The 1,076,799-nt window shown below is 43.8% G+C and overlaps 15 protein-coding genes, 2 long non-coding RNA genes and 3 other non-coding genes across 80 annotated transcripts; 12 read left to right on the forward strand and 8 right to left on the reverse strand.

Moving 5' to 3' along the window:
* Window positions 1-73,216: 73,216 nt before the first annotated feature.
* On the forward strand, window positions 73,217-152,848 carry PIMREG (PICALM interacting mitotic regulator). Of its 12 annotated transcripts, XM_043531101.1 has the most exons (6): window positions 73,233-73,370; window positions 144,211-144,547; window positions 146,551-146,906; window positions 147,783-147,878; window positions 149,545-149,591; window positions 151,136-151,272. In XM_043531101.1, exons 2-5 carry the CDS (start codon window positions 144,260-144,262, stop codon window positions 149,573-149,575), a joined length of 771 nt encoding a protein of 256 aa, XP_043387036.1. In that variant the 5' UTR covers window positions 73,233-73,370; window positions 144,211-144,259; the 3' UTR covers window positions 149,576-149,591; window positions 151,136-151,272. The 12 variants fall into 12 exon arrangements, with proteins under 12 accessions (XP_043387029.1, XP_043387026.1, XP_043387036.1 ...); XM_043531094.1 differs by lacking the exon at window positions 149,545-149,591 and having other exon boundaries at window positions 73,217-73,370; window positions 144,230-144,547; window positions 151,136-151,644; XM_043531091.1 differs by lacking the exon at window positions 149,545-149,591 and having other exon boundaries at window positions 73,221-73,370; window positions 151,136-152,848.
* Window positions 129,818-133,185, reverse strand: FBXO39 (F-box protein 39). Its single transcript, XM_007054183.4, has 3 exons — window positions 132,172-133,185; window positions 130,887-131,063; window positions 129,818-130,132 (listed from the first exon to the last, which is right to left on the reverse strand). The coding sequence occupies exons 1-3, from the start codon at window positions 133,183-133,185 to the stop codon at window positions 130,004-130,006; spliced, it is 1,320 nt and encodes a 439-aa protein (XP_007054245.1). The 3' UTR covers window positions 129,818-130,003.
* A 6,192-nt stretch (window positions 152,849-159,040) lies between the features above and the next one.
* Window positions 159,041-497,751, reverse strand: PITPNM3 (PITPNM family member 3). Of its 7 annotated transcripts, none has more exons than XM_043531087.1 (20): window positions 497,595-497,751; window positions 398,214-398,309; window positions 351,535-351,642; window positions 304,004-304,054; window positions 258,017-258,093; window positions 253,222-253,457; window positions 219,760-219,949; window positions 216,432-216,551; window positions 204,686-204,867; window positions 201,117-201,289; window positions 194,130-194,300; window positions 183,151-183,345; window positions 180,966-181,114; window positions 174,721-174,837; window positions 173,253-173,369; window positions 166,013-166,161; window positions 162,953-163,102; window positions 161,835-162,018; window positions 160,521-160,649; window positions 159,041-159,678 (listed from the first exon to the last, which is right to left on the reverse strand). In XM_043531087.1, exons 2-20 carry the CDS (start codon window positions 398,272-398,274, stop codon window positions 159,370-159,372), a joined length of 2,868 nt encoding a protein of 955 aa, XP_043387022.1. In that variant the 5' UTR covers window positions 398,275-398,309; window positions 497,595-497,751; the 3' UTR covers window positions 159,041-159,369. The 7 variants fall into 7 exon arrangements, with proteins under 7 accessions (XP_043387022.1, XP_037736352.1, XP_043387020.1 ...); XM_037880424.2 differs by lacking the exon at window positions 497,595-497,751 and adding an exon at window positions 496,908-497,346; XM_043531085.1 differs by lacking the exon at window positions 497,595-497,751 and adding an exon at window positions 496,908-497,344 and having other exon boundaries at window positions 304,004-304,051.
* Window positions 497,752-522,280: 24,529 nt separating this feature from the next.
* On the reverse strand, window positions 522,281-559,265 carry KIAA0753 (KIAA0753 ortholog). 30 transcript variants are annotated; one of them, XM_043530873.1, is made up of 21 exons: window positions 559,085-559,219; window positions 558,048-558,090; window positions 557,586-557,733; window positions 557,334-557,482; window positions 556,110-556,707; window positions 555,150-555,256; window positions 554,800-554,862; window positions 552,738-552,953; window positions 550,282-550,492; window positions 548,668-548,894; window positions 546,736-546,914; window positions 543,885-544,001; window positions 539,119-539,208; window positions 538,879-538,966; window positions 538,355-538,438; window positions 537,264-537,434; window positions 536,074-536,155; window positions 531,711-531,831; window positions 531,297-531,524; window positions 527,741-527,794; window positions 522,281-524,073 (listed from the first exon to the last, which is right to left on the reverse strand). In XM_043530873.1, exons 4-21 carry the CDS (start codon window positions 557,421-557,423, stop codon window positions 523,956-523,958), a joined length of 2,844 nt encoding a protein of 947 aa, XP_043386808.1. In that variant the 5' UTR covers window positions 557,424-557,482; window positions 557,586-557,733; window positions 558,048-558,090; window positions 559,085-559,219; the 3' UTR covers window positions 522,281-523,955. The 30 variants fall into 30 exon arrangements, 29 of the variants coding, with proteins under 29 accessions (XP_043386808.1, XP_043386828.1, XP_043386827.1 ...); XM_043530893.1 differs by having other exon boundaries at window positions 546,736-546,905; window positions 550,282-550,423; window positions 558,048-558,304; window positions 559,085-559,190; XM_043530892.1 differs by having other exon boundaries at window positions 546,736-546,905; window positions 550,282-550,423; window positions 559,085-559,173.
* TXNDC17 (thioredoxin domain containing 17) lies at window positions 559,160-562,128 on the forward strand. Its single transcript, XM_007054210.4, has 4 exons — window positions 559,160-559,473; window positions 560,489-560,570; window positions 561,201-561,276; window positions 561,805-562,128. The coding sequence occupies exons 1-4, from the start codon at window positions 559,332-559,334 to the stop codon at window positions 561,871-561,873; spliced, it is 369 nt and encodes a 122-aa protein (XP_007054272.3). The 5' UTR covers window positions 559,160-559,331; the 3' UTR covers window positions 561,874-562,128.
* A 2,284-nt stretch (window positions 562,129-564,412) lies between these two features.
* MED31 (mediator complex subunit 31) lies at window positions 564,413-570,310 on the reverse strand. The gene is made up of 4 exons (XM_037880871.2): window positions 570,177-570,310; window positions 567,973-568,050; window positions 567,100-567,196; window positions 564,413-565,851 (listed from the first exon to the last, which is right to left on the reverse strand). The coding sequence occupies exons 1-4, from the start codon at window positions 570,184-570,186 to the stop codon at window positions 565,659-565,661; spliced, it is 378 nt and encodes a 125-aa protein (XP_037736799.1). The 5' UTR covers window positions 570,187-570,310; the 3' UTR covers window positions 564,413-565,658.
* An 80-nt stretch (window positions 570,311-570,390) lies between these two features.
* Window positions 570,391-579,974, forward strand: LOC114021776 (tRNA uridine(34) hydroxylase). 2 transcript variants are annotated; one of them, XR_006286250.1, is made up of 4 exons: window positions 570,391-571,318; window positions 571,851-572,804; window positions 578,097-578,205; window positions 579,563-579,974. XR_006286250.1 is itself a non-coding variant. In XM_037880440.2 (4 exons), exons 2-4 carry the CDS (start codon window positions 572,634-572,636, stop codon window positions 579,764-579,766), a joined length of 549 nt encoding a protein of 182 aa, XP_037736368.1. In that variant the 5' UTR covers window positions 570,391-571,318; window positions 571,851-572,633; the 3' UTR covers window positions 579,767-579,974. The 2 variants fall into 2 exon arrangements, 1 of the variants encoding a protein (XP_037736368.1); XM_037880440.2 differs by having other exon boundaries at window positions 579,498-579,974.
* A 10,752-nt stretch (window positions 579,975-590,726) lies between these two features.
* Window positions 590,727-617,594, reverse strand: SLC13A5 (solute carrier family 13 member 5). Its single transcript, XM_037880745.2, has 12 exons — window positions 617,314-617,594; window positions 613,394-613,522; window positions 611,280-611,416; window positions 609,134-609,348; window positions 606,662-606,833; window positions 604,686-604,808; window positions 603,760-603,972; window positions 601,720-601,841; window positions 600,880-600,998; window positions 598,659-598,820; window positions 594,911-595,048; window positions 590,727-593,705 (listed from the first exon to the last, which is right to left on the reverse strand). Exons 1-12 carry the CDS (start codon window positions 617,416-617,418, stop codon window positions 593,577-593,579), a joined length of 1,764 nt encoding a protein of 587 aa, XP_037736673.1. The 5' UTR covers window positions 617,419-617,594; the 3' UTR covers window positions 590,727-593,576.
* Window positions 617,595-629,508: 11,914 nt separating this feature from the next.
* On the forward strand, window positions 629,509-641,485 carry XAF1 (XIAP associated factor 1). 4 transcript variants are annotated; one of them, XM_043531228.1, is made up of 9 exons: window positions 629,509-629,595; window positions 630,349-630,432; window positions 632,742-632,877; window positions 633,668-633,724; window positions 634,315-634,573; window positions 635,783-635,850; window positions 636,635-636,979; window positions 638,252-638,321; window positions 639,739-641,485. In XM_043531228.1, exons 2-9 carry the CDS (start codon window positions 630,365-630,367, stop codon window positions 639,750-639,752), a joined length of 1,017 nt encoding a protein of 338 aa, XP_043387163.1. In that variant the 5' UTR covers window positions 629,509-629,595; window positions 630,349-630,364; the 3' UTR covers window positions 639,753-641,485. The 4 variants fall into 4 exon arrangements, with proteins under 4 accessions (XP_043387163.1, XP_027687398.1, XP_027687387.1 ...); XM_027831597.3 differs by having other exon boundaries at window positions 629,555-629,867; XM_037880630.2 differs by lacking the exon at window positions 629,509-629,595 and having other exon boundaries at window positions 632,675-632,877.
* A 3,794-nt stretch (window positions 641,486-645,279) lies between these two features.
* On the forward strand, window positions 645,280-648,311 carry LOC102933625 (F-box only protein 39). The gene is made up of 3 exons (XM_007054179.3): window positions 645,280-647,005; window positions 647,214-647,390; window positions 648,183-648,311. The coding sequence occupies exons 1-3, from the start codon at window positions 645,992-645,994 to the stop codon at window positions 648,309-648,311; spliced, it is 1,320 nt and encodes a 439-aa protein (XP_007054241.1). The 5' UTR covers window positions 645,280-645,991.
* A 162-nt stretch (window positions 648,312-648,473) lies between these two features.
* Window positions 648,474-661,589, reverse strand: TEKT1 (tektin 1). Of its 7 annotated transcripts, none has more exons than XM_043531230.1 (9): window positions 661,502-661,589; window positions 659,436-659,498; window positions 657,141-657,387; window positions 656,045-656,210; window positions 654,680-654,808; window positions 653,977-654,120; window positions 652,965-653,187; window positions 651,183-651,379; window positions 648,487-649,478 (listed from the first exon to the last, which is right to left on the reverse strand). In XM_043531230.1, the coding sequence occupies exons 3-9, from the start codon at window positions 657,328-657,330 to the stop codon at window positions 649,319-649,321; spliced, it is 1,209 nt and encodes a 402-aa protein (XP_043387165.1). In that variant the 5' UTR covers window positions 657,331-657,387; window positions 659,436-659,498; window positions 661,502-661,589; the 3' UTR covers window positions 648,487-649,318. The 7 variants fall into 7 exon arrangements, with proteins under 7 accessions (XP_037736483.1, XP_043387165.1, XP_037736484.1 ...); XM_037880556.2 differs by lacking the exon at window positions 661,502-661,589 and adding an exon at window positions 661,322-661,420; XM_037880555.2 differs by lacking the exons at window positions 659,436-659,498; window positions 661,502-661,589 and adding an exon at window positions 658,334-658,536 and having other exon boundaries at window positions 648,474-649,478.
* On the forward strand, window positions 661,143-669,364 carry LOC102941016 (tricarboxylate transport protein, mitochondrial). 3 transcript variants are annotated; one of them, XM_037880561.2, is made up of 10 exons: window positions 661,980-662,353; window positions 662,533-662,633; window positions 663,677-663,784; window positions 663,912-664,011; window positions 664,885-665,023; window positions 665,390-665,474; window positions 665,702-665,806; window positions 666,049-666,164; window positions 666,908-666,981; window positions 667,625-669,364. In XM_037880561.2, exons 5-10 carry the CDS (start codon window positions 664,892-664,894, stop codon window positions 667,737-667,739), a joined length of 627 nt encoding a protein of 208 aa, XP_037736489.1. In that variant the 5' UTR covers window positions 661,980-662,353; window positions 662,533-662,633; window positions 663,677-663,784; window positions 663,912-664,011; window positions 664,885-664,891; the 3' UTR covers window positions 667,740-669,364. The 3 variants fall into 3 exon arrangements, with proteins under 3 accessions (XP_037736487.1, XP_037736489.1, XP_037736488.1); XM_037880559.2 differs by lacking the exons at window positions 661,980-662,353; window positions 662,533-662,633 and adding an exon at window positions 661,143-661,343; XM_037880560.2 differs by having other exon boundaries at window positions 661,980-662,633.
* An 8,210-nt stretch (window positions 669,365-677,574) lies between these two features.
* On the reverse strand, window positions 677,575-722,583 carry SMTNL2 (smoothelin like 2). Its single transcript, XM_007054177.4, has 9 exons — window positions 721,540-722,583; window positions 694,260-694,347; window positions 693,244-693,486; window positions 692,482-692,544; window positions 690,133-690,208; window positions 687,700-687,873; window positions 686,906-687,023; window positions 685,252-685,403; window positions 677,575-679,217 (listed from the first exon to the last, which is right to left on the reverse strand). The coding sequence occupies exons 1-9, from the start codon at window positions 721,942-721,944 to the stop codon at window positions 679,091-679,093; spliced, it is 1,446 nt and encodes a 481-aa protein (XP_007054239.2). The 5' UTR covers window positions 721,945-722,583; the 3' UTR covers window positions 677,575-679,090.
* A 59,723-nt stretch (window positions 722,584-782,306) lies between these two features.
* Window positions 782,307-806,501, forward strand: NCBP3 (nuclear cap binding subunit 3). 2 transcript variants are annotated; one of them, XM_037880311.2, is made up of 14 exons: window positions 782,344-782,611; window positions 783,692-783,757; window positions 786,519-786,624; window positions 787,971-788,096; window positions 789,651-789,779; window positions 793,206-793,279; window positions 794,391-794,499; window positions 795,336-795,435; window positions 795,791-795,897; window positions 797,947-798,235; window positions 800,171-800,328; window positions 802,105-802,269; window positions 802,607-802,652; window positions 804,651-804,687. In XM_037880311.2, the coding sequence occupies exons 1-13, from the start codon at window positions 782,453-782,455 to the stop codon at window positions 802,627-802,629; spliced, it is 1,611 nt and encodes a 536-aa protein (XP_037736239.1). In that variant the 5' UTR covers window positions 782,344-782,452; the 3' UTR covers window positions 802,630-802,652; window positions 804,651-804,687. The 2 variants fall into 2 exon arrangements, with proteins under 2 accessions (XP_037736238.1, XP_037736239.1); XM_037880310.2 differs by lacking the exon at window positions 802,607-802,652 and having other exon boundaries at window positions 782,307-782,611; window positions 804,651-806,501.
* Window positions 806,502-813,126: 6,625 nt separating this feature from the next.
* LOC114021685 lies at window positions 813,127-817,266 on the forward strand. Of its 2 annotated transcripts, XR_006286287.1 has the most exons (5): window positions 813,127-813,147; window positions 813,504-813,598; window positions 814,554-814,579; window positions 815,309-815,534; window positions 817,099-817,266. It is a non-coding gene; the product is annotated as an uncharacterized LOC114021685 (long non-coding RNA). The 2 variants fall into 2 exon arrangements; XR_005222668.2 differs by lacking the exon at window positions 813,127-813,147 and having other exon boundaries at window positions 813,449-813,598.
* Window positions 814,413-814,483, forward strand: LOC114021794. The gene has a single exon (XR_003566208.1). It is a non-coding gene; the product is annotated as a small nucleolar RNA SNORD65 (small nucleolar RNA).
* Window positions 815,005-815,080, forward strand: LOC114021791. The gene has a single exon (XR_003566207.1). It is a non-coding gene; the product is annotated as a small nucleolar RNA SNORD49 (small nucleolar RNA).
* Window positions 816,950-817,022, forward strand: LOC114021805. Its single transcript, XR_003566213.1, has one exon. It is a non-coding gene; the product is annotated as a small nucleolar RNA SNORD65 (small nucleolar RNA).
* A 304-nt stretch (window positions 817,267-817,570) lies between the features above and the next one.
* Window positions 817,571-887,849, forward strand: LOC119563891. The gene is made up of 9 exons (XR_005222657.2): window positions 817,571-818,748; window positions 819,561-819,686; window positions 821,739-821,834; window positions 837,554-837,647; window positions 876,208-876,481; window positions 877,381-877,421; window positions 878,725-878,934; window positions 879,667-879,726; window positions 887,144-887,849. It is a non-coding gene; the product is annotated as an uncharacterized LOC119563891 (long non-coding RNA).
* On the reverse strand, window positions 858,902-1,044,096 carry LRRC75A (leucine rich repeat containing 75A). Its single transcript, XM_007054207.4, has 4 exons — window positions 1,042,839-1,044,096; window positions 987,444-987,572; window positions 926,288-926,400; window positions 858,902-861,299 (listed from the first exon to the last, which is right to left on the reverse strand). Exons 1-4 carry the CDS (start codon window positions 1,043,106-1,043,108, stop codon window positions 860,696-860,698), a joined length of 1,116 nt encoding a protein of 371 aa, XP_007054269.1. The 5' UTR covers window positions 1,043,109-1,044,096; the 3' UTR covers window positions 858,902-860,695.
* Window positions 1,044,097-1,076,799: the final 32,703 nt, after the last annotated feature.

A 1,076,799-nucleotide genomic window follows, 5' to 3' on the forward strand; every position in this document is an offset into this window, starting at 1 on the left:
TTTGGCAGGACGGCATCGTTCTCGCGGCAGATGGTACGAGCAAGCAGTGGAGATGCTCCGTGGCAGTAATGTCTGCTGTGGCTTGGAGGGGGATTTGGAGGATGGTCTAGGGAAGGCACGTGGAGTGACCATTGGGTCCAGCTGTCTGATAGCAATAGATCATAGAATATCAGGGTTGGAAGGGACCTCAGGAGGTCATCTAGTCCGACCCCCTGCTCAAAGCAGGACCAATCCCCAACTAAATCATCCCAGCCAGGGCTTTGTCAAGCCTGACCTTAAAAACTTCTAAGAAAGGAGATTCCACCACCTCCCTAGGTAACGCATTCCAGTGTTTCACCACCCTCCTAGTGAAAAAGTTTTTCCTAATATCCAACCTAAACCTCCCCCACTGCAACTCTCCTCATTCTGTCATCTGCTACCACTGAGAACAGTCTAGATCCATCCTCTTTGGAAGCCCCTTTCAGGTAGTTGAAAGCAGCTATCAAATCCCCCCTCATTCTTCTCTTCTGCAGACTAAACAATCCCAGTTCCCTCAGCTTCTCCTCATAAGTCATGTGTCATAAGTCATGTGTTCCAGTCCCCTAATCATTTTTGTTGCCCTCTGCTGGACGTTTTCCAATTTTTCCACATCCTTCTTGTAGTGTGGGGCCCAAAACTGGACACAGTACTCCAGATGAGGCCTCACCAATGTCGAATAGAGGGGAACGATCATGTCCCTCGATCTGCTGGCAATGCCCCTACTTATACATCCCAAAATGCCATTGACCTTCTTAGCAAGAAAGGCACACTGTTGACTCATATCCAGCTTCTCGTCCACTGTAACCCCTAGGTCCTTTTCTGCAGAACTGCTGCAGAGCCATTCGGTCCCTAGTCTGTAGCGGTGCATGGGATTCTTCCGTCCTAAGTGCAGGACTCTGCACTTGTCCTTGTTGAACCTCATCAGATTTCTTTTGGCCCAATCCTCTAATTTGTCTAGGTCCCTCTCTATCCTATCCCTACCCTCCAGTGTATTTACCTCTCCTCCCAAGTTAGTGTCATCTGCAAACTTGCTGAGGGTGCAATCCACACCATCCTCCAGATCATTTATGAAGACATTGAACAAAACCGGCCCGAGGACCAACCCTTGTGGCACTCCACTTGATACCGACTGCCAACTAGACATGGAGCCATTGATCACTACCCGTTGAGCCCGACAATCTAGCCAACTTTCTACCCACCTTATAGTCCATTCATCCAGCCCATACTTCTTTAACTTGCTGGCAAGAATACTGTGGGAGACCGTGTCAAAAGCTACCATCTACCATTTGCCATTTTTAATTGATAACGTTATTTAGCAACTCCAGTGTGGTAGCACCTACAGGCCAAAACTGAAATCAGGGCCTCTTTTGCTAGGTGCTGTACAAACAAATAGTGAGAGACAGTCCTGAAGAATATGCAGTCTACAGAGACAAGACAGACAAAAAGAAAGTGCTATTATCCCCATTTTACAGATGGGGAGTTGAAGCACACAGAGAGATGAAGCGATTTGCCCAAGGCCACACAGCAAATTTGTAGACGAATGAGGAATTAAACCCAGATCTTCTAATGTCCAGCCCATCCACATCCAGTGGCACTATTACTCTGTAGCAGGTACATAACATGGTGCAATCACTAGTACAGATTAAGGGCACCAGTAGTAGCCTCAGAATGGCTACATGTTAGCTCTTCCTTGGATTTAGAGTTGGGGGAGAAAACCCCATTTTCCATTGCTCCTTGCCCAAAACCCGTTGACTCAGAAAACCTATTCATAAATCTTAACGTAACAGGTGGTTTTCCCTCTTAAATGCCAGAGGCTTGGGACAAGCCAGCCCTGTTTATGAATCAGATGCTGCTGAGGAGGGGACAGGTGTTCCCTATAAAGAGCTAGATTATCATTAAGGAAGGGGAAAGCAGCAGCAGCAGCAGGAGGAGGAGTTGTTTCCTAGGAGAGGTTATGAGAGTCATTTTGGCGGGGAGGCAGTGGGAACCTTTTGGGGAAAAGGAGACATCCAGAAAGGAAGCCCTGGGAGGCAGTGCTCAGTCAACAGAGCAAAGGAGAATCCTGCAAAGCCCATGGAGTAGGGACAGCACATGCAGAAGGGGTTGATTTCTAGTTTGTTGGACATTGGCAGGTTTGACTCTGAGAATTATATATCCTTGGGCTTGAAGGGCTTATGTTGTATCTTAATAAATGAGCCCAAACAAGAGTGTTATTGAAACAAGGAGTCCGAAGTCCCTTGTCAAGAGCCTGACTGGGGGAAACTGAGGCAAAGTGTTGCAATGCTGGATCTTGCCACTAGGGGTGCTAGCAGATGGAATGTCATGTGATACTTTCAGATTTCTTAAAAGTTAGCATATTTAGCAGAATACAAAACATTTTAGAGGATACACAAATACAGGAGCATATAAGAAGCTAGAGCATCCACTTATTCCATTAGGCAAACACGAATCAAAGCAAACAATGGATAGCAATTTGGGATGGTGTGGAAGCTTGATCTTGTAGTTAAGGCATTAGACTGGGATTTAGGAGACATGGGTTTGATTCCCGGCTCTGATACAGACTCATTCTGTGTCCTAGGGCAAGTCACTTAATCTGTCTGTGCTTCAATTTCCCATTTGTAAAATAGGGATCTCTTTCTCTCACCCTTTGTCAATTTACCTTGTAAGCACCTCAGGGCAGGGTTTGTGTCCTATTATGTGTTTGTACAGCACCTGGCACTATTGAGGACTGATCCCAGTTCAAGCATCTAAGTGTTGTTGTAATGATGATGATAAGAATAAGAAAATTGACAACTGTAAGGCCTGGTGTCAAGATTGTGTAGAAATCTGAGTTTGTATTTGGATATGAGGATTTGTCTTCATTGAGGAGGACAAAGGGAGGAACAATAGCATGGAAGTAACAAGCTTGGGCAAGGCGTACACTGGAAACGTGGGCTGTTTTGAATATAGGAGCAAAATAGCTGGGAGTATGTTACGCGTCTCCATTTTGGGTGCCAATTCAATCATTATTTCATCAGTTTAGCTTTGGGTAAATGAGAGAAGGGAAATCCATCTTGGATAGCTGGAGGACAGCAATTTGCTGCAAGAATAATGCAATATTAAGGACAGATTATCAAAAGGTGGCTTCTCTGATTTTTGCACACAGTTCACGAGCATGAATAACTGGGTGTTATTTCTACCTGTAGCTATCTCTGTGCAATCTGGTACTTACATTTCCAAGTGGTCTTAATGTGCCTGGTATTTTGCAATTATAAAAGGGAGGCTCAGTGAAGGCAGGATTAAAAAGGTGACCCTTAACAAAGCCTGACCAATGAAGAAGTTTTCATTCTCCATCTCCAGGGGTCCATAGCACCACTATGTCTTGGATTCCCCAATGCCCAAATTCAATCTCCTACGCTTTGGGGATTAAGGACACAATGTGTACCTTGAGGAGCCAGGCACCACGTTTTCAATTACTGAAGTCTGAGAGAGTCTTTGAGATTGGCTGGACCCCATCACAAGGCGATCAACATAAATCAGGAAGATGCGGGATTTATCCAAACCTGAACAAAGTCCCAGGCTCAGTTTGGAGGTATGAGTGGATATAACAGCCATGTCAGCCACTCCAAACAGATTTGCCATGACAGTGATTATTCTCGTGCCCTCTTTACAGCCACTGTAGGTCCAAGTCTAATTGCCTGACTTGAGTCAGGTGGTAGATTACATCCAACTGTGGCTTTGAGCATGCGGTGGTGCCAGGGCGGGAGGAAATAGATTTAATGTGCAAGGTTTTGCACATCCAGTGCTGGGAAATTATTCTCCTCTCATTCGCATCAATTTTACTACCATGTGGCTCCATCAATTTAAGCAGGTGAGAAGAGAAGCTGGCCTGCTCTGCTGGAATTTAAGGTGCAGAATGTGTGCGTTGGGGCTTCGCTCCTGTCTGTACAAATGAGGTGTGTCAGAGAGGGCTCAGTTGGCATCATGATAAAAGGAAAACACGGATGCTTTGCTACTCTGCTGCTGAGAGCCTTCTGTTAATATTCACAATGAGTAGCAAAGCCAAGAACTAACAGATGCTACAATCTGTTAACTCTCAGGATGCTGAGGATAACAAGGCCCTGATTCTTCGCTCACCAACACCAGCTTTGTACCAATGTGTCTCTCTGACTGCAGTGGCATTACCTCTGATTTACACCAAGGTAAGTGGAAAGAAGAATCAGACCCCTAGCATTTCTCCTCCTTGAACAGAAAACTGTGCAGAGCCATGTATATAATAGACTCAGAGCCATTGCATGCAAGAATCAAATGAATATGAATGCTGTGGGGACCTATCTGAGCATGAGGAAGAGACATTTTTCAAATCCTGTGAATGAACAGATGGACTCACCCTTCTTGTTACTGGATTTTTTTTTACATTTTGGAGTCTGTTAATCATGATTAGACTGTTGAGAAAGATTCTTGCTTTCAAAGTCAGCCCAGTGACTGCAGACCAGCTACAATTAACCATATGGAATAATTTCTCCATTTGAAATAGCCACCTTTCTATTCTATCTTGTCCAGCCCAGATCCAGAAAGCACCAGGTCACATCCCTGTTCAACAGAGGATGTTAAACACCAATGGCTGGCCTGCATCAGCTGACTCAGGCTCATGGGGCTTGGACTATGGGCCTGTTTAACTGTGGTGTAGATGTTTGGAGCCTAGGGTCTGGGACCCTGCAAGTGGGGAGGGTCCTAGAGCCCGGGCACCACAATTAAACATGTAGCTGGAGCCTTGTGATCCTGAGTCAGCTGGCATGCGCCAACCATGGGTATTTAATTGTAGCGTAGAAATACCCAGAGACACCCAGCGGGGGTGCTGCAGGTCAGGTTTGGGGAGGGTGTGTTAGCAGAGCTGTTAAAGGATAAGGGAAGGTTACCCACTCTGTGCCTGTGTAACTAGTTGCACACTCCTCACCATGGGGCCTCCTGCTGGTTGCACCAGGAATTAGCTCTGTCCAGCTGTGGAGTGTCCTCTGCAGGTGGTGTCTCACCCATGGTCTCCTCTGCTGTGCTGTCTGGGACCCACATTGCTCCCTGGCTTCCAGTGACCTCTTCTGGACACAGCCCTCCAGCTGTGCCCCACTTGGTTCTCTCCCCTTCCAGGGGTATCCACAGTCCTCAGCCTGCACCTGCCCTCGTGGCCAACTGCAGCCCCAAAGTCTAGTCCCTTGCCTCCAGGCAAGCCACAGTCTGTATTGGGCCACGCTCCTCCACGGCCAGGTGCAGTGTAAGCGGTGGGGGGGGAACAGACTCAGGCCCATCCACTGCTCTGGCAGTAGCCATGTCCTGCCCTCCTTCTCTCCCCTCTACTGCTCACACTCCCTGGGCCACTTCACTTTGGCCCTTGCACCGTCTCGGCCCTTTCTTTCAGGGGCCTCAGGCTGGAGCTTTGGCTCGGCTCGCTCTGAGAGCCAGTCCTCCTCCCTTGCTTGTCAGGGAGAGACTCAGCTCCTCTTTGCCCTGTAGCCCTTCTTATAGGACCCAGCCTGGCCCTGATTGGCTGCTTCTAAGCCTTCTCTGATTGGCTGGGTTCTGCACAGCTGCTCCAAGGGCTGCTATTAACCCTTTGTCTCCCAAAGTGAGGCAACTGCCCCACTACAGCCTGATTCTTTTGAGGACCATTAGCCCCTCACTTTCAAGAGCACTTCAGATGTTAACTTTTTCCTCCTAAAGCCAATAGAACTAAGGCCTTGTTGACTCAGAGTTATACCCCGCTGGTGTGGAAGCAATTACACCAGTCTAAATGTGTCTCTACTGGTATAGCTCTTCCAATGCAGGAAGGGGAATAAATCGCCTGAATACTGGTATAACTACTAAGACTGTCTACACTTAAAACGCTACAGTGGCACAGCCGCAGCTGCACTGCTGTAGTGCTTCGGTGTAGATGCTTATTACAGTGACGGGAGGTGTTCTCCCGTCACCATCCGTAATGCACCTCCAAGAGGCAGTACCTAGGTTCACAAAGGAATTCTTCCATTGATTTAGCACTGTCTATACCAAAAAGCAATAGCTTAAGTAGTAGATGTAACCTGACTCTTCTGCCATGTCATTTGAGGTGGCCTCTCAAATATGTACAAATGGGACCTTTTTTGGCAGTAGAAAAGGTAGTACATAAATCTCCTATTCAGTCACATGAAAGAGCAAACAGAAAAATGAGACCATAGCACCTGCCTTCTCTGGAAAGTTGAGGAACTATCTAGCTTAGGCATAGGCACCTATGCATCATCATAGTATTGGAGCACCTCACAACCTCCCTGTGAGATTCGGGGGTGGGAGGGGGTGGGGGGACTAGGAGAGAAACTGAGGCACAGAGAGGCTAAAGGTACGTCTACACTGCATTGTAAACCCAGGTCTGTGGGACCTGGTCTTGTGGACTTGGTGCTCAAGTGCAGGCTTGGAAACGGTCAGCCTGCATTGTCACCTGGGTTTATGATTGCGGGACCTGGGGAGTCTTAACTGTGCTAATACATCTATACTGCACTACACAGACCTTCTGACTCAGGTCTGCATCTTGACCTGCATCCACACTGCAAAATGAGCAGACTTGGATCAGAGTCTCAGCAGGACTCAGGCTCTGACCCACCCCCTAGTAGGGGCCTAGGACCCATGTCCTGAGTGCTTGCTGACCTGAATCAGACTGGGGTGTGTGTGTGCGTGTGTGGACAGAACTGGGGCTTGGGGTCAAACACGAGTCAGAGTCCCAGCTTAGTGTGCAGTATAGACCTACCCCAAGGCCCAGATCCTCAGGTATCTTCAGGTGCCTAAATACCTTTGAGGATCTGGGCCTAAGTGACTTGCCCTAAGTCACACAGGGAGTCTAGGGTAGGGCAGGGAACTGAGCCTGGATTTCCCAAGTCCAAAGCTAGTGCACAAACCACTGGACCACCTATCGGGGAGGGAGTGTTGGGAGCAACACCTCTGTGGTGCATGTCACTAAGTAGCTGTCTGTTACCGTTTTGTTTCTACGTACTGCACCTTTACACTTTTAGGAGTCTGCTCTCTGAGGCAGTTGCTCTGAGGCATAGAGATGCCGCATGTTACAGTGACACGTTATGTTCTCGCTTAGAGACTTTATTTTTGTTTGTTCTTATTCTGTTTTTCCTCAGTCTGGAAGTAAAATAGGGGTGAGTCTGTGTGTGTGTCTGTATGTGTGTCTGTGTTCTTTTTAAATGCAAGTGAGTGGTTTGGTGAAGAAGGGTAGGGAACGGATGAGGCAAGGCTTAATCACATCCCCACATACGTGCTGGCCAGTGGAAATGAGATGTTATAAGAGGGGATGTAAGCTGTAAAGGTCTGTAGCAGATTACTTACCTCATAGATGCACTTCCTTTGTAGGACAGTGCAACTATGTGCCAGGTCCAACATAGGGCTTAACCGAAAGGATCAGTCCAGCCCTTTTATACACATCCATTTTTCATGATTTGCTTTGCAGAAATGGACTCTGACACTCCTGGCTCTGTGTGTGTGTGCGACTGAATCATTAAAAGGTTTTAATAGCAAATATATTTGAAACAAACATGGACAGTGTAGCCATAAATAGAAACATGCGGCATTTTAAATAAATCAGTGGAAAATGGGTTTTGACATGAGACACTTGGGTCACAATCATTCCGAAAATTGGAAGTTGAAGATAAACTATTGCAACAAGGAATTGTCTTTCAGAAGAGTCAGTTGATGATGAAAAATATTATAGGAACTGATTATTTCAAGATGCAAAATCTGCCCCTATCTGGCAGTGCTCTGCATTCCTCCTCAGAAAGCTTCGAGGTTGGTTTTTGTCATATACAATTATTCCGGCACAGAAGGTCAATATATACAAGCTTATGCAGTTGCTTAACATGAGATGTGATAGGCTGTTGCAATATTTTCCTCGATGTAGCTAGGAAGACAATCTAACAGCCTGATCCTTTTGAGGTGCTCAGCACTCCTTGCAGAATGCCCTCAACTCCCACTGAAGTCAACGGGAGCTGTGAGCATTCTGCACCCTGACGATGATGTGCTCAGTATTTTGCAGGATCAGGCCCAATTTTTACCAAGAAAGGTGATATACATACAGGCTGAGCCATTGTCACTGAGTTAATAAGAGTCCTTTTATTGACAGCAATTGGTATTGGATTGGGTCCCTACTTCCTAATGCATGCCATGAATAAAGATAAAACTCCATTACTGTACGTATCTCCCTAGAGCACCTACCTGCTATTGTGATTAACTCTTTAATACCCTAGAGATTAAAGCCCCGTGGCCTGAAGCCTTAGAGGGGTGGGAACTCTCTGACCGCATCTGTGGCGAGCAAGGGGAACTGGCTGAATGGTCCGGGTCTCATTTGTATTTCAAGTTGTGACAGTATGGGGCATATGGGCTAAGTTTTCAGCTTGGGGGAGGGGCTATAAAATGCTACTGGTTCTGATAGGAAATAATGGGGCAAGAGAGAGACACTAAATGTGGCTGGGGTCACTCTGACTGAGACCACAGTCAGGCACACAGTGGGGTAAGAGCCTGGACGTGGCTGAAATGGGGGGAGGCTCCTACCTTCACTGGGAGCACCGCTCTGGTGGGAAGGATGAGGTTAAGGGTCCTAGATGCCACTGACCCTCTCGAGAGCTGAGCTGAGACAGGGCAAAACCGCACGTGGTGGGTGCAGAGCTGAGGCAGCAGGCAGACAACGTGGAGCCGAGGCGGCTTTGGGGCCAGGGTTCTGAGGTAGAGCTGGGCGGAACCTTACCAGAGGCACTCCAGGGCGGGCCTCCCGGCCCAGCAATTAAAGCTGAAATCACCTCAGCTGTGGCAGGTGGCAGAGCCCCTGGAGCAGCCCCGGCAGCACTGACTTGCCAGAGACCCTCTGGACTCCTCCAACCCAGGGCAACAAACTGTGAGTGGGGAGCTAGGCCGTGGCTAGAACACCTCAGCAATGCACAATGGCCAGAGGAAGACTGAGGATGGGACTATTGTTAAGAAAAACGGGGGAGGGGACTCTCACCTAACATTGTTAATTTATAAAATGCTGGTCTTCCCAAGTTTATTTTGTTGTTCCCGTTCCCCTCCCTCGCCCCCCACTTCTCCCTGCAAAACATGAAGCCTGCACTCAGAGTTTCCCAGTGAGGAAGTATTGCCCATCAAGGGCGTCCAGGGTGATTTGAGATAGATAGATAGATAGATATATAGTTTCCCAACTTTCTGGGTTGGGGCTTGAGCCCATTCTTTAGAAAGAATGCTTTAAAATTTGAAGCTGGCCATTTTCACTGCCAGGAACACCTTTCCGATAGGTACTATTACAGTGGCTATTGTTTATACACCACTGTAAATGTGCATGCCACTTTGCAATTGAAATATATACAGTATATAATACTATAAGTTACTTGAAGTAACTTTGCTATGGGGAAAGGGGGGGCAGTTGTTCCTGACTTTGGTTTCCAGCCCCCCCCCCCCCCCCGACATTTAATACGTTTCTGTGTTTCACAGAAATGATACTACTGCTTGAAGGCCAGTTTTGCCAAGGGGTAGATTATTACAGCTTTGATCCTGGTACATAGAGGAGCAAAGGGGAGAAATGGGCTCCCTGCTCAGCCCAGCTCTGATTGTGACTCCCTCTGTGGTGGAGAGAGGGGGGCTATTCACCAGCTATTCTATGCTGTGAGAGAGTGGGCAGGCAGGGAATCGAGTGGGGAGGACAGTGGGAAGAACTCGTCTGAGTGGGCAAATGGTGGGAGTCCGCTGCTCCACAGAAAGGAGTGAGGCAATTTACTCTCTCCCCAGAGTAAAGGAAAAGGATAGCAACAATCTGAGACACAACGTATTCTCTGGTGTGTTCCTGGCATGGTCGTCCCTGCTCCCCACCCCCTTTTACCCAGCACATGTTGAAAACTAGCCCCAAAGAATGGTTATTTAACGTGTGTCCATATTTTAATTAGATTTGGCTTCTTTTATGCTAGTAACAATGTATGTGTACAGCTAATGTGTCCCTTGGTTTACAAGCATCATATAGCAATGCCCTGGTTCTGAATCTACACATGCTCTGGGTCACAGACAGTTGAAATGAGGCATTATCCTTTCCAGGATTTTTAAAGTGTGTGTTGCAGTTTAAGAGTAAATGACTCTAAATATGGATGAGTTCCAGAATTTTGGAGCTAACAATAATGAAATGGCATAAACTTTTATAATAATCCTATGAATGTGAAATCTCCCCATCAGGTCTGCTTAAAATTTCTCCAATAGTTCTTTTTTTTTTTGTATTTGAACATATATTAATTTCTATTGTACATAATCCGAGACTTTGTTCAGTGACGTGAATGAGGTTGGTGGCCATTGTGCATCAAATATAGTGCTATCATGGATTTGGCACAAGGATTACAGTTGCCCTAGAGACACAGTCAACCTGTGGAACTCCTTGCCAGAGGATGTTCTGAAGGCCAAGACTATAACAGGGTTCAAAAAAGAACTAGATAAGTTCATGGAGGACAGGTCCATCAATGGCTATTAGCCAGGATGGGCAGGGATGGTATCCCGAGCCTCTGGTGTTTTCCAGAAGCTGGGAATGGGTGATAGGGGATGGATCACTTGATGATGACCTGTTCTGTTCATTCCCTCTGGGGCACCTGGCATTGGCCACTGTTGGAAGACAGGATACTGGGCTAGATGGACCTTTGGTCTGACCCAGTATGGCTGTTCTTATTTTCAACAACATCCTTCCAAGAAAACTATTGACATCCAGGGTTGATCTTGAGGTCAAATAGCCTGGGCATGTGTCAAGGAATGCCATCTATCTATTATGGCAGCTACGAAGAGACTATAGCTCACATCATTTCTGAAGAGTCCAGTTCCTAACAAAAGTTCAGAATATAGGATACTTGCTTCAGGGCATCACTTACCATTACTGGACATGTACCATAACTAATAGCAAGGCACTGAGGGAATCTGGGACTCCCCTTTATACCCTTTCTCTGGGAAAGAAGATCTTCTATTGATTTGTGCACTAACCCCCTACGATTTGTGCTCTTTGGCATTTGTTACCAAGAAAGGAGAAGTCTGTTACTTTGATACTCAAAAGACATATATGGGGTTTGGTAGGAAGAATGTTTTCTAGGAAGATTTGGGGCCTGATCTTTCAAGGAGTTGAATTCCTCCTTGTAAGGTGCTGAGCGGGCGTCTGCTCCTCTTGGTTAAATCAGCAGAAGCCGAGAGTACTCAGCACCTCCCAGGCACAGCTCAGGACCTTATAAGATGGGACTTCCTGCTGTGAGGAACAGATGTTAGACTGATTCATGTGCATCCTTCAGTTATGAGCATAAGTCATTATCTAGTGTGCTATAGAGCCATGTTATTTTCAGAAGTAACAATAAATGTTATCTTTTTGCATATTGCCACACACATCCTCTAAATGTACACCCTCTCACTTTATATTTGCATGTGAAAACATCAGTGCATGCACAAGGAAAGTAGGTACATTTCTAGCTGTCCTGTCCACAGGTGCCAATGGCATGAGTGAATCATGGCATTTGCAAAACTATGGGTGCGAATCAGCTACTTTGAAAACTTCCTCTCTAGTATTACTAATTTGTCCATCACTGCTCAAAGGAAAGCTGATGCACTAATTTAATCTGTGTAAGGCCCAGTAGGTCTTGAACTTGGGCCTCCAGAGCTCCCAGGAAGCTGATATTGCCATGTTATCACCCAGCAGCCGCTGTAACTGTGTTGCGCCCAGCAGCCTGCTGAGGACACAGATGACAGGAAGTCCCACCTCATGGGGTATGACAGGCAGCAGACTCAAAGCTGATTGGCTTCCTTACCCTATATACACCCAAGCGGTGTTCTAATGCTGTTGCCTGGACATTTCCTGAATCTCTTGTACCTGCCATGACCACTTCTGCTCCAGAACTTGGCTTGATGTGGAGCTTGCCTCCTAACCCAGACCCTGAGGCATAATTTGGTCTCTGACCGTTGGTATTGACACTGGCCTGGAGTCTTGACCTCAAACTTGTCTGCTTCTCACCCTCAGGCTTGACTGTGCTCTGACCCTTGGTCCTGACTGCCCTAGCCAGGATCCTTGACAGCTAGTGGGGGAGACTCAAGCCTCAGTTAAGCTGATGAATCTATATATTTCAAACCCAGCTCAGTCCCCTCTCCAGATCTCAGCTTAGTTCCTACTGGGTATGTACCTAATTGTGTGGATTAAATATGAACGAGGACAAGTCTCAACAGTGCATTTACTCATGCTTGGTGAGGACTTTCATAGAAAAATCCGCCAGGATTTATCAGTGCTAAATCTCCCCCCCACCCCCACCCCCGATGACATTTTGGTTTTTCTCTTACATACTGGCTTCATATCCACTCTCACCGTGATGCTTTCCCAGGGAAAATAAGATGTGGTCATATAGGTTAGCACTGCCTGAAGCTCACCAAAACAAACCAGCCCTCTATAGCTGGGGAGTACAGACCTAATTCCAGAAGACTGAACTAGCAAATCTTGGGCTGGTAATGCCTGTCACAAGGAGAGATAAGCCAGGCAAAAAGTTTAGTATTGCGGCCATCAATTTGTTTCCATGAGAAAGGAATGTGGGCTGGCAGCTCATATTTTTGTTCCGCCTTTTTAAGATTGATCGTGTTAAGTCACAGTGCTTGAAAAGCTTTTGTTGTGATTGTTCATATAGAAGCAAAGCACAAAAATTGGGACTAAAAACATCCCATTTTGTACTAAATGTTGGTTTTTGTTCCCAACCCTCTATTCCACTCTCTCCCGTCTCCCCTCCCCGACATACATATTTGTTAGATTATTTAGACTTATAAAAATGCTTCTGAAAAAGGGATATTTAGCCATATTCTCCAGGCACTCTTGACATTACTTAGAAATACATCACAGTTAATACCTTAAGTGCAGCAGTACTTGATGCTGGGTTCTAGTAACGACTCAAATCTCCCTCTGATTCTGACAGTCTCCCCCCCCCCCTTTTTTTTCTTTCTTCAAAGTAAGCTTTGCACTGTGCTCTGAAGGTCATCAGATTCAGGCTATTTCAGATGAAGTGGGAGAGCAAATCCCATCGCCATGAGGCACTCAGAGAACACCTGGCTAGCAGCCTAAAGTAGGGGCCCAGTTCTGCCCTCAGTTACATCCTGTGCAAACCTAGTGGGCTAGATCATTGGCTCCCACTCTGGGTGGCACAAAGTTGTCAGCGCTGTGTAACTGGCTATCTGAGGATTCTCCTAGTGTAAAAGGAATCCCCAGGTGGCACCGAGTTATCTTAAGAGTGCTATGCAATCCCCAGCCCCACCCCCCGACCTGCATCGGGATAAGTCAAGGTCGAGCTGGAGCACTGCTGCCCTCTAGCAATCTCCAGCTGCTGTTAGAACATCATTAAATAGGCCTTTGCAGCACAGCTTAACTTAGAGCAGCAGTTTTATCTTCTGGTTATACTGGGCCCAGTCCAAGCCCAGCTGGGGATCTCACCCATTGGATCCAGTACTCCACTCTCACTGACTTTACATGGATATTTATGCATTGACTTCAGTGGCATCACTCCTGACTTATACCAGGTAACTGAGAGGAGAAGCAGGCCCTACATCATTAAAACAATAATCAGGCCTCTTTCAAAGTCATAGCAAGTTAACACCTTCCTGGGGGGTTTTGTGGGCTACAACTCACGCACTGTCTGGAGGCTAACCATCCATGTTCTATGTATGTCTTTAAAATGAAGGATGCCTTTAAATGCAGTGAATATTTTTTGTTTGATTATGCTTTCCCATTCCTGAATATATCCAACCAGAAAGTTTTGCTTCCAATACCCTATTTTCCATGATGTTCAGCTTAACTTTAGCTGGGCCCCCAGTTAGGTCATTTAGCCTTTTGCCAAGACAATTACAATACAGTGAAAAAAGTGTCTCGCATTCCCTTCTAGGGCCTGGTGTACTAGAGGATAACAGCCTATTGCTGCTACTAGCTAATGAAGTTATCCTTTTAGCTCAAGTGGTAGAGCTCTGTGTGTAGTACTGACAGTCTAGGCTTCAGACCTTGGTGATGACCTATATCTGGGCATGGTTACCGATGGAATTCAGACAAACAAGCTCACAAATTTTAAAAGGGAGCTTGATAAATTTATTAACAGGATTATAAGGCAGGGTTGCCTGTGATAGCAGGGGACTGGACACAGTGGCCCAGGAGGTCATTTCCAGTCCAGTGTTGCTAAGTGGCCTAAATTGTGTCCTGTAACAACTGTGGACACAAAATTGCTCCCACAAAATATTGGTGTAAACCAGTAGCCAATGTTTCGAAAGCTGGCCTAATCCCTGTATTGTTTAATTGTATTTTACTGTGATTCAGAGTAAACATATAAAGCACCTTGATATTTGAAGGTGTTTTATAAATCAGTAAATAATATAAAACTGGGATACTAGAATGAGTTTTCACTATTAATCGCCAGCCTGCCTATTCTTCTATTTGTAAAAATAACAGTATAATTGTTTGAGCTCTACAGGGTAGAAAACCTTAAAACAATTGCAGCTGTGGGTTCTTTACATAATGCTTATGCCTTCGTTGGGTGTTGTTCAATATTCTTACCTTAATAACTTCCTTTTAACAGCATTTTCGAAATAATTCCCTTCAAAGTGCAAAGCTTACTTTGAAGAAAGAAAAAAAAAGGGGGGGGGGACTGTCAGAATCAGGGGGAGATTTGAGTTGTTATTAGAACCCAGCATCAAGTACTGCTGCACTTAAGGTATTAACTGTGATGTATTTCTAAGTAATGTCAAGAGTGCCCGGAGAATATGGCTAACGCACAAAAGACATAAGGTTCCTGACACAATTTATGTACTCAAGTAAGCACTGCATTCTTTTAATTGTAAATAAGTACCCTTTCAGTTTTTTGTGCTTTCTGTAAATACATGAAAGGTGACTTCAGTGGTAAGGGGTCTAAAAGCAGATGAATCCCCACCCTTATTGACCTGAGTAAAGGGTAACCTGTAGCTTAATGTTCCCCTGAGCAACGTAAGTTATACTGACCTAAACGCCGGTGCAGACCGCTTCTCCCACCAACATAGCTATCACCTCTCGTGGGAGGTGGAGCAGTTAAGCTGTCAGGAGAGCGCTCTCCCATTGGCTTAGAGCATCTTCACCAGAAGTGCTACAGCCCCACAGCTCCATCGGTGTAGCTGCACCACCGTAGCGCTTCTAGTGTAGATGTAGCCCTAACTACTGCCTCCTGGGGAGGTGGATTACCTACACTGATGGAAGAACCCCTCCCATCGGCATGGGTAGCATCTACACTGAAGTGCTGCATGGTGCAGCTGCACCACTGGAGTATTTCAAGTATAGACAACCCTTTAACACTCAATTCACTTTAACACTCAATCCATTCCCGATTTACTAGGTGTCGGATCTGAATCAAGTCCCCAGACTGCAGGACTTTGGTTGATTGCCTAGGCAACGGGAAGCAAGTCACAACTGGAACAGAACAATGGAGGAAACAAAAAAAAAAAAAGATTTTTGTCCGTAGCCTTGGATCCCAACTGCACGAATACAATCTTTAGTGCCTGCACAATATTTTTCATCTAGTGACATATCAACACATCTCAAATAGCGATATATGCTGCAAGAGTTAGTCACTCATATGTGTGATTTAGAGACCACCCAAGGAGACAGTACTTTGGTTCTGGTTTTGTAAAAACTTTTCAAGCTGCAGTTAACCAAAATTAAAACCAGAAGGTAGTTCAGATCAGGTTCTGTTTCATCCACACTACTGAAGAGAAGGTCCTACCACTCTTACTCATGTCGAGTAGTACTTTTACTCTGAAAATAGCTGCACTGAAGTCAGTGGGACTATTGGAGGAGTAGGTGGTATGCAAAGACTCCAGTCCAGCAAAGCACTTACGCATATGCTTAGCTTTAAGCATGTGAGTAGTCTCACTGACTTCAGTGGGATTATTCACATACTTAAAATTAAGCATTGTGATAGTGTGGTTTTCTGGATTAGTGAGTAAGAGTAACAGTATCTGGTTCCAGGGTTCCTGCCACTCTTCAGTTGAGTGATGTCAATTCTCAAGTAGTTCCAAAGTTTTCAGTGATAATACTCCAAGAATAAGGTATTACACATAGTGAGTATCAGAATTTGGCCCTAAATTTAGAGTGGGATCAAAAAAAATATTCCCTGATTTGGTGTTTCTCCACTAGGTGTGTGAAAACATTAATCAGGTTGACAGCTTACATTGCTGAGAAATCCAAAGGTGACTTTTGCACCATGACATAAGCTTTCTATTCGTAACTTGATGTGAGGGCTTGATGGGTCGTATGTTCCGCACACTAACTTTCTATGCAGGGGTTGAGATGAGAGGTCGGTGAAAATCAAGGGAACTAAAATTAACTTTGGACGAGCACTACAGGGGAGTCCCATTTCCTGTGGTTGGTTGTTCCTGTTAATGATGCCACACCAGGTTTCTGAATCTATGCTATTTATCTCCAGTGTCCATTTGACAAATTACTTTGAACAGGATGGTGGGGGGCCCTATTCGTTTTAGCCTCAAATTCCCTTTGTTTTTTGTGTCTGTCCTTCTCCAATTTCCTCCCTCTGTTCATCCATTCTGTAGTAATTATCTGTTAAACGCTGAGGCCAAGTCTACAGTGGTGCATTTGCTCCACTGTAGCATATTGATGTAGACTCTCACTACAGTGATGGGAGTGGTTCTCCTGTTGGTGTGGTTAATCCACCTTCTCAAGAGGCAGTAGCTAGGGAAGAATTATTCCACTGACCTAGTGTAACACCGACAGACCCCGGTCGTCGTCGGGCAGAATCGAACCTGGGGCCTCTGGAGCTTAATGTATGAGCCTCTACTGCATGAGCTAAAAGCCAACTGCCTGCGAGCTAAGGCTGTAGAGCAGACTCATTAATCTCTCTCTAAGTGGTGTCGGTGCCACTTGATGGGACAGAACACCACACCCAGAAGGTGTGTGGGTTACACTAGCACTCTACACGAGGGGTTAGGTCCACTTGCTTACTTTGCTCAGGGGTGTGGATTTGCACACCCCTGAGTGATGTAGCTTGGTCAACTTAACTTTTGAGCCATTCCTGCAGGCTTAATGAGCCCTGTCAACTGTAGATGTTGCTCTCAGTCCAAAGTCCCCACAAAAAGTTGAATGCATTAACCAGTGAGTTTAAAAAAAATTAAAGTTTTCCTATTTAACATTTTAGAAGGGAAAATTGGACCCAAGAAACTGCTTCATAATGTAATATGGCACTTCAACACAAATTGCACTTTTATCACAACTTCTACCCTACTAAACGTTGGAGCAATGGGGAGGTATCTTGAACAGATACATTTGGTTAGGCTTTTCATCTTACTCTTGACAAATTCAGCTTTCAGTTTGTATTTTTTTAATTATCTTTTTTTCAAAAGGAAAATAACAGAGGAAAAACTGAGGTGTAAGTTACAGCTGAAAAGTTGATTTGTGGTACCATTTTTCCTTGCATGAAAGCTCTGTGTGGTTGTTAAGGGCTGGATTTTCAAAAGAGCTCAGGACCTGATTTTCAACTGTTCAGCACGCACCATTGCAGCCAGATTTCCAGCCAAAATGCACACATTCCGCTTCCATTTAAGCCCTTAAAATAAGGCCAGATTTTCAAAAGGGCTCAGCTCCCTGACTCTTATGGCCAGATTTTCTCAAGAGTACAATATAGTAGGAGCTGAGTCTTTTGAAACTCTAGGCATTTACTGCTTTTTCTTCTAGGTCAATTGAGGTGACTCTTTTAGGTGAACTGAAGGAAATGTGTCCTTTTGGACAAAATCCTGCTCAGTTTACTCACGTTAAGTAGTCCCACTGGAGCCAATGGGATCATTCACGTGCATAAGGCAAGCAGGATTTGAATCCAATGAAACTAGCAAAGTCTGAGATCTCTTTGTTTGCAATTTGTCTTCAGCACTGCGCTAGTGCATGGGCATAAGGATGCTCTTATGCAAAGTAAGCAGCCATGGGATAAGAGGGGAGGTCCTCTCATAGATCAGTAACTGGTTAAAATATTGGAAACAAAGGGTAGGAATAAATTGTCAGTTTTCACAGTGGAGGAAAGTAAATAGTGGGGTTCCCCAAAGACCTGTACTTGGACCTGTGCTGTTCAACATATTCATAAATGATCTAGGAAAGTGGGTAAATAGTGAGGTGGCCAAGTTTGCAGCTGATAGAATATTACTCAAGATAGTTAAATCCAGAGCTGATTGTGAAGAGTTATAAAGGGATCTCACTAAACTGGGTGACTGGGCAACAAAATGGTAGATGAAATTCAAAGTTGATAAGTGCAAAGTAATGCACATTAGAAAACATAATCCCAAATATACATACAAAATGATGGGGTCTAAATTAGCTGTTACCACTCAAGAAAGAGATCTTGGAGTAATCATGGATTGTTCTCGACAAACATCTGCTCAATGTGCAGCGGCAATCAAAAAGGTTAACAGAATGTTAGAAAAGGGATAGATAATGGTCCATCTAGCCCAGTAGCCTGTCTTCTGACAGTGGTTGCTGCCAGATGCTTCACAGAGTCTCTCTCCAATAGTTCTGAAGGGTTTCTGGTGGTTTTGCTGCTCCTTTCATCCCTTCTGTGCTATGCACCAGAGGAGATGATGCAGGTACATCTCATGGCTTTAACTTAAAAAAAATCCCATTTAGTTTTCTGCCACGTGATAAATTAAATGGCCCGACTGTACACAGAAGAAAGGTGTATAGTCTTCTAGCTAAAGGGCTGGACTTGGGCTCACTCTAAGTTCAGTTCCTGGCCTTGCCACGGACTTTGTGCATGGCCATGGGCAATTCACTCTGCGCCTCAGTTTCCTATCTATAAAAAAGTTGGACTATACTGATATTTCCTTTATCTCTTGCCTATTTAAACTGTAAACTTTTTGGAGCAGGGAGAGGAGTCTTACTCTGTATTTGTAGCACAATGAGACCCCAATTTTTGCTAGGAATTTGAGGTGCTACTATATAAATAAATGATGACATTTGAGAATCCAAGGCAATTCTTCCTAGCTGAGCAGCAGTTAGAAAATAAGTGTCTTTCAAATTCAATGGATTAAAAAAAAAACTTCTTTGTTCAGGGGAAAGTATGAGATAGATTAAAGCTGTCAGCCCCAATGTGGGAATAAAAAAAGAAAAAGAAACCCAACGTGTCCACTGGGTGATTTGATTAGAGAGAAGAGCTCAATGAAATGTCAGACTAATTTTGCTCCCTGATTAAAATCCTGAAGTATAGAATATTCTTGAGAAGCACATTTCGAATCTCATCACTTTAAGTCGAACTCTTTTACCACTTTCATATTTCCCTAGCATGAACGTGTCACTCATCGAGACAATGGCAGCGAATGATCATCCAAAGGTAGATGTTTTAGAATAGGAAGAGTTATCAATGCTGTACTCTATCCCTTCTGACTGATGGAGTGGAGGATGTCAGATTATATGGCTTTTGAGAGCATGCCTCATTTGTGTGTGGGGAGTGGGTATTGATGTTCTCACTGCTAGAAGGCAGAGAGTCCTGCCTTTAGAAAACAATGAGCACATATTCAACATTAGCCTCCATTGCATGAATGGCAATTATCAAATTGATGATCCAAAAAACACTCATGTGGAATTTGTGCAATGATCTATCCAGGGCATGCAAGATTTTAAGGAAACATGGTCCCATAAATTTCAGCAACACAATGCCAGCGCCACCAGATTATGTTTAAATATTACAAAGACTGCTCCCCCCCGCACCATCTTGACATTCATCCTCTCCAGCTCCATGGGCTATTGAGAGAAGGTCTGGGGATGGCCTCCTATAGAAATGAGCATTTCTTTAAGACAGAAGTCGCTAAATGAGGTTTGTGTGTGATGGATCAAAAATATAGCATCATCCTTGCTTCTGCAGAGCAATAGAATGATCATTCTGACGCATGAATGACTCCTCTATCTGTGAAATGTGCATTTTCTGTGTTGTTAGCATCAGGCCTAGTTTTGTTTCAGGACTTGATCATCACTGGAACGGGCTGCTCTACTTTCACATACGATCAGGCACTTGTACAGCTCCTTACTGGTTCTCAGCTTGGCACCAATTAATTCCAGCTGTCCTCCTGGGGTAGATGTTCTGTCCTGCAGGGTGAGTTCCGCTTAGTAACATTGGATTCCTGTAACAAAGACACTCCCTATCTTCAGGTAGGGGAAGAATTTGAAGGTTTCAAGAGTGCACATGTGCCTAATCCAAAGCACAATGAAGTCTACTGGGTGCCTTTTCTTACATCAGTCTTGGATGTCTTTGGATCAAGCTGCGTATGTTTAGCACATACAGTGTAAATCATGTTGGATTATTCCATGCCAAATGGATTAATCCATCACACTGTTTCTCTGTTACAATCATATTACATGGACAGAACCTGCAATATTTACTCAGCGTATGGATATAATGGACTGGCCCTCCGGCGCTCACAGAAACACATTATTAAAATTTGGCCAGCAGCTGAAGGAAGAATTGGGATGATTCCCTACTTCCGATAGAGCCCTTACTCCTCTCTAGACACTGCTTAAATAAATCCTTAACATCATGACTGACTCCTGGGGCACATAAAAATAGTTCTGAAGAGTATATACTTTGCCCTAACATGCCCACTCACTCACTCCATATTACACAAGCTGAGCACCTAGTGCTCGATCAATGTACTCTCCATGCTTTTCAGTAGCAAAATATATGCTTGGATCCTTAGCAGGTATATATTGGCTTAGCTCTGCTGAAAGTGATAGAACTACATAGATTTACACCAGCTGAGAATCTAGCCCACAAACACTTTCCAGTAAGTGCCCTTAACTTAAATTTGCTTGCTGAGTAGTGTTGACTCAGTCCATGGTTAGGTTTATGAGAAAGCATTTTTTCTTTAAATGGGAATTCAGGTTTCTCCCGTTCCCGATTCTCCATCACTCTCCACTTTCCCTAATATTAGGGTTTAGCACAAGCAAAAAGGAAACATCTTTCTGACAGCCCCTTTTTTGACGAGGTGGGAAGGATAGTCTAGCAGATGGGACACTGGACGGGGTGTCAAGAAAAATTCAATTGCTATCTCAGCCAGAAATTTCCTGTGAGACCTTGGGGGAGTCACCTATCTACTCTGTGCCTGAGTTCCCCATCTGTAACTGGAGTTGTGAGGATAAAGTCCATTAATGATTGTAAAACACTCAAGTGTCACAGCAACAGGGTCCTTATGAGTAAATTACATTTTAGCTTGCTAGAGCTAGTGGCAATATTTTGAAGCATGATAAAGTTCCTATGGATGTCAGGCTAGCTTGGTTGCACCTTATGAAAACACAGGCTTGTGAACTGAAGTCCATGGCATCTTGTTCCACTGTCTAAACCTGACCATATGTTTCTATTGATTACATAAGCTCTGTAATAACTAAGCTGGGAATCCAATAAAGCCCCTTTCTTAATTATGTGCAAAGGAAGAAACAATACTATAAATACTTGTTATGGGAGAGACTTTGAAAGAAAAATTATCTTACATTTGTGTGCAGTTGCTAATTCAATATATTTGTGATAAATAATGCATCATTACATTAGCACTCAGATTTCTAATTGCTTTTTTCCCTCTTAGGCCCTCAAGCCATGCTTCTTTAATCTCTAAATTAGTATGAGTGGTTTCACCAAAGGGGGAAATAGTGCAAAGAACGACACACCTCAATGTAAAGGGATTTTTCCAACTAACCAGTGCATGTGATTTCTTAAAAGCTTAAGGATATGGGGGGAGGAGGGGACAATCAAAGCTAAATAGCTATATTAGCAATCACCCATATTTAGAATAAATGATATTAATGAGCTTCATACAGCAAAATGTCTGGAAAATTTAACAAACACCGTGATGCTGCAGACAGATGGACCAGCATGGAGCCCCACTGAGCTAATTTTAAAGGGCTTGTCTACACTGGCAATTTTACAGCACTGCAACTTTCTCGCTCAGGGGGGTGAAAAAACACCCCCGAGCACAGCAAGTTTCAGTGCTGTAAAGCGCCAGTGAAGACGGTGCCCTAGCGCTGGCTACGCCCCTTGTCGAGGTGGTTTGTTTAGAGCCACGTTAAAGCATTAAAGAGCGGTCTTTTTCTGAGCATGTCAATGAGGTTGAGTCTAAGGGCTAGATTTTGCCTTCAATCCCCCTGTATGGACTACCTGGACATTGGGTGCCTGCTTCTCCCATCAGAAGTAAGTTTGAGAGAGGGGAGTTGGCAGAGCCTTAACTCTAGACCCCAATGTGCAGGCCATTGCAGCTGAGCTAGCATGGAGATTTGCAATTTGCTGCTAATAAAGGCCATTAGCAACTTACTGACCTCAGAACAAGGGGGAAGCAAGGACAGAATGTTGCCTTCCTTTCCTGCATCTCCTGAGGCAGTACATGTATATGCTGTTCCACACACAGGGCTTGCCACAAATCTGGGGGATGGTGGTTAAAATTATATATTGCCCCATGTTCCACGGGATTCCACATGGGGGCAGAGGCCAGCTCTAGTGGGTCCAATTGCAGGATTTGAGCCAAAATAGGTCTCATCTTTCATTTATTAGACTAGGAAGACGATGCCAGCTTGATATAATGCTCCAGTGACCCCCACCCCTCCACCCCCACCTCATTCTTTTAATGCTTAAACTTAATCTGTAGCATTGTCACTGTTGGACAAAAAGTCACAACCGAATTCATTGCAATTCAATGCAAAGACTACGTCTCACAAGGAGAGATTGCATTTGAAATATATCTGTGATTGGTAATATTTAAGTGCGATGCCTCCAGCCTTTTTCTCTTCCAAGGTGACAGTAATTGAAAGATGGATTCATGCAATTTTGACATTTATAATTTGGCTGCGGAAAGGTCAACTTCCTTTCGGAATCTTATTTAAACTGGTAGAAGAATGGCGTAGAAATGTCACATCATCTTGCTGATATTGTCACAAAAAGCTTTGATTAATAATAGTTTCAATTGGCAAAGTAGAAGTATATAAATAAAAAAGCCCTAAACACAGTCATAGCCCCATGAAGGGCCTGATGCAAAGCGCAATGAGATCAGTGGCAAGACTCCCATTTATTTCAACAGGCTTTTCATCAGGTCCTAATGGACATGCTCCGAGAAAGACAAGTCTGTAATATTACTCTGAAATATCATATTCTAGTCATGACAGCTCTGAAAGGCCCTTCCTGAATAGTGGGGTTTAGCACAGGGGAAAAAAGGAAACATCTTTCTCACAGCCCATTTTTTTTTGAATAAGTGGGAGGGATGACCTAGCCGCTAGAGCACTGGACAGAGCCTTTGGAGACCTGGGTTCAAGTTGCGGCTCTGCCACAGATTTCCCATCTGACCTTGGCAAGTCACTTAATCTATCCTATGCCTCAGTTTGCCCACCGGTAAAATGGGGCTAGTGGTACCCTAATCCACAAGGAATCTTGCGAGGATAAAATCCATTAATGGATGTGATGGCATTGGGTGTATCTCACGATATCAACTCCCGGCCACTCCAGGGGCCTTGGGCATTAACGCACCTAGGCTCCGCATGTAACACACACTAGCTCAGGCTCCTGAGGGCTGAAATATTGTGGTCTAATTCTGGTTGTTGGGATTGGGGGTGAGGGTGGTTGGTGTTTAGCGGCCTGTGATATACAGAAGGTCAGACTACAGAATCTGGTGGCACCTGCTGGCAGTCAGTTCTGTCTGTAAGTACATTACATATGCCAGCTAGCTAGAGCTACTGACAGCATGTTGCTGCTCACCACGCCAGCTGAAGTAAGCTTGGCTTGGTTGGGCCTTGTGACAACACAGTCTTGTGCACTGGGATTTGTGAGTCCTGTTCAGATATATACAACTGACTGTGTGTTTCTATTGATTGCACAGGCTCTGCAATGACTAAGCAGGGAATCCAATAAAACTCTTTAATTATGGGCAAAGGAAGAAACAACACTATAAACATGTCTGTAATTGTACTCTGAAATATTTCATTCTACCTTTGAAACCCCAATTTGAAAACAACTTTTTTTGCCTCAAGCTTTCTGCTCAGGAATGTAAAGAGAATTTAATTTAAAGTCTACATAGAAATCGCCAAGAAAATTAAACACTTAGCCTCCCCACTCCAAATGGGACTCTAACTATAATTTTCTCCTGCCCCTGGATGGTCTTGAGCTCAGATACAAGAACAGGATCTACACCTATTAAAAGCTGAAAATCCCCACTACTTTAAATAATGCTAGGCATTTGACTTATGTTCACTGGGCAAACTACAGAGCATCTCCAGACAGGACAGATAGCCACTGAATAACAATGATTCAGAGCACTTTCCTTGTCAGATCTATGTTGCTATGGCATTAATAAAAAACAAATGAAATATATAAATGCTTGGATTAATTTTTAGTCAGCCATTATATGGCTTGATTTGGAGCCCTCTGGAATTAATTTGGTGAATTCCTGTTTAAGAAAGGAGTATTTCTATTGTCTTGAAGAGGAACATGGTGGGGAAGGGAGGGTGGATGGACAGGTTTTAGGTCAGGACATGTTCCCATCTCTGTGTAACTGGCTAACACTGGAAGAAAAATTAAGGCCAGATTTTCAGCTAATGTAAATTAGTGTTGTTCCACCCACTTCAGTGGAGTTTGATTTATGTCAGTTGAGTGTCTGGCCCTTAGTAACAATGGCCCCCGATTTAGTTTTATTCATGCTTTACTCTAAGAACAGGAGCTGTCCTATGCCTCTAGTATGATCTAATTAACACCTTCTAAAACTCCAGTCAAAACAAAGCAATTGTACCTCAGTAAGTGCTAAAATCTAGGTTTTTAACTCAACAAGTTTAGCACATGCCACAATATAATTACTTGGTCTTGACTAGCATTTTTGGAGGTGTTAATTAGATAGATCATGTTATCTGCTCAAACACCACATCCTTAAATCCTATTCTGAACACACTGTGGAGGATGCCTACACTTTAATTCAGTGGCTCTCAACCTTTCCAGACTACCGTACCCCACCCCTTTAAGGTGTCTGATTTGTCTTGCATACCCCCAAGTTTCACCTCACTTAAAAACGACTTGCTTGCAAAATCAGACGTAAAAATACAAGTGTCCTCTGACAGCACACGACTACTGAAAAATTGCCAGCTCTCATTTTTACCATATGATTATAAAATAAATCCATTGGAATATAAATATTGTCCTTATATTTCAGTGTACAGTATTTAGAGCAATATAAACAAGTAATTTCTGTATGACATTTTAGTTTGTACTGACTCTGCTAGTGCTTTTTCTGTAGCCTGTTGTAAAACTAGGCAAATATCTAGATGAGTTGATGTACCCCCTGGAAGAACCATTGCTTTAATTCAACCTGCGAGTTCAGGTGGAGACGACAAAGGGTCTTGTCTTCACACAGATTTTACCTCAAGTTAGGGCTTGTCTACATTATAGCTGCTACAGCAGCACAGCTATGGTGCTGCAGCTGTGGGCCGTAGTGCGGACACTTGCTACAGAAATTGGAGGGGTTTCCCCTGTTGCTGTGTAGTTCATCCATCCATCCATCCATCCCTCCCTCTAAGAGGCAGTAGCTAGGTCAATGGAAGAATTCAGGCTTTTTTAGGTCAACTTAACTGCGTCACTCAGGAGCATGACTTTAAGTTTCAGGCGTAGACCAGACGATAGTTAACTGAACGTTTAAACAAACAAAAAAAAGCTAGGGCTGGCAAACGATTAAAAAGATTAATTTCAATTGGTATTCTATTATTGTTTAACACTGTGATTAAAATGGTGATTAATCACAATTTTTTAATCGCGATTAATTTTTGAGTTAATCATGTGGGTTAACTGTGATTAATTGACAGTCCCTCCCCCCCCCCCAAAAAATCACAAACCACACTTTTTCCCCCTATTGAAAACACAGCCAGATGAGACTACTGTATTCACATGATCGAATCAGGGCTTTAGATTTTAACATCTCCATTGAAGGGACTGCCTCGTCATCTGTATTTGTACAATGAGGCCTTCCTCTTGAATGGGGCCTTTGGGCACCATTGTAATAAATAATAATAGAAAAAGAAAGAAACAGGCATTTTTCTATTGAAGTAGTTCTTAACTAGTAAAGTCTGTGTTTAACCTTCCACTATCGTGAGTCTGAGGCTATGGCCTTTCCTGCAGGCTTAATGAGCACTGTCAACTGTAGATGTTGCTCAAAAGAGGTTGCCTGATAATCTCTGGTTTCATTTTTTTTTTAAATAAGTTTTTAATCCTTGTGGCTACAGAGGAAAGCTTGACAAAGCAAAGCTAGTCCACCTTGGAAAGGCACAGAAACCAGAAGGTGAATAAAAAGAACCATAAAAGTAATATTTTTTTTAAAAAAACTACCCTGATGACTAAGCTAAACTCATGATTTTCTAGAGCCTGACATGTGATTTTTGAATGCTTGGTGTGGGCAATGCACTTCTGTGCTATGATACGTATTAAAACTTGACAACAGTTAGACAGCTGGTGACCTCTGCCTGTCAGCCTGATCAGTATGGTCTTATAGGGTATGTCTACACTGCAAAAAAACACCTGCTGCAGCAAGTCTCAGAGCCTGGGTCAATTGACTCAGGCTCATGCTATGGGGATAAAATAGCAGCGTATATGTTCTGCCTTGGGCTGCAGCCCGGGCTCTGACACTTACCCCCTCGCCGAGTTTCGGAACCCGTGCTCCAGCCTGAGCAGGAACGTCTACACTGCTATTTTAAACCTCGGAGCATAAGCCCTGCAAGCCTGAGCAGCTGACCCAGGCTCTGAGACTTGCTGTCACTGGATGGGTGTTTGGGGGAGGGTTGTTTGTTCATTTTTGTTTTGCAGGGTAAACATACGCATTGTTTTCTTGTCCTTCCCCTTCTGTCTATATCCACTTGTTTCGTGTCTTATACTTAGACTGTAAGCCTTTTGGGGAAGAGATTTTTTTTGTTCTGTTTCAGAGTAGCAGCCGTGTTAGTCTGTATCCACAAAAAGAAAAGGAGGACTTGTGCACCTTAGAGACTAACAAATGTATTTGAGCATAAGCTTTTGTGAGCTACAGCTCTCTAAGGTGCCACAAGTACTCCTTTTCTTTTTTTTGTTCTGTGTTTCTACAGAGCATAACACAAGGGGGTCCTGGTCCATGACAGGTTTCTAAGCACTACCACAATACAAATAAATAGTAGTACTATACATAAGGGACATAAAGGCAGGGATGCCTTTAGAGCATCCTTACTTATGATGTGCTTCATGGTGTGGTGGTGGGCAGTAGTATAGAACAGACAGATGATTGTACGTTAATTTTTAACTGTCCAGAAATCCTTGGCAATGTCTATCGTATAATTAAATTATTTTTTATTAATTATTAGTACTATTTCTTGGATTGATCTAGAATTTTATGGAGACTCTGAAGGTGATTTTTATAAATCACCAGAGATGTAAGAAACATCATTTCTTCTCTCTCTTCTCATTTTAGCCTCTCTCTTCTGTTTCTTTTCCTTTCCTTCTGCGGTAGCAATGCTGAATACTAATGAGGCATATTCAACTAAATGTGCTCAGTCATTTCCATGCTAATTAATTCATGTTCCAATACCCACATTTTGCAAAGGTTAGATAAATCCTCCATAATTTTGGCAATTTTAGCCCAAATCTTCTCCCATTGCATAGAGGATATTTCCACACCTGCTCACTTCTGCTTAAAGTGTCCATGCAGGGATTATTTTAATTAAAGTGCCAGGTACAAAAATAACCCATTGCCCATGGATGGTATATAGATAGGATTCTAATCCAATTTATAAAGCTTTCAAGCCAATAGAACAATTAATTTAAAAATGTATTTCAGTTGAGATGAAAAACTGGTAAGGGTATTTAAATCTCCGGGTTGAATATACCCCAGAAGACAATCAACATGCATTTTCTTTTTATTTTATTAATCAACTGAGTGGAGCAATTACTCCTTCAGTTAGATTAATCAGAGCTTTTCCTACCTGTGCATGTGAAATTCTAGAATTAGTTTTCTGAATATGTCTGTATAAAGACTTAGTAAGTTTTGTTAGAAAACAATGTTCTCCTTCTGTTAATTGTTTTCATTCAAATACTTCCCATGTCACAAAGTCACTCACAGAGGAATGTGTCACTACAGAAAAGCACTGCTTCAAACTAGAGAGTCTATTCTGCTTCTATTGAAGTCAGTGGGAGAAGAATCAGGCCCTAGGGTTTTTTGGGTGAGGGGGAGGAGGGTATATCCGTTATGGTTACGCAGTACGCTATACATTGCACTTAACATTGTGCTACTTTGGGGTTATGCTAACACAGGAATTAGGGCTTTACCCGAACACCCAGTGTCCCACTTATTATGTGCAGTTGTATTGTGTTCTAAATCTGGCTCTTACATTTTTATCAAGGAACCAAATATGTGGTAGGGACACCGTTAATTAGCTGCTGTGTTCCACACCAGAGGTGACCACCCTTAATGATTGTGAAGTGGTTTCTGTAAACGCAAAAATAATTGTTACGTTTTAAAATACCCTGCATAATTTCACACTAATAAAAGGAAATACTTTTTTGTTATACAACTAGTTTGTGGAACTCATTGCCTCAAGACACTACTGAGTCCAAGAACTCAGCAGGATTAAGGGTTTTTGTTTGTTTGTTTGTTTTTAAAGGATATTTTATATAAGAACATCAAGAGTTATAGCAGTAAACGTTAACAATAATCAAGAGTTTTGGAAGAAATGTAAATCCTCCACATTTGGAGCATAAATCAATCTCAACTAATACAGGTTAGGAAGAACTTTACCTATGGCAGATTATTCCATAATTGCACTCTAAAGCATTTCTTGTCCCTTCCTCTGTAGCATCTGGTACTGGCAACTGTTGGAGACAGGATTCCAGACTAGATGGACCTTGGATCTGATCCAGTTTGGCAGTTGCTTTGCTTCTATTCTGGGATCCTTTTTCCTTTGGGGGAAAGGGCTACATTTACTATATTAAAAAATGATAGAAAGAAAAAGATAACATTTTATTAGAGAGCGGTCCCAACCTTCTACCTGCTTCCAGTAAATCCTCAGTTACAACATGTCAAGGTGCCCATGTGCCTTTCATGTTGTTTGTGCCCTACCAAATACAGTGCAGTACTAACCACACTCACGTCAAGATTTAATTGACTTTACCAGCACCCAGACTTTTTTATCTTCCTGGCTTTTTCCCTTAATCCTGCATATTTCTCCTTCAGAGAAGAGTTACAAAACATTATTCTAGGAATGGAAAAATATGCCTTAGAGTGAGAGATTTAGGGTGCTCAATCTGTTTCGCTTATCAAAAAGAAGAGCAAGAGATGACTTGATTATAGTATAAGAGTTCCTTTCTGGGAAGAAAATACCAGGTTCTCAAGGGCTATTTAACTTCCCAGAGACTGGCATCACAAGAACCCACGGCTGGGCATTAAAGCCAGAGACATTCCAATTAGAAATAAGGCACATCTTTAACAGTGAGAGGGAGTAACCCCTGGAACAAACTACCAAACTACCAATCCATCTCTTGAAGTCTTCAGACCAAGACTGGATGCCTTTCTGGAAAATATGCTGTAGTACAATGGTTCTCAAACTGTGGGTCGCGAGCCCGTTTTAATGGGCTCACCAGGGCCGGCTTAAGATTTGCTGGGGACTGGGGCTGAAGCCCAAGCCCTGCTGCCCAGGACTGAAACCAAAAGCCGAGGACTTCAGCCCCAGATGGACAGGGCTCAGCTTCAGCTTTCTGCCCTGGGCCCCAGCAAGTCTAACGCTGGCCCTGCTGAAGTCTGAGCCCTGCTTTGTGGGGCCGAAGCTGAAGCCCAAGTAATTTGGCTTGGTGGGGTCCCCTGTAGCATGGGGCCCCGGGCAATTGCCCTGCTTCTCACCCCCTAACTCCGGCCCTGCGCTGGGGTCATGTAACTTTTGTTGTCAGAATGGGGTTGCAGTGCAATGAAGTTGGAAAACCGCTGCTTTTAGTCAAACACAGGTATTAGGGCTCAGTACAGGAGCATCTGGATGAAACTCAGTGGTCTGTATGCTATGCAGGAGGTCAGATTAGATGATCTCTTTTGGCCTTAGAATCAATGAATTATCACTAATCACCCCATCTACAGTTGTCTGATGCTAGCTGAAGTTGGTTACTTATTCTACTTCATTAAAAAATAGGCACATTTTATATTTTCATTGTGACTCATATCCAATTATCCCAATATAGTGGGCCCAGATTAGAACAATTCATCTGAATCTGTTTATCCTGTCCCCCAAGCTCCCAAGCCTTAACTATGGAAGTCAGGATAAAAAGAGAGTTCGACAAAAACCTGTTCTAGGTTTTGTATTTGGTTTTGCAAAACCAAATTTTAATTAGAATTTACAAATCCAAACCCACTTCTGGGTTTACCCATCTCTAGAGACAGACCCAAATTAGATCGCTGTCTAAATCCTCCTGAACTTCAGGGTTTCAATAAACTGGGACCCAATTCTAACCCACCTGTAGTTTTGATTTTTGAAAAACCACCCTAGATTTTTGCCTCCTTTTTAATAGGATGAATTATTTCTTTTAACTTCACCAATATCTAAGCATGAAGTGCACAATTTGTGATTTCATACTAAGCGATCCTCCATCAAGTAGGTTTGCAACAGATGTTAGAATAAAAAATGTTAGAAACCTATTCATTCTAGGATAGTAATGAAGCTGCCGTCTGGTGCAAGTTAACTAAAGACATCAATCACTGAGAGCCAACTAACCTTTCTGTGTCCAGTGCCTCTGATAAGAGGCATTGTTGAGCTGTTACATCACCTAGTGCAGCAGTACAACAGGTTCAAAGAAAGAAAATGTTTCTGCAAACTACTGTACCGTGTCTCCAATAAAATGCTGCCCATCAATTTTGAAGAGGGGGAAAAAGGTTGCTGACAGTTGTTGACACCTGGACTGAACAAGATCTTGGATGATTTTGTTTTTTTACTCACTTTCTCTCCTTCCACCCACATTTTCATTTAATTACAAGTAAATTACATAATTGATCGGATTTCGAAATAGGTCTGTCTATGGGTGAGAAGGAAAAAAATGCCAAGGCTTTTTAACTCGACCAGCTGTCTCAAATTAGCATGCACATTTTTTGCAGGAAACTAAAGTGGCTTGGAAATGGAGAGATTTGTGTTTACACTTCTCAGGGAAAAAACAAAGCTTAAATTTCAAAATCCAAGGGCCTGCCCTTATTTGGATGATCTTTAAGCTGCGGCTTGGTGTCAATAATATGAACGTCATCATGAGAGCCCTTGCAAAAGTTTCCGTATCCCACGAATATCAGAGACCTTAAGAAGGTTGGTTTGATGTCTAGCTGCACTTGAGGTTTAACTGAGTGAACCTCACACAAGACACTATGGCTTGAATACTAATACTCAGCTGTGGCTGAGGAGTGAACTGTGCACACCACCCCACAGGCGGGGTGGCTTAACCATCTTTGGGCTTCCCTGAGACCTGCTCTATCCGCCACTGGCTGCAAATGGCCCTAAGATGCTGATACAGCAGTTGAGGATCACCAGTGTGCAAGGAAGTCCGCCCTCATTTCCTTTTCCCCATCCATGTCCTTATGCTGGCCTCAGGAGAGAGGTCCAATACAGGAGCGGCCACGTTGACTCCACGCCAGCGAAGGATCCTCCTCCTGCCAGTTATTCTGGCTTTGGGGCACTGTCTCCTAGCTGTATGGCCCAAAGCACCCACTTCTCAAGGCAGAATCTGCCCCCCCCCTTCTTAAAAACAATATGGCACAACTGACGAATGTGCAGAATAATTCAGGGGAGCACAAGGGGCAAGAATAAATGCACTGAAACACAAGTAGGGGACGTAATGTATAAATAAAGATAGCAATCAATTAATGTGGGAGCAGAAGAAGTGATAATGGAGGAACAAGTGGAAGGTAAATTGATCTTCTTTGAAACAATCCTCCTCTTGAAAAGTTTCTGCAGTAACCTTCAGTAGCTATCTAGAACCCATAGCAGGCTCTCAAGTGACCAAAGGAGGGGCAGCAAATGCTTTGTCTTCTGATTCAGCTTGCAGTGAGCTGTCCAAAATGTCCTGAGAGAGGGAAGGTGAGGCTACTTCTAAAGAACCATCTGCCATCATAAGGAAAATGGGCTGGAGCCTATTACCAACACTGGAATATTTCTTCCCTGCTTTGCTTTTGTTGTTGTTTGTTTTTTTTTAAGTGAATGTAGGCTCTGATCTTACTCCCACTGAAGTCACAGGAAAGCATCACATTGACTTAAGTGGGAATTGGATCAGGACCACAGTGCTCATTAAGGAATGACAGAATGACAGCCCGAGCAACAGAAGGCAACTAGCTAGCCATTTCACAGCACAAGCAATAACCATGGAAGTTTCCCTTGTACTGCTCCTACCTAGTGTGCTTCAATACTGCCCAATAGAGAGCAGCTCTGGGGTCAGGCTGACAGTCTATTTGCCATGCTCATGCTTCCCTTATTCCCTCTGCTGGAACTGACAACAAGGGTCCCAGTTAGTGACAATTCAATGGTAGTTTTCTTTAGGTAATGTAGCTTGTTACCCTTTAAAAACTGAAATGAGACTCTCAACTAAATACAACAAAGGACACTGCGCAGTCATAAAACTGATTTTTGAGTCACCATTAGCCTGAGACTGAACTCACGCCAATGACCGAGACCAATACCAATGACCAGCTCTGTGTTCTCTTGACACTCCCCTTAACCAGTCCCATCATGGCTAGAAATATAGTCATTTTGCCATAGACAATATACTCAATCAAACCCAAGTCCCTCTAATCATTAAAAGCTTTGTCCAGCTTTGTAGAAACCATTTGGGTTTTGCCATTGATTTCAATAGGAGTAAGACCATGACCTAATTTCTCCATTTGAAAGTGGACAAAGAATAATTCTTTTAAAAGTGAAGGGTGGAGACAATGACAGATGTAATGCTTCTATAATAAAACCCCAGTTACTTCTTGTTGCTGTTATAGTTGTTATCTATACACCCTGTTAGTAGGTTTAAGATTTTAAAAGAAATAAGGCTGAGGTTTTATGAGCTATGGTATTGTCACAAAAGTAGCAACCTGCCTTTCCACATTAAAAGCAAAAATCAAAGCGTAGGGTTAAAACAAAGGGCACTTTATCAGCCACAAAGTTTAATCAAATCAATATTGTTCAGGGCTACTTGTACACACAGCATCCGCTCGTCTGAAAAAAAGTTGAGGTTATGTGCTGTGCATCAGAATTAGTCCATTAATCCCAGCAAATGCCATAACAACTGAGCTCTTTTGTTAGTGCTTCGTTCATTAGGAGGAATAAAAACCAGGCTGATCAATATCTGTGATGTCAAACAAACTGCTGAATACTTAGCACATTTGATTTGTATTGGGTAAAAGTAGTTAGATCACCAGGTGAGACTTAGGCTATGTCTACACTTAAAAAACTTAAAAGTGGCTTATAGACATAGACTACCAAACAAGATATTAACAGCAAAAGTTTAATCAAATAGCCAGGCACTAATATTTTACGTTAAGCATTTGATTCTGTGCTCATTGAAATCAATGGCAAAGCTCCCATTGACATAACTGGTAAGAATACTTCCAAAAAATCAATGGGAACTGTGGGCATATGGCAACTTTCAAGTCTTAAATGAGGGAGATACAGTATGGTCTAGTGGACAGAACACTGGACTGGGGCCTGGTCTATGCTTAAAAATTAATCAGGCTGTGAAAAAAATTGCTACATCAATCAGGCTGGGAAAAAATTATACCCTGAGCACCACAGTTAGGTCGATGCAGATGCAGCTAGGATGATGAAAGAGTTCTTCTGTTAACTCAGGTACTGCCTTTTGGAGAGGCGGATTAACTCTATTTATGCGGGGGTCAAAACCCTTCTATCCGTGTAGGGAGCATCTACACTACAGCTGCACTGGTGCAACTGTGCCGGTATAGTGTAGACATAACCTACAACTCAGAAGAGCTGTGTTCTATTACTGACTCTGCCACTGCCAGGTGACCTTGCACAAGTCATGTTATCTTTCTGTGCCTCAGTTTTCCAATCTGTAAAATGGGAGCGTGGGGATAAAGCACTTTGAGATCTACTGACAAAAAGCACTATTACTGAAAGCATCAAGAGAACTATGCCTGGGTAATGGAATATTTTGTCTGTCAATGGCAATTAGCCAAGATGGTCAAGGATTCAACCCTTTGTGCTGCATATCCCTAAGCCTTTGACTGCCAGATGTTGGGACTGGACGACAGGGGATGGATCACTTGATAATTGCCCTATTTTGTTCATACCATTTGAAGCATCTGACATTGCGCACTGTTGGAAGGAAGGATATTAGGCTAGATGAACCATTGGTCTGAACCAGTATGGCCATTCTTGTGTTATGTTTTGTTCTGTATCTTCCCACTTAGGGCTTTTGGACAGCTCTGATATCCTGAAAGAAGATCTTAATTACCCAAGGAAAGTCATTGCAATGGTTAGATATGTGGCCAATATGGAAATAAACACAATAAAATTATCATACATTGTGTACTTCACTGGGCTCAGGATTATAATTATAATGTTGGGTACATTTTTTAAAAAATAATAAAAAAAAGAAAGTCAGAATGATATAGCAACAAAAGCCAGTTATGACATGGTATAAAATGCAAGTATTGAAAAGCTGGGTAACGTGTAATTAGACATAAAGTGTATCCAAGCATATATTCACAGTGTTCATTACAATGCTGGATAACAAGTCACTAGAGATAAAAATAAGCTCCAAATATAATAAAACTCACCATCAATTTTGCATGCCATAGGAACCCTTAAAAATAACTTGCAAAGTTGGTTCCGTTTTGCAAATAAACTTCACATGAAAAGTAGCAATTTTCCAAAAGCAACTCGTGTGATACTTGCCAAATACTTTTTTAAAGAAAACTGTTTCCCCTGATTGTGGGTAGTTTTTGTTTGATTTGCTTTTCAGAGAGGGAAAGGGGTCCTTTTTTTTTTAAAACTAACAATAAAACCCATTTTGTATCAGAAGAGCTCAGAAATGAGGGGGGAAAGATTGAAGCATATTTGTATGCCAAAATTGAGATCATAGGGGGGAAAAAAGCTTAAGAACCAACTGTATTCATAGCCTCCATTTCAGTACAAATGCAATAGTCATTAAAAAGAAATATAGTGTGGCAGGGCTGGATTTATTGCTGGAGTTTGCTCGCTGCCATAAAGAATGTCCTCTATTAATGACAACAGCTGTTGGTTTAATAACCCTGGAAAAGATCATTAAATTCCTTCACATTTCCCAGAAACAGATGGAAGAAAGGCAAAAGTGTTAAAACATATGGGGCAACATATTGAAATCCAGCAGCCTCCTGCAGTGGCTAGGAATCCTAATACTATAATCTCTCATTTTACATTGGTTTACTCTTGGGCACTTAAGGTGTGTGTGTTGTGAAGATTATTTAAACACTGAAAGGGGAAAGAGGAAGTGTGATGTTATGTAGGTGGCATTTGCTTTGACATTTTACCATAACTAACTGTATATTCACAGTCAATTATTTCCCCTCTCTCTATATCCCTATTAACAACTTATTTCAGCTTCACATTTTTACGGAAAGATCTCTGTATAGAAGAGAATTTGTTCATGAAACAGTGACTAATATTCTTCCAAATGAATGAATAAAATTTACTTGCTATCCCACTACTAGCAAAAGGCGCACTGAAGCCAGTGGGGGTTTTGCCAGAGACTTCAACAGGAGCCACATCTGAATAAGTTACCTAAACTTCTTACTCAGTTCTTCTCATTTAAGTAATGGGATTTTTGTCTTAGTAACAACTCGGACCCGCATCCAAAACTAAATGAACTCAATGAGAGTCTTTCCATTGATATCACTGGGCTGTGGATCAGGCCCTAAATAGTGGATAAGAACTTCTTAGAACATCAGAGTGAGGCTTACTGTTATTGTTTTATTATATATTTATTTGTATTACCATAGCACCTTGGAACCCTATTACTGTAACTATTTTTGGGTCTCAAGAGGATGCCTGAGGATGTGTATCAATATATACTGGTAAGGTGAGAATGGATCTGGTTGTATTCTCAGATACACTCAAAAGATTTACATTGGTGTGAGCGAGATGAGAATCAGGGCTCAGGTGTTTACCATCTAACAGAGATGCATAAATCATACTGGTTCAGACACATCACCCCTTAGGTGATGGTACAAGCTGGGGGTGACAAAGGGGTTGTCATGGAAAGGTTTGATGGAAGAAATGTGGGGTTTTGGGGTTTTTTTAAAGGAAGGATTTGAGAAAAATAGGAAAGAAACACAAGACAAGTATATAGATTCGGGCCTAAGGGAGAGCATAGATGAGAGAACATTTCAAGACAGCATATTTACAGGTATTTGTCAGGTGAGAGAGAGCTTTCTTTTTTTTTTTTTCCATTATAACTAATAGATCAAGAAATCCTGCTCTTCTGGGTGGCTCATGATGAGATGGAATCTAGGACCTCCTGCATTCAAAGCAAAACTCATATACTAGACAATCATTTTTATAAGCCTTATTTATATTATCTTCTTTCTTTCCCATATAATTGAACAGCTGCATATGTTGTATGTTTGGAACACAATGGAAGAAAAGACAGAGTTTGAATAAAAATGTCACCCTGATCCATCTCATCATTTCTCTTATTTGCTGCCTGCTATTTACTTGGTCTCCTGCTGGTCAAAACAATGTAATGATGTTATTAACCTATGTCTACACTGGCATGCATACCCGAATACTGGATCGTGTTCGTGCATGCTTCCCATTCCCATGCCCTAGAATCCACATATGCTGTACTGGACACGGGTATAATGCGGTGCAGATGCTTATACCCACATCCACTCTGCCGCTGTACATACGCAGCGTTAGTGCTACCATTTCAGGGGAGTTATTTGTGGGTTCTGCGCATCACAGGGAGACACTCCAGGAACTACTTTACTGTGCTTTCTTGTAGTGTCTACAGCCTACATGTTTGCCATTGACAGTTCCTGTTCACGTTGTCCCTTACGACTATTCTCCACAAAACTCAGTGGAAGCAACTGGAGTATGATCTGATTCTGCTCCTGCTCCTTATTGCGGGATGTTTATGTAGTGGAGTAAGTGTTCAGCGAGATGCTGGATGGAATTTGGGCAATACTTTCTGACACACCGAAGATGGCTGACCTGGAGGATAATCAGGATAATGTACAGATGATCAGCAAGGTACAGTGGGATCATGTTGTTTTGGAAACCTCGGATGACCAGCAGTAGCTTCAGAACTTCTGAATAAGAAGTTCACGCAGCAGGGAGGCAGAGGTTGACACCTGGAGCCTGTGCAGACATTTCATATCCTGTGAAGCTGCTGGAAATGCGCCTGAGGGAGCATTGGTGCATACTTAAGGGTCTACACGGCTTTGTGAGGCTTTGTCCCCCAACCCTCCCTCCATTCAGTCGTGTGACATTGCACACATTAAGGACAATTTTAAAAGGGTGCCTCCATTGAATTAGCACTTTGGGTTTGAGTTTGTGTCATGGATGGTGGCAACTGAATTATGTGGCCACTGTGCAATCTTTTTATCACCCTTCTTTACAAACCTCTGCAGCTGGGAGCACTGAAATTTTTGGTTTATGGCTGTTTGCTTTGGGGAGGGGGGAGTATTGCAGCCATTGTGATGTTTTGTTTTACTTGTCAGTAGTGCTAAGTGTAATTAACAGCCGTTATAGAGCATTAATATCTGGTAGGGGTGGAACTGCTTAAACTCTCAGGACGGGGGAAGCGGGGGGAAGGCAGGTGGTCTTTCTGTACCAGTACGGCTGTTGTTGCCAGTATGATTTTTTTGTTGTTGTTAACATTCATTTGTTTTGATCTTCAATATGTTTAATAAAACCATTCAGACACTGATCAAGAGAAACCCTTTTAACAGATAGTGTGGTTCAGTATGCTAGAGGATACTAGATAAAGATGCTGGATACTTGGGGGGTAGATTTTCAGCTGGTGTAAATTTTCATAGCTACATTGGCTTCAAAAATTTGCATCAGCTGAGGATTTGTTATTCCCAGCTCTGCTGCTAACCTGCTATGTGACCTCGGGTCCATGTCGCCTGTTCGTGCCTCAGTTTCCCTATCTATAAAATGTGGATAATGTTACTTACCCTCCTCTGTAAAGTGCTTTGTGACCCAGAGATAAAAAGCACTATATAAAAGTTGAGTATTTTATGTTTATAAAAGGGCAACACATGTTATTCACGCTTCTATTAAAATCTTTTGTGCATAATTTGAAAAAGTTAAAAAATGAACAAATGCAAGATCAGGGGTAAAATTTTCAAAAGTGCCTAAGTGATTTATGACCCTAGGTCCCATTTTCAAAAATGACTTAGTCACTTAGGAGATTAAGCAGGTTAAGTGCCTAAATCCCATTGATTTAGAATTACCTGAGAATTACCTAACCTGCTTAGACACTTTTGAAAATCCCATTAGGTGACTAAGTGTTTAGATCCCTAAATATCTTTGAAAACCTGGCCCTAGAGACCTAAGTGACTTTTGAAAATGGAACTTAGCCTCCTAAGTCACTTACGCAGTTTTGAAAATTTTCCCCCTAGTGCTGTAATGTCCGGCAGGTTCAGTTTGTGATATCTACCTTAAAAAAGAAATAAAATTTTAAAAATTCTAAAAATCACAGTATGCTCTACAGGTCAACCAGAAGCAGCCCAAAAGGGACTCTGAAGAGAATCCCCATTGAGCCAACCACACTAGAGGAAACATTAATTATTAATAATAAATAATAATAATAATATTTAACGTTTTATATTCCAGTAGGACCTAGAGATCTTATCTAGGCCAGCACCCAACTGTGTAGACCTATAGACAATGACAGAGCTTAGCTGTTTGACATGCATCCTATTCAGGGAAGTTAGAGGAGGACAAAATAGATTCTCATGAACATGAGTAGATATGACTTAGATCACTTTCTGTGGGCCTGATCCAAAGCCTACTGAAGTCAACGGAAAAAGTCCCAGGGACTTCAGTGATCTTTGGATCGGGACTCATAATTTATTGTAATCATTAAATGTGCAACAGATTGTCTTTATGATACCAGTTGTGGGGAAGAGATCGGGTATAAAGGAGAGAAGAGACATGGCTCTTGTTACAGAGACATGTCTGATTGAATTCATCAGGCTGTGATAGAACTAACTTCTAGGTTAAGAACAAACATGAATCCCAAAGCCTAAGGGAAATTAACCCGAGAAGCAAGCCTTTTCCATGTCATGCTTGTGGCATCACATACTTTTTTTGTTTTCTTTTTGGGCATCACAAACTACCTGGCAATGATGCCTCTCTAGGAATGCCAGCCCAGAGCTTAGCCTCAGTGTGCAGTCTGTTTAATTAGACACCCTGCCATCCTCCATGAGTGCAGTGAAGAATAGGATTGTCATGATAGAAAGGAAACTGGAAACTAGAGCTGGCTGAGTAATGAAAAAAAATCTCCATGAATAAATTAACCAATGAAGGAGAGAAAGAAAAAAAATAGTGTAATGCTTTTTGTTTTCACCCTTGTAGAATATTCAGCAATCTGTGGAGCGAGTAGAATAAATGAAAGGGCCAGATCCTCAGCTGATGCAGTTGTTTACACTAGCTGGGGATCTGTCCTCAAACATACTTATCCAGGGGAAATTTTTTGCCAACAAATTCTTGGATCATGCTGAAAAAAGGAGAAACCAGCTCCAATGAAAATGCTGGAGGCTCTGCTCTCTAATCTGCACAGGTGAAGTGCTGTGGCTGGAAAATAAGGATGGACATGCTGTGAAATGAAATGCAGGTGCAGTGGCTTCTGACACTATATAAACTGGTTGAAAACCAGCAAAAGATTTTCAGTTGAAATTTCAAAAGGATTTTCCAATCAGCATTATTAGTAATCTATTTATGTACGTCTAGTAGGTATTGAGGTGTATGGAAGAAAGATGGGCTTATGGTTAATGTGCTGGGCTGGAACTTGGGAGATCTGGACTTAATTCCTGTGTGTCCTCGGGCAACAAATTTAATGTCTCTGTGCCTGAGCTCTCTATGTTTGAAATAGGAATGACAATACTGCACTGCCTCAGAGGGGTGTTGTGAGGATAAGGAGCCCACCAGGCCCAAATGTATCAATGTCTGTGAGCTGCTGCTACCTAATGGTGATGGAGGCCATATAAGGAGATAGATCCAGGCCTCAAAAATCCCTGGAAAAATATGTCATTTATAAAATCTTCACCAGAATAATTATTTAGGTGTATCCAGCAATGAATAAGTTAATGCAAAATGGAACCTAAAAGTTGACGCTCTGTAGGGCCATGCAATATATTTTAAGTGCTCCCTTTTCATCTGCAAATACTTTTAGGAGGAAATAGTCGAGCTTCATAACCCACTTGGATTTCATTTTCCTTTGCATCCTATCATGTTTAAACATCCCTTTTTTATTTTGCTTTTGAAACATTAGTAAAACTTTTTGGAGGCGTATTTAGTGCAGCAGATTTTCTTTCCTTTTGAGGAATAACTTTGCTTCCTTTTCTTCCCCCTGACATTTCACCCTCATTATCATAGGTTTCTTCAGAGGATTTAGATTCACACCTGTTATTTGTGGCTTCAGAGGCTCAGGCTGGGACTGAAAAATGCTGTTTGGATGTTTTATACAAATATATGGTAATTATGAAAAGATGAAGTTTATGCCAGGATTCTGTGGAGCATGTGTACAGCAGCAACAGAATCATACACCTTACACAAAGCAAGGAGTAAGCCAAAACAGTTGGCATAATTGTTTAATTAATTACTGAAACTATGTCATCTTTCGCTTTGCCTTTATTGTATGCTTTTTTTTTTTTTTTTGAGTTCCCAATTGTGTCACGTTTTCCAGTTTGCAAACACTTGGTTTTTTCTACCTTAACTCCTTTCTCATCAATCCATTCAGAAGATATCAGGACTGGTTTTCCACTTATTCATGCTGGGGATACTCCCATAGGAGGCAGGAGGGCCTGTGATTAGGGTGCCAGCAATAGGAGTTAAGTGCCTCAGTACCTTTAAAAATCTGGCCCTTCATCTCCCTAGCCCAGATCCACAAAGATATTTAGGCTCCATTGAAATCAATGGAAATTAGGAGCCTAAATACCTTTGTGGATCTGGGCATCTGTGACTCAGTTCCCCCTCAGCAAAATGGGGACAAAAGCACTGCCCTACCTCACGGGGGTGTTGTGAGGACAAATACAGTAAAGAGTGTGAGGTGCTCAGATATTACAGTAATGGAGGTCTGTGACAGGGCATCTTTCCCCTTTACGGTCCATCTACGGTGCAGCTGAGAGCAAGCCACACAGCCAGGGTAGACAGACGCACGCTCATGGGGCTCGAGCTAAAATAGCCGCATAGACATTGTGGCTCAGGCAGCAACGCATGCTCTCAAGTCCTCCTGGGTCTGAGCTTGGGTGGCTAACCTGAGACTGCCCAGAGCCACAGTGTCCACACAGCTGTTTTTAGCATGCTAGTTTGAGCACCTGGTAGATCTCTGGCCTAGGTGGGTCTCAAGATGCATGGTTGGGTGGAGGAACAGGGTGGCAGCAGAGCTGGATGGAAGGAGTAGGGAAATGAGCTCAGATTCACAATGGTATTTAGACGCCTAATTCCACTGAAACCAGTGGGAGTTAGGTGTCTAAATAACTCTGGGGATCTGGGGCTGGGCTAAGAAAAGAGCAGGAAGAAAGCATGGGTGCAAGAAGACGAGTAAGAGGCAAACAATGACAGCAGTGGCTAGCATCACCAGGTTGCTGTGCTAACAGGAACCCATCATCTGTGCATCCATAGTGACAGACTTCAGTTGTGGAAGGAAACAGGGCAATTTACACGGTAGGAAACTACTTGTAAATATCTCTATTATAAAAATCCATCTGCAAATTGCATTTCTAGATTGAGTCACGGAATAGTACTCTACAGCTTCTTCTTGGCTGTTTTTCTTTTGGGAGGAAACAAGCTTAAGAAAAGGTCACCCAGTTTTCAGCTGTGCGTATGTCTTTCTTAGGAAAAAAGCAGTGATAAAAACATCATGAAAGCTCTGAGAGCTTGGGAGGAATCAGTGTTTTAAAATCCCTCTTAAATCCACAGGCAGAATAATCAAACCTGCTCTAATGCTATTGCATTTTATAAACATACCTAATCTCCAGATATAATTCTATCAAATGGATATCTCTGTATCTATCAATGGCAGTTACAAGTTCTTAGCATTTTGGGGAGGAAAATACATGCACAGGCTGTCTATCTAAGGTTGGGGCCCAAAATTAAAGGCTCCTTTTTGAAAATCTGGATTTCAATGGCAAATTAGCAATAACCTGTCCCTGGAAAGACACGTTTGTTTTTATGAAAATATTTGGCTGCTGTAATGATCACATATTGAGATACAACATATTAGGGTGTTTGGGTTTTGCCAGTTTAGGAAAGTTTATCTATCATCTATCGGTCTATATCAATAGCTCTCAGTAATACAGATGCAGGTTTTCAATGGCAAACTCTTCAGATGAACCACTTGGATGATAGGTAGTGTGAAAACGCAATAAATCTATCACTACTGGATCTTCATTATAATCAAATTACTTTGCCTGGAAACAGCTAACAAATAATGCTGCATTGATGAGTGCCTGAAGCTATCTAAAGTGAATTCTAACTTCATAAGGCAATTACCCATTAGAACTAAAGTGATTACGGACACTACTATTCTGTTATAATGTTCCTGCCGTGATTTTTCCTGTGTGGTCTATTACTTCCTTCTTTTTGAAAAGTATTGTAGACAATCCATGGCCTCCTGGCATTTCACCGTGTACTTGCAGAAATGGTGCTGCTTATTTATTGAGCTTTTTCATCTAATCAATACAACCCCCCTCCCCCCTTTTCTTTTCTTTGCTATTTTTCCCCATGAACAGTAGATGGTAATCATACTCTCTCTGCTTGTCACCAAGCTTCCCCCCTGGAACGTACTAGTTGTCCTGCACATGTGCACTCCAGCTGAACAATATGCTGTGTATGGCAAGAAGCAGCCATATTTGTTCCTCTTTCCAGGTATAGGCTGCCAGAGTCTCCTTGTGAAATACTATTTGGAGTTATAATTTCATAAAAGTAGTTTCTTGTTTTCAAATTCAAGTGAGCCATTCCAAAGTAAGGGAAGTATGTTTCCGATAAGTTTAAATACTTTGGAGGCGGTGATTATTAAAATATTCACTAGCTTTTTCTCCCCACACATTTTTAGGTGCATGCTTTTAGGACCATCACAGGGGCAAGTGATAATTTCAGATCACAAGGGTCATTCATAAAATGCAATAGCTGCGGCCAAAGAACTTTCACTGAATTACTTTCATAAAAATGATAGATGAACATGCCAACCTGCTGGTACAGTTTAGATCCAGAGAGCTGCCTGTTTTTTCCTAACAGCAATCCAAAGTGCCCTGTGAGTGATAAAGAATTACATCTGGGACAATGCAGGTGAACTTGACCCAGATCAGTTCCTTATCCACATACACTTCAATTTCACTGTTTCAAACTGTGGCTACTTTGTAAATGAAGCAAAAAAATCCTAAGGCTTGATCTTGTGCCTACTGAAATAATGTCTATGCTCCCATTGATTGCCTAATTATGTACTTGATATGCCTTGGGCCTCTTTCTTTTCCTAATGGGGACATAACCCAAGATGTTAGAATGATTCCTCCAGTCATTTAGGCACATTCTATGTATTTGAACAGACTGCCTAACTGTATAATTTGTCCGCTGCATCAAACTAGTGCTGAAGTTTTCCCCTTCTATCTCCAGGATAAATAGAGGCTTTAATAAATGTATTTGCTTAGATGGAAAGTTCTTTCGGGCTTGGATCATCATTTTCTTCTGTGTCTGTACAGCATGGAGTCCTCTCCACAACAGGGAATTATAAGCACTTCTGTAATTATCATCATCAGTACCACCTTTTCCCTCCTTCTTTGAAGGCTTTTAATATGTATAGCAAAGTAATAAAATACCAAGGCTGGGATTTTCAAAAGGGTCTAAAGGAATTAGTTGCTCAAATCATATTGAAATAGGAATTGGGTTCTGTATCCCCATTTCTCCTGCTGAAACCCCAGCGTGAAGTCTTGTTCCAACTCCCATTGAAGTAAATGGCAGTCTCTCCATGGACTTACAATGGGAATTGGGCTGGACTCTAAAAAAATTAACATTTAATAATATTAAGTTTGGGCCTCACACTGACAAATCCAGGAGATGTAGGAGCAAATTCTGGCTAGCACTGGAGAAAAAAAGAACTATTTTGTATACACTGGGAAAGAAATTTTAATGTGCTCCTGAACTCTGGCCTGGAGTCCCCAACCAAAAGCTGTCTCATGCATTCTGTTCTGCAATAAGCTGCACTGAGGCTGGGTCAGAGAATACACACAACACACACACACACACACACAGCTGGTGTAATTAAGCATATCTCCAATGACATCAAATGATTTATACTAGCTGAGGATATGGTCTACACTGTAGAACTCCAAACTGTAATGCCTATCTTTAATGTACCCTAAGATGTAACTAGTAAAGTAGTCTCTGTAACATTCATCAAGGAGGAAATTAGAGATAGCAAATTTCTTACCTGAACTCCCACTGCTAGCTATTGGTTTTCTGATATGTGGCTACCATGCAGCGCCAGCCAGAATATGGCCTGTGGTTTGAACCCACTCTCCATTCTTACTAGGGAGGCATTTTTCTCCATTAATAGTATGAGTCAAGATGACCACTTGTGTTGATATTTAAAGGATTTCTTCTCTTGAACACTATTTATAGTGCTAAGATTGTGTTATTTCCTGCAGCATGCACCGAGAACCTAGCCTATATAGGATCACAGCAGGGATCTTTAGCAGGTACTGCAAGCCCTTTAGAACAGGGTACCTGTCATTTTAGTGCAGAGCCTGTATTTTTTCCATTATATAGCATCTATAAAATCCCAGTGAGATCGACATGTGTGAGATAACTGGTTCCCAAGGTGATTTACAGCACCTGTTCATAGAAAAGCCAAATGCTGCATTACATACTTTTATGGAACGAGGCTGTTTTCTGAGACAAAATGCCCCCGTTATGTGGGATGGGAGGAGATGAGGGCCTTGATTGTATGCAGCAGGGTTGTAAAGTTTAGCACGCACAAGCTAAACAGTGATACACAGGGAACACTGGGGGATTGGATTCTGCATTAATGAAAGCGCTGCTGCCTGCCAGCCAAGTTACTCCTGCTTGTGGTAATGGAGGGCATAAGGCAAAGGAGAGGACCATGTAGCTAAGAGTCTCATGGCATGCTGTAAATCAGATTCAAGTCCGTGTTTACTCCTCATCCTCCAACAAGAGCCCAACACTTTTTCATCTCTCACTTTTGCTGTTAAAGGACTTAAAACTTGCTCAGAAGAGAGGACTACCTTTTGTGTCCACATGTAGCTTCTGTTCTCTCTCTAGTTGGAGCACAGCTGTGAGCTCCATGCCATTTGCAATGCAAAGATATGCATTCTATGGTGAGCGGGAAGTGAAAGTCTGCATATATGTTCATAAATGATTTAGATAATAGCAAAGAGAGGACACTTTTAAAGTTTGAGGATGATACCAACCTGTGATGGGTTGCAAGTCCTTTGGAGGACAGGACTAGAATTCAAAATGATCTTGAGGAACTGGAGAAATGGCTTGAAATAAATAGGATGAAACTCAATAAGGACAAATGCAAAATATTCTACTTAGGAAGGAATAATACATTACTCAAATACAAAATGGGAAATGACTGCCTAGACAGGAGTACTGCAGAAAAGAATCTGGGAGTTACAGTGGATCACAAACTAAATACAAGTCAAATGTAATACTGTGGGTTATTTTTTTGCAAAACATCATTCTGGGATATATTAGCAGGATTGTTGTAAACAAGACATGAGAAGTAATTCACCCACTCTACTCAGCACTGATCAGGCCTCAGCTGGAGTACTGTGTCTAGTGCTGGGCACCACACTTCTGGAAAGATGTGGACAAATGGAGAAAGTCCAGAGGAGAGCAACAAAAATGATTTGAGGTCTAGAAAACATGATCTATGAGGAAAGACTGAAAAAACTGAGTTTGTTTATTCTGGGGAAGAGAAAACTGATGGGGGAATATGATAAAAATCTTCAAGCACATCGGAAGTTGTTATAAAGTGGAGGAAGATAAATTGTTCTCCTTATCCTCTGCGGACAGGACATGGGGTAATGGGCTTAAACTGCAGCAAGGGAGATTTAGGTTACACATTAGAAAAAACCTCCTAACTGGAAGGGCAGTTGACCACTGGGACAAATTACCTAGGGAGGTTGTGGAACAGGTTAGAAAAACACCTCTCAGAGGTGGTCTAGAATAATGATTTAGTCCTCCCTGAGTGCAGGGGACAGGACTAGGTGACCTAACAAGTACTACGTTTCTATGATTCTATATGCCTGAGCCACAAGGTCTTATTGCCCATGCAAACTGGTTGGCTGTACATGCAAATGCCTATTACACAAGCAATAACTCAGTTTGTACAAAGAACAGGAGGACTAGTGGCACCTTAGAGACTAACCAATTTATTTGAGCATAAGCTTTCGTGAGCTACAGCATACGGATGCATCCGACGAAGTGAGCTGTAGCTCACGAAAGCTTATGCTCAAATAAATTGGTTAGTCTCTAAGGTGCCACTACTCCTCCTTTTCTTTTTGCGAATACAGACTAACACGGCTGCTACTCTGAAACCTGTCAGTTTGTACAATCATGGTAACTCATAGGATTGCTAGCCCCTCAAAGGGCGTGGGTCCAGCCCCAGCTCTGACTAAACCCTGCTAATGTCTCGTCCTCATAAAAGCCAGCAAGAGCTCAGGTGCTTGTGAGAGCTGCAGGAGAGCCCTCCCAGGTACAAAGCCTGCAGAGTGTAATACTGTAATGTGCAGGCTAGGAAGAAGAAGGAAGCAGAGAGGCTTGCTTTGACTCCCAGGTGGATGGCCTGCAAAGAGTACTCTTGTAGAGAATAGCTAGGCCCCTGAAGAGGCCCTGGGTCAGGGGAAAATACATGATTGGTATGTTAAATAGGTTTATTTTGAAGGCCCATCAATGACTATTAGCCAGGATGGGCAAGGATGGTGTCCCTAGCCTCTGTTTGCCAGAAGCTGGGAATGGGCGACAGGGGATGGATCACTTGGTGATTACCTGTTCTGTTCATTCCCTCTGGGGCACCTGGCACTGGCCACTATCGGAAGACAGATACTGGGCTAGATGGACCTTGGGTCTGACCCAGTATGGCCGTTCTTATGTTTTTAAATAAAACTGAAGCCCTAGAGAAAAGGGATATCCTTTGGCTGGAGTATGTTCTTATGTGCACAGACTGGAGAGAGAACCAGAGAGAACTCTGGAGAGTGATGTGCACTGCAGAGTGGGTTTACCCTGGTACATGCAAATGTTATCCTTTTACACAAGCAACAACCCAGTTTGTGCGTCAAATCATGGGTTACTTTGTTGCATGCATTATTTTGCATGTAGACATGGGACTCTGCCCAGGGGTGGGAGGAAGTCTGAGAAGGAGATCAGGCCCTTGCAGGAGGACCGGGCCCATTCTGCGTGTGTTATAGTAGAGTGGAGCCCTCCTCCTTTTCACCAACATTTGTAATTGGTGAAAATACGGATACTGATGCCCCATTTTCTGACACTTTCTAGACTATTATTCACACTGAGTGGCATGAAGTCAAAGCCAAAGTTGTTGAAGGTTTTTGATGCAATGACCCAGCATTTTAACATGAACAAATAGTACCTAAAGTCACAGAAACAGGGATTTATAACCCATCAGGAAAAAAGTAAGTAAGCGGACAGTTAAACGCCTCCCAAGGTATTAGTAAATCTATACTGCTTATAACAATCATAGTGCACATGTTGCTCAATTATTAATTAATTCTGTCAAGAAATATGAACTATATACACTGACATGAAATGAAACTTTTATCTAATTTCCTGAAGTTCACTTATCCTGTGACCTTTCCCTGCTCTTCCAAGTCCCCCTAGAAGATAAAACCCAGATCAATAAGGCAATTTCTTTTTGTGAGCAAAAACACAGTCATTTTAATCAGACATGACTGACTCTTCAAAGCTGTTTGTAGAACTGTTGCTTCCATTCCGTCCACCCCACCAAATACATCAAGAATCATTGTTAAAGAAAAAAGACCAGTCTTGTAAAAATATGTACACTGGGCCAAATTTATCTCTGCTGTAAATCTGTGGACTTCAGTGCAGTAACGGTAGGGATCACTTTTGTCCACTATATGTTTTTCACTCTGTTTCTGGGCCCAGTTTTTTGCTAGTTATACCCTGCAGCGATAACCTGAACAATGAATGTTCACACTTTCTGAACTGGGAACAATTCCACTCCGTTCTTCCTGCTCCAAAATGTTGTGCACTGTCGTTGCCTCTGAAATTAGTCCCCCCCTTTTTTGAAATGTCATCTTAAAAAGAATAAAAGAAATACAAGATTTTTATCTCTAAACTATTCCCATTTTCTGGGTAAGACAGGCAGAAGTTTGAGACTCACCGGGGCAGGCTGGTGTAAATCAGTGAGGCTCCCTTGACGTCAATAGAGCTATGCTGATTTGCATCTGGGTCTGGCCAACAAATCGTAAATGGCTTCCAAAAATTAAATTCTTTGCTGCATGCATTTCCCTCTTTTCTTGTACTTTCTGCTTCTGCATGACCATATCAGATACTTGGATGCATGATTATTGCATTTCTTATTGCACCAACAAGTTTAACTCCATCTGGAAATATCCCCACAACTCACAGCAAATTTCAGGTGTTCTGTTTAATGACAATGGCCATTAGTTTGTAGTATAGTAGTGCCCAGTGACTCAAGGTCAGGGAACCATTCTGCACCAACACAAAATAAACCAATAATTGATGTTAGATTTGTATGTATATTTGGGGGAAGTGAAGCAGTGATGATTGAATCTAAAAGCCTGGACCTCTGCTGTTAGGGATGAAGTGTATCAGATTAGACACAAAAGCTGCTATACATCATCTGGACACTATTGCGGGGACAGAGAGCCACCCACCCTGTGCTAGCCTCTGTTACTCACTCCCCTTGGCCGGGGAAATTCATCCTGAGTTTCTGAGGTCCACAGCAGTTCAAATGCCTAAATGGGCCACCATTTTTAACGATGGCCAGGGAGAAGTAATCTGCAAGGATCGAACCCAAGACCCCGGCTCTAAAAGCAGAATCCCATGCTGATCTGTCATTAATGTGCAAAATTAAAAAACCACAACAAAACAAACAAAACCACAACAACAAAAGCACACCGGGAACGTGTAAAAGAACTGCATATCCTGTTAATGTTTATCAGCTGTCCAAAACAGACACTGAGTTATAGAATTATAAATCCATTCATAAGTCATTTCTGGCTTGATCTGATGTTTTCCATAGGGTTCTTACTGTGAAAACCACACATCTCTGACACAACAAAAAGGAAACAAGAAACAGCCTTATTATTTTTTTAAAATAGCAATGGATCTGCAAGCATTTCCTAATAAAGGTAGAAGATCCAATGGCCAAAAGGATGGACAAGTTTGTACAGTCCTAAAAAGAGAAGGACTGATTGGAGAAATGGCATTTGACATGCCAGAAGCATTGGGTAGGACTATTTTGCCTGTTCTTCCCCTATTGAAATATGATGGCGAAGCTTGAGATACAAAGACTCCAAATGACAGAAATTTGATTTACAGAAAACATGACCCTACATGCTTTTCCATTCCAATAACATTTTTTGTTTGGACGCTTGTTGTCCAGCTAATTTGAAGATTACAATTTGCAACTCAGTTGGGAACCAGTTGGCGGAGGAGAATGAACTGCAGACTGAAAAACATCCAGGGAGAGTCTCAGTGGTTCTCCTTTAAAGTGGTGCTTGGAATACACTTGGGCAGAATTTTCAAAACAGACACGATTTTCTTCCTCACACACAACTCATCCAATATCTGACCCAGGACAAATCAGACAAAGGGAGAGCATCCTCAGATTATAAGAGATGGGGACAGAATCTGCTGTCAGTAACACTAGTTTAAATTTGGAGTAACTCCTTCAATTTCATTGGAGTTACTCTTGGATTGACACTGATATCTGATGATTTCAGCACAGCTGCTCTGAATCTATGCTAGTGAAATTCAGATTTGGTCGAAACTGCATTTAAAAAGAAGTATATTTTTTTAAAAGAAATATAGGATTAGGGTAAGATTTCCAAAGGTACATGGGGCAGTTAGGCAGCTAACTTCCTTTGATTTTCTCTGGGAGTTGAACTCCTAAGTCCCCTTTGTGTCTTTTCAAAATCTCCCCCTTCTGTGTTAACAATGAGCCCAGACTCAGAGCAATCCAAGGAAGAGCCAGATTTATCAAACTGAGTTTTCCTTACTGTGTGATGCAGTAAAAAAAATCTGCATCTCTTGGGATATGTCTTCTCTGAAATTGGAGATGTGATTGTCTGCATATGTGGATATATCCAATCTAGCTTTAATCTGGATAACACAAGTACCAGTAGCAGTGACAACACAGATTTCAATGCTGGCTAGCTGCTGGAGTTTGTACCCAGGGTCCTGAGAAAGCCTCTACAGCCTATGTCAAAGCCCAAGATGCTGTGGCTTCACTGCTATGGGGACGTGAGCTAGCTAAACCAAAGCAAGCTCTGGTGTGTCTACACATGTTGCAATCACACCTTTCGTTGCAGTGTAGACATACCATGAATGAGAATATATTCAGTTTCCACTGTTAACATGTCAGTCTTTGCACAGATGAAAGAAGGGATTTCTTGTGTTTTTGATTTTTAAGGACAAATGTACATGAGCTTTGGGAACAAAAACATGCAAGCCCGCACCACACTGGAGCGTCTTCCTTCCTTCTGACTGGCAATGAGTTTTAATTCTCTCCTTCAAGGAGATGTTGAAAATTCATTCAGAAATTAGAGACTGAAGTCTCATTAAGAGAATGACAGGTTTCAGAGTAGCAGCCATGTTAGTCTGTATTCGCAAAAAGAAAAGGAGGACTTGTGGTACCTTAGAGACTAACCAATTTATTTGAGCATAAGCTTTCGTGAGCTACAGCTCACTTCATCGGATGCATCGCGAAAGCTTGTGCTCAAATAAATTGGTTAGTCTCTAAGGTGCCACAAAGTCCTCCTTTTCTTTTTAGTAAGAGAATGGAGGACCCAAAAATGAAGAAGGAAAACAGAGGTGCTCGAAAGCCACAAGCACATGTCCAGTGTGTTTCTGGAAGTTTCCCATCTAATTTCTAAGCAAACCTGAGAGTGGTTTGCTTGGGTGAAACAACAGGGGCGCAGCTCACTGTAGGAGCAGTCTGAATAGATAGTTTAGAAACGATTAGCCGTATCCTCAGAAGGTCCTATGCCTGCTAAACCTGTTAAAGATTGTAAACATGTGGAGAGAGCAGTAGTGTCTTTAAACGACAGCCTCTCCACATCCCTGATGCCGTGCCTGAAACTTAATTCAACATCCCTACGTAGTGAGGAAGAAGGAATCACTGGGTGGAATTCTATGGCTTTTGGTATGTAGGAGGACAGACTAGATCATCATAGTTGTCCATTTTTGGCTCTCGTTCTATGGCTCAGTTGCTGGTCATTCATTTTGTGCGTGTGTGTGATTGTTTGTTTGCACTGGTGCTGTGACCTTTCCTGGAAGCCTTGCTCAGTGTAGACCTTTTTCTTGCCTTGCCCCTGTGGCATTCCTGGGGGCAGAAGCTGATGTCACTGATTCAGAGAAAGTAGCAGGCAGGCCACCCCCTAAAGAAAGAGCCCTGTCCAGGCAATGGGAAAAGCAAGTGCTGCTGCAGACATAACTCTCCCAGTTCTTCATCAGGTGTTTGCCTTTTAAAAATGAAACATTGCGGAGTTCTGGTTCCTTTTCATTCTTCTCTCCATAGTGATTAGCCTCTTTGTTTCTGCTTCATTGCCCTTCTCTGTGCTGTGGGGCTGTTATTTGCCTTTCATACCAGCACCTGTTTTCTTTCTTTGAGGCAACAAAAAGAAGAAAGTAGTCTTTTGACAACTTTTTCTGGTACACAAGAAGATAGTCTTAAGTGGCAGCTGCATTTTATTTATTCTTTTCTTCCAATGGTTTCCTGAAATGCTCAGTCTGTCTCTTACTTTCTGACAGTCCCCCTTTCTTTTGGCAGTGAGCAATAGTGATCTGAAAGGTTATTCTTTGTTTGCTACGTATGCTGCATGTGTGCATACAGGGCCAAATCCTGAGGCCCTTATTTAGGTTTGATCATGGCCTATGTTCTATGAGCAAATCTCTCTACCCATGGATCATGCATTCTTGCCTGCAAGGGGGCGTCTCAGTTGCCTCCTACCTTCCCCTGTGCCCATCTGGGGATCTGCACCCTGGACCTGATACAATGCCCAGGGAAGTTAATGCAAGGCTGTCCATTATGTCAGTGAGTATTGAATTAAGCCCACTGGGAAGGAGCAGAGCTAGAGAAGGAGTAAACAGGCCAGGGGCAGGGCCAGGACACATACCTTCCCCACACTGGTCCTGTGGATCGAAGAGATACCAAGGAAAAGGCCATTTCCTCACATGTGGGTTGAGTCTCAGTGGCAGATCCCCACTATGTAACCCTGGATGCCATGGCGCAATGCCTTGAGGCCTGACGGTTGATCTCCCTTGCACCACCATCCTAGCAGCTGTCACTGTGTACGTACAATGACCACCATCTTGGCTGACACACTAGGGACTGAAGTGGGGACATCCAGAGCCAGAAGCATGAGCTGCAATAGGTGGAGCCAAAGCTCCCTGGGAAGTACTGTAATAGTCTCGTATTCTCTGTGCATGAGTCACTAAGGGAGACACTTACCAGTGGCTTACATGTGATTTTTCTTATTATTCGAATCTACAGGGGGGGAAAATTCCCAACTGTCTTCAAAAAAGTGTCACAGATGTTTAACAACTACCCGAGCTGATAATGGAAAAAGGCAGAAGGGACCCCGTTTAATGAACTATTTGGAGGACATAGGACTGGAAGGGACCTCGAGAGGTCATCTAGTCCAGTCCCCTGCACTCATGGCCATATTAAGTATTATCTAGACCGTTCCTGACAGGTGTTTGTCTAACCTGCTCTTAAAAATCCCCAATGATGGAGACTGCACAACCTTCCTAGACAATTTATTCCCGTGCTTCACCACTCTGACAGTTAGGAAGCTTTTCCTAATGTCCAACCTAAACCTCCCTTGCTGCAATTTAAGCCCATTGCTTCTTGTCCTATCCTCAGACGTTAAGAAGAACAATTCTTCTCCCTCCTCCTTGTAACAACCTTTAATGTACTTGAAAACTTATGTCCCCTTTCAGTCTTCTCCTCTCCAGACTAAACAACCCCAATTTTTTCAATCTTCCCTGATAGGTCATGTTTCCTAGACCTTTAATCATTTTTGTTGCTCTTCTCTGGACTTTCTCCAGTTTGTTCACATCTTCCCTGAAATGTGGTGCCCAGACATCTCTTCTAACAGGTGACCATTCTAGAATCAATGTTAGATAAGAATGATGGGGGAGGAGGTGATTACACCTTATAGATTCCAGGTCAAGAGATGAAAAGGTTGCCAAAATGGCACAATCTCATAGAATTAGGAAATTTCTCAGGAAATGTCAACCACTATAGCAACAAATAGCAGCTGATTTTTAATTGTAAGTGGTACACAAATATTTAGAGAGATTAGTCTGGGGAGATGGTCTAGACAGATGATGACCTCTTGAGGTCCCTTCCAGACTTACATTCCTATGATTCTGTATAAGAGATGCATTTTCAACTTTCCATAGAATCATAGAATATCAGGGTTGGAAGGGACCTCGAGAGGTCATCTTTACCAACCCCCTGCTCAAAACAGGACCAATCCCCAATTTTTGCCCCAGATTCCTAAATGACCCTGTCAAGGATTGAGCTCACAGCCCTGGGTTTAGCAAGTCATTGCTCAAACCACTGAGCTATCCCTCCCCCAATCTCTCTATGCATCCCAGTAGGGACCAGGTCACTAGATTTCAGATGTTCTGAGTGATTCATTTGACCTTCGCAGTTTAATCCTAACTATTTTATTTATTTAGGACACTGAAGATCACTATATTTATTACACTAGAGTTGCTCATCCTCTGAAAGGAAGAACTCAAATGGCAGCAAACTCAAAAGCATATATTTTCTCTCCAGGTGCTAGCTGAGTGTTTTCAAATAACCCCTGTAATATATAGTAACTGCTAGAAGGTAATAGCTTTTGTCCAGCCATCATCTATCAGCTTTAAGAAAAGGGTGTTAAGTGTTGCGGGGGGGTGGGGGTGGGGGGTAAGGACATTTTCAAAGTCCTTTTTGCTGAGTCTTCACTTTGGGGTGGATGGCCTTGTATAAAGGGTGTTTCGATCTATACACTCGGTCATAGTCCTATGTAATATGGACCCAGTCCTACAAATCCTCACCCATACAAGTAGCCCCTATTCATGCAAGTAACCTCACTGAGACCAGCCACAATATTTCTATAAGCAAGAGTTGGTAGGATCAGATCCCACGTTAGTTTTCTTAAAGCAACTGAAGAGGTTTGTGTAACCTTAACTGTTTCTCTGAATATTCCTGCCGTCAACTCCAATTGACTTCTATAAATAAAAGCCTTTCATCCAAGATTTCAAAGATGGGTAGCTGTTAACCTATCTGACAGATGGGAAAACTGAGGCACAAGAGGCTAAGTGACTTAATGAGGGTCCACAGCAAGTTAGTGCCAAGGCTAAGAAGATAACCACTCCCTAAATAAGAGCACAACCAGGGTACGAGGTTAGGTCACTTTCTTCACATTTACCAAAACTTGAACCTAGATGTAAAAGTTTATCGTTACTCGTATTACAGTAAGGCCTAGAGACCTGAACTGAGATCAGGGTCCCAATGTATTAGGCACTATACATACACATAATAGGAGATGCTCCATGTCCTAAGAGCTAAGATAAGACAAAGGGTGAAAGAAAAGGAGAATTATTAGCTCCATTTTACAGATGGAGAGTTGCCGCACAGAGGAACTAAGGGACAGATTTAGGCACCAAAAAGTGTGCTGATGAATTTACCACCTAAGTGAGGTACGCGCCTAACTACCATTGACTTTCAACCTGCTTAGGTGCTTTTGTAACTCCCCTAGGTTAGGTGCCCATCGGCATCTTTAGGCTACTAAATACTTTTGTAAATCTGGCCTAAAGTGACATAGGTGCATAACTCCCATTGATTTGCATTGGAACTTAGGTGCCTACACTGCACTGTTGAAAAATGTACCCTAAGTGACTTGCCCAAGGTCATATAGGAAACCTTTGAAAGAGCCAGGAATTGAACTCCCAAGCCTTAGTCCAATATCTTAGGCTGCCTCTCTCATACGCTACTTATAAATTATGAATTTACATTTATATTCAAGTCAGTCTAGAACTAAGTGACAAAAGCTAGCTGCACCATTATTCTTATTTGTAATAGCATAGTGATTTTAGTTTTCACTCACGATGGCTTTCCTTATAAGACGAAGCAAGTGATCCATAATGTGGTTTAAACAATTTGCACTCTGCAAGACCTCATTTTTAAGTGCAAACGGTAGGTGACATGAAATGAGAGTCAGCTGAAACTGATATTTGACACACTGAACTCTGCAATTATCAGGCATAATGATCTCTCCAAAGAAGATGATGTATTCTTAATTAAAGCAGGAGAGAATATGAACCATAAAATCTTGAGAGAATACAAGATCGGCAGATGTGAACAAAACAACCATAGCAGTTAATGAAATTTGCAGACCACTTACATGTGGCACCTATGTTTTGACAGGCTACGTTGGCTGTAGGCCTGTATTACAGGAGGAGAGGTGACCTTGCAGTTTAAGTTTAGGATGGGGAGTTAGTGGTTCTGGGTTCTAGTCCTTGTTTTGCGGTTGGCTTGTTGTATGACTTTGGGCAAGTAGCTCAGAGACAAATTGTCAGTCTCAGGCAAATGCGTGCCTTTTGTGTGTCGCTGTCTCGTACCCAGTGGTCATTTGCACCTCTGATATTGTGTCAACATATTCCTGGAAACAGCTTCATTAGGACCACTCGGGCTACTGGAAGAAGCCGGCATTTGGAAGGGCACGGAGTGGCATAAAGCCATCGTTGTCCTCCTTTCCTGAGCTACCTTCTGGGAGGCATGGGACAGAATCAATCCCCAAATGCTTGGATAGAAGGTATTACATGTGTAAGTACAAAGTATCAGGATTACATTATTATTGGCACAGGACTGATTATCAGAAGTTCTGAGCACTCAAATCTCTAGCTGATGTCAATGGGGACTACTAGCTCTCAGCATCCTTGGCAACCAACCCCATAGTTCTTTCCATTTATGGTCCATTAACTTGCTGTTTGAGTTGCTACAGCACCAGAAACTGCGCTGTGTTTGCAGGGTTCAAATAGACCATCAAACCATCTTACCTTGAAACATAGGGCAGGCACCAATTCCACCCTGAAGTCAAGATGCAGGACACTTTGTCATTTGCTGTCATTTATAAATTACAAGTCCCCAAACACTGGCCTATCATGAAAGTGAGGGTACGATTTTTATTAGAGAGCAAACAGCTTATTGCAAATTATTCCCTTATTAAAATTCATAAAGGATAAATTTCAGTAAGAGGCTGTAACCTTTCCATTCATCACAGTCACAGATTGCAGCCTATTTGTCTGATTCTTTCTTTTGTTAACTCTCCAGCAAGCTGTCATTGCACGGAAATCCAGGAAGAAGGAGATTTAAAGAACTGTGACAGGAATGCTTGTAGTGGACACTAACTCTTCCTGGCATGTTACAAAATAAGATCACATTTTCAGTTCAGCAAGATGAATTGTACATGTTTCTTGCTGAATTTAGCTAAAAGTGACTTACCAAGTACTGAAACGCTCATCATCCATTTTAACACTCCCACTGGCGTGTACGACAGACTGAGCTGCTACCAGTTTCCATTAAAACAATCACCACGTTGTAGCAGAAATATTGAGCCAAATCCTCAGCTGGTGTAAATCAATGTAACTAAATTGACCTCCATGGAGCTACAGACATTTATGCCAGTTGAGGATCTGACCAAGTTACTTTAGTTTTCACTTATCCACTTGATGAATGCACTAAAACCAAATGAAGATTTCAGCAGTAACTGTGGTCTCACTTTACCATCGTGTCTCATCTAGGGTTCCCCATAAATTTAAGAAATATAAGAGATAGAGAGAGCTTAACATTTAAATACAGCAACTGGTTCTCTTCCAGGCAGAAGGCTAATCCTCTTGCAACGCCCAGAGAATCCGTGCAAAATTAAAATTAAGTCACAATGTGATTATTGTATGGTGACAGTTATAAATACCCTTTTGTTTAGCCTTCAGCGTGAGGTCTCTGGAACACTTGGGACTCTGCTCACTACAAAAGAGTTTTGTCAGAAGATCCTGAAGGCACATCTCATGCTACTACTGCCTGAAAAACACTGGGGCAAATCATGATTTAGAAGCAAGAACAAATAAATGTACTGCACTGGCTCCAGTGAACAGAATTTCCTGGCTTGGCTACATCCCCATGTCTTCAGAGATCCCAATGTCCACTCCTTCTGAGTCTTATTTTGTACCTTCTATTTCATGCTCACAAGGCAAGATATGTATATATATGCTGCAAACTAAGCTGATTACTTCTCATCCTACCCTGGGTGCACATGGAGAACAATTGATCACTGTCCTCTTTCTAAACAACCTTTTATGTATTTGAAGACTGATCACGTTCCCCCATCAGCATTCTTTCCTCTAGACTAATTATGCTAAGTTCTTTCAACCTTTCCTCATGGGACATATTTTCTAAACCTTTTACAGTTTTTGTTGCTCTGCCCTGGATTCTTTCCAATTTGTTCACATCTTTAAGAAGGCACAATAAAGATACCAAAAAAAGAACAGGAGTACTTGCGGCACCTTAGAGACTAACAAATTTATTTGAGCATAAGCTTTCGTCAATATAGATACAGTTCACTTCACAGTGCTGGTCCTAATATAGAAAACTGTGTATTTGATTGGGATCTAGCTATCACCAGAGCTGCTTCATCCCCTATGACCCTCCAGTCCAGCTATGCTCCATAGGAATGATATGGCGGGAAAGAACCAAGTTTAGGCTCTTAAGCGCTTGGGGCAGAATGTTCTCAGCTGTGGAGCTCCCTGTGAGAAGAGATCAGGTTGGCCCTCAGTCTGACTGTTCAGATAGAAGTGCGAGGTGTTCCTCTGCAGGAAAGCCTGTTCCTAGGAATGATGTCTGTAAATCAATCTATTAAATATAAATTTGATGAGCATGTAAATTCACACACCACCGCACAAAAGAGAACAGACACAAACACCATTTCTTCTGGACACCGTCTCTTTATCATTTTTTTTTATCCTTAGATACCAAGATGATAGATGCCTTATAAATATGAACAGATAGAAAGAGCTGGGAGTGGAAATGTAGGGAGAGAGAGATTGGGCCCTCTATTCCCACAGAGAAGGGACCAGGATTCCTTTCATAATGCAAAGATCTTGACTTGTCATTTTGCACCTAAAGGATTTTCCTTTAATTGAAAATCCAGTTGTTTCAGCCTTAAATTTCCATCCCCATGTAATTTGGCAAAGTCCTAACCCCCAAGACACAGCGAGAGGAACAAAATGAAAGCCAAATGTAGTTGCTCCTGTGGATATCTACCTGCTTTCACTGAGTAAAGGCTAATTCATTGTTGCATCATTGGGAGAAGCAAATCCAGAACTATTGAGGGCCCTCTACTGAGAATACCATAGCTCTGTGCCAGGTTCCTCAGCATAGAGGAGTTAGTGCAGCAGAATTTGGCCAGAGGTGTAAAACTTGATGTGGTATTAGCAAGGGAACAGGGAGCCTTAGTGAAATGCTTTTGTTTAACAATGGAATAAACATAATGGATAGAACCCTGGAAATCTGCGGATATCCATGGACCATGTTTGCAGATCAGATGTGGATACAAGTTTGGTATCTGCACAGGGCTCTAATAATGAGTGAAACTGGATTCAGTGTCTAATTCAGAGAACTCTGTCTCCAAGTGTCTCTTTAGCTGACTTTCTGTTATCTAACTGAAGGGTCCAGTAGAGGGCACTATGGCCCACTGGGTATGAGATCTTCTTCCGCTACATTTGGATCTGCAGAAGATTTTTGCTGGTGAGCAAAGGGAACCCTGTCCTGAAGCAGTCTTTGAAGAAGGAAACAGTTTCCATTTTTTGTCTTCATTTAGACAAACAATAACATCTGTTTATCTAACTCAGCTTTTTCAATGTGTACTGCAGTAAAAAAAAAATAGATGTAATGAATTCACAAGGTTATTAATCATTGATGAACAGCCTTAAAAGTAAATATTAATATTTGTTTGGGAATTTTACTGTTTTCTTCTCTGATAGAGGATTAGAAGCAGCCTAGACATTAATGGCCCAAATAATTTTTGTTTTGCTTAAATGAAAAAAAAAATCCATTGGAGGTTAGGGGAAACATTAGATTCTCACAGAGAGTTTGAGAAAATGTTTCAATTGACAAATATATATGTAATAATTAAAATATTTAATTAAATATATCTCTGTCTGTCAAAGTTGTATTTTTCTTTTGCGTTCCCAGGTAATTTCAGTAGCCACAGCACCGTGTTTATTTAAACTATATCTGCCAAGATGATTGCAACCATTTCTGTAGGTTGCAGACTGCCACACAGTTACCTAGGCCTTTGTGACTTCTATGTTCATTGGGCCAGATCCTCAGACGGTGTACGTCAGCATAGTTCCACGGATTTCAATGGCTTACACTGGCTGATGGTCTGGCCGCATTGCTACAATGCACTCAGTACAGAAGTTTCAGGTGGCACACAACGATCTGCCCTCTTGCTTGACAGGGTTAGCCATGGACAGCATATCACGCCAGTTCAACAACAACTGCACCTGCTTCCTGTTTAATTCATTGTCATTGATTGATAAAGCTCTACATGGTTTGGGTCTTTCCTGTCTGAGAGACTCCTTCTTTTTGTGTAAGCCAGCATGACAGTTTGCGTCAGTTGTAGAACTTGTGATACCACTTAGATTTGAAAGTCTCAAGGCAGGGAGTAATAATATGTTCACCTGCATTCAGCCACTAGATGTCTCTGCTTTATAGAGTTCCAGACAAGGTGAGGTCTTGGCAAACAAGGGCGACAAAGCTGGAGCTCAAGCTGAGTGGGAGTCTCTGTGTGGAGTTGTCACTTTTTGTTCTTGTTGTTGAATATAAATGCCTCTTGTTGTGTTCTCAGTGAAAGTCCCTCAGAGGTTCTGGAATTTGCTTCTCCCTGTGGTCCAACAGAACCTGATGGTCACATACAGTGGAATTCTTGTAGAATTATGCTGGTGTAACGGAGATCAGAATCTGTCCCTATATCTATCAAGCTTTAGATCATGGGTGAGCAAGACTATTTTTGTTATGGTGATGAATGTGGAACAAGAGAGAAAAGATAGATTCTCCTCTTTAGCTGTGAGCAGAAGGACTGGGGTTCAAGCCTAGATTTTCATACGTGACTAGTGATTTTGGATACTTCGATTTTTGGATGCCCACTTATGATACCTTAATGGGGTCTGATTTTTTTCAGGAGTTTAATGCTCAGCACTTTCTGAAATCAGGACCCTTCTATGTATCTCACGTTGGGCATCAAAAATTACTAAGCATTTTAAAAACATCTTGATTCAACTAACGTTTATTTGGTTATATAGGAGAGCCTTTTTTATTTTGTTTGTACATTTATTTGACTATGGTTTTGGAAATGGTTCATATCTCCAGACAGGTTGGCATTGGCTGCATTTCATAAACAAATAAATAAGTGTGTTTGGAGACAGACAGAGATAGCATTTTGCAGACACACTGCATATTATTTCTGTACAAAAGCAATTATAAGCTGACTCTCAAAAGATTTTTGTTTTCCTTTAGTGAAAACCCAATTACAACATTAAGCCATAAATCTATAAATCTTTTTTCATTGTTTATGTATGATAATTTTCATAAACAAATGACTGTTGTCTTATCTAAATTGATAGTGCAAGTGACCAAATTTATCAAAGTCAGCTAAACTACATTTAAGAGAATATCTTGTCTTACTATAAATCTAGCTCAGGGTATTCCATTAGCACAAATAACATTTGCCGCATTACTCCCTTGAGCAAAATTCTGTTTCAGTGAAATTCTGGCAAACGTTTGATTTGCTTGAAAATGGTTATTTCATTTCATTGTGAGATCCAGAAGAAAGTCTCTTTGCAACAGGATATTTACATGTTTTCTTTTATCCTTTGTTTTTCTTTATACTCAGTCCAATGAGAACACTCAACTTCTAGAATTAACAACCTTTGAAAGGCAAAGAAATTGGGGGGGAGATTCATAAAAGCACACATGCCAATGAGATGCCCAACTCCGATGGCAAGTAAATGGGAGTTAGGCACCTTCACGCCTTTGAAAATCTCCCCCTATATTGTCAGTATTCTGTATTCTGTCAGTATTGGCAGCCCTGTTACCATACACTGAGGATGGAAATTCAGTGGTAAGCACCCACTGAATTTCAAGGAGAGTTGGGTGCTGACTTCCTTTAGGCTCCTTTGGGAAATCCCATTATAAAGCCATGGGGAATTCTCAACTCAAACTTGTCTAAAAGGGTACTGCATGCGCACACACATTTTAAATATTCTACATTTATGTGTCGGTCCGCCCTTCCACGCTGTGTACATGGATCACTATGATAGCTTGGCTGGACCTGGGGATCTGCCCCAGAGAGACTTTATTCAGTCACAAGTAAATCCTGCTGGGACAATAGTTTGCCTTCCTCTGACACCATTTTTGGTTGCTAGCTCAATAAGGAGCGGGGATTGTTATCACTATTATCATAGCCTTCATTCTGAAGGTATGTGCTTGCAAGTGTCGCACTGGCTTCACATAAATCATTCAAGCTGTTGGAAGACTTGTACCTGTCTGTACTATTTGAGAAAAGAAAAGAATTCAGAAAATATCCTAATAAAGAAACACTTATTGGCTATTTGTTGTTCCCTGGAACAAAAAATGGTCCATGGTAATTCACTCCAAGGTAATGTTACAGGGTGATTCACTCCAAGGTTCTGATAATTGTTAAATATATTTATACACAATTCTATTTCTTCTTCTTATGATTTATTATATTTTAGAGCACTGACCCAGCTCCACTGAAGTCAATGGGAGTCTTTCCATTGTCTTTTGTGGGAGCTGGATCAGGTCCTTAATGCTCTGAAAGGTACCATGCTAACTGCCCTGGTGACTGAAGTTTTGTGTGTATCCACAAAGAAATTCTGCACAGGGATCTAGAGTGCAAGCTTCCCCAAAACATCCCGCCACTATGCTTCAATGGAGGGACCACCTCTGAAGAGAAGCAAGTTTGTTCTGTGTCCTTCCATACCGTGGCTTCTCCATTGACAATGCCAGAATGGGCATTGGCTGTAGTGCCAGTTTTGTGAGATGGACAGTGGCTCACTGAGGTGTGCTGAGAGCTATCAAGATGAGGCCATCAAACAACTGCGAGGTGTAACCCCTCTGAATCCCTCTTAACCGTAGCTGGATTCAAATTGGTAAATTAGAGGGGAGTGATTGTATTACAGTCTCGCCCGTAAACCCCCATCCATACCAAGTCCCTGCTGTGTACTGCACAACACAACACATATAGTAGGACACAGTCCTAAAGCAATTTGCAACCTAGACAAAGGAGAGGAGAAGAAACAGAAGCCCAAAGACTTGCACCACATCATACAGCAGGAGTGGCAGTGCTAGGACTAGAACTCAGAGCTCTTGACTCACAATCCAGTGGCTGATCCATGAGGCCTGACTGTCTCACCCAGCTGTCTTTTTTCAGTCCTCTGAGCTATCCAGTCCCCCGGCAACTTCCTTTTTGCAATGAGGACTACAAATGTTACAGCCAATTTTCTTGAAATAACTGCTTATTTGAAACAATGAAGTCTCTTCACAGAGCATATTTTCAGTGTAATGATAAATAAAGTTTACTGGCATGTGTGAAAGGCAGTTTTAGAAGGGAAAGATGCTATTTAATTGTCAGGAGCAGACTATATTTGCATAGTGCAACGAGGGAGCACAACATTTTGTTATTGGCATCTAATAGCATAACAGATGATCTCCCAAGATATATCTTTGAGCTGCACTTATTAATGCCAATCTGTTATGGTGCATTATGTAGTTATTAATACAGACAAGGCTCTGTGCATGCCCACAGCTATGAGTTTCAAATTCACGGCATGCTTTGGTGTGGGAGATGCTGCCCTGATGTACAGTCACCAAATATTAATCAGGCTAGCCTCTTCCAGCTCCATGTCCCTTCTGCACAATGAGCCTTCCTGTTGAAAATGCTTGGAATGGTAAGCTGCTGTAAGCAAAGTCCCTTTGGATACCAATAAATAATGAATTAATGCTTTGGTGTCTCACTTATGACACTTGGGGAAGAAGCTCTTATTCCTTTATTTTGCCTATCCGGTCTTCTAAGGGCCCAATCCTGAATTAATGCAATAGATGAGAGTCTTGCAACTCACTTTAATGGAAACAGAATCAGGCTACAAGGGCATTAACAACTGGCACATAAATCCCTCCCCCCATGTAATAAATATAACTGACCCACCATTCCCACTGAAAAGAGAATAAGACTGATGTCTACCACTCAGCCCAATGCATAAGAAAAAATCCGAAGGAAAAAACTCTGTGCTACATGTCTTGAAAGTCAAGAAACTCGGGCTTTGTGAAAGGATGTGAAACAAGTTGCGAAGCCCACTTAGAAATATCCCCGGACAAACATAACTCATGACTGTGAGCTTAAGCGTTTTATCTGATCTCAGCGAGTCTGTCTCTGAAATACCCACATCATAAAGGCACTTTTACAAAACCAATACCTCAAATCGAAACCCATTTATGGCATTAATTAATCTGGTGGTATATGGGGTGCGTTAGATAACATGCACATACACATCACGGTGTGCTGCAATCAAACATCATTTACAACAGAGTCTAGGAGGATCACTATTATTATTGAATATTTGTATTATCAAAGCATCTAACAGCCCCAGACATAGACTGGGACCCTATTGTACAGGGCCTAGCACAAGCACAGAACAAAAAGACAGTCGTAGAGCACAAGATGTTTTGCACCCTTCAGCTCCACTATAAGGGATGGTTGTAGTCAGGGCAGAGTTTGTTGCAGAAAATTTTTCATAATGTCACAGCTGAAATAAGGGCAAATATCTGATCAATTCACAGATTTGAATCACGGTGTATGACTCACCATTGGGTTTTTTGGCACACAGCTTCATCCCACACCTCACATACAGCTTCTCTTCTTCCAGCAGGGATTGTCCACAGAGTGACAGTTCCTCTTCATACACACACACACATACGTCCCATTATAGGGTAGGCCCTTGACACCATGAGCTCATGAATATCCTAAACAAAAAAGTTGGAAGTCACAGAATCCACAACTCCAATGACAAACTCACGGCCCTATTTATAAGGCCCAGGCTAATCCTAAAACTTAGGTTTGACCTAACTACATCACTCAGGGCTGTGGGGAAAAAAAAATCACACCCCTCAGAGATGTAGTTAAGCCAATCTATGCCCCAGCGCAGACAGCGCTAGGTTGACAGAAGAATTCTGCAGCAGCAGCATTTTAAGTGTAGACAATCCCTAAGCCACTAAAGCATTCCCTATGCCCCAGTCTAATGGCTGGAACAAATAGTCCGTGCAATTACACACAACATAGTCATATATAGAGAATTTCAAAGGCAACTAGAAGATTTAGCCAAATGTCCCCCACTCATTTTAATGGGAAAATCTCAGCCATAGCCTGAAGAATGAGGAGTACTTGTGGCACCTTAGAGACTAACAATTTTAATTGAGCATAAGCTTTCGTGGGCTAAAACCCACTTCATCGGATGCATGCAGTAGAAAATACAGTAGGAAGATATATAGATTGATATATATATATATATATATATATACACACATACACAGAGAGAGAGAGAGAGAGAGCGAGCATGAAAAAATGGGTGTTGCCAGACCCACTACAACCAGAGTGATCAGTTAAGGTGAGCAATTATCAGCAGGAGAAAAAAAAACCTTTTGTAGTGATAATCAGGATGGCCCTTTCATTTCCAACAGTTGACAAGAAGGTGTGTGTGTAACAGTAGGGGGGAAAATAAGCATGGGGAAATAGTTTTACTTTGTGTAATGATCCATCCGCTCCCAGTCTCTATTCAAGCCTAATTTAATGGTGTCCAGTTTGCAAATCAATTCCAATTCAGTAGTTTCTCTTTGGAGTCTGTTTCTGAAGTTTGTTTGTTGTAGTATGGCCACTTTTAGGTCTGTAATCGACTGACCAGGGAGTTTGAAGTATTCTCCGACTGGTTTTTTAATGTTATAATTCTTGACGTCTGATTTGTGTCCATTTATTCTTTTACGTAGAGACTGTCCGGTTTGGCCAATGTACATGGCAGAGGGGCATTGCTGGCACATATCACATTGGTAGATGTGCAGGTGAACGAGCCTCTGACAGTGTGTCTGATGTGATTAGGTCCTATGATAGTGTCCCCTGAATAGATGTTTCAGAGTAGCAGCCATGTTAGTCTGTATTTGCAAAAAGAAAAAGAGTACTTGTGGCACCTTAGAGACTAACAAATTTATCTGAGCATAAGCTTTCATGATAGATATGTGGACAGAGTTGGCAACAGGCTTTGTTGCAAGGATAGGTTCCTGGGTTAGTGTTTTTGTTGTGTGGTGTGTGGTTGCTGGTGAGTATTTGCTTTAGGTTGGGGGGCTGTCTGTAAGCAAGGACTGGCCTGTCTCCCAAGATCTGTGAGAGTGAGGGATCGTCCTTCAGGATAGGTTGTAGATCCTTGATGATGCGCTGGACAGGTTTTAGTTGGGGGCTGAAGGTGACGGCTAGTGGCATTCTGTTATTTTCTTTGTTGGTCCTGTCCGGTAGTAGGTAACTTCTGGGTACTCTTCTGGCTCTGTCAATCTGTTTCTTCACTTCAGCAGGTGGGTATTGTAGTTGTAATAACGCTTGATAGAGATCTTGTCGGTGTTTGTTTCTGTCTGAGGGGTTGGAGCAAATGTGGTTGTATCTTAGAGCCTGGCTGTAGACATGCCTGGTGGTTCTTATTGTGTGACTGGACCTCAAAGGACTGGACTTCACCATCCATTTTCTGGGGTGGTTTTATATATAGACTATTATATGCAAAATAAAAGCAGCTGGGCCAGGGCTACCCCATTTGTCTATGGCTGAAATATCAGCATGACACAGAACTCACCGAGTCCCTCAATGGGGTGTTGTACGTTCAGATTTTCACAGAGGCAAGCAGCACTGCAGAGGACCAGGAGAGGGTGAAATCCTCCCATGAGGCTAGCCCAGAGTCATTAGAGATCAAGAGTACATTCCAGCAGGGGCACGGGAAAGGACGATACAAACGGCTAGCCAAAATCCCAGTCTCTCCCCAGCACACCTGCGTCTCAGGCCCTTGTTACAGCAAGCACCTTTTTGCACTGTGGAGGAGCCTGTTCCCAGTCAAACCAACAGGTCACCTCCCTGAAACGCTGTCCCTCTTTTAAAACACTCCTCCCATGCCAGGCTAATAGGCTGCTTTCTGTTAAACGCTGTGTCCCCCCTGGGCCAACAGGCTGCTGCATCCTGAAAGCTCCTTCAAAGCCTTTATTGCTTCCTGCTGGGATAATAGGCTGCCGCCCTATGACACTATCCTCCTTCAGGGCAGAAAAGCCTGTCTCTCTGGAACACTATGGCAATAGAGTTCTGGGCTTGAAGATGTTCACATCTGGAAGACACTCTAGAGATGCTTATTTGTCAAGTATTGCTTCCCTGCTGGTCTAATAGGCTGCTTTCCTGTTGCGACCCTAGGCTGGAATGATACCTTGAGTGTTCTATATGTCACATCCCCGCTGTGCTGATTGATTCCCAAGTCTGTCTTTACAAAGCGCGATCAAGCCATAAAGCTTTATAATTACACCCTGGTATTTTCCAAATAGCACCTCTCAGTAGTCAAACTAAAATGCAATGAATGGTGAATAAACTATGCTGCTCAAATCATGTCAGCTCTGGTTATGGGAAGAATTTAAATTTTCACCCATGTGAAAAAAAATGTACTGTTATGGGATTTTTTAAAATTATTATTTTTTTTACATCTCTGTTTAGAGATAACTTAGTGTTTTGTGTCAAAGTGTCACCCTCCACCAAAGGAGGATACAGTACAAATTAAATCCATCTGTCCCCTAGGAAATAAGTCACAGGCTATCTAGGTTAAGTTTGCCACTCACTGTTTTATGTTTTTCAGCAATGTCATTGCGTTCTGAAATAGCCGGGACTGACAGCTTTCGAGATATGCAAATTGGCATAGCTTTGTTGAAGTCAACAGAGCTACCCTCATTTACGCTGAGAAATCAGCCCCAAAGTTCTCTATTTAGCCACCAAACTGTTACAGCAGCCCACAGACTGCCCAGTGATCATTGACAGCCTGACATGGAGGCACCCCTTCTTGGCACCCATGCTGTGTCCACCACACCCATTTAATCTCTGGATGTGCTATTGAGATTTCTAACAAAGGCGATATTTATGACTTTGGATTTCTGTAATAAGGACAACTGTCCATTGGGAACTGGACTGAGACCTCTAACTCATTTCAGACAGGGCATTGACTAGCTATCAAATGGCATGCCTTTCTGTTGTGTCACCTGGGCTGGAATTGAGCTCATAATTTAGAAAGGAAATGGTCTGTAGCCCCTTAATACTTCCCTGAGTCACCCAGTACATCATGCATGTTTTCCTCTTACATATATACTCTGAATGTGTAGGATTCTCTGCTTCTTGTGAAAGTCCAGAATACCTTTCCCAGTGGTATGCAGTGTTGTTGTAGCCATGTTGTTTCCTGGATATTAGAGAGACAAGGTGGGTGAGGTAATATCTTTTATTGGACCAACTTCAGTTGCTGAGAGAGACAAGCTTTTGAGCTACACAGAGCTCTTCTTCAAGTTATTCAGGAATCGCTCCATGTGTAGACAAGCCCTAAGGCCTCAATCCTACAAGGAACTCCATGCAGCAGGACCCCTGTGCATATGCAATTCTAGTGGCAGGATCTGTCCCTTAGCTATCTGGGGGCAAGGGATGTATTTGAAGCAGTTACACTCTGCAGTTATTATTATTTGGGATAAATGTTATTTCTACCTGGTGTACTCTAAAAAGGCAGTCTGGACCAGTGGACTGGGCACTGGCTGGAGAGTGAGGTGACCTAGGTTCTATTTCTGCTGAGTCAGGGGACTTGCTTGGGCCGATGTTTGAAAACTTGGTGAAAAGAGGGGGAATGTTTCCAAGCTCGAGAACTTGTTTACAAAGTTTTTCCTGGAGCAAATTTCAAGTTGAATTATAACTCCCTGAATGATTATAGGTGGTATCTAGGCCTGGGGCTGATTCTTAGTTTGCAGAATTTTGCTGAGCACCTGTTATAGTAAATGTTCCTTTATAGTATCCGACGAAGATCTTCTCCACCTCGGTCTCGAATACCATGTTGTACAGAATGATATTGTTAATTAATGAAAGCCTCCTCAAAAGGTTTCTGTTAGCACATAAAAGCCTATTACCCATCAGGGTTTTATGATGCTATTCATGCACCACTGAAAATCCAGACGCAAGTTCTACAGAAGAGTTCACATTGCACTGTCTCTTAGGATGCAGCTCCCCTCCCAGCAGCTAGTCAGTGTGTGGCAGGGAGGAGCACTGCAATGAATCTTGCCCCAGTGGATATTAGGAGGACTCTGTTCCTTCACTTGGGGTAGTGCAGGGCTGCGACTGTACCTAACTTCTTGTGCCCTCACCCTTCCTTTTCACAAACATTCAAGGGCCAGTTACAATCTGGCCCTAAATAGCCATACTGCTCAGTTTAGCCATACTAGAAGGATGAGGGGCTCAGTGGCTCAGATCCTCAAAGATATTTAAGTACTTACCATCCATTGATTTCAACTGACTTTGATTTCAGAGTGTGTAAAACACCTGAGTACCACTGAGGATCTGGGTGAATCAGCCTTGCCAGGATTTGAACCTGCAGTCCAAAATTCTGTCCTGCCTTAAAAATGGGTGTACTCCCATTGAAGTAACTGGGATGGCACATGGAACTGGCTCCTTTCAGTCTAGATAATTCAGGCAAGTTGCTTCGATCACTAAGGCCTTGATCCTGTAAGTACTTACATAACTTTAAACATATGAGTGGTCACACTCAAGCTGGTGGGATGACTCACGTGCTGAAATTCAAACATGAGCATCAGTGGTTGCAATATCAGGGCCAAAGTCGTTCTTGCCTTCAGCAAACTACAGTAGTTTTATTTTATTTATTTATTTTATTATGAAACTGGCTGAGACAACTCCCCCATAAAAGGCATGCACGTCGGTCTCTTTTAAAACTAACTCATAAAACTGCAATAAGTGTGCTGTTTCTCTGGTAACTAATGTGTAATGAGTGACCTTTTTCTTGCATGCCATCCGTGGGATGATATTACAGCATTCATGGATGTTTCAAGCTTCACCTTATTCACGAAGAAATCGAATCATGTTAATTACCTCAATATTGTTTATGCATGGCAATAAAACAGGCCTGTTAAAGCTGAGCCATTAATCATCTGAGATAAATCAATAAATAATTATACATATTATACTGCTGTGCTCGTAAACAGAGATTTCCAAACCTAGACGCATGGGAAACTAACAATAACTAAATACACACACACACACACACACACACAAAAGAGCAAAACCAGCGATGTAGTACGAACATTGTATTTGTTGGCCGTGTTAATGGTGGCATTTTCAAAAGTGCCTACATGAGTTGCAAATTGATTTGTACTCCTAACCCAGTGAGAGGTTTTTGAAAAATCCCATTAAATCCATAATATATTTTTTAAAAGAGCAGATGAGGTTATTTTTAAGAATGATCATACATGAAGCAGTGGTAGAACGATCATACCAGGCCAATTTTTTTTTTTTAAAGCAGCCTCTGATTTTGGATGCTTCTGTGTTCTAGTACCTAGCTTTAGAAAACTGAGGCAGGAATGTCAGAGGTGCTAAGACCCTAAAATATGGGTCTTTGTTTTTGTGTGGGTAAAACGGGTGACCTGCCATAGACAGAATAACCCTTCTAGAGAGGTTGAGGTGCTAGGGGTGTAACTGAGCAATTTTCCTTTATATTCAGGAAAGATGGGCTCATTTCATGCACTTACAGGGCTGCAAAATTTTCTGGGGAAAAGAATTCACGTGGCACTGGAAGAACTTATGGACAAGCCACTGAATAAGTAAATTCCTTCAGTAAAAGACAAAGGAACACAGTATATCCAATCATTAGAGCAGGGGACTGGAAGTCTGGACTCCGAAATTCTGCTCCCAACTCTGCCACTGATGCACTGTGTGACCTGGGTCAAGTCACTTAAAAACAAAGTGGGGCCTGGGAAGGTTATGTGGAACAGGCAGAATAATCATAGACTCATAGGACTAGAAGGGACCTTGAGAGGCCACCTAGTCCAGTCCTCTGCACTCCTGGCAGGACTAAGTATTATCTAGACCATCCCTGACAGGTATTTGTCTAACCTGCGCTAAAAAATCTCCAATGGTGGAGATTCCACAACCTCCCTAGGCAATTTATTCCAGTGTTTAACTACCCTGATAGTTAGGAAGTTTTTCCCCTAATGTCCAACCTAAACCTTCCTTGCTACAATTTAAGCCCATTGCTTCTTGTCTTACCCTCAGAGGTTAACAAGAACAATTTTTCTCCCTCCTCCCTGTAACAACTAATGTACTTGAAAACTGTTACCACATTCCGTCTCACTCTTCTCTTCTCCAGGTTAAACAAACCAATCTTTTTTCCCCAATCTTCCCCCATACATCATGTTTTCTAGACCTTTAATAATTTTTGTTGGTCTTCTCCGGACTTTCTCCAATTTGCCTACATCTTAATTGAAATGGGGTGCCCGTAATTGAGGCCTAATCAGTGTGGAGTAGAGCAGAAGAATCACTTCTCATGTCTTGGTTACAACACTCCTGCTAATACATCCCTGAAAGATGTTTGCTTTTTTTTTTTTTTTTTTGCAATAGTGTTACATCGTTGTTTCATATTTAGTTTGGGATCCACTATGAGCCCCAGATCCCTTTCTGCAGGACTCCTTCCTTGGCAGTCATTTCCCATTTTGTATGTGTGCAACGGATTTTTCCTTTCTAAGTGGAGTACTTTGTATTTGTCCTTATTGAATTTCATCCTATTTACGTCAGACCATTTCTCTAGTTTGTCCAGACTATTTTGAATTTTAATCCTATCCTCCAAGGTACTCGCAACCCCTCCCAGCTTGGTAACATCCACAAACTTTATAAGTTTATCTCCCTCACCAGGTTGATACTAAACATAAGGCCCCCAAAGTCTTTTGTTGGAGTGAATGGCAAAATCCACACTGAATAAAATGAGCAATAAAATAGCATTAATTAAATAGTATAGGTAATGAGCTTTGAGATTCTCAGATAAAACGTACAGTCATTATTAGAAGAAAGTAGAAACATTGAACCATCAGCTCACACAGCAGTTCTTTACACTTTGAAGGCACAACGTAATCAAAGGCAGAGGATAATTAATGTGCAGACAATCAGAGGCAGCAACAGAAGCTGCAGCATTGCACATATTCAAACCAAGAGACAAGCATTTAAAGGGAAAGCACAGCACAAGCTCCAATAAGAGATGGATGGACCTGGATATGCTTCACAGGCTCCCCGTATTCTGAAATGTTGCCATAACTAGGATAGGCATGTTTGGATTACTGATTCCCCCAGAGGAGGAGTATACTCTGTGGCTGCTAAGATGCCATGGAGAACTTGCAAGTTCTTTTGTCAGATGAGCTAAGAGTCATTATTGGTGTTTTCTAATTTCGGGGGTGGGGGAAGAGTCAAATCATCATCTCTTCCTGTAACTCTAACCAGTCATGTCTCTTTAGCTCCTAATTTTCCAGGCCTGCGTGTAATGACAGAGTTAAGAAGATAACAGGACCAATTCTCTGTTGCATTGCAGTCCATTTACACTGCTCTAGTAGTAGCCAGTAAGAAGTGGAAACTGAGCCTGTGGAAGATCCCCTGCAGAAGAAAACTCCCCTGCCTTCAGAAAACTGCTAGAGTAGTTCTATGCCATCACTGCTCAAAAACACCTGTCGCAGGAAACATGTGGGAATGATCTTGGGGCATTGCCTATTGGGCTACAGATATTCTCTACCTGTCATTCAAGGTAAAGCAGAGTGTAAGTTAGAGTAGCCCCAGAGCTGTTTGCTGAAAGTTCGCAGCAGCTGGTCAGGCCCCTCAAAACAGAAAATACAAAGGATCTTAAATTACCCACCACCACATCCACTCTGTTCAGGATTGGGAAAACACAAAATTGGGGCTCATGTATTCAGATACTAAAGTGATGGGGGCCATATACTTCAAAGAACAAATTTTGACATATGATTTTTCATCAAGTGACCAGTTGGCTCTTTTTGAGAACTGGCTGTGAACTTCAATTTACCATATTATATCAAACCACTTTCCACTTAAAAGCTTACACTGGTGGGTTGTGTTCTGCACCTGTGAAAGAAGGGAGTCAGTGATATGATAGGCCTTTTCCATCTCTAGTTTCCTGAATGCAAAACAATGGAAAAATGCCCAATAAAGGCTTGGAAGTAGGTTTGCTTGTGTAATCTCATAGGCTTCCTGCAAAAGGCTGGGGACACCTCCTAGCCTCTCAAAAAGCTGAGTGCTGGAAACTATTTACAGAGCAGCAAAACTGCTATTTAAAAGGGAGCTATAACCAGGGTATTTCATTTACCACAAAGACTTGCCTCAGTGTTGAATATAATGGAGTCTTGTTAATCCACAATGGAGAGCATTCCTGTGACAATTAGGGAGGTTTGTACTAGCAAGATCAGAGAGTAGGGCTTCATGGTCTCATTTCCCCACTAGTAAGTAATGGGAAGGGCACAGAGCTGGGTTTGGCCCCACCCCTCAGCATGCAGCATCAGTCCCCATGTTTAATTTCACTCACTCTCAGCTGCTGTGTGGGGAAGTGGAGGTGGATAGCAGCTGAGGAAGAGGAATGAAGCAAGGCAACAACCAGCCAAGGTAGAAGTGGTATGTGATACAGTCATAAGCAAAGCAGCAAGAGGAGAAAGGTAAGGGGCCCTCTCTCAGGGCTTCAGTGAGTGCTGGGAGCTGGGCCAGGGCTCATTCAATGATTGTCACTTCCTGTGGGAAATGTGCTGTCATCTTTGCTGCCCTCTCTGGAGTTGAGTCACAGAACCTTGCTGGTCATTGAAACCTAGGTGTGTGCTTTAAAGACTGGAGCATCAGTGTCCTGCAGCATTGATGGAGTTACTATAAGGTGGGTGCATAACTAGTTGGAAAACTGTTCCCAGAGAGTAGTTATCAGTTGCTCACAGTCAAGCTGTAAGGGCCCATCAAGTGGGGTCCCTCAGGGATCAGTCCTGGGTCCAGTTCTGTTCAATATCTTCATAAATGATTTAGATAACAGCATAGAGAGATCACTTATAAAGTTTGCAGATGATACCAAGCTGGGAGGAGTTGCAAGTGCTTTGGAGGATAGGATTAAAATTCAGAATTATCTGGATATACCAGAGAAATGATCTGAAGTAAACAGGGTGAAATTTAATAAGGACAAATGCAAAGTACTTCACTTAAGAAGGAACAGTCAGTTGCACACACAGAAAATGGGAAATGACTGCCTAGGAAGGAGTACTGCAGAAAGGGATCTGGGGGTCATAGTGGATCACAAGCTAAATATGAATCAACAATGTAACACTGTTGCAAAAAATGCAAACATCATTCTGGGATGTATTAGCTGGAGTGTTGTAAGCAAGAGATGAGAAGTAATTTTGCTGTACTTTGTACTGATTAGGCCTCAATGGAGTATTGTATCCAGTTCTGGGTGCCACATTTCAGGAAGGATGTTGACAAACTGGAGAAAGTCCAGAGAAGACCAACAAAAATGAATAAAGGTCTAGAAAACTTGACCTATGAGGGAAGATAGAAAAAATTGGATTGGTTTTTCTGGAGAAGAGAAAAATGAGGGGGGGAACATAACAGGTTTCAAGTACGTAAAAGGTTGTTTCAAGGAGGAGGGAGAAAATTTGTTCTTGTTAACTTCTGAGGATAAAACAAGAAGCAATGGGCTCAAATTGCAGCAAGGGAGGTTTAGGTTGGACATTAGGAAAAACTTCCTAACTGTCAGGGTGGTTAAACTTTGGAACAAATTACCTAAGGAGGTTGTGGAATTGCCATCATTGGAGATTTTTAAGAACAGGTGAGACAAACACTTGTCATGAGTGATCTAGTTATTACTTAGTGTTGCCTTGAGTGCAGGGGACTGGACTAGGTGACCTATTGAGGTCCCTTCCAGCCCTACACTTCTATGATTCTGTAGACTTCTGGGACAGAGTTTTGACTAATAGTTAGAGCAGAGGGATACCACTTGCCAGGACTCCTGGGTTCTAACACTGGCTCTGCCACTGATTCGTCATGTGACCTTGCATAAAACGCTTACCCATTTTACAGAAAGAACTGAGAGGTTATAATTGTCACTGAATGAAAATCTGGTCGCTTCAATGTAAAGGGGAAAAACTGGGACAACTGCAGTGAGAAAGGAGGGGACAGTGAATTAAGGAGTTTAGGGGAGAGAACTAGTACCAGGTTGTGGGGAGTCACTGGATGATTTTGGGGAAATGGGCAAGAGCATCTACAATTCTGCCAAGCTCTATGAATGTATCAACCATCACAATTGGGGCCTGCTTTCCTAAGAACTCAAGAGCTATTTAGGCACATGAATAAGTGGCCACATTTTCAAAAGAGCTCAGCATGTCAGATGCATGTTGGATGCTGAGGTCTTTTGAAGATCTGGCCCTAAGTGTCATAGTGGGAGCTGTGTGGTGCTGAGCCCTTATGAAAAACTGGCCCTTGTTTAGCTACCTAAATGGGAACAAAGCTTTTCTTAAAAGGGGGGGAGGAACAAAAAACCCTCAGTATAACCCCCAGTTGCTCAATAATTATGAATCACACTCCCTCCCTCCAGTCAGGAAACTGGCTTAAAAATCATGACATTTTTAAAAATAATAGATTTTGGTATTTTTATTTGCCTTCTAATGTCAGAAGCTGTAGGGTTCACATTTTCAAGCTGTCATCGGCTACCATGAGGGCTAGAAATAGCTTTATTTTTTTTTTTAAAGTGAGTCTTGTATAATCACATGACTCCAGGAGCTGGGACTTTGAGGAAAAAACACCAACCATCACAATATTCTTCATTTAAAATGGCAAGAGCTGGCATCACTAGTCCTTAATATCTTTTGGGGTTGTGGTTTTTTTTCTTCCCTGAGAATTCAGTGCAACGTCCATGATGCTACTCATCCTTTAGACAGGCAGTCACAGTCAAACACTAGCTTCTAAGCTCTTATAAATCATCCCTGCATTTTAGCCTTTTCTGTGTTCCAGTCTCTTTGAAGACAAAAGTCTCCTTGTCACAAGTATGCATGCTCCTTTTTCCAAAGATGTTTCCAGGAAGTTAATTCCTGTATGGGATTTTAAAAAATTATAGAAATAATGTTCTTCTAATAAACCTACATAAAAATACACTTTTCATAGTGCGTGGCAGTAATGATAAAGATTTAAGCTCTTGTAGAAATCAGTGAATCTATCCCACTTCAAATGCCTCTGTACAAACAATATTTCCTTGGACTAATAGAATATATTGAATTGAAAAATTTAACTTCAATGTAATTGCACCAATAGACCAGTCATATTGTTCCAAACAGCCACTCTGAAGATGAGATTTTAAAGCATGGCTCATAAATATAGGAATAGAACAAAATAGCTTTTTTTATATAATTAAACAGTTAGCAGCTAAATTGCATTGTAATTGATTAGAAAATTGCTTTTTTAATGAGATTTAGTCACTAGGAAATGGTTTTTTCTTCAATATGCCCAATGTGCATTGGGTCATTTAAACAGCAAATTGCCTTACTGGCCTCCTATTTAGACATTCTGGATTCAACTTTCCATAAGAAAAGAAGCATCTTACAATACACGCATCTCAGTGCTGAAGGCAAAATTCTCTTCTCCAGTGCTCACAGAGGACCTCAACTCCCGTCATTGTGATCTTTGTCTCCAAGTGAAGGCCATGGAAAATCTGTGCATGAAAGAAGAGCAGGTTATTGGAGGTGACCCATATAGGAAATAAGTTTTACAGTAATGTTTCAAATCATTACAGGATATGTTCTCTGTCCTGGCCCACCTGTGGATTAGATGGGGTGGGGAGTTATGTGAATGACAGATTTTTCAGTTTGTTGGCAATTCTGAAAAATTGGAAGAGAAAACTAGTTTGGGTCAAACCAAAAATGAAGCGTTATGAAATATTCAATTAATTGAAAAGTAAAAAAAAATCGTAGGTCAAATGAAATGTCTTGTTTTGAACATTTTAAAAACCATTTTATTTTTAAAAAAAATCGAAGGAAATATTAAAATAAAGTCATTTTGAACTGGAAAAAACAGACAAAATATTTTTATTTTCTTGGAGGGTTGTTTTGTTTTGTTTTGTTTTTTAAATGGAGGGGCTTAACATGGACGGGGTGGGGAGAAGTTGACTGAAACAAATTGGTGAAACAGACATTAATTTGCAAAACATTTTGGTATCACCGAAACTGCTTTTTTTTTTTTCCCGCCAAAAAAAAATGTTGAGCCAACTGTCCACGGTACCCAGTGTGGTCTGGCAATGCCCTCTTTCCCCTATATAGATATGCTTCCTATATTGGGGGGCCAAGAACATAGAAGCATAGAGCTGCTATACTTGCTCTATACCACCTATGGATTCTCCTTATATACGAGCTCTATAATTCAGCCAGCTTGCAGGGAACAATCAGAGCCCACATTTTATAATAGCAGTACTACAGAGAACTGGGCAATAGCTGTAGATTTTTATTTTATTTTTTTTTTATAAAGGGAAGGCTGTTGTATGGATGTGAAAGAGATTTCCCCTTAATGTAAGATCCAGAGGAGTGAACCCTAATCCACAGCGATCGGAGAACTTCCGAAGTTTTGAAGGCTCAGATTGATTTGAAGCTTAATTTAATGTCTTTGGCCTGAAATAAAGGCTGCAGTTCTCATGAGAACGGACTGACTTGAAGTATTTCTGGTGCTTTCTGGTTCCAACTGGGCTGGAAGTTACTGAATTTACAAGCTACCTTCCATATCATCGGTACTTATTATTAGTGATTTATTCTTATTTGTTAACAACAACAGTTTTAAAAGGTGGAAATTTTCAAAGGTGCTGTTACTGTTGGCCTAGCTCTTCTCCCACAGAAGCCAATGGTAAAACTTTCATTGACTTTAATGGGAGCAGTTAGGCCAATCCTGAGCACTGCTGAAAATTCCACTTTAAGAGATCATAATTTATTGCAGGATTTCAATGCTCATGTCCTGTTCCCATAGAACACAAGAAATGCAAAGACAAGAGATAATAAGATGAACAAAAGATATCTCAATTTTTGATCTTAAAAAAAAGAAAAAAAGATTCATTTGGGTTTGCTCTGTGCTTGGATCAATTCCAACTGCAGACTGTAAAACGGGTTATTTCAATGTCTTGCCTTTATGCATCCCACAGTCCATTATTGGAGTATGACAGACCTCATATGTCAGTGCTCTCTACTATAAATGATCTCAGTGAGCCTTCTTGTGCAATAAGATATTCCTCCATGTGAACAGAGGTGCAGGTTCTGGCCTTAACATTTTAATATAGATTATGTAAACAGCAATACAATAATAGTCTGTGGTCAACAGGTGGGAGTTGCATGTTGTGAATTTGTGATTTTTTTTTTTTTAAACTGATAGTCTGTTCTAAGAGGACAGAGCAGGGAAAATAATCTTGCTGATTAAAGAATTATGGGTAAAATCAACAGGATTTCAAGGGGACTAGGATTTCACCCCCTATTTCTAAAATACGGCGGAGTTTGGATAGGGTTGCCAATTTTGGCTGGATGTATTCCTGGAGGTTTCATCACATGATATAATATTTAATTAAAGATTAATCTTTAATTCCTGGAGGGTTGGCAACCATAATCCACAGTATGACTCTGAACTTCCCAAACCTTCAGGAGTTCAAGTTCAAAACTAGAACTGGACGTTAGTATTATTATTATTTATTTTATTTATTGTACAGCTTGGACAGGCCCCATTGTACTAGGCTTTTGTGATGGGGTCTGCTCCCCAGACTTGCCCTGAAAGGGTTAACCTAGGCCAGATGGGACAATTAATGTATTAAGCTGCAAACAAGGGCACATATAGGTTGAGAAGAAAACCCTCATCAAGGGAAACTCGTGCAGGAGCAGGTGGGATTTCTATATAGCCAGGGAGCTGGTAGCAGGAAGGAAGGCTGCAATCACTTTCCCAGGGACAAGGGAGATAAAGAGATTTGAGCTGAAGAGGAAGGGTTTGTCTAGAAGGGTGGAGAATGTGAGCTTGGATTGGCAAGGCAGGAAGTAGTCCCAGGAATGGCAGAAGGTTTGTGGTAATACAGACCTTAGCCTCTGGAGGTAGGGCCCCTGGGCTGGAACCCATTGTAGGGAGCAGGCCTGGGTTTCCCTACCGGTCACTGAATAAGTGGCAAATCTGGGCAGTGAACTTGAAGACTGTCCAGGACACTATGTCCTAGTCGCTGAGGAAGTGGTGCAGCCAGGGCAGTGGATTTAAGGACTGCCTGGGATGGTGTGGAAGACTTTGATAGTACCCGGAAGGGAAGGACTGTTGTGACTTGGTTGGAGGGCTAAGCCATGGAGACAAGGTATGTCCGCTTTTGATGAGCAGAAGAGGGGCTGAAGAACAAGATGCTGGGCCAAGGAAAAGCGAAAACAGGGCATCAGGCTGGCAGGGCTTATGCTCAGATGAAGCCAGAAAGAGGCACTCTAATTGTGAGTAGGGGCCCCTTTATACATGGCCAAAGACTCTTCTCGAAGAGTTAACAGTATCTGAACAGAAGTGTGGGAGAAAGTATTGTATTCCCCTTTACAGATTTGATACTTTAGGCTTATGTGTAGTCTCTCAGATACTGCAGTGATTAGTGTGGTGTTAAAAAAAAAATTAGAATAGAATAGGTACTTCATCGCAATTGTTTCCACAGCTTTCATAATTATCAAGAAAACAGTTCAACAGAAATATGTATTGTCCCATTCTATGAAAAGCTGTGATTGAAAGTGTGTTGAAACCAAATAATCCTCTGAAAACTCTATAGTTTTTTGAAAATCATTTATAGTTTACTTCAGGAACAAAGGATTTTGATGAATCTTGATTATCAGGAACAACGTATTATGAAAAACAATGAATGCAGTGTGCGCTTAACTCCAATTTTTATTGTTCAGTTTCCAAAACCTGTACTGATGCAACTTAGCTTTCAACATAAACAGTAGTGATTGCAATCAGTTGCTGCTACCATAGCAACAGGCAAAATTAAAGGGGCAAACAGCAAAGCTAAAATTGCCTCAGGGTTGTAGATTCTAGTTGTATGGCAGTCCAGTGATGTACTGTAAATCTGCAAATCAGGTTTAGTTAAGTCACCAGGGTTATGTACTGTAAGTTCAGAAATCTACAAATATAATAGTTTTGGCTCTTACAAGTCATCATGTCCTTCTCTCTGATTCTCAGGGTTTGAGTGGGTATCCTTTTTATTATTTATTATTTTATTATTAACCTCAAGTGCAATTTTTTGTGAGCTAATGCACTCTTCTCCAGAGGTTTGAATTTTGAGTTCAGATAGCCAGCGATGACTTTTTGGTCCAGTTTGGTTCAAAGCGAAGATCCCATTTTGGGAAGAGGAGGTTGAGAGGGGAGCAGAAAGCTTCAAAAGCAACAGCAAAAGGAAGCATGCTTTCATGTCTGAATCTAAATAACACTGGAAGACAAACATAGTGCCTTTATTTCATTCTGCTGTTACTTCTCCATCCTGTTTGCTGAATTCACTTCAGGAATTTTTGAGTTTAATCAAGGGAGTTATAGCTCAGGCAGAGGTTAGCAGGACTATAGGGCACTCATTCACCACAAACCATCGGGGCCTTGTGAATTAGAACACAACTAAACTGTCGCCCTAAGTGAAGATAGATAGTGATGAAACTGCTCTTCAAGAATGTGTTTGAGGCCTGGCTTAAGGGCAACTGACTTGCAGTTCAGCCACCTCAAATATAAGGACAATGCCCTGAGAGATGCTGAGCATCTATAACTCATGCTGCCATCAGTGGAATTACCAGTACTCTGGATCAGGCCTGTATTCGTTCTTGTATATGGCGAAATCATTTTGGGTCCCTTGCTAGTAAAAGTCAGCTATTGCTAAGAAATATAAAGCCCAGAGTTTGAATTTACTGTATACCCTATAAGTGAACCAGAGCTTTAACTGACACACACTCATAACTCAGTGAGGATTCAATCTTGCATTCCTTGTGCACCGAGAAAAGCCAGGGGACGTTTTTGAGTGAGCAGAGGTAATGTGATGCATGAGAATGTCATAAAATAAAATCCAGCTGCACAATTTTTAGCAACAGTGAGGAGAAGCTGGTTCCTTCAAGATGCCCGAAGTAGGTCATATTTTAAGTAGCTGTACTTAAATCAATATTATATAAGAAATGCAAGATTTCAGTGGGAGTTCTGAGTGCACATGAAATGCAGGCTGCAGTCCCTGATGTGCACAGCTCCACAGCGGATGTTCATGGGTTGCAACCCATTGTGAATAATTCACTTTACATTTGCTTAACGATTGCAAGGAGCCCAGTTGATTTCGCTGTTTCAGCTCTGGTTATTATGGGAAAGAACTGAGATGCGTTGGCTACCAAAGGTTGGGGCTGCAGTCATTTTTCATGTATTTGCCAGCTTGTGAAACTCAGCAGGCTGTTAGTGTCCCTCGAGATGACGTTCGCAGATTAGTGTCAGAAGTAATATGTCCCATGAGATAGCGGGGCGGTTGGGAGGGGTTACCACAATTTTTAGCAACAGCAAGGAGAAGCTGGTTTCTACAAGATGGCCTAAATTTGGTCATATTTTAGGCAGTTGTACTTAAATTAACCCAAAATAAGAAGCCTTGAAGATAAAACAGAAAATTACAAGATTTCTGCTTATTGATTTGTTAGGTTAAATAAATATCAGGGGTGCAAGGAATGTCTCTTACCATTTATTCTCTGCTCAGACTTGGCTAAGGATATATTTGAAATCAGGTATATGGATTCAGATCCTCAGTTGGCGTAAAGCAGGGTAGCCCTAATAAAATCAACAGAGCTACCCCAATTTACATCACACAGGGATGCTACTCTCATTTAGGCCAGATCTTGCCCATGATTCTTTCCCATCTTTATCATAGTGTATAGTACTGTAGTTTTAGATATGGATTTTTTAATTATTTCAGAGGGCCTAACTCCCGTCATAAATGTTTTGCCATTGTATTTTGCTACCTTTATGCAAATTGGGACCACAATGGAAAAGAGCAAACATTTCCGTGACAAAGGCCTCTTGGTCACTCGGATTAATATTGTTATAGCGTGGTTAGCCAATAGTTGGGGTCTTGCATGTTGTTTCCATTAGGAGGAGAAAATGTGATGAGTCAGGAATTGCTTTGGTACAATCCTGTTTATTAACAATGAATACACATAGAGTTCAGTTTACCTGAACACAGAAAAATTAATCAGCATGGGACAGTATCTTTGCTCAATGTTCCAAGCCTGTTTCAGCCACCACTCTACCCAGAAGGCTCTTTCTTTAGGCTTTTTCATAGGGACACACTCAAAGTGCTTGTTCTGGCTGGCTTTTCTGTCAGCTCCTCTGGGGGGTTTGCTGCTTCTCTCCACACAAATACCGCTCCACTAAAACAGTACCCAAGCCCCCTGCATTTCCATTCAGCCAGCCTCTCCCGTTGACTTCAACTCCAGTTGTGGGTACTTGGCACTTCAGTAATCAACTCTTCTCTCTGTGTAGCACTTGCAGTATTATATATCAGGCATAGATTTTTTTTTAAAAGTTATTGACCTCTGGTGAGTGGCAAGATACTGAAATTCTAAGGCATGCTCTGTGCTAAAAGGAACAATTGTAAAATGTACTTTTAAACTTCCTTTAATTAATTTAATTGGCAATTTCCCTATATCTGATATACTCCAGGGAAGAAATGAGGGCTAAAGGTTGAGCTGACCTGCTCTAGTAAAGCTTCTGTTTTCACAGAAAGGCAAGGCACTTAGCTTTTTTGCATCTATGTTATAGTCTATCCCCAATTAATTTTGTCATGCTTTGCCAGCTATCCAAGCTTAGTCAGGAGTGTCAAGAAATTGTAATTTTGTCTACTTTAAGAAAATTGGCCTGTGAAAGACACTGTGCTAAAGCTTAGTAGCCAAATCCTTGGCTGGTCTAAATGGATGCGACATCACAGACTTCAGGGGACTGTTGTCCATTTATGCCAGCAGAGCATTTGCCCCTATTTGTCTTCAAGATGAAAAATTCCAAAAGCAAATTGAAGTGCTCATGGAAGGCTATGGTTTGACAACCCTGGAGACTGGTGTTCTCTGCTCATCCACAGGACAGGCACAGCCTGACAGAGCAGCAGTGCAATTCTGCACATTGGCTAAATACTGATCTAATTGAATATGGTGTGAATCTTGAGTAACACCACTAAAATGAATGGAATTATCCTGGTGTAAAACGGAGACCAGAATCAGGGCCATTGCCCCTTCAATATTTCTTTACCTCATTCTGGAGAGACCACCTCTGAAAAGGAGAGGGTAGTTGGCTCACTTTTAAAGTTGCGTATGTGAGTTAAGCACCTACCTCCCTTTGAACATGAATGGAAGTTGGCACCTAACTCTTAGGCTCCTTTGAAAATCCCAGTTTTAACCTTTGGCCTCTCTGCTAGGACTCCCAATTGGCCTCAGCTTGTTGTGTCCTCTAGACTCTGGTCTACAAGGAATTACTGAGGACCGCCACAGTCTTCCATGTAACCCTGTCACTGGGCTCCCATTCCTACAGCATCTCCTCTTTGCTGCTATAGGGACTAGCTCCTTCCAAGTCCAACACACCCTTCCTTTGCACTGCTCTCGTCATGGCTCCTCTCACTCCCTGGGATTTTGCACACTTCCTCTTCATGACTCGGTTGCGCCCCCATTGTGTCTTGGCCTCCAGCCAGCTTACCATGTATTTTCCCCGTTCTGAGGTATCAAGGTCTTTCCATTCACACTGTCTCAGGTAGTCTTCCCATTCACTGCCCAGACTGGGCCACTTCCCCAGGGGCTAGTAGGGTAACCTGGGCCTACCCTCTACTCACGGTTCCAGCTCAGGACTCTTCTACTCATCAGCCAAGGTCTGCAACATCCCATCTAGCTCCTGAGCCTTTTCCTACTCTGACACACTCAGGCTTCTGCTCCACCACTCTTTGGCATAAACTCTTCCTTCAGGGCCTGGAGCCCCAGGGTTTCCTCCTTTCCCTCTCCAATGCCTAGAGAGCAACTGCAGGCTTCCTCCCTGCAGTCCTTTTCTGTAGTCAACTTCCTGGTTTTATACTAGCCCAGCTTGTTTCTTCTCAGCTGGACTCCATCATCCATCAGTAGTTGCTTTGACCATCTAATTCCCCTGAGGATTGGCCTGTCTGGTTAATTGACCCTTTCCAGGCTAATGTGGGGTGAACATCCCATCAAAAAGTCAATAAACAGGCATCAGGTAATTACTATCAGTTTTTAGGCATTACTGATTGAGGCCAGTTGAACCCATAACCTAGAGGTGAGATACTAAGAAAGCGATTAACAATCCTCTGAGCCATCCTTCCCTTCATTTTTTTTTGGGGGGGGGAGTGGGGGGGTAATGAAAACATTCTGTCTGAAGTAGATGCAGTGAAGTGTTTCCTTGATCCATGCAAGGTCTTTTAGCTTTTAAGTGATGCTGACAGAAGGGCAGAGTGTTCTGCTTCCTAAAGCAACTCCACACCATTGAAAGTTAGAAGAAGAATGACATAATCCGAAACGAAACTTCAGAGCTTCCAATTTCAGCTCCCCTCCTTTCACTAGCCCTTTGTTACACTGACAATGGGGAGGAAAATAATGCTGCCTAAAGCTATTCCGCCCATGGGTGACAGCAGATGCAGCAACGTGCACAATTACAATATTCATAAGTAAATTTTAATGATAATTAATAAAGACAATTGTCTTCTTTTGTTCTGATTACCTACAGATAGGTTAAAAGTAGGGTTGCATAATTAATTTCCAAATGTAAGGTTCCTTAGAAATCCGTAGAGGTTATTTCAGGGAGCTTTTTCAAGGGAGTCATCTCCGTAATAAACGTTACCTGTCACTTCTCAGCTTATAAATTAATTATTATGGGGAAGCAAAAAGAAATACCACGTGAGCAGAAAGCGAAAGATAAAGCCATGGAATTGTTATTAACAAGAAAAATAAAAATCTACAGGAACGTGATGTTTCCTTGCCAATTTAGGGGATTTGTGTCTCTGCAATTACATTTCTTTTCTTCCTCCTTTTTTTTCTTTTCTTTTTTTTTTTAAGGTAAATTATTATAAGCTAGTTAGGTGTTTGGAAGTTCCTGCTGATCCTGACTTCAGCGGGAGAATGGGTAAAGAGAGAAACTGGTAAGATGTCCCAATACTTGTCTGGCTAACTTTTCTACATGGTCAAATGGATCAACTGCCCTCGGGGTCCGTACCCACAGTTTGGGAAACACTGAGGGATTTATCTCCTTTCAATCCCCATTTTATCTAGGTGCTTAGTTTCCAAACACAGACCACTTTCCACACCTTTTCAGGAGGAAAGAGAAGGGCTAGTAAATGAGAATCAGTTGGGCGTCTCCCACAAGGTGAATTTTCTGTAGCCATAAGAGGATGGGCATCAATAAAACGCTGACCCTTCCCATCTTCTCTCTCAGTGGTTCACTCCAGTCACTCTGCTTTTCCTGAATCTGGAGCTGCAGTTAACAAGCTGTGCGTGTTCCCCCTTCACTGCCCATGTCCACTGTAGTGGCTTAGCTGCAATAGTCTTCTGAATGCCAGCATTCCACTGGAATATCAGCACCGTGAAGGGGGCACGCCAGGGTCGTCTTTCACTCCATTCCCTATTCAGCAAAGCCTTTAAGCATGTGAACAACTCAAAACAGATGCCTAAATCCCGCTTACTTCAAGGGACATGTTTAAAGTTCAGCATGTGCTTCAGTGCTTTGCTGAATAAGGATGGATTTAAACATGCATTTAAATGCTTTGCTGACTTGGGCCTCATGTGCTTAGGGGAAGCAACTGGCAGTAGATTTTGCTCTTCGGATGTGGTATCTTCAATAGCCCTGCAATGGTTAAAGCTGGGGAAAAAATTAATCACTTTCTTTTCATAACATTCTAAACAGGCACTGTATCATGGTGAGGGCTTATCATGGTGATCTTAAAATATTAAAATAGTCTGGTAAGATGACACCCACAGGTGACATGTAGGGTTGGTGATTCAGTGGAGTGACAGCTGAAAAGACCTGGATAAACAGCTGCTTCTTAATTTCCTCTCTTGGCAAAGTCAGGGCTGGTGAACGCTAGGTTTCATAACAATAGGATATTTTATTGTTGTTTTCTCCTGACGGTGTTGAGATTTGTCAGCTCTACAGCTGTAAAGTCATTCATCCAAATGTATCTGTGGGCATATTTACTTTTAAACAAAGGGTATGAAAATGTCAACCAATATGTCAGTAATACAGATGTCTCAAAACTGTAATTTATTCACCTTTATTCTGTTATCTCAAAACTGATAATGGAAACACCCTGCCTCCATTTAATGGCAGTTACAGTCCTAAAAGAAGGGTCAAGAATGTCATCCGTTGCCATACCACAGATTGAGATTTACTATCAGTGAAACTCACCGCCCAGCAGAGGGTCAGTAGAAGGCCTGTGCCTCTTAAATCCTACTTAAGTCCTCTCTTAAGGTGACCCATAGTCCCTTTTTCTGGCCCTCTGTCCAGGGGTGAATTTTGGCCTGAAAGCATGATACTCACTTTCCTACATTAAAAGCACTTTCCTGTTGTAAATGACTAGCTGTATTTTAAGTCTCTACTTCTTAGCTCATTATAAAATGTAAAGAAAATTATGATTTTGAAACACAGTGTGATCTAGTGGATAGAGGACTGTACTGGGTTGTGGAAGACTTGGGTTCTAGTCCTGGCTCTGCAACTGGCTTCCTGGGTGACCATGGGCAATTTATTTTGCCTCTGCGCCTCAGTTTTTCCATCTGTAAAAAGGGGATAATGGCCTCTTTTGTTAAGTGCTTCGAGATCTGTGGTTGAAAAGTGCAATATAAGAGCTAAGTGGCAGTGTTGTTAAATTAACACTGGGGGGGACAGTGGCCAGGAATTTCAAAGTGACTTGTGATTTTTGCGTGCCTCCAGTTTTCGGAGTGCTCAATCCGACACTTTAAAAAGGAGCCTGATTCTCAGAAAGCGCTGAGCTCCTGTCTTCTGAAAACCAGGCCCCTGGAAAGTCTCTCAGGTTCTATCCATTAGATGCAATTGCTCTCTCTCATTATGTAAGGAGCTCTCAACCATGACTCCTTCCAGTAACACCAATTAACTCAATCTGAGTGAAAACCCCCCGCAAAAACCACAGACTAGGTAGCATTGCAAACAAAGGTGGACTATTAATGCCATCACTAATACTTCTATGAGCGTTGCTTCCTTTGTTGCATGTGGCTGACACTGAAATCAACGTTCTAAAATGTAGGGCTATGCTAGGGTGACCAGATGTCCCGATTTTATAGGGACAGTTCCGATTTTTGGGTCTTTTTCTTATATAGACTCCTATTACCCTCCCACCCCCTTCCCGATTTTTCACACTTGCTGTCTGGTCACCCTAGGCTACGCACTTCCAATAGGCAGCTTGCCCAAACTGTAAGCACTGCAACAAGTACTAGAAAGACAGCATCTTTGTCAGCTCTCCTCTCAGACTTACGGGGACGGATTCTCCTCTTCCTGACATCAGTTTTAAAGCAATGTGTAAAAAAACCAAACTGCAATAATAGCTGTGGACCTTCTTTGGTTGTTCTTAGTGAAAAAAGTTGATTCCCAGGCAGCCTTTAATTGAACAGGGCAAAGGGACAGTATAACTTCCTATCTGATCTTTTTTTCTTGTTTGAAAATAACTAAACTGTATATGTCTTGATAAGTATCTGGCAATCAGATCCCTGGAAGAGGGACACTGAGCGTTTAATACATGTCCACAGCATTGTGGACTTGGACAGGCAGTCAGACACTTTATTACAGTACATGACTGTCGCTACTCTTTCTCCTGGTCCTCCATTAGAAACAGCAAAGCACTTCTGAAAACATGATCCTCTGCCTGAAAATAATTGGAAAAACTTCCTGCAGCAGTTGGTGGTGCTTCACAGAGAGTGGGAAATGGCTGTCTCTCTGTCAAAGATACTCATGGTTTAAAAGTGCTTAGCAACCATGGGTTTACATCTGTTGACTGTTTTGCATCTTGTGTGAAGCTTGTAGCTGTAAAAGGGAAAATGATGGGTATGGAAAGGATCTCATCTAGATGCTAAGTATATTCAATGCTGTTCTCTCATTCTCCAATGAACATCTGACTGGGAATGTTGCTACAAAGTAGAACTCTGCCCCAAAGATACTGCAACAATAGATGATACAAAGAATAGCCATGTGGGTGATATTCATCCCTGTGCAGAGAGTTAGCAGGAGGCCTGTGCACCACTTAAGCCCTATTTTTATAGTCTAAAGTGGGATTTAAATGGCAAATAGACCTTGTGGTGTTCTCTTTGCACACACATGAATTTCACTCAGTATCTAAGTGGTTTAAAAAACTGTCAAGCTAATGAAGGTGTTCTCAAATCATTGACCTTATTAGAGCAATAAGGTCTCTTATTAGATAATTAGTTGATCTGTCTGAGCTTTCCATAATAATCTTCTGTTGATGAAAGAACCACCCAGATTTTGGACCAATTCCTGAGTCCATATTTAACCCTTGATCTGTTCTTCCTCAAATCGAATTCCCTTGAGAATCAGTGGGAGTTTTTCCCTAAGGACTGTGTAAGCAATTCAGAATTTGGCCATTTGATTGTATCGCTAACGAGACTGTCTGAATATCATGGAGGTCATGCAAAACAACACTTTGATCAGTTCGGAGTAAATTAGTTGGAAGTTGCGGATTTGTAGAGAAGCCATCTGAATGATGGAAAATGCAAACAGAAATTTCTATACTAGACACGGAGAGGTGGTAGGATTCTGTGGATTGGACTCTGGACTAGGAGTCGGAAGAGCTGGGTTCTGTTCTCAGCTCTGCAGTGGATTTGCTGTGTGACTTTTGAGCAAGTTACTTCATCTCTCTCTGCCCGTTTCCCTCCCACCCTTTGTCTGTTGTGTCTATTTACATGGTAAGCGCTTTTGGAACTGTCTCTTATTATGTGTTTGTACAGCACCAAGCACAATGGGGCCTACTAGCTGCTACCATAATGTCACCACTAACAATAAAGGTAGGATGACAATGCACTTGTAATTGTCATACTCTAGATTGTAAACTCATTGGGGCAGGGACTGTCTTTTTGTTCTGTGTTTGGACAGCACCTGGCACAATGATGCCCTTGTCCGTGACTGGGGCTGCTAGGCATTACCATGATTAGGGCCCTACCAAATTCACGGTCCATTTTGGTCAATTTCACAGTCATGGGGTTTTTTTAAATAGTAAATTTCATTATTTCAGCTATTTAAATCTGAAATTTCACGGTGTTGTAATTGTAGGGGTGCTGACCCAAAACGGAGGGGGGGAAGGGGCCACAGAGTTATTGTAGGGGGGGTTGCGGTACTGCTACCCTTACTTCTGCGCTGCTGAGGGAGAGCGGCGGCTGCTGGCCGGGATGGCAGCTCTGCCTTCAGAGCTGGGATCCGCCGGCAGGAGCACAGAAGTGAGGATGAACTGATATGGTCTTGGCACCCTTACTGCTGCTGGTGGGGTGCTGCCTTCCGAGCTGGGTGCCTGACCAACAGTGGCTACTCTGTGGCTGTCCAGCTCTGGAGGCAGCACAGAAGTAAGGGTGGCAATACTATGACCCCCCTAAAATGACCCTGTGACCCCCTTGCAACTCCCTGGTGGGTCAGGACCCCCAATTTGAGAAACGCCGGTCTCCCCTGTGAAGTCTGTATAGTATAGGGTAAAAGCGCACACACAAGATCAAATTTCACGGGAGGAGACCAGATTTCATAGTCTGTGATGCATTTTTCATGGCCGCGAATTTGATAGGGCCCTAACCATAATTAATCTAATAAAAACAATAACTTTTTAATATATTCTAGCTCTTGAACCTCAGTTTAAGGTAACACAATCACATCTTTCTTGTAGCTCATGTATGACATGCAGAATAATGTAGTTGTTCCAGAAAGTTCATCTCAGGCATTCGGGCTGCAAGAATGGCAGCAATTCCTCTTTTTAAAACAGCTGATGCAGTGAGCCTCAGGCACAGTGTTAGAATCTATTTCTATGCCTCTCTCTAGCCAGCAGCAGAAGTTTGTTTGGTTTTTTTTTTCTTCACAGTTGACAAACATCTAAGAAATCTTTCTTCTGCTTATCTCCGCTACAACAGTCTATGAGCATGGAGAGCTCTCAGCTCCCACAACGGTGTTCTGCTGTCTAGAGATCGCCCAATTGTAATTAAGGCTAATACTCTGTTTACATGCTAGAGAAGAAAGGAAAACAAGCTGGCTTGATTAACTTCCCCTTTGAATAATAGGGGCCAAATGCAACCCTCACATAAATGGACACATCTCCCGTGAAGAACATTTGGCTCTAGAACTATAGGAGCTGTTCCTCCTGCCTCGGGAACAGACTCTTTAAAAATAAAAAGCTCTCCGAGCTTTCTAGTTTATGGAGAGATTAATTTAAATCATAAGTTACCTGGTTTTGAAACATCCCCTTTTCTATTCCGATGCTATCTTGTGAAATGTCTGGATGATGCACAGTCCCTCAGCTTTCTGTCAGTCCTCAGAATAGCTACAGGGAAGTTCTCTTTAGAAATATCACAGCTCTGCTTCAGTGTTCCTTCAAAAGGCTCTCATTGCCATCATGTCTCAAGGCAAAAAAGGGAATATTTCAAAGCAACTGATCTAAACATCTTCCCTCATCTAACTGGATTTGTTTGGTGAGGACTAAACTTAGTGCGGACGCACTTTAATAGTCTGACCTTTCCCATGAAATCTTGCTTTAGGGAAAGATTAAGGTCTAGATGTTTAGAAGCAACTAGTGATTTTTGGGGTGACCAACTTGAGACAACTTAATTTTGTGGTACCTATATGGCCCCTTATACTGTAGCGTTTGAGCACCTCACTGTTATGTTCTTGGCATACACACAAAGAAGTGACCTAAAAACATAAAATACTCTTTCTGGAAGGTTGCAAAGTAATACTGCTTTATTTCTTAGAATCCAGAAAACAGAGATAGACAAAGCAGGCGGCTCCCTAAGGCAGTGAGGAACAAATCAACCCACCTTGCTCTAGGGTGGCTGTTTGCAGACTGACTGCTAAACACTCAATTTGCACGCTTCCCTACAGAGCCCCATAGCCTACAAACAGGACCAGAAAACCCCTTGCACTTAATGTGATCACTTGTAATTTTAACACAGTTTTCAATACACCACACTCACAATCTTTAATGTATTTCTCCACCCAACAGCCCTCTGAGGTAACAAAGTGCTATTATCCATCCACATTTTAAAGATGGGGAATGGAGGCATCCAGAGACACAGTGACTTGCCCAAGGTCACAGAGGAAATATGTGGAAGAACAGGGAACTGAAATGTTTCTCAGGTGCCTGGTTAGTGCCTAGCCACTGCACCATCCTTCCTCTTCGAGCTCAAACGGTCCTGATATTCAGAGGGTGGGTGCTAAAAAGAAAATCTTTTTTAAACACAAACTAATTCAATAACAACCTGACCCATATAGGAAATTACTGGCGGGGGGCGGGGGGGGGAATGTAATGTTTATTCCAGAACCATTTATTTTTTTTCAAGTGTACCAGTGTGAAAGTTTCTCTCAAGACACAAATTGCATGCAGATTTATTTGAATAAATAAAATATTTGCCTGTTTGGTTAATTTAGGGAAATGATATTTTTGTAACAAATAATTACATTGGATATCTGGACAAAGCTCTGCAGCAGTTTCAATCTCTCCAAACTCTCAAGCGTGTATTATTTATGTTGATGCCTCAGTAACTTCTCCTGTGACATGGTTTCTGTGGTGCCTTGTAGGGTTCTTGGTTATGACTCATTTAGTTCACTCTATCTAACTGGCATCCTCATAATTCACTGCACAGCTTTAGCAAATACGGCTGTACAGATCACTGCAATGAGAGTATGTGTCTGCTAGTGTGTGTGCAATCCCATATTGTAGTTCTAATATTAAACAAAAGAGTCCTATTCCTCATAGACAAAGACTGGCCAGTTCCGTCCTTGGTGTAAATTAGAATTGGGTGTCAAATTTCTATGCTCAGATTAGTTGGTTAGGAAGAGTTGCTGGTGTTTTATATTGCGCCTCTATTAAAAACTGGATGTGCAAAGAGGTGGGAAAGAATCTACTCTAACAATATGAAATGCCAAATGAGTTCTTTCTTACTTTTCAGATACTATATGATGGAGGAAAATGAAAGAGAGGAAATGTCATGTTCAATCTGCATTATCCTTGCTAGGGAACCTTGACAATGCAGAGGAGTAGATTTCCTTTGATTCCACTGTGTCCAAGGAGTATTTGTCAGATGGATGTAAGATGTCTGGAGCTACTTTAAATCAGTGTTAAAAGTTAATGAAAACAAACCCAGTAGTCTTTGCATTTTAGACTGGGTGAGGTGGACATTTAATACTGACGGATTGTTGTCTTGCAGAGTGGACAGAGAAGAACAAAAAGAGCAACACATGATAGAAAATAAATGCCAGCCAAAATGTTATTCAATCACATTATTTTACTTGGTTCCTTAAGGCCCCAATCCAGCAAAACACTTAAACACATGCCTAATTTTAAGCATGTGAGTAATTGTATTAATAGATACGTGCTTCCAACAGCATTAACTCTCTCTTCTTTCCAATGGTATTCCTGCTGGAACATGCCATGCCAAGAAGTGTAGTTCCCATCCTGGATTCAATGCATCTGTCCACAATTCTGCAGATCATAACCTCCTGGGGTTGGTATAGAAGGCTTCAAAGACCTCCAGGAGGAGGAAGGAGTGTGTCAGGGAGCCAGTGTTTTTTCCAATTCTGATTCCATTTGCGGTTTCCCTCCCATGTTCGTTTTTTTTTTTTTTTTTGCTACTCACAGTACATAGGGTCCTTTCTGAGACTCCTGGAAGCCCTTTGGTTGGAAGGCCTCTCTGATGGGTCCTTGCCTAGTCACACAATCGGGGCATATCCCCACCGTCCTGGGCCTCTTGTCGCATCCTCTAACACTTCTTCCAGAGGGTGGATTTTCTATCACTTGCAGTCTTAGTCAAAACTTAGTCAAAACTCTTTCTAGAAGCTATGCTGTAGCTCAAGGTGACGTTATGGGCTTGATGTAGAAATTCCTGGGTGAGGTTCTTGGGCCTTTGTAATGCAGAAGGTCAGACTAGATGATCACAAAGGTCCCTTCTGGCTGTAAAAAATCTATGAATTCTAGTGATGATTCTTTCCCTGTTCTGTCCTGTTCTGAGGTAGGCAGAAATGGTGCATTAATGTTTGTCTTTTTGGACCAGTAATTGCTGATGATAAAACACAATATTATGCTGTCTGACACTGTCAGCACAGCCAGGGATATTTTTAAAGTTCTCTTGTCCAAACAGGAAATGTCAGCTGTTTCTTCCCAAGCTCTTTTTGTCTGAGGCATTATTCCTTGTGGTTAATTCGCTCTAAAATAAACAATGCAGGCATTCATCTCTGGCTTGGAGTATGCTTAGTCAAGCGAGAAGACATGAAGGAGGAATGTTCTTATTGTGAAATAATTACAACCCTGGACTTGGTCTGTAATCCCCAGGGACGTGATTATTTTATGATAATAAGCAAAATCCTAAAACTGGTTTTTGTTATGTATTTTAAAAAAATACTCTGAGGGGAAAAAGTGAGGGTGTGTTGGAAGACAATGAGAGTGACAGTTTAGGTTGCAGCGGTTTAGTATACATTGAAGTATCTAATTTACCAGCCCGCTGGAATATCCCCTGCACCTTCCAAATGTTAAACAATTTAATATGTCATCTGATTGCTTCTGGCTGAATTCAATGCAAAACAGTGTCTTTCTATGCTGACTATGGTGCATTATGTTTTCTGTGTACTGGAAAGTTGAGATACAATGTGGTGGTTGTCATTAAGCAGAAATGTTTGTCAAGGGATATCTCACTTTTAACTGCATGAGTAGAGAACAGCTATCAATGGGTGCTCTCAACAATTTGTATGTCTTTGGATCAGGCCCCTAAGGGGGAATTCTCCTCAAAGTACTAAAATCTATCAATGTCCATTGGAGTATTACCACTGACTTCAATTGAGCTATGAATCTGGGCCTATGTGGACAGGTAGCAGCTCAGAAATCAATAGAATCTCCCCACCCAACCCTCCCTAGGAAGTGTGGTCCAGCTCAGGAATCTAGAGATCTGGGTTCAATTCCCTACTCTGCTACAGACTTCCTCTGTAACCTTGGGCAAGTCATTAAGTCTCTCTCTGGCGCAATTGGCCACCTGTAAAATAGAGGTAATAGCACCACCCTATCTCACAGGGATTATGTAAAAATAAATACGTTAAGCTTGTGATGTACTCCGATACTTTGGTGATGGAGGCTATGAAAATGTTTTAGATCTCTAGATACATAAAAATGAGATTTTAGAAGGAAATACTGTAAACACAAAATTTAAGGCTATAAGGGACCTCATTCCAAAGCCTGGGAGTCTAAACAATTGTTCTGACCGAGGAGTAAGTCCTTTTCCCTGGACAGAGAATATATCAATACTTTTACCCCTGGAAATCTCTGTTGCAGAACAAAAAATATATTAAATTTCCCCCCAGCTTTATGGACTCATTCTGCATTTACACCTAAGCATCACTGGAGTTCTCTCCATCACCCATGTAAAGCATTGGACACCTCAAAACAGGTTAAAGGTCATGTGAACTATCTCATAACCCATACTCAAATCTTTCTTCTGTGATGGAATTTGGGTAAAAGAATCACTCTCCTGTGTCATCTCTAAAGTGGGGATAATGATACTTGTCCATCTTTGTGCAGAGCTCTGTGATCTATGGATCAAAACTGCTATATAGGTGGTACAAAGTATGACTCTTCATTTATTTACCACAACGGTAGCTTGGGAAGTTTTCAGGCAGTAGGGAATAAAAATTAGAATTAGACTATGGGTGAAATTCATCCCTGTGCAGAGGGCTAGCATTAGATCTAAGCAACATTTATGTTCCAGTTAAGCCCTTAAAGCAGGGCTTACAGGGGACTTCCCTTAAATTGTGCATGAAGGTGAATTTCATCCCCTATGCTCTTTGGGCCAGGGACCATGTATTCCTTTGGGACTGGAAAGTACCTATTAGATTTTAAGCACTACTGCAATCTGAAGAATAATATTAATATACAATAATGGGCATCATTTTTCCCTATAGGTGTGTTAACCATTCCTGTATTTACATAAGAGTATGGACCACAAGAAAAAGTTCATTTGAGAATACTTTGGTTAAGTTAAGCAATATAAATGAATAATTATCATATACAGCCTAACATATACACTGTGTATGTATGTACTGGCAACGCATTCTAGCCACAGAGCAGGCGACAGTAATATAAAGGGGATATAATGTTATTTGACTGAGCCTTTCAGACTGTATAAGCATTTCTCTGGGGGAGTCCTTTGCACTTGGCTATGGTTGATCAATCCAAGAAGGTTTATAAGTTCCCTCAAGAAGCCTACCATGTAAAAATTATTCATTGTTTCTCCGATTCAGAAATTCTGCATAGATCTTGTGAATGCTAAGAAACTGACTAGCTGGAACATTACCTTTCAGTGACAGAGTGATAACCAGTGGCATTTGGGAAATTAATCCTGTCTCATACAGAAGTAACAAGAAAATGTGTCTGATAAATAATTTGAAACCTCAGACTTGAGAAGCTAGATTCTGTACTGAATCTAATAGGTTTCACCAAATGAATATAAGCTGGGTCTTAGAGTTGTTCGATGTGCATAGCTTTGAAAATAGGTTGTGTGTGCCCAAGCCAAGACACCTATCACACAGCTTTTAGGTGTATTGTTTCTTTGCTTGTGTAACACACTAGCTAAATTTACTATGTCCCATTTTACTGGCTGGCTCACGTTGAGGATAACTGCTTCCTACTGCTATTAGCTACTGGAGTTATCACTTCAAATGACAGAGGCCTATTTTGTTCTAGGGAAAGTCCTGATTTCAAGGCCAGCTGATAATCCCACGGTGGAGAGGGAAGTCATTAAAAATGTACATTCATTCTTCCTGGTCATGAAGTTTAGGGAATAAATAATAAGAAAACTTTTAAAATCAGCATAAATGGTGACTTTTTTTCCTTCTCAGTAATATAGGGCTCAGTTCTGGAAATACTGATGCCCCCAGCTCCTGTTTAGTCCACGGGAAAGCATGCTCTGCATTTTTCTTGTGCTCTACTCTCCCGTTGGTAGATACAAGTAACTTTCATTGAAATCACTGAAGTCTCCTGAGCTGGGAAAACCAGTCCATGAATCTCCTCAGTTACTGCTACTGAGATTGTAAGCACAGGCATGAATCATCCTTTTGTTCTGTGTTTGTACAACACCTGGGGGCCTGGTTACTTGAACTGTTCATATATCTGTGTATTTTTATATATATATATATATATATGACTTAGCATCTCTTTAGCATTCAGAAGGCGTATACGGAATTTCTGCATATGTGTACATATGACTTTTAATTTGACAGCGTCCCTTTAAAAGCAGTGCTGTAATATGTAATGCAGTTGCCTTTTCAATAAGACTTGCTCAGATTTTCTTTGTCTTTTACTCTCAATTTAGCTCTTACTGAATTGGCAACGTTGGGAACACAGCTTATTGTGGTAAGTTGAATCTGCAAATAAATGGTATCCCTGGCCTAAAATAATTCATCTAAAGTGCAGGGGCAGTCAGTTGTCAAATTGTGTCCAGAGTGGGTTAATCAAGTGTACCAAAGAACAAAGAGCAGCCCCAGAGAAATATTTTTACATCATTAGACTTTTTTCAGTCTGCTTTCAGTGTGTTCATCTAACTACTTCAGGCTGATTATTCACTCATAGTGGCTCATTTTTAGATCGCAAATATTATGTTTTTCCTCCTGAGTTTGTCTTAACAGGTTGCAAACACTTGAAGTTCTCAAGTTTAAAGATGTGCCATTTCACTCCCAGGATGTTTCACTTCACAGACAGTTTGTGTGTGTTTTGTGCCATGATTTGTAATTCTGGGCCAGCTTGCGATGGCCTTACTCACCTTGAGTAGTACCTTACTCCACTAGCAGTCCTATTGCCTTCACTAGGTACTTACTGTTCAGTGTGAGAAAGGGTACCATAGTCTGGCCCACTAGGATTAGCAGGACATACACTTGTTCCCAAACATAACCCGGAAAGATATGAGTAAGAGGTAACAAGGAAGCATCAAATACGTCTTCCCAATGTTTTGGGTGAAACGGTTCTGGGTGTAAGGATTTTAAACTATTGCATAAATGTTGCCAGAAGTGCAACCAACAGAGGGTGAAATTCACTCCTATGTAAAAAGCCAGCATGAGCACTTCTCATTGAAAGTCAATGCGACTAGGTTCCTAAATCACTTGAGTGTGAGCATGCAGGCTTCTCCCTAAAGCAGAGTGGCACAACTCACCCCACCTTCTTGCAGGGTGGTTCTTTGAAGACTGATTGCTGAAAGACCCAAATGGCACCCTTCCCTACAGAGCCTCCTAGCCTGCAAACAGGACCAGGAAGACCCCTGAGAATTTAAAGTGAGAGTTCACAATTTTAACCAGAGTTTTCAGTACAGTACAATTATCATTGATGATAGTTAAGGCTACATTTTTGTCATGGGTATTTTTAGTAAAAGTCATGGACAGGTCAGTGGCAGTAAACAAAAATTCACAGCCCGTGACCTGTCTATGACTTGTACTATATACCCCGACTAAATCTTGGGGGCGGGAGGGGCCGCCCGGGGGCTCCGCAGGCGCTGGAGGTGGAGTTGGCAGGGCTAGTACGCTCCCTACCTGGCTCCACGCCTCCTCGGAAGCAGCGACATTCCTCAGCTCCTAGGCAGAGGTGCTGCCTCGTTCCTGAGCGCCAGCTCCGCAGCTCCCATTGGCCGGAAACTGCAGACAATGGGAGATGCAGGGGCGGTGCCTGCAGGCAGAGGCTGTGCGCAGAGCTGCCTGGCCATGCCTCCGCCTAGGAGCGGAGCGAGGGGTACGTCGATGCTTCTGGGGAGCCCCCCAAGGTAAGTGCCGCCCAGAGCCTGCCTCACCACGACCCGTGCCCCTGCCCCTTTCCACACCCAAACTCCTGAGGGTGGGGGGCAGTGGCCCCAGTGGCCAGTGCAACGGTGGTCACAGAAAGTCACGAATCTGTGATTTCCACGACCTCCGTGACAAATGCGCAGCCTTAATGATAGTACCCAAATTCTGCATAGAAGATCAGGGCCCCAGTGTGCTTGGTGTGGTGCACAAATGGATACAAAGACAATATCTGCCTTGGAGGGCTTGCAAATCCAGGGTACATACTGCAAAAAGAGCAGCCAGAAGACTGTGCTGGGAGAGGGACAAGGATGGGAGCTACTTTAGGAAAACATAGGAGTGGTGCTAGGGAAAAAAAAATTCTGCCCCTTGGGTGTCAAAACCATTATAGCACCAGTTCTGTGCAATCTTGAAACAGCATGAACTTTGCTAATATAAAACACATGTGAACAGAGGATTAACCTGCATAAGTGAGGAGGGAAAGCTAAGTCACTGAAGGCTTGTTTTCTGCTGCCCTCTCCTGGCCCTTTAAAGGAGAGGACATTTTCATGGTCAATGAATGTACTTCCATGTACAGAGAAATATAGAGCAATGTGCGACTTAATCAAGTGCCACAATCTTAGATCACTGAGCGCTGAAACTAGTTCAATGTTAACTAGTTTAGTTAGGCCCTGATTCAGGAACATATTTTTTCTCAGAACAGCACGTAAGCATGTGCTTAATTTTAAGCACATGCTAAAATGCTGTTCTGAATAGTCCTAGACTTAAGCACATACTGAAGTGTTTTCCTGAATCGGGGTCTTAATGCTTGCTGCTATGTCAATGAGCATCACATCGACTTAAGAGACAAGCCACCAGGATTTAAAGTATCTGAATGCCTGGAGTGAAAAACAGCAGACTGGCTGGACCTTTCTAGGGTAGGCAGGTGCTTGTCACTTTCCAAACAGCTCCTGGACTGATATGTTTCTGATGCCATTGTGAAATGCTTGCACTAAAAGAGTTGATTGCATGAGTAATGGAGGAGAAGTAGGAAATCTGACAGAGTGAGGGGAGCCAGGCCATTGCCAGAAATGTGTCCTCCCTGCAGAATTATTTATGGGAATTAAATAACAGCGAATGATTTGGTGCACCCTTCAGTAAGCTGAGTACAGCAGCAAAGAGGATTGCAGTGATCCCTGGCTGATTTTTCTGTATGCACGTTAAACCTGGGATGCTGAACTAATTAGTACCACCCCTTTGCTGTGCATGCAGAGCAGAGTTCTGGCAGAATCCTCCACAGCTGGCATTGAGGTAGGAGGTGTCCGGTGTTTCTGCTTTGCAGGAGCGTGAGTTCTAAATGAGCATGTATTAACAAGGCAGGGCAGGGAATTGGGGGGGCGGAGGAGTGGGTTACAGAGAAGAGAGAGGGAGCCAGAAGCAGAGGTGTGCAAAACTGGTGAAATATCACACCGAAAAGTGTTTTGCCATTTCATTCCAGTTAATTTCATACCCCTCAAATGCTATTTGACAACACTAGTATTTTCATGTTGAAAACACACACACACACACTCTGAAGCTCAGATTTTGAAGCTGGCTCTCACATGATCTAGCTGGGGTGGGCAAACTGCGGCCCACGCGCTGCGTCCAGCCTGTCAGACATTTTAATTTACCCCTCGAACTCCATCTGGGGAGCGGGATTATAGGCTTGCCCCATTCTGCACATGTCGTGGCTCCCAGAAGCAGTGGCATGTCCCCAGTTCAGCTCTTATGCGTAGGGGCAGCTAGGCGGCTCTGCACGCTGCCCCTCTCCAAGTGCTGCCCCTGCAGCTCCCGTTGGCCAAGAACTGCAGACAATGGGAGCTGCAGGGGCGGCACCTGCGGATGGGACAGAGGGTAGAGCCACCTGTCTGGCGCCACACCTTCCCGTAGGAGCCAGAGTGGGGGCATGCTGCTGCTTCTGGGAGCTGCTTGAAGTAAGCGCCGCCCAGAGCCTGCACCCCTGCCCCAGCCCTGATTCACCTCCAAACCCCTCGGTCCCAGCCTGGAGCACGCTCCTGCATCCCAAACCCCTCATCCCCAGCCCCACCCCACAGCGTGCACCCCTAACTGGAGCCCGCATCCCGGCCCACCATACAATTTCCATACTGAGATGTGGTCCCTCGGGCCACAAAGTTTGCCCACTCCTGGACTAGGCCCTTTGTGCTTGGAAATAGGCTTAACCCTAGTGGGCTAAAGGGGCCAAAGGGGGCCGTTCCCCCCCCCCCATAAAATGGACATAGAAAATGCTTAATATTTCTAATCGTTTCACCCTTTCATTGCAAACATTTCATGTGCCCAGAACTTGTGAACTGCATGCCAACCATGGACCTAATTCATCTCCGCAATACTCCAGTTTTAATTAAACTAGTGGTTATTACCAGCATAAAACTGGAGTGTCAGAGTGGCGAATCAGGCTTCATGAGTGCCAAACAAAGAGTCAACTAAAATGTGACAACCACCCAAATTCCCATACTCCTTTGTAGCAGTATGGGGAAGCACAGACCTCCATCCTGCCTCTGCATTGTGCAGATAATGAAGAAATAATTACAGAGGGCCAAATCTGGCTTATCTTGCACAGGTGCAGTAGTCCCAATGAAATCTATTTGAGTAAGGGGAGTAGGATTTGGCTCAATATTGTTACCACAAGACACTGTTTCCAGGAATTCTGCCTCATCATCAGCAGGTGATCAGTTAATAATGCTTGCAAAGATTAATGTCCTAAAAGGTTCCCTTCCTGGGAAATTGAACTTTGTTCCTGACCAAGATTTTGGAACAACTGAAGCAGAGGTCCCAGCCAAGGAAGAAAGTTGAAGCCAATAGTTTCAAAAGTAACCCTTAAAAGTATGCCTGCATTTTTTTGCATTCTGGTTCTTGCATGTACAAGAGTGCAGTTGTGTATGAAAAACAGCAGGCAGAGGACTCACTACCCAGATTCACGTGCATAATTACAATTCACAGATTTTATGCACAAAAACCTGTAGATACAATTTTTAAATAATGGGTTGAAGTCCATTTGAAAACTGAAGCATTGGTTCATTGTGGACCGCCTCTATAATGGATATGTTCAGTTGGAACTGCAAGTGTTACAGTATGGGCAAGATTCTTAGATGGTGTAAATTGGCCTAATTGAGTTTAATAGAGCTACATTGCTTTACAACCATGGAGAGTCTGGCCCTAGATCTTTTAATATTGTAACTAAGCTATGGTCAGCGAGGACTTTACAACTGAGACTATGCTGCACACAGACATGGGCTACTTGAGCTAATCTCTGTTAGCAAGAGAGGTCCTGTGAAATAGAGCTGAGCAGTTCTCGTTCCATCCAACGGAGGACAGTGGTACATCTGCTGCACACGAACCTGTTCGTTACACTGTATGCAGGTTTAGAATCAGTCATCCAAATATGAACATTTATCTTCAGGTTGTTTCCATGGCACATATTCCTTCTTTTATTTTTGACATTTCATGAAAAGTTTGAGCACTGAAAATGAACACAGTAATATAAATTATTTATGGGTAGTTTATTTTCAACACAACACTTGATATAGCATAAAATGTTAAGGGCTCTTTTGGGTTTTGGTTAATTTACATAACAAACTACTGTCTTTGACTATTGAACAAATTGCTGTCTTTCTAGTGCAATAAATAAATGAAAGTCACCACCAAATTGTTTACTAACACATTTAAACATCTGCTAATTAATAAAAGATACCAGAAATACCATAGTTTCTTGTACACAAATATTTTAACATGAAATCATTTACTAAGGATAAATTAAAAGTATGCTTGAAGCATGAACCACTTAAACCTTCTGTTGCCATCTATTAATGAAGCCTATGTTTGTATCTGGATTTTTCATCTTCATTCTTTTCTTGAATGCTGCTCTCAGGGATTCTCAGTTCCTTTTACTCTTCTTGGCTCATGCCAGCATCCAGCTCAATGTCTTTCTGAAGATGTACTTTTCCTTTGACATCCATCTACACCTATCAGCAGGCTTTGACCTGAATGTAATATGCTTTTCACACGACCTAGATGAGAGGACATACAGCTGCGAGAGAACCTTTCAAAAATATATGGGAAATAAACTTTCTCAGATACATGGGGCAGACCGTGAGCTGATGTGATCTGTGTTAGCTCCCTTAAAGTCAATGGAGCAATGACAACTTATGTGAACTGAGGATCTGCCCCCATAGTTCTAGGAACAAATGTAATCATGAGAGGCCTATATATCAACCTTAATGTTGATGATACAGTTACTTGCATAGATTGGCAAGAAACTAAATGGGACCTTGGGAAGTCTGTCTTCTGCAGCTTATCCGCTAGTTGCACTCATCATTTGGGACAAAAGCTGACATGAATTTTTTCATTGAAAAATGCCAAGATCGAACCATGGGGAGAAACCACCATTAGTCTGTATGTATGTACGTGCATGCAAATTGTGGGACATGTAGATTGGCAAAGTACCAATTAGTAGAGCTGGTTAGAAATTTTCTGTTGAAATGATTTTCTGACAGAAAACTAACTTTCTGCAAAATTGAAATTTTCGCCCTGATTTTGCTGAAGAATTGTTTGATTTTTTTTTTCTATTAGAAAATTGTTCTCAGCTCCACAGCTCCCCCACTGCTTGGCAGCCCAACCGGCAGACTGCTTCTCGCCTCTTGGCAGCCTGCGTGCCCTGGGAAACTCCACTCTCAGGTTTCCCAAGCAGCCCATCTCCCCATCTGATGGGCTGCGAGAGCTCTGGGCAGCTCAGGAAGCCTCGAAAGTGTTTTAAAACAATCTAAGCAAAATGTTTCAATTTTTTTTAATGAAATTTCAGAATTCCCAAATTTCAACTTTTTTTTTTTTTTCATTCTGGTTCTGAATAATGAGTTTGTTTTTGTTGAAATTTTGGAATATCCCGTGGAACAGGAATTCCAGTGTCCAACCAGTTTCACCAGTTACTGAGATTATACTAAAGGTAGCCCACAGTGAGAAGCATTCAAAATCCTTCCTTGGGGAACTAATCATACTTAGGTAAAAGTGTAGCTCCTTTGAGGGTTTTGTTGTTCCAAATATAACACCAAGTTCTACCTTGTACTATTTATCTAGTTTCTTTGTCCCTTTCTATGGAGCTGTTTAAAGAATAAAAGTGTATAGGGATGCTCCAACTACAGTTTTAAAAATTAAATACATAAGGAACAGTGAAAGCAGAAGGTGGGTCACAGAGAAAAACATCTTAACATGGATTTATTTTGATGCATGAAAAGTTCATGCTGTCACTAGGGAAGTGGAATGAAAGCTCAGGCTTCTGAAGAATTAAATCTGTTTACCGTGTACTTCTGTTGCCCATATTATATGTGTTTTAATATTGTCCACAATATTAAAGCATAAAATCTCCATGCAGGGCCAACAGCTTGATATTATTCATTTGCGTTTAATGCCCTGGCAAATTTATTTGCGTGCCTTCATATATATTTCTATTTGTTTATGACAAAAAAGTAAATGTTTAAATAATAATATATTTGCCCTGCATCCGGTTTTTAGTGCAGTTTATTGCTTCTGCAATGAAATATTCAGTATGGGATTCATTTTTATGTGTTATGAGGTGTATTTACACATATCCGCTTTGTATTGCAAGAAACAATTTGCAGGCTTTTCAGTTAAAAATCCTATTTTGCCACATTTCATTACGCTCTCCAAACAGGAAATACACGCCTGGAGGTTTTGATAAATAAGAAAGGGAGGGGGTTATATGTATTTTCATCATGTATGAATGATCAAGAAAAAAGTCAGTTAAATAAGTCTGATTTGTGTTTTTATTATATATATATATATATATATATATGAATGAGAGAGAGAGATTGTGACTTCAAAACTGTGCAGTCTCTGTGATGTGAACTTCCACTTCAACTTCAGTCAACACACCTAACCGAGAAAGTCAGGTGAATGGGATTTAGTGCACTACCAATCTGTTTTCCAAAGGCACTAGAATATGGTGATTCAGACCATTTGTTTCATCCACTCTGGCCCTCTGCTAACCCCTTATGTAACCAATTTCTGAATATCTGTGATGGAGAATCTTTGGCCTACTTGACAAGCACCTGGCTAGACCAGACTTTGGTCTACTTGGCATGTAAGACCATCTAAATAAGCAAGCCCAGTGCCCAATTACTCAAACATCCCTTTCTGAAAGGTGTCTTTTTCTGGACAACGGATGCTATTAACACTCGCTATAAGTATGAGGAACAGAAGACTTCGGTCCCTACTGTAGGCATCACCATTACTCACTGAAATTCTGCACTGGTACCTCAGAACAGCAGTGAGCTGAGATACAGAATACCTAGCTGATTACAGTTAGTGTTATAAGGAAAGACAAAACTCTGTTCATTGAGGCTTGGGGAATTCTAAGAACCAGATGAAGAAAGCAGAGGAAATTGCATGGCTTTTGAAATGACCATTTAGAGTGCACTCGACTACCAGTAAGGCTTCTACTCCAATAAAACAGTGAAACTTTATATTAATGTTGTTTTTTCCCCAGATTAAAGACCAGAGCATTTTGCAAAAAATACCATCAATTCTTCTCTGCTGATATTCCCTTTGCATTACCCCCTGGCAGCACAGCTAGGCTTTTCACTCAAAAGTCTGATTTATCATAGGTAGATTGCTATGGCATGGATAATTCCAGTGGTATTTAGTTATTAGGATTTCTTGACTGTTGCAGATGTCTGCTTTTTACTATTCCAGAGCTGGTGCTTTTGCAAGTGGTTTTAACAGCTAGCTTGGCGTTTATTTAAAGACTGAAGAAAGAACTTTTTGGCTGGCTCTGAGCAAAAAGGTTGGAATGTGGTAGAAGTTGAATGCAGCATTCAGACTCCAGCTATCTGAATTGATTTTAATGTTGAGACTCCTGTTTTGTAACAATGACTCTTATACAAAAGCATGCTTAACAGACATGCCAAACCCATGGGGAAAAAATGCAGAAATTGGGCTTGTTTTTGGCATAATTGGCTTGTGAATTGCTTGTTGGCTAGTTTTTGGCTTGCAGCTTGTTGCGTCGTCGTCCTTTTTTTTTTTTTTTTTTTTTTTTTTTATCGGTGCTCAGCAAGCAGGGGCAAAGGGCAAATGCGGGCAAGGGTGGGAGAGAGTCAGGGGTGCACAGTGGGCCCACCACAGTCCCAGACTGCATGCCAGGGGGATCTAGTCACATAGAGTGTTGGGGTTCTTAGGGATTGGCTTGTTTTGGCCTTGTTTTGAAATGGGAGTAGCTTGATTTTTGGCTTATTGTGAAAGTCGGGGTGCCTGTTTACCGTGTGAAAGTTGACAACTGGGATGCTTAAGTCCCCCTTTTAGTTTCTTCAGACTTCCTAAATAATGTGGTCTAGCTTTTTAAACAAGTTAGGAACATCCCTGCAAATGTAAAATGCATATGCGATTGAGTGCCTGATGTGTGCACAACATTAATTATTGCTTGCCCAAATCAGGTAATGGCACATGTAAATTAGCCTAATTATCTGTCTGTATGCACAAGTGATGTAATGACATGTACAAATTGGGTGTGCAATTACACATTTAGTTGGTTTAATAATCTGGCTTTCTATCCATAATGCTCCTGACAACATCTACATTTGATGTTTTTATCTTCAAATACGACATACTGTGCTATTTTGTAGTATTGCTTTATGCTGTTTGAGGCCTACCTCAGGGGCTGATGAGTACAAAGCCTCATGGCTGCTCAAAGTTGTGCCAACTTGTAACAGCTCCTAAAGGGCCAGTAGGACAACCAAAGATTGGGCAGATCCACTGGTTCCTCAACCATACCCTCTTTTTCCACCTACCACATCTCCTAAGCTGGAGGTTGATAGGTATATATGCTTAGGAGCTTAGACAGGTGCTGAGACCCCCCTGACCAAAGGAATCCTCAGGAGCACAGGTCTACTGGAGCAGACAAAGTGGTTAAAAATGGAGACCCTGATATGGCCAATGCTTTGTAAAGCCTTGAGTAGCCCTTCAGGAAGAAAGTCTCTATTAGGACTGGTTGAAAAATTTCCATCAAAACTGAATTTCAGTGGGAAATTTGGGTTTTCGATGAAATAAAATCTTTCACGAGAGGTCTCTGCTTTCTGTGGAAATTTTGGGTTTGTTTGTTTTTTAAGCTAAATATTTCAGCCAAAAACTGAAAGATTTGGGTCGAAAACAGAGTTCTCAGCCAAAACCTTTTAAAATTCTTGAAGTGGTGAAAATTTCTGCAAGGAGAACACATTTCAGACCAGTTCTAGCTGTTGTATAAAATAGGGGTTTGCCATCTATCTTCACTTTAAGAGTTAGTGTGAAAGGTAGAGTTTCCTTTGCTGTTCACACAGGTACTCCGAATCAGTTATGTTAATCATTATCAGTACTATAATAGCATCCAGAGGCCATAATTGAGATTGGTATCCCATAGTGCTAAGCAACATACAAATACTGGAGAGAGTCCCTGTTCCCAAAATTTCTTACAGTCTAAGGGTACGTCTACATTGGGAGAAATAAAGATCCACAGCAGCGAGACTCAGAGCCCAGGTCAACTGACTGGGGCTCATGCGATGGGGCTAAAAATAGCAGTGCAGACATGCCCACTTGGGCTGGAGCCTGGACTCTGAAACCTGGCAGTGCAGAAGAGTCTTAGAACCCGGGCTTCAGCCCAGGCAGGAACCTCTACACGGCTATTTTTAGCCATGTACTGCAAGCCCAAGTCAGTTGACCCAGGGTGTGAGAGTTGCTGCTGAAGGGTTTTTTGTTTTGTTTTTTTCAGTGTAGTCATACCCTAAATGGACAAGACAGACAAAGAGTGGGAGAGGAAATAAAGATGCAAAGTGACTTGCTCAAGCTCACCTAGCAGAACCAGGAACAGAATCCAGGGCTCTATCCACTAGCTCACACTGCCACCCTATGATAGGGAGTAGTATATTAGCCAGGTCAAAGTTGTGCCTGTGGATCTTTCCATTTTGGAAAGCAGCACAGGGCTTTTGAAGCAATCGGCTGCAAACCTAAATGCTAGAGAAATAAGCTCTGAGGTTTTTTAAAAAGAAACGTAATAGCTCTTTGGAAAGAAAAGGTGCAGACGAATTCCAGAAGCTTTACATATAATTGAGGTTTTGTATGTAAGCCATCGCTCATAGAACCGCAGTAAACCAAGGGAAACATGAGAAACTGAGAGGGAGCCAGGAGACATTTTTATATAAATTATCTGAGGGTTTAATGGTGATCAAAATGAATGGCACCTAAATTTTCTTGTTTCTCTTTTAAATAAAAGAAGCATATGGCAGCGCTAAGCTGCTATATTGAAAATAGGACTTGGGTGGAATGATTGCGAGAAACTAATGATTTGTAGATCAGCTAACTGTAATGGTTCGAGCAGATCTACACCATTACTTTCAACAGAATAAAGCAAAAGGCATCTGGAGTTACCAGCAATCTGGAGCGTGCCGCATCTCTTTAACAAATGCAAAGCAAAAAGTGGGAGCAGTGTCAGATGACTGAGTGAGTGTGTGTGTGTGTGTGTGTGTGTAATATAGGTCCTCTATGCAATGCCTTGTACATGTGCCACTGGTAGAATAACAGCTGACCATATTGCTGCTTTAGGCATCAACAGCTGTCAGCATGTTTCTTTTTAAAAATTAAAAAGGAATAATGATGCTCCTGAAATAGCATTTTTGGGTGTGGGGAGATGGTTTGGCTTCAGCCAGCTCAGTGGCCAGGCTGAAAGTGTGTTTCAACTGACTCCAGCTAACACCCAACAAACAATACACCACTTTGTCTAGCTAAAGTCAGCACCATTAAGTTCAGCAACCTAGCTATGGTACTTTCTGTGGCCCCCCATCACGTTCTATCTGGGCGGTTCACAGTCAGGGTATTATCTTCACAACACCTTGGTGAGGCAGGGCAGTGCTATTACCCTCACTTACAGAGGGGGAAGTGAGGCTTAGAGAGGCTAAGTGACCTGCCCAAGGTTCACACTACACATCTGCCACAGGGTGGAGACTTGAACCCAGTTTCCCAAGTCGTAGTCTAATGCCATAACCACTGGACCATCCTTCCCCACATTCTAAAACCCCATATGCTAGAAAATCTGGAAATGAATAGGCCAATGATCCAACCATTTCCCTACCACCGTGTAATCCTTTATCACTTAGTATCGTCCCCCCTCCCGATTTACACTGCCCACCCACATTTAACATTGCTTCCCAGTAATATTCACAACAAAAGTATATAAAGGTCAAAATAATAATTTCCTCAGCAACGATATAAAAAGGGAAGGTGGAATCATGTGAGTCTTTACAGAACGAGCAGGAAGATGCATCTCAAAGAATGTCTCAAACCTATGAGACATTATAAATAACATATGGTGTGTAAGCCTTACCTGTTACTGCTTTTTCTTTCCCAAAAGACTAGGCCTGTGTGAAGGAAGGAAACGTACCATGAATACATTGACACTTTATGCATGTGATCTTAACTTTACACACTGTGAATAGTCCCGTTTCCTTCAATGCTTAGAGTTAGGTACGTGCTTGCGTGCTTTGCTTTTCTACGCTGTGGGCCCTAAAGTGTTCATTTTAGCTCTAGAGATATTACAGCTATACCAGAATTCCCCACTTGAAGTATATGGAATATTGCTGGAACCTGGAATGTCTCTAGAGCCAAAATAACCTTTTTAACTGCACCAACTGTACCTACTGATAGCCATTTATGTAGCTTCCCAGAAACTCAACTACTAACTAGACTCATAAATTACTAGGTGATAGGAAAGTTCACAGGCATCATGTTCTCATTTTGGCAATCTGAGCGAGAGAGTCACTGACAAGGCCACAGTTTGCCAGTTCTGCATTCTAATCTTTGGGGTTATGAGATGACTTCAAGCATGTTATTTCCAGTCTCTACCTCCACAGGGGAACAGGCTGGAGGAGAGACCAGTACAGATCGCTAAGAGAATTTTCCAACAAAAAGCCCTGCAGAACTAATACCAGAGAAAGCTCAGCTCAGCCCAGCTATAAACAGTGCTGTCAACCTTTTAGAAGTAAGGCTTTTTCCTCAAGTAGCCGTGCTTGGCGATTTGTGAAGATGAGAGGTCTGCTGTTTCTTTAATCTAAACAAGGAAGCGAGGCAAGAGGTAGAGCTGGGTGAGGTGAATCTAAGCAGAAGTTTTGCAGTCAAGCGGAAAGAGACAGAGGAAAGAGTAGCTGCGGGAACAACACTGTTTGCCTTGTTCTAATATGGTTCTTTGTTCAGTGTTAAAGGAAGCAAAGTTCTCTTTAATACTTTACCATTGCAGGTTGGGGCTTTAATTTTTTCCTTCATTGTTTTTTTTTTTTTTTTTTTTTTTTTTTAAATAACCTATGGTGTGTATGTAAGATTATTGTAGGCAGGGCTGGGAGCACCACCTTTTATTGAGGTTGGCCATTTAAGACGTTGTTTTCAGCTGCTTATAACTTTGCAAACTTTTAACCATTTGGGCTGAAATTTTCCATGTTAGGTCTCTGGCTCAGGTGTGTGTGTGTGTGGGGAGGGGGGGTTGGGGTTGGGGTTGGGGTTTTTTTGTTTTTGTTTTTTGGGGTTTGTTTGTTGTTGTGGTTTTTTTTTTTTTTTTTTTGAAAATTTTCAGTCAAAAAGGTTCGGCCATGTCCAAGATGGAGGCTAGAGAAAAATAGACTGTTTAGCCCATGTTCAATTCTGGTGACCTTTTCTTTGAGACGTTCTAGTGCCAAAGTACAGAGATGCAGGGATATAAAATTTTGCAGGAGGTGGCTTTTTCATCTCGGGGATGTGCCTTTTTCCATCACTGTGAAAGTATGCCCAAATTCAGTCAAATGTTAAGCCTTTGAAAAAAATCACTCTTTCGCATGCTCCAGCTGGGGCTGAAGAGGGCTGAGGAGGACTTTTTCTGCAATTGCAGTTCCTGGCTGTGTAAGCTCTGCATCCAGGCACCAGGACTGAGATCAGGGAGCTGTGATGCAGAGACCTGGGAAAGGCTGGGCAAAGAAATTGGAAAAGGATCCAGGGGAAGGGAGCACACTGGGATTGGACAAGGAGCCTGGGCAGAGACAGGGGAAGGGAGCCTGGGATTGGAAGCCAGTGGAGATGGGATCTAGAGGTATAGTGTGACAGGAAGCTAGTGCGGGTGGAGAGAGAGGTTGCACAAGGTGACAGGCGGAGAACTGGGAATGGCTGAGCAAGGAGACTGGGGACTAGGAGCTGGGGCAGGAGGACTGTGACTGGGAGTTGTGGAGGGGAGACTTAGACTGACTGGGCAAGGAGACGGGAACTGAGATGAGAAGCCTGAGGAATGGAGAGTGGGATTGGTTAGATGAGGGGTCGGGGTGGGAAGACCTAGGAAGAGTGGGACAGCTTAGAGGGGAAGGGTCAAGATTGGGGAAAATGGGCAGAAGAGTCTCTGCCCCTAGAGCGCTCTTCTCCTCCAGAGCCTGGAGTGGAAACCAAGATTAACCAAGTCTCACCATTCCTCTGCTTTCAGCAAATGTCTGGGGAACCCACTGGCAAAGTATCTGCTCCCCCTCTAGTGCCGTTCTGCACTGAGGATACACTTGTCACTAAGGGAGCACCATCATTTCTGTGCACTGAATGAGGCAGAGGTCCTGTGGGGAAAAACAGTGTGTGATCATGTAATTAGAAACTGTATAATAATGCTTACAGAAAAGAGGACTGAATTAAGGTTGTACGGTGATGGGCAACCTTAATTTTGTCATTTCCTAACTTCTGAGTGCTTGATTTTGCAACCTTAATAATGCTCTTTAACATAAGTTTATGGATATTACAGATATAATGGGGAAAATAGGTCAAATTTGCCAACCTTGACAGTTTTCCTTTAAATAGGAGAAGATTTTAATTTGACAGGAGACTCTCTATAGCTAACTTTTTTCCTTTCCCTGAAATCTGAGATCCCTTTAACCTCGGCCTTAAATAATTATCTCTATTAAATTCTGAGCTCTTTTCCCATTATCTATAACTTCTTCCTATTTTTAATATCGCAACTGCGTCATCTCTAAAAAAAGAAAAAAATGAATAATATTGTTTTGGGAAATATAATATATATCTGATCCGCTCTGTGGGTGAGATCTTCATAGCAGCATGGGGAACTGAGAAACATGCATAGATGGTATATGTCTCCATGCCCTGGCATGCTCTGAAAATCTCAACCCATTTGATTATGAAGGCAACCAAAGACTCCAGTACTCTGAAAAGATGAACTGGACTGCAGAGGCAACAGAGCTAAAGGCTTAAAAGACATCACATAAAAATAATCGTAAGGCTTTTTTGTACTTAACAGATCTTTACAATGTCAAGATTTTGTTCAATAAACATGTTGCAGACATTTAGGGAAAATGCAATGGACAGTGTCAACCCTACAGAGTATCTGGAAGGGATGGGGTTAACACGGTAAAGGACTTTACATGTGTTTGCTCTCACTGTAGAGAGCCAGTTGCCTTGCCTTGCAGAGCAAATGGGACTCTGAAAAGGGAGACGCTGTGGTAAAGCACTCTTTGACATTTAGGTGCGAGTGTCGAATGAACACATTTTCTAAGAGAAGAAAGAGAAATGTTTTCGTGTAATTGGAGGAGAGTGGGTTAGAGCTGGTGGGGTTTAAAATATCCCAGAAAACTGGAGTCCCAGTGAGCTGAAATCCCAGAATGTTTCATTGTCCTCCATTGTAGAGCTTGTTGTTACTGCAGGCCGTCCTGGCTGAATCCTATTAATGTGTGGGTTAGCTGTGAAGTTAGTCAGAGGTACAGCTTTTTCAGTGATCTTTAAAGCTACAGGCAGGAGTAGATGAGTTGTAATTACCTGAATCTATTGTCAAGCCACCTTCAAGTATGAGTGTAATTCTAGAATTCCTCTGCTGGAGAACAAGCCCACTGGTGGGGAGATAGAGTTATGTATGAGGTTTGTGTGGAAATGGGATTATAAAAACAGCAGTAAATTTTTGCAATTTCCATCAATTCAGTTAAGTCCAATGGCATGTCATGGTGGGGAAAAAAAAAAAGCAAGCTGCTGAGACATTAAACCAGAGGCTGTAGCTAGCGGAAGCTACTTATTTCATCATTCACCAGCTGCAGAATTTTGCCGTAAATTCAGGTGTGGAACATGGTGAAGCAGGGATGCTGTAACAATTTGTATAGTGGGAGGTACTGAGAGTCATTGAACCAAACTGTAAATCCTGTATATGATGGAAACCACTTCAAGGCAGGGGTGTGTGGCAGCACCCCTAGTTCCAGCACCAGTGTGGTGGGAAGGGGGATGATCTATTGGAGTTAATAACAAAACTCCCACTGGGTGCAGAATGGGAGAATACGTGTCCCATAATTGCACAAGGCGTTGTCTAATGACTACATGAATCTAAATAAACACAGTCTTCTGTCTCAATGGCATGACATGTAGGAAGGGGCAGAATCTACATTAATAGGCATTTCTTTAATAATCCACACACTATTTTGTACCCTTGATATGACACACCTCCTCCCCCACCCCCCAAGGGGTCAACAAAATATCAAGTGGCATTTAAACATTGCTAGAGGCAGGGAAAGGTCTCATGCCTTGGAACTGACCAAAGATCATGCAGGAGAAGAGTTACATTATAATAGAATAAACAAAAGTAGCTCATTGTGACCGGATGACTGATCCCTGAGTACTTCTAGGTTTCTCTGCAAAGGGGGACATAAAAGAAAGTGAATGAACTTGCTGGTAACAGCACAATGATGTGCTAGGAGCCCTGTGTTGAAATTCTACTACCAAACTGGAGTAAAGATTGAGATGATTTCCCTCGTTCTGAGGGAGTTCAGCCTATCTTTACCTGCCAAAAATGACTCATCCTTGAGGCTCTTAAACTTTTTTTTAAAGAGCAAATTGCCTATTTAATAGAATAAATTACACTAAACAGCAAGGAATTTTCCCAAGAAAGTATTCCTCTATTGCACAAGTTGAAGGACTGTGCCATACTATCAATATATTTAAGATGCTTGCCAGGAACAAGAAATAAACATTTTTAATGAAATGGGGTGGGTGGGGGGGTGTGTGTGTGTGTATATATATATATATAATATGTAAAATCTAAATAAACCCAGTCTTCTGTCTCAATGGCATGACATGTAGGAAGGGGCAGAATCTACATTAATAGGCATTTCTTTAATAATCCACACACTATTTTGTACACTTGGTATGACACACCTTTCCCCCCACCCCTCCCACCCCCAAGGAGTCAGACTTTGGAAATAATAACTTGGACAAAACAGAAGTGACAAATCTTTCCTAAAACCCAACACATTATCACAAAGGCAATCCGGCTTACCCCTCCCACGTGTGTGTATGAGGCCTGAAATGCAAAGGAGCTGTCATAGACTGGCCATGCTATGAGAATCCAGAGCCATGTGCTTCAGAATACTAGTCTACGGTAACACCCTCTGGCAGTTCTTAGGCAGGATTGGGGCATGACTAATGCATCTGTGAACCATATGGCTGCTGACCAAGCCCACATATAGGGAGTGCTGCAGAAGCAGCTATTTGGTACCCTGGACTGAAATTAAGGAAGGGAAAATTCCAACCTTTCCTCCACCTCACCCCCAATAACTCCCCCATGGGTTTCCTACACCAAGTCTGTTCGACTTGGGCTTTTGCAAAGAACACAAATTTGGCTCTTAAGTTAAATAACAACAATAAATGGGGAGAATCCACTAATGGCTAATCCACCCGGTTACTGTCAGCTGCTGATCCCATATAGTCACTGGCCTCATTTCAGCATGAAGGAAACTGAAGCCCTGCTCATAGACTCACCTCCCATACGGAAAAGCTGATTAAAAAAAGACTTGACTAGCATTATACAAAATGGAGGTAGTATTTTAAATGCCAGTTGCGACTGGCATCAAAAACCTCTTTGCCCATTTAACTATTCCTAGTATTATTAGAAGTAGTACATATGTATATCATAAGTGTCCAGACTGGGGGTTCTGTTGTACTGGGTGTTGTACAAACATAGAGAAGAGACAGTATCTGCCCTGAAGGGTTTACAGTCTAAAGATACAAACAAAGGATAGCGATGGGGATATGTCCACAGTCAAAGGAATATGGTGCAGAATTTGCACAGATCCTATAGTAAAATATCTAGCAATCCTAAAAAGGGCGGGAGAAGGAATATAAGGATTGCTCTTTTAAGTTTGTAAAACTTAACAATCCTGTTCAATAGCTTGTAATATACTGGCCGCCTTTTCACTCAATTGTAACTCAAAGCTATTCTGTAGGGACATGTGCTGCTATGTAAAGACTTTTCTTTAAGTTCCTTTTAAGCTTTACAAAATGAAAATCCTTCAAATGCAGCTCCTCTTCTTTGGCATCTTGCTTAGCAATCAGCTGGGAGAGTCCTACTCTTTTAATGGACTTTCCGTATTTTGCTGTTTAAAAAAACATACCTCAGCAGCATTTAAAGTCCTCTATTGCATATTAAGCATCTGTTGCAGGTCAGCTGTCCCCTGCCTCTTTCCCCAAGAGCCCTGTCATCATTTGGGGTTTAATTTGTGCCATTTACCCAAATGGTGGCATTTGCTGTGTGTGATTGGTCATCATGTGGGGGTACTAATGCTGACTAGCTGCTGGCCTAGAGGGACACATGATGGAGAACCCAGTAAACTGGTTTAAAATGCTGGTTGCATGTTGAGTGGATGCCATTTTTAACCATCTCAATGCTCAGCAGTGAAGCTACAAGAATCTCTTTTCCTGATTCTGGAATATCCAGAACATTCCAAGTTCCTCAAAAAGAAAAGGAGTACTTGGTTAGTCTCTAAGGTGCCACAAGTACTCCTTTTCTTTTTGCAAATACAGACTAACACGGCTGTTACTCTGAAACAAGTTCCTCAAGTGTATCTGCCTTTTTTCCCCTTGCAAATATATTTACACTCTCTGGACTGATCACAAATAGCTTGCTGCAAGTCTGCATTCAAGCTGGTTTTGGTTAGCTGATAGGTCATGCTAGTCACAGGGTAGTGTTTAGGTGTCCTGATTGATTACCAAAAAGGAAGCTCAGTAAAGAGGACTGATTAAGCATATCCAGTCCACAAACCCATGTGTGTCAGTTTATAATTCACTTCCCATGAATGCTCGGGCACGTAGTTTGGAACTGGGTTCCTGAGAGCATTTGGAAGGGTAAAATTAAGTTCCTCAACTGTTTGTAGAAAGTAATTCTCAAAAGAGCCCAGAGTATTGAATTGCTAGTATTGGTTAGTCTAGGAGGACATGGAGGTATAACGATCTGAAACCACTGATGTGCTTTACCTAATTTACTGTTAACTGTATAGCAACATCATTTCTTATTTTTGTCACAGAATGCAAAAGGCTGTTTTCATTTTCCTAGGCACACTTTCTGTGTTGGAATAACTGTTCAGGTTGACTAAATCCAACAAGGCAGTGCTCTAAGAATTTAGTACCTGTTCTGTAATTCTTCCAATGTGTGACCTCTTCACGGAGGCATGAAATCAGATTATTAACATTACACTGATTAAAATGAATTGTATTGAAGCTATGTGTAATACCGTGAACCACATGACCTCCTGGTCAGCTGTTTCATTGCCTTAAATAGAATTGCATCTCTTTTTCAAAAAATGGCATTAAAGCTGAGCTCATCAGGAGTGCTGTAACCATGTGAGCCTTTCCTACCTGAGCATCATGCCTGATTGTAAACAGTTTAGTCTAGAAAAGACTTTCAGAATTCCACCCACAGCTGTAGCATGTTCTCAGAGGTCTAATAAAATAAATGACTCGTGTATGTTTAGTTAAGAAGGTAAAAAATAAATTAATATACTCTGTATATACTCTTCAGTAACATGTGGTCCTTCGCTCTGACATGATTCTATGTTCCAATGCCGTGAAAATGATCAGATTCTCTGTGCAGTGCCCTATGCTTGTTATAACTTCCCTGATCCTGAGCTCATCTACAAGTCCCTCTTACCAACCTATTTCTACCTTGCTGCCTATAGAGAACCACGTTGGTTTGTATATAAATTGTCTCTAAGTTGCCTGTTGTTCCCTTTCTCCTGGCCTCTGTGCTTAGATTGCGAGCCCCTCTGAGAAGGAACTTCTCCTCAAGTGTTGGGAAAGAGCTTGCATGTAGTGGGCACTACGGCAAATAAATGAATAATACGAATAAATGTTGAAAGCTGACAAAACCTACATCCCTTAAGTTATATGTGAGGTACACAGCAGCCGTAAGTTCTACACTAGGATCCTACGATTTCAACTAATTCCTCAGCTGAGTGCCTAATTCTATAAGGCTAAAACAAAATGCAAGTTAACACTGTGTTGAAAGATAATACAAGTCCTTTTGTCAGTTAAATGGCAGGCAATATACTGGACAATGCAATTTGCATGATCCTTTCCTGGTGAGAAGGATATCAAAGGAACCTAAAGTGTTCAATGCAAACCTCTTACCAGACACAGTTCAGTATCCTTCATTTATACTTAATAAGTCACATTTTGTCTATGTCCTCTTTACCTCTAGGCAATGTGTTTCAGTTAAGACTTCTCAACGCTGAACCTCAGAATGAGTGAACACAAAAGAGGATTGAGATTAAGAGCTCCCAGGTGTAAAATATTTGTCATGCACAGTTTCCCACTTGTGTATTATGGGGGAAAACAAACAAACCCATACATTCACTGTGTAGACAGTGAAGATTGTTTTTTATTATATCACAACTCAAGACTCTTGTATTATATCACTTAACTGAACAGAAAAGCTACTCATGAGAGACCAGCATTCAGCAGTTTTTAAAAAAGCATTGTGGCATATATAAAGGAGAAATGAATGCCTTGCCATCATCTATTGAACCCTCATTGATCAGATGAATTCACTGATTTCCTCTTGAGGGCAGGGACTGTTGTAATCCCATGTGCGTGAACAGCACCTAGCGTGTTGTGGGTTGTGCTACTGGAACACCAGTAACAATCATTGCCAAGGAAGCTTGCCCTGAGAATGCTGTAGATACAACACAAACATGATTTTCAACAAATGGGTAGGTCAGACCCTGATCTTTCAACTTGTTGCACGTGCGTGAATCTGTGCGCTACTGAAGTCAGCGGGGCTCCATCTGGGTTCAGCAATCCACCTGCACAGTTCTTTTTGCAGGATGTGGGCCACGATATCAATCTCTTAGGGCTGTAGTGAGACTTAATATTTGTAAAATGCTCTGAGATCCTCAAATGGAAAATGCTGTAGGGAGAGCAAAGATCAGTAACTCCAGAATGATGACATCATGCCAAAACTCCAGCTGCCTGTCTTATTCTTATGGATGCAAGCCCCATTTCCCAGACTTCCAGTTCAAACATGTTTCCAATAAATATCTCCCTGGGCCTGCCAACCCTTTTGCTATCATCAATCACCATTTGGTCGTCATCGCACTTCATGGTGCGGAAATGAAATGTCACCTTTTCGCAAAGCCAAGGAAAGTGTGTTATTGAATTTTTTTTTAACTGAGCTGCTAGCATCAGTGACTAGAATATTTATGAATCTGCTCACCCACTACAGCCTTGTCAGGGACCTTCATTAAACAGCTCTTATTAGGTCTGTAAAGGAATGTGTCAGCAAAGTTTCAAAAGCTAAATGGCATGATGTAAATGTGTGCAAGTGTAAATACCGGTAGCATTTTTAACATGTTCTGCTGTCCCGATAGTGCAAACTCTTGACATCCAAGAAATTGTGGAGTTACGCCACAGAACTAGACCAAGTCAACGATAGGCCCGGGGACCAAACTGACTCTTGAAAGGAACTGTGGGTAAAAATGCCTTCTTGAATCGAGGAAATGTCTCTAAAATCATCAGTAACCATCAGCTGTGTATATTTATAACCATGAAACATCTCTTTATCCTTTTGTTTCTTTTTTATGCAGTTCATTTGGAATCCATTTTGTTTACAAGGTGGTCAGTTAAGTTCTTCACAGGGGGGAATTGTGCCTTATAGGAGACACTTTAATTGACATAGGATCAGGTTTGCAGTGCCCTCAGTCCCATGGATCCAACCATTGTCTGGGAATAGTGACATGTTTATATGATCTGAAACATAAATACCGAAACATAAATACAGTCACACAAACTCCCTCTTAATTCACTTACACTATTTTTAGAATCAGATTTGCAGCTGGGCTCATCCTTATGCCAAGTTTAATTCTATGTGACTTTAAAACAGGCATTCCCCTGAAATGCCAAACTGCTGACCATTAATCATAAGGTTGCACATACCACATTATAGAGTAACTGGGTACATTTTTGTAAAGAATGTGTGTTTCTTACTTCATTCTTTAACATGCTTAAATGGTACACAGGCCTTTTGCTGCCTCTCTGCACTGGAGTAAATTTCATTCTTTTTGTGTTTTATAATTTCCACATCAAAGGACTGGTAGTTAAACTATGAAGACAAAAGTTGTGATCCTAAATTGCCCCTGCATTTGGGTGCAACAGCAGAACCATCATGAAGCAGAACTTACTTTTGATCCACTTATAAAAGTGGGTCATTCAACTACTCTCTCCTCTCCTCTCCCCAACCCATCTCATCTTAATTCCTCCCACATTTGATAACACTGCTTTCTCCAGGACTGTCTCTGTGTCTAAATGGAACAGTAGGCCGTAACAAACATGCACCTGGCTTCGTAATTCACTGTAGGCACAGATCATCTGTCTTCAAAAAAGATGAACCTTCAGACCAAGTTAAGATGGTGACACACAGCATTCTTTGTAGCATGGGAGACCGACCTTTAAGACACAGAGTGCATAAATCTGGACAAATTCATATGTGTAGCATTCTGGTATTTTACCTCTCTGTGTTAAGGCTTATGCTATTTTCATAAAAAACACTGATTCTAATTAAAAAAAAAAAGTTAATGGGGCTAGCAAGATTTGTCAGGGGTTAATGAAATAACTTAGTGTCTACAGGTCAAACTGAAGAATTAAGGTACACGCTAAAGTCTTAGGCTAATTCTAGAATTCCAGCATGGAACTGCAGGGACCGTAGAATGTCAGATTCTATATCTGCTGTGTAGATCTGTGAGACTGAGTTCTATCCTTTGTCCTTTCTATTCATTTTAGTTAAGCAATGATTTTCCACTTTTAGGAAATTACCACCAGTCCCGTTTTTAAGACTGGGACAATAACCTAGTAATATAAGCACCTATTACAAAGCAGGACAAGTGACAACTTAATTTCATCATTTTTTAAATCTCCTGGCTTTTCTTTCTTAGGTGAATCTAAGCCAATCATTTAACTTTTCAGGCAGAGCTGTGGTGATTTTATTGGTTCTTAGCTCCATCTAGTGACTAAAAGATATTTCTCACCCATGCCAATGTGGATTTCTAATCAGAAAACTTCTCTGCAATATAGGTTGCAACTCCCAAGAGGAGGAAGGAGGGGAACTTGCCTGCCAACCTTAATATTCTGCTATCCTCTTAGGCTATATCTACACTGCACTTTCGTCGGTAAAACTTTTGTCGTTCAGGGGTGTGAAAAAACACACCCATGACCGACAAAAGTTTTACCGATGAAAAGCCTCCTGTTGTGGGTGGCTTCTCTCCCGCTGACAAAGAGCGGCTACACTGCGTGCCTTACAGCAGTAAAACTTTAGCAGCACAAGCTGTGCAGTCAGCATAGACATATCCTTAGTCTCCATCAATGTATCTGTAGGATTAGCGTGTTCTCACTCTGGATCCACTTCCCTGCCAATTGTATACATGCACTGGTCTGCTGTTGTGTACAGTATTCTATGCAGAACGAATGTTCTGACTGATTCGCTTGATGCTGGCCTTCACTTAATAAAATATAACTTCTTTGGTTGTAAATGGCACAATATTTAACTTCACATGGAGAAATGGGCCCTGAGACTCTGATTCCCCAGGGTATGGTTAGCAGGAAAGAGGATGTGGTTGTTACCACTGTGTTAACTCTGAGGGTCCGAAGTTTGGTCTTTATTATCATGTATACTTGTGACTTGACCCAAAAGAACACTGAATGCAATAATAATCAGGTTACCTCCCATCACAAAAGACCAGTTACATACCCCAGGATAAATGTACCTTACATCTCTCACCAAAGATAAAACTTCTAGCTAATCCTATATTAAAATAACTAAACATTTATTAGCTAGGAGAAAGAAATGAGTTATTTACAAGGTTAAAGTAGGTAAAGATACACACACAAATGAGTTAGTCTTTGGTTTCAAAAGGTAATAGAAACCGCTGTAATATGTAAGCTCTGTATATCCTTTAGGGCTAACCCAAGGTAAGCAGCTTGGGGATCCCTTGCTTATGCTTAGAAATACTGTCCTTTCCAAATTCCAAGCAGCATAGTGATGCAGTTCCTTCTGTCAGACATTTTTATTCCCTTCCCCCAGCGTTCAAACTGATGGAGCAGGTGTTAGTACCTGTCTCCTCTTCAGGGCGTGGCGGGGAGGGCAGGCAATCAACAAAATCTTTATCCTTTGATGCTTCACAATAGCTCATTTGGTTTCAGTGGGCCTTTGTGGGCATAACCAGCACTTTGCACTAATCATAGGGTTCCTAGATATCTGGTTTTCGACTGGAACACCTGGTCGAAAAGGGACCCTAATGGCTCCGATCAGCACCGCTGACCAGGCCATTAAAAGTTGAGTTGGTGGTGCAGCGGTGCTGTCAGGCTCCCTGTGCAGCTTCCAGAAAGCGGCTGGCATATCTCTCCAGCTCAGGGGTTGCCACGGAGGCTCCATGCGCTGCCCTCTCCCCGAGTGCCAGTTCCACAGTTCCCATTGGCTGGGAACCATGGCCAATGGGAGCTGCGTTGGCTGTTCCTGTGGGTGGGGGTAGCACACAGAGCCCCCTGGCCTCCCCTCCACCTAGGAACTGCAGGGACATGTCACCGCTTCCCAGGAGCCGCCTAAGGTCAGTGCCACCCAGAGTCTGCACCCCGGAGCCCCTGCCACACCCCAATGCCCTGCCCCAGCCCGGAGCCCCCTCCCAGAGTCTGCACCCCACAACCTCCTGCCCCAGCCCGGAGCCCCCTCCCAGAGTCTGCACCCCACAACCTCCTGCCCCAGCCCAGAGCCCCCCTCCCGCACTCCAAACTCCTCAGCCCCAGCCTGGAGCCCCCCTGCTCCCCAAACCCCTCATCCCTGGCCCCAACCCAGAGCCCTCACCCTCTCCCACACCCCAATCCCCCGCCCCAGCTCAGAGCTGCCTCCCACACTCCGAACCCCTTGGCCCCAGCCCAAAGCCCCCTCCTGCACCCCAGACCCCTCATCCCTGGTCACACCCCCAGCCGGAGTTGTCACCCCCTCCTGCACCCCAAGCCCCTGCCCCAGCCCGGTGAAACTGAGCAAGTGAGTGAGGGTGGAGGAGCGCGAGCGGGAATAAATTTTTGTTGTTTTTAAGAAATCATTTCACCTCCACCTCAGGCTTCTCTAGAAACACCTTTCCTCAGTCATTGTAGGTTGCAAGTTGATCTCTCCATTAAAAGAGAAATATATTAGAAGGCAAAAAGAACAGGAGTACTTGTGGCACCTTAGAGACTAACAAATTTATCTGAGCGTAAGCTTTTGTGGGCTACAGCCAGTGGTGAGCTGAAGCTGGTTCGCACCGGTTCACGCGAACCAGTTGTTAAATTTTGAAGCTGGTTTAGAACCGGTTGTTAAAGGGGTGGGCAAACTGCCCGCTCTCTTACTATGTGTTTGTACAATGTCTAGCATAATAGAGCCCCCACTTTCAGTGCGGGCCTTTACTGGCTACTTGTAATACATATAAATAAGAATCTCAAAGGTTTGTCTGTGGCCTTTGGTTTCAATCGGATTTGTGTTTCTACTTGATATTCCATCATTTAACAGAAGCCAGGGTTGTGTCAGATGTTATGTACTCTGTCAAGCACTCCTTTCTGAAATCCAAATCAACTTGTTTAGAAGAAAAACATTACAAATATTGTATTTTTCTACTGGAGTGCTGTCCACCTTTTCATGTTCTCTGTATGTATATATATCTTTTTACTATATGTTCCATTCTGTGCATCTTGTGAAGTGGGCTGTAGTCAGCGATGAGCTGCCAGAAGCTGAAGAACCAAGGCCGGTGCAACCACTAGGCGAACTAGGCGGTCGCCTAGGGCGCCAAGTGGTTGGGGGCGGCGGTGGAGCGGAGGTGAGCTGGGGCTGGGGGGTGCGGGGAGGGCCGCCTGCAGCAAGTAACGGGATGGGGGGCGGCGCACAAGGGAACCGCTCCCCGCCCCAGCTCACCTCTGCTTCGCCTCCTCCCCTGAGCACTGCCCTGCTATGCTTCTCTCCCTCCCAGGCTTGTGCGCCAAACAGCTGATTGGTACCGCAAGCCTGGGAGGCGGGAGAAGCAGCGGCGTGCTCGGGGAGGAGGCGGAGCAGAGGTGAGCTGGGGTGGGGAGCTGCCGCAGGGGGGGGCTCTCCGGGCCGAGGGAGGGGGCATCGGGGAGCTGCCCCGGAGGGGGGGGGGGCGGCGGCGGCGGCGCAAGGTGGAAGTTTCGCCTAGGGCGTGAAACCTTGCACCGGCCCTTGAAGAACCGGTTCCTTCAGTCGCTCCGGGTCTTCAGCCGCCGAAGTGCCACCGAAGGCCCGGAGTGACTGAAGGACCTGCCGCTGAAGGCCCAGAGTGCCGCTGGGTGAGTAAAAATTCTCAGGGGAGCTTCCCCAGCCGAGAGCTCAGGCAGGACGGAAATGACTGTCCCGCGGTCCCGTCTTACACATAGTAAGAGAGTGCCCACCTGAAAGATCTTATCTAAATAATCAAGAGGAACAAAAGTTGGAAGCAAAACCAGGTGAAATGACTTGCGAAGGTCACGTGGTAAATCAATGTCAAAGCCAGAACTAGAACTGAGGTGTCCTGACTCTCAATGCTATATCCACTGGAACATGCTGCCTCTCAATATACTTACGGCTTCCTTTATATAGGACCGATTTTCTTTAATGGAGTCATGTCAGCAGATCATGTTCCATAATCACATTTGAAAATTGCCAGCAATAGACGGCCTGATTTCTCCAGCGATAGTCTTATTTCCATGAGGACAAGTGATGGATAAAAGATTGTTTATTGAAGGTTCATTTTTTTTTTAACAAAAATTAATGATTTGTGGTTGCAAATGAGTCAGGAAACAATTTAAATCTGGCAAATGTGAGCAAAATTGCCCAGAATTATTGCCATAAAAATTCCTGTGTGCTAATGTGTATACTTGCCAGTGGAACCAGTTCTTATCATTCAGGAATATCTGTTCAAAAATTATCAGTTAAAATCACCAAACACAACTGGTGATAATTTTGCATCAAAATAGCCACAGGAATTGAGCTGAAAGATAATCCCCAGTTCCTACAGAACTTGTAAATATAGTCATGCTAGCCTTTTCAAAAGTTGTAGTAAATATTATATTGCTTTCTTTAATCACTAGATCTCAGAACGCTTTTCCAAGGTGGGTGTCCATTATTTATACACATTTGTTCTCCCCCACCAGCTGGCTAATGCATGTTCACCTGTAAGACCAACAGGTCCTGATCCGGCCTATCCCACTCACCACAGGAAATCCCGGGGGGGGTAAGCCTGGCTAGCAGTTTCCTCATGCCTCCCTCTCCACCATTAGCACCAACAATAGTGCAATGGGGCTTGTATGCCCACCACCTGTGACTCTGAGAAGACTTCCCAATATTGGAGAATGGGGATGTTTCCAGTGGCAGTTGGGGGCAGGGATTTCTGTGGTCCACCATCTATTTCGCAGTGTCTGTGTTCCACATGGTGCTGTTAAAAGGTTGAGAAATGTTTCCAGTTTTGTGAACTAGTGGCCCAGAGATGAGGCTCTTTATCGAGTTTTGAGACACATTCTTGTCTATATTTACAGCAGGGCTAGTTTGAAAACTGAACTATCTGGTGCAGAGATGCCATGGTATTAGTTGACATCCATTATGGTGACACAGTGCAATGGTTGCACTGATAGCTGTTAGCCTGTTTCGCACCCTTTGCCTGGAATAGACTTTTCATCAACTTCCAAATCACACATTATAATTTTGAAGGGGTCAAACACTGGATGTACATATTTTCTTGCCTTTCCTTCCACTTAAACACAGGGATGTGACCTGGGATTTGAAACCCTCTGCCTCCATTGCCATGTACAAACTTTAATTTGTACAAAAGCAGGGATTGCTCACCTTTCAACAGTACCTGTCATTAGAATTGGCACAATTCTCAATGGTTCTTAGTCATTGTGATGCCTGTGGCAATGAACAGCTTTGGATCTGCTTAGAAGTTTCTGCGGTTAGCAACGCTGACACTTGCTCAGGGTGTTCTTAATGTGTGATGTAAAGAGACAGCAAAGCATTTTCCATTTCCTCAGAAAAGATGTTAAGTAAATTCATGGTGAAAGATAAAGGGGCAGCAGGTAGATTCTACCACTGGAGGAGGAGAACTGTATTTGGCTTTGATCTTGATCAAATTCTGAGGCAAAAATTGTGTGTCAATAATAAAGAAGATTCTTAGGTTTTTAAATACCAGAGATTTTTTGAAAGATCCAGATCAGATGAGCAAGATGAAGAATATATACAGCTGTGAGGTAAATGTAAGGGTGGCCTTCATTTTGGTGTGTTTACATACGGAGTCTGTTTCTGCATGGCAGTCCACAAATGTGTAGGACTGAGGCCAGTATTGCAGTATGCTTCGTGCTTCTACAGTAATTTGGTTGTATTAATGTGCATGTAACTTTCAACAAAACCTGAAAGCACTTAACTTTTTTTTTTTCAAACTTATTGATGGACCCTATAATAACCCTAGTATTCCTCCTTGTGAACGAGCCATAGGCTAAGCTGGAAGTTGTATACATGAACTGTTTGAGTACAAAAAAAGCTGAACGTGCTTTTTTTCATTTGAAGACACAGCTTTATTCCCCTGCTCATATAACTCGAAAATGGTGCCATGGATTATGCTCAAACTTGCGTGTGCACAGACAAAACCAGTATTTGGCTGAGACCAAGCATTTAAAATTTCAGCTGAAATGATATTTTTAGAAAATGTTGAAAGCAAGTGAATGCTGGAGTTCTTAAAAGATTTTCCTTTCCTCACAAGGGGAGTTCCACGTAGAATCAGGCCCCATGTATTACATTTATGACAGTAGTGCTAGCAACTGCTACAGTTGTTAAGGGGAATCATTTTTGTTACATGTAACTTCATCCAAATCTCGCTGGTAGCTTTAACGCTTTTCTCACTCATTCTGCATTATTCCGAGTTGCTGTCTTCCAAAGTAATCGGAATCAGGTGGACACGCTGACACTATGCTCTAGTTTTAGTGCTTTTCATTAGATTAACAAAATAATATTTAATTCTGTCCTTTGATTTATATAATTATTTTCCTGGGTTGTTGGGGGCTTTGCTGAGGACATTACCTCAAACTGAATTTATAAGGCAGAATATGTCAAGCCAAGAATACTTTTTCATTAAATTCTGATGGAAAATGGAACATTATTTGTTGGGAAAATTCTAGCAAAAAATATTACGGTTTTCAGATCAGATTTAGCGCTAGTCAAATTTTTTCTCGAAAATGGAAAATGCAATCAGAAAATTCTCGGTTTTCCCTCCATCCCCAGTATCCATTTAGGGCTAGGAAGACGGGTCTTCTGAAGCAACTGGCATTAGCAAGGCAGGATACTGGCTGAGAATGGACCGTTGGTTTAATCTCGTATGGCAGAATTTGGTGGAAGTTATTACACACCTGCCTGCTTCCACATAAAAGATTCACAGTGACATTACAGTCACTTTGCCATGAGCAGGTGCGTTCAAATACCACATTGGTTCAGAATGTAACTACCAAGATTAATCTAGTGCACAGTTAACATTGTCTGAACAATTGAGTAAATGCCATTAGCTGCAGTCACTGCACCATTAATACAAACATGTCTGCTGCTGTCACAGACTTCCCCTGTGCTGTTGAGAATGCAGCCTCATTGTGCCCTGGTGAATGTAGCTGCACGAGGGGAAGGAGAGGGGGACGTCTGCACTAAGCAAAGCTAAAGTGCTCGTGCATCAGTCATTTGTGCCTCTTCACTTGAATGAACAAGATACTTCTGCGTTAATTAATATTCATGGCAATCAGGAGAAACACAGAGAAGAAGGTTATTTAGCAAATGTCTGATGTCTGCTGGAACAATTCTGATGAGCTCTCGGAGGGCAGGGACTCTCTCTGTGTGTGGATGATGCCAAGCATTCTCGTGGGAGCTGACAGAATATTTTAGTAGGAAGGGTTTTTTTTTTTGTTTTTTGTTCTACCTTTTATTCCTTTCTTGAGAAGTCAGTGCTGCGGCTGGGAAGGTAGTTCATTAGATGCTTGTGGGGCTAACCGCACCCATAATTAGGTGGTTATACTCAAATATCAGCTGTGCAAGGCTCTCTCAAGCTATGGGGTAGAGCTGGACAAAACGTTGAGTGAGAGCAGGTGGGGGGCATGGAAGCACCCCTTAAGCCCCGGTTTCCCCAGGCTGGCTGTCCCCTGTAGCCTCTGTTCCCCAGGAGGAGGACTCACAAGTCACCCTGGTTTCAGTTTGCGTCACTCTCTCTGTAGTTGGCTCAGTCTGCACAGAGAAAGCAGCAAATCCGTCTCATTGCAGCCTGTCACGGGTAAGGCTTTTCTAGCTGTGCCTACTTTCCGTATTCTAGCATTTTGTTAGCGGTTGGTCTACATGAATGTTGTCTTAGTTAAGGTGAAGGCCTGAGCTTATTTACTTTGATGGTAAAACCTTGAGAGCAAGAAGTTATCCCATAAATACCGTAGTGTGTGTATATATAGTGCATGGCTGCCATACTTAGGGTGACCAGACAGCAAGTGTGAAAAATTGGGACGGGGGTGGGGGGTAATAGGCGCCTATATAGGAAAAAGCCCCGAATATTGGGACTGTCCCTATAAAATAGGAACATCTGGTCACCCTAACCATACTGCTGGAAAAAACACAAGAAAACATTCTGTAGGACCTAGCTCTGTACTAGGAGGGAGATAGACTGGAAGATGTAACAGCTCTTCTCCATCTCTCTAACTTCGTTCATATATTCTATGTACCCAGTTAACCCAGATTCCTCTCAATGATGGCATTGCAATGCCACCTAAAGCCACATGATGGCAGCACCATACAAATGTACTGAAAGGACAAGGTGGGTTTGAGGGAATATCTTTTAGGGGACCAATTTCTACTGGTGAAAGAGACAAGCATGTCTTTTCCACCAACAGAGGTTGGTCCCATAAGAGATATTGCCTCACCCACCTTGTCTCTCTAATATCCTGTAGCCAACACGGCTACAACAACACCACAAACATAAATGTATTGAAATAAACCCTGCCCAATTTAACTCAGCAGAAGAAACCTGCCTTTGTCAGGCTGATTTCTCCAAAGCAGAATAAGGTTAAAATAGTTATTTTATAGGAGAACTATTTTATTTCTAGCCACAAGATTGAACCTTTTGAATCCATTTTTTTTTCCCTCTGCAGTAGGATAAACAAACTGATTCTCTGTCCTGATCTCAGAGACAGCATGTGACATTCAGGGCTCCATTGTGCTCTGACACACACTTGTGCAAAACTGAACTAACTTCACTGCAATTAACCAGGCAGCTACAGATTTTCAGCCTCAGAGCTGAAATGGGCCTAGTGTGTATTAATTAAAACTGACTTAAAGGCCTCAGCAATGTCTGCTACAGGTCTTCTTTGTAAGCTTTCCATTTAACAATAAAGACATGATTTTTTTTTTATTCAAGCAGGCTAAACTCTCCCGTTATCTAGTGCCATCCACATCACTATTTTTCATTGTGACAGATTTATATGGGCTAGTAAAGAAGTTACTATACAATTAGTCACTTTTACATTTGGTAATGAAGGTCATCCATTGGGGAAATCTGGGTATTACCCCCCCTGGTTTTGGTGAGAACTAATGTGTTCTTGAGCTCAATATTAATTCCACTTTTTGAACAGTTTCACAACTCCCTTTAACATAGTCTCTTTCTTTTTTACTTCGCACTTCAGTATTTCATACCAGATTTATTCATAAGGAGCCATTGGGCCCAGTGATTATACTGTATAGTGAATTCAAGTCATATGAAGACTGGTAGGACCAAATCTGCAGCCTAAGGAATGCCATAACCACTAGAAATGGCCAGTGAAAGAACAGAAATATTAAATATCTGGTCAAGATGTCTGCTTATCAGCTGAGCTGTTAATCATTCTCTGGCAAAAATAAATTATAGATCTATCCCAGTGATGGGAGACCTTCTCTCCTGTATTGGAGCTGTACTAAGGATGATTATGCCCACAGGTAACAAATCTATTGGATGGGAGATGAGAAGTTGCAGTATTAAATGTTGTTTTTCTTATACTTTGATCGTCAACCGTCTGGGGCTGAATCAGTCTTTTTGCTCTGCATTTATACAGCACCTAGCACAATGGGTCACAAGCCAGCACCTAGCATAACTGGGTCTCCTAGACATGGATTATTATACAAATACTAAATACACTTTTAAACCAGGTTGAGCTTCCCCTTGCCAGTTTACTGGGTGTTCCCTGGGATACCTAAATGCATGAAGATCCGGCCTATCTCAGCACTTCAACCAGACTTTCCTCTCTCTTTTTTTTTTTGTACATCTTTGGGTAGGATGCAATGGTTGTGGATGGTGTTGCTTTGCCCATCCTGGTGTCTAAATTCTTCTGTTTATCTGTTAAACAAATTTGACAGGACTAGAGGCAGGGAAAGCTTCCCATCACTGGTTCAGCGGGACTCAGTAGTGACCTGGAGGGAGCAACCAGCTTCAGAGGTGAAATAGGTCAGTCACGGGGTGCGTTGGGTCCGAAGTTTCTGTCCTTACAGACAGATGGCAGCGGTGCCAATCAGGGCCAGTCATGGCTGTGATCTTTGTGATGTAGATGTGTGGCACTTGAGAACTGGCTAGAGAACATGCTTCAGCCAGACATTAAGATAACTGTCTGTCCTGGCAGAATAAAGCTCTCTGCTTCCTTCACGGCCATTGATGCGGGGGGGGGCCTAAATGCAGAGACCAAACAAAATAGCAAAGACGAGACACACAGGGCCAGGTGCAAACCACAGAATTTTAAAATCACCTGGGCTCTAAAATTGCTCCCCCTTGTATTACCATTATTCCTCAGTATTACATTCTGGGGAAGGTTATTTTGGTGCTTGGTTTGTGTTTATAAACAAATAGCCTTCAAAAGATACCAGATCTTTAAACATAAAAACAGGGAAAAAGCTACTGTCTAAAATTTTCCCGGGAGTTACCAATAAAGCCTGACCACAAACTGACTCCATAGGTCTGGGTAGTCAGGAGTTTTATTAAACCCTCCATGGAATTCCTGCATTTTAAGTGCTCAAATGCACTCGCTCTGCTTCGACTTTCCTTAAAATTCTCAGAGTGTCTAGGAGCGCTGTCTTCTGGAGGTCACTGATCACAATGTCTTGAATTCCTAACGATGTCTTGAACGGCTCTTTCATATCCTTGGGAATCACTCCAAGTGCTCCTGTCACCACTGGGATCACCTTTGTTCTAGCTTTCCAGAATTCTTCCACTTTGTGGCAGAGTTCTTTCTACTTCATTGTTTTCTCTTCCTCTTTCTTGTTTGTTTCTGTCTACTGGTCTGGTAATATCAGTTACCATAATCTTGTTTGTTTTCTTTTCTACAACTACGGCCAGCCTTTTAGCCTGCACCGTTCAGTCTGTGACAATTGTCAGATCCCATACAATCCCAGCTTCTTCTCTAAAGCACTTCCAATTCAGTGACTGTAATACTGCCTGGTGTGTTTAAGTCTCTGCTTGCCCCCGGGGCTCCAATGCTGACACTTGGTGACTTAATGATTATTATTGTTGTGCCCTGAGGCTCTATCTGAGATCCGGACCCCGTTGTGCCTGGCTCAAACACACCCTTGGAGACACAACTCCTGCCCCCAAGAGCTGGCAGCCTACATAAACAAGACAAAGGGTGGGAGGGGACAAAGAGTCACAGAGAGAGGTGGTGCCTTGCCCAGGAATTAGACCCTAGGATCAGGTCTCCTGAATCCCACTCCAGTTTCCTATCTGCTGGGCCACACTGCCTCGTGTTTGAGTTTTACTTGACTTTACCTTTCAGGAACACTGCTAATGACATTCAGATCCCCTTTAGACTTCCTCCAAAGGATGAATTCAGGCATTTCCAGATGTGACTGGGTTTTTTTTTTATTATTATTATTATTTTTTTTTTTTATTCTTTCACCTCACAGATCGCATGCCTCTCACATCATCGGGTAGGCGATGACAAAATAATTAAGCTCTGAGTCAATCAGGTCTCGGTATCTCCTGAAAATATCTCGCAACATTCGATCTTCTTCAATGGTTTCGTACCGATTTGTGTAAATCCTCACCTGTGCGGATGAAGCAAAATCATATCTGTAAGAAGCACATTAACTGGCCAAAATTAAGCTCCAAAGCCCACAGGGCTACTGAGGTTTCTAGATAAGCCTAATATCTAATAAGATAGGTCATCACTGGGTCAAATCTTGAAGCCCTTGCTCAGTTTTTGCTCAGGCAAGACTCCCAGGCCTGCCAGTGAAAGTTGTGCCTCATGAAATGCTGAGTGAAAACGAAGAGGCTCACCAATCCCACCTTGGGGTATTTCAATGGTAGGCGATAATGGGGAAGGAAAGACTCAGTAGGCTGAAGAGGGCTTCTCCTGGGACCTGCACATATCTTGGGGGATCTATAGAGGCACAAGCCAGTTCTGCTCCTCCTAGGACCCTGCTGGCTCCCAGGTAGCATAGCTCATTTAGACCAGTGTGAACACTGCTTCCTCTGGCTGCAGTTTGTCACAGGACTGTGCTTTGCATGGGGCTCCCTAGCCATTGTGAAAGAGGTAAGATCAGGGCTGTGTTATTTTGGAATCTGCTTTGTGGACCTGGTCCGCTCCAGGGAGATCCATGCCTGAATGGTCCTCTCTCAAGTGGATCTTGGAAATACATGTATGGTTCTTGTACTTTCTCGCAATCCTGTCCTCCTGTGTGTTAACAGTAATCTTAAACCAACATTCAGAGGAGGGGGTTGCCTTACCCTGTTTATAAATCTGTGCTTCTACTTGGGTTTCTTTGGGTGGAATGCAACTTTTGAAACACATGATTTTACCTTCATGGTCCTCAAGGTGCATTTCCCTTCTGCTTGATTTTGTAACAGCCTCTCCACAAATGCGACACGGAGGAAGGCCCAGATTTTTAGGAAGAACAGTTTCTTGCATGATAACACAAGCTGCAGCAGCTCCTCATCCAGTGATTCGTGGCTGTTGTTGAATTCGAGCGTTAATTTCTAGAAGAGACAAATAGTAAATATCTATATCAATGGGCCGGGGGTGTTACAGTTGCCATGGGATTCAATCAGCAAGCCTTTCTTTGCGCTGATGATAGGGTTGACTTACAGGCAGGTCATTTTTTGTATCTTGGAGCTTATGTAACTTATAGTTCTAGCATAATAGCACCCAAAGGCCCCAATCAGAATTAAGCCCTGTTGTGCTAGTCACTGTATGTAGATAGCCCCTTCCACAAAGAACTTCCCATAGAGACGGAAAATGCATTAAATAATGCTCAGAGTCCCTGTAATGTGTCATTATATGAGGTTCTTACATGGATTTCCAGAGATCAATTCTGGAGAGTTTATTTTGATCCCCCAAAACATTTGTGTGTGGGGGAATAATTATAATTCGGAGGGCTGAATGTAAATTAAAGGAACATTGTGACAGTGGTTGATACACCAGAGAAAGTTAACAGCAATCGCTACTCACAGATGCAAATGACCATTTTCAATCGTTAGCCACAAAGAATGTCTGTCAAGGGACATACTAGACATCATTTTTTATCTTCCTATAGATTGATTTACATATTAAACCTAGTATAGAAGATGCAAGATTATAAAGTAATAACTTACACTAGTGCATATACTTATGCCTAGGAAGATTCAAAGCTCTTTACAATCTCATATCCAAATTGTTTGAAAGGAACACTGTCTTCCTCCCTCCACTAAACCAACTTTTTAAGAGGGCGCAGCAGTTTATGGAGAGGAAGTAATCTTTTCATGGCTGGGACCATGTTTTCTTTGTGTGTGTACAATACGTAGTTCACTGGGCCCAACTGGGATCTCTAGGTGCTAGCTCAGTACAGTTAATAATTAAGAAGAAGTAGAAATAATGTATCCAACTGAAGCAGATGGAGGAATTTAGATGGGAAGAATGTAATTAGCTAAACTGGACCTTGGTTGGGAAGTTGGTGCTCACATCTCTTGTGGAAAATCTGCCTTGTGGAGCTCTAATGACCTCATGGGTCAGGGTTTCACTTTTACACCGACAGTTTGGTACAATGCCCACACGGCCACCTGGTTAGATTAGTGACAAAACAGTAAAACATTGCTGTTCCCACCATACCTGCAGAATGTGTTTGTAGGCTGGTAAGAGATTGGTGAGGGTCGGCCTCATCGACCAGTCTGGGTCACTGAAATAGCAGCTCCGTAGACTGATGCTCCTGAGTGGGATCTCTGCTAAGAGTATCCTGGCTAGACTGTCGTGCTTCATGACTCTTTCAAAGAAGAAGTTCACTTTCAGTTTGGGTGCTCTCTTGGCTAGGTTGGCCCAGGACATCCCCCAAACCACCTGCCCGTGAGGGTCATGGATGTGGCACTTGATGTTTATTGTCCAGAGAGAATGGGCGTTGTGCTCGCACAGGATTTCCAGCAATTCATCGGAGATGCAGTTGTAATTGAGAGTCAGGATGACCAGGTTGCGGAACGTGGACATAGTCTGATGGAACAAGGGGCTGCTGTAGATAGAAAGATAGTGGCTGAAGAAGTCTTCTATGTTGATTTCAGAGGCAAAACTTTTGTTTTTCAAGTAGCTCAAAGAGCTCAAAAGCTCACAGCCTTCTTCCAGCGTCACTCTTGCTCCTTTCAAGCTGAGATGAACAAGATGTATGCCCATTCTTTTCAGGAAAATAATTAAGTTCTTGATAAACTGGTTCCTAATTATGTTTCTCCAGACCAATCGGTCCAACTCCAGGTGCTGAATAGTCAGGGATACCAGACGGCTGTTACATTTGCCCAAGCGCGAGAGAAGCCCCCTCATAGTCACTTGAAATTTTCGGGTCAAGACAGCATTGTAAGGATTCAGGAACTTGATCTCTAGGTGTTCCAAGTACTTGCCGAATCTCTTGACGTACCACAGAGCGGATTCAAACTCGGATATGTTTGACCTAGATGGCCGTCCACTGAAGGTGATTGTTCTGGTTCTCCAGAGAAAGCCTGAGTACATGGCTTGATTCCATCTCTTACAGACTAAAGCAGCCCGAGATCTGTCCCTGTCATCTAGCCACCAGAAGACATGGCTCAGGCAGACGTTGGGCAAATAAGCCCAGCAACTCTGCTCGGGTTCACTGTCATTCTCCATGAAGGAGACAGTCAGTCAGTTCCTGTTGGGTGCAAACCAAAGCTTAGATGGTCTCTAGATCAGGAAGGCTGTGGCTAGTTTGTTTAATGTTTCTTGACAGATCAAACACTTCCAAGTGAATAGCAAAACTCCTGCCTCTTTACATCCAAATGCTGGTGACCACATGAGCTCTTGGGTCTAACCTGAGATCTAACCTAAATAAAAAGAGAAAAGCAATGAGAAGAGTACAATCACACCAACAGCAAAGTGTACAACTTCAGTTCTTTGGCCTCGACAAAGCTTAAACATCACACGGTAAAATGATATACAGGTTTCAGTATCCATCTGCTACATTTTTTGTCTCTGCAAACCCTAGAAGTTCCTAGAAAATACCAATAAAACTGAAGACATCTCTTGTGGGGGATCAGTTCTTTCTTGAAGCATGCTATGTGCTTGGAGCTGTACAAAGAGTTGCTTTCCTTTGCACTGCAAAGATTAACAGCACTGACTATCTAAATGAACTGTCCACATCTGCTGATCTTAGCTTTTCTGGGTTAACATCACAGCCTATTTCAGGTGGCCCTTTAAAAACCTGCGGAAGATTTTTAAAACATTTTTGAAACTGGTCTAGCTCTGGGATTAGCTCTGGGAGGCATAAGATCTGATGGAGAGTGGTGAAAATAAGAGACAGGAAATGCTTGGGATGCAAGAAGAGGTTAGTTACCTGTTCTGCTTAGGAGGCATTCAGACCCCAGCAGCCTTGCTCCCTGCAGGGTTCAATGATCACCTGGCCTGTTCCCCCACCATAGGGAGCTCAGCCATTGTCAGGGAGCGAGAGGTAGCCTTTGTGATGTCATGGGCACTGACTTGACTTCATTGCAGGCGGGAGCAGTGCAGCCGGCTGAGCAGTGTTACACACTGCAAAGTCAAAGGGGAGGGAAAGATTTATTCTTTGGGGGTTCAGTGTGAAAAGGGGATCTCAGGGCTGGCTGCAGTACGTATTTCTCCCTCCCTCACCCCCAACAGGTGATGTATCTGGAAGCTAAGTGGCAAACAATAAAGGCAGAAAGTAGTGCTTGCTACAACTTGTGACCTAGGAACTGCAAGCCTCGTGTGTAACGATTTGGGGAATCTATGTACAACTTACTCTAGTTGGATTTTATGAGCTTTCTGTATTCTTATATCTTAGACTGTCTCTTTCTGTGTTCTGCCGCATGCTCCTTGTGCTAAGGAGACCGGAGAGTGGTATCGGCTTGTCTGTCTATGAATAGGTTGGTCAAGACTATCAGCCCCTGAATAGCTCTTGCCTGGGAAGAATAAAGAAGTAACTATATTCTAGATAAAATTTCTTCCAACTTCTCTGTAGGGGGTGCTGGAGTTTGAAGGAATGGAATTTCCTGAGAAGCAGGGCAATTAAAAACTGAGAGGGACTCAAGGAGGCTTGGGGAAAGAGTGCGGCATGTTTTTGTAGCAGAAGGGTCCTTTTTTACTGAGGGGCCATCTAAATAAGAAGGAAGCTGGCTGCAGGAGAGAGAGAGGGAGAAATATCCTGTGAATCAGGGGGAAAGCCTTCTGAAGGACGGGGGGTACTTGGAAGTCCCAGAGGACTCTGGCCAAATCAAGACTGGTGAGGAAACTGAGGCAGGAAGGGAGCGGGGCATAGGTCTTTATTGTTTTGTCTAAGTCTGTACATTTCTTGTGCTAGCTTAAGTCAGGAATAACTGTGTTACAAACTTTGACAAAGCCTGTTCGTTATCCCCGAAGAGGTAAACTCTAACCCAGACTGCCCACAAGGCTGGAGCTCTGGGAAAGGATGTGCTTACGCAACAGACCTGTCTTTGTGGGGAAGGGATCAGCTTTGGTCCTGGGGGCCTGTGGCAACTGCACTGTGACTTCCCTTCTGTGGTCGAATGTGAGCCAGAGAAGCCAAAGTAAAAGATGCTGCTTGAACCCACCCAGAGCAAGGGAAGCTGATGAGCACATAGGTCTAGTGTGGTGTAGGGTTGCCAGTTTGTTTGTTTGTTTTGGATGAATTCCTGGAGATTTCGTCACAGGACATTATCTTTAATTCCTGGAGACTCCAGGGCAACCCTAGTGTGGTGGGACCCAAAACCAGCAGCTGGGTGGTTGTGCAGCAGGGGGTCATGACATCGTGCATGCAATACAGGCTGGTTCCCACTGGTGATGAGATAAGGCCTTGCTTTCATCAGAACTTTAATAGACCAGGATCTAACTTCTCTCCACTCAAGACAAAGGTGTATGCAGAATCCCGTGCTCTGTTAGTAAGTTTGCAGAGAAGCAGATCTGGAGAATAAATATGCTTCTACCCAAAGCAGCCTCGCAATCTACAAGTCTTAGAAAGTGATTAGCTAAGATGATTAACATGCTTCCAGGAGAGCAACAGATGGGGGGGCGGAGTGATTATTTCCCCAAACTCCACCTAAAACCCAAGCCCCACACACTTGTGACACCAAAATAAGATGCTACTCTCAAGCAGGTTGTGCAGATCTTCCTACTATGACCATCTCTCTTCTTTCCTGCTTTTTATTGTCACAGTTAACAAAACTACATGAATGGGAGCCATTTTCAGGTCTCCAAGCTACATTTTAAAGACTTTTATCTGCAGCCATAAAGGCTAGAAACTTGAGGCTTTCATTTCACAAACAGGCTTTGAAATGCAGGTTGGCATTTTGTTTTTAATATCAATAGAACTGAGCCAAAACCCCAGAGCGGATGAGAGGAGAACACCCCTTAGTGTTGGGGAGTTCCAAATACAGATCTGATTGTAGCCTGAACCCATCATTTGTTCTTGTTGTTTGTTTGTTTGTTTTTTAACAGCTGTCCTTATTACACTCAGAATGATCACTTGCATAGAGGGCAGTCAGATAAAGGACCAAATTCTGCCTTCAGATAGGGAGACTTGAATGCACTTCTGTATCTCGAGGATTCTGTAGATAGAGAGATGTAGCACTCAAAAGCTGATTGAAGCAAGACAGATCCAGGTCCCCCTTCTCTTTCCTGTAGAGAAGAGGGGGGAAATCAGTCTGTAGAAATCTGAAGCTAAGGCACACAAAAGGACAGAGAGGAGTTTGAAATAATGCATGTGCGGGTTTTGCTGGGAGTGATGGGAATCGGGATGATATTAAAGGAAACATTTATGCACCACTATGAACAGAGATGTATTGGACTATCAGATCAGTCTCCTGATTGGAAGTGGCTGAAGCGCCATCACTTCAGACTTTTAAAATCAGAGCACACAAAACACTAGAAAATTTCTGGCAGCCCAATCCTTGCATGGGCAAGGAGACAGGGCTTTTCCATTTCTGACTTCTGTGGTTCAGAACTCATCGCACTCACTTCTTAAGCTATAGATTCTTCTGTGGTGGTGGTGCTGTGTTGTATAGCATCACTAGATGTCAGCATTGAGTTTGGTGAAGAGAAAAGCAATGCAAAATGGAGTTCACAGTGTGTGTGTGTGTGGTGGTGGGGAATTAATAGACAGCTTCGCACCACAATCCACCTTCGTTTTTCAAAAGGAGGATAAAGTTCAAAAAAATACCTTGTGGGGAAATGGCTTAACAGTGAGTACTTGAATTATTTTCCTCTGCAGCAGCGTAAACAGCCTGATTCTCTGCACCTGTGTTTTCTGTGCATTAAGCCCTGGTATACAGCACATACTGTACTGTATCTGATTTTGATTCAAAGCCTTGCCAGTTGTGGAATATGATGTTAAAATGGGATGTTTGTCCCCTTCTGTTCATTATAATGTTCAATAGCCACATGGATTAAAACTCATTTTGAACACCAAATCCAGCTGTTCTTACTCTACAACGCTGTTGTGAAGCCAAGGGGAATGCTCTCTGAGGAAGAGATACAGGATTTGGCCCTGGGTGTTAGCAATAGCAACTGTTGCTGGGGTTTTCAAATGGCAACCTAAGGTAGTTAGGCACCCAGCCTCCACTGAATTGCAGTGGCATCTATGTGCCTAACTCCCTCAGGGTCCCAGCTTGTGTGTCAGTCTTGGAGCCAAATACTTGAGTTGGGCCAGAGGCGCTGCTTGTGGTTAAATTGTGGACACTTTATTATTCAAAGTGTGCACAAACCTACCACTGGGTTAGGTCACTGTCAACCACCAAACCACATCTGTGGGTTTAAATTGCTAAAAAGTTATAGCATCCTCACAGCAACTGAGTTGCAGATGTGTAAATTTGGTTTGTCTCTCACTGCTCCCACTGCATCATTTCTGTAACTGTTGCTCCTGTCCCCCTGCCTTGCGCCATCCCAAACCGCCCAGAATGCAGGTAAATGACACAAAATGCCACCCCACCTCCCTCGTATCTCAAGCACAGGTCAGATGCAACTCTTCTCTGCAACAGAACAAATCTCTGCATAGAGGAGGTTTGGGGAAGGGGCAGATGAAGATGCCTGTGGTTTTACACGTTATACAAACAGATTTCAGCCTGATGGATACCAGTGTGCTTTGCAAGCTGCAAACGGGGATTGCATCCCTAAAACATAGCTTCCTCTAGGTGAAACAGAGCAAGTATTTAACGGTGCACAGCAATGCTGCACAAAAGATATGAGAGGGTGCAGAGGGGCCAGCAAGCAAAGAGTTAATTCACAGTTCAAGGCTTCTGCAGGTGTAGAAGGGTGGCTAATGAGAGGGGAGCTGGTGGCCTAATTAGGAGGTCTGGTGCCAGCTGGTAGTAGTCTGGTCATATGAGTGTTGCAGTGTTTGTAGCTTGAGTAAGGATGTAGCCTTTCTGTGAAAGCTGGTTAGTGCCTGGTCTTCTCTTGGTAAGAGACAGCTTCTTTTTGTTTTACATCGATTCTGTGGGTTGGCTCCGTTTCATGGGTAAGAAAAGAACATCTTCCCTAATTGAAAGAGCAGTGGGAGTTTAGGTATGAAGTAGAAGAAGCTAAACTGGAGTTTGGCTAGGACACTGGTGTTAATAATCCTGCCCTTATAAAGGGGGGTGGGGGGAGAATTTCATGATCCCTGCATTTAGGAACTGAGTATTTATGCCAGCTTTTGTTCAAAATATGTCCTCCACGCACCCACTCCCCGGCTCGTTCTGACCTAAATAGGTGAGGCGCAGAAGGCAGACTGTAACAGTTCATGGTTGTCTTTAATTATTCATAACTGGACCCTGCAGATAATGGGAACTTGTGTCTGTACAATGGGGGAATCCATCCGTTAACCAGTGTTTTGAGCTCGAGCGGGTGCACAAGGGATCAATAAATAGTGGCTAGTGCCATTTGAAAAGGACAGATGCCATTCCCCACTCAGTTGGACCAGGTGAAAGCAGGCAATAGGCCACCCTGCTATAGAATCATAGAATATCGGGTTGGAAGGGACCTCAGGAGGTCATCTAGTCCAACCCCCTGCTCAAAGCAGGACCCAGTACAATCTGCCAAATAAATTGGTTAGTCTCTAAGGTGCCACAAGTACTCCTTTTCTTCAAGGAACCAGTGTTCCTCTTGTCTCTTACTAAGGTCCAGCACGAGGGGGCCCACCAACAGCCTGGAGGGGAAACCTGGGCACAGGGGTGGGATTTCTTTCACTCGCTCACTCACACACACGTTTTCCTGTGTCTTTTTACTTGCCAGACTTGGCCCTTGTATTAAACAGTGAGTGGGGAGGAGGCTTACAAGGCGTGGCAGGATCATTGCACAAAACAGTCCCCTCTTGTGCTCTTCCCCTCTGGCCATTCAAATTGCAGTGCTTGCAAACCCAAACCCACCCGGACGGGCTCCAGGCCGGGGTGGGTGAGTGAGCCAGTTGCTTGCAGACAGGGCTGCACGGCCGCACCCCAGCCGCCCGCCGCAGCCGATCGCATGGAGCGTACAGGCTCCCCCCTCTTCGGGGGGCAGGCCGGCGGTGGGGGTGGCTTTTCCCCCCATTGCACGGGAGCGAGCCAATCCTGGAGGAGGAAGGAGACCGCGCGCAATTTAAACCCAAAGGCGATTGAAGAGGCGCTGGGCAGCTGCTGGTGCGAGCGGGGCCGGGCTGGGCTGGGAGCGGTGGGTGAGTCTGCTGCAGAGGGGGCAGCCTTGGGTGGGCAGCGGCTCGGGGGGCTGCTTGGGGACCGCCGGGGGGTGAGGGGGAGGAAGCTGAAGCGGCTACAGTGTTGCAAGCCCGGGGCCCTCCAGGAACAAAGGCAGGGCTGGGCTCGAGCAGGCGCCTCACCCCTGGTCTTCCGCGGCAACGCTTCACGCCCAGGGAGAGGTGGGGGGCATGGGCCCCACACATGCCCCCTGGGCCCCAGCCATGTCATCAGCCTCTGCATCGTGCCCTGCCTGCCGCAGATTTGCTGGTGGGCTGTTTGCTCCCTCTCTGCCCCTTCCTCCTGCCCTTAGAATCCTAGGATCTCAGGGTTGGAAGGGACCTCAGGAGGTCATCTAGTCCAACCCCCTGCTCAAAGCAGGGCCAATCCCCAATTTTTGGCCCTGATCCCTAAATGGCCCCCTGGAGGATTGAACTCACAAGCCTGGGTTTAGCAGGCCCATGCTCAAACCACTGAGATACCCCTCCCTTGTCAGCATCCCCATCCCTTGCTTTCCCCCTGGCCCGCCCCACTGCCACCGTCCCTGCTAATAGGTAGAACAATGCATTTGCTGACCACTGCTCGTGTGGAGTGGGTAGAGACCTGGCCTGGGCCTCAGGAGAGCTGGGTTCCAGAACAATGGGGGCGGTGCTGCGAGCCATTGACCCAAACTGTAAACCCTGTGTATGATAGAAACCACTTCAAGCCAGGGGGTGCGGGAGCACCCCTAGTTCTAACACCTATGCTGGGTTCTGTTCCTGCATCTGGATGACTGTGGGTGATGTTCCGCTCTGTGCCTCAGTTTCCCTATCTATAAAATGTGGAATAATGATACAGACCTACCTTTTATCTGTAGATATCAAAGTACTCTATAAAAGCGAGGAAGCTGTGGTGTAATCTGTGAGTTGATTACAGATTACTTGCCCTGTCTGCTTTTGGTCCTCTATTGCAAGCTCTTCCAGATTTTGTGTGTCTGTACGGGGTCTAGAAAAAATTGAGAGAGAGTTTATGAAGGTCCTGTAGAACCTCAGAGTTTAAAAATGCCTCAGGCATGGAGGTTGTTCTTAACTCCGAAATGTTTGTAACTCTGAACAAAACGTTATTGTTGTTCTTTCAAAGGTTTACAACTGAACATTGACTTAATACAGCTTTGAAATTTTACTGTGCGGAAGAAAAATGCTGCTTTTAACCATCTTAATTTAAAAGAAACAAGCACAGAAACAGTTTCCTTACCTTGTCAAATCTTTTTTTAAACTTTCCCTTAATTTTTTAGCAGTTTGTTTAACGCAGTACTGTACTACATTTCCTGCTTTTTGTTTTTGTTTGGTCTCTGCTGCTGCCTGATTGCATACTTCCAGTTTCAAGTGAGGTGTATGGTTGACCTGTCAGTTTGTAACTCTGGTGTTTGTAAGTCTGAGGCTCTGCTGTAAATGGTGTGATGTAACATGGGTTAACCAGAGGTAGAGCATGCCAGACTAACCTGATTTCCTTCTTTGAGAAATAGCTGACTTTTTTTTGTAAGGAAAGTGCAGTAGATATAATACACTTGGACTTCAGTAAAGCATTTGACACAGTACCACATGAGAACTAATTAGTTAAATTAGGTACTATTGGGGATTAGTACAAAAATTGTGAGGTGGATAAGGAACTGGGTAAAAGGGAGAAAGCTATAGGTTTTGGAGAAAGGTTAGTCATGGAGTTCCTCAAGGATGGGTTTTTGGGACCAGGGATTCAGCCAGCCATTTGCAGGAGTCAGGAAGGGATTCTCTCCTTCCCCCGCCTCATCGCCCCACATAATGCATTATGGAGGAGTGGGTTTTGATCTCCTTCCTCTGAAGCCTCAGAGATGGCCACAGCTGGAGATAGGACATTGGACAAGGCTCTGAGGTGACACTGAGCATTCTCTCTCTGAGGTGCTTGGCTGCCTGGTTCTTGCTTACATGCTCAGGGTCTAACTGATCACCAGATGTGGGGCCAGGAAGGAATTCTCCCCAGGTCAGAGTGGCAGTGACATCAGGATGTTTTATTTTTTTGCCTTCCTCTGCATCATGTGGGTGCGGGTCAGTTGCCAAGATTATCTGGGAATATCTCATTTAATCATTTCCCTAGGTCCCTGTGGCATAAATCTAGTCTCCTGTAGGTTGTCATATTTTGGTCTAATTTCAGTTGTTGGGTTTAATGGGCGGGTGCTGGTGGCCTGTGATACATGGGAGATCAGAGTAGATAATCTGCGGGTCCCTTTTGGCCTAAAACTGTGACAGTGGGCCTCTAAGATTTTTTTCTTTTTCTTTTTTGGACACTACTGTAACATAAACAGTAAATAACTGAAATTTTGGAGAGACTGAACTTTGTGTGAGCGCAGAGGAAGAAGCTGTGGGGTTATTTGTTGCCCACATCCAGTGGTGATCATATAGGGTAAGAGAACCCCAGTCAGAGATGGGCATTTGCACCACTTATATTCACTACGCTTCTGGTGTTTGTTGCAAGACGCTCAGTGAACAATAACAGAAGGATTGATACACAGGGCCACAGCTGTATTAGACAGCTGTCATAAATATAAAGGGAAGGGTAAACCCCTTTAAAATCCCTCCTAGCCAGAGGAAAAATCCTCTTACCTTTAGCTTCTTAACCCTTTACAGGTAACCTCGCTGGCACCTGACCAAAATGACCAATGAGGAGACAAGATACTTTCAAAAGCTGGGAGGAGGGAGAAAAACAAAGGGTCTGTGTCTGTCTGTATGCTACTTTTGCCGGGGACAGAACAGGAATGGAGTCTTAGAACTTTTAGTAAGTAATCTAGCTAGGTAGGTGTTAGATTATGATTTCTTTAAATGGCTGAGAAAAGAGCTGTGCTGAATAGAATGACTATTCCTGTCTGTGTGTCTTTTTTGTAACTTAAGGTTTTGCCTAGAGGAATTCTCTATGTTTTGAATCTAATTACCCTATAAGGTATCTACCATCCTGATTTTACAGAGGTGATTCCTTTACTTCTATTAAAAGTCTTCTTGTAAGATAACTGAATGTTTTTTTCATTGTTCTAAGATCCAAGGCTTTGGGTCTGTCATCACCTATGCAAATCGGTGAGGATTTTTATGAAACCTTCCCCAGGAAGTGGGGTGCAAGGGTTGGGAGGATTTTGGGGGGAAAGACGTGTCCAAACTACGTTTCCCAGTAAACCCAGTTAGAGTTTGGTGGTGGCAGTGGAAATCCAAGGGTAAAATAATTTTGTACCTTGGGGAAGTTTTAACCTAAGCTGGTGAAAGTAAGCTTAGGAGGTTTTCATGCAGGTCCCCACATCTGTACCCTAGAGTTCAGAGTGGGGAAGGATCCTTGACAACAGCACTCGCTACAGAAGTGTGTATCCTGGAAGAGAGTAGGTCATGAACTTAACAGAGGTGTATATAAAGCTACTGTCGGAAAATCGAAGTTAAATTTTATCAAGTGACTTGAAACTGTCTGTTGTTGTTTAACACCCAGAAACTGCACCTTTTAGAAGCTGATTACACTTTATTAGTAGCAGGTTATAACTGAACTTGCTGCACTCTCCAGCTACTGTGCAAAGACAATAACATGCAATACCCATTGGGACAATGACTCTTCTATCCCTCTTGAGAATCAGAATATAACAGGAGAGGCCCTTTGATCTGCACTTCACTCATCTTCGCACTCCACTGTGTGAATGCACACAATAAATTGGTCTATCACCACTTCTCAGCAAAGATTTAATGGCTTACTGAATTGAGGTCTCTAAGTAAGGCACGGGTTATCAAACAGGTTTCTGGAGAGCTGATTGATCACATGGTGCTGGTACGTCCTCATTCAAGTGTGCAAAACTGCATTGAAAGAAGCTAAAAATATTAAATGCTTTTCTACTATTCCTGTTTCACGTAACCAAGTGCTGCAGTTGATGAGGGCATGTTAGCTGGAGGGGATGGGGTCCAGAAGACACTGTATGGGTGGGAAAGTATTTGCAAGAAACTCTAAGATGTGCAGCATGTTTTTAAAAAATGGAGAACTCCTGCATTAAGACATCATCATGCTTACGCACTACAGTGCATTTATTAATACGCAGTGAGGTGTTGAGAAAGCTAGTTCAGTTTTATCTCCGATCACATTTGGATGCAATCGCCTAGCTTTTCTAAACTGTGTTTATGAATTGACACAGTTCATTAAGTCACCATGGGTGGCTTGCTTATTAGCAAGCGTAAAAGTACTTTTAAAGATTATTTCCCAAATAATTTTGAGCAAGCTACTGTACAGAAATCAGGAATGCATGGTTAACTATAACCTGTAGCAGATCTCTTTTGCTGGTAACACCATTCCCGCTCCATTGTGTGTGCACGCTACTGCAGTTGTGACTTAAGCATGAGCTGGTACCTCAAAAGGGAGTGATCTAATCAGCCCAAGTTCCAAATGTAGGACATAATCTCAATATGACGGACATAACAAACTCTTGCCATTATAGGGTATTCATATCTTTAGTCTTTTATAGTAAGCTTCGGTCTTATGATTCACTGGGGCTGATGTCAGTAGCTGGCAATGCAAAGTAGAGGGATAATGGGCCTGTGGGGGGAAATGTAAAATCAGAGTGGTGTGAAAGACTGGAAACTTCACCGAATAGAAATAGAAGCCCAAAATACTGTTTGACTAGTAATGAATCACTTCTATTGGCTGTCAGAGCTTTAACCAGTTTCCTCCTCCAATTTCAGTCTTGTACAGAACACCTGGGGAAAAGTCAAAAAAAAACAAACAAACAAACACACACACACACAAAACCATGGGGAGTTACAGAAATGGACACAGTTTCCTGTTAAACCAATCAAGGATGCTCAGCCTGGTACTTTTTGCTGGTCTCATGTTTTGGAGGGGATTTGGGAAATGAGAGCGGGTCCTTTTCAACAACCTGTTGACTTTTGTGCTGTGCAATATGTTTATCCTTTATCATCTGGATTGACTTGTGTTGGGGCTGTGTTCTCATTGGGTGCATTATTTTTCACAGCTTTGTCTGATCCCCTTAGAAGCAAGACTACTCCAAGAAGTGAAGAGTGATGGCATCCGTGTTCCAAAGTGTTGGGGCTACAGTTGGCTGGAGGAGCCACCAGCTACTGGCTGACTTTGAGAATGAGAGCCCAGTGCCTGACAAATTTAGAAAGAAGCCTTCTTCAAGCTCTCTCAATACCCTCCGCATGTCTCTGAGAAAGCGAATGCCCTTAAAGCAAGTAGAGATAAACCTCGGTGAGAATCCAACTTGGGAAAGTCTGGAAGCGAAAGAGAAGCGACAAACCCTCCGGGCTATCACAAGAACAGCAAAAAATGCCTTTGGAACAGTGTCCCAGGTAATTACCCTTGTAATGTACTGTGCATGGCAATTCAGTTCATAGCCTGGTGTCCTGTTTCAGGACTAATAATACCTAGCTCTTTTTGTACAGCACACGTCAGCCATAGTGCTTTATTGCCGGACATAGTAGCTGTATTTTATAACTAGTAAATGCTTTATAATATCGAGCTTGCTGGTTACCATAGCAAAAAGGGAAGTGACATAAAAAAAAAGTCTTGGTCATGTTGTTTTGAGCAAAACCTCCAGCAACTGGAGAACCGCTTTCCCTCTCCCAGACTGCATGACGTGGGACATCCATAGAGAAACACTTTACCAGGACTCCTCCATTTACTATTTTTAAACCACTGGATTTGCTGGGCTCTCAAAAGAACATGCTTTATGGAAACCTTGGAGCTCAGGGGTGAGGGAAATGTGGGACTTTAGTTATACTGTATTTGGAGGCAGAGGGAGGAGATGCAGTAGAATATCACCCACTTATATATAGTCTGAATTTGGACTGACTGGTTTCACAAAGACCTACCTTATGGAAACTCCTAAAGCTCAGGGCTGTTAAAAATGTACAGCCTTATTTAGACTGCACATGGAGAAGAGGTCTAAATTTTAAAGCCTGATCTAAAACCGATTAGCCAATTGCTGACCCAAGTCCAAGTGTTGCGTCGTTTTCAGACCCAACCATGAACGTGCACCAGTGCTTTGTGCTTGGAGCTCAGCCTGGCGGGGGGCTTCACGCTCCGTCTGCCTCCTGCCTGTTGGGTCAGCGTGGTAGTGGCTGCATGCCCCTCTCCTGCCGGCTGCCACAGCCTCATTACACTCTGTGCTCAGAGTGAAGGACCCTGCAACTCGTCAGCACCTGGGTCCGCATTACATGGTGCTGAGAGGCAGCGGTGGTCAGTGGGAATAGGGCGCACAGCTACCTATGGGCAGACTTGACCCTGAGAGAGCTAGGTTGTTTTCTGACCTGACTCGGACACATGTCCCTTTGGGTTCAGGTCAGGTTTCAGGGCTCTAGTTTGGAGTGGGGAGGGGAAAATATCAAATAGCATCCCTGAAGATCCTGCTGGAATTTAATCCTTTGATCTGTAAAGTCTCAGTTCTTCACCTAGATCGAGAAGACTTCTCCAGCAGCTTTCTTGCAACAAACAGTCTTTGTACCCTTTTAAATTCACTGAGGCAAAGAGAAGCCGTGGAAATCCTGGGAATACCTTTAGAAATAGCAAAACACTAGCCCCCATATGTTAAGCAGATGGCAAGACCTTGGTATTCTTGCTAACTATGAATTGTTTCTGTAGTGGCATGCACATAGGGGGAAGAACCTGGAATAAGTGCTTCCTGCTAATTCTAAGTTTATTTTGCAGATGAAATGCCAAGCACTGGCAGCAAGGAATTTTTGCTTGAGTAAAGGCTGCCAATCAGGCCTGGGCACTTGTCTCATGGGACCAGCAATATTGGAGTTGTAGCAGTGGGGAGTTTTGCTGAATTTTTCATGCAGCCTATGCTAGGTTGCACAAGCTATTTTAGGAAATGCTGCTAGCCAGGAGCACAACCGGCTTGCTGCTACAACTCATAGTTTGCAAGTAGACTTGAAGCCCAGGGGACAGTCCTGCGGGTTGAGGTATGTTAGCAGGGCAGCAAAGGGAAGCTTGTTTGTGCTGCTCTTCTTTCTCTAAATGAAGGCCTTCAGTTTAAAGGCATCTTTAACTGGTTCTAAAGGCAGGGGCCTGATCCTGCTCCACATGAAATCAATGAGAACTTTGTCCAGGGCTCCTGTGGGAGCAGGATCAATCCCAAAGACTAATGGGTCAAATGAAGCACGCTGCTCTATTTCAGTGCTATCCGAGGGAAGAGGCTTTAGCAGCAATGAGAGACGTGCATCCACCCTAGCTTAAGCCTGGCTCTAAGAACCGTAGCTGGGGTTGAGAGCGATCGTTCACGTGCTGGGATTTTGTTGGGCTGGCATATTGTAGACAGCAATTCATAATCCCAAATATGTCTGCCTTGCAGAAAATACAGAAGTCCTGCCAAAATCGCACGCAGTCTCTAGTCATCTCTCCAGCTAAAATCCCTGCAAGGAGAAGTGGCAACATTAGCTCTGCCAAGAAGAGAAGCACTTCACCTCGAACTCCTAGTCGGAAGAATAGGCTGGCCACAATGACCACCCCATTGTCTGGTCCCAGTTGCAGCCCCAGGTCCAGCAAGAGAGCCTCCCTTTCATCCAGATCTGCAAAGAGCTTGGTGGGGAAAGAATGGAGGAGTTTCTCTTACTGGCTTGGAAAAGAAGCTGTCCCTCTCCGGAGATCAAGGAGAGCAGCTGCTCTAAAGAGCCCGTACTCATCACCTATGCCTGCCAGCAGAAAGAGGCAAGCTGCAATCATCTGTAATTCCTATTGCTGTTTATTATTGTGACTAGAGTGTCTGGCTACCTGAGAGACAGCAGCTAAGCACTACTAATCTTTCCCACTGAAACAATGTGCTGTTATTATGGTTAGGAAGGTAATAAAGTTGTTACATGCCCCTATTTACACAGAGAGAGAGCATGGCATAAAACTAGGCCATGGAAACTTAATTTTGCATGATGACGGGTCAATGAGCGCTCCTGCACCATCCCCATCCAGTGGGAGGGTGATGTTAAGTTTATATGCTGTAATTATGCCAGCTCAAGTCTGGCTTGAGTTAAAGAAATGTTAACCTTCCAAACTCTCTGCATTGATGCTATTTGTTTGATAAATCACTTAGCTATCGATTCATCCTACTCTGCTCTGCTTTTCCCCAAGATTTTTTATTTTGTATTGTGGTGGTATCTGGGGTCTTGGCCCAGAACTGGGGTTCCTGTGGTGCTAGGTGCTGTACAAACAGAAATATGGCCCCCTACCCTGGAGAGTGGACAAAGGGTCGTGGGGAGAAAAAGTATTATTTCATGAAGCCTGGAGATCGTGCCTTGCCCAGGGTATCAGGTGAAGACAGAGTTGGAAGTTCCACATATGCCTCCTGGATCCCAGTCCAGTGCCTTAGCTATGAGACCATCTTTTCTAGATGCGATGTGAATGGAGTTAAGGCATGATTAAGGCTGAACATTGGGATGGGGAGATAGAACCCTGTGGCTAGAGGCTTAAAAATTAACCGAACCAAGCACTAGGGTATATACTGTAAAGATGCTTTTGCAGTGGTAGGGAGCTGGGCTAGATCACCTATGTAACATTTGAATCCTCTAATTGCATGCTGCTTTCTCCCTTCAGAGAGTTTGACTGCGAGTTAGAATCAGTCTCTATGGGAATTCGCCGCCTGAAACGTCTTTCTCAGGTGTTTGATGATGTCATTGTGAGAGAGGAGAGGTAAGCAATATTGAGATCGGGGGAGATGTTTGTTTCCCCTCTCTAATGCTACCTGTATCACCAAAGATTCACCTCTCCAAGCCTGAGTCAATGATCACTGCAGCTCATAATCAAGATGAGTGAGAGCACTAGAAACGCCTTAACTGTAATACAGCCTCTCTGCTTTAAGACTCTGTATCGTCGACATCTGCAGACCAGCTCGCAGCTCCACCGAAGCCTGTAACAAACATTCTCCTTGATTACATGCTGCTTGCTGTAAAAATCAGAATCCTCCTCACCACGCTCGGCCTCTGATACTGTATCTTGCGTGGTAACTCCTTGCAGCAGTTCTAGGTGGGTTAATAGCCGAGAATGGGCCAATAGAGGCTTCTTAGAATCTTATTGTATAGGCACTTGACTTTCATGTCAATAAAGTTCTTTGAATGTTGCCTGAAAACTTGATTCAGATCCAAGTAACACCTAGGATTAGTTTGGCTTGTGCGTTTGACAAGTGTGTATAGTTATTATCACAATCTTCTCTTCTAGTTGAGGGTCTTCCACACACACAATTGTGGGAAAGAAAAACCCTATCAAAAAAGGAAAATAACTTAAAGTGGCAAGATGACCTGGGAGCAGGTGTATTCACTGAAGCTGTTCCTAACTCACTTTGAAATTAACTAGATTTCAGGTTGAAAGGCTTGAAGTGTTGAGGGTCAAATTCGTTTCACAGAGATCATCAAAATGGTAACAAGATAAAGTTATTCTGTAATTATTATTGTCCATCCCCCACATCAAGATTTTTTTACTGGGAACCTTTCTTTTGTAAGAGAATTACTGTGCAAGAATTTTAGTTCCTAATGTGAGAAGCTTTTGAAATGGGGGAAATTGCTGTTTTTTTGTAATAATTACCTCCTTTAGAATCAGCATCTTCGAAGTGCAGTGTGGTAAGAGTTTTCAAATTAAAAAGTTGATGCCACAGTAATCTCCTAAACCTTCACAAGTTCTGCTTAAAGAACTCTTAGAATTAAGCCTATATCTTGCAGCTTAATTCTACTTGGATCTGGTTACAAATTCTGCATCATCAGGGGACTATATCTAGACTACAGGGCCCTGTCTTGCAGATATCAAAAGCATCTGAATGTAGCTTAGCACTACAGATCTTCTAGATCAGGGGTTCTCAACCTTTTTCGTTGTCGTCCCCTCCTCTCTCCCCCCTGCCCAACAAAAACCTCCATGGCCCACCTGTGCCATAGCTGGTTTTCTGCATATAAAAGCCAGGCCCAGTGTTAGGGGGGTAGCAAGCAGGGCGGGGGGCCCTGCGAAGCTAAGTTGCTTTGGCTTCAACCTCGGGTGGTGGGGCTTGGGGCCCTGGCTTTCTGCCCTGGGCCCCAGCAAGTCTAATGCCAGCCATGCTTGGTTGGCCCCCTGAAAGCTGCTTGCTGCCTCCTGGTTGAGAACAACTGTCCCAGATAACTTGCCCCAGAAAAAGGCTTGTGGAAATCCCTCCAGAATTCCAACTATTTCTCTCTACCCCAATCGTATTTTTTCATATCGGTCAAACTTTCAGTTGATCAGGTGTGGACGTAAGTTGCCAAAATCCTAAAAGAGCCATGTGTCAATTAAATGATCGTAACCATTTCAAGTTCACTAAAGCCTCACTCCTAATATTCATTCTTCCATCTGTTAGCGATATGACAGTTTCTCTCATTCGTAACTGAAGATAGTACCAACCAGGTAAAGTTGTTGTTCTTAAGCTTGCTTTGAATATACTTACTTCACTTGCATGTGGCTGAATGGAGAAAAACTGCTGTTTTGAAGGGAACGAGTACATACAAAACTTTGAGCACCTTTAAAAAAAAAAAAAAAAACTTACTAATTAATGTACAGAACCACAGGCTGCTTTCTCAAAGTCACCAGTGTTGTGCATGCCTCTCTTAACTGCAGTTGTAATGCGGTGCAGCCATGAAACCCAGCTTCAGCTGGTGGATTATAGGTCACAGAGCCCCATGTGGGTTTGCACTGAAAAAATAGTTTGACTTCTGTGCAAATAGCTGTTTTTCTCACCCAGGACCAGAAAACATCTAATGTTTTGTCACTTCAGTTCTCACTGGTTACTCACTAACAACTTAAAGCATGTCAGAAAAGTGTTCCTATGACTTGCCTGATTTTGTGTATGTTTTACCATTCTTAATGTCTAACTGTTAAGACAATACTGCCTCAGTAGCAGCAGTTGACATCTTTCTCACCAGTGTTTAAATACCGCAACTGCATATAAGTGGCTTTGGAACAAGCAAGGTTCTCCACTGTAAATTTCTGAACATTCTGTCTTCAGCATCACTTCTCCGAACTTCCCCATTAAGAGATTGGCTCTGGGAATTCCTTAAATGCTTAAATTATCTTCACTTCAAGCTGCACCGTGACATCTTTAAATATTTACACCGTTGTGTTGAAGGCTTTGTATGTGGGATTTTTTTTATTTAATGGGAAAGGGGTAGTGAGTTGCTGTAGGTGTTTTAATTAGGAACAAATACGCAAATAAGAACACTCTGGGGAGTGAATACCCGTAGCATGGCATGGTAGAAAGTGTGGGGACTGTGACTGCTAAATGACAAGTTGATTCAGCATGTTACTTCCCATGGTAATGCATGCTACTTTCACACTAGCAATTCAATTCACTTTACTGCATACTTATACACCTTCACTTGCTGGCCTGAAAATCTTCTCTTTCTGTTGGGAAAAGCCCATGACTTTTACAATTTAATATGTTGGTAAGAGGGTACCATACTTAGCAACTCCAAGATAGAGACTAATTCTACCTTCTGATCTCCACTAGCCATGAGTAGGAGTCTGGAGTTTTTCCTCCAAATAGGCCCTGTGCAGATAAATTTACTTAGACAATGTCTGTTTTGTTTGTTTAAACTTTCCCTCACCCTTCACAAAACAACCACTGATGTAAAAGCTACATTAGACACTCCCTTGTTTATATAACATTTGTTAAACATTTAAGCAAAATTAGACCATCCCCATTAATGTTCTTTTTTCCTAATCTATCATGCTGCTTAGTCTGTCTGCTGCTATTGCTGACCACACATCATAGCAGATAAAACATGACTGAAGTGAGAATTTTTTTTTTAATGACCTTCATAAAATCTGCTCAATATACCAGGCACAGTTTCCTGACTTCTGCCCACTTTCCAGCAGCTTGTATATACTGAACTACCAATTACTTAACCTTGCCATTTACTGTTGTATTAATTGCACTCCTTTATTCTCTGCAGAGAACAAGTGATATCAAATTATCAGCATCTAATGGCACAAAACTTGCGATCTGTGCATCAGTCTCGGAAACTCTCCCAATCTGCTTTCAGACGGCGTGCAAGGAGGCTCCAGCATGCAGTCAGCACTTGGACGGAGATGGCCTTAAACAGTATTAACAATGTGTGAGCAAATGAAGGATTAACTATCTATGGGAGTTGGAGGGGTGTATTGTCTTTTTGGATTTAAGTGATTGTGCTTTGAATAAGCCATTAACTTTTTAAAATACTACCTTTCAATTCAGCTCAGGTCTTTCCTTCTATGGACGTCTCCTGCCAGTGGTGCAGGGATGATATTAAAAAGTATATCATTTGACAACCCCTATGGTATTGCCCACCAATGGAACAGTAAACTGAACTCACTTAACCAGTACTTACACTAGACGATGCCTGTCTAATTTGAATTGAACTTTAGGGCTAGATTAAATACTACTGAATGATTTTAAGGAAAGACAATAGCATCTGTGTCTGACACCTGATCTGTGAAATTGGAATAATTGCTTCCTATACCTCCCCCAGGAGATGTTGAGGACTTAAGTTTCTACAGAGCTTTGAAAACTGAAAAAACACCAAAGCTTATGCTTTTCCAAAGTGCATGAATTTCAGTGGGATTTAGTGGCCTTTGAAGACTTTATGCTGTGCACCATAGTAGACAAAGTAGTGTCAGGCTCTGACTTCAGTTACTGTGGGTTGACATCGGAATTCTGTAGTTACTCCAGAGTGACACTGGAATTAAAGAAATTACTGCCAAAGTGAATTAAGATAAATAGAATCAAGGCAACTTGAATTCTGAATGAGCGTGTCCAGGTGATTGAAGTCAGAATGTATGACCCCATACAGTTCACAGGGTTTGACTGACTAATGTAACTATTTCATTTTAACTGCTAACAGTTGGGGCTTCATTTGTCTTTCATGCTACTGCTATAAGACATCAACAGCTGAGGTAAATATTGCTCTTGGAACATGTACACACAACTGAAGACACTAACAATTAATATACTAAAGTTGGAAGTAACACTTGTTGCTTAACATAATTTTGTGCAGTGGCACTAGTTAAGTGTTTCTAATAGCTTTAACATCATTTTTATAGCAAAAGAAGGTCAGGCTCTATAATAGAGGTAATCTTAGTTTAGCAAAAATATTAATTCTCTAACATTTCAACAAAGCAAAGGAGGTGTGTTTTCCATAAACCTCTAGAACTCAGCACCAATGCTGTTCCTTGAGCTATAGCTTTTTTCTAAAGAGAATAAGTAAACAAGGAGGGGAAGTGTCTTTAAAGCAATCTGTCAGTGTGCCACTACAAAATATTGACATTTAGAATTTTTAAACTTTGACTGTTTGTGTGAATTCTGTTGCCACTTATTGTAGCCATCTGAAATCTATCACTATTGTCTTGCTTCATTCTCCCTAAAATATTCTATTGGTATCGAAGTCCAAATTTTGTAAGCAATCTTGCACGAATGCTGCCCCTATCTATATTTAAATTGAGATTAACTCTTTTTTTGCCTGTTGACAAACCAGACTGTTGAAAAGGTAAAACTTTAACAATGGGGTGGAACCCCTTCCTATTTGGATTTAAAAAGTAGATAAGGTTTATTATTTTAAACCAGGGGAGGGCTTTTATTTGAAGTTTTACTTGTATGTACTGATCCTTGACAAAATAGACCTTTCATTCTAGTGATGTCTTGCTGAATTCTGTTTTCAGACTCCCTTCCCCTTTAAGAAAAACCTCAACCACCATTCACCTCGTAAGTGGGAGAAATGTTTGTTCTTGCTATTTCTTACAAATGCTTTATGTGCATTAGTATCTATTATAGGTTTTGACTAATTAATTAAAATCAAGGGGACTGCCCGGGGTGTGTGACAAAGATCCCACATTTTGGAATATAGGGTCAAATCCTGCCCATCTCCTTTTTCTTCTTGAAGCTCAGCTGGCAATGCTGCCTTACAGCAGGTGAGGAGCTAGAGTTCTCTATTTTGACTAAGTGCAGGGTAGTTTTGAGCAGCTGTATCTAACTACCTTTTGGTATGTCTTGGAAGTGTACCCATTCTGAACAGGTTGATCAGGTGCATAATGCCTGAGGAACTTTCCCACACCAATGTAAAGAAAAACCCACAATGCTGTCCACTTAAAGGCAAAGAAGGTTTTTATTTAAGTGACTAGCTTTTTATAAGATTTTTAAAAACCAGCTCACATCAAAATCTAGACCAATTGTAAAAATCTTACTCCTTAGTTCATAATATTTTAAGAAATTCATTATTGTACATTTTTTTAAATTTTTACAAGGCAGCCATAAGAAATATAAACATTTGTCACCATAGATAGAACCTTCCCACTGACACACTATTTAAAAGTATACACTTAGTAAAACTGTAGACTCAAAGACCATGTACAATTTCAAGTCTCCTTACAAGGATTCAGTTATAAGTAGACATTTTGTTTTCCCACATAAATAGAAAAATAAGTATGCATTGGGGTTGGGGTTCTGCTATGAGACTGCCATTCCTGACCCTTCTAGACCCAGAAGTATCTTTCGATATTTAAACTTGCCATTTTCCTTTTTAGTGTTCCATTCTGCATGTAAACCTGCCTGTACTTAGCAGTCAATATGCTCCAAGATCTTGACTACTGGTCCAGTGCTTTTCTGGGTAAGGAGAGGCTAACTCAAATTTTTCCACCCGCCCCAAAAGCAGGCCCAGTTTTAAGGGAATACTGTCAAATTTTAAAATAATTACAGGCCAGATCATCATCCCCTTCCCATGGATCTGAGCCAAAAGGGGAGTGTTAGCTGTGTTGTCATTTTAACCCTAACCACTCCCCCCCCCCCCCCCCCTTCGGAGCTCCCTTCCACAGTGTTCCAAGCAGGATCGCTGGCTGCTGTGTAGCCTGGGAAATGAGTAAGTTATCATACTCACCCTAGTCTGTATTTAGAACTCACTTCCACCCTCCAGTCTCCTGTGGAACAGCTATGGTGGCAGGGTGAAAAGAGGCCACATGCCTAATTTCTCCACTAGCTAAATGGAAATTCTGTGACTCCATATTCAGAGTTTTCAGTCCCTTAAATAGGAAAAAGCCAGTGGAGGAGATGATCCTACATAATGTAAATGCTTTTCTTTAGCAGCAAGTTGCTTTTATAGGTATCAGTCAATTTACTTTCTCATTTTTGCTTTTAGTGCTGTACTACAGGGAAATCTTGTTCTTTACCAATTGTTTTATATTTAGTCTTGTGCTTAAACTTTTTTTCTACTTGGGAATTTATTTATAAGGAAAAGTGCTCTTGCTATTTGCATATAATCTAGCTTTAAAAGCACACAACTGGATTTGTTTAAAGAGATGCATAGGCACAAAACTTTTGCAAAGTGGAAGCAGGGCATCCTGTTCAGTAGAACCAGGTACAAGGGCTGTTTACATGGATTCTGTGCCCCCAAGAGTGTGAGAGTTTAACAGCAGTGTCACCATCTTGGCTAATACTGCTTAATGAAACAAATTAAGCTTTCTTAGCATATGGCTTGTTCTGTCTCCCTGCAGCTCCTGAAATGTGTCCTAGCTACTTTGAAAGCAGTAGCAAATAAGAGGAGGGGAGCCCTGTATCTTCACTAATACCATCTTCTAAAGTCTGAACTCTCCAGTGTAAAAAAGGCTGCTTTGTGCACTAAATAGTGGAGAATGGAACATAATTTAATGCTTTTCTTCCCATCTAACCATATCAAAATGGCAGCTAACTCTTGAACCCCAGTGAGAACCCCAGCTTTGTAGTTCTCACACCTAACAAAATAGTATGCTGGATAGATATAAAACATGCCACAGAATAAACAAGAATACTTTGGTCAAGCAAGAAGATTTTTGTTCCAACAGCACTAGTGTAGGCAAACATGTACTTGAACATTTCTTACTGACATACTCATCAAATTTGGATTACCATTACTATGCATGTCTGTGGAATATTCTGCACTCTTTACAATGCTACTTTTTCCCCAAAACTTACCTAACAGGACAACAAAATAGACCAAACAGCCATTGTAAAAAATGCATATTGGTTACAAATTTGCTGTGAAAGCTTTACCAAAACTTCACATAAGGTTGTTATGAAGTCAGTAAATATACACACACGCACAACACACACCACAGCTATGACGGTGTCTTTTCACAATAGCTCAGATAAGTCCACCACTGCTAGTTAATCAGATTTTTTTTTTTTTTACAGTAATAAACTGGGTCCATAAACTTGGCAGAGAAATAAGTGTTCCTAGTCACAGCCTACCTTACTTGTGCATTAAACTTTGACTGCTATGACTCATTTTACATTTCCAATTACTCTCTCAGCTTACCTGGGCAGAAGACTGTGCTTTTCCATATCAAGCAGTCAGGAGGCACTAAGGTGCAGAAATTATTTATGTGCTCAAGCTGTGTTCTGTGAGCATCCAAAACTTCCACTGATGTCTTAGTTCACAACCAAGATAGTTTTGAGTGTGCAAGGACATCTGGTAGTAACTTGATACATACCCACACCTAATCTGCTAATGAATGAGATTTTAAAAAGCACTGCTAATCCCCTGGGTGAAAGTTTAAGCAAAACTGAACGAAGACTTAAATTGATTTTGAAATTCCACTTTACTCAATGGGCTCTGAATTAGGAAAGTCTGCACCTATGAATCATAGCATGTAAACAATTTGGCAAGAAGCAAATGCTTTAGGAGATAACAGGGATTGACAATTTAACATAATTGGGCCTAGGTCAGCCTCCACAAAAGAGCTACCTGGACACAGCATAAGTTAGGTATGAGTTTTAATATACAGCTGGGTTCCCAAATTTCCAATTACATAATAATTTGTTTGTAGGCCTAGGTAGTTCATTCTTCTTACCATACTGATACTCTCAGCCCCACTGAAATGATGACACCATTTTAGTGACTAATAATCTAGAGCAGAAAAAAACCGAATTGCTTTAAATCTGAAATTTTGGAACCCCAGTTTCCAGCTGGTATGAAATATTAACCTCTAACCTGAATATGTTGTGGGATTGTTTGCAAAGGTGCTTAGTTGGAGGACCAGTGAGCAGAGGGTAAAACATTCAATCCCTGAGCAATAAGCAAGATTGGAATTATTCTAAGGCCACATGAGTTCCAGTATCTCATGAAACCGAGTAGGGGAGTTAAATTATTCTCATCTGAATTCTAACATTGTATGTAGTAACATTTAAAATGCTGACATTGTAATCATGTACACAGACTAGCACTTATTTCACTGCTTAAATTATTATACTGTTAAGAGAAGCCAGCACAATGGCTTCTAGTCAAGAGACCCAGGTATTAATGGAAAAATTCAAGTTAAAAAAACACATGGTTAGAACTTTCAGGCTCATTTCCCTTAATGATGGACACACAATTCCAACTAGATCTCATTCTGGAAAGAAATATATATAATAGGAGAATTAGATAAATGTATAGGATAATTGGTTTTGGAGCCTCGTGGCTGATAGAGGTAGACGTTAGCTAAAGCAACAATAGCTTTGAATTGCACAGCAGGCACAATAATTACCAGCAGTGTACATGCCGTAACACACAGCTGCTTTAAAAAATGGAATTTCGAGCTAAACAATCAATGTCCTCTTTAGCTCTGCCCATCGGATGACAGTTAGGAATTCAGTACACAAATCTGAAAAGTCTTATGCTCTCTTACCCGATTAAACTTGGAGTAAGCTGAAAAATACTGTATCACCGAGGTTTTGCAGTGAAGAGAGCCTAAAACAATTAGGCCAATCACCACAGCCTCAAGCAAATAAAACTGCTCCAAGGACAATAAAGCAGTGAATCTATAAACCATTAGTGGTCAGATGTAGATCACTGGAGCAAGCTTTTTACTGTATGTTCTGAGGGCATTATTTTGTTGGTACCTGTTAGTCAGAAGAGATGCATCAGATAGGGATTGAGCACCAACCACCCATCTTCATTACTTACTTTTGCTTTCTCCTAGAGCAGCATCAGGGAGCCAACTTCATCACTGAATAAGCAGCCATGACTCCACTAAAGTCTGTGGAGCCATGCATGCAGATACTAGTAGTCAGTTTAGGGCAGGGAGCTAGTTTCTGCCCTGCCCTGCTTTGCAGCCGGTGTGATTTCAGTCTGGTTGCAGAGGGTGGAAGAGAGGGACACAGAGGCTAAAGACAGAACACTTAATAACCATTTAAAGTGCTGTGTGTTAGAGGACTTGTGACATTACTCATAAAAAGACATTTGTAAACCTAAAAACTATTTTAAGTGTTGCTCTTGGAGATCTTACATTTAGCTTTTACATCCAAATGACCTTGCACCAAGGAAACACTGAGCAAAGGACATAAATAAAACAGTTACCTTTAAGTACCCGATCCTAAGTAGTGTGAGCTTGCAAAACATTTAGTGTCTTAATTTTAACTTCAAAACTCCAGTTTAATTTAACAGGGATAAGAGAAACATTAATTTTATTGTGAAATGCTATGAGATCTTTCAGGAAATATGAAGCTAAATTTTTGCATGTGGACTGGTTATAAGTGTAATACAAAGGAGCAGGTAACTTTGGCATTCCTCCCTCAGAATAAAATACAGAAATGTACCTAAGGTGCTCCATTAGTAGAGCTAATTTGCTGCTTTCTTGGGTAGGAATCAGCCATCAGAACCTCTCTGGCAGTTTGGGGTCTTCAAATAATGCTCGTTTAGGTTTTCCCTCTACTGCCTCATTGTCATTTCCCCAGAGCATTCCTTCTACATACTATAGCTCAATAACTAATAGGCTCATTTGAGCCTGCATTCAAGATGGAGATGACTTGAAAAATGGGTAACTTTATCTAAACTCTCCCAGGCTCATAAACCAGTTTTTAATGCTTAGAGAGGTGGTTTTCCTGAGCACTTACAGCACTGATGCAGATTGGAAAACGTGCTTATGTTAGGGCCTAATCCTGAAAAGTTTTAATAGTTCTACTGAATTCAGCTCAGTAGGAGTTATCACTGAGTAAGAATTTGCAGGATCTGGCTCTTTGCTTCTATCCTAAAATGACTACAATATTTACCTCTGAAATGTGAGCATTTAGGGCAATTCCCACACAGTTGCCTCCAGTAGATCCTTCTAACTAAGCTGAGAACATCTAAACGGAATTTTTCGATAATTAGAAAATGAGTACTTTAACTGGCACCTGCAATTTCATAGCATCTAGTTCCTATGAAGCGTAAATGTGGGTATTTTAAATGCAGTAAGATTTTGTTACCAGAAACTGCATCTACAATTTCATAGCATATAGTTTCTTTAAACAGCAGCGGCAAGGGAAAAATTACCAATATAAAATTGGTGATGATTTTATCACTCATTTTCATCCATTGTAAAATTCTGGAGACACTACAGAAGAGGGGTTTTTTAGCTTACCTAAGAAGGATCCATGTCTTGTATCGAAAGGGTCAAACCCATCTTGTTGCTTGGAGCAATTCAAACATTTGTACAGTCACCAGTCTCCACGAAAAATGTGTGATCTTCGTATATAGCAACACTATCAGTGCTTCAGACTGCAGTAAAGAGACTTTTTTTTAAAAAAAAAACATCAAGTGTTTATGATTTGGTTCTTAAGTAGATTTCTCCAGTGGGTATTTTAAGTCTAGCTACCTCACTTATAAGATGTATAGATCAGAACTTGAGCTGATGCACATTCATCAACACCATAAGCCAAAGGAAATTTTCTTGGGTTTAAGGCACCCAAAGAGTTTGCCTTCCACATTCCACTCCACCTGCACTTCCCTTCTGTGTATAACACTTTCTCAGGAGTATAGCAGCAATTGATACTGCCATTAGGGTTTTAAAACGTAAGCCTTCTCTTTCACTCATTTTACCTGCTTATGCTTTTTTTAAAGGTACTACTAGTTAACTGATGTCACTCCTTTAAGCATCTTCCATTGAGTAAAACCAACCTGTTACCGCTTTTCTCTTATTGCACATTTTATAATGTGTATTGTAAAAAAAAATTCTAAGACATATTTTTGCAGTTTTGATGTTAAGCACTTGCGATAGTTTTAGATCTGGGATTTTAAGTTTTATAATAGGTGTGTTAAGAGGAACAAACAAAGTTCCCTACTTGGTTTAAGAAGGCAGATTCCAGAGCAAGGAAGCCTCTGGCTGTGTCCCACCCCATGCCTACAGGTTGATTGGCCGGCACCCAAGACTTATACCTCAATGCTTCCTAAGGTGCAGACTCAAATTTATGGACCCCGCCTCGAACCCAGGCTATGGGAGGCAGGTGCCTTTCGTGATCTTTGTCGGATTCAGGCTGGCTCTGGGCACGCTCTGGTTTGGGGTTCGACGAAGGTGGGTCAGGCTGCTGCACAGACATAGTCCTGCGAAGGTGAGTCCTTTTCCGTAGAAACTCGGGCTGGGAGTGCAGGCCAAAGCTTCCTTTCCTCAAGATCATCCGGGAGTTGTTCTTCTTGGGCCGTGAATGGAGACTGAACTCCAGCAAGGCTAAGTGCGCCGCGTAACCTTCACTGAGGAACTGGAATCAGGGAGGGAAAGAGAAAAACACTATACATTAATGATCCGTGTGAGCAGGCTTCCCATCAATGAGCAATCTGCCTGGTTGGAATGGTGGCCAGACAGACTCCCAGCAAACATGATCTTGGGGGTGGGGGTGAAGCATTCAGCATGTGCTGCTTTCATGCCAGCTAATGGACAAGCACTGCGTATTGACTAGGCCCAGCTATGTGGTTCCTTCACAACAGCCTCCTTTCTGGAGTGATGTTTCCAACTTCAGTGTAACTAGTTAAGTCAAGGACATGAGAGGCCAGACTCTCTGAGATGGAGGGAACAAAATGGCCTTTCTACCACTTGCACTTATCTCCTCATACTTCGTTTGTAGTACTCTACTGTAATGAGGGCGGGATCCTGCTCCTCTCTGGGAGCTGTCCTTTCATACTAAAGCACAAGAAGGGCCCAAATGGGTAACATTCTTTCCCCATGAGTTCAGCAGCAGAGCTGCATGAGAATCAGAGCCAGGGTAGAAAGAAAACTGAGACACCCCCCCCCTTTAGAGTGACTACACTCCTGATGAAAACACATGGATGATTAATTTTGGACCACTATGGCTAGAAGATGCCAATATTGAAGACATTACAGCTGTGTATCTTAACTTGCTCTTTCCATTTGGTCCTATATTGTACGTGCAGCTGTCAAGCAACCGGCACTCTTGAGATGCTAAAAGCCTTTTGCCCCATTCTCCTAAGTGAAAATGCCCTCTCTAGGACTTGTGCTGCCCTGGCCACAGTCAAGATTTATCTTCACTTTTCATCTGCTGTGCATGTCCCAAAAGACACTGACTTTTTAGCAAGAGTTACATACCTGACATTGAGTCTGGTATTTCTTTGTCGGACGTCCAACTATGTAGATCTGGGAAGGCGACAGACCCAAAACATTGTACACAGAAATATCCTTCATTGAGCCATACGCAGCAGAAATTTTGATGTAGCACTGAAAGAACCAAGGCAAATATTGTTTTAACTGCACATGCTCTGAATGGCTGACCCATATCTTATAGCAGGCATTTTCTTTGTGATGAAGCTCCGGATAAACTGATGTTACTGACCCAAATTTATAAACTTGCCTTTGTTTAAAAAAAAAAAAAAAAAAAAAAAAACACAGCAGAATTCTTGCCAGTAAAAGTGGTAAGATGATTGCGTTTTTAAGTAATTGCTGGGATTAGGGTGAAAGCCAATAGGAGTTGGGTGCTTAACTCCCACAGGCCTTTTAGAATAACCCTCCCTTTATTTCTAGAAGCTGAACAAGAATTGCAATAAAAATAATGTTTCCATTTGGAAGGTCCGTATGAGCAGGGGGTACTTGAGAAGTCTGATCTTCAGAGGTGATAAACAACCATAATTTATACGAGTGAAAATGAGCCACATTTTCCCATTGGATGTGAATCCAAACCATAAACATGACTGACCAGGTTCTCAAAAGCAACATAACCCTAGTCTGTCCTCATATCTGCTCCCTACTGAGAAACCAGCATAATTTCCTGTAGCAACTAAGATCCTTAGTTTTGGGGGATTTTATGCAATCACAGCACTAGGAATGGAATTTAGTGTGAATCAAAAGACCTCCATATTTGTCTTATAAAAGTGAAGGTTTTGCTGCCAGATTCAGGTCACTGAAAATTATCAGGCAGAGGTAGCTACATAGCAAATTTAACCCTTCCGTCATCCCTCCAACGTGCTTCAACCATGACCCTGAGGGACCAGAATCCATACAGAAGCTTATCAAACTCAGCCTGGATTTTTCCTGATTCTTCATAATTAATACTTTTAGCAAATGGAAGGGTGCAGCAATTATCAGACATCATGATGGCTGGATTCTCTTAAATCAGGACAATAGCTTGGCTACACACATTTGACCTTGTACTGTTCATAGCTACTGGATTTATTTATATGCATCATCAAAATGAATAGCCTGGATCCAAGACCCTCAGAAGGCAGAGCAGCCTTCATTGCATCTGAATCTTAGGAAGGAAACCAAGATACAACAAAATACCTTGTAATGGACAATGGTCTTTTCCTTCCAAGGGGGAGAGACCCTCCCCTTGGGCAATGACAATAGAGATCTGACTTTCCAGCAACTGATCATTTGATTCAATATGTGCAAAACAGCCTCTGTTACCTCTTGCATTAGATTCCGGAGGAAAATAGTCTTTTGTCGTAGTGGGTCATGAACAAGCCCATCTGAGAAGAAAATCATCCCTTGAGGAAAGTTGTGCTGAGATAACCACGAGACCACTCTCTGCTTTTGCATATCAGGACGGCCAGTGATATAGATGATCAGGTATCCCAGATCCTGCCAGTGTCTGTTAGAAGCAAAAGCAGCGTGGGAGAGTGGAAAGCGGGGGAGAAGTCACTATCCACTTTAGTCTTAACGAACATCTTTGCTGAACATGGTGACAATTTAAGAAAAGCCAGGCATAATCTCTCACTAGGTAAAAGGCTAGCTGGGATGGGGTCAGGTTTTGATTTTAATAGCTAACATCCTGGTGCGTTCATGCAATAATTTGTATGCCTCAAGAGGAACGGGGAAGAGCAATAGGTAGACTTGTGCAAATATTGTTGTATAAAACACCGGGGATATTTCCAAATATATTTTATCTTCAATATTCTGCACCCTGTGGATTCAGTCCTGCTGTCCTTGAAATGGATGGAAATTTTGCCTTTGACCTCAACAAGAGCAAAATCACAGCCTGGGAAGCTGTGATGCTCATCACTCCATTTTCAGGAGGGCTCAAGGGGCTCTGAGTTTAAAATGATAGACACCAATTCTTCGCCCAGTGCAGCATTAACTGACTTCTTAAGTGAAGGAATTAAGTGGTTCTTAGAACTTATTCTCACAGTACTTTACATCCGGAAGGTACAGCAGGCCTCAGGATTAAAATTCATTATAGCATAAAATCCTTCAATAACTCACCACTCTTTTTGATAATCAGAGTAATAAATGGAAAATTATCCATTGAGTCCATGCACTTTTAGGCCATGTTTCCTAGAGGCAGCCTTTTAACTTTAACTTATGATTTGCATGGTAAATTGCACCAAACATCTAAGGTGCTATAAAATGTGTAAATTTCTGTGCAAATCAGGTATAGCTAGATGTCTGAATGGTACAAAAATGTATCTGCAAAGAAGTCTGGGCTTAATGAACAATCTGTTATTTCTTGCTTCCAGTTTGATCCCCTTTGTTAAAAAGGGATGAGGCAGGGACTCCAAAAACACTAATGTGTATGTGTCCCTTACCGGACAACGTCGACAGCCCCAGCTCGAACTTTGGGGTCACTACCCATGATTGAGACACTTGCTGCAAAGGAGCCATCAATGCTAAACACCACACACTCCATTCCCGGGGGAAGCACAGTCAGGTAACTGATTGCATTGCTCTGGTCACCCCTGTAGAAGAAAAACAAAGCGAAGCATCAGAACTCAAACTCTGTGAATTACAATGAAAACCAGAAATGATGTCTGTCTGGAGCAAGGCATTCAGGGCTCCACAAGCCTAATGGGACTTACTATCCTGTTTCCAGTTTGAACCACAAAGTAAAGATGTTGGGACCCTTTAAGAAGCTAATTTTCCAAGTCCACTGGGCTAAAACAGTGAGACTTGCATAAATCTAATTAAAGCAGTGCAAGGCAAAAAAAATCACTGACAATACAATAAAGCCCTCTAGGCTTTGTCCCTTTTGTGCAACATTAGAAATAAAAATTACCCTGGGTTTTTTAAAGCAACCTAAAAATATCGGGCAGCCACAAGTGTATGGGGAAAAGCGATGTACACTTCTCTCACTGTGCATACTTGCAAAAAGTCAACCTTACTGTGCAACAGAAATGGACAGGAATTGACCATCCCTCTATCCCTGTTTCTTGTGCTGAAAATGCTGGCCCAGAAGAGTAACAAATTCACAAAAGGGGAGAACTCAAACACGAGGTGCCTACTTCCCTACATGGCTTTTCTCATGTAGAGCTCTGGCATCTGCAAGCTTCTACTCATCGAGTATTCTTTCACTGGAGTGCGGCTCTCAGGCCACCCGCAAAAGGCAGGGGCAGAGATCCCACAATTCCCTTACCTTTTCCTGCCATATGAATCGTGTTGCTCTGCAGCTCTGACCCAAGCCCTGCCCAACTTTGTCACAGTGAATGTTACAGCTATAGGGGAAATTATATCTGGTGTTACTGGCAACATCTTGCAGGATGGATTTCTGCTTGGAAATGTGCCCGCGTCACATGTCAGGTCCAGGCATGACCATTTAAGGGTGAGGAAGTAATAACTACTTTCATTCTAGCGTGAAGCATATTAAACCTGCAATCTAAGGCCCAGGGAAGCAGGAGATTGGATCCTGAGTCAGTTGCAACGTTTTAAACTGCAGACTTCCCAGAAGAGACATTAATTTGTTTTTAAGCGGCCCTATCTTCTCAAATTGATTGCCTGCTATTCTACAATGGAATTATTATTAATTAAGAGAATATATATGTGGAATTGGAAAGCTGATCTTCCATTTGATTAGCTGCGAGGACACCTTTAATTCCATTTTTCTTTTAGAGGAGACGTTTAGTGGAATCTGCAAGTTATTTCCCAAGTGGGCATGAAGTTTAACTCCAAAGTGGAGTATTAAATTAAAACTTTATGTCAAAGCATTTAGCAGTTTTCTGACTAAACATAAAAAGCTTTAGAAGCACAGCTGCCCCCATCCATGCACTTAGGCAGATTAATTTTATTTCACACATTTTTCCTCTTTATGCTTGACTCAGCAGAGGGCTTTTCATGAAACTCTTGAGAGCTAGGAGAGAGTCAATTGATTTCACTTCACTGAATTGTTGCTTTAAGGCTTGTGTTTTTCAATTTAAAATAAGCATGGCACTGATTCCAGAATTAAAGTGATTCCTTCAGTCAGACTGACATCAACAGATGAACTGAACTGCAGACTTGGAACAAGGCAATACCTTCACTATCCATTTCAACAGGAGAAACTGGTCACCACCCAGAGGGATACAGATCATCCCTTCAGCCCAGCCCCACCCACAAGCAGGCTCTGGATTACCCAAGCTACACCTTTGCTTGGGCCTTCAGATGGACCTGATCCCCTGCATTGACAAGACTAAACTCTAGTTAGTGGCGTCCCACTGGCTGTTATTATTTGTATTACTGCTGTGTCTATACATTGCAGCCGAGATCAGGGCCCCAGTGGGCTGGGCATTGTGTGAGACTCACTGCCCCAAAATGTTTAATAGGCAAAGCATACAAAGGTTTGGGGAAAGGAAGGACTGGGAAATGGACACAAAATGAGATGAAGTGACTTTTCCAAGGTTGCACAGGAAGTCTGTGGCAGAACTACCATGGCCACAAAACCATCCTTCCTCCAGTATCTTATTCAGATCTGTAGTTGTGACTCACGTGATGTGAATGACCATTACGAAGCCCAGGGGAGGCTTCCCTGCTAGTGAGGGCTTTGTGATACCATAAAGCACTTTGACTAGTTTTACTCTTAGCAATTAACCAAGTCTGCCTTCAGTCTAGAAAGCAAAATTAACAGGAGACTCGTCCCTCTAAAAGCACATCATCCCCCTTATGTGCATTAATTAAAAAAACATGGTTTGAGATGGCAGCTAGCGATCACATGTGTAGTTTGTTGCCAGTTATTACTTGTACTGCAGTAGCACCTAGGAGCCCCAGTCATGGACCCCGCTGTTCTACATGCTGTACTACACTCAGCAAGGCAGCAGTTCCTGCCCCAAGGAGCTTGCCATCTAAGTAACCCCCTTTCCTCTGCTTCCGTCCATCCTCACTAGAGCCAGCGTAGCTGACTGCCTTGCTCATCTTCAGAACTGCCACCCCTGAGTACATCAAATTAAAACATCTGTTCAGCGGGGGGTTGCCAAGAGGTCCCACCTCCCAGTGTAGATATCCTGATCATAGCCCCACAGTCAACCCCTTTAACTGATATTTTCCCCCATTCCCTCTGTCTATCCACACAGCAGCACCCATTTCCACAGCTGCAACAGATATGTGGCCGAGCTCTGAATGCCCTCTCCATCCAGACAAGGGCCATCATTTGGCCCGTATTGTCTAAAAGCACTGTCTCTTTTTCTACATATTGAGCCCACGATGGTGGAATAAACGTCTCCAGAGCAATAACTTTGCTCAGCGTTGTGGACAAACAATAAGTGCCTTTGCTCCGTTTGAAGAATGGCACTCATGCTAAATGCAGGTTTTTGTTTGTTAGTTTGTTTTTTTATGGCATAACTCTCTTTGTACTAGGGAATCCCACACCTTAATTATCCAGCATTCAAATCTGAAAACATTACCTAACCACCATTTTGATGGGATACACGCCAACTCTAAGCCTCTTCTGTTTGGGTATGTTGTAGGATATCCTGCCACTGCTATTGGTGATCTCTGTGTCGAAATACACCCACCTCCCCGAAGAGGGTTCAGTCATAATAAGGATATCAACCTGTAAAAGTAAAAAAAAAAATCTATTAAATTTGTTAGACAACAACACACATCAGCTCATAGGACATGCCAGACTGTCTCAGACCAGTGGTCTAAGTAGTTTCATATCCTGTCTCTGACAAGGGCCAGTACCAAATACCTCAGAGAAAGGGGCAAGAAATCCTACAGTAAATGGTTATGGGATAATCTTCCCACTGGACAGTTTCTTACTAACCCCTCTATAGTTAGAGGGTGTTTTATGTCCTGAAGCATGAAGGTCTATTATTTACGACTTTTTTAAATTACTGGGCTCAATCTTGCAATATACGGAGTACTCTGGACTCCATCGTGTACAGCACTTCCTACACTGAGTGTGCTTAAATGCTGTGCAGGATTGGGACCAGAGTGCTCAGCATCTTGCAGAATCGAGTCCCTAACTTCATATATTCCTGTTATCCCTATAAATGTCCAGTTCTCTTGGCCTAAATGATGCCTTGTGGCAATGAGGTCTGAATACAATTAAATGCTAAAAACCTTTTGAAAGCTTACAACAGAAGTGTTACCAAATCTACCAATGCATTTACTCCCCCCCCACACACCCCCACCCCCTCCTCCGGCTGCTTTTAGACTTCAGTGTGAAGTCACAGTTCTTATATAGGCACGCAGCAGGATGTTTCTCAGGATTTTGTTTTTCTAAGTTCTGAAACTTTCTATTGTTCATTTTGTACCCTAAGTGGATTCTGTATCTGAATCTTTCAAGTACCCCCTTAGCACAAGGAAGGAATGGGGAAAACAGAGGAAGTTTTGCTAACAGTAAAGTGAGAAGAATCATTTCTCTACAGACAATCTTCAAAGGAATAGTAGATCTATAAAGAAAGAAGAACTGTATTTTCTTTAGTGAATTACAGCTTGAACTTTCTTTTATTTAACCATTCAGTTCTTTTTCTTTTATAAGGATGGGGGGGGAAAATCTTCTGTGGTGTTAAAGTAAAAAGCAATTTCACGGAAAAAGCAAACACTCAAACTGTTCGGTTTGCATCAAGCACACTCAAACAAGTCTCCTCAATCATATCCATTCCAGATCAAGGACTTTATGGAGGGAACATAAAATGCTACTGATTGCTATTTCTAGTCACTGTGCCTCAGTTTCCCCATATAAAATGGAGATAATGATGCTTGCCCTCTGCAAAGTGCTTTGAGACCCTTAAATGAAAGGTGTTACGTATAAGTGAAGAGTGGTACTTTTTCTACTGTGAGATTTGACAGCCCCCCAAATTAGAACGTTAACTACACTTGCATGAGTGAAAATTCCACAGCCCAAATGAATTCTTCAAGGGAGTCTGAATGCCAAACACTTCTTTTGCACCATCAAAGCCACGAGATTCTAAGGACCTTTACTAACGACAGGATTTTATTACACCCTAACACACGCTTTGCTTTCCCCATTGCTGAAATGCAGCCCTTTCTGGGACATGAACGCAGCAGCAAGGCAGACCATGGGCACACAGTGCAATGTGGGGGAGGGAAATATTGTCAAAGGACAAAGCCCCAGACTCATTAAAGCCCTTACAGGGAAAAAAATCCATAAAATAATAAACACTGGGCCTAACCTCTGCTGGTGTAAATCGGCATACCTCTGCCAAAGTCAATAGGCTGATTTACACCGGCTGAGAATCTGGCTGAGCTTTCAAGGGAGCAGCTGGGGATTCTGTTTCTAAAGTTTTCATTTGAAAGTGCAACATGGGGCTTAGATATATGGTGGCATGAATTAAGGGCTTAAGCCCTGATTCAGCAAAGCACTTAAACATATGCTTAAAAGAGCTCTGCTGCATTCGGGCATTGGATACTATGGTGATGGGCACTCTGGGAACCCCCAGCTTCGACAGAACAGACATGGAACTCCACTTATCTTCCTCGGAACTGGGGTTAAATTGACTTTAATAGGATTGCATTTCATGGCTGAAATCCTGGAGTCTCCCTTGCAGGAGAAAATAATGGGATTTGGGGTTACATTTAATGGAAGGACAAACTCTCAACATTACCCAAAACCAGTTATATGTTGTGTGGCCAGTCTGAAACTATTTATGTTACAGTGCACTTCCCTATAGAACACTGAGCATGCAGAAACATGCATAATGAAAGAGACACTGGAAACAAACAAAATATTTATAAAGCACGTGAAATGCGTTTCAACCATCCAAATTAAGCATCTCACTGTGATCAGAACAGCATTTCGTTTAACTGCACTGCCTTATCCCTCACTCATCATCCCTGCATGAGTTTGTTTCCATACATATCTTTATAGCTTAATAAGTAATCTCTCTCCAAGTTAGTCTTTTTATGTCCTCCTCCCACCACTGAATTTTGGGTTATACCAGAGACATACATTTAAATGGTGGTAGTGGGTCTGCAGTCTGAAAGAGGAATAAACTGGAATACGTTTTCAATCTAGTTAGTTTCATACTTGTACCCGTTAGAAGCCAAATGTGTACACTGTTACTGAGATGACAGAAAGTCAATGGGAATACAAATGAGCAGTCTGTAGAAATCCTAAATGGACCCTCTTGAAGAATTCCCTTGGAAAATGGAATATACGTGTAAGCTACAGCACTATGCCTGACAGCAGCAAAGATATTCTTGCCCTTTTCAAGCATCTCAACCTCAGTGTGAGGTCAGTAAATATCCACCCCCATTTTACAGGTGGGGAAACCGAGGCACAGAGCCATTGCATGACTTGCCCCCAAGGTGGCATGGCACTGAGCCAATAGCAGAGCCAAGTTTAGCCTCTTGGTCTCCCAGTTCTGTGCTCTAACTGGGAGGCCTCCCCTTAATAGCATCCAGCACTGATCCTCTAGTGTATTTTTACACAAGAGGCTGAAAGCAATCATAGCTCAAAGAGAATTTTTCTGCTTAATGATGAGAGCAACCTAAAGTGACATCCGACTAAAGCTAACTACATCCGACTCCCAAATCATGCATAAAGTGATGCTTATGAAGTGCTCAAATCAGCACAGGATCCAGCTAATTTAAGAGTTGTCCTCCCCCCCACAGCTCCTTCTCGTGCCTCTATAATCAAAATCAGTATGGATTTCAAGTGATCTTGCATCCTCTGCTTCCCCCAGCTAAGAGCCATTAAGAGGAGAGGGGGGATTTGCCACAATAGTCTCTCTGCATCATTTCGGTTTGGACACCGTCTGCTTTGTTCTCTTGCATTGCTAGCAGAAGAATCCCAACTCCTGAGTTAGGCGCAGGAAGAGAGGGCAGAACACGCGCTTCGGCTAGACTAACTGCTGCTGCACAAGTGCACCAGGAAGGGGGAGTAGATGGCACAGAGAGCAGACAGCGTGTCAGTGATTCAGTTCTCTAAGCACAAGCAAGGGAACCTCAGGCATTCCACACGTGAAAGGGGCCGGAGCCAGCGTCTCACCCTCCCAGCACAGCCAGTGGCACTACGGGAACACATGCCGCATCATTTTAAAGCATATATTATTTGCTGCTCCTGAAAATGCTACCTGCCTGCCTCAGCACTGTGCAGGCAGAATGCCACCTGGGCGGCACACATGCCCCACCTGGAAACATGAGTGTGAGTGCAAATGCCACAATCTAGTCCTTCAGCAGCTGGAGGAAAGGCCAGGTGGTCCAATGGATGGGGCACCTGAGTGGGACTCAGGAGACCTGCATTCTGTTCCTGGATCTGACGTGCTATGTAGTGCTGGGCAAGTCACTTCACGTCTCTGCTTCCTTTTCTCTCCCACCCCGTCACCGTCTTGCCTATTTAGACTTTTAAGATCCTTGGGACATGGATTGTCTCTCTGTTTGTACAGCACCTAGCACAACGGGGCCCCTGTCTAACTTGGGGCTCTAGACGCTACTGTAATATAAATAAAAAAATGATGTGGAGGGGGGTGACTTCTTGAGTGGCTGGGAGTTGTAGTCTTCCTGAATGCATAACTGAAGCCTTTTAATACCAAGCAAATATACTCTGAGACTACACTGCTCACTCATATCCACATAGGTTCAAAGTGTCAATTAATTCTACGTTTGAGGAATGGTATGCATAAGTAGTAATCAAGTTCTGGAGCAATATAACTTATGTGTTTCTCATAATGCCAGTACTGATGCCCCCTCCCAGCTTCCTATTCATCACTACCAAAAGAATCTTCTCTTTTATTTTATATATACATAAAACGTGATCAGAATAAAGAGTGGTTGAAAATCTAATAAAAGGGCTATGATAAAAATCTGCAATAAACTTTGAGCAAATCTGTGATCTTATCCCCTATGTCATCTCAAGTAATAGGGCTGTTTTAGAGTTCTTACAAACCAAGAGACCAGATTAAAACAACGATCTTAACTAAATGTGACCTCACCCCACTTTGACAATTAAATTTATGTTGGCACGGGAAAGGCTGAATTCTGCAGAGAGATGGTAGCCGCAGCACATTCTTAGGAATTGTAGAGCAGAAAAACCAAGCCCTGTTTAGGACAGAGAAATACTGTTACATGCACTCTACTGGGTTTGGAGTCAACATAAGGAGGCAAATTCATCCCCTGCTGTAGTTTAATTGATTTCAATGGAGTTACTTCCAGGATAACTTTACTCAGCTTCCACCATGTCACTCAACCAAGAAGTCTCTATGGCTGTGTTAGGAAAAGCCATGCAATTTTTGCCTTTTGCAGTAAGTCAGTTGGGAGGGACTTTGCTATTACATTAAAGGCAGAGGTGCAATGAGGTTCCCCAAATTGTGTTTCCAAATGCAGTGGAATGGGGAACGAACCTGTTTTAAGAAGCCATCGGCGTGTGGGCACGCACACACAATTTTCTTTTGGAAACGTACCTGCCATCTGCCACCACCCCAGACAATAAAGATTGCTGTATTTGAGGGGGTTTGACTACAGGATCTGCACACCTCTTGAAATTAAATGCATTTTAATAGTTCACTCTCCAGACATTTCACCTTTAACGAGCACTATATTAACCAAAGTTCACTATGCAACCAAGGAACCAGTCTAGCAATGGCAGCAGAAATTCAAGCTTCGTCCTCCTACCCCTACAATGGTCCTAATTTCTGAGGGGACAACCTTTAGATATGGATATCTGGCACCAAGCAAGCCTTAGCATGTCTGCTAGGTTTTCAAGAAGGTGGCCAATTGTGCTTTTGAATTCTATAGGGTGGGAATCCAACTACTTACAAGGGAAAAGGAACCACTTCCAGCTCACGGCATTGGAGGGGGGAGCCCATGTCTTAAAGTGCATCAGAAATGCTACCAAAGGGGAGTGACACAGTGACTAAATTAAATAGCCCTGGTACATGCAGGGAGTTCTTCCCTACAGTTATGTGACTGCCAGCATTCTATACACCTTTGTCACAGCCAGGCTACTGGAACCAAGGTACCAGTAAGCACAGAGGTTCTTAGCCTTTTTCATACCAGGATCCCCACCACCTTCCCATCTAGCAATCTGAGAAAGTCAAGGCAGTATGACAGCCAGTTGTGACCCTCACATTGAAAACTGCTGCTGTGGCCAATTCCCTATCCAAGGCCACATGCAATAATGGCTGTTTCAGGGGACTGGCACTCCAGGCAAGACGTCTTTTGTACTGTAGTAAGATTCTCACTGTGCCGTGAGGAAGTCATAATATGGACTGATTAGGGCTTATGCCTGATCATTAGTCACGGTTGGCTTCTTCAGCTCACTTTCCCCAGTTTAGCATATGTAGTGCAAGGGATTGTACTGCATCAGGTAAAGGAAAAATGAAATCTGCTCAATGGCTACATTCCATGAAACAAAGGAGGAGCATGGATTTCCTGGTAGCTGAGGTGTGAGCAGTGAGAGCACAAAGCAAGCTTCCTTTATGTAAACCAGTTATTAAGAGTGATTATTTAAGTGCAGATGGTTTCAAGAGCAAGATGCCCGAGGTTAAGAGTACAAACAGTAGATTGTGCACAGAACCCATTATTTCATTTCTAGCCTGTGATTACATTCAGCTCAGCTGTGTCACAACCCTGCTGGCAATGGCAGGGCTAGGGATGCTATCTGTTGCTTTTCAATAATTCAGCTACCACCACCACCAGCTTCATTTTCCTCTGACAAAACATATTTGTTACATCACAGATTGTAAATGAAGGCTGATAACTCATTTAAGGAAACAACTGCAAGTCATTCTTTTAAGGCTATTTTCATGGTATTAAACTACACACATCTAGAGGGGACACATTTTTGTTTATACAAGCTGATGGTGTAAGTGTAGCAATGTTGGACCTTGTAATTATTTTTGGTTACAGGCATTTGTTACTAAATAAAACTGCACTGATCATGAAATCTAAATATGACAGAGCCACTGTACTGTTGGGCGACTCTACTGAAGCACAAAAAAATTCACCATTACAGTTTGCAATGAATCTGTGCCCCTCCAATGCTCTGCCCCTCCAGTGCTCATTGCACAATCAGGCCATACACGCTAACTGGTATATTGTAGCTTAACGCTTGGCTTTATTAGCCTTAAACACTTCTATTGTGTGAGACTTTTAGAACAGCAATGGCCCCAGCTGTGTCACATTACTACTCTGGTGCTAAAATTCATCTTCAGGCTTCCTTGTTTAAGAGAACAACAATGTGAAACCCTCCCACCCCCGAGTCCCAATTCCTTTATCTGAATGTCTCATCTGGGGTATATCAATTTTTCTTCCATGATTTGCCACTGCTACAGAATGATTTCTTTTAATTCTTGTTTAGTAAGTTAATTCAGTCTCCAGTAGGTGGTGTGATAGGATGGAATGCTTAGTAATCACTTCACCCCTGACGCTCAGCATCAAGCTGCTCAGATGGCCAGGAGCGCATAAGAAAGGTGATGGGTAGAAAAGGTCAGATATCAGGAGGGCTCAATTTTAGCACATTTTTGCCAGCGTGACAGGAGATCAGACACTTTCGGCTACACTTCTCTAGTTACAAACTATAGAAATGATCCCTGAAACTCAAGTCTACTAAACATAGTCCCCATCACTGTGGAGCCATCTATGGTAACACAGACAGTTAAGTGTGTGACTGTGCTCAACTCATGTAACCACTAGCGTTAATTTGGGGGAAATGATCCACAAAAGCTCTAGCTTTACCTTTTCACCCGTTAAAGCGACCATATCCAGGGGGCCATACATAAACCGCCCAACTAGTATCTGAGGACCGTCTTCGGCTGCAATGACATCGTTTGCCCTGTGATTGGCAGTTACGTTCTGAAATGAAAGAAAAAGGTTAGTATTTCCACGTTTTTATGCTTTTGGTAGGCTTTGCATTGGGTTGTTTGTATTATATTAGTGCCTATGCCCCGTCAAGGTCAGAGACTAAGTGGTAGTCTCTGTCCCAAAGAGATTGATTATAATCTAAATAGATGAGGCAGACAAAGGGTAGGAGGAAGGGAATATTATCCCCATTTTACAGATGGGGAACTGAGGCACCAAGAGATCAAGATTGGGATTTTTCAAAAACACATGAATTACTTAGGAGGAGCCCAAGTCGCACTGAAAAAATCAGTGGGACATGTGCTCTTCTTAGGCGACTTAGGGTGGCATTTTTCAAAAGCACCTAAGGAAATTGTTCAAGGTCACACAAGGAGTCTGGCAGAGCCCAGAACAGAACCCATCTCTCCTGAGTCTCAGTGCAGCAGCTGAATCACTGGGCCACCCTTCCTCTCTAATGTTCTAGTTTTGTTTATTAGTATTATAATAGCACCCTGAGGCCTCAGCATGCCGGTGCTGCACAGATCCAGACAACAATTAAACATTAACACTACTCCCAGAGGTTGAAATTCTGCCCCGACCCTTACAGAGGGCTAGGATAAGGCACATGAACCATGGTAGGCATTTGCCCTTGGAGAGTGGAGAATCAAACCCAGCTGTCACAATTCCCAATTCTCCCGAATCTCACCATTGGACCCCATTGCTCTTATAGTAAGATGATGATGGAGGACTAGAAATCACAGTCCCCGTGTTCTCTTATTTAATAGCACAGGGGAGGGATAGTTCCGTGCCTTAGCCACAGAAGAAAGAACCTGAATGTCCTGACTCCTATTCTCAACTCTGCCAAGTATGCACTGGTCACTTTTCCTTTCTGTTCGCTCACGCTGAAAAGCAGGGCAGATGACCTACCTCACACCTGTGTTAGAGAGCTCTGATTTGGGAATCTCTGTGTTTGAGAATTAAGAAGCTAGACAAGGGCAAAATATTATGTAACCAATATCCACTATTCACCTGAAGATGCTTTCAGTCTGCAGATCAACCTATTGTGCTTGGAATAATGTTGCTTTAATTTTAACACCATTTTTCTTGTTCTGTAGCACTCAAGTTTTTGTTGTTGAAGCCTCAGGATTCTGTTCTTTTAGTTCTCACTTCTGTACTCTCGCAGTCAGTAGGATATACACACACACACTCACTCCTTCCCCCTAGCGATACTTAATGCTTTTCAGTTCTTTACTAATTTGCAGTTATGCAACAATCACACTTCAGGTGAGAGAACTGCATTCCATTGAAATCGTTGCAAGGAAAGACATAGATCTGTATCTGCTCTGGGATGGTACAGGATACGTACTCTGAGCTTGACGTGTGTCCTCTTGCGTAGCCATTTCTCTCGTGGATTGGAGGGGCTTAGTGTTGCAGGGTCCAAGCTGTCATTTTCCTTGACATTCACATTTTCATACCTCATCACCTGAAATGAGATTAATGTTACAACAAATGATGGGCGGCCACCAGATTCATCGTAGCTATGCTTGGTGCGGGAGGAGGAAGCACGGTGCTGCAACAGTTTAGTTGCATTCCCCAGATCATATGGTAAGAATATGCTGAAGAAATGGGTAATCGGATCAGGAATATTACTGTACCTGCATATCATTCACCTTAAGTGTCAAGCAAGCAGAGGATGTTATTGTATCTGCACAGTGCATGTCAGCAGCTTATTGTGTTGTTTTCCATTCCCAATGAAGCAAATTTATTCCTGCTTCAGACTCAAATCCTCAAAACCCACAAAAGCCAGAATAAACAGTGGGAGTGTTACATAAGGATTGAGGACAGTTGCATCCTCTTCTCCTGGGCTGTTAAGCCATCCACAAAGCAATCGTATGATTGCTCATGGACCATAGTAGCATTTGCTGCGACCTTCCCCTTTCCTTGATGGGCCTGGTGGCCAGCTCCCTGACCCCACTTGCACTGGCTTTCCGCACCTATCCCCCATGCGAGTGGTTCCACGTATTAGGTCCATATGCAGTAGCATAACGACAAAGATGCCAGCACCAATTCAGTCTAGTGGTTGAGCATGCAAAGCTTGATTAAAATACAAGTCTAGCTGCATTCCCATATGATCTAAATGTCAGCCCCCAACAGGGAGCTATTGTGCTCTCTCTGTGGTTCTAGAGGAACAGTCTACAAACTTAAACAAGAGGAGGTTTGTACTCTGACTGGCGACCGATGGACCATGGATAGCGTGAGGTTACTTCAGTGTAAATGAGCAACTGACTCACCAAGCGTAAACCTTCAGTTCAGCCTGCTCCACGAGCTAATGTGAAATGGCTGCTGTTGCCTATTTCAGCCTCTCTATGGATATCATTAACACTCCTTCAACTTGGTGTCCAAGATTCCCTCTTGATGGGCATTTAATAGAGAGGAGCCAAACCCAGACCCTTTTAAGCCAATCTGACATCCCTAGCCTGGTTCACACTGAAATGGAAAAGTGCCTGTTGATACTGAGATGTCCTAGCTGCCTCAAATAGATGGGTGCCCAACTTGCTTAGGCAGTTTTGAAAACCTCAGTCTTGCTTTTGTTTTAAATATATATTTACATGCAAGTTAGTGAGACCCACAGACCTGCCAGTGCAGCCCCTGCTGTCTCAAAGAAAGGTCCTCTTAATAAAAGCCTGCTATATACAGCCCCATGACTTTCAACTGGAATTAGGGTGCCTTACACATTTACAAAAGCACCAAAGCAGGTTAGGTGCCTATCTGCAACTTTAGGCACCTAAATACCAGTGTAAATCTGCCCTTAAGTGACTTGTTTAAAATCACACGGGACATCTGTGACAGGAACAGGAATTAGATCTAGGTCTCCGAGACTCCAATTCAGTGTTACCACAAAGCCAGCATTCCTTTCCAATCCAGGCTAAGCAGCTATTTACTTGTAATGCTGTGTTTCTGAGACAGTTGTTCCAATGGCTTGGTTCCTTGCTTGTGTCAAAGTACATCAACACTCTCAGCAGGATCACCTGAAGAACCATCTATCGTTATTGGAACAACTGACTAACCAATTAATTGTCCACTGTTTTTTTACCTCACCTGCTTCATGGACAGAGGGGTTATTTTGAGAAGTGACAGGAACAGCACTGGAGAGACAAGGTGGGTGAGGTAATATCTTTTATTGGACCAACTTCTACTGATGAGAGAGACACTTTCGAGCTCACACAGAGCTCTTCTTCAGGAATGGTACTGATCAACTTTGCTATCTGCCTCTCAGGATAGGGCTTTAATGGAACCATTGAAGAGCATTCAGTCTTGATATTTATAAAATATAATGTGTCGTGAGCAGAGAGAAGGGCATTGCAAAGGTGGGGTCAGAGGATGGGGGATGTTTCTCCTTTAATATTTAGAGGCATGAGAGGAAGGAAAATCTTTTCATAGAAAATGACATGGCAACATTCACTCCCACAATGATTTTCTCCAGATAAAGACAGCCAAGTCTTGCTGACTTTCCCCACATGGATATGCCTATGGTGTTCCAGGGACTACTTGTATGAGTCAAGCCAGGCCTGATTTGGCTTGGGAAGCCTTTCACCTGAAGTTTACATCTGTGCTATTTGTTGTCTTAACTTGCAAAAAATCTTATGGGGAAAACGAACAGGAAAACCAAATTTGCTAATGGAAAGATAAATACATTTCTAAAGCAAAGTACAAGCAGACCTGGGTAACCCATGATTGGCTTTACTCTATGCGAGTGACTGTCTAACAGGTATAGAGGACTCTGGGGTTTTAGTTTAGACAGGTATTTATTCACTAGCACAAATCCCATTCACCATGGGCATTGCTCAGGCAAAGACAATCCTGCCGTACAGAACGTTCATTAACCTGAATCTATATAGAGGCAGAGTGAGGAAGTTGCACCTGTATTACCTAGTCATTTATACAGTGCTGTAAACCTACATGGTACTTCAGAGACATGGCCCCTGCCCCTGCAAAGCTTATACTCAAATTACACAAGAAAAATCCCATACACAGGGCAACATAGAGCACAACAGCTCAACTGCGCTTGGGGTTGGGGTTGGGGGGGCGCTGAGAAGGAGAAGGTAGGAAGGATTGCTTGGAGAGAAGTAGGAATAGGGAGGGATTTGAAAGAGGAGAGGGTGCTTGACAGAAGAGGGAAGAGCATGCCATGATAAAAAGGCATAAAGTCCAAAGCTGGAGAAGGAGATGGAGGAAGCAGTAGGACAAAAGCACTGGAAATGAGAAAATGCGTGTGTGTGTATGTGCTTCCGTCTGCATAGCTGAAAATCAGGCACCTGGATTCTATTACTTCAAGAATTACTCCCTAAAAATAAAATTCTGAACGTGACCACTTCTCCACTGCTTTAAGGAGAGCAGCAAATCTATAGTTCTTTTAAATGGAGATTTGTCTTGTTTGATGGGTAAATTTTGCTTTTAACTGACTGTGATGATACTGTTTCTAGCGAAGTTTACTTAAACTGGCCTTGAGAATTCCACAGCGGAGAGAGCCTCTGCCCATTTATTGCCAAGTTGGTGCTGAAATCCTCAGAAAGATATCTGCCTAACCTCTTAAATCTGCCTACCTTAGGTATTTCTAAGGGGCCCATTACCTTCATCTCTAAGCATCAAACAGGGAAGTTATGAACACTGGATCTAAGCCCCTGATCTTAAGCGCAAAGGGTGATGGATGGTTTTGTGAGTGACCTAGTTTCAAGCCATGGCCTGTAGTAAAATCCACAGATGCAGACTGACCTCTGAGGAGTGGAGACTGGATAGAACTGCCCAGCTGGCTTTCAGCCCTTTTCTCTGGCTAACCCGCATCACTGTCCACCCAGCACTGGGGTCTGTTGCCTCTCCAGGCAGCAGGATGGGCAGGAGGGAGGGTCAGCCATTGACACTCTATTCTCAGGAGCTGTGGATAGCACACATGCTGCCTGGTAGGTCAGATTAGGGAGACTCAGCCGGCTGAGGAGACTCCAGTGACACCAGCTTGGAGCAGGAAAGGAAGGGAGATAGCCTGTGGAGTTAAGAACAGGAGTACTTGTGGCACCTTAGAGACTAACAAATTTATTAGAGCATAAGCTTTCGTGGGCTACAGCCCACTTCATTGGATGCATAGAATGGAACATATAGTAAGAAAATATATATATACATACAGAGAAGGTGGAAGTTGCCATACAAACTGTAAGAGGCTAATTAATTAAGATGCGTATTATCAGCAGGAGAAAAAAAACTTTTGTAGTGATAATCATGATGGCCCATTTAGACAGTTGACAAGGTGTGGGGATACTTAACATGGGGAAATAGATTCAATATGTGTAATGACCCAGCCACTCCCAGTCTCTAGTCAAACCCCAGTAATGGTATCTAGTTTGCATATTAATTCAAGATCAGCAATTTCTCCTTGGAGTCTGTTTTTGAAGCTTTTCTGTCGCAGAATTGCCACCCTTAAGTCTTTTACTGAGTGGCCAGAGAGGTTGAAGTGTTCTCCTACCAGTTTTTGAATGTTATGATTCCTGATGTCAGATTTGTGTCCATTTATTCTTCTGCATAGAGACTGTCTGGTTTGGCCAATGTACATGGCAGAGGGGCATTGCTGGCATATATCACATTGGTAGATGTGCAGGTGAACGAGCCTCTGATAGTGTGGCTGACGTGATTAGGTCCTATGATGGTGTCACTTGAATAGATATGTGGACAGAGTTGGCATCGGGCTTTGTTGCAAGGATAGGTTCCTGGGTTAGTGTTTTTGTTGTGTGGTTGCTGGAGAGTATTTGCTTCAGGTTGGGGGACTGTCTGTAAGCGAGGACTGGTCTGTCTCCCAAGATCTGTGAGAGTGAGGGATCATTTTTCAGGATAGGTTGTAGATCTTTGATGATGCGTTGGAGAGGTTTTAGTTGAGGGCTGAAGGTGATGGCTAGTGGTGTTCTGTTATTTTCTTTGTTGGGCCTGTCCTGAAGTAGGTGACTTCTGGGTACTCTTCTGGCTCTGGTGGGTATTGTAGTTTTAAGAATGCTTGATAGAGATCTTGTAGATATTTGTCTCTGTCTGAGGGATTGGAGCAAATGCAGTTGTATTTTAGAGCTTGGCTGTAGACAATGGATCGTGTGGTGTGTCCTGGATGGAAGCTGGAGGCATGTAGGTCAGTATAGCGGTCAGTAGGTTTCCGGTATAGGGTGGGGATCCAGAGAGCTGAGAAGGTAGGTCAGCCAGGGAGCTGCTGGCAGTCCACTAGGTGGGGAGCTGGGCAGTCCAGCGAGCGACATGGGCTGGCAGGAAACCAGACAGGCAGACTCTGTGTAACGTCGACAGACCCCGGTCGTCGGCAAGCGGGATCGAACCTGGGACCTCTGGAGCTATATGCGTGAGCCTCAACTGCATGGGCTAAAAGCCATATGCCTGTTAGCTAAGGCTGTAGAGCAAACTCATTAATATCTCTAAGTGGTCTCATTGCCACTAAATGAGACAGAACACCACAGCCAGGACCGTGTGTGTTACATCTGCATCAGCTGAATTGACACAGCCCCACGGAACATTTTGGTGCCATCAAATCAGCATTTTTCAGATGCAGTACTCCTCCATCAGAAAAATTTCGACCAGCTCTTGTATTTATACTGTGCTGATCTCCATGCAAAGAGCCCCTACTCCTCATTTACACTCCTCAGAAAATCCTCTCCTGGGTAAACTGAAGTCAAATTACTCTTGTCAAATAAAGGTGAAACACACACATACTAATCATGGGATCAGACTAATGTCTTGCTCACTCACAGCCTATTTTATCAGGAGTCAAATGTCAGACTCCTCCATGCCCTCCATATAAACACAGTATCCAATTAGACCAACCTATTTCATCCAAAGTACATCAGCGCTGCCTGATATCAACAGCCTATTCTGTTACCAAAGATTAGCGATTACAGTGCCATTTTGACTACGCAGAGACACATCTGATCCAAAAATACAACCTTGATTAAAGCCCAGTAACTTGCACATTACATTATTATTTTTATCCTATGTACCTATTTTTAGATGCCAGCTTATGAGAATTCATCTCTTCTTCATTTAATATAGTGCTTTTCATCAAAGAGATTTGTAGATAACTATTCAACTCTCTCAGCCGCTTGTTTTGTATTATTTCCCCTCCGCATTTGTTGGGCGGTACCCTAGGGAAGCCAAGCAGAAAGGGCAAATGCCTTCTCAAAGATCAAGGAGGATATGACAAAACTGAGACTGTAACCCACATCTTCTCACTTCCAATCCTGTGCTCTAGCTACGAAAGCATCCTTCTCTTGTAGTATATAACAAATGTACCTCACTGGACTCTAAAGAGGTGACCTCCACCTGAGTTAATAGCAAAACTGAAAACAAAACAGAACAAATGTGAGATGCCGCTGGGAACAGTGGCAGAGGAGGGACTGGAAAGCAGATATTCATGACTCCCGGCCAAGTGCCTAGACACTGTTTCTCGGAAAGGATGAATAACTTTTCATCAAACTAAAGTTGCTGTATAGCTTAACATTCCAAAGGGTCTGATACAGATTATTACTGATTCATACTGAATTTTCCTTTAGAGAGAGATCAAGATAAAATTACCTGTCTTAAAATGAATGCCACGACGTCAGTTGATTCCCAGTAGCTGGCGTGGAAGAGATGTGGCAGAGCCACTGTTGGGAATGCAGTTAGAACATCAGGACAGTACAGGGAATAATCTATTCGCTTTGTTCCCCACCATTTGGCAGTAACTGCAAATAACAAACAAGCAGTATGGCACCATGTTTCTAACAGATATCCTGTTAATAATCTCTATCTTTCTGGTTTAGGCAACTTGGTTAAAAAGATTCTCACAAAATTTTGGTTCCTGTAAAAGACATTATAAAGCCTAACATTAATTGTAATGCTTTCATGAACCAAAAACAGTCTATCATTTGGTTTCAAACAATTGCTCGAGTGTTTTCAATGCAAATTGTACCGTTAATACTATACTGCTTGGGGCGGGGAGCATCTTCACAGCTCCCAGCATGATGGGACCTTGATTCTAACTGAGGCCTTTGCATGCTACCATCACATAAATGATGACAAATTATAATGTCTTAACACCATAAAATTAAACTAGTCAGTTTCATTGTGTACCACTTTATATTAAGAATAAACTTACAAAAAGCTCTTAAAGGGTTAATCATCTCTGAATAACAGATGTTCTCAAAAAGGGTAAATTAATCAATTATAGATTAGTTTTGTCCAACAGGCTAATAGGTTGCTTATAACCAGTGGTGAGCTGGAGCTGGTTCGCACCGGTTCGCTGGAACCGGTTGTTAAATTTAGGGACAACCGGTTCTAAAAGGGCTTCTAAATTTAACAACTGGCCAAAAGTGGCACCTTAGGCACCAACTCCGTGGGTGTTCCGGGGCTGGAGCACCCACAGGGAAAATTTGGTAGGTGCAGAGCACTCACCGTCAGCTTCCCACCCCGCGCCCGGCCCCAGCTTACCTCTGCTCCGCCTCCTCCCCTGAACGCACCACCCCACTCTGCTTCTCCACCCCCACGGTTTCCTGCGAATCAGCTGTTAGCGCGGGAAGCCTGGGAGGGCTGAGAAGCAGGCGGCGGCTTCACACTCAGGCCCAGGGAGGCGGAGGGGAGCTGGGGTGGGGGTGGGGGGCCGTGAGGAGGGCCGCCCGCGCCGCAGCAGGTAACCCAGGGAGGGGGGGGGGGGCGCAGGGGAACTAACTCCCGCGCTAACAGCTGATTCGTGGGAAGCTGGGGGGGCGGAGAAGCAGAGGGGGGCGGCGCATTCAGGGAAGGAGGTGGAGCGGAGGTGAGCTGGGGGCAGGGAGCTGCCGAGCACCCACCAAATTTTCCCCGTGGGTGCTTCAGCCCCAGAACACCCAGGGAGTCAGTGCCTAAGGCGCCACTTTTGATGTGATCAGTGGGGGGAGCGGCTGCTCCCCCTGCTTCCCCCCAGCTATGCTACCCCGCCCCTAGGAGCCAGAGGGACCTGCCGGATGCTTCCTGGGAGCCGCCCCAGGTAAGCGCCGCTGGGACTCCCCACCTCGTCCCCCAGCAGATCCCTCTGGCTCTTAGGGGCGGGGTGGTCACCCACTACAGTGGCCCATGAGACCCTCCTGCCCGGTTCTGGGGGGCACTCAGGGGACAGGGGAGGGGGGTGGATGGGGCAGGGGTCCCAGGGGGCGGGACATCAAGGAACGCGGGGGGATTGGATGGGGCAGGACTCCCGGGGGACAGGGGTGGGTCACGACCCCCTCATGGGGTGAGGAGGGAACCGGTTGTTAAGATTTTGGCAGCTCATCACTGCTTATAACTATCTACAGCACTTGAAGACACAGGACTTTTGTACATTCTTTGTAAATAAACAAAACTGTATCAAAGAAACACCTGACTATCACCAAATTCTACTCCCAATGGGACACCCACAGGGACCTGAACTTTGACTAGTTGCTTGGGTCAAAAAAGGGGCAACAGTAGTCATGACTGGAACATGCTCATAATACCTGTTAAAATTTACTCCTTATAAATGACTTAATAAAAAGCATGACCCTAATTTTATTACCTTATCTGAACAAAATGCAAAAAAAAAACCCAACGATATAAATGGAGGACACTAACCTGGGTTAATTAAAATTCTAGCTACTTAAGCTCTTAAAAGCACTACTAGTATTCCTGGAAAGGGAAGATTTCCTTTTCAAAATAAACCTCCATAGGCCTGAGGCACATGGAAGGATTGACACTGTATCAGAAATAAACAGCCCAAAGCCTCACTCACTATTGGAGATGTTTGTTGATGGCAAGCTCTCTGTCGACCCAGAGGTTTCACTGTTCATGCTGACCAAGCTTGTCCTCCTTGTCCTTCCTTGTGACTGACTCAGCGTGTCTGGAGATTCTGGAGTCTCTGGAGAGGAGGGTATGACCCTGGAGATGTTCTCAAGAAGCAGGGCGCTCTGGTTGTGGAGAGTGTCAGCTGCATATTTTAAACATGAAAATCAAAGAGAAGAGCATGGTTTTCTAACAATTTCACTGAGGTCAGTGGGAGTTTGCCTGAATAAAGATTATGCGTGAGGTTCACTCTGGAGAGAGCCAGTGCAAGCTAAGGAGCCTATATGAAGGAAGCTACCAACTCCCACGAAAAGTCTATGAGAATTGGTTGTCTTAGGCCTAGATTTTCAAAAGTGACTAAGTGATTTTGGGTGCCGCAATTTTTATGACCAGCTACGTCTTAAAGGGGCCTGATTTTCAGACAGTGGGTGCTTAGCTCTTAGAAAATCTGCCTTCTCTAAGGCAGGGGTTTCCCAAGCTTTTTCTTTCTGAGCCCTCCCCTCCGCACCAACATGCTATAAAAATTCCAGGGCCCACCTGTGCCCCAACAACTGTTTTTCAGTAGATGAAAACCCAGGGCTGGCATTAGAAGGTAGCAAGCAGAGCAATTGCCCAGGGCCCCCCGCCACAGAGGGCCCCACGAAGCTAAGTTGCTCAGGCTTCAGCTTCAGCCCCGGGCAGCGGGGCTTGGGATTCGGCTTTTTGCCCTCGGCCATAGTGAGTTTAATGCCAACCCTGCTCTCTGGTTTATTTTGCTGGACTCCCTGAAACCTGCTCACAGTCCCCCAGGGACCCTGGACCTCTGGGTGAGAACCGTTTCTTTCAGGTATCTCAGACTGGGCACCAAAAATTGAGGCATCCAAAAACCACTAGTCAGATCTGAATATCTTGGCTTAATTCCCTTAGGCTCCTTTTGCAAAACCTTGCCTAATTCCTTAAAATAAGACTGAAGTGAGTCATATGGTGCATAGGCCTTAGGCTGGCCCATTCCACAGGAGTGAATTTCACCCTGTTGGATGTGGCACATAGTTAATCAATCAGTGTAAGTGTTACATGCCACTTAGACAATAGTACATTATTATTATTTGCATTGCTATACATGATTCCCTGTAGTTCAGGAAGATAGTAACATTCTCACACTCAGTGGATTTTGGGTTTCCTTCCCCACCTGTTTTCCACTCCAATTTTAGTTTTAAAGTTTATTAAATCACAAAGACGCCTTTTTCCAATGGAAAAAATGAAACCCTTGTTATTAAATTAATGGAATCCTGATAGTCATTCATCGACTGTGAAAGATTCATGTGAGCATCTTTCTTAGAGATTGAATTTTCTGACTCATCTCATATGCTCCAACTTATTGCATTAACGTCCATTAGGTTTGCCCAAATCCTGCCTGCTTTTCCACCAAAAATAAATTATTGCAAATAAAAGGAAGTGCGACTGAAGTAAACAGGTTTAAGGAATCCTCTCTGGGTCCAATAAAAGATCATGAGCAAGGGGTTTTACTGCTGACCTATTCCCACTGAGAAGTAGATGAAGTTACATTTGCAGCCTATACAATAATACTAAAATGTCTGATACCAAAATCGTTACCCTTAAATAAAAGAAGAAACAGGTTTCTTTCTACATATCTCACTACTTTAATTGCTCTGTTTGATTGCTGTATAGCGTGCATCCTAATAGTCCCAGTTGGGAAGCTAAATATGTAATAGCCAAAATGTGGTGAAATCTATTAAACATCTGCCTCCCCAGTTTGTACAAGTCTGTGCATACAGACAAGTTTTTCCGCAAATTATTACAGGACTAAATGCGGACAGCAAAATAGGACTGCTTTGAAAATGATGACATATGTTAGCTTTCCGGGCCCTACTGAAGTCAATGGGAGTTTCACCCTCAGATTATCTAGGCAGTACCAATACGTGGAAGATCAAGGTGTAGGAGACTGACATTATTCCTGTGATGTTGATTTCTTTATTCCCCCTGATACTATCAAACCAATTCTGTAACGGTGTGACAGTGATGCTTTAGAGAGAGTGGACTGTAGGCATGTCTTCTACATACTGAATTCTTGCTTCTCTGTAACTCCTGTAAAAGGACTGACCAACTACCAATGGACAGTTTGCAGCACAGCCGAGTATGGTTAATGTGTATTTATTTAATAAAATAGACCAACTTCCTCCCCCACCATCCCTACCCCACAAATATGAAATATAAAAATATAAACCAACTCTGATGGTGCATCTCCCCCATCCTTCATATGCTGATTGTCTTCTTAGATTGTAAGCTGTTTGGGGCAGATAACATTTTTCCCTCTATGTGGGCAGTGCTTAATATTGTGGGCATTAGCAGAATACAAATAAGTGATAACAGTCACACTTTAAATTAAGAGTACATTTATAAGTAGCTTATAAAGACAAAATTTATGAAAACATCTACTAATCATGTGTCAAGGATAGTTAAGGCCAACAAGTCAATAGATTGCCTGTCACAATGGCTTATAACCTTGTACAACACCTTCTAGTGATGTTCTTGTAACCATCTATAACACATACTACCCAGGTCTGTAACATGAGCATAACATTTATCAACCATTTATAAATGTGCCATTAATATAAAGTGTGACCAATAACACTTTCTTCAAAGTGGCTTGTCCATCTTGAATTCACATATGAAGGGCAGGCATCTTAAGGTGTTTACAGTACCAGCTGCAAAGTGTTAAAGCACAACTGGTAACCAGTTGGATGTAAGGGAGGAACACTGATCAAGAGCAGACAAGGTGGGCAGAACCTGCCTTGTTTTTCAATGGATATCACAAAACCCCTAGTGATATTGGCAAGAGTAGAAAAATGGGACTCGATCCAGAGAACAGAGCAATAGAAGCAGAATGGTCTATTGCAGAGGTTCTCAACCTATTTACCATTGCGGGCCGCATATGTGTTACGTGGGCTGTATCCACGCAATATATACACTATCTGTATGGCTGCAGCTTTGTGCTGATTGGGTCGCAAATGGCCCACGGGCTGCGGGTTGAGAACCACTGATCTATTGCAAAAGGGAACTTGACAGGGATTCAGGAGACCCGAGTTTTGTTCCTGTCTCTGACATGTTGTGACACCTTGGGCACGTTACTTCTCCTCCCACTCTGTCTTGTCTATTCAGATTTTCTTTTACCATGTGTTTGTAGAGTCTCTACACGGTGGGGCCCTAATCTCATTATTGTCATAGAAATAACACTGACATGCTGGGTTTGCCTTCCCACATCCGGGCGTCACCACCTTCCATTGCACTGAACAGCACAACTATTTCATCACATCACAGTCACACAGAGGGGAGCGCAATGGGGCCTGCCCATGCAGTCATGATAAGTCCCAGTTTTTAAGGCCATAATAAAACCTCCCTGTAAAAAAAAAAATGCATCTGAAGCTTAAATTTTCTGTACATTATTGGAACTGCTGAAACCTGACAGAAACACGGCATAATGGGTTTCCTGTGAACACGCACTGCAGCCATTTGAGAGAGCCTGGCTTATTTTGATTTCAGCCCGAACATCTCAACTGGAAGAGACAGCAACTGAACCCTATTACAATTGAGCCAGGGAAAGCAATTAAAGTCTAGCGCCAAATAATGGAAGATGAGATTCGGAGAGAATATGTTGAATTGTGGTTTCCATGGGAACACACAGTGTTTTGAGTTTCCTCAAACCACTCTGAAAACCTTCTTACAAAAGAATCCTGCTAAAGCAAAAGGGCAGGACAATCTGTGTGTGGCTAAGGGAAGGCTAGAGAATGCTAAAAGATGAATAACTTTCTTGCTGTTACTGTCCCAGTAAGCCATCCTGGTGAACTGGCTATAAAGTGTGACTTCTAACAGAATGCCTCTATAAAAGGATCTCACAAGAAAACTACAAACATTACTTTATGCAGCGTAGCTGTAGCTGTGTTGGTCCCAGGACATTAGAGAAACAAGATGGATGAGATAATATCTTTACCACATAGGCACTTTAGGTGCCTAAGTCCAACAAAGTCCCTTTTTGGATCTAGCTGTAGACCTTTTAGGATAATAGTTGGATTTCGATAGGGATAGGAAGGCTTACTAGGCTTGATCTATCCACCTGCACTTGGGACGTAGTCCACTGGTGGAGGATATAGCAGATATCAGGGTAGATTTGATTTAATCATGGTTTTCTACATAAAAGTGTATTCTTGTTGGTTGTTATAACCTTAATACATATTCTTCATAGGTAGAGGAACTTCATTAAAATATTCCCAAACTGGGTCTCTTTTATGGCCTGCTGCCATTATAGGTTTTCCCTTCTCATGAGAGAATGGTATGGTAGATCTCAGATCAATGAAGACTACACTCAGAAAGACCTTCAGACTTCTGGAATATGCTGCTCAAACAGTTTCACTTTTGTTTCTACCACCTGTCCCTCCCTTCTACATTTATCTCCAGACTTCTTCTCCATGTCCAGATCTATTCCGCCCCCAACAGTCTTCTATTCATTGAACTTTTTGAAACTTTGCACTTTTAGAGAGAGGTAAGGGATTGACTCTGTGTACAGAAACGTGCAGAGGGACAATAGGGTTGAGGTCTGCTATTTCTCACTTCTATATATTATTTATTTAAAAACATTTTTGCTGTTAACTGGCATATTATCTCTGGAAACACAAATCCACAGTTTGAGAACTGCAAAACGAAGCATCTCTGATGGTATCTTCTAGACTGAGCACTGAGTCCCATTGGGTAGAAAGAAAGATTAACCTAAATAATCTATACAGAAGCCCCTGGAACCCCATAAAATTGGGTCCCTAATCCATGAACTATTGGAACTCATTTACAAAACTTTTCTTAAACATTACATAAATATATTATCTCATACCATAGAATTAGAATTTGTAATCCCTATTCCATGATGAGATATCTTTGAGCTATAATGTATCTTAATTAAAACGACCTTTAGATAGGTTTTTTCCTTAAAACGCATTTTATCAAAAAAATCTGATTTAAATAAAAAAATCCGATTTCTTTGATTTTTTTTTAAATCATTGATTTTTATCCACCCTAGCAGATATTAAACTGATTCTACATTTATTCTCCTACCTTTTTATATATCATGAATGTCATGTTTCCCTACCATTGTCCCATACATTTCAAGTATCTCCATTCCTTTTCTTACTGAAATTTCCCTTGATAAATCAACAGCCTAACACGGTAATCACACCTACATTAGCAACTGTATTGGTAGTTGCAGTCAGGTGAGTAATCATCAAGAAAAGGAATAGTTCTCAAGGCTAGCCAAGTCCCTGTGACTGTCAAAAAATCATCTGACAAAGGTCAGTCTTGATCACAATTAAATGCAAGGAGACAACTTTGCTTTACTGAAACTCTTAACATAGAATCATAGAATAGAATATCAGGGTTGGAAGGGACCTCAGGAGGACCCCTCAAAGCAGGACCAATCCCCAATTTCTGCCCCAGATCCCTAAATGGCCCCCTCAAGGATTGAACTCACAACCCTGGGTTTAGCAGGCCAATGCTCAAACCACTGAGCTATCCCTCCCCCAATCTCTCTATGCATCCCAGTAGGGACCAGGTCACTAAAACATGTTCTTTGCATGCTGTCTGTGAAACAATGGTGGCTCACTGGAATAATAATAGACACTAGGAAGAGATCAATGCGGGCAGAGATTTGATATGCACATAAGCGATGCCATAAATTAACATTGTAAAATGAATTGAATGACCCTTTGAGTGGACTGAGAGATGGATGCTGTTGTCTATTGAAGAGAACGGGAGATCATCTGCATAAACCTGGACCACTTTTCCTTTCATGTTACCTTAATCTAAATGGAAAAAATAAATCAAATCAATAGGTCTGAAAGCTTCAAGCTAAATCCTACACACAGTGCAGTGGGCATTAAGTCTTTATAGTCATCCAGTTAGGAAGAATTGGAAGGTAGCTATAGTAAACTCAGTTTTCACCATGTTCTCCAGCTCGATTTATCTACATCCTTCCTGTGAGTCACATCATGAAGTTCCTTTTCTGGTCACTTCAACTGGGTTTCCAGATTCATTACCTTTTCACATAAAGGCACCAGTTAAGAATGCTAAGTCCACCTACAATAGAACCGTTCTCATTTTTAACTATGTTCCAACTCTTCTGAAACAGAGGATCTGAAGAAGAGTCTCTTTTCTAATAGGACAGGTTTCAGAGTAGCAGCCATGTTAGTCTGCATTCGCAAAAAGAAAAGGAGTACTTGTGGCACCTTAGAGAACTAACAAATAATTTGTTATTCTCTAAGGTGCCACAAGTACTCCTTTTCTTTTTTCTGATATGAAGGATTATCAGGAAAGGAAGTTTTGGACAGCAGTATAAACATCATGAAATGCATGGGATTAGGCTTTTCCATAAGGGCCTTGAAATCTTTCAGTTTTAAGACTTGTACTTTACATAAAGGATATTGCAAACTGGTCTGCCGCAGGAAGGAAAAATCCATGTAATCAACAGAACGAATCCCATCTTCATATAGCACCTTTCATTCCAAAAGATGACGCCAAAGCACTTTTATTTTGTTTAAATTAAATGAGAGGATTTCATCCTTCATTGAAATACAGCTCACTTTGGGGTAAAACATGGCAACAACTTAAGTCCACCTAGATTTAAAGCCAGGAGTTTAAGTTGGCGTTTCCAATTATTCTGGGATTAATGCAAAAAAGTTCCATGGAATCTGTTATAATCACCAGAGTTCAGAGACTCTGTTTTACAACTCATGCAACAGACAGCACCTCCAGCTGCACACTGGCCTTGTAAGAACGTTCTGGGGTGTGGGGTCAACATGATCCCAGAAAGAAGATCTGCTACGACTAAAGCAGCAACACCACATAGTGCAGCACCTGCAAGGTCTCCCTTTCAAGCATTCACTCTCTGAATCTGTTTAGCTTGAAAGAGCAGATGGGACCACCACGAAAGACAGCAAGGCTGCACTAATGCAATATTCTGTATCTTTGCTACCAGTCATATGGAAGTATTCTATGGGCCAGATATTTAAAGGGATCCTGACCCGGTCTCCTTTATTGGAAGGCACAGGTCCTGCCATTTAGATGTCTAGATACCTGATTTGCTAGGACATTTATGTAGAAAGGTGCCTAAATGATAGCATTTGCAGACACTATTCAGAAACATGCCTGTAAGAAGGAGTCTGCACTGAGAATCCGGCCCTATATATTAGCCTGGGAATAAGCACTGGTACTTTGGAGTTAGCACATACAGGCTGTAGCTACACTAGACAAATCCAGAGCAGCTTCCAGGGAAGTGCAAAGGATCTTAAGAGAGATGAAGAGATAAATAATAAATAAAAATGAAGAGAGATGCGCCTTTGAAAAGGGAACTGGATGGGTGAGACAATATTAAACAGCAACTCAAACTACTTGGAGTCTTCTGCAGTAAGTAGTGAAATAAACTGCTCACAGTGGGGAAGTGTCTGCAGCTGAACCGATAGTCATTGAAAGGCCTCTCAGTCAGGCTGCTGCATAATTCATAATCTTGCCCACTGAGCATAGGAATGCTTTACAAAACGTAGATCCAATTCGTGTTCCGTTTTATACCGGAGGGAGACAACAGCTGGATAACACAGACTGCCAAAAACCCAAGCAAACACATCACACATATCCTAGGAAGCACATACAACAGACTTTAAAAAATTTCTGAGGCACACAGAGAACGATCTGGAAAAAAGGGGGTAAACGCTGAGGTGGCAAAATGTGCAGATGGTACAAAACTACTCGAGATAGTTAAGGCCCAGGCAGACTGCGAAGAGCTACAAAAGGATCTCACAAAACTGGGTGACTGGGCAACTGAGTGGCAGATAAAATTCAATGTTGATAAATGAAAAGTAATGTACATTGGAAAACATAATCCCAACTATACATATAAAATGATGGGGTCTAAATTAGCTGTTCTCTCTCAAGAAAAAGATCTTGGAGTCATTGTGGATAGTACTCTGAAAACATCCACTCCATGTGCAGCGGCAGTCAAAAAAGCTAACAGAATGTTGGGAATCCTTAAGAAAGGGATTGAAAATACGATAGAAAATATCATATTGCCTCTATATAAATCCATGTACACCCACACCTTGAATTCTGTGTGCAGATGGATCGCCCCATCTCAAAAAAGCTATATTGGACTTGGAAAAGGTTCAGAAAAGAGCAACAAAAATGATTAGGGGTATGGAACGGCTTCCGCATGAGGAGAGATTAATAAGGCTGGGACTTTTCAGCTTGGAAAAGAGATGACTAAGGGAGGATATGATTGAGGTCTATAAAATCATGACTGGTGTGAAGAAAGTGTTATTTACTCCTCATAACACAAAAAATAGGGGTCACCAAATGAAATTAATAGGCAGGAGGTTTAAAACAAACAAAAGGAAGTATTTTTTTACACAACGTGCAGTATACCTATGGTAATTCCTTGCTTGAGGATGTTGTGAAGGCCAAGACTATAACAGGGTTCAAAAAAGAAATAGATAAGTTCATAGAGGATAGGTCCATCAATGGCTATTAGCCAGAATGGGCAGGGATGATGTCCCTAGCCTCTGTTTGCCAGAAGCTGGGAATGGGCGACAGGGGATGGATCACTTGATGATCACCTGTTCTGTTCATTTCCTCTGGGGCACCTGGCATTGGCCACTGTCAGAAGACAGGATACTGGGCTAGGTGGACCTTTGGTCTAACCCAGTATGGCCATTCTTATGTCCTTAGAGAAGCATGATGGGATATATGATTTCATGCCATTCAGGGGGATATATGTTCCCTAGCTTTGGGATTGCCAATGATTGTCTAAGTACAGAGCAGAACCATGGAAGGACAATCTACTATAGAGAAATTAATTTCTACATGCAAAGTATTTGGGAATCTGCTTTTTGTTTTAAACACTTTGACCAGCTCTATACCTGACCTTTGCTATCTTATTTCCATCTGACCAGCATAGTTAGGGGATTGAATAAAAATACACAATAGAGTCATGGTGGATGGACCTCAATTATTAGTCTTGTTCCAAGTGGTAAAATTATTCCATTTGGTTTCTTGTTATAATTCCTTTATCCTTGACTACACTTATGTAGGCATCATTTAACTGTAATGAAAAACATGGCCCAGTTTGACCTTGTTGGGGAAAAGAAATCTATAATTTCAAATGAAAAAACCCTGTCGTGGTTTAACTGAGTTTCTCCATGAAATTACTGAAAATGGACATTAAGCAGTTTGTCAAAGCTACATATTAAGTAATGTTAAGAGAATCAGTATTTTAGCTACTATAAAAAGGTTGACATTAAATCTAGTAACACTTGACTGATACTAGATTTAAGCATTAACCTCTGTGTTATCCATTTAAGTCATTGTGTACATTAAATAACTAATAATGGATAAATGGTAGTGCCCTGTATTAGTACTGTTATTTTGGGTTAATAGATGGAACTCAGTTCATCTGAAGTTCTGTTAAACATATGATTGTCTTCATTGTGAAATGGCATAATTTCAGATTTGCTGTAGCTTCTTAAACATGAAGTTAATCAGCATCAAATCTACCACAGTTTATTTACACGTTGGGCCCAGCACATGGTTTAGCAAACAAGACTGATGTTGGATTTATAGCTATGTTACTGAATGAGGAAAACAGGTTTGCACTGATTTGTGTTCTCATGAATCCAACAGATGCAAAACTCCACCATTTCACTCCTTTACCTTCCAAGCTCTGAGTCGCAAATGGCTTTTGAAATATCCTGCTGAGGCTTGAATTTATGTCTGGGGATTTGTAACCAAAAAAAAAAAAGAGAATAAATTGTGGGCAATTAATAGAGTTTTTGCACCATGTTATCAGTTAGAATGCTTCATCTCTGTGTGACTTTTTCCAATCTTATTTTCCATATAAAATTTTCACAAAGTAAAATATGGCACAATCCCTGCTCTCCACTTTTATTTTCCTCTGGATTCAGACACACACACACAGGAGATGCATTCTATCCACCCTGGCTAGATCATGGCAAGCTATCTAGGAAAAGAGCAATTGCACAAATTTACACTTTTTTTTTTTTTTTTTTTGGTTTAGAGAAGAGATGGAAAATAGACAATCTCTTAGGAGGTATGTGGGATGAGTCAGCTACAAATAATATAGCACAATGACATCTGAAATACCCATGTACATTTAGGTAAGTGTTTACTGGAAATGTACTTAACTGTTCTACCTACATAGGATTAGTGTTTTTAAAAAGGATTTTGCTCTGTTTTCTGTAGCCAACCTAACTATTTTATAAAACTGGCTTTGGAGGACTCTTTCATAGTAAACGAGGCATTGTTCACATGCTATAAGTGAACCTAGGTGTTAATTCACACCACATTCCTCCTACGATGAACCTGAATCTCTGTTATATTTACTGTAGCCATGAGAGTTAGAGAGGAGGTCTGGTCAAAAACATTCAGTCCAAATATTTTCCCTGATGCAAAATTGGGTTTTTAACAAAAAGAAACAAAAACTGTTGCATCTACTCAAAAATTGATTTTTTCATCAAAACCTCCAAAATGTTTAGTTTTAGTATTTTTTTTCATTTTTTGTCAGCACTTTCCACACTATTAGAAATACTGAAGTAGGCAGACACCTAAGTTGCCGTAAGAGTACATGAAAGAGGGGGCTGTGAAGTGGCACAAAGACCGCAGAAAAGCATACATTTAGGAACCTTATGTCTTTCATTGCGTCCCTTTGGGCTTATAACTACAGTGTAAAGCAATACCCCTCCTGCCCTAAAGTTATCTGACTATCAGTATGCTGGTTGTATCGGTATCTAAAATCCTTTTGAACAGCGTAGCTGAAGAGCTCAAGAGATTAATGGGGTAGGAGCGGTGAAATCCAAGCAATACAATATGAAATCTTTATCATACCTAAATGGTGTGATCTTCCATCTCCCAGTGGAAATCTCTGGTACCTTGGGACGTTAAATGGAGGCAAGAGGTGGAATTTTTTCTCCAACAGCGGCTCAAGCCTGGAGGCAGAGGGATCAGCAGAGTGAAAGAAACTGTACACTTGGCTGCAAGCTGGACGGACTTGGCAAACTGGAATGAAAGAGAGAGAGAGAGATCAGCATTGCATCTTTATGGGTTGCTCACGTATCTTTCGAGAGGTCTAGGTGGGGGTGTGATTAAATATACAGTCCCTTCAACTTCTACAAACAAACAATAGCCCAAACTACACACACAGTCAAAAGGCAGGAGATTCTTCAACTACATTGTTTCATGCTTCCTTGGTGACGAAATGAGCTTTGCTGTAAGATAATTTTGCAAAGGGATAACAGTGAGAAATAGGCAACCTGCTGAGGCTAAGGCCAGCCTTTGAAATCAATGGAAGCCAGAAAGTCAATAAAGTTTTAAAACCTTCTAAATATATTATCGAACATTGCACCTACAAAAGCATGAGGCATCCTCTGCTTGGAATATCTGAAGGCAAAACTATTTGATGGGAACATTAAATCAGGAGGATTGAAATGGAGATGAAAGCTGGAGTGGGTATGTGAAGCAAGGCAGCTTCAGAAGTCAATTTCTTGAAGTTAATGCATAAAATGAAACCGCACACATTAAAACAGGAGAGCATGGCTTGTAATATTTGCTAGAGAGAGGCAGCTAATGAGAAATTCAGACAGCAATTGTAAAGGGATGTTTGAAAATCACCCGCTCGCTCAGCTAATGAGGCACTCTTTCAATCTGATATACAGCACTGAGATAGAGACATCTCTTGTACTCAAATGGGTGATCATAGAAGGCTGCTGGGGTCTGTAAACCAGCAGGTGCAGTCACTTCCCAGCTAACCAAACTGCGTTTGGATCACTGTGAATCTCTCCAGTGTTAGCAGATCAATCCATTATGGGCTAATTATGCTAATAGACTTAGTATATTACAGCAGCACAAATATGTTACAACAGTCAATTCATTCACTGTAGGAGTAAAGAACTGATTAAAGTACTTATAAACAGATGTTTGGGAATATTATGCCTGCTCCCACTGAACTCCATATGAGCAGGATCAGTCCCTTAATGTTTTCCAAACTGCTGTGCAATATAATAATCTCTCAGATCTTTTCTATTACAGTTTCTTACTGTTCTCTTGCACTGATCCTATAAAACTGATAACCTGCATGGTGCTTTTCTTTAAAGCTCAGTTGTTTGTGCAACATTATTCTTGATCATCATCTAAGTGCTGGTGTTGTAAACACCACGGGGGGGGGGGGGGGGGATTGTTTTGGGGCACTCCATCACCCATCATCTTTAATGTATGTATTGTCACAACACACTTGGGAGGTAGGGAAGTGCCATTATCTCCACTGGATAGATGGGGAACTGAAGCACAGAGGCAAAGGCCCAGATCCTCAAAGGTATCCAGGCCCTTAACTCCCTCAGTGACCTTCCCTAGGTCACACAAGGAGTCTGTAGTGGAGTAGGTACCTTAAACCCAGGTCCCCAAATCCCAGGCTAGCATCCTGATCACTGGACCATCTCACCTCACCTTAATAGTCAAGATGAAAGATTCCCACACTCCCCCTTCCTCCTGAAAGGATTCCCAATGAAACAGGACAGTGGTTTTCAACCTTCTTTGAACTGTGACTCCATCTTACAGCAGAATATTGTTTCCCTCACCCCCCAGTCTGGGACACATCTTCCAGAAAAAGAATGAAATTAGGGCTGAGAAGCTGGCCCCATGTTTCAGAAATAGGCCTTAGGCTGCTTTTACCTGGAGGGGGAAACCCATACGCCAGACTGATTATTAACTTGAGAACTACTCTAATAGAATCCACTTAAACTCAATTACTCTGTGTTGCAGGGTTTTCTGATGAAGTTTGTCTTAGGAGCCCTCTCCTCAGGACAACAGGCTCAAATTAAAGGAGGAAATAAAAAAAACACATGGGTTCATTGTCATTCTCCACAGTTTCATATGGTGACAGCTGACGTGTTCAGCCAGCCGCTGGATAAAATGTGATGTACTTTGATTCAAGCACTGCACATTCCTCAGCCACGTGTGCTCTTTGGGAGAGGAATGGAAGAGTTAAGTTGGAAAACACTGAAGCTTGACAGGCTTTGTAAGCCCCCCTGCTGATATGTGGCTTTGAAAATCCATGCCATATAAGCTGTAAGTCTAATTGGCATTTAGTGCCAAATGATGGTACCAGTGAAGACAATGGAGCCATGATCTGACCCTTCAAGAATCCCCATGACCATCAATATGATGGCACTGCCCCAGGCAGACTGTAGCAATAGCTTATGGTAATATTCACTTTATACGGGCAGGATGCTGTGCCAGGAACAGCAAGGCAGAATGTTCAGACATACTCAGTGGGCTCCCCATCAGTTCCCAGGGTAATGAGAAAATACATTTTTCAGTGTTCTTACCAAGAACGGGCTGTTAAAAATGATCACTCATGAAGGTTTCAGTTCATGAAGGTGTCTAAGGAAAAGCATGTCCGTTGTTAGGCATTGACCTCCCGGAGCTGGGGCCCAAGTGCTGAAACTATGTCTAAACTGCAACCAGCACCTATCAACTGTACTTCCTACATTAGACCACATTCAATGTAAACCAGATTTCTGTTCAGTCAGGGCTAACCTGAATTAAACAGCCAAACCACGTGACCTCAAATTAGCTATCAAAGCATCGCCTTTCCAGTTAGCCTCTGTTTAGACAGATGCAGTTGACTGCAGCCCTAAAAGGCAGGCACATATTCAGCCTATGGGGTTGGGCATGCAAGTCAGGTAGGTGGCCACCACCCTCTGGCTGCCTCTACATTTGGAATTCACAGAAATGGGTAGGCATCTACTTTATAGGTGAATCCACTGCATGGGCAGAAGCCAGCAGGCAATGGCCACTACTAACAAATTTGCCCCAGACAGGCATCTCCATGAGTGAGAGTGTTGGGTACAAGGAGTAATAGCTCATGGATTCATTGACAAATTTCTAAAATACAGTGTCAGCTTTAAGTTCACTCCTTTCTTTTAATGACCTCTCTAGTTCATCTGGAGGAAAATTCTCCTGAGTTGTATGTCATGGAGATGCAGATACTGTGCTCTGGGACTATCCTTCCCTCAATGTTTGATCAAGGTCTGGCAAGCTGGGATCTTTTCTGTCACTGTGAATTGCATTATGCATCACATTCCACATTCACTGACTCACTCTGGGGGTGGTGGAACATTTGTTTCATTCAGGTGGTTTCTTGTCATTAAATTAAAAGTCTTCTTTGGGGTCTTTCAGTCAAACTTTGGCCCTTCCCCGGGCCCACTTTGTGACGTGTCTGGTTTATGATCTATGTCTAATGCCATGTTTCCCAGGTATGGGGAGTCCAAAACCTGCTCTGATGTCTGCTGCATGTTGTTTATTCTAGCAGGAAGTTATCTGAGCATCAAACAATTGGGGGGTGGGAGGAGATAATCAGAGTGTTTGCTTAAGACACTCTTTCTCCCTTCCCATTAGCACCTGAATATGGGCTACTCATTAGCCTGTCCGATGTTTTATGTATTATTCATTACATATCATTTGCCTATATTACTAAAATGTAACTGAATTTGTAACCTTATCTGACATGTTCTAGGTCTGTTTCCTCTGTCCATTTTTTATGCCCCCTGTGTGAACGTTTGAGGGCATATAACTGGATTGTAAGGACTAATAAGTACTTACAAAATGGCTGCTGTGTTTCTATAATTGCCATTTTTGGGTCTTTTTTTAAAAAATTGTAGTTCTTTGAACATTTTCAAAGCTGAAACCCACTGCAAAGCTTTCACTGTTCTTAAGAGATTGTCTGGAGTGCTCCAAATAGAGGATCCAGTAGCAAACTGTGCTAGTCCTTACTGAGTTTCTGGTCACTGGCATTATTTTGGGAAGACCATGAGATGTATCCATTTCAGCAGTTCTGTGGACTGAGATCCAAATACTTAACTAGCTAAAAAAATTGGTCAGGTTTAGATGAAAAAAGTTACCCATAAAGCTCTGAGGCCAGGGTCTGCATGCTCAGAAGAGTGTGAGTGCTAGAGAATATCAAACTTTGGGAAAGCTGTGATGGACTAGAAAACCATGAATGAGGAACATAGAAGGTGGAAGAGTATGAAATTGAGCTGTAAATGATTAGTGATTTATAGGATGAGAATTGTGACTAGACAACTGGAAGAGCAAAGAAAGAACTGCAGGAGAGGACATTAAAAATTGCCATGGAGTGTCAGGGGAATGTTGGATGAGGGGGAAAATAGAATACCCCTAGAAAGGACAGCAAAATATGGAACCTAGGTTCATTTTTTAGCTAGATTCCTACTACCACAGAAGAAAAATCAACATTCAAAGCTATGATGCCTAAGCATATGACAGATGTTATATATATTCTGTATGTCTACATTATACAGCATCCCACTACACCATGTGGTCCTATTTGCAGCAGGAAACACACAATCCATTGGGCAAATTTTCCTTTGCCTGTGGACTCATAAAACGTTTCATTTTAGTAATTAGTAAAAACACAAAATAAAACTTTAAATCAAAAACAAAAGGACATCTAGCCTTATATTTCTCACGTTTTCTGCTCTCTACCTCTCATCTCAATGAGGAGTGACTGACTCCACCACCTTACTGACTTCAGTCATATGTATGACAGGAGCCTTCTGGTCACACATTTTCCTTTTGGCAGCATGATTCAATTTTTTTTTCCCCCTTATGGAATTCTCCTAACCAGAACCTCCCTCTGAGGACTGACAACACTTCACGTTGCACATAGACTGCTTGTGCTGGAAATGTCCTTGAAATACTGGTCAAAAAGGTTGCTCTCAAAAGCAGCTCCCTGCAGGATATTTGAGGGAGGACGGAAGTGAGGGCTAATGGGAAGAAATAATGTGTAATAGTTCAGAATGCTGTTAATTTAGCAGCATGTTGCTGCTCAGTATCGCAGAGTGCCTGAAGCGATGAAGGTTGCACTGTTCCAGCATTGTACTCGGATAGTGAGGAGAGAAGGACTGAAGGCAAGAGAGATTAGAAGACTATGCCTCCGATCCAGAAAAGCATCTAAGCACCCGGTGTAGCCCCCCTGAAGACAACAGAATGACTCATGGGCTTCAAGTTAAGCAGCATCTTAAGTACATTGCTGGATTGGGCCTTCACCAATAAAAACTGGGGCATTATAAGAGATTTGAAAGTACAAATATCAGATTGGTAGTAAACACGCAGGTTGCAATAGAAAGATCTTTGTGGTTTCTATATTTTGCTACTGCAATAGCTCGGTAGGTAGTAAGGGTGGTCAGAAAACAACTCCATTTCATGAAACATGGAGGTTTTGAAATTTGTTTTCATTTTGATGAAGAACAAAACCAAGACCTTTGGAAAATTGTTGTGAAAAAAACACAAAAAGAGAAAGAGAGGGCGAGGCCCACCCCAGAGTAGCCAATAGCCGGACAGTCAAGTCACTGACTTGGAATGTAGCATGTGCTCTCTCTCTCTCCAAATTCCATCTTTCACCTGAGAAACTTTCCCAATGAAATTTTCATTTTAAATTACACATTACTGCAAAACATTTCACTGTGGCTGAAACTACAGTTTTTGATGGCAAAAGGTTCAATTGGAAACTTTTTGAGCGGCTGTAATGGACAGTCAATAGGAGCTTCTTTTATGTATCTCAGCTATTTGTTGTAGGTTTAAACAAAACCAGAAATTAACCCTGAAGACCATCTAGCTATACATTCATCTACCACATATTACTGCATGTTCTCACATTTGTCACCTGCCACAGAGCTCGGACACATTATTTCCCACATCACAGCACAGAGGTATTATACTAACAGAACCTGACACAGCATGAAGATTCAAAGGATACAACTTGTCTCTTAGGAGAACGGGGTGAGTCACCAGAAATAGTATAAATATCCCAGTGTGCATTAAAAAAAATTGTGGTTTTTTTTTTTTACTTTACTGGGCACTAAGCCATCACTAAAGAGGAAAAAGAGGTTTGTGACTGTTAAAAAAAGACCCAGATTCATCCAAATGCCACCTGGAATAATGGGTACAAATCACATGGAAGTCTCTGGGCCAAATTCAGAGGTGATTTTTTGGGCACTTTTTCAGGGACTGTTCCTACAATTATACTTATGTACATGCTTGCAGCAGTATGACATTGAAATGCATAGCCAGCAGTGATATGAGTTACACATGAGGTGTGAATAGGTCAGAAAACAGGTGTAAATGGTATAGTACCCTAACATGCCCCAGTTGTACAAAATGAGTGCAGCTTACATGCCACGAAAACAAAAACAGGTGTGTACAGTCCAAAAAGCAAATCGAGAGGAGGGTGTAAGATTAAGCAAGGTGGCTACAATTTATACTTGCACCATTTCTCAGTACTTCTGGGCCCAGTCAGTTTGAGCCCACTTATACCAGGGGCTGAATTTGCTCCCCATGGAAAGCTAAAATGATGTTAGTTATATTTTAAAGCCACATTCTGCTTAGTTGCACTGGGTTCATTAAAATTACTCTGAATTTACATTGGTATATAGTAGAGCAGCATATGGACCATTGGTTACAAATACTGTATACCAAAACAGTGCAGGTTTCACTGCTTAAGATGGCATTTACACAAGGTTGCCAAGCCTCCAGGATTGTCCTGGGGTCTCCAGGAATTAAAAATTAATCTTTAATTTAAAATTATGTCATGTGATGAAACCTCCAGGAATACGTCCAACCAAAATTGGCAACCCTACATTTACATCACTGCTGAATTGGGACCTTTAGCATGCTGGTCCATTACAGGTAGGAATTCATCAGCTGTCTCATCTCTAATTTTGCTTAACGGAACAGTGTGTACCTCTCTTTGCCTGTATTGGGCATTAAGCAGCCAGTATTCTAACCTCGAAGAGCGCTTACCATCCAGTCCAGGCAGAACAGTACTCCTCATGGCCAGTACTAAACCAAGCGGTGATCCAAACAGGAAGAAATCTGAAACTTCAAATTCAAACCGTCCCAGGTTTACTTCCGAGAGACTGGAGCTGCTCATAGGAGGAAAGTCTGCATCGTTCTTCATAACACTCGCGTGGATACTGAACAAGGAAAATGGATTGACTTAACAACAATAAACCAGGGGTCCCTTTCCATCTTGCTGTGCAAAGGCTCTACTTCATAGAGGGGCTGCTTAGAAAACTCCAGTCTCGGTCTGTAGGTCCAAACTTTCTGCTTTAATAATGAGACACTCATACAGCAGAGCCAAACCCTAACCATAATGGCTTCCCATTCTCTCTGTTACAGTCATCTGGAATATTTTATTTTCTGATGCAGATACATAATAAATTTGCTACCGTTAAAGATCAGTAATTCCCTGCAGTTAAAATAGTTGGCATAGAAGACAGCTGTGTGGGCATTGTATGACTCAGAACTACTCCCCCCCCCGAAAATAATAATTAAAGCAGGAATTCACTGAAAAAGTGTTTGCTGCAAATTGTAATGGACCCAAGTTGTGTAAGAATATGACTCAACAATGTCATTGTACATGAGAGTTTTTGGTGTTACAAGGATCTTCATGTCCATGAGGGTTTCTCTGACTTTTCACCCCCACTTTGCAGCTATCTACTTAATAATAAGCAGCAGTCTAGCTTCTCATCTGCATTGCAAAGTGATTTACAAACTTTATATTAACCCTCAAACCACCAACAGTTGAGGTAGGTAAGTATCGTAATCCCCCCCCCCCTTTTTTTTTTTTTTTTTTAAAAGAGAAAATGGATTCTCTACTGACTAGCATCTTACTTCACTATTCACATCTGTGCAAAGCTGGCGTAAAATGCTCCCAAATCAGAATGGTGGTGTGCCAGGACCAGAGAAGTGAAGAGTTTAATTTTAAGAGATGCAGGACATTCTGACTTCCAATGAAGTTCTGGGTGCTTATCAACTTTTGAAAATCAGGCCTCAAATTATTTACCATAGACCTCACACCATGTCAGAGGCTCAGCCAGGATTAGAAGTCAGGAGTCCCGGGCTCACAGTCCTGTGTTCAGAGTATAAGACCAGGCCTTTCTGACAACCTGAGAACTTAATGGTACCGTCTTGAGCCCTTCAATGTTGTACCTGATCTTCTCGCTTAGACAAGATAAGACACTTTGAACCCAAACCACTAGGGACAGAGTTTAGCCCCTACAGTGCCCCCGAGTTTACAGTCATGCAGAATAGAATGAATCCAGGAGTCAAACTCATCTTCTGCTTGGGCACTGCAGAGTTACCACTCCATCCCTACGTTGCATTATTGGCCCCATGTCGCGTCATTGCTACACTACAAGATAAGAGAAGCTAGCACAAAGTAGCCAAGACAAACATGTCAAAGTATACAGAACAAGTTTCCATGCTTAGGAGGTATCGTAGTCATATCATTATCCAAAATGGGATAAGATCTCTAAATTAAAAAACAACAATTGTTAATAATCCTACATGGAACTGATATGTAAAAAACTGAAACTTTTTAAATTGCTGTACATGCTGGGGAACATAGATCTCAGAATATTTTTCATCCTCAATCTGTGCATTTCCAGCTATTTCCATGCTACCTTGCAATAGATTTGTGCAAACCTGGTGGTTGAAGAGTCAGAAATCTGAGTGGGGTGTAAAATTTTCAGGGGGAAGTTAAGCATAGGCAAAAATGTATTTGTAAGTGTAGCAGTTTTCAGTTTAAAACAATTGTAAATACCTAGAAACTGAAACGCGGAAGGTTTAAGGAGGGTTGTTGTGCTGCTTTTTTTATTATCTTGTTTTCCCCATGAGTATGAAATACATTTCTCTTAAGAACCTTTCTCTTTACTACACTTCTGCCAATACCCACCTCTCCCCATCCAAGCTAAAATATATCCAAATTCTACTATTTACAACAACCAGATTAGGCAAAAATTATAAAAAAAGATCATTCAGAACTACTTGCTCACTTAACATTATTAATGCTAATCAAATGAGTCTCTATCTTCACATTTCAAACTCTATTATGTTCCCTTTCCTATTTCTCTGAACTAATAAATCTCTAGGAGTGTAGCATTGTCTGCTTTTAATGAACAAAGACTGAAGTTCAAATGCTTGTCATTAGAACACAGGCATACACTGTTATTTCTATCTTGATTTTTTTAAAATAAAAAGATGGGCTTTTTTTTCTTTTGTGAAAACATAAATAATGTACTTTTGGGGGGTGAGGGGGATTTTCTTTTATATATTTATTTTGCAACTAACATGCACCTGTAGTCTATAGGTATTAGGAAAAGAAGAGTGCCAATATTTTGACGTGTCAATTTGTAAGCAAGAGAGATCAGACGCCAAAACCTGATAAATTAGTTCAGTTGAGCCAGATTGTATAATAAATGGGTTGAATGGAGAGTTCAGATTAGATAGCCTGGGAGTTTCTTGCTGCTACACAGGGAGCTAAAAGTGATGGACTAGAATTCTTGACAAATTCTCTACCACAGACAAATGGAAAAAGACACATTGTTTTCTTGAAGCAGGAAGGTACTTTAAAATGTAAGGACCTGGTATCCAAAAAGGAACAGCAGCACATTGATGTGAAAACCAAATAGAATAATCAAGGAACCCAAAGCAAAGAATGCATTGACTGCAGCCAAAGAGATAGAATAAAATTACCTTGAGCTATTACTGACAAAACAGGCAGGCTGGAGTACAGCACTGTGGCAAGTCTGCACTGTACCTGAGCTCTCACAGAACTGAAACTTGGGAGCACACAATGGGGCTTTTCTCTCTATCGGCATCACCCCCAACGAAATAAAGGAAGAAAGAACAAACAGAAAGAAAAATAAAGCACAAAGGATACAGATACTCAAGCAAGCAGTCAAACTAGGTAGGTAAAGACAGAGAGAGAGACAGACAAAGGAAATGATGAACCTCCCATGCTAGATATATTGTTAAAAGGTTTCTTTTTTAGGATTTAGGGAAGCTAAGTAAGCTTCCTTTAAAAAGATTACTTTTTATTAATTTAAATTGAAGATTTATGGAGGTTTTCAAAAAAGCCTGAATAGTTTGTAGACAGCTGAGAGCACCAAAAATCAATTTCCTAATTCTCTGGAGAATCATGCAAAGCCTCTAATGAAAGTCAGATGGGGCTAAATAATAGTAATAAAAAAAAAACTTCCAAAAAATGCCAAGTCTATTTGATTTGACTTGTGAGAGGTGCATTATAAAAACTGGGATTTTTTGCATTCAGTTTCTGCATTCAAAATTCACACCAGTCAACAAAAGTTGAATTAAAAAATCCAGCTGAGTGGGTCCAGATCAATGCCCCACACCCCAAAAATTAAATATCTACATTTTTCCGGAGTAGCTTGCAAAGGCTTAAACTAAGTCTGCAGCAACATATTATGTGGGTTATATAAATGATGCCATTACTCTCACATTGCCTGTATTAATACTCCACATTCAATTGTAATCCTATTGCTTTTACTGAATTAAGGACTAGTTACCTCGACAGAAAAGCATGGTGTTGGGAAATAGTGTCACAGTCATAAGTGGACGAGTCGCTCTGTTTCCTTGGCAATGGTTGCCTTGGTGCCTCATCCTCCATGATTCCCGAAATGTCAATATTACTTTTGCTTAGGCGTTTGCTGCCACCCAGACTGGAATCCTCTGCTAAAAGGGGATTATCCTTCAAAGAATGAACAAAGCAAAAGGGAGGTTAAAAAAGCGACCAAAATAAAACACAACTAATATGAAGCAGTTCTATTTGTATAGTTGTCTTATATTAACCAATAGAGGGTGGAATTGTTAGCTGTCATCTCTACAAAGGTAAGAATAAGGAGGCTGAGAAACGGCCTGATGTCTGTCTTAGCTGTGTGTCATGCAAACTGGGGGGAGGGTCACTTGTATGACAACTTTAACCCTGGTAACCCCCTTCTGGGCTTGGGGCCCGATCCAAAGTCCAGATCCCATTGACTTCAGTGGTCCTTTGAGTGCCCTTTAAATAATAGACAGACATAAGCAGCCTTGATCGAAGTGTACAGAATGCATTGAAATACGTTAACGGAATAGGCCTTCATGCCCCATGGATGTGATAGGTAGATGTAAAGTTAAAATAAAAACTTTTTTGCTTAACATGAGCTTTTTGTGTGTTAATGTGGAGAACAATAGGGTCTCCGCTCAATTCTTATTACGCAACTCATCCTATTTTTAAATTTGCCTTTGAATCTCTTATCTGCATTGCAAATCAACATACCATCTTACAGTGAAACTCTCAGTTTCATAAGAATTATCAACAATCTTAACAGAAAAACAGTGAACTTCTCAAAGTCAAAATGCCTTTTGCCAAAATGCTTCCTGGCTGGATTTCTTTTACAGGTCCCTTTTGCAGCACTTTTTAACAAAGCAGCAATTCTGAACAGCAAAGGAATTATTGCTGTGGATAGCTCCTGAGTACTCCATGAATCTCTCTTATTCCTGTTCATAAGATTTTTGTGAACAGACCATGATTATCTCAAATTGATTAGTTATTCAAAATTATTTGACTAATAACTTCTATGAAGAGATCTTGCGCTGTAGCTTGTCTACAAGCAACCGAGTTGTGAATAGACAACGTATTTGTGATATAATAATTTGAAATTTGCTTTCCACAAATATGTTGCAATCTTTGCTTTGATTAAATGTTCCTTCCGTAAATTAATTTATAAGAATGTTTATGGCTACCACACACAAAAGGTGCTTAGGGCACAGTGCGCGCGCACACACACATACAGCAAAATCATTTATACCTCCTGCAATTCAGTAACTTCAACAAGTTTTGGATAAAGCACTTAAACATCTGATTGAATAATAAGCTTTTTTATAATTCTCATTGTCACATTATCTAAGCACTGTGAATATCATCAGAGAATATCAGGTTGCCAACTTTCAAAATTTTATCATGAGCCTTGTAATATTTTGTGTTAAAGCCCAAGACCCTAGAGTCATGTGAATACACAAAAATCTCAAATTTTGTTTGTTTAAAAATAAGTTTCTAGTCCTCCTGGGTGCAGAGCGGCTTGAAAACATGCAGCCTAAAATCTCCAAAATAGCTAAATTAATTTAAAAAAAAAAAAAGCCAGAAGGCCAATCAATCCAATTTTTTAAAATCTCCTTATTTTTATGCCAACATCACATTTTTTCTTAAGGGCTAGGCTCAATTTTTGAATACATGGAGTTGGCAACACTGCAACACAAACGCACTTATTTCTATTTAATCCCACATCTGTTTTGCTGGTCTGGTTCTCAGCAATATTTAGACACTACCTCGTGCTACCACTGAACTAGGTCAACAGAATGTTCAATAAAAGAATGACCAGTGGCACTGGAAGTTACGGGTCTCTTCAGTCTGTAGGAAATTGGCAGCAGTTCACGGTTGCCCACGGAGCATCATTAACACCTGTGTCCAGGTTTCTTCCGCTGGGTCACAAGGCAACCACTGCGAGATTACTATTGGCACAGTTTGATGATCTTAGAACAATACTGAGTGGGAAAAACATCCAAACTCTTGCTGCAGGGCTGCCACCACCCTGGTTAAGTTGGCATTTCCATGTGTGTGTTTATTTACTGGATATGATGCTGCTGTTTGAGCTGGATCCTGTTCAGATGTGGTAGCTGTTTTCTTTAGTGACAAAAACTAATCTAAGTTAATAGGGTACTGCAATTTTTGTTTGTTTTTGTTACTCTACAGATTAGGAGGAAAAACCCCAGATCACCTAGTTTTTGGATTACATTGTATGTAGCTGCCAAAGCCCAGGCACCTCAGATGAGGTTTTGAGGAGGGAGGGGGTTGTATGGAAGGAATGAACAAGTCTGGATGGAGAAGGGATTAACTACTTAGTAACTTTCTTCTCTCTTATCTTCCACAAGTCAGTGAAGTTTTTACTAGTGACCTCACTGAGGGCGCAATCCTACCCCGTCTCTACACAACTCTCCCCTGCCCCTGATTTCCGTTCTCTGTCACACTGTTCCCCTCAGGGTCCTCCTGGGAACATAATGGGATAACGTTGAAATGTTTTCAGAATCACTGTTTGTGGTTTATTACAGTAGAGGCCCCTGCTGAGATCAAGGCTACATTGTGCTGGGTGCTGTACTAACACAGTGACAGTAGTCCTTCTGCACAGCATTTACAATCTAAATAGACAAGACAGACAAGGGGTGGGAGAGAGGAAGTGCTACTATCACTGTTTTCCAGATGCAGAACCGAGGCTCAGAGAGATTAAGCCCTGGTCTAAACTACGGGGTTAGGTTGAATTTAGCCGCGTTAGGTCGATTTTAAAATGAATGCGTCTACACAACCCACCCCGTTCCGTCGACCTAAAGGGCTCTTAAAATCAACTTCTGTACTCCTCCCCGGCGAGGGGAGTAGTGCTAAAATCGACATTGCTAGGTCGAATTTGGGGTAGTGCAGACGCAATTTGAGAGTATTGGCCTCTGGGAGCTATCCCAGAGTGCTCCAATGCGACTGCTCTGGACAGCGCTTTGAACTCCGATGCACTAGCCAGGTACACAGGAAAAGCCCAGGGAAATTTTGAATTTCATTTCCTGTTTGGTCAGCGTGGCGAGCTCAGCAGCACAGGTGACCATGCAGGTTCCCCCAGAATCGCAAACGAGCTCCAGCATGGACCGAAAGGGAGACACTGGATCTGCTGTATGGGGAGAAGAATCTGTGCAGGACGAATGCCGATCAAAAAGAAGAAATGCTAATATATATGCCAAAATCGCACAGGGCATGGTGGAGAGAGGCTACACCAGGACACACAGCAGTGCCGCGTGACAGTTAAGGAGCTCAGGCAAGCCTACCAAAAGGCAAACGAGGCAAACGGTTGCTCCGGGTCAGAGCCCCATACATGCCGCTTCTATGATCAGCTGCATGGCATTCTAGGGGGGGATCCTACCACTACCTCACCACTGTCCGTGGACATTTGCAAGGGGGGAGTCTCACGCAACAGGGAAGATTTTGTGGATGAGGAAGAGGAGGAGGAGAATGCGCAGCAGGCAAGCGGTGAATCCGTTCTCCCTGGCAGCCAGGACCTTTTCATCACCTTGCAGCCAATACCCTCCCAAGGCGGGATCCCCGACCCTGAAGCTGAAGAAGGCAGCTCTGGTGAGTGCACATTTGTAACTACAGTAGAGGGTTTAAAAGCAATAGTGTTTAATGTTTGATTTGCCCTGAAGAATTGGGATGCATTCGCAGCCAGTACAGCTACTGGAAAAGTCTGTTAACGTGTCTGGAGATGGAGTGGGAATCCTCCAGGGACATCTCCATGAAGCTCTCCTAGAGGTACTCTGAAAGCCTTTGCGGAAGGTTTCTGGGGCGGGCTGCCTTATTTCACCCTCCACAGTAGGCCCCGTTACCACGCCAAGCCAGTAGCAAGTAGTCTGGAATCACTGCAGCACAAAGCATGGCAGCGAATGGTCCTGGGTTTTGGTCGCATTCAAGCAACATTCGGTCTTTATCTTTCTGTGTTAGCCTCAGGAGAGTGATATAATTCATGGTCACCTGGTTGAAATAGGAGAATTTTTGAAAGGGAACAATAAAAGGACCCCATTCATGCGGGGTTGTTTGCGCTTGGCTAAAAGGGATCATACCGGAGAATAGCCATGCGGTGGTGGGAGGGGTGAAGGGCTCATCCCAGAGAATAGCCATGCGGTGGGGTGTGGGGAGGTGTGTGCTGCACATCCACCCGAAAACCGCAGCCCCTCCTTTTAAATGTGAAACCCAACCGGCATTGCTTGCTATGGGAAAGGATGGCGCTGGAGTTTGAAATCATTCCCACATGTTATGAAGGTGGAAGAAGCCAACCCCGCATACCAAAAGGCTTACCATGGCAGCCTGGAAACCAAATTCTGTTGCCCAGCTGTGTGTGATGTATCACCATACCGGCAGGCACTCACCATAAAAGGCAAAATGCGACCTTGTACCTAAAGCACATGTGCTGTCTGCTGTGAATTGCTTGATTCACTGTGAAAGAGTCTCCCTTTTGTTCTCAGAAATGTATCATCCTAAATTTTACTCTCCCTTTTATCTCCCCCAGGTGCAAATGTGTCTATGCTCCCCCTATCATCTCCGTCCCTGAGGTTATTGCAGATTAGAAGATGAAAAAAACCGCACTCGCGATGACATGTTTTCCGGGCTCATGCAGTCCTCCTGCACTGATAGGGCACAGCTTATTGCATGAAGGCATTCAGTGGCAGAGGCCAGGAAAGCATTAAGTGAGTGCGAAGAGCAGAGGCAGGAGGCAATGCTGAGGCTAATGCGGGAGCAAATGGACATGATGAAGCATCTGTTGGAGCTGCAGGAAAGCCAACAAGAGCACAGCCGCCCGCTGCATCCATTGCATAACCGCCTGCCCTCCTCCCCAAGTTCCATATCCTCCTTACCCAGATGCCCAAGAATGGGGGAGGGGGGTGGGGAGGGGAGGCTCCGGGCACCCAGCCACTCCACTCCAGAGGATGGCCCAAGCAACAGAAGGCTATCATTCAAACTGTTTTAATTTGTAGTGTGGCTACAATAAGCAATGTGGCCTTGTCCTTCCCTCCTCCCAAACCCCACCCCACCCCACCCGGGCTACCTTGTCAGTTATCTCACTTTTTTTTTGTAATTAATAAAGAAAGAATGCGTGGTTTCAAAACAATAGTTACTTTATTTCCTTTGCCAGCTCTGATCAAAGGGGAGAGAGTGGTTGGCTTACAGGGAATTAAAACCAACAAAGGGGGCAGGTTTGCAGCAAGGAAAAACACACACAGCTGTCACACTATGGCCTGGCCAGTCATGAAACTGGTTTTCAAAGCCTCTCTGATGCGCAACGCGCCCAGCTGTGCTCTTCTAATTGCCCTGGTGTCTGGCTGCTCAAAATCAGCTGCCAGGCGATTTGCCTCAACCTCCCACCCCGCCATAAACGTCTCCCCCTTACTCTCACAGCAGTCCCCACAGTAGACTTGCCCATTCAAAATTGATTCCCGACTGACTGGTAGCAGTCAGGCATTGCAAGCTTCCACAGAGCTATCGCCACTCGCTTCTCAACTGTCAGGGCAGCTCCCATCTTGGAATTCTTGCGCTTCAGGGTGGGGGAAAGCAACTCACAAAATTCAAGGAAAGTGGCCTTACGCATGCGAAAGTTTCGCAGCCACTGTAAATCATCCTAAACCTGCAACGCTATGCGGTCCCACCAGTCTGTGCTTGTTTGCCGTGCCAAGAATCGGCGTTCCACTGTATCAACCAGCCCCACTGCCGCCATGATGTCCCAATTGCCAGAGCCCGTGTTTTCAGGAACGTCTGTGTCCGTGTCCTCATCACAATCGTCCTCGTGCTGGCGTCTCTTAGCCTGGTTCTCCACATACTCCAGGATCATAAGTGAGGTGTTTACAACGCTCACAATAGCAGCTGCTGAGCTGAGCGGGCTCCATGCTTGCCGTGGTATGGCGTATGCATGGGTAACCCAGGAAAAAAGGCGCAAAACGATTGTCTGCCATTGCTTTCACAGACAGAGGGAGGGAGGGGTGACTGACGACACGTCCCCAAAACCACCCTCGATAATGTTTTTGCCTCATCAGGCATTGGGAGCTTAACCCAGAATTCCAATGGGCAGTGGAGACTGCGGGAACTCTGGGATAGCTACCCACAGTGCACCACTCCATAAGTCGATGCTAGCCACACTATTGAGGACGCACTCCGCCGACTTAATGTGGGGACATACACAACTGACTGTATAAAATCGATTTCTAAAAATCAACTTCTGTAAAATTGACCTAATTTCGTAGTGTAGACATATCCTAAGAGACTTGCCACAATGTCTGTGGCAGAACTGGGAATTTGCCTCTAAATTTCTTGAACCACAAAGAGAAAGAAATTTAGAGTTAAGGAGTTCATAGTACTGAAGTCAAAACCTCTCTGATAAGGCAGTGCAGCCAAAATGGACCACAAAGCTGAGGCCATTATATGCCACAAGGAAAATGCTTTTCAGCAAGCATGTGGATAGGCCTATTATTGTTTCAAATCTGTATGTGAATCCATTGCGGGTGAATTATGCCAGACGCACAACCCCGCAGTGAACTCCAGTTTATCCCCAGAACATATACCACATGGTTAGCTTCATTGTAAACTTGCCCACACTCTCAAAAAAAGAGACTTCAACTCTGTCCTGGAAGGACTGCTAAGAGGGCAGCTTTGTCAACGTGTGCATTCAATAACTGGCCCTTCTGCTGAGATAGGCAAGCAAGGGAGCCCGGTAATACCCATTAGAAGGTTGGCTTTCATCATGTGGACAACCTGCCCAATGGGATTTGAACTGGGACCAAATTCAGTTCACGTATGTTACTAAACAGCCATTAGACAGGAAAGGCTTTTTGGTACTACTGACCCAAGCTAGATATTAACTGGTAACCTACAGGTTCTGTTACTCTGGAATGGATCCACTTAAGCCATCCAGTCATTTGCAGTTGTAACTGTGTTCTGTATCATTTGTGCCACAATATCTCCATCCATTTGTCAAGAAGGGCAGAAACATGTAACATCACCAGTATTTAGAGACTCTATGTTGTGCCAAAATGTCTAAACACACTGAGGCTAAGGCAAAGATGACTTGTTACATTTAATCCCATTCTAATACATGGGTTGTTTTCTTTTTAAATTTAAAACAACAATAAATTCACACCTCCAAAGATTATCTGAAAAGATTTGCTGGAGTTCAAATCTCATTAGTTTAATTACTTGGGGTCAGATTCATAGCCATTTGTCTCTCCTACACTGCATGGGAACATTGTGTCACATTGATACATTTATTTTAACTGTACTTGGAAACTATTCTGAGAAACAAAATTAAACTATTGTTGGGGGGGAGAGGGGAAAAATCACCAAACATTCGCTGTTAAAAGAAAGCTGAGATGATTGCTGAAGAGACTATTTAGTTATTTCAACTTAATTAATAATTAAAACACCACTCTCCAAAGCTCTAGGCGCCCTAACATGCCGGTAATACAATTAAATCTCAGCAGCATTAAAATAATCAATTCAACAGAAGCTGAACCAGCTACCTACAAAAACTCCTTTCCACCCCTTTACTGCTACTGTAAGCAAACCCTGAGCCTCCTCCTAAAATCCTGTCAAACAAACGTCTTTCAATAAGATCTTGAATGATATTTTAACAGCATCAGCAAGAGAGAAAAAAATTCTCCTCTTCTAAGAGACAGTGTGTTCCAGTGGGGGAGGGTCCTGGCATGGGACTCTGGATAACCGAGCTGTATTCCCAGTTCTGCCATTGGTCTGAATCACCTCCCCGCTCTGAGCTTCAGTTTCCCCAACTGTAAAATGGGAATAATGATACAGACCTCCTTTGTAAAGCACCTTGATATTTACAGGTGTACACTGCTGTACAAGAGCTAGGTATTATTACTACTATTAATCCGGTCAAAGCAGAATGTATTTATTTCCCTATACTCCCTTAGAATGTACAGTGAACTCCTTAAACACTTGTCTAGTAAGGCTTATATATGATAAGCAATGGGAACACATTTTTCTCTGTGTATGATGAGAACTCATACTGTAATTCTCCACTGGTTATTCTGGGCATATTGGAACCCAAAATACAGCCGAGAAATTACAGTGGCCTATTCCAATGCCTCTGCAGGTGAATTTTGATTGGTATTTCTATTATAATCCCCTACTTACATTGCTATAACATATTAATATACCCTTCTATAGTACAAGTTTCTAATGCTTAAGGCTGTGCGCTACTCAGAGAACATAACGGTCTCTGCAGTACCCTTTCTCTAACTTATTGTTATAAGGCACTTTGGAATAACCGGAGTATGAAGGGAGCTATATAAACCTAATTTTATGCTATTTTCAGGGTTCATAATCAGACCATAAAATTCTTCCCTGGTTACGATTCAGAACAGAGGATTCCCATACCCAATTAATTTCATTTCACAAATACCCTTGGGATTGACAAAACAAACAAATCCCCCCTCTCGCCCCCCGCAAACTCCTCCTTAAGGTCCATTTCTACTGAAACTCCAATTAATTGCTAGGCAGGGGCAGCTGAGGGTAGCAGATAGCTATTCAAAGGAAGAATATCTGGAATTCGTATTTCATCTTCTCTACCTGACTGTCTGATTAGACTGTAAGATCCTGGGGCAAAGACTGTGTCCTGTTTTGTGTTTGGAAGGCACCTAACACATTGTGAGGACTGCCACAGTACGAATAATTATGTAAACTTGTTATGATACCTTTTGCAAGCACTGAGAACCTGGGAAACTGACTTCTTCTATTTATCCCAAGAAGAGGTAAAAACACAGGCATTATCATCAACAAACATTTATAGAAAGGTAACACCCAAAGGTCTTAGTGGGATGGGGAGCTGAGTGCAATACAAACAGACGAGACAACCCCTCTCCTGGAGATCTTACAAAAACAAAAATCATCTCCTCTCCACCAGAGTCCGCACCTATTTGATCCTTGGCCTCTCTTCTCTCCACTCTGGGCTAGGCCTCCCAACAAGGGTACCAGTTGGTATGAATGTTAATGGCTGCTTTTATGATGTAGAAGAGTAGTGTTGTTTTTTTTTAACAATTTTGCATATATTTACATATATTTGCACGTATTTAATTTCTTTCACAGTTGCTTTGGCCCACGAAACCCCTTCAAAAATTAATATGGCCCTCGTCTCAAAGTTTGGAGACCCCTGATGTAGATTAAGGGCCACTAAACTCATATTCCGCCCAGGCCAGCAAACGAACATCAGTACCAACTTTCGGTCACAAGCAACAGAGATATCATTTACAACTATCTCCTCCTCACATGCCCCAGTCCTGAGAGGTACTAAAGCACCTGGCAACAGCTTCTGAGCATCTTTCAGTACCAAGTGCTAAATTCAACCGAATAAGCTCGAAAGGTTCCTTACAATTGCTTTCAGTTGATCTTACACAAGTCTGCTTTGTAGGTGAAATATAATAAAAATAAATGCTGCACAGATAAAGTAGCATCTTTTCCTCTCACATAAGGACATTGTGCTCCTACCAGCACTGCTCAGATTGCCAAAATTCAGACAAATGCCATGTCCCTCTGCCTGTAGGCTGACTGTTTTGCTCAACTGTACTCTGCATTCAGCGAAGTTGCTTTGACCTTCTACTCCAGGAAACAAATTGGTCTCCTAGTTAAGTGCTCTCAATCTGTCTGTGTAAGAGAAGGGAAAAGTTCAAAGCAACCCAAGTCACCCATAAAGACTGGATAGATGTATAGACCAGGCACAAATTCCAATCGATGATGATGATATACCAAGGATGAAACTGCCTTTGACTTCAATAGGACCAAGATTTCATCCAAGTGTTTTGTTTTGTTTTGTTTGTTTAATATTTCCTGCTGTGGGGGGGAAATAGATGAATAGGTGTGGTGAGAGAGGATGAAAAGGAAAGGGGGAATAAAAAGAAAAAAGTGTGGGCAGGGGGAGAGGAAAGTGGGGATCATGACAAGAAGTAAATACAGAGAAGAGAAAAGGGAAATAAAGGAGGAGAGGAGGAGGAAGAAGGGAACACAGTGAAGGGAACGATGAGAGTCAAGCTACATGGCCAAGCCAAAAGGGTGATTGTTATGCTGAAAATATGTCAGTTTTTTAAAAAGGTATCAATAACTTGCACTTCCAAGATCCAATCCTGCAGTAGGATTCATGATGGTCCCTGCGGAATCCCACTGAAGCTCTTGGGCATCCAATTGCAGGATAGGGACCTATGATTTTCAATTCTTAACGGTGTTGAGTGACATGACAATGTTCAGTGCTAGAATGGCTAGCTGCAGAGAAATTTCAGCAATGTAGCTATGGGGTAATTTGTTTTAGGAATATTTCCTTTCCCACAAGTATTAGGAGGCGGTCTTTTTTTCTTAATAAAAATACCATTTAGCTTTTATATTGCACTTTTCACCCATAGATCTCAGAATGCTGAACAAAAGAAGTCAGTCTCGTTATCCACGTTGTAGAGATAGGGAAACTGAGGAGCCAAAAGATGAAGTATCTGGCTCAGAGTCTCATAATAGGCCCATGGCAGAGCCAGGAATAAAACCCACATCTCTTGAACCCTACCTAGTCCACTACCTTGTCAACTGGTCACGTCTACGCTGCATTGTAAACCAGGGTCTGTGAGACCTGGGCTTGTAGACTCGGTATTTTCAAGCCTGCACTTGAGTGTCCACACTGCTTTGTAAACCTGGATTTACAATTGCTGGATCAGGCCTCACAGCCATGCTAGCACGTCCATATTGCACTATGCAGACCTTCCGACTTGAGTCTGGGGCTTGAGCTGTGTCCACACGACAAAACAACAGGGCTTGGATCCAAGTCACACTGTGACTTGGGCCCTGACCAACCCCACTAGCAGGGTCCTAGCATCCAGGGCCTGAGAGCTTGCTGACCCGAATCAGACTGATTTGCATGTGGACAAAAGGGAGAGCTTGGGCTTAAACCAGAGTGACAACCCAGGCTTAGTGTGAAGTGAAGACATACCCACTGCCTCTCAAGGTCTGAGAAACTTTGTTCAGACTACATAAGATTAGTTAAATTTATCTTTGATCTTTTTTTCTGAAATGGTACATCAATAATGCAACGTAAATATTAACATAATAGTAATAAAAAACCTAATTCTGCTTTTTTCTATCACAAACTACTTTCTAAAGCAGATTTATGTCTCAAAAATTATCTGAATTTAGAGTTTCTCATTAGAATAGGATACATTTAGAGACTCCGGAGTGTGCTTAATGCTCCATTCACAAGACCCTCAGCTGACTGGCATTCCCCAGTGTAACCAAGGCGTGCTTTCCATGAGCCATTAAAGCATGTCTTAATGCGACATTAGCCTCTAGCAGCAGCATTAAGAATTCCAGACTCTATGGGGAAAATGAAAAACAGTAGATTTTAGCAATAGACAGGAGCTGACAGATTATTGGGAGAGGGTGCCTTAAAATCACAATTAAGGATACACTGAAAGGTACTCCATGACCTCACCCCATGGATTTGCCAAAAAAGCATTTGTTAACGACTTGCAAGCATCATAAACCCAAAGTTGGAAAGTTTTCCTATACATCAATGACTTTTTACTTGAAAATAACAGCTGAAATATTCAGCACTATTGCAGTTTACCAACGCTTTGTATTTGTTCTCGCAGACAGCTGCTTCATAGTGCCAGTTGACTTCCGTACAGGGAGTTAACCCATGGGAGTTTTACCTGCATGCTGCCGAGGCTCCCTCTCCTGCTACTGTTCTGACTCTCACCCGCAGGGCCAGCACTGTAGCAGATGGCATCAAACCCCAAAATTCCTCCAACACAGTCACCGATGAGGCACACCTGCCCATAATAAGAGATTTCATGTGAGTCCTACATAGTGATATTTATCCAGCCAGAGTCACTGACTCAAAACAGGAGGCAAAGGGGGGTGGCATCATGAAGCCTGATAACAGCTCCCTGATCCTGGGGACTAGTCTGCAGCAGCCAAGTGTTGCAAAGTTTCTGGTGGATCTCATTATAGCCACTTTGCCACTCCTCCTCTCCCCACCAACATGCTCCCTATGCCAAAGGCTGGCACAGGGGCTGCCTCCATCAGCTTTACACCAGAAGGGAACTAGTTTTGTTTGTTTTGTCATGCATCATGAAATCTGTCCGTAGGTCCATGGCTGGAGCCCAGCTGGGGCTGCACAGCCCTCCTCTCCCCAAATGCTGATGAGGTCCAGCAGCTCGACATTGCCCCAAACAGGGGATCGCCTGGTGCGTGGAGCTGGCATGGTCACCTGGAAAGATGCGCTGAGACCCACTGCCCGTGTCACCGAGAAAACAGGATGGGGACTTTCAAAATTCCCAAGGAATTTAAGAGGTGGGGCTCACGGTTGGTCACCTGAGGGCAGGGCAGTAGAATTCAAACCGATGACCAGAGGCAAGAACAGGCATTGTGGGACACCTCCTCGAGGCCAATCGCGGCGCTGAGGTCGACCAGGGTGTCTACACTGGCACCACGGCGCTGTACCCCCGGCGCAGAAAGCTCAACGCCTCTCATCGAGGTGGGTTTTTCGCAGCGCTGCTACTGCGCACTTAGTGGCTTGGCAGGGTGTACGCCTCGGGAGTTACACCGCAGGACGCTGCTTTACTGGGCAGAAACTTGCCAGGGTAGACAAGGCCTCAGATTCAAGTCACTGCTCTGAACCAAGCAACACAGGGTTCTCCCACATCTCAGGTGAGTTGTTAATTTAATAATAGTATCCTCTCCAATGCACCCCACAAAGAACTGAAAATCCACCTGGCTACACAGAACCTGTAACACTACACGAACGGCACGTTTTGTGAGGGATTAATGGCATCTCCTTGCACTTACATGACAACTCTCATTTTAATAATGATGATGATCAGTGTTAGAGTAGCAGGATGTTATTCCCACCTCAAAGAGACATACCTGCATTACCTCGATGACAGCTAGTGTGCTACAAATGAACGTCACTACGGTGGCAGGTGGGGCTAGCCACCCTGAGACATGCCTGTAGTCTGAGATGGGCACATAGTCTGGATAGCTAGCCCCTCCTGCTGTAAGAGCAAGGCAGTCCTTTGCCCCAAAGATTTTGTAAAGTAAGTAAACAATAGAGGAAAGGGTGGGAGAGGAAACTGAGGCACAGACACATGAAGTGACTTGCTCAGGTCACACAGCAGGTCAGTGGCAGACCTGGGAATAGAACTGAAGGCCCGACTCCCAGTCCAGTTTCACTTAATTATACTGTACGTATTTTATAACTGGAGACCTATATATTTAGAGGTGAATTGGATGTTTTTATCCAGTTGCCAAAATGGAGGACCATGAACAATACAGAGAATGACATCACATTTTCGTTCTAATGATATCAGTACTTCTCCTGTGTGGTGGAAACATGCAAAATATACTGAGATTGTTTACACCCTCCCAGGTGAATTTCCAATAGACGTTTTTCAAAAAGAGCCTTTTTTGTAGCTTTGGCCTAAAGAAAAACAAACCTCTTAACATTCAATTTCTACTGGAAGAGATCTGTTTTATAATTATCTCTGTAATTGGTATAATTTTTCTTTGTATAATCTCACCTTTCATAATGTCCTGTCATAGTAGCCGGGGTTTTTATTTTTTAAAAGCTCCAAGCGAGAACATTTTTACTATGGATATTAAACTGGCTCCAAACCAAATTTTAGCTTAAAAAACTGATATGCCACAGCATAATCCTATTATTGTTATGAAAAAAACCAATTTGTTTGTGTAATAAAACTCATGCTTTCCTCAGAAGATTACACTGTACCCTCAGATTAAAAATCTTTTCTTCTTTCAGAGCCTTTGAAACCTCACTGTACTTAAAACAACTGTATCTATCTAGACCTTTAAAGGCTCCTCCACACAAGTGTTTATAAGCACTTCACACTCAGTAATAAATGTATCTTCAAATAAGGTAGAGAAGTATTAGTAACCCCATTTAGAGACCAGGTAGCTACAGGAGAGTGGTGATCCCAAACCAAATAAATTCCTTGCAAGTCTTTCAGCTGATTTAATTGGGATTTGTATCGGGCCCAGTGATACTGAGTGATTTGCCCATGGTCACACAAGGGAATGTGTGGCAGAGCCAAAATCTGAACCCAGATCTCCCCAGTCCTCAAGCATAAGATCATGCTTCCTCCCTGTGTTTTATTGACACTGTGACAAGAGAGGGGGATACCAGTACTTAAATGTTCGATTCCCTATGGCCTAATCAGAGACATGCTGAGGTCCCTCAACTCCCATCATCTGCAATGGGGTTATACAAACTTGGGAACTGGACTGTCTGGGAGAGAAGGTACAGCTAGAGTGGAGTAAATTTTTCAGCTGAAACTTTTTCCAGTGAGAACTGCAGATTCAGCCACACCAAAACATTTCATGAATGTGTGTTGGTTTCGATTAATTGTTCACTTTGGAGTGGTGGTGAAGGGGGGAGAGAACAAGTCAGGAAAAAAAAAAACCGTTTTGTTTTGACATTTGCAACATGAAGTGTTTCAAATTTTGTTCAACCCACAACAAAAATTTTCTTCAGCTTTTCAATTTGCTGACAAATTTCTATATTTTAGTTTTTGGTCTGACCTCAAATATTGATTTTAAAATTTTTAAAATTGCCAATGAACCAAAAATTCCAATATTCTCACACCTTTTGGTCCAGTCTTTCTATTAACTGCATGAGTTACCAGCTCAAACTGACACTGCTCAGGTTTCAGGAAACTTCTAGTTCACCCTGGACATGCTCAGAGGGTTAACAGAGAGAGAGTGTGGGTGAGGAACTTTTATTGAACCAACTTCTGTTGGCGAAGAGAGCTTTTGAGCTTACACAGAGCTCTTCTTCAGGTCTGGGAAAGGTACACAGAGGCTTAACAGACATTTTGCACTCCCATGCTAACACTGCTTCATCTTATTTGCTGTGTCATCCCCATACTAGTAACTTGATACACTCAACACAATGGCTTAAAATAATGGAAACTCAGCCTTGCCCAAAGCATTTTTCTTTGATGTAAGAGGAAACAGTCCTACCTGTCCATTAAAACCAGTCCCATCTGGAGACTTGAGAAATTCATTGTAAACCTGGTTGGCTCTGCTAATCACCATGGCAACTGCATCCTGGTACTGAGGGGAGGAAATGGCCAGCAAGGGCAAGGCAGCCAGTGGGATGTGGTCTTCACTACTGCTCAGGCAGTTCTCATCATAGCTGTAGGGATTCAGGCTGAAGAAGAAGATACTGTCATCAGGAAAATGCAACAAAAGGAAACGCACAATATTACAGCCCTTATGTCAGTGTATTAAACTGAAATGATCCTGGGCTAGTCAGGTTTGGTACAAAACACCATCACCTTAAAAAATCATCTCTTTAAAAGCTAGGCTTTCCTGATCTGTGTTATTGACACTGCTTTAGATTGTTAGAGTGGAAGGAATTTTTATAAATCTGATTTATTCTTCACCATTTATGCTCCTTATTTTTACTAAAGAAGCCAAGACAAATGCAAGAAGGAAACAGATTCAGTTTCTGGTTTTCATACATTAGCACAATACAACGGTTGATAGGATGCAGCTGCTGCACTGGAATATGATAGCCTTCCAAATGAATGGTTCCCATTGAAATTTTTTTAAAAAATACAGAAACATTTCTGTCAATGAGATTTTGTAAAAGTTTATATAAATTTTGGAGAAAATCTGACTTGACAATATTCCTTCCAAAAGGCAGAACAAGATCAGCCTATTATCTGATCAATTACATAAAAGTATGCCCCAAAACAACATTTCAACATTCATCTATTAGCATTATACAAAAGAATGTGACTGGCTTGAAAACTGATGTTTAGATTTACTAGGATACCAGTTTTATCTGAGGGCTTGTCTATATGGTGAGGTAATGTGCTCTACAGGGGTTTGATTTCTAAAGCGCACAAACATACTGTGTATTAATTGGTCTGTGTAGAACCTGCTGGAATGCACTAAAGGTTCCTTAGTACACTTTAACGTGGTACGGTTTTAAACCCTCTATGTCTAGTCTAGATTTTAGCTCTGCACGTTTCCCCATACCAACCTGTCAGTCATGCTTTGGATGATCTTTAAAAGTGAAGGGGAAAAACAATTTCCAGAGAGCAGAAATTGCAAGTCATATCACCTCATGCCAGGTTCTCAGAATATATTTATGTACCTTTTGAGACTAAGATAAGGTCAGAAGTACTTTGAAAATTAGGCTGGATTTCAGCCAAGGCTGCAGAGGTAGAAAACAAAGACTTCATAAATAACAGTAGTTGGAGTGCAAAATACTCCAAAGATCTCAGAGCACTTTAATTAAACCTCACAACAAGGCAGGTAAGCATCACCATTTCACACATGGGGAAACAAGCACAGAGACGTGTAGGGTCAGATTTTGAAGTGAATGAGTTTAGACATTAAAAACAAACAGTATTTGCAATCTAGATGGTCAATCCCTGAAGTCTGCTATGATTAATGAACAAACAACTAAGAGGAAGGGAACATAAGAAGCCCCGCATCTGAGAAACAGAAGGCTACAGTGGTTGGGTAATCTACATCTGGTAATCAGAGAGAAAAAGCAACCAGATCTCAGAGTAGAAGGTTATGGAGAAGATATTTCTTAAAGTTACCTGCAGTCTTTTCCAATAACGAAAGTATAAAACACTAACTGGCCAAGATTACTGGGGTTCCTTCAGTATAATAATTTTTGGACTACTGAGTATGTCTAAATCAGGGAAAGATAGCAAAAAACAAAACAAAAACCAAAAAACCAAAAACATCAAACAACCCCAGCGATTTCCTGTATAAACTTTAAGTAACACCATTAATAATGCAGTGTTGTTGTACCCATGTCACAGTCAGGGTATAAAAGAGACAAGGTGCGTGAGGTAATATCTTTTATTGCACCAACTTCTGTTGGGGAGCGAGACAAGTTTCAAGCTTACACAGAGCTCTTCAGGTCTGGGAAAGGTACTCTGAGTGTCCCAGCTAAATACAAGGTGGAACAGATTGTTTAGCGTAAGTTGTTAACACATATTTCAAGGGACCATTAAGGTGAAGTGGCCAACTAGCAACCCCAACCCCCCCCCCCCCCCCGCACCCGATGCGTTCCATCCTCTCCGTCGCCCGCACTTTCCCCCACTATGACCAGAGGGGTGTTAATGGACAACTTCACCTTAAATGACCCCTTGAAATGAAATGAGGCTGAGATTTTCAAAGCAGCCTAAGGGCTTTAGACATGCATCTTCTATTAATTGTAAGTGGCAGATGTGTGTGTAAATCTCCTAGACTATTTTGGAAACTTCAACCATTCAATCCTACAAAAAACTCTTTCCCTCTCTAGTAGTTCTCTCTCAGGTTGGGTTGACCCCTATGTAATTCTTTATAAGATACACTTATAATACCATCACACTTCTGCAGCAGTACATACCCTTACACCTGCAGATCTCAAAGTGCTCACCCCCATTAATCATGCGTTGCATATTCAATTTTAGCCCATTTTAGCCACTTGAACGCAGAATCGTATTCACCCTGGTGGCGGGGGGGGGGGGTGGCTGCACATCTCATAAATGCCACAGCTTAGACAGATGGAGAGAGCTGCCAGCAACACAGAAACATGACCTTATGGGCTAACAATGCATGGAAATGCTGCAGAGGATCCTGTAGGCTGAACAAATGAATGCTGGAGTGGGTCAGTTGTACAGGAACAGGAGCATAGGAATTGCCAAACTGGATCAGACTCAAGGTCCCTCTAGTCCAATATCCTTTCTCTGACCGTTGCCAGGACTAGATTCTTTGGGAGAAAGTATAAGAACCCTACAGCAGGCAGATGCGGGATGATTTGCTGCAGTTGGTCTCCATCTAATCTCTCATAGTAAGAGATTAGTTTAAACCCTGAAGCATGAGCTTCACTATCCCTTCCAAGCTTCTGTTAGCATAATCTATTTTAATTCTGCATTTTCTTGTGATCCATATAAATGTCCAAACCCTTTTTTGACTCTTCCTAAATTCTTAACCTCAATGACCTCCTACAGCAATGAGTTCAACAGCCCAATTATCCATTGTGTGAAAAAATATTTTGCTTTATCACTTTGTACCTTGGCCTCTGTTTGAGATTTGTGGGGCTGGATCTCACCGCACTGCACAAAGCCCAAAGAGTAAGGTTTTGTGGGGGAGGAGGGGAGTGAAGGTGAAGGAAATCTCACTCAGATATGGTAAATGACTTGCCTCCAAACTCAAATAGTGAGGCAGTTGCTAAGTCAGTCATAGAACCCAGGAGTCCTGGGTTGAAATCCTTTGCTCAGCCTTAAGCCAACACAAACTTTTCAGATGAAATGGGGAGTAGCAAACATCGGGTTTTATTTAGCTGTTATTATTTATTTTTTATTGCATCAGTGCCTAGGAGCCACAGCAATCGTCCGGGACCTCATTGTGCTAGGCACCGTACAGATAACAAAGAGACTGTCTGCTTCAAAGAATTTACAGCTGAAGTGATTAGTAGGTTGTATGTTCTGTTTCTGAAATGCAAATACATCACAGGTACATAATACTGTATTTTGTTTATGTTCCTCTCCCCATACCTTTCTTCTGTTACTCATCCTGGGGGGCAAAAACCTCCAACAACACACACCAAAATGAACTAGCCAGACACATGCATATCACCATCTGTCCACTTGGCTGTATGTAGCACCCCTTTTCTTTGTCTGTCCCTTCTCTTTTTTAGAATATATTCTCCTCAGGGCAGGGACTCCCTGTTACTATGTGCTTGCCCTGGACTTAGTACAATGGGTTCCAGATTCTGACAGGAACCTCTGTGCTATAACAATATTAAACAGTGTGCCGTTTGAGATGGGATTCGCTCTATGGAACTATTATCACCACCACAGATGATACCAATTTAAAAAAAACAAAACTACTTACAGTTCTGAAATGCAGTGGTTGGTCTGTATTTTCCTCTAAGCCTCATGTAAATTTCCATGTTTAGCCTGTGCTGAAGCACTCAAGTGACAGATATTTTACATCTTAAGAAGTTCAAAATTTTTAAAGACCCGGAGCTCAGCTGCTCTGCCAGGTAGCATCAATTTATCAATTAACATGACTTCACTCTGCCAGCGGATTAGACCATCCAAATGCAAAGCAGACAGATTGCTGAATACCAGTGCCAAAATAAAATAAAATAAAATAAAAACAAACTTTAAAAATATAAAATAAAAAGGCCTCCCTAGCTATATAACTCTCACTTAAAAAACAAAAATAATCATTTAGAATGGGAATTTTCAAAAGAGAAAAAAGATCACATCTACATAATAAAAGCAAGATACAAAAGGAAATACAGAAGAGAAAAATACACAAAAAGAGGGTAAAAAAAATTAATAGCCAGCAACATTTCTCATGAGTGAGCAAAGAAATCAGGATCAAGCTGCAGTTCAGCAATTAATTCCTGCTAAATTAATTACAAATAATTACCTGGTTGGAAAAGAACTGTTTATTTTTCTTTTATTGCCAAGGTCACGGAAGGGGAGATTTTTGTTGTTATCATAAACACAATGAAAACGAAAAAGCAGCACTTGAAAAGGACACCCTGGAAAAGAGGAAGCTCTTTATCACAAGAGATAGGCAGGATGTCAGAGACAAACACAAAGCCTTGTTAGCTTGGTGCCTTGACAGAGCACTGCAGGAGGCCCTAACATGCACCACTTTGGAAGTGCTGCATTCACAAAGTGGTGGGGTGAGGAGGAGAGGAAATCACCAGGGGGCAGGTGAATCCATTAATTGTAATAATGTTGCAGATGCAGACAGTATCCCCTTCATTGCCGGCGCTGTATCCAAAACAGCCGGCGCTGTATCCAAAACAGATCCAGGACCCCGGAGAGCTAGGTGTTTGTATCATTTGTGCCCAGTCAACAGATGCCACCATGTCACAGAGCCAGCTGCTTGCAGGGGTAACAGATTGTATAATGGGGGCTGAGAGAGAGAGAATATTCAACATCCAACGCAGGGGATTAGCAAAATAGTTTCCAAACACTAGCTGATGCAGATCACAACCCCATGCTGGTCCCTTTGACTGACTTCTTTGGGGAGGGGTGCTGGAGGCTTAACACTTGGAAAAGGAAAAGGCAGACGGACCAATTTATGCGCCAATGCTTGTGCTAACATGCCTGCTAGAGCTTCCCTCAAGTTATTGTTGCTTGTGGGAAAATTAGAAGTTTAGGGTCTGATTTGCTTGTAGAAGTGGCCTGCAGCTCCTATTGGCTTCACTAGGGAGTTGAAGTTGGTTTCAAAATCCAAGCCGTGTGTGTGTGGAGTTCCCTTTCTAGCGGGAAGGAGGGTGAGGGACCGATCGCAGGCCATGAATACTAGAGCTTTACATGTGCTGGATAGTGTAATTTTAAAATTAGTTTTAAAATGGATTATGAACCCAAGAACTCATTTTAACTTCCAAGTTACGCACGTTGGGGCCTAATCCTGTGCGGTGCTGCTGTCAGCGCAGGCTGTGGGTGCTCCCTACCTCACCAGTAAAACAGGTCTAGAACAGGATTCCCCCTTCCTTTAAGAATCAGTTGTGCAAAGTGCTGACCGCCCTGACTCTGATCCAGCAAAGCACATAGACAGCGAAATGGGACAACTTACATTTTGAAAGTGCATTGCTGGATCAGGGCCAGAGAGTGCTTAGCACCTTCCAGGATCGAGCCCTGACACTAGAGGAAACTAACAGCGTTTCTCTTTGAGTGTGTGAAGCTGCATAAGTAAAACAGTAAAAAAAAAAAGAGGAAAGACCAGTAAGGTCTTGTCTGCGCTACAAAATTAAGTCAACCTCTGGTAGATCGATGTTCAGCCACCTCAGTGATTACTGCAGTTTTTCATGTCCACATTACCCTCCTTCTGTCAGTGGGGTGTCTTCTCACCAGAAGCGCTTCTGTGAGTGGTGTGTCTCCTCACCAGACTTAAGTGTCCCCCCTCCCATCCCAAGCTGTCAGCCCCACATGGAGCTGACAGCCAACAGACAATGTAAGTAACAGACCCTGCGTTGCCCTAACTACGTCGACCTAAGTGCTACACCTCTCACAGAGCTGGAGTTATTAGGTTGATGAAGTGGGCAAATTACTTTGGTGGGAGCAACTTTGTAGTGTAGATGCTTACAGAGTTAGGTCGATGTAAGACGCCTTACATCAACCAAACTCTGTAATATAGACCAGGCGTAAAGAGAGGAGAATCAGGCCATTAGATTACAGTTCCAATAGAAGACCCAGATCCTCAGCTGGTGTAAAATGATGCAGCTACACTGATCTGACCCAAGTTCAGCCAAGTGCCTGAAAGTAAAGCTATGTTCTTCCTAATGCAGACACTTCACAGTGGCTTCCCCAGCAACATTAGCACTCCATAGAGGAGTGCAGGAAACATTTCTTTTTAAATCAGTAAACTAAATGGATGTGATGCATAAGAAACTTAGGAAGCAAAGAGCAATAAGAGGATAGCATTTTTAACAGTCTTTTTTTTTTTTTTTACTGTAACCCCATTCTAAACTCCCAATCGGTCAACCTCCGGGCAACACACAAATGAATTTGTCCATAGATGTTTGGGGGCTTTCTTAGGTAAAATTAGGAAGTAGGAGGATTGTAAACTTCCACCAAGAGTGCTGAAAATATGCAATTCAGTACCACTGCCTACAACCACATAACTAGGGAAACTCACAAGCCTGTTGGAAACTGGTGCCATTAAACTCAATGGAACTATTTTTTGTGTGTCAGTCATAGGACCAAATCTCAGCTGATGTAAATGAGCTATGTCCATTTACACCAGCCAAAGGTCTTGCCTTCAGTATGTGAAGTAAAGCATCAGCTTTTCATCCTGAGAGAGAGAGAGATTTGTCTCAGAGGACCTTTAGATTGATGGTTAGAAAAGAAATAATACCTTTTGTCATTTGGTATTTTCTAGAGAAAAGGGGGGAAATGAGAAAATACATCCTAGATACTCTGAAAATTAAATTAATTACTTAATATCTACGGCTCCTTCAGAATGTCAGATGTGGTCCATTAGACACATTGTCGTTTCACTAAGTGCTATGGTATGCTTCCCCTCCCCACTTTTGCTTTTGTTGTTTCTCAAGAACTGTAGGCCCCTTTTACCAAGGTTAATTTGGACAGCATCCCATCCATTTCAGTAATTATTTTCATACGTAAACCTCAAAGCAGTTCATACTTGTCAGGCATTACATTTTAATGGAGTACTTCATCTTGAACTGGCTTGTCACTTAAATCAATGCTGCTAAGGACTCTGGGTTAAACATCGAAAGTCTAGGTGGCTTTTCTGCACATCACTCACTAGATGAGTAGTATCAGACACTGAACCTAATAGCATTTTAAAAATTTCCCATAGACAATGTCCTGCAGTCCTTAGTTATGTGAATAAACCAATGCGACCAATTCCATAAGGGCTGGATTCTGCAACACTGGAGACAATGGAGGTTTTGCCACAGGCCTCATCAGGAGGTTTTTATTTGCTTAAAAATAAGAAGTTTTATTAATTTTAGTACACAATTTTCAGAGCTGATGCATGCTTAGCGTTTGTTTGTGTCTTATAATCCCTTGAAGATTGCAGCCTCTTCTGAGATTTGCAAGACCATCCTTATCAGGGCAACCTTGCAGCCCAGGAGTTGGGATTGCATTGATACCAATAGGCCATAAAAATCACAATCCAACTATGTCATGAACTGCAATGTCCCATCAGCAGGCCAGGTCTCCGAGTGATAAAGTTTTCGATGTCAGGTGATGATGGTGGATATCAAAGTGTGCATGGGGAGGGTTAATCTCCTTTTCCTTATGCCATGGAACAGAGAGTAGTATCTTATTCCACCCACAGCTCTACTGAAATCAGAACTGGACCCTGGGTAATTGGCAGGGACATATCCCTATACAGTTGTCTTATAGCCTCTGCTATGCAATTAGATTGTACAGTAGAATCCTGGATTATTTGGCATCACTCAAGCTGGTCTGTACTTTGTTTGTACCTGTGAAGCGTGTCAGCATTGGTATCGGCTAGTCGTTCAATTCCCCCTCCCACAAACAATCTATTATAGTTTTATAAAGGAAGAAACACAGGATGTTCTCCCCTTAAGTTCTGCAGGCATCTTACTTCAAACACTGTGTGATACAAAAAGAACATGAAGGCCATTGCTGGAAATAGTAGCGCAAAAAGCATAATGATGGAAGGATAAAACATTAGAGCCAAATGAGAAGCAGAGACTCTTTCACCTCAGACAGAAAAGGCTTTTCTCCTATTCATTCTCTAAACGCCGCAAGATATAGGGAAAGGGCAGGCTTCAAAGTTGGTAGCAATATCCCATCAGTAATTTTGTTCAGTTTCCAGATCCCTGCAGAGCCTCATTCTGCTTTGATATACAAAAAATTAAACCTCTTTATAAAATACTGGCATCAGCCAACTACGGTCTCAGACAAAAACAATGCAGAGCTCCACATCGACTGCAAACTACCATTTGAATTTAGAACATAACAATATAAGAATGGCCATACTGGGTCAGACCAAAGGAGCATCCAGCCCAGTATCCTGTCTACCAACAGTGGCCAATGCCAGGTGCCCCAGAAGGAGTGAATCTAACAGGTAATGATCAAGTGATCTCTCTCCTGCCATCCATCTCCACCCTCTGACAAACAGAGGCTAGGGACACCATTCCTTACCCATCCTGGCTAATAGTCATTAATGTACTTAGCCTCCATGAATTTATCCAGTTCTCTTTTAAAGTTTCTAGGCTAAATGGGATGTTTAGGCTGTAGGAAGGGTGGAGAGGCAGGATGATCCAGGGGTTAGGACTAGAAGACCAGGGTTCAATCCCTGTTCTGCCACAGGCTTCCTGTCTGATCTTGGGAAACTCACTTAACCTTTCTATGCCTCAGCTCCCCCATCTGTAAAACTGGGATCATAGCTCTTTCCTGCCTCACAGAGATGTTGCAAAGATCAAGCGCTCAGATATTACTGTGATGAGGGCCACATAAGTACCAGACAAAGGAAGAGAACTTCAATCCTTTTAAAATTCATTACACGGTGGGTTGTGGCCAGCTTTACAAACAGGTTCAAATAACTCTAATTTGCAATTTAGAAATACCCGCACGGAGACAATGTCGTGGAGAGATTTCTATTTCTACTATAAAACACACCTGGAAAACCATTCGAGACTGAGTGTGTCAATGTACATTCAAACAACGTTGTCACTACTTGGGGTTTTTGCTCGATAGACATCTGTACATTTGAAAGCAGAACAGATTTTACAGACAAACTAATAAAGTGGCTGAATCTTAACAGCCAATTACAAGTAATAAATGCCACCCCCCTGGAGCCCACTCACAGTCTCATCAACCTACCCTCTTCTCAAAAGCCTGGGAGAACAGACAGGCCTTGCAAAACAACTGGACTTGGACTCTGATAGACCAAGGAAGGAAACCAACTCTAAAGTCAATGTCTCTTCCCATAAAATAACCTGGCCACTAACCCACCTATGCTTAAACCAGGACACAGTGCACTCAAATGCCAACACTGGTCATCATTGCCACTGTATTACAAAGTGGAGATGATCCTAATGCAAGCAGGCCTCAAATTGTGTCAGAATACTGGTCCCAGTTCAGCAAAGCACTTAAGCACATGCTTAACTTTACACACATGCTTAAATTCCATTGATTTCAATGAGACTTAAGCACGTGCTCAAGGTGCTTTACTGAATAGGGCTGGACTTAAGAACATGCTTAAGTGCTCTGCAGAATCAAGGTCTTAGAATTCAAAACCAGCTTCCTGAACAGCAACCAGAAATCACTTCATACTAAGCTCCAATCACTGCAGTACAATAATTGCGCAACTGTCTTCTAAAATTAACAACCATTATTTACTTGTAATAAATATTTTCCAGTTTACACAACAGCCTGTCTACTTGAAATTCTAGTCGGAGATTGGGAGCCTTGCACTGATGTGCGTATAAATGTACATTCCTGAAATTAATCTATCAAAAACATGATGGCTGATCTACATTCTGACAGTCTTCCTGAGAAGGAGAGAGATTAGCCATAAGTAGTATAGCTAGGGTAAGTGTGTGTTATCCTTGTCTCTCCTCACCAGTGAAGCTTGGAGGTGAATGTCACAGGAGATCAGTCATGCATTACAAATACATGAAGGTAACAAATACATGCGTGTATATATGCACTTTCTGATTTATGACAAGTGTGGGGAACTTTAAGTGAGTCATGTAAACGGAAGCAGACTATTCTAAACAACCTTGAGCATTTAACAGCTTGTGAAACTTTGCAATGTAAATTCCCAGTTCCCTGCCCTTGCATCAGCAGCCACACTGACTTCCAGTGGTCTAATTGAGCAAGCAAGGGACTGCAGGATGAGAACTGTCTGTGTGTGTTAAAAATGAAAACCAAAGTATAATTCCTTCAAGTGCATATATACAGCATATGTGCATACAAGACAAGACCTCTTCTGATTCCATTGACAGTATGGTAGGACAATTCTTCTGCTTACCTGACCACTAATTATTCCTCCACATTCAGAAAATGCAAGATAACAGTATTTAAAATCAGATCTAACGCTGCTGGTAGAGCAGTCATCTGGCACCTCATGGCTGGAATACTGTGGTAATCAAAACACACCTCCTTCCCCTACAATTTACTAAATAAGATGTTTATCCACAAGTTATGCTGCTTAATTGCATCCTGAAGTTCTAAGCCCTGAATGTTCCAGGTGCAAAGCCACACAAATTCAAAAAAAATCTGTCTGACAGTCCCAAATGTGCACATGACAGGCTACTCCACGCTACAAAGCATCAAGGCAGTGCTGGTATCACGCCAGATGCAGAAATTAGCTGCAGGAAGTCATTCAAACTTCTAGTTCAGCTCCTTTTGATACGGCTAAACACTTCTGGTGCCGTCTGCTTTGGTTAAGGGAAGGCAAAACAGGAAACTGCAGGAGCTTAGCTTATTTGCATCTTACTTCCACTGCCAATTTACTGGTCTTCCCTGCAGCCACTAGCAGGGCTTTTCCTTTACCCTTCCAGATGGCTGAGCATGGATCAGACATCAGGGCACAGCTAGAGAGAAAGGAATGGGCCGTGGTATCCCATGCTTAGTGTACATGCTGCTGGCTTGCATGTGTGACTAACCAGACAAAATGAGCAAGCAGCGGGCAAAATAAGCAAGCAACTCCTTTGATCAGTTGTCGATTCCTCCCCAACTTCCACCAGCAATCCTCTTCTCCAGCACAGCACCACCTTGTTCACACACACTCTTGCCCGCCAGCTCCATAACACAGCTCTCCCCCCCACACATAGCCAGCCACCACTCCCACCTGCAAAGCCCTAACCTCCTTTCCCATAGCCATCATACAGCTAGAGTCCAGATCACCTCCCAGAAATGTCATGTCTCCCCTCCCTCTGCTGCAACCTCACCTTACCGGCTGATGGGCCTGGAGACAGGCACTTTATAGCAGAAGGCTCAGTCTGCTCACTCGCTCAACACAGAGGGAGAAGCATGCAAAGAAAAGACCTCATCTCATCTAGGGTTTTCTGCTCTGGTGATAAGTCCATGCATGCGGTCAGGCTTACCCCATTCATGAACAATGTGACTATTCCAAACTCAACCTATATACCACCCACACCAGCATGTATTCTCTCAACACGAATTTGTACATGTTTTGTTGGTGGCGGTGTGGTCCAGTGGGAAGAGCACTGAACTGGGAGTCAGGAGACCTGGGTTTTACTCCCACCTCTGCCAGTGACCTATTATGTGACTCCAGACAAGTTTCCCCAGCTGTACGTGCCTCAGTTTCCCCATCAATAAAATAAGGATTACAATACCTTCCTGCTTTTGTAAAATACTTCGATATTGATAGACGAAAGAGTTCTCTCCATAAGAGCAAAGTGTCTATTATTTGATATCCAAGCACTTTACAAACAACTGCCAATCCTTACAACCATCCTGTGGGTTTTTCTAGTCTACGAAAAGGCTAGTTAACCCTGACCTTCTCCCTACTGTAGGCACAGGTTAATGCCATTTACCTAGATAGACTTAGCGGTCCCACCTGGGCGGCTAAATTGAGGTAAAAGGTGTTAAACCGTTATCTAATCTGGGGGAAAGATCCAGATTAGGTCAGGTTAGGTAAAATGTTAGTAAACCTGACCTCAGCTACTTTTCCTAGTCTAGATTAACCTGGAGAGGGATGGATTATCTCCATTTGACAAGTGGGGAAACTCAGGCAAAGAAAACCTACCAAGGCCACACAGGGATTCAGCATAATGGCTGAGATTAGACTGCAGGTCAAAGACCTTTGTTTAAATCACTAATTTGTTCCCATCCTCCTCTCTTGTTATTTTTAAGGGCCTAGCTAGCCCCGTTATATAGTGCCTCAGAATCAGAAGGTGACGTACCTCTTTGGAAAGGACATTGGGATGGTCAACTGGATGCAAATCAAGGGAATGCTTCTAAATGACGTGGCAATGGGAAGTCACAACCATTCCATGAAAATAGATTATGAGGAGGCACCATATTCCAGCGAACAGAACACTGGACTCCAGAGACCTGGATTCGAATGCCTGACTCCTGACAGAGTGACCTTGGGCAAGTCACTTCACCTCTCTGTGCCTCCATTTCCCCATCTGTAAAATGGAGAATGTGATCTCCATGTAAGGAGCTACAGGATCTATAGATCAAAAACACTATGTAAGAGCTTGGCGGTATTATTATTGTCATCAGACTCCTTCTATGCCTACAATATGTTTTCACACAAATACAAGTGAAGACTGCTAATATGGATAGATTATAGAATCATAGAAGTGTAGGACCGGAAGGGATCTTGAGAGGTCTTCTAGTCCAGTCCCTGCACTCAAGGCAGGACTATGTATTATCTAGACCATCCATGACAGGTGTTTGTCTAACCTGCTATTAAAAATCTCAGATGACTGAGAGTCCACAAACTCCATAGGCAATTTATTCCAGTGCTTGACCACCCTGACAGTTAGGAATTTTTCCCTAATGTCCAACCTAAACCTTCCTTGCTGCAATTTAAGCCCATTGCTTCTTGTCCTATTCTCAGAGGTTAAAGAGACCAAATTTTCTCCCTCCTCCTTGTAACAATTTTATGTACTTGAAAACTTAAGTACCCCTTCAGCCTTCTCTTTTCCAGACTAAAGAAACCCAATTTTTTCCATTTTCCCTCATAGATCTTGTTTTCTAGACCATTGATCATTTTTGTTGCTCTTCTCTGGACTTTCTCCAATTGGTCCACATCTTTCACGAAATGTGGTGCCCAGAACTGGGCACAATACTCCAGTTGAGACCTAATTAGTGCAGAATAGAGCAGAAGAATTACTTCATGTCCTGCTCACAACACTCCTAATAATACATCCCTGAATGATGTTCGCTTTTTTTGCCAACAGTGTTACACTGTTGACTCATATTTAGCTTGTGATCCAATATTATCCCCAGATCCCTTTCCACAGTACTCCTTCCTAGGCAAGTCATTTCCCATTTTGTGTGTGCACAACTGATTGTTCCTTCCTAAGGGGAGTACTTTGCATTTGTCCTTATTTAATTTTATCCTATTTACTTCAGACCATTTCGCCAGTTTGTCTAGATCATTTGAAATTTTAATCCTGTCCTCCATCATACTTAAATGCATAGTTTGGAGCAACATACTGTATTACTTTTTTACAAAGAGACCAAATCTGTGGCATGCTGTAAAAGCAACCATTTCTTAAATCGAAGTGCTGGAGGAAACCAACAAAAATGAGTTCTCAAACTTTGCTGAGAAACAGAAGAAAGAAAGAAACCCAACATAAAGTTTGATTCTCCTCTCACTATCACCAGTGTAACTCCAGGTATGTCTATACTACCCGCTGGATCGGCAAGCAGTGATCAATCTAGCAGGGGTCAATTTAGCCTGTCTAGTCTAGACATGATAAATTGACCCCTGAGAGCTCTCCCGTCGACTCCTGTACTCCAGCGCCACGAAAGGCTCAGGCAGAGTCGATGGGGGAGCAGCAGTAGTCGACTCACTGCAGTGAAGACACTGCAGTGAGTAGGTCTAAGTACATCGACTTCAGCTATGTTACTCACGTAGCTTAAGTTGCGTAACTTAGATCGATCCCCCCCTCCCCCAGTGTAGACCACGCCTCCATTGAATTCAATGTAGTTATTCCAGATTTACACAGAAGTGACAGGTTTCAGAGGGGTAGCCATGTTAGTTTGTATCAGCAAAAACAACGGGAGCCCTTGTGGTACCTTAGAGACTAACAAATGTATTTGGGCATGAGCTTTCATGGGCTAGAACCCACTTCATCAGATGCATGGAGTGGAGGGGAATCAGGCCCATAACATGTATCCATCTTCCACCCTCCCGCAATCTTAAATACATTACTGCACTATTGTTTAAAATATTCATATCAGGGATGAAACAGTGAAAGAGAAAAATAAATGTTTACTACTAAGTAAGAATAGAATGGCTATCGCCCTGTCTCTGCAGAGACAGCCTGCAATTGAAATTTAGAATAGGGAAAGGCAAACATATGCTCACGCAGCAAGGGAGGATGATTTCATTAACCAAAGCCAGTCTCTAGAGAGGAAAGGGATAATACTGAAGTAACTCTGTCGCACAGGAGTCTATCATGGCCTTTGATGCTTTGCTAATTTCTCATTAATGCTGCCAATGATGAAGTTTGCAGCCCATGCAGTTGAAGATGTAACAACAATCTGAAGACACGAACCAGAAGAACCCAGTGTTTGGTGTTGGAGGAAGAGTTATTTTAATTAAAAGTGGTTTGTGGCAGGTTACAGCCCCAAACAACTCACTTCGTACAAGAAGAAAGCCGACTTCTCAGTTGGATTCTCTCAAGAGCTCTGTTTCCAAGTGCCAAGTTGTGTATTTACAGAGGCAATCTTTGAAGCCTGGGAGCGCTATCTCTGGTGCTCCACAGGAGGGCTAGATGCCTTGGGAAATTGCTGATGATATAATGCCCAAGGGTCCCATTGAGGTGGCCCGTAAGAAAACAGGGGAGGCATCCGAGACTGGCCATAACAGGGAGGATGTTGAACTCATCAAGGTCGTGGAGGTCGCAAAGAGTTCGTGGGCTGAATAATTTCAGGAGAGTCTGAAGAGCTCTTATCCATGTAGAATAATGGTGGAGCAGATGTTGGATCTGCCTATCAGACTGTGTGGGTACTGGGGAACCATGCAGTGCCAGTGCTAATGCAGGCTGTGGTACTGGGAGTCTAACTGAACTCAGTAGAGGAGACTCCAGCTCATCAGAGACAAATAATAGGTCCCTGGAGAATCTGAACTCCTGTGGTACTGGGTGGGCTCATGCCTAGACCTGGTGAGCTCCAGAGGAAGAAGGCTGCAGTACCAAGAGTGGCATCAACATCAGATGAATTGTCAATGCGGGTGGTACTGACTTCTTAAGTGCAGGGTCCTTACCTCTAGTATTCTGCTCATGTTTTGATGGTACCGGGGGGAGGGGTGCTTTGGTACTGAGCGATGGGAACCCTGCGACTTTGATACACTAGAGGACTTTGATCTCCAAGCCTCCGTGGAAACCTTTCAAGGGTATGGGGTTCTCTGGTGTGGTAGGTCTGCTAGAAGAAAGTTCTCCCTGAGGAGATTTGATGCATCTCCTGGATGAAGTCTTCCAAGTCTGTAACCGCTTCATGTCTGGAGGGTGAGCAAGCTGTGGAGGACAACAGGGCACTCTGAGCCCGTGGTAGAGGAGGGAGGAATCTCTGGGGAAGGATCTGAAGCTGGGAAGAGGGAGTGTTCCATCATTAGAAGACACAGTTTTAGCTCCCTGTCGCTCCTAGAGTGGCTTTTGAAACTTGTGTAGACCTGGCCATGTGTCTATCCCCAAGGCAGGGGATATAGTGGATATACGGCCGTCATTAACTGGGAAGGACTCCTGGCAAGTGAGTCGATGTTTGAAGCATGGGACTTCAGCGTACCCCAATAGCAATGCAGACTTCTTCAAGTATCGCCCTGTAATGAGGGGTGGGGGAGCAGAAGGCGAAAGCCTCAACTAATGGAAACCCTCCCCCCAAAAGGCTCTGCACTAACTAATTAAAGACACAAAAAGTATAAACTATAAAAGAACAAAATGGGCTACAAACTACTTAAGGTACAACTGCAAGCGAATGCAGCTGTACACGCCATCTCTGGCTGAGGCAGTCGAGAATGAACTGAGGAGATTTGTCTGTTCCAACCCTGTATATCTTTAGCACTTGGGGGGCATCAGGATAGCTTCGGTGCATGCGCAGCCCCAACAGACACTGCTGACAAAAATCTCCAATTGAAGACATGCACACCTGAAGCAGAGCACCCATAGGGACACTACTCAAAGAAGACTGACTCTTCCCTTTTTAAAAATTAAATTCCTATTATACAAACTTAGGGTCCAATCCTGCAAACATATGCGCATAAGGGCTTGCAGAATCGGGACTTAATACAATATGACAATATTTTGCTGAAGCAGCTTTTGATCACCACTAACACTACCCTGGAAAACAAGCTTCCCCCAACAAACCAGCTGAGAAAGTCCTCACAGATCAGCCACTTTCATCCAAAATCCTAAATCTCAAGACTCATCTCTTCCTAACAAAACAATACATAATAATATGGTTGAAAAGTGCTAGGTAAGGGCTTAATTCAACTCCCACTGAAGTCAACAGGAGGCTTTCCATAGATTTAAATGCATGCTGAATTGAATTATATGTGAAAGGAGCTCCAGCTCCTACAGCTCTCAATATATATTAAAACCACCCATAAGCAAAGTGAAGCACCCAGGAGAGAGAGGAATTCCCTCCCTTTTTTCCAACAGACTATGGAACTTACTCTTACAATGAGACAAACCATGGACGTCGGGGAAAGTGGGGCATAGCAGAAAACAAAACAAAACAACCATGCCCACTCGTGGCCATGGCACCACCTGCAAACATGGAGAAGGGAGGATCTGCCTTAGGAACGAGACCCTCCTATGCCACCCAGGATCCTTCGTTACCTTGGCCAGTCCTGGGTCTAGACCACCTTCCCAGGATCCTCCTCTTCTTCCACTATGGCGTTCGCTCTCTCTGCCTCTTCCTCCTGCCGCACCTGGCGAGGCCTTGTCCAGCAGCTCTGCTGCCTTCACACACCCATAGCCAGCGGAGTCCCAGAGAGGGAGCGAGAACCTGCTGCCCAACCCGGTCGTAATGCCTGCCACTTCCCTGACCCGCCCTAGGGGAGCACTCTATTTCTACAGTCACTGTACCCTGTAGCTTGGGCAGTAAGTCCAGTGCCCTGAGCCCCATTGAAGATCACTGTGGCTTTGTTTCCTGTCAGACCTTGATTTTGTGGTCCACACATGGGGCTGTGGCGAACGCCCTGCTACTAAACACAAATTGCAGCACAGCAAATCTATAGCTTCCTGCTACAGCTTTGCTGTATTTGTGGTATGTATTTAGTCTCTCTCACACACACCTAGGTGGGGTATTGCCTCAATACCCTCTATACATGAGCCACCCCTGGACTTCACTACTTGTCTGAATTCAGAGTTCAATTCAGCCAAACACTTAAGCACATGCATAAAGGACATTGACTTCAATGGGCTTTGGATCCAGCCCTCTTTTTTCAAATTTACATGGACACAGGACAGAGTGAACCACACAGCACAAACAAATCAACCATGTGAACTAAACAGAACTAATCAAACTATTCAGAGGGAAAATGTTATTTGTGTTTTCGAAGACTAAGGATGCCATCATATATGCTAGTAGCTAGTTAATTAGAGAGATTCCCTTGGTAGACTGTGCTTAACTTTATGATAGCCACCATTAGGATGACCAGATGTCCCAATATTTGGGGCTTTTTCTTATATAGGTTCCTATTAACCCCCCACCCCCGTCCTGATTTTTTTACATTTGCTGTCTGGTCACCCTAGCCACCATGTACAACTGGGTCACAGTGTGTACTTGAGAGCTACAGGAAAAGAAAATCTGATGACTGACCTTTAGCTGGAAATGGAACTGCCATAAAAATAGTCGGTTTGCAGAAGGCAATAGTAGCACAAGTCATTAGGTGCTTTGTTACATGAATCTTATTTGCACCTTTCATTTAAAAGTACATATTGGCTCACATCTTCAGGCTCAGAGAATTCAAGTGACACATTATGATGGAGGTAACAACACTGTGGGAATAAGTGTATTACATAATATCCCCTCTACTGAATTTAAAGCAAGGCTAAGGGCTATCGATTGACAAGTAAGAACAGGTGTTCTCAATTCCTTTGTCACTTTCTCTCACTGTTGGTAATTTAAAAGGCTTACAGATATTTTAAACCATGAAAATACTGAGCATTAGAAAACAAGTCTATCTTTTAGGTAGGCCATTATACCTCTAGGTCTTAGGTGTCTTAGACCAAACACAGACCACTGATATAGCCACAAATGCTCATACTTCCTCATCTAAAATTTCACGAGTGTGTTTGGGTTAGTTTAGCTGGACCTAGATGCATAGAAGTTTAATACAATAGAGGCTGGGCAATATATTCAGCTGATGTAAAGCAGTGTAGCTCTAATGATTTCAACAGAGTTATGCCTATTTATATCAACTTAGTCACAAAGGGCCAGAGCCTTGCTATTAATTAATTAATTAATGTATTTGTAATACCATACCACCTAGAAACCCAGTCACGGACCAGGATCCCCTTGTGCTAGGTGCTACAGAAACACAGAACAAAAAGATGATCCCTGCCCCCAGAGAGTTTAGATTGATTGATTATATTTACAGGAGAAAACTAATTGGCTAGACAGCAACATGAAACACTTTTTGTTTGAAAGGCACCATTGAAACATAGCATTATATCAGACCTCTGATTGCATGTACTGGAACTATCCTAAATTGGCCTGCTTGGTATCAAACAATAAGCGTGACAATTCAGCATCAATGGATTGCAATATCTGAAAACCCCTACCCAGTGTAGATCCTTGGTAGTGTCCCTTGAAAACAGGGCAAAGATCTTTGGAAGGTTTATCATTTCCTGAGGGTATGTCCTACGATATGGCTGAGTAGTTACCAACTATCTGCTCACTGTTGAGAATATGCAATAACGTGGCTGCATTTCTCCCAGGATATTAGAGAGACAAGGTGCATGAGGTAATATATTTTATTGGACCAGCATCTATTGGTGAGAGAGACAAGCTTTTGAGCCTACACAGAGCTCTTATTCAGGTTAACTGTATGTAATGGCAGGAGTCCTATTTACCAATGTAGAGTTTACCTTAAATGCATGAGGGAATCAAATGGGCCGTTGTTTTGCAAAATGATTGTTGTTGTATTATTTGTTTAGATCATGTTACAGTACATTGCAATAATGATGCCTTTCCATTTTTATTGGGTATCGCTTTAATAGGGTGTAACGTGGCTACAGCCTTCTTAGCAGAACAGCTGCTGAGTGTCTGAGTTACAACGACCTGCGACAACTTGGGATACAGATTGCAGCATTGCTCTGGAATGCCAGAACTGTAGTTATTTATAAAAAGCATCCTATCACCATGCAGAAAAATATTACTCCTTGCAATGCAGTTAAGGGCTTGAAATATCTCATCTCTCTTTATTGCATTACTGGCTGCTGTGCTGACAAAGCACGCTCCTCAACTAAGAGCATATTAAAAATTTTATCCTCATAATAAACGTCAGAGAACTTTTACAAGGCATGAAAAAAAAAGACATAATGGAGCTTACATCCATTTGCCATCTACAAGAAAGTCTCTATCTTATTAAAGGGAATAAATTAGGACAGTGTGTGTGTGTGGGGGGGGGCAGGAATCTAGCACTCAATGGGAAGATGGGAAATCTTTCACATGGGGGAGGGGAAATCTTTCACATGGGGGATGGGAAAAAAATCAAACACCTCCTTTATTTGGTTGAAAGAGGAAAGAAATGTCTTGAAACTAATGAGAGTTAGTAATTTGAAGTTATTAACACACATCATGGATCGTGGCATTCAACCTTGTACTTCACTGAGCTACAATGTACTTGCACTGTAATCACTGGATTTGTGGCTTTTTTGAATGTATACCACCTGCTGGATGCAGTTTGCATTGTGCCTGTAGTTTGGGTCACCCTTCTAACAGGGAGGATAACTCAGGGCACTGGACTCCTAGAGAAAAGAGTTCACATTAAACACTAATGTGCTTGAGTGCAGAGCACTCATTAGAGGACCTCAAAGTGCTTTTAAAAATATAAATCAAACCTTAGGGTTTTATTTTTAGGACCCATCATTGTAGCATGTAAGTGCAGCACAAGTAAATTACCTCTGCAGAGTGAACTGCATGGTGGACTTCATAGAATATTGGGCTCTTCTCTCTCTTTTTTAATCATTCCAGTTATGGTGGGGAATCTTTATTAAAGAATGGGGCCTGCAGCTAGCTTAAAATGGCTAGATGCTGGATCACTCTAATCTATTCTTCTCTGGAGCCCTCTCAACCAAGAAAGCTTTCTCTCTGCTTCTCATATGGTTTCTCCTGAGTTTTATTAATGGCACTGTCTCACAGGACTGCAGCCATATTTGCAGGGCATGGAGGGCATGCATATTTGCAGGACAAAGCGCGGGTCCTGCCATGTGATAGACACTCTGAAAGCTAGTCCCCGCATTTCAGAGTGCATTTCCAACTTTTCAATTTAGTGTTCACCATATGAGTAAAGTGGTGTGTCTAATTTTGGCTTTCCAGATAAATTACACAGGTTGAGGCATCATCTTAAAATTCTGCTGACCAATAAAGCAATTCCTGCACTGTAGGGAAAATTCCTAGAATTCCAAGACTTCATGCTTAGTCCGTTGGCGATAAGCGATGCAGAAGGCAGCAGGCAGAATTTCAGGAAAGAGATCTTTACTGAAGGTGCTGGGAGACCTAGGTTTGGCGGGTTGTAGCCTGCGCTTGGCCATCAGCTCACGTTCCTGAGCTCCACCTGTCACACCTAACGAGGTCCATCCTGAAACCTGATCTCCTTTTTCCAGTCCCACCATGACATCATACCACCATGACAGTAAGTACAAATATACTTCTCAACTTGCCAAGGCCCAAATGCGGATGCCATGTTTGACAAAGACCCAAAACAAGGGACACAAAAAACCGAGTCATGCAGGAAACCTAAGATGCTGTGGGATCTATTGCTTTAGTTTAAACGATCCTTTCTGTAGCCTCAGTTTCACAATTCTTTACTTTTGATGTAAATAATTTTCAGTAATAAAACTGAAAGGACATCAAATGTGCGTGCCACACTGATAACTTTGGGAGTTAAAATGAGTATCGTCCCTTCAAATGGGGGACAGTGGAAAGGCAGGATTATGAAGTGCTCTCAGGAAATAACTCCTGAGTTTTAGACAAACAAAGGGAAAACTAATCTGTCGTTTCTACAAATGAGCAACCATATGCAACAGATGATCAGCAGGGAGACGAATTTCTGAAAAAGAAAGATACTGAAGACCAAATCTGGCTGCTAATACAGCACTGATCATTCAGTTGATATGGACTTTGGTCTCAGCAATACCACACATGGGGATGTGCAAAATACATATAGTTTTCCCTAGCTGACTGATCTTTAATGAGTTTTAGGACCATAATGCAGCTAGTTGATTACTGCAAAGTAATCCATAATCCATCTCAGATGTGTTTTATAAGGATCATCCTAGTTGAACGGCTTTATACGGTCAGCACAAAAACGGAATGACCATTTGACATCAAGTTGTCAGGTACTCTGATAGTTTGAAGAAAAATGTGCTTTTATTAAAGAGGCAATACAACAGATTGATTCAATACAATCAGGAGCTAATGGAGTGAGAAACACCAAGGGCTAAAAGAACCACCTGCTTTTACAATGCAGTGAATGCCTTCAGCCAGTATCATACCTCTGCGCATTATAACAACACAGCAACCACCAAATAATCTACAGCTGGAATTCCATCTAAATAGCCTCCAACAGCAGCGGTATGGTAAGGTTACAAAGTCAGGCACTCAAAAGCCAGCAAGGGAGAGGGGTGCTTGTACAATCTTCATGCTTCCCCCTTGGTTTGTACACATGATGATACCATTGTTAATGATACATGCAGAGAAAAATCAGAGTGGCTACAATGCACAAGTCCTTTAACGATTTGAAAGCAAAAACTACTTTATTTCCAAATATCAGAAAAGACGCAACTTCCAAGGTATCAATAAGGGAAGAACAGTTCCCATTAAGATATTTAATCCAATACTTTTCTATTCTATAAAAAGAAAAGGAGGACTCGTGGCACCTTAGAGACTAACCAATTTATTTGAGCATAAGCTTTCGTGAGCTACAGCTCACTTCATCTGAGCTGTAGCTCACGAAAGCTTATGCTCAAATAAATTGGTTAGTCTCTAAGGTGCACAAGTACTCCTTTTCTTTTTGCGAATACAGACTAACACGGCTGCTACTCTGAAACCTTTCTATTCTGTAAAAGCTAACTGCTTTTTCGAGTCTTGGATTAGGTAGAAGGACTATAACTGACTAAACTAACAGAAAACTGAGAAAAATGAAGCAGAGGAGAGGTATGGGAATATTGATGGCGGACCTGTTCTCGAGCTATTGATTACCGTTAGGTATTCTTTGGTATTTTGCCATCATATATGTCTTAAAGTAGAAATGTGCTGTCAATGCAAGTGAGTGGTTTACATGTTTCATTGTAAGGAAAGCCAGCAAATAACTAGGTTTTGGGATGACAAGAGATTTGTGATTTTAACTGTGCCAATGAACCATTTTTTACTATCTTTTGGAATAAGTTCCTTTTGTCTTTTCAGCACCAGGATGATTAATCCTTCTATAACTTGCGCTCATTCTTCAGGAAATTTGGGAAGTGGGGGGGGGGGGGGGGGGCGGAGAAAACAATATGGGCTCATAGCAGAAATAAAAAGGGACAATAGAAGCTGCCTTTGAATCCATTAAAGAAATTTGTCAAGATGAGTGGACACATCTAAAGAGTGCAAGATTCATTTTTACAAGGGTTTCATTGAAACAATTCCACTAGTCCATTATTTTGGCATACACACTGTGGATTGCTTTGTAACTTATAAGTAAATTTTCCCACAACTCTGTTAAATTGATGTATACACCAGTTTATTATGAATATCTGTACTGGACAACCTACATTTAAATCAACTGGTTTTCATTTTATTATTAGAAAAGCTAATTTCTGAAAATTAGTCATATCTTATTATTTCAGGTAGTTAGTTATATGTTCCCCATTACCATAGTATCTGAGCAACTCGCCATATTTACAGCATTTATTCTCATGACCCCCTGTGAGGTAGGGAGATGCTATTATCCCCATTGTACAGATGGGGAACTGAGGCATAGAGAAGAGAAACTAAATAGCTTGCCCAAGGTCAAACAGCAGCCTGTGGCAGAGGAGTAAATTGAAGATGGGTCCCCCCCGTCCCAAACTAGTGCCCTAAGCACTGGGCCTCATTCCTCTCCAGTTGTGATTGCCATATTAAGTATGTCATTATTGTTCAGAACAATGACGTATAAATTAAAACAGAAACCATTTTCACTTTTCTTTGTGCATTTTACACAGTATTATGTTTATACAGATTGAAGGGCTTGTCTCCAGGGCCCTGCAGTTCAGACTATGAGGGTGTGAACTGCAGCGTGCTATGCTGTAACCCCCCTCGCCCCCCCAATGTGGATACTGCTAGCGTGAACTAAAAGGCAGCTAGTTCACACTAACCACAAACTACGCTCACATCAGCAACATCTCCGCAAGGGAGTTAGAAAGCACAGCACCCAGCGTGCACTACAACTCTCATCCTCATGATGCAGACTGCAGGGCCGTGGAGACATAGCCAATATCTACTAAACTGTAATGTTATGATCAGCCTTTTCATCTGGATTAGTCTCATGTATACAGGCATGCTCGAAAAGCCTCCACTGTTTTTACTCTTTGGTGGAAGAAACAACTGAGTGCAGAAGTTCTAGGTGCTTTCTATCAGATTCCATTCAATTTCACATTCTCTGTGGAGATCTTACAGAACCAAACGGAGCCCAACATGGTTACATGCATGGATGTCCTGTCCTTTCAATATATTTACAATACTGTTCCATCATCCAGAACCCAAGTCCTTTGTGAGTCCATTGAGATGCATCAAAGATAGCATCTGGCTGGTTAGCTGCTCAGAAATGCTGGCTTAGAAAAGACACTTAAGGGTGTCATAAAAGGCATTTAAAATCACCAGGCCATATCATTCTGTGGGCTTTTTCCAGCGCTACAGAACTCCACTCTGTACATTAGTAAAAGATATGCTTTAATCCAGATTCTGGGGAAAATTCTATGGGTGGTCGGACTAGATGATCATAGTGGTCCCCCTCTGGCCTTCGTCTATGAATATACAGATCTAATGTTTGGGCCAGAAGCTGTGCTTTGCAAAGACCACCAATAAATGAATGTTTTCCACAATCTGTTAAGAGATCTATAGAGTCTGATTCACCACTGTCCTTGTTCAGTCATTTGCACCTGTACAAAGAGAGTATGGAATACTAGCTATCCAATATGGTAGCATTTTTACACCCACTTTGCACTGGTGTAAGCAACACACGCAAGATGCAGCACAAATAAGAATCAGCCCCCATAGTGCTTAAGTATTTATGGACTAGAATTGTCCCTGGAGGCTTAGCCTTGAATAGGGTTGCCAACTTTCTGATTGCAGAAAACCGAACACCCTTGTCCTGCCCCTTCTCTCCCCTTGCTCACTTTCACCAAGCTGGGGGTTGGGGTGTGGAAGGGGGTGAGGGCTCTGACTGGGGTTGTGGGCTTTGGGGATGAAGGGTGTGGGGTGCAGGAGGGGGCTCTGGGAGGGGGTGGGGCCCAAGGGGTTCAGAATGTGGGAGGGGCTTTGGGCTGGGCTAGGGGGTTGGGATTCTGTAGGGGGTGTGGGATGCAGGCTTTGGGAGGGAGTTTGGGTGCAGGGGGTTGGGGTGTGGGAGGTGGTGGGGGCTCCGGGATGAGGAGTTTGGAGTACAGGAGGGGGCTCCGAGCTGGGGCCGAGAGGTTCAGCATGCAGGAGGGGGTGCGGGCTCTGGGCATCACTTACCTTTGGCAGCTCCCAGAAGTGGCCGGTATGTTCCTGCGTCCCCTAGGTGGAGGCGTGGCCAGGTGGCTCTACGCCGCTCCCACAGTTCCCATTGGCCCAGGTTCCCAGCCAATGAGAGCTGCGGAGCCAACACTTGGGTGGGGGCAGCATGCAGAACCTCCCTGGCTTCCCCTGCGCCTAGGGGCCGTGTGGACATGCCGGCTGCTTCTGGGAGCCACAGTGAGCCTGCCTTAGCCAATTGGACTTTTAAGGGCCAGTCAGCAGTACTGACCGGAGCCTCCACGGTCCCTTTTTTCGAATGGGCATTCCGACTGAAAACCAGATACCTGGCAACCCTAGCCTTGAACAGTGGGCGGAGTATAGGTGCTTTAAACCAGGGGCAGCTCGGGGGAGGAATTATGACTCAGAATCTTACTCTGCATCTTGAAAGGGTTCCGTTTTCTATATTCCTCATGTCTGGCCAGTTATTCTGTTTCTCCCTCCTTTCTCCACCCTCTTGCTCACAGGAGGGAGAAACTGAAGAGTAGGGACTGTGCTTCACAATGGATCTAATAGAGTAAAGAAGTTGGTGGGCATCTTTACTTTCCTGCAGGGCCAAGACAGACAAGGACACAGTCTAGCCCTACCTCTACAAGACCACAAAGACTGGGGAAAAGCACTCAATATAGGAAAACAGTAAGAATTTGCAAGCAGTGATGCAATGCATAGGGATCAATTTGTGGCAGTTCGGTGGAAACGAGAATATACTTTACTTACACTGTTACATTTTAATACTCACTCCTATCAGAGCAATAAGACTGAAGCATGTCACATAATTCAGGCTTAAGAAATGGGTTGATAGTGCTGCACTTAAAATAAAAATGCAGACTATGAGAAGATGTGTTGTTATAAGTGTGTTAATCCCAGGCTATGAGAGAGACAAGGTGGGTGAGGTAGTATCTTTTATTGGATTGACTGTTGGTGAGAGAAACAAGCTTTCGGACTTACACAGAGTGTCTTCTTTCGAATATCAGAGGAAGCATTTGAATGGGAGATTAGAATGCGAAAGCAAGACAGAATGAAATATTCAGCACTACCAACCTTCCACTTGCTTCCCTTCATCTAAACTTATTCCATCATGGTTTAGCATCTTCAAGAACATAAGAACAAGCCATTTTTTCCCATCCAACACTGACAACCTTTATTCATTCAGATACTTCGGTGTCTGTATCCATCTGTTGTCTCTTGTATTATACTTAGACTGTAAGCTCCTTAGAGAGGAGAAAGTCTTGTCAAAAACCTTCCTCAGCTTTATTGAGTACAATTGAAATTAATTTTTAGTGGAATCTCTCTACTGTGGTAACATTTTGTTAGGATTCTGGTTTTCAACAGGGAAAGTTTTTACAAAGTAAGAACATAGCTCAATATCAAAGAGATACTGGCATACACTACCCACTTCAACTCACTTCCATTTAGAGTTAGTTGAAAATTTCTCGGTGGAACAGTTTTCTACTGGAAAAAATCTGCTTTTGTCAAAATTGAAATTTATTGTGGGGATGTATCGATTCTGGTAAAATTTTCAATGGAGAAGCGTCAAAAGGAAACATTTTGCTTTGGTAGGTTTGAAACATTCCATTTTGACTTATATTTATATTTATTATTTTATACTATATGATAATGTTTTGACATCACCAAAACAAAACATTGTGATGTTTCTGAATCAGCAATTTTGGGAGCTTCTGTTCCACAAGAAATTTTGCCTTTTCATTCCGATTCATAGTGAAAACCAGTTTTTACATGTCAGAATTTCCCGTAGGATGGAAATTCCACTGTCCAATCAGCTCTAGTTCCCATTTCATCTTTTCCAAGGGACAATGGGACTCTCATGATCTGCTTACAACACCACAGGACAGTTATACATAGTGGGTTGCTAACTAGTCACCAGCATCTATTCAAACAAAGGTCTGTAGGCATTAATGCCTTGATCAGGCACAGAGTATGCCCTTGACTTTGTGCACGCAAGCAGTCACACCAATTTCAAGCATAGTTGTACGCAGAAAGCTAATCATATGCTTGTGTGTTTTTGCAGGATGGAAGCCTAAACCTGGATTTACAGGTGGTTCAATTAGATAACTACTCCTCATTTAGGGACAACAGATTTTCAAAGGCACAAATGACATCTTGGCATCCAACTCCTATTGGCTCTCCTTTTATTCTTAAAATGACACTGGCACAAGTCTTTAATACCAATCTAGCCCCTCCATACAGAGTTCTATAAGATACCATTTTCATCCACAATATATTAATTGTTTCCCAGAGCGATGCTCCCCTCCCTCCACCCAATAACTTATGAGGAAAATATATCTTCCACAACAGAACCATCTCAAAATTATTACTTTAAGTTCATTAAAAATAAAATTAACATTTCAAGAACAGGTTCCAATATGCTATCAGCTGAATAAATAATGAACAGTTCTGGCAAGCTAAATATCTCTGTTTTCAATACAAGTCAACTATAAAAAATGCATCTTTATCCCTTTGCTCATTTATAGCATTTATTGTATAAACTGCTGTGACACTGATTATCTTGTATGGATAGAAAATGGTCCATCCATTATGTTGATTGCTGACTTAGAGCATGGCAATAATCCGAAACAAACTCTAAAAGGAAATATTTAAATAATTACATTTCGCTTTTTTACAGTCTAATGCCCATTGAAGTCAGTTGGAGTTTTTCTACTGACTACAAAAGGGCGTTGGATCAGCCCCTTAGTTGCTAAAGGTTGACAGGTAAGTTTCTGGACTTTTGGATCCCGTTGATACAACTGCATAAGTGTCAGAGATTCAGGCAGGACAGCATAAGAGCTTAAATAGTTGCAAGACAGCAGCACTGGCTTTGTGGCTATGAATGATGATGTCCCCTGGTGGCTAGCTAACATCATGGGTAAGAGACCAAATACCAGCAGCTACTAAAAGAAATCTCCTGTGACTTAAGTGGTAGTAGTCAGTGTTTTGAGGGTTAAAGAATCAAGATTCTAGTATCTCCTTGCTGTATGTGTAAGTTATATAGAAACGGCATCTGTTTACCGTAGGTAAATCATTACATCATATGCCTTTTTAAAAATAGCCTTATTCTTATGTTTGGCCAATCTGTGCTTCGCCAAAAAGGGCTTTCTGCCACTCTTACTACTCTCTGATTCGGAGGTCGGCCAGTCTGACCTCCACTGTAAGTTAGAGCAGACTCAGGAGCAATTCTACCTGGCACCCTTGCCGATGGTCCCAAGGGCTCTTCCAGCACTGGTGAACAGAATTTCAGCCTGGCCCCCACAGGAGGGCCTGTGAGGCCAGCTGGTATAAAGCTAATAACCCAGCTGTCAAGGTTGCCACCTGCCGAAATTTTCCCAGGATCATCCCTTTATTGAGGTTGCTGTCCCATGAAATCTGTAAGGATGTTCAGTCCACACTGCCAGCTGTCCAGTTACATGGGCCCAGGATCATCCTGGATGTTCCATTTTTTTTATACCTCAGAAGTGCCAATTTATGCCAACTATATTTCACCCAGGGATTCCCCCTTTATGGTGGAATTTCCCAGCTGGCCTGCTACCCTGGGTTTCTAGCCATTGTGTCTGCAGAGTGACACAAAAGGACCATGGCAGAATAAAAAATTTGGCCCATGGTTTGCACCTCTGATTTAATAGTATTAGTGGGGTATTTCCTATACTATCTACTTCCCCTCTGCCTTCTACTGATACTGGATTAACCTATCATCAAAAAGGCCAGGTCCCCCCGCAAATTTGCATTCCTTTTGTCTTGCATCAAACACAAATTTTCTTTTCTTAAAGGGAACAGAACATGGTTCTCAGTGTTTAGAGTCAAATTGGCCTAGAAAATACTGTTTACTGAATACAAAAGCTATGAGCACAGAAGAGGGAAAAAGGAAAAACATAAGGAAAAACCTAATTATTTACTTGAAAAGTTTCTGTCGTTTAATAAAAGAATTCCAGTGCTGCAAAAATAATGAGCAAAAAAAGGGCAATTAGGGAAGTGGATATGTTTTGACATGAGTCCCAGGCCAATAACTGCAAAGAAATTTTGTGGATGAAACCAAAGAAAAGCCACATCATTTATTTCTGAATTCATTTCACCCAACCATGAGAAAACAGGGAGGAGGTTGTTAAAGGTTTTAATTAAACCCATTACTGAACATTCTATATTTACACAGCTAGCCTACTTTTTGGAATGCTGCCTGGTCTAATGTCACAGGCAAACAGAATTATATGAATATAATTGGGGAGAAAATCAACTACCATTACAATGACAGGAGAGCCAACCTTACTAAAGTCAACGGCAATTTTTCTACCAGATGCTAAGGAGGCAGGATTGGCCCCCTTTGCCTTAGTTTGCTTGGTGTGGGCATGCCACGTGGGAGGATGGTTTTGGCAGACAGGGAAATCAAATCTGTTACATAATTGCTATTAGAGCCCCAGTCCTACAAGGGGACTGTTACTCCTTCACCAAGTCCCATTAACTTCCCTTTGCAGAATCAGGGCCTAAGGTTAGGACCTGAAGTCCATTGAAGTCTTTCTTTTGATTTCTATAGGCTTTGTAACAGGTAAGTTAGTAGTAGAAGAGTTCCTTTTCTAATGCAGTTGCTTTATGTCGCTGTTAATCAAATTTGTGGGGAAATGAGGCACAAAGAGATGAACTGACTTGCCCAAGGCGCTACAGGGAGTTTGTGGCAGATCCAGGAATTGAACCCAGATCATCTGATCCCAGGCCAGTGCCTTAACTACAAAGGCCAGCTTTCCTCTCCAGAAGGAGCTGCTGGGTGTCATCTCTCACATCATACAGCTGTGCTGAAAGGAACACACATCTGGAATTATTACTACTACAATGATGATAAATGCTGAAGTTAATAGTCATGATAAACTAATTCAAGGGGAAGACATTTTTATATGAGCACACAGAATAGGCACTTTAGGATGTGTCCATTTTTAATGTCTAGTTAGCAGCTTAAAGTTATGAAGATTGGTTTTTGCTTTAAGAGTGCAGTAAATATTAAACTAAGCCTGTCTCTGAGGTGTAATTGCTAAATATCATCTCACTGAAAGTTGCATTTAATTTTTCATGGTGACTTGTTTTTCTTCTGAAATATTATGCGTGTGTTTTATAGCACAACAATTTTCACTGTCCAGAAGAATTCCCACAAGAAATCTCAGAAAGCTACTGGCTTTAACGACAATATGATCTGATAGAATAGATGTACAAACCAGGCATAATATATTGCCCTGCAGAAAGATGGGCAGGAACTAAACTATCTTTGTGAAGGATTCTTTTAAAAAAATATGAACTAATGTTTTATTTCAGTCACTTTATAAACTGAAAGCACTGTCATTGCTAGCTATACAAAGTAATGTGGTTCTCCTTTAGAACACTGCCTCAGACTGGACCTAGCAGCTAGAAATATAAGGGGAATAACAAAATGCTCTCTGCTTTACACCCAATCTTTAAAATGGACACTACTTTATGCCATGCAGTGTTCACAAATAATTTGGGTTTGTGCATAGTTTATACTGACAGATGACTGTGTGGCATACTTCCAAGGATGGAGTTGAGCTAAAAATTATCTATTTTTAAGACATGAGTTTCCTAATCTATGTTACTAACAACATTTGGTTAACAAAATTGATTTTTAAAGAACAAAACTGCTTTTCTCTACTTGGGCTTTTTGTTTATCTTTTGTGTTTTTCTCAACATAAACAACGAAAAAAGAACCTCAAAGTGACTAGATACAAAAGTAAAACTGGTTAATCTATCTATCCCTCATTCCCTGGAGTAGAGATAACCTAATTCCTGATTGAAACTTCTCTAGTTGCAGCAGTCATGCTAGCCTCTCCTTGACATGCCCATTCCCCTTATCACCTCCAACACACCCCCTACGCATAGGGCAGAGTGAACAGATGGCCAGGATTAGGGCAGCGCAACAGCCATCCATGAGACCAAGACGCCAGCCCACGTGTTCTTGCATAGCAAAGCCATTTTACTGTGTTTGGAATGGAGTTTTGCAAAGTAGTTAGGCATTCCCGCTGATCAAAGAAATAAACCAGCTCAAGATTCCAGCATACTGTGCTCATGGCCACAATATTTGAATACCCTAATGCTGTGTCAATGGAAGCTTTGCTACCTTGTTGTTGCTGATTAGTCCATTCTAATTCAATGAATTCATTGGAGCTATGGGCCGGATCCAGTATCCATTGAAATCAGTCAGAGTCTTTTGCTATTATTCTCAACAAGTGCTGGATTAGGCTTTACATGCATTCCATTAACTAAAAATAGACTAGGAAAGAACATCCTTCATTTCAGCACACTAATTCCTTTCACAACAAGGAAATAATCCACTGAAAAAGTCTAAACCCTCCTGGACTGTGGTATTTCCATCACACCACTCCATCAGGACTATACCCAAACAAGGAAGAAATAGATATCAAAAGCAAATGTTTGTTCTATAAACATTTAAGTGACTTTATAATCTATTCCCATGATGTTCAAAGGTTAACTTTATTGGCCTAAGAGTTGAGCTTCATATTCATAATCAGGAATCAGAAACCACTTACTGCAGATTCATAGCTATATACACCAAGAAGCGATCAACATGAGAAGCACCCTCTCTAATATAAATACAGGCACAAAGCACCATATCCATTTATATCCTCTAGCAAGAGCATCTGTTAAGAAAAATCCATCAGACCCAATGTACCTCTCATGCTACCAAATCCTCCTTTGTAAGGCCAGTACCTTCATCATCCAAAGTCAATAGGTGTTCTAAAAAGCATCTTAATAGCTCATTCAAACCCTTGCTTTATCTTGCATTCTCAAAAGTTAATTATGATAAATGAATGCTGTACTGCAAAACACTACAGCATTTTGAGGTTACATTAACTGCCATTAGCAGGTGAATAGACACTATAATGCTTGTGTGTTTTAGTTGTGTTAGAGAGTTAAAAAAAAATGTTCAGATTTAAATTCTACCCGAGAAACAAGGCTGATCACAAGCCACTAATACATGTTAAAGGCTTCTTCCTTCCTGCTTTTCCAGTGCTAAGGAGAGTTCATCAAAACTAATCATAATTTCTGTTTTAACTCCTCAGAATTCTCTTTCCACTTTATTCCTAAACCAATTTAAGCAATAAACCATCTTAGTTGTTTAAACAACGAAAATTATCTACCAAATTCTTCTGTCGTGTCCAGCACTGCAACATCTAAACAATGAGCATGCGAGGTTAGATTTGTCAATGCCAGTTGGGACACTGGCATGCAGATCTAGCTGTCATAGCTTTTAAAGCAAGATAAATGGTGACTGCGGATTATTCACAGCAGTTGTCAGATATTAGAGAAAAGGAACATCAATGCTCATCCAGCCTGTTTTCTTCTCCACTTATGGGATGTGGGAGTTTATTTTTAAAAGCAATTTGTACATCTTAAATTTCTTTTAAGTGTCAAAGGATGTATGGGTAATATTATATTTCTGGACATAGATGCTGGTAAACATTTTTTACTGATATTATTGACCATAAAGTAGATTTTAAAAGCCAAGGGATTTAGGAGCACAATACCTGTTAAAAGTCAATGGTATTTGTGCACTTTAATTACTTACATGATTTCAAGTTTCCCCTGCCCACACTGATAGATATTATAGCTACAGAGCAGTTACATGGCTTTGGAGTTACTTTTTGAGCCTCCTTAAGGAAAGACTTTGGGATTGGGCTCTGTGGATCTGAAACTGGTCATGATGTAATCCACACTCAAGTGTAAACACAGCAAGCAATAATCCATTGTTTACATCATAACTGCTAGTCACACAGTATAAGCTGAATCCCTATTTAAATCCCCAGGAGCTGAACAACTATTGAGAGTGGGAGCTGGGGACACATCAATCGCTGGAATTATCTTACCAACCCAAAGTAGGATGGATGTGGGCAGCCAAGGGGTGTGGAGACAACATACGTTAGGTGTACCTAATGGTACCTGCACATCACAGTCCATGTACTAGACCAAGGACCTGACCAACTTCTTGAGCCAGCAGTGTGCACCCTCCCATGGGAGCCACAGTGTTTCGGCACCAGTGGAAAGCCTAGCACAAAGCTGCAGTCACCACTGAGTGCTGAATGGGAAGGCAAAATCACCCTCTTTTCCACTACTGCATCCATCCAGAAAAGGACAGGACCCTGTCCTTACTAATGAAATGGGCAAGAGGGTAAGGCGGACTTGCAGGAGTCCATGCCTGGCCAATTAAAGCACTATAACCATATCAAAAAGCTTGCGAATAGCATAGACCTTGAAGGGCCACACTTGACAAAGCTGTGCCTTAGAATGCAAATTAACTTACTTGGAAACAAGAGAGAAAGCCTCCAAACAAATGGCTGGGCAGTGGACAAGCCTGATTAAGATGTGGCCCAGTGCAGCAGGGAAATGGGCTCGGGTCACCTTCTCAAACACGGAACTGAAGGTGTTGATGTCAGCCATCTTGCAGTTCTGGTCCCCTCCTCCTGTATCTAAGATGTTGCCCCCATGTAGGACAAGAATAAGGACATGAGTTTTACAGTTCCTGTGTGGAGTTCCTTCCTGAAGAAAAGAAATAGTCATTTGAATAGGCTTTTGTTAGAACAGGCTTTGCAAGAGCAATGTTGGTGCACTTGGTGTCAATCTCCATAGACAATTAGTGATGTATTTTCAGGCTCAGAGTGATCTTTTGTATATTTTACTTTGAAAAAAAATCAATTTCATTCAAGTATCCCCGAGTTAGATACAGCACACTATACTCTAGCGTAGAAGCTTTTATGCCTGAGGCTTAGATGTAGAAGTCATATCCAAAGAAGATTATGAATGGTTTTATGCACAACAAATGCTATTGGCAGTGTATCCAGATGGGAAGATGTCCAAACTCTTGAGGCAGCCTAAATGTCTAGTATCAAGAGCTAAACTAATCTCATTTTGTTGGATCTGTCAGAAAGATTTAAACTGAAACCCTCACCTTTTCTAGAAAAGAAAAATAATTCTGTGTCAGCAACATTCTACGTCAGCAGGGGTTAGAGTGCAGCCTTTCTCAACCTTTTTAGGTCAGGGACCTCTTGTTCAAAGTCAAAAACATTCATGACATGCTTCCATTGACTGGAAAGGAATGAAAAACCTACCAGTGAAACAGCGATAGACCTATATGTTGATGTGTCTGCTTTGAGAAGCTGACAGAGAATGTTTTGCCTTAGAACATAAGAACAGCCATACTGGGTCAGACCAAAGGTCCGTCTAGCCCAGTATCCTGTCTTCCAACAGTGGCCAGTGCCAGATGCCCCAGAGGGAATGAACAGCCAACATGTAATCATCAAGTGATCCATCCCATCACCCATTCCTAGCTTCTGGCAAACAGAGGCTAGGGACATCATCATCATCATCCCTGCCCATCCTGGCTAATAGCCATTGACGGATCTGTCCTCCATGAAATTATCTAGTTCCTTTTTTGAAACCTGTTATAGTCTTGGCCTCCACAGCATCCTCTGGCAGGGAGTTCCGCAGGTTGACTGTGTGTTGTGTGAAAAAATACTCTTTTGTTTGTTTTAAACCTGCTGCCCATTAATTTAATTTGGTGACCCCTTGTTCTTATATTATGAGAAAGAGTAAATAACACTTCCTTATTTATTTTCTCTACACCAGGCATGATTTCATAGACCTCTATCATGTTCACCCTTAGTTGTCTCTTTTCCAAGCTGAAAAGTCCCAGTCTTATTAATCTCTTCACATATGGCAGCTGTTCCATACCCCTAATAATTTTGTTGCCCTTTTCTGAACCTTTTCCAATTCCAATTAGGGCTATCGATTAATCGCAGTAAACGCACATGATTAACACAAAAAAATTAATCGTGATTAAAAAAGTAATCACGATTAATCACAGTTTTAATCACACTGTTAAACAATAGAATACCAATTGAAATTTATTAAATATTTTGGATGTTTTTTCTACATTTTCAAATATAATTATTTCAACTACAACACAGAATACAAAGTGTATAGTGCTCACTTTATATTATTTTTATTACAAGTATTTGCACTGTAAAAATGATAAAGAAATAGTATTTTTCAATTCACCTCATACAGATACTGTAGTGCAATCTCTATCGTGAAAGTGCAATTTACAAATGTAGATTTTTGTTACATAACTGCATTCAAAAACAAAATAATGTAAAACTTTACAGCTTACAAGTCCACTCAGTCCTACTTCTTGTTCAGCCAATCGCTAAGAGAAATAAGTTTGTTTACATTTAAGGGAGATAATGCTGTCCGCTTCTTATTTACAATGTCAACTGAAAGTGAAAACAGGCATTCGCATGGCAGTTTTGTAGCCAGCATTGCAAGGTATGTACATGCCAGATATACTAAACATTTGTATGCCCCTTCATGCTTATGTAGAGGCAAAGATATTTTCTGTCTAATTATCTATCCCTTTCCTAATGATTCCCAACATTCTGTTTGCTTTTTTGACTGCCCCTGCACATTGAGTGAATGTTTTCAGAGAACTATCCACAATGACTCCAAGATCTCTTTTTCAGTGGTAACATAAAATGATGGGGTCTAAATTAGCTATGTATAGTTGGGATTATGTTTCCCAATGTGCATTACTTTGCATTCATCAACATTGAATTTCATCTGCCATTTTGTTGCCCAGTCACCCAGTTTTGGGAGATCCTTTTGCAGTCCGCCTGGGACTTACCTATCTTGAGTAGTTTTGTATCATCTGCAAATTTTACCACCTCACTGTTTACCCCTTTTTCCAGATCACTTACGAATATATTGAATAAGACTGGTCCCAGTACAGACCCCTGGGAGACACCACTATTTACCTCTCTCCATTCTGAAAACTGACCATTTCTTCCAATCCTTTGTTTCCTATCTTTTAACCAGTTACTGATTCATGAGAGGACCTTCCCCTTTATCCCATGACAGCTTACTTTGCTTAAGAGCCTTTGGTGAGGGACCTTGTCAAAGGCTTTCTGAAAATCCAAGTACGCTATATCCACTGAATCCCCCTTGTCCGCATGCTTGTTGACCCCCTCAAAGAATCCTAGTAGATTGGTGAGGCATGATTTCCCTTTACAAAACCCAACAAATTATGTTCATCTAGGCGTCTGACAATTTTATTATTTACTATTGTTTCAACCAGTTTGCCCGATACTGAAGTCAGGTTTACCAGCCTGTAATTGCCGGGATCACCTCTACTTAAATGGAGTACAGCATTTTTTTTTAAAAGAAATGAGATTTTAGTAATGACAGACCCACTAAATGCTCTGCTGCAGAATCTTCGCTGAGAAGTAGAGCAATTACTGCCATGTTTGTCGTAAGAATTTGCTGATCAGCAAAGTGAACTTTAACAAGGTTCTATTCTTTTTCTAATTCATAGGTTTCCCACCCCCCTCCCCAAATGTTCTTTACGTGATTTACTAATATAGAAACTCAATTTTGCTCAAAGGACAGGGTTACCTCCTTCCATAGCCAACACTAAATTCTCTCTCTTTGATCAGCTGGCACTGCAGAAGGCTGTTTGGGGGATTGGAAGGCTCAAGGAATCGGTTGCAGCATCTAGGTTACCAGTTAAAATTAGTAGGGACAGAAAGTCACTGTCATCAGATGGAATATGGGAAGCGAGTTAATGGACTCAGTCCCATTTCTATCATCACAAAAGCAACTTACAAGTCAATTTAAACTGGCATACTTCTTGGCAGTCTCAGAATGAGCTTCATTCACGCCTAGAGGTGGTCCTTCTAAAGTTACAGAGAGAAAACAAAAACACACTGAAGTCAGTGGAATGACTGACTTCAATGAGCTTTGGACCAGGCTGGGTAAGAGTGCGAAAGCTTGCACTGTTGACACCTGTACTATAACTACTGTGTGAATGGATAGACTCTGGCTAGCTAAAAACTGCTAGGCAGAGTTGTGCATTTGCTCGGTTTCTGTTCTTTCTTCTAGAAACTAAATTTATTTTCTATTACTGCTACTGAGACTTTTACTAAATCTGCATTTCAACATAGGTCTTTACAATGTGGCACTAAATAGACTTGGTAATCTGTCTTTGGAAAATGTGTGTTTTTCAGCCAAACTAATTACGCAACATCTCTGAAAGGCCACTAATCATTTCCAGTGACTGCACATGAACCTACTAGACAGGGGAAAGGATGCACTGAGCCATCAAAAGCGCTTATAATTCCATCAATATATTCTCAGAGCTCAGACAATTTGGAACTTTGGGGCAGGTTTGGACAAAGTGCTTTGAAAAGGGAATTCTCTAGATGGGGTCATGGTGACAGAAAGCTGTTGCAATTAGCAGAATCCTAGAGTTACAAGGGGCTAGATTCTGATACTTTTACTATGTTAGGTGGTACTTGATTTTTGCAAGCAGACCCAATATCAGCAAGGCCACTCGTAGAATGAAGAGCTACCTAGTATTAAGTAGAGGTGGCAGAGTTTGACCCAGGTACTGCTCAACACACTGATGCTGTTATACTCTGATTTTCTACTCCCAAAATTCATCTGGATATAAAGACAGCATTATATCACCTTGACAAAGTCTTGGCAGACCTAAGGACCTGCCTTCATGAGAGACTCCCTCCCCTCATTTGATTGTCTCATACCTGCAAGAGCAGAAGCATGTGCTCTGGACCACCCTTGGTTTACAAGACCATCCGGCAGGACATTTTCCAGCAGGGTCCCTCACCTTTGACACTCACTCCCTTTTGTCCCCAAATAACCTGGACATGTTGACCTTCATGGCATGTTGCAAAGCAGACAGACTTTTGGGGAAGAAAGTGTGACGTGTCAATGTTTGTGGGAAAGATTGATTTTAGTTGGTATAGTAAATTGTGGGATGGGTACAGGTGGCTCCATTTGGGGATACTGATGGATTTTATATTTGTGCCAAAAGCACCTAAAGGGTGTGGAGAGGCAATTGTTAATGAATGTATAAAGTGTAATAAACAAATAAAACAGCTGAAATAGAATATGGTTCTCAGGAACATTCAGATAAAAGTATTGATGTAACTGGGTTAGCTAGACTTTTGTAATCAACACTTATTTCCGCATCTAGTCTTCAGATTCAGGAAATCAGCAAAGCTATTTATTGCAGGAAAGAATCTCACCTCATTGTCTTCATGTATTTCAATGCTGCCTTGTGCAGGGAATCTTTGTTTTCTCAAAGAGGCTCTATACAATTCACCTGAAAGGGAGAAAAAAATAGAAACTTAGCACTTTAGCATTTGGCTATCTGATTGTTTAAAGAGATCTGTAGAGATGAGTCACTAAGAGCTTGTCTACATTTACAAGTTAATTCAGATTTAAAGTGCAATAGCTATTCCTCAGTAGCTCCATGTGTAGACAAGACATTTAGTCTGGTTTTAAATTAGATACATTTCTGTTGGGAATCCTGTGATCAACCAGGAGCATGGACCAGGTGTCTTGCAGTTCCACATGCAACAGAATCTTTCATTCTTATAAGAACACTTAGCTCTCATTTAGGGCATGATCCAATACTCTCTGAAGTCAGAGAGAAAGGATGATCTTTTGGTTAAGGCACTGGATTAGGACTCAGGAGAGCTGGGTTTGGTTCCAGAGTGTGCCATAGATTTCAGAGATGCCAAGGCCGGAATGGACCATTGTGATCAGGTAGGCTGATCTCCTTTTTAACACAGGCCATAAACATCCCCACAATAATTTCTAAATAAGACCTTTTAGAATAGCCAATCTTCGTTTAAAAATTTTCAGTGATGTAGAATCCTCCATGACACTTGGTAAGTTGTTCTAATGGTTTATTACTGTCACTATTAAAAATGTACACTTTATTTTCAGTCTGAATGCGACTAGCTTTAAATTCCAGCCATTGGATTGTGTAATACTTTTCTCTGCTAGACTAAAGAGCCCACTAGACCCCCACCCCGTTTGACCTTGGGCAAGTCACGTAATCTTTCCGTGCCTCAGTTTCCCATATAATATTACTGCCTTTCTCCCACCATGTTTGTCTCTTGTCAATTCAGCTTGTAAGCTTCATAGGGAAGGGACTGTCTCTCATTGTGTGTTTCTATAGCACCTAGCCCAATAGGGCCCTGAATTCTGTTGGAGAACTACCTAGGCACTACTGTGTTGTAAACAATAATAATGGGAAGCCTCTCCACTGGCTTCAGAATAGGCTCATAGTGCCACTAACTTCAACAAGCACAGATTATTGATAGCAACCATGCCATGTTTTATAGAAGATGGTTTCTCTCATGTCTTATTTAACCTACAGGGATAAAGACAATTATTTATACTAAAAGCACTTGTTACATTTGTTAGCAAAGGGGTTGAGTCCAAACATCCCTGGAATATTTGTTCCCCTAATTTGCATAAATATACAGCTTTAACACTCACTACATAACAAACAACAGAAGAGCAGTGAATCCAGTTATAGTCTAGTCTCAGAGTTAGATATCAAAAAACCATCTAATCACAAAGGGAAAACCATCAATTTAATGTACTTTTTGACACAATATATAAACGTATCTGAATGTGCTTAGGAGCCTAGAGGTTTAATAATAGATATTTATCTAAATACTTATTCACCATCCAATTTATAAAAAAATGAAATTTCAGAGTTTTCTGGTTTGTTTTCAGTGTAAACCTTCATGCTTCAGGGCATAAGCCAATCACTAACTTGCTGTGGTCAGGAAGAAACTTCCCTTGTAGCAAGTTATTCCATAAACGTCAATTACTGGATTTCTTGTAGCTTCCTCTATATACTTACTGCTTTCAAAGAGAGAGAACACTAGATGGACCATTGGTGTGATCTTATACAGCAACACTTTTGTTCATATATTCCACAAGTGACAGACCAGTAGGTAAGCTGCATTATGCAATATATCCTCCATCCATGCCCTAATGACCGTGTCTGCTGCAGATGTGCTGAAATTATTATTGAAATGGTGCTGAAGTTTTGCCGCAAAGTTGCACTATTTCTGTTCATCTTCTCTTCTCAGAAATTGAGGGATGAAACTTGTAAATCTCCAGGATCAAAACAGATTCTCAGAAAATGTAAATTGGTAGTATTAGATGGGTTTCCTGTAATGATCCTGTCATCTCTCTCTACTGCAGCCAGGTAGATTATGACATTGGTATGGGTAAATCTACACTTAATCTTCACTTTTTCTCCTCCGTAATAGAGGAAATCCTTGCTGATCATGTGCAAATCAATTTCTTTCTTAGCTTAATAAAACGCTTCAGGTTAAGAAACAGATCTCATAAGCTACATTAACAGACCCTGTGCTTTAATCAAATTAATTGAGAGCGCAAAAAAGTCTATAGAAATGCAGTTTTCTACATATTATTGACTCAACCTAAATTTAAATCTGCTCAACTTTCCATTTTTAGAGGAGCCCCAAATGCATGTTCTAAAAGGAAGGGAACCTATCTATTTTGGTGGTCAGGCAAGCAGGACACAAATCTGAAGACACCCTACAGCTTCACATCATGGAATGGAGAAACTGTTCCCACTGTCCCTATGGCTAAGGAAAGGGCGAGATTCACCAGTCTGAACATTTCAGGGGGTGTGGGGGGAGACAACCAGATTGTGCAGCCTTGCTGAGGAAGAGAAAAAAAAAATCTCACACACTGCTCAGAGCATCAAGAAATGTCTTTCCATCTATCAACCACAATGGAAGAAGGAAAAGGAGAGAAAAGACAGACAAATATATACCAAGGGCCTCAATGAGTATTACATTCATCCTCACCTCCTGAAGAATGGCTGGCTCTATCAAAACAGGTTGCCTGGGTAGCAATATACTAAGGATGGCAGAACTTACACATACTAGGGATGTGACAGTAACAATCGGTGGACATGAATGGGTCTCTCCTGGTAAGCCTAGGGAAAACAAACCCCTCAAGCCTACGTGAAAAGAGAGTGTCTCACATTAAGAATTCCTTCCCCATGAGCAAACCCGGTAAGGGTCAATGGAATATCACATTGTCCATTTTGGGGGCCGCTTTTCTGCAGTATTCTTAAAAGCATTTAAAAGTAGATCTAGCAAGGCACTCTCTGGTCTCCATGCACAGTGTTCCGCACCTTTGCTCTAGCTATGTGTGTTGGTTACCTAGGAAACAGTTGTAGGATGGTATTTGATTAGCTCAGTTGTCAGCTTGATTGTCACATTTATACCTGGGGCCAACCACTTGCTGACATTAAGGGACACTCCACCCTACTGTGTTGTATGGAAGTTAGGAGACATCTGCATCAGAAGTGATCAAAGTCAAGCTTTGTGCAGGAAAGATCCACCTGTTCCAATCCTGATCTCCTCTTCCCCCGCCCCGGCACACAGTGGAGTCTCAGATCCCTTCCCCACGGCCTTGTAAGCTTGGGATAAAACTGCAGAGAGCAACCAGCCAGAGACCTCAGCTGTTAAGGTGCAGCTGCAGAAGTAGCCAAAGCGGGGACCTTCAGACACTCTGAGAACTTTACGTAGTTCTGACTAGACTTTCTCTGCCCTGTGCTGATTGCCTGTTTGCTCCAACGGAAAGAAGGAAAAGAAACCACCAGGGCAGTCCCTACCGAAATGCAAAGTATGCAGCTGTGTAAGGCACCAGGAAATTTGGGGCACCACATTTCCTGGTGCCCTGTGCAGCTGTGTGCTGAGCCAGCCCCTGCCCCGCCTCTTCCCCAGAGCCCCGCCTCTTCCCCAGGGCCCCACCCCTGCCCCTGCTGCAGCCCCGCCTCTTCCCAACCCTGCTCTGCCCCTGCCCCGCCCTCACGCCACCCCTTCCCCAAGCCCCTGCTCAGGCCTGCACTCAGCACGTGGAAAGTGGAGTGACCTGGCCCCAGCCTGCTCCGCTCCCCTGGCTCCCAGCCGCACCGCAGGCGAATGCTGGGGGACAGTTCCCCCCTGCCCTCCCAGCTTCCCCCGCCACATGGAGGCCTGGGGCTAGCCCCGCCCCTCCACAGAGGCCTGGGGGGTTGCGTAGGGCACCAAAATGGCTAGGGACAGCCCTGGAAACAGCACCCATTTCTTAAAGTACTTTGGAGAACAAATAATTAAAATTATCTTGACTCACTGTTTTCTCTACTTGGTGAATTCTACTGACTGTTTGCCCCGACATTAATATACTGGGATGTACTATATTGGTTTCTATTGCAAGACCGGCAGTTCTCCTAAAAGCATCCAGAGATTATGACACCCTAAAAGTCCATTTTATGTCCATATTTGCTACTATGTTCTTAGAGCTTCCAACAAAGGGAGCTTCTGAAGTTATTAAAACAGCACATTAACTTTACCTAACACAAAATTTTGCTGAAAGCCATTTAAAAGCAGTTAGAGGACAGAAACTAAGGTCTGACGGTAGCCCATGTAGAATCTAAAGAGCTTGTACGGTGGTCCCTTTTTCATTAGCAAAGAGTGAGGCTGACTACAGCTCAAGCTGAACAAGTGGAACTTTATTAAAACCTGTGCACGGCCACATCCACGTGGGTGAGTTGCATCCAGCCTAACTCCTCACCATATCCTGTTTTCCTGATGTGAACAACAGTCCCTTCAGGGAGCATGGGCCAACTCACTCCGCTGATCATGACACATCTTCCCTATTTTACAAATATTTTAATATAAATATGACTAACAAATAACTGATGCCCAGACCCCCGTCCCATGTCCCTTCAGCCAGAGTCCGCCAGCACAGCCAAGTTGGTGTCTCGTCTTTACCACAGACTCAGGAGGTTACAGAGCCTTTGAGACAGTTCAGTCTCTTCAACACACAGCCACATCAGGAGGGATGTATTTCTATCTCTGAGTCTAGAAAACAATCTGATACAGCCCCTTATCCTGCCTCCTCACACTTTTCCAGCAACAGATATTTACCTGACTTGAAGACAAATAATCCAGACAGTGAAAAATGAATTTAACCCTCAAGACCTGAAACCTTAATAAGTAGAGTTTGCTATTTGTCTAGTGACTTAATCTATAGAACCAACCAGGCATTGAACTAAGGGTGAAAAATCCATTTCCTTTGGTATATGCCTGAACATAAGCTTCAGAGAACTCTGGTACAAGAACAGTCATTCTGCTTTATCTCCTAAACCTGTTCATTTCCTCCTACAGTCTACTCCTCTCATGACCCTTGTTTCTATCACCCAAACTCTCATTACTCTCCAGCATTGCCCAAGATGGTTGTTCCACATCTTGCTAACCAGTAAAGCCTCCACATGCTGAAAGGGAACTTTGATTTAGAGTATTGGAAGCCCCAGATCAGTCACAATGCATGATGGGAGGGGAAGTTATGATTTCACCACAGGGCTCTGCAGCTCACCCTCATGATATCTCTTCTCCATTCTGCTGCTAGTAAGGTAAGTTCTTTTTAAGATTATAGACATTGTAAATTATAGCAGACTTGTGATTAAGAAGACTATGTTGCAATACAATCAAAGCATAATAAAGTTAAAAGACCATTTGGCTCTCACATAGCACCTTTCATTTCAGGTTCTCAAGGGACTTTATAAACTTATTAAGCACCACAACACCCAAGCAAGAGAGGATTATTTCAGTTTGAGGTGCGAGTACTCAGCATCCCTCGGGGGAAAAAAACCACAACAAGCTAACTATGTTACCTTCTTTTTCTTGTACAGGAAGGCTGTCAAACCCTGGGAGAGCAGAAATGTATAATCTCTAGTCTCTCTAACACTTTCTTCTCTGTCTCAGAGGGAAAGGAGACCATGAAACCCTTTTGAAAGTCAATGACAGAAAATGTGTACTTTATAACTTCACACATAGCACAGTGTTGCAGTCCCACCTGTTCTGCGGGGATTTGCTGCTTTGAAAGGTGAACAGTGCTTCCTTCCTGTAAAAGTGGTAGAAGTTAAGGATCCATGAGTGTTTGGGAGTAATACTAAAAAAAACCCAAGCAAACCCATCGGCTGATATTATTGAGAAAGTAACAAACCCAGTCACTGTTTAAGGTAGGTTCTCATTTTCTGCTGCGGGTTTCTGGTGGTTGTTCTACTGTTTTTGGAGAGTTTTAAGTGGCTCCGAGAGCAAAGGGGAAATGTAACTTGCCAATTCTAAACAGCAAACATTTCCTCTGATCTCTCTCAGCATGACGACAGAGAATGAACGCATCACATAATGCTTCAAAGGCACAAGGCTTACTTTTGTGTGTATATAAAAGCAAGCGGATACATAACACACATAGAATGCCCTCGTGAACTGGTATTGGACTAGAAACTAGACCACCAATAAAGGACTGACAGACACTGAAAGAATTAACTGTAGGTCTCATCTTCACCCGGAAGTAGCACAAATGATCTGTTCCCCTTGCCAGAACCACACATGGGTCTCTGCACTCTTTATACCCATCGGTATGACAGCACACTGCTAATCCATTTCCAGATTATGCCATTGCCATGCTGAGCGGCCACTGGCAAATCAAAGACATTTATTCTCTGTATCTCAGTTTCTTTATACGTAAAAATGGGGGTAATTATGCTTGCCTTCTTTCTAGGGTTGCTGTCAGGATTAGCCAATTAATGTTTGTACCAAAACCCCCCTGCCCCCCAAAAAACCAACCAAACAAAAAAACCCAGCAACCCTGAAACATCCAGCACACTTAGAACATAAGAACGGCCAGACTGGGTCATACCAAAGGTCCCAGTATCCTGTCTAGCCCAGTATCCTGTCTTCTGACAGTGGCCAATGCCAGGTGCCCCAGAGAGAATGAACAGAACAGGTAATCATCAAGTGATCCATCCCCTGTTGCCCATTCCCAGGACTAGCTGCTCCGAGAAGCAGTCATTTAAGGTGTCAAGGAACTTTATCTCTGTGTCCTGACTGTGCACATACTCAGGACAATATGGGGATAGTTGAAATCATAGAATCATAGAATATCTAGTCTAACCCCCTGCTCAAAGCAGGACCAATCCCCAGTTTTTGCCCCAGATCCCTAAATGGCCCCTTCAAGGATTGAACTCACAACCCTAGGCTTAGCAGGCCAATGCTCAAACCACTGAGCTATCTCTCTCCACAAATACAAATTTGAAAGGTCATAGAATATCAGGGTTGGAAGGGACCTCAGGAGGTCATCTAGTCCAACCCCCCACTCAAAAGCAGGGCCAATCCCCAATTTTTGCCCCAGATCCCTAAATGGCCCCCTCAAGGATTGAACTGGCAACCCTGGGTTTAGCAGGCCAATGCTCAAACCACTGAGCTAAGGTCACACTTTATTATTGAGTTTTTTATTTTAATAGCCTCTCTAATCTCCCTGAGCATTTCACAGTCACTATCACCATCCTGGTCAGGTGGTCGGTAATATATCCCTACTGCTATATCCTTATTATTCAAGCATGGAATTACTACCCACCGAGATTCAATGGTGCAGTTTGGTTCATTTAAGATTTTTACTTCATTTGATTCTACATTTTTTTTCACATAGAGTGCCACTACCCCCCCCAGCACGACCCGTTCTGTCTTTCCGATATATTTTGTACCCTGGTATTAATGTGTCCCATTGATTATTCTCATTCCACCAAGTTTCTGGGATGACTATTATATCAATATCCTCATTTAATACGAGGCACTCTAGTTCACCCATCTTATTATTTAGACTTCTAGCATTGGTATATAAGCACTTTAAAAACTTGTCAATTTTAGCTAAATATAAGTGCTTTCTGGAAACCCTAACAACATAAAAAGCAGCCATGGATTTCAAAAACTGGCTAAACTCCTAACGAAGCCAACTACTGCATGAATGTGAGCGGTGTGCAAGCCAAAAAGGATTATAAAAGGCCACTAGACGTGTCAGATAAATTTTAGCTCAGTATCTATTTCATTTTATCTTAAACCTAAAACTGGAACAGGAAAACAATGGGTTAGACCATGCCAGGGGCAAGGAGCTGTGGAATCTTTACTGATAACTGGACAAGGTCTTGGGTTTACGTTTCACCTTTCTCTAGCACAGTAACACCAGTTGGCTTCGATGGGAATTGGGAGCAATCAGCATTTGGCAGGATTAGGGTCAATCTGAAGAATTCTCCCATTCCTGTCAATTCCTACTATTACTGTATGATAGCTTAATTAGTTCACACTATAGTGCTTGGATAATTAGCATGAAATAATTTTTCTTCAAGGTGTTTATCTCCATCAAACCCATCTCCACCTCTGTCTCCTGTTTGATCTTTCAACATCTCCCCCTTCGACACTAGCCAATCATAGCATCACATTTCACTGGGGTCTATACAGGCTGTTTGACAGGAGTGTTAAGTGGTTTCAGAACACTTTACCCTGTAGGGTCCCTCTCTAGGAGGCTGTCTGAATGTTTCTTCTCCTCGGAGCATGAAAATCCTACTGAACAGCTGGACTCTTTATAATACAAGATTTATTAAAAGGTAGAGAGAAAAGGATTTAAAACTACAATAAATGGTTGTCTCGATATACCTAGATTTAGCAAAAAGTTAAACTAGAGAAGGCATTCTCACTAAGTTTCACAAAAGAAAGCATGCATGCTTCAGAGAGCTAACTCTGGGGTTTGATTCCCTTGTCAAAATCCCAGCATCCAACCCCCCCACACTTTGACATAGTCTTCTTAAGTAGACCACTCTTCCTGCTATCCCAGTGTTTCTCAGAGGATAATCCATAAATATATTCACAAGGTACTCTTTGTCCATAGTTCAATTCCTGGGAAGAGATCTCCCTCCCCTTAAACCAGGTCATCAAGTATCCTAGGCTGCTTTTCCACGCATGGCCTGTGAGATCTCAGCTTAGCTACTGTATTTGAATAGTCCTATTCAGTGTCTTTAGGGTTCCATCCTCTGTTCTGGGAGGAGATGTATAAAGTGGTCAACATCCACTAGGTGGGGAGGGGGAAATCATACTCCAGACAACTGTGTTATTTTAGTTCCTTTGCTCCGGGCTTTTCTTTACTAACAAAGATTGAAAACACCACCCAAACCACCTCCCTGTCCCCTCAGGGTCTTGTCTTAGCTGTTGTCTCCAGGTTCTACAGCCCTCCATCTGCAGGTGTGCCCCTCTGGGTATGTCGACACTGCAAAAAAAACCAAACAAAACAAAAACCAACAACCCCACACTGCAGCAGCAAGTCTCAGAGCCTGGATCAACAGACCCTGGTTCGTGGGGCTCATGCTGCGGGTCTCAAAATAGCAATGTAAACATGCCCAGTTGGGCTGGATTCTGGGCTTGGAGACACACCCCCTAGCTGGGTTTCAGAGCCCAGGATCCAGCCCAAGAGGCAAACGTCTACACTGGTATTTTTTTTAGACCCATAGTGTGCGCCTGCGTCAGTTAACCCAGGCTCTTAGACTCACTGCTGTGGGTTGCAGTTTTTCCCCCCCGCAGTGTTAGCTGTACCCATTCAGGCCTTCTGCCTGACCAATGCACAGAACCTCCCTTGGCCCTAACTCTCTCATCTGCTTTCCAGCTAAGGAGGCAGGAAGCTCAAAATGCAATTTCCTATTGGGCATCAGACTAGGAGAAAGCATGTGACTTGCAACTACAGCTCCCAGTCTGGAAGGGAGCAAGGACCATAATGGGCCACTAGGAGGAACACATGTGCCCAAGGCTCAGTATCCTGCTATGAGGTGCATACCCATTGTCTGGGTGTATGTGCTTTACAAAAAACAACCTCCTTTCTCTCCCTGCCCCTCCTAGTCATAAAATATTACTGATAAATTAACAGAGGTTTATATAGGGGCAGAGTTTTATTCAAGCTCTGGATTCAATTGCATCTTTGATTCTTTAATAGAAGCTGCTGGGTGCAGTGTTCTTTTGAAAACCCAGACAACAAAATACTGTGTTTTAATGGCATGGAAAATGTGCAGACTTTAAATGAGAGGAAGATGCTTGTTTGCAGCACTGATGAATGATTTTAGATGGAGCTGCGTGGAATTTTTTTATTTTTTTATTTTTTTCCCAAACAGTAATTTTGCTGGAAAATGCATTTTTTGTTCAAACTCTTCATGAATTTGCATTGAATTCAGTTAATTGGGGTTTTTTGGGCGGGAGGAGTGAAGGAAATTTTTTCTTGAAAAAGTTGAACATTAAGTGAAACATTTCAACTTTTCATGACAGTTCATTGAGAAATTTAGCTATTTTTTTATTTTAAGCTCCTCTCTCCCCCATGGAATAAAACACACCTGAAAGTGATCCAAAACAAAAAGAAAAAACAACAACAAAAGTTTGTTTTGGGTCCACTGAGACATTTTGTTTGACCTAAAACTAAATCTTTTGAGAGGCTTCAAGTTGGGTCCCTGAACTGGAAAAAAAAATAAAATAAAAATCAATTATTCATTCAGCTCTAGTTTTAGCAGATAAATATTTCACATTTTGCTATCCAAACACGTAAATAAACTCTTCTGAATCCAAACATACCTACAGAAAAGTATAGAAAGAAAGGGTTTAAAAATCCAGCTCATCGGAAGGGACTTTTTGTTCCTGAGTTCTAAACGAGCAACAGATCTCAGGACCACACAGGCTTTATTGTACAGGCTAAATTATGGAGGCTTACATAATTGGAGGCCTTCTTTGTTATGATGGCAATATAACACAATGGTACTACTGAAGAGTTACAGCTCTGTGGGAGAGAGGATTGTACAGCATGACCTATTAGAGAAAATGCCAGAGAAATTTCATTAGCCATTGAAATGAAGCTGATTACGGGGAAATTGTGTGTTTTATTATTTACTGAAAGCGTTTTAATGAGGTAAAATAATAACAAGGCTTAGCAGGACTGAACCTCTCTGATGAGATATCAACGTGTCACAGATTTTTTCTGGCAGTCTTTATTTATACCATCATTATAGCAATTTATGCTAATTACATCATTATGTAAATTATAGTAACAAAAAAGATAATCAGATCCCATACAGAGGCAGAAACCAATGGACTGTAATGGCTTACATTCTAATTGCAAGTGATGGGGGAAGGTTAGAGATGAGATTACATTAACAATGATTTTTTTTCAAATTTAAACCTGAAAATGAACTAGCTACAGACTGCCCTAGGTCTCTCAAATCTTGGAACAAGCAGAGAAGTCACAAGGATGGGAGAAGATCCTGAATACTAGATTTTCAAGAAATCTTAGCTCCTATTTTGACATCTATAAGAGTGGCCAGATTTTCAAGAGATCAGTAGCCAGCAGTTACCAATGTGACCCTTCAGCACCTAAGGTGCATGGAACATGCTGAGCTCTTTTGAAAACCTGGCTATGGATTTTGGTGCCTAAATGGGAGCTGTGCTCTTGAAAATATGGCCCCAGCTATGGGTGCTGAGCCTTTTGAAAGTCTGATCCACTCACCTAGCCCAATGCCTGGTGAAGTCAATGGAAAGTCTCCCACTGACTTCAGCGGGTGTTGGATCAGACCCTACTTCATACCAATGAGACACCTTGTCCTCCACTCTCTACAAGTGGCTTCCCATAGAATATCCAATCAAGTTCAAAATCTATGTCCTCATCTTAAAGGCACACCCAAGATATCTAAAAGACAACCTGAAGCACCAGGATGAGGGCCAAGGTCAAGAACTCCTCAGGCACAATGGAACTTTCTACCATACGGTAAAGCTCATTTGTACAGCAGACAGAGCTTTCTAGGGGTCGGGTCAGAGTGTGGAACCAACTCCCACAGCAAGAAAAGACCATCACAAGCCTCAGCACCTTCTGCCTTCTTCAACCTGCCTTCTCTAACAAATATAGAACAGCCTGGACATTTATAAAAACAAAGTCCTACCACAACAAAACATTACAACACGCACATAATGTCCTCCTGCAGAGTATGAAAACAAAAACAATCCTCATAACAGATGTTAGTCATGTCACTTAATGCACTATTGGAAGAGGCTCAGATACAATGGAAATGAGGGTTATATAAGAATCGAGATGAATAGAATAATGATAGAGAAAGAAGGATGGTCCAGTGGTTAGGGAACTCTCTTGGGACACCTGGGTTCAAGTTCCCGTTCTACCACAGACACTGTGTGACACTGGGCAAGTCACTCACTGTCTCTGTGCTTCAGTTCCCCATGAGTAAAATGGGTATGATAGCACTGCCACACCTCACTGGGGTGTGGTGATAATAAATACATAATAAGACTGTGAGGCTCTCAGATACTATGCATTATGCAGGCCACATAAACACTTCAAAACCCATTGTGAATCACTGAATTCCGAGAATCAGTAAAGAAGAGAACACGTAATAAAAAGAGCAAAAATAAAAGCAGTATAAAAATGGACCTAGTCACTTATTCTGCAAACTGTAGATGAATAAATATTTCTAATAATTCTCCACTATTTTTCAGGATTACCCTACAGCGCATTTACTAGTAATCACTCGTATGCGTCTCACTACAGCACTAGCTATGGAATCTTTGCTGAGTAGCTGGGAAAGAGCTGACATTTTTATGCGTATTATGAAGTATGTGGGATTAACGAGTTTACAACATCTAGGTCAGAAGCAATTTAAAGAGTGGAAATATGTTGTTTTTTTTAAGCTCACATTTCAAACAAAGATTTCAGACCACCTATGCAGTCTTTGACACGTTATGCCTCCTGTACTCATCTCACTGACAGAAATCTGTTCTCCCCTTCACCACTCACACATGAATTTAATATATACCAAATAAAATCAAACGTTAAAAAATGCATTATTCAGTAAAGCACGAACCAGGTTATCTTGCAGGCTGTTGTATTCCCTTTGCTTCAATCTGATCCTCTAAAAGCAATAAGTACGTAGTATTACTGAACTACATTCAATGACCAGCAGAGAATTCGGTCCATTGTATCAAATTCTAAGTGCAATCACTATCAGCCCAGTCCAGCAGAGGTAAGAGGAGATATACAAGCACTCTTGGAGCCTGTGTCATCACGAGTGTTTTTCTACCAATGTTTCTCTAATTGTGATCCGCTGGATCTAATACGGATACACTTCAGCGTGCCTCAAACTTACGTCTATCAGCGCCATGAGAGATATCAAAAGTCCACTCCATCAACATCCACTACATCAACACTTAAACAAAAAAAAGCCACCACCTTTGAGCACTACACAATTTGAAAGAAACTGAGCGTATTCAGTCCATTGTAAAGGGTAGGAGTCCATTTGCAAATTTCAAATCCAGGTTTAGGTTTTGGACACTTACTGAAGTTCAGAAGTAATCAGATTTAGCATGGCACTTTGAGGTAGTCTCTAGTTTATTCAACGTTAATAATCAGTTATGATGTAACCTACCCTCAAATAGGCCCATTTCCAGCCTAGATTACGGACACCAACAACAATCACCAATCTCACCCATCCACTATATTAGATAAGAACAAGTGTCTTGGTTTTGGAGCGACATCGCCAAGATAGCAAATACTAACAGAATTAACATAAGACCAAGGGCTCAATTTAATTGGCATAGCCCTGTAAAAAACAAACTATGCATAACAGGTGCTAATGTGATTCCAGAGACATGTTAGCTGCATGTTTAACACACTTATGATCCAATATTCCCTCCCCAATCCATACAGAACATGGATAATGAAACAGTAGGAGGTTTTAGTTCTACATGTCAGTAATTTATATACTCCAGTCAAACAAAGGCAAGCTGTGCCATGATTCATTAATATCAGGATATTTCTGGAATAAACAGCACACAGGAGCCTCCTCAGATGGGAAGTCAATAGAGAGTTTAAATGCCTTCCTGAGAATTTTGTACATTTTTTCAGCCAAGATAGAGATCAGAGGTCAGAAAAAAAAAATTTCCCCAATAGTCCAATTTGGTATATTTAAAAGAATTATATGTCTTCCTCTGTAGCATCCAGCTAGAGAACATATTGGACTATGTGGACCATTAATCTATTCTGACATAGCAATTGTTAAACTCAGATGCTGTAATGGTAAGAATCAGCACAAACTCTTCAAGTGGATTTGTAATATTATTTATTATGATGGCTTCCAGGGGCCCATCACAGAACCCAGTTAGTCTCTGCCCCAAAGAATTAATAATCTAAGTATAGATTAAGATTGTCATGAAATAAATCATATACTAGGGAGACTAGGAGTACTCTAAAAACATGTTATACTCTGTTTGCGAGTGATATATCTATATCTAGCTCTCCCCCACATGTAAAACCAGGTGCCTTTACTACCAACTGTACAGGTTTAAAAGACAACAATATGAATGTCTAAAAATGCCCCAAGAAACTTTTCTTCCCCTGAAAATGTCACAACTGGAGAGTAAAGTCATTTCTTGGGCCCTTCCAGAGTTACAAATGAGTACTGGGTCTGGTTATAAAGACGGGACCAACCCATTTTTCAGTGGCAGAAAGCTCATTTGTTTTTCTGCAGGGCTGTGATATATCAGAGTTTACAGCTGTGAAACGTGCCTAGAAAAGCTGTATCGGGCATATGGCTGCATGCCACTCATCCTGTGGCCTTGTGGGGGATAGAAGGGGGGACTTTCCACACAAGCAAGCAAGCAAGCAAGAAAGAAAGAAAGATGCAGTTTTGTTTGAAACTGTTTTGTTTGAAACTGGCAGAAGGCGCAGCTGGCGGTGAAGGCTGCAGCAGAATCCCAAGGAGAGGTGTAGCGATCGGCCATTGACTCGAGCAGTGGCTCATGTAAGGTGGCCTCATATCTTCCCCCCTTCCACTCAGGCTGAGAGGTAAACTCTGCAAATGAGCTTCTGAACTCTGGGGCTGCGCTGGCCAAGGACAGAAACTGTGGGAGCGGCGACTTTTGGGTTGCTGGACTCCAGCACCGCCCCGGGGCTGCACTGACCAAGGACAGAAACCATGGGGGGGGGGGGGGGGGTGACTGTTGGGTTGCTGGACTTAAGACCCTGAGGGGAAAAGGACACTGCCCAACTTACTTGGGGGTAGGTCTTTTGCCCATGGTTTGTGCTGTGAATGCTGTTTGTGGTGTTTCCCCACATAATGCCGCATTGTTTCCCTCCTTTATTAAAAGGCTTTTGCTACACTCGGACTCTGTGCTTGTGAGAGGGGAAGTATTGCTTCTTAGAGGCACCCGGGGGGTAGTATGTAATTGTCCCAAGTCACTGGGTGGGGGCTCAAGCCGGTTTTGCATTGTGTTATTGAAAAGGAACCCCTAGACACTGAACCCGGCCCTTGTTGCTGCCAACTCTGAGGGGCAGAAGGGTTTAAAATGTCAGAGTAAGTGCCAGACATGATGGATTAGTGGGCAGAGAGGTGATAAGACAGTCAAAAGTGTATGACAAATTATCACATGGCTCTGCAATTTATCATACAATCCCATAATTTATCACATGGTTTTCTCTCTCTCACACACACACACACACTTTTTCCATCTCTATAAATGTAATATTAATATTCTACCTGGCCTAATTCAGTAAATTCAATGAAAATTACTAATGCAGATTAGAAATATTCTCCATAGTATTTAACTGTTTTCCCATCATATTGCCTGATAGAAAACAGTAAAACAAATTACTTAGAAAAGAATGAGGAGACTTCACCATTTTGTGATGCTTGGATCAGCTTTGTCAAGTGAATGGCCTGCCATATTTTAGTTGGTCAATTTTGGCATGTCACCTCCCCAGAGACAACTTATGCTATGCCTTTTGCTTCACTGAGAAGTGTGATGCAGACCATAAAGTGCTGCAAGACAACCTGAAAAATGCTGATAAAATATCTGTAACTGATAAGGTATATACAGCAATATTGCTTAACTGTATTCCCATTTGTGATTGAAACAGTCATATAGGATATAACAAAACAGTGGCAAGTTTTATATTAGTACTAAATAAGTACATTCTTTCTGGTCATATGTACAGACATACTCAGTTTCACTTAGGTAACCAATATCTGTGTGTATGATGTTCTGCTCAGCCCTGTCAGAAAAGTGGTTTCAAGTCTGCAGTTTCAGTGAATTTATCATATCATGTTAATCTCAGTCATTGTGCTGGTCCATGTTATCCTGTGCATAAATGGCTAGGAAACCTGGATTGGATTAGAAAGACAGAACAAGTCATGTAGAAGCCAACAAGGGCCAGATTCCACAGAATGTAATGTGAGTTGCCCCAGGGCTAATTTGGCCCAAGATGCACAGACACACTCATATGCTCAGGAAAGTAGAGGCAGAATACTAGCTATATTTGGCAGGAGCACAGCTATGGAAACCCTAACCCACAAGTTAATACAGTTTTGCCAGGACAAAACTTCACAGCTTGTAGCTTGAGTTGTGTTACCTTCTCCAGCTATTCCTTTGCTCTTTAAAGAAGCACATAAGTGAGATTTAAAAAGCACGTACTGCCCACAACGTGCAAGTTCTCAAAACTGCTGTATATCAGGGTTATTCTTTGATTGCTTAACATAACCTTAATGACATCAGTGCTGTCACATTCATTTCATGCCTCCCATCTAGGTGAACTCTAGGATAAAGAGAGAAAACGGGATTCTAATAAAGACTGGCATGAATAACATGAATTAGTTTCCTTCTAAAATATTTTGGAAAGACCCCATATTTCACGCCAGCTACTAGCTTGACTCACAATAGTCTCTGATGATCCAATTTCTTTTATGGTAAAGACCACTGAGAATAAATCAGTTTTAAGTGCTGTTTTGAGAAAGCAGAACACTGGGTGCTTAGGGATCTATCACAGTTGAGACAGTCTGGAAACTTTTAGGGTACAAGTTATGAAGCCTTTACAATGAATGCTTGGAGAAGAAATAGTAACTGAAGCTCACGTCCCCTCTGCTAACGCTCCAATGCTGGAGGCAGTCATAATGGGGCTGTGTATGCTCCTAGATCACAGGTTTGGAAGGCCACTAACGCTACTGGTAGTGTTATGGGGGCCAAAAATATATATATTGCAGGGCGGCCATGGCTGCTCCTACTCACCATGCTCCAGTAAGCTCTTAGAGGCTGGTGCTATTGTGGGAAGGAATGCTTTTGTAGAATTTTCCTCAGGTGTCATTATGTCTGCTCCTTTCCTCTTCAGACAGCTACTGCCAGACAGGTAGGGCACCCTCCCTCCACCCTATCGTAGCCCAAACCGTAGCAGCTTTAATTTGGTCCTTAGCCATCTTCCCACCCTACATTAGAGGCAAACCTTCGCCTTTTGCAATAGTTTACAACCTCTCAGAGAATTAAGGCCCTGAAGAACTTAAGCATGTGCTTAACTTTTAAGCATGTGAGTAAGCCTATTGAAGTGACTGCTCTTATGCTTAATGTTAAATACATGCTTAAGTGCTTCACTGGATCGGGACTAAGAGAACAACACCATTATTAGATTCCTAGGACACAAGGGAATTGTAAATATCCGCTGGTTTATCTTCTTTTGATGAGAAATATTGTTCCACAACCTCCCTCTACCTTTGTTTTATTTTAGGCTTTTAAAGTTATTTTTTTCTTTAAAGAAACCTCTTCCATGGCAAGTCATTCAAGCCAACATTAGTTCAAATAAGAATTGGTCAGAGACATTTTGAAAGAACCATTTTCCATTAGAATATGCAGTTCCATCAAAAGTGAAACACTTCACAAAATTGGGTTGATTTACCAGAATTTCATTTTGGAAGAAAACCAGAAGAAAAAAGTTCCAACCATGTCAAAACCTAACATTTTGACATTTTCAGAATGAACTGTTTCCATTTTTCATTTGAAATGATCTTTTGTTTCAAAGTTTTTTTATTTTGTATTATCTATTGATACATATTATAATAATAATATATTATAGTACAAAATAAAGAAGTCAAAATAAAAATGTTTCAAACTTCCCAAAACATTTTTTAAAAAAAATTTCCTTCCAAGAAGTTTGAAACGTTCAGTTTTTGTTCATTTGGAATGAAGTCAAAATTCAAAATCTTTAACCCCTTCACAAAAGAGAACTTCCATCCTCTCCGCAGCACTAGTTCAAATAGTTTTGTCTCCCCCCAACTTTAATTTCTTCAAGCTGCACATTCACGTGGCCAAACACAACACTAACCCTTCAGAAAAAGAGAACTCTTATAAGATGTCAATCTTAGCATAATGTCAATTTCATACCTACTAAACAATTCTTAAAGTTTCTTTTTAACATACATTAATTGTGCCTTCCATTTTCCTTACACATAATCAAAGGGTGTCATGTCTCCTAAAGTTAAACTGTCATTCAAAGCTTTAAGGTCATTTACATTTTGTTCAAACATCTTTAAAATTCTCATGATGCTCCGTCTCACAGGTATCAAACTTTTTCCGAAGAGTGGATGAGAGATTGTCTGAGACTCTTTCCCTTTTCTTTTATTATTTCACGAACCACCTCAATTTCCTTTCACAATCAAATAGCATCCCTCTGGCAACATTAGCAATAATAAGCAAGAAATGTGAAGGAAGTATTTACTGTATTTTCCATAAGAACATAAGAATGGCCACACTGGGTCAGACCAAAGGTCCATCTAGTCCAGTATTCCGTTTTCCATCAGCAGCCAATGCCAGGTGCTTCAGAGGGAACGAACACAACAGGAAATTATCAAGTGATCCACCCCTGGTGCCCATTCCCAGTTTCCCTTTTCTTTCCACTTCTTTATAATGCAGTTTAGCAGTTGGGAATGAAGAGGAGAGCCAATAACATGTGACCAGCCTGCTCTCCACAGATTATCCGCAAGTGCTCCATGGACCACACTTTGGGAACTGCTGCTCTAGGTTATGCTACAAGTTATAGATGGCCCCGACTCAAGATCCCAAATCCAACCATCACCATGGTTTGGGGAAACTTTGGGATCTGAACTCAACAGCTCAGATGCACATCTACTTTAAGAGTAAGCATTGAACTAAATGTCTATTCTTTGGGTCCAATCCTGAAGTTGTTTTCTCCAACTTCAATAAAAGTTCTTTCTATGGTCATTAACCTGAGCTGACACCACCACACAATACAAATCATTATTAACACGTCAAGGTCAGAGCCTTTATCTTTGCACTTCCTCCATCTTTCCATAAAACAAGCAAATTGAGACTAAGTAGAATGCCCTTAACCTTTTTTTTTAAATGCAAGATTTTCAATAGAAACTAGTGATTTGGTATTCCTGAGATGCCTAAAAAGGGGTCTGATTTTCAGAGAGTTGGTGCTCATCGTTTTCTGAAAAAATCAGTCCTCTTTAAGGTGTCTCCAGTTGGAACCCAAACTGAGGCACCCAAAATAACTAGCTGCTCTTGAAAAGCATGGCTTCAATAACATTTTTTAAGATAGTAAGAGATATGCTTTTATAAAATAAACAAATAAAAGAATGCTGCATTCTGAATTTCATAAGCATCATGTCTAGATGGTCTAGATAATACTTAGTCCTGCCTTGAGTGCAGTGGACTGGACTAGATGACCTCTCAAGGTCCCTTCCAGTTCTGTGATTCTATGTTCACGGAGTCAAACTCAGACAAAGTCCTCTAGGTTCATGAAGCAAGTTCACAAACTCTTTAACATTCACCTCTTCACAATGAAGGGAAATTAAAAACAGTGCCAATAAACCACCAGGTCACCGGAACATTTTGACCACCTTAATAGAAGGAGCTAGTGAAAGCACTGAAAGAGAGAGATAATATTCAGAATGATCTCAGTCCTGCTCTCATTCTGAAAAGAGAAGTAGGGGTAGGAAAATCTGAGACTTATCCTTTCTTTGTGTTGGTAATGCTCACAACCCACTACTCTGACGTGAAATAATCTCAGAGCTCTTAAGTGTATGGTCAGCCTTAAACAGGCTATGGTTTCCCCTCTCCATATGTATGTCTTTCCTTTAAATAAAAAATTCTCAAGGCTTGTGAACTAAACAACTGTTTTCTCTTTTCACATAAATCTGGCTCTCTCAAAATGTTTTCCTGAGCCTCCGTGGCACTAGCCTGGAAATCTCTGCATAGACAACACTGAAGAGGGTACATGTCTCAAAAGGAAAGATGCGGGTTACCACAATTACTGAATTACACATTTCCAGATCAGTTTCACTTGCAGCAACAGAATCACAAAAGGAGGCCTATCGAAACAGACAACAAAAGATGTCTCAAAACACACCCTATCTTCCAAACTCTAGCAATAATTCAGCGTATTCATCTTGCTGGTAATTTATTCTATTAATTTTTTAAGAATCAATACAGTAATTCACAGAAGTGCAATATGGAAAATAAATCAATGAACCCATAAAGAGTATTCCAGTAACATAACATTACATGGCTGAGATTGTCAACCCCATTTAAACAATCTTAATACTTAATACTCATTGAAATGAAAGGGAATTTGGTGCCTAAATCCCCTAAGTAGCTTTGAAAGTCTCAGCCTATAAGATCCATAAGGACCCTTGCAGGAACAATAGGAACTCAAGATTACAGGGCAAAGCCAACAAAAAAGCATGACCAAGCCACATCCCCTTAACAGTTACTGAAGGAAATAATGAAAAACAGAAAAATTTTAAAAACCCAAATCACAGCATAACCCTAATCCAATAAAGTACTTAAGCATGTGCTCAATTTTAAACACCTGAGCAGTTCCATGAGTGACCTTTCACTAGTCTATAAGGTATTTGAGAAGTATATAACTGCTTCAGAGGTAACAAGACAAAAGAAACTTTAGTAAAAAGTCAACCAAACTACTCAGGTCCTACAACTTAAGCATTTAAGTACTTGGCTGGATCAAGGTCTTAAAATCTCAACTAGAGACTGAGTAAGAGAAACAAAGAAAGAAAGCCAAACTCAGACTGGAAATAGAGCATACATTTTTTCCAGTGAGGGTAATTAATCATTGCAATTTTTAAACTGAGATTGGATGTTTTTCTAAAAGATCTGCTCTAGTTCTAACGAGTTATTTCTGAGAAGTTCTCCAGCCTGTGTTATGCAGAAGGTCAGACTAGATGACCACACCGTTTCCTTCTGGCCTTAGGATCTATGAATCCAGCGGGAGCGCATTCAGCCTTTTCTGTTTTATCTGATGAGATGCTCAAAAGCGTTAACCCAAATTTAAGATATTTGAGGTCCATTTTCTTTTCAGTAAACAACTTTTTTTAAAAAAACACTCATAACAAACCTTCTATTTTGTTTACTTTCATTAGAAGAGGTCCCATCATCTGACTGACAGAACATTCTGCTCCCGCTTTCTCAAAGGCTGCCCACCCCAGCACCGTCACAGAATGAAAACGTTATGGCAATCCTGGAGACTTCACTTCTCCTCCAACTTCCTGTCACTTCTCCCAGCTACTGACATTTGCAGGAGAGGTCAAGGACATAAGTAGAGGCACTCATCTGGTAATTTAAACAGTGTTACATCAATTTACAGCAGCAGTGAATCGGTCTCCTCCCTCCCGCCCCCCCAACTCTCCATGCCACTAATATGTTAAAGTTTTTAACCTGGATCTATTTATTAATCTCAATTTAAATAATGACTAAAAAGATGATTATCCAAAGCTTTAGGTGCCCTATCACATCATTAACAATACAATGTAAATTTGCTGCACCAATAAAATCATCAGATGCTGAGCCAGCCAGTAGTCTAGTAAAACTCCTTTCCACCCCCTTCGGTGTTTAGGAAGCATACCCTTAGCCCTCTCCAAAAACCCTACTGCAGCGTGTCCAGGAGACCACCAAATCGGGAGTACAGTGAACCAAAACGGAGAGCAAGTCCCAGAGTCTTGGAGCATCACAGAGAAAGCCCTGCTGGCCACCTCCTCTCTTTTATAATGAGGAGGATTCAACTCACGCATCCCTGCTGACTGCAGCTGTAGCAGTGCGGCACGGGGTGAGAGGTGATCCCTCATGTAGACCAGTTAAGAACTGACATTTACTTAAGAACAGATATTTGTGTTGAATATTTACCAACAAAGGATTGTTTTTTCTTAACAGGCTGTTTCTTTTATTGCCAACACAAGAGACTAGCGAACATACCCCCGTGCTTGTGATGAAGTAACAACTCCCCTTTGAAGCAGTTATGTCCTCCTCTCTGATACTTTCTAGACTAGTGGAAAGGTCACCTGCCAAAATAATAAAGCAACAAGGCTGGCTAATCAGTAAGATCCTGGCCTTCAGCTTTCTGAATTGCTAGGAAGAGGGATGAGGATTCTTGAGACCAGAGTGCAAAGGACACAGACACCTTGAGGAAACAGCCAGGTTGTTTAACCAACAGAGATTGATGTTTAATCAATAGTAGTTGCTCTTTAATAAGGCTCAGTGGCATCTTACAGAAAGGAATGTAGATTTTTAGGTCTTCAAGTAAAAGAGTGTATTGTCTGAGACGGCGGCTCTTGTTAATTTGGTCTCAGACAAAATGCTTTTTATGTATTTGCCCCCAGCGACTGTATAAATGCTTTTCTGAATACATCATTTTTTCTATCCACTACTTTGTTTTCCTGCATGTATTCAAAAGCAGACATCAGAAGAGTTTATCCGCAAACACTTTTTGGACCTGTATGTTTTAGTGTGTTCATTCAAATAATAAAAACACACAGTAGAGCACTGAATATTTACACAGTAAATCTCTTGCACCAAGAGGGACATTTTCAAAAATGACTTCGGAGTCTAGTGTCAAGCTGTCTGGAGTGACTCATGACCATGAGTGCCAACCTCAGGGCAGACTGTCACAAAGCAGGGCACAAACTGGTTGTGAGTTCTATGCTTAGATTTCTCCAACCAAAGTATCAAGTGTGAACTTCTCAAGCACTACAGTAGCCTAACCATGGAGTCACACACAATCCCCTTGGGTACTCAGTCTATTTTGCCACCCAGGCAAACTTGCCTTTGTGATAGATGATCCCTTACCCCTCAAAAAAATCACAATAATATTCAGGTTTCAGAGTAGCAGCCGTGTTAGTCTGTATTTGCAAAAAGAAAAGGAGGACTTGTGGCACCTTAGAGACTAACAAATTTATTTGAGCATAAGCTTTCGTGAGTTACAGCTCACTTCATCGGATGCATTCAGTGGAAAATACAGTGGGGAGATTTATATACACAGAGAACATGGAACAATGGGTGTTACCATACACACTGTATTTTCCGCTGAATGCATCTGATGAAGTGAGTTGTAGCTCACGAAAGCTTATGCTCAAATAAATTTGTTAGTCAATAATTTTCACGTCACTCTCTCTCCCAAAGGACCAGTCACTTATCCCAGGTTAATTGTATCTTAGATTTCTCACCAAAGATAATCCTCATAGTCAATCCTATATTGAAGTAACTAAAGGTTTATTAACTAGTAAATAACTCATTTCTTTTTCCAAAGTTAAAGCAGGTTAACATATACGCACAAATGAGTTACAGTCTTAGGTTTCAAAAAGTAATAGAAGCTGCTGTAATTTCCTTTAGGGCTAACCCAAGCTATGCATCTTGGGTGTCCCTTGCTTATGCTTAGAAATATTGCCCTCTCCAAATTCCAAGCAGCACAGTAATGCAGTTCCTTCTGGTCAGGCATTTTTATTCCCTTCCCCCAGCATTCAAACTGTGATGGGACGAGGGTTTGTGCCCATCCCCATCCCCTCTTCACAGATGTTGCGGAAACAATCAACAAAGACTTTTGTCCACTGATATTCGTCTGCAGTCGACAGGCCTTCTTTTGTTGGGCAAGAGATGATGCCTCTTGTGGCAAACTAACATTTCACACTTGGTGATGCTTCTTTCCTGACTGTGGGGGTTTCCAGTTACAAAGCAAACACTTCAGTATTACCTCATAACATGTGATACAGATATTATCAGTAAGGCTGCGAGTCTATCACAGAGGTCATGGGAGTCACGGATTCCGTGACTTTCTGGGACCTCCAGGACTTCTGCAATAGCCGCTGCGGCTGGCCCGGGGGCCACCTGAGCAGTTCGGGAAGCCCCTGGGCCAGCCGCACCAGCCGGGGGCCACCTGAGCAGCTTGGGAAGCCCCCGGGCCAGCTGCACCAGTCTCTGGCCACCGCGCCCCGCCCCAGTAAGCAGCAGCAGGAGTTTGGGTGCGGGAGGGGGCTCAGGGATAGGGCAGGGGGTTGGGGCACGGAAGGGGGTGAGAGCTCAAGGTGATGCTTACCTCGGGGGGCTCCTCAGAAGTGGTGATATGTTCCTCAGCTCCTAGATGGAGGCGTGGCCAGGTGGCCATTGCAGAGCCGGCACTTAGGGCGGGGCAGCACGTTGAGCCTCCCTGGCTGTACCTCCACCTAGGAGCCGAGGGACACGTCTCTGCTTCCAGGGAGACGCACAAAACCAGATAGGGAGCCTGCCAGCCCTGCCAACTCCTCCCCATCAGCAGCAGAGGGCCCACGCTGCCAGCCCGTGCGCTGCTGGGCTGCCCCGTGCCCTAGCGCATCCAAGATTTAGTCAGGGGTATATAGTAAAAGTCATGGATAGGTCCCAGCCATGAATTTTTGTTTACTGCTCGTGACCTGTCCATAACTTTTACTAAAAATACCTGTGACTAAAACGTAGCCTTCATCATCATAGAATCATAGAACTGGAAGGGACCTTGAGAGGTCATCTAGTCTAGTCTCCTGCACCCATGGCAAGACTAAGTATTATCTAGACCATCCCTGACAGGTGTTTGTCTAACCTGCTCTTAATAATCTCCAATGATAGAGAGTCCACAACCTCCCTGAACAAATTTATTCCAGTGATTAATCATGAAGTCCAAACATTAACACACATCTCTATAAATTTAATATCTATTTTAACAAGACTAACATGCAGGTGAGTCTGACTGGTTTCCAGCTATGCATTTGACTGTGTTCAGTGAGGCTTAGGGACCTTGGAATGAGCTGGCAGCTGGTCTGCCAGCATCACACCTAGCTCTCACTTGAACTCAATGGGACTTAGGAGCCTATTTCCAAAAGTGATTTAGGAACTTAGGAGTTCAAGCCACTTTGACCCAGATCCTCAAAGGTATTTAGGTGCCAGACCTCCATTGAAATCACTTTTGAAAAAATTTACCACAAATCCTGGAACTCTTCAGAACAACAGGCAAATCATGAAGATCTTACACAAAACTCTCATTGGGGTTTTACCTGAGCAAGGATTAGGGGAGGGGAGAAATGGAATTACACGTCGCCGCACACACACACACACACGGTATGACTTTACAGTTTTAAGGTATCAATACTATAGAAAAATACTTTTTTGATAATAAAAATATAGGACAATGTGCAGCGGAGAAACTAGCTGGGCAGATGGGTTCAGACAGACAGTCTCTGAGCTCTGCCAATCCACCTAAAGATCACTCGGGTAGAGAGTGAACAGTACACACTGGTTCCGCAACAATGCGGATATTTCTCTCTTCCATGAAGAGCAGGTATTTCTGGTGACTTCTGATCATGTCAGTTGAGATTTTAATCACATGGTCCCAACATAACTGGACTGCAGGATAAAACAACACACATGTACCTGACAGAAATGGATTTTTTCCATTCACAGTAACAATGTAAAGTGCTTAGCCAAATTTTCAGTTGAAAAAACATTTTTCTTGTCCCAGATCAATAAGCCACAACTGCACTAGTCATTTGGGGGGCTTTTCTTTGATGATTAGGCACTGGTTTTGTGAGGAAAGTTTTCTATTGTTAAGATATCTTGATTCAAGGAATACACTTCTGAAGAGAAAAATGGTCTCTCCCCCATCCCCTCCAGTCAAACAAACATTTCAGGTGCCCTGCTTTTCACTGCAGTACATAGCTACACTGTTGCCAGTGTAGTCAGGGCCTAAGATAGCAATCTCTGGCGTTGTTACTGTGTACACACACGCGCCACAGTCATCACCAGCTACACACCTCATAAAAAGATGAAGCATCAGAACCTGATCTCTACATATTTGGCTACTCTTTGTGCTAAGCAAAAGGAGCAGATCTCAGAGCTCATCTTCTAAGGAAAATTGTTATAAATGAGCGAGCCGGTCACATCCCCTGTACAAAACAACACACTGAAGGGAGGCAATATCTCTCTCGTAATCCCAGCTGCAAGTGAACACCTGAAATTATGGCCTGCTGGAGGCGATCGCGTAAGAAGGAGCAGAAAGTTGGCATAGGAAAAAACCCAGCTTCCAGCCAACATCAACATTAGAAACATAGGGTGAGCTTTTCAAAGCTGTCCAAGGCCTGGGCTACACACAGTTTTTGTACCAGGTGTGATTTTTTTTTTAACTGAAATAATTAGACCACTACCACCCGTAACGTGGACACAGTTATACCAGTTGAAAAGTACTTATGTTGGTATAGCTTGTGGGAGGGATAACTCAGTGGTTTGAGCATTGGCCTGCTAAACCCAGGGTGGAGAGTTCAATCCTTGAGGGGGCCATTTAGGGATCTGGGGCAAAAATTGGGGATTGGCCCTGCTTTGAGGCCCCAACTCTATGTTCTCCTGAGGTCCCTTCCAACCCTGATATTCTATGATTCTGTACACCTTCCTGTACAGGAATAAACTATTCATAAACTCGTTTAGACTGGTACAACTGCATCTGCAATAAAAGGCAGTTGTACCAGTTTAACTATGATTACAATGGTGAAATTTGTGCGTGTAGAACAGACCTTACAAATTTTAGATGCCCAGATAGAAATGAATGGGAAGTGGGTGTCCAAATTCCTGTAGGCAGCTTTGGAAATCCCACCCAGAATTGCTGTGTTCATTTCTTTCACAATATTTTAAGTGACCTGAAAAACTGAAAGGGATTTTTATAGCATCGCATTTCTCTCTTGAGTAAAATTGTCATCAATTCTGAAGCTGGTATCATCTTGTCTCTGTTCCCAACAGCCCAGCTATTCACCAATAATCCAAAATCCAAGCCATTTTAAAATTAAAAACATATTTATTCCATAGAATTGGATTTAGTGAAGAACAGCCTGCAGTAGACATAGAAAATAAGAAGGCATGATACATCTCCCAGTCCTTTGGACTATAAATTGCTGTATAATGGAGTCTGAGAAGAAACCTTGCTGACAAAGAGGGTGGGATGACACTAACTTTTATGTAACTGAAATTCATGGTTTGATAATGGGGAACAACAGATAAAGCAGCACTGTTAATAAAAATGTAAATGAAATAGAAACTCCATACCCAATGCTCTGAATTTTTCATGCCATTTGAGCCAGAGAGTGTATCCAGAAACTCACCCATGCTTTGCTTTAAAATTTAACGCTGAACCAGAAATGCTTCATTGGTCAATGAACCTGTTGTTTACTGTGAATGTCAGCAAGCATGCTGCAGCTGGGTGTGTATATGACATACAGAAGCACAAAGCCAGCTGCTGGGAGACAGTGAAGAACACAACAAAAACAACAGGATTTTAATGCTAGGACATAACTGCCTCAAATAATCATCATCAATACTTCCAGTATTCTGATTGTCATCACCTCCTCTCATTCTGTGATGGGCATTTGGAGTAGCTCTAGGAGGCAAAGAGACAAAAAAGCTGCACCCCTACAGAGGTGACGCAAGGTGTGTGGGGGAATCTCATCCCCCCCGCCTGCTAATGATTTGCTGCTTGGCTTGTACTGTCCTCCTTCTGTCCCCCCTCCCTACTATTGGTAGGTATGCGTCATCTCTGCACCATTATCTGTAGAAAACCAGATGGTCCCCTCTTCCCTCCAGTTGCAGAGCTACATACAGAGAAGTAAAAAGAAAAAGGAGGACTTGTGGCACCTTAGAGACTAACAAATAAGGTTGAGAGCAAAAGGAAGAACCGGATAGCAGTGCCACCCTGTCTCAGAAGTAAAATGGGCAGGATTACAGAGTACAACAATTACAAGTGAGTAACGTTCCCTTGTTACACTTCTCTCTTCTCCCATCCTCTGACAGGCAGCTTGGACAGTGACCATATGTAGCAAATTCCCCTGGAAGTTCTCTTGCTGGAAGGACTCTGTGCCCAAAGAAGGCATCCTAAGATGCAGAAAAGTCCAGCCAGTAATATGTATAAAGGTGATAGGAGATGACCAGGCCATTCTCTTACACTTACAGAGATGTATGCCTTGGTCTTTGCTACCCATAGAGTGAAACTCCTGCCTTATCAGCACAGCTATTCATCAGCTTTACTGTAAACTACAAGGATACAAGTGGGTAGCCAGCTAGCCATGGTAGTCTTTGATTCCTCTTTATCTGTTTTGAGAGTTGCAGTGAAGATAAACTAGTGTTTGTTTTCCTAAAACCTAGAGAGTAATGCAGCTAAAATATCGGAACTTCTTATGCTGGGGGGTATATCAGGCTAGAGCAAAATGTAAGTAGAACAGCGGTCTCATGGAGATGAGACGCTGTGATCATCTTGAGAATTGTGTCCAGAGAGGGACGCAAAACTAACTTCTCAAGGAAAAAATATAGAGGATGGTGAAGAAAGGCTAGAGAACTTATGTAACCAACCCTCCTAACAAAAATGATGGCAGCTGGGAATGCTCTTTTAGAAGAAAGCAGTTTTCATAGATTCATAGATATTTAGGTCAGAAGGGACCATTATGATCATCTAGTCTGACCTCCTGCACAACGCAGGCCACAGAATTTCACCCACCACTCCTACAAAAAAAACCTCACACCTGTGCTACTGAAGTCCTCAAATCGTAGTTTAAAGACTTCAAGGAGCAGAGAATCCTCCAGCAAGTGACCCGTGCCCCATGCTACAGAGAAAGGTGAAAAACCTCCAGGGCCTCTTCCAATCTGCCCTGGAGGAAAATTCCTTCCCGACCCCAAATATCAGCTAAACCCTGAGCATATGGGCAAGATTCATCAGCCAGATACTACAGAAAATTCTTTCCTGGGTAACTCGGATCTCACCCCATCTAATAGCCCATCACAGGCCATTGGGCCTATTTATGAATATTTAATTACCAAAACCATGTTATCCCATCATACCATCTCCTCCATAAACTTATCGAGTTTAATCCTAAAGCCAGATAGATCTTTTGCCCCCACTGCTTCCCTTGGAAGGCTATTCCAAAACTTCACTCCTCTGATGGTTAAAAACCTTCGTCTAATTTCTAGTCTAAATTTCCTAGTGGCCAGTTTATATCCATTTGTTCTTGTGTCCACATTGGTACTGAGCTTAAATAATTCCTCTCCCTCTCTGGTATTTATCCCTCTGATATATTTATAGAGAGCAATCATATCTCCCCTCAACCTTCTTTTAGTTAGGCTAAACAAGTAAAGCTCCTTGAGTCTCCTTTCATAAGACAAGTTTTCCATTCCTCGGATCATCCTAGTAGCCCTTCTCCGTACCTGTTCCAGTTTGAATTCATCCTTCTTAAACATGGGAGACCAGAACTGCACACAGTATTCCAGGTGAGGTCTCACCAGTACCTTGTATAATGGTACTAAAACCTCCTTATCCCTACTGGAAATACCTCTCCTGATGCATCCCAAGACCGCATTAGCTTTTTTCACAGCCATATCACATTGGCGGCTCATAGTCATCCTATGATCAACCAATACTCCAAAGTCCTTTTCCTCCTCCGTTACTTCTAATTGATGCGTCCCTAGCTTATAACTAAAATTCTTGTTATTAATCCCTAAATGCATGACCTTACACTTCTCACTATTAAATTTCATCCTATTACTATTACTCCAGTTTACAAGGTCATCCAGATCCTCCTGTAGGGTATCCCTGTCCTTCTCTAAATTGGCAATACCTCCCAGCTTTGTATCATCCGCAAACTTTATTAGCACACTCCCACTTTTTGCGCCAAGGTCAGTAATAAAAAGATTAAACAAGATTGGTCCCAAAACCGATCCTTGAGGAACTCCACTGGTAACCTCCCTCCAGCCTGACAGTTCACCTTTCAGTAGGACCCCATTGTAGTCTCCCCTTTAACCAATTCCTTATCCACCTTTCAATTTTCCTATTGATCCCCATCTTATCCAATTTAACTAATAATTCCCCATGTGGCACGGTATCAGATGCCTTACTAAAATCCAGGTAAATTAGATCCACTGTGTTTCCTTTGTCTAAAAAATCTGTTACTTTCTCAAAGAAGGAGATCAGGTTGGTTTGGCACGACCTACCTTTTGTAAAACCATGTTGTATTTTGTCCCATTTACCATTGACTTCAATGTCCTTAACTACCTTCTCATTCAAAATTTTTTCCAAGACCTTGCATACTACAGATGTCAAACTAACAGGCCTATAATTACCCGGATCACTTTTTTCCCCTTTCTTAAAAATAGGAACTATGTTAGCAATTCTCCAATCATACGGTACAACCCCTGAGTTTACAGATTCATTAAAAATTCTTGCTTATGGGCTTGCAATTTCTTGTGCCAATTCCTTTAATATTCTTGGATGAAGATTATCTGGGCCCCCCGATTTAGTCCCATTAAGCTGTTTGAGTTTCGCTTCTACCTCAGATATGGTAATATCTACCTCCATATCCTCATTCCCATTTGTCATGCTACCATTATCCCTAAGATCCTCTTTAGTCTTATTAAAGACTGAGGCAAAGTATTTGTTTAGATATTGGGCCATGCCTAGATTATCCTTGACCTCCACTCCATCCTCAGTTTAGCGGTCCCACTTTTCTTTCTTTGTTTTCTTCTTATTTATATGACTATAGAACCTTTTACAATTGGTTTTAATTCCCTTTGCAAGGTCCAACTCTACTTGACTTTTAGCCTGTCTCACTTTATCCCTACATGTTCTAACCTCAATAAGGTAGCTTTCCTTGCTGATCCCTCCCTTCTTCCACTCCCTATATGCTTTCTGCTTTTTCTTAATCACCTCTCTGAGATGCTTGCTCATCCAGCTTGGTCTACAACTCCTGCCTATGATTTTTTTCCCCTTACTTGGGATGCAGGCTTCCGATAGCTTCTGCAGCTTTGATTTAAAATAATCCCAGGCCTCCTCTACCTTTAGATCCATAAATTCTTCAGTCCAATCCACTTCCCTAACTAATTTCCTTAATTTTTGAAAGACAGCCCTTTTGAAATCAAAAACCCTAGCTGCAGATTTATTTTTATTAATCCTTCCGTTCAGTTTGAACTGAATTAGCTCATGATCACTTGAGCCAAGATTATCCCCTACAACCATGTCTTCTATGAGGTCCTCACTACTCACCAAAACCAAATCTAAAATGGCATCCCCTCTAGTCGGTTCAGCAACTACTTGCTGAAGGAATCCATCAGCTATCACATCTAGGAAAATCTGAGCCCTATTATTATTACTAGCACTTGTCCTCCAGTCTATATCTGGGAAGTTAAAGTCTCCCACGATCACACAGTTTCCATTAGTATTTACTTTATTAAAAACATTAAAAAGGGCTCTATCCATATCCAAATTAGATCCCGGCGGTCTATAGCACACCCAGGGGAGGCTCTAATAGTTTTCTTCCCCAATTTAATTTTTGCCCAGACGGACTCAGTCATATCCATTTCATCGCCTCTTATTTCTTTACATTCTATCTCATCATTGATATACAGTGCTACTCCACCACCTTTACCTTTATTTTGGTCTTTCCTAAACAGCACATACCCCTCAATACTGTAGCCCAGTCATGACTACTATTCCACCATGTTTCTGTTATCCCTATAATATCTGGTTTCACTTCCTGCACCAGTAGCTCTAGTTCCTCCATTTTGTTACCTAGGCTCCTCGCATTAGTGTACAAACATCTTAATTTTTGCTGTTTGGCCTCACTCACATTCTGTGCCCTATTAGGCACGGTCATTTTACTACCAGTTGTAAAGAGTCATGAAGGAAGGTCACATTAGGACCCGAAGAGTGAAGGATAGAGAGCCTACTGTGGGACTGTCTAACGAATAGCAGACCTCAGCAATAGAGATTAATGAAAGAACCTCTTGATTTAGGGGTTCTCTAAATCAGGGGCTCTCAACCTTTCCAGACTTCTGTACCCCTTTCAGGAGTGTGATTGGTCTTGCATACCCCCAAGTTTCACCTCACTTAAAACTACTTGCTTAAAAAAAATCAGACATAAAATACAAAAAAGTGTCACAGCACACTATCACTGAAAAATTACTTACTTTCTCATTTTTACCATATAATTACAAAATAAATCAATTGGAATATAAATATTGTACTTACAGTTCAGCATACAGTATATAGAGCAGTATAAAAATGTCTTTGTTCGTATGAAGTTTTAGTTTGTACTGATTTAGCTTTTCATGTAGCCTGTTGTAAATCTACGCAAATATCTAGATGAATTGATGTACCTCATGGAAGACCTCTGCATACCCCCAGGGGTATGTGTACTCCTGGTTGAGAACCACTGCTCTAAATATCCCAACCCCCATATTCTCCTTGGATTGTAGAAGTAGCATACCTTCTACCTTAAGCATACTGACATCAATGCTCTTCTTACATCTCAATAGTAGAAAGTCCAAAATATTCTGGATTGTGCAGGAAAGGAATGGTGTTTCTGGTGGTGCAATATCTAACCAAGAGCTTTCAGAGGCAGAAGCAGAAGTGTGAAGTTGACTGTTTCTTGTTGCTTATGAGCCACTTCAGTTGAACCACTTTTGCTTTGAAACTGTTCTGTTCAACTTCCAAGCAGCCAACTTACAGGGGTGGAAATGACTGCAGAATGCATGACTCTGGGGCAGAATTGAGAACCACAAGTACCTCAGAAACATTAATAATTTTTGCCCCTCAATACCCCTGTGAGGTAGGAGCTGATGAGCACTGTCCTCTCTGATTTAGAGACATGAACTGAGGCAGAAAGTGACTGGCCCAAAGTCACACAAGAACGTGTGGAAAAGCCAAAAATTAAACACAGATCTACAGAGTCACAGTCCAGAGCCTTAACCACAAGATTATCCTTCCAAGTCCCCTGCTTTGAGCACTAGACCACTTGGACACTACTTCTGGAAATAACGCACCTTAGCTGTCTGAAAGACCTTCCACAAAAGTGAGTGTTTGGAGTTATCAACAGGTAGAAACCACTTAGGTAAAAATAAAATCAGGACAGAAACTATTTATTTCCCATTTTAGAATTAATTTGATTCAGTTAACTTAGTTCTTTTCAACTCCCAAGAGCAACTCTATTTCTCAAGAGCTGAAGTCATTGCATCAAGTGTATTCACCTGTACGTCATTCATCCTAGTTTATTCAGAGACACCAAATTAATTATATAACAACATATAGCACTTTTCACCAGTAGGTCTTGAAATGCTTTACAAAGGACATCGCTATCATTATTCCCACTTTACAGAGGGAGAAACTGAGGCACAGAGAGGCAAAGTGACTTGCTCAAGCTCACCCAGTAGGCCTGTGGCAGACCTGGGAGTAGAACCCATGACTCCTCAGTCCCAGTCCAGTGCTCCACCAACTTGACTGCATTGCCTCTTCACCCTCCATTTTGCCCCTGCACATTCCCATTCCACAATAGTCCTAATTGATTGACCTCCAGTTACGAAGCAAGCTCTGTTTTCCTCCCTTACTGTGAGGGATTAGGACTACTTTAATGGGAAATGTTACACATAGTTTTGTCTAGGTTACTACATAGGTTAATGTTTTGTCAAAGGAGGTTAGTGGGAGAGCCTATTTTTATAACTATTTTTATACAGCATTAGGAGCATTTAAAGCAAAGGACAGGTGCTCCTCTGTGCGGAATGAGTGCACAAATCAAAATCAATAAGTAGTTAAATACAATTATGTTATTTTTAAAGGAAACTGATAGATGGGAATTACAGTATTTCTATCCTCTTTGTGAGACAAGGTGAGTGAGGCAATGTCTTGTAAGCTTGTCTCTCTCACCAACAGAAGTCAGTCCAATAAAAGATACTATCTCACCCACCTTGGCTCTCTAACATCCTGGGACCGACACAGCTACAAAAACACTAAAAATCCTTTTTGTGTAATTTCTAAATACTTTATTTCCCAGAACTGAGTCACCCATAGTCCAGTAAAGCAGACTGATATATTACAAACATCATTAAACAGATACGCATATTTCCAAAATCTCTTTCCAGATTCCTGGATGTCAGGTAACACATTGTATTGGTGATAATGAACCTGATTCAGTGCTCATGGAAATTAATGGAAGGACTCCCACTGAATTTCATGGGCATTGTATCCATTTTGCATTAGAATGAAGGGATCTGTATATTAAAAAGGGAGGTATTAAAAAAAAGAAAATGCACCACATTCAGCCAAGAATAGCATTCCAAATAGTCCTGTGTACTGTCTCTCAATGAAACACACATACACAGAGCCAGATCCTCATCTGGTGTAAATCATTCTAACTCTACTGAAGTCAATGGAGCTAAGCAAATTTACACCAGTCAATGATCCGGCCTTCTACAGGTATCTCTGAACAGGACGGAGTAGTTCATCTACACCACAATTGCTTGAATGACAAGGGTAAGACCTCCTGGCCTCAGTCGTTCAACTCATCTGTCATTAACCATCAGGAAAATAAATGGATACATTGAGCAGCCTTCTACTGAACTGCGATTAGTCTGTTAATCTGAAATGGCAGACCTAATTTTGAATTCCATGCAGCCAGCGTCAAGTTGTTTCTAATACACCAACTGATACATAAGAGTGATGTGTCAGCTTCATTTTATCGGAAATGGCACACATTGCCAACGTGAATTCAACCTATGTTGTTTATGCCAAAAGACAACAGTGTTGCCTTTTAATCTCTCATCACTCAAAAGGCCCTCCTGCATTGAGCCTGATGAAGCTGTTTAACTAACACACACACACACACACCAGTATTTCTGCATCAATAAACCATACTTTTATATATTGTGAAGGAAAACAGGCAGAGATAATAATGCACTAGGGGAATCAGAGGAAGAACAGGTGACAGATTGCAACTATCAGATTTAATACACTTCATTTTTTCTGCAAGTGACTGAAATCATAAAGCAAATTCTAATTATTAAGAATGGAGTTGTGGAATTTACAGTGTTGTGCCAATCAAAATATTTTTATGAAATGAGGCTGGGGGGAAAAAAAACAAAATCCACTTTAGCAACGACTTACTAATGACCACAACGTTCTAAGGGACAGACTAAATTACTGCTGCTCTGGAGATTTGAAAGCTTTAATACATAAGGCTGATAGAAAGTTAGCTTGTCAGGTGTCTATGAGAAACTAACAAAAATCTTACACAATAAGCCACTTAGATATTATTTATTAATCATGTTGCACGAGTTCTGCTGATTAAAAACACCGACAAAGAACTTTAAATTTTCTCCTTTTAAAGTATTGATAAAACAAACTCATTAAGAAACAGGGAACTTTTTATAGGAATTAGCATGGCAATTACAGCCAAGAGAACAAACTTGCCAAGTAAGGGCAGCTTAAGATCACTCAGAAGGGTCTGAACAAGGAGAATGGGTTGTGATTGCCGTATGGGAAGGGCTTTCCACGTGGGAGGCAGATTACAATGCAACCAAGTGGCTGCGGCTTCTCCTTGTAAGCAAAGGACCAGCACTGACAGGGGAAATGGCTCTGTCAGGGCAACCTGGGAGTGAGGCAGTTTAGCATCTCCTTTGGAAGAACCATGGCAGCAGTTAAAGCTGCTCTGTCCTCCCCCCAGTGGAAACCACTAGAGATGATGGCAGAGGAAACACTGCCAACCCTTTACCAAGGTGACTCCCTAACTCCAGCTCAGAGGATTGGTGCAGCAATGTGGAATTTACTGAAGCTCATCCAATGGACTTCATGATAATAAGGAATGAGGGAAAGGTGTTGCGGAAAGTTATAAAAACAGAATGGTTTCTAAAGAAAAACGTTTTCTAGAGTTTTACTATCAGCTGCACTTGAATTCTGTGCTTTCATGGATACTGGGCCCAATGCTGATCTCATATTGTATAGAACTGTGTAACTACTGATTTCAACGAAATTCCTTCTGAGGGTACATCTACGCTTAAAACACTGCATCGGCTCTCCCATTGGCATATCTCCCTGATAAGCACTAGCTATGTCGGTGGGATAAGCTCTCTCACAGGGGGGATTAGGTCAATTTAACTATGTCATTCAGAGATGCGGATTTTCACACCTCTGAGCGATGTAGTTATAACAAAGTAATTCTGTAGTGTAGACCAGGGCTCAGAATGTCTGTTATGCTCCTCTGCAAACTGCAGCAACTACCTGACAATCCATGCTACTGCTATCACACTATCCCTGGATTGTTATGCAAACATCTCATGTTGCCACTGTAGAAGTCAGTTATGATTAAGGAGAAGATGAATTGTTTTATCTCAGAGAAACTTACAAAGGGAAGGATAGGTGGAGAAAATTCTTTGGGGCAATTATTAGCGAGGCAATTTGTATTGAAATGCTGTTTGGATTGGGGGAACCATGCTAGGGTAAAATGACAAAGGGACAAAAAGGCATTCTTGGAAAAAGATGAAAGCGAAAGATTATGAAGATCTGAAAAATGTACAGCCTTTCAAGGGAAGGAAAGACAGTCAAACTGTCTAAACAACTATCTAGTAAAAGCTTACAATAGCAGCTTTCCAGAGAAGCGAGATACTTTGGATTTAGTCTCCAGCTGACTCTATTCAAGGCTGACCTAAATATAAATAGGTATTGTCTGCCACCAGCAGCTAAGACGGTGACTGGGTGTAATATCATATCTGTAAAAGCACGCCAGATGCAGCTCAACAATAGAATGGGGGGCTTTCTGAAAGAATAAAGTACACTTGTAAGGCAGCAAAATCACACTTTCTTTTTTGTTTAATAACACCAAAAGTTTGAATCTGTCAATTATTGGGCTGGAGTTTTTTTATATATATATATAAACATAAACTCCAGCCCATATATTTCTCCAAAGAAAATAACTGTTACTTTGATTTTACCTATGTTAGGTACCCTAATGGCTCCCCATTATCATAGTACCTAAGCACCTCACAATCTTCTAATGTATTTACCCTCACAACACTCCTATGAGGTACGGCAGTGCTATTATCCCCAGTTTACAAGTAGGGAACTAAGGCACTGACTGACTAAGAACTTGTTTTCACTGGGAGGGAGGGGGAAAAGGTGTGTTCTTAATTCATGTTACCTAACATGTGGTAACTAACATGAGGTACAATCTTAGTGAAGACAAAGCAATTTATAGTTTTAACATGAGTTAGTAGGGGAAGATAAAGTTTATTGGAGGAGCCTAGTGTTTACCTCAACCTGCTAATGTGTGAAAATGACAAACTGCCTTGTCTCCACTAGGATTTTAGCTCATGTTAGTCACCACGTGTTAAACACACACCCTCCTTTCCTAGTAAAGATGCACTGTAAGTAACTTGTCCACTGTCACACAGGAAGTTTATGGCTGAGCAGGGAACTAAATCCAGCTCTTCTGAGTGCCAGGATAGTACCTTAGTGATTGAACCATCCTCCCTTTTAATCATTAGCTCATGTGCATTTTCTGTGCATAGTCTCCCAAAAGGGATCAAACCATCTTTCATCCAAGTCAAGTATCAGTTACAGGCCAACTTTTTCTATACTGAGAGAATACATCCCATACAGCCTCAAGGCATGCAGCAGTGATTCCCACCAGTTGTTACTAAGTTGTGTAACACTTCATTTCCTTTTATTAGTTCTAAACTTACTGCTTTGTAATTTTAATCAAGCAACAGTTTGGGGTTGAGGGGTGTCTTTTAGAATTTATTATGATGAAGAAGTGGTCATTTTTCATCATAGATTTCATGATTTTAAACAGCTCAGTCAAGTGCTCCCTATTTCTCTCTTTTTGTAGGTTTAATAATCCTTAGGGGGTTGTTTGGTTTTAAGTGCCCTTAAATAAGAAATTTAAAATGGAATATCAATGCATCCTTTCATAACAGGATAAAAATGTAGCTTTCTAAACTTGCAAATCTAACATTTAACTCAATGATTTTCATTCCAAGCTGTGTAAAGATACTACTGATTCCATAGGTCATACTGTTCCTGGTTTGTGAAGTATCTGAAAGGTGCATTATCTGTGCTATGCACAAAGCCATTTCTGCAGTACAGCAAATCCAAAGTGGTGATTTACTGCATTATTGTAATTCCAAACCTGAAGAAGAGCTCTGTGGTAAACTTGAAAGCTCGTCTCTCTCACCAACAGAAGTTGGTCCAATAAAAGATATTATCTCACCCATCTTGCCTCTCTAATATCCCGGGACCGACATGCGAACAAAAACACCGCATACAACATTATTGTTGTAACGCTGCTAGCATGCTTTAGTCTAAAGCAGCAAAATGCCAGAAGCACCAAGAATCCCATTTGCTTGGGATGTTTATGTATGTTCCACTCGAGAGTTTTCACTTGAAAACTGCTGAGACATAACATAGATAACGTAACATATTGGTCCTGGCAAGGAGCTGAGTTCATCCACTCCTCTGGACTTCAGTGGGAAGTACTGACCACCTCATTAATCTGATAACGAGGAGTATCCAGCAGTTAGGGTGCTGGTCTACGCTGTGGGAGACCCACAGTCCATTCCTGCTCTACCATAGACTTTAAGGTCAGAAGGGACGATTTGTGATCAGACTTCCCGTGTGATTTTGGGCAAGTCTCTCCGTGCCTCGGTTCCCCATCTTTAAAATGGGGACAATAGCACTGCCCTACCTCACAGGGTATTGTTGGGATAAATTCATTAAAGATTGTGATAATCTTGGATGCCAAGGTGATGGGGGCCATCTAAGTACTTCAAATGGACACAAAACAGGGCCACAGATCCCATCACACTTATGTATAATACAGCAAGGAAAGTGGGGGGAAATAGGACTTAGACTCTGTCTAATCTCAAAAGCTTATTTCTCTCTCCAACAGAAGTTGGTCCAATAATAGATATTACCTCCCTACCGTGTCTCACCAATACACAATGTGAGATGGGTCACCTCAATTAAACAAGCTAAAACTCCTACAGAAGTTTACAAAGGTCACCTTAAAATCTTGCCAACTGTGCCTTATATAGATTCATTTACCTCTTTATTCCCCATAAATCCAGAATAGGGAATACTTACTGAAGGGAATGTTAATTATGTAAGGCAATCAGCAACTTTTAAAAGGGCCATTGTACAACCTGAATCATTAATGGGACTATTCCTATGAGTAAAGTTATGCATATTCAGCAACCTCTTCAGGATAGGGGCAATTGTTGCCCATCAGCGATAACATGGATATAAATTGTGACCAGAGGAGTTGGCAAACAGGCAGTTAACAGATGATTTGCCCAGGAATTTAAGTCTCCTGATCATTTTCAGTGAGAGTCTTGCTACATTTTCACATCTTAAATATGGGTATAATAGAAGAGGACACGATCTGCTACTGGCAGCAAGATGAGGAAGGGAAAGAACCAGGGAACAAATTCTGACTCTCAGAGATGTAATTAATTCTCTGGCCTAGCTCCTCAGGGGTTGTAGCTATGCTCTGCCGCTTGCTTACTCAGGGCAGATTGTTTTGTCATGCTCTAGCTGTAAAGAATGGCAAAAAAAACCTGCCTGACACCAGAGCCTCATGAACTTATTCAAATTCTGACTTCTATCGAGCTGGTTGCGAAACATATTTTCTCTTTTCCCCACAACAGTTTTTCATGAAAATGAATTTTGTTCAGTTTTGTTAATATCTTTCTTTGATTTTTTTCATATTTTTGTCAAAAAAAGAAGCTAATTCCCCTCCTCCGCAATGTTCAGCAGCTAAAACCCGGTCTTTTTTTTTTTTTTCCGGGGGGGGGGGGGGGGTTGCTATTACGTCATTCAAAAATATTAGTGAAAAATTCATAACCAGCTTTAACTCTATAGACAGCATGGTCATGACAGGTCATCAGTCCTTGCAGCTTCCCCAACAGACAATGAGTCAGTAGGCTCGTGTTATTTCACTTGATGCTAATAGGGAACTCCTAAAACACAGGAAAGGGAATTTTCATTAGTATTTAGGCAGTTCTGCATCAACAACATCTACAGCTTGACTCAATCAAAGCTGGGGATTCAGAGAAATAAAATATCGCCAGCTTTTATAAATGTTACATGTGTTACTAGGGGATTTTTTTTGCAACTGACTTTGTTGAACAAATATTCATTATTTTCCATCACTTTTTAAAATGTAAGCCAAAATAGAAATAGTCCTTTTACTCCCTCTTTAATGGCACTTAAGTGTGAATGAGTGAAGGTAAAAGTCAGCAGTTCTTCTGACCATTTCCTTATTTCTTAGTTTCAGAGATGATTTTTCTGCCTGTTTTTGTTCCAGTGTTACAGTCTTTTCTCTGGAGAGCTTCATATTACTGGGAAAGAATACTGCTGCAAGCTAGTACCCTGTTGACTAAAAACAACAGTCCATTGCCTATTATAGAAAACAATATGAAGAATTGATTTCTTTATCAACATCAACAAAAAAAATTATGAGTTCTCAAAGCATCCCCTTTCTCCACTAGCCCTAAGAAATGTCCACGAACTCAAGTAACAGTACCAAAATAAAAGCCCCCCAAATCATTACTGTAGATGATACCGCATCACCGAACCACATGACACTTGTATACTTGCCAGAGAAGACCTGTCTGGCTACACAGATGCCCCAGCCATCTCAGATCTGATCTGCCATGTGGAAGAAGGCCAGTAAACCTATCTAGGCCTGTCTTATAGAAGATCTGATCTGATAATTATCATCAGGGTTTTTAAACAGCCTTGAGAGATGGCTCCAGCTGTTTCAAGCTGCCAATTTCCAATCTGCGTGCTAGAATCCCATACCAAGCAAAGGATCAATAGCAGACCAATAAGCAGAAATAAAAAATAAGTGGGCAGGACAGCAGATACCAGCTATTACACAATTCTGTACGTTTCTCATATCATCTGGAATGTCAAGTGTGCTCAGGGCTTGATAACTTTTTTCATTGTCTTGTTAGGGTATGAATATACTTGGGGGAAAAGATGCATTGTAACACATTTTACAATCCTAGCCTAGACAGGGGAAACTGCACCTTTAATACATATTAGCTGGTCGAGGTCCATTGATTCCATGGCCAGAAGGGACCATTGTGCTCATCTAGTCTGACCTCCTGTATAAACAGGCTATACAACTTCCCTCAAATAATTCCTAGAGCGTATCTTTTAGAGAAACAGCCAATCCTGATTTAAAAATGGTCAGTGATGGAGAATCCACCGTGACCCTTGGTAAATTGTTCCAATGGTTAATTACCCTCACTGTTAAAAATACTGGCCTTATTTCCAGTCTGAATTCATCTAGCTTCAAATTCCAGCCATTGAATTGTGTTGTACATTTCTCTGCCAGACCGAAGAGCCCATTATTAAACATTTATTCCCCCATGTATATACTTATACACTGTAATCGAGTGACCACTTAACCTCTTTTTATTAAGCTAAAAAAAAAAAAAAAAAAAGCTTTTTGAGCTATCACTATAAGGCATGTTTTCTCAGAGCACCTTTTTTCCTAATGTAGATAGGTCCTTAAAACTTAATATGTTGCATAAACTCAGTTTAGTACCAAGTAACATTACCACGTGCTACAATAATGACTATGCATGCCAAGATCATTACCATTTAGCTTTATAAAGCGTCACCAGTTTGCATGTTTAACTCGTGCCTGGCTAGTAAAACTGGTTAGAAACACAGCTAATGTGCCACTTTCAGCGGCCATATATTCTTGTGTATTCTCCCAGCCACAAATGTGCAAAGCTTAGCTCCTGATCTCTGCTTCATTACCAACAGAACTATTGAAAGATACGTGTTGGGGACAATGAGGACAAATTCTGCTCTCGGATCCACTGGTGCAGCTTCACTGAAGACCTTGGTGATGAATTCAGGTAATTACATTGAGTTTCGGGACTATAGAGAAACAGAACCACCCTTGATGCACTGAGCAACAACAGCCTGATATATAGCATTGAACAGTTTAGCTCTGCAGTGTGAGCACAGGACTATACAGCCAAGACCTCTAGAGTAGGGCTGTTTGAAAAATGGAATTTTTTTTTCATGAAAACATTCAAGAAACATTTTTTTTCCTTTTTGCCGAGCGGAAAAATTTTGAAATTAGATTTTTTTCAAACCAGCTCTATTCTGGATCTGTAATCCAAGCGTTGTAGCTTTCTGGCCTCTGCTTCCCAATCAGAAAAAGGAGGACAATTATACTTATCTAATTCAAAGGGCTGTTGCAAAGCTGAAGTAGCGACTGGGACACAGGATTATTCCCATTATTCCCCTTAAAGTGTGCCATGGATTTTAAAATTTGGATAGACAAAACAGATGAGGAGAAGGGCCCTTGGTGCTGCATCTCATCAAAAAGGATGGCACTTTCCAGTACACTCTGCTGAAACTCCAGCACACACGGACTAATGTACAGGGCCATTGTTAGATCTGGATTTAGGGTCTTGGACCTCCTGGATCAGAGGCAAGATTGCTATCAAGATTGTTAACCATCTACTTTGTTTCTCTGTTATGTTATAAGGCATACGGTGAGTGGCACTGGACTTACTCATCAGAGATTCAGGAGTAATTATGACCACTGTGTATCACCCACAGTGCTGCAGCATCCTCTTATTTCAGATGCCCTAGTGCCCACACCTTTTCATTTCCATTTTGAGGAATTGCAGGTGGGTAGTACTACTGCCATTCAAGGAGATGTAGAAATGCTACAAGCCCATCAAGTTATGAGACCAGTCCCATGGAGTACAGAGAAAGCATCAAGGTGCCAATTAAAGTCAATGGACAGACTGTCATCGACTTGAATGGGACACTGGATCAGATTCGATCTATAGATAGAGCCTAAGCCTGCTATCTGTCCAGTGCCAGCAGCAGCGGTACCTGGGAGGGACCAGGTCCGTTTATACGGACTAGAAGAAGCAAAATAACCAAAAACTAGCCACAGTGAAGCTATTCACACTATCACAGCAACGGAGGACTGAAAGCTGCAGTTGGAGGAGCAATCAGACAGAACCAGCATGACACCGACATGCACAAAAGGTCTGAGAACCACTGAGTCACCAAAAGGAACCCCGATTAGGCAGAATTACCATCTGCTTAAGCAGCAGACATTGCTATTAACAGTCACTGGCTTAAATCAGCTCCCTGGGAGACTTCCCAGTTAAGCAGATTTCCCGAGTAAGTGGAGTGCGCTCTATCCTGGAACAGCAAAGCAATTCAATTAAAAAACTTTAATGTGAAAGAAAAAAAAAACAACTTTGCCAAGACCTGCATGTTCAGTGTTTTGGGGGGTTGTTTTATTTTACTTTCAACAACTCTGTTTATTCCAAGTTTAAGATTCACAACTTTTGACCAACGTGTTCATTGTCCCTTCTCATCAACACTATGGCTTTTTATTCGCCTGTCGTTTACACTGGTTTTACATCCATTTGCTTCCTGACTGATACCAAGTGGAGAATCAGCACCATCATCTTAAATATGAAGATTATAGTCACAGATTATCCAGAAAATTAAGTTTAATAAAAAAAAAGGCAAGACACAGGAGGATTCTTACTCTTTTCTATGAACTTGTGGCAATAACTACGTTTTAAAGATGGATGCAGGAATTGCGGTTGCTGCTTTGGAGTCAGTCTGCACTGGTAAAATCAAGCTGATTTCAAGCTGCAAATATCATGGGATCTTAGCTAGACTTTGGTAAAATTAGTTGTTTCTGCTTTGAAAGCAGATGTTAATGATCAGTGTATTTGCGGAACAGTGAAAGACTTCCCGCATAGGTCATTAGCAGCATTTGAACTGTAGCCATTCAGAAAAGATTTTACCACTTGAGCTCAAGAAGTAACTCTATTAGTTAACAGCAGTAGTAGAGTGTTACCACCCTATATCCATGGTCAGCATCCTATGGAGGAATAGAGGTTATGCATATTCAGGCCCTAATTCTGCAATGACTTGAATGATAAATAGGACTACTCACATACATAAAAGTTAATCACATGTCTTTGCAGGATTGTGGCCTTCCATAGTTTCTAAAGGTAGAATAAGGTGTACAGCACCAATTCAGAATAGATCCCTTGGCTGAGATTTAAATATCTTGCTGAATCTAGGTCAGATAATTGTATTAACAGCAGCAAATTAAAAGAAGTTCAATCCATCTTAAGATAAAAAGATTTTCTTGTTTAAAAAGATATAAGGTCTCATTATAAAAATCAGCAGGAATTAGTAAGCATCATTTGGCAGGACAACTGCTGGACTGCGCACCAGTTCATTAAAAACTATGCTAATACTTCTGCAATTGTTAGCAAAATTCAAGACCAACAACAATTAAAATGAAGTAGGGTTGACACAAAAGTATCAAATAGTTATCCATGGCTGAGAAAAGGAATTGGCAAATTATGAAGTTGCCAACTCACAGAAGTACATCAAATGTGACATGATAGATTAACTGTTAAGAAACTATTATACATTGTAGCCTAACAGTCAATATCAAGGCTTGATGGCTGCCATCTTGACCAACACACTGGGGTTTGACTAGGGACTTCCAAAGATAAGAGCAGGAGCTTCTACAGCTGGAGCTAAGAGGAATCAGGCTCTCTTGATGGCGCTGTAACAGATTCGTATCCTCTGTGGCTTGGGGACAGAGAGGGACTTGTAATACATTCACCAGTGGTTTACAAAGGTCTCTGAGAAAGCTGTTTCTGAGGAGTTTCATGGTCAGGCTGGGGATACAGCCAAACTGATCACTGCACTCAAAGTGCATCATATTGGAAGATGACACTGTAGTAAAAAGAAGGATCTGAATGGGAAATAGAACAAGTATTTACACAGCAAGGTCAAGATTTTCAAAGCCATTTCAGGAATTTGGGGAACGGGGCATCCAAATCCCACAGGCAGCTTTGAAAGTACCTGCTCAATTCTTAACATAATTAAATAAAATAAATAAATAACCCATAAGGGGGGAAAATAACTTAGCTGTTCCTTAGCTCCTTAAAGTTCAGATTCAGTTCAAGTTTGGATCAAAATTTAGGTCAGTTCTTATTTTATCCAGACCATCCCTAATTTCTTGATACATTTATTCAAGAGAAATTTAGAGTAAAACTGTCACAGAGAAAACTAACTATACATAAAAAAAAGTGTAAGATGGTCTCAATCCCTAAGAAAACTGTATTTCCATTGCCACACTCCCATAAGAAATCATGCGGTTCTTTGCCATCTGCTGCACTGTTACTAGCTGTTTATAACAACAAATCTGTCAAGAGAAATATGTTCACATAAAGCTGATGACATATGTTTTCTATTAACCAATGTAAAGAATATTTTAATATACTGGAGATTCTCGCAGACTGCAATGTTTAGGGGAAAACAACGAAACAAAATGGACCAGATCCTTTGTTGGAAACTTCAAGGGCTGGCAGAGTAGGGCTGCACCATACCAGCTCTATGTTGCTCCCTGCATCAGAAGAATTCTCTCAAGTGCCACTGAAGCTTCCTTACAGACCCTATATGCTACCAGTGTGGACTACAGGAGGTGGAGCAATGCCCAGATTCTGGTTTTCTGTGAGCGGCCTTCTCCACTGGTACCAGCCCCAGACCCCTATGCTGGGTGAGATACTACTGTCAAGGTGGAAGCGTTAGTTAATATGTCCAGACCTGCAGTGTGCATTGGTGGACAGAGTTAGAGAGATTTCCTAGTGAACAGAAAGAGGGGAAAACCTACAACATTTCCCAGCCAGGGCTCTGACAGAAGGTCAGACCATCCCAATTCTCCAAGGAACTCAGAGCTCTCCATCATAACTCACAGCTCTCCATCATAACTCACTCTTCACAATTAGCACCACCAGAGGATGAGCAATAAACACCAGGCTGGTATTTAAACCTATCCCTGGTGGGGTGGGGCACCAGGAAATGAAGATGCCTCTCAATTGCAGGTTTGGCACCATTGTCTGACCCACCCCTGTCTCCAGCAGGAACCCACATCTAGAACAGCAACATGTCTTGCATCTCTATAAGATATAAGAGTCAGCAGAACCTGGAATACTTAATAGGGATCATTCCGAACTGTATGATCATTCTGAACAGAATCAAGCTGTGTTGTCCCAACAAAGACATGCCTTGAAACATGGCAACACCCCAACTTTCCAATTACTCTAGAGCCCCACAACTCTAACCATGGCTACAAAACATTGCTTAACACATGAAAAACTTAAAAGCTGCAGTAACTTGATTGATAAAATTTATCATTCTAATTAAATGTCAGACAAAAACAACTCCGATTTTCCCAGACCTAATATTTCAATAGAGCATAAAAATAGACTTAAAACTGGTCAACGTTTAATGTAGCCCGGTTTTCTGTATCTCTAGTTTCCTGTACAGCATGGAATACAAAAAAAAAGGAAAGAACCTTGACTCACGTTGCTTTTCCTGGAGAAAGCCAGATGAGCAAACTGCAGACTCTTCACCTGCTAAGAAAATAAAACAAAGTGAAATGAGCCTCGTTTACATGAGTCAAGGTCTTTAACTTTTTCTCAGATACTGTGGTGTGCATATCACAATGGGCCACAATTTGCCACTGGTTTACACAGTTCCCATTGACTTCAATGGTGATAGCTCAGCATGCAGAATGATGCTGGGAAATGACTAGCTTTTCATCAAATGCTCCTCGCCCGATTTTTTTTTTTTTTTTTTTTGTAAAAAGGGATCACAGGTAGCTTTCCTACCCAGCAGTTTATTTAGTTGGTTTGTAACATCACCCCCTGGGATTTTTTCTTTCTATCTGCCACACAAATTGTAACCAATTTAGTGATATTATAAACCATCAATCTCCATTTACAGGCTGAAAGTTGTAGACAAAGGGTTTTTTCCTTTAAGTCTAAATGGTGCAAAACTGGGACATGGAAATATTAATGACAGCAACAATCTGCTAGGCTCCAGTACTGCAACTGCTTCTACATAGACAGACCCCTGACCCCACAAGAGCCCCACTGATTTAACTGGTGCTTTGCATTGACTTTAGTGGGGCTCCATTTCGGTGGAGGGGTCCACACATGTAGTTTTCATTGCAGGATTGGGGCATTATGAGACACTTTGCATCCATGGATCTCAAAGCACTTCACAAAGGAAAAACAGTATCATCGTCACCATTTTACCAATAAGAACAACTAAAGGTATGTCTACACTGCAGCTGAAGGTGCAGTTTCCTGCTTGGGTAGACGTACAGGCACTAGCTTTGATCGAGCTAGTGGGCTAAAAATAACATTGTAGCTGGGGCAGCACGGGCGGTGGTGTGGGCTAGCCACCAGAGGACAGTCCTGTCCAAGACACTAGGTAGGCTCATGCAACTAGCCTGTGCCACCATGGCTACGCTATAGTGCATGTACATCTACCCAAGCTGGACATTACATCCTGCAGCTCCATGGTAGATGTACCTTAAGGCACAAAGAGGGGAACTGACTTGTCCATGGTTAGTGGTAGAGCTGGGACTAGAACTCAGGTCTCCCATCCCTGCCCCACGGTCCCTATGAACCATACTGCCTCATTGTATTAACCTTTCTAACTAAGACACACACACACACGTTAGTAAACCTAACCTCAGTGCTGTGTACAATGCAATATATAGTTTTTAATGTTTCAAATAGTCTTCTGGAAATAATAAACCACACAGGCCTATGTCCCTGGAAACTCTAATATCCTCGTAATGTCAGGGGTCATTTCCATTTCCTGTTATATGAACATCAAGCATAGTCTCAGTTTATATCTAGTACAACCTTTACCAGGGGACAACAACATGCTTTTGAACAAAGATGGACTCAGTCTAGGCGTCTTTTCTATCTCTAACTTCTATGATCCTTTGAAGAAAAATAGCCAACGAACCAAAACCCTTCCAGCCATTCTGATCATAATTGAAGTTGCAAAGTCTCGCTCACATAAGAAGTCCTTGTTTCCACAATAACTTCAGTGTCTCAGCTACCACTTTGTGGTAACAATAAATATTTGCAAATAAAACTGACCACTGCAGAGTACTTCTATGCACAGTTTTTGTTTTTGCAGCATTTTGCAGTCTACAGTTTTTTGGGCATTTACTGGACACTTTTCTGCTTGATTCAACTTATGGATTCTGCACATTGGATTTCTCACCATTTTATACCTTTATAAAACCCCGTTTGAAGAGTCAAAGCAAATGTCAACTTATGGATGCACATGACTTTTTTTTTTTTTTTTTTTTTTTAATAATAGCTGTAGGCACTACTCTGGAGAGACAGACCTGGCTTCAGTCAGAGACAGGATCATCGTATATGGACCTGTTAAATAGCATTTTAAAAGAAAAATCCATCGTTTAAATAGCTGCATATGGCAGAAACAAATTCACTCTTCAATAAGTGACAAAGTGCTTTGACCTTATCTGCATACTGGTATAGTCGAAGCAGTATAGAATAAGCTATACTGGTAGAAGGCATCTTTATCATGGTACAATTCTGTTCACGATAGGGCGCATACCGGCATAAGCCCTACCAGTCTGAAAAAAAAAAAAAATCACACGGTAACGAACATAGTTGTATCAGTACAAAAACTGTGAGTGGACCTTCAAGAATACAAACCTGAATCTTTCATATTCCTTTTATCCTTCAGAATGGGAACGGATTATTTATTTATTTGTTTGTTTGTTTTAAAAGAAACTCAGTCTTACTCAATGGAATTATTCATCATGTAGTAGCAAAAGCTTTTGAAGGGCCAGGAATGTATATTCCTGAATTTGGTTACTTGTGCCATCAGCTTGTCAGTCTAGGGTCTAATTAATGCTCCTCTGTGTCTGTCTGACTTGAGAAAGTTACTAAATACACATCACTAAAGTCCACGAGTATAAGCATACCAGGAGCACCTGTTAAAAACTTAACAGTACAACCGTGCAGCGTAGACCTGCCCCAATGAAGCTAATGGAAAGATTCCTGTGGACTTTGCTGGGAGTTCGATCAGGGCCTAAGATAAGAAAATCTCTCGCTGAAATTTCCTGAGTGTCAGGATTAGCAGGGTTGGTAATTTGATTCATAGCTTCCCTGACCAAGAACTGAACCTGTGCTCCAGCAGCGAGTATACTGAATCCAGACCAGTAGGGAGGTGACACCAGATCTAACATGGAACCATAGAGCATGAACTACTATGAAGCCCTTCAAATCTCACTGTCTCAAATTTAAATCCTGCTGATCGACTCCAGCTGGTTTATCACCATATCACTTTTTCAGTTTAGTACGGATTAAATGCTTCACCAGTCTGCCTTATCCGGTCTTTAACTACCAAGGTGACCTCCACTATCAAAAACTGCTAATTTATCAAGCATCAAACCAACCAAAAATAATTATGAGTATCAACACCCAACAAGCATCAATTACAGATAAATATTTTAACTGTCACAGGCCAAGAAAAATATATGTCAGCGATATAAACCACATCTTGCATCTAAAGCTAGTGGAAAATCGTGGATGAGATCCCAGAGACAAGAGCAATTACAGTTTCTCTTTTACATAATCTGGTACTTTTTCCTAGGACCTATAGACTGTTTGGTGATTACCCATTTGGCAGACCTAGTATTCTATAGCCTGTAGATGGGAAAGAGCCATTTCTGGAACAGCTGTCAACTGCACATTATCATTTCAAGAAGCAGTTTGAAAATTTTTCTTTTGTCGGAATTATGACTTTTTGAAAACTTTTGACAATGCTACAAAAAAATTTCAATTGGGGTTTCAAAAAATTCCGACCAGCTCGAATAATTACTATTTATTGTCTGTACTGTAGTAATGCTTAGAGATGCAGCTGAAATACATACATAAATAATGAGAAGGAGTCCCTCTTATATTACAATGATATTTCCAAACACAAGCCAGCTTTCCCAAATGCTTCTAGAGAAGGGCAGGGTAGTATCAGCATCAGACCTACCTACTTCTGCCTTCCTTCAGGCTCCCTACTCTCCTCCAGCCCTTCCTTCTTGTTTGCTTACAGGGTCTTGGCTGCTAGGGATAATGCTACCCAATTAGCCCCTCAGCTTTATCTCCATTCAGTTAATTGGCCTCCTCTGCTGACTGCCTGTCTTTCAATGAGAGCTCAATTAATATAAACTGGTGGGGCGTTGAGTAACAGGGTGCTGAGTTAGCTCCCAGCAGGTACTCTTCTTCAGCTAACATATTTTAAATAGATTTTGCTGTTGCACTAGCATAATTAGAGAGCGGAGAGAGTGAACACCTTGAGGATCAGCCCCATAACGAAAAGGAATCCATGCCTTTTACCACTGATGGATGGACCAATTGAGAACAGCAAACTCAGTCACAGCTTTCTTTTTTGTCACAGGTCCTCAAGTTACCACAGCCAGCACCTCAGCTTTTAAATAGCCCGGCAGCACAGAGCATACTGCAAAGAACAAGTGCCAGGCCCTCTAATTTACAGCAACAAAAAGCTGCCACTCTGTATTTTTCATGCTGAAATAGCAAGCAATGAAAGTCTCTTGGCATCTGACATTTGAGGCAAGAAAATTGTTTGAATTAACCTCTTTTCAATCTTCATATTCAATCTCTTTCACTTATCAGCGCCTCGTCGGGGCATTTGGCGGTTTGCAGCACCGCCAAAGAGCTTGGTTGTAAATGTTATCTATTTTTAGCTTATTGGGGAGAAAGTGCTATCTGCAGTAGCTCGTAGACAGAGGAGTAATGGTTGAGGTGAGCCATCCGTCACTATCTGTGGAAGGGCTTCTGAAGTCTTCAGGAACGTGACTGTTAAAAACTAGGTCATCACTCACTTTGTGGCTTGCGTAGGCCATGCTTGTTATTCACACCAGGGGCTCCTTGAATAACTCCATTCCCTCTCACAACCTCTGTGTGCCATGCTCCCATCCCCCTGTATTTCGGGGACTCCCTGCAACTCTCCCCAGCCATCCCCCTGCCCAGGGTTCTGTGCACTCCCGCCCATTCTCCATCCCATACTAATGGTTCTGTGTGCATACCACCCCCACTTCCCTCATGCCCTCATTCCTCCCACAGCAAGGGCTGTATGTGTTCTCTGATCCCCCGTCCTCCAGGTGCCCTTCACCAGGATTCCTCACGTCCCTCCCACCATGGCAGGGGTTTTATCTCCTACCCCCGTCCACACACACACAGCAGGGTCGTGTCTGCTCCCCTTTCCCATCTCCCCCCACCATGACTTAAGGGGAGGGGGACACACAGAGCCCCCACCAGCATCCCCCAATTCTTCCCTCAACCAGGGGTTATGTACACTCTATTCACTCCTTCTCCCATAGCAATCTCCCCCATTCCCCACCCCATCCCATGCCAGAGGTTGTATGTTCGCCCCCCATTTCACTATCTTTCTCCTCCTGCCACCTTATTTTTCTGTCTGGAAGTTAAGTCGTTCAAGATGCCAATATGTTAAACTCTAGGAGAACAGGCGGAAATGAGATGGGGTATTGTTATGCATGAAGGCATTAATGGATGCCATCACCCAGTTTGATCTACAGACAACTGAAGAGGTGTTTGAGGCTGAGGCTGTCCTAAAGAGCTGGCAGAGGCTTAATGGGTTCCATTCCCCCCTGCTTTGCAGTTCCCCAACTTTCCCAGAAATCAATGGGGTTCTGGCCATTGCTGTCTAGAACATTTTCTGAAATTTTGGAATCGATCAGATGCAGTGTTCAAAAGTTATCACATTACGGAGACAGAAATTGAGTCATGTTGAGCGTAAGGCCTTCAAAAGCTCAGCCAACAAGGACTGAGGCTCCATATCGTGAGCAATGTGAAATGTTTCAAATCACTTGAGTCCAAAATGAATCATAGAATCATAGAATCATAGAATATCAGGGTTGGAAGGGACCCCAGAAGGTCATCTAGTCCAACCCCCTGCTCAAAGCAGGACCAAGTCCCAGTTAAATCATCCCAGCCAGGGCTTTGTCAAGCCTGACCTTAAAAACCTCTAAGGAAGGAGATTCTACCACCTCCCTAGGTAACGCATTCCAGTGTTTCACCACCCTCTTAGTGAAAAAGTTTTTCCTAATATCCAATCTAAACCTCCCCCATTGCAACTTGAGACCATTACTCCTCGTTCTGTCATCTGCTACCATTGAGAACAGTCTAGAGCCATCCTCTTTGGAACCCCCTTTCAGGTAGTTGAAAGCAGCTATCAAATCCCCCCTCATTCTTCTCTTCCGCAGACTAAACAATCCCAGCTCCCTCAGCCTCTCCTCATAAGTCATGTGCTCTAGACCCCTAATCATTTTTGTTGCCCTTCGCTGGACTCTTTCCAATTTATCCACATCCTTCTTGTAGTGTGGGGCCCAAAACTGGACACAGTACTCCAGATGAGGCCTCACCAGTGTCGAATAGAGGGGAACGATCACGTCCCTCGATCTGCTCGCTATGCCCCTACTTATACATCCCAAAATGCCATTGGCCTTCTTGGCAACAAGGGCACACTGCTGACTCATATCCAGCTTCTCGTCCACTGTCACCCCTAGGTCCTTTTCCGCAGAACTGCTGCCTAGCCATTCGGTCCCTAGTCTGTAGCGGTGCATTGGATTCTTCCATCCTAAGTGCAGGACCCTGCACTTATCCTTATTGAACCTCATCAGATTTCTTTTGGCCCAATCCTCCAATTTGTCTAGGTCCTTCTGTATCCTATCCCTCCCCTCCAGCGTATCTACCACTCCTCCCAGTTTAGTATCATCCGCAAATTTGCTGAGAGTGCAATCCACACCATCCTCCAGATCATTTATGAAGATATTGAACAAAACCGGCCCCAGGACCGACCCCTGGGGCACTCCACTTGACACCGGCTGCCAACTAGACATGGAGCCATTGATCACTACCCGTTGTGCCCGACAATCTAGCCAGCTTTCTACCCACCTTATAGTGCATTCATCCAGCCCATACGTCCTTAACTTGCTGACAAGAATGCTGTGGGAGACCGTGTCAAAAGCTTTGCTAAAGTCAAGAAACAATACATCCACTGCTTTCCCTTCATCCACAGAACCAGTAATCTCATCATAAAAGGCGATTAGATTAGTCAGGCATGACCTTCCCTTGGTGAATCCATGCTGACTGTTCCTGATCACTTTCCTCTCCTCTAAGTGCTTCAGGATTGATTCTTTGAGGACCTGCTCCATGATTTTTCCAGGGACTGAGGTGAGGCTGACTGGCCTGTAGTTCCCAGGATCCTCCTTCTTCCCTTTTTTAAAGATGGGCACTACATTAGCCTTTTTCCAGTCATCCGGGACTTCCCCCGTTCGCCACGAGTTTTCAAAGATAATGGCCAAGGGCTCTGCAATCACAGCCGCCAATTCCTTCAGCACTCTCGGATGCAATTCGTCCGGCCCCATGGACTTGTGCACGTCCAGCTTTTCTAAATAGTCCCTAACCACCTCTATCTCTACAGAGGGCTGGCCATCTCTTCCCCATTTTGTGATGCCCAGCACAGCAGTCTGGGAGCTGACCTTGTTAGTGAAAACAGAGGCAAAAAAAGCATTGAGTACATTAGCTTTTTCCACATCCTCTGTCACTAGGTTGCCTCCCTCATTCAGTAAGGGGCCCACACTTTCCTTGGCTTTCTTCTTGTTGCCAACATACCTGAAGAAACCCTTCTTGTTACTCTTGACATCTCTTGCTAGCTGCAGCTCCAGGTGCGATTTGGCCCTCCTGATATCTTTCCTACATGCCCGAGCAATATTTTTATACTCTTCCCTGGTCATATGTCCAACCTTCCACTCCTTGTAAGCTTCTTTTTTATGTTTAAGATCCGCTAGGATTTCACCATTAAGCCAAGCTGGTCGCCTGCCATATTTACTATTCTTTCGACTCATCGGGATGGTTTGTCCCTGTAACCTCAACAGGGATTCCTTGAAATACAGCCAGCTCTCCTGGACTCCCTTCCCCTTCATGTTAGTCCCCCAGGGGATCCTGGCCATCTGTTGCCTGAGGGAGTCAAAGTCTGCTTTCCTGAAGTCCAGGGTCCGTATCCTGCTGCTTACCTTTCTTCCCTGCGTCAGGATCCTGAACTCAACCAACTCATGGTCACTGCCTCCCAGATTCCCATCCACTTTTGCTTCCCCCACTAATTCTACCCGGTTTGTGAGCAGCAGGTCAAGAAAAGCGCCCCCCCTAGTTGGCTCCCCTAGCACTTGCACCAGGAAATTGTCCCCTACGCTTTCCAAAAACTTCCTGGATTGTCTATGCACCGCTGTATTGCTCTCCCAGCAGATATCAGGAAAATTAAAGTCACCCATGAGAATCAGGGCATGCGATCTAGTAGCTTCCGTGAGTTGCCTGAAGAAAGCCTCATCCACCTCATCCCCCTGGTCCGGTGGTCTATAGCAGACTCCCACCACTACATCACTCTTGCACCAAAAATACATGAGGCAGAAGGAGGTGAGGTAATATTGTTTAATGGACCAGCTTCCCAAGCTTGTCTCTCTTACCAACTCATACAATAATGTTGTATGCAGTGTTGTTGTAGCCGTGTTGGCCCCAGGATATTAGAGAGGCAAGATGGGGTGAGATTAATATCTTTTATTGGACCAGCTTCTGTTGGCGAGAGAAACAAGCTTGTGAAGTTGGATCAGTAAAAGGTATTACTTCACCCACTTGTCTCTCTAATATCCTGGGACCCGACTCCGACACGGCTACAACAATACTGCGTACAAAAATACAAGATGTCCATTAAACAACAAAGGAATTCAGGAACAGAACTTTCCTCTAACAGCTATAGCTCATGGTGTGTGTAACTCTACTCACCAGGTTCTTATATTCCCAAATACTGGTTTACTAAATATTAATCATGGAGGAAGGATAAAGATGCCTTAAAATTACACTGCATATAAGAAGTTGTCCAACCCTGAACAAGAGAGCTGGATGAACAATAGAAAATAGCTTTCACAAAGGCTTTCAAGCTCATTTTTGTTCTGCAGCTTTCAAAAAGGAACTTTTATTTTTTAATTCAAAATTTTGTATCAAAAATTTTCACTTTTGAAAACTTTTTTTTTAAACCAATGCTTTTGTTTTCCTTTCGCCCGCCTTTTTAAAAACTATATCTATTTTGCCAATGAACTAGAGGGAGGGGAGAGAAAAGGAAAAAGGGGGGGGCGGGGATTACAAATTGAAAACTGAAAAACAGACTAAAAATTGGCTGCTCACTCCAAGGGTGCTGAAACAATTTGTACAGTGGGGGTGCTAAGAGCCATTGAACCAAACTGTAAACCCTGTATATAATGGAAACCACTTCAAGCCAGTGGGTGCAGAAGCACCATCATCACCCCTAGTTCCAGCACCTGTGGCTCACTCTCAAGTCACTAGATTTAGTCAACTCAAAACCTGCATCATGTTTCCATTTAGTGTTATTTCTTGACAGGAGAGTCCTCCATGTATTTACGTAAAAAAGTATGAACTTGTGAATGAAAAGCACTTTGTCAGCTTAGTGTGTATAACAATGGAACACCACAAATGAAAAGAAAATAGAGAATGGTAGGAAAATTGTATTTAGCCAGCAGAGCTGGGATGAAGCTACAATCTGAACGCCAAGTCATTTCCTGGGATCTAAACTAATTTTTCTTTTTAGAAAAAGACATTTTCTCAGGAGCCACTAACTTTGCCTTAGGCAACAGTATCATCTGCAATGAAGACAAATGCTAAGAATGTGTCATCCCGTTATACCTTCCACTCCCACAGTTCCAGTCAGTGCGGGCTCTAGTACAGATTCCAGACACATCCTTTCGTAGGGGGAGGAGAGGTGAGAAGAGTTCTGAATGAGAAGCCTGTCACACTTTCATCCGGGCTATGAATATTTTTAAGCAGCACTGTAATTTTCTCATTTATAGCAAACTACTCCACAGAGCAGAGAGATATTGATGGAGTCAAACATTCCAGCAGCAATGATCTATAATAAACATAAAGCATCCCTGATGCTGACTTGTAACACACTCACCAGCGGGTTACATGTGCACATAAAGGTGAGAGAAGAGAGAGAGGGGGGTTCTCTTATTGGAAGTACAATTCTATTTCCACCAAAGGAAGTTAGGAGAAATGGCATATTTAACTGCGTCCTTTCATTTCACTTCACAGCCTTTGATCAAAGATCTACATAATTTATAAATCTAATTTAAAAATAATTACATTTACATACAAAAATAATCCACACAACAGGCTTGACTTCGTGGTGGTTCAAGGAATTTAATTTTATGCTGATGGGGTCTGTTTAAAATTCTAAAAGCTCATGTCAGTTCACATGGGTGGGGGGGAACACAGACATGTATTAGAATGAAGATAACTGGCCATGCACAAATTTGCTACTGGGCAACACATGCTGAGCACCGTTCGTTTTCCCCTGGGCTGAACTGCTAAAATGGGGGTTGCTGGGGGCTGAATGCTTTTGAAAGTCTGGCCCATATTCAGAAGCCTACAAGGGAGCTGGGATCTTTTGAAAACCTGGCCCCTGATTATGGGTGCGGAGCTCTTATGAATCTGGCCCACTGCTCTTCTGAAAATTTGGTCCTAGAGATTTAAGGTCCAATCCAAAACCTACTTAAATCAATGGGATTCTTATCTTTAGCCCTTTGGAATGGGACCGCAGGTCTTGTCTTCACTGAAGATTTAACCACAGATTTCCCATTAACGCTCTCCATGTTCACACATGCACACACCTCTGTCAGTGCTGCGCAGTGTGGCTATAGTGCAGACCCCAAGTTAGCTGAACTGAAAACATGCAGCCACTGGCAATCACAACAATCTAGATGCAATGGTCCTCCAAATCCTTTCCTCTTAACCCCCTGGGCACCCATTCCTGCATACTATCTTGCCATCTACCTGTGCTCAGACCCCTGACTGGAAGTAGATTATTCAAATCAGTCTCTGCTCAGCACCTACCTGCACTCTTGAGTTTGTCTGCTTGAAGTTTCTTCAGCCTCCTATATCTCCTGTGTTTGATACAGCAGAACAGTGCCCACAGTGAAACTCACAGGTATGCCTACCCATGTTACAATTACACCGTCTCTTGCCACATAGACACACCCTTTAGATTTCAGACCCTGCACGCCAAGTCTTCTTCCCTCCTTCCACCCATTTGCAGATTACTCTCAGTGAGTGACACGGTTATACCGATCAAACTCCCGGTGTAGACAGCACTATGTTGACAGGAGGGCTTCTCCCACTGACATAATTACCACCTCTCAGGAGATGGAGTACCTACGCTGATGGGAGCAGCTCTCCCGTTGGCCTAGGTAGCGTCTTCACTACCTACTCTGCCTGTCCACACCGGTGCTATGTCCCTGGCACCAGGGAGCTGGACTTGCTTTAAACACAGGGGCCAGCCACCCTGTGACAGCTATTCAGTGAGTTGTTGTACTATGAATCTTGGCATACACTCCCAGATAGCTGTAATGCTGGTCCCGGCCTGACACAAGACCAGCATAGACGCAGGGAGTGACAGCACAGTAAGCGTGGTTGTGTGCTCTTGTGGGCCAGGCTACCACAGGTTGACTGACCCATGGTGTCTTACCCTGTGGTTAGCATGAAGTTGAAGACAAGGCCCCAGTTAGCTCAAGACTGGACAGCACTTAAAATCATGAGGCATAAAAGTACAGCCAATTGTTCACAACTCCTTAAGGTTCAGTTATATCACAGAAAGCTACCATTACTCTGCTTTACTGTGATTATAAAGTAACCTAAGGCAGCTGTGAAAGTCTAGATGTTCCTAACAGATTTATAGGTCTCAAAAACATCATTCGGTTGCACAATGGAGTTGGAAATTTTATCCTCCAAGTAAAGTTTGTTGCCCAAAAGGATGTGACAACATAAAAAAAGTCTTAAAAGTCTTACAACTGAAACCTGGTGCTACCGTAGTTACCTTCTTACCTAGAGCACTGCTGGGGGATGCTTTGCAAGAAAGTGATATTTAGGCTCAATCAGATCTGGTCAGTCATAGATTCACAGGGGTAGACTGTATAACCCATGCGCAAGGGACTATACACATGAGCGCAGTGCTCAACAACATGAATCCAGGTTGCACAACGTAGTCCACAGAGATTCCAAAAACTACGAGGTCACATAGTCCTTCCCCCGCCATCTCATTTCAAAGAGTTCAAGGAAAATCCCTTTGGAGTCCTTTCTGGTTTACATCTTATGTTCCTAGAATCTCATGCCTCAGGGCTTCAGCTGGTCACTTGCAGGAGTTAAGAATGGATTTTTTTTTTCTCCAGGGTATTCTGAGGTGGTGGTGAGTTGGGTTTTTTGTTTGTGTGTTTGTTTAGGGATTTTTTTCCCCTCCTTCCTCTGAAGCATTAGAGATGGTCACAGCTAGAGATGGGACGCTGGACAGGGAGGGCCAGCGTCTCGAGGTGGCACCGAGCAGTCTCTCTCAGGTGCTTGGCTGGCTGGTTCTTGCTCAGGTGCTGAGGGTCTAACCAATCACCATATGTGGGGTCAAGAAGGAATTTCCCCCCAGGGCAGATTGGCAGTGGCTCCTTCCTCTGCAGTGGAGGGATGCAGGTAGGGTTTGCCACCCATCCAGTTTTCACCTGGAAGTTCAGGTTTTAGCCTCTGTGCCCGAGTGCTATTTGACAAGTCCTGATGTCCATATTTTTTTTATTGTGGGGGAAAAGGTGGGGCAGGGTTTGGGAGGAAGAGGTGGAGAAGGGGACGGGGCCTCGAGGCAGAGAAGGGGGTGGGGCCTCGAGGGAAGACACGGAGTAGGGGCATAGCTGGGGGAAGAGGCAGAGCAGAGGGCGGGGCCTCAGGAGTCCAGTTACCAGCCATTAGAAAGGTGGCAACCATGGTGCCGGTCACTTGCCAGGATTATTCGGGTATATCTCACTTAATCATTTGCCTGCCATTGCTGGGGCCTTTGACACTGGTGCACCTCAGTTCCTCCTATTCTCTGCCTCTGGCACATAACCATTTAATGTCTTAAGGTCTATAATACTTTAGTCCAATTTGGTTGTTAGATTTAGTGCATGGGTGCTGGGAAGTGTTGGCAGCCTGTGATATACAGGAAGTCAGACTAGATGATCTGGTGGCCCACTTTCCTGAGCCCAGATGGATCCAAGGACTCTGGACAACCCAAGGGACTCAGACACCAGCCCAAAGAATTCACCTGTGGCAGGGACATTAATTTAGTGTTTATTGTTTTGTATGATCTGTACTCTCCTGTGCTTTACAAGCTCAAGTACAAAGAAACACAAAGGTGTTAGGGTCTGTGTGGGGGCAGGTGAGCGGAGGAGCCCCATTTCTGAGAAGAGGTAGCTGGTGCTGAGGAAATGTGCCAGAGAGTGCCATGGGAGAAACCAGGGCTGCACCCTGCTGAGGCTCTAGGAAGCACAACACTCACAGAGGCTTGGATTCCCCTCAGAGCCATCCTAGTGCATGGTCAGCAAGATGCGCTTCTTCAGATCTGTGACAAAGACTAGACTAGTGAAGTGACTGAAATTTATGCTACATTTAAAGAGCCTGATTCTGGAAGCTACTTTAGCATATAAGTAATCTCACTAAAGTCAATAGGACTGCTCACTTGGTGAAAATTTGGCACATGCTTAAGTACTTTCCCAAATCAAAGGCCACTGAGATTTATGCTCTGAAAAGTAACTAAAAATAGCATCCTGGGTTCCCATGTTTATTTGTTTGGCAATAATTTCCACATGATGTCTGCTGGTGCTGCCTACCCAGCTCTGCATCTGAAAAGACGAGCTGGAATCTTTCTGGGTCACATCACCAACCACAGAGATTCTGCAGTCAAAACTTACAATACATCTATCTCACCCTCCCAGCACTGCATTGGCTCTGTAGCACTAGCAGAGGTAAAGCCTATTTAGTCACTTAAGTAAGCAGATAGGACTCAGAAAATACACAGGGGAAGGGTGCAATTTTTACATAGTCACTTTTCAGAGCAGAGTTACATTTTAATATGTAGTCATTATGCATGCAGTAACCTTTGCAGAAACCGTACTCCAGGACTCTGTACTCTGGTCTCTTGTGCTTACACGAGTCTTGTGAGTAGCTTCAAAGGACAGAGCAGAGTATGAAAAGCCTCAGAATTGAGGGTCAAACAACAGACTTTTTCTGGCCTCGGGACATCAGCTTCTGGGGTGACAATCAGTTTCGCAGTCCGTTTGTGCTAGTGATCTGACTCTAGTTTACATTTTAAATCAAAATAAAATTGGGGTAAAACTATTTATTTTGCATTTCAGAATTCAGGTTTTTTCCCTCCTGGTAAGAATACTGAGAGATGTTGTGGTTAGATTAGAGATTAATTTAAACTTTGTTTTTAAGGTCTAAGTTTTGTTTTCTCATCTGTCCATGACAAATGTTAAACTGATAGGAATAGAATTGCATCAAAGCTTGAAGGAGAAGAGGCAAAAGAACCTAAGTGTGGAGGCAGCATGGTCCAAGCAGATAGGAAACTGGGTTGGGAGTCAGAGAACCCAGATTCTATTTCAAGCTCTGCCACTGATGTGTTATGTGACCTTGGGCAAGTCACTCGTGTGCTTCCATTTCCCCATCTGTGATATCAGGATAATAATACTGACTTTCCTTTGTAAAGCCTTTTGATCTCTACTGATGAAAAATCCTATATGGAACTGATTTCAGTGGGTGCTGAATTAGCCTTGAACTGCGCAAAAAGAAGAGGGGAACCAGCTGAGGGATTCATTGCAGGGTCAGGGCCTCAGGGACCATTTTCAAAATCATAAGATGTAACATTTTCTCATGTGCCAATCAAGTTAAGCTTTTTACATTTCCTATGCATTTGATGATCTCTACTTTAGAACATAAATAAAATATTTAAAAATATAAGAAGATAGCAGTTGCAGAACAGCACCAGTAACTTGCACTGAGGTAAGCTGCCGTCAATTATGATCTGCACGTAAAGGACAGCAGGAATCTAATTCATTATTTATCTCTAGAACCTGCTGGTATAAGTAAGTCTGTTGTTTACATCAGCCATCTGATAATTTAATAGGCAGTAGCATTCCAAAACGTATCTGTCCTCTCCCTTCCCTACTTGCTGCACTAAGCCAAATATTCTGTTTGCTGTTCTTCACATCATTTGGCAACAGCAGATGCTATGTCAATAAAATTAATAGCAGCATAAACTGCACCGTCAGTTATATACAAACACCCTTTAATTATTTGACTCTGGGAAAAAGATAAGGGGAGTGGGGGAGAGTCACATACCACCTGAAGAAAAAAAAAAATCAAGGGGCTTTTTTATACCAAATACTGATTCACTGTAGGCACAATTAATGTGAAGAGGGAAATAGGGGGCACGTGGGGAAAGGGAGAAATAAGCAAAAGCCATTGTGTTAAAAATAAAGTGCCATAAGGCTTCTATACTATAAACATACATCAGTATAACTACGTTGCTCAGGGTGTAAAAGCCCTGAGCAAAGTAGTTACATCGACCTAACCCCCGGTGTAAACAGCGCTATGTCGATGGGACAGCTTCTCCCGTCGACATAATCCACCTCTGCAAGAGAGAGTAGCTAACTACGCTGACGGGAGAAGCTCATAAGCCATTGAAGAATTCTTAATGCACTGACAGACACAGCAAGAGAGGTGAAACAAGTTTGCAAAAGCAAGTCTTTGCACAGCAGAGCTCCAGAAAAATACCAGGGCGTGAGCCATAACACTGGGGGGAAATGTGTTTGTTTTAAGTGATCTGCCTCAGGAACGGAGGGCAAGTCTACACGACAGCGCTACCTCAGCGCAGCGTCTCTGCCACAGCTGCACCGCTGAAGCGCATCTGGTGAAGACACACAATGCCGATGGGGGAGCGCTCTCCCGTCGGTATAATTACTCCACCTCTGCGAGAAGCAGAGCAATATGTTGGCGGGAGACCGTCTCCCGCCAATATAGTGCCATTGTGGACAGTGCAAAACCTGCATGGCTCAGGGGGTGCCTTTTCACACCCCTGAGTGACGCAAGTTATATTGACTTAGGCTGTAGTGCAGACCGGCCCTCAGTGGCTCCAATTAATTATAGAATGGGTAGTGACCAAAATTAATTGGCATCAAAGAGCTTCCCTCTGGCCTATGTGAAATGAAATGGTGGTTTGGCTTCGGGTCCTGCTGGGCTAGTATTGCAACTGGCACCTGTCTTCGCAGAGGGGCTATGGACTGAGTTACACACCCCTAGAAGTGATCCCTCCAGAGAGGTTACATTGCTAATGTGACAATTAAGTAGGGAGGAAGCACAGAGTCATAGAGTTTAAAGCCAGAAGGGACCGCCAAATAGATCATCTAGTCTGACCCCCTGTGTATCACAGGCCACCAATATCACCCAGAACCACAGGTGCCAACTTTCCAAAGTGCCAGGGGGTGCTCGACCCCCAGTTTGGCCCCAGGCCCCGACCCCACTCCATCCCTTCCCCCGAAGTTCCACCCTGCCCCGCCTCTTCCTGCCCCACCTCTTCCTGCCCAGTTCTGCCCCCTCCCCAGAGCGGGCCACGTACTCCCCACTGGCCCCCAGAGCCTCCTGAACGCTGCAAAACAGCTGATCGCGGGAGGCGTGGGCAGGGAGGTGGAGGCGCTGACCCGCAGGGCCTGCTGGAGGGCGGAAGGTGCTGGGGGGAGGTAGAGCTGATAGGCAACCACCAAATGATATCAAAGCATTACAGCCCACAGGAGACTAGACTGTCATGAGCCACAGCCGGAGAATAGGAGGGACCAAGCTGCATCAGTGCTCAAGGCCCCCTGCAATGGCAGGCAAAGGATTAAGTGAGATACACCCAGTTAATCCTAGCAGGTCTATGTTACAACTTTAACCTTTTCTGTTTGCTCACTAATTTCCAGATCTGTCATTCCAACACTTTTCACAAACACAGAAGGCTTGTGTGGCATCCGATGAAGTGAGCTGTAGCTCACGAAAGCTTATGCTCAAATAAATTGGTTAGTCTCTAAGGTGCCACAAGTCCTCCTTTTCTCTTTTTACAGAAGGCTTTGTCTACATGCTGCCCCACCGTTTGTACTGGGGGGAGGAGGGGAGTTTAAATAGCAGTGATGTATTGTAATTCCGCCGTGGGGACACTGCAGCCACAAATCAAAAGGTTCCTAGCTGGCGGCATATGCTGCTATTCACACCCTCGTAGTCCGAACTATGAGACAGGATAGTAGACATAACCTAAGGCTTCCAATTCACCATGCGCTTAGGAGCCTTGCTGAAGTGCCTGGCTGTACAGGGCTGGAACTGACTCATCTCCAAACTCACTGGAAATATTTCCTGGAAAATAAACACTCCTGTAATAATGATTTATTTGACCTGCTGTGAGAAACAACTAATGGCCTAACTCGGACAGATTTCATACACTAGTAGCAATTGACTGCAAAATGAGAGAGGGGGAGAAAATATTCATTATACACTCAAGATGATGAGCTTGTTAGAAAATCTGGCCCTAAATCTGGGTCTACTGTGCTACTGTACTTTGCAATTAACAAATTGCTGCCTGTCAGCTCCTTGGGGATTTTCCTCACCAAGGCATAATTCACCTCTGTACAAAGGGCAAGCACTACCCTGATGCACCACTGAAACCCTTAAAAGGAGTGCTTAAGTAGGAATGAAAAAGTATGTGGGCCTTATTCTGGCCCTTAAGTACAGGTGAATTTCACCCCAAGAGACACAATAGAAGGTTTAATTGTTAAAAGGAACTTCCTCTTTGTCTTTAGCTCAGTCAGTCTTTAGCTCATGAAAGCTTATGCTCAAATAAATTTGTTAGTCTCTAAGGTGCCACAAGTACTCCTTTTCTTTTTGCGAATACAGACTAACACGGCTGCTACTCTGAAACCTGTATTTTATATAAACATCTCTTGTGCTATACTTAAGATTCATATTTAACAGCAATCTAGTTGAAAAGTTGAGAAACACCTAGGAAGGCCAGTATTCAAACTTCCTACTCTCTTATTCTTTTCAGAACACTTAATTGGATAGGCTCTTAAATTGGTGGAAAGCTAAAGCAAAATTGCCACCCAGTAGACAGTTAAAAAGTGCTGATGTTCTATTAACAACCAAATATTGAATATTCTGTCTTGTGCATCCACTTCTGAACCTTCATCTACAGTGAATCCGTTAACACCTCAATCATTTATTTTGTAGCATATTTTCCCTCCTTGCCTGATGTCATTTCTCCCTGCATCATGTCACATAATAGAAAACTAAAATCCTAATCTGGCGCAGAGAGTTGTGGCAAAATTTTTTTTAAAATGACTAGTGATTTTGGACACCCAACACGAGACAACTTAAAGGGGCCTAATTTTTCTGGGTGGTCTGAAAAACCAGGGCCCTGAAATATGTCTCCAGCTGGGCACCCAAAAGCTGTAGCGTCTAAAATCTCTAGTGACTTTTGGAAAACTTGTTCCCAGTTTCTTTATTCTGTCTGTAATGTGCTATGTGCACACACAACACTATTGACAACAGGAATTCCAAGCATTACAACAAACACCATCCTAAATCCCAGTGCTGTTAGGTTGCAATTTAAGTACTGAATAGGAGCTCATGAATGTTACCCTTTTGTAAGTGTACTGAATGTATTTTCACTTCCACAGAATCCAGAGTCCCAAATTGTGCCTTGGTTTACACCCTGTGAAACTCTACTGAAGTGACTAGGCCAGATTCCACTCTCAGTTACACTGCTGTAAATCCAGTGACTTCAATGGAGCAACTCCAAATTTGCACTGTTGCAACAAAGACCAGAATTTTCCCCGCTGGTGGTGAGAGTGAGGACCCACTGATTATGTGCTGCAATTGCAAGCAGATTGCTTTTCCTGGAAGCGTATATAAAACAGGCTTGTTTTGAACTGGAGGGAAATAGAAAAAAGTCTAATTAGCTCACTCCACAGATGCAATTCAAAATCAATCTCGTTCAAGAAAAATTACCTTAGTCTTCTGATTTTGTTCAGTGCCTTGCAGATATCATCCCTGGCAGGGAACCAGATGTGGCAGCTTGGAGAGTCAATTGGAAATTGTCCCTGTCATCACTTATAACTGCACCAGTCCACACATAAAACAGGCTCTTTTTATACAGTGGTGGGAAAAAACTGAGATCCAAAGATAGGACAATGGAGGGGAAGAAATCACAGCTCAATGGAACCATCATACCTTTGATCAAAAAGCATGCAAAAAAAGGGCAGAGGGAGGGAGTTACAAAGATCACCCTTTTTTAAAATCACAGCATATGGCAGGGATTCGGCACAATTTTATTCTCCACCTGCCGTAATCCCGTTTTTGGAGAGCAATCCCTCTGCGTTTTATTTAAAAGAGCATAATGGAATTTGTTCTATAAAAGGTCAGTGGGAATTGCATAACTGAGGCTACATTTACAATACGAGTGCCATGGTGGCCCATCTAGGCTGCTGTAGTACAGTACCCACGGCACTGTTCTGTAGACACTTCCTAGAGTGACATAAGGAGTTTTCCCATCGCTGTAGAAACCGGAACAACAGACGTGCAACTGTAATGACAAATATGCTAAACAGAGCATTAAATTAACCCCAGTCCCACCCTATTGCATTATGGTAGCACCTACAGGCCTCAGATGAAGTCAGGAACCCATTGCCCGAGGCTTTGTACAAACCTTAAGGACAATCCCTCCCTTCAAAAGAGTTTAATCTCAATAGACAAGATATGCAAAGGTACAGAGACGGGAATATCATCATTTTACAGACAGGGAAGAAAGGCTCGGAGAGATTCAGGCTATGTCCTCACTGCCCCACAGTTTGGACTGTGGCGGGTGAATAGCAGCACGCACCTCCCCTGTCTGGATGTTGCCTGGGAGAACGACAGGGTTTCTAGTTCACATCATGTAATCCTGTTTGAAGAGGACTCCATTAATGAGAACTAGGAGCCTTTTAGGTTACGGCTACACTAGAGAGTTTACAGCAGCACAGCTGCACCGCGGTAAACTCTCTAACGTAGCCGCACGAAGACATAACCTGAGCTCACGCCCACGGTGTCCACATGGTGGGAGTTACAGCACTGCACTTCTGTGCACGGTGCTATTCCTACCTGTTGTCTGAGCTGCTGGGCAGTGTAGACAAGGTCTAATGGACTTGCCCAAGGTGACAAAGGAAGTCTGTGGCAGAGACACCAATTGAACCAGACCTCCTGAATCCCAGTCCAGTGCCTCAACCACAAGATCAGGCTTCCACTGACAGCATTGTTCAAGGAAGCAGCCAAGACCATATCTTTCAGAGTGATGGTGTGTAAATACACTGGTGCTCTGATACCACGGAGATGGGCACATAAAAAAAAGCTAGATATACTGTTCAAGAATACAATTAATTACCTGATCAGACTCCGCCAATTGCTTATTGCAGTTTCAGTAATGCTGTAAATGAATGGAGTGAAGCCTGATCATGCTTTTTCTCAGTATACAAAATACTCTCTCCAGAAGATTCCACGAGGCATTAAGACTTAGAGATTCCAGCATGATTCATTGTATACCCTTGTCTAGTTTCTTCTCCAGTACAGCCAGTTTTGTTTCATGCTATTTCAAATCTACTAGCCCAGAAAACCATAAAGTTTGGGAGTTCTGCCTCAGTATTCATGGTGGGGAAAAAACCTTCAGGATGATAGGTAGATAGTCTTTAAGTGGTCTTGACCCAAAGCTGACAGAATGACAGATGTCTCAATTAATAGGCACCTAGGGAGGTGACAGGTTAATGAAGCTCACACATACAGACTGCATGTAAGTATTCCTTAAATCATAGCATCATAGACTTTAAGGTCAGAAGGGACCATTATGATCATCTAGTCTGACCTCCTGCACAACGCAGGCCACAGAATCTCACCCACCAACTCCTGTAACAAACCCCTAACTTATGTCTGAGCTACTGAAGTCCCCAAATAATGGTTTAAAGACTTCAAGGTGTAGAGAATCCTCCAGCAAGTGACCCGTGCCCCACGCTGCAGAGGAAGGTGAAAAACCCCCTGGGCCTCTGCCAATCTGCCCTGTGGGAAAATTGAAAATGAGACCTTCAAGCTAAAAATATAAATTAGTTCCACTGACTTTTCAAAAAAACAGTCATGATAAAATCAGTGTGAAAATTTAGAAAGACGAATTTTCACAATTTAATCTTGAGGTATTGCTCAGCCATATTTCAAAAAAAAAAAAAAAAAAAAAAAAACCCAACCGCCAGACAACTAATATACAGCCCAAAGGATTAATAGATAACAACCACACACAGTAATGAAGACGATCTGGGCCTGGATGCAACATAAAACTCACCCTCAAGCCAGCTAGACACCAGGGGTTTTACAGTGTCATTAACATATATTAATTCCAATGCCTTTCTTGTAGGATGCAGCTACTGAGCAGCCTGCAGTGCCTGAATCCCCTTTGAAGGTCACTAGAGAAGGAACAACTTTAGTCAAAGACTTTGGTCTAATGTCTGACAGTTTGCCTACCTACAGAACTTTTGCTGATCGAAAGCTCATGCTCAAATAAATTGGTTAGTCTCTAAGGTGCCACAAGTCCTCCTTTTCTTTATGCCAGCTCAGCCTCCTAGTGGAGACACAATACAGCTCAAGTGAATATAACTGATGCTGCCCAGCAGAGCTGTCGGCCCTGTTTTCGGCACTCTCCATTGTGAGCCACATATCAGACAATGTGACAGTAACTTATGTCACTCAGGGGTGTGAATAAGCCACCCCCTGAGTGATTTAAGTTACACCGACCTAAGTGCCAGCATGCACAGTGCTATGCTGGTAGGCGAGCTTCTCCCATTGACATAGCTACTGCCGCTCATTGGGGGTGGATTAATTAAGTCGACGGGAGAACTCTCTCCCATTGGCTTAGAGCATCTGCACTAACTCGCTAGTGTAGTTATAGCCACAGTGTATGCTGGCAAAAGGAATAGCTCTGCTGGTATAGCTACGCCATCTCCCTGAACGACAGCAACTATACTGACAAAAGCCCTCTTCTGTCAGCATAGCTGCATTTACACCAGGGGCTTTGCCAGCGTAACTATCAGCTAGGGCATGTGATTTGTTTTCCTCCGCACTCCTGCTTGACATAGCTATACCAGCAAAACTTTGTAGTGTAGACTGAGCCTTAGTGTAAATACTGGGCTAAAAATCCTTGGATATCCCAGAAGGAGAACGCTGGATGGATGGCCTAAGACAGTATTTCCCACCAATAGGGAGACAGGGACGGGCAGGCACCAGGTTTATCAAGAGTGGGAGGCAGAGGAGAGCAATAAAGGAAGTGAAGAAAGATGCAGGACCCAGGATCTCTCTCCTGCTGAACATGGCATAAACACAGGGAATAAAGCAGTGGCTAGCCCCTCAGAAACCTTTCTTCTTCCCTCTCTGTTCTCACAGAAATAACCATATGAGATTGAGCCATCTCTAACCCCCAGCATCCTGTGTCCAAGAGTGGCTAATACAAGACACTTCAGAGGACGGGGGTGTGTGTGTGTGTGTGTGTGTGTGTGGGTGTGTGGGTGCGCGCGTACGCGCACGCACGTCTCTGAAAGGACATAGTATTCTATTTTCTCTGTGCCAAAGCATCATGTAGCTTTCTGGTCAGTAGGGTGGAAGAGCCACCGAGGAAGGAAAATTGGAAGAGAATGCAAGAAAAAGAAGAAATAGAAAGCAAAAAGTGGCATTAGGAAAACATATTACTGGAGCTTGATGAGATTTCTGTCCCTTGCCTGTAGCACTCAGTGAGGCTCCCCATTGTGAAGACTGGATTCCATATAATTTGAAAGAAAAGGGAAAGCAGAAATATGATGTTTTTTGCTTGAACAACGCTCAGCTTCAGGTACAGTATGTTACCGGTTGTGCAAGTGCCAATTATAGCTAAGCATGATTTAGCCAACCTGCCTTTGTATTAAATGCCTGACGTATAATTTGCTGTCGTGGCGAGATGGAGATTTTGCTTCTATTTTCACGGCTTCACTTCTAGTTATCGTTGACCATAATGACCACAAGAGGACATATCAAAACGGATAATTCCAGTATATACCACCCACACCACATTTATCAGTGGACTCCAACAGTCTATCGCATGTCTCCATTTTTTCCCTGATCATGCAGAGACTTTAGGCTCAGTCATGACACAGGCAAAACCTCCCCAGCAGTCAGGAGTAGTTTTGCCTGAGCACCCATAATCAAGGCCAGATTTTCAAAGAAGCTCACTGCACTGGGTGCTGAGCACTTTTTGAAATCTACCTGGAGGTTTGGGCTCTGAGCACAGGACAATGCAGTTCTGAGCTCTGTCAAAAATCTAGCCCCACCAGTGCAACAAAACTTGCCATGTGCCAAAGCCTGAAAAACGTTTGAGACGTCCGTGGTGTTGTTAAAGGCATTGGTGTCTTGGAACGACTCAAACAGCAAAGCTCCCAGGGACAGACGGTCCGATCCTAGCCCAGGGTACTCAGCCTCAGCATTTTAAACTATTTTTTAACCCGATACAGTTATTGGGAGTTTTTTTTTAAATCCGGCAGTCAGACAAACTCATCCTTCCTTAATGTGCTAAAACTTTGCTATATGTTTCGGTGGACATGATGTGTGGCTGCAATTTAAAGAAGTCGGAGCTGATCTGGAATAAATCAACTGGTGCAGTGAGACAAGTCCAAATGCTTCGCTCAGATGGTGTGAAAATTCCCCGGAGCAACAGCTGGACACCTCAGTCTATCTTACGGGTCATTGCGAAGACAACACATCAGTCTGCATTTGTGGCATACGGAGCACAGAAAAGGTGAATTTCACAGGCCTTTTACAGTCAGTTATATTTTAAATTACTAATAATTACATTTTGTCGTCAATTACCTAGCTGAGAATTCATCATCCTCTGCAGAATGTTAATTGAATTAGCTGCAATATTCAGAGTAAAACTTTAGTGTATTGCTGGCAAAATTGACTAATGGCTCTTCAAATTTAATTAGGGTGTATTGAATCAATAGGCAACCTCCGTGGCAGGCTGCGCTGCAGAAATCAAATTGCCATTTGTTTGTTTGCCTGTTTACTTTTTGTACTGCAAAAAGATTAATAAATGCCGGCCTCTATTTTGAGACTTCATACAGTAACAATGATTAGGTTGCAGTTCCATGGTATGCCATGGCCTTTAGAATTTATTACCTTTGTGGCTTATGAGCATGGGAAGCATATTGAAAACCCCAACCCTATCGAGTCTCTAATGTTGTTCTGCTAAGGAATCAGAAGGGACTATCGTAAAGCAGTAGAACTCCGCTTCAGCTAGATAAATGGCTTAGGAAAGAGTCATGGGCAGAACGTAGGGATTGTATCCTCAAAACAATGGATGGCTGAGGGATGTGGGTAATGGAATGCACCGCCCCCTTGGGTGGTAGTTCCAATCCAGCTCATGTCAATAGCAACCCAAAATGATTAGCTTTTAGTGGATATTTAGAAGCCTACATTAAAATGAGATAGTGGTCTGAATCTGCTCCTCATTACAAACACACCGCTGCATTTAGCATTAACTGGCTGCCTTATTCGCAATCTCAGCTGAGAAGACAAGGAGTGAATGGGCTTTGGAGAATGAATTTCTTTTACTCCTAGAGGTGGCTGATCCAGATGAGGTACATGGGTGGGGTTGTACAGTCCAATGCCCTGCTTCTGCAAATCAGTTCACTCTTTAGAGATGTGAGCCCAACACCTTCAGCCTGCATCACCAGTTCTCACACCCACAAAATCACCATAACAAAAATCCAACCCCAAAATTAATAAGCTTGTTTCCTTCAAAGTTCTCTCACTCACACACACACACCACCAAAGCACCATCCAGCCAAACATACTTTGTTATAAAGGTAGGTTATAATTGGGTAATCACTCACGTGGAAGACAGGGGAAGCTGTGAACAGAGGACCTTAGCTGCAGTTACATTATGTGCTATGACCAAGATTTTCCAAAAGTGACTAGTGATTTTGCACACTCAACCTGAGACACCTTAAAGGGGCCTTATTTTCACAGGGATGATGCTTAGCACCTTTTGAAAAATCAAGCAAGCCCCTTTAAGATGTGCCAGGACACCCAAAAATGGGCAGCCATGATTGTTAGCCACTTTTGAAAATCTTAGCCTGTGATCAAGATTTGCTTGGGGAACTAAGCAGAGGCCGAATGAGATGGAATTCACCCTTCCGCCTCTAGCTAGGCTTAAAATTTGAAAGCACAGAGTCGCAACTGAAAATATTAAAGTGAAGCAACAGGAGGCAGTATGGTCTAGTAGACAAAGCAGTGGACTAGAAGCTGGAAAACCTGTTAATTGCAAAATACATTTACTCTGAAATATTTTAATGGACTAAGGGAGTTAGGCACCTAGCTCCCATTGAAGGTGAATTAGAATGGTCTTAAAGTATAAAGAGATTGTAATTAAGGTTGGAATTTTCAAGAATGTAGGTACCTATCTCCCACTGTCAATGGGAGATGTATACCTAACACTCTTTGGACTCTTTAAAAATGCCAGTCGATACTTTTAAAAAGTCTTAACAAACCTGATTTTAGTTACACATAAAAACCTAAAAAAAAATTTTAAAATGGAGCGGTCAGAGCAAAGAAATCATAGTAAGTGATTAAACTGAGCACATGAAGCATCAAGACTATAATTACAGAGGACTCCAGATTCATTTTTCTGAGCCAGAGAAGTCTGGAAAGAAAATATCGTACTAAAAGGACTACAATGATAAATAGACTAAATGGCAGTTTCCTGACCTAGCATGGCAGAAATCCATCCAAACATAATGTGTGTCTAGACAGAGACCTAATCAGCCACTGATGAATTGCAGCGCCACTGTTTTCAAGGAACCAAACTTGGTTACATTTGATGTGATCTTGAAATATCAATTGATGATTGCTATATACTTCAGATTATCCTTTGCCGCTAAAAATGGGTTATGACTAAGAAACTAGACCGGGCCTATGTAACCCAGAGAAAACTTAATTGAGAAGAGATTATTTACAAGTGGAGTTAATTATCACCCAATCTGGGAAACTGTATCTTCAAACAAGGAATGCATTTAAGACAAACTCATTACCTTCACTGGAGAGGATGCAAAGTTGAATGCAATTAAATGCCAGAGTAAAATGAAATTTGCAAAAGTGTGTTTGACATTTCAGAAAGTAAGATTTTGAAGTGTAAGTGAGAGAACGAAAACAGCACAGAATGAGTCAGAGGAGGGTAAGTAAATGGAGGTATTTAACTAACAGCAGCTAAGTCTATTATGCACTGAAAGATAAATGTATTACCTGGAACAGTGAAAAGAAAAGGAGTACTTGTGGCACCTTAGAGACTAACCAATTTATTTGAGCATAAGCTTTCATGAGCTACAGCTCACTTCATCGGATGCATACTGTGGAAAGTGTAGAAGATCTTTTTATACAGGGCCTAATAACATCAGCCACACTATCAGAGGCTCGTTCACCTGCACATCCACCAATGTGATATATGCCATCATGTGCCAGCAATGCCCCTCTGCCATGTACCTTGGTCAAACTGGACAGTCTCTGCGTAAAAGAATAAATGGACACAAATCAGATATCAAGAATTATAACATTCATAAACCAGTCGGAGAACACTTCAATCTCTCTGGTCACGTGATTACAGACAAGAAAGTTGCGATATTACAACAAAAAAACTTCAAAACCAGACTCCAGCGAGAGACTTTTGAATTGGAATTCATTTGCAAATTGGATACAATTAACTTAGGCTTGAATAGAGACTGGGAGTGGCTAAGTCATTATGCAAGGTAACCTATTTCCCCTTGTTTTTTCCTACCCCTCCCCCCTCCTCAGACGTTCCTGTTAAACCCTGGATTTGTGCTGGAAATGGCCCACCTTGATTATCATACGCATTGTAAGGAGAGTGATCACTTTAGATAAGCTATTACCAGGAGGAGAGTGGGTTTGTGGGGGGAGGTATTTTTTCATGCTGTGTGTGTATAAAAAGATCTTCTACACTTTCCACAGTATGCATCCGATGAAGTGTGCTGTAGCTCACAAAAGTTTATGCTCAAATAAATTGGTTAGTCTCTAAGGTGCCACAAGTACTCCTTTTCTTTTTGCGAATACAGACTAACACGGCTGTTACTCTGAAACCTGGAACAATGAGTTAAATCAATGGAATTGTAACTATTCAGTAGAAATGATCATGCGTGGGTGCGGGGGGAAGAAAGGAGTTCACACAAGGCCCAACTATTGAAAAATCTCATGAGCCAGGTTTTCTGCACACTCAGCACCCTGCAGCTCTTATTGCTTACATCTACACTGCAATAAAAAGCAGGCTTCACCGAGTCTCAAAGCCCAGGTCAATTAACTCAGGTTTGCACGACTCGGACTGCAGAGCTAAAAATGCAGTGTAGGCATTTGAACTTGGACAGCAGCCCAGGCTCTGAGACTCTCCCCCTTATCATGGGGTTTCAGAGCCTGGGCTCCAGCCCGAGCCTGAACATCTACACTGCAATTCTTAGCCCCACAGCCCAAGCCAGCTGACCTGGGCCAGCTGCAGCTATGCCACAGGTCTTTAATTGCAGAGTACACATACCCATTGTGCCCACATTTTCCAAACAGCTCAGCATCAAACATCCTACACTCTGAGAATCTGGCCCCAATTGTAGAGATCTTGCAGAGGTCTTTTGAAAATCTGCCCATAAGTATACATATAAAACCTTTCATCAGCTCTAGGTAAAGTTACAAGGTTAAAAGGTGCCAGGGCCATTCAAAACAGAAGAGTTGTCTTGAAAGGCTGGTTTGGAGAAAGAGAAAAGGTTCACCATGCTGCGTGTGTTGGGGGTCAGTCTCATTCCCAGTAGGGTCTTGGGTTCCATGGGACTGAACCTCCAGACTACTGAGGAGTTCCTCCTACAGGAGGTTCGACCAGCCTCAGTAGCATCCTATCAAAGTCATAGCTGAGAGCATTGCTCAATACCGAGCAAGATCAGACTAAGAAGAACTATTTTACTGAACCCTGGCTCTGGGTTTTACTTCCAAACAGGTTTGTGCAAAGCAATTCCTGCATCCATAGATTAAATTTTACTAGCCTGGTTCTTAACGTTAGGTCAAATCCGTTGCAAAATGTGTTTGCTTTGGAAGCCAATAGTCTCATAACCATTGTGTTGCCTAAAGATTGATTCCCACTGTTAAGTTGAATTGGAAACTGCTCCCACTTGTTTTAAAATTAGATTTCTTTGGATGGGAACCCTTCCAACATAGTTTTCTTCTGCCCAGCTCTGGGCTTGGGCTGATTTACTAAAGCCAACAGCTTAAAAAAAAACAGATGGCATCAGTGCAAACTGTATACACAGGGGCCACAGGAAGAGAAGTGCTCCTATGAAAAAGGCACCAAAAAGGAAAAGGCACCGTTAAAAAAAAGAAGTGGGCCATTCCTCTTCCCATTAAGTGTTTGAGCTTCTCTTCACAACAACTTAAAATTTATGGAGCAAGTCTCTACAGATTCTGACTGTATTTAAGGACTCTAATTGAAGGAACAGCACCATCTGTTCAAGCGTGCACGGAGGTGCACGTTGGAAGGAAAGGAATTACTGTTTTGTGGTTACAACACAGCACTGCGAGCCAGGAGATCTAGGTATTCCTTGCTCCATAGCATACTTTCCACATCTCTAAAATGGGGATACTAATATATACATACCTCTCAGGAGGGCTTTGATGCTTAATTCATTTACATTTGTAAAGCACTCAAATAATTACATGGAAAATGCAAATTCAGAGATTCATAGATTAGAAAGACAGAAAGGGTCATTGTGGTCATCCAGTCTGACCTCCTGTATAACAGAGGCCATAGGACTTGACTGAATTAATTCCAATTTGAACTAGAGAATATCTTTCAGAAAAACATCCAATATTGATTTTTAAATTGTAGTGTGGTATTCTCCATCACTGAGAACCCTTGGTAAATTATTCCAATGCACAACTGTCCTCACTATTAAAAAGTTTCATCATATTTCATTTCTGAATTTGTCTAGCTTCAACTTCCAGCCATTACGTCTTGGTAGACTGGTCTTGTTTACTAGATTTATCTACTAGACTGAAGAGCCCTCTATTGAAGAGCACAGATTTCCGTTCCCCACATTAGTTCTTATAGACTGTAATCAAGTCACCCCTGAACCTTCTCTTTGATTAATTAAATCGATTGAGCTCCCTGAGTCTTCACTATTTGTTCATATGAATTTTGAGAAGAGCTGGAATTACCAGTTCAAGTCTCTACTGTAGGGCCAGTGTATCCCTTGATATCATTCCACTGGTGGTCTATCAGGATGGAAATGATCTAGCTCCAGTGCATATGTGCGCCCATGTTTGGAATCCGTATAGAGACCATCACTCTAAGAAGAGCATAATCTTATCAGGAAAATAATCCCATGGCATCTGTTTTCAAACCAGCATCTTCATGCTTTCTCCCATACTTCCACTCATGCTTCTGAGGCACTCCGGATAAACATCTGCAAACCGAGCTCATCATAAACCTTCAAAACCCTTAGAACTCTGTTACCAAGGTGCCTACAAAAAAACCCCTTTATAACAGTTACACAGCTGGTGTGCTAAGATGACAGCCCATCATGCTGAACAATATTGTGTCTGTGTTTCCTTGTACTCTTCCATCTGTCTGTATTCATCATTTATCTCCAGTCTTATTCTTAGATTGTAAGCTGTTTGGTACAGGGACTATCTTTTTGTTTGGTTTTATACAGCGCCTAGCACAATGGGGTCCTATTCCATGACTAGGACTTCTATGAGCTATGGTAATATAAATAATAATAATCTAGAGTGTCACTTCCTTCCCCACCCCGTGCTGTCTTACCAGCTGTGTGACATTTTTGTACTACAAATCCTTGTCCATTGTCCTGTTAGGTTTTGCTAGGTAGGGGCGGGGTTTCATCTTTATGCTGGGATTTTCAAAGAGCCTTTAAAGGAAGCAGGCAACCAACTCCCTTTGAATTCAAATTCCTGTAAGGCTTCTTTGAAAATCCCAACCTCAAAGACCAAAACAATACTTTGGCCTTAAAAAAATTCCTTACATCCAAAGCCCTTAAAGTGCTTCACAAATCACTGATGAATAAATACTCACATGTGAGGCACAGAAAAGTTAAAACAAGTTTCAGAAGCATCCAATTATTTTCAGAATAACTGAAAATCAGGATTTGGATGTCTAAAGTTGGCCATTCAAAATAAGGTGGAACTTTGGAATATTTGAGTTGCTTAAGAGACCACAGCAAGTTTGCAAAGAAAACCCAGAATTCCTGACTCGTAGTTTCTTGTCCTAACTACTTCACAACCCTCCCCCAGGTATATAGATGTTCATGTCTCATTCACCTTCTATGGTAGAAAAACCCACATACAAATGATCTGACAACCAGGCATCTATACAAGAATGAAGAACATCAAATAAAAGATGATGTGCCATTAACAACACTGTACCAGAGCAAAAAAAAGTAAGCTTAATTTAAAAAACTCAGAGAAAAGAAACCAAGTAGTCATCTAATTTTCATTAGGTCTTCAATTAAGCCCTGTTTTAAGATGGAAAATAATGCACTTTTGTTACACTTTTGCCTACGCGGTAATTACCACATTTGTGAGTCATGTCAAATGAACAGAAGCATTATATCCAGCATAAATAAAATAAAATAAAATAAAACAGCCAGAGTAACCTGGTTTGTCAGTCACTGTCCACTTTGCTCTCAGATCCTGTAATAGATGACACACCATGTTTAGGAGGACCTGTAAGTGTTTTACCTCAACACAATTAAATCAAAAGGCAAGGACGGATATTCTGTCCTTAAAACCACTCATATGCCCCAGTGACCTCATTTGGGTCCCATAAGGTAACCAAGAGCAGGATTTGACCCACTGTTAAACCAGCACCTGGGGATTGCCATGGGAACAGAAAACTGATGGGCCATACTGCTCTACCAGAGCCCTTAAAACACACTCATGCACAAGTGCGGCACAAGCAGCCACAGTGCCAGCTTTCCCATTAGCCCCAACAACGTCCACTTGGGCCTATAGGGACTGCCACTAAAGGTGGAAGGGCAGCTTAGACTCCACAAGCCATTGAGTCTTTAGTCTCTCTGCTAAGACACCCAATAAGGAGCCAATTAGTACCAAAGGAGGTGAGTTGTTTAAGGGTTGGTTTATTTTTGGTAACGTGAAGACTTCTCCACTAGCAATTCCACCAGACAGGCCACTGGTCAGTTTCTCACAGATCTCTGAACAGCCTCAGACATCAATGGCTGTCAGAACTCACGTGGTCTACTTTTGAATTGGCGATCAAGAGGTTAAATTCTCTGCACCGCATTACCAATCCTCTGAACTATCCAGGCACCTTGGGTATCATTAAATAAAAAACGTTTTCATCTCAAGCTGCAACGGAGCCCCATTAGTGAGCAAATTCTTCCATGTACTCCAGTACGTTCTTTGCAAACAAGAATAAGGCATTAACTTGAATGCTTTCTATCTAAGCTATTAATTATCTTCTGCTATTTAAACAGGCAGAGGTCAATGCACCGTTTGTCACAGAACATGGCCCTTTGAGACAAGAGCACAAAAACAGATTCCTTTTCTTGTGTGTGCCACACTGACGTCAAGATTCATTTCTTTTGCTCCCAAGTAATGTGGGTAAACAGCTTCATTACCTCCCTGCAATAATAATATACCTTTGGGAAGGTTCAGAATGAGGAAAAAAAAAGTCACCTATTGCCACTTTAATCCACATTAAAATAATACACAAACGCACCTTCCTCCCGTTCAAATTTAGTGCATCTTTGGATAAAACATACCAGAAAAAAAATGTACTTGTGTTCACGAGGAGCAGGAGAAATGAAAGAGGGGGCAGCCGGCTCAAATAAACACATTAAACCTGTAGAAATGGTTCGTAGCCTTCCTGAGATGCCAGTTTCTTTGTACATCTTACAAGGGTCCACATAAAAGAGAAACCGTTTCCATAGGAAACAACGTCAAGACATGACCACCACAGCTAGTTATTGCCCAGTAACTGTTCCAGGAATTCATGTCACTTCTGTATTCTGTTTGGTTCGTATAATCTACAATAAAAGCTGCCCTAAACCTGTTCTCAGTCTCTCTCTCTCTGATGATCACCTTAAGGTCTCTCTAATCCTCACAGCATTACAAAGGCCACATTTATATTCTCACAGGGAAAAACTGTCAAACAGTATGAGCCCAAAATATCCACCTTTAAATCCAATGCAAGTTTTCCCTAAGGAAGACCACTGAAGTCAAAGGCAGTCTTTCCACTGACTTCAGCACTTGTGTGTGTGAATTTGTTTCCAGGAACACTGAATGATACTGGATTAATAATCAGTTCACCGTTCTATATTTGGATCTTGTATGTACATAAGGTACTTAGATAGTTAAATGATCCTTGATATGAATACTACAAAGGTTGCCCTTATTGGCCTACTCTGGTCCTGATTCAGCAAAGTGCTTAAGCACTTTAAGTTTATATATGTGAGCAGTCTTATTGACTTCAGTGGGACTGCCCAGACGCTTAAAGTTAAGCATGTGTTTAAGTGCTTTGCTGAATCAGGCTCTTTATGTCCAATATTAGAGGCAGGGGTGGTAACTGTGTACTGAATGAAGCCCTGTGGGGGAAAAATACTATGTGATTGTGTAATTAAAGAGTGTATCATAATGCACACACACACAAGGGGACTGAAGTAGGTTTGCACAGGTACCCAGAAGTCTGGTATTTCCTAACTCTTCAGTACTTGACTTTGCAACCTTAATGTAAGGGAGGAAGGGGCAGTTATGTAATTAAAAGCAAGTCAGTAACAGTACTGTCAACCCCAAATGTTCAAACACCATGAATCATGAGATTATTTAAAAATAATAGATTTGGAATTCTTTTTATTTGCCTTTTGCTTTTTTGAGCCTTTAGGGTGAACTAGGGTCACATTTTGAAGCTCTCTCCACAGCCACAAGGCCTAGAAGCTTACTTTTTCTTTAAGAACGAAGACTGAAATCATCACATATCCTCCAGGACTCCAGGAACTGGAGCTTTAAGCAGAACAATTATCATGAGACTCATGACAAAATCCTGAGAGTTGGTAACACTGCAATAAGCCTTATTCAAAAGGAAAACTATTTTCCTGATGGAGTGCAGATAATTGTGAGAACAAGTAGCCAGAATAAGCCATTGAAAGGGTAATGAGGACAGTGGTTTAAAGATTATATTTGTACGATGACTTCTGTAAGCAAGTAACAAAACTGCGAAGTCCTTGAAATTTGTTTTTGATAACTCCCGTTGAAGTGACAGTAATTTCTTTCTATAAAGCTACCCTTTAATTTGGCATGTACGCACACTTTTCATGCTTGGTTGCAGAAGACACACTATGAGTAGTAAGAGGGTACTGTAGAGTTTGGCAAATAGAAAATCTCTACCAATTAACTGCAACATGTAGAGATAATGCATCCTAATCCATTCAGAGCCTGCAAGGGAATTCCTTCAAAGTTCAGAAGAGTTTTGTTTTGGTGAGAATAAACCGAGGACATTTCACACGACAAAACACATCTGCTTCTCTTTTGTCCTGGTGTGATCAGCCAGCCCTGTTCAGGGGAGGTAGCTGTGCTGGGCTCTTGAAGAACAGGGCGTGACAAATTGTGGGTTCAGTCTTCTGAAATGCAGATGATTTTATGAAATTGTATCATGAAATTATTGTACCTGTAATGGATCCACCCAGAGTTGTGTGTCATGTCCCTGCCAGACCAAAGTGATCAGCTCTCAACGATGGTTTATTCAAAGACCACCACCTTGGGAAAATGGGTTTGCTGTAGCTGGGAGGAGACACTTCCTCCTATCTGAAGGGAAGCTTGGAATATAATGGAAAATTATCAGGGCAGAACAAAAGAAGCAGGTGACCCAGCAGGAATTTTTAAATGGACTCATGGGAGGGGGAAAAGGGTGAGGAGATGGGGAGCCATTTTACAGAAGATTAAGATGAGGGAGGCTGCTGATAGGGTAGGGCAGGCAAGAAGGATGGAGGGCCCTGCCTGACTGACAGAATGCAGATGATCTTCAAGGGAAGGATGAGCTAGAGAGGGACACTGCATGTTCTATGGTTTTGTCTGATCTGTACTCTGTTGTGCTTTACATGGCTAACTGTAAAAGAACAGAACATTATTGAGGGGGCCATTTAGGGATCTGGGGCAAATTTGGGAATTGGTCCTGCTTTGAGCAGGGGGTTGGACTAGATGACCTCCTGAGGTCCCTTCCAATCCTGATATTCTATGATTCTATGATTGTTAGACTGGGCCACGTGTGTGTGGACCACTTCACAATTACTACATGCCCCTGAAAGACAAACGGTCAATCAGGACCTTCATGCCATTTGGATGGAGTCCTGGGAGAGCAGTGTGTTCAAGTACTGAGAAGGGGGTCTTGAAGAGCACACTGCACCCAGAGGGGCTAGGCAGCAGGACAGTATGTTCTGACATTCAAGGAGGATGCCAGATAGAAGGTCCGTGCCCAGAGAGTGTGCCTAGGGATCCCGAGATTGGGGCAGTGGTTGGAGTCCATTTAGGCTCTAGAAGCTTAACACACACCCCAGGGGATCCATAGCACAAAGGCTTGGATTCTCCTAACAGCCATCCTAGTGGGTGGCCAGATAGGGCAGTGTCTAGACGTACCCCCCCAGAGCCACTGTTGCTAGCTAGCACAGATTAGAACAGTACCCAGGCTGTTCTAACCTGCGCTGAAGATGGGGACAAGCAGAATATTGGGGATCCTTAACCAAAGCAGAAACTCAGCACAGCAGAGAATCTAGTTCATAACTAGAACTGGATAGAAGTATGCAGATGAAGGCTTTTTTCACTGAAGATTACAGATTCAGGTCATCTGAAACATTTCACAAACTTGGGTTGAATTTGCCGAAATGTTTTGATCAAAATATTCCCCCCACCCCCCAAAAAACACACAGAAAAAATACAATATGTTTCATTTTGACATATTCTAAATAAAATGTTTCAATTTTGATTCAAAACAACTGGTCATTTTGAAACTGATTCCCATTTTAAAAAATTTAACCCCCCCCCCCCCCCAATTTTTGTTTTGGGTCAAACAAAATGTTTAGTTTTATTTTATTTTGTTTTACTTTTTCAGTTTGCTGAAAAAAAATTTTAAAAAGTGTTTCATGCTGAACTGAAACAATTTAAAATTTTTGTTTGCCTGGTTCAACCACCAAACCATTAAAAAAAATTCAGTTCTTTGCACAGTTCTAACCTCTTTTTGTGCACGTTATCCTAAGTACTGTATTTGGTATATTTACTTGCTGGAAAAAATAAGATCAAGCCACAGCATTTGGCTGACCCTAGTCTTTTCGGAACAGTTGGATCAGTCTGAATAAATACTTCCTGAACTCAGTCCAAAGTGTGTTCTGTTCACAACAGCCTACATCTTGCCAACCTGATGGGAAGGGTGTCAGCCGGTCTCTGCGGCAGCTATAAACATTAACGCCTGAATTATTTTCAAAATATATAGGGAGGAGGAACAGAGTGGGAGGGGGGGCGCAAAGAACAGCCTTTTTGAGGTTTCAGGGGGAAGGTTACTCTGGGGAGAAGTTGGCTGGATTGTGGAGTATTCGTGAAGCAGCAACAGGTGGACAAGAGGAACGAAATGGCAGAGACAATATCAGGAAACCAAGGTCATAATCCAGCAAAGCACTTACACCATGTGTAAGTTGAAGTATGAAGGTACTGCTAATGGGGAGTATTCTCCGGCTTAACGCTATGCCTGTGCTTACATGCTTTGCTGGATCTATGCACAAGATCAAGACCTAGATGGACAAAGTTAGCCCCTGCCTGTATCTTCAGATGAAACGGCAACTATTGCTGGCTAGCACTGCCTACCAACCAGCAGGGGGATGAAGAGGCATACCTGAAGGATAAATAGCAGAAGAGCCAGCCAGGTAGGGGTTGTTTGGTCTAAAAGGGTTGAAGTGCAATGGGAATATCATAACCCTTTCATTTTTGCAGTTTGATGTGGGTGAAACTTGTTCAGGCTCATGGCTCTGTGTCGTATACAGTTAGCTAGCAACAATGAGTGATGCTGGAGTGAATTGTGCAGGCCAGTCATTTCCGCTTAACCAGGGGATTTTTGCACTGGATGGTGGAGTTCTGAGACTCCAGGGTTTCTCACTCTTGGAAAAATTAAAAAGGTGTTTCCAAAACCCAGAGCAAGGACATCCATCCCCTGCGGAGCCTGAATCCCAGCATGACTGCTAATTTCTAAATGCAATGGCAAGTATTTATTATCTCCCCACGAAGCTCTGTTTCTCTTTATCCAGCTCCAGATGTTTCTAGAGTCCTTGCTACTTTAATTTGGGCATCAGAGGGAGAGGGAAGTAATGCCATGTTAAGCTCTCCCGTTATGCTTTCCAGCTTGCGAGTACACATTTAATATAGAGCTTCTCACTAATGACTGCCTAATTTAAATAGCTGGACAAGAAAATGCTTGCTCTTTGGGGGAGCTTCCATAGAAGGTGCTATTAACAACCAAGCCAGATCTGCAGCTATACAAACCTACACATACATATCTGGCCCACTATTTACAGCAGAGCCTTGCTGATATGCATTGGTTACTGGGAGACCTATTGCTCATTAGCAAGGAGGGACCCAGTATCCTGCTCCTATTGAAGCCAATGGGAGTTCGTCATTTGACTCCACGGATCCTACGTGAACCATTTTAAAAGAAAAGTGAAGACTGAGTGAAATGCGATTTGATGACACTCACTTTGACAAGGATAGTTACATTTCAATAATATAATAACTCACCATGTCCTCGTGAAGTGTTTGGAAAAATAATTAAGTCTGATCAGTAGGAGAGCAAGCCAGGTTTATGCCTAATCAACCATGGAGCAGATTTTTGCCATTAGACAAATTACTGAAAAAGCTCAAGAGTTTCAACACAGGAAGGATGAGGTGTATAAAGCCTTTATTGATTTAAAAGCTGCTTTTGACTCTGTTGATAGTTGCTCCCTTTGGCTCAGCTTGCAAGCAGCTGGTGTGCCTGGCAAGCTCCTCTACTGTCTCATAGAAATGCTTCACTAAAGTGAGAACTGTGTCCACTTAGGTACTAGGATGTCAAACCGGCCTGAGTACAACAGTGGCATCTATCTAGGGTGCATGGCTGCTCCTGATCTATTCCGCTCTATTACTGAGTGAATTATAGAAGCTGTTACTAGCCACATACCCGGGATGGTGATTCATGATTTCTGCATAACTGACCTGCAATATGCAGATGACAAGACCGTACTCACGTCCTCACAAACTAATGTCATCAATGACCTGAATATGTTTGTGGAAAAAGCAGTAAGCTTGCTTTTCAAGTCAACTGGAAGAAGCTCAAACTGATATAAGTGGGTTATGAATCTCTGCCCCCACCCATCATAATCATCAACTCATTTCAGTACCTTGGCTCTGCTGTCACCAAGGAGGAAGGTTGCCTTGCTGACGTGAAACATCAAATCAACCAGTCTATAGTATTATGCACGCTCTTTGGAAGGCTTTGTGGTGCCAATGCCACATAACTTAGACGAAGATGGGTGTCTATTAAGCAGCAGTGGTTTCTGTCCTTTTGTATGGCTCTGAAACCTGGGCCAACCCAGAGATGCAAATGTGCCAGCTGGACTCTTTGACATGAAACAGCAACAGCTTATTGAAGGTATATGGTGGTTACTTTATGTTTCGAATTAGGTGATTAGGCATCAGACCAACCAGCTTCCAATGTTTTCTGAGGGACTCAACACCCTCTCAGGTGGCTTGGCCATGTGTTCCATGTACTGGAGTCCATACCAGCTTTGATTCAACAAAAGCTGGTTGGAGAAGACCTCTCGGACTGCCTCACACACACTGTCGGGATGTTGTGGCTTTTGACCCAGCTGCCTCAGCCTTAATATAGAGCAGGACTCAATATTGACCGGAGACCGAGCTTTCTGGATGTGGATGATCCAAAGTTTTGACTCTATATTCTATGAGTAGGAGAATTAATGAATGAAGTGAATAGGAGAGCTCACTACAGGACTCTAATGTTACCTTTTTGCTAAGAAGAACGTTAGCACCAAGAATGGGGAGGGATTATTTAGCAAGATGCACGGAAGCATAACTAGAAACAGGATGAGAGGAACAAATAGACTCAGTACCAGAGAAAACCTGACCATCAAGCTATCCACTGTAAGCCCCAATATGTAGAACATTTTCTCCATTCTAGTTTTAAAAAGGCAACAAATGTTTTGTAGGGCCATAGTCCTGCACTGGCTGGGAGATGGACTGGATGATCTACCAGGTCTCTTCCAACTCTGACTTTTGGGATTCTCCTATGAAGTGAGGAAACGGTCATTCCCAAATTAAAATTACAAGGAGTGCAAATCAATAGGGAGAAGAAGGCCCGTTTATATTGTACAAGGGCTGAGATTCCACATGCCTCCAACATTAGCCAATCCCAAGCCACAGCCAGGAAAATTTTCCAACCATGATAGAGCACTGCAAAGGTAAATGCATTAGGTGAGAAGGGTTAAAAACATTATACTTTCTTCTGAAGTACTGCGTATTGGCTACCATCAGTGCAACGGTACTGGACCTGCTGTCCTGGGCTTATAAATATTTAGGGTAGTGGGGCAATAAGCTTGTCAGTTTTCCTGGCAGTAAACAGATTCCTAGTTTGGCCAAGCTGGTTGCTCCAGGAATGCAGTTCAGGATTTGCAACAATAAAGTCTGGCTTGTTCCTAATTCTTAAATCTCTCTGCTCCAGATATATATTATATTAGACAGTCATGTTCACTTGGCATCTCAAGGCAAAAGCTGAATAGATGAGCCATGCTCTGCAGACAGTTTAAACTAGCTCCTCTTTGACTTCACGATATCTAAACTATTCAAGACAAGTTGAGAGTCACATGAAATATCTATCATGGTTTGAGTCATTCCCTGACATTTTAGTTCAGCTTCACCTTCGGATTGATCAAACCTGAAAAGAATCTGATAGACAAGTCTGACAGCAGTTAAGTTTCTTGCAGAGTTTGATAAGAAATCATTTTAATGGTGATGGCATTGCGTAATTGTGTGATAATCCCATGGCCCAAAAATTGAGATAATGGGCGCGACATTACACTGCATAAAATATTAAAAAAGGGGGAAAAATTGTTTCTGTTTCACTGTGTCATCCATCTCTGTCACTTGTGGGTGGAATGAGAAATTATCCACCACAGCTCAGACTAAGGCAGAACTAGCAGAAGAGATAAAATGGTGTGTGTTCCTATAGATATCTGAATATAAAATTGAAGTTCATTTGCCCTCTCTGTACCTCAGTTTTCCCACTTGGAAAATGGGGATAATGATCCCTCCTTTATACAGCACACAGATACGCTGATGAAAGCGCTAGATAAGAGCTAGGCATTATTAATTATTATTATTATTTATTAAACCAAGGCCCTGATCCCGCATGTACTTACTACTATTGCCAACCCCAAGCCTTTAAAAATTATGCATCGGGGCTCCCTTCTGCCTGCTTACTCCATCTGGGTACCAGCAGGACAACCAGCATCTTAGCCAACACACTGGGGACTTCACGCAGGACATTCAGAACTAAAGAGACAAAGTCTCTGCAGCTTGTGACCAGCTTGTGTAGTTGGTGTTAGAGGTGCAGTTGTTGCTAAATACAAATCTGAAGCTATTTTCACCTGGTTAAAACATAAGCAAGATGAATGAGTGAAGAATAGAGGGCAAATTTTGCTGAAGTTTTGGCACTGTTTTTACCAATGGGAAAATGCTTATGTGCAGTTCCCACAACCCACTATTGAATATGGCTCATTGTTTTTACCTGCATTCTTTAAATTGCTGGTTTTCGGGTCTTGCAAAGACCTGGAAGTCCAGAAGTATAGCCATTATTATAGATAAACTCCAACACTGTGACAGCCCTGGAGAGGATTAAAAAAAGGACCTAGCTTGTCAGCTCTTTTGGGGCAGGGACTGTGTTTTTGCTCTGTTTGTACAGCACCTAGCGCAATCAGGTCCCGGTCCATAACTACGGATCCTAAGCACTATCTCAATTCAAAACAGCATCTGAAACCTTCAGAAAATATGTGGGTTCACAAAATCATGTTTTACTTTCAGCACTAATTACAGACTTTGAGCCAGGTATGAAGTTCTGCTCACAAGAGGTTCAGGTTCCAAAAGACCATGGTTTACGTGGGCCGAGTTTTTTCCCTCCCTGTTCTGCCACTTTTCTATAGAAGCACATGTCATAAAAATAAAGGGAAGGGTAACCACCTTTCTGTATACAGTGCTCTAAAATCCCTCCTGGCCAGAGGAAAAACCCTTTCACCTGTAAAGGGTTAAGAAGCTAAGATAACCTCGCTGGCACCTGACCAAATGACCAATGAGGAGACAAGACACTTTCAAAGCTGGAAGGGGGGGAAACAAAGGGTCTGTCTGTCTGTGTGATGCTTCTGCTGGGAACAGATCAGGAATGCAGTCTCAGAACTTCTGTTAGTAAGTAATCTAGCTAGAAATGCATTAGATTTCCTTTTGTTTAATGGCTGGTAAAATAAGCTGTGCTGGAGGGAATGTATATTCCTGTTTTTGTGTCTTTTTGTAACTTAAGGTTTTGCCTAGAGGGATTCTCTATGTTTTGAATCGGATTACCCTGTAAGGTATTTACCATCCTGATTTTACAGAGGTGATTCTTTTACCTTTTCTTTAATTAAAATTCTTCTTTTAAGAACCTGATTGATTTTTCATTGTTCTTAAGATCTAAGGGTTTGGGTCTGTGTTCACTTGTACAAATTGGTGAGGATTTTTATCAAGCCTTCCCCAGGAAAGGGGGTGTAGGGCTTGGGGGGATATTTTGGGGGAAGACATCTCCAAGTGGGCTCTTTCCCTGTTCTTTGTTTAACACGCTTGGTGGTGGCAGCATAGCGTTCAAGGTCAAGGCAAAGTTTGTATCTTGGGGAAGTTTTTAACCTAAGCTGGTAAGAATAAGCTTAGGGGGTCCTTCATGCAGGTCCCCACATCTGTACCCTAGAGTTCAGAGTGGGGAAGGAACCTTGACAGCACATTTGGACCCACAGCTGCCTATTGCACAAACCACTGTTCTTCTGAAATTACTTTTGACAGTTTCACCATGCAAGCTAAACAATGGTCTGCCCCGAGAGGCTATTGTTTATACACCCTACCTGCCATGTAAAGCACAAAGAAAATTAGTTTCTTTCCAGCTGAGAAGTCTAGGTGGGAGTCAACAGGCAAACAAATACTTACCTTGGTGGCACAATTTACAAGGTTTCACATTCTGAATCTCCGTGCTCACTGCAAGGGGAATAGATTTACTGCTGTCTCACCCCAAAAGCTAAGCATGGTAGCTGCACTGTCATCTAACTTAAGTAAATGTCTTTTTCCAAAGCTTCTCACAAAGCAGAGTTTCATTTACCTCTAGGTAGTAAGTGAACAGTAATGTCATGGGTATACAGTGTATTTTGTGTTCAAAACAACCACAAAAATACCCCTGCAATTTCTGTCATCATACTTTCTAGCACAGGCATGGTGAACAGCCTGTGGTTATGGTATCACATTTATGTCACTCATTACAGTACAGGGAGTATCCATATTTTCCAGTGACAATATCTATGTTGATTTTAATAATGGGAGCCAGGTATCCAAATTCCTTAGGCAGCTTTGAAAATCCCAACTTGAAAAAAAAAAGGGAAATAATTTGCTCCAAGCAAAAACGTGACATCTTGGTTGCAATGGTTTTTCAAAAATATTAATGACATCAGCGTCACCACTATTAAGCTGACAAATATATGACAATATGGGTAGTAGGTGCTTTGATTTTCACTTTTTAAAAGTTTCATTTTACTACAGCGTTTACAGAAAATTATGCAAACAAACTTCAGAAACATAAAAGTAATAATGTTATAATAAATAAATAATAAGTAATAATACTTACAAAGGAGGTCATCATCATTATATCTATTTTACAGATTGGGAAACTGAGGCAAAAAGAGGTGAAGTGGCATGCTGAAGGCCACCTAGCAGGTCACCGGCAGAAACCGGAATCAGACCCAGGTCTCCTAAGTCCCAGTCCAATGCTCTACATACTACGACACACTGCTTAACACGTGCCACAAACCCATTCTCATTCTAGATTGTTACATTCATGGTACTCTCATCTTTATGTATAGTAAACACTGTAAACCCATTTTCAATATCGTCTTCTCGGGGCAGATGGTCCCATATAAAGATAAGAGAGAAGACAGCTTTTCTAAGGGAAAATAGCCTTATTTTCTTTAAGCTTGGTAATTACTGGCCTAACTTAATAAACGTGCTACATTTCAGAAGAAAGGAGGGCAGGGGTAATGGCAAAGTAGATAGCCAGGGTTAAGTGTCTTTGCGGGTTGCACTTGAGAGCATGAAGCTACCTATGAAATTCTTGTTGGTGAACGTTATTATTTTTGTTTATTAGTGTGATGGCAGGCCCCAATGAAACAGGGCCCCATTGTGCTAGGTGCAGTACAAACCTGTAGCAAGAGAGTCTCTGTTCTGAAAAGCTTACAGTCTAAACAGACAAGACAGACAAATGGTGGGAGGGGGAAAACACACAGCAGGTCAGTGGCAGAACCACGAAAAGAAACAGGTCACTGACTCCTAGGCCAGGGCCCTATCCACTAACTAGCACTGCTTTTCATCACACAGTGTAGCCCAAGTCATCAGTAGGTTTCTATGACAAGACATATACTTTGATGTCTTGGAGGATATCTGTCCTAATCAATAGGACTGAAATATAGACACATCCTTAAATCTGTGATGTCCCACTGGTAAATCTGGAGAAGGGCAGATACTTTTTATAAAAATTCTTCAGTTTGCTATAAAGTTAAAAATGAGAATACTGTGCATTTATCTATAGTAAACAAATCAAATTACAAATCAAGTATGTATGTATAGACATTATAATTGCATTGGAAATAAAAGTATCTGGACACAATACTGTTAGGGGTCAAAGATTTTATTTTACTATATCTCATCAAGAGTATGTCTACACTGAGCCACAGTGCAGACTGAGTGTGTGGGTTGCAGACCACACCAAAGAGCTGCACTCTTATCTGCCTCATGTGGTTGCCTCAGGAGTGAACTAACAGGTACATAGTTTGTGTTAACTTAGTCCTCTTTCAAACCTTTTTGTTCATGCCAGCAGTACACACAACCTGTAGTCTGCACCTCAGTACAAGCCCCAAAACTAAAACACAAACAAAGACCCTGATCTTACAGACAAACACTTACATAGTAGCTTAAGCATGTGCTTTAAGTGCTTGCAGGATCAGGACCAAAGGTAGGGGGGTGGAGGAACAGAAAAAAATAAAATCTAATAAGCCAAATTAATTCCTGGTATCAAGCAGGTGCAATTCCATTGATACCATAGGTATCTGCTTAGCACCAGTCATGAATTTGGCCCTGAGAATATATTTAATACAGTGCTTTGATTCTGCCACAGGAAAAGCAGCTCCCCATCAAGATAATTTATGCAGCTCTACAGGTTTTTAATTCAGCTTGATCGCTGTTTGTGTTATTCTCTGTTTAACTATATTAAGTCGGCATTACTGGATTCCCAGATTTTCCCCTGAAGAAGTATTTCTAGCATTGATGGGGAAGTCTGTATTGGTCAAGTGCTCTCAGGTCTACTTACTGAGAAACAGTGACTGAATTAATTTATATACCTACTATTTATAAGGGTGCTAATAAGCTTGTCTCTCTCTCAGTGGAATTGTGACTATGCTGTTTCTTAAAGTTGTAGTGAGTGCCCAGTGTGCCTTTAATTCTGCCCAGAGCATACTGCAGCTTCCCATACATCTTCATTTGTTGAAAGAGCTCTTAATTGTGTGCTTTACTAGTCAATCTATTAAACCATTAAAAAAAAAAACAACAACAATGCACACAAACTTCAAAATTGCTGCAAAGGCAACTAGCAGAATCACTGGTCCTGGAAGCTGGTTTAACTACAACAAAGTGCAACACAACCACTTCCTTCTCAGCTGAATGTGTCGTTCATCACCATGGGTCAGATTCTGTGGTTTGGTCAGTCAACAGGAGTTTTCTGCACTGAATGCCTGGAGGATTTGTTCCTGTATTTTTAAAGACCCAGTGCAAATATGAGTGTTCATGAAAGCAGCTGGACTGATAGCACTAAACAAAGATGACAACCCTTGATTTAGACCCAAAAAACAGGTGCACCAGAGGCAACAGCACTGCGCGCTGCCCCCCAGCATTCCCACTGTTTTCTGATCCTGTGTTGAAGGGTACAACCACAAAGGGAATGAAATGACACCCTCACTACCAACAAGAGGCGTCGGAAAGGGACTGAATCAGAGACCTTCAGAACCAACCCACAAGCCTCTATCACTTGAGCTAAAGAGAGCCAATATACACTAGACCCTCACCTTTTATGGGAACAATCCATTAGAAGGGCACATGGCACATTTGAGCTGGGATTTTCAGAAGCGCCTAGGCGATTTGTGCATCCAGGTCCCAGTAAAAGTCACGTTACTCCCTTAGGCTCCTCTGAAAATCATAATTTAGGGAATAACCTTGCATCCGTCAATGTCAGTGGAAAGAGAGCCATTGACTTCAATAGGTACTGGATCATAAGAACAGCAATACTGGGTCAACCCAATGAGCCATCTAGCCCAGTTTCCTGTCTTCCAACAGCGCTGAATGCTTCCGAGGGAATGAACAGAACAGGCCGTCATTCAGCGATCCATAATCAGGCCATTAGCCAGTGGGTTTCAACCATAAGGGTAGTTTGTACACATTGTCAGCCAAGAGGATATGATTAGACAAGGTGCCAGTCACAGTTCTAGTTTGTGTCATACAGATATTAGCCTGAGATCAGCTATTCATTTCTCACAAACCACAGTACGGCTCTCAAATGGTAAAGGCTACACACCAGGGCTGGAGTTAACAGAGAAAATCTGGAGGCGAGCTATGAACTATCCAGCCCCCTCAGGGCATGTCTTTAACGAAGACACATGGGCTTTAAAAATGCAACCTTATTTTGGCAAACACTGATGAGTTCTCCAAATAGTCTCTGAAAAGGTAATAAATCAATGCAGCTGTTTAAAAGGGTTTAAGTGGTAACAATGGGCCTGATTCCACAGTTTAGTAGCACCTTACTCCAAAAGCAGTTCCACTGACTTCAGTGGGACTGCTTGTTCACTCTGAGTAAAGGTATCAGAATCCAGCCCTCTATTTTTACGGCTGAAATGATTCCGTTAAAAAATTTTGCCAGCTTTTTTGGGGTAAAGCTTTGAATGTAAACGGTTGCATTAACATTTAAATGCTTTTTTACTGCAGCTATTTCAGAAAATAATATCGTTCCCCATCAAATAGATCTTGCATGCCCTTCGCCTTCATTATTTGTGTTTTGCAGTTGCCAATCACAGAGTGGAGTTCTAAAATTCCCGAACACGATTCATTCTCCAACAGAAGCCCTGCATAATTCGCTGCAGTAAACACACAACAATAGGATCTATATGCATTTGGCAGGTAATTTCACAGCAGGGAAATATCAATAGGTAGCTAATCAATAGAACTGAACCTTGCAGTATAATGTGGTGGAGTTCAAGAGGAGAAGAGGCATTGAGATGTGTGGCCTAGTTTAATCAGATGAATTTAGCAGGGGGCCAACCGAGTGAAACACCTAACTGGCAGCATGCATTACAGCTGTTGCTCTAGTTTTTTTTTTACATTATTGATATAACAAAATACGAAATCTCATTCTGGCGTGAGCTGCCTTGTGTGGACATACCGTAAGGTCTGATTTTCAGAGGTGCTTATTGCCCACAGCTCCTATTGACTTCAGCCGAAGTTACAGTTGCTCAGCACCTCTGAAAATAGACCCATAGTGTGCAAAGTCATACACCCCAGCACAGTGAACATTGACTTGAAGCAGGCTACCGTGTTGTGAAAAGCCATTAAAATGTAACTAGATGTTATAAGTAGGCCCGCTCTCAAACTATGGTCCAAGTAGACCAGTAATCCTCTAAGCCCTGCCTAGTATTCTCCAGAAGAAAGCAAGGTGAGCACCAAGCAATGTGAGACAAGAGGGCTAAGAAGGAGAGGTAACCATGGTGGTTTGCTGTCTTACAAAGTAGTCCACAAAACAAAACAAAAAAGATAGGACACCACTGAAATAAGGGAGGGAAGGTCTCATGGTTAAGATGCTGGACTGGGGTTCAACTCCTGGCTTTGTACCACAGCCTTTCTGCGTGGCCTTGGGTAGGGCACTTATGCTCTCTGGGTCTTTGTTCCCCATCTGTAAAATGGAGAGAATAATAACCCTCCATTTATCTGTCTTCCCTGCTTAGATTGAAAGCTCTTAGGGGCAGGGACCATCCCTTGCTTTTTTTTTTTTTTTTTTTGTGCCTAAAACAATGGTGCCATGATCTTAGTGGGAACCTCTGGAAACTATCAAAACAATAAGACACAAAATCTAACATCATAATATTGAAGTAAATATATTAAAACTTTGCAGTCAGTGAAGAAAGTCCAGGAATAGTGGCAAATAGTCCAGAGTAACCTGCCTTTATGTGGTCATTAAAAAAAAATTATCTTAGTTGTGGTGCAACATTGGATCAATTTCTCTCAATAGTCTAACAGCAGAGAGAGGAGGCACATTTACAATTCAGTAAGCATCTCCTACGAATCCCCATTGAATCCCTGACTCCAACTGAAATAAATTGCCAAGCAACATGAAGGAGCACTGTATGCCACTGTCAAGGGCAGATGTAAGACAAACTTCTTCCCTCTCTAATTATCCACTTAATAATCTTTAACAACATGCCTTTTGGACTGGTTGGTCAACATGCTACTTAACCACTAGCAAAGGAAACACCCAGAAGATAAAGAGAAGAGAAGAGAGTCACTAAACAAAGATAATTAATAAATTAATTCCTTCCACAAGCGATTGCTGAAAATATGTATAGTTATAGAGAAATATCCCTTTCTTTTCCTACAAATGAACACACTCCAGTCCATACTGATCTTTCAGGACAGCTATTTGTAGTAAGAAACGGGGAAAGTCTTTTTAAAACAAGCAGCCTAAAAACACAAACACTCATGGCTCAGAATACATTAAATAAATTGTCTTTGTCGGTGGGAATCAGAGAAAAACCAAATAAATACCATTTAACTAACAATAAAAATGCTTTAAACCACTTGATAACATTCAACTAATCATCTGAAAACCCCCATACTTCATTGGACAAATTTACCAAGTTACTTAAAGGCAAGACTGACACCATTACTTACACTGAATCGTATCTTATGGTGGGATATTGCCTGACGAAGGTAACTCCTGTTTAAAGTCAGTGGGAGTTCAGGGGTAACCTTTTCGAAAAACCTGTGTATTTGGGAGCCTAAGTCTCATTGAAATTCAAGGCTCCTAAGTTACTTAGGCCCTTGAAAATTTTAGCATGGAGGCCTAACACCTTTGTGTCCCTTTGAAAAAAAAATCACACACTTACTACACAAATGGTTCCACTGACTTCAGCAGAACTACTCGTAGAGTACAGTGCTACTTACCTGTAGCAAAGATACCAGAGTCAGGCCCTGAGTAGCGACCTGGCCTGGGAGACAGTGACCCTAAAGCCCTTAATGTGTGTCATGGCCATGACAGATATACAACCATAGGCCTTGGTCATGCAAGCTGTTGTGCGTGGATGGAGTCTTGCACCCAAGCAGAGCCCCAAGTCTGAGTATACGGTCTACCCACAGGGTGCATCTTGCAGAAATAGGGCCTGAATTATTTTAATACAGGGAAATAGTGAACAGATGTATAACAATGTTAATTGTAATACCAGTTATGCTTTGTGACATTGTAAATGCCTTTTGTGTCAGGAGTCTCAACAAAATCAGACAGCTTAAGTGTCAGCTTAAGTTTCCTCGTTAACCTAAACATGTACATATAGCAAGTTAAATTTTACCTTGATTTTCTTCCAGCTTCCCAATTGTTTCGATCTGCTCTACCAAGTCATTGGAGTTCCACTGGCTCATTCCTATGAGAATGGCACTTTTCCCTTCCACCACCTCCTCTGCAGCAAGAAAACAGAGAAGAGGGTAAACTGCAGTCACAAGCTGGAGAATAAAGACAGGATTACCTTGTTACCAACTGTCAGAGAAATATGCAGCTCATTACGATCCCTAAAGGGAATACACAGCACATAGCATACGCAGGATTCTCTGAGAAGGCTTCCTGCTTACACATCTACAGCAGTTTGTGTTTGCATGCCAAATTCACTGCAGACTGGAAAACCACAGAGGGAAAGGGAATTTAGCAAATCTTTGCAGCTTACTTCTGCAGAATTATTAGCTGACTGAAATAAATATTCATAAGAGGTGGAAACCACTTGGCACTTTATACATGCAAAGCCCTTTATAAATATTGATTGACTAATTCACATTGATTATCTAATTAACAGATCTGATTGGAAATATTTTCCCTCCCCCATGAAACAGTTCATTAGGAACTAGGGCTGTCAAGCTATTAAAAAAATTAATCACAATTAATCACACTGTTAAACAATAATAGAATACCATTTATTTCAATTTTTTGATGTTTTCTACATTTTCAAATATATTTATTTCAATTACAACACAGAATACAAAGTGTACAGTGCTCACTTTATATTTATTTTTGATTACAAATATTTGCACTGTAAAAAAAACCAAAATAAATAGTATTTTTCAATTCACCTAATAAAAAGTACTGAAGTGCAGTCTCTTTACCATGAAAGTTGAACTTACAAATGTAGAATTATGTACAAAAAAAATGCATTCAAAAATAAAACAATGTAAAATTTTAGAGCCTGCTAGTCCTCTCAGTCCTACTTCAGCCAATCGCTCAGACAAACGAGTTTGGTTACAATTTGCAGGAGATAATGCTGTCCACTTCTTGTTTACAGTGTCACCTGAAAGTGAGAAAAGGCATTCACACGGCACTGTTGTAGCTGGCATCTCAAGATATTTATGTGCCAGATGCACTAAAGATTCATATGTCCCTTCATGCTTCAACCACCATTCCAGCGGACATGCATCCATGCTGATGACGGGTTCTGCTCGATAATGACCCAAAGCAGAGCGGACCGACGCATGTTCATTTTCATGAGTCTGATGCCACCAGCAGAAGGTTAATTTTCTTTTTTGGTGGTTCGGGTTCTGTAGTTTCCGTATCTGAGTGTTGCTCTTTTAAGTCTTCTTAAAGCATGCTCCTCACCTCATCCCTCTCAGATTTTGGAAGGCACTTCAGATTCTTAAACCTTGGGTCAAGTGCTGTAGCCATTTTTAGAAATCTCACATTGGTACCTTCTTTGTGTTTTTGTCAAATCTGCTGTGAAAGTATTCTTAAAACGAACATGTGCTGAGTCATCATCTGAGACTGCTATGACACGAAATATATGGCAGAATGCAGGTAAAACAGAATAGGAGACATACAATTCTCCCCCAAGGAGTACAATCACAAATGTAATGAACGTGGCAGGGCGGGGGGGCCCTGGGCCCTTTTAAATCACCCAGGCCCCTGAGCAATTGCCCCCCCTTCCCCTGTCGGCGAGCCAGAGACTAGGTTTTCTCAAACCTCATTGCACCGTGACCCCCTTCTGACAACAAAAATTACTACATGACCCCAGAAGGAGTGACCAAAGCCTGAGCCCCATCGCCCCAGATGGGGGAGGAGGGGTCCAAAGCCCAAGGGCTTCAGCCCCAGGCAGGGGGCCTGTAACCTAGCCCTGCTGCCCAGAGTTGAAGCCCTTGGGCTACGGCCCCAGGCGATTGGGCTTGGGCTTCAGCTCTGAGTCCCAGCAACTCTAAGCCAGCCCTGGCAACCCACTTTGGGGTCCCAACCCACAGTTTGAGAACTGCTGCTGTAGACCATGATGCACTCCTTGGCAGACTTTTTTACTCAACTTTGATGGCTTGACGAGATTTAATTGTACTCCTTTGGGCAGGCAATGTGTTTTTTATTCTAGATTTGTAAAGGGCCATGTAAAATTATGATGTCACATAAGCAATAATAGAAATAATTTATCTAGGTCCATAACGTGTGCCATAGTGTTTTATCTCGTTAGACCGACCTAACACTTGGTAAAGCAACCCACATCTTTTCATGTATTTACACCTGCTCCTGTATCTTTTACTTCATACATCTGATGAAGTGGGTTCTAGCCCATGAAAGCTTATGCCCAAATAAATTTGTTAGTCTCTAAGGTGCCACAATGGCTCCTCTTTTTTTTTAAACAGTGTTTTGTAGTTGCTCTTCGTGCTTATACAAAAGAACATAATCCCTGCTCCAAGGAGAGCACTGGCTAATGATAGGAATGGGAACAGACCATGTGAAAGAGCCTTACAGAAAGTGTCTAGTCATTATAGCTGAAATGGGTTTTCGGAAGCTCCTTGAAAAGAGGAGGAGCTGCAAGCCTAGCCAAGAACAAGGAGAGTTCTGAAGGAGTACATGTAGGTGAGCGATAGGAGGCAATCAGGATAGAGGTTTGTACAGACCTGCAGGAGTGGGGTGTGTGTGTGTGTGTGTAAAAGGAATCATTCAGAGAGCCTTGAAACTAAATAGAATCTTGGACGTTATGAAGTAAGAGGGGGATGCAATGCAGCGATTTGGGGCGTGGCGAGGGGAAGGAGAAGCCAGACCTGGGTGGAGTTATGGTACAAGACGATCATCATCCTGGCTGGAATAGAGGACAGACAAGAAAGAAGAGGGGAGATCTCAAGCTCGGTCTACACTTAAAAACTAAGAATTCACATCCCTGAGCACTATTACTATGCCGACCTAACCCCCCACTGTAGACATGGCTAGGTCAATGGGAGAATGCTTCCATGAGCTTAGCTATCATCACTTGAGGAAGTGGAGTTGCTACAGCAATGAAAAAACCCTTCCATCATTGTAGTTTATATCTATACTACAGGGTTACAGTGGCATAGCGCTGTAGCTGGGCAACTATAGCCAGTAGCCCCCATAGTGTAGACAAGCCCTAGAGTAAGAAGGTGTAAAAGTCTAGGGAGGAGAGGACTAGAGCCTGGACTAAAGTGCTGTTAGTAAGGGTTTTTGTTCTGTATCCATATTACAGCATTGGAGATTTACAAAGTGCTTCACAGACATTAGTTAATCCTCATAATAGCCCTGTGAGGTAGGCCATTGCAAGTATGATTATCCCCACTTTGCAATTGGAATGGATGAATTCTGCAGACATTTTACAGGAAGAAAAGGGGGGATTTGGCAACGGCCTGGATGAGAAGGGAGAAGAGAAGATGCCCCCAAGGTTTAAGTCCTAGGACACAGAAAGGATGTGTGTGTTGTGAACTTTTCCCTGTTGAACTGACATTAACCTTTGAATGGCTCCCTCCTCTGACAAAGTTGTCAGTAATTAATGAGAGATCTAAGTGCTCTTCAGTTATTTTATATGAAGACTGTGGTCAGGTTCTGCTCTTGGTTCCACCACTGTAAATCTGGGATAATTCCACTGAAGTCAGCTGGATTTACACCAGTCTAACTCCGGTTATGTTCCCTGCCTGACTCTGAATTCTCTATCTAGGTTCTTTTTTTTTAACCCCAATTAATGTAGCATCTTACATATACATTTATTCTTACAAAACACCCTTGTGAAGTTTAATCCCATTTTACAGATGGAAAAATGAGACACAGAGAGATTAAGTAACCTGCCAAAGGTCACACTAAGACTGTGGAAAAGCCACACATTGAAAGCAGATTTTTCAAGACCTAATTAAGTGCCTTAACTACAAGACCATTCTTCAGATCATATAATCACCAGTATACTTGAATATACAACAGGTGTACTAGTCAAACACATGTTAACACATTAAGGGCTATGCTAGAAAGTTTTGCTTTAACTACACTGGCACGGGTAAAGCAGAACACAGCCCCCAGTGTGGATGCAGTTATACTGGTATATTACTACTATTTATGGTATAAAATGCTTTTACCAGTATAAACTTATTCCAGTTCAGGAAAGAAAATAAGCTATATTGCTATAATACCCTTTATTCGGGTATATCTGAATCCACACTAGGGCTTATACTAGTATGATTTTGTTATGCCGCTAATTGATATTATACCCAGGTATAGGATTTTTCTACACTAGAAAAGTTTAAGTAAAATTCTCTCTCTAAAGTTTTTAACCCAGCATGAAAATTCAGGCATTTCAATGCTAAAAGAACAGAGAAACTGTACTTCAGATTTCACTGTTCTGGAATTTTGATGTTAGAACATTAATTTCTAGAAAAAAAAGGTGGGGGGGGGGAGGAAATGGGCCCACCAGACCAGTTCTCATACAAATTTCAAGCATGTTTTATCCTTTCATCAAAAACCATCTGTGCTACATGAGCTATTAAACTTTTATCTGACAGCAGAGAAGAGATTATGGAATCGCACAGCCCTGCCGCACAGCGAATGAGTTCCGTTAGAGGATTTGTTCTTTTATCAGGAGCTCATCTCAAAAGGGGGCTGGGAAGCACAGACAAAAATGGAATGTTGCAGATGTTCTCCTTTAATAGGCTTAGAAATCTGTAGGAAAACATTTCTATTCGGTTTACCAGCTGTTGAGGAAGTGGGGTGTATTAGTCCCTTCTGAACAAACTTATTTAAAAGCATTTCACTGTGGATTTATACAGGCTGCCAATGTAGACTATGTGCTTAATATGAGTACAGGAGAATGCAAATGTAAAATGGAGGATTGGGAGTTCTTTGTCAAGATGATGATTCAGATAATGAGCCCTGGGTAGTACTGTGGATTACAAATAAAGGGTCAGCAAGAGTAACCAGAGCAGAAGTGGGCCAGGAGATTCCAGGATACACAATCTAAATGTAAACCAACTTCAGCTTTACATTTCAAACATTTTTAAAAGGAAACTCATTCCCTGGCTCTTCAAATGCAAACACAGATAGTATCTTGTAGCTGGTCTGTTTGATAGTGGTAGGTCTATTTGGAAGAAAAGCATTTAAAAAAATTTTTTTCTGGAGTAACAAAGAAAAAAAATCCATCTATTAAGGTTTCATCACCATAGTCATTCATCACCATAGTATCTCATCTCCTACTGACCAAGAGGTCACCCAGACCTAACCTCTTTGTACATACCGATGGCCAGCCTTCAAACATCAGCAGAACTGATACTAATCATGATGTCTTTAGTGGACTTCATGAAATCTCTGGCAGTCTTTCGCGGGTAAAAATTCTACTTGGGCTAGCTTTTGTTTGGTTTTAGTTTTATTAAATTTACCCTTTTCTCTAAAGGTTGTTTTGTTTCAGGAGTTTTTCTTTAGTTGTTTGGTTGGGGGAGTTTAAGGTGGGAGGCATTGGTTGGGGGGGGTTTTGGGTAGAAGGGGCTGTCAACATAGCGAGTTTGCGGTGTTGTTGCTGTAGATGTATTGGTCCCAGGACATGTAGGACATTGCGAGTTTGCAGTGTTGTGGTGTTAGATGTGTTGGTCCCAGAGACAAGGTGAGTGAGGGAATATCTTTTTTTGGACCAACTTCTGTTTATGAAAAAGACAAGCTTTTGAGTTGACGCAGCTTACTCTGTGTAAGCTTGAAAGTTTGTCTTGGTGGATTGCCCTTAGGCTGACTAGAACTATTTGAATCAAAAACTTCAGATTCTTAAGAACATAAAAACGGCCATGTTGGGTCAGACCAAAGGTCCACCTAGCCCAGTACCCTGTCTTCCAACAGTGGCAAATCCCAGGTGCTGCAGACAGAACGAACAGAACAGGCAATCAGCAAGTGATCCATCCCTTATTCCCAGCTTCTGGCAAACAGAGGCTAGGGACACCATCCCTCCCAATCCTTAGGTTAGGCTTTGAGTAGGGACGGATGTCCAAGCCACACCCCTTGTGGTTGGGGGTCAAAAGTTGGTGGGGTTGCATAGAAATCACTATAGGAACTCTATGCCACCTGAGGAATTCCCTTTACTGGGTCAATCTGCAAGTATCTCTTTAAGCTGGGTTTAAATCCTTCTTTGCACTGCCTGAACTGTGGTGTGGCGTTATCATTTCACGAATGTGTCAGAAAGATGCTAAGAAGCAGTGTGCTGAAGAGAAAATAGAGAGTTGTAAAACTATTTGAGCATTAGAGCTAATATTATTTTATCATTCTTCCTGTTACGTAATCCACTAAGCCAACCATTCCAGATGGCCCTAATGTTTAATATTGAGATAAAGTAAGATGAAGCGGTCACAGACTTCCATACTTATTTTTATTGGATTTTGCAATGGACAGAAAGCATTTATTTCAGTCTGGAATATGATGGAATTTAACAAGATGCACTGGCTCTCAACATGAGCCATACTGTGACCCTATATCACAGCACAAAGTAGTTTTGAGACACATGCCCTTCCCATAAGTGTTGGGATCCTGACTCCTATCTAGCTGTAAAGGAAAGAGGGAGGCATACACCCTGAAAGATATTTCCAAGCCCCAGGTTGAAAGTTCATGAACTGGTTAAATGTGAAATCCCAATATAAATATTGGATTTACTTTTTCCAACCCGGAGTCCTGATGGCCCTTCTACTCCACTGGAAGTTTTTGCACATTGAGAGTGGAAAATTCCCTGGTCTGGGACACATTTCAGCCATGACTCAACTTTTTAACTCAGTTCTTTTCATCCCATTTACTAGATGAACAATATCACAGAGAACAGAGGGGGGACAAGCACGGGGGAGGGAAAGAAAGCAAACATTCTCTATAGCCACAATTTCAACAAGTCTATGGACCTGATTCTCCACCTCACATCAGCTTTATACGACGGCAATTCCACTGACTCCAACAGAGTTATCTATCTCCCATTCACGCTTTGAGCTGGGGCGTAATTCCCAGCTCAAGACGACATACGTTTGGTATAAAGTGTATCCACGGCAGCACAAGGGACCAGTCAGCCTGAGTAACATACCCCTCCAAGACACTAGGCATGCACTCTGGGCACCTATCCCTGCCTGGCTCTTATACCACATGGCTACACTCTATTTTTAGCATGCTAGCTCGATCAAAGCTAGCAGGGGTATGTCTCCTTGACCTGGGAATCAAAGTGTAGATACACCCACTGGCACAAGTGAGAGAAAAGTCAGGCTTTTGCTGTTTGTACAGGCTGAATAGCAACAAAGGGCATGCTTCACACTCCTCAGCAAGAGCATGTAGCACCATCATGAGAATATTAAAATTGTCCACAGAGAATGAAGACTTACAAGGTGATTTAGAGAAGCCCCATGTCAAAGGATACGTCTATGCTGCAAATCACGGTGTGACTGCACCTTGGGTAAACATACCCTGGCTAGCTTCACCCAAACTAGCATTACTAAAAATAGCTAGATTGATGTGTCAGCGCAGGCTTCAGCATGGGCTGTACATGCTCACCGGGGACCCTAGAGACACACTCACATCACTAGCATGTGCTGAAGCTTGTGCCACTCTGTCTACACTGCTGGTTTTAGCAATGCTAGCATAGGTAAAGCTAGTGCAAGTATATCAGTCCAAGCTGCAAATATACCTCAGACTGCAGTGTACGCCTACCCAAAGAGGCTTTGGCCCCGTTTCCAAAGGGGGTTACTCAGCAACTACAATGTCCATCAGTGTCAGTGGAGCTGTGGGTGGCTGGCACTTCCGAAAACCAAACCACTCCTCTTTCCCCCTTACCTTCTCTTTGCACTTTGGACCAAAAGGCATTTAAAGTGGAGATTTTCCAAAGGTGGCCGAGTGCTGCTCACTGCAGAAATACCGAGATATACTCTCTTCTCCACTGTTCCAAATAAAACTTGGAACTGCATGAAGGACAACCTAATTTACAACACTGATTTTGTTTCACTGCGTAGGAGCTTGCTGTTTAGAACCACTTCCCCTGGCCAGTGAACTATGTGCAGACGGTCCTGGGGGAATTTATATGACAGGACATGAACAACGATATAAAGCAGCTCTGCCCCTTCCATAGGATTCAATTTGTCCTTTCGCTTTTATTGTTTCTTCCAACAGCTTCTCAGATTCCTTGAACATTCATTCTTTCGTGACAAACTTTCTCCATGATCCACAGCAGGGATGTAGCAGCAGATGGCTATGCACTTTTCTGATGTTATGTACAATTAGCTGTGTATAAGGAGCTCATTGCAGGTTCAGGGACTGGAGTTTAATGATACATGTATGAAAAGACTCATCCAAACAGACATCTATATGGAAAGGATACTCCATATGTGAACAAAGTGGATACAAACAAGATAGTTACACAAAGTTATCATTTCAAAATGAGACATGAAAATGGAATATAGCTACCCCTTTGTGTTCCATCCCAATGAGCTGTGATATCATTTCACACAGTGTGAAAAGAATACATGTCAGGATGACCTGACTTGAATGCAACATCAAGAATACAAAAGAAAAACATATATCCTAGGACACGTTACTGGCTACAGTTAGGCTCCAAACTCGGGCCCCAGGTCAGAAGTCCATCCCTATGCAGCAAAGCACTTTACCATATGCTTAAAATGTTAGGCACATGCTGCTTCTCTGAATAGGGATGGACAAAAGCACAGGCTTAAATGTTTTGCTGTCATGGGATAAGAGGGAAGGTCCTCCCATGGATTGTTAACTAGTTAAAAGATAGGAAACAAAGGGTAGGAATAAATGGTCAGTTTTCAGAATAGAGAGCTAAATAGTGGTATCTCCCAGGGGTCTGTACTGGAACCAGTTCTATTCAACATATTCATAAATACTGGAAAAAGGGGTCAACAGAGAGGTGGCAAAATTTGCAGAAGATACAAAACTACTCAAGATAGTTAAGTCCCAGGCAGACTGCGAAAACTGGGTGACTGGGCAACAAAATGGCAGATGAAATTCAATGTTGATAAATGCAAAGTAATGCACATTGGAAAACATAAATCCCAACTATACATATAAAATGATGGGGTCTAAATTAGCTGTTACCATTCAAGAAAGATCTGGGAGTCATTGTGGATAGTTCTCTGAAAACATCCAACCCCTCATCTTGCAATGTCTATGGCTCTCAAGGAATCTAGATGGACCTTTGGTCTGATCCAGTATGGCTGTTCTTATGTTCTTAAGCATTATGCATTACATTTTGTTTTGGAGTAGGATGGGAACGGTTCCAAAAGTAAACCAGTTAGGCCCAAACCTGTAAATATATAAGCATAAGTATAGATTTGCTTACACAAGCAGTCTCACTGAAGTCAACGGGACTGCACGCCTGATTATGTGCTTGCAGGCATAGGGCCGTTCAGATCAGAGGTTGCTAGACAGAAAACTCTTGCTTTTACAACTGGCTTCTGCCAGCTAGGTTTTGAACACCGCTCTGTTTATATCTGAGCAGCTTCACTTCAGGCAACTCCGCAGTACACAGCTATATGAAGGACTAAACTGGCAAGGATATAGATTATATATTTTGAGTCAAGGAATATCCAGGAAGTGGAACATCAGTAATTGAACATATATTTGGAAAGTGCCCAACATCAATGGAAATCTACATAATAGTTTCCTGCACTCTGAGACATCTAGAACAGCAGAATAAACAGACACAAAAACATTTCAGATTCTGTAAGCAGAAAACAATGGCTGCAGAAACAACAGTGATTAAAAATGCATTTAATCTCTTTGGTGAATGTGTTACATTTGCAGGTGGTTAGATACTACAGCTATCAGCACTCATCCGATAGGTGCAGGTCACACAAAATTTCTACTGGCTTTAGTGATTTGTCTCTGCACCTCCTGGGATCAATTCTGTAGCATTCATAGGGACTTGAAAATAGGGAGATAATAAAGAGAGTTCAAAGATGTAATACACAGTATTCCAAACTCCGGTTGTTAAAAAAAATCACGAGTCAGGCCTCAAAATCATGAGGTTTTTAAAAAATACGTTTGGGGCTTGTTTTAATCTGTCTTCTAGTTTCTATCTGTCTTCTAGAACTGGGTGAATAACTGCTTTTTGATTCCTTGGAAATTTTGAAAAATAGGGGAAAAGTGTTTCAGGTTGGACAAAAAAAGTTCGTGATTTTCAGTAGATCGGAAAGCTGGAAAAGAAAGTAGTTTGGGGTCAAATTAAATATTCCATTTCGACGTCAAGCATCTGTTGTGGTTTTTATTTTTGAAAAATAAAATTAAAAGAAATTTCAAAACAAAAGGTTATTTTGAACCAAAAATTAAATATTTTGATTTTTTTCCCTCATTTTTTCCCAGGACAAACAAATCAGCAAAACTGACACAAATTCACATAACATTGAGGTGTCACCAAATCTTCACGTGTCTCCAGAAAAGAGTTTTGGTCACAAAATTTCACCCAGCTCTATTTAAGATGCACTTGGGTCACGTTTTGAAGCTTTTCTCTGGATTCAGAAGGGAAGGAAACTTACTTTTTAAAAAAATTAAAGCTGAGATTCTCTTCTAACCATGAGAGTTCAGGTGCACAGGCTTTAAGAAAAATACCAACTATCATGAAACTCACAATTAAGACACAAGGTATGAAAACACTGGATACAATATAGTCTCGCTCATTTAATTGTGCTCATGATATGTAAACTCTATAAGGATTAAAGAATTTTGTGAATTATCAACAAAAAAAAATAAAAGGTTACCATACCACAAAATGGACATTGTTCACCTGACAAGTTTAGTTCAGATTCCTTTTTGATTCTTCATAGTACAGCCATGATTCTGTAGTAATGATGAAGTCTCAGGGTATATGAACACTGGAGCTCATGTACACATGTCCGACCTAGCTCTGATCTAGCTAGCTAAGGTACTGGTAGCCATGAAGCTGATTCCGCCTGGAACCCTGGGTAATTACTCAGCCACGTAGTCCACTCTGAGACCCGTGTTGCCACGACTTCACTGCTATCGTTATCCGAGCTAGCTAGACTAAAGCTAGCTCAGGAGAGATACGTCCACACGAGCTGCCATCACAGCCCATAACTGCAACATAGACATTCCTCAGTAACTTGAGACTTCTCTACTACACTATGCTATCAAATTAGGATTTCGGTAACTATTCTCAGTTTTGCAAAAGTGAGGTTCAACGTTTTATAGTCAAAAATCAAATTACATCAAAGGAGATCAAATGAAGATCTCAATAGAATAGGAATGAAAATTACTATGCAGCCTAAATATTTCCGGTTTCTTTTCATAATTTTCATCATTCCCCCCCCCCCCCCCGGCTTTTCAAAGAGTACTGCACTCAACCCATATAACTGTAAAGGAACACTGAAAACTACTGGATATTTCGGTGAGCAGTACATTGATGGCATAGCCTGACATAAAAGAAAGGAGACAATGCAAACTGAGAGATACCTATTTTATAAATAAACGCAGCCCAGTTCAACCTTATACAGCACAGTGCTCCAACTCTCTGCGACAATCCATTAAATACTCTTTTCTACCTTACAACAACATTTCACAACGTATTTCAGAAAGCAATCAACGTGCTAAAAATAAATTGTGGAAGTGGAAAGATGGACTAGCTGATCTCTAACTGTCTGCTGTCTCCTCCTTTGAGAATTACAGCCTTGCCTTTGTTTGAAAAAGGCAATTTGTACAGCTGCCTGCTTGCTGCCTGTTCCTGGGACAGAGTGACAGGAATCTGTCCATAATTTAGATTTGATGTATAGCAGAATAAAGCTAAAGGGGAACTATGAGAAAACAAGAGCCCTATTTCTTTAGAGGCCTATAGTACAGTGGATTCAAGGTGGAGATGAGCAAAATTTGGAATTTCCACCTTGGAATTTCCTACAATAAACATTTCATCATTTGTTTTTGCCCCAAATCAGGACAAAACATTAACATTTGAAAATGTTCATGGAATGGTAATTCCAGAAATGTCAAAATGTTTTGTTTCAATATTTTTTAATAGAAACATTTCAAGATTCCTAAAATTGCAATATTTCATATCAGTTGATTGAACTGACCCAAAACACTTCATTTCGAGTCAGTTCAGTATTAAACTGCTTTTTCCCCAAACTGCCATATGGGAATAGTTTCACTTCAAATTTTTCATTGAAAATAAAGTTTCAAACTACATGAAAAATATTAGAAAAATGACCGCTGTAGTTCAAAAAGCAGCTTTTACTTTAAAAAAATATGTTGATGCAAAAATTTCAAACAGCCTTTTAAGGGACATGGATTTACATGTCATGCTTATACAGCCGGTGCTAGCATTCCACCTAAAGCTGAGTAACTTTTTTCAGACAGAAGATTTTCAGAGAAAATTACAGATTTGGCAATTTGTGTTTCGCTTTTGCCAAATTGTTTTAGTTAAGAAAAAAACCCTTAAAATGTAAAATACTTCATTTTGACACTTCAAAATGAAACACTTTTTCGGTCAAAAGAACTTTTTATGTCAGAATTTCCTTTAATTAATCATTAAAAACAACCAAAAACCATTTTAAATGGCCAAAGCCAAAATGTTTTGTTCTACCCCAAACACTTTTTCGGAATTGCCGACAAAGTGAAAAATCCATCATTTGTACAGCTCTAGTTCCACCCCATAATCAGAGGAGACACCAAAAAGAAACCAATGAAACCACAAAATTGCATATAATGCATCCAGCTGAGGTTAGAACAGATAAAAAGCCAATTGAACAAAAAGCAATTCTATTTCGGCTTTACTTTAAAACACACCTCTTTAGTTGGCAAATAGTACATTCTTATCAAAGTCAAGGTCACTGTTATACATTGTGTGCAAAATGGATTAAAAATAAAACTAATTAAGATAAAACGATGATGCGCTACAGAGGCTTTTAGCATCAACTTGTTCAATGCTGCCCTGGCTTGATGTGGAATTCTAGCTTCCCTCACCTCATGTGTTCCAAATACAATACACAGAGTTCTTCAGGGCAGCAAAAACAGCTACTGACCTCAGATTATTGCCGATAATGGGCTTAAATCCAATGCTTGAAGTCAATAAAAAGATTCTCCCATTGACTTCAATGGGCATGTGATCAGGCAAAAATAACATTTGGTGTCTTAATTTTGTAAGTCCATCATTGCTGCAACAACAACAACAAAAACCAACCTATGGTCTGGCCTAACAAAATGGCTAACATTTGGAGCTGTGATGCTTTCGTCTTGCAAGAGTCTTCATCTCTCAGAGTTATTGTTTCAGGCTCTTTTCAAACTCAGGCATATTCTGCTGCATTGGTTAAACTCATGTCAGGATTCCAAGGTTTTCTTTGTGTCTAGAACAACTGGAGGCTTATTCCGTTTTTATTTTTAAACGCATAAACTGAAAGCTCTGAAATACAACTAGGAGTTCTGTCTATGCATTCTCATCTAGCCCTTCTTACTCCCTTGGGATGAGTGTCCTACACTTTGGGAAACATTGTCATAGCATTTATTATTAGAGCTATGAGAAGAACTGAATTTTCAGTTTGCTGGCTGAACCAAAGAAAAAATTGTTTGTTCAAATTTTGGGCAAACTTAAAACGGTTTTTAAAAAACTTATTTTTGGTCAAATGAAATATTTAGCTTTATTTTTTTGAGGGTTTGGATTTGGATTTTTTGTTTTTACTTTTTTAAAATTAAAATTGAAGTAAAATTAGAAATGAAAAGTCTTTTCAAATAGAAAATTCAAAATTTTGTTTCAAAAATATCAAAACAAGATGTTTGGATTTTTTCCACAGTTTTGTTGGGGTTTTTTGTTTTGTTTTGTTTCTTGAGAGAAAGATTCCAGCAAATTCAATACAAATTCACAAAATGTTTCGGTCAACCTGAACCTGCATTTTTTGTTGAAAAAAGTTTCAGTCAAAACATTTCACCCAGCTCTATTTATATTACCAAAATAAAAATTCATTATAGTTTACAGGACAGGCAGGGCATTTTAAAAAATGGCTTTCATTTCTGTATGAAAAATCACAAAGCAAAAGTATCTTGAAACCCTGCCAGGTTTACCCAGGGGCAATAAAATCTTTATAAAGGTTCCTTTGGTTCAGGAAAGGATAAATCTTAGGCAACTCGCTGAGTTCAATCAGTTCAGTCCTCACAAAGCATTCAGCACAGCCAACCAATTAAAATGGTCACGGAAAGCATTTCAAGATGACATGGAGATATCTAAAGCCAGCCAGCAAGACCAGATTTAAAAAAATATAAACGAAAGTTGCATGCACAAGAAAATAATTATACAGTAAGGTAAAAATCAGATGAAAAATAATCTGGGTTTAAAACAATAAATGCATAGAGTATCATCGATATTGATATTGAAATGCATTAGTTTACAACACCAGACAATCTGGACCGCGACGTGAGCATAGGAATTACAATTACAGGGAGGGGAGCTGTTTAGCAGAAGGACTGTTTTATATGATTACCAAGGAGCTGCTGTTCACCAGACTGAAAAACCTAGCTCAAATTCTGTTCCATTGTTCAAGTGTAATTTGTCTCCATGCAAAGTAAAATATGCATCATTTTTATGTGCTCAGAATATAAATATGTGATTTTCCAAATTTGGAAGACACTGAGGATTGATTTTTTTTTTTTTTGGTGCAGTTATCGTGGACTTGTCTGCCTCATGAATATTGATTTGCACTTTACATTTAAATGTTTAGAAAAGGTTAAAGGGGGGGGATTTAAAATCAAATCAAATGAATTTTAACTAATGAACAACACTGCTTGCTTTGTTTTACTTTACAGTAAACACTAGCATTTTTGCCGAATAGTTAGTACAATTAGCCTGCCATTGACTGGGATGTTTGAGTACAAGACACCACCACCAAGTGGTGATGACATTCAGATAGTACTAGGATGCCTGATTCTACACAACCTTACTCATATTGACTAGTCCTTTACTCTGCAAGTAGTCCCCGCTGAAAACAGTGGGACTACTCACAGAGTAACACACTACTCAATGACAGGAAGGGTGGCAAAATCTGGCCCTTTGCTTCTGTGTAGTGTTTTTCAAATCACTATGTTGCTTATTTTTCAAGTCACTTTACAAATATCAATTAAACCTCACAACATCCTTGCAAGATGGGTCCAGTTCTATTAGTCCCACTCCAGATTGGGGAAATTAACATAGAGGGTCAAACTCATCTCTACCAGTACCATTAGCAGGGGTATTTCTCAGCACTGGGAGTTTGTGGCTGCATAACTCACCAGTGAATTTGTGTAACAGCCCCCCCTCCATTCCCAATCTGCAGAGGATAGGAGTCTGTTACAGCCCCAGGCAGGGCTAAATTTCATCCTGTGAAATTAAGTGACTTGCTTGAGGAATCAACAGCAAGGCCAGAATTAGTGCTTTGTGGTTCTCGTTCCCATGTTTAGGCCACTAAAGCATGTTGGGTTGAAGCTCAGTAACTAGGAGATAAGGAAAGAAAATGCAAGCTATGGCATGTCTCCATTTTAATACAACCTTTCTAACAGCACTGGTTCAGTTCAGTTGGGAAGCTGTTAATGTGAGCTTCAGCCCAGAAGTAGTAGTATCAAGAGAACAACCAAAAAGATGGTTTGCCAAGAATGCAACAAATAATCAGCTCAAAGGAAAAAGAGAGAGAAAGATTCTAGGAGGTAGACAGTGACTACAGGAGGGCAAGTAGATTCCTAGCTGCTGCGCTTACTCTTGGAGTGACCAGCCTGGCCTCGTGACCATCCTTAGGAAGGAACTTTGGACTCACCCCACACCACTGTCACATAACTCTACCGAGAAGGTGGTTTAGATGCATCTACACTCCTTTCCCAAAGCCGGGGGGCGGGGGGCGGCATGCATAAGGACCATTGCCTGGTTGGTCGCCATGGATTGAATACTGGATTTCCAGATCTAAAACATGATCCTCTCCAGTTTGAAGAGAAGGACTAAGTCTTCTGGCTGGGAGATACTAGCAGACCTGTATCCTCTGTGGACCAACCACTGGAGCAGAATGCATAACCCACACTGAACACATACAAGCGTATCAGTTGTAAGGGAAGATGAAAGCTTATTGGTGATGAAAACACAGAGACAGTGTCTTATAAAGAGGTAGCGATGAATTTAAATTGTCCCAAAACACTCAAGTAATGAGAGAGTCATCCTCTAGCTGTAGAGATTCCTCCATCCTGTCACATTAAGGGCATTACTGAGAGAAAGGGTAGCGTTATGTTTAAGGCACTGGATTGGGAATCAAGAGACCAGGATTCAATTCCTAGCTCTGCCCCCGATTACCTTTGTGATCTTGGACAAGTTAATTCATTTCTCTGTGCTTCAGTTCCCCATCTGTCAAACAGGAATGCTCAGACCTCTCTCTCATCTCTTATCTCTTTAGAGACTGCAAGCTCTTTGGGGCAAGGACTGCCTCTTACTGTGGTGTACACAGAGAATCTAATTCAAGGGGGGTGCTGATCTCAGCATCTGTAGATTACTGGGCTACAGATGTTTTTACTAACAGTAGTAACAGTAACAATGATAAATAATGTGTTTAGGAGACTGTCTACTGGCCTTGGGGTAAAGAAAAATTAATCCAAAAATTTCTAACATATAAGAAGCATCATCTCAACCTGAAACCCTGCAAAGGACTGAGAATTGTGTGTCTGTAGTATTCAGTATCACTTTCAGAGAAGGAAGGGAAGAGTAACATACAGGAGGGACCAAAAGAGGTCAGTGAGAAGGAAAAAAAAAAAGAATAACCTCTCCATTTTTTTCTGCGGATTTCCCTAAACCAAGCAGCTGGCAAGGGCAGATAGATCAGTAGCCAATACACGTACAGCTGTTTCTATCCAAAACACAGGTGTATGATTTTGTGTTGACTAGGTAATCACTGGGAAACTGGATTAGTTGAGCAGGTGAGGTTTGCCATCAGCTGTTTTTCAGAAAGCACAAGTAGCTCACCACTGTTAAGATTTAATTGTGTCTACTGCCTCCTTGTTCAGATTAAACCTCACATGGTTAAATTAGACAGGGGCAGATGTACCATATAGGATGCTACACTAAGCAGGGTCCTTCCAGCCACAAGAGTGGCACAACAGGACAGAAGAGATGCTCCAAACACATGCTGGAAAGTGCGTGGGAGACACAGGTAAGAAGTGGGTTACAGAAAACAAAGGAGTTGGTTGCTGAACTCGAAGTGATAGAGTCAGGCAATGACCGGTATTTTGGGGGTGGAATTGCAAAACTGCTCATTGCAAACTTTCCAGACCCCAGGATAGGTCTTCCCTGACATCTGTAGTTCTTTCCATTGGCTAATGAGCCAATTAGGTTTGCTTGAATGGTGGTTCTCACCTCTAAATGAAAATGCAGGCTTTCTATCACTCAGATCACTGGTACATCTAGCCAAGTATCACATTATGGCTTCAGAGGAAGGTGCAAGAAACCATGCAGTAGGCAGTTATGGGAAAGTTTCCTCCTGATCCCCAATAGTCAGGGACTGTCTTATGTCCTGAAGCATGAGGATTTATATCCCTTCCAAAAATCCTGTGTACAGCATCATTTCCCTCAATGGCAATTAATCAAAAATTCCAGGCTATGCATCATCTTCCCTTTCAAACATTTTGCAGATTCTGAACTTTGTCAACAGACTTGCAGCTAGATTGACCACTGGGACTCTACCTTGGCTTCAAAAGGACTGTTGCATATGGGTGAAATTTATCCCTGTACAGGAGTCCAGCACATAGATCTATGCATCGCTTAATTTTTTCAGGTTCTCTTCAGTAAGAAGTGCAAAGGCAGCTTACGGATCATTTGTTGGCTCCAGTGACCAGTTTTTATGAGCAGAGGATGTTAATTAATGAAGAGGCAGGGTAATATTGTCCTTTTCACCCTTCCGCTTTCAAATAAGCATGTGCTTTTTTCTTGATGTCCCATAAGATTCTTACCAATACAGGACACAGAGCAAGGTGGATAAAAATCAATGATTTAAAAAAAAATCAAATTGTTTTATTTAAATCAGATTTTTTTGATAAAATAGGTTTTTTCCCCCTCAAAAACCTATCTAAAGATAGTTTTAATTAAGATTCATTATAGCTCAAAGATATCTCATCATGGAATAGGGATTATAAATTCTAATTCTATAGTATGAGACAATATATTCATGTCATGTTTAAGAAAAGTTTTGTAAATGAGTTCCAATAGTTTATGGATTAGGAACCCAATTTTATGGGGTTCCAGGGGCTTCTTATAGATTATTTAGGTTAATCTTTCTTTCTACCCCATGGGACTCAGTGCTCAGTCTAGAAGATACCATCAGAGATGCTTAGTTTTGCAGTTCTCAAACTGTGGATTTGTTTCTCCAGAGATAACATGCTTGCTAACAGCAAAAAAATGTTTTAAAATAAATAAATAAATATATAGAGGTGAGAAACAACAGACCTCAACCCTACTGTCCCTCTGCAAATTTGTGAACACAGAGTCAATCCCTTACCTCTCTCTAAAAGTGCAAAGTTTCAAAAAGTTCAATGAATAGAAGATTGTTGGGGGCGGAATAGATCTGGACAAGGAGAAGAAGTCTGGAGATAAATGTGAGAAGGGAGGGACAGGCAGTAGAAACAAAAGTGAAACTGTTGGAGCAGCACATTCCAGAATGCATTTTTATGTAGAAATCTAGGATTAAATAGTCTTCCTGATTTAAATCAAATCCACCCTGACACTGAGTTCTGAAAAAGAAGATCTAATGCTGTTGATATTAATCAGAGTGAGAGCCGACTGTGTGCTTAGTGCTGCATAAATACACACTATGACATGGCTATACCACGACATGGTCCCTGGTCCAAAGTGCTTTCCATGCTGCAGAGAAGGTCTCTGTGCCGGCTCAAACTAGCTCAGTGTGAAGCGAGTGTATTAGTACCAGAGTAGAGTCCTGAAAGGAGAAGAGAGCATGGGATTGTTGCTTATTTAGATTTTTAAAATAGAAGAGATGCCTATCCAAGGCTTTAGACACCAAATAGCATTAACACCACAACAAATGAAATCCTGGCAGCATTAAATAATCACGTCACAAAAACTCAGGCAGACCAACAAACCCCTTCAGAGGCCCCCTTTCACTTCTTCATTCTTATAGGACACATACTTGCAGCCTTCTTGAAAATCCCAATCAAACTACGTGGCCCAGGATCCTTTTACAGGGAGTACAGATGTACAGCAGCTGTCCACTCCAAAGCAGCCTACACAATGACATAGTCTAGAGAATAGCACAGCCTGGGTGTTCCCCCCATATCCTGGAAGAGCAGCAGCAAAGGGGCTGCAACAGAATCCCATGGGCTACCAATAGGGTCCTAAAGGTGAGACTGCAGCCCGAGCGCCTACACCGCAATTAAACAGCCCCTTAGCCGGAGCCACCTGGCACATGCCAGCCATGGGTGTCTAATTGCAGTGTAGACATGAAACGCCTCTGGGCCCCTGCACTCTGTGCTGGTCAGGGGAATAGCTTTCTAAAGTTCCTTTGGGGATGAATTCTCTCCCCTGCCTCATCTAGTTTGCTGTGCAAACCTTAATTACTGAGGTTTATAAGCCAGTAGGTCCAAATTGACACCCTAAATGCAGAATAGTGCATGTTACCTATGAAGCTTGTCTGGAAGCAAGATAGGGCAGCGTATCAAACAGGACCATTTTTCAACATGCTGCACCTGCCAAGTCATCAATTGTTTGACTACCAAGGCTCTAGATAAAATACCAGATCACTTCAATCCTTCAGGAACTGAGCCGGACTGAATGCATCCAGGCTCTTCATCTATGGCTGGATTGTAAATGAATTATTTTGCTCTCATTTCTTTTTCTTCTTTGAGGGCTCGGGGGTGACACCTTAATGTTATTGAATCTCACAATGAATCTGCCATGTGAATAAAGCAATAATAGCCACGCCACAGGGAATTTCCTGGGGATTAAATCACTGACTGGGAGAGAGGATTGTCTGAGGCTTTACCTTTGGGCCATTAATACCCTAAGAACTAGCCTGTGACAAAGCTCATCTCCCATTCATTTCAACAGGACTTTAATGGGTGTTTTCTACCTAGGGGCTTAGAGGGTTCCCCTTACTGAACCCAAAGCATTGCAGATTCAATGTCATTTGCAGCAAATTAAGGGTCTTGAGGTTCTCCAGTATTGTACCATCTGCACAGCTCTAATTCTGACAAAAGTAAAAATGAATCCGCCCCAGTTTTCAAAGCCTAAACTGATTTTGGTCTGTTATTCCCCTTTGTTTCAATTCTAGATGATTGCATTGGCTCCATACACACTGAAGAGCTTAACAGAATCGTGGCCAGGATGAGAGTAGGCATGCACGGAGCCCATACTTTGTCCAAGAAAAATCAGACACTATATATCCAAGTGGATATCAGAGTGGAGCTGGGCAGGAATGAGGTTTTCCTATTTCATGGGAAATTCCATCGTTTCAAAAAAAATTTCCATTCCAAAAATGGAATAAAAATCAAGACGTTTTGAAATTTCCCATGAAACAAAAATTCTTTTTAAAAAATACCATTTCAGATCAAAACATTTTGTTTCCATTTCAATGGCATTTTTAAAAATAATAAAATTGATAATAAAGAAAAATCTAAACAAAAAGTGTTTAAAAAAATAAAAACCACCTTATTCTAAAAATGTCAAAATGGAACATTTCAACTCTTTCACGGCACTTTTTTCATTCCCCTACCCCCATACCTTGAATCAATATTTTTTTAAATCTACACGCTTCCAGGAAACATTTTGCTCCCGACACACACACATTTTCGGATGGAAAAACATTCCATCAGAAAATTTCCAACCTGCTCTACCCCCGAGATATGTACACAGCTTTCTTACAGAATTATTTACAAAGTGAGTGAAGATTTCATCCAGGATTAGATCTTTGCCTGGGGAACTCAAACAATAATTAATGTAGGTTGTTCAAAAGTAGTTGAATGAAAAGAGGTCTTTGTATGTTTAACATTGTCCATAAATACACAAATAAGTTAGAATCATTAAAGTAAAGTGAAGTGGCAAGGGAGAGCTGTCTAATGAGAGCAGAAGAGAAACTAGATTTAAGAACATCTGGTTACAGTCATCCCATTCTATCCAATGCACATAACAGCTTCCATCATGCTTTAAGAAAGGTTATGCCCTGGATCAAAAAGATCATCATGTGGGTCCTTGCGTGGGTTAACAGCTCATACGTGCAGGCCCCCTGGACTACATCTATCCCTAACAGTCTACCAGTCTATATTAAATACATACCCACCTGCCATGTCTCTTTCTAGGGATACGGCTACTCCATTGCCATTTTAGAATCAGACCCTAGAAGTTTATGTAGTGTTCTGTTTAGAATGAGAATTGGTCAAAGTTATCCCTGGGATGCAACACGATCAAGTGGATGGAGAACTGGACTGGAATTGAGGAGATCTAGATGCTATTCCTAGCTCTGCCACTGACCTGCTGGGTGACCTTGGGCAAGTTACTTCACCTCTGTGCCTGTTTTTTGCACCCTTTGTCCAATTGTCTGTCAGGTCTGAAGTGCTGAGACTGTCTCATCTCTTATTATGTGTATATACAGAGCCTAGTGTCATGAGACCCTGATCTTGGTTTGAGCCTTCAGGTGCAACTATTGTACAAATAATTAAGACCGTCGTACCTAAAGCTGAAGAATGTTGGCCAACGTTTTTATTTAAAAAGAGCAGTGAAACCTTCTGTAGAAATGACTGAGTAAAGTAGAGTAAAGAAGCAGTTTTGAAAGTTAGCTGCAACGGTTTCACACCAACAAACCATTCTGGTGTATTAACCCCCTTCCCAACATTTTAGTCTTTTACAGCCTGTAATGTTATGTTGGTTTCTTTACCACTTTAGCCTTAAATACCAAGATCACATTCAACTGTCTCCGAACACAGTTTCTCCTCTTCTTGCTTTATGATGAATGTCTTGACAGCTTGAAAAAAACCAGTTGCTAGGCTGACCTTTAAAGTGTTCTTTGCACAGTAAACTCAGACAGAGCACAGGCATATTCCCTAGTTAAATACAGTTCATGGTCATATTCCCAAAGCTGGGGTCTAATAATAACACACTGCCTTTCACAGAAACTACCTCATCCACATGCTGGAATCACCAAGTCCTTTTTAATCCTCTTTTAGGTCGAGATTTCGTTTTAATAAGAGGAGTGAAAATTCAAACTCTATTCGAAATTTGGAAACATTGCTGAGTACCTCGAGACACCAGTGGCAAGACAGTGGTTTCAAACACACAAGGGAGACATTTTCAAAGGCACAAAGGGGGCAGGCAGGTGGAAAAAAAAAATCAGTGGGACTTCGGCTCCTAACGTCCATTTATTCCTTCTGAAAATATCCCCCTCAATGAAGGTTGAGATTTCAAAGGACCCTATAGAAGTTAGGCGATGAATTCCCATTAAATTTCAATAGAAGTTCAGGGCCTAATGCCTATAGGCTCCTTGGAAAATTCCGGCCTTAAATATCTCATTTAATTTTGATTCTTAGAAGCAGTTTACTAAATATTAATTAAATTATAATCTCTTATTACAAGCCTATGATTAGAGGATTAACAATTACGCGACAGATGTCATCAATTATCTATACGCCACAACAGATTATGAAAAAGAACTTGCTGTTAGAGGCACCTCTTTCAGCAGACGTACCTAAAGCAGACTAATCCCAATATTAAACAATGGATTATTAAAAAGTAGCTATTGAATAAATGCTATGTAAAAGCAATGCACCCGATATATAGCTGTCAGCATGCAATAGTTGGGTGTATTATGGAATTTCTCTCAATTATATTTAATACATAGTTATGCAAAACACGTACACATCTCCCGACTATTTAAAATTTCTCATGTTAATTCAGGTTTCAGAGTCGCAGCCGTGTTAGTCTGTATCCGCAAAAAGAACAGGAGGACTTGTGGCACCTTAGAGACTAACACATTTATTAGAGCATAAACTTTCGTGGGCTATAGCCCACTTCATCTATGCATCCGATGAAGCGGGCCGTAGCCCATGAAAGCTTATGCTCTAATAAATTTGTTAGTCTCTAATGTGCCACAAGTACTCCTGTTCTTCATGTTAATTCAGTGCTTATGAAAGATGCTGGATTCGCTAACTTGAGAAATAAGGGCCTTTACATAGGCATAGAACAGCCACTTTGATACTCATTTTAATTTCAGTGGGGGTCAGGATTTCACCTATGTTGTTCAACCTAAATATCATAGAAGAAACCTACATCTCAAGGTAATTTAACAACTTAAATTTAAAAAAAAAAATTAGCATTTACTGCAAGTTTATAGAAACCTTCTCAGTTACAAGATAAGATTCTATGTATTAATCTAACAGGAGCAAATATTGATGCTCCACACTGAAAACTTACATGAGTATAGCTATATCTTGAGTGTGAAAGATCCACACCTAGACCTAGCTATGTGGACTTCACGCCCAGTGTAGACAGTGCCAAGTCAACGGAAGAATTCTTGCGATGAGAAAATCCCTCCCATTGCTGCAGTGAGTATCTACACTGAAGCGCTTAGAGAGGAACAGACAGTTTTAGCATTTTAGGTGTAGATGTACCCGTACTAATATAGGGCCTGAGATCTAAAGGTTTTTGAGGTCTTTCCATTGACTTCAGTGGGCTCACTAACAACAGTTGCTCTGGTACTATAGCTATGGGCATCAAGAAAGAAAATGACTAGACAGATGAGACAAAACTGGGTCAATACTACCGACAGAGAATAAAGAGAAAGCAATAAATGCTAGAGAAACATGTGCTATTAGCAATCCTGGCCAGATTCTGTATTATTTAGGGCACAAGAATTTTCAAGAGTTCAATAAAATATTTTTATTAGAGTTATACTCATCGATGCTTGACTTGTATTTCCTTCTTCTTTTAGATGGATGCACACATACTTTTAGGCATCTTATGATCTGCTTTAGCTCTGAGGTTTAGGTTGGTTATACATACCAAAAGGACAAAATTGCAGTCCTGATGGAGCCAATGGCAAAAACTCTGTTGGTGTTAAAAAACCACCTGATGTTGGTTCTCAAAGCCAGCAGAAAAATCCAAGTAGCAGCCAGCAGGGTTTTTAAAAAGAAAATTTGCTTGTGTGTTTTACTGCCAATTATTATACACCTTTATTTGAAACCACCGTTAATCTTGAATGAAATTATGGATCAGTTCCTTCAGTCATAACATAGGCAAAACGCCCACTAATGTCAATAGGAATTTTGCCAATGTAGGAACCCCAAGAATAGTCACATAGATATTAAAGTTCCCTGTTTTCCTTTACTTATTCAGAACATCAGTGGCAGATCTGGGACTAGAACCCAGGACTCCACTGTGGTAGGGGTTGTACAAACAAAACAAAAAGGAAAGGGTAATGTTTATAACCCACTTTTATACAGTGATATGAGGTCTAGTCTATATATAAACATCTGTAATTTTAGTCTTCGATTTACACTATTCTTGTATCAGTTACTCAAGCCAACTGTGGTTCTATCACAATGGAATAATATGGGAGAATTTAAAAAAAAAAAAAAAAAAAAATCAGAACAACTGCCACCCACCCACCCACAAATTAAAATCCCAAACACTGAAATTTAAATTATAATCAGGATAGTTCTTCACACAAAAGCAACAGATACTGCCCGAAGACCAAATATACATAGTCCTCTACATTATTTTTCCTATTGATTATGCAGAACAGTACAGAATTCTGATGTAACCCAACAATAAGCTATCGTTTTCTCTAAAAGGTTGTATAAATACACAACATGAGCACCACCACCACCTAGAACTTTCATAGTTCCATTGAAATCTGTAGCAAATTTGGAAACAGCACCCAGACATTCTAGTCTTGTACTTTAGCCACACAACCACCCATGCCTCTCCCTGAACAAGTTCCTGGCACTGTGATCTTTGCATTACCCCTGTCAGAAAGCTTTTGTCTCCAGGTCTAAGAGTTCCTTGCCATGCATGAAACATCCAAAATGAGTGGCAAAATAGCAAGAGCAAGCTATGAGCATAGCTCATAATATGGACCAAGGATTGCAGAGAAGTTTACACAATATGCCTCGGATTGCCGCCAGGCATTTAAATAAAATAAGCCAACACACAAATGCCAGCCTAACCACAGCTCACAACTGGTGGCTTTGGAAATAATCATGCCTCAAACAGCTGAGTCAGTGGGGAATAAGCGGCATCCGCAGCAGATGAACTTGCTCAAGAAGATACTATTTTAAAGGAGATTTCCTTAAATAAGAATGAGGGATTGGGAAAGATGGCCTTGTGATTAAGGCACCAGACTAGGATTCAGGAGTTAAGGGCTCATCATCTGACACATGTGAATTCTAGTACAGTACATATATGGTCGTAACCAATCCAACATTCAGCCAGAAGCAGCCACTGCCAGAAGGTGAGACAGGTCTCTAGAGATTCTTGGTGAGATCGCTGGCCTCCTGAAGTCAGTGGCAGAACTTCCATTGACTTCAAAGGGCCCGGCACTTCACCCTCTACATTCCATAGTGTGGAACCACAAAGAGTTTGACAGAGGTGACACAAAGAAAAGACAAATGCTGCTTCAAGGGTTTGACTGATGCTTGCGTAGGGAGGCAAGCTGGCCTTGTTGGAGCCTGGAACTGACTGAGACAATGTTCAAAAATCAGTAGTGAGATTTTTGAGAACTCCGCTTTTTGGATGCCCGTCTAGAAACACTTTCAATGAGCTTGGTTTTCAGCAGGCGGGTGCTCAGCACTTCCTGAAAACCAGCCATCTTTAAAAGGTGCCTCCAATTGGGCACCCAAAAAGTTAGGCACTTTAAAATCACTAGCAACTTTCAAAAACGTAGAAGTCTTTCCATTTGTTTGATTGGATAGTTTTCCCCATCAATAGTCTAGTAGCTCCAGTCAGTCATCAGGTTCTTTTAAGCAATTGTAAGCTCTTCAGGGCAGGGAATGCATCTACCCCTTAGGTTTGTGGTGCGTTGTGTAGACTGATGGTGCTATATAAATTATCAATACGTTAACATCATCTGCACTAAATCGAATGGGATGTGCGTGTTATACCATCCAAGAATAGATAAAGTGACTATTGTCTGTGTAAACTCACTGCGCTGCTCACTGATGAACTGTAAAAATATTTTTAATTTTAGATCTTTTAGCATCAAAATATTGAAACTGGTATTGTCACGGTGTATTTTAGTTGCTATGGAGCAGCTCAACTCCAGTGTTAAAGCCACCGTCTGATGAAAGATGCTGTACCGGCTTTCATTTATATAGCTAACTATGGGAGACCAGACTGCACCTGATAAACACAAATCCTCATGTGGCATGTGCTGTCTGTAATTGTGCGATAAACATACATTGGGAGTTTTACCATTTTCTTCTTTCTTAAGACTCAAGAACTAACATGTAAAATGAAACAAAAATGTTGTATTTATAGAAATTGGTTCCAATAATACAAAGTAACTCATTATCTGGAAAAAATAATCATCCTCCAGGATGGCGAAGATTTATCCCTTGGCATTAAGAGACTCATGCAGCATCACTGCAACATAACCTATCAACATTTCAGGAAAAGTCTAACTAAAGCGAATGCCATTTACATACATGGCAGGATCCATACTGGGACTGGTATCAGTTTACCCCTTCCACCTCTACCTTAAAAACACGAACACGGAGTTACCTAAAAATTAGAGGAAAGGCGGTAAGGTGATTCTGTCCCCGCAACCAACAATCAAAACATAGATGGTATCCTGGACCTGGATTTCAGTTGGTGCCTTTAAGCATTACGATAATACAAAGAAGAATCATCTTGCTCCTAAAACCACCTTCTGGAACACTAACTGAAGTTCATGAAAAATGTGAAAGTTCTCAACCTGAAATGTTAATGAAAGGAGCAGTGCTCCCAAGGAGAAGAGCTTTTGGGGCAAATGTCACACACACTTCAACATAATAGTCTGAGATTCTTATGTGTGACAAGTGTCCCAAGTGCTGTCTCTTTAAGGCTTGCCAGGAGACTGGGAAGTTACCGGATTAAATATGACCATGTAGATCATTGTTGCTACCACTGTTATATAATTGCAACAAATCTTGTACAAATAATGTCAAGTAAGGTGTCTATGGAAAGGTTATGATTTGCTGAATATGATTATGTTATTTGTAGTTATGAGAATTGGCTCTATCCTTGTATTTCAAATATGTTTGCTCCTGTGGTAACACCCACAAGGTATTTTGCCTGCATATCTTGAAGGGACTATTCAAATTAAGTGGCCCATCAAAAGAATACTTAGCTCACAACGGAAGGCACCCATCTACACTGAATGAACTTTCCTGTGAACATTCCAGCTGAAGTATAGGTAATGGCCTCTCCTGTGACTAATTGAAATCATGCATGGACATGTGACTTGCCCATGTGACTCCAAACACCATCTTGCTACCTGTAATTTTTCACTAGCTGTGCTGAGGGCTTTGTTTGAAACAATGGATTTCCCTCCACATGGCAGAAGCTATAAAAGGCTCTGGAAACATCTGCATTTTGCCTCTTTCCTGCTTAAACCTCTGGACTATGAGGAACTTGTAGTAATGGGAGCATTCTAACCAAAGGACTGAGGACCTTCCAAGGATTTGGAAGCAACCAGAGACTTAACAAGCCAGCAGTTTATTCCATCACTGCTACAAGCCTGAACCAAGAACTTTGCAATTGTTGTACATATTTGATTCCTTTAACCAATTTTTAACTCTCACCTTTCTTTCTTTTTATAAATGAACCTTTAGATTTTAGATACTAAAAAATTGGCAACAGTATGATTATTGGATACGATCTGAGTTGTATATTGACCTGGGTTTGTGGCTGGTCCTTTGGGATCAGAAGAACATTTTATTTGATTAAACTGGTTTTAAAAAAACCACTCATCTTTAAGTCTAGTGTTTTTGGTGGTGATACAAGGACTGGAATACCTAAGGAAACTACTTTTCTGACTTCTTGCTAGCCAGTGTGGTGAAACAGAAGTTTATTTTTGTTGCTGGTTTGGTATATCTTACGGGAGAATAACCACCAGTTTTGGGGTGTGTCTGTCCTATTTCTCAGGGGTTTGTCCTGAATTTGGTATTCTCAGTTGTGACCCATGGAGGCACGGTGACAGAGACATTTTGAAGAAGCAGTTGCCATGAGTAAATCAGCTCTTTGCTCAAGAAGTGAAACAAAAGGGGGAAGAGGGCCTGGGCATCAGAGGTCAAGGGAGGCCTAGCCTAGGCCATGGCCCCACCCACGTTCTGCCCCGAGGCCCCTCCCTTGCTCCCCCTCTACCCTGAAGCCAGCAGGGGCTCAACTCCAGCTGGCAGCCTGAAGCTCGGCCACCAGCAGCCAGGAGTGGCTCGGGCCACCTGGCGGCCTGCGGGGGAGGGATTCTTGGCTCTGGCTACCGGAGGAAGGAGAGACCCTCAGGCAGAAGGGACAGAGCTGGAAGGATAGCCTCCCCGAAGGGGAGAGGGGGTTCACCCACCACCCATGGAAGAGGGATTCACATCCAGGATCTGTTGGGAGTATTTGAAGGAAACAGGGGAGTTGAACAATTTTATGGGGGGGTGAGGGGTGCTAAAAGTGGCAAGCATATATGTGGTTATCACTACTTCAAGCCAGGGGGTGCTGCTGCACACGCAGCACCTCAGTAGGAACTATATATGATGGCAGTGGCAAAAGGTGACTCACATAGCAAGTCCAGCAGCAAGATTAGAAGAGAGTCTCGAGCAGAGAGAGGAAAGCATATAACTATGGGAAAGGACTGAAGAGGAGACAAGTACCTGGCAGCTATGGGGAGCAGACACAGAGCTGGGACTTTTGAAGTATAACTAAGAGAGAGACAATGACTGCAGCAAAGAACTAACTCCCCAGGCAACGTGGATCTCTGCCGTGAGATTATGCAGCCAAGATTCGGAGCCACTGATGGATCACTTTGAGGCACTGCTGTGAGAGACAAGAGGATGATGCAGTGTCAGCCCCAAAGTTATTTTGGGACGTAGAAGCATCTCTGCATGGGAGAGAAGTCAATCCTCCGTGTATGAAAATGGGAGTCTAAACACAGAGACAGGAAAAGTTCCTTAGAAGATGAGACAAAGGGCCTGGAAAGCAGACAGTTTGCCCAGAGACAGAAGCCCGGAAAAGCAAGCAGACCAGCAACTGTAGAAGTCCTAAGAATTTTTTCTGTTGTGAATATAAAAACATATGTAGACTGGTACACAGGACCTTGTATATTCGCTATGCTGCATAAAGAAGATGACATTACTGAATATGGTGTGATGTCTCATATTAATGCAGCTTCTCATACTGACATAAAAATAACCCAGTTGTTCAAGAATCTAGGTTACGATTTTCAAAGGAGCTTAACTACCTTTAGACTGCTTTGGAAATCCTTGTTTCAGCCTTTGTAATGGCACAGAAAAATGGTAATTTCCACCCAATTTATTGTCTCAATATCAATAACATTTTGAAGTACCATATATACTCGTTCATTAGCCTGTTCATTTATAAGCCGACCTCCGAAAATGGTTAGGTAAAAATAGCAAAAACTGTATGACCCTTTCATAAGCTGATCCTATATTTCAGGGGTTGGCAAACTTTGGCTCCTGGCCCGTTAGGGTAAGCCGCCAGCAGGCCTGGATGTTTTGTTTACCTGAAGCGTTCACAGGCACAGAGCCCCTCAGCTCACAGTGGCCGCGGTTTACCATTCCCAGCCAATGGGAGCTGCGGGAAGTGGCGCCACTTCCCGCAGCTCCCATTGGCTGGGAACGGCAAACCGCGGCCACACGCAACTGAGGGGCTCCATGCCTGCAGATGCTCCAGGTAAACAAAACGACAATATATTAGGTATTCAATTCAAGGATTCCATAGAGTTTAAAATCATCAAATTTTGGTGTAGACCGGTCTATAAGCCGACCCCCGCTCTTTGATGCGTCACTTTTTTTTACCAAAAATATTCGGCTTATGAACGAGTATATACAGTACATAATTCTCACCTAATGCCCCAAACCAAAGCCCTTTGAAGTCAGTGGGAATCTTTCCATTGACTTAATGACTTTGGCTCAGGCCACAAATGCACACCAGTGTGGAAACGCTCTAGACAAAACGAGCATATACATTAAGATGTGTAACCAAGGAAACTAAGAAGCCGAGATGGGACCTGGAGCCCAGTTCTACCCTCAGTTATGTGCATACAATTCCACTTTTTCTTCAATGGGATCCGTGCTTGCACATCAGACAACTAAGTTTGGTTCAGAGTCTATAGCCTCCGGCTGGTACTGAAGAGGTAAAAGTTATGTGTGCAACTTGAGATATTACCATACAGAGCTATCAGGCCACTGATACAGTACTTTATATTAATGGAAAAGAAGCTATTGAAGGGACATACCATAAAGCGTCAAGAAAAATCAATAAGGGCTCTGTGATTACCAAATGGGAGTTACCACTTCCACTCAAAAGCAGCCAATGGAAGGCAGTGGGTTTAGTTTCTTGACCCCAAACATCTTGTGAAAATAGGTCATTAGAGCTGGGCAAGAACTGGATTTTCCATTTTGTGGGGAATGCCACAGGTCTGAAAAAAAAAAAGATTCCATTCTGAAACCACACAAAAGCAAAAAAATGGAAGATTCCCACTAAACACTTAAATTTCATTTTGGGTGGACTGAAACATTTCATTTGTATGAAATCAAAATGTTTCCTTCCAGTTTTGACTTTATTATATTGTATAATAATTTTTTTTTAAATTGAAGTGAAAAGTTGTGTCAAAATGAAAAACTGAAATGTTTTGTTTCAACCTTATTGAAACACTTCTTTTCCCCCAACTTTTCTATCAAAACTAAGATTTTTAATCAAAATCTACATGTTTCTGCAAATAATGTTGCTTTTGACAAACTGGCAATTTCTGATGGAAAAAAGTTCAACTGGCAAGTTTCCCACCAGCTCTACAGGTAATTTTGGAGGATTCCTGCAACTGTTGACATTGATTTTCAGTAAGTCTGGGAACATCATGGAAGTGCCAGAGGACTGGAAGAAAGCTAATGTTGTGCTAATATTTTTAAAAGGGTAAAAATGGGATGACCCAGGTAATTACAGGTCTGTCAGCCTATCAATAATCCAGGGCAAAATAATGGAACACTGATAGGGGACTCAATTAAAAAAAGAATGAAAGAGGACTAATACCTTATGCCATCAACATGGGTTTATAGAAAATAGATCTTATCAAACTACATGACACCTTGATTAGTGAACTAGAATGATACAAAATCAATATGGCACACATTAAATAGATTAAAAACTGGGGAACTCATAGGTCTCAAAATGTAGTTGTAAATGAGGAATCATGATAGAGCAGGTATGTTTCTAGTGGGTCCTACACTATTTAACATTTCTATCAATGACCTAGAAGAAAACAAAACCATTACTGGTAGTTTCCCGGCAACAAAAAGATTGGAGGAGTGATAAATAACGAAGCAGACAGGTCACAGATACAGAGTTATCCCGGCATCGTTTGGTAAGCTGGGCACAAGCAAATTATATGCATTTCAATATGGTCAAGTCAAGTCACACTTCTAGGAACAAAGAACGTTAAATAGGATGGGGGACTGAATCCTGGGAAGCGGTAACCCTGAAAAGAGATTGGGGGTCACGGTGTCTCAGGTGGACATTGCTACAGCACACTGAAAGTTGTGGAGAGCAGCTACAGCACGGTCCACATGGAACATTACCGTGCAGCTGGCACAAATCATACCCTGGCTTACCATCCTCTACATACTGAGATTGTGAGCTGACGCATTGTCCTTCTCTTATATCTGCGCTTTCCCATTATAAAACACGATTCCTCACCAAGTTTTCAGAGGATTGTCAAACTATGCTTTTTTTTGTTTTGTTTTCAACACAGCTTGCTTGGGGATACGTATTTCTATTTTAAAATATCCAGGGACACTGGAGCAAGCTACTGTATTGTCAACAAATTCTACAAGCGTTCTAAATATTTCAAGGTACTTGAAAATGACTTTATTCTTTTGGAGATCTGTAACTAATTGCCTAAGGTACAGCTTGAAAACTGAAACAAACTGAATTATACCCTTCCATAAAAGGCTTTTCTTGTTTTCTAAATTACACAGCTTGATTTCCAACTAACGAGGATTATTTTGCAGCAGGGAAGAAAGGAAAAAAAAAAAAAAAGACCCTAAACAGTCTGTGTCAAATAAGATTCTGAAAGTAATTTAATCAGCTTCTATAAAAGTATGACGACAATATAGCATTACTGGTATGTGCTCAATGGAATAATTAACTGCACATTTATCCCTTTGTTCTGTCATTTTGTGGGTTCTCTTTGAAATTTAACAACAAAATATTACTTTAAAAGGTTTGCATAAAATCACTTGCTCTGAAGCATCTCCTGTTAAAAAATAATTTTAGTGCCATCTATACTGCTGTCACAATGATAGTATGAAGTAATGTACTGGGCCTGATCCTGTCAGCTCCCTTCAGATGAACTCACACTGACTTCAATGGGCACTTCATAGTCAGAGCTGGCAAGGTCAGAGAACTCCTAGTGTGTAAACAAGTCTAGATGTTAATTCCCAGGTTCATGTTCATAATTCACATGCTCCTTTCCGCATCAAGCTTATTTCTTGTATACAAAGAGCTCTAGCAACTTCCATAATTATTTATTTCAGAGGCAACTCCAGGGGTACTGTGTTGACCAATTTTCTATCATGCCAATGGTTTGATCCCCTGCTAGAAAGGTCAAATTATGCTTTAGGTATGATTTCATGTGACTGTATTATAAACCATACAAAATTTAGAGCGATAAACATGCCACATTTTAATCAATATGTTCTAATGGCAAAGATCACCAGTCGTCATGGGATTTGTATAACATTCATTATTATTGCACTCATCATTCCAGGATAACTAATCACACAGAGCATTAGGTATCTGCAAATACCAGTAAATATCAGTAAATACCGGAGAGGGAGAGGAATTATTTAAGCTCAGTACCAATGTGGACACAAGAACAAATGGATATAAACTGGCCACCAGGAAATTTAGACTAGAAATTATACGAAGGTTTCTAACCATCAGAGGAGTGAAGTTTTGGAACAGCTTTCCAAGGGAAGCAGTGGGAGCAAAAGATCTATCTGGCTTTAAGATTAAACTCGATAAGTTTACGGAGGAGATGGTATGATGGGATAACATGGTTTTGGTAATTAAATATTCATGGTAAATAGGTCCAATGGCCTGTGATGGGATATTAGATGGGGTGGGATCTGAGTTACCCAGGAAAGAATTTTCTGTAGTATCTGGCTGGTGAATCTTGCCCATATGCTCAGGGTTTAGCTGATCGCCATATTTGGGGTCGGGAAGGAATTTTCCTCCAAGGCAGATTGGAAGAGGCCCTGGAGGTTTTTCACCTTCCTCTGTAGCATGGGGCACGGGTCACTTGCTGGAGGATTCTCTGCTCCTTGAAGTCTTTAAACCACGATTTGAGGACTTCAATAGCATAGACATAGGTGAGAGGTTTTTTGCAGGAGTGGGTGGGTGAGATTCTGTGGCCTGCGTTGTGCAGGAGGTCAGACTAGATGATCGTAATGGTCCCTTCTGACCTAAATATCTATGAATCTATAAGAAAGAAGAATCACAATGATGACTATCATCTAAAGAGGATTTCTAGGATTAAAGGCATCCTAGTAAAGCATGTTCATTAAAGAAACATTGTGCATTCTATTCTACTCTATGTAGGTTCTTATCCCATGCTCATGACTGCAGTATCTGAGTGCTTTCCAGTAGTGTATTAAGCAATGTGACTACACATCTGTCACACGGTGTTTATTCTCACATCTTAAATTTTTTTGTTCTCAGATCTCCCCTATTTCTGAGGATTACAATAGCGTATAGGTGCTTCCCCCCAGACCAGCTCCTGTTTCCATCTATTCCTGTAGGAAAGTCATAACCCTAGGTGTTTGACTGCACAGTTTGTTATCATATGATCCTTTCTGTGGCAAGTGCCATCACAGCCCCAATTAGTAAAGCACTTAAGCATATGCTTAAGCCCATTTCTACTTAGGAATATGTGATATCAGTGGGACTTCAGCACACACTGAAGTGCTTTCCCAAGTAGGAATGTGCTTAAACCCATTCCTAAGTGCTTTCCTAAATCTCACCACAGCTTACTGACCACTCTGCATTCTGCCAAACCCCGCCCCTGCCTACCCGTTCTCCACCCATAAGAGGCTGGTGGTTGCTCTCCACCCCACACAGGCTCTGGCAACATGGATAGCTCATGAGGGGTTCATACTCCCCTAAATGTCACAGGCCTTATAACTGAGGCCCAAGTAACCTACTAAAGGATTTCAAACTCAATACAGTCTTCGTCCCGCTAATAAAACACACCAGGAAAAATGGGTGAGTAGCACAATAATTGTTCTCTTCCACTTTTGCTGTGTGTTGCTGCTTAGTTTATATAAGCCATTTGGTTCTTTTAACAGAACAACTTGAGGCAGAATGACTTATGGGGCTGCCCAAAGGCAAAAACAGCATTCCATTTATATGCTTCGCTGTGGCACTGAGCAGCAAGTGCCAGACAGCTCCTGGTTTAGCAGCGTTCTTCAGAAGCTCGAGTTCTCCCCTTGCCATCCAGCCACGGCTCAATGCAGTTTTTCCAAGCCATGATGAATGAGGAAATTGGTAATGTAGAACCATTCACTTGTGCAGAACTCAAAGCACAGTCGTGCACCAAGCCCAAAGTAGTAGAGCACCAAGGAACTTTACGAGCGCTTTAAACAATGGCAAATTATGAACAGTAAATGGACATTTGTCCTTCATGATTCCCTTCAGTTGTTGCTACTGATAGGCATTAAATATAATTTATCCACTGCACCTTTGCTTGTTGTGGCTGCCCAAGCTATAATTATCCTAAAATAACTACTCTACTTCAGTGAAAAATCCCAGAGTGGGAGGGAAAGGCAGAAAGAGAACAAGATTATTCAATATGCAGGTCACGCTAACATCTTTTAGCCTCTCTCTGCATCAATACCTTTAGCTCCCAAGATATTTGTCTATAACTATCTAGTTTGAAGCCACTCTGCCAAGACCATAGGCTTCTGGAAGAGTTTGCATCTAAAATTCTGTATTGCATTGGGAGGGTCTAAATATAGATTTACTTGGTTAAAAAAATATCTGAATTAAGAAAGAGTGCACGTGTTTGTGGGGGTAGAGGGTGGGGTTTAGTTGGCATCACCTCATTAGCTAAGAGAACAGTACAAGAGCCTTGAAATTATCCTTCAAATCTTGGTGTTTTTGAGGGGAATGTCCAGAATTTCCCTAAGATAGCCATACTATTTCAACCTTCTACTTTACATGGGACATCAGTGGTACATAGGACCTGAGCTGGCTCTGTGCACAGAAGAAAATTTCGCCCTCTGTGACCAAGGCATGTAGCCCCAGAAGTTTAGAAGTATTTGGGCACCTATAGATGCAGATAAGTGCCTAATGGGATTTTCAGACATGCCTAACTCACACTGCACGAAGGTGCTTTTGAAAATCCCACTGGGTGCTTATCTACACTTTTATGTGCCCAAGTACCTTTAAAAATCTGGTTCACAGTTACTTTCCACTTATTCTATGAACAGACCAGGCCAATTCCTGCTCCCCTGACTTGCCACAAGCTCTGAGTAAGAAGCAACCTGTAGAGAGGTGCTGGCCCCAGCAGCAGACCAGGAATCAGCATGTATCAGAATTACACTCTGGCCTCTGGCTCCCCCTTGCTCCAATGGGAAAGAAGCAACCTGCACCAACACGATAACTATGCTAACAAGTGCCCTGGGAGAGGTGGAGCCACGGTTCTACCCACCGCCCACGCAGGAAAGGGAGTAGCAGCCCCATGAAGGTTGCTCTCCTGCCTCACTGCAACCGATGAAGATGAGGCAGGGGTGTAACAGCAGCCATAGATCACTGTACTCACTCGTGCCACCCTGAGGTCAGTTGCTGATTAGAGCTGTGCAAAAGAAAAAAAAAAAACAACACAAGTTCTTTCTGTACACGTGCTGGTAATACACACCAGGGGAATTTACACAGGCACCAAGGCACCCAATGCCAACGGAGAGCCAACGGGAGTTGGGTGACTAACTCCCATTTGTGCTTTTGAAAATCTCCCCTCGACCCTACCCTACCCCACTCCCCATGTGCGTGCGCAAGCACGCGCGCACACACACACACACGCTCTGTTTTGGAAAGTTCACAGCAAAGTGTGACCACTACATTTCACGCTGACCACTTTAGTTTCATCAGTATCTTGTGCTCCCCATCTATATGCCGTATTCATCGTTTGTATCACCTTAGATTGTAAGCTCCTTGGGGTAGGAACCATCTATCTCTTCGCTATGATGTTTGTACAGGGCCTAACACAATGCCAGACTGGTGTATACCAGAGTCCTTAGTTACTACCGCAGTACCAATAGCAATCACCATTTCTTTTTACTCACCAGAATGTGTGTGTGGAAATGAAAGGCAACCACCAGTGAATAGCTTTCATTTAAGCTGCAAAATATGTTTTTGCTGTTTCTACAACCTTTCCATACACACACACACACACACACACTTGCTTTAGCTGTGTCACAATAGTGTTTGAAAGGACACTTCATTTATTCACTACTCTGTGGCTTTGTATACTGTACCAAGGCCAGGAGATTGAAAAATATGTTTCTGCTTCCCCCGGCCATGATAAATGAGCCTGAGTGCTGCTCCCAGCTAAAAGGGTATGTTCTGTACACGAGCAATTCTAACTACTTCTCTCACCCTCTAGATACTTCAATCTCACTTCAACTTATTCCTTTGTCAACTCTCTGAAAGAATCTATCAGCAGCTGATGTTACTGCAAGAAGCGCTAAGGGCAAAGAACACTAATAGTAACCTTTTGAGGATGACTCAAAAGCAGAAATTCGAGACATTCAAGACTTTTTAAAAAACTCATTACTATCCTTCTAATCATAAAAAGTTATCGAAGCTCATAGTAGAAATGATGCCCAACCAAAGGCCTTTGGCTTTTAGGGAATGAAACACCAGTTGTATGTGTATTCAGAACCAATACCTAGCTCCCGATTCATCGACATCACTCGAGGTATTCTCTTTCCAGTGCAGCATCAGAACCCCCTCTCCTTTGCAACTTTGGCCGTAGGCTTAACCAAAAGCAATTTTAAACAACAAGTATAATGAAGCGCCTGTCTCCACTACAAACAGCAGAAACAACCCATTCAAAGGTTTGACACAAATAAGTGGATCTGCTCTGAGGCTGTGGCCTTGTGTAACAGAGAGTGTTCTGTCCCTTTAAGACTGGGGGGGCCTGCAGCCAACCCAGTTTGGAGGGAGAGCCTTCCCCCTCCCCCAAACAAGCATTTAAGCCTGGAAGACACATTCAGACCCAGCTGGGAAGGGGTCAGATGATTCTTATCAAGGCCTGAAAGAGTTCACTTACCGAAGAGCTGCAGAAAGTTAAATGGATCCTGTGCCAGGACCCGACACAACAGAAAGACACACCAGGGGAAAGACCACTGTGCCCCTGCAGAAGACCCCAAGTCAGGAGGAGAGCCCAGGTTTATATGTGGAACTGTTTTATTGTGTTAGAAGACCGGTGCCCTGAAGGAAGGGCCTGAACAGACTTTGGGCCTGGGGTTAGTCTTTCCTGGGCTGAAGGAGACGAGCCAGTAGCCCTCGCAGTGTGTGGCAGTCTGGACCTCTTTCCATCAGCTCTGGAGAGAGTGGTTTGAACTGGGACGGTGACAGATTTGAAATGTTTTTTTCAGGTTGCATAACCTGAATTCTAGCACATCAATGACATCAATCAGAAATAGAAGCTGATCACAAGGACAGAGGTCTTCCCATCGCCAAACCCACGGCAACTGCAGGGGATGGATATCATGGGATATGCCCACCCAATCCTAAGAGCTGGATGTTCATTCTTATTACATTTTCATAGTGTCCGCATGCTTCTCCCTCGGTCCCCACCCTCCAACCCTGTTGCTGCTTAGTTCAAAAAGATCCTTACATATGTTTCTATGAGCCTGTCTTGGCATTTCTATATGACAATGAGACCTCCCACTCACATAGCTTCCCTCTTCTCCACTCTAGAGCTTGGGTGTCCTTGGATGAGATGACCTATCTAAATTCCACCTCTCTCTCTCGTTTATTTATAGGGTGCCAGCCACTGCAGTATCTACAGTGTATGGCACCATTATAGTTACACAATTCAGTTATCACCAACTTATTCAAGACCCTCTATCTTTAATCAGTTTGGTGGTCCTGCTCTGGACCTTCCCCAGGATATGCACATCCTGCTTTATCTTGTAAGCTATCCCAAACTGAACAGTATGTCCTGTGCTGGGTCCAATTAGAGCTTTGTACATTGGTATAAAATGATTTCACCTTTAGTTGATTACAAAACCCTGTAAAACCTTTTTTTGTAAAACCAAAAAGATATTGGTTAAGATTTTCATAGCTGCCTAGGGGACCTATTGGCTATGGGTTACCTATGCAGCGACTAGTCAGTTTGTGTTACATGTCCCCCTGCGTATCCACTCCAGAGAAGATGAGAGTCTGTTACAGCCACAGCTACAGAGGCTGATTCTTTAGCTCAGGCTCTTGAGACTCTTGCTTTTAGCACGAGAGGTCCACGGTTGAATCCCTGGTGTCAGCCAAGATGGTGGCTGTCATACCTATATATAAACACCATACAACTTTAAGGATGAGGTCCAAGCTTTTCAAAGGTGGCTAGTGATTTTTTGGATGTGTTTGTATTTGGGTGTCCTATGCCCTAACATCCCTTAGAAAGGCCTGATTTTCTGGCAATGCTGGGTTCCCACCTTCTCATGATCAGGCACCTCAAGCTGTGCACTCAAAATCTGTCTGTAGCCCTATGACCCTATGCCCAGGTTTCAGAGTAGCAGCGGTGTTAGTCTGTATCCGCAAAAAGAACAGGAGTACTTGTGGCACCTTAGAGACTAACACATTTATTAGAGCATAAGCTTTCGTGGGCTACAGCCCACTTCATTGGATGCATAAAATGGAACATATAGTAAGAAGATATACGTATACATACAGAGAAGGTGGAAGTTGCCATACAAACTGTGAGAGGCTAATAAATTAAGATGAGCTATTATCAGTAAGAGAAAAAAAACTTTTGTAGTGATAATCAAGATGGCCCATTTAGACAGTTGACAAGAAGGTGTGAGGATACTTAACTTGGGGAAAGAGATTCAATGTGTGTAATGACCCTATGCCCAGACTGCCTGGTATGAATTGCACCTGCTATAGGATACCAGTGATTTTCATCTTTGGTATTCTGAATCCATACTTCTCAAAAAATATATATTTCCTTGTCTTTAGGCTGCTTACTGCTTCCATTTTCATGGTAATGTACTACTAATCAAAGCATTGTGCAGAGTCATTAACTTTACAAAAGAGCAGCTAATGGGACCTGTACGCAAGCTGTGGGGGAAATGAATGCATCTGCTCATAGGAGATGTGTATAACAGGAAGAGACATCATTTAGCTAAACGGGTGTCATAAGCAAAATCAAAGAAGCTATGCAGGGTTAAGGAACAGGATCTCACACCAGTGATGTCCCCCTCCCCTCTTCTCCAAAGGCAGAGGTTTCCAACTGAAAGAGGGAGGTTTTTGTAAGGAAATGAGAGGACTGCAATACAATTTCTCTATGGGCTCCTCTCTCAGAAGCCGGTCACACTGGATGTAAGCTTCTACCATGCTGTGAATCCAGGTCATCTTGCCAGATTCTGTAACTGAGGCAAGTGTGTCAATCTAGCAATGGCTTTCCAGGAATAGTCATCTAGGCATGTGTGTGTTTAACTGTAGATCTGACTGCACTGCAACCGGGAGTGCGATTGCAGAACATGTCGACACACTCGAGCTAACTTACGGTACCCAGCTCGGGTACCAACAGCAGTGAAGCCACGACACCATGGACTTCAGTGCAGGCTAGCTGATCGAATAATTATCAAAGGACCCAGGAAGATTTGTACGGCCCGTTTGGAAGCCTGGACTGCCATGGCTGCACTGCTCTGGTACCCAAGCTGGGTTAAAGGCTGCTGGGGTGGGGTATGTTTACACATGCTGCAGTTACAGTCCCTGACTGCAGTATAAACATAGCCTCGGTCTCCTCTCAAATTGACAATGAAAAGTAACTGTAGCTAAGCCAAACTGAGCATCTAGGTGCTCGTATGGCCCCATCACATCAGTGTCTAAGTATCTGCCAAGTATTTACAAATAGGTTTATTTTAAAAGGTATATTGAAATGCCCCATCTTGAGACAGTTGCTGCATGATGCACTGACTGCTGACCTCGAAGCAGAGAGACGAGATCGTGTCTCTGCCAGCATCCATGTTCATACAGGCATGGAGAAAGTGCGGCTACCGATTCTGTGCAAAGACTATTACAGCCACAGACCTAAGGAGCATGAAGCAAGCATAACATGACACCCCTGTGGAGGTTGTCAGCAGCAGGCAATGAACCAGTGACTTCTGGGTCTAAAACGATGAGCGTCTACTGCCCAAGCTAAGAGTCCCGCATGTGTGAGCTCAAAGGCCGTAACTGCCTCTTAAAGCTTCAGATGGCCCTTCCACTTGAGGGAGACAGAGAGCCACACTAAGGATGGGTTACCCAACCATTACAGAATGCTATACAGAAAATCTCATATATGGAGATTAGCTTCTGCACCATGAACCTAAGGAAGAGCAAGGCTACCTGGAGTTGCAGTTGTATTTGCAGAGTAAAATTATCCAAGACTGGCACACAGGGAAAAAGCAGCAGCACCACTGTATTAGGGCCAGTTGCATCAGCATAAAATGGTAGGAGGAAATAACATATCCTATTTAGTGCCAGCAAAAAGGGAAGAATTTTTAAAGAGAATTTATTTGATTTCCCTGGAAATCAAAGATCTCATGCACACACAAAAAAATATGCTCCCTTGTCATGGGTTTTTAAAATCCAAACATTGAAATAGAACTTTTAAACGCAACTGTACATGTATATTTCGTATAAGATTATTTATTTCCAGGGAAAGTCAAGTTCTTGACACCTCTTAAAAAAGTGCTTTCCCCTTATTTCTAGCACTAAATAACTATCCTATTTCCTCCTACCCTTTTATGCCGATGCAGTTGGCTCCAACACAGTAGCACTGAAACTTCTTCTCGGATGTGCCAGTCTCTGTTACTTTTATTCTGAAAATACAACTGCAACTCCAGACAGCCTTGCTCTTCCTTAGGTTAATGGTGCTTAATAGATATGGATTATGGAAGCATAGTGAGACTGGGTCTCAAATTCAAATCTCAGATGTCCACATCCATTGCTACATGGATTGAGCATCACTCCTGTGATTTATCTTCTACTTAATTGGTATCACATTCCTCAGCTGAGCCTATTTAGACTTAAAATGAAACCACTGAAAAATAAACCATGTGTTTTCGGTGCACTAAAAGGAAAGACCTACTAAGGGAAAACCTATCACCGCAAAAATGTGCTAAGTGAAAATAGCACATTCAGGAAAGTCAATAAGTCATTTTCAACTGTTAAAAGCTATGCAGAAAGCCTGGCGATTCTTCTCTTAGGGCTCGTCTACACTTAAAACGCTACAGTGGTGCCAACATAAGTAGTAAATCAGGCTCACTCTTTTGACAGTTAAATGTGTATTTTTACACTCTCCTCACCTATAACTGAAAAAAATACACACAGTTAAACAATATAGGTCAGGTCCCTCAGCTGGTTTGAATTGGCATATCATCATTTACATCAACAGAACTATGCTGATATACATCAGCGGAAGATCTGGCCCTACACTTCCACTGAACATTCAGAATCCTCCTCTTCCTCTTTCATCCACATCACTCTGTCCCAAGAAATAACTCCTTCTTTGCATTAGTGAGCTCGTGGGAAGAGAGATTTGAGAAAATATATCTCAAATATATATTTGAGAAAAGTTTGAGATATACATTTTGGTTGTTTTCCATTTCCTTATGGGATAAGACTTTCCCTGCTCTGAAATCTGCATTAGTCAGGAATTATTCCTTCTAAAATCCATCCTCAACAGCCTGAGCTATACAAGCCACCCACCCAAGTACCCTGCAGCACTCTTTTAATCATGTTCTAACACAACTGTTAGCATGGTTTCCCTGACAAATATGTACAGGGATTTTATGGCTAATATTTTTCTAGCAACAACCTTGTTTAAACATGATTGTTGCTGGTACAGCTCTGATCCACTACATTACTCATATACTGCCAAAAAGTCAGCCGCGTATACTCATGAAAGCACCAAGTCATCACTCTAGTTGGAAAAATGTTTTTCCAAGTTAGCAAAATCAGTCTGGCTAAGAAAGCATGCCACTTCCAAGAAGCACCAAGATCTTTCATGCTTTTAGGGCCAAATATTCAAACATGCATAACGCAGCTTGGGTAGACGCATACCAACCACCATGCAGGTCAGGTTGGCATGGGTACAAAGTTTCATGTATGAACATACCTCAGCTTCAGTAGCTAAGGGCATGATCCAAAGCACATTGAAGACTGAAATCACTAGAACTTCAATTGATTTTAACGGGCTCGGAGTCAGGCCCAAAGTGGATTGTGTGGAAGTGTGCATGCAAATTTCTGTCAACTTGGCTGTAGCTTTTTAGCTAACCCTGCCACTCTTGTTTGTCACTGGACAAAGCATGGGGAAAGAGGGAACGCATCACAGTGAGCCATAAGAGAAATCATCTACTCTGCCTAACATATAGCGTTCCTACTGCTTTGCACAATGCAAATTGCTTTGGTCCCACCTCATGCAGCTATTACGCTGAGGAATGTTTTAGTCACTTGAGTTGGTTTTTCATATGCTAGCAGTGACCTACTCTGTACAATGTCCCACTGCAGCAGCTGAGACCTTGTAGTCAACCTCTGTACAAAATACTGCAACCGTGCAGAGCTCTTCCTTACAGAAAACATTCCATCTGAGGAGCCAAGCGAGCACAAGTCCGGTAACCTAAAGGGCAAAATGCAAATGCTTTTTTGTAGAATGGAGATTTCAACTAATTTACTGTTTATGAGTTACCAGGGAGTCTCCAGACACACACAGCGGATTTTAAAGAGGTGCCCGATGGGGTGATTCAAATATCTTAAGGTTTGTTTTCACATTTTAAAAAAAACAAACAGAGTGAGTGGCTGAGCTGCCATGCTTACAGGCTCGGTCTAAATTTCTAGTTGTATCATATAGACTAAAGGCTGAAACTCCTCTCATAGCCACCCTTTTGTGCCTAAGTACTGGTATTAAACCAGGAAAAAGAGGGAGGGGAATAACACTGAGGTACACAAGTTCATTAGGCAGCTGATGTCCACATATATTAAATATTCTCTCAGATTTATATCCAGTGGCACTAACCCACCCAATGCATAATAATCATCACCACCACCCATGAGGAAAAAGCAACTGCGTGCTCTTTCAACTGCAATCTGTTTGTCAAGCCATTTATCTTCTGAAAAATGCAAAAACCAGTTCTTGATTAATAACCCTCAGATTTCTTTTTAATAGTTGTGCAACTAAAGCACAGCTCTATGCCAGGAGATCTGAATTCTATCCCCAGCTCTGGCAGCGATGTGCAATGTGACCTCAGGCAAGTCACACTGTGCCTCAGTTTACCCATATATAAAAGGGGGCAAATAATATTTATCTACCTTTCAGGGGTGTTGTGGGACATAATCCATTAATTATTTGTAAACTACTTGAAGATTTGCAGATGGAAGGCCCTATAGAACAGCCAAGTAAATATGTTAAGTCTAATTTACAGAAGCACAGAAGAAACCTGCAACACTATGTACTTTTCTGGGAGTCAGAAAAGACCCTAAACAGAGTGCTCTCATTAGCACTACATAATACTAATACTATGCAGAGACCAGGGATAATAACATTTTGTTCTATAGACTGCGCTTACAAATAAATGAAGGGGGAGGACATAGACATGTGTCCCTCTGGATGAAATTGCAGAGAACATTATCAAAATCTTATCTGAGCTATAGCTGTAACTTTACTGGGAGCCCATTTCTATCTTCTGTGATTCCATATGATGTGAGCAAGTTTCATTTGAGAGTCATGGAAACAGATTCCCAGGCCAATTTCATTCAGCCCAATAACTTATATTTAGTTAACACACATCTTCCAGAAAGGCATCCTGAAGAAGAGCTCTATGTAAGCTCGAAAGCTTGTCTCTTGCACCAACAGAAGTTGGTCCAATAAAAGATATTACCTCACCCACCCTGTCTCTCTAATGTCCTGGGACCAAACACAGCTACAGCACTGCACAGAAAGACATCCATTCAAATACCCTTGCAAACTCTTTGCAGCCCTCTGCTGCCCCACATACCCCATGGATAGCAAGCGTCCGAACAAGAATCAAATTTTGTCCCAAATTTCACTATGAAATTTTATTTTAAACCCATTTTTAATTTATTTGATTTAGAAACCAAGGGTTTGCCATTCAACCCTGGAATAAATATAGGTCTTAGGCAGGCACCTTGGTCTTCCAAGTATCAAGTTGGCATTAATTTTACAGCTACCGTAAGTGATTCACAGAGAGCAAAATGGAAAGGGAGAAGCTAAGCAATTTGTTCAAAGCCATAGAGGGAGCCAATGTCAGAGCCAGGGAGAGAATTCAAAAGTTCCTGGCTCTCAGGCCTGTGCTCAGACCACACTTCTCCCCAGGTAATATGTCAGCTATACTAATCGTACATATATAATGAAACAGCCAGTGTTAGGGGGAAGGATATTTCTGATTTATGTTCAAGTAATTGAGATCAGAATAGCTGCACTGAGGTCAGTTCAGCTATTCTGGATTTAACGCCTGTGGACCTGGGGCCAGAATCTAAAGCAGTGGCTGTATCTCATCTGAAGTTACGGTACTGATCATGCAAACAGAAAGTGCTTGGATTTTCCTCTTCCTACATTTGCCAAACTGCCTACCCCATTACACTACTTTACTCATGTTTATGGCAGATTTTCATATTTGCACTGTCATCTTCTTTGCAGCAGCTTTTTCATCTTCTCCCCCTCCCTTATATTTTGCAAGCAATCAAAAAAACCTGACCAAATGTCTCCTTCATACTGACTTTCAACTCAAACATATGTCAATGTGAAAACCCACCAGGTGGTTCTCTAATGAAACCAGGCTGGTTCTCCAATAATCCCACCAACAGAAAAGAAAAACCATTTTAAGCTATGAAATTTTATTGCAAGACAGAAGACAAAGCAGTCAAACATGCATGCCTGGATACTACCTAAAAACACCAATTACCTTTTGTAGCACCATCAAGCATCCCCCAGACATCCAACAGACACACAATAATGTGGCAAGAACCTAGAAAGTTCAGAAAATTAATTCTATCTGCTCAAGAGAAGCCATGTTCAAATGGAGAGTGGAAACATTTGGAAAATGTCAGCTCTTGTACTATAAATATCGACAGATGGGGAAATTTAACAATCTCAACCATTAGAAATAAAATATCCATCTTCTTTGTTAAGCATTGAATTTTTTTTTCAAGTAGTCATCAAAAGAAACCTGCTGAATATGCCATTACCCAAAACAATCACATGGAAAAAATTGCATGTGTTTTCAAACCAGCACCTGGACATTTTAGCTTTGGCCTGTGGGGTGGTTGTTTCTTCATTATTTCAAACACACACGCACACATGTGCGTACACACACTATAATCAATCAACTTGGGGGGGGGGGAAATCCTCTTGCTTCTGACCAGACAGATTGCTCTGCCCTTTAAAATTATCAAGTGCTAAATATCCAGTAAGCTCACCGAACCATTTTTCTACTCCTCTTAACTCCTGGAATTCAGGCATCAGTGCAACTTGAGGTTGCATCATCTATTGGTGTGTAAAAGAATCTTATTCCACCTCAACAGCCCACGTTACAAAACTGTTACAAGTAGATTTCTCAACATTGACAGACTCTGTCATCTCCTGTGGGAAAAGGCCCAAGGGAAGCCTGCAGTTTAGCTGTTCACATTTTTAATTTCCTGTAGACAAAACCACATTGGTCCCAATCCAAAAACTCCCCAGTATGTTACAGAAGACAACCCAGTATTCCATCGTAAAAGTTGTTCACGGTCTGTCGAAGTGCCCCAGGAGGTTACAGGAGGAAGTTAGCCCTTCAGATTAACCAGTTGAGTACGTTCATTATGGCTCATCTCCGGAAACTCTATTTATGCAGTTTTCACTCATCCACAAAACTCTAATCAACGTCAGTGGAAGTTTTGCCAGAGTAAAGCTGGAGGGTCTGATTTTCAAAGGTGCTGAGCACTTGCAACTCCCATGGACTTCATTAGGAGCTGTGTGTGCAAAGTACTTCCGATGCTCTGGGGATGGGTGACATACGAAGGGATGATTAGTTGATAGGCTAAATAATCAGGTCCCTCAGGATTTGGCTTTTAGGTTCCAATCCTGCAAAGATTCACATGTATGCTTCACTTTACACACTGAGTGGCCTCATTGACGCCAGTGGGAATATATGCAGTGTGCAATGTAAGCACATGCATAAGACTTTGCAGGAGAGAGGGCCTAAAGTCTATAAAACTTGACCTGGCAGGTAGAAGATTAAAAAGCAAATCCAAATGTAGTTACTTATGTTACTGCCGTAAAATTCTGGAGGGAAGAAAAAAAAAACTGTACATACCTCGGGCATCAAAGAATTCATCGTCTGAGCTCTCCACAGAGTCATTAATGATGTTCTGCATGTGCCACTGAGTGCCACTGAATCTGCGCGAACCAGCTGGAAGTAAAGACAGACTCACATTAACAAAATGAAATGATGATCTGCTCGCCAAGCTAAAAAAGAAAAAGTCTAATTAAGTCCTCATAAATTGTGCGAGATGCTCATTTTGGCCAATTCATGTTTTTTAACCTAACGAGAGGGCCACTCAGAACATGTGGGATGACAGCAAAAATTATACCTTCTGCAAAATCTGAGTTAGAATGATTAAAGCAAACCCTTTGTTCAGGTTCAGTGTGCAATGCTCTCCCCAAATGGAGTGACTTAAGAGACAAAGAAAAATTCCACTCATTTGAACTTGTCAAACCATTACATTCCAAGCTCGCCCTCAAGCTGTGCAAATATGTCTAAAGGCAGAAAGAAGCATTTCTTAGGGACAGCGGAGCAACTCACATTAGAACTGAATTTCTTCCATAGCTCTTATGAAGATGCACCCTTCTGTTTGGCTTGCAGATTTGCATGCACACTACTGAATTTCCTCAAATGAACATCAAAGAGCTTTGGTTTTCTTTATTATTAACATAAATGTTCCTGTAGCTTTTGACAGAAGCTTGACATTTGAAGATAAGAAGGCCAAAGCATTTTGGGAGAGCTATATAACAGTGTCACATTAATATAGCTCAGACACATTATATAACCTTACACTGATATGAAAACATGAAGCTATCTGCGCAGTTTGCATCATCCATTCCTCATATGTGATGGTGTGTGGTACCTGTGTATGACAGAACTACACCACACTTTCAGATAGGATGTAAAAAATGTCTATAAGAACTGAACCATGCAGAGAGATACATAACTAGGGAGAAAGCTAGAATTTGGCCAGCATTCTCCTGGGCTAATATTGCCACAATTTTCATTCCATTTAGTGCATTCATATACACAGGCTGTATTTTATTTGTGCAAATGAGAGGCTGTATCACAAGACATGTACACTTGCAACCCCGCTTCAAGCCAATGGGAAGGCCAAGGGGAAAAGGTCCATCATTAACATTTTAAAACTAAATTAATCTTTTCATGAGCATCTACTTGCCATATCAAAACAGCCCCCTAAGTTTTAGTCACTTAGTGAGCCCTGAGAAGAGGTGGATTCAAACTATGATGGCCCAATTGGCCCATCTTAATTTGAGGGCCTTCTGGCAAACCTTATGACTACCTAGTAGTAATACTTCACTCCTGTAATAGGGCTCTTCATGCTTAGACCTCAAAGCGTGTTACAAAGGAGGTCAGGATCACAACCCCCATTTTTACAAATAGCAAAATGGAGACACCGATTGGTGAATCAACTCACCCAAGGTCACCCAGTGTCAGAGCTGGGAAAAGAACCCACCTTTCTCCAAGTCCTAGTCGAGCACCCTGTCCAATGGACCATGCTGCCTCTCAATCTTTATAACCCTCTCTCTCTCCCTGGCTGTTCCCCCCCACCCCCACCCAACTCAGAGTGCCACAGAGAAGAGGAGACACCATCCTGGCATTAACTAACATGGTGGGGATTTAATAGCCAAACCAAATCTTTTCCCCATCTAGCATTTTGGTATAGTCCTTGATAAAGAGATTGGGCCAACCACAGCATTTGGCTTTTGATCTGAACTCTGTCCATCTTCTAGTTGACATCACCTTTCTGGTACTCATTAGTGACAACTGACGTACCTTGTTAATGCGGAAGGTTTTGGACTCCTCAGAGAAATCCACAGTCACCAAGATATGTGATTTCGTTGTATGATAACGTAAGTGCAGAGCTACCCACTTAGCAAATGCCTAGGCAACAAGCAAGCATGGTAAGCTTTTTAGCAATCTTCATTTCTATGTGGCCAGAATCAATAATGCACCGTGCTGTAATCAAACCCTCACAGAAAAAGCCTTTGTCCATTTCACTTTAATATGAGTCAGTAACATCACTGCCACCGACCAACAGAAGTGTTTCAAAGCAAGAGGAATGATTCAGTGCTCTAGTCTCACTGCAGGACTTTTGCGGGGAGTTTACTTTATGAATGGTATGAAGGAATTTATATTAGTATATATTTTAACCCCCCCCCCTTTTCTTCACTCACACACAGAGTAGAACCCATATTTTACAAATTAACAGGACTGAGGGGTTCATAAAAATTGAAAAGCTCATACAATTGAACATGTCAAAATTACAGTAGATACAGTGCAAAGGTAGCAGTACGCTGCACTGCGTCACTTTCTCAGTGTCCTTCAAACCACTGCGAAACAATTTCCAATTCATTGGGATGTGCAAGGATGGGAACTTGTTCTTCATCAACTATCTTTTTGAAGACAATGCACCTCAGAGCCTTAATAGTTCCCTCCATCCCTTTTAGGGAAGTTGTCATTCAACAGCAAGTTTTCAATCACACTTAGGTTTTGTATACACTACATACTTACTTCGGTATAACTACATCACTCAGGGATGTGAAAAATGCACACCCCTGAACAACGTTGTTATATTGACCTTATAGCGCTGTCTACACAGGAGGTTATCGGCAGAAGAGCTTCTCTCAGCAACATAGTTACCACCTCCTATCTGCTTAGAGTGTCTTCACCAGATACGCTACAGTGGCATGCAGCTGCGCCAATGTAAACTTGTAGGGTAAACCTGCCCTCAGTCAGTGAATAAGTCACAATTAACACAAATGCTTCAGCTACCAGAGGAGTTGTGCAGCAATACTCCATTCCAGAGCTGCTAGTCTCAATCTCTCTCATCTGCATACAAACCTCCCTTCCTTCAGTGATAGTTAAAGTGCCGTGCCAGGCAACCACCCTATTACTAGGGACACTATCAAGTTAAAAATCATTCGAGCTGGCCAGAAGACAGAATCCCTTCCTGCCTCCACCCGCATAGAAAATTTCAACAAGAAGTTTTTTTGGTTTATTTTTATAATGGAAAAGTTTTTGGCCAAACCCCCACCCCCCACACACATTTGGGCCAAAAAACAAATAGTTTCAATTTGGAAATGCTGTCATAGTGCCTCACGGGAGCTGTAGTTCAAGTGGTTTATGCTCCTATTCTATTCTATAGGCAGAGCTCCCTGGTCTGACTACACTTCCCATGATGCAAGACAGTGATGTGAGGCAGTTGCATCATGGGAGTCTTTGGTCACGGTGCATCATGGGAGATGTAGTCCACTGCCAATGAAGACACCCTTACCCACCTTACTAATAACTGGAGAGAAGGGCCTGTGCTGAAGTTCTGATCCAAACATGAATCTGAATTGTGCCAAAAGGCCAGGAGCAGGAAGGAGAGTGCAGACCCAGCACCTAAGATCAATGTTTTTTAACCTTTCTAGATTGGTGATGCCTTAATTTGAAGTCAAAAATCTTCATGACCCACCCTCCCTTACATTTACTATAAAGATAAGAATAAAAAAGTATCAGTGATAAAAATGATAAACAATGTAATTGTGTGTTTCAAGAGACTGACAGAGAATACCTGACCTTGAAGGACAGGGGACTATGGGAAGTGAGATTTTCTTTGCTTTAGCTTGTAATAAGATTTTCAGCACCTCACAATCTCCAATTATCTTTAATGACACTCCCGGGGGGTTGCAACTTACCTATTGAGAAACACTGCCTTAGATCATCAAACGTGGATATGAGGGTACTTCATGCTATATATGCCATCTGTAGTTATTTTTGTATCTCTATAAAGTTGGGAAAGGGAAATAGACAAACGAGGAGCACTCTGGTGAAGTAGCCCAAGGCTATGGTTACCATCACTGAGGGAGAATATTTACTTGTTTTTAAAACTACTTTTCCCAGTGGAATAAAAATAAATAATTCAAACATTTCTAAAAGGCTTCAGCTTTAGACAAACTTGTTTTGTGAAACCAAAGGGCTAGATCCTTATTCCCTTATCCATGCCGAGTAGTAGAGCTGGGCAAAACTGTTCAGTTAAATAACTTTATTTGTTGAAAAATGCAGTTTCAGGTGGACTGAAACAATCCACAAATTTGACATGAATTCACGGAATAGTTTCAAACAACCCCCTCCCCACCCCGCCCTTTTCAGGTTAAATTTACAAGGGGGCTCAAGTGCCATCCACAGAAAGGAAGGAGGAGGAGATGGTGATATCCTCATATCTGAAAGCCTATGCTGTCTCCTGGGTGTAATTTGTAAAGTCATATGTAAAAAAGCCAAAAATGGCTCAGAACTTAAAAAATTGGATGGTAACTGACCATGAAACCCAGTGATGATTCAGCCTGGTGATATTCTGAACAAAGATCTCTCACTGTGCTTTTAGCTGCTTCCTGTGCTTCACACTGACTCAACAGAAACTGTAGACTTAAGAGTGACACACAGAGTGACATTCCTGGACTCTTAATATACAGATAGCTCAGTGCTTAGGGCACCCACCTGCATTGGGGAAGACCCAGTTTCAAATCCCTGCTCTGGAGCAAGGATCTGAACCTCAGTCTCCCACATCCCAGGTGAGTGTGCTAACCACTGGGCTAATGGGTAAAAGGGGGACACTGCCTGCTCATTTCCATTTACTTTTGTTTATAAAAGATTAAAATGCCCAGAAATAAAAATTTTCTTTTGGATCAAAATGTTTCATTTGACCTGAAATGAAATTTTTGTTGGCTTTTTGAATTTGTTAAAAATTCTGAATTTTTTTAAATTTTGGTTTGAGTCAAACTGATTTTTATTTTTCAGAACTGCCAGCAAACTGGAAAATCAACTATTTGCCCAGTTCTACTCAGAAGCACCTGATTGCACAGGTAAACCCATTGGTTTCAACACTATTGCTTATGGAGGAAGTAGTAGAATCTGGCCCTAATATTTGACCTGACCACCCCCTATTTAAACAAAGGAGCTTCCCATGTACATTGATGCTCAGATTGCAGAATCTGGTATGACAAGGAGAGCTCTAAAGATGTTTTACCTTCTGGTTTCCTGTTTATCTCACATAGAGAAGGCTGAATTGGAAGAGATACTGTAATGATTTTACTAGAAAGTGGCAAGTCTTCCTTCTCCAAAGGGAAAAAAACATGTCTGTACCAAGGGGATGTGCTGATGTTATCTGAACTGCTCTTTCATTAAGGAGCTGCCTAATAGCTGTGTAAACCTCTCATTGAGGTCCACAAAGGGATTAGGAGTGCTAAAAGATTTGCTTTAAATGACAACGTTTATTACAGTAGTTCATTCGCACCTGGTTGTGACAGCACTCCCATTGTAAGCCTTTATCTACAGGGGGTTTATATCTTGGCTGTAACAAGTCTCTCTGGGCTGAATCTTGGCAAAAGAGGGGTTTTTTGGACTTGAATTTCAAAAATATCAGCCTGGCTTTTGCACCAGAACAAAGGTTTTAATGTACATTTTGCTGAGTCTGGAAAACACCTGTGACTGCCAAGTTAAGTAACCACATATGACACTACCATTCCATTTTCCTCCTTTAGACAACACAGCACAGATTAATGAATCCTAGACTGCAAGTTCTCTGGGGCAGGGACCGTCTTTGTATAATGCATTCATACATTGCTCAGTACAACAGGGCTTGGATCCACAACTAGAATGAAAATATAAAATGGAAGGGGTTGTAGAGTTGTACAGGATGATATTTATTATGACCCCAGAGGGCTTTCACACAGCTGAAATAGTGTATGTTTGGTTTTACAGCTGAGTGAAGTCATTTACTTTTCCCACTGATGAGAATTTTGCGAAAACATTTTAATCTGTGAAAAATATCAAGAAGCAAAGTAAAATTTTGCTATTGTAGACAGCCCTTTCAGGACAAGCCTACAGGGGACTGGGATTCTTTGTCTCAGGTCTGAACCAACTAAACCTACGTTGCATACAGGGCAGTGTTTCTCAACCAGTGGGTCACGACCCCCAGATCACGATCCCAGGAGTTGTGGGGCATCAAAAATGTTATTACAGTCTAAAGCAAAGAAATCCTTACTCCACCACACCTTTACCCTTTAAGTTTAAGTACTCTGCCAACCTCTCAAAACACACATACCTGCATACAAATTGTACAGACTTACCACTGTTCTCACTGACACTTTTTTACTCCTATTTATTTTTTAAACTCAAGTTTATACTATATGTAAGAGAGCTGTCAACATATTTTTATTTAGACTAAGGAGTCTCCAGCTCCTTGACAGCGTATAGCTTCTAGGTCTGTTCAAGTTCAGGCTGCTTTGTGCCAGACTCCAGGCGCCAGGCTACTTGAAGGGGAATCCTGCACAGGGAATCCTCCTGTAGCCCAGAACAATCATAGCAGTTCCTATGACATCCCCACCTATCCTCCTCCTCTTGTGGCAGTGTCTGGGGAAAAGAGGTATCCCTACAACCTAACAGTCCCTGGCTGTTGGCATTTGGGTTCTGCTGAGGACGTAGCCCTTAGTTTTTAACCTTGGTGATTCTCAAAATATCATACTTCAAAACAGTCACTTGTCCTTCAGAGCATGAAAAAATATAAGGCTGTTTATACCAGGCAAGGATACTTTCAACACCCTAAAAAGTCCTGGACCACTATGACCCTAAAAATATGGTGTTTTACAGCAAACCCATAATGAGAGGGTGCTCTACAGACTCCTTCAGCCAAGTCTGCTACCCTCTAACAAAGAAGGAGAAAAAACCTCCACAGAAGTACAGATCTCAGAGGAATGGATGATCTAACAGAATCACAAAAATTAGTCATGGAAGAGACCAACATATTTCCTATGATTCACCTTGTCCATGTCGGGGGGAAAACAGTGATTAATTAATGGTAAAGGCAAATTTAACCTTGTAGCTAAACAATATTCAGTCTGTCACTGGTCACAGTACTACTATTATTTTAATCAATCCCATCTGACACAACAGGCGGTGTTCTTAATGTAATGTGCATAAACGTATTGTGTCCCATTATTGCTAATGAAAATGGCACCCATGGAGTAACACCTTGATAAGGTAGACTAATACGCATGAACACAAGGAATACTAATGTTGTTTCCTATTAAATAGCACCCACTTATGCTGAAGTGCTCCCAAACTCCCAGTACTCCCTTTAATTTAAACTGGAAAACCTCCAAAGCAGGAGTTAATTGAGTGCTGCATCTGATTAGTAAAAATGTTTATGACTTGCTTTGACTCCCTCTGCTGCATATAGCAAGATGCCTGTAGGACAAGTTATTTTCCATCTCATTTTAGGGTAAGGACTGTTTAAAGCCTTTACATTTAAAATGTGAAAGTTGTTATAATTAATTCAGACACCAGAATCTCTAACATCACTGCTGCAGTTTATTTTATTACCTAAATGGGATGTTACATGTTGATTTAAGAAACACATAAGCAATGAGCTAATCCTGAGCCTGTCGGAGACCAACCATGCCCAAAATTTGAATCTTCACATTACACTTCTTTTCAGCGACCCCCTAAACCATAACTGCTTCAAAAAGGGAATTTCCATCCCATAGGAAATTCCGATTTAAAAAAAATGTTCCAAACTGGGATGAGAAGTCAAAATATAGCACAGAACAGAAAATTCAAAAAAAGAAGGCAGAAACACTTTGCACATTTCCAGTTGAAACATTTCAGCATTTCCAAATTAAAATATCTTGTTTCGTTTATTGAACTAATTGAAATATTTCGTTTTGGCTTGGTTTAACATGAATCTCCATCTTCCTGAGCTGCCGCAGCACTTTATAGGAATCTGATGGGGCCTTGAAGCAACACACCTACAACTTCATGAGCTGGGCTCTCTTGACCAACTACATTTCCCATGATAGACCACGGACACATGCCTCCCATGGCACATCACATCAATTCAACAAGAAGGGAACAGACATTGCTTCTTGGGAGATGTAGTCCAGCCACAAAGCCCAGTCCATACAGGAGAAGGCAGTGGGGGGAGGGAAAGAGACTCCCAAACTATAATTCCCATGAGCTACCATGGCAGCTCAGGCCAACACAGATTAATGCCAAACTGATGCACAACGAAATCAGAGACACAAGGTGGGTGAGGCACTATCTTTTATTGGACCAACTTCTGGTTAGTGAGAGACACTAACAAGCTCAGACGCTTAAATTTTTCCCCCAAACAGAAAAAGTGAAATACTTTGGCATATTGAAATTTTTCACCACAGAAAGTTTTAATTGTGGAAACTGCACAGTGTCCTATTGAAAAGGACACTGATGGAAAGTTCCTGTCCATTCTCCGTATTCCATCCCTCCCCCACCATTCAACACAAACCATGAGTTCACTAAACCCAGACCTCCTATATCCCTTCCACATCCTGTACCCACCCAGCCTCCCACTTCTCCACCAAGCAACATCCTTCAAATCCTTCCTTTTAACTCATTCCTTCTAGGAACGTTTCCCAACTTCTTCTCAGGTTATGTCCAGACTACAGTTTATCTTGGCATAATTTATGTCAATCAGAGGGGTAAATAAATCACCCTCTGGAGCGATAAAAGTTACACTGACATAAACGCCGGTGTGGACAGCGCTATGTCTGTGGGAGAGCTTCTCCTGATGACATAGCTGCCACCACTAGCAGGAGCAGGAGGAGTTAAACTGACAAGAGACCTCTCTCCCTTCCGTTTAGATCGGCTACATTAGAGAGCTTACAGCTGCACCACTGTAAACTCTCTAATCTGCTCTCAGCTAAACCCTACACACCCTTCCTTTTCCTGAACTATTGTCCTACATTTCATCTTGTCTAGCATATCCTCAGCTCCTTAGAGAGGTATTACGCCTGCATCGAGGGGTCCAATCCTGCAAACGCCTACTGCCATGTGCTAGCATGTAGTAGAATCATTTAAAAGAATAAGACTACAATTAGTAAGTAGTAATCAATATTGTGTCAAATTCTCTGCTGATCTATATTGGCAAACAGCTCCAATAAAGTCAGTGGCGCTGCACCAATTTACCCTAGAAGACGATTTGACCCAACATCAGGTTGTAAGTGCTTGCAAGATCAGGCCTTACGTTTATCAGGATTAGGCTCTAGGTCAAGAGCTCTGTAAATTGATGGGGCTGTACTGAGACTGTGGCCATTCATTTTACTTACGTTAGGCTCTTGCATTGCAGGGTAACACTGCATCAGAGAAGAACAGTACCTTGCTTTTAATACAAGTGAAAAATTAAAAACTATCCAAGCCCAGTATCTTGTCAACTCATTAAATATCACCACAGCCTCTTTCAACATTTTCCTTTATTACCCTGGTTTTAGAGCAGGGGTTCTCAAACTTCATTGCACCGCGACCCCCTTCTGACAACAAAAATTACTACATGACCCCAGGAGGGGGGACCGAAGCCTGAACCTGCCTGAGTCCCATCACCCTGGATGGCGGGGCCAAAACTGAAGCTCAAAGGCTGCAGCCCCAGGCAGGGGGCCTGTAACCTGAGCCCCACCAGCCAGGGATGAAGCCCTCGGGCTTCAGCTCCAAACCCCAGCAAGTCTAACAACAGCCCTAGCAACCCCATTAAAACAGGGTCGCAACCCACTTTGGGGTCCCAACCCACAGTCTGAGAACCGCTGCTTTAGAGCAAAAGTGTTTACCAACATAAAAGTACTCAGCTGGGATCATGAACCAAAATAGTCTATTTCTCAAACCCCAGCCTTTGCACAATCATAAAGTGGTTGGTGTCTTTTCATTCACACAGACACAAGCCCCAAAGTATAATTAGATGTCTGCTCAGCCACTCAGAAATGGAAGCAAGACAGATTTTTTCCCTCCCTTTCTTTTCAGTATCTGTGCATTTCTGCAATTCATCCTGTTAATTGCTGTCAGAGCCACCCATCTAGCTCATCAACATTAACAGCATGCAGTGATAACCCTTTCTCCTACTATAAATAGGAGGACAGTGTGACAAGTGTGGGACCAGAGGAGAAAGCCTGGGATATAATCAATGGCTCATACGGTAAAGCAGCAGTTAGTCACTTTCGTTGCTACTGTATTGTTTACAGATACAGACCTGGCTGAAAATCTAATTTCTGTCTTTAACCCTCTTGGGGTTCTTTCCAATACCAGCACTCTCTCCTGCTTTTGAAATGGGCTAACGTGGATTAATATCAATATTTTTATCCCAGCAGCAAAGCACAAATTTTCAATATGAATTAACAGGTTGTCAGTAAACACTGCCTGTTTCTTATTTTCCGTCCTTATTCTGAAAGCTATCCCTCCTTCCCACTATGTCATTCGGATTACTTGGAGCTCCAACAGGATCAGTGCTGGTGGCCCAATTTAAATTGCCTGAATATGGATTACTTGCTGTAGTAAATATAATGATCACTAGTAAAAAGTCAGCACTTGCCCACCACAGGTTTCCATAGTTACTGGTATGCATGGGGGGGAAGGGAGGGCGATGAGTGGAAATATGGTATCTCAAACACACTGTGCAGTAATTCTTAACAAGTGGCGGCTCCTTTTTCCTAGTTTCATATTGAAGAATATCAGCTTGCCCCTACATTATAGCTAATACCAATGAATAGAATTCTCCTGATAAAGAGAATTCTCTTTCTGCTTTGGCTTCCATTAACAATCATGGAAAATAATCTTTCCAGCCAAATGTCCCATCTAGAATAATTTAGCAAACCTACGTAATTTTGTAAATGAACCAAATATTAATTATGGCTACAGGGGAGGTCCTTTTGTAACTAACTTCTCTAATCTGACAGGTTTCAGAGTAGCAGCCTTGTTAGTCTGTATCCGCAAAAAGAACAGGAGGTACTTGTGGCACCTCAGCGACTCTAATAAATTTGTTAGTCTCTAAGGTGCCACAAGTACTCCTGTTCTTTTTTCTAATCCGATACAACCTTTTAGAATTTACATTCACTTCCTAAATGAAATGTTTGCAGGTGTGCACATTTCATGTAAACAGAAGTCCACTGTCATTACAATTCATTCTAGAAATAAACCGGAAGCAACGCTCTGGCTCTGAACTCATCCCAAGCCCCATAGGAGTGGTAGGAGGAGAGGAAAGGGGAGGCATTTGACTGCAGATCCAGAATTTGCAGCTTTGGTCCCACCTCTAATTTATTCCTTTTGTCTAGCTTTTAAGGGAAAATTAGAAAGAAAAGATTTGATTAAGTCTCTCCTTTAAGAGCACAGAGGAAAACTTTGCTCAATTTCAGCTTTTTTCTACGTAGTGACACCAATCAATGTAAAAATGCAGTGTATTGTAAGCTAGATGACTGTTCTCTCTGTTTCTGCTTTGCACCGAGAGACATCTGGGCCAAATCAATAGGCACCAATAGAAAGACAAGTGTTAATTTTCAGCTCTTATGGGAAGACAGGCAAAATACCTTCAATTATAAGGGAATCTCTTTATAAGAGCTGTTACAGCACTGCTTCTTCTCCCAAAAACTGCAGTGCTGTATTGCTCACAAACGGCAATCCCAGAGGATAGGGACAATAAAAGATTCTAGGGTGACACTAAGATGGACCTAAGCAGGAAAAATTCAGGTCCAGATTTCTGAACATCCTAAATTTCAAGCGTGTTTGGAATTCAGGATTTTGATTCGGACCACTTGGAAGATTAGGTCCAGTTGCTAAAGATTCAGTTTAAAGATCTAAGAGTCTGGATCTTGCACATCTGTAGGACAATTCAGTTTACTGAAAGAAACAAAAAGTTTGCCAAGGTATTTAAGTGGAGCTTACTGGAAAACGGGCTATTCCCCCACACCCCCCCCAATGAAAACTTTGACAAAAAAATTGCCATTGAAAAATTCAAGATTAAAAAAAAAAAAAAAACCACTGAAATATTCCAATTAAGAAATGTTGCTACAGTGCCTCACAGGAGTTGTAGTTTGGGTGCCTCATACTCCCTTTCTCCTCTACAGGTTGGACGCCTTAGCTGAATTACATCATCCATGATGAACCATTGTGTTCCCTCATTGTGATGGGAGGTGTTTTCATCCTGAGAATCCCTGGCTGTGTTTCATCACAGGAGACGTGGTGCAGCCCCAAGAGAAGAATGGAAACATGAGGAAAGCAAATCCCAGCTCCCATGAAGCGCTGCAGGGAGATGTCCAAATCAAAATTTTCACACGCATTTTTTTAAATGAAAAAAAAAGTCAACAATTTCCATAAGAAGCTGACTCAATTTTAGACTAAAGTGTGTTCTCTTTCTCAAAAAAAAAAGAGAGAGAACAATTGGTTTTTTTGGTGTGGGGGTCAAAATCAGTTTCAATCCAACCTTTTTTGACTGGCCTTACATTTAAGAGCCAAGGAACTGAACACCAGCACCAAGAGATTGCTGAAGAGTTCGCAATTAAGTTGTGCTAATCAACAGGATAGAGCAAATCTGACTGCAGAGACATCAATTCAGGCATCAGCTGCTTGTTCATTTTGTCTGCACGTTGCTGAAAAAAAACACATGCAAGCTGACTTTCTTTTTTTTTTTTTTTTTTTTTTTTTAAAGTGGCATGTTTACAACTCTACTGCACACCCCCAACAACGGGTGCAGTCTAGCAGCAAATTATATAATAAGCTCCTGTTTAGAAACATTACATAAAATACATATGGTGCAAAAAGTTTTATATTTAAAGATGCGCTCTCTTTTGATCAACAATACATTAAAACAAACCAGTGGTGATTGACACCTCGCTGGTACTCAGGCTAAATTCAAACGTAAGGAACAATCCTGCAGCACTGCGGAGTCTTCTGCAAGGTGTCTCCGAATCCCAGTGAGGCCACAGAATTCAGGGCGTTCAGCACCTGGCAGATAAGGCCCTTATGGAGAGAACTAATGAAGCTGGAAAAATGCACTGTGGAGGCATTCACATCTAGGTCACCACTTCAGATCTGCTACAGACTAGCAATTCTCAAGAGAGTTGCTGAAACAAATTGGTGATTGTCTCTATCCCTAAACCACCACCCTCAGTTGGCACTGGCTGGCAAAATGCAAAAAGACTATGAATGGCCCTTGAAGGCAGAACTCCCTTCTAGCCCATACAGATGCTCTTTCCAGAGGCATGTTGACAGGGCGATATAAGAAAAGCTTACACTTACTACTGCTAGCTGTGCTAAACCTATCCCGCGAAGGAGTTCTGGGCCAAATCCTCAGCAGGCATAAAATCAGTTGACTTCAGTGGAGGCATGCCAATTTACACCAGCTAAGGATCTGGCCTTCACTTTGCCGGGGTGTCAGTCCGGAACCTCCTTCTAGCCCCACATGTTCAAAATTATAAGATAAACTCATAATGGGTTGAGGTAGGAAGGCTGGAGTATGCATCAATACAAAAAGTGCTATTCTAAAGAACCTGGCATGTCCCAGAGTCTTGAAAATGCTGCTTTAAAAAGATTGTAATTTCTGGCTCCACCACAGGCTTTTCCAAGACTGAACTACAGCAGCAGATGGAGTAAGAGCAGACCACAAGGGACATGAAACAATCATCCATCACTTCTCCCATCCCTTTCCCAACAGTTCAGTTCTGGAGGCAGTGCATGCCTTTTACTTCATTAACTCACATGACCAGTCACATGTGTTCAGCTGCCAGGTGTCACACACTTGAAAGGAAGGAAATGCTCTCCTTTTAAAACGTTAAAGATTTTAAAACATGCCTTAAGTAGTAAAAATCTCCCCCTTGTGCTGAAAGATTCTGCTGTGCACATTTTGCAATGAGATTTAAAATGTCACTCTGGTTTCAGCAATCTCCCTCATTCAAATGGTCCCAGCTCAACAATAGATTGAGCAAATCACTGATGGCGCTCTCTCTCTCTCTATATATATATATACACACACACACACACATATATATATATACACACACACACTCACCCCAGTATTTACAGCCTCTTTGTTAAGAATGCCACTTATGGGCCTAATTTTTAAATACACCAGGTACCGCTGAAGCCAAGAGCTTAGCAGGATTCAGACCAGGTTAGACATTTAGATGAGTAACGAGAACATCCACAGCTACATAATACAGGATGATAACTGATATGAGTATGCCATTAGGATTCAGGGCATAAACCAATCAGTATCTAATTGGGATCGGAAGAAATTTAGCTTTGGGAAGGATATTCCACAGTTGTCCATTATAGGATTTCCTGCACTGTTCTCTGAGCCTCTGGTATTGGTCATTGTCAGAGACAAGACAGGTCACCTCACTAGATAAACCATTGTGCAACAATTCCTGTGTTCCTAATTATTCATAGAAAATGTATATACACTGAACACAGTACACATCATTTCTAAACATAGTGCATGACTGGTCAAAATAAGTATCATTATTTATTCTGTGGTCTTAATATCAATTCTCCACTGGACAAATGACAGGCAGAGCATACGAGTTACACAGATGATTAATGGCTGTCACTTCCTCTCTCTTGCAGAAATGCTTTTCTGATATGACAAATTGCTTTCTTCCTTGCTTTTGATCTCAGCCTCAGTAAGGAACAGCGAGGTCTGTACTAAGCCAACATCAAGCCCCCTCTGATCTGAGAGAACCAAGACAACGTAATACTCTTCAGGTCACGATTCAAGCTATCCTACAACATACTATAAATGGTAACTTGCACGGTCTGCAGAAGGACTACATCGGCTTTGTGATCTTGCTGTTCTAACTGGCAGAAGATTTTATAGCGGACTCAGCCATTGAATTCAGGCCATCATTAGAGATGAAGAAGTCTCCGTCTAACATAAAAATGATCAAGGTATTGTTTAGAGACCTATTAACAACAACTCTCTATGTACATTGTGTATCCCCCTCCACACACACACACTCACTCTCTTAATGTGACAGGGTGGAGGGTACGTTGCTGAAGCCAAGGGGAGGGAAGGGCCTTTCTGTTGCTTTGATTTCCTGGCTGGCTGCGTTAATTTGTTAAATATATATGAGTACTGAATGCTGCTGGCTGGGTTATCATTATGACCCTGATTCAGAAGCCCATTCCTATTCAGTAAAGTGCTTATTTAAAGTTAAGCACGTGCTTTAGTCCCATTGACTTGAAATGGGAGATTCTAGATTGACTCAGTCAAAGTTAAGCATGTACTTAAAATGCTTTTACTGGCAGATTAATTAAGAGTTAATGCTTTTAATTAACTTTTATATTGTTTAAATCTGAGGAACAAATAATGCAATATTATACATATACACATATACACACACACACTATCAGAAGAGACAGGCAAGTAAACTTTACTATAGACATTACCAGCAGCTGTACCTATAAGAGTCATCATATTTCTTGCCAAATGGCTATCCATCCAGGAATCTTGCCCTGGCTCCTATAAAATCAGAAGCTCTTGCATACCATCCAAGCAGTGCATCAGATTTCAATTGTTGAGAAATATAATGAGCTCAGAAACTCCCCTCTTGAAAGAGAGAGTCATTAATTTAATGACTTTCTGCATGGCTTTCCGTATCCCAGAACAATTTAGCCCACAGACTTTTGGTGCATTTAGAAGGAGCATGTCAAAATAAGGCAACAACTCACACATCAGTGTCAAATTTAAAGGCTTCCAAAAATCACTTGGAGTCAGACACTACAGCAAGCCAACTGTTCCCAGAAAGATGACCAGCAATCACAGCAAAAGGAGACAAGTAGGCATAAACTATATTCCAATGAACTCTTTGTACAAAATAACTTCTAGGATCACAGTTATGTCTGTGGATGACTTAAGTTTCATTAAGAATACCTCTGAGAGGGAACATTTGTTTAAATGGAATCTAAAAAGGGCCAGTTTTGGGGAGAGGAAACCCAGATGCCTCAAGTAATTATGTTGGCAATTTAGTAGACAGCGCTCGTCCTTGGGAGTCGGTATTGAAACTGTGCCCCAGCATGGTGCTCATGAGCACAGCGCTGCTGCAGGTGCAATCCGTTGAATGAAATGTAAAACAGATCCTGACCTCTTGCATTTATTGAAGCTGTCTCATCTACTTTTATAAGAACCAAAATATTAGCTACAGTCCCTGTCAGAGCCCCAGTCCCATCCTAGTCTACCTAAATTTCCCTGCAGTTTCGGTTGAATACAATATTCTTTTCCCCCCACTTCCTGTCCTAAGTCATTCTGTGGTGTCACTGTTCATTATTCAACAGCTAAGGTCAGTTCTAGAGGTGTCTGTATTCCAGCAAGAGGTAAAGAGATAATTTTCTGTATGTACTTTGTAAAGCTCTTTGGCGTCCTTCAAAATGAAGAAGATTACAAACGTAAACTAGGATCATCCTCATATACTTGTATGATCCCTGAATATATTTTAACTGCATTCTTAGTGCTCACATAGTAAGATCAAACAAAATTTGAAAAATTGCAGCTTCCTGTAATGGGGTGATCATCGCTTCTTGAACGGGAGGGGGAACCCTAAAACAAAACCATTGTTCACAATATCAAGCCACAAGCCTTTGGCAGTAACTGAAAGTCCATCAGATGAAGATGCTAGGTCAGAAACAAAGAACCACACTGGCAACCTACATTAGCCAAAATGCTAATAGTAGTACTGGTTGTCTAGTTACTGACCACAAGCACCCATTTGGATTTTCTTACCCAATTCTATCATTTATTAAATGACCCAGAAAGTTTCATCACGGAGAGAGAAATCAAAAGGTGCAGCCTCCATTCATCCATTTTGGTATTAAGAATGCACATTGTGAAGAGTGTAAGTTATTAGCAAATATGGACTTCATAGCATCTTCAATGACCATTGTCTAGCATTTCTCAGTGGAAAAAGTGACGTTCTGTATACATGGATTTTAACTACAGGAACCATGGAACAAGCCTCTTCACCTAGAAACGAAGGCTCTTTATTTGCTAATTTAAATAACTCTCTAATATTAAATATCATAGATTTTAAGGCCAGAAGGGACTATTCTAATAATCTAGTTTCACTTCCTGCGTAACACTGGCCATAGAACCTCACTCAGTCATTTGTACATCACGAGAACTGGACACAGTAGCCAACAATGGTCTCTCTAGCAGTGCACTGTATTCGGTGGTAACTCCATTTCCCTACTCCTACTTGACATTCCCCTCCTTAGATGGCCACGGATCACATCCAGTCGAACCACTCCCATAGTGTGCATTACTCAGTGTGAGTAAAGGTGGCAGAATCAGGCTCTAAGTACCATATCTACTTGAACAAAGCTTAACTTTTTAAAAGAAGGTGCTGGAATTAGGTAATTAACCCTATTTCCATGATTTCCAAGGCTTTGTCTAATTTGAGAAAATTGTACCAATTAAATCAGTACAGAAACTGATTTAACTAAATCAGGTGCAAACCCCTTGCACTCTTATTTCTCTTCAAGGAAGTCCATACAAGCACCTTGACTAACGTAACTAAACTGATTTAGTTTAATCAGTATGATTTTTCTTGTGTAGACAAGGCCTAAGAAGAAAACACCCTGAAGCATTCTATGGCATTTTGGGCCTGATCCTAAGTCTATTGAAGCCACAGGAAAGATTCCCAAATGACTTCGATAGCTTAGCTTTGGATCAAGCCCCATATGAGATAAAGAAAGAATTACTGTTAATTATTTGTATTACAATAGTGCCTACAGTCCCTAATAGGGTTCTCAACTTCCTAATCGCACAAAACCGAACACCCTAGCTCCTCCCCTTCCCCAAGGCCCCGCCCCCCGCTCACTACTTTTCCCCCTCCCTCGGTGGCTCACTCTCCCCCACCCTCACTCACTTTCACTGGGCTGGGACAAGGGTTTGGGGTGCAGGAGAGGGTGAGGGCTCCAACTGGGAGTGCAGGCTCTGGGGATGAGGCCAACGGATTTGGAATGCAGGATGGGGCTGCAGGTTGAGACGGGGGTTGGGGTGCAGGAGGGGGTATAGGCTCTGGGCTGGGGGTGCAGGCTCTGGGGTAGGGCCAGGGATGAGGGGTTTCGGGTACCGGAGGGGGCTCCAGGTTGGGCGGGCTCAGGGCTGGGGCTCGGGGTTGGGGTGCGGGCTTACCTCGGGCAGCTCCCGGTCAGCAGCACAACACGGCTAAGGCAGGCTCCCTGCCTATCCTGGCACCATGCTGCACCCTGGAAGTAGCCAGCAGTTCCCGGCCAATGGGAGTTTGGAGCCGGTGCACGGGGTGGGGACAGCATGCGGAGCCCCGTGGCCTCCTCCCCCCAACCTAGGAGCCAGAACTGCTGGCCTCTTCCAGGGCACAGCACAGTGCCAGGACAGGTAGGGACTAGCCTTCCTTAGACCCGCAGCGCCGCTGCCCAGACTTTTAACGGCCCAGTCAGCAGTGCTGACCGGAGCCGCCAGGGTCCCCTTTCGACCAAGCGTTCCAGTTGAAACCTGGACACCTGGTCACCCTAGTCCTTAAAGACTGAGCTCCATTGTGCTAGGTATTTTATAGGCAAGAGAGGTTCTCAAACAAATTGCTCCAAGACCTCCTTCTGACAACAAAAATTATTGCATGACCCCAGGAGGGGGGCCTGAAGCCTGAGCCCACATGAGCCCCACCACCCCAGGCAGGGGGGCCAAAGCCCAAGGCCCACTATCCAGGGCCGAAGGCCTTGGGCTTTGGCCCTGAGCGGTGGGGCTCGGGCTTCGGCCCCGGCCCCCAGCAAGTCGAACACCAGTCCTGGTGACCCCGTTAAAATGCGGTCACTACCTGCTTTGGGGTCCCGACCCACAATTTGAGAACCGCTGTTAAATCTAAATAGACAAGACAAAGGGAGGAGTATTATCATCATCTCCTTTTTACAGATGGGGAACTAAAACACAGAGATGAAGTGTCACAAAGGGGAACTGGAAATTTAACCCAGATCTTCTGAGTCCCAGGCCACAACAGCATCCTGTCTTCACTAATAATATAAGGATCATTCAGAAAGAACTTGCAGTATCCTGGGGAGAAAATCCCAACATCCTTTTGTTCTTCTTTCATGTTATTTATCGATGAAACAAAAAACCAACATGAATGAGAGGTAGAAGAGCATTGTTTTGTTTTATTTTATTTTTAAAAAAGTAGTATTTTGGGGACATGCTTGTTAATCCCTTATTTTGGCCAGAAGCAATTTCTTTCCACATAACCAAGGAAAAGATCTATCGTGACATCCTAATGGGCTCACCATTTTTAATTATATTAGTCAAGACCAATATGATAGGATGGCCTCAGCCAGTTGTTATATCGCCAATGGATTTGTCCAGTGCTAGTAATTGCTACCATTGGGATTCTTAATTGTTCAGTAAAACAGTCCAAGAATTGAAGCAAGTGGCATATCCACACATCAAGTACTCCTTTTTACCTTCCCACCTCCCCCCACCCTTCACACTACATTCCCTTGTCTTTCCATTTAGCAAATCCCCTCCATAGAGAATCCCCAGGCCCCCAAACAATCCCCACCTTAAAGAATTTTTTTTAAAAATCATGGCACTAATGAGATTTGCACTCTGTTCACTCTGCTTGAATGCCCCCCCCCCATCTCATCTGCTTAAACTGTAAGATCTTCAGGGCAGCTTTAAATCTAGCTAGCTGGGGTGCCGACAGCAGTGAGGCTAAGGCAGTGCAGGCTGTGTAGGCAGCAAGCCGGCCTGGAACCCTGGGTAGTTACTTGAGCGGCGAACCCAGGCTGAAGTTCACAGCTGCTGCAGCTTCACTTCTATCAGCACCCGAGCTAGCTAGGCTAAAGTTAACTCAAGTACATCATCATCATCTACAGAAGCCGCAGTTACACCCTCCTATTGCAGCATCAACCTAGCCTTAGGCTGCCTTGCTTGTTCTGCTCAAGTGTACAGCCGGTACCAACTCTTTAGTTGCTTGCTCCATATCGGACAACCACAAGAACATTTCTCCAAAATTCTAACCCTTACTACAAACGCAGAAGGTGACATTAAAAACAGCAGACCTGATCTTCCACTTCATTACAACAGTTTTACTGATGCCAGGGGAGTTACTCCCTATTTATACCTCTGAGAGTGGAAATCCAGGCCCATTATAGATCTCTCCACTGTGACGGAGGCTCCGGGTTCCCAGTACAGAAGCACCCTTGGGAACCTGAGCCTGCAAGTGCTGAACTTTTAACATCCTCTCTACGCCTACAGAAAATGTCTCGCTGCTTAAGAGCTATAATAGTCTAACAAAATATTATCTTCCAGTATGAACAGCAAATCAAAAGGGCAAGAACAGCCCAGATTGGGGCAACGACTCAGACTCTTTTAATTGATTCTCACCACGACAGCTGAGTGTCCCCAGTGAGAAGGCTGGCCAACTCTGCTTGAGTATGGACTTCAAGGGGCAGCTATGAAACCGAAAACAGAAGAGAGTCTGTTTTTGGTGTACTTCACCTTAAAATGTAGGAGTCGTCCCACATCCTGTATGAGAGGCAGCAGATATCTGCAGGAGGGTCCTATTTAGTGTCTCTTTCCCACTGGTGAAACGCCGTTAAATTGAGGGCCTGATGCTCTGTTCCTTTTTGCCAGTGTAGCTAGTGTAACTGCACTGGCACAAGGAATGGGGAGTCTGGTCCGTCAGTTCAGCAGCAGAATACCGCTCTGCATCCCTGCCACTTTCCTGGAAATTCTGTGTTGGTTCTTCTTCTGTTGTTTTCTGAATCTGAAATGAAAAGTCATCCAAGACTGAGAACTACACAGCTTTGCTCTTTGTGCAAAAGGAAAGCCTAACTGAACTGAGCTAAATATAGAACATGTTTCTCAATGAAGCCTCCTGGCAACACAACGAAATCAATGTTCCATTCAAGAAATCACTCGGTGGTATTTGCAGAAATAATCGGACTTGCGTGAAGGAAGCCAAAAGTCACTACCAGCTGCCAATGGCCTTTTCTAAAACACTGAATCCAGCCTAGCAATTTTGCACTGAAACACAATATCCTGCAAAACGTCCAGGGCCTTAGAGTCCAAGTGATCGTTTAAAATATTAGCTGCCTGTGTAGCTTGCTATATCTGCTTGCGAGACAAGCTTCTCCCATTGAAATACATACATCAGACCTACAGTTCAGTACCAGCAACATCTTATGGCAATGCGAGCCGCATATATGAGCCATACATCTTGAATGGATGTATCCACACAATCCTGAGGCAGAGTAGTGCTAATAGTTTCACATCTGTAAAATGGGGCTAAGGCACAGAGAGTCTAAATGGATTGCCCAAGCACACAAGAGCAGGGACTTGAGCCCAAGTCTTCCAAATCTGAGGCTAGTGCCTAACCACTGGACCATCCTTCCTCTGCTTGAAAACTGACCACCATAAGCAGCAAAGAACCATAGCTTTTCCTAGTTTAAAAACAAAAAACAAAAAAACCCCACAATTGTTTCTCTTTAGGAAAATGTTTTTTCTTATATTGTTTATAGAGGAGCGTTAGTTAAGGAACAAGAGCAAACCAATTAACTAAAGTGTTCTACACAGAAATAAAGGTATTTGACAGATGAAGGTTAATGTTTTATTGCTTTTAGTATCTAAACTTCAACAATGATCCTTGGGAACAGTTTTATACCAAATCAATAATCTGCAGCGTGCGCTGCTATCCAATTACAGCACTCAAAAATGTCAATACTGGAAAGAAACCCCCACAGGAACAGTTTTTCAATGGAGTAGCTCTTCCATCTTTGCTGGGGCTGTGTAGCTGCACTGAAAACAGTAGTTAAGGATGGCAAGGAAAGAGCTATCACAGTCCCCCCTGTGCCTTTGTGGCACCCCATGGGTGATAATTGAATGATGGAAAATCAATAGTCAAAAATCAGCTCATACAGAAGTGGTGGTGCAACCAATGAAAAATCACACTGATCTGCAAACAGGTAATTAAAATGTAGGTAATAAAGTGAGAGACCATGGAGGTAGCAAGCAAGGCGGTATTTCAGGTTATATCTATATTTAGCAACAGGTAAACTAAAAAGATACACAGGTATACGTTCTTAAAAGTGCCATGGTGTTGGGTGCCCATCTTAAAAAGGTGTCCCATTTTCAGAACATGCTGAGCACTCAAGTCCTGAAAATCAGGCCTCTTTTATGGTGTCACCAAATTAGATACACATAAACTTGAACATCCACAATTCCTAATCGCTTTTAGGAAGGGGGAAAAAAAAAAACCCACACATAGGCCACAGCATTCAGGAATTAAATAGCAAAAAATCAAGAAAAAGCCAGAGATGGGATGCAGCAGGAGGTTCGTGACCTGTTCTTCGTGCACTTGCATTCTTTATTCCTCTGGAACATGATCAATTTTTCATCTTCCTAAATCAGTGCCCTATGCTTGGAGAACCACTCATCTGGAAATGAACTTAATAATGCCACCACCTAGCTCTCACACAGCACTTTTCATAAGGAGATCTTAAAGCACGGTCACAAAAGGAGAGAGGTAGCGTCACTCTCCTCATTTAACAGATGTGGGAAATGAGACAGAGAGAGTTCAAGCGATTTTGTTGAAGGTCACCCAACAGGAATGTAGAACAGAAGTCAGTCCCAGTGTAGCGCTCTATTCACTAAACCACTCTGCCTCAACTATATTTAAAATGTTTAAGATTTAGGGCAGAATTTTCAAGAGCACCTATGTGACTCAGGAGCCTAAGCCCCATGGTACTTAGGCACCTTTAAAATTTTTACCTGTTGTCTTAGGCTTTCACACTGAAATGATCAATCCAAGCCAGAAAATTCCTGGTATTGTTTTTAATACATTTAATTCATCCAGGTTTATAGATTGATTGTGCTATCTTAAATATATGACTTGCAGCTGTGAAACAGGTCCTGTGCTGAGTAATGTCTCCTGCCAAAAAAAAAAAAAAGTTACAGTCTGCTGGCTGGCAGATATTGCTGGTGAGATACAGGTCTGTAGATAGAATGAGAACAAGCCGCGTACAGCATCCATTTTACTGCTGATAACTGGCCCTTTCAACTCCTAGTCACGGCAATTATATTAAATATTCTGAGGCGGACAAAAGCATCAATCAGTGATGCACTCTGTCAAGGAGGTTTCACTATTTTCTAATTATTAAGGAGGCAGCGGGGGCAGGAGAGGAGAAAGGGTGATTTCATTCATCTGTTGCAGATATTCAATAAAAATTTAAGGCAAAATATGATGTTTACATTCATAAAGTTATAAACAATGGCAAATTGACAGATTATTTTTTTTAATCACACAGAACCCAGGCTGGCATCATTTCCAAGCACCAAAACACACATCCGCCACTGCCTATTAATTCATGGAAATTACTCAGCTGCAAAAGACCTTTTAAAAAAGAGAGAGAGACACCGAAGAAACAGACTCTGATTTTAATTAAGCTGGAGAAAGCATTTCACTGGGAAGAACTGAGAGAGAAAAGGGAGGGCAATATTTATTTTTAAAAGTCCAAAGAAATAGGAGAGGATGGTGGGAAAGAGGCCAAGGGGCATTAAAGCAAACCATTTAAATGGGCATGGAAGAAAGAGGAAAATGGTGAAGAACAGTCCAGAGAAGGGATGGGGAAGCCCCCAAAAGAGGACATATTAAGAAAAAATTCCTGAGTGCCCAGATTAAAATTCTTCATTCTGAGCAGCTCTGTGCAAGGAGGAGAGGCAGATCTATGTGGCAGAACACAAGGACCAGAGGTTCACATGGCAGAATGGAGGGATTTCGAGAGCCAAGGGGAGTGTAGCCATCAGACTGTATCAGAGCAACAGGCCAGAGAGGCTTAGCATAACAGAAAGAACATTTGGGGTGGGGTGAAGGAAGACACTAATTGTTAAAGAACCGATTAAGCACGGAAAACATACAGCTTTCATCAGGCTCAAGGTGGTGGGGAGGAATTGATACAAACCAAGGAAAGTTGCGGATTAAAAGGCAAACAGAACTAGTGGGCATAAGCTTTCAAACGGGAAGCCCCTCCACTGATCGATTTCTGCTGTAATCTTTACTGGAGATAATTCCAAGGCAGCTGCAATCTCTTGCTATCATGCTGCAGAGGGAAAAAGGAATAGGGGATGCCATCTGGCATTTACTTAGCTGCCTTGCTCTCTATGAGTTGTGTCAGCTGCCAGGAGCAACACAGAAACACCCATTTGCCAGACTTCTAGCGGCCAAGCTGGTCAAAAAACGGTGTCATTTTCCCCAAGAAAGATGCATTATTGTTGCCATTACAAGAAGCATTCAGGGCCCAATTCAGAGTCTAGCAAAGTGGATGGACAGGATCGGGCCCACTGAGAGCAATTCTGGGCCTCGGGACAGAACAGCCAATGGGCCCCCACGCACGCACAAGCCACGCCCGTGGTCCACCTGACATTTGGGTGGCGCTGGCGCTGGCTAGTGCCCAGTGAGCTGCTGGGCGTACTCTTCCGGCACGCGCTAGGGCTTACACATGCCCCCCGGTAGGGTTGCCAACTGTCTAATCGTGCAAATCCAAAGACCTTTGCCCTGCCCCTTCCCTGAGACCACGCCCGTCCCTTCTCCCATCCCCCGCATTGCTCGCTGTCCCCCACCTTCACTCACTTTCACCAGGCTGGGGCAGGGGATTGGGGTTCAGGAGGGGGTGCAGGCTCTGGGATGGAGTTTGGGTGCGGGAGGGGTGCGGGCTCTGGGCTGGGGCAGGGGTCCAGGAGGGGGACCACCACTTACTTCAGGCAGCTCCTGAAAGCAACCGGCACACCCCTCTGGCAGTGGCTCCTAGGTGGGGGGGCCTGGGGCACCGCAGGCATCACCCCCACAGCTCCCATCGGTGCTCCGGGCAGGGCAGCAGCGCACAGAGACCCCTTCTCCAGGGACATGCCAGCCGCGTCCAGGAGCGGTGCAAAGTGAGGGCAGGCAGGATGCCTGCCTTTAGTGCCTTAGCCCTGCTGCACTGCTCAGGTCCCCAGGCCCTTTTAAGTCACCCAGGCCCCTGGGCAATTGCCCCCTTTCCTCGTCTTTACCACCTGTCGGCAGACCTGGGTAGAATCCCCACTGACCTCAGTGGGCGTTGGATCAGGGCTATAAGCATTTTGACCCTATTTCTTCCTCCCATGGAGCATAGACAGTTTTGAGAATTTTCAAGAAAGACCTACTGGATCAAGAGATTGTTTTTCTCTTTGTTTACTTAGTTTTTAAAGACGTAACTAAAGTTGTTATTATTGCAAAGCTGGTAGCAACACTTAAAGGTAAGGTCGCCTAATTGCTTTCCATTATAAAACCCTGTTTTCAATTGCTTATAAATTTGCCAAATTTTAACTTTGTGGCTGAAATTTTCCATGAGGTGTGTTGGCCCCTGATGTTGCTCTCAGGTTAAAGGTGCAGATGCAAACTTAATTCTTGCAATTCTTAGCTTTTAAGGCTTGACTTTGCAACCTTAAGGCTCTTTTAATGTAATATTTTGGTAAGTAATATTTTTATTACAGTAGTGCTTGGAAGCTTCAGTCAAGATGTGCTACGTCTGAACACAAGTAGGCAGAAACACCAAAGAGTTGATCATTTGCAGGACTATTGATTGCCTGAATTGGATCCATGCAGGCAGACCTTTATACCTGCACAGACCACCCTCGATGGGGCTCTGCAAGGGTACATTCACACAGATCTGATTCCAAGGTTGAGGCTTGAAATGACAAGCAGCAAACAAATGACATTGGAGTGGGAGACAAACAGAAAAGCTTCAGAAACCGTAAATCACCATTTTGAGTGGCTGGACACATTTTAGACTATGCGGTTCATTTACAAACAGTTTGATCCCTTCTAGAACATGCCATTGTTCTCATCAATTCTACTCCTTCAATTCCATGAGAGATGATTTTAGTGAATTGGTTTCAGAGTAACAGCCGTGTTAGTCTGTATTCGCAAAAAGAAAAGGAGTACTTGTGGCACCTTAGAGACTAACCAATTTATTTGAGCATAAGGTTTCGTGAGCTACAGCTCACTTCATCGGATGCATACTGTGGAAAGTATAGTATACAGTATGCATCCGATGAAGTGAGCTGTAGCTCACGAAAGCTTATGCTCAAATAAATTGGTTAGTCTCTAAGGTGCCACAAGTACTCCTTTTCTTTTAGTGAATTGGTTTCGGCTGTCCCTATGGCGATGCCTCAGATTCTTTTCTGGCTTTGAAATGAATCAGGAAAACAGTCAGCAATTACCAGACGGTCACTAATCAGAAGGGACATTTGTCCAACCTAGCCTCACAGCAATAGTTCCTGAAAGCAGTCTTCACTACTGTTTGCATCTCACCAGTGAGTTAGTGTCAAACAGCATGGGTTAGCTCCTCAGCTGGTATAAGTCAGTGACTTCGGTGGAACTAGGCCAGTTTATGCCAGATGAAAACCTGGCCCTTTGCCTCTTAGAAAAGATCAAGCAATGCTCAACAGATTGCTGAGTGTAAAATCCAATTTAAAACAAAAATAAATAAAACTGACCCACTAAGTTTATTCTCAAACCATAAGGAGTTTGCTCCTTCCCATGCATTCCCTCTAGGAATTCTGGTAAAGTCTGCCACACAGTACCTAGGGAATGGCTGCCATCAGAACAACAGACTGCCAGAAGCAGGATTTTGATCTTCACGCAAGAAGCCTTTCAAAGCTTCAGACCTTCAACAGCAAAAGGGTGAAAATAAAAATGTATTCTTAGTATCTCAGCTTGCCAGAAACTTGTAGGCAGGGACAGGCATTTGGTTTGTCTGATGTTCCTAGCCCTCTCCACACCAACTCTACTCTTGTTCAAGCCATGAAATCTAAGGAGCTCTGTAGTCAAACTACACATCTTCATTGACTACTGCCTTCTGGATCTTGAGTGGTCAGCATGAATACAGATCATCTCATTTTATGATCCTTGTCTTGGTCAGATTGCAACAATCTAAGAAGAGCCAGAAACAACAAAAAGCATCTTTCAAATCTTCAGAATACTCTTTCAATTTTAGTTTTCTTAAAAAAAGCAGGTCGCTTCTAATTAATGCAAAACCATGTTTGCCCTTTGAATTATTCATCAAAGTTCCCTTGCTTCCTTACTCTGGAGGCCATAAAACGCCTGCTGGGATGGATAGACAAGGACACGGAGGCATTACTCTCGCTCATCTATCTTAACTAGTCACGTCATTTCTTCCTTCCAAGCACTGCAGTAACCTAATTCGGATTCGCAAAACAATTAAATCATCGGTTTCCTGCTGTTTCTCAACTCTCCTGGCTCAGCGACTCACCTTCACTTCACTTGCAATTATTTTAGATACTGCCAAGCTTATCACTAGGGTTCACTAGACGTTAGATAGCCCATGGGGTTTTGCTGTCCCAAAGAACTTAGGATGGTAAGTCCGACTCCCTACCTGAACTTGGAGGCATGATTTTCATACCTAAAGGATTTTCTCTCCTTATGATAAAAGGGAAAGTTTTCCCAGGTGTCATTACAATTCCATTGGGGGTGTTCTGATCACACAAAGAAACTGATAGTCACCCACTAAGGGTGAAATTCCCTACTGTGCAGTGGAACAGTACACGGTCTAGGCTCCACTTAAGCTGTGATGCATATAACTTAAGCTGGCCTTCTGCACTGGGTGGAATCCATCTTTTTTAGTACATTCAAATGTATTAAACATTTTAAAAGAATAAAAATTATTGAATTTTAAGATCCATACACTTTCATTTATTCCCACTCCCTTTACTTGTTTATATTTCTGCATTTCACTCATCTCTAGTAGAGCTGATATGGCGAAAAAAATAAGAATGCTGTCCCCGACCAAAAAAGTTACATTTTTCTTTTTTTAAAAATAAGTGTATAAGGGAGGGAAAGAATCTGTTTTCCCCACCACTTTTACTCACTATTCCCACAGAAAAAGAAGTGGGCAGGAAAAACGAGAGAGGGTAGATAAAGGAATACAAAAATTTAAAGAAAAAAATTGATGACCATTTTTTCATTAAAAAAATGAAATGGATTTAAAAAATCATTTAGTTTCATTTCAGTTTTGTTGAAAAATTGAAATTGAAAAAATTTCATGAAAACCAAAGCTGTTTCAGCTGAACAGAATTTCAGTGGAACTATATTTTTCACTGTAAAATTTTTCAGGCAAAAAACTTCAGCAACAACTAATGCTGTCCAATCAGTTAGACATTTGGTTTTCTAGCAGGTTTCATTTCCCAGTTCCTGGGCACTAACATAATATAGTATGGGTTCACAAAACTTTATGGAAATATCTATTTAAAGTTATTGTACTTATCAAATCACACCTACACACGCACACCACAATATTTCTAATCATGTTCCAATAGTTTTTGTTAAACCAAATCTAAACATTTGGCCTTAAACTAGTTGACAAAGTCCCTTCAGTTGTGTAAACTGCCACAGTAATGATATCATAGGCTACATATTCCAGAGACCATGTTTACTTTGTCTGATCGGTACCTGCTTTAGACACGCAACTTTACACAATCAGTCTTCAAAAGGAATGGTCATGCATACAATGAGCGAGGTGCATCAGGTTATGTGGTTTTAGATTCTTTTTTAAATGGTTTTGGATTCTTTTTAAAAATTAAATTAAAGGAAATTTTGAAGCAAGAAGTCATTTCAACCTGAAAAAACTGAAAACACTGTTTTGAAAATGTCAACATTAAAAACACATTTCAGTTTTTCAGGCTTTCCCCCTCCTCCGAAGTGAACAATTTGGAAAAAAAAAAATCATCCTGAATTCACAAAATGTTTAAGTGTCACCACATGTGCATTTTTTACAGAAAAACATGTTTCAGCCAAAAAATTTCACGGAGCTCTACCCAGGAACGCCGGTGCATAATCTTGAGCACCATCTACTGGCATCGATCTATCTATCATCTAGAGATCAAAATAGAGGTCTGTTTTGTAGACCACTTTCAAACACACTTCATTTTCATGAAGACAGACTAGTCTAGTCAAATGCATCCCTGTTGTAACTCTACCAAACACAACGGAGTTACACTAGAGAGAAGGTCTATTTGTAATGTCTGCCGGGAAGTACCTTGCTTTACGGAATCGTGATTCCAGATTAATTTAAGAGCTCTGTAAATGAGGAATGAGCAGCCAGGACCCAATTCTGCAAGACACTGTATGCTCCTCTGAATGTCCATAGGCTTCACTGGGAGTTGAGGACATTTGGGCCCACTCAGGATCAGGTTCTGTATACTCCTGCAAATACACTGGTCAGCATGTATTACATATCTCACTCTGTGCCTGACCCACAGAGAATAAGTGTCCATTACAGCTTCTAGCTACACGTTCTAGTTCTTTAGCTTATATTGTAGAGACTCATGCATCTAGCCCTGGGGCTGTTGGTTCAATTCCCGATGGTGGCCACCACACTCAGTTTGCCCATTTTGCCTCTCTTATACTCTCAAATCCTACTGAGGATTCTACCTGGTCAAAGCTGAAGTACATTACCAACATGCAAACCAAAGTCTACTGTACAGACACCAGTTCTTAGTTCTATCCTTCTTATTCAGACTAAAGGACACCATGGGTGAACCTTCTACCTCAGGAACGACATATTCCCATCAAGTCTGTGAGGTCAAGCATCCATCCCCAACCAGGGTAGAGGCTTTTGGGACTGATGGTGCCAGGATCACATATTTATCAGTAGTGGCCTGAGAGTTGTTCTCCTGTTCCAAGGAATGAAAAATATGAAGAACCTGATCTAAAGCCCATTAGAGTCAGTGGAAAGAGGTCCATTGACTCCTATGGGCTTAGGAGCAGCCCTAAGATACAGTGATACCGTACTAAAAGGGAAATTTAATCATGATTCCTGTGCACAAGAAAGCATTACATTGAAACTTAGTAGAAACAGCCATCAAAGGGACTGTTGGGTAGATGGCAGTATAACACAATGCAATTGATATGAAGCAACTCCAGGACTGAGATCTTAGTGACCATTAAGAATAGGTAGCATTTTTCAGAACTTTAGAAAGGAGAAGAAACTCCATTTGACAGGTAGGGGAACAGGTTAAGTGACCTGACCAAGATCATACACCAAATCAATAGGCAGAGCGAGGAATAGACCCCAGGTCTTCTAACTCACAGTCTAGTGCCCTATCCAGTCAGTCATGTGACGACAGCATGAATGTAATACATTTCACCACACTTGCTAATTTGCAAAATTCCATAATGCAATGCGTCTCCCAGTAGTCAGTAAGCATTAGTGCATCTCTATTGCATTTAATGTGGACTCCACTTACACAATGCCTTGGTAAACAAAAACGCTTCTTTCCCATTATATCAAAACTGACAGCCACCATGGTGATTTCAGCACTGAAAACCCCTGCAATTATATGCTACATATAATTAGCAACCATGCTATTTTTTCTCCCCGCTAAGCTTGTCTCTTTTAGACTCCTCTATGTTGCCATCGTAGCTCCTAATATCACAAAATGTTAATTTACGTTTTCAAATTATGGAGCCTCCAACAGAATTTCAAGGGCTAATTTGCATTTTCAGATAGTAATTTTCTAAGAGGAAAAAACTGTTTTTCTGGTTAATTGTTTTGCAACAGATGCTGTTCACAAATTTTGCTTTCAGCTCACCTTGCTAAAGCTCTTCTTTTCCCTTGGATACAAGTCATTCAGCTTTGTACATCCTCAGTTACAGCCCTCCTAGAAATCCTTCAATGGAATGTGGAATAGGAATTCTAGCAACTGGAGCAGTGAAAAATTATTCATGTCTGTGGTGTAAAGGGCTTTTTTTAAAAAAAGCTAAGAATAATTTGCAGTTTTCCACTGCATCATTCAGATTTTGAACATAAGAATGGCCATACTGGGTCAGACAAACGGTCCATCTAGCCCAGTATCCCGTCTTCCGACATTGGCCGGCAACAGATGCCTCCGAGGGAGTGAATAGAGCAGAGCAATTATCAAGTGACCCATCTCCTGTCATCCAGCCCCAGCTACTTTCAGTCAGAGGTTCAGGGATACCCAGACCATGGGACTTCAATCCCGACCATCTGGTCTAATAGCCATTGATGGACCTATCCTCCATGAACTTATCAAATTCTTTTTTTGAACCTGGCCATCACAACATCCCCTGGCACCAAGTTCCATAGGTTAGCTGTGTGTTGTATGAAAGAGTACTTCCTTTTGTGCCTATTAATTTCATTGGGTGACCCCTAGTTCGTGTGTCATGTGAAGGGATAAATCCCTATTCACTTTCTTCACACTATTTATGATTTTATATTCCTCTGTCATATCCACACTTCGTCATCTCTTTTCTCAACTGAACAGTCCCAGTCCTTTTAATCTCTCCTCCTGCAGAAGTTATTCATTACCCCAAATGATTTTTGTTGTCCTTTTCTGTACCTTTTCCATTTCTAATATATCTTTGAGATGGGCTAACAGAACTGCATGCAGTAGACAAGATGTGGGCATACAGTGGATTTCTATAGTGTCATTACATTTTCTGTCTTCTTATCTATCCCTTTTCTACTGATTCCTAACGCTCTGTTAGCTTTTTTGACTACCACTGCACATTAAGTAGATGTTTTCAGAGAACTGTGAATATTTTTATTCAGAAACTAATCTTAGTTTCTTTCATGGCCCTCACAATCTTCAATGCATTTATCCTCACAACACCGCTCTGAAGTAAAGAAGTGCTATTATCCCCATTTTTACAGCGAAGGAACTGAGGCAGAGAGAGACTTAGGGTAGGTCTACATCGCAATCAGGAGGTGTGATTACAGCATGTGTAGACATACCCAAACTAGCTTTGATCAAAACCTGTGATGCCACCACAGCTTCACTGCTACGGTTACTTGAGCTAGCGTCGATCAAGCTAGGTTAAAGCTAGCCTAGGTACGTCTGCATGTTCTGCAATCACGTCTCCTGATTTCAGTGTAGACATACCCCATGTGACCCACTCAGTGTCACACAACATCTGTGGCAGAGCAGGGCAGTAAACGCAGGTGTCCCACGGCCCAGGTCAGAGCCTTCACCACAAGACCTTCCTTCCCTCAGTGCAGCACCCTGGTGCGGACACTCAAACTGAAATAAGAGGGCTTCATTCCAGGCAGAGGGCCTGTAACCTGAAGCTGAAGGCTGATCTGCAGGCAGTGGGGCTCAGTCTTTGGCCCCACGTCCTAGCCACTCTAATGCCAGCCCTGGCGACCCCATTAAAACAGGCTTGCGACCCACTTTGGGGTCCCAAGCCACAGTTTGATAACTGCTAACTTAACCAAATAAGCTTCTGACCAGACTTAGTTAAATTGGTACAATTTTCTCATGTGTGCAAGACCTCAGTGTCCCTAATGACTCCACTTCTCCTTGTCTCAGTTAAACAGGGGGTCCCAGTTTTCAAACACACATGTATCCACACCCTGCACTTGAAAGCCTACAGTTAAGCAGAGATTAAAGTGTTTTACTGCACTGGGCCGGAAGGCATGGGAGATGAGACCTCACTTGCTCAAGTGCCTCTCTGAGGATGGTCATTATTCAGGTTTCTCCTGATGACATATGTATCATGAGCTACAACACATTACTGGAGCTGCTTTCTACCAAGGGGAGGTGGGGCTAAAAAGCAGAGCAAGAACATGTTTAGTTGTAAAGGTAAATGCAAGAATCTTTAGAGAACCCCACAAAATCCTAGAGTGCATAACCAGCGTCACAAGAAGTGTGTTTGGATGGCATTGTTCACCCACCTCTACTGACTTATTAGCATCTTCCCACTGCCCCAGGACTAGACAGCACCACGTTAGTCAGCTGCAAATTACCATAAGTGAGGGCCTGCCTGGCTGATATCTATTATTAAATTTGTTAGATGCTACAAGTGTACTCATCTTCACAAAGCAGAGAACAGCCTTCCTCTTTGAATGACGCACAGCTCCAAGGCCACCCCACTCAGAGTAATTATAGAATACGGATGATTGCACTTCAATCCCTGCAGGGTACATACAATGCAGGGTCTACACTGTTAGAGAAGTCATGTTTGAGTCTCATTAGAGAGGCTACACGCTTGCAAAAGCCCAAGAAATATGGCTCCTGCCACTGAGGTGATGGTATTTAGGAAGGGTTTATGTCAGTTATTGATCCATTGCACCTATGTGGTGCACAAAGGAAAGAGCTTTCTTTGCATTATTTTTTTTTCAATTTAAATCTGTGTAACAGTCTAAAATTATTTTAAAAGCCTCATGTTTTTGAGTCAGTGTCACTATGATGGGAGAGTTATTTCCAGCTTTAAAGATAACACAATGACGTATAGCTTTAAGTTGTCTGTCAAGAAAATGAAGACATGGTTTACCAGTTAAAATGCAATACACATTTACACAGATACAAGAGGAGTATCTGCTGAAAAGGGCACTTATAATAAAATGGTCTCAAGCGGCTGCTTTGAGAGACACACTCATGTGAATATACAGTACCCGTGCATCCTCCTCCTCCATTGTAATTAATGGCAATTGAGTTTGATCATTATGATACCAGTCAGACAAAAATAAATAGAATATGCTTACAATGTATTTCAGATTTTTGGAAACTTACCATGAAGAATGTAATCCTACCACTGAGTGTGGCTTGTTGCCTTCACCCCCATTCTTTAAGTTTTGGGGTTACAGTGATCATCTCAAAGACCTGATAGCCCAAAGTGCAGACATTATTATTATATAATATATCCTCACATTATGAAAGCCCTGGGGAGGGGAGGAAATTACTTAGATTGTAAGATGTTTGGGTCAGGGACTGTGTTTTTGTTCTGTGATTGTACAGAACCTAGCACAACAGGGCCCTGGACCATGATTAGGGCTCCAGGGTGCTACTCCAAAGCAAACACATATACAATGATTCTGCAGACCAATTGAAATCAATGAGTAAGTGCTACGTCAAGTGTTTAAAATAATTCTGAGATTGGGACCTTCATCACAGAGAGGGTGGGTAAGGGAACTAAAAAGGGTGCTACAGTCCACAAGTGATGGCTGCATTTGAAGCCATGACAACTAGATAGGCCAAAAAGCCCTACTCAATCAGTGCAATTTTTTGCTCACTCGATGCTGAATCTTTCCTCCATATTTTGTCGAGCATCCACTTGAATAATTGCCCAATTATTCATTCACCCCAATAGAGTAAGTATGATTCATTGAGGACTCATTCTTGATTAGGATGATCATTCATTTGCTATGATACATTGATACAGTAAATAAAGCACTTAAGACTTCCTAACTGCTAGTATTTCTTCCCCTCTCCCCACCTCCACAGGAGGTGAGCCTAGCCTTCTTAGTTAGCTGGACCCCTTCTCTTCCTAGCAGCCCTTATTTCTGGAGCAGCAACTCAGTTAAGGAAGGCATGCATTCATCTCCAGGATGCACATGGGCCCTTACCCTCAACCAGGAAAATGGACACAAACACAACCTCTGACTCACAATCAGTTTGCACAAGCACTTGTGATAGAGCCACCAGAAAGGAAGCTGTATAGCTTCAGTTTCAAGATTACATACAAACTAAAGTCACTGGGGAAGTTCTGCCCTGCTTACTGATGCAACTCCAGGGCACAGATGGACAGAATGCAAATCACTTTCCTCTGGAGAGGAGCTTGAACCAAAGCCTGAGTGAAGTAAACAGTTCAGACCTCCCTCTGTAACGGGCTGAGTTAGAGACCCTATGAATTTGGGAAACCTAGGTCATTTGCTGAAGTCAGATATCATTCTGGGATGTATTAGCAGGATTGTTGTAAGCAAGATACAAGACACAATTCTTCTGCTCTACTCCACACTGATTAGGCCTCAACTGGAGTATTGTGTCCAGTTCTGGGCACCATATTTCAGGAAAGTTGTGGACAAACTGGAGAAAAAGTCCAGAGAAGAGCAACAAAAAATGATTAAAAATCTAGAAAACATGACCTATGAGGGAAGATTAAAACAAACCTAATTTTTTCAGTCTGGAGAAGAGAAGTTTGAAAAAAAATGGGTTTGTTTAGTCTGGAGAAGAGAAGAGTGAGAGGGGCCATGATAACAGTTTTCAAGGTTGTTACAAGGAGGAGGGAGAAAAATTGTTCTCCTTAACCTCTGAGGATAGGACAAGCAGCAATAGGCTTAAATTGCAGTGGGGGGTGGGGAGGCAGGGTGTTAGGAAGTTTTTCCTAATGTCCAACCTAACTGTCAGGGCAATTAAGGACCAAAATAAATTGCCTAGGGAGGCTGAGGAATCCCCATCACTGGAGATTTTTAAGAGCAGGTTAGACAAACACCTGTCAGGGATGGCCTAGATAAGACTTAGTCCTTCCATAAGTGCAGGGGACTGGACGAGATGACCTCTCGAGGTGCCTTCCAGTCCTACGGTTCTCTGAAAACATCTGCTCAATGTGCAGTGGCAGTCAAAAAAGCTAACAATATTAGAAGCCACTAAGAAAGGGATAGATAATAAGACAGTAAATATCATACTGCCGCTATATAAATCCATGGTATGCCCACGACTTGAATACTGCATGCAGTTCTGGTCAACCCATCTCCAAAAAGATATATTAGAAATGGAAAAGGTACAGAAAAGGGCAACAAGAATGATTAGGGCAATGGAACAGCTTCCATAGGAGGAGAGATTAAAAAGTCTGGGACTGCTCAGCTTGGGGAAGAGATGACTAAGGGGGGGGTGGGGATATGATAGAGGTCTATAAAATCATGACTGGTGTGGAGAAAGTAAAAAAGGAAGTGTTATTTACTCCTTCTCATAACACAAGAATCAGGGGCCACCCAATGAAATTAATAGGCAGCAGGTTTAAAAACATACATAAGGAAGCACTTCTTCACACAATGCACAGTCAACCTATGGAACTTGTTGCCAGGGTATGCTGTGAAGGCTGAAGGGTTAAAAAAAGAATTAGATAATTTCACGGAGGATAGGTCCAGCTAGGACTATTAGCCAAGAGGTCGTTGAGGCAACACTATGCTCTGTGTGTCCTTAAGACTCTGACTGCCAGACGATGGGAGCGGACGACGGGAATGGATCACACAACAATTGCCGTGTTCAGTTCATTCCTTCTGAAGCATCTGGCACTGGCCACTGTCAGAAGACAGGATACTGGGCTAAATGGACCATTGGTCTTGCCCAGTATGGCCATTCTTATGTAGGATCAGTAACCAATACGTCTTGAGTAGCCAAAACAAACTGTCAATAAGATAGCCAGCCACATTTTCTGACACTTCCCCCTTTCTTTAAATCAGAGACACAGCATTTTTCCTCCAAATCTTAAAGTTTTTTCTTTCTTTTTTTCTTTAAAGGAATCATTTCTCACGTTCTATCATTATGGGATCCCACACTCAGGTCTTTAGCTCAGACTAAAGAACTAAAACCTCAGGGAAATTTGTGAACCAATCCTCTTAAAAGGTGATGGTTTCAGTGTTTCTTTCTCTATGACTCATTTCAAACGGATGTCTCTCTTACCAAATAAAATGCAAGAAATTAGATATTTTGTTGGACCTGAGCCCCCACAGAGGGGCAGCACAAGCTGAAATAGACAGTAATTTACATCCGAAGGGCACCTAATTATAGCCTTTTTAAGGCAGCAGATAAGAGATTACAGAGTCAAAACTATTCTGGCACCGGTAATTGAACTGTTTATGCTCTAATGTGAATTTCACTTCAATCCATTCCAACTGCTGTTTCTATAGGCCTATAAAGTGCATGCAGGTCAACTCCAATTTCAAAAGGTGGCTTTGGACAATATTTAAGTCTGTATAAAAATGGGGTTTTGGCTAAACAGACAATTCGGACCTTCAAAGCACCTCCATTCCTACTGTGTTTTTACTCACCTATCATTACTATTTATATTCTAGTCTCAGCTGAAATTAGGGCCGCATTGTGCTAGGCACTATAAAGATACGTACATACAGTCCTTTCCCCAAAACAACTTCTAGTTTAAGGGCCTGATCCAAAGCCCAGGGAAGTCAGTGGGAGTTTTACCACTGATTTCAATGGGCTCTGGCTCAGACACTAAACGTATAAGGCAGACAAAAGACTGGAAGCAAGAAAGTATTATCAACTCCATTTTACAGATGGGAAACTCAGGAACAAAGAAATGAGGGGACTTGTCCAAGGTCCCAAGCACAGTCTGGTCAAGCTAGGAATTGTTGATCCTAGATCCGAGTAACACCTCAGCCACAATACCATCCTTCCCTTTTCCATACAGTTCTCTCATAAGGAAGCTACAGCATATTTACCTCCAGTGTAATCGATAATAGCTCACTGGGACAAAATTAAACAGGATTTTGATTGAAAAAAGCAAAAGGATAGAAATCAGATACTGCATATAAATGTAGACCAAAGTTTCTCGACATGGGTTGCCTAGGTCCCCCTTCCACTTTTGATACCTGTTATTGATCCTCTGATCAGAAACAGATACAATTCATTTTCAGATTGCAAGAGGAGACAGGGTGTTATTTTCTGACGACGCATTTTAAAGCTGCACCCCGGAAATACATGACAAAGGAGAGGCTGATACATGGGCAATGCAAAAAGGTAGCTGGAAAAGCTGCAACTTAAACTTAGGTTTTCAAAGCCAGCTGAGAGATTTGGATGCCCAAGTCTCATTAAATGGGAAGAGGGTGTCTAAATCCCCTCATCAGCTTTGAGAAATCTTATCCTTAAGCTATACATGCAAAACTTACAAACATGAGTCAAATAAGAAACAAGTCACGGTGTGATTCTAAATGGGTCTCCGATAAGACCACAAGCCGTAAATCTCAGGGTCTGGAAGCTGACAGGAGTCATCAATGGACATGCACACTGCATCCCAGCACGCATCAAAGTGATAGAATACTCAGGGAACACGTGCGTGCCTTTCATTCTCAAGGCCCTTTGGCAAGGAAGAAAGGCACAACTCTAACAAATTTGTCTAGAAAGCTGACAGAGCTTTGATTGACTGCTGAAGCCGTGGGGATGTAACAAAATTCCAGCCATTCAGAATGTAAATCACATTGTTGGTTTCTTCAGGCTTCCACTCAGTTCTTCACCAACGTGGTCTACAGGAACAAGACCCCTTTGCCCCACTCAAAAAGGAATGTCAAGGTCATTACAACGAAGAGTTTTGAAACAAGCTACTTTTCAGGGTTGCGCCATATGTCATGGGAAGAACAAATCGCAACTACTAAGGGTTAAGGGCTTCTGACCCCTGCGCTAGAGGGGAAATGGATCTTTTCTCAGAGGGCAGAACTGACATCTGATCTCATGGAGGAAGGATGCCGTTCTAATCATCATTCCCCTTGGCTATGTTCCAAGACACTAATTATCGAAGGAAGCTTTGACAGAACAGCACAAGAGGCGGCAGGTATTTCGCATGAGCGGCAGCAATGGACAACTCCCTTTGGCAGCGCCTACTCCAGCTGGAGCATGTGCAGTTTTGAGAGCTGAGCTGCCAGCATGGGAAGGAGGAAGCCCCTAGCAGTGTTGATCAGTGGCTAAAAGAAGAGCATCTTCTCTGCTCGATGGTGCTGTTCTGCAGAAGCAGCACCTACCGCTGGCAACTCTTCCTCAGACTCTGCCCGGTCCCCGAACAACAGCTGGGTTCTCGTTCCTCTTTCTCCAAAAGGCAGACATGAGACATGGGTCGGGGGAGGGTGATCACTGCCCTTCCCGAATTGACTGCATGGGGGAGTAACAGCCTGGATAGCTCACCAGACTGGGAATCAGGGAGAGTTGGGTGCTTCACCTAACATTAAGTATTAAGAACTGATCCAAAGCCCAGGGAAGTCCGTGGGAGTTTTGCCATTGACTTCAATGGGCTCAGGATCAGACACTAAACAGATAAGACAGACAAAAGATGGAATCAAGAAAGTATTATCCACTCCATTGCACAGGTGGGGAATTCAGAAACAAAGAAATGAGGTGACTTGTCCAGAGTCGCAGAGAGAGTCTGGTCAAGCTAGGAGCTGATCCTAGAGTAGAGTACCAGTCCAACACCTTACCCACAAGGCCATCCTTTCTTTTCCATATTGCTCAGACAACTTATACCTCCTGCAGCTAGGCACCAACATCCTTGGCCCCAAGCGAAGAAGGAGAATTAAGGGCCTTGACAGGCAGATGCAAAATTCCATACAAAGCTAAACACATACAAAAACAATTAGGCCATTACCATGACTAGGTGTGGTGTATTTTTGAAAAACTGCTGGGGATCACAGAAAGACCCACATGCTGGCACAGAGCGAAGCAAGTCTTTTAAATGTTAGGCATATTCTGTGCCCATTAGTGAAGATAACATTACCCAGACAGGGCTAACGGAGAACAAATGGAAGCACAAACCCATCTCTGGCCCATGCTAGCCTCAGCTTGCACATGTCCTTCTGCACTGGGCCAGAGCCCAAGGCAGGATCAAATGGCACAGTTTAATGCTGCTTACATCATCAGCCGATGCAATGGTGCAGCAGGTACATGGTACAAACCTGCTGCCTTCATATGCAGCTAACCCATTCCTTCTAACCCTACATTGTTGAGCTCCTGTCGCACCAGTACCTGCATTCCTGGCACAACACGGAGACTGAACTAGAAGCTATGGTTCAACGTGTGAGAGGAAAGGCCAGTGCAGAGCTTGGTATGAAGGAAGGAATGGAGATGACTGTTGGTGACCATACCGTTATATACAATGACTAGAGATTTTAAGAAACGCTTTTGCTTCATTAGTGCCACCAAAGCAGTTGTGAAAGAAAAGAAATTTTAAGTAATTAGAACAAATGCCTCAAGCTCTATGGTGGATATTTTCAAAGATGCCTAAAGGATTTGGATGCCCATTGCCATCCAAATCCACTAGGCCGCTTTGAAGATCTCAACTTAGGAACAGCGAAGGTGTGTAGGGCCTAGGAGAGAGTAGAATTACTGTCTGAACAAAGGGGATTCATCAGTAAGGGTAAGTAAGCTTTGGGGGGGGGGGAGGGACACAACAACCATAAAGAGAGAAAGACCGTGTGTGTCTTAGACAGGTTCACAGAACGTTCAGATGTGCTTAAAATGGACCTGGATGTGCAGCATATATTTGTAAAGACTGAAAGGATTAAGAACTACAGCAGGATGACTGATGTTTGCACACAGTGTCCCAATGCTAGTTTTCAAGCAAACAAGCAAATGCTAGACTGGTCCTGAATATGGGCAGGGTGAGGTGGCGGGACAGGGGGAGAAACACCATCATTGCTCCATATCCAAGTAGATTATGGCAGCCTGAAAAACCCCTCTTCCTACCATGCAGCCAATGTGCATCAACTAAACTGCTGAGAGCTTCCCAAAATATTTTAATTATCCACACTCTTAACCCCGGGATTTCTCAAAGCTGGTACTGCATAATTACTCACACGTTGTGCTGCTTTACAGGGAGAGACTGCAGATTTCACTTAGGCCATTTGAATTGGTTTTGCTCCTGACTTTCTAATCCCTTTGGACTTTATGCACCTCAGTATTCAGATATCTGAATCTACCCTTTGCAAAAGGTCTTATAAAGCCACTTGCCCTTCAAAATACAAGTCACCCCCCTAGACATACCCTGAATGAAATGAAAAATCTCAGCTGATCTAGCATATTGAAAATCTGAAATCCCCTTTGGGCTGAAGCCTCCTCAAGGAGGATTGCAAAGAAAATTTACAGGTGGAGATTTTTCATTTCATTTTGCAATTTTTAATTTCAAATCCCTTTGGAAATTTTGAAAACTCTCAGCTTAAAAGGTATTCAGGATTGTAAAATGAATGGAATCCAGAGAGATGAGTCAAGCCCTGTCTGGCTAGGATACATGCCAGATTGTGACCCTTTTATTCAAACAAGCAGGCCCACAGACTAACAACATAACAAAGCTAAATCACAAGCTCTCAGTCAGTGAGTTTGCACCTGCAAGTGAGCAAGACTGTCACAACCTAGGCATTAAGTCTTAAGGAATGACCCGTGTATGCAAAAGGAATGGGTCTTATTCCAGTGCCACTGCAGCCTGAAATAATTAAGGCCATCATTACGAAAAAAGGTCCCTGGCCTGTACTCCCAAATGTCCAGTGTGACAAAGGCCTATATATTATACATAAGCACTGGCCATGATCTTGGTGGACAGGAACCCGGGGATCAAGCAGATGGAGAATGCATGTTAAGAAGATCAAAGTTGCGGTGTGGCAGAAAGTTAAAAGGAATACATTTTTCCCATCCTCTTGACAGAAGAATAATGTGCTATTTCGCTGCTTTTCAGGGCCTTCTGCGAGAAGGTCCTGAACTTCCAGAAGAAAAGAAAGAGGCACCTGGATGAGCTGCTGCAGGAGTGCAGGACTTTGCCAGCAAGTTGGCACCAGTTCATGAAAGTGCAGAGGGAGATGTTGGAGCAGGACCAGCACAACCCGGCTGCAGCACATGCCATGCTGAAGAAAAAGACGGCAGCAGTCTACATCACACACAGCTGGACAATGAGGGACCAGGACCACCAGCAGCAGAGGAAACTGTTGGGGCCATATGATGGCTAGCAGAGCATGCCAGCCCAGACTCTAGACCCTGACTCAGCCCTGGAGCAGCCTGCTCCATGGCCTCCACTCCAATCTACTGCATCCTGCAGCCACTAGACAATTCCAGTGGAGAATGAGCCAATCAATTCAGTCCATGAATGGACGTGCACGTGGGCAGATGGATCAAATGCGCTCTACCCCTGTGCATCCACAAGGGAAGGAGAAGAGGTGCACTGATGCTGTGCGATTCCATTACATGGGATATTGCACTTTAGCTTTATTTTTTGTTGTTGTGATTTCTTGGCACTTGGGTTTTGTTTGCAGCTGTTGCTTTTCCTGTCCAGTCCCTTGGCGTGAAGTACTTGGGGAGTGAGAGTGAGAGAGAGATGAATTTGAAAGCAAAAGCTTTCGATAAGGTATTTTGATAACAATACATAAAATCCATGATCTCACAGTTAAGTGGATACAGAGCACAGATATGCTCAAACCATCCATTATCACAATCACATTATTCCATTTTAACCACATTCTCCTCCAGACAAAGGATGGGGCCACTCAAGGCATCAATTCCCTCACCCTCCAAGACCAGTCCCCAGTTATTAGAGATGAAATGTCAGGATGCCTGTTCTGGGTCCAGAATAGGCATTGACCCACTCCCGGTCAAAGTACTCTCTCTTATCCTTACAATAGTTGTGCAGTGTGAAACATGACCCAATAACACAAATGGCATTGGGCAAACTGGTGTCTAAATAGCTTTGCAGGCAGTACCATCTTCCCTTCAGTTGGCAAATGCTTATTCTATCACCATCCTGCAACCGATCGGCGCATAATTACATCTCCTACCATGTGCTCTCATATCAGGATGAGCTTCATGAGCCAAGGCAGTAACATATTTTAGGGGACCCAGACTAACTGTGGGCACAGACACCGCATTGACATACATATTGGTGAATGGGAACAAAGTCCCAGCTTGACCAAATTTGAAACCACCAGATCTCCAGAATAACTTGGCATCATGCATCCTGTTGGTGCATCCCACATTGGTGCCCTCTAGTGTTTCATGCCCCATATCTGCCTCCTAAATCAGAAATGAGAGAGTTTCACCAAGGCCAACAGTTGGAACAGGTAAATCCTCCTGAATAGGATCCCTGAGGATGGGGGACAAAAGTTTTTCAACAAAAACATACCCGTTTCCCAGCCAGCTATAGTTTCCCTCCATTTTTTGTTTTTTAATAGCAGTACCAACACTAATGGTCACCACTTAAAAAGTCTGCACCCTTCAGCACTTTTCACACTACAGTATCGGAGAGGATTATTTGTACTACAGTAGCCCCAAATCAAGAAGTAGATTCATTGTGCTAGGTGCTGTACAAACACACACACACACAGAGTATGACTACACAGCTGCTAGGAGGGTGCTTCCCAGCATGGGCAGACACATGCTAGGGTTAGCGGGTGCTAAAAGTAGCAGTGTGGCTATGGCAGCACAGGCCGCAGCTTGGGCTAGCTACCCAAGGACGTACCGGGGGCGAGTGCGGGTAGGCAGATTTGTCCTTGGGCACCCCTGGCCACACTGCTATTTTTAGCGCACTGTCTACCCACACAGGGAAGCGTTGTCCCAGCTGCAGTGTAGAGACGGACAGACAGACCCTGACCCCAAGAGTTTATAATCTGTGCAAGCGTAAGAGGGCGGGCAGTTTCATTGGCCAGAGAAGGGAAATAAAGCTCCAAACCTGAATTCATTTTAAGGCCTTTTCCTCAGCACTTGTTTTATTATCCACAAAACAAAAGCAAATCAACTGAACGCACAAGGTAATAATTACCATCGGCTTTCCCTGCTTCAGCCAGCCAGGAAGAGAGAGAGGCAACTCCCTTCTGACCCAACTTCCCTTTCCTTTCAGTCTCTGCTTCAAGCAGCCATGCAACTAGCCAGGGTCTGATAATGGTGCTGCAGCCTGGAGAGAGTTATCTTGTCACAAAGTTAACTAAATCACATAATCCCGTTCTGCAGATTTAAAAAAATGTTATTACACAGCAAGGTTAAGTCCTTGCCCACGCTTACACCGGCAGCCTGAGGAAGAGCTAGATTTGGCTACCTGGAGCTCCTGGCTCCCAGTCCTGTGCTCAAACTACCAAGCTATTTTTTCACTATTCATGCTACTGGATTGACTTGGGGCAATAAAACTCGATGGAACAGTTTTGCCATCTGAGTCTCCTGTGCTACCACAGTCCCCTTGCTTTTGGCTGTAAAGTGTTTAAAACCAAAAATAACTTGACACTGAGTTTGCCTTTTAAAAAAAAAAATTCTATTCATCTAACTTAAAGGGGTCAGCCCTTTGGGGCAGGGTTTGTACAGCACCTTGGTCCATGACTGGGTCTCTTAGGATGCAATACTAATGCAATACAAACAAGAGTACGTTCATTAGGGATTTTCCACCTTTAAAAACACACACACACCACTAAACTTGGAACTTAAAACAATCACGACAGTTAGGAATGAGCCCATTCCTGTTTCCACTGAAGACACTGGGAGTTTTGCCATCACCTTCAATGGAAGCAGGATTGGACCCTTTATGCATGGCTGGGCTGCATTTGCCATGTAGCAAATGGGGCAGAAGTCTCCATTATTGGCACAGCTCTACGCAGCACTTCCCACATCAGACCATGTGGCTGACACCTGGAACTTATTTTATATTGAAGAAATTTAAAAAGGATTGCAATCAACAAACACAAAGCATTTTGATGGACCCAAAGCTTTTTAGAATTTTGTGAAATTCCATTTTGTGAAAAGTTTCAAAAGCTTGGCTTTTCATCCCAATTTGGGACCAAAAAAACAAAAACAAACCTCAGTTGTTTGCAGTATGGACAAATCCACTTTCTGAACAGCTCTCATTATTATCCTCATTTTATAGATGGGAAAATGAGACCCTAAGGGTAAGTCTACACTGCAGCTTGAAGTGAGCTTCCCAGCCCGAGTAGACAGACCCATGTTAGCCAGGCTCGAGGTAATGGGCTAAAAATATCTGTGTCGATGTTGCTACTTGGGCTGGAGCTTGGTCTCTCAAGCCCCCTGGACCTGCTAGGCTTGAGAGCTCAAGCCCCCACTAGCGTGAGTCTGTCTACCCAGGCTAGGCGGCTTGCTCCCAGCTACTGCGTAGACATCCCCAGAGAGACTTAGTGACTTGCCCATGGTCACACAGCATGTCTGTGACACAGCCAAGAATCAAAACCAGACCTTGCAAGTCCTCGTCCAATGCCTTCCCCACAACAGCATCTTTCTTTTCTATACTATTCATGTTTAGTACGTCACCTTTTAAATCTGTTTTTTGGTCTAAGTGGGTTAACTTGTTCATGCCCAGGATCAAGCCTGACTGGTTTCACCATCAGCCCAATGATAAGCCATAAAGGGTGGAAATTTTATTAAGTTATGCCACCCTGAAAACATGGGAGGATTATTTTCCCACACACAGAGAATGACAATTTAGCTGATCACTGTATATTCAATTATCAGACCACCAGATTAAGTTAGGCTCATTATTTAGGCAACCATGCAGATCTCTTGTTATTCATCACCTAAAACGCTAGCTCTCCCTAGTGAAAGGCTTTAATGTTGCTATATCATCTCAGTTTCACACAAGCTACAGAACTGGATTAGGATGCATCTAAAGGAGAACTGTAAGAACAGCAGAAAAATCACTAAAATCAAGGGAAACAGACCCTTTCCCCAGGTAAATCAACATTCACGTCATGTCAAGCAGGGCCTACATTTGTTTTGGAAAACAAGGCTTTGCCCAAGTGCAGCAGACAGGAGCTGATGATGCTAAAAGCTGGGATTCTTGAAGTTCTTATTTTCTAGTGCTTAATTTAGCATCAGGAGTATATGCCGCCTGGGCCACAAGGAGTCAGTTCAAAAGCAAACACTTCCTTGGAGTCATTGCTTGTAGAGAGTGGACCCATTTAAATGCTAATATTCTGAGGTCAAATTATGCACCGGATGCATGTGTTCTTTAGGAGACTGTCGTACAATAGATAGGGGTACTGGGCTGGGAGTCAGTAGACCACCATTCCATTCCTGACTCTTGCTTCTGACTCATTGCGTGATCTTGGGCACGTCCCAGCTGCTCTGTGGGTCACAGGAACAAAGATATAACAAACAAACAAACGAGATACTTCAAAGGTATCAGAAACAGGAAACCTGCAAGAGAAAAAGTGGATCCGAGCCAAAGAATACATTAAAGACCAACAAACCCCTGGGACTGGACGTGCCCATCCAAGAGTACCGAATGGATCTGAGAACCAAGTGACTGAGCACCTGCATGCTCTGAGCATCCCTAGCTTCTGCAGAAGCTGAGCGTGAATGACACAGGATGGATCACTTGATTACCTGTTCTGTTCATTCCCTCTGAAGCATCTGGCATTGGCCACTGTCAGAAGACAGGATACTGGGTTAGATGGACCATTGGTTTGACCCAATATGCCCGTTCTTATGTAGCTGTTAACAAAATGAGAAACTACCTCCACTTAAAAGGAACCACATTTGGCTTTTTAATTATTATTAATCACGCTAATTACATTAGTGCACAGGGACCAACAAAGATCCGGGGGCCCCTGTGCCAGGCACGGTGCAGAAGTGCAGACAAACTCTATCCCAAAGAGTTTACAAATCTAACTATCAAGACTGGATCTGTTCCAAATTTCCCTAACCATCATAACTGAGGAAGGGAGGGTCTGCTGCTCTGGCTCAGGTCCATTCTTATGGGGATTGTTTACAAAGCTGGCTTTTATTTGGAATATATGATTCACTCTGGACCTGATAGGGCACCAGTCTGAGTGACAGAAGACCTGAATTCTACTCCGAACTCTACCACCATACTTGCTGTAGGAGCCGGGACAAGTCACTCTACTTCTACATGCTTCTGTCTCAACCGGTATAGAATGGGGATAACGGAAATACCTTCGTAAGGCGCTTTGATAGGTATTAATTAGAAGTTCTCTGTAAACGCAGGGTGTCATCAGCTCTCAGTATTGCACTGTAACTTCATAATCCATTAAAATGCTACTCGCATACTACTACTTGGGATTCATTAGCTATGGGGGGGGGGGGTGTCTTAAGACAATGGAAATTAAATGTTTCTAAGTATTAGAGCTGTTCTAATCAATTCCTCAGCCAGTTTTCATTCCTGCATCTCTGGTGAAGATTAAACACACACAAGCTAATAATTTTATTGGAGACACTACCTTTACTAGTGTGCCCCTTACACTTACACACACACACACGCCATATAGAGAGATAATAAGAGAATAATTTAACAAAACAAAAACCAAACAAAACCACAGCAAGGTTCAAAATAGTTTCTTTGGAACACAAGTTAAAATTAATAGACTAAGATTCCATTATGATATGATTATTATATACAGCATGTAGGAACCCCAGTCAAGCCCCATTTTGCTAAAACAAGTAACAAAGATTATGTTCCCTGCATCAGGGAACTGTCAATCTGCACGGTGCAACTGGTGAGTGAAATAGAAACTGAGTGGAGGTAGGTTGAAATATATCTTACTGAGAGCAGCATGTGGAGTAATAGTTTTGCTATGCTTTAAGCGTATGTAAATCATATTAGGAACAGGTAGGTCTTTGTCGTCCCCCTCCTGGTTCACGTAAGAGGATAAATGTCTACTACAGCTGACAGCTAGTGGAATTAATCCTTTGGTTCGTGCAATAGAGGCTCAAGATCCTGAGTTCAACCCCAGCCCAGGTTGGGTCAGTCATACTTCTAATCAAGAGCTTTTAGATTCAACTGCTAGTTCTTGGTTGCAGGTCTTTCAGAAATTCCAAGTACACACTCCAAAATATGATTACACTGGCCATCTAAAAACTCTTTTCCATGGAAGGACTAGTGTAACCTTAGACTTCACATGCACACACATCCCCTAGTGGCTAAGAAACTGAGGCACAGGGATGAGTCGGCATATTAAAAGGTTTAAATTGCAAAAGTGAGCATTTCCTTGATGGAATTTATAATGCAATCAGCTTCATCCTATTCAGGTTAAGGCTTTAAAAAAAAAAAATCTACAGAGCAACAAGATTAGGGACTCTTACTAAATCAGTTTCCTTCCCCCGCAATCAATCATTTTTACCTCAGTGTACTTACAACTTTACATTGAAAGTTTAACTTGCAGAAATCTGAATGAACACAAGGTTTTAAAAAAAAAAAATCTCTACAAGCAGTAAAGAGCACGGTACAGAAAAGAAATGCGCTATCTTCCTAGGCATTGCACTATCACATCCAATCAGCATGCCAGAGGTGAAGGTGAACTAGGCACCAGCAATGGAGGGGCCCTCAAAAAGGTTTAGGGGTTCAGCTGGGATGCTTACTTGAATCTCCTGAGGTCTGCAAACACTGGCCGGTAAGTCACCCAAGAATAGGTTTCTCAGTCCATTTGGTTTGCAACACTGTCACTAGTACATTCCTGTGGAGGAGGGCTCCTTAAAGTGACAGGGGATTAGGCAACCCTGGTGCGTGATGTGGGAATACAGAAGCCCTTGGGAAGAAGCACATACCGGTTTACTGACCTTGGTATTTCAGATTTGAATTGTGGTGAGTTAAGAAAAAAACTATGGAGGTTTAGATTTTGTGCAAGGAGTTTACTACCAGTCCACTGGTCTAGCTTAGGATCTTCTCATTAGCATATAGTGGTAGAGAGACAGTTCTTCAATCCAAACAAGGAACATTCGCACATAATCATGGAAGAAGCCTCTGATTTGGCACACACAACCGACAGATGGCTGGGCAGCTCTGCAGATGCCTCGTGTCAGATACTCCAGTCACCCTAACTAGGATGTGGTTAAGGGTGATGGTGGCTGCAACCGATGTAAGTCATACGAGATCTCCCACCTGCCCCAAGACGATATAGCTGTGGATAGGCCTTGGATGCAAGCACCAGGATGGAGTTAAAATGGCAAACAGGCCACCCTATTGCACCACAAAGCCCCTGCTGGAGTTAACAAGATCCCTTTCCCCAGACAGCTGCGCTAGAATTGCTGTGTGACTTCAGAACCCATACCAAGGGGAGGCTTATCCAGGTTAGCACATGACGTAGGCAGTTTTCTGGCTCAATGCAAATGGCTGGACAAGCTCGCTGGATCCTGGTTTGGGGCTGGGATTGCAGATGTGCGTAGCTGAAGCGGTAGCAGACTCAGGCCTGGTCTATGGTTCCACCAGGATAGGTATGCTATGGCAGTCAGGGGGTGATGTGTTTTACCACCATATCTATGCCAGTGAAAGTCCAAGTGTGGATAGTTACACCAGCATAACTGTTTAAACCTGTGTCTCTTATGTTCCTCAAACCAACATAGGCTACACCAGGATAAAGGACCTTTATACCAATATATCTGGATCCACACTAGGGGGATTTGCAGGTTTAACTACACCAGTATAATTATATTGGCAAAACTCTCTTAGCGTAGATAAGACTTCACTGCAGATGAAACGAAGAGATGAAACTGTGTTGCACAAAATTGCTCCTTCTAATGGATACCAGCATTGGATATTTTACATTAGTGAATAAATGAGAGGAAAGACCAAGTGGAAGTGGGGAAGGTACAAGCACATTCTTGACACAAACAAAAAGCAGTGAGTAAGTCATAACAGAGGAATCATCTTCAAATCAAATGATGAATGTCTTCACAGCTATTTTACATCCCCAAGGTTAGAATTGTTGCATGTATTAAATGCTGACTTTTAAGACCAATTAACCAACGTCAATAGCTTGTTTCAGAGAAGTTCCCTCTCCCATTCCGATTGCTTCTACTGCTACAAGGAAGCCAATTTATCGTTCAGTGATCTTAGAAAGCATGTTTTAATGCGAAATCTTGATTTTGTTTTGTATTGACCAGAGTTCCACTTGAGGCTGTTATCCATAATAAATGCATGCTAATATTTATGCTACCACACATCCAATTGTTTGTCTTCAGTTAAGCCACAGCCTTCAAAATAAACCAACTCCCTAGCTAATAGGTTTGCCATTCAATAAGGTTTGAACTATATCTAAAAATGTGGTTTAAAGTACAAACCTTGCAAATGCCTTTGCAATGCATCCCAAGATACAAGGTGTAGCCTTGCAATTTTACAATGCTCAGGGAAGATCTTTTGCAACATATCACAAGGCTAACTGTCACTTTCAAAACAGACACATAAGTGCAAGCAACAATTGTATCAAGTTGAATTAGGTCCCATTGCTTTGGCTATTCTATCTGTCACCAACCTATGAAAATTCACCCTGTGAATCTAGGACAGTCTACTTAATGCCACATGAATCCAAGGACACGCACCTAGGAAGAAATAATAGAAGAAAGAAAACAAAAGGCAGTTACGTTTTATAACATAGGTAACATCATAATCAGAACTAAACTGAACATACCATGCTGAACTGATTACTACTACCTGTATTTATTGTTTCTATAGCCTAGAGGTGCCTGCTGAGAACAGGGACCAACACATAGGCTATGTCTACTGCAATCTGGGGGGGACACTCCCAGCTCAGGTAGACACGCACTCTAACTCTGCTTGTGATAGCACCTAAAAACAACAGCATGGCTGTAGCAGCACGGGAAGGGGCTCAGGTTAGCCATCCAAGTACATACGCAGAGGGTCAGGCAGGATTGTACTTGGGCGACCTAGCCGAAGCCACTGTGGCCACACTCCGATAGTATTTTTAGGTGCAAGACAGTTCCTGCCTCTAAAAGCTTCCATTCTAAAAAGACAAGACAGAATAGCAAATAGGCAGCATAAGTGAACTTGTTTACATAGCTAACAAGTTTTAGCTACTCATCACCTTTGCCTTCCCTTCCCGTGTCCTGAAGCCAGAACCAGCATGCAGTGACATTGATCACCACAGACCCAATTGATCTGTGTCCACAGTATCTATATCAGGGTGGGCAAACTTTTTGGCCCCAGGGCCACATTTGGGTATGGAAATTGTATGGCGGGCCATGAATGCTCACGAAATTGGGGGCTGGGATGCAGGATAGGGTGAAAAGCTCCAACTGGGGGTGCGGGCTCGGGGGGGGGGGGGGGGGGGCTGAAGGGTTGGGGGTGCAGGAAGATGCTCCGGGCTGGGACCAAGGGGTTCGGAGGGAGGGAGGGGGAATCAGGGCTGGGGCGCAAGAGGGGGTCAGGGGTGTAAGCTCCGCACGGAGCTTGCCTCTGTTTCTGGGAGCTGCTTGAGGTATGTCCCCGCTCTGGCTCCTACACAGAGGTGTGGCTAGGCAGCTCTGCCCCATCTGCAGGCACCGCCCCTGTAGCTCCCATTGGCCACGGTTCCCAGCAAATGGGAGCTGTGGGGGCGGCGCTTGGGGTGGGGGCAGCGTGCGGAGTCCCCTGGCTGCCCCTACACATAGGAGCCAGAGGAGGGACATGCCGCTGCTTCCAGGAGCGACGTGGAGCGGGGCAAGCCCCTGACCCCGCTCACTGGCTGGAGCGCCAGAGCAGGGCAAGCTCCAGACCCCACTCTCTTGCAGGAGCTCGAGGGCCAGATTAAAACTTCTGGAGAGCCAGATGAGGCCCCTGGGCCATAGTTTGCCTACACCTGATCTCTATACTAGAGAGACGGACTCTGCATTGGTGCTGCAGACAGAACTAAACTCCATTAGACTTCAGTTCAGTTATTTCAGGTTTGTGCTCCTGTGATGGATGTCAGAATCTGGCTCTAGGCAAGACCACAAAGCAGCAGCATATATCCTGGCACCATGTCTTTCTGAGGAGACCCTTTAATCATTTCATTGACTTTATCAAAGCATGGACTGCTTTTTAGATCACTGGGAAATCTGAAGTGAAAACAAGAAGGGGGAATAAGGGAATTCCTTAACAATGGATGGGGCAATGAGTCTGGAATTGGGGAAATCAAGAAGCTGGTATAGAAACAGTCTGCAAAAGAGGTGGCTTTCGGAGGAGAGAAAAGCAGGTCACTGCAATGTCAGCTTCAGCCCAGAGGCGGTGGCTGGATTTCACGGTGTTCCACAGGGTCCCTAGAGTAAACATTACATCTAACAGAGGCTTTGCTTTTACAGCACACCGGAGGAAGCAAATTGCAACTCCAAAAAGGACAAAGCTCTAGGATGTTATACCAGGGTCTCAAAGCAAATTCAAGCTATAAAAAGACAGTGTGGGCTTCAGTTCATCTTCACAACCAAAATCCTAGAACTTTTAGGCCTATTGGTTCAATCAGGGTCAATATTTAGAAGCTTTCAGAACAAGTATATTTGTGGACATTTGAGAATCATGTCTCTACTTCTTATCTGTTTCTTGGAATATATTCCCTAGGAAGAATTATCCCAAGCAAAAATCCAAGCAATTTAAAAAAAATTGAGTTCATGGCACCAAATTCTTCCCTGGTGTAACATCCCTGGAATCAATGCTATATCGCCTCCAAGGATTCATCTGTATGCATGGGACCAGTTTTTCAAAAAAAGAGCTCAAGGCCAGGTTTTGAAGCACCCAGCAGTTCCCATAGTGATGCCTGTGGCCAAATATTGCCATTTATTAAGGTGCCTCAATAGGCATTTGAAAATGTTGCCCCAGTTTCAAGCACTGAGCTCTTTTGAAAAATTTGGCCCTAACTGGGAACATGTAGCGAGCCTTCTGATACATTCACTGAGCCTATGAAACGCTCCCCAGGACCTGTTACTCAGCTTCCTAACACCTACCAGGAAAATAAGCTGGTCAGTCTAGTTATTGATCTTTTCAACAAGAGCAAATTCTCCTAAATGTTTTGCAGCAGAAAGGACGGACATGAACTAATATGATCATAACGAAGATCAAGCCTGAATCTGAAGCGATCTGCTGGCTCAACAATCCGTATGTTCACAGCAGATTTATGTTAGCTTTATAAGGCTACACGGAAGCTCCAGGAAAACAAGGGACAGCTGTGGTAAATCCTAATTAAATTTCAGCAACACGTTTTAAAAAATACACTTCATCTGTTTCCATCCAAGGTGGAGAGCATCAGAGCTGCAGTGCCCCTCTGCACGGCCCTTTTTTGCCAATGGAAATTTGACCATTTAGCTCGCAATACAGGAGCCAATTAAAAATTATTCATCAGCAGCCTTTGTTTTCTCACTGTCCAGCCTAAATGCAACTGGTATTTTAAAAAGTGGAGGGTATAAAAAATAATCATCACGATGGAGACACAATTCTGCTAAAACTTGAAGGATAAAAATACTTGCCGAGGTGACACATGGTGCATGTTGATCAAGGGAACGCATAGAAGAGAATGCCAATAAGCTGCTATTGACGCAATTGAGCGGACTGCATTTCTAAGCAGGCCAAGTTTCTGCATGACGTCAGCCTCTAATTTAGGGGCAGAACGTGTAACTTTGCTCCATCTCAGAAAGGGGCAGAGAAGGTCACAGGAGACTGATGCAGTGTGAAGACAGGGTACCAGAAAAGAAATGTACATAGGATAGGTAGAAAGCATTTACTCCTCCTTCACAGGAAAGGCATTACACTTCAGATCCCTGCTTCTGGATTCCAGACAGCATCTGCATGTAAATTAAACTTCTTTGCCTCCAGTTCAAAAGGGTTAATACCTACAATAACGGGAACCAGTTAGGAGACTGACAATCTACAGTAGTGGGATAGAGTTCCTATTCCACTTCTCAGTGAGCCAAACGCCTTACTCAAGGACAAGTCATTTTAAAAGCCCAAAAAGGTGTATGGGGCTGAGGGGAAAGAGAGAGCTCCTCAGTCACGTTGGCTTCCGCACAAATGAGACAGGCTTATTACAGTGCTGGTGCAGGGGGGTCCCATGTGCTAGTAAAGCCATTTCAAAATTGACTGCACCACAGAGGAGCAGAAAGACATGGCTGCTCAAAGGTGAAGCTGCCTAACTGCATCATTAACATTTCCTTGTGCCTGTCTATTTCCATTTTTCACTTTTATTGCCACTTTGAATGTATTCTCTAAAAATAGACTGCATTTTCTCGACTTCCTGCCAGTTTAGTCTTAGGTTTTTAAACCTCTAACACGCAGCTCTCATGTCAGGTTCCAAGGCACTTGGGGTATGTCAATTAAACACCCACGGTTGGCCAGTGTCAGCTGACTATGGCTTGGGCTACAGGGCTATGAAACTGCAGTGTAGACATTCCGGCTAGGGCTAAAGCCCAGGCTCTAAGACCCTCCCCATCGTGGAGTTTCAGAGCCCAGGCTCTAACCTGAGCCCGAACGTTCGCATTGCACTTTTACAGCCTGGCAGCCTGAGCCCAAGTCAGCTACACAGACCAGTTGCAGGTGTTTAATTGCAGTGCAGACATACCCATAGCCTGTCAGGATGTCCCAGCCGATTAACCCATCACATAGGGAGGCAAAAGTGAAGAATAAGTACGTGACTCTGCTTAAATTGTTAATCACAAAGCAATCTGCATTGTCTGCAAAGTCACGGGTGGAAGCCAGAGTTGCAGTCCTGTCATATTAAAACCAAAGGCCAGGGCAAATGCTTAAATATAGGAGAGAACAATCAGAGTTGTACATTCTACCCATTACATGGAAAATTAGGCACGAACTACCACTAACAATAATGGGAACAAAGAGCGCACTGCTTCCCTACGTCCAAAGCTGAAAACCAACCTTCCTCTTGACGCCAACATCTGCTTCCTCTGACAGACCAGCTTAGGCTTTATCTATACTAGTTTTGTTGACAAAAAAGTCAGATTTCATCAACAAAACAGTGGAGGGGTACACACTGCAATGCTTCTTCTGCCAACAAAACTCTCCTGTATAAGAGAAGAAAGATTACCTTGAGCCGGGGGGGTGTGAACGTTTGCATCAAGAAACTGAAAACAGTTCCTAGGGAACAATGTTTTACTGTAATATTAACAGCAGCTTAGCCAGCCTGTTCTAAGGAAAATAAACTAGTTTGGTTGAAAATTGGGGTGATACCAATTTCACTCAAACACTAGGAGCCTGATTCTCATTCACATCAAGCTCCGGGAGTTTGACAGTGGGTGTAAAGTAGGTGTTAACCATAAAGGCCCTTTTACAAAGCAGCGCAAGATTCTCATTTACCTCAAGGCCCCTGGTCTTCTGTTTAAAAATGTATTTTATTTACACAGATGTGTTAATTCAGATCTCTGGCTGGCAATCATTACCCTTATTTTCAGAAATGTTGCTGAAGACTTTTCCTACTTATATGCCATTTTATTGGTCGCTATTGAGTGACAATGGTTCTTTGTGCCAGTGGCACTAAGGAATTGTTTTAGGTTTAGTTCCCTCCTTGATTTCCATTTCTGTTTCCATGAAAAAACAGGCATAAAGGAGTATTCTAGAACTCGGCAGCAAATAGAAGGAACACTGAAAGACTTCAAATTACAGTAGCTGTTATGTCAAGCACTTGTTATCAGTAATTAAAAAAAGGTTTCTTAATACAAATTATAGAATTAGAGCATTCTTTTGCTAAATGTAGGACTTAAAATACAGTTCATCCTTCTGTTTGAAAGATCTCTTCCAAGGGTCCCAAATGTTGCTGTTTCAGAGTTATGCTGGACTTTGAGATTTGGTTTGGATTTTCCATAATAGCAACAGGGAACAAAATCTCCATCAGCAGAACATCACATTTCACCTTTGCTTGCAGAGGATGTGATGGAAATGCATAAAATCAAAACCTGACTGATTAAAGTAGGTTATAAAAGGGGGTAACTAAACATGGTCTTCAATCAACTCCCTTAACAATGCTACTACACCAAACATATGCAACTAACAGTGTTAGGAGGGGTATGCAGTGTCGTTGTAGCCATGTTATTCCCAGGACATTAGAAAAAACAAGGTAGATGAGGTAATCTGTTGGGGAGAGACAAGCTTTCAAATTTATACAGAGCTCTTCTTCAGGTTGTTAAGAGGGAGAGCTTAGCAAACGGGCAAGAGTAGAAATGCAGATGAGAAGGGAAGAGTTAAGACTCCGGTGTATATGTTGCCAACTCTTGCAATTTTAAATTGACTCAAACAACTTCATCAAAAGTACAATTTTCAGTTGAAAAGCTATTTTGGATGGACAATTTTGATCAACACTACTATGACTTGTGTCTCTATGTGCTCTGGAAGCCGCTATCTGCTGCAATAGAAGTTCTCATATATCCTGCCACCACTTCATGTTACCCTAGAAGTGTAAGGAGGGGGCTAGATGTGGGTGGAAATGTAATGTAATGGCAGTTTGACACTGCCAGAGAGGTGGAAATGAGAATCAGGCCTGCTTTTAAATAAAGCAAAAAAATCAACACCCTCTGATTTCACATCCCACTGCACAGTAACTGTTGGCAAATGTTGTAGGTTTCTTTTTAAACTTGTATATTTTGTAAGCGTGCTGCTTTATAAAAAGAAAATAATTACAGGAAAGTGAATTCATTGTGTTTAATATGTCTCTATTCTGTTGCATTTCACCTATGGTAAAATCAGATAATTTTTTTTCCTTTCATCTCTGATGCAGATATTAATTGAGGACACTAACAATGCCCATCCATAAGCACAGTGTAAAAAGTCCTTTTTCACTTGAACTCCTTTTGTGGTGGCATTCTTTGGTCTAGACATAATTGGGAAATAGAATTGTTCCATTTCAAACAGCTGCCACCAATATTCAGTTAGATGTAGGTATGATATATTTAACAAAAGGTCGTCATTCGATACATGAGCCAAAACAAGCAGAGTTTGTTTTTATTACACTGGTTGTTGCTTCAAGAATCCTCAAACTGGGAAGGGAACTAAAAAACAAAACTCCGTATGATCAATGAAAATATTCAACCATATTTGGTCTATTTTTCTTGGTAGCTGTTGTGGTAATTCAAATGATAGAGTGAGTATTATAAAGGTGTTAAAGATTAAATCTTGACCTTTTTAAACAGGGAGTTGACTGTAAGATGTTGGACTTTTTTCTTACATACCTAGTTTTTAATTCAAGAAAGCATCCCTATTCAGATAGCACTTAAGCATGTGCTTAACTGCTTTGCTAAATTTGGCCTCGGATTAGTAACTTTCCATGTCGAAATGGCTTGTTTTAGCTCTTGCCTCTCAGAACATTCTGAACCCTGTTTTCTCCAAAGCTAGGATAATGCACTGTTTGAGTCAGTCAGTTATTAACATTAGTCAGGAATAAATATTTACATAGTTAACTTTAATTTGTAGAGAGAATTGAATGAAGGAGCCTCTAAGTAGTACCAGTGCCAACAGTGTGTGAGAGAACCACTAGCCTAGCCAAAAACTAAGAGATTTAAGCAATACAATCATCTTGTGCAGCAAACGTCTTACCACACTTATTATTGCAGTAGCATCAAGAGGCCCCAGCCAGGGGTTGTGCTCTGCGTTGTAAATACACAATACAGTTGTGCTAAAAAGCAAAGAACCAAGAAAATAAGCCACCTAACAATACATCCCTTCTACTCCTCCATCTCTGGATATTGGGGGGAGGGATAGCTCAGTGGTTTGAGCATTGGCCTGCTAAACCCAAGGTTGTCAGTTTAATCCTTGAGGGGACCATTTAGGGATCTGGGGTAAAAATTGCGGGGGTTGAGCAGGGGCTTGGACTAGACGACCTCCTGAGGTTCTATGATTCTATGATATGCCCCTCACCATAACCCTACACAGTACTGCCAATTTTCCACAGAAAATTGTGATTTTTCATAGCCCCTTCCCCAACCCAAACAGCTAAGCTGCAAAATATTTTGCAGCTTGGAAAAGCTGCTGGGGTGCCCCCTGGAAGCTCTACTTCATTTACCTCACATCCCCATTCTCCTTTCAGGGCTGGGATCCCCAGCAGTATATTTCCCGTAATGCGCCCCAACCAAGGACTCCCATGAGGTATTGCCTCCCTTCCCAAAAGAGGAGCTGGTGAACTCTCATGGAAGATGTAATCCAACCAAGGGCTATCAGGTGTAAAGGGGTCGGCACCACTACCATCACATCCTCCTCCACTTTGTGAATGGTGCCTAAGTGCTCTTGGGAAACTAGCCCTTTTTCTAAAATTTCTCTTCCCCCCCACCTCCAAGCAAACAGTTAAAAGTGCCTGAAATTGAAATTAAACACCAAAAATACAGAAAAATGTTGGTTTGGGGTTGACCCAAAATGATTCCCCTCCCCCCACAATTTTGCAGAACTGCCAATGGACCAGAAAGAAGTTATTTGCATGGTGTTGCATAAACTCACTGTCTTAGCTTAAAATTGTACCATGCCTATAAATAGTAAACAGCATATACTAAGTCTGCACAACATCTTCCTGCATTGATAAGCTTCCCCTTCCCTTCGATTTCTCTGTGGATGCCTCTCTTCTTCTTGGCAGTGATGAGGTGGGTCTGTGTTTCATCTGATCTTATTAGCCTTGGTTTTTTGGGACTTGATTGTGGCGGTATTTTTCCCCTAACACACTCAAGAATGAGATTTTAAAATGGTTAAATAAAATAGCCTCTTAAATCATGCAAACCTCAAAGTAAATTAATCCAGCCGGGAAGAAAATATGCCTGTATCTATGGCTGTGTGCCACAGTGATATATGTGCTGATTTTCTCCTAGTCTGTAATAGCCTAATATAGGCAACAATGGGAAATGCATCTGTGTATCTGGAAGGCAAAGTTGGTCCCTTATGCCCTGGTTCAGCCAAGCACATAGTTAGGTCCATCCCTATTCAGCAGAGCTCTGAAGCAGATGTTTATGTGCATGTCTGAACTGGGGGCAATAGCGGAGATCCTCTCTTAGTGACTAGACTCATTGTTCACGAGTTTCATTCTTTGCTACAGTTGAACCAGGGCCCTCATTGTCCGTTGATAGCAACTCAACGGGAGCCAAGAGAAAGCCTGAGCTGTACAGAGGTTCCCTTAGCTGGAAGTTGCTCTCTCCAGATCTTCCTGCTGAAGTAACACTAGTGACTGCCTTGCAAATTACCTGGCCTTTCTACTTTGGCTACTTGGAGCTTGAGCCAAAGCCCACTGAAGTTAGAGTGTATTGACTTCAGTGAGCTTTGAATCAGCCCATGAAGAGCTCCGGGCCAATACAGTCATGAAACCTAGTTCCTCTACCTGTTCATCGATACAGTGGACAAGAGCTGCAAGGTCATTACTATGGCAATTATCTGCCTTCGAAACAAAAAAAGAATCTGTTTATTAGAATATAAACCCACATGTAGCACAAATGCTGTTTCCAAAACAGGGAGAAAGGAGTAGAAATGTAATTTCCATGGCCAGTACTCAGGTTACATCTGAGCTAAGGACACTTTTAAAAACAAACACTGGAGAGCTAAAGAGAAAAAAGAATCTTTAAACATGCATATCACTAACAAAAAAAAAATAGTCAGTCAACAATTTCTAGACATCCTAGTATTGCTTGAATTAGCTGAATCAAGATTCTCAGTTTCCACTTGCATTTTAGCCTATTTCCCAGCTAAAAAAGTTATAATATGCTCAATAGCATGGCAAGCGTTCAGTGTCTTGTGACCAGTGATTTCTTAGACATAGCTAAACTGAGGATTTTAAGCACCTGTTCTCTCCATTGCCATGTCTGATCTGAGACAAGCGAACGTTTGTGTTTGAAATGTTTCAAGGAATATCCCATGAACACGAGAGAGCTGCTGGGCTAATCCAGATCAAAACCTTAGAGCACACGGAGGATGGTACGGGGCTTGCATCCATTCACTAAGGGGATAATACATTCAGGTATTTGATAGACTCAGAACTAGTCCCAGTTATGAACCTTCCATAGGCCAAGCCACATCTACAGATTCAGTACTACGGAGAATTCATGTTGACCTATAGTTGCCATACACTCCATAACAGCTCCATAACAGCTTTCAAATTGCAGTACACACCAGTAACTGAAGCCACAAATGCAGGCTAATATACATTCAGGTTTTATTTTCACCAGAGTTCTATAAGAAAGTGTCATACAAAGGCAGCCCATCTTCTAGCTTTGTGGAAAAATCCCCAATTGACTTCAGCAGGAGCAGGTGCACACCCCTGGAAATTTTTAAAAGTATTTAGGTGCCTAAAGACGGAGACAAGTGCCAAAGAGGGATTTTCAAAAGCACCTAACTCCCACCAAGGGATTGTGAAAACCCCACCAAGCAGCAATCTGCAGCCGTAGGCACCTAAATACCTTTGTAAATTTGGCCCCTGGAGTTTCCTAATTGCACAATTTAAAAAAAAACCTCAGCTTTCTATTTCTGGTATTGCTTGAAACAGCAGGGGAAAAAATGTGACTAGCATCTTCCTAAGGACACTACTCATGAGACTGAAGTTACCCACATGCAGAACGTAAGTTCCCATGGGTACCACACAGATGCAGTAGCACTACAGCTCGCAGAGTTTGTATCTCAAGTAGATTTTCATTCATGAAATTCTAAGATTCTACCAACCCTAAAATATAGTCTTAACACTCATAGCAGAGAGGGAGGTCACAGACATTGGTCAATACTTCATTGTTTTACTATGCTTCATAAAAAGCATGAAAAATTTTCATTCACATTCTCCTTCTCCCTGCCTTGCTTTGCCTTCTTACCCTTGTGCATGTTAAGATTTGCAGGGAACAGGAGCTGGCCTTCAAAAGCAAACTGGAAATACAATATATTCTGTAGGAGTCCCAAAGAGCAATTGAACTCAACCATGCAGTCTCCTTTTTTGGATCCATACCACAATAAAGTTTAATTATTTTAGGTGTAGAACCCATTTTGTGTTTCCTCTCAGTAAAAAAGTAATTATGTCTTCAAAAAAAGAAGAACACACTAGTTTCTCCCCATTTATGTTCAAGTTAATAACTGTCTACTGTAGAAACAGCTTCTTCATAAGAACCATGAGATGCCTCCTTGTTATATCATACTATACCTGCTGGTCTTCAGGATGATGCTTTGAATTTTCAAATTCCAGAATTTATTTTGATGCATTTAAAATTTAGTTTTAAGAAATAACAACATTCTGTCCACAGCAGTGGAACTAGGGATGAATAACTTTCTGAGAGTTAGACTGAGCCATGCATCTAGGCTGTTGCCTAGACTAGGATAAAGTGTGCTGTTAGCACGTGTTAGCTAACATGGGCCAGCATCACACCTTTTATCCTAGTCTTGACAGGGCCCAAAAGTTCAGATGCTGATGTGTATTAAAATAAACCAGGTCCAGCTGTGATCGTGGTCCCATTTTGCTAAGTGTTGTACAGATACATGCAAAGCTGCACCAGTATAACTTAAGATGTGATTTAGTGAAACCAGTGCAAAATGCTGTGTGGAAGTTCTTATTCTGGTTTAAATCAGGCTCATTTCAATTTATCTTAAATCAGTTAGGAACCTAGTTTAAATTACACTGAAATAAGCTATTCTTAAAATCAAAGCAAGAGTGTTTGCACTGATTTTATTAAGCCAGTTTTAATTAAATTGATCCAAGTTTGTGTGTAGACAAGAAGCCAGTGTCTGATTATATATGCACCTCCCTAGCTGTCACCTTCCAAATGTAAGATACTTTTGAAATACACAAAACACACAATCCCAGGCTATTCATTCAATTGCAGGGGAAAATAGTCCCTTCTATGCCTTAAAAACACAAGGAGAGCCATACCGGTCCATATAACCCAGTTTCCAGTCTCGGATGGTGGCCAGTACCAGATGATTCTGACAGTTGGAGATTTAGGGACACCTGGAGCATGGGGTTGTGTCCCTGACCATCTCAGCTAATAGCCATTGATGGACCTATCCTCCATGAACTCATCTAATTCTTTTTTGAGCCCAATTATACTTTTGCCTTCACAACACCTCCTGGCAACAAGTTCCACAGATTGACTGTGTATTGTGTGAAGAAGTACTTCCCTATGTTTGTTCCAGGACAAGCGGATACAAGAAACAGTCATTCGTGGTGTCTGGAAATTTTAATTTTACATCCCTTTCCGTTGGTGACATACACCCAGTCAACATGAGGATCGTTGAAATCCCCCATTATTATTGTGTTTTCTGCCTTTGCAGCCTCTCTAATCTCACTGAGCATTTCACAACAGTCACCACCATGGTCAGGTGGTCAGTAGTATATTCCTCCTGCTACACTCATTATAGATAGAATCTCTGTTCAAGCATGGAATATCTATGATACAGTTCGATTTAAATATTTTACTACATTTGACTATCCTCTCTTTCACATATAGTGCCACCGCGTCACCAGAGCAACCTACTCTGTCATTCCTATATATTTTGTATCCTCATATTAACATGTTCCACTGACCATCCCTTATTCCACCAAGTTTCCATAATGCCTATTATATCAATATACTCATTTAATGCCTGGCACTCTAGTTCACCCATTTAGACTTCTAGCACTTGTTTTCAATAGTTTCCACATTCTACCAGTTACAGCATTTGTCAGTCAGGATGCAGTCATTGTTTAATGCAAACTCTGAAAACAACCAGAATTTTAGTTACATCTTTGTGTCTTTATCACTCCTATTCAAGCAAACGTGTACCACCTCATTGAGTGACTGATAGCTTTGACTTGCCATTTGATTTCTTCATTTACTCAGCCAAGTAGCATTTTATAGTTATGAATTAATTAGTTAAAATGCAAACCCAATGTTGCTTTATCTAGACAGACAGACAACTCACATGTTTAGTGTTTTTCTTAAGGGCCCAGCTTCTAGAATCATACTATTGCATGACAATCTCCATTTTTATTTTTTTTAAATAGTAAGTTTCTAGCTCTTGTGGTTACAGAGAAATGGTTTAAAACATGAAGCAAGTGCACCGTAAAGGCTCAGAAACAAGCAGACAAATAGAAAGAACGCAGTGTGTGACTTAAACAACAAAAATAAGAACTCATTTTTAAAATCCATCTCGTGACTGAGGACGGGGGGAGGACCAGACTCTTGGTTTTTCATTATTTGGAGATGGTAATACTGTAGCCTAGGTATCCAGATTATGTAAAAGTCAATGCTCTGCAATCAAGGAAAAAAAAAAAGCAAGCCACAAACTAGGCCATATTAAAAAATTCTAGGATAGGAATGGATGGGGAAACAGTATCTAGAAAGCGTGAAGCCATCACAGTGAAGGATGACGATTCCCAAAGTTCTAGAACTTTGAAAGTGCTCGTTACAGCCAGAAGTCATAAGAGTCAGAGCGTTGCTGGCCCCCATGCTATTAGAACAAATATACAGTACTAACCTCATAACAGGAAGCAGCAGTAACAAAGGGTAGTGAAGCTTTATTGAATGGTTACATAATATGCCATTTACATAAAAGAAAACACAGATACACTAACTCTGTGTAATTGTGCTACATATTTTATGCTTGAAGATGATTAAGTAAAGAGATTGGAGGGCACACGAGAATTAGGAATGAGATTCAGACTCTCCCCTACAGGCCGAGGTCAGCAGTTGTTGAAAGTAAATTACCATCTACCCAGAGAATCAGTTCATGTTTGTAAAGCACTAAGTAAGTGAAGCAAGCAGGTAGGCTCAGTTTAGCTATTAGCTTTACCAGTTTCTACATTATAATTTCCATCCACCCAAGCCAGCCCCTGGGGCCCGATCCCCCCACCTAGATGTCAGCTGCATTGATGGCAACCAAGGTGTGTGAACACAAAATTAAAGTCTCAATGATTTCTTGCCCACTAATGGTTCTCTGTGAATTGTGAGATTCCTACCTTGGAAACTTACAAGAGAGGAGGCACCATTTACTTGGCTATACAATAGCAAGTTCTCTCAACTATGAAAAGAGCCAACCTAGGGAATTGTTGGAGAAAAAACAAAGACAAAATGGGCAGGTGTCTGGAGAGCGTGAAATATTCATGAGATTGCACAAATGAAAGCACAAAGAACTACATTATTACAACCAGCATTGAAAGCAACCAAGGTCCAGACAGGTGGTTCACAGACAGTAAAGCTGTCTAACTAACGAGACTGTCACGCCACGTGTCTGGCTGTCACACATTTTGGCATTACGTGAAATCAGCACGACGGACTCTGCAGCCTGAAGCAAAAGTTCACACTGAAAAGCCTGGAGACATTTTAGGAAAGCTTTGGGGAAAGGGCAGTGACGCTTTGCATGGGAAGTTATAAAAGATGCATTGGGTCCAGCTTTCTAATTCATGTGCTGTTTAACACCGGCTGCCAATAAAAATCCCTGAAGATCACACACATTATATTCACTGCTTTGCCTTGCAGTCTCGACAAAAATGTTTACAAATCTGCATATAAAGGCATACGTGAAAGTTGCTTTGTACAGAGCTTTCAGACTCTTTGCTACCAAATTTTGAAGACCCAATTCAGCAAAGCACTTAAACATGTGAAAAGGATTGGATTGAAGTTGCCAGCTGTAGTACCAATTTAAAAACCAGCATTATACAACACCATTGAAAATTCTTACCCTGTAACCCACAGCTGCAACAAGTCTAAGGACTTGCAAGCCAGAGCATACATATCATTTGCCACCTGGGAGAATATTCTCTTGTGTACCCATAAGCACTAATGAGATGTTCGGTGGTTCAAAGCTTCCATTTAAGCCATCATAAATATTAATAAAGATTAAAATGTATGGGCTGTGCTGGAAGAACAAGGAAGACTGATCATTTCATATTTACTCTGTGTTGGATACAACAGCCTTTGTAAGTATGGCACAAAAGGAACCTAGACAGTATTACACAGAGGCCTGAAAAAACTTTGAACAACAAACCTCTTGCTGTGGCTAGTAAGTCTCCAAATGTGCTCTGACAATGGTAAAACATCAAGTCAGCTAAAACAAAGTAATAGTTCCCTTGGAAAGCAATGCCATTAGAAGGGCTGGAAACGAGTAAGAACATTGGCACAAAACGAAGGAGTTGGCACGTCCAGCAGGATTGGAATTCTGATGCAGGAACTGGGTGGGAAAAGTTATCATTAAACCCCTTGCAGAAATTCCTACGGGATGATATTGGATTTCTTTTCCATAAGAAGAACAGACAAAAAAACCCTTGGGACCATCACTTATATTATATTCCATTAGGAATGCTACTGGTTTTAGAAATAGCTTAAACAAAGTTGCAATCCGCAGAACAAATCTCTGTAAACTCGTTGCAGCAGTTCATAACATCAGGGTTTATTTGCTGGCTGAGTTTTTTAGCATCCCCCTCAGTGCCTTTGTTTCATTCCACGTCAATGAATTATCCATCCTAACAGGGCTCTATTAGTCATTGGAGATGCCTGGATTCCCTGATTCAATTTAGGCTGTCGACTGGCTCATATTTTATTTCATTCCTTTCATTTCATTTCCAAGATCAAAAGACCAGATTTTCCCCAAACGTGGGCAAACCCCATGGAAATCATACGTGCTGTTGCTCATGAATCAGTGAGCTCTCCTTTAAATTATCAGATTTACTGACCAGTTAGCAATCAGATTAGGGCAACAACTGTGCAACAAAATTCATGTCTGACATTAATGTCTCTCTCCATTTATTCAAAACCATGACCAACATGGATATTATCAGAGCATGACCTGTAGGTGCCAAACACTTGTGTGACACTAGCAACTGTTATGAGCATGTGTCAGAATTTCATAGAGCAAAACTGTTGCTGATACACTATAGACTCTCAAAATTGGACATAAGAAGGCCCATAACGCCCACTGAAGTACGAGTGTGTGGTCCGTGTCAGAATCAGGCCCAAAATTCCTGGGGTGAAATCTCTGCCCCATAGAAGTCAATGGGAATTTTGTTATGGACTTCAATGGAGCCAAAATTTCTCCCATGCTTTTGAAAAAAATAAATCTACTTTTCATTTCTTCCTGCCTAAGAGCAGCAGCTGTGAGGGTACGGATAGGCCAGTGTAATGCATCTCATTTAACTGCAGACAAATTCCAGTTTGATCTGAACTTTACTGGGTTTGCATTCTGCTTAGGAGAAACTAGAGGGAAATGGGGGCATGGAAGGGTCTTGAAGTTGCAGGCTTAAGTAAATAATTTGTCACAATGTATTAAGCTAGTAGTATTGCAAACCACCGGGAGCAGGGGGTAGATTTCCTAGCTGGAAAGTCTTTACAGATTTTTAAATTAAAGAGGAGAGTTTCTGAAAGAAAAATCTCTTTAGATTCCCTCATCAACAAGCAAACATTACCGCTGCATGGCAGAGGAAGAAAGGCAGTCCAGTGCTCTACGATCTCAAAAGGACTCATGGTCGTTCTGCTGCAGCCTGCATGCCAATTCTATGTGCCATTCACAGCTGGTGAAGGAGCACATCATATTTTCTTGATGCAGAATCTGCATGGGGCAGCTGTTCCATCACCACAGACTGTTCAGTCCGAGTTCCGGTAGAGGGCTCCAAAGCAGCAGCATCAAGTCTACTGAACAGCTTGACAGGCACTGCAAAGGCACTTCAAGCCGAGCAGGCCAGAAGACAATCAATCAGTTTTATAAAAAAAAGATTTCAAGGGCTCGAAATTTCATTTTGTTCCACACCAGGACGAAACTAAGACCTTTCAATACATTTTCATGGGGGGGGGGGAAAAAAAAAAAAAAGAAAAGAAAAATGCCTGCGTGATTTGAACCAGGGACTTGAATCCGGGTCTCCCACACACCCGGTGAGTGCTCTAACCCCCAGGTTATTGGCTATTCTGGGATGTCTCTCTCAGCCTCCCTCCTTCCTTCCCACGCTGGACCAGAGAACGCTTTCCCAACAAGAATGTCATCAAAAACTGAAACGTCTCCACAAAGTGTTTTGAGGAAATCAGCATCTACTTCTAAGCATACCTTTAGATAGCGAGGACACCTACTGCGGAGACAACACAAAGGACCCCTTCTAACTTAAAGCCATCACTATAGGGCCTTGCCCTTGCTCTTGGCATTAACGAGGGAGCTGCAGTTACCTCCACTCTCTCCTAAATTTAACTCCTGCACGGAGGGTGGCACATATACGAATAGAGTGGGACGGGGCAAGCAGTGTAGAGAGTAGCTGAGAGCTAAGCAGAAGTATGGAAGGAGGCAGGTAGGAAATTGGGCATTGGGGAGGAAGCATGGAACTACACCAATGCACACACTCAGGCAGAAATTAATTCTGTAATGTCTCCAATTTAAAAACTGCCCAAAAAAAACCCCCACACCACCACCTAATATCAAGTCACTAGCATGGTTCATCCAGTCACACGGTTTTACAATAAAACACTTCTCACAGCCACTATTTGTCATCTGACACCACCTGTCACAGACACACACCTAAGCAAAGCCAGGCAGAGCTACCGATGCTGTAAATGTATGCAAGCCCCCAGCAACCCTCTCTGAATCATCACAGCACATGAACATATAACCGGGCGAAGGCTGTGCACAGAAGCTATGTAGGTAATGGGTGGAGGAAGGGATGAAGTGGAAGCGGAGAGCAGTGACTGGAGTGATGGTGCGGGTTTTTGGATGTCTTAACTGCTTGCTTCTTACTTGGACCGTAAGCTCTTTGGGGCAGGGACTGCCTTCATGCCCTGTGTTTGTACAGTACCTAGCAAAATGGGGTCCTGACCAATAACTGGGGCTCCTAGCACTACCACAGTGCAAACTGAAGTATAGGTGCTGCGTGATGGTGGGTTATACCATCTAGCAGCCTTGGCTAGATGCTCACAAAGGTTCTCTGTGTGGGAATAGAAGTCAATGGTGGGCACTGGCACCAACATCTCAGTTTAATCTTCACTGCCAAGTCAGGGAAAGAGCAACAAACCATGAGAAAGTTCTTACAATCCCTTCCCAAAGCAACTGAAAATATTTGTCTGAGCGCCAAAAAAGTGTCGTATTTTGATTACTGAAGTAGTGTTGTTACTGTACTTGCAATCAATGCTATTCAATACACCCTTATTTGCCTTAACAGCACAGGAACCATATCCCAGAATCTGTCAACAGATCTATGAACAGTGATACTTCTGCTTTCAACCACTGGGCCATTCCAGAGACACTGTCTCTATTCTGGATTTTGCAAGCTATAATGAGTTAAACATATGATGTGGTTCCCTTCCACCTCATCTCTCCACTTCCCACAAAAAAAATAAAAAAAAATTAAAAAAAACCCTCAACACTTTCAGGTACTTTGACAAGCCTTAATTTGACTAGATAATACACTAGCACTGAATAATTTAGAGTAACTCTGTCAGAGGAAAACATTGAACAGTCTAACATGAAACGCGAATACACAAGTCAATTATTTCCACTCCATTATTAAAAAACAGACAAATTTGAAAATTAATTTACCATTTACAAAAAAAATACCACCCTGACATTGCTTACCGTAATGAATTACAAAGGAAACACCTGACCCAAGGCAGGCTCACATGGTCTCTCAAAGAGAAATGCTAACATTTGCGTATGATTGAAATGTGCCTCCCACACATACCCCAGGACACAGGCTAGAACCAAAATTCCAAAGCCAAACCAACCTGAGCTCTTTTGCAAAGTTTGGATCCAAACTCGGTGGCACAGATGCATCTCAGATACACATATACTGAGATTTTTCAAAGGGGCATAAAGGAGTCAAGGGCCTAAGCACCTTTGAAAGTTCCAGCCAGATACAGAAGTTAAGTGGATTTCATTAGGAATAGTAGACTATTGGCAATGACAGGACAAGGCCCAGAAGATTTCCAGGATCCTAGCAAAAGAAATGGACAAATGAAAGATCTGTGGACTCTAAAATGAATAGGCTAGAGCCTCAGCTGGCATAGACCTATTGACATCAATAGAGTTACACAGATTTGCGCTAGCCCAGGGTCTGTCTCAATGGTTCTAGAAGGGGCAGATGATATTTTAGGAAGGGGAGGGTGCTTGAAGTTCACGGTTGGAAACCAGTGAACATGAAAAGGTCATTTATGGCAAAAAGGTCTCCTAAAGCAGCATGCAAAAGCTTCTGAGGAACTGCCACAAGCTTGTTTGCAATTTGAAGATTGAGCTTAAATACACAAAACAGTCTTTTTAAATACCCTTTTTCTCTTATCCCACATATGGGATAGGTTCCAAAACGCTGAAGGATGTAAAAATCTACTACCCTCATTTTTCAAGTGGTGAAATCCTGGATCCATTTTTAAATGAAGAGGAATCAGTCAGTTCAAAGAACAACAACTAGATAACCAATCAATTAAAAGGGATGGCTGCAAAACAAAAAATATGGTTAATTTAATTTAAAAAATAATCTAACTTGCATTGTCATCGAAGCAATTAGCTGGTAGTAACCAGACACACGTATGCCAGGGTTAAGTAGAGTGGAAGAGGTAGAGGTTATATCAGACATGAGTTTGATTGGTCAGTTCAAATTAAAATGAAATTGAAATACTCCTTTGATCCACCCTCGATGAAATCCAGGTAACTTGCTAGGGTGATTAATGCTACTTCGCCTTAATATGCATAAAGCCATGAAGTTCTCAATGCCTTCCAGAGAAGTTGTGAGTTGTAGCAACATACATAAAATTTGAAGGGAGGAGGGCAGGTTGCAGGAGGGATGAGTTTGGAGCAGGTATCAGAAAGTCAGAGTGTGCACGTGGCTAGAATGCTAGCTGCAGCATTTCTGTTCCTAGTTGCTTTAATAAAGAGGCAGTTTAGTTTTAAAAGCATGGAGTCCTCATGTTATGCTGGAAATAGGATTCTTTTTAATTTTTTTAAAAAACAAAAACTCCTCAAACTGACTCTGAAAGAATCAAGAGTTTGATATGCACTGGTACTAATTATGGTCCTCAATGCTACAAATATTTAACCCCTTGCTTGCCTTCACTATGGCAGTCTTCAACCACAGTGAGCAAACTTAGGTGAGGGATAAGCATTTGCAGGACTGGGGCCAACAACATAACATATATAAACTTAATGTACTACCTCAGCTCAACAGGTGACTGCTGACTACTAGAGGCAGGAATTACCACAGCAGCGAGGAGAATTCTGAGGAGCTGGGTAAATACATATGTGTAGGGTGGCTACACCTTTAAAAAGCATCTTTAAGCAGCCGACAATGTAATACCCCATTTTATTTGATGCTGTTTCTGTCATAATTTGGTGCAAGCAGTAACATTTGTCATAGTCTCCCACCTGCTGGATAATACCTTAATGCTAAGAGGTGGACATTTATCTTAGCATGAGCTTTTAAGATTGCCCAAGCAGGGAAATTACATTTTGAAAACTTGCATTCCAATAGATCTATAATAAATGGCAGGCAAAAACCAGGAAATTTGCTTAACTACAGAAGAGAATACACTAAAATTCCTTCCTTTCCAGCAACATGAACAGATTGTCTAATAAAAAGAAGTTACTGGGGCATGTAAGTTGTACAGAAATTAAAATGGACTTAAATGCATAATATACATGTTCAAAAGTAATTAGTCTTATAATTCTGTAAGTGAACTTTAAATAAGTAGGGGTTTTTAAAAAAAAACAACTTATTTTTATTCAATTTAAATTTAGGATCATCATCATAATATACAAAAACTTCTAATGTGATAGATTAATTTATTTCTGGTTATTTGGGCTGAACCCTGCAAGTCAATGGAAGTTTTGCCATTGACTTCACTGGATACAGGATTAGGTTCTCAGATAATAGACACTTTAATAAAAGTAGTCAAGGACTGAAAGAGACAATTGGGGGGGTGGGCTTTTTTGTTTGTTTGTTTGAGGGTGGGGTTTCCTTCCTCTGTCAGAAGCAGCAAGATTTTGTTACAGGGAGACAACTTCACTCAGCTCCCTTTATAAATCATAGGGGATTAGGGTTGGAAGAGGCTTCAGGCGGTCATCTAGTCCAACCCCAACTAAATCATCCCAGCCAGGGCTTTGTCAATCCAGGCCTTAAAAACCTCTAAGGATGGAGATTCCACCACCTACCTAGGTAACCCATTCCAGTGCTTCACCACCCTCCTACTGAAATAGTTTTTCCTAATATCCAACCTAGACCTCCCCACCACTGCAACTTGAGACCATTATTCCTTGTTCAGTAATCTGCCACCACAGAGAACAGCCGAGCTCCATCCTCTTTGGAACCCCACTTCAGGTAGTTGAAGGCTGCTATCAAATCCCCCCTCGCTCTTCTGCAGACTAAATAAGCCCAGTTCCCACAGCCTCTTCTCATAAGTCATGTGCCTCAACCCCCTAATCATTTTCGTTGTCCTCCACTGGACTCTCTCCAATTTTTCCACATCCTTCCTGTAGTGGGGGACCCAAAACTGGACGTAATACTCCAGATGTGGCCTGGCCTGTGCCAAATAGAGGGGAATAATCACTTCCCTCGATCTGCTGGCCATGCTCCTACTAATGCAGTCCAATATGCCATTAGCCTTCTTGGCAACGAAGGCACAGTGTTGACTCATATCCAGCTTCTTGTCCACTGTAATCCCTAGATCCTTTTCTGCAGAACTGCTGCTTAGCCAGTCAGTCCCCAGCCTGTAGCAGTGCATGGGATTCTTCCTTCCTAAGAGCAGAACTCTGCACTTGTCCTTGTTGAACCTCATCAGATTTCTTTTGGCCCAATCCTCCAAATTTGTCTAAGTCACTATGGACCCTACCTCTCCCCTGAGCTTAGTGTCATCCGCAAACTTGCTGAGGGTGCAATCCATCCCATCATCCAGATCATTAATGAAGATGTTGAACAAAACCAGCCTTAGGACCAACCTCTGGGGCACTCCGCTTGATACTGGCTGCCAACTAGATATCGAGCCTTTGATCACTACTCGATCTAGCCAGCTTTCTATCCACCTTATAGTCCATTCAGCCAATCCTTACTTCTTTAACTGGCTGGCAAGAATACTGTGAGAGACTGTATCAAAAGCTTTGCTAACATCAAGGTATATCATGTCCACCACTTTCCTCATATCCACAGAGCCAGTTATCTCATGATAGAAAATTCATTTGGCCTGGAAACTACCAGATTTATTCTAAAGGCCAAGAAAGTGTTTCTGCAAAGTATGATGAAAAGTGCATCAAACAATTTGTGTACTATAGCCTGCCAGGTCCCTAAATAAGGCCATGGTCAATTTAGTAGGTTAAAGCAGATCCGATTCGGGTCAAACTTGGTAGACTGGTCTACTTCACTCTCTGCTCCCAAGAAATCGACTATTATTGCATAGCTGTAGTGAGACACACGACAGTTCTATTGATATGAAAAAATATCACCTCCTTGAACAGTTCTGGATGTATTTCCGAGCATACTAGGAGGTAACAATTGTTAGTTATTCGGTCTTTCAAAGCAGAGTTCCCCAGAAGCATGAGATACTGGAAGTGTGACATAGCCAGTCACTATTCTTTAATCAAATTTCAGATTGTAGGGTCTCTCTACAGCTACATACGTAGTGGCCAGAGCTACAACATTGGTATGCTACAGTCCAGTATTTAGTATGAAACTTAAATCACTTCATTGACAATCCAGCACGCTCATCTAAATATACATCCATGTCCCTTTGCTTCCTGAGGCGTGCTATGTTGCACCACCTCAGCCTAGGTGCATGCTTAATGATAAGCATCATATTACCAGCATGGGAGTGTCTATGCTAATGGCACCATTTAATGCTAATGTCAGAGAAAATATAGTTATACCTGTGCTAAGCTTCCATCCTTGCCACCTGTGAGCTAGTTTCCAGAAGCCTGAGACGAGCCAGACTGAGCCAACTACTGATGCAGTCAATAAAAGTACTGATATCGGCTTTCCCGGGAAGACAACCCATGAGTGGTTTTAAACAGTGCAGAGGTATGGTCTCAAAGTCTCACTGGATTTAGAATTTTCGTATTTATGCACACACACACACCCCCCTCTGACTTGAAAACAGACATGAAATTTCTCAGACACACAAGGTGGGTGAGGTAATATATTTTGTTGGACCAGCTTCTCTTGGTGGCACAGATATAAGGATTACCTCACCCACTTTGTCGCTCTAATATCCCGGAACCGACATGGCTACAAATACACTGCATGCATGGAACTTCTCAAACAGGCGGGGAAACAAGAGCTGAAGTCATCCAACAGACACCAGTTAATAATAAAGCATCAAGAAACGAAGAACTCAATCGCAAGCATTCTCGACAAAGCATCAGTAGTCTTTCCTATCTAAAGCCTATTCAGAAGGCCACACCTTAGTTACCTGTATAACTCATCCATCACTCTCATTATACTGCATACAAAAGGATCTCTCTCAACCTCACACTGTTTGAAACATCGGCTAGCGTGGGAGGCTGCTGTCAACCAGGAATCAGCACAAGAAGTGCAGCCAAAGAGATGCACTTCGAAAGGACTGGGCTGCTCTCCCGCTGGTCGGGCTAATCTGAGCTGGAGCTAGAGGGAGGAAGGAATGAAGAACAGACCTGACATGTAATAGATTGTCAGCTCCCAATGCTTTTCTAGAGTCAACTGCGTCTGTTATTTCAAAAGGATCTATGTCTCGGGGGAAAACAGCTTCAGGACTCATTTGATCACACAACATGTATGCCTTTGGGTGCAAACAGACGGAGGATGGTATGCACTGACCTAGCTTGGCTTTGGAGCTCTAGGGTATAATTTTCAAGAGCTCATAAGTGACTTAGGAGCCAAAGTCCTATCAAAAGTCAACAGGACTTAGGAGCTTTTGGAAGTTTTACCCCAAGTCTTTTTCCATTTGTTTCTACGTTGGAGTTATATTACATTTAAGCTCCCCCTGCCACATACACACTGACCAGACTGAGGCTTTCATTCCCTTTCTAACAGTTAATAAGAAACCTCCAAAAATTTCAAGTAAGCAGAGATTGCACATTAGTTTCAGGTTCCCATGATGGGCCTTACCGAAGGTATGGAAAGGAATTACTAGTGCAGCTTATTGGTACTCATTTAAAGCGTACAGTAACACTGGGTTGAGAGAAGTAGGCCAGACACAAAAACCTCCAACCCAGCTGTCCCACTCCAAGTCATCCCATCCATCCATCCATCACTCTCCCAGGAATACTTTGGAAAAGATGTGAGTATTGCAGTGTGACCTGGCAGTGAAATCTGGACTCTTGCAGCGCAAGGAAGCAAGAGTTCCAAAGCAACATCCCAACTCCATCTGAGGTACTTGTATGGCCCCCAATTATGGCAGTATTTGAGCACCTCACAATCTGATGTATTTATCCTCTCATCACCCCTGTGAAGACAGGTGTGATGCAGCTCCACTCACCACACTGGTGCCTCCTGCTGGCTGTCTTGGGGATTAGCTCTGCAGGTCAGCATGCGCTCTCCTGAGGGTGCCTCACCCGCTATCATTTCTGCTCCTGGACTCACGTCACTTCCGCAGCGGTGAATGGGGGAAAGGAGGGAAAGAACCTGGCCTGCCCACTGCTCCGCCACCCGATCCAGGGATCCTGTAGATGGCAGCCATGTGCTGTGTCCCCTTTAACTCCTCAGTACCTCTCCCTGGGCCACTTCCCCACTTTGCCCTTACCTCAGGGCATCAGCCTGCAAATCCTAGCAGACAGCCAAGAGTTCTCTCTAGCTCCCCCAGTCCTTGCTAGCAGCAAGGTTCTGTCCAGGGTGCCAGCTTCCTTCTGCCTGCCAGGCACCCAGTCCTCCCTCCTTGAGCTCCAGAGAGTAACTGACTCTGCTCTGCCCTACAGCTCTTCTTATAGGGGCCTGCTGGGCCCTGATTGGCTGCTCCTCTCAGCCCCTCTCTAATTGGCTGCCTCCTGTGCAGCCTTCTTAGGGCTCTATTCGCCCCTAAGAGGCCACTGTGGGGCCAACATCCCATCACAGTAGGGAAGTGTTATTTCCCAGTCTGTACAATGGGGATAATGAGGCACAGACAGATTAAGTGGCTTGCCTTAGGTCACACAGGAAGTATGTTGGCAGAGCCAGAAACAACCCAGATTTCCCATGTTCAGGGCATAACTCCAAAACTGCCTTTCCTTTCTAATTCATCCATAAAACAACCAGCATTTAGGTTATAGCTTTGGCTTCACTCAAATAATATACAAGCTGATTAATATTGAAAAACAAGTCAATATAGCGCAAAACCCATCCTCCTACTTTCCACAATACACCGAGGCTTTCTGCAATACACTCCACAGAGTGGTAGTTTCTGCCCCCAGGGTCCCACACCACTTCCTCCAGCACATTGCAACTGTGCTTTTCATGTGGGAGCAGTAGAAATGTTGCCTTTAAATGAGTGAGGTTTTGTACAGCACTTTGAAATATGCAACATGAATGTTGTTGCAGCCGTGAAGATTATACTGAGATTTGGCAAAACAAGCAGCTTTTGACTTGACATTTGTTTACCAAGGTTCAGCCTGTGGCAAGTTTCCAGTGGTTAGTTATGCACCCCTGAAGAGAAGTGTTTAATAATAGAAGTCTAGGCAGATGAAAACACGTCCATTCCCCCCTTCATCTTGATGCCATTTAAGTCAACAGCAAAATGTTCCACTTACATCAGTGGAAGCAGGATTGTGTCACAAAAATAAAGAACATTCAAGTTGAGGGTGAGGGCTACTCATCAGCTTCCTATTCCCAATCCTCACCCAATGCCGGCTCCATCATTTTCCACAGCTTGGGAGCCAGGCAAGTCCCATCACCTCTCAGGGAGCAGCCACATTTTGAAACTGGTTCAACCTTCTACTGAATCCTGCCCTTGAGCTGTTCGACATTCCTTGCATATTTGATCTAAAGTAACTTCGGAAGGAACTTCAGCACAAGTTTTTACATGTCCCTTGACTAACCAAAAAAAACAAAACAAAAAAACACGACCAAACTCGTTTCCTTTTGTTAAGGAAATTACAGTTCCACTTGCAGAGAGTACTAATGGTAGGAGAGTGTTAGCCAGCTTGCAGGGAGGAAAATGGCCTGAAAATTGCGTCTCACAGTTTAGCACCTTTAGCTAAAAATTAAACACACAGATATATCAGTACATTTATTCTTACAAGAAAGAACTACATTCATCAGAACAGAAAGATTCAGAGATTTTTTTTTCCCCCAACTTTTGTGCTTTTGACACACTATGTGTCCAGTCAGTTTCTCCCTCTGTAGCCTATTTCCCCTGTTTGTGTAAGTCTCTCCCTCAGCTGCAGGGCACAGAAATACATTTTTTGGAACAGACAGGAAAACGTGTCTGTACAAACCACAAAACATAGCTGGGGGGAGGGGCTCAAAGGCATGTGTAGCATTGGGAACTACTTTTAGCTTCTTTAATTTTGTAATTGATTAGACCATGTGGATACATGTTCACTTAAAGATTTGAGACTCTATTTGAAAGTTTCTGATGAAGGTTGCACCTTGAGTGGTTTGGTGAATAAAGAAAATATAAATTATTTCATGGGCTTGACTTCACACTGGGCAATCTAACAGGATTAATGGGACAGACCTTTTGGTTTTGGGGAGGAAATAAGCAGATATGAGCAAATGTTTGGCTATTCCCCTACCCCCTCCCTCCCATGCTCTCCAGTCTCTTGAATGGTGCCAGAAGCTTAATGTTTGTTTCCTACACTTGCTAGATTAATCTGTATCTCACCAAAGGCCATAACCCAAACCTTTCTTTTGTTGTGAAGATAGCTCCGTTGTGCGTGTGAATAGATTTGACTTGGTGCCATTGATGATCAAATTCTGTTCAAGGGTTGTCTCTAGATCATTGAAAATTCAGTTTATTTTAGCATTGTGTGCTTTTGAGTCACAAAAACTGCTTTGAAGATTGAAGGGGTACTTTTGCTAATTTAGTCCTCACAACCTTCCAAACGTGTAAAGTGTTCAGTTTCCCTTATTGCATCGTACTACTTTCTTATTGTACGGGCATATGCTGTAGATTTTGATTTAAAAAACCACACACATACTGGCTTCAATTGTATCTCATGAGGTATGTCTCCTTTAGAACGGTTTGGGGTTGTTTAGATCTCTGTCACCACAGTCTTGGAGAATAGATACAAGAAGAGTACAGCCATCCTTTGCTTTCCAGTTATAAAAAGAAGAAAAAGAAGAGAGAAGGGATATAATGGAACCTGCCAAATCAACATCTGTTGGAAGCAATATAAGATGAGCCCATAGTGTTGTTAAAAAAAATCAAAAGCTCCCCCTCACCCCCAAACACACGCATCTTCAGGCCAGGCGTAAGAGGGCAGAACTAGCAGTTATGGTTGAATTTGGTCCAAAAACCTAGGAACTGGTGGAATAGGCTGAATGCAGAGAGGTAATGAGAAAAAAAAATAATTTCTGAAATATGAAAAAAAAGTTCACAGATCAAATTAGTGTAGCTTTGGCAAATGCAGTTTATCAGCTTTCAGACTCCTCTAGATTTTAAATGTGTGGAAAAACAAAAATCCCTCTTTCAGAGGTATGTATCATTCTTTCTTCACAGTAACTATTTTCAAAGTATTCTTTACATCCCAAAGATTTTCAAGAGAGACTACACCTGCTGAAGTAAAGAAACAGATTGACAGAGCCAGAACAGTACCCAGAAGTTACCTACTTCAAAACAGGTCCAACAAAGAAAATAACAGAACGCCACTAGCCATCACCTTCAGCCCCCAACTAAAACCTCTCCAGCGCATCATCAAGGATCTACAGCCTATCCTGAAGGACGACCCATCACTCTCACAGATCTTGGGTCAGTCGTTGCTTACAGACAGCCCCCCAACCTGAAGCAAATACTCACCAGCAACCACACACCACACAACAGAACCACTAACCCAGGAACGTATCCTTGCAACAAAGCCCGTTGCCAACTGTGTCCACATATCTATTCAGGGGACACCATCATAGGGCCTAATCACATCAGCCACACTATCAGAGGCTCGTTCACCTGCACATCTACCAATGTGATATGTGCCAGCAATGCCCCTCTGCCACGTACGTTGGTCAAACTGGACAGTCTCTACATAAAAGAATAAATGGACACAAATCAGATGTCAAGAATTATAACATTCAAAAACCAGTCGGAGAACACTTCAATCTCTTTGGTCAGTCAATTACAGACCTAAAAGTGGCAATTCTTCAACAAAAAAAATTCAAAAACAGACTCCAAGGAGAGACTGCTGAATTGGAATTAATTTGCAAACTGGATACAATTAACTTAGGCTTGAATAAAGACTGGGAGTGGATGGGTCATTACACAGAGTAAAACTATTTCCCCATGTTTATTCCCCCCACACACTGTTCCTCAGACGTTCGTGTCAACTGCTGGAAATGGCCCACCTTGATTATCACTAGAAAAGTTTCCCCCCCTCCCCCGCCCCGCAGCTCTCCTGCTGGTAATAACTCACCTTACCCGATCACTCTCATTACAGTGTGTATGGTAACACCCATTGTTTCATGTTCTCTGTGTGTATAAATCTCCCCATTGTATTTTCCACTGAATGCATCCGATGAAGTGAGCTATATCTCATAAAAGCTTATGCTCAAATAAATTTGTTAGTCTCTAAGGTGCCACAAGTCCTCCTTTTCTTTTTACTGGTTTCAGGTTCCACAACAGTTGGAGCCAGTTTTGAGATGCTTTGAAAGGCCCCAATTTTAAGAAAGCACTAAGCATTCACCCGCTGGGGTGGTGGACACAACAGGCCTCTTAGTGTCTCTAGTAATTGAGACACCCAAAACAACAAATTACTTATGAAAATTTGAGCCTATCTATAGGTGTCTCCCTCCCCCCCCCCCCCCCCCCCCCCCCCCGGTCAATTCAGCCTTGTATTTTCCCAAATGCTTTTGAATAGCTGCTAATTGCACAACAGGGACTCAAAAAGGATTGATTGTTTGTTTGTTTGTTTTTAAAAGCCACGTATTGTTGAATGTAAGGAAAATAAAAGCCTCTAAAACCTATGTACAATAGCCAGCTAAAAAACAGCTAAGGAGAGCAGTCTAAGAAAACTTGCTGGTATTTAATCAAATCAAAAGTGAACTTGCTATCTGTCCGCCACTGAATCAGTAACTTTATAGGTCTTACTTTTTTTATTATTGCTATTGGATGCCTGCATTCATGGTGCCTATGAAAGTTCTATGCCTATGAAAGTTGCATCTATGATAGTCACTTCCCGGCACCTTCATCTGTTTACACCATTGCCCATCTGACGGCTGATCACATTCCTTCCATCACAGCTCCTCTGACCTTCAAAATATTTGACACACAAGGTGGGCGAGGTAATCTCTTTTATCGGATCAACTTCTATTGGTGAAAGAGACAAGCTTTTGAGTGACACACAGTTCCTCTTCAGGTTTGTTATTACTTGCTATTTCTCAGTCTGCTGCATTATGCATCAGCTCTGCTTCTTGCATAGAAAAGTAACCTAAAGGGGCCTGTTTTACCATATATTTCTTTGAACAGTTAAGGTTCCACTGGCTCTCTCCAGCACTTTAATCTTTCAGAAATTAAATAGTAGGGTTTGACTTTTAAATAGTTCACCCAGAGTCAAGCTACCTTTTCATTTAAATTCTCAGGAGCAGGTCCTCGGTTGTTGTAAATCAGTGTAACTCTATTCAGCCACACTGATTTACACCAGCTGAGGATCTAGCTCTCATGCAGTGTTTTTGCTGCAGCACAAAACGTTTACAATGCAGAACGCAAATATTTATTTTCTGGTCTTTGCCAGTGAACGTTTATTTTATCACGCAAAAGTAATTCAGTCAATAGATTTTTGATATAGAGTCAGCCCTGTTCTCTCAGTTGGATACAATCAAATGTTTGGTGAATCAATTACTGAATCCAATAGGGTTGAAAATCATCTATCAGGTACGACAGATACCAAAGGCTTGAAAATTTAATACAAATTCTCAAGGAAAGCTGACAAAATTCATTAACATGAGTAGAAACTATTAAAATCAACCAACCAGCCCATGAAATCTCTGTGTACATTAAAATAAGCAAACAGATAGATGCATGCCTTCCTTTCAGCAATCAGAAGTGCCTGTACCAGACTCAGCATGAACTTAATATCTGCTTCTTTTCAATTTACTTCATCTGCTCAACATCCACCAGTTTGAACAGCTATGAGAACATCATACTTTGGAGGCTCTTGGGGCAAAAAAGTGTCATAGGGTACGTCTACTCTGCAATCAAAAATACGATTGCAACATGTGTAGACGCACCACAGCTAGCTTCGATCAAGCTTGCTCGAACAACGGTTATGAAGCATGGCAGTACAAGCTATCACCGTGAGTGCATACCCAGGGGGTCATACTGCCCATGCTGCCATGACTTCGTTGCTATTGTTATGAGCCTGGTAGATCAAAACTAGATTGAGCAGGTCTACACATGCTCCAGTCACATACTCTGCAATGTAGACCAACCCTGTGTGAGATAACACAAGGACTATGTTGTGCTTTTCAATTCGAAACAAAAGTGCAACATTTCAACCAAAAGTTAATTTTACTAATTCTTGGATGACATCAAAATGAGGATACTCACACCTCCTTTGTAAAGCACTTTTTGATCGATGGATGAAAAGTGCTAGAAGAACTAGGTATTGTTTATTATTTTTAAACATTCAAAACAAATCAGCTTTATGAATTTAGAAGCACTGAGAGCAGGAGAATTATGAGCCCTTTTGTTGGCCATGACAGAAAATGTTTTTCCCGTTACCCCCTTCTTCCCCTGAGTGGCCAAGCCAAAAACCAAACAAACAGAGCCAACCAACCAGAGAGGAGCAAAAATCACCCCAAAACCCACAGCTAAGCAGAACAGTGGTACAGCACCCCTGGAAGAAGATACTTACAGCAATGCAGGGCCACTCCTAGAACCAGCCCTATATTGGAGGCTAACACTTCCTAAAGTAAAGGCTTTGTAAATAGCAAAGCCAAGGCTAAGCTACAAATCTGAAGATCCTAGTTAATGCTTTTTTTTTTTTTTTTGAGGGGGGGGGGGAAATGACATGTAACAATAATATTCTATTTGTTACTATAAACAGATTTACCAGTTCACGGGGGGCCTGATCCCTAGCCCATCTAAGTTAACCGGAGTCTTCCTATTCACTTTTATGAGCTTTAGATCAGGCACTCAAAGTTTCGCTTTTCGACTGACAATCCGACATGCCTCCCAAAACACTAAGTGTTAATGAAACATTAAAGATATGAAATCAAGAATTCAAGGATGTGACTAAATAAAGCTAGGACTAGAATTTCAATTTTAACGATGTCCCTGTCTCCTTACATCTAGTCTTTTTAGACAATTAAAAATAATGAACTAACGTATTTTCTACAAACCTCAAATACATTAAGCTGCAGTTCTCAGTCTTGACTAGGCTTGATTTTCAGAACTCAGCAAGATCTACAAACAAGCCAAGTTGCAAGAAGAAAATTACTTGGAGAGAATTGTAATGTGGATCCTCTTAATGAAACAAACCAGAATTAAAATGTCCTACTGATGCTCAGCTAATGGAACCTACTGCATATGAATATGCCTGTCTCCTGACTAATTCTCCTTTGTATAGGAGACACAGGTTTGTGGCCTTAGATTTAAGCAGCTAACTACACAGAAACCAAATTGTAAGTGACAAAATTCTCTCTACATATTGCAGTGTTTTGAGAAGAAAATGTTAAATACTGATGTCAGGTTTTCCTTATGTTGTTGTATGGATTTGCAAGAGAGGGGCTCCAGTAGAACTAGGTTTATGCACTTTTCTTTGCCCTTTAAAATATTTTATGATAATCAAGATTACAGTCAGCTATTTTCTTCTGTTAACAAAATTTCAGTTGTCACTTCAAAACAGGGAAGCACAAGCGTGCGTGGCTGCTGCTCGATTAGGATTCTACTGCAGACACATTGTACTGTTAGCATTAAAATGCTATTTCCCAAAAACACACTCTGGATTTCCTTTATGCAAGTCCAGTTTTTACCTCCACTTTGCCACTCCCATTGTCACACGTGTGCACAAACACAACTCATTCAGGAACCAAGCAAGGTCATTTCTCTTTACCTATGTTGGATAATAGCGTCCACATAGTAAATTAATGGAGTTCTTAGGATAAAGCTATCATGCCTGTGAAATATGGCTACATTTCTTGCTTATCTTCAGTTTTCATCCTTCTGAACATAGCATGAATGAACCGTGTCATTCAGGATTTTAAACTAGCAATGTATGACGACGACTCCCCCATCCCTTAGCATTTAAATGTACTTCTAAAATATTATCAATCTCATGCAGCCACGAAGAAAATCCAAAGGCCTAATTTGGGTTGTAGTCCTCAGATTACGTCTACACTACTAGAACAGCTGCAACTGTACCGCTGTAGCGCCATAGCATAGATGTTAAAGGGGTTTTTCCATTGCTGCAGTAAATTCGCCTCTCCAAGAGGCAGTAGACAGGTCAACGGGAAAATCCCTCCATCAACCTGGCCGTGTCTTCAGCAGGGGATTAGGTCCGCCTAACTATGGCACTTGTGGCACAAGATTTTTCACAGCCCTGAGTGACATAACTTGGTCAGTCTCATTTTTAAGTGTTTACCAGGACTCAGAGTTATTTTCACAATTACAAGCAGCAAATATTTGTCCAATCCTAGACTCGCTGGTTGGCATTATGCTTCCCTCTCCCAACAAAAGCTATTTAAAAAAACAAACAGGATTTTTCTGCAAAATATTTGCCAATTTATTAACTTAATCCTGCAAAACCTTATTATATCACCAGTCCTACTGACTCCAGTTTGAGAAAAGGATGGCTTTGTGGTTAAGGCACTGGACTGGTCAGGAGACCTGTATTCAGTTCCAAGCTCTGTCAGACTCTGTGTGACCTTGTGCAAGTCACTCAGGCTACAGCTACATTTGAGAGCTTAGCAGCTGCACCACTGTAAAGCTCTCTAATGTAGCCACTTTAAGCCAACGGGAAAGCTCTCTCCCGTCAGCTTAAACTACTCCATCCCTTGCGAGTGGGGGTAGCTATGTCAGCGGGAGAAGCTCTCTCACCGACATAAGCAACGGTGTGGACAGCACGATGTCAGTGTAACTTATGTCGCTTCGGAGGGTGATTTAGTCACACCTCTGAGCAACATAAATTATGCCGACGTAAACCATAGTGTAGATATAGCACAGTCTCTCTGGGCCTCAATTCCACATCTGTAAGACTGAGATAATAAACAAGATAGGCAGCTTTGTTTAGATTGCACAGCAGGGACTGTCTCTTAATAGGTGCATACACAGTGCCTAGCATAACAGGGCCCAGTTCTCAGTTAGGACCTCAAAGCATTGCTATAATAGCAATAATAAAGTAGTAATCATCTCTCACACACACACATATAAAGGCTATTCACGAGAGCAAGGCTTGCATAACAGGGCCCCTCAAAGTTGTTTGATTCAAAACACTGGAAGAGATCCCTAGATCTTAATGATGTAAGATGGCTCGGGGGGGCGATATGACCTGATTCTTTGTGCAGATCGTGTAGTTAGAGATGAATTTGGCCCTGTTGATTAGAATTTGCAAGAGATCAAGAGTAAAGTGGTTGGACAAGGATGCTGTATCTGCTAATTAAAGCTAGAAAGGAAGTTCTCTCTCCTCTCAGCTTGCACGGCTCCTGAAAAATATGATACTTGAGCTCTTCACAACTTCTATGGCAAGAGGTTGGATATCATCAGATCAGATATTGTGAAACTTTTTAACAGAATTATAGAAAAAGGGAGGGATAGGGGCATTCCCTTCCCAGACTGTTTTATTCTTGTTGCTACTGAAACGAGATCACAATTTACAGTACAAGGGATGTGTGACCGAATGCACCCCTGTATTCACATCCTACGTACTATTGTAATCTTTGTGCAAAACACACCTTATGACATATCATTTGAAAACTAATAACTGACTGGTCAATAATAGTATGGTGACATGTATGCAGCAACATAAGTTATGAAATCCCCCCCTTTGATGTGAAAAGCACGTGTTCAAACTCCAGTAACCCCAATTGGGTAGGTCAAAACACACCTGTCTTAAACAAAGGGCTGTGTGTTTATTTCAATTTACACACAAGATGTAAACAGAGTCCTCAGACAACAAGAGGGGGAAGAGAGAAGATTAAAAAAATATATATGCATTTCAGCATACCCGTGTGAAAAGAAACAGCACAAGACCTCCTGCCTCCACCAGGCTCCAGGTCCCCTTACTCCCAGCTGGAAAGAACTAAGGGTCATGCTCTGGAAGATGCTTTTCGAAGTGTGACTGAGCTATAAAAGTGAGGGACAAAAAACATCTCAAGGCATCTCTCCCTTCCCATCTTTCTTGACAAAAGAAACAGCCGTTAGACCTTGGGAGCAGATCTTGACCTGAAACTTGGTCAGCAATGCTGCTGAAAACGCATGGTAAGAATTTCACCTTGAACCAAGTCTAGTTTGATAAGTTCAGTACTAGGAAGCATTTTATCTGTATTTTTCATGTAACCATTTCTGACTTTAAATTCCTTAATAGCTGTACTCGCTTAAAATCCTACCTTCTTTTGTTAAATAAACTTATTTTGGGTCTTTAATCAAAGCTAAGCCAGTGTTGTGGTCAAACTGGGCTGTGTGGTATCTCCTTTAAAAGAAAATTTTTTGTATATTGTTCCATCACAGGGACCACACACGTAAAATATCTGAACTGTCCAGGAGAGGGCTGGACAGTACAGAACACATTCTGGGGGGAGAAAATTCAAGATTGGGAAGGTGTTGGGGTCACACTGCAAGCAGTAACCAAGGCTGGTGGAGGCCAGGGTGTGACTGATGGGTGCTGCTGGGGTCAGAGTTGCTGAACCAAGGCTGCAGCAACACACAGACGTTCAGGATGTGACCTACATGCTTGCAGGCTGTTTGTGAGCAGCCAGGTGGGAACTACACCAGCAAGGCATTGAGAGGCACCCACGACTGCAGGCGTGACAGCCCCTCACTGGTCTGGATTGCACCCCAGAATATCATAGGATGGATGATCTGTATAATAATCAGTGCATTAGATAAGGCATCTGATTTACTTGTTGCTGTGTTTTCTGAAGCAATGCAACCAGGAAATATAACTATTAGCAGCTTTCATGAAAACAGGTGTCTTTCAGAATTGTAAAGTAATTACTAAGTGTACTAATTTATCACATTGCTCCGTCCCCTCCCCCAAAAAACACACACTTCACGGCTGCTCTCCTAGTGTAAACTGGTAATTAAAAAGAAAGTCACTCCTGAGCAGTGTTAAAATCAGTTAAAGTAAGATTTCCAGTGTATAATAAGCTCATTAACCAAATTTACCCATACTAGACTTTAATTTCCTTAGCATTAAGATGATTAAGTTCACAGCTGAAGTCTATAACCTATAACCATAAGGCAGAGCACCATACACAGCCAGTTGCATTCTCTCATGACTCACTGGCAACGAAATGGCTTCCCATGGCTCAAGGATACACAGAGCCAGTTCCAATCTTCTTGTCCCTGGGAGAATACAGTTGCACCCTGCAGTTGGGTCAGGCAATAGATTGCATTCAGTGGAGGCCCATAATTTTTTGGCTCAACATCTGAATATCTCCTTCTCATACTCAAAAAGACAATTCTTGTCTCTCTCTTTCCAAGGCACTGGCTGGCAGAGGACTGTTGAAGATCTCGATCCACACCTGCTAGCAGGTCATTATTAGAATCCAGTCCCTCAAAGTCAGGCCTGGTGTAATTAGACACAACTCTGCTGCTGCTGTCAAACAGAACACACACCAGGGCTAAGTTTCATCCCAGATATTTGGGGGCCATAAATAGCTCTCACCTAACTGCTTATACGAAATAAGTTCGCGGTCTCAGCCCAGTTCCTGTGTGTATTAACCCTACAAAAGTTACCGCCATGGTGGTCCACGTCACTGCCAGTCTCAGCAGATGAGGACTGGAATGTCCAGGTAGACTAAATTCCCCTTTCTTCCACAAACTAGCAGGCCACATTCTGCTTTCAGTTACAAATCACAAAAATGGAGCGCCACCCATTCACATGAATGGAAGCTGCAACTTGTGTTACAGAGCAGCATTTGATCTGGTTTCTCCAGGTCACGGCTGAGGCACATTGGCAGGGCAGCATGGGACGCTAGATAGAGGGCTTCAAGGGACATCAATTCAGTTTCTCTCTCTGTCTTTTAACATACATTAAAAAAAATTGGCATTTAATAACAATGCACCATTAAAGTTGTGAAATCAAGTACACAGATACTCAGCCTCTCATATATATATATATATATATATATATATATATATTTTAAATGTCAGTCCTATCAGCACACGTCCAATGTGCCAAATTGCTCTGGATTAAGGGAACAGACACCCAAAAAACTACAGGGTTTTGTTTTGGTGGAAGGGGGGCAAGGATTGAGGCTGTGAAAGTCACCAAGTACCTTAGAGACCAAGCCCTTCCCCTGAAGTCAGCTGGAACATCAGACATGTTCCCCTTTACCTCAAGTTGTGCACAAATAACAGAACCACTTCTGCTCAAGTTTTCCTAAAAGAAAAGAAAATAGTCACCTTCAGGCAATAAACAACGCACCTGCAACTGTGCTCTCTCTGCATTTTCATGAAACCAATTTTCTCCACAATTTAAAAACAACCCCCCGCCCACCCGCAAAAAACCCAACCCCAAACATTCACCTCCACACTAACGCTGAAGGGCCCTAATTTACTATGGCATGCTATTGTTATTCAAGAACTATACGGTCTTAGCTAATGACACCTAGAAATATTGTTTTAATAAGTTACTTGTTATGCAGCAAGCTTGTTTATGATGTAAATTAATTCAAGTAATGAAATTCATTCCCCTCAGGTAAGCTATTACCTTCCAACTAGAATAAACAGAGGAGAGAAGTGATGGAACCTCACCTTTAAAAAAAATAAATCTGAGGTGGTATTAGGTTTGTGTTCGGTGCACACAAAGCTTCCTGCAAAACAGGAAGCATGTTTGCCTGGGGAGGCAATGTTGCCTAGTGAATGGAGCACTGGACTGGGATGCAAACCTGGGTTCTGTTTCTGGCTTTGCTACTGGAGTGGGAGAAGTCATTTCACCTCCCCGTGCCTCGGTTTTCCCCCATCTGTAAAATGGGATGATACTTGCTCTCCTTTGTAAAGATCGATGGATAGAAAGTGGGGAATCATTGAGATTGATGGATAGAAAGCGGGGAATCATTATTTGCTAGCAAGGTTTCTGTTCTTAATCCAAGTTATTTGACCTCAGTCAAATTCTCCAATAAGCATCCCCTCTCAATCACCAGTCTCCAAAGCGGAGGCTGAAATATACCTCAAAAAGGCATTATTGGGTGTTTTAAGACAAGGTCTTAAGGAAATGTCTGTGGCAAATCACTTGGTGTAGTAGGAAAGACCTACAGGTGCCTAAAGTTGTTAAAGCTTTACTCACACATCTTTGCATTTCTCTTTAAGAGGCACATGCTTCTGTCACATGCATTGGCTTGTTTGAATACAAGGTGCTCATGTACCCTAACAAATTGTATTTTGCCCACCAGATTTGTGTAAAATAAATGGCTGGCTTATACGATATGACAGCAAAAAAAAATAAAAAAAAATTGGGAAGAGAGCATGGCGTAGTGCTCAAAGCTCGGAACGAAGGTACATCTACAAAGCAAATAAGGAAAACCCCACAGCAGCACATCTCAGAGCCCGGGTCAACTGATGCAGGCTCACACTATGGCACTAAAAATAGCAGTGCAGATGTTCCCACGCAGGCTCTTACTCTGCCACTGAGATGCTGTGGAACCTTTTTAGATCTCCCGTGATGCTACCTGCCCAGCTGAAAAAAAGCTCCTACAAAAATTGCTCTTTCCAGTGGAGTTACTCAAACAACGTACATCATGACTGTTTGTTACAACAGTATTGGGCAAGTGAAATGAAGGTTGACGTAACGGAAGTGCAAGGAACACAGTATTTTCACGACTGTTTATTTTGTATTCTATACTTACCTTGAGAACGACAAAGAGGATTTACACATTTAGGGGAAAACCTGCACATACTACTGAACATAAGGCTTACCACAGTGGAACTCCCCAACGGCTAGATTTTAAATCATCGAAATGTAGGGCTGGGTGGGACCTTGAGAGGTCACCTAGTCCAGCCCCCTGCACTGAGGCACGGTTAAGAATATTTAATATGCATCGAAGTCAACAGAGGGACTTGCATTGACTTCTAGGGGCTCTGGATCAGTACTAAACCCTATGCTTGGCTTTGTTTGCAGAACTGGATCCTTATGTATACCTGTATCACACAGAGAAGATTATAGAAAATGCAGTGAGGCACATTACTTCTTTACCAAGCTAGATAATGGAGATAAATCAACTGACAATGTTTCCAAAGCTGCCGAAAACACTACCATGTTCATAATAGAATTATTGAAGAGCATGAATTAGTCTCAGTAGAAATTAACTGAAAATAGATGCCATTGCAGCCTTTCCCCTTGTTAGAAATTCAAACAAAACTATGATCAGTTTGAATTCAGGAGGCTTTTTCCACTATAAAAAAAGGGCAAGTTGCTTTTTCATTTGGAAACAGACTTGGGATGAAAGCAGTGACCTTTGCAGTTAGAACATAAGAACGGCCATACTGGGTCAGACCAAAGGTCCATCTAGCCCAGTATCCTGTCTTCCGACAGTGGCCAATGCCAGGTGCCCCAGAGGGAATGAACAGAACAGGTGATCATCAAGTGATCCATCCCGTCACCCATTCCCAACTTCCAGCAAACAGAGGCTAGGGACACCATCCCTATCCATCCTGGCTAATAGCCATTGATGGACCTATTCTCCATGAATTTATCTAGTTCTTTTTTAACCCTGTTATAGTCTTGGCCTTCACAACATCCTCTGGTAAGGAGTTCCACAGGTAGACTGTGCATTGTGTGAAAAAATACTTCCTTTTGTTTGTTTTAAACCTGCTGCCTATTAATTTCATTTGGTGACCCCTAGTTCTTGTGTTATGAGAAGGAATAAACAACATTTCCTTATTCGGGGCAGCAAGTTATATGGGCCTGTGGTGCCTGTGCTCCAGGAATATTCAGGGCCGGGTGCCCGGCTCCACCAATGTTCGGGGCCGGGTCTCTCCCCCGGCCCCGCCTTAAAAGGGCCCGGGGGGCCCCAGCTGCCGCCGGCAGCACAGCAGAGCTAAGGTAGGCTTTCTGCCCAGTCTCATTCCGTGCCGCTCCCGGAAGTGGCTGGCACATCCCGGCAGCCCCAGGGGGCGAGGGTGTCTCTGCACGCTGCCCCCGCTCTGAGCGCTGACTCCTCAGCTCCCATTGGCCGGGAACTGCGGCCAATGGGAGCTACGGGGGCATGCCTGCGGGCACCAGTGCGCGGAGACTCCCCAGCCCCCCCTGCCTAGGAGCTACTACCAGAGGAGTGTGCCAGTCACTTTTGGGAGCCACCTGAGGTAAAGGCGGCACCCCTCACCCTCTCCTGCACCCCAACCACTCCCTGCCCCAGCCTAGAGCCCGCACCCAAATTCCCTCCCAGAGCCTGCACCCCGCAGCCCCTCCTGCACCCAAACTCCTTCACAGAGCCTTAGGCAGGTGGGTGGGACAGATTCTGTTGCCTGCGTTGTGCAGAAGGTCCCTTCTGACCTTAAAGTCCATGATTCTAGGTGTGCTGGGGGGTGGGACTTGGACCCGTTCTGGGCACCACCAAAAATTATACAAACCTGCCGCCCCGTCCTTATTTACTTTCTCCACACGAGTCATGATTTTATAGACCTCAATCATATCCCGCACCTTACTTGTCTCTCTTCCAAGCTGAAACGTCCCAGCTTTACTAATCTCTCCTCATATGGCAGCCGTTCCATACCCCTAATTTTTGTTGCCCTATCCTGAACCTTTTCTAATTCCAAAATATCTTTTTTGAGATAGGGTGACCACATCTGCACACCGTATTCAAGATGTGGGCGTACCATGGATTTATATAGAGGCAATATAACATTTTCTGTCTTATCTATCCCTTTCTTAAGGGTTCCCAAAATTCTGTTCACTTTTTTGACCGCCCCGCTGCATATTGACGGGATGTTTTCAGCGAACTATCCACAATGACTCCAAGATCTCTTCCTGGAGTGGTAATAGCTAACTTAGACCCCCATCATTTTATATGTATAGTTGGGATTATGTTTCCCAATGTGCATTACTTTGCATTTATCAACTTTGAATTTCATCTGCCGTTTTCTTGCCCAGTCACCCAGTTTTGTGAGATCCTTTTGTAGCTCTTCGCAGTCTGCCTGGGACTTAACTATCTTGAGTAGTTTTTTTTATCATCTGCAAATTTTGCCACCTCACTGTTAACCCCTTTTTCCAGATCATTTATGAATATGTTGAATAGGACTGGGTCCAGAACAGACCCCTGGGGGACACCACTATTTACCTCTCTCCATTCTGAAAACTGACCATTTCTTCCTACCCTTTGTTTCCTATCTTTTAAGCAGTTACCGATCCATGAGAGGACCTTCCCTCTTATCCCATGCCAGTTGCCACTGAATGCTGCTACATAATATTCTTTTTCTAGTCTGCTTTTCTGAAGCTACAAGAGCCTTTTTGACTACCCACTAAGTTATCTAACAGAGCTGTCTGCATAGCGCTATTTAGCAGCTATGCTACTAAATCTTACTAGAGGCCAAAGTAATACATTGTTATTTTCCAGTGGCTTCATTTTAAATTTGCCAGATTACATGTATAAATACTAAATAGTCACTTTAAAATATACCTTTACAGTTGGGATGTCCCAGCTGAGATCAAGACCCCCATGAAGGAAGGCGTCATTCAAACATATAGTAAGAGACAGTCACTGCCCCAAAAAGCTTAGATAAAGCAAAGGGAAAAAATAATATTCTCTCCCTTTTTTGCAGATGGGGAACCCAGACAGAGAGAGATTAAGGCCTCAGTCCTGCAAAGAGCTGCATGCAGGTCGACCTACTGATTTAAGTGCAGCTATGTGGGACCCAGCCACATAGACCTCATTGAAGGATAAGGATTTACACGACTTGCCCAAGGTCACACAACAAAATCTGTGGCAGAGATTGGGATTGAACCCAGATCTCCCAACTCCCAGTCACAAGGCCAACAGCCATAATGGTGGCACCGTACGAACCTAAGGAGTTGGGATTTATTTCTCATTTGAGAATCACTCTGATCTAACATATTGTGATGAAAGAAATAAATATATCTATGTTCTTAAAAGTTAACTCTGAGGCCAGGTCAACACTTCAAAGTTAGGTCAACCCACCTACATCACTTAGGCGGGGGGTGAGGGGGGCGGGAATCCATGCCCCTGAGCAACTTAGTTAAGCCTAACCACTGGTGTAGATGCAGCTAGGTCAACAGAAGAATTTCTTCCACTCACCAAGCTACCACCTCTCTGGATTAACTACAACGACAGGAGAACCCAACCCCTTGCTACAGTAAGTGTCTACACTGAAGCACTACACTGTACCACTGATATGTCTTCACTAGGCATTTCTAGTGAAGACATATCAGCTCAGAGAGCCCAAGTATTCCTGTGTGGCTTCATCTAGCACAGGGCTGTGCTTAAGCTACCACAAAGTATGTTGTGGGTTGCTCAGACACACTGCCATGTGTTTTTAATATCGTGTCAGCAGCTTTTCCTTTTAAGTAATAAAAGATCTACTACACGGCGAAGAGCACAAGGGAACTAATTATAAGATACATTGAACAAACAGTTTTATTTGCTGTCAAAAAAAACCCCTCAAGGTCTTGTACAGCTCAGAGACATTTGATTCAGCTTTTAGCTGTTAAGCAATAAATCAGCTGAGGTGCTCTGTGCATCAAGCAGGGGACAGGCATAGCTCATCTTTACTAAGCAAGCTGCAGACCTTCCACTGGTTGCAGCTCTCAGCCCCAGAGGGAGGACTGAACTGAAATTGTAAACCACTCTATAGTTATGTTAGTGAGAGAAGGGGAGGGAACAGTCTTTAGGACCAGAATTTTCTAAAGAGCACAGCTCCTATATTTAGGCCCCAGAGTAAGCAGACAGACTTTCAAAAGACTCTAGCACGTTGGGCAAGAAAGTCTGGCATTGAGTATCACGATGGGAACTACTGAGTTCTAGGTGCTCCTGAAAAGCTGGCCTTTATTTCAGGCTTTCACTGGGAGCTGAGCTCTCTGGAAAAATCTGGCCCCATCTCTGGGCGCTGACTGCTGAGCACCTGAAAGTCTGGCCAGGAGCTCTTTGGAAAGTCTGATCCAACCGGCCCAGGGGTGGCCAACCTGTGGCTCCGGAGCCAGATGCGGCTCTTCAGAAGTTAATATGCGGCTCCTTGTCTGGGCACCGACTCCGGGGCTGGAGCTACAGGCGCCAACTTTCCACTGTGCCAGGGGGTGCTCACTGCTCAATCCCTGGCTCTGCCACAGGCCCGGCCTCCCATTCCACCCCTTCCCGCCCCCTCCCCTGAGCCTGCCGTGCCCTCGCTCCTCCCCCTCCCCCGAGCCTCCTGCACACCACGAAACAGCTGATCGGGAGGTGCGGGGAGGGAGGGGGGAGGCGCTGGTCAGCAGGGCTGCTGGTGGGTGGGAGGCACTGGGGGCTGCTGACGTATTACTGTGGCTCTTTGGCAATGCACACTGGTAAGTTCTGGCTCCTTCTCAGGCTCAGGTTGGCCACCCCTGTGCTAGATAAAAAACCACAGTTCCAACAGCAGTTGCTCTCTGCTCTGCTGTGCTCAAGATTAAGGTTCCAGAGTGATGGACAATATCCTTGACTAGGGCTTTGTAGCAGGAAAGTCTGGTGACCAGCTGGCCTAGAGGTCAGCTCATGGTCTTACAATTTCTGCCGGCCTAGTCGTCCCACAGGGGGCCCTGGCTGTGGCCTCAATCATCCCCTCATGCTCTGACTGCTCCCCCAAGAGACTGGTCACTACAAAGAAGCAGGGAGGCAAGGTAGGGGAACCAGGGCCCACCCACTGCACTGGGTCCCAACCCGGGGCCTGAGGCATATATCAGAGCATCCAGCCAAGTTATGTTTCCCTTGGGTCATTTCCTAGCAGTCTGGAGTGCCTCAGTTTGGGGGGCAGTTGCTGTCTTAGACTCTCAATGTCCTGTTCAGTCCGTCACTCTCTCTGGGCTTTCAACTCCCAAAGAAGGCCGGGGGGGCGGGGGGGGGGAGGGGGGAGCAGAAGGGAGGATACAAGTCCTTGCTACTAGAGTAACCTTCACAAAGCTGTTACACCTTCCTGGCACAGCTCTCAGCCTGGATTCCTGGTGCCACCTGCAGCTCATTGCCTTTCTCCTGGGCTACCAGCTTCCTTTTAATCGGTTCCTCCACTGGGAGCATGCCTTGAGGGGCAGCACCTCCCCAGCCCAGTATTGCTCTGTTCCCTGCCCTGGTTCAGTGTGGGGCCCGTAGATCCCATCACAGACTTGATTCCCCCACATTTGAAGTCAGTGGAGATTTGCCGTGGAGAGCGGGATCGACCTGGAAAGAACAGCAAGTGGCACTGAGCAGCTGGACTTGGTACACTACATGAGCAAGAGAAAATTAACTGAAGAACAGACTTGGTTCAAAACAGTTGTTTACTCTCTTCTGCTTCGCATCAAGGGGGTCATCTGCTAGCCATGACTCGTTCCCAGGCTTCTGGAGTTAAGAATGAAAACCAGATTGCTTCAAAACGAGTTCCCACCAGACAGATGCCCACATCACAAAAAGCAATCACAATGGGTTCTCTTGGTGGCAGTCTCTGCAGACAGAGGCCAAAAAGATTAAAATGGGCACAGTGAATTATCTTCTTGCCTCCTTTGGGAGGGGCAGCTAGATCAGGATTTCAGCACGCTAGCATGGGGAAGCTTGGACAGTGGCTAGAGGATCTCACTCTGTGGTCAAGTGCAAAATTCACATGACCCATTGAAAAATATTAGTCATTACTCCAAGGCAGCACCCGGCTAGAGTTGCTGGGGTTTCTCCTTATGGTAACAGAGTATGATCAGTTAGAGGAGGGGATGGGGCATTAGGACTCCTGGGTTAAATTCCTGGCCCTCTCACCCATAAGTGCTCCTGTAGGCAAGCCTGCATTTCAGCTGCCCCTCTAAAATGAGACAACTCCTGAGATTGCTGCATATGAAGACATCATCATAAAGTGATGACTAACTAGTCATCCGCTGAGCATCACAGGGCGGGAGGAGAGAAAAATCAATGGATCAGTCCATTATACTAGGTGGCTTTAAATTTGCACCAGATTCTTCCCCTACTTTATTCTTCATCAGCCTCCTAGTCATACGTTGTCTCCTCTCCGTGTTTTGTGCCATAACAGTGCTAACTAATAGCCTCATTTACTTCAAGGACTAGGTGACAAGAGGAATTCATTTCCAATGGCATTATTGGTATACGCCATGCTGTAAATTTGCACTGCACTTCGCAAACAGAGCAATCTTTTCAGGAGGGACAGGGAACATATTATTTCAGTAGCACCCAGGATTGCCGATCATGGACTAGGACCCTATCATATGAGACACTGTATAAAATATCTCTTCCAGGCCAGTCCCTCAGCAGGTGTAAGTCAGCACAGCTCTTTAGCCCTACAGTCTAAGGTCCCAATCTTGCAATACACTGCACGGAAGCCAATGGCTGCACCCCACTGAAGTCAAAGGTGTGCCCATGAGCAGTGATTTGCAGGCTGAGGGGCCAAGTCAAACATTAGGAGTTCATAAAAGGGTGAAGGGAGGACACAAGGAAGGAAGCATCTCCTGGAAGTAGGGGTTTACGAAGAAGAAATTTTAAAAGGACTAGAGGGAGTGGGAGCTTGGCAGACAAGAGGTGGGAGAATGTTCCTAGCATAGCAGGCAACAGAATGAAGGATAAGAAGCCAAGTGTATTAAAGAGACAAAAATGAGCAGTGAGGCAAGGCTGAATGGGGAAAGGGGAGGAAGCCAGAAAGGATCCATTGTGCAATATCACATAAGGCTTTAAAGATTAGGACAAGGAGCCTGTATGCAACACAGTGACTGACAAATTTAGGCAGATGATTAGAGAAGGACATGGCCACAGTGACAGAAGAGGATGTGGACCATAACCATGGCAGATAGGGAAAACCAGAAAGGAAGTTACAATAATCCAGCCAAGAGATGGTCAAAGTCCAGACAAGGGGGTGAGGGGTGGTGTAAAGACAGATGCGTGGGTTTGGGGGATGCTGAGGCAGTGTTTGGAAAGAGAGACTGGATATTGGGGGAGATGGGAGAAGAAGGGAAGAGGGAAGAGTCAAAGAGGACACCGAGTCCAGAAGACTAGCAGAGTTGTCAGCAATGAGAGAGAAGGAAACCAGAGGGGAGGGGGTTATGGCAAAAGTAAGGAGTCCCATTTTTGAAAGACTGAGCTCAAGAAAGCCTTGGGACACACAACAGAGACATCAGGGGATGTGATACCAGACAGAGGATGAGATGTCAGGGACAGGAGTTGACTTTGGAACCATCTTCTGGACAGAAGTAGAAGTTGAAGCCAAGGGAGCAGATTAAGAAAATCAACGACCAAGCCTTGACAGCCATCAGATTGGGAAGGGGAACTGAAGAGGAAGAGGAGGAGCAGCAGCAGCATCATCTGAAGAAAGTCATCAAACTAAGAGGAGAACCAGGGGAGCCCACTGCTGCTGAAGCCAAGAGTATGGTTGGCTCTGTCAAAGGCGGTAGAGAGCATAAGACAAATTAAGATAGTCAGACTCAGCCAGAAGGGCTACCCTGTAGAGCAGTGGCTCTCAACCTTTCCAGACTACTGTATCCCTTTCAGGAGTCTGATTTGTCTTGCATACCCCCAAGTTCTACCTCACTTAAAAACTAGTTGCTTATAAAATCAGACGTAACATACAAGTGTCACAGCACACTATTACTGACAAATTGCATGCTCTCTCATGTTTACATGTAATTAATGAAATAAACCAATTAGAATATAAAATATCGTACTTATATTTCAGCATATAGTATATAGAGCAGAACAAAACAAGCCAGTGTCTGTATGAAATTTTAGTTTGTACAGACTTTGCCAGTGCTTTTTATGTAGCCTGTCATAAAACTAAGCAAATATCTTGATGTACCCCTGGTTGAGAACCACTGATGTAGAGGGATGGTGACAAAACACTACCTAGGGCTCGAAAGAGTGCAAGATGCAGCTGTTCCTCATCACCACCACCCTCAGTATTTTGGGCTATCACAGTCTTTTCCCATTGGACCCAATGTTTTCCCTCTAATAACATTTCAACAATGACTTGTCCCTGGCTATCTCCCATCCTTCCTTCGACTGGCAATTTTGCAGCAGATGGTGTAAACAGGCCAGCATACATTTGCTGAACAAGTATAGAAAACAAAAACATCCACATCTGCCTGTGAGCTACTATTTTAAGCAACAATTGACATTTTTGCTCTTGCACCCTATGGTGTCTAGTGGCACCGGGGGGGGCGGGGGGGGGGGAGGGAGGAGAGAGACGACAAGCTAAGCTGCGAATCACAGACTGAACTTTTCCACAGTTTCTCTCAAATGTGGTATATGTCCTAGATCTGCTTCTTGAATCCTTAGACAGTGACTCCCCCACAGTAGAATTCATTTCACCATCCTCTCAGCCAGCACCACCGCCTCCTCTGACTCTCTCTCCCCAAATCCATAGAAGATATGAAAAGGTCAGAGAATATTCAACAGGTTGGGCTGCCTGCGCCGTCTTTAAAGTACCCAGCTTTCACCACAAAGTACCTGTATTTGGCTTTCTGGGTAGGAGTGAACATTGGAGTCACGGCAGCATGCTGTAAAGTGATGCAGAAAGGGAAGACGACAGGTAGTATGCTGCAATTGCTGTAGTGCTATCTGCACTCATGGGCCCGGATCCTGAAAATCCTAGGCTCCAATCTGCACATGCTTAAGCACATGCCCCCGGGGAGACACATGCCTGAGTATTTGTAGGATTAGGGCCTCACTCCAATTGCTCAGCATCTGAAGAACCCACCCCTAAGTCAGAACTCCCGATCAATTTAAAAAAAAAAAAAAATCAAGTCACACCTTTTACTGATGCAGCCTAAGCAAGCAACAGACTGAGTCTGCCCCTCCAAAACTCATTCTCCCTCCCACCATGATCTCACATGTAATTTGATATTCTGATCAAATGCATGAGTGGGTGGACCTGAACCCCTACCATGCTAGGAATTGAAAGCAGTGGCCTTGGAAAGGTCATTTCCCCTGTGTTTGCAATGAAGTCTCAGATCTGAGATGGCTCGACACCAGGAAACAGCGATTGCCATGCAGGTAAGGTACAAGCAAGTCACACACACATTTCGGTATATTTGCATAATTTCTGTTCATACCGATAGGCTCAGCAAGATTTCTAAAATGTAGCTCATTTCCATTGCTCCTCACACAGGTGGCTCTGGAACAGTCCCTATGGATAGGTTATTGATTTTTTTAATGCCTCTTTAAAATAAAAAGGGGGGGGGGCACCAGCCTCTTAAATTTGGCATAAAAGTTATATTTTGTTTAAACTCCAAGATCAATAAAAATGTAACCTTCATTTATAATCTTTTAAAATTCTGTGCAAACCTAGCTGAGTTTAAACAAATAAGCAAATCCCTGCAGTGAATGCAGCCCAAACATCAGTGAAAGACTTTCCCAATTTTCATTGTGAAAGGGGAAATCAATGCAAATCAACGTATGAGAAGGTCAACTGGACTTTTTTTCCACTCTTTCAAACAATTATCTCCTTTTGGTTTAATAAGTTTGTTTTGTTTAATAGCATGTTTGCATTTTGGTTGATTATTACTGTTCTCTATTTCAAGGGCATCATTTCTCAGGGGCTGCCATCTGCCCAGTGTGATTTTTCTCCTGCAAGCTAAAGACATTTGCTTTTGTTTATAAAGATGACAGTGTCCCTTTGAAATCTGAGATGGAGAAAGGTGTCCTCCCCTCTGTAACGAATCCATTTGCAGACAACAGTGGTCACAAATACCAGACAAGTCTGGCACACACAGACATTGCTGCAAGCCTGGTTTTTAGTCCAAGTGAAGTCAGGCCTTTTGCCTTCAAAAACACAGGCCTCTCTGCACAGGAGCTAGAAGAAATCACCTTTTCCTGGTAATCCTCATAGGTTCCTTATCTTCTCTGCTGGCAAACCACTAGAAGGCAGCATCATCATCAAGTGCATTGCACCACCTGCCTTGTCTCATTTCAGTGCTCTTTCCCAATGCATTTTCAGCAGCCGATACCTAGTGGAGCATTCCTAAATCCATCCCTGCAACACACAATCTAGTGGTACATGCATGTTTCTAAATCCATTCGATGGGTAATCCAATCCAATCCAATGGGATGTGCGGGGGAGGAAGAAAGATAAAATTTACAAGATGAACCAAAACAAAAACCCCAGCGCCTGCCCCATCTCTTTGCCTCTTGGCAGATCAAGAATCAGCACTTTGTCCTGCAAGCCTTTTCTGAACACGTGGGTTAGCTTAGTAAGTCTACGTGGGGAGAGGCACCAGTTTCACTGAGGACAGAAAATGTATAAAGTGGTATTATTCTCAAAAAGCAGGGTTTCCTTCCAGATCTCTTAAAAACCCATTTCAAAAAGCTGCTTCTACTTTCTAGTTCACTCACTCTTTCCCCCTTTTCAGCAAGGGGGTAGAAAATAAATAAAGGAAGTCATGGTGGAGCAGAAATCATTTAGGAAGCCAGTCTAAATTAAAAGTGAATCTCAAGCGATATAGCCGTTGATCCTTGCACTCCCTCTCAGATTCTTCCCCCTCCCATCCCCCAAAAGAAGCCGTACTCAAGATTTTCAACAATGAAGTGTAAAGATGAATGAAAACCACATGCGAGACTTTCAGCTAAATACTAAAGGCACCGATCAAGAGGAAACAGCCTCTTGGGAGCCCAAATAAACTTTGCTGGGAAAAACAGGAGCAACTTAAGCGGCGTTTCCATTCACGGAAAAGTTTGTGTGTGTCTTTGCACCTAGGAAAAGGGCTTCATAGCTCTATGTATACAAGAGAATGGTCAGGCTAGCTGCCTGTGGAAGTAATGGCTGGCTAGATCCCAGGAGAAGGTGCATGCTACCAGAAACCATGCAAGTTAACACTACGTGACTTGCAAGAGATTTCTGTCCTGGTGGGGCAATATGACAAGGCAAAACCGGAGGGGGGAATGCTACAAAGGGAGCTAGTCGTGCAATAAAACTCTGCCTGGAGCCCTGACTCCTGCAAAACCACGGCTAGGAATCAGATGGCCGAGCACCGCAATTTGGAGACGTGCATTGGGGAAAATGGACACGCAGCTGCCCCCACCCCACAGCCGGGAGCAATGCGATCCATTCAAACGCCCGCTTCAGGAAAAGAAACCAGAAGCTCCCCTCAAGCGAGCCCGCCGTCTGGCGAACTAACAAGGAGCTCGCACCCTGGAGGCATGTGCCCAAACCATCCCCCGCCGCGAGCGCCAGAGCGAGCAGGAGCGCTGCACCGGAGTCACACACCCCGGCCCCGAGCGCCCACCCAGGTGCGGGCCCCTGGCATGCAGACCGCGCCCCCTGCGCCCCCAAAGGGGCAGCGGCCCCATGCGCTTGGGCGCACAGAGCGCCCCGGCGCTGCAGCCTCCCGCAGCACCCAGGCGTTCCCTGAGTTTGGCGCTTCCTTCTCCCCCCCACCCCGCCAGCACCTGCGCCTCCCCGCTCGGCCAAACCCGCCCCCACCTCCTCGGGCAGCTCACCTGGGCGCGAGGCTTTCGCCATCTCCCCGGGGCTCCTGCCGCCGAGCCGCGAGTCCCGCACCTGCCCGAGGCCGCCGCTCTCCAAGCCCGCTGCGCCCCGGCGGCTGGAGCTCTCCTAGCGCGCAGGGGAGACGCGGCGCCTTGGCCACATTGGTTTCCTTCGGCTGCCTCTAGCGGCACCTCTCCCGGGGCTCAGGCTGCAGCGCCGGGAGCCGGAGGGGAGCCGCCGCCAGGGCACCAAGCGCGGCGGCGGCGGCTGTTTCTTCCTGCAGCTCAACCCCCGGTGTAACGACACCCGTTAAAGGCGCAGCGGACAATTCCTGCCCCGGGAGGGAGAGGTTAGCAGCCGGCGCTGCCCTCGCCCAGCGGCTGGGACAGTTTGGGATGCGGGGGGGACTCTGTGTGTGTGTCTCTCGCCAAATCAAGATGCTCACGAACTGCGGTCCTGAGAGACAAATACATACAACTCCCTCTCCCACCCCAGCCTTCCCTCTCCAGCGGAGGGGACTCTCAGGAGCGCCCCTCAGCCACCCCGTCCCACCCCACAGGCTGGGGAAAGGCAATTGCTAAGGACAGCGTTTGGAAGCATGCGGCTGCGACACTGTCTCCCCCCCCCTGGGCCCAGCCCTCCCTCCAAGAGCGATCATGCCAGGGTCTCACACTGAAACAGAGCGGGAGCTTCCTCACCAAGAGAGGCTTTTACGAGGCTCTCCACAGGAGAGAGACCGGTAAAGCCTGCTCTTCCCTCCCCGAGACACGGTGATCTGTCTCCCTAGTTCGGATTAGGTCAGCAAACGGGTTTCGCCCTTGCGTCTCTTTAAAGCAGAGCCGATTCCTCCCCTAAGGAATTCAGCAGATCTGCGACGATCCCCTTCCCACACACTCCCGTCAGAAATAAGCAATTCCTCCCCCCCACACACACACCCCAAAAGTCACTCAACGCCGAATTGGGATTTGATTCCCTTAGTCCCCTCCACCAACTCCTCCCCGGCGTGGCTGGGCAGTAGATTTGTATGGAGGAGCTGATGCAGAAGAGCCCCCCATCCTCGAGTAATTTTTCTTCATTCCCAACAAATGGATAGCACAGAAATGACAGGAAGCAGCCAGCCAGTGGTTTGTGGTCCTTTTTAAAAAAGCTTTCTGAATTAACAGTGCTATTCCTCATGATGCTTCAGGGGAGGATCATGTACCTGAGGATCTGGTGCAGAGCCTCAGAAGAGGAGTACTCAAGAAGTAGGAACTTTCACATTTTGGTTTATTTAGGGCTGAAATGTCTTTCCGTTTGACCAAGCTATCCCCTCCACCGCGCCGTCCCCCATAAGCCTCCCATACATTTCCCCCCCCCCTCCTGAATTCACACGCATCACTAGCTGTCCCTAGGTGATGGTACAGTTCCCAAGTCCCAGCAAGGGACCCTAACTGCCCCTCTGTTGCTCTGGGAAGATGACACAAGTCCCCACTTGAATACCAATAGAGAGACTCAGCCAGTTTCCTCCAATCTGACGTCAATGGCCAGAAGAGAGAACTGGGAAGCTCTGACTGATCAGCTGCTGAAGAAAATAAAAGACCACATAGGCTAAACCCTGTCCCTCCGATTCCAGTGAGAGTTTTGCCCTGGTAAGGATGGCAGGATTTGGCCCAAGTATTTATGAGCAACAAAAATAGAACAAAGCTAAAGCTCATTCTGCTGCAGCATAAAAAAAACCCCTACCCTGAGAGGAAGTGACAAAGCAAAGAGGCGGCAGCATTTTGGAAGAGTTAAGGATATAACAAAACCAATAAGCCAGATCCTCTAATTGCCTCTTTGATCACCTTTTAATCGAAAGTCTTCAGGTTACCTGGATCTCCAAAGGCAGCCAGTGCCCATGCAAAGGAAGAGGATGCCAGAGTCATTTAGGCAAACAAAAGGAATGAAGCTCTCTTATAAATAAAATCTGAGGTTTTTTTTAGATGTACAACACCACACACACAGAGTGACCATCACACCCACAAAGAGCAGAATGAAAAAAATCATGCATTTTCCTCTGCTTGACGTGTGCCACACCAACACACAGAAAGAGGAAATTGCTTTCCTCCCCCCATTATGCTTTTTGCGGGTGCGATGTGGGGTTGAATATTTTGGAGTAAAAAAGGGGGCCCACTCCACAACTGGGAGAACTCCTACTTAATGTGGATTAGGAGAGGATGTAGGTCCAGAGCTGGAAGCAGGCTCAGTGACAGGTAAAGGATTGCTCTATGGATCCAAGAGGATGAGGTGCCTGCAGCCAACACTTGAAATCTTGCAGCTCCTCCTACCTCTTCTCCTGCAGCTGTGAGAGATCAGGTGTATCCTATGTGTGCCCCACTCCCAACTGTAAGGATCTGCCCTTAATCCACTACAGCTCCCAGTGATTTCTGGGACAGGATGGGCACCCCAGTAAACATTGCATCTTGATGTCTGCACTTATATGTACTTGCTAGTGTACTGGCCTAGTGGATAGGGAAGAAGCACTAAGTGTGATAGATCTTGATTTTATTAAGGCTTTTAGCAGTCCCACAGGACGTTCTCATAAGCAAACCAGGGAAATGTGTTCTAGATGAAATTACTATAAAGTGGGTGCATAACTGGTTGAAAGACTGTACTCAAAGAGTAATCATCAATGGTTCACTGTCAAACTGGGATGGTGTTTCTAGTAGGGTTCTACAGGGGATCAGTCCTGGGTCCGATACTATTCAATATTTTCATTATTGACTTGGATAATAGAGTGAAGAGCATGCTTATAAAATTTGCAGGCGACAACAAGCTGAGAGGGGCTGCAACCACTTTGGAGGACAAGATTAGAATTCAAAACGACTGAGAAATTGGAGAATTGCTCTGAAATCAACAAGATGAAATTCAATAACTATAAATGCAAAATACTACACTTAGGAAGGAAAAAAAAATCAAAAGCACAACTCCAAAGTGAGGAATCACTGGCTAGGCGGTAGTCCTGCTGAAGAGGATCTGGGAGTTAGAGTGGATCACAAATTGAACGAGGGTCAACATTGTGAGTCTTTGCCTAAGGGAGCTCACAACATAAAGGCACAGGCAGTCCCAAGGCAGGCAAGTTGTTTGGAAAGTCTTCCAGCGACTGACCAAGCTAGTCTTGGCACAAAGCCTGTAGATGCAAAATGAAGTGTGCAATCACACAGTCAGTCACAATAAATGCCACTGAGATCAATATTTAAAAGCCCAGAGAGGTAGAGTGACTTGTCTAAGGTCAGAAGGCAGAGTTGGGAAAGAGACACACTCCAGGAATTCTGAACACCAAATCCCTGACTAAGCTAAGCCTACGATTTACCTTCATTCACCGATGAGTGATAGTGCTCACCTGGACAGTTGGCCCAAAGCCACCGTTTCCCCCCTGCTGTTTTGCGTGAAGTCCTGGTTAAGAGATCTGACCAAATGACTATTTCTTGAGGACGTTCCAGCATCACTATGACACAGGCCAAAAGGATTCTAAAAGATGACTAGACAAGCAGATGGGTCTATGGGGCTGTGTTACTGGGGGGGAAAGGGGCATTCAGATAAATAGCTAGCTACAAGGTCTGTGCCACTACTAGGTTTGGAAGTTATGCAAGTGACCCTTGTACCAATTTAAAACAAACCACCTCCTAGGGAAGGGGGCTTCGGTAACTGACAGGCTAGCTCTTTAGGATATCATCTGATCAGAACTGGTAGTGCTTGACCAGCACCAGTTAAACAGGGCAAAAAGGAACAAAAATAAGTGTAAACACTGGCTGATTTTAAGAAGTGCTTGAAAATGCATGAAGCAGCTGAGGGATAAATCACGCATGACAAATCTGTCTACTGGAAGAGTCGATTTATCATAAAGATGATCATGAAGGCAGATAGCATGCAAAAGAATATGGACCCACAGCGATCGTCCTCTTCCTCCTTTTCACCAAGAACAAGCATGAGTGCCAGGCTTTGCCTTCTTTTATGCCCATCCAACCTCTCTGAAGTCAGCAGGGGTGTAAGCGAAGGCAGAATTTGACCCACTGCCTTCTAGTTTTACCCCACCACTTTTAACCCACAAAAACTCATTGGCTGGCATTCATCCATGTGCAGAAGGCCAGCACAAAATATATGCTCCACTTAAACCCTGATGATTAAATTGGGACTTATGTCTGAGGAAGTCTCCACTGCAGGCTAAACCTTAGTCTGCTTGAATAGTCTTTGATCCTCCCCTAATTCTACTGGTCAGCAACTTTTTATTGTTCAGTTTTCTCCTGTATTTTTTTAAAATCTCTCCTTTGATTCACTTGTGCATCAACTTTTCATTATACATCAACATCAGGATTTAAACAGACTAGCCTCTCTCTAGTTGAGTCCTTTATACACAGGGGAGGATAATTTAGTATCCTTCCATGGACCAAGTTTTCTTAGCAATCTTAGAAGGCTTAAAGAAGTTTGTTTAAAAGAAAAACAAAATAGCTTTTGCCTTCTCTCCCTCCACCCCCAGGAAAATAGATCAAAATTATTATTACTCTCATTAAATATAACTGTTCCGTCAAATGACCTGGCTCATATGTGGTAAAAATACTAATGGCATTACTGAATTCACAAATCTATTGATTTTCTATAAGGGATTCCCCCAGATCCATCCTAATCCATACACAAGATCATGTGCTGGTTGAACAGCAGTGAATGTGTGGCCGATAATAAATTTGCACTTAGATAAGGACTTTTCATTTGTAGAACTCAAAGGCAGATGGAGAAACTGGTGCGCAAAGAGGCTACAGTGAATCATTCCAGGTTACACAGTGAGTCAGAGTCCAGGTTTCCCAACTTCCAATCCTGTCCCTATCCACTGGACCATAATGCCACCCACTTCATCTATATATGCTGCTGTTCTTACTTTGTAACCAATTTGCCAGGTCATTGTCTTAAGAGGTTCTAGGATTTTGCTGACCACAGAAATTTTAACACTGAACAGCTCAAGTTCAGTGTAGAACACAGCATATAAAATTTCCCATCAGCCATGTGTGTCCTTTCAGCTCTATGCTGTTTGCGGTGTTCATGCAGTGGTGTTGGTCCCAGCACATGAGAGAAGACAGCTCCGGCAGCTGCTGTTGCAGGAGGAGATGGGGACTGGAAATGTAATAGAAATGGGTGAAGGCAGAGTTGGAATAATAATGAAATCAAAGGATCTAAGTGGGGCCTTGTGAATCATCACTTGAATTCCTTTGTTCCCATGCGAGTTTGCTGCAGAATCCTTCTATTTTAATCAGGACTGTGGTTGTCCTCCCCATTGTTCACAAATGCACCTCAGTAAAACAAAAAAAGCCTTAGCCTCTAAAGAAGAGAGAGGAACAGGCTCAGCTCAGGTAGAATCACTAGTCTGCAGACACAAATAGGATCATACCACAGACCTGTCCCACACAAAAGAAAGTCATGACTATAAACGCATAAGCTCTGTGCATGTTCCTTTAAGGTTTGGGAGTCCCACAGACAGATTTTAAAGAGCAAGAGGCCCAGTCCCCTGTTCAGATCAGGACAGCAAGGGCAACTTAAACATGCTAAGAAACTGCTTGGAAGACCCATTCTGGGGATGCCCTTATGAAAGGGAGGATGCTGTAGAGAAAACACTCTGCAGAAACTTTGTTATATAGACACCATCTTTCCAACCCCACACCTTCAAAAATTCATGAATCAGGACACCTGCTTCCCCTCCCCTCCCCAAAAAAAAAAAAAAGGTTTTTATTTGTTTGTTTGTTTTAAGTCTCAGGATTTTTAACTCAAATATTACACTTATTTTTAACCAGGGTCAAAAACCAAATATCTAGGTGGTTGTTGCTGTTTTTTTAAATAAAAGCTGAAATTTTCAAAGCAAGAAAGCCCAAGCTGGGATCATAAACAACAATAAAAAAAACCCCAAGTACTGAGAGCCTCACTGTGAAATCCAGAGGGTTGGCAACACTGTTTAAAAAACTAAGGAGACATTGATCACAGATCTAAATTATACCAATGTATAGAAAATCCAGCAGAATCAATCCATCCATCCCTTCCTACACCAATTTAAAAAAAAAAATTAAAAAAAAAATCAGGGACCCAAAACTTTGGAGCAATTTACAGGTTTGTTTGCTCTTACAGTCACCCGGCCTGATGTCTCTCATTGCCTCATCTTTCAATAAGGAAGAACCCCAGTTTCCCTTCCCCATTGTGATGAAGCATAACCTGGGTATCATAACCTCCAATATTACTACCATTAGTTCTGCTTTATCAAGCCCTTTCTGACTTTTCCATTAAAAGAGAGGAAGACAAAGATAAATGGCAGAGCCCCTTGATTTCACTTAAGGAACCCAAGGCATCTATTCTTTCCACCTGGCAAAGCTTGACAGCTTCCCAATGTTATTTTCTACGAAGGCAGCCTGATTTTCCAAAACATTGTTTTCATGCCTTAAAAGCGTTGCTAGGAAGCCTTCCTTCCGGAGCTGGGTTGTGTCCCCGTAATAAAAATGAGATGTCGGGAAAGATCAGTGACAGAACAGATCATAATAAGTGCATGCAGAGTCATTTAAGAAAATCAGAGAAGGCTAGTTAATATTTAACAGGCCTGATTACAGGAGGGAAAGAATGGGTGCCAAAGGAATAATCAGTTGGTCTGACCTTCCTGGTATTTTATACGTTAGCCTATTTTCGTCTTTGAAAATTGATGTGCTGAGAAAAGTTGTGGCTGAGATTTTTCAAAGCGCCCAAGTCTACTGAGAATCAATGGTTTTGAAAATCATCCCCCAGATGAATTGTGAACATACGACATAAGCTCAGAGGGATTATTCATTCAATGAATTTCACCTTTGTTTTTGCAGCCTGTAAGTGATCCCCAAACACCTGATGAAATTCTTCAGTGCATTCAAATTTGAAGAATGTCTTTAACAAACAGTTCTTGGTTTGGTGATCATTTGCAAGTTACAAATATTCACCATTCATACTGTGTTGGTTTCTCACCCATGTAAAGAATTTAAGAGGAGGGTTCTCATAATTCATTCCCTGTTCTGGAGGTAGGATTGTCTAATGGCTTCAGATTGGATCTCAGGAGACCAGGATTCTATTCCCAGCTCTGTCACTGGTTTACTGGGTGAACTTGGGCAAGTTGTTTCACCACCTCATGCCTCAGTTTCTCCATCTGTAAAATGGATATAATGCTACTTTCCTCCTTAGTAAAGCACTTGGACAACTAAGGATGAAAGCCAATGTATAAGAGCCAGGTAGTATTAATTTCCACAAGATCTTACAGTAATTTCCATAGAACCTTCCTAGTTTCACCCTATTATATTCTAAGGACTTTTTCCTCTTGGTGGGGGAGAGTTTATCTGATTCCCACTTTGAGCCTTTAGGAAACAGTACCGCCCCCCCCCAACCCATTCACACTCTCCTCCTATAATAGGTAATTATCATTGTAACGCTTGTATATGCTGAGGCACACTGGAGGAAGAACACATCCTGTACTTATCCTTTTGTCAAGCAGCTCTGATTCCCAGTTTACACTGGTTCCTTTCATGTTATCAGGAGGTATTTAGGCTTAGTGGTTATTTCAATACCCATTCTGTTCATCTTTGGGAAGGGAGTTAAAAAAAAAATCATAGCTATGAGCACAGTCAAAGAGAGCCGCACAAGGGAGAGAAAAATCTCACCCTTAATTAAAAACTTCCCTGGGTGCCAAGACTGATGTAACAGACTGTGTGAGTTTTGAGTAAGTTAGCATTCTAGCTGCAGAATTCTGGCTAAATATGCTGTAATTTGTAAAGTAAATTGTCTAGAGGGTCTGTTAAACAAGCTGATGCAATAGTGCTGCAGAGATACAATTAAGACATGATTAATGACTCAGCCTCCTCACGAGACACCATTGTTTGTAGTGTCACTAGCTTCCAGAGATGACATTCTGCTTCCACAGTGTTGAGGCTATAGATTAGGAGTGACATGCACATGCCTGTCCCACTTAGAGGGCATGGCCAGCAGTACATCACTCCCATTAAAGAGGAAGCACATAACAAGAAGCGCCATTGAGAAAGGAGATGAAAGTGACCAAAGCAGCAGCACTGTTTGCTCAGCAAGACATAAGGAAATCTCAAACCAAGCAAGAGTGAACACCCTATCAAGTTAGGCACCCTATCAAGCTAGCAGTTGTTTTCATGGGTATTTGCCAAGATGGAGAAGCAAAGCAAAAATCAAACCATTATAACTGAAGGACAAAAGCACTTTAAAGTACTTTGAAGTCTAAAAGCACAACATCAGACATCAACTAATCCTCACTGTATGCCTGTGGAGTAGTTAATGTAATCCTGTTCCCATTTTACGGATAGGGAAATTGGCGAAGGGAGATTAAGAGACTTTTTGTGCAGCACCTAACACAAAAGGATGCTGATCCATGACAGCTGTGTCAGCACTCCAATAATAACTTTCCAAAACAACAGAAGGAAGTGAAAGGTCAGGTTGGCATTCAGGAGACTTGTGCTCAGAACACTCTGCAACATGGAAAAGCAAGTAATGTAGAATAGCATAGTAATAGTGATGTAAATGTAGAATAGCATGTTAAGAATCCATATCAGATGGTCACAGGATGACAGTTCACATTCAGCCAGGGTGAAATTCAGCCCCAGGCAGGTTGTCAGTATAAGGCCTATGTATCATTTAAGTCCTCAAAATAATGTTGCATAGGCCTCATACTGGTCCACTGCCCATGGGCAAATTTCACCCCCAGAGTATTTTATCTTAAAGGATCCCAAAGCACTTCACTGATTAATGTTAAATGGTAAAGATAGATGGTTCTAGAACCAGCTATATAATACAGGCAAGAAGTCACACATTAACACACTAGTATTACCAACCACAAACATTCAAAAATCACGAGCAAGGCCCCCATGTAGCTGGTAAAGTTTACCTGATCAAACCAAAAAGTGCATCAGATGCTGTTTTCTCACTTAGTCCCACATAAAATTTATAAGCAGAGAGAGTCGTGAAACAAAATTACAACTTTACTTATTGCTTCCATTGAAGTTTGGCTCAGGCCCTTAATGACTAAAATAAGAGCCAGAAACATTTTAATAACATCTGGGAACTGGAAATCAAGGAGTTCTGAGTTCCTGCTTGCTTTTGTACTGCATATTCTTTACACTTATTTCTGAATGTATAAACATTCTTTTCCTTCCCCTGGCATTCAATAATGGCACCACACACATGTTTAAGGTTATGTATGAATGTAAGTGGTGGCAAAATCAGAGCCTTAGTCACTTGAATATGTTCTTGGTGAGGACCAGCTCCTGTACCTTTGCTGGGAATGAAGGGTGCTCAGAACCTTGCCATGAGATTAGCTTAAAACTCATGAGATTTAAAAAAAAAAAAACACACTAAAATTTCAGGGGGGCAGGGGAGAGGTTATGTGCCTCTTTGTTTTTGACCCATTAGGGGTCACATTGTCATGCTTTTCTCAAGCCCTCGGGCCAGCAGGGGCCACTGGATTTTCAGAAGTGGCAGTTTGGGAAATTCTCTGTCTCTGGCCCTTTGCCAGAATCCAGTTTTTGCTGACTTTCAGCCCCAAAAGCCACTCTGTTGGTCAAAGTATTTGTTGGACTTTGGGGGGCTGCTGCACAGCTTTTTATGGTGAGTTGGGGTAGCGTAGAGAGGGATGTCATCTGTGCTCTCTTGTGGGTAGCATAACCCATCACTTAATGTATAGATGACATGATGGGCACACTGAGAGAAAAACGAATCTGCTGCACCCTTCTTACTCAGCTGAGATGTGCTGATTGATAAATGCCTGCCTCAGGGTTTGTGCCACAATAGCATGCTGGCTCTGATATTGGAGGGCAGACCTTTGCTAGTCTTACACTGGTAATTATGCACAGGCACTGCTGCCCAGATGGATTATGCATCACAGTGCAGAAAAATCTGTTACAGCTAGCATCTCCAGTTCTCACATTGCTCTTATCAGATGTCCTTCTGGACAGCCAAGTTCATTTGTTCTCAAGTAATACATACGGGATTGCCAAAATGAGGATTTGATCAAAATGGGCCTGGCCCCACTGCTATTTGAACATTTAAGTTGTATTAGAGGACAATGAATGGAAAAAGACTGCAGCATGAAAATCTCTTATACAATCTACCTCAGGCTTTGATCCCATTTTTGCTTAAATCAGTGGGAGCTTTGCCATGGTCTTCAAAGGGAGCAAGTCAGGGTGCTCAGTGTACTGTGAATTTATTCTCGCTGATCTTTTGTAAGAGCCTTGGCTTGCTGATTGCAAATAGAAACTGTAGGGTGTTTTCAAGTAATACCCACTCTCCTCTTCTCTGCTTCCTCCACGAGGGGCCAAGAGCCACCAACTCTCACTGGGACCTTTAGAGCCTGCATTTCATGCACACCCAACACCCATTCTCTCTCCCCCGCCCCCATTGACTTCAATGAGAGTTTACAGCAGAACCCAGGTTCCTCATTAATTATTTTCTGATGGTTCTCCTGGAATTTCTGACCCAGGTTCAGTTCTATTCCAAATAGCTTGTTCCAAGGTGTTCTTGCAGATAGTGCTTAGATACTAAGATAGGCGCCCAGGACAGCTACAGATACTGACTTGTTATATTGGTGCCTAACTGTGCTAAGTGCTTTGTGAAAACAAAGTTTTAGAAAAACAAAAATCCCTACCCCAGTGAGCTTACAATCTAGAGCCACCATACAGATAAGCATTGCGACAGAACACTACCGCCATGAGTGGTGACTGGTGAAGTCTAGCAAAGGAATCAAGTGTGCGCTAATGGCTTGTGCGTCTTGTATGGTTTGCATAGTTCTTTGGAGAGTTTTCATCTCCTTCGTCTGGCCTTCTCTATGAAGAGATTTCAGGACATGAGAAGATCAGAATCAGCACAAGTCTCAAGCAGATTAGACAACGGACAGCCCAGTTCCTTCCCCTGGAGCAGGGGTAGGCAACCTATGGCAAGCGAGCGAAAGGCGGCACGCAAGCTGATTTTCAGTGGCACTCACACTGCCCAGGTCCTGGCCACCGCTCCGGGGGGCTCTGCATTTTAATTTAATTTTAAATGAAGCTTCTTAAACATTTTAAAAACCTTATTTACTTTACAAACAACAATAGTTTAGTTATATATTATAGATGTATAGAAAGAGACCCTCTAAAAATATTAATATGTATTATTAGCACGCAAAACCTTAAATTAGAGTGAATAAATGAAGACTCTGCACACCACTTCTGAAAGGTTGTCGACCCCTGCCCTAGAAATCTTGGCTCAGAGGCATTTTCCTCTCCTTCCCAGCATCATCTTAATGCTATTCTATTTAGTTAATAGTGCAGATTTTTGCTCTCTGTCAACTCTAGAAGGGATGCAGACTGCACTGCAAGTTACTACCAAAGAGACACCAATCAGGGTATGGATTTTTAAGAGTTTTACTAATAATCAGCATTGCTGGCACCATATCCTGCTGACCTAAATCAAAGTCAACAGTAATGTGTGCTTCCCTGGGATGGTTAGAATTGCAGTCTGGAATGCTAACAATAGCCATTGCCTTAAAGAAAATGGAAAGGTTATTCTTTTAAATAAAGTTACATTGCCCCACCACCCTAGTTCCATCAGCTGTGTTCATCTCAGCTCTGTATAGTCAAGTCAGTTGCAGCAGGGCGGGGGGAGAGGAGGGAGCGTATTAGGCCTGTTTAGTATTAATCAATTGATGCTAGTTAATTTCTTTATTCAAAAGAGATCTTTTAATTGGGAAAAGAAACAACATGCAATTTGGAAAGTGCAACTTCTGTCACTGGATTTCAGCAGCTTTTATAAGCTCAAGAGACATGGGGTGAAAAAAAATCCATAGAAAACACCTTGATTGTTAATACTGCTCTGACTGCCTATGTTCACACATCACAAAAATAATCCAAACTGGTTTCTTCTATCTATACTGCCACTCCATAGACTGGCAGAAACCAGGACCTTGCAGGTTTGCAAGCCTTGAGCACCCTTCATTCCCAGTAAAGGTACAGGAGCTGGTCCTCACCAAGCATGTATTCAAGTGAGTAAGGCTCTGATAGTGCCACCACTTACATTCATACATAACCTTGAACATGTGTGTAGTGCCATTATTGAATGCCAGGGGAAGGAAAAGAATGTTTATACATTCAGAAATAAGTGTAAAGAATATGCAGTACAAAAGCAAGCAGGAACTCAGAACTCTTCGATTTCCAGTTCCCAGATGTTATTAAAATGTTTCTGGCTCTTATTTTAGTCATTAAGGGCCTGAGCCAAACTTCAATGAAGATAGTGGAAGCGATAAGTTACGTTGTAATTGTGTTTCACAACTCTGTCTCTGCTTATAAATATGTGGGACTAAGTGAGAAAACAGCATCTGATGCACTGTTTAGTTTGATCAGGTAAACTTTACCAGCTACATAGACTTATAGAGACAATGCCTTGTAGAAAAGGTATTTAGCTATATTAGTAAATTGAAAAGTGATCAGTGCTATCTGCATTTCATTTGGGAAGGGGACTTCAAATGCATTGTCGTTAGCCTTTGAGAATAACCTTCACTCACCACATAAACTAGCATATCAAGATTCAGACCTTCTGAAGAACACTATCAAAAAAGAAGCAACATTATAGAATTTTGGGGACATATTACTGAAGGCATTAGCCACTAACAGACATTTCAAAGCAGAGAGTTATTTTTCCCTCCAATTCCTACTGTGACTTTCCATAACACTTCTTCTTTCAGACTTTACAGGGTTTTTTTTTTTTTTTTTTTTTTAAACTTTCCATCTGGGATTTAAACATAGCACGGTATTTGCGGGAGTAACAAAACAGGCAGCAGTTGACTGGAGAGTAGATTAAGCCAAGTACAGCACCTGACTTATCTCCAGGTACCGCCATAGTTTTACTGAGTACAGAAAGATTGGCCCACATCCTTAAATGCATTTAGGCTCCTAAATCAAAAGGAAGTTAGGAGCCTAAATACTGCGGATCCTCAAAGGTAAGAAGTAGTGAACAGAGGACAGTGAGTCCTGCCTTAAGAATACTACACCTCTTAATGAAGCCAGTGGTATTGATTTTTATTTTGCAGCAGCAGCTTCTCTAGTTTCTATTCCTAATGCTGATGCCCAAGGTCGAACGCAGGCGGCAAGTCACTCAGTTTGCCTGCCGCAGTTTCCCCAATCTTGTCAAACTGCTCCAATAATACTTACTCAGCTCTGGGGTATGTTGTGCGTCTTAACATTAGTTTGTCAAGCACTTGGCTATGCCCAGATGAAGGGCACTCTATAAATATTCTAAGTGATCCTCTGTCAAGGTCAAGAAGCAATGAAGGAGAGTGGCCTTGTGGTTGAGGCAGCAGACTGGGACTCAGGAGATCTGGGTTCAGCTCTTAGCTCTGCCACAGACTTCCTGAGTGACCTTGCCCAAGGACACTTTAATCTCTGCCTCGGTTTCCCCATCTGTAGATATCCCAATGTCTCCTTTTTCTATTTAGGCTGTGAGCAGTTTGGGGAAAGAGTCTGTCTCTTTCTAGGTGTTTGTACAGTGCCTAGCACAATGGAGCAACGAAGGAACACAAAACAACACACAAGGTTTCCCCTGTTCCAAGGGCAGCCTGTGAGCAGAGCTACCATAGCAGGAACGGGTTAAGAATCCATCTGAAACTGTGTATTCATTTGCTGTGCAATCACAATCCTTTTACTTGGAGCTGGAGATCTCAGCAACCGTCAGCCCAAACCTACCTACTTTCTTTGGGCTAAGTCTGGCAAAGTTCTCCCTCCTTCAAGCAGCAAGCTTCAATTTCCTCGTTAGAGCCTGAGCAGATTACTCAGAGGATGCAGCCAGCATCTGAATGCTCCCCGAGCATAGGGGTTGATGCTTTAGTCATCCAAGGTTTATGAAAGAGAATTGACTCCACTTATTAAAGAGGCACTGGATTATGTTCTCACTGACAGAATACTCCTGGGAGCCTGGCACTCAGCTCAGCTATTCCACACTGAGGAAACATCCCACTGTGGCTACTCTTGACATGCCAGATCCCTGTTCAGTATCACGGAGGAGGTGGCAAGGACCATACTTAAGCTTCCTGAGGCAGGAGAGGGGAGGACTGGGAAACTCTAGGAGATGTTTTCTAAAGTTTTTGATCAATATTCCTTGGTGTGCGCTTGCAAAGGCGGGGGGAAGTGGGGGAGGCAGGAAGGCAGGTGGAAAATACATCCTCCAAATCCCATGGGGAGATGGAGCTCCAGCCTCTATCTCCTGGCATCTTCTGCTGCACTCCCCAGCCTTCCCCCTCCGCCTAGGCGGCATGGTCCCCAAAGGAGACGTGCCACTGTTGACTCTTCTGTCCCGAGCTGCATAATACCCTCCTCTCCAAGGGACAGCAGGAATGGCATGGAAGGGAATGCTACTTCTCATTCCCAAGCAGATAGGCCATAGACCAGTGGTTCTCAACCTTTCTAGACTATATTCAGGAGTCTGATTTGTCTTGCGTACCCCCAAGTGTCACCTCACTTAAAACTACCGGTACTTGCTTACAAATCAGACATAAAAATACAAAAAAGTGTCACACTATTACTGGAAAATTGCTCTCTCTCATTTTTACTATAGAACTATAAAATAAATGAATTGGAATATAAATATTGTTCTTGCATTGCAGTGTATAATATATACAGTATAAAGAAACAATTATATGAAAGTTTTCGTTTGTACTGACTTTGCTAGTGCTTTTTATGTAGCCTGTTGTAAAACTAGGCAAATATCTAGATGTTGATGTACCCCCGGAAGACCTCTGCGTATCCCTGGTTGAGAACCCCTGCATTGACAGCAACTATTCCCTAGCCTAACTCCAGCTTCCTAACTCAGACACACACAGCTTGAATAAACATGAGTCATACTCCTCAGCCAGACAATCACTCGAATCTAGAAGACAGGAGGACCAGAATAAAGCAATTCTGACCAGTTACTATACACCAGAATAAGCCTTTATGCAGAATTTTTTTTTTATAAGATGCAACATCTCCTTCCTGAAGTCTTGTCAAGCATATAAAGAATCTTAGATTTATAGTTGGAAACAACTTCAATGTAGCAAGCTCTAGTGTTGACTAGAAATCAGCCTATGGAGTTACTGTACAACAAAAAAAGACTATTTTGAAATGGAGAATAAAGGGTTCAAGGCCAAGATGTTCAAAGGTGCCGAGGGGATTTGAATGCTTGATCTCCACTGAAGTTAATGGGAATCCAAAAATCTAACAGACAGCTTTCACAGTGTCACCCCACACTCTACTCCAGCAAAGTTACAGGTGCTCAGCACCTCTCAGGATCAGGCCCTTAACAACAGGTATTTAGCAGTGATTGTTATTCCCAGAGCATCAGCTTTACAGAGAGTCATTAATGAAAAATTAATCTAAGTTATTACACAAACCCAGAGACTTGCTCCCCTTTCTGCTAATAGGCTGGCTGTAGAAGGTTTGACACTGGATTACACTTCTTTTGTAGTCTCTTCACTTACATCCAGTGCCCCTTAATTTATTTTGCAAACATTTTTTAGTCAAGCCTTTCCCTCACCCAGAGACGCACTACTCGAGGACACCCATTGGTGGGCTAGCCCTTGTCGCGGAGTGCTGCTTCACGAATAGCGAATGTGAGCTGTATCTCAGCACAGGGATTGTTCATAGAACTATAGCTGTAACTGGCACATGCCCAGTTTTCTGTATCAGGTCAGGCGAGCAAGCAGCTATCCCAGATCTCAGACAAAACAAACAAGTGAAAGCAATGGCTCTCATTGACAAAGGTTTAAACTGAAAGTTCAAAGAGGGGCCCCAGGTCTTCAAACAAAGTCAGTCCATGGATGGCTTTTTACAGTCCACACACACTGGGAATTCACAAAGGCAGCTTTACCCCCAGGTTACTTTCTTCCACAAAAAAAGTCTAGCGCCTACTGCACACTAAGCTTTTAAAAGGGACAAATTAACTCCAGCTGGGCCCAGCCTGATCTCCCATGGACTGATAGCTCCATTCCTTTAGTAAGGGCATGCAGCTGTGATCCTTCTAGTCCTTGGGGAGAGTTAACCCTCTCCCTGCCAGCCTCTAGATAGGAGTTTATACACCCTGATACCTTCTGCAAATCATAGACAGTCACGCCAAAAAAACCCACAAAAAACAGCCTGGCAAGGATAGGCCTTGGCTTAGTTATTCTTGAACGCATTGGTTTTAGCTTGTAAGCTTTTCAGGGCAGGGGCTGTCCCTTCTCTTGTGTTTATACAGCATCTAGAACTAGCAGAAACAGATACAAATAGTCACAAATGCAGAAAGAATTAGGAGAATATGGAATCTTATAGATCCATTCAAAAATAGAGACAGCTGCCTTTTCAAGACTGGATTTTTAAAAAAGCAAAACAAAAAACTTAGACATGTTACAGTTGAAACTTCACTGTTAAAGGAAAATTCCAGTGTTGCATATGAAAGATTGACCAGGTAAATTAAGTCCCAGCAAGATACTTAAACATGTGCCTAACCACAAGTACATCAGTACTCCCAGGACTATACATGTGCTTGGAGCTATGGACATGCTTAAGTATCTTGCTGAATCAGGGGAATAAGTATGCAAAAAAACAACAAACAAATTACTTCAGAAATACCCCTTGAAGGGTCAAATTCTCTGTGACTGTGGAGGCGCCTAAGTTTATTATTTATTCCTTAGCAGCAACCATCTTCCTGCCAACAGCCAGGCAGAAACTATCTGCACTGAAATCAACTTGAGAAGACCATGAACTTTGAGCACCACATACTATATATATATATATATATATATATATAAAAAATAGTGATTAATATGGCAATTTCCTACAATATCCTTGAAAGACCTTCTTGTATTAAGTGTATGTGTTATTGGGAGCTGGGAGCCTAAGGGGATGCCCTTGGCGGAGCACAGAAGGAGAATAAAGGTGCAGTTACCCTGAAACTGTGACATATACAATGGCAGCGTGCGTGGGATCTGTGACAGTGTGAATTGCCGTAAGTGCTAACAGCAGTGAAAGCAAGTAACGTAAGGGGGGAAAAGCACAGAGAAAAATCTCATAGTTAGGCTTGGAAGCATTAGAGTTTTATTACAAAATGTCAGTAACTAGCAATTTCACTGTCGGCACACAAACTGACAAAAATATATTTCCGCTGATCATAACCCAAATGCACAGAGAGGCAAAGTCAGAAAAATGCTGCTTGAGAACTTATTAGAGTTTGATTTAAGGATATTTACCTTATATATTTTGCATGTGATGTTGACAATGTGTGTTTTAACAGTTATAAAGCTTTCCCTTTTTGAATCGCCACATCTACTGTCATTAAATAATTACTGCCTGATTTCCACTGTTGTCTGACTGCTCCCTCTTCATTTCCTCCAAATGGGAAAATTCAAATGGATAAAAGTAAAAAAAAAGTTTTAAAACATCTATATTATTGGTCAAAATTATAAAAATAAAAATTTAATTCTACACTCGTAGCGTTTTCGGGAAAGGAATAGTGAAACGAGAGACAGGAGAAAATGAGTTATAAACAGTTGATGGGTTTCAGAGTAACAGCCGTGTTAGTCTGTATTCGTAAAAAGAAAAGGAGTACTTGTGGCACCTTAGAGACTAACCAGTTTATTTGAGCATGAGCTTTCGTGAGCTACAGCTCACTTCATCGGATGCATAGCATATCGTGGAAACTGCAGAAGACATTATATACACACAGAGACCATGAAACAAAACTTCCTCCCACCTCACTCCCCCGCTGGCAACAGCTTATCTAAAGTGATCCTCAAGTAGAGCCATTTCCAGCACAAATCCAGGTTTTCTCACCCTTCCCCCCCGCCCCCCCCCCCCCCCCCACACACATACAAACTCACTCTCCTGCTGGCAACAGCCCATCCCCCTTTGAAACCCCTCTTTATAATGCGCATGATAATCAAGGTGGGTCACCTCCAGCACTAGTCCAGGTTTTCTCACCCCCCCCCCCCCCTTTTCCAAAAACCACACACACAAACTCATTCTCCTGCTGGCGACAGCTCATCTTACAATGTGCACAGCAATAATCCAAGTTTAACCAGAACGTCTTGGGGGGGGTTTTGCAGGAAAAAAACAAGGGGAGACAGGCTACCTTGCATAATGACTTAGCCACTCCCAGTCTCTATTCAAGCCCAAATTAATAGTATCCAATTTGCAAATGAATTCCAATTCAGCAGTTTCTCGCTGGAGTCTGGATTTGAAGTTTTTTTGCTTTAAGATAGCGACCCTCATGTCTGTGATTGCGTGACCAGAGAGATTGAAGTGTTCTCCGACTGGTTTATGAATGTTATAATTCTTGACATCTGATTTGTGTCCATTTATTCTTTTACGTAGAGACTGTCCAGTTTGACCAATGTACATGGCAGAGGGGCATTGCTGGCACATGATGGCATATATCACATTGGTGGATGTGCAGGTGAACGAGCCTCTGATAGTGTGGCTGATGTTGTTAGGCCCTGTGATGGTGTCCCCTGAATAGATATGTGGGCACAGTTGGCAACGGGCTTTGTTGCAAGGATAGGTTCCTGGGCTAGTGGTTCTGTTGTGTGGTATGTGGTTGTTGGTGAGTATTCGTTTCAGGTTGGGGGGCTGTCTGTAGGCAAGGACTGGCCTTTCTCCCAAGATTTGCGAGAGTGTTGGGTCATCCTTCAGGATAGGTTGTAGATCCTTAATAATGCGTTGGAGGGGTTTTAGTTGGGGGCTGAAGGTGACGGCTAGTGGCGTTCTGTTATTTTCTTTGTTAGGCCTGTCCTGTAGTAGGTGACTTCTGGGAACTCTTCTGGCTCTATCAATCTGTTTCTTCACTTCCGCAGGTGGGTATTGTAGTTGTAAGAATGCTTGATAGAGATCTTGTAGGTGTTTGTCTCTGTCTGAGGGGTTGGAGCAAATGCGGTTGTATCGCAGAGCTTGGCTGTAGACGATGGATCGTGTGGTGTGGTCAGGGTGAAAGCTGGAGGCATGTAGGTAGGAATAGCGGTCAGTAGGTTTCCGGTATAGGGTGGTGTTGATGTGACCATCGTTTATTAGCACCGTAGTGTCCAGGAAGTGGATCTCTTGTGTGGACTGGACCAGGCTGAGGTTGATGGTGGGATGGAAATTGTTGAAATCATGGTGGAATTCCTCAAGGGCTTCTTTTCCATGGGTCCAGATGATGAAGATGTCATCAATATAGCGCAAGTAAAGTAGGGGCGTTAGGGGACGAGAGCTGAGGAAGCGTTGTTCTAAATCAGCCATAAAAATGTTGGCATACTGTGGGGCCATGCGGGTACCCATAGCAGTGCCGCTGATCTGAAGGTATACATTGTCCCCAAATGTAAAATAGTTATGGGTAAGGACAAAGTCACAAAGTTCAGCCACCAGGTTAGCCGTGACATTATCGGGGATAGTGTTCTTGATGGCTTGTAGTCCATCTTTGTGTGGAATGTTGGTGTAGAGGGCTTCTACATCCATAGTGGCCAGGATGGTGTTATCAGGAAGATCACCAACAGTTGATGGGAAGTCAGCTAGTTGAGCTATGCAGAGAATGGCAGCTGCACATTGAGGAGTGGACAAAGACACAGCTAGTCAACTTGTATTCTGATGACCAGGAGAGAACTGATGGTCCAGGTTCTCAGGGAAAGTCCAGCAGGTGAGGGAAATCTTAGAGCCAATGCCCTAGAGAGAAGCAGGGAAGATGCTGACAAAGGCAACATCCATGCTCCGTCTAGACCAAATACATCACTGCAACAGAGATCGCGGACAGGTCTACAGGTACACCAAAAGTGGATACCGCTGGAAAGGGACAGGCTGCATGTAGAAACCCAGCTGCTTGCAGACCAGGAGAGCCAGCACAAGAAAGAAAAGAAGTATAAGGATCGTCAACATCAGTTCAAGATGGGGAATCTGTGCCAGCAAAACCTTAATCCAGAAGGCCAATCCAGACTCCATATACCTGTCCCAATAGGTGACATAGACTCCAAATTATTTCTTCACTTTAAGGAGGTGGATGACATGGATGTGTTTCTAAAAGCTTTTGAAATGAGGTGTGAATTGAACGAAGTGGGGCAGGAGGATATGGTCTGGTGTCTGGCCCCACTGCTGTCAGGGACAAAAGCCTTAGACATTTTTCACCCTAACGGACAGAGAACTATAGAGATTATGGGCACTGCAAACAAGCTTTGGTGCAAAAGTTTAAACTGATCCTGAAGTGTATAAGGCAAGGTTTTGGGGAGTTCAGAAAAAATGGGGACATGACCTATGCCGAGGTTTCAACTCAAATTAGGGGTTACAAAAGAAAATGGAGAACTGGTTGGGAGGTTACCACAGGCGATGAGGCCTACAAATTAGTGGGTTTAGAATAGGGTTGCCAACACTGTATTTCAAAAACAAGAGACTATTTTCTTAGTACCCCCATTGCACCCCTCCTTCCAATATCATCATCATTGTCAGTAATAATGATACTAAGACGTACTCACCTACATTCACCAGGGGTATTTCTTGCTGCTTTTCACAGCACTCAGCAACTCCCAATCTTGTTGTACAGAGGTGAAAATTAAGGGATGTCCCTTGTAATAAAGGACTGTTGGCAACCTGAGTTTAGAATAAAATTCTATAAACTCTGCCACCCTGACCTACAATCACAGTTAATACATAAAGATCCTAGAGATGTTGTTATGGCTGGGAAATTGGCAGACCACTATGTAGATGGTTGGTTAGGTTTGATAGAAAACCTATTAGGGAAGGAAAAGGGTCAGGGGAAAGGGACTGGGTACAGATCCAGCAGAACTCCAGTGGGAGCAGCCGGGGGTAGTCAGTGAGGAGACATTCATTGGCTGGAGAGATACTGGGACTCCTCAGACTATAGTTAAGCCTCATGTTGTGAAACCCCCATCAAATGCTCTGCAGGTGTGAAATTGGAGTTAAAGTTTCTGGTGTAGATGCCTTCGCTCTACCTACAGCACAGATTTCTACACAGAAAAGCTCAGGGGTTCCAGCTGTAGCTGTGGCCTGGCCTGAAAAGAGGGAGCAATTGGTGCCCATTGCCCAACTAATAGCTAAGCAACAAGCAATTGAGGATAATATTGTTCAGGCAGTAGAAATATGATGGTGGGCTGTATCAGAGGAGGTGAGCTTACACCACCTGGTTCATGCTTTAAGCCTAATATTAATAGTGGTTCAGATGAGAACCCCCCACTGTGCTCTTGAAAATGCACTGCTGGGTAATAAACTTGAAAAAGAAAGCACAGAAAGACAGAAATATAATGCAAATGAAACAAATGCTAATATAAAAAGCAGGGGAAGGTAGGTGAGGCCTGGGCCTGACGTGAGTAATTAACACCTAGAGCGTGGCCTCATTTTTTGGAAGAGAGGATTAGGGGAGGAAATAAATCATCAGGTTGAAAACAAAATGTTTGTGCTAAATAAGGTAAGTGAACAGATCAGCAGGCTAAGATGACAGAATGGCTGAGCCAGCTAAGATAAGGGAGAATACACAGGGAAATATTTACAATGAACTAGATAAACAAGGGATAAATAAGAAAGGAAAGATGAGGTAAAGAGGAAGTCGAATCATGGACAGTGCGTGGTCAGCATATGCTGCACGGGGATTGGCTCCTGCAAAACCAATCCAAAAATGTGTAATGCAAGGTATAGTAAATGCAATAAAATGTGTAATGTATTTAAAGGGAAAGGGTTTTTGTATAACTTTGGAGTGGTGGTGTACCCTGCATCCACTCCTCACCCCCCGTGTAAAAGTCTGATCAGCTCAGGGTAGCACTGCTGTATGCCAAAGAAAGATACCTGAGTGGCCAAGCCTGAAGACAAATTGTGTTTTTGGAAAGCCAAGTGGAAAGAGGTCTCGGAGGGAATCCCAACAGGTGTGTTGTCAGATATTTCATATTCTTTGCTTTTGGGGAGTGATATTATGGCTTTAAAAGCGTACGGGGTAAATCAGACCCGCAGTTAGTCCCTTGAAGGTCTGGACCTGTGTTAGCCAAAATGCAATGGGGCAGCTGAGAGGGAGGAGGGGAGATACAAGTGCAGTTACCCTGAAACTGTGACATATATATAGCAGAACTTGCCGTTTCAAATTTAATGTTTTAAAACTTTTAGAGTCAACTCTTGCCCAGGAGTTCCAGCTAAATAAGACAGATAAACATGGGCCAGCCTTCCTGATGGCTGGTGGCTCCTTATTATAGTGCTGTCATAGTGCAGAAGAGCCCCACTCCTGAATCAGGGTCCTATTGTGCTAGGCGCTGTACAAAGACAAGAGCCCCAAAGAGTTTAGAATGTAAGATAACAGATGGATACAGACAAACAGGGGAGCACAAGGAAACAATGAGATCCTCTGATCTCAGCCCCCCCACACTTGCTTCTTTAGCCCCATACTCTCAGAACAGATCATTACTCTAGAATGTAAGTGGAATCTAGTCCTCAGGACTGGTTGCAGGGAGGAAGGCTGGTTTTGTGGGAGGAACATTTATGTAACTATTCAGTAACTACTTCAAGGAAAGCAATCAAAAGGAGCAAAAGAAAGAGAAGTGGGCTGTCCAAAAAGTCATGGTCCTGGAGTAATATAGTGACAGATCAATGAACCCAATCTTGCTCCCAGAGCCATCAAGGCAATGCTCTTATTGACTTTAATGGAAACAGAACTGGACCCAGCATCTGTGGGAAGCACTGGCAGAACACACACAGTTGCGACCTCACTCTCAGAAGCCCACTGACTTAATTTCTACAGATAAATATTTACAGAGTGAATTGTATTTATTTTCACAAGGGGTGGAGGAGCCACTTAGAGAACACGAATGAGTAGTAACATCTTTGGGGGCCTCTTTCCAGGTTTCTCAGGAGTAGCCCCGTTGCTCACTTCAAGCCATATGACGGCTAGCAAACTCCCCCTCTCGCCCCTCTGCCTAGGGCTGCCCCCTGTCCAGGTTTTCCCAGGATTGTCCCTTCTTTTGAGATAACTGTCCCAGGCAATCTCTAAGAGGGCTCAGGACACACTGCAAGCTGTCCAGTTTTATGGACTCGGGATCATCCTGGACATCTTGGGTTTGTTTTGTACCTCAGAGATGGCAAACCTACTGCCATACCGCCCCTCTCTCCCTTCGAGTTGCTCCTCCGATGTTCCCATTTCTCTGACAGGGCCTGTAAATCCAAGTCCTCCCTCAACCACATAGTAACTAAACAACAAATATGTGTCAAGGGGCAACCCACTGGTGAGGGAACCCCCTACCACCCAGGCGTGACGAAACAGCGTTTCTACCTCTCGGTTGCTCCTGCTGGATGTCCAGGAGTCCCCTTCCTCTTCTGACAATGTAGGCCTCCAGGCAGGTCACGCACTGTGGTTCTCCTTCAGGATATCAAACTCCTACATTCAAAATGGATAAATCAACCAACACAGTCGCACAGACGTGGGGCCCTCGTTCCTGGTCCTCCCCTGGGGATCCCTGCGACACAGGCCACTCAGTCAATACTAGCGCAGATATTTCCCGCTCTGACTGACTCCCCACCCCAGTCTCTTAGTCCCTTATTTCAGGCTCCTCACGGCATGTCTCAGCTCCGTGCTGGCTCATTTTCAGGCTCTGTTCCAGGTTTTCCTCCTGTCACCTCAGGTTGCATAGGCTTCCCAGCCTCCCACAGGCTTCCCACTAAGCCCAGAGCTTCAGCCACCTACCACCTGGGCCTCTCTGCTTCGGGGCTGGCCTTGGGACTCTCTCGCCTTCAGGCCTCTCTGCTTCGGGGCTGGCCTTGGGACTCCCTCGCCTTCAGGCCTCTCTGCTTTGGGGCTGGCCTTGGGACTCCCTCGCCTTCAGGCCTCTCTGCTTCAGGGCTGGCGCTCTCACTCTTTCATAGCCCTGAGGGTTTCCTTGGTACAGGCCTGCCCTCACACACTCCCCCTCAGGTGTACCACAGCAATCCCAATTAAGACCACACACTCGCCCCTCTCATTGCCAGGTGTCGCCCGGCTGTTCTAATTAAGACCCTCTTCATTTCATTAACCCTTTCCTGAGTCCTGTTCCTTCTACCTAAATTCCCTGGCAGGGGGAGGCCTGTGCTGAGACATTTATTTTTTAAATAGCACTGTTCTCACACATCCTTAATGCCACTGCTCTGCCACTTGCTTTTGCCTGCATTCTGTCTCTAGCCCTGCCCCTGCCAACTTACGCACATACTTAGCTTTAAAGGTAGCGTGTATAGTCCTCTGGACAGCAATAGGGCTACTCACCAGGTACAAAGTGAAGCACATGCCTAAGTCTTTGCAGAACTGGGAACCATTTAGGACCCACTTACATCAATGGGATTTCCTCATGCAGAATGGCTACAGGTTGAGGGGCTTAGATTAAGTGTTTCTCAGCAGAGGCCTCTTGAGTCTATATCATGTTTAGCATGCACGGTACTATATTAATAAAAATCATATGGACAGTAACATCCCTCAGTTCTTGTATGAGGAAAGGCAGGAGGATGCTACCTTTCAAGGCCTTACTCCTGTGTGGGTCCCAGGTTGAAGGCAGCACTCTTAGTCCAGGATCAGAGCTCAATGAAGCATCATCGAATTAAAGATGCAGTTAGTGGCACAAAGCCTAGTGGGAATTTGTGCAGGGAGAAAATGAAGCTACGTTTGGACAGACTGCATCAAGTTAATAAGGGCCAAATCGTGGCCCAGCCATAACGATGGCACAAGCTACTCTCTCAAATCCCTCTGCTGGCAACCCACCTCACAGATAGCAGTGTGAGAGGAGAAGCAGCGTCCATGTGCAGGTGGCTTGGCCCCACATCCCCAAGGCACCTAGATGTTACGACAGATATAGACCTAGTACTACTTGACTCCTTCTCTGGAACAGGGGGAGACTGGTCTTAGAGGCACAATCTCCTGACCAAGCTGCTCTAGAGGTAGTGTAATAATGCTGTTCCTATATGTGGTATAAGGCCATAATGGGATGATTCAGCCCTCTATTAGCATCTCTTTTTCTGACTGTAAAGATTAGGATGGCAGAAATGAAGAGCATTTTCTTAGCAGGGAATGCAAACAGGTCTTACTGATTATTTATAATAAACATGGGATTTAGATCCAAATTATTCTAAATTTAAAAAAATCCTCAAAAATCAATATAGTTTATTTGAAAACAATTCAAATATTTGAAAATACTGTTGCACATATACACTGCTGTTTTAATGAACCCAGAATTTTTTAAAATAAATCTCTCTATACATTTTGAAAAAGGTACCAGTTTGATGTATTTTGTTTTAAATTAAAAAACCACACGGAATCCACCAAATAAAGCGTACATTGATATAAATAAATGTTATCAAAACAAATCACAAAACACAAATTACAAACTTTAATAAAAACAATTTGGGGGTTGGGTTTTTGTTTGATTTATTTTTACAAAAATGTGTTTTGACTTACAGAAAATAAAAAAACTTTGATATACTGAAAATGATGCTATAATGGGTTAAACATTATTGCACAAAAGGAATTTGTCACAGTAAATAATGTGTAAAAAGAAATGTGAATGCTAATTTAAGGAATGGACCCATGTTTTGGCCCATAAGTTTTATCATATACCCTTTTTTCTTGTTTGTCCTCTGGACATATATTAGCAAAACTCAACCTAGGACACTGATTATTTGAAACTAACAAATGAGGCCAATATAAAAGAACCAGGGATGTCGGTTATTCTATTTATTTTTATTGTGCAATAAGACAATTCTGTGCAATACCGTCTCAACACAAATCAATAAAATCAAGGACATTTTACAAGTCTCCCATTCCATCCCTAACCTGCTACTGAGTCTAGAGTATTCAGGTACATATCATACACACCATACCCCCAAAAAACTAAGAACATCTCTGAAAAGTAAGAAAGACGCTAGAATGCCCTAGATGGTTTGATGTCACAATTTTGGGGCTGAATCCTGCATTCCTTGTTCACCCATAATTCTTATGGACTTTAATGGGCATTTTAAGTGAGTAAAGAATGCAGGATTGGGTCTTTAAATGGAGCTGGTGCTAGAAGAATGGTATTGTTTTAGGCTAGTATTGAAAAAAAAAAAGGGGGGGGGGGGAACCTGTGCCAGTAACTTTTTTCTAAAAAAGAAAAAAAAAAAGTCTTGTTTGTCTGGACTGTTAAATCGTAATGCAGATATGCATACTGCTGTAAAACATTCAGAAAACAATGTTACAACCATAAGGGGGTTGCAATAGTACAGCAGTACAAGCTTTCTTGCAAATAGATCAAGCCACTTCTAGCTATTGTTCAAAATACCCACTTAATGCTGTGACATAAGGATCACCCCTCTGGATTATTGCATCTAGTCCAAAAAACAGCTAACAAGACTGTGAAGAATGTTAATGCAGTTGGTCAGACAAAATAAACAGTATCTTTCTTGTGTGATACTGGAAACACTGAAGGCAAATCAAACAGCATTTACTCTTTTGCATCAGCATTTTCAATTTGGGTTTCAGACGCATATGAAATAATACTTTGTATTTCCAGCGCACCTTTCAGAGGAGCTCAAAGTGCATTCTGAACAATAATTTATTGATTAAGCCCCACAACAACCCAGTGAGGTAAGTAAGAAGCATTACAAAGGAGGAAAGTAAGGCACAGAGTGGTTAAGTGACTTGCCCAAATCGTTAACAGATCTGGGGATGGAATCCAGAACTCTCAACTCCCAGTGCTTTGCTCGTACCACTAGATCACACACAAAAGAGTGAAAAACTAATCACAGATATAGAGAAGGATTGATAATGGTTCTGCACACATATGTAAACTTTACTGTTAAGTGTTTACTTCTGTTATAGTAAACACTTTTTCAGCACCTTTATTACACTGAAATCTGAAAAGGAAAGCATCTGCATTGTGGTTTTTAAAAACCACAAGATGAATCCCTTCCGAATTTCATCCACACATTGAGCAGTTTCTTCCACGTGTTCAGTAAGAACAAAGATACTGAAGAAAACCTAAACACCCAATATGCTCGGTAGGCTGGGATTTGACATTCCATTAGCTGATGGCACAGATTTAAAAGTGTTTACTCTGTGGGCTGCAAGAACTCAGAAGTGAACACGGCTTCTGCATAATCCTCACATACATCCTGCAGCTCTGCTGCCACATCACATAAGGCTTCTTCGGTCAGTTCTTCTGCAAGGCTAAAGGAGAGAAAAGCAAGTTTAAAAGCCAAGGATAGAATCCTGGGGTTTGTACAAACAAACCCAAATATGCACCAATCATTTCATCCATTTATATCAAAGCTCTGATCTCAAAAGAGAAATGTTTGTATTTCTTTTCACATTATTATATATATTTACTATGGGGAAAACTCTTGTACTACAGAACCATCCTGTTTATGCCTCAGTTTTGTGGAGCATCTGAAATTTTTGCATCTATCAGCTTTCTGATAAAAGAGGGGTGAATATATGGTGGCCATGGAGGATTGGGGAATGTGACCAACCTTCTGTTAACTGGTATATTTTTTTCCTTTTTAAAAATGTTAGATGCAAACAGGCTAGTGAAGGAGAAATAGAGCTCAAGAACAGGTTTGCAGAGTTGGAAAATGAAGAAGGGGCTCAGCAGGCAGTCACTGAAGGTGGAAGGGCAAGGAAGAAGAGAAGAGCGGCTAGTCCTATAGGAAAAGGGGAAGAGTCAATGGAGACTACACCAAATATGAGCCCCAGGAGGATACAGGATGAGTTGAACAGGATTACAAGGGAGAATAGGAATGGAAAGAACTTGCAGGGAACAGGGGATAGACTGGAGAATAGCACTGTCACCAGGAAAAGGCAGGTCTATGTGATCGGGGACTCTTTACTGAGAATAGACAGGCCTGTAACCAGAGCTGATCCAGAGCATAGAAGGGTAGGCTGTCTTCCAGGTGCTAAGATACGGGACGTAGACCTGAGGTTGAAAAGGATCCTAAAAGGGAGCAGGAAAGAATCCCCTAATTATCCTTCATGTGGGAACAAATGATACGGCTAGATTCTTGCTGGAAAGTATTAAGGGAGACTATGCTAAGCTGGGGAAGACGCTTAAGGAAATCGAGGCTCAGGTAATCTTTAGTGGGATTCTGCCTGTTGCTAGAGAAGGGCAACAAAGATGTGACAAGATTATGACTATCAACATATGGCTTAGGCAGTGGTGCTGTAAGGAGGGCTTTGGGATGTATGTCCACTGGGAGGCATTCATGGACAGAGGACAGTTCTCTCGGGATGGACTTCATCTGAGTAGCGAAAGAAATAGACTTCTAGGATGGAGGCTGGCACAATTGATAAAGAGAGCTTTAAACTAGGTGTTTGGGGGAGATGTCCAGGTAATCTCCACGCCGGATTTTAGCATTGAGAGGGAAGAAAACAAAGTAAGAAAGGATACAGCCATGGGTAGGAAAATGTATATAAGGAGGAAGGGCAGTGTGGATACCAGTTTAATAGGTTATACTGGCTGTAGAATGACCGTGCCTAATAGGGTACAGAATGCGAGCGAGGCCAAACAGCAAAAATTAAGATGTTTGTACACCAATGCGAGGAGCCCAGGTAACAAAATGGAGGAACTGGAGCTACAGGTGCAGGAAGTGAAACCAGATATAGGGATAACAGAAACATGGTGGAATAGTAGTCATGACTGGATTACAGGTATTGAGGGGCATGTGCTGTTTAAGAAAGACCGAAATAAAGGTAAAGGTGGTGGAGTAGCATTGTATATCAATGATGAGGTAGAATGTAAAGAAATAAGAAGCGATGGAATGGATCAGACAGAGTCCGTCTGGGCAAAAATTACACTGGGGAAGAAAACTATTAGAGCCTCCCCTGGGATAGTGCTTGGGGTGTGCTATAGACCGCTGGGATCTAATTTGGGTATGGATAGAGCCCTCTTTAATGTTTTTAATAAAGTAAATATTAATGGAAACTGCATGATCATGGGAGACTTTAACTTCCCAGATATAGACTGGAGGACGAGTGCTAGTAATAATAATAGGGCTCAGATTTTCCTAGATGTGATAGCTGATGAATTCCTTCATCAAGTAGTTGCTGAACCGACTAGAGGGGATGCCATTTTAGATTTGGTTTTGGTGAGTAGCGAGGACCTCATAGAAGAAATGGTTGTAGGGGATAATCTTGGTTCAAGTGATCATGAGCTAATTCAGTTCAAACTGAACGGAAGGATTAACAAAAATAAATCTGCAACTAGGGTTTTTGATTTCAAAAGGGCTGACTTTCAAAAATTAAGGAAATTAGTTAGGGAAGTGGATGGGACTGAAGAACTTATCGATCTAAAGGTAGATGAGGCCTGGGATTACTTTAAATCAAAGCTACAGAAGCTATCGGAAACCTGCATCCCAAGAAAGGGGAAAAAATTCATAGGCAGGAGTTGTAGACCAAGCTGGATGAGCAAGCATCTCAGAGAGGTGATTAAGAAAAAGCAGAAAGCATACAGGGAGTGGAAGATGGGAGGGATCAGCAAGGAAAGCTACCTTATTGAGGTCAGAACATGTAGGGATAAAGTGAGACAGGCTAAAAGTCAAGCAGAGTTAGACCTTGCAAAGGGAATTAAAACAAATAGTAAAAGGTTCTATAGCCATATAAATAAGAAGAAAACAAAGAAAGAAGAAGTGGGACCGCTAAACTGAGGATGGAGTGGAGGTCAAGGATAATCTAGGCATGGCTCAATATCTAAATAAATACTTTGCCTCTGTCTTTAATAAGGCTAAAGAGGATCTTAGGGATAATGGTAGCATGACAAATGGGAATGAGGATATGGAGGTAGAGATTACCATATCTGAGGTAGAAGCGAAACTCAAACAGCTTAATGAGACTAAATCGGGGGGCCCAGATAATCTTCATCCAAGAATATTAAAGGAATTGGCACCCGAAATTGCAAGCCCCTTAGCAAGAATTTTTAATGAATCTGTAAACTCAGGGGTTGTACCGTATGATTGGAGAGTTGCTAACATAGTTCCTATTTTTAAGAAAGGGAAAAAAAGTGATCCGGGTAACTACGGGCCTGTTAGTTTGACATCTGTAGCATGCAAAGTCTTGGAAAAAATTTTGAAGGAGAAAGTAAAGGACATTCAAGTCAATGTGAAATGGGACAAAATACAACATGGTTTTACAAAAGGTAGATCGTGCCAAACCAACCTGATCTCCTTCTTTGAGAAAGTAACATTTTTTTAGACAAAGGAAAGGCAGTGGATCTAATTTACCTAGATTTCAGTAAGGCGTTTGATACCGTGCCACATGGGGAATTATTAGTTAAATTGAAAAAGATGGGGATCAATATGAAAATTGAAAGGTGGATAAGGAATTGGTTAAAGGGGAGACTACAACGGGTCCTACTGAAAGGTGAACTGTCAGGCTGGAGGGAGGTTACCAGTGGAGTTCCTCAAGGATCAGTTTTGGGACCAATCTTTTTATTACTGACCTCGGCACGAAAAGTGGGAGCATGCTAACAAAGTTTGCGGATGATACAAAGCTGGGAGGTATTGCCAATTTAGAGAAGGACCGGGACATCATATAGGAGGATCTGGATGACCTTGTAAACTGGAGTAATAGTAATAGGATGAAATTTAATAGTGAGAAGTGTAAGGTTATGCATTTGGGGATTAATAACAAGAATTTTAGTTATAAGCTAGGGACGCATCAATTAGAAGTAACAGAGGAGGAGAAGGACCTTGGAGTATTGGTTGATCATAGGATGACTATGAGCCGCCAATGTGGTATGGCCGTGAAAAAAGGTAATGCGGTCTTGGGATGCATCAGGAGAGGTATTTCCAGTAGGGATAAGGAGGTTTTAGTACCATTATACAAGGTACTGGTGAGACCTCACCTGGAATACTGTGTGCAGTTCTGGTCTCCCATGTTTAAGAAGGATGAATTCAAACTGGAAAAGATACAGAGAAGGGCTACTAGGATGATCCGAGGAATGGAAAACTTGTCTTATGAAAGGAGACTCAAGGAGCTTCGCTTGTTTAGCTAAAAGAAGGCTGACGGGAGATATGATTGCTCTCTATAAATATATCAGAGGGATAAATACCGGAGAGGGAGAGGAATTATTTAAGCTCAGTACCAATGTGGACACAAGAACAAATGGATATAAACTGGTCATTGGGAAGTTTAGACTTGAAATTAGACGAAGGTTTCTAACCATCAGAGGAGTGAAGTTTTGGAATAGCCTTCCAAGGGAAGCAGTGGGGGCAAAAGATCTATCTGGCTTTAAGATTTAACTCAATAAGTTTATGGAGGAGATGGTATGATGGGATAACATGGTTTTGGTAATTAATTGATCTTTAAATATTCATGCTAAATAGGCCTAATGGCCTGTGATGGGATGTTAGATGGGGTGGGATCTGAGTTACCCAGGAAAGAATTTTCTGTAGTATCTGGCTGGTGAATCTTGCCCATATGCTCAGGGTTTAGCTGATCGCCATATTTGGGGTCAGGAAGGAATTTTCCTCCAGGGCAGATTGGAAGAGACCCTGGAGGTTTTTCGCTTTCCTCTGTAATATGGGGCACAGGTCACTTGCTGGAGGATTCTCTGCCTCTTGAAGTCTTTAAACCACGATTTGAGGACTTCAATAGCTCAGACATAGGTGAGAGGTTTTTCGCAGGAGTGGGTGGGTGAGATTCTGTGGCCTGCGTTGTGCAGGAGGTCGGACTAGATGATCATAATGGTCCCTTCTGACTTTAGTATCTATGAATCTATGAATTCTGCTTTGTACAGAAAGATTTAACGTATTCGGGACCCGATGCAAAACCCACTGAAATCAATGGAAAGACTCCCACTGATTTTAATGGTCATTGGATCAGGCCCTTCTGAAAGCAAGGATGTTTACAGGGAAGCAGTGGGATCAGAGGTTTTAACTCAGGGCAACAGAAGACTTCATAGTGTTTCAGCATTTGAGAAGTTGAGGTCTTTGCTGGCCTGTTAAAAATTTGTCCTTCTCAGAGTCTTATGCTTGCTGCAACAATACCAGGAAAATTAACTTTCCTGTGTCTCTAATACAGAGCAAGGCGGTTTCTTCTAAATGTTTACTGATACATGTAATGGTTGACAAGTTTTATAGGGCCCTCTGATGGTAAAACATTCACCAAACAGTGCTGTGAATTGGATTACATTTTTAGTTTGATTTCAAATCATATGTATCATATCATACATAAGAGCTGCAATTCAGCTGCAAGAAGGAAGGGCTCATTTCCATTTTGTCCTTTTGGCAATCATGAAGGGGGGCCAGTGTTTGAGCTGCTGAGGCTCACACCAATGCCAATTATGAACACTGTATTGGAGTTTATAAGGATAGTGCTGAAACATGCCCAGGGATGTTTTAGCGGTCTATTCTAACCTGCCTCGGGTTATAGTGACCAGTCCAAGGTCATTCAGCTCTTGCTCACGTAGGCCCCACTCCAGCAAAGCACAGAAGCATATCTGAACTTTAAGCACGTGAGTGGTCCTATTAAAATCAAAGGCACTGATCCGGCAGACACCGGTGTTGATGCTTAATTTTACTACAGTAAGCCCATTGATTTCAATAGGACTAGTAGAGATAATAATATGAAGCATTTGCTTAAGTGTCTGTAGGATCAGGGCCATAGAGACTACACACATGCTCAGAAAGTTAATCCCATGTTTACGTGCTTTGCTGGAGTAGTGCCCTAACCACAACACCAAGACTTCTTGGTAGTTAATTTCTGAATGATGCTATTCAAATACTGAAAATAAATTTTTGGGGAGAAATGGCAGAATTTTTTGCTGGACATTCATTGAGCCACGCTTGGGAAATGATAACAGATAACATTGTTTACTTGCTGCACCTGTTACTTAGCAAACCAAAAATGCTTATTCAAACTTTGCTGCTGAGACGGCTATTTTTTATTTATATTGTAATCTTTCAGCCTTCACCTCCCTCCTCGTTTAGCAGACTTGGAAAAAATGAATAAACATTTTTTCTTTGCTAAGGAATGAGCAGCAAATAGACATTTATTACTTTACCTCTCTTGTTTGCATTGCAGAGGACTAAGTGGTGACCCAGCTATGCCATACACTATTTATATACCTCGCTCTGTACTCTGCAAAATATTTCCTTTTTCGAATCTCCTGTTCAGTGAAATTTACAAGGCCAGCTGCCATTTTAAAGTATTTCTGTTATTTCAAAAACAGCAACATCCAGCCCCTGCTTTGTGAAAATTAAAGGTTGCCAATGTCTTCTCTGCTACTTTGAATACCTTGATTGACTTTTTATTAATAAAATTTATAAAAAGCTTGTTCATTCCTTCCACCCATCATTGGCCTGGCTGTTCTTTTACAGTTAGCCGGGCAATGTTTTCTTTTTAATCAAATGGCAAAAGACAATCATGTTGTTAAATAGTCTCAGTTGAATGGATCAAGGCTCTCCAGAGCAGGTTCTCCAGCCTTACCACTGGAACTTGCATAAAGACAGAAGTGGATAAGGAAAGCAGAAGGTGTAAACTTCCACATACAGATTTCTACAGCAATAAGAGCAGATTTTCACAAAACGATGTGGAGCGGAAACTCAGAATTACACACCCCTCTGACTTAGACTCCTTTTGATAGTCTAAACCAAACTATATTTCACACAGATGACAGAGCTGGCTCTGTGGTACCACTGTATGCTATAGAACAGAGATGGGCAAACTATGGCCCTTCCACCCAGCCCTGGAGCTCCTGGCCGGGAGACTAGTCCCCGGCTCCTCCCCCGCTGTTCCCCCTCCCCTGTAGCCTCAGCGTGCCATGCTGCCAGTGCAGTGTATTAAACTGCTCTGTGAAGGAATGTGCTACTGGTAGCAGTTACGGAGAGCTATTTACTACATACCGGTGTAACTGTAGCGCCGCCAGCCAGCGTGGTAAGAGGGCAGGGAGCCGGGGGGGGTTGGATAGAGGGCAGGGGTATGGATGGGGTCGGGGCGGACAGAGGGCGGGGAACGGGGGGGGGGGGGGGGGGGGAAGAAGGACAAGGACGTCAGGAAAGAGCGGGGGTTGGATGGGGCAGTGGAGGGCCGTCAGGGAACAGGGGCGGGCCGGAGGCACAGACTCCCCTAACCGGCCCTCCATACAATTTCCGAAACCCAGTGTGGCCCTCAGGCCAAAAAGTTTGCCCGCCCCTGCTATAGAAAGACATGAAAAATAATTGCTCTTCCAAGATATTCTGCTATCACTCCCTTTAGTTTTCTGTGAACACTTTAAAAGGTTCACAAGCATCAAGGATCATTGAAAAACAACCCAGTAGCTACTGTTGTAAGCTTTCTGGCTTTCAATTCGGAATTTAAACCATCCATTTCTCCCGTGTGTTTCTAAGAAAGCACAGAAAGACAGGTCTGGAACGGACACATTTAATTCACAAAATCAAACACAACAATAGTTCGCGTACCTCTCAGCAATGTGCCATGGATTGAAGTGCCCTACTGCCTCATGAGAAATAAGTTTCAGGTGCTGCTCGTATCTATTGTTATAATCAAGGATGTCCTGGAGCATGTGCTTTGGAACAGAGAGAAAAATACAGTGCTCCTTCTGCTGAGATATACTGCGAGTCAAGGGCTGCCAAACGTCATTTCCAGTCTCCAATTTCTCTTCCACCTCCCCATCTTCTTCAATAGCACTGGAAGCACAAAACAGTCAATATACCAGAACTTCTTGGTTTTAATGTCCTTTTCCACATGACCTAAAGCCACAAAGCCTCTTTAAATAATACTCACTCGGGCATTTACTCTTAATGGAAAACATATTATATATCCACAGTAAAAGCACATGAGCATTTTAGTTCATGACCAAATTCTCTACTCACTTTCCATTGAAAGGTCTTTCGAATACAATATCCACTTGTGACTCTTTGTGTCCTATCAATTTGGTTATTTGGAGTGGGTGAGGAGACACAGGCCTTTTCTCTATTGATGCACTTTCTCTTTCTAGAAGGAAGAAAACAACATTAAAATATGTTTCTTTGGGAGCCAAAATCCAACAATATAGAGAAGTCCCCACTCTAAGCATAGTTCCCTTCCAAAGTTAAGTCCTTCGGAGAAATGAAGAAAAATGTTACCAGTGATGAGCCTCTAAGCTACAAATTTAAGGGGGGTACTTTCAAAAGAACCAAATGTTTCAAACGCGAGCACTTTAGAATATGTCACTTTTAGTACAACTCATTGAGTATTTCTAAAGAGGTGATAGGAAACATTACATTACTATGGCAACCAATCTATTGAGATTGTCAGTAAAAGGAAAAGGGAAATAAAACTAAAACAATTGAGCCCAGATCCTCACCTGGTGTAAAATGGCATCGCTCCCATGAAGTCACCACGGGCCCGAGCCTCCTCCCCAGAAAATTCAAGGGCAAATCTCCCATTGTTTTCACTGGTGCACGATCAACCTCTATATGGTCAGGTGCTTAGCTGGTGTAAATTGGCATAGCTCCACAGATTTACATCAGCTGAAGACCTGGCCCTATATCGAGACTAAAGCGGGGAGAGAAATCACAGGCCAAATTCCTTCCTATTGCCACTTGGCTGAGGCAAGTGGGGCTACAACAGGATCAAGGTGTGTGGGAAATAGTAGGAGAGGTTGTCTGGAAAGCTGACTTTCTTTAGCAAACAGCTTCCTGCTAACATCCCTCAGGTTCTCTCTTCATCCAGTTAAAAAGCTCTTCTGATATGAAGAGATACAATAAAACCTCAGAGTTACGAACTGACCAGTCAACTATACACCTCATTTGGAACTGGAAGTACACAATCAGGCAGCAGAGACCCCCCACCACCCAAAAAAAGAGCAAATACAGCACAGTGCTGTGTTAAACTACTGAAAAAAATAAATGAAAGCAGCATTTTTCTTCTGCATAGTAAAGTTTCAAAGCTGTATTAAGTAAATGCTCAGTTGTAAACTTTTGAAAGAACAACCATAACGTTTTGTTCAGAATTACAAACATCCATTCCCGAGGTTTTCACAACTCTGAGGTCCTACTGTACAATATCAGTCTGGGCAATTAGATTATTTTTCTTTACTCTCTATTACTGAAAAGTAAGGAGGAAAATATTTGTGAATTTTGAACTAAAATCTTCGAGGTGATTTTTTTTAAAAGCAAGATTAAGAACTCATGATAGCCGCACATTGGGCAGTATACTCTGATGTAAAGAAAACGTAGCAATTCAGGGAGTTCAGGGTCTAACCACAGATCTATGGACAAGAACTGAAAATTTGCCTTTTTCCTAAACAAATCTAACTCCATTGTTTTTATAACTTTTCCATCATTTGATTTACGTGAAAGGAGGAATGGGGCAAAAAACCTGTACACTTAATGATTAAATTTAACAGTGTTCTTTGCGTGGACAGAAAACCTACACTGGCAACCAATGCATCGTCTTGTTCACTGAGGCATGGACATGACATATACCTGACAGATCTATGGAATCTGCGCCATTTAAATTGCTTCATTTAAAATAAAATAAAATAAAGAGGGAAGAAAAGAGCCAATATGACAATAAATATTCATTTGTTCTTTCCTAGGGAAAACTCATTAGATAAATCAAGTGAGAGTGTTTTGCTGTGTTTTACAGATAATGTCTCAGCCTGTGAACTCTGAACTTTTCTACTACTAGAAATAATCTTTTATATGCTGGAGTGGAGTGAGAAGGATTATTGCTAGGTTATATAGAGGGAACTGGATTCTCTCTCGCTCCAGTTTTGGCTTTGTTCTCTAAAGTGCAGGGGGATTTACAGGCTTTGAAATTGATTTCTCAGTCACAGTGGCAACAGATGGGTCTTCGAGAGGTGTCAAAAGAGGTTTAATGAAGTAGCTCTAGTAATTGCTCAGTCTGAAGATGAAGAGGTGTTACACATGGATCTAACAGAACTGTTATTCTACAAATCACTCTAAACAACTCTAGCTTTTGTGTAGCCCTCTCAGAAGTGGACTCCTTTCCCTATCAGAATCCAACTGGCTTTAACTAATCCAAATCAGAGCCAGGAACTGTATTTGTTCACAAAGTGGGTGGCTTCAGAGAAGTTCAAGATAAAGTTTATCCACTCCAAGAGCACGTTGCATAATATATGGCCTGGGTCAGGATCCTCATTCTTTCTCCCCAATGTCTGAAACTACTGAAATAATAAAGTCAAGTGTTGACGCATTCAGAAGTTAAGCATGCTTTGAGAAGGCAAACTAGATCCTTCTGGAGTATGACTAAGAACGTCTGAGCTAAAATGTGAACTTGAACATTTGACAGGTTGCCTTCTTGGAGGATCACAGAAAACATCACTTGATAAAAGAGTGCCGACAGCTCATTCTCCATCACTTGAAGTCTTTAAATCAAGACTGGATCTCTTTCGATGTGAAGTGCTATAGCTCACACAAAAGTCATGGGCTTGGCGGAGAAATTATTGGGTGAGGTTCTTTGGCCTGTGTTATGCATGAGATGAGACTAGATGATCATAATGGTCCCTTCTGACCTTGAAATGTGTGAATCATTGAGAATTCTGAAACAGATTAGCAAAGGGGAAAGAAGAGAGGAAAAAGTGATTTATCCAGGTCTGTGTTTTTAATTCTTTTTAAAAAAACCTTGTGTGTTTACTTGCATCTATATGTTATTTTCATTTTTTCCTTGTCCTTTCTGGCAATGGTGTATGAAAAAGGAGGCCAAAAGAATAAAAGAAAATCCACCAATTAAGCTTCAGAAAAGGGAGGTAGACTCAGTTACACATGGATCAATAGAAAAGAAGTGAAAATAATTAGAAATAAGCAAGCAGAAGTCGGCAAAGACAGAGAGAAATAAAGTTGAAGGTGGTCAGTAAATCCACTATATCTTATTTTTAGAGAGATCCAATGGAAAAACTGCAAGGCTCACATTTACAAAGAAGGGATGAGGTCACAGAACATACAAAAATGTTGAGAACCAACATTTAAGTACAACATTCTCTCTGGTTTGGGACTGAATGTAGACGTTTTAGGCCGACTGAATTTCTGGTAAATTAGAAGGAGGTCAAAACCAAGGTTTAGAATGGAAAGAGTACCTCAGTTATGAAGTCATTATCACGACTCCATAGTGGAGCAGTGCTAACCAGACTTATCTTGATCCCCACGCTGCCACCTCCTCCTCCTCCCCGCCCACCTAGCTTAACTGATATGGGCTATAACAGGGATGGGCAATCTTTGGCATGCGGCCCGCCAGGGTAAGCCCCCTGGCGGGCAGGGCCAGTTTGTTTACCTGCCGTGTCAGCAGGTTCAGCCGATTGCAGCTCCCACTGGCCGCAGTTCACCACTCCAGGCCAATGCAGATGTGGCAGGTAAACAAACTGGCCCGGCCCGCCAGGGGCCTTACCCTGGCGGGCCGCATGCCAAAGGTTGCCGATCCCTGTGCTATAACAACAGGGTAAATTCCTATCTTCCGTGCCATGTTAGCACAATAGTACATGGTGTAGGAGGGGTTGGGAAAGAGTGCTTGGAGAAACCATCACATAATGGGGATCTCCACACCTTTTACACACTGGAGAGATGGGCTCTGTTCTCGTTCAAATTAGGCTGGAATGAAGAGAGTGTTAGGGCCAGGACCTGAGACAAAACACATGCTATTGTAGCCCATAGGTGGTGGTTGCTATTGCTGAGTTGGGGGAGGACTGGAGGAACCCATTTCCTAAGATTTTGTGCATGGCAAATTGCAAGTTTGACCCACACTCAGAAGAAGAAAAGGAAAGAATATTGGTGCTACTAAGAAAAAAAAAAGATTAATTACACTTTTGTCAAAGAATAACTTGAAGAAAGAAGAAACCAAACTTCACTTAAATCAACATCAAATATCCCCTGTTAAGACTCAGGCCCTAGTCCTGCAACTGGATCATACAGGCAGACTCTTGCATCCAAATGCTGCTTCAGTGACTTAAATCAGATCTATTCAAATCAATCCAATTGTAGGACTGGTACTTTAGCTTGCAAGCTTCTCAGTAAGCCTCTCCTGCTTTTAAATATTAATTTTTAAAGCAACAGTTTGTAAACATTCCTTTTGATATAGTGTTTGTAACATACTTAAGTCCAAATGGGTGCTATTTGATTAATATTATCAAATCTAATCTATTAATTTTGTTTAGGAGATGTTAACATCTCAAGATAGAGACTGCAGCAAAAAGAAATTGTATTAAAAAAAGAAAAGAAAAAAAAAGCCAACACTTACCCCTTTTCTCTTCCTGTGCCCAGAACTCTGAATCAGCATAGACAATCTGATTAAATCTCCTGCGAACTGCATCTTGGTATCTCTTAAAAATTTACAAAATTAAATCAACCAACAGATATTTAATCAGTTCAACCGTGCTGGTGATAGCTTGATGGAGAGGCAAACAATGACTCATTTTGATCATGATATAAATCTTCCACCCCCACCTCCCCCACTACCATTCCTAAATATAATAGAGACAGAAAAAATAATCTTTATGAAAATATCATGATTGAAGTACAGCACTGTAAGTCTCAAAAAGCACACTGCCAGTATGGCAGATTGATTGCAGATTGTACATCCTATGGCTCAGATCCTACAAACATTTAATACAATGAATAGTCCCACAGAAATCAATGGGGCTACTCACTGCACTAAATTTTACCAAGTGCATAAGTGTTTGCAGGATCAGGGCCTATGCCCAGTCTATAAGTCCCCTTACCTTTACTTGTAATATAGCTGTATTTTTAATGTAGCTATATTTACAGATATTCTTCTTCAATTGCTTTGACTAGCTTCTGGTTCCAGGCTCATTTCTACTTTCTTTGCTATGTGAAATTGACCATAAGTTGGAGATCCATAGTGTGTAAGCTAAACTGCTGTAACATCTTGTAAACCCTTACTCTCACTGGTGAGCAGTTACTCAGAAGAGTTGTTCCATTGACTTCAATAAGTCATCTCATTCTAAAGGAGACACCTCAGGGAGCACCACTAGCACCATTCTTGGACTTTCTCTCTCTTATGCAGTTAGATAGCCCCTGTATCTGTTGTATCTGAGACCTCACAATTATTGAATTATTATCCTCACTGTACAGATGAGGAACTGAGGCACAGAAACACAGGAAGTGTGATGAAGCAGGAAACCCATGTCTTCCAACTCCAAAGTTAGCCCCTTAATCACTGGACTATCCTTACTCTTATTCCATGATCACTGGTCCAGTACTGACTCAGAGGGAAAGTGTCACATATAGAATCAACAGTTCTACTTTCTGCTACATGTAGACACTCCTTCAAGGCCTTCCGTCCAAGTTCTGGCCCAGTAAGACCTTGCTTAAAAAAAAACAAACAATGTACCGGCTCAGGTTGTAAGGTATGGACAGATACACAAGGTGACAATGTTGCAAACAACTAACACTTAGACACATGCTTACTTCGATTTCTTCCATTCTTTGCAGCATTGTTTCCAGACTAGGACTGTCATGCATGGCTACAGCCTCAGCTTGCATCTTCTTGTGTTGCTCCATATTCCAGAGTTCCTGAGCTGTATCTTCCAAAAGATCATCCAATAACTTCTCACTCAGCATATCTGCATTGGATGCAGCCTACAGATACAAAACCCCCAAAACATATTATATATATATATATATATTTTACACACACACACACCACACACACACTTTAATTATACATATACATTTGAACTGGCTTTGTGTGTGCGGTTCAAATGTATGTCTATAATTAAAATTTCTAAAAGCAGTTATTAGCTTTGATAAATGGGCTGTCATTTCTTTCAACTGCTTCATTTAATGCAAATCTAATTACATTCTTAATACTTTTCTTTCACACATATAGTAAGCCAAGCTAGTAAAATTAATTCAGCATGTACAGGACCCTATAAAAAGGGTATCACGCAAGCCAATGGGAGTTGAGGGAGCTCAGCATGCTGAAGGATCAGGCCCTCAAATTTAGGACAGTTGATCCACTCACTCCCCAAATTCAGGAATCCCGTAGGAATTCACAGAACTTGAACTAAAGGATCAGAGCCAAAGTAAATCTCAATTATGTCTTCTTAGCTTGACCATTTAGCTGGATAACTTTGCTCTAACAGGACTATTTTCCTAGCTATACCTTTCTATATTTCAATTACTTTTTCTAACATATCCTTAGAGTGTGAAATATTTTGGATCAAATACTATACATAGTAAGGATGTCTATAATAGCCTTATATACTAATTTTCTGAAAATGATTTTGCTTTTTTTAAAAAAATACTTAATATCTATTTTCTCCATGTTTAATGAATTCACACTTTGTATATTTAAAACACGATAGCTCGTCAACCGACAAAAACGTTTCTATAATCAACAGCCTAATTAAAGAGGTCATTCTATTTAGTTTCCACTGACATAAGCTACAGTTTAGGAAATCAAATCAAATGTCCTATCCTTTTCACGTCACGTACAAGAGAAAACATCATCATGCATTTTGAACAGCTTTACTCCATTATATCCAAACAGAACATACTTTTTCAGCAGCCTGGGATGACAGTTTGTTTATAAATGAAGAATCCTTCAAACGAGTGTTTGTTTCCAAAGAAAGATTGACCTTCTAATGAAACAGAAATAGGTTAATGTTTATAAAATACTTTTTATACTGTATTAGCACAAATTCATTAAGTTATTAAGGAAAGCTATAACATGAATTCCTAATATACTCTGAGCAACACCAGTAATATTGAACATGGAATGCTCACAGTTATTCAAAACTATGTTCCAGTTTATCTGCTTGGCCACAAGATAACAGGAAAAACATTAATTTACTGCAGATATGGCAAATTTATTCCAAATTTATTCCAGTCAAGGACCACACTGAGAAGAAGAATATTCTGCAAATGAATGTCTAAAATTGTTTGGATTGGGTGAAAAATTTTGGACATGTTTTTCGCTAATCAAATTAAGGCAACCTGCCATTTGCTTTCCCCATTACAAATGTTTTATAAATCTAAGAGAGACTCTTCAAAATGTCAGCATAAGCTTTGATTGCATTACCTGAGCTTTATCTAAGAGAGGTTCCAAACGCTCCCGAACTGCTTTCTCCACCTTGTCTGCCAGCTGTGTAGGAGAAGCACCTTCTGACCTATTTAAACAAACAAAAAAAAGTGATGATGCATTTTAGTGAAAATCTGATGTGACAAAAGAACATAAACCCACTTTAAGAAAACAGGGCCACGTGAGAGATCTGCTACCAAATCTGCTTCTGTGCATCACACTTTTAAACTGGATAATTACCTCAGTTTTTGTATTTTCTCCATTTCTTCTCTACTGAATTCCATTAGTTCCTTCGTTCTTCTTGAAGTTTCTGCATCAAGCCACGCTAGTCTTCAGATATGAAATAGCAAGACAGAGAAGTTAAGAAAATAAAACGTATGTTTGCATAGACTAGCTAATGAAATGATGTAAATTCAAGGTAAATGAAAACCTCCACAAAGAATCAACAATGAGAAGTTAAATATGTTAAATTTAAGGCAAGGAAAATCTTTGTTCTGTCTCCCAGAACATCTTTAAGTGAAACTTTGTTTCAGAGGCAGAGTTGTCTAGTGGATACAGCACAGATGTGGAAGTTGAGAAACCTGGATTCTAAACCCTGCTCTAACATTGACAGTGTATTACCCCGGTTGTGGCTCTGGTCCACCCTAAAAGATGAACAACAACATTTATGTACCCCAGAGGAGTGTTAAGAGCCTTAATCAATTCATATTTGTGGAACATGATGGCATGAAAGTGGGAGGTATTATTATTACTTTCAGATACACAATGATGGGTCTTCTTTTGACCCTGTAATTCCTCAGCTTTCCTAACACACTCTACTCATTAAATATTATAGTAGACATGGTACAGAAGATTCTGACATATCTACCACCAACTAGGTATGTTAAGAACAGATTAGAAATTTTTATCCTTAGGCCAAGATTTTCAAAAGGGATAAGTGATTTTAGGTGCCTCAACTGTTGAGTGCTAAAGTTGACTCCCCTTAAAAGCAGCCTTAATGTCAGAAAGTGCTGCATACCAGCCCCCTGAAAATCCTTTAAGGTGTCTCATATTGGGCAACCAAAAAAAAAAAATCATTAGGCATATTTGAAAATCTTGACCTTAATTTCCTTATTGTGGTGGGCTAAATTCACATATTCAAGATTACTTTAGCCTAGTTGGTATGCTATTGCAAAATCCAGTCTGGATTTCTTCCATGCTTATTTAAAGTTTAAAGGATGTTTAATGGTGTTTGCGCCATGATACGAAGCAAGCTGCGGTCTCCGTATACCAAACCCCAGACCTTTTTTAACACTGTTTAATGTTGGACTGTGACTGGGTTATATTAAAAACACCTTTGGCCCATATATTCCATCTAATACAACATTTTTGGCGCTGCAATGTGGGGCCTCAAGGGTTAATACATGCTCCGAAACTTGCATCTTGGCAAACAAGCAATTTCAAAGTTAGTTTAAAACAAAAGGTTTTTTTTAATTCTTTAACGTGTTGCGCTTCTTTGAGGTAAGCATGAAAAAAAACTATTAATATTTTAGTTTTAAAACAATTAAGCTCTTTTTAAAGTTTTTAATTGTTCAATAATCTTTTTAACAAATGCTTTTGATTTCTTTTTATTCTTTTATTCTGAGGTGTCATAACCATACAGCTAAGGGTAGCCTAGAATTCCTCCTGACCTGTAAGGGGTTAAGAAGCTCAAATAACCTGGTTGGCACCTGACCAAAAGGACCAATGGGGAAAGAAGATACTTTCAAATCGGGGCGAGGGGGAGAAGAGAGAGGCTTTGTTTATGCTCTTTGTTTTTGTGTGTTCTCTGGAGAAGCAGAGAAGCATCAGGTCAGAAAACTCCTTCTCCTAAAATCATCTTAAAATGAGTCTCAGTATCGCAAAAAGAGTAAGTAAATAAGGCAAGGCCCCACCTACATCCCAAGGAAAAACTTAGTGTGGACACCCAAAGTTTTATCTTGGGATGTAGGTGGGGCCTTGCCTTATTTACTTACTCTTTTTGCGATACTGAGACTCATTTTAAGATGATTTTAGGAGAAGGAGTTTTCTGACCTGATGCTTCTCTGCTTCCCCAGAGAACATACAAAAACAAAAAGTAAACACAAAGCCTCCCCCCTCAGATTTGAAAGTATCTTCTTTCCCCATTGGTCCTTTTGGTCAGGCGCCAACCAGGTTATTTGAGCTTCTTAACCCCGTACAGGTAAGGAGGAATTCTAGGCTACCCTTAGCTGTATGGTTATGACATGAGGTTTGCAGTTTGTGTGATTGGTAATAATTTTGCTGATTTAATGAAAAGGTATTTTTAAGAGAAAGCAAAAAAGGTAAAATTAAGTGTTTTAAATTGTTGAAGGTTAAATTGCTATAGAAGACATTTACTGAAATAACATTTTCGATAATCCTCTTATTCACAAAATGCTAGCTTAATTCAGGACTGCTATTGCATTGACTATGAATATAATCTCAAACCAACAGAGCCAAGGGCTGCTGCAACACCAAACTGTGATTTTTGTTGTTGTTTTATGTTTTTCCACCTTTTTTTTTTTTTGGTTTGGCAGGTTTATGGTGGTTTTGTTTTTGTCACTGATTTTTGTTATTCTCTGCATGTAAGACAGCACTGTGCTAGCGTTGTAAGTTAGACTCCCAGAATGGGTTAAGCTGCCACAATAGCAATGTTGTCCTCACAAATATTAATAGTAAAACAGGTGGGCAACATCTGTCAGACTAAAAATGCCTGTGAATTTAACGCCTGTGTGTGTTGCAAGCGTTGCAGGAATGCAAAAGTGGCTCCAAAACAACATAATTTTGTTGCTTCTTTTTAAAGGAGGCAACACACCTGGGTAAGAACTCCATCAGGGCTGAACTTCCCCCCCCCCACCACGTAAGCAATCTTAACCACTAGTGCATAAAATTTTCATGGTTTGTATAAATGAACAGCTTTAATTGTGTAAGTGGCAAAAGAGGGGGGAGTTTTGCCATACTTACCCATTCTGGGCCTACAGCCAAAGAAGAGATAAGAGATGGCTTGTTTCTAAACATCTTACAAACACATAATTGCAGCAGTTTTAAGTTTTCTTTTAGCTACAAATGAAATGAGTTGTAAATTCTTAAGCTTGGTTAATATCTGAAAGGTTAAATTGTAATCTTTGTAATATCTGCTCAAGTAAGATTTGTAAATCCCAATTTTGGGATAAGGAATTTGCAAACCAAGCACCTTTTTCTTTTCTTTTTTTTTTATGCTTAAACTTTGTAATTGATTTTATGAACAAGCTTCCAACCCTAGGTGGAATTGTTTCATAAAGAGAGCGTTATGTTCTGATAATTAGGTCTATAAATTTACCCTAAGTGTGAGCTCAACTGTAAAAAGTATGTGAAAGTTCATAAGATGTCACAATAATCTATAACAACAAATGTTGATGGGAAAAGGTACAAAAGAGACAGAAAAACTGAATCAATCCAAACAAAAAGGCCTACTGAGGTAACTCAAGGACTGTGTTAAGATCATGCTTGGTAAGCAAGAAAATGTGAATCTGGAAATTAATGAATCCGTATTGGTGTGTCAAATATTAGGCCTAATTGGCCAATGAAATAATGACTGGACAGGCTATTCAACGCATCACTCCCTTTTTGGGGAAAAGATGGAAGAACAGATTGAGGCTACTGAAGCAAGCTTCGCCATTATGGCTGCCACCCACCATCTCTTGGATCACCAGACCCTCTTTGTCCTAATCCCAAGTGATGTCCTGATCAGACAGGGCAAGAGATAGAGACCAAGGCCTTGTCTACACTACAAGGAAAAGTCGATCTAAGCTAGGCAATTTGAGTTACGTGAAGAGCGTAACTCAAGTCGACGTAGCTTAGATCTACTTATCACGGGGTTCACACTACACGATGTTGACGGGAGACACTCTCCCATCGACTCCCCCTACTCTTCTTGATCCAGTGGAGTACAGGAGTCAACGAGAGAGCGATCTGCGGTCGATTTAGCTAAATCGACCGCTGGTGCATCAATTGCCACACGTGGATCCCCCGGTAAATGTAGCTCCCGATGAAACCCAAACACCAACTGGGAAGATACAGGATCAAACTTTAACAGGAGCTCCAGCCCATCTCAATTAGTGTCTTCTGTTTTCCCCAAAAGTACAGTTATTACCATCTTTGATATCATCAAAGAGACTGTCAAACAAGGGGGCCCTTTTCCTTTTAAAATCTCTCTAGCGATAAGGAAAGGGAACAAGAGATGTTGTTAAAGTGAAAACCTTACTTACTATTTTACATTTCAAATGCTTTAACTATTTTTCCTTCTTTTCTTTATATTTAAGAACAGGTTAAAAACATGATTAATGGTGTTTGTGCCATGCTACTAAGCAAGCTGAGATCTCTGTTCGCCAAACTCTGGACCTTATTTAACACTGGTTAATGTTGGACAATGACTGAGTTATGTTAACATTTTTGGCACATATATTCCATTTAACACAACATTGCTTATCTCTGTATCCCTGTACTCAGGGAAAGTGAGCCTAGTGCTAACTGTGGAGCAGTCCTCAGAGTGGGGCAACTATTGGAGGTGCTGTATAGGAATTAGCAGGTTCCCTCCACCCTGTGGGAGAAGAGGAAGGAAAAAAAATGAAAAGTCTCCTGACAGCCAGGAGGGGCTCAAAGGAGAACAAATGAGAGTGTAAGACCCTTTACCTCCAATCAGTCAGGTGGGGAGTGAGCTGCAAGCCTAACTTGATTCCTTCCTGGGGTGGCAGGAGAAAGAGAGCAGAGAGGCTCCTCCCATTTCCTCACAAGAAGATGACCCCCTGGTTCCACAGGACAGTTTAAAAAAGTGGTGTGGTTTAGCCCTTTGTACGAAGAAGTGGCCTTAATTCAGTTTTGGCCTGACTAAAAAGTTAACTGTTTTACCCTAAAAATGTAATTAATTCCATAAAGTGAAAAGAAAAAGAGATATTTAGAAAAATAATATATTATTGTTTGCGTTTCTGGATAAAGATATCCAGGCCAACCTGACAGCTTCTTTTTCAATGGCTCCCAATCTTCCTTCTTCAGTTCCCTCTTTTTGCAAAGCTGACTGTTCTCTGCTGGAAGCTCTGGGACTAGCATTCATGTATCCCCAAGGAGCACTGTAAAGGAGGAATATATATATTTGACTGAGATCCCTTTCCCACTTCTGTTCACAGCAGGCAAAATTATTATATCAAAAACTGACTCAGTTAGGCCTCAGTCCTGCAAGAACTTGCACACATTTCACTTTACTCACTTCAGTAACCCCACTGAAGTGAAGGGGTGTAGGTGTGCTCTCAAACTTAGGCATGTGTGAAAGTGTTTACAGGACCGGACTGGAGTTTAAAAAAAAAAATGGACATTAACATGAGAAGTCTGGTAACATTAACCTTGAATTTCCTCCCTTTTGTCAACATAGGGCCTGCAATGGGCTCCATGCAGAAGCAGAGTTACGCCCATAGGGAACCCACTACAGGATCAGGGTCCTAGTTACTTTAACGTGTTGGAGCTATCACTTGTTTTACAGGAGTCTAGCTAACATTTTTTAAATAGTGGAGAAGGGAAATAAATTCAAAGCACCACATTTAAGTTGTAACAGAACTTGCCCTGCCATCTTAGGATCTACTTTTTCAAAAGTTTATCTCATATTCATTTTGTTATCACATTCTGAATTAACTTCAAATAATTTATATCAATTAAAAATATAACGACTATTTAAAACATGCATTCTAAAAAAAAAATATTAAATCAATTATTGACGCATTTATTCCTGGATCCTGCAATGAATCAACAAACATTGCTTGTTAATCTGTAATGTGTAAGAACATGAGAATGGCCATATTGGGTCAGACCAATGGTCCATCCAGCCCAGTATCCTGTCTTCCAACAGGGGCCGGTGCCAGATGCTTCAGAGGGAATGAAAAGAACAGGGCTATTATCGAGTGATCCATTCCTTGTTGTCCAGTCCCTGCTTCTGGCAGTCACAGGCTGCTTCCTATCTTGTAATCAATTATTGATCCATGAGAGGACCTTCCCTCTTATCTCATGACTGCTTAGTTTGCTTAAGACTCTTTGGTGAGGAACCTTGTCAAAAGCTTTATGAAAGTCTAAGTACACTATATCCACTGGATCACTCTTGTCCATGTTTCTTGACCCCCTTCAGAAAATTCTAGTAGATTGGTGAAGCATGATTTCCCTTCAGAAAAGCTGTTTTGGACTCTCTCCCCCACACCCCCCCCCCAACACATTGTGTTCATCTATGTATCTGATAATTCTGTTCTTTACCATAGTTTCAATCAATCTGCCTGATTCTGAAGTTAGATTTACCGACCTACAATTACAAGGATGGCCTTTGGACCTTTTTTTAAAAAATTGTCATTACATTAGCTATCCTCCAGTCCTCTGACAGAAAGGCTGATTTAAGTGATAGGTTACATACCACTGTTAGTAGTTCTACAATTTCGTATCTGAGTGCCTTCAGAACTCTTGGAAGAATATCATCTGGTCCTGGTGTCTTATTACTGTTTAATTAATCAATTTATTCCAAAATATCCTCTACCAACATCTCAATCTGGGACAGTTCCTTAGATCTGTCACCTAAAAAGAACGGCTCAGATCCTCTGAGGTGAAGACTAATACCAAGAATTCATTTAGCTTCTTCACAATGGTCTTGTCTTGTGTGTTTCTTTAGCAGTTCAGTCATCCAGTGGCCCCCTGACTGCTTGGCAGGCTTCCTGCTTCTGACGTACTTAAATTTTTACTGTTAGTTTGTGTGCCTTTGGCTAGTTGCTCTTCAAATTATATTTTTACATTTGACTTGGCAGTTTATGCTCCTTGTTATCTTCTTCACTAAGATTTGACTTCCAAATTGTAAAGAATGTCTTTTTGCCTCTAGCTGCCTCTTTTACTTTATTATTTAGCAGTGGGGGCATTTTTTTGGACCACTTACTGTTTTGTTTTATTTGGGATATACAATTAGTTTGAGCCTCTATTATGGTGTTTTTAAATAGTTTCCATGAAGCTTGCAGGCATTTCATTCATGACTGTTCTTTTTAATTCCCATTTAACTAGCTTCCTCATCTTTGTGTAGGTCCCCTTTTGAAGTTAAATGCTACTGTGGTAGGTTTCTTGGATATATCCCCCCACAAGGATGTTACATTTAATTACATTATGGTCACTATTACTGAGCAGTCCAGTTATATTCACCTTGTAGACCAGATCCTGTACTCCATTTAGGATTAAATCCAGAATTGACTCTCCCCTTGGAGCAGCCAGTCCTGGAACCTAAAAGAAGCAGCCATTAAATGGTGTCTAGAAATTATTTCCATGCCGTCCTGAGGTGACATGTACCCATTCCTTATAGACATATCTGAAATATCCCATTATTACTGATTTTCTGTTTTTGTAGCCCCTCTATTTCACAATCACCATCTTGGTCAGGTAGTCGATAGTATATTCCTACTGCTATACTCGTTTGAGCATGGAATTTCCTATTCATAGAGATTCTATGGTACAGTTTGATTCATTTTAAGATTTTTACTATATTTGACTCTATGCTTTCTTTCACATATAGTGCCATTCCCCCACCAGCACAACCTAATCTGTCATTCCTATATATTTAGTACCTTGCTATTTCCGTGTCCCATTGATTAACATTGTTCCAGCAAGTTTCTGAGATGCCTATTATATCAATGTCCTCATTTAATACCAGGCACTGAAAGTCAGCCATTTTAGTATTTAGATTTTAGTATCTGTATACAAACACTTATAAAATTTGTCAATATTTAGTTGTCATTACAATATAGTTGTGCATTACAAACGTAAAAAGCCTGTCCCACTTGAATGTTAACGTACCGTTTAGGTGAAGCAGATGGGGATGTAGGATTTGGAGGTACCCAAGTTATTCTACTCTCCTTAACAAGTGGTTTGCTCTCTTTTAGCCTGAAAGCTACAGTGGTCTCTTGAAACCGGGCATGCTTTGCCTGAGGCTGCACAGGTCTTGATCTTGGAAGCTTACGGATTCCCTTTAAGACATGTTAACATTCAAAAGATGTTCAGAGTTTAAAAAATACATATTCCACACTGTGGATCAGAATTTCTGTCTTAGGGTCAGGTCTAAGGGATTGATTCTGCAGAGTTGAAGCCAATGGAGGTTTTAATACTGACTTTAATGAGAGTATGACTGCACCCAAATAGAGTGTGGGGCCAATCCTGAATCCCTTACTCATGCAAACAATCTGATTATTTCAGTGGCAGTATTCACATGAGTAAGGGCTTTTTACATTTGGGATATTTGTAGTACTGGACCTGCTCATGAGCAGAGCTATTTAGAGATTTATTAGGACTTCTGCAGAAGGGAGTGGCACAACTGCTAAATTTATATTTACTAGACTAAGAAACTAGACAATTGTTCTACAGGGGGTAAATTCTGAAAGCCTCTTTTCACTCACAGGTATGAACTATCCTGAGGTCTCGTTGAAACACATGGACTGAGTCATGTTATGGATTATTAAAATACTTAACCTAGCTGTTCACAGGCCTCACTGATATTAATATAGCACAAATATATAATTACACCAAATCTCCTGATTTTCCAGGCTGAGGTGAGTGAGAAAAAAATCCATCCATAAATGCCCAAAAATTGAAAATAGATATTTTTGGATGCATTTCAGAAGATTTTTAAAGAAGGACATGCCAGTAACATGCAAAAAGAATGAATGAGTTTTCTTGTATCAAGGAGGCCATCTGCTGGTTGCAAATGGCATTTACTAAAACACAAGTGGTTATATAATTACAAATAATTATTTTAATAAATACATCATTAACGTCATGGGATGAAATATTTCAACTTTAAGTCCAAGATGAAAAACAGCAGTCCAAATCAAATACCATACAAACACTTACTTGCACGCTAATTTTCTGCAGAATTGTTATATGTTATTTCCAGTTATGCAATTTATTTCCAACTGGTGGTAATGCTGCTTTTTTAGGGATATGTTTTTTTAAGTGATCACAAGAGCAGAACTAACCAAGAAGCAAGGAAATGCAGAACACTCAGACTCAGGGGTGGCCATTCAGGTCCCATGGAGTAATAAGGTCATTTTTTCAGTGTTTGGAGTGAGGGAGAGCATTTAGGACCTGATCCAATGGCCACAGAAATCAACAGAAAGCCTCCCAGTGACTCCAACCAGCTTCCCCATGAAACATGCCAAGTGTTCTCTATTCCCCCTGAAATGAACGGAACTTTACAATAGTGCAGCTGAAAGCAGTTGGCTTTAATTAGTTTTAATTGAATGTACCTATCTCAAGGGCAATGTTAAAGCCCTTCCCTTTCCTCCATATCAACTACATTTATTAAGGATGCTAAAGGGACACCACTGACTGAAAAAAAGACAACAATGCTTCTGTCTGAAAATGTGTTACCTACTACTATTGCCAACATGAAACAGAAGTCTCTGTTTTCCCCAATGCATTTACTAAAAGCATTTGATAATACTTTGTAGATAGTCAGTTTCACATTTCTGGCAGTCAGTTAGCTTTTTCTACGTGCATTGTGAAAGAACCATGGAACAGAGGACGGAGAAAACTATTTTTAAAAACAGGAACATGTGGTTATAAAGAGAAAATCTGGCAGGGACACCAAGAGGCAGATATAGAGTCTGAAACCGCTTTTAACTTAGTTTTTGAAAGTTACTTGGTTTCATGTTGATTTAACAGTGCCTTACATTAAGTTAAAGCTCCCATAAGAGAAGAGGAAAGGGTACATTTTAAGTGTCATATTTGTACCTGTTTGGCAGGTAATAATACACCTTTCTTCTTCAAAGGTCCACTTTCAAGCACAGGGACTTTTTTCACAGCTCCAGCTCTCATCAATGCATCCTGACTTGTTTTTAAAACTGCATCTCTGTCCGAGGTGTGAGAGTCATGCTCTTGCTGGAACTCTTGATCTGATAAATCAGCATGACTGCTTAGCTTCTGTGCCAATGGCATATTTGCAACATGTTGATCTTCATCTACATAAACAGTTAAAAATAAACCTTAGATTGGAAGCTCTTTGGATCAGGGACTATCTTTCTGTCCTGTGTTTGTACAGAGACTAGCACAATGGAGTCCCGGTCCATGACTGGGACTCCTAGGCACTACTGCACTACAAACAAACAACCATCATCATACTGGTAAACTCCAAACGTTTCCGTTGCCAAATAATACACAAGCTGAGTCTCTGCTCTGCTTCAGTAAGCAGTTATATGCTTGAAAGCAGTTTATATGCCTATATTCAAGGCCACTTGAGGACTAGAAAGAGACGACAACAAACACTACTAGCAGCAGGAGACATGAAATTCAGTAGATAACTAGGGACATGCTCTCTCGTTAAGTTCATGAAAAACAGGATCATCGCACAGATTATACTCTCAGTAAGAAAGGAAAGGAAGTTAGCATATGCTACTCTAAGAAACAACCTTTGAGGAAGACACTACACATTATAATACTAATGTTATACTTTGGACTGCTTTCAGGATGTATCAAACTGTTTTAATGAAACCTCACAATATAGAAAGAAAGTGTTATTAAGCCTGTATACAGAGGCTAAATGATTAGCCCAAGGTCACACAGCAAACCAGAGGCAAAGACAGAAATAAATCCCAGAACTTCAGATTGCCAGTCCTCTGTTCTACCCATAAGCCAATGCTTCTTCTCTATGCCTTGAAACTCGGAGGAAGGAAAAGGATAAAGTTATTGTGCGAGGGGAAAACAGTCTAGAATTAAGAGATAGGTTTTTGTGCTTTTGAGAGAAAGGCAAAAAACCCAAGAACCTACACAAAACTAAGGAAATTCTGAGCTAAAGCTTTGACACCACCTTTCATTCAATCCAATTGTGTACCGACATTGCTGCATTTATGGTGCAGATTCCCCAACAGTGGGTAATCCTATATTCCACTAGAATGTATTTCATAATTAGCTATGTAGATAGTTAGATGTATTTTATATACATCATTACAATCAACTAGTAAAGAACCACCTCAGCTATATGCTGCAATATAGACATTTGAGGGTCTCTTTAGATGAAAATCTAACTGTGCTCCAAAAGCAAAAAGTTAACAGCATGGCGAAGATATGTTTAAAAGAAAGTTAAATAATGAGGTTTAAGTTGTTACATGAAGCTGGAGGACCCTCTTATGGTAACAAGTTGTCATTTCATGTGAAGCACTGAAGGAATTGTGTACATAAGCTGCAGGGTTCTGGCAAGCACACGATGAGCAAGACAACACTCTTGTACCATGAATGGGCTATTCTGCACCTCAGACATAAAAAATGTATTATGACATGTCATTGCTGATCACTATGCTGCTTATACATTAACCAATGAAATCATTTAAATTAAGTATTCAGAACACATACCAGTCAGGAGTTTCCTAGCTACCGAAAGTTTTTTCTGTTCTTGTCCAAGTCGCTCCTTTGAGATGGGTGGTTTCTTCTCTTTCTTTGAAGATGCAATCTGCTCTCTGGTTGGAAACATCTCACTGCTCACTGGAGATTTACCCTGAGATGCCGAGAGACATTTCTTCACTTTTCTGGGTGATCGTTTCTTCTCCAGCAGAGAATCCAAGTCCTGCCACAATTTTTTTTTTTCATTTAAGTTAATCTCTCATTAAACTTGGTTTGTTAATGTTGGCAGACTGATGAGATCCAAAGCTCAAGGGTACTGATTTTTTTTTTAAATTATCACTCAAAAAGCTTTGTCATTATAATTAGTGTAACAACTGTACATAAAAATGCCTGTATCATTTACATCGTTATTTTTTATTGACTAAAGTAAGCTCTCAAAGAGCATTTAAATGTAATAAACATTTGAAGAATATAAACTAGTTTTCACAACAGAGATATTAGAGCTCCACTGTGAAAAGAAAAGTATTTTATCAGATTTTAAAAAGCAGACAAGTCCTAAAAACTGCTGTTATAAAATGTGCCCAGATACATAATCCTAGCACAACTACTCGATTTTTGATGGTCAATACGTGGACACCAGTTCATATCACAAAAACAAACCATCACAATTGGCATTAACTGACACCTTTGTTGGCAAGTACTGAATGGGCCACGGAGACTGAATTACTGTTGCTACTACAGGTAGACCTTCAGGGCCATTTGGGAGAATAATACAGGGGAAGCTTGTACTTCTGCTGCCATGTTATACCCATCTTGTTGCTAAAGAAGAGAGAACAAAGTCCCCTGGGAGGTCAAGCCAGCACCTTTCACTAATACTGAATTCGTTATTTTATTGAAGTCCATTTTCAGACTGTGCCCAATCACCTTCAGAAGCTAGATCAACCAAGTGGGGTCTTCAAACCTGAGAAGGACTCTGAAAAGCTTCTGATAGGAGGTAAGCAAGAAAACTACCTGACCTAACAAGCAGCTCTGACCATTTTGGTGGGCATCATCAGTTCTTATTTCGAGTGTCCAGAAATCATTCCAAAATGTTCGAACGTTATAAAATCCTTCTTATCTGATCAATAAACAAGGTAGCCTCCAACAGGTTAAGTATTTGTGACATTTACAGACACATTACTGGTGTTCAAATACTATGGTGATGGAGCCGTACAAGTACTCAGATAGAGTATTAGATAAATAGTATATTCCTAGCTTAACATATCTCTTGCTTGCATAACTCATCTGTAATAAGCACTGAAATGGTAGTATCAATGAGACTTCTCTGGCCTCAAATCCAACATGGGCAAAAAACAAATATCCATGATTGTGAGGGGAATCACAGGATAAAACTTTTGTGCCTTATTCTTGGTTTTCTCAGAACCTACAATTCATGCTTCATAAGTCTTCTGTGCTGAAGCCACAGAGGGGCATTCCAGGATGAGGCTTGGCATCAGGAGACGTGGTTTTAACACGCATTCCCCATAACCAGGCCACTACACTTCTGGTATAGATTATTCTTGCCAGAACCAGACTTGAAATGTATGTCCTTGCTAAATGCATTTAGGGCCTGAAATTGGCCCTTCACACAGACAATTTGATATTCATCTAGAATCCACCTAACAAATAATCTCCCTATAATTAAGTCGATTTAAAAATCGCTCTTAAAAAGTGGACTCATGGGCAACAGATTAAAAGCCTTCACCTTCCTTCCAGAGGGAAGGAAGAAAGACTTTCCAGCATGATGTCATAAGTAGCCCACTGTTTTTTCCCCTCCTGAAGCAACAACGACTATCGCTGCTTTCTGTAGGCAGTCTATAGCACTTTAAATAAAATTACAGCCATTGTAATCATTATAATACATTAAGGTGGTTAAGATATTTTCAAAAAATCTCTCACGGCTGCAGTGTCAGTTCAACACCTAAAATAAGCAACAACAAATAATCCACTTTTTTACATGGCCCACAGAATCTTGATCAGTTTAAAAAAAAAATCACTTGGGGTTAAAGGTTACAACCGTAAGGCTGATTCTGAGAACTTCTGTATTGTATCAACTGGAATAAATAAGTATTTAAAAAATTTAGAGCTGCTCTTTTCCCACCGCACACACTCCTAGTGAACTTCTACTTGATATTCATATACATGGCAGAAATATCTCCAACCAAAGTGGTTATGGAACATAGTGCTGAAGTAAATTTTGCAGCTATATCTTTATCTTCAAACTAGGTTCTTATATTACCACCATTACAGCAGCATCTGAAAGCCATATAGCCACAAACCCTGGCAACTGCAACATGCACTTATTAAGCCATATTTTTACTGGTAATATTTTATTCCCCCCCCCGTGACATAGTTTGCACCCAGAACTTAAATATTTCATCCAGCCTCTTCTATATCAGCTCCGAAGAAAAATTAAGCACTTTCCACACCTCAATTTGTAGCAGAATGTCTATGATGATGTCAGGAACAGAAGAATCCATTTCTAATTTGGCAGAACAGAGAGATAGTTGTCGAATGAGATTGCCCAACTCCTTGTAATGAACAGGAACCTGCTGCTCTGATTGATCAGTAAATTGTGTGGCAAACACCTGCAAGGCACGAATGGCTCCTCTGTGGGCAGCTGCCACTCTGGACATCGCTCGAGACTGTGGCACAAAGGAAAGACATGGGTGATTAAATATCCAGCACTTTTCAAGTGATGTTATTCAGAAAATCGTTAGAAGAATTTCATTGATCATTTAAGTAACTATATTTTGCCCTCAGTTAATTGTGATGGAGACGTATCCACCCTTGTGATGAAATTTGGCAGCTGCTTAAGCAGTGCAGAAAAGATTAATAGATTCTAAGGCTAGAAGGGACCACTATAATCATCTAGTCTGACTTCCTGTATAACACACGCCATAGAACTTCCCCAAAATAATTCCTAAAACATATCAATTTTGATTTAAAAATTGTCAGTGACAGAGACTCCACCATTACCCTTGGTAAACTGTCCCAGTGGTTAATAACTCCCACCATTAAAAATGTATGTCTTATTTCCAGTCTGAATTTTCAACTTTCAGCCGTTGAATTTCTCTGCTAGACTGAAGAGCCCATTATTAAATATTTGTTCCCCATGCATATCCTGATACACCATAATCAGTCAGCCCTTAACCTTCTCTTTGTTAAACTAAATAGATTGTGCTCCTTGAGTCTATCACTGTAAAGGCATGTTTTCTAATCCTTTAATCATTCTTCTGGCTCTTCTCTGAACTCTCCTGAATTGTGGGCACCAAAACTGGACACAGTATTCCAGCAGCAGTCCCGCCAGGGCCAAATGTAGAAGTAAAATAACCTCTCTACTCCAACTCCAGGTTCCTCTGGCTATGCATCCTAGGATCACATTAGCTCTTTTGGCCACAATATCGCACTGGGAGCTCATGTTCAGCTGATTATCCACTGACACACCCAAATCTTTTCCAGAATCACTGCTTCCCAGGATAAAGTCCCCCATCCTGTAAGTTTGGCCTATATTCTTTGTTCATAGATGTGTACATTTACATTTAGCTGTATTAAAATGCATATAGTTTGTTTGCTCCCAGTTTACCAAGCAATCCAGATTGCTCTGAATCAGTGACCTGTCCTCATTATTATTAATTTTTTGTGTCATCTCCAAACTTTATCAGTGATTATTTTACATTTTCTTCTAGGTCATTGATAAAGATATTAATAGCATAGGGCCAGGAACTGATCCCTGCAGGACCTTACTGGAAACATCCATTCAAGAATGATTCCTGGTTTACAGTTACATTTTAGAACTGTCAGCCAGTTTTTAATTCATTTAATGTCTACCATGTTAATTTTATTAGACAGACAAGATGGGTGAGGTAATATCTTTTATTGGACCAACTTCTGTTGGAGAGAGAGACAAGCTTTCGAACTTACATCGAGTTCCAATAAAAGATATTAGTTCACCCACCTTGTCTCTCTAATATCCTGGAACCAACATGGCTAAAACAATTCTGCATATCACTATGTTAATTTTATATCATTTTAGCTTTTTAAATCAAAATGTCATGTGGCAACAAGTCAAACACCTTACAGAAGTCTAAGTATATTAGGTCAACACTATTACCTTTATCAACCAAGCTTGTAATCTCAAAAAATATATATATATATATTATATGAAAGTTAGTTTGACAGGACATATTTTCCAAAAATCCATGCTGACTTGCATTAATTACATCATCTGCCTTTAGTTTTTATTAATCAAAGTTATACAGTCAATATACCAAATACTATGCTAGCCTGAACTAAAGCAGCTGAGTTATAGATATAAATCCAAGACGGAGGGTTGATGGGAACATTTAAAGTCTCAGAATACTTCTCCAATAATGTTGTACTTAAGGAGCCTTTGTAATGGATACCTAGAAACTGAATTAACCAAAAGTTCATTCAAGATCCCAAAAACTTGTTTTCAGAAAGATTCAATCCAAGTTCAATACATCTTACCTTCTTCGTGTGTTTGATTTTATGAGGACTCAGCTTCTCCAAGTCTTCCTGAATTTCTTTTACCTGTTTTTTCAGAAAACAAAAATCACAGTCAGAACCAGCTGTGTGTACGTATAGATTAAAGACAGGCCTGTGTTGTAAAGTCCAGGTTCAGATTCCAACTTTCCAATTCAGAGGTGTTTCGATGGCATTTTGGTTCATCCTATTATAATGGTAGGGCTCAGCCATGAAATTCAGATCCAGATTAGAACTTCCCTGAAGTTCAAAGGCTTTTGTTTCAGACCAGTTCTATTGCATACAAAATACATCATATTTTATATACACCCTTTTAAAAAATGATCTGTTCCTACCTGTTGCTGGAGGACATACAGCATCCGAGCAGACCGTGCAGCTTGCTCCTGCCTCCTAATGCGAACTCGTCGCTCTTCATCAGGATCCAAAATTTCTTCACATCTCTCTAAAAAGTGTTATTTTTGCAAAATGCAGAGTTATAGGTCTTGACAACCCAGTTAATCTGAGGAAATCCTGATTTAAGCTAGGTAATCACACATTTAGCAAGGGAGCTTCCTTCATGCAGGACCAATTCACAGTGCACCTTTACCTTGGCAAGGCATTATCTTGAACTAATACAGAAACTATTTTATCTACACATTCTGTATCATTTTAGGATGTTTTTACATATTCTTATCCAATATTGATCAGGTAAATCTTGCCAGCCCCATTATGATCTCCCAAATCAAATCATAAAGTTGTGGCAGGAATGTACAGAAAGTTATAACTCTTTAAACCTCTTGCTAAATATTACAAACAAGTCAATATAGTGTCAAAACTAAAAAAAATTAACCACTCCACCTCCCATGTGTCTCAACCCTGACGTGAGTCACTTCTAACAAGCAAGAGTTCTGACAGCCATTGGTCTCTTTCCTGAAACTGCTAACAATGCTTCTAGCTGTGATACTGTTTTTTGTAATCTGAAGATCTATCCAATAGGAACAGGACTAACAGCATCACCAATGCATTTCACACAAGCCAGTAAATGGCAACAGTGTTTTATTTACCTTCAACATGGCTTGGATTTGAACCCATGTTACAAAGGTGAAAGGCTCCATACCACCCTACTAATACCCTGAATGGATCATCCATTTAATTTTGTCTTTTTTAAAAAAAAAAAAGCTTTAAAAAAATATGCACGCACACACACACACACAAAGAAACACACACAAATTCAAGTCCAAGCCTAAAATTGGAGAGAAGAACAGAGAAACAAGATATAGTAATACTACATAAAAAATAATTATTGTGTCTTTCACCTTTTTTAGCCATTTCTTCTATTTTCTGGATGCAACATCTCAGTTCTTTTTGCAGTCGTCTGACTTCCTGTGTACTTTTATCTTCAATTTTTTTCAGTCTTGGCTTGGGCCCTGGTCCTGGATCATGAGTGGGCGGAGAATCTGAAACAGGTGGCTTTAACTTGCCCTGATTTGGAGTATAGAGATACACTTTTGCACCAGAGTTGGTAATCTCCATTTTGGAGGGTTGACCAAGTTGCTGATGATATTTCAAGCATGTCCGAGACTTTGATGCACTCCTCTCTGCAGGATTTTCAGATACTACACTCTTACACTGCTCCGATGTCTGGGGGAACACTGATTTAATTTCAGCTTCTTTCACTTGTTCTTCCAGGTGTCTTCGTTTTACATCCCTTTTAGCTAACTGGATGGCCAGTTTTAGTTTCTCTTCAGATATGACTGAAAATGTGACAGAACTTCTTAAATTGGTGTCATCACCAGCACCTAGATCTCTCTGACTATCAGGTGGCTTCAGCTTTTCTATTATAATTGGACGAGGGCTGGAGAATCTGACAGCCAAGTTCTCTGGAGCTGCAGGAACGTTCCTATTAAACTGGAGCTGTTCCACAGATTAAATAAAAAGTCCACATTATATAGCATATTGCACAAATTATGCACCTCGAACATAAAATAAGAAGGACAAATGCAATTCCCTTCACATTACAATTTATCATATCACCACGCAGGTAATAGCTATTTTAGTCCTAAAGCATCCTTCCCACTCAAACAAAGGGCCAGATATTTAAAGGTTATTAGACAGCTAAAGGTGCAGCTAAATGCCTAGTGAGGTTTTCAAAAGCATTTAGGTGCCCAGTTCCAACTGAAATAACAAGAAACCTTTAAAAATCTAGCCCAAAGAGCTTTGGCACAGGACCATGTCATAATAAATATTTAAAACATTATAAAAGCAAAATAATCACAGGCAGTACTTACAAGTGAGACAGGAAGGGGTGAAGACAGATATTTACATTTATACATTTTCATCTGCAGATTTCAAAGCACTTTACAAAAGAAGAATAAATATCATGCCAATGGATGCTGGTGACACATGAAAGAAGGCAAGCAAACTTGACACTACAGCTGTGCACAGAACCAGCGTCAGGAAGTAGGTTAAGTTTATCATATTATAAAACAGGATGGCAAACCCAACCCTGAGAAGTCATCACTGCAGAAGTCAAATAATACCTGTGTCTGGAGAGTCCTCGCTTCATTCTTTTCTGCTTGGATATTGGATGCAAATGGATCATACGACGTGTCTGGTTTGCTTGGTCCCATCACATTGAATAGAATAAAAGGATTCTAAAAATCCACAGTCATCTGTAAACTGGCCTCTGCTAAAATTATAACAAGTAGACAAGATGTTTGGGTGTGGGGTTTTGTGTTTAAAAATAAGACAAGGCCTAACAAATGTAATAGCTTAACAGGCAAAACACTCACTTGTGGAAGTAATTTTGAGAACATGCTCTTTGTAGTGGTACAGCTGGAAGCAAAGTGGGGGATATATTCACATTTTCTGATGCACTAGATACAGCTTACATTCTTCTTTCACACACTGAAGCAGCTGGCTGTAAAGCAGTACTACAGACTGTGAAGAGAATGCTCACATTAGCAGCCATAAGGAGAATACAGGGTTAAGGAAGAACTTTTGCAGCTCTTATTACTAGAACTAGGAAACTGTGGTCTATTGAAAAGAGGTGGGTGGAAAAAGAAACCTTTGTTTTCTCAAACTTGCCCCAAATCATTAACCACAAGAGAGAGATGGCATAAAGTACAGAATATATTGTTGTCAGAAGGAGATAGACCAATGGAGAGCACACATTCGGATATCTTACATTTCTTCAGTGGAAAGGGAAATAAAATAAAAATAATGGCTCAGGAAGCCCTGATATATAAACTCACCAGCAATTAATTTCAGCGAGAGCCGAGGGCTCCTGAGGGGCCCCTAAATTCAAACAATTTCAAGATCAGGTATAATGACTTTGCTGCTTTCTCTCCAGTTTAAATCACAGACTGCCTCGCTCTGCTCCCCAGCTCCTCTGGACATTACTTCTTCTCTATTTCTCCCAACCATGCTGCCCACGGTTGGAGCAAGTGCCAGTTCCTCTGCAGCTCCTGCCAGGGTTACTCTGCTCACCTGAATCTTTATAGTCCTCCATCTATCATGTGAAAACAAATATTTCTCCCTTGCCTGTAACAGTTAATTCCACTTTACCTCTACCACCATTTATAACCAAACTAGGTAAAGATAGAGACTTCTGAATCAACTTCAATTTCCCTCCTTCTCTATTTCAAAGCCCTGTACAAATCCACCTTGCTCCATTTCACAGCAATCCTGGGCTGGAGAGGTCATCTAGTCCAGCTCCTAAATTTCAACTCCTCCTAGTCCCTATTTCCTATTCGAGTGTCTCCTGATTGTTCTCTGCCTCCTTCCACCCACTCCCAACGCGGCGCCCTTTCGCACCTTGGAGAGGCCCCCCTCCCACTCACAACTCCGGAAGGCCCACAGGTGCTCGGAAGCGTCCCGGCTATAGGGCCCACACCTCAGCTGTGGAAGGCGCAGGACCCACTGGGGGCTGCAGGCCGCAGTCTCGGGGCGGCCGGGCGCGATCCCGGCAGTGGGGGAGCAGCCATGCAAGGGGGGTGAGAGCGCACGGCGCGTGGGGGGGGGGTCGCTGAGGGGCCGGAGCCCTGCCCCAGAGCAAAGGAGAGGACATGGGGCTCTGGTGCTGTGGGAGGCAGGGGGGAAACAGGGTCCGGGGACCCGCAGCCCTGAAAGGAAAGCGGGGAGGGCGGGAGCGGACGTCCCGGGGCGTTGGCCAGCGAGGCCACCCAGGGGCTCCCCTTGCTCCCTGCCGCCCCGCTCCGAGCCCAGGCGCGGGATGGCCCGGGGCGCACCGGACCCCGGCTTCCCACAGTGGGGCGGGGGGGACACCCACCGCAGAGGGGGGGCGGGGGACTTGGCGAAGCGCTGCGGTTCAAACCCGTCCCATGACAACCGCCGGCGCTATCGCGGGGGCTGCCGGGAATGGAGGAAAAGGTACGGGTGCCTGGGGTGGCCAATCCTAGCCGCGCGTGTCCTTTCACGGCCGCCGTAGGCGGGGCTTGTCCCCCTTCAAGCCCCGCCCCGGGAGCTGGCGCTTCGTGCGCGGGTGTGCTGCCGCCCCGGAAGCAGACGTTGGGGCCATGGGCTGGGAGGAGAAGCCGGTGCGGGGCTATGGCGAGTTCGTGCAGGCGGCGCAGCAGAGCCGCGGCCGGCCCGTCTTCGCCTTGTTCTGCGGGGACAAGGATGCCCAGGGCAGGAGCTGGTGCCCGGACTGCGTCACTGGTGAGCCCGGAGGGGGGACCCCTCCCCCCGCTTTCTAGGGCCTGGGCGGGGCTCTCGCTGTCCTGCCCCCTCCTCTACAGCGGGCCGGTGTAGAGGAGGGGGCACCTGCTCCGCGCCCTCGCCCCCCACGGGTATCTGGCAGCTGTATGGAATAACTGCCTGGGGGTGGCTGACCCTCTTTTTCTGTTTCTCACTCGATGTGGTCTCCTAAGGCGATCTGTAGTTGTTGCCTTGGGTGGGGGATTCAAAACACTGCTTCTCTCTTTCTCTCCTGTGCCTGCCTCCGATCAGTGCCCCAGCTCTGGTCCCCAGCCACCAGTTATTGGTGCAAGCAGTGTTACACACACCCTTCTCAAATCTTCGACTTGAATGGCGAATCTCTGCTGCTGAGATTACATTATACCCGTGAATGGGAGTTTAGTTAGCAAACTTGCCCTGCAGCGTGAGCTGCTTCAGCCGCCTACCTTGGCACTTGAACTGGCCAGATGCCAGTTTATGAGCAGTTAGTTGAGCCCTAATATACCAAGGCATTGCAACATAGTGACTTCCAGTAGGAGTCCTTAGTAGTAGAAAACCGACCTGGCTCGGTGGCAATTATGGACTCGTACATCCCGATGAATTCATGTACACTTGATGTATGTATGTGTGGTGGTACTCACTAAGCTAAGTATGTTGCTGCTTGGAGGAGTTTATATTCCCAGGTCATACAGACAAGGAGACAAAGGCTTGGGGAAAACACTAGCCAGTTTTATATCTCAGTCATCTCTGGTCACTGAGTGATACTGCAGTAGCAGGACTTCAGAAGCAACTTAAATAGGTGCTGAGTGAGTGCAAGTAGTAAGTTGTACCATACACAGGAGGCTGAGTAGAGGAAAGCATGGTGACTAGTGCATGAAGCAGACAAATGAGCAGGAATATCTGGAAGAATGAGCAGCAGAGGTGACAGCATAAGATGCCACAACTGTAAAATATTAATACTGTTATGTAAACTTAACTAGAAAACTCTATTCTTTAGCTGAACCAGTTGTGCGGAGTGAATTAAATAGCCTCCCTGATGGATCTGTATTCATCTACTGCCAAGTAGGAGAACGAGCCTAGTAAGTGCTAAAAAAGTTACATGTTTTAATGGCTTCTTGTGCTATTTATGTTGAAATAATTCTTTAGTTCTAATATATGTACACACTGTCCCATAAAACAAATCTTAAGTGATATGTTCAAATTGTTCTCAGTGAGCTGGTCCAGGCAGTGGGAAGCCATATCCATCTCAAATGTGTAGTCTCTACGTCTAATTACCCTTATGCTCATCCAGAGGACTTGTAAAAGCTTGTTACCTTTATGCTTAGGGTCATCCCTCATCACAGTAATGTAACAGTTGAACTGAACATTTAAGCCTCCTAATCTAAATGCAGCCATTTTGTGCTTGTTAAACAAAATACTTTAAATCCAAAGTTTGGACTTCAAGTGGTATTTAGAATGCAGAGAATTAGCCACCTGAAAGTTGCAGAATACCTCACTGCTAATGTTGCAGCAGTTAATACTGATTTGATCTAGAATTCCTTGCAATTTATATTTCTACTTATTTTGGTGGTAGCTGTATGCATTAAGAATACAGAATCAGATTTCCCTTGGGCTTTCAATAGTACTGATTATGCATGAAATAGTAAAAGCTATCTTACCCTCCAAACAGAATGTAGAACTTTTGCATAAACTTAACTCTTTCAAAACAGCTGGAAAGACCCCAACAATGAGTTCAGAAAGAATCTGAAACTAACTGGAGTGCCAACGCTACTTAAATATGGAACAGTAAGTATTTTATTTGAATTTGTGTACGCTAAAGTGAGATGGAAAAACAAGCTTGAGCCTGGCAGAGTGAACCAGGTGCCCTGCACTCCACTACTCTGCTGAAGTATTCAGGAAAATTTATTCCTGACCTACAATAGCCTGGCAATTCCATTCTGGAAACTCTAAAGACACAAACCATTGGAGGCTGTGTGTTGAAAATGGAACCACCACAAAAGCGTAGTATTTGGCATTCTTAACCTTTGTACTTTACGCTGTTTTACTACTATTTGGGAAAAGGTGAGCAAGAAAGCTGGGGGGGTGCGGGAGGGCAGAATAAATTAATCTTAACTGGACATCATAAATTTCTGCAGCAGTTTCAAACACCATTTTCACTTGTGTATGACATCTGGAAAAACCCTACAAATTAAAGAAAACTAGTTTATTAGTCTCTAGTTTATAGAGTTAAATACCATTATGCTGAGCAAGGAACTCTGTAAAAGACTTGACACTTTGAACTCTCTTCTTGAAACCACTTTTTTTTTCTTTCAGCCTCAGAAATTGGTAGAAGAAGAATGTCTTAACAGAGAGCTTGTGCACATGTTGTTTACTGAAGATTAAGTTTTTCTCTTCTTTAGTCAATCATTTAGCTAGAAAGTAGATACCCATATCTTCAAGCTGCTGGTCATTTTCATTTAAAGGAGCCATCATGTATTGCCTTATCTCCATTCAGACTTTTTAAACTGTCAAGTGCATTGGCTGAGTGGCCAAAATAAATGCCATGAGACTGCTGGTACAGAGCTTGGGAAGGGATCTTGCAACAGTAGAAAACAGTAATTGACCCTTGTGCTGAATTAAACTCCTACTTGCAACAAATTGTGTTTTAGCAATCTTTTCAACAGGCTGAATGTTCTTTATATTGATCAATAGAGGAACTGAAGTGTTTAAGAAACAAGCAGAGTCTGTAAGATGTAGTTGCACACTCAACCACAGGATGGGCAAGGCTAACTTATTGAAGGCTACTTGCAAGAAAATACTAGCTTACTACTTAACTACCCTGTAGAAGTAAAGGTCTATAGTTGTAGCTCAACACTACCCACTACTGTGATGTAAAAAGGCCTCTTTTTAGTCTGCCCTTATTTCTGCTTTCCGTGTGTATTTTTTATAAACCCCACTATGTGATTGTTTGTTAAATTCTATATTATTTTACTACTTACCTTATATACCACATTACAATGTCCTCTTTTGGTTCTCTACTTATAGGAATGACTTATTCTCTCTCTATAAAGGCATGTAGTCAATGTATAGCAGGCTACTCATGGGGAAATAGTGCAAACCCAGCCTTTGGAAAGTCTTTTTACTCTAGCAAGAATGACACTGTACTAGCCTCCCTCAACTGTCCTGTTTCTTAAAACACCTACCCCACCTGAAAATTTTAATTAAAAGTGGAAGAACCACCAGAGACTGTCCATTTGACTTACGTGCAAGGGGCACAATATAAAACTTTTAGTCCTAATTCTAGTTTCACGCTTTAGTAGATTTTACTTAAAGCTTAGCCATAGCTGTTTCATTTAGGTACAGGTTCAGTACTAAAATAAGTAAATTTTGACTAAACTTCTCTAAATGTTACACCTGGGGTAATTCTGTGCCAAAAAAAGCTGCACACAATATTTTAAAATTTTATGTCAAAAACAACACTACATAATCATGCCAGTTTCAATTATTCTGGTAATTTATTTCAAAATACCTGTCAGCAAGTATGTCTAACAACAGACAGACAAAAATCCCCCCAATAATGGAGAGTTAAACTCCTGTGAGAGACCAGTTCCTGTTTCTCTTTCCCCCTCTGCCCAGCCTAGCTCAGGGGCCAGATATCCACAACTCTTCCCTTCCAGATTCCAGCTATGGGCCTCTCCGGACAATACACCTGAATCCCCTATCCTCAAGAGCCTAGCCATGGGTCCTCCACCTGAGATAGTTGTATCCCCTCTCCTAAAGAGCCCAGCTCTGGGGCCGCTCAGCTCTGGGGCCGCTCAGCTCTAGGGCCACCCAGCCTGGATACCTACACTCAGAGCTCATCTGCATGGCCCCCCCCTTCACCCAGATGCCCACCCCTCAGAGCCCAGGGATTCACAGCCTGATGCTTAGTCCCAGGCTTGGGTGGATTTTCCTGTGTGCCACTGCCTATTTCCCTCAGGGCATGTGGGGAACTGCAGCTGCTAGGAACCCTCCCCCTGACTGTGTCTTCAGTAGGTGCAAGCTGGGCTCTGCCTGGTTCAGTGGCCCCTTGTGGCAGCCAGCAACATTGCAGCCCATTTCTGTGGAGCGGGAAAAGGAAAGTCTGAACAAAACCCATTAATTTTTGCAAAATTGTGCAGTGGCACAGAATTCCCCCGGAAGTAAAATGTGGTAGAGAATTAAATAGGATATGCTTAACTCAGTACCAATTGCCAAGATGGTAATCTCTCTCTACTCTTCCTGTCTCACATTTCACTGCTGTAATACAGTCACCTCTCTATAGTGTGCTTTGCAGATGCATGGCCTACTAACAACTGTTGACTTATCTTTTAAAAAGTTTGTCTTTCTCATTCACTCCTCAAGGGTGTGCACAGAGAAGGACTGATATACAGACTGTATGCAGATTTTAAACATTAACTTAAAGGCCAACAGTTTTTAGAGGGTATGGTCACTACAGCAGTCTCTAAACCTTACCAGTCTTTTGAAAGATTAAATAGGGAGAATATACTCCCTGGTGTGGAATAAAGGGAGAGCTACATGAAGTAGAGTTAAGCACTGTAGATGTGAGGATGAAATTCAGATGTATCAGTTTTGATTTTTCATAAGTCAACTAAACAGAGTTATTCTAGAAGTCCTTAACAGAAGGAACATGCAATATAGCGCACATACTGTAGAAACATTTCCAGCTGTCTTTCTGCTTACATACCTAATTCAAAAGCTGGCGGGCAATATTTGCTGTGCTCTTATAGGCGCTTGTTACATCCAAGTTATTTTTTTCTATCTAAAAGCATAAGTGTTAGTCTGGCCAACTGCTTACAAATTGGCTATTTTCCACTGTAGAAGGCAATCTAAGTTTAACCCTTTTAGAAGACAGCTACATTAGTTCTACAGGGCATAAGCCCATTAAAACTTCAGGCAGGACAAAGCTTTGTTATTTTTTATTAAATATAGTTTCAGCAACAGCCACAGTCTTGCTGAAAAGTAACATCAAAGTCCATGAAAAATAAAAACCACTTCACTTTCTACTTCTAGTGTCAGAACTTTACTCTTTATAACTGACATTCACCTCAATTAATGGCCAGGAAGAAAAAGTATAATCCCTGCCTTTCTTCTACAGTTAGGGATAACTTACAACAACTGTGTAATAACCTATTTCTTTTTTATTAAGGCTTTAATTGATGTCTGTAGGGGTTGTCACCTTCTTGTAATAAAAACAGTCATATTAAAGATAAATACTTCTCTACCTATGACCTTTCATATACAAGCCTTAAAAACATTTACAACTACCTGAAATATACTTACTCCCTTTAAGCTTTCCTAGCAGCAACTGGTCAAGCTTGCTGACGCTAAAGAGACAAGATAACTGAATGGGTACAACTGTCACCGTTTATCTCCCCTTTTTTGTGTCTGCACTGGTTATTTCCCCCTGAAGGGCTTCTCGGTTGTTAGTACTAATCTCCCCTCATCAGCTGCAACCTCTGTTATTCTCATCACTTTGGTTTATGCCTCAAATTTTGGTTTCAGCAAATCTGCATTAAGTTTACAGCAAGTTTACAACAAATCGTTAACAGACGAACAGAAGTGCAGCATCAGCCATACGACAGCTCTGCTTCAATATGGAAATGTGCACAATTAAGGTTTTCTGTAACAGATCTCATTTCAATTGTGCATACCTTGCCCTTGTGACAGAAATACCTCTCCGCATCACATGGGGACTCTTAGCCCGGCTTGTAGAGTCACCTTATACCATGCCACTGTCCTCCACACGCTGCAGTTCAGAGAATATGCCTTCAAAGACAGGCTTTTCAACTACAAATTCTTTCAGTAACTCCATGGTTAGATACCAAGGTAACAGGGACCTTAGATAACCACATTTAGTTTTCAAAATAGATACATGCATGAAGGCCAAAAGTGATCTTAAGACTGTACTCTTTCTTCGGAAAAAGACAAAACCATCACTGAAGGTTCAACAAAGTATACATCAGCTACATCACGTTAATGTGGATACTACTTGTTGATAGGAAAACAGTCACTTGATAAACCAAAAACGTTCTCTGTCTACATTAGCACATGAGGTTATGTATATCACTAATGCCAAAGCTACAAAAATAAGTCAAATTTTCCCTTGTATTGACATGAAGTAAATGTTGCCACTGTGTCAAACGCTCTCATTTTACAGAAGTATTGTTCTGTTGCTGCTGCTCTGCCAGTGTTTGCTGGAGACGCATTCTTTTCCGTGAATAATGCTGCCAGTGAAGGATCTGTTGCTCATCAATAAATTTAGCACACTGAGCATTTACCAGTTCTTTACGGAAGTGTTCATATTGGAGCAGCTCTAACATGTGCAAACACTGAGGATACCTAGATTAAAAACAAACAATATATTTTAATACAAACTTTTGCAGGGTTTACCCAGATTAGATTTAATATACTGCCACTTTCTGTATTAAAAATCCCATATTCTTAGTTTATTATTTTACAATATTTATATGCAAGATATTCATGTTTTGAGAAGCTCTGCTACTTATAATTCAAGTAATTAATTATGGTAATGCATTCTTTAAGATAATGTGGACAATATTAGAGAAAGAAAACAGCCCCAAAATCTAAATGAGGCTGTCTAGATCAGTGGTTCCCAAACTCGTTCCGCCACTTGTGCAGGGAAAGCCCCCGGCGGGCCGGGCTGGTTTGTTTACCTGCCACGTCCGCAGGTTTGGATGATTGCGGCTCCCAGTGGCCATGGTTCGCTGCTCCAGGCCAGTGGGAGCTGCTGTAAGCGGCATGGGCCGAGGGACGTACTGGCCATTGCTTCCAGCAGCTCCCATTGGCCCGGAGCAGCAAACCGCGGCCACTGGGAGCCGCGATCGGCCGAACCTGCGGACACGGCAGGTAAACAAACCAGCCAGCCTGCCAGGGGCTTTTCCTGCACAAGCGGTGGAACAAGCCTGGGAACCACTGCTCTAGATTATCCACTTATTTAAACGTTCTTATATACAGTAATGTACTCAGATGATCTCAATAATGTTGCTGATAATTTCAATCTGAGAAACACACACCCATACCCCCCTCACCCTTCTCTTGGAGTGACTTTTCTGAGGTTAGTCACAGATTTCCATTAAAGCTTCTGTGTATCAGCTGTAATAGTTATCAGTTTCAGAACCTCATGTGGAAAAACAGAAGAAGAAAGAAACTCCTTACACAAAATGTGAAACAAGTCTGCAAAATTAAGAAGTGTTCAAAACCATGCTGTACTTTATACCATTTCTTTTCTGTGTTGCAAAATAACTCTGAGTGTTCTTTCTGTGCCTGACTCAGGCTTTGTAGTACCAGAGCGTTCAAGAATATTTACTATCAGCAAACAGTGAAGCTTCTGTGCGGGCTACCAAATCATGATTTACTTGCATAATTGAGGGAAGGTAAGTGCCACCCTCTTATCTAGGTAATTAAATACAAGGTCTTCTCATGAGGCCTGGACTGTGTATGTATCAAACTTTGTAATGCAAATCAGCAGACTGGAAACAAATCAAGTACTGGTACACAGTTATATAACGCACAATATAAGGTCCGTATTACATTACAACGCAGAACACAAAATAATTTAACACTTACTTTAGGTATTTGGCATATTCAGGTTCTTTCCAGTAAAGTAAATATTTAAGATAATTTACAAAAGATTTGTCTTTGAAGTACCCTCTCTGTGCAAGAACTGAAACAAAACAAGAGTATCAACTGCACTTGCAAGAAAGCAAATTATATTTAAAACTTTAGAAAAGCACATACAAAAGCTTCTTTCTGTGTGGCTTAGTATATATTATTAAAGAGCACTTCTATTTTTAAAATGTTTTAATCAACAACTGTTACAAATCACTCCCAAGAGTCCTATAATTGAGAGATGAAAAATCCTCCTCTTTTCAGTATGTTTATTTTGCTTATGATAGCACTGTGTTTATAGCAACTTAGTCACCTTTCCCCTTTTGTATAGGACTATCACAGAGCAACCAGGCAGAAAACAGACTTTTAAAAATAGGATATTGTGTTTGTAACATCATAAAAATTGTCAAAAAGGTTGAGGGGCAAGGATAGGGGTAGCACCTTAAAATTACTTGAATTCTCTTTTGTTTTTAATTGCCTAATCTTCAAATTGATGGTGTCCCTTTAAATAACTTAAAAATATTTTAATATGCCCTTTAGCTGCTTCTGCTATTTATTTAGGAATTTATATTGGCATCCAAGGAGTTTCATCAATGAAAACAATTACACAAAATAGAACTTATTACTTAAAAAAAAAAGCTATTCCTGCTATAAAGCTTGTCCGAACAAGAAGTGTTACAGACTGAGCAATTTTTATATATCAATAACTTAAACGATCCAACCCTCTTATTGTATTAGACCCTTTTTCAATATTTAGCAATCCAGAAACAGTAAATATTGGTAACTAATATTCGTTACTCAGGTCCCTGATGTTTCACTTCAAGTACTTACAGTTTAGGTAATTGGGGTTTGCCAGACACTGAACAAATTCCAACTCCAGTTGGAACCGAAGTCGATTTCCAGTATCATCTGATGTTGGGGGGAAAAGTAGGTCAGTACAAAAAAACCCCATGCATTCTACGCAAATGAAAGCGAGGAAAACATTAATAAGGATCTGAGCTATACACAGAATACGGAAGGTTTGTTTCTCAATCCGAGCCATATAGGCAGAAGCACTACATCTGGAGTTAGTAGGAGATAAAGCAATATATCCCTCCAATCAAATCGTAATATTGATTCATTTTGCAAGATAGTTTTTTCCAAACCTGAGATACTTTGTCAAATTAATCAATATTTGGCACATCAGTAAATATTATAGCACTAAACCCATAACTTCAATAGGCTACCTTTTAGAAAGATCCAGCCTTGGGAAATCTACCACATGCCTATGTCAGTTATACCAACAATCATTTACCTTCACTGTTAAAAATGTGTACCTTATTTCTAGTTTGGATTTCCCTAGTTTCAGTCACTGGATCTCATTATCCCATTTCCTGCTACATCAAAATGTCATTACTATCAGGAATATCTTCCCCGTGTAGATACTTAAAGACTGCAATCAAATCACCTCTTAATCTTCTCTTATATAAATTAAATAGATTGAGCTTCCCTAGTCTGTCACTATAAAGTGTTTCAGAGTAGCAGGCGTGTTAGTCTGTATTCGCAAAAACAAAAGGAGTACTAGTGGCACCTTAGAGACTAACCAATTTATTTGAGCATGAGCTTTTCTGAGCTACAGCTCACTTGTCTTTCAGGTCTTGAATCACTCTTATTGCCCTTTTCTGAACCCTTTCCAATTTTTTAACATCCTTTTTGAGGCACCAATACCAAACTGAACACAGTCTTTATTTACCACCTCACCAATCTGTCATCTGCAAATTTTACCTGCAATAATTTTATATTTTCTCTCAGATCACAAAGAAATTGAATAGTATTTGCAAGGAACATATCCCAGCAGGACCTCACTAACCACTCATCCCCCCACTCCCCAGACAATTCCCCATTTACAAATTTTTTTTTGTGATTTATCAGTTAAAAAGCTTTTAATCCATTTAATATGGGTCCATGCACTTTGTATATTTGGGGGGGGGGGTTATATGTTAGATGAGGATTAAATCAAATGTGTTACAGAAGTCTACATGTATTAGTTCTCTCTATCAATCAAATTTATGATATCAAAAAATATAAAGTTTGCCTAACAAAATCTATTTTCCATTAAGCCATATTGACTGTCATGAGTTATGTGACTATCCTTTTTTACTGACAGTATCCCATATCAGCCTTTCCATGATTTTGGGTGATGGGTATCCCGTAAAATGGGGAACCAGGGTATCCCGTAAAATGGGGAACCAGGGTAAAGAAGTGTCAAAGTTCTCCTGAGCCAATGGCTCATGGGGCTGACACAGTTAAGGCACGTCAATCAGTTTCACAGCCAATGGTATGCAAGCGAGTGATGTGATCCGCATCAGGTCCGACCACCTCTAAGCGTCCCAACCCAATGGATCAGACACCCTGTTTGCAGCTTGGTGGCCTTTCACTGTGAAAGGCAGCACAGCTCGGATCTCCCCCCGTTTCAGGATTGTAGTCGAGCGCCTTAACCACTCAGCCATGCTAATCCAATATCAGACAAGTAGTAGCAGCAGAAAACCCAGGTGAACAGGACCCCAGAGTTGAGTAAGAGATGGGAACAGATGCCAGCTCTAATCCGCAGACACCCATCCCTTCCCCGCAGTGTCTGGACTCTGTTCCCTGCTCCCCTCGCTAGAGAGCACTCCTTCCCAAGGCCAGGCCCAGGGGTCCATCCCCAGCAGCCCTGAGGGGCCTTGGTGGGGAACACCGCAGAGGAGCGGGCACAGAGGGGGCCTCATAACACCCAGGCCCTGCTGGGTGCTATGAGGAGGGGCGAGGAGCGCGCCCCTTCGGGGAAAGAGCAGGGGGAGGGTGGGATTGAGACGCGGATGCTCCTGGGCAGGCGCTGGTGAGAAGGGGGCGTTCACTCCCCCCCCCCGCCACAGCTCCGAGCCCTTCCCAGCGAAGCGGAGAGGAGCAGGGTCGCCAGCCGGGGGCTCGGTGGCCAGGAGCCGAGGGGAGGCTCCCCTAGCCGGGGGTGGGGTGACTAGGGCACGGGAGTGGAGGAAGCCGCCCCCGGCTCTCACCTGTCTCCATGGCTGGCGGCCCCGCTCACGCGCCGAGACACCCCGAACACAAGATGGCGGCGGCCCCCTGCCGGACGGAAGGCAGCACTGGTGCATTCTGGGAAGCCCGGCGGAGCGTGGGGGTGTTGCTAGGGTAACGAATACGCCAGTGGGCCTAAGAAGGGGAGCAGTGATTGGCCCTTTGTGTGCTGAGTGCGGGAGAACTCAGCTCCCGAGCAGGGCTGCGGTATCACGACATCACCGTGCGCCAAGTGGATGACGTCACAACCCGGGGGCGTGCTGGGCTGCTCAGGCCATAAAAGCCAAGGAATGCTGCGTCGATCATGACATCACAGTGCACGAAGTGAATGACATCACAGAATGGGGGGGTACTGTGCCCCCTGTTCATGACCTCACACTGGGGAAATGCTGCACTGAGCATGACCCTGCACCATGGCAGTGCTGTGGTGTGCATGACACCACAGTGCCACGGTGCCATGCTGTACATGATACCACATTGTGTAGGTGCCGCATTGTGTCTGACATCACAATCAAGGACACCGCATTGTGACATCACAATGCAGGATGTGTTAGGAACAGCCCGGATGGAACTCATTGCAGCATGAGACACTAAGATGGGACATGATAACTGTCTACAGCTTGCAAACACCAAGCAAGAGGAAGAATTATTTAGTGTGGTTCACAGAGAAACAACTGGAAGTGATTAGGTGAAATTAAGAGGGATAACTGAGGCTGAATATCAGGAAACGCTTCCTGACAGTGAGATGTACTGGGTTGTGGAATAGTCTCCCAAAGGAAGTGGTGAAAGCCTCATTGCTCTGGACTTTTAAAATTGGATCATACAAACATGTGCTACAGTATCAGAGAAAGATCGAGATCAGATGCCCTAACAATTCTTTCTCTTCTCTAATATAATACTATGATGATGATAATAATAATCAATCTCATATACAGTGATTTTCATCCATAGATCTCAAAGCAAATTGTGTATATGATTAACAAGTGGGGTTTTTTTACCCGTGAAAGCTTATGCCCAAATAAATCTGTTACTCTTTAAGGTTCCACTGGACTCCTTAATATTAGTTTTAAAACCTCAAATTACAAACCCTTTGTAAAAAATGTTGATAATTTTTATTCATGATGTTGGGGACACTGGGGCATGGCCACTAGGTAACTCGAGGGGATGGAAGACCACGAGTGTCGATGAAGCCTCCTCGCACTAGGCCCAAGTGTCCTTGGCCCCCCCGCCTGGAGGCACTCGCAGCAGTTATGCTGAGGATCTGCAACAATATGTTGCAGAGTCAGACTGCCTGAAACTAAACAAGGCCAAACAGGGCAGATATGGAAGAACAATGCTGAATAAAGCAGCTTTATGTATAGTTTAACAAATGATACAAAAAACAAGAGAACTAGCTGGTAACTGGATTGGCTGGCTATATGGATACTTAGGGCAGCTTGCTATTGGATAAGTATGCTGAAGAAAGGATGTATAAAAGCCTGTGTAACTTCTTGCTCTGTGTGCAGGATTTGAGATTCTATTCTCCCTGTACCTTTTTGCAGCTGCAAATAAACTTTCCTGCTTCTCCACCCCGTTGTTATTATTGGGTGACTCACACCAGACAACGAACCTTGCTGTTGTTTTGCCTCTCGGCACTGGGTGCCGGCAATAACAAGTTTCCAATAAGTAGGCAAAACTACAGCACCCAGAAGGGAAAATGATCTCTCTTCAGAAACAGCACAGAAAATAAAGGTAGAACATGACACGGGAAAAATAACACAGAAAAAATTTTAAAAACCCCAAATTTTGGAGATAAAAGGCTTCATACTGCTCCCAATGAAATCAACAGCAGGGAGCAGGATTGGGTCCATAGTCCACCATGTTGGTTCCGGGGAAGAATAGATATACTAATGTATTTTAATAACAAATTCAGCTGTATACATAAAAATAAATCAAAAATCAAAACAGCAGTTAAATGTTTCCTACCGTTTGTACCTAGTCTCATATCCCTTGCTCACTTATAGCTGCCTATAATTTTAAAGTTTGCATTGGGCTGCTGAAACTAAAGCACAAACTCTAGAATCAAAGGACTCAAAGTTCAGTTTTGTATCAGTAAGCTCCCTTTCCAATCGATGGCATTTACTTGCACTCGTTTTCAGGTGGTGCTTGCCAAAAAACTGTGAGCTTTTGCTTTTTGAAAAACAGTGCTATATAAGACATTTGTTTTGTAGTGCTTAATTATAAGGACAAATAAGAATTTTTTATGTCTACATTTTTGAAGTTTGTTCCCTAAGAAATTATAAGTTTTTCCTTTTTTTGCCACTAATGTAATTGACTATAAGAGTTAAAATGCTGTTAATTTACCAAATGAATACTAACCATGTGACCTGCTACCTAGATAAGAAGGAGGAAGTCTTTAGAGACCATATTCTTCACAGTTCTTTGCAACCGCCAAGATAATGGCAACACAATTTCTGCAGATGATGGACAATTTAAATATAAGTGACCCAAAAGAAATGATGAGTTTAGCCATAAAGTGGGTACAGAAGACATTTCCAAATGTGGAATCGGTTACCACAGAGACATTGCAATGCTGGATGGAAGAGAAGCCAGAGGAATTAATCATTCTTGTAAGTGATTTATTACCTATGAATTAAAGCAAGTACTCTGTAATTAAAATCAGTCTTGGTCTCCTGACTACCCAATTTAAGAGGGTAAAATTTTTCTGTGTTCAACAAGTATTTTGTGTAACCTGGCTGTTCAGGTAGAATTTTTTTTTAACTTATGATCTTATGTCAGACCTCTCTTTTTTCTCTTCTCCCTTCACGTCTTATCCTTTCCACATTGTACAAGTAGGGCCTCTTAGAGCCAGGGTGTGCAGTATAGGACACTAATAACACTTTGCCCCTTTATAGTCCGGTGTACCCAAGGATCTCAAAGCATGCCTGGCTCAGTCCTCTATGTAGTTGCTTTTTATCATTCTTTCTTGACCTGATTGTGATGCGTGCATGACCGTGACAAATTAAATAAAAAGAAAGTTATCATCAAGCTTACTCATAGGGTTAGCTCTTCAGCTGCAGTGAAGTGAGGTAGCACTGTTGAAGTCACCATGGCGGATGTACACCAACTGAGGATCTGGAGGAAAGTTGAAACCCACAGCCTTGCACATGGGATTCTTCAAGAAAAGAAATAAACAAAATCTCCCGCCCCATTATTTATTTACAGGCATTGTTATAGTGTTTCTGGTAGGATCTGAGTGCCATTTACTTATGTTAGGCTCAGTTTATTCCTTTAAGCCCACTGTATGGGCACCTACACTAGGACTTTCCACACTGCCTATCTAGCACTGGTACTGCTCCTAGTGCAAGGGGCGCTGTAGCCAGGGTGAGGTTGTTTGTGCAACTGTGCTATCTAACCCTACGTTAGTGCTTCTACCCTTGCTAGCACTGGGGAATCATTAACACCACTTTTTTGCAACACCCGGATTTTCCACTGAGGTCTCCCGTCCCAACCTAGAACCTCACCACGCCAGCTTTAGTGTCTGAGATTTCCTGATGCCCAGTATAAGCACATGATGGTGCAGGAAAAAGGAATGTTGTAGAGGCAGCATACTCTGCCCCTGGAAAGGAACCGCTGCCAGGGAAGAGAGCTCTGTTTGACGAGGCCTGTGTTTTGGATTGGGGTTTTAGTTCTGGTTCCCCAGTTGTGTAGGTCAGCTGGTGGGGTGAGAAGTATATATATCTAGTAATTGTATCTGCAATCCGTTGATTCATCATAACTCCATATTGCACCAGATGTTGCCAGGTTCTAGATTCCAACTGAGGGAACTGAATGGAGAGAAAAGGTGGGGGGCCAACAAGCCTCTCAAAGAAGGGAAACTATAGTTTTGGCAGGTTATGCTGTTAACCTCTTGGACAGGCAGTTTACATTTTAATTTGAAATCAGTTGCAAACCCCACTTCAAAACCAGCCAAGTTCTTCAGCCTTTTCCTAAGGGAACACGAACTATAAAGGTCAGTCAGGCTCTACAGGGAAAGTTTCATTCATCCAAGTTATGTCACAGCGAGAGCCAGGGCTGGATTTAGGCGCAGGCGACCAAGGTGAGGGCCTGGCTCCGTGGGGCACTGGGCTCAGGGTCCTGTAAGGGGGCACTGAAGATGCTCCTTGCCTGGGGCACCATTTGGTCTAGGGTCTTGGCTAAAGCACTTAACAAATGGAACTCTCTGAAAGAGCAGAGCAGAGCTGCATTGTTGCATCAGCACCCTGGGCAGGAACTCCGTTTCTGAAGTTGCATATTTATTCCAAATATTACATTTCTGCCTAGTTCAGCCTTTCAGATCTAGACTAAAACAAACCTCTGTGGTCTAATGCTGCCAAGCTAGCTAGGTTTTACTGCTCCTGCTGTTGTTACATTGCAGTAACAATGGTACAGATTTGCCTGGAATTTGATTTTTTTTGTAAGCACTTTGCTATTTTTATAAGTTAAAATATTTTAAAATGTCAGCTAGGAATCGCCTATAAATGTATCTGTTACAAACTAACATGCAGCATGGATTTTTTTTTCTGGGAATTGGGTTATAAAAACATCTAAAGATGACTTGTTCTTAGCTTTTGTTAATATAATAGGGGTTGCTTTTTTCAGACAGGATCTTAGTGGTTGTGGAATACTACCATTATCATGTTGAAAAGTATAAAGTCACTCCCTGGTAAACACAGACTTGAGGCTAAAAGGAGAGATCAGACAGATCCCATGTGTCTGCTTTTCTATTCTGGAATGCGATTTCGCTCCCAATAGTGACTTCAGAGGAGAGGATCCTATGGAAAGATTCGCAAAAAGAAAAGTAGTACTTGTGGCACCTTAGAGACTAATCAATTTATTTGAGCATAAGCTTTCGTGAGCTACAGCTCACTTCATCGGATGCATACTGTGGAAAGTTTAGAAGATCTTATTATATAAACACAAAGCATGAAAAAATACCTCCTCCCACCCCCCTCTCCTGCTGGTAATAGCTTATCTAAAGTGATCACTCTCCTTACAATGTGTATGATAATCAAGTTGGGCCATTTCCAGCACAAATCCAGGTTTTCTCACCCCCCCAACACACACAAACTCACTCTCCTGCTGGTAATAGCTTATCTAAAGGACCACTCTCCTTACAATGTGTATGATAATCAAGGTGGGCCATTTCCAACACAAATCCAGGTTTTCTCACACACCCCCTCCCCCACACACAAACTCACTCTCCTGCTGTAATAGCTTATCCAAAGTGACCACTCCCCTTACATTGTGTATTATAATCAAGGTGGGCCATTTCCAGCACAAATCCAGGGTTTAACAAGAACGTCTGGGGTGGGGGGGTTAGGAAAAAACAAGGGGAAATAGGCTACCTTGCATAATGACTAAACCACTCCCAGTCTCTATTCAAGCCTAAGTTAATTGTATCCAATTTACAATCAAATTAGCATGTAGGTTTGCCAAAATCAAGTCAAGAATCTCAATTGGCCATCAATATCAGGAACAAATTGAAAATTGAGGATAAGAAATAAAGGCCTGGAACATTCTCTGGGGAAATATTAAAAAAACCCAACACTAGTTAGTTTGTATGGGAGACACCTGAACTTGTGACTATGAGCCCAGAACTCTCAGCTCTGACACTGGCCTTGAGCAAATAACAACCTCCCTGCTTCAGTTTCTTCATCTATAGAGCAGGAGTGATCGTACAGACGTACCTACTTGATCTCAGCCCTAGGGCTGTTTATTAGCTGAGATCCAGTGATGCAGTCTTTACTCCTGTGAGTTCAATGGCACGACTCATGTAAGCAAAGATTGCAGACATAGATCCTGATTGTTTCTAAAGCACATTGAAGGCATATGCTAAATACTGTTTGCTTTAAATTGTTATTTATTTTTATAAAATTGCATTTGTGTGGATTGCAATTAACAAATGTAGGAAGATGAGTTCCCTGCCACAGAGAAATTCAAAGCTGTGTAAGTGAAAGCTGTGTTGTAAAAATGAGACATTGCTACGTATGTAATTACCACCACACCTAAGTGGCAATAAAGTTAAGCTCTTCCCATGTTATTATAACTATTCTGTTTAGTGACATGTAAAGATAGCAGGTACCAAGAGATATTGCCAGGGTAAAAACCTAGCCCCTGTAAAGCCAGGCAATGGGTGTTTTGCGATTGACTTCAACAGGGTCAGAATTTCACCACCTAATTTCATCCACCACAAATGGATTCAGACTCCGTTGATACTGTCTATTTATGTAGCCTCTCTGTTGATTGGAAAAGGCTTCCCTTTAAAATCTGAGATATTACATAAGGTACTTGTTCCTTTGCAGGACTCGGTGGGTAAGTTTCATGTTAGAAACAAGGTGCTTTCTGTGCGAACAGTGGAATATCACACAAACAACTTTACACAGTGCTTGCGCTTTTCAAAGTAATTTCTCAGTAGTTCTCAAGAATTAGAGGTGGAAATAACATCCTTACAAGCTTTATAAAAGTAGACTGTATGAGACAACTGTACCATTTTTCACACTGAAGAGTAGTTGTGACTAACAAAATAAGGATAATTTTGTAATAAGGATTCTATAAAACCCTTTTTTTTTCCCACTCAGACCTTACATTCATGGAGTTTATACACAACATTATCTGTCAATTTGCTCATGCTGAGTTGTACTTGACTATGAATAATCCCATTGAAGAAAATGGATCTACTCATGGAGTAAGCTACTACATAATGTCAGTAAGGGTGACAGAATCTGGCCCTAAATAGTTATAGCACCACTAAATGCAGCCCCTTCTGGGGTGTGAAGCCAGCACCCCATCATCCAGCATACACTGGAGAAAAGGGATACGTTGGGCAAGGATAAAACCTTATTCTTATACAAAGTGCCATTAGATAGTCAAATTCTACCTAAAGGAAAGAGTATGTTGCTTAAGATCTCATCTGCAAGATCTTAGCGTATTTAAATCTGTTTATTTACCTCAGAATTATAATGGGCTGAAGCAACACTGCCATGATTCAAACCAGAGGTCCCAAGAATTGTTAAAAGAAAAGGAGTACTTGTGGCACCTTAGAGACTAACCAATTTATGCATCCGATGAAGTGAGCTGTAGCTCACAAAAGCTCATGCTCAAATAAATTGGTTAGTCTCTAAGGTGCCACAAGTACTCCTTTTCTTTTTGCGAATACAGACTAACACGGCTGTTACTCTGAAATCAAGAATTGTTAGTATTTCCTACCCAGTGCTTAGGCCCGTATAAGTCATCTTCTCCAGCCTATGCACCTTCAACGTCTCTCCCCACCTAGAAGGCAGTCCTGTCACTATCTCCATCAGTAGGTCTTGAAAAATTGTATCCATAGTAGGTCAGACAGAACTTGCGCAGACTCTAGAAGATCCTGTTTCAAATATGGTTAAATAATAGAGAACAGGGTGCACATTATGTTATATTTATAACAAGCCTGTACAAAGTCTGCAATTTTTTACTCCAACTCTATAATTGTAGCTCAATAGCAGCGAGATCATAGTTATCGCTGACTGAAACGATTGTTAGAACATATTTAATTAAAGGCTTGAGTTTTATTTTTGAGGTCAAGGGACTGGCAGGTGATGTGCATTTCACAAAGCCCATCCTGTGATAGTCTTTGCTGAAACAGTCTTCATCTGGATTTTATTAGACACAGATGAAATTTTAATGAAGCCGTAAGTTTGGCTGTCCCAAGACTCAAGTTTTTGTGGCTTTTTGTGAACATAGTCACATGAGCACATGTCCCTATAGTTCATTCCAGTTTCAGACAACTAAGAGGTAGCATAAATAGATCTGACATTAAACATCATGCTGCATATTTTAAACAGTCATCAGATATTGTAGGTTTTATTTGAATGAGTTAAAATTGGTCAATGTTCTGTTCTTAGGACATCCGGAGTGCAGCTGAATTTGAAGTCAGCCATCTGCCAGGGGCAATACTCATTGACCCTCAGAGTGATACACTGCAAGAATTTCTGCAGAAACAGCTCCTTCCAGGTACAGTAAAGATCTCAGTAGAACTCATTCTTTGTTGTTGCAAACAGCTTTCAAGCTGTTCTAAGGTGAGAATTTTCAAAAGAGCGCAGTGAGCACACCTGGGGCCAGAGTTTCAGAAGTGCTTAGCCCGTGGGGTGCTGGAGACGACTGGAGAATGGCTTGGCACACAGCCAGCTGAGAACTGGGGAAGTGCAAAGGCCACCTTTCCACCACCCTCCTGAGCTACTTCTCAGCCATAGCCAAGAATCTGGGCCGTAATATTAAAAAAAAAAAAAAAACAAAAACCCTTACCTGGATTATTAATAACACTCAAGACTATGAAGACTAAACCAATGAAAAACCTAATTTACTTTTCATCACATATTCTGGATTATTGGAAATGGCCCAACTTGATGATCACTTTAGATAAGCTATTACCAGCAGGAGAGTGGGGTGGGAGGAGGTATTGTTTCATGGTCTCTGTGTATATAATGTCTTCTGCAGTTTCCACAGTATGCATCCGATGAAGTGAGCTGTAGCTCACGAAAGCTCATGCTCAAATAAATTGGTTAGTCTCTAAGGTGCCACAAGTACTCCTTTTCTTTTTGCGAATACAGACTAACACGGCTGTTACTCTGAAACCTATTATTTTACTCTCTCTTTGACACTCAGCCTAGATGGTATAACTGGACTGGGCAATTTCTACTCAGTGTTACATTCAGGTTCTTATACACTGGCACAGAGCTGAAGAGCCTGGGTAAAGAAGTGCGGTGGGGCATTTCAAACTGAAACAACCATTTTCAATGACATTAAAAAACATGAACATGTATAATCATCCTTAATATTAGATTTTGTTATATAAAAAGAGACAAACTAAATTTTGTGTCTAAATGGCTTGACAAAGGTGCTGGGATATGCCCTGTGCTGAGGGCATTATTGCTGAAATCATCATCATAATAACAGACTAGAAGTATTGCCAACTCTCATAAAAATGTAACTTTTTTTTTAAAAGCCCCAGCTTCTGGAGTCAAGTAAATATGTGAGACTCTCAGCTTCAAAAGAAAGTAAGTTCTCAGCACTTATGGATGCAAAGCTTGAAAATGTGACACCAGCCACCCCTATATCCTCAAGGTTCAGAAACTAAACGTTGAATAAAAAGGACCCTAAATCCATTATTTATTTATTTAAATCTCATGATTTTTGAGGGCCGGAGTTACCACTGTTTGGAGTTGGCAATACTGGATTAGTGAGAAAAACCTTGTAGTTGTACATAGCTTTTAACTCCCTCCTTGGTTTTTTCCATTCTATTTCAGAGAGTAAAAATAAAAACATCATTTGCTATTGCACTGTGGGATACAGGGCTTCCAGGGCTGCCCAGAGCGTGAATGAGTTCTTGTCAAGTGAAGCCAGCCAAACCCGCAAAACTTCCCTGAAGGTTTATAATGCAGAAGGAGGACTGGTGAAATGGGCCAGTGAAAGAAGGCTGATGGTGGACAAGCAGGAGCATCCCATTCACCTCGTTCACCCCTGCAATGCAGAATGGGCAAAACTACTGGAACCAGAGCTGCAAGCACAGATCTAAAGCATTTCTGCAAGTCTGATCTAACTGGGGCCTCTAGGTGAAATACAAATTAATAATAAGAATAAAAATCAATGGGGGCCCCAATCTCAACTGTGTCTTGTAGGCATAACTATAATGCTACTAATAGAGGATTACAATATGTATTGTAGTTGTTTTAATTGGTGGGCAGAACTGGCTAAAGATACTAAGCTAGCTTTTCAGCTGGTCTAAAGTGAGCTGTAGCTCACGAAAGCTCATGCTCAAATAAATTGGTTAGTCTCTAAGGTGCCACAAGTACTCCTTTTCTTAAAGTGGAGTAGGAACTGAAGTCAAGTCAGATATGACAATTTACACCAGTTAGACTGAAATCTAGATTAACAAAGAGCACAGGACAATACAGAATCCATCTGCAGTCTGGTGAAAAGGGAGAAGTCCTGGCAAATGCTGGGAACAAGGTTATTGTGTATAAACAGATAGAATCCCACGGTCCAAATCATGACAAATGGAAAAGCAAAGCGCTGCATTTTTAGCATCTCTATTACTGTTTAAATTTGCTGGTGGAGTCCTGTATTCACCAGATAGCTTGTCTAGATGCATCTAATCTTTCTGGGAATAACAGTTGGGCCAGTCACATAGGTAAAGAGAAAGAGTGCCGGCTGGAGATGCACAGTAACCAGTAAATAAAATCCTATGGTTAAGTAAGATTATTTCCTGCTAGTGAGTTAGGTTCTAAACATATATAAGCTCACCCACATACGATGAAAATAACTTTAATTCTTGGTCCTTGCAAAGGTGATGCACAAATAGTTTCAGTTTCATGGAGGCCTAAATAAATATTTGGGAAGAGGTATAAACCCGCTCTTTAACTGCAATCTAACCAACCTGTCAGTGCTTATTATTTGCTCAATTGCTGTATAATCTTGCTGGCAGCTCTGAAATCCTTAGGAAGCATTTCTAAATATACACACCTCTCACCTTGGTTACTGGACTTTTTAGGCGAGTGAAAATAGCGCATCACTGTTTGAACCTCTGTCTTTTCCTAGACCACTTTATTTTAAAAGTAGCTGTTGACTTATTTTAAATAGTCGAACATGGAGTACTACAGCCAAAAGAAATCTGAAACCGTTATTATAATTTCTGAGGTGCTTGATCTTGTAGTTTTACTCTGGCAAAAAAAAAAAAATTGTTCCAATTGCAAGAGTGGTTTGGTGGGTTGTTTTTTGTTTGTTTGGTCTTAACATTCAAACCTGACAGCTCTAAGGGCCTAATCCAAAGCCCCTTAATGTCAATATGAGCCTTTCCATTTACTTCAATGGGCTTTGGATCAGACCCAGAGTCACCAGCCCAGCTACAGGATTCACGAGGAGCACTAGGGCAATGGAACTGAAAAGAGCTGGAGAAAGAGGCTGGGGATTCTGGAGAGTAAGTCAATCAATAACTCGACTGCATGACTCTTGTCTGACTGTGACTGAAGATGGAGCAGTCAGCATTTGGAATGGTCAGATTTAGGAACAAAAAATACAGTGAACTATCTAAAGCCACACAGCCCGAGCAGCCGAGACAAGGGTTGGTATTTGGTGAATGAGGTACAGAAGAAACGCAGCTAGAGCTGTTACAAAAGGGAGGCCTAGTGAGAAGTGCCAGTACTTCCTGCACACAGAGAACCAGTTCAGAGCCTGCTGGTGCATCTGAGTGGCAGAGGCCTCCTGCTGACCATATAACACAGGGGACAGTGTCATCTTAAGTGTGCACGTCGGGCTCCTTCTGGAACTTATAGGCAGCATGACTGTCAAGCTTCTTGTATCCGATGGCTTCAGGCTGCCCCTGCAAGCAGCTGAGGACAGCAAGGAACCAGAAGAACTCCAGAGCTGTCCTGAAGCACAAGCAAGGAGTTGGGGCCCCATCAAGCCCCTGATCTGAAGCCACTCACAGGGTGGCGGAGATCTCATTGATAGGGCTGCTGATGGTGCCGGTCCTGTCAATGAAGGCCATAAGAACTGCGAGCCGGGAAAGGGAATAGGCTGACGTTGCCCTTTAAGGAATGGACAATGGGAGCACTCAGTGCTTTCTCCCCCCTTGTGTTCCCACTGTCTTGTGGGGCTCCCCCATCCCTTCTCTGGAGCACACGCTCCTGACTCTCTCTCAGCCTTTGCCTCAGGACCTTTGGAGTGGGACTAAGGGAATACTTCCATCCCTCTCACCAGCCCTCTGTCTCAGGACGGGGAGCAGCACATAAAGTCCAGTTTCTTCCCACCACTCCTACCTGTCAGAGAGGGCAGGGCCCAATTGCTTCCTTGGGATTAATCAGAGATCAAGACCTATTCCAGGGTTAAAATCATTAACAACAACTATAAACGCTCAAAAGCTGATTCTGCCTGACATAATGAGCTGCTGGCAGTTCTCCTAAGGAAACCACAAACCACATCATTTACCTACATTGACTAAGGGGGAGACAGTCGAGGGATTTTAACTTCACAGCCCCAATGTTCCATGTTCTGCTAATTATTTCCAAAATTTTAACATAAAAATACAGTCAGCAGAAATAAAAAATGCAGAGAAAAGCCAGTCCTTTTGCCAGGTGGAGAGAATCTATTCTTCTGGGAAATTTGGATCCATATTCAATATCTACAAAGTTCAGGGTATTTGGATCTGGGCTTTTGGTTTGGGCCCATCCCTTCTAACAACAGAGATAACGGTGGAAATTAGCAAAGGATGCTATATGAACCCACTCACATGGGGGAGGGTTTAACTCCTGGGGGGAGGTTATTATAAGTGGAGAAACAAGAACAAGAAAAAGACTTATCCAGAGAATTAAAATAAGCAAGAAGGAGCAAATTCCTCCTCTCTCCCAGCCCCCTGAGAGGGCAAACTCTGTTCTCCCCATCTCCCCTCAGGGTCAGCACTTGTCTGAATTACTTCAGGGTGCAGAGATGTAGGTATGAAGTTCACTCACTCCTCTCCTAGACCAGCCTGGGGCATCCAGCTCTGTGGCACAGTTCCCATCTCTAATTCATAGATAGTGGGATTGAGTGGTTCTAATTAGGGACTGTTCTTAAACCAATATTCATGTCAAACTGATAATTTTGTTGCAGCTAAATGTAATCTTTAATGTGTCTATTCTAGGAAAGGTAGAGTAGAGGGAATAGGTCCATATACAGAATGAGATCAGTTTTCATTTTGGGTGCATGCATTTTTTTTGGCAGATGTCTGCACTGGGAAATGGTAAGAAAAGAGAAGCGCATGGGTTGTGGTGGTTAAAGCAGCAGGACTGGGCATCAGAATTCTTGGATTCTATTCCCAACTCTGGAAGGGCAGTGTGGTCTAGCAGTCAAAGCAACAGACAATCTAGAAGTTCCTGCATTCTCGCTGTGAGTTTATAATAAACAAGCTGCAGTAAAGACTGCCATAAAGGGGCCCCACCACCATGCAGATCCTTTTAATATCTTAATGAGTTAACAATTTGCCGGATTCAGTTATCTCAGCTGTAATAGGCTCTCTGCAGATGGACTTTATTCAAACATTGTCATGACCCAAAAAGAAGTTGATTTCTGTGCAATCTGCTAGTTACAGAATGACCCAACTAAATATGCTCTATAAATAGTTTACAAAAAGTAAGCGGACCTAGAGATTCTCATCTACATAATGCGAATAAGGGTGGCCTAAAGGTGGTTCACATGTGTATCCCAATACTGTTTAGGGACCTCATCCGATACTTTGCCTTCTGTAGCAATGGGACTTCAAACTATGGTTTGGTTTCCTCACATCAATCTTCTGTAATTTCCACTTTTTGTATGTTCCTCAAAAAGATGAGAACGGTGACAATCTACACAGACCTCACTAGCTGCTGTAAAATTTCAGACCAGTTTTTAAATACAGATGCATTTCTGTGGTGGAGTTCTGCAGAGCTAGATTTAAATTCACCTGTGTGCCAGCAAGATCTTGAGAGGTGTGTCAAAATGGAGCCATCCAAAATCAGTTGCCACTTTTGAAAATATTGGCCTTTGCAACTTGGTCACACAGGAATGACAGAGCAAAGAATCACACCCGGATAATCTGCCTACTTGACTTGTTCTTGCCACATGGCCATCCATCCTTCAAAAGACCTTGAGTCAGTTCCAAATTTCGATCACTATTTTGTGTCTTCTGGGGTGAGATTTTCAAAAGCACTCAGCGCTGACCTAACTCATGTCAATTAGGATGTCACAGGATTAGGCTAAAGATGAACAATTTTGAAAATCCCCCCTCGTTCTGACTTAAATATTAGAGCTGGTTAGAAAATGCAGGGAGGGAAGATTTCAACCACAGTGAAAATAATTGTTTTCTACTGAAAATTTTGACTTCTAATCAAAAACCTGAAAGCCATTTTTTAAAAGTTTTTGTAAGTGGGGAAAAAACAAAATATGTCCAGATGAAAAAAAATCAAACTTTTTTTGGTTTTCGCTCAGATCAGTATGGCTTTTGGTTCCCAATGAATAATCAGAAATGTTCAACGAAAACAGTCACCTTCTACACCAAAAAGAACAACAACACTAAACAATACAAAGTAATAACTTGACTGAAAACTCAATTTCCCATCACATTTAAATTGACAGAAAACGTTCAACCAGCCTCACTAAATATTAATTAAGTCACTGAAACCCATTATTTCTCAATACTCGGCACAGGAGGGTTGTTTTGTTATAAGGAACATTCAGTCTCTCCTGACTTTTCAAGAATCTGGTTGTCTACAGAATCACTGCTCTTTAGAAGCTGCACGTCACATTTCTGGCACGAGGTATTATTTGAAAACCTCTTGCTGTCTGACTCATTGAAAAGCTACATTGCAAAGAAGGCCAAGCAGCAATTTTTCATGGTTAAATAAAGTGAATAGACACGGGGAAGATAACATCTTCTTACTTGTAAAAGAAATGGTCAGCTGCTTATGACAAGGATCTATATAAGGGACCTTATTGAGTAATGAATGGCCACTATTCATTTATTGCAGCAAAGAAACCCAGATGAACAAAAATAGATTTAATACTGAAATTATGACACAATCACCAACTAAATTTTAAAAAATTACAGTATTATTGCTTGGGATAGTTTTATTTATTTTATCAGGCGTGTTATGTCCGTTATCATTCCTTCCCCGCCTCCCCCATTTTCATGTGGTTATAACTTTCTTACACAGTGGTGGTAAACTTTTATGGCTGCCTAAAACATTTTAGGAAATTTTTAGCAGCCATTTGAGTCAGTTTGGAAAATAAAGGTGCCTGAATATGCGTAGAGTGGCTGTGTTACTGAGGGACTTTTAATGTCTGCATTTCAAGACACTGAAAAAAAATTAACTGAGTAACTTTAACTTTTCATTAATATTGTGTTTCTCCCTAATGCGATGTGGAAATGGTTAGAGCAGTGGATTGGAAGCCAGGACACCTGGATTCAATTCTTGGCTCTGCCACTGACTTGCCGAATACCCTTGGCTTAATCACTTCATCTTTCTCTACAGTCTCCTATTCACAAGTAAAACAGAGGTAATAATAATAATACTTACCTACCACAGAGGTAGCCTGAGGCTTTATTAAGGATTGCAACATACTTCAAGAGTCTTGGATAAAAAGATTCCATATAAAAGTAATATAGAGTAATTGGATATAGTCACTGATTTTTATTTGTATATAAATCTAAACTTTAAAGAAACAATATCAGTAAACAGCACCTTGCATTAATGATGAGCAGCAAAAAGAATATTAGAAAGAGGCTGGGTCAGATTGTGTATTAGGGTTCCACTTATACAAAGGTTACTAAACAGTTAACGTTATACTCATGTTACAGCCATGAGTAGTATGTGTTATCGATGGTTATAAGCACATCAGTAGAAGGTGTTATGAGTGGTTTTAAGTTATGGTTCTATAGACCTGTTGGGCTCTATAACAATCTATTAATCCTTCATTAATCCTTTAGAAATGGAACTTTAACACCAAGCAGGATCAGATTCCGTTAGAATGTGATGTAACAGGGCAGTGGAGTTTCCAGGACTATACAATTGAAATAGGGAAAAATGTAACTGAGGCAGGCCACAATCCCCAATTATTTTGTGCAGTTATTCTCACTGCATGATGCCCTGTGGTCCATTGCATGGGCTTCTTCAAACAATGCTTTGAACAGGGAAAGCAGCCAAACCGTCAGGCACACACTGTGCTGCTTCTACTGATACTCTGGGAGAGTTTTCAATCTCTCCAGCACGTTGGTGCTTATTGCTCTGCTGGTGTGTTATACCAGTAGCTGCAGGAGTGGCCGTTGTCCGGTAATGAGCCGGAGATTGGATTGTTCTAGTACATCAAGGTGCCACAATGACACGGATCAGATTGAACAATGTAGGAAAGTCGCATGTTTATTGACACACGCTAGAGTACATTACAAAACAATCCACCTCCACCTTTAGGGAACCCACAGTGCAGGTCTAACATAGAGGATTTGCTACTGCACGCCTCTTTCCATAGTTTTCAGAGTAGCAGCTGTGTTAGTCAGTATTCGCAAAAAGAAAAGGAGGACTTGTGGCACCTTAGAGACTAACACATTTATTTGAGCATAAGCTTTCGTGAGCTACAGCTCACTTCATCGGATGCATAAAGTGGAAAATACAGTGAGATTTATATACACGCAGACCATGAAAAAATGGGTGTTTATCATGCACATTGTAAGGAGAGAGATCACTTAAGATGAGCTATTACCAGCAGGAGAGTGGGGTGGGGGAAGAGAAAACCTTTTGAAGTGATCATCGAGGTGGGCCATTTCCAGCACATTTCCAGGAGTTAACAAGAACGTCTGCGGAACAGTGGGGGTGGGGGAGGAATAAACAAGGGGAAATAGTTTTACTTTGTATAATGACTCAACCACTCCCAGTCTCTATTCAAGCCTAAGTTAATTGTATCCAATTTGCAAATGAATTCCAATTCAGCAGTCTCTCGTTGGAGTCTGTTTTCAAAGTTTTTTTGTTGAAGAATAGTCACTTTTAGATCAGAAATCGAGTGGCCAGAAAGATTGAAATGTTCTCCGACTGGTTTTTGAATGTTAAAATTCTTGACATCTGATTTGTGTCCATTTTTTCTTTTACATAGAGACTGTCCAGTTTGACCAATGTACATGGCAGAGGGGCATTGCTGGCACATGATGACATATCACATAGCGCAGGTGAACGAGCCTCTGATAGTGTGGCTGATGTGGTTAGGTCCTATGATGGTGTCCCCTGAATAGATATGTGGGCACAGTTGGCAACGGGCTTTGTTGCAAGGATAGGTTCCCTGGGTTAGTGGTTCTGTTGTGTGGCGTGTGGTTGCTGGTGAGTATTTGCTTCAGGTTGGGGGGCTGTCTGTAGGCAAGGACTGGCCTGTCTCCCAAGATTTGTGAGAGTGATGGGTCATCCTTCAGGATAGGCTGTAGATCCTTGATAATCCGTCACCTTCAGCCCCCAACTAAAACTTCTCCAACGCATTATCAAGGATCTACAGCCTATCCTGAAGGATGACCCATCACTCTCACAAATCTTGGGAGACAGATCAGTCCTTGCCTACAGACAGCCCCCCAACCTGAAGCAAATACTCACCAGCAACCACACGCCACACAACAGAACCACTAACCCAGGGAACCTATCCTTGCAACAAAGCCCGTTGCCAACTATGCCCACATATCTATTCAGGGGACACCATCATAGGACCTAACCACATCAGCCACACTATCAGAGGCTCGTTCACCTGCGCTATGTGATATGTCATCATGTGCCAGCAATGCCCCTCTGCCATGTACATTGGTCAAACTGGACAGTCTCTATGTAAAAGAATAAGTGGACCCAAATCAGATGTCAAGAATTATAACATTCAAAAACCAATCTCTCTGGCCACTCGATTTCTGATCTAAAAGTGACTATTCTTCAACAAAAAAAAACTTTGAAAACAGATTCCAAGGAGAGACTGCTGAATTGGAATTCATTTGCAAATTGGATACAATTAACTTAGGCTTGAATAGAGATTGGGAGTGGTTGAGTCATTATACAAAGTAAAACTATTTCCCCTTGTTTATTCCTCCCCCACCCCACTGTTCCTCAGACGTTCTTGTTAACTCCTGTAAATGGCCCACCTTGATGATCACTTCAAAAGGTTTTCTCTCCCCCCACCCCACTCCACTCTCCTGCTGGTAATAGCTCATCTTAAGTAATCACTCTCCTTAAACGTGTATGATAAACACCCATTTTTTCCATGGTCTGTGTGTATATAAATACACTGTACAGACTGTGTGTATATAAATCTCACTGTATTTTCCACTTTATGCGTCCGATGAAGTGAGCTGTAGCTCACGAAAGCTTATGCTCAAATAAATTGGTTAGTCTCTAAGGTGCCACAAGTACTCCTTTTCTTCTTTCCATAGCGAACACGAATGTTCAAAAACCAACAGTTAATCTGTTAAAGATGCAATTTGTCTGCAATTATTTTAACAAAAAAAGACACTCTGGCTGGTTTGATTTTAGGACTTGGTCTTGCATTTACATGAGACTCTCGAGCCAATTCAGTAGGCTTTTCCCCCCCGCAACTGATTCCCACCACCCATCCCTGATGCAAAAAATCTTTAGCAAATGCTTTCGCCATATTCTGAGGTTTTGCTCTTTAGAGCAGAGATGAGCCTGTGCTGGAACACAAGATCTGAAACTGCCAAAACTTGACCAAGAGTGATCCAGCTCTGGATTCATAGATTCTTTTGGGGCCAGATCCTCATTGGTGTGAATCAGCATTGCTCTGAATTCAAGGGCACTATGCTGATTCACACCAGCTGAGGAGCTGGCCCATACTTTGTAAGACCAGAAAGGCCCATTCTGATGATTTAGTCAGACTTCCTGCATAACACAGGCCCTAGAATTTCATCCAAAGCTCATGGCTCAAACCTATCTGCTATCTCAATAGTCAAAGAAGAATTCTTCTCTGTTCTGGAGGGAAATCAGTTTCAGCCCTGAATCCATATTCCACTCCCATCTGTTTCTACTGGAATGCTTTTTTTCTTCACTTGTGCATTCCCTACAGTGATTTATTTGCAGAGAGAAAGGCAAACTGTCCTACTCCTTTCCCTAGCTGTAAACAAACAACCACCACCCAACCAGGAAGGACATTTTCTCTTCCTTCATAGAGTCTCCTGTGGGTTGAATGCTCATTTGCTAACTAAGGGCTCCATCCTGCATACCATCTATAGTCATTCCCACACAGAGTCTGACTGAAGTCAGTGGGGCTGTATGGGAAGCATATTCACCTAGAGATAACTGTTTGCAGGCGCAAGCCCTATATGACAGCAAGCTATTTACCATGGTCTTGCACCGTTAGGACTTTTGCAGACTTCCTCCCCCATTCAAGGGTTCCACACCAAAAACCCCACTGATCTCCTAGACTGTAGGAAGCAATATTAGCTAGTCAGTGTCCAGCAAAAAGAACCTTGAACTACTGCAGCTCCATGAGCATAAAAGCACGGTAGGGCCAAGGCTGTACTAGAAGATGGATTTCAAACAACAGAGCACTGGATTTGCTCCTGAGAAGGAACAGCAAAAGTTGTGTGCCAGCTGGTCATCTGACATCACATTGAGCCCCAAAGAATCAGGCTCTGTCAGCATGTGGTAAACAGGAACTGGGGTTGGTGTTCAAGCCCAGGTGAGAGAACTACTCTCTGTCTGCACAACCCAGTCAGGCTGAAAACCCTGAGGCTGCCACGTCTGAATGCTGCTCCTTCCACATCCTCTGTTGAGATCACTGGCAAACATTTTGGGCTGCATGGGGAAAAGGCTGGTTTCCGTACCCAGCACGGCAACCAGAAACATCAGGCCATCAACTCCGATTGCAGCACTTGATCTAAAGCATTGACACTGTAAGAAGGAAGAAAGAAGAAGAAGAAGAAGAAATGTTCCCAACATGGATTTCTGTAACAATTTGTCCCTGGGAATGCTAGCAGCAGACATAACCTAGCACTGACATAAACAGAGTGCAATTCTCCTTGCTTTGCCAATATATATTTACTCAAGGCACTGGAACAAGACGATACGCATGCTTGAGGCTGAAGAAAAGCCTGTTTGTGCCTATTACACTGGAGACATTGTACAAGGCCAGATTCTGACACCTATACTTGGATTAGATAGTACCTTACTGTATGGGGTCATCGCATTGAAATGAATGGCATTTCTTGTAAACAAGGTACTACTCAACACAAATATGGGTGTCAGAAAGGCACAAAATAAAAATTCCTTTCCCATATGGCTGCTCAGATCAGTATAAATGTGGATTATCAGCCACTAATTTTGCCATCTGGGGAAGAGGGGGCAGCCTTGACATATGTACCGGAGAGTAAGCCAAGCCTTCATGTAAGGTTTGCATTCAGCAATTAAGGGTACTCATGTGTCTGAGGCAATTCCTCCCATTTTAAGCCCCATCTTGGGGCTAGGCTTCAACATGACCAGTTTAGCATGTGTTGAAGTCTACACTGCTTTTTAGCGGGTGTCGGCTAACACACTAACACCACATCTTGAAATCCTAGTCCAGGCGAGGCCTGGAATTCCTCTTCTGGCCCCCCTTCCCACAAATCAGATCATCAGCCCTGGGGCTGATTCTCGCCCACATTTACCTCCACTGATTTCAGTGCCCTGACACAACATACAGTGTAACGCAATGGAGTGTAATGCAATGTCATCAAGCCCTGTGTTGGGTAACAAGAAAAACCAGCCATGCTGGAAAGAAGATGGAGTTCACCCACTTGTTATTTGGCAAGTTCAAATCCTGTGACTTTTCCATTTAAGTTGCCTTAGAAAGAAAGAGTTGATATTTAAAAGGACCATGTCATGTATGAAGAGGACTCCATGATTACAATAAAAAGGGTTCAAACCCTTTGAAACCAGGTTCTTTCTTTTCACATCTATATGTTCCTCCTGCCCCTCGCTCCCCCCCCCCCCGGATAAAAAAAGTCTTATATGCCCATATAGGAAAATAAAGTTTAATTTCAACTTTGCAGCAATATAGGAAAAAGATGCCCTGACTGACATGAGAACTCAAGTAACAACTTCATTTCCTCTTCTTATGAAAATTCCCCGCAGCTCACTCCCGCACACAGAGTTGGGGAATGACTAAGTTAAGGCCCTTCCCAGAAACCTACATTTCAGAGCAAAGTTTTTAATTCAGTTAATTTAGACAGGAAAACTAAGAACTAGCCCTAGCATTCTAGTGCTACCAGATTTTACATCCCAGCTACAGCAGGATGAATAAAATGATTATTTTCAGCTCACGGGCAAATTTTGAAGAGTCATGAAAAATATTCTGGGTCACAGGAAAGGTTTTGTTTTGATTTTGTCCATTTGCAAACTCTTCCCAATTTTATTTGATTTTTTTAAATAAAAGAAAGGAAAGTTTGGAAAGGAAAAGTTGTTTCAAACTGAAAACTTGAAATGCTTCATTTTGAAAATGTTGAAATGAATCTGCTTCAAGTTTTGGTGTCACCAAATTGACTGGAAAGTCTCACCCAGCTCTCATCCCACCAGTCAAAAATGAGAGTTGTGAGTTAATAACTCTCCAGCAAAAAGGTCCTTGGACCAGCTCCTGTGAAGTCACTGTGAGTTGAGGGCAATCAGCATCTCAGGGCAGGCACATTGGGCCAGATTTACAAAGGGATTTAGGCACCAAAAGATGCAGACAGGTACAAAGTGGGATTTACAAAAGCACCTGAGCAAGGTAAGTGCCAAACACCCATTGATTTCATTGAGTTTACGTATCTGTTTAGACAAGTGTTGATCAGATGCCCACAATCATAATATTTCTTGCTTTGGCTGGGATCTTCCTTAACAGATTGACACATATTGCTTGTTTGGTGACATTCACCAGCCACAGAACCCCACAGGTAATCTGCTTTGTCCTCACCCTGCAGTTATAGGGAGAGGGCCCCCCAGGTTGCATTGGGCCCATGACCACACTACGGACTCTTTAAGCCTAGGGTTGCCAATTCTGGTTGGACGTATTTCTGTAGGTTTGATCCCATGACATAACCTTTCATTAAAGATTCATCTTTAATTCCTGGAAACTCCAGGACAATCTTGGAGGGTTGGCAACCCTACCTGAGATGCTGAGCGTGTCCTTTGGAGAGGCCATGTGCAACTCTCACTGCAGTCAGTGGGGTCAAGGGTGCTTAGCACCTTAAAGGATCAGACCCTTAGACAATGAATTTAAATTATTATTATTAAAGTGTTTTCCCTTCAGGACATGCCTCTTGCTCCCACACCGGAGGTTTTTGTGGATAAATATTTTCCTTGTTTTTAAAGACAAAGCAATAATTAATTATTTTTTCCAGTTCTATAAAGAAAGTCAAAATAAGAACAACATTTAATATCTTACATACATTAACTCATTAGGGGCCAAATCCTGAAGCCCTTATTCAGGCTGATCTCCCAGGGCTGCAGGAATTGGGCTCTTAAGCCTCACAACACCCCTGTGAGGTAGGTAAGTATCATTATCCTCATTGTGCAGCTGGGGAAACTGAGGCACAGAGCAGTGAAGTGATGTGGTCAAGGCCACATAGTGAGTCTGGGAGCAGAACTCAGGAGGCGCCTGGCAGCCAGCCCTGTGGCCATTCCACTAGACCACATGGCCATGGCTTCCAGTAATTTAGTCTCCAAATACTAAATTAAAACCTTCCCCATGACACTGGCACAGAAGTAGGGCCAGACACATCTGTAGCTGTCTGTCACCAGCTGCTTCAGAAAAATTGAGAGATATCATAGAGCTATTCCAGTTATAAACCAGGTGCTACAAAACACTTTATACACAGGACCTTAGTCAGACAAAACTGCTGTTGGAGCCCCTGGGCCCAGTCCTACAGGGATCCATGCTTAAGGATTTCAGGACTCAGTCCACAAATAGCTTTAAATTCACTCTCTGGGTATTGCTATGCTTTGATACAAGTTGGAAGCGTGTTCCTACTTAAAAGCTGGTCTTTCCGGCCTTGTCTTCACCCCAGAATTAAAGAGTTAACTAGCGCTCTGCCGGTAGGCACTTAAAGGGTTAATCCAGGAGGTTTGACCACACCTGGAAGTCTTGCTGCCCAGCTTGATCACTTCCACATTGTCTAAGAAAGTACTTGCCCTGTTGAAACCACACATACTTCTGAGTGCAACTTGCACCAGCATGAAGCTGACCATGACTCAGCCTTGCCTGATGCCAAGTCATGGTCAGTCAGCCTGGTATTAGTCAACCCGACTCTTCACTGCGAGCATTTGGGAGTGATGACAAGGCCTCAGGGAACATTGCTGGCTCTGTACTCGGAAGGAATCGTTCTCACTGCACTGCTGAGCCCAGTCTAAATGAACCATTCCTGCATTAGCCTGCCAGTGACAGCCGGGACGCTTGACGTGGTTACGGACTGGCGGACACTGGAGGACGTTAAGGAACGGCAGCAGGCCTCAGACTGTACGCGGCGTCCGATGCTAATGATTTCCAAATGCACACTAGTTACATGGAGGTTCGATTCATTTTTTTTTTAGCAGCACAGCCTCTCTTCCATTTAATAAAGTTAAGTAAAATCTTGAGCTACATCCCCATCTTGCACCCAGAGATCACAGGCATGACACGGACACAGCTCCTCAGACTGCTGTGTGGAAGCAGCGCTTATGGCTCAGTCATGGCTGGAATGAGTTGATTTGCATTTGACCTGAAATTTAGACCTCAGAAGGTTGCATTCATCCTAACCCAGCATCCGAGGTGCTGATAAGGCTCTAGACAGGACGTGGGGCAAGGAGGAAACAGTACTAGGGTTCCTTTGGGTTTTCTGATAAATTCTTCACTGCTCACTTTCCAGCTGTGGCATTGGCCCAGGATGGGAACGTGTCCAAGCTGAACATGGGACGTCCCCAGGTATTGATGGCCAAAGTGATGCAGAGGATTCCAATAATGTTCATCACTATTCCAGATTTAGCCTGGAGGGGAAGAAAAAAAAACAACACGCCAGCACAAATGAGTCCCAAAAGACCGGAGCATAAACTCATGAGCATAAACACAATGAAGAAACTTGAAGGTGTTCTTAGACCCTTCATCCTAGTAAAGCAGAAAGAGAACCATTGTGCTGGCTGTTTGGTGTTCTTCCGTAATGGAACTGCCATGGAATACGGTGCAAACTCTTAGCTCTGGAATTAGTTTGGACTCTTGAAAAACTGTGAAACAAGATAGCATCCATTGTTGTATGCAACGTAGATCCCAGGATATTAGAGAGACAAGGTGGGTGAGGTCATATATTTTACTGGATTAACTCGGAAACTTGTTTCTCTCTCACCAACAGGAGCTGGTCCAACAAAAGATATTACCTCACCCACCTTGTTGTCAAACAAGGTGCATTTATTGGCTAAAGGCCGGATTCTGCTACAATGAGGCCATGGCTACGCTACAGCTTAAGTTGACATGTTATGTTGCTCAGGGGTGTGAATTAGCCACCCCGGCTAAGTGACATAATTTATGCCGATTTAAGTGCTGGTGTGGACAGTGCTATGTTAGCAGGCAAGCTTCTCCCACTGACATAGCGACGGTCACTTGCAGGGGCTGGAGGAACGAAGCCAATGGTAGAGCAGCTACACGAGCGAGCTTACAGTGGCGCAGCTGCATCGGTGCAGATTAGAGTCCAATCCAGCACATGGGTGGACTGCAGAGAGCCCCACTGACTTCAGTATGTCTCTGCATGGTGCAGCAGTTCGCCTGCACCCTATGAATTGCAGGATCAATCTTACTCACGTTGGAGGAGGATGTTTTGCTATTGGCCACAATGGGCACAGGATCAGGCCCCTTGTGACGCTGACGCAAACCTATTGAAGGCAACGAGGTTGCAGTGAGCACAGTTTTACCCTGTATGTATAAAAGACAAAACGACAGACTGCAGAATCAGCAATTTTATCCTGCATGGCAATTACTTGGAGCGAAGCGCCATTGCTTTTTACATGCGGGTTCCTATTACAACGCGACCACAAAATGGGGCGGTAGCATTAGAGGCTGAGGCTGTTTACACGTATCTCTCGACAGCCAAGGGAGCTTTGGAAATGCAGGACCATAAAACTAGGCGACATCCGTGATATTTACAGAAGAGGGCAACGGAAAGCTTAGGCAAATTACCAGGGAATCGTCGTCATCACCTTACCATGTCCAAAACCCGGAGGTGACCATAGGAAAACACTATCGCATTTGGAGGTGTCGCCACAGGTAGCATGAAGGCAAAAGAGGCGCTGAGAGTGCAAGGGATCATGATGTACAAGGGATTGACCTCGATTGATTGCGACTGGGGGGAAACAGACCAGACGTAGAGTTAGTGCTGTTCAGAAATAGAAGCAGGCGGAAAGCCTGTGAGATCCCACAGACACAACAGGTCTGTTCATCCCCCCCCGTATGAGTCACTTCTGAACAGTATATTCATGACGCACTGGACTCCTCTCGTAGCAAAGGACTGCTTCGCTAAACAGAAAAGTCATTCTAACCAGACCTGCGTATTGCACACTGCACGTTATCGACGTGGGTCCAGGCTCCCATCCTATTTCCAGAGAGAGGGACATGGGTTAATGGTTTGAATGCAAGACTAGATGATAGGAAGTATTCAGGTCTAATCCTGGATCTGGCACAGACTCTGTGTCTTTGGGCAAGTCATTTGGAGTGGGATTTAAAGACGTGCTCAGCATTGGCCTAGCTCAGTTCCCATTGAAGGCAATGGGCATTTCACCACTGACTTCAAGGGGCGTGGTTCTAGGCCAGCACTGATCTCTTCTGAAAATCCCACCCTGAAGGCCTGATTTTCAGACCTGCTGAGCACCCACCACTTCAGCTGGAGTCATGGGAGCTCTACGTGCTCAGCACCTTTGAAAAATCAGGCCCTCCAGAACTCTGTCTCAATTCCCTATCTGTAAAATGGGGATACCATTGTAAAATGTAAAAGAAACACTTATTTACCTCACGGGGTATTTATGAGGTTTAGGGTAAAGGATTAGGACTAAATTTTCTTGGTCTATGTTTTAACAGCACCTACCACAATGGGGCCCTAGTTCATGGCTGGGGCTCCTAGGCACTACAATAATAATAAATTTTGCCCTTAGTGGGGCACCCAATTCCCCATCCAATCCAAAGGCGACTGCACAGGCATATCCGAGGGCAGAATTTGGCTCCATAACGTTTTCAAAGCCCTTTGAAGGTGCTCTATCTATGTATCTGAGGTACTTATAGGGCCCTCATTAGCATAGTATCTGAGAGCCTCACAGTCATAGAATCTTAGGAATGTAGGGCTGGAAGGGACCTTTAAAGGTCTCAGCCCCCTGCACTGAGGCAGGACGAAGTAAACCTAGACCATCCCTGACAGGTGTTTGTCCATGTTCTTAAAACCCTCCTATGATGGAGATTCCACAACCTCCCTTGCAACCCTATTCCAGATCTTAGCTACCCTGACAGTCAGAAAGTTTTCCCTTCTATCTAACCTTAATCTCCCTCGCTGCAGATTAAGCCCATTACTTCTTGTCCTACCTTCAGTGAACATGGAGGACAATTGGTGACAGTCTGCTTTATAACAGCCCTTAACATGTATTTATCCTCAATGACCTCCCTGTGAGGTTTGGAAAGAAGGTCGGAGGTCCAGACCTTCAGCTGGTATAATCTGTGTAACTTCACAGACTTCAGTGAAGCTGCTTTAATTTATGCCAGAAGAGGATCTGGTCCAAAGAGTGCCAAATTTCATTATTACTTCACTATACACTGAATCGCACTCTATATGAATTCTGAAAAGGCAGGTTTCACTTGTCCTGAAATTGCATTCAACTAAGTATCTCCATAGTCGCCATTTAATATCTGTTGTATTTTAAAAAGCTGTTTATGGATTTGATGAATCATATTCCTCATGCTGGCTTTACATTCTTATTTTACTACTGTCCACCTCTTCTAAATAAAACATATACAATGCCTGTCCCAGGCCCGTAACCAGTGCAGGGTGAGCAGGGCAGCTGCCCAGGGTGCAAAGCTATGTGGGTGGAGAAATGCCGGAAAAAACCCCAGGGGGGCACAGATATGCTTGCTCGCCCTGGACGCTAAAATTCCTAGTTATAGCTCTGCTCTGTCCTCTTGGATCTTCTAGGTATTCTCTCCAGTTTTGTATTTACAGAACTGACAACACTGGATAGGTTCCATTAACTTCTACATTCCCACACATGGAATTTTTTCTCCTAAACGCGACTTGCTACATGGCTGCTTTATTTCACTTCACAATTCACTTTTGACTGCAGATGCAGATACTTGATACTTTTTTTCCCCCTCTGCATGGTATAATTTGGGGTTCTGGTCAAATGTACATGGAGTTCTTTTGTTTGATCTCTACCAACACTTTGAGAGGGTTTGTCAGAGCGACACAGGGACTTGATTGTAATTACTAGGCTCACAGAGCAAAACTTTTAAACATTATGCTGTTTTGTGGGATTCTCCAGTCCCCAGAACTTACGTGTCAATTTAAGTCACTGCCAGCTAAGCAGCCTGGGTCAGGATAATTTTACTTAAAAGAAAAGACTAAAACTCTTTAGAAATAAAGACAAAGCTATCTATTTGCTGTGGTGCCAACTCTGCTCAAAAAAGGCTGTGACCATTTTTATTCCTCTCCTTGTGTGTCTTCTTAGAGTTTAAAAATATTCTGTTCTGCAGAAATGGCACAATGAACCCTATAAGGATGCTCTTGTCTTCAGTGCTCTAGCAAAAGAAACAGAGATGGCTGAAACATCCAAGGAAATGAATGAAGAGTGTTGGATTTTAACAAAGGAGAACAAAAATCTAGGCGAAAAAAAAAATCTAGAGCCCTGCAGGAAGACTGTCACAGCAGAGAAAAATAACATTTTACATGTACACGGCATTTGTAATCCCAAGAGATCCTAAAGTGTTTCACCAATTATATACAGTCGAGGTTCAAGGCCCCATTGCCCTACACCTTGGGTCATCATTTACACCTGTGCGAAATGGGGGTAAAATGTTAAACTCAGAATAGTGGGGCTTTACACACATTTTATACTCACTTTGCACTGGGGTAAATGAGCACACAAGGTGCAAGGCAATGGAAAAACCAAGCCCTCAGTACTAAACGTGCCCCTCTCTAAGGCAGAAATACATTTATGCACATGCTTAAGTCTATCCCTATTGGCTTCAATGGCACTTAAGCATATGCATACGGTTACGTACTTCACATGTGCTTAATTTTAAGCTTGTGTTTAGGGTCTATTGACTTCAGTGATGCGCCCCTGAATGAGAGACTAAAGAAGTGAAATGTTTTTGGTGAGGACTCCTGAGCGCATAGGGGGGATGCAAGATAGGACTTTTAACCTCCAAGCTGCTGGTTGAATACAGCTCGAGTGACCAAAAATCCTCACCAGCTGACTGGTGTTGGGTAAGCTATTTTAAATGAGTTGGTAGCTCAGTCCACTTTCCCGTGGACAAGTGCCCGCATCACACAAACCACCATCGCAGTTGGCGTTAACTGGCCTCCTGATAGGCAATCTCAGGAGAGGGGCCAAGGAGGCTGAATTACTTTCTCATTCCAAGAGTTGGACCATCAAGGTTGCTGCACAGTGGCAGGGCAGTGCCAGGGAAGTTTGCAGTGCCGCTGCCTGTTTGATCCCTATCCTGTGGATAAATAAAGGACTCCAGGGCTGCAAGTCTGGCCTTTTTTTTCCCCCAGCACTAGAGCCAGCTTTGCTATCTGATGGGTTGTTTGCTAGATGCTTTCTGGAGTAACCCTATTTGCATACAAAGTCCCTTGGCTTATGGCACTAAATGTGGTATTGCTCCATTTTTAAAGACTTTATCAATTTTTCCTTGATTTTTAAATCAATTTTCCAGATCAGCAGTGAGAAAACCCAATAAGAAAAAAATCTTACCAAGGACGCAAAGACAGGTAGAAAAAGGGTGGCCGTAGCGACATTACTGGTGCATTCGGTGAAGACAGCAATAACAAGTGAAAGTATCACTGCAATGGCCCATGGTGGGACAGCGTGCAATGGGGTCATCTGATCACCCAGCCATTTCGACAGACCGGAAGCCTGACAAAATCAAGAGGAGCATTTCAGGAAGACACAGAACTCTAGGCCATCCATAGTAGCTCCTACTGCATGGAATGTATTGTCAAATCCAAATACACATATGAAAACACGCCATCGACATTAGTGGTTAGATCATTCAAGAGCAAACAAACCAGGTCATTTATAGAACAAGTATTGTGATCTTTCTTAAATAATAATAAATAATAATAATGAAGGAGATTCCCTGCCAGTTGGAAATTAAGTCGGATTTATTCTCTCATATTCTGGTCAGAAAATACTCACATTTTTGCCACATAGAAGTTCAATACTGAGTTATACGAGAGACCAAGGAAGCCACACAACTGCAAACATTTAATGAATTGCTCAGAGGAATCACTGAAAGAATCGCTAAGGCTTCTGAAGGCACTGAATTGATTGACTGTGTTTTCCTTCATGAATACTATCAGAGATTAACTCCAGTGGCTTACAAATGTTTTCTGCTATGCAGTCCAAAACCACCATACTTTGGATCCTCCTGTTCCAATGCCTGGGCAACGTTCCAATCTAGGGCTTTGGTCTGGCCCATCATTTAAGGACAGCCCAGCCACAAAGTTTGGGATCGGTATGTGAACTTCCTCAAAGCTTGGCAGTTTGAGGATCTGGGGTTCTGATTCAGACCCATCTCAACAGGGATGCGTGGAACAGGTTTCATGGAGTCAGGGTTCTTGCAAATCCTTGCCTATTTCTAAAGCAGAATTGAATGTTTTCTGAAGTTTGGAACATTTGATCAGAGCAGTGGCCCAGCGAGTCCTCTGTCCTCTCTCTGATGGCAGTCACTACCACACACTTCAAAGAAAGGGTCAAGAAACCCTCTTGCGCAGTGTTTCTCAAACTGGGGTCCGCGATAAGCGCCGTCTGGCTGGAGCCTGCACCCCTCACCCCCTTCCGCACCCCAGCTCCAGCCCAGAGCACACACCCCCTCCCACATCAAAACTCCCTCCCAGAAAGCACAGCCTGCACCCCATCCCGCACCCAAACTCCCTCCCAGAGCCCGCACCCCGCATGCGCCCAAACTCCCTCCCAGAACACGCAGCCCGCACCCCTTCCCACACCCAAACTCCCTCCCAGTCAGAGCCCGCACCCCTCACTCCCTCCTGCACCCAAACTCCCTCCCAGAGTCCACACCCCTTCCTGCACCCAACCCCCTACCCCAGCCTGGTGAAAGTGAGTGAGGGTGGGGAAGAGCGAGCAATGGAGGGAGGGGGGATGAAGTGAGTGGGGGGGTGGGAAGAGGTGGGCAGGAGTGAGGCCTTGGGGCTGAGCAGGGGGCTTTGGGGTCCCCAGAAAAATGTAAATCAAAATGGGGGTCCTCAGGTTGCTAAAGTTTGAGAACCACAGCCCTAGTGGATGATTATGGAGTAACCTGCCCCTAGAGAGAGAGTTGCTTCCTTAATCCCTTCAGTCAGTGTTTGGTTTATGCCCTGAAGTATGAAGATTTACATCCCTTCTAAACAAATCCAAAACAGCTCTGAAACTCTTAGATGGATTGCTGCACTTCTGTTGTCTGGCCAGGAGTAGAACTGGGTGTGACAATAGACAACAAGGAAGGCCGCTCTCCTGCTATTTGTGCTAAGGAAACCTCAAGGAAGAAGATTTCCTATCAATATTGCAGATTCTGGAGGCTCAGGTGTTTTGGAAAAGCACTTGAACTCCTGGAGTTCAATCCCTGAGGCACACCCATCCTAACCAGAAAACAATTATGCTAATAAATAGAGAACGGGCTGAGCTGCTAAATTGTTCAAGTTACTGTCCAGATCAGTGCTTAATTTGTAATGAAAGAGATGCCGTCTCTCAAGCAATTTTGTTTGCATTCATAACTGACGCAGCAAGCCCAGCGGTGCCGGGGCTATGAAGTGCCAAGCCCAGAGGTGGCGGGGCTCAGCCCTGGCAAGCCCTGGCACAAATTAAGCACTGGTTCAGATGCTGCTTTGGTTTGGACCTGTTACTACTAACAAGGGACCAAAAAGCAGAGCAGAAAGGTCACCCTTAGACTCAATGGCACCTAGAGGTGAGGACATACATCACTTCCGTTGGCCAAGGCAAATCCTCCTCCTAGCAGCAGCACGATGTTCCAGGGCATCTTCCTCTGAACCACCTTCCAGTTTAGCAACGGGGCTGGGAAAAAGGGCTCTTTCATCACTAAAGAGATAAAAGCAGAGCAAAGAATGCTGTGAGAAGATGAAGACACCTACATTTTCCAAGGCTATACACTCGGATGTGCACTTACTACCACCCCAGTGCAAAGGAAGCGCTAGAACCCAATGACACACAGTGTATGTGATAGCCCAGGACAGGCATGCTAGTGAGAAAACTGCCCATTTCAGGTGAACAGTGATATACAAGGGTTATGGTCAAATGCCAGCAGTAACTAAGTGGGATTAGCTCCCAGGAACTGCGCACACTAAGGGCTTATCTATACAAACACTTAGTTCGCAGCAAGCTGGAGTGTGAATGTGCCTTGCACTAGTCTTTTGCACACTCACTGTCCCCAGGCTGCATGCGGACACACACTGAAAGTTCCGCAGCGCACTCTGATCTACCCTGCTCTACCCTGATACAGGAGTAGGACAGTGTATACTAGGGAACATTTAGCAGGCGGCAGGGAGGTCTGCACAGACAGCACATGGCAGGCTGGCCTAGGGTAGATTTACACCCCAGTCTGCAGTACGCTCATGGTTCCTGCAAACAAGCCCTAAGTCACAAAGGAGCACGTCTTCTAGCACCATCAGCGGGAGCTGAGAAATGGCTTCACAATCTCAGCATGGTGAGTTGTGATCTCACCACAGAATCACAAAGCTGGGCTGGCCAGGGGGGAAGCTCCAAGACAAGCATCAATATTGTCAATTTCTCCTTCCATTACCTTCTCTGTTCTGGTCAGGGCTAAAGCTGTTTTGACTACAGCAGTTGAATTTGGGTTTAGTGGCAGGAACTATGAACAGTAGTAGTGCAACAAAGAGAGCTACACTGGCATCAGTAACGTACCTAAAAGAAAAAGCAGAGGGCAGGTTAGCAGGATATGGTACACCATTGTCTCAAGACATGGCACGCCTCCAGCATGTGTACTATTGTCTCAGTACATGGCATCCATCCAGCACACACCCATACCATTGTCCTAGTACATGGTAACCTGTAAGTCCTTTTTGCTTTTGTCTGTACAATCTCTCTAATCGGTCTTTAAGAATTTAGCAACGTTTTGTACCCTGATATTGCAGATTCTGATATCCAGACTTGCAAAACTCCACATTTGTATCATCTTACTTAATATCACTTTGCAATTCCGTCATGCCTTCCATTGAAAGATCTCAGAGTGTCTTCTCTACCACCCTTCTGTTAAGTAGGGAAGTATTATCATCCTCCTAGTATCCAGGGGAAACTGAGGCACGGAATGCTAATTAACTTGTCAAAGGTTGAATGAATGCCAGGACTAGAACCCTGCTTGGATTTAGGCCCTTTGAAAAGATTTCCTTTGCAGACTAAGTGGCTAAGGAGCTGAAGTCCCATTTTCAAGAGTGACTTGGGCATTAACAAGTCTAAGGGAAGGTCTACACTGCGGGTTTAAGTCGACCTAAGTTATGCAACTCCGGCTACATGAATAACGTATCTGGAGTTGACATAGCTTAGGTCGACTTACTGCGGTATCTAGAGTATTGCAAGTTTCTCCCGTCGACTTACCTAATGCTTCTTTTTCTGATGGACTCCCAGAGTCGATGGGAGAGCAATCAGCGGTCGATTTAGAAAGTCTTCACTAGACCCATTAAATCGACGCCAGGTGGATCGATCGCTGCAGCATCGATGCATGGTAAGTATAGACATGCCCTAAGTCTCACTAAAAGTCAATGGGATTTAGTGTGCATCCACACTAAAATCAGAGGTGTGACTGAAACACATGTTGTACATGGGTACTTTCTCAGGTAGCTAGACTATGCCCAAGTCCAAGCTATTTTGGCTTCACTGCTATTGGTACCCAAGCTAGTTAGGTTAAAGTTGGCTCACGTATATCTACCCATGGTGCAATCACACCTCCGATTACCGTGTAGACCTACCCTTAGGCGTCTAAGCTGGGAGGTCCTAAATCACTTTTGAAAATGGATTTAGGCTCCAAAGTCACTTATGTACTTTTGAAAAATGTTATACCGTAGCAAATACCAAGTCCTCAAAACAACACCCAGGGCATAGATATTTAACACGTTTCTTTCATATTTCAAAGAAAAGAGTCTCACTTATGCATATATTTTCTTTAGTGTAGTTGGTGCATTTTTAACAAACAATAATAAACAAGCAGTTTAATAAACAAATCATCATCATAAACATCAGGTCGCAAGTGAGACTGGTGCATGTGAGATGAGTAAAGACACTTCGACAGGCAGCCAAATGAATTCAAATACTGCAGCACGGGTGGGGTGTGGCAAGAAATGGTCTTAATTATGTTTCCCTTTAAAACTAGGGTGCAAGGTTAGGAGCATAGGAGGAAGATGGAGAAGCCTTTCAAATCTCTGAGTCAATTTCCTTGTGGGTGCCGGATAGATTTCCTTTGCACATGACATTTACTGCATATTAAAATGATGTTCAATCTGATCTTAACTCATAAAATTGAAGGGCTAATAGAAATGAATAAACAAATTGGATGGAGAGACAAACAGCATGAATTCCCCTCACATTGGCTGTGCCAGTCTTAGGCTGTGGCCCGCTTGCTAGGTGTGCCTCTTCAGAGCAGAGATTGTCAATTATCTGGTGGTTTGGTGCTATGCAACAAATGAGAACTAGAAATCAGACCCATCAAACAACTTCCATGTGTGACTTGAGACAGGATCTGAATTAAATGCCCCTACGGATCAAAAGGGAGTAGAGCTAAATAAAGTATAAACTAAGTCAGCCAAAACACTGCAGGATTCAAACTTACTCTTCATCTTTATTGAAGAGGAAGGTGGCCCAGCCAGGAATGAAGCCTGGGTCTCTGCTAAACCACAGGAGAATCAGTAGAATGAAGAGCATGAGGACATTGAATTCAGCAAAGGAGATGGAGCCTAGTTTCCGGTGCTCTGCCTTGAGCACACTGAAAGCAGCTTTCTCTTTGTCAGTTCTTTCCATCCTGCAGCCCCACATTTCCCTAAAACTTTAAAAAAATAAAAAAGTTGTAAATATTTGCTTGCAAGAGAAAATTACCAGTGAATCCACTTTGACACTCGCCACATAGGGTGCAGAACCATGTTACCTATCGCCTAGAATGGCTACAGCTGCAGTGTGCTATAAAGTGAACCCCTGTCTTATCCTTTGCACATAGCTGCCACTGGTTACCATCTCTTGCTGAGATGTGTGGTCTGGGGGCCAGGCCCTGCACTGGGAGTCAGGAGAGCTAGATTTTTTCTTGGCTCTGCCACAGATCTACTGTGTGACCTTGGGCAAATCACTTCACCTCTCTTTGCCTCTGTTTTCCCTCCCCTAGTTAGATTATAAACTCTTTGGGGTAGAGACTGTCTCTCACTAAGTGTGTGTACAGTGCCTGGCACAATTGGGGCCTCAATCTCAGTTGTGGACTCTAGGTTCTACTAGAAAATAAACACTAATTACAAATGTGGTTGTAACAAGCACAGTTCAATCTCACCACAGACGGTTGTACATATGTGAAGTTTCTACTAAGATACAATGTTATGTGACGTATGTCATTCTTTGTCTATACAGTACTTTGCTTCCAGATTGTAGACCTAGGCATCATGTAATCTCAGGAACATGTACCTGATGATAAAAAGACAAACCAAGAGGGCCAGATTCACAGAGGATTTACACCTACTGAGAATCTGGCCCATAACATTATATTTTTATACTTACTTGAACCCCATGAATGAAAACTGGAGCCAAAACCAAGATAACATCAACATCAGAAGCATATTTGGAAATGCAAATCCAAACCAGGAAGCAAAATTCAAGACATCACCATTTTCAGGGAACAGTCTGAAGAGAGAAAACAATGGTTTCTGTACCCAGGTCAAACCGTTTGAGTATATTCTCCCGTCTATATGCGCTAATTGGAATAATATAAGAGCCTCAGGGCTCATCCATTGCTCACCCATAAGGGCCTCATCCAAAGCCAACTGAAGTCAGTGGAAAGACTCTCATGGACTTCAGATTGTAAATGCCATGACTGAATTTTCCACTGTTCTTTATAGAATGTTTTACATTAATTGAATTATGAAAAATAGCAACGTGGGCTGCTGTGTGCCTAGAGCTTAAGGCTACAAGGGACCATTAGATCATCTAGTCTGAATACCTGCATATCACAGCTCATTGCATTTCATCCAGCTACCCATTTATTGAGCCCAAATAACTTGTGTTTGACTGTTTTGGACCCGTATGACATAAACCCAGTTTAAAGACCCACAGGTGCCCTATCAAAAACTTTGGGAAATATTCTGCTTGCAACAAATCTGCTCAACCACCTATGCTTTCAGCATTCCCTTCTCCTAACTCTTTAGAACTAAGGGGATCTTCAAGAAGACAGGAATTTAAAGCATGATCCTGCTTCTGTTGAAACCAACAACAAAACTTCCATTCACTTTGATGGGACCTAGGTTTGGCTCTTAGTTTCTAAAGAGTTAGGACACATTTTTAAAAACAAACAGTCTGTAACTTTGTGCCTGGAATTTTGCATTCAGTCAGTAATGGACGTGACTCTATTATAAATATCAGTTGCACATTTTCTACTGGTTCCATTTGGGCCAGATGGATTTTTGAAACCTAGTGGTCTACTGACTGCTGGGGCTACTGGTTCTCCAGCAGAAATCAGCTGAAGAATAGCAGTGAAGTCTACTGGAATTTCCCCTACAGAGGCTGTAGCATTAAGATCAGGGGTTCCCAAACTATTGCATAGTCAAGACAACATCTTAATAGAGAAAGAGCATCTTGTAGATACCGCCTCTCCTCTTCCATAACTTTCCTGTGGCTTCTATAGCAACTGCTTACATGGAGAAATATTACAGAAATATTGACTGTATTTTAGCTGTCTTTTTTATGTGTTGTCTATTATGAAAAGAGTTAATCACAGTCACCTGTTTCTCATTGCATTTTCCCTTTCCATTCCTTCCGTTAGAGATGGAAACAAGGAGGAGCCAGCATCATGTGACCAATTTGTTCTCTGCAATCCACCAGCAACCACTCCAAAGACTCCCAGGGTATGTCTAAACTGCACATTAAGCCTGGGCTCTGACTCAGGTTTGAGCCCAAGTTCCCCTTCCATCCACACATAAATCAGTTTGACTCGGGTCAGCAAGCACTCAGGACCCAAGTCCTAGGACCCTGCTGGGGGATAGGTCAGAGCCCGAGTCCCACTGTGACTTGGATCCAAACCCTGTTATTTTGCAGTATGGACGCAGCTCAAGCTGCAGACCCACGTCAGAAGGTGTGCGTAGAGCAATATGAATGCGTTAGCACAGCTGAGAGACCTGGGTGCAGGAATTGCGAGCTCAGCTTTACAATGCAGTGTGGACACTTCAAGCACAGACCTGGAAACACCTGGTCCACAAGCCCGGGTCCCACAGACCTGGGTTTACAATGCAATGTAGACTTAAATCCAGTGGGCTACAATGACAGACTGGGAAACTTTGATTTTGATATCAAACTACTCACTTGTGCTGGAGCAGAAGATGATTAGGCAAAGCACATCACATACATGATTCATTATGACATACACACAGGTAACTCTTAGAACCAACCTCAGCAGCCACCAACTCAGACTTTCAGTTGTGCTGGTCAAAAAGCGGCGTGAGACCATTTAAGAGGCTGAAGGAGAAATGGTCAGAACAACTTACTGATTCATCTGGCCTTTCAGAACCAGGTTTGGCCCCGTTCCGGTGAGCGTTGCAGTCCCTCCAATACTAGCAGCATAGCACACACATAGTGTCATCCCCTTACTGACGCGTTTCCTCACTTCCCGATCGCCAAGAGCTTTGGGCTCATCAGGAACGTGGCCATTACCTATGACTGGAAATAACAAATGTGAACTTGCCTTTCGTAAAACAGTGGCGACAAAAAACTCAGAACAGGGGCAATGTTCTTGGTGCTGCAATTTGTCTATGCCTCTTGTTTTAATGAATGCCAAGCTATGTTGATTATAGCCTCATATCATCTTATAATAATGCTCATGGCAAAGAGAAGGGAGGATGGTCCTGTGGCTATGGCACTGAATTGGGACTCTAGAGATTAGGGTTTGATTCCTGGCTCTGCCACAGACTTTCTGTGAGACCTTAGGAAAGTTGTTTTGCCTCTCTGGGTATGTCTACACTGCATGATAAGCCTGGGCTCCGACTCAGGTTTGAGCCCAAACGCCCCTTCCGTCTACACACAAATCAATCTGACTCGGGTCGGCAAGTGCTCAAGACCCAGGTCCTAGGACCCTGCTAGTGGGGGTAGGTCAAAGGCCAAGTTCCACTGTGACTCTGGTCCAAGACCTGCCATTCTACAGTGTGGACACAGGTCAAGCCGCAGACCCAAGTCAGAAGGTCTGTGTAGTGGAGAATGGATGTGTTAGTGTGGCTGTGCGACCTGGGTCCAGCAATTGTAAACCTATGTTTACAATGCAGTGTGGACCCTCAAGCACGGGCTTGGAAAACTCTGAGTCCACAAGCCCGGGTCACACAGACCTGGGTTTACAATACAGTGCAGACATACCCTCTGTGCCTCCATTTTCTGCTCTGTATAATGAGGGTAACAACACTTCCCTACCATAGAGAGGAGTTGTGAGGTGAATTCATTAATATCTGGGAGCTGCTCAGATATTACAGTGATGGTGCTATTCATATACCAGGGCAGAAACCCACAACTAACATTGGAGGCATCCAATAGATCCAGAGAAAACATAGGATCCAATTCAGTCTTGGTAGAATCGCTAAGATCGATGGAGTTGTGTCTGCTTACATCAGGCCTGTATTTGCTCTAGTAATATTGGGTCCATCCTGTTGCTTCTTGTGGATGAGGACCTAATCTGGAAACACACATTATGTTGTTGGACTGCGTAAAATCACCATGGAAACTGAGACCAGTTGACCCCACTTTTTTTTTTTTTTTATTAAGCACCCATATTAATAGTGTATCACTGAATACAAAAATAAAATCTATTGCCATTATAACAGCTCTGAAGTTAGAAATAGGTAGCATTATTACAAAGCACCAAGTGAAATCTGTGTAGGCATTTATATGTCCTGCGTCACCACAGTACCTGAGCACCTCACAATCATTCATGGATTTTATCCTCCCAACTCCCCTGGGAGGCAGGGAAGTACTAACCCCATTTTGCAGATGAGAAACTGAGGCACGGGGGAGATAAAGTGATTTACCCGAAGTCGGACAGAATCTGGGGCCGATTCACTTTCTGATTAATTAAATTCAGGTTTCTTGAGTCCCAATCTACTGCCATACCCCCTCAAGTAGACTGTCCTTTCTCCCCTGAAAAGCACTTTAGGTCTTCATCCTACAATGAGCTCTGCATGGGTGATCCTCTGTGCCTGCGAAGACATTAGGACTCAGTAAGGGTGCAGGGTTCTGCCTATGCAGAAAAAAATCCTGCCTATTGCAGGATCAGGGTCTCAGAAATTCCCAAAATACAAAGAAAGAGACTGTCAAATGTGGAGAGGCAAAGAATCCCCATGAGGGGGGAGAATACATTTCATGGGGGTGCAAGTACCAGCTCAGCTTCATTGAGAAGCTGCAGCTCCTGTTCGATCAACGCTCTACCAGTTTCTCATTATTTAATCATTTTCCCCGCAACTTGCTTCATAAAGAAACAGCCACTGATCAAGGACAAAGCAAAAAGGGAGTGGATAAAGTTTTCAGATGTGCCTCAATGACTTGATAGCCTAAATCCCATTGCCTCTCAATGACACTTAGGTTCCTCAGTGCCAAAATCACTTTTGAAAATGGGACTTCAGCTCCTAAGTCATTTAGGTGCTTTTGAAAATGTTATCCATTGGTTGTAATTGTCAGAGGCACTGAACGCTCACTGAGGTCGAAGGGGTGTTTGACACAGTTGAAAATTAAGCCCCAGGTGTCGAGAGCTGAGCACCCAAAGCTGGGAGGCACCCAGAACTGGAGGCCATTTTTGAAAATTTGGGCCTTAATGTATTTAATGGGTTTCTTTCTGGATACCGCTCCTGGCTTTCTTAGGGCCTGGGCCAAAGCCCAGTGACATCGGTATGAGATTTTTCATTGAGTCAGCAGGCTCTGAATCAGGCTTTTATACAGCAATTGAAACAGACTCTGATTAAGCCCGCTCGGAGGCCCCTTACCCTGCACCGACGTCAGGCTCATAACGTTCTTCTCCTCCAGCTCGATCGCTGAATTCACTTGCCCATTAGGCTGGTCCGTAATCGTCCGGTCTTGCTCTGTACTGTTCATCTGATCCAAAACAGCCTGGACGATAGGGACCATCATGGCGGTAGTGGCTGTGTTGCTTATCCACATGGACAAGAAGGCGGTGACTCCCATAAAGCCCAGCATCAGGCTGCACGTGGAGAAACAGAAGGAAGGAAAGAAAAATAACCATGAAAGCTTTTCTGGGCTTTTCAGCCAGCGCAATCTACTTCCAGGCAACCTGTATAGCAGGCCCCACTCTGGCATGTACTACCTGTTCCAGGAAAGGAAACCATTGCCCAATTTTTGGCTGGTGCAGCTGCATTGCTTTCATTGGACTCACTCCAGCAGAGTAGTTAGCCCCACACAGCTCCCTGTGAGAAACTCCATTGTCATGTAAGCCCTAGCGAGAAGCACTTATCATTTAGCCAGCGTAAAAGCAGCCATTTCACAATAGCGAACCACAAGCACGGGTGCCTTTCTCTCTTCTGATTACTGTTGGAAATCTGGAAAATTGCACTCTGATATTGTGAGCTCGACTTGGGAGGTGGATCCTGGCTAACATGGAACAGCTGTGGTGTCGGCTGCTCCCTCACTAACGTCAGCACCAGGGTAAATAAGACATAGAACGGGCGTACGTCTTCCACTTGGCTAATAATTGGCTGGAGCAGGGTGCGGGTTTTTGGCATTCATGAAAATGGCGACAGGGATCTCGGCATCATGGATATGCTGATTAAATAAGGGGGCCAAATCCTGGTGTCTTGAGCACAGGGGATTTGCGCAGACGATCTCTGCCGGTGTCATGGGGAATAAAACCATCCCCGCAACCCCCCCCCGGGACTCAGCAGCACCGCCACAGCCACTTTATAGCCACTATTACTGCCCATGGCTGTAGTAGTAGCTGTTACCCCCGCCCTCCTCCTATGCTGTGCTGGTCCCACTGGGCATGTCCTTGCCCCTTCTGGGGCTTATGCCTTTGCCCTCTGCTTGCTCTGTGCAGACGAAGAAGGAGCTTCCCTGGAAGGCAGCTCCCCAGCTTACAGGCTGAGCTCAGTCCCCCTGGGTGATCTCTCCATTGCCTGCCTCCCACGCACAACAATTCTGTGGGACTTAAGAGCCATGGGGGGTGGGAGGAGGGCAGGATCTGAGCCTTAACAGGATATCAGGGCATTCAGCCTCACACTTACAAGCTCTGTTCTAGAGCCCTTCACAACCTGAACCCGCTGGGACCGGACCACCAGTGTCGGGTCTGGGGCAGGGCAGGTGGGAAAACTCCTGGACCCGCTCAGGCTTGGGTCAGCTCTTCCCCTCCTGCCTGTGGGGCTGGCATGGCGGTGGCTGCGCGGCCTGCTCCTCTCAGCTGCCCCAGGAGCGGAGGAGTCCAGCACCTCTTACTCTGCAGCACACCGGCAGGAGCAGGGCGTTCAGCCGCCGGTGCATGCAGCTACCACCCTGCTGACCCATGGCGGCACTGCCTCAGGTTCGTGGGAAGGGTCAGTCAGGTCGGAAAACGACTTAGCCCCCTCAAGGTGGGCCTAGAGGAGACCTCTAGTCTATTGCTTGTGGTGGTTTTACTCGGGCTCCCCACAGAGCCAGACTCAAACAGGAACCGAACGTCCAATCCAAGGGCACCGTGTCCCCAAATGGGAAACGCGAACACCTAGCATTAGGAGCTTCACTGGGCACTTGAAACCCACTCTGACCAAGGCACTAAGGGCCTGAGCAGATACTATAGTGATGAGTGTAATAAAAGAACCTGTACAGATTAGAGCAGAACAGAACCATGCTCCCATTAATTCAACAGAAAGACCCCCATTGACGTCAATGGAAGCTGAATGATGAGCGTCTTCCTTTGCAGCCAGCCTGGGCTTTCAAACATTGCATCATTCCTGCGGTCATACACAGCCTCTGGAAGCCCGTCCTAGAGCAAGTGAAACAACTGAGGCTTTTGTCGCCTTCATTCTGCGTGACTCAGTTCTCACACTCTCCCCCTCGTCTCCTGGCATCTGAAGATGCTTCTGCTAAGCTTGGTTGCTCCGGATAACAGACAGATAGAAAGGCAGGCGTAACATGGCCTCTTACAGTGGGGGCTTCACTCCGACGATCAGCAGGACCCTCAGTGCAATGCGTTTGTGCAAATTCCAGTGTTCCACGGCTACTGCCACAACCAGCCCCCCGACAAACAGCATGTTGGTGTCCTTCAAGTACTGCATACACACCTGCAATGAGAGGAACTGCCTATCAGTGTCTGATTCACAAGTGGGTGCCTGGATTTGTCAACAGCCAAGGTATTCTGGCCCTTTTTCCACTCCCACTGACTTCAGTGGGAGCAGGAGCAAGCCCTGTACATTTTCTCAATTCCATTCATCTATTTAGATGCTGAGCTGCTTTGGGCAGGGGCTGTCTCTTATCTGGTTTGCACAGTGCCTACTGCAAAGGGGCCTCTGATGGTTGGGGCCACTAGATGCTAATGAAATATAAATAACTGTTCACATGTACTATAAGAAGTATAGTAGCTTTAAGTATTGCACGTATGCTGTCTGATTCTCAGAGATGTTAAGGCCCAGAAGGTCACTCAGTACCTCTAAAAATCAGTCCCATAATCCTACCCCAACAGGTCATTAGAAAGGACTGAACCTGGCACTTTCAGAAGCAAAACACAGACTTCCACCACTCCAGCTCAAGTAGTATGCCCATTTGCTGGCAAAAGTAGTGGGCTGTTATCCTCTATGACAATCAGCTACTAAAGGAGGACACAGCACACTCTTTGGCAGCATGTTACATACATCCCCTGCTAAAAGTATCTTGTCTCAAGCACCTAAGATCTCCCAAAGTATGAGTCCCTGATCGGGAGTCACTTTTGAAATGATCCCTTGGCTTTTCAGACGTCTGAACTCAGGAGTTTCAGCACCAAAGCACAGATCTCTACCACTGAAAGAATAACTCCATGGGTGGCAGCAGTAGTAGGTTATTCTCCTATGTTTGGACCAGCTACTACAGAAGGACACAATCCACACCATGTAGTTGGTTTTGTATCTTTTTGTAGAATTTCACCATCAAGTTTGTTTGCTGAATATTGAGGTTGGCATGTGAAAGAGCTTTAGGGGATGGATGTTAAGGTGGGAGAGTCCAATATGTGTCCAGCAGCACACCTATTTCACTATGAAAGGCAACAATTCCTTACAAAATGCAGTAGAGCTTGTTCTAAAAAGACAGTGTCTCCAGGGGATAGAGCACTGAGTCCCAGCCCAGGAGGCCTGGGTTCTGGTCTAGGCTCTGCCAGGAACTGCCTGTGTGACCTTGGGCAAGTCACTTCACCTCTCTGTGCTTCTGTTTCCCCATCCATCTTGTGTGTTTAGATTGGAAGCCCCTCAGATATAGGGCTACCACTTACCATGTGTTTATACAGCACCTGGCACAATGGTTCCCCAAATTTGGTGGGTGCCTTCAGGTGCTATTGTAATATAAATAATAATTTGCAGAAAGCAATCAGACTTATGTTGTACATTTCATCTCAAAGGATCCCAAAGCACTTTACAAACTATATACAGAGGAATCCCTTCACTCACCACAAAGTGCAGCCACCTCTAGGGTAGAGCACAGTGGTCATTTAACAGCACACAGCAACACCACATGACCATAAAGAGTAGGAAGTGAAAAAGAATCCTATGTCCAATATATACAGATGAGGGGATGTTAATAGCTAGAACAACAAGGCAGGTGAGGTAATATCTTTTATTGGACCAACTTCTGTCAGTGAGAGAGACAAGCTTTCGAGCCACATGTCTGGCTGGCAAGCTTGTCTCTCTCACCAGCAGAAGTTGGTCCAATAAAAGATATTACCTCACCCACTTTGTATCTCTAGTATCCTGGGACCGAGACAGCTACACTGTATACGATTGCTAGAATGTAGTTTTAAAAACTTGCTTCCAGGATTTGACTCACTCCAGCTCAAATCTTCTCAGTGAAACCAGTACGGAGATGAAATCTATCCAGATCCTGACCTGCACCAGAACTTAGGGGTAGCAGTGTAACCCACACAAGGTGATATTATCAGTGCTACCTTCATGATGAAAAGCAACTCAGCCAATGTGATAGGCACAGAAACATTGGTGCATTGGAGTATGCTGGTCTAAGCTGGTCTGGGCCCCTGAAGTTTATGAGTAAACCTAGGCTGACCTAGAATCAATCCTTACCTTTTTAGACTCCAGGATTCCAAACATCGGAAATAATATAGCAGGCAGGAGAGCTGTGACAGCCAATGGGATGACCTCTGTGCACCAGTACACAGCCATAAGGATGATGACATAGCCACACTTGGCCTCCTGGAATACAAGCAAACAAGGGTTTAAGCAACAGGAAATCAAGTGAGTAGCTGAATGCAGAGGGTCTCCCAGTAGATCCCAGGATATAAATGGCAGCGCTCTAATCAAGTGGTCTCTTAGGGGAGGGAAAAGAGCTTTTTAATAGGAGTGTTGTTTTCTTCTCCAAGAAAATAGTCTTAGACACCCAGCTGGTACAATCTGCTAAATTGTAAAGGCAAAAATGTACTCAATCGAAGTTTTGCCACAGACTTCAATGGGGCCAGGATTTCACTCCTGAAGTGAATTTTGGGCCTGATCCTAAGTGGTGCCAAATACCTTGGATTTAATTGGATCCAGGCCCATCTCCACAAGAAGCCAAATCCTGAAAGAGACATTTGATCTTTACAGCTCAATCGGTTATTCAGAAACTAGCTTAAGTGAACATTCACATCACATCCTAAAGCCTGGCCTGGAAAACAATGCATGGGCAAAGCTAGGGGCATTATAAATGCACAAGGACTGCAGGCCAAAGCTGAGCGGGTGGAAAATCCAGAATTTCCATAGAAATGCAAACATATGGCTAACTTAAATGTTCAGCTGTCAAACTGGCATTTGATTCAAGCAGGAGCTTCCATGCCTATGGGCCAAGATGCGTAGAAGCAACTCATGATTTTGGATGTCTCCGTTTTCAGGTGCTCATCTTAAGACGCTTAAAAGGGGCCTGATTTTCACAGGACCGACGCTGCCTTTCTGAACATAAGGCCTCCTTAAGGGTCTCAGGTTGGACACCTGACAATTGAGATACCAAAAATCACTAGTAGTCCCTTGAAAAATCTTTCATCTGACTGAAGGTCATTATATTATAAGTATTAAATTATTTCTCTGAAATGATAATGTTTTCTTAACATGGGGGTTGTCTGGATTAGAAATCTCTGAACATGTCCAGTTAAACTGTTGTTGAGACATTTTTATAGCCTAGTGATGCTAGGGTTTGTAAATTCAATTTTCTTATGAGAAGTAAGTATTCTTAAACTGACTGTAAACATTATTTTGGTTCAGGTGTAAATGCTCCATAGTTCACAGTTTGCTTGTGTTTATAATAACAGTTCGTAGGGTCTTAAGGATTGGGGGGGGGGGGGGGAAGGGCAAAACAAACAGGCAGGAAGTTGATATTCACAAATGTGCTGTAAGGTGTTTTTACAAGCAGGCATGTGTTGCTTATTTTTGCTGAGAAGCTCTTTATATGAGCAGAAAATGTTATTTACAAGCAATTGGAAATGTTTATCAACTTAGAAGGAGGTTATTTACTGAGTATGCTCTGTAAGGAACAATTCTGCATAGGCTACAGTACAGGAGAGATATCGAGGAAAGAGACTTAATTAGGGTTTCTAGGACTTTATAATGTGATTCTAGGTTTTGCAGCAGTAGCTAAGTGTTAGAATTTATCACATGTGATTGCATTTGGCCACTGTGTGACAAATAGAAACAGCTGGGAGGGTCTGAAAGAAAATATTACTCTTGAACAAATTTCACAATAGAAGCACTAGAATGTGGAGTAAATAATTTACTTAAAGTTCAAAAAGACAACAATGCTTATAAATTAACTCTTATAGACCCAGCCAATTCAAGCACAGTCCGGTTTAGAAAGCTGAAAAGCAAGCGCTAAGGTTAGAAAAATATAGTCATGATTGCCACTAACAACTGTAGAATGTTGATTTTGCTTCTTTGAACAGGGACAGAAAACAGAATCTGTCCTCTTGGAGGGCAGTTGTGAAAGTGATCATTGATGAATTCTAGTAAACTGTTATGCAATCCTGTAAGCTCCTGTTAAGATGACATGTTTCAGAGGAATACAAATACCTGAATACAAAATACCTCACTGGACACTCATTAAACCTGTCATTAAATTATAAATTTTATAAATTACAAACTTCTTTACTGAAGTCTGTATTGCTACTCTTGCACACCACAGCCCTATCACAAGCTTTGGCATTGATCCTACAATATTTACCATCTATCTAGAGCTTTTAATCTTTAAACCACATCAGTGAAGTCCCCCCCCCAACTCATAGGAATTTCTCTTCCACTGGATTCAGAGTAGCAGCCATGTAGTCTGTATCTGCTAAAAGAAAAGGAGGACGTGTGGCACCTTAGAGACTAACAAATTTATTTGAGCATAAGCTTTCGTGAGCTACAGCTCACTTGCATCCGATGGAGTGAGCTGTAGCTCACGAAAGCTTATGCTCAAATAAATTTGTTAGTCTCTAAGGTGCCACACGTCCTCCTTTTCTTCCACTGGAGTCTCTCGAGCTGACCAAAAGGCAGGGCTATTATTAGACAGGTAAACCAGAAGGGGTGGCATTTTTTGTTGACAAACATGCCTGAGGTTTTTCTGAAGTTTAAAATATGTCGAGCAATGTAGGTCAATCAAAAATGAATAGTTGTCACATTATAATTAGAACAGACCCTAAAAGCTATGCCAGACTATAATATTTGCTGCAAACATGGGTTTCAGATTTTACCAAAAAGACAAAAAAGATAAAAGGCACTAGCATGATTCCACTGAAATCAAGTTACACCAGGGTACACAGTGGTGAATCATCGGGCACAATGTTTTACTTCTCACAAGTTAATAATAATGGTGTGCACCTACATAGCTTTTCATGCGAGGATCTCAAAGCACTTTACAAATATCAAACCTCATAATATGCCTGTGTTATGCCCGTTTCACAGATGAGAAAACTGAGGCACAGAGATGTCAACACAGCAAGTCAGCGGTAAAGCCAGGTCTAACCACGAGAGGAGGCGGATGCTTCTGACAAAAACCAACATACATGGGCCAGAACTTGAAACAATGTCTTTGTGGATCAAAAACTTGGTATCAAAGTTGTAAGACAACAAAGATAAAAATGGCATGTTTCATGTTTGAGTCTGTGGGTGAGCCAGATCCTGGCACTGCAGGGTTTCTTATAACTAGTTTGTGTCTGCATTCATTCTACTTCAGAGGCTCTTTTTGTAACATTTACTGCCTAGACTGAGCTATAGCCTGGGACATAAATACCATTTTTGTTTGTTTGTTTGAGGGCTACCCTGCAAGTGATCCTAATCTAGTCCTTAAAACTTGACATTTACTAACCTGATCACCCAAAGAGGAATTACATTTCAGGAAGTAAAAGGTGAAAAAACACCACCACTAATCTTTCCCCCCACCATTTAAACTGTTTGAGTCAACTGATTGGATTTATTTAAACAACGCCCTCTCCGGATTTCTCGGCAGAAATCCATCCATTGTCCTTCCAGTGAATGAAAGGTTGCAGTGACACAGGGACTGGGAGATAACTTGGGAGCTGGCATGCCCTCAGTGAGGACACCCCCGGACAGATGGCCAGAAGTCCCAGCTGGTGGTGGAAGGGATGCAGCTTGTTCCCCTGGATTGATGCTGGGCGCTTGTGAAAACGTGGCCCCAACCGGGCTGTGGTCCTGGCTCGGTCTGAAGTCCCTGCCAGCCCTGCGGGCATGGGCAAGGAGCAGGAACAGGGGGAGCCCCCATAGCGCTAGCGAGCTGAAATGGGGGGGGGGGGGGGGGCAAGCAGGAGATGTTCAGCCCTAGACTCCAACATCCCCTTGGGCATCGCTGGTGCAATTAACAAAGGGGGGGGGGGGGTCCCTCTCCCGGAGGGAAACCCGGAGAAATCTGGGCTTTGCTAGCAGCGAAAAGTGATCTACGCATTGAATCACATGCCCCCCCACCCCCGGGCTGGCCGGTCCCGAGGCTGCAGCTCCTAGCGATCCGGACCCCCCCGGCCGCTTACCTTGGTGGGGACGAGCAGGGGCAGCGCCAGCAGCAGCAGCGGCGTGCAGAAGAGGACGGCGAAGGACTTGAACCGCAGCAGGGGTCTCAGGCACGGCGGGGCCATGGTCCGGCGGGGGGGTCCGAGCCCAGCGCAGCGGCAGGCGGCGGCGGCGGGCAGCCAGCGAGTGAGAGGGACCTGGCTGCAGAGGGTGGTTTAAATACACCGGCCGGCCCGGCCCCCCCCCGCCGGACTGCGCCGCGGCGACCTCAGTGCCGGCGGCCGCTGCCACCAGAGGGAGCCCCCCGCTGCCCCACGTCCAGCCCCCCCCCCCCCCAACGTGAGCCAGACAGCCTCCCTGTACCCCCCCCCAGCCACTCACAGCCCCCCCGCTGCCCCACGTCCAGCCCCCCCCCCAACGTGAGCCAGACAGCCTCCCTCTACCCCCCCCCGAGCCACTCACAGCCCCCCCGCTGCCCCACGTCCAGCCCCCCCCCAACGTGAGCCAGACAGCCTCCCTCTACCCCCCCCCAGCCACTCACAGCCCCCCCGCTGCCCCACGTCCAGCCCCCCCCCAACGTGAGCCAGACAGCCTCCCTCTACCCCCCCAGCCACTCACAGCCCCCCCCCGCTGCCCCACGTCCAGCCCCCCCCCAACGTGAGCCAGACAGCCTCCCTCTACCCCCCCCCGAGCCACTCACAGCCCCCCCCGCTGCCCCACGTCCAGCCCCCCCAACGTGAGCCAGACAGCCTCCCTCTACCCCCCCCAGCCACTCACAGCCCCCTCCCGCTGCCCCACGTCCAACCCCCCCGAGCCACTCACAGCCCCCCGCTGCCCCATGTCCACCCCCCCGAGCCACTCACAGCCCCCCCGCTGCCCCACGTCCAACCCCCTCCCACACGTGAGCCAGACAGCCTCCCTCTACCCCCCCAGCCACTCACAGCCCCCCCGCTGCCCCACGTCCAACCCCCCCGAGCCACTCACAGCCCCCCCGCTGCCCCACGTCCAACCCCCCCGAGCCACTCACAGCCCCCCGCTGCCCCATGTCCACCCCCCCGAGCCACTCACAGCCCCCCCGCTGCCCCATGTCCACCCCCCCGAGCCACTCACAGCCCCCCCGCTGCCCCATGTTCAACCCCCCGAGCCACTCACAGCCCCCCGCTGCCCCATGTCCACCCCCCCGAGCCACTCACAGCCCCCCGCTGCCCCATGTCCACCCCCCCGAGCCACTCACAGCCCCCCCGCTGCCCCACGTCCAACCCCCTCCCACACGTGAGCCAGACAGCCTCCCTCTACCCCCCAGCCACTCACAGCCCCCCCGCTGCCCCATGTCCACCCCCCCGAGCCACTCACAGCCCCCCGCTGCCCCATGTCCACCCCCCCCGAGCCACTCACAGCCCCCCCGCTGCCCCATGTCCACCCCCCCCGAGCCACTCACAGCCCCCCCGCTGCCCCATGTCCACCCCCCCCGAGCCACTCACAGCCCCCCCGCTGCCCCATGTCCACCCCCCCCGAGCCACTCACAGCCCCCCCGCTGCCCCATGTCCACCCCCCCCGAGCCACTCACAGCCCCCCCGCTGCCCCATGTCCACCCCCCCGAGCCACTCACAGCCCCCCAGCTGCCCCATGTCCAACCCCCCCCCGAGCCATTGACAGCCCCCCTATACCACCCTCCCTGTGAGCCACTCACAGCCCCCCCCCCCCCCCCGTTGTCCCCCGTCTACCCCACCCATCCCTGTGGGCCACTCACAGCCCCCGGGGGGAGTGGCAGGATCAGGTGTCAAACGCCAACACGGCCCCCAGCTCCCCCCTTCCCGCCCAGCACCATCCTGTGCCCGTGGGGCGGGGATCATGTGCCAGACTCCCCCCCATACACACCCCCACCCCCGCCCCGTGCCAATGGCAGCGTGTGGGGCGGGGAATCATGTACTCTACCAACCAGGCACCCAGCTAGTCCCCGCCAGCCCCCATCCCACACATCCCCCCTGTGCCCCTGGCAGTCCCGGGACGGGGGGGGGGGGATCCTGAGCCAGGCCTCCCCCCGCCCAGCCCCAGCTCTCACACACACAGACACACCCCCGGGTAATCCTGGGGCGGTGGGACTTGGGAGCAGGGGAAATGCAGCCACCAGCAGAGAGTGCTGCATGAAGGAAACTTGCACCGGCCTCGGGGGGGGGGGGGGGATCTCTGCCCAGCCTAGTGGCTGCTGGGGGGTGGTGGTGGAGAATCTCTGCCCAGGCTGGTTGACTGATGGGGGGGGAGGGAGGGGGAATCTCTGCCCAGCCTAGTGGCTGCTGGGGCGGGAGAGGTGTCTCTGCCCAGGCTGGTTGGCTGCCCTCTGGCTCCTTGGTCGCTCCTAAATGTTCCGCTGGGGAATGATCAGGGACTGGGATCAAACTCCTCCGAGCAAGTTACTAGTACAAAGCATTGATTGCCCAGCATGGCAACTCTAAGCCCCCTCCCTACCAGCCCCATCCTCTCTTCTGACCACCCTTCCCAGCCCTCTCCTCCTCCTGCAGCCGGGCATCCCCCGCTCCATATTCTCCTTTCCTCGGCTCCCCACTCCCCCCCTCCACTTTTCCTGCCTCCCTTCCCTACAGGGACACTGGTAAGAAGGAGCCAGGGCCCCCTCCTGGCTGCACAGCAGAAACTCTGTATGCAGTGGTGGTGTCCTGTTGGTCCCAGGCTATTAGAGGGACAACGTGGGTGAGATAATCTGTTTTATTGGACCACCTTCTGTTGCAGAGAGAGAGAAGGTTTCCAGTTTACACCCAGCTCTTCTTCAGGTCAGAACAGAAGTTGGTCCAGTAAAAGAGATTAGCTCATACACCTTGTCTTTGTGGCAGAAACTCTCTCTATTTGCACGACCGCCCACTGAAAGCTCTGGAGTACAATCACGTTACCCCTGTTAGCGGCCTGACAAGAGGAGTTACGTTGTGTATCCCAGCTCATGTTATAAAGCCATGCTCTCTAGCCGCTCTCTGCGTGGTTCATCGGGGGCTGTCATTTATAGCACAGTTATAAGAAAAACCTTCTCCACGTTGCTCATGGAAACTGGGCTACAATCCTGCAAGCAAGAACGGTGCTTAAACATGCTTCCAGTTAGCATGAGCTCTACTCCAATATGGGCAAGGCCCAACTGCGCTAAAACACGGCTCTGCTAGGGCCATGCCAGATCCTCTTCACTTGGAGCGGAGCGTTGCTCAAGTGAAGACCAAGGGGTCTGATTCTCCACTGCTTTGCACCTTGACGCGTAAATCACACCTGGGCAAAGTGGGCATTAAAACGCTGCCACTGGCATGAGACAGTGGGGAATTCTGGAGGAGTGGCATTTTTCCTGCTTCGCACACAGGTGTCAACAACCAATCTGAAGTGCATTGCTGTGGGGGGCAAGGACTTGTGGATCTGATCCTGCAAACCGTGATGCAGGGCCAGTGAAGTCACTGGGGCTGCTCATGTGAGTAACGGTTTGCATGACCTGTGTAAGGGCTGTGCTGATGACTTAAGGTACCGTTGGCAGGTTTTGGCCTCTAGTGACCAGGCACTCCAGGCTCAGAGTCACAAAAGGAGACGCTCTGTTCTGCTGGCTAACACGATGAATGTCCACAAAGAAAATGAACAGCAGGCTGGAGCCCCAGCAGCAGCTCCTCTGGGTAACATAACGAGCCCAGAAAAAAGATTCCACAAAGGTGGAGAGGCTGAAAGGGAGCTGGAATCAGCTCAAACCTGCATTCATGTGTCCAGGTTCCAGCAGCAGATGAAAGTGTCAGAAGCTCTCAAGTAAGTAACTGCAAAGAGGTAACTCCTTATAGAAGCTGTACTGTTTGCTGTACCCAAGCAACTAATGCAAACAGTTAATTGGTTTGTGGCTTCAGTGGAGAGACAGCAATTGTGCTCACCCAGTAAACACAGAATAAAAAGACAAAATCAACCAAGCAGTGGGAGATGCCCTTTAATGGACTAGCTAAATCAATACAGGGAAAAATCTTGGTTGAGGAGGCTGCTCCCATGCCTTGTTCTGACACTGAGTCCTCATGTGGCCTTGGGCAAGTCACTTAGCCAACCCGTGCCTCAGTTTCCCCATCTACTATAGAGGGGTGTTGAGGCTTCATTCAAACCCATCTTCAACATGCCTTAGATAATTTAACTGCGTGTATTCTATGAAAAGGATCAAAAATCCCAAGTAATTGAGACTTGGGCTCTTCATTGATTGACCAATGAAAGATCAGAGCAAGAGGTACAAGATATGCAAAAGGAGACATACGGACAATGGAATGATCCTCTCACTTGAAGTGGTTTGACTAGCAAATGGAGTGTTATGTCTTTAACAGGATAGGAAGGGAAGGAATGTTGGAAGCACAAAGTTCCCTGCGATGTTGGATCGCAGTTGGTCTTGGGCAGTTCCAGAGAGGGGAAAAAATTAAGGAGAGAGGCAGTGGCATCCCTGTGGGGAGAAACAGATGAGGAGGAAAAGAGATGAAAAGAAGAAACTGGCAGAGAGTAATCTAGACAGATGGATTCACCTGCAAAGATGTGACCTTACCAGAACTCTCTTGGAGTTTATGAAGGGGCTGAATTGCTGCCTGACCAGATGCAGCTGAACGAGAGAGAGAGCTTAGAACCAAACTCCTGAGTCCAGACACCGCTGAATCTGGGGGAAGAGAGGGGCCAGCTATAAAATTCAGACCCAATCTCCCACAGGCCAGAACAAAAACACAGATCTGCCTTAATACCATTTTAACAGGCAGGTAGTATCAGATTTGCAGTATTGCCAGGAGCCAGCCAGACACACAATCTAACAAGGCAGGCACCCACGGCAGAACTAAGGTTTGTGTTTGCAAACTTAGATGCCTAAAATTAGGCTCCAAAGTCGGGGTTAGGTACATCACTAAACGCTTTGACTTGCAGGAGTGATGAGCACCCACCAACTTCACTGAAGCCCCTGGGAGCTGGAGAACCAGGCCTCTTCTATTCAGGTGCCTGGACATTGACTTTAGGCACCCAGCTTGCAGAATTCTGACTGACAATCTTGCCTATACACAAAAATAAATTAGACTTGTTGGTAATTAAAGCCATTGGGAGTTGACTTTGCCAGCCTCCAAAAAACAGATCACAGCTTCTTTCCTGGAGTTACTACTCCCTCTAGGGCCGGATCCTCAGCTGGAGGAAACCAGCAGAGATCCATTGAAGTCAATGGAGCTATGCCAGTTTACACCAGTGGAGGATGTGGCTCACTTTACTTTGTTTCGTAAATTCCGTTCAGTGGTGGTTAAAGTTTGTACAGGCAGTGAGTAAGCTTCCCCAAACAGCCCCAGGGCTGACCTGGCTCAGGCCACTTACAGGGGCCCATCCACTGCTTGACCTCTCTGCTGAGGCTGCCAACAAGGGTGCTAAGTAGCGCCAACTGTGATGTGGATCTCTCTCCACTAGGAACTGCACAGAAACCGAACAAGTCTTGCACATGAGCCTCCAAGCCGCTGCTGGGCTGAACCAGCCTTCAGTCACTTAGTGGGCTGCTGAATTAGGAACCCCACAACTCAGAGAGGTAAAAAAGCTCCCTATCCCATCACTGCTAGATAACCCCAGCAAGCCAGTCCCTTCTCCCTTTCCCATTTAAATTAGATCCTCCATGCCTTTAAACACCTCCCCAGAGAATGTTTTATTTCAGTGTCAGTTAATTTTCTGTGTAAGAGGCAATGGGCCAAGTTCACCCAGCTGTCACGCGGGCCAGTCTAGCCCATCAGGATTGTATCTGGTGTTGAAATTTATCTATATAAAAACATAGATTAGAGTGGATGTGGGCGGGGGGTAGGTAGATCTAATTAAAATAAAGGAGACAGCTGTGGCCAGATAAGGGGAACTTCCAGCCTACTGAAGTGCTTAGCAAGGGGAGAGGGCAGGGGGCGTGTGATTGGGCAGAATGGGGAAGGACAGCGGCTTACAATGGCTGCTCTTGGGAGTTTGCTTGCGCTTCTGGCTGAGAGGAACATGTTTGATTTGGCAGCTCTCCCTCCTGTCCCTGTCCCCATCCCCGTCCCCGTCCCCCTCAGCCTGTGCATGCATAGTGACGCCAGCCTTGGCCGGATCCCATGGTTCTGTGAGAATGGCAGCTCTTTCACATGGCCCACACGAGCCTGGCCTCTGGCTGCTCGCAGACTAAGGGGCACCCATAACTGTTCACATTGCTGCAGAGACACAGCTGCGCTCGCAAAGCCAAAGCGCCCGGAGTTGGGTAGGTTTCAAAATGGGCTTTAGTCAGACCCTCCCACAGACCTGAAACCCGTGGCAGGGTGAATGACTCCACCATGCAAGCATGTAAAGAGCTGCTTCCCGCAAGTCAGCACCACTAAGGGCAGGGCAGGGTTTCCAAAGCTGAACCATGTGCTTCCCCAGCCTTTAACAGCCGCCGAAGGATTGTTTGGAAACTGGAGACTATTCGGGCTAGAGGGGGATGTCCTTCTATAGACTAGCATGGCTCCTAACAAGAGTCAATAAAGCAAAAACTGGAAATTCAGTGCAAAAGCAAATATAGGGGCCTGATCCAAAGCCTTTGGACTAAACAGCTCGGCTTCCATTAATGGGTGTTGGATTAGGCCAGTGGTGCACCGTGTTTCTACAGAGCCACCTTGCTGGACTCTTTCAAAGCATTTTACAACCATTAATGAATGAAGCCTCATAAAACCCTTGCTACTCTTATCCCCACTTTACAGATGGGCAAACTGAGGCACGGGGAGGTTACGTGACGTGCCCAAGCTAACACAGAATCTGTGGCAGGGCTGGTAAGAGAACTCCAGCCTCCTGAGCCCTGTAATTTAACAAGTCCATCCTTTCCCATATAGATACAACCATGAATGTCCGTTTCATTTGATCTGAATACTCTTCAGAACCATGGCACAACACAGGTCCACCAGCGAATGGGACATTACAGCAAAATATCTGTCAAAGGGTAAGACAATTGCAGTGTTTGAATTAAGTAACGTGGAGAATAAGGGGTAAACTTGGGAGGTAAGAGTTCCAAGTGGGGAAATTAGAAAATAAAGATTATTTGACAGGTTTCAGAGTAACAGCTGTGTTAGTCTGTATTCGCAAAAAGAAAAGGAGTACTTGTGGCACCTTAGAGACTAACCAATTTATTTGAGCATAAGCTTTCGTGAGCTACAGCTCATTTCATACTTCATACTTTCCACAGTATGCATCCGATGAAGTGAGCTGTAGCTCACGAAAGCTTATGCTCAAATAAATTGGTTAGTCTCTAAGGTGCCACAAGTACTCCTTTTCTTTTAAAGATTATTTGGTGTAATCTGACTCATTGCAAAGAAATTACTTTTCAGAGATATCTTGTCCTCCTCCTGACCCACGGATTCCAGTGGCTGCTGTTATCACTAGACAGGCTGGCCACTGGCACGGATGACTTACAGGTAGAAGTGGGTGTATTTGGAGACAGAAATTTCTCCCACCCCCTGCCCACCTGTATAGTTCAAACACCCGCCAACCACATAAGCACACCTTCTGCAAGCACAAGGTCCTGGTGTCAAAGCAATCAGTTTGTCTCACACAAAATACAACCATTTTTTAAAACAATTAAAATGTCGCAGCTTCAACACAGCATTTAGAAGTGCAAAACCTTAATGAAATTAAAGTCACTGAGACCTGCAAGAGCTCTGATACTTGAGAGGGGGCGGGGAGGGGGAATCTGACGCTTAAATGTACTACTAGGTTTTAGCAGAAAACTTCTACTACCCTGTCTTTTGACATTGTAAAAAAAAAACTTGTTCAGAACTTACCTCTCTGTGTGATGCTTAATTTGATCAGATGCGCAAAACATGTCTTGTATCATTACCTTATGCACTAGAAGGTTTACACACAAGCCTTAAACTGAAAGAAAGTTATTACTGGCATTCAGGGGACATCGCTGTTCGTTACCTTCTGTTTCTCCTCCCCCCACTAAGTACTTTTTGCAGCCTCTGCCAGTCCACAGTGTTCCTTTAGGAATATCTTTCGACAGGGTTCCTAATTCAGCGTCTGATATTTTTCCAAGAAGAGCTTTTGTAACTCTGAACTTACAGTTCTTTCAGTACAATCCCTGTGCCCAATAACTTTCTACATAAAAGCCTTCATTATGAACCTCTCAGTCACCGTCCCTTGCTGACCAGACTTCTGAGCCCTGGATGGTACTTCCAGTACAGTTTAGTCAAACCCCGGGGAGAGTTTCAAACACTGTACAGAGTAAACACCGGGAGTGAGGGGGTGGGAAATTTGAATTGTAATTGGCATCATTGTAGTCTGCCTGTCCTTCCATTACTTCCTGATGGCTGCCATCTCATTTACATATTTTTTCAAAAGCCTTTTCTTTGCTGTGTTACATAATTTGTGTTTATCCAAATAAACATTAATTATTTCCAGGTCTGGGCAATAGTGGATTTTTGTTTTGTTTTGTTTTTTGGTATAGGCAGAAAATTAACACTTAGCCCATGTGTGGCATTCTGGAGAAGCTCTGCAAACATTAGCTAAGGATTCTTCCCAACCCCCCCGTAAGGCAGAGGAATGAACGTTATCCCATATTACAGACAGAGGTGAAGGCTCAACATTTTCAAAGTGTCCAGTGATTTTGGGTATTCAACTTGAGACACTAGGGCCTGATTCACCAGGGTCCTGCACCTTGTAGTCAATTACACCACTGCAAAAGGGGTGCAAAGACATTCACTTTGCACTGGTGTAAATGACCCGGGGCAAAGCAATGAAGAATCTGAACCTTAGGACCTAATTTTCATAAGTATTGATTTGCCTGGGCCTAATTGATGAGTAAAGATAAGCACACCTGAAATAGGGTGACCATCTGTCCTGAATTGGGTGGGACAGTCCCGAAACGCAGAGTTCAAGCCCTGGTCACAGACTGAATGACTCCTGCAGCTCTTGTGCTGTGGGGCTGGCTTGGCATGGCTCTCCACTCCTGGTGTTGCAACCTCTGGGGTTGCAGTGTCGTTCAGTTTTGGCTCTGCCCCCCTGCCTGGACCAAATTTGTGAGAGTGGAGTTGTGACCTGGCTCATAGTGTTGCAGGGCCACTCACTCAAATCTGGCCTCCCCTGCCTCCCCTCACCATGACAGCTGGGTTAAACCTGAGTGGTGCTGGGACGCCAGAGGTTGCAATGCCTGGACCAGGGAGGTGAGCCCAGCCACCCCCATGGAACAGAAGCCACAGGCGCTGCCATGCAACCCTTTGAAACATTCTGGAGATCCAGTTTTGGGTCCTGACCCACAGGTTGAGAAATCCTGCTCTAGGCTGCCCAGGTACAAGAGCAGAAATCCAGATTATAGCAAATCTTGTTGCTTTGCCCAGAAAATCTTCTTCCTTGAGGTCTATCTACCTGTCCAACTGTCCATCCTTAGAGTAAGCCCCTGAGAGTTTTATATGTCTGGAAAGCACCTAGCAGATCGTGGGCGCTACAGTAAATAATAAATATGAAGTATAATCCTTTGCAGCTAATATTTTTGAGTCACTATATATTAAGGTCCCATTTATAAAGGTTAACTAATATATTTTTAATAGATGGCTAATCAATTGCTATAGATTCTTACAGAATCCAACAAGTCAACAGGTATCTTATAAACATCTATATCACACTCTGGTGTGCTTATTAATAGGTCTCTAACCTATTGCTTGTGTCTGTAACATACTTATAACACCTACTAACTCTTTATAAATGGAACCTCAGTGTAAAGTGTGACAATTTGTTTCCATTATTAGTGCTGCAGTAATCTCATGTTTCCGTTCATTGATACAGGCTTTTCGGTCGTCAGGACGTAGGTTGTCCACCAGATCGTCCTAACGAAAATAATTCCACCAGGATTGAAATGGGGAAGCGATGCGATGGAACAGAATTCTACTCCTACTCCCCCTCGTTTATTCCCTGTGATTCATTAGAAGTGCATCTCTAGAAATCTAGAGCCTTATAATGATTTACACTTGGTCCAAATTTCATGTGGATCAGCAGCCAAAAAGAAATATTCCAGCACAGCACACACAAGCCTTCTTCCACAACCAACCTATATCCCCGTCAGCTCACGACACAACAAAAAAAGAACTTGTAGTTTGACTGGAAACGTCAACGGATCCCAACTGTGCTGGACCAATGGGAGAGAGTGAATTCCACAATCAAGCACCAATCACTGAAAATGTCCTGTCACGACCCCTGCCTTTTAAATCTAGCACGTCTGCAAGTTCAAGTGCCCCCACTGATAGGGTGACCAGATATCCCGCTTTTATAGGGACAGTTCCAATTTTTGGGTCTTTCTTATATAGGCTCCGATTACACCCCCACCCCTATCTAAATTGCCATGCCATATTTCTCCTCCTCCTAACAACAGATTTTGTAATACCTCAGAATATTACAGCTCTTTCAGGGATTGATTCTACTCTCAGAAAAGCCAACAGGAATTGACTCTAATGGGAATTGGGTGGGGGTGTAATCGGAGCCTATATAAGAAAGACCCAAAAGCCCAAAAGCCCACCCCGTCCCGATTTTCCACACTTGCTGTCTGGTCACCCTACCTACTGATCCCAACCATCACAATATTTGTACTGAGGCAAAGGGGAGGTTTGATGCCCACAGATTAAAGATTTACCTTTGTTCATACCAAAAAAGTTCTCCTGAAGTGGATTGAGGGTTATTAGGCAAAACAAAAAGCTAGCCCAAGAGTGATCTGGAAGGTTCTGGAAGTGTTATGCTCACGAAACTCAGGACTTGTCTCCACGGTGAGGCAGCGTGCTTAGGGAATAGTGCACTGGAGTGGGACTTGAGAAACCTGGGCTCTATTTCCAGCTCTGTCCCTGGCCTGCTGGGTGACCTTGCTGGGCCCCCCGTGTATGTAAAACAGGGATAATGATCTCCCTTTATGAAGTGGTTTGAGAGCTACTGGTAAATAGTGCTCTATGAGCACTAGGAGTTATTAGGAAATGCCACAGGTACCAACCATCTTTCCAATAGTGAGAAGCACCCTGTGTCTACATGCAAATTTTTCCCCATTGATAGTTCTCTGGACAGACAAGGGGAGAATGAATGAATCAAAGTGACCCCATTGGATTCAGACCTGTGGCCTGATGCAAGGTCCAAATGCTAATGGGAAACTGAAGTTGGAAACCAGGCCACAGGGCTCTTTCTGATTGGCTGAGATAACAATGGACATTGTCACATGGTCAGAGACCAATGAGCTGTACTAACAAAGGAGGATGTGGCTTGGAGGAGATACAGACACCATGGGGGATCGGTGAGGTGGAGGGTAACATTTCTAAACTACCTACTAGCGCCGAGCTGTAAGTAATCTTCCACGCTAGTAACAAAACAGCCTGAAGCCCACTCAGTGAGATTCATCGCGAGATTAGCCTGGAGTGTGTTAGATTATCTGCTTTTTATTTTATGATGCTCTGTCTACTTTCTCCTCCACACAAACTCACTTAAATTAGGGCTTATCTACAGCACAGCTAGAACCAAGTCTCCTGATTCCTAGTCCTGTGCCCATCCATTAGGATAAAATGTTACGGATGGAGGGAAATTTGCAGTGTGTTTATAAGCAAAATGTCATACAAGGTCAGTTTAACAGCCCGCGGATGCCAGGCTCCTTTTAAGACATTTGAGAAAATGCCCTAGGTGTGAAACATTCTACCAGTTTCCCATGCAGTGACAACTTGAAAACAGGTTTGGAGTTTTTTCCTTTGGTCAGCTTGCTTCATCTGTCAGGTCTTTGTCCTGAGTCAAATTAATATTGGGCATTTTCACATCATTTCAATTCCTGATGCACCTTCTCTTAGAGGACTGTATCCTGCACTCACATGGGTTCTGGTCTAAATAGGAGATGGGAAAGACCCATTAGATCAGGGCTGGGATCCTATAGTGCTGGCCACGCAAAGCCTGGATAGAGAAAAATAAGAGGAAAACAAGGGGGGGGGCGTTCTAACTCCACTGAATGCATCGGATGCAGTGAGCTGTAGCTCACGAAAGTTTATGCTCAAATAAATTTGTTAGTCTCTAAGGTGCCACAAGTCCTCCTTTTCTTTTTGCGAATACAGACTAACACGGCTGCTACTCTGAAATCTAACTCCCTCTTGTGGTCACCAGGAGGGCTGTCTGCCAAGGAATCCACTGAAGGCTATTCATGTTTTCTTTGTCCTCAGGAAAGGAATTCACAGTAACAGGCAGGAAGGGGGTGGAGGAACAGATCCCTGTGCTGTCCCCTGCGACAAGGAAGTTTGACTCTGCAGACTCGCCATCGGATCACAGGCAGCCTCAGGGCTGGAGCTGAGCAGGTGAAGAGCTCCCCCTCCCTCTAGAGGCTTTCACAGCCCCAGAGAAAAGTCTGCATGCAACTCGGCAAATTACTTATTGCAGTGGTTGTCAACCAGGGGTACGCATACCCCTGAGGGTACGCAGAGATCTTCCAGTGTGTACAGCAACTCATCTAGATATTTGCCTAGTTTTACAACAGGCTACAGAAAAAGCACTAGCGAAATCAGTACAAACTAAAATTTCATACAGGCAGTGACTTGTTTATACTGCTCTATAGACTATACACTGAAATGTAAGTGCAATATGTATATTCCAATGGATTTATTTTATAATTCTATGGTCAACATGAGAAAGTCAGCAATTTTTCAGTAACAGCGTGCTGTGTCACTTTTGTATTTTTAAGTCAGATTTTGTGAGCAAGTAGTTTTTAAATGAGGTGAAACTTGGGGGTACGCAAGACAAATCAGATTCCTGAAAGGGGTACAGTAGTCTGGAAAGATTGAGAGCCACTGCCTTATTGTATTCAAAGTAATTTGGGATACAGAGGAAGAAGGTGGAAACACCACCCCAAACACATAGCACCTGGAGACTAGGTTGGAGCTGAGTCTATTCCAGGACGGGGCTCACCCCAGCTCTTGGTAAACAGCAACCACCAAACACTGCCCCTCCCTACTCACACCACTCTTCCTGTTTCACAGATTTTGTTGGTAGAGCCGTAGTTTAGGGTTGGGTTAGTATTACAGGCAGTTTCAGTTTCATTTCTCTCCCTACAGGCTGAGCAAATAAATAATGAAAGAGAAAGAGGGGCACAGCCCGAGAGAAACCATGAAGGAGGAGAGCAAGTTCTGCAAGAACTGGTAAGAAATCCTTTATTTCCCCAGTGTGATATTTATATCTGAGGGTTGTAGAGGCGCTAGACCAGTGGTTCTCAACCTAGGGTACGCAGAGGTCTTCCAGGGGGTACATCAACTCATCTAGGTATCTGCCTAGTTTTACAACAGGCTACAGAAAAAGCACTAGCAGAGTCCGTACAAACTAAAATTTCTTACAGACAATGACTTGTTTATGCTGCTCTATATTCTATATACTGAAGTGAAAGGAAAATTATTTATATTCCAGTGGATTTATTTTATAATTCTATGGTAAAATGTGAAAGTCAGCAACTGTTCAGTAATAGTATGCTGTGCCAGTTTTTTATTTCTAGGTCAGATTTTGTAAGCAAGGAGTTTTTAAGTGAGGCGAAACTTGGGGGTACGGAAGACAAATCGGACTCCTGAAAAGGGTACAGTACTCTGGAAAGGTTGAGAGCCACTGCTCTAAAACAACGAGGAGTCCGGTGGCACCCTAAAGACTAAACAGATTTATTTGGGCATAGTCTGTTAGTCTTTAAGGTGCCACCGGACTCCTTGTTGGTTTTGTGGACACAGACTAACACGGCTACCCCTCAGATACTGTTCTAAAGAGCTCCCCTTAGTCTCTCTCAGTGAGGAGGAAGGCAGGGTCAGGGCCAGGGCAGGCTCTTGAAGCTCGCCAGCAGCAATGAGGTGGGAAGGGTTGTTATCTGCTTTGTGTTAAACTTTGCAAAAAAGCTGCCAAGAGTTTTTAAACTATTTTTTGTATTTTAAAAACACTTGTTTCCCTTTATCATGGGCAGATCCTCCCCCATTGGTTACTGTCCACATTCTGCTTCTATATGCAAACATCTAGGAACACAGGAAATGCCACAATGGGTCAGACCAGAGACTCATCTGTCTCTGGCAACAGCAAGTACCAACTGCTTCAAAAGAAGCTGAGGGAATTCCCGGATTATGGAATAACCGGCCTATAGGGAAAGTTAGTTTTCATGGAATCTGGAATAGGGATCTGTAGCAAGGTGCCTCCAAACCCTGCCAGTGCCTCAGTTTCCCCTCATGCCCAATGGTTCTGTCACCAAAACGACTTAACTCTCTGGCTGAGTCCCCAGAAGTTCCCCCATCCAGGCTAATCAGTCTCTTCATCCTCCCATTAATAGCATGGGTCACTAAGGTAGCCTAGGGTAGTGGTTCTCAACCAGGGGTATGCAGAGGTCTTCCAGGGGTACATCAACTCATCTAGATATTCACCTAGTTTTACAATAGGCTACAGAAAAAGCATTTAGCGAAGTCAGTACAAACTAAAATTTCATACAGACATCGACTTTATACTGCTCTATACACTGAAATGTAAGTACAATATTTATATTCCAATGGATTTATTTTATAATTATATGGTAAAAATAAGAAAGTCAGCAATTTTTCCATAATAGTGTGCTGTGACACTCTTGTATTTTTGTGTCTGATTTCTTAAGCAAGTAGTTTTTAAGTGAGGTGAAACTTGGGGGAATGCAAGACAAATCAGACTCCTAAGAACATAAGAACAGCCATAGTGGGTCAGACCAAAGGTCCATCTAGCCCAGTATCCTGTCTCCTGACAGTGGCCAATGCCAGGTGCCCCAGAGGGAATGAACAGAACAGGTAATCACCAAGGGATCCACCCCCTGTCTCCCATTCCCAGTTTCTGGCAAACAGGGGCTAGGGACATCATCCCTGCCCATCCTGGCTAAGAGCCATTGATGGACCTATTCTCCATGAACTTATCTAGTTCTTTTTTTAACCCTGTTACAGTCTCCCGAAAAGGATACAGTAATCTGAAAAGGTTGAGAGCCACTGGCCTATCGGGAATCCATACCTATCTTCCCAGCCTTGGGAAGCCTAAACAAATGACCATAATTGGGACCAAAAATCTATGGAGATGTACGTTGTCCTAGGTCCATTAAAGACCAAAGTTCTCCAAACCTGAGGACAGCTGGAATCCACCTCCAAACTTTGCAGCTCCCTACATGAATATAGGGCCCAATTCTCCTCTCGCATCAACTTCACCCCTTTGTGACTCAGTCGGAGTTATTCCTGATTCGCACATGTGTGAAAGGAGAATCAGACCCAGATATTTTGGGCCTAAATCCACTGACCCTGCCTGTCCCCTTTAAAGATGTTCATAGGAGAACAGTGCAATCTCAGCAACGGAGTCCAAGTGTCTCAGTCAAACAAGGCACAACTATAAATATTCATCTCTAATTTTCAGGGACAAGCCAGTTGAGTTAAAGGAGGTCCAGTAACATTCCTTTCCTTCCCCCTTCCATGCCACACAGTAAACGAGATGTGTCTGCTGCCAATTTCTCTCTCCATGAGGCCCACTGCGTGCGGTTTCTCGCTATCTGTCCAGAGTGTGATGAACCTATTGCTCTAAAGGAGATGGAGGAGCATCAGCAAGACGCACATAAGCAGGTGGGAGTTGCTCTATTTCCTGAAACAAGAGCTCCCAGTTATGAGCTATGTTTCATTTTAGCCTGGCCATGCTATTGGATGACAAATAGCAACGAACGTCTATAGCTGAAGAGCAGAAAATATCCTCTCCTCCCTGCTCACAGCTCCCATCCAGCCACATGGCACTTACATGCTCAAGCTGAGGGTCTGTGGCCTAGAACACATGGACCTGACTCCACTCTGTTACACCTAGTATATGCTGGTGGGACTCCACTGATTTCAATGCATAAAACTAGCATAGCAGAACTAGCATAGGAATCAGGTCTTACTGGAGCCATCTTCAGCAAGCATAAATCATCTTAATTCCACTGATGTCAACAGAGTGATGATATCTTACCCCAGTTGAGCATCTGTCCCTATATTGATGGGGCTATAGGCTCCTAACTTCCACTGAAATCAGTGAGAGTTAGGACCCTATATAAATGTGAGGCTCTTGTCCTTAGCATTGAACTTGGGGAACTTTCAGGCTCGGATGCCTGAATAAAGTGGCCAAATCCTGCATTTGAACAGCCAGATCAGAACTGTATTTTCCACTAAATCTTGCATAACATAGCTCAGTCCCTGCTGCAAAAACTACAATTTCCACTAGCTTTTCGTCAAACGGGATGAAAATAGAGACACCATCCTAGGCAATGAGCCTGAAGCAGAGTTGGCATGAGATGCCACCAGACATCTTTGAAGTGTTCCCCCATGATCTGTTTCGTATTTTCCCGTAAGCAACCTACTAAATCTTTTCCCCCTTCACTTTCAGGTCAGATGTAAACTGTGTCACCAAAGCATGCACAAATACCTACTGGAGAATCATGAGGTGAGTAGAGTGATGTATAATATCAGAATCCTATTCAGATGATCTCTGACAAATCACCTTGATATGCACTGAAGAGGAATGACTTCAGAATAAACATCTTGCCTGCTGAAATGTAGCAGCCCCTGAATCAGACAGCTTAAGCATGACAGTTGTTCCTTAGTTTAATTTAACAGAACATTTTACATTTAAATACACATGGTGAGCACTGTCCCTACCCTCTTCTTCCCACGTAGTTCTGCAGGGATTGGCTAGGAGAGTCTATCACCTCTGCACATCTCAGGGGGCCCACTGTTTTCATGGATAATGACACTTCTGCCCTGCAGCCCAAGCTCACATCTCTCACAATTCCAGGAAGGAGGATCTGAAAAGCGAGAGGCCATTCTAAGCATAGGGATGGCCTGCAAGAAGGCGCAATGCTGTGGTGGGAGAAGCAGACAGTGGGAATGGTTAGGAAGGAGATGTGGAAGGAGAGGAGGATGGAGAAGTTAGCGGGGACATTTTCAGAACCGGCAGCAATTTCTGCAGCCCAACATCCTTATGCTTTCGGCTTTGATTTACGGTTTGCAATAATTTCCTCTGCCCACATGCAGTCCAATGAATGTAATGAGCGATCACTGAAATGCACATTCTGTGAGCTGGAAATGCCCTTCAATAAGCTACAGAGGCACCTGGAGGCTTGCGGTAGTCGCACTGAGCTCTGTTGGGAGTGTAACAAATACATCATGTACAAGGACTTGGACAAGCACAAAGACGTTTGTCAGAATGGCAGTAAGCTATCAAGCAATGGTGAGACGCACTATCAACCCAGTGAGGAGTCTGCTCATCAAACCTCGATTCTCCCACCCTCAGGTATCCAAAATCCCTCATGATCTGCAACAGGGTCACGTCTCTCCAGCACCTGTTGCTTTGGAAATTCCCAGTTATCTGTAATTACTGTATTCACAATTCTCTATGAATCTTGATAATCCAGGTTGTTTTGTATAGTGTGAAATTCCCCACAAGGGGTTATTGTCTAACCAGCCACAGCTAAAGGGCCAAATTCTGCTCTGAAGATGTCAAGTGGAGTTGCTCTGCATGTATAGTGGCATAACTCAGAAACATTGGACCTTATTTTTGTCTGCAAGAGGCCCCTGGCAATGTAAAGGGGCCTTAGTGTAAATAAGAATCACACCATTGACTTTTCAGCTAGAGTGACATCTTAGGGCCTGATCAACCATTCCTTATTTCCCCCAAAATTCCTGTTGGCTTTAAGGGCAATTTGGGTGTGCAAGAACTGGAGGACAGTGTTCTCTCTCAGGCAGGGACCCCGATCCCATTAAACCAATCCAATTAAGTTGGCATAACAACCCTACTTCTACTGCAAACTGCCGAGAGTGACTAAACAAGCAGCTTTGCAAACACTAGCTAAAGCGCAACAAACTCACCCCCTTCCTGGGGATTGGCTTAATCCTCAAGTCCATGTTGCCGGCCTGTTACAGTGACCTTTAAAAGTAGCACATTTGAGATGGACTTTCTTCCTACTGAAGTGTCAACAGCCAGGCCCATTACTGAAGCGTTCGATAGCATCATGCTCCCTTGGGGCTGGGGACGGTTTTCTGTTGGGTAAGAGAAGAGGCCTGACCAGAGGGTGATAGGATAAGTGGGTGATCATTTGTGAACACTGTCCTTCCTCAGAATCATTGGTAGGCACCACAAAGAACAATGGGAGATAGAGAGCAAGAACGTACTCACTGGAAAATATACAATCCTTTGTGGGATAGCACTATGCAGAGATGGGCCTAAGGGGCAAAATGTGGATCCAGACTCAGATTTCAACCACTCCAAAGTTCAGCAGGGAGGGAAGGTCAGAACTTGAGTTAATTTAATAGGGGTCAACAGTGAAATCCAGGTCCATATCTGTCTTAGGCTCCGGTCCCTTGAAGTTCAGTGGTGTTTGGATCAGGTGCCTCTAGTACTAGTCAGCGTGACCCGAGTTTGAGGAGCCTGGGTACAGTATTTTACGGACTCGTGCCCGCTCTGCGTATTACCAATAGATCGCTTTCCCTTTTTCCTCTGAAGGTCTCAGTGACAATCTTTGTCTGCAGTGCAATAAGTGCTTCCCAGATGACCAGTACCTCCAACACCTGGTAAGTGGTTTGGGAGCTAAACCAGCAAAGAGTTTGGGCCTCATTCAAGTCAGGCCTTTTCTGTCGAAAGCCACATGTTGGATTCGGTAGGACAACGTGTTTTGGCTGCTCAGTTTGCACAGCCATTGCTATCCCACGTCCAGCTAGCAACAGCTACACATGCCCTCGTGACCACGAGCTTGGCCGTTAGCACCAGTCTGTGTTTGGCAGCACTGCCTCCAGGGCTCGTAGCCTCTCACTGCTGATGCAGAATGCAAACAGCTGTGACATTACACGCCCCCTGCGTCCTTCTCACCCACTGCCTAGGAAGTGGCATATCGAGATAGACTGGTTAAAGCAGCCCTGAAGAACGTAGGCCCCAATTCTGTTGCCCCGAGGGGTCTTTCTGTTCTGAAAGGGCTGTCACTAACCTTTGAGCCAGTTTGATGGTGCCTTTGCTGCAGAAGCTCCTAATGAGAGCTTCACTCCCCATTGGAGCATCTACTTGGACTCCATCCTCCTCGCTTTGTAAACCACCTGCAAACCCTGACTTCCCCACCCCAGAGGGGACTTTTAGTTGTAGTCTGCTTTGTAGAACCTCTCTCCCTCCCCAGTATTTTTAAAGACCTCCATCTTTACTGGCATTTAGTCTCCCATTATCTCCTTCTGATGTTTTTAATTTTCTTATATTCAATTGCTGTGCAGACTATACCTTTTCCCAACACCATCAAGGCCACCCATCATTGGTTCACCATCTGGCTATTTCCTTTGTTCTCTCATGATTCTTTTTAACTGTCCTCCACAGAATGAGTGCAGCTCGCTCTCCAAACTCGCGGAGATTCTCGCCAGCCAGTCTGTTACAAAATCCCGCCCGCTCCCACCTCCCTCTCTGGTTACGTCTCCCCCCCACGAGAATGCAGCCGCGGCGTGGAAGGACGTTCGCCCAAAGAGGAAGGAAAAGGACTTTTCTGCCTCCAGGCCCTTGCTCAAGCCACTGAAGAACAAAAAGTCAGCAGGCCGCCCTGCTTTCACTGCCACACTGGATCCCGTACTGCCTAAGGCTCTCGAAGACCCAATGACTTACGATGTGTTGGTGACCTGTTCCCAGTGCAATATTCTTCTCCCAGGTCCGACTCTAAGGAAGCACGAGGTGAGAAATGCTACGTGCCCCCTGCACACTCTTGGGGGTGGAGGACAGCGAAGGGGTGCTGGGGACAGCCGGACTTTAGACAGCCTCAATCTAGAGACCAATGATACTTCAGCTGTCACACCTGCCTCTTCTATTATTCACTACTTATTGAGAGCTGGCAGCATGCGCTGCCCTGAACTGGGCATGGAGTAGACAACCTACCAGATTCCATTTTTGTTTACACTCATGACAATCCAGCAGAACTTCACTACTGTTTAAGCTGAAGGACTATGTTGGCTCTCAAGAACAAATGGGTATAAATTGGCCATGAATAAATTCAGGCTGGAAATTAGAAGAAGTTTTCTAACCATCACAGGAGTGAGGTCCCAGAACAGGCGTGCAGTAGAAAGGGCAAACCACCTAACTAGTTTTAAGATGGAGCTTTATAAGCTTACGAACGGGGTTATATGATGGGTTTGCCTGTGCTAGCAAGGGGCTGGGCTTGATGACCCTGGAGGGCTCTTCCAGTCCTATGTTCCGCTGACTTTAATGGAGTTACTCTGGATTGACACTGCCCGACTCTGCCCTCCACAACATCTATCTTCTGCCTGATTTGGGGGAAGTTACACCAATGTAAAGCTGGTGTAACAGTGGAGAATCAGCCCTTAGTATTTAGGGCCTAGTCCTGCAGCTGTGACTCATGGGTGCAGACTGGCATAGATCCATGGAAGTCAGTGGGGCTACGCCTACTTTAAATTAACTGAGAATCTGGTCTGGTAAATCACACTGGGCTTGACTCTCAGATACGCTAAGGGCCTTTCAGACTACTGACCGCGCAAAGGGCCTTAAAAGGGGTGCAAACAATCCCCAAAGGAAAGCCCCTGGGCAGAGCCAGTGTAGAGCTAGCATAAGGTTTCTGCACAGCCATGTTCCCATCCCCTGGTGTAGGAGGGGGATCTGTAGTGTGACCAGGCGCATGGCTATTGCCTGCTTCCCAGGGTTCATAAGGGGCCATGGACAAGCTCCTGCATAGCTCCAGAATACAGAGGTGGCAAAGATGGCTTAAAACCTCCTTTACTCTCCCTCCCATCCCTGCCTCAAATGCAGAAATGGAGGGTCAGATCCTGCAAGGTACTCGGCCTCTTCTTCCCTCTTCACTTCCCAATATGCTTCCAAATACATAAATACAGCATGATGAGCGTGATTAGGGTTGATTAGTGATTAGTGTGGATACATAAAGGACGCAGGGCTATGTTCTTTTGTGTTCACTGTCATTATTATTCATTTATTCAGACCAAATGTCTGCGTCTGGCTTCTTTGCAAAGTCTCAGGAGGAAACCAAAATGGAGTCCTGGAAAACAAGGTACTATAATATTTCTAAGAAATACAGTATAACTCAGTTAGAGCCATCCACAGTTACTAGGTGCTGGGTTAGTCGGGGCGATGGGGCATTTCCCATAGCAGGTGCCTCTGGAAATGTTAAAGATCAAAGCATCACAGGGCAGTTGGGTATTTCAGTGTGGATAGTGGTATGTTTTCCTAGACCGTCTCCATGTTTAGAGACTATGCTCTGATCTTCAAGGCCCCCATTCCCTAGTCAAGCTAACTCAGTAGGAATGCTTGAATTTGGCCCTAGCTGCATTGCAACTGCCCAAAGCTATACATTAAGGCAGAGGCAGAGAGACTAGAACTTGGGTGCTCCCAACATCTATTCTTATATGCTTGCCACTTGAATAAGCTGCCACAGGTCAATACTGAATTTTATAGCCACTCTCCAGTTGGAGACTTTAAAAAATACATATATCTGCATTTTCATACCAACTCAGTTACACACAGGAACTTAAAATCAGCTCCCTGCTGTCCTTTTATAAAGCATGAGGTCTTCAGCTGTCCTAGCAGACAGGATTTTAGGTACTCAAGATGCACGACAACACTGAGAACCAACCACAAGTTTCTAGTAATCACATCTTAATTAAGGGCTTGTGCACCCGCCCGTGTTATATGACTTTAATTATAGTGTTATAATAAAAACAGTGCAACTCCACTAGAATGGGCACAATTATGCCAGTCTAAAGGTGTTTATACTAGTAGAGGTTATTTCTGTATGCAAAGGGGCATAAGCTATAAGGCACCTTTATACCGGTATAATGGCATCCACACTAGGGGTTGCACCAGTGTAACTGTACTGATAAAACCATAATAATAATTCCCCTGACAGTTATACCAGTGCAAAAGCTGTGCACAGACCTGGCCTAAGTGATGTTAACTATAAGGACCTTTGGCCTAATCCTGCAGTCCTTACTCAGGACAATCTCCCATTGCTTTGTATAATATTTTCCATAGACAAAAATGCTACCTTCTACTTTTAGCCAGAACTATCATTGTTTTATATCAAGGGGAAAAAAACAAGAACAAAAATCAATGAAAGAGCATACAGTGTATGTCTCTCCTCAGACAGACTGCACCAACCTGGACACAAAATGGCTGCCTTTCTTTGTAGGCAGCATATTTACACATTGAAATATGCCGTACAACTAAAACAGAGAATGCACCAGAGTGTGAAATTAAAGGGAGTTTTGGCTGACTAGGAATATGGGATCATACCCTGAAATAATTACCCATCCATTACATAGTCTGTACTCACTTTCCTTATACTTTGGACTGTTCTAATGGACTCAGTCAAAATGGGTCAGGGGAGGTAGGGGCATAAATTCATGGGCTTACCGATTCATTGTTTAAAAAAAAAAAAAAAAAGACATTGGGTTTTGTTTGTTTTACAGAGGAGCCTTTCTAAGGCACTCCTGGAAGAAACTGGAACCAGAGATGCCCCACCAGACCCCAGGCTTCAGTTCAGCGCTAGTAACGGCATTCTAAACACATGGCTTTATACATAGCGAATAAAAGCGTCATGCTTCCTACACTAGACTGAGAACAAAGAACCATTCTCGGAAATTTATTCTGAACCAAATAGGCTCGTCGTCAAGCTCCACCAGAAAGGTCTGCACAGCTGTGCTCCGAGTGCCATCCTTTTGGGCATTAACATGTAGTCCTTCCTTAGGGACTCACTTGTTCTCTGTGCCCTGCCTGTCACAAGAGTGGAGGTTAAAGGTTGAATTCTCCTCTCAGCTATGCTGGTGCATCATGGCTGACGGTGCAGTAACGTGACAGAAGTACCTGGCCCACAGTGCTTACACTGAAGCCTTCAAGGTGTTGGCTTTGAACTTTGACCCTAACTTCCCATAGTGATCCATCCCACACCACTAGACAGGTTGTACTCAGGTCTGTTGGGCTCGTTCACAGCCCTTCTCCCCCAACCAAACATACACACACCTCACCACTGAGAGCAGCTTATGCATCATAGTGACTTATTGGGGAAAATATTTCTCCTCAAGGAATTCATAAGCACTGTAGATTTGCTGAGCATCTGCCATTCCCATTGACTTCAATGAGAGCTGTGGGCCTCACTGACTCATAGCGTGTGGCCCAGCACAGCAAAGGGCTAAATACTGGTCTCATTGAACTTTATGGGAGCTTAGTCATTGACTGCAGCCCACGCGGCTTAGCCCCCAAGGTTCTGAGCACCCTCATTGGCAGATGAGAGTCTTCAGCCCCTCATACGACTGAGCCCAAACTGCTTCCACATGAACTGATCGACGCAAATGGTGGAAAAGTTAAATCTCCAGAGCAAGTGGGGGTTGTATATTGAGGCAGATGTTGAACTCTAGTTGAGTGGGAACAAATAAAAATGTTAACTGTGAATAAATAAGGTTATTTCATTGGTACCGTGTTTTCCCTGCACTGAAGCACTCCTAGCTGTATGTGATCCTATCCACTGGTTGCTGGAAGCGGCGTGTATCAGACAAGTGACCTTGTTTGCTAAGTGCGTTCTCACCCAGTTCATCTGAATCCATTTGAAAACGAATGTTGATTTACATTATCTGAAGAAGCCACGCTGCCAAGCCACTAGTACGTAACTGGATACCCTTTGCTTTGCGTCTCTGATACCTGGATGTTTTACTGATGAGAGCGTCAATGAACCAAATTTGACTATCGAAATGAGACCTACAAGATAGCTCTAAGCAGGACAGGATTTTCCAATGCTGCCAGCACTAGCCTCGCTCATTGCTTCCACTGAAGTCAATAGCTGACTTGTAAAGATGTCCACTGGTTTTGACAAGCCCATCCTAAATATCTGCTGAACAATTCTACGTTATGGAATATAGATAGCTACACAATTGCTTTTTTGGGAGAGCGGGTGTGTAGCTGGGGTATAAGGGCTAACTCACACTCCGTAGCAGTTTCTTATGTTAATTTTACATTCAGTGTTTTACAGATGTGCATAGGATAATAAATTTAGTATCCCAAGACATAGAAGTCATTGTAATGTGCAAAAAGCCATAAGATTGTAATGTCTCTGAAGCAAAGTGTGTTTAGTGTCTGTGCAGAGCCCTACCACGATGGGGCCCTGATCCTTGACTGGGGTTCGTTCCTCAGTGCTACTCCAATAAACTTTTATTATAATAGAAAGATCTGTTAGATTAGTCTCTTCATTTTTTGTCTGCACAGCACACTGAGGCCTAGATCTGGAGTCTTTGGGTCCCAGACTTTTATTTGCAGTAAATGAATTATAATTGGGCCTGTTTCAAACACTTTGAACTAAAAACAGCTTCAATTTTTTCCCCACAGAAATACTGTTCTAACCAGCACTAGTCATGAGAATCCCCTCCCTCCTTTGAAAGGGAGAGCTGGGGTGCTACAATACAGCACAGTAACTACAGCTCATGTTTCAGACTTGGGGGCGGGGGAAGTCACATTCCTTGGCTGATCGTGGTAATCATGTTAAACTCCACATCACCAGAAATAATAAATGTAGTTTAACATAGCAGATTGATTATTGGGGAGGGGGGGGCCGCACGGGGGGCAAGGAGAAGGGGGTAAAGTGAATGAACAATAATGTTTTAAATGCCATTGGAACAAAGTTTTCCACTCCCACAGGCCTCTTATTAATTCCCCAAGAGTCCAGAACTAAGTATGCTGTCATTCTGCGCACACACACACACACACCCCCAACAACCCCCCTTATGTCAATGGAGTTGTACAGGTTTTAACAGAGAAGCATTCAGCCCCCTGCAAACAAGGGCTGATGGGAACGAATTGAGGTTTAACTCCACTGCCTTCATGGGGTGTTGGCTCTGCTCATAGCAGGGATGAATTTGACTCACAACAGTTCAATATGGACTGAATCCACCAAAGAGATGAGACTCCAAAAAAGCCTGCTTGCTTAGCCCTGGGAAGCAGATAGAGACATAGCTGCAGGGGGCCTGGATTAGATAAAGGCAGAATCATTAAAGGCTAGTTTGGTAGCTAGGCTCCTAGTCTAGGAAGTGGGAGAGCTAGGTTCAAATCCCTGCTCTACCACAGATGTCTTGTGAGAGCTCAGGCAAGTCACCTAGTCTCTCTAGGCCTCAATTTACCACCTGTAAAAGGGGCATAACATCAACATTTCTGCAGCCCATTGGCCTGACACCCTTCCCAGAGTCTGGAATAGGCCCTCTTGCTCACTTCATTATTCAAACACAAAACTCACCCAACAAAGCTAGTCCCTTGGCCAAAGCAGACAACAAAGGCCTCACCTTCTGTTCCGAGACCTACCCCAGAAGCCTGTTTGCTTTCTGTAGTTTTCTTCTCAGTGAGCCCCTTTCAGCCCTTCGGGATCACCTGATCCCTTCCCAGCTGGGTGTGATAATGGAACAGGGCTGGCGCCCCCTGGCCTTTAGAGGAGCAGGCCACCTTGTTACAACTACCCTAACTCGCAGGGGTATTGTGAGAATAACGACATCAATGACTGTGAAGTGCTCAGATAACTACAGTAATGGAGAGCTGATAAGTATGATAACTAGATTGGCCCTGCCACCAACTGCTACATCTTCTGTATGGGCTAAATTTGATCTTCAGACACGTGTGCAATTCCTACTGAAGTCTAAGGACAGAATTGGATTCTCTTGCTAACAGCCCTCTCTGTTTAATAGCGGCCACTTGGGTGTAGTAACATAAGGACCGTCATCAAAAAACAAGAGAAGGAACTTGGGGTGTAAATCAGATCTGTATTTCAAACCCCGCCCCCCCCCCCCCCCCAAACTCTGGGATACACTTCTCTGAGCACAGGCTTTGGCTCAGGCCCATCAGAGTTAAAAGCAAGGTTGTAGAACCCTGGTGCACTCATGCTTTAACTTCTCTGGCATGTATGTCACATGTAAAACAAAACACTGTGGTACAACAATTAAACTAAATGGGCTGGGGTTGAATGGAGCAGCCAGCTTGTGCTCCAAAAACTAAGCATTTGTGTAAATATAAATATATATCCCTTGTTGTTACAAAGAGAATTTTCAAAAGTTGTACTCACAAACAGTGACAAGTCTGCCTGAGTATGTGGACAGCCTGCAGCCGTAGTGCAGGGAGCTGGGAGCTACTCTCATTCTTCTCAATTGGGGGTTAAACCTGAAGTTAAGATTGACCGTTCAAATGGCAGCCTTGTTTACTTCACAGCTAATCAAAGCATGTAGGGATGATCATATTAGGAAAATCTGAACAGTATACTGTGAGTAGCATCTTATACTGGTGTCACAAATGGGTGGGGCTCAATTTGTGGGTGGAGTTTGAGAGAGTACAGCTTTCTTTCCAACTTCACTGCCGTAGGGACGAAAGTGATTTTAGCTACTTAACTTAAAGCTTGAGTGCGGTGGAGCTATTTTGTTTAAAGATAAATTCACTCTCCGGTGACTGCAAAAATAGTGACAATCCACCAGCTTCAGATGCATCTGATCCGTAACACGTTAAATAAGTGAGAAAGTATAGCCTAACATCTTCCTCAAGCAGATCAAAACCCAATGTCAGAAAACTGAGCAAATACTTGCAGATTATTCCATGCACTTGTATTGCATTGAGTGGTCTATAAAAGGATGGAAGCATTATCTTGTCATAAGTGGAAACCAACTTGCATTGCATGCATGAGGTTTGGGGCCCCTAGGTTAAAAGCTGGAGCAAGCACCACTTTCTTCCCTTGCAGTTTGCGGCTCAGCTTCCAGACGCATCACCTGGTTTCATAGGGGGAAGGGGAGGATGTACTGCAGCAGCCCCCAAGATTCCTTGTATGCTGTTTGCACTGAGCTCCCAAGCAATGCATCTTTCTCTCCTTCCTGCCTTCACATCAAGGACACTGTTCAACTGACTTCCTCCCCATTTTGGATAAAGCCAGGCTGGGCCTGCGACATCACAGAAGCTATGTGCTGTTCCCTCATAATGGCTGAGTGCAGGCACATGACATGTCTCAGTGCTCACTGAGCCCTGCCAGGACAAGCTCAGAGAGGGAAGGGTGCTGGGGTATGAATGCCTTCCCACCAGTCCAGCATGGAAATCAGAACCGGTAACTAACTCCTCTTGCATGACATGCCTTGTTCATCTAATTTTATAACCCTCCATCAGGTTTCCTGACTCCCTACCTGTGCCCTATCCATTGGACCACACTGGACTCCTAAAATGGACTGAATAATTGGATCACTCCATTGGCTGAACAGCTTAATGTTTATTCCCCTAACTCCCTGGATGTGATGTTTCACTAGACCAATTTTCAAAGTTTTTTGGAAAGCTTCAGCAGGTCTTTACAGTACCTCCCAAAATAGGCTGTGATGTTACCCCAGAAGAGCAGCTGAAATCAGCAGGTTTAGCTGGTTCATCTCAGGCAGTGCAGTTAATCTGTGCAGTACAAAGGAAAGCAACTTTTTGTACAGTACCAAGAACACTGAGTTGAGGCTGCTCAAGAAATAACTGATCATGCAGAAAAGCCATCTTCAATTACATTGGTGTTTTCCAGGAGCTTCTGGAGTCTGCATAGATAGAAAATTTAACAAATTGATCTGGAACTTCTATATCATTTTACCATCGAAGGTTTAAGCATTATTGGAGGCCAAGGAACTGAAACAGTACCTTTTGCTGTTACATAATTTTACAATTGCCCCTTTGGCCTCAGCAGTGAACCAACACTTGGAGCTTTGTAGGATTGTTTCCGCTGAGAAGAGAAATTGATTATATGAGTCAGGTATTTCTTTGTTGCAATCCTGTTAACTTACAGAGAATGTACATAAAGTCCTGTCTCCCTAAACAAAGTAGAAACAAACGGCAGGCAATTTCCTTGCTCAGAAATTTCCAGGACTGCCACTCCAGCAAGTTCTTTGCCCAGAAGCTCTGTCTCTCTGTTTCTCTTCAGGCCTTGTCTACGCTGGAGAAAACGAGGTATATTCCTAACATGAATTAGCTAACTTGAAGTAAATCCTAGTGAAGACGAGGCAGTTGTAGTTGTCACACAAGTGAGCAGGTAGTTTTTCACTTGACCTGCTAACTTGCGTGAAAACTACAAACTGCCTTGTCTTCCCCTGGAACTTACTTTAGTTAACTCAAGCTAACACACCTTTTTTCCTAATGAACACTCAACCTCAGGGTTGCACTCACAACGGCTTCTCTGGCTTTCTGCTGGTTTCCTTTAATACATGTACATACTTGTGTACCCACACCTTGCAAAACAATACCCTAGCCCCTTGCATTGGCAATCAAGTAAGCCTTTCAACCCACATGATTTTAGCTCTGCTTAGTCCTCATGCCTTTTATTTTCTCCAGCTATCACTACATAAAGGGGATTGATTGTTCCTTCCATAGAGCTTGAAAGAAGGGTGCTTAGCACACACATTGCTTTAACCTGGTCTGCCACTGTTTTTGGATCACAGACCCACTTGAAGGCAGCCATTAGCATCTTTCAGCATAACAGTATTATGCTTATTTTCTCTTTTGCTTCTCTTTTGGTTAGATCACAGTTTAGACCCAAGAGCTCATGTGGTCACCGGCGTTCGGATGTAAAGAGGCAGGATTTTTGCTATTCACTTGGAACGTTCTTGTTCTAGCAAACAAACTACCCACAGCCTTCCTGATCCAGAAACCATCTAGGTTTGATTCTGCACCCAACAGGAACTGACTGTCTCCTTCATGGAGGATGACAGTGAACCAGAGCAGAGTTGCTGGGCCTATTTGCCTGACGTCTGCCTGAGCAACATGTTCTGGTGGCTAGATGACAGGGACAGATCTCGGGCTGCTTTAGTCTGTAAAAAATGGAATCAAGCCATGTACTCAGGCTCTCTCTGGAGAACCAGAACAATCACCTTCAGTGGGCGGCCATCCAGGTCAAACACATCCGAGTTTGAATCTGCTCTGTGGTACGTCAAGAGATTCGGCAAGTACTTGGAACACCTAGAGATCAAGTTTCTGAATCCTTACAATGCTGTTTTGACCCGAAAATTTCAAGTGACTATGAGGGGGCTTCTCTCGCGCTTGGGCAAATGTAACAGCCGTCTGGTATCCCTGACTATTCAGCACCTGGAGTTGGACCGATTGGTCTGGAAAAATGGGATCAGGACTCAGTTTATCAAGAACGTAAGTACTTTCCTGAAAAGAATGAGCAAGCACCTTGATTATCTCAACCTGAAAGGAGCAAGAGTGACGCTGGAAGAAGGCTGTGAGCTTTTGAGCTCTTTGAGCTACTTGAAAAACAAAAGTTTTGCCTCTGAAATCAACATAGAAGATTTCTTCAGCCACCATCTTTCCATCTACAGCAGCCCCTTGTTCCACCAGACTATGTCCACGTTCCGCAACCTGGTCATCCTGACTCTCAATTACAACTGCATCTCCGATGAATTGCTGGAAATCCTGTGCGAGCACAACGCCCATTCTCTCTGGACTATAAACATCAAGTGCCACATCCATGACCCTCACGGGCAGGTGGTTTGGGGGATGTCCTGGGCCAACCTAGCCAAGAGAGCACCCAAACTGAAAGTGAACTTCTTCTTTGAAAGAGTCATGAAGCACAACAGTCTAGCCAGGATACTCTTAGTGGAGATCCCACTCAGGAGCATCAGTCTACGGAGCTGCTATTTCAGTGACCCGGACTGGTCGATGAGGCCGACCCTCACCTATCTCTTACCAGCCTACAAGCACATTCTGCAGGTATGGTGGGAACAGCAACGTTTTACTGTTTTGTCACTAATCTAACCAGGTGGCCGTGTGGGCATTGTACCAAACTGTCGGTGTAAAAGTGAAACCCTAACCCATGAGGTCATTAGAGCTCCACAAGGCAGTTTTCACAAGAGATGAGTCCCATACATAACTGCCCTGCCCATTGGTATAGACATTGACACTGTTATTTATTTTCAAGAAATTAACGCTAGAGTTCAACAATGACCATGAATTGCTGGATGAGGAGCTGCTGCAGCTCGTGTTATCGTGCGAGAGGCTGTTCTTCCTCAAAGTCTGGGCCTTCCTCAGTGTGGCATTTGTGGAGAGGCTGCTGCAAAATCGGGCAGAGGGGAAATGTGTCTTGTGTACCATGAAGGTAAAAATCTCTTTCCAAACCTCCCACCCTCCACCCCGTCGAAATGTAGTTTACGAACATACTAATGCAGCCGTGCCTCTGAATGTGGTTTGAAAGTTACCATTAATATGCAGGGAAAGGGGTTGTGAGGAAGTGTAAGAATCCTGTGTGTATTCCCAAGGTCCACTTGCAGAGATGGGTCTCCCATGTCCTGACGAGCCCCACAGAGAATGCTCAGAAACGGCACGATAAGGTGACAACCCCGGTGTCACCTCTTCCAGAATCCCATGCTCGGGAGCCCCTATAAAGAAGGTCCTTATTCAAGAAAACATTTAAACATGTGGTTAAGTCCTATTGACTTCAGTGAGACTTAAACATGTGCTTATATTCTGTCCTGAATAGGGATGCTCTCCTGAATCATGGGCAGGGACAGCTGCAGCCAGGGAAAACCATCCTGCCAGGGAGATAGCAGAACCCCAGAGCCCTGAGCTTCCAGCAGAGACCCCAAGAGCTGATCCTGGGGATCAAGGGGTTCTGGGGACAGAGTATGAGGCACTCGTTTTCCCAGCTATTCTGCTATTGAAATCCCCAAAGGTGGGGAAGTCAAGGTTTTCATTCAGTCTGTAATAACGCAAGTTCTCACTGATGGCCCTAGGAATCTTGTCTGAGCAAAAACTGAGTAAGGACTTCAGGATCTGACCACATTTACTAGCTGGCTGGCTTATCTAGCAGTCTCAACAGCCACCTGGGCTTCTCCCCATTACGAGCTTAACTGCAGTGGCAGCTTTGTGTGTCTATGATCCATCCACGCAGGTGAGGATTTACACAACCAGGCATGAGACCAGCGAAGAGGACCGACTGCTGCGAGACATTTACAAGAAGTTCAGAAACCTGATCGACTCAGAGCTTAATTATTTTGTCATCGCCTACCCAATGGTGTGAGCAGTGTGTGATGAGCCAGGAGTTAAAATAAAAACCAGTCACATTAGGAAATGTCTGATCTGGTCCTCTGAGGAAGTCTGTGGGGAGACTAATGGTATTAGCAATGTCCCTGAAAGGGAAAGCCAATGAAAGGGAAAGCCCACTAGAACTGTAACAAGCAGTGAGCAATTTTAGAGGCCCACTTATTAAAATTCTGGCTTTCGCAGATGGCCCGCAGTGTCTCATCTTTGTTATTTTGTCTTGTCTTTGCAATGGCACCGAAGGAAGAAGAGAATATTATTCTGCCAGGACAGTCACATTTACAATAATACCTAGCTCTTATATATGCTTTTCATCAGTAGAGCTCAGTGTGCTTTACAAAGGAGATCATTATTCCCATTTTAGAAATGGGGAAACTGAGGCCCAGAGAGGGGATGTGACTAACCAAAGGTCACCCATCAGGCCGTTGACAGAACCAGAAATAGAAGGGAGGTCTCCTGAGTCCTATCCATTAGCCAACACTGCTTCTGCCAGCAGTTATCTTACGTTTGGTTGAAGTACATTCTCCATCCAGTTGTCAGTGGACAGGTGTACACATCACCACAGCTGGCCCTAACTAGCACGGTTGCTGGCTTCCTGTCTCTCTAACATAACCAGTGACTTTGTGTAGGAATATCTGTTCTAGCTTATGTAGTTAAAAAAATCTGTCAATGAAAAACAGTGACATTGACAGCACCCAAGATACGCTAAGTGGCTGGAATGAAGGATTTTTTCTTGTTGTTCCATAACTTTAATGTCTACTGGAAAGCTTCCAATAGACTTTCTGGGACACAGGCAGCTGTGGAGGAGGCATTTAGGTCTGTTTTAATTAATTCACACACCTAGGCCAGGTTCTGCTCTGAGTCACACTTGTGTAAACACAGAGGCGCTAGGTTAATGTTCAGTGGGGTTACTCCGTCTTTGCCCTGGTGTATCTCAGAGCAGAATCTGGCCCAGTGTGGGGGAATGCTGTATCCGACACCAGGGCTTCAGAAGTTGTTAATGGAAATGGACTCCCTCATCTGCATGCACAGCACTTCGTCGATGTACAGTGTGTTCTCCTTGACCTGGATCTCCTCCTCCAGTGAAAGCTGTCGACGGCTCAGACCTTTCAGCTCCACCTCAGCTTGTGCCAATGTGTCCTTTAGTCTAGGGGAGAAACAAAGAGCGACGTTAGTTTTGACTACATGTACCTTCTTGCTATTGAGCGGCATCACTTCCTCCCAACGGGATGGGTGGGAGGAAATCTCTGTGAAGATCCCCTTATGGTTTCTCCCCACATTGTTCCACCGGGGCGGGGGGGGGGGGTGGCCCATCCATGAAGGACAGATGCCCCCACACCTTGCAGGTCCCGTGGCCTCCTACAAGGAGCTTCTGTGCCTCCAGGTGTTTGGGCCTCTCTGTCCCGCTCTGCTCTCCAGCAATGCAGCTCTTTCGGAGCCATGCTATCAGGGACTTCTCCTGGCCATGGTTGTCCAGGAGCCCTTCCCCTCTCCCTCTTAAAAAGGGGTATCAAATGGCAAGATAATATGGCTCCTGGCTCCATTACCTTTTCCTTATAAACTCTGCTGGATACAGGGGGATGCCACTAATCCCCAAACCCCCATAACAACCCTGCCCCGGGCCTGCCAGCCCTTCTACCAGATATATCATCAGATCAGCAAAGAACACTCCACAGAGACTGGGAGACAATGCCAAGTGGGAGGGGATAAGTCCATTGGCTAAGGGTCTCTTCCACATACGATCCAAGAGGCGCAACCTCCCTCCCTTTGTAAACAGCACCATTTGATTGGGAACACGCTGGGTACTGACGATTTTGCAGAACTGACTCTCCCAATTAAAATGATTTGAAGGAGGTTGTTAAGCCACAACATCGAACAGCCCCATTCGCTCTCCTCAAGCAGAAGCAGATGGGAAATGGTATAATTAAAGGACAACAAAACAATGTACAAAGTACAATTTTTTCTTGACAATAACGGCAAAGCTGGGGCTGGGATGCTCCAGGCATTCCCATCACATCTTCTTTTTAATAATTTAAAGATCTAACGAGTGGAAAAACCACAGTAATATCCATAACTCTCTCAGGGAAAACAATGTGGCACTAAGAGTACATCTACACAGCTAAGCTGTGCGCAGGCTAGCCTACCCAAGCTAGTTTGAATCCAAATAACATAGGTAATGACTGCAATGAAGAGAGCACAGCACAAGCTTCAGAGCAGGCTAGTGAGACAAATATGTAGCCAGGGCCTGGGCTGGGCTTGTACTACCCATGCTGCGCTGTCTTCACAGCTGTTAGAAGAAAAGGAGGACTTGTGGCACCTTAGAGACTAACAAATGTATTTGAGCAAAAGCTTCCGTGAGCTATAGCTCACTTCATCGGATGCATTCAGTGGAAAATACAGTGGGGAGATTTATATACACAGAGAACATGAAACAATGGGTGTTACCATACACACTGTAAGGAGAGTGATCACTTAAGATGAGCTATTACCAGCAGGAGCGCCGGGGGGGGGGGGGGGGGGGGGGGGGCGGGAACCTTTTGTAGTGACAATCAAGATGGGCCATTTCCAGCAGTTGACAAGAACGTCTGAGGAACAGTGGCTGGATTCAAATTAATTCACGTAGACTAAGCAATGCATAGCTTTTGCTGTGTAGACATACCCTTTAACAGGGTTCTGTTACTCTACCACCATATCTAGAAAAATAGGTATATAGAATATTGAAAACATGTGTGGTAACTGTGTGTGAACAGGTATGTCTGTGCGTGTGTCTGTATTTATTACTTCTTTGGCTGGTTACATTTGCCCAGTGACCAACACCACTGACTTCTTGCTGTTTCACCATTTCACTTACCTCTGAATATTGTTTGTGATCTCCTGAACCTCACTGATCAGCCTGTATTGGACCATATCACGACACAGCTCCACGTTGGGACGATGGGTCCTTGTCTCCAAACGTGTGTGAGCAACCTTGGCAGGTCCTTCTTTATCGATTATAGCTTTCTTTAAGGCCGCAATGTTCTTTTCCTGGGATGTAATCTCATCCATCACCTTAGTAAATCAACAAAGGGAAGTGCTGCACGGTGCCACTTGAAAACTTGACATCCTCTTTAATAATGATACTTTGCAATTCTAAGGCGTTACTTCATAGGTGGATCTCAAAGTACAGAGGTGAGCAAGGATTATTACCCCCATTTTACTGATGGGATAACTGCAGCACAATGGGCAGCAAAGGATTAGGGCCAAGATTTTCAAAAGTGGTCTCTAACACTCAATTTTTGGGCGTCCAATTTGAGATACTTAGGGCCTGATTTTCAGAGGTACTAAGCATTCACAACTCAAGCTGAAATCCATTTGAGTTGTGGACACCTGTGTTGTGGAGCATCTCTAAAACTCAGGGGTGAAATCCTGGCACCACTGAAGTCAGTCACAAAACTCTTGTTGAGTTCAATTGACCAGGATTTCACTCCAGGGGTTGTAGGTTGGGCACCCAAACACTAAAGAATCCATAATTAGAGGCCACTTTTGAAAATTTGGGCTTAAATGACTTGTCCAAGGTCACACAGCAAGCGTCATCTGATTCCCAGGTCCAGACATGGCCACTAGACCATAGCTGCCTCTGAATGGCTACTACCTAATATGTAGCACTGTGTTATCATCAAGAGCCTCCAAGCTTTCATGTGCCTTGTAACACATGCAATCATGAGGATTTGTATAACTGGGAATGGAAAAGCTAATGGTACTTTAGCTATAAAAACAGAAAAAGCACTGGGCTTTGTCCAGCTTAGAACTGCAAAGTCAGAATTCTTAAGGCACAATAGCTCAAGGCATTGGATCAATAGAACTGGCTGATGTCCCTGTCCTATTTTCTCTGCTGACTGTCCTCTAGTGCAGGGGTGGGCAAACTTTTTGGACCGAAGGGCCACATCTGGCTGGGGAAATTGTATGCAGGGCCATGAATTTAGGGCTGGGGCAGAGGGTTGGGGTGTGGGAGGGAGTGCAGGATGTGGGAGGGGGTGCAGTGTGAAGGAGGGGGCTCAGGGCAGGGGATTGGGGTGCAGGAGGGTGTGTGGTGTGCAGGAAGGGGTTCAGGACAGGGGGTTGGGAGTGCAGGCAGGGGTGCGGAGTGCAAGAGGGGGCTCAGGGCAGGGGGTTGGGCTACAAGGTACAGAAGGGGTTAGGGGTGCGGCTCTGGCCCAGCACAACTTACCTCGAGCGGCTCCGGGGTGGCAGTGGCGCACAGCAAGGGTAAGGCAGGCTCCCTGCTGACCCTGGCCCTGTGTCGCTCCCGAAAGTGGCCGGCATGTCCGGCAGTGGCTCCTGGGGGTGGGGTGGGGCAGGCGGCTCCGTTGCGTGCTGCCCTCGCCTGCGGGTACCACCCCCGAAGCTCCCATTGGCCGCGGTTTCCCGCCTGCAGGCGAGGGCAGTGCATGTAGCCCTCTGCCCCCACACACACACACCCCCAGGGGCCGCAGGGACATGGTGCCGGCCGTTTCCAGGAGCGGCACGGGCCAGGGCAGGCAGGGAGCCTGCCTTAGCCCTGCTGTGCCACAGGGCCGGCAATCCTGCGGGCTGGACTGAAAGCCCTGACGGGCCGGATCCGGCATAGTTTGCCCTCCCCTGCTCTAGTGTTTACCTTAGCAAGGTGGATCTCCAGTTTGTTCTTTGCATCTTTTGTCTCCTTCACCCTGTTCTTAAAAGCAATGTTCACCGTCTCGCACTGCTTGCGCATGTCACTTGCTGTCTGGGATAAGATTCGGTCAATCAAGGCCCTGAGCATCAAAGAGTTGTTCCTCTGCTTGTCGGCCTTTTCAACATTTACATTCGAGAAATCTACCCAGTCTTCAGGGCTCACAGAACTATAATAAAATAAAAAAAGTCTCTTTATGTATCTTCAGCCCTCTTTGTGTATTCATAAATGCATTAACGACAGCAGATCTCTATTAATATGAAAGAAGCAGTATTATTATTGCTTATTTTTATAGGTTTCAGAGTAGCAGCCGTGTTAGTCTGTATCCGCAAAAAGAAAGGGAGGACTGTCCTCCTTTTCTTTTTGCTTATTATTATGTTCATCATTATTAAGCATCATTATAATTATTGGCCAGAATCAACATCAGGCTCAATGGTGCTAGGCATTGTACAAACACATAGTAAAAGACTTTAGCTTAAGAGTTAAATAGACAAAAGTTGGGTGGGGAAACAGAGGAAGCAACTTGCCAAGGTCATACAGCAGATTAATAACAGAGCCAGAAATTGACCCTAGATCTCTTGACTCATACTCCAATGGCCAATCTACTGGACCACATTCTGCAATCATTATGAGGTGGAACTGGAAGTTAGATTAGTAAATCCATTGTGGGTTTCCAGTGCCATGAAGTTTTGCTTTCATAAACAATTAGCACCAGATCCATTCAACAGAACAATGGTCCATTAGGAACTTCGTTGTTAGTATTGATTTTAGATGAAAAGCACTCAGATACTATGGTGATGGGCCGCAGTATAAATCCCTAAGATAGACAGACAGACGGAGAGACAGACAGATAACCTTATTATAAACTGGAGTGGGTATGTTAGGCTTTGTATTACAGGGACAGTTTATATTATGTCTGTATAACTACTGGATGTGTAGCTAGGGAAATACTACTTACTTTCCTTCAACCTTCAGTACATTTCTGGCATATCTTATATCAGGTGTATTATTTGTCAAGTTGGAACAATAGTTATCAATTGTCAAGGCGGCGAACTTGTCTTTCAGATCCATCTCCAGATTGTATTTAGCTGAACGGTTTAACCTTGGGGGAAAACAATTAGACTCTCTTAATTTGAAACCTAACAAAATACTTATCCCCTTCTCTTTTTAATGGAGGTAAACCACCACTAAAGGGCCAAATTCTGCCATCCACTGGCACTCAAAAATCCCACTGACATCCATGCAGCTTGTTGGCAGGATCAGGTAAATAAGAAAATATGAATGTTATTATCATAATAGGCAATACTGTGAGTTACAAGTTGTAAAAATCTAGGGCATGCTGCTGCTGCTGCCATTGAAGTCAATGGTAAAACTCCCGCCGGCTTCACTGGTGTGGGACCAGGACTGGGGCCCTGGGAATCAACGGATGCTGGGGCATATTGTGCCGTCAGTGTCTAAACAGAACTCTCCACTGAAATCAGTGCTGTTAAAAACCGCATGGCATGGTCTAAGCCCTGAGAAGTACTAACTCCTGCTCCCTCTGATTTCAGCAGCTGCTTAGCACCTCTGAGGATTTGACACTAGCCATCCTACAACCTCTCCAGAAGCACTCCCCAATCTGATCTATCCCGTGGTTTGTTCCTCTGTTGACCCCTTGATACCTAATTTGCTCATTGGTTTGTTCCAGTGTGCGCTCAAGCAAAGCCATAACCCCTTGGAGCACTTCAACTTCCTTTATCAGTTCCCGCTCCACTTCGTCATGGACCAAGTCAATCCCAACTCGCCTTTGCCTAAGAGAAAGAGGAGAGAGCCATCACTCTGGGTCGACCATTTGAGTATTGCAGCTCTGGAGACCCAAAGCCCTTGTTCTTGTTATAACTGATTGGAAATAGCCACCTTTCCACTCCTAGGACCTGATTCCCCTCTGGTGTAAATTAGCGTAAATCAGGAGTGACTCCATGGAAGGCAACCAAGAAGAGAATCAGGCCCTTCATTTGCAGGGTCAGGAATAATGCTGCTTTTCTCTTTCCTGGCTTATTTTACAAAGGTTTTTTTAAGATGAATTAAGCAAAGAGTTCTGCTCAGAACACATGACGAATGGGCCTGGGCCTTCAGCCTTTCTTCACACGCTTAGTCGCAGTGAAGCACAAAAAGGAGGGGGTTCTGTGACTTGTTCACTTTGCTTTCATATATTGATCATGTTTCTTACATACTTGTTTATTTAGGGCCTCATCTTGAGGGGTGCTGAGCAGCCTTAATTCCCACAGAAGCCGATGGGAGCTGTGGGTGCTCAGCACTGTTGAGAATCCATCAGGACCTGAGCTCTGAGGGCAGTCCTCCATGCCTGCTATCAAAGTCCTAGAATTCCTAAGTTTACCATCCACTTTACAGCCTGAAACTTGATGACCCGCTTCATTGTCACCATCCTTCCAGAGGAGAAAGACTGCAGTGCACTTGAAACCTATCAGCGCTGCTCTCCACTCAGCCCTATGGGATGCTCTTGGATTTCCCTTATTTTCCCTACAAAGGCCTGGAAGCACTGTCTCCATAGCACTGCCAGCTCCTGCTGCCTGGAGCCATATGGAAGACGGAGACTGGGAATGGGAATCCAACCCAGATGTCCCCTGCTGGAGCACAGGGTACAAAGCATTTCCTTCTCTGTGGGTGTCTGTCTCTCTTATGAAGAGCCTAAATCTGCAAAGCGCTGAGCGCCTGCAAATCCTGCTGACTTTGGCTGGGATTTCTAAAGACATCTACAAGAGCAAAGTTCCCAACTCCCATCGGATGTCAATGGGAGCTCAGTACCTATTTCCCATATACCCCCTTTTAGAAACTCCATCTTTAGCAGGCGTTGCAGAGGCTCCGCACTTTGCAGGATTGGGCCTTACATGTCATACATCCCAGACCCAGACATATCATTTATCCATAACACAGTCAGGTTTTTAGTTTTTTTAACAGCTTAGTAATTCATTTTCTTACCCCCTTAATTATTATTGTTGTTGTTGTTGTTTTGCTATTCCTCTTACCTATTCAAGAGACACTCTTGAGCAATGAATAGTGGCTCTTTACAGCTCTCCAGTGCTTTCTCTAGCCTTGTCTTAAAAGTCAACAGCACCTCTGTCTCATTAACAATCTGTTCTAGTTTGTCATCTAATTCTTGCTTCCAGAATTTTATTTCATCAAGTCTCTGTTCTGTGGAACGAAGAGAGATTTCAAATTAATTATAAATAAAAGCCCAGCTTTTTCTACAGAGCCTCACGGCCCAGCCTTAGCCCTGGGCAGAAAAGGACTCGAGCCACAGAAAGTGCTGTGCACGTAGCTCTGTATGCTGATGTATTGCAATGGTTTTGCTAAGGCACTGGACTATGAGCCAGGAGATGTGGTTCAATTCCTGCCTCTGCCACAGACTTCCTGTGTGACCTTGGGCAACTTGCTTGATTTCTCTGTGGCTAAGCTCTTTATTTGTGAAATGGAGGTGATGATAATGATACTTCTTCCTTTGTCTGTCTTATCTCATTAGACTGTAAGCTCGTTGGGGTAGGGTCTGCCTCTGACTACATCTATGTACAGTGTACCATGAAGCTCTGGCCACACTGGGTGTCTCAGGGTACTATTGTAATAAAAATAATAATGCTTTCAAAGGGTCAGATTGTAACTGGCCTTTGCAGAGATACATGGGTAAGAAAGAGGATTCTCAAGGGCAAATCACAACTGCATCCACCTTACTCCTGGCACCCTGATGCACAATTTCTCTGAATTCCCCAGGGAACATGGTGGAGCTACACCATTTCCAAGGTGGGACAATGTAATGTATGACCCAGTGTGAGCCAAGATATGTTTTTTTTTTTCTTTCTTTACTCAGTCCAGGCTCTTGCCTTAACAATTAGTAAATATTACACCAGGACTGAATTTGTCTCCCTATATCTAACAGATGCCTGAAACTGTTTGGTTATAAAAATATAAAATCCATCACAAAGTGTTTTCAAAAGGATTTGGAAATGCATCCCCATTTTTCTAAGGGAAGGAGAAATAAGCCATTAAAACTTGCTACTATTTAATATCTCCTGCTTTTGTGAGTCTCCCTTAAGCGTATCAATAAAATAACAAAGCCCACATGATCACCTATTTTCTTGTTAACGTCGCTTTGGGTTTTCTGAGTTGTTTTTTCGATTTCATCCACCAGCCTCTGGCTCTCAGCTACAAGTCGCTCTGACCTGGATCTCTGACTCTCTGCACTGGCATATTGTGTCTTGTTTGCAATATGCCACTCTGGGGGGAGGAACTTGGGTGGAGCTTGCAACAGTTTGGCCATTGTCTTTTTGAAAGATCCTGAACGTGAAGCAGCAGCTTAGCTCTTAGGATGGAGAACCTGAAAATGGGATAGTATTGCCTCAGGTCATTGGGGCACAGATAGCAAAACAATCTGCCTTCAGGTCAGGGAGGATAGGATGGAAACTGGGTAAGTAGTAGCCCCTGAATGAAGTAGGTGAAGACTTCACGTGGACCAGACTTTGGGTCAGCTTGGAGGATGATGAGGGAGAGGGAAGGCACTGGCAGCCAAACCACATAAAGCAAAATCCTGGCTCATGAAAATCTGAGGGATTGAATAAAGGGAGAGATGGGGCTTGTAGGGCAGGGAGGAGTAGGGAGAGACACTGAAAAGGAATATGGAAGAAGGTGAGAGATAACCTAGGGAAAGAAAGAAAGAAAGAAAGAAAGAAAGAAAGAAAGAAAGAAAGAAAACATGGGAAAAGGAGGGCGAAATTACTCAAGGGATAAATAGGGAAAATAAAAAAAAAAGAGAGGGAGGCAAAATCAGAAAAAGTCTTTTGAAAAGAAAGAAGAGATGTAGGAACAGGCGTAGAGGTGAGCTGAGCTGACCATTTTAAAAAGAATTAAGCAGAAACATTAGGCTAAGGGAAAACAGACCTGAAAAAGATGGAGGAGAAAATACACCAAGAGGTACAAGGGAAGGAAAAAGTGGAAGGAAGGACAGAAGAAAAGAAAACAAAAACGAAGGCCCGCTAAGGTAATTTTTGTTACTTACGGAAATGGTGATGCCAAGAGGTCATGATAAAATACATGAATTTGGTACAAGATATAAACATATTATAATACACCCTTGTGCTGAAAACGAGATTTTGTGCTTTCATCCGAGTGTCTCCGCAACAATCCCTCTCCTAAACACACACAACACACCAATCCCTCCCTTCAAATCCACCCCCTCCCGTCACTCCCCAACAAATACAGACATACATCAGTCCATGCCGCCAAACCCACCCACGCCAATCTGTCCCCTCAAACTGCACACCTACTTTTGCTGTCTGGCTACTGGCCTGACTGTTGCTTATGGCAAAAGCTGGCCAAGTTCTAAGATCTTGGCTTCCCTTAACCGGTCGAGTCACTCCAGATTGTGACCTCAGCCTCAGTCGCTGCAGCAGTGAAGCATGTTCCCCCCCGCAGACTGAATATTCCAGGAGCAGACTCAGAAACAGCCTGGAATATACACAAACCCGTTCCTATGGGAACAAGGCAACACTTCACCTTGGCAACAGGGGCGGGGTTCTGGAAGAGGCACATGGCTGGAGAATAATAGTCCTTTCCCTTCCAGCACATGAGCATCTATCTATCATGCAGAGACTTAATGCACTTGTATTTATTGTTACAATTAATTATGTTAGGGTGCCTACAGCCTGGGATAAGCGGCTTTATTATTTTAAATCTAGCTAACTAACTAAATGAATTACCATCTACCTTGTACTGAAACCTAGTTACAAGAGCTTTAAATGACTGTCTAAATTGTAACCAATTAAATACTTTAAAAAACGTTAGACTTTCAACAATATTTTATGAACACTATTTTGTTTTTAAACAGGCAATTATATTTTTTTTCCTTTCGGGGGACAAAAAGAGATCAGGAGCCAGAGACAAGAAAAGATGGAGCTGAACTGAAAAAGGGATTAGTCTAGGCATATTAGGATAATTCTATGGCAATCAGTGCTCTGTAAATACCAGATAGCTATAGATTACTGAGAGGAGAAGGATCTGGTATTTAAGAGATGGAAAGAAGGGAGAAGAAAGGACAGGAAAGAGAGATGTGAAACTTGGAAGGAGACAGAAGCTGGAGCTGAAAGAGTCAAAAACTGGGGAAATATTCCAGATCACCCTGAGAGCTGAACTGTGCACACAGACCTAAATCCATGTCTCAGTCACCCCAGATTGTAAAGTCCACCTCAAAATATTTTAGTGTGATCCAGTGGTATCCCATTAGCTTTCTTTTGATTCTGGAACTTTTGCTCTGACAATCTAGGGCCTGCTCCTGCTCCTGAGAGTTAAGGGCACTCAGCACTTTGCAGGATTGGGCCTTTGTTTATTATCTGTTATGTAAAGCCACTAAGAACTGGTGAACCTCTTTACCTGAAATAAGTGTTCTGTATTTCTCTTGCAGCCTTCATCCTTACCCTGTGTTAGTGTCATCAACTGGAGGAGGGAAAACATAAAACTTTGAACTCAAGTCCAAGAGGAAATACACTCAAAATATTTTGCTTGTAAAACATATTTATTTGTAAATATCAAGCCTACACATATTCTGTTTATTGGTTTATGTATCTAAAACTGCCTCTTTATTTTTAAAACATCTCAGTGAACCCTTAAAGAAACATTATCAAATAATTTTATTCCCTAACTTAAATTATGGTTAACACAAGTTTTAATTAAACTTTTGGATGGAGAGGATTTTTTAAAATTAAAAACAATGAGAATAATTTTATTCTTAGTAATTAGAACAATTTTTAACATTCCCAGGCTATTGTGAACCCAAACACCATCTCATGTTAGTCCATGAGAACCAGAAAGAGAAACTGAGCAGTCAAGGTTCCCTGTCTGAATGCAATATAATAATAAACAAATGAAAATAAGCAACTGAACAGCATAAAGGGAAAAGGAAATGTGATCTTTCAAATTTTTCTGATTTTAATAATTTTTAAAAATTAAATAAAAAGAAGATATGTAATAACATCAGACAGAATCATAGAGATGTAGGGCTGGCAGGGACCTCAAGAGTAGAGCCCTGCATGGATACAAAATTTATAACCGAGGATGCTGATATCCACGGATATAAAGCAGATATCCACGGAGCTGTAGGGCTCTACCAGGAACCGCAGGGGCGAAAGCAGCAGCATGTCGGGCCGCTGGTTGCAAGAGCCAGCGCCCAGCCCCGGCAGCTCCCCCAGCGTGGCTGTTCTGCCCCCAGCCCTGCCCACTGGGACGGGCACCAGGCTCACCAGCAGCTCTCCCTGATCACACTAGTGTGTGCAAGCGGCTCGCACGCTCCCGGGCAGGAGACACACCCCGCTATGTGGAAGGGACGCCTGTCTGGGAGCCGCTCACAAATGTTTGCGTGACACGGGATGGTTGCCAGTGAGCCTGGTGCCCGCTCCAGTGGGCAGGGCTGTGGGGGCGGTACAGCCATGCCGGAGGAGATGCCCAGGCTGGGTGCTGGCTCCTGCGAGCAGCAGCCCAACATGCTGCTGGTTTCACGGCTGCAGCTCCTGGTAGAGCCCTGCAGCGCCGCAATCTCCACTTTGTATAGGTATATACATTTTGTATCTGCGCAGAGCTCTACTCAAGAGGTCATCTAGTCCACCCCTCGTGCTGAGGCAACATTACTATACCTGGCCATGCCTGACCAGTGTTTGTCTCACCTGCTCTTAAAACCTCCAAGGATGGGGGCTTCCACAACCTCCCTCAGAAGCCTGTTTCGGTATTTAACTATCCTTAGGGTTAGGTTTTCCCTCCATTTAACCTACCTCTCCCTTGCTGCAAATTCAGCCCATTACCCCTTGTCCTATGAGGCATTATTGTGAACCATGTCACCTGATGAGGCCCCCTTCCCAGATCCCATCCCCCTCAATGGTTGCAGCATCCCCCCCAATGCACAGAGCCTGCAGACCTCAATGCACAGATCTCAATGCACAGAGCCTACAGCATCTCCCCGCCCCGCCCCCCTCGCCTCACCCACAGCCAGCCAATCCCAGAGCCGCACTATCCCCGCAGCCAATCAGCGGCCCCCAGGCTGAGCCCGCCCCGCGGCACCACTCATCAATATTCATAAGGTCTCATGAATACGCAAAGAGGGCAGCCGATGGGGGCTATCCAGCTCGGTCCCGCATTGGCGGGCAGAACAGCGGCGGGCGCGCGATTGAATTGCGATGCGGGAGGGCGCAGACAGAGCCGCCTGCATGTCCGCCCAGCCAGCGGTTCCTCGGGCCGTGGCTGCCGCCGCAGCCACCAAGCTCACCCACCCGGGCAAGGCGATCCTGGCCGGTAAGGAGCCTCCCCGGGCAGGCCCGCGTGGAGAGGGAGAGGGAGAGGGAGAGGGAGGAGGAGCCGCCGCCGCCTCCCGCCCGCCCCGCCCGATGCGCAAGGATAGGGCCCCGAGGGCGGGGGAATTCAGACTCCCTGAGCGCCCGCCCGCACCGCACCTCCGCTGCCACAGGCGCCGGGGGGTGTCACCGCGTGTGTCGCCCGCCGCGGCCGCGGCTTTCCCGGGTCCCAGCTGTGGGGGAGGGGGGGCTGGTGGCGGTGATGCGGGGGGTGGGCGTGGCAGCGCGTGCTGGTGGGAGGGGGCGTTGGCTCGAGTCGGTCTTAGCGGGGCTGCGGGAGTGCTCGGCTTCAGTGGGGCTGGTCTCAGTGGGGCTGGGCGAGGGTGGGCCTGTTGGAGGTGGGGGGAACTGGTCTCAGTGGGGCTGTTGGTGTGGGGGGCCCGGGGGGGCTGGTCTCAGTGGGGCTGTTGGTGTGGGGGGCCCGGGGGGGCTGGTCTCAGTGGGGCTGGGCGAGGGTGGGCCTGTTGGAGGTGGGGGGCTGGTCTCAGAGGGGCTGTTGGTGTGGGGGGCCCGGGGGGGCTGGTCTCAGTGGGGCTGTTGGTGTGGGGGGCCCGGGGGGGCTGGCCTCAGTGGGGTTGGGGTGGTTTGGCTGGAGGTGAAAGGGGGTGTTGGCCGGATCATGACAGCTGTAATTTACCCTGTACTGGGACAGCCATGGAAGGTGTCACTGCTCTTTCCCCTAGCTCCTTGCTGCTCTAGCCTCACCCCAAAGACAGTGGTGCTGACCTGGCTGCTGAGTCCCACTTCTTTTTGTGTTCATTTCCTTTAATGACACAGAGTGAGCTTCCCCCAAGGGGTAGGGAATGGTCGCAAGGAGGGGGCTGTGCTGTGCAGAGAGATTTTTGGGGTGCATGGAGCCATATGAGTTTCCTTCATCCTCCCTTCTGCAAGAAGTTGTCAGTCCCTGGGACTGAAGGCCAGACTTTCAAAAACTCACATTTAGGGACCCAAGTAAGGGCTGTATTCTCCACTGCTTTGCACCTTGTTTAATCACTCATGCATATTCAAAGTGCGTGTAAAACTCTACTGTTTTGCTTTAGTGGAGTTTTTACAACTGTTTTGCACTGGGGTAAATGATTGCATAGGTACAAAGCAGTGGAGAATCAAGTTGTAAAAAAATTGATTTGCAGTCATATCCATCACTTGAAAGCTGGAAACACACACCCTCGAACTGCATTGAAATATTATAACTTGGAGGGGTTTCTGGATTAATGGAATGGGGGTAAAAATGGTAAGTTAGCTTAAAAATCGGGACTGATCTCTTGAAAAGCATGGTTAGCATGTGTGCTATATAAGGACTAGGCGCCTGATACTTCTAACATTAAAGTCAACTGGAATCCTTCCTTTAACTTCAGTGGGAGAAGGATGAGGCTGTATGGAGATCCTGAAAAGTGAGCTCATTCAAGTGAGGGCTTCTAAAAGGTTATTTTGAAATTAGCAGAAGCCTGAGATGAAATATTCCTTGGTTAATTGTTGCTGAGTAATATATTACTCTAAGAAGGATTCTGTGGGTGAAGAGAGAAAGGGGACCTTTTAAAGTTTTTATAGGTATGGTCCCAAGAATAATAAAACCTTCAACTGGATATTAGGAAGAGTCAACGGAGGGGAACAAGATTTCCAAAAATGGGTATCTATAAATACTGGGCTGTATTTTCACAAATGCTGAGTACCCACAACTCCAGCTGAAGTCTAAAGTGAAAATCACCTGATCCAACTCCCACTAAAATCAAGAAGTGTGGCTGCTGGATTTGTATTAGTGTGTCTATTGGTTTTTATGTCATGTTTATTGGTTTGTTTAATGATCTGTGTGTATATGTGAGCTGGGTGTTAAGCTAAAATTGTACCACCATCCTTGTGATTTCCATAGTTAATATTTTAGCCTTTTTGATGTTTAATGGAATCTCTCCTCTCTAACTGCACTTAATCTTCACTAAAAGTAACCAAGCTTTTTGTTTTTGGATTGTTGGTGTATTGCATTTGTAATTTAGGAATTATTTCTCATTGTCTCAATGGAATTCTTTGATCCTCTCCCCTTTTGTCTTGGCTGCTTGGTTTGTAATAGTTACTGGCTGAGCCAGTAATTTTTCTGGGTGTCTTCTGGTTTTGAAATGTTTCTGCTGTGTTGCTGTACTTTATTGCATTGTTGCCAAAACTGTTAATAGGATAATTAGCAATGTTGATTGGCGCAGTGCAGTATGGCATAATGTGTGTGTTGCTTACTTTTTGTTTCTATAAAATAACAGCATAACATTTCAACCTCTCTGTTCTGTGCAGGTGGCATTGCTGGAGGTATTGAAGTCTGTATCACCTTTCCCACAGAATATGTAAAAACACAGTTACAATTGGATGAAAGAGCAAATCCCCCTCGGTATAGAAGCATTGGTAAGAGGATAACAACTCACATTTGTGTGCATTTAAAATATCAAACAAAGTTTTTAGTAGACTGTTAGCCTGGCAGGCAAAGCTGTATGATTCATTTGTAAAGTAAAAGTTGGAAATTGTCTTGCAGGTCACTGTGTGAGGCTAACCGTTCAGGAGCATGGTGTCAAGGGTCTGTACAGGGGCCTAAGTTCTTTGTTGTATGGCTCTATTCCAAAATCTGCTGTCAGGTAAGATGATCTCTAAATTATTATTCATAAATATAATAAAAATGTCAGATTTGTGGAAGGACTTTGCTGATGGGTTTTTATCAATTTTATAGCGTGATTTTTTCATCTATAGATCTCAAAGTGCTAAATGAGACTGGTTTTTGCTTTCTGCTTTTTTTTTTTTGCATCTTATTTGTAACTATATCATTTTCCACCATTCTCCCCCCCGCCCCATTTCTAAAGAACTGTGGTGTGCTCAGTACAGTTCTCTCTCTTGAGCTCCATCTGTATCTTATTTGCCTTGCAATGTAGGTCTTGAAAAATAATGTTCTGTATTGAAGCTTTAAGCAGATTTTTAGGCCACACGAACATCTTGGGGGGGGGGGGGGGAGACACAATATCAGTTTGACTGTTACACCATTCAAAAGGGGAAAATAGTGTGAATGGTCCATTTTATAAGTTTTCACTCTTGATAAAGACCCAGTTTGGGATCATAGTGTTTTAAATAAAGTACTAGATAATATAGATTTAACATCACGAGGCTATTTGTGGTATGCACTGGATCAAACATTCCAGGGTCCGATAGTGATCACTGCAAAATGTCAACTTCATTATCTTATTGGATGCTGCTGGTAAGAATAAGATGACATTTTTACTTAGACATGTGATATTGTTTCATTCTGTATCTCTGTCTTCTCTTTGCATTTCTTAGCTGGTGCTTTACTGAGCTTTATCATTTGGAATAAGGCTGTTATGATAGCACACAGTCTCCTTTTGACTTGTTTGTCATAGTTATTACTTCAGTAATATTAAGGGAAACACACCAAATCACACAGGGTAAGATTGAAGAAATTTGTGGTGGAGAAAACAAAACTCTTCTTCTGTTCCTTGCAGGTTTGGAATGTTTGAGTTCCTCAGTAATATTGCAAAGGATTCAAATGGGAAATTAGACAACAAAAGGAGTTTACTTTGTGGCCTTGGAGCTGGTGTTGCAGAAGCTGTCCTAGTCGTCTGTCCAATGGAAACTATAAAGGTGGGCAGAATGTTATAATTCATAGGCTATAACATCTACTTCTTGGAAACTTCTTCCTGTCAGCTAAACAAGTCTATCACTCTGTCCTCATTGTGGTTTTTAAAATGGCCTACCACATTTTAGCTTGTGCTATTTTCATCCGTCTTAGGGCAACGAGACCAGAGTATTATCACTTTACTGTGCAAACTTATGTAGTTATGAAATTTTTTTTGTTTAAAAGGCAGGGGAGGGTTTTTCCCATGAATTGTGAAGTTGGCAGTATTGCAAAACCTAATAAAATAGCCCCTATTCATATTAAATGATGGACTAGAGGATAATAGTCATGAGACAACGTTGTGCTTAAAGTTTTATTTTAAATTGTTACAGGTGAAGTTCATTCATGATCAGTCCTCTTTAAATCCAAAGTACAGAGGATTTTTCCAAGGTGTCCGGGAGATTGTTCGGGAACAAGGTATAATCATGTAGCAAAAACTATTGTGGTTTTTATCTCTGCATAACTTAATGGGGGAACCATAAACATGCTTTGTTCTATTTGAGCCTAATAGTATAAGATAAATGTGTTGAGAGAGATCACGGTTTGTTTCAATAGACTGGCAGGTTCATTCTGGCTGTCTAATTTTCACTCACATTTTTTTAAAATGTGTATATATAAAATGAAAATTATGTAATCTTTTACAGGCTTACGTGGCACATATCAGGGGCTGACAGCAACTGTCCTCAAACAAGGTTCAAACCAGGCTATCCGTTTCTTTGTGATGACTTCCCTTCGCAATTGGTATCTAGGTAAAATGAGTCAGGCTGGCAATTGAATTGTATTATGAGAAGTAGATAAATCTTATTTAATTTTTTAAACTTGCTTAAATGGCAATGTTATAAAAGTTTGATCAATACTTCCTACTGTTTTGTTGACCACTTAATTGACTATGAGAATATATATTCTAAATTAAGTACAAATGCTAATGCTTTTAGAAATTTAGTTGAAGTATATGGTCTAATTGCTTTATCTCCTATATGTGCTTCGTCAGGTGATAATCCCCACAGAAAGGTGAATCCATTTATTACAGCTGCATTTGGTGCTACTGCAGGAGCAGCCAGTGTCTTTGGCAATACTCCATTAGATGTCATCAAAACCAGGATGCAGGTAAAAATCACTACAGAAACTAATCTTAAAATAAACGGTCTTTCCACTCTCAGGACACTTAGTTAGCAGAGCTCTGATCTTTCATTTAAGAAGGCAATAAGAACCCCATACGCTGGTCTTTTACAGCTACAATTTCTCTGGGTTACTGTGACTCTTGAGGATTATTATTATTATTACTGTAGTTGTGGACCAGTACCCCATTGGTCTACGCACTGAACAAACACCGAGGAAAAAAGTTTGCATTTGACTTCAGATTTAGCATAGTGCTCTGCTAGTGGCTGTGTCAGGTACCACACATCACAACTACCCTAAAGGGAGCCACATTTTTGTGAAGAAATCCTTGGATTTGCTTGGTTTCTGCTGACGTTTTGAAAGCTTAATTTCCATTTGTAAAGGAAAGGTGTATTAATGATGGCACATCATTGGATTTGTCTTTAAAAATGAAAACTAGGCATAAAAGCTTCAAAATTTGTGACTGGGATTTTTTTCACAGATAAACTAATCCAAAGTGGCAGGTAGAATTTTGTAGAAATCCTGCACTTTTCTCTCTGGGCCTCCCATGTTTTTCCACTGTTCATATAATTTTAGCAGATAGTACTATGACAATTTTGGGATTCTAATTGAGGGGTGGGGAGGTGACATCTTTCCAAAAAGCCATTTCTTAATTACAATTTATACTGGAATTCGCTAAAAGCTGAGATCTCTAATCACTCAACTCACTTCACTTATATTTTTCATTTCAGGGCCTGGAAGCCCATAAATATAAAAATACACTAGATTGTGCCTATCAGATCCTCAAAAAGGAGGGCTCATTAGCGTAAGTGGATTCAACTATTGTCGATATATGTGGGATATTATAGCTGCAATATTTCAGTGAAACTATTGTTTTCCATATTTTGATGGGTAACACTTCTTAGCCCACCCTACACTTCTTTGCTAGAATGGCATTTATTGATATTATCTTAGTACTGTTTTGGTGTCTGTCTTCATGGGTTCACTTTTAGTGCAGTCTAGAACTAGTATATGCCATTTACAACTACTGTTCCTTGCCCTGCCCCAAATTACTGTCTGTCTGTCACATGCAGACTGGTCACAGAGGAAAAGAAGATGGAAGCATATTTGATAACTTTCACTCCTCTCCATACATGCTTCTGGAACAGTTTATGCTGTTGATCTTCTATAAGAACTATTGCCTATTTGCCAACAGATGGGACTGATCTAACAGGGTTTTTCATTGCCAGTTTATGAATCTGATATAATCAGTTACTGTAGGCAACTTGTTTTAGGAATACTTATTAGAAACTATTTGCAAAACTAAAAGTTCAACTTGCCCTTGAAATTTACTTTGTGAAATAGATTTATAGCTGTATAGGCAACTTCGTTGTTCAAATCATCTGAATTTTTATTCCAAAAACTAAAAATATGTTCTTCTGTGAAGCATTTTCTTCTTCTACCTACAGATTTTACAAAGGAACAGTTCCCCGTCTTGGTCGAGTCTGTTTGGATGTAGCAATTGTGTTTGTTATTTATGAAGAAGTAGTCAATGTTCTCAACAAGGTCTGGAAAACTGCCTGATGCTGCTTGTATAAGTCTAACGAGGACATTTTGGATAGCTGGCTAGCCAAGGCCAATGAGTGCAGATCTAAATTGAACTTATTGCCTATGGTTTATTATCAAAGGTGTTTGAAATGCAAAAACTATCACTCCGTCCTCATTCTTTAAAGTGACAAAACTGTAATCCAAACATTACACTACTTCAAAGTTTATAAGTTGTATGGTGTAGAGAAAAGGTTAGTAGGGCAGTATTACTAACTGCATACATACTGGCTCCTAACACAGCTGAAATTGATGATCTTGGTAGGCAGAAAACCAATTACAGTAAAAACACTTGGCTGGATTCTGCTGTTTACATGAGTGTATCTCTGGATTAATTTTATTGACCATTAAACTCCAAAGAGGCCCCATCTAAACACAAAGCTGTGTCAAACAACTAAAAGCTTTTTGTTTGGTTTTAAATGGATTTTAGTTACTGTTAACTCGTGTATGGACACTCTCTCATTTAATTTAAACCTGGCTTATATAGATAATTTTTACCTTGACGCATAAACTAGTTTTAAAAGTGCACTGGTTCCAAAACAGATTTAGGTAGTCTGATTTTTAAACATGTGCAACTTGTGTGTATAGACAAGGCTTGAGTGCCTTCAGTAGAGTTACTGTTTACTTACACTGGTATAAATGAGAGCAGAGTCTGCCACACTGTTCTTGAAAGATCACATATGCTGAAAAATGGGAGAAGGGAACAAACTTTCCATGCTGGCTGACAGTATCTGTCAGGCTGAATAGCAACTGTGTAAATAGGGGTTTTGGTTTTTTTTGTTTGGTGGGGTTTTGGTTTTACTTTTGAGTTTGATTTCTGGGCCAGGAGGAAGCTGCCTTTTGGGCTTCTGCTGTGGAGAGAATGTTGGACCAGCTTTCTGATCTGAGGCACTAGAAGCGGCAAGGAATGCTTGGGACCAGATCACTGGCCTATAATAGGGATGTAAATATCAGTTTAAAAAGTTAACCGGTTAAATGATTTAAATTATATTGTTTAATTGGTTAACCGAGGTCACTCCGGGGCAGGGGGCCCACTGGCCGGGGCTGGGGTTGTGCTGGGGTTAACGGTTAAGGTCCAGTTAACGGTCAGCGTAATGCTTACCGGCTAACTGTTTAATCTTTTACATCCCTACTATATAAGGGCCCAGTCCTGCTATATTTACTTAAGTAAAGCTCATGTTGAGTTCAGTGAGTCTTACTTGAGTAAGGACTGTAGGTCTAGCACTATTCTAAAATTGCAGAATAAAGTTTCCAAAACTTCTGCAGTGTTTTATGCTCTGTATGTATTCTGGTAACTTTACTTGGCCATTGCAGTCTTACTGGAGATCTGGCCCCAGATTTCACTAACCCCTGCTTCCAGGTTCTTGAGGGACATCACTGAAAGTTGCTCTGATGTTCTGTCTGGAATAGGAACTCAGGGAGCTGCATCTTCAAGGGTTAGATAATGCCCTAAAACATATTTTGTAGTCTTGTATTTATGAACAGATAAGTATGTTGGTTCTTAATATATGCTTTAGTAATCAGCCTGCCAAACTGGAACACTGAGCATGGCAAATGGGGTTTTTTTCCCTGAAAGAGAGAATAAACTTGTTCTTCAAAAATGATTCCAGTTGACCTCTTTATTTTGGTGTTACATTAATGATTAAACGCATTTGAAGACACTTCATTTAATCTGTGTGCATGGATCCTCCGGGAAATGGGGGCGGGGAAAATACTTCTCTCTTACGCTAGTGTAAATTCAGAGTTACTTCAAGGGTTACATCAGTGAATCTGAAGATAATTTAGGCCCGAGGTGCATATAGTTTAAAAAAGACAAGCATTAAAAAAAGTTGTTGAAAGGACCAAATCAATGTAGATAAAATGTCATCTAGCGTACTGTATCCTACAGCATAGACTTGCTATGGCATTTAGACTTGGGCAAGTCGGAAAACGTCAAACTAGAGCTAAGCTCACCGCAATTTAGGCAAAGGATCATGTCAAAGCAAAGGTACTGCCCTGTCTCCTATTATCCCTGTAGTATCTGAACATCCCTTCCTCTTGTGGTTCTCACCATTAGCATGTCGTTGGATTTGTCACCAAGTACAAGAGATTGGAAACTTAGTTGTAGAAGCTTCCTTACTGTATAGGAAACTTGTGCCAGTCCACTCACTTGCCCTCAGCAAGCATTGGCCAACAGAGTAGTGCATGTTTCTCTATGAATTGGCCATTTACATTCTATATTAAAGTATTTCTGTAATCTGCGATTTACAGATAATTTGTTGCTGGGTTTTGGTGAATACAAAGCACATACAGAGCATATTAGGAACCCCTCAAGAATTGGGACCCATATTACTACCTATAACGGGTGTTGCTTTTAACTGGTCATCAAGGAATACTGTATTTAACATGTCTGCTGAATTATTGGAATTTTAAGACACTCCACTCTAAAGCCATATGCATTACTTCTTAACTGCCATAACATGGCTCCTTTACATAGTCACTGTTAGCTCCAGAATAGCAGGGCTTCCACCTTCATAACTTAAAGAATAGTTTATTGCCAAAGTCATTACAACCCTCGTTACTGTCTCAATAAACAACAAGGTTGTCCCCATGCACTATTGACTGGAGTTTCCACATTGACCAAAATTGTGTCCACTAAAATCACTCTGTAGTTGCCAAAACTTCTTGATCCCCAGTGACCCCATCTGTCTTAACTGCGCCATCAAAGGGACGTCAGGTGACTTCTCTTGGCAAAGTGTTCTCTGTTTCTACAGCTGTACTTTCAACAGTAGATGATCTGCCATTTATAGCTGTATCAGCCACTTCAACTCTGATGTAGATAATGAGTTCAAAGCCTTTGTAAATGTTGTCCAACTTCCTCATTGCCACAGAGCCTAAGTACGATTCATTGCAAAAAATGGCTTTAGTGGCCATTTAGTTTCAGAGCTCAGCTGAGGAGGAAGCAACACCTAAGGTGACAAACTGCAGTGACTTAAATAGTTATAACAGTGCCTATATGAAAGGAGTTGGCTCTGGCCTATCAAATAGAAATAGCATTAAGACTAAATACTAGGACATTAAGCTTAAACAGGAGAGGAGAGCTGAGGAAGTGACAGGAAAGCATCAAGCCTGATCATGAAGTTTAAATGTTGTTGAGGGGGCTGACTTTTATAAATACTGACAGCTGTGTTAAGTTGTATGTGGGTTTGGGGACTAGTGTTTTTAGCTTTGTTCATTTAGCCGTACCGGCTCATTAGCTGCCTATTTTGTAATCCCGAATCGGCTGGACCAGAAATAGGAACACGTTATCTTCAGTTGTAGCAAAATCAGAATGATTGTGTTCACCTACAGACAGCATCTTTACAAAGCTACCACATTGGCAAGTAAAAATACTGTACAGAGTTATGCTTATTTGTACCTAGTATTGGTCCAGTCAGTAGTACATGGACTTGTCAGTTGTTCTGGTTGGTAGTACATGGAATTACTAGAAGGTCTCTAATTTTATTCATTACTGGGCACCATAACCAGGAAATGCTATGTTGATCAATGCTTCAAGGAAGCCACTTTCTAATGTTTGTGCCTTTTTCGGTGTTTCTTTAACATTTCTAACTTGTTTGCTACATTTTATTTTTAATGTTAAATAATTGTTTACAAGTTCAATCTTTTGTCTCTTTCAAAAAGAATTAAAAAAATCTAAATATGGAGCTTCTTAAATTTTTGTTTGTGGATTTCATCAGGGAAAACAAATGAGAATTTGATACATTTCAAAAGTGTTTAATCACTGGGTGAGAAGATAATGGACCAAATTTTGCTTTTCTTTATACCAATGCAATCTTGATGCTTTCACAAATAAATGAGAGCATAACTTGCCCACTGTAATCTGATTAGTGATGGGTAGTTCATATTATTTGGGTAAATATATCCAACTAAAGTGGAATCCCTGCTGCAAAAGATATTTGTTCTATATACCTCTGTATTCTCCACAGCTGGATGATGCAGAAGGAAACAATCTCAGAAATTCAGTAGAATTATATGGAGGGGAAGGTAATTATGCTGGGACATCCTCTTCTCACTCAGCATCACTGCCAGTGTTCTCCTTAGAAACTCCACATAACTACTGGATGGAAGAGAGGTAGGAAGCACCTATCCAGCTACTGAAGGTGATTATTTGTTTAATTTGTTCTATCCCTGCATTTTTACTGTGGAGACACACTTGGGGCCCTTAAATAGATACAATGGTAATTGGTTCTTGAAATCTAAATATGGGTTTCCTTGTAGGCTGCACAGTAATTGATATATAGAAATTCATCATATGAAAATGCATATTCACAATCTATACTGATCAGATTACAATGTTCAAGCACTCCAAATGGAAGTGTGTATACAACTGTTATGAATGCATTCATAAAGTCTTGTAAGGGTTTCTCATCTCTCACTAGCAGGGTTGCAGAGGGGTATGGTTTGAGAGGCTGGGGGAATGGAAAGTGAAACCATGTTCTTCTGAGTGTTGCCTGTGGCCCTCTCTAGGGGAGGCAGGTACGATAGTGAGGGTCTGGCTGCACTGAAGTTTGTTGGAGTTCTTGGCAATGTAGCTTCTCTCCTTTGTTCATTCAGATCCCCCTGGTGCTACACATGTATCTTACTTTGTCTCTGATGTAATAATTAAAGTTACTATTGATCACGTTTTAAAACGTCATTATGGATATTTCAAACAATGCTCTAAACCACGAGTGGGCGAACTATATGGCCCGCAGGCCACATCCGGCCTCTTAGACCATTTAATCCGGCCCTCAGCTCCTGCAGGGGAGCAGAGTCGGGGGTTTGCCCCACTCCGTGCGGCTCCAGGAAGCAGCCAGCAATCCCCCGCTCCGGCTCCTGCGTAGTACGCGGAGGTGCGGCCAGACGGCTCTGCGCGGTGCTTTGTCCACAGGCGCCGTCCTTGCAGCTCCCATTGGCTGCGGTTCCTGGCCAATGGGAGCTGCCAGCGGGGGGGGCGCCTGTGGACGGGGCAGCGCGCAGAGCCGCCTGGCTGAGCCTTGGAGCTGGAGGGGGACATGCTTCTGGGAGCCACCTGCCCTCTGAACTCATTGGTCCCAACCCAGAGCACTCCAAATCCCCAGCCCCACCCCAAAGCCTGCACCCCAACCCGGAGCCCCCTCCTGCACTTTGAACTGCTAATTTCTGGCCCCACCTCAGAGCCTGCACCCACTCCCTTACCCCCAATTTCCTGAGCATTCATGGCCAGCCATACAATTTCCATATCCTGATGTAGCCCTTAGGGCAAAAAGTTTGCTGACCCCTGCTCTAAACTGTACATGTACAGCGATGCCTCTTAATTTTCAGACACTGCTTTTAGTCTGGCTTTGAAAGTAATCAGATAATTCAATGCATTTTATTTATTTATATGAGATATGCGTTTGGGAATGTGTTCAAATGAATTTGCGTAGTTGAATTAGCACTACACAGAGTGATCTTGAACTGATTTCTAGCCATTAGAGGTCAGTGTTCTACTGCAAATGCTTAGAAGTACAGCAGAGAAATGTTCAGTCACTCTTAATACTAGATCAGCTGCTTGCTACCAATGTTTAGAGAGGTGTGTCTGACACTTTACAACCAAATAAAACATGGCAAGTCTCTATCCTAAGGAGCCTACAATTTGATAACTATATTTACTGAAGGTCTAAGTCTGCAAACCTGCTCCCAAAAGCGAGGATTTGCAGGCTTGGGCTCCCTAATCAGTTACACTGAAATCCAGGAAATCTCTGAAAAGGAAAAATTAACATGTTTCGTGTTGCAGAAATTGAATGCAAAATAATCTGGTCTTACAAGGAGGCTTGAAGTGCCACTGAACAACATGATTGCTCTTTTGTATGCATTGAGGACTGGCTCTGAAGTTGTTTTAGAAGGACATTAGAAAACCGGTGAGCCATCTATTTCAAAACTGCCATTTGCCGTTGAATCTGATATATACCACTTATATTAATCTCTATTAAATGCTGGTCTCCTGTTCTCCCTTTTGAAGAACAGGTATTTGTGGAGCCGGAAAAATAATATAAAGAAATCCAGCAGAGGGGTCCCTTAAAGGCTTCAGTTTTAGCGCAAGCTCATGCACAACTAATTTTATATTTCATTATAAATTAGATCACATACTATTAACAAATTGAGAAAGCCGACAAGATGAAGAATGAGTAAAAGTTGCCAGTGCAACATACGTACATGTGTGTGTTGTAGAGCTGGTTTGAAAATTTTCAAAATTTACAATGTTGATTTAAAAAAAAAAAAAAAAAAACTTCCGACAAGGCTAAATTTAGCTGAAAGTGAGTTCATTTTTTATAATGAGCTCTCATATTTCTACTATTTTTAAACAGATGTCCAAGAATATATCATAATTGTAAGATAATAGTTACTTGCCACTAGCTAAATGCAAAAGACAAAGTCAGTGGCCACGTCTGAAACGGTGAAGGAGAGGAAGTCTGGTGCTGCACAATATTTGGCCTGTGACTGCTTCATGAATATATCTTCTCTATAATGCTTTTAATCAGTGTATCTTGCAGAGCTCTGTACAAACCAGGTCACTATCATTATCCCCATTTTTACAGATGGGGAACCTGGGGCATACAAGCAGCATACCCCCACCATACAAGTAGCAGAGCCAGGAATAGAACCCAGATTTTCTGGAGGACCTTGGGCAAGTCACTTCAGCTTTCCGTGCCTCAGTAGATTTGCATTTGGCCTTGATTTGGCAAAGCACCTAAGTTCATGCTTATGTCCTATTGAAATCAATGGAGCGCGAGCCCTTTGAGCGGCGGCCTATGTGAATGAATCTGGGGTGATGCAAGGTATATGGCTAGTAAGAATCATACTGTAATGTCCCTACTGACCATGTTAATGGAGAAAATAGTGATGCTGTGCTGTGAGAAAGGGTCTGTATGTTCTGGCTCTAAAGACAGTTTGCTTTCAGAGCATTTCAACAGGATAAAGGCTTTGACTATTACTGTGAAATAGCAGTCTAGAGCTTTCCAACTCAGAACACATTTTGCTGAGCAATAGTTGTGTATACACCTTTACTCTCCATCATGATTTTGGTCATTCAGGACAATGTTAAAACTCAGAACACCAAAGCGTTATCTGACAAGTAGGCAAAAGCGTGCCAAACCTCTATCCACTTCCGTAAAAGCTAGAAGGTTAGCAGTAACTGGGATGTGGCACCTTATATTTTTCAGATGTGCATAAAGGCTTTCAAATTGTTTCCACTGTGACACTAGCAACAGGATATCTGCATTATAAACAGCAGGATGCCCCCCAGCTTGAACTGTCAGTTTATGTATTCGGTTAATGGCTTTTCCTTATTCTTTTCCAGTTTGCTAGAAAAGCAAGAGCCCCAGCCTTGTTTATATTGGGCAATAATATATTCTACAAGAGATGGGGCCTGAGCCAAACTCCCACTCCAAACGCCATTGAACTTTGGGCTGTTTGGTACCTGATCCAAAACTCTGACCAAACTATTTGGATTGGAAGAAAACTCTCCATCCAAATCCTTCTGAACTTTGGGGAAGTTCAGACCCAGATTGGAATGGTGTAGCTTGGGCTCATCTCTCTGATTGAATTGATCCAACACTTTTCAGCATGAAGGGGGTAGCAAAACATTTCACAGTTGAAGTGCAACTAGGAAACCTCAGTGTGTGTTTCCTGTTCGAGGGATTCCCTTTGAAAACTGTGAGGGAAGTGGTGTGGGTAACTACAGTCAGTAGCTCTTCTCATAGAATCATAGAATATCAGGGTTGGAAGGGACCTCAGGAGGTCATCTAGTCCAACCCCCTGCTCAAAGCAGGACCGATCCCCAATCAAATCATCCCAGCCAAGGCTTTGTCAAGCCTGACCTTAAAAACTTCCAAGGAAGGAGATTCTACCACCTCCCTAGGTAACGCATTCCAGTGTTTCACCACCCTCCTAGTGAAAAAGTTTTTCCTAATATCCAACCTAAACCTCCCCCACTGCAACTTGAGACCATTACTCCTTGTCCTGTCCTCTTCTACCACTGAGAATAGTCTAGAACCATCCTCTCTGGAACCACCTCTCAGGTAGTTGAAAGTAGCTATCAAATCCCCCCTCATTCTTCTCTTCTGCAGACTAAACAATCCCAGTTCCCTCAGCCTCTCCTCATAAGTCATGTGTTCCAGACCCCTAATCATTTTTGTTGCCCTTCGCTGGACTCTCTCCAATTTATCCACATCCTTCTTGTAGTGTGAGGCCCAAAACTTCTGTTTGTTATCTTCCCCCCAACCCCCATGTGTTGGTTTGTTCAGTTTCAGGCCAAACTTAGGCTGATGTAACTGAGAGAAGCTCCTCGGAAATTAATGGAGTTGCATGTGTTTACACCAGCTTATCAACTGGCCCACTGTTCAGAACAACCAAACTTTAGAAAGTTGTTATAGTGAGAGAATACTTAATTATTGCCTGGTCTTTGCTATGCAGTTGGCAAAGGAGGGGCTCAGCCCTAATTATCTCTGCAAGGTTTCTGGAAGTCCTGCTTCAGATGTTGGAACAAAAAAGGCTGGATAAGATGAGAACGTGGCAGTGAGGGGGAGAAGATCTGTAACTCAACAAACTATGACCTGGACCATGTAAATTCATTTGCTGAGTTCAGTCCATTGGACGAATGGATCTGGAACTGCCTGAACCACCTCAGCCTGGTAATTTTTTCGACAGTTGCACGCACATTTACGCGTGCTGGTTCTGTAGTGATTGCTCAGATAGTGTAGTTGTTATAAGGAAGAGAGTGATCCTGCTCCCATTGAAACCAACAGAAGTTTTGTCATTGACTTCAACAGGAATAGGAGTGTGGCCAAAGTAGTGAAAATCCTGCAGGGATGGTGCATTTAGCAATCCATGTTAGCGTCATTGTCCCTTCTGGGCTGGCTCCTAACTCTGCAGTGAGAGGCCAGCCTCCTGTCCCTCTGTGTTGACTCAATTGAGCAAGCTTGTGCGTTGTACAGAAGGGGACTGCAGTGATGTAGTTGGGCCAGATTACTGTAACTCCATTGACTTCAAGGGTGCCATGGTGATTGACCCCAGCCGAGGATCTGGCCCGCTATATTTAGCAAGTCCAGCGTTTGAGCTGCACATGCTTAAAAACTGTAGTTTCAACTACTATTTACATTTTAAAAAACTCTTGTTGCCAGTTTTCTGTAAAGTGGGGTGGGGGGAAGCAGGCAGCAGTTGCTGGCTCTAGAAGCCAACTGAGGAGAAGCAGGATGATCTGTGGGACAGTCTGAGCTGTATCTCTTAGGTACACATACGGTTCCCATCACCATAGTATCAACAAATCTTACCATATTTATCCTCACAACACCCCTGGGCAGTAGGACAGTGCTATTTTCCCCGTTGAGCCTCAGTTTCTCATCTTTACAGAGAGATTAAGTGACTTGGCCCAGGTCACACAGGATATCAGTGGCAGAGCAGGGAATTGAATTCAGTCTGAGTCCTAGGCTACTATCCTTAGTAGTAGGTCATCTCCGTGTAGATGAAGGAGGAGCCTTGGTAGGGAGCACGCCACTCATACAGAGAGCAGCTGTGATAGTCCCTACCATGCAAATAGTTGTAGCCTACTAAATATTACTATCCTTTGTACTGCAGAAGGACCCAGCGGCTTCAGTCACATCCTGAAGCCAATGACGTTGCTCTGGATTTACAGCCCTGTGACTGAGATCACAATGGGACCCAGTGTGTTGTTTTTTTTCCTTTAAATTCTAAATATATTTCAGTTTTGAAAAAACTTTTCTGGGAATCTCTTTCCTGCTCTATCCTCTACTCAGCCAGAAGCACTGAGCCAAAAGGAGTTTGACATATATTTTATTATAAATGGTCATCAATACAGAACCAAAGTCATTTTTATAAATATCTGTGAGGAACAGAAACAGATGCAGGTAAAAAAACCATTCTTTAGCAAGAGCAATCTGCTTGCCTGGCAGTTGTTACGTTCTATTAGTTTGTTCTGGGGGGATGGGACTTCAGTTTTTTACATTCATTGCAAAAACAAAGCTGCTGATCTAGTGAACAGAAGCCAGAGGGTGGAATCTGATCTCTTTTTTTTTTTTCCCCACAAGTGTAAATTTGGAATAACACCACTGACGTTACTGGGGGTTACTGTGGGTTAACTGAGATCAGAAATAGCCCAAGGTGTTCCAAAACTCCCAAATCATTTATACTCAGTGGCACCTTAGCAGGCCCCCTCAGCAGGGAGGCTGAGGAGGGAATGGATCATGGAGATCTCTCCTAGGGCTGGGGTGGAGGCACGTCGCTGCTGCCTGTGCTGTACCTGTTAAATAGGACTCCTGAGGACTCGCTGGTTTGTAAGCACTAAATTTATGAACACATACATAATTGCGTACAAGTAACAGCCCTGCTCCCCCTATGCCTCCTTAGCAAGGACTTAAGCCAGGACCTGCACAGGCCTCAACCAACCACTGGAGCAAAAGATTTTCAAGTTTGCGCCCTCTTCCCCCCCTCCTCCTCCCCCCCCCCCCACTAGCACACGCTGGTGGAGTCTGTTACACAGTAATAGCCCATATGGGGAGTTGAGCTCAGACACTCGGTGGGTTGTGTCCCTTGCCCCTAGTGGCTGATGCAGATAAAAGATAATAGCCTACTACTGCTGCAAGTGAAGTGTGTAACTCCTTTAGCTTAAGTGGCAAAGGCCCTGGGCTGTGGTTTCAATCCCCATATGGGCCACTGATTTTTAAAACCCCCCACCAGCAGCTGTCACATTGCACACACACACATAACATAATAAGCACACCCGAGCATGGTGATATTGCAATGGTGGAAGTCAAATAACTTGTATTCACTAGAGCAGAGGCTGCCTTCCTTTGTAAAGTCTTGGTGTAAGCTGCCTTCTGTTTCTTGTGTGTTACACTGGGTAGAGGAGTAGAAAACATCATCTACATTCTCCTGTGTGGCTTAAACTGTGGTAGGAGAGAATGACTTTGAAGCAGAGGTGCTCTTACCATACAGAGCCATGTGTCCCAAGCTGACCAGAAGGAGACTTATAATTTAGCTTTCTTCAATCTTTTAACACAACTGTATTTAAAACAACTTATCACTAGCACCAGAATGACGATTTCTGCCTTTCCCTATATTTTACTGGCCCGTTGCTGTGATCAACACTATTTGGGGCCCTGCTTGGCAACAGTGTAAGCAGGGACAAGGCTGAATGCAAGCACAGGGACGATAACAAGCTTCTGCGTGAACAATAGTGGCCACGTTCTATTCTCAAAACGCTGCTCTCCTTTTGTTGAGAAAACACCGGAGTCGTCTCAGTATGGGGTTGTATTCAAGCTTCCCTGGTGGGTTTATTCAAAGCGACGCAGGTGATTATACAGTGACTGCACATAGGTGAAAACACACATGGGATCTGGCTTGCGTCCCATCACCATCATGTCATCCACTTCTATCAGGCGGTCGCAGTGAGCCAGTTTCCTGCAGTAACACCAAAACAGATCCATCAAACAGGGTTATCGCCAACAATTTCCAGTATCCATTTGCTACCCCGATATCGGAATCACTTGGGCTTGTATCAAACAGTGGAATTTTCTCTCAAAGAAATCTCTATAACACTGTAGTTAACACTGAAACAGTCAAGCTCATGTATTGCTTGAAGGCTGCCATTTTCTGTAAGCAGGGAACATTCCTGTTCCATGTCTCTCCTTTCTCCTCATGGTCTGATTCAAAGCTCAGTGGGATTTTTTTCTGTTGTTTCAATAGACTTTAGATCAAGCCCCTAATGCTTTGCTGGATGCATCCCTATCTCTCATCATGCCACAGTTCCCCTGCCTTGCCCTGGGCCTCAGCAAGCAGGGTCCCTCGGGTTTGCAAATCCTCTTCTCCCACTTGCAGGAGAAAGGAAGCCCAGGTCACTCCAGCTGTTCAGAGGGGAACCCAGGGCTGTTCTGTCAGCCAGTAGGGATGCTTGCAGAGGACAACAGGGGTAAGTGAAATGGCAAGGGAATTCATGAGGAAGGCCTGGATGTTTGCTTTAGGTGGGAGTGACCCAGGCAGCAGTCCTGGATAGCCATCAGGATCAAGGGCTGACACAGGCTAGGATCCAGGATGAGGCAGAAGAGCAGATGTCTGTTGAGGCCTGGGGTGACAGAAGGGCTGTGGAATGATGCACACTGGGCAGACAGAGGTTTGTCCAGTAGAACCTAAGTCATGTGGAAGGAAATGAGAGAGACCAGTCTTTCTCTGGTCTAAAAGAAAGCACCAAGGTCGGAGTCAACAACAGCCAGGTGGAAGCTGACGTTTCCACAGGCAGCTCTTCTCTAATAGGTTACTACTGAATTTTCAGAGTCTCTTGTGGTCTAGCCCACATTTATCTCGGCACACCATCTTGGCTATGAAAAAAGCTGGGTTTGGGCCACAGGATGATTGGTCCCTTGGAGAGGGAGGGAGGGGTCCAGTGCACCTGGGACTGATTACCTGCTGCCCAACTGGGCTTAAGGGAAAGCACTTGGGCCTTATAAAGGGGCAGGCACCAGCAGGGGAAGGTTGACTACCCACGGATCTCTCTCAGCTCCGGCTGGGGAGACAGCTGTGGTAGAGGGTACAGAGCCAGGAGCCCCTGAGGAATAAGGGGAGGGCTAGTGCATGAGAAGGCTGAATTCCAGCTAGGAAGGACTGAGAGTGGCTGCTCGGTGAAGAGCCAACAGGGACAGAAGAAGAGCTCCAGGACTGGCTGTACGTGCTAAAGCTGAGTATGAACCTATGTGTAGTGGTGATGGACTTTATCTGAGGATTTTTTTTGTTTTGGAACTGTAAATATTATTGAACCAGCCCTAGGCTGGGGTGGTGTTAACCATAAGGAAACCTAAGAGAGTCCTGAGAAAAGGGGAAGACCAAACCAGGGCTGTACAGAGCCACCCTGTGCCATGAGAGAGGCGTGTGGGAGGTAATGCATTCTATTATAGTTCATGTCAGAAATCAACCAGCTAAAAAATCTTGAGGCTTACTCACAGGATTGTTAATGAGGAGCAGGAGTAAGAAAGATTATCTTCCCCTATCATTTTATTTATCTATGACTGACCTCGCTTGCAGCGAGCTCAAATACGGTGCATGGCCTTTATAGTGAGAGTTTTGCTTCATGGCAAACGGTGATTCCAGTTCTAATGAAGTTTTGATTTGAAAAACTTCACTCCGAGTGGGGCCTACTGTACGTCCGTGTTACAGTGTTTGAAGCTACATCAAAAGCTGTAGGTGCCTGTAGCCGTGCATTGCTGCATCCTGTGATTATTTGGAAAGAGCATGCTGAACCTGACTGTGTACCCCATGGAGCGCTCTTATTGTTACCCGAGTTAAACTGCACAGCAGCTGAGTATGAGTCATGTTTACATTGGGTCAAGCAGCTTAAAATTTCCTTCCTTCTGTAATTGAACAAAATTATCAAATAGCTGAAAAATGCCCCTTTGTTATGAATTTAGCAAACCCTGGCTGGTCTCACTCACTGATCCGGTGTGCCAAAACACGCAGGATGACGCAACTGCGTGGTGTGATCCCTCAATCTGTTTTACAGAGCTTCGCCTAACAAGCAGGGCTGAGATCTTTCAGAAATGCACAGCACTAGCCCCCCTCTCTGCTACCACTGAAGTCAACTCTCATGGACATAACTAGGAGGAGACTTGCAAATCTCACTCCAGAAAACTAAACCACTTGCTGCATCCTTTTGATCTTTCCAGCGGGGCGAGATTCGCATGCAGACCTCATCTAAATCGGGTATGAGGGTGGGATTTTCAAAGGGGTTTCAGAGTTCGTTGCCCAATTCCCACTGAATGTCAATGAGAGTGGGATAACTAACTCCCTGAGGTGTCTGTAAACCTCGGTTTCTTTGTTATGATGGTTACTGGAAAAGCTCAGTAAGAGTCACCTGTGACTTGTATCATAAACAGCTAGAAAGGATGTAGGCTCTTCTCTGTTCAAATAGAGGCTATAGAGCCCATTTTCCCAAAGAGTAGTGAAATAACACTATAAGGCTGGTTATAAAATCATCCCACTCAGATGGCACACTTACGTTGCAGCAATTACCTAATAAAGCTTCAGTATAATGTCAAACCCCTTAAGACCAGTAAATGTTTCTTTACGTAGAAAATGGCAGAACGGAATTTAGTGGAATGCTCTAAACTGTTAAAATGAGCCACTTTCCATAAACTGTAGCACTTCAGAGCTTTCCTTGTGATTCGCTTTGACTGCTGTCTGATTCTTGATTTTACCTTTGAACGCTCCCAATACATGTTGACGACTGGCCTAATGGGAAGATTAGCTTTTATAGCACGACACAGAGTTTCAGACATCAGGTCCTTTATGAAGCTACAATGAGCTAGAGCATACTAGGGTTTTAACAAGAAGAGTGCTAATACTACATTCTCCATTAGGCCATCTGCTCCTTCATTAGCCTGGATTTGGTCTTGACAGTGCTGACTAGGGCAAAGCTTTGTTCCTGATGCTTACTCTTGGGAAGAAAGAGAGGAAACATCATCTGAAGTTCCCACTGGCCTGCAATAGAAGACACATCAGGAGGAGTCTGGAGGGATATATCTGCAGACCTTTGCAGCTGGGAAACACAATTAAATCGGCTCTGCCTTTAACAGCAAGTGAATCTGTACTCCATGTGACACTGGGAGAGTTCTGTGATCTATAATCAATAGTCCACCAGCTGGCATCTCTTGGTAGTTTTGCTTTTCTTGCTACCATCTATGGAACAAAATAGTACTGAATATTTTTCAAGTCCTAGTTAAGAGACTTAGAGTATGTCTACATAGAGATAAAAGACCCACGGCATGGCTGCAGTTGGCCTGGGGGCAGCTGACATGGGCTCAGGCTCCGGGGCTACAAATTGCTGCGTAGACCTTAGGGACCTTCCATCTTTGCAGGATCCCGCAGCTTGAGCTCCAGCCCAAGCCTGAACGTCTGCACAGCGGTTTTACAGAGCCCGAGCCCCATGAGCTCAAGGCAGCTGGCCCGGGCCAGCTGTAGGTTTTTTACCCCTGTGTAGATGTACCCCAATATAGACAGACCTTAAGGGTATTTGTGCCAACTACTAGTGTAAATGTACCGCACTGATGAAATACTGGCGGCTTGTCTACACAGCGTGTTAGTCTGCATCTAGCGTGTTACACATTAACTGGCCTGTGTGGAGCCAGCTGGTGTGCATTAAAAGTTCCCTAGTGCATGTTAACATAGTACTGTGTGAAACAGGACTCAACACACACGAAGGAACTTTTAGTGTAGGTTAGCAGGGTGCATGTGGGCCAGTTAGCGTACAACATGCTGGTGTACACTACAATTCAAACCCCACTGAGGCGCACTAACGCAGCGTGTAGACAAGCCCTGCTGCAGCTTACTCCAGTTTCAAACCACACTAAGTTGCACTGGTGCAGCACATCTACACTGGGATTTGTGCCTGTCTAACTACACCGGTACAAATCACTCCCCAGCAGAGACGGGCCCTTAGACAAATGTGTGTGTTAACAACAGAGCCCTAGGCTGACATTTTAATTGCTTTAATTGACAATGATAAGAGTGTACAGACATAACTTTCGTCCCTCCTAACAGTATTTCACAAAGCAAAATAAGTGTTGTTCTAAACAACAATGGTATTCCACTAAAACAAAAAAACCAAACATGAGAGTCTGATCGTATGTTCCTTAGTCACCCAAAAGTCAGGAGAAATTCAGTTTAAGGAAAGTGTCGATTGCAGAAATGCAAGTACACAGAATCATGCTGTATATATAGGCCAGCGGCATACTAGTTCTATACATCCTGTAAACACGCATAGCAGGACCAGTAAAAGGCCTTTGGTACTGCATTCCACTTTCCTCGCTATTTCGTATGTTAACACCACAACTAGTGTCTGCTCAAAGACCACTCATGTACAGCCTCTTGACCAATGCATGTTTTACATTTGTTTCGCCACTTAATTTTGTGTTTATTTCAAGGATCAACATCATTTTACAGCTACAGAAAAATAAAGACAACGGCCGTGTCTTGCACATACTTTGCCATGATAGGCTTGTTGAGAGGTGGGGGGGGATAATCTCTCATTGCAAGTGTCCTTGCAATAGCCACCCTTGTTCCCTTTCAGGGGATGCCAAAAGGCAGTTGTCCTATCTGCCAAGTTAGAGTATTGTAAATGTGAGTTTGACTGATTAGGCACCATGGTATCATGACTTTTGGGACTGTTGTTTTGGTTCCTGGTTCCAAATCCTAAACTTTTCCACTCAAAGGCAAAGAATCCTTGACCTCGTAAGTTAAAGTTGGAGGGGCAGATCCCAGGCTGCTGTAAATCAGTGTAACACCGTTAAAGTCAATGGAGCTAGACCAATTTAGTCAAATCAAGGGCATCCGCCAATTTACAGGATCTGGCTGAGAGTAATTTTTAAAGTGACCCAATTTTCTAACAATGGAATAATAACTTCTTTTAAATTCAGTTTGCTTGTATCTTCCCGTAAGTCACCCTGTATAACCCACCCTCCAGCTGTCTCAAGGAAAGTGCATGTATTCTGTTCTCTGCTACACTGAAATCCAATAGGCTGTCAACAGTTACGAGTCATATGGTCTGATCTGGTTACTTTGTCATAGTTACTACTAATCCATCTTAAGACCATTTCTGGCTTTTTCCAAATCTCAATTAATAAAATTTATAAGGTTTAAGAGCTTTCCAGATGGATATTTACATGGATTTAGAAAAGCCACCTGTCGGGAATATGCAGTAATAATAACATGTCAGCAGAATTTGTAAAAGCTATTTTAACTTATTTCCCTCAAAGGACTAGAGGGAAACAACATCCGATTAGACAACAGCCCAGGTTAACTTAAGCTACTGAATGGAACCTGAATGGAAGCTCTATGATGTGCAATAGAAAGGTCAAGTTAAGTCTTCTGAAAGTGTTAAAGTGAAAACCATGAATTTCCAGACCTAAATCAAGCGCATCAGAACTTCACGTTAGTGCACGAACCCACACTCTAAAGACCCAGTCCTGCCTCCCACGGATGTCAGTAGCAAGACTGACTTGGATTGCTGTGGGAGCAGGACCCAGCTATTAGAAGCTACAGTGATAAGTGCTTTATAGATACTCTGGTGCTAAGCGTTATGGGGCAGATTTTCAAATGGTACTGATGCTCCTAAATCCCTTGTGTATATAATAGCTCTGGTTGATAGGGAGAACTGGAGTTGGCAGGCAAGAATCTGAGTGCATGAATCCAAAGACAGACTGGGACACAGAGCCCTGGAGTTTCTTTGCAACAACTTATTGATTACCAGTCATCTGCTAAAAATGCCTCTTTTGATTCCTGAGCCTCCTGCTTCATGTGATGTCTTGTAAAGTCTTACTACCCTTTTCTGGCATAAGAAGGGTAAGCTTGTGATGGAGGGTATGAGAGAGAAATGATCACACTTTGTTGCCGCACAGTCTTGTGAGACTTTAATTGGATGCACTTCACAGAGATCTAAAGTGATACTCACTCAGCCATGGTGAAAGCCAGCTCAAAGTTCCGCTTGCGGTTAGCTGGGTCAAGCGCATTATAATCGAAGGCTTCGGGGAAGAAAGAATGCACCAGGGCACAGAATGCCATCCCGTCATTCCAACTCGAGGAGAAGTTCTGTAGATCAAGGTGCTGTCAGAATGCAAACAGAGCTTTAGGGCCATGTACAGAGCTGGGAACTGCAGCCGTCTTCACTGACGGCTGTATTCTTGCCCTTCTCTTACTCACCAAAGGGAACATGCAGAGTACTTAGCAGATGCCTTATGGTTTTTTTTCCTTGTTTGTACACCCATTACGTTATTTCAGCTAAGAGGAGAATTGGCATCCTCAGCCCTTTTGCGAAAGTTAGCACAGGTGCAAAGCAGATGTTTAGTCTACGGGCCTGGTCCAAAGCCCAGTGAAGACAATGGAAACACTGCCATTAACTTCAATGGGCATTGGATCAGCCTCTGTCTTTGTCTACTCTTACGAGAGTATTACTTATACCTATGGAGTAGTCACTAACCGGAGGATGGTATTTTTCTGTGCAGTGCTTAGTGTCGTATAAAGACTAACCTGTACTTGCTTGCTTCACATTTAGGGTCAAATTAGTACTGACTTACACTCTGAATAGCCCTGTTAACTTTAAGGGAGTTGTCTGAAGGTAAATGTGGGGACACTTTGCCCCAGAGGGACTGCACACAGTGTAGGACAGTCCAGAAACTGGCCCATTTGCCGTTACAGCAAAGAGCCAGAGTCACTCTGGATTTGCACCCATGTAACGAAATGGAATTGGGCTCTTTTGCTTCATGATGCTAGACTTTTCCCCACCCTACAAAAGTCAGACTGACGGTTTCATTATCTGTTGGAACATACCCTTGAGTTTAGTGTTCAACAACAATAATATTTTGTGTTCTCAGAATGGAACTGTAGCATGGGGCATTCTTTTGTTCTTATAAATCTAGGAAATTGTCCCTTTCCCTCGCAATTGCATTAGGCAATGCAGTTTAATGCTATGTAACATTAACGGAACCTCCCCCAGGTCAGATTCTCTTCAGTTACACTGGAGCGATCCCATAGACACGAACATGCTGAAACTGGGAGAATTTAACCTCAAGCATTTAATATGATTAAACATCTCTAATTCCAATGGAGAGTAGTCTGGTCTGCTGCATAACTAAGTTATCTTTGTCTCCAGGTAATAGTACTACTGAGTAATCTCCAGCCCTATCCACATCTCACTATGTAGAATAAAGGAGGCACGCACTGCCATTAGCAGAGAATGCAGAAGCGTAAGATGAATCCTGTAAACGCAAACAATTCAGACCTCAATCCAGCAAAGCACCGACGGCCAGATTTTTAAAGAAATTTAGGCATCTAACTCCTATGGCGAGTTGAGTGCCTAAATATTTTAAACAATCTAGCCCTTAAGCACTAACTTCGATGATGTGAGTAGTCTCATTCACTTCAAATGAACTAAGCAATACACACACCGTTTCTTGGGGTTTTAGGAGACCAGCGATAAATGTAACCCATGATCTAGTGTATTTTAGATTCACTAGCTGTGGAACACACTTTTTGAGTACAGTTTCTCTAGAAATACTCAAAGAAGTTCCTGGAAAGAATTAAAATGGAAAGCAGTGATGTCTTCTCACCTTGTATCCTATGGTTTTGGAGCGACACCAATCCAGTAGAATCTGCTTGATGCTGCTTGCACTGGCAACCCCAAAACTCTGTGACCGCTTCAGCTTTGCTTTGGACTCTCCTTTTCCTCTAGAAGAAGAAAAGGGAGAAAACCTTGACTAGAGGAGACTAATCCGAATGTCTTCACATCAGCTGCGTGCCCTGACATAGACAGTAAAGAACCCATAAACACAACCTTTCTTCTGCCACCCCTTGCCTATGTGAGGCATGCATAGGGGAAACCTGGCCCTAACCATGCTAAAGGGAAAACCCCTGTTGACCTCAAAAGAATCAGAATTTCACCTCTAGCTTCTATTTACAGTATAAACATTGAGGCAAGGACCATGTCCTCTAAAGCACAGTACATATTGTTGGCTCTCAGATAACACTATAAGACCATGAAATCCATCTCCTTTTATGAGCCATCCAGAGGGAGGTTTTTACAACACTCCCTTCTGAACAACACCCACTGGGCCAGGAGAGTGAATATACAACAGCTTGAGCTCTGAATTTCCTGGCTTCTGTCCCTTTCAGGTTGACCTCCTGACATTACCGGATCTTCATTCTTGGTTGGAGGTGTCCACCAAGGGCTTGAGCCAGCACCCAGTGGAAATTCTCCCATTGCCTTCAGTGGAGCTGGATCAGGCCCCAGCTTTCCTTTGCTCAAATTTCCAAATCTGGAGATCCCTCTGCTATAAGCTGTTAGCAGAATATTTTCCCATTACTGAGCCCCCTTTGGATGCAAGAGGACTAAGGAGTGACATACTTCCCACTGTCCTGCTCAAATTTCTCAAAGAGTGCTTTCCTGGCCTGTGTTCCTGAAGTGCGTGGCAATGTCTGAGACCGCACCAGTTCTCGCCTCCTTTCCACTTGGCGATGTACAGTCGGAGGTGGGGAGCAGGATTTGGGTGTCACATCATAGTAACTGTCAATGGTATTGCTGAAAGAGAACACCAAAAACGCTCTAAGAGAAACTATCCGGAACATTGGGTATCGCCACAAAGCACTGAGATCAGTAACAGCAAAACTTCAGCAGCGTAAACACATGGAATAAACATTTTCAAAAGCATGTGAATAACTTAGCCATTTTCAAAAGTAACTTGGGTATTTCGGAACCTAAATCTAACTGAAAGGTCAGAGGACGTAGACTGCAAAAGGCCAGGTCTCCAAGGGTATTTAGATGCCTAACTCCCATTGAAATCAGTGGGAGTTAGGCGCTTAAATAAATATCTAGGCCTAAATCACTTTTGAAAATGGGACTTAACCATCTAAATCAGCCGTTGCAATTCTGAGCAGAGCAACTCCTAAATCCCTTTAAAAATCTAAGTGTTGGGCAGGTAAGGTCTGAATCCTTATTAATTTCCAATGAGATTTAGGCATCTAGGGGCATAAGTCACATTTTTGGTACTGGGGCTCCTAAATCACTCATACCAAGCCCAATCCTCGGCTCCTGTAAGTCAGCGTCGCTCCACTGCCTCCAATGGACCCAGGCCAATTTACACCTGCAGGCCAGTTGGATTATATTATACAGGATTATCTATCACTTTGCACTTCTATTTGAGGTTCCCAAAGCACTTGACAAACATTAGTGATTTAAGCCACATATTACACATGTGAAGGTGGGTGTGTTCCCACCATTTCCAACAGGGGGAAACTGAGGCACAAAGGGAGGCACTGACTGGCTCAGGATCACACATTATCCACAACAGAGCTGTGGATCAAACCCAGATCTACTATTAAGCCCATGATGATCATTCTCCTATGACTTAGCCACCAAGGAGCGGGTAGAGCATCCTAACCTATTAGTTGTTCAAAAGAAATGTAAAACCCTGTGCAGGGAAATTTTCAGGGCAGATGCAAGCCCAGTTTAAGAGGTTTAGGTAACCTGTGCTCCCCTGTTTCTTGATGAGGTTTTGCATGCTGAGGATGCCTTGATATTGCTGCAGTAATTGTGATACTGTGCAATCCTATACTAAACAACTGTGACTTTGAGTTAATCACAAAGGTGTGGTAGTCAGCCTTTTGGAGTGAAGGCAGAAAGTCATAGTGTGTTCTGCAAGGAGTTTAGAAACTTAAAGCTGCAAGCTAAGCTGCAGGCCAGTCAAACTAAGGATGTTTGATAGGGGTCATGCATTCAAGTGCCAAAAATAGACCCAAAATAACAACTTTTACACAGCTGAGTGCTTTAAAAGGAGCTTTCAGAGGCCCAGGCATGGCTATTAAAGGACATGTCTAAGCTTTTTACATCCCATCTGTGCCTGTTCATGCTGGGATTAGAACAGGGCTAGCAACGTGGCAATCAACAGCAAGGTTCTGAACTTGGTGCGTTCTGACAGTGAGATTTGTATGACGGTGGAACACTCCGTGCGTGAAGACATAGGTCACTAGCCTAGCTAAAGCACAGTAAAGTATACAGCAGGGAACAATCCTGCACTGGCTGGGGGAACCGGCTAGATCAAAGGTTATCACATTATCTCGGTAATTATATGGCCCCCTCGCTGAGCCCCTCACACAAAGTAATGGACTTATCTTTCCAACATGGCTGTGACATAGGGAAATATTGTTACCCACATTTTACAGGGGGGTGCTGAAGTACAGAGAGATTAAGGGTCCCAGGTCACACAGGGAGTCTATTGTAGCACCAGGAACTGAACCAAGATCTCCCAAGTCCCCATCCAGTGCCTGACCCACAAGCCCATCCGTCCCTTATCCTGTAATGCAGGGCAGGTAACCACATGCTATTCCCAACCTGCTCCTAACACAGTAACCCATTTCTGGGGTTTGCCTTTGCTGTTAATTTACGTTACAAACTAATCTCAGTCTAAGCATCATTGTGAGCTTGACAGTTCCTGAGAAAACCTGCAGGATCTCTCTCTGTTCCGGTCTCTAGTTCCTTCTGCCTCAGATTTCAGAGTAGCAGCCGTGTCTGTATCCGCAAAAAGAAAAGGAGTGCATGCATCGGATGAAGTGAGCTGTAGCTCACGAAAGCTTATGCTCAAATAAATTTGTTATTCTCTAAGGTGCCACAAGTACTCCTTTTCTTTCTGCCTCAGAGACACTCAAACCCTTTTTCGGACTGAAGCCAGTAGGACCCACTTGGTCTGGCTGCCAGGGTGAGCCAACAGAAGACCTCTGCATTTAGGCTATGTTGAACACACTCAGAAAAAGTCTCACTGAAACAATCAAGGACAGATCCTACCTTTCACTAGCTTTGGTTCCACTAGTCAATCCATAGCTCATGGCTGACGTAGACTTTGTGACAGAAGTGCTTTTCTCTGTATAAACAGCAAGAAAAACAAGATGCATCAGTGTTGAAAGTATTTTCTCTCCTTCCCCCACATGTTTTTAATCTATTTCCTGACATGTGGCCACACATTTATTCTTACTCACAGCAATGAAAAGTTGCAGATTTCTCTATAAAAGACCTCTGCCAGTATGAGCTAATGATTTCCTGTGGAGAGATTCTCCCCGCTGTCCCAGGCACCACTATAGTCGCATACAGGGCAATAAACAGCTCCCAAGGGGCCATGGGACAATTCCCCTGGTGCAGACACTGGGCTGGGACACCGCAGGCAGACCTACACTGGCCCTCCTGCCAGTCCCAGAGTAGAGGGCTTGCTGGAGATGGAACCAGGGCATGTCAGGGCAGATCATTAGGAAAAGGTACTATATCATAGGCTGCTGTGGTCACTCTGGCAAGCCATAAGCAGCTGTGGGGAGGCTGATATAATTTAAAGCAGCTGCCCCACAGGCTGCTTTAGTTCCACCAAGGGCCTTTCAGCCCCCCCCCCCGAACAGCCCAGGTTCAGCAGGGTGCAAAGGTGGCTGACAGCAAAGCTTTGCCCCTACCTCTCCCTGGGCTGCATCTTTTGTGTCATGCCTCCTGGAGACACAGCCCAGGGTCTCCGCCCTGTTCAGTACTTGTGCATGGGAATGAAGCACATGCTCGCCCAGCATTAACACTAAGGGGCCGGTTCTCTTCTCCATCAGTTTCATATGCGTGTAGCTGCATCGACCTCATTGATTTACTCCCTGGTACTGGAAATGAAAAGGCAATTGGGCCCTAGGTTTTCAAGTGTAAACTTAATTGCCTTTTGAAAACTGAATGTAAAGATTCTTCATCTCAGGTTTAATCCTTGGACGGTTAAGGGACAAGTTTTCCTGTGCTCTTCTGCCCACAGCTGATCTGGATCCTCAACGTGCAAGCCTGTGGGAGACCCTTGTGCTAAGAAGTAATGTGTTTTCTAGGCTGTGTCGTTCTGCATCCCTGCAGAACTGACTATGCAAATCGGTTCCAAATGGCATTGCTGTCTACAGAAAGTAACAGCTTGGTGATGTGGACTAACAGCATTCTAGGACAGAGTTCAAGTCATTTGTTTCAACGTGAATTAAGAGGCTGAGGCATTTTGTCCTTTTACACATTCGTGACTTGAAGAAGGGGTGAGATGTTGAAAAGAAACGTTTTCAAACCCTGCTACTCATTCCAAAGGCTCCTCCAATGAATTTGCTTTGCCATGGTGGTACCAGCAATTTCAGTCTCCCATGCTGTGTGACTGCTGTACCAAAGCAGCTGTTTAGCAGCCTTCCTGATATGTACCAGGGTTTGATCTGCCTTCATTTGTATACCACCCATGTTAAAGTCTTTTCCCACCAGCTCTACAGGCTGCAGCTTCACACAGCCCTTACTCCCTCCATGTTCCCCACAGCGGAGGTGTCTGGTCATTCTCTCCTCCAGAAAATCAAGTTTGCCCCAATATACAGCAAAGAACGCAAAATCAGTCTGATCTGGTAGCTCCATGGCCTCAGTGCTAGACAAACCATTCGAAGGCTAAGAGAATAAATTCCCTTCTGGGAGTGTGATTTATGAAGTGTCTGTGGTAAGGACAAAGAGTATTGTGGAAAATCCAAAATAAACTGAAGGCTTTTTTGTGCTCTGGCTGGATCATCCAAACCCCAGTGGCAAACTACTCCAAGGGCATGTCTACACAGCAAAAGGTGTGTACAGGCTAGCCTACCAGAGCTCTTTTGAATCCAGCTAGCACAGGTGAACAACAGCAGTGAAGACAGTATAGCACGGGATTCAGCGCAAGTAGTTCAAGACTGGCACAGACCCTGGGCATGTACTTGGCATGCGAGCCAGCTCTGAAGCCCACGCGGCACTATCTTCACTGCTGTTACCTGCGCTAGCTGGATTCAAGAGAACAGCTTTTGCTGTGTAGACATGCCCTGAGTCTGAATGGACCATTGCCCTCTGCTAAGAATTCATTTATTGACTCTCACTGAAGTCAATGGAAAGACTCTCCTTGACTTCAATGGGGCTAAATTGGACCTCTGCATGCAGCCTTGTAACGCTCTTAGTGTTACTACATACTGATGTAATGTAACCATCCAATTAAAGATTAGTGGATAGACAAATCCTACTCAGCAGAGATGGGACCAGATCTGAATCCCCAAGCACTGCAGCATTGGCTACCCTGTACTATTTAGCATAATAATGTGGGTTTTGGCTATACCTTCCATGCTGAAGGGCAGAGAAAATAACACCCACCTGCAGCTATGGAGGTGCCCATTGTTCTCACAGAACTTGAATTCCAGGTCTTCACAGCAGTCACTGAAAAGCAAAGAAGACAGAGGAGGGGTTTGCTTGTTTCTTTGTTTTAATAAAAGGGCAGGTAGAGAGGAGGGATTTTTTATTTAATTGGACACAATTTCTCTCGTTGGCAATGAGGCTGGACTTTCCTTTCACAAATAAGGAGTTCATTGACGTTCCATCAGTGTCAGACTGGTGCAATAGGAGAATCAGGTCCATAACCCCTACCCCACTCCTATTTTCCAACCCACTCTAGTCAGGATTCCTTTGTTTTATTCCGGGCTGCATTGCTCACTCCTCTTTGAAATCTCAGGCAGGTCACTTGAACTTTCTGCACCTGAATTTCCTCATCTGTAAAACAAGAACAACAAGACTTTCCTCACGGGGAAGTTGTGAGCAAAGCACTACGGGCTTGATCCCAAAACTACTGCAGTCAATGGAAAGACTTTCATTGACTTCAGTGGGCTTTGGATCAGGTCCTATCTAACCCCAATGGGAGCAACGTCTATGTAAAATCTGCAGTGTGTGACTTAGACTCAGATAAACTGGACTATAAACATCACAGCCACTAACCTTTGCATGAAGTGCAGTTCAGAAAAGAACCCTGAACAGTGTGAACAAGAATCAAATTATATCAGCTTTTGTTTTTTTTGTTTTTTTTTTTAAATCAGAGCTGGCTTCAGTGAGCAAATTATTTTCATATCTAGAACTTTCTTTTACCTGATTGGCTGGAAGTTTTTATCACAGCCTCATTCTGGCTCCTGCTCTGCCCTATCAGGGCACTGGTAGCATTACTAGTTCCTGATAAGGTGGAGGTTTCTCCTGAAAACTTCTCTGATACTCTTGTTATTGCAGTAACTGGAAGGTGGGGCATCCGTAAGGTTACTGCAGGGGCATGTGCCTCAGGGGACGAGTTTGACATCTGAAGGGAAGAGGTCACTTCCTGTGAGACTTTTGCCTGACCTAGGGTATTAAAGGAAACAAGTAGAGAGAAATACTTTTATTGACAGATATCTTTAATAATACACAACAATATCTATGCACCATGGCTTTATTTAATTTTATTTTAGGAAAGACTGGAATAACCTTCAAATTTTCCCCTAGCAGATTATGTCATTTATTTCACAGACTCAGATATAAATTAGAAGTAACTGATCATATTCTACTCTTTAAGATTCTTAATTAGAGAAGCTTCTTCAGACGACTAATCCACTTGTGTTTTCTTTTAGGGCCACTAAGTCTAGTGCCTACTGCTGGGGATTAGAAAGCAGGACTCCTTTATTCTTTCTTGGTTCACTTAAACCATCCGTGCCTCAATTTCCTCTTCTGAGAAAGAGATAATAAGACCTTTCCCACAGACAGGTGGTGAGAGTTAATTAATAGTTTTCAAAGTCTTTTGAAATGTATGGACAGGAAGGCATTCAGAATACAAAGTCCTGTTATAGTAATTGGAAGTCATGCTGATGATGGGTCTTAAGCATGTGCCTAAGGGATTGCAGAACCAGGGCCGAACAAGTTAACGGGGCTAATCATGGTAATAAAACCAAGCATATACCTAAGTGTTTCAGGGCCAGGGCCTTAGTACAGTTCCATGCTGAGCAACTTCCAGAGGAAGACACTGGCTACATTAGAGAGTTACTCAGACCCTGACAGACTTGAGCTCTTGACCAGCAGCAATATTTTGCATTCACAGTTGATCTTGAAAAGACTAATTTCGAGCACTTCTCTCCTCTTACCTGACAAAGACTGGTGTCCGTTTTCAACTATGGCTGAATTAGAAACTCTTCTAGTCTCAGGTTCGTTGTGGTCATCCAGGTCCAGGCTCTGCCAAAACATGACACACAACACTTAAACGATGTTCTGGCTTTCTAATTATTAATGGTAGTCACTGTCATAGCATCCAGAGGCCCCAGCTGAGATCAGGTCCCATTGTGATAGTCTCCAGGCAAAAGAGTGGGAGACAGACCCTACCCCAAAAAGCCAAATTATTCAGGAGCACAGTGCGGAAAGGAGGGGTTTCCGATGCTTAATTTTTGCCAGGGCTGAGCCCCAGCGCCTCTGGGTTTGGCAGTTCAGAGCCCCGACTACTCTGGGCTTGCTGCCTCAGTTATGAATGTAAAAAAATTGTTTGAGCCCTGGCACCCCTTTCATGACAAATTATGCACTGGGGGTTTCCCGTCCTGTGGCACATAGAGGATACACTACGCTCAGGTGGGGGACTTTCTGTAATCACAGGGGGCATCACACAAAAGACTAATTTCTGCCTTTTCCACCCTCTGTTACTTTAATACCTTGGAAGTTCTGGTGCTCCTTCCCCCCATCCCCCAACCTTCCAGAGTTGTGTTGTCCTTAAACTTAAAACAAAGCCCTCTGCTATACAGAAAAGACGGGCAGCTAATATTAAAAGCTGACATGCTTTTAATATTAGCAAATACCACTGCCATCCGCTTGTAGGGAACTGTAGGTGAGCCCATCTGCTGTTAATTTAACACAGCGTGGAAAATAAAGCCTGATCATGCTCCAAGTGAAGTCAATGGCAAAACTCCCTTTGATTTCTTTGGGAGCAGAAAGAAGCAGGATCAAAATCAGTGCTGTCTACTTTAGATCAGTGGTATGCACACCACGGGTGAAATCCTGGCTCCACTGAAATCAATGGCATAACTCCAATGGACTTGAAGAGTGCCAAGATCTCACCCCAGGACACGAGACACTCAGTCTGTACCTTTCAGTGAACTGAGTGTGATCTTTTTCACAGATGCACATACCAGTCATGCGTCACAGTTCTTCTGCACAAAGTTAATTTATTCTGCTTTATAGCCAACTTTGTCATGTCTTCAAATGATTCTGCTCTGTCTTTGACACAATATCTCCATCCTGCAAAAGCTACAGCATGTGCATATCTCTACACATGTGAGTAGTTCTGTTGAAGCCAGTCTGACTATTCACATGTGTAAAGTTAAGCCTTTGCAGGATCAGGGTGGGTGTTTAGGGTGCTCAGCACCTCACAAGATCAGACCCAGGATTTGCATGCACATTATGAAAATCAATGCAGAAACAGAGTGAGAGCCCAAGTCTGCAAGCACTGATGCAGATGTAAAACTTCACTGAATTGAATAGCCCCATCCACTTAAACAGGTCTACTCCTGTGAGTAAAGTTAGTCACACACATCAGGACTGACTGCAGGAGTGAGGTCCAAGTTATTACAGCAGTATCCCAGTAAATCTATTCCCCCTCCTGTACAGGATGGGCAAAATACGAGACAACTTTTTCTCCACACAGACAATCCAGTTGTTGAGCCTAACTTATTGTAAGTCTAAATCCTAACCTAGTATTTTTACCTTAGGAATGATTTAATGGCCTTTGTGTACAGCAGTGGTATAATTTATGACCCGCAAAAGTTTTCCACTGGGACAAGCTGTGGAGTAAAGCCCACAACTCTTCTCAACATTAACTTGAAGAGTCCCTTATGTTTACACATGAATCTTCTTTATACAACATTTACAGGACATTGCATAAAACTGCTTAATGTTCTACACAAGTTCTTTCGACTTAAGGCAGATAAAATGACAGTCATTACAATTAGATGACATATGGAAAGAGTATTAGGGGAAAAGTAAATATCGTAGCACTTTATGACTCAGTTACAATTTATAACTTTTGAAATGTTGTTTTTGGAAAACTACACTACTTTTAGATGTTTGCTAATTTAATTCCAGGCAAATCAGCCAAGAATGTTTTGGTTTTGTCATCCAACAGAAAGTACACAATTTTTGGTTGCAAGGGACCAAAAAAAGATTTTTTTCGCAGTCACATGATTATTTCGATTAAAAAATGTTTGTGGTATTTATACCTGTTTATGGGAAACTGCGAGTTCCCTAAGTTAAAGTCCATGGGAAAGTTTGATGTCACTGTAAATAGACTTTACACCAGACTGGCTCAAAAGTTTAAAAAAAAATCTGCAACACATCCGTGTGTTTACTCAATCTAAGCAAATTATGAAAGAAAACAAAGCAGTCAGTTGTGCAAGTGGGTTGTCACATTAGATGCAACAGTTATATGTCAATTTCTCTCTCCCTGGATTCAGAGTGCAGGATTAAACAAAACAAAACAAAAAATCCCACCAGACGCAGGGTTGCCCACTCACATCATTTTATCCCAACCCTCACAATATTTGGTGTTTATCTTAAAGCCTCAGCTCCTGGAGGCAGGTGATTTTATGAGTCTCCGTTTTCATTTTCTTTTTAAATGGAAATTTCTAACCTTTATGGTTATGGAGAAAAGCCTGAAAACGTGAACTGAGCGTGACCTAAAGATGCAGAAATCTGGAGGCAAAGAAAAATAACTCCTTATTATTATTATCATTATTATTTAAAAAAATCATAATTAAGCCAATGATGATTTTAGAGCCTGATTCATAACTTGTGAACTCTTGAAGTTGGCAAAAATGCAGAAGGACATACTCTATTCCCAGTTACACCAGTGTAAATCTGGAGCAACACAGTGGATTGAATGGTGTTCCCAGAATTTACCCCCAGTGTTACTGAGAGCAGAGTTTAGCCCAACATGTAGGGCTTTATTGTTTACACTTATGACAGCGTGTAGGGTAAGTGTAGCTATGTATCACAGTGAAAAGCCAGCTGCATCCACACTGTGGTGTGTAGCTACACATGGCGGTGAAAGGATCTGGCAGGGCAGAGGGCAGCAGGACACCACACTGCTAAAAATAGCGTAAACGTAGGCGGGACTGCTTGCACGTATAGAGAGAGCCATATAGGATATATACACCCTAAGCTTTGGGTGTGTCTGTATTCTACTTGTCTAAGCAGCGCCTCACCATCGACACTGCTATTTATATCTGTGCTAGCTGGGTGTGCAGTATCTGTATGCTACACTCCTCTGTAAATGTAGACATAGCCTAGAATGCTGTTAACTTATACATCATTAGCCAGATCCTCAGCCAGTGTAAATCAGCACAGCTCCATAACACTCAATTAAACTACACTCATTCACAGCAGCTGAGGATCTGGCCCCATAAGTTATAAACAAACACATTTTACCTCTGTTGCTATTAGAATTTTAAAAATCCAAATTACCTGCCACTATTTACTCACTTCTTGTGATTTACACAAAATTTTAGAGAAGCCAGCCTATCCTGACCTCAGTGGTACTACTCATCGTGTTAAAGTTAAGCTCAGGCTGAAGTATTTAGCCCGTTTGGGCCTGTGCAGAATTGAACCGTAAGGCTCATTTTAAAATAAAAAGGGCCAGGTTGTAACATAAATGGGGACACCTCTGACTTGTGTTCTGTCCATTAGCCAAGCTTTCTGCTTTGGCTTTTGCTATACAGTAAGTTACTTCACACAGATGTTAGGCATGTTGCTTTATCCACTACTGGAAGACACTCAAATACTATGGTAATGAGGGTGGTATAAGCTCCCTCTGCAGCAGTGCTCAGCACTCCCATTGAATGAGGTGCTTCTGCTCAGGCAGTGCTCAGCACTCCCATTGGCTGAGGTGCTTCCCTGTAGGCGGTGCTCAGCACTCCCATTGGCTGAGGTGCTCCCTCTCCGTATCATGCAGTAGCAAGCCCCATGGTCCAAATGTGCTCTTATCCACTAAAATCCATTGTAAGCATGGAACCAGAAGTGAGTGGAGCATCTTCACCTTGAGGACCGGAGTGTTTTACCAAGGCTCTGTGCACTGATGTCTAAAGAGCATGCAGCCCTCCACCCATTACTGACTTAGGCCCTGGTCCAGCAAAGCACTTAAGCAATGTGCTTAACTTCAATGGAACTGCTCACATGTTTGAAGTTAATGATGTGATAAGTGTAAACAGTCAGTCCACCGGCCCAGTTCAGCTTTCAATTACACTGGTGTAAAACTGGAGCAACACCACTGACTTTAGGAAAGTTACTTCCCATTTGCGCTGCTGGGGGGAACAACATTTGTTTCCTGGGGGTTGCCCAGAGACAGCATTCTCTACCCTACCCTGAGGGCAGGGATTGCACTTGTTCTTGGTCCTAGAGAGGGGTGAGAGGAAGGGCTATCGCACTCTGGCACCAGCCAGAGACAGTCTGACCCTAAATAATGGCCCATCTATTCAGATTTCAACAGGGTGTAAAGTGGACTCACACATGGTTCCCATCTGCACAAGTCACAATTAGCATGTGGGCCCAATCATCTTCGGCATAGCTCCACTGATTTCAGTGAAGTCACGTCAGTGCTGACGGTGGCGCATCGTCGCTAACGAGTCGGAGGTCCCATGTTTTGATCATGCAGTGAGCAGGGATGTAACATGGCGGTCAGGCTATGCCCTGGTGTTCTGATTTGCTGCTTTTACACTTCGGCCAGGTTGTTTGCCTCCTCTCTGTTGTGCTGAGGCAGCATGCAGTCAGGGTTCAAGCTCAAACTTCGCTCCAGAGCCCTGCAGAGCAGCTTATCATTGATGACAGCCTCCTCCTGAATGCTGAGCTGCTGTTGCTGGGTTTGGGTGGGATTTTCACACGTGCTCAGTACTGGCCTCATTCTGCTCCCAGTGAAGTTAGTGGTAAAGCTCTGATCAGCTTCAATGGAAGCAAAGGGAAGTGAGTGTGGCGCGCTTCTGAAAATCCCATCCTTTCATAATAAATGTTTGTAAAAACCATTGGCTTTTTTTTTTTTTAAGGAAAACCCACAAAGAATTCCACAAGCTTTACAAACAGACACAAAAAAGGTAGCTCAGTTCTTGATCCTTCTACCCTTGATAATGTCAGTTTACAAACTGTAGGGAATCATTTTCTCATCTGACAAAATATTTCCATGACTGGTTTGCCATAGATGAGGCAAGCAGAATAAGAGTTACAAAAACACCCCCATGATGTTGTATTTGCAAGATAAATAACAGCAAACCTCCACTGAAACAGAAAGTGCAGCTAACCCAAGTCTTCCTGTATAGCATGCTCATTGCTCTGGCATGCACAGAAACGGATGCCTCCGACAGTAGACACGTTCACTTTCTCCAGTTTGCAACAATTCAAACACAGTTTAGTTAGGGAAAGGTGAAATCCTGCTCCCATTAAAGTCAACAGTGAAACTCCTGTTGGCGTCACTGGGGCTGGAATTTAACCCACTTTGTACAAAGTGGCCGGATTGACTTTTTTTTTTTTTTTTTTAATGCCAAAGGACACTCTGCTGCCACTGTTCTCTGTACAGAACTCACAGTGACTTTGATGGGAGCTACTGGCCCTTGGCTGGTAAATGTGCAGAATGGATTTTTCATTGTTGGTTAGAGTTGTTCAGGGGGGTCTTTATCTGTTAGCATCCCCTTGCAGAGGCTTGCCCACCTGACTCCATCCTCCCCTCTGCTGTCACTCCCAACTCTGCATTTGTCAAGTCCATGTCAAGGACCGATCCTTCCTCAATAGATTCTGCCCCTGTAGGATAAAGGGGAAGCAGAAGTTCCATGGCTTGAGTAGGGGCTAATCAGCCCTAGTTTTCCAGGATTTAGGAGTTTTTTCTCTAAGATGGGATACACATGGGAACCCAGGCCCACCCACTCCACTTGGATCCAGCTCAGGACTTTTGTCAGAGACAGCCAGACCAGGACCCCCTCAAACCCTTGGTGTTCCCTGAGCTACTTCCTACCTCTGTAATCTTCCCCACAGTGTTTCCCTCTTTGGTGGGTTGGTTTGTCTAGCTGCGTCTCACCAGTCTGCTGGAGGGATCCTCTCTCTGCGGTCCCTCCGTCCCTCTGGCAGCCTCCCTGCCTGCCTGTCTTGCTGCCCTTTTATCTTCACAGCACAGCTGCCATGTGGGTGTGCCAATCAGGCGGGCAGTTGCTTTGTCCGCTGAACCAGCATGGAGTACATAGACCACATGAGACCTATGAATAGCACAGTTGTAAGCTGAATGTGTGTAAGAGGGAACTGATTGTCTATGAGCCAGGGTTCCATTCCCAGCCCTTCCGTGGATTTCCTCTGTGGCCCCAAGCAAGTCACTTGTGCTGAAGTTTTCAAAAGTAGCCTCTAATTTTGGGTGCCCAACTGTAGACTTCTGGGGCCTGTTTTCCCAGCTGCTGAGCCCCTGTAGCTCCCACTGATTTCAGCTGGAGTTATGAGTGCTCAGGAGCTGTGAAATGTAAACTGCAGGTGTCCAGAGCTGGGCACCCCAAAATTCATGCACTCAAATTTAAAGACCACGTTTGAGAATGTATTTTTCCTCCCGTGTAAAACAATACTTTCCTACCGCCCAGGGATACTGTGAGGTGTCATTCATTAATGTCTGTAAAACGACCCCTGGATAGAAGGTACAATTATCATGAGACCCTGGCGATTGAGAGCACTGCTCCGAATCCTTCCGCTCTCTCTCTCTGCTGCACCCCAGAGCTCCCCAGCACTCAGATGAAATGGTTTTGTTTTAAAGCCTCTTCAGAAAGGTAACAGTTCCTTTCAGCTGGATGAGCCCTGGTAGGAACACAGGTGATGATGACATCGCTCTCCAAGGAATGTGCTGCCTGGGGTTGCTGTATGGTTTGGAAAAGCTGAGAGAACAAGCATCTGCCTGAGACACCCGGAGAGACACTTAATTACATGCTCAGAAAATTGCCTTTTCAGCCCGGAGCTGTCAGTCTCTCTCAAATCCATATTTACCCAGACCCCGGAGCCCCAGTTAAAAAGAAGTCATTCTTTTTAAAAGGAACACTTAGAAAGAAACAGATTCCAGACGGAGGTACGTGTTGATTCTAATGGACCCGACGACGGCCGAGAATAGGCCAGTGGATTCACTGACAGCAGCAAAACAGAATTCAGGCAGATTACGCGTCATTCTTTGCAGACAGTGCGTTATCCTACCCATTACACTGACTTCCTACCGCGCTGACCATTGTTCTGTGGATTTACTGTAGGCACAGTTGTTAATTACAATGTCCTAGATATCAGCAGTGTGGGGGAAACCAAGGTAGTGTTAAAGGAGAAGCTGGCTTTGTGGTTAAGACAGTGATCTGGGATTCAGGAGATCTGGCTTCAATTTCTGGTGCTATCCAGGCAGAGTACTACTATTTAGGTGCCTAACTGGGAGCTGAGCAATTCTGAAAATCTGGTGCTTCGCACTTGAAAAATCTATCCCTGGGCTCTTTAGAAACTTCGGCCTTTAACCTCTCCACGTCTCGGTTCCCCATCTCTGACCTGGGGAGAGCAATATTGCCTTTGTCTGTCTTGCCTATTGAGATTGTTTGTTCTTGGGGGCTGTCTCTGATACGCCATATTATGTAAATCAGCTCCTTGGACAATGGAGTGCCGATGTTGGTTGGGGGGCTTTGAGTGCTACTGGGAGGCACAAAATAATGATGGGGGTGGGGGAAAAGACCTGATAACAGGAGAGAAGATGCTTAGACTCCTGAGTTCTCAGACTCCACCCCTAGGTGCATCCCATAATCTCTCTTTGCCACCTCTAGCGATACAATCGTTAGTCTCTTGATAGCTGGTGTTTTTATGAAAGCCCCCCCTCCTGGAGGCATACGATTCAGTGACAATATGAGCTTCCCTTTAAAAAAGGTAAGCGTCTAGCGCTCGTGGTTGCAGAGACAGGCTTGAAAATGTGAGTTCAGGGCAGCCTCGAGGCTCAGAAACCAGAGGGCAAGTCAAAAGAACGCAACATTTGTTATTTTTTAGAAAATTTCATGATGGTGGGGGTCTGACTCATGACTTTTGAACATTTGGCGTCGGCGATACAGCATAATGGGGCTTTGAACTTCTCTAACCGCTTCCGCCGGAGGAGCTCAAAGTGCTTTGCAAACTTTAATGAAATGAGCTTCCCAGCAGCCCTGTGAAGTAGCAAAATGTCATCATCCCCACTTTACTGCTGGGCAACAGGCACTGAAGTCAACAGCAAAAGTCCCATGGATTTCAACCGTGCCGAGAATTCACCCTCTACGCCTAGCATATCACAGATCACTGATACTACAGAAAAGGGGAAAGGCACAAAAGATGGGGGGAACACAAGCAGGCCAGGAAGAAGCATGACATGGTCATTCCCTCTTAAGTCTTGTGTCAGAGTAAGAAGCCATTAAAGAAAATGATCTATTAGATAACACTAATATTCTCCAGTAGCAAATGACCCTGCAGCTTTAAAAAAGCCCTCAGCAGTGAATGTTATTAGCACTGCTACTGTCCTTGGAATCATCTCCCAAGAGATGAGACAGAAGCCCGTTTCTTGGCACATTTTTAAAGCTAGACTGGCGAAAACAGTAGTAAGTGTAGAATAGGGTGCAATCCTGCACTGGCCGAGTGATGGACTAAATGGACTACTAGCTCTCTTCCAGCACGAGGCCAAATTTGTCCTTAGCTGCACCAATGTGAATCTGGAGAAATTGCACCTAGATCAGTGGGGCTTCTCCCATTTTGGAGCTGAGAGCTAAACTTGGCCCTATGATTCCATGACAACATCAACAGGAAGCTTCTTCCTTACTCCTCCTTCACGTTTTCCCATCTGCTTTTATGAAACACTGTGCATGTCATATACGAAAGGCCATTGGTCTACACGGCACACTGGGAAGAAAACTGTGTTATCCAGGTTTTCAGCAGCAAACACAGGAATGTAGAAGATTTCATAGTGTTTAAGGTCAGAAAGAACCATTCAATAATCTAGTGCAGTGGTGGGCAACAAGCGGCTGGCAGGCCGCAAGACAGTTTGTTTACATTGACTGTCCGCAGGCACGGCTGCCTACAGCTCCCAGTGGCTGTGGTTCTCTGTTCCTGGCCACTGGGAGCTGCGGGAAGCGGCACGGGCCACAGGGATGTGCTGGCTGCCGCTTCCCACCACTCCCATTAACCAGGAACGGTGAACCGCGGCCACTGGGAGCTGCAGGCGGCCATGCCTGTGGACGGTCAATATAAACAAACTGTCTCGCTTCCCGCCAGCGGATTACCCTGACGGGCTGCATGTGGCCCACGGGCCGCAGGTTGCCCACCACTGGTCTAGTGTGTCTTCCTATATATCACAGGCCCATTACATTTCACCGGGTTACCCATATGGAGCCATCTCTGTACAGCAAACCATTCAATAACTGCAAATGCAAGACAAGCTGATCTTCTGCCAACCCAACCAGGTACCCTGTCACCAGAGTTAGGGATGGCAAATGACAGTTAGGTCATCTGGTTCAGGAAATATTGACCAGGTGAAGCTCCAGCCCACATAACCTCGTGGGCAATGCTTTGCAAACAGATCTCCCTGAGCATGGCTTTTGCAATGGTGCAAGAGGAATGGTGGGAGAGGCACTCCTCATCCGATGCCACCAGTTGATATTCGATAGAAAGCCCTGCCAGCTGTTCCAAGGCCTTTCCGAGAAGGGACATAGAAGCAAGGAGTTACCGTGATCCCTGTCTCAGCCAAGCTTGTTTGCCAGTTGGAGTGCAGAAAGTATGTGGCGCATGCCGGAGGAACACTGGAGTGACTCATGAAGATGCTGCCATGCGTTTGGTGGACGGCATGTTAAACACGATGAAAGGGGACTCTCCTACAACAGAATCCAAAGAGAACACTGTTGCTACATTTTTAGACTATCCTATTCAGACAGGCACGGAGCCCAGCTACAAACACTACAGAAAGATCATCGGAGATAGGGTTACCACTGGCATGTCAGAGGTGATTAGTGAGAAAGGACAGAGGACTTCTTCTTCCACAGACAATCAGAGGTAGGGAGAGGAGGGAATGCAGGGATTAAAAAATCTGACAAACAGCAACAGATTTCCCAACAAGGAGCTGATCCTCAGCAGCACTGCTGTTGCTCCAGCAGCCTGCTTTTAAAATCATCCTTCAAACATATGACATTCTTCTCCACCTTCACAACAGTGGTTCCCAGATTTGGGTCCATTATGGTGTCACATAAAAGTTTGGTGCCAAGAAACCAGATCAATGGCAGAAGCAGGAGTGTGCAAAACAAAAGCTTCTGCTCTAATAGCAGGAGCAGGACCAGGGGAAGAGAAGTGCTGAGCTCCAGACTGTAGATAACTATTTTATGTTGTGTGTTCTCTCTGTCCATATGCTGTATTCATCTTATGGCATGACCAGATTTAAGGATGGCAATCTGAATGAAACAAAACTCTGTGAATATATATCGGTATCCTCTTGTTCTTTCTCTGTGGATATACCTTTCGGCATTCCCCTCTGAGGGATGTAGAGGATGCCAGACTTTACATCTGTTCTTGCTACATTTATACATTACATCTTTTCTAAAAAAAAAAGAGGTAGTCTGCAAAATGTTATGAAACCAGTTAGAATCTGGTTTATTTCTTTATGGGAAGTTTTGAAAAGTGGCCTTTAAAAAACAGTGATTTCAGATGTAGTTCTCAAGAACTGGTAGTTTCAAACTATCCTAGAAGTCAAGGTAGCTCAGAGGCAGGTTAAGTTGTTTGCTATGGAGATGAAGAGTCAGGAAACCTGGATTCTTTTGCCAGTTCTGCCCCTGGCTTACCAGATGGCTGTGGTCAAAACACTTTTTCACCCGGGACCTGATTCTGATTTCACCAATGTAGAACAGGATTCAATCCACCAATGGATTTATGCCAGCGTACACCCAGTTTAACTGAGCTCAGAATCTGACCTTCTCTGTCTTAGTCTCTTCTCCTGTAAAGTAGGGTAATCATACTTGTTACCCACCTTTGCAAAGTTCTTAGACAGCCTCTGTCAAAAGGTGCTATATACATGCAAGGTATCTTTATCTTGAATGAAATACTCACATTAGCGCTAGCCCCGACATAAACTTGTCTATTTTCACTTCTATGCGAAATAATGGGAGTTAAAATGAATCACTTGTCAATACTTTCCATCAGAAATAAATGACCTGCCATTTTCTTTATTTAGATTTCCGTCAGCACACAGCTGTACTCAGCCTACAACTTCATGAGCTAAAGTATTCCCTGGAAGTTCAATGGAGTTACACCAGAGATGAATCTGGCCCCTTCAATATGCTATCGGGAATCAATATGCAGTTGAAAGCACCTAGCTGAGATTTTAAATGCTGCCTATGGGACTTAGACACATGGTTCATGCCAAAACTAATGGGAGTTGTGCCTCTAAATCCCCTGGGTAGCTTTGAATATCTCAGTCTGTATCGCTGAAGGCGGTAGTGCTAATTTAACCTGAAAACACTTACACACCCCTATAACACTGTCACCTTGTGAACCTTTAACTCCTACGTTTAGCTTCATGCTGAAGCATTGTAAATCGACACTATTTGTCTCATGAAACACATTTTCTGGTAGCTACAAATTTGCAATGAGGTGCAGACATCTGGAGTAATTACCAACTTCCCTTATTGGTTCTCTGACAGCTGTTTCTGTTGGCAATAAGAGTTTCATGCTGGGGTGTTAAGAGACAAAATAATGGCAAATAAGGAAAAATAGATGCTAGGGACAGGCCAGAACCAGCATCTCAAATCTGAACCCCTTTGAATTTTGGGAAGGACGCTGGGGTGAGCTTGCATTTGGAAATGCTGACGTTCTGTGATGGGTTAAAGTGTGCCCAAGGGATCAGGCAGCCGGACTTCCAATTCCCCAGGTAAGCCCAGAGGGGAGGAGAAGAATGCTGACTGAACAGAAAGTGGCGATACGCGTAGGCTGATGGCTGCAAGGGAAAGGGACAAGTCTCAAACGGTTGTCTGGGCAGGTAGGAAGCCACTGTTGCAGGGGATCCTTTTTATTGGAAAATGGGTTAACTCTGAAGAATCAGACTGTTCAGGTCACGGAAAAACAGAGTCGGGTAGAGCAGGAGATATAATGGCAGGAGGTTAATGAACTGACACCAGCTCCAATTCAAGTCTGAGAGACAGGGATCAAAGCAGTGCACAAAGTCAATCAAACAGAGGTGTGGACTGGCCCGTCTCTCCTTTAAATAGCTCTGTCTGGCTTCTGAGGCCAAGACGCTTTGTTGATCAGAATAAAGAGGAACTGCGAGGATTAAACAACAGGCAAGTGTGTGCAATGCAGAGGAAATCCCCTCACACAAGCCATACCCACAAAAGGGAAATTGTATTAGCACCTCCCTGACTGCATGCAGTGCTATGTAGGAAGGTGTTAACACTTTTCCCCTAGCTAGCCACCAATGCAGGACAGCAGCTTGCACTTTAGCAAGACTAGAAAACCTCAGTGCAGCATGCTCCTATGACCAAAGCACGGGCATCATCACAGCATCGGATCAGATTTTATCACAAGAGCCAGCAAATTAACCATCACAGCAGTACCCCATCTGTAAAACCGGGATAACAGAAATATTTCCCTACATTGCAGGGGTATTGGGAGGATAAATACTTGTAAGATTGTGAGGTGGTCAGATACAACAGTAACGGGATCCCTAGATAAAAGCCTGCTTGGCTCAGAAACCAGGTTTTGACCCCTGATGTTCAGCAGCAGAGGAATTCTCAGGACTGATACACAGAAACCTCCTACACATAGAAAAACAGAAAGCAAGTGGCCTTTGTTGCCAGGGTAGCAACATGACAAATGCAACGATAAAACATTAGCGCTAAACCCTGGGAGCTGTTGGGTTTTAGTAAGTGACACTTGGATTTGTTTCCTGCAGACAGAAAAACACAGCTGCTGTTTTTATTGACTGCACCATACTGGATTATGTACACAGTGTTAAATAGAATCATACAAGTTACAGTTCATGGACCCCATATGCAACCTCAGCAGGGCTTTGACGGCACCATGTGCTCTCTTTCGTTCAGGAGAAGTCACGCTATGTATGTTTACGCTGCGATAAAAAACCCCTGGCACTGAGTCTCAGAGCGCGGGCCAGCTCACTGGGGCTCTCGGGGCACGGGCTGTGGCACTAAAAACATGCTGAAGCCCGGGCTCTGAGACCCCACAAGGCGGGAGACATCTACATTGCAATTTGATTGCCCTGCAGTCCGAGTCAGCTGATCCAGGTCAGGCTGCGGGTCTTTATCACAGTGTAGACATACCCGCTCTAACCTATTGCCTTGCTTTCTGAATATAGCTTTAATTTACCCATAACAAAACATGCCTTGTGAGAGCAGACACAGCCATGATTACTGAGTGATGGGCAGGCTGCCTGAGAGACGAACGGATTGGGGGCATTTTTGGAAGGCAAACGGTTTCAATTTCTTTAAAACAGCAGCCCTTACTTGAGTAAAACTCCCATAGACTTCTATGAACATCTTGCCTGAGTGAGGGCCACAGGATTTGGTGGATAATTAATGATTACTAATTGCCCAGATTTTCAGACGTGATTAGTGATTCTGGTTGCCCAACTGAAAGTGGCTTGATTTTCACAGAGTGGGTGCTCAGCACTTTCTGAAAATCAGTCCCTTTTAAGGTGTCTCAGGTTGGTCACCCAAAAATGGAGGCATGCAAAATCATGCTTGAGAATCTTGATTCGTCATAGAATAATAATAAACAGGTATCTAGAGAGCCAATCTTGCAGTGGATATCACACTGCATTCTTCCAACTGGTTTTTCATGTGCACAGTACCTTACAAATGTGATCTAACTAGAAATCCCATAGCATTGTTACAGGCATTGTACAAACCCGTATTAAAAAGAGAGTCCCTGTCCCAAAGAGCCTGTTTAACCCATGAAGGGTCAGAAGCACAACACTGAAGTCATGAGGATTATCATCACTGACTTCAGTGGGAGCAAGATTCCTGAAAGGGCCTAAATGTTCAGTCCCGCATGATGCTGAGCATTCTCCAATCCAGCAAAGCACTTAAGCACTTGCTTAATTTTAACCATATGCTTAGTCTCACTGAAGTCATGAGACTGCATATGTATGTAAGTGCTTCGCTGGATTGGGACCAGAGTGCGGGATCATGCCCAGAATGCTTTACCATATCTGTTCCTGTCTAATTTGCTTTTATGATGTCTTTGGTTTCATGGTGAGGCTGTCACTTGTTTCTGAAAATGATCAGGGGGAAGATTATTTTTTTCCCCTTTCAAGGCACCATCTTGCACATCGGACACTGGCAAAATTTCCATCAACATCACTTTTGGCCCGATGTTCAGAGGTGCTGAGGACCCACCGCTCCCGCTGACTTCAGGAAGAGTTCAGGGCACTCATCCGCCCTTCTGAAAATCAAGCCCATAAGAAGTGTTGCCTTCAGAACAGGGCCCTTTGCAAATTCAGTGCTGGTGAAAGGAGCTGGCTTGCCACTCTTGGAGAAGGGATCGGGGGGGGGAAGAGAAAACCTGTGATGTGAGTAAAGGGCTGAAGGAAAGACAAATGGAACTAAAATGTAGGGGGTTGGGGGGGTTGGAAAAAAAAACGAGAAGGCAAACAACATTATCTAGAGAGAGAAAGACGGCAAGGACATAGAGAACACCCACTGGTCCGAATTCACACCTGGTGTAACTTCTCATGTTACTGAAGCCAGGTTGACCCACCGCCTGCCATGCAGAGTGTACAAATTCCAAACAGCTTGGCTAGTGCGTGTACCTTAAAAGGTTATCTAAAGGATCTGGCTCCCACTTCAGAAGAATGCACACCCTCAAGGCAGTAATTTGGGCAGCATTAAGAGAGCAAACAAACTTCATGCGGAGGAAAAAAGATTCTGGGAACTGCTTCGTGCTGTTATATTCTCACCAAGGTTTTAGGGCCAAATGCAGCTGCGCTATGACAAATGGCCCTTAAATGAGTGCAGACAAATGCTGCCAACACATTAGTAACGTGCCCCTCCATAGCCTCACCCATGGGCCAAAAAAAATAAAATAAAATAAATGGAGGATCAGGCCCTTGGAACAGAAACAATTGGGCCCCAAAAGATCACTTAGCCGCTTGACCAGATTTTACCACAAAACAATTTAATTCAAACATTGGTGGAAGATTCTTACCAAATTCACCCCAAGTATTTAACCCTTTTACCAGTGCAACAGGGTGGTTTGCCCCCAAAAGAAACAGGGGGCCTGGAGCCGGCCAGCCCTGTGCAGAGGCAATGCCCCTGTAAAAACAAGTGTTTGCGCATAGCAGAGGGAGTGATCAGAACCAGCTGCAAAGGGGTCAGCTGATTTCCTGCTGAGCTGTAACGGCTGTAAAAGTGGGTAAAGGAGAAGCTCCAGGAAGTAGGATGGTTTCTAGAACAGGGGGATTCCCTGGCAGGTGTTTTCTAGGAGGACTGGTAAGGAAGCAGGGAGACTGGTAAGGAAGACAATGGGTTGGGGGAAATTACCTGTTGGATTTATGTTGAAGTGGTTTGTTCTGGGGTATGCTGAACATTAATGGTCCTACTATGACATGGTGTCCTGAAGAAAGGGCCTGAGCAAGCTCTGGGCGTGGTGTTAATCCTCCCTGGTCTGGAGACAGGCCAACAGCTTGCAAAAACGGAGATTAACGGAATTGTTCCTGGATGGCTTCAAATATCAAAAATAGGATTCAGACACTTGCTGCATTATTGAGCAAGTGTCTTAGGGCCCCTGGCGACCATTTTGTTTTCGTTATTCACGGACAACATTTCAAATGCAATTGACATAAATAGGCACTGGAACAGGAGAGCAGAATTTGGCCCGATCTAGAGGAATTTCACTGGAATGACTAGAGTGGTGTAAGCCAGGGTAGGGTTTGGTTTGCTTCTGAAAACACATTAATGGGCCATGATTCTGCACTCTTACTCAGGGGAAGTGAAGTCAGTGGAGTTACTGCTACTGGAAAACTGGTGTCAAATCGGTTATATCCTTCAAAAGGAAAATCCTAGGGATTTTTTTTAAATCCAAATAGGAGTGTTATAGGGACTAAACAGTTTAGTGTAGCTAACAGAACGGGAGGAGTTCTATGAGCCAAACAAGTGGAGTTCTGTAGGTTTCTTAATAACTAACCTTATAGAACAGTTTTGCTACACAGCGTCTAATTTTAGTTTTATTAGAGTCTGGCTGTGAATACTGAGGGCTCAATTCTCCACTTCCTCACATGGCTGTACATGTGGAGTAATGCTACTGAAATCAGTAGCTACACCAGTGTAAATGGGTGAGGAATCAGGTCCTTAATGTCCAGAGCTCATTCTGATTGGTAAATTGATGTCACGTCTCTGCACTAATTCCCAACAGTACACAGGTAAGCCTTAATCACTGAATTCAACAAATCCTTGCACGACTCCTATCAAGTGGGAGATAAATAAAGATTTTGCTGTTGGAACTTGGATAACCATTCCGTTGACTAGGCACAAGCCAAAACTGAACCCGGCTTGCTCTTCCAGAAGCAGTGTTTCTCTGCAGGGTGAGCAAGAGTAAATGTAATGAAACTCGATTTGGCTAGTAAACAGATAAGACCCAAAATATATGCATGGAGCAGGTCTGTGGGTGAATAAAGTGCCAAGTCATCACAAACACTGTTCGTAGTAGATCTGCACTTTAATAGGGAACTTTAGATGATCCGTTTCTTCGAATTAGACATTAAGGGAAGCGCTGTGACGTGGGCAGTGTAGACATGCTTTATCAAGCTCGCCCGGCGATTTAAAAAACAACAACAACAAAACATCCGGAATGAACGGTGGTAGATTCGCTCCCGGCAATACAGTGCTGTCTACGCTGGTGCTTTTCAGCGCTAAAACTTTTGTCGCTCGGGGGGAGTGTCCTTTCACACTCTTGAACGACTAAAGTTTTAGCGCTGAAAGTGGCAGTGTAGACAGCCTAAAGCAGAAGTAAAAAAACAACCAGCTCAAGCTGACACTTAAGAGTGGCATAGAAAGACCTACTCTTAAATTGCAGTGAAGGAGATTTAGAATAGACGTCAGAAAAACACTTCCTAACTGTCAGGGTAGTTCAGCACTGGAACAAATCACCTAGGAAGGTCGTGGAAACTCCATCATTGGAGGTTTTAAGAAGAGGTTAGACAAACACTTGTCAGGGATGGTCTAGATCAGTAGTTCTCAAACCGGGGAGCTTTGCAGGGGGGGGGGGGGACGGACTTATTGCACACATTCAGAGCTGGGCAGCTGGAGAGCAGTGGCTGCTGGCTGGGTGCCCAGCTCTGAAGGAGCAGCACTGCCAACAGCAGCAGAGAAGTAAGAGTGCATCTTCTTGAGCGCTATCTATTATCCCTTATCTAGTAACTACTCTCATATGTGAAGAGGGAGAGAGAGAGATCTGTTTTATAGAGCACTTTCGCAACAACACTACCTATAACAACATACTGTGGGCTCATTCAATGAGGGCCCTATCCTGCATGGTACTCAGCACCATCTGTCAGTGCCCATTGTCCCCTGTCTATGTCAGTCAGAGTCAAAAGCATTGAACACTTCATAGGAGGTGCTCAGCATCTTGTGGACTCTATCCCTAGGGGGTCAGTTGCATCTAGCCCTGCTCAGGTGCACTAGGGAGGAAGAGCAGAGGTCAAATATGTACTGCAGTGACGGGTGACAATATCTACCCTTGAACCATAAACCCTCAAAACAAAGTTAGAATATAAGGGTGATCACTGGTGGTGCTGCAATAGGCTAGTGCCAGCCTCAATATGCCCTCCACATTATGATCCCAGGGCCCAGCATGCCAGCCAGCCGTGCTTGTCCCACAGGGGAAGAGTACGCCTTGCACTTTATTCTAAGGTGGCAGAACAGCTGTGCTTGCCTGGCATACTTCCACAGCACACACTGGGGCATTGTTCCTGCGGCAGGCTGTGGTTTAATGCCACAACTGAACCCAAACCTGGCATTGTTTGCACATGGCCTTTCTGCAGTGGAATAATACACGCACAGTCTTATCAGAAAACCTGCATTAGCTCAGAGGGTTCTCCCCCTCCACCTAATCAGTGCAATAAATCTCTCTACGCAGCAGACCTAAAAAGGCATTATGCATGAGCTGTTGTAAAATACATGGATGGACTCACATCTGCCTTCCTTCCCAACTCCAGGTACTCTCCTGTATCCAGTTACGGTGAAATTCAGCCTGACATAATGGCTCTCTGTACCACGTAAGCCCCACATAAGGGAGAGCCTGCACGGGGGAGCACAGACAAAGGAATACTCGGAGCTCCAGTGACAGGCTCTAGGTTGGCTCCAAATGAGCTGGTGCCGAGCAGGACTTGAGAACAGATCAGGTGCACTGAAATCCATGACCTTGGTGGTCAAGTGGCTCAAATCCCCGCATAGATGGCTAGGAGGGTTAATGACTTCTCTTCTACTCGGCGGTGTTGCTCAGGTGTATCAAGCGTGGACTCTGGTCATCCTTCCAGTCTTGTCATGGGGCTGCTGTAACTGCATCTGCACATTATCTATTACTGGTATGGCAGTCGCACCAAAGGGCCCCAGACAAGATCAGGGATCCATTGTGCTAGGATATTGTAACAAACATACATAAAGACGTGAGGTGAAATCCTTCACCCAGTGCCCCCACTCCAGTGAGCTTAAAATCTAATTCTCTGAGGAAAGTAGGAATACAAGCAACAAGTACGTGGTAGCTCAGGACATACTAAGTTTAAGCTGTGGATCACCTCCTGACAACTGTGTAATGAACACTATGAACACTCCTCCCAAAAAGCTCACACCTTGGTAGCAATTGGCCGTCCAGGCCAAATGGTGCCCCAGGCAAGGAACAGCTTCAGTGCCCCCTCCCCTGCATTGCATTGTTAGCCCATTTCACAACTTTGATGCATGATTTGCGTGCATGATTTATCCCTGTCAGATAAGACGATACATTTGCATGCTAGGATCTGTAAATCTGTATTTATTCATGTCATATATTTAAGCAAACAAATTCCTCAATTTTTTCTGCACTGGGATGATTGCTACTGCCTAAAGCCCAGTGTATGTTGTTTTGTTTCAGATATTTTTCCCATCAAATTTGCCCCTTGCTGCAAACTAGATTGCAACTGAGCTTTTCACTTCCTATACTGAGCTCCTGAAGGCATCTTCAGGAGCATCTTTTATTTTCTGCAGGGTAAAACAGTATTAGGGAGAGCAAAAGTCTGTGATCCACAGTATTCAAACATTTCATGCTAAGCATGGCAAAAGAAGTAACAGTATTTCTTTTATATTGTTGTGTAGATAGGTGTTCGATAGAGATCTCTGGCTTCTTATTAAATATGTCCTTTTATTAGTCGCTATTTACACTCTTCAAATCTTAAAACACAAGTATACTTTCACAATTACAAAAATAAAACAAGGTTCACAACATCACAACTAGGCTCTCACTTCACTTCGTTCTTATATCTCACTGACTGACTGGCGACGCCCCGCCCCTTATATACCCGCGCGGGCAGGGCTGACAACATTCTAGGAGGTTTGAGGAGACTGTAGTTCTCAGAAAGTCTGGAAGGTTCCACAAGATTCTGCTAAGGTCCAGAACATTCTAGGAGGTTAGCGAAAAATGAACCCACATAGAATGTCTGAAGTAACATGTTTCAAGTATTCCCTATTTTCCTTTTTGTCACGAACAACAAAACCAGCACTCCAAGCCTGGCACCCCCAGGCTATTGCCTGGGTCACCTGCCCTTAAATCCAGCCCTGCATAGGGCTGCACTGGCTCACTCATAATTTAATCTTTAATTTTTTTTCAGGAACACAACAATTTGCAGCATAGGACTACCTTGCAGTGACTGGGCCAAAGGGAGCTACCCCATTGGAGGGTCTGGCTCATTTTCTCTGGGTAGCTCAAAGTTGCGAATGGATTTGTGCCAGGGTGAGCTGGGGGGGGCGGGGTCAATTATAACCAAAGTGCAGCCGGAAAAGTCTTGTAGCAGACTAAATCCAAGTGCTTGCAAGTGTCTCTCACAGAGATGGTGGGAAAAACCTGTTTATTTCCCACCCCCCCCCCACAGTTTCAAATTAAAGTTAAACTTTTTTTAAGAAGTGACTTTTTTATGGGAAAATTTTGAAATAATTCAAACGGAAGCATTGATTTTGATAGAGTTATCAAAAAATGGATATCAAGATTTCAGATGTTTGGGGTCTCCCTCCCCCCTTCTTAGCACTGAATGCACTAGGCACATAGGACTTGCTAGACGGGATCAGACCCCAGGCCCATCTAACTTAAGATGATGTCATCCACAGCGGTTGGTACCAGGTGCTTCAGAAGAAGGAAGGTGTAAGAACCCCAGAGTAGGCAGATATGGGATCATCTGCCCGCACTCTTAGAATGTATGTCTGGTAGGGTGACCAGATGTCCCGATTTTATAGGGACTGTCCAAATTTTTGGGTCTTTTTCTTATATAGGCTTCTATTACCCCGCACCCCCTGTCCCAATTTTTCACATTTGCTGTCTGGTCACCCTAATGTCTGGAATCTTTTACTTTCCTCTTCGTCTGCTTTTTTCCTCTCCAAATTTTCAAAACTTCATCAGCTTCTGAAAAGCTAGAGTTGCAGCGTTTCATTTTTCTCTTTACTCTGTCGCTTATTCATTTTATTGTACTGGGGGCGGAGGGAGACAGGAAAAAAGGAGAAACAAATTTGATATTCTGGAAAACTTTGGGTTGCAAAAACAAGAGTCCTGACGTTTTCCTGTGGAAAGTTTTGGTTTAGATAAAACTCCATTTTGAGGGGCAGGAAACTTGTGTTGATTGAAAAACTTCAACCAGCTCTAGAATCCTGCCTAACCCTGCAGTGGGAAGTGAAGAATCAAAATCTGGAGGTGACAGACATGATCATACTTTTAAAGAATGGGCCTAAAAAGATTTTCCCAAACTTTGGGAGTGTGTCACTCTCGATCGGAACTTCCCCAGAGTTCACAGGTATGCAGTTCGGGGTCTGAGATAAAGTGGCAGGTTCTTCTGTTGATCCACTTTGTAAAGTGTCCAACACAGAATTCCTGTTGACCCTCTGTGGTGGGTGTTGCTCATTAATTCCACCTCGGAGGTGAGAGTGACTCTTCCGGCATAGGAAACTAAAGTCTGAGACAGGGAGGCCTTGGAGAAAAACCAGGTACAGCCTAGCTTTCTTCCCACAGATACTTCAACTGCTGTCAAGGAACCCCAGGCAGAGGGCTGTGTTCGGGCACTAATTCTGCAGGTACATCTATGCATGTGATGGATTCAAGCAGGGTAAAGGACTCTGCCTTTCTTAGGGGTTTCGGTACAAGCTCCTCTTTCTAGCTTATATGGACACAAAAATGATGTCCTCTTGCAGTGTGCACCTTTACATGCCAGAATCTGAAACTGGATTCATACAGTTCTGTTTATCGCTATAACAGAGCAACCAAAAATCACTCTAAATAAAAGGTAGCATGTCAGCATTTTTCATGGTCTGTGTGTATATAAATCTCCCCACTGTATTTTCCACTGAATGCATCTGATGAAGTGAGCTGTAGCTCACGAAAGCTTATGCTCAAATAAATTGGTTAGTCTCTAAGGTGCCACTAGTCCTCTTTCTTTTTGCCAATACAGACTAACGTGGCTGCTACTCTGAAAGCAGTACTGTGTGTTTGTTCTGTTTGAATGGGGAGTTTCCAGACATGGGAACCTTAATCCTTCATTTGAATAATCATATTGGCCTGGAAGCACCTAAAATGGACAGGAACCTGTTAGGCCCGATTTTCAAACATGGGACCCTTTGTTACCTTTTCATTCACATAGAAAGTTGTTCTTTTCCCCCTCCTCTCCAGCAGGGCTGGTGAAGGAGATCAGAGAGTGAAATCATAGTCGTATTGAAGTCAACAGCAAACTCCCCACTGATATCAGTGGGGCCAGGATTTCACCCGAATACACGCCTGCGCTGTAGTCAGAGGTGTGACTGCAGCAAGTCTAAGCATCCCCACACAGCTTTAATCTAGCTCGCGCCGCTAAAAGTAGCAATGAAATTGCACCCGGACAGATGTTGGCACGGACTGGACACGCCCACCTAGAACGCTGGGCACATACTCATTGCCTGCCTAGCAGGGCTCTACGCTCTTGTGGCATTGTTACTATTTTTAGCTGCTGGATGAAAGCTAGTGTGTTGTGTGCCCACACCCGCTGCAGTCACAACTCCAGCTGCAGCGTAGACAGGCCACTAGAGGAGTGCTGGGGGGGGGGGGGGGGGACTCTTTTGGAGGCAGTTCCACCGAACTGCTGACGTGAGCAGAACTCCGCAGAGGGTTCGTGTTGGTCTCCGGTGATGTGCGTGCTTAAAAATGAAACAGACCCCTGAAATCACTTTCAACACTTGGTATCCTCCAGCCGTTCTCCCGAGACTTCAGCGTGCCATACAGAACCACACCAGGCACGCTCATCCCTGCACAAGTCAAAGCCATCCATCATATTAGTGTACATTCAATACGTTTGTTGTCTTTTAGGGCTGCTCGAGGTAGCTCCAGCTGTAAGAGCTTTCTCACCTCTCCCCAGGGGATCTGCAAAGCCAGCTGCTCTGAATGACATCACTGGTAACTGGGAATGACAGCTCAGGCCAAGAGCTGTCTGAAACATAGCACAGAACCAGTGACCTGCGGTAAGCTGAAGCTAAGAAATCCAACCCCATTTTCATAGCACTAGCAGCGTGCACTACGGATTAACATGCAGCTGGTCTGGGGGAACCTATACTACTGTAAATAATGGACGCCCAAGACTCTTCCAGTGTAAGTTTCCACCATCTTCTTCGGAAAATACAAAATGATGAGCCCGACCTTGCATTTTGGGGGTGCTCAGTGGGTTAAATTCGATTCTCACGTGCACGTGGCAAAATAAAGAGCCACCAGACCAGAGGAGTGTGATGCCTTGGGAAGAAAGCTTCCATCAGAGAAATAAACAGGGTGGGTTTCTTCTGCGAGGCAACTTATTAAAGAGGGAGAAATAAAGCTGTGAGGCAGCATGGTGAATTACATAGGGCCCTGCACTGGGATTTGGGAGACGTGGCCCTGCCACTAGGTTGCTGTGTAACCTTGGGCAAGTCACTTGGTCTCTATCTTGTCCCTTTAAACTGTAACCTCTTTGGGACGGGGACCGCCCCGTACTGCGTCTACACACAGTACTTAGCACAAGGGGACCCTGCACTCAGCTGGGTCTTGTATTCATGAGTTCCGTGACAGTAGAGCCTAATAGTAATGACATGAAAAATGCAATATTTTAGTTTTGCAGAACTGTGTTCAAAAAAGCCTGGTGGCCCCACAACAATATGTACCCATAATAGCTATTAACATCACAAATATGCAAAAAGACCCTTTACATGCTACTGGATGCAAAGCCATTTTTGTTTGAAAATGAGCCAGTTTTTGCTTTTTTAAAGCATCCTTGTTCTTTAGTGAATTGTGAAAATTTCCTATTTTTAATTCATAACAATGTGCAGGAAAAGATTTGCGCAGCTTTGCACTTTAAGATGTGTTTTGTTAATCACTCCTTTCCTAAACTAAGAAAATGCTTAAATCTCAATTCCCCACCATCCCCGAGTTCAAAGATGGGGAAACCGAGGCAGAGGGGGTAGCTAGTGTCAGAGCACCCAATCCATTGCCTATTGAAGTGAAATATTTCTACTGACTTCAGAGGGTGTGGTCTGTTTGTGGCCCCATTACAGTACCACCGTATCTGAGCACTTCACAGTCTTTATACTGATCCTTACAATACTCCTGTGAGGTAGGAAAATGCTGCTATTCCAGTTTTACAGATAAGGGATTAAATGACTTGCCCAGGGTCACAAAGGAAGAACAAGGACTTGAGCCAAGGTCTTGAGTTCTAGACTAGCACCTGAATCACTGGACCGTTCTTTTTCTCTGAACTATTCTCATCCTTACTGTGAGCAGGACTGGACCCAGAAATACATGCATTGGTAATACAAACAAAACAGATAGCAGTATCTCAGTTGTTGGTATTCTTGTGGTTCTTTTCCCTACTCTGGAGCTGAAGTCAATGAGGCCAGAATTTCACCCTAGGGCTCAAGTCCCAAAATAAGAGTAGCTACTTCTCAGTCAAAGAAAATATATGAACTACCCCAAACTATTTTCTGTTCGCCTATATCATATTGCATAACATAATTCATGCACAAGAGTCAAGCCACTGCTGCCAAGATATCAGTTGCACCCCTAGTGAACTGGAGATATCTCCACTGATTCAGCACCCAATTATGGATTGCAAAGTGTTCATTTCTAGCAGTAGAAAGGAAATATTGCTGATCATAATGGAGCTGTAACTAGAACATTTATTGGTCTGTTCTATCCAGGCAATTATACTCTGCCCAGCACCACGCCACCCGAGTGCCTCTTAGTAGTACACTTGCATTTGTTGGATGTGGTTCTTGTCATTCGGGAACAGCCACGAGACTTTTTAAAACTGTTTCTAGCTGCCCGTGTTACCAAAGTGTGGTGGTTTGGTTTTGTTTAATTGCAAGTCTTGTGATATATGAAGCCTTAGCTCTGGGAGTCATGTTGATTATATAAGAATCTCAACTGTCCTTTTAAAAAAAGGAAGTGTCTGGTTCCCAGGACTGTAGACAAAAGCCTGAAAACGTGACCCAAGTGTTCAAAAACCAGATGGCAAAAAAATCTTTTTTTTTTTAAATCTTGTGATTTTTTTTTTTTTTTTTGGATAGTGGGGGTTAGCGATACTAAATGTAGTGGATCTCTTTCTGGTCGATAGCCCTGAAATCCTCTGGACTCAGTGGAAAGATTCCTATTGACTTGAGTGGGCTTTGGATCAGGAGCTGTGAGATTTGTTATGTATGTACAACAGGCCAAATCCTTAAGCATTTATCTAGTCCAGTGGTTTTCAAACTTTTTTTCTGGTGACCCAGTTAAAGAAAATTGTTGATGCCCATGACCCAGTGGAGCTGGGAATGAGGGGTTTGGGGTGTGGGAGGGGCTCAGGGCTGGGGCAGAGGATTGGGGTGCTGGGGTGAGGGCTGAGGGGTGGGGCCGGGAATGAGGGGTTCAGGGTGTGGGAGGGGGCTCTGGGCTGGGGCAGGGGCTTGGGGTGCAGGAGGGGGACAGGGCTCTGGGCTGGGGCTGCAGGCTCTGGGGTGGGGCAGGGGATGAGGGGTTCAGGGTGTGGGAGGGGGCTCTAGGCTGGGGCAGTGGCTTGGGGTGCAGGAGGGGGACAGGGCTCTGGGCTGGGGCTGCAGGCTCTGGGGTGGGGCCGGGGATGAGGGGTTTGGGTTGCAGGAGCGGGCTCCAAGTCTGGGGGTGAGGGGGCTCAGGGCTGGAGCAGGAGATTGGGGCATGGGTTAACTCAGGCAGCTCTGGGTCAGCAGCGCCACGGGGGTGCTAAGGCAGGCTTCCTACCTGTCCTGGCACCGTGGACCGCGCTGCACCCCAGAAGCAGCCAGCAGCAGGTCCGGCTCCTAGGCGGAAGTGTGCAAGTGGCTCCGTGTGGCTCTCGCCCTCAAGCACCGCTCCCCTAGCTCCCATTGGCCGGTTCCTTGCTCGGGGTGGGGGCAGCATGCAGAGCCCTGTGGCCCCCCAACCTAGGAGCTGGACCTGCTGCTGGCTGCTTCTGGGGCACAGCACCGTGTCAGAACAGGTAGGGACGAGCCTGCCTTAGCTGGGCAGCACCGCGGACAGGACTTTTAACAGCCCAGTCGGTGGTGCTGACCAGAGCCACCGCAGCCCAGTGCCTTCCATTCCGTGACCCAGTACTGGGTCTGTGACCTGGAGTTTGAAAACCACTGCTCTAGTCTATAAGCAAATCTCCACTACCTTCAACAAGAGATTTCCCTAAGGATTGAGGAAAGTCTGACAACGCATTTTGGGAGTTAGCTGTAGCAACTGCCAAGTGGGCTTGTCAGACCTTTGTGAAAGCATGAAATGAGTTGTTTCATTCTTAGTGTTCAAACACTTGCAGTGAGACTGTGAAGACTGAGCAAATCTTCCTAGGGCGATGCCTTTGAAGATTGCAACGAATGAAACTGCCCCGTAAAACAATCTTGGCTCAACTCAGTCCAGTACAGTCACTTGATATCCAGATTACCCTACAGATCTCTCTGCAGGAGGCAATGACGCTGACACTTGCCCATGGTGAAGCTCTTTAAAAAGCTCTCAACTGTTCCCAGCCAAGGCCCTTTAAATAGGGTTAGTACTCACTCATGCATTGATCCAGAGCCTCAGTTACCTTAGAACAGTTTTGTGCTTCTCCACTGCCTTAAACTACCTTCCCTAGCACCCCTGCATAATCTATTGGGCATAAGGTGATCCTTGTGGCTGACATGGGGGCCCTGGTGGGGTGGGAAAGGTGTTCATTGTCTGCGACCTCCAGGTGGTAGGGGCTGCACCTGGCCCTCTGTTCTTTGTACTGTAATAAACAATTTGTCTGAGTATCATGTTTCGGGCAGAGTTTCTGCTCAACTCTGTGGGGTTTCCCCGTACCAAGCTACAGACCAACGTAGCCCTGAGAAAGCACTTTTATCTGCTCTTGCAAGTTTATGACCTTGGAATGACAGCATAAAAGCCTTATCCTCTAGGGCCCATTCTCAGAGCCATACCACTGTCCTGCAGGGGGGTGGGTGCCCAGGGATTCTGGAGAACTCTAAATCACCCCTGGCAGGGAGGAATTCTATTGTTGCTCATAAATAGACTCCTGAAGAGAGGGCTTCATTTTGCCTTTGGAGCACACCAAAGGGCGCACACAATTTCATTGGGCAACGATTCCTCTGGACGCGAGCTCAAGGGCCTTAGATATATAGCCGTGGCTCTCCCAACTTCTTTCCTCATTCATACAACCCCCTTTGACCCAAGGGGTCTGATTCAATGGAGTTATGCCAGTTTATACCCTCGGGGACCTGGCCCCACATACATAAAGACCAATGATTTTGTTTTAAAACCATTTAAGGAAGGAAGCTAACAGAGATAAAAACAATCCTTAGATGAGCTCCTGTTCAGAGAGACATCAGACAGTAACATCATCAGATTTCAAACAGGCTGTTTGCACTATCTTTGATCTGTCCTTGCCATTTGATTTTGTTAAAGGGAGTGAAATCTCCGTTCAGGCCTAGTTCACAAACTGGCCAGGTCTATCAAATGTTCTGTTCAAAACAAGCGGAGGGGGGTGCTGAGATTTTTTTAAATGCCTGGATTAGTCCCTCCTGTGCACCGGTGCTCCCCAGTTGGGGGTAGGTGCCCCAGCCACCCCTGTCTCTCAAGCACCCTGCAATGCCCAACCACCCCCACGGGGGCGCCCCAGCACAGCTCCCCGCTTCCAGCAGTGCTTACCTGGCTCTTGCCGGTCATGGATAAGGTGGCATGGCTGGAGAACCTGGCCCGCCTTGCGCCAGCCCCTGGAGAGCTGGGCCCCCCGGCTGCCCCGCACTCCGCAGCCCAGCTGTCCGGCAGCCCCGCCGACCTGCTGAGGGCTTCCACCTGCCTGGCCAGGCGCTCCACCTGCGCGCGCAGCCGCTGGTTCTCCTGCTGTAGCTCGGCGACGGTGCGGGCCAGCGGGCTGGCGAGGCGCAGTACCTCGTCCACTTGCCGGTCCACCCCTTGCTTGAAGACCTGGATGTCCACGTGGATCTCCCGCACAGCGCCCCGCAGCGTGTCCTCGTAGCGCCCCAGCGCCTCGCACACGCTCTGCGCGTCCTGGCTGCTGAGGTCCGCGATGTCGCTGGCCACCGTGTCCATGTTGGGGTGCCGGGGACTCTTGCCGGGCTCCGGGCAAACTCCCAGCCAGCGAGGCTGGGGGCTGCGAACGCAGGACACCCCACTCCAAAGCTGGAGGGTCCTGGCACCGGTCCCTGAGATCTCCCTGACACAGTTTAGGAAGGCAGCAAGCCGGTCCCTGGTATCAAAAAGGTTGAGAAACACAGGGCTAAGGAAAGCCCCCAGCCCCTGCTGCAGGGCAACCTCCTGCCCGGGGCACTCGCACGCTCACTTCCCCGGGCTCCAGCTGGCTCTGTGCATTCTCCCCGCTCCGGGGGTCCACTAGGCAACTCTGGCAGCTCTGCACAGAAAAGCGAATGAGGGAGGGCGAAGTTGGGGGAGCCCTGGCCGGGAGCGAGAGCAAAGCTGGCTGAGCAGCAGGGCTGGCTGTGTGTGTCTCTCTCCAGCTCCTCCAAGGAGGCGATGCAATTTCAGGAGGGGACAGTGCAAAGGGGTGGGGAGGGGGGCTGGCTTGTTCGCAGCTGCCAGAGGCTGCTTGGCTCTGTCAACAGCTCTTGGAGGAGCCGTGCAGCTGCAGGGGAGATGCTCTGGGGTGGGAGGGGACAAGGGGGGGGGGGAGGCAGGGTGGGGAGGGAGGATCAGAAAGGAAAGGCTGTGGGTGGGGCGGGAACTGTGGGAGGAGGTGGCTAGGAATGAGTGGGAGCCAGGGGAGAGGACTGAGCAGGGGGGTTGCATATCTGGTCTTTCCTGTGTTGCTTGGATGCTCCTGCCAAAGTAAACATTCCTTATCGCTCCCTGGGGGAGCCTGGAGGCAAAGGGAGAGGGGACTGGATTCTGGGAGAGTAAAGGCACACACACTCTCCCACATAACTTGTACACGGGCATGTACGCGGCACTCACATAGACCTGCTCCCATCCAGACACAGCTGCACACGCGCGGCGCTCCCCTTGCCACACGCTCTCACAGGCCTACCAGTGCACAGCCAGGGAGATTCTTGGTATGGCAGGCCACGCAGGTGTTTCCCAGAGATCCAGGTCTCTGGCAGAGGTAGGTGTGATCTACAGAGACACACACATGTTTGCATTTATTTATGGTATTGACTCATTACCAAAGCTGGCCTTAACCTTCAACCCCCACTGATTTCTCTTTCCTCCTTGATTTGTGTTAACACCCCCTTTTCCTCTCCCGTCTGTGGCAAGAAGGGGCCCGGTTTGCAGCTCTGAGTCAACCCTACAAGCAAATGCCAATGGCCTATAAGACAATAGATGCTTTCTTGCCATAGAAAGGGGTCAGCGCTCAACTGTTGTCCCCTGACAGGCAGCAGCAGCTCTGAGACTGTGGAGTCCAGAATGAGCTGCAAACTCGGTTAAATACTGACGCGATGTATGCCCAAGCACGTAAATCAGGGCAGATCTGGGGCTATACTTGGCCAGGTTTATTCCTGGGGTGACGCCTGCAAAGCCACTCCAGTTAGGAGCCAGCTTTAAACGGGGGCTCGTCACAGCATTGCCATCTGTCAGGCTTAAGAGTCTTTTTGTTTTTCTCCAAGCCCCCAGCTGCAGGAATTAGGATATTCACTGGGACATCAGCTTTCATTTATTTAAAGAGAAAAGCTTGATAGCCTGACCTCTATATGCGCCAAATAAAAAGGAAGTAAATAAAAAGAATCCCCCGTTCGTTTTTAAAATCTCATGATTTTTATGCCAGTTCTTGGGATTTGGGGGTGTGGGGGGAAGTTGATCAGAATATTTTTTTCTCATTGAAAATTTGAACTTTCAATAAAAATAAAAAATAAAATTCTTTCAGCCAAAACCTGAAAATTATAATTTTGGAGGCATTGCGTTTTCCATCAAAAAATTTTAAAAAATTAAAAGGAAAAAAACCCCACCTTTTATGAAAAATTTCATTCAGTTGAAAGCTCAATTTTCAGCCAAAAAAAAAAAGTTTTGATAGAAATTTTCCAACAAGCCCTAAGCAGCACATATCTGTTCCAAGAAAATCCACTTCTTTTGGTGTGTCTGGACCCAGACAAGTAAAGAATAATTACATCATAATGTTATTTATAAAACCACTTCTCTCCTTGTTCATGCATGTGGAACATTGCACAATTCAGTAAATACAGCAATGTGGAGGAAGGGCCTTCCTGATTTTGGAAGAAATTAAAATCCAGTCTCAAAGTCTCTCTCTCTCTCAGGATGAGGGACACTTGCTGTTTGTTTCAGACATTTAAAATCATGCCCAGCACTTATTTTTGTTTGTTTGAAATCTCCCTCTTCCAAGTCATCACAGCTGGATGCAACCCTGGGAATGGAGCAGCCGCCACAAACAACGACAAAGCCAGCATTGAACAGATAATATAAAAAACAAACACAAGAATGAAAAAAATAAACCAAGGGGCAGCATTACCGGGGGAAGAAGACAGACACACTTTGTCTGAAAGCTTCAAGGCTGTCTACGGGATTTAGATGCCTGAATATCATCAAGAACGTGGTGTCCAAATCTCCTAGACAACTTGGAAAATCCTCTCTCGCTCTGAGTTTTGTTCTTTCTGCCTATGCCTCTTTTTTTAAGTCATGCCTGAAAATAAGATTTTTTTTTAAAATCGAATAATGTAGGTCATCTTTTCGTGCCTGAGCCAAAGCCCCCGAAGTCCATGGGAGGGCGTCCACACACTCTTGTCCTTAGTTGTTTGTGCTCTACCTTTTAGGATAAAGCCTAGATTAGACAGGAGCAAACAATGCCTAAGAGCAGCAGTACCATGCCATCTTGTTAGAACAAAAACCACTTGGCTTGTTTCTTCACTCCAAATGAGACACTTCTGGAAATCTGTCCAGTACAATGAAATCAACTTTTTTTTTCCTGCCAGCATCAGACAGGCCTTCACCTACACTGGGCTTTTCACCAGGTTTTGGAACCATGGTGAAATACAGTTCCAGCTGAAATGGTTTCTCGCATGACTTGGCTGACCAGCATGTTTGGGGACCGAACCATTTTAAAAGTGTGAGCTGTATTTAGAACTGGGCTTCTAATCACATTGTGGAAATTACTTTGCCCCATCCACACTGGCCAAGCAAACCGATACCCAAAATGATTTAGTCAGAATTGTCTCTCCAGCCTTATGAGAAATATTGTGGTGATCCCAAACACCGCAGTTTACATGACCACCGTGCTTTGGATTGTTTGGACTATTACTGTAGAATGGTGGTGTGTTTTGTGTAAGGATTTTGCAGCATTTCTAAATCACCTAGCACTATAGCATCCAGGCATTAGTGCGATTCCAATACATGTTTTAAATACCCAGTGTAGCTGGAGCTTTGGGGCATGTTCTGGCTCAAAGAAAGGTTCCGCTCTGAAAAGTGACTCTGCAAATGGCATTGTGGGCCTTACTGCATCTCAGTGGGTCCCAGATCAAATGTGTTCAGCTTTCAGTTTACACATAAAAAAGGTCTGGTTTTAATAACTGCCAGCCCAGCAAACTCCATCTGGGCTCCGAGAATCAAGTCGTTCCATCTTGCACATCTTCAGTGGTGACAAAGATGTTGCAAGCCCAGTTATGCCCTCCCTGACATCTGGCCAAACCCATTGCATTCAGTGGTCTCGCAAAGGAGTTCCTGACTGTAACCCAGCACACAGTTCCGTCCCTGCTGCATGAAGTGGAAGGTTACTAGTATTTGTTTCTGGTAGTGCCCATGATGTGCTAGCGCTGTACAACCCTGAGTCCGCACCTGGAAAGCTTACACAAAAATGGATTCGAATCTGCAGCTCAACACTCCGTGGGACCAATTTATTTCTGTCACTTCCGGTTGTAGTGCTAATAATGTGATAACATTGCCAGCAAAACTGCCTCTGTGCACTCCAAGAATCAGTGCATCAACGGTAAGGGGACTTACCCACATTCATGTGGAATTTTTAATTCAATTTTAATATTTTGGCAACTGTGGGGCACCTTTAGGGAGCCTGAAGTTTTCTTAGAACCCAATCCTGTAAGCCTTTCTGGTGACTCACCCTTATTCATGCAAGTAACATGCATGCAAATAATCCCATTGCAAATAGATCTGCTCCCATAAGGATTATTTGTCTGAGCATTGCAGATTGCCTAAGCTTTTCCCTAATGTTTGACAGGAGAGTTCATCAGATTTAAATATATTTTCCCCCTAATCATTTCTTTCATCAGTCGATCCATATTGTATTCCAACTACTATTACACCTTCAGAGCTGGTCTGTCATTTTTTAAGTATAGAATGTAAACACTTCCACAAAGTTCGTAAGAATCCTGCTTAGATCCTTTAAAAGAAAAAAATCTGTCTCTTTTGATTGGGAGACAGGAAAGAACACTATATTACCTAATCTATTAAATGTTCCAACAGTTATTTCATGGTAATGCTTACTGCCAAGGTTTTTGTGCGTGCATGTGTTTTTGTAACGACCTATGGAGCTATTTTGGCACATCCGTGCTGACCTGTTGCCATATTTTTTCCCCGGTGTTTGGAATCTTTGATATCAGCAGGGCTAGCGTACAACAATGTTAGACAAAAATAGATTTATTTGCAGCTATAAAGCTTTAAAAATTTCTCCTTGAGGTTTGAGAGTGAAAATCTGGCACATCCCCCCCTAGCCCCCCAAGGAATGAGCTCATCCAAATTAAACTTAATCCAATCAATTAACTTCTACCCCATAAATGCCGTCAGTAAATGTAAATCCAAATGCTATCAATTGACTTGCACGCTTGGGTTATTTGCGAGCACGGATAGAGAATGACAAAATAGCCTTTTATTCAATCAGCAGTGTAACATAGAGCTAAAACAAGTATGAAGTCAGTGTTAGCTGGCAAGAAGAAATTCTGCGGTGATTCAGATGTTCCTTTTAACACTGAAATTTGAGTTTGGGATCTGTGGAAAGAAAAAAAGTTGATTGTTATGGGTTTTGTGTGCTCACTCTTTAGTTCCAGTTCCTGCAGAGTAACTGCTTTTCCTTATATTTGGATACCGTATTTGGCATTTTGGATACATTTTTGAGGAGGGCGTAATTTGGTCCATAAGCATTCATAGTGTACATTGCAATGTGCAGGGCAGGGTCAGCTGGGGGAAGATATACATGAGGCAGAATACAATGTCCAGGCCCAACAAAGTAGTTTTTGGGGGGATTTCAGACACCAGTCGATCCTTCTGTTTCTGGACCAGGTCCTCAGCAGCATGTGTAAACAGGTACAGTATAGATCCATCCAATCCAGTGGCCGTACATGTTTACCAACTACTCTGAGCGTTATTGGAGTACATGTTGGACTTGATTCTGGTCTGATGGTTGTTTTATATCAGCCTAACTCCTGTGATTTTAACAGAGATAGTCCTAATTTACTGTGGTGTAAGGGAGAGGAGAATCAGGCCTTTTCTTTTAAGGTAGCTGAATCCAATGCCCCCTACATGAGTTTCTTCTGCTCAGGGGCTGGGAAACTGTGCAGGGTGAAATTTGCTCTCTGTTCTCCTCTCGTAGGGGCAGGGTGGGGAATGGAAAAATCTCAGCAGCTGCAGCTACTGGTTTGTTTTTATTGTGAACGAGGCAGCACAACACAGGGTTAAAAAGGAGGCTCCCAGCCTTTGTTACAAATCTCCACGGGCTGCCAGTCTGTTTTCACTCACAAGATTTACGTCAGTGTGTGCAGTGACATCATGTTCTTTATCTCCCTTGGAACAGGCTGCAGTGCCACAGGGGGCCTTCCAAGTTCCTCTTCTCCTTTCTTTTCATCTCCAGAGTCAGCCTTTGCTGCTGTAGTCCCAGCATCTCTTCTGAGCAACCCTAGCAGTCATCAGACTGTGTAAGGCCCTGATTCTGGAAGGGGCTCCAAGCAGGCAGACACCAGCACACCTGCAGGGAGCTGCTTGCCGGATCAGGATCTAGATTTGTACCAAAAGTGCATATAGTAACTGGCTTGGATTGTGCTGAGGGTGGGGAGATGTCTACTTGTCAGTTATTCCACCCAGTTAAAAGAGGTTGCGTGACTGTAACTCAGGACATAATTTCGCCACAATTATCTATTACAGTCTGGGCCAGATTCTGCACAGAGCTACAATAGTGTAATTAACTCCGGAGTGACTCCCCTGACTTCCATGACTTGCTCCAGGTTACCGCTGAGATGAGATGTGGTCCTTGTCTCCTGTTACTAAGGTAACCTTTGAGAAGACTGTCTGCTACAATTGTATCTGGCCATAACTATTGTACTTCAAGGCTAGTTGGGTTTAAAGTAGAAAGCAGGGACGATCTGAAGTTGGTGGAGTTGCACTCACTTACACCAGTGGTCAGGTTAGCCCCGAGGGCCTGACTAGCCCACTCTCAAATCAGGAGTAACTCCATGAAGTCAGTGGCATTACAGTAGCATCAAACTGATTTCAGAGAAGAATCAGGCCCCAAGAATCTAACAGAGAGGTGTAATCTGCTGTCTTGAGCACAAGACTCTGGGTTAGAACAAAGCCTCTCTCTGCTGCCCTGTTGCTGTGGGATCTTGGGAAAGTCATTTAAACTCCGTGCCTCAGTTTCCCCCTTTTAAACTGTGGTTAATTATATTGACTTGGCATTTAGTGGTACTGGGGGAATTCATTAGTTATTGGGCCAGATCCTCAGCTAGTTTAAGTGGGCTCCACTGAAGTCAATGAAGCTATGGTGATGTACCAGCTGAGGCTCTGACCCAGTAAGAGTCAGCTGGTTTGAGGCATTGCATTATCCAGTCCTGTAGGGGTTTAAGTACCCTTGACGTTGGTTCTTTAAGTTAGCACAGTACTGGAAGGATGACAGGCTATTTTGCAATTAGTTCACAAAGACATCTTCTGTTGCCCTTAATATTGTTCAAATCTTAACATGATACATCTGATAATGTAATATTATCCAGCTACTCCATTAATTTCTTAAAACCCAAATACAGACTTGTTTTTTAAAATAGTTTGAGAGGGAGGGAGAAAGGAAGGAAGGAAGGGGTAGGGCTCTCCTGGGAATGGCAGTACCATCTGTACTGAAGGATTCTTATGCAGCATTGTCCTGTCCTCTAACCTCCGTGTTTTTGCAAAACGTCCACATCAGCACAATTGGTTTTCCCCACAAAATCCCAGAAAATGAGATTTGTAGGGTCCATAATGATATGAAGACAATATTTATAACAAGTGGAAGAGTGGAAAGAGGCTTAGATAACGAGTAGCCCAAGTTCCAGTCTTCTGTTCCTAGAAAACCCCAGACTTTGAGCTGAATATTAGGTCCAGTCTATATGCAGTTTTGGTACTGATATATCTAAGTTTAGGAGTGCGGGGTTTTTATTATTGAATTTTACCAATGTAGTTAAATTGCTATAATCCCTAGTGGAGATGCAGTTACGTCACTATAAAGGCGCCTTATACTGAGATAGCTTATTCCCCTTCCCATCTAGGAAAGAGCTATATCTTTATACAGGGATAGCTGGGTCCACACTAGGGAGGGGTTGTACCACTTTACTATACCTGTTGATAGTTAAAGCAGGACCGTTCAGGAAATTTTTGATTCGAGATAGCTAAAACCAAGACTTCAGGGAGGTTCTGATTGTTTTCTCCCAAAATAATCATGCTGAGCTTTAGTCTCATGTACTCTACGGCCACTTTACGCTGCTCTAGTGTGCCACAGTGTAAAGAGGCCTTAAAGAGTATGTCTTCCCTGCAGAGTTAACTCAGGTGGCAGGGAACAGGGCTAGCTTAACCCAGCTGCGAGTAGCCACACTGCAAAGCCCTACCCGAGTTACTGGAACCTTCGTGTTGCTGTGCTTACTCATGTGTGACCCTAGGACTTCTGGGGGCCCGTCTGTCCCTTGGTTCTTAACGCTGCAGTAAGCTGAGCTGCTGTACGATTCTGTCTCAGTGAGCTCTGGGAGAGCTTGTCTCTCTTTCTGGGCATGTGGGGGAACTGTGGGAAGGTGTTGGAGGACTGTCAGCACTTCCGTGATTTAATCTGTATCTTCATTGCAAAGTGGGAAGCCCAAGTGAAAAGCAGAACCCAGACTCTAAACCCACCAGCAGGTCCAGCTAGCCAGGGTGAAAATCACCACATAGGTGAGAGGGTTTTGTGTGCAAATGGGAGAGTGGGATTAGGGGCAAATAAGAGCCTGTGTTAACTCTGCAGTGAAGATGTACCCAACCCGAGTGTAATTGTACTTACCGATCCCCTTCTTACTACCGTAGTAATGTAAAGTGACATCAGCGTAAAGGAGAATCTGGTCTACTGAGCATGGTGGCCTGAATCCAGGCTGGGAAGCTGAGTTCTAAGACTGACTCCGACGACGTTTGTGACCTTGGGTGAGTCACTTGTCTTCTCTGTGTCAGCTTCCCCACCACTAATTGTGGATAATGGCACCTGCCTACCAGTAATTAAGGGATGTTGCAAAGACTGAGGGACTGATCGTGCTGACATGAAGAAATGGGTGTGTAAACACTGGCCTCAAAATCAGGTTCTAACTGACTAATGTTTGCAAAGCACTTTGACTGATGCCCCAATCTTTACGCATGTGAGTAGTCCTTACATGGGTACATGAGGCCTGAGTAATAAGAAGTATTCCTGTACGTGCTGCAGGATTGGTCAGAAAAGTGCCTGATCTAAAACTCAGCAAAGTCAATCCAAACACTCCCATCGATTTCAGTGGGCTTTGGATCAGGAATGAGACATGGCGACTATAATGTCACTGCTGCCCTAACAACAGAAGCAGTGCCAGGATTTGTGCCGGCATGCATGATGACTATGCACACAGGAGATGGTATTTACAGTAGGTTGCCATGTACATAGAAAGTTTAAAGTTAGTTTGTCCTGCAGACAGATACATTCCACAAAGCCCCTGCAGCAAGCTGTCCTCTAAATAGAATATTTACAACAGGCCACACTGCAGTTGCCTTAATCCAGAAATGCTCGGCAGCCTTGTGAAATCTTCAGCCTTGTAAAATATATAAATATGTAATTTATGCCTCTGGTCTCGTCCCATACTGGGAATTAGACTTGCAGGCTCTTTTTCCCCCTTTCTTACAAAAAAACCAACGAGACAACAGGTGATACAGATGGGGAGCACAAGGAAACAATGAGACATTAATATTTGTCAGTGGGCTAAGAGCACAGTTGTATCACACTGGAACATGATTGTGAGGAGGCAGATGAGCTGATGTGATGCTGACTATGATTATTGGTCAGTATAGCCCAGGGCAAATTATGTTCAATATTACATCAGCTAATCATAACTAAGCCTAGTCTACCCTGAGCGGTGAGCTAACTTGATTCTTTAGGATAGTGTTCGAACAGGATACTGGTTTACAAAAACTCCCATTAGTTTCAGTGGGGTAGGACTGGACCCAATAGCAACTGTGAGTGCTCACTTTGCAGGTCAGATCACTGATCAGAGACACCAGCAGGGGATATGTACATTCTCCCATTCCAGTGCCACCTGAGAGATGTGGTTTCCTCCAAACAATCAATATTCCTTAGGCCCAGCTCTTCCAATTATTTCCAGTGCAAACAGAGCTACTTCCTTTTGGATCTGATTGGGTGGACTGTCCTGCATTCCTGCCAGCTGTGTAGATAGATATCTGCTTTGGCAGTTATCCTCTACATTTCTGAGTATCTTCAGATAGCTACGGACACAGCCCTTTTCACAATTCCTGCAACATGTATAGTTCACGAGTAACCCAACCCTGCCACTGTATAATTCGATCATGTTGGGATGCACTAGGGGGCAAAGGATAATGCTGTCACATCAGACATTTGAAACTAGAATGGACAAAACGCTAGAAAACAGACTGAAGGAAACTATCCTACCCTGACACAGAGATTGGACTAAAAAACCTCTTAACTAAAAGGTCCTCAGTAGCATCTATGATTCTGCAGTTCATCATGCAAATCCCTTCTCTGGCTTCTTCTTTGAGACCCTCTGTTTTTGCTTTCAAGACTGTGCCCAGTTTAGCACCCCTCTTACCTCTCTCAACTCTCGTTTCTTACACAAGTAATCCAGGGCCACACTGTCCACTGTTCTATAGTGATGCATTCTTCTTGTCCTCCGTGGAAACCTTGAAAGCATTCGTGGCTTAACCAACAATAACCTTTATTTATTATATCTGGGTGGTTCGCCAAACTCAAAACTCTGCAGGCAATTAGGAGGTCTGGCAGCTCATGGGGAAAACATGTTACCCCACAGGAAATGTTGAGCATTTCTTTACTCCAGGCTCATTTATTAGCATGTCAAACAGGAGATATGACCTTTTGCAAAACTCTAAAGCAGCATGAGCTTGAAAGGGTATAGGATGTGACGATTGGGTTTTTAACTTTTCTCGTTCGTCTTCCAACCTTTTCCTTCTCTAAGGCCTGCTTTTCACTTGAAAGTTAGCTATAGCCATGTCAGGTAGGGGCATAATTTCTTACCGAAACAGGTAAGTCGGTAAAAGCCCCAGTGTGGATGCAGTTATACCAGCTTAAAGATGCCTTTTGCTGATGTAGTTGTTCTCCTTCCCGCTTGGAAATAGCTACGCTGGTAGAAAGCACCTCCTTTATACCCGTATAACTGCACCACACTACGCAGCGCTGCACAGCTTTAACAACACTGGTATAATTAAAGTGGTACAGCTTTCCCGTGTAGCCAAGGCATGATTTCTTGTGCACGGTATCGTCAGTGGAACATGCTGCACATGAGAGTAGAGGACTCCCACCTCCAGAGCCATCTGTCAGGCACCTTTCACCAGCACCAAATGCACTACAAAACAAGAAAGAAGCCTCCTATTGGGGTAGAAACACAGAAATGTAGAGCTGGAAGGGACCTTGAGAGAGCATCTAATCCAGCCTCGGTACTGAGGCAGGACCTAGTAAGCCAAGACCATGATGAACTTCTTTGGACACCCCCCAGAGTTTTCACCATCTGTTACTTACAGTAGGTACGTCTGGTTCAAAGGGTTTTTGTACAAACTAATGTGCCACCCAACGCACAAGCTCATCTAACTACAGAATCAGAGAGGGGCCTGAACCTCCAAACTTTGAGGTATTCAATTTCAGGGTCTGGATCTGCTTGTGGTGGGTTGGGCCGAAACGAACAAATATCTCCAAGTCCCAGTTTGGTTTCCTGAGTGACCCCAGAAAGACCTAGTCTGAGTAAGAGCGTCAAGCTGCCTTTGTGGAATGGATTTTAATCAGATATTTCTACAGCAGGCAATTGTTAGGAATTTATCCAGGCATACATGCTATTAGTCAGATATTCTGCTTTCTGTGATTTTTCTGCTGAGTCTTTCCTTGTTTTACGATAAAGGGCAAATCACCACAACTGCAGAAGAGATGATGACAGTCAACTACTTACAGTACCATGTTGCTCTGCACTTTACAACAGGTAGAGATTAATTATGAAAACAATGAGGTCACTAGCGTTGTCAGACTTGAAAGCTGGGCAAACTGTATCATTTATAATTAATAGGCGACTAACTCCTAGGCTTTTGTAAATATGTACTTTTGGGTGATATCATTTTATCCTCCTGAGGTTTGCTCTTATCTTTTCCTGCCAGAACATTACATACGCTAGCCAAGAATTATGAGAAGTATGATCCTTAGAATTTCTAGATAATGGTTTAGGTGCCAAAAAGTTCCCAGGTTATACAGAGAAGCTCTTGCTTATTTTCAGTTCTGTTACATTTCTAGGGAGGTGAGCTCTAGAAAGAATAGGGGCCCGGATTCCCATTTACACTCAGGACTTTTTACAATGCTTTGGCAGTGTATAGAGGCCTTAAATTGCATTCACACCCACTCTAAGCCTCCTTTACACGGTCAGAGCAGAGGAAAGGGACCGTGGTGTAAATGAAAAGCAGGCCAAGTATGTATTATTTCTTCTTGAATGACAACCTATTGGAGGAAGAAACAATAAAACAAATGTAGGGCTACCGTACCGTAACAACTTCCAAGAGGATGTACAAGCCCCATGCTATTGTAACACATCACTGAGACCTTCCAGCTCTTGCTATATTGCACACCAGGGTCGCTTAGAACTATCATGGGGGAACAGAGGTAGAACTCCGATTCCGCAGCTCAAAAAGCAGAGGCCACTGCTAAGCTAAGCTACTGGAGAATCTCCGGGAGGGGTTAGCACTAAGGAAGTTAGGAGACAAAGGTGAGCCGGTCAAATGTCAGCAGGCAGAGAGGACAATGGTGTATGGTTTTGGAAGCAGTAGGGTTGCAATCACTATTTAATGCACCTAGAGGCCCCAACACAGGTGCCATATACACACATAGTAGAAGACATTCCCTGTCCCCTAGAGGTGACAATCTATCGACAAGACAGGCAAAGGCTGAGAGAAAAGAAATATTATTATCCCCATTTTGTGGCTGAGTTGAGGCCTAAAGCTGGTAAAGGGCAGGTTTCCAGAAGTGCCCAAGGAGGTTACTGCACTTGGAGGCTCTCCCCCTGTGCGACCTTTGGCACGTCACACAGGAGCCTGTGCAAGAGCCAGGCATTGAATGCAGATCTCCCGAATCCCAGCCCTGTGCATTCTAGTTGAACTGGCCTTGTAAATTGGACAAGATGTTGCATGGGATAGATAGGAATTTGATGTAAACACCACTTCACTGCAAAAACTTGGGCTGTGGAGGGGCATCACTGAGATCGGGGATCTGACCCTAGGCTCCCAAATAGAATTGCCCTTTTAAAAAAAATAATAGCTACCAGGAGAGGAGGCATGAGCCAGACAGTGGCTTTTTGTGGCTGTAACACAGTATGTGACTGGAATATTGTCATTCCATAAGACAGGGAGTGTCGCTCCTTCACTCCTTCCTAAGTGGCCATCAGTCTGAATGGTGCCAAATGCTTGCTTGCACCTTCACATCTTGGCTAGGTGGGTGGCTACTGCTGCTTGAGTTAGTGACTGGAGCCTTCTCTCTTCGGTGTCAGCATGCTGCGGTGTCCAAGCTTGTGCTGTGGTTTGGATGGGAGACCCACGCATGAAACAGACACGAGAAGCAGACAGGCCTGCAAACAGGAGGTGTGTTGCACCAGACAGTGCTGACAGTAGAACCCACAGAAGTGAGGCTGGCCCAAAAGACGACGAGACTGATGCATCTCCACAATGGGATGAGGTCATTCCAAAATGTTGCCATTTACTGGGGTTATTTGCTAGAACCCCATAATGTGCCAGGTCTTTAGATACATGTATTAAGGTGGGTCCTGCCTTGAGGGGCTTACGGGGTCTGATTCATCACACTAAACAGACATGTAGGGACAAAGAGCCAGGAGATTGAAGATACATGTGCCCAGCACCAGCTTTCACTGCAGCACCCTTAGAGAACAGGGTACTCACTGCTCTGCGCCCCCAGGATCTTACCATATAAAGACATGGATCCTGATCCTGATTCTCCTCTCACATGTGCCACCTGGACACTAGCGGGTAATTCCAGAGTCACACCTGCATAGAGTGTGAGAGAGGAGAATCAGGCCCCTGGAAAGAAGCAGTGAAGGTAAAAGAAACACAGAGTCTGATTTCCCTCTCCCATAGACTAGTGTCAGTCGGGAGTTGCTCCATTGAAGTCAACTGGCTTAAAGCTGGTGTAAGTGGGAGGCAGTTTGGGGTCAGGGGCCTAGGAAGGTTGTTGGTGCTCCTGGGCGTCACAGAGCAGGTAGGTTTTCCAAAGGGGAGAAGATGGAACATGCTAACCAGGAGGCTGCTCCATCAGCAAGGGAGGAGAGGGCCAAGCTGGGGATGGGAAAAGAGACCAAGGGCCAAATCCAACCCTAGTGTAAGTAGGAACAATTCACTGACTTTGAAGGAGTTGAACCCCCTTGCACCCAGGCTGAGTTCAGCCCCAGAGGAGAAGCTTGGGCAGATCCTAGGTTAGACAGGAATGTGGGGAGGCAAGGGTGGAGGAAAGAGCTCCTGACGGAGATTTGATCTGTTTAAAATAAGTGCACCCCTCCCCAGCTATCCACAAGGGAAGGTCCAGAAGGTGTGACTTCTTCTACTTGCAAGGTCAGCACTACCCCAGCACTAACACTATTTCATCTGTGTAGAATTCATTGTGCTGTAAAATCTGATCATTTGAGTTACTCCTCTTTAGAGGTGGACACAAAGCATGCTAGTAACTCTAAGCCAGGGCAGTTTAGAGCAGAATCACTCTATCTTATTTCAGATCATCCTAAACAAACCATGCATGATTCTTGATGTATTTAATTTGTGAATTATGGCTCTGAAATCAGGAGTAGCCAGTACTCCAGCAGGACTGAAATATGCAGCCAACAGACACACCTCTGCTTCAGGAAGGTGTCCAGTTATAGATGGTTCTGCAGGAATATTCCTCAATTCCAAATCGACTGGAAGTTTTCACACATGTGGCAAAAGGTACTAAAGAGAGAACGGAGAGTCCTTGCAGAATTGGTAACTGAGCGTTAGACAGGAGACGGGGTGTGGAAAGGGGAACAAGAACAACAGAAGATGAGTGGGGAGGAGAAAGGTGGGAGCTGGCAAGACTCAAAGAGAAGGAGAGAACAACCGAAAGGGAAAGTGAAGAGTCTCATATATTAGAGCTAATTGTTGTGCATTATCTGTGGAGCATCGACAATGGTCTCAGCACTGATCTGTCATATAAAAAGACATGCTTATTGTCCCCCAAAAGGACCATCTCGCTCAGATGCAGACAGTACAGGTCAGACACATGTAATACACCAGGTGCCTGATCCATAGCTCGCTGAAGGCAATCAGGATACTTTTTTTTTTCTGGGGGAGAGGGGCATGGTTGCCTATATAAGACAAAGCCCCTAATATTGGGACATCTGGTCACCCTCAGGGAGGATTAGGCCCTCTATAACAGGTAAATGTAATATAGAGTACTGTGAAGATTGAAAAAGGATAGTGAGACAGTGTGCAAAATACACTTGGAACAATTCCAGTGACAAGGATTAGAAAAAAAGAAAGAAGGAAGAAAAGGAGAAGTGATAGAGATGGGGAAGGGTTTATGCAACAGGGAGACATTACATCAAATCATTCACCTTTCCGTTTTGTAAGGCTGACACAGTCTTTCTTTGTGTCTGTCTATATCTTTCTCATTCCTTTTGTTTTAAGCATTTATCTTCTCATAGGAGGCTTCTGAATGCTTATATTAAATTCCTCTTGCTCAGGGCTTCTCAAGCTTTTTTCTTAGTTTGTGCCACGTCTTAAGGGCTTTTTCTATCCCTTCCATTGTCCCCTTCATTATCTTTCTTGTTTATTCAGGCCCTAATCCCACAAAGACTTTTGCATTTGCTTAACTTTACGCACTGTGAGTAGACCCAATGAAAATACAGTGCATGAAATTAAGCAGGTGCGTAAGTCTGCAGGATGGGAATCTTAGATGATAAGCTGTTTAGGGCAGTGATCATCTTTTAAAAATCTCTGACGTGCCAAGCGATGCTATGATGTTATATAAATATTGATAATACCATTAGAATTTCCCCTAGACTTGCTGTAAGATATCAGATTTGAGCTATAACCGCAAGATCACTGCCATTTTTAACGTATCCATAGCTCAGATGGATTTGATGTACTTTGACAAATATAGGACAGGTCATGGAGTGGGCAGAAAAAGTAGAAGTTATTTAAAATAGCTTGACTATTCTAGGCTGTTCTGATGTACGTCAGGGCCAGAGCCATGGCGGCTTGATTAGCAGGTGGATTTATCTACTGGATTTATCATTTCATCAGATTGTTACCAAACGGAAATATGTCCTCAATGAATAGTGTTAAGATAAAGGGCCAGATCCCCAGCTGGTGTAAGTTGGCGTAAATCTAGTAACTTCAGCCTTCAATGGAGCTCCGCTGATTTACACCAGCTGAGGATCTGGCCCGAAGTCCACATGACAAACAAGGATCAGGCTAATTTGTGCCTTGTAATTAACCTATAGAGCAATGTATACTGGTTTCCAAAACATTTTCTATCTTTAGCTCCCTGTTTTGGCACATACCCCAAATTTGGAAGCGCGAGTGAGACAGTTATGAAAACAATGAGACAGGATGGATCAATGCAACGACCCAAAATGCTCCTAGCCTGCATGCATCTTCTGTATGCCTTTTAGAAGTTATCATGCCTGTGAAATAAGGAGGAATAACAAATAAAACCCTAAGCCAAGTGGAAGGAGATCACATCCATAAGGCAGAAAGAGTGGCTGCAAAATGGTATCATTCTGAAAGCTGTAACTTAAATGGTGTAAGGCCAAATCTCCTTCCGTCAGCTGAAAAGTATACATTGAGAATTTCTTTTTGCAGTTCCTGCATAGGTCAGTTGCTTTAGCGATATATTCTTGTCCTGCACAAGGCAACAGATTTCCACTCTTCTCCAATTTCTTCCCTGGAAGATTGTATGTAATTGGCCCTTTTCCCGCCCCCCTCCCAGTGCTTGGACTGATGGTGTGTATCAAGGTTAAAGTCTAGTGCTGCCTTTAATGGTAAAGTCAACTGCAATTGGAAGGCTCTTGTAGTTTAGTTTCTTTACTGATTTGTATCTTCTCTTAGTCAAATCTTCTGCTAGTTTCCTCTCCAAAAAATCAAGCTGCTCTGCTCAAGGGGGGATTATGGGCAACTCTTAGCAGGTTTGTTTTTTCAGCCTTAAGGGAACAGATGAAAACTCACATAGCACTTTCTAGAATCTCCTTGCCCTCATGACCGAATTTGGGCTTGAGTGGGAGCCAAGGGTGAGAATCCTATTTCTCTGAAAATCAGACCTAGTCCAGTAGCCCCTCTTCCCCATCCCCTTTGATGTACCAGGCCGTGGGATACGGAACAAAGGTGGGACATCCCCTGTGAAGGAGTTTCTCTAGCTGAACCAAATCATCGTTAGCATTTTTCCTACTGAACCCAGCGAGCTGCGCCATTCCTCAATCTAAAGCGCAAGGGCTGCCAATGTCAAAAGTAGTTTGGGCTTTTCTATTAAGCCACCTGGCCCAGAATTTTCAGAAGGGCTCAGCATCGAGAACTGAGATCAGGTTTTCAAAAGAGCGTTGGCTGCTGAGCTCTTCTGAAAATCTGGCCGTAAGTGTCAAATCGGAGGAGCTCCTGGTTGTTGAGCTGCTTTGAAAATGTGGCTCTTATTTAGAGGCCTGGGTGAGAGCAAAGTTATTCTGAAAACTGGTCCAAATTATGGGCAATGAGCTCCTGAGAATCTGGCCTCTCATGCCCAACTGACATGAGTGTAAAGATTTCAGGAGAGATCGTAAGCTGGTGTAAATCAGCATAGTTCCATGGAAGCCAACGGAGCGACCGTGATTTATGCCAGCTGAGGATCTGGCCCTTCCTTAAAAAAATATAAACTAAAATATACTTTCAATCAGGTGAGGTAGCGGGGAGCAATTACTGTGTTCCCTGAAAGCTCTCCATTGTGGCGAAGTGTGTTGGTGTGTGGGAATGCTGCTTCCAGGATGGTGTTAGAGGATCGTGCTCCAACTGGCCACAGCTAGGCTAGACTCACATTTTCCATGTCTCTGTCTTTCTTTCTCATGGAGTCGTTTGCATGCTTTATCTGACTGGAGGGGGAACCGTTTATCTCCTGCAGTACCATTGCTCCTTAGGACAAGGCTCTCTAATTATTTTTTTTTAATTGGATGAAAGGGAGGGCTCTTAATCCTTCAGATAATTGGGCTTGCATCACCTCTCATCATGACAACATGCTTTCCCCTTAGGGCCAGAGCCTGCAGCCCTCGCCCAGGCAGAACTCTGTGATCCTACTGGGATAAGCCCACAGGGCGGCCTAGGCCCCTCACTCCCATGGCGGGCAGGTCTGCACTGGCCTGAACAGGCCTCCTGGTGGGAGACGCTGCTCAGCTGCTGTAGCCCATGTGGAGTGACGGTCTTTTGGAGGGCAGGGATTTAATCACAGCCACCAGAGTGGGGTGGGGAGCTTGGAAGGGTGGGGGACCAGAGGCCTACTGCTGCTCTCTCCACAGCCCCCGGCTCCTGATTGTCTGCGAGGAGGGAGTGTCTTCCGGCCAATGGGTCGTGTTGCTATCTGACAGCTCCACTTTGGAACCAGGCGGTGTGTGTGGAGGGGGCTTTTGGCCCCTCCCGGTCTCCCCCAGTTGTCACTCGACTGGGGAGAGCCTCCACTCCACAGAGGCTCGTCAGGAGCAGCCCCCTATTCTCCCTCCAGAGGACACAAGGGAATGTAACCTGGCTGCAGCTGGCTAGCCCACCCGCAGTGGAGGGGAATTCTCAACAGAGCCGGCTCCCGGGATGATCCCCACCCCCTGCCTCCCGCAGCACAGGGCTTGCCATCAAGCCCTGCAAGTCCAGTTGAATTGGTTCCTCCAAGAGGACTCGGGACTTGGGGTGGCCGGGCTTCTGCAGCGGGGTTGGATGCATTTATTCTTTAGACAGCCAGTAATCAGCAGCCACGCAGGTTGTATCATGAGAAACCCAATTGGGTGAGGTGATGCTCCTACAGAAACATCCCCTTCTGCCCCCGCATCACCCCTAACAATCCTGTTTGCTTGTTCCCCCCCCCCCTTCCTGATCCAAATAAATGAAACACAGTAACCGCAGACAAATCGGATTCCCCAAGCCAATCCTAGCCAGTGTAGACAGGCCCTGGTTCCAAAAAGCTCTTCCTGTACTGTTCAGAAGTCTGTGATCGCTCCGCCCTTCCTTGGGGCTAGCAAGAGGGAACTGGCAAAGGGCTGGAAGGGACCCTGAGATTTGTAATTGCCTCTCCACCACTTGTGTAAACCTGCTCGAGTTCCATAAATATTCTACAGGACAAATGTTTTGTTTTTTCAGCCAAACATTTACGGTAACAATTGCCGTGTAGCTCAACAAACGTCCCGTCTGACTAACATTTTCCACTCTGCTTTCCGCAGTGAAAGTCCCTCAGATAAAACAAATACAGGGGCACCTCCCGTGCCCTGGCTGCAAAATGAAAGGGAAAGGATGTGCTTTCCCTCAGAAGAGGCAGTCGGCCACAGGCTGAAATGCTGCAGTTTGAGCACCTAGTTACCACATAGCCGGAAGGATGTCCTGTGCCAGAGAACTCATCCAGAGTTGAAAAGGAATTGGACTCTTGTATCGATAACAGAGTTACACTAGCTAATGCTAACGAAAATTTTGGAAGGGATATTAAGCCTCATGCTTCAGAGCTTAAATCAGTCTCTTTCTATTAGAGATTGAGAGGAGACCTAATGTCTATCTAAGATACATCTGTGGTCCCAATTACCATAGTAATTATCTTACAGTCTTTACTGTGTTTACCCTCACAACACCCCTCTGAGGCAGGGCAGTGCTGTTGTCCCCATTGTACAGCTGGGGGACCTGAGGCACAGAGATTGCTAAGTGACTTGCCCAATGTCACACAGTAACCTGTGGCAGAGAAGAGAAGAGAACACAGCTCTCCCAAGGTGTCCCCTTCCTCTCTAATGTGTATGTGGGGGTAGATTATCGCACATCTACCTGCTGCAGGGTTCTTACCCCTTCCTCTGAAACGTCTGGTTCTGGTCATTGTGGGAAACAGGTTACTAAACTAGATGGACCAGGCATCTGATCCAGTCTGGCCAGTCCTATGTTCCTATGTTACCTGTTTGGCGCAAGTGAACTTGGGTTTTGCCTGCAGAGTGTAGAGAGGTAATTCGGTCCTCGGGTTTTATTTCTGGCCTGTCACTGTTGTTGTTACATAAGGCATGTAGTTGTCCAGGTCAGATTTTGTGTGTGGGAGTGAATCTCATCCTGGTGACAGCTGCTAGATTGACAGCCTTGAAGCCTGGAGTCCTCTCTCTAACCAGAGTCACCTACAGAAGTCCTGGCTTTACCGGTATCCATCAGAGATTTGCTTGTGAAGAGACGGAGGATTTGGCCCCCTACAAAAGCAACAGGGGCAGACCAGAGCAGAAACCTTGGGCGCTTGGTATTGAAAGCAGCAAAGAGTGGAGGACCAGGAAGTCCACTGGGGTTGAAAAGGAAAATAGCCCCTCTGGGGAGGGGCACTGGGAGGAAGAGTACCTTCGTGGGGGGTGGTTTGGGGGAGATCAAGAAGTGAGTTTGTGGTGTGGGGGGAGTTTGTGAGGGGACTGGTATTTCATGAGCACCTGAGGTTTTGATAGATCTATGCTCCATTTAATCTTAATCAATCCCTGAGAATAGATACAGCGTTGAGAGCTGTCGTGGTGCAAACCTCCGCCACGCTGCCCCTGTCCAGCTGCCATGGAGGGGCTGGCTTTAGCCAAGAGAGAAGAGTTCAGCCTCCATGACCCAGGCAGTCCTTGGCTCGTCTGCACCAACTAACAAGGGAGCCAATTGCAGTGGTGGTTTTTGTCCAGTGGACACTTCAAAGCATTCACGAAATCGTTCTTACAGTGCTGGTGTGATGTAGCTTGGTATTGTCTCCATTTTACAAAGGGGGAAACTGAGGCACAAAGCGATGCAATTACATGGAGGATCAGTGTCAGAATTAGAACTCAGGCGTTCCTGTCCGGCAGGCCTGCACTGACTTCACTAGGCCAGCTTGCCACTCAGTTTGAAATTACCATCAGCACTCTGCTGTTGTTGCTGTTCTCTCTCAGGCTAGGGAACTCAGCCTAGCTGCACCTGCTGTGTGTAACAGCACACCTCCCTCAGCAAAGTGGTGAGGGAGAAGGGAAGGGAAGAGATCAGCTAGTGTCCAGTTTTCAAATATCTTGGTACCCACTTGCTTTCAATGCCCACAGTACAATGGCACATTCAGACACCCCACAGTTATTGAATATTACAGTGGCAAGAGGAGTGCACGTTTTCTGTCCCGAGCAGACATCTGCAGACCTTCCCGCTCAATGGAGCCCTCAGTTTCCCATTGAACATTGCTTACAGACTGCCTCATTTTGAAAGGAACCATAGAGAGTGGTTTATTGTGCATGTGTTTGACTGTTACACGTGTCCATACAGGAAAAGCTAATTGTGAACTCTGCCCTAGTTCCAAAGGGTGATATTCACCCAAATGCAGGTCCTGCAGTGCATAGGCCTTGAGCTGGGCACTGGCCTCTACGCAGGCTTGGATATCACCCGCTAAGCTTGCTATGATAGAAGTAGAGTGAATTCATTAGCCGCCCCAAGGACCAGAACTGACACCAGATCAGCATTGGTGACATTTTTGTTTATGTTCGTCTCACCCACTCACATGGGCTCTTCAGCCGATTTGACAGCCCGATGCTGATGTCTTTCTCGGACTGCAGGCGGGGGGTGGGGGGGGGGGAGGGAAGGAAGGAAGTGGGAGGCCGGCTAAAAATAGCTTTGTGGCTTATTTGTGAAAAACATAAATATCCATCTCCTTGTGCTCCCAATGCTGAGTGTCCCCCAGGAACTCTGGGAATGGCTTTTTCCTTTGAGAAGGGGGTCGCTTGGACACCCTGCCCCTTATTTCCCTTTGTGCTTTGCTGAGTCCACTGCGTACGCCCTCTCACCCCTGCTGATCCCGAGGGAGTTGGCCATTTTCCATGCTGTGCTGGGAAACAGACTAAATATAGAAAACAAGTAACCAGCTCGTTGCTAGTTGATGTGCTTTGTGAGGACCGCTCCGATCTGATCCTGGCTCCCCTCAACCCCTCATTGAAGCCGTTGATGAAACTCCCACTGAATTGAATGGGGCCCCCATTAAAATCAGTGGGAGTTTCACCAATGACTTCAATGGGAACAGCTTCAGGACATATCTTCTAAGAAGGGTTAAGTTTATTGAGTAAGGGCCCATTTACCCTACAAACCACCGAGACTGGGGCCTGGTTACAACACAGCCCAAACTGTGCAGGGTGGACTGGACCCAAGTGAGGAACAGACAGGAATGCCCATTTTCATTAGGGGTGGAAAACATTAATTTTTTTAAAACAAGCCAGGTTTTTGGCACAAGGTGATTCTAAAATGAAACATGAGGATGGTTAATGCCCCAGCTGGAGACTCTGGAGACTGACAGTTTGATTCCCAGCTCTGCCATGGATTCCCCAGGGCAACCACAGACAAGTCACTTTGCTACTCTGGGCCTCAGTTTCCCTATCTGTAAAATGGGAATAATAACACTTCCTTCCACCCACCCTTTGTCTGTTGTGTATAATTAGATTGTAGGCTCTATGGGGCATGGACTATCTCTTACTATTTGTATGTTCAACGCCTAGTGCAGTGGGGCGCGAATCTCAGTCGTGGCCTCTAGAGGAGACCATGACACAGAGAATGATAACAACACTGGAGTTTTGTTTAAAAGATAGCACATCCTCTTAGCCACAACAGCACTGGGCACCTTCACAGTTAGGACACTGCCGGCTTGGAAACTTGCTGAGTGTAGCTGCCTGTCAGCGTTTGTGCCCCGCTTTTAGTGCATGGCATTTTGCCCACCTACATTGTTTAGTTACATGCCCTCTGAGAGGTTCCATGCAACCAGAAGTTTAAATGGGCAGCTTGCGTAACAGCATGAATCCCATTTCTTCCACAGGAAGGCCCTCCTCTGTGCCAGCAGCCCTGGTGTCTTGGCACCTCCCAGAGCTCACTCCCACCTGTTGTCCCTTGTGTACCAAATGATAATCCTTTAGCAGAAGAGGGACAAGGGAGTGAAAGGACTTTGCAGTCCTCGCTAGCTGCCAACAAGACAGCTTGTATTACCGCAGGCACATGTCAAACCCACTAAAAGCTGGCGTGTCAAACTGTGGAACAGAGAAATCCACTGTGTGAAGCAGGCAGGCCCCTGGCATCAGGCGGGGAAGCTGAACTGCAGACGGAATTGATACAAAGCCTTGACCACTAAGGGCCAAATCCTCAAAGAAACTTTGGCACCTAATTACCATAGATTTCAATGGGAGTTAGGGGCTTAAATGCCTTTGAGGATCTGGGCCTAATTGTCCACCTGTGCCCCAGTTCAGCCAGGTACAAGCACATGCCTAACTTTAGGCATTGTCTTCAGTGAGCCCGTGCATGTGCTTAAAATTAGGTATGTTCTAAGTGCCTTGCTGAATGGAGGCCTTACCAGGCAGCCACTCCAAAAGTCTGTAATCCTAACTCTCCAGCCCCATGCAGGGACACCTATTTGTATGGGGTGAAGGCAGCCCTCCCAGAGACCTTGCTTAAACTGTGTGAAACACCCTGATTGCCAGTAACGTAGTGGAAGATAAGCGTATGTAAGGTACATTGTTGTCTGAGCCTTTGTTATAACTGGTCAATGCAAGTAAACACGTCAACACTCTGAGTTGTGATCTAGCGCTCTTAAAAGTGCCTTCACGCTGCAGGCACATACCTCAGCTAATTTATGTTTCCCCTTCAGACTTATCGGCTGCAGATTTAACCTCCCCTGTGTATCATTATTACCATTTTATTTACAGCTTTATAAGTTGCGTAAATCATTTCTCATCCATTTAAGTGATTGATTAGAGCAGGGACTAGCAACTAGGACTCCTGGGTTCTATTCCTGCCTCTGCCATTGACTTTCCATGTGACCTTGGGCGAGTCATTTCAACACCCTGGGACTGATTGCATTTACACTAGGGTCCTTTTACGCTGCTCTGGCAGTGTAAAGGGGTCTAAAAGGCCATCTAGTCTGGCTGCATAACACAGGCCATAAAATTTCCACAAAATAATTCCTGTTTGAACTAGCTCATATCTTTTAGAAAAACATCTAGTCTTGATTTAAATCTTGATTGTCAGTGATGGAGAATCCACCGCATCCCTTGGTAAATTGTTCCAATAATTAATTACCCTCATTGTTAAAAAAAAAAAAAAATTAAAAAATTACACCTTATTTCCAGTCTGAACTTGTCTAGCTTCAACTTCCAGCCATTCGATCTTATTATACTTTGTCTGCTAGAGCCCGTTATCAAGTATTTGTTCCCCATGTAATACTTATAGAATGTGATCAAGTCACATTATGTGCAAGGAAGCGTGAGGCTGGTTTCTTACTCCATGGTAGCTGGGAGGGTCTTGTTGGAGCCTGTCGTCTGATCTTCCTTGTCAGTGTTGCTGGGTGACTTTTAAATCTGGAGTCATAATTTGGACGTTGTGGGAAACAGATTAGAGTCATTCAGTGGAGTTTCCATATGCCACCCTTCAGAAATTCCTCCTCTGTCGGGAGTGGTCAGTTCATATCCCACCCTGACACCAGACTATGCTAGAAAATTTCAGGCCTGATTGTCCCCTCTCTCTCAGGTGACCAGAAGTCCCGATAAAATAGGGACTGTCCTGATACTGAGCAGTTTGTCCCGTGTCCCGACCAAAGCACGGTCGGGACGCCATTTGTCCCAATATTTTGTTTCGGGCACCTCTTTTTTTTTCCCCTTAGGCGGTGGTGACAGGCAGGGGGGAGCGCTTTTTCAATTGTTACACTCACCCGGCATGTCTGGGTCTTCGGCGGCAGGTACTTCAGTCACTGATGGGCTTCGGCAGCATTTCTGCGGCGGGTACTTGTTTCTTCGCCTGCAAGATTTATTTGCCGCCGCCGAACGTGCCGGGTGAGTGTAACGATTGAAAAGGCGCTCCCCCTGTGGCAGTCCCGATATTTTGTATTTAGCATCTGGTCACCCTACCTCTCTCAAACTTGAGGAGTAACCCCATCATAGATTCAAGGCCAGAAGGGACGACTGGGATCATCTTGTCTGACCTCCTGCATAATGGAGGCCAGAGAACTTCCCTAAAATAATTTCTAGAGCAGATCTTTTCGAAAAACATCCAATCTTGATTTAAAAATTGTCAGTGATGGAGAATCCACCACAACCTTAGTAAATTGTTCCAATGGCTAATTTTCACCCTGTTAAATATTTGCCTTATTTCCAGTCTGAATTTGTCTAGCTTCAACTTCTAGCCAATAGATCATATTATCCCTTTCTCTGCTAGATTGAAGAGTCCATTATTAAATATTTGTTCCCCATGTACATACTGATACACTGTAATCAAGTCACCCCTCAACCTTCTCTTTGATAAGCTAAATAGATTGAGCTCTTTGAGTCTATCACTATAAGCCCTGTTTTCTAATCCTTCAATCATTCTTCTGGTTCTTCTCTGAACCCTCTCCAGTGTATCAACATCCTTCTAGAATTGTTGGCACCAGATTTGGACACAGTGTTCCAGCAATGGTCACATCGTGCCAAATATAGAGGTAAAAAAAACCTCTCTCCTCCTACTCAGTATTCCCCTGTTTATGAATCCCAGGATTGCATTAGCTCTTTTGGCACTGTGTTACACTGGGAGCTCATGTTCAGCTGATTCTCCACCATGACCCCAAATCTTTTCCGGCGTCCCTGCTTCCCTGCAGAGAGACCCCCATCGTGTAAGTATGGCCTTCATTCTTTGTTCCTAGATGTATACACTTACATTTAGCTGTATTAAATACAGTTGTTTGCTTGTGCCCTGTTTACCAAGCGATCCAGATCGCTCTGAATCAGTAACCTGTCCTCGTTATTATTAACCACTCTCCCAATTTTTGTATCACCTGCAAACTTTATCAGTGATGATTTTATGTTTTCTTCCGGCTCATTGATAAAGAGGTTAAATAGCATAGGGCCAAGAACTGATCCCTGTGGGATCCCACTGGAAACATACCCAACTTGATGATGATTCCCCTTCACAGTTACATTTTAAGACCTTTCAATTAGCCAGTTTTTAATCCATTTAATGTGTGCCATGTTAATTTTATATCATTCTAGTTTTTTAATCAAAATGTTGTATGGCACCAAGTCAAACAGAAGTCCAAGTATATTACATCAACGCTATTACCTCTATCAACCAAACTTGTGAGCTCATCTAAAAAAAAATATCAAGTTAGTTTGACAGCATCTATTTTCCATAAACTCGTGCTGAGTTAAATTAATTACATTAATCTCATTTAATTATTTACTAATCAAGTCTCATATCAGCTGTTCCATTATGTTGAGATCCAGGATTGATATCAGGTTGACAGGCCTATAATGACCTCGGTCATTCCATTTACGCTTTTTAAAAATTGGCACAATGCTAGCTTTCTTCTAGTCTTCTGGAACTTCCCCAGTGTCCAAGATGTATTGAAAATCAACATTAATGGTCCAGTGAGCTCCTCAGCTGGTTCTTTTAAAACTCTTGGGTGCAAGGTATCTGGACCTGATGATTTAAAAATATCTAACTTTAGTAGCTTCTGTTTAACATGCTCCAGAGATGGAGGCTGTTAAGCCAATGGAGCTGAACTCATGTAAACCAGTGTAGGTGAGAGACGTGCCCAGGCCATATTGTAAGGAGAAATTTTGCATTGGTTGTGAGAATTGAGGGTAGATCCCATTTGTGGTACCTGTGATTGTGCAGCCCATCATGTTAAACTAACATTTCATATTGGTGTTCAGCCCCCAAAAACAATGGCACTGGTAGTGAAAGTGAACACTTCATTTCTTTTTTGTTTGTTGTTTTCACAGCCTGTCACTTCTCTCCTTCCCTCATCTCTGTCCTTTTTCAATTTTCTCTTTCTCTCTTTTCTCCCCCCCCCTTCATTTCTCACCCTTCCCTGTCCTCCCCTTTTCTTCCTGAACTTCCCTTCTTTTCCCCTCTCCCAATTTTCCTCTCCTTTTTTGCACCCTTCATATTGCTTTCTCCCACTGTCAGCCCAATCACTCAAAACAGAAGGAGGATTTTTAAAAAAAACTGTCTTTCCTGTAATATTTCAACATCAAGACTCCCAGAGAGGAGCCCAGAGGACCAGGGATGACACAGGAGAAGGAAATAGTGAAATTAATAGAACAGAATGGAATAGCAGAGCAGGTCAATCTTCAGTGGATTTTACAGGATCAGAGAAGAGCGTGTATATGTGTGGGTATCATGTCTGCATGTGTGTATGTGTACAATATAGGTGTGCTGTGTATTTCTGTGTGTGCATAATAGGTGTGTGTAGGTCTATGGACCGTGTGTGCATGTGTGTATACAATGTTTGTGCGGGGTGTGTGCAATATGTCTGTATATGGGTGTGTCGTAGGTGTAGAATATGTGTGTGTATATGTACAATGTGTGTGTGTGTGTGTGTGTGTGTGTGCGCGCGCGCATGCTGGGGAATCCTCATTTTCAAAATGTATCCTCGTCAGCCCCATCACAAATCTCCCCAATCTCAGACTGTGCCAAAACATTTGTGAGTCAAAAATAAACTATGAGGAAAGTAATCCATCAATATTTATTTACAAGGACCTTAAAGGCTTGCCTAAGACACAGACAGACTTTCGTATGACCTAAATAATATGGAAGCATGAAAAGTGTGGGGTACGGAACTTGGTGCCCCAAATGCACATATACAATAACTGTTCGCAAGAACTGTTCACAGGTTGGCAGCATGTAAGGCTACGCAATTTTAGAGATTTAAAGAACATAATTAATGTTAATTTTAACATATTATTTATCTTCTTATTGCCTGCCCCAGGGATACCAAAATCAAGCCATTAGTACTAATCTGCAAAGCTTATTTGAAAACAGCTGAAGGTAATATTCAGTTCGTATGGGCTTGTCGCCAAGGGTCTTCAGCTGTTTAAAATAACTGATAGGCAACTTTTCTGTGTCATCTATGTTTGGTACTGGGGATTATCACAATGCTAAGTTCCTGATGGCAGAGAAGTAACAGAGCACACATTCTCTGAGGGCAGGTGCATGTTCAGGTTCAGAGAAAGGAGCAGCCGTTCCCTGCTTGTGCTTCTGCTCTTGACTCCTAGCTCAGCCGGTCTTTCTATTATTCCTCAAGCCTAAGGGAGCAAGAAGCACCTATGGAGATATCCTGAAATGTAATGTACATGGATGCCAAAGCCCTTCAGCCTGTAACATTTGAGAGCGGGGGAGTGCTACCATGGTTGCAAACTTTGTTTTCCCAATATTGATTTCAGATAACACCAAGGCCCAGTCACCCTCTCTTCGGCCAAATGTTACCCGACCGCGGGTTTGACAGCATGCCGCAGGTGGCTCCAATTCTTTCCAGATCAAAATTCTAGCTGTTCACGGCGTAAGGCAACTTGACACCCTGGCACAACTCCAGCTGGTGGGGGCTGCTGGGGTGGAGGGTGGTCTTGGAGATGGGACACTTGGTGTCAGCACCTGTCCCAAAGCGCTCTGTTACAGAAGAGGTGGAAGAATGCACGGCCGCTTCCCTGACACCACTTCCGTGATCGCTGTCTCCTACGTAGCACCTGCTTCCTCATGTACATCTTACTATTACCTATTATTTTCCATGGGACTCTGTTTAATTGAGTGCCTTTCACAATTATTTCAACTCGGCCAGCAGCCCAGGAATGACACTGCTGGAGATCCAAAGACGGAGACGTAGGCGATCCAGACTGAGAAGGAGCCACAAGGCTTGCAGTGCTCAGGTGTGTTGTGAAGATGGCGCTGGTTTATACTTGGAGGGCCAACCATCCAAGTGCTAACCACAGTACTAATCGCTCCTTGGCTTCTACCACAACAGCAGCTGGCATCGATTTTGAAAGAGCCTGGTTGCCCAACTAACCAGCTGGTGGAAGACAACAGCCTTGGGGTTACGGCACCAGAGTATCTTTGGGGCAGGAGCTATCTTTTTTGTTCTGTGTTTGTACAGCGCCTAGCACAATGGGGTCCTGCTCCATGACTGGGGCTCTTTGGCACGGTCACTGTACAGAAAATGGAGTGGGACTCAGTCCTGGTTCTGCCTTGCACTGCCTGTGACGCTGGGCAAGTTTCTGAAATCTCTTCATGCCTAAGTTGCTGAGAACAATAGAAGCCGTGGGGGATTGAGCTCTTTTCAAAATCTGGCTTTAGGGCTTTTCAGAGAGGTGGGCTGCATAGCTGCCCAAAGATACAGGTACCTCAAAACAGAGAGGGCTGGCGTTTTGCCACCAAATAAATTCGCTGTAGGGCATGCTGCTCCCTTGTTTTAATCCTCATTCCAGGAAGCATCTTTCCCCGAGCAGCTGAATAGCACCAGAAATATTAAGTGGCTAGTACAGGGGTGTCACTCCTCATTCCTTTGGTGTAATCTGCTTTGGGTTCCCCACTATCTCCCTCTGCATTCCCAAGGCACTTCATAAACTACTCCAGCTTCCATTATGGCATTCTTCGGGGCTCTTCTGGGGTTTATCAGACCCATGCATGATAGTGGTTTTCCTGCCTGATAATACTCGGATTGCTGTGCTCCTCAAGTATCCTTCACAATCCCTCCAACACATTCCTGTGGTATGATATACAATTCCTGCCATTTGGATCATGACCGGTGTCCTTTCTGTCTGTCTCTTTCCCTATGTGGGGTTCCCTTGTCACCAAACATGTAACTTCTCTGGCTTGTTGTTTTTCCACCATACTGCGATGCCCTCCTTTGGGACCCTCCCATCCACCAAAGAGCCCATTTCTATGTGATTTGCAGAGACCGGAAATCCAGGGTGTGAGCAGATCCAGACAACCCATGACTCAGTCTTGGATTTGGTTTGCTGTCCATCTACGCAGATTGGCACCGTCCACAAGATGAAGCGCTGCTTCTCCCATGTTTCCCTGGAGAATTTTAGCTCTCCATGTTTACAAAGCTGGGGTTTATGTGGCACCCTTGTTAATTTGCATAAGGCCACTGTCTCCACCAGCTACTAGCAACAGTGTTAAGCCTTTTACCAATGGGAGCCATAACGCGATACCTTGCTGGCTGGGAGGAGTTTCTAATGAAACAGAGAGCCAGAATTGTCCCTTTTGCTCATAAAGTTTCAGGGCTCATCTACATGGGGACACTCAGGAAATTAATCTAAATTAACTAATAAGGGTGTGAATTTAAAGTGGATTAGTAAAACTGCATTAAAACCCCATGTGAATTAAAGTGGCCTTAATTTGGTTTAGGCCTTGGGAAGTGAATTAGCCTAAACTAATTAGAGACTTTAGGGGCTTATCTACACTGCACCACAGTGTGGACTGCAGGGGTGGGAATCGCAGAGCACACCAAAGAGTTGCTCTCTAACTTGCCCTGTGTGGACACTGTTGGCACAAACTAAAAGGTGTCTAGTTTGCATTGTTGTAGTCCTGTTTGAAAGAGGAGTATATTTAACACCAACTAGGTACCTTTTAGTTCTTGCCAGCAGTGTCCACACTGGCAGCTAGAGTGCAACTCCTGTGCACTGTGCAGTTAACATGCCTGTAGTCCTCACTACAGCACAGTATAGATATAGCCTTTATTCTGAGTCAGAATGTCCACAGCGGGATTTAATATGATTTTATTAATCCACTTTAAAAGTTAATGTGGATTAACTTTCCTGAGTGTCCCCGTGTAGACAGGCCCTCAGTTAAACTCAGTGGAATTCATTAATCTGTAACTTTTAATAAAGGTAGATATGCATGGCACTTTACTGGTACATTAAAAGACACCAGGCCAGATTCTGATCTCCACTATAACTGTGTAAAACTGGAGTCGCTCCATTCATCCTAGTTGAATTACTCGGGGTTTAAACCCTTGTCACCAAGATCACAATGTGGCCCATGGTCTCTATCCTGAAAACTCTTATCCTCTAAATGAAATCAAAGCACAAAGGGTAGGGAAGGGGAATAGTGGGAGGGGAGTGATATAAATACACACACAGAGGAATGTTAAAGGGGAAACTAAAAATAAATGCGATGGGTCAGATGAACCTCTGGTGTAACTCACTTGACCTCACTGGAGTTGCGCTTGGGAGTCACTGGGTCCATTATCTCCAATTTAGGCTTCCTATGAAACCTTTACGATTCTGTCATTTTGCCAACTGCTAGCACCGTCCTCCCTTGCAGGCTGCTTAGAAGGTCTTAAACTAAAGAAAGCCCCTTAGCCTGTCCCAGCTGTTTACATGGCAGCGTTCGTAAAACTACTGAGCACTGTGCAGGGATTGCATTTTGAGTCTAGCAAGCTATCGCAATCACAGTCATGCTGGTGCATTATTTGGATGTGGAATTTTTGGCCCTGTAAACCAGTAGAACCCCATGGCAGACATTAAAATTAAAGGGCAGTGTAATATCTTTCCAGAAACCAGCTGTTCAAACAAGCAGGGGAAAGGAGAAAGAGCGAGAGAATCTCAATGTGATTATTTTTTCTTGAGTACTCAGGTCCCCAGGGAGGAAAAACAATTCGGGCTCAGAACATTCTTTTTAAAGCTGCACACGTGGTTTTAATGCAAACTCTGTGTGCCATAGACCTGATGCTGCTCTCACTGAAGCTAGTGTAAGTCCACCGATGTGGGTGGAGGTATTCCTTGTTTACACTGGAATGAGAATGGAATCAGGCCCTGCACGTATATCCAGACCCACCACATAGTCACATTTTGCTAACTGCAACGTCTGTCGAGTCAAGTGGCAGAAGTCCCACTGGATGAGTGATTTAAAGCTAGGTTGGCCAAATATTAGCTGCCGTTGACTTTACTGGGCTTTGGACCAGGCCCTGTTATCAGAAGTCCACGTGACTCAGATGTCGTGCGAGTGGATATGGAGATGCAGGGGAGATCCTCCGCCGGTATAAACTGGCATCGCTGCGGTGAAACCAGGGGAACTAGGACACTTTCCAGCAGCTGAGGATCTGTCCGCGTGTAAGGGCAGTAGCTTCAGGATGAACTGGGCTAGTGATCTCAGCACTCAGTTGGTCCACAGGGCGGTTTCAGGTGGGTCTGCACAATGGTGATGCATCAGCCAGACTTCAAAGTTTACAGACAATGACCTGGAGAGATCAGGGGCTTGATCCTGCAGGGTGCTGAACACACTTGACTTCCACCAAAATCAGTAGGGAGTGGAGGGGGCGGGCTCAGCCTTTTGCAGGCTGAAGCCCAAGAGCAGTGGAAAGAGCATGCAACAAGAAAGCCCCCTGCCAAAGTAAATAACTTGCATAACATTTCTCAGGCTGTTACCAAGCACTTGAACAGCTTATCTGAGCATTTCACTCAAGTAAGCAGTTATGTTTTGTTCAAGTATATCAATTCGCCACTTGGATCATCAGGGAGGTTTGAACCCATGACCTTCAGCATGAAGTCCTACCATGTGAGGTGATGGGACAACACCATTAGCTGACAGTAGTGGTAGATTCTTCCTCTTATGTAGACCAGCCACCAAAGGGGAACAAAGACTCATATTCTCAGTCTAGGTTATGTTAGTCATTGAAGTCAGTGACCAGTGATTGGTAAAAGCACTGTCTACATTTCTATTCAGTAAATGACTTTGATCTGAGTACTTGCTAACCTTTTGCTGAGCATTTCCCAACTGCTAGAAGGAGCATTGCAGAGGAATTGGGCCACAGACATTAGGTCCTGCCCCCAAGGAATGCAAAAGCAGAAGGGTTAGACGTGTGTGTGGAAACTAACTGCAGCCTCACTCTTCCTATTACAGAGTGTTTATTTTCATCTCATCTATTTTATTTAATTTCACAGTTTATTCTCATCTTCCCTAATTAGTGCTGCCCCCAAACTACATGTTAGATGTAATCAATAGTAATAATACCCAGCTCTTCTATAGCACTTTTCATCAATAGATCACAATGCATTTTACAAAGGAGGCAAGTGTCATTATCTCCATTTCACAGGTGGGGAAAAATGAGGCACATAGCAGTGAAGTGACTTCCCCAAGATCACTCAGCAGGCTAGAAGCAAAGCCAGGAATGGAACCCACATCTCATGAGTCCCCATCTTGCAGTCTAGCTGCTAGGTCACATTGCCTCAATAGGTTTCATACAGAAGTTGCAGGAGGCAGTCACTGTCTCCCCCTCTTCCCTAAGACGTGGTCCGTAGCATGGAAACGTTTGAGATTCCATGGTGGAGATAACCTAATAGGTCTTCACCACCCTTCTTTCTGTGTCCAGTGAGAATGGGCCCCACAGAATCTTGCAGATGTTATGGCTCTAAAAATGTCCCAAGGAAACCGTATCTTTGGAGGCGGAGGTTGTTTTCATGTCTTTGTCCTTATGACGAAAGCTGTGAGGGCTGGTGCTGGAGGTGGCACTACTTTTACCCTGATCCTAGAAGGAAGAAGGAGCCATGTGTGGGTAGTTTTTGGAGCTTTGTTCCTAAACAGCATGTTGAGCAACCACCCAATGACTTGAGGGTAGCACAGTTGAACGGCAGGCACCCAAAGGCTGTTATGCCAGCCTTTTCCCCCAGCCACGCCCGTCACCTGCTCTGAACACTAGGGGCTGTGGGGACTGATACAGGGCTTTCTAAAGAAGTTGTATGCCACCTGGGCAGCTCTCCCCATCAGGGGAATCTGCACTGGGGTAGTCAGTACTGGCAGAGTTACAGGAGTGCTCCGAGGCCAGCAAGAGCTTCTGTGATTGCATGGCTAATGATGTGGTGGGTGGTGTAGTGGGGTCCTGGTAAACAAGGAGTTAATTCCAGCTCAGTTTCCTCCATGCCTTGCATGGGTGCTCAGGGGATAGTCTATGTGAGTGGTTGTATGGGGTGGGTATGCTCTGTACTTAAGGGCTGAGAGGTCTTGTAGTTAAAGCCCGAGCCTGGGACTCAGGAAAGCTAGGTTCTAGTTTTGGCTCTGCCACAAACTCCCTGCGTAACCTTGGGCAAGTCACTTAGGGTCAAATTTAAAAGGCATATTGATGCCTAACATAAAGAAGGTCTCTGATTTCTCAATCCAGAGCTTCTACCCGTTTTCCCTTCAGCAGGCCTCATAGATGACTTGGAAACAAAATAATATCACAGCATCTAAGAGTAGAATCTGATTTCTATTGAAATCAATGAGAGTTAGATACCTCCGGACCTTTAAAAATCTGATCCTGAATCTTTGGGCCTCAGGTCCCCGTCTGTTTGGGGGGAAACGCTGGTGTAACAATACTTCCTTTGTCTCATCTGCTTCAATCATAAGCTCTTGGGAACAGGGAATGTGTCTCAATTTGTGTGCGCACAGCACCTCATACAATGGAGCTCTGATCTCAGCTGGGGCCTCAAGGTACCACAGTAATATAGATCGTCCTCCTCATTGTGATCCAGGCTTCTGCGGGGGATAACTTTACCCACAAATGAAATACAGCACAGCGGCCTATGAAACACGACACAGTTTGAATGCTCTGTCCATTTTCTCTGGGGGGAACAAGTGTCTCACATTTGCTCTGTAGATGGAAAAATCTATGAACACCAACAATGGAAGACTGTTTTGTGCCTGGGGGTTGGTGCCTCTGGCACGCAGAATGAATGAGACACTTTCTAAATAGTGAAATGTGGGGTGATCTCAATGATACAATAAAATAAAAGGGTGATCAGTAAGGCATTTAGGTCCCAATCCCCAAAGATATTGAAATCAGTGGGTGTTAGGCACCTAAATATCTTTGAGACCCAAGCTATAGAAAACCTATGGACAGGTAGATATGTCCATAAATCATTCAATTTTTCATTTGAAGCTGTTTATGTGAAATGATAATTCTATGAGTGATTGAGTTGGGGCTAGATTAGGGGTGGGAAAACTATGGTCCTGGGGGCCACATCCGGCCCTCCAGACATTTTAATCCAGCCCTTGAGCTCCTGCGAGGGAGCAGGGGTCCGGGGCTTGCCTTGCTCTGGCGCGCCGACCGGGGAGCAGGGTTGGGGGTTTGCCCCGCTCTGTGCAGCTCCTGGAAGCAGCAGCATGCCCCCCTCCAGCTCCTATGTGTAGGGGCAGCCAGGGGGCTCCGCACGCTGCCCCCACCCTAAGCACTGCCCCTGCAGCTCCCACTGGCCGGGAACTGCAGCCAATGGGAGCTGCAGGGGTAGCACCTGTGGATGGCGCAGTGCGCAGAGCTGCCTGGCCGCTCCTCCGTGTAGGAGCTGGATGGGGGATATGCCGCTGCTTCTGGGAGCTGCTTGAGGTAAGCACCGCCCGGAAGCTGCACCCCTGACCCCTCCCGCGCCCCAAACCCCTGCCCCAGCCCTGATCCCCCTCCTGCCCTCAAACCCCTTGGTCCCAGCCAAGAGCATCCTCCTGCACCCCCAGCCCCTCATCCTCAGTCCCACCCCAGAGCCCGCATCCCCACCTGGAGCCCTCACCCCCTCCCGCACTCCAACCCCCAATTTTGTGAGCATTCAGGGCCCGCCATGCAATTTCTATACCCAGATATGGCCCTCGGTCCAAAAAGTTTGCCCACCCCTGGGCTAGATGGAGGATTGCCATTTCTATCAGCTAATTCTGCTAGTCTTTGATAATGATTTATTTTTATGCAGTGATGGGCTCAAACCAAAACTCCAAGCCAAATGCTCCATGAACTTTGGAGAAATTTTGATCTTGATCAAAAGCTGGGAGGTCGGGGGTGGAAGAGAGCTGGAGCCATTTGACTCTGTGTGTGTGTGTGTGTGTGTGTGTGTATGCTTCTCCTGTTCTCTTCATTCTTCATTTACTCAGTGATCTGTGGAGGTAAGTCCTGGCTATGTCTACACTAGGAGCACTTTGCCAGTATAGGAAAGTGCCAGTTTTACCATTATGTCTTAGCTCAGCTCCCTGTGTCTGTCCATCCCCACAAAACTAAACAACCTGTGCTGGTAAAAGTGCAGCTTTGCTGATATAACTGGGGCTCGTGCTGGCAGAGCTATGTCAGTCAGAGATCACACGTCTTCAAGCCTCTAGCCGACAGCTATGCCAGCAGAAATCTGTGGTATAGACAGCCTAAATCTTAATCCCCCCTAACCGCCACACACGAAACCTATTGATTTCGTTTTTCATAATGCACTTGTCACTATGGTATGTGAGCAATTAAGATAGCTACATCAGATTTGCATATTAAATATATTCCAGGCTTTGTATTCAAGACCCAGTGCTGGCTTTTTGTTCTGGGGAGCCATTTAAATATCTTCTGAGAACTGTTAATGAGCTCGTAATTATTCTGTGTTCGGGCTTACTTATGCTCTCTGCCTCTTTGCCTTATTTTAATCCAAATATGAATAAAAAACTAAATCATCCACCTCTTGTGGGGTACCTGGGAGTGTGAAACAACACTATAAAACGGTTTAGGAAATGAAGAACACCATCTCCAGTAGAGGTGGCAGGGGGAATTTAGGCAAGTAAGATTTAATGCCCTGAATGGGAATTTGGCCAAGACTTTCATTAAATGTGCTGTGGAATCTTTAATTGCCACAATTGGTCAGCACCTGGCTCTTACTCCTCGGTAGCTCCCGCAGTTCAGTGACCCATAATACCAGACTCGTACTGACTCAGGTAGCATGCAACCTACTGATTCTCAAAGGTGTTGCTTTACATCTCCCATCAAAGTACCAAGCTACCCATATTGGTGAGCCCTGGCACCCAGTGGTGGGGTAGGTGGTTATGTCTTCAGAGCGGTATTATGCCCTACCAGTAAAAAACGAATGCTCAGATTTTATTTTTTTCTTGAAACAGCCAAGCACCATTAATTCATTACGAAAGCTGAACGTACTGCATACTGTGGAGGTAGAGTGTTAATATTTTTGATAGGTTTCAGAGTAGCAGCCGTGTTAGTCTGTATCCAGAAGTATATTTTTGGTAGGCATGTTGCCTCTAAAACTTTCCCTGCATAAAAACAAAATCCTTCAGGAGCTAGTCAGAGCTAGTGTCTCTGTGTAGTCTGCAACACGCTGGACCAGACGATGGGTTTAGCCAGAGATTGACACCACTGGGGCCCCGTTCATTAAACATCACTATGGCCTCGCTGAATGGACATGACACTATGTAATCTGAAATGCCAAACGCCCAGGCAGTGTTAATGAGAACCAATCTCATTCACCGCCCCAGGAGGAACTGGGGACACAACACACGGCTGAATTCACTGAGGAGCGGACATTTCGGGGGACCACTCAGCTTTCCTGTCAGTGCCATGAAAGGTCAAGCTGGGGGTGAGATGGGGAGGGTGCAAACCAGGGACAAATATTTCCAAGTAGTTTACAAACCAGGTGCCAAGAATTTCAATCCAAGCATGAGCTGTCTGAGGGGGCTGGCTAATACTTAGCACTCACTCTGTATGGGGCATTCAAAGCCTGGGGGTGACTTGTATATACGTTGTCTATTGTTGCTCCTCTTGTCTCACCCTGTGTCCCATGGTCTGCCTGTCTTTAGATTGTGAGCAGGGAACGGTACATCTTGAGTCTTTGGAATCTGTTGAGCACACAGTGGGTGCTACTATAAATAAACTGCAAAACAATAAGAACATTGTGCAAACTCTAATTAGTCCTGAGTAAGAGTTTGAGGGTTGAGCTTTAGATTATAGAGGCCCCTCCTACACTGGGATAGAGTCAGGGGATGCACTTACATCAGGTTTCAGGGCCTAATCCAAAGCCCAGTGAAGTCGACAAAAGTCCTTCCATTTCCTGGGATGAGCGTTGGATCAGACCCTTAAAAGCCGTCGTTTAGACAGGCCCTGACTGGGTCTCCATAACTGGGTTAAAGGCTTGATGTAAGTGGTTATGTTCTTCGCCTTCTTTCACTTAAACTAGAGCTGGACCTGAACTAAAACGCTCCGAAGTCCAAATACCCCATAACCTTTTCCTGTGGTAGGGGGGAGGGCAGACAGGAATCTACACCCAGATTAAGATTCAGATTTTATGTTTAGCTCCTCCCTCCATTATGAACCAACCCCCCAGATCTGGACTCCTCCAAACTTAGGGTTGTGATCTGAATTCCAAGGCATAGGATCTATCTCTAGGGCTGCCAACTGTCTAATCACACAAACCCAAACAACCTTGCCCCGCCCCTTCCATGAGGCCCCGCCCCTTCCCCAAGGCCCTGCCCCGATCACTCTATCCCCCCTCCCGCCGTCGATTGCTCTCCCCCACCCTCACTCTCTTTCACTGGGCTGGGGCAGGGTGTGGGTGTGTGGGCTCTGGGCTGGGGCCAAGGGGTTCAGAGTTTGGGAGGGGGCTCTGGGCTGAGCCTGGGGCAGGGGTTGGGGTGTAGGAGGGGTGCGGGGTGTAAGCTCTGGGAGGGAGTTTGGGTGCTGGAGGGGGCTCAGGCCTGGGGCAGGGGGTTGGGGTGGAGTAGGAGGTGAGGGCTGCAGGCTCTGGCTGGGCAGCGCTTACCTCAGGTGGCTCCTGGTTGGCAGCACTGTGGGGCTAAGGCAGGCTCCCTTCCTGCCCTGGCCCCGCGCCGCTCCCAGAAGTGGCCAGCACGTCCCTGCGGCCCCTGGGAGGAGGGGGAGGGGGCTCCGTATACTTCCCCTGCCTGCAGGCACTGCCCCCGCAGCTCCCATTGGCCTCAGTTCCCGGCCAATGGGAGCTACAGAGTCAGCACTCAGGACGGGGGCAGCATGCAGAGACCCTCTCTCCACTCCCAGGGCAGGCAGGGAGCATACCTTAGCCCTGGTGCGCCATTGGACTTTTAGTGGCCTAAAATCTCCCAGTTTGGCTTCAGTAGCCTCCGGGAGATAGAGCCCAATTCCGGGAGACTTACACCGAAACTGGGAGGATCGGCAACCCTACCCATCTCTGAGCTGTGAATTTCTTATTCAATATGAAAATCAATTGGCAGGTTTTCAGAAAGGAAGGCAATAATTCTGCCTGCAGCAGTGAAAAGGGACTCAAAGCAAGGTAACATGCTGAGTCAGGATAACTAAATATGGAGTTACAAGAAATGCCCCAAGCTCCAAGAGGCCATTTGGGGGAAACTGTACAAACACATGGGCAAAGGAGAGAAATCAATTAGCCCAGCAGGGAGTTTGAGATGTTTAGCAGATCAGCTGATGTGAGGATTTCAGTCTTTGCTGTTCTCTGTGTGAGAACTAGAAATGGATTCAGACCAGAGTTCTGGGTTTGACATCCATGAGCTTTTGAAGCATTTGAACTCCAAACCTGGATCCAGTTCCAAACTTTGCAAATAGCTCCTATCGTTCTAACGGACCAAACCAAAACCTCCACTGCATGCCTCTATCCAAACTTTTGAATGTTTGAAATCTGAAGCTTTCAATCCAAGCTTGAGGTGTCAGAAGGACTTAGCACTCACTGTACGTGGGGTGTTACTTTTCAAAGCACTGGGAATCGATTGATCGAGGTGATGTGTATATAAATTGCCAACTCTGAAATCTGAACTTTCTCAGGGGCTGGTCTGAGATTGTGGAATGAACTCCTCCAGGACTAAGGGCCATCACAAACCTCACACCTTCTGCTCTGCGTGGAAGGCACGTTTCTTTGACCTGCCTTCTCCAGCATAAACACTGAGCACCAGGTATATTAAAACAAAATAAAAACAAACATCCCCTCCAACAAAATGGAAGACAAAAAAAAAACCAACACAAAATACCCCATCAAAGCAAGACATTCCTATGCTCGTGTATCTTCCCCTGGGGAGAGGATGAGAGAACAAATGTGCAATAGATGTTAGGCATGTCATTTAATGCACTAGTGGAAGGTGCTCAGATGTTACAGTGAGGAGAGTGGTATAAGAACCTTATAAAGAAGAGAAGCCAGAGAATTGAGTGAAAGCCTCAATATTTGGAAGTTAAACCCGAATGAATAGAAACTTGTGGTAAGAGAAGAACTCAGGGTAGGGCTGATAGAAGTAACTCACCTGACAGTAGTTTGGCTGGTATCAAACTTGCCTGGTGCAGGAATCAAAGTCAGATTGCCAGTTAATAGTTTCTCAAGTTAAGGCAAGAGCAGCTAGAGGAAACTCCCAACGGCTATTTGTTTTTCAGCCTCTGAGGGAGAAGTTTCACTCCATTACGTAAGGCTGTTTGTGGTGCTGCCCGAGGCAGGAGGGAAGTAACTCCACCTCAAGTGAGCAGCCGGACTCCGTGCTAACAAGGTAAATGACGTTACTGACAGGAACGAGGTATAAAAACAGAGCACATGTTGCGATGTCGTTACTCAGCGTGAATGGAATGTTCACCTGGAGTGGTCCCACTTTAGTCAACGGGACTAGTGTGAGTACGGTATCCCGCAGTGCGAGTGTAGGTATCACAACCTGGATCCAAAGGAGGTGAAATTCTCTGTCGCACTATCCCAGGGGGGCTGGAACAATTTGTACAGTGGGGGAGCCGAGAGCCATTGAACCACACTGTAAACCCTGGATATAATGGAAACCTCTTCAAGCCAGGGGGCGTGGCGGCTCCACTAGTTCCAACACCTATGCGCTATCCCTTGTGCTTCCTGGTCTCTGTAAAAGGGGGAAACATGCAGCCTGTGAATTATACTGAAGGTCGGGAAAGCAGATCTGGTGCTTCCCAAAGGTGGATACTAGCAAAGAACTGACCCACTTGGGAATGGAAATGGAGCAAGGTTTGAAAGCACCTACCAAGGGCTGATGCAGCAGGTGGCATGCTTCCATCTGAATCAGCCCTGAACCAATGCCACAGAACACTATGGTGCTCCTGGAGGTGTAAAACTCAGGTCCTCATCACTCGTGGTCTGTCAGAGGGAGACTGCCCCTTTCAGAGGAAGTGGGGTCCAGTTCACCTGTAACTGCTCAGCTGTCTCCCATTTGTGCTTAAGAGGAGACAGCTGGGCCACAGAAAGAGAGCAAGTGAGGGTGTGCCCACCATGCATGCATCCGACAGGCAGGCTGCCTGAGAACAGAGGAGAGACAGTAGAAGCAGCAGAGAGTCCATGGGAAAGAGCTGAAGGAGACTTGAAGGAGAGCTGTAACTGTGAGCTGCTGGTGACACGTTCTGAGGAACACTATTGAGAGGAGTGGCTAGAGCTGAGGAACCCTCCTGAGTTTCAGGAAGGGCTAGTGCAGAGGCCCCTTTAACAAGGGGAAGGACCAGTTTGGCCTGTGTAAACTGGGCCCAGAAGCAATGGGCTCACTCAAGAGGAGCAGCGGTAGAACCCACAGGCATGGAGGCCAGGGGAATCCAACACTGCAGGGAGCCTTCTGACAGAAGACTGGGGTGGAGGGCTGTGGGAAGAGCCGAGGAACAAGGGTTGGTCCTGGAGGGAGTTTGCCCTGAGCAGGGATAGGATTCACAGGACGGAAGATAAGCCTGTGGAGTGAAACTCTGCAGGGACCCTCTTGTAGGAGACCTGATCTGTGGCTACAGGAGACAGCTCCTGGGACGGGAGAGAATCCGGTCTTAGAAATCTCAGGTTGATGGCCTGGGACGGGGAAAGGAAGTGGGACTGAGTTGTCAATGACTCTTGGATGGGTGACCTGGGAACCTTTGAATGGGATTGGAAAGCTTCTGTGCTGTAACCTTGTTTTACTTTGGGGTTTGGGGAGGAGCTATTTTGACTAGGAGTGATTCAGGGACTATGTCATGTTGTGTGAATGAAAGGGTTTGAACCCTCTGCCAAGAGAGACAACATTCCGTTTCCTGGATAGCTGAAGGGAAAACTGGACTGTGGGAGGGTTTCACTGTCATGTGATCATTAATTCACAAAATTTACCAGGGGTCTTTAACATCTATATCCTGTCCAAATTCCAGTTTGACTGCTGATATTCTGCTTATCTAAAATTCCCTGTGTTGCCTTCAGCTGCATATGATATTCTTCTATTCTTGTCCTTAATTGTTGTATCATTTTGCTATGTGTTGCTAAACAGCTGCTGCATACTGCCTCAGAGGTGGTTGCATTTTAATGCTGGGCAAATAATTCCTAAATTATAAACCTGGAAACCTTAAGGTTGAAAAACTCCTCTAGAAATGTAGTGTCCTTGTTATTAACTTATTACCAAGAGAGAGGCATATTCTGAAAGCCTTGGGATAGCTTGTGCACTGCTCAGGCATATTATTGTAATAGCACCGACAGGCCTCAGTTAATAGATTCATAGATTCCAAGTTCAGAAGGAACCATTGTGATCATCTAGTCTGTCCTCCTGTATAATGCAGGCCATAGGATTTCATCCAGTTCCTCCTGTATTGACACCAGTAAAGGATCAGGTCCCCCCCGCTAGGTGCTATATAGACACAAAATGTAAGGAGAGTCCCTGTCCCAAAAAGCTTGCGGTCTGCATAACGTGAAACAATAATGGGGGGCGGGGGGGAACAGCACAAAAAATGACTTTACGTATCTGCAGTAGGAAATAAAAGGTGAAACTGAAGTTAGTGTTGGCCGGGTGATGGGAACCACATGCGGATGGCTCAAAGATCTGCAGCGCCTCAAAACAACAGTCAGTGGCTAAGATAAAGTGGGCTAAGAATAAAGGGGTTAGTGCAGCCAAGATCTGTTATCAATAAGGACCTGGGAAAATCACAGACGGTGCAACAGAGTATATTACCAAGGGTGACATGTCATTTGAGACTGGAGAGTAATGGGGAGACATAAATGACAGCAGACTAACCATTAGAAATGCCATGATTCTGTTTTCAAACAGCTGCAAATTATGTCAGTTAATTAACTGAAAGACTTGAAATATTGGGCTAAATTCACTCAGTGGCCCTCAGTGGGGTAGCGACCACTTACACCTTTGGAATATTTGGCCTATTAATTTTACAAGTACTGTATTATCTTTCATTTGTCTTACAGCAGTGCCCCAGGCAAGATTCAGGCCCCATTGTGCCAGGTGCTGTACACACACATAGCAAGAGACAGTCCTTGCCCTGAAGAATTCACAAAGGTAATTGAGACGCAGCAAGAATGACTTGCCCTAAGATACACACTAGGCCTGGCGTAGAGCTTAGAAGTGAATGTCTTCTGGTTCTAATCCAGGCCTTTAACCACAAAACCATCTTCTTTACTGTCTGTGACTAGTTACTTTTTACACATATAGTCCCACAGTGCAGTCAGAACAGTGCAAGATCAGTCAGGAAGACAACAAAAATTAACACCCTTGGGACTGAGAATCATTGCAGCTAGGGGGTTAGTTGCTAGCAGGCAGATTTGCTAACCTCTTCCTGGCATAGAAATAGACAGACAGGAAGTTAATCCTATGATTCGAATGCACTGTGCAATGTAACTATAATTTGCAGCCATCCCTGGGCGGAATATCATAGCTTAAGCAGGAGTGAAAACTCATCTCCAGAAGTACCCTAATCAATCAAGTCAGTCACAAAAATGTCAGTCAAAAAAAAACCAATCTCCCATCTCAGCCAGATAGAGTCACTAGCGGGACTTGTATATATCTAAGGAGCTGAAATAACAGATGAGTGAATTCATTCCTAGCACTAATCGGTATAGCAGCCACCCAGACTTGGATGGAAATAGAACAGAGACGAGAAGAGCAGTTTTGGCAAGCATGAGAGTGTGCTGGACGCAGCAGTTTCCCTAGGACACAAGGAACAGTTGCAGAATCATCTGGGAGAGGAGGTGCCAAACCCATTGTCCTGCAAGCTGTGCCATGATTCAGAACGGGGGGCGGGGGGGGGATGAATTGTCATCATGTATATGTTTGATTTCGTTCCACCCCACCCCAAAATGTCACCAGAAAAGCAACAACTGGTTTCTCAACAGATATAGCACAAGTTACAGCATGTAGACAGGCCCTCATGGCAAAGCACATTAGTGTAGGCAAGGAACCACTAATCAACCCTTTGTTAATGAAGCAAAACAAAACAGTGCCTTGCATTAACCCTGCATACTGGAAGCAGGAGGCTGACGTTAAGTGGTTGTTAGAATCTGGATGGAGACAGCTACCATCTGAAAGGGCTCCTCGCCTGACTCCCATCCCGAAGCACACCAGCAAGTTGCTGTTTGTTTTAAGGACTGTTGTTTCTTTCCAAAGGTTTCAGGTTTTAGAGGTAGGAAATTAACTGCATAAGAACGCCCATACTGAGTTAAACGAATGATCCATCTAGCTCAGTGTCCTGTCTCGGACAGTGGCCAGTGCCAGATGCTTCACAGGGAATGAACAGAACAGGGCCATTTTGAGACCTCCATCCCCTGTCATCAAGTCCCAGCTTCTGGGAGTTGGAGGTTTAGGGACACCTGGAGCATGGGGTTGCATCCCTGACTCTCTTGGCTAATAGCCCCCTCAGCTTACCTAAAACAGCACAATGCTGTCTCTTTCTGAGCTTCCCAAGCACCAATCTGCTCCCCTGCAAGCAAGAGAAGTCAACATTTCCTGCATTCTCCCGGGCAGGGGACTCTGGCAAATGAGCCCATGGCCACTCGTTCACCCAGCTAGCTCACCTTTCCCTGCAGTTAATTCCAGTTTGGCTTGCAATTGGTCACAAACATACGTCCAGATTTTCCAAACTGCTCAGAGCGCTGGGCACTGAGCTCTTCTGAAAATCCAGACCCAAGCAGCGTGCCCTTCTAACGCAGGCCTGGAGCTCTTCTGAAAACCCAGACCCAAACAGCGCGCCATTCTAACGCAGGCCTGGAGCTCTTTTGAAAATCTGGGGCCGTGACACAATCTGCCTACTGCATTATGCATGAGATTCCTATTCCTGCTGAGAGAAGTTCAGGGAGCTCTGTGTGAGGACAGGACAGACTACAGGATCAGGCCTTTCTGAGGTGGATATAGGACTTCCAACCCATGAGAGAGGACAGAAGGTAATAGTGTTTAAACTCGATTACTGCCTCCAGATCCTGTCCTCAGTGTGTGAATCAGCAGGACCAGAAAGAGACACAAGGGAGCGTGAGGCAAGTAGTATTTGTCAGAGCTTTGTTTTCAAGAAGCGTCAGACACCGAAAGGGACGGCTGAGGCCAGGAGGGGGCTGTGTGTAAAGCGAATGATATAACATTCATCTGGCCTTAAGCACACACTGTCATCCTGACTTCATCGCATTTTATGAACTTGCAAAACAGCCCTTTGAAATAACTCATGTTTTCTCCATTGACCCGAGTAAAACTCCCTCTAGGCCTGTGAGTCTGGAAAACTTGCTTGCTTGTCATATTATCGCCCCTTTCATTTGGGTACAGGAGCAGAACAGGGTATTTTATGTCTTGTTTTGGAAATGTACATAAATGAATCCAGAGGTCTAGGGTTCTGTGCACAGAACTGGGGGCTAGGAATGCGTGAGTTCTAATACCAGCTTTGACACAGACTTGCAAGTCACCTAACCTCTCTGTGCTTCCATTTCCTCATCTGTAAAATGGGGATAATGACACTTCCCTAATTAGGGTGACCAGATAGCAACTGTGAAAAAACGGGATGGGGTGAGGGGTAATAGGCGCCTATATAAGAAAAAGTCCCAAAAAAGGGACTGTCCTTATAAAAATGGGACATCTGGTCACCCTATCCCTAATTCATAGCAGTATTCTGAGACTAGTAATGTGGTGCTAAGGTTTTAACAAGGGGGTCCCTCAAATATTTTCTGCCTCCTCGGCTCCGAAGGGCCTGGAACCTGAACTGCTGGCCTGGTCCATTAGACAGGCATTTTAATAGCATTGAACAATGTTATTGGTATTCACGTAATAGATTTTTAAAGGCAGAAGGACATCATCTAGCTTGACCTTCTGCATCGCACAGAATTTCCCCAAGTGATTCCGACACCAGGTCCATAACTTCTGTGTGAGCTACAGCAGATCTTTTAGAAAGAGATCCAGTCTGGATTTTAAAAGTTCAAGGAATGGAGAAACCAGCCTCTCTCTAGAAAAGTGCTTCCAATGATTAACTACCCTCACTGTAAAAAATATGTGCCTGCCTTCTTTCTGGTCCGAAGTCCAGCCTCAGTCTCCGGCCATTGGATCTTGTTATGCCTTTGCCAGCTGGACTAAAGAGTCATCTGTGACAGACCGACAATCTCCTGAATGAACTTTCTTGAATTGTTAAGTTTAACCTTATTGAATTAGGTTTAGTACCTAGGGGTCCATCGTGTTAAAAATGCAGTGGTGTATGGGTGATTGTGGCAGTGTATGTACCTTCTCTAGATGGAGCGGGGGTACTAATGTACTTCCTCCGTCATCAGCTCTTGGAAACCACCCCCAGGAGAGGTGCACCTTTCCTAGCTCAACCTCGATTCTCCAGGAAGCAACAGACAAAGGATTTTTGGATAAATAGCCTGTTTTTAAAAAGGCTCAGAACCTTCCTCCTGATCCAGCAAATGGGCAGGACCCCTGGTCCGTGGAGGGCCCCAGTGCTTAGGGACTGGGCCTACAGAGGCCCCATAAAACTATGTGCCTTTCTGAGCTGAAATTGCGATGAACTTAAAACCAGAAGGAAACCCCTAGGATGGGGTGTTGAAGGACTGCTCCTGCCACAGCCTGTGTTAGGGCTGGGCTGGCCTCGGGTAAGCTTGTGAGGGTGCATGGAGGTTTTTATTGCTTTTAATGTTTCCTCTCTCCTGCTCTTACCTTAGGAATAAAGCATGGGACGTGCTGTGTGGGTAACTTGTCCCTGTAGCAATTACACCTGTTAACCGTCTCTAAAGAGAAAGCCAGCAGGTGTCCTTGCGCACAGCCTGTCTGTGCTGGGAATAACACAGTGAAAGCAGGGACCTGTGCAGTCTGGAAATACACTGCTCAGGAGGATGTGAGACACCCAAGAAAGGCTGCAGCTGGAGGCCTGAGAGATGGACCACTGAGGGGAAATACAGGCGCAGTTGCCCTGAATTGACACCATCATCTGTCAGAATTCTCTTTCCCTCCCATCGGTGCTTGTAGATGGTGCTCAGTAGCACTAACTTGCAATTGTTTCAGTGTGCCCCCGGAACCCTCAGCGCACAGCAAGTGCACAAAGCTACCGTGTGTGTGTCCAGCCCGGACCCCAATCCCATCTCATGTTACTGCTCAGTAAAACGGCACGAGCCACACTCCGTTCTTATCCAGCACACAGTGGGAAAACCCAGCACTTGACCGAACAGCCCCAGCACATAAGGTTCTTGGATTTTATCACTTGGAGGTTGATTTTGGCAATTGCTCACCCTTGCTCGTGGGAGCTGCTTTGCGATCCCACGGTCGCCTGTTAATACCAGCAGTGACGTTGTAATGGACCTGCTGGACTATCTGCAGCCGCACTGTTCCCTCTTTGCCTAGAGTACCAAATAGAGGAAACCAAAGGACCCAATTGCCTGTCATTCTCTCTGTCCCACTCTATGCCGCAAAGGGGATAACTTGTGTCACATAGTCTCCAGTAATACTTGTACTGCTCTGTAATTAACCTTGCACTCCCTTCGGTGCTGCACAAGGGCTAGCAAAATCAAGGCCTTTCTGGCCCACAGGAGATCTCTGCCTGATGCCAGCAAGTTCCCAGAAAACAGTGCTGCTAAGAATGGCGTCCTGAAGATGTTGATTTCAGTAACAGGACACAAGTGGAACCAAGTAGCCCAAATGTGGCAATGGGGCATAGCAAGTCAACACCCCTTGCTTCCCACACTCTCTCAACCCCCTCCCTCCCACAAATCTGTACCCATTGGTCCCTCATAAGGGAAAACACTGCCCCATAATAAAGAAACAGAGCCTTATTTGTGATTTAAAAGCTGGCCCATCATATGTTTCTCCCAGATACCAATCTGCACAGTCAGCCACAACTGATAAGTAATTGAAACCATACGTGTTCCAGAAGATTTTTTTTTTCCTTTCCCATGCTCTATATTTATGGCTTTGCTAACATTTACCGTATATGCAGCTAGGGCAAAGAGAGGGCTGAAACAATGACGAAGAACTCCTAGCATCTCTGGAGGAAAAGCAGACATTTTCAGGTAGGGTTGTTATTTATTCCTTCCTTTCTTTAACCCATGTGTAGTTTGCATGAATGTAGCTCATCTCAGTTGCAGGTTTCAAAGAGCTTTAGAAAATGTGACTTAATTCTCCTATGCAGTGTAGTTGAAGCTGTAAGATGTCTAGCGTAGCCGTAGCCTAAGGTATAGGAAGGGCGTTTAAGAGTATGTCCACAGTGCAGCTGAGATAGGATTTCCAGCTTGGGTAGACATGCGCACACACTGGCTTTGAACAAGCTAAAATGCTGAAAACATCAGGGTAGCCACTGCGGCATAGACTAGCTGCCCAAGTACAGTACAGCTGGTCCTTAGGTAAGCACTCGGGCAGCTAGCGCCCCATGCCACTACGGCTACATTGCTAGATTTAGCATGCTGCCGCAGTCAAAGCTACCGTGTGTGTGTCTATGCAATGTGGATGTACCATAAGTGATGTACCCAAGTCTATCCAGGGAGCCAGTAACAGGAATGGGGAGTCGAGCCTACGAGTTAGGGAGTCCCATCCTTCGCTCTAACCATTAGAGAGCACATAATGTTGATGGGTCACTTCCTTTAATACCCTGCTCAGCATGTACTCGGGCAAAACTTCACTGGGTCAGACCCCTAGGGGCTGAATCCCTATGACTCCCAGTGAAATCAATAAGCTGGGTCTTATGACCCCTGAGCTTTGGGGAAGTTTGGATCTGGCTCTGAACTCTGCAGCTCGAATGCCGGCAGCTACCACCTCTCGCTAAATGCAGAGAGGAACAGGGGAGGGCTCCAGGAAGTCATGACAGCTTCTGGATTTTTTTTTCTTTATCTCAGCGCCTTTGTGACTTAATAGTGTGAGAGGTTTCCAGATAGTGAGGCCTGAAAGGGAGACTTCAAAGATACCGTGGGAATGTAATGGTGTGAGAAACTAGGGCCAGGCACCCGGGCCAACAACCAAAATGTAACAGGCTAGCTCGGCAGCAGCAGATTATCTTCACGCACCCCAGTGTACAGTTCTCATTAACAGCCACTCACGTGAGATGTTTCTGCACTTTCAGTGAACGTGCCAGATTCTGGAGAGTGAGGTTGGCAGGCATGGAAGGGGCTGCTCCATTTCTGAAAGTGTGAGCATTGCACACACAACCTAACATGCGTAGTTGTGCAAGGGGGAGGCTCTGCCCTACAGTTTTGAAACAGACCGCCGACACCGGAGCTGGAAGGTGCTAGCACTGGCATGTCTCCTGAAGAGTGACAGGAGTGCCTTCCTCCTCTAGTGTAGACATGTCCTGAGCCACGAAGCCGTGTGAGCTTGTGCCTGGTGCAGGGAGAAGACCGAGAGCTTCAGATTCCCATTCTTTCAACCTACAGTTAAGATCCATAGGGTGAAATTCAGCCCCGCGCTGTAGAAAGCCAGTGCCAAGCTGAGGCACCATTTAGGTCCACTTAAACCCTGTTTTGAGGGCTAGTCACTACTGCACACCTAGCAACTGAGAAACGTCTCAAACAAAACAAAATCAAGTTGTTTGCTTCGGCCCAGAATGTTAGCAAGAGGCATGGGAACACCCTCGGTCTCCCTGCTGCTGGGAACAGGTATGCTGCAGAGCAGATTTGGAAATGATTCCGGATCCACCTTTACTCTGAAACTTCAAGTCTGCCAGACAAAACGCTGATGATTATCCTTGAAGAACACAGGCAAATAGTTCTGCATTGATGTAACTTTTAAATACCATCCTGGGAGAACTTTGTTTCCCTGGTCTGTTTTACTCTGTTTCAGTCCTCTCATTTCTTAATTTTTTTTCTTTTTTGCAACATTAATAAATAATACAGAATCAAAACTATAATTAGGCCAGTTCCTCAGTTGGTGTAAATGGGCATCAGTGGAATTAATGCAAAAAAAAAATCATTATAACCAATATCAGGTCAAAGGAAAGTAAACAAGTGCTTGATGCTTTAATCTTTCTTTCTTTTTTCACAAGCAGGCTCAGAGCCAAATCATGAGATCAGCGTATTGGGTGAAATCCTCAGCTGGTGTAAATAAGTAATTGCACCAGCTGGGGATCTGGCTCACCATCTACAAATTGATGTTTTTGGAACTGAGGTGATGCATGTAAGACACAGGGCATTTATAGCTGCCTTAATGCATCTAAATGATGCCAAACTTTAGAGTTCCCTCTTATGTTGTCACAGATTCAAAGTAGAAAGAAAAGGAGTACTTGTGGCACCTTAGAGACTAACCAATTTATTTGAGGATAAGCTTTCGTGAGCTACAGCTCACTACATCGGATGCAACAAAGTATCCGATGAACAAAGATTCAAAGTAGCTTTCTCCAAGAGAGCAGTTAACCTGTGGAACAGACTTCCAGGGCAGGTTGTGGACTCCCCATCATTCGAGGGTTTTAAGAACAAGTTGAACAAACACCTGCCAGGGATGGTCTAGGTTTACTTGGTCCTGCCCCAGCACAGGGTGTTGGATTTGATGACTTCTCGAGGTCCCTTCCAGCCCTACATTTCTGTGATTCTATGTGATTCAGCCATTCTGAATACCCTGTCGGTGTGTTAGACGTCTGTTACCTGAGTATTAAAGTTTTCTACTAATCACTGTATTCAGAACTGTGGGGAAATCTTTGTATATATCGCTCTGATATTTTTAAAAAGAAAAGGAGGACTTGTGGCACCCTAGAGACTAACAAATTTATTTGAGCATAAGCTTTCGTGAGCTACAGCTCACTTCATCGGATGCAACATGATATTTTTGTACTTGGTGGCAAGAAAAAATAGTGGGGACAGGTTAGCTATTGGTTGTGGCATCTCCAGCATTTGCAGTGGGTAGCTAAAGTTGTCAGGGCTCTAGTGTCCAGAAAAATCTCTTTACGATTTAGTTCTGGAAAAATTGTAGACATCATCTGCCCGATTCTCCTCTGCTATCCCCATTCCCCATTGTAGTTGTGACTTCAATGGGCAATGGATCAACCTACTGTCCCCAAGCTGGTTGGTGGTCAGACATTCTTAGTGGAGGGGCCTGAAGAGTGGAATTCACTCCCTGATGCTGGTTTATTAGAGCCAGGCTCTGACTTAAGACCAAATCCTGGTCCCATTGCCATTGACTTCAGTGGGACTAAGGTCTGTCCCTCCAGCCTTTCCCAGAAGGGTTGGGTGAGTACTGAATTACGTAGGGGAGGGAATCCATCCAGTCCATAGGAACAGGATATTTAAATTTTTGTACCTGTGCTCAGGGGCAATTCCTGCCACACTTTAATTCTTGTGCGGAGGGCCCCACACACAGAAGGGATGCAGTTCTTTGGGACTGGGCAAGGCCCCCCAGTGGGTGACTCTCCCCTGCACAGCACTGAACCCAGATTCCTACTGCATCCCCTGCATGCTGCTGCCCAGAGGAGGCTCAAGGCTGGGCAGGGAGATGAACTGCCATACGCCTGGAGAAGGCGCTAGAGCCGTGGAGACCACTGCAGGCCTTAGGCCTGCTCTTACGCCTCCTCCTCCTCTTTGGTGCCCAGATGAATGAGCAGGCTGGGCCCAGGCTCTGGGGCGGGTCGGTCAGGCCTTTAGAAATCCATCGGTCCGTTCATTAAGAATCAGGTGAGGAAGCAGAAGGATCCAGAGAACAGAGTAGTCCAGCTATCTTGCAGAACTGTGAATTGCAGAGCCCTAGATCAGTCCTGAAATGTCCCATATAACTCCGAAGCCTTTCAGCCAGCTGTATTTCCCTGGAATACAATGTCAGCTGGTGACTGACTAGCTCCCCTCCTCTCCAAAAGCCTTGGCTTCACGCTGCAATCTGTACTGTCTGTCCAAGCATATGCTACTTTTCTCTTCAGACGTCCCCTCAGCTTGGAGAAGGCTCAGGATCCACAGAGCCCTTTGGGTTCCCTTATCACGCATAGCTGTGATCACACAGCTCTCCCCCCTGCTTCAATATCATGCCCAATCAATGCTCGCCCAGAAGATGCAGCCTGAGGCTTGCCAGGAGACAGAACCCCGCACCACAGCCACCCTAGCTTGTCTTGGAGTGAGACGGGGGCTTCTCTATGCTCTGACGTCTGCGCTTCAAATATTTCCCTGTCTGCCCGGCTATTTGGTTCCGCCAGCCCATCCATAAGGCCTCTTTAAGGAATTGCATCTCTAAGACAATCTGAGATCTCAATTCTGCGGCGTACATAAGTCCTACAAGCCTGTCTCTAAGTTCCAGAAGAGTCGCACTGGCTACTCACGTGCTTATAGTACCTTCCTGAATTGAGACCTGAGAGGGAACATTGTGCAGTGAAGAAGAATGACAGCCTTCAGTAATGCTGGTAGGGTTTGATCCTGCACAATGCTGCAAGTACAGGCACAAGATTGAAACTGCAAGTCAGGTTGTGTTGCAGCACTGTCTTCTGTGTTAAGGAGAGCGTTGCTGCCTAGTAGCCAGAGTGAGGCCAAAGTGAGGAGTACATGAGCAACTTCTTCGGCACACTGAGGATTGCTCATACCTGCGACATTCCCCTTCTCTGTTCACGCTCTGTCTTTTTCCTCATTTGAATTGTTGCCCTTCTGCCAACCAGGAAGCAAATGTCTGTGGCCTTGCAGGTCAGCTTCACAATGCATGAGAAATCAGCATTGTGGCTCTATAAACATGGCAATAACAGGAGTTACTCCTGTCCTGGAGCAGAGGTAGTCACAAACAGCATGCAGGCAATCTCTTCTTTCAGGAATGCCAATGCCCAGTTCCTGGGGAGGACCTTTGCTTCAAGAATTGAATCCAATCAGAGAGCAAACTCTTTGGCTGTTCACACAAGTCTTACCACCCAGAACCCTTGCATGACAAAACCAACAGGATACCCAGCTCTTAAAATCTTCCCAATGTTGCCCTTGCACTTAGATAACATTTCCCTGGTATTTTGGATCCTGCCTAACTTCCCCAATCTTAGTACACTGAGACAAAAATACTCTGTTTTCTCAGGCAAATGAAGTTTTTATGGGTAGCCTCTAGAACTAACCTCTCTGAACTCATGCCAAGCAGGATAGGTGTCCGTAAGCTAATGCAAATCTTAGTACTTTGCACATTCTGCAAACATAATCTAATGAATCCCAAAATTGTGTCTTGGTGAGAAGTATTATTCCCATTTTACAGTTGGGGAAACTGAGGCACAGGGAAGTGATGTGACTTGCACAGCAGGTCACCCAGCAGGTCAGTGGCAAAGCCATGGCTAGAACTTAACAATTTCTACATTTGAGTTCCACTAGTCCATGTTACCTCCTGGGTCTAAGGACCAAATCCAGCCTTGGGGTAAAGTTGGGGTGTTTGGCTCTGAGTTTTCATTTTGATCCATCTCTACATACAAGTACAGTCAATTCCAGTGGTAAAATTCCCCCTCTGTGCAGAGGGCCAGTACAAGGTCTGTGCACCATTTGAGTCCCACTTCAGCCCTTAAATTACGCTTGAGACAATGCCTACGCTGTGTGCTGTCCCTTTCCACCAGGGTGAGTTTCATCCTTTGTGAACAAAGGAGTGGATTAGAGCTGGCTGATCTCTCTTTACAGGCTAATGAGACGGTAGTTTTCAAAGACAAATATGTCGCTTTGAAAGTAAACAAGGAAGTGTTATTTACTCCTTCTCATAACACAAGAACTAGGGGTCATCAAATGAAATTAATAGGCAGCAGGTTTAAAACAAACACAAGGAAGTATTTTTTCACACAAGGCACAGTCACTCTGTGGAACTCCTTGCCAGAGGATGATGTGAATGCCAAGACTATAATAGGGTTCAAAAAAGAACTAGATTAAATTCATGGAGAATAGGTCCATCAATGGCTATTAGCCAGGATGGGCAGGGATGGTGTCCCTAGCCTCTGTTTGCCAGAAGCTGGGAATGGGCAACAGGGGATGGATCACTTGATTACCTGTTCTGTTCATTCCCCCTGGGGCACCTGGCATTGGCCACTGTCGGAAGACAGGACACTGGGCTAGATGGACCTTTGGTCTGACCCAGTCTGGCTGTTCTTATGTTTGCTGATTTGGTAGAAAAGTCATGTGGTAGAGGAGAAATAAAGTCACTTGAAAGTGCAAATTGCCCCAGGAAGATGCCTTAGATGGTCCATAAATGGCTTTGTCTAGTCTTGGCATTTCTCTGAAGGGGTAAATCATTGGACACAGCAGGAACCACAGGCCTGAGCACGTTTGTAAAGGTCCGCAGGGCTGCTGTGACCTATGCAGGGTAATAGAAAGGCCTATGGGAATGACTTGCACCAGCCACGTGACAGACGAGATGAACTAATAGATCGTCTCCCTCCCTAATTTCTACAATTCTTATTTCCTGTGATGATCCTTAGCGTAGAAAGAAAAATAATTTCACTATACTAAGCAAGGTTCATTGATATTTGCCAGTCCTAGTCAATGGGAAAAAAAACAGGGCCCAATCCTACTCCCAATTAATGTGAAGGCAAAACTCCCACTGAATTCAATGGGGGGCAGGACTGGGCTCTTCTATGGGTTTTATGATCTAGTGGTAAAAGAGATGACCAACAGAATTCCAGTTACACAAAGATCTCAGGTGACACCTGGGAGAGAGGGTTTTACAGAAATGAGAAGTAACCTCTAGTAAATCAGCATTCAGAAGAGTGTTAACACTCCTTGTACTGAAAGTGCAAGCATCCATTAGTGTAATTAACATCCTGCTGCAGATGAAATCTACAAATTATAATCTTGACATTAAGATCACCGTGCCAGATGATCCAGTGGAGACTCATTGTCAGGCAAGGGGACACAAAGGCATTTTGAAAAGGGTGCTGGAACAATCTTTATAATGGGGGTGCTGAGAGCCACTGAACCAAATGCCTGTATATTATGTAAACCAATTCAAGTCACAGGGTGCTGCATCACCCCCTGCACTCCTACTTCCAGCACCTGTTTTGAAAAGAGGAGAGTTTTTAGTAAATTTAAGCTTCATCCAATGTATTCATTTGTTCATTATATTAATTTTTAAATGAGCCCACACATAACACACACAATAACATGAGGCACCTAACTAACCCTTGTGGGTGCCTCGGAAAAATAAACACAATGCATCCAAAAAAGAAACAGCAAGCCCTGTAATACCCAGTACAACTAAATAATCAGCAATGTGAAAATTTACCTAATACACCATTTTCTCTATACTTTACCCCCCGTCAATATTTGCTTTGTCAGCCGCTCTCCTAAGAAAATGTTGGAAAAGTTAGCCAATTCAGGCTATTTCACACAAGGTTTGGGGGTGGGGGTGAGGGTTCCACTTATTTTGGAAGTGGCTTCCTTAGGACAACCAGAATTGGATTCAGCCACTTTGACTGGGAATATAAATCCTACGGGGGGTTGAATTTAAACTATAGTAAAAAAAAAACTCAGTTAAAAGAAGCATATCTAGGTTTTGGGGGGCTATTTGTTGGTGATCTATTATTTTTTGTTTCTATTGCAGTAGCATCAGTCAAGATCAGGTCCCCATAAAGCTGTACAAACACATAGATATTATTTATGTATTTGTATCACCATAGCAGCCCCAGTCCACCATTGTGCCAGGCGCTGTACAAACACAGAACACAAAGATGGTCCCTGCCTCAAAGAGGTCACAGTCTCATTACTTTCTACTGTCTTTATCTGTACTGTTGTGTTTTATTTCTTTCCTTTTCCTTTCCTTTTTATAATGCAGAACTTTTGATTTTGCACCAACAAATTCAGCAGAAACGAGTGGGAGATAATGACAAGCAAGCTCCGCTCCGAGGCAGTGGGTGAAGATTATAATTTATTGGATTTAAAACAGGATAACCAAACCCTTTCTCTCAGGACCCTCAAGTGACAGAGGAGATTTATATATTAGTGAATGGTTCTTTCATGGTTTCCCCCTCACACACAGACAGCAAATTCCGACCAGAGGGTGGATTAAGATGAAAGCTGTATGTGTGAAACCCCAGATTAAATTACTCTGACCATTAGCTCCACATTGGTCTAACAGGACTGTAAAAATATAAAACACTGGGCCTGATCCTGCTCCCACTGACGTCAATGGGCAAAACTCCCTTGACTTCATTTGGAGCAGGACTCAGACAAATTTGTTCCTGGTGTAAAGTTATTGGCTTGAGTGGATACACACCAGGGATGAATTTGGATATTCATATTCTGAAAAACAAAAAGGTTTGCTCCAGCTGTAGCTTTTCGAGCCACTGGCTAGGCACACTGCTAATACACTGCCAGGTGTGAGACTCTAACCCATGTGATTTACAACAAGATAGAGCTTCAGATTAATTTAAACAAGATTTAATAATCAGCTCATTTCAAACCAAAAGTCAACCTGCCAGGGCTGAGATTTTCCACGTGCAAACACTGATTCCATTGCCAGAAACCAGACACTGCAGCAGGATTGTTTTAAATTGAAATATTAAAGGGCTAGGGAGTCTGTATTAAAGAATGGGAATTTAATCTCCATCTGTTTATATTGCCTTGGTGATTAAAACTTTGATGCTAGATCTGAGAGGAAAAGAAGCTGTCTGCATGCAAATACACATAGCTATTTTAATAGTCACATGGAAATAGCACCGACACAACAAGGATTTCAAAGCACTTTTGAAATGTTAATTAATTACCCTTAGGAATAGCCCTGTGAGGTAGGTAAGTGAGGTTTCAGCCATGGTATGTGTGGAAATTGAGACACAGAGATGAAGCAATTAGCCCCCCCACTCCCACTGAGGGCTGACCCTTCCCTACTGCGGGTAGCACCCATAGGAGGGGTGAATATCACTGTGAAGTTTCCCTTACAGAGTTCTTCCCCAAGCATCCCATTGCAGGGGTGAGGTTTACTACTCCCAGAATAAGCCATGGGACAGTCCCAGCTCCCAGTCTGTAAACTCCCCCTAGATCAATGGAAAGATAGGACCACCCACGCTGGGCCCCTGTTCCTGGGCCCCAGTTTTGTGCCCCTGGCACCACTCTGCATCATGGCTTCACTGGAGTCTATTGCAGTGGGAAATTCCACAGTACAGCCCCAGGCTGTTTCTTTTCCTGGAGACTTTAATCAGGGCCAAAGGTGAGACAATTAAAGTCTCATCGGGCTCCACCTCCATCCAAGGCGAGGCTGCTCACTCCTTGCCTTCAGTCTGCCAAGTCTTCTCACTTCATCCTGTAAGTGGCTTTCAACCCCCAGGACAGCCCTCCGTGGGGTCCTGGGAAGGGGGAGGGGGGCGGGATTCTGGGCAGCAGGGATAGGATACACACACCAAGAGGCTCCTCTCCATGCAAATCTGGGGGCATAATCTGGCTCCAGATCAGGAGCTAAATCAGAACTAGAACCCAGGTGTCCTGATTTCCTAGACACTGAACAAACCACTAGGCAGCATTCTTTTGCTATTTGCGATAAACATCAGTCAGTCTATCCTCACTGTGGTGATCGGTCAATATTTTGAAAGGAGAATGTGAATGCAGCTTTGAAAGAAAGGAATAGTGGCTGAAGTGTGTCGTTTACAAAAGGCGCCATGTTCCTCCATGGAGAATGGTACAGCTGTTCTTTAATAACACCTTCCTCCAGAACCCTAAGAACAGCAGCCAATCAGATCTGCCTGTCTACTTCCTGGCTCCGTCTGCTCACATATGGAACTTATAGCTGCAAACTTGGATCCACACGCCTGTTATGAAAACCTTTCCAAATATCTGTCTCCTGCTGGCATTTCTGCAGAAGTTGTTTAAATTGAAAACTCTAGCTTCCAGCCACGGATTTATCCTTGATCTGAATGATAGAACTCAGTCTGAGCAGCAAGGTACACCATCGTTAACAAAGTGTGGAAGCCCTGCCATAACTGCATGGGGGATATTAAGGCACACACCGTGTGTGTGTGTGTGTGGTAAGGATGATACCTATAAAGCATTACTTTAGAGTTCATAATCTCTTTTTGCTGTGAACAGAAAGGGATTCATTTCCTTTTCGATGCTGCTTAGCTGTGGTTTCAAACCACAGTCCATGACAGTAAAATGTATGAAGGTGCACTGCTCTGCCAACAGCTCCTACAGACATTGTACCTGCGCTCACCACCATCCTCGCTACTGAGGATCTGAGCCAATGAGTTCAAGGACCTGATTCTGCATCTTTGAAGTCCAGGGGATTTACGTCATTGGCTTCAGTGGAAGCCAGATCAGAGCCCAAGAAGGCTGGAGGAATGCACACAACAGCAGAACCCACTACACCAGCGGTTCTCAACCGTTTCTTTCTGAGCCCCTCCTCCCCCAACATGCTATAAAAACTCCACAGCTCACCTGTGCCACAATAACTGGTTTTCTGCATATAAAACCTAGGGCCAGCATTAGGGGATAGTAAGCAGGGAAACTGCCCATCACCTAACACCACAAGGAGCTCCGCGATGCTAAGTTGCTCGGGCTTCAGCCCCACCACAGCAGGGCTTGGGCTTTCTGCCCTGGGCCCCAGCGAGTTCAATGCCAGCTCTGCTTTGTGGGCCCCCTGAAACCTGGTCATGACCCGCCCCTCCCCGGAGGGCGCACAGACCTGGTCGAGAACCGATGCACTACGCCCTTTCAACCAGGGCAGGAGGAAGGCCTGCCCAGGCCTTGTTAAGTTTCTGACACTGATGTCAGGGAATGGTGCCATGGTTTAAACACAACTGTAGTTCACATGGATCGGATCCCAGGACCAGTCCAGAAACACAGCTTTGAAAACAAGGTGCTGCATATGGGCTTCCCTATACGATGGTATTGTTTTGGTAACTAAATCTCAGAACTGTCTTTACTGAGTCCAAGATGAAAGGAAACACAGTCATTAACAGACTTTTCCATCTCGTGTTTATTTGGCCAACTGACATCTCTTTCAGTGACGTTTTTCTGGTCATAAATCTCAAGTGTTTGTTGCTCATGTGGGCAAGACTACACTGTTCTGTAACACAGCTCTTTTATCCATTAGGGAAGGGCCTTACCAAAATAAATAAACCTTTGTATAGGTTTTCCAAAGCAGCCTATAAATTTATTGGAGAATTCTATAGGTTCAAAAACCCTGAAAGGAACTGATTTTTGATATTCCATAGGTTTTTAGAGGGATGTCTATAGATCCCTATTTAAATTTCTGTGAAATTCTGTTTCAGCCCTGTTGAATTCTGTAAGACTTTTCCATAAGGTAAACCACATTTAAAACTGTTTTGTCTCTTCTTAACAGCAATAAAAAAATCATATTAGAACAGAGATGCCCCATCTGTGAGATAACTGCGCTAGCACACAATCTCTCTCAGCCTGGGTACTTGTATGGTCACCATCTCTGTAACGCTGGAGGTTAAACTTGTAGCACATACAGGCACTGATGGTCTCATTCTTGCCATGTAACAGATAAATCTATCCAGTTGAGGGACATATATGGGCCTCTGTTACTGTAGTATCTGAGCACCTCACGATCCCCTGTGAGACAGAGCAGTATGATTATCCCCATTTTATGGGGGGGAGGGTAGCTGAGGCTCATATAGATTAAATAATTTGACTAGGGTTACCCAGGAAGTCTGTAGTAAAGCAGGTTCCCCTGAGTGCTAAGGTAACACCACTGACCATCCATCATTTCATGGGCTTGTTATCCTTCCAGATTTGATCAGGATGTTTTCCTTTGGGTGATTAGATAGCCATCTATCAGTATCAGCTCTGCACTCCTTTCCCATTTTATCCTGGTGATTCTATGGGTTCACCAGTTGCAGAAATACCTGTCCTTGATCGGCTCCCGCACTCGCTGATTGTGTGATTCACTGTGTTTTAAAGGGCTGCAGCTCTCAGGTCCCGCTCTGAGTCATAGTGGCCAGACAAGATAACAAAAAAATGCATTGTGGTGAGTAAAATGTCTCTGGTCTGTTCAAGAGGTCACGGGAACTTCGTTTACTGTCCCACAACAGCCAAATTTTCCATCTTTGAAACTCATTGCAGATTGTTCCAAAAAAGACCCCTTTGATCAGGTGCCCTCAGAGTGCTCTTGTTCTCTACATCCCCCTATTTTTAGCTTACTCACAAAACTGACAGTGCAAACTTTAATTATACTCTATCCTTCATCCTACAGCGGTTAGGGAATCTTGTTGCAAGACCTCCCTCTGGTGGACAGTTATAACCCAAGCACTTTCATACAAAAGCACAGGAAAAAGCAAATACTGGGTAAAGCCTCTAGGACAAGGTTGTTGTTTTTCAAAGGTTATTTTAGGATCTAGGCTCCATTTGATCCAAACTTTCAAAGTTCAGGAGTGTCGGGGGGTGGGAGTATTATTTCCAATTTAGGCCTGACTCTAAAAGTTTGGAGTTGGGAAGCTACCTGACCTGATACCATTCAATGGGGCTTCATTCTCCAACACGATCTCTTTTGGAAGCTCAGCTAAGTACATCCCATTAGGTGGATATACAGATATACACAGTAATAAGTATTTGGCAGTCACAAATCCACACAGATCCCAATAATATTGCAGCTAAAGACAAGCTAAATCAAAACCCTAGACCCAAGATTAACTGCATTAGGAGATGACCATGTTGTGACTGAGTCCCTGGACACCGTAGTTTTTTACAGACTCGACCACAGAGTCTTTCCATGGAATTTATTACTTCCTCAGGGATATAAACGTGCATTTAAAACAATGCTTCAGATTGGGCAAACGATCCCCATGTTATCCTTCTGAGGCCTACACTGAAAATGTAGGTCAACAAAGCTATGGCGCTCAAAAATTCACACTCCTGAGCACCTCAGCTCTGCCAACCTAAGCCCCCGGGGCCGAATGTTGGCACTACAGTATCACGAGGACGTGACTCGAAGCTCGATCTGATACAAGCGGACAGTGCTGTTGTGAGGTGATGTTGCCAGGCCCTCTTGTGCTGTGCCATATCACGCCAGGCCCCCTCGTGCTAGGCTGTGGGGTGCCAGCGGGGTGACAAGCCAGGGGAGGCCCCTGATCTGGGGCCAGGCTGTAGGGTTTTCTGAGGCGGGCAGAGCCAGGCTCCAAACAGGCAACTGGCCACTCTAGCCTCCTCTCCGAACTCCATGGCCCTGGAGGACCGAGCTGGTCACACTCCCTCCCTGTCTCTATGGCATTAAGAGCGCTCTGGCCGGCCAGCTGCCGTCTCTATGGCCCTGCCGGCGGCGCTCTATCCGCCACCCCGTCTCTGTGCTCGTGGAGGCCGGCTCGGAGGCGGCGCGGCGCGGCGCTCAGTCCATCCGGCGGGCCGCTCTCGCTGGTTGTGTCCTGCGGGCGGGCGAGCCTGGCGGAGCGATGGCGGCCGTGCGGGGCCTGCGGATCTCGGTGAAGGCGGCGGCGGAGGAGGAGCAGCAGCAGCAGCCGCCCCGCGGCCCCGAGCCCGAGCCCATGGAGGTGGAGGAGGGCGAGCTGGAGACCGTCCCCGTGCGGCGCTCGCTGCGGGAGCTGCTCCCGGTGCGGGCGGGCGGGGAGACAATGGGGGGAGGGGGCAGACAGTGGAGGCGGGAAGCTGGCGGGAGGGGGAGGTTGGGCAGTGGGAGATGGGGGTGGGGGGGCGCACAGAGGGCGAGGCGGTGGATGTGCAGCAGCCCCTCTCCGGGAGGGGGGGCCTGTGTGGGGCGGGGGCCGAGGTAGCGGGGGCGAATCTCTGAGGCTGTGCGCTAGGGAGTAACTCGAGCGGGCTAACACGAGGTAGAACCCTAGTGAGGACGGGCCGGCGTGTCAGCCCTAACAGATCGGGGCGGGGGGAGCCCAGGGGAATGCTGAGGCCTCAAAGCCAGGACGAGATGGTCAATGGCCATTCACCTAGAGGGTGGAGGAGAAGAAATTGGATTATTGGTGTACAGTCTACATGGGCTAGTGCAATCTGGTGAATTCAGCAGAACTAACTGACTACAAAGAAAAACCCTGGTTTTTCCCCTTCACCTCGCACTTCATTTTTATGACATTAATAAGGTGATTTAACAAAACAAAGGCAGTGATTCGGACTGTGATATTTTGGGAAAGGGACTAGAACCAATGACGCCAAGAGGCTTAAAAGTTACTTTTTTAATATGACAGTTGAGTTTAATGTTATCTTGTGCTAAAAGGTTGCTTGATAACTTAATATTGGTACGTTGTAACTTTTAGAGAGTCTAATGTCTTAATATGATTATGTTAAACACACACATTTTTCTGTTGGAAGACAGTTATAGCTGCAGCCATGGAAGTTAGAGTTGGTAAAGCTGTTTGGTTATCACCTCCACTTCTTGCTGTGGCAGAATAGATTTCCCTCTGTGATTGTGGATGTACTAGATTTTTAACTACTGCTAAAGATTACTGACACCAAAGGAAGCTGCATGTGTTTTGATCCATTCTGTTGGTACGTAATTCCACTGAGTGTTGTACACATCTGGGTCAAGAACATACTGGAGCTTAGAGTTAGGAGAGAGTAGAAAGGAATGGATTTATTTTAGAGCTGATTACCAGGCGAGATTTTATCAGTCTAACTGGTTTGTTGCATTTAGCCTTCATCACGGTTCTGCTTTTTTTCAGGACACTAGTAGAAGGTATGAAAACAAAGCTGGAAGTTTCATCACAGGAATAGATGTCACCTCCAAGGTAATATTGTGCTGTGGGTCTTGTCTTTTTCAAGTTTTGTATTACTGTTGTTGGATAGGAAGCATTGTTAGCTGGTCTTCAGGAAATTCAGATAAATGGTCATTTTCAGGTACACTTAGACCAGTGATTGGCTCTTTAATGTGTCTCCTGCGGCTGTTTTGATGTTAAAACACTGTGTGATTTAATTATTAGTAGGGCTACAATTATGTCATGGAATCTGTGACTTCTAGAGACCTCTATGACATTTTCTGTCCCAGGGCTGGACTGCTGTCAGCAGGCAGCCCCACAGCTCCTAGCTGCTGGGCAGCATGGAGACCCCGGAGCTCTCTGGGGGGTCCCCTAGAGCTCCCACCTCCCGTGGGAGGCGGGAGCCCCCCTGCAGCTGCCCAGCCGTGGGGGTAGGGGGAACCCCCCCAGCAGCCCAGCCGCGGTGGGGGAGAGCAGGGGAATCACCCCCATGCGTGCACACCCCAGCAGCCCAGCCGCTGTGGGTGCTGGACCCGCCTCCCTCCCCATTTTGTCAAGGATATTTTTAGGAAAAATCACGGACCGGCTTCCGTGAATTTTTGTTTATTGCCCGCAACCTGTCCATGATTTTTACTAAACATATCTGTGACAAAATATGAGCCTTAATTATTAATCAATCAGGATGCTTTTACTATGTTATTAACCAATTGTTGTTGATAAAATAATAATACTTGATCAGTCATTTTGCTGTGAGAATTGTATATAGTACAATAGTATATGAAACAATGAATTCACACTACTGGGGCTCTTTTGGGCAATGCTGATCACTGATTTGGCTCCTGGACCACTAATTACTGACTTTAGACACTCTTTTATAACTGGAGAGCTCTTGTTTTGATGTTAGATTGGTGAAATTTTTTCTCCTGCTTTGATGTCTGTCTCGTGTAAATTATTAGTCATCAATTCGTAAGTCACAAAATATACAAAAATAAACAATCTCTATGAAAATGCTGAGCCAAACATCTCTTTCTATGATTTTATACTGAAAGATTTATTTGTAGACAAAGTTCTCATACCCCGACAAGAATTTGTGATACTGTTTCTAAATGTTCAGTGCATTTGCCAAAAAACAAGGAGACTCTTTTGGAATTGCAGTGATGCTACTCCGTAGTGCAAAGCAAAGCCCTTCAGAGTCAGGTCAGCTGAATTTTTCTTATTGTGTGTGTGACAGAGAAGGAAAAACAAGTGTTTGGCAGGAAAATCGAGTTCCATTGTCTTGAGTCTTCAAAGGGCATCATTGTGTGTTTCCAAACACTGGGCCTTAAATACATAAATTAATGGCCACTTCAAAACAAGGTTTGATCATTTTGTGGTTCTGTGGAAGCTTAAACTTGCAGCTGGTCTCCCTGACATACTGCAATTTTTAAATAATTGGCATCACTGTATGACAGACCACTGTACGTTGTATCAGGAAATTGAAAATAAAATTTATTGTTCCATGTTCTGTGTTAAGTGTTCGGTGGTATTATTAGGACTTTACATTTTCAGAACATGATAAAATATGAATCTTCACAACAGCACTGTGAGAGATGGTGCATGAGTTTTATTTCCATTTTGCCTAGAGAAAGCTTAGTCAGAGAACTTGTTACTTGCCCAAGAGCACAAATGGAGCTGGTGTTAGAGATGGAAAATCAGCATTCTTGGCTACAAATCTATAACTTCTGTATGTCAGAGACTTGTAGTTCAGGAAGCAATTAAAGTTATAGTATCAGTGAGAAAATCTCCCTCCTTTCTTACATTCCTTAATACAGCTTCAAAATGGCATACATAATTATGGATAAAGATATACAGGGCTGAATAATGAAAATGAGTTGGCTGGGAAATCTAATAAAACTGTGATTAAAAGGTCAAATTTATCTTGTAGTGATATCAGAGGGCAGTTCTTGCTTAAGGATATTTTTATGAGACAAGTTTCATTTTAGTTGAGTAAGAGATATTTAAAACACTCTTATTATTTTTTTTAGATGGAGGCATTCTTAATCAGTCACAAGAAAGAAAATTACCATTTCTGGGGGCTTGCATAACATCTTTTGTATTACTGGTGTTTAGAGAATCTGTTGATGGGCTCCCTGGAAATAGTTTGGATTACCAATCCCAGCAAGATTTCTCTCTGCAGGATTCCAGTTAGTACTAGTGAAGTGCAAACACAAAGGGATATTCCCACAGGCCACAGTGCAGACACAAAGGGATATTCCCATGGGCCACAGATCTCCACATTATTTTTTGTAACTGTCTGGAAACTGCGTGATCTGTATCTTCTCAATGTGTTTTTCTCTCTTCCTCCAAGTAAACAAGCCAGACTTCTCAAAATAAAAGATTAGTCTGCCTGGTAGAGGAAACATTTGTTTCAAGTAAAGGTTTGCTGAATTTTGCCTTTGATGTATACTCATTTTAAGGATAAGTTAATATGGTTATCCATCAGAAAGGTTAAGCACGTGTCCAAGGTCACACAGAGTCAGCGACGGACAACACATCATGATTCCCGTTATGCTGTTTGGGCCACAAGACAATAATCCTTTGACTCTTAGTCAAGCTGTGAAAGAGTTTTTAATTTTGTGCTTTTTAACATAATTTTCTTTTTTTGTTGACTCAGCCATGCCTACTGACAACTAATAGAAACTTTGTAATGATTAATTTCTGGCCATTTGTGTTTTATTAAATGTCTGGTATTACTATGAAACTTGTTTGGGCCAAAGCACCAATTTCCTCTTCCATTGGACCTTGTTTCCTGCAGGAAGCAATTGAGAAAAAGGAGCAAAGAGCGAAGCGCTTTCATTTTCGAGCTGAAGTGAACCTTTCCCAAAGGAATGTGGCATTAGAGCGAGACATGATGAAGAAAGGTAGGGAAAGTACCATGAGTTTATCAAACTGAACGAAAGGCAGAATCTCTAGATTGCTTCCTTCCCGTTTCCTGCCTTGATGGCCATAATACCTCACTCCCTTCCAGATGCTCCTGAAAAAGCAAGCCTCGGTACGAGTAATATCTTGTATTTTTCACTTTCCTTTTTTTTCTGTTCACTTTCCCATTTTAAAAAAAAACTTGAAGATAATAAAAAAAAATAAATACAATTAAAATTATTGTGGGAGGATGATGACACTTAAAAGAAACAGAACCATTTTGGACAGACATCATTTTTTTTCCTGACGTGGCAGCAGTATTCACAGCTGCGGGTAGATTGGCTGTCCAAGGCTTTTCTGTCAGTTGACACAGCAGAAGCTGTCGGCACACACACGGTTACAAGGCTCCAGTAGGTTGTCCGTTCAATATTTAATGAAAGCGATGTTATCAACTTTAAATTCTTTTTTTTAAGGGTTAAAAGTCTGAAAACCATTTGGCACCTGTCTCTGAATCCCTTGCCAATCTTTGTGGTTTTACGACCACGATTTCCCATATTATTTAAAATATTTCTCTTTGTTGCTGTGTGAAGAACATACAAAAAAGAAACTAAAGCCCCAATCATGCAACTGCATTAGTGCGGGTGGATCCATGTGCATGTTATCCTGTTGAAGTTAGTGGTGCTCAGTGTGGTCATAGATGTCCACCCATCTGGATGCAGTTGCAGGACCTAGGCCCTAACGGTCCTTCTGTGCAGATACATTTGCAGGATCAAGACCTAGGCCATTGATTATACAGAGGAAACTTGAAATTGACTGTACAGATGGTTGTGAAATACATGATGAAGACATTGAAAACAGAGGGAAAATAATATCATTAATTTTCAGTTATGGATAACCTTACTACTGCTTGTAACAATACTAGGTAAAAAACTTTCAGAATGGCATGATTTGTTTTTTTATTTGATCATGTACCTTTAAATTAAGCTAAAGATTTTACATTCTTATTGAAAAGTTAATAACCACTTGCATGCTGTCTTTAAAATTAAATTATAATCAGTGATTGGCAGTAGAATTTCTATAGCAGTACATTTTAATATTCGTAATGATTTTGTGTTTATAGTATCCGATTTTTATTTTCAATTAGAAAGGTCAAAACATTCTGAAATTATAAGTTAAGTTCCAGGCCATTAGACTTGAAGATCATGCCTTTAAATTGGTATAGGATGTACCTGTCTTTAATAAACTATTCTCCATTTTTTAAAAATGATTTTGATTTTTAATTGAACATGTTTCTAAGACATAAACTCATTTTGTAAAAATGAGCAGTGGTTTTGTTTCTTGTTTACAGCAATCCCTAAAGTGAGGCTGGATACAGTCCACATTTGCGGGGTAGATGAGATGAGTACCCAGGACATCTTTGCCTATTTTAAAGAGTATCCTCCTGCTCATATTGAGTGGCTAGATGACACTTCGTGTAAGTAAACTAAGTCTTTAGCTTATAGTTCTTAATATTTTTCATATTCCAGAGCTCTTGGATTCTATTACTAGTTCTGCCACTAGTGGTGGCTTTGTGGCTTTTGGGCAAGTCGCTGACCCTTCTGTGGGTTAGCTTCCCCATCTGTAAACTTACTACCTCAAAGGGGTGTTTGAAAGAACTAGTTAATAAAGAACTGTGAATATCAAAAGCAATAGATAGCTAAGTTATTGGTTAGTGAGAAAAATTACCCCAGCTCTAGCAGGTTAGGTTGGCTACACCCTGCTGCAATATAGAATGTTGTGAAAGAGGCTAACACTGGGGAAAATGACAAGCTGCAGCAGTGTGTCTTAAATTGGTGCAACAGTATTGTAGCATTTTTAAAGGTCCGAGACATACTGAGGTAATGTCCTTGTTCTTCAGAGTGAGAAACAAAGAAAAGGCATAGTCTTCAAAAATCCAAAGGTTGAAGGGCGCTTTAGGTATTTGGTTTATATGTAGTTTTTCTTTCTTCAACCTGCCTTTACATTTAGAATATGAGTGTTTTCCCTTACAGTGAATCTTATCTGTTCGGGCATCTTAATATAAAACAAGATAAAATTTATTGCTCTGGTTTTTCCAGAATCATTAAACAGCAGAGCAGCATATAACGCTTGTGGCTGTATCTGGACTGAATGCATCTCAATAAAAGGACTTTTGCTCAATACTTATTTTTAAGAAGCACCTCTCAAATCTTCTTTTTCCTGTTTTTCATCATCACATTTCTAACAGCGTTATCATCGACCTGACATATGATCAGTTTTACTGCATATAATTTTAATTCTATCTCTTCTTACAGGCATTTTTCTTATATGTAACAAATCTACATTGTATTTTCTTCAGTGCGTGAGAGCCTTGCTAATCCTTGCATCACTAATCTACAAATTTGATAATCCGTACAAAAAACCCTTAACAGTCTCTCCTTTCTTCTCAGCAAAGATTAACAGCAGAGTTCTGCAATGAGGTCTCTAGTTACTTAAACTTAATTATTTTACAAAATATATTTCAGTCATACTTCTAGAATACTGTCAAGAGTTTTACACAGTGAAACTAAACAACACTCTTCAAAATAAATGAACAGATCATTTTATGAGCCAGTATCCTTGATTTGATCATATTTGCTCACTAGCATATTCAGAAAGTGCAATAATCTTGAGTGGGTCTTCTAGTTATTGGTGCAAATAAATGAGCCCCTATTATTTATGTAGACCGTAATCATTTCAGCGTTCTTTTAGTTTTGATCAGAAAATAATGTGGTTTATGGCCTTTGTAGTGCTGTGTGAAAAGAGTTGTCTCTTGCTGATCAAACATGCTAAGGGATTTGTTTTCCCTTTATGAAACACATCTGATAATCTCCCTTCCTACTGGTGCATATAACTTATTATGTGACTGAAGTTTTATACTAGTAATTTGTCTTCTACATAAAGGACTGTAAGATAAAGGATATAATCTTAAGAGCCTGTGTGGAAAATTTCAGCTAACTAGAACTATTTTTGTGTGGGTTTTTTGTTTTAGGTAATGTGGTCTGGCTTGATGAAGTGACAGCAACACGAGCTCTTATAAATATGAGCTCTATGCCTGATCAGGATAAACTCAAAAACAGAGAAAACAACGAGGAGAAAGCAACTGAAAAAAACAAGAAAGGTAGATGCACAGAAGATACAGGTCATGCAGTGAAAAATGCGCATTCTTTAAAATATATTTTCTTGGCTTGGGTGCTGCATAATTTGAGTTACTGAAGGAGGTTCTGTCATGTAGTTTCAGGTAATGGTATTCTGCCACTTTAAAAAAGGCTTTCATCTTGGAAACCTTTTGAAGGAGCTGCTTCCTAAAAGGTGGGTTGGAGAGATACCAAAATCAGTAATAAGGTCTGTACTGAACATTCTAAACATAAGGACAAATTCAGAGGTGTTGTAAGTAGTGGGGAAAGTTACACAGTACTTGTAACTCGCAAGCTGAGTGGGTGGAAGGGTGGGGTGGTAACAATGAGAAACAAACAAGTGGGTGTAAGAAGGTGCTTTATCTTCTTAAACCCTCCCGTTGGTTGTTTTTTCTTGTTACTACACCGTCCTTTCTGCAAATGACATTGATTTACCAATGTGTAACTTCCATCACTATTTATATTATCTCTGAATTTGACCCTGTTAAAACCTGACCCAGTACCCCACTGGGTGTTCACAAATCTATTGCAAATGGACCCAATTGCTGGGTCCCATGTGCTTCCAAGCCAACTGCGTCTGGCTAGAGTCTAGCCACTGTTTCTAGCTTTGAGACCCTAGGGCACATTCCCAGGTTCTGACCTCTTGTCTAATGCCCTTCCTTGGGATGTGGGATGCCGCCATCCAGGACTTTGAAATCAATGTCAGAGACCTCCTGAGTCCCCCAGTCACATACACTCCCCAGAGTTCCACCTGGGCTGTGAGCCCCTCTGGGCTTGTAGCTTTACCCCGTTGGGGACAGCATGGCAGGAAAGCAAGTAACACAGGAATTGTTTAACCACAGTGACCTTATTCTTAAAACGTTTGAGTTAGATCTTTGAAAACAAAAATCCTGAGACCTAGTATGAGCTAGCCCCTTGTGTGAGTCTAAGGTTTTATCAGTATTTTAAGCTGGACAGAGTCCGTCCTGTGCGTGTCTCTGCGTGTACTAGTCTGTCTGTCTGTCTGTCTGTCTCTCTCTCTCTCTCTCTCTCTCTCTCTCCCCTCCCCCCCCCCCCCCAGACCTTGAATGTAGCCAGTGGTCACTCTCCCCACCCCCACCTCCTGCCCCGCTCAGCAGAACCTCGCCCTTAAATAGGGTTTCTTCTCTGAGCCATGTGCTCAGATTGAAATGCTAGTGACCCCTCAGTCATGCTTGCCCCTTCCCCACTGCAGGACCCTGTGTAGAAAACCCATTGTTCCATGGGGATGGGCCAGTAGTGGAAAGGCAATCAAAGTTCTTGACCCCAGATTTCAGTCTTGATGGCTCTTAGTGTTAGTCCTTTAAGGAGTCTTTGTGCATGTCCAGGCTTGTGCAGTCAGTGTCCAACATTTTCACACATAGAACAAGATAATGTTCATAATTTGACTCGGACATATTCCACTCTGTCACAGTACCCATAGTCTCCTTGTCCAGTCAGAGCATACTGCCAGGTAAGTTGTATAAACTGAAGCGGCTAAGGTGTACCTTCAAATTGTGATAACAGTGGAATCTACTTGCTGACAACATCCCCCTAATCATAACCCCATTATACTTCCACAGACAGGAATTTGTGGCTTATTTACTTTGACTATATCCAGCTGTTTCGCTGCTAGGTGATGTGTTAACTTCCTGTGGTGTGGTTCAAACCAAGATATTGAATTGCACTTTATCAACCAATAGTGACAATGCAATTCATAAAAACATTTGGTTTAACTGAGACACTAAATTTTGCTGAGGTATGAGTTGCATGAACAAAATCCAGATTACCAGTCTTCACTTTCTGTACGTTATGCACTAGTAGAAGCCATCATATGTAGTTTGTTTTCACAACTCTGTTATGCTTCCAGACGCCTTCATAGCAGATTTCTCCTTGCAGCTTTCCACTGCAACTCAGGGGCTTTCTAGCAACCCCCTTGCTGCCTTGGGAAAACTAAGTCTATACAAAAATAGGTATTGTGAGGAAGATAACAGTGCTTTTTATACCATTTTACCAGCCTCCTTTATACTATGTCTTATTTCTTTGTACTGAAAACTTTTTTGTGCAGTTTTAAAACACAACATAACGTTTGATTTCTGGTAAATACCAAGATGCTACAAAATGTAACTTTCTTAAAATACATCTTGTGTTATTTCTGGAGACTAGGGAAAGACCTTATTTATATTGAGGACATATATTTTCACATTGATCTTGTCAGGTGCAAAGTAATTATTATGTATATCAACAGTAGTAAAATATGTATTGATCTAAATTCCCACATACATTTCTGCATCTGGAAAAGCAGGATACTGGGCGAAGTTCAGACTTCTTCAGTTGGGAAGAATTTATGAAGTAAGGTATGAGGAATCTGATAAATCCAAAAGATTAGGGAGGCTTTGGCTCAGATATATTCCTTTTTTAAAATAATTTTGGAATTTTGTCATTAAAAACCCTTGCAGTAATTAAAGATCCTGTGGCCCTTTTTGTAAGAGGCAGGATGCTAGCCCTGATAACTTGGCCAAATTCCACCGCAGTAATTACATTGTCTGAATATCCTCCAGGGTTTCATTTGGGTTCAGTATTCCTTGGTTCCTGCCCATAACTTTTGTGTAGTTGCTGTGTGCTGTAACCAGCTGTTGTATGCACCCTGACAGTTGCTGCATTTAGTTGCTAGGTGAAGAATCTCTATATTTCCTTACTAAACAAGGCTGCTGAGACGCTTACCCAGTGTTGGTAAAGTGCTTTGAGATATCTGAGCCGGAGGCACCGTTAAAGGACTGTTAAGTTATCTTTCAGAAATATTTGAAACAAGATTCTGCTGACAATGTAAACAAAATCTTTTTCTTATCCCCAAAAAATAAACTGAAAATATCTGCCATCAACTAGCAATGCACAGTGTATACAACCAATAGACTAGTGTAATCAGTTATTACTGGTTAAAAGGTTTCTTCCAAAATTACTTACGTTAGATTCTTGAAATGAAATGACTTATAATTTTTTAGCTGCAGAGATTATCTGAGTAACTTTCTAACTATTGAACATTAACTCAAATATTTTTAAGTGGCAGCTAAATTAAGGCATTTAATGACCTCTCTGCTATTGATAAACTGAAACACAGTGTGTCTTCTTATCTTAACAGAAAATTAAACTGGTAATCCATCCCTACTGCTTCAACCACGTACATTAATAGAGAGCGCCAGCATGAAGGAAGTTCTCTGATTAGTTACAGTTATCTTGTGTACACACCTGTTTAAAGTTTTTGCAGACGTTTACTATCTTAATTATTCTCCAGGCTACACAGGAACAATTGATAACTTACTCAGTTTGATTTCAGAAAATATAAGGAAATGAAAACCAAATGCTGGCGACATCATAAAATCAGGAAGAATATCCTAAAATTTGTTTATCCTTAGACCAACAGGAGGAAAGCTCGGATGATGAGACCGAGGAAGGAGAGGTTGAGGATGACAATCCAAGTGATGTTGAGGTCAGTACAGAAAGAAAAAACATTAACATGAGAGATTCAGTTTTGGGTAGTGAGCTCGTTCCGATATTCTACTCCTAATGCAAAAATATTATACAGAATCTAGACTATTGTATCGTAAATTAAATTGCTAAATCAGATTTAGTATGTATGAAAACATTTAAGGCAAGGGGAAGTCCAGAGACTTTGTCAGTGGGGATATCAGCCTAGGATGGCTTTGTGAGAGTGGGTTTTTAGGAGAGGGAGGGCATTTGGCATGTGAGAAGTTTGAAGCTGCTCCACCCATGTGAGGACAGTATGACAGCAGGTATGGAAAAGACTGGAAGGAGGAGCTAAAGGGAGTAATTAGGAGGAAAGATGAAGAGGAGTCAAGCTATTTGGTTTTGGCAAACTGTACATAAAGGTATGCATCAGGGGAGTGTATCTATTTAAGTCATACACTTATTTGTTTCACTCTTACAACAGCAGGGACAGCACATCTGGAATAATGCTGCTTTTCAAAAGAAACCAGCTGAAATATTTCTAGAGGTGAAAAAAATTTTTAAAAAGCCTTTTATTTTAAGATGACCTGCTTAATAGAATACTGTCAGGTCAATGTAGGCCCAAATTTCAGTTTGTGTAAAACAAATTTAATATTAATAAATTTAATGGAAACTTTTCTAAACATTTTTGTGTGTTTTTGCAGTCCAGACATTGCAGCGTTGTGCTAGTGTGTGACAAGCTGATAAACAGGCTAGAAACTGACTGTAAGCAAAAATAAAACTGACTAGCTGCCTTTCATTGTCCAGGTTTAATGCAACATAGATGGAGTCAGAAGTAGTGGAAAGTAAATTAGATGTTAAAAAGCTTAGTTTTAGTAACTTAGGGTTTTAATAAGACAGGGAGGGAAATCTTTTTGTTTTAAAAAAAAAAAAAAATTAATTTTAACCTGCCAGTGTTCCTTTAATAAATCAGTCTGTTAAAGAAATGCAAAACCGCTGAGTTCACAAATCTGCTGGAAAGCTCCTAACACAAAAATAAACTTTCTAGTAAATCATTTGTTAGCTTTACTGTTGAATGTAATCTGTGCTGAAAAACATTTTATTTTTGTATCTAAAATATTTTGTTTCCAAAGTTGGATGCGCTCTCCCAGGTAGAGGAAGATTCTCTCCTACGTAATGATCTTCGCCCAGCCAACAAGCTGGCTAAAGGAAACAAACTGTTCATGAGATTTGCTACTAAAGGTAAAAGACCCACTGCACAGGCACTATACAGTGTTTGAAGGTGACTGATGACTAAATGACATCTTTACAACACAGATAAAAATAAAATTATTAAAGTGTTAGATTGTTTGTTTGTCTAGCATTATATGTTAAGATCTCATAGTACTTATGTGTATTTTTAATGTGCGAAGAACGTATATGTAAAACTTTATTCTGGGTGAAGTTCAGCCTGATGCAAAGATTCAGCAAAAGATCTATCTACCACTTCAGTTCCACTGAAGCCCACAAGATAGGCTCTGCGTAAGGGTGAATTTTGCCTTTTCTGAGCATCAAGAATTATTTGCCGTGCTTATGGTGTTGGAATTCTTTATGTGGTGTTGGTGGAAGCTATTACCGGCTACAGTCATGTCAATAGATAATATTAATGCATTTAAGGTAAACAAACTCAAGTCCCGACTTTTTTCCAATTTGACTATGTCCTTTTTCATACAGTTCTGATAGGGACATCTCTAAGTAGATAGTCTCCACATTCCAGCTGTTAAAGTGATACATAATACAACAGGAAGGTGATAAATGGAAACTCCTATCTCCATGGAATGAAATTAGTGGAAGCCAGTGTCTTTTTTACTGTTAGTTTTATTTCAGAGGAATTATCAGCAAGCATTGTAATCCATTTTGTTCCTAGTAAGTACACAGATCTTTTACTCACATGAAGGAGATTGGATATTTTATAGCTCAACAATAGTTGAGACTGCCTATTACTATATATGCTTCATATCTTTGATTGGGTGCTCTTTATTTTTGCTCCAGTGTGGTTAGGGAAAAAGTATTCCTTTAACTTAATTACACATTTTCAGATGATAAAAAAGAGCTTGGAGCTGCAAGAAGAAGTCAGTACTATATGAAATATGGCAACCCTAATTATGGTGGCATGAAAGGAATTCTTAGCAACTCTTGGTGAGTAAATGATAAAGGGAAGTAGAACCTTGCATGTGTCCAGCCATGCTTACAAGGCTATTTACTTTGTGAGTGTCATCCTTCAAAGTTCTGTAGACTTGGAAGTGGGGAGCATTGATTTGTATTTTAGCAAAGTTGACCTGTTGACTTTATATTTATAAAAATTTTAATTCAAAATTAACAAGTGCTTATAGTTGAGATATTGATACTGGGCAAAATAGATCCATAGAGTAAATGCGTTCAACTGCCATTGAAGTCAATGGAAATTGCAGCTGTTACTCCGTGGCTGAATTTACCTCACTTTCTTTTGGCCTTTTACGTGGCAGAAATGCGTTTGCTTTTGTTGGCATTCCAGGAAACGAAGATATCATTCACGTCGAATCCATCGTGATGTGATAAAGAAAAGGACACTCATTGGGGATGATGTTGGGTTGACACCTCCTTATAAACACCGGCATTCAGGTAATTAATGACAGTACTGGGAACATATATAGTGCTTTACATCTTCAAACCAGTTGCATTGCAGCTGTTGTGAAACTGCAGAATGAAATAAAATATAGGTCTTTGTGCTTCACAGGTCTGCCTTTTCTGTCCACTCCGCCTCATTAAATAATTAACCAAAGCAGAGTTTAGTCCAGGAGAAAATGGTGGTTGCCACATGCTAGTTTTGGGTGGAGGCATTTCTAATAGTTAAAACATGGAGTTGAGTCAAGATACTAGGGTTCTTAGCCCTGCTTAGCCACTGATTTACTTGTTACATGACCTCGTTTTTCCTATCTGTCTAGCCACTTTATATGACTCATAGTATATGAACAAATCATTCTTACAATACCTTTGTGTGACAGGACAACATTACTCCCACTTTGCAGGTGAGGAACTGAGGCACAGAAATGAAGTCAGTTGTCCAAGATCCCTTAGGAAATCTGTGACAAAGTTAGGACTCAAGTCCAGATGTTGGTCCAGTGCTTTAAACACTGTTCTTAACCTTTACTTGATAACTATTTCTCAAGGATGTTGTGAGAAATCAGAGTGGCAGAGTCCTTGTGAAAGGTGCTATGCAAATGCAAAATATAACCTAAGCATCAATATACACAATGTAAATTCTAAAATAATACATTTCATTAAATAAAAGCATCTTTCAAGTAAAACAATAATTGAAATACTTATTAATGGAATACCTGCCAAAATATAATTGTTACTGTCTTTGGGTTTGTCAGCTTGACATAGATTGTGCATAATTAATTTGATAAATAGAACAGTGTCAGATAAGTGAAAGAGATCTATGCTTTTTCTCCAGCACTTAGATTTCATCCTATGGTTTTGCAAGCAACCGTTCAGATACAAAACATCAAATCACTTAGCTAGCGTAATTCAGTAGGTACTTCATTTTACTTGATTGTTTTCTTTTAGAGATTTAGGAAATGGGGCCTGGAACATAAAAGACAAAAATCTCTAATGGTTTGTTTACACTTCATCTTAAACTGTCATATTTGCCATTTCAACTCTTGTCTTACAGTACATGACAAAAATAAAGTAGTTGGGTGGTGTATATTCCAGGGGCATATAGTCCAGAAAACCCTATCAATGAGCTTCTAATTGGTATTTTAGCCTTTACAGTGGTCACGTGATTTATGGGTGTGTGTATTAGGGAGATAATATGGGAAGAAATATGTAAAGTGCTAAGGAAAAGCTGTACAGGAGGCTGCATGTCTGCTGACTGTTTTGTAAAAAAGAGACTGATACAAAGTGCATTCAATACATTTTCTAGAATATATACCAGTATATGTCCATGAATATGAAGTCACATGAAGATTGGAAGAGGGTGCTGAAACTGTGCACAATCATCCATTTAACTGTGTATGATTAACACTGTTTTACTTGATGGGGCGGTGTTTGCCTCCTGTTGCATCTGACACAAGATTAAAACACTGTTTTACTTCTAACTGAGTATATATTATAGATTTAGAACTTGGGCAATACATGATGTACCTTTTCTGTTGCCCGGTGCTGAATATGGGATCCGGGAGAAATCTTTCTCTCTTTCACCAGCAGTGATCACCTTAAGGCACTATACAAGCATTAGAATTAATTATCTTTATTTTAGCAGGTATCGCTTCATATTGATCATACCCTTATTCAGACATTTTTAAAAATACAGCTGTCCTTCTGAGACAGTGAATGGTACAGATTATGGCATGTTTTATAGCAGTTTTATTTTTTCCTGTATTTACTTGCCATTTTTTCTAGATCTTGATTTTTAATTAACTTTATGAAAAAGAGACAAGATAGGTGAGGTAATATTTTTTTTATTGGACCAACTTTTGCTGATGAAAGAGACAAGCTTTTGAGCTCCACAGATCTCTTCTTCAGGTCTTAAAGTTGGTCCAGTGGAAGAGATCACCTGACCCATCTTGTGTGTTGTATCCTGGGGCCAACATGAATTCAAAAAACCTGCAAATATTTATGAAAAAGATAAGCTGCAATCTCTCAGAAGTAATTGTTGTGCTTCAGGCCTAGTGAATGTTCCTGAGGAGCCTATTGAGGAAGAAGAAGAGGAGGAGGAGGAAGATGAGGATATGGATGAGGATGACAGGGTTGTGGTAGAGTACCGGGATGAACTACAAGCTTTCAAACAATCTCGAGATCGCAGTGCAGCAAGACGATCAAGTGCCAGTGCGTCTGATTCTGATGAAATGGACTATGATCTTGAACTGAAAATGATATCCACTCCATCTCCCAAAAAGAGCATGAAAATGACAATGTATGCTGATGAGGTGGAATCTCAACTGAAAACTATTAGGTAAAAATTTTAATTTATTGCATTTTATTACTTAAAAACCCCAGTCACAAAGTGTTGCATTATATTATATTTATATTTATTTTGATTTGGTTAAAATTATTTTTTTAAAGCTTGAAAGCTATTGAAAATAATTAATGTAATCACTTATATGAATTGACAAAGTCAACTGACCTGCTCTTTTAAATTTAAAAAAAAAAAAAGTACAATAACTGTTCAGGATCTCAACTCACTAACTTAAGTATTTTGAGTCACCCTTTAATGGTTAAAACCCATGTAGTACAGGCGTTTGATCCTGCGAATATGTACATAGTAATTTTATGTATCTGAGTTATCCTGTTGCATTCAATGGGGCTCCTCAAGTTTAAATTTACTCATGTGCATAAGTGTCTGCAAGACTGGGACTGTAATTTTTAAATATATACTGATAATGTAAAATCTATGAAATAACTGTTTATTAAATAGTAAATATAAAAGAATTGTCCAAAAACATGTTCAGTAGCTACTTACTTTTTTGTGCCCTGAACAATATTAACATCTTGTATATTAAGATCATTCCAGTTAGACCATGTATTTCAAAAGAAATGACTCAATAGTACACATGAAGATCTTAACAATTGCAGTATTCTGCTTTGACTTGATACAATACGGAGCCCTTCTGAAGCTACTATAGCATATCTCAATGTGTAGTATATTTAATGCTGAAAATCCTTAGCACTGAGTAACAACTCTCCTCGAAAACTTATCCCATTTGACTCTTCGTTAAGATCAATCGCTTGTCATTTCAGTGGCAGAGCTGTAATGACTTAAATGAAGTGGCAGCATCAGCATGCCCTCTTTAGCTCTGACATGATTTAGTGGAAGATATTTAAAAGAAGAAATACAGAAAACTCACTGAAATTGACCCTTAATCCAAACGTAAAATTGTTAAATAAATATTCCCTTGCTATGTTTGTAATCTGACATTGCAGCATTGTGTTAATGCATGAGAACCTGATTAAAATAAATAGAACTGACTGGTGTGTTTCCATTGCTGAATCTAGGAGAAATGTGCATAAAACTGACACCAACCACAAACCAACAACAACCCTTTAATGGTAAAAAGTAAAAGTAGGTTTTAATATTTTCAGTATTAATAATCTAATAAAAATCTGCATGTCCTGTAAATAATATGATAGAACATGATGGAACCATTATAACGTGAATTAAATCAGTCTAGTAATTCTGAGACTGTTCATTTACTCTGAATTACTTTGACTGCAGTGGAACAGCTGTGTTGACATTAACCTGGTGTATTTCTGTTTGAAACAGATACTGATTGAGCTTGTTCACATCACTATTTTTAGTTTTCAGAGTACCTCATAGTGGTCAGAATAGTGCTGATCGCACTTATTACTAGAGACTGTAGCAGATATCTTTAAAGAAAATACATTTTCTCTGTAGCGAAAGGGATTGCAAGCTCTGTACTATCATAGCCTACAAATGTATCCCTTATCTGCATTATCCCTGAGAGGTAAGATGTTTACAAGCAGCCCCTGTGCACATTGCTTATAGTCTTGAGTAACAAACGATGATGAACCTAAACTTAGAGAAGCATTGGTACTCTGTCTATTGTTGTTTTGACAAGATATGCTTAAATCCTGGTTTAAAACTGGAAAAACATTGCTACCTATTTTTTACAGGATATGCAGCATATAATGCTCTGAACATATTGATAATTTGTTTGAAGAAGAGCTAAGACTGATTCTGGAATGCAGACTTTTTTTTTTTTTTAAAGTGGTAGATTTTGTGTTTTCTCCCCCATTTCTTAATAGGGGAAATCTTGATATCACTAACTTCCAAAATGTGTTTATGCACAGGGGCCTTCCTGAAGACTCTGTTGGGCTTCATTCATGGGAATTTATTTGCTGATTAGAAATACATTATGTCTTTATTTAGGAACTCTATGAGAGCGGATAGTATAGCATCCAGTAATGTCAAAAACCGGATTGGCAGCAAAGGATCGTCAGAAAAAGTTGCAGATGTAAGACTACTGTTAGAGGAAAAACGTCAGAATAACACAGGGCAGCGTCAGCCAGTCAGCACTACAAAATCAGGTAATGGAAAACTAATGTAACACATTTTTAAATGGGTATGTTCAGTACTGAAATTTATAAACTTGTAGGAATTATGTTCAACTGTTGGTTCTGCAGATATGCAATTCCATATTCTCTCACATGTTTCACACCTCATAAGGAATATAAAGAATCTTACGTTACCAGGCTTTGACAGTTCATGTATTAGTGGAATTGCAGGTGGCTTGTATTCAGATATTAGGAGCTTGTGGAGATAAATGTATAATGCCTACTTTGTTTTTTATCTGATGAATGAACTACTCCCTTATGCAGAGGGCAGATTACGGGCATAAGAAAATTAGGGACAAAACTGGGGCTTGCTACAGGGAAAAATGAATAGTTGGATGGAGATGAAGAGTTTACTCTTGCCTGAATTACTTTGCTTATATCCGTTCTCCCCACATTTCTTTGTATTTGTCTTTTTAGGTTGCTGGCTCTCTAAGGCAGAGATTCTGTATTTCTGTGTGAAAATACCTAGCACGTTGTGGGGCTAACGTGATACAAATAACAAATGTGAATTGCTTTGAATGTCTTGAATGAGAGATCCTGTTTAAGAGCAGAATATTTAGGTTGCTTCTGACTGGCAGGTTTTGAGTTTTAATCTTAATTGATTGCTCCTTTTTTTTATTATTTTTTTAAACTTGAGCATGTGTAACTTCCGTTACCCTCTTATGTGCGTAATGCCTAGAGGTTACTCTTGTCACTTGGAAGGAATACTTTCTTTATATAAAGTTTACTAAATGATGCAGTTGTTTAATACCTTTCTCTAATCGTTCATGTCCTTCAGATTGACAGCTTTCTAAATATCTCTTCCTGTTCCATTTGCTTTCATGTTTTTGTCTGAGTCGTATGGCAGAAGCAGGGATCCAAATCTTAGGGCACGTCTACACTTACAGGAGATCAGCAGCGAGTGTCGATTTTAGTGGGTCTGCTGAAGACACGCTAAATCGATGGGAGAGCACTCTCCCATCAATTTGTGTACTCTGCCTCCCCAAGAAGCGTAAGGGAAGTTGACGGGAGACGCTCTCCCCTCAACACAGTGTGGTGTAGTCACCGCGGTAAGTGGATCTAACTGTGTTGACTTCAATTACGTTATTCATGTAACTGAAGTTGCGTAACGTAGATCGATTTAGCGCGGTAGAGTAGACCAGCCCTTACAGTTTTCAATATGGTATGGTTCACGTCATGGGTTAAGTATCTTTACAATAAGATTCTTTTGCTCTGATTTTCAGTTCTGCTCTCAAAGTTAGAGGACACAATACTGTAGTTTTAAAGCAGATTTTTTAATGTATTCTAAAAAGTAATTAATGAAGGAGTCATACTTTTCATATAAACTGCCTCACAATGAACAGAGACCCTTTTCTCTTGCTTCAGTATTTATATTACTAAAATAGAAATGTAATCCAAAACAAAGATAGCTTTTGGCGATCTTTAGAACAGTTGTTACTTTTTAATCTTTGGGACAAAGCCCAGCCGCTTGAGCATAAACATCCCAAAAGGGGTGCCTTGTAAAGATGCCGTGTGACAAATCTGTCATAGAAATAATTCAAGCCTGGATTAACTCTAATACAGGAATTCAGAATATTTCAAAGACAGTGAGCTATGTTAAGATTTAATGAAAAGACTTCAGAAAAAACAGCCATAGATAACCTCTCTAATTCCAAATTTTGCATGGCTAAAGGACATGGGATCAGCTGGAAGAGTTAAAAATGTAGTACATGATTATTCAGTTTAATCACTGTGACATGTTATTTCCAGATGTACGGCAGAGACTAGGAAAGAGACCTCACTCTCCAGAAGTCAAGCCCCCAAGTAGCTCCTCCACCCCTCGTCGAGAATCAGTATCAGATGTACATAGCCGGTTAGGAATACCCAAACAAGATGTGAAAGGCCTGTACTCTGACACCAGAGAGAAGAAAGGAGGTTTGTTTTACAGAGAAAAATTTGACTTTACTTTAGGGGTGCATATGTAGCTTGTAACTACAGATGACAATGATGTCTTGATGCTTTTAGTGACATTTGACTAGAAAATAACCAAAGGATATTAACTTAAAAACAGAATATTATTCCTAAACATTAAAGCTTTGCCATTCATGTGGATAAAATTCTAGACTTTATAATTTTGCATAGAGATTGCATCTCCTGAGCTTTATTACAAAATCTTCATGTGAATAATTTGTAATAGCTAAAGCAGTTTTTGTAATGAAGATCACAAATGTTGGCTTATTCCCTTTAAGGTACTTTACTGCTTTGATTCTAGGGAACAAGAGGAACTTCAAATGAAAACCTGGAGGAATAATGTTCTGGTGACTGAAGTTAGAAATCAAGTAGTGAATGTTTGTGGAATGTTTTGAAATTGTAAAGCAGTATATTAATGGTTGTTAGAAGTCTCAAGTGCCAAATTCTGCCCTGAGAGATGTATGCAATTCCCATAAAAGATAATGGGACTTGTGCACATTTTTGAGGGCAGAATTTGGTTGAAATGTCTTCAAAATCTGGTCTTGGAAAATATCATAGAATGATGGCTGAATTATTATCAGGGCTTTGGAGCGGAGCCTGGAGCCGGAGCTCAGAGCAGTGGAGCTGCAGGTTTTTGCCTAGAGCTGGAGCGGAGCCGGAGCACAGCTCCAAAGCCCTGATTATTATATAATTTATTGCATTTAATTTCTACTTTTCTCTCAAAATATAGACTAAAGGAACTTTTAAGACAGATTTTCCCTGAATGTTATTCTCTATCCTCAGTGTTGAACTTTTCCTGATTTTTATTTTTTATTCTTTTGCTCAGCTTGTCTGAACAGAGCAGTTGTTAAAGATATCTCAAACTCTGAGGTGTAATAATGTGCTAATAAAAAGTGCAAAACTATAGTAACCAAGGAATTTGCATTTCAAATTGTTCATTAGCGTTCCTAACCTTTACTCATTTTGACTGTGAATTGCAATACAATTATTTATGTTCGCTGTCATTCTCTTTAAAGTGTGGCTCTACTTTCAGAAGAGACTTTGTGGAAATAGTTTGATACAGTTCTGTAATTTTCTTAGTGAAGCTAGGTCACATTTTGTCAGTTTACAGAAAGAAAGCTTTTCTTGGTGACAGCCCTGAAAACTTAACCTGGGAATTGTACGGTCTTTTTTTCATACTTGTAAATCACCAGTAATAAAGCGTCTATAGGCCACATAGAGGCTGCATAGATATAAGGGAAGTATTAGGGGAAGACTGTATTTGCTTTTGATGATGCATTTGAATCCTGCTCTCTTACAAAATCTGTGTGTAGACCAGGTCTATCAATATAACTGTGTTGTTAAGGGGTGTGTGGGGTTTTTTTGTTTTTTTTTTAACCAATGTACATTTACTAGTACAGCTCCTAGCATGGACACAACATAAAGGTGTCTTCTGTGGGTTGCTATTTTCATACTGGAAGGAGAATATATCTCAGTACAAAGCACCTTTATACTGATATAACTGCCCACATTGGGTGGGTTGCACCAGTTTAACTATACTCGTATAGTTAAAGTGGTACCACTTTCTAGTGTAGACAAAGCCTTATTCAAAGACGTGTGATTCTACAGTTCTAACAGAAGTAAAATTAGTTAAAATGTACTATCACTCAGGCTACAATTTAATCATGGGTATTTTTAGCAAAAGTCATGGATAGGTCATGGTCAAGAAACAAAAAATCATGGTCCGTGACCTGTCCAATACCCCTGATTGAATCTTGGAGGGGAGGAATCTGGGGGCCTGCACCACCAGCTGCTGCTCTGGCCACCGTGGGGAAGGAAGCCCCCGAGGGCCAGCTGCTGCTCCGGCCACCCTGGGACCGCTGCTCAGGCAGTCTCTGGGGCCAGCTGCACCGGCCGCTGCTCGGGTAGTCCCAAGGACCAGCTCCCTGGGGCCATCAGAGCAGCAGCCAGCTGCAGGGCCCCTCCAGCAGCTGGCTCCGGAGTCAGCCACACTGTCTGCTGCAGAAGTCACAGAATCTATGACTTCCACGACCTTTGTGAGAAACACAGAGCCCTAACTATCACTGCTATAAGCAAGGATTGCTCTGGATACATACAGTAGCAGAACTGAATAAAAGCGCCATTTTACATAGTTACTTTTAAGAGTAGACCCCCACTTTAAAATATATTAAATTCTACTTAAAAAAATGTTGAGAACATTAAGGTTACATAGTTGAAGTGTTCAAAATTTAGGAAATGCAATGGTTAAAATTGAAGACATTTTTGAACATATGAAAGTTTTTCCAGTGTTTTTCATTACTATCCATTTCTGTGTTTTTCAAACATGTTGTTTTTATTCCAATTAGGTAATTTATGGACCCGCTTAGGATCAGCACCTAAGACACAAGAAAAGACTCCAGATAAATCAGAAAACTCAGTAACATCTCCAGAGGAGGATGATTCAGAGCTCCAGCGGGCATGGGGTGCTCTAATAAAAGAAAAAGAACAATCTCGCCAGAAGAAAAGCCGATTAGATAACTTGCCATCTCTACAAATTGAAATTAGCCGGGAGAGTAGTTCTGGGTCAGATACTGAATCATGATGCTCTTTAGACCCTGATCCTCAGGATTTGAACTCTGCAGCATGGCAAGATTTCCATTGCCCAAAGGCTGAACATTATGGAAGCGTGGCAGGACTCTGATTGAGGTTCCAGGAGCCTCTCCATTCTGTTTACACAGAAGTAAAGACCTGTATACCACTTGACATTTAAAGCAATCAATAACATTTGTCTTCAGTATGTGTGGCCCTGTGTTGTGTAGGGCATTGTCATATACATTTATTACAGCAAACCTGTAGTTATTGCAAAACCATTTTTTCCCCAAGCTTCAAACTTTAAAGAAGGGGCAGAACTACTCCTGGATTTTGTAGAAGACTTTTTGTTCTTAATCTTTTTAACATGGAGTCTTTTAAGAAAATGTTTTACACAGTTCATCCAAAGAACAGGGAACTTCAGAATAATCACTATTGCCTTGCCCTTATAGCTGTTACCAGCACCTTTATTCTCCTCATAGGGTAATAACAATGATGCTTCCTGGGTGGGCAGCCAGTAAAGGGTAAAGCATATAAAGGGATTGCTGTCTCCCACTCCTCCAAAATACTGAATGTAAATCTAAACTAGACCTCCTAGTTCAGTAATACTTCAAAATAACATCAGAGCAGCACCACTATACTAGTCTCAGAAAGGATTCTGCTTCATTCGTTTACGTGATAACTTTTTGCTTTAAGTGAAGATTGACAAGTTCAAGACTGCAGAGTTGGATTGTTGACAGAATTGTGCAAATTTCCTGAGATGATTAATTTTTTTGGAGTTTAAATGTTGAAACAATTTTAAAAAATTATTTCAATATAGCTGTATTATGTTTGAAGAAATCTAACAATTTAAAAGCTTAAAATAATTTTTATATTTGTGAAAATTCTGTTGGCTACAGTGAAAGCTTATAGTGGTGTTTTCATATGTGCTGTTAAAAAAGAAAAGGAAAATATAGGATCAGTGTTTCATGTCAATATTTTTGAATGTCCTAATTGTATAGTACATGTGGACGTGCACATGGCTGACGAGTTACATTCACTTCACTTTCCTTACCCTTGTCCTCTTCCTTAGTAGGTAAAAAGGTTAATGAATGTGTAACTGGATTTTTTTTAATTGTGGCATTTATTTTGATTGCCCACAACTCCGGGAAAAGGAATAATGTATATCACATTCTGGTAAATAGAACATGTAGCAAAATATTACCTGCCAAGATTTGACAGCCTGCAAATCTGTTTGCATTGTATCTAATTCATAGGTTCTGTTAGCCCAAAATGTCAGTGTCCCTTCCCCTTCTTCCTTTTTAACATACATTTTCTTCCCTTTTCTAATTTTTTCATACTATATTGAAATAGGTTTGGGGTTTTGCAAAAGCAAGGAATCTGCAGTTAACCTCCGTTATGTCTGTGTGTCTGTATAAGAATAGCAGTATATGAAACTGAAGGTAAGCTACAGTGACTAATTACAACAGGGTAATCTGGGGACTGACTGGGCTTCTAGCCTTAACTATTTCCTTGCTTTTGTGACATTCACCCTTTTTTATATATTTAATATTGAATATTGTCTGGTAAACATGGCTGCCTAAAAATACTGTTCATGACAAGAGTAAATGACTGCAATATCACTGTAATGGATTATTTTGATGTGTACTTTCATTTAATATATTTCCCCTTATAAAGCTTTAAAATAGAACCATATCTAACAATACATTTGACACCTTATCAATATAAGATCCTGATAAAAGTTCCCTTAACTGCTGTGTTTCTGTCAGTAAATTACTTGGGTTGTATTGCTGGCTTGACTCCCATACCACATCTTACTCTTTCTGGAAGTAGGGATGGTGTAGGCCCCGATCATGTAAGATGCACTGCTCTGGAGCCCTTGCAGGTTTCTGCCTAGGCAGAGTAACTGGGCCTTTAATCTGCTTTTAGTGTTGCTGATGGGCATGTCTGCTGTGTTTTCCTTCTCAGCCAGAAAGTGGCTATGCCTTTCACACATTTCACAGTAGGAGGGTCCAATATCTTTAAAATCTTTAGGCCTGAGTCCTCATAGCCCTAATTGTGAGTGTAATGTAAGTGTATTATTAAAGGGACCATACAAAGGACTCTTCTAGAATTGACCTTGTGCCCATTTTTGCTTCTTTATGAAGTATAAAGAGGGTTTGAAAGGTATTTGCCAGTATCACATGCGTAAAGTCTGGTTTGGTTAGAGGACCCTGTCCGTTGTCTCAGATGGGGTGTGTATTATTTTCTCTCACCTTCATTAAAAGTGGGTAATGAGTCTTTTTAACAAAGATATATCCTTTCCCCAAAATGTTAATTACTCAATGAAATTAAGCAGATGTTAACAAAAGACACAGGAAAAAGTATTAAGCAGATTTACTAAAAATCCTTCCTCTCCCCCCCCCCCCCCCCCCCCCCCATTTTGCTTGGCTTTTTGCACTCTCTTGATTCTTGTTTGGTTGGCATTTCACTAGTTCTCAAGTCATTACTGTGTCTTCTGTGCAAGACAAATTAAATTAGTGACATAAAAGGCAAGCTGGGGAGGGGGGGAAATTAAGCCTGCAACATAATGAAGCAAAAAGCACATAACCAAAAAAGGAAAGGAAAAATGGGCACCTTTAAGTGATTAATGTTGATGATAAATGTTCAGATAGTGAATGTGAGAAATTTGACCTGTGTATGCCATTAGAATAAATGAAGTCTGTTCAAAGTCTCTCAGATTTGGGAATGAATATTCTGGTTTTGCCGTAGGATCTACACCAAGGAAGGGAAATGAGCATTCCTCAATTCTAAGTGAACTGTTATAGGAACACCTTAAGACCTTCTTTAGATCATTTCTTATGAAAGGAAAAAACCCTCTTTCAGGTGACTTGCATTCTGTTTCTCAAAAGAAATGGGCATGTGGCATTTTAGGCCTCAATTCTCCAAGCTGTCTGCATGGGCAGAACCAGGCCTTAGGACTTTAAAATCAAGATTTCCTTTCAGGTAAGTACATCCAATAACAGACAAGAGGAAGAAGAGAGCAACATTACATTATATTCTTTGCCTTGAATTGAAAAAAAAAAAAGTGAAAATATTTAAACCTTTATTTAAGCAGATATTGCTGATGTCTGTTGGCTTGGTCTTCTTCCAAATAAAAACTGCTAGAAATTACATTAACGTCCAATTTTACTGAAATTCTGTTGGGTAGTCATATTAAATCAATTCCTGAAAAGGGCTTATTGCGGTACAGTCAGGACCCTAGCAATTACATAAATTAAGAGAAAAAGATGTGATTATTTTAATATAGAGGCTGTGGGTGCATCAGTTAGCCCTTCATTGTCCTCTCTATATGGAGGTGAAAAACAAATTAATCTGGATTAAACAACCTTTAGTTTTATTTCATGGTCCTGTAATTCAAACTCAAACTGGTCATACGGTGTTTCAATGCAAACTGGTATTCCCTTATGTCAAGGTTAAAGGAGCCTTACTAGTTTCTGAGGTTTGGGTAAAGGGTTCTTGTGTTATACCAATAAAATAAAAACCAGCAGGATCTTATTAAAGGGAAAAAAGGCAAAATACCACATTTATTGTGAATACAGAAAGAATCATAGTAAGCAGTTAGTTACAGCTGTAACATTCCATTCAATCTCATCTTTATTCACACATTCATTCATACACACACACACAGGTTCTGCAAAGTTGTTATCATAGTTACCAGCCTTAGAGTTGCTCATGCCAAGCCACTGGCCAGGTGGCCTGGACATGAGGAGGGAGCAGGGCCTTGTCAGATGCTCATCTGATGCTCCTGGAAGTTGGTTTGCAGAATCAGACCCCAAAGTTCTCACTTTTTAGAGTCTATTTTTATAGGAATTTCTTCCTATCCCAGTCTATGGGAATTGCTTCATCATGCTGTTGCTGAATCAATCAGCAGATAGCACATTCCTGACGGCTCCAAGATGTTATCTTGTTCTTTGGTTCTCCCATTCTTGAGGCTGTTAGGTGGATTCCAGTCTGCCCTCCGGGGGTCCTCTGGTTATTTCCACTTGAAGCCTTCTTCAGCCGATGGACACTGGATTCTTAGGCTGGCACCTCCCTGATCATTCAGTTATTATCCACACCAAGCATCCATCCACATACGTCCTCTATCTCTATTTTAATCACAATTGTTAATACAACAAAAGGGCGGGGAGTCTCTGGGTGCTGTTTCTGTTGTTAGAGTATTGCTTTGAGTCTCTCTCTCTCTGTGAATTGCTTTGAGAACAGACTCTGTCTTAGAATGTACTAACACAATTAGCAGCTTGCAAGTTTCACACATAGAGGGAGAGAAACAGTACCAAAAACCAAGAGACCTCTTAATTAGTAATACCCTGGAATTTAAACTATGGGGAATCAAACTCATTTGTGATTTTAATACAGAACTTCTTTAATATGATCCAACACTTGCAAATGATTTAAAATATTTGGGTTTGTAACCTTTTTTTTTCTTTTGTGATGTATTTAAGAGGGCAGGAACTGTTGTCATGTTTGTACAGTGCCTAGTGCAATAAGGTTCAACCAGGTTGTGCCTTTTAAGACACTACCCTCAATATAAATGTTTTATAATACTAATTTGGGTTAGATGGTCAATGGTGGACGGTAGGAGGGAAGTTTAAGGTTCAATCAGCTAATGTGTTTTAAAATACTTAATGTTTTGCTGGCATGTAGGAGCCTCATGCACACAAGGATCTCGTTTTGCTCTACATTGTACAAATACTTAACAAAAAGGCAGTCTGCTCCAAGGGGCCTACTACCTAAAGCTTGTTTACGCAGGGATGTTATGGAATAGCTCCCCATGTGGACACTGTTCTGGAATAAAAAAGTCACCTTATGCTGGAATAATTAGTGTGTGTCCAGAGGGGAATAATGATTCTGGAATAAAATCACTTTTATTACAGAATAGTGTCCCCATGGACAGCTATTCTAGAATTGCTTTTGCAGAATAAGTTATTCTGCAATAGTTATTTCAGTCAATTTTCCTGTGTAGACAAGCCCTTAGTTAAAAATAGATCTGATCAGAAAAAGGTAAAATGTTTTGCAAAAAATGTTGAAAAATATTCAATTAGTTTGCAGTTTTTGAAAATTGAAATGATTTTTTTTTCATTTTGCTTTGTGGAAAAAGTCCACTTTCTTTCCCCCATAAATGGTAGAGAAAGTAGGGGAAACTACTTTCTTTCATTTTACTTCTTCCCCACAGTCCAAAAAAAGGGTGGGAGGAGATGAGTAAAGTTTTTAAAACAAAAAAAAAAAGTGAGTGGATTCCCCACCCCCAATTTTGAAACAAAAAAAAAAAAATCAAGATTTTTGTCAATTTTTCATGTAGAAATGTCATTGAAATATGAGGAAATTCAATTAAAATTTGTCCACAAAAAATGTTATCACAACCCCATTTTTCAATGAAAAAAATTCAACCCAGCTCATGTTAAAATATATTAATGTACTAAAAATGTACTTTTTGTATTCTAGTCTAGATAAGCTCTTGAGTGAGGCTCATGAGACCTTAATGATTCACTGAAGCTGTGTCCTTTTTCTTTACCAAGTAGAATCTGAAGATTTAGGTCTGCTCTACACAACAGAGTTAGGTCGACGCAAGGTAGCTTACATCAATCTAACTGGAAGTGTCTATACGTAAACTTCACTTCGACTGATGTTGTTTCCCTGCTAGGCTGACTTAATAACTCCACCTATGCAAGCAGCATAGAGTCAAGGTCAATGTAGTTCGGTTGACCCAGCATCAGTGTAGACACTGCGTTGTTCGTCAAGTGTTACTGGCTTTCAGGAGCCATCCCACAATGCCCCACACTGACAGTACAATCGATACAATTGCTCCCGGTGAGGATGTGTACTGCCAACATAAGGAGCAAAGTGTAGACACATACAAGCAATGTAATTACTGTGGTGGCTGTACGCCAATGTAAGATAGGTTGACTTAATTTTTAGTGTAGACGTGTTGCAAAACTTCAGCAGAGATGTGCATGTGAGGAAAAGCCTTCAAGCAACGGGTGAATAAAAACCAACTGGTTCATAGCCTGAATGATTGCAGTGGAGAAAAGCACCCACTGGTAGATTGTGGGATGCCTCAGGTCAGCAGCTGTGTTCTGTACAGATCACAGTATGCTGATATTACCTAATAAAACACTGTGCAGAAAATTAGCCCAGGGTGTAGCAGGCTCATCTCAAACTCTATATGCAGTGTGGATGCCAGGCGAGGGGGACAGTGCCATAGTGAGTTGGTTATGCCATGTCTGGGAGAACCTGTGGGGCATACATTGTGGGACTTTAGGTAGGTAAAGGGATAGAAAGTCTTTCATCTGACTGCTGGTTTGAGTACAGCCTATGTGACTGACTTAGTTGTTACAATTCAATGGGTGTTCGATGGTCTCAGTACAGTTCTCAATACAGGGCCCTGTATGTCACAAAAACTCCTGAAGCTGGGTTACTCTTGGTTCTAGGAGTCTGACAGAAATGGGTGTAAGGGCTGACGATGGGTCATGTAAGTATTCACCTTTTATCAAAGGTGAATTCCAGGAACCGTGTGCCCTGCTACATATTGTTATGAAGAGGATGGTGATTAATTGTAATGGGCTTAATTCTGTAGCTACGGCGATTTAGGCTGATAGATAACAAGGAAAACTTTCTACCTACAAGGGTTGTTAAGATCTGACACAGGCTTCTAAGGAAATTGTGGAGGATTTTAAGGACATGTTGAACAGGTACCTGACATTTATGGTCTGGGTTTACTTAGTCCTGCGTCAGTGCAGAGGCCTAGACTTCATGTAATTTTGGGGTCCCTTCCAGCCCTATGTTTCTATGTGATCAAAAAGATTTCTAGACTTTTAACACTAAAAATAATCACATCCATCCCTCTATCTTATAGCCGCAGGTTGCCTATACCCTACAAAGTATAAATAGCCCCATGATCCCCTTCTCCCTGTAGACAGCCCTAGGCTACTGTGACATTTTCTAGGCACGCAGGTTTATAAATCACCTTGGTATCTCCCCTACCCCCACCCTGCCTCAGCAAGAGAAAGATTTGCTGGTTATAAACTGGATGTCTGCTCCCTGTCACTCCAGTCTGTTAGCTACCCCAAACAATGTTCTCAGATGTAGTCAGCCTTTACTTTGCCTTGCAGTTTAACTAGGTCGACCCTGGTCCCCAAGCCATGTTGGAAAGCATTCCCCTGTAGCATCCACCTCCTGTCGCTAGCCGCTCACAGAAAATACCATGTATGCTACCTCCAAGGACCAAGAAGACGCATCCTATGTAACATCACAGCACTGAGATGATTTTATAGTAAAAACAGAATATGTCTTAGCAAAGACCAGAGATTCTCAGATTCAAGTAATAACTGAGTGTGAATAATGGAAACAGTGCTGGTTACAAATAAGACAAAACACAATAATATGCTTATAAGAGACTGAACATAACTTTAGCAGGCTACAAGCCCTGTCTAAAGAAAGTTGCTCAGGATTACTAGCCTTCCCCCTTTCCCCTCCCCACTGGGTTCAGGATTCAACTTTCATGGGGGGTAAAAAATGTTGTCCTTTTCGCTCCCTTAGCCATAGACAACTGAATGTTTCTTTTTCCTTCTTCTCACAGACCAGTAAACCTTTGAAATGTATCCTTGTGACGTGTACGCTCCGACAAGATTCTCCGGCCTGCTGCTTTCTCGGTTCTCGTTTACCTCAGGTGCAAATGAACGCCTATTGTATTTGACGTATCCTACTTAATGTATGTCCGAGATCTAGGCAGAGAGGGAAATGAACATTTCTGTTGTTTGGGGAAAACGTTTATCAACAGCTGCCTGGCTGCATGATTTAAAGGTATTTTTAGCACATGCACACACCGCCTGGAGCGATGCTGGTACATCAAGGCTCAGGATGGTCAGGACGCTATAAGCTTTCCTCTGATATCCCCCATGACCGTCTTGGTAGATCATTCTAGGTCAGCGCTGTGAGAGGGGCAGTGAGTGTGTCAGGCCTGAGGAGGGTCGCTGACAGAAGCGTGAGCCGCCACTGGGCCTCTTGTGCCACAGCTGCCTGAGCTCTGCAACTGTCCCCTCTGCAGAGTGAGACCCCCGGTCCCTTCCAAGGGCAGGCAGACGAGCTCGTGTTTGTTCCCCCCATATCCTGCGATGGCGATGGTACGTTCCACTAGCGCTTGACGGCCTACGATGAGCCTCCCCTCCCCCACAGGATGGTACATTCCAACCCCTTAAAAGCCGCCGCCCGCTCGCCCCTCGCTCTCTCTCGCCGGTACGTTGCGCGCGAGCGGGCTCGGCTGAGGGGGGCAGCGGCTCGGGGGGCGGGCCCGCGCCGGGAAAGCGGGGCTGGACCCCTCGTGCACTACCCTGGGGGCAGCGGGGTGCCTGTCTCCTCGCCTCGTGCTCGGCGCGGGGGGATGGGCTCGCGGCAGCCGGGCCTGAAGGCGGGGGAGGGGGGGAGTCGGGCCGGGCCTGAGGGGAGCCCGTTAGGGACGGAGCGCGCGGGCGGCGGGCGGGAGCCCCTGGCTCCAGCGGGGAGGGGGCGAGGCTGCGCGCGCTGCGGGGAGGGGGCAGGGCCCGGGGCAGCTATTGGGGACTGACGGGGCCGCCGTGTGTCTGTCTCGCAAGCTGGGTGACCTGCGTGGCCCTGAGGCGCTGGGGAGAAGATGGCGGCGGCGGCTGCCCGAGCGCGGCCGGGGCTGGGCGCCTCGTGCGCGGCTGAGGTAAGATGGCGCTTGACCCTTGCAGCTGGGCTGGGGAGGCGCCCTGGCGGGGTCCATGGGGTTGTGCCCGACCTGCTTCGCTGTCGGGCTCGGGACCCCCTTGTCCCTTAACGCGGGGTCACGGGGGGGGGAAAGAGACTGAGACTCGCTGCCGCAGTGTGACTCCCTTGTGTAAGGGGCCGGCTCGGGAATGCACCGCAGAGGGAGGGGAACGAGAGGTGCCTTCGGCGTCTTCGAAAGACGGGCTCACGATTTCTAAATTCGGCTCTGGTCTCTACCCCCTTTTCCTTCAGCAGGCCTCATGGGTGACCGAAACAAAATGCTCTCGTCGGCATCAAGAGTAGAACCTGAGCCGGGAGTGGAAGGGATGATCAGACTCAGCCAGTGGCGTTTGTGCCCCATACTGTTTAAAACTTTTTTTTGTGAAAGACACCCATGCTGGATATTAAGGGCTGAGAAGTTGGAGTAAGATCTGCAGCTCTCCGCTCCTCCAGTCAGAAATAGGAATACAAGATTTAATTTCCTTAATAGTTCTCAGGCTAAAAAAGTTTGCCGAGTGAGCAGACTACAAAACTTCTCAATCATTGTAGCAGTGGTTGTAGTTTTGGATTCTGCAGTGCAGTTAAATTCACGAACTGAAGTTACGGCTAACGGATAGCAAGCTGTAATAAGGGAATTACTGAACTTTAGAGACAGTGATTCATGACTGGGCAATTTTTTTGCAGATAATTACGTGCAAAAATCTAGAGTCTTAAAGCTCATTTTGAAAGCCGTATTTTAATATTCCTATAGAATTGGTCAAATCAAAGGTGCATAATGATGAAATAAACCGAAAATAGCTGGAATTACCGACAGATTGTTGGTGGTGAGAAGGTTTTTCTGAATAAACCTACAAAATATCCTTTGTATAAAACTGTAATATTGTCATATAATAATTTATATTTCCTCTTCTTAGGGAAAAATGGTGTCTTGAAGTATAAGGTAAGCTTTATTTTTGCACTAACTTGTATAAATCCTTAAGCCAGTTTTGGGATTTTACTTGCATATTGACAATCTCTAAAGTTGAAATATGGCAGTCCCATTCATCCACTTCTGGATGTAGGGGGGGGGACAGGACAGACTCTGGTTAGGCATTTGTCTAGTAGTGCACCATATGGACCTGGACTAATGCAAAAGGAAAAGCTGATAAAGATTTTTTTGGAGCTGCTCCATGAGGGTTGAAATAGAAGCACTTTGGTAATTTACAGGTGAATACTCCAATCTAATGCTGATCCTTAGATTTGATTAAGTTACTGATTTGATCAGCTAATGCCTTGCAACTTACTCCTAGTCAAGGGGAAAGTTAGAGCAAAATTTGCAAGTTTTGGGCTTGTGTTAGTTGCTTATCTAAACCAACAAAAAGCTGTTGATATGATGATACCCTTGAATAGGAAGTGCCGTCAGATGCGAGAACTGACGATAACCTTCTCAACTTGTCTGAAATACAGCTATATGTATATTGAATTTAAGTTATCTGGAGGCCTGTATGCTAGAACTTGGCTGTTTGTGATATGCTAAAATGACATTAGTACTAGGAGCCAAAAGACAATCAGGCATGCAGTTTATCTGAAGACTGGCTCTTCCATGCTTCCTGTTGGCACTCCAGCCTCAGTCTACTCAGGGCATCATGTAATGTCCATTTTTGTTCTCTTGTTTCCATTTACTCTGCAGAATCTGTAGACTTCGATATTTCGGAGGAGTGAGATGCCTGCGGGAGAGGTGGCAAGCAGCTCCCTTGAGCTATGGTGGGCCTTGGACCAGACCTAATCTGGGTGGAAAGGAGAACTTGGGTCATGGCTTACCAAGACTTGATGGAAAAGTGGAGCCTTCTATTCTTCAGACCCTCTTAATACACAGATTCAAGGTCAAGAGCTGAAACTGGATATTGCATAATTATGTAAGTTGTGACAGACCATCCTGTCCCCACAATACCTGGGCATCCACCGCAGGAGGCAGATTTCTACTGCTCTCTCCCCTCGCACTTGCTTATAGCTTAAAGTGTGCAAAGTGTCTGTCATATTTCACTAGCTTAATAGAAGACATGTGAGGGTTCTGTTCTACATAAGAATAGCTTCTAGTGAAATTCAGCTGTACAGTTCTCTAATATGGCAGCAGTGGACTGGTAATGTAGTCATTCAGGAATCTGGACAGAAAAATTGCTTCTCCCACCATCTGTTGTCATTCCAGATCACTTGTCTACGCGTACTTTTTTTCCCTTTCCTGCTGAAATGTGATGCTACTGTAAAGATTGAATCCTGTATATAGTCTCTCACAATTGTACTGGTAAAAACTGTTTACACATGTACATCCTTAGAAATCAGAAAATAAAATGAGGTCAGGCAACTCTTAATCACATCCCCTGTGAGTTTAGACCCTCAGTTTTGTAACTAATCTGCTTCCCTCCCCTCTGAGTGAACTCTCAATTTTCCCTTCTTTACTAAACCTCTACCCCATAATGAGTCTTAGTTCACAGAACTAATGTGTTTAGACATCACTAGCAGCTTCCTCTGCAACCTGTCCTTTATCCTTTTAATGTTGGTTCAGAAACTTGGTTGGTTGTGTTACAGCATTTTTTTTCCAAAAAATATCAGGGAAGTTAAATGAGATTCCTGCAGTAAAGAAAGTACAGCACTAGAAAGTCTTTTTGCGTGAGTTTGAATACAAATATATTTTGCTTTCCACCACCAACTCTGTAAAACTTTTTTCATGAGTAATGTACCTGAATGTATGGATGCTAGATATCTAAACTGTATTAAATTCATTCACCTAAATTTTAACATTAGCTTTAATATCTTACATGTTGTGTTCATCAACTTTAAATGAGAAATTGTCAGCTACACTTTCTATTCAATTTAGATTCTAGGGGGCATAATTGATTAGCAGACTCAGTGTGATACCACCTTTTCTAAAACATACTGATGCAGTGCTAGGTTAAACTTTAATGGCTAAAAAAGTTAACCACTGATGTGCTTGATGATGTACAAGAGAGTTGTCCCTGCATCATATTTGTTCACTGAAATCTTATCAAGTGCAAATGAGTGAATAATACTGAGGCATTGGTGAACTAGAGGTGAAAGCCCATGTGGTTAAGTGTGTTTAAAAAAAAGGGGGGGGCCAAAAATGGCTGAGAATTTAAATTAAGTGGTAAGACATCAAATCCCAATGGTGATTGAACCTGATGATACTCTAAACAAAAAAACTTAGAGCCATGTTTGTAACTTTTTTCATCGCTTCAAACATTGTAGGTTTCAGTGATAATCCTGGAATTTTGTATAGATATTTACAAATGTGTACCATTCAGTACAAGATATCAAATGATGAAATTCACCAAAAATAGCTGGAATTACCGGCAGATTGACTAGTGGTGAGCAAAGGTTTTCTGAAGACATCTTGTATACTAATGAATTGGTTGGGTAGAAGTTCACATTGCACTGTAACTTATTTGTTATATTGTGTTGCAGGTGTCCATATCGCAGACCCAACAGGCTTGCAATAGAAGAACATCCAAATGAGCCTGAGAATTAGCAACTTTTTTTTTGGTGAGCACTACCAAATGTCTCTGCTCACTCTTGTACAAGTAAAAGATGCGTACTGTTGAGTGCACAAATTAAAATGTTCAAATCATTGTACTCTTGGTCTTTATTTCAAATAACTTGCATAATCGAAACTCATTGTTTATAATAGAAAATACCTCTTTATATACTTTAAAATACAGCATTGTTTACACAAACAAATTGGAAAAAAAACTGCACTAAACATAAGGCAGGGGTTCTCAAACTGGGGGTTGGGACCCCTTGGGGTTGCAAGGTTATTACAGCGGGGGTGGGGGGGTCATGACTGGTCACCTCCACCCCAAACTCCGCTTCGCCTCCAGCATTTACAATGCTGTTAAATTAAAAACCCTTTTTAATATATTTATAAAGGGGGTTGCACTCAGAGATTTGCTATGTGAAAGGGGTCACTAGTACAAAAGTTTGAGAATCGCTGATCTAAGGTAATACAAATAAACTTTGTAACTAGAACATACTGGATTTTTGACTCTTCGCTTAGTTTAAACACAATTACCTTTTTAAAACACTACTTGTAGCTGGACTGTTTCCTTTAGAGAGTGCTCATCCTTTAAGCTAAAGTAGTGTTAGTGAAACATTCCTCAAATATAGTCTAGGGAGTTGGGAAGGGGACACTTCACTTGTTCTCAGTTACAGAATCTGAATTCTCTGTTCATGTGATGTAATCTAACTTTAAAGGAGAGAATCTCGTGTTGACCCAGCTTCTGTTGGAGAAAGACAGGCGGTTGTAAAGAGCTTTTAAGCTTGAAAATTTGTCTCCTTACAGAAGCTGGTCCAAATAGGGATGTCACCTCACCAGCCTCTTTAACACCCACAACTGCAACACTGCATATAACTTTAAATGACTGATTCTTCCTGCAATGACCCTTTAGTTAGAGCAAGTAAGATTTAAAATGTGCTGATTGTACAGCAGTCTCTTCATACCTAGCTGCTGCCCTTCATTTTTTACAGACTTGTTTACAATTCACTGATTTCTTTAAATACTTAAAAGAGGAAATCTTCCTATGTGTTGTAGATGTGTATCTCAATCTTTGATGTGGGTAGCTCATTGAATGATTAGTACATTGCTCAATCATCCAAAACACCAGGTGATTAACAAGGTTTGGTAGATAGGTGTAAAAGTTTGAGCTCCAATGGAACTTTCAAGCAAGTAATTCTACAGCAAACAAAATTGAAAGGGTTTTTGTATCACCGCCCTCTTTGGCCTTAAACTGCAGGGTCTCTGGGAAAAAATAGATGCTGAGGATCTCCTGTATACAGTAGGATTTGCAGAGGTAGCAGGGGCAGGGTAGCATTTCAGTCAGAGTTGTGTATATTGCAGACAAATACTAATTTCAAACAACTGGTTAACAAATTTTGAAAGCTGTAAAGGAAATGCCCGCAAGATGTGAGGCCTGTGAAGTAGCATGCTTGGGTGTAATGAAAATGGCATAGGAAGAAGCCACATCTCTTCACCTGTTAAGGAGACTGTTTTCTAGTGAGATGTGCACAGCACTTGGAATCCAGGGGGCTGAGCTGTGACATTTAGCCACTCTTTGTAGGGTAAGGCAACATTTCAGGTTTAATATTTGGCATCAAAGTTCCTTTCCTATAAGTCTGAAGTACCGGTTTCGTCCTTGTGTCCAATAGTTGTCAATGTCTATATGTTAATAGGTTTTTATAAGCAAATAGCTTATTTGTATTTTTTACTATCTCAGTTCATTTATGGGGTTTGGAATGAAAGGGCTCATAAGCTTAAATTTCAGCTATAACTGGTCTGCCTGTTTAGGAACTTGGAGCCAGACAGGCCTGCTCATTAATGAGATGCAGCTGAGGGGGCAGGGGCAGGTGTTCCCTATAAGGAGTCAGGCTGTCATTAAGGAAGGGGAAGTGAGAGTCATGGAAAGGGAGACAGTGGGAAACTGCTGTGGAAAAAGCAGTGGGAGACAATGCTCAGCTAAAACTGCAGGCAGCCTGCAGAGCCCAGGAACATCAAGCATGCAGAAGGGGTGTCTAAGAAAGGGGCTGAATTTAAGTTTGTTTACTAAAGACATGGTGAGACCATTGTTGAAGGTCAGCATAATGGTGGCAGAAGATTCCCTGTTTATGATTCCTAGTCTGTTGGACATTTTCAGATTTGGACTATGAGGACTTTATCTTTGGGTTTGGAAGACTTAAGTGGGTCTTAATAGCCCAAGGACATGTTACCAAAATGCAGAATCTGTGAAGTTCCCTGCTCAAGAGCCTGAGGGAGAAACTGAGGCAGAGCACTGCAGTGCCAGATCTTGCTCTAAGGAGCTGATATGTGATGGTGTCATGTTCTGTCAGCAAACAGTGGTCAATGATACTACTAACTGAAAGACAATCTACTTCAGGCCACCTGTCCTAGCTCTGACTGAGATGGATACAACTGCCTAGGTAGAAAATGGGTAACATTCACTTCCAGTCAGTGGACAACTTAGAGGAGACTCCGTCCAACTTACCCATGTTCTTTATCGTTGGTAAGCATTTATATATTACACTAGTTCAGTTCTGTGTGAACATAATTAATCCCTGCCCTGGACTGCAAACTAAAATGCAAAAAGTGAAGGGGTAGCACCTGTGGATTTAGTATAAAAGTGAACCAGTATGATGAATTGGCACAATTTTGTTCATTTTGACTTTGTTACAACCCTTGTGCGGGGAAAGTAAATAGGGTATCTGAGTCTGAGATCAACTTTGCTAATGGCTAAAAAGCCAGGATTCTAGTAATAGAGAAACTTCATGTCTGCTATCAGAGGGGTAGCTATGTTAGTCTGTATCCACAAAAACAACGAGGAATCTGGTGGCACTCATGTCTGCTATTTGATACGCTACCACACCAGTATCTGGTTTTACTGTATAAAGGTGGGGTATCAAAGATTACTTCATTATAATCTCTTGGTTTTGAACATGTTTGCTGAGGCTTTGGAACTAGCCACTTAACACCACTGAAAAATTACTGAAGAAGTTTGTCCACTTGGTGTCACTATGGGAGAGATTTTAAATTTAGTTTGCTTTTGCTAATATTGGCCTCCTGTAGTGCTGATTTTTTTTATCAAAAAAAAAATTGTTAAAGATAATTTGCAAGAATTTGGACCTTGTTACTAGCAATATAGAAACCAAGCTGACTGTAGATATATTCAGCTAATTTAAAGAGATGCTCATGTATTCATAGACCAGAGACTCCAGCTGGTAGGGGCAGAAGCAGTCACAGTGTGACGCACTCTGGGGAAGGGAGAAAATTGGGCCCAGCCAGAGCTCCCCTCCCTGTAGCATCGCCTGGACCCAGAACTGTTCAGGGGAGACCCCCAAACTTGGAAGGCACTGGAACCTGGGTGGTTCCCAAAATCAACATGGGGCAGGGATGAAAACTGTAGAGGAGCCAGCCACAGACACTAGCTGGTAGTGGCAAAAACAGCCAAATCAAGGACTGCTGCACTGAGGGGACAGAGGTAAAATGGAGCCTAGCTGGGGCCACTCCTCTCCCTTCCCTGTGGGCTTAGGAGAAAACTGCAGAAAGGAGCCCGCCAGAGTCTCTAGCTGGTAGGGGCAGAAGCAGCCAAAGCACAGAGCTCTGGACATTGAGAACTTTCTGCAGTTCTGACTGGCCTTTCTCTGCTCTGTGCTGTGTGCTCCAAGCCTCTCCCTCCCTCACAATCTCTTCACTCCACCCTGGCCCCCTCACCCTCTCTTCCCCTTTCCTTACATATAGCTGATCCCGCCCCCGCCTCCTAACTAACAAAACCCATTTAGAAAAAAAAAATTAGAACTAACCTGCCATTTGCTGCCATCATATTGTTAACTCTGTTGTTATGTTCTATCCCTTTCCCCATCCCCCTGGGTTTTGTCTATTTAGATTGTAAGCTCTTTGGGGCAGGGCCATCTACTAGTCTGTTTGTACAGCACCTAGCACAATGGCGCCCCACTCTTGGTTGGTCCTTATGCACTACTATAAAAAACATGATTAATAATAACAGCATGGGGTCACTGCCTGTGAAAGGACTTCAAACTACATGCAGCAGTCCATTCCAGTGGTGCCATCGCAGCCCCTACCTTGAAGTAGTATTAACAAACACCAAATATACGGTTTCCATGGTTTCCAACATCAGCACCCCCTCATAAAAATAGTTCCAGCATCCCTGACTCATTCACCTATCTCTGAAATGGGGATACCGCCGGCCTGTAAAATGACAACACTTGTCTACTTTGTTGTGGTGTACAATTTTTGTAAAAGAATTATTTTTGGTGGTAGTCCCTATAGGCCCTAATGAAGATCAAGGCCTCCTGCTAGGCACTGTATAACACAGAGTAAAAGTCCCTACCCTAAAAAGGTTGTACTGTATTTTAAATAGACAAGTGGGAGGGGAAAGAAGATGTAAACATGGAGTGCCTTTTGTCAGAACACTTACAACCCCAGATCATACCTAGAAAATCAAAACGGGCTGAGATGCAGATAAAATTGTTGCTTGAGAGAATTTTTATAACAATACGATCTTCATCTGATCACTTCCATGATTTGTTTTGTAGCAAAGGAGGTGGATCTGTAGGAGTGATTTGAATGACAACCACTTAGACCAGGATTTGAAGGAAATCCATATTCGAAAGAAACTACTGAGGCCATCTGGGAGGTAGGTTGTAATTCCCTAAACAACCAGTTTTTGTATAGCGTGAGGAACAGTTAATATAAAAAATAATCTTTGTTTTTTTCTAACCCCTGTTCAGCCAAAACTTTTATCTGAATCATGAGTTTCTTGTGCATCACAAGCTGATTGGCCCCCTACCTTTCACGTTAACCTGTTTTGCTAAATGTTTTTGATGTCCGTACAACATTGTAGTTGTACTCTTTTTAAATGGTCATTTAAATGAATTTTTTACATAGATCTTTGTTATCCCATTTCTTATTTTCTCAAATGGACAGAATAAGTATAAGGCTCCAATGTTGTTAAAGCTTTCGTCCATTGGAGCTACTCGCATAATTAATGTTCACCACATACCTAAATCTTTGCAGGATTGGGGCTTACATTTTTAAATCTTATTTGTAATGCAGCGAGGATACAGAATTTAGTCTGTGCTGAAGAAATATATCAATATTGTATGTGAACCCAGGAAGCACATATACAAATATTTTGAAAAGTCAGCATGTTTCTGTAAGCTACAATAAATAACAAAGTGAAACTATATTCTTGCTGGTACAAAAGAAGTGGCATAGCTATGCAACAGTTACCCAAAACGTTTGGTTTAACGAGAACATAGAGCACTATATATTATAGTAAGTTTCTGACCTGTTCAATGGAGCATGCAAACTGCATGTTGTTACTAATTAGATTCTTCTTTTTGGAATGCGGGAGCAGAGCGCTAGGAAACACTGATGGTTCAAACACTGTTTAATTAAAATCCTTAATAGAATCACAGTCTATTCTGCTGTGTTGTGAAATGCAAATGTAATCAAAAGCACTTTTTGTATTACAACAAATGTGAGGTGGGTTTTTCTTTTTCTTGGCATGGTTTTAGTATATTGTAAACTTGTTCAGAGTTTTTGTTGAGACAAAACCAAATACATTTCTCAGATGATGTGTTATACAGAGAACGTTTATTTATTTTAAAGGTTTAAAAACATCATCTGGAAGGAGTGCAAATTTGAGCTGCAAGGGACTCTGACCTCTGATTAAATAAGACTACAAACACCGCTGATGTTAATGGCCATTATATACTCTCACAGACCTTGGGTAGACTGAAGCAACTGAGCAAATATTTGCTTGATGGTTTAGCTTGCTGGGGTTTTTATTTTTATGTCGTCTGTGGATAAATTAGCTGCAGTCTACGTGGCTAGTGTTTTGTTTAAAGCCTTTGTTTTTGTTAACATGGGGCTCTTTTCTAATATATGTTAGTTTATTGAGCTTGCGAATTGGAAGTGCTCCTGCTGAATAAACTATAAGGTGTTGATTTGGGAATATTTGTCTACATTCAGAAGACACTTTATTAGCTGGAATTTGGCTGAAGTTATAAGACAATGGTATCTATCATAAATAGCTATTTTAGATTAACTATCTCCACCATTAATGACCTTCAATTTGTTGGTGGTTTGTTGAGTTTCTCCTCCCTTGGTGTTCACACCTCACTGCTAGAAGAGGGCCTCATCCTCCCTGATTGAACTAACCTTGTTATCCCTAGCCTGATTCTTGATTGCATATTTATACCTGCCTCTGGAAATTTCCACTACATGCATCTGATGAAGTGGGTATTCATCCACGAAAGCTTATGCTCCAATATGTCTGTTAGTCTATAAGATGCCACAGGACTCTTTGCCGCTTTTACAGATCCAGGCTAACGTGGCTACCCCTCTGATAATAAACAATATAGTTTCCCAGTAGGATGTGTAGCAAAGGCTCATCCCTATTAAAATTGTGCATTGATTGAACCAACTTCTGTTTCATAAACATGAAATATATAACTGTCAGTCCTTCTCTGGGGAAAATAAAATGGATTCATTTGCATTGCATTTGCAATGTATTTGGTTCTGCAGGGTTATTAGGAAGTAAGCAATGGAAAGGTCTTGAAATAAAAATTATTTTGAGTAGCAAAAGCTTGAGAGAAAGTGGCGGCTTGCGCCCCCAGAGCTTAACGAGAGCTAAACTCAAGTCCATGAATAAATTTAAAACCTATCACAAGATTAAGGCAGCAAGAAAATAATGATCCACATTAGATGCTGAAAGCAAGAATGGCTCCCAGACAGAGATGGGAACGTCATGTTGCAATTCATTTATGAGAGTATTCAGTGCTGATGTAAGGTGCCCTGATACACCAAACACATACTATAGGTTATGACTGGAAGTTTCCACCCTGAGCCGGAGTGGCCACTGCCGTGGTGAGAAGGTGATGATGCTTTTTTATGCTGAGACTGCCACCAAGGATGCCTTTTGTGGCTGTTTTTTGTGTTGCAGGTACTTGGTTAGTAGAAACATCACTGAGACCCCTGAGCTCATTTTCACATAGGCCAACAAGCAGCCATCAGATGATAGTGACCTTTGATCTCTGCCCGTAGAGTTTGTGAGGTGCCTGCAGTCGTGAAGGAGAGTCACATGCAGGCATCTGAAGGCTGAATTAGACCTGTAGTGAAGTGGAAAAGAATGGTCTCATGTGGAGGTTCCGTTTCCAATCTGGGTGCAGGTGCGTAACTACCCAGTGTGCCTGTAAAAACTTGCACTGTAAATGTAAGAGTAAAAGCTGGCGTGCTCTCAGGGAGGTAACAACTGGAGTTCCACCTGATACTTCTGTTTCCTTCTGTTACTGCAGGAAGAAATGGTAAATCCTCTATTTCACTGTCCCTCTGAGCTCTTGCTTTCAATCTCCTGCTCTCACTGCAGCACAAAGTCAATGGTACTTAGGCTTCTAAGTCACTAAGGTTAAAGTTTGGAAAGGTACCTACGTGAACTTCAGGACTGAACTGAAATTCCAGAAATAGCAAAGTTCTGCCACTTACCACTTCCCTCAAGGGTAGGCTTGGTTGGTGGTTAAAGCAACCTGAGTTCAGTTCCCGGTTCTGCGCAGGCTTGCTGTGTGACCCGGGACAGGTTGTGGCATTAGCCTGTGCCTTTGTCTCCTCGTCTGTCAGATAGAGCGGATTCTTGTCAACCCGGGGTGGTACTGCTACTTCATTAATATCGTTAAAGGTCAGTGAGATCCTCAGATGGTGACACTGAAGCATAAATTGTTATTACTAATAGGTTTTTTCCCCTCTCTCTGAGTGGTACCACTCTAAAAATTGCCACAATTTCTGATTCAATGAGCCATATCAGAAGGATCCCTATTTTGAAATGAACTACTAATTATCTTAATCAAGTGTAAAATCTGCACTTTTTATCCTTTGTAGTTTTGGTATTAGAAGCAGTAGGACTAAAAATGTGACACATCTCCTCCTGTATTGTATTTGACAATAGGCTGTGTTCTTAAATATGATATATTTCATGATTAATTTATCCTGTGTAACAATTTTGTTTTAGAATTTAGTTTTTCATATTAAAGTTTATCTCGCCATCAGCAAGACTAGATCCTGCCTGTGGGAAGTGCCACAGATAATTATGGATGGTTACTAAGACACGACCTTTAAAAATTGAACACAAAGATGAAATCCTACATTTGGGTGTGCTCATATGTTGTTGCTTTTTACTCTGTGACTGAAGGGGACTACTTCCATTATTTTAGATGAGCCATTTTGGCAAGTCCGGCTGCCTGCAAGCAACACACTCTGGCTCCATCCCTGCCATGAGATCTGCATGGGCACGGGGGTCTGCTCTCATAAGTCTCATGGCAGAATCAGGGCCTCTGAACTCAAGATACAGCAATGGAATCCCCTGATTTGTATATGAATCATTAGCCTTCAGGTGCACTGAACAAATAACTTTTGTCCTTCATAAAATAAATACAGGTTCTCTCTCTCTCTAACCACATAGTTGTCCAAATTTTTCTGCCTGCCTTCTATTATAGATTAATCCTGCAATGTATTTACCAAGAGTATGTAGGCATTTTTTTGAATTAATCTTCATCTGATAAAATGAATTCCAGTTTTTGCTCATAGAGAGTTGAGATGTCAAGATGTTTTCTGTGTTTCTTATTTTTTAACATCTTTCCTAAGGAGACCTACGTTAATATTCCTCTGAAAGCCCTTTTTTACAGGCAGTTCATTCGTAACCATAATGCACCAGCCCCTGGACAAGTTAAAACAGCATCAGTCCCTCAACACTGACAATTGTGAGCTACTTCAATTGAATAAATTAGGAACAACTAACTATTAAACGCCAACTCCCAAAAGTCACATTTCAAATGCTAAATGAGATGCAAGCATATCTATGCTAGCGCTAGGTTCACTATGTTTTAGTGGATGCTACCAAACTCTGGCTCTGAACTTAGTCATTGAAATAGGTTTGGAGCAAACATTTATCCTTATATGGGGGAGGGGAAAAATGTGAGCTTTGAAAAAGTGACACTTTTGTTTCCTTGTAAAGTAAGCCTACAAGATTTGTTTATTAACTGAAAGACATGTCCTCTTGGTGCACACGATAAGGATTCATTTATTTTCATTGGAAATTTTAGCCACTGCCAAACACAGAGTGACCTAAGCCAAAGGGATACCTTGGAAGCACAAGTTCAGATCCCAGCTTGGGCATTGCAACCCTTTGGCGATAAATTGAGTTTGATGAAAGGCCTCTTGGAAAACGTAAGTCTTCTATTTCTAGGATAGCTGTCATAATATTTGAGGCCTTGTGCTCTGGGTGACCAATAATTGAACCCATAGTAATTTCAAAGAGGAGGGGGGTTTATTCTAAGTTTCTTCTCTCCCTGGTTGTTGCCTTCCATCTCAAAGGCAACTGTATTTCAAAGGTGCTGTATGTATGTAAGTCCCATCTATTAATACTGCTAAGCATAGTGCTTACACTCTTGACTACTGGGACTACTCAAGAGTAAGCACTGCACTCATTAGTAAATTCTGGCAGGGTTAGGCCACTAGTTTGTAAGGTGCTTTGGGAAGAAAGCCTCTGTGTTGCATTGTGTTCATATTATAGCAATTATTGTGTAGTCAAGGAAGGGCTTTGTAGTACTAACAATAATAATACCTAGTTCTTACATAGTGCTTTTCATCAGTAGATCTCAAACCATACAGATGTCTATTTTACATATTATGTTTTATTCTTTCTTAAGCTCTGACATGTGGTCAGCTGTTTATGGCAGTTATAGGAGGTCTTTGCCCCAAGGAGCTTACAGTCAAAACAAAGAAAGATCAGAGAAAACCTCTGCATCTCCTTTGGGGTTCTTCATAGGTGGGATTGGTGATGGCATTGGATTGGTGTTGGTTAGTGTTTGTAAGCCTTGTGGAACAAGTGGGTTTTCAGGAGGAATTTAAATGAATAGAGGGTGGGAGCCTGGTGTGCTGACCTAGCAGGAGTCATCCCAGCCATAGAGAGTAGCGTGGAAGAGGACTAGGAATGGAAACAGGAGACAAAGGGAGTGGTGTGGCTGCTATCATTTGGAGGAGCAAAGCTGGTGAGGTAGGATGTGATAAGAAACAAGAACAGAGACGTAGGGCAGGGTGGAAGTATGGAGAGCTTTGTCAGCCAAGGGCGATCATATGAAACTTGATTCAGCAGGGCTCCAATCCTTCATGGTGCTCAGCACTCTGGGCTTGATCCAGCAAAGCACTTACGCGTATGCTCAACTTGAGATCTCATGTCACTTAGTGGGACTAGTCGCATACTTAAAGTGAAGCATGTGCCTAAGTGCTTTGCTGGAGCCAGGCTGTAGTGCCAGACACTTTGCAGGAACAAGTCCCAAGAAATGGGAGGGCAGAGGATTATGGGAAGGAGTTGAATAGAGTAGGGATGTGGTCTGAGTGACCTAAATGTCCTAAAAGTCATATAACAGTGTAGATAACGGTATACATCTGGAATAGAAAAAGGTCTTCAAGGAAAGTGGCTGAATTTTAAATATTTTAGTTCTTTTGTCTGTTTAATCTACAATAAAAGACAAGGTGTTTTCTTTTAGTGCTGGTTAAAGGCTCGCAATTTCGTTGTTGTTGTAAAGTAATCAGACAGACATGCATATTAATGTTACCATTGTTGAAGAAACAACAATTTCAGTATTTAATAAATTCCTGCTACTAACGCAAACAAATCCCACTTCAAATCTACAATGTGTGAGCCAAGCTCCATTTCTTGCCAAGCTGGCTGCTCTTACGATTAAATCTCAATGCACTCTTATTTAGGAAATGGGGGGTGGGGGGGAAGAAATTACTTAACATATGTTAATGTTTGAGGCTTAGTCAGTTTCCGCTGGTCTCAGGAAAATGAGATTAATCATCTTAGTTAGAGAGAGCTGATTTCAGAATGAAATAGGAGCTCAGCTGTGCGACTTCATTCCTTTGCTTTGAAGGAGGGGAGGGTACTTATTTTTTCCAGCCTTCCCTCCCCCACCCTATCCCCAAGTAGGGGCAAAGGGAAAGTGAGGAACTCCCAAAGGGACACATGCTGCTGACAAACTATAATTATCCTGATATTAGTGTGAGGCAAAAAAAAGTTTGTTTCCTCTGAGCCCTACCTGCTAGCAAACACTTCCCCCTTCTGTAGCCTATCAAAATGCCTTGGTCAGAGATGTAAAACCTGAATCTTCCTCAGCAGAGCTAAGGGTGGGTGCCTAAGCCTTGGCCACTAGGTATGGGTACTGAAATCAGTAATAGCCAAGTTCTCTTCTCCACTCATGCCCAGAGGCTGAGATCATTGCTTCTGTAATTTTCCCAGGATCTGACGGCCAGATGCTCTCCATTTAGATAGTACATCAGTGCCAAATGGGCGTGGGGAAAAAAAACTACCTGCCCTGAAAACCTAACAGGAATAGTTATCTGGGCTCAAACGATAGTGTCATGGGCAGCTACCGAGAAAGCCAAGGTGATGCATTAGCAATATGGTAAAATCACTAATATCGCCATCCTTCATCTTCCCTGTCTTCAGTTCATGTGTTCTTGTCTTTTTCAATTTTCCACTTATAAAAGAATTTTAAGCCCGCTCTGATAGATTGTGCCAAACTCTGCTCTGGGTTACACCCATGCAACCCCTCTCGCTTCAGTGAACTGGGCACAATTATAACTGAGAGCAGAATTTGACTCAATAGGTGCAAGAAGGAACGTTTTAAAGCAGGGATCTCAAACTCAATTTACCTTAGGGCCAGTGCCAGTCCTCAAATCCTCCCAGCGGGCCAATAATGTCACTGAAGATGGTGTTCAGAAAAGAAAACGGAAAGAGAGAATAAGCTTCAGACGCAGGGGTACGGTCAGTGCAATAGTATTTCGCCACAAGGTGGTGCAGTGATCAAGTTAAGAGGATTTATTGTTAACCTCAAGAAGAAAAATGGATTTGTAACCTTTAAAGATAGTAAAAGTGCTGGTTTGGGAAACAATTGTCCAGTTTCTGGCTATTAGATCAGATATGCGACTTCGATTAACTTATAGACAAACCCTCACACAATGAAACGTCACTCTTCGATTTATTGTAGCTGTAGCGTACGGTTATTTGACGTTGCATTAGTCTTAGGCCATTCATTTCCATTGAAAGCGATAGAATGAGATTGCCAAAGATGGCTAAAGATTTTGTTTTCTTTTTTTCCAGTCCTTAAAAACAAAAAATAAGGAAGCTACCTGCCCTCTATCCCTCCTCACACCATTTCAGCAGTGTCCAGCAGGGAGCTAAGTGGAGTGTTTTGGTATAGCCTACTTGGCAAGGGCTAATTCCCTCAAATACATCCCCAGGGTACTGTGTGGGCTTGTGCTATCATAGTGCCGCAGCTTCTCTGCTATTGTTGTTTGAGCTAGGTTGATCAAAACTAGCTTGGGTATGTGCAGAAGTGCTGCAGTCATGCAATGATTGCAGAGCAGAAGTACCCTGTGGCTCCGATTCAGCAGAGCAGTTAAGCACATGCTTAACCTCTGAGCAATGAGTAGACTCCCTGAGATCAATACTTCAGTACTGAAAGCCAAAAAGTAACTGAGCAGACAGGTTTTGCTATCAAAACTGAGCAAAATGCAAAAAATGCTTTGCAAGAGAAATGAAAACAGAGAGGAAAGCCATCTTGATTTCAGTGGGACATACAGATCCAGGCATAAGGAGGCAGTGCAGATCACAGGACCGCACTGTGAGGTATGAAAGAAGGTTGTAAGCAATTGGAGGGAAGGAAAAGAGATGCCAGGAGCTGTTGGAAGGGAGATCTGTATGGACAATGTGGAGGTAGGAGGCAGTGAGAGGAGAGATGTAGGCAGAGGTGCAGTTGTACTGCCCTGGGGAAATCCCTTCGAGATTCCCGAACACCCAAAGAAGAGATGGCCTCAAGGGTACTGTGACCCAGGAACCTCTTGGAGACAACTGACAAGTGCCCAGAAGGTACATAGTGTTTTACTGGGATCCCCTGGGTCAGATGTATGCATTCACTAAAGCATGGCATGTGTGGTCTCTACTGCAAGCCAGTAGCTCACTGGTCATCATCATTGCAAAATGTAGGTATGGATAATATTTGAAGAGTTTTGTGTCCCTATATTGAAAATTATGTTCTTAAGGCAGGTAACCGAGAGGTGATGTGTCTTGGACCAGTTTCTTTCAAGCAAGAGGTAATGGATGCTTATCTCTCTTTTTGGTCTCGTGTGTACTGGGCATTGTATGTCTCACAATGGATGACTGTTCGCATTCTGAGTCAAAGGCCCATAAAGAGATTGTGAAATCTTCAAGAGAGGAACTTTAGAGGATGAAACAAGCAGGAGAGGATCCTGTTTACAAGTGTAGACAATGGATTCTTGGGTATTTCTGGGGGTGCAGAGCCAGGTGTACCCCTTTCTCCGAGGAGGCAAGCTGGGAGTGTGATTTGCCTCCTGGACTGAAGATCACAGCCAAGCCTGGCTGTAAAATGCGGGGAGGACTTTGGGTGAACCTTCCTCGGTAAGAGATGTAGGTATCTAGTTAAATCAGGCTAGGTACTAGGATGCACGTTATGATTTTGTTACCCTTGGTTTCCAGTGCTGCTGCTCGCTCTCACTTGAATCGCTGTACTTTGTTAAAGGCTTGTTTTCATTCAAAACAAATCTAAGTGCTGTGTGCAAAGCAGGGCAGTGCTCTGAGGTGTGATGGGTGAACTGTGCCTTCCGGCTTCTGGGAGCAGCGAATCTGTGAACGCTGCAAGCGTCCGATGGAACAGGGGCTGGACACTCCAGGGAGACGTTCTCGGGGGCTAAAGTGTGACCTGTCGAGTGACTCGGGCTTGGGTAGGCCTAGAGGGGAGGGCTTGTGTTGCCCATGCAGTTGGGGAGCTGAGACGAGGGTTCTTCATGCTAAGGGTAGGTGGTAGCGAGGTGCCTCACAACCCTGGATACCCCCAGGAAGTGTCACAAGAATCCACACCAGGTTTTACACTAAGCCCAGTGCATGTTGGGTCAGACTCAGGACTCAGTTCAGCAAGGATACTCATGGTGTAGAGCAGTGGTTCCCAAACTTTTGAGGGTCATGCTCCTCTCTTATGCCTGTCCACACCCCCCGAAGCCAGGCCGAGGGTGGGGCTGGGGAAGGAGCCGCTGCAGTTGGGGGTGGGGCAGGGCTGGGTGGCACTCCCTCCCCACCCCTGTGGGGGCTGGCCTGAGCCTGTTACCCCCCCCCCCAAATGTTCCTCCATGCCCCCTAGGGTTTGGGGACCTCTGGTGTAGAGCCTGGAGCAGGCAGATAGATGCAGTGCACGATTAGCCAAGCCCATAATATCCTTCACTGTTGGGTCTCATTTCCTGTCAAGAACTCTGTTACCCAGGACATAACAATTGTGTGTCATCTCTCTCTCTGTCTGTCACTTTCTCTAGTGCCTTATGCCGCCCTTGAAGGTTATGCCTGGAATTTTTATCAAATTATAAACATTAGTTCTTTTTAGGCAATAGTTTAACCCTGAGGGCCAGACTGTGCCATCCGTATTGGTGATGTGTATTGACTTAGTTCTAGATCAGTCCGGATTAAAATCACTGGGGCTACTCCTGGAGTAAGGTATGAGGAAGGGCAGTGCAATCTGACCCTTAAGGCTGAAATAGCTAATGATCATTCTGGGCCTCTCCTAAGGTTGCTCACCTCTTCCTCTCCCTTTTCACATTCACATATTCAGTTCTATTTCATGCAACGTTAGCTCCGGCTCGGTGCGAATCCTCTGCTTCTTTCAACGCTTTTTTGATGAAATCTCTGTATTCTTTAAAAAAACGAAAGCAGCCTTTTTTATCTCCTGTTTCTTCGAACTCTCCTCTCATGCAGCCTCCTGCTGCTTGTGCAGTGCCCTGCTCAGGGCTTCAAGACGTACGGTATAAACACTTTTAACAGTGACGGGAGGGGTTCTCTGTCAGTGTCGTTTATCTAGGTCAGTGGAAGTATTCTTCCATCAACATAGTGCTGTCGATGCCAATGGTCAGGGCAGTTTAACTGTATTTCTCAGGGGTGTGGATTTTCCCCACCTTTTAGAAATGTAGCTATGCCGTCATACCTGTTCAGTCTAGGCCAGCCCTGAGTCCTGGAACTTTAATTGGAGTAGTTGGGACTAGCCAGACAAAAGGTCACAAGGCAACTGTGAGGCTGGTAGTTCTGAGCTGATGTTATCCACCTCCATTAATAAGACAGAGTGGGAGAGGGGAAAAACATGCAAGAGAAAATGCTTAATTTCAGTCTCCCACTGAAGCTGTGGTTTGCTCACAATCTTTAGATCTCCCTAAAAGGTGGAGTGGAGAAATTGTGAAGTGGACCATAAACCTAGAGTAATTTTGAGAGGGAATTGTTGGTAAGATGTTGGCAGAGCTGAATTTCGCATGGCTCCCAATGAGCCAGTACCAAGGCCTAGGGTCTCTGCATGTACTGGGGTATGAATTGTTTGGGAAGCTGAATCCCCTGTCGAAGGGGCATACTTACCCCTTCCCCGACAGAAGAATGAGGAAGAAATTCATGATTGAGACCGTAGTGTTTACTGTTCTCAATACAGGAGAAGCATATGTAGGGGATTAAAATATGGAAAGGGTGATGGTAAACCTTGGAAACTGGAAAAAAAATGAGCAAAATTGTTGGAAACTTTATAACAATTTGCTGTATTCCTAAGGACTAACACAGCATGCACTGATGTCTTCAGTGTATGTGTGCAAACAAGCGTTGTGACAAAAACGGATCCTGTGGGAGTCTACTAGAAACTAGGGATGTAACCGGTTAACTGATAAGCATCAGTCTTACTGGTAATGTATTCAGTTTAACCTTTAAATGCCTGATGTGTGGGGTGGCAGCCGGGACCCTGCTTAAAATGGGGGGGGAGGGGCAGCAGCACCCCTCGCATCCCCAGTTCCCTCCCTATGTTGTGAACTCGTTAACAGTTAAATGTTTAACCGATACAATTTTAATAGTTTAAACGGTTACTATTTAAACTACTATTTACATCCCTACTAGAAACTTACCTCTATTTGCTGATGTCTCTTGATTAGTAATTACACTTTAAGAACCAATTGTTAATCCATTTAATATGGGCCATATTAAGTTTTAAAAGTCGACAGTTACAGAAATCCGAGTATAGAACACCAACACAACTGCCTTTATCAATCGGACCTGTACCCTTGCTAAACAACATCACATTTGTTCGACAAGACCTCTTTGAGATATATTTGGCATGAGAAACGCTACACAAATGAATATTGCATTTGCATTATATGGGAGGTTTTCAGTATCAGAAAAACCAGCTCTTGCTGGATCGTTTCTTCATAATAAATAACGTCACTTAAGCCAACAGTCTCCTCTCAACTAAAGTACGTGATTTATTAGCTGGAAAGAGTTCAGTTTTGAAAGTGAGGGTGACATTTTAAGGAGCACATTTTACCACCTCAGCAATAAATAGCAGAGAAAACACAGGCTTTTCCCTCAGTCCACTTTTACAGAAGTTATTCCATGCAAAGTACAAATGTGTTGCAGCTATTCTTGCCGTATAACGAAGAAAGACGCCAAGGAAACTAGCGGGTGCACTGGCTCTGTGCAGCAGGTATCCACATCCGCAACCTGAGCCTCTCAGTTACGCTGGCATGAGGATTCAGGTCATTAGCAGACGGGCTGACTCCAAGCACCTCCGCGTTCCCCAGAGCTGCGTTGCTCAGCACAGCCAAAGAACCAGTGGCTGAGGGAGCCAGAAGTGCTAGAGACAGCGACGTGCAGAGGGCCCCTGTGAATGAAATCCTGCCAGATTCTGCTGAACACACACAATTTTCCCATGGGCTAGTTAACGTGTGAGGGCTCAATCCTGCAACCCTGATTCACTCAAGTGACTTGAATGGCACGACTTGCATTAGTAATTCCGACAGGATCAGGCCCTAAACGTGCATGTACCACCCTCTTCTCCCCCCCCACCCCCAAATCATGCATTTTATGTTTAAATCTCATTGCAAACCCAAGTCCCTTGGTGTGTTTTTGAAGCCCCCCGGAGCTGCAAGCTGATTGCATTATTTCCTACTGTTTTCCTCTTGTTGATTCTGTAGATATGGTTTGGGGATGTGGTTTGTGATTGTTATGGGGCTGATGCTGCAGCTGCTCTGAGTGAAATTCACTTAGAAGTCTGTGGAAATTTGGCATGGGCAGCATCATCAGGATTTATGGGTGGTGAGCCAGAGAGGCCCCCTCCAGGGTGCCAACTTTGGTGGTTGGTTGTGTGATGTGGGCACCTGTGCACAGAGGCCTGGCTTGAGGACAAGCTGCACGTGAAGGTGCGATTGCAGCATGGATAGGCATGAAGCTTTACTCTGGCTAGCACAGGTAATGGTAGTGTAGATGTCATGGCGTAGGTTTCAACATGCCCAGTGTCCCTGGGAGGGTCGTACTCTGGTTGGTGGCCCATGCCATCACATCTTCATTATTATTGTTATCTGCGCTAGCTAGATTAAAGCTGGCATGGGTGCTACAATCACACCTTCCCTTGCAGTGTAGACATACCCTGGCTAAACAGCCATGTGGGGGACGAGGGGGGTGGGCTTGAGTCATCACTGATATGAGCTGAGGTTTAAACCTACAGCCCACTAGTGAATTCTATGAATACAGGGTCTATCTCCTGAGTCGTTTGGTCCCCTTATAAAATGTTCTGTTGCATGTTTCTCCTGAGTGGGGGGAAAAATGGATCTATTCCCTAGTAATGTTAGGTCCAATTTTTAGAAAGTGCTCCTCACCTGTTGAGGACTTGCAGTCGAGTTTTCTTGAAAATCTGATCACTTATTTGGGTGCCTAAATGGGGGCTTCTCTGAGATCTTATGAAAATCTGACCCCTTAAATTTTTGGTTGTTTTTTCTCTTAGTCTCCTCCATAAAGAACCTAAACATAATCTGACTCTGTTCCACAATTTTTGCATTACCCTCCTACTCCTCTTCCCATGAAATCCTGCCAATTACATTTTGCATTTTAGCCTACAACCCTGTGAAAACCTGCTTCTATGACATGTGGCAGGATGAGCTCTCATCTTGCAAGAAATTATAGCTTTCCCTTCAGCAGTCTAAAAATGTTTTGGTCTTAAATCCATAATTTAGCATCCAAGTGTGTAAGGAAAAAGAGAGGAAAATAAAACAGTTACTGTCATGTGAAATAGTGAATAGTAATATCAAGGATCTCTGCAGATCAGAGAGTGATGTGTGGAGGTAGCTATGAAGTGGAAGTCTTTTGTTTTCCTTTTATTTTAAGGCTGAGATTTTCAAAGCTGCCTTAAGGGATCTTGCAACCTTTGAAAATCTCTGCCTAAATTTCTATGCATAGTGTTCAACAACCATTTTATTCTTGGGTTGATATAGCAAGTTACAAAGGAGTCATAACCACTGTGCTCTCTTATGATACTTCTGTTCTTTCTTTCCCATTGTTTCTTAATATAAATAAGCAATTTAGACTGGAAGTACAGGTTTTGCCATTTGTGGATGGAAACGTGACAAGGAGGATGGCTGGAAGGGGAAAGTGAGGCTTATTCCCTCCCTGATTCACTTGGTGTTATTTTCCAACTGGATTCTGCTCCCACAAGGCCCGCTCTTAGTGCATTGCCTCCTTTTCCTTCCCTGTCTAGCATTTCTTAAAGACAACCAGCCCTAAATCTCCACAGACCAGTAATTCTAAAAGTTTCTTCTTATAATGCAGACTGACCTTTGTAAAGCACTTGGAGACCTAAGCATGAGATTTGCTGAGTCTGATCTCTCTTGCACCAGTCCTGATTTACATGGGAACACCACTGACTTCAGTGAAGTTACATTGTGTAAAATTGGTATAAGCGAGATCGGAACCGAGACTCCTACTGACCCTGCACACATAGATTGTCAGCTCTTCAGGGTAAGGACTGTTGTGATGTTTGTATCACACCCATCACAGTGGGGCCCTGATCCTGGTGGGGGCCTAAGGACACTACCACAATACAATAAAATGAATAATAATAGGCATCAACACATGTCACTCAGGTGGGTGGTATTACAGTCCTTGCTTTGCAGGTGTGGAAGGATGCAGTACAGAGAGGATAAGTGATTTACTGAAGGTAACACAGTGAGTCAGTGGCAGGGTGAGGAATAGAACTCAGGACTCCTAGCCCAACTGTAAACATTTAAATTCAAACCAGAGCAAATACGTTAGGCCAGATGTTCAGCTGGTGTAAACTGGTGCAACTCCATTGACTTCATACCTCCATATAAGGCCCCACGTTGTTGGTGTTTTTTAGATCTTAAATACTGCATGTTTCCACTAATAATTCACCAAGGATGCAGTAGATACAGATCTACTAAAGAGAGAGGTTGCAAATTGAATTCTTTAGCCAAATCCTTCCAGCACTTGCAGAATATTCTTGCTTAAACCATTACTGGATGCTGCTGTATGGATTCAACTGGTTTATTTTCCCCTCAGATTGAATTAATAAAGGAGGAAAGAAGAGTAAATTACGGTGCACAAGTTACAGAATCAATAAGCTATTAGTCAGCAAATCTAGGCAATTAATTTAGAATAATGTGCAAATCAAAGACGGTGGTGAACAGATTGAAACCCTAAGGTAATAGGCAGAAAAGATGCAATGTAGGATTTCAAAAGTAAGCAGCTCTCTTTTCTACATAGGAAGTTAGAGAATGGGAAAGACCGAGCTTGAAATTCTGTCTCATTTAGTCTCTATGTGATTTGCGCAGTTTGCAAGTAAAGAGATTACGGTATATTTTGTTCCCAACTGTCTGTCCTATGATCTCCCCCAACAACCTGAGAGCCCAGCTGGGTTATTTCTGGCTTGTGCATCGCCATCACTAATCAAGTTCCTGCAGTTGGAACTTGTTTTACAGTTTTGTTACAACATTTTTTAACGATAATGCACAATCAGAATAGAACCTGGCTCACTTTCCATAGCTGAGTAAGTTCTGCAGTGCCCATAGGTATTAATATCTTGCATTAGGTCAAATGCTGTTATTTACATCAGTGGGACTTATTGATCCTGGCTATGCTGTAGGCATATCGACACAGTATTAACTAAACTCCCACAGTCTACACCCAAACAGCTGGATCAATGTAAAACTTGGTATCGATTTTCCTGGAGTTGGCCTTTTTGATTCTTCTGAGGTCCTGGTCAGGGAAAGTATAGGATATCGTAGCATACTACAGTAATTTTTTTTATTACAAATATCAGAAACTATTAGTGTAAAATGTTCAGTGATCTCTACAGCTAATGAAGGAGCAGTGGCTGATATCACTTGCTGCTCCTGCTGTTACCTGCTTTCTCTAGAATATAGCTCCTCAAAAATGATCTATAGCAAGTTAATGGGTTATTTATGTCTCACTGTTTTCAGTTGTGCTGGCAATGAATAGAACAATGGATCCACTCAACTCAGCTTAGACCACTGAACACTGCACCACTGACATTCTCGGACTACTACTGTGATTGTAAGTGCAAGAATATAAAATAAATGAGTTTGAGGCCTTCTCCCATTACAGACCACATTAAAAGCATAGGACAAATCCTTTGATTTCAACGGTAATTCCATAGATATTATTTAATTCTGAAAAGTCAGGAGAACTGTTCAACAAATGCATCTTGCCACAGGTGTCCTCTTTCAAAGGTCATTAGCTTTGACTGAATGGTGAAAAATGCTAAATTTAACATTTTATCCAGATATTAGCAAGCCATGTAGGATGTTGAGGATTAGACTTGCTCTTACATTCTTATCCCTTTGCTTTTATATAGCTTCATACATCCCAATATCTCAACAAATGTAACTAACTGGAACATCTCTGTGAGTAGTATTCTCATTTTACAGATGAGAAAATTGCAGTAGTGAGTTTAAATGGCTTGCCCAAGTCCTACAGGAGATCAAGGCCAGAGTAGGAACTAGAGCTGGTATACTGATAAGGAGGTGTATCTCAGGCCCAGCATGGGTAGGGCATTCTAAAACTCTTGTTTGCTGGTACAACACCATAAAGTGTGGTTCAAGGCTTCACCTCAAGTTGTCATTGGCTTCCTTCTATTGTAACAATCGCCATAAACACCTTTTTCTCAATCATTCAGTAAAAAGTAGAAGCAATAGTTAAAGCATTTGAAACTTAAGTCAAAGTTTCCAAATTTTAACAATTTCCCTCCTTTTTCCATTTAGTTGCACAGTGTGTTTTATAGGGTAAGATTACCTTTTTGAAAGTCCTTTAGATGGTATTCAGATATGGTATTAAATCTTTTATTAATTGTAATAACACAACTATTTGATTTGTGGGGGGGAAAAGTTAGCTGAAGACCAATCCTGTTACTTTTTTAAGATAAGACAAAACAGCTGCATCCACAAGGAGAGAGAAGAAAAGTGAAAATAGAAAATGTAACTTCTGGCTGTGTCTTTCTTGCTTGCAGCATAGGTGCTGGAAAACCAGTGGCCAGGCACATTACACCGTTAGGCCCTCTGAGGGCTGGTAAACTTTTACCAAACTTGGGCTAAAACATTGTACAGAGCTTTCCTTTTTAATTGCAACAGTGTTGCAAAAGGGGTCTTGGCTGGCTAACCCAAACTCTTATTAGACAAAAGAGGAAGATGGGCAAGAGGACAAATAAGATGGGGTAGGAAAGTTGACATGCTCTGGTGATGTTGATAGCAAGAACCTCAACCTCAAGCTCACATCCCAGGTGCTGCGCAGGATTCAGCCAAACACATTGGAAGCAGTGATGTTTGGTACCCTCGCCTCACTTGATCAGGATGACTTCAGGATCAGAAAAGCAAAGACCCAGTGGTCGGAAGGTAGATGAGTGAGTTGGGGCTGGTGTCACCTATGACCACGAAGCAGAGCTTAGCACAAGCTGTTCAGTCCCAACCTGTCAAACTAGCTTATCTGGAACGAGTTTCTCAGTGACTTCCAGAAAAGCAGTGGGCAAAAAGGGATGGCAACCTTGTCCCGTTAAAATTATGCAATCAAACCAGTTATCCAGTTATATGTGGATGCTTATTTCCAGTTCTAGCACTATCTTGATGTGTTGCTATAGCAATGTGGTGACCTCTCCAGGAACCTTGGAGACCCATAATTGGTGATTCTTATCATAAACACATCCAGTTTGTACCAGTTTTGCTGTCTCCAATGCATATTAAATTGCTTATAAAAATAACCTTAACAGGTCAAGCTGGATTTTTATTACCTTTCACCACTTTGGGCAATTCAGGAAAAGAACTCAAGAGTCCTAGTTCCCAGTCCCTAGCTCTAATCAACATCCGATGCCCTTCCATTGGGTTTTTTGTTTAAGAATGTGGTCCCCAGTATATACTCTGCAGTGTCTCTCTTCTTCTATGTGCCTCTCTTAGGGTATGTCTACACTAGAAACATAAGTCAACCTATATTAGGTTGACTTACAGCCCCTGCAGCAATTAGCCTGGTCTCTCAGCTCTGCTGGAACCTGGCTTCCCCACCAGCTCCTGGTGGGCTGCCCCCACTCCGCTCCCCGTTCCCTGCTGGGAGCGGAGAGGAAGCCACCGAGGGCTTCTCACCTCCCTGTTCCCCTCCAGGAGTGGGGGGTGAGGGGAAGTTACCTGGGGCTTCTCAGTCCTCCCCCTGACCAGACTGAGAGCTCTCAGCACCCTCCAAGGAGGCTCTCAGCACCTGGCAACCTTGAAGTTATAAACTAACAACAACAACAACATAAGCAGTTTGTAGTTACTGTGAGGCAGAAATGTAAGTAAACTTTCACCTGAGAACAATTTCTGCCTTTTAGAACCCATGAAATAATCACATCTTTGATAAAATATTTGTAGGATTATTGACAATTGCTTTATGGTTTTTAACACCTCTTCCTTCCTAGCATTTCAATAACTGGCTGTTGGCCTAGATGCATTATTTAGTTTTGTTTTGTTGCAGAATTTGACTCAGAGATTAACAACAAGGAATCACCCCCACCACGTTGATGCTTTGAAAATGATTTTGTAGTGTGATACTTTAATTCTGGCAGAGATTTATGTAAACTGCACAGATGGAGCAATGTAACACATCCTAAATAGCATTACACAAAGCCAGTTGCTAATTCTATCAGGGGTGCCAGGTTCCATGCTCCCAGAGCAAATAACAAATGAAATGTACATCTCTGTAAAGGAAACTCTTCTAGGGCCCAATCCTGTGATGTCCTGAGCATGTCACAGGATTGGGCCCTCAAAGCCATCTGAAAGGAACTCTGTGCAGTTTGTTCAGTAGGAAAGATGGTCTCCGAGCGAAGGCACTGGACTGAAACTCAGAAGATCTAGGTACAATTCCCAGCTGTGTCACAGACATCCTTGGTGACGTCACTTAACGTTCAGTCCTGCCTCTGTAAATGGGAATAATACTTCCTTTTACTATCTAAATAGACACAACAGACAGCTCACTGGGACACAGGCTGTCCCTATGGTATACTTCCATAGCATCTACCACAATGAGGCCTTGATCCTGGCTCTGTCCTACAATAAATAAGAATAATAGAAGTTAGATATTTGGGCCCATACTTCTAGTGAAAGGGATGTTTCACAGCCGGGAACAGTATTTGATCACTAGCCCTCACTGTAGCTGAGAAGATAATTGACAAGCTAAAGGGCTGGAGTGCAAAGACGAGGTCACCTCTCTTGCAGTTAGAGCCCGCAGCAAGGCAGACGATGGGGGTTAGTTCCATCTCGGTTACTGTTGTCAAGATTTACTAGTATAAAACTGGCTTAACTGGAAGCTTGAAAACAGCTGATTTCCTCTAGCAGAGCCCTGGATCTGTCTGTGATTCCAGCGGCTTTTTCCAATAAGAATGTTACCGATGTCGTGCCTTGCCCCTGCTGCCCTGGCCAGAGCACGAAGGGGCACTGTACGGCAAACTGGAACAAAAGACATTACGGGTATGCCTGCGCTGCTCCGTGGTGTGCACCGAAGAGCTGCATTGTAGCTGCCCCGGGTAGACGCTGTGGGGGCGAACTGAAATTTGCATGAACGTAATCCTCTTCAGATGGGACATTAGTGCGAAGTGGGAACCTTTTAGTTCATGCCCACAGCATCCACATGAGGGAGTTGCAGCGCAGCCCTTTGAGCCCTGCTGTTCACACCCTCTTGTGGGGCAGTGGAGACCTGCTCCAGGATGTCACCTTCACTAATAGAAACCCACCATAAACGAGGGGCATCCGCTGGGGGTGGGGGGGGACAATAAAAGGGCAAGCAGAGGGAAAAGGGGAGCTTGTGCGTCAGGCACGGGAGCGGGACTGGATTCCATTCCTGGGTCTGTCGCGGACCGCAGGTGTGACCTTGATCATGTCTCTTAGGACCAGATTTGTAAAGATGCAGATACGTGCCTAGGAGCCCAATTCCCAAATCGGTGGGAGTTAGGTCAGTGCTGCTTTTGCAAATCCCACTAGCCACCTAAATACCTTCTTAAAATCTGGCCCTTAATGGCTGGTCTCTCTTTCTTTCGGTTCCCTATTTGTAAAATGGGAAGAATACTTCCTTGGCCTAGTTAGACTGTAAACTTGATGAAGCAGGGACTGTCTGTCTCTACAGTGCCTGACACAGTAGGGCCCTGATCTCAGATGAAGCCCCGAGGCGTGACTGAAAACTAACTGTACTATAATGATACTGCAGTAGATAGCAAGAAGGGAAACAAATAGAAAGCAGGCAGCAGTCATAAAAAATCAAGCGTTGAGGAAAGCTTGAAGGCGTTTATAGAAGTAGGTAGCGATTAAATTAGATGGATAAATTGCATGGACAACCACAGGAAAAGTCTGCCCCTTCTGCTGACTTCCTGATCACTTCCCTAAGCACTGGGTGCTGCGTGAAGGCAGATGCCCTGCAGAATGAGACACAGGAGCAGGTATGGAATGCCACCAGGAACAACATGAAATTGAGAGGGATCTGTTGGATTGTCTAAGTGTGGCCACACAAACCTGTTCAGAGCTAGACTCCAAAAGTCACGTGAAACTCTCCTGATTTCCATGTTCCATCACAAACTAGCCCACCTCTGTGAACCTTTTGCTCAATCCACAGGGTTTCACCAAGAAATCAGATGAAATGGCAACTTCAGCTGAGTTGCACTTTGAATTTTTGGGGGGCTGGTTTGTGCATGTGAGCCTCTCCCAGACCTGCACTGCTGTTTCTCACAGCTCCACATGTGGTAACCGGCACTCCCCAAGCCCTCCTCTGGACTAGAGCGTGTTAGTAAGGAGTTTAGTTGGCTTTGCATATGACTAGAGATTGTGGGTCTGATTCTTGTCTCATTTATGCTGATTGTAAATTGGGAGTAACACCACTGAAGTCAATAGAGTTATTCAAATGAAGATACTGTGGAAAGGAAATCAGAATGAAGCCTTCTGTGTCTTCTCAAACTGAACCATACAGAGCAATTGGCAAATAAATAAATAAATAAGGGGCCAAGACAACTTTCCTAAACTTCTGGCTTCTTTACAAAAATTACAGGGTGGGATGATTCCCAGTGCCAGGAAGAGGCGAATGCTGGGATGTAACCTGCCACACACCGAATCTAATTCCAGATAGTGGGAGAGGTAGCGAGAGTGAGGTATAATGGCAGAGTTAATAAAGGAACTCTTTTATAGGATCAGTTTATTTTACAGGCTAGAGATGGTGTTTTATTGGGCTCTGTTCCATGTAGACCATAGCACTTAGAATGTATCTTGGGACAATATTTGATTATGCTATTCAGTTTAACCCAAAACAAGGTTAGACCTCGGAGTGTGGTCTCCAGAAGGAAGCGTTGCTCATTTAGGAAGAGGGCTACCAGTCAGCAGATAAGGAAGAACAAATGTTTCCTTGAGCTACAGGCTAAGGTGAATAGGCATCATTTGCATCACTCGAGGGGAAAGGCAGCTGTGGTTTAGTCTGAGCTCTGGGCTAGGAATCAGGAGATATGGCAGAGTCAAGAACGAAGCCAACGTCAGGACTTGCTGTAGAGTCTTTGGGAAGTAATTTTAGACCAGCATTTTCAAAAGTGGTTATTGACTTTGGGTGCCCAGAATGAGACCCCTTAGGCTGGATATTCAGGGGGTGCTGAACACCTGCAGCTCCCATTGACGTCAATAGAAGGTGAGGGTATACAGAATGTCTGAAAATCAGGCCCAGGGAGTTTCATGCAGGACTGGAGACTCACGTATTGAACAGCCACTTCTGAAAAATGTTGTCCTTAACACCTGCCCTCCCCCATACGGCTCAGTTATTACTCCTATAAAGTCTGGATGCTGTTGTTAAGCTGGGGGGAACCTCGCCTGAGCGATGTGGTAAATGTAAAAAGAAATTAAGTTCCTTTATGGAATAGACAGCTGAAACAATGGGAGCCACCGCCCAAGCCGCAGGCTGCATGGAAGGCTAGTCGGGAATCTATGCTACATGGACCAAGCAGTTTGACTGGGGGTTGAATGCAAATGCAAGGCACTGAGGGTTGTTTGATGGAGCTGCGTGTGTGAGGAGAGAAGCAGTACAAACATCAGAGAAGCTGACAAAGAAGGCAGCAAGGAAGCTCCAGCCACAGCCAGAATAGCATGTGTAGCATGGCCTTGAGGAAAAGGCTAAGAGAGATCTTTTGAGTAGAGTGCTGGCTGGCAAGAGGCTGGGAACTATTAGCACAGAGACAGTATCCTGCTGTCTGATTTTGTGTGTGTGTGTGTTCAGGGAAGCAGGACTTTAGGAACATTAGTTGTAAACAAACAGGATTGCATCAGAGAAATACCTGACTCCATCAATTTTCCTCCATACAGAAACAACATACAAGACTTCAAATACTGGCTAACCACTTGTATTAAAAGGGGTAACAATATTTACCCACTTCTGAGAGGTAGTTTGAGCTCTCCAGATGAAACACACTACATAAGATCAGAACATTGTTACATTTAAAAGATTAGCTCAGCTGCATGCTGCTACAGCAATGGCAAATTCCCAGAGCTATCCGTTTTCAAGGACTGACCTGTTCATATCTGTTGGCTGGAATCTGGTCCCTCCAGTACGCAGCGCTTGCCATCTGTGACATTTCTCTTCCATGCCCCATGGCAGATCTGCAACTGGCTCACCACTCCACTGGGAAAAATAACTTCAGTGGGAGCTGTGCTCATTTATACCAGGATGAAGTTTGGCCTGAGTTCTTTGATCAGCAAGAGCTGATATCTAATCATGCTCTCGCTGTATGTTATATGTAAAGCAGCTTGGCCTCAAGGGGTAGTACTTAGTCACTGTTTCCAGATGCAGCATTTTTTTTGTCAGCTTAACGCTAGCTGACTATTTACCACCTTCTGAATCACAGTCAAACATGCCAGCCAAGCTGCCAATAAATAATGCAAAAATTCTCCCCAACTGGGAAACTGTCATTTCCAGGCCAGGATTTTTTTCTTCTTTTAATAAAGGAGGGGAAAATCTGGCTTCAGGCAGCTGACAATTTTAGTCTAACCTCCTCTGGGTGTTTATGCAAATGCACTTGCACCCTGTGCATTGTGGGTGAAATGTGCCCCAGTGCATGGGGCCTGGGTGAAACTCACATGCATAAGGTCTGAACAACAGGGCATTAATGCAGGTAAAGAGTTGACAGGCAGGGATTTGAAATCCCACCCTCCAACCTGGGCTGGAAGAGCAACTACAACCCCTCCACACTGCTTACTGAGTCTGGTAGAGCCACTGGGTCTCCACAGGCTCACTCCCATGACCCCAGCATAGGTAGCCAGGTACAGTGACCCATCCCTCCATTAGATGCAGGACATTCAAAAGTGCCTCATACCCTCCCTCCTCTGCATGTCAAACAAGAAACAGTTGTGGTACTTAGGCAAATGTTGTGGGGGTATGACAACCACTGCTCTTTTGTGTGTTTGCTGGTAGTGGTTTGGTCACCTCCTTTCTAAGTAACCCCACCGAGGTCAAGTTATTTCGAACCGGAGCTCCAGTCTAGCAGCCTCAAAAGCTGGCACTTGTGCAGGTAAAGCAAGTGGATGCAAGGTATTCCACATGCAAGACCGTGAGTGCAAACTCAGGGCAGCTTTTGGAAACCTGGCTCTTGCTGGCTCCATTAAAAAAACAAGACTGAGCCCATCTCTCCTTGACTTTGAACTTTGCAATGTTTACCTTTTCCAAGCCATCTTCCGATAAAGGGTAATGTTTCCCCAAAGTATATAAGGGATGTAAATGCCTAAGTGGACTTAGATTCTTAAGTCACGTAGCTGGCTTTGAAAATTTCACCCAAATAGTCTAAATGATGCTCACGTCCCTGGGTTACATTAGGCCATGCTGTAAACTGGTACAATTCAGAGTTCCATTCATTATACCCAGGCTGAATTTAGGCCTCTTTGTGCACTTAGGCCAAAATCTTCCCGGGCATGGGAGTTAAGCACTTAAAAACCCTTGAGGATCTGGGCCCTAGGACATGTTCATGATAGGGACTCTGAGACACTACAATAATAATAATTGCTATTCATGGACATTGTCACTATAGGTGGCCTCTGCATGATCTTATAAACCTTACCTTGTGCTTCATGAATTCTGCATCCAATCTATGAACCCTACTGTTCATTGTCCCCTACAGCCCAATTAGCTGGTTCACAAACTTTGCTAAGTGCTCAAACTTAATTAACCTAATTGTATGTATTCAGCCAGCAACATCCCACCTAAGCTTGGTGCTATTTACCGGAAAGCAGCGACCACAGGGTGAAGGCAGCTGCTGTACAGAGGAACAATTTTAAAAACAAGGTTTACTATTTTGTAGATCTGGGCCTAAATTCTTAATCAGTATTTTTAATGAGAGGTTGCGTCAGCTCGGTTCTACTGCTGGTTTCTATTGTCGCATCAGGATTGCTTTGGTTTAGGCTTGTGAGTGCTTTCTAGTTTGGAAAGGCATCCAGCCATCCTTCTTTGCAGGGCTGTTGGGGTTAAATCTAGAGGATCTGTTATTTATAAATGATAGGTTAATCCTGGGACCCTATCTCTTTACAACCTAGAGGCTTCAAAATGAGGATGGGGGGAGAGGGGAGTAGTAGGGGAGGCAGCCAAAACAAATCAGTACAGCTCCTTCACACAGCCAGTTTCTTTACAATTTCTAATGATTCCTAAAGTTGCTGTTCCAGAGGGAATACGCACTATCCTACACAAGTGAGAGAACACTGCAAAGCACATTTGCTCTAAGGAGCTTAGAAGGAAGATTTTGTTAGGTGGTTTTTTGGTTGTCTTATTTGTAGAGTAAATCCAGGAGCGTTTCCACCGTGACTACAAACAAACAGCCATCTGCCAGCCCAAGAGACAAATCTTATCCCTCCCTTCTCAATCCAGTCTCATGTTTACCCCATGTGGCCACTGATTGCTGATTATAGATGCAACAGCACCCTTCACTGGATGGTTAGCAGAGCCCAGCTTGTGCTAATTTACCTCTAATCAGTAGCTGGTTCTACTGAGCTGGCTGCCTGATTCCTCCTTCACTTTTCAGTGTGGCTGTAATACATTGGAGTCTCTCCTTTTTTAAATTTTTATTCATTTGCTGATTGACTTCCTTTTCTGAAATCACTGTGTCCCACAAGCTTACTCTGCTAGTGACCTCCAGTGGGAGGTAGAGTTAGCCAGTCAAAGCATTTGGATGAAAGGTATGTTGTCTCTAATGAGTTTTGTTTGCCTTTTTGATATACTTTAGTAAATCATGCATGTTTCTGGTACCCTATAAATTGATAGATCCTGATCCTACAGAAACACTAATGTGCATGCGCTTTATGCACAGGGGTTGTCCCACTGATGCTAATGTGGACCTACAGGCCCATAAAACCTACAGGTATGGGTCATCTAAGCTCTATAAAACAACCAGAAAGGCCAGGTCCCTGGCCTAATCCCAGTAGGTGATACATTTACAGTGTAGGTGGAGGAAACACAGGTTTGTGGCCTGACTTTTCAGACGTGCCAACCACCACAAATCCTGGGGCACCCGTGAAAATGAGGTCACATCACTACAGGAGCATTCGGGTACGTTGTAACTTCCCTTGTGGTATTCTCTAGGTTGCTGGTCGCATCAGCTCTGATGACCGTTGAGTAAAATGAGTTGCTGTTCAGTTCTCAGGGCAAGGGTCCACCCCACAAAACCCACAGCCTGTGGCTCTGTTGGCAACTCCTCAGAGAGGCTCAGGGGGGCACAGAGACCCACTAGTCCTACACCCCATTGCAGGTGAGGCACGAGGCACGTTGGAAGGACAGGGCGCTGCTGAGGCACAAGCTGTCCTGTTCTGTCAATACAGTTCTGTATCCAGTATTCACTCTCCTCCCCAAAGACAGATTTGGGGCAAGGCAGAGCTCGTGGCATGTTTCACCCCCCAAGGGAGCAAGGGAGATGAAGTAAAGTAGACAAGGAAGCAAGAGTGGGGACCTACAGCCATGTGATGTACAGTGAGAGGGAGGCCTGGATCTTCAAGGCACGATTCTGCTTTCTCTTGCCCTGCTTTGAGTCAGGAGTAGCTCGGCTCAAGTTAGCGGTGCGTGTGATCAGATTCAGGTTCAGCACACGCGCAGCCTGTGTCTCTGTCTCCTTCAGTGTCTGCTGCTTTTCAGCATACAGTCACTGGTTGTGTTTATACCTAGTGCTGGGAGAAGCCACGTGGCCCATCCTGTCACCTTGGAGATGGGACACTGGCCTTTGTCACCTCTGCTCAGATTACTGCACAGGGTGGCCGCAGCAGGGGCAGTGTGATTGTGCTGAGTGGCCAAAGGGATACCGTGTCTACGCCTTACTTTGCCTTCTCTCCGGGGCAGGGACTGGCTTACCATGGATATGTGATGTGCCCAATGGGACCCTGAGCTCAGGTCGTTTTGACTAGCACGGTGATAGGGAAGAGTAATAATGTACTAGCTGCCTGTTGATGGGCAATTAGTGTCCAAAGTTTTAGCGTTTACCCCACAAAGCACTGAATGGACTGAGCTCCCGGCGCCCTGTGTGCCAGCCCGGGGTCAGAGCTGGAAGGGGACTCTGGGTTGTGAAGATGACTGGCCTCCACACTTTGGGTGCTGAGCTTTTTTGAAAAACTGGCCATAAGCGTCACCTTGGGAACTGCTGGGACCTTCTGAAAAAAACAATCCCAACTGTGGCTGCTGAGCCCTTGAAAGTCTCTCCCTGTGCTCTTTTGAAAACCGGGCTTTCTGTGTAAAGTGGTGGAGTTTCCAGGGGCTGTGGATGTTAAATCTATTTTGCTATTTATCCTTTCAAACTGAATGCCAAATGGCTGGAAAGAGCCCACTGTGTCTGATCTTCCTGTGGGATTCACTGTTTCGGATGGGCATAGACTCAAATGTTTTATCTAAATTTCACTAAGCTCTGGGTACCTGTTTGAACAATAATATTTGTAATGAAGAGCAGTCCGGTGTCATGCCTCCTGGTGACATCTGATCACCAAAGGGGTCAGGAGCAAGTCAGTATTTCTCCATTGAGAATCTGGCTAGGTTTATTACGGTGAAGAGGTAATAGGTTTGTTGTTGCCATCCTGTCAAGCATCAGTATGTGAACACGGCCGGAGGCAGGATAATCAATTTCTTGGTCAAAGCCCTGACTTTGTAATAGCAGCCTAAGATGTATTTCAGTTGGTGAACTTGGGACCTTCTGCGTGAGGAATCAGTGTTAAGACCCTGACCCCCGCACCCCCACCCCGTTGCAACTGTGGAATTTGGAATTCTGAACAATGGACATGTTTGATTCTCTTTCCCGATTCTCTCTTGGTTTTGCGGTCTGTATCCCTTTTAATGTATCTCCTGCATATTGATCTAGATCAGTGCATGTGGATGATTATGTATTAGAGCTGTCTAAATGTTTGGGGGAAAATGTTTTGTGGAAGACTATTGAAACAGTTTTGTTGGTTGAGAGAGACTGTCTTTCACATTCTGTAGCGTGGTGGTTAGGGCGTAGGCCTAGGATGTGGGAGACCTAGGGTCCTGCTCTACCTGAATTTGTGACCTGGGATGAGAAACTCTGCTTTGAGTCATGTCATAGGCCTCTCCGGACACAGTCATGGTCACTCTGTTGGATATTTTGACACCTGTTTCTGAATCAAAGACCTCAGGTTTTTGAATTAAAACTCACATTTTGACAGTTGTTTTCCTGAAAATGTTGGCAACGTTTTGGTTTTATTCCAATAAGAACATATTTTGAAATCTCAAAAGTTGCCACAAGATGGAATTGTCATCGTCTGGTCAGTCTACTCTGTACGTTTATTTTCCTTGTAATAAAATGGGCTAGAAGGGAGGAAGTTCTGGCACGGGGCTAATACGAAGATGATCTGTGTTCAGTTCCTGTCTTTGCACAGGGTCTGTGAGACCTTTGGCAGGTCACTTAGGGTATAACTTTTAAAGGCACCTAAGTTCCATTTACTTTCAATAGAATGTAGGCTCCTAAGTCACTTAGGTGATTTTTAAAAATATGCCCTTAATCTTTCGATGGTTCAGTCTCCCCTCTATAAAATGGGAAAAATATTATTTCATGTGTCTTACCTGTCTGTTTCAATTGTAAGCTCTTTGGGGCAGGAACTTTTTCTTACTCTGTACGTATGGGGACCAGCACAAAAAGGGCCCTGATCTCCTCCGTTGTGGCAGCTAGGTGCTTCTGCAATATACATAGTTTGCTGTTAATGTATTTATTTAAAATCCAGAGTGTGACACTCGCACTAGGATGCAAAATCAATCCCCTTGGGTTAGTGTGGTATGGTTTTTATCCTCCTCCTTCCCAACCCCCCTGGTGTTTTATTTCATCGCTTACCTTGCAGCAGGGAGGGAAGAAGCTATTTATTTATGAGAAGTATTTTGCTTCTCCAGCACACCCACACCCAGTAGGTCTCCCTGAACCTTTGTTAAATAACAGCATTATATTCGCCCATTTCCACATCTCACTTGCACTTTCTGAGCTTGAGTAACTTTGTGAATGTGTCTGGTCTGGCCATGTTCATTTCCATCCCGGCTTCCTGTGGCCGTTTGTGGTCAGCGCCTCCCTTAATCTGGACCTTTTCCCTTTATTCATGTTTGTTTATGAATGACTTGTATTTTCGTGACTGCCGTTGCCAGCTCACACTTCCTTACTGCTCCCAGAAATGTAACCCTTACGTAACTTGCAGGAAAAAAGGGCCCAGGTTTGCAAACCCTGCCCTGAGGAATCCAATTGAAATGAGTCCTTTGGGTTTACGGCAGCAGACTTTTTTTAATGCCTTCATAATTCCTTATCTCCTGATTTTAATGCCCTTAGATTTGATTCTTCAGAGGGAGTGCACAAAATGAATGCCAATGACATTCTCACTGCTGAAGGGATCATTTTTTTTCCCCTGTAAAATTATTTCTCTCCTGCCCATGCCCAGCCTCATTGTCGGTTGAGATAACTAACCACATTATACTCAGATTCTTTATGGTGCCTTTTATTTTATTACATCTTTGGGTGTGTGTGGGGGGGTGGAGGAGAGTTCTTCTCTCTTCTACACAATAAATGACCTCAATCAACTTTAATTTTCATATTCTGAAAGCAGTGATCTTCTGTACTGGAATCACCCTCTCAAAGCTATTTCGAATCACAGGACCCAAATATTCAAAATTTCTCAGCCTGCTACATATCTGAATGCCAAGATCCTAGCTCTCTGACTTTTATTGTTTTCTGGATGACAAACTGCAAAAAGAAACGGTCTGCTATCTTCAAAACCACGCTCCTTCCATGCTGATGCCACAGAACAGAAATAATTGTTTCCCACAGAATCGACTAGCTAATTAACTTAATCCATGTTGTGAGCAAAAGGAAGTCGATAAACAAATAAAGCCCTGTTTCCAAACAGTTTTCAGACTGGTCTAACTATTTATACACACAGCTGGGGCTGTGATTTTTCTACCAAAATAACTAAATTGGTACAACCCCATGTGTGGACATAGTTATACTGGTGTAAAGGCCCCTTTACACTGATAAAATCCCCACTCCCAGTGTGGATGTAGTTAAAGTGGCACAATTTTTGTGCATAGACAAGGCCTAAGAAAAATGCCCTGGTCTCCTTTTGGAGCTTTTTCCATTTTTGCTGTAATCCTGTTGTCTGACCTTGTATACTAAGCAGTTTGAGGTCAGGTCTGTCAGTGTCTGGATGGTTGACCTCCAGGAGAGATGCTGGTGAAGCAATATGGTGTACTTACTCTTCTCTCTGGATTCGTACTGAATCAATGTCCCCATATAGTGTTGAGGATGCTGTGGATGCCCTCTTTTGGGCATGACCGCTGGTGGGCTTTATTATCCCCATTTTGCAGATAGAGAAAACTGATGTGGAGAGAAGTGCTCCATGTTACACAGCAAATTTGTGTCAGAGTAGGGAATAGAACCCAAGAGTCCTGTAGTTAAGCTCTGTGCATTAGCCCATGCTTGCCCATCCCACCCCTTCATAAAGGTGTTTAAATAAATGCAAAGTATCTTTTTATTTATTTGTATTGCAACCCTAGACACCCAAACTGAGACAGAGGCCCAGTTGTGTAGATGCTGTATAAATACATAGCAAATAACCTATATTGAAGCAGTGAGTTAACACATGAACTATGTAATCATATATAAGACTTTAAATCCAAGGAGGAAGGATGGCCCAGTGATTAGGGCCTGGGACTAGGGAGATGTGGGTTCAAATCCCTACATCACCACAGACTTTCCATAGGACCTTGGGCAAGTGACTGTTGCTCTGGGCCTTAATTCCACATCCGTAAAACAGGGAGAGTAGCCCTGGCCTGCCTCACAGGGTGTTGTGGAGATAAATACGTTACAGATTGTGTGGTGCTGAGACACCATAGTAATGAAGGGCAGAGGAAGTCTCTGAGATAGGAAAAGGAACTGAAATTTCCTGTACTTTTAAGACTGAATTGTGAACTATCTGAGCAAGGTCAAGAGAGACTGGAAAGTGTATAATAATGCAGCAGCTCTAAGAAGTGAGAGGAGCAGTGTCAAGGAGGAAGATGGGGAGAGACGCCTAACTAAAGCTGCTGTGAAGAAGGATGTTTAATCTGACACTGTTATTTTATTGCAAGACTCATGGCCCAGTGCTGCTCCTGGACCTCTGCCACATTCATCAAAAGGATTTATTTTATTTGTGGTGTTGCCTGCCAAGAAATCAGACAGTCCAGCTGAGAGTTTCTTCCAGGGCTTTGCTCTTTCAGTCGTTTATCATTCCGGGCAGAGCCAGAGAAGTCTGGTGTTTTTTTGCCTTCTTGGCTTAGCTTTAAACTGCCTGTCAAGCCTACAGCTCTGCAGAAACAGGGCTTTGTGAGCAGCCCGCTCTGATCTCAAGGATCCCATTTTGATTTCCTAGTAGTCTTTCCCTGAAGCTATGGACTGTCAGTCCTTCACCCCCAGCTGAAGAACCCCGCTCCATTTGTTTAACCGAAGACCTGTCTGAACCAGCTAGGAAACCACAAGACTTAAACCATGCTGGAATATTTTAGTCAACCTTATAAGCTGCCCTCCAAGACCGTGCTAGTTGCAGGATGTGGTGGGAAAGCGGGTCAATCCTGCAGTTGATGCAAATAGAGGTGGCTGATGTCTACCCCAACTGAGGATCTGGCTAATTGTTTCTCATTTTTGAGATGAAAGAGCCCCAGAAAGAATGCAGGATTTGTGTAAGGTTTCTGAATACCCTTTGGGGGAATGGGTTTAGGGCTTGATCCAAAGCCCCCTTGAAGTCAGGGGGGGAAAATGGGTTTTGGTTCAGTCCCTTGGTTTGGCATTTTTTGACTAACTTTACTTGCCAGTAGGGCTCTAGACCAATATCCTATACACAAAGATCTCTCTCCTTTCATGCCAAGACCCATCCTCTGTGTAGTCCATAGCATGGCTTCATACTATAACTTCCAAAAAATACCCTGCGGCTAGCCTGCTTTTCGCTCCGGTGTGGGAAGGCCAGAGAGAGTCAGTGCTGGAGTTTGAAACAGAGTGGGTGGGAGGGATAGTCTTGCGATGTGAAAGGGGACGGGGGAATGAAGCAAAGGCAGACAGAGACTTGGTTGCAGTTGAGGTAATAACTATCAGACCTAGAGACCAGGGAGGCAGCAAAAGAGAAGCGCAATCTGTGTTCAGCAATGATGCTTCGACGCTTTTCATTGTCAGCGCTTCAGAACAACTAACCAGCTAATCCCCAACACAGCCGTGTGGGGAAGGTAGACAGTATTATCCCCATCTCTCAGAGAGGGAGAACTGAGGCAGAGACCAAGTGATGGTGTAGTGTGGGACTGGGAGGTGACCTCTGATGGGAATATTGGACTTCTGCTATCTAGAGGCCTGATCCAAAGCTGGTTGAAATCATTGGGAATCTTTCCCTTGACCTCATTGGGCTTTGGATGAGACCCTAGTAGTTGCAGCTAACAGAAGATAAACACCCCAGTACAGTACTCGGTTAGCTAGGAACAGCAGGGTCAAGTGCTAGTGGCTTGGAAAACAGCTGCAGCTGAATTCTGTTCCCGAGTATGGGCCTGGAGCCCCGGATCCACGCGATGTGGCCTAATGATAACAATGAAGTACTGAGCGCCCATGGATTTGCTATAGGTTGCCAAGGCCGCAGATGGAGTCAGTGTCGATGATGAGAATGGAACAGGGGCGTTTCTGGCTCTTAGTCCTCTGCTCAGACGGTTAAATGGGCGTTTCCGCAGTGAGGAGTGACCCAGAGGACTCTTGGGTATGCTCTGTAACGGGGCGGGCAGAGACATCTGTCCACTTCACATTCCCTGCAAAACACATCAACTCACAGAACAGCTCTGCAGAACTGGTGCTGTTTCTCACAGGAGCTGGGGATGGAAGGTGTTACTGAACCTTGTGGGAAAAGTGAACAGGATCCGTGCTTTTAATGAAAGCAAGCAAGCCTGAAGCCAAGCCGCTTAGCTGAACTCCATCCTCCCAGCCACCAGCAGCATCAGAAATTGGCAGAGCCAGCACCCATCTGTGGCTGCAGAGGGGAGCGGGATGAGCTACTTTCACAGAGGTGCCTCCATAGGTTTTTAAGCATAGTGGTGACCAGCCAGTCATCTAGTCCGCCCTGCCTTCTGTTCGCATTGATGGGTCTTGTCTGTGCAGAGCACTGCGCAAAGACAATGTGGGGGGAATGGAGATCGTGGAGGGGGGAGAATCTAACACAGTGACTAAAGGGACCAGTGAGAGAGCAGTGGGATGGAGTAGATCACGGGGTCCCAACGTGAGGTCTGGGAGCGCTCTCCCTTTTTCATTGGCCATGAGCAGGTAAGGGAAAGAATGTGTAGAAATGTTAGCTAGCCCTGGACTAAATTGGTGGCTATTACTCTATTCTGTGTGTGCACCAGCAGGCTCTTGCAAGATTTTAGTGTTGTGCTGATTTGTAAGTTAACTCGCCCCCTTGCCCCAGCCTGGGTAAAACACCTTTAAAAGAGACTGCAAGTGATCATGAAACAAAAATGCCCAAATGCCTGGGGAAGAGATGAGACCTATCATGGGTACTTGTGGCAATAAATGGAGACTGACTGTTGTTGCAAAACCCTGAGCCAGCAAGGAGCCCTTTGAACAGGGGATTTAGAGGTGTTATTTGGCCATTGCTTGACACGGAGAGAATTTACACAGAGGAGTGCAGTGCACTAAGAATCTTCTGTAGCAAAACAAATGGCCGTACTTAAGCAAAATCTTAAAATAAACCAGATTCCCTTTGGATATATTGTAATGAACTTTCCAGTTACACCCAGTGTCTAGGGTCTGTGTCAAAATCCATCTCACTCACACTCACGCTCACACTCACACAATGAAAGGGAGAATATTGCCAGTTCAATCTGCCTGAATTCTCTCTCTCTCAGCTGAGTGAGCACAAACTGTCTCTTTCCCACCAGCTTTTGTTTCTAGATGTGTGCATGTCCCCTCTGCCACCTCCTTCTAGCCAGCTGACAGGGCCAGGACATTGATCACTTCAGTTCCATCAGCACACTGAGTGTAGCCCCTAGCCCAAGCATGCATTCCCCTTTCCACTCACTGGCAGATTGCTGGGACTTTCAAAACTTCCACTCCCCCAGGAATAAGGCAGTGTTTTAATGTAAAATAACCCCGATGACTCTCCTATACTGAGCTACTTTTCCTTCCCCAGTGGAAAACTTGCCTGTTTCTTTTCTCCATTTCATGTAACTCCACCCTCTTCAGGGGAGCTCACGGCATACCATCCGTAAACCTAAATGGAGAGTCAGGTCCTACATGTTTGGTGTCATACCGAGCAGACCCAATGTTTGTCTTAAAGTCCCGAGGAAGTGGCTTGAGCTCCAATGTGAGCTGCTTCCAGCTGTTCTTGTGCCAAGCTTTGATAATTCAGATTATCAGGATTCAGAATTCCTGCCAGGAGCAATTTTCCTTCACCACGGCCGATATCTTGTCTCATTTTCCACATTGCTTCTCTCCAGCAGTTTGTCTGATAAGTAAGCATGCCGAAAGTGACACACAAGCTCGGGGCGCTTAGGTCACTCTGCTAATATTAAAAAATAGAAACTGGCAGAAGATTCGAATGCACGTTAGGAACACAGCAGGGGCCGTGATACTTCTGGAACATAGGGTTTGTCTTTTGAGGGTTATATGCCCTTGATTAACTCTCTCTGTACTCGGCTTTAACAGAGAGAGCGCCATGGTTCCTGAGCGCTCATCAAAAATCTCCTGGCACCTCTTTCACCAGCAAGAGCGTTGGCACCAGTGCCTGGGTCAGTTTCCACCTTGGGTAATTAGTCTGCATAAGTGCTATTCTTTCTGTCACTTTAATGAGCTATGAACTACTTGGTTGCCTTGTCTTTAGTCTGCTGAGCGCTGCTAAGACAGCTGCAGCGTTCCTCACTAGAGGCAACTGCATTTCAGTGATGAATTAAGTGAGTTAACCCTAAGGGCTACTGGGAGTCTCTCACATCTGCTGCTGGTCACAATTTTATCTTGGGAGTGGGGGAAAAAGCCACAGCCTCTAGCTGATGTAGCTATGTCAGCAGCCCCCCACCCTAGCAGGGTGGGGGGCTGGAGAGGAATGCCACTGTGTTGCCAGCAGTGTTCGTTGGCACAGCTAAGAACATCTGGTGCGGTGGTGGAGTTATACTGGCCTAAGAGCGCCTTCTGTTGGCTTACACTGCATAGCCACTAGGGGGCTCCACAGCTACACCTATATTGATGCAGCATTGGTAGTGTGAACAGGCCGTAAGTTAAGGCTTAAGCACCTAAGGCACTTCTGAAAATTTTACCCCGAGCCTTCGCTTACCATTGTGAAAGAGCTGGTTGTAGCCTCATTTCACAGAGGGTGAAACTGAGGCACAGAGCAGTGAAGTGATTTGCTCAGCTCCGTCTCCACTAACCCCCAGCCTTACAGCTCAGCCACAAGCCCTGCCTCACTGCATTTGCACTGTATTTCCTTGCACAGATTTTTCTTCTGCTGTGTTTCCCCTTGTGACTATGTTTGGGTTCAGTCCGAGAGAAAGGAGGACTGAATCAGTGGTATGCGTGATACGGCCTGGAAGCTTCATTGGATGCTGTACAAAGATGCTATTGTCCCCTTGCAGGCAGAAGTGTAATACCATGCAAGCAATCTGAATTGTAAAAGGCTGCGTGGACAGATAACCCAGCGTCCGTTCACTGTGATATGGAAAGCAAGGAAGTTTACCTGGGTGGCAGGCTTACTCTGTAGGTGTCTATTCCTAGGATTGTTATAATTAGTGTTTGATTTCTCAAAGCTCTGGTTTGGAATGCTTTACAAGCAGACCTGCTGAGCCATGATATACCAGCTCCATTTCAATAGTGGCAATTACTGCACAGCCAATGTAAACAGGGCTGTTTTGTTGACAGCAAAAGGCTTGGATTTTGTTTGGGTTTCAGTTAAGTTTAAAAGAAAACCACTACCAGCTAGTCAAATGTGCTGGGCCTGATCTCTCTAAGTCAGCTGGAACGCTGACCTCTTCTGCAGTTACTGAGTGAAATGGGTGAGCTCAGACTAAAGGGCCCCCCGAAACCCCTGCCAAATTCTGGTGTAACTCTGGATATACATCAGTGTACGTGAGGGCACAACGTGGTGCAAATAGAGGCACTGACGTAGCTGAGAATACAACTATTTTGTTTGCTAGCACCTAGCGTGCATTTGGTACTTTATTGTCACGTAGTGCTGGGCGTAGTCAGAGTGCTAGAGACAAATATCACTACCCCAGAGAGTTTGTGTCATCGGCTGAACTTGCTGAATATTTGCTATGGGGAGAGCCAAATGCCATTTCAGTTATGATCAAGCCCGTGAACACAGGGCTATACACTACCCTCTCTCCCTATCAAATCCTCTGCCTGTAACAGTGGGCGATTTGCACAAAGATCAAGGAGGGACTATGGCCCTTACATGGAAACCTGATTTCTAGTAAGAAAGGTTGCTGTTGTGTTCAGCATCTCTTAGGGAGAGAGGGGGAAGGATGCATGGTACGTCAAGGAGCAATGCCTTTTGTGCATACACAACAATCCAGTTGGCACAGCATTGTAGTAATGGGGGGTGTGGCGTGGCACGGTGTGGCCCAGCCCAAGGAGACATGCTTGACCTAGTGAGTGCATGAAAAATAATGGAGCCTAGCCATGGCAAGAAGTGCTAGGGTCCCTGAGGCCACACCTGTCCAAGACCATAGACACACACTCAGGCTGGCTAGCCCATCCCCCTGCTTGCACGGCCACAGCTGCACTCTCTTCTCGGCCTGTTTCGCTTGCTGACAGCCAGCACGAGAGTGTCTCCTTGAGCTGGGAATCCCAGCTCCATGCACCCACGGTATACTGTACATGTAAATGCCCTGAAAACATGGCTCGTATGCTGTTAGCATTATGGTTCAGAGTTAACACAGTAGGGTGAATGGGCAGTTCACGTTTCCCGGGCTGCCTTCAAGTTCTGTGTTGGTTTTGCACCTGTGTATACTCAGTTGACGTTTAGCTGCATAAAGGCTGGATACGTGTATTATTTATCCTTTTAGAATGAAAGTGTCTAGCCTGTAGAGTTGGAACAGGCCAGCGACTGCTCAAACGTGCTTGGCAAAAACCACCCTGGTGGGCTCACAAGAGACACAAGGGGCTTGGGGCTGTGAGCGCTGCTTTCTCTGCCTTTAACGCTAGGACTAAAAATCTTGCTGGCTGGGGAAGCAGTGTCCTCAGGCGACTGACAGAAACCACTCGCTCGCTCGTACAGGATCTGGCATGTTGTATGCATTTAACACCCTCAATCTGCCACTGTTACAAGGAAGGGGCGGGCCAGTGGGTTGGTTCAGTATTCGCGAACGCTTGCTGAAGCCTTCCCCTGTTGGCGGCAGCAGCATGGTGGTCTTGTGAAGTACACACAACTCTGGGCCAAATGCAGCGGTGGTGTAAGTAGGTGCAACGCCAGTGATGATCAATGTGCTTCTCTGTTTCTCGGACAAGCATTCTCATTTCACGTTGAAACGAGACGCGGCGCTTTGCCACTGGGCAGGCAGTGCAAAGAGTCCAATTGTGCTCTTCCGCAGGTGTCAATAGATTCACACTGGGTTTACACTGTTGTAAGAGGGCAGAATCAGGCCAGAAGTAGTATTGTTATCTACCATTTGTTTAGTGGAGAAATACTGTAGTGTCTGTGATATGCATTCATAAAGCACCTACCCACGTATCTTTGAAGGGGAAATATTTTCAAGGAGGCAGATATGCTGGGCTTTGCTGCTGTGAACTGTGGTCCCGGTGGTGTGAAGCCTGTAATAAATGCAAACTCAAGACAAGGTCTCTATTAAACACTGTCATTTATTTTGATTATGGATAGCTCCTTTACTGCAAACAGAAAAAGTTTATTCACTGCAAGGTTTTTATGCCTGGTGAAAAGAATGAGCAGTTAGAAAAACGTTAGATACATGCAAATCATAATGAATTTTGCCAGCTGTATTTAAATGAGTAGCAGAATCTCTTATAAGATATTTTCTTGCATGTGGAGGGGAAGCAGACTTATAGTGTAGCAATGTTATGGGGCTAGTGCCAAAGGGAAGATTGAAAACTCTCTGAATGCATTTGTACTTGTAGATAAAGCCAAAAGAGTTGTCACTCATGCTTGAGCCAAGGAGATGATGCTCTAAAGCTATTCAAATAACAGGACACAAACAGAAAGCCAAATGGCTACATTTCATGCCAGGAAATCAGGTTTGGTCCTTTTAAGTGTACTAAAATGCTCTAGAAAGATGGGTCTCACTGCAAATTCCAGCTCCAAACTCCTCTGAACTTTGGGGAAGACAGGATCCAGATTCAAAGCCAGCAGTGCAAGTCCCATCTCCATTTGCTATTGGAAATTCAAAACTGTTTCTCTTCTAAAAATGTTAGAAACAAAGCACTTCTGGTCGGGGGGAGTAGGGACAGTCAAATAACCTAAAAGACTGGTACAGGCCTGATGTATCTTCAGTTGGCTTGTGCCTGCCCACCCTGGAACGGCAGTGTATTAAAAAATTTCCAAAGGAAAACTTTTTGTTCGTTTTTCTTCTATAAACATTCCATATTGTAATAAATATTTATTAGGAACAGCTCTGTCCCTTTACATGTACTAGAGATGGGCCTGAACCAAACCCCTGAATTCAGACTTTGCAGACGGTCCCAAATTCTGCTCTCAGTTACAGTGGTGCAAACGCCAAGTAATTTCACTGAAAGCAAAGGAGTTATTTACAGTAGTGGGAGTGGTAGCCAAACTCTAAGACCAAATGTGCTCTCAGTACTGTAAGGCCAGAGAGTGAGACAGCCTTTCTAGATTCCAAATGGTGGTAGTAAGGAGCAGGTATCTGCAGTGGAAATTCACCCCGGTACATATGCCCAGCCCAACAACTATACTCCAATTAAAACAAGTCTTACGGGGCACATTCTCCTTGTGCTGACCTCTCTGCACAGGAGATGAATTTCATCTTTTCTGGCTGGTGCAAAGAAATATTCCCCGGTTGTTTTGTCATTGACCAAGTACGCTACTCTTCAGTGCGGTTCAGAGTGGGGATAGGTTTAATTTGGTCTCCGCAAGAGTCCTCCTTAGGAAGGCAGCCATTTATCCATTGTTTACAAGAGAGAGAACTTTAAAACTAAGATTTTGCTAGATTCAGTAAGAATGATCTCATCTCAAAACAGAGACCTCTCCGGCAAATTCTGTTTGCTGCTTTCCTCTCCTTTTGTGCTATTTAAGGGAACTGGCATTACGATACCTTGGTGCTATAGTTTTTTTTTTTTTTTTAAAGAGAGAGATAAAAAGCACAGCTCATTGCTAAGGTTTAAAAATACCTGGCCAGCTTTATAAAATATAAGTATACAACTTGATCACATTTTTATGTTCTCTATGAAACAAAATCGGTTGACATTCATACGATGAGAGGAAACTGATGGGGCAACAGTCTAAAGTCTCAAAGCATTGATTGTATAGACATCTGAACATGTACAGATGTACCTTTACATCTGAGCATGTAAATCAACACTTAATAAGAACCTTCACAGGTGAGGTATCAGTTTTAAAGTGTCTCTTTTCAAAGTACCCAGCCAAGTGATACACAGCTGAACATCATGTCTGAGCTGTCTGACAAGCAGCTTCCTGCTCAGAGTCACATTTATTTGTCAGCGTCCCAACCTCAATTGTTCTCTCTGTCAGCAACCGTCTGGTGTCTGCATTGTTGATCTTGTCAGGTTGGTTTCTATCTTCGTCAGCTGAGCACAGGTCCTCTTGGCTTTCCAAGTCACTCATCTGGCCCTCCCCGAACTCCAGAATGGTTGGCAAGTTGCCTTGCTTGGGACATCGTTTCTTGAGGCTGACCAAAAAGGGCTGCGGCAAAGAAAAGATATCCACGTTGTTGCCCAGATCAATCCACGTCACGCTGGAGAACTTCTTGGGGTCCTTCAGCGTTTCTGTCAGGTCCCGAAGGATTGCTTTGGTGAGTCTGTTGCCGTTCAGGGAGAGAGTGGTGAGGTGAGGCAGGGCACTGAGGATGGGCAGAAGTTGAAGGAACATCTCGTCGGTCAGCTCCGTGAAGCACAGCTCCACATTGTCGATGTGCTCTGAGCTGTGCTGGAGATATGAGATGATGCGGTCCAAGTCCTTCAGTGTCAGAGGGATGCCAGAGAGATCCACTGTGTTGTTCTGAGGCGTCCCCACCAGGATAGCTTTCAAGCTGCAGAGAAACAAAATGACAGACAAACAGTTAACATGGGCACTCATCATTTTGCTAATAAGCATCACTTCTTGTGTGCTGGACAGTGCAATGACTCATTCAAACAGGATATGTAACTGAGGGCAACCCCTCTCTGTCAGGCCTGGATTTTTGAATCCGATTTTGTGTGCAAGCTTGCAAATGGATGGCAGCCAAAACCAATGTATTCAAAGATTGTTGCTGCCTCCTGTTTCAATTACAAGCCTACGGAAGCTTTCTTCTGGGAGTCCCTTGCAAGGTCCTGGAGCTGAACGTTCAACTACTTTTAAAATTTCAAAAATGGAAAAAGACTATGAAGCATTTGAGCAGAAAAACAGGAATTCTCACTTGTGTGACAATATTCATGCTTGGCACTTATCTATACATTGCGAAGCCCTTCGTCAAAGGGAATAAGCTTTGCTCGGTTTTACAGGTGGGGAAACTGAGGCAAACAGCAAAGGCATGGTAGAGGCAGACCTAAAAGCTAGATGCCCTGACTCCAATTTAGTACTTCCAGTGGTTTACTAACAATGACTACAATTAATCTTTTGACTTGGATGCTGTGGTGATGAATGCTATAGAAAAACCTTTAGATAGATTAGTCTCATGATGCTCCTGTGGAGGCTGATAAGCATCTCTGCCAGACTGGAGTTATACAGATCAACATTGCTTTTAAAGTGCAGCAAGGATCTAGCTATATTAGGGTAACCTAACCGCCGTGGCTATCAGTAGCTGAGGCCTTAACACTAATGAATTAGGAGACTGAGGGAGTTCTATCAGTGTTAATCACTCGAGAAATCACAGCTAATTAAGTTGGCGCATCTGCCACAATGATCGTACCAAATCGGCCCGCTGTGCATATGGCTCTGACTTTCCTCATACTCTGAGCTAAAGAACAGTTTTGTTGAATTTACCATTAGCATTGCTGGTGTTGCCAGCTTCACATTTTCTCTTTAATTACCTAGGGCCTCTGTTCATGACTTGCTGTGTAAATGGAGAGGTAAACCCTTTCCCTGGCATTTTTAGACTGTGAACAATGACTCAAGGTGTCCACACTGTGCCAAAAAAAAAAAAAAAAAAAAAAAGTGTTCTTAACTTGCAATATCTAATGCGTGTTAAAAATAGCAGTGACTATACAGCCGCTCTGTTGAACTCCGTTTGAGAGAGCCTTCGGTGAAGCTGCTGTGTCCTTACTGTTATCTGAACTTGAGTGAACTAACATACCTTTTATTGGCAGTGTAGATGTACCCTGAACACTGAAAGGCAGTCTGGAACCCCCTTTGGTAAAAGAATTAGTAACTGCATCCACTCTAGTTCCGTTTACTCTCTCAAAACCATGGGTTTAAATGAGCCCATCTCCGTTATCTTTACTTTCCTAGGCCCAGGATGTGATACTGAGAGCTGCAGAAGTTTGGGCCTTTCTGCTCAAGGAGACATTGGGGTAACTTGGTCTGCTGGTGATAAAGAATATAATGGTTTAATTCACTGGCAACACAAGCCAGGGTGCCCCCTTGCAATATGATGCATTTGCAGGGGAACACTACACTAGATTTTCTAAGGTGGTGTGGAAGAACCTATTAAACTCTCTCCTTTAAGAAAAAATGTACATCCTGCATCACATTTTGTGTAGTCTGTTCCTTACCAAAGTCTCTCAGTGGGGATTACTGAAAGCTACTTGACCAATCAGTTGGTTGGAACCCCAATAGCTCACTGAGCAGAAGGATGCAAACTCCTACGGCCCTTGCTAAACTCCATTAAAACATTTCATTGTGACTTGGGTAAATAGTCCTTTTGGGCAGCAATGCCTTTGGGGGTGCACTTCCAAAGTCCTAACTGGAAGAATTCTAGATGTGCCTTTATGCCATTGACTTTCTGGAAGTTGTCTTCCACGGGAACTCGACCATATCAACTCAACACCAAGAAGTGAAAAGGAACATTTTAATACTTGATGATGCCTGTCACAATACAAAGAACAGCCAGGAAGATGTAGAAGGCTGCACTCACTGTCCTGAGTTCCCCTCCCCTACCGACAGAGCTAATCGTGATACAAAAAAGAATATCTGAAATGACAACACTGCTTGCTTACTGAGAGTGAAAATGGGGACATGTTTGTAGTTGGCGCAGTCAAACAGGCATGAGACCAAACACCCATCAGCTCATGCTTCCCAAACACCCACGATCTGACCCACAGTCCTGTGCTCTTATTAAGAGGCGCTGCCATTCTCTTTAAGATTGACAGTTATTACATCTTGGGGTCCCTAGGATCTCTCCTTCCACTTAAATCGAGGAAGTGCTGTTAATGTCGAGCTCTTTCCAAAACCGTGTGCAACCGCAGAGCCAGAGGAATTTCCGAAAGCAGTAAGAACAGTGTACGTTTTGTGTGCAGGCACAGCCTTGAACTATGTCAGTAAAGATCAGTAGTGTAACTCCTAGTGTGGGCTCAGTTACACTGGTGCAAATGTGCCTCAGGGATTGTCTACACAAGGGTTAAGACGTACTGCCTTTCAGGTACACTCAAAGGACCTGCGTACATGACACAGTTCTTCAAAGCAGACTGGCTAATATGTAGTCTATAATCTGCTTTGAAAGTATATTAATTGTTCATGTAACTTATTCCTATATAGGAAGGGGAATGAACTACAGGGGTATAAGGTACCTTTTATAGCTGTATAGCTGTGGGAGTTGTACGGGTATATCACTCTTCCCTCCCCACTAAGCAAGAGCCGTACCAGTATAAAAACTGCGTAGACCAGGTCTAACTCTTTCTCTCTAAATCTGCTGATTATAACAGTAGGTGCAAACAAAAGGTCCATCTGCCCATCTTTCATAGAAGGATCATAGTACAAACACATCCCTTCCACTCCCCTTTTGAAGGAGATCAGTAGCAGTGGAGAACCTGCACAGCATAAAATCAAAGCGACTGTCCAAGGCCATTTAGGAAATCAGTGGCAGAGCCAGGATTAAAATTTGGGATTTCCCTTCTCCTAATGCTCTTTTTGTTCTTCGGCTCCATGCTGCTTGTTGACACTCGTCTATTACGCATCCCTAGAACTAGGCAAGCACCCTTGTGCGTTGCTATCCTTCGGGCCAAGTGAAATGGACCAGTTGCCAAGCTCCAGTATTTGCCTAGCTAGCACACTCCCCTTCAAACCACCGAAGGCAACTGTCGCTCCGGATTTAGGCGCTGTCAGTGACCTCAGTGAGAGTGTTCTGAAGTGTGTGTGTACCATAAACACAATCTCCTGCCCACTAAAGGCGTAATGGCTGCGTGCTATAAACCAGCTGGTTTCCTCTATTCTCTCCTTGTCTGCACAATTCCTTACTTTAACGAAGAACCAGAGCTGAGCAGTTTGGGACGCCTCCGCAGACTGTGGAAAACCGCGTGCCGCTTCACGCAGCGATTTGCTTAGCAGCCCCCTCGACTCGACCTGACCTTTCTCCTGGCTCCTAGCAGTGTGCTCCATTGCAAGCAGCTTAATTAGGCCTAAGCCCAGACACGTAGCACTAATGAAGGTTCCTAAAGTAGATCTGAAGGGGCAAAACGGTGACATTTCAGTCCTCCTTTGCTGGTCTGTTTCTTACTCTGGATGGATGCCTAGCAGCCCTGGACCACAAGGAGAGCGAGAGCGAAAGCTGGAACTTAGAGCCACGGACCAGCTACCACCTCAAGGTGGGTTTTTTGTTGTGTTTTGTTTTTTTTAAATGACCAGGCGAGCTCTCCCCCCGGCGATGAAGCGTGTCTCCACGGCCCACGGCACAGCGCTGCCGCAGCCGTGCTGTAACGTGGGGAGTGTAGACATACCCTTACTTTCAGCTGCGTTATGGCTCAGCCGCTGTAGCGGTGGTTCTCCACCCAATCAGCACACAGCTGCGGCCCATGTGACCGCCTCAGGGCCATACAGGTATATATGCATTGTGTGGATGCGGCCCATAATGGTCAATCAATTAAGAACCCCTGCCCTGTAGGCTGCAGCACGGAAGAATAAGATCACACACTCGAGCAGCCCTGACACACGCGAGGCTGTATGCGATAATGTAACAGATAGGAGTAGAGAATAGTGGTGTCCTCCAGTGCTGTGTGAAACCGAGACATCGTGCTGTTTGCAATTCATGCCACCACTTAGTCATTTAAGTGACGGTTAGCATGGCGACGTGTGCACACCCACGCACGCTGTCTGGGGAAGAACAGTGTCGTGCATGGAAAATGCAGCGTGGAGGCAGAATGGCAGTCTGCAACTTGTCACTGTAAAAGATTTGCTTGATGCCGCTTCTCCTCAGCCGAGAATGAGACACAAGGCATTGGACTGCTGATCACACACACAGTGGGCTGTAATGGTAAAAGCCTGCAACACTTTCACAGCAGACATAGCAGCACAAACTGCTAAGTGTTTTTGCTTTGACTCTTTTCTCTGACACTAAGCAAAGGTCCTGGAAGCTGTGCAGAGGGAGAAGGCTAACGATCATTAACTTGAACTCCAGACAATGAAAAGATGACTGGTAGCATCTTTTCCATCTCCTTATGGAAAGCACTTGAGAATGTGTCATTACAAAGATTAGAATGAAACTATATTCTGATGCGAGAAAAGTGCAGGCTGGTGTAGAGGATTTATCCAGACCATGCGCTACATAAGTAGTATCTTTGTAATAATACAGTCCTCCTTCAGAGTACAGAAATTACCTGTGGTCTCATTTTTAGTGAATTCGATGCACATGAAAGGTATCAAATGGACAGTTCTCTCCTGTGTGTGGCACTTTTTTTTTTTTTATTCTCTTATTTGTCCTTTTAACCACCCTCTGCTTTTCACCATTTCTAATGTAAATTTGCTGTTCTGAAAGCAATACTGTAAGACATCACAGGTACTGGTTTTATACACGACAGCCATCAGTTTATCGCTACAACCCAGAACCTACTGCTTTTAAAATGCAGAGCCCAAGGCAAACTTTAGTTGGCTGCATTCAGTCCTAGGACGTATCCTCTGTGGGCTACAGCCATTGTGCTCACATGCTTGAGTACATTTTCCTACTATAATGGTGGGTTTGTGTCTGCTGAGCTACTTTTTAAAGTGTGGATTTTAATTGCTGTCATAAGGGTGCTGGATGGTTGAACCCTGTTGGCAGACCAAGTCCAAGCTTCCCTCATGCAGCTTTGCCTGTCAACCTCATTGCTCCTCGAAGAGAGGGCAGTTCAGTCTCCATGTCCCATTGTAATTTTGGCTTCTCTGACTGTGCCAGTTATGGGACACCTGTTGAGGTGGAAACTTGACTGAAACCATCCAACTTTGCCTCACGTATGCCACCCGCACAGTCACGAGAGGGTCTATACTGACCCAATCAGGATTCAGACTAGCACCCTAGAGGCGAAAGGTTCGGTATCTTCATCTGCACCAGTGATGGGCACATTAGAAATGCATCTCTTGACAGGTCCCATTACCAGTCTCTGGTCTAACTGCCCAGGTTTTAATACTGCTTCCCTCCCTGTTGGAGTAGGTCAGGAAAACTTGGAGATCTTCTGAAGAAAGGGGCTGTGTATAGTAAATACAAAATATTACGCTCTCTTACAGACACAGCCTGTGCTATCTGTATTTTCAATAATTTATGCTTACTGCTCTGGTCACATTGGCGACCTTGCAAGACAATCTGTCCCCTAGAGTTAGCACTTGCTATGCTCGGCTCTGTGTTATGCCACACAGAAAGCAATTCTCACAAAGCTGATCTGGTTGGTTTCAAGCCTGAGGGTTTCAGTCTATGATTTAATTTATCACGGTCGGTGATTACACTCTGTTCTAAGAACACTTCTTGAAATGGACGATTGGCTTGAACGAGTCGGGCCAGAAACTTAATAGAGCGGGGGGTTTAGTAGGAGAGGCGTCTGATTCAGTAGGTTGTAATTTTGATTCAAGGTATGAAGGCAGCTGATTCAAGTCAACAGTGGAGCTCTGTGTGGTTTAGCAGTATGTGTATGCCTGGAACAAACTGTCCAGGCCATGCCACAACCTGTCTATTGTGGCATGAGACTTACGGGCTCTCTGTCATGCACAGCGTGCCTAAGTGGTCCACAGAAATACTTCCATGTTGTAGATGCTGTCACATTTCAGAGCAACAACACCTCTATTTCCACCTCAGCGGTCCATCAAGGGCACCCCCAAAATCCTCCCCAAATCCTACACCCCCTTTCCTGGGGAAGGCTTGATAAAAATCCTCACCAATTTGCATAGGTGAACACAGACCCAAACCCTTGGATCTTAAGAACAATGAAAAAGCAATCAGGTTCTTAAAAGAAGAATTTTAATAGAAGAAAAAGTAAAAGAATCACCTCTGTAAAATCAGGATGGTAAATACCTTACAGGGTAATCAGATTCAAAATATAGAGAATCCCTCTAGGCAAAACCTTAAGTTACAAAAAGACACAAAAACAGGAATATACCTTCCATTCAGCACAGCTTATTTTATCAGCCATTTAAACAAAACAGAATCTAACACATACCTAGCTAGATTACTTACTAAGTTCTAAGACTCCATTCCTGTTCTGTCCCCGGCAAAAGCATCGCACAGACAGAGAGAGCCTTTGTTTCTCTCTCCCCCCCAGCTTTGAAAGTATCTTGTCTCCTCATTGGTCATTTTGGTCAGGTGCCAGCGAGGTTATCCTAGCTTCTTAACCCTTTACAGGTGAAAGGGTTTTTCCTCTGGCCAAGAGGGATTTAAAGGTGTTTACCCTTCCCTTTATATTTATGACACCCCCTCTTCGGCTTCCAGCTCCCCAGCCGTTGCCCTTTTTGGGTAGAGACCCACGTCTCCCCCTTCTGACTGGGGTATTTCCAGGCACACAGTGCTCACTGTGTTAGTCTCAGCACAGGCAGGCTGACCAAGGACACTTGCTGGCAGGCTCTCTCTTCAGAGACCATTAACAGTGTAATTGCTACAGATATAAGGTACCACACACACAGCACTTCCTATGCAAACCTACTTTATTTTTATGGTAAATAGCACTGCAGTGAAAAAACACACAAAAAGAACCTACACTTATCAGCGTTAACCCCCACTCTAACATGGGCTCTGGCAGTTGTCAGTCTGTCACAGAGGCCCCAAGCAGTAATGAAGTTGTACTTCTCACAGCACTCTGATACCACAGCGATTAGTGCGTTATACATGGCTACGTAGGAGTGCCCACTGCTGCCACTATTCGCAACATAGCACCACCTACCACCTTACACACGGGATAGTCAGAGGGGTAAGTCCTCGGGACTTGCATCTGCAATTCATTTTGCAGTGCAAAAAAGGGAAGCTGAGCGTCGGATGTTTTGAAAAGGTACCTCTAAACGCCTGTAATGCATTATTCACAGCCGCTCGCTCGCTCCTGGAGCAGAGCTCCTTTACCTGCCTAACTAAAATCTGACAGCCTTGCCCTATTGTATAGGTAAATAATCACTGATGTTTAGTTACCACTGTACTATCCTGTTAGGTTGTGATTTTCAACATGCCTATAAGAGTTATAGGCTGCTCCTTTGAAAATCCCGTTCACAAGGAATAAGTGCTTTCAGGTCCCCATGTCTAGCAGGCCACTACAATATCCCTCACCTCACGTAACTGGAGAGTCTGATTCTATTGTGGGGAGAGAGAGGGACAGGGACTCCTCCAAAGGTGCAGAAAGTATCCTCGCTTCCGGGGTGTGTGTTTGATTTTTATCCATTGTTAGTGAGGACTTTACATCACCAATGCCCTGGGCTCAAACTACCAGTTTGGAAGAGAGGGATGCTAAATCCCATTAATCCCTGAGCCATCTTTCTCACTAAACATGTAGAGCATAGATCTGTGGCAGGCTAACCATCTGGCTGGGAACACCCACACCCACCAACTACTAAGCTAGATAGAGGTAGAGGGGTGTGTGTGTGTGTGCGCGCGCGTGGTGGGAGGCAAACAGGAAAAGCAATGAGTTCCACTTTAGAAAAGAAACATCTGACAGACTGGCCCGAAAAGTCCGATCTAATAGGTTCCCCCTTCCTTGGCAATGCTGAATTGTTTCCTAGAGTCTAAAGGTATTTTTTTTCTCATTGTTCCTTTAAAATGTTTGTTACAAGGAAGAAGTAAAAATTGATAGGGAGAGAGATTAAAGCCAACTTCCATTCAGAGGCTTGGCTAAATATTGGAAGAGCATAATATTTTCAGTTTCTATTTGTACTTAAAACACCTGAGTATTACAACTTCAAACATCTGAATGCCACAGCTGATCCTGGAAGGGAGCTGGTTGATGTCACACAACCTCACCAGGTCAGCTGAGATTTTGGTAACAACTCTGCAAAGGAAATTATGCAGTGGAATAGCCTCTTATTACTTGGCTGCGTTGGATTAGTCATCTCCTGTAATACTGCTTGCTAGGGGAATACCTGACAGCACAGGAGAATTAAAACATTTTGTCTTTTGTGGATCTGCGTGGGCCAATTCAACCTATCTGCTCTGAGAGAGCATGTTTGTCTGTCGCACTGTGAACTAAACAGAATCTCACCCAAGCTTGGCTGTGAAATTGAAGGCCTTCCCAGCAAATGCATCACCTGGACATGTAGACTATAGAGTCTGGGCTCTTCAGCGTGAGCTGCTACAATAGACTAATAATGCAATCTGTTAGTTACACAAACTGATTTCTAAAGCTTTATTATTATCCACAAGTGATGGTTTGATGGCCTGTACTCAGGCTTTGAATATCGAACCTCCCTGGAATCGTGAGTTTGACTCTTCATTGGTTCAACTCAGCCCTTGTGTAACTCCCTAACTCTGCTCCCACGGAAGTCAATGGGAGTTCAAACATCCAAGGGGAGCAGTGGGGGCAAAAAAAACCTCACTGGCTTCAAGATTGCGCTTGAAAAGTTTATGACGGGGATGATGTGATGAGATGGCCTACAATGGGCATGTGGCTGACCGGCGACTGCTAGCAGCAAATACCTCCAACGGCCGGTGACGTGACACTAGATGGGGAGGGCTCTGAGTTACTACAGAGAATTCTTTCCCAGGTGTCTGGCTGGTGGGCCTTGCCGACATGCTCAGAGTCTAAATGATCACAATATTTGGGGTTGGGAAGGAATTTTCCCACTGGGTCCCATTAGCAGAGACCTGGGAGTTTTCACCTTCCTCTGTAGCATGGGTCACTTGTTGGTTTAAACTAGTGTGAATGGTTGATTCTCTGTAACTTGAAGTCTTTAAACCATGATTTGAGGACTTCAGTAACTCAGCCACAGCTTAGGGGTCTATTACAGGAGTGGGTGGGTGAGGTTCTGTGGCCTGCAATGTGCAGGAGATGATCATGATGGTCCCTTCTGACCTTAAAGTCTGTGGGTCTGAATAATTATGTCACCCAGAGAGGAAGACCGAATATTCACATCACCTGTTTAGAAAGGGGTGAGTGTGGTCTAGTAGCAAAAGCATGGTGCTCAGAGCCCTAGTATTCTTAACTCTGCCGCTGACCTGCCATGCAACCTGGCAAGTCACTAACCTCTCTGTGCTCCCATTTCCTGTCTGTAAAATGGGATAGTACGTTTCACCTAGCTCCCCAAGGGTGCTGGGAGTCGTCATAAATGTCTGTGAAGCGTTTTGGGAGCCTTGGCTGAAAAGCACTATACAAGTGCAACCTTTACTACTAACCTCCATGTTCAGTGTTGTAGCCATTGTTCATTCTATAGCTCTTATGTTTATTATGGGTTCAAGTGACTATTTCACAGTGTACTGGCTGATGGCTCAATTTCAGATATTTTATATTGACGACGATTATTCCCACACAAGGGCCAGCTGCTGACTCTGACCTTTTCTAGAATCTCATTACGTTAAAGGTGGCTTTGTGAGCACCATCTCCCTTCCTTATCCATCGCCAGAGAACACACACCTGGCTAATGTTGCACTGCTTTAATACAAACAAATTTAAATTCGTACATCTGGGAATGGAAAACATCAGCCACACTTAGGATGGGGGCCTCTATTCCTAGGCAGCAGTGACTCTGAAAGGGACTTGGGGAATCCTCAGCTGAACGTGAGCTCCAGGTGCGACACTGTGGCTAGAAAGGCCAGGTTGTATAAACAGGGGAATATTGAGTGGGAGAGCGGAGGTTATAACACCTCTGCATTTGCTACTGGCGACAGCTACTGGAATACTGTGCCCAGTTCTGGTGCCCAAAATTCATGATAAATTGGAGAGCGTTCAAAGAGCCATAAGAACGATGAAAGGATTAGAGAACATGCCTTATAGTGATAGGCTCAGGGAGCTTCATGTATTTAGTTTAACAAAGAGAAGATTAAATGGTGACTTAATCAAAGTAGCTACACAGGGAACCAGTAGTTGATAATGGACTCTTCAGTCTAGCAGACCAAAGGTACCCAGTGGCGTCCCACCTATTTAGGCAACGCACACATGGCATTGCTCCAAAATTTACAAAAAAAGTGGACTAACTGGCAGCCTGGGGGCTGGATCCAGGCCGCGGGATGATTCCATCCGCTCCCAAACGTAGAACAAAATGGTGCTCTCCGCACAGCGTGACCTTGGACACATTACACATACGAGGTCATGGCACATGGAGGATGCCGTTTCGTGGGATGTCACTAAAAAAGGTTGACCTAACCCTGCTTAGCTGAGGAGATGGCCTGGCTGAATGTTGCCGACCTCCAAATCTAACCGTGTCAGTTCAGTGAAATTCAGGGGCACGCAGGTAGCCTACATAACTAGTCTCCCACCCACTCCACCTACTCAATCCTGCTGGGTCAAGAAGTTCAGGCAACTGCTTTCAAATGGCCCTGGGGCATTTATCACAAAGGCTTCCCCTTGCCTCTGAAGTCTCTCTCTAAGACATCCTGCAGCTCTTTCTGAATCTCTCTGACTGGGAACAGAGCAGCACGTCTGTAGAATGAGGGGAAAAGATGAAACTCAGGCTGTCTTTAAACTCCATTTAAATGATGTGGGTTTTTGACATGATTTGTGAAAGTGCGGTTGGGGGATGTGAGGGGAGCTCAACTTAAATAAGGGGAAGCTGGGATGGAGAGAGGTGTTTTAGTCTTCACACCAGAATCTCAATGCATCAAGTTTCCTTTAAAACTGGAGGTAGCAACCACTTGGGTTGAATCTGACCAGTAATTCTGGGCTCTGGGAACAGGCTAAGAACTAAATTCAGATGCTTTTCAAAAGGCTCATCTTGCAGCGGAAGTGAGCCACACCTGAGAGATGAGGAAGCATTGGGCTGCCTAGCGAGGAGGGTGGAAGGGGAAACATCATTTTGCAGTAGTAGCTGTGAATAGTATGGATAGAGAGAAGGTTAGAGTAAGACACAGCACTTCAATAGTCACTGAGAGCAAACAGGAGGTTAAAGGCCTGTCTCCTCTACACAGATAACCATGTTAAACTTGTTTTTCCCTTGCGTGCATTGACAGAATAAATATTAACTGTGTTAGATACCTAAGTTAAAGCATTGTTCCCTAACAGAGTTATTAATTCTGTCCACAGAGACATGTTTACAACATGGTTATTTCTGTAGTGTAGCAGGATGGATTTGATTTAAATCACTAGTCAGGAAGACTCTATTTAATCATGGTTTTCTACATAAAAGTGCATTCTTGTTGGTTGTTATAACTTTAATACATATTTTTCACAACTCAGAGATAGATGTAGGTTTCATTTTTAGAAGGTACACATTATACATTTTTAAACAGTGATTTATTTTGAAAACTTTTCAGGTTAGTTTTACAGCTATATCAGAAAATGAATGTTTGTTTGGTTAGTTCATTTACCAAAGGTAATTAAAGCAGATAGTTCACCTCCCAATGACTTCATAAATATCTCCAATTCAACAGGTTAATCATTAATATTTGGAGGATTTTCTTGCCATGATGAATTAGGAGAACATCACCAGACAGACATTTAAATTGTTTTATTTAACTAAAACAATGTTAAGTATTTTGGATTTTTTTCTTCAACAGCAAACATAATATTTTAACAAAACAAGCATATGTCCTTCGCTTCTCACATTTAGCTCCAGACTTCTCCTTGTCCAGATCTATTCCACCCTTTTGAAACTTTGCACTTTTAGAGAGAGGTAAGGAGTTGACGCTGTGTACACAAAATTGCAGAGGGACAACAGAGTTGAGGTCTGTTATTTCTCACCTCTATATAGATATTTATTTAAAAACATTTTTGCTGTTAACAAGCATGTTACCTCTGGAGACACACATCCACAGTTTGAGAACTGCAAAACTAAGCATCTCTGATGGTATCTTCTAGACTGAGCACGGAGTCCCAGTGGGTAGATAGAAAGATTAACCTAAATAATCTATAAAGAAGGCCCTGTAACCCCATAAGATTGGGTCCCTAATTCATGAACTATTGGAACTCATTTACAAAACTTTCCTTAAACATGACATGAATATATTGTCTCATACTACAGAATTTATAATCTCTATTCCCTGATGAAATACCTAAAGATAAGTTTTTTTCCTCAAAAAGCATTTTATAAAAAAAATCAGATTTAAATTAATTTTTTTTTAAAAAAATGTTTTTTTTCTCATTGATTTTTATCCACCCTGGTAGGCAGAGCCTTACGGCCGAATAGAGGAAAGGGGCAAATAGGCTAGAAGTGACACCAATATCTATTGGTGGGGAAAGGTTGGGGGAATCCAGTGGTCAACACATTAAGTCTCCCTTTTGGACTCATCGGGGCTCTCTGTGGGTATCTCATTGCAATGTAGACATACCAAAATTGAACAGGTTTCCAGGGGGTGCTTATGGCTCATTTCACTGCAGTGCAAGAGGCAAACATTCCTTGGCCCACAAATTGCTTAGGGCCTTGGCTTCCCCGGGACCTAATTATCATGTACTGTACCAGACCCCCGCCCCCAATCTATTTTCAGATGAGTCCGTCTTATAGACCTGGTTTATGGAAGCAACAAAAACAAAATTTGTTGCTGTTGTCTTCCCAGCTTCCCTGCTTTTCCTTTCAATTCTGAGGAGTCCCCAGAAACTTAAAGCAGGTTCTATTTCATTCAGACTGGAGTGGCATGACTCTGCATCCTGATGTCTTGGCCAATATTCTCAAGTGAGTATTGATTTTGGAGGCCTAATTTGCTGAGCTGCCACCTTCCGAATGCCAGGCCCCCTTCAGGTGTTTCCCCAGTTGAGTACCCCATAAATCACTAGTCACTGCTGGAAAATCTTAATCATGGATTCTGCCTCCAGGTCTATCACTAGCTCACTGTGTGACCTTGGGCAAGTCCATTTCCCCATCTGCAAATTGGAGGTAAGACGGCTTCTCTATCCTTTCAGGGCAATAATTCATGTTGTAGAGCACTTTGCAATCCTCAGATGAAAGGTTCTACACAGTTATCGCCTTTCTGGTTTGCCATTGCTCTATTCTGACTGGAAACAAAGTTTGCTCAAGAACCACCTGATTGCAGAAGTCTCCCACGCACTGCGGATTGGAAGTTGAAAGGGAGAGCGGAGTAGAGGGCTTGCAGGATTGGAGCTGAGGAACCTGTTAACAAGTTGGCCTAATCAAACAAACCAGTTATTTCCACATCCTCTCTCAAACATGGCCCTCCCTCCAGTTTTTCCAATGGAAGGCAAATACCTTCACTCTGCACTTCAGAAGAAGACCTTAAACAGACTCCTTCATTTGGCTGATACTAGAATAACTGATGTAGTTACCGCTGGGTAAAGTGAGGCACAGAGAAGTCATGAACAACAACCTCAGTCTCAACTCAAATGTAGTACCAAAGAAATGAGGGGCGGGGCTGGGCGTGTAGCCAGCATTATTGGTTCTTGCCAACAGAGGGACCCTAACAACAAAGGCTCCACTTGACTATAAACTCAGATTTCTCTGCAGATGACTAGAGTGAATTTTGCATCCCTTTCATATTAAAGCAGTCCAATGGAAAAACTGGCAATGGATCAGCTGGCTATGTAAAGGAGTCTTCTTATATTCCAGTCCCTGCTTCACTTCACATGGCTTCTGCATTTTATAGCAGCCCCAGCCTAACAGAGCCGGGGATTCGGTTCTGCCCATTGTAAACATTGTACCAGATGCAGAGCTCAACAAGTCTGGATGCAGGGGATTAGCTGGGGCCTACCTAGCAACTGTAAACCAAATCTGCAGCACTTTGCACGGCTCTACACTTGTATAATCTTTGAATGCACACTGAGATTTCTGGGTTAAGAAACGGCATCTTTCTGTAGCCTCCCTTTGGTAATCCAGCCGAAAGACAAGCACAGCAGGAGAGGGGAGTTTGATACAGCAGGGTGCTTAAGCCCTTGTACTTGTTTTCAGGCATACTAGCAGCAGGAGACCTGTGTTCTGAATAGAAGAAACTTACCTAATGTAATATGATGTCTGATGTAACAGCCTCGTCAATAGCCCTACTTTTGCTAGGTATTTTTACCATGTGCTACAGAGGCTTGTACTTCACTAGTAAACAGACTTCCAGCCTTTAAAGGTTCAAAAATACAATTTAGGCCCATTCTCCCATAATAGACAAATAGGGTTTGAAGCATTTTACAAATTTTAGATCTTTTAAGTGGACAACTTCTTATATGCACCGGCCCGGGATCAAAGGTCACTGCAGGAGGTTGGGTCAATAGGGTCAGACTAAAAGAGGCTGCTGTTTAAATTCGGTTTCCATGGATAAGATTATTCCTGGGTGCCGTTTAGCAGTGGGCGAGCCAAACGATTTCTACAAGCAGGCTTAATGTAGTATGCTTTTCTGATGGCTGAGGTCAAGAATGCAGTAAGCACCATTTAACATCTGAGCCACAAGAGAGGGAGGAAAGTGTGCACGGGACACACTGCTAAAGCATAGATGTTTCTGAATACGTGCCTACCACAGAGAGGAGATGGTATTAATGCCCATACCCCCATCTGCCTACTGCTAACAGGTCAGGTAGAATGCAGCGATCTTCTCCAAGCAACCTACACGTGAGTCCTTTGCTTTGAAGTGAGATGTTCTCAGACTTTCAGCACTGACCACCACCGTCTGCATTTGGGAGACCACCTGGTAACAGGAGACAGAGCCTCTCACCTTTTGAGCCGCCGGTGCAACTCCAGCGCAGGCTGGCAGTTATTGCTGTTGGGTATCTGTGGACTTGCTGAAGCTGGCGCTTGCCATCCAGTTCCTAATGAACAGGCATCCACGTCACTATAGCTACCAAGGTAACTGGAAGCCTCCCCTTTGGCGGTCTCAGCAGGGACTGCAGGGGAATGGGTTGCCCTCTCAACCCTCACTGGGGGTCTCTCTAGGTCAGGTTGGTGGGGCAGCCTTGCACTCATGTTGCCTTTGCTGTACCCATTCTGTAGAGAAATAGATTTCATTCTCAGGGACGTTAATCTTTCACCAGCATTAAATCTGTGGGCATAAAAATAAGTGTGTGTGTGTCTGTGTATGTATGTAACAAACTAATTAGAAACACACGTGAACTAGGACATTTTAGATATTGATCCAAATTCACCCCAAGTTAGGTGAGGGGTTGGCTCCAAGGCTCCTCTTCTGTGCCAGTAGAAAGATGGGTTTTGAGCCCAAATCTGAATCTAAGGTAGGTCTACACAGAAACTAGACACCCGCGACTGGCCTGTGCCAGCCAACTTGGGCTTAGGCTAGAGCCTGGGCTCCAGGACCCTGGGAAATGGGAGAGTCCCAGTGCTCAGGATCCAGCCCGAGCCTGGCAGTCTACACCGCAATGAAACAGCCCCACGAGCCTGGGCCGGTCGCAAATTATTCTTTGCTGTGTAGACATACTCTAAGTTGCTTGAGCCCAAAAGGGTTTAGAGCCAAGGTGCCAGTTTGGATGCCATCACTAACAGCATTTTACAGTGTATCATGTTCCTTGGCTCACTACTTAAAACCAAAATGAAAAAGACCTTAAAGCCTTTGAAATCTTTCTTGATGTTCTGGTTAAAGTAACTTCAAAGGTATTTAGTTGGGCTGGGGAGCTGAGTGTAGCAATCCCCAAGTGAAAAGGTCTAGCTTGCCGGAGGAGAACTGGAGTGATGAGTTGTGTTTTGTTTTTAAATATATCAATAGTTTTCTAATCTTATTTTCTCTTTTACATTAGATCTTCATGGAGATGTTTTAGCACAAGAGTGATCATGCAAAGTAAGTGCTATTACTAAATGACTATGTGTTAAGCTTCAGTAAGTACATTTGAATAATGTACCAGTGGTTAGAGATTTTAATGAGACTATGTCTATTAATGTGACTTTTTGGGACCCCTTTTTTACACACACACACACACACGTCCCTTGCACAGTGACTGTTCATGGTTTTACAGTTTAGCGGATACCTCAGACAAACACCTCCACAGTCATTTAACAAGTACCACGCGCTAATCCAATTTAACGCGTATGTGGGCAGAATGACAGATGTGAATTTGATGTGGCACTTTCTACTATTAATTATTCAGCAAGGCTTGGGAATGAAACTGTTAACAAACCAGTGCACTCTCATAAATGATAATCACCTTCCCCTATTAGGAAAAGCTTTCTGACTGTAAGGATAGTTTAGGTAAGCACTCGAACAGGTTACCTAGGGAGGTTGTGGAATCTCTGTCACTGGTGGTTTTTAAGAATGGGTTAGACAAACAGCTGGCAGGGATGGTCTAGGTATACTTCGTCGTGCCTCAGCATGGGGCAGATGTGACCTCAAGGTCCCCTCCAGCCCGACATCTGTGAGTCCCCGTTTTTCCTGTGCAAGGAAGGGGGTTACTAGTTAACTGTGTGTCTATTAGGATGTTGGAAAATTACAATGGAAGCCACCTCTCCCACACCAGTAGTTTTCAACCTTTTTTTCCTTTGCGTACACCTAACAAATGGAGATGCAGACCTGTTTGGAAATCTTAAACCTAGTCTGTGGGCCCCCCCAGGGGTCTGTAGGCCACTGGTTGAAAGCTAAGGTCCTACAGTTTTGTGAAATAGCATTTCGGACAGTTGCGGTCAACAGCCTGTTCAGTGACTTACTGTAATGAGGCCAGACCATGTTCGTAGGTAATCTTACAGAACTGTGCAATCTTTGCCTAGCTGCCTCTATACAGGGTTACCTTGTATTTGATTCCTGTGCTTTTCTACTTTGTGAGAACATCAGTCGCACTGTGGATGAGTGATTTTACCTGCACCCCCATTTGTGAAGATTGCTAAAATGAGTCGACTGAGGTTAACTTCTCTTTTATCCAAAATGGCTCAGTCTACTGCGTGAAGCTAGACTAATTGCAGATAAGCTCCTGTGGAACTTCTAAATTCTGCAGGGCCTACGTTCCTATTTACACAACCCCCTAATTTTACAGTGGTTTCTAGTGTCCTCTCCAAGACCTTTGTAAAATCTGAACTGTCCTGTAATACCTACCACGGAGAGAGTGCTCTCTTCAGTGGCAGCTTTCATCCAAGAAATTCTTATTGCTTTACAGATGTACAAAGTAGCAGTATGGAACACTTTAGAAGCAGAGACAATTGTTCCGGTATGATGCAGTGCTTAAAGTGGGAAAAGGAAACGATGGGCCCAGTTCCGTGAAGTCCTAGACACCTTCAACTCCAGTTGACTTTGTCGGGAGTTCAGAGATTTGCAAGACCTGGCCTGACTCGGACAGTTAACAGGAAGGACTGAGAGGAAGTGAGAGGTAAGTAGGGTGAGCTCTGGTAAGGCCTTGAAAGGTGAGCGGCCTGTGACTTTGATCTAGCAGAAGGCAACTTCATGGCAGCCTCTTATCAGCAGTACAGACTCTGCTTGAGGCAATCACCTTAGACTAGTCATTTTCACTTGGAGAGCAGGTATGGTTTCTGCCAAGAAAATATCAAAGGAGAGAGAAGAGAAACTGTCCTACTCTCTTCCCTGGAGGATTTTCCTCCTCCCTTGAGGGCAGTAGTGATTGTATTATATAGAAATCACATTCTCGAGGGCAAGAAGCCTATTCCTACAATACAATCTCTCAAATCACTAGGGCAGACTGATCCAAGCTCTTGTGGTGTTGGATTTCTCAGCACTCTGCAGCCACCGTCTCTCAGAACCTGCCCATCTGGAAAAGTCCTACAGAATGCAATGAACATAATGTTTGAAACCGTCCAGTAGAACTGAATATAGAATTATATCCCTGCTATAGAATTTTATAGGATGTTCCTAAATAGCTACAAAAATATTTTATTACATAAAAAGTCCATGACATTTCACAGAGAATGTCTGTAGTACCCTCTTGGTTTCATCTTTATTAAATTCTAGAGGCCTCTTCCACAGGGGCAGACAGACCTCTGTCAAGTGCAGAGGGGATAGCAGTGGCCCCATGATTTGAAATATACATTCACAAGTGTAGGTATAGGATTGCACATAAATGTAAAACCCTTCTTAATTTCTTCAGCACTGCTGGTGTTTGAGGCTGCACAGTGTGAAACAGAATGGTGATTTTGACAAAATCCAGGTAAGAACATTTTGTGATCTGCTTAAATGCCATAAAAATATTGATATTTAAGCTGAAAGGAAACTCAAACAAGGGAGTCCCTTTTGGATTTAATTCAGGGCATTTATCTGAAGCAAAGAGGTTGATGATGTCAGATTCTTTAAACTGCTATTGAACCTTGTTTTGGAGGGTAGCTGGGGAGGCAGATCTCTCTCATTAGTGGCATCCCATAAAGCCCCGGACAGAACTGCACAAGCTAACGAGTTACCAACACAGGAGATCGCTTCCCTGCTTTAGGGATTTAGCACTTTTGGTCACAAATAGCAAGTTGTTTCAATAGCCAGAGTTACAGCATTATTGAAGCTTAATGTACAAATGTTGGTGTTTTTAGAAGGGCAACCAAAAGCAAGGGTTGGATTCTTGCACTGGTCTTCTAGGGAGGAAAGTGGGTATTTCCCGACCAAAATGCCAGTCTGGGAATCTCTTGGAAGGTGAAGGTACCAGCATTAACACTGGGCACTGAGAACGTCTTAGAAACCAATGAAAGTGACAAAAGAATTGGCACTTGGTCATTTACTGTCCTTAGCAGTAGGAGGCGCTTCTCAGATCACCTCTGCAAGGTCTTCACTCCGGAGCCAAAGGAGGGAAGTCACACACTGCTATACTAGAATCAATACTCTGCAAGTGGGAGGAGGATTATAAACATTTACAACAACTGTATTTACTGTTGTTTTACGAGTAACCACAAACACAGTTCAACTCAGCATCCTAGAGGAAGGAATCAGGCCAAAACTTACCTCTATTGTTTCCTCCTTTGAGCTGAATAGCACTATGTAAAAATAAGGAACAGTAGAGCAAAGGTGGGTAGGCTGTTCCCATATTCTCCCCCCTAAGACATGAGCTAAGGAACACCCAATGATCTTGAAAGATAACACAAGATGTTTTTTACACAAGCTTCAATTAACCAAACAGTCACAAGATATAGTGGGGACCATGAGCTCTGGGAGAACCAAAAAAGGATGAAGCATTTCTGTTACTGATGAGATGATCAACAGTGACATTAGCATACAAAAAAAGTAAGAAGCTTGACAATATGCAACAGTCCTCTAAGTCTAAGACACCTAGTAATGGTCAGAGACCGGCTCCTGGATGAGATGGTCTCCTGGTCTGACTCGATGTGGCAGTTCCTAGGTACTAAGTTTGTCAAGCAGTACTGCTTCCTTTCTCCCAGGTGAAGGGGGATATTTTCTGCAGCTGCTTCAAAGTTCTGGCAGCAGACAGAGTCAGCCCCGGCCACAAGTATGTTTGCAGTTCAAAGCAACAGCGCAGGGGCTGTATTTTCCTTTGTAGGTTCAAAACTTGATTTTTCAAGGGGCTCAAGATTTTGCTTGGTGATAAGCCACCTCATTCTGGGTGTTTAAATCCAGAAATCACGTAGGAATCCAACAGAAAGTCCTGAGCCAGAACTGCAGCTCACCCCCGAACTCTGGGGCCATTTGGGTCTAGCGCGAAACATTTCAGCTTGAGTTCATCGCTCTTGCTGAAAACTATTTTTTTTAAAAAATTTTATTCTGGAATTTGTATTCCATTGTGAGCATTCAAAGGCCTGATTTAGCTCCTTGTTTACTGCCACAGAATGCTTGAGGGGATTATTAACCAGTGTACATTTAAGCCTTTGTAAAAACCAAGTCTTTACATATGAACAGCCTGGAAAGATCTCTCCCCTTTCTTCAGAGAGCCTTTGGAAAAGATGGGGTTTATATACATACCTATAAGTGCTTTGAGCTTCCCAATACACACATTCCTAAGGTTTTACTCGTAAGAGGGAACATACCTATGGGGATTAATTATTTTTGGTCTCCTCGTGTTCATGCACCTTTGCAAGTCTGCTAAGGTTTGTAGTTTCCACTTTATGAAGTCTAGAAATGCTCCCCCCATTGTTAACCCCCTTTACTATTTAAATCAGAGGAAGGCAGAGCCAGCCCTCTTCACAGGAGGCATCTCGGTGAGAAAGAGTGATGTAATGGCTAGTGTATGTGCAGAAGGACTGAGGTTGCGGGAGGGGAGGGATTCATCAGTTCTGGGTTTTCAGCCAGTTTTGGCCCTTCTATGCTGTGTGAGCCTGAAGTCATTTCAAGCCTTTGTAACCTCAACTGACCCATCTATAAAATGCAGGACATGATGATAGTCCTGGAGTCTTAGGAATTCTAGGTTAGTCAGTGGAGGGTAGGAGGAATTTTCTTTAAAACCACTCTTCTGGCAGGCCAGGTTGTTATGGCTCCAGTACAGGACCTCTCTTACAGGAGGGGCTATTTGAGTGCTGGACTGCTCTTATTCAGACTTGCTGACACTATCTTTCAAGGACAATCTGATAACGGATGATGTCACTATTCCAGACAAAGCAACAGGAGAATTGTTGTGCTTGCTTATTCTCCCTGGACAATCCCACTACTGTGCATTTCTAGTGCCTAAAATAGGAGGGAAAGATGTAGCGGTACTTGGGGCGAGAGCATCCCATGGCTTTTGGAAAGAAATGCACCATAAGCAAATTAAGTATTGAGAGGGCAATCTGCGCAGTTGCGCACACGTACAGTAAGCATTCCCCAAACAAGATGGCGGCATCAGCTAAAACCAGCAGCCATATTTCGGTTGGAGGCTAGCCGGGGAGCAATGGATGAACGGTGTGGGCAGCACTCCGAGCCAGTCCTAACAAGCCCATTGAACAGTTTGGGTCTAGCTGACACCAGGTGACGTCTTTGCCCCTGCCCCATAAGAAGGTGCGTGGGGATGGTCGTTTCTGTGCTGTCAGTTGTGCCCTGCACTTGGAGACTGGTAGCAAGCCCATCCATCCTCTCCCTTTGGCTGCAGGTTACGGATGCTGGCGGTCAACTAAGAAAAATCCCCTGTGCTAACCTGGTGTGGAGGATGGAGCCAGCCCTTTCCTTAATGCCACCCAGGAAGAGGCAGGCACGCAGGCTGGTCTCCTCTCCAGAGGCAGTGTTCAGGTTTGCGACCTGCAAGTTCAGCAAAACCTAAAACCAAATTTCTTTGGCATCATCCACCCTTACCCATCCAAATCCATATGGTCAGGGAAGAAAATTGCAATAGGAGTCTCTCCTGCAAGAGCCTAGCATTCACAGTAGGCATCCTTAAAGCTTCCCCCTCTCTTCAAAGAGTGCTCAGATTCCCAAGAATCATCTTCACCACAAGATGCTACCAGCCTACATACATCAAGGATCCCTGTGCTTTCCATACTTTCAGTATTTTGTCCTCTTTTCTTCCAATTCCAGATAATCATGGACTGGATGAATGAAAGGGACATATTGTTAGTCTCTGCCCTAATTCTAGCATGTGAATTAGAATTTGAAAGCAAGGTTATCAATAATAAGGTAGTGTTCAACAAATATTTCTGTTCTGTAGTTGGGGGGAAAACATTGTTTCATCAGATGGTGATGATGATACTCTTTCCGTTCCACAGACATTTTAAAATCAGGTCCAGATAACTTGCATCCAAGAGTTCTAAAAGAGCTGGAGGAGGAGCTGACTGGACCGTTAATGTTTATTCTTAATGCATCTTAGAGCACCAGGGAAGATCCTGGATTCCAACACAGTGGAGCAGCTGATACGCGACTCCAATTAAGAAAGAGTTAAAGGAGGGTAGTGTAATTATTTCAAATCAACATGGATTTGTGGAAAATAGATCCTGTCAAGCTAATGTAATTTTTTTTTAAAATAAGATTACAAGTTTGGTTATTATAGAAGTCTATTACATCAACACTATTACCTTAAGTCTTTTGACTTGGTACCACATAACTGTTTGATTAAAAAAACCTAGAACAATATAAAATTAACATGGTACACATTCAATGGATTAAAAACTAGTTAACTGATAGGTCTCAATATGTAATTGTAAATGGGGAATGGTCATTGAGTGGGTGTATTTCCAGTTGGGTTCAGCAGGGATCATTTCTTGGCCCTATAGTTGATAAAAAAATATTATATATGACTTGGAAGAAAAACAAACTTATCACTGATAAAGTTTTGCAGATATGCAAAAAGTGGGGGAGGGTTAAATAATGAAGAGCACAGGTCATGGATTCAAAGCGATTCAGATCACTCGGTAAACTGGGCGCAAGCAAACGATACATATTAAGAATGGCTGAACGTAGGCCACTTACAGAATGGGGGACTCTGTCCTGGGAAACAGCGACTCTGGAAAAGTCTTGGGGGTTGTTGTGGATACCCAGCTGAACAGTGTAACGCTGTGAAATAAAAACGGGAATCTCAAGTAGGAGGAGAGAGGTTATTTTACCTCTGTATTTCGGACAGATATGACCGCGGCTGGAACAGTGTGTCCCGTATTCCACAATTCAAGAAGGATGTTGATACATTGGAGAGGGTTCAAAGAGCCACAAGAATGATTAAAGTATAAGAAAACATGCCTTATAGTGATTAGTCTATAAGTATGTAGATGGGGACAAATATTTAAATAATGGGCTCATCAGGCTAGCAAACATGACCCAATGGCTGGAAGTTGAAGCTAGAGAAATTCAGAGTGGAAAGAAAGTATACGTTTTTGAGGGTAACTAAATATTGGAACAATTTACTAAGGGTTGTGGTGGATTCTCCATCATTGACCATTTTAAAATCAAAACTGGATATTTTTCTAGAAGATCTGCTCTAGGAATTATTTTGAAGAAGATCTCTGGCCTGTGTTATACAGGAGGTCAGACTAGATGATCCCACTGGTCCCTTCTGGCTTTGGAATCCATGCTAACAGTCCTTTTGGTTGCAGGACAGCAAATTAAAGCATAGTCTCCCTACCCATCCCCTGTAAATAAACATCTATTGTCATTGAATGTCTTCCATCTTTCAATTTACTGTGCGTTTGGCACATTTTAAAGAAAATGAAACTGCTGCGGCACCTGCAGATACTAACCAAGTAATTGCAAGCACCCATGAAACCAAAAGAATGAGTGGGAGAGGGGAAAAAGAATTCACCAGCCAACAGCCAACCTTTTCATCCAGTCTTAAAACTAATTAGGTTGTTTGCCCCTCCACAACTCCAACTCCCTGCGTAAATGCTGTGGTTTGAATAGGAAAAGACTGGTGAATCCGATCTTATCAGCACAACCCTGCTGGCCCAAAGAATGAAACAAAGCCCATAAGATGATTCACCGGAACATGGTTACAAAAAATATACTTGTTTGCTACCAGCATGTTAAAAATCATATTAACTGAAAAATAGGTGTATGAGATGGGAAGGACAAGGGGATGAGTGGGACAGAGTGCAGGAAGGGGCAGGAGAATAGATGAGGATAGAAAAAGCCATGGGGCCTGCAGGAGTGACAGTGTTTATAGAAAATGATTCTGGAGAATTGAAAAATGCAAAATATAACCACCAAATACATCTGACAACAGACAATAAACAGGCCCTCAGCATGCCTATGATGTCTACAGCCCGAGTGGGCTGCGTGTTAAGGGAATAAAGTCCAGGCAGCATTGTGCTTGGCCATAAATACTCAGCAAATAATGAATCTCAGCATTGCTTTTTAGAGTCCAAAGGTTTTTGTTTTTTTTTTTAAATATTACATTGTCTATTGGCCACATGGGCAATTAGCTCCCAAACCAATAGTTCAAAAACAGGAGGGGAATTTCCTTGACTTAGACTTAAAGGTTTGTAGATGGGGACAAGTATTTAAATAATGGGCTCATCAGGCTAGCGGAGAGAGGTATAACATGACCCAATGGCTGGAAGTTTAAAAGTGCCCCTGGGCCTTGTTACACCCCCCTTGCAGCTGCTAAAAAGAGAAAAGAAACGCTGACTATTCTGCTCCAGTTTGAGAGAGACATTAGTTACAATGAATGTTTAGAGCATATAGTGTTGCACTAACTGATGACATACTAAAGCACAAAGAAAGTACCAAGTAAGCACAGCTGGGTCCATCTAGTCCAGTATCCTGTTTCTGAGAGGGGCCGGTGCCAGCTGCCTTAGAATAAGGTGAAAAAACCCCTGCAGTATGGGATTACAGACTAACCTGATCACAGGGAAAGTTTCTTCCTAACGATTAGTGGCAGTTGCAGTAGGAAGGTGATGGGGAGCTTCCCACACCGAGCACCAAGAGACGAAGCGGACGGCCCTGCATACTAGAGCAGATCAAACTACAGCGAGCAGGGTTGAAACAAGGAGGTGCTCTTGGAAAAGCCCGGAGACTTGCCAGCAATTAAAGGAGTGAAACTGCAGGCGACTTGCACAAGTCACTTCGGGTCTGTCAACACAGCAAAGAAAACCCCCCCACACCAAGTCTCAGAGCCGGGGTCACCTCACTTTGTCTCATGGGGCTCAGGCTGCAAGGCTAAAAATAGCAATGCAGGTGTTCCCACTTGGGATAGAGCCCAGGCTCCAAGACCCTTACTGGTTGTCGGAGCCTGGGCTCTGGCCCAAGTAGGAATGTCTACTTTGCTATTTTTAGCCCAGCAGACCAAGTACCATGAGCCCGAGACAGTTGACTGGGCCTCTGGGAGTTGGCACGGCATGTTTTCCTCTGCAGCATAGGCATACTCGTCCCTTCTGTGCCTCAGTTTACCCAACTGTAGATTGGGGCTAATACCCACTTTACAAGCATTTTGAAGTAATTAAAGATAGGAAATTTCATTGCAAATTGCAATGAAGAGGTGGTGTTAACTATTACAACCCATCCTCATAGCCTGCAAGCAATGAGGGGAGTAACCCCAGCCAACCACAGGACTCTAGGAAATCTGATGTGGGGGAAGGGAGTGGGGGAGCCTGACAGTCCTAGAAATGGCTTGGAAGGCCACCACCCTGGATTGGCCCAGCATTAGGGCCTGTTCCAATGCCCATTTAAGTCAACAGAAAGCCTCCCAACTGACTTCAATGGACGGTGGCGCTTCCCCTTAGCAATTAGCACTATTGAATAACACAGACCTCCAGAAAAAGGGTGCAGAGAACAACTCAACAGTTTGCAGTCAAAATCTCTAAGGCAAGCCGCTGTGTTCGTTACTTGCAGACATTATTTGTGCCTCCTGGGCTTTAAGTAAGCTACATTCCTTCAATGCAAAGGAAAAGAAAACAGATGGAAGAGGAGAGGGAAGGAAACTTCAACTCTGATCCTTCAGCTCAGTTTTCTCATCAGCCTAAGAAAGGAAAAAAAAATCCCCACTGTTCTTCCTGCAATTAAAGAGAAATCGGCTGCCAAAGCATGTGCCCGGGATTTCACTTCCAATAAACTGTTTATTTTATTGGAACACAGATCACATTTGGGAAAGTTTAAGCAGGCAGCTGCCCCGTTCCCTCCTGTTCCAACGACAGCCAGAGGCTGAGACAGCAGTCGGCATTGCTCTAGGTAGTTTGGGAATACGTTTTCTAGAGGGTCCGGTTATGGAGCCAGATCTGATGTCGTCCTCTGTTTTTTTTCAGGGCTTTGCCTATCTCAGTCTTCAGCTGGAAAACAAAATGCCAGCAACCCTCCAGCCCCAACTCCTCCTACTGCAGGGAGAGGGTCTAACTAATCAAAATAGGTCATGAAGCCTCGTGAGATATTTAATCTGGATATGGATCGCCAGGTAGAAGAACCTGCTGCCATTTCAAACAGAGTCCCTCAAGTCAGATTGTCACGTGAAGCTCCTTAGCTCCCTCCACCCGTACACCCTCCACCCAAACCCAGAGACACACGAGCAACGCAGCCTGGGTATTTCCACTCTGAGTGTACTGAGGAAGCAGCTATAAAAATAAGACACAGAAGTCAGCCTTGCAGGAGCAGCTTCAGCCTAAACAGGGTTTTCATAGGCGAGTTTCTCACAAGTGCTTTTCCCTGTGGAATGGAACAGAAACCAATAGGGATTTTTTTGAGTTCTACAGGCACTAAGGGCCAGATTTTTAAAGTAATTCAGGCACCTAACTCCCTTAGGCATTGCCTACTAGATGGGTCAAACTGTATCTAGTATGTTGCAAAGAAGCAGGAGTTAGAGGTAGATTTGTCAAGGTATTTAGGCAGATTTTCATTTACCTCCCTTTATATTTACTATAAAAGAGTAAAAAAAGTATCAGTGACAGGCCTCTATAATTTGTGCAAGTGTTTCAAGAATGCTTGACATTGAAGGGTAAGGGGTGTGCAAGGAGCGGGTGAGTGACATTTCGATTGTAATAAAACTTTCAATGCTTCACAACCTCCCTGACTGCTTTTTATGACCCTGGGAACACTGCAGTGGAGAGAGAGCCTGTCCTGATGGGGGAGTGGGAATGGCGCGAGGGGGGGGGAAGAGAGAGACTCCTAAATGTCTTGCTGTTTGTACAGCACAGGACAGGGCTTTGCCCCAAATCCAGACAAAATGGTTTGCTCAGCACCTCTTAGTTAATGTTTCCATTCCAAAGGGGGGGATGTCGTTTATCTGCACGGCCCCCTGCAGCACTCCAAACTCTGGCTGTCGCAAGGGAGCAAAGAACAAGCCTTGGATTTGACCAGCATGCTACCTGTCCACAAAGTAAATTTTTATCATTATTATTAACCACTGTCCCTGGGAAAAGCTGATCAGTGAAACGCAGCCCCCCATTTCCATGGCTCAAAATCAAAACATTAAAAGCCCTCAGAGTGGGCAGCAAGGAGCAACTTGTTTAACTGCGCAAATAAAACTCACTCATCTACCAGCATTCCCCAACACTGTGTCAAGGAAATTTCAACACAGTGTCTCGCTCTCCCCAAATGTACCAAAACCGATGGACAGTTAGAGAAGAAACCTCGTGCCAAAGTGGAAAGAAGCAATCTTGGCATAGCAGTGACCCACCCTGTTGTCATTTAAAATGAACTCTCTGAGCTTGTCTGCCTCTCATAGCTTGTGATGTTCCTGCATCCCCTGCCAGAGTAGCCTTGAAAACCTCACTGGATTTTTCCCTGCCCAGATGTTTACGCTCCTTGATTTCCGTATCATCTCAATCCCAAAATAAAGTCCTGCCATTTCGGACAAAGCAAGGCCTTGTTATCAGGGTCATCTCAAAATGATTGGTTATGAAGCTGATCTTAAAAAGAAGCCAACTCTTCCCCCTCCAGCTGCCCAATCCCTAGGATTTTGCCTGGAGTTTCCATCACTCGATTCAGCTTTTGTGTAGAAAGAGGCTGTGCTGTAAGCCTTGATCTGGTGGGGATTTTACAGGAGGATGTGATACGATAGGGGACAGCACAAAAATCTCTCTAAGGTGACAAGCCTCTGTCATGCGAACAAGATTTAACAAGTAAGTGGAGCCCAGGGACTGCTCAGCTTTAGGACGACACATTTATTTCACGAAGGAACCGGGATTGTCCTTCCAGAAGTGCTGTCCTATTTGTAACGGGGGAAAAAGAGCCAAAGGTTTCTCGGCTGCTGGCAGGCGGCTGGGCTGGTGTCATGATTGGAATCTCCCACACTTAGCCAAGAAGCTGCTAGTGAATAATCTTCCTCCCCTACTCCTGGCAGCAGTGCAGCTGCTGACATTTAAGAAAAGAATTGTGGGCACACGAGGATGGCTTCCTCCCAAGGAAATGTTAGAAATACTTCAAACAAAAATGGCCTTGTTGGCTGGCAGGAATAAAATCTACTCTTTAGTGGAGAAGGGTGAAACAATGTGATTCGGATAACACTGCCCTGTACACAAGACTAGAGAGACAACTAAACCAAGATCCTGAATCTGAACACCCGGACCTCTGGGTGGTGCAGGGATCCAGTCCCACTTTTTCCAAATGCCCTTCTCTAGGGGGAAGAGCCAAAACCCTGGATCCCGATTTGTCCAAAGTTTGGGGGCTTTGAAAATCTGGATCTGAATCTTGCAGCGTTTGGCCGTTCTCTACTAAAAATGCAAACTGACCCTTCTTTAGGCTAAGAGTTGGGATAATTTTCTGCTATATTCTACACATCTTTGGAGTGCTTGTCAGTACAAGGTTTCTAGCCTGGTTTGAATTATAGTCAAGGGGATACGAGTTGGTTCCTACTTATCTGAACCTGTTTGCCTATCCCAGCAGGGAGAGAATTGTAACTAACTCAGCCTTTATGCCTGAAGAAGCCACTTCAAATCTGAGCAGGTGTTGAAATTGTAATGAGTTTGATCCCTAGTGGACACCTTCCTAGACCACAGCATGGCCTAGTTCAGAATGAATGGTAATCTCTGGTCAAGAGAGACGCAGGACTGGAAAAGCAGAATATTGCAGGTCAGGATTAAAATGCGTTAACAGTTGCCCAGGTTGCTTGTGGAAAGCTTGATTGCTGCCAGCCAGCACTACGCTGACCTCACGGTGTTATCACTTTCTTATTTCATGCAGGCTAAAGCCCTACTAGTATTTGGGGTTCACTTCCCTCACAATCGCCCAAACGAACGCAAGTCCTATTGCCTTCTCCCATGCTAGCCCTCCTCACACAGCATGGCTCCCTGTTTTCATGAGCACCACACCACACACAGATGGGAGATGGACCTGATCAGACCTTCTCCAGAACTTTGGGATTCATTTGAGTCTGTGATCAAGATTGTCAAGAGTCCTCTGGGTGCCTCAGTTTTGAAGTGCCCCAGCTTCACACACCTTAAAGGGGGTTGATTTTTGCTCACAGCCAGAGCCGTTAAGTTCTCTCCAGCAGGGCACTCAACAATTGAGACATCCAGAATCATTAGTCACTATTCAAAAGAGTGGCCTGGGGCTTTAATTTGTTCTGATGTAGTGATAGGGATGAGCAGCAAAGTTTGGGGCTGTTCAAATGTGGAGAACTGGCTGGGACCCATCTCCGAACATACATTCAATAGAGAAATGAGAGGGGGTGGGGGAGAGTGACAAACAATGAGGGGTGGGAGGTGGAAATACATTTCCTGCAGGAAGAGGAACATCTGCATGAAATAACACAAGAAATAGATTTCAGGGCCAAGCCTGAGTTGGAGGGAGTGGACCCTGTAAAGGAACACTAAAAGTATGCCAGCCTCCAATCCCAGGTGTGACTGCAGGCTGGGTAGACATAGCGACGCCAGCATGGTTAAAAATAGCCACGTAGCTGGCGAGGGCAGCGTGGACTAGCAATGTGAGTACAGACCCCGGGTCACCAGCGCGCACGTACAGACTGCACAGAAGTTCATGCTGTTGCATCCAGGCTGCTAGTTTTAGTCATGCCAGCATGGGTTAAGCTAGCACAGGTCCGTCTAACTGGGCAGCAGTCACACCTCCGAGGGCAGTATAGACATATGCATTGCTTTGCCACGAAGAATGCGGCCCTGAGTGGGAGGGTACCAATACGAGTCTATCAAACTTCCCTCAAAGTTTGGTTCTACTAATTGGGAAATGTAGCCAGAGGCCTCTTGTGAGACAGACACTTTAAGCTGGCTGCCCGCTGAAGGGGAGAGACTCATTTCTCTCAAGTTGGCAGAACGACTATGATCGTCTATCAGGGAGAGTCACTGTTTTAGTCCTACAGTGCACTGCACCTCATTGTTAGAAAAAAGTAGGAATTGTTTTCACGATATAAATGATCATGGGTCAGTTGAAGAAATTCCGAGGCTAGGAAAAAAGAATCAGTTTCACCAAGTGATTCTTCATTTAATAAGAATTATTTCTGCCTAGCTGGTTTCCCACTGGGAAACCCACCTTGCCGGGATGGATTTAATTAATCACCTACAAATGTGTCAAAAACAATTCTAATTCCCACGCCCTCCAGAAATGGCAGGAAGTAAGTGAAAGATTATTAAGAAAAACAAACACACCCTCCCGTGACCTGCGGTCAAAGGCCTATTCTAATTAGGAGTTGGACAAGAAAGGATAGTTCTGAGACCACAGGACAGTCTTGAGTGCGAAGCCTCACTGCAGGGTTAAGACGAATTTTCAGTGCAGCTGCTGGTAATTTGCACACATTTGCCTCTGTGTCTTGTTCAAATTTAACCTTCAGTTTGCCTCTATTAGTCTTTCCTGGGTGCACTGAGTTCACAGTTCCCATTCCCTTCAGGAGCCAATTATCCCTGAAGCAGAATGCAGAGTGAGATGAAGTCTGCATTTCAAGGTGCCGGGGCTCAGATGTTCTTTTCCGTTCTGAGGAGAGAACATTTCGGGGGTTTTAAACCAAGATTTTCAACCTGAAAAGTTTCAGCTACAGACTAGAAGCGGAGTAAGCGAGAAGCCGGCAATGGCTGATTTCCGGAGACTTTTGAGACCAGAGTTCTGCCTCAGTGGAGTCGACAAGCTCAGAGAAGCAGGAGCGTTCAAGAGGAAAAACCCCGTTACTGTAGGTTAACTAGTCCCAGGCATGCTGGGGCAGGGGGTTTTTCCTGACAGGATACTCTCTTGCTGTAAGCTCATTTGCTCACCCACACAGCAAAAAACCACAGCTTGTTGATATAAGATTCAACTGAGGGAGAAAAACAAACAATGACTGCATTTCTAAAGGTAGTTCCTTCAAAATCAAGAGCCGTCCAACATATTTGTGGAAGGCAGCAAACAGGGTAAGGCTGTTTTTTAAGGGATGACTTAGTGATACAATTTAATCTTCCCCAGGAATGATACCCTACTCTTCAGCACCTGGGTGCAGGGCTCTTTGGATGTGTACAAACAGCACCAGCTTTCAGAGCATACACAGTGAAACCTGACAGAGCACCTCATAGGCCCAAATGTTTTCCACGATCAAAGGAACTTCAAGGGAGCAGGGGTGGGAGGAAAAAAGCGAGAGCGAGGGGGGGGGGGGGGTGAGACAGCGTCTGTGCACATGAATAGGCTGGAATAGATCAGATCTCTGGCTTCTGTTTGTCCTAATCCCTACTCACGCAGAGACGGGAATCCTAAGGGGAGTCCTTATTTGCGAGGACACACACACTGCCGCATTCTGATATGCATTTTTGAGACACTCTTCCATTGCAAGATCACATAATTCACACACACTACCTTATCTTTTCTTAAGAGTCTGTACACACATGTAGCATCTTATAAACCTGAGTCCTACTCCATATCTGCCAGAGACGAAAGTCATTGCAAATAAAGATACACCGTACACTACAATGGAAGAGATTGCCTTCCTCGGAAACATCATGTCCTGTTATTAGCTATGCAGGACACTGGATTATGTTAGACTCAGAATTCCTCAGAACAGGACTGTGTTTGTATAACACCTCGCACAAAGAGGCACCAACCCCAACCAGGGCCCTTGGGTACTACAGAAATTAAACATTAATATCGGTGTTATATGATTATGAGGAGGCCTCTGCCACTCTCCCAGAAGCACCAGCATGGTCTGTATTACGCTGCATGTGCGGAGCGCACAGCTGTATCTGCCTATAACATCTTCTCTGTTTAATCCTTTCCGCATCCATCAAATATCAGACTAGGGTGTCTCGGCTGCACAAGCTGTTCACCTTTAGCTTGGTTTAACCAGAGATTGTTCTGTACTTTGGCCCATCACACATTCCAAACACCAGCTGTTCCATATTCAGTCACAGTCAAACAAGTGGTCATTAGATCCTGTGAGTAACACGCAATCAATAATCCCCCATCTTTTTCATCTTTCTGGGGCTCCCTCGCTCTAACATGAAACTTGTTGCTAACGACAGACAGTGAGTGACACTAAGATGTATTTATTGTTTGAGAAATAGAAGTAGTGGTTTTGTTGACCATGGAACGCGCAACCTTATACTGCTGTAGCAAGCCATGCTGTGCATCTCTAATACACCAGCCTGACCTTGGATGCCACGTCTGTCAATTACAATGTTCTCTCTCCAGATATAGGATTTAATACAGTGATTTGTAGAGGCTGGTGCAAAGAATCCAGACATTGCAAACCGCACACACAGTTATGTTACAAACACCCAGACTTAGTCTGGGGAAGCCAGAACCCTTTTTCTTCAGCACCACAACACAGGCTACTACCCCGGGAGCTAAAAGAAAACTCCCTTTGCTGCATCTAGTAATAGATCCCATATCCTATATGACCCGCCATGAGGGCAACCTTACTCACTCACACAAAGACATTACATTACAGTGGGCAGTCAGTGAAATCCACCTCCCCGCTCCAAATTCTGTTCCTTGACTCTGGAAGTTCAGTCACTTCTCAACTAGGGAATCTCTCTCTCTCTCGATTCCCCCTCACTGGTGTCCGCTCTGTTGGGTAAGAGCTACCAATGAAACCCCACCTGATTTCAACCAGAAGAATTAAGCTTGCCGCTACCTAGCGATCTAATGGGCACTTCAACTCTACTAGGCAAGTACAAGACACTAATAAGCCTTGCCTGGGAACTACTAGGGGGACTTGCATTCGTAGCTTTTGCTTTCCTGGTGGATCCGGTCACATCGTATTATCAAATTAGGCATTAGCCTCTTGAGAGGGTCTCATGAGTCTTCCAGAGCCTGCATGGGCAGAGCAATGTGACCTTTGAAGGGAAAACCAAAGCAGTGTGCTCTGTCTTCAGGGTTAAGTTAGAGAACTGAGAAATAGTCACAGTGTGAGCTTCCTCAGAGACATTCAATTACAGTTTAATCACCTGCAGGAGTAATTTATTTTCATCCCAGGCCCCAAACTCTCCCATGCGATGGACCAGATAACTTTTCAGTGGAAATGAACAACAGAATGGGTGCTTTTAGCAGGCTCTTTATCATCCCAGTTTGGCTGCTCTTCAGAGTGCATGAGGTGACCCTGTCAATCAGAGCAGGGTGGGAAAAGCCCAGGGTTCCTAGCGAATCAGGGACAGCGAAGCTGACAGCGCTCACTCTAGCAGGCACGGGAGAGACATTGTCAGCGATGAATCGGCTCGATGCCAACTGCTTTATCTGCCACAAACAGCATCAAGCTGAAATAGTTCTTAACCAGCAGCCCCCATAAATACTCACTCACTCTGGACTTAAACAAATGAAACCTTTAGCTCTACAAAAGGCATTGAATTGCCTGCATTTCTTTCTGCTTGCATTGCACTGAAGGTCTTTCCAGGATCCCTGCCTCTTCGAGTGAATCCACCAGCATTCAAGCAAACAGGACGATTGCTACAGCACTTTTCTTCCCAGGGCAGCTTTACAGGAGGTGCAAGTAGTGTGCGGTCTGCTCCATCAGAGAATGGCAGAGCCCCTTTGTCAGCAGAGCCAGCCCTAAAGGCATGGACCCTCCAGATACTCATGGGATTGGATAACCCACATCCCATCATCTACTCACTGGCCACCTTGGCAAGCCATCGAACTGATTCTTCTTCCAGCAGGAGGTCCCTGTCTCTGCTCAGTCTCCTGCAGTCCTCAAAGGCACTGAACCCTTTGATTTAATTGGTGATTGGTCCTGCTTTGAGCAGGGGGTTGGACTAAATGACCTCCTGAGGTCCCTTCCAACCCTGATATTCTATGATTCTTTGCACCTAAGCACTTCAGTCATATCTGAAAACCAAAGGCTACACGTGACTCAGCAGAAACAGACAAACCCTTCCAGAGAAAAGGACAACGTGGGCAGAAAGTCCACTGCAGGGGAGCACTGATGAGTAACCCTGGCAGTCTGAATATCATTCTGGTCCCACCTTAGATGTGATACCTCAAAACAGCTGCTTACTTGGTCTGTGCCATAGGCTGAAGATATGGAAAGATGAAGCAAGAGCGAACATCTTGAACTTTTCAATACATTATTCTGCTCTAACCCACTTGAAGCTCTTCAGCACTTATTTCCTGTTGGTTGATTAATTTTCTATTAAGGAAGGAGAAGAGGGATGGAGTTTGTGAATAATGGCTCAGAGTGATCCAGGATAATTTCCTAGCAATCACAGAGATGAAAATTAAGTGCTGGGAGATTTTGAATACTATGGGACAAATTCGGCTCTCTGTTACTCATTTCAGCGTGGAAGCTCTGGTGGAATAGAGAGCAGAATTTGACTTGGTTGATTTAGTGTTATATATTTAACCGGCGTTCCTTGATATTTTCTTGCTTGGATCTTTTCTAACGGGGGAGGGGGGGGCGAAGGGGGAATCTCCAATTTAATTCCCTTAATCAAATGTTCTAGATTACAGCTGACTGCTGCGGATTAGAGCCTATAAAGCAGAACAAAGAAATATAAACAAAAACTCTCTTGACGTCATGTTTTTCTACAGAATAACTTCACTCTGAGTGGAACAGTGAGTACATTGCAATGCTCTGAAATCAGAGACTTCAATTCTACTTAACGTATCAGAATCCCTTCTAAGCCGGGTCTGATGTATATTCATAAACAGAGAAGAAAGGAGGATGTTACTTTATGAGTTCTTTGCCTCTTTTTAACATCCAAAGCATGGTCTCAAGCCAAAACCATCGATCTAATCATCCCTGAACTTAGGGGAAGGTTGGATCCACTACAGAACCTAGTGGCACATCCCTGTTATGCAATCAGACCTAGTCAGTCATTCCCTCTCCATTTGACACAAACCTGCTGTTCCATCGATGAAATGTAAGATACGGACAATTTAATACACTGATATTTATATCACATTAACCTATAAAGAAGAGCATTAGATAACTATAAGCCATTTTGACGCACTGTATATTATTAAAATTTGCTTCCGAATGGCCTAGAACTTTATTTTGTCAGTGGATATGTATTTTTCTCCTGCTGGATGAAGTTCTCTCTCCTGCACATGGTGTTTCTAACTCATGATGGATGACTCGCTGTCCCTTCCTTCTGTCACATCACAACCTGTTCTCACAGAAGGAACGAGAGTGTTTTCATTAAATCCTTTATATGGTCACGGAATGCTGGGCAGAACAGACATGGCAATACAAACTGCATGTGTTTAAAAAGCAGTAAAATACATCTTTGAAAAAAAATATATCTTTGATTTGTGCTACAATGTGTGCTTGGTCTTAAATTGGAAAAATATAGGGTACTTCCAGGATTATCCATGTTAAAAAGCTAACCAATCTGTAGCTACTGAGAACTTCACAATTGTCCCTATGCTAAACACTACTGCCTCTCAGGTCTATATGACTCAGACAAAATGTAGATCCCCCTGCTCCAAAAGGACAGGCCTTACCACTTGATTTCAAAGAGCGGTATGTATTATGGGCCTTATGGCATACCTTTGAACAGCTCCAGCTCAGAGCAGAGGATTGGGAGTCACTGGGGACAGAACAGCCAGCAGTCAAATAATGTTTATATCCATCCTGCTTATAGTAAGGCACAAAGTCAACTGCTGTCAACAGGAACACACCAGAGCTACTACCTGACAGACTTAATGAGACCGAGTTTAAGGGGATAAAGGTGACAAGAAGTACACTCCTAGGGATATGTATTGCTCTTGTTGTTCCTAGTCCCCAGTTTGCAAATGCACAGCAACATAGGGAAGACAACAACTATTTGCTGTTATCCACTAGAATTTGTTTCATATCTTTAGGAGCAGTTAAAACACTAGGTGAACAAGTGCAAAGAGAAACTACTGTCCCCTCAGGCAGGGTGCCGAGAATGACATGTTCCCCCGACAGGTCACGCTGCATTGCAGCCACGTTCTCTTTCCACATTACCAGTCCATGTTACCTCAAGACATGTGAGAGCTGTGCAATACCCATTTTCTACAGGATATTAAAAAAAACAATCCTCTTTTATCGCCACGGAATACTTCTGCTCAAGCCTATGACAGGTTGTCGGGTGCTAGACTTAACAACAGAGCTCTCTTTTCTAGGAAAGAGAAACAACGTTAAAAGTTGCCTGGCCAAAGGAAGCGTTAATTGCAGCTCAACTGTCAATGTCCTGAGCTCCTCATCTGCCATCCTCACCAGCCAGGTGTCTGTGCGGCAGAAGGGAATGGCACGGACGGTGCTGCAAAATTACCCCCCCACCAGACAAACGGAAATACTGCTGCCAATCCTGTATTTAATGTCCATCTTCTGGCACCACAAAGGTAGCAGATGCTGCCTGGGGTAATTCCAGACACAGGGGCCTGACGCACAGTCTATGTAACAATGGAATCTCTGTGGTGCAAACCCGATAGCTCAAGTTCTCAGGGACACCCATGCCGGCACATTGGTTTCAGTGGGGTTGCCCAGGTATAGGGCAGAACAGGATTCAGCCCAGTCCAAAGGTTCTCTCTAGAAGGGAAAAAATAAGGACCCTATTCTGCCTTCAGTTTCATGGGTACAGATCCCATTAATGCCATTTACCTAAGTATAGCTCCTATGGAAGTAAGCGAGAGTGGAGCTGGGCTCTCTAAGACTTCCATTGAAATCTGGGCTCCCCTGACATCAATGATAAAATTCCCATTAACTTAAATAAGCTAAGATTTCACCCCTTACGCTGAATGGTTAGGAACCAGCCTTTAGTACTGAGACAAGACCACAGGCTGGAGTTGAGGCAGGTAGGTTTGTATTTACTAGAAGAAATACGGCAACCTTGTGGTTTCACTATGCTGTGCTTTGGGCCATTACTACGCAATACTCTAGTGCAGTGGTTTTCAAGCTGTGGTCCACAGACCCCTGGGGGTCACCAAACCATGTCTAAGGTTTCCAAAGGGATTCACACCTCCATTTGAAACTTTATAGGGTCTGCACATGAAAAAAGGTTGCAAACCACTGACCTACCGGTATGTAAAGGCAGTAATGGATCTCTGTGGATTTCGCAGGTTCTGACTACCATTTTTCTTAGAGTTCAATAATAATAAATCACTGATGAGGTCAGACAGCTGCTCTACTGGGCCACCAGTTCCTCCGAAGGATCTTCAGCATGTGCCATCAACCACCCTGCCTAGCAGGTACGCGTGTCTGTTGGCAAACTGCGGCATTTCACAGAGTACAGTATATCACATGTGGAAATGAGCCATACTGAGCAACAGATCGCAGCTTTTCTGGAAGGTGGTTCCCTTCCATGTGGTGCTAGTTAGCGCTGCAAAATAGTTTCCAAACATTTCTGCCAAAATACAGAAAACATTCCATTTGTATATGTTTTGGTTGACGGCTACACAGCAGACAAAATCTAATACAAATACCAAGAAACTGCTTGTGTGTAAGACGTACTACACCAGTAGTATGAGGTGTACTATATATTACACACACACACCCTCAGATGGGCATAGCTCTGCTGAGGTCCCATTTACTGAGGATCCAGTCCATGGTGTCAGCAGTGGGATAGACTTGCAACAAATGCAGGGCTAGGTAACAAAAGGAATGTGCTTAGGAAAATATACCGCCACAAAGGAGGAGGCAGCCAGCTAATTCATGGCTGCCTAGACAGAGCCACCTATGTGCTCACAGAGTGGGGGAGAAACACAGAAAGGTCCCAGAAGTGTTAGGGTTTAGAAGAGAGACACAATATATACTAGAGCCCTGCAGCCTGATGGGACCCGACTACAATGTGAGGTTCAGGTTGGGTCAGAAAAATCACCCGACTCTCTTGGGCCAGGTGGCTCTCCTCCCCCGCCAGCGGGATTGGCCCCGCACTGGGCTGTGCGCACGGCAGAGTGAGCGTGCCAGGAGCGACAGCACCTCTCGCTCCACAGCGTGCGCACAGCGCCGCGGGGGAGGCAGCCGGCTGGGGCAGAGCAGGCAGCTGTGATGCAGACACAGGTCCAGGCGGAAGGACTGGGGTCAGGTCGGGCTGGAAAACAACTCAACCCGCTCGGGCTCAGTTTGGGTCAGGTGGGCTTGTGTCCCGTTCAGGTCAGGCTTAAAAGTTAGGCCAGAGCAGACCGTAGTATATACAAATAGACGTCCCCACTTGCACAATGTAGGAGCTATGCTGGGTCTGCTGGCTCCAACATCTTATCACCTGACAAAATAAGGAGGAAAATGGACCATGCATAATTAATGTTCTTATTAATATGGTGTGGTGATGTCCAATTAAAATATAACCATGCAAATCATTACTGCTGCCACCGTTATGTAATTGCAACGAATCTTATACAAAGTATAATACATGGCCAGAAAGGGTTAAACAGCTTGCAGGCTGAATGACTCAAAGTCAAACTTTAAAGTCATGTTAGAAAGGTATGCGAATGGTAATTAGGGCCATTCTATGGCTAGATAGGCTAGAACTTGGAAATGCAAACTTATATCGTTAGAAGTGATACTAATTGTGTGTATCTTAGGTGCTACCCGTGTAAACAGACAGTTCCTGTCTGTCACTATAGCTACCGAGTCAGAGATCAAAAGGGAATATTACCATTTAGATGAATCGTGGGTGAAATAACATCATGGTCTATATGTCTCTTTGAAGTTTCTGATAGCCTGCCTAATGGCTAAATTGCCTTATGTTAATTTGTGTAACTAATTACTGGTGGTGTTTAGAAAACAGAAGGTTACATCAAAAGCCTATTGTTTACCCAGGACTGTATGGTCAAGTGGATGCTAGAACACTGTATACAAAGACCCTTGGGTCTTGATCCTGTTTATCTCAGATCTGCTTAAGCTTCATCAGGGGAAGTTTGAGTTGCAAGATGAGATCGCCATTAAGCTGGTACACCCTGGATATGATATTTGACATTGGACTATAACCTACGAACTAAATTCTAAAGAAACTCTTTGCAACTACAAAGCTCACCATCTCTGCTATGTATCTGAACCTCAAGAATTGACCTCATGTCTGTATGTATAGTGATCTTTTAACCTATACTCACTCACTCTTTCCTTTTTTTAATACATTTTATTTTAGTTAATAAGGTTTGGCTATACCCATGTATTTGGGTAAAATCTGAAATATTTATTAACCTGGGAGGTGATGTGCCCGATCCTTTGGGATTGGTAGGACCTTTTCTTTTATATGATGATTTGACGTGGGTACCTGGATGGGGGCCTGAGGCTGGGTGACTTTAAGGGAACAGTGTTGCTTGGACTTCTGAATAACCAGTAAGCGATTAACAGAAGCTGTTTATGCTGGCTTGGTAAATCGAAGTATTAAATTATCCACCAGCTTTGGGGTTTGTCTGCCCCATTCTTTGTAGTTCACCCTAATTGAGTGACCACAGCTGGCCCCCACTAGGACCCCAGTCACAGTCCCGATTAAATCCCTGTAGTGTAATTTGTATAGCCCCTGCTCCGTCAGGTCTGAAAGGGATCGATCGGGACAAAGGGGCGGGGGGATTGGGGGAGAGAAGGCAAACACAGCACGTCTGATAGAAGAGCTGTCGTGTTCAGAATGAGATACCAAACCCTTGTATTATCTCTGCACAGAGACAGTGTGTGGGAGAGTCTGGCAGGTTTGTTAACAGAGCTAATAAAAGGCGCTTAATCAGTCAGAGCCCAGCACCTTAGAGGAAATGCAGAGAACAAGACAAAGGAGAAAAGCTCTCCTTGGGGACACAAACTATTGTCTCTGCGAAATCACTGGGCAGATCACTAACAACGACCCAGTGAAAGACTTGCTTGTTTTTGACTTGCTCATCCTTCCCTTGCTTTCCCCTCATCCCCTTTGCTTCCTGAGCCTTAAATGCAGTCTCATCCCCTTTGCATCAATCCAGGCCTTCTTGTCAGATTAGATCACCCCTCTGTCACGGCAGGATCAGCTGGTGTCAGCTCTAAACCCACTGGCGTTCCCTGCTATCTCACTAAGCCACCTCTTCTACACAGATAGGTTTTTAGACTTGGCGTTGCCTGGGGCCTCTGTGGCCTTCACTACTAACAACCAAAGATCAGTCATCAGGCACAAATGATTATACAATTCATATGGCAGCCTCTTCATATTTCCAGGGGAAGTTCTCGTCTGGCTGGAACGGGCTGAATCCTGAATGGTTACCTGTAGCCGCGCAGTAGCATGCAAAAGATCAAATTCTTATCTCCAGTCCTCTCAGGGCAGATTCTCTCAAGAGTTCAGCGTAATAAACGTTTAATGTGGAGCCTCGAGCGCACTTAGAGTGATTGAAGGAAGAAAAAAAAAAAGGGCTGCAGAAAATAACTACCATATTGATGATGCTATGGGATACACAGAGGAAAAAGTTATGCAGAGCCCCTGCAGGTGGGTAGTGGATCAGAGTTTGTATTCAGTACACACATTGGCAAATTAGTTGCCTCCTGCCTGCAGCATGCCTGCCGTTGCCCAAAGGAAACACAGCTCTGCGTGTTGTAATCACAGACAGAGCAGGGGCACCTAGACAGAAAGGCCTAAAAGAATTCTAAAGAAAGGCCTGAGTACAGATTCCTATCCCTCCACACATTCCTGTAGCTGTCTGTGTTTCTCCCTCTCTCTCACACGCAGGATATTAATGAAGAAGAAAAGACCATCGGGACGCCATTCGTCCTGATATTCGAGTGAGGAGGTGAACGGAAAGGCGGTGAGGAGGCAGGCAGGCGGACAACAAAGAGGAGAGCAGCGATCGGGCAGACTTGGGGGGCATGCCGGACGGATGGCGAGGAGACGAGATGGGAGGCTGATTTGTCCGGGGCCCTGCACCTCCCTAGGGACAGCCCTGCTCATCACCTAAATCCTGGGAGGTAGTTTAGGGTTTTCTCTTGCAGAGGTTCGCTTTCATTTTGATTTAAAAAGAAAAACACATTTTCCATGCTGCCTGGTGGAATATTAAGCAGATGCATATTTCCCCATCATGATGAAACCACCTCTTCCGTGCTTCACAAAAGCACTGTAGGTAAATGTAAGCATGCACAGCAAGCAAACGTGAGTAACGCAGCTCTCTACACAACGTGCCTCCAGAAGAGCTAAAAACGTAAGGGTTTTAGCCCTGCTGAAATTAGGAGTGGGACATTAAAAGGTCGTTCCCACCAACAACAAACAGCTAGCTGTTTAATCTTTGCATGTTGAGCTCTTACATCAAATCAGCCTTTTCTCTGTTTCAGTAAAAATGACTTTTATTCAATTTCTTCCCGCATTCCATGGGCAGTTTGGGCTGAACTGTCAAACACTGATGCCTGTAAAATGTGTGTACACACCCCACTGCACATGCAAAATGCCTAGCTACCAGGGTGAGAGGTGCTTTAGAAATATTATGTAGCTCCAATTAGAGACAAGGTGGGTGAGGATCTTTTATTGGACCAACTTCTGTTGGTGAGAGACACAAGAGCTCTGAATAAGCGCAAAAGCTCGTCTCTCTCACCAGCAGAAGTTGGTCCAATAAAAGATATTACCTCGCCCACCTTGTCTCTCTAACATCCTGGGTTTGATACAACACTGCATGCAGCTCAAGGTAGTTTAAAAAAATAGATCAAAGAGACATATGCTGCTGCACATGGGTAATACGCTGGCAAACTGCACCCACTAGAAGATAGCTGGCAGAAGTGGACTAACTCCGCTCACTCAAACATTAGAGGTCTGTGCCCCAGAGCTGAAGGTCCAAGGTTCGAAACTCTTGCTGTTGTCTAAGGCAGGGAGATCTTAATTCATGAAAACAGATGATTTGGGTCAGATTTTGAAAGCTCATGGGCACAAATAATTAGGAGCACAAATGAGAACATTTATACATCTAAGTATCTGGTTTGCAGGTACTATCAAAAACGTAGACATCCAAGTTACTCAGTGGTGCCCACGAATAACCAGAGGTACAAAACTGTAACAAAGTTATTTGTCTCCATGACTATTCAAAATCTGGCCCAAATGATTTATTTGCACACGCAGCTGGGTTTTTTCACCCATTTTCAATGGCTTAACATCAAAGCATCTTACATACGCAAAAGGGAATCTACATTGAATCCCAGGTGTAAATCAGGACCTTTAAGAGCCCATTAGTACAAAAGATTTTCTGGGTTTCACATGAAAATACACGGCTGATACAAACCCATTTTGTGGGTGTCATTTAGAAGCATGGCCCTTCGTTTCAAAAAGTCTTAAGTTTCCATGGAGTTACAATATTTAGGGCATGTGTCGCTCTCATTTTGATCTGAAGAGTCAGAATGGTTTTGGATTGATATTCAGCTGTCCCAAGAATCACAGAGGTGTTCCAGCATCATAAGGAACAGTCTGACCCTGAGAGAGAATTGCCAAGGAGATTTTGACATTGAAGCTAACTGGGCAGCAGGGGAGACCATTTATACTGTAACGAAATGCACATGGCTGGCACTTGTTAGCTGTATTTCCTCTTTGAAATACTGCAGTGATTTCAGGGCCTACTTTACTATACACAACAGTGAATTCAGAGAATATGACACTTGTATTTCAGGCCCCACAGCTGTAAAAGCTTGATGTTCAAAGTCTTTATTTTACTGTAACTTTGGCTTAAAGTAGACGTTCAAAAAGATTCAACCTAATTTTCTGGGACTTTGGTTTTGGACTCTTTGAAAAGAAACCCCTTTCCCTTTGGTTTTGTGACACTAGAGGCTACAGCTCACTATTTTATACAAAATGGGGACTAACTGGCTAGGTGACAGCACTGCTCAAAGGACCTTCGGCTTATAGTGGATCACTAATTGATTGTGATGCAGCTGCGAAAAAGGCGAATATCCTTCTGGGCTGTATTAACAGAAGTGCCCTATGTAAGACTCTGCTCGGTCTCAGTGAGGTCTCAGATGGAGTATTATGTCCAGTTTTGAATGCCACACTTTAAGAAAGATGCGAACAATTGGAGAGTCCAGAGGATAGCAACAGAATGATAAAGAGTTTAGAAAACAAAACATGACCTAAGAAGAAAGCTTAAAAAAAAACCTTGCGTATATTGAGCCTTGAGAAAAGACGACCGGGGGGGGGCGGGGGGGGGGGGGGATGTAACAGTTTTCAAATATGTTACGGGCTGTTATAAAGAGGATGGTGATCAATTGTTCTCCATGTTCAATGAAGGTAGGACAAGAAGTAATGGGTTTAATCTACAGCAAGGGAGATTTAGGTTAGATATTGTAAAAACGTTCTAACTATTAGGATAGTGAGGTACTGGCATAAGTTCTGAGGGAGGTTCTGGAACCCCCATCATTGGATGTTTTAAAGAAAAAGTTAGACAAACACCTGTCAGGTATGGTCTAGATAAACTTGGTCCTGCCTCAGCACGGGGGGACGGACTCGATGACCTCTTGAGGTGCTGTCCAGCCCTACATTTCTATGATTCTATGTTCCCTTTAACGTTATGGAACATGAATTTAAAAGCAGTCTGCTCCCACACAACTCAGTGGTATATTCCTCTGTTGATGGCCTAAGCTGTAGTCATGAAAGTGACTGCACCATCATAAATTCAGAATTCTGGGTAATACGTCGCTTCGGATATCTATGTGCAGCTCTCACTGAAGGCAAGGGAAGTGTAACATTTTCATCCAAAGCCAGAGTCCATGCAGTTCAATAATAATGTCATAACACTTCCGTGAGCTAGAAGTACCATAAGCCCCATTTTCCAGATTGCTCAAGGTTGGAGAGGGCGTATGTGCTGGACTTGCTATAGTGTAGATTACCCTATGGCTTCACTCTAGATTCAAACAAGAGGAGAAGCTGGGGCAAGAAAGGAGGGCTGGGGCCAAGCGGTTTATGTACTCTCTGTACTCTCCTGCTGGTGGTTTAAATTTGATTCCTGCTCCTAGTTTTGCTCTCAAAGGGACTGCAATGGGCCGAACTGCCATGGAGGTATTGTACTTAGTCCCAAGATGGAAGGCAGGGACAAGAAAAGCTCTTGTGCTACCCAATTAGCAAACCATGTAGCCAACTGAGCAACTGTGTTGACAGCCTCTGTCAAGCAACCCTGTGCAGAGCTCATTGGTTTCAGGTTAAATGTTAAAACTGGGAGAAGGTGCGAAGTAAATGGGATATTACTTGAGGATGCAGTAGACCCCCACAATGAGGAAGATGAGATGGTTCAACCTGAAAGATTGATTAGCCCTAACGAAACATACTGACCTGATAGAAGGTTAAATCAAACCATTGTTTGTATTCTCCTACTTGACTCAGTTATTTCTTTGGCAAAGCTTAGATACCCTGGTGACGAGTGCTATACAAAACCCTGAGATAGAGCGAAAGAAAGAGTAGATCGAGAGGAAGATGTAGAGTACACCAAATTTCAGGCATTTAAGAGGACTCTATTACAATAAGCTCCACATCAGAAGCAGTTAAAAAGCAATACCAACCAATAACTGGGGAAAGACATCAATCAACATTCTGCTCATCTCAAGGCATTATGCTACTGTTGACAGAGGGATCCATCTCCTATCAGGATATACGGGAAATGCATCCGAGCCTTTATAAAAATAATTTCAGAGGAAGCAATGAAGATCTATGCAGAATCGTGAAGCTCAGGGGCACTGAGGAGCATGAAAGAGGCAATTACAGACCACAAGCACCATGAAGGCTGTACCATGACATGGCACGAGGGGGGAGGACAACACTTCCACCACACTTCCGGAGTGAAAACAGTCACGTCCAAGAAACGACATGTCCCATTTGTAATTAGCCACGGCTTTGCTCAGTAGGCACAAGAAAGAGCATCTTGTCTCGCCATCGTGTTCTGAAGAAAATTGATTTAAACTTTTCATTACACAGAGGGCTTTCACAGGCCCTACGCCCAGCTCTCATTCATTACAGACATGCTAGGCACTTAAGGAAACCGCTGTCAGAGGAAAACCGATATTGCACGTTCCCTCTTGTGAAACCGATTCCTGTCTCCATGTGGCTTTCAGATTGCCGGAGCATCACCAACGGTCGGGAGCTGCCTCGTGAGACAGACACCTTTAGCCCCTCCCTTTGAAGCACAGGCCATTCTGGGAGGGGGTTAATGTTTATTAACCTGATTCCCACCACTCCCACCCTGCAGAATCATTCCAAGGCTCATACGTGACAGCAGACAGCAGAGCTCTGTCCATCCCTGCCATCAACAGCTGCTCTGGCAGAGCAGAGCCGGACTTGCGGCACTAGTGCGCGCCGAAAGCGCAAACGGAAATGGTTGCAGCCGTTCCAACCTTTATTAGGGCAACAACCTGGAGTTTTTCATCTCAGTTGATCAGATACAGAATTTCAACAATTACAATGTACAGTTATCGAAACGAATGGCGCTGAAAGCCCCACAGCCACCCGGAAATCACAGTGTATCCTACCCTCACTGTTACTTAGTTGTGAGTGGATATACTATAGAAAGAGCGGCACAGGGGTGGTTTGCTTGTTATCTGTTGGATTATAGTGTCTGGTTTTAGACTGTGGTTTTTCAAAACTGCCTAGAGAATTTTGGTGCTCTAAAAATCTCAGCCTTAAGATCTGGCTGAATGTCACGAGCAGACATTCAGTAACATCTGAGAAATAAACAAGATTGTCCTTGGCATTTACTGATCCTTATCATTGTACTGTTCATTGTATTGGAGAGAGATTCTTACTTGGACACAAGGAAACAGCTGATGACTCACCCGTGAACCCGTTCCCCTCCTCCAAATACAAACGGTTAAACATAATACGCAAAAAGAAATACAAAAAAGAGTAACCACAATGTTGATTTCTTAAACGCTACTGTATATCTGTCAGTTTCATTCACACAGATCTTAAAACTGTCTCTACACTGACAGGATTCAGCTCCGGGGAGTCTGGGGGAAAGAAAGGCTTTTATTTTTATTTTTTAAAGTGCATTGTCAGAATAGCTGGTGAGGGATTTAAAAACACACAAAATCTGAAATTATTTGTATTTAGAACACTCCACTTCTATTGTCCTCCACGTCGCAGCCAAAAAAAAAAAAGGCTAAGAGAACACTGAAGTTGCAGAGGCAAGCATTCGGAAGTTAAGAAGCGCCAGATTTAAGGATGCATGTGGCAACCTTACTTTGGCCCCCTTGTGCATATGCACAAAGCCTGTTTGGAGGTTAGTGGCCAAGCAAAGCTGAACTCTGTTTGTCGGTTATCCAGTAACTTTGGGACGCTGCCTCCGATTAATTGCAAAATTTCAGGGAATGTTCTAGGCACCACTGGGCACAACCCTACTGATTTTGATGCAAACTGGAACACTGGAAATCAGGGCTGCCTGCTGCTGCAGGCAGAGGAGTCCTTTTGCCACCTGCTGCTGCTGTCGACATGTAGCAGAGACAGCAGCTTGACTTGCTGCCTGAGGACCCGGTCTGCAGCCCGAACTCTAACAGAAATAGGAGAGAAGTCTTTAAACCATGATTTGAGGGCTTCAATAACTCAGCCAGAGGCTAGGGGTCTATTAGGAGTGGGTGGGTGAAGTTCTGTGCCCCGCAATGTACAGGAGGTCAGACTAGGTGATCCCTTCTGACCTAAAGTCTATGAGCCTTACAGGGAAGGTTTGTAGAGGTTTGCAGCCCTAGTTGGCTTTGAGTGCAAACAAACCCCCTAACGGCCAAATTTCACCTTGTTTCATGCGGAAAATGCAGAGTTTTTCTCTGGCTTCAGAGTGAAGCTATAAAATCAAACACAAGGGGTCTGCTGTGAATCTCATCGAAACCTTCACTGAACATGGGCTGACAAGTTCTGAATTTATAACACCACACACAAAAGCAGGTGAGTCTGTATATTTCACATTCCATAATTATGACACTGGGTGGTTAGATCTATTCATGACTAAACCTTACTAGCACCCCCCACCAAAAATTCAGCCCCTTTCCTCTATGGCTCCCAAAGCAATTTATACTGATGGGTACAAATTATTATCCTCATGTAACAGGGGAGGAAACTGAAGTGCAGAAAGATCAAGTCATCTGCCCAAGATGACAGCAAGACAGTGGCCCGGTGGATAACAGAACTCAGGTCTCTAGAACCCCAGCCAGGTCCATGCTTCCCCTTCCTGTTTAGTCTTGTTCTAACCTCTAAAACTATAGGGCAGCTCATCATACCTGAGCATCTCATCACAGCACAGGTGCTGCAATTAAGGGTGCTGGGGGTGCTGCTGCACGCCCCGGCTGGAAGTGGTTTCCATTATATCCAGGGTTTACAGTTTGGTTCAATGTTTCTCAGCACCCCTGCATCACAGTGCTTACTCCATTCACCAGGTCATGAAAAAGTCTTAATAGAAATGCTGGTCCTTCAGTTAGCTCAGTCCTCCTCCTATTCTTTACCTTTCGATGGCAACCAGAACAAAAGAACCCAGCTCACCGTGGGGACTTGATGATCTGACAAATTCCCTCTTTTCTTCCCCAGCGAACTTTCTATGTTGACAACGGGCTGTGAACTGTTACTGGTAAGATTTGCCACCACACAACTCCAGACTCTCCCCTGCCAGGGGTCTTGATTTACATTCACCTATTATTATCATTCACCTAGACAGACTGTCACTTGCACTTTGTAGTAACGAGATACAAGTGAAGCCACCTAGTGAGTGCTTTATATTTTGTTGGAAATGTAAATCACGCTTCTTGCCTCAAACCGTACTGCAGGGGCTATTCTGTCTTTGCTATGGTAGAAATAAAGACGCATATTTCACTGTAGCGAGAACACAGATGCTATGCAGGCCGCCAAAACCAGAGTCAAGGGGTGACTGCAAAATGCCCCTCCCGTGCCAGCAACGAACCATACATGCTGAAGGACAAACACAATCATATCCTGGGAACAGGAATGGGAGAGAGAAAATGAGCCGCACACAAGAGGTGTTAGTCACATCCCTTAATGCACTACTGCCAGGGGTCAGCACAAGAACCAATACAGAACAGAACAGGAGTGTCTCACAGCTCAAAATACATCTCCCGCTCTGCTCCCCATTTGAGGATTTCTGACGGTGTCATGGAGAAAAGCACCCTTCCTCCTTTTATGGGCATAGATACAGGGAGACTGAAAAAGAAAGATTCCTATTCATACAGGTTAAGGCCAGAAGGGACCATTAAGATCATCTAGTCTGACCTCCTGTGCAACACAGGCCAGAGACTTGCACCCAGTGATTCCTCATTCCTGCATCAAGTCCATAACTTCTGGTGGGGCTAGACCGGATCTTTTAAACAGAAAGAAAGAGACACTCGATCGTAATGTCAAGACTTCATGTGACAGAGAATCCACATCATCCTCTGGTAAGTTGTTCCAAAGCTTCACGACCCCTGCTTAAGGGCCTGATCCAATTCCCATTGAAGTCAGCGGAAAGACTCCCATTTGACTTCCCTGAGAGTTGGACGAGGACCTCGAAGAGGAGAACGACTCCAATGAGTGTTGCAGGGACGGCTGTGTGTGCCTGAAACGACCCCTCCTGCTAGCTGGCATTCAACCTCCTGGGAAAGAGTTCTGCCGGCTTGGCTGACGCACTGGGACCATCGGGTTGCTGCCCCCCTCGGATAAAAGAGGGGCGAAGAGCCCTCAGACCGAGAGGTGGGAAGGATGGTCCAGTAGATAGGATGCAAGCTCAGGACTTGGGAGACTGGTGTTCAAGTTTCTGCTCTGCCCCAGACTCCGTAAGTGTGTCTTCGGGCAAGTCACTTACCTGCTCGGTGCCTCAGTTTCCTATCTGTACAGAGCGGATAACAGCACTGCCTTCCCTCCAGGGGTGTTGTGAGGATAAATACACTAGAGATTGCAAGGTGCCCAAATACTACAGCAATGGAGACCAGATAAGTACCCCAGAGAGCTAGAGAGAGTTTGGGACAGACTACACCCTACACAGAAGGCTGGGGCTTCCATGGTGAGTTAATTTACTAACAAACCACCCCCTGGAGGGCTGATTTTTTGGTATTGCCTGGTGTTCCAGTTAGAGGGGGATGGCACCTCCCCCCACTTACACAGACCATACAGCAAAAGAGGGTAAAGAGTGTTTTGTCCCATAAAACCAGATACTGTGAAACAAGAACAAAGATTTGATTGGTGTCCTCTATATTAGTCATCATTGTGGTCCCAGAGCGAATGATCATTTTGTTTGATGCCAGGCATTTTTAGGATTAAATATTATCCCCCGTCGCAGGGAATTGCATTTTTATACCCCACAGGAGCTCGTTGAGTGACCGCTCTCAAGAGAAAAGTAATGGGCATCCAGGCCCAAAGCTTTTGTCCGAGCCAAGGAAAATCGATGCGACTCAACTGATGAGCCAAAAGACCAGCTGTGTGAGGCTGCCAATCTGCCTTCCGGGGGGGAACTGGGGCTTCCCCTTTGCAGCATAGTCCGTGCCTCTCAGTTCAAAAGGTCACTGGCAAGTTGGGGGTTTCTACAGGGGTGCAGGCATAGCACTCACTCATAACACTGGCCCCACAGGTGCCAACTTTCATTGGCGCCCGTGGGTGCTCATGCCCCTCCACCCCCGGCCTCACCCCAACTCCACCCCCTCCCTGCCCCTATTGGACCCCTCCCCAAATCCGCGCCCTGGACCTGCCTCTTCCCCCAGCGAGCCACATTCCTCCTCCTCTCCCCTTCCCCACGAGCTGTTTCATGGCGCAAGTGCTGGGAGGGAGGGGGGAGAAGCAGGACACGTGGCACGCTCAGGGGAGGAGGCGAAGGCAGAGCGGAGGCAGAGGTGAGCTGGGGCAGGGGGTGGGGCGGGGAGCTGCCGGTGGGTGCAGATCACCCACCAATTTTTCCCCGTGGGTGCTCCAGCCCTGGAGCACCCACAGAGTCGGCGCCTATGACTGGGCCAACATCACGAGCAATTGCAGAGATCTTCCGGTGCGATGGGTGCCTTCTTACCAAATCTCTAAGCTTGAGCAGAACTCCTAATGCCCTGCAAGGAGAACAACTAGCAATCAATATGCGTAAGGGGAGAGAGCCTTTTTCATCTGTAGATCTCACAGTGCTTCACAAAGGTGGGTCTAACTAAGAGCTGTCGTCATCGTGAATAAGTTGGAATATGAACCAGAGGCTGCTCGGCAGCTCTCTAACTCCACATTCTACAGCCATTATCCTCTGATCCCACTGAGGATTATCAAAAGAAACTACACCATCTGCTCAAGAAACTCCCTGAAAAAGCACAGGAACAGATCTGTGCAGACACATGCCTAGAACCCCGACCAGGGGTATTCTGCCTGCTTCCCAAGAGCCATACACCTGGGAATCCTGGACGCCCCATCATGTCAGGCATTTGCACCCTGACAGCAGGATTGTCTGGCTATGTGGACTCTCTCCTCAGGCCCTACGCTACCAGCACTCCCAGCTATCTGCGAGACACCACTGACTTCCTGAGGAAACTACAATCCATCGGTGATCTTCCAGAAAACACCCTCCTGGCCACTATGGATGTAGAAGCTCTCTACACCAACATTCCACACAAAGATGGACTACAAGCCGTCAGGAACAGTATCCCCGATAATGTCACGGCAAACCTGGTGGCTGAACTTTGTAACTTTGTCCTCACCCATAACTATTTCACATTTGGGGACAATGTATACCTTCAAATCAGGGGCACTGCTATGGGTACCCGCATGGCCCCACAGTATGTCAACATTTTTATGGCTGACTTAGAACAACGCTTCCTCAGTTCTCGTCCCCTAATGCCCCTACTCTACTTGCGCTACATTGATGACATCTTCATCATCTGGACCCATGGAAAAGAAGCCCTTGAGGAATTCAACCATAATTTCAACTATTTCCATCCCACCATCAACCTCAGCCTAGACCAATCCACACAAGAGATCCACTTCCTGGACACTACTGTGCTAATAAAAGCGATGGTCACATAAACACCACCCTAAACCGGAAACCTACTGATCGCTATACTTATTACATGCCTCCAGCTTTCATCCAGACCACACCACACGGTCCATTGTCTACAGCCAAGCTCTACGATACAACCGCATTTGCTCCAAACCCTCAGACAGAGACAAACACCTACAAGATCTCTATCAAGCGTTCTTACAACTACAATACCCACCTGCTGAAGTGAAAAAACAGATTGACAGAGCCAGAAGAGTTCCCAGAAGTCACCTACTACAGGACAGGCCCAACAAAGAAAATAACAGAATGCCACTAGCCGTCACCTTCAGCCCCCAACTAAAACCTCTCCAACGCATCATCAAGGATCTACAACCTATCCTGAAAAATGATCCCTCACTCTCACAGATCTTGGGAGCAGACCAGTCCTCGCTTACAGACAGCCCCCCAACCTGAAGCAAATACTCACCACACATCACACAACAAAAACACTAACCCAGGAACCTATCCTTGCAATAAAATCCAATGCCAACTCTGTCCACATATTTATTCAAGTGACACCATCATAGTCACATTAATCACATTAGCCATGCCATCAGGGGCTCGTTCACCTGCACATCTACCTATGTGATATATGCCATCATGTGCCAGCAATGCCCCTCTGCCATGTACATTGGCCAAACCGGACAGTCTCTACGCAAAAGAATAAATGGACACAGATCTGACATCAGGAATCATAACATTCAAAAACCGGTAGGAGAACACTTCAACCTCTCTGACCACTCAGTAACAGATTTAAAGGTGGCAATTTTGCAACAGAAAAGCTTCAAAAACAGACTCCAAGGAGAAACTGCTGATCTTGAATTAATAAGCAAACTAGATACCATTAACTTGGGTTTGACTAGACACTGGGAGTGGCCGGGTCATTACACATATTGAATCTATTTCCCCATGTTAAGTATCCTCACACCTTCTTGTCAGCTGTCTAAATGGGTCATCTTGATCATCACTACAAAAGTTTTTTTCTCCTGCTGATAATAGCTCATCTTAATTAATTAGCCTCTTACTCCACCTTTTCATATTCTCTGTATATATCTCTCTCTTCTTACTATATGATCCATTCTATGTAGCCCACGAAAGCTTATGCTCAAATAAAAGCTAGTCTCTAAGGTGCCACAAGTACTCCTGCTCTTTTTGCGGATACAGACTAACGCGGCTGCTACTCTGAAAACTAGCCCCCTTTTACAAATGAGGAAACTAAGGCGAGAAGTGAGATGACTTCCCCAGATCTCATAAGTCTGTGGCAGAGCCAAAAACAGATCCTGCCCCCCCTCACCGAGTCCTGCTCCTCAGTATGCTGCTATAATCGCTGGACAGCCGATGCTGGCTCCCAGAGGCAGGAATGGAACCCAGGACTCTACACTCCTGAGTCCTCCAGATAACAACTCCCAGACCTAACAGTGTCCTCTTACTGGTTTTTCATTTTAAAATTATACAAAATTGCTCACAGAATCACAGAAATAAGAGGCATGTTAGGTCATGCTGGCCAGTCCCTTACACAGTCCAATTCAGGATTATTGCCTAAAGTGTGCACCCTTGAGTGCTTTGTCTAATTCACTTTTAAATAACTCAAATGATAGGGCTTCCAACAACTACCTTGGAAACTATTCCCCGATCTAATAGCTCCTACCACTCACCAGTGACCTTTCCATAAATGTATAATTCATCAAGAGGAGAAGGGGAAAAAAACAAAAAACAAACCCCACAACACTTTCTGGGTTCTTTTCCCCTGCTGTACATTAGCCTGAGCATGTTAAAAGAACATTGCTAGGTTAAAAATTATGGTCAAGATTTTAAAGAAAACAGATGCCTAAAGTTAGGTTCCCGAGTCCATAACTAGGCTCCTAAAGAAGGGCCTGATTTTCAAAAGTGCTACACACCCAGCAGTTCGATGGCGTCATGCCAGTTTAGAAACCGGCTGAGAGGTTATTCTGTTTAGTTACCTCCGTACCACCCCTTGGAAGTCAACGAGGTTGCACGAATTTACGTGAGAGCTGGACTGGCCCATATTCTTTAAACATGGCAACGTAAGTTTCCATGTCATGGCCATTATCACTTTCTGTTCTTGGGTGTCCAGGACTTTAATTAAATGGAACAAACTGCTGGCCTGGCAAATAAGGAGAACGTTCTGCCGAGTGAAAAACATGAAGCTCATTTGTCCAAAAGTAACATTTCTATGGAATGTCACTCCAAATTAATACATACTAAATTAGGGATTCATTTTAGCTGCTGAATGGCATTGTTTGTGAAGCGGAGATGAAAGAAAACCCTGTTTAAATTGGAATTTAGCCGAACGAACTAGTGTAACTAAACAACAAGGAGTTTATGGACTGCGCTGAAGGAAGGAACTGGTCTATAAACCACAGTTGGCTGCCCATAAGGGATGGATTAATTATGTGGGGGAGGAGGAAGGGGAAGAAATCAAGGCAGCAGAATAGCAAGGAATGTCAACACTAAGTTTTCACTGGGTGAAATCTACCTTCCCTGTGCAGAGTGAACACAAGGCTTGTGCACCGCTTCAGTCCCTCTTAAACCATCAGTGATACACAGGCCTCGAATTGACGTTCTGCACAGGGAAAGTGGATGTTACCCATTACAAATAAGAAGTGGGAGGAGTAACTATACTCCGACACACACACTTAAAGAAACTCACATGGATTTGCAGCCTGTATCTACATATTGGTTTGTGGATTATACCTCCTGGGGCCTGATTCTCAAGTCCTTATTTGGGGAAACCTCTCAGAGGTGTCAATGGAAGTTTTGCCTGAGTAAGGACAGCAGGCTTTGGCTCATGGAGTTCCAGGCTCACATGACCTGGGTAGATCAGACAAATTGGAAAACACAGTTGGAATCCACAGGCCAAATATAAAAAAACCTGTGAACCTCACAGAAATCATGCTCTGTGTATACATTCCACACGTGCAACATATAAACCTCAGACAGAGAGCCATTCTAAGTGAGCATGCATCTTCTTCAACGAGGGGCTATTCTTGGGAAGGGCACGTGTAATGTCAACAGTCCTCGGTTGTCAGCAGGTGGGATCGAACCGGGGATTTCTGGAGCCTAGGGCATGAGCCTCTACCACATGAGCTAAAAGCTAACTGGCTGTTAGCTAAGGCTGTAGAGCAGACTCATTTAACGCTCTCTAACTGGTCTCCGTGACACTGGATGGGTTACACACGCAACCTACAGAACTTAAAATCTGGGTGTTAAGAGAGTCAAGCACCAACAGCGTTGTCTTCCTTTAATGCCCTGATTCTGCAAGCTGCCCCATGAAGGCACATCCCTCCCTTAATGTGCACTGGTTCTGGGAAGCAGTCAAGTAGCTGTTTGAAAAGATTTGACATACATGGCCGTGGGAGGGTTGGGCAAGGATACTCAGGAGGAAATGTCTGGTTGACATCCCCCCCGCCCCCCGGCATAATGCCTCACATTATGATGAGAAATGGCAAAGGGCCCATCTTCCCCCTGCATTCTCATTGCCAGCCACATTCCCATCGCCCGCCTAGGAATAGATTTCATTCCACGGTTGACTTTCGCCTCACCCCAGTGCCGTACTGAACACTACCAGATGCAGCCCTTGTATGAAACCAAAAACTAAAACATTTATGAAAAAAAATTCACTGTAGCTTAGCACCATCTTAAAACTCCAACTGACTATGAACCATTTACACGGTTCCTTTACTTTTCCCACTTCATTCCATTCTGTTGGGAGTCAGTTTCACCTCTGTGCTAATTCATTTCATTTTCTGGTTTCAGACACTTGCACAGTCCTGCTGGGGTCACAACCGGGCAGGGGAATTTTGAAATAAATTCAAAGAACCCCCCAAAATAAGTTTGAACTGACTTTTAAAACAATTCTGCTCCTGTTAGGATTTGCCACACCTCCCCACCAGATTGTAATTTGTTTTAAACAAAATCTCCAAATTGTGGAGCTTACAGGAATTCGATGCTGTCCCTGGGAATAGTCAAGAAAACAGGAGATGAATTCACAACAACAGCTTAGTAAACAAGGCAGAATGGGAAAGAGCAGTTGAAAATGTTTCCCATGGGACAGTACAATATTTTCAACCAGTGCAGTGAGCTCTTAAGCTGGATGGGGATTTAGAAACCAAAAAAGGATTTGCCTTCCCCCACATTCAGACAGAAAGACTGATCCAAAGCCCACTGAAGTCAATGGCAGTCTTTTCACCTGCTTCAATGGGCTTTGGATCAGGCCCAAGGAGCTCCCAGCATCTGCAAATCAGATGGTAGCAGCAGCAGGTGATGTCTGGCTTTGTATTTACACCTTTCAAATTTGGACTTCATTTGCCAGATATTATACAGAATTCATCTCCAGAGAGAGAGGACGAATGAACATTAGACAGGCTGCAGCCTGAAAGTTTCACAAGACTAATATTGCGAGGGGCTGGGAGAGAGGGAAAGAAAAAGGAAAATCCATCATGTCTTAGGCAGTAGAAGTAGTTTTATTGTCTCCAGACAGTGACTACATCACTCAGAAATGGCAGAGGGAGGCAGCTTCAAGCCAGCATTTGTCCTGATGAGTTAAGTTAACACATGGCTCTCATCCTAGCAGGTGACGTATTTTACTCGGCAGAAACTTTAAGGAAGGCTATTTTTCACACCCACCCCCCAGCGTGCATGCCCACGCAGGGCTCTCCGAGGGAAGTTTTGCTTTATGGCACCACAAGGACAGGTGCAGACTGCATATGACATCCACAGAGCAGATAAAACTTCCTATTTATAAACTTCCCATTTTGGTGCCGTTGCTCTAATGACAGCTAACCTGAAGAATTCATCCGTTTCACAGTATCCAATGCTGCCCACCTATGATCGGCCTGTTTCTGACCTCACGTCAGTGCAAGTTGGGAGTAACTCAATTAATAACGATGGCATAAAGCAGGCGTCAGAGGAGAATCAGGCCCTATGTCTCTTATAACTCAGACAGCGCCGTGACAGTCACTTCTGAAAAATCGACAAAGATACTCAGGCAGATGGATAAAATGCAGACTATGAAGCAATGGGGAGATGGAAAAGGGGCCCACAGGAAATAGCTGCTATAAGCGACATATGCGTATAGGGTCTAATTTTCATGTTGACATTTCTCAAGCTTCGGGGTTTTATTTTTAAATGAGTCAAGAAGCCATTTACTGGTCCCAAGTAACGATTTATCCAGCCTTCTCAGGAGATTTCAGTCCCTATGGTGGTGATATGGTGACAATACCTGATCTCGTGGTTATTTTGGCTTCATAAGTGACACGCACCCCCCCAAAGTCCAACAGGGCTATAAAAAAAACAAAACAACAGCTACAAATACTGAGACACTTGGTTTCCGGCAGAACCCAAACACACAGCTCTGCGATCAACCCTTTCCATAGGGCTTGGTGTTGTCTCAGTTAATGGCTGATGTCTGAATATACCCTCTCTAGGGAGTTAATCCACTGCCCAAAGGGTACCCTGGAGTGGGTCCTCTGTTGAGCGATTGCCATACAAAGGGCAAGTAAACCAACTGTGGGGTCCGAGGCAGAGAGAGATCCAACTGCAGCCCAAAACACAACGTGGCTTGCAGGAAGCCAACTGTCAGGTCAGTGGTGTCATGTCGCCTGCAGTCTCTCTATTATAGATAATCTGGCCTCAACGGCTCAAACAATATAGTAATATTGGGACCCCCAATATCTGGGCACTGCCCCTTGGCTTTAACTTCCTGACCCCCTTTCTCTGCCAGAGGCTTTCGAGATCTCATTCCCCTCGTTTTCCTAGATATTCAAGCAGAATATGGAAAAGGGGAGGTTTCTAGTGGTGAGATCAGGTGAATGGACTCTGAGACCCCTGGGTTTCTATTCTCAGCTCTGACCATGACGTGCTGTGTGACCTTGGAAAAGTCACCTTCTCCGTGCCTCAGTTTCCTCCCTCTGGAATATCGGTACAGCACCTACTTGCCTGAGAGGGTGTCATAATGACTAATCCATGAAGAGCGTTTTAGGTCTTCACCATTAGGGAGGCCATGCTGCCTAGTGGACAGAGCACTGGACTCATCCCGCAGAGACATGGGCTCTATTCCTGGCTCTGCCACTGACCGGCTGCGTGATTTTGGGCAAGTCACATCATTTTAGTTCCCCCATTGGCGAAACTGACTAATGATATGGACCTCCTTTGTAAAGCGCTTTGGGATCTACGGATAAGACCTCTATATAAGAGGTAGGAGTTATTGTTAATAATGCCCCGCACTGATAGCAGCGGTTTATACTGTACACGGTCAGTTTTGAACACTGTTGGGCAACAAACTGTTCCCGCTCCCTCCACTCGCTGCGGGTAGTACGATGCTTCCCATCCCTGGGTTTCCCTCCACATCCCAGATACGTTGGGCAGTCCATTCCCAGCACCAGCGATGACAACGTGGAAAACAGTCCTCTGACCAGCTCCTCTGGGAAAGAGACACCACAACGGCAAAGAGAGAAAACGGAAAACCTTGCACTCGTTCCAAGGGATGCTTGCTCGTGGCAGGAACAAACGGATCCTTTCATTGCTGCATTTGTACAGTGGACACACGGACTCGGTCGACTCTGGAGACTACAACCCTTTACTTTCATACTGCTGTCAAAACAGGCAGTCTGTTGACAGAGCAAGGGTGCAGTTTTGTAAATAATTGGTACGTTATTGGATTGCCACTGGAACACAAGGAGAACACACACAGCGCAACGAAGCATTCTCCCACGCTTTTCCCTTCAACGAACCATGATCCCTGTGGCTCTGCCTGCACTGTGAGTGAATCCACTGTCGTCACCGTCACAGTTCCAGGCCAGTTACCCTGGAAAACATGGACAGGGCTCTTTACTCTTTGATCGAGAGAAGCAGGCTATACAGTAACCCCCACGGTTGTAGAATGCGGTACTCAGAACAAAAGGCAATTCCACCCTGGGTCAGGATACTAACCTAGAACAGCGCTAGCAACAACTGTGTTTAAGCCAAAGACAGACCCAACACCCTAATACCGTATTATGATCTGGATCTCCATCACGCCAAAGACCAGGGGTTACTGGATTTCAAGGGCTGATTCTGCCCATGGGTGAAAACGGAGTGATTGAAATTTGGAGATGGATTCCAAACCTGAATCCCCAAAAGTTTGGGATTTTCCGATCCAGAGTTTATTTTGGGGTCATCTAGCTTAAACGTTGCTGATAGAACCATTTCAATGGCAGCACGAACAGGGCATCAGGAGATTAAGATTTCATGAATCAAAATAAATAATTTCCTGAGGAGGGCCTTTCCTAATTGGAAAGCCCATTAATAATGGAGGATGAAACTTCTCCCCAAAGGAATCTTGTATCACCACACATAAGACATTGCAAAAAGGACTGAGGAGCAAAGAAAAATGTGTGGATGGTTTTGCTGAGAAAGAGAGAGGGGAGTTTTACAAAGGCCAGAATCACACGATTATTGGCCATGTTGGGCTCTGCAAACGAAGACCAGAAGGTGAGAAGAAAAGTAGCAGAACAGGACGCAGTGCGATAAGCCCAAAGACCAGGAAAATAAACTAGCTATTCCTACAGGCCCGCGTGTTTTATTTATGGTTCAACTTCATCTCAGCACCATAGAATCTATCCAGAGCTCCCCTCCAACTCCACGAGAGACCAAAAGGACTTCTGCTCATTACTCCACTATGACAAAGTTCATTAACCTGCAAAAAGATTTATGCAAATACAGGTTCTCAAGACCCATTTCTGTGTCGCTTGGAGCCAACTGCTAATTAAGCTGAAGTGCAGCGAAGTGAAGAACTGTAGGATTGGGGATGGCGGCAGACAGGAAATAGAGTCCATAAATTCAATGGCAGAGCGTTATTGGGACCAGCTCGTATGAGTAGTGAGGGGGAGGGAAGAGAGGAAAACTGCCCCTCGGTGCTTTATTGTTTTAATAATGAAAGGCTCAAAAGGAGCGCACAGCCCCTAACCATCTCCGAGCGCATTACTGTACACACAGGTATATTAAATAACTAAGCCCCTTGGAGGCCTTGAGGAGTAAAGGTGATGTATGCAGAAGCGTCTGGATCACTTCACCCAGCCGTGAAACACTGCAGCTGTTGGACAGCAACACCGCACTCCAGCTCAGGACGGAGAGACAAGAGAATCATTCGACCCATCAAAAGCGCGGGGGGAATCTACCGGAGTTTCAGGGCGGAAGGGCTCACACCACCACTCTAAGGTGGAGGGCCACATGTTCTTTAATTACTACAGCCAGGATAGGCCTCGTTTGTCAGGTTTTAGCTGTGTGATAGGGTGTACAGGATGCGTACCTCATCCCAGCGCTGCCTCAAGTACGTGGCCATAACTGGACTGACGTTACGGATGAATCTCAGCCCTTCGCTATTATGATGATCAAAAACCTCAACTATTTCTCGCCTCTTCCAAAGGAGAAAGTAGAATCTTACAACAGGGCTCCCAGCTAAAGCCAGTTAGGTCTCTGGGGGGGAAAACACACACACACACACACACACACGTAGAGAGAGATCTGATAATTAAAGACAGAGAATGGCACAAAACTGACTTTTTAAAATCTGTTTTACAGAGTTTCTTGAGACTCTTCAGCCCGGAAGAACTCCCCACTGCCACAGCATTACAGGTTTAATTACATCCTCAGAGGACAGCAAGGGGTGGTCATTTCCTACTCTAACTAGAAAAAAATTAGGGTAAAGCAACGACTGCGTGCCCCATTTACCGCGCTGCACCATGTGCTGAGAACCCCCAATGGGATGTGACTTACAGTAAACTCCTCGATCGGGTGCTCCTGCCCTGCTCTTTTATTAAAATAGGCAGACCAGATCTCTGAGTATGCATTGCGCAGATCTGACAGTTTTGCTTATCTAATAGTGAATACAAATCAATCCGATTTTTTAATTACACACTGTGCTTAAAAATCCGAGAACAACAGTCATGTGAAACTGCAGTTATTCTACATCCCAATCGGAGCCATTTCTAGGGCATCTGTCGCTGGACTACCTAGCAACAATGTTAGTGGTTAGGGCAGAAGGACAAATCTCAGGAGAGACATGGGTTCTAATGCTGATTCTCTGCCACTGATGTGCTATTTGGCTATGGGTAAGTCACTTAATCTCTCTGTGCCTGCTTCCTCTCCCACCCTTTGTCTGTCTTGTGTATTTAGATTTGAAGTTTTTTGGAACAGGGACTGTCTCTTACTATGTGTTTGTACTGCACCTGTTACAACAGAGACATGATCACACCTGGGGCCCCCGAGTTGATGATATATAATGCTGATTATAACTGACTCCTCTAGCTACTGTCACCTTCCCTTTCTTTAATAAATAAAAACAAACACGCATAAAACATAACAGAGAGACAAAGAAAGTAACATTGCCAATCAATAATACACACCCTTGGCAAACATCAAAGATGGAGGCAGAGGCAAACATCTGACGCATGACAGGATTATTTAGCCTTTTATTGGACCTGCTTTTCACGGTCACTGTGAAGCACACTACAGCTCACCAGACGTTCACCCCCTCAGCAGGGCTAGAACTCAGATCACCCTGCTGCAAAAGAGCAGGAGCTCAAGGCTTGGCTACACTTGTGAGTTAGAGCACATTTAAAGCAGCCCCAGGCCCCTAGCTCACGACCCGTCCGCACTGGCAAGGCACGTAGAGCGCTCTGACTCCACGGCTAGAGCGCTCCTGGTACTCCACCTCGGCGAGAAGATTAACGCTTGGTGCGCCTTGGCTGAAATGCTCGGGCACCAGTGTGAACGAGGTGTTGCGTTACTGCGCTCTGATCAGCCTCTGGAAACGTCCCATAATCCCCTTAAGTCAAGTGGCCACTCTTCTCATTGTTTTGGAATCACTGTAGGAATGCGGATATACCTTTGAAAGCTCCGTTTCTGACAGCCGGCTGCTTATCTGCTCTGGGACAAAGGAACCATTACTATGGAATACTGCTTGCTGTGAGAGTGTGAGAGAGAGGCGAGGGTGAGGGGGGTCTGCTGCAGTCTGAACTTACAAGACAGCATGCTGACATGCTCTCAGTTCCCCAAAAACCCACTCACTCTCCCCCCACATACACACAACACACTCCCTGTCACACTCCACCCCCACCCTCCACCCCATTTGAAAAGCACGTTGCAGCCACTTGCATGCTGGGATAGCTGCCACAAGGCACTGCTCTTTGTGGCCGTTGCAAGAGCTGCTAATGTGGCCACGCCAGTGCGCTTGTAGCTGTCAGTGTGGACAGACTGCAGCGCTTTCCCTACTGCGCTCCACGAAGGCTGGTTTAACTCAAAGCGCTCTACATCTGCAAGTGTAGCCATGCCCTCAGAGAGAATTTGTTAGCTACTGAAGAAGAGCTCTGTGGGGCTTGAAAGCTGGTCTCTTTCATCAACCAAAGTTGGTCAAATAAAAGACATTACCTCACCCACCCTCTCTCTCTAAGATCCTGAGATCCACACAGCTGCAACCACAATGCAAACAGCCACCAGTGAGGACACAGTGTCATAAGTCAGTCGTTCGCAGTGATTAGCAATCAGTCCAGGGAACAGTGCTGCACACAGGCCTTGCCCAACACCACACCTACGATACAGAATTAGCAATACCAAGAGTTTCCACGGCTGAATCTTATACTACTCCACCTCTGCTACTTGGTGCCCGCGGCGTGGAAGCAAAGCTCTGCGTGCCGTGCAAGGGAGAGCGGTGCCGTTTATGTCAGCACCCGTCAGCATCATAAGAATATGGGACTTGCCGTACCAGATGAGGCCAGGGTCCCTGCTAGGTCAGGGCCCTGTCAGAGGAAGGCGCTTTCAGAGTTACGGAGCTAGCTGCACCTCTGTCCCCTTCCTAGTCTCTCTGTGTGTGTGCACCACCCACCTCAGGCCTTTGCCTCCCCTGGGCAGAACTCCACAGTTCTCCCCCTCTCAGGGCGGGCCTTGGGCTCAAGCACTCTGGGTATCAACCGTGCTGACCCTGCTGATCTGACTGATGACCTGCATTTCTCCCCTGTGGGAGTCTGTGACCAGCGGTATCCAGTGACAAAACAGCCTTCTTAAAACCAAGGGAGTGCTCGCTTTCACAGGAGCAACAAAACATTCAGAGAGAATTTTTAAAGCCACAAACAGTCGGCACGCACGGCTATCTTCCCTACAGACTTACTATCCTCTGATGGTAGCCTAGGCAGGCCTTAATTTGTCAGATGCCCCAGTGGTGCCTGTGTAGAAGTTTGGTCGCTCCAAACAACTCCTCCCCTCTTGAGAAAGTCCTTTTAAACCAGTCAGAGTTCCTTTGCCCGTTGCTGGACTTCGTCCCTGCTCATCAGAATCAATTGTGTATGTTGGCGGAGCTAAGAGGCTGAACCTTCAAAGCTCATCATTGGGGTATTGTCTTTCAACAACCCTTAGGAGTTTCCTGAGGAGTGGCTTATCTTGAACCACTTTTCCCGTTCCTGCTTGTTTTTCCTGACAACCCCCCTATTAAACTAAACCACTATATTAATAGACAGTATCCATTCACTGTTACCGAGCAGCTCCCTTCCAACACAGGCACAAGAAACCCCATCATGCAATAATCAGTGACTGCCAGGAGATACCCCACCAGCTGGGATCCTCTAAATACAGTGCATTACATGATGGATAGAGAGATGTTGTGGCATGGCAGACTTCCCCGTAAATATCTCATACTGGGACATTTAATGGCCATTTCCAGCGCGGAGGAGGATGACTTACTGCATTTCTCCCAGCCACAGAAAGAGGAGATGAATGGAAGAGGGAGCTTCACCCCTCCACAAGAGCGAGAGAAAGGGGAAAGCAGAGAAGCCCATTCCCTTGCTAACAGATCCATCTGGCACTCAATACACGATGGGCTGGTGCCCTCCCCTCCTCCGTTGATGCCTTGAGGCTTATAGTCGTGATTCGGCATGTGAAAAAAAGGCCACCTCTAAACTAGCTCAAAGGCTTCCAAGGTGTAGCGCCACCCTCAGGAATTAAATGAGTTTATATGAGAAGCTGGACCATTTCCTAGCAGGTGGCTGCAGCAGGGGAACAGCAAACTTACCAGGTTTTGGGGGGCTCTGCCCTACCTAGAAAAACGGGAGCATAAAATCAGAGCAACACACATTTACCTTCATCCTAATGCTCGGCACCCTTCTCCCTTGTCAATACAATGGAATGGCTCTTGTAGCTAGAAGATCCATGCAGGGCAGCTGCTCCAGAGCCCCAACCTATTCAGCGCACATCCCAGCAGGGGGCACCAAAGGAGCAGCAGCAACAGTGGGATTTCAGGGACCAGCCAGCCAACCGCAGCAGTCCCTGAGCAATGCCCCCACCTACCTGCACACTCAACCTAGAGCTGCCACAGGGTGGCTCCAGTGGAAGAGCTGCTGAAGCAGACCTTAGTGCTGAGCTGACAGGTAGGGCTTTTAATTGTGTCAGGAGATGGCAATAACTGAACTTGCACCCTTGGAAAAGAAAGAAACAAGCCACCGATGGGCTGGAGACAGCACGCACTTGACACTGACCTTACCGGAGACGCCGCATCAGCCTTGCTGGGCAGACAGCTGACCTTTTGGATTTCTGTCAATGCTGCCTTAGCCACGTGCTTCTAAGCTGCAGAGTTCTGGGACATGCACATAGCAGTGACACTGGTATTTTGAGGAGCTTGTGGGGAGGGGTTAAGATGGTTCATTTGAATTAGATGTTTTCCTCCCCTCCCCTGGGCTGTTTTTAATCCCACAATTCCCTTTATGCAGATCATCACAAAGCCAAGATGTCTCACAACAACACAGCCGCTGCACTTGTACGTTAACTGTCAGAGCAGAAAGTCTAGCCTGGACAAATTGGTGTTGTCTCTGATCATCCCATTACACCATAGACTCTGATGGTGAATACAACTGTTGTCAGCTAAGTATTTATGCATCTGTGGAAGTTTCATGCAGCCTTCCCAGACAATGAGTACACAACAGACAAGGGGGAAGGGCTAGGGATTTAGAAAGGGAGAGGGTTGCACCCTTATATGCAAACACTGATTTAATAAGAGAGAGATTCTCCAAGACTTAAGCACCCAATTCCCACTGGACTTTCACTAGGAGTTGGGTACTTAAGTGCCTTTGTAGCTTTTGAAAATCCCATCCTAAAGCCCTTCTTGCTAAATCCCCAGTGCAGTTGATTAATTCAGATACGTTACACCAACTGGCCCGGCAGATTTAAGCCCCAGGTGGTCTGTCTAGCTTTGCAAAGATGAATGCACATATCAGCATCATAGCAATTAAGCCTGCATTCCCCCCAAGTCCTTGCATAATGTGAACCAGGGCATAAAAGCAGGTACAATGCAGCAGAAGCACTGAATTCTGCAAGGACAGTTGAGAGCAGGTGTCGTCCCAGTGGCAAGCAAAGCCCAGCCAAAGAGACAGTGACAGCAGAGGAGGGTAAATGCTAGGTAAACTCTGCCGCATGGATTGGGGGCAAGTCTCAAGCCTCCTGTGCACCTGCCCCCTTGTTCACAAATGCATTGGGTAAAACAAGTGCAGAGGTATGTGACTAGATATGCCAGAGTAGATCTGGGGTAAGCATAATCCTCATCATGCTAACAAGGCCCTTATTTCTACGCTCCCCACGTAGGTCTCACTCCTGTTACTAGGCAAGAGCAACCTAGTGGCCAGCACACTCCTTAGTGCGGGGTCGGTTTCCCATGAGCTCACCTGTTCCTCCCTTTTCACCCCGTGTTTACAGGTGCAACACTCCACATCTGTGCTGTGCAGAATCAAGCCCCTAGTCCATAACCAAAGGGAATTGTTGTCATTTGCAAGGGCGACAGTTGGGCAGCGACCTGCAGAGACAACTGACCATCCGTACTGAAGCATCACATTTCCCAGAAGTTAAAGCTACCCAGGAGCATAGGAAGCCTAACACCTGGGCCTAAAGGGATGGGGGTGAGCCAATGCACAGATACGGTGGCACAGACAGATTAGTGTTGCTGGGAGCACAGGAAAGGCAGCTGAGATGATGAATAAATTTGATTCTGGGGAAACAATCTCTGCTCCCCGATGGCTTGCTTACAGCTACCCTCCCACAAACGCCGATGGCCACGGCAGAAGCGATTTCCTTCCATTCCGACCTGAAAGTGACACCAACACGTCTCGAAGCGTCTGGTCGGAGGCGGGAGGAAACGTCAAACAAACAATCTGCATGGCTTTCAGAAGCTGACTCACCAGGACTGAGACTTCCTCTTCATGATCCCTTGGCGTCTCCACTGTGAGTGAGGGCTGAGGTGGTAGGTCAGCTGCCTGCAGACCTTCTCCATGGCTCCAAACGAGTCTCCCTCCTGCATAGGCAAAGGGAAGGATGCCAGGTAGGTTATTTGTAGCAATGCCACTTCATGGGATCATTAATAAGAGAAGAGCCAAGTCTATTTGCAATGCAGTGGAGCTGCTTTGCCCCAGAAGTGGCTCATGCACTGGGTCCCATGTCAAGTCCGCGAGCCCCTTGGGGCTATTCTGAAAAATCAAAAACAACCGCAGGAAAAGCAGTGACTATCAATCATTAAAATACCACATGGACAGCATGTATAACCAAGTCACCGCCCAGTGCTGCTGAAGCTCTCAGTTACCCAAGAGAGAACCGCTCAGGTCATCACAAAACCCACAAACACTAGCCCACTCCAAAAGGCCGCCGTAGGGAATGTCACAGGAGAAGTGATGTGAGCTAGTTCAGAACATCTGCTCCCGGCGTGCCTTATCGACCGTGTCTGACTGTCAGCCTGCTGGGGAAGAACTCCCCTTGTGTCGCGTGATGTTCTGAGCAGGTTATCAGTTCTTGACAAACCACCAGCCCTCCCATTTTCTTCTCCGGTAGTCATTGATACTGCTGGCAACCGAGTTCTCAGTCAGGGTTCCAGTAGACAACCCACCCTTGCGGGTTCAGGGTTAGGGAAAATGGCATTCTGAGGCCAGGGAGAATTAGGGGCCCCTAAATATCATGATGTATTGCCTGATCAGATTAAACCACCATGTGAAAGATAGGGCAACTAAATCCAGCAACGGCTGTCCACACGTCTCTGAGCAATTATCACCCATATCCCTCTGCTTAATTCTCCAGCGCCTATCTATGGGCTTTCAAGAACAGATGTATCATGTCTCAAAGAGAGAACAGGCCTTGCCTTAGGCTTCAGGGTGGAGGAGGGGCCCTGCAACAGTACATCGAGTTCTGGGCACAGCAATACCATAAACATGTCAACAAACTGGAAGGAATTCAGGGGAAGAGAAATAAAAGTATTTAAGGGTTTGGAGCAACTGATGGCAAAAGGTTAGTCACCCTGCATAGAATAGCTCAGACCCATGGTAGCATAGGGGAGGAAAGAGGACTCTCCACACACATTTGAAGGCTGTAAACACCAAGCCAGAAGAGGAATCATTTGGGGGTGCCACAAGGGGCTATATCCAGTCTGTTAGACTGTAGAACAAGATCCTAAACCAGAGTTCTTACCCTTTTCCATTTTACAATCCAACAGAGTCCCTTCCCCACTTAGCCCCACGAGAAGGATAGTGTAGTCCTGACACCTGTCCAAGACCCCCAGGTTGAGAGCCCTTGCCCTGAGAAAAGCAACAGAAGCTCCAACACAAAGATATTTTTAAATGGACAGCACAAAACACTGAGGAGCACACCATGGTGAAGGGAACAAGCTTGCAATGGCAGAGGGACAGACTAGATGATGTAATGGGTCTTTCCCATCTCTGTTTGCTACGATTCTGCAAATAATACGCAGCCCTGCTGGGCTCTTTGCACATCTTGTATTAAACCCAAGAGTAGCTGTTAAAAGCAACTGCACGATTTTAAGCAGGTGCTTAAATTAAAAATAGGAAATCAGGAATGGTGACTCATCCCAGCAAGCGGCAGGAAGTCTGTTAGGAAACCTGACTGAAACATGGATTCCTAGATTATCAGGGCAAAAGTAAAGACTGGGATCATGTAGCAAGACCCCTTGCATAACACAGGCCATAAAGCTTCCCTGGATGAATTCATTTGGATCAGCTACAGCAGATCTTTTAGAAAAGAATCCAATCTTGATTTTAAAATGTCCAGTGAGAGAATCCACCACCTCCCTTGGGAAAGGGTTCCAATGGAGAACTACCCTCACAGTTACAAATTTGCACCTTACACAGAACCATAGAAGATTAGGGTTGGAAGACACCTCGGGAGGTCATCTAGTCCAACCCCCTGCTCAAAGCAGGACCAATCCCAACTAAATCATCCCAGCCAGGGCTTTGTCAGGCTGGGCCTTTTTTCCAGTCTGCATTTGTCTAGCGTCACCTTCCGGACATTGGCTCTTGTTAGATCTCTGTCTGCTAGATTGAAAACCCCCTTCTTATGAAACCTCTATTCCAGCCTGTGACCAAGTCACCCTTTCACTTTCTCTCTAGTCCTTTACACCCACTTTACATGCTCCTGTGCTCTCTACCTCCAAACATCGCTGTCATTCAGTGGTGGGAAATGTAGAGCCAGCAGAAGGGAGTCTGCACGCAGGCAGAGGTCCAAGGATTACAGAAACCTATGGGAGTTTTCCCTAGGTGAAGATTTAAGAATCTGGTTTATAGAGAACACAGTGTATGGTCAGGTTTCAGAGTAACAGCCGTGTTAGTCTGTATTCGTAAAAAGAAAAGGAGTACTTGTGGCACCTTAGAGACTAACCAGTTTATTTGAGCATGAGCTTTCGTGAGCTACAGCTCACTTCATCGGATGCATAGCTATACATCCGATGAAGTGAGCTGTAGCTCACGAAAGCTCATGCTCAAATAAACTGGTTAGTCTCTAAGGTGCCACAAGTACTCCTTTTCTTTTTAGTGTATGGTCAGTTACTACCTACCGCTTCTGGGATTCAGACAGGCTCTGTGGTAGCTCTCATATTCATATTGAATAATCATCATCATACTTTGCTTTGATACAGACATTTTCATTCAAGGCTCTCGATGCCTTTTATGCACATTGACTAATTAACCCATACCGCCCTTTTGTTACTGCTAACCCTGTTTTGCAGAAGGGTAAACACTGAGACCTGGTCTACACTTAAAATTGAGAGCTTTGTCACTCAGGGGTGGGAAAGATTTACTCCCAGGGGCTGCGGTTATGCTGACCAACCCCTGGTGTAGACATGGCTGGGTCAATGGAAGAATGATCTAGCTACTGCTCCAGGAGGTGGCTGAACGACGACAGAAAAAACCCTTACGTCGCTGTAGGAAGCATCTATACTAGGGCACTACAGCGCTGCAGCGGTGGCCACAGTAGCGCTCATAGTGTAGACATGGCCAAAGAGACAAAGTGAGTTGCCCATGGTCTCATAGCAAGTCAGTGGCAGAGCCTGGAACAGAACTCAAGGGCCCACCCATCCAGTCAGTTGCACACACCCATGCAAACGCATGCCGGGGAACAGCATTCACACAGGGGACAGACTGTGTGGGTTCCCAGGAGCTTCTGGCTCTCAGTTCTGCATTAGGCCAGGTACTCGACCAGTCTGCAGCTGATCAGCGATTGTCTTCAACGGCCTGTCTTTTCCCCTTAAAGCCACCACGTGAAATGTCAGAGATTAACCAGCCCCAGCACAAAAATAATCATCAAGGATTGCAGCAAAGCGGCAAGCATGCTCGGGTTGCGGTTCATCCCCTGCTCTGCTGTCAGACGACACAGCCCCCTCTCGCCTGGATGCCAAACGGCCTGTTGTCTCTCCGCTGGGGTCTGTGAGAGCATGTGGTTCTTGGCCAGGCAGTCCCAGTCTCCGGCTGAATGCCTGGCTCTGCTGGGAAACCTTTCCAATAGCTTTGGCTGGGAGGCAGGTTTAGGGAGCGAAGGGAGAGAGGCACAGATTTAGCTGTCGAAAGCACTGGAGTCAGAGGTGGGGGAAGGGGGAGGAGGAGGATTTCGGTCTCTGCAGCCAGCACGCGGAGAGAAAGAATCTCTCACTGCAGCGGGGGCAGAAAACCCTCCCGTGTAACACTGCCCCAGGCAAAGACCTACAAGAACGGGCAGGGGAGGGGAACTGCACCACCGGGTGGGACTGGGAGAAGCCAGGCAAGTCTGGGGGTTTGGGCAACCCCACTGTAGGGATGGAGCCGGTGAGGAGTAGGAGTCTGATCCCCTCCAATTGTTTGGAGACAGCTGGCTCAATGGGGGCGAGGAGGGGCAGCATTCAATTGGCAGTTTGGCTTCAGGGCAGCACCGGGGTGGCACTCAACTATCCACGGGCAGTTTCCCGGCACCTCTGGGACAGTAGCTGGGACTGGCCCCAAGCTGCATTTATCCACAGACCGCAGCACTGCAAGTTTCCCCTTCTAAGCCCTTTGGCAACGTCTCTCTACTCTGACCTGGAAGGCTGCCCTCTAGGGGCAGGGTAGGCAGTGCAGTGGGTACACCCATTCAATCCCCGACTTCTCCTGCAAGAGCGCCACCGAGGGTGCCGATTTGTGCCAACTTTGGCAGCAGCTTGTGTCGCGTGGGCACCAGTCCCACAGGAATTGGATGGGGGTCGGCAGAGGCGGGTCACGTAGGCCACTGAGGAGCGATCAGTGGGCAACGACCCAAAATTAATTTGGGATTTTAACTGTTCTTCGTGATATGACAGAGCCCAGTGAAAAATCAGGAGTGCACAGTGAATTACAGGGTGGGTGGACAAGGGACAGTCCTGCCCCATTATCTGTGCGCGGAGAGACAGGGGGTCCCCGCTCTGTGCTATGCTGGAAATCTCTAGGGCCAGCTATTGCAAGTGGCTAATGCTAGCTTGCGTTCTTGGTATGGGAGGGTTACTTGTGCATCCAAGCCCCACTCTACAGGGTGCAACTTCTGCACCAAGGCAGGGGGAGGGAGAGAAACTTCTGCTTAGGGGTCTCTGGTGTGAATAATGACAAGTCCGAGCGAAGAAAGAAATCATACGACCGCCGTGGGCGCTGCAGGCAAACACCTTCCCAACTGCAGCGTGTCCAGAAAGCTAATCGAACTGTAAATCATTTGAAATCAGTGAGAGCCCTTCTGGTATTGGGGCTTGCCTGTGACATGATACAGATGGTCCAATAAAGAGGTTCAATTGAAAATCCTGAATAATGCTCCCTGAAGAGCCGAAACACACAGCAGAGAGGAGAACTTCCCCCGCACTTCCCAGCAGGCTCAGGACCTGTGGGCAGAATGCACGGGTCCCTCATGGGGAAATAAAAACCTGCCTGTTCTTTGTGTTAACTGCGCCTCAGAACTCTAGTGTTAAGAGAGAGACGTTGTGGGCCGAGTCCCTGCACTACCCGGACTCGGGTCCAGCAAGCAGGTCAGTCCCAGGCTCGGCAGCACAACTGTTCTGGACTCGTGATCATCCATAAAAAATAAAAGCGGCTCTTCCCAAGTGGGCCACAGGTGCAAAGAGCCGGCAGCAAGGGCGCCCGGCCTGAAGCAAACTCTGCGCAGCGTGGCAGAGCCATAAATATTTCACCTCCCTGATGATGCACCAGGGTCTGAGGACAGCCCGCTCCCCCAAGCCCGGCCCTGCCAAGCAAGGAGCCAAGCAAGGAGACTTGGTGGGAAGTGGCTGGTGGCCAACAACCTCTCATCCCCACCCTGGCAGCAGACATCTACAGGTGATGGGTCCCACACTCCATTCAACAGCATGCCATTGGTGGGGGATGGGTCTTGGTGGCCCACTCTCCCCTCAGCGGGACACAGACGCCGGTGGGGTGGCCCCAGCGATTCAGTCTCCTCATCCTGCCAGGATCATTAGGGGAGACCCTCCTCCTCGGCAGCAATCTGTGACGGGTGATGGCAGGGGCCATGCTCACCTCCCCTGGAGGCCTGCATGATCTGATGCCTCTCCGCCTTTGATAGTCTCAAGTGGTCCACGCTGCCTCCCTCTGCAAGAGAACAGCCTCATTTCTGAGCCTCGTCTTGAATTCGGACTCATTTTAGGTGAGCAGCGTGTCGCTGATTTAAACCATACTCAATACAAGGCACAATGAACCCAACGTCTGGCTTCATGAACCAGGCCATGCTCCACATGGAACAGTCCATCCACTGCCAACTGACTCCCTTGGGTAGGGGAGTTATGCCAACAGATGCATCCTAGTGAGGAGCTCGCAACATTCAGTCTTCAGCTATGAAATGCTGGACCAAGAAACCGTGTGCACATTTAAAAGGAGAGAGACATCCCGAATACACAGCCCTAGAAACTCTGATCGTCCTAGGCTTTGATGGCCATCGCTGTTTATTCACATCAACTGGTCTGTATTTTGCTACTCATCGGAAGGAGTCAGACGGGAGCGTTCGCTAAGATGTCACATCCCATCAGCCAGGGCCATCCGATTACTACTGGCTCCAGAGCCTCTCTTGGGAATCTAAGCGCTCCGACATTGCTGTGAGCTGAATATTTTATACATGTCATTTATGGAATGTTTTCTCTATATTCACCCCAGAAATCACCCAAGCAGAAGGGTATAGATAAAGATATTATAAATATTCAATTAAATAAAGCCGATTATGCATGGAAATGCTATGAAACAATTACCGTATTTACTTGTTCATTAGCCCGTTCATTTATAAGCTGACCCCCACCCCCAAGATGGATAGGTAAAAATGGCAAAAACTGTATGACCCTTTCATAAGCCAACCCTATATTTCAGGGGTTGGCAAACTTTGGCTCCCAGCCCATCAGGGTAAGCCGCTAGGGGGTTGGGACGTTTTGTTTACCTGGAGTGTCTGCAGGCAGGGAGACCCTCAGCTCCCAGTGGCCGCGGTTTGCCGATCCCAGCCAATGGGAGCTGCAGGAAGCGGCGCGTGCCGATGGACATGCTGGCCGCCACTCCCCACAGCTCCCATTGGCTGGGAACGGCGAACCGTGGCCACTGGGAGCTGAGGGTCTGCATGCCTGTGGACGCCCCAGGTAAACAAAACGGCAATGTATTAAATATTCAATTCAGTAGAGCTTAAAATTGTCAAATTTTGTTGTAGACCTGTTGATAAGTCAACCCCCTCTCTTTAATGCTTCACTTTTTTACCAAAAAAATTCGGCTTATGAACGAGTATATATGGTACATCGATTTCTCTTCGCAAACCACTTCAGAAAAAATTGTGTATCTAGAATTACCGGGGCAGAAGACTTAGCATAAGGCTCATGGTGTTTCACTAAACTGTTCCACCCACTCTGGAAGGTCCTAAGCTTTGACAGAAAGAACAGAAACTGGGGCAGTTCATTCCAAGACATACCTAGGGGCCCATAAGGCAACATACATCAATCAAGAGCTGATTTAATTCAGCAAAGACAGCCAGCTATTGTTATCTGAATGAACTGATAGAGGGAAGGGATGGAATCAGTAGTATCTTCTGCATCCCATCCCTCATCTGGGACAGGAGGCAAAGATGGATGCTTTCAACAGCTCAGGGAGAAACTCAAAGAATCTTTGTAATAACAGTCAGCTTTAAGGGAAGATTCATGTCAGAGAGGAGTTGGAAGCAGTTTCAGAATGACTTGACCCCTGAACTTTAAAAGGTGGCTAGCAGCCACACCTGTTGATTTGAGTTTAGAGATTAGGGACCCATTTCTGGTACTTAAGCACATGCTTAAGCACAGAGCTATTCAGGAAAGAACTTACGCACAAGCTAAAGTTAAGCACATGCCTAAGTACTTTCTTCAACACTGATAGTTTCCTAAATCAGGGTCTACATTACATCAGAAGAGAGAGAGAGAGGAGTTAGCAGGAGTTACGTTTCTTTCTACCACCTCTCAGGATAGGGCCCGATAATACTCAGTAGTATTAGGTCCATTGCTACACACTCCGGAGTTCCTTTTAATCAGTGATAGATGAACACTAGGAAGTTTGGTGTTTTGAATAAGCACCCAAAAATTTGGAGAACTTCCTATTGCCTATTGCACTGGAGGATCTCAAAGCACTGTGCAATCCTTCATTAGTTAAACCTCAAAACATCTCTGGAAGATAGGGCAGGAGTCTACTCCCTCTAAATATTCCCCACCTGCCCTGCCAACTTCAGCTTTCCTCATTCAGGACCCTGCAGATCTAAAAATGAGAGGAAAATGCCACAAATTTCTACACCTACAAAACCTACGGCCTCCCCAAGTAATTTATCATTGGGTCTGTGCGTTGTTTGTTCCCTTTTGATTAAAGGGAAAGAAAGCAGTTTGTCATGTAATAAAATGGGAAACGAGAAACCAATGAAAAGTGCTTTATTCAGAATATAAATCACTCAGCCCCTTGTGGTGACATTTCTTCTAATAGCTAAACGCACTGTGAGTTTTCTGAGCAACGTTTTTAATGTGCCAGGGCTCTGTCTGCACTGGCATCAGAACAAAATTTGAATGAAAAACTGAACAGAGCACAAACAGGGATCCCATTATCATCACAGAACCCACATGGCTCATATACATTGCAAGTGCTTCTAACTCTGACTCCATCACTGGAAGCATGGCTATTCCAACAGACCATGAAGACTGACCCGCATATGGTATTCGGGACTCTTCTGCAGAGGCTCTCAAATGATTAGGAGTTGTGCACCCACTTATTAAGACACTTAAAATGTGGAGGGGCCTGATCTACTCAACTCGAGTACAGATCTGAACGCCTCCAAAATTCATGGGTGTTCAGTATCCAATTTTGTGATTGCCTGTTACAGACACGAGGCCACGTGATAAAGTTTGGATCCAGATCGGAACTCTCCTAGTGTTTGGGAATGGCTCACATGCCGGGTTCGTTCAAGGGACAATCTCTGCAAAACCAGTGACCTCATTGGGCAGCCACTGTCCCAGCTTAACTGGGTTTTAAGCATCTCCAGAAACTTGGCCATTTTCTTCCACATCTCACGGAAACCATTTGGCTAGCACTCTTGATGAACAACAGTTACAACTTCCTGAATAAAGCACCCTTCCCCCCCAGCCAGGCACTCGGACGGCTACACAAACAAGTCGAACAGAATAAAATAAAACACCATGAAAAAGTCAATACAGCACTACAGTGAATCTGACATCTACGATGCAAAACAAAAGCTTCCCCCTTGGGATTAATATTTGTATTTGTAGGCTCAGGATTGATTGAATAGCTAGCTAGGACCCTGTATTCCTGCTCCAACAACTGTTTCCTTCCACGCTGACAATGCATAAAGGAACCCAACTAGAGAGAAAGGGAGACGCATGCAGAGAAAGCTATTGTGTTCTTGTTGAGATGCTGCTCTGCTTCGTATGCTGGATAACAAACAACTGCTGTGGCGTTTTGCACGCAGTCCAACAAATTGTCACCTCTCCAATGATCTACCAGACGCGCAGCTCAGAAAAATAGACACTGAGTCTCCAAAAGGCAGATACAAAAACAACCAACGTGAAGATTCAGTAAATCCAGCATTCAATCTTTTTTTTTTTTTTCCATAAAGAGAAGTTTGGTGGTTTTTCATTGATTTTTCTGGAGACTGTGGCTCATGCTAGGCCACTTGCTGTTATAGCCTCAGAGGTGCCTATTGGCTGCATCTGTATTCAGATTTGGACTTACATCTCTGGTAAAAGTGGTGTTATTGCGCTACTTCTCAGGAAAGCCCTGATCATCCTGCAGTCCATGCAGAATCCTATCGACTGGTGTCTACAGGCTCTCATTCCACACAAGTGGCCAGAATTTCAAAAGAGCTCAACTCCCATTTAAGCATCAAGACAAGGGCCAAGGGTGAACTCCTGGCCCGACTGAAGCCAATGGGCACACTCCAGCTGATTTCAACAGGGCTGTGATTTCACCCTCGATTTTCAGATGTGCTCAGGACCCAACCGTTCTGAAAGGCGAAAGAGGTGGTAGAAGCTCCATCAACTGGGCAGGGCAAAACGCTGGAAACTCCGCGGAAGAATTCTGAGCTGGCAGAGGGACTGACAAGCTCTTCTACCTCTGAGCCTATCATTTTGTCCAAATTCAAACCTTGTACAATGGGTCAGCACGTTACTATTTTTCTCTCTAATTAGATGTTTATATGGCCTCTATCGTCACAGCATCTGCGTGCCTCTGACGTGCTTATCCTCACAAAGTCCTCTGAGGTTGGGAGATATTATTCCAGATTTTACAGGGGCACAATTGATGCACAGAGAGATTTAGGGCTTGTCTACATGGGAGAGAAGCCCCGCGTAGCTGGTGCGCACTAGCTACTCTGCATTAACTCCCCATCTAGAGAAGTCCTAAGGGTGTTGCAATTAGGAGAGCACGTGTCAGCAAACAACGTCGCGATGATGAAGCTAGCTCACTACAAATAGCTGTGTAGCCAGGCTTGCTCAGGCTCGTCCCCTGAATACGTAGGTAGGGTCTCAGGTGGGACTGTACTCAGGTGGCTAGTCCACCTTGCCGCAGCTACACTGCTATTTTTAGCGAGCGAAGCTAAGCTGCAATCGCGCCTCCCAACTTCAGAGCAGACAGACCCTCCGGGACTCGCCCCAAGCCAGACAAGAAGTCTGTGGCACAGCTGAAAACTGAATCCAGAAAACTTGAGGCCAAACCCAGCATCTCAACTGCAAGGCCATCCATCCTCCCTTTTTGCAATGGCCATCAAGGAAAATTGAACGTGACCTGGTATAAACAAACTTCATATGCTGTGCGTGGGAGTCTGCTGCATACGGTAGCAGGATCCATCGCAAGTAGCTTGTTGCAGTCAGCCTTCATTTCGTTCACTTCATTCAGGCAAAGCTTGAACGACAAAACGGCCACTTGGGTAATGGATTCAGTCTTTAGCACGATCAGGGACTTCAAGGTACTGACTCGGACAGCCTGGGATCTCGGTCTCAGAAACCTCCTTACGTTCTTTGTTGGAAAGAAAATGGAATGGTTCAACACTGTACAAAAGGCGGCAGCCGTGTCACAATATTATGCTGAAAATTATCCTCAATATTATCCTGAAAGCTGCAATTAAACGGTGCGGAGGTGGGGGAGAAAAATGACTCACAAGGGAAATGTGACAAAACGGCAGAGAATGACAGAAACACAAGGTAGTTCTAACGCAAATGTACCGGGGGGAGAGGGAAGGGAGGGGAAATCAGTGGGAGCAGCCTAATTCTCTGCGATCAGAGTAAAGAAAAACTCCTACAAAGTGACGCACAGGTTCTCAAGCTCTGCTCGTGGGAGAATTGATTTATGTGAACATCAAAAGCAAAAATGTGTCCAGCCAGGACACTGGATCCAAAGCCCTTCACGCTCTGCTGGAGGACTGGATCTAAACTACTTCACGTCTTGGCCCATCTCTTCTAAACGATTTAGTGAGGAGAAGTCCCAGCAGGAGGGTTGAGAAAGGCTCTATTCATGAATGCGGGTAAAGCAATTTGAGGTACTAAGCTGGAAGATGCGAGGGCAGGGCACGGGCTTGTTCCGATCCAAACCTCTCTGTCAGATTGTGCTTCATTCAAGGCAGGCTTGAGTACTGGGTGCAAGCTGGAGGTAGGAGCAAGGTGAGAAGATCCCTGTTTTAGCAGAACTGGCTCACAAGCCCCCACAGGAAAGCATGAGAAAGCAGTCACAGCTCAGGTTCAAGCCACTGTAGGCCTTTGGCTTTCCCCTCTCATTCATCCCCTTTCAGGGAGGGGACAGACTAGGGTCATTCAAATGGGTTATACTTTGGATAGATCACAGCTAGCCATGAGATTTCTTTAAAGGTATAGATTTTCAACTGCAGGGCGGGGGTAACCTCAGACTGTCCCTTGATATTTGGGGCTCTCAGCACACAGCATTACCATGACATTCCTACCCACCCCTCTCCTGAAAACCAACAGTGATTGCTTACAATGAGAAAACCTGGCTTTTAAATCACCCATTATATTGCAAATGAAATTGAATGTCAATAGGAAAACATAATCCCAATACATATAAAATGATGGGGTCTAAATTAGCTGTTACCGCTCTAGAAAGAGATCTTGGAGTCACTGTGGATAGTTCGCTGAAAACATCCACTCACTGTGCAGCAGCAGCCAAAAAAGCAAACAGAATGTTGGGAATCCTTAAGAAAGGGATAGATAATAAGACAGAAAATATCATGTTGCCTCTATATAAATCCATGGTACGCCCACACCTTGAAAACTGCGTGGTCGCCCCATCTCAAGAAAGATATATTGGAATTGTAAAAGGTTCAGAAAAGGGCAATAAAAATGATTAGGGGTATGGAACAGCTTCCGTAAGAGGAGAGATTAATAAGACTGGGACGTTTCAGCTTGGAAAAGAGATGACTAAGGGGGGGATATGACAGAGGTCTATAAAATCATGACGGGCGTGGAGAAAGTAAATAAGGAAGTGTTATTTACTCCTCCTCCTAACACAAGAACCAGGTGTCACCAAAGGAAATGAATAGGCAGCAGGTTTAAAACAAACAAACGGAAGTATTTCTTCACACAACATATAGTCAATCTGTGGAACTTGTTCTTAAATGATTGCTCTGAACAGGCAGCCACTTCGGGATGGCAGCAGCTCTGTACTTCTTTAGTAGCAAGCTTTAATCACAATGCCTGCATTTATATAGCCTCTTTCATATCTGGAGCTCAAAGCACTATCCAGCCAGGGGAGGTAAGTGACTTGCCCACTGAATCAATGGCTGAGCTGGAGGAGTCTAGGAAAACAGAACCACGATTGGCAGTGCGTTCACTAACGTGGCTTTAAACGGGATTTTGCAATTAGTGTAGGTGTAAACCCACAGGTCGGTGTGTATGACACGTCTCCTGCTGGGCCCAATCCACAGAGGATATGGGTCCACTGAAGGCTCCAGCTACAGAAACCGGCTCTTTCATTTGAGCTGTAGAGAGTCAGGCTTGTAACATTGTTGCCAGCTACAACAGTGCCATGTGACCATCTGTTCTCATTTTCAGGTGACATTGTAAATAAGAAGTGGACAGCAGTATCTCCTGTAAATGTAAACAAACTTGTCTTAGCGATTGACTGAACAAGAAGTAGGACTGAGTGGACTTGTAGGCAATAAAGTTTCACATTGTTTTGTTTTTGAGTGCAGTTATATAACAAAAAAATAAAATCTATATTTGTAAGTTGCACTTTCAGGATAGAGATTGCACTACAGTACTTGTATGAGGTGAACTGAAAAATGCTATTTCTTTTGTTTATCATTTTTACAGTGCAACTATTTGTAATAAAAAATAATATAAAGTGAGCAGTGTACACTTTGTATTCTGTGTTGTAAACTGAAGTCAAATATTTGAAAAATGTAGAAAAACATCCAAAATACTTAATACATTTGAATTGGTATTCTGTTAACAGTGCGATTAAAACTGTGATTAATCGACAGCCCTAGTTAAAACATTTGAGCTGTCTGTGGCTGACCTAATGGGGAGGGAGCCTTTGGTGTGCTCAGTATACTGTCATCCTATGAGAACTATATGCACCTTAGACAAACTCCTGGGCCCAACCCTAGGCCCGGGAAGAAGGTCTGCATGCTGGGCAAATGCACAAGAGAGATCAGGAGAAAAGAACCTTGCCCCAGGCTGTGGAGCAGCTACATGGAGACCCCAATGCTCCCCAACACAAATCTCACACTATGGGCAAAAGAGGCAGCTTTGCATAGATGCAGATACCTACAACCTGTCCCATGCCAACCCTTTGCATGCTGCTGCAGGGCTCTAAGCCATACAGGGAATACAGAAGAGCTCAATCAGTGAGATATTTTCATCCCTCATTGGCATTATTATTGGGGTTTTTTGCATGGGATTTTAAGATACTTGTTAGAAAAAGAAGACCCAAAAAGTGCAGGCTTCCATATGGCTTTTGCACGCAGAACGCCCAAGCACATTACAGAACATCTAGATAATCTAATTCCCTGGCCCGGGAGCACTGGAGTTTTTCCGCTTTTGGCTCTCCAAGAACCATTACCGCCATCTGACCGTGAGCATTCCCCTTGGACTGAGCAGAGTCGTACAGGGCAAACTGACTTGATCTGATTTATCCCACACTCCAATTAGATGTAACAAATTTCAACTTTATCCAAATACTCCAACTGTTTCTGCGTACGGGCTCCGCCCTCTCTGCTGTCGCAAGCAATTTTCAGAGACAAATGAGCCAGACCAGGTCAGATCGGTTCCCTACCAATGAGATAGCGGTGGCTGTGGCAAAACTGCAGAAGGGGCTGTTTTACGAGCTGTCTTTCAGGCATACATTTTCCTCCTTTCCAATCCAGTGATGCTGCAATGCACGCCACTCTGGCTGCAGGGCTTTCTCCAAACTCTGAATGTCAGGACAGAGCTAGAATACATTTGCTAGAGCAGAGCTGGTTGGGAATTTTTCAACAAAACGTTTCTTTGGTGCAAAATGCCGAATCCTTGAAAGCAAAACTTTTTGCAGAAATGTTTTAAGAAAACTTTAATTGGGAAGGTTCTCTCAAGTACAGTAGGGAACTTCGGGTCAGAGCGAGCATGAGCGAATAACTCATAACCCTAGAATAGCCAATAACCTGGTGCTTGGGGCAGTCACCTGGCATGTCAGAGAGACAGGTTCAAGCCAGCACAAAAGCACAAATTCCAAAACCTCGCCATCTTGCATAAAATAGAATTCTTGTAACCCCACCAGCCCTAATCTAGAGCTCTTCAAATATAACACACGAGATCTAGCCGGCATGCCAACTGCAGCAAAATCACCCTGACCGGCCATTTATTTGTAGATGGGAGACCTCCACGGCAACCTTAAGAGCAGCAGGAAGTGCTCTTCGTGATCAGTAGTGTGGTCCTTCTCTCTGTGCCACTACTAAACTAGGTCGGGGTGGGTTCTGGCTTCCAGTGCTGCTGCTGAATGCGTCTGTTTGTATTTACAGATGTCAGGGAGTTGTGTTGGGAGCTGAAATCGTGACAGATCTGACCTTTTCACGGCATTCCAACTTCTGGATGGGGGAGACACCAGGAGAAGACCAGAGCCGGTCTTATTTTGGTCTCAGCAATGATTCCCTGGAGCAGAAAAGCCAGGGAATGCTAAGGATAAATGCTAAGATATCGAATTTTATTTGGGTTCCTCTGGAAGCGGAATACAGAGCTCTAATATTGAAGCAATGACCCAATTATGGGGTTACTGGGTGGTCGGGGTGTTATCTTGCAAATGATACACTAATGTTATCTAATATTTGTATTGTGGTTGCCCCAGGAGCCCCCTGTCACGGGCCCCATTGTGCTGGGCACTGTACTAATGCAGAACAAACAAAAAAGGTCCCCGCCCCACAGAGCTTACCATCTAAACATACGACAAGAGCTGGATCCAGACAGGGGAGCAACCAGGAAACCAGACGACAACACTGCTCAGCAGTGCTCTCGGCGTACTGACTATTGTCAGGCTCTGTGCAGAAATCATGGCAATGGAGAGCTTTTACGTGACTCTAGAAGCAGACTCTAGGGCCTGACCACTTGTGGTTATTACAGATGTCCTGGACACGGTCCAACCTGGGTAATGATATTTTGCTGACCTACATTCCTCTGCAGAAGCGCTCCTTTGCTTCACTTCTTAAAAGTTGGTGTGTAGTGTTACTGGGGCACAACAGCTGCTGGGCTGCACCCCAGAGGGGGCGCTGTGCACTGACCGAAATCCCTTTATTCTTCAGCACTTGTCAACTTGGCATTCAGACCCCTTGCGGCTGTTGCAAGGCTGGTTAAGAGCTGGGCTGTCTCTCACCCCAGCACAGATGGATGGGGGAGGAGGAGAGAGAGCAAAGAGCCTTCCCCCACACTTGCTGGGCCAGGGAGCACTGCAAGCAGCCTGTGAAGCAAATCAGCCCAAAGAGAGGGGCAGGGGAAGTAGAGAGAGGTCATATCCCTGCCCTCCCCGGCCCATGGAGCTGTCCAGGTGCAGCATCCAAAGGGACGTGTGTGCACTACTATGCTTGGGAGCTTCCAGAGACAGAATTCCTCCCCCTGGGGTGGGGCCAGCTGCACACTGCCCCTTACTGGACTCTGGGTAAATGCCCTACAGAGATGTTATGCCTGTACTTCGCAGAGTCTATTCTCCCCTCGATCCGCACAGGCAGCCCCATCATCATTGACTGCAGTTACCGGGATGCAGCAAGCAGAGACATCTAGCTGAAAAATCCTACAATCAAACACAGATCTGATTGGAGAGCAAAAGCAACAGGAAATTGGGCCATTTCCCCCCTGTAAACACACACACACACACACACAATCTTAGGTGTTCTGAAATCGTGGTGCAAATAGACAATCTGTAACTAAGGCACCATCAAAACCTTGACAATGCAAAGACCACAAGGCCATTTTATGCCTGTCAGAGGTGCAGCATTAGATGTGATGGGTTTTGGTGGGAGATGCGTGAAGTCTAGTTGGAACGGGGGCTGTCAGCACTCACAGGAACATTGGGATCATATCTGTGACTGAAGCCACTGTGATTTCCCATCACAAGCGCTCCACTTGAAACCCTAAAATTCCAGACCCCACCCACAGACTGAGGAGTATGGCACGACTTGTGCTTAGAGCCTACGCCATAAAGTTCAGGATCCAGGCTGGACTGTCCCCGAAGTTCAGGGTGTCTGGGGACCTGGGCTTCGGTTTGAGACCACCTCTGCTTTTTCCTCTTTCACTGATTACTTCCAGGTGTCATGCAGAGACTCACTGTCTCAGGAACCCCGCTTTGCCAGACTCCCACTGCACCCTCCCTGGAGCGTGATTCCTCCTGAAAAATGAATTGGAGACCCCACCAGGACAAGCCAAGTTGACCCTGCGCTGATCAGCCCATGATACTATCCTCCAGTCAGTCACTCGTTACATTTTCAAACGAGCCCCTTCGTGCTTTCTTCTCTGCTGCCCCTCATGCTTGCGGGGGGGCGGGAGGAGGAGAGGGAAGCTCCCTTAAACATCCACACAACGACCTCATTGTCCTTCAAAATTCTCCTTTGCTGTGAGGCCTACAGAACCGTAACCTGTTAGGCTCCTGGTGTGCTGAGAGCACTACCTGTTCCGGCAGCCAATACTGTCTCACTGATGATACCTTGTACTCTCCCATTTTTGTACGCATCCATCTGTTGTCTCGTCTCATACTTTGATTGGAAGCTCTTTGGAGCAGGGAGCATCTTTTTGTTCTGTATTTGTACAGCGCCTAGCACAGTGGTGTCCTGGCCCCTGACCAGGGCTCCTTGGTGCTACTGCGATACAAACAACGTGACGCCTCTGCTGGCAGACCATGGATAGCATTCTAGGAAGTAGCTGACACTAACGCCCAAACCAATTGCTAAAACTTTAGCTCCCGACCCAAATGAAATGGGGGAAAACATCTCCCCCCAGCACAAAGATGGGGTGAGTGCGGTTTTTTAAGATAAAAATGTAACGCTATTTGCTATTTCTTGCTTTCAAAGGTACAGTTGCTGAGCAGATGGACAGCAAAATGGGGGAAAAAAGGTTCCCCCCAAGGAGAAACAGCTGTTTTACATAGAGACTTCATTCTGTTTATGCATAGTTTCTACATGAGGCAGCCAAGTGAATGTAGCAGGCAGACATGCATAAATCAGACAGACATTCACCTGCCCCTCTCTGGACAGAGTGGACATAGCTATTCAGTTAAGTACAGCTAAGACTACTCCCAAAGGAAAGGAACTTTCAGAAACAAACAGCAGCAGGTGAATCAGGTTATTTCACCCAGTTTGGAGGGTGGAAGCAGGTAGGTCGGTATCGTTCTTGCTCTCTGGTTTGTTTTCCCCTTTCACGTCTCACACTAGAGCTGGGCGAATGGCACAAAAAACCATAAGTTAAAGATATTCATGAGGCAGTGGGATTCGCTTTCCCCTCAGTGTTCACGCAAGCAAGGGTTGGACTGGGACAATGTAGGGAGAGAGAGCAGGCATACGTCTTGAATGCTCATGCAAAAGTGCCTTCCCGCCAGCACCTGCAATGCGCGTCCATGCGGCCCCCATGAAATCTCTCTGCATCAGAGGCATCGGATCAGAGAAGCAAAACAACGGCATGCTAGGTGACGAATCACACAGCACAAGGGACGATTCAAAAGGCAACAGACCCAGCAATCTGCTCCCCAAGCGATGCACGGGCTGAAGTATGTTGGCATAAATATTCGTGAAATCACAGAGAATAAAGGACACATTTATCAAACACTAAGTCTGTGGATAATTTGCAGACAGCAAAATGGGCTCAACTTGCCAAATCAATTGCTCACATTGACTTGGTTGCTCTGATTTTCTAGGGATAACGCTGCCCACATTTCAGGCTACAAGCAAACAAAAACAAACTAGATTTAATCATCATAAATGATTGGGGGGAGGGGGGGGTGAAGGGAGATTTAAGTGAACAGTGTCCCTTTTAGACTAACTCGGAAACAAGCCACAGTAACGGCACCAAGCCCTGAACCTCATTAGCTGAAATTCTATCACTTAAAAAACAAATCTGAAATCAAGGAGGTTTGAAGCTAGGTTTCCTTTATAAACCAACATTGTAACTGTAACTGGAGAGGCAGTAGGAGATTAGTGCACTGACTAGAGAGAGAGAGAGAGAGACAGACAGGAGAGAGATGCTGACAGCTTGCTGCAGACTCCATGGCAATGCTGCACACAGCCCGAGGAATTACTCCTCATTACTGTAATTCAGTTATTCAGAGCCCTGATCAGAATGGAGGGGGAACCCACTGGCATGTTACGGTAGAATGACTTCAGCAGCCATTCCGGCAGAAATGCAATGTACATCTACGAAAGTGCCCACTCGTCCCTCCTCACCGTCAGCACATTCAGAGAGATCAGAATGAAGAGATTCATAGCTGGGGTGTGAGAGAGAGACACACACATGCAGACACTCCTCTCCCTCAGGACAATACTACAACTTGGGGGTGCTCAGAGCCCAGGGAGACTGGCATTGGGTTATACTATGAGGGAGGACAGACATCTAATGCCTTGGATTGGGAAGAGAAACCAGCTCTCCACTGGCACAAGCATGCAGGGAAAGTGAATCCACCCAGAGGCCGTAGCAGGGGTGTGGGGGGTTTAAGGTCAATTGTAATAGGATTGTGGTGGCTTGTAAGGGAGAAGTGGGATGTGTGTAGTCTATGGGCAGTGAGCTTTGTGTTTCCATCCCCTCGTCCTTCCTCCTGGAGGCTGTGGAAGGCTTTGGCACTCTGCAGCAGTTAACACAGCAACCCTCCTCCTTTATCCAGTGAGGTCCCTGGCCAAGGGCCTTTACACAGGGGAGAAGAAAAAAGGAGTCCAGCAGGGAGTCAGGAGAGCTGGACTAGGAAAGCTCCTTTGCCTCATTCTCAATGCAGAGCAGACCACACAAAACACATCACCATGCCCGAGGACAGCACTGCATTCCCACCTCCAGGATCCTTAACATCAGCTGCATTCACCAGAAACTCAACCAGTCTCGCCCCCAGCATCTTCCGCCCGTCACTGCTTCAGTCCATCCCAGAAGATGGTGAGGCTGGGCACATTAGTCAGTGCCAGTAACTCTCAGATCCATGTGTTTATTGCTCCTCAGTCTAGTGCTCATTCACCAACCGATTGTCACGTCTTAATCTCATTTGCTTTAAATCAGCCAGACCCTGAGGTCCTTACTCAGCCCGCTGACACTCACTCAAAACTCCCTTGGGAAGTCAGATTTGCCTGAGCGAGGACGATAAGTATTCATGAAGGGTTAAAACCTAACATATTGGCCAGGGTAATCCATCAGCATCACATTGAGGTTACTAGTTCCCTTCTTGGCCCATCCTCTCCTTTCTTCGGCTTTACAGAACTGACTCACCCCAAGTCAAGCTCAGTCCTTCACAGAGCTAATGATATTAACGCCTTCTGGGAAGGGTTCCTATATCTTTGGGGGGATGGGGTGTCTTTTTTGATTGTCATACAGGTCTCTGGCCTAAATCATGCAGAAATCAGACTAGATGATCATAATGGCCTTAAAAAAGCTATCACTGAAAAAGGTCAGGGCTTTTAAAAATTGTTATATATTCTATATAATTTTATAATGTTTATTATTATTTGTCTAGAGGCTGGAACCAAGATCAGGGCCCCATGGTGCTAGGGGCCGTACATACATACAAACAGGGAGAGAATCGCTAGCCAGCGTTCCTTCCCAGCTAGACACGTTTTTGCACTGGGAGCCAGGAACTGCTGAATTCTAAACCTACCCCCACTCCGTTCTGCAGCCTTAAGCAAGTCACGCATGAGATGTCTACCTAAGAAAGTTGCACCTGATTTACCTAAAGGTGATTTTAAACTGATTTAACTGGTGCAAAAGGCTGGGTGGACACTCTTATTATGGTTTAAACCAGTCTTCTTTGGTTTAGCGTAAATCTCTTAGGAATCAGTTTAAGATGATGCAACCCCACCGCTCACACATTCTTAACAAATGAGTTTAAAAATGGATTTAAGTTAAATCAGTGCAGCTTTCTCATGTAGACAAGGCCTCAATCTTCCTGACTCAGCTTCCCAGCCTGTAAAATAGGGATACTGCTACTTACCTACCTCTCAGGAATGTCGTGAGATTAGTGCCTGGCTAGCACGACGTATATGTAAACGGTAAATGCTAAGTGAATGCCAAGTATAAGCTTCCCTTTTTCTGTGGCATCATAATAAAGCCTCTCATCCCAATGCAGGAGGAGTGGAGCAGAGAGTGGGACATAATTTCCATTCCATTCAGCCACTGCTCAGTGGAAGAGGACAGCCCTAGCAGTTCCTCTCTACTAGACACCGAACCTCATCTAATCTATGTATCCTAGTCCCATGCAGAAGACAAAACAAACATCACTTGTCCAAGAAAGATACCTTGGCTCCAATGTCAGCTGCTATCACTTCCATTGTTTACCGGGAGGCTGGTCCCCTCCCTGTTCCTTCAACTGATTAACTCCTCAACTGAAAAATCAAACATATTTTAGAACAACCGAACATTTGTAATTATAGTTCTTGACCTTGGGACAAGCTCTTGATTTCCAAGCAATCTAAGAAACAATGTTATGTACTTATGCATATTGAGTTCACTTGTCAACGTGCTTCACTTCACCAGCTGGTTCAACCTCCAGCATATCATTTATTTAACAACTCCTTCCTTTCAGCAAAGGACAGCATAAGACTCTTGTATCTATTAATTTATTTTTGCAGTCATAAGGCACGGGAGTAGTATGGAAGACTTATCTCAGCCAGACAAAATCTGAGTCAAGAGCAATGGGGTTTGGCAAACATTGTGGTCTCTTTTTGGAAGAAAAGGATGCTTTAAACATGCAGAATAAATTACACACAGTGAAAGCTACCAATCCTGCTAAGTACATTTTCTCATGGTTATATCCTTGTGTCTCCGCACAGCAGCAAAGATTCCTGCTCTGAATGACTTTTCCCCCCCTGCAAAAAAGAAAAGCGATCGCTCTACATAGGGCCAGATCCTCAGTGTTCACTGATGCCAACAGAACTACAGTGATTGACAGCTCCAGATCGGGCCCGTACAGTAGGTCCTACATAAATAAAGACAGACATACTCAGTGTGATCACGCACAGCAAATGTGCATTCTTCAGTTCGGTGTCCGACCTGCAGTAGGAGCAGTAATTGTTCTGCAGAATTGGAGCGATTAATATTAAATAAGATGGGCAGGGAGGGGGAAGACCTTATTTTGACCTTATTTCACCCTTTAAAATCATACGGTTATGATGCTGTATACAAAAGGATTGTTTCACATGATTTGAATTTCCCCTCTGTTGTAGCTTTAGATTAGTTTAGTGTCGCATTCACAGGAAACCTGAACATGATCACGGTCTTTTGGGCCAGATCCTCAAGCTAATGTAAATTGCCATAGTTCCATCAGCTAGAGCAAATTACCCAACTGAGGATTTGGCCCTTGGATTTTACGATCTTTGGGGCCTTACAGCACCTGACAAAACAGGGCCAGTTCTGAACCTGAACGGCACATCTGGGAGATATTGTAAACATCTAGAGGACAAAAAGAAAAGGAGTACTTGTGGCACCTTAGAGACTAACCAATTTATTTGAGCATAAGCTTTCGTGAGCTACAGCTCACTTCATCGGATGCACTTCTATTACAAAGGAGTCCCCGGTTTTGGTTGGCCCCGTAACGAACATAACAAACAAGAACAATACAGGTACCCAGAGAGAACACAAAGCCTACAACTTTGAGATGCCTGTTGCTCCCACCAATAAGGCATATGCTAAAGCCATCAATGACCTCAGGAGCATCCTACATTCCTCATTCAGATAAGTGGATCTCATGTAAAATTTAGGCCTCTTCTACTTGACAGCATCCTTTTAAGCTGGAAAGGCTGTCAAAGAGATAAAGCCTGGTTCTTCGGAACAGCGAGACATGACTCGAGGTGGTGTATGCAGCAACGACCAAGAGAAAGCTGACAGAATGAATTCTTCCATGATCGCCTCCCAACCCCCTTTCAGGAAGGAAAAGGCAACTTGTTGTCTCAGGGGAGCGCAAAAGATTCATGAGTTGCTGTTAAGCTATCGCTTAACGGGTTTAAAGTGAAACCATGATTCATTGTACAAGCCTGATCCCTGATCCAGAACCATGTCTGCTCCAAAGGAGCTAATTCAGCTGGGAAATAACGAAAACATGCCTGAGTCATGCCCGCTCCCGTTATGAGACGCCAAACATCACGGGGTGTACCGGCTGGAAACGTTGCTTTGTACTAGCGAGCAGCCAGCTCTTGATTACGGCTATAGGCTTGGAAGACTCTCTGTGGGTGGGGAAAGATGGCAGCAATCACACATTTCAGAGATGAATGCAACGAAGGTCAAAGCTGACTCAGGGTCAGTGAGGGAGGAGGGTCACAGAGCCCAGGGTCCAGCCTGAGCCCAAAAGTTTACACTGCAACTTTATAGCCCCGCAGCCTGAACCCTGAGAGCCTGAGTCAGCTGACCTGGGCGTGCCGGGGTGTTTTATTGCGGTATAGACACACCCTAAAGGGCAACGTTGGCACAGGAACAAATGGGCATAAACTCGTGAACAAATTCACACTGGATATTAAAAGACTGTTTCTAACCATCCGAAGGATGAGGTTCTGCAGCAGCCTCCCAATAGGGGTTGTGGGGGCAAACAAAACTTAATTAGTTATGACTCAGAGAGCTGGACAAATGTCTGAGTGGGACTGTATGATAGGACAGCTTGTGATGGTAGGGGGCAGGGCTCAGCAGTCCCGGGGCTCACTTCCGGTTTGTCTCTTATGTTCCTAACTAAGCTCATGCTTCAGAGTTTCAGCCAGCCACCTGTAGGGGTCAGGAAGGGATTTACAGCAAGCAGTATATTCTGGGATTTGGGGAGGGAGTTAGTCTCTCCTTGTTATGTGAGATGGGACACGGGACAGGGTGGGTCAGGACTCTGAAGTGGCACCGAGCTCACGGCTAGAAGTCTGTCTGATCACCATAGGTGGGGTCAGGAAGGAATTTTCCTCCAGGCCAGATTGGCAGTGACGTGGGGGCTTTTCACCTTCCTCTGCAGCATGTGGGGTGAGAGTCACTTACCAGGATTATCTGAGTATATCATTTTGCTGCCTTTGCAGAAGCCTCAGGCATTTGTGTCCCGCCATCCCTCCTATTCTCTGCCCATTCCACGGAACAGTCTAGTCTACTGAAGGGAGATACTTTGGTCTAATTTCAGTAGTTGGGTTCTGGGGTGCTGGGGGGCGGGGGTGTTTAGTGGCCTGTGATACACAGGAGGTCAGACAATGTTCTGGTGGTCCCTTCTGGCCTTAAGCTTTATGACTAGACTACTATAAGCCACTCAAAGTGGATTTGTGCGGTCAGCTGACACGCAGAGCCTACATAGCCCAGCTGGCACCAAGAGGTCACAAGCTGGTGCCTACATTCAACTTGGCAAAAATTAAAAACAAAAACGATTGAAAATGTCAGCAGCTCCTCTTCTAATGGAGAGAGACCGGATACATTCTCCACCTGTAACTCTTGGGTGTGATTCCCATATTGCAGCAGAGTCACTGAATCCCACTACATATAAAGAATTAAGCCCAGGACACCCATGGCAAGAACAAAGTGCAGATTCTCAGAAGCACAAGCCCGTGGATCGGTGGTTCCCTCCCCCACCAAATCCGTGAAGGCTTCTCCTCAGACACATACACTATGAGCGGTCTGCAGCCAACGGAGAGCCAACACTGCAGTCTCCCTCAGACTTGCCCTCTTTAAACCTCTGTCTCTCTTCAAACAGCCACAGCTATGTGGCTATGAGGGCAGGTGAGATGGTCGTTCAGAAGTCCAGAACCGAGGCTACTCTAAACTAAGCTGGCAGAGTGTTTGGGAACGGGAGATGAGAAGGGGTAGGTATCAAAATTATGACTACAACTTGATTTGCTTTTGATTCAAAATATATTCCTATCTCACACATACTGGAATAACTCAGTAAATGCCTAAATGTTTTAATGACGTGTTCCTTAAATCCTTTCCTGTAAAAGTGTTCTTCCAAATTTCCTTCTCCAAACCCCAATAATCTCAAACTACCCCTTAACCTACATTTCAGATCCACACAACTGGCACGAATCACTCGTTTCTCACACGTGGGGTTGAGCACATTGTGCTGTCATCCATATTAGGGCCATACATTGTGCAAAATAGGTTGCAATTAATTTTTAAAGAGACGTGATAAAGAATTCATGCTGGAATCCAGCAGGGACCTGACCCAAATTAGAACAATTAGCCATTGTCCTAGGTTAGAGGAAACGCACTGAGAGCTTGGAGACTATCTGACAGGTTCTGAACTTAGTCTCACATGAAGTCCTGCAGAGTCACAAGTTTCTGCCTCTCAGGCCTTCACCGTGTCTCTTAAGATCACCCTTTGGGTGGAGAAGTTACAGATGCAGCATTGCCGGCCCCAAGCATTCAAAAAGTATGAGTCACCCTCCCCCATACCCATCATGCTACTGACTTGAAAAAGCATGTGATTTAAAAAAATCCAAAAAAACACTCTTGGCTGTTTTCATAGCCTTTAGGGTTCATGCTCCCAAGCTTTTCTCCGCAACCAGGAGGGGTGAAGACTTTTACTTAAAGAAAAAGAAAAGAAAAACAAAAGCTGAGATTCTCATGTAACTACAAGAATTCAGGAGTTGGGGCTTTAAAAAAAAATCACCAGATACTGCAAGACACATGATGAAAGCATCACAGCAGCTGTTCAGTGATGTAATAAAGGCTAACACTGCAGACTCCGAATACAGCAATGTGAGTTCAGGTGTTGGAATAACCTGAAGTTGTATTTGTCCCCAGGAGCTCAGAGACCAAGGTGACGGGCGTGATTACGAGCCAGAACAGAATTACATTCCAGCCTTCATTCAGCTGTGTCCAGAAAAACAGATGGGTCCTACTGCAGCCTGAACCATAATGGAACTAAGCAATAAAACTGGACAAAAATTCATGCCCATAATTTTGTCGCCAAAAAATGCATACTTGGGTCAACCAACGCAATTCGCGAATTTGGCTTGATTTTGGCAAATTGTTTCAGTTAAAAAGGAAAAAAAATTCAGAAGTGTCAAGAGATCCCGTTTTCACCTTTCCAAAGGGTAACGTTCTGATTTTGCATTTTGGAGATTTCCTCAATTTTATTTTATAAGAAACATTTAAAACAACTCAAAATCAAAACAGCACATTTCCTTCACCCCAAAACTAAATTTTTCCAACTTTTTCATTTTGCCAAAAAGTTTGAAAAATTTTCATGTCAGGTCAACTTTTAAACAATTTTTCTCCCTCCGACTCTTCGGTTTGGTGGCCTAACTGAGAAACTGGGTAGAGGAACTCCTCGCTTAACGTTGTAGTTATGGTCCTGAAAAATGCGACTTTCAGTGAAATGATGTTAAACGAACCCAATTTCCCCATAAGAATGAATGTAAATGGGGGGGTTAGGTTCCAGGGAAATTTTTTTTTTGCCATACAGTACAGTACTGTAGGTGGGAGGTGCCCCTGCCTTATCCCACTCAGGCACAGCCCCTGGAGCTGGAGACAATGAGCAGGCAAGGAGGCTGAAGGTGCCGTAAGCTAGGAGAAGCAGGTTGCGCAGTGGCAGATTCCCTTACTCTGCAAGCACCAGGGGCGGGGGGCTCAAGCCTCAGCCCGCCCACTCCACCCCTTCCCCCAAGCCCCCACTTTTAACCTGACTCTTCTTCCCCACCCTTTACTCCACACGCCGCATCCTCACTCCTTCCCCCTCCCTCCTGCCCGCGGCAAGCAGCTGGTTTGCGGCGTTCGGGAGACGGAGGGTGAGGGGGAGCCTGCATGCCGTGTCCTCGCTCCTCCCCTCTCCCTCCTGAACACCACAGGCTGATTGCCACGGGCAGTAGGCGGGGGGAGCAGGGGGAAGGCGCTGATCCGCGTGGGTCTGCTGGCGGGCGGGAGGGGCATAGGGGAACTGATAGGGGGCTGCCAGCCATGGACAAAGCAGGCAGCCAAAGGATGCTATAGCAAAGCATTGCACAACTTTAAATGGAGCATGTTCTGTAATGGAGCAGGGATGTAAGCAACAACGTTAAGCGGGGAGTTACTGTATTTCCACAGCTCTATTAAGCACTCTGGGCCTAATCCAATGCCCCCTGAAGTCAATGGCAGTCTTTCTAGTAGGCTTCAGATAAGGCCCCTTATGGTAGAGGTTCTCCACAGGGGTACGCATACCCCGGGGCGGGGGTAAGCAGAGGTCTTCTGGGGGATACAGCAACTCATCTAGATAGTTCCCTTGTTTAACACCAAGCTACAGAAAAAGCACTGGTGAAGTCAGTACAAACTAAAATTTCATGAAAAAGACAATGACTTGCTTATACTGCTGTATATACTACACACTGAAATATAAGAGCAATACTGATATTCCAATGGATTTATTTTATAATTCTACGGTAAAAATGAGAAAGTCAGCATTTTTCCTCAGTAATAGTGCGCTTAACTCTTCTGCGTTTTTAAGTCTGATTTTGTGAGCAAGTCGTTTTTAAGTGAGGTGAAACTTGGGGGTACGCAAGACAAACCAGACTCCTGAAAAGAGTACAGTAGTCCGGAAAGGTTGAGAGCCACTGCCTTATGGTTTTAATATTTGCAGTCACAGACTTTATTTGGTCAGAATACAAGAAAATCGGTTTGAAAGTAAATGAAGTATAAACTGAAAAGCAAAGTCAGATTGTACTGTGTTCCCATGGCTCAGACTCAAAATGTACAAAGAAACGGCCCTGAGGAGTCAAAGAAATGATGTCTTATTGCAAGGCACACAGTACAAGTGGAGATCATTACAGCCACAAGCCTGTGTAATTCTGTAGTCAGCAAGGAGACCATTGTTCTTTGCAAATAAAAAGCTCAGTCCAACCTGAGACCTCTTCAGGCCAAATCTTCAGTTTTCCACCCAGATCAATGAAAGATCCTGTTTTAAAAAGCAAAACAGTTTCATACCCATGTATCGCCAAGAGAAACTGATAGATTGAATTCTAATTCTTCCTGTCATCTTATCTGTCTAGTGCGACTAGCTAGGATTTTCCTACCTGCCCTTTGATTGGACTATTAAACAAAAACACAGATGAAGAAAAGAAACAGGTCTTATTCACAGAACCGTAAACTGGGTTAATTAGTACAATAAAATGCATAGCTAATACGGTAATAGGCACAATAGAAAACCCTAAGAGAGAAAGATCATTACAAATATTTTCTGACATGAATCAGATCAGTTGTTACAAATTAGCAGAAAGCAAATGAAAACATGTCCAATGGCACATGCATACAAACAGATAAATGCCTAAAGAGGTGGACTCTATAACTCGAAATCTTTAAACAAGGGTTGGGCAAACTTTTTGGGCGGAGGGCCACATCTAGGAATACAAATTGTATGGTGGGCCACGAATACTCACAAAATTGGGATTGGGGTGCAAGAGGGGTGAGGGCTCTGGTTGGAGGTGCGGGTTCCAGGGTGTGGCCAGAAATGAGGAGTTCAGGGTGAAGGAGGGGGCTCCAGGCTGGGGTGGGGGAGTGGGGTGCGGGGGCGAAGTGAAGGCTCCAGCTGGGGGGTGCGGGCTCTGGGGTGAGGATGAGGAGTTTGGGGTGCAGGAGAGTGCTCCGGGCTGGGGTTCAGAGGGCGGGAGAGGGATCAGGGCTCGGGCAGGGGGTTGGGACGTGGGGAGAGGCTCAGGGGTACAGGCTCCGAGTGGTGCTTACCGCAAGTGGCTCCCAGAAGCAACGGCATGTCCCTTCTCTGGCTCCTACGTGGAGACACAGCCAGGCGGCTTTGCACACTGCCCCATCTGCAGGCACCGCCCCTGCAGCTCCCATTGGAGTGCCAGAGGAGGCCATTGGAGCATGTAGGAGCCGGAGGGACGGCCACGCGACTGCTTCCAGGAGCCACGTGGTGTGGTCCCTGACCTGTGCCCTGGCTGGAGTGCCGGAGCCGGGCAAGCCCAAGACCCTGCTCCCCAGTGGGAACTCGGGGGCCGGCTTAAAACAGCTCATGGGCCGGATCCAGCCCATGGGCCGTAGTTTGTCCATCCCTGCTTTAAACCATGATTTGAGGTCAGTAACTCAGCCAGAGGTTAGGGGAGAAAGAGACTGCTTAAGCACTCTCTCAAATAACCCTGATCCATAAAGTTCTTGATGTAACAGTTAAACAAAGCCTTTTACTGAAACCTGAGGCTCCCTGCTTCTTTAAGGACTCTACATAAGCTCTCCCATCGTTCATTTCTGGGCAAGCCTCAGCCAAGTTCCAGAGGAATGGTCCAACGGCCAAATCCAAAACGCGCTGAAGTCAATGGATCAGGCCCCATCAGCCAGAGCACCAAGGAAATCCCTTCTAGACAAGCGTGATGCAAATAGAAGGAAATGTAAAGCAACTGGAGTCCACCAGGCAGCAACATTTGCTTAAGATTTGTAATATTATGAGTCACAAAATAGTAGTGGTGAAGTTCATCACACAGGTTCCATGTAACTGACTGTATAGGCAGTCAGATCTTGGAGAAATACACAGAGGCTTTGTCAGTGGTAGTACAGTTCTCTTTATAAGTGGACCATGTCGCCAGTTAAGCTGGTATGACTCAGTTCTCTCTGGAAATGGATTGTTTCTCAGGCGCAGAACCGATACCTACAAGTTATACTCATACTATGCAAAAAAAAAAAAAAAATGGTGTCAAAACATGGCTGGGTTCGGAGGACAATCCAGTCAGGGAACAGAGCCAAGGGACAAGAGTTACCAATAGGAGACGCAGCAGGAAGGAAAGACGCAGGGGACTATTGTAAGTCATTTTCACAAAAGAAAACTTTGATACCTGAGAAACCCAAGCACACTCAGGGACAGGAAAGACAGCAACATATCAAAGAGCAGCAGCCATATTGTCTGGGAAGCCCTGGATTTCTGAGAGCAGAAAGCTACATGTAATTATGGATTAAACCTACCTCCCATCTCATCTGAAAAAATCAAATACAGAACGCCAAGCAAAACCGAATTAATGAAATGAGGACTTTCTTTTCAAAGCCCAATCAATAAAGCTAAACCAAATCAGCCAGTGTTTGCAGGGAAGAGAGCTGAAATTACAGCATAAAAGAAATGAAGGACAAGGCCAATGGTCACTCCTCTCACTAAGCCTGCTGCTAAAAGCCTCCGCCAATTTAATTTGAAGGCAGAGAGACAGAGAGTCATGGTTTGATTAGCTTTTGTAACTGCCTTTTCTAATCTCCCATGTCATTTCCAATGTATTTGTGTAAGAGACACTGTCTGCACAGAAATCTCAACTGGGGCCAAATGGTCTAGTGCCCAAAGTGCAGGGCTGTGCGCTGGGAAAGCCTGGTTTCTGTTCTTGGATCTGACAGGAAGATATTGTGCAGTGACATAGAATCACAAAAATGTTGGTTGGAAGGGTCCTCGAGAGGTCATCAAGTCCAGCGCCCTGCGGCAGAACCAAGTAACCCTAAACCATCCATGACAAGTGTTTGTCTAACCTGTTCTTTGAAGCCTCCAACGATGGGGATTCCACAACCTCTCTTGCAAGCCTATTCCAAAGCTTAACTATTCTAACAGGTAAAAAAAAAATAAAAAAAAAAAATTCTTAATATCTAACCTAAATCACCCTTGCTGCAGATTAAGCTCATTGCTTCTTGTCCTACCTTCAGTGGACACAGAGGGCTGGTCTACACTGAAAAGTTACATCGGCATAGCTACGTCTCTCAGGGGGTGAAAAATCCATAGCCCTGTGAGACGTAGTTAAGCCATCCTGAGCCCCGGTGTAGACAGCTATAGGTCAGTGGAAGAATAGCTGCCTACTGCCTCTCAGGGATGCGGTTTACCTAGCGTGATGGGAGAACCCCTATGGTCACTCTAGATACGCACACCAGAGTTACGAACTGACCTGTCAACCACACACCTCATTTGGAACCAGAAGTACGCAATCAAGCAGCAGCACAGAGACCAAACCAAAACCAAAACCCAAAGCAAAACAAAACGAGCAAATACAGTACAGTACTGTGTTAAACGTAACCTACTAAAAAAGAAAGGGAAAGTTTAAAAAAAAAGATTTGACGGTAAGGAAACTGTTTCTGTGCTTGTTTCATTTAAACTAAGATGGTTAAAAGTAGCATTTTTCTTCTGCATAACAAAGTTTCAGGGGCTGTATTAAAAGTCAGTGTTCAGTTGTAAAGTTTTGAAAGCACCATAACGTTTTGTTCAGAGTTACGAACAACCTCCATTCCCGAGGTGTTTGTGACTCGGAGGTTCTACTGTACACATCAACAGTGCAGCATTGCAGCTGTAACGTTTCAAGTGTAGACACAGCTGGAGAACACTTGATCCCCCCCCTCCTTATAACAGCCTCTAACATATTTGAAGACATCAAATCTTTTGTGACTCCGTTTCCCTCTCTGCAGAATGGGGATGACCATCCCTACCTACCTCACAAGGGGTTTGTGAGCATTACAGGGTCTGACAAATGGGAATGGCAGCCTGATCTTTGGATAAGGTATTGGTCAGAGTTGCATAGCCCCATCTCTGCACATTGCCCAGCTGGAAGTTAACGATGAAGATGCTCAGATACCACAGCGACGGGTACAGTTTACGAATGGGAGTCGAACAGAAAAAAATCTTATGGCACCTTTCGAAAAAATATCCTGCTGTTCTTAGCCAACATATCCTCTCTTAGTCAAACAAATTCTCATACTATCCTGCCTGCAGGAGACAGAGGGGACTGTTTTCTAGTGATTAGAACGAGAAGCAGGAGGTCAAACCGCCTTGCCTTGTTCTCAATGGTGTCATTGGCTCAGTGCATGGCTCTGGGCAATGGACTAGGCCTCTCTGTGCCTCAGTTTACCCATCCGCAAAATGGCTCGAGTGACTCTGTACCTTGCAGGGGTGTTGTGTGGCTCCATTAATGCTTGCAGTTCACCTGGAGAACCCTCAAATAAAAGGCGCTGTGTAACCAGGAATCTGACTCATTCGACAGACGGTGAGACATATAGTGTTTGGGCTGGCATTTTTAAAGGAGACTGATAGGAGTTGGCTGCCCAACTCCTGTAGGCCCCTTGGGAAACCCCAGCCTCTTGCCTCTGGGTCCATGTAGGAACTCAAAGTCATAACCACCTGGCCACCATGCAGAATGGATCAGTCATCTCCATCCTTAGCAGACAGGTGTCCACATCACAAAACCATCCCATAGCTGGAGCTAGCTAAACTACCCTTAGACCTAATGCTGTGTGTGTGAGTGTGAGAGTGAGAGAGAGAAGGGGGGGCTTTGCTTATTTGGATTCACTTCAGACAATTCTTTACCATTACCGTGCATATTGCCTCTGCAAGAGTCACCACCACTCCCGACAAAGGACACCTCTATTAGATTCCACACACACGTTTGCTCATTCTGGTGCACCCGGATTGCAATTCTCCAACCCCTTCGCAGCCACAAGCAGAGCGAACCGCAGCCTGCAGCAAAAACATTTCCTAGCGCCACTTCACGCGTGCACTTCATTCGCTTGGGCAAAGCCCTGGTCTTTTTGGAGCCAGCCGTCGCAGCTCTGCGAAGGACTTTCCTCACGCTGGCTGGAGCCTCCTCCCACTGGCAGCAAAAAGGCATTTCCAATCTTTGGCGCCTCGGCCCCGAGGTTTTATGCGAGTCGGCAGTGCCAATTTTATGATGTCTTCCCTTTTGATGTAGTCACGAGGGGCTGAAGTCATCTAACAGTTTTTTACTTTTCAAGCATCAGGCTACATTGCAGCCAGTTGTTGCATGCCCACATCTACATTTCAGGCTGGCGCCAAGAAAAAGACACTCTTGACTTTTTAATAATTGGTGTATTTTTCAAGTGCAACCACCCTGCCCCTCTCCCAACTCCTGCTGCTTCAGACCACAAGCCGGCTGATAAGAGGAGACCCCTGGAACCCTCCCCACCGCAGCCCCAGGGCCAGCACATGCCAGCGTGCATCCAGTGGGAAACACTCCAGGGTTGGCACAGTCCCGTAGCAGAGTGCTGGCATGAAAACCCAGCAGCACGCCCTCTGCCTGGAGCTCAGACCGGTGGCTGTTGTTGCCAAGAGAAAAACCTGGATCAGGTCACTGCGTAGGCAGCTTGACAGTTCCCAATCACGTCTCATTACGTTCAGCTACAAAGGGCTCAGTAGATTCGTTGTTCCCTCAGGGCTGCCCCTCTGTCCTGCTACCAAGACTATGAAGGACTGAGCTTTATCTAGGACATGATGCCACCACTGGGCAAAGGAGATGGGGGGGTTGTTTCTGTGCTCAGGGGGCCAATCCTGCCCCCTCCTCCATGGGTGCAGAGGGCCCTGGGCACTGCACAGACTGACAGGGCCTAATGTCCAAGAAGGGGCAGGATTTGAGGAGCCCACGCAGGGAAGCTGCACCCCCTGCAGGCTGCAGAGCTCAGCCCTGAGGAAGTTCCCGCTATTACGCGGGACAGGGGCAGGGGGACAGGGGTGATGCTGGGTGGAAAAGATGACAAGAGACTAATTTTTTTTTTTGAATGACAAACCCCAAAGCCCATGATCCCCAGTTGCCATGTCACGCAGGCTTAGCTCACACGTGGGCTTTCCGGACAAGGAGCTGGCACAAGGGGACTCCCCGCCTAGCGGAGTTTGCCTTTGCACTGTTGGGAAGCTGGCAGGGGGGTGCTGCATGAGACCAGGAATGGGAGCAGGGATGCTAGCAACTGCAGCCAGCACCTAAAGGCAGCCAGCAGGGGAGCAGATGCACACAGGGGGAATAGAGAGAGAATAAACCGCCTACTTCAGGGCTAAAACCGGAGGGGTGCTGGGCCCTGCAGCTCCCAGGGACGTCAGCACTGCTCAGGATTTGGCCTTACGAGTGCTGTCTTTCTAGAATCACAGAGACACTCTTCAGAGTAGCAGCCGTGTTAGTCTGTATCCGCAAAAAGAAAAGGAGGACTTCTGGCACCTTAGAGACTACACATGTATTTGAGCATAAGCTTTCATGAGCTACAGCTCACTTGCATCCGATGAAGTGAGCTGTAGCTCACAAAAGCTTATGCTCAAATACATGTGTTAGTCTCTAAGGTGCCACAAGTCCACCTTTTCTTTTTAGGCACACTCTTGCGGCTTCTGCTGCAGAGATGATGGCCCGGGATCAACTCCCCACGGGGCCAGGTACATCAAGGCACCAGCAGGCCCTGGCAAAGAAAGAATTTCTTCTTGTTGAGAAACATCCACTGGAGTTTCCCTTCTTCCAGGATTTACTTGCTATGGGAAATTTTCCTTGGTTTGGTAAACCCCCAGCACTGGTTCTGCAGCGATCTCATAGCAGATTCTCTTCCAAGCTCCGTTTAACCCTCCTCTCCATCCAGCACACGCACCAGTTGGGGAGGCAGGGCTGGAAACAGATACCAAAAATAAAACTATGGCGACTGATTTCCAGCAGTGGTGGGAGAGTTGCTACCTGACCACGGTTACCAGCCCTGTAAGGTCCAAAGCAGCAGTCCTGGGAACTGACGCAATGGTCAGCAGCAGACCCGTTTTAGCACCTGAAAGTTATAGTGTGCAGCGATAAGACCATAAGAGCTGCCGTACTGGGTCAGACCATGGCCCATCTTGTCCAGTGTCCCGTCTCTGACAGTGACGATACCAGAGCTTCAGGGGAGCATACAGAACAGGGCAATTATGGAACGATCCACCCCTCTCTCCCATTCCCAGCTTCTGGTAGTCAGAAACTTAGGGTCAACCCAAGCATGGGGTTGCATTCCTGATCATCTTGGCTAATAGCCATTGATGGATCTATCCTCCATGAACTCATCCAGTTCTTTTTTGAACCCACCTTTTGGCCATCACAACATCCCATTCCAATGTGTTCCACAGGTCAGTTGTGTGGTATGAAAAAGTACTTCCTCTTGCTTATATTAAACCTGCTGCCTGTTCATTTCAATTGGGTGAACCCCGGTTTTTGTATTGTGTGAAAGGGTAAATAACACTTATCTATTCACTTTTGCCACCCCATTCATGATTTTATAGACCTCCATCATCTCCCCACTGAGTTCTCTCTTTTCTAAGCTGAGCAGCCCTATCTATCTTTTTAGTCTCTCCTCATATGGAGGCTCTTCCACACCCGTGATTATCTTTGTTGTCCTTCTCTGAACCTTTTCCAGTTCCCCTATATCCTGTTTGAGATGGGGCAATCAGAACAGGACACAGTATTCACGGTGTGGGCACACCCTGGATTTATACAGTTGCGTTATGATATTTTCCTGTCTGTTTTTTACCCCTTCCTAATAGCTCCTAACATATTGTTAGCCTTTTTGACCGCTGGTAAGCACTAAACTGAAGTTTTCAGAGAACTAGTCATGACTCCAAGATCTTTTCCTTGGGTGGCAATAGCTAATTTAGAACCTGTCATTGTATATGCATAGTTGGGATTCATTTTTTCCAATATGCATTACTTTGCACTTATCAACATTGAATTTAATCTGCAATTTTATTGCCCAGTCACCCAGTTTTGAGAGATTCCTCTGTAACTTTTCACTGTCTTTGTACTTAACTATCCTGAATAATTTTGTACCATCTGCAAAATGTTGCCACTTTACTCTTTGCTCCCTTTTCTGGATCATTAATGAATATGCTGAACAGCACAGGTCCCAGGACAGATCCTTGGGGGACCTCCCGCTATTTACCTCTCTCCACTCTGAAAACGGACTGTTTATTCCTACCCCTTGTTTCCTGCCTTTCAACCAGTTACTGATCCGTGAGAGGACCTTCCCTCTTATCCAGTGGCTAGTTCATTTCCTTAAGAGCCTTAGGTGAAGGATCTTCTCAAAGGCTTCTGTAAATCCAAGTACACTATATAAACTGGATCACCCTTATCCACATGCTTGTTGACTCCCTCAAAGAATTCTAATAGACTCTAATTCTAATAGGGCATGACTTCCCTTTACAAAAGCCATATTGATTCTTCCTGAACAAATCATGTTTCTCTAGGTGTCTGATAATTCTGTTCTTTACTATAGTTTCAGCCAATTTGCTCAATACTGAAGTTAAGCTCACCAGGCAGTAACTGCCAGGATATCCTCTGGAGCCTTTTTTAAAAATCAGTGTTGTAGCAGCTATCCTTCAGCCATCTGGTACAGAGGCAGATTTCAGTGATTACATAGCACAGTTAGTAATGCTGCAATCATATCTGAGCTCCTCTTAGAACTCTTGGGTGAATACCATCTGGTCCTGGTGACTTATTACTGTTTAGTTCATCCATTTATTCTAAAACCGCTTCTTCTGATACAATTTGGGACAGTACTTCAGATTTGTCACCTAAAAAGAACAGCTCTGATGAGGGCCTCTCTCCCACATCCTCTGCAGTGAAGACCATTGCAAAGAAGCCATTTAGCTTCTCTGCAACGGCCTTGTCGTCTTTTAGCGCTTTTTTGAACAACTTTATTGCCCCACTGCTTGTTTGGCAGGCTTCCTCCTTCTGATGTACTTAAAGTTTACTGTTAGTTTTTGCGTCTTTAGCACATCGCTTCTCAAATTCTGTCTTGGCTTGCCTTATTATACGTTTACATTTTACGTGCCAGAGTTTTCTAATGAGGAAAACAGAAAGGAGCACTCCTGCCTATTTTCCCCATTCGGATATGACTTCTGAATTTTAAAGGATGCCTTCAACAGCCTCCATTACTTGTTTAGAAACACACACAGCTACCCTTTTAAAGGGACACTGACAGGATAAAATTTTCTTCCCCATAGTACAAACCATTGGTTCCTATCCTCACAGCAAAGTCAGATAGAATTTAATAGCGATTTAGTCACTAGAGCAGTGATCCTCAACCCGCGGCCTGCTTGCGGCCCAATCAGCACACAGCTGCAGCCCATATGACATGCTCAGGGCTATATAGGTAGTACTGGATGCGGCCCACAATGGTACATAGATTGAGAACCACTGCACTAGAGAGTAGCATAGAAATTGAATAGCATTTTATGATATTATTCTATAAACCTAAACATTTAATAGAGGATAAGATTCTTTCTATAGTTTTGGATTTTAAAAAAAAAATCCTATCGAATTCTAGAACAGGGATTTAATTAAAATTCTATATTGAATTTATAAAGAATTGCAAAAAACTTTTTTTTCCTATTTGTTCCATTATTTTACTCTATATTTCACTTGTCTTGAACAATAAAAAATACCCAAACCATTCCACCTAGGTACATTGTTAATTCTGTAGGACTTTTCTATAATGATAAAAACAAAATAAACCAAACACGAGAGAAAGGTTACCATTTTCTATTAGCCACCTTGCAGAATATAAAATTCTCTCTCTGCTATAGAATTCTAGTTTAAAAGCCTTTAAAGGCTATCCTCTACTGAATTCTATTGGTTGTATAACATATTTGCCTATAGAACCATATTTGCCTATCGAACCCTATTAAACTTTAGTTGGGGACTGGTCCTGCTTTGAGCAGGGGGTTGGACTAGATGACCTCCTGAGGTCCCTTCCAACCCTGATATTCTATGAAAGCACTGTTCCTGCAATTTGTTTTATGTACACAGATTCCTGCACTCATATGGAGCACCTAGTGACCAAAATGGGACTTCACATAAGCATATCAGTCTGCCTCCATGCAATACACTGCAGCAACAGAAGCTAAATCTGTATAGAGTTTCATCCCCGTTAAAAGTTAAGTTTCCATATTGTCAGTTTCTAGTCAATTTCACTTTTCGGTTCCCAGGCACCAGCATTATGTTGCAATGTTTGGGATCCCAATAATACAGAAGTATTTGGATTTTTTTAAACGGTGTCCTTTGGGACTTTTTTTTTTAAAAATATATCGTGAAAATATTTCTATTGGTCTTCGGTTTTGTGAAGGAATATTATGGGCCAAATTGGACCTTTACATTACATTACATTACATTCCTTTACATTAGCTCAGTCCGGAAGCGATAGACGCGATAAGATGCTCAGATGCTGTGGTGATGAAATACATTGATAGGTAAGATAGAAGCACACGCCTAGATTGCCCATTTGCATGTGTCCAAACCAGACACAGGGGGAAAGATTTTTAAGAAGTCACTGAATTAAAACAAAGTACATTTTTCAACAGCTCTCTTTTTTCCCTCCAACCCAAATAGACTGCTTCCCTTAATCTTTTTTTTTTTTTCAACAGACGAGATACCCTGTTTGTGCTATAAAATTTCCTTTCTTAGGGTGCTATTAGGTGTCTTTATTTTTAATGGAGAATTTAATGCTTTTGGAGACATCTGAAAATGGGCTTTCACTTTTAATTGGAAAGCGGGAAATGCAATGTGCCAGCTTACCAGACAGGGCATGAAGTGCTGGCCCAGTCTTGGAGAAGAGCTGCTTATAACAAAATGCAGCGCCCCCTGCCTGGCTAGCTAGAACATTACTTTTAGACTCCAAGACGGCTCGTTAAACAAGAGGCAGGACAGAGAGGCAGCTGCGTAGTAACAGCATAAATGAGAGTGAAGGAAAATGAATGGGCAGGCACCAATTAATCAGTGAGCACTCGCACAGGCCCATCCCCCCATCTCAGTTGCCCCCCCCCCCCAAGAAAACCCACCAGAAACAAACAAAAACAAAACAGAGTGGCGCTAAGACAGTGCACCAGGTCGCAAGGCCACTCGCTCAGATTTGGCCCAGCCAGCTCTTTGTCATGAGAGAGGGGTGGCTGGGCCAAACCAGAGGGCACAGGCCCATGGGAGCTGGGGGGGCAGGTGATGGGAGAGAGTGGGGCTGGGCGGTCAGGAGGCACAAGCCATTTGTGGGTTATGCGGTGAGTAAGGAGTGCTTAAGGGACTCCAAAATGAAGGGGTGCAGGCAAGCACAGGATGTTGGAAGTGGTAGGGTGGGTTGTGAGGGGCTGTGTGCAGGATGGAGTGGGAGGAGCATTTGTGGGTCTGTGTGAGGGACAAGGAGAGAGGAGAATTCAGGGGTCTGCATGGGGTGGGGTGTATACTGGGTGCTTTAAGCAATGTGGGGGTCCCCAATTTCCATAGTGCAAAGGGCCCCAAAATTCTCCAATCTGGGCCTGCCAATGGGTAACCTATTTCAGTTTTTAACAGTAGATTCTTTTCTCTAACCATAAACAAGCTTCTGCTAAAAGCTTGTTGGAAAGGAAAGCTCCCTATCCAAGAGGCAGCTCTGTTGCGTGCAGCAGTTGCTTATGAAAGCCTGTAAGGCAGAGCGTGACCACTGCTTAACTGAACCTCTGGATATAAAGCGCTTTTCACCTAGACTGTTAAAAAACGTACCAATGAAAATCTTCTGTGCAAACCAACCACTCCTGCTCCGGCCTGCAGGAAGATAGCGAGCTATATGTAAGCATTGCTGCCAGCCAATGTTCCCTCTAATTTTTGACAGGCCGTGTGCACAAAACATTTCTTCTGTGCAAATTGTTGTGCTTCTGTGCAAATTTTTGTGCACGCGGGGTTTCGCCGTGTGCATAGGGTTTAGGATCTGTGTGCGCGCGCACATGGCACAGTTTAGAGTGAACAGTGCTGCCGGCCCAAGGCAGGAACTAACATAGTAGAAACTGTAGAAACAATTTGCTTTTGCTGCTTATGACTAATTGAAGGTTACAGTCTTGATTAGCTGCAACGCTGGGTCGAGCGCATGGAATGGAATGGGAATGGGAAGCAGCGTGTATTTTTTTGGAATATCTCATATGGGAGGCATAAAACACTGGCAGGAGCATTGTTTAAATGTGTCACTTAGTAGATGGCAGGTCATCATCACACAGGAATGACAACAACAACAACAACGGCGCCAGCAACCACTGAAGCAAAATTAACATTTCACGATATGGTGCCTATAGCAATGCAAAACAGCAGAGAGAGAGAAATTGGTGACTACTGATACATTACTACCTAGGCTCCTGGATTCACCACCAAAGGAACATCCAGGAGGTAACCTGGGGAATAAGCCAGGTCTGCTGTTGAGTATAACTGGTGTGAACAGAATTCAGGCTCACTTTCCGGCACAAAGAAAAGGAGGGCTAGTGGCACCTTAGAGACTAACCAATTTATTTGAGCGTGAGCTACAGCTCATCATTCCTAATTGTGCTATGGGCTCTTCCCTCTCCAAAGGGTCCCATGAACACGTCACCCTGAGGGAAAAAAATAGACCACATACACAATACTGCAAGAGCATTAGCCATGGCTCGTCTATTAACTCCATCTGACCCCAAACAGCCTCCATTTCCGTGCAGTTAGGAACACTCTACGGTACAAGTGGTTCAAATACTAGCCCAGCCCGTAATACCTCTCATAGGTCCATTGTGCCTTTCAGCCAGGATTTGCTGTTTGCAAAAGGGAAAGGTAGATCGTATCCCCGCTTCACAGAGGGGTGAATACACAGTGGGTACGTCCACACTGCAATCACAAGGTACGACTGCACCTTGCGTAGACGTGCTCGAGCTAGCTTGAATCTAGCTAGCTCTGGGCCTGGAGCTGTGAAGCCCCAGCACCATGGGTTTCAGCAGGTTCTAACTGCCCAAGCAATTACTACAGGTTCTGGGTGGGCTTGAACAGAATACAGATGCTAACTGCCTCTGGTGTTGCTCAGTTGCGAGTGTCAGCCTGGACACCGCACTCCCGAGTCTGCATCTGAGAACCGGGCCATCTTCACTGGGATGGTTGGGAAATTCACATCACACTGACGAGCTGGACAATTAACTCCCGCCTTGACAATCACACAGAAGCCAGGTTTCGAATTAGGGACAAGGGGAGCTTGCAGATGGCGCTAGAAGGATCCCACAGCCCTGGATACTGGGAACAGGGTTGATTTTAACCTAAACGTAGTAAGTTCAAACAAAGAAATCAAGTGAAAATGAGCTCTGCTACCCTGAGACTGCAATTAGCAATGTAGAAAGGGATCAAAACCTGCGCCGATGGCTGGCTGAAGTGCAGCACGTGAGATTTCATGTTGACATGTTGGAATGGAACAAGAACGTAATCAGGGGCTTATTGAAAGAGGCAGAAGTAGAAGATGAATGGGAGTGAAGTGCCAAAGGAATCTTTCCAAACGGGCACCGGAGTAATGCACTCAGACTTGGGAGCTGGCTGCGGAAGCAGTTACAGATGGCAACAGAATTCTCGCCGATAGATGGCCTGGAGGAGAACACGTCAGATAAAAGGAAGCGGCAACAAGAATATAAATCTCTCTCTTGCAAGATTGACCGTGGGATACCGCGTTCCATTCTCGTGGCAGAGAATTAGAAATGAAAGGCAGGGCAATTAAAAAGAGCTGAGAAACAACAGCGGATCCTTGCACTTCTTCTGATTTAGTTTTGGTATCATGGTAGCATGTACAGGCGCCCACCAAGCCCAAGCCCCAGTGAGGGCCTGGATACTGGATGCATATGGCAGCAGAATTACCAGCATGGTTTTCCCCACCTCCCTCTGTAGCTCTAGTAAGGCTCGGGGCAAATCCAGGAATTCCTGGATTTTCCATGGCAGGCCGGGCTCCCCGGCTGGTAAAACGGGGGTTGTATCTGAATGCCAGCAGGAGTGAGGAACAGCAACTCTTCCTCTGTTACATGTTTGCCCTTTCCTGCTCCAGCTCCACAAGCCTGTCCTGACAGCACCACTTCTTCACCCGCAGGGACGCCCGGACGAAGACAAATCTTGGTAGATGTGATTAAAAATGCAATCTCTCCCACCCCAGCCCGTCCTCTGCATGTCACTCACGTTCGATTGTTTGTGGAAACTGCATCCGCCCTGCTCAACTCCATCTGCCAACCTCACGACTTCTCCTGACCCCCTGGCAGCCTACCCCTCTAGTGATATTACAGAGCACCCGAAGGCTGGGAGGAGGATACTGTCCCTCCCTCCCAAACTTTCAAAGCAGTATGCACCCCCAGCTCCCATGCAAGTCAGCAGGGGGATGGGGACTTACAACAGACAAAAGATACAAGGCAACAGGTCTGGGGCGAGAAGGTGTGGGAATATCATCCTTGCAAGCGCCACATGGTGAGATCATAAAGGAGAAGGAGTGTAAGCCACGATCTATTCCAGTAAACATTGTGCCCCCCCATCCCCCAAATATATCGCCAATTCCTTGCAGACTCTGCTGATCATCTTTGGGGAGAAAATCCACAGCTAAGGAGGAGGCGGAGCGATCCACGGCACCCAACAGGCTTCCAACCCCACAGCGGTTAACATGCCTTCAGCTGTGTACTTTTGTCCCCTCTGCTGGTCACGATTTCATTTTCCCCTCTTTCCTGCCTCTGCAAAACCAACTGAACAGACACAGCCCCACTAGCAGCCCAGTCTGTCAGGAAGGGGAGCCACCCACCGGCTGCTACCACCCAGACACCGTTCGTAGGCAAAGCCTTCACACGCTTTGATGTTCCATGCGTCCGCAGCAGATCCTCTCTCGCTGCGCCCTCCAGCCACCCACACGAGGCCAGGCTGCAGCTGAGAGCACCTCCGGTGACTCGGCTCTAACCAGGCTTTCATTCAAGGCCCCCAAGCCTTACAGAGAATCCCCACTCTGGTCTCGGAGAGCGGCGCTGCGGCTGGCAGGGGGAAAAGCGTCCTAGGTAGCGAGGTGCAAATCAATGTCCATGGAGCACCAACTATTACTCTCCGCCATGCTTGCCCAGCTCTGGTTTTAGCTGTAAGGCCAGTCCCCCCGCAGGCTATCTGTGGGTGCTTCCTGCTATAGACCAGGTACGAATGAGAGGAACGTAGACTTATCCAGCAAGTCGTCAGCAAGGCAGTTTGCTACAAAAGAGAGCCCAGCATGTGCACCGTCTAGGATCCATCGCGGCCCTCCACGCTCACCTGCTGGCTTGGCAGGGGTGAGGATGCAAAACCTGACCGAACAAATCCAGGACATCTGGATGCATTAAACTCTATAGAACCAGCAAAAGGCGGCCGTGGCAGCACGAGACAAGTAGCCCACGACCACGCTCAGCACCAGTACAGTCAGGTGACTGGGTATCAGAAGGGGAAGCAGAGGGGGAAAAAGGGAAGAAGTGGGAAAGAGGCGAGAGAATCAAAAGGCAGAGGCATCGGAGTGGCAGTGCAGGTTACTACACCAACCCCTCGCCTGGGAGCAAGGAACCCTGTGTTCTACTCCAAGCTTTGCTGCTGACTCACTGCGTGACCTTTGGCAAGTCCCTGCACCTCAGTCCTTTCCCACCCTTTGTCTGCCTTGTCTACTTCGATTGCAGGCTCTTTGGGTAAGGATCCTCAGAGTGTTTGTACCGCACCGGGCACAATGGGGCCCTGATGTGGGGAGGAGTCTCTAGGCACTCCTGTCATACGAGAGAGAAAAGAAGGGGTAAGAGGTCGCGGGAAGGGGCCTCACATTTGGGCCAGAGGAGAAGCAGATCAGTAATTCAATTTGGGGATGTAAAGCATTAAGGAGGGTCTTCCCCAGCCCAACAAAAAGCCGGTGGAGCTTTCGGCTCCACCAGTGTAAACCCCGAACTCTTTTCAACCACCTGAGCCTGATTCAAAGCCCACTGATGTCAGTACAGGTCTGTCCTCTGACTTCAGCGGGCTTTGGATCAAGCCCCTTGTTACCTGCTCAAATATCAGTAGTGTTACGGATTTACCAAAACCAATAACCTGATACACTGAGGGCCCAATTCTACAACCAGTCAAACCCGTAAGGCACATAAATCAAGTCATTCCCATTTAGGTCAATGGGATTGATCCTGTGGGCAAGGATTAAATTACAGGAATAAGAGTTGCAAGATGAGGCCCCTGTATAGATCAGAGAAACTGACTAGACCAAGAGGGCTGGATGACTGAGTATCCTAGAGAACAGGGATCTTAGCTACAGCCCGAAAACCGTGCATTACCTTTACCTTTACAATATTTTTAGCTTTGAATGAATTGCACATACAATATCAGTAGAGCAACACCTGGCATCTCAACTTCGTTACCAAGGGTTGGAGTATATTCAACCCTGCTGGACTGACATCCCAGGGAAGAGTGATGTATAATTTAGCGCTAAGGTTTTAAATCTGTTCCTGCAAATTAATTTTGCTGTAGTGGTAAAGAGGCATCCAACGGCTACTCTGATTACTACAGAGTTTCTATTTACACCTATCAAAGAGGCATGTCCTAAGGCTGCGGGGATCATCGGCAAACCAGGCGCCTCTCGTAAGGGAAAACAGTAAAAGACAGTATTAATCATTCGCTTTGGAACAGCAATTCCAGCTTCCTAGCAGGAACGGTAAGGAAGAAAATAGAAAACCTGCTGGTGATTGATTGCAGATGCCCCAAAAGTGGCGCTAATAGGAGTAAGAATCGGAAGGATTGCGAAGGGTGTGCGTGCAAGCGAAGAATTTGGCCCACTGTGATTGCAGGACAGATTCTGACTCATCCAGAGCCAAAACCTGTTTAGCGGTGAAAACCAGAAAAGATCAGACCTATTCAGAGCATCTGTTCTCAAGCATCCAGCTGCAGCCCCTTCAGTTTCGACTGACTCTGGCTCCTGTAATTCGGTCTCCCCAGAATGCACATACAGATCTTCAGCGTCATTAGTCACATTGGTTACACGGTGGCCTGAGCGTTAAAGCAATATGGCAAAGCGCTGCACTGGGGAAAGCTGAAAAGCCATGCGAGGTTATTGCTGCAGGAAGTGCAATTGACTGGAGCCCCTTACAAAGATATCCCACTAACTTTGCTGGCTGGCGCCTACTTTGCCCAACCTCTCCCATCCTGCACACTCCTGTTAGTAGCTTGTCCTGCTAAAACCCTCTCTTAACATACAAATTGCACCAACTTTGACCCACCTTAGCTCTGGTCTATGCTGCAGATCTAGATGGGTATAACAACGTCGCTCAGGGGTGTGAAAAATCCACCCCTCTAAGCGACATAGTTATGCTGACCTAACCCCCCGTGTAGACAGCGCTGTGTTGGCAAGAGGAGGTGGATTAACTAAGCCAATGGGAGAGCTCTCTCCCATCGGTGTAGGAGCATTTTCACTTAAGTGCTACAGCGGTGCAGCTGCACTGATGCAGCGTTTTAAATGGAGACTTGCTTGCCCTTTGCCTTTTTTTTTTTAATGCCCTGGTCCCCCAGAGGTGTGTCTACTCTGCAGCTGGGAGACAGACACACACTAGGTCTGCTCAAGCTAGAGAGCTAAAATTAGCAGCGTGGATTCTGCATCACAGGCAAGCCACCCTCGGCCAAGTCTGCCTGACCCCCTGGATCTGTGCTCGGGTAGCTCGCCCAGGTCACCACCGTGCTGCAATGCCCACGCTGCTATTTTTAGCACACTAGCATGAGCAGTCCACGGGGGCTGGGAGGCATGCTGCCAGTTTCAGTGTAGGCACCACTTTCCACAAGGCCCTGCATGAGCAGTGGGGATGGCGGACTCAGATAAATGGCTATTTCCCACAGAGACGGGCCTCGGTGTGACAAATCCAGGGGTGGGCTGGGTTCAGGCCCCATTGTTACCTGAACCTCTTAACTTCAGGGCCACCTCTTTGGACAACTAAAACCTGGAGGAACGCATCTTCCTTAAACTAGATTCTCTTGTTATCCTCTTCCTCTCACCTAGATTCACTTGTGGGCTCAAGCAGGATACATTTCAACTCACAGGGAAATTATTTTTTTTTGAGTCAGTTATGAGCTCATCAGAAATCGAGTTCAGAACGTCTCACATCTGGACCATAACTCTTTGGCACTGTTATAGTACAACATGGCAACAAAGAACAAACAGTTCCATAAAATCAACACTCACCATCTTCTCTAGTGAGCCACTCACTCTCAAGACAGGCTCACCCTACGCAGTGTTTTAGGGAACAAGGAATTACTTCCATTATCCCACAGCTCCATGCCAATGCAGAAATTGAGAAGGATTTTTTTGCGGGGGTGAGGTGTCGCTCTTATGTTTGATAGTTACACATTTCATATTTTTATGTTAGAAACCAGCAATTCCAAGAGATTTCAACGTCGGGATTCCCCCCCAGATGTCAGGCGAGATTACAGCACTCAACAGCTGATCTGCAGTGACTGGGGACTGTTCGGTTTGGTTGTGGGAGAGCACATCTCAAAACTGGCACAACCAAGTTCCTGAGACTCAACGAGAACTCACTGGTTCAGTTTGATTCAGTGCAAGGAACGGTGAAGGCAAAGCTTATAAATGAGCAGCTGGGCCGCAGCTGGCAGGGGACAGATGGGCAAGCCCTTGAAATCTGCAGTGGGAAAGACAGGGTGCTGAAGACAGGTTCAACATAAGCCAATTTCCACAGAATTGGAGGAGGAAGATAAGAGGGGGGTTGGGGAGGTAAAGAAAAGATCCGACAGGTAATGCTCAGATTCCTGCAGGATCGGGGCCCTTAGTTCACACTCCAGCATAAATCCCCTTGAAGTCAACAGAACTCCTGACTAAGAACCTCACAGAGCATGGCCCAATATAACCCACATACAGAAAAGGATTTCAGTGGCTCAAGATCTATCAGCTACCATCATAGGCACTGATGCCATGGCAGATGGGGAGACATGTAGGAGCATATTCAAGAGCAGATAGATACCTCTGGACCAGATGCAGGTTGTGCGATTACTACATACCCATACTTTGCTTCTTGCATGACTTGTTAATCTGTGTTTGGAGTAACGGCAAACGGCAGGCAGCAGCCACCCCTGCCTTCCAGTAACGGCATGGGCACATGCCAGTGTAAACTGGCAGAGCGTGCCAGCCAGCGTTGGATGTGCCAGCATGACTGCAAATACTGCAAACCATCTGGACACCAAGGAAAATGGGAAGCAACAGATTTTTCCCGAAAGCTGACATTTTGCCGACGGGAGGGGAAAAATAAGGATTTTTGAGATGCCGTCTTGCTCTACATCATGCTGCATGGCCCAGCAACCCAGATGGCTCTCAGACCTCCATGTGCATCAGAAAACACAGCTGAGCCCCTGCTGATTCACTTGCATTCCCAACTGATGGGCAAACGGTCTTGCGGTTAAAGCACTGGCCTGGCACTCAAAAGCTCTGCCACAGACTCCGTGCATGACCTTGGGCAAGTCAATTAATCTTTCAGCATCTCAGGAGTTCATGTGTGAAGCGGGGCAAATTCCTCACCTCATCCGGATGCTACAGGGAGAATTCCTCAGGGTTTGCTGGGAGTGCAGACACCCGGGCAATAGGAGCCCTCCATACAGATAGACGGACTCACATAACAAACAATATACTGGTGCTGCCAAGGCAGGAGCAGCTGAGCAGCAAATGAGAAGGATCCCACCTCTTTTGTGGGGTCTTCTTTTGTTCTGCTCAACAGCTGCTTCTTGGGACTCTCCTGCCCCACATACGTAAGCCTCAGAAAGCTGCCCCCATCAATAAGCTGTGACTTGGAGAACTCACACAGACAGGTGTGCCACCATTTGTCAGCGGTGCTCTCTGTGCAAAGCGCTCCTGGCCTGCAGGTCTGCCTAAGCGAGACCTTCGGTGAAGCCTCTTCATTAAATCGTTCATCTTTGCAATTCAGTTTGCCGTTGGACCATTTGTTCCCTCACAGTTCAAAGTCTCGCAGGCAAAGCCAAGGACAGATATTAAACAATCCATCCTAAAGCATTAACTGCGCTGGCTAGAGACTGAAAACACTCTGTTTGTATTTACTCCTTAAAGGGTACATCTGCAATAAAAAACCCATGGCACCAAGTCTCAGAGCCTGGGTCAATTGACAGGCACGCAGGGCTTGGTCTGCCGCACTAGGAATAGCAGTGTAGCCATCCAGCCTCAGGCTGGAGCCTGCCTGGGTTCTGAGACTCATCCCCACTTGTGAGATTTCAAAGCCCGGGCTGCAGCCCGAGCCCAAACCCAAACGTCTACACTGCCATTTTGAGCCCCCCGAGTCATCTGACCTGGGCTGGCTACAGCCACTCCGGGGGGGTGTTTTATTGCAGTGTAGACGTATCCTTAGGGAACAGAAAGGATCTTAATACATGAGCTTTGACACTAAATGCAAATAAGTAAATAAATAAATAAATAAATAATGAGCCCAAGAATGTGTGAGTGAGTAGGAAAATCAATACACTTCCTTCCTATGCAGTAAATTATGTTTTGATTAAAAGCCAAATGATCTGTACTCAAATGTCAATTACCATTGGAAAACAACAAACCTGGGGCTGCTGTTTAATGAGGTTCCTGCTTCTTGACCACATATTTCCCTAAGGAACCGTTGCTTTGGTTTATGTGAACATTTGCAGATGAAGTTAGTGCTAAGGGATGGTGCTGGGTTGACCGCTTCGGAAGCTCAATCCTCTGTTTACCCTTAGGACAGGTACTGAATAGGTAGGAGAAATTTCCATGGACTTTGCTCAGAGAGACTATATTACAGCAGTGTCTAGAGAAGGCCTCCATTGAGAACAGTGCCCACTGTGCTCGGCACTGTACAGACACAATACAAGAGAGTTCCTGCCCCAAAGAGCTTACGGTCAAAACAAACAAGATAAGCAAAGGATAGGAAGGGAAACAAAGCAGCGATTTGCCCAGGGTAATGCAGCAGCAAGGCTGAGCACTACAGTTCTATGGATTTTTCTAACTGATGATCAAGTCTAACAGTGGTTTAGAATGCAACAAAAATCCACAAATTCCAGCGAGGCCCATTAGTCCGGCAAGTACTTGTTCAAATTATTAGGGAGCATATGGTAGTGTCCACAAGACAATCTGCAAGCTCTCCAGTCCTGCTGAAAGAATTTCAGCAAACACTTTCCTACGTAGCTCAGTCTCCCTTCCCTGCCCAATCTTATTCTGCAATATTTTTCATCTGGTCCATTGCTGGGAATAAGTGAAAGGACTCTAATGAAGCCCTTACCTAACTGGCATCTAGTCAAAGGGTCTCATCAGAGCAAGCCTCTGACTTGTCTGCAGACATTTCAGCAACATTGAAATAAGCAACACAACAGGAACGTCACCGGGGTCTCGGTTCAGATACCCTGAGCGTGCATTCATTGAATTTCCCCCTCCGTTATATCCCCTCACGTTAGCAGAGTTCAGATAGGAAAAAAAAAAATCTCAACCACATTAATACCAGTGAATTCCACAGCACCTTCCATCCAGAGATCAGAAACTGCCCGACGCTGACAACCCTCCTGCTAGGTCAATATCACTCTTAGTTTGCATCTGAGGCATGGAGAGGGAGAGTTATTTTATTTTATTACTATTGATATGTATTGCAGGAGCACTTATAGGGCCCCAAACAAGAGCTGGCTCCATTGTGTTAGATGCTACAGACAAGTCAAGAGTAGGAGAAAAGAAGAGTTGTTATCCCCATTTTATAGATGGGGAACGAGGCAGAGAGAATAAATTGCTGACCCAGGGTCGCACAGGAAGTCTGTTGTGATGCTAGGAATTTAACCCAGATTGTAAAGTCTTTGGGGCAGGGATTCTTTTTCTTGTTAGTACAATGTCTAGCCCAATGGCGCGGGGGTCCCCAGGCACTACCACAACGCACCTACCAAATCACCACCACCACAGTCCTTGTCCAGTTCCTTAACCACAGTTACCTGACCAACACCACCCAGCGAGGCTCCAGCTTCACTGCCAGAAAAGGGGTGGTTAGCCAGGATAGCCAACAGGTAAACTAGGAGAGGTCAACACTATCGCCTCTCCCTCCACCCCCCTGGTTGATCTGGTGGCAGTCCCTTGTCTCCACTAGGATTTTACGGCACGATAGCGAATACATGCTAGTTCTCCAGGGCAAATACACACCTTACAGCCTGAGACAGTATCGCAATGGTGCAAACCCATTGAAATATAGTGGTCTAGTCTTCCCTATGGAGAAAAGGGTGTGTTCTTAACTGGAGTTAGCTAACTTGAGGTGAAACAATAGCACAGACAAGGCAGTTGTAGTCATCATGAGAGTACCAGGTTGAGTTCAAGACTCCAAAGTAGGCATTACTCGACCTGCTAACCTATGCAAAAACTACGCACGCTCCGGCCTTCACTATGCGCTCGCCTCCAGTTAGCTCACTAAGAAGACAAGGCCAGCGAGAGGAGGGGTGAGAGGAGATAAGGAGCGAGGCTGCATTCATTCTCCAGCCACACTGCGGAAGACATCAACAGGGGAGTTTAAAAGCTGGAGAGGAAGCAGTATCCCATCCACAGTGGTGTTATCTCTACGTAGAAATTGGAAGAGAACCAGAAGTCCGGACACTCACTTCCCATTCTAACCAATGGTTAACACCCCATCTTTGACTTCAGTTGCTACTTCAGATAAGGTCTCACGCTCACTCCTTCTTGCGGTGTACTTCAGGATTCACTGGGCGGAACAGCAGTGCAGACATTTTACAAGCAGACTTAATTCCTATTAAATCTGACTCTTTTTCAGAGTTGGTTCCCACTTCTTTCCATACATATAAATAAACTCCTGCTTCCCCATCCTCCTGAAAAGTGACCCTGTGTCTGTTTCTTCTGCCTCAAGGACTTAAAATACTTGAGCCGCCTAGAATCCCTTCTGATTTGGAGCTGGTTCCAAAGTTTACTTTGGATGCTTAGCAACAGTTGCTTTTTGAGAAAAGATCAAATATGTTCTAAGAAGCTGTTGGGAAATTGCTTTTCCTGCTCTGTGTTCCTTTTTAACCTTCTCTTCCACCACAGCTCTGCTTAATTAAAGCCCACAACGGCAATCGATGGGGCAGCGTCACCTGCGATGCCCTCATGGGGTCGGCAGGGCAGAGAAAGTTGGGCAACGAGGGCCACTTCTCACGTCACTTGCCTATTCAACTGGCGTCTGACATTTTGGAGGCATTTAAAAAAAAAATCCATCTCAGAGCAGGCAAAAATCCATCTCTTGGCATTCAGGCTGGTTTGCATATTACCGTGCACTGATTAGAAAAGGCTCTTTGCTTATTAAGGGAATCAAGAAAGGGTCTCACAGATCCTGCCAGCGTGCGTTAAGTTCCGGCTCTTACAGATGCCGGATTTAAATGCCCAACATCAACGTATACGGATGCATTCCGTTTGCCAACAGAGCACGATGAACAGATCGGACTCCACGGCCAGGCAGTCTGCTCCAACCCATCCTCTCCTAGTGCAGGAGCACGGCGTGAAGCTCTCTGCATGCCTGGGCAGTGTAGCGGGGGGGCACAAGGTCTCTCTTACTCCCCTGCACCATCTGCCCCTGGCAGGGTCGCTGGGCAAGAGCGGGAAAAGCTCCCTCCTTAGGGGTGCTACACTGCTCCCTTGCTGCACCTGGCCCCGGCTCTGTCCCCTCAGCCTGCCAGCACCACAGCTGTAGCAATGCACGTATCATGCAGGGCACGTCCTGCAGGGAGCAGGGAGGCAGATTATCACTCTCCAAAGCACACTCTGATTCCTGGTCTGCTCATGGGGCAGCTGTCGTGCGGTTCCAGACATGGGGCTTGCCGCACAGCCACAGCTGAATCTTTCAGAAAATGGTTATTCCTTCGGGGCTAGACTGCAATACCCATACTTCATAGGGCAACTGACTTCAGCGGGACTATGTGCAGAGTAAAGTGCTACTCAGAGGGAATTTGGGTGTCCCAACCAGGGTATTTTACACCTCAGACACTAACCAGTCTGCTACATTAGGGACAGACCATGGGGGGGGGGGGCACTTATAGGTCCAAAAGTGCCCCTAAGCTTGGCCCAGCTGCATCGGTAATAATCAGACCTGGCTGAAAAACCCAAAAGTAGTTTTGTGAAGAAAAAAAATCCATTTTTTTTCCACTTCAAAAGGTTTGAAACAGAACAAATGTTTTGTTTTTTCAAATTTTTCAAAGTTTTAAATTGTTTTTTAAACAAAAACATTACCAAAAAGATGATTGATAATTTACCAAACGCTGGGTTTTCCATTAAACAAAATTGTCAACAATTATTTCATTACGTTTTTGAGAAAATATTAGATACCAGTTAGAAAAAACAACATATTTGTTCTTTGCAAAAAAACAAAAAACACGGACAACTTTTAGCAAAAAAATTAGTTTTCTTAAAAAAAAATTTCACTGAAAAAAACATTTCTTCAACAAAATAATCTCAGAAAAAAAAATCTCAATCTCATAATAATACTTGGCATTTATATAGCATCTGCCATTCAAGAATGAACCCAAATTATTTATGCACTTTTATGGACTACATATTATTACCTACTTGATGCATCCATGTGATCTCAAAGATTAATGAGACCCTTCTAAAAGTTCTTCTGTAACAGTTCAACCACTATAGTAACTATTGTAAACTATAATATTTTGAACTACGCCATACATAAATACTTACGTACTTTTTTAATCCAGGGGAGAGTCTTGTGTCACTGACAAAAGAATATTCCTTATGTTTATTCCCCAGACAAATAAGTATCTTAAATGCTATCCACCCACATTTCACTGCTATGGAGAATAACCCAAACCCTCATAACAAGCTGAATTTCCTTCAGAGACTAGCCTGTAAAAATCTGTAATGCAAAATCTAATTCCATCACCTAAATAAGCAAAGCCTTTCCAAAGAGATGTGGTCTAGATATACAAGCGGGGGCGGTGACCCCATCGAGCTGCTTCAGAGGAAGGGAAATAAAGCAGCAGAGAGTTTAACAACAGTAGATAATCCCCCACACCCTTTTATTTAAAAAAACACTTCAGAATCATTCAGGACTCTGCAGTCCGAGCAGTCCCACTGGAGTGGTGCTGCAAACCTGGGGTGGTCACAGTGGCATAGTGCAAGATTCTTTTTCTTGGAAAGGGTGCTGTGGCTTATACACCGTTAACATCCCTGATGCTTGATTTTGAATGACTTTTGGAAAGGGCTGGAAGAACCTCTTTACTTTCCTGGATCAGAAAGCACAGCTAAAATACAAGGTCGTATCCTGCCACAGTTCCCAGTGAAATCAGTGATTTTGTGTATTAAGGAAAAAATACCTGAAGGCCACAGATTAGACTTCAGTTAATTACCCCCATCCGCATCCCTGCCAAATAATAACCTGCACGCTTATCTGGGAGAACACATTCAGAGTATCACATAGCAGGGACGCTAAACAATGGCTACCCGGCATCCAGCCTGCTTCGACGGAATACTTGGGGTTGTCATTTGTATTACAGTAGTGCCTATAGGACCTCACTAAGATCAGGGCCTAGGCATTATACAGATGCAAAGCAAGAGAGAGGCCCTGCCCTGAAGAGTTTATAATCTAACTAGACAAGGCAGGGCTATTATCCACACTTCACAGATTGGAGAACTGAGGCACAGAGATAGAACCAGTGCTAGCCCACTGGGGGCCCTAACAGGAATATTCCCCCCCTCCCATACTAAAACAGGCAAGTTCTTATAATAAAAAGCGAATAGGGGGCCCCCTTGAGCTGCTCGGGGCCCTAAGCAATTGCTTAGTCTGCTTATGCTTACTGCTAGCTCTGCACAGAGAGATTAAGTGACTTGCCCACAGTCACACGAGAAGTCTATGGCAGCGTCGGGAATTGGACCCAGATCATCTAAGTATCAGCCCAGTCCTTTAACCACAAGGGCAGCCTTCCTCTCTTTGTCTGGATAGCAAGAGGGTTTATCCTGTAACTAGAAAAGGAGTACTTGTGGCACCTTAGAGACTAACCAGTTTATTTGAGCATGAGCTTTCGTGAGCTACAGCTCATTTCATCGGATGCATTTGAGCATGAGCTTTTGTGAGCTACAGCTCACTTCATCGGATGCATAGCATCCGATGAAGTGAGCTGTAGCTCTCGAAAGCTCATGCTCAAATAAACTGGTTAGTCTCTAAGGTGCCACAAGTACTCCTTTTCTTTTTACGAATACAGACTAACACGGCTGTTACTCTGAAACCTATCCTGTAACTGTTTATTGGAGACCACGGCCATTAGAGAGAAGGGAGGGTGTAGAGGTCTGAGCACTGATCTGCGAGCCAGGTTCTCTCTCAAACATTCATTGTGTGGGGTCTTGGTCAAGTCACAAACTCCCTCAATCTCCTGGGTCCTCAGTCTGCATCCACACCCAACTCCTGCGGCTATTGTGAAGATCAATTTGTTTATCTTTGTAGAGGGCTGTGGATCTTACTATCCTGTACTCGAGTCTAATAAAAATGAAGAGCTTATTATGGCTTCCCAATTAAAATGACACGCTGGCTTGCCAGCCTATGGGATACAATGCTGCACATTATCTTAACGCTTCTATAGCCTTTCATGTTCAAAGCACTTTACAAAGAATAGACAATTCTCACACCAGCTTACTGAGGGAGCCCAGTGAGTATTACCTACATTTTACACATAGGGAAACCGAGGCAGCGGAGGTAAGGCCCTAGATGGTGTCAGCGTCAGAGCCGGGATTAGAGCTCAGGAGTTCCTTTGTTCATTACCTGTCCGGCTGGCAGGACGTGACGCATAACTTAACAACAACGCTTTCCCTTTCTAAAGAACCTTTCATTCAATGCTCCCGAAGCACTTTACAGAGCTCAATTAAGCAACCCTCAGAACACTTCTTTGAGGCAGGGAAGAATTAAACTGAGACAGAAAGCAGAAGTGCCTTGCCAGAGGCCTACACCCCAAAGCCAACACAGTCCTGATTCCCACTAGACAATGCCTACAAGGAAAGCACTCCACACTCACCCTGGCTCACCAGGACGCAAACGACAGGTTTCAGAGTAACAGCCGTGTTAGTCTGTATTCGTAAAAAGAAAAGGAGTACTTGTGGCACCTTAGAGACTAACCAGTTTATTTGAGCATGAGCTTTCGTGAGCTACAGCTCACTTCATCGGATGCATAGCATATCGTGGAAACTGCAGAAGACATTATATACACACAGAGACCATGAAACAAAACTTCCTCCCACCCCACTCTCCTGCTGGTAACAGCTTATCTAAAGTGATCATCAAGCAGGGCCATTTCCAGCACAAATCCAGGTTTTCTCACCCCCCCCCCCCCACACACACACATACAAACTCACTCTCCTGCTGGTAATAGCCCATCCCTCTCTCCCCAGGCCACAAATGATTGGACAACTTGAGGAAGCCTTGAGAAGGTATATGGGGATGTACAAGTATGCACAAATCATTCATTGTCAATGATACAGCCCACATGGAACAATACACAACCGCTTCCCAATGGAGGTGATGGACTGGTTTCATTAACATTTAGCTGAGACAGGTCCTGCTTTGTTGCACTTCTTTCACATTTTGGAAAACTAAAAGATAAATTACTTGACACCGCCAAATCTTTCCCTCTTTAGCGACTCTTCTTCAGTCACTAGGTACCACAGAGGAATTTCTGTCCTTGAAATAAACTAGTCTCTTTCATCGCTGTTTAAGTAGTAATCATTCTTGCACACGTCAATGAAACCTCGTTAGGTATTGGTGTCAATTGTAAGACTGACACAAGTGCTTCAGAATTCCTCTTGAAGGAAGTAAAATGCTACTGATGATCGCTTCTTTGGGATGCCCTGGGATACCAGGCCCCAAGGCACTTTCCAAACTGTCCCAGAACAAGAGCAGCCACCATTCTCACCCAGCCAACACACCCACACCTAGGAGAAAGTGAGGCAGGGATTTAGTGGCAGACAAACATCACAGCAGGAAGTGAAGAAAAATATCAGAGTCTCAATTGAAACTGCGAGGAGAATTTAGTTAAACAGAATGTAAATCCTCAAAAGTTGATTTAGCATAGAGACCAGGAATAATAGTCCAATCCTTGCAAAAATCATCACTGCCGCACCCCCTAGTTTGAAGTGGTTTCCATAATATACAGGGTTTACAGTTTGGTTCAATGGCTCTCAGCACCCTCACTATGCAAATGTTCCAGCACCCTTGATTGACGATGACTTCGATCAGTAATCAGGAGCTTGGTGCTATGTCTAGCAGGCTGGAGCAATGGGTCAGTGCCAACAGAAGGAGCAGCGTTCCCTACTGAGTTCTCAGCCCCACATTCCCCACCACTTAAGACAGGTAAGGGGAAAGGTACCCTAGAAAACCTGAGAGAGAAATTGGTTTGCATAGATAATCCATCTAGTGCAAATCCATCATCAACCAAAGATTCCTTGCAGGTATGAAATCTGAGAAGATCACAGGGCAAAGTGGCATGAAGGAACCTGTGTTTTTTTGGCTCTAGACTGCTGTGTCTATATCTAATAGAGTTAACAGGTGAATGACAGCCCTGACCTTGCAATGAAGCACAATGCACAGGCCACACAGATAGAGAAGCTTCCAGGCTTGGAGCCTGTCTCTTCAAAGGGAAAAAGAGAGTGACCCCACCACAGAATGTGCGTTCCTGATGTATTTCTGTGTCACCACATTGACACTCGGTGGGCAGCCACTTAGACATTTTGATGCTCCTGCCCAGATTTCAGGGCATCCCCCCTGCTACACTCCAGGCACTCCCCACCTCTATTATGAAACAGCAGATTTGCATTCCAGTATCTGCTAAACCCATCTTCAGAGTTCGTAATCTATGAAATCCAGGAGAGAAAGAAGTGGCCTAATACAGGACCTCAGGAATCACAATGATGTAGCAATTCGGAGATAGTCATCTTCCAAAGAGTTTTACAAACCACTAATTATTTCTGGCAGCACCTCTACGAGGGAGGTACCCCCATCTACTTGCCCAGATAAAGTGACTGGCCAGAGGCTACAGAGGGAGTCTGTAATGTCATAACTGGGATTAGAACTCAGAGACTTCTCCTCCCTAGGCCTGTGCTCAGACCACTAGATCTCATCTCCCTCTCGTTCTGCACATTGGTCTTGTATACAGAGTAGATTACTGGACAGCATCCCTTATGCAACGGACATCAGTGTAACTAGGATTGGGCCCATTAGACGCTCAGTGCCAGCGCATAAAGCTCAGTGTCAAGGAAACAGCTCTCAGTTTGAAGAGTTTAATTTATTACAGCTTCAGGTCATGCTGATCTCCAGACTTACTTGTTTTTTGCTAAGTCTTGCTGGCTTCCCCTAGTGTGGAGGTGCTGAGTGATGACTGCCAGTAATGGTGTCACTGAAAATTACACAGATGTTACCATTATACAATTTTAGCCTAAAAAAAAAAAAACGCCACAGTGCCTTTTTCTATTTTCCCACAGTTATTACGAAAGAGCTTTTCAAAAGAACATCTCTTATTACAAAGAAAACACGAACGTGGGACAAAACACATTAAGTAACGACAGATACTGGGAGTCGTTATTAGTGAAGTGTGAGCTTCCCAGCCACTTTGATATTGCAAAATATTTTAATGCGATGTAGATGTATTCAGCTCCCATACAGAGGGATTTTCAGAAGCAAGCCTGGCCAAAAAGGAGCATTAATGCAGAATATCACTGGCTTTGACAGTCAAATCGTTCTCATCCCCTTTGCTATTATTTCAGATATTTGGATATAAGAAGTCTCTGGCTCACAGCTTAGCTTGGATCCTGCAGTGAAGAAGAATACTTCGTGCTTACATAGTCCACGGCATCTGAAGATTGCAACACACGTTATAAAGGTGGGTAAATATCACTTTCCTCATATTACTAATAGAAAAAATAAGGCAGAAAGGCACAGAGGCTGGCTGCTCTGCTCAGAGTCACACAGTGAGCCAGTGTCACAGATGAGTCCAGAACCACAGTCCTATACTATAACCACCAGACTGCACTGTTCCTTCCCACCCCGTATTTGTAACATCAGCATTTGCTACCATCAAAATTAATGTGACGTCAGGAACTCAGAACAACTGTAATCCAGGGTCATGTCACAACACACAGGCTGGGGGGCTGGATGAATGATGCGGTTGGTAATAGGTTATGGTAGGGCGCTCCTGTGATAAAGACACAGAACTAGCGGTAAGGGCATTTTGGTTATAGTTCATTGACTTCCCATGGGACTCTGGGCATGAAACCTCCCTGTCCCTTGATGTCCCCATCTGTGAAATGGGGACACCAACCCTGACCTCAGCAGAGTGCAATGAGACCTCATTCATTTGCGTCTGACATGTTACGAGGGAGGGGCTAGACACAAGTGCAAAACATTATTAGAGAGCGTCACGCCTCTGACCTACGGCAGGCCATCAATGACCCAAAGTCGTTCCCCTGCGACGCCTATGTCAAATGAGTCTCTCTCAGTCCCTCACCCAGAGATCACGTATCCACGTCATAAAAGCAGCGCTCTGATCAGCACTAAACAGCCCCTCAGAAAGGCCCAGGGTGAGATGAGTCACGAGGACTGATCTCCCCTCTACCCAGGAAGAGCAGTCCCCTCTCAGTCAGGGTTGAGGCATGCCAGAGAAGGAAGCATACGCTGCCTCTTACCTACGGTGCACCCATTCTGTGACTAGACAGAGCACTTTTCAGAGCTGTCAGCCTGGCACCTTTCCTCAGCCCGTTCGGGGGGCGGGAATTGAAAGAGAAATATCAACCCCCCTCCTGCCCCCCAGGGCGGTGGTTGTGAGGAAAGAAATGCTAATTGAAATGTCTTTGATCGTTAGCAAATATCCTCCTGAAATGTCACTGGAAAACAACAGACAACGGTGAATGAATTCATGTTTAAAATTGATTTTCTGAGAGCTTCTTTCACTATAAAAGCTCCCTCTCATACTGCAAAGGGCACACAGCCCAAGGTACTCAGCAATAGCTAGTACTGGGCAACAGATACTGATGGGTGATGTCTCTGTGCATGGCCCAGCACAACTCTTCTGTATAATGGACAGCGCTTAGTTTGTGTTTATGCATTCCAACAGGATAGCTACATTTCAGGTCTGACTCCAATCTGGTGGAAATCTGGAATGACTCCACTAGAGTTACTCTACCTATGCACGAATCTCACTGAAATCAGGATCAGGCCCATCACGAGAGCAGCTTTAAGGGGAGTTGTATTATACATTCTTGCATCCAACCGCAACCCCTGCATCCAAACAGGGCCAGAATTTGGAGAATGTTTGAATCTGGCTCCTACAAGAGACATCACAAAACTCACGCCCTTTAGATTTTAAGGCAGATCAGGACTACATGGCTTAGGCCCCACTACAGCCTTGACACTAAATATACTGACATGCCTAAGAAAACTCACCCAACTAGGATCCTGGGTCGGCTCTATTCAAGGCACTCTAGCTTCATGCAACTCAAGGGAAGACTCTTACCCCACTGTGGGTGTGAATTTACTCCTGTGGAATAAATGGACTGTGTCTGCTGGAGAGTGCTGAGCTGCAGAAGACATTAGAAAGTCAAGGCAAACCTTTTCTCTGGCCAGCTACAGAAGTTCATGTTACTCAGAGTCTGGAGAAGCCACTAGGTTTTTATTTTAACTGAGAGGTAAAATACCAAAAGATCAGCCTTAGGATAGGGGTGTTCTAGACAGACCCTGAACTGAAAGGGTAACAGTGCAATAACCAGAGCAATAACCAGTGCAATAACCTGAAAGTGGACTAAAGCAAAGCCTAGCCAAGAGGGATAAAGCCAGCAAGGGGCTCTGATGCTCTTCCACAGGGATGTGGTGGTTTCTGATTAAAAAACTGGGTATTGCCCTTTAGAGCAGTGTTTCCTGAACTTTTGAAGCTGAGTGCCCTTCAGGAAAATCAAACCAATCGGGCCAGCTTAGCCTGCTCTCCTTCCACCTTGCCTTGCATTGCTACAGGCCTTCTCTGAGTAGACTGTACAGATCTTCAAGACAAGACCCTTCCTGTCCTTTCTTACATGCTTTAATGAGCATGGAAATAGTTAACAACGCTGATATTTAAAGTATCTTTGCTGGCACCCGAGTTAGCACCCACAGAGTTGGTTCCTGAAATTAACATGCACTTAGTTTTGTTTCCAAGCAAACTTTAAAGCACGGCAGGCGACTTGTGGGGAGAAGAAACAGACACACCAGTGATGGACTGAATCTCCACTTTACCCCATTTATTACCTTGACTTCCACCCCTCCACCCTGTCCTGATCCATATGTAGGCAAGATTAAACCCAGCCAGTAATTTTTTTTTTTTTTTTTTTAGGAGGAAACAGAGCAATGTCAGTTGCAACGAAAGCTATCATTAACCATACAATTCTGCAATCTAGTTCACATTTCCCGACTCTGCGTGACCAAAGAATTTCCCATTGAAGACTGAATGACGTTTTGTGGATGAAAGTAATCGATTTATTTATTTTAGGTGTTAATATGTCTCCCATTGCCATAGCATTTGAGAACCTGACATTCTTTATTGCATTTATACTCAGTGACATTACACCCAATATTCTTTCAGAAATATGCTTATGATATGAATAGGGCATAACCAAGATGTAAACTTATGCAAGAGGGGGCATGTGAGGTATCATTGGAAAGGTGATGATTTACTGAATGTGATTATCCAATTTGTATGCCTGTATCATTTCTGTATCTGGAAGTAGGAATATTGACTATGTAACAATTACAACTGCGTTTTCACCTGGGGAATGCCCGCTGGACAGTATGCAAACAGCCTGGATGGGCCATTAAGGAGAACAATAGAACTCTGAAGATGCGAATCTCACTCCTTCCTGAGAAGTTTCCTGGGATGCTACTTTGACACTGCAGGGTCAGGTGACCATGTCACCTGGCACTGGACACCAGGTTGGTCTGCTGGTATTTTTCCACTAAAGGGGGGTGGGGATCAAACAGAGAAACAAAAGATTCCCGCCATATGTAAATCCTATTTAAGGCTGGAGAGTGAGTTAATCAGGGTCTCTGGTTCTTCACGGACTCCCCACCCAGGATGACTGCTGTAAACACCTAAGACTGATCTGGGGAAAAGGACTGACACCCAGGCTGTGACAGGGGTCTGGCCTGTGAAGAGAAATACATGGAACTTTAAGCTGCAAGCAAAAGCAGTTCGTCTTCAAGGAACTCTGCAACCTGCCTAAAACAACATTTAGGGTGAGAAATTACTATTGGTAACCAGTTTCTTTAGTGAATTCAACTTAGTTTGCATGTTTGTTTATTTTGCTCAGTAATCTGCTTTGATCTGTTTGCTATTCCTTATAATCACATCACAAAATCTGTCCTTTGTCATCATCGGAAACCACACGCTCCCAAGCTTTGCAGGGGCTGATGAAATGGGGCCTGCATCCCAGTCACTCTTGCAAAACACACCCTGACTAATGAGGTCCAAAACCAGAACCACGTGCATTTCTGTCCATCCCTAATTTAGAACCATCATTCAAACTCCTTTTCCATGACTCATCAGGGCCAGATCCTCCTCTGGGGTAAATCAGCATAGCTCCCATTGACTTCCTCCTATTTATACCAGTGGAGGACCTGGCACGTTGTCCTCAAAAACTGACGCAGGGTGGGTTAGGAAGGTTTCTGCCATAACTGCAGCTGACGTACAAACATGTCCAATATTGATACACTGCTTTGAACAATGTGGTTTCCATTTTTGACTTTGAAGAGAGCACCGCAGGGCCAGCTCTCCTCCACTCCACTATAAAACCACCAATATGATGGGATGGGATGGAATGGAAAGCAAATCCCGGTTCTGACACTACAGTTCAGACCCATCGCCCCGTCCGATGACTATTCGGCTCAGGCTATTCCTTCTGACTGCCACGCTCTCCGGGCCCCCGTGCTGCCAGCTTTGCTTACAGCACACTCAAACACTCGCAAAGACAGGGTTCTATTTCAGCTTACAGGGGCGAGAAATGTGTCATCTGGGTACTCGCTTCATTTAGAGAGACAAGAGGAAAGACAGGCATCGCAGAAATCAGAGATAGAAAAGGCCTAGGAAGTCATCCTGTCCATACCCCTGTATTGTTCCAGACAGTAGGTGCCTTGGTGCTTTGCTCGAGCAAATGAGACAGGAGGAAAGAGCAAAAACAGGGAATATGAAAAAACAAGGAACAAAATTAACTAAGCATTAAATGCACGTCATTCGGGTTGTTGGCAATTCACAGAGAGTACCATGCATCGATCCGCTCTCCCCACAACAGGACATCTGTACTCAGAGGATCACAATCTGTGTTAACCTGAAGGTATTTTGTGCATCATTGATTATAAAAAACAAACAAAAAAAACAAACAAGCAAAACAGCTTCTCATTTACAACAAGTCTACATTTCCCAAACGATCAAGTGACTAGAACTGCCTTGGTCGTGTAGTTAGAGCGAGTTACCTACCGGTTTGGGGCAATGGATGTATCTAGCGAGACTGATGATCAAGTCATGGGTGATTGGATCCACCAGGTTTCGGAAGCTGGCATATCTATACAGGACATCATCCAGGGAGGTCGATTCCATTCCTAAGTCCTGCAGAAAACAAGAGCAAGGTAAGTTACACTAGGAGGTCTCAGAGTAACAGCCGTGTTAGTCTGTATTCGCAAAAAGAAAAGGAGTACTTGGGGCACCTTAGAGACTAACCAATTTATTTGAGCATAAGCTTTCGTGAGCTACAGCTCACTTCATCGGATGCAACATGATGCATCCGATGAAGTGAGCTGTAGCTCACGAAAGCTTATGCTCAAATAAATTGGTTAGTCTCTAAGGTGCCCCAAGTACTCCTTTTCTTTTTACTAGGAGGTCTGATGGCAACAGCTCATCTCTCACAATTCACCTGCGTTGGCAGTCTCAGGGCGGTAGCCAAGGAGCTGAGATGTGCCCATCTCTAAGTACCTTGGCGAGGGGACACTTGCACTCCAATGCTTTACCTGTTCTATGGAGAGCAGACATCAGGCTCCAGGGCTGTCAACCTGGCACCTTTCATAAGCAATAAACTCACTGAGTAAACTATACTCAGCAGGCCTGATGCCTCTCACTCACCCAGGGGCAAGCCACAGGTGACTCCACTGAAATCTACAGAACTATGCCAGTGTAAGATCGCTGGGAGGCAGAATCTGGCCCAGCGTGTCCCAAGACACAGCAATGTAAGGAATTTTAGCACAAACCCCACAACGCTATTAAACACACTAGTGTATATCGACCATTCCTCTCTTTAGCTTTTCATGGAGGGAGGGGGGTGATTAAATACAGCAGGGGTCAGTAACCTTTGAGAAGTGGCGTGCCAAGTCCTCATTAATTTAAGGTTTCGCGTGCCAGTAATAAATTTTACATTTACAGGGGCCCCCGAAGGAACCCCAGACTGGCAGCGGGCTGAGCGGTGCCGGCGGCCAGAAACCTGGGCCGGCAGCGCGCTGAGCCACTCAGCCCACTGCCAGTCTGGGGTTCCATTCGCCGGCCCCTGCCAGCCGGGGTCCCAGCCGCTGGCCCCTGCCAGCCGGGGTCCCAGCCGCTGGCCCCTGCCAGCCAGGGGTTCCATCCATCCAGGCCGGCAGTGGGCTGAGCAGGGCTGGCAGCTGGGACCCTGGCTGGCAGCAGAGTGCCACTAGAAATCAGCCCGCGTGCCACAGGTTGCCGACCCCTGAAATACAGTGTATTCAATTTACTTCAGATATCGTCTCTTATCTATTAGCTGTCCTTTGTCCCTGGAGCGCAGCTCCCCAGGGGATACTGCAGTGCTATTCAAGTTTACTGGCAGATTACAGCGAGTTCCACAAACAAAGCAGCTACTTCCGTAAGATAAAGCCCTTTGCTCAGCTTTCAATACAACAAGGATGCCCTTGTGGTTCGGGCACTGGGCAGGGATTCTGCAGATTCAGGTTCAATTCTCAGCTCTGTCACAGACTCTCTCTGACCATGGGCAGGTCACTTAAATCTCTCTGCGCCTTGGTACCGTGCCTGTAAACTAGGGTGTGACAGGTCTGGGTTTCAATCCAGGCCAGTGAGGGGTTGTGTCACCATTTGGCCTGTAGCCCTCTTGTGAACACACACACTCTTTCACAGCAGGGATAATAGTCTGTCCTTCTAGGCACCATCTTCAAAGTGCAACGCGCACCAACACAAGCTTGCCTCCTGTTCCGTAAAGTACTTCTGTCGACAGACCCCTGGGTCTGGCCAGAGGGGGAAATTCACTGGCTGCACCTGCCTTCACAGGACAGCATGGAATTGGTGCTTTAAGAGTTAACACTGGATTTAGTATGGGAGGTTGCTACGCTCCCCCCAGAGCTGCCCTGCTAACACCGCCCCCGGTCTGTGTCAGTGAGTAATGGTGACATCCTGCAACTCATGACTTCTTCTGTGGGTTTTGTAAGCGAGGTCAGCTAGCTCTCCCTCTGGATGACCCGTTTGCCAGCTGAGCCCAGATGCCAAGCAGCACATACACAACCCCTGCACTCAGATCAGTCACACACTGCACATTTCAGATCCTGACAGGCGGCCTCCCTTTGCCCTCCTGGAGCTGATGGGGGCTCTCACACTTGGCCAGGGAGGAATGGAGCCATGTGACCGTTCCTCAAAGCGTACTCTGGAAATAGGGCAAGATGGGAACACAAAGGGGACGTCTCCAGAGAGAGAACAAAAATCAGGAAGGACCAAAACAAAAAACACAACCCAATGCAGCACAGCATGGTTATTTTAAAAAGGGCTGGACATTCTGACTGCCCCCTATCACGCCGGTAGCTGTGACGGCTTGGATAACGATCAAACTAATCAGCTGCATGCTTCAGGATACAAGCTGCAGGGTCAGGAGCCATTTCCCTTGTAGTCACACTGCACAGAAGGTGGCGCTAACCTTTTACGCGGACAACCATTTTAGAGCAGGGAGAGGATCTCCCTCACCCACCTCCCCAGCGTCCTTACTGCCTGCTTCTCAACGTCTCTTATTCTGTGGGACGCAGGGTCCCTCGACAGGATGACCAGATATCCCGATATTCAGGGCTTTGTCTTATATAGGACCCTATTACCTGCCCCCGTCCCGATTTTTCACACTTGCTATCTGGTCACCCTATCGCGGGGGTCACATTTTGAGCACACTGGGGTGAGGACACTAAGAGATGTGGTCAGGTGCTGGGCATTTCCGGAGATAGGTTAGCAGACTAGATAAAAACGTGCTCTGATCTTGAAGGGCAAGCGTAGCTCCTTAGCTAGGTCCTTCCATGCACAAAGGCTCCCAAAATGCTTTGCAATCACCCTCTACGTACAATCCATAGGAATCAATTCAACTCCCACTAAAATTCAGCCAGTGACAAAATGCAGCCTGGCAACTGTTTCAGAGTTCAAAAAACGGAGCTTTTACCGGGAGAGAGAGTCTTTGCACAGGTGACCTGTCGCTCTTGGAGAAAAGAGGGGCTTTTCTTTTTTCAAATGGGACGACAGTAAAGTATAAATTAGCAACCACCCAAAATAAATAAATACATAAAATAAAAAGCCAATTTACAGCCCAGCAAGCAGACAAACCACCACCACCAACTTTTCAGCAAAGGACAGAAGATAAGTAGACTCCAGGAAAACTATTGCAGCTTCTCCAGGCTTGTCCTAACAGACTTCCCTTCCAAGGGTGAGTAAAGCGTAAGAGTAGCTGTAGAGCAGAAGGGACAATGACATTCCAGGTGCTAAGGTAACGCTCCAGCAGCCGTCGGCTAAGTCACATATCATATGGGCGGCCTACGAAACTGAACCGGAGACTTTCTGAGCCAAAGACACAATTCTATACCCTCGTGTGAGACTCTCGATTAGCTGTAAGTAGAGCTAAAAGCATAGCCGCATTAGGATATGCCAATTAAGCTACAGAGTCCAGCCATATGGACTGATGGCATCCAGCACGAAAGCTTTTCTGATTAATTGTATCCATCATAGAAGCACTGAGGGCCCCAAATGAGGAATCAGGGCCCTGTTGTGCTAGGTGACAGTCAAAAGATGGTCTTGAATAAAAAGAGCTGAAATTCCCAAACTTATCCACTGGATCTAAGGTGGGGGGGGGGATGCAGAAACAGCCTCTCTAAGACCAGTACATAATTCTGCTTCAGGACCCTGTAGAAGACACATCACAAATCCTCCTTTACTGGCCCTTGTGCTTGCATGCCAACATTTTTGAAGATACAGCTTAATATGGAATCATTTAGGAAACTGAAGAGAACAAGGACCGTTCTCCCTGCTCCCCCAAAAAAACCTTTTGCCCATCATAGTCCATCCCACCCTAGATCCACATCTAAGAAAGGAGACTTTCGGATGGAAGAGCAGCCTTGATCCTAGCAAATTAACTCATAAAAGGGGGCGGCCGTCCAGGGTAGCAAGCGAAGCAGATTCTCAAAGATAGATGCCGGCTGACAGAGACTCCATCTGCCTGTGCTATTAATCTCCCTCATCATTTGTAATACATCAAAGGCTTAACAGTTTGCAGGAGACAATTCTACACCCAGCAGGTCCTCCATGGACTTCACCTCTGAAGTTCCATCCCAAGCAAGGAGAGATTCTGTGGCAGAACACTTTAAATCCGTCAGCCTCAGATGCCTGCAAAACTCAAAAATCAGCTGGTTTTTCTCAAAAATGGGAGGCTTGAACCTGGAACCCGGCAGCTTTCATCTAGACTCAAGGCCCAACGGAAATATAAATGGATGTTAAGGCAGCAGCCAGCAGAGTAGCTGTAGGAGCGTTACACATACAGGTAAGCAACACCGGGAAGCAACAGCAAGCTCTGTCCTGCCATGTTTGGGCTGGTTCTCCTAAAAGCACTTGGACCGAAGGATTTTGTGCAGTAAATTACGCACCTGAATGAGAGTCACACTGTTTTTCTCTTTTGACACATGCATAAAAGATAGACGTTAACTCCCACAAAGTTGGTAAAACTAGGTGTAAGTAGGAAGGTAGCAAGAAGCACCATCCTGATATGAATAGAGCAGATACACTGTGCCTACCACAGGAATGCATGAAATGACACAGATCACTATGGCATTTAGTTTTCCAAAAACATTGCACATGGAAGCAGAAGTTGTGTCATTTTTAAAACCACTTTTAGCATGTCATTTAACCTCTCTCTGCCTCTGGATTCCCCATCCATAAACTGGAGATAACACACATACATCTCACAAGGGATTTCTGTGACGATTATTAGATAATGTTTATTCGGCACTTTGAACACAGTGAACAGTGAGATCGGACCTAGGCAACAGGAAAAAGATGAACTGCGTAACAGATTGGGCCTGTTTCTCAACTGCCCTGCTCCTTGCGCATTCACACCAGTACAAAGTGGATGTCGAATGCTAGTGAATCACAATGGTATCATCACAGGGTGACTGGCCCCTTTAAGGGGGAGATGAGCCCAGCCCTACCTGTGACTAAACCAGCTGCCTCCCAGCTGAGGCTGTGGGGCTAGGACTCAGTTGAGACTCTGAAGAGCACCTGGTCCTTATAGGGTATGTCTACACTGCCAACAAAAAACACCACCAGCAGCAAGTCTCAGAGCCCCGGTCAACGGACGCAGGCTCCGCTCAGCTCTGAGACCCAGCGATGGTTAGGGGGCGGGGGGTGGTCTCTGAGCTGGGGCTCCACCCAGAGTGGGAACATCAGCACTGCTATTTTCAGTCCAGTAGTACAAACCCCGGGAGCCCGAGTCAGTCTCAGCGTAGACATACCCACGAAGGCTGATGTGGTGAATTGCAGGGAGCAGGCAGGCTGCTGTAGGATACCCTGGGTTAGAGCAAGGACCTGACTTGCCCAAAGTCAAATTATAGGCCTTGTCTACACTAGAAGTTTGTACCCGCTTTAACTTCCTGTATAGTTAAAGCCATACAACCCCCTTAGTTGGGTGCTGCTATTCCAGTGTAAGGGTGACTTGGGCCCAGGCTATGCTTAAAGCTGAGTCAACATAGCCATGGTGCTCAGCTGCGGTGTGAAAAATTCACACTCCCGAGCACAGTCGGAGCGCCGATCTAAACCCCGGCGCAACTAGGTTGATGGAAGAATGCTTCCGTCAACCCAGCTCCCATCGTGCAGGAAGGTGGGGTTCCTAACAGAGCCAGAAAACCACCTTCCATACACCACAGCATCATGCCAACCTAGCTATGGGGCCACAGATTCACTGCTATAATCCCTATGGTATAGACATAGCCTTATACTGGTGTAGCTATTGCAACAGCCCGTAGAGCCTGGGGGACCACCCAGTCCACAGTCCCATGCACTTCTCAGCCAGGCCAAACTGGAGCGACGCTGCCATATGGGAAGAGGAATAAATATACCATACAAGACATCCTTATACTGGTCTAACGGCATCCACTCTAGGAGCTGTGCTGGTATAACTAGACAAGTGAAAATCAATACAACTTTCAAGGGAAGACCAGGCCTAAGTCAGGTAGAAGAACCAGAACCAGAACCCAGGAGGAGTCCTGACCACCTAGTCCCTGTGCTCCTTGCCACAACACACAGACTCCGACCACTATCAATGATTTAAAATGATCCAAAAGCCTGTTGAAAGGGCAGCAGCTGGCAGCACCCCACAGGCAGCCACACATGGAAGTTGTTAATAACTGAAATCAAAGCGTCCCCAGTGCTTTAATAAAGAAAGTGTAAGTGAATAACGACTCAGCGCTGGTTCCAATTCAGCATGAACCACTAAGCTTGGAAATGCTTCAGCCAGATAAATGGCTCGTGGGGAAGCAAATCCTTTGCAAGCAGTGATGCTGTGTGACCTTGCAGGCTGGAAGCAAGCGTCTGCCCTTACTTCGTTAGTTTTGTTAAGACACTGAACTCAGGAAGTTGGCAGTTATGGAGGGATCCTGCGTGGAGTGGAACTGGGAGGCTCAGACTGGAAAGCAGCAATGAAACGGTTCTGCCGTTTGCAGAATTTAGGTGCGTGATCCTGGCACTGATGGAGTTAAGTTTCTGCTCTGCTGGCATTTTCACTGCAAATCTTCCAATGCGGTAAAAAATATGGACTCCAGGCTGAAACTTGGCAGGATAGCCTCAGCCCAGAGAGTGGGGAATTATACAGCTTAAAATCAAAGTCTGTTGGGCTGTTTTTAATTTCATGGGAGTACCAAAAAATGTAAGTTAACCAGTTAGCGCGCCTGTTGCTTATAAACGACTTAGCTTGTTTTTAAAAAAAAATAAATTACACACACCAATGATCTATCTTATGGCCACTTTCATGTTGGTACTTTAAAAAAAACAAAACTATTCTTAATTATACCCACAGAGCTCCGAGATATAGAAATAATGGCTGATCTCATATACTGCACTGCAAATACTTAATGAGGCTACACTACAGTGTTTGCTTTTAATTAGACCAGGAGGAAGACCCAACTCCTAATTATTAAAGAGAGTTATTTAGTTATATAGTTTCTAGAGGTTGTGGGGTTTTGTTTTTTTTTTAAAAAAAGAAAAACAGAAGTCCTACAACAACTGTTCAAAACCAGATTGAGTTAAGAGCCTAGAACATAACCATGTTTATTCCAGATCAGGGTTTCTCAACGACTGGTCCATGGACTGGCGCCGTCCCCTGAGATCTCCCAGACACAGCTTAGGAAGGCAGCAAGCTGGTCCCTGGTATCATAAAGGTTGAGAAATATTGGTCTAAAAAGTGAAATGGATCAGTGCTACATCACGTAGAAGCTAGAATCATTTGAGTGGAGTAGTTTCTAGAATTCAGAGCCACTTCAAACCATGCAGATTCTAAGGGCCTATAACCCACTTTGGAAATGTGTTCTAGAACTTAGAACCGCATGGGCTCTAGAGCTAGACTTTTGAGAGGGGAGGGGATTCTACAACCGACCTGTTTAGGCCCTGTGCAGTTACTAGACCACAGAACATTTTGCATGTTCAAGTTCCATTTAGGAACGAGAGAGAAAGAGAGAGATTAACCTTTCCATGGAAAAACTGCGCTTTCTCCAAAGACCTCTTGCAGATTTTGCACTTGCAAATGCTCTGCCGGGTATTGGAGTCTGAGGCCGTAGCAAGACAATCGGCAGGTGGACTATTTTGGTTTCAACTGGTTGACACTTTGTTGGTGCTTTTGACACAAATTGTGCAAAACAAAGGTTGAGCCCTCTGTCCCCGGAAGAGTGCAACCTTAATAGAGACCGTTTCCCAGTGGTTCTATAACGCCCTTTCTACTGGCACGCCCTTCCAACCTCTGCCAACCGCAACGGCTTCTTCTTCTTTCAGCTTCTGCACGCAGCACACCACAGCGGTAGGGAGCAACGTGCTAGTCAACAGGAACCAATAGCTGGTGAGAACTCTGCACCTGCACTCCGAATGACTGGCTGTGAATGAGAAGTGGTCAAAGGGACCAGGTTATGTGGTTACGTGGACTGGCAAAGTGGAGGGATGTTCCGGGACCCTCAAGAGATGGAAATGCTGGATGTACTATGGTAACACGTCACAAAGATCCTTGGTAACTTCAGGTATAAGTACCAAGATTTAAACATCTAGATCGGGGCGGCCAACCTGAGCCTGAGAAGGAGTCAGAATTTACCAATGTACATTGCCAAAGAGCCACAGTAATAGTTCAGCAGCCCCCCAACAGCTCCCCCCTGCCCCCGCTCCCAGTGCCTCCCGCCCACCGGCAGCCCCACCGATCAGCACCTCCCCTTCCTTCCCCGCACCTCCCGATCAGCTGTTTCGTGGCATGCAGGAGGCCCGGTGGGGGAGGAGCGAGGGCACGGCAGGCTCGGGGGGGGGGAAGGGGTGGAGCGGGGGGCAGGGCCTGTGGCAGAGTTAGGGGTCGAGCAATGAGCACCCCCGGCACATTGGAAAGGTGGCGCCTGCAGCTCCAGCCCTGGAGTCGGTGCCTAGACAAGGAGCCGCATATTAACTTCTGAAGAGCCGCATCTGGCTCCGGAGCCCCCAGGTTGGCCTCCCCTGATATAGATCTTTGGGTCCAGCTGAGCTGAGCTCAGCGCAGGACCCAGGGGGAAGGAGAGAAGTGACTCAACCGCCCTTCTGCGATCCCAGACACGGAGCTGGCAAGCGGCTGGGGTGACCCAACCCTCAGAGTAACTTAGCAAAGCCTTCAAGCTGCTGTAAGTTACAACAGCAGGAACAACCTCCCCCACCCCGCAACCTATTGTGGCTGGGGATTCCCTGCTGCCCTGGTCTCCCCTGCTGCCCTACTGGAGAAGTGACAGGCAATTCCCTTCTGTTCCTGCACATGGCAAGACAGAGTTTTGCCCAAGTAGAAATTCAACATGGGTTTCAAGATTTTGGGCCCCCATTTGAGGCTGGGAAAGCCTTTACCCAAAACAGAAAGACAGGGACTGAGGGTGAGGTCTGCTTGTATTTTGCCTGAATTTAGAGGGAACCCGCTATTAGGATCAAAATTTAGGGTATATCCTACACAATCTGTTTCCTGAGCTTGCAGCATGGCTTAGGCATTAGGGAAGGCTCCCATTATTATTATCCATCCATGCTTCGTAGATCCCTCTCTCTGTCATTTTAATTGCATAAGTTACCCTTCAGTTCCCTTTAAAAAAAAAAAAAAACAAAAACACCATGCAGAAATTCTCGAGCTCAGTGTTTCCTCAGGAAAAATTCCCTGCTGAGGACAATGGGAGTTTGCAGGAGTAAGTAACAATTACAAGAGTAATCAAGTTTGAATTCAAGACCTGAAGATCCACAGCAAAAGCCTCTACAGTTCAAGTTAGAAAAAATAATCCTTAGAGCTGGCAGCAATAGTAGGCTGTTATCCACTGGCTGGTCCACAGGGGAGACATGACACACTTTGCCAGTGTGAAATGTTAGGACTCAGCAAACATTGAGTAAGGTCTTCTCAACAGTCATAGGGTGTGACTGGCAAAGAATGACTGACTGCCACTGGCTGACCTCAGGGGAAGCTTATTTTCAGGGCTGGGTAGAGTGATCCGTGGACATACAGCTTTTGGCACCCCAGGATCTTCTGGGATGAAAGCAGGCTTATTATCATGCCACTTCTTTTTATGCATCTCAAAAACCTGGCAATTCTCCTTAAGCTAAATTTTAGAAGTAGAAAAATAAAACCAGTGATGCTAGGACACCCACTCTCCTGGGAGAGAGTGAAGCTTTTACAGGAAGCCTTCCCCTGCCTTTACCACAGATGCATCTCTCAGCTGCTCCATAAATCTCCCTGCTACTCCAGCATCGTCCCTCGCCTCCAGCCCATCCATGTGCAATATTTTAAAGCCACACAAGCAATGAGTCCAAGCAATGAGCTCATCTGCAATTTAATAACTTAACACCAGTTCATGCTGGCAGCTGCAAATCACTAATCTCCGACTCTGGAGAAAAACACCCGAGTTTGACTGGAATCGTTAATTTTCCTTTCAGCACATTCAGATTCCCAGCATCTTCCCCTTTCCGTAAGTGACACCCACCGGGGTAGCAAATACAATTTACACACAGGAGAGGCGCCTGGGTTAAGAACAAATGTGGTGATCAGCCAGTCAGAACACAACCATCTCCGAATGTACAGAGCATTCTTTTTCTGTTGTGAGCACACACAAGCCCCTCACTTTGCTGAGCCAGGTTGGTGTGTGAGAAGGTTCGGGGGGGGGCAGTGTCTGTATCTGGGGATAGGAAACAGGAACATCTCCGCACCCCTGATCTGTCTCAAGTTGACAACATCTGCAGCTGGCTTTTGGAGGAGGAGACTGAGGTAGTTTTCCAAGTATGTCAGAGAACCGCATTCACTGGAGTCTCTCTCTGCGTGTTATGCACCCAGCGCTAATGCCAAAGTCAAAGAGGATTTGGGATTAACTAAACAAAGCATACAAACAGAGAGAGAATCAGCCCTGCTTAACCAGTTGAAAGCAACCCAGAGCCACAACTGGATATAAAGAGCGCCTGCCTCACTACAAGGAAGTGCTCGTTGCTGTTCATATTTATCATTATTAAATTAATTATTAATTATTATTATTATTATTAGAGTCTGTCGTCTGGTTACCAGAGTCCTTTGCCAGCTAGCCTGCTCTCCATTTAATAAACCTTAGAACGTGCCCTGTAGTTTCTGATGTTGCCTCTAAGAAACTTGCACATTGACATTGTCTTATTGAATTTTGCAAGCTTCTGAACACATCTGTGAAGATCAGAATATAAATTTGCTCTGCAGGAACTGAACATCAGAGAGGGGAAATTACTTAGGGACGAGGTGAAACTATGGCAGTCCCATTAGACTCATTTTGCTCCTCCTCTTTCCCTACAATATTATTTGACCTTTGTTTCATTTTTGATCTAACTTTATAATGCTAAGACAAAGCAGAGGCCCCAGGAAGCCATCCTGGATAGTTCACCAACTTGCAGGAACCAACAGAGAATCTTATAGCCTCTCACCACAAGCTACTTGTATTCAACAGAATGCAGCAGTGTAAGGGTATTAGATGTCAGGAAAGCAAATTGAGAGTAATCAAGAAATCTAATAAAGGTCCAGTTGGAGGAAGTACTAAAACCCATCATCAGTATGGAAGAAGTCTGGGAAATCTTCCAAGACGCCATAATTAAAGGCATAATGGAATACATTTACTTTGAAATAAACAAGGAAGAAGTAGTGGCTAATGTGACTTCATGCGAGACTGCTCTGAGATCTAAGGCTTGTAGGGAACACATACACACAGCAAAAAAAAAAAAAAAAGGGCAGAAAGAGTTAATATTAGATAAAAGCATCCAAAGGAGGAATATAAAGGGGCTTTTAAGCTATCTTGGGGTGGAAAGAGGGCCCATTAAAAGAACCAGCATGGGGGATGAAATGAACAAGAACTCAAAAACTGGCTGAAAATCTGAAGTCCTTTTTCAAAATCTGACTTTAACAAAAGAAATAATGAAAGGCAGTTAGGAAGGCCTTATAAAAACAGCTATTGATAAAGAGCACTCAGGGGATTACTTGGAAATTTTAAATCTATACAATACGCATCTGGGGGTATTAAGGGAAGTAGCAAATGAACAAAACAATAACACCTAGCTCTAATATAATGCTTTACATGCCGTACAGATTTTTAAAAAATAATTCATGGAGAACTAGGGAGGTACCAGAAATCAGAAGGAAAGTAAATGTGATGCTTCTCTTCAAAAAGCATGAAGTGGGTAATCCTGGTAATTACTGTCCCATAATCCTAACTTCTAGCCTTTGTAAAGTAACTGAACAAAGACTGGACTAGACTGCTAAAGGATCCCAACCTTAACTAGGGAAGAGCTGGTACACAGCAATCAACATGATCATGAGAAGAAGTAACCAATATGGGATTATGAAGACCTGGCCTGAAAAATTTTATAGAATTTGGCATTTTTTCCTTATGTGACAAGATGGCCAATGTTAGTATCGTGGGTTCTGCGCTTTTCTTGGAGGGGGGTGGGGCTAAGATGCCACCCCTTGCCCCTGCTCTTGGGACACCGAGGGCCCTGCTAGTGGCCCGGGAAGGTGGTAGAGGAGGGAAGCAGGGGAGGGGTCGGGGTTTGCTCCTTACTCTGAGCCCCAGCCTCTCTCATCCCCTGCGGGTTCTTCCCCTCTTCCCCTTTGGGTGGGGTACCTTCGGTCCTTAGACGCTGGGGAAGGGAGTCTCCCGGCCCTGCTGGGGCAGGGTCTCCCCGGGTTTTCGGGTTCTCTGGTTTTTCAAAACACACCTCCAAGCTCCAGTCCTATCTCCTTCCTCCTTCTCTCTGACTGCCTGAAGCAGGGGGTTTTATTAGGTTCCTGACTGGGCCTTAATTGACTACAGGTACTCCAATTAACCTGTAGCCACCCTCCCGAGTCTAAGGGAACCACGCCTTAATTAGCCTAGGGCTTATATATTTTCACTCTCCCACTGCTCCCTGGCCCTCTGGTATCACACTTAGGAGAACATCACAGCTTTTCCCAGTTGTTGCCATGACAAAAAACAAAGGATACAACTAGGAGCAATGGGATGAAACCAAGAAAAGGAAATTTTAGGATGACCGTGAGAGAGCTATTAAAACCTGTAATAGGTTCCCAAGGGAACACTGAAAGCTAATCTGAGCAAGACAACAGGAATTGTTCAACAACCTCCAGTTATAGTCACACGTCACAATCCCAAACTCGCTCTCATGCCTCCCTGGGGGGGATTTAATTGCAATGGCAATAATAGAGGGGCTACGGGCCCAATGGTATTATTCATTTTCATATTTAACTCATTTTAAAATCTCAATTTTTGCAACTGAAATGAAGCATTTCCAATCTGCCATATCAGAGCATTGAAAGGAAGGATAGATAGTCCAGTGGTTAGGGTGCTAGCCTGGGACCTAAGGGACCAAGTTTCAATTCCCTGCCACAGACTTCCTGTGACGTTGGCCAAGTCACTTAGTCTCTCAGAACCTCAGTTCCCATCTGTACAATGGGGATAACTGCCCTGCCTCTAGATAAAAAAGTTTAGATTGAAAAGTGTTCAGATATTACTGTGATGGGGTGGGGGGATGCATTATACAAGATAGTATTTAAGAGCAGCCTGCCACAGAGCCTTGACAACAGGAGAAAATCCTGCACTGGAGGGAGCAGACCAGATCCAACAGACCTTTTCCATCTCCAATATCTATTACTATAACTTTGCAAATCAAGACAAGATATGCAGAGAAAGAGACTGATCGATTCCTCACCTCAAATGCCCAGTTTCTCTTCAGGCAAGATTAGATCATCAGTTGTACATTTCGTCTGTTTGTGTACCGTGGGTTCTCAAATGTTTCGGATTAAGTGCCTTGTACTAATAGAAAACCAGTTTGAAAATTAAAGCCTTTTCCAAAGGTCTGTTAATTGATTTCATAGAACACATCAGATCCCCACCAGTTGCCTCGGCCCAGATTTCGGAGCTTGGGGGTTTTGAAACCCAGGACAGGGCCCACAGAGAGCGGAGACCTAGAGCTATCAGATGGGACTGAGAGCCATACCCCAGCACAGAGATCATAGGAGGAGAGTCCCAGCCCTTACCCAATTCTCCAGCAAGAGCCACATGCCAGCACCTCTCCTGAATCAATCACAACACGGACCATACTAATCCAAACTGAATTCGGACAAAGGGAGTAGCTGTCAAAGACAGACAAAACCCAGCCACAAAACCAGATAAAAGTTTGCACTTGGAAAGTCGACATTCCTATAAGCTGTCAATAACCACTAAGTTGCAGGTCAAGTCGCTCATGGATGGGGCAACATTTAAATAGTTCTTTCACTTTGAATGGGGAAAATAATTAGAGAGAGTTTCAAAGCAACCGTCACTATTACAGGAAATTAGTAGAAGCGGTAGTATCACCATAGCACCTAGGAGTCCCAGCCGTGAACCAGGACCCCCTGCACCACCAGGCTGGGCACACACTGAACAAAAAGACAGTTTCTGGCCCAAACAGCTTACAGTCAGAGATCACCATCGGTTTCACCAGGAAAATGAGACAGATACAGCACCTGCTATGCCACTGATGGAAACAAAGGAGACAAGCCATTCAGGATCAATAAAATCCGCCTGTCTCCATCTAATGCCACACAAACCAAGCTTGCTATTCCCATCCACTCTCAAAGATTACAGCACAGCATCAAATAATGATTTGGCAATTGGCTCGTGATGCTTAGTATTGAGTTTTCGTGCATGAGCAGGTAATACCTCCCAAAGTCGTGAAGATCTTTAAACACTGGGTGTCAAACGCATTTTCCCTTATTAAGCCATTTGTCACAGCAACTTCAATTTCATTTAGAAAAAAAAAGTCCAACAAGCCCAAGCAACTGGCCAGGACTCTCATGACAAAGCAGAGCATGGCAAAATGCTTGTTTCATTAACACAACGGGAACGCAATTAGCAGTTTTCGGCCTCTGTTGGTGTAAAATACTGCTCAGAGCTCCCCATGCTCACAAAAAAATTCTGGGGTTGTTTAAATGTGCCACTTCCAAACCCATTTCTTATCTTTAATAATTACCCGAGAGGGATGAGGACTTATCATAAACACGGGACTGACACGAAGTAAGAGCAGGGATTAATATTGGGTGTAATCAATCATCCACAGCATCCTATCTGGGCAAAATGATCTCAGGAGGTTAGCATGAGCAATGCAATGAGTAAAGCAGAGACATGGGCAACCTGCAGGCAAGCCATCCCGAAGGGGCAGACACAGAATGGGTTGCTTCAAAGGGGAAAAGGGGTGATCGTCAAAGGCACAAATGGGACTTGATCAGCTAAATGCCCTTTGCACCTTCAAAAATCCCCCTCTTAACAATTAGTTCTTTCTTCTGGTCCAAAACGCTAAGGAATCATTCAACGGCAAAAGGCAGCTGCCCTCAAACGGTGAGTGAGAGGACCAGTAAAAACCTCCCCTCCTCCCACCCCCAACCCATGATTTGCCAGTTCTAATCCAGGCGTCGCTGCTAATGGCGTCTAAAAGCAAATTATTAACTTTTATTGTGAATGATTGTCCTACTGATTGGCCACATGGTGGCTGCTCAATAGGTCATCAGTTCAGCGCGCTCAGCCCATTACCCGATGGGCAAGTCGAGTTCCAATGGAAGTGCCTTCTTGGGAAAGGTACGGGTGTACGGCTTCAGGAGGAGCAGCAGTGAATGGCTGAACAATGCCGCCTTGCATGTCTCTCGTGCATTACTCTCAGCCCAGTTTTAAAATTGCAACATCTATGCAAACAGAGAGACGTGCATCTACACTCACCCTGCAGCAAGCCATCCACATAGAGAATATGCAATGGCCGGCTGGCACAAAGCTTTCACGAGCATTAGCTCTGGCTGGCCCTGCTACTCATCTCACTGAGTTCAGCAGTTCATCAGCAGGGACTGTCTGTTCTGTGTTCGTACAGCACCTAGCAGAATGGGGTCCTGCTCCATGCAGGGGTGGCAGGTTTGTAGAAATTTTGGTGGTGCCCAGAACCCGTCGCCCCCAACTCTGCCCCCCCAAACTCCGCCCTCCTCCACCTGCCCAAGGCTCTGGGAAGGAGTTTGGGTCGGGGGAGGAGGTCTGGGGTTCAGGCCCCAGGCTGGGGCAGGGGATTTAGGGTGCAGGAGAGGTACAGGGTGCAGGCTCTGGGAGGGAGTTTGGGTACAAAAGGGGTGAGAGGTTGGGCTCTGGGAGGGAATTGGGGGGGGAGGGGGTCTGGGGTGCAGGCTCTGGGAGGGAGTTTGGTTGCTGGGTGCGGGCTCTGGGCTGGGGCAGCGGGTGGGGGTGCAGGAGGGGTGGGGGTGCAGGCTCTGGGACAAAGTTTGGGTGTAGGCTCTGGGCTGGGGGAGGGGGTGAGTGTGCAGGCTCTGGGAGGGGGTGCAAGGGTGAGGGCTATGGGGTGGGGCTGGGGATGAGGGGTTCATGATGCAGGAGGGGGCTCAGGGCTAGGGCAGAGGGTTGGGGTGCAGGCTCTGACTGGGGGTGCGGGCTCTGGGGTGGGGCAGGGCTGGGGACGAGGAGTTTGGGGTGCAGGCAGGTTGCCCCGGGGCTGGGGCCAGAGAGGAGGACTCCCCTCAGCCCTCTCCCCGCCGGCAGCAGTGAGCTCTGGGGGAGGGGTCGCCCTCTCTCCCCTCCCCCGGCAGCACACTCACCCCGCACCACTGTCACTGCACGTGCTCCTAGGGCCCCTCTCAGGCCCAGGAAGCCCCCCTTGCCTCCCCTGTGGTGGGTGCTGGGGGGGGGGCACAGCTGCTATCACACGTGCACCTCCTCCCCTGCTGCTGCCCCTCACTGTAGCCTCACTGGGGGTGGGGGATGGGGCTGCCACTTGCCCAGTGTGGGGCAGGAGCAGTGACTGCAGGCGGGGGGCCCCCTGTGCTGTGCTGGTGGAGGGTCCCGCCGGAAAAAGGAAGGGTCCGAGGCAGAAGGGCAGGGTCAGGGCAGGCTGGCTGGGGGGCACGAGGACCCTGCGGCAGCCGTTCATGCCGGGAGCCAGAAGAGCGGGGGCAGCGTGGAGCTGCAGGGGAGAAGCAGAGACACTCTGGGGGCCGGGGGGGGGGGGAGGGGGGAAGGAGTGCGGGGGCAGCAAGTGGGGGCCGGGGGACACTCGGGGGAGGTGCGGGGCGGTGTGTGGCAGACGGGGCCGGCGGAGAAAACCGGCCCCAAACATTGGTGGAGCCGGGCCCCCCAGGTCCTGAATATTGCTGGAGCCCGGGCACCACGGTCCCATACAACTCGCTGCCCCGGCTCCATATCCGGGGCTCCTGGGCACAACGGTACCACAAATAAACAAACAACAATCCCAGATGGGTGCACTAAAACCTTCACACCACAATGCACCATTGTGTATTCTGTATATACCACACCAGTTCCAAAGAAAAGTGGTACCACATATTTTTTAAACAGCCTCACTTTTTCTCTAAACTAGGACTGTTCTCAATAGCCACGACCTTCTAATGTACAGAACTGCAGGGAACTGGTTGACAGAGAACATAATAAAGCCTCTAAAAATGACCTGCAATAGCTTTTACCATACAAAAGAATGTCACACGTTGAAGATCCATAACCTTGGGAACAAACAAACAAGCTGGGAATGACCACTTTCCCATGGGATCAAACTCTTGTTTCTAGTCCAGCAGGGCCACAAGAAAACGGAATTCAAAGGGGGGCCATTTTTATGTTTAGCAGAGCAAATAATGGCCCAGGGACCCAAGACTGTTCTTTCTGAGCTTCAAGTGAGGATACATTTAAGGAAGAGATTCCGCGTTTTAGGGGAGAAAGAGTAAACATTTCACTGGCAGATGGACATAAATAACAAAGGCAGCTGCCTGGCCCTACTCTGGGGGGTCAGAATCTCAGAAAGATGGATTAATGGACAAAGATAAGGTGATGACGCTATACAGATACTCAACAACAACAGTTAATAAGGGACATGCAGACGAATGTGCTGAATTAGTTCAGACTGCAAGGCGAATGTCATTACCCACGCTGGACTGCAGCCAGGATACCAGGGCCGGTGTTCCTCGTCTGGAATGTGCTCTTGGATCTTTAATGACTATACCCAGCCAGAGCTTGAGCAGCCCACGTCATCGTGGTTCTCACAGCAGGTAGGAACCTGGCACAGAAAGGGCTGGGAGCTGGCCTTTAAAAGGGATTGCCCTAACCCAGACCTGACTACAGGTTCAGTTTTGAGAATTTCAGTCAATCAGTTCCACCATTGCCTGTCACACAAGCATTAGCCGTAGCTGGGTATTAGCCGGAACTCCGAAGGAGCGGGTATTACTCATGTCCGCCTTTAAATAACAAGAGTTTGCCTGCTTCCTGATTTTGTGATAAATCTCTCCAAACTGCCCTTGGAGATGATGGATCATTAGAAACTGTGACCAAGGACAAGAGCCAGGAATCCTGGCTGGCACTCAGAAGCTTTCAGCAGATGGCCTCAGTCTCTGACCTGTCAATTTCTCTCATTACGCTACAGCTCACGGCATTGATCTGGCAGAAAATTCACATGAATAAGGGCCACTTATGTATGGGTTTGCGGGATCGGGCTCCCAGATGCCATCCACATAACACCGGTCATCTGCTCAGCTCAGCAACTGCTGAGTACCAGCATGATAGGTGCTGGGTGACCTTTCACCATAAACCCCTTTTCTCCTGACAGACAGCGCCATCTTTCATGGCCAGCGAGAGCACAACTGCTTACGTAGTTAAGACCCAAAGAAGGCCAATGCATCAACCTTGCAATGCAATCACTCTATTCATGCCGCGGCTGCTGCTGCTGCAGCTCACATTAAGAACTCCTTAACAGAGCATTAAAAGGAAACATGACAAGTTTAATCAAGAGCCCGCCACTTCCATCCTCTAAAGGAACTGGCCTGAAAGACCCAGTGCTGGCACAGAAAGCCCAGTCGGCAAGTCACAAGCAGAGCTTTCATTTACAGACCGCGTTTAAGAGGCACTGAAGCTGTGCTATATAGGAGCCTGTGAATGTTTGCTTTTCTTGCTGCACCTGCTCCCTACTGCTCCCGATCTGCAGTTTCTAAAGAGGCTGGGCTCACAAGAGAAAACCAGGGCAAGTTAACATAGTGTATTTAACCCCCCGCCCCGGTCCCGTCTTATTAATTAACATTTTCCATTATTAAAACAGAGAGTTACAAAAGTCTCAGTTCACTATCTGAGGTCACACAGCAGCTCAGGGGGTGAGTCAGGAATAGGACCCCTGTTTCTTGATGGCCAATCCAGCACCGTAGCTACCAGACTACCCTGCTTCCCTGGGTTCTGCTGCTGACTTCTGGGTTCTATCCCTGCCTTGATGCACTGTTCGGCTTTGGCTAATTTACTTCACTTCGTATGTCCTTAAAACTTATATAGGCATAGCGGTCTCAGCTAGGAGCGTGAAACAAAAATCACTGAGTATAAAACCCTCAGTGTAAACATAATTATGCCACAGAATAGTGATTCTGTTGGCATAGCTAATGTCGTTCAGGGACGTGGGCGTTACTACTCCAGCAGAACTCATTCTGTAGGGTAGATTTGGCCTTAGCCTCAGTTCCCCCATCTGTAAAATGGAGTCAATGATACTTTCCCTCCTTTGTAAGAGGCTTGGAGACCCAGGGCTGAAAGTGGACATGCAGTTACTATTAATGATATTTTCACTTTTGTTTCTAGTCAGTTGCACCTTCAGCCATGCGTACCCGCCCAACCAAAACTTCACTTTGTTTTATAATTGATCAAATCATTTCTATCAATACGAGGTTTTTGTTTGTGAGGTTTTGTGTTAAGCCCTGTTTCGTCTGAGCTCAAGAAACTCCTGTCCATCGGTGGTGAAGGTAGATGCTTTATGGCCAGTTAAAGGGCTCTTATTTGCAAGCTGGCTAGCTCTCTCTCTCTCTCACACACACACACACACACACACACTCACAAATATTTATATATACATATACTAGGGCTGTCGATTAATCGCAGTTAACTCACACAATTAACTCAAAAATATTAATAGCGATTTAAAATATTAATCATGATTAATCGCAGTTTTAATTGCATTGTTAAACAGAATACCAACTGAAATTTATTAAATATTTTTGGATTTTTTCTACATTTTCAAATATATTGATTTGAATTACAACACAGAATACAAAGTATACACTGCTCACTTTATATTATTTTTATTACAAATATTTGCACTGTGAAAATGATAAACAAAAGAAATCATATTTTTCAGTTCACCTCATACAAGTACCGTAGTGCAATCTCTTTATCTTGAAAGTGTAACTTACAATGTAAGGGGTTTTTTGGTTACATAACTGCACTCAAAAACAAAACAATGCAAAAAAACTGTAGAGTCTACAAGTTCACTCAAGTCCTATTTCTCATTCAGCCAATCGCTCAGACAAACAAGTTTGTTTACATTTTCGGGAGATAATGCTGCCCACTTCCTATTTACAAGGTCATCTGAAAGTGAGAACAGGTGTTCTCACGGCACTGCTGTAGCCAGCAGTCACAAGATATTCACATGCCAGATATGCTAAACATTCATATGCCCCTTCATGCTAGGAGGACATGCTTCCATGGTGATGATACTCATTAAAAAAATAATGCATTAATTAAATTTATGACTGAACTCCTTGGGGGAGAATTGTATGTCTCCAGCTCTATTTTACCCACATTCTGCCATATATTTCATGTTCTAGCAGTCTCGGATGATGACCCAGCACATGTTCATTTTAAGAACACTTTTGCTGCAGATTTGACAAAACGCAAAGAAGGTACCCACCTGAGATTTCTAAAGATAGCTACAGCACTCGACCCAAGGTTTAAGAATCTGAAGTGCCTTCCAAAATCTGAGAGGGATGGGGTGTGGAACATGCTTTCAGAAGTCTTAAAAGAACAACACTCTGATGCAGAAACTACAGAACCCGAACCACCAAAAAATAAAATCAACTTTCTGCTGGTGGCATCTGACTCAGATGATGAAAATGAACATGCGCCGGTCCGCTCTACTTTGGATTGTTATCGAGCAGAACCCGTCATCAGCATGGACGCGTGTCCTCTGGAATAGTGGCCAAAGCATGAAGGGACATATGAATCTTTAGCGCAGCTGGCATGTAAATATCTTGCGACGCCAGCTACAACGGTGCCACGAGAACACCTGTGCTCACTTTCAGGTGACATTGTGAAGAAGAAGAGGGCAGCATTATCTCCTGCAAATGTAAACGTCTGAGCGATTGGCAGAACAAGAAATAGGACTGAGTGGATTTGTAGGCTCTAAAGTTTTACATTGTTTTACTTTTTAAATGCAGGGTTTTTTTGTACATAGGTCTACATTTGTAAGTTCAACTTTCACGGTAAAGAGATTGCACTACAGTACTTGTATTGGGTGAACTGAAAAATCCTATTTCTTTTGCTTTTTACAGTGCAAATATTTGTAATAAAAATAAATATAAAGTGAGCAATGTACACTTTGTATTCTGTGTTATAATTGAAATCAATATATTTGAAAATGTAGAAAACATCCAAAAATATTTAAATGAATTGTATTCTATTATTGTTTAACGGTGCGATTAATTGCTTGACAGCCCTAATACATACACACATGCAGTGTTGAACACACAAAAATAAACACACATCATAAATATGTAAAGAAAACAGACATTTTGGAATGGAGATTTTTGAAATAACCCATATTTTAAAATATAAAAGGGAATTTATGTTTTCATTTTATGGATATAAACTTTAGTTTGATTTTTTTTAAGGTACATTTTTAGAAAAGGAAATGGGGTGGGGTGAGGGAGGGGAGGAAGGGGAACCCATTCATCTCCATTTCGTTTAAACTGATGGGTAAAGACAGCCCTGCTGCCTGGGCCTGGAGCAACGGAATCATTAGCGGTATCACCATTCATGACCATATTTCTTTCACTGTTTGACATAACGGAAGAGTCTCGCTAAACACACAGTGTAATTGGTAAGGGTTCTTGTCATCCTTGAAAAAACACAGAGCCTATAAGTCTTTCACTTCAACATGTTCCCGGTCTTCACCTGCACAAATTATGTTCATTAGCAGTAATGAATTGAAAGGCTTTGGCTCGTGTTGCACATTAACATTGTGCATTTCATACGACATACGACATATATCGACATATATCCAGTTATGTCGTATGTCGTATGGCTGAGGGGAGAACAGAGCCCAGGAACCCTAACTCTCAGGCTCCAACCTGAGAGTGGTACGAGGGAAGAGTGCAGATGGACTTGACCTTTTACCTTTCCATACATAATCCAGACATAAAGTTGCACACACCTCACAGATCAAACACAAAATACGGCCTGAACAGCACTCCTCGGGATTTAGTTCTTTCAAAACAATCCGTTCCTAGCACGCTGTCTACAATGGTCCATTTCAGTCCAGTATCTTGTTTCCAATGCAGTGGCCCATGTCAGAGACTTCAGAAAATCCCTAAAAGAGAGCCCCTGTAATGCAGCTTAACAACTGTGCAATGCTGAACACGGGAGAGAAAATTCCTCCTTGACTCTAGCATGATCAGCTGATGACCAGAAGCAGGATATCTTACCATGCATAACCACAGAGGCAGTCACTGCTACTACTACGAATACCTAGCTCTTATACAGCACTTTTACCCGTAGATCTCCAAGCGCTTTACAAAGTAAGTCAGTATCATTATCGCCCTTTTAGAAATGGGGGAAACTGAGGCACAGTGAGGGGAAGTGACTTGCCCAAGGTCACCCAGCAGGCCAGCAGCAGACCTAGGAAAAGAACCCAGATTTCCTGAGTTCCAGTCCAATGCTCTATTCACTAGGCCACACTGCTTCCCTATGGGTGCCTTAGAGACCAGATCCCCCTTTACATCCCATTCAAAACGCTTCTTTCCAAGGGTTTCCCTTTCTTTCCTCAACGTGGAAGTAGTTCATCCTCTGTTCTCTGCCAAGCCCCACCTTTTCCCTCCTATACCCCAAAACACACGCATCCCTACATACCTGCCTAAGGCCCCCTCTGCCCCACCCGTAAAAACTTCTGCACCCTGAACTCTGCCATTCCACCTTCAATCTTGTAGATTCGATTTTCCCCAAAATTCCGTGTTCAGAAAAAAAAAATGGCCATGTTTCCAGCCTGTCAGTCACATCAGCATTATATGCTCTGCACTAGGAATCAGAGAGGCTTGGCATTGGGATGGGGCATGAATGCACCATTCATCATTTTCCCATCATTCGTAGCTGACACAGAAATGGCAGAGTGGGACTAACAACCTGCAGCAGCATCATATTTATCTCCCCATCGTGCTCAGAGCGCCCGCTACGAATCAAGGCTTTGTTGAGCTAGGCAAAGTACAGCCCCATGCACAGAGACCCTGTCCCACAGAGCTTGTAATTAAAGAATTGGTGTGAGATTTCATTTCCAAGCACTGGAATATTTTATATTTACTCACACTCAGCCTATATATATGTATGTATACACACACACACCCTTTGTGCAGTCATTTGTACCTGTACTACTAGGTGTAAAATGCTACCTTTCTGACCTGGTAGTGTTTTACACCCACTTTGCACTGGTGTCAATGGCTCTACAAATTCAAAACAGGGGACAAGAGGTCTCGTCTATTCATCCATACACACGTATTTGAATGCGCACACTATACGCACGATTTGCAATATTTTTTAGTTTCCAATGACACGTGGATGTGTTCAATGACTCCGACTCACAAAAAGGGAATTGAACAAACATCATAATGATGATTTGTGCTTCCTTATAGCACCTTCCATCCAAAAAACCTGTCTACAGTATGCAGCTCATCGCACCATAGCATCCGAGTGCCACCGAACTGCTTGCATACTTTGTAGACATCACAGCAAAGCACTTGACAATAGTCCAGCTGCTGGGGTCCTGAGACTACTGCCTGTCATACTGACCAATACTGACTCATTGGTTCCTTGCAATCCCCTATCTGTAGCCTTCTCTTGTCTTATACCTCAATTGTAAGCTCCTTGGGGCAGGCACCGTCTTCTTGGGCTGTGTTTGTACAGCACCTAGCACAATGGGATCCTGGTCCAAGACCAGGGCTCTTAGGTACGACCCCCGTGCAAATAAATAATCATCAATCATGAAGTGACTTGTTCAAGTTCACACACAACTCCCAATTCCCAGCCCTGTACCGTAGTTACAAGATCATCCTTCCTCATTAAGTAGGGTGACCAGATAGCAACTATGAAAAAAGGGACGGGGGTGGCGGGTAATAGGCACCTATATAAGAAAAAGTCCCAAAAAACGGGACTCTCCCGATAAAAATGGGACATCTGGTCACCCTATCATTAACCTTCACAGCCCCTCCCACCCCGTGAGGTAGGTAAAGGCCATAGACAGGGATTATTTCACCCGCCGGTGGAAGGCAACCACCTCTGAGGTATAAACCAAGCAGCTGTTTAAGAGCACACATCAACCCCCACGCAGCTTAGGGCAGGAGGCAAAGAGCGCCAGCATAGCCAGCTGAAACTGCACAGAGCATTTAGGAAGGCAGAACCGTCACCCCTTGAGCTGGAATTTGATCAGGACACCGTCGTTCAGGCCTCATTCAAAGAAGCCCAATGGACCTTTGAATGAGCAGGCGGCGTCAAGAGCATCATTTATGACCCAAGTGCCTCAGCGGAGGGAACAGAGCACCCTTGGACTGATGCATTATTAAAACTACCCAACACAGACCCAGAATCTGCGGTTAAATTCTCCTCACCCAGCCTGAGGGCCTGTATTCCATGTCCCACACTCGGACACCAGCGGGAGCCCCATGCACAGCACAAGGAGCACTGAACATGCAGCAGCTGCGTGCGGAACCAAGGGCGGAGTTTTGCCCTAAGAAGCTTCTTTGCAGTACGGTACTGCTTGTCCTTTTCCAGTCACGCCCCGGGCATGCATGGCCATTAGCCGGCAGCCCCCTATCTTCATCCCAGGCCATTAACTTCCCAGCTCCCATCAAGCACTAATAGAGGTGGTGATATTATCGCTGCTAATTAGAGAAATGCCCCTACGGAGTCTTTCTTTCTGATCCTGCCAGGAGCTGTGACAGTATCTTGACACGGATCAGACGGCTCTCCAAACACCTGTACGTACGTGTGTGTGTGTAGGTAGATGGGTGTGCATTTTAACTCTCTCTCTCTCACACACAAAAGATTTTAATCCCTCCATCTAATTACAATGTAAAGTATCTTTTAAGAAATCTTAACTATAGTTAAGAAGGAAGCAACTTCTTGACAGTCTGATGATGAGAGCAGGACTTCACGAATGCAACTCACTCCTTCATAACTTTAGAAAATTAATTTGTGGGTGTTATTTTACGCATATTTATATATTATATGAATGTGATTTGTATGTGCATATACATATTTAGTGAATACTTGTATAGCTATTAAGGTGTTCTCATTAAGCAGCGCCTGAGAGGGCATTGCTGGTGACATTCACGGAGCTAACCTGAAACAGAAATATTCCCAAAATATTCCTACATTGGATGAATTCCGCTCTCTGTTACAGCAGTGTAAACCCAAGGTACCTCCCCTATAATAATACCAGAGTAACTCTGTATTAGCTCTCCCCTGGACTGAGAGCATAAACCACATTTAACACAGCCCAAAAGTGAGTGGGGTGAAAAATCAAAGCAGCTGAAGAGGATATTTTAAAATCATGTGATCTTTAGGGCCAGACTTATGACTCAGAATTTTGAACAGTGTGGCTGGCAATATTGGATAGCTATTAGGAAGGAGCCGTGACTCAAGACTTACATGCATCCCTGTAATAAGATGCACAACACTGAGTGGCTGCACTGGGCAATCAACTCTGCAACCCCACAAGTGGCTTCCACACAGGTTTACAAAACCACGGCCCTAAAGCAGAGCAAGGAAAGTATCAGAGGCATAGTGCTGTTACTGCTCACTTCCCCCACATCCACACGGCGATCAGAAGTGAAAGCTCGTTATTTTTACCGTGAGCAAGAAGACTGGGTACAATAAGTTTGCCCTGCAGGGTTCCTGCAGAAATGGCATTTTATCCCTGTCTCCTGGCCCATCTTTAGGCTCCCTTTTCTGTGCCCAGCGATAGCCTTCCCCAAAGGGAGAATTTGCGAGCAAATGCCATCGCTGCCGGAAGATACATTTGATTGACATGGTGCGGCAAGATTGAAAGAGACTAAAAAATGGTTTGTGGGAGAGGATTTTCACGTATTTCGTTTCTTAGCACCTTTAGAGAATGCCAGCTGATGGGCAAGAAATGAAAGCAACACTAGCAAAGGTTATTTCCCCCGCCCCCGTCTCCTTTTTGATTTCTTACTCTCCATATGTCATTGAGTTAATCTTCCCAGAGATCTGCTTTACAGCTGTTTGAACAGAAAAGGAAATGGTTTGTTGGCAGTCCAATCCTTGCTTCAGTGCACAAGGCTTTAGCACGTCACCTGTGGCACTCTAGACTCTCGCTTCTTACCCCAGGGGGAAAAGGAACGAGAATGGAAAGTAAAAACCCCCCCACAAACGACGGAGAGGACGGGGCAGGTGAGAGCGGACACTGGAAGGAGAACACTGAAGCTTTGTGTTCTCAGCAGCCCATCGGAGTAACATGGAGCAAAGCAGAGCCATGGTTATTCATGACGGTAGCACCTGCTGCAGGCACCAAGCAAGATCAGGGATCCATTGTGCTAGGTGCTGTACAAACACCGAGGGGGTACACCTACACTGACAATTGGGACCACGTGTGTAGGAATACCTGCGCTAGCTTTGGTGGAGCTAGCTTGCTAAAAATAGCAGGGTAGCCGCCGCATCGTAAACCGTACGATCCTACCCGGGACCCTGGGTATGTCCTCGGACACTGAACCTATCCTGCCACCCTCGCAGCTGCTGCTACACAGCTACTTTTAGCGTGCTACCTTCATCAAAGCTAACTTGGGCTGCTGCAATCATGCCTCCCCATTGCTGTGCAGCTATACCCAGAGCGAGACGCAGTCCCTGCCCTGAAGCATTTACAACAGAAAGGGGAGATTTTTCAGAGGCACACATGGCATAGGGGCAACTAATTCCCACCAAAAGCCAGTGGGAGTTAGGTGCCTCCCTGCTCTTTGGGCCTTTGAAATTCTCCCCCTAAACAGCTCAAGGCCGGCAAAGCGTGGGACAGAGGAAATATTGTCGTCCCTATTTTACAGGCAGGGAACTGAGGGAGAGAAAGAGTAAGTGACTTGCCTGTGGTTACATGGGGAGACTGTAGCAGAGTCAGGAACTGAACACAGATCTCCTGTTTTCCAGCCCAGTGCATCAACCACAACAGCATCTCCCACTCACACACACTGCAAAATGGGCATCAGCCGTGCCAGATTTGATACCCACTTCTCCCATCCCCTCTTAGCATTCGGGCCCAATCACCACGGGCATAAAGCAGGTGCAAATGTGCTGAGGTCAAAGGAGGGAACACTGTAAAGATGAACCATGGAAGGAATCAATTTGTCTCATTAACACAAGCTCTGTCCTTCAGTGGTGCACTTATGTATCCGATTAAGAGCTAGATTTGTAATGTGAAGTAGGAAAAAAGCCCAGACTAATATGGTGTAATTGGTAGAACACAATGTACCATTCCAGCTGTGGTCACAATACCAGGAATAAACACCAGGGCAATGCTGAAAGCTGTAAACGCCTCTCAAAAGCCATCAAGTGCAGCCCAGTATTCAGAAAAAAAAAAAAAAAAAAGATCTAGAGAGCAGCTATTTCTCCATTTCAACAGGCAGACGGTGTGTAATTCTCCTTTTAGAGCCTGACACCTCAAGAAGGGCAAATGCAATCATGTATCGATTTCGTCTGCAATATTATACTATAAAAGAGCAATGCTGCCAGAACCTAACGAATAGAATTGCTGAGATCTTTTGGTTTAAATGAAGATGCTTTCAAAACAACCTGAGAAACGGGGGGCACTGATGGAGACAACAACGGACCAGACCCTCAGCGGCTGTAAACCGACTTCCGTGGAGCGGCCCCGATATATACTGAGGAGCTGACCCAGTCTCAACTTTTCAACTGCCCTGCGGGAACCCGTCATGGAGCTTGATTTGAAGTCAGCGTGTTCTGGGTGGGGATGACAGGGTTAAACCTAGCACACGGTGGATTTTATTGCACAATCAGATGTTTTTATTTCCAGCCTTACAATTCAACCATGGCTCCAGCTCAGCTTTCCCTGCAGAAGGCAGCTCGGAGCAACCATGGCTAAACAAACCCCAGCAATCCAATAGAGTGCAGCACAACGTACCTAGGTTAGCTGCCATCAGTCACAACTTACCCAGGCTCTTGGTGAGGACTGTAGGTGGGCTCTTCGAAAGCACCCGGGTGGCTTAGAAGCATGAGTTCTGTTGACAGTCCATGTATCCCATGCTTCTAAGCCCTGGTCTACACTACGGGGTTAGGTCGATTTTAAAATGAATGCGTCAACACAAGCAATCCTGTTCCATCAACCTAAAGGGCCCTTAAAAATTGACTTCTGTACTCCTCCCCAGCGAGGGGAATACCACTAAAATCGACCTTGCTGGGTCGAATTTGGAGTAGTGCAGATGCAATTCGACGGTATTGGCCTCCGGGAGCTATCCAAGAGTGCTCCAATGTGACTGCTCTGGACAGCATTTTGAATTCCGATGCACTAGCCAGATACACAGGAAAAGCCCCGGGAAATTTTGAATTTCATTTCCTGTTTGGTCAGCGTGGCGACCTCAGCAGCACAGGTGACCATGCAGTCCCCCCAGAATCGCAAACAAGCTCCAGCATGGACCGAAAGGGAGACCCTGGATCTGATTGCTGTATGGGGAGAAGAATCTGTGCAGGCCGAACTCCAATCGAAAAGGAGAAATGCTAATATATATGCCAAAATCGCACAGGGCATGGTGGAGAGAGGCTACAACAGGGACACGCAGCAGTGCCGTGAGAAAGTTAAGGAGCTCAGGCAAGCCTACCAAAAGACAAAGGAGGCAAACAGTCGCTCTGGGTCAGAGCCCCGCTTCTATGATCAGCTGCTGGCATTCTAGGGGGGGACCCTACCACTACCCCACCACTGTCCATGGACACCTGCAAGAGGGGAGTTTCACACAACAGGGAGGAGGAGGAGGAGGAGAATGCGCAGCAGGCAAGCGGTGAATCTGTTCTCCCCGGCAGCCAGGACCTTTTCATCACCCCACCCCACCCAGGCTACCTTGTCAGTTATTTCACTTTTTTTTTTTAATTAATAAAGAAAGAATGCATGGTTTCAAAACAATAGTTACTTTATTTCCTTTGCCAGCTGTGATCGAAGGTGGGAGGATGGTTGGCTTACAGGGAATTAAAATCAACGAAGGGGGCAGGTTTGCAGCAAGGAGAAACACACACAACTGTCACACTGTAGCCTGGCCAGTCGTTAAACTGGTTTTCAAAGCCTCTCTGATATGCAGAGCGCCTAGCTGTGCTCTTCTAATCGCCCTGGTGTCTGGCTTCTCAAAATCGGCTGCCAGGCGATTTGCCTCAATCTCCCACCCCGCCATAAACGTCTCCCCCTTACTCTCACAGATATTATGGAGCACACAGCAAGCAGCAATAACAATGGGAATGTTGGTTGCGCTGAGGTCTAACCTAGTCAGCAAACAGCGCCAGTGAGCTTTTAAACATCCAAAGGCACATTCTACCACCATTCTGCACTTGCTCAGCCTATCGTTGAACTGCTCCTTACTACTGTCCAGGGTGCCTGTGTACGGCTTCATAAGCCATGGCATTAAGGGGTAGGCTGGGTCCCCGAGGATAACTATAGGCATTTCAACATCCCCAACAGTAATTTTCTGGTCTGGGAAGTAAGTCCCTTCTTGCAACTGCTCAAACAGCCCAGAGTTCCTAAAGATGCGAGTGTCATGCACCTTTCCCGGCCATCCCATGCTGATGTCGGTGAAACATCCCTTGTGATCCACCACTGCTTGCAGCACCATTGAGAAGTACCCCTTGTGGTTTACATACTGGTTGGCAAGATGGTCCGGTGCCAAGATAGGGATATGGGTTCCATCTATCGCCACACCACAGTTAGGGAATCGCATTGCAGCAAAGCCATCCAGTATGACCTGCACATTTCCCAGAGTCACTACCCTTGATAGCAGAATGTCAGTGATTGCACTGGCTACTTGGATCACAGCAGTCCCCACAGTAGACTTGCCCACTCCAAATTGATTCCATGGTATGGCATCTGCACAGGTAACCCAGGAAAAAAGGCTCAAAACGATTGTCTGCTGTTGCTTTCATGGAGGGGCGACTGACGACATGTACCCAAAACCACCCTCAACAATGTTTTTGCCCCATCAGGCATTGGGAGCTTAACCCAGAATTCCAATGGGCAGCGGAGACTGTGGGAACTGTGGGATAGCTACCCACAGTGCACTGCTCCGTAAGTCGATGCTAGCCACAGTATTGAGGACACACTCCACCGACTTAATGCGCTTAGTGGGGACATACGCAATCGACTGTATAAAATCGATTTCTAAAAATCAACTTCTATAAAATCGACCTAATTTTGTAGTGTAGACATACCCTAAATCACTGAGCGTGTGTCTACACCAGGGGTCTCAAACATGTGGCCCACAGAGTTATTTCCTGTGGCCCGCCATAGGGGCCGAATCCACCGCCAGCCAAGCCCCAAACATTACTGAGTGTTTATATTTTATTAAAACCCCTCTTAGCATTACAGTTTTTAAAAAGTTAATATATTGACTTTTAGTAGCGTACTATATTACTCTTCATTTTTGACTATCCTTTTGTATTGTTGTATGAAAAGGTTTCAGTGATGCGGTCTTCAGGCCAATGTACTAGTCCTAATGTGGCCCTCATGGTGATTTGAGTTTGAGATCCCTGGTCTACACTTAAGCACATGCTTAACTTTAAGCACATGCTTATGTCTCATTGACTTTCATGAGCCTCAAGCACGTTTAGCTCCTTTAGTGAATTGGGGCAAGCACCAGAGATGGAGAATTATTTCACACCAATTCTATCCAGCCCTCACCCCTGAACAGCAAACCCATCGGAATTCCTTTTATTATTTTCCAAGTGCGACACCATTTTTGCAGGAGGTTTCCGTCTAAATACATACAGCACAATGCACTCTGCTATCGCTCCCCGCTTTCTCAGTGCTTCGGCATTTCTATTACTTGTTGGCCTGGTTCAGTCACAGCCATGCCAGCATATGCAAGACCTCGGGCACTGTAGCCGTAGGACTTCCATTCCAGGAGAAAGACAGGCTCACTCACGCACACTTATACAAAGTCTGGCATTAAGAGCCAGGTAATGATGCTTAAACAATGGTGTCTCATTCATAACACCCTACACAGTCAGATTTCTGGGGGATCCCGTGAGCAGAACTGCGCCTTCTTGCAGCACTTTCAGCTCCCCATCCAGGGAGTTAATAGGCCCACTACCGCCCCTTTTCACAGCAGCTTCCCACGCTTCCCTCTGTGAGGACGTCTGAAAGGCCAGATCAGTTGCCCATGATTTCAAGCCCAGTCCAACTGGATTTTCCCCTCCTCCATGCTTTCAGGAACTGTTTTAGTAAATGGATCTCTTTTGAACAATAAGCTCATGTTCAACTTCCAAACAATGCAAGCCAGTGAGCAGTTCCAACTGAAGGCATTAATCTCATTTACACGGAGGCCCCTTTACATAGCTCTGGCACTACAAAGGGCACTTAAAGTGGGTTTAAATGTCATTTACACTCATTTTAAAGCAAGGCCCCTTTACACTAGGAAAGGCGCAAAGGGACTTTTGTGTAAAACAAGGAATTTACTAATGGGGATATTGATAAGATCGTTGGGCTTTTTTAAAAAGCAATTAGCACAAAAATCTATCATCATTTGCAGCTGAAAGCTCCACAAAAAAGCAATTCAGTTTGAACACACGCCATATCTCAGAGCCCTATGCAAAATTAACAAGAAAAATTCTATTTACCCGTCTGATTAAAGGGTTCCATTCAATTCAATGGCTCAGAAAAGGTCGACTCCCTCCCAGATCATTGGCAGATTGGCAGGCAGGCAAAGTTAGGCAATAGCATCAAATTTCAGTTTAATCCCTTTCCTGGAAGAATGCCTGGACAATATATCAAACCGTCAACAGGTTCAAAGCTCCCTGCTCTCTAGTCTATCTTGTTTTTTAAATTAAGTCATAAAGTGAGTCAGAATTTGAAATCATAAACAGAAGTTGTATGGTTTATGCATCCCCCCACTCTGAACACCTTTTTGCTTCCTGTTCTGTGGCCGGACAAGGGAATTACTTCTCTTGACAACTAATTCTCTATCCCCAAACACCACCAGCAAAGCTGCTTCTCAGAAGAAACCTGCAGGATCCCAGCACGCCCAAAACCAGACAGACACAAGCACGTTTTATGACAATTGAGTGATTGAGAGCAATTTGTCCAGGTGCTGAGCTGAGCAAGGAAGCACCCAGATTATGAGCAGCAAATGGGAAGAAACCAAGACAGATAGATGAGCATTCACATGGAAGCAGAGCTAGTTAGAATTTGTTATCTATCTAGCACCATGGGAATTGCAGGCAAACAGTAAGGACAGGGAAGTTTAAAGATGCTGTTCCTGGGACATGTATGCACATACTTAACTTCATTGATTCGGCTTCAATGATGTGTGAAGTTCCGCCCACGAGTAAGGCTTTGTCGACATTACCACTTTTGTCAGTAAAACTTTTGTCGGTCATGGGGTGTGTGTGTGTGTGGGGGTGAAATACACACCCCTGACTGACATAAGTTTCACTGACAAAAGTGGTGATGTGGACAGCGCTACGTAGCCTGCTAATGCCGCTCGTTGGGGGCAGTTTAATTATGCCAGCAGGAGAGCTCTCTCCCACCGACAATGAGCGGCTACACAGAAGACAACAGAGCACACCGCTGTGCCGCTGTAAGGTCCGTAGTGTAAACATAGCCAAAGTCCACACAGGATCAGGGCCTAACTTTGGTCATGACACAGTCATTTTGCCAGGGAGAACAAAACAAAGTGCGCATGTGGACAAACACTGCCTTGCGCCTTCACTGGCTATTTACCCCTGTGCCAACAAGAACTGGGCGGGAAACCGTGGTCCCATCTAGGGAGAATTTTCGAGATTTGAAAATGGTTTTTCCTGTCCCGAATCAGGGAGAATTTCAAACATTTTTGCAAACCAAAAATATAGGGGCTAGGGAGGATACTTTGGCTCTATAATCAATGTTTCATTTTGATCTTTTCAAAGAAAGTTTTTGTTTGATCTTAAATGAACTTAAAGTTCAAAATGAAAAGTCATTTTGAACCAAATTTCATTTGTCGGAAAAAAAACACCCCGTTTTTTCAAAAATGGGAAATGTACTGAAACAGACCTTTCCCGGCAAACAGCTCTGGTTTCGACGCACTGGCATGTCACGATAACAAACCATTTCACCGAAAACTTCACCAACCAGCTCCAGTGCCGGGCAAGTGCAGGGAAGATGCTACTGCTGGAGATGGGGGGCGGGAATTCCGATCTGATCGCATTTCATATCTCCTGTGTGCAGATGCTGGCAGTGCCAACCCCAAGCACCCAGAAATCAGGAGGTTGGCTTAAGAATCATAAGCTTCTTTAAAAAAGTAAATTGGGCAGGGGGTGGATGGAAGAGGGGGTTATTTACCTTCTGGCTTTTGAGCCACTGAGTTGCACTCAGGTTTCATTTTCGAGCTTCTCTTACTATCTAGGAGGGTTAGAAACTTTCTGAGTGAAGGAAAGCTGAGAGTCACACATTCACCTGACTGTTGAAGCTGGGCTTTAAGGAAAACACCAAATATTGCAGGTTTCCCAAGCTGGAAACACTGTCCTGTATGGCGCTTTGCAAACACTAAGCGATAAATCCTCAAGACACCCCCATTATGAATGTAAGCACTCTTCAGACTCATGCTATGCTGAAGAAGAGAGTGTAAGTGACTTGTCTAAGGCCACAGATAGAGACGAGCAGTTGTCACAACCCAGAGCGCTCCTAGTCTCCTATGGTCATGCTGCACCACTTCCCCATTCTCCAGTCATGTATACTCCCCCTGCACCCACATTCCTGTCTGAACAGAGACTTTACTGTCAACCCTCCCACATTCACCTACTGCATTTGCGAAAACCACCAGCTGGTATTCAAGGGCTTTAAGAGGTTTTTCTGTTAACTCTGCTAATGAAATGACTTAACAGCAACTTCATTATAGAGGAAGAAAATTCCATTTCTAAACCCCAACACTCATTCTCAGGATCACATGCCCCTCAGCTACAGACTGAACTTTGCAAACCTTTAGGAATTAAATAAGTAGAGATCTCCCTGACACTCTCTCTCTCTCTCTCTCACACACACACCCCCAAGATCCTTCAGTGACCTCCACGCAGCAAGCTCCAGCGTGGAAATACTTCTGCCCACATGTAAATGGGTGCCACTTTCACAGCCCAGCTAGGGCATTCACACCTGTGGGATCTATGCTTTTATTTGACCTTAGAAAATTAGACACACAAAGGGGAGAGGGAAGAACTAGGTGATGCTTTGTGTTTTTTATTGAAACAGTTGTTCTGACTTCAAATGATCCAAACCTCTTAAAAGCGGCCCTTCAGTGACACTGCATCAGCCTTGGGTAGATGCAGATGGGTCTCGTTGTAGGACCCCACTCCAAAGACAGTTACTAAATCCAAGCACCTTTCCTTGCATTCATTCCAACAGCACTGCCCTTCTAAAGCATGTCCCATCCAGAGAGCTTTATGGAACTCATCTTCACAGCATCCCTCAGGCAGGGAAGTAATATTACCCCGCCCATCCCCGGTCATCCGTTTCACAGCTGGGAAAGCGAAGCACATAGGTGCAAAGGGACTTGACCAAAGTCACACAAGTGTGTGGCAGAGCTGGGAACTAAAGCCAGGTTTCCCTACTCCCAGTCTTAGCCTTTAACCACACTAGCATCCTTCCTTTTCCATTGTGCCATCCTCAGCCATAACACAAGGACTTTGCATCAGCCCTTTCTTTACTCAGATGGATACAGGGGGATTTGTTTGTTTAAATCCGCTGGCTTTTATTTCACAAGGCTCCTCCCCTCCAGAGTGCGAAGGGGTGTTCTTTGAAATCATCCCTAGATGCAGGGGAGACCTCCCTTCAAACCGGTCTTGATTCCGATGGCGTTCGCTCAAGTCCTGCGAGGAACTAGAACTGTGGGTGTACTGGAGGCGTTGCCATTCGACACAGGATATTACAACAGCAGAGTCCGCTGGGGAACGACACTGCCTGTTTTCTTTTAAACTCCACTGATAAGTGCACCTGTTTGGTTGCTGCACAGCCAGGTCAACCACAATGGAAACAGGATGCCCTTATAAGATAAGCCCTACAGAACTTTTGAGTAATGGCATCAAGCCCTATGATAACACTACTGTAAGCCATAGGGTTAGAATCATTACTGTAGACTACAGTAGTATTTTTCTTTGAAATAAGGGTGAGCCAAAGGCATTATCCCTGACCATGTCTTGGGATTAAAGCACCAGATTGGCAGTCAGCAGAGGTGGGTTTGGTTCCTGACTCTGCCACATGCTCACAGTGTGACCTTGGCCAAATCCCTTTGCCTCAGTTTCCACATCTGCAAAATAGAAAGAATGACTTATACCCATTTCATTGAAGTTTGAAAAATGCTTCAAGGTCTGCAGGTAGACAGCACCCTAGAAGGACAGAACATTGTTGCTCAAGAACTCAACCTTCAGGAAGTGACTGAGTTAACCTGGGATACAGTCACATTTTAAACCACAAGAATTGTGTTCTCTCTCATATTCCCAAATGGCTGATCCATTCCCCCCCCCACACACACACTTCCTCTTTTGTGGCTACTTTCCAAAAGAAAAAAACCTGACAGACAGATCTCCAACCTCCCCTTCTACCAGGGACCAATGCTGGGATAGTTAAGCCTCACTGGTAAATGTTTCAGAAACACACAATCATCTCCAAAAAGGAGGTCAGAATGGAAAAAGTTAGACAACATCAGCTGTTGTGGTTTCAGATACTCCCTCTGCAGCACCACGGTTTCCTGCCATGTTTTCCATCACCTCTTGGTATAGCTTATATACACGATGCCCACTTGATTGGCTGTTGCCAGTTTACTAGATACGGAACAGTTTGGTGACAAATTTTGTCAACCGTTACATCTGTGTATCACCAGGGATCTCCACTAGAGACCAGTCAAACCCTCGTGAAAGTCAACGGGGAGTTTTTCCCTTGACTTCAAATGGGAGTTGGAACAGGCCCATCAGAAGAGGAAAGTGTGGCCCCTGGTTAGTACAACACTCACACAGTGGTGAGTGCTAATGCGTGTCAGGAGAAGGAGGCCCAGGAAGAGGTGTTTCCTTATTGGTGAAGGCAGATGTCTCCTTAAGAAGGCAACCAAGTTCCTCCAAGACGATCCTAAAATTCTCCTGCTATGGACAAGCTGAAGCACCAAGGTTTGCGTAAGACTCTTTTCTCCGCCTATGTTTGTTATCCATACAGGAATCTCATTGTTCCCTCAAAGCAGCTATTTGGCCTGGAGCGAGGGAAGGAGATAGAAATGTCGAAGCATCAGAAAGTAATTAATTACCAGCCAGCACCATGAGTAGGCAAACAAACATCGCTGGAGAGAACTAGTGCTACTCAAACTGGAAATCGCACCCCCAGCTTCAAGTGCAGATGTAACCTAAGGGAATTAATCATCTAAATCCCATTCAAATTCATTTGAAAAGCCCAGACAGAAATCTTACCTGCTTGGGGTAGACACTAACAGTCCCTGCATGACAGTAAGATTTGCCCTAAGTCTCTCAGTCAACATAATCCACCCCTCCACCCTTTGTCATGCATGTGCATTTCGGCTGCTGCCTTCCACCCCAGAAATGACTACATTTCAGTGGTGTTGGTTTGTAACGCCCTTGGGGACCCATTAGGCCCTGTATTACGTGGGATAGCATTGATCTGAAGCCAGGGGAAATACATTGTGTTTAAAAGACACTGTCACTTCCCGCTTCCAGCCCAGCTCAGACTCCCCTGCGCAGACACCATCTGGCTGGAGACTTCAAAAGAGCAGCAGCCGATACTTCCCAACTGAAGAGGTTGAATTCTGAAGGCAATTCCCACAGGCGACAGCACCCGCGGGGGCGTTCGCTTGTCAAAACAGCCGGCACACACCCATGCACCGAAGGGAGAGGGAGCCTCAGTCTCGGGAAGGTATTTCCTTTTGAAACAACCCCATAAAAATCCCCAGAAGGCCAGCCTGCCTCTGAGGACTGGAGCCCTGCGCCAAGTGCTGTGTTTCAGGTCAGATCTGAAGACGAGGGGCAGCCAGGGGAGCAGGCTATTGCATGTGGCTGGCGTGGCTGGCAGAGCTCCAGCCAGTCAACTCTCCCAGTTACAGGAGAAGAGGGCTTGGCTGGCTCTTCGACAGAGCAGGCTGGAATAGCTAGACCAGGAATTCCCAGTCTTTTCGGGGGCAACTGGTCCTACCTCCCCCTGCCCCACCTTCCCTGGCAGCAATCAACCAACCATCCATCGGCCCTTCAGGGCAGTTTGGTCCAGGGAGCTGGGAACATAAGAGCGGCCATAATGGGTCAGACCAAGAGTCCATCGAGCCCACATCTGGTCTCTGACAGTGGCCAGCACCAGGCACTTCAGGGGGAATGAACAGAAAGGGGCAATTTCAAAAGATTCACCCAGTGTTGTCCAGTCTCAGCCTCTGGCATGGAGGTTTAGGGACACCCCGGGCATGGGGTTATGTCTCTGACCATCTTGGCTAATAGCCATTGATGGGCCGATTCTCCATGAACTTACCAAATTCTTTTTTGAGCCCGGTTATACTTTTGGCCTTCACAACACTCTCCTGAGGCAATGAGTTCCATAGATAGATAGCAGGTTGGGAAGTACTTCTTCACACAGTGCAGTCAATTAATTTCATCAGGTGACCCCCAGTTCTTGTGTTATGTGAAGAGATAAACAACACTTCCCCAATCACTTTCTCTAAGCCATTTATGATTTTATAGACCTCTCATCATTTATAGGCCTTTATAGCTCCACTTAGGACTCAATCAAGAACTGTCTCTCTCCTTGTGGGTTCCAGGACTAGCTTCTCCAAGCAGCAGTCATTTATGGTGTCTATAAATTTTACCTCTGCATCCCTTCATGGGATGAGGTGACATATACCCAGGCAATAGGAAGATAGTTGAAATGCCCCATTATTATCCCATTTTCTGCCTTCATAGCCTCTAATCTCTCTGAGCATGGTCAGTAATATAGTTCGGTAATACAGGTCAACTCCTAGGCTCCGACTGCTCAAGCAGGGAATTTCTACCCTAGAGGTTCTGTGGTACAGTTTGAGTGATTGAGGGACAGTGAGAAACTGGAAGCCAGGAGACCTGGGTTCTGATCCCATTGGCACCATCCGCAACCCCTTGGGCAAATCACAACCTCTGTGCCTCAGTTTCCCTATGTGTAAGATAAGTATCTATCCACACAGCAATACATCTAGGTGCATACTCAGAGGCGCACTCATACCATATCCTCAAGAGGAGCATCCATCCTCTCGGACAGAGAATCCCCATTTCCAGCATCCTGGGCAAGAGAAAGGTCAAAGGTCTCTTCTGAATTGACAGTCCCCTCTCTGCACACAGAAGACACACCACAGCGTCCCTCTGCTTAGCTTTACCCTGGGCATTCCCCTGTAGAACATGCTTTAAAAGACCATGCCCTCTTAAACCTCAGCTCCTGGACACGTTGTCCCTCAAGTGACCTACAGCCCCAGCATCACCCAGGCTATGAAAACTGTATCCGAGCAGATTAACGAGCAGGGTGTTAAAATGCCCTGCTAAGAGCGATTTACACTCTCTCATGCTTCAGGGAAGCTGGCTTCCTTCTCTGCGTCAGACCCATTCACTTCTCCCGCCTTAATTCCAACTAATAACCTATGTTAAAATGTCCACCCAGCTGCTGTTTACTAAGCCAAGGTCTGAAGTGCACCATGGGAGGAATTAGAAAGGAAGGAGCCGTTCCCACAATTACCTTCTAATGGACTCTGCTGGAACCAGGCTGGGAGCAACATGTTTAAATGTCACAATTTACAGGACATGTTGCACTTACCTAAGTAGCTAGGTTAAGCCAGTGTGAGAACACCTGGCCAAGATGCCCGGGTGGCACCAATCTGTCGCTCCATCACTGGCATTCACTGAAATGGAGGACCTGGCCCATTACACTAGCATAGGTTATGCTGACATACAGCTTTGCATTGGCAACTCTACACGTTTGGGCACACATGCCTTCCCTAGGCACGGAGGACACTACCCGGTCACACTCAGGCTACCGAGATGTGCACACTTTTAGGATGATCACAGGGTCCTCAACCATGCCAACTGGACACTCTCATCTGCTCCTGTTCCTCCCATGAGGAGTCCTGTCAGTATAGGGTGACCAGATGTCCTGATTTTACAGGGACAGTCCTGATTTTTGGGACTTTTTCTTATGTAGGCATCTATTACCCCTCACCCCCGTCCCAGTTTTTTACACTTGCTATCTGGTCATCCTATGTCAGTATCACGGGTAGCAGACACGGGTAGCCAATGGTAGCAGACATAGATCCGTGCTGGGCAGTTAGCCAACCAGAGGAAGAAAGGAATCTCATTAATCCTTCCCAGCCAACCAGCTATAATCCACCTGGATCAGCCGCCGCTATGTGTGACCCTTGCCTCCCCCTCTTGTTCCCCCCCAGACAGCTCAAAAAAAAAAAGTGTAGATTTATTTTCATTCGTGGTTTCAAGCAGTAGGCTCAGTTTTCTAAGTTCATTCGCTCAGACACCTCTATGGCACGATGGGTCCATCTCCCTGCCCAGTCCCACCGAGGAACGGGAACAGCAGGAAGTTCTACACATTGAGAAAAGGAAGAGGCAGAAGAACAGGAGTTCAGAGAGATACAAGAGAGACCAGATCTTCAGAAGGTGGAAAGAGAGATTAAAGGGCCACCAGCTCCGCATGACGAATGACACACCATTGGCAGATGTAGCCTTGTGAGCATTCGTTTTCTGGCAAACGTTTCCAGTGTACTTAAGGGTTTAAAATAAAAGGGGAGGGGGCACAGGGGAGCTTCTGATGGTTTTGTCATTCCAATGAACCTCAGGAAGCCAGTTCCCGGTCCCAAACTCACAGCACTGAACTTGGGTGTACGTCATACTGCCCACTTTCTTCCCCACAACCCCTGTTCTGCACACTGAGCAGATGTCTGGCCTCAGCCAGCCTTCCCCATTCACCTGTAGGAGAATTCACCGCATGTCCCTGTCAGCACTGAAGAGCACACAGTCTTAAGCCAACGATGATGCTTTGGCTGTGCCCTCTTGAAGAGGCACACCAGGCTCGCAGGGAGATGTGGCCCTGACAGTCTCTGACCCTGCCTGTTTCGTTCCCCTGTCCGCACAGAAAGACAGGCAGCTCTCGTACGGCAGAAAGGATGCTGCATACGAAAAGTCGCACTTGGACCACCCTGACGAGCCAAACACAGTCCACAGAGCTTGGTAGCGTAGCCTGCAGCCCCTCTCCCTTTAGTACCAAGCTGCAGCCCATGCAGACTGCAGTTGTTGGCGTGTAGCGTTCCAAGATCAGGATGCAGCAGGACAGGGTCGCACCAGTAGCCGATCCCAGGGCACACCGGTTGGGTCAATTTTATGCAAATTAGCTGCAGGCTTTGGGCATCCAGCAAACTGCCAGGAGGGACCCCAATCCACTCAAGTACTTGAACACTTTCAGTTGCTTAACGTCTACGTATTTAAATGCTCTGGTGAATAGGATCGCTTACCGATTCAGCCACACACCCCTATTCCGCAAAGCAGTTCAGCCTTTCAATTAACTTTAGTCACATGCTTCAATGCCATGGAAGACAGTGAGATTGATGCACATGGTTAAGAGCTGTGTCAAACCAAGGCTGCAAAGAGGTGAAGTTTGCGGGCCCAATCTCTAAAGTTATCACAGAGCTGATTGTAAAATGCATGCTGCATAACAATAGTTTGAACCTGGCTATTATGTCACTTGCCACTGTACAATACAAGTTGCATGACTCACTGTGGACTTTTCCTGATTTACTTCTGCTCTGTGTATATCAGTATCCGCAAGTACCTTGCATTAGAACAGCAGCGCACTTAGGGTAGTGCATTGTCTTGGAGCCACTCCTAAATACATGTGATTGATTTGATGCATGTAAATAGAACGTAAAGCACTTCCTGCGTGACCAGGTTACCTCAACCTACAAGGCTCCATTACGTACACAGAGTAACCGTAAGGGTTTAAATTGCACATTTACAGTGACTGCTCCCAAAAACTTTTCAGAGACATAACACCACCACCTAGTTTGGAATGCTATGGGATTCTGTCCAGCAAATGTGCTATTTGCAGCTCATAAGAGCTTGCACTTACACACCGCCGTTTTCATCTCCCCCTCTCAAAGCACTTTTCAAACAACATAATGAATTAAGTTTCCTAAGAACTCTGTGGAAGTTATATACACCAGGTCCAAGAGATGACAAGCGATTCACCCCAAGGCCAGAAAGTCAGTCAGTGGCAAAGCTGACACTGGAGAACTCAGGAGTTTGGCTCCCAGTTACGTGTTCTAACCACTAGATATTTCTCTCTCTCCCTCTCTCTCACACAAACATCTTTCCAAACCAAAGCGCACATATCCATTCCAATGCTGCAAGGAATAAGATACAACCTTTAAGGGTCAGATTCTGTCTTCCTCGGGTCTCCAACAACTGTCACGGGCAAGAAACACACAGCCCAGAATCCCCTGACAATTGAAAGGTGACTAACCAAATAGTAAACTGCTACTTCAGAACAGCAAAGAGCCAATACCACCCCTTTCTCTTCAAAGGAGTTTCAGAAGCAATACCTATCCTCTTAAGGAAGGTGGTCACCTCTACACTATCACAACACGCTGCTCTCTCATTGTATCTCAAGCCGGGTGGATAGAAATCAAGTTTGTTTGTTCGATTGTTTGGGGGTCGGGGGGTAGGGGGGGAAATCTGATTTTTTTTAAAGTTTATTTCAATTATAATAGTCACTTAAATTATAAAAAGAACAGGAGTACTTGTGGCACCTTAGAGACTAATAAATTTATTAGAGCATAAGCTTGCACAAAAGCTTATGCTCTAATAAATTGGTTAGTCTCTAAGGTGCCACAAGTACTCCTGTTCTTTTTGCAGCTACAGACTAACATGGCTGCTACTCTGAAACCATTTAAATTATAAGTTTTTCTTTTTAAAAATAAACCTGTTTAAAATTAAATCTGAATTTAATACAAAATATATTAAGGGCTAAAAGCTTAGTGTAGTCTCTTAAAACATTTACATAAAAATAAATATGCTGAATCCATATGTCTCTATCAAAACCTTTGAGTTAGAATTAATCTCTGATTTTCTGTATGAAGAAAGAGTCAGGGGAAAAACCCATGTAACTTTTGAAGTCAAGCTCTATAAATATGGCACAACAGATCAGTCTAAATAACTTAGACTGTCTTATTTTCAAGAGACAGGTGAGTAGGAACTTACACTCTAGTCACTTTCATTTAGGCATATTTGAAAATTTTCCAAGGCTGACCTGAAAGAATCAGTTTAATTCCCTGACCACAGTTAATCCCTCCATTTAGCTGAAAATGTGAAACATGTTTTGATACGTTTATGTATCAAAATATTTAATGTTGTTTTGTTTAATGAACATAAGCTTTATATGCTTTTTGTTTAATTAAATTCCAGTCACCATCCTAATGCTGCTTGACACTTCATTCGCTATTTTCTAACATACTAAAAACAAACATTAATAAGAATCTGAAAATATTAAGCTGTATAATTGCTTAAATAAATGTGACTAGTTATATAGTGTACCCTCCTAGGTAGCAAAAAGAAGCACCAAATCTAGTGTAAAGACTCTATTTAGTTGTAAATCCTGTTGTAATGGTTATCTCAACCAATGAGAAAGCACCTTTCTTTTAAAAGTAACTGCAGTACAAATGGAAAAGTTGATTAAAATCGATTATTTAAATCACCAAATGGAAAGTCTTGATTTAAATCACCTTGATCCATCCCCCTGGCACAAGGCTATTTCTCGATATACAGCTGTGGTTCGCTGGCTTCAAACTCCTTTACGTTCTGCTCCAAACTCTCCTTAATAACCGACGCCTCATTAGAAAGGGCAAAATTATTGGATGGCAACCCGAGCTGAGAAAAAGCACTTGATGCCTGGATCACACGGACCTGGGATTAATAACAGCCATTTCCGCACATCTCCTATAGTTAATCAAGTTCATTAATTAGAGAGAGCACAACAAAGAATCGCTTTTTAATTTCACTGACCATCCCCTTGCTCTGGAGTTATAGCAAAGAGTAAGCATGAGTCCCCAATGTGCCTTTTCTACACCATCCATTTATTTTTAAATACACCCCGCCATGCCTCTCCTGTATTTAAGATATGAATAACCAAATTGATATACCAAGGTGCACGCGGCATCCCATCAGAATGAATAGGCAGTTAAGTGACTGGCCCCATCCTGCAGAGTGCTGAGCAGCCCGGGGCAGTGCAGAAGGTGCTCACCTCCCACTGACCCCCCCCAGGGCTGGTACTGCTGCCTCAATGAGCACTGATGGCCCTCAGCACCTTGCAGGATCCAGCCCTATAAACATCAATATCAAACCAACTCCTAAGAGGACAGCTGGTGGGGTCTGGCACAGGCCCTCGGATCCATTCACACAACTGCACAGACTGTGATGGAAACTTGTTGTGTTACTGCCCCCTGTGCGCCTCCTCATGGCTGGGCAGAGTGCTGCAGCCGATCTGCCTCGGTTTCCCTGGCAGGGTTTCCAGCCCACTCTGACGAGTTTCCAGCTCAGCACTCTGGCCAGGTTACTATAATGCACCCTCGTTGCCCTGTTTCCAAAGTCTCGGTTCCAAAAACGAACCCAAAATAAAAGGAGTTAGTATCCCTGTTGGGCTTAAGTCTCAGCCCTTTAGAGGTTGTTTGTCCATCCTCAGGGCTCAGCTCTGAGACCCCACCCTGCTGTGACCTGACTTTACTCCCACTGGCAGGTCCCTGACAAACCCAAATAGCCCCGTCAGGACTGCCTTCCTGCAGGGAAGCTATGACTGGCCATGGCCCTACTCAGCTCTTGGCTCCAGCCAGGTTTCTCTCCCCAAGCTAGAGCAGCTGGTCTGCTCTCCTTCCTGGCCAGCTGCACCTGAGCGAGCTCACCTCTTTCCAGCCCCTTCCCACAGGTCTGATGCCTGCTATAGGTGTAGGGCTGGGCGTTGGCCCTTTCCAGCGCATGCAGGGTTTGTACGCCCCATCCCAGAGCTTCCCGCTAGTAGCTCAGGGCAGGATATGGCCCTGAGCATTAGGGATGGGGAGACAAGAATGGACACAAGAAACAGACAAGTGCGCACGGAACCTTTCCATTCCCTCTGGCAGCACTTTCCACTAGAGAAGGGCCTGACCGTAAACACAAACCCCCAAGCCGGAGGAAGTTCTGATCCTGATCCAGGTTTCATGGCTGGATACTGCTCTTCATGCTGGCCTGGGGCCAAACCCCAGCACTTACACCCCGCAGAAGCCAGGGGATCATCAGAGGCTGTGGTTTAGACCCACCTTTAGCACAAACCCAAGGGCAACGAGCAGGGAGATGTTAGGGGAAAGGCCTTCCACAGCTAGGCCCTGGGCGCCTACATCATGCAAGGCCCTACAGCCACCACCCTTTCACCCCTTACACCATGCAAGATCCCCCTGCCCATCACCCTAGCCAACCCCCCACCCTACTCCCACCCCATAGCATGGAAGACCCCCATGGCCACGCCCCTACCATGCAAGGCCCCTATGCCCAACCACATACCCAGCCCCCCACACTACCCTGCCCCATACCATGCAAGGTCCCCATGCCCAACTGCCCTACCCAGCCCCCACCCTACCAGGCCCCCCAATGCCCATCATGCTCCCCCACAGCATCCAAGGCTCCCAAGGCACCACCCTTCTCTCGGCTTCTAATCATGTTGACTGCTCAAGCAAACTCTTTGAAAGGGAGGATGCTCTAGAGACAGACCTATGCCATGAAGTCTGGGCAAGGGGTGTTGCATTCAGGGGTTCCATGCCCAGACCATCTCCAGAGTGTACACCACCCTGGATTGTTTAGAACAATCCTATACTCTCTTCTCAGTACGCTTTGTTACGATGATGGAGCATTTGTATATGGCACCATACGCACAGGTGACATCATCCAGAGACACTAAAGGCATGGCCCCTGCCCCAAGAGCATGCAATCTCCACCCTTCTTCAAAACAGCCTGGTCCTGTTTTCCAAAGCAGGAGGGAACGCAACCCTGAGGAAGCGCCATTCTCTCCCAGTGAAGTCTAGAATGAGCAGAACAGGGGAAACGAGACAAAACTTCCATTGGAGCAGCAGTAACAGCCCAGTGGAAATTCCACACGCAGCCGTAACCAACGGTGACTTCTTCGAGAGAAACGTCGTGTCCTGTGAAGGGCCTCATCAGTGCCCTGGTGAAATGATGCATTGGGCACAGAAGGGGAGGAAAATAGGTTTCATTTTACAAATACTCCTAGAGTCGAATAATCAGACAGGAAAGTTTGGTTGTTTTAACCAATTAACCCCCATTTAAAAAAAACAAAACAAGCCTCCAAAAACCAGCGTGGGCCAATCTCCCATTTGGATGTAAGGCCCGATCAGGCAATCGATGGCCCACAGGCATAGCAATCCACCTGCCTGGAGCTTCATTGGTTTGAACCAAGCTCTGTGTGGGTGCAGAAATCCACCCACACGCTGCTGACTGCCGGAGCAGGGCCCAAGAGTCTGGAAGCTGACCCTGTGCGGTCATGGGGAATGGAGGGATGGGACCGCAGCTCCTTTAGGGTGCTGAGCACCCACACATCCAATTGAATTCAGAGCTCAGTTTCCCTGAGGATAAAGCCACAGCGCAGCTCCCTATGACAAAGCACCAGGGAAACACAGCTAGATGGCTTCAGAAGTTACTTTAGAAAAGGAAACTGGAGTCAAAAAATCATTTAATCTATGGATACAGGGAATTATTTCCATAAAAGGAAATATCCCAGCATCATTGTGGAAGCCTAGAATTCGGCATGCAGCCGAATACCGTAAATACTGTTACCAGGGTTCTTCGAATTATAGACAAGCATTATAGCTATTTCTGTACATTTCCATTCATCCTCAATTTGTTCGTCTCACTAACAAAAAACAAAAGATGCCCCATGTGCGGCACCCACTGGGAGCCGCCATGCCAGATGCACAGAGGAGATGCTGATTTCCAGGGAAGTGCACACTCAAAAGAAGAGAGCACAATACTTCTTTTTAGGATGTTAGCTTTACAAGCGATGCTCCAGGCACACTCTCGGACTCCAGGCAGTCGACACTATTAACAGACAGAAGGAAACAGCAGCAGCAGAGGTTACCACCAGCTGAAAGAGTCCGTGGCAAAATCAGGCCGTCTGTGCAAACAATGCATGCTCTTTAAAGACAGCTGCAGGATTTGGAAGGCAGTGGGAAAGCCAAGCTGATTCTAAGGAGAGGCAGCGTGTAGAACTGCCTCAGTGCTGGAGATCACATAGTGCATTTCCCCTGGGGAGCAGCCATGTAACAAGACACTTTAAGTGTACTCATTTGTCGTTTATTTTTCCCCCAACTTGTCTGTAAAGCCTGCTTCACTTCATAACACTTAGCACTTGCAGAGCTCCTTACATAGTCAAGGTTCTTCACAAACACTGACTGACTAAATCTTGCAGCAAATCTATAAACGAGGTAAGCATCACTCCCACTGGAAAACTGGCACAGACAGATTGTGTGATTTGCCCAAGGTATTCAGCAAATCTGTGGCAGAGATGAGTATAAAATGCAGACATTCTGATGCTCAGTTTAGTAGGCCGTCCTGCCCGCCAGCTGGTGTTTGTTTTCCTGCTGCTGTCCATAATATGTAACTTTTCTAGGGATGCTGGCAACTGTGGGAAGAACCCAATCCAAGATTCGGGGCTCCCTCCAGGCAGAAATTACTGCCTGTAAGCGGACATACATATAGGGCCGGATCCACAGTCAGTGGGTGTCCCTCCCTTGACTTCTGTAGGCTTTGGATCAGAGATCCATAGGAAGCACGTACAGGAATCCTGCAGATCAATTCAGCCAGCACTCAAGCCTCATACAGAAAAGCACGGAGAACTGCAGCTACTAGCTTTGTCTTCTCCTTCGCACGCTGGGCCTGATCCAAAGCCCACAGGAAATAATGGAAAAAATCTACAAGTGATCTCAATGGAGGCCTCTCACTGGGATTTTCAAAGGAGCTCAAGGGAGTTAAGCACCCAGATCCCATTGAAATTCATTGGAATCTGGGCATTAACTCCCTTAGTCTTCTCTAAAAATCCCAAATGCTGTATTATCATCAATTACTGTAGCAGCTGGATACCCCAACCAAGATCAAGACCCCTTTATGCTCAGTTCTTTACAAAGCACAGTGAGGAGACGGTCTCTGCCCCAAGGAGTCTGCAATCTAACGTGCCACCAAACTCAGTTCTCTCAGCTGAAGGAATCTCGCCCCCACATTCACTCTTCCAGACTAAGGCATCATTGGAATTCAGCTCCCAGAGAAGCTTGCTATCATTTCATTGCAACTCCCATCTTAAGAGTTAACCATGTTCTTTCTCTGCCACATACCACAGGGCGAGAGCTCAGCGCTGGCACCATATTGCCAAGACCCCTGAAAATTAAACTCTCAAAGCCACAGAAAATCAGTTTGGTCAATGGGGCTCTTAAGTTCTTAATTAGGTGGCAGGGAATAATGCTTGGGAATGGCAGGGAATAATCAAGTCTATTATAGTCTCTAGGACGAAGTGTTCCCTATTATGACATATCAAGGTATATTTTATTTGAGCTCTTCTGCAGAAACCCTCGTTTACAAAAGACTCGTCAGACTGTAACAGGTTCCTCTCCTCCTCCAGCATTTTGAAAGGAATTTCTGGCTCCAGTGGATATGTAGTTTTTCCCCAGTCGTGGTGACAGGCCACCCTGGCAGCAAGATTCATCATAAGGGCAACCACTGTTAAATGTCACATTTCACTCAGATTCTCCACCTCACTGATCCAGAGCAGGGAAAGGGGGATCTCCCGCCCAAGCTAGGAGAACGGCTTCAGATCATAGCTGCGAAGCAAGCAAGCCTCAAGCGCTTTGGGCATTGGAAGACAGAAAACGTAGGAAACAGTGCTCCATGATACTGCACAGACAACAAGCCTTCTTATGAGAATAATTATTGCTTCCACCACAACTAATTTTGGGCCTGATCCAATATCCACTGAAGTCAACAGGTGTCTTCCCATTGACTTCAAAGGGCATTAGATCAAGCTCTTTACTGCAAAGCTCTGACATGGCCTATTTGGTGTTTTGGGGCAACAATTTAGAACTTGAATCATTACCTCTTTCAAGCAACATTCTTCACCCAAAACCCTCACTGACATTCACTGGGAGATTTGTGCAGACACTCAAAGGAGAATACGCATAGTCTTTAATAATGGTAAAAAGAAAAGGAGTACTTGTGGCACCTTAGAGACTAACCAATTTATTTGAGCATAAGCTTTCGTGAGCTACAGCTCACTATGCTCAAATAAATTGGTTAGTCTCTAAGGTGCCACAAGTCCTCCTTTTCTTTTTGCGAATACAAACTAACACGGCTGCTACTCTGAAACCTGTCATTTAATAATGGTGTTATTGTATCACCTGTAGGAATGGGCACTATGGTTTGGGGAAGAGAGCGTTATCTAGAGGTGAAAACAGACAACAGGGGAGCACGGTAGGGAACATGAAAAAAAAAAACAACACCTTTCTATTTACAGCATCTCCTCCATAGTGCTCAATGAAACTACTCCTAAGGCCTGGTTGAATTTAGGTCGAATTTAGCAGCGTTATCTCGATTTAACCCTGCACCAGTCCACAGGATGAAGCCCTTTTTTTCGACTTAAAGGGCTCTTAAAATCGATTTCTTTACTCCACTCCCGACAAGGGGATTAGCGCTGAAATCACCCTTGCCAGGTCGAATTTGGGGTACTGTGGATGCAATTCTACGGTATTGGCCTCCGGGAGCTATTCCAGAGTGCTCAGTTGTGACCACTCTGGACAGCGCTCTCAACTCAGATGCACTGGCCAGGTATACAGGAAAAGGCCCGTGAACTTTTGAATCTCATTTCCTGTTTGGCCAGCATGGTGAGCTCACCTACAGAGCTCATCATCACAGGAGACCATGCAGTCCCAGAATCGCCGAAGAGCTCCAGCATGGACTGAATGGGAAGTATGGGATCTGATCGCTGTATGGGGCGACGAATCCGTGCTGGCAGAACTCCAGTCAAAAAGATGAAATGCCAAAATATTTGAAAAAATCTCCAGCGGCATGAAGGACAGAGGCTATAACAGGGACCCGCAGCAGTGCCACGTGAAAATTAAGGAGCTCAGGCAAGCCTACCAAAAAACCACAGAGGCAAACAGCCACTCCAGAGCCCCAGACATGCCGCTTCTATGATGAGCTGCATGCCATTCTAGGGGGTGCAGCCACCACTACCCCAACCCTGTGCTTTGACTCCATCCAAGGAGTGGGAGCCAACACGGAAGCGGGTTTTGGGGGTAAGGAAGATGATGAGGAGGAGGTGGTTGTAGATAGCTCACAGCAAGGAAGCAGAGAAACCAGTTTCCCCAACAGCCAGAATCTGTTTATCACCCTGGACCTTGACTCAGTACCCCCCGAACCCACCCAAGGCAGGCTCCCAGACCCTGAAGGCGGAGAAGGGACCTCTGGTGAGTGTACCTTTGTAAATGTTATACATGGTTTAAAAGCAAGCGTGTTTAATGATTAATTTGCCCTAGCATTCACGGCCAGTACAGCAACTGGAAAAGTCTGTTAATGTCCCTGGAGGATTTCCGCTCCATCCCCAGACACATCTCCGTAAAGCTCTCCTGGATGTACTCCCAAAGCCCTTGCAAAAGGTTTCTGGGGAGGGCAGCCTTATTCCGTCCTCCATGGTAGGACACTTTACCACGCCAGGCCAGTAGCACATAGTCGGGAACCACTGTAGAACAAAGCATTGCATCGCATGGTCCCGGTGTTTGCTGGCATTCAAACAACATCCGTTCTTTATCTCTCTGTGTTACCCTCAGGAGAGTGATATCATTCATGGTCACCTGGTTGAAATAGGGTGGTTTTAGTAAGCGGACATTCAGAGATGCCCATTCCTACTGGGCTGTTTGCCTGTGGCTGAACTGTTTCCCCTCTGTAAGCCACGCGGTGGGGGGGAGGGGTAAAGCCATCATCCCAGAGAATTGGGTGTGCGGGGGGGGGGGGGAAGGGGGGTTACTTGGGTTTCTGCTGCACGTGAACCCAGAAACCGCAGCCCCTCCTTTTAAATTGCCAACCCATTGTTAATGGCCAACCCAACGGCTACTTCGCACGGCAAATGAGGGCGCTGCTGTTTGAAACCATTCCCACATGTTATGAAGGTTAAAGAAGCCAAAAGACTGTCGCTTACCATGGTTGCCTGCAAGCCGAATTCTGCTGCCCGGCCCTGCGTGAGTGATCTCTCACACCAAACTGGCATACCCTCAATAAGAGGCAAAATACGACCTTGTAATGAAAGCACATGTGCTGTGTAATATTAACAGCAAGGTTTACCGTGAAAGAGTGTACCCATTGTTCTATAAAATGTATCTTTTTAACACTCTCCCTTTTTTTTTTTCCCTCCACCAGCTGCATATGTTTCTCCTTCCCAGAGGCTAGTGAAGATTAGAAGGCGAAAAAAACACGCTCACAATGAAATGTTCTCTGACCTCATGCTGTCCTCCCACACTGACAGAGCACAGCAAAATACATGGAGGCAGACAATCTCACTGTGCAGGAAAACACAATATGACTGCAAGGAGAGGGGGCGGGCTGAAGATGGTAGGTGGCGTCAGCTTGCTGAAAGAAGGCAGGAGTCAATGCTCAGGCTGCTGGAGGAACAAACTCATATGCTCCAGCGTATGGTTGAGCTGCAGGAAAGGCAGCAGGAGCACAGACTGCCGCTACAGCCCCTGTATAACCAACTGCCCTCCTCACCAGGTTCCATAGCCTCCTCACCCAGACGCCCAAGAACGAGGTGAGGGGGGGCCTCTGGCCACCCAGCCACTCCACCCCAGAGGATTGCCCAAGCAATAGAAGGCTGGCATTCAATAAGTTTTAAAGTGCTGTGTGTCCTTGTCCTTCCCTCCTCCACCACCCCACCCGGTGCTTCCCTCCTCCACCACCCCTCCCGGGCTACCTTGGCAGTTATCCCCCTATTTGTGTGATGAATAAATACAGAATGCATAAATGTGAAGCAACAATGACTTTATTGCTTCTGCAAACAGTGATTGAAGGAGGGAGGGGAGGGTGCTTAGCTTACAAGAAAGTAGAGTGAACCTGGGGAGGGTTTCCATCAAGGAGAAACAAACAGAACTTTCACACTGTAGCCTGGCCATTCCTGAAACTGGTTTTCAAAGCCTCTCTGATGCACACTGCACCCTCCTGTACTCTTCTAACCGCCCTGGTGTCTGGCTGTGCGTAATCAGCAGCCAGGCGATTTGCCTCAACCTCCCACCCCGCCATAAATGTCTCCTCCTTACTCTCACAGATATTGTGGAGCACACAGCAAGCAGTAATAACAACGGGAATGTTGGTTTCGCTGAGGTCTAACCATGTCAGTAAACTGCACCAGCGCGCTTTTAAATGCCCAAATGCACATTCTACCACCATTCTGCACTTGCTCAGCCTATAGTTGAACAGCTCCTGACTACTGTCCAGGGTGCCTGTGTATGGCTTCATGAGCCATGGCATTAAGGGGTAGGCTGGGTCCTTAAGGATAACTATAGGCATTTCAACATCCCCAACCATTATTTTCTGGTCTGGAAAGTAAGTCCCTTGCTGCAGCTGTTGAAACAGATCAGAGTTCCTGAAGATGCAAGCGTCATGTACCTTTCCCAGCCATCTCACGTTGATGTTGGTAAAAAGTCCCTTGTGATCCACCAGTGCTTGCAGCACCATTGAAAAGTACCCCTTTTGGTTTATGTACTCACTGCCTTGGTGCTCCGGTGCCAAGATAGGGATATGGGTTCCGTCTACTGCCCCACCACAGTTAGGGAATCCCATTGCAGCAAAGCCAACCACTATGACCTGCACATTTCCCAGAGTCACTACCCTTGATAGCAGCAGCTCAGTGATTGCGTCAGTTACCTGCATCACAGCAGCCCCCACAGTAGATTTGCCCACTCCAAATTGATTCCCGACTGACCGGTAGCTGTCTGGCGTTGCAAGCTTCCACAGGGCTATCGCCACTCGCTTCTCAACTGTGAGGGCTACTCATCTTGGTATTCTTGCGCTTCAGGGCAGGGGAAAGCAAGTCACAAAGTTCCATGAAAATGCCCTTACTCATGTGAAAGTTTCGCAGCCACTGGGAATCGTCCCAGACCTGCAACACGATGTGGTCCCATCATTCTGTGCTTGTTTCCCGGGCCCAGAATCAGCGTTCCATGCCATGAACCTGCCCAACTGACACCACGATGTGCACACTGCAGGGGCCCGTACTTCGTGAGAAGTCTATGTTCATGTCCTCATTACTCTCGTCACCGCGCTGCAGTCGCCTCCTCCTCGCCTGGTTTCGCTTTTCTTGCAGGTTATGGTTCTGCATATCCTGCTGGATAATGCGCGCGGTGTTTATAGTGCTCATAATTGCCGCGGTGATCTGAGCGGGCTCCATGTTCCCAGTCCTATGGTGTCTGCGCTGAAAAAAGGCGCGAAACGATTGTCTGCCATTGCTCTGACGGAGGGAGGGGTGACTGACAACATGGTTTACAGGGTTGGCTTACATGGAATTAAAATCAACAAAGGGAGTGGCTTTGCATCAAGGAGAAACAGAATGGCCCCCTCAAGGATAGAACTCAAAACCCCGGGTTTAGCAGGCCGTTGATTTCACGGAGGGAGGGAGGAAGGGGGGGGGAGAAAATGAATACAAAACAAATCTGGTCTATTTCTTGTTTTGATCCACTTCATCTATCTTTATACATCTTGCTGGCAGCAGACGGTGCAGTATGACTGCTAGCCATCGTCATCTCCTGGGTGCTCGGCAGAAGACGGTGCAGTATGACTGCTGGCCATCGTCGTCTCCTGGCTGCTCATTAGAAGACAGTGCAGTACGACTGCTGGCAGGACTGAATCGCCATGAGACGAAACTTAAAAGGGAAATGACCTGGCTGAATCACTCCCATGTTTGCCCAGGCACCCCGACCGACCTCACCGAGGCCGGCTAAAAGAGCGCCTTGGAGTACGGCGACGACGGCTACCAGTCATACTGCATCGTCTGCTCCCAAAAGGCAATGAGCTGCTGCTGTGTAGCGATGCAGTACCGCACCTGCCAGCACCCAGGAGACATACGGTGACGGTGAGCTGAGCGGGCTCCATACTTGCCGCGGTATGGCGTCTGCACGGGTAAGCCAGGAAAAAAGGCACAAAACGATTGTCAGCCGTTGCTTTCACGGAGGGAGGGAGGGAGGTAAGGGGGGCCTGACAATATGTACCCAGAACCACCCGCGACAATGTTCTTGCCCCATCAGGCACCGGGATTTCTACCCAGAATTCAAATGGGCGGTGGAGACTGCGGGAACTGTGGGATAGCCACCCACAGTGCAACGCTCCGGAAGTCGACGGTTGCCTCGGTACTGTGGATGACTCCGCCGACTAAATGCACTTAGAGCATGTGTGTGGGAGGACACACAATCGACTGTATAAAAACACTTTCTACAAAACTGACTTCTATAAATTTGACCTAATTTCATAGTGTAGACATACCCTAAGACAGCTACAAGTCACACAACCTGCCTTCTTGGCTTCAAAGGGAAATGCCTCTCCAGCAGATGCCAGTGAAAGGGACGGAAAACAACAACAGGACAAAAAAAAGAAAGGCAGAAAACAACACAGAACAAGAGGAGAAAGGGTGCATTTTTACACAGAAGAACCCACACACACACACTCACAACAATTCTAGGGAATAAGAGGAAGCTACTGCCGTACAGAGAAAACCTGAGCAACTTTCCCTTAGGTGGCACTGATCACTCCCATTGCAAAGTACATCTTGTCTATGCGTCTTGCAGACCTCAAGAAACAAAGACCTTAGAAACAAATCCAGTTTGGTGTGGATAGGTCCGTTTTCACTTTCATCTTGAAAACTGATTAGCACATCACTTCCATAAAACAAAAAGTCTCAAAAGTTCCCATAGCACTTTGATCTTTTATTGTCACCCGATACCTCAGGAAATTGTGAACCAGTTTACAGACCAATTTGTTTCCTTTTAAGAATTCCCCAAACCAGGGTCAGCCCCACTATGGCCTTTTACTTCTGAAGCCACTCTTCTTTCTGCTTTTGTTTCAGTGCCCCAGAGCAGTGGCTCTCAACCAGAGGTACGTACCCCTGGGGGTTCGCAGAGGTCTTCCAGGGGATACATCAGCTCATCTAGATAATTGCCTAATTTTTCAAAAGGCTGCATAAAAAGCACTAGCAAAGTCAGTACAAACTAAAATTTCATACAATGACTTGTTTATACTGCTCTTAGACCATACACAGAAATAGAAGTACAATATTTATATTCCAATGGATTTATTTTATAATTCTATGGTCAAAATGAGAAAGTCAGCAATAGTGCGCTGTGCCACTTTTGTATTTTTATGTCTGATTTTGTAAGCAAGTTGTTTTTAAGTGAAGTGAAATTTGGTGGTACAGTAGCCTGAAAAGATTGAGAGCCACTGCCCCAGAGGACAGAGAACATTGCTCTCTGCCTGTCTTTTCACTTGCTCAAACCAACCTTTGACAGTGCTGTCTCTCAGTTAACACAGTTGAGGGGCACTGGGTAAGAGAGTATATTAATAATTCCCTGTTTGTACATAGCACTTTCCATCCTTAAAGATCCCAAGGTAATTTCTACAAGCCTTAATCAAACAGGAGCAAAATTCCATCAACTGGTATGTAGCAAAAGAGTAAGATATATCCGAAGCTGCCGATTGTTTGTGTTTTTTGTATTGTAAAGAAAGAACTAAGAATCTTTGAGACAAAAGGCTGATAGGTCAAAATACCCAGAGACTTGTGGATGCTTTAAAGAGCTCTTTACACATGAACTTTTGGAAAGTGAAATGGGAACGTCTTACACCAGCCACTCTTATTTTGGACTCCAAAGCTATCACTGGAAGCAATAAAAGAGAGAAAGATGCTTTCTGAAGGCTTCTACGTTGCACCAAGTTTAGTTTGCAAATGAAACAACTGGGTGAAGTCCCAACACTTCTACAAGTTTTTGGACATAACGACCACCCAACAGTTACTGAGTTTCTGAACCCTTGCCCATAAAGTCATGCGATAGAAGCTCGAACTGGAGAAGCTGCGTTACAGATTACCCAGTCCATGCCACTTACCAAGGAGAGATTGCTTCCCATTTATTAGCATTTAATCCTGTCTAGTTTTAAATGAAAAGGAGGACTTGTGGCACCTTAGAGACTAACACATTTATTTGAGCATAAGCTTTCGTGAGCTACAGCTCACTTCATCGGATGTAGCTCACGAAAGCTTATGCTCAAATAAATGTGTTAGTCTCTAAGGTGCCACAAGTCCTCCTTTTCTTTTTGAGGATACAGACTAACACGGCTGCTACTCTGAAACCTAGTTTTAAATGGTTTTCCAATACTTCGTTTGCTAGGATGATCTTTCCCATTTACACCCTCCCCACAGGACCCTATGCTGGACCCCAACCTTGTTTCCAGCCTATGCTCCAACCTCCAGAGCCTCCTCACTCACCTGTCGCAGGTGTTTCAGCAGCTCAGTCGCCTCCTCCTGTTTCCCTTGCTTCACTAGCAGCAGCATGTCCTGGATCATACAGATCCGCCGGTGATAAGGGGGCACGTTCCCTCCACTCTTCCCAAACTTATCACTGGACTTCACCATGAAGGAAGCTAGGAAGTCTCCCCGGTCCCTAGCTGGCATCTTCTTGCGGGAGCCTGGATTGTGTGACTGGGGGCTCTCCCCTGCACCGGGAGGCTGGCATCCTTTGGTCTGCTTGGTGCCCATGGTATAGCCAAGCCACCAGGAGCCTCACCCGAAACGCCTCCCCTGGGCTTCATGCAACAGCATTTGGTCTCGGTAGCCCCTGGCGGGAAGCGAGGCGGCTGGGCAGCTCCAAGGCAGGGTGCCCTCTCTGTGCCCGCCTCAGTGGACGTGCAGACCCCCAGCACTCGGAGGGTCGCCCCCGCAGGGACGCAGAGCTGGCCGGCTTCCTTCACCAGACAGAAATACAACCGGCATCGTCCCTCATTGCTGCCAGCCGGGAAAAAAACAAAACAAAAACCCCACAGGATTGGAAACAAAATCCCGGGAGCTTCTTACCAACGGCCCCAGAGCACCCCAGTGGCCAGGGGCGGGGGGCTGGCCCCAGGGCTCATGGCAATACTCGGCGGCTTCTCCCCCACGGAGAGCTGGGCACAGCCCGCAGCCCCACGGGCACGAGCCAAGCCGCGAACGCCGCTTCCCCGGGACCGGGGGAGACGCTGCGGACACGCCGCCCGGCTCCGGGCCGCGGGGTGGTGCGGCTGAGAGCCGTCAGCCCCCGCCCATCCTGCCAGGCCCCCCGCGCTGCCCCGGGGCTGGCTCAGTCCTGGCTCCCGGGCTGCGGGGCGCCGCTCCCCATCTCGGCCGGGCCGGAGCCGCCGGGCGCCCGCTCTAGCGGCGGCTGCAACTTCGGGGGACCTGTTGCATGCCCCCGAACAAAGGCGGCGGGCGGGGGCGCCCCCCCTCCGGCAGGAATCAAGCCCGGGCACCCGCCGGGGCTCCGCAGGGCGCGGCCAGGCGGGGTCCCCGGCCCCCGCCCGGGGCAGGGCGCAGCTCGCTGGGGGACGGAGCCAGGCTGGGGCCGGCCGCTGCACCGCCCGCCGCCGGGAGGAGGAGGGAGGGCTCGGCGCGCCGGGGCCGGTCTGCGGGAGGAAGCGGGAGCCGGACGGGCTCCTCCTGGCTCCGGCTCCGGCTCTCCCCCTGCTGCCCGGCTGGCTGCGCTGCAGCGGGGAGCGAGCGCCGAGCCCCGGGCTGCTCCCCGCGGGGCGGCGGCGGCGGGCGAGAGCCGCGGCCCCGGGGCCAGCCTCCTCCCGGCGCTCCCTGGGACCCGAGAGCGGCCCGCCTCGCCCGCCCGGGGAGCCCCCTGCACGCTGGGGGGGTCCGCTGCGGGAACCGCTCCCCCCCGGGGCGGAGGTAGGAGTTGTCGAGAGCCCGCAGGCTGCTCCCTGGCCAGGGGCTGAGCAGTCAGGGCAGGGGAGGCGGTTTCAAGCATTAAAGCAAAGGGAAGCAAAAGACAGAAGGCCGTGAAGGGGATTTAATAAATAATAATAATAATTATTATTATTATTTCCAACGACCCAGCCACGCTTTCCAAACCCAAACAGGTACCTCCCTTCCCGGGCTGGAGCCCCCTTGCCTGCCAGTTTCTATCATTTATCCCACAAGGATCAGTTCTCGCTCTGGTCCTAGTCAAGATCTACATGCACCCAGGCCGGGCACTGGTCAGACAACAGGGACTCGAGCTCTACCTCGGTGACACAGCTCTACCTATCCTTCACCACCTGCAATCACACCACCACCACCACCCCCAACATGGCCCAGGGCTTGGAGGAGATCAGCAAAGGGCTGGCGCTGAACCCAGGCAAGAGAGAGGTGATGCTAATGGGCAGAGGAAAGTATTTTGAGGCATTTGCAGCCACGGCCCAGTCTCCTTTGCCTGAAGGTTCACACCTACAACTGGTCAATTGAGGCAGTAGTCCAGGAGGCTCCTGACTTCCTCGCGGATGCTGAGCTCTCAGCATTACACACCGATGCAGCTATGTTTCTACCATCTCCAGCTGGCTCGGAGACGCCTTCCCATCCTGGCAAACGATGACCTGGCCTCAGTTATTCACGTCTTCGTCCGTTCTCGGCTAGACCGCAGCCGTCCAGTATGCCTGGGCATGGGGCCGTCAGCACTGTGGAAACTCCACGCAGTACAGACTGCTGCAGAGCATCTCCTCAGCTGCACTGGCTCCCATGAGCACAGCCAGCCTGGCCTCCACTCACACCTGGGGCTTTCCATCGAATATCAACTCAGGTTCACGGTCCCCAGCCTTATCGTCAAGGGATTCAATGGCCTGGGCCCAAGGTATCTAAAGACCGACTTAACCCCAGGATAAAGAGTGTGGTTGCCAACTGTGCTCCTCTTCCACAACAGAGCTCTCTACAAGAAGGGTAAGGCTCGTCTGCGCAGGAGACCAAACTCTCCTGGAGGCCAGCCCAAGACTGTCAAATGAACTTCCGCAGGAACTGAGCACCATCACAAACCTCACCACCTTCCATTCGAAAGGCAAGATGCATTTCTTTGACCTTGCTTTCCCCAATATATTACTACAAAACAAAACAAAAAAACCTACTCCTCTGCACACACGTCTCTCCCTGGGAGGGTTAACTTCAACAAGACTCCTTGTGGCCATAGCCCATACAGGGATCTGACAGTATGGTCCCCTCAAAGTCTAAACCTGCCGGGACAATGCATCAAAAAAAAGTGTACTTTGTTGCTTTCTTTGACACCTGTAGTTTAGTTTTGAATTCTTTACAATAATACAGTCAGGCCATGCTAGGAAATGCACCGTAGTATAGTTTATAAAAATCACAGTGTCATAGTAAAGCGAGACTTCACATCCATATTTGCTATTAAATCTAGAGGTTGGGGAGAGGCAGCCAAATTTTGAATAGGGATTATAGAACATGTGGGCAAGTGATATAGGAACGAACAAGATTCTTCTCCCATCTCTTTGTCTGAACCTCCCTTGGCCCAGAGAGCTGGATTCTAATCCTACAAGCCGGTGTGCACAAGCAGAACCCTACAGGGAGCCTCCTTACTAACCTAGAGCTGGTTCCTGCCCCACTGTCATCAATAGGAGCAGAGCGTCTAGACACAAAACTTGCCATTGTTGGATAGTTTTCCCCATATGAATGAACTGAGCCCAATTACTGTTTGTTGAGCGACAACAGTCTGCCCAGCCCTGTCAATACATAGCCTCTCTTTGTAACACAAACTAGCAGCCAAGAGATTTCAGGCCCTGAATGCTCTGGCTTGACCCAGAGGATGGTCCCATTTCAGTCCATGTTCCTTACTGAAGGCTATAGAACCATTAGCTTCTTTCTGCACGGAAGATAAATCTATTGTAAATTGAGAAGTCAGCAAGCCAGTATCAGCTCATCACGCTGTAGAATATAGGAAATGAGCGCGGGAGAGAGAAAAAACACAACACTGAGGTTGAGATCCAGGGCTCCTCTGAACTACAGAATTTCAAATGAGAAGTCAAGAGCAGCATGCCATGCATTATGCTCAGAGAAGTCAGCAGGGCCGGACAAGCCTTTTCCAGAGAGATGCTTTCGACTGGAGTAGAGGGTCTTGTCAGAAATTAAAGTGTCCCCAACCAAAAATAAATGGTACAGGCTCTGCTGCATTTCTTGTTAAATGAACCAATGCTTGGTGAAAAGGTCTTGCACTGATGGCCCAGGAGACCGATTAGCCACAAAACGGGTACAGCCTGGCCTAGCTGCAACTCAGGCTTCCAGTGCCAACACATTGCCTCAACCCTGAATCTGGAGGGACCAGATAACAGATCAGGCCCAGAGATCCTGCTATGTGCACAGGCCCACATCTGTGCCTGGTGTTTTACTACAAGTAGACGTTACCCTGCCAGTGGGAGATCCTTTCACCACAACTTCTTCTTCTATTCTGTTCCATGGGCAGAATCAGCCATTTAAAGATCCAGTCTCTTTATAGGTTACTCTCTTGATTCTCATAACATGCTAAACAAAGGATAGAGATAGGTTTCAGAGTGGTAGCCGTGTTAGTCTGTATCAGCAAAACGAACGAGGAGTACTTGTGGCACCTTATAGACTAACACATTTATTTGGGCATAAGCTTTCGTGGGCTAAAACCCACTTCATTGGATGCATGCAGTGGAAAATACAGTAGGAAGATATAGATATACACAGAGAAAATGAAAAAAGGGTGTTGCCATACCAACTCTAACAAGACTAATCAATTAAGGTGGGCTATTTTCAGCAGGAGAAATTTTCTCCTGCTCATAATAGCCCACCTTAATTGATTAGTCTCGTTAGAGTTGGTATGGCAACACCCTTTTTTCATTTTCTCTGAGTATATATAACTTGCTACTGTATTTTCCACTGCATGCATCCAATGAAGTGGGTTTTAGCCCACGAAAGCTTATGCCCAAATAAATGTGTTAGTCTCTAAAGTGCCACAAGTACTCCTCGTTCGTTTTTTTGTTTGTTTGTTTTTTAAAAGGATAGAGAAAGGCAAGACACCCAGTGGGCCAGATTTTCAGAGATCAATCCTGTAATTGCTAGGGTTCATTGGCCACATGCATGAACAATATTCAGTTAGTGTGTGTGGTATTTTCTATACACTCGAATTGTGCCCAAATGTGCACATGCAACTGAGAGTGCCTATCCGTAAAAAATATATATCTGACTCTCTCTCTCATTGGGAGCCACATATACCCTGCAGTCCTCAGCAGGCCTGATCTTTCTTTGTACCTGTCTGACTGACGATATATTCTGCTATTCACTGATTATATGTCCTAAGCCAATGAGAGATTTTTCTAAGTACAGCTGACTATATCCAGGTGTGCAAACTGCAAGCTAGTCAGCATTTCCATAGGAGAGCTTTCTGGCTTGTTAATGTGCCTCAGGAGATCTGGCACTGGGGATTTACTAGTTAGAAAAGCCCAGGATTCAAAAAGGACTTAAAAATTTCAATACCGAGACTATGGAAGAAAACTCACTGGTTAGACTTTTGTCCAGCTCAAACCCTGGATCCGCCTCCCTCCACGTGCTGAGGAAGTTCATATCCAGGTCTACACTCTGCAGCCGGTCTCTCTCTAACGACCTGAGCCAAAAATCCAGAATCTAAAATTCCCTTAGACTTCAAGGACATTTGGATGCAGATGAGAATTTTGCAGGCCAAGACTCATCACTCGCTGGGAGACGACAGAATCTGGAGCCACAGCATGGAGCATTCTCGATGTTGGTCCACCCTGTAATGGGAATTCGAGACACCCAATTTCCCCACGCACAACAAGCTTTTCATATCCAAACCACCTGGAAAAGGACAGAAGTTAACTGCATTGGATTTTCTTTCCAACCCAGGAAGTTGCCAAGATAGCCAAAACTTGGAAAAAAACCTGAATTGAGAAGTCAGCAAACCAGTATCAGCTCATCACTCTGTAGAGTATAGGAAATGAGAAGGGGAGAGGGGAAAAAAATGAACACTGAGGTTGAGATCCGGGGCTCCTCTGAACTACAGAACTACCCAGTTCAGGAAAGCATCCAAGGTCACAGTGACTTAGCAGCAGAGCCAGGAAGAAAACACCGGTGATGTGGCTACTGTAGCAGACTATTCTGCTGACCAAAATCAGGCGTACGCTAGAAAAAAGATTGTTGGTATAGCATAGCTGTGCTGGCAAAGGGCAAACGCTCCTGGCATGGACCCAATTTATACCGGCAATAGCCAGAATAGCTGCATCGACACTAGGGTTTTTGCCAGTATAAAAAAATACCACTAAGCAACATTACTATAATTGGCAAACGTTTTTAGTGCAGACACGGCCTTATTGTGAGATAATCTTGGGCAAGTCATTTCAATTCTCTGTGTTTCATTTCATTCCTGCAAAACAGGAAGAGTTTTATTATCCACCTTTGTAAAGCACTCTGCACTTTCATTTGATCTCAAAGTATGCTTGTACCCATAATGCACAATATGCTCCTCGTTATCCCATGACGAGAAGCAGCATGCTCTCCTTTCTTCACCCCAGAGGGGAGTTCACTGGGACCATGGGCTGTTCTGAGAACATCTCATTGGTTGCTTACTTACTGAGGCTCGCTAAGGAGAAAACTTAATATTGACCATGCATGAGTCCCCCAAATACACCAGGTAACTTTTACACCTCAGGGAAGCAATAAGCTGTAATAAAAGCGGGTGTTGATTTTTGGCATTGGCAAATGCTATTTAATGATTGATTCTCATCAAAAGAATGAAAAGATTTCTTTTGTTTAGACATCAGGGAGGATTTGTTCAATGCAAGGGGATTTACTGCACTGGGGTAACTCACACTGGCATTTCATAGGGGCTGTGAGGATAAATCCCCGTGCATCAGCTTACTGCTTTCTCTTTCTAGACAAAGTAGGAACTATTCCTCCTCTTCATACGTGCTTAGGTTTAAAAATATGTGTGTTGATTCTTGTCACGAGATACTCCCCGAAGGGGTCGTCCATTGCGTTCCAGTCTCTCAGAGATCATGTAGATGCCGTCTTCTGCAATAGCACAAGTACCCACTGTCCCTGTCCTCCCACATTTCCCAAGCAAAACAAGTCCAAACTTGCAAGCCTCAGAGGAATACAAAAATTGTTTAAGCTGACGGAAGTGATAAATCTTCCCTTCATGTGACTGCTGCAGCTTTTTCCCCACTCAACAATTTAGATGCCGTGTTTATAGAAGCAGAAGGCTCTGTTTACACACTAGCCAGAAGTTGTTTAGACAATTCAAGCTAGCGGCTGAAGCTGCCAGGAAGTCCTTGCTAAATATTTTTGAGTCTCTTTCCCATATAAATAAAATAAATTAATAAATAAATGGGAATGAGGTTTAGAGAGTTTGTTGTTGGTTTGGTCTGGAGGGGAAACTACCCCAGTTATTAGTTAGCAAAGTGTCTACCTATGTTTTTACTGAGCATTACTCTTCTGTTCCAGGTGAATTTTGGTGCTAGCAAGGTTTGTCATGCTGACAGGGCCACCCGTACTGAAGTCTTCTCACATTCAGCCGAACAGGGACACGATGGGCAACTTCCTTCCAGGCCTGGCAGTTGGGGCAAGAGACTAGCTCAGCATCCAGGGCCTCTTCAATCTTTGGCCTCCAAAAGGAGGCGGAGGGAAGGTAATTTTGATAGAGGTCTTGTAACATGGCCTCATATTCACTTGTGACTTGACCCAAAACCTCCTGTCTATTTCACGTCTGTATCTACACACTCATCAGTACCATGTGTCAGGAGCTCAGAAATGCTAATTAGGGCCTGATACAAAGCTCAGGGAAGCCAGTGGAAAGACTCCCATTGATTTCAATGGGGTTTAGATCAGGGTCTTTATCATCCCTCATACTAAAGAGAAGTCAGATGGTTAAAAAACAAGAGTCATGCACTCACTAGCTCCCAAGCAGGGCTGGATTTGAACTAGTGGCCAAGATTAAAAAGCATTGTATCAACCAACCTCCGAACCACCTATGGGTGAACTTCTGGCCCCATTGAAGCCAAATGGGATTTTTGCCATTGACTTCAATGGGATCTAGATTTCACTCTATGTTGTTATTGTAAAGATAAAATCTACATAATACTGTTTTAAAGCCTTCCAGGAGATGTGCTGAAAACCAATTAAATATAATAGTCAATCTTAGCTCTAAACAGGAAAAGGCTTGGAAGTTAAAAAAAAAAAAAAATCAAATCAAATCCAACATATAGAAAGAAGCTATTTACTTTACCCAGCAAAAGCAAACATGTGCGGCTATTAAATCACAAACTCCCAAAGAAAATACACAAGAGATGAAATACAAGCTAGCAAACTGGGTAAGAAAACTTTTGGGGGACCACGATTAACAGAAGGGGAGATTTGCTTGAAGAAAGCTGCTGTATCATTCCAGCGCTCCTTTTCTGGAGCCCACAGCAGAGTTTGCTATGCACTTAGATGTTCACAAAGTAGGTGCTAGAGAGAAATATAAATTAGTGGTTTGAACGTGGGCTTGAGAGTCAGGATTCCCAAATTCTGTTCCTGCTACTGATTCCTCCGTGAGCTGGAGCAAGTCACTTAACCCTCTGTGCCTCGCTGTACCCATTCTCAAAATGGCATTAATAATACTTGCCGACAGCACAGTGGTCATGCAATGCTTGATTCATTAATACCTGTAAAGTGTTTCAAGATTCTTTGATTAAGAGTGCTATAGAAAACTGAAGCATCATGAAATCCTGTGCAAACTGATACCCAGGAAGACCGATACATCATTTGCAGGAGCAAAAGACTCCAGGGGAGTTACTCCAGATTGCGGACATGAGAATCAGCCCTCTACTTTGAGGATTGCACTGATCAGATAAGCTGGAACACTTCGGAGGGCAGAGAAGCAGGGTGCATGCACTTGCTCTCTAATAACTAAGAAATATGCAGAACCCCAGGAGATAGCAAACAGACACGATTCAGTGTTTGACTCACACGCCTGATTCTTTCCAAATGTTTCACAGCATCTAGGCATGACACGAAAATGAATGTTTTGAAGCAGCAAACTCCATCCATCCATTCCCCTTTTGAAAATAAACAGCCCAACCCCATTTGAATCTAACTTTTTGAACAGTAAATCATTCGTCATTAAATGTCACATTATCAAATCCATCTTTTGTGTGTGCGTCTCCAGATTACTTACTTCATTTATTTACTAGCTGATTTCTTTCAAAGATTAATGTATGTTTGATGGAGCTTGTCGAGGTGATAAACGTACTGCTGCAGAGCACCAGGCTTAAATGGGTTTTGGACATGGCTGTAGGACATTAGGCATTGAACTCGGATCGCTCACTCACTGCACACAGCCAGCAGCCAAGCATCTGAACTTTGGTCATTAGAGACCCATTCCTGATATGAACCAGTGACTTAAAAGGTGAAGGGCTGCATGTACCATTAGTACCAATGCCCCAAGCCATCTATACCCCTGCATTGCTGCAGTCTGACCTTAACGGTTTTTTGAATCTAGAAGAAACAAGTGAGTCAGATGGAGCTTGCTGTTTCAGATCAAGTTTCTGCTATTCCACAGCTTTATCCATGTCAGATCTCACGGACAGATGGATGGTAAAAGCAATGCCAGCCAGATTATATTTGCAAATTTTCACAGTGAACTGCTAAGCTGAACTCCTGATGCCTTTTGTTTAGAGGGGAACAAAACATGCATTAGGCTCTCAAACGCTTAGGGAGATAGAAGGGGGAGCTGAACTTTCAGAAGCAGATCCTACTTGTGCAAAGCTGCTTAAGATCTCATATTTGTAATGAACACAAAGTCTTTCTGCTTTGCCTGGTTTGTTAATATTCAGTGATAAGGGTCGAAGAAGAGCAAGTTTACACCCTGACTTTATCAACCTTGGTTATAAACTAACTTCACACAGGTTATAAACAGAGTTCCCTAGGCTAAAAAAAAAAGAAAAAAATTCTAGGCCTGGCTTCCTGCAATTTGATGTGCCCAAAAGATAAATAAATGTAGGCAGAATAAATACATTATATCACCCCCTTGGATTGCGTAAACTCAGCGTCTAGAATCCAGTCACCAATAAACCTAGGTACCATTATTGCCTTTGTCTTTTATGGAGAAACTATTCTCAGGCGTTCCGAATAAGTAGAGAACCTAGGACTGAATTCTCAGTTACATGAAGGTCCATTTACGGTGAAGTTCTGCCCACTTTACCTCAAAGCAGAGTCAAGTAGTCTTTCTAACTGCAAATTCAGGTCTCAGTCTTCACATTTTAACTTCATTCTCCAAACTGAGCATGCAGTTTGATCAGAGAACAGGGTGATTTTTAAATAGGGGTGGGACCCGTGCCAAAAATTGGTGTCCGAAGCTGAATTTTCCCAAAGTTCAAACTGGATTCTGAGCCAGGGATTGGGGTTGGACACCATCTCTAGTTAGGAGACATTCAGCATCCTCATTGTTTGGCAGGATCAATAGGCAACACTATAAATAAATTGGATCCTATAAAGTATTGACTAGAGCCGAGTAAAATTCACAATTTCTAAGCCACGGGAAAACCCAACAGTTCCTTCTGTCCCAACTTGGGATAAAAAGTTGAAACTAAAAAAAAAATAATAATAATTGTGGAACAGAAGTTCTGAATACACATTTTTCAGAAGTGTCAAAACATTTTATTTTGACATTCCTAAAATTGAAATGTTTAATTCCGGTTTATTGAACTGAACTGTTTCGTTTCAAGTCAGTTCAATATCAAACAAAGTTTTCTCGTAGTGGCACACTGCCTCATAGGAGTTGTATTTCTAGACCTTGATGCCCCCACTCTTGCCTTGGGGCAGGCTCCCTGGCTGGACTACATCTCCCATGATGCACTACATGGCTCATTCAAAGGGAAATATGCATTGTATTATAGGAGATATCCTCTGGGGAGCCCAGCCCCTAAGAGAGAATGGGGGCCCAAACCACAACTCCCATAATTCAATGCACTGACAGGGAAATGTAGTTTAATTTTAGCTGAACTGATTTTAAAATGAAACATTTTGAGTCAGTTCAATAAAATGAAACATTTCAGTTAGATCTGCCTGGCTGAAAATCAAACCTTTTCAGCAATACTGAAAATTAGTCTGATGGAAAATTCCCAAGCCGCTCTAGTGTGGACTGCCCTCAATTCCCAGTAGCTTCAGTGGGAGCCCAGCACTTCACAGGAGGTGCTTAGGGCTTTGGAGGGCCAAACCCAACTTCAGATTACACCCAAGAACGTACAGGCACTGAAGTACTAGCATTGCATAGAGCGCAGGGGACTGGACTAGATGACCTCTCGAGGTCCCCTCCAGTCCTAGGATTGCCATCATTTTGCCTCAAAAGGCAATCACAGGCTGTGGAGCCATGCTCCTAGACTGGATGGAGCTTGACTGTGGACTAACTGCAACAAATCAGAGTTAAAGTTATGCAGACACAAGGAGTTTACGTATGTTCTGCAGAATGCCTTTTAGTTGGCTCAGCTAGGAGCCTGGACACAGGGCAGAGCACTGTGAATTGTTGAACGTGGCCTCCTTCCCAAAGAGCTCATCATCACGAGAGAAGGGAAAAAAAAAAAAACCCACCGTGATTCTTGATGCAGCTCTCGCAAGGGTTCCTCGCCCTCAGCAGAGAGGTTCAGTGTGTCATTCCCAGCATACGTTCAACACAGCAGTTATGTTATTGCTGGCGACTGTTTATGGACTACTTGAAACAGCGTGCCAAGCACAGTGTTTGATCACCTCCATCTGTTCAAAGCATGCACACTGCCCTGGTACCATTACCTCCAAGAGTGAAGCAACAGCTAAGAGCAGAGCTGAGCGCCCACAATCTGTTTCTTGCATTGAGATTCTTTTCTTTCACATGCTAAAAACATTAAATATGAGAGCAGAGGCTGTTACGGCCATCAACAGTTTGACCATTTCATCTACATCAAAGGTGAAACTTACCTGTCACTGACTTTGGTTCATGCACAGGGTCTCATGATACAGCCACATGGCCCGGTTTCAGAACTAACATTGGCTGCTTTGACCATAAAGACATCTTTGTGATCGGAACAGATTAATGGGTCTCAGCATCCCGGATCTAATCTCGAGTGTGTTTGAAACTTGGACTCAAGCTGCAAAGTGCTGCTCCATCTCTGGAGACTTGCTGCAGACCAGAGAAGGGTCAGGAAAGTTTACCAGCTCAGGCATAGCTGGCGACAATAAAGAAGTTAATGAAATTTTACTCCCTCATCCAAAAAGAGGGGGAAAAAACCCCACAACCACCAAAGAACCTTCACTGGCCCTTAGTGACTGCGACAGAGCTTTGAAAGGCTGCTTCACCTGGTTTATTTTAGTCTTAAAGTATCAGGAAAGTTGGCACCATTAAAATGGTCTTTTCTCCTGCTAAAGAGAAGAGCCAATGCGATGGCTGCCATCTTAGCAGATACCAAGGATTCAACAGGGGACCTCCAGAGGTAGAAGCAAGAGTCTCTACAACTGGAGCTGAAGAACCAGGCTCCACAATTGGGAGCTCTAACAGATATTTCAGGCTTGTTGACTGTACAGTAGGTCCCCTCCAGGCCAGAATAATGAAGCACAAGGTAGGGAGACAGTGCACCACCAGGGCTCACTTCCCATTCCCATATACATGGGGCTGCTCCACACCCTAGTTCCCTGTGATCTCTATGTAGGTAGTTACATGGCCTTCATCTCACAGTGTTATCTGATCACCACCTTTTTCCTTCAGTACAACCCAAACTCCCATTCAAAGTTACAGTTCCTGCTGCTGAATGGGAGATGAGAGGATCTGGGCAACACAGACAAGGGGCTCAATCCTCCATCCCGCTGCCCCGTGTGCAAAATGAGTGTAACACATTACCATTCCACTGTGAAGGCATTTTGTACCCACTTTGCCTTGGTCCCAAATGGTGCCAAGCAGCAGAGAATAAGACTCAAGGATTTAGTCTGGTACAGTTTGGGAACCACCATGTTAGGGTATCAACATGCTGCCTATCCATAGACACAAGTGATGGAAAGTATCCAGACATACCCCTAAGTGCTACAGCCAATGAGCATGAAATAATGCCTTCCCACACTCACCAGTGAAGATTCAGAAGACTGTCTCCTGAACTGAATGTTCCTTCCCCACAGAGGTGAAAGTAAGCCGGTCCGGTCCAGTACGCCATGCTGGACCAGACTAGCTTCCCCAGGCCGGCGACTTAAAGGGCCCCAGGCTTCCTGCAGCGGCTGGAGCCCCGGGCCCTTTAAAACGCCGTCCGAGCCCTGCTGCAGGAGCCCTGGGGTAGCGGCGGCAGGGCTCTGGCAGTGATTTAAAGGGCCAGGGCTCCCAGCCGCCGCTACCGCAGCCGTAGCCCTGGGGCCTTTAAATCTTGATTTAAAGGGCCTGGGTATTTAAAGGCCACGCCTCTTTCGGTTGAGGCCATGCCTCTTCCAGTTGAGGCCACGCCCCCTGCTCAGTAGTTTGAAATTCCCTTGAGAAGGTCTGAATAATACAGCACAGATGGAAAATGGGTTCACAAAAGAAAGATGTTACCGCATATTAAATGCCAAACTGCCATGTGGAAGTACAAAAGGTGGGGGCAGGAATTCAACTGAAGCAGACAAGGCAGTGCCATTCACAGCTTTCACAGAGCAGATGGTATGTAATCCTTTGAAATCACCAGGAAAAAAAGGTAGCTACAATTGTTCCTTAAGAATACAGGATTATTTTTCCTTGTCTTGACCGAAGGCGGGGGGGGGGGGGGAAATAACTTAATGAACCCTTTAAAAAATACACATAGGAAATCCTCAATTTCTTTGCAGGTAAGAAAAACCAGCCAGTTTTACAAGTGGCTCGACTGGGGCAGATGGGGATAGTTAGCACTTGGTCTGTTTACAATAGCCATTTTAACATTCCACTGTGCACATATGTATATAAAAGTTTAGGGTTGAGCTTCCCACAGCCAACTTTTGGATTTAGGGAGACAACTCACGTTCATTTCAGTCTCAGCTCAGCCATACTTGATTGTATCCCTTCTCCCACATTCTTCATTATGTGTCTTCTGTGTCAGCTCTTCGGGGCAGGGACTGCATCTACCTAGGTATCTGTAGGTCACCTTACATAATGGGACCCAATCCTGACTGTGGTCTCTGATCTCACTGTAATATCAATATTAATTTTAAAAGAAAGATCATGACACTATAAATGGGTCCCAAACCAAAACCCTGGATCCAGATCTGAACTTCCCTCACCCTGTCATGTGGGGGAAATGCAGAACCAAGGCTGAAGATAGTGCAAATGAGAATTAAAAAACACACAAAGGTCCCTTTACACTGCCAGCATAGTAGAGAGGGGCCCCAGTGTAAATGAGACTCAGGTCCTATAGATAATTTTCTCTCACACACACACAGCACAAACAATTTGCTTTTGGAAAATCACTGTTCCTACATTACCCAATAGCACAGTGGCGGGGATGGGATGAGGACCTTAGAGAGAATCAAAGGACTAAACAGTGTTAAATTCCTGAACGTAGTCAATAGATCTGTGTACGTGCTTAAGGCCTAATGCAAAACCCACTGAAGTCAGCGTAAAGTTACCACAGACTTCAACAGCCTCTCAATCAGGCTCTCAGAAATACATAGTAAGTATAATACATATGGTGTAGAATATAACTACACAGTCCGTTATATTGTGCCTGGTGCGTTAATTCCAGCTGCCGGAACTAATAGATTCCAAGGCCAGAAGGGACCCTTATGATCATCTAGTCTGACCTCCTGTATAACCCAGGCTAGAGAACTTCCCCCAAATAATTCCTAGAGCAGATCTTCCAGAACAACAGCCAATCCTGATTTTAAAATTGTCAGTGACGGAGAATCACCACGACCCTTGGTAAATTGTTCCATTGGTTAATTATGCTCATGATTAAAAATGTACACCTTATTTCCATCTGAATTTGTCTAGCCTCAACTTCCAGCCACTGCATTGTGTTAGGCCCTTCTCTACTAGATTTAAGAGCCCATTATGAAATATTTGTTCCCCATGTAGATACTTAGAGACTGTGATCAAATCACGCTTAACATGCAATTGAGCATCTATAAGGTTGTGTAGTTTTGCAGAAAAGAGTTATGTTTAGCAGGAAATTCAGAATTTGTTTTTGTTCTGAATTTGAGTCAATCAATTTTTTAAAAATGTTTATATTGCAATTTATAAACGTATCAAAATAAATGAAAAGTCATTTCGAAACAAAACAAAAAAATGTTCCATTCCATGATCAAAATGCTTTGCATCGGGTCTCCCCACCCCAAAAAATGATTGTGTTGAAATCAACGTGTCCCAACAGAAAAATGGTCTGTTGGAAAATTTTCAACCAACTCTAATGCTACATTACAGTACATACAAGTTATGGTACATAGGTGCCATTTTACAATGTACAGGTGGCCACTCTACAATATGTGGGTGCTATGTTATGGGATATAGGTGCCTCTTTATGGTATATAGGTGCTATATTACGGTATATAGGTGCACTATTAAATACCTGTACCCTCAAGTCATCCCTTAACCTTCTCTTTGTTAAGCTAATTAGATTGAGCTCTTTGAGTCTATCACTCTAAGGCAGGTTTTCTAATCCTTTAATCATTCCTATGGCTCTTCTCTGAACCCTCTCCAATGTATCAACATCCTTCTAGAACGGTGGCCACCAGAACTGGACACAGGATTCCAGCAGCTGTTGCACCACTGCTAAGTACAGAGGTCACATAACCTCTTTACTCGTACTGGAGATCCAGGAGGCAGCTCAGCTCCCCTCCCTCCTTCCCACAGCAGCTACACCCTCGAGTTGTCGGTACAGAGATAACATCAGTCACTTTAGTGCCTTTGAAAGGCAAGGAGATTCCCAGCCACCATCGCTGGCAGGGTTCACAAACCAAGAGTCATTTCAAACCTTTGGCTGCCAGCTGGAGCCATCCTTTGAGATCAAGATGACACTGCCAGAGTCAAACTGCAGGAGTAACTTTTAATGCAGATGCTTGAATTTAGTGCACAGTTCTCAGCAACCCTGGCCTCAGGCCACTGCGTGATGGATGCTGGAAACCAGGCTTCATCCCCAAAGCACTTTGCAAAAACAAGAGTCTCCAGAGATCCAGGAGAGGCTTATGCATGTGCCGGATGGTGAGAGTACAGACCAAATTCAATGGCCTTTCCCCTTCTTCATCTCCTCAGTCTTAATCCAGATAAAAGCTACTGTTCTTTGGAGCAGAGTTTACTCTCTTCGACAAAAGGACGAGGATGCTAAATCCTCCAGGTGGCAATCGCATTGTTTGTACTTAGAGAGGGAGACAAAACATCCCCAAATCTGAACACCTCAGAACTAGATTGAAAATGCTCCTGCCCTCAGCCAGATCAAACAAAAGAGACCACTTTGGGAATGGTGGGATCTGGATCCAAAGTTTGAGGCATGGGAGGGTAATGGCTTTTTAACTGATTTCCATTTAAGTCAACAGTGAGGGCCTAGGGCAGGACCACGGAACTAGGCCTCTTGACACATGCCCCAGTTTTCAGCAACCTTAGTCCCCTACAAGCGTCTATCGAAGTCCCACTATTTTACTCAATTAGAGCCCATTAGACCCATCTATAGGAAACCCAGAGGGAGGCAGAAGAAAGCTCACTGCGGTTCCTCTAGGATCATCTCATCTGGTTACCTCTCAGCCACAGATACTGACCCTCACAGGGGTCTCTCCACACTGTTGGTTTCCCTTCTCCTCCAACACACCACCACACGGGACAGGGGAGATACTGGCAGAGGGTCCCCTTCTTGCTGGTAATTCCCAGGGGTAAGAATCTGGCCCTTAATATTTCACCTCAGTTGGCATGAACTCAATGCTAGTAAAAGATGCCACTGGACTGACAGCTCGGGAGGTGGAAGAGCCACACACATAGACAGAAGTGCCACATTTCCCCACGCAGCCTTGTCAACGCACCACATTTCCCTGCGTGGCCTTGTCACCATGCCTCGAGAGGAAGCCCTCGTAAGAGCAGGCGGGGAGCTTAGTTTGCATGTCCATTCAGTTCTTGACTTGGCTGCCGAAACGGCCAATGAGGTTCCTCATCATAGCACCAAGTTTTGCCCAGCAGCCTATGGTATCGACCCACTGAACAAGCCGACAGACACCCAACATTCAGTCCCTACTGATCTAGTGGGGGGGAGCAGGAGCCTTGATGGCCCACAACCAATCTGCTAAAAGAAACCAAAGCTTGGAAGGGAAATGTCCCCAAGCTGTAAAATGCCACAGCTTCATCTCGCTCTGCCACCTTTGCTATTGAAATAATCAAGAGGCATTGTAATTCCTAGCTGCTCCCACACAAAATGCTCTGAAAATGTCTTTCTGGGTGGTTTTAGATTCGGTCTACTGCATTTAGCAGCGGGCAATGACAGATCTAACCCAGAGCGCAGTGTGAAATACCAATACTGCTTGTCTTAATGGTGTATCTAGAGACATTTGTAATTCAAACTGCCCCAGTGTAAAACACTCCAAAAAGTAGTCTGCAGTTTGTTTTGCAGTCTAACAGAGGACAGCACAGCATCTCAGTAGCACATAAAGGCACCACCCAGTTATCTATATGGATCTCGCCACTGGTGATACTCAGACCTCAGGGGTTCAAGGAGCCAAATTAGCGATCCACATTACCCAGAAGAGCCACAGTCGTGTCAATTCATCATTTCATTTCCTAGAGTACTAGATAGTCACATTTAAACCATATGATGGGGGGAGATTTAGTTTTTATATAGTATTCTCACAGCAAAAATGACTGACCAAGTGTTGTTATTTCATTAACTACAATTGGCTCATAACATAGTAAAAGCATCCTGATGGGTCAATAATTAAATCACACACTTTTTAAATATCATGTGCTACAAAGAGCCTCAGGAGACGCATTAAATAGCCACTTGTGGCTCGCAAGCTGCAGTCAGAGTATCACCGATCACCATCATCAATGGGAGAGATTAGCAGCCCTACGATGGGAAACTGAGGCACAGGCTACATGTGTCCAAAGTCAGGCAGTTTGTGACTGAGCTGGGATTAGAACCCAGGGTCCTAGTCATGGGCATGATCCATCACCTTCCCCACGCAGGCACACAGCACTGGTTTGAGCGTAATTACCTTTCAAGAAACATTACAGTTACATTTTTTTAAAAGTTAAATCTAAGAAACACAGAGCTACAGCTGTGCTTTTCACACCAGCCTGCCTGTTTGTGTTACATACACAGCTATTTACTTACAATATTTATTGTATCAGAGCAGCATTTTCAAATTCTTCAAGAAGGGTGTATAGTCCCTTCACGTGTCTATTTTGTGTTATGAATTTTGATAGCAAAAAGTTAACCATCCCCCAGCACTGGAAGTATTTAGACAGATTGCATGATGGCGTGGAGTAGGGGTGAGGGGAGTGCTACTGTTCTTTCACAGGAACAACAGATCATGGTGAATGAATTGTTTTGTGGTGGGCTTTATTTCGTTTCCTGTAAGTGGCGAGGGTCTAACTGAACGGGTTTTCTTTGTCACATCTCTCTATGATCGACTAGACATGAGAAGGGACATAGTTTACTTCTTAATTCACACCCAGACCTCTCAAGTCGTATGTGGTGCATCAGCACATGGAAAAACTCCAGCAGTCCCAGCCCATTGAGATTCTGTCTGCAAACACCCACCCACACATATTGCGCGCCCACACGTCTCCCTTCTGTTTCTTGTTCTGGCACCCGAGAGAGAGAATCTCGTGCGCCAGAAGTGTCTCCAGAATTAGAACCCTGCACCTTGGCACAAACGTGAAGGTGCCTCAGCCCCGTTTGGGCCTCCCGGCTGGCTGGACAAAGGGCAGGTCTACGATGAGAAAGCTGCGTCAGCACGGCCGGAGCCCATTAGTGAAGACGCCGTACGCCGATGGGAGAGCGCAGCGTTCATCCACCTCCGCGAGGGGCGGAGGCTCTGTTGGCAGGAGCAGCCCGCCCGCTGACAAGCGCTGACTACACCGGCACTGTGTCGCTCAGGGGCGTGGATTTTTCACACCTTTGAGTGACGTAGTTCTCCCACAATAATTCCGTCGTGTAGACGTGGCCAGAGATGGGATATTTCTTCTCCATACCCGACACTTCCTAGCCTGCCCCTTGGTAAGAAATGTACCTAGCTGTTTCTTTAACGCAGTCTCTAAAAACACCTTTCACAATACTTTTTACAGCTACTCTGGCAGGAGGTCCACACTGATTGCTTGCTGTGTGAAGCAGATTAGTGATTTATACTGCCCCATTTTACCTTTGGAAGCACCAGAAAGTGAACAGGGCTTCAATTTAAGCTCATCAATTCCCTTGTCCTCCTCTCCCACAATTTAAAAAACCTCCAGCTGCAGAAAGGCTCCATGTGATAAGCAGGGATAAGCCCAGATAATTTGACGGATGGATAGTCCGTCATTTTTTTGAAAGTATTTTTATTTCCAAGAGTTCGCTAGCTCAGAAGCCACATGATGAGTCTTCGCTAGAGCCAGTCGGTTTCCCACAGACATAAAGTTAAAGCCACATATTTACAGCTGAACAGTGACCTATTTTAGTTTCATGAAAACAATGAATGAAAGCAAAGTTTCCAGGAGAGAGAGAGCGAGCGAGAACACAGTGTCTGTGTCTAACATGCAGAGTCAACTCCGAAAGCAAAATGGCTGCCTGGCTCTGCAAACTACTTAGAAAGGTAAAAGGTGCAGCACGCAGAAGAGACAGACATGGCATGAGAGCTACATAGCTGAAAATACCACCGTTGTTGTGCATCTCGTGGAACCGTCAGATATTAAACCCATTAGGTGGCTGGCAATCTGTCAGATAGCTAACTGCTCTAGGCACTCTCTCAGCCGGTTCTCATTCAGAGAGGCTAAGGAGGTGGAGTTAATCTCCAGAGGGAGATTAGGACAGGGTTCAGGTCATAGACAAAACATAGGCAGCACCTGGATTCAGTAGTACTGAAACCTTGCAAGCGTCTTTCAGGAGATTTTGGGCCAAAATGGCAAAAATCTTGTGCTCTCTCTCTCCCACTAAAAGAGCCTGCATGCAGCAGCTTGCTATCCACTTATACCAGGGTGCCCAATGCTGCTAGGACCAGCGGGGTTGCGTCAGTGCCAGCAGCAGCGAGAAACGTCCCATGTGGTTACCTTACATGTTTGTGAGGGGCTTCGAAGCCCCTCCAATGAGAGATGCTGCCAGTGCAATTTGTTCAACGATGTTTTTAGCAGGGACTGCACTTACCAGTGTTTTACAGGTGTTCCTAAAAATATCAGTGTAAATGCAAGTCACGCTGGCCTATGACCCAGCTGCGTGGGGCAGGGGAGCTCAGAGATTGATTGCTGATCTGGAAATTAGAGGTGCACAAAGCTAGCCACAAACCACGCACTTTATCGGACAATAACCCAACGGCTGGAGAGTGAGGGATTCAGCACTGCAAAAGTCTCACCCTCACACTAAGTTTCCACTTCTGTTGCCTGTGACCTTAACCCAACAAGCCGGTTTTTATCAAGTGGCTAATACCTGTAATCCTTCTCCAGGCCCCGCAGGACAAATGTTTTCTAGGTCAGCGGGCGCACCCCTCAGCTGGTATAGTTAAGGTATTCACACAACTGCCGGAGCACCCAGAGACATAGGACTTGCGAGGGAGTTTGACCAGGAGCCCAGCAGCAGGTGGAGGGATAATTGGGACTGCCACGAGTGAGCAAAGCCACTCACACGCCGTTTGTCCACGGAGCGCTCAGCCTACCCGGCACGTCCTTCCCCAGAGACATTGAATTTCATTTGTAATGGGTCACCCCACTCGTAATAAATCTGTAACGACTGACCAGCCAGTCTCTTTAAAAGGAAGAGCAGCCGTGACCCCCGAGCTGTCAAGCCGCAGTTTGAAGTGGCATTTATTGATCTACCTTCCACCATGAGCCATACACAATTCATGCAAAAATCTCCACACTGCAGAACATGGCCAGACGGTAACCTGGTTCTCCATCACTGCTGCACATTCATCACGGCCTACCCCTCTCGGCAGCCTCAGAGCTGGTCTCCTCTGCATTTTGTACCTGTATTGCTAGGTTGTTGAAGTCATGCCTCACCAATCTACTAGAATTCTTTGAGGGGGTCAACAAGCATGTGGACAACGGGGATCCTGTGGATAGAGTGTACTTAGATTTTCAGAAAGCCTTTGATAAGTTCCCTCACCAAAGGCTCTTAAGCAAAGTAAGCAGTCATGGGATAAGAGGGAAGGTCCTCTCATGGACTGGTAACTGGTTAAAAGATAGGAAACAAAGGGTAGGAATAAATGGTCACTTTTCATAATGGAGAGAGGTAAATAGTGGTGTCCCCCGGGGGTCTGTACTGGGCCCAGTCCTATTCAACATATTCATAAATGCTCTGGGAAAAGGGGTAAACAGTAAGGTGGCAAAATTTGGAGATGATACAAAACTACTCAAGATAGTTAAGTCCCAGGCAGACTACGAAGAGCTACAAAAGGACCTCTCAAAACTGGGTGACTAGGCAACAAAATGGCAGATGAAATTCAATGTTGATAAATGCAAAGTAATGCACACTGGAAAACATAATCCCAACTATACATATAAAATGATGGGGTCTACAAAATCATGACTGGTGTGGAGAAAGTAAATAAGGAAGTGTTATTTACGCCTTCTCATAACACAAGAACCAAATGAAATTAATAGGCAGCAGGTCTAAAACAAACAAAAGGAAGTATTTCTTCACACAATGCATGGTCTACTTGTGGAACTGCTTGCCAGAGGATGTTGTGAAGGCCAAGACTATAACAGGATTCAAAAAAGAGCTAGATAAGTTAATGGAGGATAGGTCCATCAATGACTATTAGCCAGGATGGGCTGCGATGGTGTCCCTAGCGTCCATTTGCCAGAAGCTGGGAATGAACGACAGGGGCTGGATCACTTGATGATTACCTGTTCTGTTCATTCCCTCTGGGGCACCGGGCATTGGCCACTGTTGAAAGACAGGATACTGGGCTAGATGGACCTTTGGTCTGACCCAGTATGGCTGTTCTTATGGTGTGATTTTTTCCTCTATACGGATACAGTTATACCAGTACAACTCCCCCATTATACCCACTTAGTTTGTTCCCTTGCTCAGAACAATCCCCAACAGGGTGATGGGCCTCTCAGGGGGAGAGCTGGAGAGGATCTTAGTCAGAAAACAAGGGGTGAGGAAGGTAGGGGGAAGTCACCTACACACTGCAGCAGCAAGAGGGGCCAAGGGTTTATTTTAAATTGCCATGAAGGGGTAAACCAGAGAGATTATCCCAGTTGTACTTGCTCTTAGTTATGGCTTGAAGTGGGATATGTCGTGGGAGTGTCGTGGGTTTTATTTTAATGTAATAATTATTCATATGGGTATCGTGCTTAGCACTCCTAGTTAGTGGTGATCCTGGGCCTTTCTGGAACCAGCAGCAGGTAGATACTTGTCTCATCATTCCTCAATGTTGGTATTTCTGAATAGTGACTGTTCCCACTGACGGGCTGGGGTTAGAACCTGAGATCACCAGGACTGATACTTTCTGTTTGCAGCTATCCTGCCCCATTCCCCAACCCGTCCCAAGGCTAGGGGGCACAGTCAGGGGAAGTGGGTGTGTCCAGGACATCCCTGTGCTCTGACAAGCCCTGGCTGTGAAGGACCACCCTTCTCCCCCCGCTCAGGTCCAGGGACAGCCAGGCATAATTTGGGGCTTGATCCAAAGCCCATTGACTTCAATTGGCTTTGGATCAGGTGCTTTGGGGGCCAAGCTAGCCGCCACTTGTCCCCAGGATCAGGGAAGCGTAAAGGAGGCTTAAAAGCTGTCTTTGAGCCCCTCCCAGGCCCACCCCACCAACCCTTGCAGCTCTGCCGTGTGGGAGGATCTGGCCTAGTGCCCGTTAAGGTCCCAGCCATGGAATCCCCAGGAAAACGGTGATGGAATGACTAAGAAAACAGAAGAACTGGAATCGGAGCATTTTAATAATGAAGCCTCAACAGACGACCCTATTACAGTTTCCCTCTGTGTAAGAGGAGCGAGATTCCTGGCAGCTGGGCAGGAGCCCTGATGATCAGGATTGCTGGGCTTCCCTGGGGCAGGGGAATACAGTGGGTTTCATTTACATTTTTTCAACTGTCTTTTTAGGAGTTTGAGCCTCCCCACTAGATAGCCAAGGTATTTAGGCTGCTTAATAAGCTTCTTGGGAAAATCTGGCCCAACAGCTCTTTCTTCATCAGCCATAACGGTCACTTGCTTCCTCACTAGCCAAGGATCACACAGCGAGTTTGGGGAGGTACGATACATTACAGCACGCTAGAACCCCCATCTTTCCCAATGGATATAAAGCTACAGACACTTGCAGAAAAGACTTGCCCCTCCTAAAGCCAAGCTGGCTCATTCGGTTATTCTGCTGCTTCGGTTTTGTATCTCCACATGCCACACATTCAATCGAAAGCTCATGACCAGGAGATGCCTTTGAATTTTGCAAAGCTGTTATGTGGAGATCCAACAGCGTGACCAAAAAGCCATGCAGGTTTCTCACAGGGAAGGCGTTAGCATGCAGGGAACATTTGGGAAATGAGGTTTTTAGCAAGTCTTTCAGGCCGTTTCAGAAAGAGATGGATTTAATTTCTCTCCCTGAGCAGAGAACAGTGCCTCAAAATGGCACCGAGGAAGGGGAAACGTACAACTAATAAAAACAGCGTCTGGGGCCCTGCTGGGACAGGTGCTGTACAAACTGGTGGGTTTCTAGGCACTACCACAACAGAAACATTAAATAATAATAGAATCCTACACACTAAGAGTACGTCCACACAGCAACCAGCTACCCGCGGCTCGCTGCAGGGCTGTTTCATAGCTGTGTAGACTTCCAGGCCTGGGCCAGAGCCTGAGCTCTGGGACCCTCCCTCCTTGCAAGGTCCTAAAGCCTGGGCTCCAACCTGAGCCCGGAAGTCTACACAGCAATGAAACTGCCCAGCAGCCTGAGCTCTGCGAGCTGGCACAGGCCAGCCACGGGGTTTTCTTTGCTGTAGAGTCATACGCCGAGATGTGGAAACATGGCTGGACATGGAGAATCGCCGAGAGAAGCACGTGACCCTGATGACACCTCCTCACAGGACTGCCCTTGGCTGGTAACCCAGGAAAGAGACAGACAGTTTGGCAGCCATCACAGTAATGTGACGGTCCCCTGTCAGGAATCCTACAATTTGGGAAACCACGACTGACCCTGCCCAGGCGGGTTTGTCATTCCTCTAACCGGCACAATCCACCCTTGTGAAAAGCGGGGCGAACACTTCAGAGGCCAGCAGGGGGCAGCCTTAGCCTCAATCACAGGGTTTTTATTTTCTTACCCTCCAAACGCTCGTTGAAATTGACCCACGTCTTCGTTCGCCACAACCCCGAACAGCCAGCTAATGGGTTAACAGGCACCAAGCCCCTCCCTCAAATGGGGTTGGCAATGATTTTTATTCTATTGGCTTCTCCCGGCTGCCTGGGTCAGTTTGTTCATTAACTCTGACCCTGGGCGCGTAAAGGAACGCAGTCTGAATTTCACACAGAGCTTCAGGCGGAGGCCTCTTGGGTGGTAATTATTTTCTCTCTCAGTCTCGCCCAGCTCCACTTTTTAGAGAAGCCCCAGCAGTCGCTGCTCTGAAACCTTGCCGGCAGGGGACAGTACTAATACCTGAGCCATCCTGTCCTCAGCTGGCGCTATCCGCCGCAGCCCTGAGAAAGTGATTTAGAGGGCAGGGGCGAATGGACGGCTTGTGGAGGTTGGTACTCGCCTACAGGGTCTTAAAATCGTTCCAGTGGTGAATTACTCTCACTGTTCAAAAATTGCCCCTGCCCTGGGAGCTGTGCACATGCCCCAGGGCCCTGTTAGGAGGACTCAGGCTAGAACCCTATAAAGCGGCGGGGATGGGGAATTGGGCTGGCGGCCGGTCTTTGGGAACGTGCTCTCCAGTCACAGGCCCATGGGGGAGGAAGGACATCAGAGCTGCGCTCAGTGATGGGGAGCAGAAGGGCGTCGGGCAGCTCTCTCAGCAGCTGCAGCCAGAGTCAGGGACGTGACAATATAGGCAGGTGGAGCTGATTCAGCTCATGCACCGAGCAGCTCCGCACTGCACCGTCACACTGGGAGAGCCGGGGTTTATACAGGGGCGCTGGAACAGGGGAGGCCAGGGGGCCCTCCCACTTTTTACTGGCCCAAAGGGCAAGCGACGGGGGGAGGGGGCGGAGAGGAGTGAATGGGGCGGGGCCTCAGGGAGAAGAGGCGGTGCAGGGGGCGGGGCCTCAGTTTGGCCATCTTTGCGCCCTGCCCCCCCTTTCAGGGCCACTCCTGGGGTTATAAAGCGGGGCCATGTTGCATTACTGTCCAGTTCCAATTCTCCAGCTGGACACGCCGTAGCTTGAGCCTGGACCTTTTCCCTTCCCCCAGGCCCCATAAAATAATCCAGCATCTCTATGTGCAGGGCTTCTACACCCACAATGCAAGAGAACCGCCGAGCTTGAAAGCTCAGAAGCAGTAACAGGGGCATCCCCTGCGCCCAGGCAAACTGCCTTGTGAGGGGGGATGCGGCAGACATAACCAACCGTGCTTCAGTCATCACCGTGCCATGCCACGTCCACGCCCCGCTACCGAAGAGCGTCTGAAACAAAACGTATCCCCAGCATCACCACCCTTCACGCTACGGCTAACAATGAGCTGGAGCTGTTGGAGGGGAGGGAAGGAAACGCTCCCTCTGAAAACAGAGACCGTCACACCACACCGCCCTCTTTAATGATTTAAATCATTTTGCTCTGGATATCATGTGTCACTGGGGTCTGTCCTGGTCTGACACGCTGAGGTCTCAAAGGCAGAGTGGAACAACACAGTGCATGCTTTGGCACGGGGATCTTCTGAACCCGGTATCAGCTCCTGCCGGCAAGAGGCTTCTCCCGTCCCCTGGCTAAGCAAAGCTTGGAGGCAAAGTAAGGACCGTCCTTCTGTCAGGCCCAAAGCTCTTTTCCTCCCTGCAACTCCTGAGCCTGGTCAAACCAATTTATGCAGCCCACCAGCTGGGGAGAGGGGGGGAATAGACTTCACAGCAGGTGATTCCCTGCATTGTCTTTTGGTTATTGGTAAGGTGTGTCTGCTTACCTGGCGACGGGCAGGCTAACTGAATGAGCTCTTGGCAATTGTACAGCAGCCAGCACAATAAATCACAATAAATCAAACCCACAGCTGTACCTACACCGGTCACAATATTACAGGCACCCACCACCTCCTAGGTATTAAGAGAGAAGCCATTTCTGCTGAGCCTTGGTTCTGCAGCAAATCAAAGTCACTTGGGATACGCCACAGACACAGTAGTTCCCCTCTCCTCCTCGCAGGGGCTTGACAGCAGATTACTGCTGAGTATGGGGTCTCTCCTAGGCGACGTAAGATTAGACAACAAAACTAATTCAAGTGGCTCCTAAATCTGGGCAGGGTAATCGGGAGGTATAAGATGGCTCATTCCGGTCAGCATCAGTCACAGCTCGGTGAGCAAAGAAGTAAATGGGTTGCAAGCACACCGGGGGGGGAAGCGATAGAGACGTGCTCCACAGACACGAGCGGCCTCAGCATACCCCTGGGAGGGCGGCACAGTAAGGGAGCAGAGCTCACTTGTTTAAGCTGCAACGTTAGAGGTCAGCGCAGGAAGTGAAAACAAACTCGCGATGCCCAATTGAAACCCCACAGGGAACTGCAGGGTGCCAGAACGTAACTGGCCTGCTTGGAACTTGGGCTGCAGCACTAACATCCACCCCCACTCCTGCAAAACACACGGTGGCGGGTTGAGAGTTAGGGGGCCCTGTGCACAGCTTCAGTTTCGAGGCCCCCCCCTCAGGACTCAGCCAAGGAAAAGAACATTCTTTTTTCCCCCCTTCATCCTCCTCCTATATTATAAGTGATGGGAAGTAAATGAAAATAAAGTGAGGAACCTTGATTGGGGTAGAGGGTTGGGGTGCAGGAAAGGGTGCAGGGGGAGGGCTATGGGAGAAAGTTTGGGTGCTAGGGGCAGGGGGTGGGAGGCGGGGTGACGGCTCTGGGAGGAAGTTGAGGTATGGGCTTCAGGCTGGGGCAGGGGGTTGGGGTGTGGGAGAGGATGAGGGCTCTGGGAGGAAGTTTGGATGCAGGGTGCAGGCTCTGGGCTGCGGTGGGGGTTCGGGTATGGGAGGGGGGGGCGACGCTGCTCCCAAAGTGACTGGAACACCCCTCCCCCCTGCTGCAGCAGCAGCTCCTAGCCCCACAAAAGGCGAGGGGGGGAGAGGCCATGGGGTCTCCACGCCCCGCTGCATGCAGGTCCACCCCCGCAGCTCCTATTGGCTGCAGTTCCTGGCCAATGGGAGTTGCAGAGTCAGGGCTCGGGCTGCGTGCAGAGACCCCCCCTCTTCCCCCCCAGGGTCTGCAGGGACATGCCAGCCATTTCCAGAAGTAAAGTGACGCAGCGGGAGGGAGGCAGAGCGAGCAGGGAACTGCCTTAGCCCTGCTGCTGGCACGTCTTTGCACACCCCTTGGGGGGAGGGGGGCAGCAGGTCTCTGTGTGCTGCCCAGGGTAGGGGCAGCGCACAGAGCCACCTGCCCCTCCCTGCACCAGGGGCATGCAGAGACATGCCGCAGCCAGCCCCTTCCGGGAGCGGCGTGGGGCCACCGGCCATGGCAATGCAGGCAGCCTGCCTGAGCCCTGCTGCACCACCGGCCGGGACTCAGGGGCAGGTTGTCAGATATTTGTCCTGCACGTTGGGGGCCCCGTGCCACCGCACAGTTTGTTTCATAGTAAATCCACTCCTGATGGGATCTTAAATAACCGTGAAAGGTCAGGTCCCTCGCTCTACCCAGGCGTTGTGCCCGACGGAGCAGCACCACCTGCTCAATCATCAACACCAAAGCGTTCACCTTCCACCTCCCGTCCCAGTACCAAGCTGGCCTGTCCCAGCGTGGCTTGCGGGGCCAGATGCGGGCAGGGGGAAATCACAGCACAAAACAGTCCCGGTGCAGGCCATGCAAATGCAGGTTTTACCTGTCTGCCGTCCTTTAGCATGAACAGGTGCTGCTGTGCCCCGAACCTTGATGGGACAATATGCCCCTTGAAGTTTTCAGCAACACGCGCATCAGCCAACTCATGCAGGTTTCTTGGTATCACAGGAGCACCTGGGCTAGTACCGCCTGTGCTAGGCATCGTACAAACCCACAACAAGGGGCAGCTTCCAGTGTGAACAGACAAAGGATAGGTAGGGAACCAGGGGTCCCTGCTGGGGGTCAGGAGACCTGCGTTCTATTCCTGGCCCTGCCACCAACTTCCTGCCTGATTTAAGGAGAATCCCACCCTGAGCCTCTGTTTCCCTCCTACCCTTTGTCCGTTTCAATTGTACCTTCCTCTGGGCACAGTCTCTTATTCTGCATGTACAGCGCCGAGCACAACACGGCCTCTCATAACGTCATACAGATAATTTTGACACGCATAGCAAACCATGCAGCAAGCAGATAATATAAGACTTTGAATCGGCCGCTGAATCTACCCAGCCCCGTACAAGAAGGCAGCTGTCCTTCTGAACTACTGCTTGCCGCTCAGACTTTACGCGGCCCGCCCAGACCTACCTAACAGACTCTTACTGCCACCTCGTGGCCCTGATGTGTAAACTGACCCCCCACATGAACACAAGACAGCGAGAGAACAGCAGCGCAAGAGATTTCACTGCAGAGACGTGAGAGGCGAAAGAGCCCTCGTGGATCCTGTTTAGTCCAGAAGCCATTACAGCACTGCTCCTTACTGAACATTTACTCACGCGGGGTCCTCTCCTCACTTAAGAGAGCCATGTGATGGCCCCCTTCTGAGACCATTCTGATAGGCCGGGGCGGGCAAACTTTTTGGCCCGAGGACCACATCGGGGTTGCGAAACTGTATGGAGGGCTGGGTAGGGAAGGCTGTGCCCCACAAACAGCCTGGCCCCCGCCCACTTCCCACCCCCCTCAGAACCCCCAACCCAACCAACCCTCCCTGCTCCTTGTCCCCTGACCACACCCTCCCGGGACCCCATGCCCCTAACTGCCCCCCAGGACCTCACCCCCTATCCACACCCCCGCCCCCTGACCGGCCCCCCCAGGACTCCCATGCCCCCTGACCCCATCTACACCCCCGCCCCCTGGCGGGCCCTACCGGGACCTCGCCCCCTATCCAAACCCCCCTGCTCCCTGTCCCGACTGCACCGCCCCCTATCCACACCCCCGCCCCCTGACAGGCCCCCCAGGACTCCCACGCCTATCCAATGCCCCCTGTCCCCTGACTGCCCCACCCATTATCCACACCTCCGCCTCCCCAGGACTCCCATGCCCTAGCCAACCGCCCCCTGTTCCCCGACTGCCCTGGCCCCATCCACACCCCCGCCCCCTGACAGGCTCCACCCCGGGACTCCCACGCCTGCTCCCCATCCCCTGACCGCCCTCCCTGAACCTCCGCCCCATCCAGCCACCCCTGTTCCCCACCCCCTTACCTTGCCGCTCAGAGCGCCAGAACTGGCAGCTGCACAGCCTGGCCGGAGCCAGCCACACTGCCGCGCCGTCTAGAGCACCGGGGCCGGCTAGCAGCTCTCGCAGCCCCCCCGCCCAGAGCGCTGGCGGCCCGGCGAGCTGAGGCTGCGGGGGACAGCAGGGGAGGGCCGTGGGCGAGCCTCCCAGGCCGGGAGCTCAAGGGCCAGGCAGGATGGTCCTGTGGGCCGCAGTTTGCCCACCTCCGTGATAGGCCCTCACTGTCAGGAGTGTATTCCTGCCTTGGAGACATTGCCCCCCCTCTGTTATATACAGTAGGCCACCCTAAACAGTTGAGGAATGTTCCCCCCCACACCTTGGAAATGATGGCCTTCATCTCTCTGCCACTTAGCCAGCCTGTTCCTTGACTTCCTTTAATTTCTTCTGAGAAATGAGATCATCCAGCCCCGGCGATTGTTTCTGCTGCTCTCTGAACGCCCGTCTGCTGGTAGAGGGGTGCCCAGGACCGACCGCGATATTCCACAGGCAGTAGCCCCAGAGCTCCACGGGGAAAGTCTATGACCTCCCTGCCCTGGGGTATCATCCCTGTAGGCCAGCCTCTCTTGTTCGCCATATTGCACTACAAAATCATATCTCGTCTGCAACCCACACTCTCTCCTGCCTCACTACTTCCTATGTCTCTCCCCCGTCCCCCATGGGGGTGTGCGTGTGTATGTGTGTGTGTGTGTTTGGAATTAGTTCCCCACAAAGGTCTCTTCCTAATCTATTCAGATTATGTCCTCCCCCCAGCCATGTTTCTGATGTCTCTTAGTCCTGCTAATCTAGTTCTCATCTCAGTAATATTGGAAATTGCCCTGTTTCCTCTACAGATTTCATTACCAGGCTGTTTACTCTCTTCCAGTTCATTAATAGCGGTGGTAAATGAAACTGGATTGAACACTAACCCCCGTGATACACTGGCCCCCCTCACAATTCAGTACCCACCATCACACATTCCCCTTTGGTTAGAGCAGGGGGTCTCAACCTAGGGGTTAGGAGCCCTCAGGGGTTCACAAGGTTATTATATGGGGGGTCATGAGCTGTCTGCCTCCACCCCAAACCCCATTTTGCCTCCAGCCTTTATAATGGTGTTAAATATATAACAAAGTGTTTTTAATTGGGGGGGGGGGGAGGGGGTTGTACTCAGAGGTTTACTTCGTGAAAGGGGTCACCAGTACAAAAGTTTGAGAACCACTGGGTTAGAGGCCTACCAGTTTTCAGTGCCCCATTCAAGCCCATTTGACTTCACTTTGAAGCACAATTTTGTCAAAAATCACAACCATCGCGTTCTCTTCAGCTCCTCACAGGCCCGAGTAGGGCGACTCACCTCCCAGGAAACTACAGCCTGCAGCCAGCTCAGCTGTTGGGAGAGGGAATCCAGTTTCCACCTGGGTGTTTAATCCTGCTTTGCTGGGCTACGAAATCCAAACTGAGCCCGCTCCCCTCCTGACCCATCCTGGGAAAGTTTGTAAAGGAAAACAGCCCCAGGGCTCAGCTAAGATTGCGAGCTGCTTCCAGAGCAGAGAGGCTCAATGGCCGGTAGCTCACACAGGTGCTGCTCAATTAGTGTCAGGCAGGCCTAGGTGCAATCAGAGGTTATCACCCGCACCTGGGAAAGATGCCGTGTCAGTCTAACCAGCAGGTGCCATGGGCCTTGATTAGCACGCGCTGAACTGCTGCTCCGAGACTCAGAGGTGCTGCCCAAAGCGGTAATGTTACTGTTCAGACTGAGCGAAGCCCCAAATCACTCTGCTAGAGCATCTGTGTCTTTTTATAGAGCCTGGGGAACCCAGACAAACTGCCAAGGGCCACGTACACGGGCTGGGATCTTCTAACGTGCTCAGCACTGGCCTAACTGCTGCTCCCAACTGAAATCAACGGTTCGAGCCCCCGGGGAACAGACTGAGGCCGCTGCTGGCTGCTGTCGAAAATCCCACCCAGGCTTTTTAGTTGTGGTCCCTGCAGTAGGTTGATGACAGCTGGGGTAACTAGAGATCTACACCTCTAGGGCCAGGTCTTCAGCTCTGTTGAGGCCCTTCTATTATCTCATACACCACCCTGTTTTAGGCCCCAGGGTGGTGCGGATGGCTTGGGAGCCCCTGGACCCAGCTGATCCTTGCTTGGCAGAACAGCCTGCTGCTCATTTGCATCCAGTGGAAAATATTATTTTCTGTGGAGACTAGGCTGATGCCTAGCAGGGCCAGGAGCAAGGGACTGTGAAGAGGACTCAAAGCCCCCTTCCCCCTGGACTTGTTCTGACTGCAGCTCAGACAGTCCAGAGAACCTGAGCCTAAGTCTGTAATACCTAGCCTTCCTAGGGCCACAGCTCTGAAGAGCTAGAGTTGACACAGGAAAGGGGAGGCTCTGGGATGAGACAGATACAAGGACCTAAGAGACCGGGGTTGCCCCCAGGCATTTAGCCAAAATTCTCTTGTCGCTACAGCATGCTTGGACCACCTTCCGCGTCAGCAGCGGCTACATCACACTGGTAAGGCAGGGGATTCCTCTCTGGGATGTGCCTTGGGAGGAAAGGGTCCCCAGAGATCTCACCCTTCCAGGGCGATAGAAAGCTCAAGCAGAGCCCAATGCAACTCATCCGTCTCCTCTTCAAAAAGCAGTGCTAAGCGATGTCCAGCAGGTACTCTTCAAAGCTCAGCCCACAGCAAAACTGGTCCACAACTTTGTTCATGCCACCCACTATTGCTTCAGATTTACAGTTCAGCCTAGTCTGTCACTTGGTTAGAGCAGGGTGTATGAGTCACGGTACGAAGGCTAATACTAGCTGACAGCACAGGTGAAATAGGGCCCCAGGCCCCAGACAGCGGTGATACTATTAATGTCTCCTGCGCAAACACTTCTACATAAGAAGTCTCTGCAAAGTAGCACTTTTATTAAGTGGGAAGCACGGTGGGCCAAAGGATTACACAGACTAGACATCATAAAACCAGCTGATAGAGTCTGAAAGTGTAGTAAGACCCCCACCTTCACCCTACCTTCCTGTGCCTCAGTTTCCCCATCCGCAAAACAGGGACAATGATGCTTAGACAGCTTGGTAAAGTTGTTTGAGCTCCATAGATGAACAGTACTCTAAGGCCAAAGCATTATTAAAGATATGCAGCATAGCTGACGTTAACAAGTTAACAAGGTGCATAATTCCACCTTGCTCTTTTACAGCACTTCCTAATCATAGGTCCCAAAGCACTGTTCAAAAGTCTGTATCATTATCCCTATTTTACAGATAGGAAACAGAGGCACAGAACAGTGAAGTGACTTGCCCAAGGTCATGCAGCTGGTCAGTGGCAGAGCCAGCAATAGGGCCCAAATCTCTCGAGGCCCAGTCCTGTACACTATGCACTAGGCCCTGCAGAGCCTGTGGACAAGAGATCACAACTGGTATTACTTTGGTTTGAATTGTAATCCAGATTTAGACACCTAAATTGGAGGCCTGTTTTTTCAGAGGTGCTGCATGGAAGCTGCAGGTCGGGTCTCAGCACATCTGGAAAAGCTGCCTAATTTCAGGTCCCCAAGTTTGAAGAGTTTAAACCCTTCCCTATGGCATTGAACCCTTCAGTCTTAGTTGATTTGCTTGTCCTTTTAGGCCACTCTATGAACACAGTCTTTATGAAGTCTGCAGCCCAGCCCCCGAAAACAATCTGAACATCAGCAAGTGCAAATGGATCTGCTGATATGCAATTGCGAGGAGACTGTCATGGCACAATTTTCATAGAAACAGGGATACAGAAGGCATTTGCTAAAAAAAAAACACCCTTTTGTAAAGAGAGACATGGTCCCGGGCTTCAGTTTTCACAAAAGTATCAAAATATTGGGGGTAAAATATTTGATCATGGAAACGTCATGGCTGGTGGCAGATGGTGTGTCTCATTCACGGGTGGAACAGCTTGCTAATGGTTGCTGTAATCGGATGGTAAACAGGGTGTGGGCATTGTTTCCCGATGTGCAAGCTTTACGGGATTTCTCACTGCTCCTAGTGGGGTTTCTTATAAAAACATTCGTAGCCTGGACATGGCATCTGGGTTAATTTGTTACAAAATGAATCCCTTTTGGATCCGGCTTCCTCTACATGTCCTGCTCCAGAGGGAGCCCTGTTGACTATCAAGAGCAGTGGAAGATGCTCCCCACCTGATCAAGATGCTTGATCCAGTATATGCCAGAAGGAGGTAGCCCAAGGATCTATGTTAAAATTCTGCCTCTCTTATATACTGAAACAAACCATCCTTACAATAGACCAGATTAAACCATGGGTTACGTATTTTCAAATGCTTACCGAGAAATACAGCCCCCCGCTCCCCTTCCAAGGTTACACAAATGTATTATACGGCGCTGTTTGCAGACCAAATCTATTTTTCAGGAAGCATAAGCATTGCCAGGAAATTCAGAGCGTAAACTCGCTTGTTTGCCAACCGGTATTGCTTCCTCCTTTGGCTACAAAAGTATGTTTGTTTAAAGGGAAAACAAATGAATACGTGTCCTAGAGTCTTGCTTCCTCCACTTCGCCAGCCTTGGGACAAAGGATTTAGCACGGGCTGAGGGAGAAGATCTTTCTGTTACAACAGGGGCCAGCATAGCGCTAGATGAGGTAAGCGTTAGTGCTACAAGCGAGGACAGCTACCCGAGAATCATACACCACCTAGGTACCCCCCAGCCTGCTAGCTCTAGGAAAACATTCTTTTAGGGCCTTGAGGGGGTCCTGCTACAGGTATCAGACCTTCCTCTCCATGAGACTGATGATGGCCCAGCCATTTAACATTCACTTTTAAACAATACAGAGAGGTTACATCCGCTGATAGCTTCCGTGCAGAAGAAGCTAGAGCTTTT

The sequence above is a fragment of the Chelonia mydas genome, chromosome 17 (genome assembly GCF_015237465.2).
Source record: "Chelonia mydas isolate rCheMyd1 chromosome 17, rCheMyd1.pri.v2, whole genome shotgun sequence".
In the NCBI taxonomy this organism is placed as follows: domain Eukaryota; kingdom Metazoa; phylum Chordata; order Testudines; family Cheloniidae; genus Chelonia; species Chelonia mydas.

What these genes read in the sequence shown, in the direction of transcription:
- FBXO39 (XM_007054183.4), bottom strand. Translation starts at nt 133,185, where the DNA reads ATGGAGAATGACAGTGAACCCGAGCAGAGTTGCTGGGCTTATTTGCCC. An exon ending in CCTACAAACACATTCTGCAG is followed by an intron (nt 131,064 to 132,171) that starts GTATGGTGGGAA and finishes TGTCTCTTCTAG; the next exon opens with AAATTAACGCTCGAATTCAA. An exon ending in GCACCTTGAGGACCATGAAG is followed by an intron (nt 130,133 to 130,886) that starts GTAAAATCATGT and finishes TCATCCGCACAG; the next exon opens with GTGAGGATTTACACAAATCG.
- PIMREG (XM_043531094.1), top strand. Translation starts at nt 144,260, where the DNA reads ATGGCATCCGTGTTCCAAAGTGTTGGGGCTACAGTTGGCTGGAGGAGC. An exon ending in ATGCCTGCCAGCAGAAAGAG is followed by an intron (nt 146,907 to 147,782) that starts GCAAGCTGCAAT and finishes TTCTCCCTTCAG; the next exon opens with AGAGTTTGACTGCGAGTTAG. An exon ending in GTCATTGTGAGAGAGGAGAG is followed by an intron (nt 147,879 to 151,135) that starts GTAAGCAATATT and finishes TATTCTCTGCAG; the next exon opens with AGAACAAGTGATATCAAATT.
- PITPNM3 (XM_037880424.2), bottom strand. Translation starts at nt 496,929, where the DNA reads ATGGCGAAAGCCTCGCGCCCAG. An exon ending in GGAGCCTCGGCAGCATGCAG is followed by an intron (nt 204,868 to 216,431) that starts GTAAAACTCCCA and finishes CATTCTTTGAAG; the next exon opens with GATAATCCCCTTTTAGCAGA. An exon ending in GGACACACGTCAAGCTCAGA is followed by an intron (nt 173,370 to 174,720) that starts GTACGTATCCTG and finishes CTTTCATTTCAG; the next exon opens with AACGTAACTGCCAATCACAG.
- KIAA0753 (XM_043530874.1), bottom strand. Translation starts at nt 557,423, where the DNA reads ATGGGACCAAGCAAACCAGACACGTCGTATGATCCATTTGCATCCAAT. An exon ending in AGAAGAAATGGCTAAAAAAG is followed by an intron (nt 555,257 to 556,109) that starts GTGAAAGACACA and finishes AACACTTTTTAG; the next exon opens with AGAGATGTGAAGAAATTTTG. An exon ending in AACTGCACACAGTATTCCAG is followed by an intron (nt 524,074 to 527,740) that starts GTGAGGTCTCAC and finishes TCTCTCCTTTAG; the next exon opens with CCTTGCAGAAGAACTGACCG.
- TXNDC17 (XM_007054210.4), top strand. Translation starts at nt 559,332, where the DNA reads ATGGGCTGGGAGGAGAAGCCGGTGCGGGGCTATGGCGAGTTCGTGCAG. An exon ending in GTGCCCGGACTGCGTCACTG is followed by an intron (nt 559,474 to 560,488) that starts GTGAGCCCGGAG and finishes TCTATTCTTTAG; the next exon opens with CTGAACCAGTTGTGCGGAGT. An exon ending in CAAGTAGGAGAACGAGCCTA is followed by an intron (nt 560,571 to 561,200) that starts GTAAGTGCTAAA and finishes CTTTCAAAACAG; the next exon opens with CTGGAAAGACCCCAACAATG.
- MED31 (XM_037880871.2), bottom strand. An exon ending in AAACCCCAATTACCTAAACT is followed by an intron (nt 567,197 to 567,972) that starts GTAAGTACTTGA and finishes GTTTTGTTTCAG; the next exon opens with TTCTTGCACAGAGAGGGTAC. An exon ending in GAATATGCCAAATACCTAAA is followed by an intron (nt 565,852 to 567,099) that starts GTAAGTGTTAAA and finishes TTTTTAATCTAG; the next exon opens with GTATCCTCAGTGTTTGCACA.
- LOC114021776 (XM_037880440.2), top strand. Translation starts at nt 572,634, where the DNA reads ATGGCAACACAATTTCTGCAGATGATGGACAATTTAAATATAAGTGAC. An exon ending in CAGAGGAATTAATCATTCTT is followed by an intron (nt 572,805 to 578,096) that starts GTAAGTGATTTA and finishes TTCTGTTCTTAG; the next exon opens with GACATCCGGAGTGCAGCTGA. An exon ending in GCAGAAACAGCTCCTTCCAG is followed by an intron (nt 578,206 to 579,497) that starts GTACAGTAAAGA and finishes ATTCTATTTCAG; the next exon opens with AGAGTAAAAATAAAAACATC.
- SLC13A5 (XM_037880745.2), bottom strand. Translation starts at nt 617,418, where the DNA reads ATGGCCCCGCCGTGCCTGAGACCCCTGCTGCGGTTCAAGTCCTTCGCC. An exon ending in CTGAAAGGCCAGATGAATCA is followed by an intron (nt 604,809 to 606,661) that starts GTAAGTTGTTCT and finishes TTCTCTCTTCAG; the next exon opens with ACTGTTCCCTGAAAATGGTG. An exon ending in ACCTCCGGGTTTTGGACATG is followed by an intron (nt 593,706 to 594,910) that starts GTAAGGTGATGA and finishes CTTCCCCTCCAG; the next exon opens with GCTAAATCTGGAATAGTGAT.
- XAF1 (XM_027831586.3), top strand. Translation starts at nt 630,365, where the DNA reads ATGAAAGAGAAAGAGGGGCACAGCCCGAGAGAAACCATGAAGGAGGAG. An exon ending in ACCTACTGGAGAATCATGAG is followed by an intron (nt 633,725 to 634,314) that starts GTGAGTAGAGTG and finishes GCCCACATGCAG; the next exon opens with TCCAATGAATGTAATGAGCG. An exon ending in CGACTCTAAGGAAGCACGAG is followed by an intron (nt 636,980 to 638,251) that starts GTGAGAAATGCT and finishes TCATTTATTCAG; the next exon opens with ACCAAATGTCTGCGTCTGGC.
- LOC102933625 (XM_007054179.3), top strand. Translation starts at nt 645,992, where the DNA reads ATGGAGGATGACAGTGAACCAGAGCAGAGTTGCTGGGCCTATTTGCCT. An exon ending in CCTACAAGCACATTCTGCAG is followed by an intron (nt 647,006 to 647,213) that starts GTATGGTGGGAA and finishes TTTATTTTCAAG; the next exon opens with AAATTAACGCTAGAGTTCAA. An exon ending in GTGTCTTGTGTACCATGAAG is followed by an intron (nt 647,391 to 648,182) that starts GTAAAAATCTCT and finishes CCATCCACGCAG; the next exon opens with GTGAGGATTTACACAACCAG.
- TEKT1 (XM_037880555.2), bottom strand. Translation starts at nt 657,330, where the DNA reads ATGGCCAAACTGTTGCAAGCTCCACCCAAGTTCCTCCCCCCAGAGTGG. An exon ending in CAAGAGTGTCTCTTGAATAG is followed by an intron (nt 654,809 to 656,044) that starts GTAAGAGGAATA and finishes TCTTTCTCTTAG; the next exon opens with GCAAAGGCGAGTTGGGATTG. An exon ending in TGGAGATCCACCTTGCTAAG is followed by an intron (nt 651,380 to 652,964) that starts GTAAACACTAGA and finishes TGATTTACTAAG; the next exon opens with GTGATGGATGAGATTACATC.
- LOC102941016 (XM_037880559.2), top strand. Translation starts at nt 661,229, where the DNA reads ATGCGGGAGGGCGCAGACAGAGCCGCCTGCATGTCCGCCCAGCCAGCG. An exon ending in GGGCAAGGCGATCCTGGCCG is followed by an intron (nt 661,344 to 663,676) that starts GTAAGGAGCCTC and finishes TGTTCTGTGCAG; the next exon opens with GTGGCATTGCTGGAGGTATT. An exon ending in AAAAAGGAGGGCTCATTAGC is followed by an intron (nt 666,982 to 667,624) that starts GTAAGTGGATTC and finishes TTCTACCTACAG; the next exon opens with ATTTTACAAAGGAACAGTTC.
- SMTNL2 (XM_007054177.4), bottom strand. Translation starts at nt 721,944, where the DNA reads ATGGACACGGTGGCCAGCGACATCGCGGACCTCAGCAGCCAGGACGCG. An exon ending in GGGCACCTCCATAGCTGCAG is followed by an intron (nt 690,209 to 692,481) that starts GTGGGTGTTATT and finishes CTGTTTATACAG; the next exon opens with AGAAAAGCACTTCTGTCACA. An exon ending in GGAACCAAAGCTAGTGAAAG is followed by an intron (nt 687,874 to 690,132) that starts GTAGGATCTGTC and finishes GTTCTCTTTCAG; the next exon opens with CAATACCATTGACAGTTACT.
- NCBP3 (XM_037880310.2), top strand. Translation starts at nt 782,453, where the DNA reads ATGGCGGCCGTGCGGGGCCTGCGGATCTCGGTGAAGGCGGCGGCGGAG. An exon ending in TCTCAACTGAAAACTATTAG is followed by an intron (nt 798,236 to 800,170) that starts GTAAAAATTTTA and finishes GTCTTTATTTAG; the next exon opens with GAACTCTATGAGAGCGGATA. An exon ending in CACCAGAGAGAAGAAAGGAG is followed by an intron (nt 802,270 to 804,650) that starts GTTTGTTTTACA and finishes TATTCCAATTAG; the next exon opens with GTAATTTATGGACCCGCTTA.
- LRRC75A (XM_007054207.4), bottom strand. Translation starts at nt 1,043,108, where the DNA reads ATGGGCACCAAGCAGACCAAAGGATGCCAGCCTCCCGGTGCAGGGGAG. An exon ending in TGCTGAAACACCTGCGACAG is followed by an intron (nt 987,573 to 1,042,838) that starts GTGAGTGAGGAG and finishes TGTTTTCTGCAG; the next exon opens with GACTTAGGAATGGAATCGAC. An exon ending in ACATCCATTGCCCCAAACCG is followed by an intron (nt 926,401 to 987,443) that starts GTAGGTAACTCG and finishes TTGCCTATGCAG; the next exon opens with GAGGGAGACTCGTTTGGAGC.